A 1153433-nucleotide genomic window follows, 5' to 3' on the forward strand; every position below is an offset into this window, starting at 1 on the left:
TAACAATATCTCCGCAAGATCCTACAAATCCCCTGGGAGGACAGATGCACCAACATCAGCGTCCTCGTCCAGGCCATCATCCCCAGCATTGAAGCACTGACCACACTCAATCAGCTCCACTGGGCAGGCCACATAGTTCGCATGCCAGACACGAGACTCCCAAAGCAAGTGCTCTACTTGGAGCTCTTTCACGGCAAATGAGCCAAAGGTGGGCAGCGGAAACGTTACAAGGACACCCTCAAAGCCTCCTTGATAAAGCGCGACATCCCCACTGACAACTGGGAGTCCCTGGCCCAAGACCTCCCTAAGTGGAGGAAGTGCATCCGGGAGGGCACTGAGCACCTCGAGTCTCAACGCCGAGAGCATGCAGAAATCAAGCGCAGGCAACGGAAAGAGCATGCGGCAAACCAGTCCCACTCACCCCTTCCCTCAACGACCATCTGTCTCACCTGTGACAAAGTCTGTGGCTCTCGTATTGGACTGTTCAGCCACCAAAGAACTCACTTCAGGAGTGGAAGCAAGTCTTCCTTGATTCTGAGGGACTGCCTATGATGATGATGATGATGATGATGAGTATAAGAAACATAGAGAGTTGCCATGCAGGTACAGCACGCAATTAGGATGGCAAATAGCATGTTGGCCTTTATTGCTAGAGGGTTCGAGTACAAGGATGTCTTGCTACAATTGTGGGACCACGCCTGGAGTACTGTGCACAGTTTTGGTCTCCTTATCTAAGGAAGGATATACTTGCCTCAGAGGTGGTGCAACAAAGGTTCACTAGATTGATTCTTGGGATGAGAGGGATATCCTATGAGGAAAGATTAAGTAGATTGCACCTATACTCTCTGGAGTTTAGAAAAATAAAAGGTGACCTCACTGAAACATGTAAGATTCTGAGCGAGATTGACAGACAGGATCGATGCTGAGAGATTGTTCCCCTGGCTGGAGAGTCTAGAACTAGGGGGCACAGTCTCAGAATAAGGGGTAGGCCTTTTAAGACTGAGATGAGGAGGAATTTCTTCACTCAGAGGGTTGTGAATCTTTGGACTTCTCTGCCCCAGAGGGCTGTGCATGCTGAATCTATTTAAAAAAGGAGGCAGACAAAAAGTAGGAAACTATAGACCAGTTAGCCTAACATTTATGGTTGGGAAAATGTTGGAGTCCATTATTAAAGAAGCAGTAGCAGGACATTTGGAAAAGCATAATTCGGTCAGGCAGAGTCAGCATGGATTTACGAAGGGGAAGTTATGTTTGACAAATTTGCTGGAATTCTTTGAGGATGTAACGAATAGGGTGGATAAAGGGGAACCAGTGGATATGGTGTATTTGGACTTTCAGAAGGCATTTGACAAGGCGCCACATAAAAGGTTACTGCACAAGATAAAAGTTCACGGGGTTGGGGGCAATATATTAGCATGGATAGAGGATTGGCTAACTATCAGAAAACAGAGAGTCGGGATAAATGGTTCATTCTCAGGTTGGCAATCAGTAACTAGTGAGGTGCCGCAGGGATCAGTGCTGGGACCCCAACTATTTACAATCTATATTAACGACTTGGAAGAAGTGACTGAGTGTAACGTAGCCAAGTTTGCTGATGATACAAAGATGAGAGGAAAAGCAATGTATGAGGAGGAAACAAAAAATCTGCAAAAGGACATAGACAGGCTAAGTGAGTGGGCAAAAATTTGGCTGATGGAGTATAATGTTGGAAAGTGTGAGGTTCTGCACTTTGGTAGAAAAAAAATCAAAGAGCAAGTTATTATTTAAATGGAGAAAAATTGCAAAGTGCTGCAGTACAGCGGGACCTGGGGGTACTTGTGCATGAAACACAAAAGGATAGTATGCAGGTACAGCAAGTGATCAGGAAGGCCAATGGAATCTTGGCCTTTATTGCAAAGGAGATGGAGTATAAAAGCAGGGAAGTTTTGCTACAGTTATACAGGGTATTGGTGAGGCCACACCTGGAATACCGCGTACAGCTTTGGTTTCCATATTTACGAAAGGATATACTTGCTTTGGAGGCAGTTCGGAGAAGGTTCACTAGGTTGATTCCAGAGATGAGAGGGTTGACTTATGAGGAAAGGTTGAGTAGGTTGGGCCTCTACTCATTGGAATTCAGAAGAATGAGAGGTGAACTTATTGAAATGTATAAGATTATGAGGGGGCTTGACTAGGTGGATGCAGAGAGGATGTTTCCACTGATAGGGGAGACGAGAACTAGGGGGCATAATCTTAGAATAAGGGGCCGCCCATTTAAAACTGAGATGAGGAGAAATTTCTTCTCTCAGAATGTTGTAAATCTGTGGAATTTGCTGCCTCAGAGAGCAGTGGAAGCTGGGACATTGAATAAACTTAAGTCAGAGATAGACAGTTTCTTAATCAATAAGGCATTAAGGGTTATGGGGAGCGGGTTATGCTCGGATCAGCCATGATCTTATTAAATGGCGGAGCTGGCTCGAGGGGCCATCTGGCCTACTCCTGCTCCTATTTTTTATGTTCTTATGAATCGTTGACTATATTCAAGGCTGAGATGGATAGATTTTTGGACGCTAGAGGAATTAAGGGATATGGCGATAGGGCAGGAAAGTGGAGTTGAGGTCGAAAATCAGCCATGATCTTATTGAATGGCAGAGCATGCTCGAGGGGTACTATGGCCTACTCCTGCTCTTAATTCTTATGTTGTAATGTTCATATCAAGTTCTGTAAGAAGGATTCAAATAAACCTGTCTGATTGTTTCGTTTTGCCGAAACCCTTTTAATCTTTTTCCAGATTCTTAGGCCATGATTTCACTAACTGAGGTGAGTCCGGGGCAGCCGAGGTCTGGAGCAAGGTCCCGGCCCATTCCTAGCTGCACCCCAATCTCTCTGAGTGATTTTACATTGATGGGACTTGTTAAGCCCGTCCAGCAAGGTTCCCAGCCAATTAAGTGGAAGTGAGTCTGTTGACGTGATTTGATGATGCGTCATCAGCCGGTTTCCATAAAGGGACCGTTGTCACATTAATTTTAAAGTTGTGCTGTCAGTGTTCTACAGCATTGAGGTGTTGCAAACACTGACAATCACTGCACAGAGGTACACGGCTCTCCCATGACTCCCTCCATATGCTTATGGAGGGAGTCACAGCATGCAGGGAGGTTCTCTTCTCTTCCAATGGGTGCAAGAGACTTCCCCAGGAGACAAACACAGCCTGGTTGCGCATTGCACAGGAGGGTACAAGCAGGGATGTCATCAGGAGGACCAGCCTGCAGTGGTACAAACCTTTCAATGATCTCAGTAGATCACAAAACATTATTACAAAGCCACACTGAACCTCATCCTGCTGTGCCAGTCATCACATCCCCATTACTCTGCCTTCCCTACCCTACTCCTGCAGATTCTTACTCACACCAACTTACATAGAAACATAGAAACATAGAAAATAGGTGCAGGAGTAGGCCATTCGGCCCTTCGAGCCTGCACCGCCATTCAACAAGATCATGGCTGATCACCCACCTCTCCCCCACGCCCTCTCCACACCCCCCGATCCCCCCAATCGCAAGGACCACATCCAACTCCCTCCCGAACACATCCAATGAACTGGCATCAACAACTCTCCGCGCAGGGAACCCCACAGGCCAACAACTCCCCGAGTGAAGAAGTCTCTCCCAATCCCAGCCCCAAACAGCCCACCCCCCATCCCAAGAGCGTGCCCCCCCTGGCTCCGGACCCACCCAACACCGGGAACACTCCCGCTGCACCCAACCCGCCCCGTCCTGTCAGAATCCTTCCCAAATGACGAACACCCCCGGATGTCGAGCCCCCAGCCCCGGCCACCCCGGAGCCACGCCCCCGCAACGCCAACCACACCACATCCACCAACCGGCATCTGCGCAGTCAACCTGTCCACCCCACTCTGAACACTCCCTGCACCGAGGCACAGAGCCCCCAGGCCCGTCCCTCCAACACACTTCGCCCCCCCAGACCTCCGCTGCAATGTGGCCCCTCCTGTCCCCCGCCCTGGGTTTCTCCACCCCCCACCTCCACCACTCTCCCCTCCATCCCCCGCCCCCGTCTCCCCTCATTTTCCCTCTGCCTCCCCGCACAGGTTCCCATCTTGGGGGCGGTAACTTTCTGGGGCAGGGAATTTTAGCCCCCAGCATGGAAGTCCTGCTCCCGCCGCAGAATTGGCCTTACCACCCCTCAATGGAAGCGGAGTGTAATTTCCCACACTCCACTTCCTTTGGGGGCAGTTACCGGGGCACGACTGGATGCTCCTGTGACAGTTGGAACTGGTGCTCTCCACTCTCCCGTCCTGCAACAGTTGGAACTGGCGCTCTCCACTCTCCCGTCCTACAACAGTTTTAACTGGTGCTCTCCACTCTCTGTCCTGTGACACTGGAACTGGTGCTCTCCACTCTCTCTCGTGTGACAGTTGGAACTGGTGCTCTCCACTCTCCCATCCTGTGACAGTTGGAACTGGTGCTCTCCACTCTCTCTCGTGTGACAGTTGGAACTGGTGCTCTCCACTCTCTCTCGTGTGACAGTTGGAACTGGTGCTCTCCACTCTCCCATCCTGTGACAGTTGGAACTGGTGCTCTCCACTCTCTCTCGTGTGACAGTTGGAACTGGTGCTCTCCACTCTCCCGTCCTGCAACAGTTGGAACTGGTGCTCTCCACTCTCCCGTCCTGCGACAGTTGGAACTGGTGCTCTCCACTCTCCCGTCCTGTGACAGTTGGAACTGGTGCTCTCCACTCTCCCGTCCTGTGACAGTTGGAACTGGTGCTCGCCACTCTCCCGTCCTGTGACAGTTGGAACTGGTGCTCTCCACTCTCCCGTCCTGTGACAGTTGGAACTGGTGCTCTCCACTCTCCCGTCCTGCGACAGTTGGAACTGGTGCTCGCCACTCTCCCGTCCTGTGACAGTGGGAACTGGTGCTCTCCACTCTCTGTCCTGTGACAGTGGGAACTGGTGCTCTCCACTCTCTGTCCTGTGACAGTTGGAACTGGTGCTCTCCACTCTCCCGTCCTGTGACAGTTGGAACTGGTGCTCTCCACTCTCCCGTCCTGTGACAGTTGGAACTGGTGCTCTCCACTCTCTGTCCTGTGACAGTTGGAACTGGTGCTCTCCACTCTCTGTCCTGTGACAGTTGGAACTGGTGCTCTCCACTCTCTGTCCTGTGACAGTTGGAACTGGTGCTCTCCACTCTCTGTCCTGTGACAGTTGGAACTGGTGCTCTCCACTCTCCCGTCCTGCAACAGTTGGAACTGGTGCTCTCCACTCTCCCGTCCTGTGACAGTTGGAACTGGTGCTCTCCACTCTCCCGTCCTGCGACAGTTGGAACTGGTGCTCTCCACTCTCCCGTCCTGTGACAGTTGGAACTGGTGCTCTCCACTCTCCCGTCCTGCGACAGTTGGAACTGGTGCTCGCCACTCTCCCGTCCTGCGACAGTTGGAACTGGTGCTCGCCACTCTCCCGTCCTGTGACAGTGGGAACTGGTGCTCTCCACTCTCTGTCCTGTGACAGTGGGAACTGGTGCTCTCCACTCTCTGTCCTGTGACAGTTGGAACTGGTGCTCTCCACTCTCCCGTCCTGTGACAGTTGGAACTGGTGCTCTCCACTCTCCCGTCCTGTGACAGTTGGAACTGGTGCTCTCCACTCTCCACTCTCCTACTTACCTTGCACCTCCATCCATCCCTCGCTCTCTATCTACATTATCACATCCCCATCACACTCATCTTCATCCTACTGCAAGAATACCAACTAACAACACACAGGGGTAGACACTTGTGTGTTTTTACCAATGTTTTTGTAAAGTTTCTGTTGATGTGGTGTCAAACATAAATATCTTTATTTTCAACATTTTGCCTTGTTGGACAGATTTGTGTGCAGCTTTGGAAGTGGCTTAGTGGGTTGCAGTGAATGCTGAGACATAACGGTTAACCCTCTCCCCACAATAGTAATGAGCGTGAAAAGGAATGGCTTGGACATTGCAGGGATAGTTTATGGTGCTAGTGTGGCGTGGTGCCAACCTGACGCATCATGTGGCAACCAGGGTGTACAGTGTAAGCTGAAGTAAATCTGGCCATGGTGAGGCCACCCCAGGCCTCCCAGGCAGCAATGTGGTCAGGTGCTGATGCCCTCTATCCTGTGCAGCATCAGGTGATTGCGGAGAAGGTTGGTGTTGTTGTTGGTGCTGCTGGTGTGCCTGGTAATGCTGGTGTGGCCGGTGATGGTTAGTGTTGGGGATGATCATGCTGGGATTCTGAGGACGAAGGTGAGATTTTTGATGTAATAGAAGGCAGGTGAGGTTGAGATGACAGAAGCGATCTGTCAATGGTGAGAAAGGTTGTTCCAAGGAGGTGACACTGGAAAGAGAGTTTACTCCAAACACTTCCAACCTGCCGAAAACTCAAATGTGTCTTGCAAATCCTGAAGGCTACAGCTTCTAAGATTGGAAAGTTTTTGCACCACATTTGCAGCTGTTAACTATTCAGAAGAATGAACACTCATTGAACACGTGAGCTACTTACCTGACGTGATCCCTGAGCATTGTGAACCTTATCAAAAAGCTGGGAAAATTTTAAGTAGCGGGTAAAATGGTCTTTAATGGCTTTTAACTACCACTTAATGATGTAAATTGCCTCACCCTCCATTTGGTGCCAGGTCTGTTAAGCGCTGACAGACCTGACACATGGGAGACTAGCATGCAGGCGGGTTGACAGCGGGCTTCCGACCCGCTGTCAATCATTTATATTTTAACACCTGTCCCGCCTCCGATCCCGTCCTCTCTGCACCGGTAAAATTACGGCCTTAGTGTTGGACTGCACAATATCTTACCTATACTGCTGGCTTCTATAGATAACTTTATTTATAAATTATCCTGTATAGTACTTTAGCCTGTTATGAAAAGTGAATGGTGAGGCTGATATTATCCATTTTCTGAGGTCATAGGCAGTCCCTCGACATCGAGGAAAACTTGGTTCCACTCTAAAAGTGAGTTCTTAGGTGACTGAACAGTCCAATATGGGGATTACAGTCTCTGTCACAGGTGGGACAGACAGTCGTTGAAGGAAAGGGTGGGTGGGACTGGTTTGCCGCATGCTCCTTCCGCTGTCTGCGTTTGTTTTCTGCATGCTCTCGGCGACGAGACTCGAGGTGTTCAGAGCTCTCCTGGATGCACTTCCTCCACTTCGGGCGGTCTTTGGCCAGGGATTCCCAGGTGTCGGTGGGGATGTTGAATCTTTCAAGGAGGCTTTGAGGGTGTCCTTGAAACGTTTCCTCTGCCCACCTTGGGCTCGCTTGCCGTGTAGGAGTTCCGAGTAGAACGCTTGCTTTGGGAGTCTTGTGTCAGGCATGCGAACAATGTGGCCCACCCATTGGAGCTGGTCGAGTGTAGTCAGTGCTTCGATGCTGGGGATGTTGGCCTGATCGAGGACGCTAACTTTGATGCATCTGTCCTCCCAGGGGATTTGCAGGATCTTGTGGAGACATCGTTGGTGGTATTTCTCCAGCGATTTGAGGTATCTACTGTACATGGTCCACGTCTCTGAGCCATACAGCAGGGCGGCTATCACTACAGCCCTGTAGACCATGAGCTTGGTGGCAGATTTGAGGGCCTGATCTTCCAACACTCTTTTCCTCAGGTGGCCGAAGATTGCGCTGACGCACTGGAGGCGGTGTTGAACCTCGTCGGCGATGTCTGCCCTTGCTGATAATAGGCTCCTGAGGTATGGGAAGTGGTCCACGTTGTCCAGGGCCGCACCGTGGATCTTGATGATTGGGGGTCAGTGCTGTGTGGCTGGGTCAGGCTGGTGGAGGACCTTTGTCTTATGGATGTTTAGTGTAAGACCCATGCTTTCGTACGCCTCAGTGACTCTGTTGACTATGACTTGGAGTTCAGCCTCTGAATGTGCGCAGACGCAAGCGTCATCCGTGTACTATAGTTCAACAACAGAGGTTGGGACGGTCTTGGATCTGGCCTGGAAACGACGAAGGTTGTACAGGTTCCCACTGGTTCTGTACTTTAGTTCCACGCCAGCGGGGAACTGGCCGAGTGTGAGGTGGAGCATTGCAGTGAGGAAGATTGAGAAGAGGGTTGGCGCGAAGACGCAGCCCTGCTTGACCCCGGTCCAGACGTGCATTGTGTCTGTGGTGGATCCATTGGTCAGGATCATGGCTTGCATGTCGTCGTGGAGCAGGCGGAGGATGGTGACAAACGTTTGGGGGCATCCAAAACAGAGGAGGACACTCCATAGTCCCTCGTGGTTGACAGTGTTAAAGGCCTTTGTAAGGTCAAAGAAGGCCATGTACAAGGGTTGGTGCTGTTCCCTGCATTTTTCTTGCAGCTGTTGCCCCATAAAAATTATGTCCGTTGTGCCCCGTAGGGGACGGAATCCACACTGTGACTCCAGGAGGAGCTCCTCAGCCACAGGGAGAAGACAGTTGATTCTAGCACCGACTTTCCCAGTGGCTGATAACAGGGAGATTCCTCTGTAGTTGCCACAGTCAGACGTCCCCTTTTTAAAAGATGGTCACAATTACTGCATCTCTGAGATCTCCCAGCAGTGAAAAGTGAATGGTGAGGCTGATATTATCCATTTTCTGAAGTAACGTGACATGTAATGGAGTCCCATTACTGTCCAGGAAGTTTACAATGAGAAGGAGAATTGTTTGCTCTGCAGCACACTACTGATTATATAATAAATATGTAAGCTTACATTTCAGACATTAAAGAAATCATCTTTGCCTCTGGAAATTGCCTTATGTGATAAGAATTGAGGAAAACATATTAGTAGCAAGCTTGAATCAGAGCACACATTACCAGAAGTTATAAATCATTTTGTAGCTTCATTACAGAAAATAATTTTAAAGATGGGTTTTGAAAATTATGATTAATGTATAGATTAAATCTACATACAATAAACTGATAAAGAAGATGATCATTTATATTAAAAAAAACCTTTTCTGCCTTGGAATATTCAAACAATGGATAGCACAAAGTTAAATGTAATTCATATTATTCTAATAATACTTGCCAATATCATGTCAGAATCAGTCTTTGGGTGGAGCAGATTGTGATGTCTCAGTCAGAGAAAATTAAAGTTAGTTACCATTGGTACTAAAAAGTAATTTTCTTTACTGAAAGATCTTACCCCGTCTCTCATAAACATAGACAATAAGTACATTTCCTTTCCAACTGAGATCAGCTAACTCAGCATAGAAGTGGGATCAAACCTGAATGCCACACTAAGTGATGTCTTAACCTACTTAGCCACTGGGGAGACTTTTTAATTTATTTTTGAATGCTAATTTGTATGCGGCAGAAGTGTTGGAGCATGTGAGCAAAATTATGAATTCATTCTTGTCCTTTTGATTTGGGTACACAAATGATATCACAATCTTATAAAGCAAGTGCCGCTATCTTGAGTGATAGAAAAAATGCCTTTTACAATTCATGTTAGTATCGTAATTATATAAATATTGTCATTTTAAACTCAAGACTGGCATTTTTTTCCCTGAATAATCATCCTGCACTTATTGATTGCGCAGAAAACATTTACAAAAATTGTTAACTGGTTTAATTGGCTCTGGAATTGTTATGTTCAGAATAACTCAAGACTGTATACTGTAAGCTCAAACTGTTGTGACCTTGGTATCTTTAATGTAACTCCAGAGTGAGGAAGTAGCATGGTAGACTGCCTTTTATACCTGCTTGCTCGAGGTGTGCAGGTGACCCTTGGGTCTCCAACAGGTGTGCCCCCTGGTGGCAATTCTTACACACTAGTAAAGTTTACATACATAATATCACTGACCGCTCCACCCCCCAACCTCCCCAAAGTCTTAGATACAAGTTATTTACAAGTTGAGATGATCCGGGGCTCTACGTTCCTGGGTTGATCGCCTGAGTTGAAGTCCTGGCCTGGGTGAGTTGGTTGGATCATTGCTGCACTGCAGCGCGGCTGGTCTGTTCGGACTGTCGGGCATGGTGGGTTCATCGTTGTGATTGACAGCAAGGTTGATTGCTGGTTGGGTGTGTGTTGGTGGAACAATGATGGTAATGTCCTCTTCAAACTGTTCTTGGTTGTCAGTGAATTGCAGTTTGGTTTGATCCAAATGCTTTCTGCACGTTTGTCCATTCAGAAATTTGACAACAAATATTCTATTCTTCTTGGCTAAAACAGTGGCAGCAATCCATTTGGAACCATGAGCGTAATTAAGAACAAACACAGGGTCATTAACCTCAATGTCACACGATATAGCCGCGCGATCATGGTACATGTTATGCCAGTGACGCCGGGTTTCTACATGATCTTTGAGATTCGGGTAGACTAAGGAGAGCCTGGTTTTGAGTGCTCTCTTCATTAACAATTCTGCAGGGGGTACACCAGTAAGCGAGTGGGGTCGCGTCTGGTAGCTGAGCAGAACCCAAGATAACCGGATCTGCAGGGAACCGTCCGTCATGTGTTTCAAGCTCTGCTTGATAGTTTGGACTGCCCATTCCGCTTGACCATTGGATGCGGGCTTAAACGGGCAGACCTGACATGCTTGATGCCATTGAGGGTCATGAACTCGTTGAATTCCGAGCTGGTGAAACATGGTCCATTGTCACTAACAAGGGCATCGGGCAAACCATGGGTGGCGAACATGGCCCGGAGACTTTCAATGGTGGCAGTGACATATATGATGACATTATCTTACATTCAATCCATTTAGAGTAAGCGTCCACTGCTACAAGGAACATCTTTCCTAGAAAGGGGTCAGCGAAATCTACGTGGACCCTGGACCATGGACCACGATTTGGAGGGCCATGACCACAGACTCAGTGGGGCCCCCTTGGTGCATTGCTTAACTGTGAGCAAGTGTTACATTGGTGTACGCATGACTCCAATTCCGAGTCAATGCCACCAAATGTGCGACCTGGCGATAGCCTTCATCATGACTATGCCTGGGTGGGTACTGTGTAGGCTGCGTATAAACATTTCCCTGCCTTTTTGTGGCAAAACCACGCGATTCCCTCATAGGAGACAATCCAAATGGATGGACATTTCATCCTTGCGTTGGTAAAATGGCTTAATTTCGTCTTGTATTTCCCTGGGATCAGCCGACCAGCTCCCATTAAGGACGCAGCTTTTTACTAGTGATCGCACAGGGTGCTGGCTCATCCAGGTCCTGATCTGGCGAGCCGTGACGGGTGACCCCCCATTCTCAAAACCATCCATTACAAGAAGCAAGTCTGCGGGTTGGGCCATTTCCACCCTGGTGGTGGGCAATGGTAGCCGATTGAGGGCATCAGCACAGTTTTCAGTGCCTGGTCTGTGGCGGATTACATAGTCATATGCAGATAATGTTAGTGCCCATTTTTGGATGCGGGACAAAGCATTGGTGTTAATACCTTTGCTTTCTGAGAACAACGAAATGAGCGGTTTGTGGTCGGTTTCAAGCTCGAACCAGAGTCCAAATGGGTATCGGTGCATTTTCTTAACCCCATATATGCATGCTAATGTTTCTTTCTCAACCATACTGTTGGCTCTTTCAGCCTTAGATAAATTTCTGGACGCATATGCAATGGGTTGCAGTTTGCCTGACACATTTGCTTGCTGTAACACACAACCGACCCCCTACGAAGATGCATCACAAGCTAGTACTAAACGTTTACATGGGTCATACAATACAAGTAACTTGTGAGAACATAGCAGGTTTCTGGCCTTATTAAAGGCCATTTCTTGAGATTTACCCCAAACCCAGTTGTCACCCTTGCGTAGCAATAAATGCAAAGGTTCCAGCAAAGTGCTCAATCCCGGTAGAAAGTTACCAAAATAGTTGAGGAGTCCCAGGAACGAATGCAACTCTGTCACATTCTGTGGTCTGGGTGCATTCTTGATGGCCTCCATCTTGGAGTCCGTGGGTCTGATGCCGTCCGCCGCAATCTTTCTCCCCAGAAATTCGACCTCTGGCGCCAGGAAAACACACTTGGAGCAGTTCAGCCCGAGTGCTACTCTGTCCAGTCGCTTTAGAACCTCTTCCAGGTTGTGCAAGTGTTCGGTGGTGTTGCGACCAGTGATCAGGATGTTATCTTGAAACACCACGGTGCGTGGAACCGATTTCAGCAGCCTCTCCATGTTACTCTGGAAGATGGCCACAGCCGAGCGAATCCCAAAGGGGCATCTGTGGTATATGAACAGTCCTCTGTGCGTGTTGATGCACGTCAATTTTTTCGAAGGTTCAGCCAGCTCCTGTGTCATGTAAGCAGAGGTTAGATCCAGCTTGGTGAACGACTTCCCCTCTGATAATGTTGCGAATAGATCATCCGCTTTGGGTAGTGGGTACTGGTCCTGTAACAAGACTCGGTTGATCGTTACCTTGTAGTCCCCGCAGATTCTGACCGTCCCATCGCTTTTCAACACCGGAACAATTGGACTGGCCCACTCATTGAACTCGACTGGCGATATGATTCCCTCTCGTTGAAGTCTGCCCAGCTTGATCTTGACTTTCTCTCGCACCATGTATGGAACCACTCGGGCCTTGTGATGAACGGGCCGTGCATCAGGGACTAGATGGATCTGCACTTTGGTGCCTGTGAAGTTGCCGATGCCTGGCTCAAATAACGACGGGAATTTGTTTAGCACTTGGGCACACGAGGCGTCATCCACCAAAGACAGTGCTTTGATGTCGTCCCAGTTCCATCGGATCTTTCCTAGCCAGCTTCTGCCGAACAGCGTTGGTCCATCGCCTGGTACAATCCAAAGTGATAAATCATGCACAGTTCCATTGTACGATTGCTTCACTGCCGCACTGCCAATGACTGGTATGAGCTCTTTGGTTTAAGTGAGCAGCTTTGTGTGAATCGGGCTTAGTTTTGCCTTTGTGCCTTGTTGTCCCACAGTTTCTCAAAAGCCTTCTGGTTGATAATTGACTGACTCACCCCCGTGTCCAATTCCATGGAAACTGGAATGCCATTTAATTTAACTTTCAACATTATCGGAGGGCTTTTGGTGATGAAGGTGTGTACTCCATACACTTCCTCTTCAGCCTCAGGTTGAGATGCCTCTCTTACTCGTTCAGCGTGATCCGCGCCGGATCGGTCATCTTCTGCTAACTCTGCCATGTGGTGAGTCGCAGTACATTTGCACATTCGCTGGAGATGCCCCATTGTTCCACAGCCCTTGCACACATAGAACTTGAATCGACATTAATGGGCTCTGTGATTGCCCCTGCAGCACCAACATGGTGCTAATGGATTTGCATTCATGCCCCACATCCTAGGTCTGGCCTCTGCAAGTGTGTAGGCCCTGCCATGTACAGTTCTGCCTGCTGAAGGCGTTATTTTATGCACAGTACTTGCCGGGGAGCTTCGATGCTGCAAAGATATCTGTTTAGTGTTATCGTTCGTGGACATGAAAGCCTGGGCTATCGTGATGGCCTTGCTCAGATCTGGGGATTCGGCAGACAGTAGTTTGCGAAGAATGACCTCGTGGCCGATTCCAAGCACGAAAATATCCCGCAACATTTCCCCCAAAAATCCAGTAAATTCGCATGGTCCCACAAGGCATCTTAGGTTGGCGACATAGCTCGCCACGTTCTGGCCCTCGGAGTGATGGTGTGTGTAAAAGCGATACCTGGCCATTAAGATGCTCTCCTTCGGCTTGAAGTGTTCCCGAACCAGCGTGCACAACTCTGCATATGTCTTCTCCGTTGGTTTCATCAGTGCTAGCAGATTTTTGACATATATCGTGGAACACAAACGGTGAGGAGAATTGCCCTGTGCTTGACCGCGGTATCTTCCGTATTCAGCTCGTTGGCCATGAAGTACTGGTCAAGACGCTCAATGAAGGCTTCCCAATCATCACCCTCAACAAATCTCTCAAGAATACCAACGGCAGCCATGACTGCGTTAAAGTTCGTGATCTGTTACTCGTCGCCAATTGTTATGTTCAGAATAACTCCACAAGACTGTATACTGTAAGTTCAAACTGTTGTGACCTTGGTCTCTTTAATGTAACTCCAGAATGAGGAAGCAGCATGGTAGACTGCCTTTTATACCTGCTTGCCCGGGGTGTGCCGGTGAGACTTGGGTCTCCAACAGGTGCGCCCCCTGGTGGCAAGTCTTACACACTAGTAAAGTTTACATATATAACAGAAACTGCGGTGTCTGTGATGGCGTACTCTCAGAATATGCCATCGTAATCCCGTTTTAATTCCCTGCACGTTCTGGATTTTTGCATCCAGAACTTGCAGCCAGTCAACAGTCAACGTTGACAGGCCATCCACAGGGGCTCCAAAAAAGCAATTGCTGGTACAGAGTCGGGCTATTTGTCCAGTGACTGGTCAGCAATTACCACTTAAGTCTTACGGTTGATGCAAACAGGCATAGGGCCTGTTTGCATCAGCGAAAGGAGATATCTAAGCAATAAATTAAACATTTTTATATCCTAAATTATGCACATACAGTCTACTTAATGAGTTCGTGCAAATATTGGTCCAGATTACAGTCTTAATGATGTTTAAAATTAGCAAAATGATTACATTTTTATTGAGGTTGGTGCAATGAAGGAACTTATGAATAACATTGCAATTCTGTCTACTGTGTAATTATTAGACTTGGTGATTTCATTGCATATCATTACGGGATTCCTTTTGTAAGTGATTGCAATGGAATTCTCCTTTGTCATTGGAGGACTGGTCCCACGTGATCCCAGGTAGGCCTCCGAACCACCTGCATTCCTGGGATCTGTGGGCCATTACCCTGCCCTCTACCTCGAGGCCTGAGATCACAACTCTTCGCAGCCTGGGTGCCAGGAGGTACCTTCGGAATTGTTTTGAGGGTCGGAAGTGTACACCGGAGGTAGGCCTCTGACTGCAATTTCTGAGCGATTATTCTGATTGCTGTGCAAATATTTTCCAATAATTCGATTTTATTTTACAATTTGATTCTTAAAATTAGGCCTGTTGGTAATACTTTATAATTCTTTGTAGACTGCGGTAGCATTTATGTTACCGTCTAAAAAAAATATTTTGTTTTAAATGTTTATTCCTTAATTAATTTGAATTAATATTATGTGGTTCTGTAACTAAATTAAATGCTCCTTAATATGAACATCTTGTACATGGTGAACATTTCCTTTATTCAATTGCTCATGTTAAGTGTAAATTGTGGATTGTAGATGAAATAAACTGGTGGCAGAGCAAAGCATTCTGAGCATTCCCATTAACAAGGCAGCCATTAACCATCTTCAGTTGTGCTTAGCTTAACTGATATATCTCGGAGCTGCTGAGTTTATGAGGCAATAAATGGCTATCATGCACTAAATAAACGATGAGGCCACAGGAGCTATTTTGTCCAGTAAACATCGCAGTTCCAGTGCTCCTAGCTGTCATACTACAAAAGAGAGCACCGAATGAGAAAAACCTGTTTAGTCAATTGATCTTCTTTTTAGCAGGCCTTGTACAATTTGTACCACTGTGGATTACCACTAAAAGATTACTCCAGGGAAACTCAAACTCACAAAAAATTATATTTACGAGTCTTGTTCTAGCATTTGGACGTCCCCAATTTCAAGCAATAAGTTTAAATCAACTTGTATTGCTTATTTTATTTTTGTATATCCCACATTTTCTGCTGCAGTATTTTGTACATGAACATAGGAACTGTGTGATGGGCACATTCCCGAAAAGATGCAATAAGGTGAATAAAAACTAAAATAATCAATGTTGGTAAATTTCAATTATTGTTTGACTTGGAAATTACCAAGCTAAGACACATCGGGCTAAAAATTCGTTATAGCCCGGTTTGAGGCGGTGACACCGCCTGAGCACTAATTTTAATGCCGGGCGATGTTTACCGCCTCCAACCAGGATATTCACTATTAGCACCCCAAGAGGGGATGGGAACACTAAGGGAAGCATTGCACGCTACTCTGAGGGCGTTACAGGGCAGTAGCGCTGCAGGGATAATGATGTTCTGAAGCTAGGAAACCGACCTCCTAGCGCCTAACGGGGAGGTCAGCTGGACCACCTGAAAAATGAGAGAAGGCTGAAGGGAGCTTTGGAAACATCATCAGCAGTATGTCAGACCTTACAGAATCGCAGCACTGTTAAAAGATTATACACTGAACACCCACCTGCTCCTGCTTTATAATATCGCCCCAGGAGCTTCTATGGAACACTGTTGGTGACAGCGCCAAGTGATACGGCAGGCAAAAGGAGCGAAGTTCGAGATCACGGTACTAAGTGGGTGGCGCTTATCATCATCATCATAGGCAGTCCCTTGGAATCGAGGAAGACTTGCTTCCACTCCTGAAGTGAGTTCTTTGGTGGCTGAACAGTCCAATACGAGAACCACAGACTCTGTCACAGGTGGGACAGATAGTCGTTGAGGGAAGGGGTGGGTGGGACTGGTTTGCCGCAAGCTCTTTCTGCTGTCTGCGCTTGATTTCTGCATGCTCTCGGCGTTGAGACTCGAGGTGCTCAGCGCCCTCTCGGATGCACTTCCTCCACTTAGGGCGGTCTTGGGCCAGGGACTCCCAGGTGTCAGTGGGGATGTTGCACTTTATCAGGGAGGCTTTGAGGGTGTCCTTGTAGAGTTTACGCTGTCCACCTTTGGCTCATTTGCCGTGAAGGAGCTCCGAGTAAAGCACTTGCTTTGGGAGTCTCGTGTCTGGCATGCAAACTATGTGGCCTGCCCAGTGGAGCTGATTGAATGTGGTCAGTGCTTCAATACTGGGGATGTTAGCCTGAATGAGGACGCTAATGTTGGTGCGCCTGTCCTCCCAGGGGATTTGTAGGATCTTGCAGAGACATCATTGGTGATATATCTCCAGCAACTTGAGGTGTCTACTGTACATGGTCCATGTCTCTGAGCCATACAGGAGGGTGGGTATTACTACAGCCCTGTAGACCATGAGTTTGGTGGTAGTTTTGAGGGCCTGGTCTTCAAACACTCTTTTCCTCAGGCGACCGAAGGCTGCACTAGTGCACTGGAGCCAATGTTGGATCTCGTCGTCGACGCCTGCTCTTGTTAATAGGAGGCTCCCGAGATATGGGAAGTGGTCCACGGTGTCCAGGGCCGCGCCGTGGATCTTGATGACTGGGGGGCAGTGCTGTGTGGTGAGGACAGGCTGGTGGAGGACCTTTCTCTTACAGATGTTTAGCGTAAGGCCCATGCTTTTGTAGGCCTCAGTAGATCCGTCGACTAGAGTGCACAGCGCTAACTGATAGCGCCACCGCTAAACCACCAATGAAGTTTGCGGCAGGCACTAACAGTGCAGCGCTCGGGTGGTAAGAACTTAGCGGCCCGTTAGCACCCCTCTTGGGCGCTAACAGGTGGCACTAAACAAAGCCCATATTTTTTGTAAACTTTCCTGAGAGTACTCTTTTAATATCAAGAGAGAGATATATTTTCTTCCCTCAAAAATCTAATTGACATATTCTTATTGTTTTCAGACTTATTTTGTCATGTATTTGACAATATTTGCCTCACTGGTTCAGTATCCACATCGGTGAGGGAATGGTGGGAAATCAAAAAAAGAGATTGAAAATAGCTGTGTGCCATCATTTCCACAAATAGAGGAAAAATGTTTTTCAAAAAAGAATCAGAAAATAAAAGAAAAAAGGTAGAAAAAAAATAAAAGACAAAAATCTGAAATTTGAAGTTATGTCTTGAGAAATAACAAAAATTATAATAAGCTGTTAGTTGCAACACATGCTGTGAAAAGCAACAGGTGCACTCAACTACAATTTACAATAAAAAATGAAACCCTTGCTTTGGTAACACAAGCAGCCATGCATCACTAATGAGAAGCCAATCTTTGGAATTGGCAAATTAATTATCTCTAGACTGAACTTTAATGTTTTTTAACCTATTTAGTTTTTTCATCTTTTTACTTTTTATCACTATTTGTTTTAAATTTATTTTAATGAATCCTGAAAGCTGCCCTTTACAACCTGTTTAGAGTAACAAACCCCGGCAAGAAAACTTTGAGCTGTGTTGATGGAAGAATTATGAATAAATAATCATATCATTGGGCTGCATCATAATTGAGCCTAATACATTTTGTATGAACGGAACAGTTTTATTTTTGTCTTCTGATGTATAGAAACCCACTGCCATGTGACTGCTTCATCACAGTGAGGGTATCCACACTTAAAGGACTGCACTATTGTGCTTTAAAAATGGAATTTTGTCAGATGAGATTAGCTACATTTTATAATTGAGTCGTGATTGTCTGGTGATAAATTATTTTGCGTTTTGATCATTGTGTTGTGTATAAATAAAACAAATGATCTAGGGCCATATGTTATATCACTTTTATATTGTACAATAGGTCAGCCACTGGTCTGGATTCGTCCTCTTTACACTACATGTTTTATGTTGAAATTTGGTGATTGATGGTTGCTGTCATCACAACTAAGAAAGTAAGCAAGTTCCCCCTTTTAAAGGGGCACAACCAATAAACCGCAAATTAACCCAAATTTAAATGAAATGTAACAAATCAAATCAAATCAAAATTCTGGGGGTGATGAAGCACTCCAGTCCCTCCAGTGCCCACCGGTGGTCACGGAAGGCCGCAAGCGTACCGCTGGACACCGCGTGCTCCATCTCCAGGGACACCCGGACACAAACATAACCACAGAAGAGAGACAGGCAGTTGGGCCGAATGACCCCCTCGACCAACCGCTGCCTGGACCTGTTAATGGCCACATTGATCAGGCCGAGGAGCAGTCCAATAAAGAGGTCCTCCGATCTGACCGCTCCCCTCCCTGGTTACACTACAGAACACTGACACCAAGACCAGCACAGCTGAGTGCATGTAAATCTTCCACATGTACTTCCTCATATGTCACATTAGCAATTTTACAATACTGTCTGTGGCAAGTGACCCATAATGACCTGCAATGTAAAACCTCATTGCTGTCCTGTACAGATGGGAAACCAGCAGGAAAGTGGAAGGATTAGGAGCCAGATGAGCATTTTCTATGATTTCAAATAAAAAGAAGAAAAATAACTTGTATTTATTGAGCACCTTTTTATGTTCGCAACCAATGAGTTAGATTTGATGTGTGGCCAAAATTATGTAGGCAAATAGGGCAGCTAAATTGTGCACAGCAAAATTACATAAACAACAAATGAGATGAATGGTCAGTTAATCTCTGTTCATTTGTTTGCTCGGACGCCTGGAGAACATCCTTCACTTCTTCCAATAGTACCATGGGATTTTAATATTCACCTGAACAGCCAGGCAGGTTCTTGGTTTAACACTTCATCTGAAGGATGGCATATCCAACAATGCAGCATTGCCTCAGTACTTCACTGAAGTGTCAACCTAGATTAAGTGCTCAGTTTTGCAGAGGGATTTGAACCCACAACGTTCATAACTCAGAAGCAAGACTGCTGCCAACTGAACCAAGCTTACACATAACAAACTAATATGGAGAGGATCTTTGTACTGAACTGGGTAAACCTATGGAACATACCACCAATTAGCACAGATTCAGATAAAACATTAAAATAAAGCAGGGGTAGGTTCCTAGTTGAATATTGAGTTGAGGAATATGGAATTGTTGCTAGGCCGAGAAAAAATAAGAATGATCTAAGATGAGTTCGCATTGGAGGCACCGGGCAATTACAATTAGCCTCAGTGTCCCAGGCTGGGTTAGGTGGAAGGAAATGTCAGATTTCCAGCTCCTCATTACTATCTAGTGCACATGTGGATATTGGATGAGGGCAGGATTGGTCACAGCAGTGTTGGCCTACATATTTGAATAATCTGTGGACATTCACTATCTAGGCTCACACATTAAAAATGGCCATTTGGGTGAAGTGCCAGAGAATACTTTGCACCCATAAAGATGTATCATCAGGGAGTCAACACATTCAGGAGGGGAATAGAGAAAAGGGAAATACATTTTTTGGGGGGGGGGCGAAGAATTTTCAAATGGACTTCATTTATAATAACACTGAGCAGTTAAAATTGTGGAGAATATTTTTGCAAGTGCTTAATAACTGTAAGGATGTACTATTAAAAAGGACATTTGACAAAGAGGAAAAGCAGACAAGTTAAAAAAGGACAAAAACAATTAGAAGTTCTTTGCTCCAATATGCTTACTACTCACTTCTGCTATGTATAGATTTGGAATGTCGTCACCTCCTCATTTAATGCTAACAATAAACCATTGTGGACTTGGCTGGCCTTCACAAAGGTAAATTATGTCACATGGTTCTTATCTGAATGCTTGTTAATTTAAGCAGCATAGCCTAATTTGGTTCAATATTCATAATATTATCTATACAACAGAACACATTAATGCATAGTATTTATGTGGATGGTACTTAATTGTATGAAGCTTTGATAAACATTTATTCAAATTATAAAATGGATACATAGCAGCCATCTAATTACTGTTGTAATGAATACAGCAGCACCTCTATTACCCAGTAAGCACTGTTTCTGACTTGCTTAATAAGGAAACTATAAAACATATGGGCTGGATTTTTGGTTGGAGACTTCTTAGGGCGCTAATGGCGGCGGGGCGGTAAATTTAGCGCTCTATAAAAGTTTGCACCTCCATCCAGAAAATTCACCTGAAACTCAGCGACAATGTACGGGGGTGCTAAACTCGGCGTTACATACCTGTACTTGGCCGCCCCAACTGAAAAACCGTCGTCCAAAAAGAAAATCCATTCCTTGCGCATGCGCAGAGGCCCGCTATAGTTCCTGAAGCCAGCCGAAAGTTTAGGGCGCGGCAATATATGTTTGCGCATATGCAGATCCACCTGTGGACCTCGAACAGAGCAGGAGAAATGGTGCAGCAGGATGGACGCCAGAGAGCACACCGCTTTTCTGCCACGGCCGCTGAGGCACTAATACGGGCCATTGAGAGGAGGTGGGCTGCCTTGCATCTCGCTGGAGGAAGGAGGCCCCTGCCAAGATTCTTTTGGAGGGAGATTGCGCAGGAGGTGTCATCGACAGATACAGTGCCTCGAACTGCGACCCAATGTCGCAAGAAATGTAATGACCTCACGAGGGTTGTCAGGGTGAGTACCCTTTACATTTATGCACCCCTGCCATAGTTGCAACATCACTGCCTCACACAATGTAACATCTTTGGCGGAGCTGCCTCTTCTCTATGTGTGCCAGGCTATGGTGTGGTTTGCTAAAACCAGCTGAAAGCTGGAGGCTCAGTTCACCAGCCATGCCCTGTGCATTCAGGTGTTGCGGACACTCTTGTCCCCTTTTCATTTTCACCCCTCCTCGCACTACCCTTTCACTCTTGGTATGCGTGGCCAAATGTCACCTTGAGCCACAATCCTAGCTGGCTCTTCTCTCCTCCCAGTCTTCCCACTTGCTCAGTGCACAGCCATGCAGATTATAATGCACATCTTTACATTTCCAGACAGTAACAGCTACTCTACTAGGGAAGGCACATGTGCACACTCACTCACACTTTCTTCTTGCTCTTATTCTGGCGAAATTGACACACAATCGCCGGGAGCAGCAGAAGACTGGAGATGGAGAGCCTGATCTGTAGGACCTCACTGAGGTGGAGCAGCGAGTGTCGGCCATCATGGGCATCCCAGTTCAGGTGGTGGCGTCTGGCGAGGCAGAGCCTCCTGTGGGCGAATAGCGTTTGCGATTTATGTGAGTTCCTTGACACCTGATATCAATTGGCCTATCCCCTTTACAATGCCACCTTCCTCTTATCTCCCTGCCCCCTCCCCTGCTGCTAACCACACGTCTGTTGCTTTGTGCTTACAGATGACCAGCTAGAAGCACGGCATCCTGCCCCTGAGCCATCAACATCTGAGGACGGGGGAGATAACGAGGGAGGGGATGACAATGCGCTCCCTGAGCGTGAGACCCCATCAGTCCCACCGAGTGGGGACACAACATTGGGGGAGGAGGCTGATTTTGATGGGCTTGACAACACTGAGGCTCCTGGCCCCAGTGGCCTACAGCAACGCCCAGCGGGAGGGGAAGCTCCCCGGATGGTGAGTCGGCCCAGAAGTCCTACTGAGAAACGTCGACCTGGACTTGGTGGCTCTGTTTAGGGAGACCACACAAATGCACCGTGATCTCATGGGTGCATTGGATAGAGTCCCGCAGAGCATCGATGCACTTGCTGTGAGTGTGGTAGAGGCCACCTCAAGCATTGCCCGTGCCTCTCAGGAGTCCAACGAGCCCATCCTTGCTCGCTCACAGAGAGAGATGGGCTCAATGAACGATAGTGGAGCCTCAGAGATGATGGCGGTGCCATGGTTGATGTGGCAGCAGCAATCACATCACAGGCCCAAGCCACGCAAGAACTTTGTGATGTGGCTCTGTCCGTGATTGCTGGCATGAACTCACAGACTGCTGCGTTTCAGGCTCAGTGTGCTCTGAGTCAGTCTCAGTGCAATGCCATGCACACACTGACTGCTGCCATCCGCTCTGTGTTCCCCATAGTCAGACGGGGAATTGACGGTGCCGAAGCAGGCCAGCAAGTTGTGCTCACTCCGCCCCGTGTGAGTGGCAGTGGGCCCCTGGAAACAGAAGGTGCTGTCCTTCCTCAAGATGACAGCATTTCGGCTCCCACCACTGCCCCTCCGCCTTTGCATCCACCGCGGTCTACACCTGAGCCGTCACAGACTGCTGCCTCCGATGCTGAGGTGGTGGTGTCTGCAGCCGGTCCTTCCAGGGCCAGAGCTAGTCCAGGGTGTCCTGGTAGGCCATCTCAACTATCTTCCCCACACACAAAGCTGCTGCGTTTGCAATAAATCAATAGGCTTAGTACCGTGAACTCAATCAGGTGCGACCTGACTCTACTTTATTAGCTCTCAAAGTGAGGATTAAACATGGAGGCTTTCTTTATATACAAGGGCTGCACGTGTGTGTCTGTGGCCCAATGACCTCCGACGGTCACTCCCCCTGGTGGCAGGTAAACCCAGGCATACATATATTACATCATTCATCCCCAAGATCTTGGTATCAGTCCTATTTACAAATTGAGACGGTCCTGGGCTTTCCGCTCCCTATTTGATCATCTCAGTTCAATTCCAGATCTGGGTGAGCTTTCTGAGTCATTCATGACTTGAGGCTGGGTAGCCAATCTAATGGGAGTGGCAGTGTCCATGTCGGGGATTGAAGGTCCAGAGTCATTGAAAACAGCAGGGTCTTCTGATGGTTGAATATGAATTGGTTGGTCATTGATGGTGTCTTCTTCAAGCTGTTCCAGTTCATCTCTGTGCCGCAATTTCATTTGATCAATGTGCCTCCTGCATGTTTGCCCATTAATGAGCCTGACAATATGCACCCTCTTACCTTCCTTGGCCATAACAGTGCCAGTGACCCATTTGGGGCCTTGACCATAATTTAGCACATACACAGGATCATTAATAGAGATGTTGCATGACACGGCAGTGCGATCATGATACCACTGTTGATGTTGACGTCTGTTTTCGATGTGACCGTTAAGATCAGGGTGGACAAGCGAGAGTCTGGTCTTGAGACCTCTCTTCATCAACAATTCAGCAGGGGGGAACCTGATAAGCGTGTGGGGTCTCGTCCTGTAACTAAGCAGTATGCGTGACAAGCGAGTCTGCAAAGAACCGTGAGTTACGCGTTTCAGGCTCTGTTTGATGGTCTCTGTTGTGTATCCATAAAGCATGCACTCCCATGTTCCACCACCAGGGAGCACATCCCCTGAAGTCCCATGGGATCCCAGCATCCCTTGGGAGCACTGTATATAAGCCGGTCCCTAAGGCCTGTTACTCACTCTGGAGTGTCTTAATAAAGACTGAGGTCACTTTTACTTTAACCTCTCTGTGTGCAGTCTCATCTGTGTTCGGAACACAATAACTGGCGACGAGTACACGAATCCAACGCAAAGATGCAGCAAACTGTGGGCATCCTGGAGAAATTCTCGGAGGGTGAGGGCTGGGAAGCCTATGTCGAACGGCTACACCAGTACTTTGTAGCCAACGAGCTGGACGGAGAAGGAAGCGAAAAAGGAGAGCGATCCTCCTCACGGTCTGCGGGGCACCGACCCACAGCCTCATGAAGAATCTTCTGGCTCTGGTGAAACCCACAAATAAGTCGCATGAGGAGCTGTGTACACTGGTTCGGGAACATCTTAACCCGAGGGAGAGTGTGCTGATGGTGCGGTATCGGTTCTATATGTACCAGGATCTGAAGGTCAGGAAGTGGCGAGTTACGTCGCCGAGCTAAGGCGACTTGCAGGACAATGTGAGTTTCATGGCTACCTAGAGCAAATACTCAGAGACTTTTTTGTACTGGGCATTGGCCACGAGTCCATCCTATGAAAACTTTTGACTGTAGAGACACCGACCCTCAGTAAGGCCATTGCGATAGCACAGGCATTTATGTCCACCAGTGATAACACCAAACAAATCTCTCAGCACACAAGTGCCAGCAATGTTCATAAATTAACTGGAACTGTGTTTGCAAGCAGAAATGTACAGGGCAGAAACAATGAATCTGCAACTGCCAGCAGGCCTCAGGTGACCCAGATGACTCAGAGTCTGCAACAAAGGATGAATGCAAGGCAATTCACACCTTGTTGGCATTGTAGAGGCATCCATTCAGCCTATTCATCCCGCTTCAAAGGGTATGTTTGCAAGAGCTGTGGAACAATGGGGCACCTCCAATGAGCTTGCAGATGAACTGCAAGCTCTGCAAAATCTGCTAACCACCATGTGGCAGAGGAAGATGGGTCCATGGTGGATCAAAGCAATTTCAAGCCTCAGAGAGAGGAGGCAGATGCTGAAGTACACGGGGTGCACACATTTTCGACGAAATGTCCACCTATAATGCTAAACGTAAAATTGAATGGCTTACCCGTAGCCATGGAACTGGACACACTGGCGCTAGCCAATCATGAGTAAAAAGATGTTTGAGAGACTGTGGTGCAACAAGGCACTCAGACCAGCCCTGAGCCCCATCCACACGAAACTGAGAACGTACACCAAAGAGCTTATCACTGTCCTGGGCAGCGCCATGGTCAAGGTCACCTACGAGGGTACGGTGCACGAACTGCCACTTTGGATTGTCCCGGGCGATGGCCCCACACTGCTTGGAGGGAGCTGGCTGGCAAAATCCGCTGGAACTGGGATGACATCCGAGCGCTATCACATGTTGATGAGGCCTCATGTACCCAGGTTCTTAACAAATTTCCTTCCTTTTTTGAGCCAGGCATTGGAAATTTTTCCAAGGCGAAAGTGCGAATCCACTTGGTCCCAGAGGAAAGACCCATTCACCACAAGGCGCGAGCGGTACCTCACATGATGAGGGAGAGAATGGAAGTCGAGCTGGACAGGCTGCAACGCGAGGGCATCATCTTCCCAGTGGAATTCAGCGAGTGGGCCAGCCCGATTGTTCCACTCAAAAGTGATGGCACGGTCAGGATTTGCGGCGATTATAAAGTAACTATTAATCGTTTCTCACTACAGGACCAATACCCGCTACCTAAGGCAGACGACCTATTTGCGACGCTGGCAGGAGGCACGACGTTCACCAAGCTCGACCTGACTTCGGCCTACATGACGCAGGAGCTGGAGGAATCTTTGAAGGGCCTCACCTGCCTCAACACGCACAAGGGACTGTTCATCTACAACAGATGCCCGTTTGGAATTCGGTCGGCTGCAGCGATCTTCCAGAGAAACATGGAGAGCCTATTCAAGTCGATACCATACATGTTGGTTTTTCAGGACAACATATTGGTCACAGGTCGGAACACCGTCGAGCACCTACAAAACCTGGAGGAGGTTCTCCAGCGACTGGATCTCATAGGGCTGTGGCTGAAGAGGTCGAAATGCGTCTTCATGGCAACAGAAGTGGAGTTTTTGGGGAGAAAGATCGTGGCGGACGGCATTCGGCCCACAGACGCCAAGACAGAAGCTATCAGGAACGCGCCCAGGCCACAGAAGGTCACGGAGCTGCGGTCGTTCCTGGGACTCCTCAACTATTTTGGTAACTTCCTACCGGGGTTAAGCACCCTCTTAGAGCCCCTACATGTGTTATTGCGTAAAGGTGAGAACTGGGTATGGGGAAAAAAACAAGTAATTGCTTTTGAGAAAGCCAGAAACATTTTATGCTCCAACAAGCTGCTTGTATTATATAACCCGTGCAAAAGACTCGTGCTAGCATGTGATGCGTCGTCGTACGGAGTTGGGTGTGTATTACAACAAGCTAACATTGCGGGGAAGTTGCAACCTGTCGTCTATGCTTCCAGGAGCTTGTCTAAGGCCGAGAGGGCCTACAGCATGATTGAGAAAGAGGCATTAGCGTGTGCGTTCGAGGTAAAGAAAATGCATCAGTACCTGTTTGGCCTCAAATTTGAGCTGGAAACCGATCACAAGCCCCTCATGTCCCTGTTCGCTGAAAACAAGGGGATAAATACTAATGTCGCAGCCCGCATACAAAGGTGGGCACTCACACCTTTGTATAACTATATCATCGGTGTATAACTATATCATCCACTTCAGGCCAGGCACCGAGAACTGTGCAGATGCTCTCAGTCAGCTACCATTGCCCACCACAGGGATGGAAATGGTGCAGCCTGCAAACTTGTTGGTGGTGGCGCAGCCCGCAGACTTGTTGATGGTCATGGAAGCGTTTGAAAATGATAAATCACCTGTCACAGCCCGCCAGAGTAGGACTTGGACCAGCCAAGATCCTCTGCTGTCCCGAGTAAAAAACTGTGTACTGCATGGGAGCTGGGCCAGCTTTCCCATTGAAATGCAAGAGCTAATCAAGCCGTTCCAGCGGCGAAAGGATGAGCTGTCCATTCAGGCAGACTGCCTGTTGTCGGGTAACCACGTAGTGCTACCAAAAAAGGGCAGGGAGACGTTCATCTCGGATCTCCACAGCACACACCCGGGTATAGTAACGATGAAAGCGATAGCCAGATCCCATGTGTGGTGGCCCGGTATCGACTCTGACTTAGAGTCCTGTGTACGGCAATGCACCGTATGTGCTCAATTGAGCAACGCGCCCAGAGAGGCACCACTAAGTTTGTGGTCCTGGCCCTCCAGACCATGTCAACTGTGCGGGCCCGTTTCACGCCACAATGTTCCTGGTGGTGGTGGATGCTTTTTCAAAATGGATTGAATGTGAAATAATGTCGGGAAGCACCACCACCGCCACCATTGAAAGCCTGAGGGCCATGTTTGCCACCCACGGCCTGCCTAACATACTGGTCAGTGACAATGGGCCATGTTTCACCAGTGACGAATTTAAAGAATTCATGACCCCCAGTGGGATCAAACATGTCACCTCGGCCCCGTTTAAACCAGCCTCCAATGGGCAGGCAGAGCGGGCAGTACAAACAATCAAACAGAGCCTTAAACGAGTCACAGAAGGCTCACTCCAAACCCTCCTGTCCCGAGTACTGCTCAGCTACCGCACGAGACCCCACTCACTCACAGGGGTGTCCCCGGCTGAGCTACTCATGAAAAGGACACTTAAAACCAGACTCTCGCTGGTTCACTCCAACCTGCATGATCAAGTAGAGAGCAGGTGGCAGCAACAAGATGTAAACGATGGCCGCGCCACTGTGTCACGGGAAATTGATCTGAATGACCCTGTGTATGTGCTAAACTATGGACATGGTCCCAAGTGGATCGCGGGTACGGTTATAGCTAAAGAAGGGAGTAGGGTGTTTGTAGTCAAACTAGACAATGGACAAATTTGCAGAAAGCACCTGGACCAAACGAGGCTGCGGTTCACAGACTGCCCTGAACAACCCACAACAGACACCACCTTTTTCGAGCCCACAACACATACCCAAAGGATCAATGACACCATCCCGGACCAGGAAATTGAACCCATCATGCCCAACAGCCCAGCAAGGCCAGGCTCACCTAGCAGCCCTGCAGGGCCAACAACACGCCAGCCCAGCGAGGACACAGCCAACACACCAGAACAGACATTTGTACCGAGGCGGTCCACCAGGGAAAGAAAGTCTCTCGACCGCCTCACCTTGTAAATAGTTTTCACTTTGATTTTGGGTGGGGGGAAGTGATGTTGTGTATCTGTAAAGCATGCACTCCCATGTTCCGCCACCAGGAAGCTCATCCCCTGAAGTCCCAAGGGATCTCAGCATCCTTTGGGAGCACTGTATATAAGCCGGCCCCTAAGGCCTGTTACTCACTCTGGAGTGTCTTAATAAAGACTGAGGTCACTGTTACTTTAACCTCCCTGTGTGCAGTCTCATCTGTGTTAGGAACACAGCAGTTTGGATGATCCGCTCCGCTTGACCATTGGATGAGGGTTTGAATGATGCTGACCTTACGTGCTTGATACCATTGAGTCTCATAAACTCTTGAAACTCCAAACTTGTGAAGTACGATCCGTTGTCACTCACAATGATGTCGGGCAGACCATGAGTGGCGAACATGGCACGAAGGCTCTCAATGGTGGCTTTGGATGTGTTAGATGACATGATTACACATTCTATCCATTTGGAATACGCATCCACAACCACCAAAAACATTTTGCCCATGAAAGGACCCGTATAGTCGATGTGGATCCTCGACCATAGTTTGGATGGCCACGACCACAGGCTTAGCGGCGATTCCACTGGTGCATTGCTTAACTGCACGCAAGTGTTGCACTGATGCAAACATGACTCCAAATCAGAGTTAAGGTCAGGCTACCAAACGTGAGACCTGACAATGGCCTTCATCATCACAATACTGGGATGGGTACTGTGTAAATCCCATACAAATCTCTCCCTGCCTTTCTTGGGCATAACAACACGATTACCCCATAGCAAACAATCAGATTGAATGGATAGTTCGTCTTTGCGACGGTTGCAAGGTTTGGTCTCATCACACACTTCCCTGGGAATGGCCGACCAATTACCACTAAGGACACAACGTTTTACAATCGATAAGATCGGATCCTGGCTGGTCCAGGTCCTAAGTTGTTGAACAATGACAGGCGACCCTTCACTCTCAAAGGTATCCATGACCAACAGTAGAACTGCGGGCTGTGGCGTTTCCACCTCTGGCGTGGGCAACGGTAAATGGCTCAATGCATCGGCACAATTCTTGGTGCCAGGTCTATGGCGAATGACATAATCATAGGCAGATAATGTCAGTGCACACCTCTGGATGTGGGACGACGCGTTGGTATTGATACATCTATGCTCTGAAAACAAAGATATGAGTGGCTTCTGATCGGTTTCAAACTCAAAACGAAACCCAAACAGATAGTGGTGCATCTTTTTAACCCTATATACACAGGCTAAAACTTCTTTCTCTACCATGCCATAGGCTCTTTCCGCTTTAGATATGCTTCTCGACGTGTACACAACAGGTTGTAGTTTGTCTGACTCATTGGATTGTTGGAGCACCCAACCAACCTCATGTGATGAAGTGTCACAGGCCAATACTAAACGCTTGCACAGGTCATAATGTACCAGCAATTTGTTGGAACAAAGCAGATTTCTAGCCTCCTCAAAGGTCCTATCTTGAGATATACCCCAAACCCAGTTGTCGCCTTTTCTGAGCAGCATGTGCAGTGGCTCTACTAAAGTGCTCAATTTAGGTAAGAAATTACCGAAGTAGTTGAGAGGACCAAGGAACGAACACATTCTGAGGTCTGGGTGCACTTTTGATGGCCTCTGTTTTCGAGTCCATAGGCCTGACGCTGCCTGCAGCAATCTTCCTTCCTGGGAATTCGACTTCCAGTGCCACAAAGACGCAGTTTGAACGTTTCAGCCGAAGCCCCATTTTGTCCAGATGACGTAGAACCTCTTCCAGGTTGTGCGGGTGTTCGGCAGTGCCATGACCTGTGACCAAAATGTTGTCTTGGAACACCACGGTTCTACGGATGGACTTCAGTAAACTCTCCATGTTTCTCTGAAATATGGCTGCAGCCGAGCGAATTCCAAAAGGATACCTGTTGTCAATGAACAGCCCTTTATGCGTATTGATGCACGTAAGTTTCTTTGATGATTCAACAAACTCCTGTGTTATATAGGCCGACGTCAGATCCAATTTGGTGAACGACTTTCCCCCGGCTAGCATTGCAAACAGGTCATCAGCCTTCGGTAATTGGTACTGATCCTGTTTCGAAACTCGGTTGATCGTAACCTTGTAGTCTCCACAAATCCTGACAGTGCCATCACTCTTCAGCACAGCAACAATGTGACTAGCCCATTCATTAAATTCGACCGGTAAAATGACCCCTTGTTTTGGATCGATAATAATAGACCCAGGTTCGGGATCTGGATGAATGTTAAATAAGAGACAAGACAAATGAAGTAAAGAATAAAACACCGTTTACTGAGAGAAAAGAAACATAATAATACAGTTTACGAAGAAAAGAGAAGTATGATAAGATGCAACAACGCTCACGGCCATCAGCCCGTCGGGAACTCCACAAGCGACGGCTGGTCTGGAGCATTGGAGGTCCCGCCACCGCTCGCGAATCACGGTCCAAGGTGAAGTTCGAAGAGCTGCGGGACAGTGCCGCTCCTTTATACTATTAAACAAAACATGGGTGCATGTGGCTTATGGCCAATTCCTAATCTGTAAGGCCCCAGGTGCTCATCTACCATGCATGAGATCTTGAGGCGCCGACCGTCTCATAACAAGCTGGTGTGCGTCCCAAGGTCGCTTCCCTCTCTCTCTATAGCAACAACATTCTACGGGGAATGGGACAGAGACACACTGTAAATGATTAAATATCATAATTAACCCTATACGATTAACCCTATACAATACACCCCTTCACGTTGGAGCCTGTCCAGTTCGATTTTGACCTTCTCCCTCATCATGTACGGGACCGTCAGGGCTTTGTGATGGACGGGTCTTGCATCCGCGTCCAGGTGGATTTTCACCTTGGCTCCTGTGAAGTTGCCGATGCCCAGTTCAAACAGCGAGAGAAATTTGCTCAGCACTTGAGCACACGAAGCATCATCTACCGATGACAAAGCTTTAATATCGTTCCAGTTCCACTTTATTTTTTTGAGCCAACTCCTGCCGAACAGCATTGGACCATTGCCTGGAATGATCCACAGCGATAGATCATGAACCGCCCCATCGTACGACACCTTGACTGCTGCACTGCCAATCACTGGTATGAACTCTTTGGTGCAGGTACGCAATTTTGCATTTACTGGACTCAGCTTGGGTTTCACGGCCTTGGTGTCTCACAGCTTTTCGAAAGTCTTCTGGCTCATAATTGACTGACTCGCACACGTGTCTAATTCCATAGATACCGGCACGCCGTTCAATTTTACTTCAATCATTATCGGTTGGCTCTTTGTCAGGAACGAATGCACACTATACACTTCCTCCTCGGGTACCTCGGGTTGCATTTCTGGATCCACTCCGTATCGGTCATCATCATCCACGTGGTGTGTCGCAGCACGCTTGCTGAGCTGTGGACACATCCGCTGAAGGTGCCCCATTTTTGCACAGCCTCGACAAATGTACTGCCTAAAATGGCACTGATGAGGCCAATGATTGCCCCCACAATGCCAACAGGGTGAAATCGGATTCGTGCCCAATGGCGGACTTCGAGCAGCTACAGGTTTCGCAAACACAATTGGGTAGGCCCTGCGAGGTGCAGCTCTGCCAAGCGATGACACAACTTGGTGCACAGTATTTGCCGTGGAGTTCCGACTCTGCGAGGATATCTGCGTTATACTATCGACCGTGGTCAGGCGATCGTGATGGCCTTGCTCAGATCCAGCATCTCCGCAGCCAGCAGCTTCCACAGGATCACCTCGTGGTTTAGGCCTATTACAACGATGTCGTGCAGCATGTCTTCCAACGTGGTTCCAAACTTACATAGCCCAGTGAGACATCTCAGGTTGCCAATAAATTCCACCACGTCCTGGCCCTCAGAACGAACATGCTTGTAAAAGCGCTATCTCGAGATAATGATACCTTCTTTAGGTTTGAGATGGTCCCGATTCAGGGCACACAATTCCTCATAGGTCTTTTCCGTTGTAAGTGCAGGTGAGAGCAGATTCTTTATGAGGCCATAGATTTTTGGACCACAAACCGTGAGGAAAGCCGCCCTGTGCCTAACTGCGTCAGCGTCTTCATCCATCTTGTTGGCCACGAAGTACTGGTCGAGGCGATCTGTAAAATCCTCTCAGTCTTCTCCCTCCACAAATCGCTCCAGGAATCAAACGGGGCTCATTTTTTTGTGTGTGGAAGTTCGTATTGTGCCTCGTCGCCAAATGTTGCACATGCAATAACTCAATAGGCTTAGTATCGTAAACTCTATCAGGTGCGACCTGACTCTATTTTATTAGCTTTCAAAGTGAGGAACAAACATGGAGGCTTTCTTTATATACAAGAGCTGTGTGTGTCTGTGGACCAATGACCTCCGACAGACGCTCCCCCTGATGGCAGGTAAACCCAGGCATATATACATTACAAAAGCAGCCTATAAGCAGCCTTGCAGTCAGCACTGAGGCCACATTGAAGAGGAGCAGTAGGTGTGGAAGGAGTGTAAAGATGAAGGGGAGGGGAGTGGAAATGTCAGGCAAAGTCTGATTGACGACTTTGATCATTATGGGAACATGTGTTCCCAATGTAAATAATATCTGTAAATATGTTGTTACATTGTTGCACTTCATTACTTGCTGGGGGGGTAGTGGGGATGGGTTTGGTTCTGTTGGTTGAGGCAACGACGTTGGCGTCGTTAGTAAAATGTTACTTTGACCGTTTTACATTGGCGTCTTGCGTATCATTGTAGAGTTTGACGGCGATGTGCCATTATCGTTAGTATTAGTTGCATCTTTCACCTTCCTCCGATCAAGAGAACTGATCCATTATGATGTGGGGCTCTTGGTCCAGCAGCATCACGATGCTGTCTCCTCCGTGGTTGGTGCTCTTCCTGTGTGGATAGTATTCGGGGGCTTGCCAGGCTCCTGTTCCTCATCCTCGTCCTCCTGAGGTAGGACTGCAATCCCCACTGGCAATGCCTGGCCCTTCATGATAGCCAAGTTGTGTAGCATGGAGCACACTACAATGAATTCCGACACCTGTTGAGGGGGATATTGAAGGCTGCCTCCAGAGCAGTCTAAGCATCGGAAACATTGCTCGAGCACTCTTATTGTCATGTATCCTACATGGTTTCTGCTTGTACTATTACAAGGTATGCCACCAGAGGGCACCGCAGTGTGAGATTTGCAGGTTACTTGTATAGGTGTGTCTGGCCTGGTATAAAAGGCAGGCCACCATGTGTGATCCACACTCTGGAGTTATCAATAAAGGACTAAGGTCACTACAGTTCAAGTACAACACATTGCCTCGTGGAGTCATTATCAGATCATCTAAAGGCATAACAATTGGCGACGAGATTACAGGCTTTCATGCGAAAATGGCTACCCTTGGTACGTTGTTTGCTGATGGTGATGATTGGGGTGCCTTTGTGGAGAGGCTCGACCATTTCTTTGACCTGGCAGGCGACAATCCTGCCACATTGGCTGATAAGCACCGAGCTATCCTGCTAACCAGTTGTGGGCCCACTGTCTATGGCCTAGTCAGGGACTTGCTGGCACCAGCGAAGACAACGACCAAGACATACGAGGAGCTTGTAACGCTGACCCAAGAACAACTCAAGCCCAAAGAGAGCATCCTCACAGCCAGACCCGGTTTTACACCCACCGACGGCCCGAAGGCCAGGAAATCGCAAAATATACTGCAAACCTCAGGAGGCTGGCGGCACGATGTGATTTTGGCAACCACCTCACCAAAGCGCTGCGGGACATCTTTGTCATTGGAATCAGCCATGAGGGCCTTCTTCATAAGCTACTGTCTGCGGATACCACAGTCACACTGCAGAAGGCCATCTCCATGAGCCAGGCATTCATGACCTCGACCTGCGGCTCTATGCAAATGACTCAACCTCAAGACTCAAACCCGACAAGCATGTGCACAGAGTGACGCCTTTTAGAGGCTGGACTGTAGAATGTGAACCTTCTCAGGGAAGAGAGAACAGACCCCTGAGTCCCTTAACTCAGAGTCTGCCGAGGGGGGCTAATTGAGTCGCACCATGCTGGTGTTGTGGAGGGAATCACAGGGCTCACCAGTGCCACTTTAAAGACTATGTGTGTAAAGGCTGCAGCACAAAGGGCTACCTCCAGTGAATGTGTAAGAGAAACATGACTCACTGTGTTGATGAAGAGTCTGCAGATGGCCATGAATCCAGCGCGGATTATGAAACGATAGGCAGAGAGGCAGCTCAGCCCCGCGATGAGGTATATAGCATGTTTACCTGCATCACCAAGTGTTTCCCGTTGAGGATGGAGGTCGAGATAGATGGCGTTCCAGTCTTCATGGAAGTAGACATGGGGACGAGTCAGTCAGTAATGAATCAAGAAGCCTTTGAGAGGCTATGAGACTATCAAGCTGAACGACCCAAGTTGGTCCCGGTTCAGGCAAAGCTGCACACCTACACCAATGAACTTATCCCAGTCATTGATAATGCGAATGTGAAGGTACTCCATGATGGCGTGGTGCACAAGTTACCTCTGTGGATTGTTGCAGGTGATGGACCAACGTTACTTGGAAGAAGGTGGATGGAGAAGATCCATTGGAGTTGGGAGGATTTCACCCCTCCAGCGATCGATGTCCTCTGCGCTCAGAGGCAAAGCAAGCCCTCACCTGAGGGTGGACCCAGCCCCAGAGAGCAGACCAGCACAGCACCTGAGGCACAGACCGCTCAGCACGACTGCGTGGAGATAACCCAGCTGAGACGACCCGAACGCACCTTCCAGGCTCCAGTGGCAGGACTCTGGAGGAAGAAAATCGGATCCAAAGTCGACTTCCCAGCTTCGGTGGCAGAATCCGGGGAGAAGAGGATCACCGCAGTCAACATCGTGGATGGAGAAAAGATGGCACTCAAACCACGAGGTGATGCGCTGAAGTAAAAGATGGCGATGGGCAGACCACGAGGTGCAGCGCTGATGGAGCAACACGTGGCACCAAATGGAGAAGAGGATTGGGGCAAAGGAGACCTGCAACCCACCACACGTAAAGGGACAGTTCCACATTTTCAATCAATGTAAGAGCAACTGTGAGTTAGATGTAAAATTGTGTAATTGATGATCAGAGTTGTGTACATGCAATAAGCAAAGAAAAGGTGCGCGATCGCGATCGTAGCTATAGGTTATTTACAATGAGTAATGAAATGTTGTGCGATGTAGGATTTCAACTGCATTCAGTCAATGCAGCGGGCAGACACCCATTGGGAGCACACAGGTCCAGCGAGCTACCCAATGCAGTAGCCTGCGTCCCTGGGACCAGAGTTATGCACCATGGAGTGTGGCCACAAGCAGTCAATACATACGAGCTGCAGAGCAAGCGGCCTCAGGAGGGCAACGGCAACGGTATCGATATCCTGCCCCTGATCGGTTCCACCTCTCAGGCATCCGATGGCACCAACCGACACGAACCTGAAAGAGCAAACTGTGCTAAGGCACAGCCCCCAGACCCTATCGCCACCAAGGCCATACCTGGGAACGAAGGGTCACCCGAAACAGTTCTCCCAAATGGGACCAGGACCAGCCAGGATCCTGAACCAAACAACGCCCAGGCAGGCGAGTCAGCAGTTTCCTGTGCACTGCTAGACAACGGCTCCTCACGAAGCAGCAGTGACCCAGGATGCAAGGAAAGGATAGGGAGGTCACAAGCGTCTGTGAACCTGCCTGACGCTAGGATCAACAGCAAAAGCCCCGAGAACAGTCAACTTGAGACAACCAGGTTCCCACTGCCAGCACTGGGCACCGCGCCGCCACCAGACTACCTAGACACCATCCAGCAGTCCTGGAACTAGTTTGTCCTTATGCACCTGTGCTGACACCTGTACCGATTCCCAGTACGTATGAAGAATGTATCTCACCAGTCGAATGTACTTGCCTCACAACTGAACCATGTAATGATGTTAATGCAATTTTTTTTTTCTGGACTTGAATGTATATGAATATAATGCGCCTCCGGCAAAATCTATATGTGGTGAGGGAGAGAATGTAGTGGTCATGGACACACAAACAGAAACCACCAGCACTCTACTGCCAACAAAACACCAACCACTCACCTAAGATAGAAACGACCAGCCTCGAGTCAACCAGATAGAGCTAAGCCCAAAGCACAGTCAATGCAGAGGCGATTTGCATGAAAGGCTTGGGGGAGAGTGATGTCATGTATCCTACATGGTTACTGCTTCTACTATTAAAAGGTGTGCCACCAGAGGGCACCACAGTGGGAGACTTGCAGGTTACCTGTGCAGGTGTGCCTGGCCTAGTATAAAAGGCAGGCCACCAGGTGTGATCCTCACTCTGGAGTTATTAGTAAAGGACTAAGGTCATTATAGTTCAAGTACAACACACTGCCTCGTGGAGTCATTATCAGATCATCTAAAGACACAACACCTACTGTCTGTTCAATGATGTTGCGGGTGGACGCATTGTGGTGTATGTAGCACACAAATCACTGACTCCACACGGTCTGGTGTAAATCTAACTGCTGTGACCTTCGTCCTTTATTGTTCAGCTCCAGAGTGCCTCTCAGGTGTGGTGGTCAGCCTTATATAGTGCCTGTTTGAGGTACTTCCAGGTTTCCCACCACAGCGCCCTCTGTGGTGTGGCATTGTGCTTACATTACATTTAAGGTACCAGGACGATGCACACATCATTACATAACATCACCTTCCCCCCCCACCAGGACGCAGGACGACGATACACACATCAATGCATAACATCACACTTGTCCAACGGAAGGCAGGTAGGCATAGACAGTGCGTTAGTATGGTACATGTTATCTGGTACATTAAATAGTTATTGACTGGTAACGGATCCCTGATTTCCTTGTTAGCCCTTATCATTAATTGTACTTCATATCCATTATTTTACACAAATATAGTGGCCATTCAGCATTAAAAAATTAATTCTTGTTATAAATTCGCCATCTCACATTAACATAGCTCATTTTAGACTCGCTCTGCCTTACAGAAGTCCTTTGTGGGGATCACCTCATGGTAAGGCCCTTTTAAGACTCCTGGGTGCATTTCCGTTTTAAGGCGCCATCTTTGATGCAGGAGGATTCCACGAGGCTTCTCTTGGGCACCGCCATCTTTGATGTTCTGCTGCTCTGGACACGATGCCGCCGCCATCTTGCTCTCCGCCGCTCCGGATGCCCTCCGCCGTCGCAGCCTCCGCTCCCCTGCGCTACCACCTGACTTGCCGCCTCCCCCACGGCCTCCATAGCGGCCGCCGACCTCCAGCTGCTGCCGCTGCCCGACTCTCCCTCTGCATGGGCCCCTCTGATCCACTGGCCATCCTGGATCCCTCGCACCCCGCCGGCTCCCCCCCTCCCCCTCCCCCCTCACTAGACCCCTCCCTGCAGGGCTGCTTGCCTGTGGGGGCTGAGGCTGCAGGATCTCTGTGTGAGGTCCAGGGCTGGGGCTTGCCTGTGGGTGGATTGAGGCTGCAGCTCCACCTCGGTCGGTGCTGGTCTCTGGGAACCCGGGGCACGGCAGCACCCCGGGGAGCAGCAGCCTGCGGAGGAATGAAGTCTTCCCAGCTCCCACGGACCGTCCCCATCCACCTCCGGCCGAGGAGCGTCGGCCCATCGCCTGCAATGACCCACAAAGGTAAACTGTGCGTCTCATCCCCGTGGGATACCTGCACCATCGCTCTGCCGAGAACAGGTATCAGTTCCCTGGTGTAGGTACGCAGCTTCGCCGTGACCGGGACCAGCTTGGGTCGTGCAGCTGGGTTAATCCACAGTTTATCAAAAGTTCTCCAACTCATCAACGACGGACCCGAGCCCGTGTCCACTTCCATACTCACAGGGACTCCGTTGATTTTTACTTCACTTATCACTGGGGGCGAATTGTCGGTGCACGTATACAGTCCCAACACCTCATCTTCTTCTGCCTGCTCCTCGCTGAATAGTAGATCATCCCCCATCTCCTCAGCCACATGGTGAGTTCGATTTCTTTTACACATACGCTAAAGGTGGCCTTTCGTGTGGCAGGTATTGCACGTGTACTCCGCAAACCTGCACCGGTGAGCCCCATGGCTTCCTCCACAACACCAGCATGGTGCTGCTTGCTTGGCCCCCCTCAGCGGACTCTGAGTTCCAGGACCCTGAGGTCCGTGCTCTCTGCCCCGGGCAGAGCCACATTCTGCAGTTTTGTCCGTGGTGGGCGCTATCCTGTGGACAGTGCCTGCCGGGTTCGAGACTGTGTGGATTATTTGCTTGGTGCTGCAAGTCGAGATCATATATGCCTGGCTGATGGTGATGGCCTTTGTCAGAGTGACTGTGGGTTCCGTGGCTAACAGCTTGTGAAGGAGGCCCTCGTGGCCAATCCCCATAACGAAAACGTCCCGTAACATCTCGTCAAGGTGTGCACCAAAATCACACGGCGCCGTGAGTCTCCTGAGATCCGCAGCATATTTAGTGACATCCTGGCCCTCAGGTCTGCAGTGATGGTAAAATTTGTATCTGGCCGCGAGGATGCTCTCCTTCGGTTTCAACTGGTCATGAATGAGTTCAGTCAGCTCCTCGTATGACTTGTCCCTGGCGCTCCCGGGTGCCAGCAAATCCCTGACGAGACAGTAAACCTCATCTCCACAACTGGAGAGCAATATCGCCTTACGCTTATCTCTCATTGCGTCCGTGTCCTCCGTCAGGTCGTTTGCTGTGAAGTAGTACTCGAGCCTTTCCGTAAAGGCCTCCCAATCATTGCCCACGGTAAAATCCTTTAGCGAGCCCAGAGTAGCCATGGTTGCTGAGTTCATCCGCTTCCTTGTCGCCAATGTGGTGTATGTAGCACACAAATCACTGACTCCACACGGTCTGGTGTAAATCTAACTGCTGTGACCTTCGTCCTTTATTGTTCAGCTCCAGAGTACCTCTCAGGTGTGGTGGTCAGCCTTTTATATTACCTGTTGCAGGTACTTCCAGGTTTCCCACCACAGCGCCCTCTGTGGTGTGGCATTGTGCTTACATTACATTTAAGGTACCAGGACGATACACACATCATTACATAACACGCATGGCTCTCATTGTAGCAATGCTCCGCTTCTGTGGTGGGGTTGCGGAGGGGGGTCATCAGCCAGGTGGTTAGGCCGTATCCTTTGACCCCAAGCAGCCAGCTGCGCCCTTCCCGTGGTGGCCGAAACAATCATGATACAGTGCTCTCACGCAGCATGAAAGCATCTTGTGCGCTCCCTGGATAGCGGGCATTCACTGCTGCACATTTAGGGAGTGGTATCCCTTTTGGTTTCTGAATACATCTGCATTGTGGAATGATGCTCGCAAGACCACGTGTGTGCAGTCAATGGCTCCTTGCACCCTCGGGAAGCCCGCAATCCTGCCAAAGTCACATGTCCACTCATTCTGGTTGTCCCTGTTCATTGGGAACTTTATGAAGCCCTTTCTGCGGGCATAGAAAGTCTTTGTGACGTTGTGAATGCAGCGATGTGCAGCATATTGAGAGATACTGCATATGTCCCCTGCAGCAGCCTGGAAGGAGCCGGAGGCATAGAAGGCCTTCAGTGTGACCAGCAGTGCAGTCCTGGTGCCGATGCGAGGCTGCAGGTCTGCCTGTAGGTGATAGCATATCTCTGCCAGCACTTCCTTTAGGAAGTGCAGCCTTCTCACACACTGCTCCTCAGAGTGCTGGAGGAATGAGCGTTGCTGCCTGCAAACCCGTGGTGGGTAAGGCCTCCTGTCCAGATGTCTTCAGCCTCTCCTCATCTGTGGCCCGACATGGCCAACAGCCCTTCTACCTTGATGCCGTCTAACAAGAGTATGGAGTAGGCAACCTTGGTGAACTGGTAATGCCCCCATTAAATTATTTCACTGATGTTGTAAGGACCTGTAATGGCAGAGAAATTTGCCGCTTTAAAGTCTGAGGTTCATGCAGCGTGCTGTACATAAACGTTGCAGTCAATGTGACCTCTGATTTAGGATCCCCCTCCCACACTTTAAACATGCTGCAAATAGCGTCTACTCCACCGTGGGACTGCCTGGTTTTCCAGGCGTGATTTGGGGCAGATATTAAATGTGGCATTGCCACCTAATTTAGTGACCGGGGTGCTAGTGGGGTCGTTGCACAATTACTGACTTCATGATCTGAATGAAACTACAGAGCGAGGCGGGAGCGTTTTGGGCCGCTGCAAAACCAGCACTGAATTTCTCAGCGGGGAGCTGGAAGCTGGTAGCCCGGGTGGTAATTATTTTGACACCCTTTGCTGCCCCTCCGGAGCACGAACAGGCGCAATCCAACTGAAAATCCAGCCCTTAATATCTAATCTTTCTTTGTAGCACAGTGTTACCTAACCCAAATTACAATTCTTCACATGAGCCTAGACAAGGAAAAGGCCGATTTTATGTCCTGGAAATGGGCACTGGTGAGGCAAAATGGAGCAAGTGCCTGGGCGAAGGTAAGTCCAGCCCAATCTACGCCTATACAGGCCCAGTGTTTGGTTTTTCAGTGGGCTTTAAAGCAATGGCAGAACAAGCAGGAGCTTCACTAAAATATGGAGATTGGGGCAGGGATGTTCTGCATGCAATTTAGCCACATATGGGCCTGCAGGATGTTCAGTGTGAAGCCTGGCCCGGGGACAAGACATCTCGGGCAGCTATGGACCAGCAGCAATTCACTTAAAGACTGCAGTAATACAAAGCTTTTTAGTTAATTTCTCAACTCTTGGATCTTTGTGGTTCATTTTTGTCTGGTGTCATTTAGGTTCTTACGAGTCTTTATGGCAATTATTCAAAAGAATTTCCTATTATAGGCACCAATTAATTACTCAATGGGACTCCTCCTATCCGAGGAGAAAGGAGAAGAGGAAGACTTACGGAGTGATTCTTGCTGTGTGCCCATTTGTAAGAATTCATACATCCACATCTGCAGCAATTGGTAGACAATTAGTATAGGCGGAAACTCCTATTCCCAGATGAAGCTGCAATCCAAAAGTCTTCAATAGGCATATAAACAGTAAAAGGATAGTAATAGGAGAGGTAGGGCCGATTAGGGACCAAAATGGAGACATCCGCATGGAGGCAGAGGGCAGGGCTGAGATACTGAATGAGTACTTTGCATCTGTCTTTACCAAAGTCATAGTGAAAGAGGAGGTAGTTGAGATACTGGATGGGATAACAATTGATAAAGAGGAGGTACTAGAAAGGCTGACTGTACTTAAAGTAAATAATCACCAGGACCAGATGGTGGAAACTGCCAAGGTACTGGCCATAATTTTCCAATCCTCCTTAGATGTGAGAGTGGCGCCAGAGAATTGGAGAATTGCAAATGTTACACCTTTGTTCAAAAAAGGGTGCAAGAATACACCCAGAAACTATAGGCCAGTCAGTGGGGAAGCTTTTAGAAACGATAATCCAGGACAAAATTAAGTCACTTAGACAAGTGTGGATTAATTAAGGAAAGCCAGCACAGATTTGTTAAAAGCAAATCGTGTTCAACTAACTTGATTGACTTTTTTGATGAGATAACAGAGAGGGTTGATGAGAGTTATATGGTTGATGTGGTGTACATGGGTGTCCAAAAGGCATTTGATAAAGTGCCACATAACAGGTTTACCAACAAAGTTGAAGCCCATGGAATAAAAGGGACAGTGGCAGCATGGATATGAAATTGGCTAAATGACAGTAAACAGAGAGTAGTGGTGAACGGTTGTTTTTCGGACTGGAGGAAGGTATACATACAGTGGTATTCCCCAGGGGTCGGTACTAGGACCACTGCTTTTCTTGATATATATTAATGATTTGGACTTGGGTGTACAGGGCACAATTTCAAAATTTGCAGATGACACAAAACTTGGAAGTATAGTGAACAGTGAGGAGGATAGTGATAGACTTCAAGAGGACATAGACAGGCTGGTAGAATGGGCGGACACGTGGCAAATGAAATTTAACGCAGAAAAATGTGAAGTGATACATTTTGGTAGGAAGAATGAGGAGAGGCAATATAAACTAAAGGGTACAATCCTAAAGGGAGTGAATGATCAGAGAGACCTTGGGGTATATGTGGACAAATTATTGAAGTTGGCAGGGCAGGTTAAAAAAGCATACAGGGTCCTGGGCTTTATAAATAGAGGCATAGAGTACAAAAACAGGGAAGTTATGATGAACCTTTGTAAAACACTGGTTCGGCCTCAACAGGAGTATTGTGTCCAATTCTGGGCACCGTACTTTAGGAAGGATGTGACTGATATGTCCTTATTATACAGTATAAATGTACACGAGGCTCATACTTGAGAGAAGGTCACTCTGTGACCAGTTACCTTTATTACCAAGACCTCAAGTGATGAAGATGAGTGGAGCTTCCCCTTTTATACCTGAAAGTCCAGGTTAGGAGTGTCTCCCACAAGTTCACCCCCTTGTGGTCAATGTTCTCAAGGTGTACAACTTAGGTCAGCTTATACATGGGTTACAATGATAGTTGAATACATGACATCACCTCCCCCCGCCCCAAAGTCTTATTGGGATCACAGGTTAAGTCTCTCTGGTGGTTTACGCTCCCTTGTAGAGCACCTGAGTTGGGGCTCCGGTTGTTGGGCGCTGGCCTGAGTGTCTGCTGTTTGCGGTGCCTCAGGCCTGTCCGGACTGCCCACAGTGACTGGGCTCTCCTCCACTTGGTTCCGATGTTCGGTCACCTGTGGTGGAGTAAACTCTACGTCGTGTTCTTCCTCTGCTTCTTCTATGGGGTTGCTGAACCTCCTTTTAGTTTGATCCACGTGTTTGCGGCAGATTTGTCCATTGGTAAGTTTAACTACGAAAACCCTATTTCCCTCTTTGGCAATCACAGTGCCTGCAAGCCATTTGCAGCGTTATTAAGGACAAAAACAGGGTCATTGACATCAATACATCGCGCCCTCGCATTCCTGTCATGGTAATCACATTATGACTGACGCCTGCTCTCAACAATTTCTTTCGTAGTAGGTTGTATAAGGGATAACCCGGTTTTGAGCGTCCTTTTCATTAGCAGCTCTGTGGGTAGAACTCCTGTGAGCGAGTGTGGTCGGGATCTATTGGCTAACAGGAGGGGTGATAAGCGGCTTTGTAGGGAACCCCCTTGGATTCTGAGCATCCCCTGTTTGATTATCTGCACTGCTCGTTCCACCTGGCCGTTTGAGGCCGGCTTGAACGGTACCATTCTGACATGGTTGATTCCATTGCCTGCCATGAAGTCCTGGAATTCAGTACTTGTGAAGCACGGGCCATTGTCGTTGACCAAGATATCCGATAGACATTGCTCGCAGAGTTTCTACCGTGGCAAAGGATGTCTTGAATTTAAAATGGCACACTCAATCCATTTGGAGTAGGCGTCTACTACAATCTAAAAAAGTTTTCCCATGAAAGGACCTGCGCAATCCACATGGATGCGTGACCATGGCTTGGTGGGCCAGAACCAGGGGCTAAGGGGGGCTTCCCTGGGTGCGTTGCCCAGCTGAGCACACGTGTTGCACCTGCGACCACAAAGTTCCAGGTCTGCATCTATCCCTGGCCACCAAATGTGTGACCTGGCAATTGCCTTCATCATGACAATGCCCGGGTGCTCATTGTGAAGTTCTCTGATAAACACCTCTCTGCCCCTCTGGGGCATGACTACTCGGTTTCCCCACAGTAGGCAATCGGCCTGAATCGAGAGTTCATCCTTGCGCCTATGAAACGGTTTAAATTCCTCAGGGCATGCCCCGTACGTGGCTGCCAGTCCCCATTCAGGACACATTTCTTAACGAAAGACAGTAGCGGGTCTTTATTTGTCCAGACTTTAATCTGACGGGCTGTCACAGGTGAGTCTTCACTTTCGAAAGCTTCAACAGCCATGACCATCTCAGCATCATGCTCAGTTGGCCTCTCAGTGATGGCTAGTGGGAGCCTGCTGAGTGCATCGGCACAGTTTTCAGTGCCCGGTCTGTGCCGAATTGTGTAGTCAAAGGCGGCTAACATTAGTGCCCACCTCTGTATGCGGGCCAATGCATTCGCATTTATGGCCTTGTTGTCAGCCAAAAGGGACGTTAGGGGTTTGTGATCTGTCTCCAACTCAAATTTCCTGCCAAACAGGTACTGGTGCATTTTTTTTTACTGCATATACACATGCTAGCGCTTCCTTTTCTACCATCCCGTATCCCCTTTCTGCCCGGGACAGACCTCTGGAGGCATAAGCTATCGGCTGTAACTGACCATTGGCATTCACATGCTGCAACACACACCCGACACCATAGGACGATGTATCATACGTTAGAACAAGTTTCTTACATGGGTCATAAAACGTTAACAGATCGTTGGAACATAACAAGTTGCGTGCTCTATCAAAAGCCCTTTCCTGGCTGTCCCCCCAGACCCATTCGCGACCTTTGTGTAGGAGCACGTGTAGCGGCTCTAACGCCGTGCTCAATTTGGGAAGAAAGCTGCCAAAATAGTTCAGGAGCCCCAGGAACGAACGCAGCTCCGTCGTGTTATGGGGTCTGGGTACTCTCTGGATCGCTTCCGTTTTGGACGCAGTAGGTCTGATCCCGTCTGCTGCTACCCTCCTCCCCAGGAATTCTACCTCTGGAGCTAAGAAGACGCACTTCGCCTTTTTCAGTCGCAGCCCTACCCGGTCCAGTCTGCGTAGCACCTCCTCCAGGTTGTGGAGGTGTTCTTCAGTATCGCGACCCGTGATGAGGATGTCATCTTGAAAAACCAGCGTCCTTGGAATCGACTTGAGGAGGCTTTCCATGTTTCGTTGAAAGATCACGGCGGCCGAGCGAATCCCGAACAGACATCTGTTATACTCAAACAACCCCTTGTGTGTCGTGATGGTGGTCAGCTTCTTCGACTCACTCGCCAGCTCCTGGGTCATGCAAGCTGAGGTCAGGTCCAATTTTGAAAAATATTTGCACCGGATTGCGTCGCAAGGAGGTCCTCCGCTCTCGATAGCAGGTACTGGTCTTGGAGTGACACCCGATTAATGGTGGCCTTGTAATCACCACATATCCTGACCGACCCATCCGCCTTGAGCACCGGCACGATTGGGCTCGCCCAGTCACTGAATTCGACTGGCGAGATGATGCCTTCCCTCAGCAGGTGGTCCAATTCGCATTCTATCTTTTCCCACATCACGTACGGCACCACTCTGGCCTTGTGGTGTACTGGTCTGGCGTCCAGGTTTATGTGAATACTACCTTGGCCCGCATGAAAGTGCCGAAGCCGGGTTGAAATAATGAGTCAAATTTGTCCAGGACCTGTGAGCATGATACTCGCTCCACAGAAGAAATTGCATTGACATCGCCCCATTTCCAGTTCATGACAGCAAGCCAACTCCTCCCCAGTAGTGCGGGACCGTCCCCCGGGACAATCCAGAGTGGCAACCTGTTCTCCGAATCTTTGTGGGTCATGACTACCGTGGCGCTGCCCAGCACCGGAATGATCTCCTTTGTATATGTCCGTAGCTGTGCGTCAATCAGCAAAAATTTGGCCTCCTGGCCTTGGACACCCACAACCTTTCGAACTGTTTGATACTCATCAGGGACTGACTGGCCCCCGTGTCTAGCTCCATTAATACTGGGATGCCATTGAGGAGCACTTTCATCATTATCAGTGGCGTCCTGGTATATGAACTGTATCTGTGCTCCACATGAACTCGCTGAACTTCAGTTTCCAGCGATTTCGCCCAGTATTCATTTGGCCTCGTAGGGCTTACATCAGGCCCGTCCTCCTCGTACATCAAGCTGGCTGCAGGCTTCCTGCACATATGTGCCAAGTGACCACTGACGTTGCAGTTTCTGCAGGTATATTGCTGAAACCTACAAGCTCTGGCTGGGTGTTTGCCTCCACACCTCCAGCATGAGCTGGAGGCTCCGTTGTTGGAAACAAAAGGTCCATTTCCAGTCGATCGTTTCTGACTGTCTCTGTAACTGTCCTTAATCGCACCATTAGCAGCGATGGCATGAGTTGCTGTTCAGCTAGCCATTGTCTCTGTTGAATTCCCCCTTTGGGTTCGACTACATGCTGGGGCATGTCCGATTGCCCTTGTCTGCCGAGAGAACTGTGTGCTGCGTTAACAATGTTGACTCCCTGGTCGTTTGCCGCATTTGAGCCAAGATTTTTGTCATACATCATTCTGGTCTCTTCCTCCCCTGAGATAAATGTCTGGGCTACGGAGCCGCCGTTTCCAGGGTCAAGTCTTTGGTCTCAATCAGTTTCCTGAAAACCCCAGCGTGCCCGATGCCCTCAATAAAAAAGTCTCGCAGCATCTCCACTCTGCATGCATCTGTGAACTTACAAAGGCTCGCCAGTCGCTGGAGATCTGCCACGAAGTCAGGAACGCTTTGCCCTTCTCGCCGCTGATGCGTGTAAAACCGGTGACTCGCCATGTGCATGCTGCTCGCCGGTTTAAGGTATTCCCCAATCAACTTACTGAGCTCTTCGAACGTCTTGTCCGCCGGCTTCTCTGGCGCTCGAAGGTCCTTTATCAGGGAGTACGTCCTGGATCCACAAACTGTCAGGAGATGAGCCCTGCGTTTGTCGGCCGAATCCTGTCCCAACCATTCCTTAGTGACAAAACTTTGCTGTAGTCTCTCAATAAAGTCGTCCCAATCATCACCAACACGGTACCTCTCTTCTGTGCTGCTAGTGGCCATGCTCGCGTGGTTTAAATCCCAGTTTCTCGTCACCAATGATATGTCCTTACTATACAGTATAAATGCACACGAGGCCCATACTTGAGAGAAGGTCACTCTGTGACCAGTTATCTTTATTACCAAGACCTCAAGTGATGAAGGTGAGTGGAGCGTCCCCTCTTATACCTGAAAGTCCAGGTTAGGAGTGTCTCCCACAAGTTCACCCCCTTGTGGTCAATGTTCTCAAGGTGTACAACTTAGTCAGCTTATACATGGGTTACAATGATAGTTGAATACATGACAGTGACGGCCTCAGAGAGGAGGCAGAAAAGATTTACAAGAATGGTTCCAGAGATGAGAGACTTCAGTTACATGGATAGACTGGAAAATCTGGGGTTGTTCTCCTTAGAGCAGAGAAGGTTGAAAGGAAATTTGATAGAGGTGTTCAAAATCATGAGGGGTCTAGACAGGGTAGATAGAGAGAAACTGTTCCCATTGGTGGAAGGGTCGAGAACCAGAGGACACAGATTTAAGGTGATTGGCAGGAGAAGAACCAAAGGCAATATGAGGAAAATCTTTTTTCCACAGCGAGTGGTTAGGATCTGGAATGCACTGCCTGAAAGGGTGGTGAAGGTAGATTCAATCATGGCTTTCAAAAGGAAATTGGATAAGAAACTGAAGGAAAAAAAATTGCAGGGCTATGGGGAATGGATGGGGGAATGGGACTAAGTAACGTGCACTTGCAGAGAGCCAGCAAGGGGCTCGATGGCCCGAATGGCCTCCTTCTGTGCTGTAACCATTCTATGATTCTATGCTTCTAACAGCAGTGACCTGAAATGTTAACTCTGTTTCTCTCTCCACAGATGCTGCCTGACCTGCTGAATATCTCCAGCATTTTCTATTTTTATACCATACAGCATAGGGTTGGCATAGTCAGTGACTGTAACAGTCAGCTGTGGCCTGCAAATTGGCTCACTTCCTTGAAAAGTGCTGCTATGCTGAGCTATAGGGGAGGTACTATAGAGCTGCAGCATCTCCATTTCAGTAGTCATCATACAGGGGCAGGTGCTGTGCTTCTCCATCATTTGCCTGCAGATCTGGATTTCCTTCCCTTCATTTCAAACTGGCACTTCTTAGTCCTCCCACCACATCAGCCTCTGTAAAGATTGCTAATGGAGTAGAATGCCTTTTTAGCCTTTGCAAAGCTTTCAGAGCTTTTGAATCGCCCTCTTAATTGGTCCTATCCCATTAAATTTCACTTACAAGCAATTATCCTCTCCAAGCACGACTCTGCTCCCTCCATCCATCTGCATCTGCACATGGACCTGTAGATGATTCTAAAAATCAGCTTACCCTGGAAAATGGAGTGCTATAAACATTTTCCCATTCTGGCAGAATTTATACCAGTTCCTACTCATTTAACATTGACTGACACCTGTATATGAAAATCAGCCCCTGACTGTCAGCCGATTATTCAGTTCTGGAAAAGATGTACTGTATCTACCTCACTGCTTGTTATATTTACATAATCCCACTCTATGATGGCAATAAAAGAAATATGAACGTTACTCAGTGTCTTGCATTTTTGAAGGCAGATATATTTTTAACAGTGACAAACCTGAAACAGAAAATGGACAGCCATGAATGTGCAATTACACGTGTGGTCCAAGTCATACTAAAGTAATTGGATAATAAAATATCTATTTGACGCGTAATTGATTTTTCACTCTTCCTTATATGTTTACATTCCCTGTGGCTGTGAATAGTTCGATAATTAGATCACACATGAAATAATATTGCATCATTGCAAAAGCCCATTATACACATGCAGAGTATTCATTTTGAAGTTCCCAGGTCTTTTCTTGCAATGGTTCCTCTGCTTTTTCTTTCAAAATGATCTGCCCTGTTTAAATGCAAATAAAATGTTTTTATATGCAAGCTAATAGACTTGAGATATAATGGCGATATTGTATTTTAGTGTGGGTGCACAACAGCTGTGCATGTATCAGGTTATTCATCACAGTAGCAGCAATTTAGTGCTTGTTTTGCCTTATGGCAAACAATCCCTCGTGTGGTAGGACTCCTGATACATGCAGGTCTTGTAATTTATTATTGCTTAGATTACTTGACCACAGAGGAGAACACCGGAGTTGCTCTCTCCCTCCTCACTTTACCCTCATCTTCTTACACTGGTGTTCTCAGTCATTTACTGCTGTATCGGTATGGGTTTGACAATTGTCATTTGAATTATCTGATGCAGATTTTAGTTTTTTGTTAGTAACAAACTGATCTGTGCAAAATAGGGATCCAGTTATTTGCACTGTGTTTCTGGCTGATTGACTCCCCGTTATCACATGACCTGATTGCTGATTTGTCCCCTTGGAGGATAAGCCACACCCAGAATTTTCTCGGGGGTGTATAATTGGAACCGTCCAGCCCAAGTTCTGAGTGACTTTGCAAAGTGTAATTTGAGCCATTCTGAATTCAGAACTCCCCTGCAAGCAATCACAGAGAGGATAGAGGATAGAGTTCCCAGCAAAAGCCTCCCAAATATCTGACCCCAGCCCAAGTCCATGCCTCCTCCAGCCCAAGTTCATCCACCCACCTGACCCAAGTTCTGTACCTCCCTCCCCCAGCCCAAGTTCCTTACCTCCATTCCAGCCCAAGTACATGGCTCCCTCAGCCAAAGTTCCTGACATCCCCAGCCCAAGTTCACCCACCCCCCCCAGCCCAAGTTCCTGACCTTACACCACCCCGGCCATAGATGAGGAATTGTGTGTGGGTCACGGATTGTTAACAAGTTTATTGGGTATGAAGTGAATAGTGATAGTGTTGTGACTTCCGGATTTTATCCACTCAATGATGTCCCTTGTAACACACACTGAGCTTTCCGAGAAATCGGGTGTGGGTGTAAAGGGGTTTGGAAGAACGTGATATGTCTTCCCTGCGTTCCCTCTCTCCCCTCCAATACCTCTCCCACTTCCCCATCTCTCTCTCTCTCTCCCCTCCCCCCATCTCTCTCCCCTCCCCCCATCTCTCTCTCTCTCCCCCATCTCTCTCTCTCTCTCTCTCCCCCCCACCCGCCGCCTCTCTCTCTCACTACCTCCAATGTTTTCTCTCCCACAGAAGACCGCAATATTACAAATCCAGCAGCAGTGGCAGCAGACTCCATGCAGACTCTTCGGGGCCCCACTTCTGGTTCTGGTTCCGGGTCCGATAAGTGCATGCGTGAGAGGCGTCGGGGCGGAGTCCAGAGGATGCAGGCCCAGAAAAAACACAGTGCATATAGTCACAGTGACAAAATAGTGCACATTTTCCATGTTGGACAGGTGAATACTAAATCCCACAGAGTATATAAAAATATTCCAATGGAAATTTCAATATATAATCTATATTAGTCAAAGAATATCATGAATATTTTCACATTTTCCTAACACATACATATTGGAAGATTGGACTGGGATCTATAATAAATATCTAAGCTTGATAAGATGTCTAATTAGCTTGCTTTGAACATAACCTGGTTCAAATTACATCAATAGTTACCCAAGACAAATCAATCAGAAAAGATTGCAGTACAATACTGAATGGTGTAATTAATTATTACTTGAAGAATGATAAAAGACGAGGTCAGACACAAAGTTCCATTAATTAACATAATTAACACAGTTCTGACAAAGGGTCATCTACCTGCAATGTTAACTCTGTTTCTCTCCACAGATGCTGCCTGACCCGCTGAGATTTCCAGCATTTTCTGTTTTTATTCCAGATTTCAGCATCCGCAGTATTTTGCTTTTGTATTAATTAACACTAGTTTAGTTAACAACATATATGCAAACACAATTGCAATCATCACAAGTTAAGTAATGAGCATTACAGGAAAGTAATTGGATATTTACTATTAATAGAATATAAATGATCATAGGCATGACAGTACTTTGAATTTATCACAATGCATTTAATATATCATTAGCAACACCCATTTCCCCAGGTGCAAAGGATTGACTAAGGGTGCTGTGATGCATTACGCCAGGTCGCTACCCTTTTTGCATTGCTCTGGGATTTCTGTGGCTTCTCCAGGGGAAGGGCCTGTACCTGCATTTCATGTAGGGCCTGCTGCTTCTGTCTCGCACCAAGCAGGAGGGCAGGAAAGTATACCTTATACAACTTTGTCCTTTGTAATATTTTGGCTGCTGTGGTGGGAGGCAGTTCTGACTTCTTCTGAATCAAACAGGAAATTAGGGATGCATGCAATAAAGGTACAGCAGTTATCATGGGTGACTTTAATCTACATATAGATTGAGCTAACCAAACTGGTAGCAATACAGTGGAGGAGGATTTCCTGGAGTGTCTAAGGGATGGCTTTCTAGACCAATATGTCAAGGAACCAACTAGAGAACAGGCCATCCTAGACTGGGTCTTGTGTAATGAGAGGATTAATTGGCAATCTTGTTGTGCGAGGCCCCTTGGGGAAGAGTGACCATAATATGGTAGAATTCTTCATTAAGATGGAGAGTGACACAGTTAATTCAGAGACTAGGGTCCTGAATGTAAAGAAAGGTAACTTCGATGGTATGAGACGTGAATTGGCTAGGATAGACTGGCAAATTATACTAAAAGGGTTGACGGTGGATAGGCAATGGCAAACATTTAAAGATCACATGGGTGAACTTCAACAATTGTATATCCCTGTCTGGCGTAAAAATAAAACGGGGAAGGTGGCTCAACCGTGGCTAACAACGGAAATTAAATCCAAGGAAGAGACATATAAATTGGCCAGAAAAAGCAACAAACCTGAGGACTGGGAGAAAGTTAGAATTCAGCAGAGGAGGACAAAGGGTTTAATTAGGAGGGGGAAAATAGAATATGAGGAAGCTTGCAGGGAACATAAAAACTGACTGCAAAAGCTTTTATCGATATGTGAAGAGAAAACGATTAGTGAAGACAAATGTAGGTCCCTTGCAGTCAGAATCAGGTGAATTTATAATGGGGAGGAAAGAAATGGCAGACCAATTGAACAAATACTTTGGTTCTGTCTTCACTAAGGAAGACACAAATAACCTTCCCGAAATACTAGGGAACCGAGGGTCTAGCGAGAAAGAGGAACTGAAGGAAATCCTTATTAGTCAGGAAATTGTGTTAGGGAAATTGATGGGATTGAAGGCCGATAAATCCCCAGGGCCTGATAGTCTGCATCCCAGAGTACTTAAGGAAGTGGCCCTAGAAATAGTGGATGCATTGGTGGTCATTTTCCAACATTCTATCGACTCTGGATCAGTTCCTATGGATTGGAGGGTAGCTAATGTAACCCCACTTTTTAAAAAAGGAGAGCGAGAGAAAACAGGGAATTAGCCTGACATCAGTAGTGGGGAAAATGTTGGAATCAATTATTAAAGACGTAATAACAGCACATTTTGAAATCAGTGGCAGGATCGGCCGAAGTCAGCATGGATTTATGAAAGGGAAATCATGCTTGACAAATCTTCTAGAATTTTTTGAGGATGGTTGCACACAAGAGATTAGTGTGCAAAATTAAAGCACATGGTATTGGGGGTAATGTATTGACATGGATAGAGAACTGGTTGGCACACAGGAAGCAAAGCGTAGAAATAAATGGGTCCTTTTCAGAATGGCAGGCAGTGACTAGTGGGGTACCGCAAGGTTCAGTGCTGGGACCCCAGCTATTTATAATATACATTAATGATTTAGATAAAGGAATTGAATGTAATATCTCCAAGTTTGCAGATGACACTAAGCTGTGTGGCAGTGTGAGCTGTGAGGAGGATGCTAAGAGGCTGCAGGGTGACTTGGACAGGTTGGGTGAGTGGGCAAATGCATGACAGATGCAGTATAATATAGATAAATGTGAGATTATCCATTTTGGTGGCAAAAACAGGGAGGCAGAATATTATCTGAATGGTGACAGATTAGTAAAAGGGAGGTGCAACGAGACTTGGGTGTCATGGTACATCAGTCATTGAAAGTTGGCATGCAGGTACAGCAGGCGATGAAGAAGGTAAATGGCATGTTGGCTTCATACCGCGAAGATTTGAGTATAGGAGCAGGGAGGTCTTACTGCAGTTGTACAGGTCCTTGGTGAGGCCACACCTTGAATATTGTGTGCAGTTTTGGTCTTCTAATCTGAGGAAAGACATTCTTGCTGTTGAGAAAGTGCAGTGAAGGTTCACCAGACTGATTCCCGGGATGGCAGGACTGACATATGAAGAAAGACTGAATCGACTAGGCTTATATTCACTGGAATTTAGAAGAATGAGAGGGGATCTCACAGAAACATTTAAAATTCTGACGGGATTGGACGGGTTAGATGCAGGAAAAATGATCCCAATGTTGGGGAGGTCCAGAACCAGGGGTCACAGTCTAAGGATAAGGGGTAAGCCATTTAGGACTGAGATGAGGAGAAACTTCTTCACACAGAGAATTGTGAACCTGTGAAATTTTCTACCACAGAAAGTTGTTGAGGCCAGTTTGTTAGATATATTCAAAAGGGAGTTAGATGTGACCCTTACAGCTAAAGGGATCAAAGGGTATAGAGACAAAGCAGGAAAGGGGCACTGAGGTGAATGATCAGCCATGATCATATTGAATGGTGGTGCAGGCTCAAAGGGCCGAATGGCCTACTCCTGCACCTATTTTCTATGTTTCTATGCTTCTTTGAATGCTTGAACTTCACCTCTAGGGACAGCTGTGGTTGTTACTTTGCGGCCTCCCTCGGTCCGTATGGAGTGTGTATGGACCCAGGAAGGCATCGGAAAAGCCGGTTTTCAGCGCGCAATGCGCATGCGCTGAAAACCGGCTTTTCCAATCTGTTAAGTTTTTGGCTTGACAGATTGCCGCACTTCTTACCCAACGAATGTCCTTAAAACTCTTGCGCCTGGTAAAAGCAGGCGCATAGCCTACTTTTACCAGCGTAAGAGTTTAAAAACATATCGAAGACATATTAAAATAAAACTTTAAAATACATATTTATGTTAAAAACCCTGCCCCCCACTCAGGTAATTTTATTTTAAATCATAATTAACAAATGTTTTAAATCAGCAAATTTTTTTTTTCAAAAACATTTCTATCAACTTTAATTTCTATAATGTATTTATGTGAGGTGTTTTTTTTAATGTTTTATGTCGTGTTTAGGTGTTTGGGGGTGTTTCTCCTTCATAGTAATAGGAGTTTCGGACTTACGAAACTCCTATTACTATGAATGAGAAGATACTTTATCGTGATTGGATGTCCAGGCCCACGTGACTCCTGCGGACGTCCCAACATGGACGCACTCTGTTGCGCAAGAAGAGTCAGCCTCGAGTTCGGGATTTCTAGTAAGCATTCGACCAAAAGGTAAGTGCGCATTTTTTCTCCTATTTTTAGTCGAACGCCCGCAGGAAGAAGAAATCGGGATTTCAGGGCCATCGTCTTCTTTTTTGGTTATCTTCTTCTCATACTAGCTTAACTAATCTTTCTTGTATGTTATTTCTATGTACTACAGGTATATACTATTGTGGTATTTTCCCTCTGGTGCAGAGAATTAGGCTATTAAGCCAACAGCTGTAATATACTTTGTAGCTTTTACTTCTGTTCATTTAAATAGTTAACCTTTCTCAACCTTACAACTTCTACTCTTAAACTATCAGCTTAGAGACTTTCTGGAAACTGACCATGTGGGTAGGAAAAACATGATCTTGACTAATTTAGCTATCACAAATGAAATTCCATTTAAGAGGATGCCTTTAGTGATTAACCAAGATGATCAATTCAATTACATAAATCCTTTTCCAAGGTGTCATTCAAGAGCTTGCTTGGTTTAATTAGTTTGATAAGGAACAGGTTTCTAACTAAGTATTACAGTAAAATTCAATGACAGCTAGATTGTGGGTCGCATGCAATCTAATCCATCTCAAGCACAAGGACTGTGGAGAATCCAAAAATCCTTATTTCCAAAAGAGTAAAGGCCATCAATAATTGTGTAACGGATCTGTTGTGTATCTAGCAAGCAAATGTAAATTGAGAAGGACAAGAGCAGCAATGTCGTGGGAACACCATCACCTCCAAGTTCCTCTCCAACTCACACACTATCATAACTTGGCATATATTGGCGCTGCTTTATAACCACTGTGTCAATATCCTGAAATTCTCTACTTAACACTTTATGGGGACACCATCACCACAAGGACTCCTGAAGTTCAAGAAGGAATCCCAGGGCAACCTCAGGGCAACCAGGAATGGCAAACGATGCGGAATGGTCAATGTTGCCCACATCATGAGAACAAATAAAAGAAAACTATATTAGAAAAGGAGTTACATACAGTATTGAGTATAAGTTGTAGATGAAGAGGTTAAGGATCCCCAGTAACCTGAAATAAACTATATGTGACATATTGCTGTTTTACAGTATTTATATGACATTTGCAGCTTAGTAAGTGAAGCTGTGTGCATTGTGTTTGTAAGGATGCACAGAGCTTTGCTTACCTTAACGAACAGCAATGTGAAGCTGCGAGCTTGGACCCTTCTATAGCAGACACTAGTCTCAAAATTATCTATACTTTAAACACTATTAAAGGAATAGGCTGAAAAGCTACAAAAATGGGAACATTTATGGAGAAAAAGCTGTCTAAGTATTGGAAAAATTGAAATAATGCGCAGTGGAACTAACTAGAAGGGTGAATGGGCAGAGAGTGAAAATACATCTTATATTGATTAAAGCCTGTAAAAAGAGAAGCAATAACCACAGTGCATTTGGAATGAAATTAAGATTAAAATAAATCTTTAGTATTCCTTTTGCAAATGATTTGTGTTAAATTAAATTCAGGTTCATTACACGTTGCTGCAAGTCTCTCTCCATCATTATTCTGCTATCATACCATATGGTTGTACCCTTAGACAAGTGTCAGTAATAATATGAAATTATTATTATTAATACTACTCTGATAAGAGCAGGTAATTTTACCTGCTCAATTGTATGTTTAAGAAAGATCTTCAGATAGGATGAAGGTAAAATAAATGGATCCTAAAACACATGAGGCAGGCCATACCCTCCGACCAAAACGGGGCGCACTTACTGTTTTCTTTGTTGATTTACTGCCCCAATCTTTGGGGCAATGTCTGGAGCAATTTTGTCCTTTTAAAATTTTTTCTTCTGGCCGGGCGGTGAAATCAGGCTCTGGTGGTCCGGTGGGTCGGATTCATGAGCGCAGTGCGGACGTGCCACGTTGTGCTGACGCATCACAAAGTCCCTCCCCTTCCGTTAAAGGGCCAGGGACTCTGCAAGCTCTGCATAAACTTTAGTGGTGCCCATTGGGCCACCAGGGAGGGTTTCGGCCAGGCCAGCAGCCCGGAACCCAAGAGGTGCTGGGCTGCCTGTTGGCGACCTGGCCGAGCCCGTGGCCACCATTGTTGGGCCAACTTCGGAGTCGTCCGACAACTAAAATAAAATGGAGGCCGCAGCGGTCGCCCTCCCCGTTAAGGGCGGATGCGTTGCCCAGCCAGTAGCAGCTTCCCACCCGGAGAAAGTTGTCGGAGGCACCGACCAGCGACCGCTCCACTCCCGCGACGCAATTTTCCACATGGGGCAGAACGGGGGTCGTCGCTGGTCGGTAAGGGGTTGGCGCGCGGCCGACAGAGCGGGAACACGGGCAGGGCGGTAGCATACACCGCCACAAAAATGCACGAGGGCAATTTCTAAAATGTCGGCACCTCCCGCCTCGACTGCTTACCGACACGTTACTGCCTCTTTGAGGTGGTAATGGCTCTTAAAAAAGGGGGCAATTTTGGCCCCGTGTCTTTTACCTTCATCATTCATAGCTGCAATTGACTTAAATAGACAGATCTTGATGTTCTTAAAAGACACACAAACATTAGAAAGGAGCCTGTGATCAGGTAAGGAGTGGGGGCAAGCCTTGACACCAGGAAAAGGTGGCATTGTGATTATGGTACTGGACTAGTAATGCAGAGACCTGGATTAATGATCTGGAGGTGTGAGTTCAAATCCCACCATGGCACCTGGGACATTTAAATTCCGTTAATTAAATAAACTATCAGATTGTCGTTAAAAACCCACCTGGTTCATTAATGCCCTTTAGGAAAAGAAATCTGCCATCCTTACCTGGTCTGGCCTATATGTGAATCCAGTTCCACAGCAGTGTGGTTGACTCTTAACTACCCTCTGAAATGTACTAAACTGCTAAAGAAGTATCATCACATGGACTGCAGTGGTTCAAGAAGGCAGCTCTCCACCACCTTCTCAAGGGCAATTTGGGATGGGCAGTAAATGCCGGCCTTGCCAGCGATGCCCACATCCCATGAATGAATTTATAAAAAAGGACTACTCCATTCACAATCAAGAGATTTACAAGGGGATTGCTGGGCCAATTCACAGTTTAATCGACAAACTTCAATGCTGATGGGTTTTGCCCATTTACATTTAGTTGTCAGGCTCAAGCACTTGGTGATGATGAAACATTCCATCCTAGGAAGATAAAAGGACTTTGCTTCACAATAAGCATGATGTCTGTCAGCCATCCATACTGGTTGTACAGAAATGCGTAGTCTGAAATGCTGTGCTCGGTTCTATAAAGATGACTATATTTTACAGAAAGGAGGATAATTTAGTGGAATCTTCAGCCAAGTATGAATGTGGGACAGACACTAACTCGCTTAATGTTGTGGTCACAAAGTTTATCGGACTGGATCCTTTTCTGCTCATGAAGGCCATGGCAGCTTTGAAAGTGGATAAATCCCCAAGCCCGGATGAACTGTATCCCAGGCTGTTAAGAGAAGCAAAAGAGGAAATAGCAGAAGCACTGACCATCATTTTCCGATCCTCTCTGGCTACAGGTATGGTGCTGGAGGACTGGAGGACTGCTAACGTGGTACCTTTGTTTAAAAAGGGAGAAAGGGATAGACTGAGTAATTACAGGTCAGTCAGCCAAACCTCAGCAGTCGGAAAATTGTTGGAGAAATTTCTGAGGGACAAGATAAATATTAATTTGGAAAGACACCAATTAATCAAGGACAGTCAGCATGGATTTGTTAAGGGACGGTCGTGTCTGACTAACTTGATGGAATTTTTTGAGGAGGTAACAAGGAAGGTCGATGAGGGTAGTGCGTTTGATGTATTGCACATGGATTTTAGCAAGGCTTTTGATAAGGTCCCACATGGCAGACTGGTCACGGAAGTAAAAGCCCACAGGATCCAGGGCAAAGTGGCAAGTCGGATCCAAAATTGGCTCAGAGGCAGAAAGCAAAGGGTAATGGTTGATGGGTGTTTTTGTGATTGGAAGGCTGTTTCCAGTGGGGTTCCGCAGGGCTTAGTACTAGGTCCCTTGCTTTTTGTGGTATATATTAATGATTTAGACTTGAATGTAGGGGGTATGATTAAGAAGTTTGCAGATGCTACTAAAATTGGCTATGTGGTTAATCATGAAGAAGAAAGCTGCGGACTGCAGGATGATATCAATGAACTGGTCTGGTGGGCAGAATGGTGGCAAATGGAATTCAATCTGGATAAGTGTGAGGTAATGCATTTGGGGAGGAGTAACAAGGCAAGGGAGTACACATTAAATGGTAGGACACTGAACTGTAGAGGAACAAAGGGACCTTGGAATGCATGTCCACAGATCCTGAAGGTAGAAGACCAGTTAGATAAGCTGATTAAGAAGGCATACGGAACACTTGCCTTTATTAGCCGAGGCATATAATACAAGGGCAGGGAGGTTATGCTTGAACTGTATAAAACACAAGTTAGGCTACAGCTAGAGTACTGAGTGCAGTTCTGGTCACCACATTACAGGAAAGGTGTGATTGCACTAGAGAGGGTACAGGGGAGATTTATGAGGATGTTGCCTGGACTGGAGAATATTAGCTATGAGGAAAGATTGTATAGGCTGTGTTTGTTTTCTTTGGAACAGAAGAGGCTGAGAGGAGACCTTATTGAGGTGTATAAAATTCTGAGGGGCCTAGATAGAGTGGATAGGAAGGCCCTATTTCCCTTAGCAGAGGGGTCAATAACCAGGGGCCATAGATTTAAAGTAATTGGTAGAAGGTTTAGAGGGGATTTGAGGGAAAATTTCTTCACCCAGAGGTTTGTGTGGGTCTGGAACTCACTGTCTGAAAGGGTAGTAGAGGCAGAAACCCTCACCACATTTAAAAAGTATTTGGATGTGCACTTGAAATGCCGTAACCTACAGGGCTATGGACCAAGAGCTGGAACGAGGGATTAGAATGGATAGCTCTTTGTTGGCCGGCACAGATATGATTGGCAAAAATGGCCTCCTTCAGTGCTGTAACTTTTGATTCTATGATTCTATGATTGGTGGTAAGGGCCTGCCTGGATGGCTATATTTGTGCCATCTACAATGCCTTTCACTTTAAGGAAACCTGCCATGTGGAAGATGTGCATGCGTTGCCCTCTCATGTAGCTGGCAGCTTTCCATGGGTAAGTGATGAAAGACTCCATTCATCTTGCAAACTCTACCACCTGCAGTATGCATCAGTGCAATGCTGATTGACTGATTTGACAAGTATTCCCTGGGAATGATCCAGCTGTATCTGACCGGAGTCGTGAACTGGAGATCCCCAGCCTGGAGCGCTGGTGAGTCCCACTTGCAGCCCCTATAATGACTCAATGCCAGTTTCTTTCTGGTGTAGTTTTTCAGATCAACCTTCGTATAAAGGAGGACAGACACGTACAAAGCTGGAATTTTTGTTTGGGCCCTGCCAGTGACATCCCCAAGCAGTAATTCGGCGTCTCATCTTCCTTGCCCTCTCCAGCAGGTATCCAAGATGTGCCTGTACTAGCGTGGGTGTCTGCCAAAACTATTTAACATAGGTGACCCTGCTCTGACCCCAGATACTCCGATGGGGTCAGGTGCAGGATTCCTACTCTGCTACATTTAGAGCGGCACAGCAGGTCCAATGGCACTATTTGAAGAAGACCAGTGGAGTTCCCCCAGCAGACTGGCCAACATGACTCTTCAACCAACATAATTAAAACCAAATATCTGGTTATTTATCTCATTGTTGTTTGTGGGAGCTTGCTGTATGCAATTGGCTGCCTCATTTTTCATATTACAATACTGACAGCACTTCAAAAAGTACTTCATTGGCTGTGAAAGATTTTTGCCCATCCTGAAGATGTAAAAGTTCTTTATTTTTCTTTCTTTTGCTGTTCATGGGACCTTGTATGCAAATTGATTACCACATTTTCTTACATAACAGTGACTGCACTTCAAAAGTAATTCATTGGCTATGAAGTTTCAGGGCATCCTGACAATATGAAAGGTATGATATAAATAAAAGCGTTTTCTTTCTTTTTGATTATGCGAGAGTCAGGGAAGAAAGTCATACGTTTCAAATTGCTCCCTGCATATGCACAGCATTTTAAAGTAGGGGAACTTAGTGAAATTCCAAAAAAACTTGGAGATCCTGAGTTCCCTTAAAAAATTGGAAGTTTTCATAATGATATAGTATATGCTTCAAGTGAGAACCATCGGAAAATCTATCCTGTAACTTTTGTTCAGATGAGGCTGATCATGAGTTGTAAGGCTGCAATCTATAGCAGTCCCTAAAAATAGACTACAAATGTATCAGATGCTTCATCATGTTGTGATATATTTGTGTCTGGAATATAATTTTTATTTATTTAAATTTTGTTTAATTTTTGTTTTTGTTTATGTTAATTTTGTGGTTTCAGGCAAAGTAAGCTATGAGATACCAAAATGTAATACAACTGGTGGCTTATATTTATCATGCGTGCGTCAAAGTAATAATATGTCACGGATTTTCTCTTTGCACTAAGATCCCTGCTAATTTACTGCAGTAAATAAGCTGATTTATCCCTTTTTATCAGTCGCATGTCAACATTATCTGACAGTAAAGATATCAGTGTTTCATTACGATACCTTTTTGATGATGTTAAATTGCTGGTGCACTGATCTGTCAGTAACATAACAGAGCAAATGAGTTGATTAATGGAGAGGTTGTCAAACAAAATTATTCAGTTTGACAAAAAAAATTGGAGCAGCTGCAACAGGAAAAGCCATCATTTTTCTTTATTCTATATTTTTCTTTAAAAAGTATGGGCCTAGAAATTCGAGTAGGCCAGAAACCTGCCAGTAACAGCGCGGTCAAGGCTAACGGCTGCCCGCCAAGAGAGCGCAGTATTTTGGTGCTGCCTGCTAATTAACATTAGCAGTGTGGAGAATTGTGGTGTTCCAGCACTAAGCTCAGCAGGAGGTGGAAGGTTATAATAACATAAGAACATAAGAAATAGGAACAGTATTAGGCCATACGGCCTCTCGAGCCTGCTCCGGCATTCAATAAGATCATGGCTGATCTGATCATGGACTCAGCTCCACTTCCCTGCCCGCTCCTCATAACCCCTTATCTACTTATCGTTTAAGAAGCTGTCTATTTCTGTCTTAAATTTATTCAATGTCCCAGCTTCCACAGCTCTCTGAGGCAGCAAAATCCACAAATTTACAACCCTCTGAGAGAAGAAATTTCTCCTCATCTCTGTTTTAAATGGGCGGCCCCTTATTCTAAGATCATGCCCTCTAGTTCTAGTCTCCCCCATCAGTGGAAACATCCTCTCTGCATCCACCTTGTCAAGACCACTCATAATCTTATACGTTTCGATAAGATCACCTCTCATTCTTCTGAATTCCAATGAGTAGAGGCCCAACCTCTTCAACCTTTCCTCATAAGTCAACCCCCTCATCCCCGGAATCAACTTAGTGAACGTTCTCTGAACTGCCTCCAAAGCAAGTATATACTTTCATAAATATGGAAACCAAAACTGCACACAGTATTCCAGGTGTGGCCTCACCAATACCTTACATCGCTGTAGCAAGATTTCCCTGATTTTATACTACATTCCCTTTGCAATAAAGGCCAAGATACCATTGGCCTTCCTGATCACTTGTTGTACCTGCATACTATCTGTTATGTATGGAGAAAGCGTCAGACTGATCACTGTGAGCTCAAAGTAAAGTGTGACTGTAGTCTTTTATTGCAGGTCTCCAGAGTGCCTCTCCAACCTGTGAGGCCTCCTTAAATACCTGTGCTCCCAAGGGATTAAGAGATTCCTTGGGAATCCAGGGCATGAGCCCTCTGGTGGCTGTACAGAGTAAATACAAGTTCACATATATAACATTATCCTTTTGTGTTTCATGCACAAGTACCCCCAGGTCCCACTGTACTGCGGCACTTTGCAATCTTTTTCCATTTAAATAATAACTTGCTCTTTGATTTTTTCAGCCAAAGTGCATGAGCTCACACTTTCCAACATTATACTCCCTCTGCCAAAATTTTGCCCACTTACTTAGCCTGTCTATGTCCTTTTACAGATTTTTTGTGTCCTCCTCACACATTGCTTTTCCTCACATCTTTGTATCATCAGCAAACTTGGCTACGTTACACTCAGTCCCTTCTTCCAAGTCGTTAATATAAATTGTAAATAGTTGGGGTCCCAGCACTGATCCCTGCGGCACCCCACTTGTTACTTGTTGCCAACCAGAGAATGAACCATTTATCCCGACTCCCTGTTCTCTGTTAGTTAGCCAATCCTCTATCCATGCTAATATATTATCCCAACTCCATGAACTTTTATCTTGTGCAGTAACCTTTTATGTGGCACCTTGTCAAATGCCTTCTGGAAGTCCAAATACACCACATCCACTGGTTCCCCTTTATCCACCCTGTTTGTTACATCCTCAAAGAACTCCATTAAATTTGTCAAACATGATTTCCCCTTCATAAATCCATGCTGACTCTGTCTGACCGAATTTTGCTTTTCCAAATGTCCTGCTACTGCTTCTTTAATAATGTACTCCAACAGGTTGCGTCTGTGTCCCGCTTGCAGTGAAGAACGGGGAGGAAACGAGCGAACCTGCAGGCCACGTACGGAACAGTTGCCGTATTTGTTACAACAATATCACCTGCCACCCGCTCACCAATCAATGTTGCATTGTATTCAGCTTTATGGAGAAAACGCCCTGTTGTTTAAAGTGCATGAAAATAACGCAAGCAAAGCTCCGGAACCTATCTATGGAAGTCCTCTTTTAAATCAGCTCAGATTCCGGCTTGTAAAATATTCACAGATAGAAAAAGGGTTTGACAAATTGTTTATGCATTGTGAGGAGTCTGTCGACTGCGCCGGGAAGTCTGTAGTTTGATAGGACTTTGGGTTTTTTGGGATCGGAGAAGAAGGCAGAAGGGTGTGGGTGTACAGCAGGGCAAATTCATTATCGGAAACCTGTACCTCTCATTGCGTTGAAGAAGGCATGCAGCATTCAGTGTTACTGAAAGGGAACACAGTTAATTTTTTTTGTCATTGAGCCAAGATGGCCCATTTAATACTTTCAAGAACTCTCCCCATCACTTCACCCACACATCATTCTAATGGGATAGAGTCTTTATTTTAAATACTTTTTAAAATCTTCATGAAGCAGGAAGGAAAAGATTTGGGACAGGAACAATCAAATCCAGCACTTTGTAGTTTTTGAAAACATTATACTGTAGTCATATTTCTTTGATAAGTTGAGGTCACTTTAGTCACTGGCTTAGGAGGGTCTGACAACGGAGGGCTTTTTACTGTTCCATGGTGAGAACAGAGTACTCATATCCGATAACTTAAAAAATTTGAATTCACACTTCAGATTTCAGAGATTGATACACTGAACACCCACAAGTGATTCCTAATCCAAACCTCAAGCTCACTCCTATAGTCACTCAGATGTAATTACTCACAATATTCTGCATCTTCCCATTTGTTACACATTCAACATTACAATCTCAGGCAGGACAGTTTTAAATAAGCAAACCACCGAAAAAAATGAAACTTTACCGATAAATCTCAAGAGTTAGCTATCAAGACCTAGGGCTCAATTTTCATCACCATTCTGCGCCGTTCTTTTGGCATCCACTGATTTTTTTTGAGCAAACTAAAATCTGCAAGTTTCGCCGAAGTTTCTGCACCATCGTAAACTACTTATGGACGATTTTTTTTAAACGGCGCAGTGCACCGTTCTGGAAAACCTTATGTGAACTTAAGAAAATCGCCGCAGAGAAGACGCCATTGTTTTAGCGGAGATGAGTTAGGTTTTGGAGGGAGGGAAGAAGATATTAATTTCATACGCAGGTTTCTTTTTGCAGAGGGAAAAGAGAAACTAAATGTATTCAAGTTATAAATGGAAAATGTGACTTGAAGTTCCACCCCACCACCGAACCGCTGCGCACCGGGCTCGAGGCAGACATAGTCAGAGCACCAGCTGGCAGGATCGCTCCCTCGGCCGGACACAGGAACTTGGCGCTCAGCTTCAAAAGAAGCCTGGGATAGAAGCAGCATTGGCGTTGGAGGGGGGGGCCTTTCAGCCAGGGATAGGAGCGGCACCGCCTGATGTGAAGAGGCTTGGGGCAAAAACAGAATGGTGCTTGTGCAAGTTGCTGTTGTTATTTATACAATGAGCTGCCCAGAGGCAGTCAAGGACAATGGAAAGCAGTTCCTTCAAAATAAACATAGAGCTCAGTTGAAACAACTAACAGCAATTGTGTCTGTTTATTCTTGCTGTACTGGAACGGCCGAGGGCCTTTCGGCCTGGGATAGGAGTGGCGTCGTTGCTCTACAATTGCTTATGTCTTGTGTATGTTTCACTTTCCAGCCTCAGCCCTTCAGTGTGTCCCTTGTTACCCTGGCAACCTCAGTTTTTTGACGCAGACCTTAAGCTCCAGCCACAGAGCTTAAAGACAATTAGAGGTACGTCCTTTGAGGTATGTCCGATTTTCTAGTGGCCGACTGCGTCAAAAAAAACTTGCAAGTTCTGCCATAATAAATTTTGAATTTGGCATGACACAGATTGTCCTTAAGCTCTGTGAGTGGAGCTTAAAGTCTGCGTCAAAAAACTGAGGTTGCCAGGGTAACGAGGACCAAAAATCGGCAATGTGGAAAAATGGCCCCCTAGACTTGTGGTTAATATAAACACTGCTACATGGAGATAATAGTCCTGGCTGTCTTATGTTTGTCACCTGAAGCGTCCTCATGGCTGTTTACGCTGCCAAAGCGCTTTTAGCGGCTGTACGCATGGGTGTGCTTTGGAGAAAACGGCAAGAGGAGCAACGATATCCAAAATGGATGAACGGGCGTCAACTCGGCATTGCACGCTGATTGACATCACACTCCGACTAATTACAATACTTTTGGCGACCGCAGGCAACGGCAGCGCTGCCGACCTGTCGAAAATGGTGGCCGCCGCGGGACCCATCAGCTGCCGTCGAAAGTGAGGCAGCCGCCATTTTCTTCCCCAAAATGGGCCTTAACGGCCAGCACAAACTCTTCAAGTTTCTAGGCCCAAATATGAAATAGCTTACTACGTGGAGAAAATTAGTAGTAATTCCCCAAGTTTTGAATTCTATTAATGATAATAATGGCTTGAGCCTTTCCTTCGCAATTTATGAAATCCTCAGAACCCCTTGATTAAATTACAGCCCTTTAGCTCCCTTCTAAGTATCCATTAATCTGGATATGATCAATTACATTTGTCAAAATATTAGAGAGAGCTGGCTTCACGGTGTTCCTAAACAGGGCTTCAACTAGCCCCTTGAAATGAAAGAATATTTAATTTTCTTTGTTCAGGTTATGTAGAAATTCAGTTTGTTAAGTTTGTGCAATGGAAATATAGGTATGCCTATCTCGCACCTGATTGATGCGGTTTGGTCTGATCCATGATACTGAGTGGAGCTGTTCTGTTTACACTGTTGACTTTAGCAGGACAGCTTTGTAGCTGCATTTATATTTTTTCTTTGCACACGATGGGGATACTGTGATCAGTCACTAAGTGCACAAAGTCACCTAAGGTCTCATTTTAAGAGTGGAAGCAAGTCTTTCTCGATTCCAAGGGATTGCCTATGATGATGATTATATTCCTATTTATTTGTGTTTAATTTTTTTGCCCTGTAGAATGGAATTCGTGCAGCCACAAATGTGCAGAGTGGTTTACATTTGACTACCTCCAAATTGATCTTGGCTTTAAACTGACTCAAGACGTGGCTTCACTCGGCCAGTACCCAGAGTCAGAATTGATCATGTTTGCATTGGTAATTGAAGGGCAGATTTAGGCAGGCATCAGATATGCTACACCTCCCACTGCCGAGTCTGTGCATGAGTCAAACAGCAGGAGTCAAATTACGACACTCGGAAAATGCTTCTATCTATTTGAAACCATGATCTAAATTGAAAGGAAAGGAACAACTCTGATTGTTGATCGACGATGGACAATGTGTTTTTTCAGGATATTACAGTTGTATGTTTAATTTTCAGTACTCACATCATGCTGTGTTTCTCAGAACTCTTTAGTAATTGCAACTGTTCTGCCACACCTTTTGAATGTAGATAAAAGGAAGAAAATAGACAATTTCCATGTGTAAGGGTCAGTAAATTAGATGCAACTTTTGGGATATTAGACGAATTATAACTTTCTTGCAGGATATCAAGCTGGAAACATGTAAAAAGTAAGGTGGGAGGGCGATTGTGTGGAGCATAATTCTGGCATAGACTCGGGTTGAATGGCCTGCTTCTGTGTAGGGCTGAATGACCAGTTTCTGTGCTGTAAATTCTATGGGCTAGAATTTCCTATGGCTTACCGCCCGGTTTCTGGACGGTATTGGCCATTGTGGGCAGTAATCAGGTGAGCGAGAAATTCCTTACCCGAGTTACGCCAGCGGTTTCGAGGTACCACTGGGGAGCGGACCGTCGCCGTCCACCATCCTAAGATTGCCCTGGCGTGATATTTGGCCGAGCGGTGACCCGTAGGTAAGTATGAAAAAGATACCCACGAGGATCAGTGGAGCTGGGTAGTAGGTGAGTACCTCTGTAAGAAAAAGGTTAGTGATTGGTTTTTTACTAATTATTTTAAAAATCTATTGTGGTAATTCAGTTTAAAAGTGTCTTGGGAATGTTTTTTTGATTTTTTTAGGTGATGTTTTTTGAAAAATTATTTTTATTGTTTTTCTGGTGCTAGGCACAACCCGCAGCCTCGGGGTAAATTATTATTGATTTTGTTATTTTTCAGCAAGTTTGTTTAGGAACCGCCCAATCGACCCCAAATTGCACTTTTTCGCCCAGCATGGGGGTGCAAGGCCCATGTTTTTCACTTGGCAGATTTTTAAATTTTTGGTGGGGAAATTTTCATCAGCGGTTTTTTGGGTGGCAATCAGGCACTGGCAGGCTGATAGTAAATTCTAGTCCTATATATCTGCTATGTAAGGGACAACTTTTGAATTGACATGAGAAGCACTTCAGTTGAGAAGTATAGGTTTAATTAATGAGTGTGCAGTGAATTGAATACTAACACATCACATATACCAGATGTGTTTAAACAGGATGAAGTAAGCAGCGTGATAAGATTGTCCACAGTAATTTTTATTTCAATTCTGGCAAATATTTATCCCTCAACCAGTATCACGAAAACAGATTATCTGGTCATTATCTCATTGCTGTTTGTGGAAGCTTGCTGTGCACAAATTGGCTGCCGTGTTTCTCTACATTACAACAGTGACTACACTTCAAAAATACTGAATTGACTGTAAAACGCTTTGGGACGTCCTGAGGTCGCGAAAGGCGCTATATAAATGCAAGTGCTTTCTTTTTTCTTTTACATAATGTGTGTTCAGCATGTTTTACCATTCAATATACTTTAAAAAAAATCCAGTAAATGTTAGGATCGTTTACAATTATGTCATCATCCAGTATGCAGCATCACACAATATTACACTTTAGACCTTCTTAAAGACCTATCACTTCAATTAAAATGTGTTCATCAAACCATGAGATTGCAAAGTATTGTTGTATCACTTGTTTCTAAACACTCCCTCACTGTTTACCCCTTATTAAAAAAAGTTTTGCTGGATGCTTTTTCAGGAAGACAAATTGCCTTTGTGGACCAGCTTTTTTCTGTGCTGAACAGCTGCTGAGAAGTAAGGCACGGAGTTCCTTCTTGCAGGTTCCAGGACTTTCTGATTTCAGTCAGTCTGTGTGGAGCTTGGTAGGTGCCTGCCACTTTTCCCTGAGGAGGCTGTGGAAAACTAAGATAATCATCTGCAGTCCTGAACATGTCCTAGTGATCAGTGTAAGACTGTCATCAACAGAAGTTTGGAACCCGGTCACTTGACTGTTCTCCCAATTGAGCAACAAAGCATAATGTGGAGGCAGGAATGAGTCACATACAAAGGGTGGGGAAGAAGGACGTTATCTTCACCAGATCATCAGTGAATGTGGTGAAGGAAGGAAATGAGTGGAGGAAGTGGTTAGCGACTGCTGCAAAACCTGAAAATCCCCTTCAAGAATCAGAGGTCAACTGTTTATTTAGAGTCAAAGTTTCAAAGGACCCAAAGCACAACCATATTTATATTTAATCAGTTAACTTGAATAATGTTTACATAACTCTTCTATATCAAGCTCTGCAGGTAAGTTGTATATGCAAAGCATTCTGTCTTCAGGCAGAAGTGATGTAGGTCTTGATAAATATTTTTATTATCACTGTGCGTTCAGCAATTTCAAAACTTTGATTTATTTTCTCTGTTGCATTCCGTTTTCCTTTTACTGCATTTTAACACTTTTTCTTTTTGCTCCTCATTTCACAGGGTACTTTGCTGATTTAGGTTCTGTTCTTTGTTTCATTCTTCCTCCCTTCTCTTTCATGTTTAATTCTATCATATTTGCATATTTTTTATTGCTCGTATATATGGGAAATCAGAGACTGAGAGAGAAATTGGCTATTTGAGCGAAAGCAGGGCGATCCTGGGCTTCATAGATAAAGGCCGAGAGTACAAAAGCAAGGAAGTTATGATGAAATTTTATAAAACAGTGGTTCAGCCTCAACTGGAATATTGTGTCCAATTCTGGGCATCGCACTTTAGGAAGAATGTATAGGCCTTAGAGAGGGTGCAGAAAAGAGTTACAAGAATGGTTCCAGGGATGAGGGACTTTAGTTATGTGGCTAGACTGGAGAAGCTATGATTGTTCTCCTTGGAGCAGAGACGTTGTAAGAATGCTACGCAGGTAGCGCAGGAGTCCCCCCCGTGAGTCCATCACTTTCAAACCGATATTCACTTCTGAGTATCGGTAAGGACGATGGTACCTCTGGGGAGTGCAGCCAGAGCCAATGCCAAGGCACCACGGGTAGCTCAGCTGCACAGGGGGGAGGGACGAATAATAATAGAGCCCTAGTGATAGGGGATTCTATAGTTAGGGGAACAGACAGGCGTTTCTGCAGCCATAGACGTGACTCCAAATGATTTGATGCCTCCCTGGTGCCAGGGTCAAGGATGTCACAGAGCGGATGCAGTGCATTCTGGGGGAGGGAGGGTAAACAGCAAGAAGTCGTGGTCCAAATCGGGACCAACAACATGGGTAAAATGAGGGATGAGGTCCTACAGGAAGAATTCAGGGAGCTAGGAAGAAACTTAAAGGGTAGGATCGCATTTGGAAAGCAGTGACAGGATTGGTCCAAGTCAGCATGGATTTATGAAAGGGAAATCAAGCTTGACAAATCTTCTGGAATTTTTTGAGGATGTAACGAGTAGAGTGGAAAAGGGAGAACCAGTGGATGTGGTGTATTTGGATTTTCAAAAGGCTTTTGACAAGGTCCCACACAAGAGATTGGTGTTCAAAATCAAAGCACATGGTATTGGGGGTAATGTACTGATGTGGATAGAGAACTGGTTGGCAGACAGGAAGCAGAGAGTCGGGATAAACGGGTCCTTTTCAGAATGGCAGGCAGTGACTAGTGGGGTGCTGCAGGGCTCAGTGCTGGGACCCTGGCTATTTACAATATACATTAATGATTTAGATGCAGTACAATGTGAATAAATGTGAGGTTATCCACTTTGGTGGCAAAAACACGAAGGCAGAATATTATCTGAATGGCGGCAGATTAGGAAAAGGGGGGGTGCATTGAGACCTGGGTGTCATGGTACATTAGTCATTGAAAGTTGGCATGCAGGTACAGCAGGCGGTGAAGAAGGCAAATGGTATATTGGCCTTCATAGCTAGGGGATTTGAGTATAGGAGCAGGGAGGTCTTACTGCAGTTGTACAGGGCCTTGGTGAGGCCTCACCTGTGTTCAGGTTTTGTCTCCTAATCTGAGGAAGGACATTCTTGCTATTGTGGGAGTGCAGCGAAGGTTCACCAGACTGATTCCCGGGATGGCAGGACTGACATATGAGGAGAGACTGGATTGACTGGGCCTGTATTCACTGGAGTTTAGAAGGATGAGAGGGGATCTCATAGAAACATATACAATTCTGACGGGACTGGACAGGTTAGATGCAGGAAGAATGTTCCCGATGTTGGGGAAGTCCAGAACCAGAGGACACAGTCTAAGGATAAGGGGTAAGCCATTTAGGACTGAGATGAGGAGAAACTTCTTTATTCAGAGAGTTGTTAACCTGTGGAATTCCCTACCACAGAGAGTTGTTGATGCCAGTTCATTGGATATATTCAAGAGGGAGTTCGATATGGCCCTTACGGCTAAAGGGATCAAGGGGTATGGAGAGAAAGCAGGAAAGGGGTACTGAGGTGAATGATCAGCCATGATCTTATTGAATGGTGGTGCAGGCTCGAAGGGCTGACTGGCCTACTCCTGCACCTATTTTCTATGTTTCTATGTTTCCATGTTTCTATGTAAAGATAGTATTCTCCGGGTTACTACCGGTGCCACGTGCTAATGAGTATAAGACTAGAAGGATAGTGATGATGAACATGTGGCTGGAAAGTTGGTGTAGGAGGGAAGGCTTTAAATTCTTGAGACATTGAGACTGCTTCTGGGGGAGATGGGATCTGTACAAACCGGACGGGTTGCAACTCAACAGCACCGGGACCAATATCCTCGCAGGGAGTTTTGCTAGTGCTGTTGGGGAGAGTTTAAAATAGCTTGGCAGGGGGATGGAAACCTGTGAACAAATTCAAAAGGGAAGGAAGTAAAGCAGAAATTGGATTGCAAGAATCTAGAAAGTGAATCTGTAAGACAGAGGAAGCAGGGCTTAGCAAGTAGTAAGCAAGGAGGTCTTCATGTGCTGAATGGTATATACATTGATGCAAGGACTGCAGCAAATAAGGTGGATAAGCTAAGAGCACAGGTAGACACTTGGGAGTATGACATTATAGCCATTACAGAAACATGGCTGGAAGAGGAGCAGGCTTGGCAGATCAATATTCCTGGCTACAGGATTTTTAGACAAGATAGAGAGGGGGTTAAAAGGGCGGGGGGGGGGGGTGCGGCGATGGTCTCGGTACTGATTAAGGAAACTATTACAACGGTGAGGAGGGATGATATGTTAGAGGGATCATCAAATGAGGCCATATGGGTTGAATTGAAAAATAAAAAAGGGGCGATCACACTGCTGGGCATGTATTATAGACCCCCAAACAGTGGGAGGGAGATAGAGGAGCAAATATGTAGGCAAATTGCTGTGAAATCCAAAAACCATAGGATAGTAATAGTAGGGGATTTTAACTATCCAAATATTGATTGGGACAAATTTAGTGTGAAGGGTATAGAGGGTGCGGAATTCTTGAAATGCATTCAAGAGATCTTTTTTAGTCAGTATGTAGCAGAACGAGAGGGGGCGGTCTTGGATTTAGTTTTGGGGCATGAAGCTGGGCAGGTTGAAGGGGTATTAGTGGGAGAGCACTTGGGTGCCAGTGACCATAATTCAGTCAGATTCAAGTTGGTTATAGATAAGGACAAGGATAAGTCTGGAATAAAAGTTCCGAATTGGGGATAAGCTAATTTTACTAAGTTAAGGAGTGATTTGGCCATAGTGGACTGGAAATAGCTACTTGTGGGTAAATCAGTGTTGGAACAGTGGGAGGCATTTAAGGAGGAGATCCGGAAGGCTCAGGCCGAACATGTGTCCTTAAAGAAAAAGGTTGGGAAAAATAATTCTATAGCCCCCTGGATATCTAGGGACTTACAGGGAAGGATTAAGAAAAAAAAGGACGCTTATGTCATATACCAACGGTTAAATAATATTGAATCTTTAGAGGAATATAGAAAGTTAAGAGGCAAAATTAAAAAGGATGTTAGGAATGCTAAGAGAGAGTACGAGAAATTCTTGGCCAGTAAAATTAAGGAAAACCCAAAGATGTTATATAAATATATTAAGAGTAAGAGGGTAACTAAAGAAAGGATAGGGCCTATTAGGGACCATGTGGGTAATTCTTTGTGTGAAGGCGGAAGATGTTGGTAAGATTCTTAACGAATACTTTGCATCTGTTTTCACAAAGAAAAGGGGCAATGCAGATACTGCTATCGAGGAGGAGTGTGATATTCTGGATGAAATAAATATAGTGAGAGAGGAAATATTAAGGGGCTTAGCAGCTTTGAAAGTAGGCAAGCCCCCAGGCCCGGATGAAATGCATCCCAGGCTGTTGAGCAAAGTAAAAGAGGAAATAGCAGAGGCCTTGACCATCATTTTCCAGTCCTCTTTGGATTGGGGCATGGTGCCGGAGGATTGGAGGACTGCTAATGTAGTATTCTTGTTTAAGAAGGGAGAAAGGGATAGGCTGAGTAATTATAGGCCTGTCAGCTTAATCTCATTAGTGGGAAAATTATTGGAAAAAATTCTGAAAGACAGGATAAATCTACATTTGGAAAGGGGTATTTAATATTCAGGAAAGATAGACAGAAAGGAAAAGGAGGCGGGGTAGCGTTACTGTTTAAAAAGGAGATTAACGCAATAGTAAGGAAGGACATTAGCTTGGATGATGTGGAATTTATATCGGAAGAACTACGAAACACCAAAGGGCAGAAAACATTGGTGGGAGTTGTATACAAACCACCAAACAGTAGTAGTGAGGTTGGGGATGGCATCAAACAGGAAATTAGGGATGCGTGCAATAAAGGTACAGCAGTTATCATGGGTGACTTTAATCTACATATTGATTGGGCTAAACAAACTGGTAGCAATACTGTGGAGGCAGATTTCCTGGAATGTATAAGGGATGGTTTTCTAGACAAATATGTCGAGGAACCAACTAGAGAGCAGGCCATCCTAGACTGGGTCTTGTGTAATGAGAGAGAATTAATTAGCAATCTTGTCATGCGAGGCCCCTTGGGGAAGAGTGACAATAATATGGTAGAATTCTTCATTAAGATGGAGAGTGACACAGTTAATTCAGTGACTAGGGTCCTGAACTTAAAGAAAGGTAACTTTGATGGTATGAAACATGAATTGGCTAGGATAGACTGGCAAATGATACATAAAGGGTTGAAGGTAGATAGGCAATGGCAGATATTTAAAGATCACATGGATGAACTACAACAATTGTACATCCCTGTCTGGAGTAAAAATAAAACAGGGAAGGTGGTTCAACCGTGGCTAACAACGGAAATTAGGGATAGTGTTAAATCCAAGGAAGAGGCATATAAATTGGCCAGAAAAAGCAGCAAACCTGAGGACTGGGAGAAATTTAGAATTCAGCAGAGGAGGACAAAGGGTTTAATTAGAAGGGGGAAAGTAGAGTATGAGAGTAAGCTTGCAGGGAACATAAAAACTGACTGAAAAAGCTTCTATAGATATGTGAAGAGAAAAAGATTAGTGAAGACTAATGTAGGTCCCTTGCAGTCAGAATCAGGTGAATTCATAATAGGGAACAAGGAAATTGCAGACCAATTGAACAAATACTTTGGTTCTGTCTTCACTAAGGAAGACACAAATAACCTCCCGAAAATACTAGGGGACTGAGGGTCTAGCGAGAAGGAGGAACTGAGGGAACTGATGGAAATCCTTACTGGTCAGGAAATAGTGTTAGGAAAATTGATGGGATTGAAGGCCGATAAATCCCAGGGCCTGATAGTCTGCATCCTAGAGTACTTAAGGAAGTGGCCCTAGAAATAGTGGATGCATTGGTGATCAAAGTTCAGTGCTGGGACCCCAGCTATTTACAATATATATTAATGATTTAGATGAAGGAATTGAATGTAATATCTCCAAGTTTGCAGATGGCACTAAGCTGGGTGGCAATGTGAGCTGTGAGGAGGATGCTAAGAGGCTACAGGGTGACTTGGACAGGTTAGGTGAGTGGGCAAATGCATGGCAGATGCAGTATAATGTGGATAAATGTGAGGTTATCCATTTTGGTGGCAAAAACAGGAAGGCACATTATTATCTGAATGGTGACAGATTAGTAAAAGGGGAGGTGCAACGAGACCTGGGTGTCATGATACATCAGTCATTGTAAGTAGGCATGCAGGTACAGCAGGCAGTTAAGAAAGCAAATGGCATGTTGGCCTTCATAGCAAGAGGATTTGAGTATAGGAGCAGGGAGGTCTTGCTGCAGTTGTACAGGGCCTTGGTGAGACCACACCTTGAGTATTGTGTGCAGTTTTGGTCTCCTAATCTGAGGAAGGACATTCTTGATATTGTGGGAGTGCAGCGAAGGTTCACCAGACTGATTCCCGGGATGGTTCACCAGACTGATTCCTGAGATGAGGAGAAACTTTTTCACCCAGAGAATTGTGAACCTATGGAATTCTCTACCACAGAAAGTTGTTGAGTCCAGTTTGTTGGATATATTCAAAAAGGGGTTAGATGTGGCCCTTATGACTAAAGGGATCAGGGGGTATGGAGAGAAGACCGGAGTGGGGTACTGAAGTTACATGATCAGCCATGAACATATTGAAAGGTGGTGCAGGCTCGAAGGGCCGAATGGCCTGCTCCTGCAATTATTTTCTATGTTGCTATCTCTATGAAAAGCAAGGATTAATTAGGGACAGTCAGCACGGATTTGTTAAGGGAAGATCGTGTTTGACTAACCTGATTGAATTTTTTGAAGAGGTAACCAAGAGGGTCGATGAGGGTAGTGCGTACGATGTAGTCTATATGGACTTTAGCAAGGCTTTTGATAAGGTCTCACATGGTAGATTGGCCAGGAATGTTAAAGCCCATGGGATCCAGGGCAAAGTGGCAAGTTGGATCCAAAATTGGCTTAGAGGTAGGAAGCAAAGGGTAATGATTGATGGATACTTAATAGACCACTTAATAGTGTAGATGAACAAACGGATCTTGGAGTGCTTGTCCACAGATCCCTGAAAGTAGCAGGCCAAGTGGATAAGGTGGTTAAGAAGGCATACAGAATGCTTGCCTTTATTGGCCGAGGCATAGAATATAAGAGCAGGGAGGTTATGCTTAAATTGTATCATATTTTGGTTACGCCACAGCTGGAGTACTGTGTGCAGTTCTGGTCGCCGTGTTATAGGAAGGATGTGATTGCACGAGAGAGGGTACAGAGGAGATTTACGAGGATGCTGCCTGGAATGGAGAATCTTAGTTATGAGGACAGATTGGATAGAATGGGTTTGTTCTCATTGGAACAGAAGAGGTTGAGAGGCGACCTCATTGAGATGTACAAAATATTGAGGGGCCTGGACATAGTGGATAGTAAGGGCCTACTTCCATTGGTGGAAAGGTCTATTACAAGGGGGCATAGTTTTAAGGTGGTTGGTGGAAGATTTAGAGGGGATTTGGGGGGGGAGCTTTTTTACGCAGAGGGTTGTGGGGATCTGGAACTCGCTGCCTGGAAGAGTGGTGGATGCAGAAATCCTCACCACTTTTAAGAGATGGTTAGATGGACCCTTAAAGTGCCCTAACCTGCAGAGTTACAGACCTAGAGCTGGTAATTGGGATTAGACTGGATGACCTTTTGTTGGACGGCGCAGATATAATGGTAAGTACTGCAGGGAATTGAATACGGCCAGGGTGATCTCCTGGACTAGTTTCGATCGCCTGGATGAGTCTGAGAGAAATTTTCTCAGATTTTTTATCCCTAAATTGGCCTGGGTTTTTATCTGGTTTTTGCCTTTCCCAGGAGATCACATGGCTCCGGTTGGGGTGGAATGTAGAATGTTTCAGTACAAGAGGTGTTGCAGTTGTGTGAGGCGGACTGGTTGGGCTGGGTGCTCTTTTCCTTTCCGTCATTGTTCATAGGTTTATATGTAACCTTTTGGGCTACTGACCAGGGGCCTTGCGGCTCTTTGTTGGCCGGCGTGGACACGATGGGTCAAAATGACCTCCTTCTGTGCTGTCAATTTCTATGTTTCCATGTTTCTAAATCTGAAAGGAGATTTGATAGAGGTACTCAAAATAATGAGGGGTCTAGACAGAGCAGATAGAGAGAAACTGTTCCCAATTGCAGAAGGGTCGAGATCCAGAGCACACAGATTGGCAGATGAATCAAAAGCAATATGAGGAAAAACTTTTTTACGCAACGAATTGTTAGGATCTGGAATGCACTGCCTGAAAGGGTGGTGGAGACAAATTCAATTGTGGCTTTCAAAAGGGAATTGGATAAGTACCTGAAGGAAAACATTTGCAGGGCTACGGGGAAAGGGCGGGGGAGTGGGACTAGTTGAGGTGCTTTGCAGAGAGCCAGCATGGGCTCGATGGGCCAAATGGCCTCCTTCTGTGCTGTAACCATTCTATCATTCTATGAATTTATGATAATATAATTTAGCAGAAATAGCCAGAGACACCAATGATGTGAAATTGTGCAAAGCAATATTAGAATGTTCACGCTTTTGAATGTTAATATTGCACTGTGCAATTGCACTGTGCAGTTTCAGCCAGAACAGAAACTGGGGAAAGGAGTCAGTCATTGAGTTAATTAGGTTGCAGAGCGTGTAGCCTAGGGGAAGGGATCAGTCACGGAGAAGCTGTGATTTAAGAGACTAGCCAGGAGAAGTAATCAGTTAAGACTCTTTTACACTAATACTTGCTGAGTTCAGATCCTGTGAAACAGGTTCTGTGCTTCAGCTTTCCACATTTATGTTGCTAAATCAAACTCCCTTCTCCTGATGGCAGAATTGTAGATCTCATCTTTTGTGAGTATGAGATTCTGCCACTAAAATAAGGGAGCTGGATTTAGCAGTGCAATTACAGGGAGCAAGCTCATAGTCTCCCAATATCCAAACTAAACAAACTTCAGTGTAAACGTGCTTTCAGGGAGGTTAGTTGGAGCAAAGAAAGTAACCAGGCAAAGAGAAGCTGTAGCTAGGGAAGGGATTAGTGAAGCTGTAAATCAGGTGTTTCAGGAGAAGTTTACTTTTAGACTGCTATCTGGATCAGAGAAGGAATTGGTTTGAAGAGGATGTATTTAAGGGAAGCTAGATAAGTATATGTGGGAGAAAGGAATAGAAGATAATGCTGATAGAGTTAGATGAAATAGGGTGGGAGGAGGCTCATGTGGAACATAAACAATGGCACAGAACAGTTGGGCCTATCGGTCTGTTTCTATGCTGTAAATTTTATACAATTCTATGTTAGAGAGATCCAATTTACTGTGAAAAACTGTATACTGCTCATTCATGTATTTTATGTTAAATAAACCAAGTGTTGGTCTAAAGCTGTATCTGTCAGTCTTCAATCTGCCTTCTGTAAAAGGGGGAAAATCAGGTGTAATATTTCCCATAGCCAGTAAGGGTTTTCTGTTATGATCTCTAGATTGTGATATTGTTTAATTAAATATCAGCTAAAATAAGTTGTAGTCAAGATTATAGGGGACATGAGGTTTGTTTAAGGAATGATGCTGACACTGGATCGAAGAATATAGTTGGGGCAAAACTCTGAATACTGTGACAAGGAGGAATAAGCAGGGAGACACCAGTTATCATCAAGGACATTGCACAGTGGACACTGGATACCAACAAAATGGCCAGGGGAAGGAACATTGGGGCAACACAGGTGTCAGTGAAGAGGGGAATAGTGAAAAAGAACTGGGGAATAGTTTTTCTCTGTTTGCTGTTTGTAGTAAAACCATAAGCATGCGTATAAGGAACAGGCTTACAATTTGCTACAAACAGAGAACAGAGAAAGCTTCCTGTGATGGTAATAATAATTAGAAGTGGAGTGAGCAGCAGAGGAGGTGCGGAAGTCAGCAGGGATTATTAATACTGGATGAAAACTTCTCACATTTTTTATATTCCTTTAAGTCTAAGATACAGAAAAACATATAGCCATATGATCTTCCAATGGTTCAACAGGTAAATGTGTTTCCCAGTGTGGAACTGAGCCATACAGACCATGATCCATGGTCAACCACAGGCCATGGTGAATTGGCTTGTTATATATGTAAACCTGTAAATACCTTGTGTAATCACCAGAGGGCTCACCCCCTGGAGTCCCAAGGGATCCCACAATCCCTTGGGAGCACCTGTATTTTAAGGAGGCCTCACAGGTTGGAGAGGCACTCTGGAGACGTGTAATAAAAGACTAAGGTCACACTTTACTTTGAGCTCACAGTATCTGGTCAGACTCTTTATTCATACATAACAACTGGCGATGAGATACAGATGATGAACCCAACGATGCAGAGAACAGTGGGCATCCTGGAGAAATTTTCGGAGGGAGATGATTGGGAAACCTTTGTGGAACGACTCGACCAATACTTCATGGCCAACGAGCTGGAAGGAGAAGCGAACGCTACCAAACGAAGGGCGATTCTCCTCACCGTTTGCAGGGCATCAACATATGGCCTCATGAAAAATCTGCTTGTTCCAGCGAAACCCACAGAGAAATCATATGATGATTTGTGCACACTGGTCTGGGAGCATCTGAACCCGAAGGAAAGCGTTCTGATGACGAGGTATCGGTTCTACACGTACAGAAGGTCTGAAGGCCAGGAAGTGACAAGCTATGTCGCCGAGCTAAGACGCCTTGCAGGACATTGCGAATTTGAAGGACATTTGGAGCACATGCTCAGGGACTTCTTTGTACTTGGCATTGGCCATGAAATGATACTTCACAAACTTTTGATTGTAGAGATCCCAACCTTGAGTAAAGCCAAGCAAATCTCTCAGCACACGAGTGCTGCTACAAGTACTGTGAACAAAGTAATGTTGTTTTGGATTGCAACATACAGTGCAGGCCTCACATGCCTGCAGCTGCACGTCCGCAGATATCTCAGTGTAAACCATCAAGGGTGATGAATGCTAGGCCATTAACACCTTGTTGGCGCTGCGGGGGTGATCATCATTTCCATTCATGCCGCTTCAAAGGATACGTTTGCAAGGACTGTGGAACAATGGGACATTTCCAACGTATGTGCAGGCGAGCTGCAAACCCTGTTAATCTTTCAAACTACCATGTTGCAGAGGAGGACAGATCCACGGCGGATCACGACAAACCAGAGCCTCAGACCGAGGAGGCAGAGATATATGGGGTGCACACATTTACCATAAAGTGTCCCCCAATAATGCTGACGGTTGAATTAAATGGACTCCCGGTGTCAATGGAGCTGGACACGGCTGCGAGCCAGTCCATTATAAGTAAAATTACTTCCGATAAATTGTGGTGCAGCAAGGCCTCAAGGCCAGTCCTGACTCCCATTCGCACTAAACTGAGAACTTACACAAAGGAACAGATTCCCGTAATCGGCAGTGCTACTGTAAAGGTTTCCTACGATGGAGCGGTGCAGAAGCTACCACTCTGGGTGGTACCGGGAGATGGCCCCACGTTGCTCGGCAGGAGCTGGTTGGGAAAGATACGCTGGAACTGGGACAATGTCCGAGTGCTCTCGTCCGTTGACGACACTTCATCTGCCCAGGTCTTAAACAAGTTCCCCTCACTGTTTGAACCAGGCATCGGGAAGTTCCAAGGAGCTAAAGTGCAGATCCACCAAATTCCGGGGGCACGACCCATCCATTACAAGGTGAGAGCAGTACCGTACATGATGAGAGAGAGGGTGGAGATTAAACTGGACCGGCTGCAACGAGAGGGCATCATTTCACCGATCGTTTTCAACGAGTGGCCAGTCCGATTGTTCCAGTCCTCAAGGGAGTTGGCACCGTCAGAATCTGTGGTAATTACAAAGTAACTATCAATCGTTTCTCCCTGTAGGATCAATACCCACTACCAAAAGCAGACGACCTTTTTGCGATGCTGGCGGGAGGAAAGACATTCACGAAGCTGAACTTGACCTCGGCTTAATGACGCAGGAGCTGGAGGAATCATCGAAGGGCCTTAACTGCAACATCACGCACAAAGGTCTCTTCATTTACAACAGATTCCCGTTTGGGATTCGATCAGCCGCGCGATATTCCAGAGAAATATGGAAAGCTTACTGAAGTCGGTCCCGTGCACCGTGGTCTTCCAGGATGACATCTTGGTTACAGGTCGGGACACCGTCGAGCATCTACAGAACCTGGAGGAGGTTCTTAGTTGGCTCAACCACGTGGGGCTCAGGTTAAAACACTCGAAGTGCATTTTCCTGGCGCCTGAAGTGGAGTTCTGGGGGAGAAGAATCGCGGCAGACGGCATCAGGCCCACCGATTCGAAGACGGAGGCAATCGAGAATACACCGAGGCCATAGAACGTGACAGAGCTGCGGTCGTTTCTTGGCCTCCTGAACTACTTTGGTAACTTCTTACCAGGTCTCAGCACACTGTTAGAACCACTGCACGCCTTACTGCGTAAAGGAGACGAATGGGTATGGGGCAAAAGCCAAGAAAATGCCTTTGTAAAAGCTAGAAAACTGTTATGCTCAAACAAATTGCTTGTGTTGTATGATCCATGTAAACGTTTGGTACTAGCATGTGATGCGTCGTCATACGGTGTCGGGTGTGTATTGCAACAAGCTAATGAATCTGAGAAATTGCAACCAGTTGCTTATGCATCCAGAAGTCTGTCCAAGGCTGAGAGGGCCTACAGCATGATTGAAAAAGAAGCATTAGTGTGTATTTATGGGGTAAAGAAAATGCATTAATATGTGTTTGGGCACAAATTTGAATTGGAAACTGACCATAAGCCACTGATATCCCTCTTTTCTGAAAGTAAGGGGATAAATACGAATGCATCAGCCCGCATACAGAGATGGGCGCTTACGTTGTCCTCATACAACTATGCCATCATCCATAGGCCAGGCACAGAAAACTGTGCCGATACTCTCAGTAGGCTGCCATTGCCCACCGCGGGGATGGAAATGGCACAACCCGTCGATTTAGTCATGGTAATGGAATCATTCGAGAGTGAACAATCACCCGTCACTGCCCGGCAGATCAAAACCTGGACAAGCCAGTACCCCTTACTGTCCTTAGTAAAAAAATTATGTGCTTCACGGGAGCCAGTCCAGTGTCCCATTAGAAATGCTGGAAGAGATAAAGCCATACCAGCGGCGCAAAGGTGAAATGTCTACACAGGCAGACTGCCTTCTGTGGGGTAATCGGGTAGTTGTACCCAAAAAGGGCAGGGACACTTTCATCAGTGATCTCCACAGTACCCACCCAGACATTGTAATGATGAAAGCGATAGCCAGATCCCACGTGTGGTGGCCCGGTATCAATGCGGACTTAGAGTCCTGTGTGCACAAATGTAACACATGTTCACAGTTAAGCAATGCACGCAGGGAGGCGCCACTAGGTTTATGGTCTTGGCCCTCCAAACCATGGTCTAGGGTTCATGTCGACTATGCAGGCCCATTCTTGGGTAAAATGTTCCTAGTGGTTGTAGATGTGTACTCCAAATGGATTGAATGTGAGATAATGTCGGCAAGCATGTCCACTGCCACCACTGAAAGCCTGCGGACCATGTTTGCCACGCACGGCCTGCCTGATGTCCTTGTGAGCGACAACGGGCCGTGTTTCACCAGTGCCGAGTTCAAAGAGTTCATGACCCTCAATGGGATCAAACATGTTACATCTGCCCCATTCAAACCAGCATCCAATGGTCAGGCAGAGAGAACAGTGCAAACAATCAAGCAGAGCTTGAAGAGGGTAACTGAAGGCTCACTGCATACTCGCCTATCCCGAGTCCTGCTTAATTACCGCATGAGACCCCACTCGCTCATTGGGATCCCACCCGCTGAACTCATGAAAAGGGCACTTAAGACAAGGCTCTCATTAGTCCCCCCCGATGTACACGAACAGATAGAGAGCAGGCGGCTTCAACAAAGTACATATCATGATAGCACAAATGTGTCACGCAAAATTGAAATTAATGATCCTGTATTTGTGTTGAACTATGGACAAGGTCCCAAGTGGCTTCCCGGCACTGGTGTGGCCAAAGAGGGGAGTAGGGTGCTTCGGGTCAAACTTTCAAATGGACTCATCTACAGGAAACACTTGGACCAAACCAAACTCAGATTCACGGACTATCCAGAGCAACACACATTAGACTCTACCTTTTTTGACCCTCCAACACACACACCAGTGGCAACCGACTCAGCGGTTGACCACGAAGCAGAACCCATCACCCGCAGCAGCCCAGCAGGACTCACCACACCAGGCAGCCCAGAAAGGCCAGCTGCACAGCAACCCAGCAAGGTCCCAACAAGCGACTCACCAAAACCAGCATTTGCACTGAGATGATCAACCAGGGAACGAAAGGCCCCAGATCGACTCACCTCATAAATAGTTACACGATTGACTTTGGGAAGGCGTGTTGTTATATATGTAAACCTGTAAATACTTTGTGTAACCACCAGAGGGCTTATCACCTGGAGTCCAAAGGAATCCCACAATCCCTTGGGAGCACCTGTATTAAGGAGGCCTCACAGGCTGGAGAGGCCCTCTGGAGGCCTGTAATAAAAGACTAAGGTCACACTTTACTTTGAGCTCACAATATCTGGTCAGACTGTTTATTCATACATTACAGGCTGATCTTAGTTCCTGGACTCGAGGGGAAAATAATCACTCCCTGTTCCACCTCCTGATTATTATCTAGAGTCACCTCCAAAGAAGACGATCTGGGGTCCCTCTCTGCTACATATAAACTGGAGGAGCTGGACCCCAGATATTTCCAGGCCCTTGATTTGAACTCATTTCTCCCAGTTCTAGTGTTGTTGCTGGCTCGTTTTTGTATGTGCCTTTTTCTTTTTACAATTTTCATCCCTCCTGTTTCTCTTTCCTGAAAATGTTGGCTCTTTGCCAGGGTATATTTCAATGTGTACCAGTCAACCTTTAGTACATGGTCCAACTGGCCATTTTTATACATAGGTCTTGGCAGACTATTTCACCATTAGTGACATCACAGACAAGTCTGATTTGCCTTTTTCTAATGTGCATGTGCACTTCCAGCAGGGGTTACTGGACTTAATTTTCTGTCCCTAGCCCTAGAACTGAAGTCAATTGTAGTGTTCCTACCGAGTTCAAACAAGGGACCATTTCTGGTGTCTGTGGCTCAGTTACTTATTGCTTTAAGTGAGCCAGTGGCTCAGTTGGTAGCACTCTCACCTCTAGCCAATACTTATCCCTCAATCAACATAACAAAAACATATTATCTGGTCATTGTCCCATTACTGTCTGTGGGAGCTGGCTGAGCGCAAATTGGCTGCCACGATTCCTACATTACAACAGTGACTACACTTCAAACTTACTTAATTGGCTGTAAAATGCTTTGGGATGTCCGACGATCATGAAAGGCGCTATATAAATGCAAGTTTTGACTTTCTTTAACCAAATAAGCTATTGGAAAGCTGCTTTTACATTTATATCTAATGTTGCATCTTGATAGGATTTTACCAACTTATTTGAGGCAATGCTTTGTCTGCCGAGAGGTAGATCACGTATTCTACCACAGCCAATTTTTTGTTGAATCTGTAAGATGACATAGTTACAAATATTAAAGTCAAAGTGGAACGCTCTTAAAGTTCGACGGCTTTGAAAATCAATAGTTCAGTCAATCAGTTTTTCATACTAGTTATCTGTAATCCTGACCAATGTGGACGCACAGCAATCAGAAGGTACCGCGCAGGCTGATCACAAGCTGTCGCTATTGATACTGCGCTTAAAGGTACCGCCACAAAATAAACATTGCTCCTGACCTTCACCTGCTCTTCTTTACCTTTCTAATAGGGATTTCTTGCCTGAATCTGCCAGTTCAGTTAAAAATTCCCATTCAAAATAGTAATTTGTCTTTTTTCTTTCAGATGGTGACCAACCTGGTCTGTATTTCCAGCATGGTCTGCATTCCAGTGGTTTTTCTTTTCCTCCACAGAATTTTAAGGGCTAGAATTTCAACTGGGAATTCCGTACCTTCAGCCATCTAGTCCCTAAGCTCTGAAATTCCCTCCCCAAAACTCTTTGCCTCCCACCTCTCTCCTCCTTTAAGAAGTTGCTTAAAACCTACCTCTTTAACCAAGCATTTGATGACCTGTCGTAATGTTTCCTTCTTTGACTCGGTTTAATTTTTTGTCTGATAACGCTCCTGTGATGCGCCTTGGAGCATTTTACTATGTTAAAGGTGTTATATAAATGCAAGTTGTAGTTGTTTTGATTCGGCCCGTTTTAAGACATTCCCCCGGAGGGAAGCAAAGAAAAGTCTGCAGGGAGGCCTACTACTGAATTTCTGCCCCACAAAATTGTCTCAGGAAGAAATGGTAAAAAAACAAATTTAAAAGCTCTTTGTCTAAATGCATGTATCATTCGTAACAAAATCGTTGAGTTGATGGCACAAATAGATACAAATGGGTAAGATCTGATAGCCATTACAGTGACGTGGTTGCAGGGTGACCAGGACTGGGTACTAAATATTCAGGGGTATTTGGCAATTCGGAAGGACAGACAGAACGGAAAAGGAAGTGGGGTAGCACTGTTAATAAAAGATGAGATCAGTGCGTTAATGAGAAACGATATTGGCTCAGAGGATCAAGATGTTGAATTAGTTTGGGTGGAAATAAGGAATAATAAAGGGAAAAAGTCATTGGTGGGCATGATCAATAGGCCCCCTAACAGTAGCTACACTGTTGGAAGGAGTATAAATCAAAAAATAATGGAGGCTTGTAATAAAGGAACGGCAATAATCGTGGGCAATTTTAACCTTCATATTGATTGGAGAAAGTAAATTGGCCAGGGTAGCCTTGAGGAAGAGTTCATAGAGTATATCCGGGATAGTTTCCTTGAACAGTACATTGCGGAACCAACCAGGGAGCAGGCTATCTTAGATTTAGTACTGTGTAATGAGGCAGGATTAATAAATGATCTCGTACTAAAGGATCCTTTAGGAATGAGTGACCATAACATGGTTGAATTTCAAATTCAGTTGGAGGGTGAGAAAGTTGGTTCTCAAACCAAGGTCCTAAGCTTAAATAAAGGAAACTACAAAGGTTTGAGGGCAAAATTGGCTAATGTGAACTGGGAAAATAGACTAAAGTATGGGACGGTTGATGAGCAGTGGCAGACATTTAAGGAGATATTTCATAACTCGCAACAAAAATATACACCAATGAGAAGGAAAGACTGTAAAAGAAGGGATAACCATTCATGGCTAACTAAGGAAATAAGGGATGGTGTCAAATTGAGAATAAGGGCATACAATGTGGCCAAGACTAGTGGGAGGCCAGAGGATTGGGAAACTTTTAAAAGCCAGCAAAGAACAACTAAAAAAATGATAGAGAGGGAAGATAGATTATGAAAGTTAACGATCATGAAATATGAAAACAGATAGTAAGAGTTTCTACAGGTACATAAAAAGGAAAAGAGTGGCGAAAGTAAATGTTGGTCCCCTAGAGGATGAGACTGGGGAATTAATAATGGAGAACAGGGAAATGGCAGAGATGTTGAACAAATATTTTGTATTGGTCTTCACAATAGAAGACACAAAAAACATCCCAATAGTGGATAATCAAGGAGCTACAGGTTTGATGACATAATTTGATGATGCATCATCAGCCGGTTTCCTGGAAGGGACCATGGCCAACTTTATTTTTACAGTTGTGCGGTCAGTGTTCTGCAGTATTGAAGTGCTGCAAACACTGACAAGCACTGCACAGAGGTGCACGGCTGCACCCAGGCTCTCCCAGTCACAGCACGCAGGGAGGTTCTCTTCCCTTCCAATGGGCAGAAGAGACTCCCCAGGACACCAATCCAGCCTGGTTGCACATTGCACAGATGGCACAAGCACAGATGTCGTAAGGAGGACCAAGCTGCAGTGGCGCAAACCTTTTAATGATCTCAGCAAATCATGAAGCATTACTGCAAAACTACACTCAATCTCATCCTTCTGCACCACTCATCACATCCCCATCACTCTGCCTTCCCTACTCTACCCCTGCACATCCTTACTCACACCAACTTACCTTGCACCTCCATCCATCTCTCTATCTACATTATCACAAGGGTAGGCACTTGGGTATTTTACCCAATGTTCATGTAAACTTTCTATTATTGTGTTGTCAAACATTGAAATCTTTAATTTTAACATTTTGCCTTCTTGGACAGATTGGTGTGCTCCTTTGAAAGTGACTTAATGAGCTGTAGTGAATGGCGAGACATAACAGTATCCCCCGCAATGCTGATGAGTGTGAAAGGAATGGCTTGGGCATTATCGGGATGCTTTATGGTGTTGGAGTGGGGTGGGGCCAATCTGACGCATCATGCCAGGGTGTACAGCATCAAGTGAAGTAAATGTGGCCATGGTGAGGCCATCCATGGCCTCCCAGGCAGCAATGTGGTCATGTGCTGATGTCCTGAGTCCTCTGCAACATCAATTGATTGTGGAGAAAGTTGATGTTGTTGGTGGTGATGCTGCTGTGCCTTGTGATGTTGGTGTTGGGGCTGATCGTGGTGGGATTCTGAAGACCAAGATGAGATTTCTTTCAAGGGCACCGATGCTGCTGGAATAGATGGCAGCTGAAGTTGAGATGTTAGAAGCGATCTGTCAATGGTGAGAAAGATTGCTTCAAAGAGGTGACAGTGGATAGTTTACTCCAAACACTTCCAACCTTCCTAAAGTTGAAAAGTGTATTCCAAGTCCTGAAGGTTCCAGCTTCTAAAATTGAAAAGTGAACAGCTGTGAAATGGTAGCTTTTATACCATCTATTCAGAGAAATGGAGAGTCATGGAAAATCCGACCTACTTACCTGACATCACACCCGGGCCCCGTGAAACTCTTCAAAAAGCTGGAAAAATAGTAAGTTAGATGGTAAAATGCTTTTTAAATACCTTTCAACACCAGACTGTCTATTTGTACTAGTTTTTTGTGTGTCCTTCTGCACATGCACGCATTGGACTACCCCCTTTTGAGCATGGGCTGTCGATTCGGTCGCGCATGCGCAATGTGACGTACGAGGAAGTCGGAAGTCGGAAATGGGGCCAAACCACGAGCTGTGTGGAGCTGCCACTGGAGCTGCTTCTAGCTTTTGGATTATTTTGAACATTTTCGCAGTCTTCTGTGGGAGAGAAAACATCGGAGGTAGTGGGAGAGAGACTGGGGAGGGAGAGGCAGAGACTGGGGGGAGGGAGACAGAGATTGGGGGAAGAGACAGGGGAAGTGGGAGAGAGAATCGGAGGGGAGAGAGGGAACTCAGGGAAGACGGATCACGTTCTTCCAACTCCCTTTACACTCACATCCGATTTCTCGGAAAGCTCGGTGTGTATGTGACAAGGGACATTATTGGAGTGGATGAAATCTGGAAGTCACAACACTGTCACTATTGACTTTATACCCAATAAACCTGTTAACAATCCGTGACCCATACACAATGCCCCATCTATGGCGAGGCGGAAAGTGGGGTAAGTCCAAGAACCTGGACTGGGATGTTGCAGGAACTTGGGCTGGGGCGGGGGAGGGAGGGGGTCAGGAATTTGGGCTGTTGAGGGGGGGTCATGATCTTGGGATGGGGGGAGTCAGGAAATTGGGCTGGGGAGAGGGGCTGAAAGGCCTTTTTCTGTGCCGTATATCCTATGTAATGTAATCCTATGTAAAGTTGATCCTTTTAGTCCCTAATCAGCCCCACCCTTCCTTTGACTACTCTTTTGCTATTTATGTGTTTACAAAAGACTTTTGAATTCATTTTTATGTTACCTACTAATCTATTCTCATACCCTCTCTTTGCCACTCAAATTTCCTTTTTCAGTTCTCCCCTGTACCTTTTCTATTCAGCTTGGTTATCTACTGAATTCTGTACCCGACATTTATCATAAGCCTCCTTTTTTCTATTTCATTTTAATTTTTAGTCATCCAAGGAGTTCCAGCTTTGAATGCTCTTCCTTTCCCCCTGGTGGGAATGTGCCTAGCCTGTACCCGAACTATGGTCCTCTTTGAAGACCACCCATTGCTCATTTACTGTTTTACCTGACAATCTTTGATTGCAATCCACTTGGGCCATATCCTTTTTCAGTTCACTGAAATTAGCCCTCCTCCAGTTGAATATTTGCACATTTGATTTTTCCATTTCCGTAACTATTTGAAACCTGATGATATTATGATCACGGTTTCCCAAATACTCCCCCACTGAAACATGCTCCACTTGCCACTTGCCCCACTTCATTTTCCAGAACTAGTCCCAGCACTGTTTTCTTCCTCGTTGGGCTGGAAACATACTGATCAACAAAGTTCTTTTGTACATATTTCAGGCAGTCCTCCCCACCTTTGCCTGCTATACTGTTATTTTCCCAGTCTATATAGGGATCAATTTTCCCCAGTGATTTGCGCAGTTTTTTTTGGCGCGTGCTGCTTTTTTCAACAGAGGAGGACTAAGGGTTTAATTAAGAAGGGGAAAATAGAGTACGAGAGGAAGCTTGCAGGGAACATAAGAACTGACTGCAAAAGCTTCGATAAATATGTGAAGAGAAAAAGATTAGTAAAGACAAACATAGGTCCCTTGCAGTTGGATTCAGGTGAATTTATAATGGCGAACAAAGAAATGGCAGACCAATTGAACAAATAACCTTCCAAATGTACTCGGGGACAGTGGGTCTAGTTAGAATGAGGAACTGAAAGATATCCTTATTAGGCGGCAAATTGTGTTTGGGAAATTGATAGGATTAAAGGCCGATAAATCCCTGGGTCCTAATAGTCTGCATCCCAGAGTACTGAAGGAAGTGGCCCTAGAAATAGTGGGTGCATTGGTGATCATTTTCCAACAATCTATCGACTCTGGATCAGTTCCTATGGACTGGAGGGTAGCTAATGTAACGGCACTTTTCAAAAAAGGAGGGAGAGAGAAAGCGGGTAATTATAGACCGGTTAGCCTGACATCAGTAGTGGGGAAAATGTTGGAACCAATCATTGAGGATGAAATAGCAGCCCCTTTGGAAAGCAGTAACAAGATCGGACCGAGTCAGCATGGATTTATGAAAGGGAAATCATTCTTGACGAATCTTCTGGAATTTTTTGAGGATGTAACTCATAGAGTGGACAAGGGAGAACCAGTGGATGTGGTGTATTTGGACTTTCAAAAGGCTTTTGACAAGGTCCCGCACAAGAGATTGGTGTACAAAATCAAAGCGCATGGTATTGGGGGTAATGTACTGATATGGATAGAGAACTGGTTGGCAGACAGGAAGCAGAGAGATGGGATAAATGGGTCATTTTCAGAATGGCAGTCATTTATTAGTGGGGTGCCGTAGGGCTCAGTGCTGGGACCCCAGCTCTTTACAATATACATTAACGATTTGGATGAAGGAATAGAGTGTAATATCTCCAAGTTTGCGGATGACACTAAACTGGGTGGCGGTGTGAGCTGTGAGGAGGCTGCAAAGAGGCTGCAGGGTGACTTGGACAGATTAGGTGAGTGGGCAAATGCATGGCAGATGCAGTAAAATGTGGATAAATGTGAGGTTATCCATTTTGGGGACAAAAACATGAAGGCAGAATATTATCTGAATGGCGGCAGACTAGAAAAAGGGGAGGTGCAACAAGACCTGGGTGTCATGGTTCATCAGTCACTGAATGTGGGCACGCAGGTACAGCAGGCAGTAAAGAAGGCAAATGTATGTTGGCCTTCATAGCTCGGGGATTAGAATATCGGAGCAGGGAGGTCTTACTGCAGTTGTACAGAGCCTTAGTGAGGCCTCACCTGGAATATTGTGTTCAATTTTGGTCTCCTCGCCTGAGAAAGGACGTTCTTGCTATTGAGGGAGTGCAGCGAAGGTTCACCAGACTGATTCCAGGGATGGCTGGGCTGTCATATGAGGAGAGACTGGATTTAACTGGGCCTTTATTTACTGGCGTTTAGAAGGATGAGAGGGGATTTCATAGAAACATATAAGATTCTGACGGGACTGGACAGGTTAGATGCGGGAAGAATGTTCTCGATGTTGGGGAATGGCCTACTCCTGCACCTATTTTCTATGTTTCTATGTTTCTATGATGATGCTGTGGAGGAGACAATTGACTTGTCATCGCATGAGGAACCTCAGAGCACGTAGGATGATGGGCAGGAGGCCTTACCCATGTCGGGTATATCGAGACAGGTGTTCACCTGAGTGCTGCAGACTGTGTGAGAAGGCTGTGTTTCTGCAAAGAAGTTGTAACTGAGATTTGTGAGTTAGCAAAAGCAGATCTGCAACCTAGAAGCATCAGGAGGACTGCTTTGTCAGTTGAAGTCAGGGAAAATAGAGTATGAGAGGAAGCTTGCTGGGAACATAAAAACTAACTGCAAAAGCTTCTATAAATATGTGAAGAGAAAGAGATTAGGGAAGACAAACATAAATCCCTTGCTGTTTGAATCAGGTGAATTTATAATGGGGAACAGAGAAATGGCAGACCAATTTAACAAATACTTTGGTTCTGTCTTCAGGAAAGAAGACACTAATAACCTGCCAGGAATACTAGGGGACAGCGAATCGAGTGAGAAGGAGGAACTGAAGGAAGTTCTTATTAGTCAGGAAATTGTGTTAGGGAAATTGAAGGGATTGAAGGCCGATAAATCCCCAGGGCCTGAGAGTCTGCATCCCAGAGTAATTAAGGTAGTGGCCCTAAAAATAGTGGAGGCATTGGTGATCATTTTCCAACAGTCTATCGACTCTGAATCAGTTCCTATGGACTGGAGGGTAGCTAATGTAACACCACTTTTTAAAAAAGGAGGGGGAGAGAAAACGGGGAATTATAGACCGGTTAGCCTGACATCGGTAGTGGGGAAAATGTTGGAATCAATTATTAAAGATGAAATAGCAGTGCATTTGGAAAGCAGTGACAGGATTGGACCAAGTCAGCATGGATTTATGAAAGGGAAATCATGCTTGACAAATCTTCTAGAATTTTTTGATGATGTAACTAGTAGAGTGGACAAGGGAGAACCAGTGGACGTGGTGTATTTGGACTTTCAAAAAGCTTTTGACAAGGTCCCGCACAAGAGATTGTTGTGCAACATTAAAGCACATGGTATTGGGGGTAATGTATTGACGTGGATAGAGAACTGGTTGGCAGACAGGAAGCAGAGTGATGGGATAAACGGGTCCCTTTCAGAATGGCAGGCAGTGACAAGTGGGGTGCCGCAGGGCTCAGTGCTGGGACCCCAGCTATTTACAATATACATTAATGATTTAGATGAAGGAATTGAGTGTAATATCTCCAAGTTTGCAGATGACACTAAGCTGGGTGGCGGTGTGAGCTGTGAGGAGGATGTTAAGAGGCTGCAGGGTGACTTGGACAGATTAGGTGAATGGGCAAATGCATGGCAGATGCAGTATAATGTGGATAAATGTGAGGTTATCCACTTTGGGGGCAAAAACGTGAAGGCAGAATATTATCTGAATGGTGGCAGATTAGGAAAAGGGGAGGTGCAACGAGATCTGGGTGTCATGGTACATCAGTCAATGAAAGTTGGCATGCAGGTACAGCAGGAGGTGAAGAAGGCAAATGGCATGTTGGCCTTCATATTTAGGGGATTTGTGTGTAGGAGCAGGGAGGTTTTACTGCAGTTGTACAGAGCCTTGGTGAGGCCTCACCTGGAATATTGTGTTCAATTTTGGTCTCCTACTCTGAGGAAGGACGTTCTTGCTACTGAGGGAGTGCAGTGAAGGTTCACCAGACTGATTCCCGGGATGGCAGGACTGACATATGAAGAGAGACTGGATCGACTGGGCCTGTATTCACTGCAATTCAGAAGGATGAGAGGGGATCGCATAGAAACTTATAAAATTCTGATGGGCCTGGACAGGTTGGATGCAGGAAGAATGTTCCCAATGTTGGGGAAGTCCAGAACCAGGGGTCACAGTCTAAGGATAAGGGGTAAGCCATTTAGGACTGAGATGAAGAGAAACTTCTTCACTTAGAGAGTTGTGAACCTGAGGAATTCTCTACCGCAGAGAGTTGTTGATGCCAGTTCGTTAGATATATTCAAGAGGGAGTTAGATATGGCCCTTATGGCTAAAGGGATCAAGAGGTATAGAAAGAAAGCAGGAAAGGGGTACTGAGGTGAATGATAAATGAGATTATTGAATGGTGGTGCAGACTCGAAGGGCCGAATGGCCTTCTCCTGCTCCATTTTCTATGTTTCTATGTTTCTAACTGAAGGTTACAGCTGCACTATCATGCTTTGCATCTGGATCATTACAGGCCATAACTGGGGATGTGTGCACCATTTCTCAACATCCAATACATATCTGCATTCGGCAGATGACATGAAGTTCCCCATGACCGCCCAGGCATTGCATGAAAGGGTTGTGGGCTGGTGAGAGTGGCTGATGATGAGGAGGAAGATGCAGATGATGAGGATGAGGAGGAGGAGGAGGACGAGGACGAGGAACCCATGCAACAACTTTAACGATTGCTCGAGCCTTACACCAGCAGCTCATCCGTGAACGTTTTGCTGCCTGAAGGCTAAGCAGCAACTATTCCAAATGGACCATGTTTACTGTTTGGACCTGTTCTGTTATGTTGTGTTGTGTTAATGGAACAAATAATGGAAATGATTCTTCCTTACTTGAAAAAGCTGTGTTAATAATGGAACAAATAATGGAAGTGATTCAGTTATAATTTTAAAAATATTTTATTCGAAGTTTAACAAACACTTGCTTGTACTTAACTTTAATAAAAATATTCTTGTATCAAACGGTAAAGTTTTCAGTTAAGATCACTTACAAACTTTAAGATCACTTACAAACTTTAAGATTACTTACAAACTCTAAGATCACTTAAAAACTTTAAAATCATTTACAAACTTTTAAACATAAATTTACATAACTTACAAAAAACTTTTAATTTGAGAACAATTACAAAAGTAACAACAACAACAGCAAAAAAAGGCTGCACCCATCTCTCCTCCACCTTATTCTAGGACCGCCCGCTGCGCTTGGTCTTGTTGACTCTACTCCTGCCCGCAGGCTGTGGTGCAGCATTTCTCGGGTTGGTACCAAGCTTATTCTTTCGAACATCTCGGGTAATGCGCACTTCTTGATTGGGATGGGGGTGGACGCGAGGGGGCAGGCGTTAATGTGGAAGGCCCGACTTGGGCCTCTTCAGATGCTAGTCTGGGAATTGGAGTGGGAGTCGCAGTTGATTCTGTCAATGGGTGCGGGGTCTGGTGTGTGTTCACTTATTGCAGCAGCTAACTCTGACATTTCCTCCTTCATGTGCCCTAACAGTGTCTCAACCATCTCCAACATTCCCTCCCTCATGTTCACCGACAGTGTCTCAGCTACCTGTAACATTCCCTCCCTCATGTTGACCAACAGTGTGTCAACTACCTGCAACATTCCCTCCCTCATGTGCCCTGACAGTGTCTTAACTAACTGCAAAATTCTCTCACTCATGTGCCCCAACAGCGCACTTCTGACATTCCCTCCCTCATGTGCACCAACATTGTATCAGCTGCCTTAGACATTCCCTCCCTCATGTTCCCAGACAGTGTTCCCATTTCTCGTGAGAGTGCTTTTACTTCTCCTGACAGTCCCAATACCTCATCTCCCACCCCACTGATGGTGTCCAGGAGTGATCATGTAAGATCAATGTTCTCTGCACTCATTGCCATCATCTGAACCACACCTGTTAGATCCTGCACCTCAAGAGAGAGCTGTTGAGCTCTCCTTCCCCTCCTCACCCTGGGTGTGGCTCGCTACATCCCACTGGGGCCTGCAGCCTCGGATGTTGGAGTCCTGGGCGTGCCTTGCTGCATCCCACTGGAACCCGCAGCCTCGGACAATGGGGCCCTGGGTGTGCCTCACTGCACCCCACTGGAATTCCCAGCCACTGACTGTGCGAAACCATGGAATGTCCCAACAACACTCGTACCACTCAGAAAAGGGGCTGGAACCTCAATGGGCGGCACCTGCAGCTCCTCCAGAGTGAGTACAACAGTGGGGGCTTCATCAATCAACTCCCCCTCTCCCTCACCCCCATGTTCTTGGTCTAGAAGGTGGGATTGGAAGATGTTCTCCTCTTCAGGCTCATCTGCCTCTGAATCTTCTTCTGCATCATCAGGGTTGGCCTCAAGTTTTGCAAAATATAACAGAACAGACAAATGGTGAGCAGCAGAGGAAGGGGCAGGGTGGGTGGCATGAGTAGGCTCACACATCGCAGGCAGCAGGCTGATTTGAAGGACCACGATGAATGATAACACATTGCATCAACCGAAGCATAGCTGACGGAGCCATCTCTATGAACCGATGCATGGCTAGCCCGCACAGTGCTTAACATTTAGCAAAGCCAGACTGTGGAATTTGCAGGACTTACCCTCTCCAGCTTGTGCAGTGGTGGTTGCTTTTCTCTAGGCAGGACCCATCAAAGCAGCGACCCTGTCTCCCAAATATGTCAGTGAGTGCAGATTTGCCAGGCCTCCTCCTGTTCGGGTTCTTTCCCTTTTGTTGTGTGCCACCTTCCTCTGCAAAGATGAAAATATAACTTTTTAGAGAGGGTGTCTTTCTGCTGGGTGGGACATATACAGATGGTCACATTTACAATTGCAATTCCACTGAATAAATGAAAATATTACTTACACTAACTACTTGACCAATGTCCTGCCACAGACCTCAGGATGTTCACCATTGCACAGTAATCTTCTGCAAATTGGTTCCAGCATTTTTTCATTTCTTTTGGTGAAACTTTTATGTGATCTCTGCTGGTGTCCAGCTCATGCCATCTGGCCTCAATTACAGTAACTAGTGCCTCCACTTCATCCTGAAAGAAATTCTTGGTCCTTGAGCCGCATTGCATCTTGTATTGCAGCTCCGATTTTTCCAATGAGAATTAAAGTTCTCATACACAACTGGCTCTTTAAAAATGGCCGAACGCAGACCGGGAACTGTACTGGGCACGCGCGCCCATAGCAATCACATCAAAAACGTCCTTTTATTTCCCGCGCATGCGCAGAAGGGATGGCATAGTTTTTTCGGCGTACACATTAGGCTCCACCCCCCAAAGCTAAAGGACAGGCCGTGCGGTGCCAATTTCAAATAATAGAACCGGGAAACTTGCTACTTGTTTTTTGGAGTAGTCGGTGCCAAAAGAAAATGGATGTAGCTCTGGCACTACGCCAAAAAACAATGTTGGGAAAATTGAGCCCTATATTAGGAAAATTGAAGTCCCCCATTTTGACTGCTCTAAAGTTTTTGCACCTTTTTGCAATTTGCCTGCAAATTTGCTCCTCTATCTCCTTCCCACTCTTTGGTAATCTACAAATGTGCATGCAGCAGCATGCTAGCTCCTCTTGTCGTTCCATAATTCTGCCCAAATAGACTGTGCAGAAGTCCCACCCCCGAGCTATATTGGGCTTACCGCCCCCGAGAGGAACTGCAGCGCAAAATTTCCAGCACTACGCAGTGGGACCCGTGCAACAAACAAGCAGAGTGCCAGGCTGCAAGAATGCGGCACAGACCTCACGATCTACAAGCAAAAAGGCCACAACCGGTAAGTCAGCCATTTTTTTTGCTGCCGTACCTCCCCTTTAATTTTTGCCCCGCAGTAGCTTTCACGGGGTGTTACCAAATTTTCACTCCGGGGCGAAAACAGGTCGCCGTGCATGGTGATGACATTATCAATGCAGGTGCAGAGGAGTGGGGCGCTACCGGTTACCACTGCCACTAAACTCCCACGGAATTTTGTGGGAGTCAGTAGTGGTGCCGTGCCCGGGCAAAAAGTCACTTGCGGCTGTTAACGGGAGGTGCAAACGACCCAAATTTTCCCCCCGCTGTCTTTGAATCCTTTCTGGTGGTATAACAGTATCTTTGATCAACAGTGCCACCCCATCCTTTTTATCCTTCCCTATCTTTTGTGAATACATTGTAGCCAGGAGTATTAAGTGCCCATTTGAGCCAGGTCTCTTTTATTGTCACTATATCATAATCCCATTAAGCTACTTGTGCCTGCAGCTCACCAACCTTATTTACCATGCTCCGATGATTTACGCACATGCAGTCTAAACCAATGCTTCGCATTTCCCTGATCTGATCCCTCCTATTTCTGAACTCCTCTTTATTCTAATGCTGTTTGTCTCTCCCTGTACATCTTGTATCACCTCGTTAATGCTTCATCCTGGTGCCCCTCCTCCTGCCAACTCTCCCCACAATACTAGTTAACCTCCCTGTGAGGACATTTGACCCAGACCTGTTGACGTGCAACCCATGCACCTTGAACAGGTCCCTCCTGCCCCAGAAATATTTCTACTGCTCCAGGAAACTGAAGCCCTCCCTCTTACACCATTTGTCCAGCCATGTGTTAACCTGTCTTATCTCACTGCTCCTATACTCATTAGCACATGGCACTGGGATTAATGCAGAGATTATTACCTTAGAGATCCTATTCTTTAACATCCTCCCTAGCTCGTGAAACTCTGTTTGTAGGATCTCAATTCTTTTCCTACCTACATCATTGGTTCCAACATGGACCACAACTTCTGGCTGTTACCCTTTTCGCGCAAAATGTTCTGTGGCCATTCAGAGATGTCCTTTACCCAGGAACCAGGGAGACAACTCACCATGCGAGACTGTTGTCAGCAGTTGGAGAAACGTCTATCTGTACACCTGATTATCGAATCCCCCATGACCACTGTATTTCTACACTTTGCTGTGCAACCCCCCTGCCCCTCCCCTCGTGCAGTAATTTACCCCACGGTGCCATGGGTGTGCTCTAAACTGCACTCACCCGATATGTCATCACCCTCACTGGTATTCAGTGCTGAAAACTGGTTGGAGTGGTGTACTCCAGGAGCATTCCAGCACTGTCTAGCTCTTCCTATCCTGTCGAATGGCCACCCACTCACTATCCTCCTGGACTTGCTGTAGCTGAGGGCAGACCACCCCCTGGAACGTGCGCTCCAGGAAAATCTCACTCTCCCATATGCCTGACAGTGACTCCAGTTGCACCTCAAGCTTGAGTTCAAGCAACTGGAGGCACTTCCTTCACACGTGGTTATCCAGGACACATGAAGCGTCCTGGAGTTCCCACATAGTACAGGTGCAACATCCCAAATCCGGAACTCTGAAAACTGGAATTGTCCGAAAACTTGACATTTTCACAAAGCTGATGGAGTCGTCCGGAATCCGGAATTGTTTTCCGAAAACCGGACATTTTTGAGGCAAAACCTGAAATCCGGCACGGATTCGGTCAAGGATTACGGATTTCAGGCTATTAATTTTCTTGTCTGAAATCTGAAAAAAAAACAAAATCCTGAGGATTCCTGATTTTGGATGTTGTACCTGTACAGGAATTACAGGCAATGGGTCTCAGCTGTCTCATCATTTTACTTAAATGTCTATCTACTTATGTTAGATATATATACATCTATGTTTTTCATTTAGTATCTCCTTACCCCTATTTATTATTTAATTATGTATGTATGCCAGAATTATAATTTAATGCAATTCGTATCCCTTTAATGGTGGTATCCTCTACTTAGTTAATTTTAATGTTATCCCCTTAGATTTAAATAATTACTCTCATTATTTATCTATTTACTGTTGCCCCATGGTTTGCACCTCCTTCCCCTTCTACACTGAATTCCCACTCTCACCAATTTCTCATCGCCATTCAGTTTAGCAGATTCATCCAAATCTGTCTTCACCAAGCTCTGTACGCACAGCGACCAGGAGGGGATGAGGTTGTTGATTTTAGAGGGAGAAGGAGAAGGAGAAGGTTGGAGTAATTGGTAGGTGGGATGGGAATGTTTATGGGTGGGTTTATGTTTTTATCTGGTGATTATATGATAAAAGTTTATTTTTAATGATTTTAAGTGTGGTGGTGAAGATTTGTCAACTACCAAAACTGAAATTTTGTCCAATGATCTCATTGGTTCTTGCTAACTGTATAACTATTTTTTTTTATTATTCGTTCCGGGATGTGGGCCAGCATTTATTGCCCATTCCTAATTGCTCTTGAGAAGGTGGTGGTGAGCTACTTTGCTGAACTGCTGCAGTCCTTGTGAAGGTACTCCCACAGTGCTGTTAAGGAGTTCCAGGACTTTGACGTAGCAATGATGAAGGAACAGCGATATATTTCCAAGTCTGGATGGTGTGTAACTTGGGGGGGAACTTGCAAGTGATGGTATTCCCATGCGCCTGCTGCCCTTGTCCATCTAGTTGGTAGAGGGCGCGGGTTTGGGAGGTGCAGTGCCGAAGAAACAGTGGTGAGTTGCTGCAGTGTATCTTATAGATGGTGTACACTACAGCCATGGTGCGCTGCTGGTGGAGGGAGTGTATGTTGAAGATGGTGAATCGGGTGCCAATCAAGCGGGCTGCTTTGTCCTGGATGGCGTAGAGCTTCTTCAGTGTTGTTGGAACTGCAGTCATTCAGGCAAGTGGAGAGTATTCCATCACACTCTTGACTTGTGCCTTGTAGATGGTGGAAAGGCTTTGCGGAGTCAGGAGGTGAGACACTCGTCACAGAATACCCAGCCTCTGATCTGCTTTTGTAGCCATATTATTTATGTGGCTGGTCCAGTTAAGTTTCTGGTCAATGGCGACCCCTGGATATTGATGGTGGGGGATTTGGCAATGGTAATACCATTCAATGCCAAGGGGAGTTGGTTAGACTCTCAGTTGTTGGAGATAGTCATTGCCTGGCATTTGTGTGGCACAAATGTTACTTGCCACTTATCAGCCCAAGCCTGAATGTCTTTATGATTGAGGGAAGGTCATTGATGAAGCAGCCGAAGACGGTTGAGCTTAGGGCACTGCCCTGAGGAACTCCTGCAACAATGTCCTGGGGCTGGGATGATTGACCTCCAACAACCACAACCATCTTCCTTTTTGCTAGGTATGACTCCAGCCAGTGGAGAGTTTTCCCCCGGATTCCCATTGACTTCAATTTTACTCCATCATCATCATCATAGGCGGTCTCTCGAAACGAGGATGACTTGCTTCCACGCTAAAAAAAGGACGAGTTCACAGGTGTTTCAATGAAGGACCTGAACTACATCCTGAAGGGTGGTAGATGCCTGTGCGTTGATTTTTTTAACGTGGGGTGGCCATTGCACACCAGCCACCACACGGGCTTGACAGAGCGAGGTCTTGGTCCAGTGGCAAGGATTACCCAAGACAACTGGGGACCAGCTCTGCTGCACGGACCTAGTGCACACATATAGCAGTGTGGGCTGGGCCGTGCTGCCCCTGGGCCCCTGCGAGGGAACATCAATTTTACTAGGGCTCCTTGATGCCACACTCAGTCAAATGCTGCTTTGATGTCAAGTGCAGTCACTCTCACCTCACCTCTGGAATTCAGCTCTTTGTCCATGTTTGGGCCAAGGCTATAATGAGGTCTGGAGCTGAGTGATCCTGGCGGAACCCAAACTGAGTATCAGTGAGCAGGTTATTGGTGAGTAAGTGCCGTTTGATAGTACTGTCGATGACACCTTCCACCACTTTGCTGAAGATTGACAATAGACTGATGGGGCTGTAATTGGCTGGATTAGATTTGTCCTACTTTTTGTAGACAGGACATACCTGGACAGTTTACCACATTGGCGGGTAGATGCCAGTGTTGTAGCTGTACTGGAACATCTTGGCTAGAGGTGTGGATAGTTCTGGAGCACAAGTCTTCAGCATGACAACCGGTCTGTTGTCGGAGCCCATAGCCTTTGCTGTATTCAGTGCACATAGCCGCTTCTTGATATGACGTGGAGTGAATTGAATTGACTGAAGACTGGCTTCTGTGATGGTGGGGACCTTAGAAGGAGGCCGATATAGATCACCCACTCGGCACTTCTGGCTGAAGATGATTGTAAACGCATCAGCCTTGTCTTTTGCACATGCATGCTGGGCTCTGCCATCAGTGAGGATGGAGATATTCATGGAACCTCCTCCTCCCATTAGTTGTTTAATTGTCCACCACCATGCACGACTGTATGTGGCAGGACTGCAGAACTTTGATCTGATCCGTTGATTGTGGGATCACTCAGCTCTGTTTATAGTATTCTGCTTCTGCAGTTTAGCATGCATGCAGTCCTGTGTTGCAGCTTCCCCAGGTTGGTACCTAATTTTTAGATATGCCTGGTGCTGCTCCTGGCATGCTCTTCTGCACTTCTCATTGAACGAGGGTTGGTCCCCTAGCTTGATGGTAATGGTAGAGGTTACAGATTATGGTGGAATACAATTCTGCTGCTGCTGATGGCCCACAGCGTCTCATGGGCGCCCAATTTTGAGCTGCTAGATCTGTTTTGAATCTATCCCATTTAGCATGGTGGTAGTTCCACACAACATGATGGAGGGTGTCTTTAGTGTGAAGCCGGGATTTGTCTCCACAATGACTGTGCCGTGATCACTGCTACTAATGCTGTCATGGACAGATGCATCTGCAACAGGTAGATTAGTGAGGATGAGGTCAAGTAGGTTTTTCCCTTGTGTTGGTTCTCACCACTTACTATAGGCCTAGACTGGCAGCTATGTCCTTCAGGACTCAGCCAGCTCAGTCGGTAGTGGTGCTACCGAGCCACTCTTGGTGATGGACATTGAAGTCCCCCACTCAGAGTATATTCTGTGACCTTGTTATCCTCAGTGCTTCTTCCAAGTGGTGTTCAACATGGAGGAGTACTGATTCATCAGCTGAGGGAGGGCAGTAGGTGGTAATCAGCAGGAAGTTTCCTTGCCCATGTATGACCTGAAGCCATGAGATTTCATGGGGTTCAGAGTCAATGTTGAGGACTGCTAGGGCCACTCCCTCCCGACTGTATACCACTGCCGCCACCTCGGGTGGGTCTGTCCTGCCACTGGAACAGGACATATCCAGGGATGGTGATGGAGGAGTCTGGGACACTGGCTGAAAAGTATGATTCTGTGAGTATGACTATGTCAGGTTTGACTAGTCTGTGGGACAGCTCTCCCAATTTTGGCACAAGTCCTCAGATGTTAGTGAGGAGGACTTTGCAAAGTTGGCTGGACTGGGTGTGCCGTTATCATGTTTGAAACTGGTGCCGAGGTCGATGCCGGGTGGTCCATTCAGTTTTAATCTTATTATTCTTTCTCTTAGCGAAATCGAGGAAGACTTGCTTCCACTCTAAAAGTGAGTTCTCAGGTGACTGTACAGTCCAATAAGGGAATTGCAGTCTCTGTCACAGGTGGGCCAAACAGTGGTTGAAGGAAAGGGTGGGTGGGGAGCCTGGTTTGCCGCACGCTCCTTCCGCTGTCAGCGCTTGATTTCTGCATGCTCTTGGCAATGAGACTCAAGGTGCTCAGCGCCCTCCTGGATGCTCTTCCTCCACTTTGGCCGGTTTTGGGCCAGGGATTCCTAGGTGCCAGTGGGGATGTTGCATTTATTCAAGGAGGCTTTGAGGGTGAAGGTTTCAGAGGACAGTTAAGAGTCAACCACGTTTCTGTGTGTCTAGAGTTACATGTAGGCCAGACCAGGTAAGGACGGCAGATTTCCTTCCCTAAAGGACATTAGTGAACCAGATGTTTTTTTTTTACGACAATGCGGTAGTTTCATGGAGCTCAAGCTTCGCCCCCTCTGCAAAAACGGCACACCTCCGTGTGGTGCGGCGAGTTTCTGATCGAAAAAGCGCGCAGAAAAATTAACTCACGATTCTGGCCGATCCTCGGGTGTTGTTTACCCACAGCGTGGCACAACACAATGAGAGGGGGGAGGAGCTAGGGCCGTGCTGGCTAAACAGAGCTGGCAGGGGTGCGGGGCTAGGGTCCAGCGTCTGTTTCAGTGCTGGCAGCATTGCGCATGCGCGATGGAGCGGTCGCACATGTGCAATGGTGTATTAACATGCATCACTTCCCTCCCCCTCCCCTTAAAATGCCTCGTTTAGCACCTACCACCCCTAGTCCCCCCCCCCTTCCCCCGCCTGACGTGTTGAGCATTCTCCCTCCCTCCCCTCCTTAAGATGCCACGTTCTCCCGTGCCTACCCCAGGCCGAAGGGACTCCTGCACGGACAGCCGCTGCCGACTTTAATTCAAGGTAGGATTTTCTTCAGTTCTTTACTTGTTAATTTAATTATTTACTTCAGTTCTTTATTTTTTATTGAATGCTTATTACTTTTTGTGCTTTGTTTGGTGCTTGGTGGTGCTTTAAATGTAGTTACTTGCGTCGATTTCTTAACTCTAGTTAAGGTTTTTCTGTGCGGACAGAAGTGTCAACATACGCTGGCCTAAGTTAGTTTGGAGCAACTATTTGCTGGCCAAAATCGCTTAAATGGCCAAAACAGGCGTAAGTGGCTTTTAAAAAAAAACGAAACTAAAAAAAAACCTAACTAACTCACTTACACTGGCGCAAATTAATGGCCAGAATTGCAACTAAAACGATACTCCAGAAAAATCAAGTTGCTCCAAAAAAAATGGAGCAACTCCTGGGGAAGTTTGGGCCCATGGTCACCATAACTGACACTAGCTTTTTAAAATTCCAGATTTGTTTCATTAACTGAATTTAAATTCCACAGTTGCTGTGGTGGGATTTGAACTCATATCTCCGGATTATTAGTCCAGGCCCTCTGGATTACTAGTCCTGTACCATCCCGTAATTGAATGAATTAGCATATTAGAAGCTCACTACAATCATCGATTATTACAATCATACAATATTAAAATATTTTTAATTATATACATTGAAATGTTGCAGTATGCACAGGTGTATCTGCATGTATTTGCTCTATTTCTTTAAATAGGATATTTGAATAGTATCACTTGAGAATTAATGACATAATCTGTATTTAGGAATGACTTTCACAATTGAAACGTTGCAATAGTGAAGTAAAAGCTGATTCTTCTGAGGCTGGTGCTGAGGCTGCGTTAAAATCCAGGAGTCCTGATTCAGTTGTTTTTTTGCTTGTGTCTAAGTTTATATCATACTTACTTCACTGCATGATGCTTAATTATCAAAACCCTGAGGAGATAATTAAAATGATAATTAAAATGGTAAACCTACCATTCCATAAGTGTATGAATGTGCTGTTGATACAATGTTTTTCAATCTTCCTCAATTAAATTTCAATGACTATATCATAGCAAAGAGTACATGCAACAAAACCACGCTCCTGCTTGTCTCGTAAAATTAGGTGCATATTCCTCACTCTTTCAGAGCCGGAATTGAAATTTTGAAAATTCCAGAATCATGTATCTGGTCTAGCATGTGATCTCTACTCTGCAGAGCGTATAAACTTTTCCCTGTCTACATATGATCAATTAGAAGGTTCGCTGAAAAGGTACACAGAAGCACTATAGAGCACAGCTATTCAAAGAACCAAGGTTACTGAACTGTTTCTTTCTTCATCACGTAATGGTCTCAGTGGAACTTTGCTGTGGGCCAGTGACTACTAAGAACGGAATTTGTACAGCACACACTCCTTTATTTTTTGCTTCACATTTCTTGCCCCTCTCTCCTGAGGATGTGGACTCTTGCAGCCAATGGTGCCTCACGTAAGTAATCATTCTTCATGTGTGAGTCTAGCCAATCAGTATCGATAGGTATTTGATTCTGGAGAGCATCACAGTTGCAGCTAAGAGGCACCTGTACAGTTGCTGTCAGGCTTTGGAGGTTGTGCATAGTGCCAAAATAACATCAGAAAATAATTGTGTTCACGTGGCAATCTTGTTTTATATGCAGGCCTGCAGAGGTCCAATTCCCTTGATTTCGCAGCTGAGGGAAGAATGTGAGCTGGCCCTATGGCCAGCCGAGTCTTCTGCATAGACACTACCACAAGCTCTTCCTCACCTGCACTGTGACTCACTATCTCAATCCTCTGGGGTGGACATATCTGTGCTAGTGCTTTGAGATAAGTGGACTGAGTAATGCAGGGTCCTGTGAGGTGCTGGCTTCTTTTGCAGCCCTGCGAGCTGCGGCTGTGTTTTGGGCAACACACAGAAACAGAGTTGTGTTAGTATGCTGGTTGCCTGAAACCCCTTCAAATATTACTTACATGGTAATATACTGTTTATCATGATATTAGTTGAGAGGTTCCTCGGGGTGAAATCTCCCAATTAGCTGCATTAACTTCGACGGAAACCCCACATAAACTGTGTTAACAGGGTTTCTGTTGAAGTTGTGGTGGCCAATGAGGAGCATACATGAGGAAATTCCTGGTACAGTAGTTTGTGATTAGGATATGACAAGTATGAGAGTGAGTAAAAAGAAAAGACTTGGATTTATATAGCACCTTTCACGACCACCAGACGTCTCAAAGTGCATTACAGCCAATGAAGTACTTTTGGAGTGTAGTCACTGTTTCAATGTGGGAAACACGACAGCCAAATGCACACAGCAAGCTCCCACAAACAGCAATGTGATAATGACCAGATAATCTGTTTTTGTTAGGTTGATTGAAGGATAAATATTGGCCAGGACGCTGGGGATAACTCCCCCGCTCTTCTTAGAAATAGTGCCATGCGATCTTTTACGTCCACCTGAGAGAGCAGATGGGACCTCGGTTTAAAGTCTCATCTGAAAAACGGCACCTCCGACAGTACAGCACTGTCTCAGCACTGCACTGGTGTGTCAGACTAGATTTATGTACTAGGAGAGTATGGAGAGAAGAAATAACAGGAGAAGAATGGTACTAACCCTTCTGGCGAATCCCACTGGCTTCACCCATTCACCCTTCCCCTATAATCTCATAGTCAACAATTTTCAAGCTGCCTCCTCAAAAGGAGGCGGAGCGACAGTTGGGAGTTCGCTGATGAGGCCTACAAAAGACACAGAGGGAGTCCGGGGAGCAGTGTCGTCAGAGGCGGAGCGGCAGTCGGGAGTTTGCTGGTGAGGCCTACAAAACTCCGGGGAGTCGGAGGCCGACCGGTGCAGCTGCAGCAGGGAGGCAAAAAAGAAGTAGAAAGAAATCGAAAGGTTACGTCACAGCCAAGGGGGTAAGTGATTGGCTGGTGATTGGTGAGTAGTTTTTCTTTTTCTTTTCTTTATCAGTAAGTAACCTTTAGCATTGTTGTTGCCAATTTAAGTATATCTAAGGGTTAAGTCATGGCAGGAAAGTTCGGGCACGTGTTATGCTCTTCCTGTACTACGTGGGAAGTCAGGGACGCCTCCGGTGTCCCTGACGACTAATGTGCGGGAAGCGTATCCACCTCCAGCTCCATTGTCCCTGATGACTACATGTGCGGAAGTGTATCCACCTCCAGCTCTGACAGACCGCGTTGCGGAACTGGAGCTCTGGATGGATTTACTCTGGAGCATGCACGATGCTGAGAATGATGTGAATAGCACATTTAGTGAGTTGGTCTTACCACAGGTAAAGGGTCCACAGCCAGATAGGGAATGGAAGAGCAGTGCAAGGAAGGTATTGCAGAGATCCCCTGCGGTCATCCCCCTGCAAAACAGATACACAACTTTGAGTACTGTTGAGGGGGATGACTCATCAGGGGAGGGCAGCAGCAGCAAAGTTCATGGCACCGTGGCTGGCTCTTCTGCACAGGGCAGGAAAAAGAGTGGGAGAGCGCTAGTGATAGGGGATTCAATTGTAAGGGGAATAGATATGCGTTTCTGCGGCCGCAACCGAGACTCCAGGATGCTATGTTGCCTCCCTGGTGCAAGGGTCAAGGATGTCTCGGAGCGGGTGCAGGACATTCTGAAAAGGAAGGGTGAACAGCCAGTTGTCGTGGTGCATATAGGTACCAACGATATAGGTAAAAAACGGGATGAGGTCCTACGAGACGAATTTAGGGAGCTAGGAGTTAAATTAAAAAGTAGGACCTCAAAAGTAGTAATCTCGGGATTGCTACCAGTGCCACGTGCTAGTCAGAGTAGGAATCGCAGGATAGCTCAGATGAATACGTGGCTTGAGCAGTGGTGCAGAAGGGAGGGATTCAAATTCCTGGGACATTGGAACCGGTTCTGGGGGAGGTGGGACCAGTACAAACCGGATGGTCTGCACCTGGGCAGGACCGGAACCAATGTCCGAGGGGGAGTGTTTGCTAGTGCTGTGGGGAGGATTTAAACTAATGTGGCAGGGGGATGGGAACCGATGCAGGGAGACAGAGGGAAATAAAATGGAGTCAGAAGCAAAAGATAGAAAGGAGAATAGTAAAAGTGGAGGGCAGAGAAACCTAAGGCAAAAAGCAAAAAGGGCCACATTACAGCAAAATTCTAAAGGGGCAAAGTGTGTTAAAAAGACAAGCCTGAAGGCTCTGTGCCTCAATGCGAGGAGTATTCAGGATAAGGTGGATGAATTAACTGCGCAGATAGCAGTTAAAGGATATGATGTAATTGGCATCACGGAGACATGGCTCCAGGGTGACCAAGGCTGGGAACTCAACATCCAAGGATATTCAGCATTTAGGAAGGATAGACAGAAAGGGAAAGGAGGTGGGGTGGCGTTGCTGGTTAAAGAGAAAATTAATGCAATAGTAAGGAGGGACATTAGCCTGGATGATGTGGAATCGGTATGGATGGAGCTGCGGAATTCCAAAGGGCAGAAAACGCTAGTGGGAGTTGTGTACAGACCACCAAACAGTCGTAGTGAGGTTGGGGACAGCATCAAACAAGAAATAAGAGATGTGTGCAATAAAGGTACAGCAGTTATCATGGACGATTTTAATCTACATATTGATTGGGCGAACCAAACTGGTAGCAATGCGGTGGAGGATGATTTCTTGGAGTGTATTCGGGATGGTTTTCTAGACCAATATGTCGAGGAACCAACTAGAGAGCTGGCCATCCTAGACTGGGTGATGTGTAATGAGAAGGGACTAATTAGCAATCGAATTGTGCGAGGCCCCTTGGGGAAGAGTGACCATAATATGGTAGAATTCTTTATTAAGATGGAGAGTGACACAGTTAATTCGGAAACTAGGGTCCTGAACTTAAGGAAAAGTAATTTCGACGGTAAGAGGTGTGAATTGGCTAGAATAGACTGGCAAAGGATGCCTAAAGGGTTGACGGTGGATAAGCAATGGCAAACATTTAAAGATCACATGGATGAACTTCATCAATTGTACATCCCTGTCTAGAGTAAAAATAAAACGGGGAAGGTGGCTCAACCATGGCTAACAAGGGAAATTAAGGATAGTATTAAAGCCAAGGAAGAGGCATATAAATTGGCTAGAAAAAGCAACAAACCTGAGGACTGGGAGAAATTTAGAATTCAACAGAGGAAGACTAAGGGTTTAATTAAGAGGGGGGAAATAGAGTATGAAAGGAAGCTTGCAGGGAACATAAAAACTGACTGCAGAAGCTTCTATAAATATGTGAAGAGAAAAAGATTGGTGAAGACAAACGTAGGTCCCTTGCAGTTGGATTCAGGTGAATTTATAATGGGAAACAAAGAAATGGCAGACCAATTGAACAAATACTTCGGTTCTGTCTTCACGAAGGAAGACACAAATAACCTTCGAATGTACTAGGGGTCAGAAGGAGGAACTGAAGGATATCCTTGTCAGGCGGAAAATTTTGTTAGGGAAATTGATGGGATTGAAGGCCGATAAATCCCCGGGCCTGATAGGCTGCATCCCAGAGTACTTAAGGAAGTGGCCCTAGAAATAGTGGATGCAATGGTGATCATTTTCCAACAGTCTATTGACTCTGGATCAGTTCCTATGGACTGGAGGGTAGCTAATGTAACACCACTTTTTAAAAAAGGAGGGAGAGAGAAAATGGGTAATTATAGACCGGTTAGCCTGGTATCAGTAGTGGGGAAAATGTTGGAATCAATCATTAAGGATGAAATAGCAGCGCATTTGGAAAGCAGTGACAGGATTGGACCAAGTCAGCATGGATTTATGAAAGGGAAATCATGCTTGACGAATCTTCTGGAATTTTTTGAGGATGTAACTAGTAGAGTGGACAAGAGAGAACCAGTGGATGTGGTGTATTTGGACTTTCAAAAGGCTTTTGACAAGGTCCCGTACAAGAGATTGGTGTGCAAAATCAAAGCGCATGGTATTGGGGTTAATGTACTGACGTGGATAGAGAACTGGTTGGCAGACAGGAAGCAGAGAGTCGGGATAAGAGGGTCCTTTTCAGAATGGCAGGCAGTGACTAGTGGAGTGCCGCAGGGCTCAGTGCTGGGACCTGAGCTCTTTACAATATACATTAACGATTTAGATGAAGGAATTGAGTGTAATATCTCCAAGTTTGCAGATGACACTAAACTAGGTGGCTGTTTGAGCTGTGAGGGGGACGCTAAGAGGCTGCAGGGTGACTTGGACAGGTTAGGTGAGTGGGCAAATGCATGGCAGATGCAGTATAATGTGGATAAATGTGAGGTTATCCATTTTGGGGGCAAAAGTACAAAGGCAGAATATTATCTGGATGGCGGCAGATTAGGAAAAGTGGAGGTGCAACGAGACCTGGGTGTCATGGTTCATCAGTCACTGAAAGTGGGCATGCAGTTACAGCAGGCGAAGAAGGCAAATGGTATGTTGGCCTTCATAGCTAGGGGATTTGAGTACAGGAGCAGGGAGGTCTTACTGCAGATGTACAGGGCCTTAGTGAGGCCTCACCTGGAATATTGTGTTCAGTTTTGGTCTCCTAATCTAAGGAAGGATGCTCTTGCTATTGAGGGAGTGGAGCGAAGGTTCACCAGACTGATTCCAGGGATGGCTAGGCTGTCATATGAGGAGAGACTGGATCAACTGGGCCTTTATACTTTGAAGTTTAGAAGGATGAGAGGGGATCTCATAGAAACGTATAAGATTCTGACGGGACTGGACAGGTTAGATGCGGGAAGAATGTTTCTGATGTTGGGGAAGTCCAGAACCAGGGGACATAGTCTTAGGATAAGGGGTAGGCCATTTAGGACTGAGATGAGGAGAAACTTCTTCACTCACAGAGTTGTTAACCTGTGGAATTCCCTGCCGCAGAGAGTTGTTGATGACAGTTCATTGGATATATTCAAGAGGGAGTTAGATATGGCCCTTACGGCTAAGGGGGTCAAGGGGTATGGAGAGAAAGCAGGAAAGGGGTACTGAGGGAATGATCAGCCATGATCTTATTGAATGGTGGTGCAGGCTCGAAGGGTCGAATGGCCTACTCCTGCACCTATTTTCTATGTTTCTAAGTACTCAAGGGCTTAAAACTGAGGGATCATCTCACCACCTGTGTGCATCTGCTTCCTCCTTCTATGTGCTTCTCCTGCGTGCAGCAAAGTGATGTTGAGATGTCGAACCTCTCAGGAGCACATACAGTGATACCCATCATGCAGCTAGCTTTGGTTGTGAGTAATAGTTTCAGGGCACACTTTTAAAGATATAAGTACAGCAAGATTTCTAGTTGTAATTTGGAGATAGTGCACCCTGCTGTAGTTTGGCCATGCACGTTATGCATTGAAAGAGCTGTAGTTTATTTACATTTTTTCTTGGAATATGGGCGACCCACTAGCAAAGCAGCATTTATTACCCATTCCTAGTTTCCCTGAGGGCATTGAATCAATCATGTAGTGTAGGATTGGAGTCACATGTGGACCAGACCAGTTGGAGGTGATAGGTTTCCTTCGCTGAAGGACATCAGTGACCCATTAAATTTCATGATCATTTTTGTGGTGTAAGCCCACAAATTACTGGATTTATTGAATTCAGTTCCAAAATTTTTCATGGTGCAATTTGAACTCCCATCTGGTTTGCTGGTCTCGTACTATAAACACTCCACTACCATACCTCAATCGGAGAGCTTTGTGGTTAACTGCAGACAATGTGTAACAGATTGAGTGGAAATTCCTGGTGACATGATGCTTGGCTCATCTACTGGGTGCAGGAAAATTTTGGTTAGCCAGTCTTCTTGCACATCAGACTCCATGTTCATTGCCTACATAGGATGGATGCCATTTCCTCCCAGGCAATCTGCATTCCTTTCCTGTGGGAAAGCTGCTATTGAATGCTGAACAGGACATCCCTCTTTTATTATTCCTCTTGCAGCAGAAGCACTCGTTCTGAATCTGTAAACAGTGCCGTTTTCCTGGACAGAGCTTCACTTTGAAAGCCTCAGTATGTACCCCCTTTAATCGTGCACAATGTGAACTTACTTTTAAGTACATGGTGTCGTCCTTTAAATTGTTGCATCCAAATGCATGAGCTCCCAGTGGTAGGCTCAAAGCATACGTATGCATATGTAATGAGCTCCAACCTGGAACCTGGGGCTCAATGGGATATACTTATTTGGCCAGGTGAAAATTGTACACAAAATCATTCCAGTCACTTCTGTGACCATAGAGGAAGTTTCACCCCATGTTCCCTCCTAACATTTTGAAATGCATCATTTTATTTTTTTCTCTCCTTATGTTTTGTATGATCATGTTACATGATTAAAAAGGTTGACATTTAAGTGGCCAGTTTCTAAAGTAAAGGGCACGTGAAGAAAATGTAAGCTATAGTTCAGCCATAGTGCTGTTTTATTGAGTGCTTCAATAATACAAGTGTACATCAAACTGTTCCACAGTCAGGAGTTGCAGATACCTGAAAATTCACAAGCATTTAAAAGTAGATCTTCTGCAAAATACACAAATCTTGTGTGTTGTTCAACAGCCTTTTTGAGAAAAAAAACTCCAGGCTGGTAAAAAGGACAGTCATCATTGTAATGCACAGTGATTGTTAATGTAAGCTTATTACAAAGCTTTAACCTGGTAGCATGCACCTGACATGATTGACTTCAGTACAAAAAACTCGGTTCTAAGCACTACCTATATGAAGAAATTAGATATAATCTATTATGGTTCAAGGACCACATGAAAGGAGACACACTTATACAAAGCTATGTAACAATAAAGCTCTCTACTTGTACAAGTTGAACATTCTTTGCATTGTAGAGATTCAAACCTACTCATTGTAAAAACAACGTCTCAAATCGTTTCAAGTCATCAGGGAACAAAAGGACCTTTTTACACAGGGATTTCTTTTAAAAAAGGAAATAAAGCTAGGAATAGGGGATGGGCTGTCGTTGCACTTAGTGAATGTGCTTTCCCAGGGGTCAGGAGTTACTGCAGCAAATTCTTATGTGGCATATCTCTTGGTCCACTGTCTGGCTATTCTGTCATGTTCTGCTCTGTTGGTCAGATACTGAGTAGCTATGCTTCCAACCAAAGGATCAGCTGCAATAAAAAGAATATTGGTGAGTATTTACAGATTTGAAGACCAAATACCTAAACAGAATTATTATATCTCAAACAGTGCCTTAATTACCAACCTTCAAATAATGGTTTCTCAGTTGATAAATAATAACCTCTATTGTTATTTCGGTATCCAGCATACTAATATTTTTTGAATTGTTCATAGTGGTAACAGCTTTGTAAAGTTCTGGGTGTTTGAAGCTGCTTATTACTAAAATATGACTGAGATGAAGGGGCTGTCATATGAAGAAAGGTAGAGCAGGTTGGACCTATACTCATTGGAGTTGAGATCTTTGGTCACTTGAGGAAGAGAGTGTTTGAAGACCAGGATCTCAAACCCGGCACCAAGCTCATGGTCTACAGAGCAGTGGTGATACCCACCCTCCTATATCGCTCAGAGACATGGACTATGTACAGCAGGCACCTCAAAACACTGGAGAAGTATCACCAACGCTGCCTCCGCAAGATCCTGCAAATCCATTGGCAGGATAGGCGCACCAACGTCAGTGTCCTCACTCAGGCCAATATCCCCAGCAACGATGCACTGACCACGCTCGATCAGCTCCGCTGGACGGACCACATCGACCGCAGGCCCGACACGAGACTCCCAAAACAAGCTCTCTACTTGGAGCTCCGACGCGGCAAGCGAGCCCCAGGTGGGCAGAGGAAATGCTTCAAAGACACCCTCAAAGCCTCCTTGAAAAAATTTAATATCCCCACTGACACCTGGGAAATCCTGGCCCAAGACTGCCCAAAGTGGAGGAAAAGCATCCAAGAAGGCGCTGAACACCTCGAGTCTCTTTGCCAAGAGCAAGCTGAAGCCTAGCATCGACTGCTGAAAGATCGCGTGGCAACCCAGGCACCCCACCCACCTGTTCCCTCAACCACTGTTTGCCCAACCTGTGACAGAGACTGTTGGTCCCGCATTGGACTCTTCAGTCATCTGAGAGCTCATTTCTAGTGTGGAAGCAAGTCATCCTCGACGCCGAGGGACTGCCTATGATGATAGAGTTTAGAAGAATGAGAGGTGATCTTACTGAAACGTATAAGATTCTGAGGGGGCTTGACAGGGTAGATGCAGAGAGGATATTTCCCCTCTTGAGGGAATCTAGAACTAGGGGACTTGGTTTCAGAATAAGGGTAGCACATTTAAAACAGAAATGAGGAGGAATTTCTTCTCTCAGAGGGTCGTGAATCTTTGAAATTCTCTACTCCAGAGAGCTGTGGAGGCTGGGTCATTGAATATATTTAATGTGGAGATAGACAGATTTTTGAAAGATAAGAGAGTCAAGGGTTATGGGGAGAGGGCAGGGAAGTGGGATTGAGGCCAAGATCAGATCAGCCATGATCTTATTGAATGGCGGAGCAGGCTTGAGGGGCCAAATGGCCTACTCCTGCTCCTATTTCTTAGGTTCTTATATTAAATTCAGTTTGCACTTTAAAAGTTTCAAGTTTTTTGACCATGCACAAAATCAGAATACCTTAAAGTGTCAAACATCAGATGGCGATGAGTCAAAATGTTATACCTCTTCAGTAACTGAATAACAAGATCAAAAATAGTTATAGCTCAGCAGGCATATTTTAAAAGCTAACAAAGAACAACAAATAATAAGAAGTGGATTAGAGGTAAGAGGGTAAGAAAAAGGGATCCACATGGACTTACCCATTTGGTAAGTCTATGGTCTAGTTTGCAACTAAGTCATGTCAACCCAGAAGGTTCCAAGTTTGATCCATGGTCTATGCTGAGTAGCTTAACTCAGCTGGGTATGAAAATTGTCCCCGTTGCTCATGAGCGAGAAAGGAGAAAAATCGAACAGCATGCCCGGTCATGGCTGCTATTCAGTGACTCCTGCTGAAATGTGCAAGTGCAAAGCTTAGCTGTGATGTGCCGACATTCAAATAGTCTGTCAATACTCACTGAACAGAATGAGTTACTTGGATGAATTATCAAAAATCTCTGGAACCAAGAACCAGCACAAGCCGGTGCCTTCAGGAGAGGAGGTGCCAAAACCAGGGCCAATTAAAAAAAAGAAAGCCATATTGTAGAGAGTAGTAAGAGCAATCAAAAGATTTTTAACTTTAGCTATGTAAGTAATAACTTGTTAAAGATCAGGTAGGTTTGCTAAAGGATAAATCTGGTAGAAATGTTAGATCATCAGGAAAGTGGTATGTGTAATAAAGTAATCCTTCACATCAGTCTTCAAGACTGAACAAATTCTGAATCCAATCATTTTGGCTTAGGAATCTATAACCTAAAACACATAGGCTTAGGTCAGTAAGACACATACACTGAAAAAACTCAAAGAATTAAACGGCATATTTTCCTTTTTATGGTGAAAGGATTTATAACTCTGTCTGGTTAATAGATTTTAATGGCTGCCAAGCCAAATGGAGACTGAATTGATTTTCCTGCGAAGCATTTCCAACAAGTAAGTTAGTGGGCATGATAGAAAAATAACCAGTTTAAAGTACCTGCAATAAGGCGCTTTTCATAGTTCTTAATCAACTAAATTGCCACTGAAGAAGCAAAAATAATGATTCACTGAGCTGTGGAGGATACAATACTTGTGCATAAAGGTTCCTAGAAAGTGAAAAAATTCACCTCTATAATAAAAGACAGCACAGAAAATCTGGAGGGGACATGAGAAGGACCTTCAACACTACTGTTATGTATGAATAAAGAGTCTGACTGGATACTGTGAGCTCAAAGTAAAGTGTGACCGTAGTCTTTTAATGCAGGTCTCCAGAATGCCTCTTCAGCCTGTGAGGCCTCCTTAAGTACCTGTGCTCCCAAGGGATTGTGGGGTCCCTTGGGACTCCAGGGGATGAGCCCTCTGGTGGCTGTACAAGGTATATACAAGTTTACATACATAACAACACTACCCTCCCAAAGTCAACAGTGTAACTATTTACAAGGTGAGTCGATCTGGGGCCTTTCTTTCCCTGGTTGATTGTCTCGGTGCAAATGCTGGTTTTGGTGAGTCGTTTGTTGGGCACTCCCTGGGCTGCTGTGCAGCTGACCTTGCTGGGCTGCCTGGTGTGGTGAATCCTGCTGGGCTGCTGTGGGTGATGGGTTCTGCTTTGTGGCCAACCGCGGTGTCGGTTGCCACTGGTGTGTATGTTGCGAGGTCAAAGAAGGTAGGGTCCAAAGTGGGTTGCTCAGGATAGTCAGTGAATCTGAGTTTGATTTGGTCCAAGTGTTTCCGGTGAATGAGTCCATTGAAAGTTTGACCCGAAACACCCTGCTCCCCTCTTTGGCCACAATAGTGCCGGGAAGCCACTAGGGACCTTGTTCATAATTCAATACAAGTACAGGAGCATTGATATCAATTTCTCGTGACACATTTGCGCTATCATGATATGTACTTTGTTGAAGCCGCCTGCTCTCTACCTGTTCACGTAGATCAGGGTGAACTAACGAGAGCCTTGTCTTAAGTGCCCTTTTCATGAGCAGTTCAGCAGGTGGAATCCCAGTGAGCGAGTGGGGTCTCATGCGGGAGCAAAGCGGGATAGGCGAGTCTGCAGTGAGCCTTCAAGCCCTGCTTGAGAGATTGCACTGCTCTCTCTGCCTGACCATTGGATACTGGTTTAAACAGGGCAGACGTGACATGTTTGATCCCGTAATGGGTCATGATTTCTTTGAACTCGGCACTGGTAAAACATGGCCCATTGTCGCTCAAAGGACATCAGGTAGTCCATGCATGGCAAACATGGCCCGCAGGCTTTCAGTGGTGGCAGCGGACGTGCTTGCCGACATTATCTCACATTCAATCCATTTGGAGTATGCATCTACAACCACAAGGAACATTTTACCCAAAAACGGGCCTGCATAGTCGACATGGACCCTGGACCACGGTTTGGAGGGCCAAGACCATAAACTTAGTGGCGCCTCCCTGGGTGCATTGCTCAACTGCGAGCATGTGTTACATCTGGACCATAGAAACATAAAAACTAGGTGCAGGAGTAGGCCATTCGGCCCTTCGAGCCTGCACCACCATTCAATAAGACCATGGCTGATCATTCCCTCAGTACTCCTTTTCTGCTTTCTCTCCATACCCCTTGATCCCCTTAGCCGCAAGGGCCATATCTAACTCCCTCTTGAATATATCCAATAAACTGGCATCAACAACTCTCTGCGGCAGGGAATTCCACAGGTTAACAACTCTGTGAGTGAAGAAGTTTCTCCTCATCTCAGTCCTAAATACCCTACTCCTTATCCTTAGACAGTGTCCTTTGGTTCTGGACTTCCCCAACATCGGGAACATTCTAACCGCATCTATCCTGTCCCGTCCTGTCAGAATCTTATATGATTCTATGAAATCCCCTCTCATCCTTCTGAACTCCAAAGTATAAAGGCCCAGTTGATCCAGTCTCTCCCCATATGTCAATCCAGCCATCCCGGGAATCAGTCTGGTGAACCTTCGCTGCACTCCCTCAATAGCAAGAACGTCCTTCCTCAGATTAGGAGACCAAAACTGAACACAATATTCCTGATACGTCCTTACTACACAGTATAAATGCATACGAGGCCCATGCTTGAGAGAAAGTCAGTCTGTGACCTGTCCTTTATTCCTTAGCACTCAAGTGATGAACGTGGGTGGAGCTTCCCCTTTTATACCTGAAGGTCCAGGTTAGGAGTGTCGCCCACCTAGTGGTCATTGTTCTCTCAGTGTACAACTTAGGTCAGATTATACATGGGTTACAATGCTGGTTGAATACATGACATCACCTCCCCCCCAAAGTCTTATTGGGATCACAGATTGAGTCTCTCTGGTGGTTTACGCTCTCTTGTAGAGCGCCTGAGTTGGGGCTCTGGTTGTTGGGCGCTGGCCTGAGTGTCTTCTGTTTGTGGTGCCTCAGACCTATCCAGACTGCCCACAGTGATTGGGCTCTCCTCCCTTTGGTTCCGGTGTTCGGTCACCAGTGGTGGAGTGAACTCTACATCGTGTTCTTCCTCTGCTTCTTCTATGGGGTTGCTGAACCTCCTTTTTGTTTGATCCACGTGTTTGCGGCAGATTTGTCCATTGGTAAGTTTAACTGCCAGAATCCTATTTCCCTCTTTGGCAATCACAGTGCCTGCGAGCCATTTGGGCCCTGCAGCGTAGTTGAGGACAAAAACATGATCATTTACATCAATACATCGCGCCCTCGCATTCCTGTCATGGTAGTCATATTGTGGCTGGCGCCTGCTCTCGACAATTTCTTTCATGGTGGGGTGTATAAGGGATAGCCGGGTTTTGAGTGTCCTTTTCATTAGCAGCTCTGCGGGTGGAACCCCTGTGAGCGAGTGTGGTCGGGATCTATAGGCGTTTAAATCCCAGTTTCTCGTTGCCATTGATACGTCCTTACTATATAGTATAAATGCACACGAGGTCCATACTTGAGAGGTCAGTCTGTGACCTGTCCTTTATTCCTTAGCACTCAAGTGATGAAGGTGGGTGGAGCTTCCCCTTTTATACCTGAAGGTCCAGGTTAGGAGTGTCTCCCACCTAGTGGTCATTGTTCTCACAGTGTACAACTTAGGTCAGATTATACATGGGTTACAATGCTGGTTGAACACATGACAATTCCAGGTGAGGGCTCACCAAGGCCCTGTGCAACTGCAGTAAGACCTCCCTGCTCCTATACTCAAATCCCCTAGCTATGAAGGCCAACATACCATTTGCCTTCTTCACCGCCTGCTGTGCCTGTATGCCAACTTTCAATGACTGATGAACCATGACACCCAGGTCTCATTGCACCTCCCCTTTTCCTAATCTGCCGCCATTCAGATAATATTCTGTCTTCGTGTTTTTGCCCCCAAAGTGGATAACCTCACAGTTATCCACATTATACTGCATCTGCCATGCATTTGCCCACTCACCTAACCTGTCCAAGTCACCCTGCAGCCTCTTAGCGTCCCCCTCACAGCTCACACCGCCACCCTGTTTAGTGTCATCTGCAAACTTGGAGATATTACACTCAATTCCTTCATCTAAATCATTGATGTATATTGTAAAGAGCTGGGTTCCCAGCACTGAGCCCTGCGGCACTCCACTAGTCACCGCCTGCCATTCTGAAAAGGACCCGTTTATCCCGACTCTCTGCTTCCTGTCTGTCAACCAGTTCTCTATCCACGTCAGTATATTACCCCCAATACCATGTGCTTTGATTTTGCACATCAATCTCTTGTGTGGGACCTTGTCAAATCCTTTTGAAAGTCCAAATACACCACATCCACTGGTTCTCCCTTGTCCACTCTACTAGATACATCCTCAAAAAATTCCATAAGATTTGTCAAGCATGATTTCCAGCTCCCGTGAAGCACACAATTTTTTATTAGGGGCAGTAAGGGGTCCTGGCTCGTCCAGGTTCTAATCTGTCAGGCAGTGACGGGTGGTTGCTAACTCTCGAATGCTTCCATTACCATGACTAAATCTGCGGGCTGCGCCATTTCCTCCCCCGTGATGAGCAATGGCAGCCTACTGAGAGCATCGGCACAGTTTTCTGTGCCTGGCCTGTGGCGGATGGCATAGTTGTATGCGGACAATGTGAGCGCCCATTTCTGGATGCGGGCCGTGCATTTGTATTTATCCCTTTACTCTCGGAAAACAGGGATATTAGTGGCTTATGGTCCGTTTCCAATTCAAATTTTAGCCCAAACAGATATTGATGCATTTTCTTTACACCATAGACACACGCTAACACTTCTTTTTCAATCATGCTGTAGCCTCTCTCAGCCTTAGACAGACTTCTGGATGCATATGCAACCGGTTGCAATTTCCCAGATTCATTAGTTTGTTGCAATACACACCCGATGCCGTACGACGACGCATCACCTGCTAGTACCAAACACTTACATGGATCATACAACACAAGCAACTTGTTTGAGCATAACAATTTTCTAGCTTTTACAAAGGCATTTTCTTGGCTTTTGCCCCATACCCATTCGTCTCCTTTACACAGTAAGGCGTGCAGTGGTTCTAACAGTGTGCTGAGACCCAGTAAGAAGTTACCAAAGTAGTTCAGGAGTCCTGGAAACGACCGCAGCTCTGTCACGTTCTGTGGCCTCGGTGCGTTCTCGATTGCCTCCATTTTCGAATCGGTGGGCCTGATGCCGTCCGCCGTTATTCTCCTCCCCAGGAACTCTACTTCAGGTGTCAGAAAAATGCACTTCGAGTGTTTCAACCTGAGTCCCACGTGGTTGAGTCGACTGAGAACCTCCTCCAGGTTCTGCAGATGCTCGACTGTGTCCCGACCTGTAACCAAGATATCGTCCTGGAAGACCACCATGCATAGGACCGACTTCAGTAAGCTTTCCATGTTTCTCTGGAATATCGCCGCGGCTGATCGAATTCCAAACGGGCATCTGTTATAAATGAAGAGACCTCTGTGCACGTTGATGCAGGTGAGGCCCTTCGATGATTCCTCCAGCTCCTGCGTCATGTAGGCCGAGGTCAAATCCAGCTTCGAGAATGTGTTTCCTCCCGCCAGCGTAGCAAAAAGGTCATCAGCCTTTGGTAGTGGCTATTGATCCTGCAGGAAGAATGATTGATAGTTACTTTGTAATCACCACAGATTCTGACGGTGCTGTCTCCCTTGAGGACTGGAACGATCGGACTGGCCCACTCGTTGAATTCGATCGGCGAAATGATGCCCTCTCTTTGCAGCCGGTCTAGCTCGATCTCTACCCTTTCTCTCATCATGTATGGTACTGCTCTTGCCTTGTGATGGATGGGTCGCGCCCCCGGAATTAGGTGGATCTTTTGCTCCTTGGGACTTCCCGATGCCTGGTTCGAACAGTGAAGGGAACTTGTTTAAGACCTGGGCACACGAAGTGTCGTCAGCGGACGAGAGCGCTCGGACATCGTCCCAGTTCCAGCGTATCTTTCCCAGCCAGCTCCTGCCAAGCAGCGTGGGACCATCGCCCGGTACCACCCAGAGTGGTAGCTTGTGCATCACTCCATCGTAAGATACCTTTACAGTAGCACTGCCGATTACGGGAATCAGTTCCTTTGTGTAAGTTCTCAGTTTCGTGCGAATGGGAGTCAAGACTGGCCTTGAGGCCTTGCTGCACCACAATTTTTTGAAAGTCTTTTTGCTCATAATGCACTGGCTCGCGCCCGTGTCCAGCTCCATTGACACCGGGAGTCCATTTAATTCAACCTTCAGCATTAATGGGGGACACTTTGTGGTAAATGTGTGCACCCCATATACCTCTACCTCCTCGGTCTGAGGCTCTGGTTCATCGTGATCTGCCGTGGATCTGTTCTCCTCTGCAACATGGTGGTTTGCAGGATTAACAGGATTTGCAGCTCGCCTGCACATACGTTGGAGGTGTCCCATTGTTCCACAGCCTTTACAAACGTACTCTTTGAAGTGGCATGAATGGAAATGATGATCTCCCCCGCAGCACCAACAAGGTGTTAATGGCCTTGCATTCATCACCCTTGATGGTGGACTCTGAGACATTTGCGGACGTGCAGCTGCAGGCATGTATGTTGCGATTTGTAAACAACATCACTTTATTCACAGTACTTGTAGCAGCACTCGTGTGCTGAGAGATTTGCTTAGTATTGTCACTGGTGCCAATGAACGCCTGGGCTATCGCTATGGCCTTACTCAAGGTTGGGGTCTCTACAGTCAAAAGTTTGCGAAGTATCACTTCATGGCCAATGCCAAGTGCGAAAAAAATCTCTGAGCATGTGCTCCAAATGTCCTTCAAATTCGCAATGTCCTGCAAGGCGTCTTAACTCAATGACATAACTCGCCACTTCCTGGCCTTCAGACCTTTTGTAGGGATAGAACCGGTACCTCGCCATCAGAACGCTTTCCTTTGGGTTCAGATGCTCCCGGACCAGTGTGCACAAATCATCGTACGATTTCTCTGTGGGTTTCGTTGGAGCAAGTAGATTTTTCATGAGGCCATACCTTGGTGCCCCGCTGACGGTGAGGAGAATTGCCCTTCGTTTGGCAGCTTCTCCTTCCAGCTCGTTGGCCACGAAGTATTGGTCGAGTCGCTCCATGAAGGTTTCCCAATCATCTCCCTCTGATAATTTCTCCAGATGCCCACTGTTCTCTGCATCGTTAGGTTCGTCATCTGTATCTCATCGCCAGTTGTTATGTATGAATAAATAGTCTGACTGGATACTGTGAGCTCAAAGTAAAGTGTAACCTTAGTCTTTTATTGCAGGTCTCCAGAGTGCCTCTCCAGCCTGTGAGGCCTCCTTAAGTACCTGTGCTCCCAAGGGATTGTGGGATCTCTTGGGACTCCAGGGGATGAGCCCTCTGGTGGCTGTACAAGGTATATACAAGTTTACATACATAACAACTCGATCTGCAGTAAAATGCTCAAGGGCAAACTCAGTATCATATATCATACATACCATGCCCAACACAAGCTCCACAAATTTAACCTTACATACCAGCGGCTGTGGTCAGAAGGGCAATCCTTTATATATACTTTGGTTGTACTCCTGTATTCATTTATGGATGGTAATCTAGGATACCAAAAGGACCATGATCAGCCTTGCAGTTCCATAAGAACCAAATCAATGCTTGGGTTCACCCTCTGAAGAGGGAAGGCCTCCTGCAATAAGAGGGTTAGCACAGCTCTTACTCTTAACTAACAAGAAGATGGTAGAGTGCAGAATTCCCTACAACATACATAAGGGACTCCAGTTATGTGGAGAGACTAGATAAGTTGGGGTTGTACTCCTTAGAGCAGAGTAAGTTGAGGGGAGATTTAAATAGAGATGTTCACAATTATGAAGGGTTTTGATAGAGGTGGAACTGTTTTCACTGGAAGGAGAGTTGGTAACCAGAGGAAACAGATTTAAGATAATTGACAAAGGAATCTGAAGGGAGATGGGAGATTTTTTTTTTTCATCATCATAGGCAATCCCTCGGAATCGAGGAAGACTTGCTTTCACTCTAAAAATGAATCCTTAGGTAACTGAACAGTCCAATACGAGAACCACAGTCCCTGTCACAGGTGGGACAGATAGTCGTTAAGGGAAAGAGTGGGTGGGACTGGTTTGCCGCACGCTCTTTGCACTGCCTGCGCTTGATTTCTGCATGCTCTCGGTGATGAGGCTCGCCGTGCTCAGCGCCCTCCCAGATGCACTTCCTCCACCTAGGGCGGCCTTTGGCCAGGGACTCCCAGGGGTTGGTGGGGATGTTGCACTTTATCAGGGAAGCTTTGAGGGTGTCCTTGTAACGTTTCCTCTGCCCACCTTTGGCTCGTTTGCCCTAAAAGATTAGAGTGTTTGCTTAGGGAGCCTTGTGTCTGGCATGCGAACGATGTGGCCTGTCCAGCAGAGCTGATCAAGTGTGGTCAGTGCTTCAATGCTGGGGATGTTGGCCTGGTCGAGCACGCTAATGTTGGTGTGTCTGTCCTCCCAGGGGATTTGTAGGATCTTGGCGGAGACATCGTTGGTGGTATTTCTCCAGCGACTTGAGGTGTCTACTGTACATAGTCCATGTCTCTGAGCCATACAGGAGGGCGGGTATTACTACAGCCCTGTAGACCATGAGCTTGGTGGCAGATTTGAGGGCCTGGTCTTCAAACACTCTTTTCCTCAGGCGGCCGAAGGCTGCGCTGACGCACTGGAGGCGGTGTTGAATCTCGTCGTCAATGTCTGCTCTTGTTGATAAGAGGCTCCCGAGGTATGGGAAATGGTCCACATTGTCCAGGGCCGCGCCGTGGATCTTGATGACTGGGGGGAGTGCTGTGCGGCGAGCACAGGCTGGTGGAGGAATTTTGTTTTTCGGATGTTTAGCGATTTATGATGGTCTGGATTCATAGAATCATAGAAGTTTACAGCACGGAAGGAGGCCATTTTGGCCCATCATGTCCGCACGGGCTGACCAGGAGTTATCCAGCCTAATCCCACTTTCCAGCTCTTGGTCCGTAGCCCTGTAGGTTATGGCAGTTTAAGTGCACACCGAAGTATCTTTTAAATGTGGTGAGGGTTTCTGCCTCTACCACAATTTCAGGCAGTGAGTTCCAGACCCCCATCACCCTCTCGGTGAAGAAATTTCCTCTCATATCCCCTCTAAACCTCCCCCCTTTAAATCTATGCCCCCTGGTTGTTGACCCCTCTGCCAAGGGAAACGGGTCCTTCCTATCCACTTTATCCAGGCCCCTTAAAATTTTATACACCTCGATTAGGTCTCCACTTAGCCTCTTCTGTTCCAAAGAAAACAGACCCAGCATCTCCAATCTTGCCTCATAGCCAAAATTCTCCAGTCCAGGCAACATTCTTGTAAATCTCCTCTGCACCCTTTCCAGTGCAATCACATCTTTCCTGTAATGTGGTGACCAGAACTGCACACAGTATTCCAGCTGCGGCCTAACCAGTGTTTTATACAGTTCAAGCATAACTTCATTGCTCTTGTATTCCATGCCTCGACTAATAAAGGCAAGTATTCTATATACCTTCTGAACCACCTTAGCTACCTGGTTGTTCCCTTCAAGGATCTCTGGACCTGCACTCTAAGGTCCCTTTGTTCTTCTACACTTTTCAGTGTCATACCATTTAATGTGTATTCCCTTGCCTTGTTATTCCTCCCCAAAGGCATTACCTCACACTGAATTCCATTTGTCACTGTTCTGCCGAGCTGACCAGTACATTGATATCTTCCTGCAGTCCACAGCTTTCTTCTTCATTATCAACCACACAGCCTACTTTAGTATCATCTGCAAACTTCTTAATCGTATCCCCAACATTTAAATCCAAGTCATTGATATATACCACAAAAAGCAAGGGACCCGGCACTGAGCCCTGCAGAACCCCACTGGATACAGCCTTCCAGTCACAAAAGTACCCATCAACCATTACTCTTTGCTTCCTGCCGCCAAGCCAATTTTGGATCCAACTTGCCACTTTGCCCTGGATCCCATGGGCGATTACTTTTGTGGCCAATCTGCCATATGGGACCTTATCAAAAGCTTTGCTAAAATCCATATACACTACATCATATGCACTGTCCTCGTCGACCCTCCTCGTTACCTCCTCGAAAAATTCAATCAAGTTAGTCAGACACGACCTTCCCTTGATAAATCCAAGCTGACTGTCCTTGATTAATCCCTGTCTTTCCAAATGAAGATTTATCCTGTCCCTCAGGAATTTTTCCAATAATTTTCTCTCCACCGAGGTTAGGCTGGGAAATGGGTGGTAGAGGCAGATTCAATACTAACTTTCAAAATGGAATTGGATATTGTTATGTATGCAACACCTTGTAACCAACATTCTACCGCCACCAGAGGGCGCATCTGTTGGAGTCCTAAGGGATCCCAGCATCCCTTGGGAGCACTGCATATAAGCAGGCCTCCCATGCTGTGCAGGCACTCTGGAGTCAGAATAATGAGACTAAGGTCACACTTACTCAAGTCTACAGTACTCAGTCACATTGCTTTATTTGAGACATAACAACTGCCGATGAGTAATAGATAACAAATCATCACGCGAAAATGCAGAGAATTGTTGGTATCCTGGAGAAATTCTCAGAAGGTGATGATTGAGAAGCTTTCATGGAGCGACTCGACCAATACTTCGTGACCAATGAGCTGGAAGGGAATGAGAACGCTGCCAAACGAAGGGCGATCCTCCTCACCGTCTGCGTGGCAACAACCTATGGCCTCATGAAGAATCTTCTTGCTCCGGTGAAACCAACAACCAAATCGTATGAAGAACTGTGTACGTTGGTCCGGGAGCACCTAAATCCGAAGGAAAGTGTTCTGATGGCAAAGTATCGATTTTATACATGTCAACAGTCTGAAGGCCAGGAAGTGGCGAGCTAAGTCGCCGAACTAAGGCGCCTTGCAGGACATTGCGAATTTGGTGGATTCCTGGAGCAAATGCTAAGAGACTTTTTTGTGCTTCGCATTGGCCATGAGGTTATCCTTCGCAAACTATTGACTGTTGACACACCGAACCTGAGCAAAGCCATAACGATAGTCCAGGCATTTATGTCCACCAGCGATAACACCAAACAAATTTCGCAGCATAAAGATGCATCGGCAAGTACTGTACACAAAGTAACGTTGTTTTCAGGCTGGAATGCATATGGCAGAAGGGACATGCCGCAGCTGCACGACCTCAGATGACTCAGAGTCCGCCATTAAGTGTGAATGCAGGCAATTAACACCTTGTTGGTGCTGCGGAGGTGATCATTGAGCCCATCAATGCCACTTCAAACACTATACGTGCAAAGGCTGTGGAACAATGGGACACCTCCAGCGAATGTGCAGACGAGCTGCAAACCTTGCAAACCACCACGTTGCAGAGGATGACCGATTCATGGCGGATCAAACTGAACTAGAGACTCGAACTGAGGAGGCGGAAGTGTACGGGATAATCACCTTCACCACAAAATGTCTACCGATCATGTTAAAAGTTGAACTGAACAGAATTTCAGCATCCATGGAATTGGACACGGGTGCGAGTCAGTCTATCATGAGCAAAAAGGCCTTCAAGAGGCTGTGATGCAACAAGGCACAAAGGCCCAAGCTGAGCCCTATTCATACCAAGCTGAGAACTTACACTAAAAAGCTGATCCCTGTAATTGGCAGTGCAGCAGTAAAAGTCTCCTATGATGGAGCTGTGCACAAACTACCTCTATGGATTGTACCAGGAGATGGCCCCACACTGTTCGGCAGAGGTTGGCTCGGAAAAATCCGCAGGAACTGGGATGACATCCAATCACTTATGTTCGTCATGTGCCCAGGTTTTAAGCAAGTTTCCGTCGTTTGAGCAGGCATCAGAAATTTCTCTGGGGCGAAGGTGCAGATCCACTTGGTTCCCGGTACACGATCCATCCATCACAAGGCACGTGTGGTGCCATACATGATGCGAGAGAAAGTGGAGATCGAGCTGGACAGGCTGCAACGAGAGGGCATCATCGTGCCGGTTGAGTTCAACAAGTGGGCCAGTCCGATTGTTCCGGTTCCTAAGGACGATGGCACGGTCAGAATTTGTGGGGACTATAAAGTAACGATTAACCGTTTTTCGCTGCAGGACCAGTACCCGCTAGCCAAGGCAGACGACCTAGTTGTGACGCTGGCAGGAGGGCAGACGTTCACCAAGTTGGACCTGACCTCGGCCTACATGACGCAGGAGCTGGCAGAATCTTCGAAAGCCTCACCTGCATCAACACGCACAAAGGTCTGTTCATCCACAATAGATGCCCGTTTGGGATTCGATCGGCCGTGGCTATTTTTCAAAGTAACATGGAAAGTCTGCTAAAGTTGGTTCCATGCACCGTGGTTTTCCAGGACGACATATTGATCGCAGGTCGGTTCACCATCGAACATTTGCAGAACCTGGAAGAGGTTCTATGTCAGCTAGATCAGGTTGAAATGCTCGAAGTGTGTTTTCCTGTTGCCAGAGGTCGAGTTCTTAGAGAGAGGAATTGTGGCAGACGGCATCAGACCCACCGGCGCCAAGACGGAGGCCATCAAGAATGTGCCGAGACCACAGAACGTGACGGAACTGCGGTCATTCCTGGGACTCCTCAATTATTTTGGTAATTTCCTACCCGGGTTAAGCACCTTGCTAGAATCCTCTACATGTGTTGCTACACAAGGGAGATGACTGGGTATGAGGGAAATTACAAGAGACTGCTTTTGAGAAAGCCAGATATCTGTTATGTTCCAACAAACTGCTTGTTCTGTATGACCCATGTAAACATTTAGTGCTAGCTTGCGATGCGTCTTCATATGGGGTCGGGTGTGTGTTACAACAAGCAAACAAATCGGGAACATTGCAACCGGTCGCTTATGCATCCAGGAGTTTGTCCAAGGCCGAAAGGGCCTACAGCATGATTGAAAAAGAAGCTCTGGCATGCGTTTACGGGGTGAAAAAAATGCATCAGTATCTGTTTGGGCTTAAATTCGAGTTAGAAACTGACCATAAGCCGCTCATATTGCTATTCTCAGAGAGTATTAATACTAATGCCTCTGCTCGCATCGAAAGATGGGCGCTCACGCTGTCTGCATATAACTATGTAATTCACCAAAGGCCAGACACAGAGAACTGCGCTGATGCTTTCAGTCGGCTAACATTGCCCACCATTGGGGTGGAAATGGCACAGCCTGCAGACTTGCTCTTGGTGATGGATGCATTTGAAAACGAAAAGTCACCCGTTACGGTCCGCCAGATCAGGACCTGGGCCAGCCAGGATCCTTTACTGTCCCTTGCAAAAAACTGTGTCCTCCATGGGAGCTGGTCCAGCGTCCCAGTGGAGATGCATGAAGAGATCAAGCCGCTCCAGCGGCGCAAAGGCGAAATGTCTATACAGGTGGACTGTCTTTTGTGGGGTAATTGTGTGGTTTTGCCTAAGAAAGGCAAGGAAACGTTCATACGCGACCTACACAGTACCCACCCAGGCATAGTAATGATGAAAGCTACAGCTAGATCCCATGTGTGGTGGCCCGGCATCGACTCAGATTTGGAGTCTTGCTTGCGCCAATGCAACACTTGCTCTCAACTGAACAATGCACCCAGGGAGGCACCGCTAAGTTTGTGGTCATGGCCCTCCAAACCGTGGTCTAGGATCCACGTTGACTTCACTGGCCCATTTCTAGGTAAAATGTTTTTGGTTGTTGTGGATGCTTATTCAAAATGGATTGAGTGTGTAATAATGTCTGTAAGCACGTCCACTGCCACCATCGAAAACCTACGAGCAATGTTTGCCACGCAAGGCCTGCCTGATGTCCTTGTCAGCGACAATGAGCCGTGCTTCACCAGTGCTGAATTCAAGGAATTCATGACCTGCAATGGAATCAAGAACGTCACATCCGCCCCGTTCAAGCCCGCATTCAACGGTCAGGCAAAACGGGCAGTCCAAACCATCAAGCAACGCTTGAAACACGTATCGGAAGGCTCCCTGCAGACCCGCCTGTCCCGAGTCCTGCTCAGCTACCACACAAGACCCACTTGCTCACCGGGGTTCTCCATGCCGAACTGCTCATGAAAAGGGCACTCAAAACAAGGCTCTCTCTAGTCCACCCTGATATCTATGATCATGTCAAGACCAGGCGGCATCAACAAAGCATGTACCATGATCGTGCAAATTTGTCACGCGATATTGAAGTCAATGACCCTGTATTTGTGCTCAACAATGGACATGGTCCCAAATGGCTTGCTGGCACTGTCGTAGCCAAAGAAGGGAGTAGGGTGTTTGAGGTCAAACTTGCAAATGGACTAATTTGCAGAAAGCATTTGGACCAAACCAAACTGCGATTCACAGACAGCCACGAGCAAACTGAAGGGCACCCCACCAACTTCGACCCGCCGATACACACACAAGTAGCAACCGACATCATGGTTGACTACGAAGCTGAATTCATTATCCCCAGCAGACCAGGAAGGCCCAACCAATTCACCTGCACCTGTGTTTGTACCGAGACGATCGACTAGGGAGCGGAAAGCCCCAGATCGTCTCATCCTGTAAATAAGTGTACTATTGACCTTGGGAGGGAGTGATGTTATGTATGCAACATCTTGTAACCAGTATTCTCCCGCCACCAGAGGGCACATCTGTTGGAGTCCCAAGGGATCTGAGCATCCCTTGGGAACACTGCATATAAGCAGGCCTCCCATGTTGTGCAGGCACTCTGGAAAATAAAGAGACTGAGGTCACACTCAAGTCTACAGTACTCAGTCACATTGCTTTATTTGAGACATAACAGATATATACTTGAAAAGGAAACATTTGCAGAGCTATGGAGAAAGAGCAAGGACTGGGATTAGTTGGATAGCTCTTTCAAAGAGCCAGGCATGATGGGCCAAATGACCTCCTTCTGTACGGTAAGATTTTATGTAGCTGGAGCACATGTGGAACATATCTCAGGAGGAACTCATGATGTTTGGCCTCTACTTGAAACTGAAGAAATACTAAGAATTTGTAGCCCAATTATGGAGGCCCATTGAGACAAACTCAACCTTCCCAAGCACACTGACGGGTAACACAACAACTCGAACCAACATGACTACCAGTGCACAGCTCACCTCCAGTTACCAGACCCAACTGATGGCGAGACCGAGAACCTATTGGCCTGGATATTGCAGTAGGAATAACGGTGATGCTGCCAGCACTCACCGTTATTAAGGAGTAAATCAGACAGCAACTTCCGGCGTCCACACCTGCGTAATTAAATGCGGAAATCAGAAAGCTGCTGTCCAATTTGCCTTGCTCTTTCTTCTATAAGCTTCGCTATACCGGTACCTAGAGGAGAGTCTTGACATTCAAACTCATGAAGGGCTTGAAGTTGCAGTATTTACTGATTAGATATCCACTAAACAAGCCAGACAAAGTTCGGACTGGTGTATTCAGATGTAAGTAATCTTAATTACTACCAAAAAACCTCTTGGGCACTGAAAATTTACTTTTACAAATGTGGAGTCTCAATCCTTCAGATTTTAATTATTGTTGGAGATTTAAAAAAAATGTAAAAATGTTTTTATTTTACTTTTTCTTTCTGTCTTTTTTATCTCTCGTAATCCCATCTTTGTTTCCCTCTTTTTATTTCATTTTCTGCACATGATTTTACATTTAATTAAATATTCTAAGTTATATTTCCTGGTTTAGATTCTGCGCGCCTCAGTAAGCATTCTTCAATCTGATTGGTTAAAGAGACATGCTATTCTGTGCCCTGTTCACACAGGTCTTAGATCCCCTGTAGAGAGTGCCATGCTGAATCGGACCATAAGTTGCCATGCAAAAGCCCATGAAAAGTCTCTGGCAGCTATAAGCGTATTGAACAGTGAGTGCCATTCGTTCGCTGCTGACCGCAAAATCTGGGTCAATGTCTCAACCGCTAAACCTGCATTGTTCTCAATGTCGGCCCAGCCAGGCCAAGAAACTTGAATTTAATTAAAGATCACTCCCTGTAAGCATAGTATAATCAAAATGCACAATATAAATGATAATTAGATAAAAAATGTAAAGAGAAAAAGTGCTCCCTTGGAACCAAAGACGTTTACAGCATAGAAAGAGGCCATTTGGCCATTGGGTTTGCTTGCACATTGCAAAATCCGGAACTTGTGGCCTGTCAATGTATGCATTGAGAGGCCATCTGTGGGGGCTCCGAAAACGCAATCACTGGCGCATAGTTGTGCTATTTGCCGAGTGACTGGCCAGCAATTGCCGGTGTAAATCTTACGATTAACGCAAGCAGGTATAGGGCCTGCAGGTATAGGGCCTGCTTGCATCAGTGTAAGGGTATATATAAGGCTTAAATAAAACATTTAAAAATACAAAATTATGCACGTACACTATTAAATGAGTTTATGCAAATATTGACATGGCTTGCAGTCTTAATGATGTTTAACATGATCAAAAAATTAAATTTTATTTGAAGTTGGTGCAATGAAAGAACTTATTAATAAAATTGCAATTTTATAATTATTGGAATTCTGTACATTGTATAATTATTAGGGGATTGGTTTGCATATCATTAGGGGATTCCTTTTGTAAATGATTGCAATTGTCCTTTGTCATTGGTCTACATGATCCCAAGTACACTTCCGAACTGCCTTCATCCCTGGGATTCATGGGCTATTACGCTGCCCTCTGCCTCGAGGCCCGAGACAGTAATTTTGTAAATGTTTCATGGGTCGGAGACATAACTCCGGAGGTACGCCTCCGACTGCAATTTCTAGACTATTAATGTTAAGATTTTTTTTAAATGGAGAAATTCACAATTTACCCACAAGCCTTTGTGTGTAGTAAAAATTTCACATATTGAGCCAAAACTAGTGTGATGGTCTTTAAATATTCATTGATGACACTTATTTCTGGCATGACTTTTACTCACTTATTTCTCTTAATTCTTTCTTTGAAACATAATACAGTGTAGAACATTAAAGCAAATTAATGTGTCTGAAATTAAACTAAGTTATTATTGACATGCTTTATTAATGCTAAAATAACTTTTGACAGCTTCCTAAACCAAATCACTTGAGATAGAGATTTCTCTTACGATAGTATGTACATTGAGAACATGCATCTATTTTTAAACATCACAAAGTCCAATCTAAAATTGTAATTTTAGTAATCGAGTTGAGCATTTCCAGGCTAGCAAACCAACAAACCAATTTAATGGAGCTAACCAGGTGCAATGGAATGCAATTGAATTTTTCCAATTTGTTCTCCGGATATGGACAGCCCCGGTGAGACAGCATTCATCGTCCATTCTTAGTTGCCCTTCTTTTTGAACTGCTGCAGTCCTAGTAGTGATGATGCTCCCACAATGGTAGTAGGGACAATAAAGAAACGATGATGTTGGAGAAGTTGGTGGAGGCCTTTTTCTTGATATATATCCATATGGATTATGGGTGAATAAAAATACTTACGTTCATAAGGTAGAATTCAATTTATTTCTTAATGGTGACATAAATGAATATAAGGGCTTATTTTCCCAAATCATACTCCTGTTCACCAGGCACACATAAAGAAAATTTGGGTGCACGGTTGCCACAATTTGATTTTTATTATGGGTGAAGCTTCTCACTGGAGGTGATTTTGTAAAATTATAGCTATCCTCTATCCACTCAAGTCTGTCTCTAACTTCAATATATAGGTTTTCTTCAATTATCTGTCTGTGAACTGTCAAGGATAAAGTGGTAATTTGTAAATGTATAGTTTCCTAACCAATATGTAATAGATAGAAATAAGCAATATGTTTGTATGAAGTGTGAAATTGCAACAAATATCTGAATAAAAGAGCTCTATCACTCTAGTGTGTGTGAATAGTCTCATTTATATAGGTTTTGTATGAGGATTAAAACTAGCTCATAAACGCTATGTAAAATTTCTAAATTAATTTAGTTATGGATACTACATGTTGATATACACATGCTATACAGGTGCAACGTCCTGAATCCGGAACTCCGAAAACCAGAATTGCCCGAAAACCAGACATTTTGCGCATAGCTGATGGAGTCATCCGGAATCCGGAATTATTGTCCGAAAACCGGACATTTTTGAGGTGGTCAACAATGGGGTGGTTCAGTCTAGTAGGAGAATAAGGAGGCTACTTATCGGTTAAAAAGCTGGGGGGCCGTGGGCGGTGAGGAGTGGAGTGAATCGGCGAGCGGCGAGGCCCGTTATCTGGCAAAACCCAAAATCTGGCACTGATTCAGTTGATGATTCCGGATTTCAGACAAGAAAATCAATAGTCTAAAATCCGGAATCCTCGACCAAATCCGTGCCGGATTTCGGGTTTTGCCAGATTTCGGACCTCACCGCTCAAAACCCCACACGGATTTGGTCAAGAATTCCGGATATCAGACTATTGATTTTCTTGTCTGAAATCCGGAAAAACCCCAAAACCGGTACGGACTAGATCCCGAGGGTTCTAGATTTCCAATATTGTACCTGTACTACAAAATCATAGAGAACATCTTCACTTTCTGTCCATATAAATAATTGTTAGCCAAAAGGCAGTGGGGTGGACCTTGACTTTATGCGATAGTGTAAAACGAATGGTCTCTCCCAATTTGTATTTCCATTGACTTATGGGGAGGCCACGAGTTTCCTTGTGAAGCAAGGAGGAGCCTGACAGGAAACCTACGGTGGCATCCCTACTCAGGCTTTAGTTAAAATGTCATCAGGGTCCTATTGACATCAGCCCCGAATAACATTTATTCATGAGGCTCCTGCTTGAGTCTGGTGGGTGCCTCAGCTGCCAAAACCTGTTCTCCCCCAAATTTGCATATTAAAAGAGCCTTGGTTGCTTCAGCCGTCCAGTGGTAGGCTCCTTTAAAGCTGGCAGCAGCCAGAGCAGCGGCGTTAATGTAGCAGTAAGCCTACTGACCCCATTTTTAGGCTGCTACTGCCTGTTAATGCCAATTTGACAAAGTTAAAATCAGCCCCAGTATGCCTGTGATGCACTCCTTGTAACACCTCTTACCGCAGGGACTGCCCGATTTTAACTCCTCGTGGCTGTTGAGAACAAAATGTGTGATATACTGGTATGATTTGAACATAAGAACGTAAGAAATAGGAGCAGGAGTAGGCCATATGGCCCCTCGAGCCTGCTCTACCATTTAATATGATCATGACTGATCTGATCATGGACTCAGGTCCACTTCCCTGCCCGCTCCCCATAACCCCTTTTTTCTTTATCGGTTAAGAAATTGTCTATCTCTGACTTAAATTTATTCAATGTCCCAGCTTCCACAGCTCTCTGAGGCAGTGAATTCCACAGATTTACAAGCCTCTGAGAGAAGAAATTCCTCCTCATCTCAGTTTTAAATGGGCGGCCCCTTATTCTAAGATTATGCCCACGAGTTCTAGTTTCCCTATCAGTAGAAACATCCTCTCTGCATCCACCCTGTCAAGCCCCATCATAATCCTATACGTTTCGATAAGATCACCTCTCATTCTTCTGAGTTCCAATGAGTATAGGCCCAACCTACTCAACCTTTCCTCATAAGTCAACCCCCTCATCTCCGGAATTAACCTAGCGAACCTTCTCTGAACTGCCTCCAAAGCAAGTATATCCTTTCTTAAATATGGAAACCAAAACTGTACGCAGTATTCCAGGTGTGGCTTCACCAATACCCTGTATAACTGTAGCAAGACTTCCCAAATTTTATACTCTAGTGGCAGTAAACCTATTGACCCAATTTTTAGGCTGCAAATGTCTGGTTATTGCGATTTGACCAAGTTAAAATCAGCCCCAGCATGCCTGTGATGAACTCCATGTAACTGCAGGACAGTGTTTCAGGCCTATGCCCCAGGCAGGCGAGGCATGATTGAAATTCAAAAGTCAGAGTCCGATATCCTTTAGAACCCGATCATTTTAACACGTTTTAGCAAGTTTGTGCCTGGTGCTCGACTTGCCAGCAAGTGCAGGTGCCAAGAAGCAGCAGTCCCAGAAGAGGCCCGAAATGGCAATTCATTTTTTGTTAAAGAAAGGTTTCCTTCTGGGCCAGGAGAAGCAGAAGTGCTCCTCCAAGCTCCACAAGGAAATTTAGGGCCTCCTCTCCTCTTCATTAACTTCTTCCCCTGTCGCTTGCAACCCTCCACCCCCCCCCAACCCCTGTCGCCTGGCGGATCCCTGGCGATGGCCTTCTGCTGTGCGCATCTTGATTTTCTTGATTCTTGTGATCAGCGAAAATGTGTTTAGAAACATTTTTTCCAGGATATAATAAACTGTCAGTTTCTACACTGACTTATCCTCATGCTTGATTTGCAACAAAACAGTTGATGATTATAAATTGATGTATATTATAACCCCAAGTGCTGAAGATGTTCTGGGTTTGGTATGTATCTTGCATGAGAGTGGGTGAACAGCCAGGCAACGAAGGAGTTAGCAGTGTTGTGCACTCTAGCCAGATGTTCCACCACAGCATAACACAAGTTTCAACACCACTGGACAACCATGTTGTATTCTGACAGAGAGTTCAAAGAATGGATTCCACTGTTTGTTTACATATTGGACAAATGTTGTGTGGTCTGCTTTGAAAAATACTGACTTTTCCTGCATTCGAGCTTAAAAATGTTTCAGGACTAATTGTACCATTTATAACTTTAGCTGGTTGATATCCTAGGAGGATAAGTCTGCAGTTCACCTGTCCTGAGTCAAGACATTTCCTATGCATTTCCCATCCATACAGCTAAACATCTGTTGCCAGGGCCAGTTGAGGAGATGGCGTTTAGAGCAAGGTGCTCCAATAAATGCTTCTGGGACCAGCACAGCAAAAAGTTGATCTGCTGACTCATGGTAGAGCAAATTCAATTGCAGAAGCCTCACAAACAACCAAAAGTTTGAAATGACAAACATGACTGTCACTATCAGACCAAGAACAGGAAGTTATGTTCTATTGCAATTTTGACCTCACAAAGAGAGAGTCCAGTCTCTTAAGGACTGCATACCATTTGAGGAAGAAGACTTTCCCCCCAGGTTTGCTCAGAACAAGGCATGTACAGATACCATTTCCTTATTTGGTTCCAGATGAGACTTCTTGTAGTTAATGCTGAGGTTCAGCTCCTGAAATATTGCAAGTACTTGCTGGATAATGGTCCGAATGGATTCGCAACAAGAAGCCTTCACAAGACAACCATCTAAGTATGGACAGATGTGCAAGAACTGCAGATTGAGATGAACTGTGATGACAGATTGCAATTTATGAACACTCTGGAGGACTGAAGAAAAGTCAAAGGGGAGCAATCCATACAGGTAGCTCTGACACAGAAGGCTGAACCTAAGAAAATTGTGATGACAAGCTGAATGGTAATGTGGAAGAAAATACATCTGAGGTTTATTATAGCCAGCCTGGCTTGAAAGACGTGAGGCAGTTTCACCATTTTAAACTTTTCCTTCCAAAAGAATTTGTTCAGTGGTCTGAGATCTAACATGAGAGTGCATGTTTCCAATTACTTGGTAACTATAAAATACCTTAAATTCATTCCTTTCTCATTCTGAGGAACCTGTTTGTGTGACCAGGATAAACTATCTTAGTCACCCATTAACCTCAGGTCCCCTCAGATGATCAAACTGATGATCATTCTATGAATTTGCAGGGATTTGGTCCGATAATAGAGAGCAACATCCGTCATTAGTCACCTGGGCCTAAACATTATTGGCGATCTTCTCTCATTTGGTCTAGGCCCCTCTTCTTCTTAGGGGGTCCCTCGTATCGAGGATGACTTGCTTCCACATCAAAAGGGATGAGTTCACAGGTGTTTCAATGAGGGACCTGATATTCCAGGTCCCGAGCTACATATTGAAGGGTGAAAGATGCCTGTGCGTGGATTTTTTTAACCTGCGGTGGCTGTTGCACACTAGCCATCACACGGGCTTCACAGAACTAGGTCTTGGTCCAGTGGTAAGGATTAACCAAGACGACTGGAGACCAGCTCTGCTAGTGCACACACATATTGCAATGTGGGCTGGCCCATGCTGCCCCAGGACCCTTGCCTCTGCTAGTCCCTGAACTCACGCCTCTCCTGGGCCGCGATCACTCGCCGCTCCTGCTCACACTCCAATCAGCGACCTGGATCATGGGGGCATGTGTGGCGGCCCTGGGAGCAGTGTGGTGGCATACCACTTCAGGAAGCAGCGCGAGCTGGTGCAGGAGGGCGACGGCAGTGAAGTGGGCGACTGGATTGGACGTCACCATAATCTAATCTCATAGATTAACAATTGTCTACAGACTGCAGGACCACAAGCAGATGTACATATAAATAATAACATTTATATATAAATGAAATGCAATTGGCTGGCTACATATTGAGACATGAGAACAAAATGTATTATTATGACCTGGAACACGCTGCACAAAAGGGCGGTGGAAGCAGATCCAATAGCAACCTTCAAAGGGGAACTAGATAAATACCCGTACGAGAAAGAATTGCAGGGCCATGGGGAAAGAGCGGGGGAGAGGGACCAATCCGACAGCTCTTTCATCTGTGCTGTATCATGCTATAATTCTACGATTAGTGTACAGTGTTCAAAATAAACAGGTTAACATCACCTTTAAAATGACTGGCAAAGAAATGTGTTCCTGATGATTTGATACCACAAATAGTAATCTCTCTAAATGATTTCCTGACAGACTTGATACTATGATTTCAGGGCACTGAATTACTTTTTTGGTAACTGCTACCATATGGTTTACTTAAGACAGACTTCAGTGATCATCATTCTTATCCTGAGCAGTGCTTTTACCTGATGTTTGTGCTGGTGTTGACACTGACTATCAGCCAGTGCTGGACTGCTTCATGTGCTGTCTGCAGTTTTGGGCACCACATTATAGATACCATTAAAAAAAAGATGAAAAAAGTGCACTGTATTCACTAGAACAAGCGATAATGGTTATAGTTATGAAGAAAGATTTGAGAAGTTGAGCTTTTTTACGAGAACTAATTCGGTAAGGAGTAACCGAGTGACCCGAAGGTTAAGGACATTAAGGGATCTGATGAGGTAAGTAATGATAATTGTTTTCACTGGTTTGTAGAATGGTAATGAGCGTGCACAAATTTAAATGACCGAAAGAATTAAAAGAGGTTAGAAAATTCTTCACAGAGGGTGGTTAGCAAGTGAAATTCTCTCCTACAAAACATTGGTGAAGTTCTTTTAAAAGGGATTTAGATAATTACTCAATAAAGAGTGTCATGTATTCAACCAGCATTGTAACCCATGTATAATCTGACCTAAGTTGTACACTGTGAGAACAATGACCACTAGGTGGGAGACACTCCTAACCTGGACCTTCAGGTATAAAAGGGGAAGCTCCACCCACCTTCATCACTTGAGTGCTAAGGAATAAAGGACAGGTCACAGACTGACTTTCTCTCAAGCATGGGCCTCATGTGCATTTATACTGTATAGTAAGGACGTATCAATGGCGACGAGAAACTGGGATTTAAACCACGCGAGCATGGCCACTAGCAGAACAGACGAGAGGTACTGTGTTAAGGAATGGTTGGGACAGAGATTCAACATTGTTAAAGCAGCACACAGTTCTCCAGGGAGACAAGGGCAATCGGGCATGCCCCAACATGTAGTCGAACCCAGAGGGGGAGATCGACAGAGACAATGGCAAGCTGAACGGCGATTCACGCCATTGCAAGGGACAATGCGGCCAGTAATGGGGCCATCAACACCTGTTAATGGCGCATTTAAGGACAGTCACAGGGGCAGTCTGGGACGATCGACTGGCAAGGGCCTTTTTGTTTCCAACAACAGCTCATGTTGGAGGCATGGAGGCACACACTCAGCCGGAGTTTGCAGAGATGAGCAAAATACCTGCAGAAATTGCAGAAGTGAACGCTGGGGGAAATTGCTGGAAGCTGAAGTTCAGCGAGTTCATGTGGAGCACGTATACAGTTCATACACCAGGACGCCACCGATAATGATGAAAGTGCTCCTCAATGGTGTCCCAGTATCAATGGAGCTAGACACGGGGACCAGCCAGTCCCTGATGGGTATCAAACAGTTTGAAAAGTTGTGGGCGTCCAAGGCCAGGAGGCCAAAATTATCGCCGATTGACGCACAGCTACGAACTTACACAAAGCAGATCATTCCAGTGCGAGGCAGCGCCACGGTAGTCGTGACCCACAAAGATTCGGAGAACAGGTTGCCACTCTGGATTGTCCCAGGGGACGGTCCCTCACTACTGGGGAGGAGTTGGCTTGCTGTCATGAACTGGAAATGGGGCGATGTCAATGCAATTTCCTCTGAGAGCGAGTATCATGCTCACAGATCCTGGACAAATTTGACTCATTATTTCAACCCGGCGTCGGCACTTTCATGGGGGCCAAGGTAATGATTCATATAAACCCGGACGCCAGGCCAGTACACCACAAGGCCAGAGTGGTGCCGTACGTAATGCGGGAAAAGATAGAAGGCGAATTGGACCACCTGCTGAGGGAAGGCACCATCTCGCCAGTCGAATTCAGTAACTGGGCGAGCCCGATCGTGCCGCTGCTCAAGGCGGATGGGTCGGTCAGGATATGTGGTGATTACAAGGCCACCATCAATCGGGTGTCACTCCAAGACCAGTACCCGCTACCGAGAGCGGAGGACCTCTTTGCGACGCTATCCGGTGGCAAACTTTTTTCAAAATTGGACCTGACCTCAGCTTACATGACCCAGGAGCTGGCGAGTGAGTCGAAGAAGCTGACCACCATCACGGCACACAAGGGGTTGTTTGAGTACAACAGATGTCCGTTCGGGATTCGCTCGGCTGCTGCGAACTTCCAATGAAATATAGAAAGCCTCCTCAAGTCAATTCCAGGGATGGTGGTTTTTCAGGACGACATCCTCATCATGGGTTACGATACTGAAGAACACCTCCACAACCTGGAGGAGGTGCTACGCAGACTGGACTGGGTAGGGCTGCGACTGAAAAAGGCGAAATGCGTCTTCTTAGCTCCAGAGGTAGAATTCCTGGGGATGAGGGTAGCAGCAGATGGGATCAGCCCTACTGCGTCCAAGACGGAAGCGATCCAGAGAGCACCCAGACCCCGTAACACGACGGAGCTACGTTCGTTCCTGGGGCTCCTGAACTATTTTGGTAACTTTCTTCCCAAATTGAGCACACTGCTAGAGCTGCTACACGTGCTCCTATGCAAAGGGACAGCCAGGAAAGGGCTTTTAATAGAGCACGCAATTTGTTATGTTCCAACACTCTGTTAACACTATACGACCCATGTAAGAAACTTGTGTTAACGTGCGATGCGTCGTCCTATGGTGTCAGGTGTGTGTTGCAGCATGTCAATGTCAAGGGTCAGTTACAGCCGGTAGCTTATGCCTCTAGGAGTCTGTCCCAGGCAGAAAGGGGTTTCGGGATGGTAGAAAAGGAGGCGCTCGCACGTGTATGTGCTGTAAAGAAAATGCACCAGTACCTGTTTGGCAGGAAATTTGAGCTGGAGACAGATCACAAACCCCTAACGTCCCTTTTGGCCGACCACAAGGCCATAAATGCAAATGCATCGGCCCGCATACAGAGGTGGGCACTCACGTTAGCCGCCTATGACTATACAATTTGGCACAGACCGGGCACCGAAAACTGCGCCGATGTACTCAGCAGGCTCCCACTAGCCACCACTGAGGGGGCTACCGAGCATGCTGCTGAGGTGGTCATGGCTGTGGAAGCTTTCGGAAGCGAAGGCTCACCCGTGACAGCCCGTCAGATTAAAGTCTGGACAAATAGAGACCCGCTATTGTCTCTAGTCAAGAAATGTGTCCTGAATGGGGACTGTGCAGCCACGCACAGGGCATGCCCTGAGGAATTTAAACCATTTCACAGGCGCAGGGATAAACTCTCGATTCAGGCCGATTGCCTACTGTGGGAAAACTGCGTAGTCATGCACCAGAAGGGCAGAGAGGTGTTCATCAGAGAACTCCACAATGAGCACCCGGGCATTGTCATGATGAAGGCAATTGCCAGGTCACACGTTTGGTGGCCAGAGATAGACGCAGATCTGGAACTTTGTGTTCGCAGGTGCAATACGTGTACCCAGCTGGGCAATGCGCCCAGGGAAGCCCCGCTTAGCCCCTGCCATGGCCCGCCAAGCCTTGGTCACGCATCCATGTGGACTACGCAGGTCCTTTCATGGGAAAAATGTTTTTGGTTGTCGTAGACGCCTACTCCAAATGGATCGACTGTGTCATTTTAAATTCAAGCACAGCCTCTGCCACGGTAGAAAGTCTACGGGCAATGTTCGCCGCCCACGGTCTACCGGACGTCTTGGTCAGCGACAATGGCCCGTGCTTCACAAGCACTGAATTCCAGGACTTCATGGCAGGCAATGGAATTAACCATGTCAGAACGGCACTGTTCAAGCCGGCCTCAAACGGCCAGGCAGAACGAGCAGTGCAGATAATCAAACAGGGGATGCTCAGAATCCAAGGGCGTACCCTACAAAGCCGCTTATCACGCCTCCTGTTGGCCTATAGATCCCGACCACACTTGCTCACAGGGGTTCCACCCGCAGAGCTGCTAATGAAAAGGACGCTCAAAACCCAGCTCTCCCTTATACACCCCACCATGAAAGAAATTGTCGAGAGCAGGTGCCAGCCACAATATGACTACCATGACTGGAATGCGAGGGCGTGATGTATTGATGTAAATGATCCTGTTTTTGTCCTCAACTACGCTGCTGGGCCCAAATGGCTCGCAGGCACTGTGATTGCCAAAGAGGGAAATAGGATTCTGGTAGTTAAACTTACCAATGGACAAATGTGCCGCAAACACGTGGATCAAACAAAAAGGAGGTTCAGCAACCCCATAGAAGAAGCAGAGGAAGAACACGATGTAGAGTTCACTCCACCACAGGTGACTGAACACCGGAACCAAAGGGAGGAGAGCCCAATCATTGTGGGCAGTCTGGATAGGCCTGAGGCACCGCAAACAGCTGACACTCTGGCCAGCGCCCAACAACCGGAGCCCCAACTCAGGCACTCTACAAGAGAACGTAAACCACTAGAGAGACTCAACCTGTGATCCCAATAAGACTTTGGCGGGGAGGTGATGTCATGTATTCAACCAGCATTGTAACCCATGTATAATCCGACCTAAGTTGTACACTGTGAGAACAATGACCACTAGGTGGGAGACACTCCTAACCCTGGGCCTTCAGGTACAAAAGGGGAAGCTCCACCCACCTTCATCACTTGAGTGCTAAGGAATAAAGGACAGGTCACAGACTGACCTCTCAAGCATGGGCCTCGTGTGCATTTATACTGTATAGTAAGGACGTATCAAAGAGGATTATCAAAAGGTATGAATAGCAGGACTAGACTAGGTGGCTCGTGTAAAGAAAAACACTTGGGCATACTTAACTAGCCAAACAGCCTGCATCTGTGTTGTGGTCTATAAGAACATAAGAAATAGGAACAGGCGTAAGCCATCTGGCCCCTCGAGCCTGCTCCGCCATTCAATAAGATCATAGCTGATCTGATCTTGGCCTCAACTCCACTTCGCTGCCCTCTTCCTATCATTCTTGATTCCCTTATCTCTCAAAAATCTGTCTAGCTCCTCCTTAAATATATTCAATGACCCAATTAGTTAGCCAATCCTCTATCCATGCTAATATATTACCCCCGACCTTGTAAGCTCTTATCTTGTGCATTCATTATTCTATGATTCTCGGAAGCACATGGTCCAATGCCCTTGATGAGATTGGTTTCTTTTTTGCAGCAGGTTTGGCAGCTAAAGATAAGGTGAGGTCTGTGTGTTCGTTGATATCAAAGTGCTTCTATGCCTATATTTGACAAGGCATTTCTCCTGCAGTAAGGATGGCATATGTTGCAGATGGACATGTTTTGAAGAAAGGAAGTATAAACACTTGTGTCCATCAGCTACTGTGAAGGCTTGACTGCATTTCCAATAATGGTTATATCTTTTTCAACACCAGAGTTAGACATACTGCTATTTGGCATTGCATTGCCTAAAAATGAATATTGTGCATTGATTGGAGTTGTATGTTAGTCAGTGATGTGCATCAAATGATACTCCATATGTGGTTCTCTGTCTTAGAGAGCATCCTGTTCTCGGGTGTTGACCGACACAAGCTTTGGGACTGAACAAACCTGAAAGCTGCTGCTTTTGTCATCCAATAAACAATTATTGACTTTATTTGTCAAAAATGAACTCACTAAGGAATTACTAACTCTAAACTGCAACAAAGCGATTGTGGTACTTTTTTTTACTGAATACAATTGGGGGCCTGAAAGTAGGAGAATATTGGGGTGATTCCTTTCGACCCGTTTTCGGGCCTGAAATGGGTGTCACGCACAGGCCTTGCACCCCAACGGGGAAGTCTGAGGCTGGCCCGAAATAGGGCCTTGGGTCTCATCAACATTATTTGGGCGAGCACGGCTAGCTGTCCCTGAAATTGGCTCTCATTGCGCCTGTTTTATGCCTGTAAAATGGACACAATGAGGTCCAATTTCTACCCCATTGTTCCTTTCTGGGAACTATTAAGTGCCGGTCCAGTAGACAATTCGCAATTTTATACTTGATAGGTACCACAATGGCCAACACTACCTGATGTGATGATTTGATGTCACCAGAACAAGAGGACATTGCCTGTCTTAGTTTTCCCAGTATGTGAGTCAGGCATGTGTGAAGGATGCTTAATGAATAAGAACAATCACTGCCAGAATGAAAGCTCTGCTTTTGCATAGTAATTTATTTTACATAATGAAAGGTACTGGTTAGAGCAAGGATGAAGGGAGGTAGAGTTATTTGAATCCCAGCGCAATGCAAAACTTTCCCATTGCATTGCCTTTCATTTGACTAGAGATTACATAAGAACAAAAGAAATAGGAGCAGGAGTAGGCCATTTGGCCCCTCGAGCCTGTTCCGCCATTTAATAAGATCATGGCTGCTCTGATCTTGGGCTCAGCTCCACTTCCCTGCCCGCTCCCATAATCCTTCACTCCCTTATCACTCAAAAATCTGTCTATCTCCACCTTAAATATATTCAATGACCCTTTCCTTTTTAAAAAAGCATATGATCTCCAGGCAGCTGGACAAACCTCTTGAAAACATAAAAAAAAAGTTTGTTCTTACCTCATCGCAACAATATTAAGACAGCATTATATTTACACAAAGCATTTGCTCTATGAATATTAAATAAAGTAAAGACTTTTGCTTGAAGCTATCACAATATAAATATATATATATTTTTGAAAACATCTGCATTCTTCAGTTTTCCTATTATTCAACATATTAGATATTTGAATTCCACACAGAGCACATGGAGAAATTAATTGGGCCTGAAATCACTGAGTATTTGGTTCTTTGTTGATAGGAATTCAAGTAATAAATGTATTAAATGCTGTACCTGTAACAGCCACAAACAAGTAATTAGTAAAGTATTTAGCAGCATCTGTCACATATGATTAATAGATAAAGTGCTGATAATGGGTACTTTGCCATAGGACAAAATACTTGAAAGAGCAAAAAAAAAATTGAGGACCGTGGTTTATCATCTTGTCTAGTTCCCTAATAAGCATAAACCTTCTCAGACAACTGGTATTCTGTGCCTCAGAGGGTTAATTAGCTGTCACTCTAGTCCTGGTTCTATGTTCGAATTAGGTTATTTGAAACTGAGGCTGGCGACAGAATGAGTAACCAGATTGGAACTATTCTTTTCTATTTACATTTCAGATGTCAGGCCAATTTGAATTCCAAATTAATGATCAATTAGTACATTTTTACCTTCATGCACAAAACAAACCTGACTGAACATCTGTAGCTATAATCAGCTACAGAATTAAATTAAATTAAAATTGATGTTTTGGATCAGGCACCTGAGCTACATGGAGAAGTTATAGAAACTGGGAATGTTTATATTGTACTGGAGAAAAGAAAGCTCAGGGGAAACCTATTGAGCTATTCATGATTCTGATGGGTACAGATAAATTGAACACGACTAATCATAGCCTCCTCTTGTGCTAACATTTTTGTGCCTCTGTTAACTTCAAGCCTTAGCTTCAGGAGAAGGAACAGATTTGTTTCTGAAATCTCTTCAATGTGCATATACAACTTCATTGTACATCGAATATTTCTAGAAAATGAAAGTTTAGGATTTGATGTTTAAGGATTTTATATTTAGCACATTTAAGTTTTAGAATGCCTTTTTTTGTTCACATACCTCTTTAAATACTATGACATGATAACATATATGTACTTGACTGAGCCATCTTATTTTGTGAGACTAGCAAGCTTAATTCTGAGATGCCACAGAATTAAGCTTGCTTGTCTCGCAAAATAAATATTGGTATAGTGGTATAATGGGGAACATGGCAGACCAATTGAACAAATACTTTGGTTCTGTCTTCACGAAGGAAGACACATATAACCTTCTGGAAATACTAGGGGACCGAGGGTCTAGCGAGAAGGAGGAACTGAAGGAAATCCTTATTAGTCAGCAAATTGTGTGAGGGAAATTGATGGGATTGAAGGCCGATAAATCCCCAGGGCCTGATAGGCTGCATCCCAGAGTACTTAAGGAAGTGGCCCTAGAAATAGTAAATGCATTGGTGGTCATTTTCCAAATGTCTATCGACTCTGGATCAGTTCCTATAGACTGAAGGGTAGCTAATGTAACACCACTTTTAAAAAAAGGAGGGAGAAAGAAAATGGGTAATTATAGACCGGTTAGCCTGACATCAGTAGTGGGAAAAATGTTGGAATCAATTATTAAAGATGAAATAGCAGCGCATTTGGAAAGCAGTGACAGGATCAGTCCAAGTCAGCATGGATTTATGAAAGGGAAATCATGCTTAACAAATCTACTAGAATTTTTTGAGGATGTAACTAGTAGAGTGGACAAGGGAGAACCAGTGGATGTGGTGTATTTGGATTTTCAAAAGGCTTTTGACAAGGTCCCACACAAGAGATTAGTGTGCAAAATTAAAGCACATGGTATTGGGGGGAATGCATTGACGTGGATAGAGAACTGGTTGGCAGACAGAAAGCAGAGAGTAGGGATAAACGGGTCCTTTTCAGAATGGCAGGCAGTGACTAGTGGGGTGCCACAGGGCTCAGTGCTGGGACCCCAGCTATTTACAATATACATCAATGATTTAAATGAAGGAATTGAGTGTAATATCTCCAAGTTTGCAGACGACACTAAGCTGGGTGGCGGTGTGAGCTGTGAGGAGGATGCTAAGAGGCTGCAGAGTGACTTGGACAGATTAGGTGAGTGGGCAAATGCATGGCAGATGCAGTATAATGTGGATAAATGTGAGGTTATCCACTTTGCTGGCAAAAACATGAAGGCAGAATATTATCTGAATGGCGGCAGATTAGGAAAAGGGGAGGTGCAAAGAGACCTGGGTGTCATGGTTCATCAGTCATTGAAAGTTGGCATGCAGGTGCAGCAGGCGGTGAAGAAGGCAAATGGCATGTTGGCCTTCATAGCTAGGGAATTTGAGTATAGGAGCAGGGAGGTCTTAATGCAGTTGTACAGGGCCTTGGTGAGGCCTCACCTGGAATATTGTGTTCAGTTTTGGTGTTCTAATCTGAGGAAGGACGTTCTTGCTATTGAGGGAGTGCAGCGAAGGTTCACCAGACGGATCCCGGGATGGCAGGACTGACATATGAGGAGAGACTGGATCGACTGGGCCTGTATTCACTGGAGTTTAGAAGAATGAGAGGGAATCTCATAGAAACATATAAAATTCTGATGGGCCTGGACAGGTTAGATGCAGGAAGAATGTTCCCGATGTTGGGGGAGTCCAGAACCAGGGGTCACAGTCTAAGGATAAGGCGTAAGCCATTTAGGACCGAGATGAGAAGAAACTTCTTCACTCAGAGAGTTGTTAATCTGTGGAATTCTCTACCGCAGAGAGTTGTTGATGCCAGTTCGTTAGATATATTCAAGAGGGAGTTAGATATGGCCCTTATGGCTAAAGGGATCAAGGGGTATGGCGAGAAAGCAGGAAAGGGATACTGAGGTGAATGATCAGCCATGATCTTATTGAATGGTGGTGTAGGCTCGAAGAGCCGAATGGCCTACTCATGCACCTATTTTCTATGTTTCTATGCTGAACGTGCGCACGCAAAAAAATACACTGGAGAAGTACCACCAGCACTGCCTCCGCAAGATTTGCGTCTGCGCACACTTAGAGGTCGAACTCCAAACCAAGCGTATGAAAGCATGGGCCTTACACTAAGCACTCATAAGACAAATGTCCTCTACCAACCTGCCCCCGTCACACAGCACTGCCCCCGCACCCCACCCCCCCCACAATGATCAAAATCCACGACGAGACCTTGCACAACTTGGACCATTTTCCATACCTCGGGAGCCTACTGTCTACAAGGGCAGACATCGATGACGAAGTCCTACACCGCCTTCAATGTGCCAATGCAGCCTTTGGTCACCTGAGGAAGACAAGGACCTCAAACTTGGCACCAATCTCCTGGTCTCCTATATGCTTCAGAGACATGGACGATATACAGTAGACATCTCAAAGCACTGGAGAAGTACCACCAACGCTGCTTCAGCAAGATCCTGCAAATCCATTGGCAGGATAGGCGCACCAACGTCAGTGTTCTTGCTCAGGCCAACATCCACAGCATCGAAGCATTGGCCACGCTTGATCAGCTCCGATGGACGTGCCACATCGTCTGCATACTAGCCCAATACTAGACTCTCTACTCGGAGCTCCAACACGGCAAGCGAGCCCTGGGTGGGCAGAGGAAACATTTCAAGGACACCCTCAAAGCCTCCTTGGAAAAAGTGCAACATCCCCACCGACACCTGGGAGTCCCTGGCCCAAGACCGCTCAAAGTGGAGGAAGAGCATCCGGGAACACGCCGAACACCTCGAGTCTCTTCACTGGGAGCACACAGTAGTGAAGTGCAAACAGTGGAAGGAGCGCACGACAACCCAAAGCACCCCACCCACCCGTTCCTTCAACCACGGTCTGCCCCACCTGTGACAGAGACTGTAGGTACCGCATTGGACTCATCAGCCACCTGAGAACTCATATTAGTGTGGAAGCAAGTCATCCTCGACTCTGGGGAACTGCTGAAGAAGAAGAAGGAAGAAACAGAATGTACTGGACTTACACAGCCAGTCCATCGGCATCTGTGGAGAGGAAAGGTCAATTTGTTCAGCTGGAGACCCAACAAAGCACCATTTAAACCAAGTTGAGGGAACGGGGGGGTGGGTGGGAAGACCATATTAAGGTTGCATGTGCTGAATTCTAGTACAACAACAACTTATATTTATATAGCACCTTTAACATAGTAAAACATCCCAAAGCGCTTCACAGGAGCGTTACCAAACAAAACATGACACCCAGCCACATAAGGAGAAATATCACCAATGATGTCTCTGCAAGATCCTACAAATCCCCTGGGAGGACAGATGCACCAACATTAGCGTCCTCGACCACGCCAACATCCCCAGCATCGAAGCACTGACCACACTAGACCAGCTCTGCTGGGCAGGCCACATTGTCCGCATGCCTGACACAAGACTCCCAAAAGAAGCGCTCTATTTGGAACTCCTACACGGCAAGCTCCAGGTGGGCAGAGGAAACGATTCAAGGACACCCTCAAAGCCTCCTTGATAAAATGCAACATCCCCACTGACACCTGGGAGTCCCTGGCCAAAGACCACCCTAAGTGGTGGAAGAGCATCCAGGAGGGCGCTGAGCACCTCGAGTCTCGTCGCTGAGAGCGTGCAGAAATCAAGCACAGGCAGCGGAAGGAGCGTGCGGCAAACCAGACTCCCCACCCACCCTTTCCTTCAACCACTGTCTGTCCCACCTGTGAAAGAGACTGTAAATCCCGTATTGTACTGTTCAATCACCTGAGAATTCATTTTGAGTGGCAGCAAGTCTTCCTCGATTTCGAGGGACTGCCTATGATGATGATGATGATATTAGGGCAGGTGAAAGAGGTGGGTTTTTAGGAGCGTCTTAAAGGAGGAGAGAGCGGTAGAGAGGCAGAGAGGTTTAGGCAAGGAGTTCCAGAGCTTGGGGCTCAGGCGTAAGTCGCTCATTTGCCACCCGTCGACCTTCGAGGGACCTCTCCGATGAAAATCCCGCCGAAAGTACCGTCCGGTACCTCGGCGGCCATCGGCGGTCCTATGGGCGGCACTTGGGTGGGCGGGGGCCTTCATCAATTTCAGGCCCTACACTTTTATACTCATTGGAGTTTAGAAGAATGAGAGGTGATCTTATTGAACCACATAAGATTATGAGGGGGCTTGAGAGGGTAGATGCAGAGAGGATGTTTCCCCTCGTGGGGGGATCTAGAACTAGGGGGCATAGTTCCAGAATAAAGGGCCGCCCATTTAAAATGGAAATGAGGAGGAATTTCTTCTCTCAGAGGGTTGTAAATCTGTGGAATTCCCTGCCTCAGAGCTGTGGAGGCTGGGTCATTGAATATATTTAAGGTGTAGATAGACAGATATTTGAACGATAAGGGAGTCAAGGGTTATGGAGAGCAGGCAGGGAAGTGGAGCTGAGTCCATGATCAGATCAGCCATGATCTTATTGAATGGCGGAGCAGGCTCGAGGGGCCAAATGGCCTACTTCTGCTCCTATTTCTTATGTCTAAAAGATAAATTAAAGCTGCCTTTTAAACCTAAGAACTGCAAACAACAAAAATAATGGTCATGAAAAGAGAAAAAAAATAAATGAATACTTTGGGTAGAGACTCTTCTTTGTATTGCTATCTATTTTTTTTTTGTTCATATTTTCAGCATTGCAATTTTTTCTTTTAACCACAAAAATAAAGGTGAGGTGTAAAGAGATGAAGGATTGTAATTCCTCTTACCAGGGTTGCAGTCTGTTAGAAGGGAACAAATTGACAGAAGAACCTTCGAAATGGTCAGGGCTGGGCTCCAGTTATCTTTCAGGATATCAAGACAGATCACTCCTTGGCTGTTGATATTGCAATGATAGATCCTTGTTCGGAAAGTCACCTGTCAAATTAAGGCAAAATCAGATATTTCACAGGATTTGTAATGAGCATAACCCTTTTTTGCACTTGTAAGAGTCTGAAAATGCACATTTACTTGCTGCACCTCAACCTGATTTCAGTGAAACCATAACAAGGTAAATGAGATGGCACTGCTCCATCCAAAGGATCCAAAGACCAATAACATCTGGTTTCCAGGAGCACCTCCAAAGAGGTAGTGTTGCCTCAGAGAAAATATGAACTCAAAAAGGTGCCATTAAAGGTGAAGGCAGCCATATTTTCTGTCTGCTGGCAACCTGGATGGCTTGGCTTATCCACAAGGCCAGTTTTACTTCACTGTACATACCTTCTCTGGCTAATTGTTTTTTCTGGCTGCTGTGGAATGTGTCCTGTAATATAAACTGGATGGTTATCACAGTACTGGGACCCCGAGGCAGCATTACAGAACCACTTCTTGAAGTAGTTTCACAATACAAAAGACTCTACTGTCATGATTTTGCTATTATAGGCCCACCAAATACTATGGACTTTTTAATTTTAGAAAATGCCACTCGAGAGATGTGTGTTTGTTCTAAATATGGTCCTGCTAAATATAGCACAGTGACTTATTACATAGAAACATAGAAACTAGGTGCAGGAGTAGGCCATTCGGCCCTTCTAGTCTGCACCGCCATTCAATGAGTTCATGGCTGAACATTCAACTTCAGTACCCCATTCCTGCTTTCTCGCCATACCCCTTGATCCCCCTAGTAGTAAGGACCTCATCTAACTCCTTTTTGAATATATTTAGTGAATTGGCCTCAACAACTTTCTGTGGTAGAGAATTCCACATGTTCACCACTCTCTGGGCGAAGAAGTTCCTCCGCATCTCAGTCCTAAATGGCTTACCCCTTATCCTTAGACTGTGACCTCTGGTTCTGGACTTCCCCAACATTGGGAACATTCTTCCTGCATCTAACATGTCTAACCCCGTCAGAATTTTAAATGTTTCTATGAGGTCCCCTCTCATTCTTCTGAACTCCAGTGAATACAAGCCCAGTTGATCCAGTCTTTCTTGATAGGTCAGTCCCGCCATCCCGGGAATCAGTCTGGTGAACCTTCACTGCACTCCCTCAATAGCAAGAATGTCCTTCCTCAGGTTAGAAGACCAAAACTGTACACAATACTCCAGGTGTGGCCTCACCAATGCCCTGTACAACTCTAGCAACACCTCCCTGCCCCTGTACTCAAATCCCCTTGCTATGAAGGCCAACATGCCATTTGCTTTCTTAACCGCCTGCTGCACCTGCATGCCAACCTTCAATGACTGATGTACCATGACACCCAGGTCTCTTTGCACCTCCCCTTTTCCTAATCTGTCACCATTCAGATAATAGTCTGTCTCTCTGTTTTTACCACCAAAGTGGATAACCTCACATTTATCCACATTATACTTCATCTGCCATGCATTTGCCCACTCACCTAACCTATCCAAGTCGCTCTGCAGCCTCACAGCATCCTCCTCGCAGCTCACACTGCCACCCAACTTAGTGTCATCCGCAAATTTGGAGATACTACATTTAATCCCCTCATCTAAATCATTAATGTACAGTGTAAACAGCTGGGGCCCCAGCACAGAACCTTGCGGTACCCCACTAGTCACTGCCTGCCATTCTGAAAAGTACCCATTTACTCCTACTCTTTGCTTCCTGTCTGACAACCAGTTCTCAATCCATGTCAGTACACTACCCCCAATCCCATGTGCTCTAACTTTGCACATCAATCTCTTGTGTGGGACCTTGTCGAACGCCTTCTGAAAGTCCAAATATACCACATCAACTGGTTCTCCCTTGTCCACTCTACTGGAAACATCCTAAAAAAATTCCAGAAGATTTGTCAAGCATGATTTCCCTTTCACAAATCCATGCTGACTTGGACCTATCATGTCACCTCTTTCCAAATGCACTGCTATGACATCCTTAATAATTGATTCCATCATTTTACCCACTACCGATGTCAGGCTGACCGGTCTATAATTCCCTGTTTTCTCTCTCCCTCCTTTTTTAAAAAGTGGGGTTACATTGGCTACCCTCCACTCTATAGGAACTAATCCAGAGTCAATGGAATGTTGGAAAATGACTGTCAACGCATCCACTATTTCCAAGGCCACCTCCTTAAGTACTCTGGGATGCAGTCCATCAGGCCCTGGGGATTTATCGGCCTTCAATCCCATCAATTTCCCCAACACAATTTCCCGGCTAATAAGGATTTCCCTCAGTTCCTCCTCCTTACTAAACCCCCCGACCCCTTTTATAACCGGAAGGTTGTTTGTGTCCTCCTTCGTGAATACCGAACCAAAGTACTTGTTCAATTGGTCCACCATTTCTTTGTTCCCCGTTATGACTTCCCCTGATTCTGACTGCAGGGGACCTACGTTTGTCTTTACTAACCTTTTTCTCTTTACATATCTATAGAAACTTTTGCAATCCGTCTTAATGTTCCCGGCAAGCTTCTTCTCATACTCCATTTTCCCTGCCCTAATCAAACCCTTTGTCCTCCTCTGCTGAGTTCTAAATTTCTCCCAGTCCCCAGGTTCGCTGCTATTTCTGGCCAATTTGTATGCCATTTCCTTGGCTTTAATACTATCCCTGATTTCCCTTGATAGCCACGGTTGAGCCACCTTCCCTTTTTTATTTTTATGCCAGACAGGAATGTACAATTGTTGTAGTTCATCCATGCGGTCTCTAAATGTCTGCCATTGCCCATCCACAGTCAACCCCTTAAGTATCATTCGCCAATCCATCCCAGCCAATTCACGCCTCATACCTTCAAAGTTAGCCTTCTTTAAGTTCTGGACCATGGTCTCTGAATTAACTGTTTCATTCTCCATCCCAATGCAGAATTCCACCATATTATGGTCACTCTTCCCCAAGGGGCCTCGCACAACGAGATTGCTAATTAATCCTCTCTCATTACATAACACCCAGTCTAAGATGGCCTCCCCCCTAGTTGGTTCCTCGACATATTGGTCTAAAAAACCATCCCTTATACACTCCAGGAAATTCTCCTCCACCGTATTGCTTCCAGTTTGGTTAGCCCAATCTATGTGCATATTAAAGTCACCCATTATAACTGCTGCACCTTTATTGCACGCACCCCTAATTTCATGTTTGATGCCCTCCCCAACATCACTACTACTGTTTGGAGGTCTGTACACAACTCCCACTAACGTTTTTTGCCCTTTGGTGTTCTGCAGCTCTACCCATATAGATTCCACATCATCCAAGCTAATGTCCTTCCTAACTATTGCCTTAATCTCCTCCTTAACCAGCAATGCTACCCCACCTCCTTTTCCTTTTATTCTATCCTTCCTTAATGTTGAATACCCCTGGATGTTGAGTTCCCAGCCCTGATCATCCTGGAGCCACGTCTCCGTAATCCCAATCACATCATATTTGTTAACATCGATTTGCACATTTAATTCATCCACCTTATTGCGGATACTCCTTGCATTAAGACACAAAGCCTTTAGGCTTGTTTTTTTAACACCCTCTGTCCTTTTAGAATTTTGCTGTACAATGGCCCTTTTTGTTCTTTGCCTTGGGTTTCTCTGCCCTCCACTTTTCCTCATCTCCTTTCTGTCTTTTGCTTTTGCCTCCTTTTTGTTTCCCTCTATCTCCCTGCATTTGTTCCCATCCCCCTGCCATATTAGTTTAACTCCTCCCCAACAGCACTTGCAAACACTCCCCCGAGGACATTGGTTCCGATTCTGCCCCGGTGCAGACCGTCCGGATTGTACTGGTCCCACCTCCCCCAGAACCGGTTCCAATGCCCCAGGAATTTGAATCCCTCCCTGCTGCACCATTGCTCAAGCCACGTATTCATCTGAGCTATCCTGCGATTCCTACTCTGACTAGCACGTGGCACTGGTAGCAATCCCGAGATTACTGCTTTTGAGGTCCTACTTTTTAATTTAGCTCCTAGCTCCTTAAATTCATTTCGTAGGACCTCATCCCTTTTTTTACCTATGTCGTTGGTACCAACGTGCACCACAACAACTGGCTGTTCTCCCTCGCTTTTTAGAATGTCCTGCACCCGCTCCGAGACATCCTTGACCCTTGCACCAGGGAGGCAACATACCATCCTGGAGTCTCGGTTGCAGCCGCAGAAACGCCTATCTATTCCCCTTACAATTGAATCCCCTATCACTATCGCTCTCCCACTCTTTTTCCTGCCCTCCTGTGCAACAGAGCCAGCCACGGTGCCATGAACTTGGCTGCTGCTGCCCTCTCCTGATGAGTCATCCCCCTCAACAGCACTCAAAGCAGTGTATCTGTTTTGCAGTGGGATGACCACAGGGGACCCCTGCACTACCTTCCTTGCACTACTCTTCCTGCTGGTCTTCCATTCCCTCGCTGGCTGTGGACCCTTCTCCTGCGGTAAGACCAACTCGCTACACGTGATATTTACGTCATTCTCAGCATCGTGGATGCTCCAGAGTGAATCCACCCTCAGCTCCAACTCCGCAACGCGGACCGTCAGGAGCCGGAGGTGGACACACTTCCCGCACATGTAGTCGTCAAGGACACTGGTATTGTCCCCGTGTTCCCACATGGTACAGGAGGAGCATATCACGTGACCGAGCTGCCTTGCCATGACTTAACCCTCTTTCTTTTCCTACCACTCCTACGTAGTGCATCCCCTGCGGCTTCAGCAGAGGGAGAGGCAGGCTGCTCAGATCCTGCACTGACTGCTGAGATACTCTTGGCCAGCGACTCTTCAGGTTTTGGAGCCCATGGGGGCTCCGCCAAAGATTGCTCCACCTGCACCGATACAGTGGCAGACTTGGCCATCGGGTCATGAGGTAGCATGCCGGGTACTGACTAGGGCCGAGGGTGGCAACAGGTGAGAAGTGGCGGCGCTTTGAGTGGAGTCCTCACTTCCATGTCCCCTTTCACCATCATCCCTCTCATGGGCCAGCCGCACTTCACTGTTACCACACTGTCGGAGAGCTGCTTGGTGCAAATCAGTGAGGCGCTGCAAGGCCAAGACTAAGGAATCTGCTATCTTATTTAAGGCACCAGACATGTTGGCATCGAGAGTGTGCATGGCTGTGGTCAAGGCATACATGGACTCATTTGATTTCCGTGTTTGATGTACCACGGAGTTGGCCACTCTATCCATACAGGAAGACATTGTCGCAATACCCTGTGCCATCAACCCACTCATGCTTGTGGCGGATTCCTCCATTCTTTCTGCAATCAGGCCTGTCAGTATATCGCACATTCTCTGCTGCTCCTCAATGATTATCCTTTTCATTGATGGTCTCCGGGGTATAATATCTGAGTGAAAACCCAACTATCTGCCTATCTAGTCCCATTGAAGTACGAGTATCTGAGCTGGTGCAAGGTAAGCATGAATTTTGTGACTGCACCCTTCGAAGGAATTTCCTCTGAGGATTTGTCATCTGCGAAGTCCATGGACTCACTTCTCACTTCCTAATTTTTGTCCAAGCTTTTGGTCATCCCTCCTGATCTCTCCCTCCATGGCTTAGCTCTCATTCCATTCCATATTTCCATTTGTGCAGTACCTTGAGACATTTTTTATATAAATGCAATTTGTTGTTGTTTTCTTTTAATGGTACTGTACAACAATGATCTATGGTAAACTTATACCATATTGTTCACATATGAAGGGCTATTTAATTTCAGCTTTAATTTTAAAAGTTCACTACTGTATTCTACATATTATTGTTAAACAGAATTTACTATGTTGTTTGAATTTAGCAGAAAATTTTGTGCGTGATGAGATCATTTTTCACTGAAATTCTATTTGCAGAGAAGAGGAATAGACATATTATAAATGTACATGAAGGCTAGTTTCATAATTGGCTAACTCTCCTAAGAAATGTTTTTATGTCTCTTTCTTGCACTGTATGAAATAAAAGCAGTTGGCAGCTGCAGACATTTATAGGTAAAATAGTGTGTAGAGTGTTATAGTCTTAATGAGCCATTTCAAGTCTCAGGAGGATGTTGCATTTGAGGATTTGATGTTTAGATTTTGTATTCAGTATTAAACGCATTGCTATGTAATTTGCAGAGTTACTAAAGCTTATATTTTACTTATATTATATTATGGCCCAATATATTTGAGAGGTATAGTTTTAATTTACTTTTCTCCCCTTCTCATCATTTTCTTAACAATTTCTCTCCTTTCCTGTAGGCATTGATTCCTTGGTAGGGTACACTTCCATGGAGCACATCATCTTTCAGTATCTTGTGCAAATGGCCATTATTCACATGTGAGCCATGGAAATGAGTGTCAATATACTATTTGACTAGGGAATATTACAGCCAAGCCCAATTCTGTTCTTACTTGATGTCTCCACATTTGAACTACCAGCAGGGATTGCTAAATGGCCATCATGACCGGGAACCCTAATCAATTTTCCTCTCACAAACTAGCTGCGCTGAGGTCAATTGTGGTGTCTTTACTGCTACTCTGTTTGAGATGATCTAACTTAGCACAGATCAGGGATTGGTCCTGGGACTTTCTTGAACCATATAGCTCAGTTACTCAATGGTTAAACTTGCCCAGTCCTTGGGGGTGTCTGCAAAATAACATTTTAATGACTCTATTGTGACAACTTCCAAAATGTTCTACACCTTTTGGGCTATGAAGCTTTTAAAAAAAAAAACAATCGATGACTGACATGTTGCCAATTCAGTCTTTGGCATGTAAATATGCACAAATGCTGAGAGGGCTGTGTCTGAGCAAGTAAACTTTCTGGCTTGCTCCAAAGCCTGATTATACCTGGACAACTAAATTGATCTACAGAGCAGCAAACATTAAGGATGGCTGATTTGATTCTTTCTTTGGTACAAAGAGATATTAGAAAATACATTTAGAAATCATTTTGATCCATAGTTGCATGGATGTTTATGTAGTATATAAGCAGCTCATTAGGTTGATTTGACACAACAATAAATTTGTCTACTTTTGAAGCTTTAAATTTTCCACGCTCAGTCGCACAACATATTAAAAGTGCACATTGTTTAGGATTCCTGCATAACCATCCCACCCACCCACCCCCACTACTGTGGGGTAATTTACAGAATACAATTGAAAAATACAAAATGTTAAGCTGTAATTAAAATGCATATACTTATTTATTATAAAATGTTACAGCATAGAAGACCATGTGACCCATCGCACCAGTGCTAGCTATCTGAGAGTTATCTACTGAGTTTCATTTCCCTCTTTTGCCATACCCATATAAATATTTGCTTTTCAAATATTTATCTATTTTCCTTTTAAAATATAATGGCCTAGAAATTGGTAATGGCTACAAAAAAGGCAGTGTTAAGGCCCAACCATGTTAAGCTGCACCAGGTTAAAACAGTCTAGGTAGCACACAAAATTCAAGCTCAGTCCTCATTATCATGATTATAGTTTTGATCTCAGTGCTAAAACTGCTGCTCATTGGTTTACTGTTCAAAAGGTCAGTATTGGGCCAGTCAAATTCCTAGTCATGTTTGACACAGGATTTATTCAGTACTTAAAGGGGAGGTGCATTTATGCTACAGCACCACATTGTCAATCCAGTTCCAAGTTCACCTAGAACCAGGTGGCTGGAGCCTCAACACAGGGAGAGAGCCCACAGATTCTCAGACGTGGCTCTTGAGGCACTGGTGGCAGCTGTGGAGAGGAGGCGGGCTGTCCCCTTCTCATACATTGACAGTAAGCCCTCGCCACATACATCTTGAAAGCTCTGGCAGGAGATAGCTATGGTACCCAGTCAATCCAGTGCTGTAAGAAGTTTAATGACCTCACACGGCAGGTAAGGGTGAGTGAAGGCTTAAACAAATGCCATTTCTCATCAACTGCATCTCAAACATTCTTCAATGCACCACACCCCCATCACTCATTTACTAACAATCTCTACCTATCACAACTCAGACCTCACAATCATAGCTTTACTTCACCTTCACAACCTTATCACGGCTACAACACAAACACCAACATCTCAAACCTTGCACCCATGAACAGCTATTCAACTATGGGAGGTACACCACCCAAACACATTGCACCACACTCACACGTCCACACTGACACGTCCCTTTCTCTTGTAGACCAAGATTGTGCATAACAGGAGGGAGCAGCAGCAAGCTGGCATCAAGGACCTTAAGAGGAGCAAGTGCTAGATTGGGCAGCAGATCATGGAGGCCATGGCAACCACTGAGGTTGAAGCCCTTGGGGGCACCAATGGTCTGCTCATTCCTAATCGTTCTTCTCACATCAGTGCAATTGGAAGCCTGATTTAAATGAACAGTTGCTGCATGGATTTCCCAGGGCTCGAAAAACCATGCAGTGAAACAGAGATGGAAGCTATCAATCAGATCAAGAAAGTAAGTGCCTTTTATAGCACTCCTTGTGGGCCAGGAGGAGCAGGTGTGCTCCCCTTGGTCCCTCAAGGAAGCCTTTGACATCCCCTCTGCCAACTGTGGCCTCTTTTTCCCTCCATGCCATGATTGCAGACCACCTTCAAGCACCAATGTCCACTCTGTGCTGCGATTGTGACCAATCCCCAGCCCAATCTCTGGGCTTCCCCCTTCCTGCGAGGGCCTTTCTCTCTCTTTTCTAGCCCCCCCCCTCCCCCCCTCCACCAATTTTCCAACAACTGTATTTGCTGAGAATAGTAATTTTGCAACTTTATTCAGGCATTTATACAGGTTGAACCTCCCTTATCTGGCGCTCTCGGGACCTGGCCTGTGCCAGGCGTACTATGCTTAAACAAAGGGGACTACAGTGGGATGAGGGCAGAGTTGGCTAAAGTAGACTGGAAACAAGGACTAAACGATGGCACAATTGATGAACAGTGGAGGACTTTTAAGGAGCTCTTTCATAATGCGCAACAAAAATATATTCCAGTGAAAAAGAAGGGTGGCAAGAGAAGAGATAACCAAGGAAATAAAGGAAAGTATCAAATCAAAGACCAATGCGTATAAGGTGGCCAAGTTTAGTGGGAAACTAGAGGATTGGGAAGATTTTAAGCAACAGCAAAGAATGACTAAAAAAGCAATAAAGAAAGGGAAGATAGATTACGAAGGTAAACTTGCGCAAAACATAAAAACAGATAGTAAAAGCTTTTACAGATATATAAAACGGAAAAGAGTGACTAAAGTAAATGTTGGTCCCTTAGAAGATGAAAAGGGGGATTTAATAATGGGAAATGTGGAAATGGCTGAGACCTTAAACAATTATTTTGCTTCCGTCTTCACAGTGGAAGACACAAAAACCATGCCAAAAATTGCTGGTCATAGGAATGTGGGAAGGGAGGACCTTGAGATGATCACTATCACTAGGGAGGTAGTGCTGAACAGACTATTGGGATTGAAGGTAGACAAGTCCCCTGGTCCTGATGAAATGCATCCCAGGGTATTAAAAGAGATGGCGGAAGTTATAGCAGATGCATTTGTTATAATCTACCAAAATTCTCTGGACTCTGGGGAGGTACCAGCGGATTGGAGAGCAGCTAATGTAATGCCTCTGTTTAAAAAAGGGGGCAGGCAAAAGGCAGGTAACTATAGGCCGGTTAGTTTAACATCTGTAGTGGGGAAAATGCTTGAAACTATCATTAAGGAAGAAATAGAGGGACATCTGGATAGGAATAGTGCAATCAAGCAGACGCAGCATGGATTCATGAAAGGGAAATCATGTTTAACTAACTTACTGGAATTCTTTGAGGATATAACGAGCATGGTGGATAGAGGTGTACCGATGGATGTGGTGTATTTAGATTTCCAAAAGGCATTCGATAAGGTGCCACACAAAAAGTTACTGCAGAAGATAAAGGTTCGCGGAGTCAGAGGAAATGTATTAGCATGGATAGAGAATTGGCTGGCGAACAGAAAGCAGAGAGTCGGGATAAATGGGTCCTTTTCCGGTTGGAAATCAGTGGTTAGTGGTGTGCCACAGGGATCAGTGCTGGGACCACAACTGTTTACAATATACATAGATGACCTAGAGGAGGGGACAGAGTGTAGTGCAACAAAATTTGCAGATGACACTAAGATTAGTGGGAAAGCGGGTTGTGCAGAGGACTCAGAGAGGCTACAAGGAGATTTGGATAGGTTAAGCGAATGGGCTATGGTTTGGCAGATGGAATACAATGTCGGAAAGTGTGAGGTCATCCACCTTGGTAAAAAAAACAGTAAAAGGGAATATTATTTGAATGGGGAGAAATTACAACATGCTGTGGTGCAGAGGGACCTGGGGGTCCTTGTGCATGAATCCCAAAACGTTGGTTTGCAGGTGCAGCAGGTGATCAGGAAGGCAAATGGAATGTTGGCCTTCATTGCGAAAGGGATGGAGTACAAAAGCAGGGAGGTGTTGCTGCAACTGTATAAGGTATTGGTAAGGCCGCACCTGGAGTACTGCGTGCAGTTTTGGTCACCTTACTTAAGGAAGGATATACTAGCTTTGGAAGGGGTACAGAGACGATTCACTAGGCTGATTCGAGAAATGAGGGGGTTACCTTATGATGATAGATTGAGTAGACTGGGTCTTTACTCCTTGGAGTTCAGAAGGATGAGGGGTGATCTTATAGAAACATTTAAAATAATGAAAGGGATAGACAAGATAGAGGCAGAGAGGTTGTTTCCATTGGTGGAAGAGACTAGAACTAGGGGGCACAGCCTCAAAATACGGAGGAGCCAATTTACAACCGAGTTGAGAAAGAATTTCTTCTCCCAGAGGGTTGTGAATCTGTGGAATTCTCTGCCCAAGGAAGCAGTTGAGGCTGGCTCATTGAATGTTTTCAAGTCAAAGATAGATAGATTTTTAAGCAATAAGGGAATTAAGGGTTACGGGGAGAGGGCGGGTAAGTGGAGCTGAGTCCACGACCAGATCAGCCATGATCTTATTGAATGGCGGAGCAGGCTCGTGGGGCTAGATGGCCTACTCCTGTTCCTAATTCTTATGTTCTTATGAATGAGGGATTTTGCTGGATGAGGGGAGGTCATCGGCCCGGGGTGGAGGGAGGGAGGGAGGCAGTCCGCCCAGGGTGAGGGGAGGTCGGCGGCCTGAGCGGGTCCAGTGGGCCCAGAGAAGTGACGGCAGGCCCCAAGAAGTGTCGGTGGGTCGGCAGGCCCCGAAGTGTCAGCAGGATCAGCTAACGGTGCACAGAAAAGGGACTAAACCTGGAACCTCCCCGATCTACTACTTACTCCAGGTTGTGCACTTACCAACCGATACGGTGGGGAAAACCATGTTAGTTTTTATTTGCATTTGTGGTGATGTTTGAAGCAATTAACTTACGTTAGTTTGAGTGGTAATGCTCCTATCTAGGAGGAAGGATTTTGACTGGCCGTGTTCTGCGCATGCTCCACCCGGCAGCCGTGAATGGCGCCGGATGAGGGGTGGTGCCGGATAAGGTTATCCCGGATAAGAGAGGTTCAACTTGTATTGGATAAGATCTCAAAATGCCTTCAAGTGGTTCTCAAGCTGTGGAGGTATGCTGGATTGGTGGGGCTAAGGCTTGTCCAGCTGGGTCCATTGAGCAGCTGGACAAAGCACTGAATTTGCACTCTAAGTTTACCTTCAATAATGTTGATGCAATAGTGCTGCTGCTGTGAGTTTTCGTTGAATCATAGGCCTAGAAATTCGAGTGTTTAACACCACCCATTAGCTCCATAATTGGCGAAAAAATGGGGCCACTGCTCTTCCGTCAGCTGGGATGGCTGGCAGACTGCTGCTAGAAGCAATCGCTGGAGTGATTGAAATTAAGCAGATTGTGATGTCAGTGAGTGTGCAACAACATGCAGAGCAAGCATGGAGATGCAGGAAGGAGGCTCCAGCAATGGTATTTAAAGGGATCATCAACAATCACTTGCACCAGACATGTGTGTTCAGTTTGACTGGCTCTGTGTAACTCCACCAGCTTTATTAACTTCTTTCAAATTTCTAAGGAAACAGGGAGTGTTGTTGCAAGTGCAGAATCCCTTCATTTTTTGTTAAAGATTTCTGCTCGCAACATTTGCTCACAGTCATGGGGGCTATACTGGTAGTTGACCTCGCACTCCAGGATCTTCGGCGGAAGGAGCGGAGGCAGTGAATAAGATGGGAAGATGTGTGCAGAGAGAGGCCAGGAGGGCTCTCAATAGGAGGCCTTCCCCACCTAAGGTCTTCCGAAAGCACTTCTTCTTCCTCCACTTAAGCCAGGAGCAGTGTATTAGGAGGCTACGTTTCACAGAAGAGGTGGTCACAGAACTCTGCCGCCTCCTGCAAGCAGACCTGCAGCCTGAGAGCAGGGTGACCACGGCTCTCCCAGTGGCAGTCAAGGTCACCGTGGCACTCAACTTCTTCCCTAGTGGATCCTTCCAGTATACAGCAGGAGACATAGCTAACATCTCACAGTTTGCCATCCATCGCTGCATCCAGGGGGTCACTGAGGCTCTCTACACCAGGAAAAGGGACTATGCTGACTTCTCTCTGAGCAGAGAGAAGCAGCACGAGCGTGCATGTGGCTTTACCAGAATAGCAGGCATCCCTCATGGTGCAGGGCGCCATCGACTGCACCCACGTCGCTTTGCGGGCTCCGCTTTCCGATCCTGAGATCTTTTGTAACCGTAAAGGCTACCACTCACTTAATGTGCAGTTGTTCTGTGACCATGCCCAGCACATCCTGATGGTCAATGCTTGTTATCGTGATAGAAGCCACGATGCCTTCATCCTGCATCAGTCCGGTGTGCAAGCAATCTTCCAGCCACCACAGCAAACTCGAGGGTAGCTGCTCGGAGACAAGGGCTATCCGCTGTCCCCCTGGCTCATGACTACTCTCTGCAATCCCAAGACTTGTGCACAACGCTCATATAATGAGAGCCATGCTTCCACCAGGAACATCATCGAGAAGAGCATCGGGCTATTGAAGCAACGGTTCCGCTGCTGTGACCACTTGTGAAGAGCCCTTCTGTATTCGGCAGAGTGGGTGTCCCATTTTGTGGTCGTCTGCTGCATGCTTCGTAACTTGGCCATCATGAGGGCACGGACCTTGCTATCGGAGATTGCCGCATCACCTCAGAAGGACGACAGGGAGGAGGAGGAGGAGGAGGACGAGGAGAATTAAGAGGATGAGGAGCAAGAGGAAGATGAGGGAGGGAGGAGGCAAGCAGCCAATCAGCCTCCCGGATGGGCTGTCCGTTAATGGCTCATCAGACTCCGATTCTAATGAATGAAACCCCAGACCCCCATTGCTCACCACATCCCCATCATACCATCCCTGTGTCACGGAATATCACAGCGTCCTCTTCGGCACAAAGCTGAAATGAGAGCCACCATAAAAGAATCCAAACAAAATTAATAAGTTTATCAAAAATCAGTGAACACATATTTACCGAAAATATATTAACTACTCACTCTTGTGCAATGCCGTAGTGCCTATCGTTCGTGTACCTTTTCATATTCTAGTGCTCCTCTGAAGTGCTCCTGCAGTGGCTGCAGCATGGCTGGTAGAAAGCTGCTGACTTTCCATGGAGGAGACTTCAGATGGCCTTGCAGTATGACATTGAGCAGCTGTGGTCCTAGAAGGCCCGACTGTAGTCTGCGCCACCTCGGCATGGGCGGCAGCAGTCTGGGCTGACTGGCTGACAGCGCAAGGGCAATGACGAAGGCGAAATGGCAGAGGTGGGAACAGGAATCTTGAGATAGTACAGCAGGATCCTGCTCCACTGACCAACTGCCACTCCCTCGCGGCGGCGCCTCAGCATTCCTAGCAATCTGTTGGGGCACAGATTGATGGACTGCTGCGACATCCTGCAAGCCCCGGTCGACACACAACAACCCAGCGACGATAGCAGCAGTGAGAACTTTGGTGGCCTCAAGCTGAGACTGAATGACAGCGACCTGAGCTTGGGTGGTATCATGCTGAGACAGCATGAGAGCAGTCTGAGCTTCCGCTGCAGCACTAAGATGTTGGGTTGCTTCCGCCTGTGCTGTAATGAAAGCTGTGACATCTCCCATCATGCGTACCATCACATCTGGGTCGACAGTCTCTTCAGGAGTGTACCATAATTTCCAGGCTGGAAATCCTGGGCTCCAAGCTCTGCGCAGATCCTCATGCAATGTTGGAGGTGGACTCCTCCATGCTCCTTGGCATTGCCAAGATGCTCTCTGGCAGGCTTGCCATTGCACCCATCAATTCAGTATGCATGCCACGACCTTTCTTCTGAAGGCCGCCTCATCGAGGGCCTCATCTGAATCTATGCATCAGAACTCACGAGTGAACTCACCCTCCGCGGAGCTGACCCCCGAGCTACCCTTTCCCCTGGCCTTGCTACAGCCCACCTGTGCCCAGTGCCTCACACTGTGCAGATCCCGCTACTACACTAGCCTCTAAAGTACACACAGTGCCAGTTTCTGAGCTGGTGTCTGTGAGAGACAGGAGCCATGACACGGGTCTTCTTCCTCCTCTTCATCTCTCCCCGCACTCTCTTCCATGACTTTGGGGAAAGGCTGCTTGGGTGCTTGTTGATTATCTGAAAGCAGAAAGGCACAAGAGTCGGTTTATGGTGAGGGGTTTTTGGGGGGGCAGGGGGTGCATGAGTAGCTTGAAAGAGAGAAGAGATTGTGGGATGAGGGGGAAGTGGGATGTGAGAAGAAAGATTAGTAATGAACATACCGTTGTTGTCCCCAAGTGGTTTAACCTCACCGGTTGCTACAGATTCTACCACATGTTGCCCAATTAGCTGGAGAACTCGCTCCTCAAGCTGTGTTTCAGCCTGCCCCTGCCTGTCTGCTGCTGCTGCTCCCTCCGATTATGAGCCAGCTTGGCCTGCAAGAGAAAGAGAAGTGAGTGAGTGAGTGCGGTGCAATGTTTTTGGGTGAAGTGCCTGCCATAGTTGAATAGCTGTCAGTGTGTGCAAAGTGTGAGATGTGGATTGCAGCTGTGGTAAGGTTGTGAGGGTGAAGTGAAGCCATGAGTGAGAGGCAATTGAGTGGTGATAGGTAGAGATTGTTGGTAGGTGAGTGCTGGGTGGCTGTGGTGCAATGAGCAGTGTGTGAGGCTAGTGGTGCAGATGGTGGTTACGTGGCATTTCCTGAAGCCTTCACTCACCTTGACCACCAGTATGAGGTAATTAAATTTCTTCCTGCACTGGATGGCTGACCTTGCCACCACAGTACTTGCCGTTACATGGCCGGCTATCTCCTGCCACAAGGTACGGGAGGTGTACGGCAAGGGCTTCCTGCCACTTTGGGGATAGAGTACAGCCCATCTCCTCTCCACAACCACAACGAGTGCCTCCAGAACTTCATCGGGGAACCGCCTCCGCCTCCGCCGGCAGCTGCATTTTCAACTGCCCTGACAATGAGGTGCTGTAGCATCCATACATCTCCACTTTAAGTACTGAATAAAGCTTATGGCACATATGACTAGGAATTAGACTGGCCCCAATAATGGTCCACCTGTTGAGTGTTAAGCCAATGACCAGCAGTATTAATGCTGAAATCATGACTATAATTGTTATGTATGTAAACCTGTAAATACAATGTTTAACCATCAGAGGGCTCATCCCATGGAGTCCCAAGGGATCCCACAATCCCTTGGGAGCACAGGTACATAAGGAGGCCTCACAGGCTGGAGAGGCACTCTGGAGACCTGCAAGAATGGACTAAGGTCACACACTACTTTGAGCTTACAGTATCTGTTCAGACTCTTTATTCAATACATAACAACTGGCGACGAGATACAGACGTCGAACCCCACCGCAACAATGCAGAGAACTGTGGGCATCCAGGAGAAATTTTCGGAGTGAGATGATTGGGACACATTCGTGGAGCGACTCGGCCAATACTTCGTGGCCAACGAGCTGGAAGGAGAAGCGAACGCTGCCAAATGAAGGGCGATTCTCCTCACCAGTTGCGGGGCACCAACGTATGGCCTCATGAAAAATCTGCTTGCTCCAGCGAAACCCACAGAGAAGTCGTACGATGATTTGTGCACACTGGTCCGGGAGCACCTAAATCCAAAGGAAAGCGTTCTGATGGCGAGGTACTGGTTCTACACGTACAAGAAGTCTGAAGGCCAGGAAGTGATGAGCTATGTCGCCGAGCTAAGGCACCTTGCAGGACATTGCGCATTTGAAGAACACTTGGAGCACGTGCTCAGGGACTTCTTTGTACTTGGCTTTGGCCATGAAGTAATACTTTGCAAACTTTTGACTGTAGAGACACCAACCTTGAGTAAAGCCACAGCGATAGCCCAGGCATTCATCGCCACCAGTGACAATACCAAACAAATCTCTCAGCACACAAGTGCTGTTGCTAGTACTGTGAACAAAGTAATGTTGTTTTTGAATTATAATGTACAGGGCAGGACTCACATGCCTGCAGCTGCACATCTGCAGATGTCTCAGAGTCCACCATCAAGGGTGGTGAATGCAAGGCCATTAACACCTTGTTGGCACTGCGGAGGTGATCATCACTTCCATTCATGCCATTTCAAAGGATACGTTTGCAAGAGCTGTGAAACAATGGGACACCTCCAACGTATGTGCAGGCGAGCTGCAAACCCTGCTAATCCTGCAAACTACCATGTTGCAGAGGAGGACAGATCCATGGTGGATCATGACAAACCAGAGCCTCAGACTGAGGAGGCACACACATGGGATGCACACATTTACCACAAAGTGTCCGCCGATAATGCTGAAGGTTGAATTAAGTGGACTCCCAGTGTTAATGGAGCTGGACACGGGCATGAGCCAGTCCATTATGAGCAAAAAGACTTTCGATAAACTGTGGTGCAGCAAGGCCTCAAGGCCAGTCCTGACTCCAATTCGTACGAAACTGAGAACGTATACAAAGCAACTGATTCCCATAATCGGCAGTGCTACTATAAAGGTCTCCTACGATGGAGCAGTGCACAAATTCTCACTGGGAGTGGTACTGGGCGATGGCCCCACGCCGTTCGGCAGGAGCTGGCTGGGAAAGATATGCTGGAACTGGAACGACGTTCAAGCAATCTTGTCCGTCGATGACACTTCGTGCCCAGGTCTTAAACAAGTTCCCCTCGCTGTTCGAACCGGGCATCGGGAAGTTCCAAGGAGCAAAAGTGCAGATCCATTTGATTCCGGGGGCGCGACCTATCCATCACAAGGTGAGAGTGGTACCGTACATGATGAGAGAGAGGGTGGAGATCGAGCTGCACCGGCTGCAACGAGAGGGCATCATTTCGCCAATCGAATTCAACGAGTGGGCCAGCCCGATTGTTCCAGTCCTCAAGGAAGACGGCACCCGTCAGAATCTATGGCGATTACAAAGTAACTATCAATCGTTTCTCCCCACATGATCAATACCCGCTACCAAAGGCAGACGACCTCTTTGCAATGCCGGCAGAAGGAAAAACGTACACAAAGCTGGACTTGACCTCGGCCTACATGACGCAGGAGCTGGAGGAATCATCGAAGGGCCTCACCTGCATCAACACGCACAAAGATCTCTTCATTTTTACAACAGATGCCCATTTGGGATTCGATCCGCCGCAGCGATATTCCAGAGGAACATGGAAAGCTTGCTGAAATTAGTCCCGTGCACTGTGGTCTTCCAGGACGACATCTTGGTTACAGGTCGGGACACCGTCGAGCATCTGCAGAACCTGGAGGAGGTTCTTAGTCAGCTTAATCGTGTGGGGCTCAGGTTAAAACGCTCGAAGTGCATTTTCCTGGCGCCTGAAGTGGAGTTCCTGGGGAGAAGAACTGCGGCAGATAGCATCAGGCCCATCGATTCGAAGACGGAGGCAATCAAGAATGCACCGAGACCACAGAATTTGACGGAACTGCGGTCGTTTCTTGGACTACTTTGGTAATTTTTTACTGAGTTTAAGCAAACTGTTAGAACCACTGCACTCTCTGCTGCATAAAGGAGATGAATGGGTATGGGATAAAAGCCAAAAAAATGCCTTTGAGAAAGCTAGAAAACTGTAAGCGTTTGGTACTAGCATGTGATGCATCATCATATGATGTCGGGTGTGTATTGCAACAAGCTAATGAATCTGGGAAATTGCAACCGGTTGCTTATGCATCCAGAAGTCTGTCTAAGGCTGAGAGGGCCTACAGCATGATCGAAAAGGAAGCATTAGCGTGTGTTCATGAGGAAAAGAAAATGCATCAATATCTGTTTGGGCTCAAATTTGAATTGAAAACCGATCATAAGCCACTGATATCCATTTTTTCTGAAAGTAAGGGGATAAACACGAATGCATCGGTCCGCATCCAGAGATGGGCGCTCACATTGTCCGCATACAACTACACCATCCGCCACAGAGCAGGCACAGAAAACTTTCGAAAGTGAGCAGTCACCTGTTCCCGCCCGACAGATTAGAACCTGGACGAGCCAGGACCCTTTACTGTCCTTAGTAAAAAACTGTGTGCTCCACGGGAGTTGGTCTAGTTCCCATTAGAGATGCAGGAAGAAATAAAGCCGTACCAGAGGCGCAGAGATGAAATGTCCATACAGGCAGACTGCCCCCTATGGAGTAATCGGGTAGTGGTGCCTAAAAAGAGCAGGGACATTTCCATTTGTGACCTCCACAGTACCCACCCAGGCATTGTAATGATGAAAGCGATAGCCAGATCCCACGTCTGGTAGCCCGGTATCGATGCAGACTTAAGAGTCCTGCGTGCACAAATGTAACACATGTTCCCAGTTAAGCAATGCACCCAGGGAGGCGCCACTAAGTTTATGGTCCTGGCCCTCAAAACCGTGCTCCAGGGTTCATGTCGACTACACAGGCCCATTCTTGGGAAAAATGTTCCTTGTGGTTATAGATGCATATTACAAATGGATTGAATGTGAGATAATGTCGGCAAGCATGTCCGCTGCCACCATTGAAAGCCTGCGGGCCATGTTTGCCACGCACGGTCTGCCTGATGTCGTTGTAAGTGACAACGGGCCGTGCTTCACCAGTGCCGAGTTCAAAGAGTTCATGACCTGCAATGGGATCAAACATGTCACTTTGGCCCGTTCAAACCAGTGTCCAATGGTCAGGTAGAGCGAGCAGTGCAAACAATCAAGCAGAGCTTAAAGAGGTTAACTGAAGGATCACTGCAGACTCGCTTATCCCGAGTCCTGCTTAGTTACTGCACAAGACCCCACTCGCTCACTGGGGTTCCCCCTGCTGAACTGCTCATGAAAAGGGCACTAAAGACAGGACTCTCGGATCTACATGAACAGGTAGAGAGCAGGCAGCTTCAACAGAATACATATCATGATCATGCTAATGTGTCACGCGAAATTGAAATTAATGATCCTGTATTTGTGTTAAACTATGGACAAAGTCCCAAGTGGCTTCCCAGCACTGTTGTGGCCAAAGAGGGGAGTAGGGTGTTTCAGGTCAAACTTTCAAATGGACTCACCTGCAGAAAACACTTGGACCAAACCAAACTAAGATTCACAGACTATCCAGAACAACCCACAATAGACTCTACCTTTTTTGACCCCCCCCGCAACATACACACAAGTGGCAACCGACTCAGTGGTTGACCACGAAGCAGAACCCATCACCTGCAGCAGCCCAGCAGGACTCACCACATCCAGCAGCCCTGCAAGGCCAGCTGCGCAGCAGCCCAGCGAGGGCCCAACAAATGACTCACCAAAACCAGCCTTTGCACCGAGGCGATCAACCAGGGAAAGGAAAGCCCCAGATCAACTCACATTGTAAATAGTTACACTACTGACTTTTTTTTTGGGGGGGGAGAGTGTTGTTATATATGTAAACCTGTAAATACAATGCTTAACCACCAGAGGGCTCATCCCGTGGAGTCCCAAGGGATCCCACAATCCCTTGGGAGCACAGGTACATAGGGAGGCCTCACAGGCTGGAGAGGCACTCTGGAGACCTGCAATAAAGGACTAAGGTCACACACCACTTTGAGCTTACAGTATCTGGTCAGACTCTTTATTCAATACATAACAATAATCATGTTAATGAGGAGTGAGCACAAATTTTGCATGCTACCGAGACCATTTTCAGGTGGCGCAGCTTAACATCGTTTGGCCCGTTTTGTGACTATATCCAATTTCTAGGCCATAAAATTATACAGCACAAAAGAAGGCCATTCGGCCCATCGTGTCTGTGCTGGCTCTTTAACAAGAGTTATCCAATTAGCCCCACTCCCCTGCTCTTTCCTCATTTCCCTGCAATTTTTTCCTCTTGAAGTATTTATCCAATTACCTTTTGAAAGTTACTATTGTATCTGCTTCTACCATCCTTTCAGGCAGTGCATTCCAGATAATAACTCGCTGTGTAAAAGGATTTCTCATCATCTCACTTCTAACTCTTTTGCCTATTATCTTAAATCTGTGTCCTCTAGTTATCAACCCTTCAGCAAGTGGAAACAGTTTCTCCTTACTTACTCTATTAAAACTATTCATGATTTTGAACACCTCTATTAAAACTCCCCTTAACCTTTCTGCTCGAAGTCCTATCATCATTATAGGCAGTCCCTTGAAATCGAGGAAGACTTGCTTCCACTACTAAAGTGAGTTCTTTGGTGGCTGAACAGTCCAATATGAGAGCCACAGACCCTGTCACAGGTGGGACAGACATTCGTCGGGGGAAGGGGTGGGGGTGGGACTGAGTTGCCGCACGCTCCTTCCGCTGCCTGCGTCTGGCCTCTTCACATTCTCAGCATTGAGATTCGGAGAGCTCAATGCCCTCCCGGATGCACTTTCTCCACCTAGGGTGGTCTTCGGCCAGGGTCTCACAGGTGTCAGTGGTGATGTCGCAATTCACCAGGGAGGCCTTGAGGGTGTCCTTGTAACGTTTCCACTGCCCACCTTTGGCTCGTTTGCCATAAAGGAGCTCCGTGTAGAGCAATTGCTTAGGGAGTCTCGTGTTTGGCATGCGAGCTAAGTGGCCTGCCCAGCGAAGCTGTTCGAGTGTGGATAGTGCTTCAATGTTGGGGATGTTAGCCTGGGCGAGGACACTGATGTTGGTGCGTCTGTCCTTCCAGGGGATTTGCAGGATCTTGCGGAGACATCGTTGTTACCAGGGATGAGGTTTTTCAGTTATATGGAGAGACTAGAGAAGCTAGGACTATCGTCCCTGTGGCCGAGGAGTTCCTCCCGGAGTCGCAGTGCGGATTTCGTCCTGACTCCGGGAGGAGCTCCTGGGCCACAGGGATGATAAGTCCAAGCTTCTCTACATAGAAACATAGAAACATAGAAAATAGGTGCAGGAGTAGGCCATTCGGCCCTTCTAGCCTGCACCACCATTCAATGAGTTCATGGCTGAACATTCAACTTCAGTACCCCATTCCTGCTTTCTCGCCATAACCCTTGATCCCCCTAGTAGTAAGGACCTCATCTAACTCCTTTTTGAATATATTTAGTGAATTGGCCTCAACAACTTTCTGTGGTAGAGAATTCCACAGGTTCACCACTCTCTGGGTGAAGAAGTTCCTCCGCATCTCGGTCCTAAATGGCTTACCCCTTATCCTTAGACTGTGACCTCTGGTTCTGGACTTCCCCAACATTGGGAACATTCTTCCTGCATCTAACCTGTCTAACCCCGTCAGAATTTTAAATGTTTCGATGAGGTCCCCTCTCATTCTTCTGAACTCCAGTGAATACAAGCCCAGTTGATCCAGTCTTTCTTGATAGGTCAGTCCCGCCATCCCGGGAATCAGTCCGGTGAACCTTCGCTGCACTCCCTCAATAGCAAGAATGTCCTTCCTCAGGTTAGGAGACCAAAACTGTACACAATACTCCAGGTGTGGCCTCACCAATGCCCTGTACAACTGTAGCAACACCTCCCTGCCCCTGTACTCAAATCCTCTTGCTATGAAGGCCAACATGCCATTTGCTTTCTTAACCGCCTGCTGCACCTGCATGCCAACCTTCAATGACTGATGTACCACGACACCCAGGTCTCTTTGCACCTCCCCTTTTCCTAATCTGTCACCATTCAGATAATAGTCTGTCTCTCTGTTTTTACCACCAAAGTGGATAACCTCACATTTATCCACATTATACTTCATCTGCCATGCATTTGCCCACTCACCTAACCTATCCAAGTCGCTCTGCAGCCTCACAGCATCCTCCTCGCAGCTCACACTGCCACCCAACTTAGTGTCATCCGCAAATTTGGAGATACTACATTTAATCCCCTCATCTAAATCATTAATGTACAGTGTAAACAGCTGGGGCCCCAGCACAGAACCTTGCGGTACCCCACTAGTCACTGCCTGCCATTCTGAAAAGTACCCATTTACTCCTACTCTTTGCTTCCTGTCTGACAACCAGTTCTCAATCCATGTCAGCACACTACCCCCAATCCCATGTGCTCTAACTTTGCACATCAATCTCTTGTGTGGGACCTTGTCGAACGCCTTCTGAAAGTCCAAATATACCACATCAACTGGTTCTCCCTTGTCCACTCTACTGGAAACATCCTCAAAAAATTCCAGAAGATTTGTCAAGCATGATTTCCCTTTCACAAATCCATGCTGACTTGGACCTATCATGTCACCTCTTTCCAAATGCACTGCTATGACATCCTTAATAATTGATTCCATCATTTTACCCACTACCGATGTCAGGCTGACCGGTCTATAATTCCCTGTTTTCTCTCTCCCTCCTTTTTTAAAAAGTGGGGTTACATTGGCTACCCTCCACTCTATAGGAACTGATCCAGAGTCAATGGAATGTTGGAAAATGACTGTCAATGCATCCGCTATTTCCAAGGCCACCTCCTTAAGTACTCTGGGATGCAGTCCATCAGGCCCTGGGGATTTATCGGCCTTCAATCCCATCAATTTCCCCAACACAATTTCCCGGCTAATAAGGATTTCCCTCAGTTCCTCCTCCTTACTAGACCCCCCGACCCCTTTTATAACCGGAAGGTTGTTTGTGTCCTCCTTCGTGAATACCGGACCAAAGTACTTGTTCAATTGGTCCGCCATTTCTTTGTTCCCCGTTATGACTTCCCCTGATTCTGACTGCAGGGGACTTACGTTTGTCTTTACTAACCTTTTTCTCTTTACATATCTATAGAAACATTTGCAATCCGTCTTAATGTTCCCTGCAAGCTTCTTCTCATACTCCATTTTCCCTGCCCTAATCAAACCCTTTGTCCTCCTCTGCTGAGTTCTAAATTTCTCCCAGTCCCCAGGTTCACTGCTATTTTTGGCCAATTTGTATGCCACTTCCTTGGCTTTAATACTATCCCTGATTTCCCTTGATAGCCACGGTTGAGCCACCTTCACTTTTTTATTTTTATGCCAGACAGGAATGTACAATTGTTGTAGTTCATCCATGCGGTCTCTAAATGTCTGCCATTGCCCATCCACAGTCAACCCCTTAAGTATCATTCGCCAATCCATCCCAGCCAATTCACGCCTCATACCTTCAAAGTTAGCCTTCTTTAAGTTCTGGACCATGGTCTCTGAATTAACTGTTTCATTCTCCATCCTAATGCAGAATTCCACCATATTATGGTCACTCTTCCCCAAGGGGCCTCGCACAACGAGATTGCTAATTAATCCTCTCTCATTACATAACACCCAGTCTAAGATGGCCTCCCCCCTAGTTGGTTCCTCGACATATTGGTCTAAAAAACCATCCCTTATGCACTCCAGGAAATCCTCCTCCACCGCTATTGCTTCCAGTTTGGTTAGCCCAATCTATGTGCATATTAAAGTCACCCATTATAACTGCTGCACCTTTATTGCATGCACTCCTAATTTCCTGTTTGATGCCCTTCCGAACATCACTACTACTCTAGTCTCTCCATGTAACTGAAAACCCTCAACCCTAGTACCATTCTAGTAAATCTCTCTGCACTCTGCAAGACCTTGACATCCTTTATAAAGTGTGGTGCCCAGAATTGGGCAGATTACTCCAGCTGAGGCCTAACAAGTGTTTATAAAGATTTAGTATAACTTCCTTCCTTTTGTTTTCTATGTCCCTATTTATAAAGCTAAGAATTCCGTATGCTATTTTTAACAGCCTTATCAACTTATCCTGCCACCTTCAAAAACTGACATGCCAAGCTCCTCCCTCACTAGAACCACGCAAATGTTTGATTTTCTTTTTCTTCTTTTAAGTTCAGCTGCCACTTTCTGCTTCTTATGAAGTTTTGAAAACCTGCTCCCTGTGCTGTTTCAGTGGTTTGACCACATGCTGCTTCGGTCTCCTGCTCTCTATACTTGTTCAGTAGCTTGCTCTCTTCCACTTTTTGGGCTCATGGTCTCGCAGCCTCCTGCCTCTTCCTCCCCCCTAACAGTCTTGACGGGTGGCAGTGTGAATATTGCGGACTGTTGCCGTGACAAATGGGAGAGGGAGAAAACATAGGACAATTAATAGAATGATAGAAACAAAAGCGAAGGAGGAGTGGTAAAGAGGGACAAATATGTGAATGAGAAGCAGGGATAGAGAGGAACAAGTGAAGGACAACGAGGAGAGAACAAAATAGAAATAAAGAATGGTTAAGATAGAGAACAAGAAAAAAGTGAAGGGAGAGAAAGAAAGAGAGGAGCGAGAAACAGAAACATAGAAAATAGGTGCAGGAGTAGACCATTTGGCCCTTCGAGCCTGCACCACCATTCAATAAGATCATGGCTGATCATTCCCTCAGTACCCTTTTCCTGCTTTCTTTCCAAACCCTTTGATCCCTTTAGCCGTAAGGGCCATATCTAACTCCCTCTTGAATATCCAATGAACTGGCATCAACAACTCTCTGCGGTAGGGAATTCCACAGGTTAACAACCCTCTGAGTGAAGCAGTTTCTCCTCATCTCAGTCCTAAATGGCCTACCCCTTATCCTGTGTCCTCTGGTTCTGGACTTCCCCAGCATCGGGAACATTCTTCTCGTATCTAACCTGTCCAGTCCCGTCAGAATCTTTTAAGTTTCTATGAGATATCCTCTCATCCTTCTAAACTTCAGTGTATAAAGGCCTGGTTGATCCAGTCTCTCCTCATATGTCAGTCCCGCCATCCCGGGAATCAGTCTGGTGAACCTTCGCTGCACTCCCTTAATAGCAAGAACGTCCTACCTCAGATTAGGAGACCAAAACTGAACACAATATTCCAGATGAGGCCTCACCAAGGCCCTGTACAACTGCAGTAAGACCTCCCTGCTCTTATACTCAAATCCCCTAGCTATGAAGGCCAACATACTATTTGCCTTCTTCACCGCCTGCTGTACCTGCATGCCAACTTTCAATAACTGATGAACCATGACACCCAGGTCTCGTTGCACCTCCACCTTTCCTAATCTGCCGCCATTCAGATAATATTCTGCCTTCGTGTTTTGCCCCCAAAGTGTATAACCTCACATTTATCCACATTATACTGCATCTGCCATGCATTTGCCCACTCACCTAACCTGTCCAAGTCACCTTGCAGCCTTTTAGCATCCTCCTCACAGCTCACACCACCACCCAGTTTAGTGTCATCTGCAAACTTGGAGATATTACACTCAATTCCTTCATCTAAATCATTAATCTATATTGTAAATAGCTGGGGTCCCAGCACTGAGCCCTGCGGTACTCCACTAGTCACTGCCTGCCATTCTGAAAAGGAGCCGTTTATCCTGACTCTCTGCTTCCTGTCTGCCAACCAGTTCTCTATCCACATCAGTACATTACCCCCAATACCATGTGCTTTAATTTTGCACACCAATCTCTTGTGTGGGACCTTGTCAAAAGCCTTTTGAAAGTCCAAATACACCACATCCACTGGTTCTCCCTTGTCCACTCTACTAGTTACATCCTCAAAATATTCCAGAAGATTTGTCAAGCACGATTTCCCTTTCATAAATCCATTTAACTTGGACCGATCCTGTCACTGCGTCCTGTCCTGTCATTGAAGGAGTTGTGTATGAAAGAGAAACAGAAGGAAAGGGAAACAACTGAAGAGTAAGTGAGTGTCTTTTGCAAAATTTCCAGTACTAGTATTGTTATATATGTTAACTGGGTTTTACCTGCCACCGGAGGGCGTGACTGTCGGAGTTCTAATGGTCACTGGCAGACACGTGCAAGCTGTGTATATAATGTTGGCAGTCATGTTGAGAATAAATAAACTGGAGTAAAGTCATGTCTGAACTAGCTCACCGTACTTAACCTCGTGGAGTTATTCGATACTTAACAATTGGCGACGAGTTAAAAATATGAACTTTCACGCAACCATGTCTGTTGGAATTTTGGAGAGATTCGTGGAAGGGGAAGACTGGGAGGATTTCACTGATCGCCTTGACCAGAACTTCGTAGCCAACGGATTGGAAGGAACCGATAACGCAATTAAGCGCAGGGCGGTTCTCCTCACCGTTTGTGGGTCAAAAATTTATGGCCTTATCAAGAATCTGCTCTCACCAACTCGATCAATGGATAAGACTTATGATGAATTGTGTACGCTGGTTCGGAACCACTTTAAACCAAAGGAAAGCATCATCATGGCGAGGTATCGTTTCTATACGCACAATCGCTCCGAGGGCTAGGATGTGGCGGAATTTATCGCCGACCTGAGACGTCTCGCTGGGCCATGCAACTTCGGAGCTGCTTTGGAGGAAATGCTGTGGGACTTTTTCGTGCTTGGCATTGGCCACGAGGTCATCCTTCGAAAGCTGCTGGCTGCTGAATCTCTAGACCTGAGCAGGGCATTCACGATCACCCAGGCATGCATGTCCACGGATGAAAACTCAAAACAGATATCTTCCCAGCATCAAAACTCACCGGCAAGTAATATGCATAAAATAATATTGTCGGCAGGCAGAGCTGCACATGGCAGGGTCTACTCGTCCGCGTTCGTACGACCTGTAACTGCTCAAAGTCCGCCATCGGGGGTGAATCAAACCTCGCCTTGTTGGCGTTGCGGGGGCTATCATCGGGCCCATCAATGCCGATTCAAGCAATACGTGTGCAAAGGCTGTGCAACAATGGGGCACCTTCAGCGAATGTGTCCGCAACCGAGTAGGCGTGCTGCGACACACCACGTGGCTGAGGATGATCGATCCAGCGTGGTTCAAGCGGCACAGGCAACTCAACCCGAGGTACAGAACGAAGAAGTGTATGGGGTATATTCTTTTACCAAAAGTCCTCCGATAATGCTGGATGTTAAATTAAATGGGGTGCCAATATCCATGGAATTGGGTGCGAGTCAGTCAATAATGAGCCAGAGGGCTTTCGAAAAGCTGTGGGACACTAAGGCAAAAACACCCAAACTGAGCCCAATCAATGGAAGTTGCATATCTACATCAAACAGCTCATACCAGTCATTGGCAGCGCGGCAGTAAAGGTATCGTATGATGGAGCTGTGCATGATTTATCGTTGTGGATCGTTCCAGGCAATGGCCCAATGTTGTTCGGCAGGAGTTGGCTTGATAAAATTAAATGGAACTGGAATGATATTAAAGCCTTATCATCAGTGGATGACGCTTCGTGTGCTCAAGTGCTGAGCAAGTTTCCCTTGTTGTTTGAAGCAGGCATCGGCAACTTCACGGGAGCCAAGGTGCAGATCCACCTAGGCCCGGATGCAAGACCCGTCCATCACAAGGCTCGGGCAATTCCGTACGTGATGAGGGAGAAAGTCGAGATCGAACTAGACAGACTTCAACGGAAAGGACTCATATCACCAGTCGTGTTCAGCGAATGGGCTAGTCCAATTATCCCGGTGTTGAAAAGTGATGGCACGGTCAGGATCTGCGGCGACTACAAAGTAACGGTCAACCGAGTCTCGATACAGGATCATTACCTGTTACCCAAGGCTGTCGACCTGTTTGCAATGCTAGTGGGGGGAAGTCGTTCACCAAATTGGACCTGACCTCCGCTTACATGACACAGGAGCTGGTCGAATCGTCAAAACAACTGACGTACATCAACAGGCACAAAGGACTGTTTATATACCACAGATACCCTTTCGGAATTCGCTCGGTGGCAGCCATATTTCAGAGAAACATGGAGAGTTTGCTGAAGTCCGTCACAAGAACTGTCGTGTTCCAAGATGACATCCTGATCACCGGTCGTGACGCCACCAAACACCTGCACAACCTGGAAGAGGTTCTACGTCGTCTGGACAGAGTGGGACTCAGGCTAAAATGCTCCAAGTGCGTTTTCATGGCACCAGAAGTCGAATTCTTGGGGAGAAAGATTGCAGCAGACGGCATCAGGCCTATGGACTCGAAGACAGAGGCCATCAAGAATGCACCCAGACCCCTGAGCGTGACGGAGCTGCATTCGTTCCTGGGTCTTCTGAACTATTTTGATAACTTTCTACCTAGTTTGAGCACATTGCTAGAGCCCTTGCACGAGTTGCTGAGAAAGGGTTTGGGACAAATCTCAAGACAGAGCCTTTGAGAAGATCAGGAACCTGCTTTGCTCCAATAAATTACTGGTACACTATGCCCCATGTAAGCAGTTAGTGCTGGCCTGTGACGGCTCATCATAGGGGGGCAGTTGTGTGCTCCAGCAAGCCAATGTATCAGGCAAACTCCAACCAGTTGCACATGCGGCCAGAAGTCTGTCTAAGCATGAAAGAGCCTCTCGTATGATAGAGAAAGAGGCTTCAGCATGTGTATATGGGGTTAGGAAAATGCACCAATATCTGTTTGGGCATCGGTTTGAGCTTAAAACAGACCACAAGCCGCTCATTTCATTGTTTTCTGAGAGCAAACGTATAAACACCAATGCCTCGTCCCGCATCCAAAGATGGGCACTGACATTATCCGCTTATGATTATGTCATCCACCACAGATCAGGCACTGAAAACTGTGCTGATGTGCTTAGCTGGCTACCATTGCCCATAACCGGGGTGGAAATGTCGCATCCCACAGACTTGCTGCTGGTCATGGATGCCTTCGAGAGCGAGGTCACCCGTCGCGGCTTGCCAAATTAGAATCTGGACCAGCCAGGATCCTGTACTGTCAAGCGTAAAAAGGTGTGTCCTAAATGGAAATTGGTCTGCCATTCCCAGTGCAACACTTGCACTGAGTAACGCATCTGTGGAGGCTCCGCTGAGTCTGTGGTCATGGCCATTCAAACTGTGGTCAAGGATCCACATAGACTTTGCCGGCCCCTTTCTCGGCAAAATGTTTTTAGTGGTAGTGGACGCTTACTCCAAATGGACTGAATCATGTCATCCAGCACGTCCACAGCCACTATTGAAAGCCTCTTGGCCATGTTCGCCACCCATGCCCTGCCTAACGTCCTTGTCATCGACAATGGACTGTGTTTCACCAGTTCGGAGTTCCACGAGTTTATGACCCGTAATGGCATCAAGCATGTCAGGTCTGCCCCTTTCAAACCCGTGTCTAACGGTCAAGCGGAGTGGGCTGCCCAAACCATTAAGCAAAACCTAAAACGCATGATTCACGGCTCCCTACAGACCCGCTTGTCCCGCATTCTGCTCAGTTACCGGACGAGACCCCACTCGCTCACTGGGGTGCCTCCTGCCGAGCTGTTAATGAAGAGAGGCCTCAAAACCAGGCTCTCTCTTGTACACCCGGATTTCAATGATCACGTCGAAACTAGAAGGCAACGGCAGCAATGGTACTACGATCGCGCGGCCGTATCACGTGACATTGCTGTTCATGTCCCTGTGCTTGTCCTGAATTATGGTCATGGTCCAAAGTGGGTTGCTGCCAAGGTTTTGGCCAAGGAGGGGAACAGGGTGTTTGTAGTCAAACTGTTAAATGGCCAAACGTGCAAGAGACACGTCGACCAAACCAAACTGCGATTCACAGGCAACCCAGAACAAATTGAAGATGTCATCATCATCGACCAACCAACACACACCCAACCATCAGTTGATCCTTGTGTCATTCACGAAGACGAACCTACCATCCCCGACAGTCCTGTCAGACCGACTGCTCCGCAATGCAGCAATGGTCCTACTAACTCACCCAAGCTTGGGTTCGAACTGAGAAGATCAACCAGGGAGCGGAAGGCCCCAGACCGCCTCAACTTGTAAATACAACCCGTACCAAGGACTTTGGGGGGAATGATGTTATGTATGATAACTGGGTTTTACCTGCCACTGGAGGGCGCGACTGTCGGAGTCCTAACGGTCACTGGCAGACGGGTGCAAGCTGTGTATATAATGTTGGCAGACATGCTGAATCCTCACTTTGAGAATAAATAAACTGGAATAAGGTCATGCCTGAACTAGCTCACCATACTTAGCCTCGTGGAGTTATTTGATATTTAACAAGTGTCTTTGGTTAGGTAGAACCTGGTGGAAGGGTATGAGGATTTTTGGTGGGGTCCAGTCCAATAGGATTGGAATGGTGAGACCAGTTCAGAAATCTTTGAGAACCTATGCCATTATTTTGTTCAAAACACTCCATTACCATACAGTTTACATTGTTAAGATAAATGCTGTTTGTTTTTGCTTTACTTTGCTATCCAGGAGTACGCACCTTGGGTGGCTTGAAGGGGTAGTCGGGTGAAAATGTGATATCTAAGAAGAAGACACCACCCTCATACACGGAACCTGGAGGTCCCAGGATAGTTGACCTCCATTCATAAACGTTGTCTCCTTTGGGCCCAGCACTGCAACAGAAGAAACATTTCATAAATATAAATGGAACTAAAAATAAAAGTCAATATAATACTCTGTATGATACAGGAAGATAAACTTATAAATTTATAACAGCAGAAAGGGAGGGTTATAAAGGGTATGGAGAATTGAACTGAAGTAAAGTCTGATCAAGATAATAAGAACATAAGAAATAGGAACCGGAGTAGGCCATACGGTCCCTCGAGCCTGCTCCGCCATTTAATAAAATCATGGCTGATCTGATCATGGACTCAGCTCCACTTCCCCGCCCACTCCCCATAACCCCTTTTAAGAAACTGTCTATTTCTGTCTTAAATTTATTCAATGTCCCAGCTTCCACAGCTCTCTGAGGCAGTGAATTCCACAGATTAACAACCCTCTGAGAGAAGAAATTTCTCCTCATCTCTGTTTTAAATGGGCGGCCACTTATTCTAAGATCATGCCCTCTACTTCTAGTCTCCCCCATCAGTGGAAACATCCTCTCTGCATCCACCTTGTCAAATCCCCTCATAATCTTATATGTTTCGATAAGATCACCTGTCATTGTTCTGAATTCCAATGAGTAGAGGCCCAACCTATTCAACCTTTCCTCATAAGTCAACCCACTCATCCCCGGAATCAACCGAGTGAACCTTCTCTGAACTGCCTCCAAAGCAAGTATATCCTTTCGTAAATATGGAAACCAAAACTGCATGCAGTATTCCAGGTCCAGTGGCCTCACCAATACCTTATACCTTATATAGCTGTAGCAAGACTTCCCTGCTTTTATACTCCATCTCCTTTCAAATAAAGGCCAAGATACCATTAACCTTCCTGATCACTTGCTGTACCTGCATACTATCCTGTTGTGTTTCATGCACAAGTACTCCCAGATCCCGCTGCACTGCGGCACTTTGCAATCTTTCTCCATTTAAATAATAACTTGCTCTTTGATTTTTTCTGCCAAAGTGTATGACTTCACACTTTCCAACATTATACTCCATCTGCCAAATTTTTGCCCACTCACTTAGCCTGTCTATGTTCTTTTGCAGATTTTTTGTGTCCTCCTCACACATTGCTTTTCCTCCCATCTTTGTATCGTCAGCAAACTTGGCTACGTTACACTCAGTCCCTTCTTCCAAATCATTAATATAGATTGTAAATAGTTGGGGTCCCAGCACTGATCCCTGCGGCACCCCACTAGTTACTGGTTGCCAACTAGAGAATGAACCATTTATCCCGACTCTGCTTTTTGTTAGTTAGCCAATCCTCTATCCATTACCTCCAAACCCTGTGAACTTTTATCTTGTGCAGTGACCTTTTATGTGGCACCTTATCAAATGCCATTCTGGAAGTCCAAATACACCACATCCACTGGTTCCCCTTTATCCACCCTGTTCGTTACATCCTCAAAGAACTCCAGCAAATTTGTCAAACATGACTTCCCCTTCATAAATCCATGCTGACTCTGCCTGACCGAATTTTGCTTTTCCAAATGTCCTGCTACTGCTTCTTTAATAATGGACTCCAACATTTTCCCAACCACAGATGTTAGGCTAACTGGTCTATAGTTTCCTGCTTTTTGTCTGTCTCCTTTTTTAAATAGGGGCGTTACATTTACAGTTTTCCAATCTGCTGGGACCTCCCCAGAATCCAAGGAATTTTGGTAAATTACAACCAATGCATCCACAATGTTAGAGAGTCTCATTGTGCAAAACAATCTTATCAAGAGTTTGAACCCGAGTAACTCCCCACGCATGGTTATGTCTTAAGATACTTAATTGGGTTGTATGATAGCCAGAAAGTAAAACATGTCAATTAAATGCCACCAGATGGCTGTTACAGTATTTAAATTTGTTACGGAAAGTTCAGCCATAAAAGAATGGGGCATTGGAAGATTAAATACATGTTGAACTATATAACGAGACTGCCTTTTTGGGAAGAAATCAAGAGTATGTTGAAGCCTTGTCTCTCAACAAGTATCTGCCTCTATGCACAACTCGAGAGAACTGCTAATGAAAAAAAATAAAATGAAATTATGCCAAGTTGATTAACTGCACAGAAATTTGAATCAGTACACTGAAGTAAATTGTTGCCCTTAAAAACCGTAATTACATGCAAATCCTTCAACAGATCATTTAAACTGCTTTTACTTTACATTTATAAATACAAGTTGTTATTGTCAGTGTTGTGCTAGTGCCACCAGCTGCTGTCATACAGATCTCGTACAGCTGCTGAAAAGCACAAAGTAAACTGGGTAGATTTGCTGAGGATGGCGTTTTTTGCTGAGTCTTTCCTGCAGGAATTGGTTTAGTGCGCCACGAGATAAAACAGCTTGTATTGTTTGCTGTAAAGCCGCTGTCCAGATTGAGGTTTGTGAATCAGTTCCAGCCCTTTAGCACTGGTCTTCTGGCTAATGAAATGTTGACATCTCAGTTCCATCTATGATTCAATTTGCCCTCGGCCCCACAAGCAAACCGACTCACTGACTCACACTCCAATCTCCCCATACTCCCACGACACCATTCTCTGATCGCTCCCCCGCCCCCGGCCAGAGACAACCCATGATCCTATTACCTGCTCCCCGACCAATGTTCCCATCTCACCACAAACTGCACACCCATACCCACCCGACACACTTTCTGATCCCTCTGCTCCCCCGATCCACGCACCGAACTCCTCCCCTGACCCACGCTCCGATCCACCCCCCTCCCCCGACCCACGCTCCGATCCACCCCCCTCCCCCGACCCACGCTCCGATCCACACCCCCTCCCCCGCCCCACGGTCCGATCCACACCCCCTCCCCCGACCCACGCTACGATCCCCCCTCCCCGACCCACGCTCCGAACTCCTCCCCTGACCCACGCTCCGATCCACTCCCCCATCGACCCACGCTCCGTTCCCCCCTCCCCTGACCCACGCTCCAATGCACCCCCCCGTCCCACGTTCCTATCCCCCCTCCCCGACCCACGCTCCGATCCCCCTTCCTCAGACCCACGCTCCGATACCCCCTCCCCCGACCCACGCTCCAATACCCCCTCCCAAGACCCACGCTCCGATCCCCCCCTCCCCCGACCAATGCTCCGATCCCCCCTTCCAAGACCCACGCTCCGATCCCCCCCTCCCCCAACCCACGCTCCGATCCCCCTCCCCCGACCCACACTCCGATCCCTCCACACACGCTCCGATCCTCCCTCCCCCGACCCACGCTCCGATCCCCCCTCCCAAGACCCACGCTCCGATCCCCCCCTCCCCCAACCCACGCTCCGATCCCCCTCCCCCGACCCACACTCCGATCCCTCCACACACGCTCCGATCCCCCCCTCCCCCAACCCACGCTCCGATCCCCCCTCCCCCGACCCACGCTCCGAACTCCTCCCCTGACCCACGCTCTGATCCCCCCACCTCCGTCCCACGCTCCGATCCACCCCCCTCCCCCTCCCCATGCTCCGATCCCCCCTCCCCCGACCCACGCTCCGATCCACCCCCCACCGACCCACGCTCCGATCCCCCCTCCCCCGACCCATGCTCCGATCCCCCCCTCCCCCGACCCACGCTCTGATCCCCCACTCCCCCGACTCACGCTCCGATCCACCACTCCCCGACCCACGCTCCGATCCACCCCTCACCGACCCACGCTCCGATCCCCCCTCCCCTGACCCACGCTCCGATTCCACCCTCCCCCGGACCCACGCTCCGATCCCCCCTCCCCCGACCCACGCTCCGATTCCACCCTCCCCCGACCCACGCTCCGATCCCCCCTCCCCCGACCCACGCTCCGATTCCCCCCTCCCCCGACCCACGCCCCGATTCCCCCCTCCCCCGACCCACGCTCCGATCCCCCCTCCCCTGACCCACGCTCCGATTCCCCCCTCCCCCGGTCCCACGCTCCGATCCCCCCTCCCCCGACCCACGCTCCGATCCCCCCTCCCCCGACCCACGCTCCGATTCCCCCCTCCCCCGACCCACGCCCCGATCCCCCCCTCCCCCGATCCCCGTTCCGAACTCCTCCCCTGACCCACGCTCCGATCCCCCCTCCCCCGATGCTCGCTCCGAACTCCTCCCCTGACCCACGCTCCGATCATTCCCTCCCCAGATCCACGCTCCGAACTCCTCCCCTGACCCACGCTCTCATCCCCCCCACCTCCGTACCACGCTCTGATCCCCCCTCCCCCGACCCACGCTCCGATCCCCCCTTCCCCGACCCATGCTCCAATCTCCCCCTTCCCCGACTCACGCTCCGATCCCCCCTCACCGACCCATGCTCCAATCTCCCCCTTCCCCGACTCACGCTCCGATCCCCCCTCACCGACCCACGCTCCGATCCACCCCCCACCGACCCACGCTCCGATTCCCCCTCCCCTGACCCATGCTCCAATCCACCCCTCCGTCCCACGCTCCGATCCCCCCTCAGCCGACCCACGCTCCGATCCCCCCTCCCCCGACCCACGCTCCAATCCACCCCCCACCGACCCACGCTCCGATCCCCCCTCCCCTGAACCACGCTCCTATCCACCCCCCACCGACCCACGCTCTGATCCCCCACTCCCCCGACTCACGCTCCGATCCCCCCTCCCCCGACCCACGCTCCGATTCCCCCTCTCCCGACCCACGCTCCGAACTCCTCCTCTGACCCACGCTCTGATCCCCCCCACCTCCGTTCCACGCTCCGATCCCCCCTCCCCCGACCCACGCTCCGATCCCCCCTCCCCCGACCCACGCTCCGATCCCCCCCTCCCCGACCCACGCTGAACCCCCCCCTCCCCCGATCCACGCTCCGAACTCCTCCCCTGACCCACGCTCCGAACCCCCTTCCCCCGATCCACGCTCCGAACTCCTCCCCTGACCCACGCTCCGATCCCGCTCCCCCGATCCACGCTCCGAACTCCTCCCCTGACCCACGCTCTGATCCCCCTCCCCCGATCCACGCTCCAATCCACCCCCCACCGACCCACGCTCCGATCCCCCCATCCTTGAACCACGCTCCAATCCACCCCCCTGTCCCACACTCCGATCCCCCCTCCCCCGACCCATGCTCCGATCCCCCCTCCCCCGACCCACGCTCTGATCCCCCACTCCCCCGACTCACGCTCCGATCCCCCCTCCCCCGATCCACGCTCCGATCCACCCCTCCCCGACCCACGCTCCGATCCCCCCTCCCCTGACCCACGCTCCGATCCACCCCTCCCCGACCCACGCTCCGATCCCCGCTCCCCCGATCCACGCTCCGAACTCCTCCCCTGACCCACGCTCCGATCCCCCTCTCCCGATCCACGCTCCGAACTCCTCCCCTGACCCACGCTCTGATCCTCCTCACCTCCGCCCCACGCTCCGATCCATCCCCTCCCCCGACCCACGCTCCGATCCCCCCTCCCCGACCCACGCTCCAATCCCCCCTCCCCCGACCCACGCTCCAATCCACCCCTCTGTCCCACACTCCGATCCCCCCTCCCCCGACCCATGCTCCGATCCCCCCTCCCCCGACCCACGCTCCGATCCCCCGCTCCCCCGACCCATGCTCCAATCCCCCCCTCCCCCGACCCACGCTCTGATCCCCCACTCCCCCGACTCACGCTCCGATCCCCCCTCCACCGACCCACGCTCAGATCCACCCCCCCACCGACCCACGCTCCGATCCCCCCTCCCCCTACCCACGCTCCGATCCCCCCCTCCCCCGTCCCACGCTCCGATCCACCCCCCCACCGACCCACGCTCCGATCCCCCCTCCCCCGACCCACGCTCCGATCCCCCCCTCCCCCGACCCAAGCTCCGATCCCCCCTCCCAAGACCCACGCTCGATCCCCCGCTCCCCCGACCAACGCCCCGATCCCCCTCCCCCGACCCACACTCCGATCCCTCCACCCACGCTCCGATCCTCCCTCCCCCGACCCACGCTCCGATCCCCCCTCCCCCGACCCACGCTCTAATCCACCCCCCACCGACCCACGCTCCGATCCCCCCTCCCCTGAACCACCCTCCAATACACCCCCCTGTCCCACACTCCGATCACCCCTCCCCTGACCCACGCTCCGATCCCCCCTCCCCCGACCCACGCTCCGATCTCCTCCTCCCCCGACCCATGCTCCAATCCCCCCCTCCCCCGACCCATGCTCTGATCCCCCACTCCCCCGACTCACGCTCCGATCCCCCCTCCACCGATCCACGCTCCGATCCACCCCCCCACCGACCCACGCTCCGATCCCCCCTCCCCCGACCCACGCTCCGATCTCCTCCTCCCCCGACCCATGCTCCAATCCCCCCCTCCCCCGACCCATGCTCTGATCCCCCACTCCCCCGACTCACGCTCCGATCCCCCCTCCACCGATCCACGCTCCGATCCACCCCCCCACCGACCCACGCTCCGATCCCCCCTCCCCTGACCCACGCTCCAATCCACCCCCCCGTCCCACGATCCTATCCCCCCTCCCCGACCCACGCTCCGATCCCCCCTCCCCCGACCCACGTTCCGATTCCCCCTCCCCCGACCCATGCTCCGATCCCCCCCTCCCAAGACGCACGCTCCGATCCCCCCTCCCCCGACCCACGCTCCGATCCCCCGACCCCGACCCACACTCCGATCCCTCCACCCACGCTCCGATCCTCCCTCCCCTGACCCACGCTCCGATCCCCCCTCCCCCGACCCACGCTCCGAACTCCTCCCCTGACCCACGCTCTGATCCCCCCCACCTCCGTCCCACGCTCCGATCCACCCCCCTCCCCCGACCCACGCTCCGATCCCCCCTCCCCCGACCCACGCTCCGATCCCCCCTCCCCCGACCCACGCTCCGATCCCCCCTTCCCTGACCCATGCTCCAATCCCCCCCTCCCCCGACCCACGCTCTGATCCCCCACTCCCCCGACTCACGCTCCGATCCCCCCTACCCTGACCCACGCTCCGATCCCCCCCTCCCCCGACCCATGCTCCAATCCCCCCCTCCCCCGACCCACGCTCTGATCCCCCACTCCCCCGACTCACGCTCCGATCCCCCCTTCACCGACCCACGCTCCGATCCACCCCCCCACCGACCCACGCACCGATCCCCCCTCCCCTGACCCACGCTCCAATCCACCTCCCCGTCCCACGCTCCTATCCCCCCTCCCCGACCCACGCTCCGATCCCCCCTCCCCCGACCCACGCTCCGATCCCCCCCTCCCCCGACCCACGCTCCGATCCCCCCTCCCAAGACCCACCCTCGATCCCCCCTCCCCCGACCAACGCTCCGATCCCCCTCCCCCGACCCACACTCCGATCCCTCCACCCACGCTCCGATCCTCCCTCCCCCGACCCACTCTCCGATCCATCCCCTCCCCCGACCCACGCTCCGATCCCCCTCCCCCGACCCACGCTCCAATCCACCCCCCTGTCCCACACTCCGATCCCCCCTCCCCCGATCCAATACCCCCTCCCCCGACCCACGCTCCGATCCCCCCCTCCCCCGACCTATGCTCCAATCCCCCCCCTCCCCCGACCCACGCTCTGATCCCCCACTCCCCCGACTCACGCTCCGATTCCCCCTCCACTGACCCACGCTCCGATCCACCCCCCCACTGACCCACGCTCCGATCCCCCCTCCCCTGACCCACGCTCCGATCCCCCCCTCCCCCGTAAACACAAGTGAGTGCTTCCTTTTCGACCATGCCGTATCCATGCTCTGCCTGGGAGAGTGACCTGCAGGCATAAACCACCGGTTGGAGTCGGCCGTTGTCATTACCCTGCTGCAACACACACCCAACCCCGTAGGACGATGCATCGCACGTTAAAACCATTTTTTTACAGGGGTCATACAAAGTCAACAGTTTGTTAGAACACAGCAGGTTCCTCGCCTTATTGAAAGCCCGTTCTTGACAGTCCCCCCCAAAGCCATTCACAACCTCCGATCCCCCCTCCCCCGACCCACGCTCCGATCCCCCCCTCCCCCGACCCACGCTCCGATCCCCCCTCCCCTGACCCACGCTCCGATCCACCCCTCCCCCGACCCACGCTCCAATCCCCCTCCCCCGACCCACACTCCGATCCCTCCACCCACGCTCCGATCCTCCCTCCCCGACCCACACTCCGATCCCCCCTCCTCCGATTCCCCCCCTCCCCACGCTCCGATCCCCCCCTCCCCCGATCCATGCTCCGATCTCCCCCTCCCCGACCCACGCTCTGATCCCCCCTCTCCCGACCCACGCTCCGATCCCCCCTCCCCCGATCCACACTCTGATCCCCCCTCCCCACGCTCCGATCCCCCTTCCCCCGACCCACACTCCGATCCCCCCCCTCCCCCGACCCATGCTCCGATCTCCCCCCTCCCCCGATCAACACTCCGATCCCCCCCTCCCTGACCAACGCTCCGATCCCCCCTCCCCTGACCCATGCTCTGAACCCCCGACCCCGACCCACGCTCTGATCCCATCTCCCGACCCACACTCTGATCTACACCCACTCCGATCTCACGTCCCTTTGATCTCCCCTCCCCATAACTGTAGAAAATCATGCTCTTTTATACACCATAGTTTGCGTACATCAAAGGTACATGTCACAGGTAAGACCGAGTGACGTATCTGTTCCTTAATTCTTTAAAAACAGTCTATTCACGTAAATAGTCGTAGTTGCTTACTTCAAAGATACTTTTCTCAAACAAGTCTTCCTTACTGAACTGTTCTCGAATCCTTGAAGAGTAGGTTTATTAACTACCTTTCTACACTATAGTTAATGGATCTCTCTACCTATGTTTATTACACTAGCCACGAAAGTTATATCTTAATCACTCAAGGTTGATGTCATTACTGTCACATTTCATTGCACAAGTATTTCTCGTATATAATATTCAGACACTAAAAGCAGAAAATAAGCCATGCTTTCTTTTAACCATAGGATTCAAAGCTCAGAAACAGGCAATTCAGACCATCTAGTCTATGCCGGTGTTTATGCTCCACACGAGTCACCTCCCTATTGATTGATTTTTCAAATGTAAATGTGAAAGAGAGAACAAGAACAAGAGATGGCGATACAAAGATGGGAGGAAAAGCAATTTGTAAGGGGGACACACACAATCTGCAAAAGGGCACAGACAGGCTAAGTGAGAGCGCAAAAATTTGGCAAATGGAGTATAATTGTGAGGTCCTGCACTTTGGCAGAAAAAAATCAAAGAGCAAGTTATTTATTTAAATGGAGAAAGATTGCAAAGTGCTGCAGAACAGCGGGACCTGGGGGTACTTGTGCATGAAACACAAAAGGTTCGTGCCATATCTTTGGAGAACACACAACACACAACCTGTAAGATGGCTGCAGGTTCCAGAAACTTCTGACCTGCTGGTCAGGTGACCTGCTCTTAATTAGACAGCACTAGCTGCAGTAACACAGACGTCCACAGTGTGGAGCCAAAGACATTAAACTTAATGAAAAAGTTATTATAAAAAACAATCATCATACATAACTTGCATGGTTATACATAACAAAAGATATGGACTTATTTTGCCATATTTTCAAATCAAGCTCAACCACTTATTTTCTGTTTCGAAGAGGATACCGTCACTCTTGAACAGAACCTTCCAAACATGGCATTGAATTTAAACTCATTCGAGGCTGAGCCTGAGGGAAGTTTTCTTCCAAGGGATGCCCTTGATTTCCATTTGAACTCTCTCTAACTTCAGACTGTTTGTTTTCCTGACTCTGACTCAGACTTAAATTCTGACTTTCTCTTGGATTTGTTTCCAGTACACTGGATGTAGGATATGCTACTGGTGTATCAAAACTATCTGATGAGTCAGAAATAATGGAATCACTTCCACTCTCAACTATGTCTGTGGGTAAAATATGATCAATGTGAACAAACCTAATCTGTCCATTATCAAACATCTTGACCAAATATGTGTGAGGACCACATATCTTCACCATTCTTCCTGGTAACCACTTTACCTATTTATGGTGATGGTTCTTCACTCTCACCTTCTGATTTAATTTCACACTTCTCTCTTTTACTCTACCTCTATCATGATTCTCTTTCTGTCTTAATTGTGTTTCTTTTATAGACTGTGCCAAATTTGGTTTTAACAACGAGAATCTGGTTCCTGGCTGTCGATTGAGAAACAACTTTGCTGGTGTTAAACCAGTAGTTGTGTGAGGAGTATTACAATACGTAATTAGAAAATTAGCCAATTTGTGGTCCGATGACAACTGTCGTTTCTTTGGATTTGGATCTAACATGTGTTTGAAGAGGGCACGTTTTACAATTTGTACAGTGCGCTCTGCTGCATTCTTCGAAGCAGGGTGGTACGGTGGAACCTTGGTATATTTCACACCATTTTTGCTCGTGAACTGTGCAAATCGTGAACAAAATTGTGGTCCATTATCCAAAACTATTTCTTCTGGGAGGCCAAATGAAGAAAATAATCTTCGCAAATGTCTAATGTTTTACTTGTTGTTATTTTCCACATTGGAAACACCTCGAGCCACTTCGAATGGCAATCAATCACAATGAACAATTGTTGTCCTTCTAGCTCAGCAAAATCAGTATGTAGCCTTTGCCACACCCTGGGAAGCCATTTCCATGGCTGTAATGGTACTGATGGTGGTTGCTTGCTTACCGATTGACATGTTGTACACTGACTTACTATGTAATCTATATCCTTATCAAGACCTGGCCACCATAAGTAACTGCGTGCAAAACTCTTGGTCAAGCACATTCCCAGGTGCTGGTCATGGAGGTCTTCTAATAATTTGGACCTGAATTTATTTGGTATAACCACTCTTGCACCCCACATGATACAATCTTTATCGACTGATAATTCATTCCTACGAGTGAAGAATGGATGAATATCTTTGTCTGTTACCTGGTTTGGCCAGCCGTTTGCAATATAATCATACACCTTTGACATAACTGGGTCACATTTGGTTGCTCTACCAATCTCTTCAGCTGTGACCGGCAGTTCATCAATGTATGAAAAATAGAACACCTCTTCCCTATCGGGTGTAACTTGTGATGGGGAATGTAATCTAGACATAGCATCAGCATTACTGTGATCAGCTGATCGTCTGTATTCAATATTGTATGTATATGTTGACAAAATCAAAGCCCATCTCTGCATTCAGGCTGCAGCTAATGTTGGAACTGGGGATTTTGGATGGCAGATTGCTGTCAGGGGCTTATGGTCCGTAACGATGTTAAACTTATGACCATACAAGTATTTGTGGAACTTCTTGACCCCAAAAATTAATGCCAAAGCTTCCCTTTCGATTTGCGCATAATTACACTCACTGGCACTGAGAGTGCGTGAAGCAAAAGCTATTGGTCTCTCCTCCCCACTATGTAGTACATGTGAGATCACTGCCCCAACTCCATATGGAGAGGAATCACATGTTAGCTTGATCTCCTGAGATATGTCATAGTGAATTAACATGGTGCACTCTACCAAATTGCTTTTACACTCCTTGAATGCTGTATTGCATTCTTTTGACCACTTCCAATGGACCTGTTTTTTCAATAGTTCATTCAGTGGATGTAATACTGTAGCCAGATTTGGTAGGAACTTCCCAAATAGTTCAAAAGACCCAAAAATGATCGAAGTTCAGTGAAATTCTTGGGAGTGGGTGCATTTCTGATTGCATCCAGTTTTTCCTTGGTTGGATGTAAACCATCTTTGTCTACTCTGTACCCTAAGTACTCCACTGAGTTTTGAAATAACTCATACTTGCGAGCAGACACTTGTACTCTGTGCTTCTCTAGCCGTTTAGGGACTTCATTCGATATGTTATTATGAATTTGCCTATTTGGTGCTGAAATTAGTATGTCATCGAAATAACATACTACCCCTTCAATACCTTGCAAAATCTGATTCATTACCCCTTGGAATATGGCAGGGGTGGAAGACACTTCAAACGGTAGCCTATTAAATTGATATAGGCCTAGATGGGTATTTATAGTCAAGCATGACCTGGACTCCTCATCTAGTTCAAGCTGTAAGTAGGCATTCGTAAGATCCAACTTTTGGAAAATCTGACCCCCTGTTAGTGTTGTGAACAAATCTTATATATTTGGCAATGTATTGGGAACATTACCCTCTGGAACCAAGTTTACGATTATTTTATAATCACCACACAATCTTATCTTACCATCGGACTTAGGTACAACAACAATGGGTGTAGCCCACTCACATCGATCTATCTTAGAAATAATGTTCTCATTCTCTAGTCTTTTGAGTTCTTGCTCAACTTTCTCCTTGAGTGCATATGGTATGGAACGTGGCTTGCAATAAACCGATTTAGCGTCCTTCTGTACCCTGATACTTGCCTTGAAGCCTTGGATCGGACTGCCCGTTTCGCAGAACACCTTCGGATAATTCTTGATGACATCATCCTTTGAGCAAATCTCGTTGCAACACGAAAAATCTCACTCCAATCCAGCTTCAGTGATCCCAATCAATTTCTTCCCAGTAAGGCAGACTTGTCTCCTGCCACTACTATTAGAGGCAAGCTCTGAACTTGATCCTTGTATTTCACCGGTACGGTGATACAACATACCACAGGAATGTTTTCTCCTGAGTAGCCTCGCAGCTCTATCTTGGCTTTCTCCAATGGGAAATCCTGCAATTTGTTGAGGTATAGTGATTCCGGTACTACACTCAAGGATGCACCAGTGTCGATTTCCATGGATATCTTGAATCCTGCAGCATCTATGTGGATTATGATACTTTTCGAATCGCCGTCCGTTAACCTCGTGCTCCTGATGACGTTTAATTCCAACATCTCCTCGTCCTGTTGTTGTTCTTCCATGCTATGTAGGCTCTGAGATTTCTACTCATAGCTTTGAAAGCTGGTTTACCCTTCAGTCGGCATGCCTTTGCAAGATGCCCCGATTTGCTGCTGATGAAACACTCTGCCTTCACATATGGACAACTTTGAGCAATGTGTTGTCCCAGGCACCGATAGCAGGACGTCAATGCTCTGTTCCCATTTCCAGTTTCTGAGACTTTGGGGCCCCACCGCCTTTTACTTTGAACCTGCAGGTGATTTACCTCGGTTGTCTAATGACTGAAATTAGTATGAAATTCTTGGGAATATTGGTCGGCCATGCTCATCGACCTAGCTGTCTGACAGGCTAAATCAAAAGTCAAGTTAGGGGTCGTCAATAACTTTCTTCTGATTGCATCATTTTTTATCCCACAAACAAAGCGGTCTTGCAATGCTCGGTTCTAAAAGTCTCCGAAATTATAGTGAATAGATAGCTTTTTTAATGCTACAATGTACTCACTGATATTTTCTTCGGCCTTCTGATTTCGTATTCCGAAACGATAACTTTCAACAATTTCTCACGGAACGGGGCTGTAATGTTGTTCTATCTTAGTTAGAATCTGTTTCAGCATTGTATCCTTTGGCTTGTCAGGCACAAGCAAATTTATCAGTGTTTCATACAACTCAGGCCCGGCCTCAGTTAAGAATATAGCTCTTTTTTGTTCCAACACCGTCCGGTTATTGTCTTCATTGCCGGGGATTTTGATGATAGTATTTGCAGTGAAAAACATTTCTAGCCGATCCACATACGCACTGAAACTTTCATGGTTGCATTGAAATGCCCCCAAATGCCTTATAACTCCCATAGGGGCAGCCATTTTGGACTCTGGCAGTTTAACCAAGTGTGCTTGTAATTTACCTCAAAACAGAGAAGCTCTCAAAGTCTCTCTGTTGGCTGGCTGAATCCTTCACCAACAAAAATTTCAGCTGTGTATTTTCCGATTACATCCCATCCTCGTCACCAAATGTCATATCTTCAGAGAGCACACAACACACAACCTGTAAGATGACTGCAGGTTCTGGAAACTTCTGACCTGCTGGTCAGGTGACCTGCTCTTTATTAAACAGCACTAGCTGCAGTTACACAGGCGTCCACAGTTTCGAGCTACAGACATTACAGTTAGTATCCAGCAAGTGATCAGGAAGGCCAATGGAATCTTGACCTTTATCGCAAAGGGGATGGAGTCTAAAAGCAGGAAAATCTTGCTACAGTTATACAGCCTATTGATGAGGCCACACCTGGAATACCGCATGCAATTTTGGTTTCCATATTTATGAAAGGATATACGTGATTTGGAGGCAGTTCAGAGAAGGTTCACAGGGTTGATTCCAGAGATGAGGGGGTTGGCTTATGAGGTAAGGTTGAGTGGATTGGGCCTCTACTCATTAGAATTCAGAAGAATGAGAGGTGATCTTATCGAAATGTATAAGATTATGAGGGGGCTTGACAAGGTGGATGCAGAGAGGATGTTTCCACTGATAGGGGAGACTAGAACTAGAGGGCATGATCTTAGAATAAGGGGCCGCCCATTTAAAACTGAGATGAGGATAAATTTCTTCTCTCAGAGGGTTGTGGATCTGTGGAATTCGCTACCTCAGAGAGCTGTGGAAGCTGGGTCATTGAATAAATTTAAGACAGAGATAGACAGTTTCTTAAACGATAAGGGAATAAGGGGTTATGGAGAGCCGGCAGGGAAGTGGACCTGAATCCATGATCGGATCAGCCATCATCGTATTAAATGGCGGAGCAGGTTCGAGGGGCCACATGGCCTTCTCCTGCTCCTATTTCTTATGTTCTTATGAAAGAGAGGGGAGAGAAAGAGCAAGAAAGTGAGAAAGTAAGAGAGAGAGGAGAGAAAAAAAGAGAGAAAAAAAGGACTTGAATTTATATAGCACCTTTCATGATCTCAGGATATCCAAAGTGCTTAACTGACAATGAGCTACTTTTTAAAGTATAATCACTGTTGTAATGCAGGGAACGCGGTAGCCAATTTGCGTACAGCAAGCTTCCACAAACAACAATGAATTAAATTACCAGATCTTCTGTTTAATTAAGGTGCTGATCGAGGGATAAATATCGGTCAGGACACCAGGGAAAACTGCCCTGCTCTTCTTTGAATAGTGTCAAGGGATCTTTTGCATCCACTTGAGGGAGTAGATGGGGGTCAGTTTAACACCTCATCTGGAAAACGACATTTCCAACAGTGCAAAACTCTCTGGGGCCGAAATTGTCCCTTTCGCTAAGGCCTCTGGCCGCCTGAAAGCGGTGTCCATGGTTGGTGCAGAATGGCCGCCGAGTCGCTGCGGAGGGGCCGCCATTTTGAAAATTGCCCGTCCTCAGTTTTGGAGCTGTGTAGGGGATCACTCCGCCCATTTTCCCGCCGCGGCGTGCACGCGCCGACCCCTTACCGACTGGTGGGGACCCCTTCCTGAAATTGCCCCTCTGGAAATTTCCCCTTTCCTGGAATTGCTCCGTGGGAGTGGCGCTGCTGCCGTCGGTACACTCGCTGTGGCTTGGTGGCGTAACCGCCTTTAAGGGGTGGTGTCGCTACCGGCGACGCCACGTTATTTTTTTTTGTCGGCCGACTGTCAGGTCGGGCCAACAATTCGGCCTTTTGGCTAAGATCATGCATAACTAACCTGACCAGCCACCATGACCTCCGGGTGGTTTCTCCCTGGTCAGGAAGGTATATGCTTGCATTTTTGGAAACAGGAGGTGGGTGGGGTGGGTTGACCCATCCACCTCCACGGAGGTGTGTGGGGGACCTGACCCATCCACCTCCATGGCACGAACCTGGTATTGCAGTACTTCCAGGAACGGTGCAGTGGCTCTAGGCCTTTTGGCTAAGAGCATTGGCGCAGAGTGATCCTTGGCATGTGCAAGGTGACCTCTGGCGTTTGTGATTTGACAAAGAATTGGAACGATTGGCTACGAATTAAAAAAAAAAAAAAAACAATTATGGCCGCGTATTTTGCAGGGTCGTCAACAGGCAGCCTGGCACCCCCTCTTGGGTGCCAGGCCACTGGCCCGGCCGAAAACCTCCCTGGTGGGCCAGTGTTTGCCACTGAAGTGTTTGCAGTGGCCCTCCCCTTTAGCTGAAGGGGAGAGACATTGTGATGCACCAGCGCGATGGCGCTGATGCCTTGCAGCATCGGTCACTCCGCCACGCCCCCATTTCCGCACCGCTAGTGTCAGCCACTCTGCCCCGCCCCCACCCCGCTCCAAAAAACTCCCCTAAGTGCTGAATTTCAATGGTTTGGTCACCCCATGCATTGGGGCAGCCAGAACACATCGCAAACGGTAGGTGCGCCTCGTTTTTGAGCAATGGGCAATTTCGGCCCCTCTCAGTGCAGCACTGAAGTGCCAGCCCAGTTTAAAGGTGCTCAAGTCTAGCCTAGTTTCATGTCTGTTGATTTGCTGTTAATACAATAATGCTGCATTCATTTAACATTACAAAAAAATCATAAATTAACAAAATTAAATTCACACAATATAAGTACAGCCGAATTGTTACAAGTGAGCATCAGGAAGTAGGGTCGCAACCCACCCTAGTTTAGGTTGGCACTCTCTACCTCCCCCTACTTCCTGCTTTCGCATTTCCAAATCAGCAACGTTATTTGTTTCGACTACAACTCTTCATACTGTTCCAGGACCGTACTGTTCCAAGTCCTGCAGTTGCAATTGCAAAGTGAAAAACTGAATATGGTTACCGACACCAAACAGGAATTTCAGATTGAGTGTTCCTATTCGCAGTATGCATCTGTCTTCAACTACTTCAGCTTACTGTAACACCAAAAGGATTCAGAAAAGGGGCATTCAAGCAGCATAGGAGGAAAGTACCTTGTCCACTCTGATTTTAGAATGTGGACACACGAATCAATTCCAAAAGCACTAACATGGATAATTAGCAGCCATTTTAGGAGTTATATCAAGCTATTAATAATTCCAATCCATACATTTTATTAGAAACATAGGAACATAGAAACATAGAAAATAGGCGCAAGAGCAGGCCATTCGGCCCTTCGAGCCTGCACCGCCACTCAATATGATCATGGCTTAACATGCAACCTCAGTACCCCACTCCTGCCTTCTCTCCATACCCGCTGATCCCTTTAGCCGTAAGGGCCACATCTAACACCCTTTTGAATATGTCCAACAAACTGGACTGAACAACTTTCTGTGGCAGCAAATTCCACAGGTTCACAACTCTCTGGGTGAAAAAGTTTCTCCTCATCTCAGTCCTATATGGCTTACCCCTTATCTTTCGACTGTGACCCCTGGTTCTGGACTTTCCCAATATTGGGAACATTCTACCTGCATCTAACCTGTCCAGTCCCGTCAGAATTTTATACATTTCTATGAGAGCCCCTCTCATTCTTCTAAATTCCAGTGAGTATAAGCCGAGCTGATCCAGTCTTTCCTCATATGTCAGTCCTGCCATCCTGGGAGTCAGTCTGGTGAACCTTCGCAGCACTCCCTCAATAGCAAGCATGTCCTTCCTCAGATTAGGAGACCAAAACTGCACACAATAATCAAGGTATGGTCTCACCAAGGCCCTGTACAACTACAGTAAGACCGCCCTGCTCCTATACTCAAATCCCCTTGCTATGAAGACCAGCATGCCATTTGCTTTCTTTACTGCCTGCTGCACCTGCATGCCAATTTTCAATGACTGATGTACCATGACACCCAGGTCTCTTTGCACCTCCCCTTTTCCTAATCTGTCACCATGCAGATACATAAGAACATAAGAATTAGGAACAGGAGTAGGCCATCTAGCCCCTCGAGCCTGCTCCGCCATTCAACAAGATCATGGCTGATCCGGCCGTGGATAATAATCTGTCTTTCTGTTTTTGCCACCAAAGTGGATAACCTCACATTTATCCACATTCTACTGCGTCTGTCATGCATTTGCCCATTCACCTAACCTGTCCAAGTCTCCCTGCAGCCTCTTAGCATCCTCCTCACAGCTTGCACTGCCACCCAGTTTGGTGTCATCTGCAAACTTGGAGATATTACATTCAATTTCTTCACCTAAATCATTAATGTATATTGTAAATAGCTGGGGTCCCAGCACTGAACTCTGCGACATCAAATAGTCACTGACTGCCATTCTGAAAAGGACCCGTGTACTCCCACTCTTTGCTTCCTGTCTGCCAACCAGTTCTCTATCCACGTCAATACATTACCCCCAATACCATGTGCCTTAATTTTGCACACTAATCTCTTGTGTGGGACCTTGTCAAAAGCTTTTGAAAGTCCAATACACCACATCCACTGGTTCTCCCTTGTCCACTCTACTAGTTACATCCTCAAAAAACTCTAGAAGATTTGTCAAGCATGATTTCCCTTTCATAAATCCATGCTGACTTGGACCGATCCTGTCACTGCTTTCCAGATGCGCTGCTATTACATCTTTAATAATTGATTCCAGCATTTTCCCCACCACCGATGTCAGGCTAACCGGTCTATAATTCCCTCTCCTTCCTTTTTTAAAAAGTGGGGTTACATTAGCTACCCTCCAGTCCATAGGAACTGATCCAGAGTCCATGGAATGTTGGAAAATGACCACCAATGCATGTACTATTTCTAGGGCCACTTCGTTAAGTACTCTGGGATGCAGACTAACAGGCCCTGGGGATTTATCGGCCTTCAGTCCCTTCAATTTCCCTAACACCATTTCCTGACTAATAAGGATTTCCCTCAGTTCCCCTTCTCGCTAGACCCTGGTCCCCTAGTATTTTCGGGAGGTTATTCCTGTCTTCCTTAGTGAAGTCAGAACCAAAATATTTGTTCAATTTGTCTGCCATTTCTTTGTTCCCCATTATGAATTCACCTAATTCTGACTGCAAGGGACCTACATTAGTCTTCACTAATCTTTTTCTCTTCACATATCTATCGAAGCTTTTGCAGTCAGTTTTTATGTTCCCTGCAAACTTACTCTCATACTCTATTTTCCCCCTCCTAATTAAACCCTTTGTCCTCCTCTGCTGAATTCTAAATTTCTCCCAGTCCTCAGGTTTGCTGCTTTTTCTGGCCAATTTATATGCCTCTTCCTTGGATTTAACACTTTCCCTAATTTCCCTTGTTAGCCACGGTTGAGCCATCTTCCCTTTTTTATTCTTACGCCACATAGGTATGCACAATTGTTGTAGTTCATCCATGTGATCTTTAAATGTCTGCCATTGCCTATCTACCATCACCCCTTTAAGTATCATTCTCCAGTCTATCCTAGCCAATTCACGTCTCATACAGTCGAAGTTTCCTTTCTTTAAGTTCAGGACCCTAGTCTCTGAATTAATTGTGTCACTCTCCATCTTAATGAAGAATTGTACCATATTATGGTCACTCTTCCCCAAGGGGCTACGCACAACCAGATTGCTAACTAATCCTCTCTTGTTACACAAGACCCAATCCAGGATGGCCTGCTCTCTAGTTGGTTCCTCGACATATTGGTGTAGAAAACCATCCCTTATACACTCCAGGAAATCCTCCTCCACAGTATTGCTACCAGTTTGGTTAGCCCAATCAATATGTAGATTAAAGTAACCCATGATAACTGCTGTACCCTTACTGCACCCGTCCCTAATTTCCTGTATGATGCCATCCCCAACCTCCCTACTACTGTTTGGTGGTCTGCACATAACTCCCACTAATGTTTTCTGCCCTTTGGTGTTTCGCAGCTCTACCCATATAGATTCCATATCATCCACACTAATGTCCTTCCTTGCTATTGCATTAATCTCCTCTTTAACCAGTAATGCTACCCCACTCCTTTTCTTTCCTGTCTGTCCTTCCTGAATATTGAATACCCCTGGATGTTGAGTTTCCAGCCTTGGTTATTCTGGAGCCATGTCTCCATAATCCCAATTACATTATACCCATTAACAGCTATCTGCGCAGTCAATTCATCCACCTTATTACGAATGCTCCTTGCATTGAGACTCAGCCTTCAGGCTTGTGTTTTTAACACTCTTTGTCCTTTTTGAATGATGTTGTAATGTGGCCCTTGATTTCTCTGCCCTCCACTCTTGCTTTTCTCCTTCCTACCTTTTGCTTCGACTCCCTTTTTATTTCCCTTTGTCTCCCTGGATAGATTCCCATCCCCCTGCCATTTTAGTTTAAACCCTCCGCAACAGCACTCGCAAACACTCCGTCTAGGACATCGGTTCCTGTCCTGTCCAGGTGCAGACTGTCCGGATTGTACTGGTCCCACCTCCCCCAGAACCGGTTCCAATGTCCCAGGAATTTGAATCCCTCTCCCTTGCACCATTCCTCAAGCCATCTAAGCTATCCTGCAATTCCTACTCTGACTAGCACGTGACGCTGGTAGCAATCTTGAGATTACTACCTTTGAGGTCCTACTTTTTAATTTAACTCCTAGATCCCTAAATTCAGCTTGTAGGACCTCATCCCATTTTTTACCTATATTGTTGGTACCTATAAATAGCACAACAACTGGTTGTTCACCCTCCCACTCCAGAATGCGCTGCAGCCGCTCCGAGACATCCTTGACCCTTGCACCACGGAGGCAACATACCATCCTGGAGTCTCATTTGCAGCTGTAAAGTGCCTATCTATTCTCCTTACAATAGAATCCCCTATAGCTCTCCCACTCTTTTTCCTGCCCTCCTGTGCAGCAGAGCCACCCCTGGTGCCATGGACTTGGCTGCTGCTGCCTTCGCCTGATGAGTCATTTCCCCCAACAGTACCCAAGGTGGTGTATCTGTTTTGGAGGGAGATGACCACCAAGGACCCCTGCACTACCTTCCTTCCACTGCTCTGCCTGATGGTCACCCATTCCCTATCTGGCTATGTAACCTTTACCTGCGGTGTGACCAACTCACTAAACGTGCTATTCACGACATCCTCAGCATCACGGATGCTCCAGAGTGAGTCCATGTGCAGCTACAGTGCCGCAATATATAATGCATATATATTCAAATCAGTTTTCCAAAGCTGACATTTGGGACTGGATTTTATGAACCATGGCGGGTCCGTGGTGGGCGACGTTGGTGGCTGGTCCCGACCCCACTACCGGCTCCAGGCCGCTGTGTAGAATGAATTTACCTTGTTTAGGCTTGTTAGGCCCACCCAGAGCGTTTTCCGGCCAATTAGAGGAAGAGGGTCTGGTGCCGGTTTCCTTACAGAGACCATGGCCAACTTTAATTTGACATTTGCGCTGTCAGTGTTCTACAGCACTGAGGTGCTACAAACACTGACAAACACTGCACAGAGGTGCAGGCCTACACCAAGGCTCACCCATGACTCCTGCATATGGAGAGACTCTCAGCACATAGGGAGGCCCTCTTCCCTTCCTATGGATGGACTAGACCTCCCTTGGAGATCAACTCAGCTTGGTTGCACATTGCAAAGGAGGGCACAAGCAGGATTTGGTCAGGAGGACCTGGGTGTAGTATCGCAAACGTTTTAATGATCTCAGTAGATCATGAAACGTTACTGCAACGCCATATTCAACCTCATCCTGCTCTGCCTTTCATCACATCCCCATTACTCTGCCTTCCCAATCCTACTCCTGCACATCCTTACTTAAACCAACTTACCTTGTAACTCCACCCATTCCTCTCTATCTATATTATCACATTCTCATCTCACTAGCCACCCCTCACACTTGCCCTCATCCTAATGCAATCATACCAATTAACAACACACGAGGGTAGGCACTTGGGTGTTTTATGCAATGTTCATGTAATGTTTCTGTTAATATGGTGTCAAACATTGAAACCTATATTTTCAACACTTTCCGCTCTTGGAAATATTTGTGTGCACCTTTGGAAGTGGCTTAGTGAGTTGCAGTGAATGGTGAGACATAACGGTAATCTCCGCAATGGTGATGAGGGTGAAAAGAATGGCTTGGGCACTGTACGGATGCTTTATGGTGTTGGTGTGGGGTGGTGCCAACCTGGCGCATCATGTGGCAGCCAGGGTGTACAGCATCAAGTGAAGTAAATCTGGCCATGGTGAGGCCATCGCTGGCCTCTCGGGTAGCAATGTGGCCGGGTGCTGATGCCCTGTGTCCCATCAGTTGATTGCGGAGAAGTTTGGTGTTGTTGTTGGTGCTGTTGGTGTGCCTGGTGATGCAGGTGTTGGGATTCTGAGGACCAATGTGAGAGAGTTTCAAGGGCACTCATGCTGATGAATAGATGGCAGGTGAAGTAGAGCTGATAGAAGTGATCTGTCAATGGCGGGTAAGGTAATAAGGTCAGATTGGATGTAGAGTTAAGTAAAGAGTTGCAACATTCTGAATCTGTAGTGGAAATACGTTTAGAGAAACTAGTGGTTAAGGTGACATTTCTCAATCAGTTGGGAGCTTTGACTTGACATTTGAAGCTGTCAACTCATCAGCTGATTCAATGGCCTGTGACCTCCCGTCTCAGCTTCACAAACAAGTCTAGATAAAGAGAGAAACTGGTGGGCGACCTATAAATTTCAAAAAGCTGAGAAAAAACATTGTTAAGTGGCAGTGAACAAGCCACTAATTATATTAATTGTTTCTCCCATCGCTGCGTTTCGTGTCTGCTCAGCGCTGATAGACCTGACATTCGGTGAAGGCGCGTGGCGGTGGGTACATAGTGTGGTCCCGGCCCGCTGGGGGAAAAAAAACTTTCCCACCTGAGCTGCCGCCGATCTCACCCACTGTCCTCTGCAAAATACAGCCCCAAGAAACAACAGATCTCAGTGAATTTCCAACCAGAACATAAGCAAATTCAGGCCAGACAAAAATAAACTAGTAATTTAAACTAAAATCTAAAATGAATATAGAAATAGTACATATCAATTGTGTTCTTTTCATTAAAAATAGCCAAGATTGAGCTGCATTGCCTACAACAAACTGCAAATGATGAACATCTCCGCCAATGTATTTGAATATAAACCGTATTACTAAATACCAGGGATTTTTGAATAAGCACTGATTTTCACTTCAAAGGGATACAATCATCTACATGATATAATGACACCATACTGAATTTCCTTCCTCAGTTACTAGTGTACATAGCACTACCACCACACGCTGCACCGTCACCGTACGCAGCACCGCCACCGTGTGCTGCACAGTCACCGCACGCTGCACTATCACCGTGCACAGCACTACCATCATACACTGCACCATCACCATACGCAGCACTACCACTGTACGCTGCACTGTCACCGTACACAGCACTACCACTGTATGCTGCACTGTCACTGTACGCAGCACCGTCACTGTATGCTGCACTGTCACCGTGTACGCTGCAGCGTCACTATACGCTGCACCGTCACCATACGTTGCACTGTTACTGTACGCTGCACCGTCACCGTACGCTGCACCGTCATTGTGTACGCTGCAGCGTCACTGTACGCTGCACCGGTATTTAAAGTCATCTTGTTTTTCTTGGAAAGCCTGTTGCTGCAATGTACAAAGAAGTTTGATTATTAACCCTTAACTCTTCAGGAGTTTCATTATACACAAATTGATTGCAGTTTGCTTTCAACTCTCTTGTAATACTGTAAGAAAGATTTTCTGCTCTGCCATCGCCTGATTTCCGGTGGAAGTGAGGAGTAGACATCTGTATTGGCATCACATTCCTGGTACAGAGCAACTGACTTTACGAAGGAAGATGAGATTTTATTAACTTTCTTTTTCAGCCTTAAGGGACATCAGCCATCCCCTCTGAGATGGGAAACCAAGTGGCAGTGGAAATATCGCTGGGAGCCCACCAAAATATTTTAATAATCTGATCCTGGAAGTTCTGCTGGACTCAGCACTCATGAAGACAGATGGCTGCAACCCCTCACCCCCGCGCTGATCTGACGGAATTCAATTTCAAATATTTACAAATATGTACAAATAAATTTACTGTCATGAAAGCAATAAAATCTGCCTTTTTAGAAGTGATATATTTTATTTGAATCTCCCAGATCATAAATTTATAAATACAACAGATTCCCATTATGTTAGCTGTGAAAAATAAGTAGTTGTAACCATGGCAACAAATTTTGGCTTGTTACTTTCTATTTTCATTTCCTGAAAAATGCATATTTAATCATTTCAAAAGGTCCAAGTGTCCCTCTTTAGTTCAATAGCAGTATTTCTGATTTAATCAAGGTCAAATTTCATTATCAAAATATGCAATATACATATTATCAAATGTATTGTGGCCAACCATTAAATATTGTCCTTTGGATGTTAAAGTGGCTTTGAGTACTGGGCATGTTTGTGACCTGGTCTAACAGAACTCAACCTCTGCTCCCATTTGCTCAACACATGCCAACAGGTTGATAAATAGAAGAGGTAGCAGCTGACACAAGGATAATATTGCACAACACCCTCTCACAGGCTGACTGATCCGAGTAGTGCAAATCAACACAAGTAATGTTAGATATACTTGAGTGGGATTCACACTATTTAAGTGCAGGAGCTGAATGGATTTAAAAAAAATCAGATGTGTAATTCATAGTTTCTAGAATTGGGACTAGCAACATATGACTGATATGGACACTTTTCACGAAGAATTAACCATGTGGGTAAATCACAACCTCCTCTATTTTCATGGAACTATTGTGTAAGTACTACACAACTACAGCTGGATTCCTGAACTTTTCATCAATTATAACAGGGTAAGTGGTAATTGAGCAGTTTGAGATGTGTGAAATTAACATTATTACTGTAGCTGCTGTCAACACATTCTTGTTTCACAAAATCTCTTGCAGGAAATGAATGCTGAGATTCTATACTGAATGATAAAACCTACAAAAGAAAAGCTATTTACTCTTTCGCTGCAAAAATGGAAATTTTGGGGGGGAATTTTAACCCCCAGAAACGGGTGGGTTGGGGTCGGGTGAGAGGCTAAAATGTTAAAAAACTGAATCTGAACCCCAACCTGCCCACTTCCTATTTTAACGGAGGCGGGAAGCCAACCAGCTCCCAGAGGTGGGTCGCCTATTTAACTATTATAATGAGGCTGGAGTGCCTCAGATTTAACCAGCATTACAAAATTTTACTCTCGCTGGTCAGGTTTCTCAGGTCTCCAAAGTAAGGCCAGCTAAAGTAAGGTCTGCTGGATCCAGGAGGTAAGTGGCGTCCTGCCTCGCCCACCCACCGCAATCAGAGACCCCCTTGAGACCTCCAATCGCTCCGAGGTCTCCGATTCCACCCCCCAACAAGGTCGCCGATTCCCCCCCAGAGGCCCCCCGATACCCCCTCGAGCCCCCGATCACCTTTCCAGACTCCCCCCTCCCACCCCGATGCTCCTCCAGCCCGATGCTTCCGTCCCCCCACTACCCGATCCCTCCTTCCCTCCTCTCTGTGGCCTGGTGCTGCAGGCCTACCTGCCTCTCCATCTGGTTGGCTGCAGGTGGGAAACAGACCTTTGAAATGCAAATCAGGCCCTACCATTAAATTCAGCAAGGCCTGCAGGAAACCTGTTCGCCAAGGTTTCCCAACCTCTTTCTGGCCCACCACTCCCAACCCATCTTCATATTAAAATTCTGGCCTATGTCCCTGGTTTTCTTTTGGTGCAACAGTTTCTTACTATTCTCTTTTTCATATTTTGTATTATTGCTGCAAATTATTTTGTAACTGTACATTTTATATATACTTTGAATATAAATGCAAAGTAAATCAGTAAAAGTGATGATAAGAACATTAACCTTCTTGTACAGTGAGTTTTAAATATTTCAATGTGCTGCTGATTTATCAAGAAAATAATATTTTCCATTCTCGTTTGGAACAAATTAGTTGCGACACAGTTTTGCACCAATCACAGCTCTCATACAGTCAACATACTGGAAACGCTAATAGCATATAGACTGATTTGAATATTAATCAAAGTGTGACATTCCACAAAATCTGCAGGAAATTGTTTTAAGAAACAGAGCACAACCATGCCAAGTAACACAAGGTTTGTTTTTTCTTTATTCACTCCTGGGATGTGGGCATCACTGGCAAGGACAGCATTTACTGCCCATCCCTAATTGCCCTTGAAAAAAGATGGTGGTGAGCCGCCTTCTTGAACCGCTGCAGTCCTTGTGGTGAAGGTTCTCCTACTGTGCTGTTCGGGAGGGAGTTCCAGGATTTTGACCCAGATGAAGGAATGGTGATATATTTCCAAGTCAGGATGGTGTTTGATTTGGAGAGGGAATGTGGAGGTGATGGTGTTTCCATGCCCTTGTCCTTCTAGGTGATAGAGGTCACGGGTTGGGAGGTGCTGCCGAAGAAGCCTTGGTGAGTTGCTGCAGTACATCTTATATAAACATGAACAATGGGCACTATTGGAATTCTGGAGAGATTCACGGATGGCGAGGATTGGGCAGATTTTATCGACCGCCTGGATCAGTATTTTGTCGCCAACAAAATGGAGAAAGAAGCTGACGCAGTTCGGCGCAGGGTGGTTTTCCTCACCGTTTGTGGTCCAATAATTTATGGCCTCATGAAGAATCCTTTCTCGCTTTTACGTCCAATGAGCAAAGAATATGGGGATTTATGTGCTTTGGTGCATGACCATCTCAAGCCAAAAGAGGGGATCTTCATCTCACACTAACGCTTCTACATGCATATTCGTGCTGAGGGCCAGGGTGTGTCACGATTCGTCGGCGACCTGCGACGTCTTGCTGAGCCGTGTAACTTCGGGAACGTGTTGGAAGACATGCTGTGATATTTCTTCGTGATAGGCGTCAACCATAATGTGATTCTTCAGAAGTTATTGGCCGAAGAGAAGCTGGATTTGAGAAAGGCCATCTCGACTGCCCAGGCATACATGACGACTGATGATAATTTGAGGCAGATATCATCGAAGAGTCAGAGCTCCATGGCAATTACTGTAAACAAGATTGTGTCGTCGTTTGGCAGAGCTGCTTATGGCAGGGCCTACTCGACTGCTTATGTGAAACCTGTAGCTGCTCAAAGTCTGCCAACTGGTACGAATCCAATTTCACCCTGCTGGCGTTGTGGGGGCAATCATCGGCCTCATCAGTGTTGGTTTAAACAGTACTCCTGTAATGGCTGTTCGAAAATGGGGCATCTTCAGAGAATGTGCCCACAACTGAGCAAGCGTGCTGCCGCTCATCACATTGCTGATGATGACCAGTCCAGTGCTGGTCTGGGTACACAACCCGAGGAGGAAGTGTATGGTCTGTATTAGTTCTTGGGAAGGAGCCAGCCGATAATCGTTAATGTGAAGCTGAATGGCATGCCTGTATCAATGGAGCTGGACACGGGTGCGAGTCAGTTGATAATGAGCCAAAGGACATTCGACAAGCTATGGAACACTGAGGCTGTGAAGTCTAAGCTGAGTCCAGTCAATGCCAAGTTGCGTACTTACACTAATACCGGTGATTGGCAGTGCAGTAGTCAAGATGTCATATGATGGTGTGGATCATGATCTACCGTTATGGATTGTCCCACGTAATGGTCCAATGCTGTTTGGCAGGAATTGGCTCGAGAAAATCAAGTGGAATCGGTGGATGGCACTTTATGTGCTCAAGTGCTGAAGAAGTTTCCTTCTTTGTTTGAACCGGGCATTGGTACTTTTACTGGAGCCAAGGTGCAGATTCATCTGGATTCTGATGCAAGGTCTGTCTATCATAAAGCTTGGTCTGTTCCCGACATGATGAGGGAGAAGGTTGAAATTGAGCTTGACAGACTCCAACGTGAAGGGGTCATATCACCGGTCAAGTTTAACGAGTGGGCCAGTCCTATTGTTCCTGTGTTGAAGAGTGATGGCACTGTCAGGATTTGTGGAGACTACAAGGTTACGATTAACCAATTTTTGAAACAGGATTAGTACCTGTTACCGAAGGCTGATGACCTGTTTGCCATGCTAGCTAGTGGAAAGTCGTTCACTAAACTGGATCTGACGTCAGTCTATATGACACAGGAGCTTGTCGACATTTTGAAGAAACTCACCTGCATCAACACCCATAAAGGACTATTTGTCTATAACAGGTGTCCTTTTGGAATTCGTTTGGCTGCAGCCATATTTCAGAGGAATATGGAGAGTCTACTGAAGTCCGTTCGTAGAACTGTCATGTTTCAAGGTGACATTCTGGTCACAGGTCGTGACACTACTGAACACCTGAACAATCTTGAAGAAGTCCTACATTGTCTGGACAAAGTGGGACTCAGGCTGAAATGTTCGAAGTGTGTCTTCATGGCACCTGAAGTTGAATTCCTGGGGAGGAAGATTGCTGCTGATGGCATCAGGCCTACTGATTCAAAAACCAAGGCCATCAAAATGCACCCAGGCCTCAGAATGTGACGGAGCTGCGTTCATTCCTTGGGCTACTCAACTACTTTGGTAATTTCTAACCCAAATTGAGCACTTTACTAGAGCCACTGCATGTGCTACTCAAAAAAGGCGGCAACTGTGTCTGGGGTGTGTCTCAAGATAGAGCCTTTGAGAAAGCTAAGAATCTGCTTTGTTCAAACAAGTTGCTTGTTCATTATGATCCGTGTAAGCGTCTTGTATTGGCCTGTGATGCTTCATCATCTGGGATTGGCTGTGTACAACATGCAAATGAGTTGGGTAAGCTACAACCTGTTGCGTATGCTTCGAGAAGTTTGTCAAAGGCGGAAAGAGCTTACAGCATGGTAGAAAATGCTTTGGCCTGTGTGTATGGGGTCAAAAGGATGCATCAGTACCTGTTTGGTCTTCGTTTTGAACTCGAAACGGATCACAAGCCACTCATTTCATTGTTTCGGAAAACAAAGGTATTAATACCAATGCATTGTCCCGTATCCAGAGGTGAGCGTTGACATTGTCTGCCTATGATTATGTTATTCGTCATAGACCTGGCACTGAGAATTGTGCCGATGCACTGAGTCGTCTGCCGTTGCCCACACCTGAGGTGGAGACTCCTCAACCTGCAGATCTACTGTTAGTAATGGATGCTTTTGAGAGTGAAGGAACTCCTGTCACTGCTCAACAAGTTAGGATCTGGACCAGCCATGACCCGATTTTATCGGTTGTGAAACGTTGTGTCCTCAGTGGTGATTGGTCTGCAATACCTATGGAAATGTGTGATGAGACCAAACCTTACAACCGTCGCAAAGATGAACTGTCCGTTCAGTCAGATTGTTTACTGTGGGGTAATCGTGTTGTTATGCCGAAGAAAGGTAGAGAAAAATTTGTACGTGAACTACATAGCACTCATCCTGGTATTGTTATGATGAAAGCCATTGCTAGGGCTCATGTATGGTGGCCTGGAATTGACTCTGATCTGGAATCGTGTATGCATCAGTGCAACACTTGCATGCAGCTAAGAAAAGTACCAGCGGAATCTCCACTGAGTCTTTGGTCATGGCCATCTAAACCATGGTTGAGGATCCACATCGATTTTGTGGGCCCTTTCCTGGGAAAGATGTTTTTTGTTGTGGTGGATGCATATTCAAAGTGGATAGATTGTATTATTATGTCATCCAGTACATCTACACTACTATTGAGAGCCTTCGTGTCATGTTTGCTACTCATGGTTTGCCTGACATTGTTGTGAGCAACAACGGATCTTGCTTCATAAGTCTGGAGTTTCAAGAGTTCATGAAACTCAATGGTATTAAACATGTGAGGCCTGCCCCATTCAAACCTGCTTCTAATGATCAAGCAGAGAATGCTGTTCAAACGATCAAGCAGAGTATGAAACGTGTAACTCAGGGTTCACTGCAGACTCACTTGTCCTGTATACTGCTCAGTTACAGGACCAGACCTCATACGCTTACCGGGGTCTCCCCTGCTGAACTACTGATGAAGAGAAATCTTAAGATCAAGCTCTCTCTTGTTCATCCCGATTTGAATGATCGTGTTGAAAACAGACATCAAAGTCAGCAAGGGTATCATGATCGTGCTGCGGTGTCACGTGACATCTCTGTCAACGATCCGGTTTATGTATTGAACTATGGTCAAGGTCCAAAGTGGATCGCTGGTACTGTTACGGCCAAGGAGGGTAACAGAGTGTTTATTGTCATGCTCAAGAATGGGCAAACATGCAGGAAACATGTTGATCAGATAAAACTGCGGCACACAGATGAACTGGAACCGCTTGAGGAAGATGCAGTCAGTGACCAACCAACCAATGTTCATTCATCAGAGGACTTTGCTGTCATTATTGAAACTGGATCTCCAGTCCCTGATGTGGTCATTACCATGTCCATCAGATCGGTTACTCAGCCTTCAGTCACAATTGACTCAGAATGCTCGCCTAGAACTGAAGTTGAACTGAGACGATCAACTTGTGAGCAGAAAGTCCCAGACCGTCTTAATTTGTAAAAAGACTGATATTAAGATCTTGAAAGGGGATGTCGGTATGTATTTATGCTTGGGGTCATCAGACATCAGGGGGCACCACTGTTGGAGGTTATCGAGCTGTACGCGCGCATGCACGATCACTGGTATATAAGCGCAGGTAGCATGTCACACGGGTTATTTTGGGCGCAAATAAAGTTTGATCAGGTTTGCACCTGAGGAACTTTACAGTAACAAGTCTTTTGAGTCATTACACTTATTACAATGTGGGCAAGGATTGCTCCATTATCTGAGGAGTTGCGAATGGCACTGAACACTATGCAGTCATCAGGGAACATCCCCACTTCAGACTTTATGATGGAGGGAAGGTCATTGATGAAGCAGCTGAAGATGGTTGAGCCTAGGACACTGGCCGGAGGAACTCCTGCAGTGATGTCCTGGGGCTGTGATGATTGACTTCCAACCACCACAACCATCTTCCTTTGTGCTAGGTATGACTCCAGCCAGTGGCGAGTTTTCCCCCTGATACCCGTTGACTTCAATTTTACTAGGGCTCCTTGGTGCCACACTCGGTCAAATGCTGCCTTGATGTCAAGGATAGTCACTCTCACCTCCCCTCTGGAATTCATCTATTTTGTCCATGTTTGGAGCAAAGCTGTAATGAGGTCTGGAGCCAAGTGGTCCTGGAGGAACCCAGACTGGGCATCGGTGAACAGGTTATAGATAACTTGATAGCACTGTTGACAGCATCGTCCATCACTTTGCTGATGATTGAGAGTAGACTGATGGGGCGGTAATTGGCCAGATTGGATTTGTTCTGCTTTTTGTGGACAGGACATACCTGGGCAGTTTTCCACATTGTCGGGTAGAGGCCAGTGTTGTAGCTGTACTGGAACAACTTGGTTAGAGGTGCGGCTAGTTCTGGAGCACAAGTCTTCAGCACAACAGCCGGGATGTTGTCAGGGCCCATAGCCTTTGCTGTATTCAGTGTGCTCAGCCTTTTCTTGATATTTCGTGGAGTGAATCGAAGTGGCTGAAGACTGGCTTCTGTGATGGCGAGAACCTCAGGAGGAGGCCGATATGGATCATCCACTTGGCACTTCAGGCTGAAGATGGTTGCAAACGCTTCAGCCTTGTCTTTTGCACTCGCGCTGGGCTCCGCCATCATTGAGGATGGGATATTTATGGAGTCTCCTCCTCCCGTTAGTTGTTTAATGATCCACCACCATTCACGACTGGATCGGCAGGACTACAGAGCTTTAATCTGATCTGTTGGTTGTGGGATAGCTTAGCCTTGTCCATAGCATGCTGCTCCCACTTTTTAGCATGCATGTAGTCCTGTGTTGCAGCTTTCCCAGGTTGGCTCTTCATTTTTAGGCACGCCTGGTGTTGCTCCTGGCATGCTCTTCTACACTCTTCATTGAACGAGGGTTGGTCCTGTGGCTTGGTGGCTAGAGTGAGGGATATGCCAGGCCATGAGGTTACAGATTGTGGTGGAATACAAATCTGCTGCCGCTGATGGCCCACAGCATCTCATGGATGCCCCAGTTTTGAGCTGCTAGATCTGTTCGGAATCTATCCCATTTAGCACGGTGGTAGTGCCACACAACACGATGGATGGTGTCCTCAGTTTGAAGACGGGATTTCGTCTCCACAAGGACTATGCGGTGGTCACTGATACCAATACTGTCATGGACAGATGCATCTGCGACAGGTAGATTGGTGAGGATGAGGTAGATTTTTCCCTTGTGTTGGTTCTCTCACTGCAGGCCCTGCTGCAGGCCCAGTCTGGCACCTATGTCCTTCAGGACTCGGCCAGCTTGGTCAGTAGTGCTGCTACCAAGGTACAGATAAGTATCCTGACTGATGAAGCGTTATGTACACTTTTAAGAGTTGTTCAGGCCCCCCCCCCCAGTGAGTAAGTGAAAATAATATCACTTCCTAGATTAAAAGATCAGGACTGGTTGTCAGATATGGTTAAATTATGTCCACAGGCATGACAATTTTAACTATCCTGGCAGCCCAGAAACCATTAGGGAAAATGGGAATACACCAGTTATCTACCAATCAGATTTCACTGCTTCTGAGCACAGGACCACCTCAATCTGTTTGTCATGCCCTTTCAATAAACAGTATTTATCACAGAGTCAGTCATTAATCACAATACTCACTATACTGGGTGAGTTGCCATCTATTGGACACAAATCTGTTCTAAGATCAAAATGTATAAATTATGCCTTTTTAATGGATTCAGTGATAACAGTGCATGATGAAAGTTTTATTAAAGTGCAGGAAAGGAAATCATTAATCAAATGTCATCATCATAGGCGGTCCCTCGAACTAGGATGACTTGCTACCACACCAAAGAGGATGAGTTCACAGATGTTTCAATGAAGGACCCGATATTCCAGTCCTGAAGATGCCTGTACGTGGAATTTTTTAACGTGTGGCGACCATTGTACATTAGTCACCACACGGGCTTTATCCAGTGGCAAGGGTTAACCAGGATGACTGGAGATCTGATCTGCTGCACGGATCTAGTGCGCACATGTATCACAGTGTGGGCTGGCCCATGCTGCCCCTGGGCCCTCGGCTCTTCTGGGCCCCGTACCCCATTTGCCGCACCGCAGCCACGATCTCTCGCCGCTCCTTCACCACAAACATTCGCCGCACCTCCGCCACAATCTCTCACCGCTCCTCCGCCATGATCTCTCGCCGCTCTTCTGCCACAAAACATTCGCCACACCTCCGCCATGATCTCTCACCGTACCTCCGCATCAAACATTTGCCGCACCTCCGCCACGATCACTCGGTGAATCTCAGATTCCTCACCGCTCCACCGCCCTGATCATCCGCTGCATTTCTGCCTCGATATCTCGCCACATCTCCGCCTCAGTCATACGCTGCACCTCCACCATGCAACATTGTGGGCCACCCCAACCTGCGAGTGGACATCACCGCAGGTCAGGAGCATAAGAGCTGGAGCGCGGGCCCCTGCACCATTGTGGGCTGCCCCGACCTGCGAGAGGACACCACCGCAGGTCGGGAGCATAAGAACTGGAGCATGCCACTACAACGTCCAGCACGAGCTGCTCCAAGTGTGCGATGGCTTCGAGGTAGGCGACTGGGTGACATCATCAAAACCCAGGTCGCCGTTTGGAGTGTGGGCAGGAACATCGACAGAGCCCAAGTACAACAGAGGAGCGGGAAGGTTGGGGCGGATAAGCAGCATAATCAAGTGTGGGCTACGATTAATACTACACAAAACAAACCAGCGTTCTTAGAAGCACAATCAGAATTATGTTATGAAGTGAAGTTCAAGTGGGCAAATGCGTGGCAGATGAAGTATAATGTGGATAAATGTGAGGTTATCCACTTTGGTGGTAAAAACAGAGAGACAGACTATTATCTGAATGGTGACAGATTAGGAAAAGGGAAGGTGCAACGAGACCTGGGTGTCATGGTACATCAGTCATTGAAGGTTGGCATGCAGGTACAGCAGGCGGTTAAGAAAGCAAATGGCATGTTGGCCTTCATAGCGAGGGGATTTGAGTACAGGGGCAGGGAGGTGTTGCTACAGTTGTACAGGGCCTTGGTGAGGCCACACCTGGAGTATTGTGTACAGTTTTGGTCTCCTAACTTGAGGAAGGACATTCTTGCTATTGAGGGAGTGCAGCGAAGATTCACCAGACTGATTCCCGGGATGGTGGGACTGACCTATCAAGAAAGACTGGATCAACTGGGCTTGTATTCACTGGAGTTCAGAAGAGTGAGAGGGGACCTCATAGAAACGTTTAAAATTCTGACGGGTTTGGACAGGTTGGATGCAGGAAGAATGTTCCCAATGTTGGGGAAGTCCAGAACCAGGGGTCACAGTCTAAGGATAAGGGGTAAGCCATTTAGGACCGAGATAAGGAGAAACTTCTTCACCCAGAGAGTGGTGAACCTGTGGAATTCTCTACCACAGAAAGTAGTTGAGGCCAATTCACTAAATATATTCAAAAGGGAGTTAGATGAAGTCCTTACTACTCGGGGGATCAAGGGGTATGGCGTGAAAGCAGGAAGTGGGTACTGAAGTTTCATGTTCAGCCATGAACTCATTGAATGGCGGTGCAGGCTAGAAGGGCTGAATGGCCTGCTCCTGCACCTATTTTCTATGTTTCTATGTTTCTATGTTTAACTCAGGCAAATGTGATGGTATAGACAACAAAATTAATAATTTCTCTCATCTGGTCTGGTGTATTCTGGAGAACATAGTGGCAGGTTTTTTGTGCTGGCCAAAAAGGCTGCAACTGTGGAATTCAGAAGGACTTATTTAGGCTAAAATCAGGAAAAAATTAAATTATGGGATGATAGTGATCGTAGAGGAATCCAGACTGTCTTTTCCATATATAGCTGGGACAAATACAGCTGGGAAAAATCACCACTAAATTATTGGAGCCTCAAGGGAGAAACTGGTGTATCTCACAAAGCAGGGATATTGAGCCAAAGGAGGAGTTATTATTTATTTGAAATCTGGATTTCCCTTATTCATTCTTCCCCTTAACTTTTCTGATTTTTCCTTTCTTCTTTCATTGCCACCACACTCACATTCATTCTGTTCCTCCCTCATTCTTTCTGTCCCTATTTTTTTATTTCCTGTTTCTCATTCCCTGTTTCCCTCTCAATGTCTCCCTCATTCCTTTCCTTAATTGGCCCAATCTTTGTCTCCCTCATACTCTATATCTTGATTAATTCACTTGGCCTTTCTTATTTCTTCTCTCTATCTCTCTATCTAATTCCCTTTCTCCTGTCTCATTTGTTTTTTCTCCTTACTCTGCTTTTCTCATTCACTCTCTTTCATATACTCTCCAAACTCTCTTAATTCCTTCTTTCTCATTTCCTTTCATTGTCTCTTTCCCTTAATCTTTCTCTTATTTAATCTCTCCCTCTTTCTCAGTATCTCTCTCTAGCTATATACTATATATAGTCAAGGCCAACTTAGAAACCCCTGGTACTGCCCACGAGATTCTACTTGTACAACTGACAATGGCAACATTTCTAATGAAAACAGTGGAATTCAGCCTACCCAATATAGCTTTGAACATCTCTTTTCCTGCATCTTTATAGCATCTTCTGCTCCTACAACAGCAAGATCACGTGAACAGTTCCTATCAACAGTATGGCCATGAAATTTAGGGGTTTAACGCTGGCTGCCAAGGCTGGTTTTGATGAAAAAAATAGTGGCTGACTCGCTTCCGCCCACTTTTGGCGGGCATTATGGCAACTGCTATTTTGGGTAGGTCAGTAGTGCTGCCATTGCCTGTGCTCGCGCCATATATTTAGATGAGGCAGATCGTGTCGCCAACGAGTGCAACGGTGATTAGACACACGATCTGTCATTTTGGATGTCGACTCTTTTTTTAACGCACTCTCCTAATCACAACCAGCTGACCATGGGTTCAGCAGCAGGAAGGACCTCCCAGCAGCGCTATTTAATGGGAGCATCAACAGCTTGCAGCTTACTTACTTTTTCAGTTCGACTGGCACTGTGTAGGTTTGTTCAATTGTTTTGAAGCTTTCTAGAGTCATTTAAAGTTGCTGAGGTGACAGGAATGTTACGGCAAGTTGGGAATGCCTTGCCCCACATTTCAAGGGTTCTGCTCACACCACGTGTTCCCAGTCATGGAATATGACAGGGAGATGGAGTGGAGGCAGTGAAGAAGACAAGATGCTCGCAGAAGGAGGAGGAGGGACAGGAGGGCTCTAACCAGCAGGTCTTACCCACCTAGGGTCTTCTGAGAGCACTTCTCCTACGAGCACTTCTCCTACCTGTACTTAAGCCAGGAGTAGTGTATTCGGAGGCTCTGCTTCATCAAGGAGGTAGTCACAGAATTCTGCCACCTCTTGAAACCAGACCTACAGTCTCAGCGCAGGATGATGACGGCAGTGCCAGTGGCTCTCACGATCACCATGACCCTCAATTTTTGCGCCACAGATCCTTCCAGTCTGCAGCAGGCGACATAGCCCAGTTTGCCGACCATCGATGCAGCCCAGAGGTCATAGAGGCTCTCTACTCCAGGAGAAGGGACTTCATTGTCTTCTCTCTGAAGAGAGAGAAGCAGAATAAGTGTGCATTGATAGGATAGCGGGCTTCCCCATGGTGCAAGGTGCCATTGACTGCACACACATGACTTTTCAGGCACTGTATACCAATCCTGAGGTCTTCTATAACCGCTAAGGCAACCACTGACTTAATGTACAGTTGTTATGCGACCATGCCCAGTGCATCATGATGCCCGTTATCCTGGCAAGTCACGATGCCTTCATCCTGCGGTATGCCAGCACTCTACCAGCCACTACGTCAAACCCAAGGGTGGCTGTTTGGAGACAAGGGCTATCCGTTCTGCACCTGGTTGATGACTCCACTCTGCAACCCCACCACTCCTGCCCAGCACTTATATAATGAGAGCCATGTTGCTATGAGGGATGTAATTGAGCAGACCATCAGGGTGCTTAAGCAATGATTTCATTGCCTTGACCGCTCGGGATGAGCTCTCCAGTATATGCCGGAGCGAGTGTTCCATTTTGTGGCGGTCTGCTGCCTGCTCCACAACTTGGTCATCATGAACGTGCAGCCCTTGTCACCATGAGTTCTGGGACCACCTCAGGAGGAGAAGAAGGAAGAGAAAGAGGATTAGAAAGAGTAGGAGGAAGAGAAAGAGGAGGAGGAAGAGAAAGAGGAGGAGGAGGAAGGAAACGAGGAGGAAGGAAAAGAAGAGGACGGAAAAGAGAAGGAGGAAGAGAAAGAGGAGGAGGAAGGAAAAGAGGAGGAGGAAGGAAAAGACGAGGAGGAAGAGAAAGAGGAGGAGGAAGGGAGAAGACCAGCACCACATCCCCATTTCGGACGGACTATCGTGAGCATCTCATCAGACTCCGGTTTCATCTGGAATGAAACCCCAGATCCCTGTGGCTCACCACTTCCCCATCATACCATCTCTCTGTCAGCATCCTCCAAAGCTGAAATGAGAGACACATTCCAAACATAATTCATAAATTCATCAAATTCAAATCAAAAGAACAAAGACAACTAATCACCCTTGTGCATTCTCTTAGTATCTGTCTATCGTGTGATTTTTCCTACCCGTGCTTCAACACAGTGCTCCCCCAGTGGCTACAGAATGGCTGGTGGTAGGCTGCTGACTTTTAGGGCTGGATTTTGCGGGGGGTCAGTGGGCACGATTGGTGGCGGGTCAGGTGGTAAAGTGTTTTTTTCCCCAGTGGGTCGGGACCGCAATGTGAACACTCTGCCACGCGCCTTTACCAAATGTCGGATCTGTCAGCACTGAGCAGACCTGACACGCAGCGGCGGGGGAGGCAATTAAAATCATTAGTGGTTTGTTTACACCCACTTAACAATGTTTTTTCCTGACCTTTTTGGATTTGACAGGTCACCCACTGGTTTCCCACTGTGCCTAGACTCATCTGTGAAGCTGAGGTGGGAGGTCAGTGGCCATTGAATCAGCTGATGAGTTGACAGCTTCAAATGTCAAGTCAAAGCTCCCAGCTGATTGAGAAATGTTCCCTCAACCACTAACTTCTCTAAATTGCATTTCCACTACAGATTCAGAATGCTGCAAGTCTCCATCCAGTCTGACCTCATTATCTATCCCAACATTGACAGATCTCTTCTATCAGCTCTAGTTCACCTGCCATCTATTCCATCAGCGTGGGTGCCCTTATACTGTCTCACCTTGGTCCTCGGAATCCCACCACATGATAAGCCCCAACACCAGCAGCACCAGCCACACCAGCAGCACCAACAACACCAAACTTCTCCGATATCAACTGATGCTGAACAGGACAGAAGGCATCAGCACCTGACCACATTGCTGCCCGGGAGGCCAGGATGGCCTCACCATGGCCAGATTTACTTCACTTGGTGCTGCACATCCTGACTGCCACATGGTGCGCCAGGTTCGCACCGCCCCACACCAACACCATAAAGCATCCCTACATTGCTCAAGCCATTCCTTTCATACTCATCACCATTGTGGGGGTGTGTGGGGGGGAGGTGGGGGGTACCATTATGTCTCACCATTCACTGCAACTCACTAAGCCACTTCCAAAGGTGCACACAAATCTGTTCAAAACTGCAAAGTGTTAAAAATAAAGGTTTCAATGTTTGACATCACATTAACAGGAACTTTACATGAACATTGGATAAAACACCCAAATATGTTGTTAGTTGGTGTGATTGCATTTGGATGAAGGTGAGTGTGAGAGGTGGCTAGTGAGATGGGGCTGTGAAAATGTAGATAGAGAGGGATGGATGGAGGTGCAAGGTAAGTTGGTGTGAGTAAGGATGTGCAGGAATATGTTAGGGAAGGCAGAGTGATGGGGATGTGATGGGAGGCACAGCGGATGAGGTTGAGTGTGGCTTTGCAGTAACGTTTCATGATCACTGAGATCATTAAAAGGTTTGCGCCACTGCAGCCAGGTCCGCCTGATGACATCCCTACTTGTGCCTTCCTCTGCAATATGCAACCAGACTGTGTTGATCTCCTAGCAGGTCTAATCCGCCCATGGGAAGGGAAGAAGACCACCCCGTGTGCTGTGACTTCCTCCATAAGCATATGGAGGGAGTCACAGGAGAGCCTGGCTGCAGCCCTGCACCTCTGTGCAGTGATTGTCAGTGGGCAGCACCTCAATGCTGCAGAATACTGACAGCACAAATGTCAAAAGAAAATTGGCCATTGTCTCTTTAAGGAAACCGGCTAATGACGCGTCATCAAATGACATCATCAGACCCACAGGAAACTCACTGGGCGGGCTCAATCAGGGGAAATTCATTTCAGATGCCGGGATAGAGACAGGAGTGGGGTTGGGACCTGCCACCGGCCTCGCCCGCCACGGACCCGCCAAGGTTTGTTCAACCCAGCCCTCAGTGGGGGAGACTACAGATGGCCTTGCAGGACAACTTCAACCAGCTCTGGACCTAGAATGCCCGGCTGCATACTGCACCACCACAGTATGGGCTGGCTGTCTGACAGGCAGCAGCAAGGGCACTGCCAGAGTGGCAGTGTTGGGAGTTGGAATGCTGAGAGATGACAGCAGGTTCTTGCTCCACAGAGCCACTGATAGGCCTCTGGGGTAGTGCCTCAGCATATCTAGCAATGTGTTGGAGCACAGATAGCTGGACTGCTGCAACACCCTTCAAGCCCCTTTTGACACGTGTAAACCCAGCGACGATGGCAGCGGGCTGAGTTTGCGTGGCAGCAAGCTGAGACTGCAGGAGAGCAGTTTGCACTTCCACTGCAACGCTGAGACATTGGGTCGCTTACGCCTGTGCTGCAATGGAAGCTGCAAGATCACACATCACACCCAGCATCATCTTTGGGTCCACAAGGTTTCTCATGGAGTTGCCCATCATTTCCATCCCGGTCAACTATAGAACATCCCGTCGTCGTTGGTGCCCCAGGACCAAGAGCTCCAGTGTTGCATCTGAAAATGTTTTGTCTTTTCAGGTGTTGTGCTATGCCTTGCTTTGACCTGACAATATGGTACTTCTGCAACAAAGCACCCCCCCTTTAAGTAGTGGAGAGAGCATAGGTCAAACTTTAGCCAGTAGACTGCACACTATATTGCCGCCTCTGTCCCCACCCCTGTTGAGTGCTAAACTATTCAGCAGCACGTTTAGCACAGTGATCAATGCTGCAATCATGTAAGTGAGCAGGCAGCACGTATTTTGCATGCCGCCTGCATCGTTTAGAACAAGCACACGAAAATAATGCTAGATGGTGCCGCCGCCCGTTTTCGGGCCTTATCCATTTTCTAGGTCTATACTCTTACCAATAATATTAATCAAGTAATAGGATGCATATTGAGGAAATTTATGGGCTGAAATTGGCTATTGCCCCAGTTGGAGGCAGTAGCCTTTCCGAGGCCGAACATTCTTGTAGAAATCCCGCACCGAAAGCAAAATTGGTGTTTCCGCCCCTCACAGGAAGTGGAGCGTAATGTCGCGCACTCCAATTCCTCTTGGAGCAGGATCAGGGGTGCAACCCGGGCGTATCGCAGAGCATTACGCAGCCTCTCTGTGTAGCGCTGATGTGTTTCAAAGCCTCTCTCCTCCCCTTCCGTTAAAGGGGAGGGATGCTGTGAGCTCTGCAGGCCCGTTGATGGCCTCCACTGTGCAACCAAGTATGCGGAGTGCCGTGGACGTAGCCCAGCACCGAAACAGAGTGCCGGACTGCACGATCACGGCCCAGACCTCGCGAAAGCATCGGACATTGGCCCGACCGGTAAGTGGGTTTAAAAAAAAAGATGGCGGCGCAGGCACTGTGAACTTCGCTTTAACGGTCGCTCCGCGGTCTGCCCAATTTCCATTGTGGGGCGGAAAGGAGCCACGGCGGGGTGAAAAGGGATCGCCACGCACGCCAATTATGTCATCGCCGGATGTGCAGTGGCCCGGGGCACTACCAGCGGGGTGCAGCGCTACTGGATTTGCATCTCAGCAATTTCACAGGAACCCGTAGCACCCGAGGCGCACAATGGGGGAATTTTGCCCCCTTAATGTTTTTGGTATAGATTCTTATGATAACACTTGTGAACAATTTGTGAACTATTGGGCACCCTTCCTTCAAAAGGTGAACAATATTTGGATAAGGTTCAGAAAGAGTAACTGGATCATTCTTAGACTTTGAGCTCTCGGTTACAAAGAGACAATCATGGAGATGAACTTAATTTCATTGTAGAAAAAGATTATGGGGACGGATAATATACCAAGTTTAAAATACCAAGAGACTATAATTGTACAAAGGTTAATTAACTTGGATTGTGAATGTAAAACTAAAGCACGTCAATATAGAATTAATAGGCTTCAAGCGAAACTAGAGATTAGAAGATTTCTTCCCACAGATTAGTGGATTTTGAGCAGACTTCCAGCAAAAGCAGACTCTGCTGTGTTCATTAAACCTTGGATTATCAGCAGGTTCAGGGAAACTCTGAACAAACTGATTTTGTTTTGTTTTCAGCTCACACACTGGGATAATGGGGGTGGGGGAGCGGGGAGCCGGTGGAAACAAACATTAAAGTATCAAGAATTGCTTTACTATTGTAATATTATGCAAATACAAATACTGAAACATCAGTTTAAATTAACATTTTTTACCTAACCCTATAATTCAGTGGGGAATTGTGCTGATTGCTGTGGTACTAAACCAGAGAGGTTTGGTCCACAGTCTGTACTGAGTAAGCTGATCTTACCCAGGCAGCAGTGAGAGCACCACAATTGGTCTCAGTCTCACATGGCTTGCAGGTGGGGGAGGTAAGGGGGAAATCAGCTACAGTTCTGTTTGCCACCTCATTATCTTCCACAGTTGAATATTGTCCCAACATGCACTATTAGGAGCACAGATTATGAATGGTCACTTGGGCAAGGTAGTGGAGGGCTGCTGGTATCATTGGAATGTACCATAGCTAGATTCAGCCCCCTCATGAGAGAAGAAAAAAAGAGAAAGAAAGTAATTAATAAGTTAATTGCACGTATATAGCACCATTCACAACCTCAGGATGTCCCAAAGTGCTTCACAATCAATGAATTACTTTTTGAAGTGTCAACACTGTTGCAATGTAGGGAATTGTGGCAATCGATTTGGAAATCTATTTACAATCTAGCAACTATTTACAATCTATATTAATGACTTGGATGAAGGGACCGAGTGTAATGTAACCAAGTTTGCCGATGACACAAAGATGGGTTGGAAAGCATATTGCGAGGAGGACACAAACAAATCTGCAAAGGGCTAAGTGAGAGGGCAAAAATTTGGCAGATGGAGTATAATGTAGGAAAATGTGAGGTATCCACTGGCAGAAAAAATAGAACAGATTATAATTTAAATGGAGAAAAATTGCAATGTGCTGCAGTACAGAGGGACCTGGGGGTCCTTGTGCATGAAACATAAAAAGTTAGTATGCAGGTACAATAAGTAATCAGGAAGGCAAATGGAATGTTGGCCTTTATTGCAAGCGGGGTGGGTGGGGGGGTAGAGTATAAAAGCAGAGAAGTCCTGCTACAACTGTACAGGGTATTGGTGAGGCTACACCTAGAGTACTGCGTGCAGTTTTGGTCTCCGTATTTAAGAAAAGATATACTTGCATTGGAGGTCATTCAGAGAAGGTTCACTAGGTTGATACCGGAGATGAGGGAGTTGACTTATGAAGATAGGTTGAGTCGGTTGGGTCTATACTCATTGGAGTTCAGAAGAATGAGAGGTGATTTTATCGAAACTTACAAGATAATGAGAGGGCTGGACAAGATGGACGCAGAGAGTATATTTCCACTCATGGAGGAAACTAAAACTAGGGGGCATAGTCTCAGAATAAGGGGCCACCCATTTAAAACTGAAATGAGACGGAATCTCTTCTATCAGAGGGTTGTAAATCTATCAAATTCACTGCTCCGGTGAGCTGTGGAGGCTGGGTCTTTGAATATATTTAAGGCGAAGATAGACAGATTTTTGAGCGATAAAAGAATAAAGGGTTATGGGAAGTGGACAGGGAAATGGAACTGAGTCCATGATTAGATCAGCCATGATCTTATTAAATTGCAGAGCAGGCTCAAGGGGTCAAATGGCCTACTCCTGCTCCTATTTCTTGTGTTCTTGTGAAACAAGTCCCACACATAACAATGAGAGAAATGACCAATTAAACTATTTTAGCAGTGTTGGTTGAGTGATAAATGGCAAGTCATCAATTCCTCTGTAACCTCTGTCGTCTGACACAACCTGAAGAACTATACTTATCTGCAGCAATAATAAAAGGGTTAAACCATTAAAGAAATAACTGAAATAAATATTTGAAATTAGATTAAAAGCTGTAGGGACTAGCATAGACAGCAAACACTGCGTGGAAAATAATGGTTCCTTTACAGCTGTATGAAAGAAGTATCATTTGTGGAAAGCAACAGTACATGGTTGAAAGTGGAGATGGATAGAACTTTTGGAGGCCGAAATTGGCCTGTTCTGCGCCTCTTGTTATCACCTCCGGCGGGCGCTAATAGGACACAAAACTGTTTTTGCCCGGGGGTGGGAGGTCGGCACTAAATTGCATGTGAGTTAGTGGAGGCACGAACATGGTAGCATCACACCCTGCTGGTTAAAGAGGAGATTAACGCAATAATAAGGAAGGACATTAGCTTGGATGATGTGGAATCTGTATGGGTAGAGCTGCGGAACACCAAAGGGCAGAAAACGCTAGTGGGAGTTGTATGCAGACCATCAAAGTGTATTAATGAGGTTGGGGAGGGCATCAACCAGGAAATTAGGGATGCATGCAATAATGGTACAGCAGTTATCATGGGTGACTTTAATCTATATATAGATTGGGATAACCAAACTAGTAGCAATACGGTGGAGGAGAATTTCCTGGAGTGTATAAGGGATGGTTTTCTCGACCGATATGCCGAGGAACCAACTAGAAAGCTGGCCATCCTAGACTGGGTGTTGTGTAATGAGAGAGGATTAATTATCAATCTTGTTGTGCGAGGCCCTTGGGGAAGAGTGACCATAATATGGTAGAATTCTTCATTAAGATGGAGAGTGACACAATTAATTCAGAGACTAGGGTCCTGAATTTAAAGAAAGGTAACTTTGATGGTATGATCTGTAAATTGACGAGAATAGACTGGCGAATGAAACTTAAAGGGTTGACGGTGGATAGGCAATGGCAGACATTTAAAGATCACATGGATGAACTTCAACAATTGTACATCCCTGTCTGGAGTAAAAATAAAACGGGGAAGGTGGCTCAACCGTGGCTAACAAGGGAAATTAGGTATAGTGTTAAATCCAAGGAAGAGGCATATAAATTGGCCAGAAAAAGCAGCAAACCTGAGGACTGGGAAAAATTTAGAATTCAGCAGAGGAGGACAAAGGGTTTAATTAGGAGGAGGAAAATAGAGTATGTGAGTAAGCTTGCAGGAAACATAAAAACTGACTGCAAAAGCTTCGATAGATATGTGAAGAGAAAAAGATTAGTGAAGACAAATGTAGGTCCCTTGCAGTCAGAATCAGGTGAATTTATAATGGGGAAGAAAGAAATGGCAGACCAATTGAAGAAATACTTTGGTTCTGTCTTCCCTAAGGAAGACACAAATAACCTTCCGGAAATACTCGGGGACAGAGGGTCTAGCTAGAAGGAGGAACTGAAGGAAATCCTTATTAGTCATGAAATTGTGTTAGGAAAATTGATGGGATTGAAGGCCGATAACTCCCCAGGGCCTGATAGTCTGCATCCCGGAGTACGTAAGGAAGTGCCTCTAAAAATAGTGGATGCATTGGTGATCATTTCCCAACATTCTATAGACTCTGGATCAGTTCCTATGGATTGGAGGGTAGCTAATGTAACCCCACTTTTTAAAAAAGGAGCGAGAGAGAAAACAGAGCATTATAGACCGGTTAGCCTGACATCGGTAGTGGGGAAAATGTTGGAATCTATTATTAAAGATGTAATAGCAGCACGTTTGGAAAGCAGTGACAGGATCGGTCCAAGTCAGCATGGAGTTATGAAAGGAAATCATGCTTGGCAAATCTTCCAGATTTTTTGAGGATGTAACTAGTAGAGTGGACAAGGGAGAACCAGTGGATGTGGTGTAATTGGACTTTCAAAAGGCTTTTGACAAGGTCTCACACAAGAGATTAGTGTGCAAAATTAAAGCGCATGGTATTGGGAGTAATGTATTGACGTGGATAGAGAACTGGTTGGCAGACAGGAAGCAAAGAGTAGGAATAAACAGGTCCTTTTCAGAATGGCAGGCATTGACTAGTGGGGTACCGCAAGGTTCAGTGCTGGGAACCCAGCTATTTCTAATATACATTAATGATTTAGACGAAGAAATTGAATGTAATATCTCTAAGTTTACAGATGACACTAAGCTGGGTGGCAGTGTGAGCTGTGAGGAGGATGCTAAGAGGCTGCAGGGTGACTTGGACAGGTTAGGTGAGTGGGCAAATGCATGGCAGATGCAGTATAATGTAGATAAATGTGAAGTTATTCACTTTGGTGGCAAAAACATAAAGGCAGAATATTATCTGAAAGGTGACGGATTAGGAAAAGGAGAAGTGCAACGAGACCGGGGTGTCATGGTACATCAGTCATTGAAAGTTGGCATGCAGGTTCAGCAGGCAGTTAAGAAGGCAAATGGCATGTTGGCCTTCACAGCGAGAGGATTTGAGTATAGGAGCAGGGAGGTCTTACTGCAGTTGTACAGGGCATTGGTGCCCTGAATATTGAATATTGTGTACAGTTTTGGTCTCCTAATCTGAGGAAGGACATTCTTGCTATTGAGGGAGTGCAGCGAAGGTTCACCAGACTGATTCCCAGGATGGCAGGACTTTGTTGAAGCCATTTGCTTTCAACCTGTTCATGTAGATCAGGGTAAACTAATGAGAGCCTTGTCTTAAGTGCTCTTTTCGTGAACAGTTCAGCAGGTGGGATCCCAGTGAGTGAGTGGTGTCTCGTGCAGTAGCTAAGCAGGACTCGGGATAGGTGAGTCTGAAGTAGGCCTTCAGTTATGCTCTTCAAGCTTTGCTTGATGGTTTGCACTGCTCTCGCTGCCTGACCATTGGACGCTGGTTTAAATGGGGCAGATGTGACATGTTTGATCCCGTTACGGGTCATGAATTCTTTGAACTCAGCACTGGTAAAACATGGCCCGTTGTCGCTCACCAGGACATCGGGTAGGCCGTGTGTGGCAAACATGGGCCGCAGGCTTTGAGTAGTGGCAGCGGACGCGTTAGCTGACATTATCTCACATTCAATCCACTTGGATTACACATCTACAACCATAAGGAACATTTTACTCAAGAACGGGCCTGCATAGTCGACCTGTACCCTAGACCGTGGTTTGGAAGGCCAAAACCATAAACTTACCAGCGCCTCCCTGGGTACATTGCTTAACTGCGAGCATGTATTACATCTGTGAACGCAAGACTCTAAGTCCGCATCGATATCGGCCCACCACATGTGGGAGCTGGCTATCGCTTTCATCATTACGATGCCTGGGTGTGTACTGTGGAGGTCATTGATAAGGTGTCTCTGTCGTTTTTGGGAACCACTACACAATTGGCCACATAAGGCAGTCTGCCTGTATAGACATTTTATCTTTGCGCCACTGGAACAGCTTTATCTCTTCCTGCATTTCCACTGATACACTGGACCAGGTCCTGTGAAGCACACAGCTTTTGATCAGGGATAATAAAGGATCCTGGCTCGTCCAGGTTTTGATCTGCTGGACAGTGATGGGTGATTGCTCACTCTCAAATGCTTCCATATCCATGGCTAGATCTGCGGGCTGCGCCATTTCCACCCCCGTGGTGGGCAATGGCAGCCTACTGAGAGCATCGGCGCAGTTTTCTGTGCCTGGCCTGTGGCGGATGGCGTAGTTGTATGCGGACAACGTTAGCGCCCATCTCTGGATGCGGGCCGATGCATTAGTATTTATCCCTTTACTCTCGGTGAACAGGGATATAAGTGGCTTATGATCAGTTTCCAATTCGAATGTTAGACAAAACAGGTATTGATGCATATTCTTTACCCCATAGACACACGCTAACGTTTCTTTCTTAATCATGCTGTAGGCTCTCTCAGCCATAGACAGACTCCTGGATGCATAAGCAACCAGTTGCAGTTTCCCGAAATCATTAGCTTGTTGCAATACACACCCGATGCCATATGACGACGCATCACATGCTAGCACCAAACGCTTACATGGATCATACAACACAAGCAATTTTCTTGCTTTCACAAAAGCATTTTCTTGGCTTTTGCCGCAAACCCATTCATCCCCTTTTCGTAGTAAGACATGCAGTGGTTCTAACAGTGTGCTGAGACCCAGTAAGAAGTTACCAAAGTAGTTCAGGAGTCCCAGCAACGACCGCAGCTCCGTCACGTTCTGTGGCCTCGGTACGTTCTCGATTTGCATTGATTGGCCTGATACTGTCCGCCGCAATCCTCCTTCCCAAGAACTCCACTTCAGGCACCAGAAAAACGCATTTTGAGCCTTTTAACCCGAGACCCACACGGTTGAGTAGACTAAGAACCTCCTCCAGGTTCTCAGATGCTCGACTGTGCTCCGACCTGTGAACAAGATGTCATCCTGGAAGACCACGGTGTGCGGGACCGACTTCAGTAAGCTTTCCATGTTTCTCTGGGGTATCGCCGCCGCTGATCAAATTCCAAACGGGCATCTGTTATAAATAAAAAGACTTTTGTGCATCTTGATGCAGGTGAGGCCCTTCGATGATTCCTCCAGTTCCTGCATCATGTAGGCTGAAGTCAGATCCAGCTTCGTGTATGTCTTTCCTCCCGCCAGCGTTGCAAAGAGATCGTCGGCTTTTGGTAGTGGGTATTGGTCCTGCTGGGAGAAACGATTGATAGTTACTTTGTAATCGCCACAGATTCTGACGGTGCCGTCTCCCTTGAGGACAGGAACAATCGGGCTGGCGCACTCGTTGAACTCGATCTGTGAAATGATACCCTCTCTTTGCAGCCGGTCTAGTTCGATCTCTACCCTTTCTCTCATCATGTACGGTACTGCTCTCGCCTTGTGATGGATGGGTCGCACCCCCGGAATTAGGTGGATCTGCACTTTTGCTCCTTGGAATTTCCCGATGCCTGGTTCGAACAGCGAAGGAAATTTGTTTCAGACCTGGGCACACGAAGTGACGTCAGCGGGCGATAGCGCTCGGACTTCGTCCCAGTTCCAGCGTATCTTTCCCAGCCAGCTCCTGCTGAGCAGCTTGGGACCATCGCCCGGTACCACCCAGAGTGGTAGCTTGTGCACCGCTCCATCGTAGGAAACTTTTACAGTAGCACTGCCGATTACGGGAATCAGTTCTTTCATGTAAGTTCTTAGTTTCGTACGTATTGGAGTTAAGACTGGCCTTGAGGCCTTGTTGCACGACAATCTTTCATAAGTCTTTTTGCCCATGATGGACTGGCTCACACCATGTCCAGTTCCATTGACACCGCGAGTCCATTTAGTTCAACATTCAGCATTATCGGGGGACAATTCGTAGTGAATGTGTGCACCCCATGTACCTCTGCCTCCTCGGTCTGAGGCTCTGGTTCGTTGTGATCCTCCGTGGATCTGTCCTCCTCTGCACCATGGTGGTTTGCAGGTTTAACAGGATTAGCAGCTCGCCTGCATACACGCTGGAGGTGTCCCATTGTTCCACAGCCCTTGCTAACATACCCTTTGAATCGGCATGAATGGAAATGATGATCAACCCCGCAGCGCCAACAAGGTGTTAAGGGCCTTGCATTCATCACCCTTGATGGTGGACTCTGAGACATCTGCGGACATGCAGCTGCAGGCATGTGTGACTGGCCCTGTATGTTGCGATTCACAAACAACATCACTTTGTTCACAGTACTTGTTGCAGCACTTGTGTGCTGAGAGATTTGCTTAGTATTGTCACTGGTGGCAATGAACGCCTGGGCTATCACTATGGCCTTACTCAAGGTTGGGGTCTCTACCGTCAAAAGTTTGCGAAGTATGGTTTCGTGGCCAATGCCAAGTACGAAAATGTCTCTGAGCATGTGCTACAAATGTCCTTCAAATTCGCAATGTCCTGCAAGGCCTCTTAGATCGGCGACATAACTTGCCACTTCCTGGCCTTCAGACCTTTTGTATGTGTAGAACTGGTACCTCGCCATCAGAATGCTTTCCTTCGGGTTCAAATGCTCTTGGACCAGTGTACATAAATCATCGTACGATTTCTCCGTGGGTTTCGCTGGAGTGAACAGATTCTTCATGAGGTCATACGTTGGTGCCCCATAGACAGTGAGGAGGATCGCCTTTCGTTTGGCAGTGTTCCCTTCCCCATCTAGGTCATTGGCCACGAAGTATTGGTCGACAAAAGTATATGTTCCACAAAAGTTTCCCAATCATTTCCCTCTGAGAATTTCTCCAGCGTGCTCACTGTTCTCTGCATCTTTGGGTTCGCTATCTGTATCTCGTCACCAGTTGTTATGTATGGCGAAAGAGTCAGACTGAACATTGTGAGCTCAAAGTAAAGTGTGACCTCAGTCTTTTATTGCAGTCTTTTATCGTGGGATCCCTTGGGACTCCAGGGAATGAGTCCTCTGGTGGCTGTACAGAGTAAATACAAGTTTATAGATATAACAGGATCAGGCAAGCAAAATGGAACAGTTCCCTTTCCCCTTCGCTCCCCCGATTTCTGATTATTTCGGGTTTTGGCAGCGGGTGACATACTCAGGCGGAAGCCTCATGTGATGCCAATAGGACCTTGATGGTATTTTAACCCAGGCATGGAAAAAAATTGAAAGCATGGGAACTTCTTGATCCATTATCAAGTCATTAACTCCAAAAGAGAATTTTATGAACAGTGCTTGGAGAAAATATTGATTTCATCATTATACAGTATTTCAGAGGTGTGATGCAGGGAGTAATGTTGTCTTTTAAGTGTATCAAAAGCTGTAAAACTAATGAGCTACAACAAATGCATTCTGGTATATATGAAAATAGACTCCGTTCAGACTGTTGATAGTCAAAGCATTAATAAAGTCTGGATACCAGATGGTATTAATCTTATTAAGGCTGTTAAAAATTGAGAACTGTTGCATATTCTTGGGGGGCAAAATTGGGTTCCTTTGCGCCTCCTGTTGGCACCCTTGGGAGGCAATAACAGGGCGCAAATGGCTTTGCGACCGGGCGCGGCGTGATCAGCGTCTCCTGCCATATTCGGCGGAAGTTTTGCGGTGGCAGTATGGCGATGCGCCCCGATCTCCTTCAGCCAAAGATCGTGACGTAATCACCGTGCGCATCGCCCCGGTAGCACCGCAGACCTGAAATTGAGTACCGCCCCCTGCAGCAGCGCCGGGCGAAAATACCAACAGCTGCAAGAGGTGTGCATCGGGCAGCCAGCTGCTTCGGGGGCGATGCTTAAAGACGAGGTGGCCGAAGTAAGTAAAAAAAAAGTATCTTCTATCTTGCAGCTTTTTTCGCGGGTTCCTGTCCTCGATCGATTAGCCCGGCACTCTGCTTGAATGCCGGGCTGATCGCGTGGGATCATGGCTGCCGTCGTGGAGGAGGTAAGCCTGCAGCGATTGCCCTTCCCTTTAAGGGAATGAAGGAGCCTTTCAACGCGGCAGCGCTGCACAGCCCGTTGTGTAGCACTGCTCCACTCCACTCACCGCCCCATCTACTGCTTACTGTGCTCCAGGAAGGAAGTGGAGCGCTTGATTTCACCCACTAAGTCGAGTAACAGAATGGATATTTTAAGCCTGTTTGGCAGCTACATGTAATTCTGCCTGTATAACCTGCATTCCAAGTGCTGCAGCTTTTTAAAAGATTATTTTAACAAGCTTATATTATATCAAATGATTTTAAGTGCTACTTCCTGTAGAAAATATTTAACTAGCTGCTACTCGAGTAAATTCTATCTTTATTGGGAGACAGCCAATGGTAGACTTAAAATAGAATGCTATGCTATACAATTTCAACTTTTTGGGATAGTGCTAATCTCAAAGGTGCAACATAATTCACTGTAAAAACATAATATAACATTACTGTCTACGTATTTTATGACCTAATTCTAGCAGGACGAACACAGTACATTTTTATGACTGAGGTTACCTTCTGTAAAGTAATGGTATGGGCAATACTAATAGACATGTTTTCATATATTATTTGATAGTCAGTTTAACAGTATTTTTATCAGCGTTCATCCAACTGGTTTTGCTTTTTCAGACAAATTATAAACAAAGTGCTGTTTTCTCACAGGAGATAGACATATTTAAAAGCTACACAGTTTATAAAAAAGAAGCAGCATAAAGATCTTGGTTCAGTTGATAGCACTTCCCCTCTGGGTTAGATATTTGAGGGTTTGAGCCCCAAATCAGGACTTGAGCATTTAGGGCCCAAGTTTCCACATGATTTGCGCCTGATTTTTAGGAGCAACTGGTGGAGAACGGACTATCTTAGAAATCGCAATTCTCCACATTTTTTTTTCTGCAGTTCTAGTCAGGTAGAACAGTTCTACTTTGGAACAGAATTTTTTCTTCAAAAGGGGGCGTGTCCGGCCACTGACGCCTGATTTGAAAGTTTCCACAGTGAAAACGTACTCCAAACTAAGTTAGAATGGAGCAAGTGAAGATTTTTGCAGGACTGAAAAAACCTGTTCTACACATTAAAAAATCGGGCGCAGGTTACAAATTTGGCATCCAGAACAAGGAGGGGGGGGGGGAAGGGAACTCATTAAATTCTACAATAAATCCTTATTTATACTTCTACAAATATTATACAAATAAATCCAACCTGAATAAACATTTATAAGCAAAGAAAAGATTAAATAAACCATCTTCCTACCTGTGTGAAAGTGCTTCAGGCACAGAGAATTCTGCAGCCGTTCGTTCCCGCGGAGGGGGGGGGGAGAAGGAAACAGCCGTTCGTTCCCGCGGGGGGGAGGGGGGGGGGAATTAAACAGACGCTTCGTTCCCGCGGGGGGGGGGGCGGGGGGGGGGGAATTAAACAGACGCTTCGTTCCCGTGGGGGGGGGGGAATTAAACAGACACTTCGTTCCCGTGGGGGGGGGGGGGGAATTAAACAGACGCTTCGTTCCCGTGGGGGGGGGGGGGGGAATTAAACAGACGCTTCGTTCCCGTGGGGGGGGGGGGGGGAATTAAACAGACACTTCGTTCCCGTGGGGGGCGGGGGGGGGGGAATTAAACAGACGCTTCGTTCCCGTGGGGGGGGGGGGGGGGGGGGAATTAAACAGACGCTTCGTTCCCGTGGGGGGGGGGGGCGGGGGGGGGGGAATTAAACAGACGCTTCGTTCCCGTGGGGGGGGGGGGGGGGAATTAAACAGACGCTTCGTTCCCGTGGGGGGGGGGGGGGGAATTAAACAGACGCTTCGTTCCCGTGGGGGGGGGGGGCGGGGGGGGGGGAATTAAACAGACGCTTCGTTCCCGTGGGGGGGGGGGGCGGGGGGGGGGGAATTAAACAGACGCTTCGTTCCCGTGGGGGGGGGGGGGGGGAATTAAACAGACGCTTCGTTCCCGTGGGGGGGGGGGGGGGGAATTAAACAGACGCTTCGTTCCCGTGGGGGGGGGGGGGGGGAATTAAACAGACACTTCGTTCCCGTGGGGGGGGGGGGGGAATTAAACAGACACTTCGTTCCCGTGGGGGGGGGGGGAATTAAACAGACACTTCGTTCCCGTGGGGGGGGGGGGGGAATTAAACAGACACTTCGTTCCCGTGGGGGGGGGGGGGGAATTAAACAGACACTTCGTTCCCGTGGGGGGGGGGGGGGAAATTAAACAGACACTTCGTTCCCGTGGGGGGGGGGGGGGGAATTAAACAGACACTTCGTTCCCGTGGGGGGGGGAATTAAACAGACGCTTCGTTCCCGTGGGGGGGGGGGGGGGAATTAAACAGACACTTCGTTCCCGTGGGGGGGGGGGGGAATTAAACAGACACTTCGTTCCCGTGGGGGGGGGGGGGGGGGGAATTAAACAGACACTTCGTTCCCGTGGGGGGGGGGGGGGGGGGAATTAAACAGACGCTTCGTTCCCGTGGGGGGGGGGGGAATTAAACAGACACTTCGTTCCCGTGGGGGGGGGGGGGGGGAATTAAACAGACACTTCGTTCCCGTGGGGGGGGGGGGAATTAAACAGACACTTCGTTCCCGTGGGGGGGGGGGGGGGGGGAATTAAACAGACACTTCGTTCCCGTGGGGGGGGGGGGAATTAAACAGACACTTCGTTCCCGTGGGGGGGGGGGGGGGGAATTAAACAGACACTTCGTTCCCGTGGGGGGGGGGGGGGGGGAATTAAACAGACACTTCGTTCCCGTGGGGGGGGGGGGGGGGGAATTAAACAGACACTTCGTTCCCGTGGGGGAGGGGGGGGGGGGAATTAAACAGACACTTCGTTCCCGGGGGGGGGGGGGGGGGGAATTAAACAGACACTTCGTTCCCGTGGGGGGGGGGGGAATTAAACAGACACTTCGTTCCCGTGGGGGGGGGGGGGGAATTAAACAGACACTTCGTTCCCGTGGGGGGGGGGGGGAATTAAACAGACACTTCGTTCCCGTGGGGGGGGGGGGGGGGGAATTAAACAGACACTTCGTTCCCGTGGGGGGGGGGGGGGGAATTAAACAGACACTTCGTTCCCGTGGGGGGGGGGGGGAATTAAACAGACACTTCGTTCCCGTGGGGGGGGGGGGAATTAAACAGACACTTCGTTCCCGTGGGGGGGGGGGGGGAATTAAACAGACACTTCGTTCCCGTGGGGGGGGGGGGGGGGGGAATTAAACAGACACTTCGTTCCCGTGGGGGGGGGGGGAATTAAACAGACACTTCGTTCCCGTGGGGGGGGGGGGGGGGGAATTAAACAGACACTTCGTTCCCGTGGGGGGGGGGGGAATTAAACAGACACTTCGTTCCCGTGGGGGGGGGGGGGGGGAATTAAACAGACACTTCGTTCCCGTGGGGGGGGGGGGGAATTAAACAGACACTTCGTTCCCGTGGGGGGGGGGGGGGGAATTAAACAGACGCTTCGTTCCCGTGGGGGGGGGGGGGAATTAAACAGACGCTTTGTTCCCGCGGAGGGGAGGGGGGAAGGAGACAGTGAGAAGGCTGCAAGTGCTGATGTGCTGATGGCAATGTGCTTTTATTAAAAAATGTTCAAAAATTAAACAGCTACAAAGAACTACAAAAATGGGCGAGTGCCAATGTTTTTTTCACACTGCGCGTGCGCGAACGCTCCAACGCGCACGCGCAGCGTTGCCGGCAGGAAAAAAACTAATTTAAATAGTACCCGCCCCCTCCCACTTCCAAAATCGGCGCGAGTGTAGGCTCCGCCCCCCCTGGGCGCCACGCTAGGCAGATAAGGAGCTGCAGAACGCTCCAGAATCGCGATTTTTTTTTAGGCGCGAAAAATGGGCACCCAGCTCGGAGGGGCGCCCGTTTTTTATCGTGTGGAAACTTGGGCCCTTAGTCTTGGCTCTCAATCTTAAAAAGTGCCACATTGTCAGACATGTCACTCTTCAGTTAAACCAAGGTTACATCTTTTTTTTCCAAGATCCCGTGGGATTATTTGAAGAAGAGCAGGGAGGTCTCCCGGTGTCCTTACCAACTTCCCTCTAAAACTAACTGTCCATTCATTCCTTGACTGTTGTGTGATGTTGCTGGTACGGAATGGCTGTAGTCTTTGCCTACTTAACAAGTCACTGCACTCGATCAGTAACTAATTGTGTGAAAGTGCTTTCAAATATTTTGATTTGATAAATGCCAATACCTGTACTGATGTACAGAATTTTCTCAGGGCTTTCCCCACTCTAGTACCATAACGGAACTCCTGATGGAGTGAAGAGGGAGAAGCCGTGAGGAAATTCGCACCCCCGAGTCCATGACCACCACCATGTGTACCGACATGCATATGCTTCAGTTATGTGGAGAAACTAGATAAGCTGGGATTGTTCTCCTCAGAGCAAAGAAGGTTAAGGGGTGATAGTGGTGTTCAAAATCATGAAAGGTTTTGCTAGAGCACTTGGGGTAAAAACTGCTTCCACTGGCAGGAGGAACAGTAATTAGAGGACACAGATTTAAAGTAATTCGCAAAAGAACCGGGGGGAGCGGGAGAACGGGGGGGGAAGATGCGGAGAATTATTTTTACGCAGTGAGTTGTTATCTGGAATGCACCACCTGAGAGGGTGGAGGAAGCAGATTGAATAGTAACTTTCAAAAGGGAATTGGATGCACATTTGAAAAGGAAAATATTTCAGGGCTCTGGGGAAAGAACAGGGGAGTGGGACAAATTGGGCACCTCTTTCAAAGAGCCGGCACAGGCACGATGAGCCGAATGGCCTCCTTCTGTGCTGTAAAATTCTATGAAAGGTCCTAAATGTCATGAGTCATGCCCATTTGTGCACTTTTACTTTGCTGTTAATTGTGGCAGTCTGAGGTTCAGGAGATACCAGATTGGCGCGAATGTGGGGGCACCTGCATCACTATAATGGTCTCATCCTAAACCTTTGGCTGAAAAATACACCACTGTATAATTTTCTAGGCTCTTTTATGACCACGAGGGCAAAGATACAGTAGGATTCAGGAGAGTTAGGGAAAATTGTATTTCTTCTTGCAGTTTCTGAAGCTGACTGCTGAAACATAATGTTTAACCTGAAAAGGCACTAAAAGGTATTTTCTCTTCAGAAATGAATCATGTAATTATGTGTAAAACATAGTTATCATTATTTCTTGAAACAATCGAACCCAGATGCATGGAATTTCCTCAGGAGTTCTTCCACTCAGTCACTGTTTCTTCAGTGGAAGATCAACAGAAACCGCAGATATACTGAGTAAACAGGATTTCTGCTGATCTTCCGCTAAGGTTATGGCGACCGCTCAGGGAACCCCTGAGGAAAATCCTGGCGGGAATATTTCATAAGATCGACCTCCTAGTAGCCCCCCACATCTGTCCACCCATAAAGGATGAATCAAAGACTGCCGATTTTAACTGCCCCCGCCTGGCGGAAACCGGGCAGAGGGGGCAATTAAAATAAGGCGAGTCACTTACCACCTTTGATTCTGCTGCCTTCCCACTGTGTCCCAATATTAACCTGCTCTTTTGAGCAGATGAGCAGAACACCTGCAGGAAGGAAGCGGGGGGCGTACTTTAAACATGCAAATTGGATCCGCTGATGTCATCAGGACCCGATCTGCAATCTTAGTTCGAGGCCTGAGTGGGGGAGCAGTAACAGCTTTCCGGTCAAGCAAACCTGTTGGGAGCCAGATCGCGTGCGAGAAGAGGCCCCGAAGGTAAGTTTATAAGATTTATTTTAGATTTCCTTGGAGGCCAGGAGTGCTCCTCCAGGCCTCACAAGGAAGCCTTGGGCCTCCCTTGTGGTGAGCTACCCCCCTCCTGATCATGGTCTCAGCCTTCCGGCCCCCTCCTGATCATGGCCACCCCCTCCCTATCATACCTAAAGTCTCTCTAACCCCTCTCAATTGTGCCCAGAGCCTATCCCCTGCCCCCTATTAATTGCCGGGGCCCATTCACATGGGTCCCCAGCTGCTAAATGCTCACTCCTGCCTGCTGGCCGGGTAGTCAATCTCACTAGGTGTTGGGCGGGACTCCTCAAATATTTATTCAAATGAGACCCTACAATTAAGATCGGCAGTGCCTCCACATCCCCAATTTTGCTGGGTTTCTGCTGGGCGAGCTCCCTTGCAACCTTCCCTCCCCCCTGTAAAAATTGAGGCTGGGGTGTCTAATGGTGGAGAGTCTACTCATGAATTTACAACACAGAAGGAGGCCATTCAGCCCATTATGTCTGTGCCGGCCGACAAAGAGCTATCCAGCCTAATCCCACTTTCCAGCTCTTGGTCCGCAGCCCTGTAAGCCACGGCACCCCAAGGGCACACCCAAGTATCCTTCAAATGTGATGAGGGCCTCCACCACCCTCCCAGGCAGTGAGCTCCAGACCCACACCACCCTCTGGGTGAAAACATTTCTCTTCAAATCCCCTCTAAACTTCCTACAACTTACTCCAAATCCATGCCCCCTGCTTATTGACCCCGCTGCTAAGGGAAATAGATGCCCCCATTCATGCCCCTCACAATCCCATAAAAATGAGTGTCTACCTTGTTCCTGCTAGGAGGATCTGCTGTTGTATTCTCCACATCTGGGAGGAAAGGATTGTGAGGTACTGTTGGCACCAGTGTGCCTTTTTACAAGGAATGAGAACCTGCTCATCTGTTCCATGAGACTGAAAGAGCTGATTACATCACTTGAAATTCCAGTCTGGCATGTAATTGAGTACAACTTGAGTTTGTTTAAGGTCATCTTCACAGCTGTGGGCTGCTGGATGAACAGTTGTAATAATTCCTAATTCAAAATCAGATATTTTTACACAATGTCTGTAATACATTGTATAAATATTGATCAAGGAAAATTTTATCAAATGTCATCAGTACAACTTGGTGCCAAACCCTTCTCTTCTTCTTAGACAGTCTCTCGGAGTCGAGGATGACTTGCTGCCACACTAAAATGAGTTCTCAGGTGACTGATGAGTCCAATGCCGAACCTACAGTCACTGTCACAGGTGGGGTTGAAGGGACAGATGGGTGGGGTGCTTGGGTTGTCATGCACTCCTTCCTAATTTGCGCTTGGCTTCCGCTTGCTCCCGCCGAAGAGACTTGAGGTGTTTGGCACCTTCCCGGATGCTTCTCCTCCACTTAAAATGGTCTTGGGCCAGGGATTCCTACTAGGTGTCGGTGGGGGTGTTGCACTTTTCAAGGAGGCTTTAAGGGTGTCCTTGAAGCATTTCCTCTGCACACCTGGGGCTCGCTTGCCATGTCGGAGCTCTGAGTAGAGCGCTTTTTTTGGGAGTCTCGTATCGGGCAAGCGGACAATGTGGCCCGTCCATTGGAGCGGATTGAGTGTGGTTAATGCTTCGATGCTGGGGCTGTTGAACCTGAGCGAGAGCACTGCCGTTGGCGCGTCTATCCTGCCAATGGATTTGCAGGGTCATGCGGAGGCAGCGTTGGCGGTACTGCTCCAGTGTTTTGAAGTGCCTGCTGTACAGAGTCCATGGGGCTGAAATTCAGTGCAGCTGGTGGTGTTAAGGCCTGTTTTCCCCGAATAGCGCCGCAAAGTTTGCGGTGGCCATTGGATTCTAATTCAGCTTTTTGATCACAAAAAAGTGTTCCAGTCTTATTAGCACTGCAAAGCTGAAATTTGAAGTCTTAATTGGGGCGTTATTCCCACGGGAAATTCACCCTTAGGGTGATGTGGCAGCTGCCATTGCAGCACAGGCACGAGGTAACGAGCGTATAGGTGCTGCTTTGGAGAGGATGGCTGCGGCTCTGCAAGAGTTGATGGAGCGTCTAAGTGCTGTCATATCTGGTGGATGCCCCACCCCTCCCCCCCCGCCCCCGCCCCCGAAACCTCAGTGTTGCTTTCGTGGCTGGGTCCACCACGGGCCACAGGGGAACTTCTGGTGTGGCACCACAGCACTGACCTGAGCTCCCTCAGATTGGTGGTGGTAGTATTGTGCCGCCCCTGGTGAGTTACTCAGGCTCCTCGGGCCAGGATACAGATGATGCACTCCCTCCGGCTCGCAGCATTCCTGTCCCCAGACCTGTCACTCTGCCAGTGCCTCCACGCAAGGCCTCGCCCGAGCCAAGCCAGGCCAGATTGAACCGTCCCAAGAGGGTGTTGACCAATCTCCAGCCGGCACTTCCAGGCCCAAAGCTGCTCGAGAGCATCCTACAAGGACATCTGCTGCTTCCACACAGGGAAGACAGCAACCTTCCTGGACCCATGTGTCAGCCACAGGGGAGATATTGAGGCGAAGTTGCAGGTTAGGCATGCGTAAGAGGGGTTATAAGGAAATGCACAAGGGTGATAAATTATGTTTATATGTTATTTTTCCTCACTGTTTATTGTTCTGGGAGTTGTTTACAGATACATTATGTATTAAATCTTTATTTTTCGCACCTATATCTGGGCTGCTGTATAATGTGAGGTGAGCATCATCGTCATCATCATAGGCGGTCCCTCAGAGTCGAGGATGACTTGCTTCCACTCTAAAAGTGAGTTCTCAGGTGACTGAGGAGTCCAATGCAGGACCTACAATCTCTGTCACAGGTGGGGCAGATGTGGTTGAAGGAAAGGGTGGGTGGGGAGCCTGGGTTGACGCAGGCTTTTTCCGCTAACTACGCTTGGTTTCTGGTTGCTCTCGGCGATGAGACTCGAGGTGCTAAGCACCCTCCCGGATGCTCTTCCTCCGCTTTGGGTGGTCTTGGGCCCGGGATTCCCAGGTGCTGGTGGGGATGTTGCACTTTATCAAGGAGGCTTTGAGGGTGTCCTTGAAGCGTTTCCTCTGAACCACCTGGGACTCACTCGCCGTGCCGAAGTTCCGAGACAAGCGCTTGCTTTGGGAATCTCGTGTCGGGCATGCAGACGATGTGGCCTGTCCAGCGGAGTTGGTTGAGCGTGGTCAGTGCTTCGATGCTGGGGATGTCGGCCTGGGCGAGAACACTGACGTTCGTGCCTCTGTCCTCCCAGTGGATTTGCAAGATCTTGCGGAGGCAGTGTTGGTGGTACTTCTCCAGAGCTTTGAGGTGTCTGCTCTATATAGTCCACGTTTATGTGCCATATAGGAGGGAGGGTATCACTACTGCCCTGTAGACCATAAGCTTGGTACCAGATTTCAGGTCCTGGTCTTCAAACGCTCTCTTCCGCAAGTGACCGAAGGCTGCACTGGCACACTGAAGGCGGTGTTGGACCTCGTCTTCAATGCCTGCCCTTGCTGACAGTAGGCTCCCGAGGTATGGAAAATGGTCCACATTGTCCAAGGCCTCACAGTGGATTTTGATAACCAGGGGGCAGTGCTGTGTGGCAGGGTCAAGTTGGTAGAGGACCTTTGTCTTACGGATGTTTAGTTTAAAGCCTATGCTTTCATACGCCTCAGTGAAGGTGTTGACGATGGCTTGATGTTTGGCCTCCGAGTGTGCGCCTAAGACCGCCTATTTCCATCTCGGGGACACATTCAACTCCGTCCTTGCCTCAGCTCATCCCGTCGCTGAAACCTTCATCCATGTCTTCGTTACCTCTAGATTTGACTATTCCAATGCACTCTTAGCCGGCCTCCCACGTTCTACCCTCTGTAAACTTGAGGTCATCCAAAACTCTGCTGCCCATGTCCTAACTTGCATCAAGTCCCGTTCACCTATCACCCCGATGTGCTTGCTGACCTACATTGGCTCCCGGTTAAGCAACGCCTCGATTTTAAAATTCTCATCCTTATTTTCAAATCCCTCCATGGCCTCGCCTTTCTCTATCTTTGTCATCGCCTCCAGCCTCACAAGCCTCCAAATATATGCGCTCCTCTAAATCTGGCCTCTTCAGCATCTCCGATTTTAATCATTCCATCATTGGTGGCCGTGATTCAGCTGCCAAGGCCTTAAGCTCTTGAAGTCCCTCTCTAAACGCCTCCGCCTCTCTTTCCTCCTTTAAGACTCTCCTTAAAACCTACCTCTTTATCTTCCCTAATATGTCCTTATGTGGCTCAGTGTCAAACTTTGTTTCATAACCTCCTGTGAAATGCCTTGGGATATTTTACTACGTTAAAGGCGCTAAATAAATATAAGTTGTTGTTGCTTTTCTTCAGACGCTGCACTGTTGATTAACAATAATTAAATTGGATTGGTAAAGGAGACACACAGTTGCTTGCCTGTTCACAGTTTCCAGATACCTGTGTAAGGCACCACGCCGTTTAGATCTCCCACTTACAGCAACTTCCAGTGCAACAGATCGTCAAAATTAAATGGGCATGGGCGGGTGTTGTTCATTTGTCGGTGTAATGTATAATCACATGATTTCTCACATGGTTTGTCACTTGGTTTAGTATGAGCATGCTCAGTTCGCTCTGGACTAGTAACTCATTGTTTCTCTGTCCTTCATTTGTTCTACCTATGTATATTACATTTTGGCAATGAGGATAGGATCCCAAAGCCATTTTTAGGGATCATGGAAGGATACAGTGTTCAACCTTCGAGTAGAAAAGTCTAAAGTGAATTTGAGACACCTAAACTGAATTGTTGCGATGTTTTACCGTTAATGCTCAGGCAGAATTGTCTGCACTTCACCTTCGCTTGTATGTTTACTCAGCAACAATAGTGTGCTCACAGGTAGCGAGCTGAGTCACTGTTTGATGGGATTGGGACAATCATGGCCATGCCTATGAGATTCATCGGAAGCCTCGACATGTATGACCGAGCTCGCGAACCATTCAATTCTTACAATGAGTGGATGGAGATGTTTTGAGGGCCAATAGCATTACTGAAACCGAAGGTGCAGATGAGAATATTCAAGCTCACAATAAAGTAATTCGTGAATGGAAGAAAGCAATTTTTCAAATGGAAATCGGGCCAGATGTCTACAGAACATTAGGTTTCGCCCCAAGGAAAGTGAAGGATATGTCGTTTGAAGACATTGTCGAGAAACTTGAGGACCATTTCGACCCAAAGCCGTTTAGAAATAGCAGAGAGCTATAAGTTTGGTACTACCAAAAACAAAGTGAAACCATCAGTGAGTACATTGTAGCTCTTAAGAACTTGTCTTTGCATTGTAACTTCGGCACACTTTTGCAACGTGCGTTGCGAGATAAGTTTGTATGTGGACTGGTGAATGAACGGACACATTCCAAGTTGCTGAACACTCCGACCCTAACGTTTGACATAGCATGCAAAATTGCCCTATCTATGGAAATGGCATCTATGAATGCTTGGGAGCTTCGTTCAACTCAAGTGACCAGTGCAGCTGAGGTCTACAGTCACAAAGCTACCATCAAACCTAAAGCTGTGAGATCGAATCAAAAGCCTGTTGGTGAGAGGAGTTCAGTGAACTGTTATCGCTGCCATGGAAATCACTCACTGCAGTCCTGCCAATACAGAAAAGGGAAGTATTTTCACTGCCAGAAGCAAGGTCATATTTCAACAGCTTGCAGAGCTACATCTAAAGCAGGAAGCAAGAACCATTCTAGTGACAATGCAAAACAGCGACAACAAAAGGGAGGAATTCACAATATTGAAGTGAACACACCTGATGTTGAAGAACTAGGCATCTACAGTATCTATAACGCAAGCAGTCGTGAGAAAGCCTTCCATACAAAACTTTTGATCAAAGGTCAATATATTGATATGTGTATCGACACAGTGGCGGACTGCTTTATCATGAGTAAGGACACATATGAGAGTAAGAGTACCATGGAGTTAAAAACCTACTCCGGAGAAATCCTAGCGACATGTGGACAAATGGAATGCACAGTTCTCTCATGGGCAAAGATTGGTTCAGAAAGTTCAAAGAAGCAGCTTGACACATTGCTGAACAAGTACGAAAGCAGGTTCACAGACAGTTATGCGGGCATCACTGGCTATGATGTAATGTCTGTAAGCTTGCAATGTTTGTTGCGTCACACTGTGGATGTGGACGTATTGTGTACTGCAACTACAGAGTTAATAATTAAACAGAAGCAGGAATTCCGGAGACTTCCAAGAGAGCTGCCTGCCATGTTAGAAAGCTGTGTGTGCGTGTGCTCTGTGAATATATCACATTTGGCGCGAGATGGGATTTTCCAGATGATTTAAAGCTGAAATTTTGTTGGTGAAGGATTCAGCCAGCCAACAGAGAGACTTTGGAAGCTTCTCTATCTTTGGAAAAAGCTACAAAATCCGAGGTAAAATACAGCACACTGTGTGAGCAGCTAGAAATTAAAATGGCGGCACCCGTAACAGTAAGGGACACTTGGATGAATATAGACACGACCGGGAACGTTTTAAAGCGTATATGGATTGGCGAGAAATGTATTTCACTGCAAATAACATAATCGAAGTTCCAGGGAATGCAGATCAGAACCGGGCGGTGTTGGAATGGAAGAGAGAGATTTTTTATCGGAAGTTGGACTGGAATTGTTTGAAACTCTGGTAAATCTGCTTGTGCCTGACGAGCCAAAGGACACAACGTTTAAGAGTTTTTAACGAAGCTGGAGCAGCACTATAACCCCAAACTGTTAACAATTGCTGAAAGTTATCGTTTCGGTATACGAAATCAAAAGACTGATGAAAGTATCAGTGATTACATTGTAGCATTAAAAAAGCTATCTATTCACTGTAATTTCGGAAACTTTCAAAACTGAGCATTGCGGGATCGTTTTGTTTGTGGGGTGAAAAATGATGCGATCAGAAGAAAGTTATTGACGACAGATGACTTGACTTTTGAGCTTGCTTGTCAGACAGCGAGGTCGATGGGCATGGCCGATCAATATTCCCAAGAATTTCATAATAATTACGGTCATCAGTCAACCGAGGTGAATCACCTGCAGGTTCAAAGTAAAAGACGGGGGGGCCCAAAGTCTCGGAAACTGGAAATTCTAACAGAGCGTTGAAGTCATGCTATAGGTGCCTGGGACAACACATTGCTCATAGTTGTCCATATGTGAAGGAAGAGTGTTTCTTCTGCAGAAAGACTGGCCATCTTGCAAAGGCATGCCGACTGAAGGGTAAACCAGTTTTCAAAGCTATGAGTCCAGTTTTCAAAGCTAGGAGTAGAAATTCTCAGAGACTACATCGCATGGAAGAACAACAACAGGATGAGGAGATGTTCGAGTTACACGTCATCAGGAGCACGAGGTTAACGGACAGAGATTCGAAAAGTATCAAAATCCACAAAGATGTTGCGGGATTCAAGATACCAATGGAACTCGACACTGGTGCATCCGTGAGTGTAGTACCGGGGTCGCTATACGTCGACAAATTGTGTGATTTTCCATTGGAGAAAGCCAAGATAGAGCTGCGAGGCTACTCGGGAGAGAAAATTCCTGTGGTAGGTCGGATCACCGTAGCAGTGAAATACCAGGATCAATTTCAGAACTTGCCTCTAATAGTAGTGAAAGAAGACAAGCCTGTCTTACTAGGAAAAAATTGGTTGAGATCACTGAAGCTGGATTGGAGTGAGATTTTTCGCATTGAAACGAGATTTGCATCAACGGATGATGTTATCAAGAGTTATCCGAAGGTGTTCTGTGAAACGGGTAGTCTGATCCAAGGCTTCAAGGCAAGTGTCAGGGTACAGAAGGACGCTAGATCGGTTTACTACAAGCCACGTTCCATACCATATGCACTCAAGAAGAAAGTTGAGCAAGAACTCAAAAGACTGGAGACTGAAAACATTATTTCTAAGATAGATTGATGTAATTAGGCTACACCCATTGTTGTTGTACCTAAGTCTGATGGTAAGGTAAGATTGTGTGGTGGTTATAAGGTAACCGTAAACCAGGTTCTAGAGGGTAATGTACCGATACATTGCCGAATATAGAAGATTTGTTCACAACACTGACAGGTGGTCAGATTTTCTCAAAACTGGTTCTTACGAATGCCTACTTACAGCTTGAACTAGCTGAGGAGTCCAGTTCATGTTTGACTATAAATACTCATCTAGGCCTGAATCAATTTAATAGGCTACCATTTGGAATGTCTTCAGTCCCTCCCATATTCCAAGGGGTGATGAACCAGATTTTGCAAGGTATTGAAGGGGTAGAATGTTATTTAGATGACATACTAATTTCAGTACCAAATAGGCAAATTCATAATAACATATTAAATGAAGTCCTCAAATGGCTAGAGAAGCACAGAGTACAAGTGTCTGCTCATAAGTGTAAGTTATTTCAAAACTCAGTGGAGTACTTAGGGTACAGAGTAGACAAAGATGGTTTACATCCAACCATGGGCAAGCTGGATGCAATCAGAAATGCACCCACTCCCAGGAATGTCACTGAACTTCGTTCATTCTTGGGTCTTTTGAACTATTATGGGAAGTTCCTATCAAATTTGGCAACAATATTACATCCACTGAATGAACTATTGAAAAAACAGGTCCATTGGAAGTGGTCAAAAGGATGCGATACAGCATTCAAGGAGTGTAAAAGAAAATTGGTAGAGAGTGCCATGTTAGTTCACTATGACATATCTCAGGAGATTAAGCTAGCATGTGATGCCTCTCCATATGGAGTTGGGGCAGTGATCTCTCATGTATTAAGTAGTGGGAAGGAGAGACCAATTGCTTTTGCTTCATGCACTCTCAGTGCCAGTGAGAGTAATTATGCGCAAATCGAAAGGGAAGCTTTGGCATTAATTTTTGGGGTCAAGAAGTTTCACAAATACTTGTATGGTCATAAGTTTACCATTGTTACGGACCATAAGCCCCTGACAGCAATCCTCTATCCAAAGTCCCCAGTTCCAACATTAGCTGCAGCCCGAATGCAGAGATGGGCTTTGATTTTGTCAGCATGTACATATGATATTGAATACAGTCGATCAGCTGATCACAATAATGCTGATGCTATGTCCAGATTACCTTCCCCATCACAAGTTACACCCAATAGGGAAGAAGTGTTCTATTTTTCATACATTGATGAACTGCCAGTCACAGCTGAAGAGATTGGTAGAGCAACCAAACGTGACTCAGTGATGTCAAAGGTGTATGATTATGTTGCAAATAGATGGCCAAACCAGGAAACAGACAAAGATATTCATCCATTCTTCATTCGTAAGAATGAATTATCAGCAATAAAGATTGTATAATGTGGGGTGCATTACTGCCATCAGTGCCATTACAGACATGGAAATGGCCTCCCAGGGTGTGGCAAAGGCTACATATTGATTTTGCTGAGCTAGAAGGACTACAATTGTTCATTGTGATTGATAGCCATTCAAAGTGGCTCGAGGTGTTTCCAATGTGGAAAATAACAAGTAAAACATTAGACATTTTACGAAGATTATTTTCTTCATTTGGCCTCCCAGAAGAAATTGTTTCGGATAATGGACCACAATTTTGTTCCGAAGAATTTGCACAGTTTACGAGCAAAAATGGTGTGAAACATACCAAGGTTCCACCACACCACCCTGCTTTGAATGGTGCAGCAGAGTGCATTGTACAAATTGTAAAACGTGCCCTCATTAAAACAAATGTTAGATCCAAATCCAAAGAAACGACGCTTGGATCACAAATTAGCGAATTTTTTGATTATGTATCGTAATACTCCTCACACAACTACTGGTAGAACACAAGCAGAGTTGTTTCTAAAACGACAGCCACGAACCAGATTCTCATTGTTAAAACCAAATTTGGCACAGTCCATAGAAGAGACACAATTAAGACAGAAAGAGAATCATGATAGAGGTAGAGTAAAAGAGAGAAGTATGAAATTAAACCAGAAGGTGAGAGTGAAGAACCATCACCATAAATGGGTAAAGTGGTTACCAGGAGGAGTGGTGAAGATATGTGGTCCTCGCATATATTTGGTCAAGATGTCTGATAATGGACAGGTTAGGTTTATTCATATTGATCATATTTTACCTGCAGCCATGGAAGGAGTTGAAAGTGAGAATGATTCAATTATTTCTGACTCATCAGATAGTTTTAATATACCAGTAGCATATCCTACATCTAATGTATTGGAAACAAATCCAAGAGAAAATCAGAATATAAGTCTGAGTCCGAGTCAGGAAAACAAAGAGCCTGAAGTTAGAGTGAGTTCAAATGAAAATCAAGGAAATTCCATGGAGGAAAACCTTCCTCAGGATGAGTCTCGAAGGAGTTTAGATTCGACACCATGTTTGGAAGGTTGTGTTCGAGAGCGAAGGTAACCTCTTCGAAACAAAAAACAAGTGGTTAAGTTAAATTTGTAAATATGGAAAAAATAAGTCTATATCCTGTGTTATGTGTAAACATGCAAGTTATGTATGATGTTTGTTATAATAACTTCTTCATTAAAGAGGGAGAAGTATAATGTCTGTAAGCTTGTAATGTTTGTAGCTCCATACTGTGGACGTGGACGTATTGTGTACTGCAACTACAGAGTTAATAATTAAACAGAAGCAGGAATTCCGGAGACTTCTGAGAGAGCTGTCTGCTATGTTATAAAGTTGTGTCTGCTTGTGCTCTGTGAATATATCACAATCCGCATCAAATCCAACATGAAGAATGCCTATTGTAAGGCAAGGCCGGTCCCCTATGTGTTGAAACGTCAGGTGAAGGAAGAGCTAGTGAAGCTCAGAGAGAACGGGGTGCTCGTAAAAACTGACAAAAGTGAATGGACTACCCCGATTGTGGTCGTGCCCAAAGCAGACAAAACTATACGCTTGTGTAGTGACTACAAAATACTATTAACCAAGCAGTTGACAATGAGCAGTACCCGTTACCTACATCACAGGATTTACTTGCAGCACACTCTGGGTCAAAGGCTTTCTCCAAGCTTGATCTGTCGGACGCTTCCGCTCAGCTGAATGTTGACAAAGAGTCAACAGTATCTCACCATCAACACATACACAAGGGACTGTACTCATACACCAAGCTAGTGTATGGTGTAAAGTCCTCCCCCAAAATCTTCCAGGCTACAATGGATAAGGTTTTGCAAGAAGTTCCAAAATTGCTTATGCAATCAAGTAGAAAATCTAGAACTGTTAGATTTAGTGCTTCAAAGGTTGAATTCCCACAATGTCAAACTGAAAAGGAGCAAATATGCTTTTGAGCAACTCGAGGTTGTGCACCTTGATATGAAAGTTGATGCAAATGGCTTGCAATCAGTTAAGGAAAAAGTTGATGCTGTTATCAAAGCTCCAAAGCCACAGAACGTGTCTGTGTCAAGATCTTTCTTTGGAATGGTCCAGTACTACGTATGTTTCTTACCCGAGTTAGCCACCATGTTAGTTCATGAGCTCCTCAAGAAGGATGTCCAGTGGAAGTGGATGAAAGTGCAACAGGAAGCTTAAAATGCTTGTAAGAGAAGTCTCTGTAGTGATGCTCTATTTGTGCACTATAACACAGAGCGTGAGCTTAATTTAGTGTGTGATACTTCCAGTTACAGTGTGGGAGCTGTCATAAGCTATGTAATGGATGATGGTAAAGAGAAACCAATTGTGTTCGCATCACAGAACCTCACAAAGAGTGAAAGAAACTACGCGCAAATTGCAAAGGAAGCACTCGCCATAGTGTTTGGAATCAAGAAATTCCACCAGTTCCTGATCAGCAGAAAGTTTACTCTGATAACTGATCATAAACTGCTCATAGCAATATTGGGGACAAAATCTGCCATCCTTGCAATGGCCGCATCAAGAATGCAACGTTGGGCAGTGTTGTTGTCACAATATGACTACACAACAACTTGTATTTTTATAGCGCCTTTAACAGTAAAACTTCCCAAGGCGCCTCACAGGAGTATTATAAGACAAAAAACTTTACACTGAGCCACATAAGGAAAAATTAGGGCAGATGACAAAAAGCTTGTCAAAGAGACAGGTTTTAAGGAGCATCTTAAAGGAGGAAAGAGAGATAGAGAGGCGGAGAAGTTGTGGTAGGGAATTATGGCCTAGGCAACAGAAGGCACGGCCACCAACGATTGAGCGATTATAATCAGGACGATTGAATATCGTGCTTCAAAGCAAAATGCAATTGCAGATGCCTTGTCCAGGTTGCCACATGAGGACTCATGTGTTGGGAGTGCAGGTGTTATTTTCACGCTAGGCACAGTTGACAAAGATTTTTCCGTGAATGCAACTGAGATTGCAGATGAGTCTTCAAAGAACTCAGTACTGAAAACAGTGTATAAAATCACTTTGAATGGATGGACTGATCAGTGTATGGACAAAGAATTGAAACCATTCCATAACCGTTGTACTGAATTGTCTTGTGAGCAAGGTTGTATCAAGTGGGGAAACAGAGTGGTGGTACCTACTTCTTTGAGATACACGATTCTGGCCAAACTTCATACTGAAGATCCAAGGATCGTCAGGATGAAATCATTTGCAAGAAGCTTTATTTACTGGCCTGGATCTTGAATCACTTGAGTCAGCAAATGCAGCGTTTGCCAAAATTGCAGAAACGAACCACCCAAAATGCCACTACAACCCTGGTCATGGCCAAGTAGACCTTTTAGGAAAGTATATGTAGACATATGTGAGAAAGTAAATGATTATTTCCTGGTACTTGTAGATAGTCATTTAAAGTGGATTGAAGTGAAACACATGGGTTCAAATACTACAACTGAACATACCATAGATGAGTTGAGATTTATCTTTACATGTAACGGCTTACCTGAAGAGCTTGTTTTTGAAAATGGCCTTCTGTTCCGTTCTGTTCTATTACAAGAATTCATGAAACGGAACGGTATCAAAAACACTCTCGTTCCATCATATCAGCCAGCTTCAAAAACAGAGCAGCCAAAAGGTCAGTCAGAATAGTAAAAGAAGCTCTCAAAAAGCAAGTGTTGCAGGGTTGTTGGGGACTCGGCATGAGGCAACATTTGGCAAATTTCTTGCTGAAGTACAGAACTACTCAATACACTATAACTGGACATACCCCAACAGAACTCTTGATGAAGAGGAGATAGAGAACACAATTGAGTCTTGTTCAACCAAATTTGGCCTCAAGAGTTGAACAGAAATAGTTGAGTCAACACATACATGAGTTTGACTCAGTCCAGACTTCAGTAACTGAAGTGCCACATTCAAACAAGTGTGAGATGGAAATAGAATCATGTTTGAGTTCGGAACCAAAACAAAACAGCCCGAAAAATGGTTCAACACCAAATCCTTCTGTAAGAAGATCAGGAAAGCTCTGCAAACCTGTTGTTAAACTGGGTTTGTAGTTAATTTGAAAGAAAAAAAGTCAGGAATTTTTGCTATGTGGTATATGTAATGCTGGGAAAGGTGGGAACCATAGTTTTGTTGTCTTTGAGAGGAGAGTACATTTTTTTTTAAAGGGGGAAAGCAGTGTAATGTATAATCACATGGTTTGTCATCGGGTTTGTCACGCGGTTTAGTATGAGCATGCTCATTTTCTCTGGTCCAGTAAAGCCAGCACATGGACTAACAACTCATCGTGTCTCTGTCTTTCATTTGTTCTACCCACGTATATTACAGTCAATACAGCATTCTCGCCCATTATCATTTAGAAATTCAGTGTTTCTATCCTATTCCATGTTCGATTAGCATTGCTAGGCTCATTTGACTATGAACAAGTTGTTTCATGCGATAATGCTTGATTTTTTTTTAGATCTTATTGTGGGAGAAATTTAGAACTCAGCAGAGGAGGACAAAGGGTTTGATTAGGGCAGGGAAAATGGAGTACGAGAAGAAGCTTGCAGGGAACATTAAGACGGATTGCAAAAGTTTCTATAGATATGTAAAGAGAAAAAGGTTAGTAAAGACAAACGTAGGTCCCCTGCAGTCAGAATCAGGGGAAGTCATAACGGGGAACAAAGAAATGGCGGACCAATTGAACAAGTACTTTGATTCGGTATTCACTGAGGAGGACACAAACAACCTTCCGGATATAAAAGGGGTCGGAGGGTCTAGTAAGGAGGAGGAACTGAGGGAAATCCTTATTAGTCGGGAAATTGTGTTGGGGAAATTGATGGGATTGAAGGCCGATAAATCCCCAGGGCCTGATGGACTGCATCCCAGAGTACTTAAGGAGGTGGCCTTGGAAATAGTGGATGCATTGACAGTCATTTTCCAACATTCCATTGACTCTGGATCAGTTCCTATGGAGTGGAGGGTAGCCAATGTAACCCCACTTTTTAAAAAAGGAGGGAGAGAGAATACAGGGAATTATAGACCGGTCAGCCTGACATCGGTAGTGGGTAAAATGATGGAATCAATTATTAAGGATGTCATAGCAGTGCATTTGGAAAGAGGTAATATGATAGGTCCAAGTCAGCATGGATTTGTGAAAGGGAAATCATGCTTGACAAATCTTCTGGAATTTTTTGAGGATGTTTCCAGTGGAGTGGACAAGGGAGAACCAGTTGATGTGGTATATTTGGACTTTCAGAAGGCTTTCGACAAGGTCCCACACAAGAGATTAATGTGCAAAGTTAAAGCACATGGGATTGGGGGTAGTGTGCTGACATGGATTGAGAACTGGTTGTCAGACAGGAAGCAAAGAGTAGGAGTAAATGGGGACTTTTCAGAATGGCAGGCTGTGACTAGTGGGGTACCGCAAGGTTCTGTGCTGGGGCCCCAGCTGTTTACACTGTACATTAATGATTTAGACGAGGGGATTAAATGTAGTATCTCCAAATTTGCGGATGACACTAAGTTGGGTGGCAGTGTGAGCTGCGAGGAGGATGCTATGAGGCTGCAGAGCGACTTGGATAGGTTAGGTGAGTGGGCAAATGCATGGCAGATGAAGTATAATGTGGATAAACGTGAGGTTATCCACTTTGGTGGTAAAAACAGAGAGACAGACTATTATCTGAATGGTGACAGATTAGGAAAAGGGGAGGTGCAAAGAGACCTGGGTGTCATGGTACATCAGTCATTGAAGGTTGGCATGCAGGTACAGCAGGCGGTTAAGAAAGAAAATGGCATGTTGGCCTTCATAGCAAGGGGATTTGAGTACAGGGGCAGGGAGGTGTTGCTACAATTGTACAGGGCCTTGGTGAGGCCACACCTGGAGTATTGTGTACAGTTTTGGTCTCCTAATCTGAGGAAGGACATTCTTGCTATTGAGGGAGTGCAGCGAAGGTTCACCAGACTGATTCCCGGGATGGCGGGACTGACCTATCAAGAAAGACTGGATCAACTGGGCTTGTATTCACTGGAGTTCAGAAGAATGAGAGGGGACCTCATAGAAACGTTTAAAATTCTGACGGGGTTAGACAGGCTAGATGCAGGAAGAATGTTCCCAATGTTGGGGAAGTCCAGAACCAGGGGACACAGTCTAAGGATAAGGGGGAAGCCATTTAGGACCGAGATGAGGAGGAATTTCTTCACCCAGAGAGTGGTGAACCTGTGGAATTCTCTACCACAGAAAGTTGTTGAGGCCAATTCACTAAATATATTCAAAAAGGAGTTAGATGAAGTCCTTACTACTAGGGGAATCAAGTGGTATGGTGAGAAAGCAGGAATGGGGTACTGAAGTTGCATGTTCAGCCATGAACTCATTGAATGGCGGTGCAGGCTAGAAGGGCCGAATGGCCTACTCCTGCACCTATTTTCTATGTTTCTATGTTTCTATATGTTAATTGACTGTTTACAAATGAGTTCTTGATCTCAACAAGACAATTTTACTACAATAACAGTTTATACAGCATGGGCAGATGTTCAGAACGACGTTGCCTCCATGTCCTCTCACCTGATGCAGGGAATATCCTGCTCTAACTGATTGTACTGCGAACAGTTTTTAAAATTCTTTTTAAAAAATTCATTCGCGGGATGTGTGCATCACTGGCAAGGCCAGCATTTACTGTCCATCGTTAATTGCCATTGAGAAGGTGGTGGTGAGCCACCTTTTCAGAGGGCAGTTAAGAGTCAACCACATTGCTGTGGGTCTGGAGTCGCAGATAGGCCAGACCGGGTAAGGACAGCAGATTTCCTTCCCTAAAGGACATTAGTGAACCAGATGGGTTCTTATGACAATTTCATAGTCACCATTACTGATACTAGCTTTTTATAATTCCAGATTTATTTAATTAACTGAATTTAAATTCCCCAGCTGCCATATTGGGATTGGAACTCCTGTCTCTGGATCATTACTCCAGGCCTCTGTATTACTAGTCCAGTAACATAACCACTATGCTACCATACCCCTAACTAACCCCTTAATGACCATAAACAGTTTGAAAAGTAATATAAATGAGAACAGAATAATCTGGAATAGGCAGAGGAAAAATCTTGCTATACAGTGATCCCTTTTGTAAAGCATGTATGTTAATATTGGGCAAGAACAGAATCAGCTTGCTATGGTCAATAATCTGCCAACACTTACGGTCTAGCTCACACATAAAGAATAGAAGAGCGATTATAATGGAGGAAGTTGATTTACCCAATAGTATCCCATACACTTCCAGCAGAGAAAATTTTTTCAAAAATTATCTTCACATTTTTGTGAACAGAACCTATTTAGCTTGATTTAAGTTTGGCAGTCTTGGGCAGGGCAGGGCATGACATAAAACACTCCTTGTGCAACCAAAGCATCAGAATTGACAAAAGGAGTGACTATCGGCAACAAAGTTGACCAAGTGCTAAATTCACACTTCAAATCATGGGCTATGTGAATTGCAACTGACAATTTAATTGTCAATTTTGGACATCAAAATTCCATCATTATGAGAAAGACAGAACAGAAATTATGCAACATCATCCACAATTTAATTCCATTCACAATGGAAGAGAGCCAATTTCAGTGATTTGAGAAGGGATTTAGCACAGGTGGACTGAAAACAAAGATTGGTCAGGAAAACAGTAAATGAGCAATGGCAGGCTTTCAAGGCGGAGATGGTAAAGGTTAAAGACCAAGAGTTGGATTTTAGGTTGTCTATAGCCTCAGTTAGCGGCCTGAGGGGGTGTTAATGCGAGCGTTAGAGCTTAGCGACTGGGTGTGCAGTTTTTAGCGCCCGGCGTAAAATTCATTATCGGCTCACTGGAGGCCTGGATGCTGACGATCACTCCAATCATGACGTATTCCTGGTGCAATGCGCACGCTTGCGTCCCAGTCGGTAAATTTGGTGCGTGTGCCTCATTGAATGCCCGTCAATAACAACGTCTGGAAAAACAGTCGACACAGGCTGCTGAGTCATTAATGGGTGGCGACTTAAAGGGATGAGGAAGTGCTTCCTTCGGAGGTCACAGTCAGTGCAACGTTTACAGAGAGCATGGTGCGTGAGCATCCGAGTTTGCAACGGCAGACAGACATAACAGTACAGATTGAAAACAAGTGATTGAAAAAACTTTAATGGGTACATTACTATGCCGTGCCTTTAAGACTCAGCTTTTCCCCAGATCTGATTTGGAGATCCGCGCATGCGCAAAATGTCTAAAGCATGAACTTGTCATCACCAACACCTTGTTCCGCCAGAGGGACAAATACAAGGCATCGTGGCAACACCCTCGCTCCAAGCAGTGGCACCTGCTCGACTATGTCATCGTTGGAGCCAGGGATCTCAAGGATGTGCACATCACCCGCGCCATGACAAGACCCGACGACGGCTGGACGGACCACCGCCTAATCCGATCCATCATTGACATCAACATAGCCCCAAAGCGGAGGGGGCAGCAGAAGCAGTGCTGCAAAAAAGTCAATGCCGGAGCACTTAAGGACCCAGCTAAGAGAGCCCTATACAGCCAGCGCCTCACAGCTAACCTGGTGTGCCTTAACGACCTCGAGACGCAGAATGCCCACAGCGCTTGCTCTTCCTTCCAGGCCTCCATAACCAGTGCCTGCAAAGAGACGCTCGGTCAATCAACCAGGAAACACCAGGACTGGTTTGATGAGAATGATCAGGAGATCCAAGAGCTTATAGATCGCAAGCGCAGAGCATTTCTGAGCCTTAAATAACAACCCAACGCAGGAGCAGCAAAACAGCATTACAGATGGCTCGAGGCTGTGGTCCAACAAAAAACCCGGGACCTAAGGAACAGGTGGTGGATGGAGAAAGCACAGGAGATACAGCAGCTGGCCGACAACCATGATGTGCGAGGATTCTTCATCGCAGTCAAGGCCACCTACGGGCCAAACACCCAAGGCCCCACCCCACTGTTGGCCAAGAATGGGGAAACTCTCAGTCAGGGCCCATTGGAAGGAGCACTTCGAAGATCTCCTCTATCGAGACTCTGCCTTTGACTCGAATGTTCTGGAGGCCATCCCGCAGCATGCTACCCGCTATCACCTCATTGAGACCCCAACACTGCACGAGATAGAAAAAGCCATAACACAGCTTAAAAACAACAAGGCTACAGGTGCAGATGGAATCCCTGCTGAGGCATTGCAGTATGGTGGAGAGGCACTGCTGGTGCGAATACACAATCTCATCTCTCTCATCTGGAGAGAGGAGAGCATGTCGGGAGATCTCAGAGATGCAGTAATCGTGACCATCTTTAAAAAAGGGGACAAGTCCATCTGCCGCAACTACAGAGGAATCTCCCTGCTATCAGCCACTGGGAAAGTCGTCGCTAGAGTCCTCCTCAACCGTCTTCTTCCCATGGCCGAGGAGCTCCTCCCGGAGTCACAGTGCGGATTTTGTTCCCTACGGGGCACAACGGACATGATTTTTGCAGCGCGACAGCTGCAGGAAAAATGCAGGGAGCAGCGCCATCCCTCATCTAGTTATGTACTGAAAACACCAAAATTATAATACAGACATTTCCAGGGACAGATGGCAGTTCTAGGAGGCAGAGAATTGTAGAGAAAGTTAAAATTTTACTGTTTATTGTATTTGTGTGCACATTGGTCATTTCTTGCAATGCAACTCTAGAATTCTTAGTTTTGGTAATGTCATAATTGCTTACTATGTTCAGGGGATTGAACTTTTTTGTAATCTAATAATTTTACAATTTTTAAATCAATGGTATACCAATAATAATTCAAGAAGTTGCCTTGAAGGTTTTCCGAGTATGTTTGAGCTGGGTAATAGTGTCAAATATGTACTGAATACTCCATGATGTACAAGAGATCTAATAAACCAAAGTTTCAAAAAGTAGTTCAGTATTTTCCAGTGAAAGGTAGCTAATGTATTTGTCTGTATTTATCCGTATTTGCATTTCACATTGAAATGCAGATCTTAGTTTTAATCAGAAGAATATAAATATATAATATTATGCAGAGCATTGCAAATGCCGAAGTTTCGGTAGTGCTTTCAGTGTACCAATATATTGCACCTCAAACGGGTGTGACAACCATCTATGCTTGTAATTCTGCATATGAAAGATTCCAGGTTTTGGCATTCTGTCAATGAAAACTAGAGAGCAGAAGCCATGGGGCTGTATTTTCGTTTTTTGAGATTTCGGGGCGGTCCTGATACCATCTGGAAAAAGTTTGCGCCCTCGTCTGCAAAATTCGTCAAAAAATGAGGTTCCCAGATCGGGGGTGCAAAATCAGGCATTACACAAGGAAGTGTTTGCACCCGAGTCGAATATCACGGTGTTAAAAAAGTTTTGTTGATTTAAGGAACTTTATTGATGTTTAGTGCCCTGCAACACAACAGGGCTAAAATTCCGGCCTCACCGGGTCCGTACAAAGTGCGCAAGGACCTTGTGAGGCTTCGCAAAAGTTGGTTTTTGGGGCGCAATGCGCATGCACCGAAGAACGGCTTTTACGATCTGTCAAGATTTGTTTTGACAGATTGAACGCATCCCCGCAGGAAGGACATTCGCACAGCTGAGATTGGGCTATTTGCCCAATTCATGTCAAGCAAATGTCCTTCAAACTCTTATGCCTGGTGAAAGGAGGCACATAGCTTACTTTTACCAGCGTAAGAGTTTTAAAACATATAAAAATTAAATTTAAAAACACATTTTTATGTTAAAAACCCTGTCCATTAAGGTAAGTTTATTTTAAACCATATTAAAACACATTAAAAAAAATTCCCCCAAAACTATATTTTTTCTAAAACATTTAATTAACTTTCATTTCAATTAATTTGAAATATGTGAGGTGTTTTATTTATTTATTATGTTGTGTTTGGGTATTTTAGGGTTATTTCTCTGATAGTAATGGATCGCACAAACGGGGTTCCCATTATTAACCATGAGAATACTGCATTGTGATTTGTTGTCCAAGCCCACGTGACTCCAGCTTGGACTTACGTACCTCGAAGACAGGTCCCCATGTGATGCGCAGCAAATCTAAGCCTCCGACTGGGATCATACGTTTCTCCGGGATCAACAGATAGATTCGTAGATTTTTTTCGGGTTGGAGGCATTCGTACAAAGGAAGCCTCCGACCTCAATTTTAGGCCCAACGTTGTATATTTTACGGTTTTATTTTGGTGGGGGGAGTTTTTGGGACTTTGTTGCAGTAAAATTTATGATTTATGATTTGCTATTGGTGTCTTGTGCATCATTCCAACTTTCACCGTAAATGTGCCTTTATGGGGGCACATAGCATGTCCAGTATTGGCCCTCAGTTTCCTCCATTTAGGAGAGCCGGTCCATTACAAACTGGCGACGTGCAACTCTTGGTCCAGCAGCATCTCCACGCTGCCTCCCCCGTGGATTGTGTGGCTATCCAATGGGGGCCTCGCCAGGCTCCTCTTCATCGTTCTCCTCCTTCTGTGGTGGGCATCCAATCCCCAATGGCAATGCCTTGCCCCTTTATACGTTTATAATAAAGGATGAAATTGAGCACTGTGTACAATGCGCAAGTGTGACCTTAGCTCCTTTAATAAAACTCCAGAGTGCAGGTACCTGCTTATATAATGTGCTCCCAAGGGATGCTGGGATCCCTTGGGATTCCAACAGGTAGGCCCTCTGGTGGTCGTGTAATATAGGTTACAAGGGGTTAAATACATAACATCACTCCCCCATGAAGTCAATAGTACACTTATTTACAAGGTGAGACAATCTCGGGCTTTTCGCTCCCTTGTCGATCGTCTCGGTACAAATGCAGGCGTGGGTGAGTTGGTTAGTTCTTCACTGGGCTGCTGGGCAGCCGGCCTTGCCAGGCTGCTGGGAATGTTGAATTTGGCTTTGTGGTCAACCATGATGTCAGTTGCCACTTGTGTGTGTGTTGGAGGGTCAAAGTTGGTGGTGTCTTCTTTGGGTTGTTTGTAGCTGTTGGTGAACCGCAATTTGATTTGGTCCAAATGTTTTCTGCACGTTGGTCCATTGGCCAATTTGACCTGAAACACCCTACTCCCCTCTTTGGCTATGATTGTGCCAGCGAGCCATTTGGGACCATGTCCATAATTGAGTACAAACACAGGGTCATTGACCTCAATATCGTGTGACAAATTTGCGCGGTCATGGTACACACTTTGTTGATGCCGCCTGCCCTCCACGTGATCATGGAGATCAGGGTGGACAAGAGAGAGCCTTGTTTTGGGCACCCTTTTCATGAGCAGCTCGGCTGGGAGAACTCTGGTGAGTGAGTGGGGTCTGGTGCGGTAGCTGAGCAGCACACGGGATAGTCGGGTCTGCAGAGAGCCTTCCGACACGCATTTCAGGCTTTACCAGATGGTCTGAACTGCCCGTTCTGCCTGGCCATTGGATGCGGGCTTGAACGGGGCAGATGTGACATGCTTGATCCCATTGCGGGTCATGAATTCCTGAATTCAGCACTGGTGAAACACGGCCCATTGGCGCTGACTAGGACATCAGGCAGGCCGTGTGTGGCAAACATGGTTCATAGGCTTTCAATAGTGGCCGTGGACGTGCTTACAGACATTATTGCACATTCAATCCATTTTGAGTAAACATCCATGACAACCAAAAACATTTTGCCTAGAAATGGGCCCGCATAGTCCACATGGATCCTCGACCACGGTTTGGAGGGCCACGACCACAAACTTAGCAGTGCCTCTCTGGGTGCATTGCTCAGCTGAGTGCAAGTGTTGCACTGGTGCACGCATGATTCTAAATCTGAGTCGATGCCGGGCCACCACACATGGGATCTGGCTATGGCTTTCATCATTACAATGCCTGGGTGGGTGCTGTGCAGTTCACAAATGAACATATCTCTTCCTTTCTTGGACAAGACCACACGATTACCCCAGAACAGACAGTTCGCCTGCAGGGACATTTCGTCTTTGCACCTGTGGAACAGCTTAATTGCCTCCTGCATCTCCGTTGGAGGACACAGTTTTTTACCAAGGACAGTAAAGGATTCTGGCTGGTCCAGGTCCTGATCTGGCAGGCCGTAACGGGGGACTTTTCATTTTCGAATGTATCCAGTACCATGAGCAAGTCCGCTGGCTGTGCCATTTCCACCCCAGTGGTGGGCAATGGCAGCTGACTGAGAGCATCTGCGCAGTTCTCTGTGCCCAGTCTGTGGCGGATTGCATAGTTGTATGCCGACAGCTAAAGCGGTCATCTTTAGATGAGGGCAGAGGCATTGGTGTTAATCCCTTTGCTCTCAAAGAACTGCGATATGAGCGGCTTGTGGTCAGTTTCAAGCTGAAACTTGAGGCCAAACAAGTACTGGTGCATCTTTTTTACCCTGTAAATGCACACCAGAGCCTCTTTTTCAATCATGCTGTAGGCCCTTTCGGCCTTGGACAAACTCCTGGACGCATAAGCGACTGGTTGCTAAATCCCCGATTCGTTAGCCTGTTGTAACACACACCCGACCCAGTATGACGATGCATTGCAAGCTAGCACGAATGTTTTACAAGCATCATACAGGACAAGCAGTTTGTTTGAACACAACAGATTTCTGGCTTTCTTAAAGGCAGCCTCTTGTGAATTCCCCCTTACCCAGTCGTCTCCCTTGCGCAGTAGTGAATGTAGGGGTTCAAGCAGGGTGCTTAACCTAGGTAGGAAATTACCGAAATAGTTAAGGAGTCAGCTCCGTCACGTCTTGGCGCCGGTGGGTCTGATGCCGTCTGCTGCGATTCTTCTTCCCAAGAACTCGACCTCCTGTGCCAGGAAAACACACTTTGAGTGTTTCAACCTGAGCCCCACGCGATCCAACCGACTAAGAACCTCTTCCAGATACTTCAAGTGCTCAATGGTGTCCCGACCTGTAACCAGTATGTCGTCCTGGAAAACCATGGTGCGAGGACCTGACTTTAGCAGGCTCTCCATGTTCTGTTGGAAGATTACCGTAGCCGACCGAATCCCGAATGGGCATCTGTTATAGATGAACAGACCTTTGTGCGTGTTGATGCAAGTGATGTCTTTCAAAGACTCCTCCAACTCCTGCATCATGTAGGCCGAGGTCAGGTCCAGCTTGGTGAATGTCTTCCCTCCAGCCAGGGTCGCAAATAGGTCATCTGCCTTGGGTAGCGGGTACTGGTCCTGTAGCGAAAAATGGTTAATCATTACTTTATAATCCCCACAAATTCAGACCGTGCTGTCCTCTTTGAGTACCGGGACAATCGGACTAGACCACTCGTTGAATTCCACCGGCGCGATGATGCCTTCTCGCTGCAGCCTGTCCAGCTCAATTTCCACTTTCCATTGGAATATTGTGTTCAGTTTTGGTCTCCTAATCTGAGGAAGGACGTTCACCAGACTGATTCCAGGGATGGCAGGGCTGACATATGAGGAGAGACTGGATCGACTGGGCCTGTATTCACTGGAGTTTAGAAGGATGAGGAGGATCTCATAGAAACATATAACATTCTGACGGGACTGGGCAGGTTAGATGCAGGAAGAATATTCCCAATGTTGGGGAAGTCCAGAACCAGGGGACACAGTCTAAGGATAAGGGGTAAGCCATTTGGGACTGAGATGAGGAGAAACTTCTTCACTCAGAGTTGTTAACCTGTGGAATTCTCTACCGCAGAGAGTTGTTGATGCCAGCTCATTGGATGTATTCAAGAGGGAGCTAGATATGGCCCTTATGGCTAAAGAGATGAAGGGGTATGGAGAGAAAGCAGGAAAGGGATACTGAGGTGAATGATCAGCCATGATCTTATTGAATGATGGTGCAGGCTCGAAAGGCCAAATGGTCTACTCCTGCACCTATTTTCTATGTTTCTATGTTTCTCACACATCATATATATGATATCGCCCATGCCTTGTGGTGGATGGGTCGCGTACCGGGAACCAAATGGATTTGCACTTTCGCCCCCGAGAAGCTTCCAATGCCTGACTTGAACAACGGTGGAAACCTGCTCAGAACCTGGGCACATGAGGCATCGTCGACGGAAGAAAGCGCTCGGATGTCGTCCCAGTTTCAGCGGATTTTTCCCAGCCAGCTTCTGCCAAACAATGTGGGGCCATCCCCTGGCACAATCCACAGTGGGAGTTTGTGTACTGCTCCGTCATAGGAGACTTTAACTTCTGCACTGCCAATTACAGGGATTAGTTCCATGGTGTCAGTCCTTAGTTTGGTGTGAATGGGGCTGAGCTTGGGCCTGTGTGCCTTTTTGCCACACAGCCTGTCGAAGGCCTTTTTACTCATTATGGACTGACTCGCACCCGTGTCCAGTTCCATAGATACTGGAATTCCATTCAATTCAACTTTCAACATTATTGGTGGACATTTCGTGGTGAAGGTGTGTACCCCATACACTTCTGCCTCCTCGGTACAAGTCTCAAATTCAGCCTGATCCACAGTGGATCGATCTTCCTTTGCAACATGGTGGTTTGCAGCGTTTGCAGCTCGCCTGCACATTTGCTGGAGGTGTCCCATTGTTCTGCATAGTGCTTGAAGCGGCATTGATGGGCCCGATGATCACCTCCACAGCGCCAACAAGGTGTTAGCTGCCTCGCATTAACGATTAACGGCGGACTCTGGCCAGCAGCAGCTGGCGTGTACGTTCTGCCATGTATATTCCTGCTCGAAAATGACGTTACTTTGTGCACAGTACTGGCCGAAACTTCTTTATTCTGCAAAATCTGTTTGGTGTTGTCGCTGGTGGACATAAATGCTTGGGCTATCGTTATGGCTTTACTTAGATTCGGAGTTTCAACAGTCAACAGTTTGCGATGGATTACCTCATGGCCAATGCCCAGTACAAGAAAGTCTCTAAGAATTTGTTCTAGGAATTCCTCAAATTCACAATGTCCTGCAAGGCACCTTAGTTCGGCGACATAGCTCGCCACTTCCCGGCCCTCCGACCATTGACACATGTAGAACCGATATCTCGCCAGCAAAACGCTTTCCTTTGGATTTAGGTGCTCCCAGACCAGCGAACACAATTCTTCATAGGATTTAGCTGTTGGTTTTGCCGGAGCTAGGGGATTCTTCATGAGGCCATAGGTTGTCGCCCCACAGACAGTAAGGAGGATTGCCCTTGTTTGGCAGCATTCTCGTCACCTTCCAGCTTGTTGGCCCCAAAGAATTGGTCGAGTCTCTCCACCAAGGCCTTCTAATCGTCCCCTTCTGAGAACTTCTCAAGGATACCAAAAGTGCTTTGCATTTTCGCACAGTTGTTCATTACCTCGTTGCCAATTTATACGTTCATAATAAAGGATGAAACTGAGTACCGTGTACAATGAACAAGTGTGACCTTAGCTCCTTTAATAAGACTTCAGAGTGCAGGTACCTCGTTGGTGGCCTGCTTATATTCAGGACTCCAACAGGTAGGCCCTCTGGTGGTAGTGTAATACAGGTTACAAGGGGTTAAATACATAACACCCCTCATGATGGCCAAGTTGTGCAACATGCAGCACACCAAAATGAATTTGGATACCTGTTGAGGGGAGTATTGAAGGTTGCCTCCAGAGCTATAAACCCATGGGGGGGCTTAAGACCTCCTCCACAGACATCTCATCCATGGGCCGACATGGCCAAGAGCCCTTCTTCTAGCTTGACGCCGCCTGGCAATAGCATCGAGCATGATACGTTGGCGAACTAGTAATGCCGCCATTAAATTTTCTCACTCACCTTGTAAGGGCATTGTAATGGCAGATAAAAGTGCCATTTGCAAGTCAGAGCTTCACGCAGCGTGATGTGTGCAACCGTTGCAGTCAATGTGACCTGCGATGTAGGATCCTCATCTCTCCATTTAAAAACGCTGTCAATACCACCTGCTGCATCCTGGGTATGCCTGTTTTTTGAGAAGTTTCCTGGGGCGGGCGCTAAATGAGGCATTAGGGCCGAATTTTTAATCCGAGGCGCTAGCAGACGTTACACGTCATGATCTCAGTGAAACTAGAGGGCAGGGCGGTAAGTTTTTGCGTCGCTGCAAATCATGAACCAAAATTGGCAACCGGACAGTAAAAGCTGGATGCCCGGCATTACGCCTAGAAGCACCATTTACCGCTCCTCTGGGGCGCAAACAGAAGCACGAACGAGCCGAAAATCCAGCCCCAAGTGTTTTACCACAGAGAAAATGAGAAAATTGGCAGATGAGTCGCTCCAAGTTGCTCACCTAATCTCTGCTTGCCAATTACAAAATGGCATTGCAGACACTCTAGAGCATATCTGCCTACCTTTCTTCATACAGGAAATGCCACTGTAATTTGGGGACCTAAAGAGGGAGCACAGAAAACAAATAACTTGGTATTCCTGCATGTCAACCTTTTGGACCTTCATGATAAACGTAATACTAATTGTTCAGGCCATGTAGCACTAACCTAACTGTTATCCAAAATATTAACGTCAGATTCAAAGAATCATAGAAATTTACGGCACAGAAGGAGGCCATTCAGCCCATTGTGTCAGTGGCAGCCAAAAAAGAGCTATCCAGCCTAATCCCACGCTCTAGCTCTTCAGCTGTAGCCTTGTAGGTTACGGCACTTCAAGTGCATATCCAACTACTTTTTAAATGCAATGAGGCTTTCTGCCTCTACCACCCTTTCAGGCAGTGAGTTCCAGACCCCCACCACCCTCTGGGTGAGAAATGTTCTCCTGAACTCCCCTCTAATCCTTCTACCAATTCACTTTAAATCTATGCCCCCTGGTTATTGACCTCTCTGCTAAGGGAAATTGGTCCTTCCTAAACACTCTATCTAGGCCCCTCATAATTTTATACACCTCAATTAAGTCTCCCCCCAGCCTCCTCTGTTCCAAAGAAAACAACCAGAGCCTATCCAATCTTTCCTCATAGCTAAAGTTCTCCAGTCCTGGCAACATCCTCATAAATCTCCTCTGTAGCCTCTCTAGTACAATCACAGCTTTCTGGTAATAAAAACAGAAAATGCTGGAAATACTCAGCAGGTCAGGCAGCATCTGTGCAGAGAGAAACAGAATTAACGTTTAAGGCTGATAACCCTTTGTTAGAACTGGGCTGTAATCCTTCCTGTAAGGTGGTGACCAGAACTGTGCACAGTACTCTAGCTGTGGCCTAACTAGTGTTTTATACAGTTCAAGCATAACCCCCCTGCGTTTATATTCTATGCCTTGGCTAATAAAGGAAAGTATCCCTCATGCCTTCTTAACCACCTTATCCATCTATCCTACTACCTCAGGAATCTGTGGACATGCACTCCAAGGTCCCTCTATTCCTCTATACTTCTCAGTAACCTATCATTTATTGTGTATTCCCTTGCCTTGTTAGTCCTCTCCAATGCATTACCTTACTCTTCTCCGGATTGAATTTTATTTTGCACTTTTTTGCCCACCTGACCAATCCATTGATATCTTCCTGCAGTCTACAACTTTCTTCCTCACTATCAATCACACGGTCAATTTTTGTAGCATCTGCAAACCTCTTAATTATGCCCCCCTACATTGAAGTCTAAATCATTGATATATACCACAAAAAGCAAGGGTTCGAGTATTGAGCCCTGTGAAACAGACTTCCAGTCACAAAAACACCTGTTGACCATCACCCTTTGCTTCCTGCCACTGAGCCAATTTTGGATCCAACTTGCCACTTTCCTTTGTGTCCCTTTTCTGACCAGTCTGCCATGTGGGATCTTGTCAAAAGCCTTGCTAAAATCTATGTGGACTACATCAAATACGCTACCCTCATCAACCCTCCTTGTTACCTCCTCAAAAAATTTAATCAAGTTAGTCAGACACGGTCTTCCCATAACAAATCCATGCTGACTGTCCTTTGTTAATCCGTGCCTTTCTAAATGATGATTAATATTGTCTGAGAATTTTTTCCAATAAGCGCTAAGTTGCTCTCTCTCAGCCTTGAATTCCGATCTTAGTGCTCAAAGCCAGTAAATACTTATCCCCGTCTCCCTTTTAAACAATGGTACAACATTATCAGTCCTCCAGCATCACACCTGTAGCCAGAGAGGATTGGAAAATGATGGTCAGAGCCTCTGTTATTTCCTCCCTTGCTTCTCTTAACAGCCTGGGATACATTTCATCTGGGCCTGCCGATTTATCTACTTTCAAAGATGCAAAACCCCAAAATATTTCCTCTCTCACTATGTTTATCTCATCAAATACTTTACATTCCTCCTCAACTATAATAACTGCGCATCCCTCTCTTTTGTGAAGACCAACGCAAAATATTTATTAATAACCATACCCATGTCTTCCGCCTTCACACACAGGTTACCTTTTTGGTCTCTAATAGATCCTACTTTCTTTAGTTATCCTTCTGCTCTTTATGTGTTATAAAACATTTTTGGGATTTCCTTGATTTTAGTTGCCAATATTTTTTCATGCCCTCTCTTTGCTTTCCTAATTTCCTTATTAATGTCACCTCTGCACTTTGTATACTCCTCTAGGTTTTCTGCAGTATTTCGCCCTCGGTATCTGACATAAGCTTCCCTTTTTTGACTTATCCCACCCTGTATGCCCCTTAACCTCTTGGGGGCTCTAGATTTGGGAGTCCCACCCTTTTTCTTTGTGGGAACATATTTGAATCCTCACTATCTCCTCCTTGAATGCCTCCTACTGCTCTGTCATTGATTTACCTTTAAGTAGCTAAATCACATCTCAGCTTAATTAAACTGACCTTTTCCCAATTGAAAACATTTACTCCTGGTCGATCTTTGTCTTTTTCTATAACTTTGCTAAACCTAACTGAATTATGATCACTACCACCAAAATGTTCTCCCACTGATACCCCTTCCACCTGCCCAGATTTATTCCCTAAAACTAAATCCAGAACCACCCACTCACTTGTTGGGCTTGCTACATATTGACTAAAAAGGTTTTCCTGAATGCATTTTAAGAATTCGGCACCCTCTATACCTTTTACACTGATTCTATTCGTGTTAATATTAGGGTAGTTGAAATCTACTATTTCTGCCCTATTGTTTTTGTATGTCTCTGAAATGTTCCTACGTATTTGCTCTTCTAACTCCTTCTGACTGTTTTGGTGACTATAGTACATTCCCAGCAGTGTGATTGTTTTTTATTCTTCAGTTCAACCTATATGGCCTCATTTCCTTCGAACATATCATCCCTCCTCACAGCTGTAAATGTTTCTTTAACCAATATTGCAACCTCCTCCTTTTTAATTCCTCTATCTCATCTGAAAACCTTGTAACCAGGAATGTTGATCTGCCATACCTGCCCTTCTTTCAGCCATGTTTCAGTAATAGCTATGATATCATACTTCCATGTGCCTACCTGTGCCCTCAGCTCATCTACCTTATTCACTAGACACCTTGCATTGAAATATATACCATTAAGCACTGTCAAACTCCTTTGTTGTCCAATTTCTAGCATTTGTTTCCTCTGTCTTCCAAACTCATTTACTAATTTTTTTGCCTTCCATTTTCAGCTTTGCTTCTCTCCCTTCTGAATCTACACTCAGGTTCCCATCCTCCTGCCAAGCTTGCAAATGCCCCGCGAGGATATTGGTCCCAGCACTGTTGAGGTGCAACCCATCTGGCTTATACAGGTCCCACCTCCCCCAGAACTGGGCCCAATGCCTCAGGAACCTAAAGCACTTCTTCCTATACCATCTCCTCATTCCTATTCCATCATCTTCAGCCATGCATTCATCTGCTCTTCCTCGTATTTCTGTACTCGCTAGATTGCTCTCTCTCAGCCCTGAATTCTGATCCTGGTGCTCAAAGCCAGTTACAAATACCATGGTTAGACATACTGCCAGGTAAATCATCCAATTTATTTTTCAGTTTCGAAATCCAACATCACATGCCAGTTTCTTACTGACCAGGGCAGACTTCCTTCCTCCTTCCAAAGGACTTCTACAAAACTGTTAAAATAGTGGAAGCTCATGCTTTTATCATAAAGGATGGGATACGAATACATTAAACATTCATTTGCTAATATCATCAGCAGTAATTTTTAGGCTTACATGTCCCATTTGAACATGATACAATCTAGCCATACCATCCAGTTGACTACTTGTTATACTTTTTGTGGTTAGATGACATTGCATATCAATAATGGTATTCAATTTTGTTTATTTAACTACAAAATTTTCTTGACATTTCAGGACACAAACATATTTAGGTGGCACATGCTAAGTATTCTATTCATTCCAATTCTTCTTCTTCCCATTTGTCACAGTGCTTGAAGTATGTGGTGCACTCTTGAGGGGCTGGAGGTAATAGAAATGCACTGCCTGACGCATCACCACAGGCATTCTCTTCATTTTTAGATGCCACATCCAGCCTTGACTACCATATACCTCGACTACCATCCTTCATCGTTGCTGGGTTAAAATCCTGGAACTCCCTACCTAACAGGACTGTGGGCGTACCTGCACCAGAAGGACTGCAGCAGTTCAAGAAGGCAGATCACCACCACCTTCTCAAGGGAAATTAGAGATGGGCAATAAATGCTGGCCTTGCCAGCAATGCCCACATCCCAGAACATAAGAAATAAGAGCAGGAGTAGGCCATTTGGCCCCTTGAGCCTGCTCTGTCATTCAATAAGATCATGGCTGCTCAGATCCTGGCCTCAACTCCACTTCCCCACCCGCTCTCCATAACCCTGGACTCCCTTATCGTTCAAAAATCTGTCTATCTCCACCTTAAATATATTCAATGACCCAGCCTCCACAGTTCTTTGGGGTAGAGAATTCCAAAGATTCACGGCGCTCTGAGAGATGAGCTTCCTCCTCATTTCCGTTTTAAATGGGCGACCCCTTATTCTGAAACTATGCCCCCTAGTTCTAGATTTCCCCACAAGGGGAAACAGCCTCTCTGCATCTACCCTATCAAGCCCCCTCAGAATCTTATATGTTTCAGTAAGATCACCTCTCATTCTTCTAAACTCCACTGTGCATAGGCCCAACCTGCTCAACCTTTCTTCCTAAGACAACCCCTTCATCTCAGGAATCAATCTCGTGAACCTTCTCTGAACTGCCTCCAATGCAAGTATATCCCTCCTTAAATAAAGAGACTAAAACTGTACGCAGTACTCTAGGTGTGGTCTCACCAATGCCCTGTATAGTTGTAGCAGGACTTTCTCATTTTTATACTCCATCCCCCTTGCAATAAAGGCCAATATTCCATTTGCCTTCCTAATTACTTGCTGTACCTGCATACTAACTTTTTGTGTTTCATGTACAAGGACCCCCAGATCTCTCTGTACCGTAGCATTATGTAATCTCTCTCCATTTAAATAATAATTTGCTTTTTTATTTTTCCTACCAAAGTGGATAACCTCAAATTTTCTCACATTATGGGCTCAATTTTCCTCTTTGCCGATTTTTAGAGCCCAGGAGGATTAACGGCTGATTTATTTGTGCCCGCTTGTGCTGAAAAAAAAGGTTGGCACTTTCGGCAAAGTAAAATTTCATTTTGGCGCTGCGGTACCCGAAGTTAAATCTGGGGATGGAGCGTCAAGTCTGCACCAAAAGCTGAGGTTGCCAGGGTAATGAGAGACACACTGAGGGACATTGTCAGGGTAACGAGAGACACACAGAGGGCTGAAGCTCCACTTGCAAGTTGAAGTTCCACGGCTAGGGCTTGCAGCGGCAGGGGAGTAGGGGAGGGGGGGGATTGCTCGGAATTGTAGCAGGACCGGGAAGGGGTGTGGGGCAGGCATTTGGCTCGGGATTGTATGTTTGGGAGAGGGAGGGGTTAATCGTCCTGGAATTGCAGCGGCGGGGGCAATCGGCCCGGGATTGCAGCAGGATGGGGGGGCGGCCATTCGGCCCGGGATTGCAGGGGACCAGGAGCGGGGGGGGGGTTGGGGGGGAGGTCACCTTTCGGCCGGGGGTTGCAGCGGGGGCGGGGGGGGGGGTGAGGGCATTCGGCCCGGGGTTGCTGTGAGACCAGGAGTGGGGAGATCAGCACCAAAACAAGTAATCTTTAATGTAAAGAGGTGAAAAAGGAACATACTAAACATGATCATTATAAACGATCTTTATGAACAAGACTAAACTGCAAAGAAACAGCTCCAATACAGACCTGAGCAGCAATTTAACGTAGGGTTAACGTAACGTAGGGTTTTTCTGATTGGTACTTAAGGCCACTCTGCGCGCCCTTAAAAAAAAAATCGGTGTTGGGTAAAATCGCTTAAATGGCCAAAAATGGCGCAGAAATCAGTTTTCACCCAGACCTGCGGCAAAAAATCTGGTGTACAAAAAATCCGGCGTACAAACTTTGAGGAAAGATGCAAAATCAAAATTGCGCCAAAAAAATCAGCGGACGCCAAAAAAAGTGCTCATTGGTGGTGAAAACTTATACTCCATCTGCCAAATTTTTGCCCATTCACTTAGCCTATCTATATTACTTTTGCAGAATATTTGCTTCCTCCTCACAACTTGCTTTCCCACTCATCTTTGTATCATCAGCAAATTTGGCTACATTACACTGGGTTCCTTCATCCAAGTCATTAATATAGATTATAAATAGTTGAGGCCTCAGTACTGATCCCTGAACGAATAAAACAATACATAATAGTCCACTGTGAGTGGAGTACAACTACTGCAAAATGGTGCTGCATAATTTATTGGGAAGACTACATGCATAAAACTTTGTGCATTGACAAGTCTTGATATACTGGAGAAAGCTCAGGGAAAGGCAATAAGGATGATTCAGAATATAAGCCCACAATTTAAGAAAATGAACACAGAACTGAATTTGTTTTCATTACATAATGGATAATTGGGAGCAACAGCTTTCAAGTTTTAAAATAACAAAATATATCGGCAATGTAGATGTAAGCAGGTTATTTAACTTAGACTGTTGCAGTACTGGAGCAAATGTACAAAACTAGCAAGGTTAAAAATAGACTAGAGGCCATAACAACGTGTTTGTTCTCTACAGTAGTGCATATGTAAAAACATATCTTAGCAAAAGCACTAGGTATACAATCAATTAAATCCTTTAAAGATCTGGATAAATATGCTTCAGAATGAGATTGAAAGTAAAGTGGTCAAATACTATGCAGAACACAATAGCTCATGCATAAATAATAATAACTTTTATTTATATAGCGCCTTTAACGTAGTAAAACATCCCATACTAGGATTATGCTGAGTATTTATGGAGTGCAGCTGGTCACAGTTGTAAATGTAGGTTATAATGCTCCCTTGGCTGGCCTCCCACCTTGCACCCTCCATTAACTTAAGCTCATCCAATACTCTGCTGCCTGTATCCTAACATGCACCAAGTTCCATTTATCCATCAGCCCTGTGCTCGCTGACCTACATTGGCTCCCGGTCCGGCATCAACTCGATTTTAAAAAGTTCATTCTTGTTTTCAAATCCCTTCATATCTCTGTAACCTCGTCCAGCCCTACAACACACTGAGATTTCTGTGCTCCTCCAATTCTGGCGCATGCGGATCCCAATTTTTATTGATCATCATTGACAACTGTGTTTTCAGCGGTCCAGTCCCTAAGCTCTGGAAGTCTCTCCTTACAACCTCTCTACCTCTCTTTCATCATTACAACCTATCTCTTTGACCAAGCTTTTGGACACCTGTCCTAATATCTCCTTATACGGCTTAGTGTCAAATTTTGATTGATAATCGGTCCTCTGAAGCGCCATGGACATTTTACTATGTAAAAGACACTATATAAATGCAAATTGTTGTTGTTGTAGTGGTAAGGTTGAATTAATATTTCTGAATTTTACTTGACTGTCTTTGGGGGGGAGGTCAATAAAAAAATTCAGGGGGAGAGAAATTCGGTAACGCCCTGTCTGGGGCGTTAACTTTATAATTTTGAAAAGTTAGTGTCAAGTGCAAACGAATCTTAACTTTAATGTCCCAGGAAGGAAGGGTGGGGGGTAAATAATGAGCTGAAGACCTCAGTGGGTACTGCAGAGACGTTAACACCAGAGCACTACCCAATTTCAGGTGACTTGCATTCAGCAATCATCCTTCAATTCTTCATACTAGCTCATTCCAACTCTTAAATGGGAGATTATATCACGCTGCAGTTGCTTGTTTTCAGCAGTGCTGCATTTGAAGGCAATCTGAGAGCAACTGGAAGAACTTTTTGGTATGGCTGCTGCTAATCCAGCTGGAAGGGAGAGAGCTTGTCGTTTTAATGATGTGGCATTGGAGGCATGGGTGGGGGCAATCGAGAGAAGGAGGGATGCGCTCTTCCCGGCAACTGGAAGGAGGCTATTGCCCCAGGTCTTCAGGGCCATGTGGAGGGAAGTGGCAGAGGAGGTGTTGGCCAGCTCTGTAGTTCAACGAACCCTCACACGGTGCCGGAAGAAATTCATTGACCTCAGTGGGTGGTCAAGGTGAGTACAAGCTTCCACATCTCCTACATACCAGCCTCTGAACCTCTGTCTGTGCACACTGAGCAAACCACCACTCCCCCACTAAAACATGTGCAGCTACTCAAACTTACATCCTCATCTCATGCCTTGCCTACATTCGCAGCTATTTAATGATGACAGGCATATCTCACAGACACATAGCTGGATTCTTAGTCACACAAACTCATTTCTTTTGCAGGCCAAGATGGAGGGAGCAACAGAGGAGTGAACCTCAGCTCCAGCAGCTATCTGACCTGGAGGAGTGAGTGGTACAGCTCATTGGTCCGCAGGTGATGGGTGCCGTGGCAGTCAACGACGTCGATCCTGCTGGGGGCAACAATGGTATCTTTATGCCCTCCCCTTTCCTCATCCCATTTCCCCCTCACACCAGAAGGCTTTATCACTTTCCAGCTCCTGATACTATCTGCCTTCCTCGCTCCATTCCTGCCCCTTGCCATCACCTTTCCAGCTACCGATACAGTCTGTCTTCCCTGCTCCATTCCTGCCCCCCTGCCCTCACCTTAATGCGAGTCGTGTGCCATTTATGCTTTCAGATAATAAGCATGCAGATGACCAGTCTGTACCTGAAATTGAGCATGATGGTGATTTTGACTGCCACTGAGAGAGTCATCCCCACCCTGGTCTGAGGTCTGGTTGCAGGAGGTGGCAGAGCTCTGTGGCCACATCCTTTCTGAAGCACAGCCTTCACAACACATTGTTCCTCAGTGAAATTGATGTTGGAGAACTGCTGCCGGAATACCCTGGGAGGGTAAGGTCTCCTGTTGACAGCCCTGTTGGCCATCCTCCCTCTGGCCACATTTTGCTGTCTGTCTCTCTGCCTAAATTGCCTCTGACGTAGACGAGGTCCAGTGTGAGCACAGCACTCATGAAACAATATAAATGTTGGACTTTCAAATCTGCCCTCAATAAAAGTCACGAATCTTTAACAGGCAGAACACTCCTTCAATTGTAAATTGATGAAAACTGTCAAAACGCCTGTCTGCTTATGTGGAACTAAGCAGCAACTATTATTGACCGACTAAAACTTTATCCGATCCTGGTGCCTTTAAATAGCGTTCCTCCAGCCAATTCCCGACTGAAACACGACAACCAGGCGAGGATCAATTTATCTTCCTGTACTGTAATGGGGCACTGCGCACGCCGATGATGTCAGCATTGCCAGGCACAGCCGAGTGAGCGCTGCGTGTTAGTGACACCGCGAAACCCTGCCCAATTTAGCGGGAGGTGCTGTTCTCGCCGTGCCTCGTTAACACCCCTAACGGGAGGCGCAAAGTACCCCAATTTCGCCCCCAATGTTTTTTTTAGCACCTTGGAGTTTGCCTGTGGAGATGAATGGGTTCTGCAAAGTTTCTAATAGGGCAAGTTTTAGAGAGAGCATGCTCAATGGACCAAATGGCTATTTCTTATTTCATATTTCTTGATTTTATTTAACGAGTAACTAATCTAATATTTTTATGTTAACTTAAGTTTCCATGATGTTTCTTATTTTTTCTTGGGTATACTGAATAAAATATTACTTTTGTTGCTGGAAATCTAAAATACAAACCTAAAAGAGTGGAACGACACAGCAGGTTATTCAGGATCTGTCTTTTCTTTTCTGTTTACAAATGCTGACTGATCTGCTTTGTATTTCCAGCATTTTCTGTTATTATTTCTAAGGTATGTGTATTTTGCAATAAATTCTAATTTAAAAGTTTCACTGCAATCGTCTAGTATTTTGAGTGACATCAACCAACAAAATTGCTACATGGTCTATCTCTTTTCTATATGAACAAATAATGTTTGTCCTTCCACTGTCAGAATAATGTGATGTCCAAATGTTGTTTGTGTGCTTGTGTTCAGAATAAAACCTCAAAGAAGCAAGACTAATTTAGATCATATTCTAAGGAGCAGATTGTTTGGATTCCTTTATAGTATCTGCAATTTAAAACAAATGAGTATCTTCTTATTGCATTCCTCTAGTCAGATTGTTTCCAATAAAGATATAAGGTCCAACCATTCATTGTGTGGTATTTTATGGTTAATGCCTAGCATAACAAACAATAAATCATTACAGAAACAGGTAATTGATTTATTTCTGTTAGCTCACAAAAGTATTTTATTAGTTTTACAGTTCTTTTCAGTTAAAAAATAACCACAGTTACAGCTGTAACACATATTAGTAATTTTACAATGAGTTAATTAGTTTTGTAAGCGTAGGAGGCGATATTACCCCTCGCCCCGATTTGGGGCGGTAACCTTCCGGGGATGGGACTTTTACCACCCGGCCCGGAAGTCCCGGCCCTGATGCAGAATTGGGCCCTACGATCCTCAAAGGAAGCGGAGAGCTGTCCGCTTCACTTCCTTTGAGGGACGCTCCTGGGACGGGAGCGCGCCGCTGAGTCCAGCGCTACGCAGAGCAGGCCAGCGCTATGCTATATTAAAGGGGAGGGCCGCTGCGCACTCTAGATGGCCATTTGGTGGGCACCACTGGGCTACCAGGAATGCGTTCGAATGGGCCAGCAGTCCAGCACCAAAATAAAGAGTGCCGACAAATAAAGATATCAACCTGGGGTGCTAAAGGCCTCCCCTTTAAAGGGCGCCCCGGCAGTGGATGTCCCCGGCAGCGAAGCTAGCATTGACAAACTTCCTCGCCAGCCTCGTGACCCATGGGACAATTTCTCCCATGGGGCGGAAAGGGGTCAGCGCGGGTTGGTGAGGGGTCAACGCATATGGCGATGATGTCATCGTCGGTTGTGCGCTGACTCGGGGCGCTACCCGTGGGGCATGGTGCCAAGCCTCCGGGCAATTTCCCGACAGGCAAAAACGCCATTGTGCACCGTTAGCACCCACCGGAGGCTCTGACGGGGCTATAAAAAGGGGCAATTTCGCCCCCATAGTCTTTGTCCACAAAGCAAAATATGTATAAAATTAGATTGTTTCTGTGAAAATTATGTTCATCATTGTGAAGCAAACTGCTGTATTATATTGCTATATTATTAGTGGTGAAAGTCAAATGTTATAATTGTAATAAACTAAATGGAGGAAAATGGATGTTCAGTGATGTTGTAAAGCACTTGAATAATTTCTGAGCATCATCTGAGCTCTTAAATTAATTACAGCCTGAAATTCACATACACCTGTTGTCATTTATACTAAATATAATAAAGGATTTTTAAAAAACTGTTCTGGGAGTAAAGTTACACAGCATCTGACAGCGTCTCACCCAAATAGCCATTGTTCATGTGTGAGCCTAGGTATAAATGTCTGAAAGCTATTGTACCAGACCTGCTTCATGGGGCACTGGCCCAATACTGGGAAAGAGGGAGCAGTTCCATTGGGACAGGCTCCACTTAAACCGTGCTGATACCAGTGTCCTGGCGAATTGAGTAACTCGGGCAGTAGACAGGGCTTTAAACTAATGAAGGGGGGGGTGGTGGGTGGGGAGTGTTATGTGTGCAACACCTTGTGACCAACATTCTACCGCCACCAGAGGGTGCATCTGTTGGAGTCCCAAGGGATCCCAGCATCCCTTGGGAGCACTGTATATAAGCAGGGCTCCCATGCTGTGCCGGCACTCTGGAGTCAGAATAAAAAGACTAAGGTCACACTTACTCAAGTCTACAGTACTCAGTCACGTTGCTTTATTTGAGACATAACAACTGGCGACGAATAATAGATAACGAACCATCACGTAAAAATACAGAGAACTGTTGGTATCCTGGAGAAATTCTCAGAAGGTGATGATTGGGAAGCTTTCGTGGAGTGACTCGACCAATACTTGGTGGCCAATGAGCTGCAAGGGAATGAGAAAGCTGCCAAACGAAGGCCGATCCTCCTCACCGTCTGCGGGGCAACAACCTATGGCCTCATGAAGAATCTTCTTGCTCCGGCGAAACCAACAATCAAATCGTATGAAGAACTGTGTACGTTGGTCCGGGAGCGCCTAAATCCGAAGGAGAGTGTTCTGATGGCAAGGTATCGATTTTATACATGTCAACGGTCTGAAGGCCAGGAAGTGGCGAGTTATGTTGCCGAATTAAGGCGCCTTGCAGGACATTGCGAATTCGGTGGATTCCTGGAGCAAATGCTGGGAGACTTTTCTGTGCTTGGCATTGGCCATGAGGTTTATCCTTCGCAAACTATTGACTGTTGAAACATTGAACCTGAGCAAAGCCATAACGAAAGCCCAGGCATTTATGTCCACCAGCAATAACACTAAACAAATTTTGCAGCATAAAGATGCATTGGCAAGTACTGTACATAAAGTAACATTGTTTTCAGGCACGAATACATATGGCAGAATGTACACGCCTGCAGCTGTACGACATCAGATGACTCCGCCATAAAGTGTGAATGCGAGGCAATTAACACCTTGTTGGCACTGTGGAGGTGATCATCGAGCCTATCAATGCCATTTCAAACACTATGCGTGCAAAGGCTGTGGAACAATGGGACACCTCCAGCGAATGTACAGATGAGCTGCAAACCCTGCAAACCACCACGTTGCAGAGGAAGACCGATCCATGGCGGATCAAACTGAACTAGAGACTCGAACCGAGGAGGCAGAAGTATACGGGGTGCATACCTTCACCACGAAATGTCCACCGATCATGTTAAAAGTTGAACTGAATGGAATTCTAGTATCCATGGAATTGGACACGGGTGTGAGTCAGTCTATCAAAAGACTGTGGTGCAACAAGACACAAAGGCCCAAGCTGAGCCCCATTCATACCAAGCTGAGAACTTAAGACTAAAGAGCTGATCCCTGTAATTGGCAGTGCAGCAGTAAAAGTCTCTTATGATGGAGCGGTGCACGAACTACCACTATGGATTGTACCAAGAGATGGCCCCACATTGTTCGGCAGAAGCTGGCTGGGAAAAATCCGCTGAACTGGAACGACGCCTCATGTGCCCAGGTTTTGAGTAAGTTCCCGTCGTTGTTTGAGCCAAGCATCGTAAATTTCTCTCGGGCGAAGGTGTAGATCCACTTGGTTCCCGGTACACGACCCATCCACCACAAGGCACGTCCGGTGCCATACATGATGCAAGACAAAGTGGAGAGCGAGCTGGACAGGCTGCAACGAGAGGGCATCATCGTGCCGGTTGAGTTCAATGAGTGGGCCAGTCCGATTGTTCCGATTCTCAAGGGTGATGGCACGGTCAGAATTTGTGGGGACTATAAAGTAACGATTAACCATTTTTCGCTGCAGGACCAGTACCCGCTACCCAAGGCAGATGACCTATTTGCGATGCTGGCAGGAGGGAAGGTGTTCACCAAGTTGGACCTGACCTTGGCCTACATGACGCAGGAGCTGACGGAATCTTCGAAAGGCCTCACCTGCATCAACACGCACAAAGATCTGTTCATCTATAATAGATGTCTGTTTGGGATTCAATTGGCCGCGGCTATTTTTCAAAGGAACATGGAAAGTCTGCTAAAGTTGGATCCGGGCACCATGGTTTTCCAGGACAACATATTGATCACAGGTCAGGACACCATCGAACACTTGCAGAACCAAGAAGAGATTACAAATCGGCCAAATCGTGTGGGACTCAGGTTGAAATGCTCAAAGTGTGTTTTCCTGGCGCCAGAGGTAGAGTTCTTAGGGAGAAGAATCGTGGCAGATGGCATCAGACCCACCGATGCCAAGACGGAGGCCATCAAGAATGCGCGGTGACCACAGAACGTGACGGAACTGCGGTCGTTCCTGGGACTCCTCAATTATTTTGGTAATTTCCTACCCGGGTTAAGCACCTTGCTAGAACCTCTACATGTGTTGCTATGCAAGGCAGATGACTGGGTATGGGGGAAATTAGAAAAGACTGCTTTTGAGAAAGCCAGAAATCTGTTATGTTCCAACAAACTGCTTGTTCTGTATAACCCATGTAAACATTTAGTGCTAGCTTGCAATGCGTCTTCGTATGGGGTTGGGCGTGTGTTACAACAAGCAAACGAATCGGGAACATTGCAACCGGTCGCTTATGCATCCAGGAGTTTGTCCAAGGCCGAAAGGGCCGACAGCATGATTGAAAAAGAAGCTCTGGCATGCATTTACAGGGTGAAAAAAATGCACCAGTATCTGACAGGGCTTAAGTTTCAGTTAGAAACTGACCATAAGCCGCTCATATCGCTATTCTCAGAGAGCAAAGGTATTAATACCAATGCCTCTGATCGCATCCAAAAATGGGCGCTCATGCTGTCTGCATACAACTATGTAATTCGCCACAGACCAGGCACAGAGAACTGCGCTGCTGCTCTCAGTCGGCTACCATTGCCCACCACCAGGGTGGTATTGGCACAGCCTGCAGACTTGCTCTTGGTGATGGATACATTTGAAAATGAAAGGTCACCCGTTACGGCCCACCAGATCAGGACCCGGACCAGCCAGGATCCTTTCCTGTCCCTTGTAAAAAACTGTGTCCTCCATGGGAGCTGGTCCAGCGTCCCAGTGGAGATACATGAAGAGATCAAGCCGTTCCAGCGGTGCAAAGACGAAATGTCCATACAGGCGGACTGTCTTTTGTGGGTTAATTGCGTGGTTTTGCCTAAGAAAGGCAGGGAAACGTTCATACGCGACCTACACAGTCCCCACCCAGGCATAGTAATGATGAAAGCTATAGCCAGATTCCATGTGTGGTGGCCCGGCATCGACTCAGATTTGGAACCTTGCTTGCGCCGATGCAACACTTGCTCTCAACTGAGCAATGCACCCAGGGAGGCACCGCTAAGTTTGTAGTCATGGCCCTCCAAACCGTGGTCTAGGATCCACGTTGACTTCGCTAGCCCGTTTCGAGGCAAAATGTTTTTGGTTGTTGTGGATGCTTATTCAAAATGGATTGAGTGTGTAATAATGTCTGTAAGCACGTCCACTGCCACCATCGAAACCCTACGAGCGATGCTTGCCACGCACAGCCTGCGTGATGTCCTTGTCAGCGACAATGGGCCGTGCTTCACCAGCGTTGAATTCAAGGAATTCATGACCCGCAATGGAATCAAGCACGTCACATCTGTCCCGTTCAAACCCGCATATAATGGCCAGGCAGAATGGGCAGTCCAAACCATCAAGCAAAGCTTGAAATGAGTGTCGGAAGGCTCCCTGCAGACCCGCCTGTCCCGAGTCCTGCTCAGCTACTGCACAAGACCCCACTCGCTCACCTGCTAAACTGCTCATGAAAAGGGGGCTCAAAACAAGGCTCCCTCTCGTCCACCCTGATCTCCATGATCATGTCGAGGGCAGGCGGCATCAGCAAAGCATGTTCATGATCGCGCAAATTTGTCACGCGATATTGAAGTCAATGACCCTGTATTTTTACTCAACTATGGACATGGTCCCAAATGGCTTGCTGGCACTGTCGTAGCCAAAGAAGGGAGTAGGGTGTATAAGGTCAAACTAGCAAATCGGCTAACTTGCAGAAAGCATTTGGACCAAACCAAACTGCGATTCACAGACAGCCACAAGCAACCTGACCAGGACACCACCAACTTCGACCCTCCGATACACACACAAGTGGCAACCGACATCACGGTTGATCACGAAGCTGAAGTCATCATCCCCAGCAGCCCAACAAGGCCAGCTGCGCAGCAGCTCAGCGCAGGCCCAACCAACTCCCCTGTACCTGTGTTTGTGCCAAGACGATCGACTAGGGAGCGGAAAGCCCCAGATTGTCTCACTCTGTAAATAAGTGTACTATGACTTCCGGGGTGAGTGATGTTATGTATGCAACACCTTGTAACCAGCATTCTACCGCCACCAGAGGGCGCATCTGTTGGAGTCCCAAGGGATCCCAGCATCCCTTGGGAGCACTGTATATAAGCAGGCCTCCTTTTGGGTAAAAATAAGCAGAGTGGGTCAGGAATAGACAAAGAGAGTAACAAAGGGAATCAGTGATTAAGGTTACATAAGGGAAATATAGAAAAAAGTCAAAGCTAAAGGCACTATTTCTTAGTGCGTTCGCAACAAAATAGATCAATTAATAGCGCAGATAGATATTAATAGGTTTGATCTAATAGCCATAATAGAAACTTATAAGATAATGAGGGGGCTCGACAAGGTGGATAGAGAGGATATTTCCACATAGGGGAAACTAAACTAGGGTACATAGTCTTAGAATAAGGGGCCGCCTATTTAAAACTGAGATGAGGAGAAATTTCTTCTCTCAAAGGGTTGTAAATCTATGGAATTCTCTGCCACAGAGAGCTGTAGAGGCTGGGTCATTTAATATATTTAAGGCGGAGATAGACATATTTTTGAGTGATAAGGCAGTAAAGGGTTATGGGGAGCGGGCAGGGAAGTGGAACTGAATCCATGATCAAATCCGCCATTATCTTATTGTATGGTGGAGCAGGCTCGAGAGGCCAAATGGCCTACTCCTGCTCCTATTTCTTATGTTCTTATTACGGAGGCGTGTTTGCAAAGTGACCAATGTTGGGAACTAAGTATTCCAGGATATTTAATTTTTAGAAGAGATAGGCAAATTGGAAAAGGAGGAGGGGTAGCCCTGATAATAAAGGATGGGATAAAGACAGTAGAGAGAAAGGATCTTAGCTCCGAAAATCAAGAAGTAGAATCAGTTTGGGTGGAGCTAAGAAACAGCAAGGGGCAGAAAACACTGGTGGGAGTTGTTTATAGGCCCCCCAAACAGTAGTTGTAATGTAGGGCATAGTATAAATCAGGAAATTAGAGGCACATGTAAAAGGTGTAATATGGTAATCATGGGGGACTTTAATTTACATATAGACTGGGCAAAGAATTAATACATAATTTACAACAAATATACATTCCTTTAAGGCACAAAAACCTCACAGGAAGGCCACGATTTCGCCAACAGTGGCGAAACCGTTGCAGCCAGCATTGGTGCCGTGTGGGGAACGCTCTCCTGGTTCCATCCCGCCCTCTCAACACAATCATCCGCTGATGGGGCTTGTTAAGCCTGCCCCGCGTGGTTCCCGGCCAATTAACAGGAAGTGGGTCTGATGACGTGTCACAGCTGGTTTCCTTAAAGGGACCATGGACAGCTTTTTTTAGGCAGTTGTTCTGTCAGTGTTCGACCATTGAGGTGCTGCAAACACTGACAAGCACTGCACAAAAGTGCACGGCTGCACCCAGGCTCTCAGGCTCTCCCAAATCTCCCTCCAGGTGCTTATGGAGGGAGTCACAGCATGCAGGGAATATCTTTTCCCTTCCAATGGATGGAAGAGACCTCTCCAGGATACCAATGCAGCATGGTTGCACATTGCACAGGAGGGCACCAGCAGGGATGTCATCAGAAGGACCTGGCTGCAGTGCCGCAAACCTTTCAATGATCATAGTAGATGACGAAACGTTACTGCAAAGCCACACTCAACCTCATCCTGCTGTGCCACTCATCACATCCCCACCACCAGCTGACCTTGCACCTCCATCCACCCCTCTCTATCTACATTATCACTTCTCCATCTCACTAGCCACTCATCACACATACCCTCATTCTTCTCTAATCATACCAACTAACACAAGGCTCTTGGGGTTCTGCTAATGTGTTGCCAAACATTGAAATCTTTATTTTGAACACTTTTTGTTCTTGGACAGATTTGTGTGCACCTTTGGAAGTGGCTTAGTGAGTTGTAGTGATTTTCAGACATAAGGGTATCCTGCACAATGGAGATGAGTGTGAAAGGAATAGCTTGGGCACTGCAGGGATGCTTTATGGTGCTGGCGTGGGATGTTGCCAACTTGGCGCATCATGTGGCAACCGGAGTGCACAGCGTCAAGTTAATAAATGTCGCCATGGTGAGGTCACCCCTGGCCTCCCGGACAGCATTGTGGTCGGGTGCTGATGCCTTGTGTTCTGTGCAGCATCAGGTGACTGCGGGGAAGGTTGGTGTTGTTGTTGGTGATGCTGGTATGTTTAGTGATGTTGGTGTTGGGGCTGATCGTGGCGGGATTCTGAGGACCGAGGTGAGATTTTTTTCAAGGACACCGATGCTGCTGGAGTAGATAGCAGGTGAGGTTGAGATGACAGAAGCGATCTGTCAATGGTGAGAAAGATTAATCTAAGGAGGTGACAGTGGATAGAGAGTGGACACTGCAAACACTTCCAAACTGCATACAGCTCAAAAATTCATTCCAAATCCTGAAGGCTTCAGCTTCTGACATTTGAAACTGAACAGCTTTTATACCACTTCTGCAGCTGTCAACTAGTCAAGTGAGTCACTGAGAACCCGACACACTTGCCTGGCGTGAAACCCGAGGGATGGCAAACTTGTTGAAAACTTGGTAAAATGGTAAATCCCTGGGTAAAATCCTTTAAAATACCTTTAAGTTACCTCTTAAGCATCTTAATTGACTGGCCTGCTGATTGGTGTCGGCTCTGCGATCCGCACGCAGACCCAACAGTTAAGAAACGGACACAGAGGCGCGATCAGAACGGACTTTCGCCCCGCTGTCAATCAGGGCTGGGAAGATGCTGGCCAAAAAGTGGCTAACAAGAAAAGTTACAGATAATATTAGATCATAGGAAGAGGCTCATAATGTTGCCAAAAAGAGCAGTAAGCCTGAGGATTAGGAGGATTTTAGAATTCAACAAGAGAGGACCACAAAATTGATAAAGAAAGGGAAAATAGAATGAGAGTAAACTAGCAACAGATAAAAACAGACTGAAAAACTTCTATAGGTATGTAAAAAGAAAAAGATTAGTGAAAGTAAATGTGGGTCCCTTACAGGCTGAGCCAGGAGATATTATAATGGGGAATAAAGAAATGGCAGAGAAATTAAACACATACTTTGTGTCTGTCTTCAGGGAAGAAGACACAAAAAACTCTTGGAAATAATAGACAACTAAGGGTCTATTGAGAATGAGGAACTGAAAAAAATGAGTACAGGTATTAATAAAAAAAAATAATACTGTAGAAATTAATAGATCTGAAAGCTGATAAATCCCCTGGACTTCATCCCCTACATCATAGGGTTTTGAAGCGGGTGGCTCTAGAGATAGTAGACGTATTGATTGATTGGTTCTAGATTGGTTTCTGCAGATTGGAAGGTAGCTTTGAGGATGTAACGAACAGGGTGGATAAAGGGGAACCAGTGGATGTGGTGTATTTGGATTTCCAGAAGGCATTTGGCAAGGTGCAACATAAAAGGTTACTGCACAAGATAAAAGTTCACGGGGTTGGGGGTAATGGATAGAGGATTGGCTAACTAACAGAAAACAGAGAGTAGGGATAAATGGCTCATTCTCGGGTTGGTAATCAGTAACTAGTGGGGTGCTGTAGGGATCAGTGCTAGGACCCCAACTATTTACAATCTATATTAACGACTTCGAGGAAGAGACCAAGTGTAACGTAGCCAAGTTTGCTGCCGATACAAAGATGGGAGGAAAAGCAATGTGTAAGGAGAACACAAAAAATCTGCAAAAGGACATAGACAGGCTAAGTGAGTGGACAAAAATTTGACAGATGGAGTATAATGTTGGAAAGTGTGAGGTCATGCACTTTGGCAGAAAAAAATCAAAGAGCAAGTTATTATTTAAATGGAGAAAGATTGCAAGGTGCTGCAGTACAGCGGGACCTGGGGGTACTTGTGCATGAAACACAGAAGGTTAGTATGCAGGTAAAGCAAGTGATCAGGAAGGCCAATGGAATCTTGGCCTTTATAAGAACATAAGAAATAGGAACAGGAGTAGGCCATATGGCCCCTCGAGCCTGTTCCACCATTCAATAAGATCATGGCTGATCTGATCATGGACTTAGCTCCACTTCCCCGCCCGCTCCCGATAACCCCTTATCCCTTTATCGTTTAAGAAACTATCCATTTCTGTCTTAAATGTATTTAATGTCCCAGCTTCCACAGATTTACAGCCCTCTTGAGAGAAGAAATTTCTCCTCATCTCTGTTTTAAATGGGTGACCCCTTATTCTAAGATCATGCCCTCTAGTTCTAGTCTCCCCATCAGTGGAAACATCCTCTCTGCATCCACCTTGTCAAGTCCCCTCATAATCTTGTACGTTTCGATAAGATCACCTCTCCTTCTTCTGAACTCCAATAAGCAGAGGCCCGATCTACTCAACCTTTCCTCATAAGTCAACCCCCTCATCCCCAGAATCAACCTAGTGAACCTTCTCTGAACTGCCTCCAAAGCAAGTATATCCTTTCGTAAATATGGAAAGCAAAACTGCATGCAGTATTCCAGGTGTGGCCTCACCAATACCTTATATAGCTGTAGCAAGACTTCCCTGCTTTTATACTCTATCCCCTTTGCAATAAAGGCCAAGATACTATTGACCTTCCTGATCACTTGCTGTACCTGCATACTATCCTTTTGCGTTTCATGCACAAGTACCCCCAGGTCCTGCTGTACTGCGGCACTTTGCAATCTTTCTCCATTTAAATAATAACTTGCTCTCTGATTTTTTTCTGCCAAAGCGCATGACCTCACACTTTCCAACATTATATTCCATCTGCCAAATTTTTTCCCACTCACTTAGCCTGTCTACGTCCTTTTGCAGATTTTTTTTGTCCTCCTCACACGTTGCTTTTTCTCCCATCTTTGTATCGTCACAAATTTGGCTATATTACACTCAGTCCCTTCTTCCAAGTCGTTAAAATAGATTGTAAATAGTTGGGGTCCCAGTACTAATCCCTGCGGCACCCTACTAGTTACTGGTTGCCAACCAGAGAATGAACCATTTAAAGGGGCAAAGTGTGTTAAAAAAAAACAAGCCTGAAGGCTCTGTGCCTCAATGCGAGGAGTATTCGGAATAAGGTGGATGAATTAACTGCGCAGATAGCAGTTAACGGATACAATGTGATTGGCATCACGGAGACATGGCTCCAGGGGGACCAAGGTTGGGAACTCAACATCCAAGGTTATTCAGCATTTAGGAAGGATAGACAGAAAGGAAAAGGAGGCGGGGGGCGTTGCTGGTTAAAGAGGAAATCAATGCAATTGTAAGGAAGGACATTAGCCTGGATGATGTGGAATCGGTATGGGTGGAGCTACGGAATTCCAAAGGGTAGAAAACGCTAGTGGGTGTTGTGTATAGACCATCAAATAGTAGTAGTGAGGTTGGGGACAGCATCAAACAAGAAATAAGGGATGTGTGCAATAAAGGTACAGCAGTAATCATGGGCGACTTTAATCTACACATTGACTGGGCTAACCTAACTGGTAGCAATGCGGTGGAGGAGGATTTCCTGGAGTGTATTAGGGATGGTTTTCTGGACCAATATGTCGAGGAACCAACCAGGGAGCTGGCCATCCTAGACTGGGTGATGTGCAATGAGAAGGGACTAATTAGCAATTTTGTTGTGAGAGGCTCCTTGGGGAATAGTGACTATAATATGGTAGAATTCCTTATTAAGATGGAGAGTGACAAAGTTAATTCGAAAACTAGGGTCCTGAACTTAAGGAAAGGTAACTTCGACGGTATGAGGCATGAATTGGCTAGAATAGACTGGCAAACGATACTCAAAGGGTTGACAGTGGATAAGCAATGGCAAACATTTAAAGATCAGATGGGTGAACTTCAACAAATGTACATCCCAGTCTGGAGTAAAAATAAAACTGGGAAGGTGGCTCAACCATGGCTAACAAAGGAAATTAAGGATAGTATTAAAGAAAAGGAAGAGGCATATAAATTGGCTAGAAAAAGCAGAAAATCTGAGGACTGGGAGAAATTTAGATTTCAATAGAGGAGCACTAAGGGTTTAATTAAGAGAGGAAAATAGAGTACGAGAGGAAGCTTGCAGGGAATATAAAAACTGACTGCAAAAGCTTCCATAAATATGTGAAGAGAAAAAGATTATTAAAGACAAACGTAGATCCCTTGCAGTCGGATTCAGGTGAAATTATAATGGGGAACAAAGAAATGGCAGACCAATTGAACCAATACTTAGTTTCTGTCTTCACGAAGGAAGATACAAATAACCTTCCGAAGGTTGTAGGGGACAGTGGGTCAAGTGAGAAGGAGGAACTGAAGGATATCCTTATTAGGCGGGAAATTTTGTTAGGGAAATTGATGGGATTGAAGGCCGATAAATCCCCGGGGCCTGATGGTCTGCATCCCAGAGTGCTCAAGGAAGTGGCCCTAAAAATAGTGGATGCATTGGTGATCATTTTCCAACAGTCTATCAACTCTGGATCAGTTCCCATGGACTGGAAGGTAGCTAATGTAACACCGCTTTTTAAAAGAGGGAGAGAGAAAACAGCTAATTATAGACTGGTTAGCTTGACGTCAGTAGTGGGAAAAATGTTGGAATCTATCGTGAAGGATGAAATAGCAGCGCATTTGGAAAGTGGTGACAGGATCGGACCAAGTCAGCATGGATTTATAAAAGGGAAATCATGCTTGATGAATCTTCTGGAATTTTTTGAGGATGTAACTAGTAGAGTGGACAAGGGAGAACCAGTGGATGTGGTGTATTTGGACTTTCAGGAGGCTTTTGACAAGGTCCCGCACAAGAGATTGTTGTGCAAAATCAAAGCACATGGTATTGGGGGTAATATATTGATGTGGATAGGGAATTGGTTGGCAGAAAGAAAGCAGAGAATCGGGATTTTCAGAATGGCAGGCAATGACTAGTGGAGTGCCGCAGGGCTTAGTGCTGGGACCCCAGCTCTTTACAATATACATTAACGATTTGGATGAAAGAATAGAGTGTAATATCTCCAAGTTTTCAAATGACACTAAACTGGGTGGCGGTGTGAGCTGTGAGGAGGACGCTAAGAGGCTGCAGGGTGACTTGGACAGGTTAGGGGAATAGGCAAAGGCATGGCAGATGCAGTATAACGTGGATAAATGTGAGGTTATCCATTTGGGGGCAAAAACACGAAGGCAGAATATTATCTGAATGGTGGCAGACTAGGAAAAGAGGAGATGCAACGAGACCTGGGTGTCATGGTTCATCAGTCACTGAACGTGGGCACGCAGGTACAGCAGGCGGTAAAGAAGGCAAATGGTATGTTGGCCTTCATAGCTAGGGAATTTGAATATAGAAGCAGGGAGGTCTTACTGCAGTTGTACAGGGTCTTAGTGAGGCCTCACCTGGAATATTGTGTAGAGTTTTGGTCTCCGAGTCTGAGGAAGGACGTTCTTGCTATTGAGGGAGTGCAGCGAAGGTTCACCAGACTGATTCCAGGGATGGCTGGGCTGTCATATGAGGAGAGACTGGATCAACTGGGCCTTTATACACTGAAGTTTAGAAGGATGAGAGGGGATCTCATAGAAACGTATAAGATTCTGACAGGACTGGACATTTTAGATGCGGGAAGAATGTTCCCGATGTTGGGGAATTCCAGAACCAGGGGACATAGTCTTAGGATAAGGGGTAGGCCATTTAGGACTGAGATGAGGAGAAATGTCTTTACTCAGAGAGTTGTTAACCTGTGGAATTCCCTGCCACAGAGAGTTGTTGATGCCAGTTCACTGGGTATATTCAAGAGGGAGTTAGATATGGTTCTTATAGTTAAGGGGATCAAGGGGTATGGAGAGAAAGCAGGAAAGGGGTACTGAAAGAATGATCAGCCATGATCTTATTGAATGGCAGTGCAGGCTCGAAAGGCCGAATGGCCTACTCCTGCACCTATTTTTCTCTGTTTCTATTTTTCCGACTCTCTGTTTTCTGCTAGTTAGCCAATCCTCCATCCATGCTAATATATTACCTGCAACCCCGTGAACTTTTATCTTGTGCAGTAACCTTTTATGTGGCACCTTGTCAAATGGCTTCTGGAAGTCCAAATACATCACATCTAGTGGTTCCCCGTTATCTACCCTGTCCGTTACATCCTCGAAGAACTCCAGCAAATCTGCCAAAAATGACTTCCCTTTCATAAATCTCTGCTGACTCTGCTTGACTGAATTTTGCTTTTCCAAATGTCCTGCTACTGCTTCTTTAATAATGGACTCCAACATTTTCCCAATCACAGATGTTAGGCTAACTTATCTATAGTTTCCTGCTTTTTGTCTGCCTCCTTTTTTAAATAGGGGCATTACATTTGCAGTTTTCCAATCTGCTAGGACCTCCCCAGAATCCAGGGAATTTTGGTAAATTACAACCAATGCATGCACAATTACTTCTCTTAAGACCCTAGCATGCAAGCTATCAGGTGCAGGGGATGCAAAGGGGATGGAGTATAATGGGATGCAGTATAAAAGTAGGGAAGTCTTGCTGCAGTTGTGCAGGGTATTGCTGAGGCCACACCTGGAATACTGCGTGCAGTTTTGGTTTCCATATTTACGAAAGGATATACAAGGTTGATTCCAGAGACGAGGGAGTTGACTTATGAGGAAAGGTTGAGTAGGTTGGGCCTCTACTCATTGGAATTCAGAAGAATGAGAAGTGATCTTATCGAAACGTATAAGATTATGAGGGGGCATGACAAGGTGGATGCAGAGAGGATGTTACCACTGATGGGGAGACTAAAACTAGAGGGCATAATCTTAGAATAAGGGCCGCCCATTTAAAACTGAGATGAGGAACTTCTTCTCTCAGAGGGTTGTGGATCTGTGGAATTCGCTGCCTCAGAGAGCTGTGGAAGCTGGGACAGTGAATAAATTTAAGACAGAAATAAACCGTTTCTTAAATGATAAGGGAATAAGGGGTTATCTAAAGCGGGCAGAAAAGTGGACCTGAGTCCATGATCGGATCAGCCATGATCATATTAAATCGCGGAGCAGGCTCAAGGGGCCAAATGGCCTACTCCTGCTCCTATATGTTCTTATGTTAAATGTAACCCCGCTATTTAAGAAAGGAGAGAGAGAGAAAATGGGGAACTACAGACCAGTTAGCCAGTTAGCGGAGCTTGGTCTCCAGTCAGAGAAACATAGAAACATAGAAAATAGGTGCAGGAGTAGGCCATTCGGCCCTTCGAGCCTGCACCACCATTCAATAAGATCATGACTGATCGTTCACCTCAGTACCCCTTTCCTGCTTTCTCTCCATACCCCTTGAGCCGTAAGGGCCATATCTAACTCCCTCTTGAATATATCCAATGAACTGGCATCAACAACTCTCTGCGGCAGGGAATTCCACAGGTTAACAACTCTCTGAGTGAAGAAGTTTCTCCTCATCTCAGTCCTAAATGGTCTACCCCTTATCCTAAGACTGCGTCCCCTGGTTCTGGACTTCCCCATCATCGGGAACATTCTTCCTGCATCTAACCTGTCCAGTCCCGTCAGAATCTTATATGTTTCTATGAGATCCCCTCGCATCCTTCTAAACTTCAGTGTATAAAGGCCCAGTTGATCCAGTCTCTCATATGTCAGTCCCGCCATCCCGGGAATCAGTCTGGTGAACCTTCGCTGCGCTCCCTCAATAGCAAGAACATCCTTCCTCAGATTAGGAGACCAAAACTGAACACAATATTCCAGGTGAGGCCTCACCAAGGCCCTGTACAACTGCAGTAAGACCTCTCTGCTCCTATACTCAAATCCCCTACCTATGAAGGCCAACATACCATTTGCCTTCTTCACCACCTGCTGTACCTGCATGCCAACTTTCAAGACTGATGAACCATGACACCCAGGTCTCGTTGCACCTCCCTTTTTCCTAATCTGCCACCACTCAGATAATATTCTGCCTTTGTATTTTTGCCCCCAAAGTGGATAACCTCACATTTATCCACATTATACTGCATCTGCCATGCATTTGCCCACTCACCTAACCTGTCCAAGTCATCCTGCAACCTTTTAGCGTCCTCCTCACAGCTCACACCACCAGCCAATTTAGTGTCATCTGCAAACTTGGAGATATTACGCTCAATTCCTTCATGTAAATCATTAATGTATATTGTAAAGAGCTGGGGTCCCAGCACTGAGCCCTGCGGCACTCCACTAGTCACTGCCTGCCATTCTGAAAAGGACCCGTTTATCCCGACTCTCTGCTTTCTGTCTGCCAACCAATTCTCTATCCATGTCAGTACATTACCCCCAATACTATGTGCTTTGATTTTGCACAACAATCTCTTGTGTGGGATCTTGTCAAAAGCCTTTTGAAAGTCAAAATACACCACATCCACTGGTTCTCCCTTGTCCACTCTACTAGTTACATCCTCAAAAAATACCAGAAAATTTGTCAAGCAAGATTTTCTTTCATAAATCCATGCTGACTTGGACCGATCCTGTCACTGCTTTTCAAATGCGCTGCTATTTCATCTTTAATAATTGATTCCAACATTTTCCCCACTACTGATGTCAGGCTAACCGGTCTATAATTACCCGTTTTCTCTCTCCCTTCTTTTTTAAACAGTGGTGTTACATTAGCTACCCTCCAGGCCATAGGAACTGATCCAGAGTCGATAGACATTTGGAAAGTGACCACCAATGCATCCACTATTTCTAGGGCCACTTCCTTAAGAACCCTGGGATGCAGACTATCAGGCCCCGGGGATTTATCGGCCTTCAATCCCATCAATTTCCCTAACACAATTTCCCGCTTTATAAGGATATCCTTCAGTTCCTCCTTCTCACTAGAACCCTTGGTCACCTAGTATTTCCGGAACATTATTTGTGTCTTCCTTCGTGAAAACAAAACCAAATTATTTGTTTAACTGGTCCGCCATTTCTTTGTTCCCCATTATAAATTCACCTGAATCTGACTGCAAAGGACCTACGTTTGTTTTCACTAATCTTTTTCTCTTCACCCATCTATAGAAGCTTTTGCAGTCAGTTTTTATGTTTCCAGCAAGCTTCCTCTCATACTTTATTTTCCCCCTCCTAATTAAACCCTTTGTCCTTCTCTGCTGTATTACAACATTTTCCCAGGTCCTCAGGTTTGCTGCTTTTTCTGGCCAATTTATATGCCTCTTCCTTGGATTCAACACTATCCTTAATTTCCCTTGTTAGCCACGATTGAGCCACCTTCCCTGTTTTATTTTTACTCCAGACAGGGATGTACAATTGTTGAAGTTCATCCATGTGATCTTTAAATGTTTGCCATTGCCTATCCACCGTCAACCCTTTAAGTATCACTCGCCCGTCTATTCTAGCCAATTCACATCTCATACCATCAAAGTTACCTTTCCCCAAGTTCAGGACACTAGTCTCTGAATTAACTGTGTCAATCTCCATCTTGATAAAGAATTCTACCATATTATGGTCACTCTTCGCCAAGGGGCTTCGCACAACAAGGTTGTTAATTAGTCCTTTCTCATTACACATCACCCAGTCTAGGATGGCCAGCCCTCTAGTTGGTTCCTCGACATATTGGTCTAGAAAACCAACCCTAATACACTCCAGGAAATCCTCCTCCACCGCATTGCTACCAGTTTGGTTCGCCCCGTCAATATGTAGATTAAAGTCGCCCATGATAACTGCTGTACCTTTATTGCACGCATCCCTAATTTCTTGTTTGATGCTGTCCCCATCCTCATTACTACTGTTTGGTGGTCTGTACACAACTCCCGTTTTCTGCCCTTTGGTATTCTGTAGCTCCACCCATACAGATTCCACATCATCCAAGCTAATGTCCTTCCTTACTATTGCATTAATTTCCTCTTTAACTAGCAACGCCACCCCACCTCCTTTTCCTTTCTGTCTATCTTTCCTAAATGTTGAATATCCCTGGCTGTTGAGTTCCCAGCCTTGGTTACCCTTGGTAAGTATGAAGACCTGCAAAAAAAGGTTACTGCACTTCTTTTCTTTATTTTTATTGCAGCGATTCAGGTGGATGGGGTCCCCTGAAGAATTTAGTGTGCTTTTTTTTATTTAGTGAAAATTTTTTATATAAACAGATCCCCCCTCCTTGGGCCTGACTCAATCTTTGGCGGTACTTTGCCGAGGATCGAATTTGCCGCCGAGAATGGAAGCTACCCCTGGCTGCCGCCCAGATTCAGGTGTAGGTCATAATTTTGCCGCCAGGTGGTCTTTCCAGGATTTTTTCATGAAACTTTAGCCCAAAGTACCGTCAGGATCTCAGCAATCCTTTGGGCGGCATTGGGCGGAACTTAGCTTCCACCAAGTTCGGGGCCAACGAAACTTCTTTACCGCCGTAAGTTTCAGCTCGGGCACACAAAGGGTGTGCAATGTCTGAGTTAACGCCAACGCTCCTCCAACTTACATTTTTGCCGAAACTTGCAGTCGAGGGCGCAAACTATTTTTAGCCGCTATTTTTAATGCCCCGCTGCGATTAGCTCCCCAAAATCACAAAAGCCCAAAATCCAGCCCTTTATGTTTTTGGGGCGATAATGGCGGCGGTGCAGGTAAGTTAGCGGCCGTGAATAGTTTGCGCTCTAGTAGTTACGTTTGGGCTTCTGGGCCCTGCATCAGTGGGTGCAGCGCTAAGGGAAGCATTGTACACCTCTCTTGGCAAGGATGGGAAACTCCCGAGCTAAAGAGCTGGGCCAGGAGCGCTCTGAGAGACGTCTGGTGGCGGGAAACCTAAAAAACACTCATAAGCATTCCCAAAACATCGCTTTCACAACACAAATCGCTAAAAAAAATTAAAAGAAAAAGCAATCACATTTACCTTCGGGGTCCATTACTCACCTCTTCACCGATGGGATCATTGGACCACCCTGATTTCCCATTGTGGGGCGCACTTCCGGGTGGACGGGTCGGGCAGGAGCACAAACTCGCGCCGGTGTCTCAACCAGGGACAGTGCTGCTCAGCGCCACCATAAAACCGGATCCGAAGATCGCTGCGGGACACTGGAGGCTGACCACCCACCCAGAAGACCTCACCGCCGCCATTGCTGATGCTCCAGGGTGAAAACCCGAGCACAGAAGACCGGAAAATCAAGCCCTATGTTTCAGTTGTACAGAGCCTTAGTTGGACCCCATTTGGAGTACTGAGTTCAGTTTTGGGTATTGAAACTCAGGAAGGATATACTGACGTTGAAAGGGGTACAGCACAGATTCACCAGAATTATACCAGGGTTTAAAGAGTTATGTTATGAGGTTGCATAAACTCGGTTTGTATTACCTTGTTTAAAAAGTTGAGGGATGATCTAATTCAGGTGTTTGAAATTATAAAGCGATTCGATAGGGTGGATATAGACAAACTATTTTCTCTGGTGGGGAAATCCAGAACAAGGGGGCATGATCTTAAAATTAGAGCTAGGCCATTTAAGATTGAAATCAGGAAGCATTTTTTCACATAAAGGGCAGTGGAAATCTGGGACACTTTCCCCATCAAATTTCTGGGTCAATTGAAATTTTCCAGATGGAGGGCAATACATTCTTGTTAGCTGCGGGTATCAAGGGATATGGAGAAAAGGCAGGTAAATGAAGTTAAGGTATAGATCAGCCATGATCTAATAGAATGGCGGAATGGGCTTCAGGGGCTGAATGGTCTACTCCTGCTCTCTCTCTTTTGCTTTCAAATTAGCAGAGAATAGTTAGTTGCATTTTGTTCAATTCTCCGCTCAGTTCCTCTTTAAAACCATGGATATCTACATAGCGGCATACTTGCCTGTATACAACCCTAACCTGTGTTTATGCAGACTAGTCACTCCAGCACAACACAAATTACCATTGCTGGTAAATACAATAGCCTATGGAATGTTACCAAAATGAGGCCTGATCTAAATACTTGGTCAGTTTTTTTTATGTTAAGTTTATATGAAGAAAATCTCTTGAGTTCATAATAAGAATAACTTACTGAACTTAAAATTTCACTTACAAAATTAATGCGCACGGCTGTTTTATCCTACCAATGAATCGCTGCTCTATCACATAGACAATAACCAACTGACAAGAAAACGAAAGAGCGACTGCAAATGACCAGTGCCCTACAAGGCTCACCATCATATTTGAAAGGGCCTTGATGCTTTCTTACCCAGCCAAGTCTCGAGGAGTATCATTAAATTATCCTGATCCCCTCAAAAAGAGCACTATTGCCAATGTGTGCACAACATACTTTAGTGTTCCAATGTATACTTCTAAGTACCACATGACAACCTATACTGTGTCTTTATAAAATATATATATGTACATTTTCACATTATGGTTGCATTAAAAAAAAGCATTAGGTTAATGCTTTTATATTAAAAGGACTGCTTGTATACTAATAAATTTAGAGAGCTAATAATAGAATCATTATTTCATATAATAAAAATGCTGAGGATTTTATGGTAATTTAGATTAACTGTTAAAATCATGGAACATGTTAGATTATATATAAATCATGATTTGCCACAGCCATTTAAATTTGTGAACTACGGTTATGTACAGGTTATGGAGAAGTTTGTAGTGTAGTTGTAGAATCATGCTGTAAAATTCTGTGACTGTGTAACAATACTGAATTCTATGGGGGCACAATTGCACCATGTAGCGCCTGATTTTTTGGATGCTACACGACCACATAAGCTTTCGAAAATGTGGTCCGACGGGAAGTATGTAGGATGCCATCCTTGTAAAGGGATTTACTCGCACACGCCTAATGACTGCTGGCAACATGTTGAGCAGTGAGATGATGATACAAATCAGTGTGCAATTCTGATTTGATGCCATGCTGTCATTTTCGAACTCCATACTCCAGCCAATGCCCTGTTTTAACCTCGCACAGCTAGAACATGACACTAAATGAAATGAAGGACCCCCCCACTAGCACTATTAAAAGGATCATGAACTACTTAGAGGTTAGTTACTGGATAATTTTTTTGGTTGCTGCCGCAATTGTACGTGTTTTTGTAGCTTTCCTATATTATATAGTTACATAGGGCCCAAGTTTCCACATGATTCGCGCCTGATTTTTAGGAGCAACTGGTGGAGAACGGACTATTTTAGAAATCGCAATTCTCCACATTTTTTTTTCTGCAGTTCTAGTTTAGAACAGAATTTTTTCTTCAAAAGGGTGCGTGTCCGGCCACTGACGCCTGATTTGAAAGTTTCCACAGTGAAAATGTACTCCAAACTAAAGTTGAATGGAGCCAGTGAAGATTTTTGTAGAACTGAAAAAACCTGTTCTACACATTAAAAAATCAGGCGCAGGTTACAAATTAGACGTCCAGAACGAGGTGGGGGGGAGGGGATGGGAAGGGAACTCATTAAATTCGACAATAAATCCTTATTTATACTTCTACAAATATGATACAAATAAATCTAACCTGAATAAACATTTATAAGCCACGATAAGATTAAATAAACCATCTTCCTACCTGTGTGAAAGTGCTTCAGCCAGGGAGAATTCTGCAGCCGTTCGTGCCGCTGAGCGGGAGGGGGAGAGAGGGGAGGGGGAGAGAGAGAGGGAGGGAGAGAGAGGGAGGGAGGGAGAGAGAGAGAGAGGGAGAGAGGGAGGGGGAGGGAGGGAGAGAGAGAGAGAGAGAGGGAGGGAGGGAGGGGGAGAGAGAGAGGGGGGGCGTCGGGTCGGGGAACAGGAGCGCGGGTCGGGTCAGTCGGGGGGGGGGGGAGCGGGTGTCGAGTCTCGGGTCGGTGCGGGGTGGGGGAGAGCGGGTGTCGGGTCTCGGGGCGGGGGGGGGAGCGGGTCTCGGGTCGGGTCGGGGGGGGCGGCGGGAGTGGGTGTCGGGTCGGGTCTGGTCGGCTGGTGGGGGGCGGGGAGCTAGTGTCGGGTCTGGTCAGGCGGGGAGCAGGAGCTGGCCGTGGGAGGAGCCCCAGTGAGGCCATTGGGCCAGGGCTAGGGGCTGCGTGCTTCGGGCCCCTCCCACACAGTTCGGCACCTGGAGCTACTGCACTTGCGTGTCGACTGTAGCGCGCATGTGCAGAGGTCCCGGCACTGTTTTCAGCGCCGGGACCTGGCTCCGCCCCCCCACAGCTCGTGCTGACTGCGCCAAGGGCCAGAGGACCTGTAAGTAGGTGCAGACTACCGAGGATTTTTTTAGGCGCCGTTTTAGGCGCGAAAAACGGGCGCCCAGCTCGGAGGGGCGCCCGTTTTTTTTCTTGTGGAAACTTGGGCCCATAGTATTTAAAGCACAGACCGAGGCCATTCGGCCCAACAGGTCCATGCCAGTGTTTATGCTCCACATGAATCTTCTCCCACCCTTCTTCATCTAACCCCATCAACATATCCTTCTATTCCTTTCTCCCTCATGTGTTTATCTAGCTTCCTCTTAAATGCTAGTTGCGTCAACTACTCCTTGTAATAGTCAGTTCCATATTCTAACCATTCTAACTGTTTCTCCTGAATTTCCTATTACATTTATTAGTGACTATCTTATGTTTATGGCGCCTAGTTCTGGTCTACCCCGCAAGTGGAAACATCTTCTCTACATCTACCTTATCAAACCCTTTCATAATTTTAAAGGCCTCTATCAGATCACCCCTCAGTCTCCTCTTTTCTAGAGAAAAGAGCCCCAGCCTGTTCAATCTTTCCTGATAGTTCTGGTATCATTCTAGAAAATATTTTTTGCACCTTCGCCAGTGCATCTATATCCTTTTTATAATATGGAGACCAGAACTGTTCATAGTACTCCAAGTGTGATCTAACTAAGGTTAGAATCATAGGGCGAGAAATCCCAGTTGCGGCGCTAACTTTTGAAAAGGATAAAAAGTAGCGCCAGACGCTAATGGTTCTCTCATGCCAGGAAATTCAGCTTTAGCTCTTGAAGAGGGAAATGGAGCATTAAATCAAGTGCTCACCACTTCTCTTAGGGTGCCAAAGTCCGAGAGTGGGGTGGTAGTGGCAGAAGCTGAACAATTTGGAGCACATTGCTAATGGCATTAGAGACCGCTTTCCTCACTTAAACAGAAGGGCTAATGATGTTCTGCATTGCAAGGCGACCTGCGCGACTTCCATTCCAGTCCCAAACACTCTCACAAAGTGAGGGCTTGGACATCTTGCAGCAATGAAACATCAAAAACTTTGACTAGGCACCAGCGCGGTGCAAATAATAAAGGTCGGTCTACCTGAAAACCATTCCCTTTAATTAGTGCTCCCCAAACGGCCAGCCTCTTCCTGCCGTTGTTCATACTCGGCGACACAGCAGGTGCGGGAGGCAATTTCACATCCGGGGTGGTAACAGAGTGCTGTGCACTTTATGATGCCATGATCTGCGAGGCGCTAGACCCCAGGTGGTAAGAGTTAACGCCATCACTAAACCGGCACTGAAGTTCGCGACCGTTGCGACATTCGCCGCGCCTGGTTGCTAACCTCCCCCAGGCGCTAACGGGAGGCGCTAAGCAGCCGCATTTCTCCCCCATAGAATCAAAGTTCTATACAAATTTAACACAACTTCCTTACTTTTCAATTCTATCCCTCTAGAAATGAACCTCAGCGCTTTGTTTGCTTTTTTATGGTCTTATTAACTAGTACCTGGCCTCATTATTATTCCTACCAAAATATACCACCTTACATTTATCTATATTGAAGCTCATTTGCCAATTACATGCCCATTCTGTAAGTTTATTAATGTCTTCCTGTATTTTGTTATAGTCCTCCTGTGCATTAACGGCTCCACCAATTTGGTGCCATCTGCAAATTTTGAAATTGTCCAAATTGTTAAGATAAATAGTGAACAACAGTGGTCCTAGCAGTGCATCTTGTAGATGGTATACACTGCAGACATGGTGCACCAGTGGTGGATGGAGTGAATGTATAAGGTGTTGGATGGGGTGCCAGCTTCTTGAGTGTTGTTGAATCTGCACTCATCCAGGTACGTGGAGAGTATTCCATCACACTCCTGACTTGTGTATTTTAGATGGTGGAAAGGTTTTGGGAAGTCAGGTGAGACATTCGCCACTAAATACCTAACCTCTGACCCGCTCTTATTAACTGGTAGTAATACATCTAAGATATTGTTCTAAATTTTTTCGAAAATAAATCAGAACAAAATTATTCATTTTTTAACCGCATTAAATAGTCAGAGGATTCAAATGGAATTTGCTCAAATTTAGCTGCCAAATAAATATACAATAAACAACCCTACAGAATGCTTGTAATTGGATCGAATGGCTTGACCTATTGAACAATTCCAAGCACTGCCAATGATTCATGAAACAGAGAATATCCAAGAACAATGGTGGCAAACAATCCACGTATATCAAGGTTTACCCGAACTATGATTTGGGGTGCATTTGCGGCCCCTACAGGCGCGTACGAGGTGCGCACGCTCCCGTAAGGGTACCACAAGTTCCGGTTTTAGGTGTGCACTGAGATGGTGCCAAAACACGGAACTTGCGATCTGTCAAGAATCCTCGTGACAGATCGTACGAATCTAAGAGAAATGGGCATTCACTGGCAGAGAGTGGGGCTATTTGCCCAACTTCTGCCCAGTGAATGCCTGTAAAATTCTTACGCCTGATAAAAGCAGGTGTAAGGCCTGCTTTTATCAGCATAAGATTTTTAAAGGTCAGAAAAATAAATGTTTTTCAATAATTTAAACATGTAAAAACCTGTGAAATAAGGTATGTTTATTTTTAGACCCTTTAAAATATGTAAATTTATTTTTCAAAAAATAATATTTTATTTTAAATAATTAATTAAATTCCATTTTGATTAATTTTTAAAAACGTGATTTTTTTTTCATTTACTTTAAGTGTTTGTGTATTTTGGGGGATATTCCCATTCATAGTTATGGTGGTTCCATATATACGGAACTCATCACAAGTATGAATGGGGATACCCCTACTTTGATTGGTTGGGCCGGTCCATGTGATCCCAGAGGCACTTGCGAAACGCCTACGTCCCTGGGATATGTGGGCCTCTACGCAGGCCTACAAGTAGAGGAACAGGACTGCAAGTCTCAGAATCTCTTGGACCACCAGGTAAGTTCGTAGATTTTTTTCAAGTTGGAGGCATCCGCCTTGTCTTGAGGTGTGTATATTAGCCAGTCTGGGATGTGTATTAACTGCAGCTGCCGAAACAGCGAGCAGTAATCAATCTTAGTCCTGTTGTGCTATGTCCAGCAAGAATTCAATAAATAACAATATCCATTTATATAGTGCATTTAACATAGTAAAACAGCTCAAGGTGCTTCACAGAATTATCAAACATAATCTGAAACTGAGATACATAATGAGCTATTAGGGCAGAGAAAGAGGTAGGTTTTAAGGAGCGTCTTAAAGGAGGAGAGGTAGAGAGGCGGAAAGGTTAAGGGGAGGAATTCCAGAGCTTAAGGCCTCGGCAACGACAACAACATGTAACTTATATAGCGCCTTTAATGTATTAAAACGTCCCAAGGCGCTTCACAGTATTATAAGACAGAAATTTGACACCGAGCCACATAAGGAGAAATTAGGACAGATGACCAAAAGCTTGGTCAAAGAGGTATGATTTAAGGAGCGTCTTAAAGGAGGAAAGAGAGGTAGCGAGGCGGAGAGATTTACGGAGGGAATACCAGAGCTTAAGGCCGAGGCAACTGAAGGCACGGACACCAACGGTTGAGCGATTATAATCAGAGATGCTTAAGAGGGCAGAATTGGAGGAGCGCAGTGATCTCGGAGGGTACAGCGATAGGGAGGGGCGAGGCCATGGAGGGATTTGAAAACAAGGGTGAGAATTTTTAAATTGAGGCATTGCTTGACCGGGAGCCAATATAGGTCAGCGTGCACAGGGATAATGGGTAAACGAGACTTGGTGCAAGTTAGGATGCAAGCAGCAAAGTTTTGGATGAGCTCAAATTTAATGAGGGTAGAAGATGGAAGGCCGGCTAGGAGAGCACTGGAATAGTCAAGTTTAGAGGTAAAAAAGGCATGGATTCATCACAGACAAAATGGGCCCAATTTTAATGACAGGAATTGGGTGGGCAGAAGGTTAAAATGGTGGCTGGGTGGATCCTGCTGCATTCCTGGAGCAAAAGCTGGCAGCAAGCAGCATCGGGCAAAAAGAGGCTTAGGTGTGTATTCATTAGTTAAATTTTGGCTCAACGAGGAAACTTTGCATTTTCAATGCCCCAGGCTGTGATCAGGACCCCTCTCCTTCCTGTCTGTTTCAATGGACACCCAGTCACATCTGGCGTCCAGCTTCGGGTAGGAGACTATTCATCTTTTAAATGAGGAGGAGTTAAAATGACCCGGGCCTCATGCTGACCTCTCCGTGGAGGTTTCCTATCCTTCCCGCTGCCCGCCTGTCCCAATCGGCCCCAGAGTTAAAATTGAGGCTAATGCTTCATGTGTCACTTTTTCTGCAAGTCTCTCTTATGTATATGTCCAATATCTCTGCATGACTCACATACACCTGTGCATTGACTGATGTACTCAATATCTATCTGTTGCTTTTTTGCCGTGGGCATAACTGTCGGGCCGACCTGGCAGTCAGCCGACAAAAAAAAATAACATGGCTGACGTGGCAGTGTGCCCTCCCCTTTAAGGGCAGCCGGACCACCATGCCACAGAGATTGGTGATGGGGCCGCTCCCCTGAGGGGTAATTTCGCGAGGGGGTCCCCGCCAGTCGGTAAGGGGTTGGCGCGTGCATGCCGCGACGAGAAAACGGGCGGAGCAGTCCTGGACACTGCTCCAAAAGTAAAGGAGGACAAATTACAAAATGGCGGTCCCTCAGCGGAGAGTTGGCAGCCATTCCGCGCCATTCTGTGGCCGCTGCTTTCAGGCGGCCAGAGGCCTTATCGGATGGGGCAATTTCGGCCCCCATATCTCTTAGGTTCAAGAGATTGTTCGTACCGCTAAACATCTAGTTACATGATAATGTAACCTAGGGAACTGTAGCAATGAAACCCCTTATAATATGAAGTGGTTATCATGATCTTTGCATGTGCTCTCATGTGCGCTTCTCAATTCTTCGGTAAAGTGAAATGATTAACATTTTGATGAGATGAGGCCAGATACGAATCATCATACTGCTTTAATTTATAGTCAATAGCAAACTATTATGCCTCACTAATCCTTTCAGTAAGCTGAAGAAAATCATTTTTATTGGATTTTTTTCCCTCTCTGTAACTTGATCAGCTACCTAAGCTTACGCTGACTTGAGTCTTAAAAGAGACTTGCCTACTGCTCTGCCTCACTCAGCAGCCTTTGTTGACAGTGATCCTGCCCATGTGTTTCACTCTTCTTTGTTCCATGTGTCCACAGGAAATTGGGGAGAGGCTTGATCTTTGACCCATTCCATGTCCAATGGCTAGTCACTAAAGCTGCCAATTAAACTGGCTATCCCGAGGTATTTGTTCAATTTATGCCTTGTAAGCCTGTTTAAAATCTCCATCTTGTTGATGTCAAAGTCCTTAAGTCAGCTTTGGATTACTTTTGTCTCCGCAAAGCAGGTTGCTATAGTCTTTGGTGAATAATTCAAGAAAGTATTCATTTAGTATACTAACTATTCTCTGCTTGTCCACAGTTTTAGCCAATTAGCATCCTTTAAGGATCTTCTCCTTGCTTAATTGTCCTCTTGCTGTTAAACTACTGAAAGGATATCTTGGTGTTGTGTTTAAACAGGTATGCTCATTTCCAGTTTCCCCCTTGACCCTCTGATCACACTTTTGACAAGTGCTTGATGTTTCCTGCAAGCTAGCCATTTGACCTCCTTCCTCTTCTCCATGCAAGTGTTGTGAAGCTCACTTTGATTTATTTCACTTCTGATGGACCTGTTGAACCATTTAGGTTATGCTTGCATTTGCTATGTATTCGTCCTGCATTTTTCTCAGCATGCCTTTGAAGGCATTCATCTACACTGCACTTCAAAAATGTAATTCATTGTATAAACTGCTGAGATATTTTGTTATATAAACACAAGTATTTAATCATTATATTGTGAAGGGAGTTCAATAGATCCAACCAGACAATATTTATATTTTCTAGTTTACTCAGTAGGTGTAATTAAGCAGAATAGGGGTGCAGTAGCATAGTGGTTATGTTACTGGACTGGTAATCCAGAGGCCTGGAGTAACGATCCCACCACGGCACCTGGGGAATTTGAATTCAGTTAATTAAATAAATCTGGAATAAAAAGTTGGTTTTAGTAATGGTGACCATGAAACTACTGGATTGTTGTAAAAACCTTCAGGGAAGAAAATCTGCCGCCCTTACCCAATCTGGCCTATATGTGACTCCAGACCCACAGCAATGTGGTTGACTCTTAACTGCCCTCTGAAATGTCCAAGGAAGCCACTCAATTGTAACAAACCGCTACAAAGACTGCAGCAGTTCAAGGTGGCAGCTCACCAACACCTCCTTAAGGACAATGAGGGATGGGCTTTGCCAGCGACACCCACGTCCTGTGAACAAATAATAATTTAAAAAAGATAGTTGGGTTAACATAGTCCTTTACTTTTTCATGGCTCTAAATCGATTTTCAATCTTATATTCTGTTTTGGGTACAGTTTTCAGAAATCTGCTTGTCAAAAAGCTAGACTTTGGTGCTGAGCTGTGTTTGACTACAAATACAGAGGGAAAAACTTGGGTTGTTGCGCCTCCCGTTAGCGCTACCCGGGGTGCAAATGACTTTTCGCCCGGGAGTGGCACTGCTACTGACCTCCACGAAATTCCGTGGGAGTTTAGCGGCGGCAGTAACTGGTAGTGTCTGTTCCTACCATTAGCGCCTTGGGCCGCTGCATCAGCAATGACACCATCATCACTGTGTGCAGCGACCCATTTTCACCCCTGAATGAAAATTTGGTAGCACCCTATGAAGTTGCCCGCGACTGCTTCACGGGTCACGTACCGGACTGTAGGCCACTCGTGGGCCGAAAATTAAAGGGGAGGTGCGGCAGTAAAAAAGGCCTTCTTGTTTGTAGATCGCGGGGTCCATGCCACGATCTTCCAGCCTGCCATTCTGCTTGTGTGCCAGGCTGCTGCCACGGCAACCCCTCCTTGGTGGTCCAGCGATGGCCCCGTTTCCCGCCCGCAGAGTGAGCAGCTTGGCCCTCCCCTTTAATGGAAGGGGAGGGCCCTGTCTACCGGCCAGCATCTCACGTGCCACCGCGTAGCGTGGGAAACTTTGCGTGCCTTTGCGCCCTGGTCCTGCCCCCGATAGGAAGTGGAGCGTGATATTTTGCCCAATATAGCTTGTGGGGCGGGAATTACGCACCTGCCACAGGAATTCCTGCCTCGTGGCTGGAACCGCCCAGGGCGATACCGAATTTCGCCCCGACAGTTTTTGGCTCCAAATAGCATCAAAAATGATTGGAAATTAGGACTTTCGCTTGATATTACTCGGAGGAATCTTATTATTTTATAATAGAAAAGAAATCTAACTATTATTATAAAATAATAAGATTCCTCATACATGTATCACTTGAGCTTGTGTGTTCTAATCATTAGTTCCATCTTTTATAATATTGACTTTCAGGTAATTGAGTATCATTCACTTGTTAAATACTTAAGAACACCAGAAGATTACTTAAGCACATATTGTGTAATTGACTGCTGTTCAGTATTTGGAAAGATACAGTGGAATTGATCACTATAAGAAATCAATGGGATGAAAATGGGACAGGTTCTACAACAGGTGAGGAATCCGTTCTGCCAGATTACCGCCTCGATGGTGAAGGCAAGAATTACCCCCATTTTCTCTTTGTTTTGTACATTAGATAAAATAAACACAATGGGACCAAATTTCATGGCCTCTGTCAGATGGGATTAGGATGGGAGTGCTCCAAAAGTCTTGGGCTGAACTTACTGGTCCGTTGCCCCTCTTGATCCATCCATCACCATTTTGTTTGGGGCCTTCACAAGGACATCCAACCATTTCAAATTGGGGTCCTGTGATGTGCATAGGACAATTTTAAGGTACCAATGGGCGGAGCATGTGCCTTTCCGTGTTCCCTCCTCAAGTCATTGGGAGCCTGATTTAAATGTAACTGTTGCCACGTGGGTTTCCCTAGACTTGGGAAACCATGCAGTGAAATGGAGGTGGGAGCTGCTGGCTCCAGAGGGCAAATGCCTTTTATGGCACTGCTTGTGGGCTGGGAGGAGCAGGAGTGCTCACCTTGGCCCCTCAAGGAAGCCTCAGCCTGCCCTTTGCCGATCGCGGCCTCTCTCTAGTCCCTGACACAATCGCCTTCTTCTATGGCAGCTTATTGAAGAGAGAAATGTGTTCTGAATTTAGGCAAGTTAAAAGGATTTCTTCGGTTTCTCATTCCAAACTCATGTGCAACTTATTTTTCATTGGCCATTTCAATTACAAATTGCTTGCAGCTTTTATAGTAATTCCACATTTGGAATAATTTTGATCTTGGGCTTGTTGCTTTATTTGCAGATACACTTCTCTCACGGTTACATTCCTTGGGTCTTCCACAGGATGATGTTCCACCTTACTTGAGTGATCCTTCTGAAAACTTACCAGCTAAAGTTATCTGGATGGAGTCAACAGTTAGCTTTGGAAATAACATAGCAAGACCCAGTACTTAGGCCATCAGCAAAAAGAAAAAATGAACTGAGAATCATAGAATGTTACAGCATAGAAACAAGTTACGTGGCCAAACAAGTGTGCAACAATAACAACTTGTATTTATATAGCGCCTTTAATGTAATGAACATCTCAAGGCAGCTGAACAGTATTATGAGACAAACAATTTGACACCGAGCCACATAAGGAGAAATTAGGGCAGAAGGAAGTAGGTTTTAAGCTGCGTCTTAAAGGAGGAAAGAGAGGTAGAGAGGCGGGGAGCTTTAGGCAGGGAATTCCAGAGTTTAGGGCCTAGGCAACAGAAGACACAGCCACCAATGGTTGAGTGATTATAATTAGGGATAAAAAAGAAACAAAGAAAGACTTACATTTATATAGCGCTTTCCACGACCACCGGATGACTTAAAGGGCTTTACAGTCAATCAAGTACTTTTGGAGTGTAGTCACTGTTGTAATGTGGGAAATGCGGCAGCCAATTTGCAACTCCCACAAACAGCAATGTAATAATGACCAGATAAACTGTTTTTGTTATGTTGATTAAGGGATAAATATTGGCCAGGATACCGGGGATAGCTCCCCTGCTCTTCTTAGAAATAGTGCCATGCAATCTTTTATGTCCACCTGAGAGGGCAGTTTAACGTCTCATCTGAAAGATGGCACCTCCAACAGTGCAGCACTCTCTCAACACTGTACTGGAGTGTCAGCCTAGATTTATGTGCTCAGGTCCCTGGAGTGAACCCACAACCTTCTGACTCAGAGGTGAGTGTGCTACCCACTGAGCCACAGCTGACACTCAAGGTTACTCAAGAGAATGCTCAAGAGGGCAGAATTAGAGGAGAGGGTTGTGGAGCTGAAGGAGATTACAGAGATAGGGAGGGGCAAGGTCATGAAGGGATTTGAAAACAAGAATGAGAATTTTGAAATCGAGGTGTTGTTTAACCGAAGCCAATGTAGGTCAGCGAGCACAGGGGTGATGGGTGAGCGGGACTTGGTGTGAGTTAGGACATGGGCAAAAAGTTTTGGGTCACCTCCAGTTTATGTAGGGTAGAATGTGGGAAACCAGCCAGGTGTGCGTTGAAATAGTCAAGTCTAGAGGTAACAAAGGTATAGATGAGGGCTTCAGCAGCAGATGAGCTGAGGCAAGGGCGGAGACGGGTGGCGTTACAGAGGTTGAAATAGTTATGCTGTGGTATGTGGTCGAAACCTCATTTCAGGGTCAAATATGACACCTAGGCTACGAACAGTGTGGTTCAGCCTCAGACAGAAGTTGGGGAAAGGGAGTTTGTGGCAGGGACCGAAAACATAGAATCATAGAAATTTACAGTATGAAAGGAGGCCATTTCGGCCCATCGTGTCCGCGCTGGCCAACAAAGAGCTATCCAGCCAAATCCCACCTTCCAGCTCTTGGACCGTAGCCCTGTAGGTTATGGTACTTCAAGTGCACATCCAAGTATCCTTACCACCCTCTGGGTGAAGACATTTCCCCTCAAATACCCTCTGAATCTCCTACCAATTATTTTAAATCTATGCCCCATGGTTGTTGACCCCTCTGATAAAGGAAATAGATCCCTCCTATCCACTCTATCTAGGCCCTTCATTATTTTATACACCTTACCAATATTTAATTGGAGAAAATTTCTGCTCATCCAGAACTGGATGTCGGACAAGCAGTCTGACAGTTTAGAGACCATGCAGGGGTCGAGGGAAGTGGTGGTGAGGTAGAGCTGGGTGTCATCAGCTTACATGTGGAAACTGACTTTGTGTTTTCGGATGATGTTGCCAAGGGGCAATATATAGATGAGAAATAAGAGGGGGCCAAGGATAAATCCTTGGAGGACACCAGAGATAACAATGCGGGGGTGAGAAGAGAAGCCGTTGCTGGTGATTCTCTGGCTACGATTAGATAGATAAGAATGGAACCAGGCGAGTGCAGTCCCACCCAGCTGGACGTCGACGGAAAGGCATTAGAGAAGGATAGAGTGGTCAACCGTGTCAAAGGCTGCAGAAAAGTCAAGAAGGACGAGGAGGGATAATTTGCCTTTGTCACGGTCACAAAGGATGTTATGTATGACTTTGATGAGAGCCGTTTCGGTACTATGGGAGGCGCGGATTGGAGGAATTCTAACATGAAGTTGCGGGAAAGATGGGCACGGATTTGGGAGAAGACAACACGTTCAAGGACTTTGGAGAGGAAAGGAAGGTTGGAAATGGGGCCATAGTTTGCAAGGGCGGAGGGTTCGAGTGTTAATTTTTTGAGGAGAGGGGTGATGACGGATGATTTGAGGGAGAGGGGGACAGTGCTGAGAAGAGAGAACCGTTAACAATGTCAGCTAACATGGGAACCAGAAAAGGAAGTTGGGTGGTCAGCAGTTTGGTGGGAATAGGGTCAAGTAAGCAGGAATGGGTCTCATGGACAGGATGAGCTCGGAGAGGTCATGAGGGGATTTCGGAGAAAAACTGGAGAAAGATGAGAGGTCAGGGCTAGGGCACGGGGGATCCTTAGAGGAAGTTTGGCCTGGTGGGCTAGGGGAAGGAAAGAAAGCAGCAGAGGTGGCTGAATCTTAGAGACAAAGATGTCCATGAGCTCCTCAGAATTATTGTCGGAGGTAAGGATGGAGATTGGGGAGAGGGGTTTAAAAAGACGGTTAGCAGTGGAAAATAGAAGCTGGGGTTTATCTTTACATTCTGGAATGATTCTGGAATAGTGAGCAAGGACCCGACAATGCTTTATGTGGTCCAGCCAGATCTGACGGTGAATGGCTAAACCAGTTGTCTGCCATATCCGGTCAAGTCTGCATCCCTTGGACTTAAGGGTGCGAAGTTCAGGGCTGTCCCGGGGGAACGGCCAGGGTGAGAGAGAGTAATTCTTTTAACAGGGACTAGGGCATCAAAGGTGGTGGTGAGGGTGTGATTGAGCAGATCGGTTGGTGCAGAAATGTCATGGTAAATGGAGGGCCAAAGGCTGAACAGTTGGAAGTTCATAAGTGCAGTTGTAAGAGTCGGAAGAGAGTTTTTTTCCAGGGACGGACACAGAAGGAGGTAGGATTAGTGGAGGGTGAAAGGGGGATGTGGATGGAGAGCAATATGAGGAAGTGGTCAGAGATGGCCTGATCTGCGATTGACACAATGCGAGTAGTGAGGCCACGAGAGATGGGAAAGTCGAGGGGGTCGTCGTGAATATGGGTTGGGGAGTTTACCTGGAGGGAGAGATTAAGGGAGGATAGGAGGCGAGTGAACTCAGAGGAGAGAGAGCTTGATGAATTGAGATGGAGGTTGAAATTACAGAGGATGAGAAGTCATTCGGTACAGAAGCTAAGGGAGGAAAGTAGTGCAGAAAATTTGGTAATAAAATTTTTATGGTACTTGGGTGGGCGGTAGAGAACAAGAATTTTAAATGAGAGGTGAGAGGGGTGGAATAAGGTGAGATGCTCAAAGGTGGAGTAGGCAGATAGACCAAAGTGTGATTTGCTGATGAGGACCACACCTCAAGTGGTGGAAGGTATAGCCAGGCAGGGAGGCTTCACTTAAGGTGTCATTGCCTCTCAACCAAGTTTCTGTCAGGGCCATGATGTCGGTGCCATCATCCATGAGAAGCTCATGGATGGCAAAGGCCTTGTTCCCAAGCGAACAAACTTCTTGCAGGGAGATGCGGAGAGGGTCGGTGATGGCTGCACCACTGCCAGTGTCCACAGGGCCAATGCTGGCGGGGCGGGGAGGTTGGGGGGTGAGTTGGACGGGGAGCAGATTGTCAAGATTAGCCCTCAGTGGGTGTACTGGGCAGGAAGATCGCCGAGAGAGTGGGATGGGACAGTTGGGGTTGCTGCTCGTAAGGAGGCAGTGACGAGTGCCTCGATGGGCCCTTTGTAGGTTGCCAAGAGAGGCAGCTTGTAAGAAGGCTAGATTTCAGTACCAAGAAAACTGGGTTTCAGTATCCTGTCAAATATATTTAGATAGTTATTATTCCTATCCTTCAGAGTCAAATTTGCAGAAAAAATGAAAAATATCAATGCAAGGACATAGCATACTCATTCCAATACAGAAAGACTTAACTAAAGTTGAAAATGTGGAAATGAGATAGATACCTTGGAGACAAGAAAAACATCTTCTGAAATGTCCACACATCTCAAGGACCCAATCACTCCCAAAACACCAATCAACCTAGAACTACAGTATTCCTCTGGGACAATCCCTCCCTCCACACACACACAATGCATATACGTACTTGAATATAAACTAGATCAAGTATTATTTAGTTATTCTTAACTTACACGAAAGTGTTTCATCTCTGCATTAAAAAACACAGTAGGTAATATAACATTTAAACAACTGGTGGACTTGACCAGACATAATACACTTATGTCTCACTTCCACAGCTACCTGGACTACACTTCCTCCCACCCCGTATCCTGTAAGGACTCCATTCCATTCTCCCAGTTTCTCCGTCTCCATCGCATCTGCTCTGACGACGCCACCTTTCACACTAGTGCTTCTGATATGTCTTCCTTTTTCCTCAGCAGAGGATTTCCCTCTGCCATGGTTAACATGGCCCTCGACCGTGTCTGTTCTATTTCCCGCACTTCTGCTCTCACCCCTTCCCCTCCCTCTGAGAACCATGACAGGGTTCCCCTTGTCCTCACCTTTCACCTCACCAGCCTCCATGTTCAACGGATCATCCTCCGCCATTTCCACCACCTCCAGTGTGATCCCACCACCAATCACATCTGCCCCTCACCTCTCAGCATTCTGAAGGGACCGCTCCCTCTGCGACACTGTGATCCATTCCGCAGTCACCCCCAGCACCCCCTCCCCTTCCCACGGCTCCTTTCCGTGCAAGCGCAGGAGATGCAACACCTGCCCTTTTACCTCCTCCCTTCCCACTATCCAGGGCCCCAAATACTCCTTCCAGGTGAAACAGCGATTTATTTGTACTTCTTTCAATTTAGTATACTGTATTCGCTGCTCGCGATGTAGTCTCCTCTACATTGGCAAGACCAAGCGTAGATTGGGTGACCGCTTTGGGGAACACCTCCATTCAGTCCGCAAGTGTATCTCTGAGCTTCCGGTCGCCTGTCACAATGGGGCCAAGTTTCGGCCTGAGTTGCTCCTGTTTTTTTGGAGCAACTGGAGTATCTTAGAAATTGCAATTCTCGGCATTTAGTTTGCTCCAGTTCTAGTCAGTTAGAACAGTTTCAGTTTGGAACAGATTTTTTTTTTTAAAAGGGGCGTATCCGGCCACTTACGCCCGTTTTGAAAGTTTAGGCAGTGAAAACATACTCCAAAATAACTTAGAATGGAGTAAGTGTAGATTTTTGTATGCTCAGAAAAACCTTGTCTACACTTAGAAAATCAGGCGTAGGTTACAAATCAGGCGTAGGGAATAGGGTGGGGGGGGTTTAAAGGGAAGTTTACAAACATTAAACACTTCAGTTTTACAAATAAAGAGCCATCATCAATAATAAATGATAAAAACATCAATAAATCAACCAATAAATCAATCAAAAAAAATTAATAAAAAATTTTTAAAAATTAAAAAATCAATAAATAAAACATTTTCTACTTACCGACTGCAGCACCGGGAGTCCTCCAACAGCGTGCTGGGACGGGCCCCCCCCAGTGTGTCTCTGTCAGTGTCTCTATCTCTCTGTCTGTCTGTGTGTGTGTCTCTCACTCTCTGTCTGTCAGTGTCTGTGTTTCTGACAGCGGGGGGAGGGGGAGGAGGGAGAGAGGGGGAGGAGGGAGGTAGAGGGAGGAGAGGGGTGGGGGAGGAGGAGGAGAATGGGGGAGAAGAAGGAGGAGAGGGGGAGGGGGAAGGAGAGAGGGAAGGAGGGAGGGAAGGAGAGAGGGGAGGAGAGGGGAGGGGGGAGGGAGGAGGGGAGGGAGGGAGGGAGGGAGGGGGAGAGGGGAAGGGAAAGGGGAGGGGAGGGGAGGGAAGGAGAGGGGAGGGGGCGAGGGAAGGAGGGGGAGGGAGGGAGGGAAGGAGAGGAGAGAAGAGGGAGGGAGGGAAGGAGAGGAGAGGGGGAGAGAGAGAGAGAGAGAGAGAGAGAGAGAGAGAGAGAGAGAGAGAACGGGCCGGACCCAAGACTTCGGGCTAGATTTACAGGTAGGTGGCGTTGGGTGTCGGGTCCCGGGGGGGGGTTGCGGAGATCGGGGGGGTCGCGGAGATCGGGGGCGGAGGTCGGGGGATCGCAGGGGGGGGGAATCGCGGAGGTCGGGGGAGTCGTGGAGGTCGGGGGGGGAGTCGCGGAGGTCGGGGAGGGGAGCCGCGGAGGGGATTCGCCGAGGACCAGGGGGGGAGTCGCGGAGGTCGGGGGGGGCGGGGAGTCGCGGGGGGAGTCGCGGAGGTCGGGGGGGGGCGGGGAGTCGCGGGGGGGGAATCGCGGAGGTCGAGTCGCTGGGGGGGGGGAGCGGTGGTCGGGTCGCCGGGGCGGGGGGCGTGGAGGTCGAGTCGCCGGGGGGGAGCGGAGGTCGGGTCGCCGGGGGGGGCGGAGGTCGGGTCGCCGGCGGAGCGGAGATCGGGTCGCCGGTGGGGAGCGGAGGTCGGGTCACCGGGGCGTGGAGGTCAGGTCAGGGGGGCGGGGGGGGGAGGTCGGGTCGGGTCAGGTCCGGGGGAGCGGGGGTCGGGTCCGGTCCGGGAGTGGGGGGAAGAGAGCAGGAGTCAAGTAGGGTATGGTCCAGTCGGGAGGGAGTTGGGCGTGAGAGGTGAGCCTTATCCACGCAGCCCCAGTGAGGCCATTCGGCCAGAGCTAGGGGCTGCGTGCTTCGGGCCCCTCCCACAGTTTTGGGCACCTGGAGCTACTGCATATGCGCGCCCACTGTAGCGCGCATGTGCAGAGGTCCCGGCACTGTTTTCAGCGCAGGGACCTGGCTCCGCCCCCCACAGCTCGTGCTGCGTCGTGCCCAGCTCCAGAGGACCTGCAGGGAGCCGGAGAATCGGTAAGTTTTTTTTAGGCGCACTTTGTGGCGCGAAAAACAGGCGTCCAGGTCCGGGCTGCGCCGTTCTAGGCACAGCCCGAAACTTGGGCCCTTTAATTCTTCACTCCATTCCCACTTTGACCTCTCTGGCCTTGGTCTCTTACACTGTTCCAACAAAGCTCAACGCCAGCTCGAGGAACAGCACCTCATCTTTCGTTTCGGCATTTTACAGCCTTCTGGACTCAACATCGAGTTCAACAATTTCAGAGCGTAACTGCTGCCAATCTTTGGCTCCCTGCCCCCTCCCCCCCACCCACCTCCCCTCAGAACCTGTTTCTTTCTTTCTTTCTTTTTTTCTCCTTGTCTCTAATGGCAGCTGGTCATTATCCCACCATTCACACCCTATCTTGACTAATGTTTTTCTAACTCCTGGTATTACCATTTGAATTTGGGCCATCATCCCTTTTGTCTCTCTAATCTCTCCTGCCTTCTAACCTATCACAGACCTTCTCTTTTGTTCTTTCTTCCCCTCTCCCTTTCAATGCTTGTTCAGAATCTGTTCTTTCCGAACACACTCCAGTTCTGACGAAGGGTCATCGATTCTAAACGTTGGGGTAGAAATTCCGACATCCCGGACCCGTACCAAGTTACTACGGACCCGGGAAGGCATTGGAAAAGCTGGTTTTTAGCGTGCAATGCGCATGCGCTGAAAACCGGATTTTCTGATCTGTCAAGCGTAGACATATCGGGAGCGAGGATGACATATCGGGAGCGAGGACATTTCTTGGGCAAGATTGCGGGATTTACACATATCTTGCCCAGCAAATGTCCTCAAAAATCTTGTGCCTGAAAAAGCAGGCCGTAGCCTACTTTTACAGGCGCAAGTGTTTTAACACATACAAAAACACTATAAAATTAAATTATAAACACATAGTTTATTGTTAAAAACCCTCCCCACTACGGTAAGTTTATTTTTAACCATAATTAAAAAAACTTTTTTAAAATTCGGGAAAATATTTTATTTTTATAGGACATAATAACTTTAATTTCAATTAATTTTAAATATGTGTGGTCTGTTTTTTATTTTTTATTATTTTGTGTGTTTGGTTTTGTTCCCAATAGCATTGAGAACTCGTAGATACCCGCGTCTCAGTGCTATTAATGGGAACCTGTGAAATACTTACCTGATTGGCTGAGCAGTCACACGTGACTGTATCTTCTGCGTGGGACGGGAGCGCGCTTCGCAATGCGGGAAGAGAAGGCATCCCCACTGGAATCCTGGGCGCCTCCTAGACCACCAAGTTCTTTCGTAAAAAATCTCCAGCGATGAGGCAATTGCCCGCGGGAAGTCCCCCAGAGGAATTTCTGGGTTGTTAACTCTAGTTCTTCTCCACAGATGCTGCCTAACCTGCTGAGATTTCCAGCATTTTTTGGTTTTATTCCAGATTCCAGCATCCGCAGTATTTTGCTTTTGTATAATACACTTGTAATATCATCACTGATGTTTTGCAAAAAAGCTCCACTCATTGTTTAAGTGGTTAAATGTGGTATCACACTTAGACCCATGTGGTTCACTTTCGTGTATTACATCTTCTTTAGTTGAGCAGACAATGTTAGATATGCTTTTGAGATACAAAAATGTTAGTATGTATAAATGGATAAAGTATTATAGAGTAATACCTTGAAAAAATGTGTACAGTAAAAACCTCATAACTTCATGTCATCAACATAATTCACATAGCATCACAAATGTACTTTTCATATTGATAATTTATTGAGCTTCTGCAAAAGTATGTGGAAGATTTTAGAACAATTAAGCATTTTCAGTTTTAGATTTTCTTATCATCATTATAAGCAATCCCTCGGGGTTGAGGATGACTTGCTTCCACACTAAAAATGAGTACTCAGGTGACTGTGAACTCATTTTAAATGTTGGAAGATGCCTGTGTGTGAATTATTTTAACATGGGGTGGCCGTTGCACACCAGCCACCACACTGGCTTGATGGAGCAAGGTCTTGGTCCAGTGATAAGGGGATCCAAGATGACTGGAGACCAGGCTCTGCTGCATGTGCCTATACATACAACAAACTCAAACAAATTCCTACTGTCCTCATTCCTTCCTCCTTCCACAGGACCTCTCTCTAAATGGAATTCATAGTTCACAATGTGAGCCTTCCCTTCATCTTGTCCACGCTGTTCCACCTCTGGGCTCCGACCTTTCCGTTCCTCCGTGCCTCGTCCGTCTTCTCCTCTCCGTTCCCGACCTCCGGACCTCGCCGGAACCAACCTTGCCGGTCCCGACCTCCGCTCCTCGTCGGTCCCTCCCTCCGCTCTTCCCCAATTCTGACCTCCGCTCTTCGCCGCTTCCGACCTCCGTTCCTCGTCGCTTTCGACCTCCGCTCCTCATCGCTTCCGACCTCCGCTCCTCGTCGCTTCCAACCTTCGCTCCTCGCCGTTTATGACCTCCGCATTGTTGATTCTGCTGCTGTGGTGGCTAGTTTTTTTAAGATTTTCTACCTGGCTGCTATGTGGTTTGTCATGGTGCATTCTGGGTGCTGTAGTTGCATAGTAGCAGAGTGAAGACTACAACTGTCGATGCATCTCCCTCCCTCTCTCACACACACACACGCACACACAATTTGTCAACATTAGCTGGAAATCTCCAGCCCCCAAATGAAATTCCAGCTCTGATACTGAAGTAGAATTTAAGGGCCCAAGTTTCCACATGATTTGCGCCTGATTTTTAGGAGCAACTGGTGGAGAACGGACGATCTTAGAAATCGCAATTCTTCACATTTTCTTTTCTGCAGTTCTAGTCAGTTAGAACAGTTTCACTTTGGAACAGAATTTTTTCTTCAAAAGGGGGCGTGTCCGGCCACTGACGCCTGATTTCAAAGTTTCCACAGTGAAAACGTACTCCAAACTAACTTAGAATGGACCAAGTGAAGATTTTTGTAGAACTGAAAAAACCTTGTCTACACATTAAAAAATCAGGCGCAGGTTACAAATTAGTCATCCAGAACGAGGTGGGGGGGGGGAAGGGGGGGAAGGGAAGTCATTAAATTCTACAATAAATCCTTATTTATACTTATACAAATATTATACAAATAAATTCAACCTGAATAAACATTTATAAGCAAAGAAAAGATTAAATAAACCATCTTCCTACCTGTGTGAAAGTGCTTCAGTTAGCTCAGCGGTGTGGCGTCGTTCCCGCGAACGGGAGGGAGGGAGGAGGCAGCCGTTCCCGACGGCGGGCGGGGGGGGGGAAGGAGACAGTGAGAAGGCTGCAGGAAGCCTCAGAAGTTGAGCAGCCATTCCCGACGGCAGGAGCGGGGAGAGGCCGTCGGGAAACGGCTGCTTCAACTTCTGAGGCTTCCTGCAGCCTTCGCACTGCTGCAAGAAGCCTCAGTGCTGATCATAGAAGGGCAATGTGCTTTTATTAAAAAATGTTCAAAAATTAAACAGCTACAAAGAACTACAAAAATGGCCGAGTGCCAATGTTTCCTTCACACTGCGCGTGCGCGAATGCTCCAACATGCACGCGCAGCGTTGCCGGCACGAAAAAAACTAATTTAAATGGTACCCACCCCCTCCCACTTACAAAATCGGCGCGAGTGGTAGGCTCCGCCCCCCTGGGCGCCGCGCCAAGCAGACATGGAGCTGCAGGGCGCTCCAGAATTGCGCGTTTTTTTTCAGGCGCTGTTTTTGGCACGAAAACGGGCGCCCGTTTTGTAGCGTGTGGAAACTTGGGGCCAAGGTCCCTAACCTTGGAGAGAGAAAGGCAGGCCTGTATAGGTAATATTGTTTCAGGCATTTACAAAATAAAATGGCCAATGATTTGTTTTCAGAATTGTGTATTTTTTAACGTATATATCAATTTCCACTATATATAATGACCTTAGTCAAAAAGTAAAATATCACCTGATATTTAGCGAGTGAACATTTTTTTTTAAATCGTTTTACATATGCAACAAAGAGTGACACTTTGAAATATAATGTCTGATATGTGATATGTCTGGGGAGTGAAAGACAGACACTAGATGAAACACTTGTAACAATGAAGCATTTTTGTCCATAGCTAATTTCTTATTGGATTTGGATGGACTTGCCAGATTGTTCACATAGGGTTACAATTAGGTATAGTTTGCTGATTCCCCAAACTGTACAGAATACACATGACACTCTGACAGAACAAAGGCTATTTCACATGCAATAATATCCATCTGTAGGTTGTTGCCAAAGGAAAAAGATGGTTTAATATGTTAATATCTGCAGAGCCCCACCAGTGTTCTGTCCAGCAGTATCCAGAACGAGTCGCGCCTCTAACCAAGCTGTTCCAGTACAGCTACAACACTGGCATCTACCCGACAAAGTAGAAAATTACCGAGTTATGTCATGTCCGCAAAAAAAATAAATCCAATCTGGCTAATTACAGCCCCATTAGACCATTGTCAATCATCAGCAAAGTAATGGAAGTTGTCGTCGACAGTGTTGTCAAGTTGCACTTACTCACCAATAATCTGCTCACCAATGCTCAGTTTGGGTTCCCCAGAAGCATTCGGCTACAGTCCTCATTACACCTTGGTCCAAACATGGGTAAAAGAGCTGAATTCCAGAGGTGAGGTGAGAGTAACTGCCCTTGATGTAAAGGCAACATTTGACTGAATATGGCACCAAGGGGCCCTCGTAAAATTGAAGTCAATGTGAATCAGGGGAAAACTCTCCACTGGCTGGAGTCATACCTAGCACAAAGGAAGATGGTTATGGTTGTAGGAGGCCAATCATCTCAGCCTCAGGACATCACAGCAGGAGTTCCTCAGGGCAGGGCAGGGCAGGGCAGGAGTTCCTAGGCAAAACCATCTTCAGCTGCTTCATCAATGACCTTGCCCCCATCATAAGGTCAGAAGTGAGGATGTTCGCTGATAATTGCACAGTGTTCAGTTCTATTCGCAATTCCTCAGATAATGAAGCAGTCCATGCCCACATGCAGCAAGACAACATTCAGGCTTGGGCTGGTAAGAAGCAAGTAACATTCGCGCCACACAGGTCCCAGGCAATGGCCATCTCCAACAAGAGAATGTCTAACTATCTCCCCTTGACATTCAATGACATTACCATCATCAAATCCCCTACCATCAACATTCTGGGGTTCAACATTGACCAGAAACTTAACTGCACCAGCCACATAAATTCTGTGGCTACAAGAGGACAGAGGCTGGGTATTCTGTGGCAAGTGACTCACCTTCTGACTCCCCAAAGCCTTTCCACCAAGGTCAAGTCAGGAACACCACCACGTCCACATGAGGTTATCCACTTTGGTGGTAAAAACAGAGAGACAGACTATTATCTGAATGGTGACAGATTAGGAAAAGGGGAGGTGCAACGAGACCTGGGTGTCATGGTACATCAGTCATTGAAGGTTGGCATGCAGGTACAGCAGGCGGTTAAGAAAGCAAATGGCATGTTGGCCTTCATAGCGCCGGGATTTGAGTACAGGGGCAGGGAGGTGTTACTACAGTTGTACAGGGCCTTGGTGAGGCCACACCTGGAGTATTGTGCACAGTTTTGGTCTCCTAACTTGAGGAAGGACATTCTTGCTATTGAGGGAGTGCACCGAAGGTTCACCAGACTGATTCCCAGGATGGCGGGACTGACATATCAAGAAAGATTGGATCAACTGGGTTTGTATTCACTGGAGTTCAGAAGAATGAGAGGGGATCTCATAGAAACGTTTAAAATTCTGACGCGTTTAGACAGGTTAGATGCAGGAAGAATGTTCCCAATGTTGGAGAAGTCCAGAACCAGGGGTCACAGTCTAAGGATAAGGGGTAAGCCATTTAGGACCGAGATGAGGAGAAACTTCTTCACCCAGAGAGTGGTGAACCTGTATTCTCTACCACAGAAAGTTGTTGAGGCCAATTCACTAAATATATTCAAAAAGGAGTTAGATGTAGTCCTTACTACTAGGGGGATCAAGGGGTATGGCGAGAAAGCAGGAATGGGGTACTGAAGTTGCATGTTCAGCCATGAACTCATTGAATGGCGGTGCAGACTCGAAGGGCCAAATGGCCTACTCCTGCACCTATTTTCTATGTTTCTATGTTTCCACTTGCCTGGATGAGTGCAGCTCCAACAACACTCAAGCAGCTCGACACCATCTGGGACAAAGTAGCCCGCTTGATTGGTACCCCACGATAACATTCAATCCCTCCACCACCAGCGCAACGTAGTTATAGTGTGTACCATCTGCAAGATGCACTCGCCAAGGCTTCTTTGACAGCACCTCCCAGACCTGCGACCTCTACCACCTTGAAGGACAAGTGCAGTAGGTGCATGGGAACATCATCACCTCAAAGTTCCCCCCCAAGTCACACACTATCCTGACTTGGAAATATATCACCATTCTTTCATCATCGCTGGGTCAAAATCCTGGACCTAACAGCATTGTGGGAGTTCCTTCACCACATGGCCTGCAGCGATTCAAAATGCGGCTCACCACCACCTTCTCAAGGGCAATTAGGGATGGGCAATAAATGCTGGCCTTGCCAGTGATGCCCACATCTGGTGAATGAAGAAAGATAAATCCCTGACAGTTGCCTGGATAAGTGTTAATCTCTTGCAATCAAAATGTTTGAAACTGATCAATGGGTCAACCTATTTAATTCAATTGCAAGCACCCTGAGGGGCTTGTAGTTCATGTTTATTTGGTAGCTGTATTTGTGTGGATAAATGCCATTATGAATCCTGGTGTGGTTAAAAGAAATAGTTTTTAAGAGAAATATCTTGTGTTCTTGGATAAAGAAATTTGGATTATATCCTAGGTAGTACTGCATAAAGGCTGTAGTCAGTCAGCAAAATTAAGTCGCCAGTCAGCAATTCTGCAGCAGTGTACACGCAAAACGTAGAGGTGCAGGGAAAGCATATTTGTTGATTTTTGACATTTCAAGGTTAGTAAACTTTGTAATTGCTATAAATATACTGAATACTGTTAACCTACTTCTTTAACATTCAAGACATTTGTCTTGTAGTTTATAGCCTAAGCAGTCCTCTGATGTATGTTTGCTTAAGAGAATTGTTATATCTGCAGACTATAGATATACTCTCTGTGTAGTCACTGTATAGTTGCATAAGATGGAGATTTGTTTACCTGATGTACTATCCAGAAGGTTTACACTGTATATATACATGCTGGCACCACTAGAGGGTGCAACTAGTGGAGACCGTGGTTTCCTGCCCTGGTGGCAGGGGCTGTATAAAAGGGGAGCCACCATGCTGCTGCCTCACTCTGGAGTTACGAGTAAAGGACCAAGGTCACTATAGTTTGAGTACAACACATTGCCTCATGGAGTCATTCATAAGTACACTACAGACATAACAATTGGCGATGAGAATACGGACTTTCACGCGGTTATGGCTACCTTTGGCACACTAAAAGACTTCGCAGAGGGTGATGATTGGGATGCCTTCACGGAAAGGCTCGAGCTATATTTCGTGGCAAATGACCTGGCAGGGGAGACGGACGCATCGGCGGAGAAGCGCAAGGCTATACTGCTGACTAGTTGTGGGCCCGAGGTCTACTGCCTCGTCAGGGACTTGCTGGCACCTACGAAGGCCAAGGATAAGACATACGATGAGCTGACTGAACTAATTCGCGACCAACTAAAACCCAAAGAGAGCATCCTCACGGCCAGACACAGATTCTACACAGAACTGAGGGCCAGGAGATTGCAAAATATGCTGCCGACCTCAGGAGACTTGCGGCACCGTGTGATTTCGGCACGCACCTCAACGAAGCATTGCGAGACATCTTCGTTGTGGGAATTGGCCACGAGGGCCTCCTTCACAAGCTATTATCTGCCGACACCACAGTCAACCTGCAGAAGGCCATCAGCACCAGTCAGGCGTTCATGAACTCGATCTGCAGCACCAAGCAAATTATTCATCCTGTGGATTCAAACCCGGCAAGTACTGTACACAGAATGGTGCCTTTCACAGGCAAGACTGTAGAACATGGCTCTACCCAGGGCAGAGAGCACAGACCTCAGGGTTCCAGAACTCAGAGTCCGCCGAGGGTTGCTAATTGAGTAGCATCATTCTGGCAGAGGAAACCATAGGGCTACCAGTGTCGGTTTGCTGAGTACGTATGCAAAGCCTGTAACACGAAAGACCACCTCCAGCGTATGTGTAAAAGAAATACGACTTACCGTCTAGCAGAGGAGTCGGTAGGTGACTTTAAATCCAGCGGGGATTATGATGATTTGGCCAGAGAGGCAGCTCAGCCTCAAGAAGAAGTGTATGGTGTGTATACCTGCACTACCGATTATCCTCAGTGAAGATGGAAGTCGAGATAAACGGCGTACCAGTCTTCATGGAAGTGGACACGGGAGCGAGCCAGTCAGTGATGAGCCAGGATGCCTTTGAGAGGCTATGGAATGAAAAACGACCCGAGCTGGTTCCAGTACAGGAAAAGTTGCGCACCTACACCAAGGAACTGATCCCAGTCCTTGGTAGTGCGGAAGTAATTGTAATCCATTATGACGTGGTGCACAAGTTACCTCTGTGGATTGTTGCAGGTGATGGTCCAAGGCTACTCGGAAGAAGGTGGATGGGGAAGATCCAATGGAAATGGGAAGACCTCTTCACTCCAGCAATCGATATCCCTCGTGCTCAGAAGCAGAGCAAAACCTCACCTTCTCTTGGGCCAGGCACCAGAGAACAGACCAGCACAGCACCTGAGGCACAGACCATCCATCACGACTGCATGGCAATGATCCGACTGGAACAACCTAAAAGTACCTTCCCGGCTCCAGTGGCAGGACTCCTGGGGAAGAAGATTGAATTGACAGGCACTCTTCCAGCTTTTGTGGCAGAATCGCGGGAGAGAAAGATCAAGGCAGTCGACCTCGAGGACAGAGGCAAGATGGCGTCCCTGCTGCAGCGAGGTGCAGCGTGGCTGAAAAAAAGATGGCCGCAGCCAGACCACAAGGTGCAACGCTGAGGGACCAACACGTGGTGTCGAACAAAGGATTTGATTGGGGTAAAGCCAGCAGGGTTCTCTTAAAGGAGACCTGCAACCAACTGAACTTAAAGAGACATTGTATGCATGGCAATCAATGTAACGAACCGATTAAGATTGTGAACAAAATGTTGTTGCAAATTGTTGGTACTATTACTAATGTAAAGAAAAAAATGTTGTTGCGAGATGTCGGGAATAGAGTGTCCCCAAAAGTAGCAAACGAGCGAATTCGGGAGGGTAAAGGCGCTGATCCTGATGCCCTGTCCCAGGTGTCCCCACAAGTTATAGGCCAGCGACCTTAGGAGGGTGAAGGCACTGATCCTGATACCCTGCCTCAGGTCTATCCAATGCTGCAGGCACCCGATGGCACTATTCGCCACGAACCTGGGAACGAAAACAGCGCCAATACGCGCAGTCGGCCGCTGTTGACCACCACCCGGGTGGAGACGGTGCAGCCCCCAGACCCAGTCGCTACCTCGGCCATGTCCGGGAGCAAAAGGTCAGAACCAACGAGTTCCCCAAACAGGACCTGGAACAGCCAGGTTCCCAACACCGTAGAGAGCAGTCAAAAGACTCTGCAGCCCTCAAAGGAGGATAGGGAGGCTACACACATTTGTGGCTCTGCCCACCACTAGGCAACGGCAAAGGCCCTGAGTCCTGGCAAGGTGAGCGAACCAAGCCCACCTCGCTAGCAGGGGGCGCAGCGCCGCCATCAGACGACTAGGACCCCGTCCAGTTGCTCTGGAATCCGTGTCCTCGCATACCTGTACAGCTACCTCAGTACTGACCATGACTGAACGATGAATGCAATCTACCCAATCCTGGCACACGACCCTAAAACATAATGAATGTAAGTCACTACACCAAGGTGTCACGATACAAACTGTAAAAAATATTTTTTTTTTCTTCCTTTCTTTGTACTTGTACTGTGTCTGATCCTGTATGTTAATGTAATGGGCCAACTGCATGATCTCGCTGTGGTGGCGGCGGGGGCGGGGGAGGTGGGGGGAAATGGATGTATGTAGCCATGGATACACACATGGATCACATCCAGAACCCACTGGAACCTCCACTGCATCATTGAACCATCCAAACTGGTAACCACTACCCAACGTTGTGGCAAAAGGACTTGAGAGTTAACAGGGAGAGAGCCAAGCCAAAGCACAGCCAAGGTGCAAGGGCTATTGGCACTTAAGTCTGGGGAGAGCTAAGCCAGAGCACATAGTGCAAAGGTAATTGCCACAAAGGACTTGGGGGAGAGTGATGTTATATATGTAGACTATAGATATACTCTCTGTGTAGTCACTGTATAGTTGCATTAGATGGAGACTTGTTCACCTGATGTACTATCAATAAGGTTTACACTGTGTATATACATGTTGGCACCACTAGAGAGTGCAACTGGTGGAGACCAGGGTTTCCTGTCCTGGTGGCAGGGGCTCTATATAAAAGGGGAGCCACCATGCGGCTGCCTCACTCTGGAGTTACGAGTAAAGGACCAAGGTCACTACAGTTTGCGTACAAACACATTGCCTGGTGGAGTCATTCATAAGTACACTACAGACATAACAAGAATGACCAGAGATGCTGAATCCAAGGAAATAAAAACCAAATAGTGAACAAAGGTATTAATTAAAGTCATAGGAGAGCTGAACAGCCTTTTCTATTGAGATTGATATTTGATTATGTTAAGCTGTGCAATACTGCTGGTACCAAAATCAAAGCAGTGACCACCCAGGATTGTTTCATTATTAATGTATGTTGCACATGTAACAATACTATATTTAGCTTCTATAGTTAGGATGATGTAATTCTCCTTGAAGAAGAAAATTCTACTCAAATACAGACTATCACAGTAACTTCAAATAGAGAAAAGCTGGCTTTGTTTTTGACATACTTCTATTAATGACAGATCACAGGAGGACACTGTAACATTTACTGTCTGAAGCTCCTGCTTCTAAAGGATAGTGGTAATTTGCACAGGTGCTACTGTGTGTATTTTATAGAATTTAGAAAATCGAAGGCAAAACATTAATGCCATTGTTATGTTTTTGAGTTTAAAAAAAAACTTGAGACACTTTTGGGTTTAGCATCTCAGACCATTCTCGTAGGTGAGCCCTTGCTCCCTACATCTTGGGAAATACTTTCACTACAGAGTATAGAAATAGGAAGGTAGAGCAGATGAATGCTTCGCTGGAGAGATAGTGTAGAAGGGAGGGCGGTGCCTGTTTTCCCGCTGTGGTGTGCACGTGCCGATTCCTTACCGACCGGTGGGGACCCTCTCGCAAAATTGCCCCTCGGGAAATGGCCCATTTCCCGGTATTGCCCCACCGCTTGTCGGTGCCCCCGACAGTTTTTTGTGTCAGTGCACTCTCTGTAGCATGGCGGCTTGGCTGCCCTAAAAGGGGAGGGCGCACTGTCGCGGTCTCCATGTTATTTTTTTTTGTCGGCCGACTGTCAGGTCAGCCTGATGATTATGCCCCCAGGTTCGGCTGGGCCGCCAACATGCAGCCTGGAACCCCCTTTTGGGTGCCAGGCCACAGGCCCAGCCAAAACCCTCTCCAGTAACCCAGTGGACCCAACCTGAAAGTATGCAGAGCTCACAGTGGCTCTCCCCTTTAACTGAAGGGGAGAGACGTTGTGACGCGCGTCATGCTGATGTCATCACTGACGCACTGACTTCATCAGCACAGCGGTGATGACTGGTCGGGCGGCGGACCCACTGCAAGAGCACTTCCTTCCCTCAGCCGCCACGACTTCTGCCCTAAGCCAAAAAAAACTTCAAAGTGCCGAATATGTACGGCATCTCCATTTTTAAAATGGAGGATGCGCCCCGTTTCGGGTGGAGGCCAATTTCTACCCCAACGTGTTCAGGAAAGATAGGGAAAGATAGATAGGAGGTGGTGTGGCAGTATTGGTTAAGGAGAATGTTACAGTGCTGGAAAGAGAGGATGTCCTGGAGGGGTCAAGGATAGAATCTATATGGCTGGAGTTAAGAAATAATAAAGGTTACACTACTAGATGTATTCTATCGGCCACCAACTAGTGGGAAAAATATAGAGCAGCAAATTTGCAGAGAAATTACAGAGATGCAAGAACTATAAGTAGTGATAATGGGGGACTTCAACTATCCTAGTATAGACTGGGATAGTAAAAGTGTAAAGGGCAGAGAAGGGGAACAATTTTTGAAGTGTGCTCAGGAGAACTTTTTTGATCAGTATGTTTCCGGCCCAACAAGGAAGGAGGCATTGCTGGATCAGCTTCTGAGGAATGAGGTAGGTCAAGTGGAGCTAGTGTCAGTAGGTGAACATTTAGGGAACAAGGTTTTGATTCGTTATAGAAAAGTATAGGGAGCAATCTAGAGTAAAATTACTTAATTGGAGGAAGGCAAGTTTCAGTGGGATGAGAACAGATCTGGCCCAGGTAAATTGGAATCTAAGATTGGCAGGAAAAACTGTCATGGAACAATGGGTTGCCTTTAAAGAGGAAATAGTTTGGGTACAGTCGAGGTACATTCCCACTAGGGGGAAAGATAGGGTAACTAAAGTCAGAGCTCCCTGGATGACGAAAGAAATAGAGAGTAAGCAGAAAAAGAACAGATATGACAGATGTCAGGTCGAGAATATATCTGAGATCAGGCTAATTATAGAAAGTTCAGAGAGGTGAAAAAGAAAATAAGAGGAAAGAGAGGGTATGAAAATAGAATGGCAGCAAACATAAAAGGTAATTCAAAAGTCTTCTATAGGCATATAAATAGTGGTAAGAAGAGGGGTGGGGCCGATTAGGGACAAAAAAGACCTACGCATGTAAGCAGAGGGTATGGCTGAGGTGCTAAATGAGCACGTTGCATCCGTCTTCACCAAGGAAGAAGATGCTGGCATATAGTGAAGGAGGAGGTAGAGGAGATACGGCATGGGATAAAAATTGATAAAGAGGTACTAGAAAGGCTGGCTGTACTTAAAGTAGATAAGTCACCAGGATCAGATGGGATGCATCCTAGGACGCTGAGGGAAAGAAGGAAGAGATCGCTGAGGTAATGGCCATAATCTTCCAATCCTCCTTAGAAACAGGGGTGGTGGCAGAGGCCTGGAGAACTGCAAATGTTACACCTTTGTTCAAAAAAGGGTATAAAGATAAACACAGCCACTACAGCCCAGTCAGTTTACCCTCAGTAGTGGGAAGCTTTTAGAAACAATAATCAGGGACAAAATTACCAGTCACTTGGACAAGTATGGATTAATTAAGGAAAACCAGCACAGATTTGTTAAAGGCAAATCCTGTTTAACCAATTTGATCGAGTTTTTTCATGAGGTAACAGAGAGAGTTGATGAGGGCAATTCGGTTGATGTGATGCATATGGATTTCCGAAAGGCGTTCGATGAAGTGCCACATTATACACTTGCCAGCAAAGTTGAAGCCCATGGAATAAAAAGGACAATGACAGGATGGATACAAAATTGGCTAAGTGGCAGGAAGCAGAGAGTAGTGGTGAATGGTCATTTTTTAGAGTGGAGGAAGGTATATAGTGTTCCCCAGAGGTCGATTCTAGGACCACTGCTTTTCTTGATATATGTTAATGACTTGGATGTGGGTGTGCAGGACACAATTTCAAAATCTGAAGATGTCAAAAAAATTGTAAGTATAGGCCCCAAGTTTCCACATGATTTGCTCCTGATTTTTAGGAGCAACTGGTGTAGAACAGAGTATCTTAGAAATCGTAATTCTCGTCATTTAGTTTGCTCCAGTTCTAGTCAGTTAGAACAGTTTCACTTTGGAACAGAATTTTTTTTTCAAAAGGGGGCGTGTCGGCCACTTACGCCTGATTTCAAAGTTTCGTCAGTGAAAACTTACTCCAAACCTACTTAGAATGGAGTAAGTGAAGATTTTTGTACGCTCGAAAAAACCTTGTCTACACTTTAGAAAATCAGGCGAAGGTTACAAATCAGGCGTAGGGAATGGTGGGGGGGTTGGGGGGGTGTTTAAAGGGAAGTTTACAAACATTAAACACTTCAGTTTTACAAATAAAGAGCCATCATCAATAATAAATGATAAATACATCAATAAATCAACCAATAAATCAATCAAAAAAAATTAATAAGAAATAATTTTTTTTTAATCAATAAATAAAACATTTTCTACTTATCGACTGCAGCACCGGGAGCCCTCCAACAGCGTGCTGGGATGCCCCCCTTCAGTGTGTCTCTGTCAGTGTCTCTATCTCTCTGTCTGTCTGTGTGTCTCTCATTCTCTGTCTGTCAGTGTCTGTGTTTCTGACAGCAAGGGGAGGGGGAGGAGGGGGGGGGTAGAGGGAGAGATGGGGGGAGCAGAGGGAGGGAAGGGGGAGGGGGGGAGAAGGGGGAGGAATGGGGGAGAAGGGGATAAAGGGGATAAAGGGGAGAAAGGAGATGGAGGGAAGGAGATGGGGGGGAGAAGGAGATTGGGGGGGGGAAGGAGATTGGGGGGGAAGGAGATTTGGGGGAGGAAGGAGATGGGGGTGAAGGAGATTGGGGGGGAAAGGAGATTGGGGGGGGAAGGAAATTGGGGGGGGGAAGGAGATTGGGGGGGGTGGGGAGGAAGGAGAAGGGGGAGGGAGGCTGAACGGGCCGGACCCGAGACTTCAGGCAGGGCCCGTCCCCAGCACCAGATTTACAGGTAGGTGGCGTTGGGTCGGGTCGGGGGGGTGGTGGGAGGGAGGTCGGTTCGTTTTGGGTCGGGGGGAGGGAGGGAGGGAGAGGGAGGTCAGGTCGGGTCGGGAGGAAGCAGGAGTTGGCCGTGGGAGGAGCCTTATTCACGCAGCCCAGTGAGGCCATTCGGCCAGGGCTAGGGGCTGCGTGCTTCGGGCCCCTCCCACACAGTTTCAGGAGCCTGCAGCTACTGCACTTGCGTGCCCACTGTAGCGCGCATGTGCAGAGGTCCCGGCACTGTTTTCGGCGCAGGGACCTGGCTCCACCCCCTACAGCTCCTGCTGTGCTGCGCCGAGGGCCAGAGGACCTGCAGGGAGGTGGAGAATCTGGAGGTTTTTTTTAGGCGCACTTTGTGGCGCAAAAAACGGGCGTCCAGGTCGGGATTGTGCCGTTCTAGGCGCGGCTCGAAACTTGGGCCCATAGTGACCAGTGAGGAGGATAGTGATAGACTTCAAGAAGACATAGACAGGTTGGTGGAATGGGCAGACATGTGGCAGATGAAATTTCACACGGAAAAGTGCGAAGTCATACATTTTGGTAGAAAGAATGTGGAGGGGAAATATAAATTAAAATGTACAATCCTAAAAGGGGTGCATGAACAGAAAGACCTAGGGGTATATGTGCACAAATCGCTGAAGGTGGCAGGGCAAGTTGAGAAAACAGTTAAAAAAGCTTATGGGATCCTGGGCTTCATGAATAGAGGTATAAAGTACAAAAGTGTGGAAATTATGATGAACCTGTAAAAACACTGGTTCGGCGTCAACTGGAGTATTGTGTCCAATTCTGGGCATCGCACTTTAGGAAGGATGTGAAGGCCTTCGAGAGGGTGCAGAAAAGATTTACGAGAAGGATTTCAGGGATGAGGGACTTCAGTTACATGGCTAGACTGGAGAAGCAGAGAAGAGTGAGAGGAGATTGGATGGAGGTGTTCAAAATCATGAGGGGTCTGGACAGAGTAGATCGAGAGAAACTGTTCTGATTAGCAGAAGGGTCGAGAACCAGAGGACACAGGTTTAAGGTGATTGGCAAAAGAACCAAAGGCGACATAAGGAAAAACTTTTTTAGGCAGCAAGTGGTTAGGATCTGGAATGCACTGCCTGAAAGGGTGGTAGAGGCAGTCTCAATCGTGGCTTTCAAAAGGGAGTTGCATGAGTACTTGAAGGAAAAACATTTGCAGGGCTGCGGGGAAAGGGCAGGGGAGTGGGACTTGATAAGGTGCTCTTGCAGAGCGCTGGCACAGGATCGACGGGCCGAATGGCCTTCTTCCGCACTGTAACCATCTTATGATACTTGCCCAGATGTAATGCCTAGTAATCAAACAAGAGAACCCAATTCACTCTATTGTGACTACTGGTTTTGTAATGTGACCTCATGTTATGCTCCTTGATATTGGAAGGCAGCAGAATAAATATTTGATTAGACTGTGACTTAGGCTTTACCTATTAAACAAACTTATTAAACAGTAAAAGGATAAGTGAACAGCAGCAGTGACACAATGTACATTTTACAGCAGTACAGTTCACAACTGCTGTGCTAAATTATGATGTATATAATATTCTTCTTTTATTTTCTCTGGCTTGACTATATCTCTCTGAAAATTTCAGATGAACTTTCCAATTTTAACTAACCGCACTGAGAAATAATTTCTAAACCTTCCTCAAGGTCTCAGTGGATAAATGCACTTTGTGGTCTTCTATTGAGTCATTTCACATTAGGGAAGTTTGAATTTTGAACCCTTGGCTGTGCTGTCAGCCAATTTTAACTGGACATTTTAATTGCTCTCCATGTCCCTGGGCTGGAGAAGGAAATAATCAAGAAGGTAGCTTTTCCTAAATGCTGTCTATTGAGACCTATTGGAAGATTTCTATGTGTATGAACATCAGATGAGGCTAAGGTCCAATTTCATTGTGAATCCCCAGAGTGAAATAGCCCGCAGACTATTTAAGGTCACACATAAAGTGCAGCCACTTGGGTGAGATACACGGTTGCTAGTGCCCAGTCACAATTAGACCCCATCAACCCCTGAGAGAAGAGAAAATGCAGGAGGAAGGGTATTGTTTTAAAAAACATAACTCTGATGTTCCATTCCTATGCACCTGAGGAACACTCAGTTTCCAGGCACGACAGACATGAAAAAGGGGTGTAGACCTGCTATACTGGGTCTCTACCCTTTTGGGGAGTGGTAAAGAGATGGAGCACCTGTGTGCAGCAGGCACAAGAAAAACAAACTTCACAAAGCAACAAGATGTAGGACTGTATGTGCTAGCAATTTGAGTATTAGCGATTTCGCCCGTTTTTGGGCGATAATCCTGGAGTTATTTTTTTTTTAGTGCCGGGTTAGCGTTATCGCTGGATGTCGCGAAATTCGCCAATAGGTGACCAGCGATAGCGATAGCGCTAAATCCAGCCTTGCACGATGGAATTTGTGCGCTGGAGCCAAAATTTGCGATTAAAAAAACAGAACTTCTGCGCATACAGAAAAAAAAATTTCCGATTTTTTATTTTCTCCGTTTTTTTTCTTCTTCCCGCGATTCTGGTCAGCTGTCAGGGTGCGCCCGCACATGCACAGTACATCCAGGGCTGAATCAGATATTTTTCACAGGTCGAGCAGCCACGATGGAAGGGAACTTCAGCTGGCAGAGAGCCCAAATGTTTAGCTATGAAGCAAACAAGGCCCTGATTGCAGCTGTGCAAACCAGATGGGGGGAATTTAATAGGAGGGGTGCTGATAAACTCCCCCCAGCTGTGCGAAGGCGTCTGTGGAACAGCGTGGTGATGCTACCAAGAGGGACCATAAACAATGTAGGAAAAAGTTCAATGACCATTGCAGGGTCGTGGGAATAAGTAATATTTTTATCCATGCACTCCTTCATTACTTAAATTGTAAATCTGACACATGTTGGTATAGGTAAGCTTAGTGTTGCAGCTTACTTGCCATGAAGGATTGTTACACATTAGTAAGACTGCATTTTAACATCTTCAAAGATGTTTCTTCACTTTGTTGTCTTCCTCATGAACCACGTGCAACTACCACAGCCATTAAACAGAGGACTGTACTAAATGCACACAGTATGGTATAAGTGCTTTGATGGCTATCTATGTGTGCCACAAGAGCAGAAGAGCCTTCCACTGGTAACCATTCCAATTGTTATCCTTGCAGGGAAAGCTGTCACATAACCACTGGGAGTAGCAGCGCACAGGCGGTGGTCCTCCCCAGACCTGGAGGAGCGCATGGCAGCTCTGATCGGTGCCTCAGGGAGGTCAACTACCCATGGGGGTGCTGATCCCCTGTTCGGAACTGAGGGTAAGTCCTACAAAATCCCCGGCTGCATTGGAGCAATGTGATGCCATGTCTGTGGGTTGGCGTTGGGGCAATGTCATGCAGTTTCTGGGAGCTAGGGTTGGGGCAACATGATGCTGTATCTGTGGGCTAGGGTTCGGGCAATGTGATGCAGTGTCTGTGGGCTACATATAATCGAGTCGCGCTGGTCCTTCAAGTGAGCCTGTGTTATGTGACCTTCCTCATGTCACCCTGTCCCCTCCCCTGCTGCTAACCACTTGTCCGTTGTTTTCTATTTCCAGATGAGGAGGCGCCCAATCCGCCAATGGAAGCCTCCACCTCAGCCCATCATGTGGGTGTGGAGGAGGGGGACGACGAAGACACCGAGGACGAGGAACCACCATGGGAGAAGGAAACTCAGGAAGCTATTCCGGGGGTGGGGGCAATGGAATTGACACCTCTTTTATCTGCGCCAGTAGCTGAGCAGGAAGACACATTCTCGGGCTTTGGCCAATCCGAGGCCCTGGGTCTAAGTGGCGTGCAGCCATGTACTCCCAGGGTTGAATCCTGTATGCTGTCTCTCCGGAGGGTGAGTCGGCAAAGCCGGTCTGCCTGAAAGACAGGCAGACGCACACCTGGACATGGTGGGACTGTCCAGGGAGAGCATCCAGCTCAGCCGACAGCTCCTGGAAGTCATGGTTGCTTTTCCAGCAAGCATTATCATCATAGGCAATCCCTCAAAATCGAGGAAGACTTGCTTGCAGTCTAAAAGTGAGTTCTCAGGTGGCAGTACAGTCCAATGTGGGAATTACAGTCTCTGTAACAGCTGGGGCAGACAGTGGTTGAAGGAAAGGGTGGGTGGGGAGCCTGGTTTGCTGCATGCTCCTTCCGCTGTCTGCGCTTGGTTTCTGCATGCTCTTGGCGACGAGACTCGAGGTGCTCAGTGCTTTCCCGGATGCTCTTCCTCCACTTTGGGCGGTCTTGGGCTAGAAATTCCCAGGTGCAGGTGACATTGCGGCACTATCGGCGGACACGAGGGAGGACATGTCTCAGATTGTCGCGGCTGTCAATGACCACGCCCAATTGATGGTCTCGATCTTTGGTACTGCAGTCCCCAGTGTCATTGCACCCAGACTCGCATCACTTGTGAGTAGCGAGGCCGAGCAAGAGGTTTGCCACTCAGAAGCCGGGCTTTCCATACTCCAAGCTTCTCCAGGGGATCCACACATGCCATTGTCTATCCCCCTTTTAGAGCAGGACTCTGGCCACGTTGCTGCATGACGTGTTGGTACCACCTTGGGTACGGTCATGACGTGAGGGAGGGGGAAGGAGGGGCTGCAGGTAAAAGACGTTTGGTATAGGGGTTTTTCTTATATTTTTTTTTGTTGTTTTGTTGCTGTTTTGTTGTTGTTGCTATTTTATAAAAGTTTTCAAAATTTCCCAATTCTGTTAGTTATTAAAAGTTCACAATAATGTTTAATAAATTTGATTCCAGATTCCAAATTACATTTACAATGTTTAATAATTCTTATTCAAGTTACTGTATGTTAAATAAATTATTCTGTTCACCTTAACCATTCCTGTGTAGTGTCTCATTTGCAGAATAAGAGGGGGAATAGGCAACATGGTGGGATAGAGTGGGCAGGCAACGGTCAAACATGCTGTTCACTGTTCAAGCAAAGCGTTGAATTATGTGCTGCTGATGTAAGGCTTTTGCAGTGGTGAAGGCTCCATTGGGCCTTCACAATGTGGTGGTGAGGTTGGTGGGATGGGTTAATCGCCAGGCTCCTCGTGGTCCTCCTCGTGGTACTCCTCCTCCTCCTCATGCCCCCCTCCCCTCTTTCCTGAGGTGGTCCTGCAGTCCCAGTAGAAAATCCTGTCCCCTCATGAAGGCTAAGTTGTGTAGCATGCAGCACACCACAATGAACTGCTGAGGGGAGTATTGCAGATAGTCTCCAGAGTGGTCCAGGCATCGGAAAAGCTGCTTGAGCACTCCAATTGTCTTTTCGACGATGTTGTGTGTGGCTATATGGCTGTCATTATAACGATGCTCAGCTTGTCTCTGAAGGTTCCGGAGTGGGGTCATGAGTCAGATGGTGAGGCCGTACCCTTTGTCCCCCAGTATGCAGCTCTGGCCTTGTGGCTGATGCTCGAACAGGTATGATACAGTGCTCTCACGCAAGATGAAAACATCATGAAGGCTCCCTGGAAATTGGGCATTTACTGTCATGATGCGCTGAGAATGGTCGCAGATGATCTGTACGTTCAGTGAGTGGAATCCCTTTCGGTTTTGATAAACCTCTGGATCCTCCAAAGGTGCTCGCAGGGCGATGTGCGTACAGTCAATGGCAGCCTGAACCTTGGGGAAGCCAACAATTCGTTCAAAACCTACAGCCCTCTCATTCTGTGCATACTTGGTCATTGGGAACTTTATAAAGCCCATCCTGCATGTGTACAGTGCAGTAGTCACCTGGCAAATGCAGCGATGTGTAGCGTGCTGCAAGATGGAGCACATGTCCCCTGCTGATGCCTGAAAGGAGCCGGAGGCATAGAAGGCAAGTGTTGCAGTCACCTTCACCCTGACGGGCAGTGCAGTCCTGTTGGTGCTGATAGGCTGTAGGTCTGCCTTTATGAACTGGCATAATTCTGTGATCACCTCTATTCAGAAGCGCAGCCTACGAACGCACTGTGCAGGTATGAGCGCTGTTCCCTGTTAACTCGTGGGGGTAAGGCCTCCTCCCCATACGCCTGCGAGCTCTTCGATTACGCTCAAAATGCTCTTCAATAAGCCTTCTTCCAGCTCGATGCTGCATAGAAAAAGCAGCCAGAAATAATGGCAGAGATATTAAAGCCCCATTCTTTTAAACGTCCTTACAATCAAACTATGAACCAACATAAAACTCATTGTAAAGCGCAGCCTTCCCTCCAAATGTATTTATGCAATGAACATCTGCTCCGTTTTTCAAGATGGCACCGTTAGCATTGAATGCTCGCTGGATCTGACCTGGTAAGACTTAATTTTTTGGGGTTTGTTTTTGGGCCAGCCATAAAAATGGCGATATCGGCAAATTTCCCCCCCCCCCCAAATGATAGCGCAGTATTGCACGCCGATTGACGTCATAAAAACGGCTAAAATGGGCTGCCGATCATTTTTAGTGCCAGCACAAAGTTGCTGCTGAATTTTCTGCCCGGGTGCTAAACTTTGTGCGACTTGTTTAGCGCCCAAAAAAAACCTACTTTTTCAGCTTCGCCATGGCGTTAAACGGGCATAAACCTGCCGAATTTCTAGCCCTAAGAGTTTTTAAAATAGCCCCACACCCATATATCCTTGCCAAAAGACCACTGAAAATCCTTTGCAAACAAGCAGCCAAGATAACTGAAAATAAGTGCAACCACAAGAATCCTTTAGGAAAAAAAGTAAGTTCCACACATTACTGTGTGAAATTGCAATCCATTAAAAATAAGACCCTTGACTGCAACTATGAAGACCTTATTCAGACAGTAATTTGATGAGCAAGTTAACTGTAATATAGGAACAAAGGAATTAGATCCGAAAGTAACGCAATCTACAACTGTGCCCTCTGATAATTGGATGACAGCTTGATTTTTAGTTTTATTTTACATGGCAGTGAGGAACAATTTTTTTTTGTTGGACAATTATTGACCTTAAAAGTAGGATTTGATATTATCAGCATGGATTCCAATCAATTCAAAATGAGGCCTTCAATACATATCATATACCAAGAAATTCTATTCATGGCAGTTTTCTATTAAGGACATGTTCAGTGAGGATTAAAACGAGAAGTAAAGGAGGTTGACTACTATCAGCAATGGCTCAGATACCTCTCAAACAACATCTTGGTCTAGTCTAGATGTCAATCTGTGCCACTATCTATTAAAGTGCTTGCTGGTGTTTCTGCAGCCGATGACAGCATAGTGATTTATGGGGGGAAATAATAGGTCAGGGGGTGGAAAAATACTGTAAAAAATGTAACTCCAGTCGTTTACTGGTAAAAGAGGAAGAGATCTACAAATAATTCTTTCACAAAGCTTACATGGGGAAACTACTTTATATTGAAAGTGCTCTCCATATATTTTCATTTTCCTTTAAAATTATTGTAATGAATAGAAATACCTCTGTTTGTGAGGTATTAAGTGTATGCCAAGATTCACTGGAGTGATTATACTGATTCCACTGTACTTCAATACAGCATTCAGAAGTAGTTCATAACATATTAGAGCAATAACTAAACAGGTACCATGATAAAAACTGCATTTCTTTCCTGCAGAGCTAAGGAATAGGTGTATTCCGTCATGTAAGGATATGTTCTAAAACTCTAAAAACATTATTTTTAATCATTCTGCTTTCAAAGATGGTTACCAAACAAAGTCATTGACTATCATTGCGAAATGCAAATATTTTAGTTACAAAATCTCAGAACCAAAGGCTTAAAATTTCAGCCTTTAGGATGACAAAACCCCACATGCATACACATCCAGCTGTACAAGTCTTTTGAAATTCAAAGCAAAATGTAACCACTTACACAAACTTTTAATGGTATTTACCTTCAAATAAGCAACAATTTTTATTTTTGTCTTCAATATTAGTATAATTTTTATTGTTGGATATCACACTTTAATAATGCTGCATGAAATGTACAACCTGATCCTTTGTGGTTGTTGAAGAACACATTAGGGGGTGAAATCACTTTTAACTGGAGAGAATGCATTAAATGAAAGCCAGTTTTTTTCCTGTTTTTTTTAAGCAATTTCAGGAACACACAGGCGTACTGTATGTTTTCAGAAATATCAGCTGTGTTATATTGAATGTACAACTTACTCGGCACGAACATGCAATAATGGTGCCGAGCACCCTGATAACTAGCCAAACTGTATAAAAAGGATAAATTAGGAAAATTCAGCTGTAGAATGCGTAATGTTGAGCAATAATGCATGGAGAATACAAAATGAAAAAGCCTGGATTACCAGATGGCCTAAAAATTATTGTGCATGGATTGAGTGTCCAGAGAACTTTTCTCTTCAATGCAACCAACTAATATGCAAAATTGTACACACAGTATGTGTAAGGTACAATAGCAAAGGTGGTGAATAATGACCTAGAATTGGATCAAAGTAATTCATGTCACTGTTACTACTTTTGAAAAATAATAATTGCATCCACCAGTGAGTTACATGCAGATTTCCTGTGCCTGCTCATTTGCATTCCTTTGGTGAAGTCATTGACATAATACCTGTTATGTATGGAGAAAGAGCCAGACTGAACACTGTGAGCTCAAAGTAAAGCGTGACCGTAGTCTTTTATTGCAGGTCTCCAGAGTGCTTCTCCAACCTGTGAAGCATCCTTAAATACCTGTGCTCCCAAGGGATTATGGGATCCCTTGGGACACCGGGAAATGAGCCCTCTGGTGGTTGTACAGAGTAAACATAGAAACATAGAAACATAGAAAATAGGTGCAGGAGTAGGCCATTCGGCCCTTCTAGCCTGCACCGCCATTCAATGAGTTCATGGCTGAACATTCAACTTCAGTACCCCATTCCTGCTTTCTCGCCATACCCCTTGATCCCCCTAGCAGTAAGGACATCATCTAACTCCTTTTTGAATATATTTAGTGAATTGGCCTCAACAACTTTCTGTGGTAGAGAATTCCACAGGTTCACCACTCTCTGGGTGAAGAAGTTCCTCCGCATCTCGGTCCTAAATGGCTTACCCATTATCCTTAGACTGTGACCCCTGGTTCTGGACTTCCCCAACATTGGGAACATTCTTCCTGCATCTAACCTGTCTAACCCCGTCAGAATTTTATATGTTTCTATGAGGTCCCCTCTCATTCTTCTGAACTCCAGTGAATACAAGCCCAGTTGATCCAGTCTTTCTTGATAGGTCAGTCCCGCCATCCCGGGAATCAGTCTGGTGAACCTTCGCTGCACTCCCTCAATAGCAAGAATGTCCTTCCTCAGGTTAGGAGACCAAAACTGTACACAATACTCCAGGTGTGGCCTCACCAATGCCCTGTACAACTGTAGCAACACCTCCCTGCCCCTGTACTCAAATCCCCTTGCTATGAAGGCCAACATGCCATTTGCTTTCTTAACCGCCTGCTGCACCTGCATGCCAACCTTCAATGACTGATGTACCATGACACCCAGGTCTCTTTGCACCTCCCCTTTTCCTAATCTGTCACCATTCAGATAATAGTCTGTCTCTCTGTTTTTACCACCAAAGTGGATAACCTCACATTTATCCACATTATACTTCATCTGCCATGCATTTGCCCACTCACCTAACCTATCCAAGTCGCTCTGCAGCCTCACAGAATCCTCCTCGCAGCTCACACTGCCACCCAACTTAGTGTCATCCGCAAATTTGGAGATACTACATTTAATCCCCTCGTCTAAATCATTAATGTACAGTGTAAACAGCTGGGGCCCCAGCACAGAACCTTGCGGTACCCCACTAGTCACTGCCTGCCATTCTGAAAAGTACCCATTTACTCCTACTCTTTGCTTCCTGTCTGACAACCAGTTCTCAATCCATGTCAGTACACTACCCCCAATCCCATGTGCTCTAACTTTGCACATCAATCTCTTGTGTGGGACCTTGTCGAACGCCTTCTGAAAGTCCAAATATACCACATCAACTGCAAGTCCACATATATAACAATACCCATGTAAAATGGGTGTAAGCAGCTGATTTACATGGAAATTCTCGTGCAACCTTTAAGGCAGTTCAACCTGCACCTTTCATAAACAGACTGGGAACACTTTCACTTCCCGCTCTAATAATATCACTGCATGTTTATTCAATATTTTTATTATATTTTTACAGAATAATGACTACTCAAGTACCATCTGTGCAACAGGACAGGGACCCATCCAGAAGAAGAACACAAAGCTTTACAGATGCAGAAGTCCTTGAGAAGATTGAAGGGAGTAGGCCTGGTAGGAGGTGACACTGGCACTGAGTGCCAACTTCCTCACCCTAGGACTGTAGACCATTGCCGCAAAAATTCAAATGACTTCACCAAGTCTGACAAGATAACACACTGCCCATGTTCCCTTCTTCTTTGCTCATTCTGGGCACCAGCACATTATTTGCCCTCTAAAAACACCACTTGTACAACTAACCCTTCACAGTGTACTCTGGTTAAGGGCAGCTCTAAATCAGTATCCTGCACTATGACTACACAGCTCATGTAACACCAATTATTTGCATGCACAACCTGATCTTCCTTAAATAGTCCCTGACTCCTTAGCTCAATCCTGTGCTGTTCCTCCGCAATGCTAATGCCATACAGTAGTATACCCATAGGAATAGCCATAGATGCTCCTGAGTTGCCTTGACTGTAAATCTGTGTGTGTGGGTGAGGGGGTAGTGGGGAGAAGGGAGTTGGGAGGGGGAGGAGTTGGAGTTTGGTTTAGAAATCTTCTGGTGAGCTGGTGAACAGGTTCAAAGAGCCTGTCCAAGTTGCAGAAATCAGTGTTTAAACTCCCCCAACTGTTCAAGATGATCCTGGCAGCAGCTGTGTCTTATAAATCTCAGTCTAACTTACCCAGAATGCAACAGCAGCATAAACCCAGAAAACATGCAGCTGCAATGCCACTGGCAGTCACTCTGACTTATACAAATGAGGCCAGTGAGGACTTGGTGGGTGGATCTTTATATCTAATATTTGGATATTAAGGGAATCAAGCGATATGGGGATAGTGCAGGAAAGTGGAGTTGAGGTAGAAGATCAGCCACGATCTTATTGAATGGCAGAGCAGGCTCAAGGGGCCAAATGGCCTACTCCTGCTCCTAATTCTTGTCGTGCAACGGCTGAATTGACGCACGACTGTGATTTTGTATGTCACCGCACTCCATACCACCCTCTCCTAACCATGCACGTAGGAACGTGTGTGCAGCAGTTCGACAGAGATGCTGTCAGCACTTCTTAAAGGGACACACACATCTTTAAGGTAAGTTTTGATTTCAGCTTTTGGACTTTTTAAAAATATTTTATTTGAGTAGTGGCTTGGTGCAATACATTTAAAAAGTTGTTAAAGTTTGCAGGGAGTGCATGGAGCGCTTGCAAGGCTTTAAAGGAGGCCTCTGAGAACACCTCTTGCCCATAGTCCGAGAGGCTTAAGTTCCAGTCCCCCTTGGCTGCAACATCACATTGAGATGAAGCAGAGGCAACAAAGGGGATAAGCTGCTCACAGAAGGAAGAGGAAGAAGCAGAAGAGGAGGGAGCGGAAGGAGGCAACCCAGTCAGCCCCTTTCTGGCCAGGATATCTGGATTGAATCATCTGCCTGCGGTACCAGTGAACACAACTCCAATCCCCCTTTCAACATTAGGCCCACACCTTACCTTCCCTCTGTTACTGACCATCACAGCGTCCTCTTGGCTGCAATGCAGAAATAAAAGCCACCACAAAGCAAACTTTCCAATCCAACTTTATCGTATGCATCCAATATTACATTAAAAAATTAACTAATCATACTTGTATATTCCCTTAGTGTCTGCTTGTGTGAGCATTTGCCTATCCTAGTGATGTTACACAGTGCAACCCCAGTGGCTGCAGCATGGCTGGTGGAAGGCTGCAGGACGACCTCAAGGAGCTGGTGGCTAGGAGTGTGAATTCGAGTGACGGTATTTCTTCTTCACTCTTCTCCCCCTCTTCTTGGCTGAGCAGGCAGGATTTCTTGGGTGTCTGAACTGAGGGACGCACAAGGGTAGGGTTGTGGTGAGGGGAGGGCAGGAAAGAACATAACATAAAAATTAGGAACAGGAGTAGGCCATCTAGCCCCTCGAGCCTGCTCCGCCACTCAACAAGATCATGGCTGATCTGGCTGTGGACTCAGCTCCACTTACCCGCCCGCTCCCCATAACCCTTAATTCCCTTATTGGTTAAAAATCTACCTATCTGTGATTTGAATACATTCAATGAGCTCGCCTCAACTGCTTCCTTGGGCAGAGAATTCCAGAGATTCACAACCCTCTGGGAGAAGAAATTCCTTCTCAACTCGGTTTTAAATTGGCTCCCCCGTATTTTGAGGCTGTACCTCCTAGTTCTAGTCTCCCCGACCAGTGGAAACAACCTCTCTGCCTCTATCTTGTCTATCCCTTTCATTATTTTAAATGTTTCTATAAGATCACCCCTCATCCTTCTGAACTCCAACGAGTAAAGACCCAGTCTACTCAATCTATCATCATAAGGTAACCCCCTCATGTCCGGAATCAGCCTAATGAATCGTCTCTGTACCCCCTCCAAAGCTAGTATATCCTTCCTTAAGTAAGGTGACCAAAACTGAACGCAGTACTCCAGGTGTGGCCTCACCAATACCCTGTACAGTTGCAGCAGGACCTCCCTGCTTTTGTACTCCATCCCTCTCGCAATGAAGGCCAACATTCCACTCGCCTTCCTGATTACCTGCTGCACCTGCAAACTAACTTTTTGGGATTCATGCACAAGGACCCCCAGGTCCCTCTGCACCGCAGCATATTGTAATTTCTCCCCATTCAAATAATATTCCCTTTTACTGTTTTTTTTTTCCCAAGGTGGATGACCTCACATTTTCCGACATTGTATTCCATCTGCCAAACCTTAGCCCATTCACTAACCTATCTAAATCTCTTTGCAGCCTCTCTGTGTCCTCTACACAACCCGCTTTCCCACTAATCTTTGTGTCATCTGCAAATTTTGTTACACTACACTCTGTCCCCTCTTCCAGGTCATCTATGTATATTGTAAACAGTTGTGGTCCCAGCACCGATCCCTGTGCCACACCACTAACCACCGATTTCCAACCCGAAAAGGACCCATTTATCCCGACTCTCAGCTTTCTGTTAGCCAGCCAGTTCTCTATCCATGCTAATACATTTCCTCTGACTCCGCGTACCTATATCTTCTGCAGTAACCTTTTGTGTGGCACCTTATCGAATGCCTTTTGGAAATCTAAATACACCACATCCATCGGTACACCTCTATCCACCATGCTGATTATATCCTGAAAGAATTCCAGTAAATTAGTTAAACATGATTTCCCCTTCATGAATCCATGTTGCGTCTGCTTGATTGCACTATTCCTATCTAGATGTCCCGCTATCATTTACCCCACAACAGATGTTAAACTAACTGGCCTGTAGTTACCTGCCTTTTGTCTGCCCCCTTTTTTAAGCAAGAGGTACATGCGTACACCATGTATAGCTTGTACGTCAGAAAATATTGTGGGATGAGGGGGAAGTGGTATATGAGGAGAATAATGCGTGAGGGTACCAGCATCTAGTTCTCAATTGGGGAAAAGCTAAGTTTACCAAGCTGAGATGTGATTTAGACAAAGTGGACTGGAAACAGGTACTTGAAGGTAAATCAGTGTCAGAGCAATGGGAGGCACTTAAAGAGGAGATAGTGAGGGTTCTCAGAAAGTATGTGCCTGTAAAAGAAAAAGGGTGGGACTAACAAACCTAGAGCCCACTGGATGTCAAGGGGCAATACAGGGTAGGATAAAGAAAAAAAGGAAAGCTTATGACAGATGCCGAGGGCTCAATACTGCAGAAGCCCTGCAGGAGCATAGAAAGTGCAGGAGTGAAATTAAAAAGGAAATTAGGAAAGCAAAGAGAGGGCATGAAAAAATATTCAGAAGTAAAATCAAGGAAAACCCAAATATGTTTTATAAATACATTAAGAGGAAGAGAATAACTAAAGAAAGAGTAGGGCCGATTAGCGACCATAAAGGTAACCTGTGTATGGAGGCGGAAGACGAATGCTTCTTAAAGAATACTTTGAGTCTGTTTTAGAAATATAGAAAATAGATGCAGGACTAGGCCATTCGGTCCTTCGAGCCTGCACCACCATTCAATAAGATCATGGCTGATGATTCACTCAGTACTCCTTTCCTGCTTTCTGAATGGCGGTGCAGGCTAGAAGGGCCGAATGGCCTACTCCTGCACCTATTTTCTATGTTTCTATGTCCTAAGACCGTGTCCCCTGGTTCTTGACTTTCCCATCATCGGGAACATTCTTCTCGCATCTAACCTGTCCAGTCCCGTCAGAATCTTACAAGTTACAAGTTTCTATGAGATCCCCTCGCATCCTTCTAAACTCCAGTGTATAAAGGCCCAGTTGATCCAGTCTCTCCTCATGTGTCAGTCCGCCATCCCGGGAATCAGTCTGGTGAACCTTCGCTGCACTCCCTCAATAGCAAGAACGTCCTTCCTCAGATTAGGAGACACAATATTCCAGGTGAGGCCACACCAAGCCCTGTACAACTGCAGTAAGACCTCCCTGCTCCTATATTCAAATCCCCTAGTTATGAAGGCCAACATACTATATGGCTTCTTCACCTCCTACCGTGCCTGCATGCCAACTTTCAATGACTGATGAACCATGACACCCAGGTCTCGTTGCACCTCCCCCTTTCCAAATCTGCCACCATTCAGATAATATTCTGCCTGTGTTTTTGCCCCCAAAGTGGATAATCTCACATTTATCCACATTATACTGCATCTGCCATGCATTTGCCCACTCACCTAACCTGTCCAAATCACCCTGCAGCCTTTTAGCATCCTCACAGCTCACACCACCACCCAGTTTAGTGTCATCTGCAAACCTGGAAATATTACACTCAATTCCTTCATTTAAATCACTCATGTATATTGTAAAGAGCTGGGGTCCGAGCACTGAGCCCTGCGGCACTCCACTAGTCACTGCCTGCCATTCTTAAAAGGACCCGTTTATCCCGGCTCTCTGCTTCCTGTCTGCCAATCAGTTCTCTATTTACGTTAGTACATTACCCCCAAGACCATGTGCTTTCATTTTACACACCAATCGCTTGTGTGGGACCTTGTCAAAAGCTTTTGAAAGTCCAAATATACCACATCCACTGGTTCTCCCTTGTCTACTCTACTAGTTACATCCTCAAAAAATTCCAGAAGATTTGTCAAGCATGATTTCCCTTTCATAAATCCATGCTGACTTGAACCGATCCTGTCACTGCTTTCCAAATGCGCTGCTATTTCATCTTTAATAATTGATTCCAACATTTTCCCCACGACTGATGTCAGGCTAACCAGTCTATAATTACCCGTTTTCTCTCTCCTTCCTTTTTTAAACAGTGCTGTACATTAGCTACCCTCCAGTCCATAGGAACTGGTCCAGAGTTGATAGACTGTTGGATAATGATCACCAATGCATCCACTATTTCTATGGCCACTTCCTTAAGTACTCTGGGATGCAGACTATCAGGCCCCGGGAATTTATCGGCCTTCAATCCCATCAATTTCCCGAACACAATTTCCCGCTTTATAAGGATATCCTTCAGTTCCTCCTTCTCACTAGAACCTCGGTCCCCTAGTATTTCCGGAAGGTTATTTGTGTCTTCCTTCGTGAAAACAGAACCAAAGTATTTGTTTTACTGGTCCGCCATTTCTTTGTTCCCCATTATAAATTCACCTGAATCTGACTGCAAGGGATCTACGTTTATTTTCACTAATCTTTTTCTCTTCACATATCTGTAGAAGCTTTTGCAGTCAGTTTTTATGTTCCCAGCAAGCTTCCCCTCATACTTTATTTTCCCCCTCCTAATTAAACCCTTTGTCCTCCTCTGCTGTATCACAAAATTCTCCCAGTCCTCAGGTATGCTGCTTTTTCTGGCCAATTTATATGCCTCTTCCTTGGATTTAACATTTTCCTTAATTTCCCTTGTTAGCCATGGTTGAGCACCTTCCCCGTTTTATTTTTACTTCAGACAGAGATGTACAATTGTTGAAGTTCATCCATGTGATCTTTAAACATTTGCCATTGCCTATTCACCATCAACCCTTCAAGTGTCACTTGCCAGTCTATTCTAGCCAATTCATGTCTCATACCATCGAAGTTATCTTTCCCCAAGTTCAGGACCCGAGTCTCTGAATTAACTGCGTCACTGTCCATTTTAATAAAGAATTCAACCATATTATGGTCACTCTTCCCCAAGGGGCCTCGCACAACAAGATTGTTAATTAGTCCTTTCTCATTGCACATCACCCATTCGAGGATAGCCAACCCTCTAGTTGGTTCCTCGACATATTGGTCTGGAAAACCATCCCAAATACACTCCAGGAAATCCTCCTCCACCACAGTTTGGTTAGCCCAGTCAATATGTAGATTAAAGTCACCCATGATAACTGCTGTACCTTTATTGCACGCATCCCTAATTTCTTGTTTGATGCTGTCCCCATCCTCATTACTACTGTTTGATGGTCTGTACACAACTCCCACGAGCGTTTTCTAGCCTTTGGTATTCCGTAGCTCCACCCATACTGATTCCACATCATCCAAGCTAATGTCCTTCCTTACTATTGCAATAATTTCCTCTTTAACTAGCAACGCCACCCCACCTCCTTTTCCTTTCTGTCTATCCTTCCTAAATGTTGAATACCCCTGGATGTTGCGTTCCCTGCCTTGGTCACCCTGGAGCCATGTCTCCGTAATGCCAATTACATCATATCAGTTAGCTGCTATCTGCGCAGTTAATTCGTGCACCTTATTCTGAATACTCCTCGCATTGAGGCACAGAGCCTTCAGGCTTGTCTTTCTAACACCCTTTACCCCTTTAGAATTTTGCTGTAATGTGGCCCCTTTTGCTTTTTGCCTTAGGTTTCTCTGCCCTCCACTTTTACTTTTCTTCTTTCTATCTTTTTTGCTTCTGCCCCCATTCTACTTCCCCCTGTCTCCCTGAATAGGTTCCCATCCCCCTGCCATATTAGTTTAACCCCTCCCCAACAGCAGTAGCAAACACTCCCCCTAGGACATTGGTTCCGGTCCTGCCCAGGTGCAGACCGTCCGGTTTTTACTGGTCCCACCTCCCCCAGAACCGCTTCCAATGTCCCAGGAATTTGAATCCCTCCCTTCTGCACCACTTCTCAAGCCACGTATTCATCTGAGCTATCCTGCGATTCCTACTCTGACTAGCATGTGGGACTGGTAGCCATCCTGAGGCTACTACTTTTGAGGTCCTACTTTTTAATTTAGCTCCTAGCTCCCTAAATTCGTCTTGTAGGACCTCATCCCATTTTTTACCTATATCATTGGTACTTATATGCACCACGACAACTGGCTGTTTACCCTCCCCCTTCAAAATGTCCTGCACCCGCTCTGAGACATCCTTGACTCTTGCACCAGGGAGGCAACATACCATCCTGGAGTCTCGGTTGCGGTCGCAGAAATGTCTATCTATTCCTCTTACAATAGAATCCCCTATCACTATAGCTCTCCCACTCTTTTGCCTACCCTCCTGTGCAGCAGAGCCACCCACGGTGCCATGGACTTGGCTGCTGCTGCCTTCCCCTGATGAGTCATCACCCTCAACAGTATCCAAAGCGGTGTATCCGTTTTGCAGGGGGATGACCGCAGTGGACCCCTGCACTACCTTCCTTCCACTGCTCTTCCTGTTGATCACCCATCCCCTATCTGGCTGTGTAACCTTTACCTGCGGTAAGACCAACTCACTTCACGTCATTCTCAGCATCTTGGATGCTCCAGAGTGAATCCACCTTCAGCTCCAGTGCCGCAATGCGGTCTGTCAGGAGCTGCAGCCGGATACACTTCACACACATGTCGTCGTCAGGGACACTGGAAGGTCCCTGACTTCCCACATAGTGCAGGAGGAGCCTAACACGTGGCCGAGCTCTCCTGCCATGACTTAACCCCTAGATTAACTTAATTTGGCAACAATAATGCTAATGATTACTTACTGATAAAGAAAAGAAATAGAAAAACTACTTATCAATCACCAGCCAATCACTTAACCCCTTGGCTGTGACATCACCTTTCGATTTCTTTCTACTTCTTTTTTGCCTTCTCCCCCTGCTGCACCGGCTCGCCTCTCCGACGTCATGCTCCGCCTCCTCAACGAACTCCCGCTGCTCCCTCCGACTACTGGGCCTCTTGTAGGCCTCTCCGACGTCCCGCTCCGCCTCCTCGACAAACGCCCGCTGCTCCCTCCGACTGCTGGGCCTCTTGTAAGCCTCTCCAACGTCCCACTCCACCTCCTCGATGAACTCCCGCTGCTCCCACTGACTGCTGGGTCTCTTGTAGGCCTCTCCGACGTCCCGTTTCGCCTCCTCGATGAACTCCACAAAAGAGAGGGAAGATGCAATCATTGCAATCAGGGAGGAGGAATGTGAAATATTAGATGAAATAAACATAGTGAGAGAGAAAGTATTAAAGGGTTTAGCGGGCCCCGATGAAATGTATCCCAGGCTGTTAAGAAAAGAAAAAGAGGAAATAGCAGAGGCTCTGACCAACATTTTCCAATCCTCTCTGGCTACAACTACAGTGCTGGAGGACTGAAGGACTGCTAACGTTGTACTGTTGTTTAAAAAGGGAGAAAGGGATAGACCGAGTAATTACAGGCCAGTCAGCCTAAACTCGATGGTGAAAAAATTCTGAAGGATGAATCTTCATTTAGAAAGACACGGATTAATCAAGGACAGTCAGCATGGATTTGTTAAGGGAAGGTCGTGTCTGACTAACTTGAGGAGGCAACAACGAGGGTAGCGCGTTTGATGCAGTCTATATGGATCTTAGCAAGGCTTTTGATAAGGTACCACATGGCAGACTGTTCACAAAAGAAAAAGCCCATGGGATCTAAAGACAAAGTGGCAAGTTGGATCCAAAGTTGGCTCAGAGGCAGGAAGCAAAGGGTAATGGTCGATGGGTGTTTTTGTGACTGGAAGGCTGTTTCCAGTAGGGTTCCACAGGGTTCAGTACTAGGTCCCTTGCTTTTTGTGGTATATATCTATGATTTGGACTTGAATGCAGGGGCTATGATTAAGAAGTTTGTAGATGATACAAAAATTGGGCGTGTGGTTGATAATGAAGAAGGAAGCTGTAGACGGCAGGAAGATATCAATGGTCAGGTGAGCAGAACAGTGGCAAATGGAATACAATCCGGATAAATGTGAGGTAATGCATTTGGGGACAGCTAACAAGGCAAGGGAATACACAATAAATGGTGGGACACTGAGAAGTGTGGAGGAACAGAGGGACCTTGGAGTGCATATCCACAGATCCCTGAAGATAGCAGGCCAGATAGATAAGGTGGTTAAGAAGGCTTGCATACGGGATAGTTGCCATTATTAGCCAAGGCATAGAATATAAGAGCAGGGAGGTTATGCTTGAACTGTATAAAACACTAGTTAGGCCACAGCTAGAGTACTGCATACAGTTCTGGTCACCACATTACAGGAAATATGTGATTGCACTAGAGAGGATACAGAGGAGATTTACGAGGATGTTGCCTGGACTGGAGAATTTTAGCTATGAGGAAAGATTGGATAGGCTAGGGTTGTTTTCTTTGGAACGGAGGAGGCTGAAGGGAGACTTAATTGAGGTGTATAAAATTATGAGGGGCCGAGATGGAATGGATAGGAAGGACCTATTTTCTTTAGCGGAGAGGTAAATAACCAGTGGGCATAGCTTTAAAGTAATTGGTAGAAGGATTAGAGGAGAGTTGAGGAGAACATTTTTCACCCAGAGGGTGGTGGGAGTCTAGAACTCACTGCCTGAAAGGGTGGTAGAGGCAGAAACCCTCATTGCATTTAAAAAGTATTTAGATATGCACTTGAAGTGCCGTAAACTGCAAGGCTACGGACCAAGAGCTGGAAAGTGTGATTAGGCTGGATAGCTCTTTTGTAACCGGTGCAGAAATGATGCACCGAATGGCCTCCTTCTGTGCTGTAAATTTCTATAATTCTATGACCGCCTCGGCGATCTGGTCCCACATCTTTCTTACTGGAGGGTCTCCTGGCCCCCTGTGGGTAGAGGACCTCTCTTCCAGTGTAGGCCCCCTGTACAAAGCTGGAGTGCTGCGTCCAAGACCCTGGGTGCCCTTTCTATGGCCTGTTGAGCCATTTGTGTTAGTGCAGAAGCTATTTTAGCATTTATTATGTGCAGAAGACAGTTTAACTTTAAGGGCTGCAGACTGCCAATTTGGAACAATTTTTTTTTGCAGAAGGCAGCTGAGATTTAAGGGATAGAGACTGCCTATTTTTGGATGATTTAAAAAACATTTTTAGAAAGCAGCTCATCTTTAAGGGCATGAAACTGCTTTCAGAACTGTCAGCCTTGCTTTAAGAAAATGCAGCGTCGCTACAGCAACACGACCTTGGACCTCCTGCTGAGAATACAGCCTGTCAGCAGTTCGCTAGTCGCTGGGCTGTGCGCTAAAATCATTTAAATTAGCAGGCAGCACCAAATTAATATGCTGCCTGCGGTTTCGTAAAGGGCGCAAGGAAAGTTCGCCCTGCAGTGCCCCCGACTGTTTTCAGCCCATATCAAATTTCCTGGTTATTGGTGTAGAGAACTTGTTCATCATTCTTCCTCCTCCTAACTCAGAATTTATCTTAAGGTTGATTTTCTGATCGGAATGCAGCGATAATGCACCCTTAAATACATGAACACATCTCGGGTCAGAAGCTCCTGGAGCAGACTTCATGAGATTTTATGAGGTCTGTTCATATAAATTATTGACCGTGGACGGGACCATGGCCAGAATTTTCCAGGTTGGTAGTGGGCGCGATCGGTGGCGGGTCGGGTGGGAAACTTGTTATTTTTGACTCCACGTTCCATCTCACTCACACGCGCCTTTCCCCCAGGCACGTCTGTCATCGCTGAGCCGACCCGACCGGCAGCGGTGGGGGACCCAATTGAGATGATTATGAGGTAGTTTACAGCCTTTTTTGACTTACTTTTTAATTTCCCTGCATGGCCACAGGATTCCTGCAGCTCGAGAACCAAGTTTGTCAACCTGAGGTGGGAGTTCCGTGGCCATTGGCCCAGTTGACTACTTGACAGCATCAAATGTACAGTAAAAGCACCCACCTGACAGATGATCACTTTCCTCAGGCAGAAGCTGTCCTTTTCTAGCACATATTCTGCAGACTGCAAGTGTTTCCAGCAAAGTCTCCATCCAGTGACACCTCATTGAAAGAATTCACTCATCATTGATAGAATGCTTCTGTTATCTGTACTTCACCTACCATCTATTAAATCAACATAGGTGCCGTTTATACTCTCTCACTTTGGTCCTCAGAATCAGACCACGATGATCCCAAACACCAGCAGCACCAGGCACACCAGCTGTGCCAACATCACCAACCTTCTCCGCAATCACCTGATGCTGCCCTGGACACAGGGCATCAGCACCCAAGCACATTGCTGCCCGGGAGGCCAGGGATGGTTTTATCATGGCCAGATTTAGTTAATTTTACACTGTACATCCACATGGTTGTCACACGATGCACCAGGTTGGCACTACCCAACACCAACACCATAAAGCATCCCTACAATGACCAAGCCATTCCTTTCATATTCATCACCATTGCAGGGGGGCAGGGAGAGAGGGAGGTATTATTGTATCTCACCATTCACTGCAACTCACTAAGCCACTTCCAAGACCGGAAAGTGTTGAAAATAAAGATTGCTTATGTTTGATAACACATTAACAGAAATTGAACAGAAACATTGCATAAAACACCCATGTGGCTATCCTTGTGTGTTGTTAGTTGGTATGATTGTACTAGGAAGAGGGTGAGTGTGAGGGTTGGCTAATGAGATGGGGATGTGATAATGTACTTAGAGAGGAATGGGTGGACATGCAAGGCATGTTGGTGTAAGGATGTACACGAGTAGGTTCGGCTAGGCAGATAATTGGGGATGTGATGAGAGGCACAGCAAGATGCTGTTGAGTGTAGCTTTGTACTAACGTTTACTGATCTAATGAGATCATTAAAATATTTGCGGCACTGCACACAGGTTCTCCTGAACACATCCCTGCTTGTGACCTCCTCTGCAATCTGCAACCAGGCTGTGTTGGCCTCCTGGGTAGGTCTCTCCTGGCCATCAGAAGGGAAGAGGACCTCCCTGAATGCTCTGAGTCAACGGAGATCCTGGGTGCAGCCCTCGGTGCAGTCATTGTCAGTGTTTGCAGCACTTCAAAGGTTTAGTGCATTGACAGCACTATCTATGTTAGATAAAACATCAAATGTAATGTGGCCATGGTCCCTTTAAGGATTCCGGCTGAAAGCACATAATGACTGATGTCACCAGACCCCTCCATCTAATTGAGCCGGGTAACATGCTGGGCAGGCTTAATAGGCCCCATTAAGGTACATTCATTTTCAATAGTAGAATGGAGCCAGTAGCGGGGTCGTGGACCGAATATGGACACGACCTACACCGGACCTACCCAGGTAGGCAAAATTCCGGCCCATGTGCGGTGATCATGCAGACTGCGAGGGAAGGATGTCTGGTTCAACAGCAAAATTAAAGAGCAGCCACTGAGCCTTAACATGACACTGTTATAGATTTTTGCGATTTAAAACTTTGTAGTGGCAGTTCGATTCGATTCCACTAGAATGCAAGATATAGTTGAGGATAATGCAAAAGCCTGAGGAGGACGTTGTCCATAAACATGAAGCAGAGATGTTTGTTCTTGGGTAATTTCAAAGTTTCAGACATATGCAAATTAATGGGACCATTGATATAAACCTTATATGTGATCCCACGGTATGTATCTAAAAGCCACCAAAGGAAAAAGTGTATAAATCCTGGCCTTTGCTGCAGTAGTTCATTCCAGTGTCAACTTGGTTTAGTTGGTAGCATTCTCACCACTACATCAGAAAGTTGTGAGTTTAAGTCCTTCCTCAGAACTTGAGCACATTATCGAGGCTAACATTCCAGTGCAGTACTGAGGGACTGCTACATCGCTGGAAATGAATCCCGATGTCCATGGCGGGTCACAACCCCACTACTGGCTCCATTCCATTGTTAAAAATGAACTTACCTTAATGGGGCCTATTAAGCCCGCCCAGCGTGTTACCCGGCCCAATGAGATGGAGCAGGTCTGGTGGCGTTTTCAGCTGGGATCCTTAAAGGGATGCACCCAGGTTCTCCGATGACTCCCTCCATATGCTTATGGAAATGCCATCCTTTGGATGATTTGTTAAACAGAGATTCTGTCTATCTATTCAGCTGGATATTAAAGATCCCATGGGATCATTTGAAGAAGAGAAGGCAGTTTTGTTGGTGTCCTTACCCACATTCCTGTCTCTACCAACACTACAAGCAGATTCAACCCAATGCTGTGCCAAATTGGCTGCTGTGTTTGTGACATAACAAAAGTCACTGTGCTTCAAAGTGTTCACTGTGCAGGAAGTGTATTCAGATGTTTCCAAGAGACAAGTTGAGACACTATATAAATGCAAATCTTGCGTCTTTCTTTTCTTAACTGCTCCTGCGGTGGTGGTTGTGGTGGGATTGAAATTGGTGTTTGGACCGCAAGGCTAGGGAGGGGGAAAGGTGGAAAGCAGTCAAGGCTTCTGCTCCTGACTGATATCCAATGACCCTCCTAACTTGAATTTGTATAGCACTTTTCACTACCTCTGGATATCCCAATCCACTTAACAATTACTTATATTTTGAAAGGTAATAATTCCCTGTTGCCATTCAAAAGACGATACATCAGACAGTGCAGCACCCTCTCCGTACAACAATGAAATGTCAGCCTAGATTATTTGCTCAAGTTTCTGGATTCAGGCTTCATCTCATAATCTTCTGGCTCAGAGGTGAGAGTGCTACCATTTAGCCAAGACAGGAATACCTATGCTAAGCTTCAGAGTTTGCCCCATAGTGGACTACAATACTCCTTTGAGAGAAAGCTACTTTTTAATAAATTGAAAATTCCACACAACTAACATTATGACATTGGGCTCAATTTTCCCCAAGCCCGTTTTCTGGCGTATTGCCAGAGTTACGCCTGTTTTTCTAGGCTAGAAATGTGCCAGAAATATTTTCCCAAAGTTTCCCCGATGTATAATTGGAATTTAGCGTTGCACAGCGTGTCCAGTCGCCCCGGGGGGTGGAGCCTGCTGTCTGCGCCAAAAAATGAAGCCGCGCCTTCTGCGCATGTGCGGAAGAAAAAGTTACGTTTTTGACGTTGTTCCAATGGATACGCATGCTCAGTACAGCTCGGATTTGGCAATCGGCCATTTTTAAAGAGTTAGTTGTGTATGTGAGAAGGAGTGCTGTGTGAGAGCATTGGAAAAATCGCAGCTGGAGCAATACAAGATGCAACGCGGTGCAAGGACCAAGAATTTCTTATAGAAAGAAGTGGAGGCAGTAATTACTGTGATTGAGACCAGATGGCAGCAGCTGGATGCCAGCAGAGGTCACATAAAAGTTCCACCTAAAGAAATGAAGAAACACTGGAACCAAGTTGCAGAAGATTACTGTGCACTGGTGACCACCATCAATGTAGCCCAACTGGAGAAGACGAGGGAAGTAGTCAGGCTTAAGGAGGCAGACATGGATCTACATGTAGATGGGTCTTGGCACTATATCAACGGGACACCACGGACAGGATGGGCAGTGGCAGATAGCAGCGGACAGGTTAGAAGGGAAGGACGGCTTATCAGCTCATGTGGCTGAATTGGTGGCTCTCACCGAGGCTCTGACACTGGCTAAGGGAACAAGAGTAAACATCTGTACAGACAGTCGATATGATTTTGGAGTAGTACATGATTATAAGATAGCCTGGAGTAGACGTGGATACATGACCTCAGGAGGAGGGCAAATTGTTAAAAAATTAGTGGAAGCCTCCTTCCTACCCCAAGAGTGTGCGATAATCAACATTAACAAGGAAATGCATGGGCAGACGAGGCAGTCAAGCAGATGGAGGAGACAGGTACATTGGCCGGGGAAGCCCAGGTTGGAGCATGTACAATCTGGCCTGAGGAAGTAAACATGCTTAAGGTACAGAGAGAAGCCACTTCATAGGAAAAGGAGGGGTGGAAACAGAGAGGGGCCCAACAAGGGACTGACAGGATATGGAGGAAAGACGGGAATATGATGGACCTCCGGGTATCCAGGGACCTCCAATGTATTCAGGGGAGCCTACTAAATTTATACCACAAGTATGTCCATACAGGTAGAACCAACATGATAAGCTCGATGTCCAGATGCTGGTGGTGGAAGGGAATGGGTAGAGATATAGAGAACCACTGTAGAAGGTGCGTGACATGCGTAAAATACCACCCAGAGGGAAAGTAAAGGTCAGAATGGGACATCAATCCCGGAAGGAAAGACACTGGGAAAACTTACAGATAGATTTTACTGGACCGTTACCCAGCAACAAGGAGAAGACATACTGCCTAGTTATAATAGACCAGTTAACGAAGTGGGTAGAAGCTTGCGCCACTAGAAATCAAGGTACACATTTCACAGGGAAGATAATGAAACAGGCCTGCGGTTTACTAGGGATCAAGCAAAAATGAATAGAACCCTAAAAGCGGACCTAGCCAAGGCAATGAGACTGCCAGAAATCTTGGTTACAGGAAGCGAGGACGTAAGCCCTTATAAAGACAGGATACGGAGGTTTGTGATAGAACTCTGTAAGCAGTTACATGATTTAAAGGCACAGGCTAGAGACCAGAAAGTAATCAAGGACTTAGAGAACGAAACTAAAGAACAGAAGGTCCAAATACCCCAAAGGGATCAGTCAAGTGATGGTGAGGATGGTAAGGGACATGTGCGCCTGCGTAGTTATAAGGGGTATCGGCAAGTGGAAACATTGGACCCAGTTAAAAAAGCATAGTCATTAACTAACCGGTGACGACAGGGAAATATTGTTTTTTTGTGGGACGGCAAGGCCTGTATTACAGGGATACACTTCGGGGTACATCAGCGAATAATACAAACCTGACCCTTGAAACCTGCGAGCACTTGAAGGCCCTGAATCAAAAACCATGAAGTTTAATGTGGAAAGAGGGTCAGGTAAAAAGTAGGACCGGGAAAAAGAGGGATAATAGAAATGGTAGGCGCGGGATACGCGGCAGGAATTGTGAAGGTAAACATTATAGACCTGCACACAATAGATGATCGAGTTGACACCCTAACACGAACCTTATAGGGATTGTTGGAAAGAATTAGGATATAATAGGTTTTGTATTATCTATACCACAGTATGATGTGACAAAGGGAGATCCTCTATACCAAACAAGCAATGTAGGAGAAACTCCCGATCGGTACCATGACAATCCAGAAATGTAACTGAAGAGAACAACAGTACTAAGAGTCTCAGCATAGATGATTGTGATACAAATAACCAAGTTGTTTTATCGCGAGATCCACTACGAATGAACAAAGATGACTGGATATGACCCAGTGGACGGGCGCACCTTGAGTATCACCCACCACCACAGGACTACGAAATTATCGCTGTTCCATGAGTAAATGGAGATTGATGTGTGAGCACCACGTCAACTGAAATGAAGAAAGGAACACCTCATGCACCATTATGGATACTGACTTCTGCTTTACTCCGCTTGACGAGACAGATATAAATGGGTTTATTATAACCCTTGAACTAAAGGAGGAAACCATCGATGGGACAATGATGGACATTACCTGAGGAGGTTATGCGAAGGCCATCGGACCACAAGGAAAACCAATACTTGAACTGAATGAGGAACAAACTCGACTGAATTGGACACAATGAAAGAGAATTCGACAACATAGAGAAGACCCCAAGTGGAGGAAAGATAGAAGAAACAGAGGATACCCCAGACGTGGCAGAATTCGACAACATAGAGAAGACCCCAAGTGGAGGAAAGATAGAAGAAACAGAGGATACCCCAGGTGGGGCATAATTCGAACACCGAGAAAATGTTGGCTAGAAAGGACTTATACACGAACTATGCTGGACTCAATGTACTGGTTGTAGTGCAAGGGAACTCATCTTGCTAGTATTATCCTGTAAAAAGTGTGACTTATGTAAGAGGCAGGCCCTAACCCGTACTATAGTTAAAACATTGAATAAAGGGAAATTAGGTAGTCTGGCAGAAAGGACTTATTTAGTATACCTTGATGGGAAAGCCAACAGGTAGGTCCTGCAGCTCGGGAGGTAGCGCTACCCAAGTGAAAGGACAATCCTGGAAGCTCACCCATGAGGAAGTAATTGGGAAATGGCCTACCTTGGGCATATACCCAAGGACCATTAGGGGGGATTGTAAGGGAGATGGAGTAAGAAGCATAAGGGAATTAGGAGGATCTGAGGAATCGGGAGTTCCTCTGTCTTACAGTATGGATTGTAATATTGACCAGTTATGTATAACCCGCTTATGTTTGTAAAGCACGCTTATACACTCACTTACATTGGGCTAGTAAGAAATGAATAGCGAAGCCTGATGGGTAATGAATCATTCATGGTGTGAACTTTAGTATAAATTTACATAAGCAAATTCATCAAGGGCAACAGTCTGGAACACAGGCTATAAACAATGAGTTCAGGATTCTCGGGAAGAGATAAGGAAGCCAGTATTTTTGGAACAAGAGTTACTTCACACATCACAGGAACTGTGGCAAAGTTCACTGAACAGCATGATTGACATGTGATGAGAGATGGACAGGTGGGAACGAACCACTCAGAGCTAGCTGATAAGAGCCAACAAATCAATGGAACTTCGCTGATAGCAGTAGACCTATCGATGATTTTGTAGGAGGGTAGCACCTCTCGAAAACCCGTATAATTGTAATTGAAACCTCTTGTACTTTGAAGGTTCCACGTTTGAACTTTCTCTTGAATTTGCTTGAAATAAACTAGTTGTACCAAAGGTTTCATTTGATGGATTCTGTGGTCGTTATACGGGTGGGGGTGGGGATTCCTTATATCAAGAATCCACCTTTAAGGAGAGAAGTCTTCTTTCTACCCCAACAGAGACCAATGTAAAAAGTGGCAGGACCTTGATCAAGTAGTTAGTATAAGTAATATTTTCATTTATTTAATGGAACTGCAATTGTAAATGTGACCAGCTGTATATGTCCCACCCACCCTCTCTAAAAAGTTTCATTTTCATCTTTGCAGAGGCAGGTGGCACATAATAAAAGGGAAAGAACTCGAACAGGAGGCGGCCTGGCAAATCTGCACCCACTGACACCCTTGGAAGATAGAGTCACTTCTTTGATGGGTCCTGCCTGGAGAAAAGCAATCAGTACTGCACAAGCTGGGCCCACACTCGAGGGAAAGGGTAAGTCCTACAAATTCATCATGGTCCTTCAAATCAGCCTGCTGCCTGGTTTGCGATGTGTGAGCTGACTCATGCCACCCACCCTGCCCCCTCCTCTGTTGCTAACCATTTGACTGTTCTGTTATCTTTTGAAGAACTTGAGGCCAACCCTGACAATGCAGAAGAAGATTCAGATGAGGCCGAGCCTGAGGAGGAGAACATCTTCCAGTCCAACCCTCCAGACCAAGAAGATGGGGGTGAAGGTGAGGGTGAGGGGATGGAGCTGGATGAAGCTCCCACTGTTGTACTGACTTTGGAGGAGGTGCCGCTCATGGAGGTGACAGCCCCTTCCATGACTAGTGGTTTGAGTGTTGGTGGAACATTCCACACCTTTTGAGAATGCGGGTCCCAGTGGTGGGGTGCAGCGAAGCATACCCAGGGCCCCACCTTCCAAGGTTGCGGGTTGTCCCAGTGGTGTGGTGCAGCGAGGCACATCCAGGGCCCCACTTTCCGAGGTTACCGGTCCCAGTGGTGTGGTGCAGTGAGGCACACCCAAAGCCCCACCGTCCCAGGCTGCGGGTCCCAGTGTTGGGGTGCCAGCCACACCTGTGGGGAGGAGGGGAAGGAGAGCTCGACTGCGCTCTCCTGAGGTGCAGGATCTAACAGATGCGGTTCAGATGATGTCATTGAGTGTGGTGAGCACTGACCTTATCCGATCACTCCTGGCCGCCATCGGTGGAGTGAGTGATGAGGTAGCGGGACTGTCGGGAGAAGTAACAGCAATGACACGAGAAATGGGAACGATATTAACTGTCACTCCCACTCCAATCCCCACACCAGCCTCTGAAGAGCCCAAAGCTGGGCCCTCTAACTTGCTGCCTGACGCCGACGTCTCCCCACACTCAAGAGGTGTGCAGTACCCGAGATATTAGAAAGAATTAGCTTGGTACCATGCCCAGAAACACTACGCCAGCGTCCGCGGGCAAGGGTGTGGAGTGTTCAAGACCAAGTGCAGCGGGCGATCTTAGAATATGGGGGATGAGAGATGGGTGCAGCCTTTCTTTGCTGCTGCTGCTGTTGTTGTTGTTGTTGTTGTTATTATGGTTAGTGTTGCAGCTGTTCTCAAATTAAAAGTTTTTGTAAGTTATATAAATTTACAAGTTTATAAGTGATCTTACAGTTTTTAAGTGATCGTAAAGAGTGATCTTAAAGTAAAGTTTGATAACTTTAATAAAATTATTCTTGTAAGTATATTGTAAACTTTTGAATAAAATATATTTTACATTAAAACTGAATCCTGTTCCATTAGCACAAAATAACATTACGGAACAGCTCCAAACAGTAAACATGTCCATGTGGAATAGTTGTCGCTGAGCCCTCAGGCATCAGTAAAGTGTTCACAGATGAGCTGCTGGCGCAAGGCTCGAGCAATTGTTAAAGGCCCGCCCTTCTTCGCCATCGTGCTCCGGCCTCAGGCACTTGCATGGCTTCCTCATCCTCTTCACCTGCATCTTCCACATCATTATCATCAGCCACTCTCACCTCAGGTGGGTCTTCCACTACCAGGTGCTGCTACCTCATGATGGCTAAGTTATGGAGCATGCAGCACACAACAGTGAACTGACCGACAATCTCAGGGGAGTACAGCAAGTAGCCTTCGGAATGGTCCAGGCATCGGAAGCGCTGTTTCAATATGCCAATGGTCCTCTCAATGATGCTGTGCGTTGCAATCTGCGACATGTTGTATTGACGGTCAGCTTCCGTCCAGGTTACGCGTAGGGGCTTCATGAGCCAGGTGGCGAGGCCGTACCCTTTGTCTCCCAGTAGCTAGCTCTGCCCTTCTGGCTGCTGCTGCTGAAACATGGCAGATATAATGCTGTCACGTAGGATGAACGCATCATGGGTGCTGCCACGGAATCTTGCATCGACTGACATGATATGATACATGTCGTCACACACGAGCTGCACATTAATGGAGTGGTTCTGTTCCTGTAGATCTCGGAATCCTCCAAAGGTGCTCGCAAGGCGATGTGGGTACAATCAATGCAGCCCTGTACCTTTGGGAAGCCAGCAATTCTGGAGAAGCCCACAGCCCTGTCATGGGCTTGGGCGGTCATGGGGAACTTTATAAAGTCATTCCTACGTGCGTACAGTTCAGCCGTGACCTGGCGAATGGAGACATGTGTTGCATGTTGAGAGATGGAACATACATCGCCATTTTTAGCTTGAAACGATCCGGAGGCATCGAATGAAAATGCACTGTAACCTTCACTTCAACTGACAAAGCAGTCCTCCTGATGCTTCTAGGTTGCAGGTCTGCTTTGACCAACTCACAGATCTCACTTACAACTTCTTTGCGGAAACGCAGTCTTCTCACACAGTCTGCATCACTCAGGTGGAGGTACGAATGCCTGTCTCGATATACCCGAGGTGGGTAAGGCCTCCTGCCCAGCACCCTATCAACTCTGATGTTCCTGATGTGAAGTCAAATCAATTGTCTCCTATGTAGCACCATGATGCAGAAGGCTCGCACGACACAATAACATAAGAAATAGGAGCAGAAGGCCATACAGCCCCTCGAGCCTGCTCTGCCATGTAATATGATCATGGCTGAACTGATCATGGACTCGGGTCCACTTCCCTGCCCGCTCTCCATAACCCCTTATTCCCTTATTGTTTAAGAAACTTTCTATTTCTGTCTTAAACCTATTCAATGTCCCAGCTTCCACAGCTCTCTGAGGCAGCGAATTCCACAGATCCACAACCCTCAGAGAAGAAATTTCTCATCTCAGTTTTAAATGGGCGACCCCTTATTCTAAGATTATGCCCTCTAGTTCTAGTGTTCTAGTCTCCTCTATCAGTGGAAAGATCCTCTCTGCATCCACCTTGTCAAGGTATGGCATTGTCAGTATTGGCCCCATACTTAAATTTAACCTTTGAAAGAAGCTCAAAACAGCAGGAAAGCAGGCAGCACAAGTTCGCAGTTGTCTCTCTCCAGGTCTGTATGGATGGAGCACATCCAAAGAGCTTGTGACTTCTCCTCTCTTCCCCCCCTTTACTAATTGGAGTCTTGTGACTTCTCTCTCTCTCCCTCTCCCTCCCCAGGCGCCAAGCCTTCCGATTGGCACCTCGCTCTCTCTCTCCCTCTCTCTCCTCTCCTCCCCCCCCGTTACTAATTGGAGTCTTGTGACTTCTCTCGCTCCCTCCCCCTCCTCCAAGCCTTCCGATCAGCACCTCACTCTCTCCTCCACCACAACCCCCCTTTACTAATTGGAGTCGTGTGAATTCTCTCTCTCCCTCCCCCTCCCCGGGCTCCAAGCCTTCCGATCGGCACCTCGCTCTCTCTTTCCCCTCCCTCCCCGCGGCTTGTTTTATAGCTGAGCCCCGAGCCCCTGGGTCTGGGCGCAGGGCCGATTCTGCCGGCCAAACCTATAACCCACCAGCCCTACTTCAAGACGTTGAGTGTTGGCGTCTGAGTGAGTAAAAAAATGTCAGAACTTCTGAAATCCAACAAATTTACACTTCTATGTTGATAGGTTAAAAAAAAGTTGAACTTATTGATTTTCATAGTGTTCTTGACTTCCTCCAAAATCTTTGATTTAAAAACAATGGCGTCTTTCAGCGCAGATTTGTGAATGGGCACTGGTTTTCTAAACTCACCAGAAGGTTTTTCGGGAGTGACCAGATACGCCGACCTAATAGAAGAAAATGTTGGCCAAACTGCGAACAATTGAAAAAACCGGCGCAGACATGATGTATAAAAAAAAACTGACCTAGAAAAATCGTAAGTCAGTCAGTTACGCCGGTGCAGATCGCAGGGGGAAACTTGGAAAAAAATAAATACGCCAAAAAAAATGGCGCAAACCAAAAAAACGGGTGCAAATGAATGGGAAAAATTGAGCCCATTATGTTAATCTAAAAATAAATATGAACAATGGCTATTCCTCAATAGAATATACTGTTTTACAATGCCATTTTTAATTGGCTTTTATAATTCATTCTATATCTTGCCAACTTTTTACACGTGTGTGTATGTGGAGATAAGATCAGAACAGGATCAGAATCGGTCTCGAAGCCCACGTGCTTAAATAACTTGTTAACACTTGCTTACTAGGATCACAAATATGAAGAACAGCCACTTGGGCAACTGCTTATACTTCAGTTTCTGTGCAGACTTCCCATTACTGATTTGAAAGAGGATTCTTTCTGCATTTTAAACAATGTTAGCAGTAGCTTCTTAGGAAGCGTTTTGTACATTTATACCATTGATCTTAAATTATGAACCGGTTAGGTTGTTGAAAAGGCACTTTTTCTTTTTTCTTATTGTGCTAATTTTTCTTTCATAATCTTTTTCAAAGGAATAATGACTAAATTTCACTCTTTGGGAAACTGTTCCTGCCCAATTCAAATAATACATGACTGAAGTGGTGGCTTCATTCATTATAGCTGCCGTTGCTCTTCCACCTGAGCCTATCCACAAAGCAGGAACATTTGCAGGATATGCTGGATGCTATGCCTAGAGTCTTGCAGTTAAATTGCCCTGAACAGGAGAGTTTTATCTTTGGTTATTTCTGTTCAGTAATAATTTGATTACAGTATGTTTATTTATTTGATGGGATTACTTTTCAGTTACCTTACAATCCTTCTCACAAGTATTGTTTTTGTAATCAACTTTGGTATCTGGAACTGCCTACCTGGAGAATAAAAAGTAATTACTTATCACGATGCTGATATACAAAAAACAATGCGCGACATATTGGCAGACTCCATCATCCCAGTCTAATTGGTCAAAAACAAATTATTCAATGATACGGATGTTAAAATGCTGTTCGGTATATTACAAGAAAGATAATTGTGGATGTGAAATGTGTCTTTTGCAATTTTAAGGATTTAAATTCCAACAAGGACAAATACTGAGCACCAAAAAGAATGGTTTACCACAGTATGGGCTGGACTTTTGGGTCTTCTGCGCTCTGTTTTTTTGCCCAGAGCCGTGGCAATGGCGGCGGTTTGTTCAGATGGTTAGCCTCCAATGCCCTGCAGTGATCCTCGGATCCGATTTTGCAGTAGTGCGGAGCAGCACCGCCCAGAGGAGCTGCGTCCGGTCCAGCCTAATCCCACTTTCTAGCTCTCGGTCCGTAGCCCTGTAGGTTATGGCACCTCAAGTGCACATCCAAGTATTTTTAAATGCTATGAGGGTTTCTGCCTCTACCACCCTTTCAGGCATTGAGTTCCAGCAATGCCCCTGGTTGCGACATCGACGCGAGTTTGGACTCTTGACGGACCCGTATGCCCCAAAGTGCGGCCTGCACCGAAGGGCTGGGAAATCAGGTGGTCCAACGAGACTGACTGCGAAGAGGTAAGTAATGGATTCCTAAGGTAAGTGTGATTGTTTATTCTTTTAATTTTTTTTGTGATTTGTCTTGTGGTGACATGGGCTATGTTTTGGGAATGTTTTGTGGTGGGTTTTTTCGGGTTTGTTTCCCCCCTTCCTCCAAGCGTCTCGGAGTGCTTCCGGCCCGACTCTTCAGCTCGGGAGTTTCCCATCATAGTACCCCTTAGTGCTGCGCCCCCTGACCCAGGGCCCAGCTGCCCAAACTTACTTACTGAGGCACAAACTATTCCTGGGAGCTAACTTTCCCGCCCATTATCATCCCAAAAACATCAAAGCCGAAAATCCAGCCCTAAGTCTTGTGACTCGAAGCATATTTATATTGGGTAAGGGGGTCAATGCCTGCTATGTGACTGAACTTGTGAGAGTCACTTAATAATTTGAATAAATATTCCCAATGGACATGCATATAGATAGACTAAATCTAACTATACGTTGACTTTCCTTCGGGTCACAAGACTTACTCTGGTCAGCCATTCTCTTTAGTGCTCAGTATTTGTCCTTGTTGGAATTTACCGATTACTTTAAATCCTTAAAATTGAAAAAGACACATTTCACATCAACAATTATCATTCTTGTAATACACCAAACAGCATTTTAACATTTGTATCATTGATCATTGAATAATTCTTGACATCCTTCAAAAACACAGCCAGCTCTGCCAATCAGTTTCCTGAGGCAATGGAAAATGCAGTACCCTGCATTAACAAAATCCTATTTCATCAAGATCTTTAATATACTGTATGCTAAAACATGCAAAGTATATTTGATTTTTAATAGTTTTGAAATGTAAAGTAGTAAAGGTACAAAGGCGGCCCTGTGGGTTTTACTAGATTTCTTCTCAAAATGATGGTAGAATATGCTCTATTTATACTACAGATAAATTGAGATACAAGTATGTCACACTGTTTAGAACTTCAAAGGTCTGTTGAAAGTATATGGTATTAAAGCAAAATACAAAAATGTAATAAAATTCCTGTGGATTATATCTTGCACCTTGATGGTGCTTATCTATTTTTGTGAGATTACCTTTCCAAAAGTACACAGATCTCCACAAATTTCAGAACGGGTAATGCCATATAATTGCTTATGCCAATCCCTTAGTTCCTTTAGATAAATACAGGAGGGATATTCCAGGTGCTGGTAATATTTATCACCAGGCAGGAAATTGGATTTTATATGTTAATCTGGATTTAGCCAGGAATCAACCACCCTAAATTTATTTAAATTTTTTCTGCATAGTGCTTAAACTTCCTAATTTAGTATTACAAATGTCTAGCTTGGCTAACCCCTCAGCAATATTAAACAGGAAATATTGTTCTGCTGTTAAAACTATTTGTAATGGGAAAAATATCTGTACAAATACATTATATGGTAAATCGAGAAATTCCCAAACGAAGGGAACACAAGTTAGAAATAAGGCTACAACACTAATGCTAATTCTCCAATTGGTGCTCCCTTTGAGGAAGGTTACATGCTGTGAGTATGGGAGCACTAATATACTCTTCCACTAAACATCCCATTTCAGAATTATTATTCTTGCTCTGTTTTACATATTATACAGCTTCTGAATCTGCTCTGAGTAGCTTTAAATTCTTTCTAAAATCATAAAATAATTCTCAACATAAGACACACATCTAGTTATAACAATGCATATTATGGGCTCAATTTTCTCGAAAGCATTTTTTTGGCGTACTTGAAGAGTTATGCCCGATTTTTTGGGGCCTAAGTATGGCAAAAAAAAATATTCTAAGTTTCCCTGTTGGATTTTTTCATTTTGGCGTGGCGTAGCCCGATCTTTAGTTTTGGGGGTGGAGCCTTGATATGCGCCAAAAAGATCGGGCTGCCATGGTAACCAATGCGAGCTGAGGCTACAAAGTGAAGCATACAGCCAGCTCCCAACACATTAAAAGATTTGAAAAACACATTGCAGCAACTTACCTCCAACCCTGCCCGAAGGGCTTGCCGGTCCGGTCCCATTCTCGGTCCTTGGACACACACACACTCTCTCTCTCTCTCTGTGAACCGGGGACTGAGAATGGGACCGGACAGCCTTCGGGCGGGGTTGGAGGCAAGTTGCTGCTTTGTGTTTTTCAATTCTTTTAGTGTGTTCGGGCATCTGCTGCGCCGATTTCCTTACCTGTGCCGATTTCCTTAACTCTCCAGAAGGTTACTCTGCACAGGCCACATACACTGGCCTAAGCACAACTGGAGTAACTCTCAGCTGGCCAAAGTTCCCTAAATGGCCATAATTGGCATAGGTGGCTGGTTACGCGCCCTTTGGCTGAAAAAAAAATGACATTAAAAAATCGTAACTAACTGAGTTACGTTGGTGCAAATGGATTTGAAAAACTACAGTTTCCCCGCTTATGCCAAAAAGAGCAGCCTGTTACAAAAAGACGGCGCAAATCACTGGGGAAAATTGAGCCCTACAAGAGCACCTTTGTAAATGTGTTTTTGGAAATCTAGTTATGTAATTTCTTTTATATAATGCAAACCACACGCTATATAAGTATGTAAGTAAGACACACATAAAAAGAAAGCCACATGGGACAGATGATTCCAGAAATTCTTTAATAGCAATGTCTCAGGTTGCACTACCATGTTGCAAATCCAATTTTTATATGAAATGTAAAGAAAAAACATTAGGGTCAAAACTCAGAATGCAGGACAATGAAATTATACCTTTTATTTTGTTGATATAGAAAACTTTAATGATAACTGACAAACTTCTGAATATTAAGTCAATTAAAAGCTAAATGAGTTGTATTTACCATATAGCTTTTAACCTTGAAGACAAAATTGGCAACACGGACTACTACTTGTGCAGCACTTTTTTAAAGTGTTAAAGTATCAGAATAAAAATCAATGCAATATCAATGTAAAAATATAACTTGTAATATTAACTTTCAGGTAGATAAATAAGAACATTATGAAAGTGAAATTGTAACCATGCTATTTATATTTTGTTTATTTACAGATTTTAGGTATTACGATCTGGGGAACATTGGCAAGAATCTTCAGTGAAGGTACTGTACTCTTCACAGGGCTACCTCCAGGACGGCATACCATACTAGTCATAGTGCCAATGAATCATACCTTTATTTATGCACCTCTTAAGATGATGACTCTTTGGCAGTCTGAATGCCAACATTATGTTGCAGTGTGGTGGAGGCTTGATGAGTGTCACATCAAACAGTGAGATGACATGGTGCAACAAATGGGCCTCATAACACTGCAGAACATTTTGCAATGTCCTGCATTCCACAGTGTTCACAAACACATTTAGTCTCAAACACATGAAGCTAAGTTCTCACACCTGCATGTTCCTGAGATTGTGGTGGAGATGATGGGGCACCTTGCTGATGTGTCTCTCTTATCTGTATTGTTACCTGCGGTGAATACCTCCATTTGAAAGATTGCCTTCTGTTGCCAAATTAAACAAATTCTCCATATAGGCTTGATTTCATCTATTCAGTATCCATGCCTTCCTTAGCAACATCAGAATCTTTGAGTTGTACATATACCTCCTTCTTCTTATAGGTCATGATGACCTACTGGCTTTATGACCCCGGTGTAGAAAAATCTGTAGAGATATAAAAACAGGTTCTGCTTAATTCATTTAAGAAATTTCATAAACTGACTGCAAGAATTATGAACATTAAAGAGAATTCTTGAAGATAATCTATGTAAAAGCAACTGATAATGGACCAAAACATTTACATGCACTTTGAAATACTTGTGTAAAATTGAAATGCACATTATAAATTTGAAATAATAGCTGAGACTGTAGTCTCGGACATACTTGAACATTAGTTTGATAAAACAAGGCAACACTCACCAGAATCAATGAAGTAAGAGATGTTAGGTCAGTGTTCTACAAGATGGAATACCTGGACCACTCTGTTTTGTCCATGTTTTCTCCTTTGGTATATCAGTGTGTGGGATTATGTTTTTTTTTGGCTAGTGATATTGTAAATCAGTGATGTGCTTTTATTTTTGACAATTAAAGCAATTTTGGAAATTCTATCAACTGATTTTTTGTATTAATGTTCCAACTATATTGATGGTTCTCTTAGTAAGTACTTTATTTTTTATGCCTAAAAGTACAAGGCCCTATCTTAAGACTATCAGCACTTTGGGCAGGTTTATGGCAGTAATTATATGTAGCTATCAGTTAGATAATCACTCAGTTTTAGAAAACAAGGTTTTACCTACTGCCAGAGATAAGTTGAATCACCCTATTGAGCTTCTGTTGAAATTTGTTAGTTTACTGCTTTAATGAATGGAAGTGAACCACTTAAGCTATGTAAATAGAGTGACATAACTTCAAAGGTGATTAAGAGCAGGAAAAGGCAGATCACATCAAAGGCAGAAGACTAGGTTTCTCGGAGATAGAAATGTTTGTATGAATTATAATCAAAAGGCACATCACTGAAGGACGCATATCGGAAGAAAAACAAATTTAACTACCTATAAAAGAGAGTTGCTAAGCTTTATTCAAACCCATCCTGACTCAAAAGTATTGCAGGAAAAAGGACTGATGACCTCAACAATGTTGGAATAAGGGAAAACATAACAATATAAAATGTACATCAACTGCATAGAAATAGTTCCATCTCCAGGAAAGGAGGATAATATCTCCCGATAATGTTTGCTGTCTGTTTTAGTCATTAGTAAACAACATCACTGCATTATGTCTTTCGAGTCTGTAAAGTAGGAGGGTACGGAGGAGTACAAAAGTATCAAGGTTGTAGGCTGCGATTTTACGTGGGTCCATGGTGGGCGACGTCGGTGGCGGGTCCCAACCCCGCTGCTGTCTCCATCCCGGCCTGTGAAATGAATTTCCCTAGATTGGGCTTGTTAAGCCCGCTCAGCGCGTTTCCTGGCCAATTAGAGGAAGCGGGTCTGGTGACGTAATTTGATGACGCGTCATCAACTGCAAACACTGACAAGCGGTGCAGGGCTGCACCCAGGCTCTCACATGACTCCCTCCATATGCTTATAGAGGGAGTCACAGCATGCAAGGAGGTCCTCTTCCCTTCCCATGGATGAAAGAGACCACCCCAGGAGATCAACACAGCCTAGTTGCACATTGCAGAGGTGGTCAGGAGGATCTAGGTGCAGTGCTGCAAACGTTTCAATGATCATCCTGCTGTGCCTCTCATCACATCCCCATCACTCTGCTTTCCCTACGCTACTCCTGCACACCCTTACTCACACCAACTTACCTTGCACCTCCACCCATCCCTCGTTATCTACATTATCACATCCCCATCTCACTAGCCATTCCTCACACTTATCCTCATCCTAGTACAATAATACCAACTAACAGCACACAAGGGTAGGCACTTGGGTGCTTTATACAATGTTCATGAAAAGTTTCTGTGAATGTGGTATCAAACATTGAAACCTTCATTTTCAACACTTTGCATTCGTGGATAGATTTGTGTGCACCTTTCGAAGTGGCTTAGTGAGTTGCAGTGAACGGTGAGAAATAATGGTACCCCCCGCAATGCTGATGAGTGTGAAAGGAATGGCTTGGGCATTGTAGGGATGCTTTATGGTGTTGGTGTGGGGCGGTGCCAACCTGGCGGATCGTGTGGCAGCCAGGGTGTAAAGCGTCAAGTGAAGTAAATCTGGACATTGTAAAGCCATTCCTGGCCTCCCGGGCAGCAATGTGGTTGGGTGCTGCTGCCCTCTGTCCTGTTGTTGGTGCTGCTGGTGTGCCTCGTGCTGCTGCTATTGGAGCTGATCGTGGTGGGATTCTGAGGACCAAGGTGAGAGAGTATAAAAGGCACATATGCTGATGGAATAGATGGCAGGTGAAGTAGAGATGAAAGAATCGATCAGTCAATAGTGAGAGAGGTAATGGGGTCAGACTGGATGGAGAATTGCGTAAAGACTGGCAAGTTTGCAGTGAGGAAACGTTTGTGGCTGAGGGAAGATAGCTCTGTAAGGTGGGAGCTTTTACTGATTCAATGGCCACTGAACTCCCGCCTCAGCTTCACAGATGTGGTCCACGACCAGCACTGACCCCGCGAGCAAGCTGTCAAATGCAGAAGGTGAGTTGAAATTCATTGTTAAGTGGCTCGTATTTACCTGAAGTGGGTTCCACGCAGTGAACCCGCTGCTGCGTGTCAGGTCTGCTCAGTGCTGACAGACCTGACATTGAGGAAAGCTGCGTGGCAGCGGGGTCCCAACCCGCTGGGGGAAAAAAAACACTTTCCCACCGAACTGCCACTGATCGCACACGCTGACTCCCTGCAAAATCCAGCCCGCAGTCTTGATATGCAAGCTTTCAAAGCATTAGTGGGAATCATTACAAGTGTATTTACCGATATAATTTTCTATTAAGTTATCTCTTTTGGGTTGGTGTAGTGGTAAAAAATTGATTGTCTCCCAAACTTACAAAAAAAAGTCCAAATTCTCAATTTATTTTTAGTGTCAAAAATCAGGCCCAGAGACCATAAGAACATAAGAAATAGGAATAGAAGTAGGCCATACGGCCCCTCGAGCCTGCTCCGCCATTCAATAAGATCATGACTCATCTGATCATGGACTCAGCTCCACTTCTCCGCCCACTCCCCGTAACCCCTTATCATTTAAGAAACTGTCTATTTCTGTCTTAAATTTATTCAATGTCCCAGCTTCTACAGCTCTCCGAGGTAGCAACTTCCAGAGATTTACAACGCTCAGAATATAAATTTCTCCTCATCTTGGTTTTAAATGGGCAGCCCCTTATTCTAAGATCATGCCCTCTAATTCTAGTCTCCCCCATCAGTGGAAACATTCTCTCTGCATTCACCTTGTCAAGCCCCCTCATAATCTTATACGTTTCGATAAGATCACCTTTCATTCTTCTGAATTCCAATGAGTAGAGGCCCAACCTACTCAACCTTTCCTCATAAGTTAACCCCCTCATCCTCGGAATCAACCTAGTGAACCTTCTCTGAACTGCCTCCAAAGCAAGTATAGCCTTTCGTAAGTATGGAAACCAAAACTACACGCAGTATACCAAGTGTGGCCTCACCAATACCTTATATAGCTGTAGCAAGACTTCCCTGTTTTTATACTCCATCCCTTTTGCAATAAAGGCCAAGATACCATTGGCCTTCCTGATCACTTGCTGTACCTGCATACTATCCTTTTGTGTTTCGTGCACAAGTACCTCCAGGTCCCGCTGTACTGCGGCACTTTGCAATCTTTCTCCACTTAAAATATAACTTGCTCTTTGATTTTTCTGCCAAAGTGCATGACCTCACACTTTCTGACATTATACTTCATCTGCCAAATTTTTGCCCACTCACTTAGCCTGTCTATGTCCTTTTGCAGATTTTTTGTGTCCTCCTCACACATTGCTTTTTCTCCCATCTTTGTATCGTCGGCAAACTTGACTACGTTACACTCAGTCCCTTCTTCCAAGTCGTTAATATATATTGTAAATAGTTGGGGTCCCAGCACTGATCCCTGCGGCACCCCACTAGTTACTGGTTGCCAACCAGAGAATGAACTATTTATCCCGACTCTCTGTTTTCTGTTAGTTAGCCAATCCTCTATCCATGCTAATATATTACCCCCAACCCCGTGAACTTTTATCTTGTGCAGTAACCTTTTATGTGACACCTTGTCAAATGCCTTCTGGAAGTCCAAATACACCACATCCACTGGTTCCCCTTTATCCACCCTGTTCATGACATCTTCAAAGAACTCCAGCATATTTGTCAAACACAATTTCCCCTTCATAAATCCATGCTGACTCTGCCTGACTGAATTTTGCTTTATCAAATGTCCTGTTGGTGCTTCTTTAATAATGGACTCCAAGATTTTCCCAACCACAAATGTTAGGCTAACTGGTCTATAGTTTCCTGCTTTTTGTCTGCCTCCTTTTTTAAATAGGGGCATTACATTTGCAGTTTTCCAATCTGCTGGGACCTCCCCAGAATCCAGGGAATTTTGGTAAATTACAACCAATGCATCCACAATCCCTGCCACTACTTCTCTTAAGACCCTAGGATGCAAGCCACCAGGTCCAGAGGATTTATCTGCCTTTATCCCATTATCTTACTGAGTACCACCTCCTTCTATCATTGGCTTGGATCATGTTCGTGAAATTAACATATCTATTTTATGTTGTACATACCATGCATAATGCACAACAGATACAGCATGCAATGTGTTTTCTAACATCACAAATAGGTGTGCACATTTCTGGACCCGATTTTTAGTGCTGAAAAAAAAAACTGGAGAAATGTATTAAAACAAATATTGATCATCTTGGCCCAAGTTGTTTTAACTTCCACTTTCTTCAAAACATTTTCTTCAAATTGCCTCACAATTCAACGTGGCTTTCAGCAAAGAAAGTTAGATGACAATGGATACATGACCTTGATCATGGTAATTTTCTGAATATTTATCCGCAATAGTGGTTATTCCATATCCTCCCCAGGTAATTGTACACACCCACTTTCACTTTCCTATTTAAAAACTAAGATGCAATACTTATTGAACAGCTCCCTATCCCTTCACCCTAAAGTCCAGCAGGAAAGCTTTAGCTGTTTCCTTTTATGTTGACTACCAATCTTCTTTCATGTGTTAATTATATTTTTTTATATATGTATTTAAAATAACATTTACCTGGTTATTTGACTAAACAATTTATTATCATTGCATCCTTGTCCATATCTTGTTTTTGCTTTCATGTCACTCCCATCAGAGTGACAATGACATCCTATGTGACTACGACCACGGTAACACAGAAACATAGAAAATATGTGCAGGAGTAGGCCAGTCGGTCCTTCGAGCCTGCACCATCATTCAATATGATCATGGCTGATCATGCAACTTCAGTGCCCCATTCCTGCATTCTCTCCATACCCCTTGATCCCTTTAGCCATAAGGGCCACATCTAACTCCCTTTTGAATATATCTAACAAACTGGTCTCAACAACTTTCTGTGGTAGAGAATTCCACAGGTTCACAATTCTCTGAATGAAGTAGTTCCTCTTCCTCTCGATCCTAAATGGCTTACCCCTTATCCTTAGACTGTGACCCCTGGTTTTGGACTTCCCCAACATTGGGAACATTCTTCCTGCATCTAACCTGTCCAATCCAGTCAGAATTTTATATGTTTCCATGAGATCCCCTTCATTCTTCTAAATTCCAGTGAATATAAGCCTAGTCGATCCAGTCTTTCTTTATATGTCAGTCCTGCCATCCCGGGAATCAGTGTGGTGAACTTTCGCTGCACTCCCTCAATAGTAAGAATGTCCTTCCTCAGATTCGGAGACCAAAACTACACAATATTCAAGGTGTGGCCTCACCAAGGCCCTGTACAACTGCAGTAAAACCTCCCTGCTCCTATACTCAAATCCTCTCGCTATGAAGACCAACCTGCCATTTGCCTTCTTCACCGCATGCTGTACCTGCATGCCAACTTTCAAAGACTAATGTACCATGACACCCCAGTTTTGCTGCACCTCCCCTTTTCCTAATCTGTCACCATTCAGATAATATTCTGCCCTCCAGTTTTTGCCACCAAAGTGAATAACTTCATATTTATCTACATTATACTGCATCTGCCATGCATTTGCCCATTCACCTAACCTGTCCAAGTCAACCTGCAGCCTCTTAGCATCCTCCTCACAGCCACCCAGCTTAGTGTCATCTGCAAACTTGGAGATATTACATTCAATTTCTTCACCTAAATCATTAATGTATATTGTAAATTGCTGGGGTCCCAGCACTGTACCCTGCGGTACCCCATTAGTCACTGCCTGCCATTCTAAAAAGGACCCGTTTATTCCTACTCTTTGCTTCCTGTCTGGCAACCAGTTCTCTATCCACGTCAATACATTGCCCCCAATACCATGTGCTTTAATTTTGCACGCTAATCTCTTGTATGGGACCTTGTCAAAAGTCTTTTGAAAGTCTAAATATACCACATCCACTGGTTCTCCCTTGTCGCTCTACTAGTTACATCCTCAAAAAAATTCCAGAAGATTTGTCAAGCATGATTTTCCTTTCATAAATCCATGCTGACTTGAACCGATCCTGTCACTGCTTTCCAAATGCGCTGCTATTACATCTTTAATAATTGATTCCAACATTTTCCCCACTACCGATGTCAGGCTAACCAGTCTATAATTCCCTGTTTTTTCGCTCCCTCCATTTAAAAAAAGTGGGGTTACATTAGCTACCCTCCAATCCATAAGAACTGATCCAGAGTCGATAGAATGTTGGAAAATGACCACCAATGCATCCACTATTTCTAGGGCCACTTCTTTAAGTACTCTGGGATGCAGACTATCAGGCCCTGGGGATTTATCGGCCTTCAATCCCATCAATTTAACTAACACAATTTCCTGACTAATAAGGATTTCCTTCTCATCCTTCTCAACTTGTCTGCAATCCTTTGACATGTCGAGCCGGGTGGGACTGCCCTCACCTGGTTCCATTCCTATCTATCCAGTTGTAGCCAGAGATACACCTGCAATGGCTTCTCTTCCCACTCTTGCAGTCCTCCAAAGATCTATCCTTGGTCTCCTCCTATTTCTCATTCACATGCTTCCCCTCAGCGATATCATCTGAAAACACGTCAGTTTCCACATGTATGCTGACGCCACCCAGCTGAAACTCACCACCAACTCTCTCGACCCCTCCAATTTGTTGCGCTGCTTGTCTGACAGTTTAATATTGGGAAGACCGAGGCCATTATCTTTGGTCCCAACTCAAACTCCATTTCCTAGCTACCGACTCCATCGCTCTCCCTGGCCAATATCAGAGGCTGAATCAGACCATTTGCAACCTTGGCGACCTATTTGACACTGAGTTGAGCTTCAGACCTCATATCCTCTCCATTGCCATGACCACCTACTTCCACTTCGGTAACATTGCCCATCTACACCCGTCTCAGCTCATCTGCTGCTGAAACTCTCATTCATACATGTGGTACCTCTAGACTTGACTATTCCAATGCTCTCCTGGCCAGCTTCCCACCCTCTGTAAACTTTGAGATCATCCAAAACTTTGCTGCCCGTATGCTAACTCGCACCCATCATAGAAACATAGAAAATAGGTGCAGGAGTAGGCCATCCGGCCCTTTGAGCCAGCACCACCATTCAATAAGATCATGGCTGATCATTCCTTCAGCACCCCATTATTGTTTTCTCTCCATACCCCTTGATCCCTTTAGCCGCAAGGGCCATATCTAACTCCCTCTTGAATATATCCAATGAACTGGCAGCAACAACTCTCTGCGGGAGGGAATTCCACAGGTTAACAAGTGAAGAAGTTCCTCCTCATCTCAGTCCTAAATGGCTTACCCCTTATCCTTAGACTGTGTCCCCTGATTCTGGACTTCCTCAACATCGGGAACATTCTTCCTGCATCTAACTTGTCCAGTCCCGTCAGAATTTTATATGTTTCTATGAGATCCCCTCTCATCCTTCTAAACTCCAGTGAATACAGGCCCAGTCGATTCAGTCTCTCCTCATATGTCAGTCCAGCCATCCCGGGAATCAGTCTGGTGAACCTTCGCTGCACTCCCTCAATAGCAAGAACGTCCTTCCTCAGATTAGGAGACCAAAACTGAATACAATATTCTAGGTGGGGCCTCACCAAGGCCCTGTACAACTGCAGTAAGACTTCCCTGCTCCTATATTCAAATCACCTTGCTATGAAAGCCAACATACCATTTGCCTTCTTCACCACCTGCTGTACCTGCATGCCAACCTTCAATGACTGATGAACCATGACACCCAGGTCTCGCTGCACCTCCCCTTTTCCTAATCTGCCACTACGCAGATAATATTCTGCCTTTGTGTTTTTGCCCCCAAAGTGGATAACCTCACATTTATCCACATTATACTGCATCTGCGATGTATTTGCCCACTCGCCTAACCTGTCCAACTCACCCTGCAGCCTATTAGCGTCCTCCTCACAGCTCACACCGCCACCCAATTTAGTATCATCTGCAAACTTGGAGATATTACACTCAATTCCGTCATCTAAATCATTAATATATATTGAAAAGAGCTGGGGTCACAGCACTGAGCCCTGCGGCACTCCACTAGTCACTGCCTGCCATTCTGAAAAGGACCTGTTAATCCCGACTCTCTGCTTCCTGTCTGGCAACCAGTTCTCTATCCACGTCAGTACATTACCCCCAATACCATGTGCTTTGATTTTGCACACCAATCTCTTGTGTGGGACCTTGTTAAAAGCCCTTTGAAAGTCTAAATACACTACATCCACTGGTTCTGCTTTGTCCACTCTACTCGTTACATCCTCAAAAAATTCCATAAGATTTCTCAAGCATGATTTCCCCTCATAAATCCATGCTGACTTGGACCAATCCTATCACTGCTTTCCAAATGTGCTGCTATTTCATACTTAATGATTGATTCCAACATTTTCCCCACTTTTCATGTCAGGCTAACTGGTCTATAATTACCCGTTTTCTCTCTCCCTCCTTTTTTAAAAAGTGGTGTTACATTAGCAACCTTCCAGTCCAGAGGAACTGATCCAGAGTCAATAGACTGTTGGAAAATTATCACCAATGCATCCACTATTTCTAGGGCCACTTCCTTAAGTACTCTGGGATGTAGACTATCAGGCCCTGGGGATTTATTGGCCTTCAATCCCGTAAATTTCCCTAACACAATTTCCCACCTAATAAGGATATCCTTCAGTTCCTCCTTCTCACTAGACCTTCGGACCCCTAGTACATCCGGACGGTTATTTGTGTCTTCCTTTGTGAAGTCAGAACCAAAGTACTTGTTCAATTGGTCTGCCATTTCTTTGTTCCCCATTATAAATTCATCCGAATCCGACTGCAAGGGACCTACGTTTGTCTTCACTAATCTTTTTCTCTTCACATATCTATAGAAGCTTTTGCAGTCATTTTTTATGTTTCCGGCAAGCTTCCTCTCGTACTCTATTTCCCCCCTCTCAATTAAACACTTTGTCCTCCTCTGCTGTATTCTAAATTTCTCCCAGTCCTCCTGCTTGCTACTTTTTCTGGCTAATTTGTATGCCTCTTCCTTGGATTTAACACTATCCTTAATTTCCCTTGTTAGCCACGGTTGAGCCACTTTCCCCGTTTTATTTTTACTCCAGACAGGGATGTACAATTGTTGACGTTCGTCCATATGATCTTTAAAGGTTTGCCATTGCCTATCCACCCTCAACCCTTTAAGTATCATTTGCCAGTCTAATCTAGCCAATTCGCGCATCATACCATCAAAGTTACCTTTCCTTAAGTTCAGGACCCTAGTTTCTGAATTAACTTTGTCACTCTCCATCTTAATAAAGAATTCTACCATATTATGGTCACTCTTCCCCAAAGGGCCTCGCACAACAAGATTGCTAGTTAGTCCCTTCTCATTACACATCACCCAGTCTAGGATGGCCAGCTCCCTGGTTGGTTCCTCGACATACTGGTCTAAAAAAACATCCCTCATACACTCCAAGAAATCCTCCTCCACCACATTGCTATCAATTAGGTTAGCCCAATCAATATGTAGATTAAAGTCACCCATGATTACTGCTGTACCTTTATTGCACAAATCCCTATTTCTTGTTTGATGCTGTCCCCAACCTCACTACTACTATTTGGTGGCCTGTACACAACTCCCACTAGCGTTTTCTGCCCTTTGGTATTCCATAGCTCCACCCATACAGATTGCACATCATCCAAGCTAATGTCCTTCCTTACAATTGCATTAATTTCCTCTTTAACCAGCAATGCCACCCTGCCTCCTTTTCCTTCCTGTCTATCCTTCCTCAATGCTGAATACCTTTGGATGTTGAGTTCCCAGCCTTGGTCATCCTGATGCCAATCACATAGTATCCGTTAACTGCTATCTGCGCAGTTAATTCGTCCACCTTATTGCGAATACTCCTCGTATTGAGGCACAGAGCCTTCAGGCTTGTCTTTTTAACACACTTTGACCCTTTAGAATTCTGCTGTAAAGTGGCCCTTTTTGTTTTTTGCCTTGGGTTTCTCTGGCCTCCACTTTTACTATTCTCCTTTCTATCTTTTGCTTCTGTCTCCATTTTATTCCCCTCTGTCTCCCTGCATAGGTTCCCATCCCCCTGCCATATTAGTTTAACTCCTCCCAAACAGCACTAGCAAACACTCCCCCGAGGACATTAGTTTCAGTTCTGCCCAGGTGCAGACTGTCCGGTGTGCACTGGTCCCACCTCCCCCAGAACCGGTTCCAATGTCCCAGGAATTTGAATCCCTCCCTTCTGCACCACTGCTCAAGCCACATATTCATCGGAGCTATCCTCTGATTCCTGCTCTGACTAGCACGTGGCACTGGTAGCAATCCTGGGATTACTACTTTTGAGGTCCTACTTTTTAATTTAATCCCTGTGCTCGCTGATCAACATTGGTGCCTGGCCTGGCAACGCCTCAATTTTAAAATTCTCATCCTTATATTCAATTCCCTCCATGGTCTCGCCTCTCACAATCTCTGTAACCTCCTATATTCCTCTGAGATTTCTACGCTCCTCCAATAATGGCATCTTGCGCATTCCAGATTTTAATTGCTCCACCATTGGCAGCTGTGGCTTCAGCTGCCTTGGCTCGAAGCTCTTGAATTCCTTCCCTAAACCTCTCCATCTCTCTTCTCTTTTAAGACGCTCCTTAAAACCTGCTTCTTGACCGGTCCTAATATCTCCTTATGTGGCTCGGTGCAGTAGCAAGCTTTGCTTTTGTATTCATGGAACAAAGCAGAAATACAGTGTAATGCAATCAGATTCAGTGCATACATCACACAAGCTGCAATGTTATTAAAAATCATTGGCAATCATAAGTAATTAAAAATAAATAAAAATCCATTTCCTTTTGCCCATTTGTTAAGCACATTGAGACATGTCTACGTTAAAGATACTGGGGTCGAAACTGATGGTCCTACTGTCGGTTCCTCATTTTTTCAGCACTCTCCCCTCCGTGGGAAATTGGTGAAGCCCTCACGCCGGCAGTTTGGAAGGACCGCTGGGGAGCGTCTGCCGGCGTGCAAAGATGAAAAAAGTCCTCCTGCCCGCTCCCGCCCGAGATTGATCCAAGCAGTCCTCTGCCCCTGCAGGAGAAAAGACTGCCTCGTGGGAGCAGGTCTTATCTGGATGGTAGGTATGAAGCCCTGCAAGAAAAGTTACGTAAGATTTTTTTTTAAAAACTTCTTTTGCAGCGATTTTGTGTTAAAAGGGTCCACTGACGGTTTTGAGATTTTTTTAAATTTTTTGAACATTTGTTTTTGCGTGTTCCCCCCTCCCTCGGCCTGACTCCAGCCTCGGCGTAACTTTTTCCAGGATTCCATTGCCGTCCAGAATCCCCTCTACCGCCCAGAATCGGCATGTAACGCCCATTTTTGCCGCTGGGTGCTTTTTTCCTCTGTTTTTGACCGAAGTTCCGTCCAAAGTACCATCAGGATCTTAGCTGTCTTTTCGACCGTAAATGGGTGGAACTTGCCTTTGATTTTCGACCCCACTATATAAATCCAAGTTGCTTTAAGTTCAACACCATCAGTAAAGGCTTCAATCCTCGTTTTCTGTAAAACAATTATTTCCAATACAAAAGGCAAGAGAATGGTAAATGCTCTGACTTAGTACTGCTGGAAGGAGTACAACCTTCTAAGGATAAGGGGTAAGCCATTTAGGACCGAGATGAGGAGAAACTTCTTCACCCAGAGAGTGGTGAACCTGTGGAATTCTCTACCACAAAAAGTTGTTGAGGCCAATTCACTAAATATATTCAAAAAGGAGTTAGATGTAGTCCTTACTACTAGGGGGATCAAGGGGTATGGGGAGAAAGCAGGAATGGGGTACTCAAGTTGCATGTTCAGCCATGAACTCATTGAATGGCGGTGCAGGCTCGAAAGGCCAAATGGCCTACTCCTGCACCTATTTTCTATGTTTTCTAACCTTGCTGAACTATGATGTACAGCACTTATAGTTTTGAAATATCTGAAATGGTAAAATTACTTGCATTACTGGTTTGACCACTATTACTTGGCTAAACTGGTATTAGAAATCAATGAGCAATTATTATTTACTGCAAAGAAAATCATGTTGGAAAATACAATGCAATGTCAAAATCAATAAAACCTCAAAATTGTTATTTTCTGTTTAGCAGTAAATATTTTTCAAAATTGCGTACAGTCCTAAAGTTGAGCCCACTGTATGTTATTTTCTAAATAGTTTTGCAACCACTTGTAAAGCCAGCATGCAGATTTTGTTCCTTCCATATGTCTGCAATGCATGCTATTTCCTCCTGTTTGCTGCTTGAGCGAAGTGAACAAAAAAGTAATTTGAATTGATAAAATGGCTCGTCCTTCTGGGAGCTGATGTCTTATTTCGCACCAAAATAAATGTAGTGTCATCAAGGTGGATGATTTGGTAGAGAAAGTAAAAATCAGTCATCCTTCCACCCACCCACAGTCTAGAAAATATTCCTTCTAATCCTCCATCAGGACAATGCTTCAGGCTAGAAATTCATTATAGCCAAAAAAATGGGCAATGTTTAGGACTAAAAATGGTTAAGTAACGCCAGCTGAAAATCGTCTAGGCTACACATAAAATTCACTCCTCATAAAAATTATTGCAGTCATGATTCTCATCTAAAAATCCAAGCTCATTAGTGTTACACTGAAAAAATAGACCAATATCGGGGGCAGTCTAAACGCAAATAATGATTGACACAGGCTTTTTTCATGGGGAGGTTCACTGATCCTGCAGCACCTCATTCTCAGCATTGTTGGGTGTGCAGTTGCCTCAACAATCATATGAAAAAGAACAAGGAGAAGGAACACTCATTTACAAATCCTGATGGAAGATCGCCATCCCAGGGAGAGAGCCAGGAGGTTTTCTGATGAAGCTTTGGAGGCATTCATTTTAGCGGTGGTGAGGAGGGTGGTCATGTACCCGCCAACTGGCAGGAAGCTCTCGACACAAGTCTGCTGGAATATGTGGAGGGAGGTGGCACACCTCGTCACGGGCAACACTGTGGTCCCCAGTTCCCACACCCAGTGCAGGAAGAAGTTTAATGCGCTCACATAAGTGTTATGTATGTAAACCTGTAATTATCACGTCTAACCACCAGGGGGCTTATCCCCTGGAGTCCCAAGGGATTCCACAATCCCTTGGGAGCACCTGAATATAAGGAGGCCCCACAGGCTGGAGATGCACCCTGAGATCTGGAATAAAGGATGACAGTCACACTTACTTTGAGCTTGCAGTATCTAGTCTGACTCCTTATCCAAGACATAATAAGATAAGAAATAGGAACAGGAGTAGGCCATACGGCCCCTCGAGCCTATTCTGCCATTCAATAAGATCATGGCTGATCTGATCATGGACTCGGATCCACTTCCCCGCCCGCTCCCCATAACCCTTATCCCCTTATCATTTAAGAAACTGTCTATTTCTGTATTAAATTTATTCAATGTCCCAGCTTCCACAGCTCTCCGAGGCAGCAAATTGCACAGATTTACAACCCTGAGAGAAGAAATTCCTCCTCATCTCGCTTTTAAATGGGCGGCCCCTTATTCTTAGATCATGCCCTCTAGTTCTAGTCTCCCCCATCAGTGGAAACATCCTCTCTGCATCCATCTTGTCAAGCCCCCTCATAATCTTATATGTTTCGATAAGATGACCTCTCATTCTTCTGAACTCCAATGAGTAGAGGCCCAACCTACTCAACCTTTCCTTATAAGTCAACCCCCTCATCCCCGGAATCAACATAGTGAAGCCTTCTCTGAACTGCCTCCAAAGCAAGTATATCCTTTCGTAAATATGGAAACCAAAACTGCACGCAGTATTCCAGGTGTGGCCTCACCAATACCTTATATAGCTGTAGCAAGACTTCCCTGCTTTTATACTCCATCCCCTTTGCAATAAAGGCCAAGATACCATTGGCCTTCCTGATCACTTGCTGTACCTGCAAACTATCCTTTTGTGTTTCATGCACAAGTACCCCCAGGTCTGCTGTACTGCGGCACTTTGCAATCTTTCTCCATTTAAATAATAACTTGCTCTTTGATTTTTTTCTGCCAAACTGCATGACCTCACACTTTCCAACATTATACTTCATCTGCCAAATTTTTGGCCACATACTTGGCCTGTCTATGTCCTTTTGCAGATTTTGTGTGTCCTCCTCATACTTTGCTTTTCCTCCCATCTTTGTATCGTCAGAAAATTTGGCTACGTTACACTCAGTTCCTTCTTCCAAGTCGTTAATATATATTGTAAATAGTTGGGGTCCCAGCACTGATCCCTGCGGCACCCCACTAGTGACTAGTTGTCAACCAGAGAATGAACCATTTATCCCGACTCTCTGTTTTCTGTTAGTTAGCCAATCCTCTATCCATGCTAATATATTACCCCCAACCCCGTGAGCTTTTATCTTGTGCAGTAACCTTTTATGTGGCACCTTGTCAAATGCCTTTTGGAAGTCCAAAGGCACCACATCCACTGGTTCCCCTTTATCCACCCTGTTCGTTACATCCTCAAAGAATTGCAGCAAATTTGTCAAACATGATTTCCCTTCATAAATCCATGCTGACTCTGCCTGACTGAATTTTGCTAATCCAAATGTCCTGCTACTGCTTCTTTAATAATGGATTCCAACATTTTTCCAACCACAGATGTTAGGCTAGCTGGTCTATAGTTTCCTTCTTTTTGTCTGCCCCTTTTTTAAATAGGGGCGTTACATTTGCAGTTTTCCAATCTACTGGGACTTCCCCAGAATCCAGGGAATTTTGGTAAATTACAACCAATGCATCCACAATCCCTGCCGCTACTTCTCTTAAGACCCTAGGATGCAAGCCATCAGGTCCAGGGGATTTATCTGCCTTTCGTCCCATTATCTTACTGAGTACCACCTCCTTCGTGATTGTGATTGTGTTAAGTTCCTCCCCACCAGAGCCCCTTGACGCTCCACTGTCGGAATATTGTTCGTGTCCTCGACCGTAAAGATCAATACAAAATATTTGTTCAGAGTTTCTGCCATCTCCATGTTCCCCATTACTAGTTACCCGGTCTCATCCTTGTAAGGGATCAACATTTACTTTAGCCACTCTTGTCCTTTTTATATACCTATAGAAAATCTTGCTATCTGTTTTTATATTTTGTGCTAGTTTACTTTCATAGTCTATCTTCCCTTTCTTAATCATTTTTTTTTACTCGTTCTTTGCTGGCTTTTATAAAAGCTTCCCAGTCTTCTGTCCTCCCAGTAGTTTTGGCCACTTTGGGTGGTCAGGGTGAGTGAAGGCTTCAACAAATGCTACATACCACCATTTGTACCATAAGCTTCACACACTGCTCAATGCACCACACCCCCAGCCCTCACCTACTACCAATCTCTACCTAGCAACACACTCACCCACATCTCACACCTTGCACACAATGACATCTATTATACTATGGCAGGCATAAGGGTCATTAGTTATTAGAATTCATGTAATATGTGTGATATATTTATAGATAAATTTATTAAGTTTGTTTGGAATATTTTGTGGTCTCTCTTATTTCACCTTTGTGCCCAGGAAGATGCTGTTATATGCCAAGAGACAGGGACTGTATGATGAGGATATCGTGAGCTCTGGGAATCTGGGGCTTCATTCATGCGAATCGGAGTCTGATGAGCCGGTCACGAACAGCCTGTCCGGAAGGCCAATTATCTCACTGCCTCCTCCCTCCTGTTCCTCCTCCTCCTCTGCCTCATCATCTTCCTCCTCGTCCACCTCTGCAAACCATACACATTTCTCCCCTTATTTCTTCTTAATTAACACTTACTTCCTCCTGTCACACTATTTCCGTTACAGTTATATCATGATTAAACATACCTATTCATTTCACTTACCATTGATTGAGGCATCCAAGGTAGGGGGCACTATTGCAAGCTTACCTCTGGAGACCTTCTAGTGGTGAGTTCAAGGGTGTATCTTCAGAGAGCCACCCACTTTCAACATCCTAAAATAATGCCTATGGCTTGATGCTGTCTGCCCTTGGCCTTACTGCTGCCTTCTCCATTAAAAGAACAGTTATACAGTGCCTTTAACGTAGAAAAGCATCCCTAGCTACTTCACAGAGCATAATTAGACAAGAGTTGACATTGAGTCAAAGGAGATATTAGGACAGGTAACTAAAAGCTTAGTCAAAGAGGTAGGTTTTAAGAAGTGTCTTAAAGGAGCAGAGAGAGTTGCAGAGGTGGAGAGCTTGAGGGAGAGAACTCTAGCGCATAGGGACTAGAAGCACGGCCGCTAATAGAGGGGTAAAAGGAGTGCGCGATGCACAAGAGTCCAGAGTTGAAGGAACATAGAGTTTTCGGAGGGTTGTAAGGCTGGAGGAAGTCACAAAGATAGGGAGGGGTGAGGCCATGAAGGGATTTGAACAGGAGGATGAGAATTTTAAATTGATGATGTTGGAGAACTGGGAGCCAATTAGGTCAGTGAACACAGGGATGATGGGTGAATTGAATCAGAGAATTGTGAACCTGTGGAATTCTCTACCACAGAAGGTTGTTGAGGCCAGTTCGTTAGATATATTCAAAAGGGAGTTAGATGTGGCCCTTACGACTAAAGGGATCAAGGGATATGGAGAGAAAGCAGGAATGGGGTACTGAAGTTGCATGATCAGCCATGATCATATTGAATGGTGGTGCAGGCTCGAAGGACCAAATGGCATATTCCTGCACTTACTTTCTATGTTTCTATGAGTGGGACATGGTGCATCAGAGTTTATGTAAGATGGCGGATGGGAGGCTAAGTAGGAGAGCATTGGAATATTCGAGTCTGGAGATGGCAAAGACATAATGATGACTCATGGCATTGAGATCCTATTCCACAATTTGCATTTTAAAAACGTATGCCAAAATCTTTTTGCTTCATTTGTTGACCATGTAAAGTGACTGCACTTTATGAACTAAATATAAATATGAATATGCTCTATTCATAGATGTGTAGCGAGGGTTTTAAACTTGGGGAGGGGCATGCCCACATACAAAGAATGCTGCAACATACAATACCAAAATGTGTTTAAATTAGATAGAGATCTGCCTCTGAATTTTTCCACATGGTGAATCTCCCACCCCCGTCATTTCCCTCGATATAGCCCTATCTGCAATTCTTTTTGTCTGAGGTATACACATTTGAGTGTGCTTGTCAACTGCTCTAGCATTCCATCAGACACTACCCTAAACACAAACTAGTAATTCTTGTAAGTAAGCATCTTCAGTAATTAAGCTATACAGTTATAAATTAAGAATTTTGCACAGAATATGAACTGCTACAATTTCTTTGGCAATAAAGTGACTGTAAAAAGTGCACATCTGTAAACATGTAATATGACCCTGCAAAAAGGAATACAATAGTGATGGTGGAATACTGAAGTGTCAGCCGTGGCTGAGGGTAGCACTCTTTCTTCTGAGTCAGGTTATGGGTTTAAGTCAGACTCCATAGACATGAGCACAAAAAATTGTCTGACACTCCAATGTAGTGTTGAGGGAGAGGTGCCATCTTTCGGATGAGACATTAAAACTCTCAGGTAGACATAAAAGATCCTATGGCACTATTTCGAAGAAGAGCAGGGGAGTTATCCCCAGTGCCTTGGCCAATATTTATCCCTCAATCAACATAACAAAAACAGATTATCAGGTTATCACACTGCTGTTTGTGGAAGCTTGCTGTGTGCAATTGGTTGCCGCGTTTTCTACATTACAACAGTCACTACACTCCAAAAGTACTTCATTAGCTGTAAAGTGCATGGGACGTCCTGAGATTGTGAAAGGCGCGAAATACCCTGTACATTATCCTAACGGTTCTGAACTGGAGTTCAGAAATCACGTTTAATTTTTTTCTTGAAAATAATAACTAAATAATTGTAATCTCATTCTTTTCTTGGTACAGATGTATAATGCTGCTGTTGCATTATTTAGATTTAAGGGTTTATTTGAAAAATGTTACCATACATGCAGATTTATCATATTGTGTTGCGATAGGGGGGGCTGAAATTCAGGTATGCCAGAAAATTCGCACACCCATGACTTTTTAACCTGGTTTTACTGCTGGGATCCATGAGGCGGTCTTCCAATTGATTTTTAGGACTTTGACATTTTTTCAAAGTCCGACTAGTGGGGGTGGGCGATCGACAGAAAGGCAGGCTGAGGGGCTGAATTTGGGTCGGGACAGTTGATCACAAAGCGGCGGTCACGGGATTCCGCCGCATGGTCGCCGCAAACTGGTTGTAACGGGTCTTTCCGAGACCCTGAATTTTGGCCCCAGGGTCTCAACACCATGAACCATCAACTATGTCTTTGGTACCTCCAGACTAGACACTGCAATGTTCTACTCCCATTATCCCTGCAACAGGCCATTGCATTGGCAGGTCATGTAGAATAGATAATCATGATATCCCAAAAGCAATGACGTGAACACCCATACAAAAAATATATTGCAATATTTAAAGGTTTCTTTTAATTTTCTTTCGAAAAAGTGAAAAATTACAGAGACTACCAGTGAAATATGTCTTGGGTGGGATTCGTTATTGGGTGCCAATTCGTTATTGCCCAAGACCAATTTCACCCTCTACATATATGCATCTTTCTTGGCATGGAAAAAGAAAAAAGTGAAAAGTGCAGTACCAGCCCCAATATTAAACATTTCAGTTGTAAACTGGACAATAACTCGATGCACTTTTAAAAAGATAGATTAATTAGTCTTAAGCGTGACTAAATTGTACAGAATCACTAGATTTATGTAGTCATTAATTCTTGATGAATTGCTATTTTCTATGAACTGCAGGCCATGAAAAATGAACCAGATAAAATGATTTTAATTACGGAATACTAGGATAACTGCACCAGGGTGAAAGTGTTTTCAATAGCTTCTCCAGTCTCTGATCTATACCAGCTGCCAGACAGACAGGGAATTTTCATTCAATATAACCCTCAGATTACCAATGCTTCTGAACTATTGTCCCAGTTTCACTTTTATTTTCAACTGTATCTACCTGCTTGATACATTCTCCTTGTTCTGACGACAGTAAAGAACATTACTAAAGTGTACTGGGTCCACTAAAGCCATCAACTATAGTACTGTAAATGTTTGCTACATAATTTTCAATTAACACTTTTAGAAAGAATGCACCCTTATACAGGTTTGCAATTTTTCTTTCTCTATTATAGATGGCTAAAGAGCGAGCTTCTTTCGATTTCTATAAATTATAACTCACAAGCTGGAATGTACTGAATTTGGCAAATGAATATATGTATACTTTAAATGGTGCAGAGGCATTTAACTGATCAACAATGGGATTCCAAGTAGTGTAAGTAAATTTGTGCACAAATCATAGAATCACAGAAATTTACAGCACGGAAGGAGGCCATTTCAGCCCATCGTTTCAGCCAGCCGACCAAGAGCTATCCAGCCTAATCCCACAACAGAAAGGACTGCAAAACATGATTCACGAGGCTCTTTCAGTTTTTCTTGAGCGTGTCATCGCATAATCTACTGGACACAGAGTAACACAATGTGGGATATGTTGTACACAGCAGATACGCAAGTCCTCAAAAAGACACTGGGAGGAGGGGGGGTGGGGAGGGGGGGGGGGGGGGGTCGGGTGCAGAAATTCCCCAGTGCCCCGATTTGGGGTGATAACCAACTCGAGGTGGGACTTCTTGTCCTCGGCGCGGAAGTCCCGCCTCGGCCACGAAATTGCGGTTACCGCCCCTCACAACTTCCTGTTAGGGCGGGTGCCAGTGTGATGCTCGGGCGCGTCAGTCAGTGCTATGCAGCTGCTCCGCATAGCGCTGACGCGTTTTAATAAACCTCCCCCATGGTTAAAAGGGAGGGCCACTGCGCACTCTGCCGGGCCTCTGATGGCCTCCACTGGGCCACCAGGGCAGCATGCTGCCGAAGCCGCAGCCCGACACCCAAATGGAGTGCCGGGATGTACGATGGCGGCCCAGACCATGCCAAAGAAGCACAGAAGGGGCCGACTGGTGAGTCGGTCGGAAATAAAAGGCGGCGCGCGGCACTCCCGACCTGCCCTTTAACTTCCGCCCCGCGAGCGGATGTTGGCCTGGTTCCCGACCCGTGAGGCTGGTGCTGCCAACATTGCGGCAGCCTTGTGGGGCGATGGTCAATTTCTGCTGTGGGGCGGAAAAGGGTCGGTACACGCCCCTAAGGGGTCGGTGCGCAACCCCGGGAGAAAACAGGAGGAGCTAACGGGAGTCGCAGAACAGGACAATTTCGGCCCTTGGATCTCAAGAAAATCACAAAGATATTTATACTACAACTTTGGAAAATGTAAGGGAGAAAAGGATTCGCCTATATAGCTTTTCAATGAAAATCATTATGCAGAAGTGAACAGGTCAGATGTTCCCATGACACACAAAAGGAATTCATCAAAGCATATATTAAAGTTTATTATCACTGGATACTCATCGTCATCAGAGGCAGTCCCTTGGAATTGAGGAAGACTTGCTTCCACTCTTAAAATGAGTTCTCAGGTGGCTGAACAGTCCAATACGAGAACCACGGTTTCTGTCACAAGTGGGACAGATAGTCGTTGAGAGAAGGGGTGGGTGGGACTGGTTTGGCGCACGCTCTTTCCGCTGCCTGCGCCTGATTTCTGCATGCTCTCAGCGATGAAACTCGAGGTGCTCAGCGCCCTCCCGGATGCACTTCCTACACTTAAGGCGGTCTTTGGCCAGGGACTCCCAGGTGTCAGTGGGTATGTTGCACATTATCAGGGAGGCTTTGAGGGTGTCCTTGTAACGTTTCTGCTGCCCACCTTGGCTCATTTGCCGTGAAGGAGTTCCAAGTAGAGCGTTTGCTTTGGGAGTCTCGTGTTTGGCATGGGAACGATGTGGCCTGCCCAGTGGAGCTGATCAAGTGTGGTCAGTGCTTCAATGCTGGGGATGTTGGCCTGGTCGAGGACGCTAATGTTGGTGAATCTGTCTTCCGAGGGGATTTGTAGGATCTTGCGGAGACACCGTTGGTGGTATTTCTCCAGCGACTTTATGTGTCTCCTGTATATGGTCCATGTCTCTGAGCCATACAGGAGGGCGGGTATTACTACAGACTTGTAGACCATGAGCTCGGTGGCAGTTTTGAGGGCCTAGTCTTCGAACACTCTTTTCCTCAGGTGGCCGAAGGCTGCACTGGCGCACTGGAGGCGGTGTTGAACCTTATCAATGCCTGCTCATGTTGAGGTATGGGAAGTGGTCCACGTTGCCAGGGCTGCGCCATGGATCTTGATGACTGGGGAGCAGTGCTGCACGGCAAGGACAGGCTGGTGGAGGACCTTTGTCTTACGGATGTTTAGAGTAAGGCCTATGTTTTCATACACTTCAGTAAATATGTTGACCATGTCCTGGAGTTCAGCCTCTGTATGTGCACAGGCGCAGGCGTTATCCGCGAACTATAGCTCGATGACAGAGGTTGGGGTGGTCTTGGACCTGGCCTGGAGACGGCGAAGGTTGAACAGGTTCCCACTGGTTGTGTAGTTTAGTTCCACTCCAGCGGGGAGCTTGTTGACTGCGAGGTGGAGCATGGCAGCGAGGAAGATTGTGAAGAGGGTTGGGGCGATGACGCAGCCCTGTTTGACCCCGGTCCGGACGTAGATTGGGTCTGTGATGGATCCATTGGTAAGGATCATGGCCTGCATGTCGTAGTGGAGCAGGCGGAGGATGGTGATGAACTTTTGGGGGCATCCGAAATGGAGGATGACGCTCCATAGACCTTCGTAGCTGACAATGTCAAAGGCCTTTGTAAGGTCGGAGAAGACCATGTACAAGGGCTGGCGCTGTTCCCTGCATTTTTCCTGCAACTGTCACGCTGCAAAAATCATGTCCGTTGTACCACGTAGGGGACAAAATCCGCACTGCGACTCCTGGAGGACCTCCTCGGCCACAGGGAGAACACGGCGAGGAGGACTCTAGCAATGACTTTCCCAGTGGCTGATAGCAGGGTGATTCCTCTGTAGTTGCCGCAATCAGACTTGTCCCCTATTTTAAAGATGGTCACGATCAATGTAACTTTGAGATCTCACAGCATGCTCTCCTCCCTCCAGAGGAGAGAGATGAGGTCATGTATTCGCGCCAACAGTGCCTCTCCACCATACTTCAGTGCCTCAGCAGGGATTCCATCCGCACCCATAGCCTTGTTGTTTTTAAGCTGTCTTATGGCTTTTTCTACCTCAGCCATGAACTCATTGAATGGCGGTGCAGGCTAGAAGGGCTGAATGGCCTGCTCCTGCACCTATTTTCTATGTTTCTATGTTTCTATGTCCTGTGTTGGGGTCTTACTGAGGTGGCGATGGGTAGCATGCTGTGGGATGGATCGAGAACACCCGAGTCAAAGGCAGAGTGTCAATTGAGGAGATCTTCGAAGTGCTCCTTCCAGTGGGCCCTGACTGCCTCGGTGTCCTTGATGAGTGTTTCCCCGTTCTTGGCCAGCAGTGGGGTGGGGCCTTGGGTGTTTCGCCCATAGGTGGCCTTGACTGCCATGAAGAATCCTCGCAAATCATGGCTGTCAGCCAGTTGCTGTATCTCCTGTGCTTTCTCCATCCACCCACCTGTTAGTTAGGTCCCAGGTTTTTTGTTGGACCTCAGCCTTGAGCCGTCTGTAATGCTGCTTTGCTGCTCCAGAGTTGGGTTGTTGTTTAACGCTAAGAAATGCCCTGCGCTTGCGATCTATTAGCTCTTGGATCTCCTGACCATTTTCATCAAACCAGTCTTGGCGTTTCCTAGTTGAGTGACCGAGCGTCTCTTTGCAGGCATTGGTTATGGAGCCCTGGAGGGCAGACCAAGTGCTGTGGGCATTCTGCGTCTCAGGGTCGTCAAGGTACGCCAGGTTAGCTGTGAGGTGCTGACTGAATAGGGCTTTCTTAGCTGGGTCTTTAAGTGCCCCGGCATTGACTTTGTTGCGGCACTTCTTCTGCTGCCCCCTCCGCTTTGGGGCTATGTTGATGTCAATGATGGATCGGATTAGGCAGTGGTTCATCCAATAGTCATCAGCTCCTGTCATGGCGCGGGTGATGCGCACATCCTTGTGATCCGTGTCGGACGATGACATAGTCGAGCAGGTGCCACTGTTTGAGTGAGGTTGTTGCCACGATGCCTTGTATTTGTCCCTCTGGCGGAACAAGGTGTTGGTGATGACAAGTTCATGTTCTAGATATTTTGTCAGGAGTAGGATACCGCCGGATTTAGTTTTCCCTACCCCCTCTCTGCCAATCACGCCTCCCCAGAGGTCTGTGTCCTTGCCGACTCTGGCGTTGAAGTCACCGAGGGAGGGTCAGGTTGTCATCCCTGGGGACGCAATATAGAGATTTTGAGGTTGGAGTAAAATCCCTCTTGGCCTCATCTGTTGCATTGAGTGTTGGGGCATATGCACTGATGATTGTGGCGCACTGGTTCCGGGATAGGTCGAGTTGAAGACTCATGAGGCGTTTGTTAGCCTCACGGGGGGAGTCTTTGATACAGTCGACCAGCTAGTTTTTGATGGCGAAGCTGACTCCGTAGGGGCGGCGTTCTTCCTCTGGTTTCCTTTTCCAGAAGAAGGTCTAACCTCCACCTTGTTCCTTGAGCTGGCCTTCCCCTACCGACCAGGTTTCGCTTAGGGCTGCGATGTCGATATCAAAGCGTTTAATTTCCCGGGCAACTATGGCGGTGCGGTGTTCCAGTCTGTCACTGTTGGAGTTGTCCATGAGGGTCCTGATGCTCCAGGTCCAGAACTTCATGTTAGAGGAGTGGAAGATGTCTATGCGTGATTTCTTTTAACGTGGGGTGGTCGTTGCACACCGGCTACCACACAGGCTTAGCTGAGCAAGGTCTTGATCCAGTGGCAAGGGGGTCCAAGACGACTGGAGACCAGGCTCTGCTGTATGGGCCGAGTTGCCTATGGCGAGATGTTGGCTGCAGGCTCGGCGCTGAGTAGCGTCCTATTTGGTCGGTGGTCTGAGGCTTGGTTGGGGGCAGGCATTGGGAGGGTCACTGGCCCACTGGGATTCAGAGTGGGAGGGCAGGGTGGGGGGGGGGGGTCATAGCCATGGTACTCACCACATGATGCTGGAGTAGAAGAGGAGGCCAGATCACCAGTGGGGAAGGAGAGCTCCAGTCGTCGCTGAAGGAGGGGTGGGGGGGGGATGCGGGTGGGGAGGCCAGCCAATGTCGTAGGAGAGGAGGATCTGGTCGCCGTTGAGGAGGAGGTCGCCTGTTGCAGCAGGAGGTCCAGCCGTTGTTGAGGAGGCCCAGACTCCGTCATGGAGGAGAGGCCCATCTGCCACCGCTGGAGGTGTTCCGATCACCGCTGGGGGGCAGGGGGGCAGGGACGGGGGAGTGGAGGCTCGATAGCCAGGTCCAGGTCGCTGCCGCAGGAGGCCCAGTCGCCGTCGCCAATGGGTGGTGTGGTGGGAAGCCTGAGGTAGGCCCAAATTTGTTGGATTCGCAGGGCTGTGTTTAAAGTAAGGATTTAAGTGTTTAAGGACCCCTATTCGGGTCTATTAGGGCCAGGGGAAGTTTAGACAGTGGGAGGGGTGAGCTGGAAGGTGGAAAGCTGCTGATGGTAAAAGCTGGAAGTTGTTTAGCAGGGGAGCTCCCACCCCGGCGGCTATCTTCGAGATGCTGGATACTATACAAGTATTTAGAAACACACATCTGATCAAAGGAATATGACTTTTACATTTTTGGACCAAAGCAAAATCTCACAAAAATAAATCAGTGAAGTGAAAATTCTGTTGCATCTGCACAGAATTTACTTACATGCAATTTTCAGCTCTCCACTACAATGCTCCCTTTACACATCCAAATCTGCACTTGCTACGAATAATTATACAAATGAGTTGACCTACAAAAATTGAGTTCAATTAGTATATTATCATTTTGGCAGGATATGCACCAGTTCTTAACCATTTAAAACTGACTTATACCAGTACATAACAATCTGGCTCAAGACACATTGGCCATAGAATTTCCCAATCACCAATAATGTGATTATTTTTGGATTACAGCAGTAATGAAGTCATAGCAGTTAATCCTGCAATGAGAATATCTTAATGCATATGAAAAGTTGGGCCATAATTTTGCTCAGCGGACAGGATGGGTGGCAAATCAGCTGTTAAATTAAAAATGACTGACAACGGGTCAGGAACCCGCTGTCAAAACATGCACCGTGTACTTTACCGATGTCGGGTCTGCCAGCACCTAGCAGATCTGACCGTCAGCGGCAGAGGAGGAAATTAAAATCATTAGTGGCTTGTTTACAGCCACTTATCAATGGTTTTTCCCCCAACTTTTTGGATTTGACAGGTCACCCACCGGTTACCTGCTGTGCCTAAACCTTATCTGTGAAGGTGAGGCAGGAGCTTCAAATATCAAGCCAAAGCTCCCAGCTGATTGAGACATATTCCCTTAACCACTAGCTTATCTGCATTTCCACTACAGATTCAGGATGCTGCAAGACTTTACACAAGTTTCCATCCAGTCTGACCTCATTACCTCTCCCACTATTAACAGATCGCTTCGGTCAACTCTACTTCACCTGCCATCTATTCCATCAGCATGGGTGCCCTTGAAACTCTCTCATCTTGGTCCTCAGAATCCCACCTCGATCAGCCCCAACACCAGCATCATTAGCCACACCACGCACTCCAGCAGCACCAACAATACTAACCTTTTCTGCAATCACTGGATGCTTCACAGGAGAGGACATCAGCACCCAACCACATTGCTACCTAGGAGCCCAGGGATGGCCAGATTTACTTGACCCTGGCTGTCACATGATGCGCCCGGAAGGACCACCCCATACCAACACCATAAAGCATCCCTGCAATGCCCAAGCCATTCCTTTCACACTCATCACGGGTGTACCGTTATGTCTCACCATTCACTGCAACTCACTTAGCCACTTCCAAAAGTGCACATAAATCTGTCCAAGAATGTAGTGAGTTGAAAATAAAGGTTTCAATGTTTGACACCACATTCACAGAAACTTTACAAATATTGCATAAAACACCCAAGTACCTGCCCTTGTGTGTTATTAGTTGGTATGATTGCACTAGGGTGAGTGTGAGGGGTGGCTAGTGAGATAGGGATGTGATAATGTAGATAGCGAAGGATGCATGGAGGTGCAAGGTAAGTTGGTGTGAAGAAGGATGTGCAGGAGTCGGGTAGGGAAGGCAGAGTGATGGGGATGTGATGAGAGGCACAGCAGAATGAGGTTGTGTGTGGCTTTGTACTAAAGTTTCGTGATCTGCTGAGATCATTGCATGGTTTGGGCCACTGCACCCCGGTCCTCCTGACCACATCCCTGCTTGTGCCCTCCTCTGCAATGTGCAACCAGGCTGTGTTGATCTCCTGAGGAGGTCTCTTCCGCCCATAAGCATATAGTGGGAGTCATCCGAGAGCCTGATAGCAGCCCTGAACCTCTCTGCAGTCATTGTCAGTGTTTGCAGCACCTCAATGCTGTAGAACACTGACAGCACAAATGTCAAAAGAAAGTTGGACATGGTCCCTTTAAGAAAACCGGCTTATGACGCCTCATCAAATTTCATCACCGGATCCACTCCCTCTAATTGGCCGGGAAAAGCGCTGGGCGGGCTTAACAAGCCCAGTCAAAGGAAATTCATTTCAGAGGCTGGGATGGACACAGCAGTGGGGTCGGTACCTGCCACTGACGTCGTCTGTCACTGACCCGCCGAGGTTCATAAAATCGTGACTTGAGTCTGCAGAGACAGCAATTGTTATTACAAAAAATGGAAACGGAAGTTACTGTTTTTAAATATTGAGTAATGTGATACTTCAACCTCTAAACATTATTGAGAAATATTGATGAAGGGACAATGTCGATAAAGCAAGACAATACCGATTTTTGCTCATAGGTAAAAATACCAAGCCCACAATGAGCATGCAGTTCACTTGCCTTTTAATTTTTCCAGGACAAATCTGATATGCTCTCCAGCATCCTCTTCTAATGGTTAGCCTGGTCCACCATTATCTGCACCCTGCTGCTCTTTCTTCCACCTTTATATGCCCTCTCTGCCACTGCCTTCATTGCTGCTCCTGCTAGACCTATTGTACTCCCTATTGAGGCCAACGTGTCTATCAGTAGAATTATTCTGAACTTCACAATTTGAAGTTCTATCAGCCTCGTCAAATTTCCTTGGGCCACAGTCTCTATCCTGATTGGTATATTTAGAGTAGCATTTTTGAACCAATAAGGAACCAGCTTTTAATCCTCAAGGCCACAGAAATGTAAACAGCTAAAGCAAAGGACACAAATGGAAGAAACTGGCTGCGGGCCAGATTGGGCTCACGGCTACCTTTTGCAAACTGCTAGAACAGGAGTCAGTGTGATGAATCTTGAGGGCTAATTCTATGATCTCACACACTTAATGAGAAAGCCGTGTTGAAAGGGATTGCACGCTGGAGACAGGTTAACAATATTGTATCACAGAATTAGCCCTTTAATTGCAATGCAGTGAGGATGCAGGAAGGTGGTAGAGAGTGAGTAATATGACATATTTGAAAATTAGGAGGGTGAAGAAAAGAAAGTTCACAGAAGCATTAACATAATAGTATTGATAAAATAGAGACACAAGAAAGATTGCGTGCGTGAGAAAGAAATCAGGAGGTCAACGAAGTATTGCAAGCCAGATTGCATTGTTTTTCAATTGTTGTATTCTTTCTTGGAGTATGAGAGGGACTTGGAACAGCTTCGGCAGATATGACAGTACAAATTTCAGGTCTTAAATGGAATTGGGTTTTATAGAGTTAAAGAATTGTTGAAAGGAAAATTAGTGTTTGGGACAAAAGAGGAAGCTGACAACTGGGAGTTCCATTTGACATCATCCGGTGTGTAGCGCCCCGTTACTGCCCGAATGCTATTGTCGCTCCCACCTTCTGCAGCATCGCCGGGTGTCAACAACGGCAGCTACAGGAGGGGTTGTCACCTTGGCTGGCTGTTTGGGGACACTAATTAAAGGCAGTGGTGGTCAGGCAGGACAAAATTTATTTATCTCCCCATTCTGGTGCCTCCTGATTTCCTTTGCCCCCCGCGACTGAGTGCTTGGGACTGCTTTGCACATAGAGCAGGTGCCTGGGCCTAACACAGACAGCATGAAAACTCATTCACCCCAGCATTGGCCTTTCCCTTTAAGCAAGGGAAGAAGCCTGTACAGACGGCAGTGCAGGACTGAACAACTGCTCTGCCGATACCGCCTTTCACTCCCTTTAGCGTTCCAAGGGAAGTGGTAGCGCGTGATTTAGTGTTCCACTTCCCTCTTGGAGCGCTAATGCGGAAGTTCCCGTCAGCTGCAAATCTTTTTCGCCCAGTGATACTTTTGCGCTCCCTGAAAAGTTAGCACACCAAACAGGATACAATAACTTGCTGCATAAAAAAAATTCTTCTCATTTCCCCTCTGGTTCTTTTGCCAATGACTTAAATCTGGTTATCAATCCATCTGCCAGTGGAAACAATTTCTCCTTATTTACTCTATTAAAACACCTCATAATTTTGAGCACTTCTATCAAATTTCCCCTTAATCTTCTTTTAAAGGAGAACAATCGCAGCTTCTCTAGTCTCTCCATATAACTAAAGTCCCTCATTTCTGGTAGCATTCTAGTAAATCTCCTCTGCACCCTTTCCAAAGCCTTCCTAAAATGTGGTGCCCAGAATTAAACACAATATTCCAAGTGAGGTCCAGCAGTGATTTATAAAAGTTTAGAAAAACGTCCTTGCTTTTGTACTCTATGCTTCTATTTATAAAACCAAAGATCCTGTATGCATTTTTAACAGCTTTATCAACTTGTCCTGCTACCACCAGAGATTTGTGAATGTGAACCCCCAGATCTTCCTGTTCCTTGTAACCCCTTTAAAATTGTACCGTTTAATTTATATTGCCTCTCCATGTTCTTCTTTCCAAAATGTATCACTTCACACGTCTCTGCATTAAATTTCATCTGCCACGTGTCTGCCCATTTCACCCGTCTATTTACGTCCTCCTGAAGTTTGCTACTATCCTCCTCGCTGTTTACTACATTGTGTCACAAAGCAATAAAGAAAGGGAAGATAGATTACGAAGGTAAACTTGCGCAAAACATAAAAACAGATAGTAAAAGCTTTTACAGATATATAAAACGGAAAAGAGTGACTAAAGTAAATGTTGGTCCCTTAGAAGATGAAAAGGGAGATTTAATAATGGGAAATGTGGAAATGGCTGAGACCTTAAGCAATTATTTTGCTTCCGTCTTTACAGTGGAAGACACAAAAACCATGCCAAAATTTTCAGGCCACAGGAATGTGGGAAAGGAGGACCTTGAGACAATCACTATCACTAGGGGGGTAGTGCTGGACAGGCTAATGGGACTGAAGGTAGACAAGTCCCCTGGTCCTGATGAAATGCATCCCAGGGTATTAACAGAGATGGCGGAAGTTATAGCAGGTGCATTCGTTATAATCTACCAAAATTCTCTGGACTCTGGGGAGGTACCAGCGGATTGGAAAGCAGCTAATGTAACGCCTCTGTTTAAAAAAGGGGGCAGGCAAAAGGCAGGTAACTATAGGCCGGTTAGTTTAACATCTGTAGTGGGGTAAATGCTTGAAACTATCATTAAGGAAGAAATAGCAGGACATCTAGATAGGAATAGTGCAATCAAGCAGACGCAGCATGGATTCATGAAAGGGAAATCATGTTTAACTAACTTACTGGAATTCTTTGAGGATATAACGAGTATGGTGGATAGAGGTGTACCGATAGATGTGGTGTATTTAGATTTCCAAAAGGCATTCGATAAGGTGCCACACAAAAGGTTACTGCAGAAGATAAAGGTACGAGGAGTCAGAGGAAATGTATTAGCATGGATAGAGAATTGGCTGGCGAACAGAAAGCAGAGAGTTGGGATAAATAGGTCCTTTTCCGGTTGGAAATCAGTGGTTAGTGGTGTGCCACAGGGATCAGTGCTGGGACCACAACTGTTTACAATATACATAGATGACCTAGAAGAGGGGACAGAGTGTAGTGCAACAAAATTTGCAGATGACACTAAGATTAGTGGGAAAGCGGGTTGTGTAGAGGACTCAGAGAGACTGCAAGGAGATTTGGATAGGTTAAGCGAATGGGCTAAGGTTTGGCAGATGGAATACAATGTCGGAAAGTGTGAGGTCATCCACCTTGGGAAAAAAAACAGTAAAAGGGAATATTATTTGAATGGGGAGAAATTACAACATGCTGTGGTGCAGAGGGACCTGGGGGTCCTTGTGCATGAAACTTTGAATCCCAAAAGGTTAGTTTGCAGGTGCAGCAGGTAATCAGGAAGGCCAATGGAATGTTGGCCTTCATTGCGAGAGAGATGGAGTACAAAAGCAGCGAGATCTTGCTGCAACTGTATAAGGTATTGGTAAGGCCGCACCTGGAGTACTGCATGCAGTTTTGGTCACCTTACTTAAGGAAGGATATACTAGCTTTGGAAGGGGTACAGAGACGATTCACTAGGCTGATTCGAGAAATGAGGGGGTTACCTTATGATGATAGATTGAGTAGACTGGGTCTTTACTCCTTGGAGTTCAGAAGGATGAGGGGTGATCTTATAGAAACATTTAAAATCATGAAAGGGATAGACAAGATAGAGGCAGAGAGGTTGTTTCCATTGGTCGGGGAGACTAGAACTAGGGGGCACAGCCTCAAAATACGGAGGAGCCAATTTAAAACCGAGTTGAGAAAGAATTTCTTCTCCCAGAGGGTTGTGAATCTGTGGAATTCTCTGCCCAAGGAAGCAGTTGAGGCTGGCTCATTGAATGTTTTCAAGTCAAAGATAGATAGATTTTTAACCAATAATGGAATTAAGGGTTACGGGGAGAGGGCGGGTAAGTGGAGCTGAGTCCACGACCAGATCAGCCATGATCTTATTGAATGGCAGCGCAGGCTCGAGGGGCTAGATGGCCTACTCCTGTTCCTAATTCTTATGTTCTTATGTCATCTGCAAACTTTGAAGTTACACCTCCTATACCCAAGTCCATGTCATTAATATATATCAAAACAAATTTGAAATAAAAAAGGAAGGATATCCTGAAAAAACAATGTGAAGGACTACAGTATAGCAGGTGATGGTAAATTAGATTGGAAGATTACACATTTCTCATCTCTATATTTTTATGTTGGTATTTTTAAATTCTTGTGCAATGCAATTAAATAACTTCTAGGTCTGTGCACATTTGAATTTACAATAAACAACAACAGGCTGTTTTGCTTATTGGGAGAAGCCAACTGACATATTGGGAGAAGATTTGTAGTCAGAATCTTCCTGCGTACAAACGCCTCTGACCTGAAAAAAAATCTACAAAAGTACCTGGTGGTCCCGGAGCAACCTACGATTCTGGTCAGAGGCCTAGATTCGCTGCGCAGCGCATGGGAAGATGTTTTTCAGGTATGTACAAAGCTGGAGTCATGTGGGCCTGGACCACCAATCAATGTGCAGTATTCTCATTGATAAAAATGGGAACTCCGTTTGTGTGAGCTCCCATTACTATCAATGAGAATAACCCCTAAAACACCGAAATACAGCACAATAAATAAATAAATAAAATAAATAAAATAAATCACATCACATATTTAAAATTAATTGAAATTAAATGTAATTAAATGTTTTAGAAAAAATATATTTTTTGGCTTATTTTTTAATGTGTTTTAATAGTGTTAAAAATAAACTTACTTTAATAGACAGGGTTTTTAATATAAAAATGAATGTTTAAATTTATTTTTGTATGTTTTAACCAGGCGTAAAAGTTTGAAGGACATTCGCTGGGCATGAGTTGGGCAATCTCTCCCGTGTGAATGTCCTTCTCCCGGGGATGCAGAGGATCTATCCAGCGAAATCTTGACAGATCGGAAAAAACAGTTTTCGGCATGTACGCATCGCGCCCTGAAAGCTGGCTTTTGAAAGACCTCGCCAGGTCCGTGCGCACTTCGTACGGACCGGGTGAGGCCGGAATTTTCGACCTAATACTTATTCAAATTGGAATAAGTTATAAAGCAAACTCACTGATTACACCAACCACTTAGATCACGGGTAGGCAATTATTTGGGCTGGAGGGTCACTTAACAAGTTTCCTTGAGCTCGAGGGTTGCACACCAATGTTCTCCCTAAGGTAGTGGTCGTGCACCAATTGTGAGGTCCTGCACAGGCTGCTCACTAGTTCCTGGAAGAGATACTGCACATGCACGACCGCGCAGAAAATTTAAAGGGACCGCATAAGAAATAAAATGAGGGAACACTGTATAAACATAAATTCAGATAGTAGTCAGATACTATCTTAAATACACAAAATGTAGTGTAAAATAGTAAAATCTTCCATTATTAAATGAACATGGCTCGAGTCTGCTCCGACGTGAGAGGTGTTCCTTAATGGCCTAGAAATCCCGGCCTCCCCGGGTCCATGCTGAGTGTGTACAGACCCAGGGAGGCATCGCAAAAGCCGTTTTCCAGCACACAATGCGCATGTGCTGAAACCCGGCTTTCCAATTTGTTAAGCTCTGGCTTGACAGATCGTATGTATCTCCACAGCCAGGACATTCGCATGGGCAAGATTGCGCTATTTACCCATATCTTGCCCAGCGGATGTCCTGAAAACTCCTGCGCCTGATAAAAGCAGGCACATAGCCTACCTTTACTGGCGTAAGAGTTTTAAAATATACAAAAACATAGTCAAATTAAATTTAATTGACACAATTTAATGTTAAAAACTCTGCACACTACGTAAGTTTATTTTAAACCATAATTAAAAACTTTTTTTTTAAATCGGAAAAATATATTTTTTATAGCTTTAATAACTTTAATTTAAATTAATCTTAAATATCTGGTGTATTTTTTCTATTTTTTAAATTTTTGTTTGGGGGGTTGTTTCTCAATCATAATAATGGGAACTCCTACTTACGGAGTTCCCATTATGAATGAGAAAATACTGTACCTGGAATGTGACTCCAGATCCAGTTTACAGACGTCCCGACGTGCACGCGCTCCGATGAGCAGCGAGTGGGGGCCTCAGGACCGGGAGCGCTGGTGGGCACAGCAGGATAAGGTAGGTGCGCATCTTTTCTGTTGAGCGCCTGTGGGAAGCCCTCGACCTGGATTTCTAGGCCATTATCTTCAGTAAAGCTTTTACTTGAAGCTCTCCTCTGGCACCTTCTCTTCCTTTAAGCACCTCATCTTGTTTCAGCCCGCCAGCTTATCCTCCAAAATCCTAATTTTCTATCCCCCACCCAAGCTCCACCCTAAGTTTCTCACCGAGATATTCTCATCAATTTTCTACCTCAGCTTTTCCAACAAGCAATCTCACCCTCAGTGCTTTCACTGCCTTCCTGTCCTTTCTTAACCCCTTCTTCCATATAAACTCTTGTACTCATTCACATCCACCCTTTTGACCTTGCCATCTCGTATGGCCTCTCTATTCCCACCATCTCAATCACAGACAAGGCTACCTCTGACCACTTCCTTGTATCCCTTACCACTGAAATCCAAATTCCAACCCCACTTCCTTCTGCGCCTTCCCCTGGAAATAAATTCTCCCCCAAGTCACTTACGAAGGCACTTTCAAACTCCTAACTATCGAACCTTTGGTGCTGTTTTACGACAATATTCACACTCTCACCTCCGATGCCCTTGTCCCCAATAAAACTCTTGCTGTCCCACCCTGGTCATTCCACCTGGTACATCTCCCATCTTTGCTCGCTTAAGTTCAAGGGGCGCAGACTTGGACACGGAGAACTGGTTTAGCCATTCATTGCAAGATCTGGCTGGGCCACATCATGCATGACCGAGCCCTGCTCTGCTTTCACAAAATTACACATTATTCCTGGAGGAACGCAAAGATAACTCCTGGCTTCTTTTCTCCACTATCAAATGTCTGCTTCAACCCCTCTCCCCCTCACCTCCAACTAGTGGGAGGAGCTCATAGACTTCCCCGTAACTAAGATTGGGACCATCCAGTCAGTCGCCTCTGTCGAATTCCTTCCTTCACCACCAAGCCAAGCTTCCCCTCAGGTTCCCCTCCCAAGCCCTGAATTTGCATCTTTCTCCAGTTTCTCTCCTATCTCTTCTCATGCCCTCTCCAAGCTTTTCTCCTCTCTCTCTCTCTCGACCCTATCCCCACCCATTATCCCCATCCAACTCCTCTTCTTGGACCCCATGCTAGCTGGTATTATAAATGGTTCCCTCTCCTCAGGTACTGTCTCCAATCAGGGTTCCAGCCCTCCCACAGCCCTAATGAAAGTCACAAATTATATCTTTGTTACTGTGACCATGGTGCACTATCCCTCCTCAGTCTTCGCGACCTCCCTGTAGCCTCTTACACGGTCGACCATGCCATGCTCCTCCAATATCTCTCCTCTATTATCCAGTTGTGGGACTGCCCTTGCCTAATTCCATGCTTACCTATCTAGTCAGTGGTAAAGAATCTCCTGCAAGTGGCTTCTCTTCCCGCTCCACACCGTTATCTCAGGTGTTCCCCAAAGATCTATCTGTTATGTATGTAATAACTCGATAGACTGAATACTGTAAACTAACACAGGTACAAACCTGGCTCTGCTTTATTAGGGCCCAAAGTGATTACATTACATGATGGTTTGCCTTTTATACCTGGGCCGCACACATATGCGTACAGTCCAATGACCTCCGACAACGGTGCCACCTGGTGGCTAGTAACCCCAAGCATACATACATGACAATATCCTTGCGCACCCCCCCGCCACCCCCATTTCTCATCTACACACTGCCCCTCGGCAACATTATCCAAAGAGATGACACCAGGTTCCACATATACACTGACAACTCCTAGCTCCATCCCTCCACTGCCTCTGTCTTGTCAGCTTGTTTGTCCTGGATGAATCATAATCTCCTCCAATTAAACATCAACAGATTGAAGTCATTATTTTCAGCTCCCACCACAGATGAAGATTTCATAATTTGTTTGATGGGGGAGGAGTTATTGGGTCTTATTGGTTGTCACGTTTTGAGATCTTTTGATTCAATTTTCCACAGAAAGGATTCAGAAATACAAAGCTGATGTGCATCATTTTGGTTCTGCATGTTAATCAAAGAAGTGTCCAAGCCTAGAGATTTCAGTAATTTCAACACTTGGTTCTAATTTTTCCTCATTTCTTTTTGCTACTCCAAATGTACTAACTTATGCTCGGGTATGGCTCCAAAGATTCTGACACCTTTTGGCACCTCAGCCATAGAACCATTCTTTAGAGAAACATAGAAATTTACAGCGCAGAAGGAGGCCATTTCGGCCCATCGTGTCCACGCCAGCCGACAAAGAGCTGCATGGCCCTCGGTCAGCAGCCCTGAAGGTTACATATAAAACAATGAACAATGGCGGACAGCTAAAGAGCATCCAGCCCAATCAGTCCGCTCCACACAACTGCAACACCCCATACACTGAAACATTCTACACTTCACCCCAACTGGAGCCATGTGATCTCCTGGGAGAGGCAAAAAAACAGAAAAAAACCCAGGCCAATTTGAGGAAAAGAAAATCTGGGAAAATTCCTCTCCAACCCATCCAGGTGATTGAAACTAGTCCAGATCATCATCCTGGCCATATTAGATTCCCTGCAGTACTTACCATCATATCTGCGCCGGCCAACAAGAGGTTATCCAGTCTAATCCCAATTACCAACTCTAGGTCTGTAAACCTGCAGGTTACAGCACTTTAAGTGTCCATACAACAATCTTTTAAATATGGTGAGGGTTTCTGCATCCACCACTCTTCCAGGCAGTGAGTTCCAGATCCCCACAACCCTCTGCGTAAAGAAGGCCCCTCTCAAATCCCCTCCGAACCTTCCATCAACCACCTTAAAACTATGCCCCCTCATAATAGACACCTCCACCAATGGAAATAGGCCCTTGCTATCCACTATATCCAGGCCCCTCAATATTTTGTACACCTCAATGAGGTCTCCTCTCAACTTCCTCTGTTCCAATGAAAACTTACTCAGCCTATCCAATCTGTTCTCATAACTAAGATTCTCTATTCCAGGCAGCATCCTCATAAATCTCCTCGGCACCCTCTCTAGAGCAATCACATCCTTCCTACAATACGGCGACCAGAACTGCACGCAGTACTCCAGCTGTGGCCTAATCAAAGTATTATACAATTTAAGCATATCCTCCCTGCTCTTATATTCTACGCCTTGGCCAATGTGTGAATCGAAGTGCGTATTAGCAAGCTATTTTATCATGGAGGCTTCACGCTGAGCTGAATACTATCCTTATTTGGCATTCACATGCCTTTTCAGCTGTGGACTCTCTGGATAGTGATTGAGGGAGATCATGGGGGCACTTGTAAATTATATGATTTTAATGCCCAAAAAAAATCACAAAATTTTTTTTTAAAAAGAGGCCAGTTAAAAGTGTCTGGAGTGTCCTCCAGATCGGGGGGCACTCGATTTAATGGTTAATTTGTCTCTCCCAAAAAGAGTTGTGGAGCTGTAAAAACAAAAAAAAGGGGCTTTGGAAATGTTTGGAGTGTCCCCCAGATCAGGGGGCACGTGATTTAATGATTATGTTTGCCCAAAAAAAAAGAGTTGAGGGAGATCATTGTCTGTTTTTTCCCCCTCTCCTGGGGCCAAGCATAGTATACCTATCTGTTCATCATGTTAACATTTTTTTCCTGTCTATTTTAAATAAAGGGGATTATTGAACAGTCAGTACTGATAATACCACTGGTATATCTGACTGAGAGGATTTATTAACTGCCCTTGCATTGTTCTTTTAATTTGGATTTTAATCCTGGAATTTATATTATTAAATCAGTTTTTTGTAGTATAGTTAAAAATGGGCTTACAAGTCTGCCGCCAGGCTGTGAAAGAGGATTTAAGAACATAAACACAGGAAGCCAGCTCTAAGAATCTGAATCAAAATAATATAGAAGCAACTACTGAGCCAGACTGTGTGTTGGAGCTGAATTATCACTAGCAGTTAGTCATTAGTCCTGAGTGTTTCAATTGCCTAGTCATTTATATTGTTTATATAAACTCTGCTCCTGCATAGCCAAGCACAGTAACTACTTTCAAACAATTTTCCCCACTGATGTAAGCAACACTCATCGGTAAAAGGAAAAATAACACAGTAACAGGAATATAAACTTCGTAAAAAATAAAATTAATGTTTCAAGTCTAATGGTGCAATACACAATATTAATCAATTCTTTGTATGCTTCTTTAACAAAGTAAGAACATGTTAATTGATACCAAAACTGACTCTACGTACTGCATTGTATTAACTTAAGAAAAACTGCTGATTCCAGTCAGATCAAACAATGGCATATTCCAATAGTGCAATCTGACCCAGATTACTGCGCAGTGGTGACCACCATGAGATCTGGAGGCCAGTGTAAAAAGAAATGGCAGGACCTTGGTCAAGTAGTTAGTGTAAGTAATATTTTCATTTATTCAATGCAATGGTAAATGTGGCCAGCTATATATGTCCCACCAGCAGAAAGACACCCTCTCTAAAAAGTTGCATTTTCATCTTTGCAGAGGAAGGTGGCACATAATACAAGGGAAAGAACTCAAACAGGAGGAGGCCCGGCAAATCCGAACCCAATGACACCCTTGGAAGAGAGGGTCGTTGCTTTGATGGGTCCTGCGTGGAAAAAAGCAATCAATACTGCACAAGCTGGGCCCAGACTCGAGGGAGAGGGCAAGTCCTGCAAATTCATCGTGGCCCTTCAAATCAACCTGCTGCCTGGCCTGCAATGTGTGAGCCTTATCGTGCCACCCATCCTGTCCCCTCCTCTGCTGCTAACCAATTGACTATTCTGTTATATTTTGCAGAACTTGAGGCCAACCCTGACGATGTAGAAGAAATTCAGATGCAGACGAGCCTGAAGAGGAGAACATCTTCCACTCCATCCATGTGGGTGAGGGGGAGGGGATGGAGCTGGATGAAGCTCCCACTGTTGTACTGACTTTGGAGGAGGTGCCACTCATGGAGGTGACAGCCCCTTCCGTGACTAGTGGTTTGAGTGTTGGTGGGACAGTCCATGGTTTCACGTCTTCCAAGGTTGCGGGTCCCAGTGGTGCAGTGCAGCGAGGCACACCCATGGCCCCACCTTCCAAGGTTGCAGGTCCCAGTGGTGCAGTGCAGCGAGGCACACCCTGGGCCCCACCTTCCGAGGTTGTGACTCCCAGTGGTGTGGTGCAGCGAGGCACACCCATGGCCCCACCGTCCCAGGCTGTCGGTCCCAGTGTTGGGGTGCCAGCCACATCCGTGGGGAGGAGGGGAAGGATAGCTCGACCGCGCTCTCCTGAGATGCAGGATGTAACAGATGTGTTTCAGATTACCTCATTGAGTGCGGAGAGCACTGACCTTACCCGATCACTCCTGGACGCCATCAGTGGGGTGAGTGATGAGGTAGCGGACTGTCGGGTGAAGTAACAGCAATGACACGAGAAATGGGAACAATATCCGGGACCATCAGTGAGGGAACAGTGGCCATGAGGGAGGGAATAGCAGAGGTAGTGCAAACCACGTCACTGACCATAAGGGAGGGAATATTGCAGGACGCATGAGAGATGACATGTTGGAGTTAGCTGCTGCAACACGCCCAGACCCCGCATCCATTGACAGAATCAACTCTCACTCCCGCCCCAATCCCTACACCAGCGTCCGAAGAGCCCAAAGCCAGGCCCTCCAACTTGCCGCCTGACGCTGATGCTCCCCACCCTCAAGAGGTGCACAGTGCCCGAGGTGTTAGAAAGAATAAGCTTGCTATCAAGCCCAGAAACACTGCACCACCACCTGTGGGCAGGGCTGGTGGAGTGTCCATGACCAAGTGCAGCGGGCGGTCTTACAATAAGGGGGAGGAGAGATGGGTGCAGCCTTTCTTTGCAGCTGTTGTTGTTGCTGTTATTATGATTGTTACTATTGTAACTGTTCTCAAATTAAAAGTTTTTTGTAAGTTATGTAAATTTACAAGTTTATAAGTGATCTTAGTGATATTAAAATAAAGTTTGGTACAAGAATAATTTTATTAAAGTTAAGTTAAGTACGTTGTAAACTTTTGAATAAAATATATTTTACATTAAAACTGAATCCTGTTCCATTAATACAACACAACATTACGGAACAGTTCCAAACAGTAAACATGTCCATGTGACATAGTTGTCACTGAGTCCTCAGACATCAGTAAAGCATTCACGGATGAGCTGCTGACGCAAGGCTCGAGCTATCGTTAAAGGGGCACGATGGCTCGCCCTCCTCCGCCGTCGTGCTCCGGCCTCAGGCACTTGCATGGCTTCCTCATCCTCGTCATCCTCCTCCTTCTCCTGCTCATCACCTGCATCTTCCACATCATTATCATCAGCCACTCTCACCGCAGGTGGGTCTTCCACTACCAGGTGCTGCTGCCTCATGATGGCTAAGGCATGCAGCACACAACAGTGAACTGACCGACAATCTCAGGGGAGTACAGCAAGTAGCCTCCGGAATGGTACAAACGCCTGACACGATATACCCGAGGTGGGTAAGGCCTCCTGCCCAGCACTCTATGGGCTCTGATGTTCCTGATGCAATGAAGTTGAATCAATTGTCTCCTACGTAGCACCATGATGCAGAAGGCTCGCACAAGGTGTGGCATTGTCAGTATTGCCCCCATACTTAAATTTAACCTTTGAAAGAAGCTCACAATGGCAGGAAAGCAGGCAGCACAGGTTCGTAGTTGTATTTCTCCAGGACTGTATGGATGGACCACACCCAAAGGTCTTGTGACTTCTCCTCTCCCACCCCCCCCCCGCCCCCCCCACCACTCCCCTTGAGTCTTGTGACTTCTCTCTCTCCCTCCCCGAGCTCCAAGCCTTCCGATCGGCACCGCGGGCTCTCTCTCTCTCCTCCCCCTTCTCCCCCTCGCCGGCTTGTTTTGTAGCCGAACACCGAGCCTCTGTGTCCGGGTGCGAGGGCGATTCTGCCGGCCAAATCTATGACCCTCCAGCCCTGCTTCAAGACATTCGCTGGTGGCAGTTGAGTGAGTAAAAAAATGAGAAAACTTCTGAAATCCAACAGATTTACACATCTACGTTGACAGGTAAAAAAAAGTTGAACTTTATTATTGATTTTGACAGTGTTCTTGACTCCCTCCAAAATCTTCGATTTAAAAACAATGGCGTCTTTCAGCACAGATTTGTGAATGTGCGCTGGTTTTCTTAACTCACCAGAAGGTTTTTCGGGAGCAGCCAGATACGCCGACCTAAGAGAAAAAAATGTTGGCCAAACTGCGAACAATTGAAAAAACCGGCGCAGACATGAGGAACTATGACGTTTAAAAAAAACTGACTAGAAAAATCGTAACTAAGTCAGTCACACCGGCGCAGCTCGCAGGGGAAAACTAAATACGCCAGAAAAAACTGCACGCACCAAAAAAACAGCGCAAATGACCAGGGAAAATTGAGCCCTATGTTTTGAAAACAACACTATTTTTTAAAGCTACTGATGAGTTTATAAACTTAGCAGCCTGACAAACCTTTGTAATTTCTTAGCAAACCATTGAAATATTAGAAATGAAGAGCCACAATCTCGAAATGTTGGCAATCTGAAACAAAAACTGGAAATGCTGGACGCAAATAGAAAATCAATCAGCATCTGTAGAGATGTTTTGCCCAGTGTCCTTCAGAACTGAAAAAGTTAAGATGAACAAGCATTTAATGTAATTGTGAAAAACAGGGATGGGGTTGGAAGGAAAACACAAGCAAGTAACAGATGTTGCAATCACAAAAGGGGAAGTCAACAAAGGTAGAGGACTTTAAGATGATATAAAGGATATGCTCAGACAGCCAATAGGCAGATGTTAAAGACAGAACAGAAAACAGCTAATACAGTGGGAAAGATGAGAAATGTTGGAAAATTGGGGGTGGGGGGGGGTGGTGAAATGAAGAGAGAGAAACTTGCATGGAGGAGATTGATCTGCTTTTTGTTTGCAATATTTTTCATTTAAAAGTATTTGAAATACCTTTGGCCAGAATTTTTCGGCGGGGGGGCAGTAGGCGGGATCAGTGGTGGATCGGGTGGGAAAGTGTTTACTTTTTTTTTACAGTGGTCAGCCCACCGCAACGCGCCTTTCCCAAAGTTGGGTCTGTCAGTGCTGGGCAGACCTGACAGGCAGCGGCGGGCAACACAATTAAATTCATTACCGATTATTAACAGGATATTTTAACTTGCCTTTTCACTTTAACTTCATGGCTATGGGAACCACGCTGTTCGTGGACCACGGATGCCAACCTGAGACGGGAGTTCAGTGGCCATTGCTCCAGCTGATTACTTGACAGCTTCAAATGTAGAGTAAAACCTCCCACCTGACAGAATGTCACTTTCTTCAGCCACAAGCTGTTTCTCAGTCCATTTCCAGCACAGAGTTTGCAGGCTTTCCACTTTCCACTCTTACCTCATTGGAAGAACTCTCTCACCATTTATAGAATGTTTCTGTTATCTTTACTTCAGCTGCCATCTATTCCATCAATATAGATGCCCTTGAAACTCTCACACCTTGATCCTCAGAATCCCACCATGATCAACCCCAACACCAGCAGTAGCAACAACACCAACCTTCTCCACAATCACCTGATGCTGCACATTGCTGCCCGGGAGCCAAAGGATGGCCTCACCATGGCCAGATTTACTTTACTTGATACTAAACACCCTGGCTGACACATGATGTGCCAGGTTGGCACCACCCCACACCAACACCATAAAGCATCTGTACAATGGCCAAGCCATTCCTTTCACACTCACCACCATTGCAGGGGTGTAGGCGGGTGGGGGAGGGGTGGTGGGGTATTATTATGTCTCAGCATTCACTGAAACTCACTAAGCCACTTCCAAAGGTGCACACAAATCTGTCCAAAAGCGCAAAGTGTTGAAAATAAAGGTTTCAGTGTTTGACAACACATTAACAGAAAGTTTACATGAACATTGGTTAAAACACCCAAGTGCCTACCCTTGTGTGTTGTTAGTTGGTATGATTGCACTAGGATGAGGGTGAGGTGTGGCTAGTGAAATGGGGATGTGATTATGCAGATAGAGAGAGAGGGATGGGCCGAGGTGCAAGATAAGTTGGTGTGAGTAAAGGTGTGCAAGGGTAGGGTAGGGAAGGCAGATTGATGGGGAATGTGATGAGTGGAACAGCATGATGAGGTTGAGTGTGGCTTTGTACTAACTTTTCATGATCTACTGAGATCATTGAAAGGTTTGCGACACTGCACCCAGGTCCTCCTGACAACACCCCTGCTTGTGCCCTCCTGTGCAATGTGCAACCGGGCTGTGTTGGTCTCCTGGGGAGGTCTCTTCCGCCCATCGGAAGGGAAGAGGACTTCCCTGCGTGCACTGACTCCCTCCATAAGCATATGGAGGGAGTCATGGAAGAATCTGGGTGCAGCCCTGCACCTCTGTGCAGTGATTGTCAGTGTTTGCAGTACTTCAATGCTGTAGAACATTGACAGCACATATGTTAAAATAAAGTTAGCCATGTTCTCTTTAAGGGAACAGGCTGATGACATGTCATGAAATATGTCATCAGACTCGCTTCTGATCGGACCGGCAAATGTGCTGGGCGGGTTTAACAAGCCTCATCAACGTAAAATCATTTTCCAGAGCGGGATTGAGCCGACAGCGGGCCACCGTAGTCACCCACCCCGGACCCGCCCAGATAAGGAAAATCCAGCCCTTTGATTTTCTCCTCAAGAAAATGTAATACCCACAAATCAGGATAACGTTGTAACATTGTCACTAAACCACAAGTATTTATGCATGCAGCAGAATATTTTGCGGATTGACTATAGCGACTCATTCTTGTGTCATAGAATCATAGAAATTTATGGCACAGAAGGAGGCCATTCGGTCCATTGTGTCTATGCCGGATGAAAAATAGCTAATGAGCCTAATCCCACTTTCCAGCTCTTGATCCATAGCCCTGTAGGTTATGGCACTTCAAGTGCGTATCCAAGTACTTTTTAAATGCCTCCACCACCCTTTTAGGGCAGTGAGTTCCAGACCACCACCACCACCACCACCCTTTGGGTGAAAAAGTTCTCCTCAATTCCTCTCTAATCCTTCTACCAATTACTTTAAATCAATGCCCCCTGGCTATTAACCTCTCTGCGAAGGGAAACAGGTCCTTCCTCTCCACTCTACCTAGTCAGCCTGCTATCCCTCTTATATGATGATTAACGTTTGTAACTGTTTTCTTCAGAGAGCATATTAGAGGTATTACAGATTAGTTAACTATTTCTCTGAGAGCAAGGCAAGGGATCATGAATGGATGTATTGTATCATGCAGTAGAAGGCACCCCTGATGGCACGTTCTGCAGGCAACATAATGTCAAGGCTCCTCTCTCTTCTGGGATTATTCATCATGAGCAGGGAATTGGTTTCCAGCACCATCTCCCTCTTTATCTTCTGTGCTTTGAAAACCCAATATCTTTGTAATGGCCAAACTGTGGAGGATGCAGCAAGCCACTATTGTTAGTAAGAACATAAGAACATAAGAATAGGAACAGGAGTAGGCCATATGGCCCCTCGAGCCTGCTCCGCCATTTAATACGATCATGGCTGATCCGATCATGGACTCAGGTCCACTTCCCTGCCCACTCCCCATAACCCCTTATTGGTTAAGAAACTGTCTATTTCTGTCTTAAATTTATTCAATGTCCCAGCTTCCACAGTGCTCTGAGACAGCGAATTCCACAGATTCACAACCCTCTGAGAGAAGAAATTTCTCCTCATCTCAGTTTTAAATGGGCGGCCCCTTATTCTAAGATTATGCCCTCCGGTTCTAGTCTTCCCTGTCAGGGAAAACATTCTCTCTGCATCCACTTTGTCAAGCCCGCTCATAATTTTATATGTTTCGATAAGATCACCTCTCATCCTTCTGAATTCCAATGAGTAGAGGCCTAACCTACTCAACCTTTCCTCATAAGTCAACCACCTCATCTCTGGAATCAACCTTGTGAACCTTCTTTGCACTGTCTCCAAAGCAAGTATATCCTTTCGTAAATATGGAAACCAAAACTGCATGCAGTATTCCAGGTGTGGCCTCATCAATACCCTGTACAACTGTAGCAAGACTTCCCTGCTTTTATACTCCATCTCCTTTGCAATAAAGGCCAAGATTCCATTGGCCTTCCTGATCACTTGCTGTACCTGCATACTATCCTCTAGTGTTTCATGCACAAGTACTCCCAGGTCCCATTGTACGGCAGCACTTTGCAAACTCTCTCCATTTAAATAATAACTTGCTCTTCGATTTTTTCTGTCAAAGTGCATAACCTCACACTTTCCAACATTATACTTCATCTGCCAAATTTCTGCCCACTCACTTAGCCTGTCTCTATCCTTTTGCAGGTTTTTTGTGTCCTCACACATTGCTTTTCCTCTCATCTTTGTATCGTCAGCAAACTTGGCTACATTACACTCAGTCCCTTCTTCCAAGTCGTTAATATAGATTGTAAGTAGTTGGGCTCCCAGCACTGATCCCTGCGGTACCCCACTAGTTACTGATTGCCAACCCGAGAATGAACCATTTATCCCGACTCTCTGTTTTCTGTTAGTTAGCCAATCCTCTATCCATGCTAATATATTACCCCAAACCCCGTGAGCTTTTATCTTGTGCAGTAACTTTTTATGTGGCCCCTTGTCAAATGCCTTCTGGAAGTCCAAATACACCACATCCACTGGTTCCCCTTTATCCACCCGATTGTTCTAGGATTAAGTAGCCACATGGGTGGCATTAATGACATTCTGCACTTGAGAAAATCCAGCCACTTGGAAGAAGTTAATGGCTTTCCAACTCTACTTTGCTGGGTCCATGTGAAATTGCACAAACTCAGAAACTTGCCACAATAGGGCATCGATGACATGTCTCATCATCATAGGCAGTCCCTCGAAATCGAGGAAGACTTGCTTCCACCCTAAAAGTGAGTCCTCAGGTGCCTGTACAGTCCAATATGGGAATTACAGTCTCTGTCACAGGTGGGACAGAAAGTCGTTGAGGGAAGGGGTGGGTGGGTCTGGTTTGCTGAACGCTCTTTCCGCTGCCTGTGCTTGTTTTCTACATGCTCTTAGCGATGAGACTCGAGGTGCTCAGTGCACTCCCGAATGCTCTTCCTCCACTTAGAGCGGACTTTGGCCAGGGATTCTCAGGTGCCGGTGGGGATGTTGCACTTTGTCAAGGAGGCTTTCAGGGTGTCCTTGAAACGTGTCCTCTGCCCACCTGGGGCTCGCTTGCTGTATAGGAGTTCCGATTAGAGCGCTTGCTGTGGGAGTCTTGTGTCGGGTATATAGACAATGTGGCCCGCCCAACGGAGTTCGTCAAGTGTGGGTGGTCAGTGCTTCAATGCTGGGGATGTTTGCCTGGTCAAGAACACTGACGTTGGTGCGTCTATCCTCCCAAGGGATCTGCAGGATCTTGCGGAGACATCGTTGGTGGTAGTTCTCCAGCGATTTGAGGTGTCTACTGTACATAGTCCATGTCTCTGAGCCATACAGGAGGGCAGGTATCACTACAGCTCTGCAGACCATAAGCTTGGTGCCAGATTTGAGGGCCTGATCTTCGAACACTCCCTTCCTCAGGCAACCGAACGCTGCGCTGGCGCACTGGAGGCTGTGTTGGACGTCGGCGTCAACGTCTGCCCTTCCTGATAGTCGGATCCCGAGGTATGGAAAGTGGTCCACGTAGTCCAAGACCTTGCAGTGCTGTGTGACGGGGTCAGGTTGGTGGAGGACCTTTGTCTTACGGATGTTTAGTGTAAGACCCATGTTTTCGTACGCCTCAGTGAAGATGTTGACGATGGCTTGGAGTTCAGCCTCTGAATGTGCGCAGATGCAAGCGTCGTCCGCGTACTGTAGTTCGACAACAGAGGACGGGAAGGTCTTGGATCTAGCCTGGAGGCGACGAAGGTTGAACAGGCGGGTTCTATAGTTTAGTTCCACTTCAGCGGGGAACTTGTTGAGCGTGAGATGGAGCATTGCAGCGAGGAAGATTGAGAAGAGGGTTGGCGCAATGATGGAGCTCTACTTGACCCGGTCCGGATGTGGATTGGGTCTGTGGTGGATCGGTTGGTCAGGATTACGGCTTGCATGTCGTCATGGAGTAGGCGGAGGATGGCGACAAACTTTTTGGGGCAGCCGAAACGGAGGAGGACGCTCCACAGTCCCTCGCGGTTGGAAGAAGTTAATGGCTTTCTATCTCTACTTTGCTGGGTCCAATTGCACAACTCAGAAGTGTGCCACAATAGGGCATCGATGACATGTTTAATGCAGCAATGAACTGCTGATTGTCTGATGTGACTAATATCACCAGAAGCTGCCTGGAAGCATCCAGATGTGTAATAGTGCTGTTGTCACCTTCACAGTTGCAGATACATCAATGCACCTAAATCAAAGAGGTTGAAAGATAGGTTCCAATCGTTGGCATATTTCAGTGTTGGTTTCAGGACAAAAAACATAACCTTCTCAGACACTGCTCATGGATAAAATCCAGATCGACCTTGTGACATGAATATGTGATGGTCGTGTGGTGCTCCCAACATGCTCTATTCTTCTGGTTTCCATCCCTTCCTCCTCCATATCATCCTCTTCCTGAAAGCAAAGGAGCAGAGGTAGCAGCATCGCGAGAGGAGGTCGGCGGCAGAGCGGGACTACAAAGGGCGGCGGCTGAGTCCGAGCAGCGGCAGAGAGGGAGCAGCATCGCGAGAGGAGGTTGGTGGCAGAGCGGGACTACAAAGGGCGGCGGCTGAGAGCGAGCAGCGGCAGAGAGGGAGTAGCTAGCTGCAGCTGCAGCAGAGGCAGGAAGTAAACAAAGAAGTAAAAAGTAATGGAAGTGTGATGTCACAGCCAAGAGGGTAAGTGATTGGTGAGTAGTGTTTCTATTTTCTTTATCTTTTTTCTTTTGCTTAACAGTAGGAAACCTTTGTCATTGTTGTCAAATTAAGTAAATTAAGTAATTTAACGGTTAAGTCATGCCAGTTGAGCACAACTTCCAGTGTCCCTGACTACTATGTGTATATGAAGTGTATCCAGCTGCAGCTCCTGAAAAACTGCATTGCGGAACTGGGGCTGCGGGTGGATTCACTCTGGAGCATACACGATGCTGAGGATGTCGTGTATAGCACGTTTAGAGAATTGGTCACACCGCAGGCAAAGGGTACAAAAGCAGATGGAGAATGGGTGACCATCAGGCAGAGCAGTAGTAGGAAGGTAGTGCAGGAGTCCCGTGCGGTCATCTTCCTCCAAACAGATATACCGCTTTGGATACTGTTGGGGGAGATGGCTCATCAGGGGAAGGCAGTAGCAGCCAAGTTCAAGGCACCATGGGTGGCTCTGCTGCGCAGGAGAGCAGGAAAAAGAGTGGGATAGCTATAGTGGTAGGGGACTCTATTGTAAGGGGAATAGATAGGCATTTCTGCAGCCGCAAACGAGACTCCAGGATGGTATGTTGCCTCCCTGGTGCAAGGGTCAAGGATGTCTTGGAGTTGCTGCAGGGCATTCTGGAGGGGGAGGGCGAACAGCATATAGGTGCATATAGGTACCAACAATATCGATAAAAAGCGGGATGAGGTCCTACAATCTGAATTTAGGGAGCTAGGAGTTAAATTAAAAAGTAGGACCTCAAAAGGTAGTAATCTCAGGATTGCTACCAGTGCCACATGCTAGTCAGAGTAGAAATAACAGGATAGCTAAGATGAATATGTGGCTTGAGGAATGGTGCAAGAGGGAGGGATTCAAATTCCTGGGACATGAGAACCGGTTCTGGGGGAGGTGGGACCTGTAAAACCGGACGGTCTGCACCTGTGCAGGACTGGAACCGATGTCCTGGGGGAGTATTTGCTCGTGCTGTTGGGGAGGATTTAAACTAATAGTACAGGGGGATGGGAACCTATACAGGGAGACAGAGGGAAGTAAAATGAGGTCAGAAGCAAACGGTAGAAAGGAGAAAAGTAAAAGTGGAGGGCAGAAAAATCACAGACAAAGAATCAAAAAAGGCCACATTACAGCATAATTCAAAAAGGACAATGAGTGTTAAAAAAACAAGCCTGAAGGCTCTGTGTCTCAATGCGAGGAGCATTCGTAATAAGGTGGATGAATTAACTGTGCAGTTAGCAATAAATGGATATGATGTAATTGGGATTACGGAGACATGGCTCCAGGGTGACCAAGGCTGGGAACTCAACATCCAAGGGTATTCAATATTCAGGAAAGCTAGACAGAAAGGAAAAGGAGGTGAGGTACAGTTGCTGGTTAAAGAGGAGATTAACGCAATATTAAGGAAGGACATTAACGTGGATGAGGTGGAATTTGTATGGGTAGAGCTGCGGAACATCAAAGGGCAGAAAATGCTAGTGGGAGTTGTGTACAGACCACCAAACAGTCATAGTGAGGTTGGGGATGACATCAAACAGGAAATTAGGGATGCATGCAATAAAGGTACAGCAGTTATCATGGGTGACTTTAATCTACATATAGATTCGGCTAACCAAACGGGTAGCACTACAGTGGAGGAGGATTTCCTGGAGTGTATAAGGGATGGTTTTCTAGACCAATATGTCGAGGAACCAACTAGAGAGCTGGCCATCCTAGACTGGGTGTTGTGTAATGAGAGAGGATTAATTAGCAATCTTGTACGAGGCCCCTTGGGGAAGAGTGACCATACTTTGGTAGAATTCTTCATTAAGGTGGAGAGTGACACAGTTAATACAGAGACAAGAGTCCTGAACTTAAAGAAAGGTAACTTCGATGGTATGAGACATGAATTGGCTAGGATAGACTGGTGAATGATACTTAAAGGGTTGACGGTGGATAGGCAATGGCAGACATTTAAAGATCACATGGATGAACTTCAACAATTGTACATCCCTGTCTGGCGTAAAAATAAAACGGGGAAGGTGGCTCAACCGTGGCTTACAAGGGAAATTAGGGATAGTGTTAAATTCAAGGAAGAGGCATACAAATTGGCCAAAAAAAAGCAGCAAATCTGAGGACTGGGAGTGTAGAGTATGTAGGCACCTTTAGTAATGACTCCACGAGGCAAGGTATGATATTTAAACTGTGTAGACCTGTAGTCCTTTATTTGTAGCTCCTGAGTGAGGACAACAAGCTGTGAGTTCCTTTTTATACTGGGTTACCTGCAGTGTGCAGGTAACCCTTAGGTCTCCAGCAGCAGCACCCTCTCGTGTACAGGTTAGGTGTGTACAGTGTAAGGGTACATTCAGTGTTGCATAACAGTGTTACAAACATCACGCAGTAAACAGGTATGCATACACAACAGGGAGAAATTTAGAATTCAGCACAGGAGGACAAAGGGTTTAATTAGGAGGGGGAAAATAGAATATGAGAGTAAGCTTGCAGGGAACATAACAACTGACTGCAAAAGCTTCTACAGATACGTGAAGAGAAAACAAATGTCGGTCCCTTACATTCAGAATCAGGTGAAGTCATAATGGGGAACAAAGAAATGGCAGACCAATTGAACAAATACTTTGGTACTGTCTTCACAAAAGACACAAATAACCTTCTGGAAATACTAGGGGAACGAAGGTCTAGCGAAAAGGGGGAACTAAAGAAAATCCTTGTTATATATGTAAACTTGTATTTACACTGTATAGCGACCAGAGGGCTCATCCCCTGGAGTCCCAAGGGATCCCATAATCCCTTGGGAGCACATGTATTTAAGGAGGCCTCACAGGTAGGAGAGACACTCTGGAGACCTGCAATAAAAGACTAAGGTCACACTTTACTTTGAGCTTACAGTGTTCAGTCTGACTCTTTTTCCATACATAACAACTGGTGACGGGATACAGATAGCGAACCCAAAAATGCAGAGAACAGTGGGCATCCTGGAGAAATTCTCGGCAGGAGATGACTGGGAAACTTCTGTGGAGCGACTCGACCAATACTTTGTGGCCAATGAGCTAGATGGGGAAGAGAACACTGCCAAACAAAGGGCGATCCTCCTCACAGTCTGTGGGGCACCAATGTATGGCCCCATGAAGAATCTGCTCACTCCAGCGAAACCCACAGAGAAATCGTACGATGATTTGTGCACCCTGGTCCGAGAGCATTTGAACCCAAAGGAAAGCGTTCTGATGGCGAGGTACTGGTTCTACACTTAAAAAAGGTCTGAAGGCCAGGAAGTGGTAAGTTATGTCGCCGAGCTAAGACGCCTTGCAGGACATTGCAAATTTGTAGAACATTTAGAGCACATGCTCATGCTTGGCACTGGCCACGAAACCATACTTCACAAATTTTTAACTTTAGAGACCCCAACCTGGAGTAGGGCCATAATGATAGCCCAGGCGTTCATTGCCACCAGTGACAATACTAAGCAAATCTCTCAGCACACAAGTGCTGCTACAAGTACTGTGAACAAAGTAATGTTGTTTTCGAATCGCAACGTACAGGGCAGGTCACACTTGCCTGCAGCTGCACGTCCGCAGATGTCTCAGAGTCCACCATCAAGGGTGATGAATGCAAGGCCATTAACACCTTGTTAGCGCTGCGGGGGTGATCATCATTTCCATTCATGCCAAATCAAAGGGTATGTTTGCAAGGGCTGTGGAACAATGGGACACCTCCTACGTATTTGCAGGCGAGCTGCTAATCCTGTTAAACCTGCAAACCAGCACGTTGCAGAGGAGGACAGGTCTACAGAGGATGACGACGAACCAGAGCCTCAGACCGAGGAGGCAGAGGTACATGGGGTGCACACATTCACCATGAATTGTCCCCCGATAATGCTGAATATTGAACGAAATGGACTCCCGGTGTTAATGCAACTGGACACGGGCGCGAGCCAGTCCATCATGGGCAAAAAGACTTTCGAAAGACTGTGGTGCAACGAGGTCAGTCTTAACTCCAATTCGTACGAAACTAAGAACTTACACAAAAGAACTGATTCCCATAATTGGCAGTGCTACCATAAAGGTCTCTTACGATGGAGCGGTGCACAAGCTACCACTCTGGGTGGTACCGGCCGATGGTCCCACACTGCTCGGCAGGAGCTGGCTGGGAAAGATATGCTGGAACTGGGACGACGTCCGAGCGCTATCGCCCGTTGACGACACCTCATGTGCCCAGGTCTTAAACAAGTTCCCTTCACTGTTCAAACCAGGCATTGGGAAATTCCAAGGAGCAAAAGTGAAGATCCACCTAATTCCGGGGGCGTGACCCATCCATCACAAGGTGAGAGCAGTACCATACATGATGAGAGAAAGGTTAGAGATCGAGCTAGACCGGCTGCAACGAGGGGGCATCATTTCACCGATCGAGTTCAACGAGTGGGCCTGCCCGATCATTCCTATCCTCAATGGAGATGGCACCATCAGAATATGTGGCAACTACAAAGTAACTATCAATCATTTCTCCCTGCAGGACCAATACCCACCACCAAAGGCCGACGACCTCTTTGCAACGCTGGCGGGAGGAAAGACATTCACGAAACTGGATCTGACTTCAGTCTACATGACGCAGGAACTGGAGGAGTCATCGAAGGGCCTCACCTGCATCAACAGGTTTTTTATTTAGAACAGATGCCCGTTTGGAATCCGATCAGCGGTGGCAATATTCCAGAAAAAAATGGAATGTTTACAGAGATCGGTCCCGCACACCGTGGTCTTCCAGGACGACATCTTGTTCACAGGTCGGAACACAGCCGAGCATCTGCAGAACCTGGAGGAGGTTCTTAGTCGACTCAACCGCATGGGGCTCAGGTTAAAATGCTCGAAGTGCGTTTTCCTGGCACCTGAAGTGGAGTTCTTGGGAAGGAGGATTGCGGTGGACGACATCACACCCAACAACGCGAAGATGGAGGCAATTGAGAACGTCCCGAGGCCACAGAACGTGATGGAGCTGCGGTCATTTCTGGGAATCCTGAACTACTTTGGTAACTTCTTACCGGGTCTTAGCACACTGTTAGAACCACTGCATGTCTTACTACGGAAAGGGGAAGAATGGGTTTTGGGCAAAAGCCAAGAAAATGCCTTTGTAAAAGCGAGAAAATTGTTATGCTCAAACAAATTGCTTACTTTGTATGATCCATGTAAGCGTTTGGTACTAGCATGTCATGCGTCGTCATATGGCGTCGAGTGTGCATTGCAACAAGGTAATGATTTTGGGAAACTACAACCGGTTGCTAATGTATCCAGGAGTCTGTCTAAGGCTGAGAGAGCCTACAGCATGATTGAGAAAGAAGTGTTAGCGTGTGTCTAAAGAAAATGCATCATTACTTTTTTAGGCTAAAATTCGAATTGGAAACTGACCATAAGCCACTCATATCTCTGTTTTCCGAAAGTAAAGGGACAAATACCAATGCATCGGCCCGCATCCAGAGATGGGCACTCATGTTGTCCGCATACAACTTCGCCATCCGCCACAGGCCAGGCACAGAAAACTGCGCCGATGCTCTCAGTAGACTACCATTGCCCACCACGGGGGTGGAAATGCCACAGCCCGCAGATTTAGCCATGGTTATGGAAGCATTTGAGAGTGAGCAATTACCCGTCACTGCCTGGCAGATCAAAACCTGGACGAGCCAGGACCCCTTATTATCTCTAGTCAAAAGCTGTGCGCTTCACGGGAGCTGGTCCAGTTTCCCAGTTGAAATGCAGGAAGAGATAAAGCCGTTCCAGTGGCGCAAAGATGAAATGTCTATACAGGCAGACTGCCTTCTGTGGGGCAATCGTATAGTGGTTTCCAAGAAGGGCAGAAACACCTTCATCAATAACCTCCACAGTACCCACCCATGCATCGTAATGATGAAAGTGATAGCCAGATTCCACGTGTGGTGGCCCGGTATCGATGCGGACTTAGAGTCCTGTGTTCACAGATGTAACACATGCTCGCAGTTAATCAATGTACCCAGGGAGGCACCGCTAAATTTATGGTCTTGGCCCTCCAAACCGTGGTCCAGGGTACATGTCGACTATGCAGGCCCGTTCTTGGGTAAAATGTTCCTTGTGGTTGTAGATGCGTACTCCAAGTGGATTGAATGTGAGATAATGTCGGCTAGCACGTCCGCTGCCACTACTGAAAGCCTGCGGGCCATGTTTGCCACACACGGCCTACCCGATGTCCTGGTGAGCGACAACAGGCCATGTTTTACCAGTGCTGAGTTCAAAGAATTCATGACCTGTAACGGGATCAAACATCTCTCTTCTGCCCCGTTTCAACCAGTGTTCAATGGTCAGGCAGAGAGAGCAGTGCAAACCATCAAGCAAGGCTTGAAGAGGGTAACTGAAGGCTTGCTGCAGACTCGCCTATCCTAAGTCCTGCTTATCTACCACACGAGACCCCACTCGCTCACTGGGATCCGACCTGCTGAACTGCTCATGAAAAGAGCACTTAAGACAAGGCTCTCGTTAGTTCACCCTGATCTACATGAACAGGTAGAGAGCAGGCAGCTTCAACAAAGGACATACCATGATAGCGCAAATGTGTCACGCGAGATTGAAATCAATGATCCTGTATTTGTATTGAATTATGGACAAGGTCCCAAGTGGCTTCCCGGCACTGTCGTGGCCAAAGAGGGGAGCAGGGTGTTTCGAGTCAAACTTTCAAATGGACTCATTCACCGGAAACACTTGGACCAAATCAAACTCAGATTCACAGACTATCCTGAGCAATCCACCTTGGACCCTACCGGTTTTGATCCCTCAACATACACACCAGTGGCAACTGGCACCACAGTTGACCACGAAGCAGAACCCATCATCCACAGCAGCCCAGCAGGATCCAACACACCAGGCAGCCCAGCAAGACCAGCTGCACAGCAGCCCAGCGAGGGCCCAACAAATGATTCAACAATACCAGCTTTCACATCGAGACGATCAACCAGGGCAAGAAGGGCCCCAGATCGACTCACATTGTAAATAGTTACACTATTGACTTTGGGGGCGGCGCGGGGAGTGTTGTTATGTATGTAAACTTGTACTTACTCTGTACAGCCACCAGAGGGCTCATCCCCTGGAGTCCCAAGAGATCCCATAATCCCTTGGGAGCACAGGTATTTAAGGAGGCCTCACAGGTTGGAGAGGCACTCTGGAGACCTGCAATAAAAGACCAAGGTCACACTTTACTTTGACCTCACAGTGTTCAGTCTGACTCTTTCTCCATACATAATACTTATTAGTCAGCAAATTGTGTTCGGGAAATTGATGGGGTTGAAGGCTGATAAATCCCCAGGGCCTGATAGTCTGCGTCCCAGAGTACTTAAGGAAGTGACCCTAAAAATAGTGGATGCATTGGTGGTCATTTTCCAATATTCTATAGACTCTGGATCAGTTCCTATGGACTGGAGGGTAGCTAATGTAATGCCACTTTTTAAAACAGGGAATTATAGACCGGTCAGCCTGACATCGGTGGTGGGGAAAATGTTGGAATCAATTATTAAAGATGTAATAGCAGCGCATTTGGAAAGCTGTGACAGGATCGGTCCAAGTCAGCATGGATTTATGAAAGGGAAATCATGCTTGACAAATCTTCTAGAATTTTTTGAGGATGTAACTTGTAGAGTGGATAAGGGGGAGCCAGTAGATGTTGTGTATTTAGACTTTCAAAAGGCTTTTGACAAGGTCCCACATAAGAGATTAGTGTGCAAAATTAAAGCACATGGTATTGGCGGTAATGTACTGACGTGGATAGAGAACTGGTTGGCAGACAGGAAGCAGAGAATCGGAATAAACGGGTCCTTTTCAGAATGGCAGACAATGACTAGTGGGGTACCACAGAGTTCAGTGCTGGGACCCCAGCTATTTACAATATACATTAGTGATTTAGATGAAGGAATTGAATGTAATATCTCCAAGTTTGCAGATGACACTAAGCTGGGTGGCAGTGTGAGCTGTGAGGAGGATGCTAAGAGGCTGCAGGGTGACTTGGATAGGTTAGGTGAGTGGGCAAATACATGGCAGATGCGGTATAATGTGAATAAATGTGAGCTTATCCACTTTGGTGGTAAAAACAGGAGAGCTGATTATTATCTGAGTGGTGACAGATTGGTAAAGGCGGAGGTGCAACGTGATCTGGGTGTCATGGTACATCAGTCATTGAAGGTTGGCATACAGGTGCAGCAGGCGATGAAGAAGACAAATGGCATGTTGGCCTTCATAGCAAGAGGATTCGAGTATAGGAGCAGGGAGATCTTACTGCAGTTGTACAGGACCTTGGTAAAGCCACACCTTGAATATTGTGTACAGTTTTGGTTTCCTAATCTGAGGAAGGACATTCTTGCTATTAAGGGAGTGCAGCGAAGGTTCAGCAGACTGATTTCCGGGGTGACAGGACTGACATATGAAGAAAGACTGGATCGACTAGAGGGCCACATCTAACTCCCTTTTGAATATATCTAATGAACTGGCCCCAACAACTTTCTGTGGTAGAGAATTTCACATGCCCATAACTCTTTGAGTGAAGAAGTATCTCCTTATCTCGGTCCTAAATGGCTTACCCCTTATCCTTAGATTGTGACCCCTGGTTCTGGACTTCCCCAACATCGGGAACATTCTTCTTGTATCTAACCTGTCCAATCCCGTCAGAATTTTCTATGTTTCTATGAGATCCCCTCTCATTCTTCGAAATTCCATTGAATACAATGATTTAGACGAGGGAATTGAATGTAATATCTCCAAGTTTGCAGATGACACTAAGCTGGATGGCAGTGTGAGCTGTGAGGAGGATGCTAAGAGGCTGCAGGGTGACTTGGATAGGTTAGGTGAGTGTGTCTCAAGGGATCAAGGGGTATGGAGAGAAAGCAGGAATGGGGTACTGAAGTTGCATGATCAGCCATGATCATATTGAATGGTGGTGCAGGCTCGAAGGGCCGAATGGCCTACTCCTGCACCTATTTTCTGTGTTTCTATGTAAGTCTCAATGGGAAATCCATTATTCCAGAATGAAGAGGCTCTTTTAAATTCTCAGCAAGTTTCACAAAATACCTTTAAATGCTGAGAAAAATTAATGGAAATCACTCCCCACCAAAATAGAATTCTGGAATAACATTCCTGATCTTTTACCTTCCTGATGTCTTCCTGCTTGTGGGCCACCATACATGCTCAGCATCACCACCACAGTGGCAGTGAGTTCAGGGGCAGTAAGTGAATGAAAACCTTGGGGCATTTCATATACCCCTTCTTCATTTAAATGCAATGGGTCATGCTTATGGTGGATGGATCAGGGCAACAGCCGCGTCATGGGAGGGAAATTGCAGTGTCTATTTTTAGGGGTGGAGTTTCACGGGAGGGCCATTTTGCCCCATTTTACTTGCCAGATTGCCTCTACATTGTTTGAAATATGTAGTTTTCTTAAGCAAAATCCTGGTCAATATGTTTACAAATATGTATCCAAGCTTATGATATCCAAAATATAGCAGGCACTACCTAATTGCTTTTTATAAAATTGTGAAAAATTTTACATGATTACTGCACATTTAAGTCCATTAATTAATTTTACCTCATTATGTTGTGAACATAATTTTAAAAATAAGATGCAATAATTCCGCAATTATTTTTCCTCAGTAAATAGTTTGTCAAAATATTGACCAACATTTCTATTTCATCAGTCATGAACATCCATAATTTTCTTCATTGATTGAATGTCAATTTTATTCTTCCTCGTTGGTTCCAGAAACCACTCGGGGAAGTACCTTTGGAATCTGAGTCAGGAATACCTTAACAACACTGCTTCAGATTGCGAACAGGAGTTCTGGGACCTCAGAACATGGACTTGGTGAAAATCAGAATTCCAGGCCCAGATTAGACATGAGCAATGTCACAGATGGTCCATTTGTTCAAAAAAATGATTCAATTTTTGAAGCAGGGAGGTTTGAATTTTGACAAAAAGAACTGAAGCAGAACTGTAAACATAAAATATTTAAAAAAGATACATTTCACGGTAGAACTTTTTATTTTAAAATACTCTCCCATTCTATATATAATGAACAAAATACACAATTAAAATCTCTGAGTTTTTAATTAAAACCAATTTTCCTCAATGCAGGGAGGCATGTGAGGTCTGGCCTCCCTCCCTGGCGGGTTGTTCTGTCAACAGTGAGGAACGTTACTCTATCTGAGTGGTTGCATTAATTCTTTTTCAGGAGGACTAAATAATTATGAAGTTTAGTTTAACCTAAGTAAATTTGCTTATCAAGTGTTATCAGGTTGTGCAGGTAAGGACTTCCTGATACTCAATCGATTACATGTCAAAGATTGATATGGATGCAGGGTGCAATATAGGTTTTTACTGGCACAAAACTAGCCTTTAGAGTTCTTTTTAAAACAATAAAAATCCTTTTCCACTTCAAAAACGAATGGTGGAAGAGGAAGCAAAAAAAGAAAATAGTTAAATATAAAGTGATTAGAATAGAGGCAAAATTAATAGAAAACAGTAAAGTTAGTCAGAATAAGAAAGAACAGAGAATAAGAGACAATAGGATACTCACAGAAGTGTTTCACTTTGTTATTTTTATGTAAAATATTTTAGATGTTTAATTAGTAGTTTAAGATAATAATATAGTAATAAAGCTATTCTTAATGTTTTGGCTGCTCTATTGTAATATTAGCACTAATTTGTAGCATAACATGTGAGCTGATAACAAACAAAACTAGTCATCCCAGAGAGAAAAGAATTTCCCTAAAGCTGGCAGCAGTCAAATTATTACATTTTCTTCGGTATTAAGGTTTCCCTCGAAAATGATTATGCTTCATTGCCTCCTCCCCCACTTCGGCCTTCCTCCCCATATTCTCTGTCTAAGAGTAAGTGAAGCTGGCTTGTTTTCAGGCCTTTCTGTAACCAGCCTATACATTTTTTTTTAAAAACGGCTGTATTGTGGAAGTGAACGAAGAGATAAGACGCTAGAAATGTAAGAGGTGAAAAGACCATTATAGTCCACATGGCTAGTTCAAATGTTAGAATTATTTCATACATTACTCTATCTTTCATACACATTAATCCTTTTTCTGTTAAACATTTATTCAATCCTTCCAATTGCCACCCCATCAGTCTACTCTCAAAGTGATGGAAGGTGTCATTGACAGTGCTAACAAGCACCATTTACTCACCAATGAACTGCTCACCGATGCCTAGTTTGGGTTCCGCCAGGACCACGTGTCTCCAGACCTCATTACAGCCTTGGTCCAAACATGGACAAATTAGCTAAATTCCAGAGGTGAGATGAGAGTGACTGCCCTCGACATCAAGGCAGCATTTGACCGAGTGTGATATCAAGGAGGCCCAGTAAAATTGAAGTCAATGGGAATCAGGGGGAAAAATCTCCACTAGCTGGTGTCATACCTAGTATAAAGGAAGATAGTTGTGGTTGTTGGAGGTCAATCATCACAGCCCCAGGACATCACTGCAGGAGTTCCTCAGGGCAGTGTCCTCGGCAAATCATCATCAGCTGCTTCATCAATGACCTTGCCGCCATCATAAGATCAGAAGTGGGAATGTTCGCTGATGACTGCACAGCGTTCAGTTCCATTCACAACTGCTCAGCTAATGAAGCAGTCCATATCCGCATGCAGCGAGACCTGGATGACATTCAGGCTTGGGCTGATAAGTGACAAGTAACATTCGTGCCACACAAGAGCCAGGCAATGACTATCTCCAACAAGCGAGAATTTAACCAACGCCTCTTGACATTCAACGGCATGACCATCGCTGAATCGCCCACCATCAACATCCTGGAGGTCACTATTGACCAGAAACTTAACTGGACCAGCTACATAAATACTGTGGCAACAAAAGCAGGTCAGAGGCTGGGTATTCTGCGGTGAGTGTGTCACCTCCGGACTCCCCAAAGCCTTTCATAACTCTCAAGAAAAATATACTCCAGTGGGGAGGAAAGGGTGTAAAAGAAAAGATAGTCATCCGTGGCTAACTAAAGAAATAAAGGATGGTATCCAATTTAAAAACAAGGGCATAGAAAGTGGCCAAAACTAGTGGGAGGGCAGAAGACTGAGAAACTTTTAAAAGCCAGCAAAGAATGACTAAAAAAATGATTAAGAAAGGGAAGATAGACATTGGGGCCAAGTTTTGGCCTGAGTTGCTCCTATTTTTTTGGAGCAACTGGTTTAGAATGGAGTATCTTAGAAATTTGAATTCTCGGCATTTAGTTTGCTCCAGTTCTAGTCAGTTAGAACAGTTTCACTTTGGAACAGAATTTTTTTTCAAAAGGGGGCGTGTCCGCTCACTTACGCCTGTTTTCAAAGTTTAGGCAGTGAAAACTTACTCCAAACTAACTTAGAATGGAGTAAGTGAAGATTTTTGTACGTTCGAAAAAACCTTGCCTACACTTTAGAAAATCAGGCGTAGGTTACAAATTAGGTGTAGGGAATGGGGTGGGGGGGGCGTTTTAAAGGGAAGTTTACAAACATTAAACACTTCAGTTTTACAAATAAAGAGCCATCATCAATAATAAATGATAAATACATCAATAAATCAACCAATAAATCAATCCAAAAAAATTAATAAAAAATTTAAAAAATTTAAAAAATCAATAAATAAAACATTTTCTACTTACCGACTGCAGCACTGGGAGTCCTCCAACAGCGTGCTGGGACGGCCCCCCCAGTGTATCTCTGTCAGTGTCTCTATCTCTCTGTCTGTCTGTGTGTGTGTCTCTCACTCTCTGTCTGTCAGTGTTTCTGACAGCGAGGGGAGGGGGAGAAGGGGGGTGGGAGGGGGAGGGGGAGAAGAGGGGGTGAGGGGGAGAAGGGGGGTGGGGGGGAGGAGGGGGATGGGGGAGGAGGAGGGTGTGGGGGAGGAGGAGGAGGAGGGGGGTGGGGAAGGAGGGGGGAGGAGGAGGGTGGGGAGGTGGGAGGAGGAGAGGAGGGGTGAGGAGAAGGGGGAGAAGGGGGGAGAGAGGGAGAAGGGGGGAGAGGGGGAGAAGGGAGGGAAGGAGACAGGAGACAGGGAAGGAGAGAGGAGGGAGGGAAGGAGAGAGGAGGGAGGGAAGGAAGGATAGGAGGGAGGGAAGGAGAGAGGAGGGAGGGAAGGAGAGAGGAGGGAGGGAGGGAAGGAGAGAGGAGGGAGGGAGGGAGGGAAGGAGAGAGGAGGGAGGGAGGAAGGGAAGGAGAGAGGAGGGAGGGAGGGAGGGAAGGAGAGAGGAGGGAGGGAAGGAAGGAGGGAGGGAAGGAAGGAGAGAGGAGGGAGGGAAGGAAAGAGGAGGGAGGGAAGGAGAGAGGAGGGAGGGAAGGAGAGAGGAGGGAGGGAGGGGAGGGAAGGAGAGGGGAGTGAAGGAGAAGGGGGGGAGGGAGGGGGAAGGGAGGGAAGGAGAAGGGGGGGGAGGGAGGGGAAGGGAGGGAAGAAGAAGCGGGGGGGGAGGGAGGGGGAAGGGAGAGAAGGAGGCTGAACGGCCGGGCCCAAGTGGGAGGAGGAGAGGAGGGGCGAGGAGAAGGGGGGGAGGAGAAGGGGGGGAGGAGAAGGGTGGAGAGGGGGGGAGAGAGGGAGAAGGGGGGGGAGAGGGGGAGAAGGGAGAGTGGATGGAGGGAGGGAAGGAGAGAGGAGGGAGGGAGGGAAGGGGACAGGAGGGAGGGAGGGAAGGAGACAGGAGGGAGGGAGGGAAGGAGACAGGAGGGAGGGAAGGAGAGAGGAGGGAGGGAAGGAGAGAGAAGGGAGGGAGGGAGGGAAGGAGAGAGGAGGAGGGAGGGAAGGAGAGAGGAGGGAGGGAAGGAGAGAGGAGGGAGGGAGGGGAGGGAAGGAGAAGGGGGGGAGGGAGGGGGAAGGGAGGGAAGGAGAAGGGGGGGAGGAAGGGGGGGGAGGGAGGGGGAAGGGAGGAAAGGAGAAGCGGGGGGGGAGGGAGGGGAAGGGAGAGAAGGAGGCTGAACGGCCGGGCCCAAGACTTTGGGCTGGATTTACAGGTAGGTGGCGTTGGGTCTCGGGGGGGGGGGGGGTCGCGGAGGTCGGGGGGGGGGGGAGGGAAGAGTCGCGAAGGTCCGGGGTGGAAGAGTCGCTGAGGTCGGAGGGGGTGGGAGAGTCGCGGAGGTCGGGGCGGGGGAGGGGGGAAGAGTCGCGGAGGTCGGGGGGAAGCGTCGCGGAGGTCGGGGGGGGAAGAGAGTCGCGGAGGTCGGGTCGCCGGGGGGAGCGGAGGTCGGGTCACCGGGGGTCGGTGGAGGGGGGGGGGGGGGGCGGGGTGGTGCAGGGGTCGGGTCAGGTCCGGTCGGGTGGAAGGAGCCTTATCCACGCAGCCCCAGTGAGGCCATTCGGTCAGGGCTAAGGGCTGCGTGCTTCGGGCCCCTCCCACAGTTTGGGGCGCCTGGAGCTACTGCTGTAGCGCACATGTGCAGAGGTCCCGGCACTGTTTTCAGCGCAGGGACCTGACTCCGCCCCCCACAGCTCGTGCTGCGCCGCGCCCAGCTCCAGAGGACCTGCAGGGAGCCTGACAATAGATACGTTTTTTTTAGGTGCACTTTGTGGCGCGAAAAATGGGCGTCGAGGTCCGGTCTGCGCCGTTTTAGGCGCGGCCCGAAACTTGGGCCCTATGAAAGTCAACTAGCTCGAAATATAAAAAGTGATAGCAAGAGTTTCTTGACGTATATAAAAAGGAAAAAAGAGTGGCTAAAGTAAATGTTGGTCCCTCAGAAGATGGGACCTGGGAATTAATGATGGGGAACATGGAGATGGCAGAAACTTTGAACAAATATTTTGTATCAGTCTTTACGGTAGAGGACATTAAAAATATCCCAACAGTGAATAGTCAAGGGGCTATGGGGAGGCGCGGGCGCGGGGGGGAACTTAACACAATCACAATCACCATGGAGGTGGTACTCAGTAAGATAATGGGACTAAAGGCGGATAAATCCTCTGGATCTGATGGCTTGCATCCTAGGGTCTTAAGAGAAGTAGCGGCAGGGATAGTGGATGCATTGGTTGTAATTTACCAAAATTCCCTAGATCTGAGGAGGACCTAGCAGATTGGAAAACTACAAATGTAACGCGCCTATTTAAAAAAGGAGGCAGACAAAAAGCAGGAAACGATAGACCAGTTAGCCTAACATCTGTGGTTGGGAAAATGTTGGAGTTCATTATTAAAGAAGCAGTAGCAGGATATTTGGAAAAGCATAATTCAGTCAGGCAGAGTCAGCATGAATTTATGAAGGGGAAGTTATGTTTGACAAATTTGCTGGAATTCTTTGAGGATGTAACAAACAGGGTGGATAAAGGGGAACCAGTGGATGTGGTGTATTTGGACTTCCAGAAGGCATTTGACAAGGTGCCACATAAAAGGTTACTGCACAAGATAAAAGTTCACGGGGTCAGGGGTAATATATTAGCATGTTTGAGGATTGGCTAACTAACAGAAAACAGAGAGTCGGGATAAATGGTTCATTCTCGGGTTGGCAATCAGCAACTAGTGAGGTGCCGCAGGGATCAGTGCTGAGACCCCAACTATTTACAATCTATATTAACGACTTGGAAGAAGGGACCGAGTGTAACATAGCCAAGTTTGCTGATGATACAATGATGGGAGGAAAAGTAATGTGTGAGGAGGACACAAAAAACTTGCAAAAGGACAGAGACAGGCTAAGTGAGTGGGCAAAAATTTGGCTGATGGAATATAATGTTGGAAAGTGTGAGGTTATGCACTTTGGCAGAAAAAAAATCAAAGAGCAAATTATTATTTAAATGGAGAAACATTGAAAAGTGCTGCAGTACAACTGGATCCGGGAGTCCTGGTGCAAGAAACACAAAAGGTTAGTATGCAGGTACAGCAAGTGATTAGGAAGGTCAATGGAATCTTGGTCTTTATTGCAAAGGGGATGGAGTATAAAAGCAGGGAAACTGCGGGCAGTTTTGGTTTCCATATTTACGAAAGGATATACTTGCTTAGGAGGCAGTTCAGAGAAGGTTCACTAGGTTGATTCCGGAGATGAGGGGGTTGACTTATGAAGAAAGGTTGAGGAGGTTGGGCCTCTACTCATTGGAATTCAGAAGAATGAGAGGTGATCTTATCGAAATGTATAAGATTTTGAGGGGCTTGACAAGGTGGATGCAGAGAGGATGTTTTCACTGATAGGGGAGACTAGAACTAGGGGGCATAATCTTAGAATAAAGGGCCGCCCATTTAAAACTGAGATGGGGAGGAATTTCTTCTCTCAGCGGGTTGTAAATCTGTGGAATTCACTGCCTCAGAGAGCTGTGGAAGCTGGGTCATTGAATAAATTTAAGACAGAGATGGACAGTTTGTTAACCGATAAGAGAATAAGGGGTTATGGAGAGTGGGCAGGGAAGTGGACTTGAGTCCATGATCAGATCAGCCATGATCGTATTAAATGGTGGAGCAGGCTCGAGAGGCCATATGGCCTACTCCTGCTCCTATTTCTTATGTTCTTATGTTCTCCAAAGCCTTTCCACCATCTACAAGGCAGAAGTCATAAGAACATAAGAATTAGGAACAGGAGTAGGCCATCGAGCCCCTCGAGCCTGCTCCGCCATTCAACAAGATGGGAGAAGAAATTCCTTCTCAACTCGGTTTTAAATTGGCTCCCCCGTATTTTCAGGTTGTGCCCCCTAGTTCTAGTCTCCCCGACCAGTGGAAACAACCTCTCTGCCTCTATCTTGTCTATCCCTTTCATTATTTTAAATGTTTCTATAAGATCCCCCCTCATCCTTCTGAACTCCAACGAGTAAAGACCAGTCTACTCAATCTATCATCATAAGGTAATCCCCTCATCTCCGGAATCAGCCTAATGAATCATCTCTGTACCCTCTCCAAAGCTAGTATATCCTTCCTTAAGTAAGGTGACCAAAACTGCACGCAGTACTCCAGGTGCGGCCTCACCAATACCCTATACAGTTGCAGAAGGATCTCCCTGCTTTTGTACTCCATCCCTCTGGTAATGAAGGCTAACATTCCATTCGCCTTCCTGATTACCTGCTGCACCTGCAAACTAACTTTTTGGGATTCATGCACAAGGACCCCCAGGTCCCTCTGCACCGCAGCATGTTACAATTTCTCCCCATTCAAATAATATTCCCTTTTACTGTTTTTTTTCCCCAAGGTGGATGACCTCACACTTTCCGACATTGTATTCCATCTGCCAAACCTTAGCCCATTCGCTTAACCTATCTAAATCTCTTTGCAGCCTTTCTGTGTCCTCTACACAACCCGCTTTCCCATTAATCTTTGTGCCATCTGCAAATATTGTTACACTACATTCTGTCCCCTCTTCCAGGTCATCTATGTATATTGTAAACAGTTGTAGTCCCAGCACCGATCCCTGTGGCACACCACTAACCACCGATTTCCAACCCGAAAAGGACCCATTTATCCCGACTCTCTGCTTTTTGTTCGCCAGTCAATTCTCTATCCATGCTAATACATTTCCTCTGACTCCGCGTACCTTTATCTTCTGCAGTAACCTTTTGTGTGGCACCTTATCGAATGCCTTTTGAAAATCTAAAAACACCACATCCATCGGTACACCTCTATCCACCATGCTCGTTATATCCTCAAAGTCAGGAGTGTGCTGGAATATTCCCCACTTGCCTGGATGAGTGCAACTCCTACAACACTCAACAAGCTCGACACCGCCCAGGATAAAGCAGCCCGCTTGACTGACACCCCATCCAGCACCTTAAACATTCACTCCCTCCACCACCAGCATATTGTAGCTGCAGTGTGCACCATCTACAAGATGCACTCAGCAACTCGCCAAGGCTTCTTCGGCAGCACTTCCCAAACCCGCGAACTCTACATGGGAACACCATCACCTGCAAGTTCCCCTCCAAGATACACACCATTCAGACTTAGAAGTATATCACCATTCCTTCATCGTTGCTGGGTCAAAATCCTGGAAGTCCTTCCATAACAGCACTGTAGGAGTACCTTCACCACACGAATTGTTAACAGTTCAAGAAGGCAGCTCACCAACACCTTCTCAAGGGCAATTAGGGATGGGCAATAAATACTGGCCTTACCAGTGACGCCCATATCCCATGATAGAATTTTTTAAAAAAATCAGTTCCCTCTCGAATTTGTCAACACTATCCGTCACCAGACGTTCTGTCTATTCTCTATCTCAACATTGTCTGTGTAAGATAATTAAATCTGAGCAGTCAGTTCACCATCCCTCATCTGAGTTTGAATCCATGCGCTCTTGAAGCAGAATTTGTGATTATGTCTAACATTACTTTTCTTGTCAGGTGGGTATCTGAGACACATCAGTCCCTTTAAAAATCTCCAATTCAAACTACTGAGAAATTTATATCCACTTGTAGAATTTCTGTTTGCCCAATATGAAATGTAAATTTTCTCCCTGTATTCTTACTTAGCTACGACCAAATAACTTACTTGTAGGCTGTCACAGCCAAGGCTCAGGGCTCCCAAGTGTGTGCAGGGTTACTGCTGGAGTTTAAATAGTTCAATTGGACAGTTTAGCAAGGTGATCTGGAGCCAATTAGGAAGAATTCCAGTTCCTGTTGACAGGTCTACTCTCCAGATTCCATTAGTAAGCCAGGCTGGATGATTAATCATCAGCAATCTTCCAGCCACCACTTCAAACCCAAGGGTAGCTGCTCGGCGACAAGGACTATCCGCTCTACACCCCTCCACGAGCCCACCACTCATGGCCAGCACTTATATGATGAGAGCCATGCTGCCAGGAGAAATGTCATCCAGCAGACCACTGGGGTGCTGAAGCAATGGTTCCGCTGCCTTGACCACTCAGGAGGAGCCCTCCAGTGCTCGCTGGTGCGGGTGTCCCAATTCGTCATCCTCTGCTGCATTCTCCACAACTTGGCCATCATAAGGGTGAAACCCTTGCCACCATGGGTTCCTGAGCGCCTCAGGAGGAGGAGGAGGGGGAGGCATAGGAGGAAAAGGAAGGGAGGAGGCAGCCTGCACATCCACATTCCACAGGCTGTCCGTAAGCACATCATCAGATTCCAGTTCCCCTGAAAGAAACCCCAGATCCCCGTTGCTCAATACTTCCTCACCTTGCAATCCCTCTCTGACAAGGAACATCACAGTGTCTTCTTGACCACAATACTGAAATGAAAACCGCCACAAAACAAACATTCCAAACCACACATAAATCATTCAATCCAATACCACATAACAAAATCAACAAATCACCTTTGTGCATTCCCTTAGTGCATATCTTCAGTGTGGCTTTGCCTGTCCTAGTGCTCTTACGAAGTGTTACCCCAGTGGCTACAGTATAGCTGCTGGTAGCAGCTGACGTTCAGTGGGGGAGACTACAGATAGCCTTGTAAAATGACCTCGAGCAGCTCTGGGCCTAGAAGGCCCGACTGTAGACTACACCACCTCAGCATGGGCGGCAGCAGTCTGGGCTGGCTGGCTTTCAGGCAACAGCAAGGGCACTAACGGAGTGGCAGTGGTGGGAGTACAAATGCTGTCATCCTGAGAGAGGACAGCAGGCTTGTGCTCCCTGGAGTCATTGGCATTCCCCCGTGCTGGCGCCTCAGTAATTCTAGTAATATTTTGGAGGACAGAATGGTGGACTACTGTGACAGCCTGCAAGCTCTTTTCCATACTCATAAACACAGCCATGATGGCAGCAGTGAGAGTTTGCGTGGCAGCAAGCTGAGCCTACATGAGAGCTCTTTGCGCTTGCATGACAGAAGTCTGAGCTTCCACTGCAGCACTCAGACATTGGGTCGCTTCCACTTGTGCTGCAATTAAAGCTGAGACATTGTCCATCAGACCCTGCATCATTTTTGGGTCCACAAGTGGGCTAATGGAGTTGCCCATCAATTCCATACTGGAAATTATGGGCACCAAGCTCTGTGCAAAGCCCTGTGTAAATTTGATGCCGGACTCCTCCATACTCCTTGACAATGACAACAGGCTCTCTGACAGGCCTGCCAATGCACCAAGCATTTCTGTGTGCATGCTTATCACCCTTCCTCTGTAGGCTGCCCCATCAAAGTCCTCATCGGAGTCCTCTGCATCAGAACTCGTGTACGACCTCGATCTCCGGCGAGCTGACACCTATGCTACCCTTTCTCCTGCCCTGGCTGCAGCCCACTCACATCCGGTGACTCACCACGTGCAGATCCTGCCTCCATACTACCCTCTAAAGTACGTGCAGTGCCAGTTTCTGAGCTGGTGCCTCCAAATGTGAGATCGACTGACAGTATATCTTCTTCTCCAACACTCTCCTCTTGTTCTCCCTGCATTGGCTGGGCAGGTCGGAGATATTAGGTATCTGAAAGGCGAAAGGCACAAGGTAGGGTTGTGTGATGGGAAAGCAAGATGTGAATGCTTGCAGTATCAGCAGCTTGTAAGTGAGAAGAGATTGTGGGATGAGGGGGAAGTGGGATGTGAGAAGGAGGATTAGGTATAAGCATACCATCATCTTCAATGGTTTCAGCCTCTCAGATCGGCATGGCCTCAGTGATGGCCTCTCCTCCAGCTGAGTCAGGATATGCACACTTGCCCATTCCCCACTGGTTAGCTGCTGCTGCCTGCGGTTATGAGCCACCTTGTACTGCAAGAAAAAGAGAAGTGTTTCAGTGAGTGTGGCTGATGTGCCTGTCATTGTTGAATAGCTGGCAGTGTGTGCAAGGTGTGGGCTTGAGGCTTGCAGCAGTGATAAGTGTGTGAGGGTAAGATGAAGCTATGAATCTGAGGTTTGAGTGGTGATTGATAGAGATTATGGTAAGTGAGTTAAGGGGGTGTGAGGTTAGTGGTGCAGTTGGTGAGAGACGGCTGTTGAAGGTGCATTCACTGACCTTGACCACTCATGTGAGGTCACTGAACCTCTTTCGGTCCTGGATCCAGATCCTCAGGGCAAGACTGGTGGCAGTGGCCGCTTTGGCTATCTGCACCCACTGCCTTCTAACTGTGTGTCTGGAGGATCTCCTTGTCCCCTGCAGGTAGAGGACCTGTCTCCTCCTTTCTACCCCCTGCACTAAGGCCTCTAGTGCTGTATGTGAGAATTTTGGTGCCCTTTCTCTGCCCTGTTGAGCCATTACTCAGTCACAGTTGCCTTTACAGGCACATCCAGCAGCTGCTGAATGCAGAATGCATCTCATCTTTAAGTGAAGACTACCTTTAAAAGTGGAGCACAGCATTAAACAGAGCTAGCCTCGCACAAATGTTTTCCCTTGCTGAGCGCTCAACCAATCAGCAGCGCACTCAGTGCTGTGCTGCATGCATCAATCATGGTAATTAACAGGCAGCACAAAGGTCATGTGCTCCCTGTATTACTTTCAACAGGCGCAAGCTGATCGTGCATTATGATCCCCACGCCTAATTTTGGGCCTAATGGAATTTTTAGTCCTTGATCTCCAGGAGGACTGTGTGGTGGTCACTCTTTAATGGTAGATGCATTTGCGACAGATTGATTGGTGAAGACGAGGTCAAGTAGGTTATTCTCTAGTGTTGGTTGTCTCATCACGTGCCACAAGCACAGGACGGAAGCTATGCCAGTTGAGAGTCAACCATGTTGGCAAGGGACTGGAGTCAGACATAAGCCTGACCCGGTTAGATTTCATTCGAAAAAAGGCATTTGTAAACTAGTTGAGTTTTTATGACAATTTAACAGTTTCATGGTCACATGTACTCATACTAGCTTTTATTTTTCTGATTATTTTTTGTATAAACTAAATTAAAATTCTCAAACTGCCATGGTGGGATCTGAACTCACGGTCTATGGATTATTAGTCCAGGCCTCTGGATTAATAGTCCAGTAACATAACTACTATGCTACTGTACCTGTTATATTATTATTCTTAATTAAATAACAAAATACACAGCAATTTGGCAAGCAGAGAAAGAGTTGGTTGGAGAATTGGAGTTTCTCTGCACTCATCTGAAGTGGTGGGAGCTATAAAACAAAGGCGCTAGAAAATGACCACCAGTGGGAGAGCATAAGTAGGTGACAAGGTTACACTTCCATCCCCTACTAGGAAAACCTGAGAGCGCTCCGCTTCTTCCTCGAGCAGAGGCCCAACCAGTCCCCATTCATCACCACCCTCCTCCGCCTGGCTGAACTTGTTCTCACATTGAACAACTTCTACTTTAACTCTACTCACTTCCTCCAAATTAAAGGTGTTGCTGTGGGAACCCACATGGGCCCTAGCTATGCCTGCCTTTTCGTGGGATATGTGGAACATTCTTTGGTCCAGTCCTACTCGGGTCCCCTCCCTCACCTCTTTTTCTGGTACATTGATGACTGTATCGGTGCCGTTTTGCAGCTCTCGCCCTGAACTTGAAAATTTCATTCACTTTGCATCCAATTTCCACCCTTCCCTCATCTTCACATGGTCCATCTCCAACTCTTCCCTCCCCTTCCTCAACTTCTCCATCTCTGGGGATAGGCTTTTCACTATAAGCCCACTGACTCCCACAGCTACCTGGACTACACTTCCTAACACCCCGCATCCTGTAAGGACTCCATTCCTTTTTCCCAGTTTCTCCGTCTCCGTCACATCTGCGCTCTGACGACGCCACCTTTCACACTAGTGCCTTTGACATGTCTTCCTTTTTCCTCAACAGAGGATTCGCCTCCGCCATGGTTAAATGGCCCTTGACCGTGTCTGCTCTATTTCCCGCATCTCTGCTCTCACTCCTTCCCTCCCTCTCAGAATCATGACAGGGTTCCCTTTGCCCTCACCTTTCACCCCCCGAGTCTCCATGTTCAACGGATTATCCTCCGCCATTTTCGCCACCTCTAGCGTAATCCCACCACCAATCACATCTTCCCCTCTCAGCATTCCGAAGGGACTGCTCCCTCCGCGACACCCTGGTCCATTCTACAGTCATCCTCAGCACCCCCTCCCCTTCCCACGGCACCTTTCTATACAAGCGCAGGAGATGCAACACCTGCCCTTTTACCTCCTCCCTTCCCACTATCCAGGGCCCCAAATACTCCTTCTAGGTGAAACAGCGATTTACTTGTTCTTCTTTCAATTTAGTATGCTGTATTCGCTGCTCGCGATGTGGTCTCCTCTACATGGGGAGACCAAACGTAGATTGGGTGACCGCTTTGCGGAGCACCTCCATTCAGTCCACAAATGTGTCCCTGAGCTTCCGGTCGTCTGTCACTTTAATTTTCCACTCCATTCCCACTCTGATCTCTCTGTCCTTGGTCTCCTACACTGTTCCAACGAAGCTCAACGTAAGCTCGAGGAACAGCACCTCATCTTTCGTTTAGGCACTTTACAGTCTTCTGGACTCAACATCGAGTTCAAAAATTTCAGAGCCTAACCACTGCCAATCTTTGGCTCCCTTTCCGCACCCCCCACCCCCCCACCCCCACCATTAGACCATCAGAGCGTGTATCTTTCTTTTTTTCTCCTTGTCTCTAATGGCAGTTGGTCATTATCCCACCATTCACACCCTATCATGACTAATGATTTTCTAACTCCTGGCATTACCATTTGAATTTGGGCCATCATCCCTTTTGTCTCTCTAATCTCTCCTGTCTTCTAACCTATCATAGACCTTCCCTTTTGTTCTTTCTTCCCCTCCCCCTTCAATGCTCGTTAAAAATCTGTTCTTTCCAAACACTCTCCAGTTCTGACAAAGGATCATCGACCCGAAACGTTAACTCTGCTTCCTCTCCACAGATGCTGCCTGATCTGCTGAGATTTCCAGTATTTTCTGTTTTTATTCCAGATTCCAGCATCTGCAGTATTTTTCTTTTATATAATGTACATAAACAATTTCCATTATAAATATAGACATAGGAATATTTTATGGAAAAAATGCAATTTTATTATATTATAGATAAATATACTTTTTGTACTGAGTTTGTACTTACTCATTCATGTTCAATAAATTGGTCTGCTGGGTTTTAGCCTGAGCCACAGTTCAATAGGATTCTTTCACGAAAATGAGCACATTATGTAGTAGCATGCAATATATTCCAGTAAGCTGCAATGTTGTGACCAAGATTCTCTGCTCACCTGAGTTATGTTACATTTACCTCGATATTGGGAGGGTAAAGGCAAACTGTGGTACATTGTGGATCCATTAATAAGAAGACCAGTGACAGGGAACACAAGGAGAATATCTAGTATAAAAGACCAAAGATGTAAATTGGGCACAGACATCTTTTGCCCATTAATGACAATTAATGTGCCAAGTCACTGTTCAGCAGCAATTAACCAAGAGAACAAAAAACTTAACTATTTTCATAGATGGAATTGGAAAATTGTGCAGAACGTGCTGACCTCCATGCCTCAATTTGAGATATGTGCTCCCATTGTTTAGAGTTATGCCCAATGATTTTTTTTGTTCTTTGCTAGGTTAAAGTTAGTTTTCTCAAGGGAAAACCAGTCTCTTTATTCATTGTGTTTTATTGATAAATCTTTTACCTACCTACCTAACAAGCAATACTTAAACATTTTTAGTAATATTATCAAAATGAATTTTTGTACAAAAATTGAACGTTCAAACTCGATTTAGTTACTTTGACCCTTCTATCTGTCAAACCAATGCTCAATTGTATTTAGTGGTCCAATTAAACATTGGGAAGACCGAAAAACATTGATTTCGGTCCTTGCCATAAACTCTGTTCCCGAGAAACTGACTCCATCCCTCTCCCCAACATCTTTCTGAGGCTGAACCAAACTGTTCATCACCTTTTTTGTCTTAATACTCCTTAGAAGCGCCTTGGGACTTTTTACTATGTTAGCCATTCACCGCCAGATCTAGCTGAACCACATAAAGTATTATCGGGTCCTGCTCTCATCTGCCAAAATTGCAAACTATTCCAGAATCATTCTAGAATGTAAAGATAAACCCCGGCTTCTATTCTCCACTGCTAACCATCTTTTTAAACCTCTCTCCCCAGTCTCCATCCTCACCTTCGACAATAAATGTGAGGAGCTCATGGACTTCTTTGTCTCCAAGATTGAGACCATCCGTTCGGCCGCCTCTGTCTCTTCCCTTCCTTCCCCTAGGCCACTGGGGCAAACTTCTTCTAAGGATCTCCCCTGCCTTAAGCCTGACCTCACATCTTTCTCCAGTTTCTCCCTGATCTCCCCTCATGGCCTCTCCGAGCTCATCTTGTCCATGAGACACACTTCCTGCTTCCTTGACCCTATTCCCACCAAACTGATGACCAGCCAACTTCCTTTTCTGGTTCCCATGTTAGCTGTTTTTGTTAACGGTTCTCTCTCCTCAGGTACTGTCCCCCTCTCCCTCAAATCTACCATCATAACTCCTCTCGTCAAAAAAACAACCATCCTTGCAAACTACCACCCCATCTCCAACCTCCCTTTCTTTTCCAAAGTCCTGAACTTTTCCAAAGTCCAAATGTGTAGTCGTCTTCCAAACCATGCCCATCTTTCCTGCAACTCCATGTTTGAATACCTCCAATCTGGTTTCTGCGCTTGCGGCAGTACCAAAACAGCTCTCATCAAATTCACAAATGACATCCTTTGTGACTGTGACAAAGGCAAACTATCCCTCCTTGTCGTTCTTGACTTGTCTGTACCCTTTGACATGGTTGACTACATGATCCTTCTCCAATGCCTATCCACCGTCGTCTAGCTGGGTGGGACTGCACTCACCTCGTTCTATTCTTATCTATCTAATCATAGCCAGAGAATCACCTGCAATGGCTTCCGTTCCCGCTCCCGCATCATTACCTCTGGTGTCCCCCAAGGATCTATCCTTGGCCCCTCCTATTTCTCATCTACATGTTGCCCCTTGGCGACATCATCCGAAAACACAGTATCAGTTTCCACATGTACACTGATGACAACCAGCTCTATCTCACTGCCACTTCTCTCAATCCCTCCACGGTCTCTAAATTGTCAGACTGCCTGTCCAACATCCAGTTCTGGGTGAGCAGAAATTTTCTCCAATTGAATATTGGGAAGACCGAAGCCATTGTTTTCGGTTCCTGCCTCGAACTCCGTTCCAGAGTCACTGACTCCATCCCTCTCCCAAACTTCTGTTTAAGGCTGAACCCCACTGTTCGCAACCTTCCGACTTTTTTGACCCTGAAATGAGCTTTCAACCACATATCTGCAGCATAACTAAGATCGCCTATTTCCACCTCCGTAACATCGCTGGTCTCCGCCTTTGCCTCAGCTCTCATCAATGCCTTTGTTGAGGGGCGAGTTGGCTAAGGTAGATTGCGAAACTAATTAAAAGGTATGACAGTAGACAAGCAATGGCAAGCATTTAAAGAATTAATACATCATTTACAATAAACTTACACTCTTTTATGGCATCAAAAACCCCATCGGAAAAGTGGTCCCACCGTGTCTAGCAAGAGAAGTTAAATATAGCATTAGGTTATGGAAGAAAGAGGCTTATACTGTTGCCAAAAATAGCAGTAAGCCTGAATATTGGGAGGATTTTAGAATTCAGCAAAAGAGGACCAAAAAATTGATAAAGAAAGGGAAAACAGAATATGAGAGTAAATTTACGAGAGACATAAAAACGGACGGTAAAAGCTTCCATAGGTATGTAAAAAGGAAAAGATTAGAAAAAGTAAATGAGGGACCCCTACAGGCTGACGTGGGAGAAATTATAATGGGGGATAAGGAAATGGCAGAGAAATTAAACAAATACTTTGGGCTAGAACCTCCACTTTGGTGGCATTATTTCCGGCATGGGCGTTAAAAAAGGGTTTTCAGATCGCCGGCTTCTCACCCATTCTCAAAACACCTAGTTTACATTTTTGAAAATGGGCGTTACCGCAAGCGATATCAAATGGGCAGTAGCATTACATTTTTTTGACCTTCTGCCGTAACGCGTGGCCGTCCTTAGCAACGGCATGGCAACGCTCGATTCCCGAGATTCTGGAGGTCAAGGGTCATCATGACATGCTCAGAACAGGAGACAGAGAGAGGGAGCTTAGATGGACTGAAGGCGTGGCAGGATGTGGTGTGGCTGCTTTGGGAGGAAAGAGGGAGACTGTAAAGCTTCACAGCAAGTAGGCAAACAAAAATTAGCTGTTACCAGCCACATATTTGACTGAATTTGTCCTATAATGGAGAGAGAGGAGGAAGCATCACAGCATGCTCTGGAGACTGATGCTGGAGAGAGCAGTGAGGTGGGAGAGGAGCACATTGGAGGCCGCAAAAGAGCCAGGAGGTTCTCAGATGAGGCAAATGCCTTCCTCCTGCAGGAGGCCGAGTTACGATGGGGTGATTTGACACAGGGAGGGCGTGGGAAGCCCACCCCAAAAGCCTACCAGAGGATATGGACAGAGATAGCAGAGGTGGTCTCGTCGGCGACCAACGAGGTGCGCGTGAGGGCAACCAATGCCGCAAACGATGGAACGACCTTGTGGGATCAGCAAGAGTAAGTATTATATTGATTTACATGTACTTATATATTTGTATAAGTCATAAATGACTATCAGCAGATGTGAGGTCTTGCACTTTTACCGGAAATGTTTTACTTAAAACCTGTGGTCACGGTGTACGTCTTTAGGTAAAGAATGATAATGATCATAATAATCATGATTACATCTGTCGTATCAGTCTCTGTGACAGTATCTAGCAATGATCTCATGCCATGTCGTCCTGTCACCTTTACAGAAGAAGCTATCGATGATGAGGTCCGTGCAGAAGCGAACGGGTGGGGGGGCCACCAGTCCCCAGCGACATCACAGAGATGGAGGAGCGAGAGCTCGCACTCATGGGGAAGCACCCCCGGACAGCAATGGACGCATCTGCAGACCCTGAAGTGATGCCACATGAGTAAAGCTTACACCATTGCGTCATGTAAAGTCTACAGATGCCACACCAACTCATATCCGAACAATCATATATGATAGATGATTTCTAAAAGTGTCATAGAAATAATGCTGGCCTAATGCACAATGTGTTGCTGGTGATGAAATGTGATGTCTGCGATGATTTTGAGAATGGTGGTGCTTTTGTCGTGCATATGCTGTGTGTAGCGCTGGACTCACCTTGTCACCCCGTTCTCCTCTAATAACCTCATTTGTGTTTTGCAGCTCAGCCAGCAATGCACCCCCAGGCAAGACCACAGAGGCCAGAAGGTGGGCGCGGGGCAGGAGTCTCGCCCGTCAATCCGCTGGGTCTGTTCTCCATGGATGAGAGCGCGGATTTCGAAGAACCTGCATCGCCACATTCCAGAAGCCATTCCACCCCAAGTCCATCTAGTGGTCCTCCGGTCATTCCCGCCTCCACTCTGGAGGTACCGGCCTCAAGCACCTCTCCACAGGGCACTCCATTTGTCCCCAGGACGCGCCGACCCCGTGGAGGCCGCGTGGACACGGCAGGTCTGTTCCACGAGCGCCACATGACAGCGGAGAGATGGTACAGTTGCCGAGGAGGACTGTAGACATTGGTGACAAGCTCATCAAAGCATTGGGGGGCATATCCTGACAGCTGGCCACCATGACCGAGTACATTCCGCTCATGGCAGAGTCCCTGGATGCGATAGCCAGGAACACAGCTGCCACAGGCCTCCCAATGGTCCCCGAGTGCGGCACTCCACCCCTAGGTTCTGCATCACTACTGCAAACGACAGGACCAAGATCCTGCTTCTGCATCAGAGAATGTTGCCCCCTCGGCACCCCCTGCTCCTGTACCCGTGCAACCACTGCATCTGCTTTCATCCCCCCCCCCAATGAGGCAGTGCCTGAGGGCTCCTCGGCCAGGCGCCGTGGAGCGAGGAGGGGAAGGGGTAGAGGTGGGGAGAAAGAGAGGGGAGAAGGAAAGTGAGGTGCATGTGCGCAGGTGATGGCTGTGTTATAGCTCCATCTGGCTGTATGCAATTTGTTGCAATGTATGGATACTAGGGACCACGCTCCTGCTTTGCCTTTGTTTTCTGTGTTGCTGGACATGTTGAACATGTGATTTATGTCAATGGTGGAAAAAGTGTGGTGTGGGCGTGTGTTGGGTGTTATTGGCTGTGATACATGATTTTAGATCAATGTTGGTATTAAACTTTTGTTACTGAACATAACCTTGTTGCGCATTGTCTCAGATAGCTGGACCGTTACACACTGGTGATTCCTCACCATGAAAGGGTTAAAAATAACTTAATGTCAATCAACGTAAATTTTAACTGGCATGAAGGTGATGGGCACCAATGATGTCTGAGCTGCACGCACACAGCAGTGTGTCAGCGTGGTCACTCACATCAGCGCTCTTTCAGGCAAAACTTTCAGATATCAGCTCCTCACGTAAGAGTGGGATTTAACAAATGCCAGCCACACCACTGTTGCTGTTAGTTCCACTTTTTGTGGGCATTTTTTTGAGCAAGCAATATTCTGAGCAATATGTGTGCGAGGTGGTGAAATTGACGATGGGTGATCTCCATGGCCACTAGTTTGGGTAAATATGCTCTTTACGACAAAAAACAGTTGTCGGGCGTTCATATTGAATCTCGGCGTTAATTCCGTGCGCAAAGTAACGCTGGGTGATATTATGGCCGTTGATTTCACCCATTCTGCTGATTCCACCCCAAAAAAGTGGGCAGGCGGTAATATTTTTTCCCGGCTTTAAGCACATGGAGAAAATAATGCTCGCCGATAAGTCTCCGAAAAGAAGCCCGTCAGTTTCCATTTTGTGCCAAAATGGGCGCTATATGGGCATTATACGTCATTTCAGCGATAAAATGGGCGTTAAGCATGCAAAAAGAGTGGAGGTTCTAGCCCATGGTGTCTGTCTTCACGGAAGACGCAAAAAACCTCCCGGAAATAGTGGAGAACCAAGGGACTAGCAAGAATGAGGAACTGAAAGAAATTAGTATTCGTAAAAAAATAATACTGTAGAAATTAATGGGATGGAAAGTCGATAAATCCCCTGGACCTGATGGCCTACATCCTAGGGTTTTGAAAGAGATGGCGATAGAGATAGTGGATGTATTGGTTGTCATCTTCCAAAATTCCATAGATTCTAGATTGGTTCCTGCAGATTGGAAGGAAGCAAATGTAACCCCACTATTTAAGAAAGGAGGGAGAGAGAAAATGGGAACTACAGACCAGTTAGCCTGACATCAGTAGTAGGAAAATGCTAGAATCTATTATTAAGGACGTGATAACAGGGCACTTAGAAAATAATAAGAAGATTGGGCAGAGTCAACACAGATTTATGAAAGGGAAATCATGTTTGACAAATCTGTTAAGACTTTTTTGAGGTTGCAACTAGTAGAACTTTTTCACTGAGGGTGGTGAATGTTTGGAATTCTCTACCCAGAAGGCTATGGAGACTCAGTCTTTGAGTATATTCAAGACAGAGATCGATAGATTTTTGAATCAAGGGATATGGGTACAGTGCAGGAAAGTGGAGTTGAGATAGAAGATCAGCGATTATCTTATTGAATGTTGGATCAGGCTCGAGGGGCCGAATGGCGTACCCCTGCTCCTAATTCTTATGTTCTTGTTACTTCTAGACTTGACTATTCTAATGCATTCCTGGCTCGCCTCCCACATTCTACCCTACGTAAACTTGAGGTGATCGAAAACTCGGTGGCCCGTGTCCTAACTCGTACCAAGTCCTGCTCACCCATTACCCGTGCTCGCTGACCCACATTAGTTCCCGGTTAAGCAACTCCTCAACTTCCAAATTCTCATCCTTGTTTTCAAATCCCTCCATGATCTTTCCCCTCTCTACCTGTGTAATCTCCTTCAGCCCTACAACCATCTCCCCCCCCCACCCCCTCCGCCGCCCCCACCCGCCCCCCGAGATGTCTGCGCTCCTCTAATTCTGCCCTCTTGAGCATCCCTGATTAAAATTGCTCAAACATTGGTGACCTTGCCTTCTATTGCCTAGGCCCTAAGCTCTGGAATTCCCTGCTTAAACCGCTCTTTAACTCTCTTTCCTCCTTCATGACGCTACTTAAAATCTACTTCTTTGCCCAAGCTTTTGGTCACATGTCCTAATTTCTCCTTATGTGGCTCAGTGTCAAATTTTTTATCTCATATTACTCCTGTGAAGCGCCTTGGGACGATTCACTATGTTAAAGATGTTATATAAATATAAGTTGTTGTGTTGCAGTATAACGATAAATCAAGGCATCTGATGGTGAGAGATAGGACTGATATTTAATAAACTGCTCCAAGAGGGAGCTGACATTTTGGAATAAAGCTCGAGACGTGCTACAAAAAGTCTCATTTGTTAAAACAGACTTTCAGATGGAAATGAAAGTTTAAAGCTCCAAGGTCATTTGAAACTAGAAGGAAATATTGCAGAATCATAGAGTAAATGGAAACAGACTTTTTGAGTTGCAGGTAACAGCAGATCTTTTTTTTATTCCTCCATGTGTGCATCCCGGCAAGACCAGCATTTATTGACCATCCCTAATTGCCCTCGAGAAGACGGTGGTGACCCGCTGCAGTCTGTGTTGTGAAGGTGACCAAGCGACGATGAAGGAACGCCGATATATTTCCAAGTCAGGATGGTGTGTGACTTGGAGGGGAACTTGGAGGGGATGGTGTTCCCATGCGCCTGCTGCCCTTGTCCTTCTAGGTGGTAGGGGTTGTGGGTTTGGGAGTTGCTGCCGAAGAAGTTGTGGCGAGTTGCTGCAGTGCATCTTATAGATGGTACACACTGCAGCCACGGTATGTGGTGGAGGGAGTGAATGTTTGTGCAATCAAGCGGGCTGCTTTGTGCTGAGTGTTGTTGGAGCTGCGCTCATCCAGCAAAGTAGAGAGTATTTCATCACATTCCTGATTTCTGCCTTAAAGATGGTGAAAAGGCTTTGGGGAGTCAGGACACGAGACACTCGATGCAGAATATCCAGCCTCTGACCTGTTCTTGTTGCCACCGTATTTATGTGCTTGGTCCAGTTAAGTTTCTGGTCAATGGTGACCCCCAGGATGTTGACGGGGGATTCGGCGATGATAATGCCGTTAAATGTCAAGTGGCGGTGGTTAGACTGTCACTTGTTGGAGATCATAATCATCATAGGTAGTCCCTCGAAATCGAGGAAGACTTGTTTCCACTCTAAAAGTGAGTTCTCAGGTGACTGAACAGTCCAATACGGAAATTACAGTCTCTGTCACAGGTGGGACAGACAGTCGTTGAAGGAAAGGGTGGGTGGGACTGGTTTCCGCACGCTCCTTCCGCTGCCTGTGCTTGTTTTCTGCATGCTCTCGGCGATGAGACTCGAGGTGCTCAGCGTCCTCCTGGATACACTTCCTCCACTTAGGTCGGTCTTTGGTCAGGGACTTCCAGGTGTCGGTGGGGATGTTGCATTTTATCAAGGAGGCTTTGAAGATCCTTGAAACGTTTCCTCTTCCCACCTGGGGCTCGCTTGCCATGTAGGAGTTCCAAGTAGAGCGCTTGCTTTGGGAGTTTTGTGTCAGGCATGTGAACAATGTGGCCCACCCAAAGGAGATGGTCGAGTGTGGTCAGTGCTTTGATGCTGGGGATGTTAGCCTGATCGAGGACGCTAACGTTGGTGCGTCTGTCCGCCCAGGGGATTTGCAGGATCTTGCGGAGACATCGTTGGTGGTATTTCTCCAGCGATTTGAGGTGTCTACTATATATGGTCTACATCTCTGAGCCATACAGGGGGGCGTGTATCACTACAGCCCTGGAGACCATGAGCTTGGTGCCAGATTTGAGGTTCTGGTCTTCGAACACTCTCTTCCTCAGGTGGCCGAACGCTGCGCTGGCACACTGGAGGCGGTGTTGAACCTTGTTGTCGATGTCTGCCCTTGTTGATAATAGGCTCCTGAGGTATGGAATGTGGTCCACGTTGTCCAGGGCTGCACTGTGGATCTTGATGACTGGGGGCAGTGCTGTGTGGCGGGGTCAGGTTGGTGGAGGACCTTTGTCTTACGGATGATTAGTGTAAGGCCCATGCTTTCGTACACCTCAGTGAAGATGTTGACTATGACTTGGAGTTCAGTCTCTGAATGTGCGCAGACGCAAGCATCATCCGTGTACTGTAGTTCAATGGCAGAGGTTGGGACGGTCTTGGATCTAGCCTGGAGTCGACAAAGTTTGAACAGGTTCCCACTGGTTCTGTAGTTTAGTTCCACTGCAGTGGGGAGCTTATTGAGTGTGAGGTGGAGCATTGCAGTGAGGAAGATCGAGAAGAGGGTTGGCGCGATGACGCAGCCCTGCTTGATCGCAGTCCGGACTTGGAATGGGTCTGTGATGGATCCGTTGATCAGGATCACGGCTTGCATGTCATCGTGGAGCAGGCAGAGGATGGTGGCAAACTTTTGGGGCCAGCCGAAACGGAGGAGTACGCTCCATAGTCCCTCGCGTTTGACAGTGTCAAAGGCCTTTGTAAGATCAAAGGCGGCCATGTACAAGGGTTGGTGCTGTTCCCTGCATTTTTCTTGAAGCTGTCGCGCCATAAAGATCATGTCCATCATACACCGTAGTGGACAAAGTCCTCACTGTGACTCAGGGAGGAGCTCCTCAGCCACAGGGAGAAGACGGTTCAGGAGAATTCTAGCGACGACTTTCCCAGTGGCTGTCGTTGCCGTAGTCGGACTTGTCCCCTTTTTTAAAGATGGTCATGATTACTGCACCTCTGAGATTTCCTGGCATGCTCGCCTCCTTCCAGATGAGAGAGATGAGGTCATGCATTCATGCCAATAGTGCCTCTTCCCCATACTTTAGTGCCTTAGCGGGGATTCCATCCACTCCCGTTGCCTTGTTGTTCTTGAGCTGGCGGATGGCCTTTTCTACCTTGTGGATGGCTGGGGTTTTGCTGAGATGGTGGCGGGTAGCATGCTGTGGGATGGAGTCGAGGACACTCGAGTCAAAGGCAGAGTCTCGGTTAAGGAGATCTTCGAAGTGCTCCTTCCAGCGGGTCCTGACTGCCTCGGTGTCCTTGATGCGTGTCTCCCCATTCTTGGCCAGCAGTGGGGTGGGGCTTTGGGTGTTTGGGCCGTAGGTGGCCTTGATTGTGGTGAAGAATCCTCGCACATCATGGCCATTGGTCAGCTGCTGAATCTCCTGTGCCTTGTCCACCCACCATCTATTCTTTAGAGTTTTTTTGTTGGACTTTGTCTGTAATGCTGCTTTGCTGCTCCCAAGTTGGGTTGTTGTTTTAGGTTCAGAAATGCCCTGCACTTGCGATTTATTAGCTCTTGGATCTCCTGGTCATTCTCATCAAACCAATCCTGGTGTTTCCTGGTTGAGTGACTCAGCATCTCTTCGCAGGCATTGGTTATGATGGCCTGGAGGGCAGACCAAGTGCTGTGGCATTCTGCATCTCAGGGTCACCAAGGGCCGTCAGGTTAGTAGTGAGGTGCTGGCTGTATAGGGCTCTCTTAGCTAGGTCTTTGACTGCCCCAGCATTGACTTTTCTACAGCACTGCTTCTGCTGCCTTTGCTGCTTTGGGGCTATATTGATGTTGATGATGGAACGGATTAGTTGGTGGACCATCCAGCAGTCGTCAGCTCCGGTCATGGCATAGGTGACGCGCACATCCTTGCGATCCCTGGCTCGAACGATGACATAGTTGAGCAGGTGCCAGTGCTTGGAGCAAGGGTGTTGCCACAATGCCTTGTACTTGTCCCTCTGGCGGAATAAGGTGTTAGTGATGACAAGGTCGTGTTCTGGGCATTTTGTCAGGAGCAGGGTACCGCTGGAGTTGGCTTTCCCTAACCTCTCTCTGCTGATCACGTCTCCCCAGAGGTCTGTGTCCTTGCCGACCCTGGTGTTGAAGTCACCGAGGAGGATCAGTTTGTCATCCGTAGAGATGCAGGACAGGGATTTTGCAAGGCTGGAGTAAAAACCCTCTTTGGTCTCATCTGTTGCATCGAGTGTTGGGGCGTACGTGCTGATGACTGTGGCGCACTGGTTCTGGGAGAGGGTGAGTCGGAGAGTCATGAGAGGTTCGCTAATCCCGCAGGGGGAGTCTCTGAGGCAGTCGACCAGCTCGTTCTTGATAGCGAAACCGACTACGTGGAGGTGGCGTTCTTCCTCTGGTTTGCCTTTCCACAAGATGGTGTAACTTCCACCTTGTTCCTTGAGCTGGCCTTCCCCTGCCCACCGGGTCTCGCTTAGGGTGGCGATGTCGACATCGAAGCGTCTAAGTTCCCGGGCAACTATTGGCGGTGTGGCATTCCGACCTGTCGCTGTTGGTGTTGTCCATGAGGGTCCTGATGTTCCAGGTCCCGAACTTCACATTGAAGGTTGGACGATGCATGTGCATGAGTTCTTTTAACGTGGGTGGCTGTTGCACACCGGCTACCACACGGGCTTAGCTGAGCAAGGTCTTGGTCCAGTGGCAAGGGGGTCCGAGACGACTGGAGACCAGGCACTGCTGTATGAGCCTAACTGCCTTCAGCGAGACGGCCGTAAGCTCGGCGTTGAGCAGCACCTTATGGTGAGATGGTAAGAGATCCAAGGCCTGGCTGGGGGCAGGCATCTGGAAGGTCAGAGGTCCATTTTGTGGAAGCAGAAGAGGTCAGAGTGACCACAGCCATTGCTGCTGGAAGACAGGCGAGGACGTCGTTGGAAGAAGGGAGGCAAGATCGTCTTTGAAGAAAAGAGGCCAGGACGTCGTTGGAAGAAGGGAGGCCAGGACGTTGCCGGAGGAAGGGAAGCCAGGATGTCGCCGGAGGAAGGGAAGCCAGGTCGTCGTTGAAAGAAAGGAGGCCAGGATGTCGCCAGAGGAATGGAGGCCAGGACATCACCGATGAGTGAAGGGAGGCCCGGATGCTGCCGATGGGTGAAGGGAGGACCGGACGTCACCAATGGAGGGAAGGCTCGCGTGTGAGGTAGGCCCAAACCTGCTTTTGAAGTTGATTGAAGGCTCACCACCACTGCGTCGTCCGCTGTGAGTTGGTCGGGAGCTCCCCGTACGCCGATGGTGTCTGCGAGCAGTAGCTGAGTTGGCCACAATTGGTGGGGGAGCGTAGTCTTGGCAGCAGGAAAATCCGGTAGGTTGAAGATCGGTTTGAGTGGAGATCCTGCGCTCACTGATGGAGGTGAAGAGCATGCATAGTTGGGGGATGGGCAGTGGACTCAGGCAGCTGCCATTGCAGCATGGATTTGTGCTTTAGGGGTAAGAAATGCACCCCTATTAGGGCCAGGGGAAGCTTAAACAGTGGAAGGGGGGAGATTGGGGGAGAAAAGGTGTAGGATGGCAAGGGATAAAACTGTTCAGCAGAGGAGCTCCCGAGGGAGCTGCCACCCCCAGTGGCCATTTTATCCAATATTCATTGCCTTGCACTTGTGTGGCGCAAATGTTACTTGCCACTTATCAGCCCAAGCCTGAATGTCATCCAGGTCTTGCTGCATGTGGGCATGGACTGCTTTATTATCTGAGTTGCAAATGGCACTGAACACTGTGCAGTCATCAGCGAACATCCCCACTTCTGACCTTATGATGGAGGGAAGGTCATTGATGAAGCAGCTGAAGATGGTTGGGCCTAGGACACTGCCCTGAGGAACTCTTGCAGCGATATACTAGGGCTGTGATGATTGACCTCCAACCACCACAACCATCTTCTTTTGTGCTAGGTATGACTCAGTCAGTGGAGAGTTTTCCCCCTGATTCCCATTTGTGGTGTATGTAGCACACAAATCACTGACTCCACACGGTCTGGTGTTAATCTAACTGCTGTGACCTTCGTCCTTTATTGTTCAGCTCCAGAGTGACTCTCAGGTGTGGTGGTCAGCCTTTTATAGTGCCTGTTGCAGGTACTTCCAGGTTTCCCACCATAGTGCCCTCTGTGATGTACCATTGTGCTTATATTACATTTAAGGTACCAGGACGATACACACATCAATACATAACATCACACTTTCCCCCCACCAGGACGCAGGACGACGATACACACATCAATACATAACATCACACTTGTCCAACGGAAGGCAGGTAGGCATAGACAGTGCGTTAGTATGATACATGTTATCTGCTACATTAACTAGTTATTGACTGGTAACAGATCCCTGATTTCCTTGTTCGCTCTTATCATTAATTGTACTTCATATCCATTATTTTACACAAGTACAGTGGCCATTCAACATTAAAATATTAATTCTTATTACAAATTCGCCATCTCACATTAACATAGCTTATTTTAGACTCGCTCTGCCTTACAGAAGTCCTTTGTGGGGACCACCTCATGGTAAGGCCCTTTTAAGACTCCTGGGTGCCAGCAAATCCCTGACGAGACAGTAAACCTCATCTCCACAACTGGAGAGCAATATCACCTTACGCTTATCTCTCATTGTGTCCGTGTCCTCCGTCAGGTCTGCAGTGATGGTAAAATTTGTATCTGGCCGTGAGGATGCGCTCCTTCGGTTTCAACTGGTCACGAATGAGTTCAGTCAGCTCCTCGTATGACTTGTCCCTGGCGCTCCTGGGTGCCAGCAAATCCCATCCTCGTCGCCAATGTGGTGTATGTAGCACACAAATCACTGACTCCACATGGTCTGGTGTTAATTTAACTGCTGTGACCTTCGTCCTTTATTGTTCAGCTCCAGAGTGCCTCTCAGGTGTGGTGGTCAGCCTTTTATAGTGCCTGTTGCAGGTACTTCCAGGTTTCTCACCACAGCGCCCTCTGTGGTGTACCATTGTGCTTATATTACATTTAAGGTACCAGGATGATACACACATCAATACATAACATCACTGACTTCAGTTTTACAAGGGCTCCTTGATGCCACACTCGGTCAAATGTTGCCTTGAGTTCAAGGGCAGTCACTCTCACCTCACCCCTGGAATTCTGCTCTTTTGTCCATGTTTGGACCAAGACTATAATGAGGTCTGGAGCAGAGTGTGCTTTGGAGAACCCAAACTGGGCATCAGTGAGAAGGTTATTGGTGAGCAAGTGACGCTTGATAGCACTGTCGACAACACCTTCCATCCCTTTGCTGATGATTGATCGTAGACTGATGGGGCGGTAATTGGCCGGATTGGATTTGTCCTGCTTTTTGTGGACAGGACATACCTGGGCAGTTTTCCACATTGTTGGATAGATGCAAATGTTGTAGCTGGAACAATACTGGAACAGCTTGGCTAGAGGCGCAGCTCATTCTGGAACACAAGTCTTCAGCACGACAGCCGGGATGTTATCGGGGCCCTTTATGGATTTTATGTAGTGGCTTCTAAAATACGTCTCTAGCCTTAGAGATACAGCTTAGGTCAGAAAGCATTCACTACAAATGCACAGTTTGTGTCTTGACCCTCTATAATTGATGCAGCATGGTCCCAATTTAACCCAGCCTGCCCAACGCGAACATGGCAGGCAGGTCGTTAAAATAGCGGTGGGGGTGGGGGGGGGCGGGGGGAGGGAGAAGAGAAAGGGTTCCTGTTGCATTCCTGCCATTCCAGGCATGAAAAGGCTACCCACACCCCCGATCACCGCTATCCACCGTTCCTGATCCGACAACCTCTACCCCCCCTTCCCAGTCATTGCTATCCTCCATCCTGATCACCGCGACTCTCCCTCCCAACCAGCGTTACTTTCCCTTCTGATTGCTGCCCTCTTCTGGTTGACTATGTCATTAGGAGTCTATAGCTCGCCACCTCGATGATAATGAGACTCGAGGTCCAATATTCCATGCGCCTCTGGCCTATGCATTCGGGCGAAAGGATTGTGCCTCTGTGCAACCAGTTTTGTGCACGGTCGCATTTTTAGGTCCATTTTAATGTCTTTTGGATGAGACCTAAAACCTCTCGGGTGGATGTAAAAGATCCCATGGCACTACTTCGAAGAAGAGCAGGAGAGTTATTCCCGTTGTCCTGGCTAATATTTATCCCTCAATCAACATAACAAGAACAGATTATCTGGTCATTATGACATTTGTTTGTGGGAGCTTGCTTGGGCACAAATTGGCTGTTGCGTTTCCTACATTACAATAGTGATTATACTCCAAAAGTACTTCATTGGCTGCAAAGGACTTTGAGACATCCGGTGGTCGTGAAAGGCGCTATATAAAGCCAAGTATTTCTTTTCTTTTCCCACCATTGTATTTTTCAGATATACCACTAGATTTTATACAGTCAAAAGAGGCATTTATACCCACTCTTGCAGTCTGAAATGAATTATGAATTATTGTCAGAAAAGTTGGAAATAATTTATGTCGCCAAGAATTGTTTCCTTTGTAAAAGCAGTAGTCTGTAACACTGAAGCACCAGCAAGGGAGGAGGGTGGCTGGTAATGATGATTTGAAAAATTCATGAATATACCGCAATCAAAAGGTTGTTAATCTAGAGACATGAGCAATGTGGAAAATTATTAGAACCAGAAAAGTTGGACAAAAGGTTGCCCCATTTAAATTATTCAGCAGTTTCTAACCAATATCCAGTACTGTGATTGCAAATTCTTTGTATTTGAGCCAAAACAAAAATAGTGACAATTGATTTTAAGTGATTGCAGTTCCAGAACACTCAAAAAACCTTAGCTGTAGCTTGTAAAAAAGACACCGAGTTATGTGGTAAAGATCATGGTATAATTCACTTAGTTGATGTTTGTTTCCATCTGTCTTTTTGTGCAATTGGCAATATCAATCATATGGTTAGTAGGGGCCAATCAGATTCAAGAAACATGAGAAAAACAAAGCTGTCATCTTTGACCCTCACTTTCAATCCAACTGTCAAGACAGCTTTCTGTTTGTCTTGTCCCAGTTCGACAATACAGCCTGCAACCCTGCTGCCCAGTCACAGCCTGACTGTTGCCCCCACACCCAAATACTTGTCATGCTAGTACCCAATCTAACCAAGTGTTTAATTCACTGCCACTTCTCTTCCAGGAATGCACACATTGACGAACATAAGAACATAAGAAATAGGAGCATAGGTAGGTATTACGACCCTCGAGCCAGTTCCGTCATTCAGTAAGATCATGACTGATCTGATCATGGACTCAGCGCCACTTCCCTGCCCGCTCCTCATAACCCTTTATCCCCTTATCGTTTAAGAAACTGTCTATTTCTCGTCTTAAATTTATTCAATGTCCCAGCTTCCACAGCTCTCTGAGGCAGCGAATCCCACAGATTTACAACCCTTTGAGAGAAGAAATTTCTCCTCATCTCAGTTTTAAATGGGCGACCCCTTATTCTAAGATCATGCCCTCTAGTTCTAGTCTCCCCCATCAGTGGAAACATCCTCTCTGCATCAAGCCCCATCATAATGTACGTTTCGATAAGATCACCTCTCATTCTTCTGAATTCCAAAGAGTAGAGGCCCAACCTACTCAACCCTTCCTCATAAGTCAACCCCCTCATCTCCGGAATCAACCTAGTGAACCTTCTCTAAATTGCCTCCAAAGTATATCCTTTCGTAAATATGGAAACCAAAACTGCACACAGTATTCCAGGTGTGGCCTCACCAATACCCTGTATAGCTGTAGCAAGACTTCCCTGCTTTTATACTCTATCCCCGTTGCAATAAAGGCCAAGATTCCATTGGCTTTCCTGATCACTTGCTGTATCTGCATACTATCCTTTTGTGTTTCATACAAATTACTGCAGCACTTTGCAATCTTTCTCTATTTAAATAATAACTTGCTCTTTGATTTTTTTCTGCCGAAGTGCATGACCTCACACTTTCCAACCAAGTTCTGGTCTTCTTTACGACGGGATTTCCATTTGTCTCTTTCATCTTGTTCTTCCTCATTGCTTATTATTTCCCTTCTCGAGTTTGATTAAGTAGCTAGCAAAACTCTCTTTCACAGCCACATCTCTTTCATAGAAACATAGAATCAAAGAAAATAGGTGCAGGAAGAGGCCATTCGGCCCTTCGAGCCTGCACCACCATTCAATATGATCATGGCTGATCATGCAACTTCAGTATCCCATTCCTGCTTTCTCTCCATACCCCTTGATCCCTTTCGCCGTAAGGGTCGCATGTAACTCCCTTTTGAATATATCTAACGAACTGGCTTCAACAACTTTCTGTGGCAGAGAATTCCACAGGTTCACAATTCTCTGAATGAAGAAGTTTGTCCTCATCTCGGTCCTAAATGGCTTACCCCTTATCCTTAGACTGCGACCCCTGGTTCTGGACTTCCACAACATCGGGAACGTTCTTCCTGCATCTAACCTGTCCAATCCTGTCAGAATTTTATATGTTTCTATGAGATCCCCTCTCATTCTTCTAAATTCCAGTGAATATAAGCCTAGTCGATCCAGTCTTTCTTCATATGTCAGTCCTGCCATCCCGGGAATCAGTCTGGTGAACCTTCGCTGCACTCCCTCAATAGCAAGAATGTCCTTCCTCAGAATAGGAGACCAAAACTGTACACAATATTCAAAGTGTGGCCTCTCCAAGGCCCTGTACAACTGCAGTACAACCTCCCTGCTCCTATACTCAAATCCTCTCGCTATGAAGACCAACCTGCCATTTGCCTTCTTCACCGCCTGCTGTACCTGCATGCCAACTTTCAATGATTGATGTACCATGACACCCAGGTCTCGTTGCACCTCCCCTTTTCCTAATCTGTCACCATTCACAGATAATATTCTGCCTTCCTGTTTTTGCCACCAACGTGGATAACCTCACATTTATCTACATTATACTGCATCTGCCATGCATTTGCCCACTCACCTAGCCTATCCAAGTCACCCTGCAGCCTCTTAGCATCCTCCTCACAGCTCACACTGCCACCCAGCTTAATGTCATCTGCAAACTTGGAGATATTACATTCAATTCCTTCATCTAAATCATTAATGTATATTGTAAATTGCTGGGGTCCCAGCACTGAACCTTGCGGTACCCCACTAGTGACTGCCTGCCATTCTGAAAAGGACCCGTTTATTCCTACTCTTTGCTTCCTGTCTGCCAACGAGTTCTCTATCCACGTCAACACATTACCCCCAATACCATGTGCTTTAATTTTGCACACTAATCCCTTGTGTAGGACTTTGTCAAAAGCCTTTTGAAAGTCCAAATACATCACATCCACTGCTTCTCCCTTGTCCACTCTACTTGTTACATCCCCAAAAAATTCTAGAAGATTTGCCAAGCATGATTTTCCTTTCATAAATCCATGCTGACTTGGACCGATCCTGTCACTGCTTTCCAAACTTGCTGCTATTAAATCTTTAATAATTGATTCCAACATTTTCCCCACTACCAATGTCAGGCTAACCGGTCTATAATTCCCTGTTTTCTCTCTCCCTCCTTTTTTAAAAAGTTTTACATTAGCTACCCTCCAAGCCATAGGAACTGATCCAGAGTCTATAGAATGTTGGAAAATGACCATCAATGCATTCACTATTTCGAGGGCCACTTCGTTAAGTACTCTGGGATACAGACTATCAGACCTTGGGGATTTATCGGCCTTCAATCCGATCAATTTCCCTAACACCATTTCCTGACTAATAAGGATTTCCTTCAGTTCCTCCTTCTCGCTAGACCCTCGGTCCCCTATTATTTTCGGAAGGTTATTCATGTCTTCCTTAGTGAAGCCAGAACCGAAGTATTTGTTCAATTGGTCTGCCATTTCCTTGTTCCCCATCATGAATTCACCTGATTCTGACTGCAAGGGACCAACATTAGTCTTCACTAATCTTTTTCTATTCACATATCTATAGAAGCTTTTGCAGTCAGTTTTTATGTTCCCTGCAAGCTTACTCTCATACTCTATTTCCCCCCTCCTAATTAAACCCTGAGTCCTCCTCTGCTGGATTCTAAATTTCTCCCAGTCCTCAGGTTTGCTGCTTTTTCTGGCCAATTTATATGCCTCTTTGTTGGATTTAATACTATCCCTAATTTCCCTTGTTAGCCACGGTTGAGCTTTTTATTTTTATGCCTGACAGGGGTGTACAATTGTTGTAGTTCATCCATGTGATCTTTAAATGTCTGCCATTGGCTATCCACCGTCAGCCCTTTAAGTATCATTCGCCAGTCTATCCTAGACAATTCACGTCTCATACCATCGAAGTTACCTTTCTTTAAGTTCAGGACCCTAGTTTCTGAATTAACTGTGTCACTCTCCATCTTAATGAAGAATTCATAGAAACATAGAAATTAGTTGCAGGAGCAGTCCATTCGGCCCTTCGAGCCTGCACCGCCATTCAATAAGATCATAGCTGATCATTCAACCTCAGTACCCCTTTCCTGCTTTCTCTCCATACCCCTTGATCCCATTGGTCGTAAGACCAATTCTACCATGTTATGGTCACTTTTCCCCAAGGGGCCTCGCATGACCAGATTGCTAATTAATCATCTCTCATTACACAAGACCCAGTCTAGGATGGCCTGCTCTCTAGTTGGTTCCTCAACATATTGGTCTAGAAAATAATCCCTTATACACTCCAGGAAATCCTCCTCCACAGTACTGCTACCAGTTTGGTTAGCCCAATCTATATGTAGATTAAAGACACTCATGATAACTGCTGTACCCTTATTGCACATGTCCCTATTTCCTGTTTGATGCCATCCCCAGCCTCCCTACTACTGTTTGGTGGTCTGCACACAACTCCCACTAACATTTTCTGTCCTTTGGTGTTTCGCAGCTCTACCCATATAGATTACACATCATCCAAGCTAATGTCCTTCCTTACTATTGCATTAATCTCCTCTTTAACCAGTAACGCTACCCCACCTCTTTTTCCTTCCTGTCTATCCTTCCTGAATATTGAATACCCTTGGATGTTGAGTTCCCAGCCTTGGTCACCCTGGAGCCATGGCTCCATAATCCCAATTACATCATATCCATTAACAGCTATCTGCGCAGTTAATTCATCCACCTTATTATGAATGCTCCGCGCATTGAGACTCAGAGCCTTCAGGCTTGTTTTTTTAACAGTCTTTGTCCTTTTAGAATTATGTTGTAATATAGCCCTTTTTGATTTTTGCCCTTGATTTCTCTGCCCTCCACTCTTTTTTTTCTCCTTCCTATCTTTTGCTTCTGCCCGCTTTTTACTTCCCTCTCCCTTCCTGCATAGATTCCCATCCCCCTGCCATATTAGTTTAAACCCTCCCCAACAGCTCGAGCAAACACTCTGCCTAGGACATCGGTTCCGGTCCTGCCCAGGTGCAGACCGTCCGGTTTGTACTGGTCCCACCTCCCCCAGAGCCGGTTTCAATGTCCCAGGAATTTGAATCTCTCCCCCTGCACCATTCCTCAAGCCACGTTTCATCTGACCTATCCTGCTATTCCTACTCTGACTAGCACATGGCACTGGTAGCAATCCTGAGATTACTACCTTTGATGTCCTACTTTTTAATTTATCTCCCCGCTCCCTAAATTCAGCTTGTCGGACCTCATCCCGTTTTGTACCTATATACACCACAACAGCTAGCTGTTCACCCTCCCCCTCCAGAATGCCGTACAGTAGCTCCGAGACATCCTTGTACCAGGGAGGCAACATACTATCCTGGAGACTTGTTTGCGGCCGCAGAAATGTCTATCTATTCTCCTTACAATAGAATCCCCTATCACTATTGCTCTCCCGCTCTTTTCCCTGCCCTCCTGTGCAGTAAAGCCACCTATAGTGCCATGAACTTGGCTGCTGCTGCCTTCTCCTGATGAGGCATCTCCCCCAACAGTACCCAAAATGGTCTATCTGTTTTGGAGGGAGATGACCGTAGGGGACGCCTGCACTAGCTTCCTTCCACTGCTCTTCCTGCTGCTCACCCATTTCTTATCTGCCTGTGTAAGCTTTACCTGCGGTGTGACCAACTCACTAAACGCGCTATTCACGACATCCTCAGCATCGCAGATGCTCCAGAGTGAATCCATGCGCGGCTCCAGTGCCACAATGTGGTCTGTCAGGAGCTGCAGCTGGATACTCTTCTTGCACACATTGTAGTCAGGGACACTGGAAACGTCCTTGATTTCCCACATAGCACAGGAGGAGCATGACATGGGTCTGGGTTTTCCTGCCATGACTTAACCCTTCGATTAACTTAATTTGGCAACCCTGCCAAAGGTTTCTTACTGATAAGAAAAGAAAAAGAAAAAGATTAAATACCAATTCACCAGCCAATCACTTAACCACTTGGCTGTGATGTCACACTTCAATTTCTTTTTGTTCGGTAACTGTCTCCAGTTCCGACTTATTCCACATGTATTCTAAGTGAAATTGCACTCTTCATCTTTTGGATCCACCCAGGATTACAGATATCTCAAAAATATTCAGCGTTCCTCGAATCGCTGTTCTCGACACATCCTGAGATCCACACTCAATGCCATGTGTCTGGCTGAATTTGTTCTCACATTGAACAACTTCTCCTTTGGCTCCACTCACTTTATCCAAATAAAAGGTGTTGCTATGGAAACCCATTTGGGTCCTAGCTATGCCTGCTTTTTTGTTGGTTAAGAACATAAGATATAGGGGCAGGAGTAGGCCCTATGGCCTGATCCGCCATTCAATAAGATCATCGCTGATCATCGACCTCAGCTCCACTTTCCCGCCTGATCTCCAAATCCCTTGATTCTCCTAGACTCCAAAAATCTATTCATCTCAGCCTTGAATATATTCAGAGACTCAGCATCCACAGCCCTCTGGGGCAGAGAATTCCAAAGATTCACAATCCTCTCAGTGAAGCAATTCCTCCTCATCTCTGTTTTAAATGGCCTTTCCCTTATCCTGAGACTGTGACACCTAGTTCTAGACACTCCAGCCAGGGGAAACAACCTCTATCCTGTCAATCCCCTTCAGAATCGTGTATGTTTCAATGAGACCACCTCTCATTCTTCTAAACTCCAGAGAGTATCGGCCCATTCTACACAATCTCTCATCAAAAGGAAACCCTCTCATCCCAGGAATCAATCTAGTTAGCCTCCATTGTACCGCCTCCAAGGCAAGTATATCCTTCCTTAGATAAGGAGACCAAAACTGCGCACAGTACTCCAGGTGTGGTCTCACCAGGGCCCTGTACAATTGTAGCAAGACTTCTTTACTCTTATACTCCAACCCCCTTGAAATAAAGGACAACATGCCATTTCCTTACTAATTGCTTGCTGTACCTCCTTGCTAGCTTTTTGTGTTTCTTGCATAAGGTCACCCAAATCTCTCTGAACACCAACATTTAAAAGTTTCTCACTATTTAAAAAATATTCTGTTTTTCTATTCTTTCCACCAAAGTGAATAACCTCATATTTCCCTACATTTCTGCCACCTTACTGCCCACTCACTTGGTCTATCTATATCCCTTTGCAGATGCTTTGTGTTCTCCTCAAAGCTTACTGTCCCACCTAGCTTTGTATCGTCAGAAAACTTAGATATATTGCACTCGGTCCCTTCAGCTAGGTCAGTAATATTGATTGTTAGTAGCTGAGGCTCCAGTACTGATCCTTGTGGCACCCCACTAGTTATAGCTAAACCAACCTGAAAAAGACATGATTATCCCTACTATCTGTTTTCTGTCCGTTAACCAATCCTCTAGCCATGCTAATACATTACCTCCATGAGCCTTTATCTTGTGTAAAAACCTTTTATGTGGCACCTTATCGAATGCCTTTAGGAAATCCAAATATACTATATCCACTGGTTCCCCTTTTTTGATGAGAATTATCAGGAGATCCAAGAGCTAATAGATCACAAGTGCAGGGCATTTCTGAACCTTAAACAACAACCCAATGTGGGAGTAGCAAAGCAGCATTACAGACGGCTCAAGGCTGAGGTCCAACAAAAAACCTGGGACCTAAAGAACAGGTGGTGGATGAAGAAAGCACAGGAGATATAGCAGCTGGCCGACAACCATGATGTGCGAGGATTCTTCATCGCAGTCAAGGCCACCTATGGGCGAAACACCCAAGGCCCCACCGCACTGCTGGCCAAGAACGGAGAAACGCTCATCAAGGACACCGAGGCAGTCAGGGCACGCTGGAAGGAGCACTTCGAAGATCTCCTCAATTGAGACTCTGCCTTTGACTCGAGTGTTCTCGACTCCATCCCGCAGCATGCTCGCCGTCATGCTCCACCTCACAGTCAACAAGCTCCCCGCTGGAGAGGAACTAAACTTCAGAACCAGTGGGAACCTGTTCAACCTGCGTCATCTCCAGGCCAGATCCAAGTCCACCCCAACCTCTGTCGTCGAGCGACAGTACACAGACGATGCCTGCGTCTGCGCACATACAGAGGCTGAACTCCAGGACATAGTCGATGTATTTACTGAGGGGTACGAAAGTATGGGCCTTACGCTAAACATCCGTAAGACAAAGGTCCTCCACCAGCCTGTCCTCAACACACAGCACTGCCCCCCAGTCATCAAGATCCACAGCGTGGCTCTGGACTCCATGGACCACTTCCCATATCTCGGGAGCCACCTATCTACAAAAGCAGGCATCAACGACGAGATCCAACACCCCTTCCAGTGTGCCAGTGCAGCCTTTGGCCGCCTGAGGAAAAGAGTGTTTGAAGACCAGACCCTCAAAACTGCCACCAAACTCATGGTCTACAGGGCTGTAGTAATACCTGCCCTCCTGTATGGCTCAGAGACATGGACCATGTACAGCAGACATCTCAAGTTGCTGGAGAAATATCACCAACGATGTCTCCGCAAGATCCTACAAATCCCCTGGGAGGACAGGCGCACCAACATCAGCGTCCTCATCCAGGCTAACATCCCCAGCATTGAAGCACTGACTACACTTGATCAGCTCCGCTGGGCAGGTCATATAGTTTGCAATCCAGACACGAGACTCCCAAAGCAAGTGCTCTACTTGGAGCTCCTTCACGGCAAACGAGCCGAAGGTGGGCAGCGGAAACGCTACAAGGACACCCTGAAAGTCCCTGATAAAGTGTGACATCCCCACTCACACCTGGGAGTCCCTGGCCCATGACCGCCCTAAGTGGAGGAAGTGCATCCGAGAGGGCGCTGAGCATGCAGAAATCAAGCGCAGGCAGGGGAAAGAGCGTGTGGCAAACCAGTCCCATCCATCCCTTCCCTCAGCGACTATCTGTCCTACCTGTGACAGAGTCTGTGGCTCTCGTATTGGACTGTTCAGCCACCAAAGAACTCACTTCAGGAGCAGAAGCAAGTCTTCCTTAATTCCGAGGGACTGCCTATGATGATGATGATTTATCTACCCTGCTAGTTTCATCCTCAAAAAATGCTAATAAAGATGTCAAACATGATTTCCCTTTCATAAAACCATGTTGACTCTACCTAATCATGTTATGATTGACTAAATGCCCTGATACCACTTCCTTAACAATGGATTCCAGCATTTTCCCAGTGTCAAGCTTACTGACCTATAGTTCCCTGTTTTCTCTCTCCCTCTTTTCTTGAATAATGGTGTTACATTTGCTACCTTCCAATCCACTGGTACAGTCCTAGAATCTAGGGAATTTTGAAAGATCAAAATCAATGCATTCACTATCTCTGCAGATCATCATCATAGGCAGTCCCTCGGTATCGGCCGTCAGGTCCAGGGGATTTGTCGGCTTTTAGTCCCAGTAGTTACTCTAGTACTTTTTCTCTACTTATATTAATTACATCAAGTTCCTCACCCTCATTCGACCCTTGGTTCACCACCATTTTAGGTATGCTTTTTGCATCATCAACTGTGAAGACAGACACAAAATATTTTTTTCATGTTTCTGTCATGTGGAACATTCTTTGTTCCAGTCCTACTTAGGTCCCTACACTCACCTCTTTTTCCGGTACATTTTATCGGTGCCGTTTCCTGCTCTCGCCCTGAACTGGAAAATGTCATTCACTTTGCTTCTAATTTCCCTCACCTTCACATGGTGCATCTCCATTCTCTTCCCTTTCTCGACTTCTCCATCTCCATTTTTGAGATAGGCCATCGACCAACATCCACTATAAGCCCACTGACTCCCACAGTTTACCTAGATTACACTTCCATCCACCCCACTACCTGCAAGGACTCAATTCCATTCTCCCAGTTTATCTGTCTCTGTCGCATCTGTTCTGATGATGCCACCTTCCATACTAGTACTTCCGACATGTCTTCCTTTTTCATCAATCGAGGATTCCCCTCTACCATGGTTGAAGGGGCCCTCAATTGTGTCTGTTCCATTTCACGCACTTCTGCTCTCACCCCTTCCCCTTCCTCCCACAACCAAGATAGAGTTCCCCTTGTCCTCACCTTTCACCCTACCAGCCTCCACATTCAAAGGATCATCCTCCACCATTTCCCCCACCTTTAGCATGATCCCACCACCAAACACATCTTTCCCTCCCCTCCCCTTTCAACGTTCCAAAGGGGCTGCTGCTTCCCCGACACCCTGGTCCACTCCTCGGTCAGCCCCAACACTCCCTCTGCTTCACACAGCACCTTCCCGTGCAAGCGCAGGAAATGCAACACCTACCCTTTTACCTCCTCCTTTCCCACCATCCAGTGAAACAGCAATTTACTTATACTTCTTGCAGTTTAGTATACTGTATTCACTGCTGACGATGCGGTTTCCTATACATTGGGGAGATCAAACACAGATTGGGTGATTGCTTTGCGGAACACCTTCATTCACAGTGACCCCGAGCTTCCGGTTGTCTGTCCCTTTAATTCTACGCTCCACTCCCACTCTGCCCTCAGTGTCTTGCACTGTTCGAACGAAGCTCAACGTAAGCTCGAAGAACAGCACCTCATCTTTCAATTATACAGTTTACAGCCTTCTAGACTCAACATCGAGTTCAACAATTTCAGATCATAACCTCTGCCCCCATTTGTTCAGACAGCAGCTGTTGATGATTCTGTTATTCCCATTTACATCTCTTCCAGACCCATCTTTTGTTTCTTTACTTGTCCCATTACCATCTCCATTTGTTTTGTACAATCATACCTTTCGTCATTTAATCTCTCCTGCCTTCCACCCTATCACAGATCTTCCCTTTTGTTCTTTCCTCCCCTACCTGCTTTCCCTGCTTCTGCACTTGCTTAAAAAAGGTTGTATCTCAAACATTTTCCAGTTGTGACAAAAGGTCATCGATCTGAAACGTTAATTCTGTTTCTCGCTCCACAGATGCTGAGTGACCTGTTGAGTGTTTCCAGCAATTTCTGTTTTTATCCCAACCTAACCGTGGCACGCATCCTGTGCCCCACCCTCGTACCAACAAAGAAACTACACAATTATTCAAAAATACGGAAAAAAACAGCAAACGCAAGTGAATTATATGTCATAAGTACATGAAAAATTATACAATTCTGGGGGGTGGGGGGGGGAAATCACAAACTTATCTATATTCTTACTTATGCCATCTTAAAATGCCTCAAATAACTTTTCCCTTTCTCCGGGCCTCGAGTTTGCTTTTGCTCCATTCCTGGAGATAGAACGACACATTTTCTTACCCTTCCCTTTTCCTAGGTCCAGTAGTGTCAAGATTTTTTGCATTAGGCCATATACATAGCCCAAGATACTCCAAGCGGGAGTTCGGTAGGCGAGCAGCCTATAAAGGCCCGAGTGTCATCGGAGGCGGCCACAGGAGCGTGAGTTCGGGAGGCGAGCGGCCTATAAAGGCCCGAGTGTCGTCGGAGGCGGCCACAGGAGCGGGAGTTCGGGAGACGAGCGGCCTATAAAGGCCCGAGTGTCGTCGGAGGCGGGCCAGTGCAGCTGCAGCAGGGGCAGAAGGTGATGTCACAGCCAAGAGGGTAAGTGATTGGCTGGTGATTGGGAAAAAAGAAAAACTACTCACCATTCAGTAGGTAAGCGTTATCATTGTTGTTGCCAAATTAAGTTAATCTAGGGTTAAGTCATGGCAGGAGAGCTCGGACATGTGTCATGCTCCTCCTGCGCTATGTGGGAAGTCAGGGACGCTTCCACTGTCCCTGACGACTACATGTGCGGGAAGTGTATCCTGCTGCAGATCCTGACAGACTGCATTGTGGCACTGGAGCTGCGGGTGGATTCACTCTGGAGCATGCACGATGCTGAGGATGCCGTGAATAGCACGTTTAGTGAGTTGATCATACCACAGGTAAAGGTTACACAGACATATAGGGAATGAATGATCAACAGGAAGAGCAGTGGAAGGAAGGTAGTGCAGAGGTCCCCTGCAGTCATCCCCCTCCAAAACAGATACACCGCTTTGGGTACTGTTGTGGGGGGATGTCTCATCAGGGCAGGGCAGCAGCAGCCAAGTCCATGATACCGTGGGTGGCTCTGCTGCACAGGAGGGCAGGAAAAAGAGTGGGAGAGCTATAATGGTAGGGGATTCTATTGTAAGGGGAAGAGATAGACATTTCTGCGGCCGCAATCGAGACTCCAGGATGGTATGTTGCCTCCCTCGTGCAAAGGTGAAGGATGTCTCGGAGCAGTTGCAGGATATTTTGAAGGGGGAGGGTGAACAGCCAGTTGTCGTGGTGCATATAGGTACCAACGATATAGGTAAAAAAACGGGATGAGGTCCGACAAGCTGAATTTAGGGAGCTAGGAGTTACCGCTGGTCTGGTGAGAAGGAGGAACTGAAGGATATCCTTATTAGGTGAGAAATTGATGGGATTGAAGGCCGATAAACCCCCGGGGCCTGATAGTCTGCATCCCAGAGTACTTACGGAATTGACACTAGAAATAGTGGATGCATTGGTGATCATTTTCCAACAGTCTATCGACTCTGGATCAGTTCCTATGGAATGTAACACCACTTTTTAAAAAAGGAGGGAGAGAGAAAACAGGTAATTATAGACCGGTTAGCCTGACATCAGTAGTGGGGAAAATGCTGGAATCAATTATTAAAGATGAAATAACAGCGCATTTGGAAAGCAGTGACAGGATCGGTCCAAGTCAGCTTGGATTTATGGAAGGGAAATCATGCTTGACAAATCATCTGGAATTTTTTGAGGATGTAACTCGTAGGGTGGACAAGGGAGAACCAGTGGATGTGGTGTATTTGGACTTTCAAAAGGCTTTTGACAAGGTTCCACATAAGAGATTGGTGTGCAAAATTAAAGCACATGGTATTGGGGGTAATGTACTGACATGGATAGAGAACTGATTGGCAGACAGGAAGCAGAGAGTCGGGATAGATGGGCCCTTTTCAGAATGGCAGGTAGTGACGAGTGGGATGTCGCAGGGCTCAGTGCTGGGACCCCAGCTATTTGCAATATACATTAATAATTTGGATGAAGGAATTGAATGTAATATCTCCAAGTTTGCAGATGACACTAAACTGGGTGGCGGTGTGAGCTGTGAGGAGGACGCTAAGAGGCTGCAGGGTGACTTGGACAGGTTATGTGAATGAGCAAATTGCATGGCAGATGCAGTATAATGTGGATAAATGTGAGGTTATCCACGTTGGGGGAAAAAACACAAAGGCAGAATATTACCTGAATGGCGGCAGATTAGGAAAAGAGGAGGTGCAACGAGACCTGGGTGTCATGGTACATCAGTCATTGAAAGTTGGCATGGAGGTACAGCAGGCGGTAAAGAAGGCAAATGGTATGTTGGCCTTCATAGCTAGGGGATTTGAGTATAGGAGCAGGAAGGTCTTACTGCAGTTGTACAGGGCCTTGGCGAGGCCTCACCTGGAATATTGTGTTCAGTTTTGGTCTCCTAATCTGAGGAAGGACGTTCTTGCTATTGAGGGAGTGCAGCGAAGGTTCACCAGACTGATTCCCGGGATGGCTGGACTGACATATGAGGAGAGACTGGATCGACTGGGCCTTTATTCACTGGAGTTTAGAGGGGATCTCATAGAAACATAGAAAATTCTGACGGGACTGGACAGATTAGATGCAGGAAAAATGTTCCCGATGTTGGGGAATTCCAGAACCAGGGGACACAGTCTAAGGATAAGGGGTAAGCCATTTAGGACTGAAATGAGGAAAAACTTCTTCACTCAGAGAGTTGTTAACCTGTGGAATTCCCTACCGCAGAGAGTTGTTGATGCCAGTTCATTGGATATATTCAAGAGGGAGTTAGATGTGGCCCTTACGGCTAAAGGGATCAAGGGATATGGAGGGTATGGAGAGAAAGCAGGAAAAGGGTACTGAGGTGAATGATCAGCCATGATCTTATTGAATGGTGGTGCCGGCTCGAAGGGCCGAATGGCTTTCTCCTCCACCTATTTTCTATGTTTCTATGTTCTAACTTTGTATGAAATGAATGAAGTATGGTGAAGTTACGGTGACGGAGCAGAAGCAGCTCGGAGGAAATTCTGGGCCAATGAATCTAGTATAAATGCTGAGGAATGGAATAGGGATATAGGGCTGTTTTGAAATGGAGCAATAAAATCAACCTCCATCACAGAACTACGTAATTTGGACGAGAGATGCAACATGGTGCTCAGAGTAATGCTGAGTTATCTTTGTTTAACAGCTCTAAAACTGAGCTTGAGCTATTCTAAACAGTGCCATAAGACATTAGAACCTCGAAATTACTGTTCGTTAGATCAGCAGATGAACATTTAAAGCATTTGTATGACATTCTGCCATTTGCCATTTTAATGTAACTGTTAACCAGTTTATTTTAGTTAAATGTATAAACTGTGCACAAGCACTATTTATCTCCTAAGAAATATTCCCTCTAAGCTAACGGAAAAGGTCCCGCACAGGACGCTCACCGGCTTCTGCACTCTAAACACCGAGCATATGCAGAAATTTAAAAGGACCGCACACTAAAAGAAAACAGGCTGCGCAGAATAAGGTGCAGCTTTCAGGGAGCATTGCTCCAAGTCTACCCAATTTGTCCTATTTGCTACCATGTGACATTAAGACATAGACCCATGCCTGAGTAATGGAGGAAGGAGCGAAGAATCAATTAAAAAGATCGCAGTAATTGTTGTGTATGGAGAAAGAGTCAGACTGAACACTGTGAGCTCAAAGTAAAGTGTGACCGTAGTCTTTTATTGCAGGTCTCCAAAGTGCCTCTCCAACCTGTGAAGCCTCCTTAAATACCTGTGCTCCCAAGGGATTATGGGATCCCTTGGGACTCCAGGGGAAGAACTCTCTGGTGGCTGTTAAGAGTAAATACAAGTCCACATATATAACAGTAATGTCCTGGGCAAATACCGAGAAAATCAGTTTAATAAAAGATAGGAAAATAATTCCTCTGCAGACTGAAAATCTATAAAAGTAAAAATAACAATGAACAGATATAGGCGAGAATTTTTTTTTTGGGGGGGGGGGCGGGGATACGGAACTATATCATTTCCGGATATTTCCATAGTGTTTTAAAACCGAAATTTGAAATAATTTGAATTTACTTTTTTAATAGAATACTATAAAAAGTACCACAGGCCAAAGGGAAAAACTGCTGTCGAAAATTAGAAAAAAAATTAGAAGAGAATTATTTTGCCGAAGAAATGTCTCTGGACCAATTGGAAGCCTGAGAGGGAAAGAGTGTAATGTCAACTCTAAACTTCAATGTAAAAATAATAATGATGACTTCGTCCATACATATATTAATACTTTAGACTAGATTAAATGTTCAATTAATCATTTCATTCAGCACTTCTTGGCACCTGCTATATCAGTATTATACAAACTTCATAAAAACAAATAGATATGGTATTGGTGTACTGATAAGGCTCTTACAGAAGCACAAACTATAGTACATTTCAGTCAAGCACACGTCAATAAAACATTGTAAATGCTTAATACTCTTACCTATGAGCAAAAAAAGCACCTTGGTGAATTAAATTAAGATCGCAAACAATCTACATTTCTTATGTCGCTTTTAATCCTATAGAATAAAAAAGAAAATTCTAGGGTAAGCCACAGAATATTGCAACCAGATGTTGTAAGCACATCACCATGTACATTGTGATCTCTAAATATAGCGGAGCAACTTTATACACCAGAACAGTATAAAAAATATAAAATGTAAAATAAATGAGCAATTTATACACATTTTAAAGAACTTTTAAACTCAGCTCTTTGCCTACTATAGTGAAAATCTCCAAGAGTTTAAATCATCATCGTAGGGCTCTATTTTCAGTTTGATGGGTATAAAGGCAATTTTGGCATTGACTGAACATAACAGTATTTAATTAATGACAAGAGTGCAACTTTCCAATCTATTACCATCTAATTGCAAAACAAAAACAATAATCAGTTTTGTACAAAAGTGAGGTATAAATGAGACTGTTGATCCCATATCTCATGGTAAAGTTACGTCAACAATAACAAGTTGCACTTATATTCGACCTTTAATGTAATAAAGTGTCCCAAAGCATTTTAAAGAGGAAATTAAGTAATTGTATGCCAAGCAATGGTGGCAGGAAGATTAGGGCCGAGAAACTGGCCTCCCGTTATCGCCTCCGGGGATCGTGACATCATTGCTATGCGCATCGCTCGAAACTTCGGTTCCGTCCCCTACAGCATGGCCGGGCGAAAACACCGACAGCTGCAGGAGGCGTTCATCGGAGGGTCAGGTGCTTCGGGGATGATGCTTAAAGGCGAGGTGGCCGAGATAAGTGAAAAAAATGCTGGTAATCTCTATTTAATTTTTTTTTTGCTAATTTTCCCCCGTGTAGCATTCGGCTCAGTTCCCATGGACTTTAATGACAAATATTAGACATAAGGACAAATCTCTGCTGAAAGTTTAAAAAAAAACATATTTAAGCACTGAAACCAAGCAAAGATGGGGGTGGCCCAAGTGAACTGTGATGGACAGAAGATTCCAAACAGGTCCAACCGATCAAGGGGGATTGCTGTATAAATAGACTTCTTTGGGAAACAATGTGCCGAGAAGTCGACTCCCAACTGGTGAATAGCAGGAGATGGCTGGCCCATTGTCTGTATGGAAATGAGCCAGTTAACTAGATCGATTTGGAGATCAAAACCCATCACTTGCTATTAAAGACATTGGGCCCAAGTTTCCACACGCGCCTAGAACGGCGCAGTCCCGACCTGGACGCCCATTTTTCACGCCACAAAGTGCGCCTAAAAAAATCCTCGGTATTCTCCACCTCCCTGCAGGTCCTCTGGCCCTCGGCGCAGCCAGCACGAGCTGTGGGGGGGCGGAGCCAGGTCCCTGCGCTGAAAACAGTGCCGGGACCTCTGCACATGCGCGCTACAGTGGGCACGCAAGTGCAGTAGCTCCAGGCGCCGAACTGTGTGGGAGGGGCCCGAAGCACGCAGCCCCCTAGCCCTGGCTGAATGGCCTCACTGGGGCTGCGTGAATAAGGCTCCTCCCACGGCCAGCTCCTGCTTCCCCCCCGACCAGACCCGACACCCGCTCCCCCCTCCCCGCCTCCGGACCAAATCCGACACCCGCTCCCCCCCGCCCCCCCGACCAGACCCGACACCCGCTCCCCCCCCCCCGACCCGACCTGCGCTCCTGTTCCCGCTCCCCGCCTGGACCCGACCCGACCCGCACTCCTGTTCCCGCTCCGTCCCCCCCCCCGACTCGACCCGCGCTCCTGTTCCCGCTCCCCGCACCCCCTGACCCGACCCGCGCTCCTGTTCCCGCTCCCCGCCCCCCCGACTGGACCCGACCCGACCCGCGCTCCTGTTCCCGCTCCATCCCCCCCCCCGACTGGACCCGACCCGACCCGCGCTCCTGTTCCCGCTCCATCCCCCCCCCCCGACTGGACCCGACCCGACCCGCGCTCCTGTTCCCGCTCCGTTCCCCCCACGACTCGACCCGCGCTCCTGTTCCCGCTCCCCGCCCCCCTGACCCGACCCGCGCTCCTGTTCCCGCTCCCCGCCCCCCCGACTGGACCCGACCCGACCCGCGCTCCTGTTCCCGCTCCGTCCCCCCCGCCCCCCTGACTGGACCCGACCCGACCCGCACTCCTGTTCCCGCTCCCCGCCTGGACCCGACCCGACCCGCGCTCCTGTTCCCGCTCCCCGCCCCCCCCGACTGGACCCAACCCGACCCGCGCTCCCGCCCCCCACCCGACCCCCCCCCCACTGGACCCGACCCGACTCCCGCTCCCGGACTGGATCCGACCTGACCTCCCCCCCCCCTCTCTCCCTCTCCCCCCCTCCCTCTCTCTCTCTCTCTCTCTCCCCCCCTCTCTCTCTCTCCCTCCCTCTCTCTCTCTCTCTCTCTCTCTCTCCCCCTCCCTCTCTCTCTCTCTCCCTCCCTTCCCCCCCCCGACCCGAACCGAACCAAACCTCCCCGACCCGACCCAACCCAACGCCACCTACCTGTAAATCTGGTGCTGGGGACGGGCTCTGCCCGAAGTCTCGGGCCGGCCCGTTCAGCCTTCGGTCCCGAAAGGCCTGTCTGAAGCACTTTCACACAGGTAGGAAGATGGTTTATTTAATCTTTTCTTTGCTTATAAATGTTTATTCAGGTTGGATTTATTTGTATAATATTTGTATAAGTTTAAATAAGGATTTATTGTAGAATTTAATGACTTCCCTCCCCCCCCACCTCGTTCTGGACGCCTAATTTGTAACCTGCGCCTGATTTATTAATGTGTAGAACAGGTTTTTTCAGTTCTACAAAAATCTTCACTTGCTCCATTCTACTTTAGTTTGGACTACGTTTTCACTGTGGAAACTTTCAAATCAGGCGTCAGTGGCCGGACACGCCCCCTTTTGAAGAAAAAATTCTGTTCCAAAGTAGAACTGTTCTACCTGACTAGAACTGCAGAAAAAAAAATGTGGAGAATTGCGATTTCTAAGATAGTTCGTTCTCCACCAGTTGCTCCTAAAAATCAGGCGCAAATCATGTGGAAACTTGGGCCCATAGTATCTACATGGGCAAGTCCCGACAGGCGGGAAACCACACAAAGGGGAGCCACTCAATCCAAGAAGGAAGCGAAACCCATCATCGACCATTTACAGGACATTCTCTAGAAAGGCAGGCCACTCAGCAGATCCCAAGGCAAGGGATCGATCAGCCCAGCTGCAAAAAGAGACTAGGGTTTTTTGGGGGATAAAAGGAAGCCGTTTTGAGAGTTCTCTCTCTTGCTACTTCACTCGCCTCATTGCCCTCACCAAGAAACGAGCACTCCGCCACAGGACGGAACATCGCGAAGAGCTGAGTCTTGCTCTTCCACCCCAATACAGACTGCAACTCAAACTGGGACTTGAATACTGCATCGACGGTACAGAACCAGGAGCCCACATCGTGTGGGAAGAAGCTGCAATTGGGGTGAGCATTGTCCACACCTACATATCCTTAAGACCACTTAGCTGTGTGAAGGGGCGTTGTATGTCCTAGCCAAATCATAAGGGTTTAGTCTGAGAAGATTTTTTTCTTGTGTACTGTATATTATATGTTAGGCCGTGGTAACTTGACACGGCAGGGGCTTGTTGGACAATTCAGGGTTGTACTTTTGTACTGTATTACACCACTGTGCACTGTTTTACTAGTGGTGCAGTTGAACTTTATTAAACACTATGCAGTTGAGTCCGAAAAACGTTGTCCGTGTCAGATCTGTCCATAATAATCCCTATCGTCCAGAACTTGTAGTAGGAGGTGTGTTTCGGTATGCCCGAGCAAACCACCTACACCCGCGATCGATCAGCCCAGCACTCTGCTGCAGTGCATCTGGCTGATCCGGCCAGATTGTGGCTGCTGATGGGAAGCAGGTATGTTTTTCTTTTGCAGAGCCTGCAGCGATGGCCCTTCCCTTTAAGCGGGGGAAGGAGCCTTCCAATGTGGCCTGGCACTAATTTTCTAACTTTTAAAAGTTAACGCCCCAAACGGGGCGCTCCCGAATTTCTCCCCCTAGGAGTACTGATTGAGTATATGATCCAAGAGATAGGTTTTCAGGAGGGTTCTGAAGGAGAAGAAAGGCAGAGAGGTTTAAGTAGAATTTTCTTTAAACAGTAAGGGGGCTGAAATGGATAGCTCCCGAAAATGCGCGTGGAGATCGCAATGCGCGATTACCGCGCCTATTCAATGTAATGCAGGCGGCACACCAACTTTGTGCTGCCTGCTCATTATCATAATTGTTGCAAGCAGCCAGCGCTAACTGCGCTGTTCGTTGGCTGCAAGCCTCAGCAGGGGGCCCAATAGCGATACTTAAAGCTAGCCTTCACTTCTAAAAAGAAAGGTGCATTGTGGCTGCTAGAGGTGCTGACATCATTTGGAATCGTGCTGTGTAACAAAGGACAATGGCTGACCATGGAAGACAGTGTGCATCAAGATTTTGTGATGCTGCACTGGAGGTCTTGGTGGAGGAGATGAAAATGAGGAGAGATGCCCTGCATCCGCAGGTAACTAGGAGGCCGTCCAGTCACACGATGAGAAGGCAGTGGGAACAGTTAGCCACAGAGGTCAGTGCCAGGAATAAAAACAGAAAATGCCGGAAATACTCAGCAGCTCAGGCAGTAACTATGGGGAGAGAAATAGAGTTAACATTTCAGGTTGATGACCTTTCTTCAGAAAATGCCTGGGGTTTAGTCCTATGGATTTGGTTGCACTGCCGCAAGAAGTTTAATGACCTCACATGAGTGGTCAAGGTCAGTGAATGCATCTTCAAATGCCACATCATACCAACTGCACCTCAGACACTGCTCAATTCAACACACCCCCTCACTTACCTACCAACAATATGTATCAATCAGGATTCAAATGCTTCATCACATCCTCACACACTTAGCACTGTTGCAAGCCTCACATCCACATCTCACAGCTTACACACACTGCTATTCAATCACAACAGCCACTTCAACCAAACATACTGCGTGAAACTCACTGATACACGTCCCTCCTCGGAGGTGGTGCATAACCGGAGGGCAGCAGGTACTAACCGGAGGGGGAGAGGCACACCTGCATGTTCTAACCCCCATGGAGGAGAAGGTGCTGGCCATTATCGGAAGGCCCAGTGCTGAGGCTGTAGCCAGCAGCGGGGCTGAATCCACTGAATATGCCGGTATCCTCATAGCTAATCCTCTTTATCAAATCTCACTTCCCCCTCATCCCATAATCTCTTCTGAGTTACAAGCTGCAGATGGTGTAAGCATCCACTTTTAACTTTACCCTGCACCCTCACCACAACCTTACACTTGTCCTTTTTTCCTTTCAGAGAGCCAAGAACTGCATTCTGGCCAGTCAGTGGAGGAGAACCAAGAAGACTGTGATGATGAAGACACACCTTCACTTTATTTCACATTCACAGCCACCAGCTCAGATACTGACACTGTGTGTATCTTAGAGGATATCACAGAGGTGGGATCTGCACATGTTCAGACACTGGGCAGAAGTGCACTGCAGCCGGGACAGATGACAAGGATAGCATCGATGCTGGATCTGCTTGATTGTCTTTGGAAAGAGAGAATGAAAAGAAGTTAACTCTCTTTGAATAGAGAGCCTCATGACTTCGCTTATGCAACAGTGAATGACAGAGGGGAGCAGAGCAGAGGCATCGGCTATAAAGAGGAGCTAGCACCCAAAACCAGCAGCAGCAGCAGAGCGGAGGATATAAGGAGGAGCTAGCACCCAAGACCAGCAGCAGCAGCAGAGGCGGCTATAAAGAGGAGCTAGCGCCCAAGACCAGCAGCGGCAGCAGAGCGGAGGATATAAGGAGGAGCTAGCACCCAAGACCAGCAGCGGCAGCAGAGCGGAGGATATAAGGAGGAGCTAGCACCCAAGACCAGCAGCGGCAGCAGAGCGGAGGATATAAGGAGGAGCTAGCACCCAAGACCAGCAGCGGGAGCAGAGTGGAGGTGGCGACTATAAGGAGGAGCTAGCTGGGAGCAGACCGAACAGACCAGTGGGGGGGGGAAATCAAAAGTGTGATGTCACAGGAAAGCAGGTAAGTGATTGGTTGGTGAGTATTTCTCTTTTTTTCTCTAAAACTAGGTTATTGGTTTAAATTATGAGCACTGATTATAGATTAGAAACTGTAAATAAATAATTGAGTGATATTTCAAAACTTAAAAAACAAATTAGTTAAATAAAATAAAAGGCCGCGGACCTAGCGCGCAAAAGATGGGTGCTACGGCGCCCAATTTCGACCCCCAAGTATGTTTAAAATAAAACAGGAAATCCAGGTTCACGAAGTAAGAAATGGACTTAATGGTACAGGAAACATTTACTTGAATGAAAGCTCTTTGAATCCACCAAATAACAGAGGTGGAACACTTGGCAGTTGAATGCAATATCCAGAATTAAAAGCAGTTGGCACAATGTTTGGGAACATTTCAGTGATGTTGAGAAGACCGACAACGTAAACACTGTTCAACTGCAAAGCAAGAAAAGCAATTGGAGAAGGAGTCAACAGCAGTTGACTAGTTATCCAGTCTGAAAATTGGGAAGGGTTTGGCAAGAATTTAAATTACTTCCCAAAATTCAGACTCTAAAAATTACCATTTGTATGAGCTCTTAATACATTTGTATTATATTTCTCCATCAATTATTTAAATGGAGACTTTTAACCATGGGCTAGAACCTCCATTTTTTTTGCATGCTTAACGCCCACTTAATGCCCATTTTCCGCTGAAATGACGTATAATGCCCATATATCGCCCATTTTGGCACAAAATGGAAACTGGCGGGCATTTTTCGGAAACTTATCGCCGAGCGTTACTTTCCCAATGTGCTTAACGCCGGAAAAAAATATTACCGCCCGCCCACTTTTTTGGGGCGGAATCAGCAGAATGGGCGAAATCAACACCCATAATATCGCCCAGCATTACTTTCCACCCTGATTTAACGCCGAGATTCACTATTAATGCCTGCCCACTTTTTTTTGTCGTAAAGAACATATTTACCGAAACTAGCAATCATAAGATCGTCCTGCGTTAATTTCACCACCTCGCACACATATTGCTCGCCCAAAAAAACACCCACAAAAAGTGGAACTGTTCTGAACGAACGCCAGCGGTGTGGCTGGCATTTGTAAGATCCCACTCTTACGTGAGGAGCTGATATCTGAACGATTTGGCCTGAAAGAGCATTGATGCGAGTGACAATGCTGACACACTGCTGCGTGTGTGCAGCTCAGACATCAATGGTGCCCATCACCATTATTGGTTGGCAACCAGTAACTAGTGGGGTGCCGCAGGGATCAGTGCTGGGACCCCAACTATTTACAATCTATATTAACGACTTGGAAGAAGGGACTGAGTGTAACGTAGCCAAGTTTGCTGATGATACAAAGATGGGAGGAAAAGCAACGAGTGAGGAGGACACAAAAAATCTGCAAAAGGACATAGACAGGCTAAGTGAGTGGGCAAAAATTTGGCAGATGGAGTATAATGTTGGAAAGTGTGAGGTCATGCACTTTGGCAGAAAAAAAATCAAAGAGCAAGTTATTATTTAAATGGAGAAAGATTACAAAGTGCCGCAGTACAGCAGGACCTGGGGTACTTGTGCATGAAACACAAAAGGATAGTATGCAGGTACAGCAAGTGATCAGGAAGGCCAATGGTATCTTGGTCTTTATTGCAAAGGGGATGGAGTATAAAAGCAGGGAAGTCTTGCTACAGCTATACAAGGTTTTGGTGAGGCCACACCTGGAATACTGCTTGCAGTTTTTGTTTCCAAATTTACGAAAGGATATACTTGCTTTGGAGGCAGATCAGAGAAGATTCACTAGGTTGATTCCGGGGATGAAGGGGTTGACTTATGAGGAAAGGTTGAGTAGGTTGGGTCTCTACTCATTGGAGTTCAGAAGAATGAGAGGTGATCTTATCGAAACGTATAAGATTATGAGGGGGCTTGACAAGGTGGATGCAGAGAGGATGTTTCCAATGGGGGAGACTAGAACTCGAGGGCATGATCTTAGAATAAGGGGCCACCCATTCTTCTCTCTGAGGGTTGTAAATCTGTGGAATTTGTTGCCTCAGAGAGCTGTGGAAGGTGGGACATTGAATGGATTTAAGACAGAAATAGACAGTTTCTTAAACGATAAGGAGATAAGGGTTTATGGGGCGTGGGTGGGGAAATGAAGCTGAGTCCATGATCAGATCAGCCATGATCTTATTGTATGGCAGAGCAGGTTCGACGGGCCGTATGACCTACTCATGTTCCTATTTCTTATGTTCTCATCACCTTGGTGCCAGCTAAAGTTTACATTGATTGATGTTAAGTTGTATTTAACCCTTTCAAGTTAAGGAATCACCAGTGTGCAACAGTTCAGCTATCTGAGACAACGCGCAACAAGGTTATGTTCAATAACAAAAATTTAATACCAACATTGGTCTGAAATCATAAGTATCAGAGCCAATAACACCCAACCCCTGCCCACACCCCACTTTTTCCACCACTGACTTCAATCACATGTTCAACATGTCCAGCAACACAGAATACAAAGGCAAAGCAGGAACATTGCAACAAATTGCATATACCCAGATGGAGATAGAACACAGCCATTACCTGCGGACATGCACCTCACTTTCCTTCCCCCCTCTCCTCCTTCTCCCCACCTCTACCCTTTCCCCTCCTCGCTCCACGGCGCCTGGTGAGGAGCTCCTCAAGCGGTGCCTCATTGCGGGGGATGAAGGTAGATGCGATCGTTGCATGGGTACGGGAGCGGGGGGTGCCGAAGGGGCAACATTCTCTGATGCAGAAGCATGATCTTGGTCCTTGCTCTCATCTGTTGTTCGCAGTGGAACCTAGGGATGGAGTGCCGCGCTCGGGGACCATTGGGAGGCCTGTGGCAGCAGTGATCCTGGCTATCGCATCCAGGGCCTCCGCCATGCGCGGAATTACTCGGTCATGGCGGCCAGCTGTCTGGATATGCTTCGATGAGCTGGTCACCAATGTCTAAAGTCCTCCTGGACAACGGTACCATCTCTCTACTGTCATGTGGCACTTGTGGAACAGACCTGCCATGTAGATGAGGCCTCCGCGGGGTCGGCGGCGTCCTGGGGACAGATGGGGTGCCCTGTGGCGAGGTGCTTGAGGCCGGTACCTCCAGAGTGATTCGGCAGACAGCAGTTTGCAAAGAATGGCCTCGTGGCCAATTCCAAGCATGAAAATGTCCCTCAACATTTCCCCCAGGATCCTGCAAATTCACGCTGTCCTGCAAGGCGTCTTTGGTCGGCGACAAAACTCGGCGCGTTCTGGCCCTCGGAGCAATGGTGCGTGTAAAAGCGATACCTGCCCATCAGGATGCTTTCCTTTGGCTTGAGGTGTTCCCTAACCAGCGTACACAGCTCTATGTAAGACTTGTCCGCTGGTTTGACAGGTGCCAGCAAATTTTTGAGGAGGCCATATATCGAAGACTGACATACGGTGAAGAGAATCGGCCTGCGCTTGGTCGCCGTCTCAGCCTTGTCCAATTCGTTGGCCAAAAAGTACTGGTCGAATTGCTCAAGGAAGGCTTCCCAATCATCTCCCTCAACAAATCTCTCAAGAATACCAACGGTAGCCATTATCGTGTGAAAGTTCGTGATCCGTTACTCGTCACCAAATGTTCAGAATAAATCCACAGGACTGTATTGCAAGCTCAAACTGTTGTGACCTTAGTCTCTTTATTCAGACTCCAGAGTGGGGAAGCAGCATGGTGAATCACCTTTTATACCTGCTTCCCCAGGATGCACAGGTGCCCCTACATTTTGGTAAGGTTTACATACATACATAACAGTTTTCAAATTGCATTGTGAAGAATGCTGAAATGAACCAGAATTAAATACAGTTGGACCTCTCCGGCCCAGCACCCTTGGGATCTGACCGGTGCCGGACCAGAGAATTTTCCGAACCACGGGAGGTCAACTGGTGACAACACTGTTGACAACGACCCGGATGCGTTCTGTGTTTGCGCTGCGCAGAAGCCTACTGTGCAGCATTTAGTCGTCCAGAATCACTCCATTTAAAAAAAACCTCAGGCCCAGTTTCGGCGCCTCAGTCAACCGCCTGCCCTTCCCTTCCCTTGCCTGGCCAGCTTACCTCAATGAACACCAACACCAACAACTCGAAAAACCACATACATACACACAAAAAAACCTAGATCAGAGATAAAGTGGAGGATAAAGTCAAGGAGAGATGCCGACCCTTACTCACGATCCTACTCCCGGTGCCAGTCCATGTGTAAGCCGCGAGCAGAGCCTGACTGGTGGAAGCGGCAGCCTCCTCGCACCGAGACACACATACACAACAACCCCCCACCCCGCCCCCCGCCCTGAGACTGGTGCGGGGGGGCGGGGAGGGGAGTGAGGGGAAAATGTCAGCTCAGCTCGGCGCTGCAGCCTTCAGAGCATGCACGCCCGCTCCAATCAGGAAAGGAGAGACAGCCTTGGTAGTGAGGAGCGCGTGTCAAACCACAGCAGCAGCCAGTGTCATCCAAAATGCATCCATCGCCCATACGTTTAACATGTGGAGCCACAATTTTTTTTTTCAATGGATGCCACCCACAACAGGACTGATGCCGGACCAAGGATGTTTCCGGACTAAAGAGTCTCGGACTGGAGAGGTACAACCTGTAGTTCGTTATTGTGCATCACTTTTGTGTTTATGTTGAAGATTCATATGTTGCATGTGTTGGTGCTTTGGGGGGGGATGCATGATTCAGCAGAACCAATCATTGAATCATAGAATCATAGAATCAGCACAGACTCGATGGGCTATGGCCTCCTTCTGTGCTGTACTATTCAATGATTCTATGATCATGATGATGATGATCATCATAGAATCATTGAATAGTACAGCACAGAAGGAGGCCATTTGGCCCATCGAGTCTGTGCTGGCTCTTTCGAAGAGCGATCCAATTATATATGAAAGAGAAATAGAGGGGCTTCTGTATTACATTTGGTAATCAATATCCCAGATGAAGTATTGTGTCCAATTCTGGGCATCACATTCTAGAAATGACGTGAAGGTTTTGTAGAGGGTAGAGAAGAGATTTACTAGACTGGAAAAGCTAGGGTTGTTCTCCTTGGAGCTGCAACGGCTGAGGAGATTTGATAGAGGTGTTTAAAATCATGAAGGGGTTAGATGGAATAAATAAAGAGAAACTGTTTCCAATGGCTGAAGGGTTGATAACCAGATGGCACAGATTTAAGGTGATTAGCAACATGAGGAAATACTTTTTTTTTTATACAAGTGGTTAGGATTTGGAATGCACTGCCCAATGGGGGATGGAAACAGATTCAACAGGATCCTTCAAAAGGAAATTGGGTAAATACTCGATGGAGAAAAATTGAAGGGATATGGGGAAAGAGCAGGGTAGTTTTATTACTTGCTGATGCACAGCTCTAGCAGCATTGCGGCTAATTGCTCTTGCAGTTTGTCCTCTGCTTTTCCACTGCTTCTCCTGAGGTGGTCTCTTAGCAGGACAGACGTTAAGAGGTATATTTCAATTATTTCTGCTGATAGCGCAGTATAAAGGCCTAGAAATCCGGTGGGGGGGTGATAACAAGGCGCTAACCGGGTTCCGACCGGGTGCGGTGATAACATCGACTTCCGCCATTTTCGGCGGCAGGTTTGCGGCAGCAGTATGGCATTGCATCACAATCTCCTTCGCCCAGAGATCGTGACGTCATCGCCGTGCGCATCGTTCCGGACCCGAACTTGCATTCTGTCCCCTGCAGCCGCGCCTTTAAGGGAGGGAAGGAGCCTTACAAAGCAGCAGCGCTGCACGGCCCAGTGTGCAGCGCTGCTCCACTTACCGTCCCGCCTGCTGCTGATTGTGCTCCAAGAAAAAGTGTAGCATCTGATTTAGCGCTCCACTTCTTGGAGCGTTATCCCCGAATTTTTTTTAAAGTAAAAAAAGATTAGCGCCCCGAATTTCTCCCAATTTTTTTCTGACATCCTTAATGCCACAACACAAATTCCACTTTGGTGTTAGTGAGAGTCCTGCAAAGTAGTGAACACGTCATATTCAAGGGGCTAATTCAACTGTTTAAGTCACTGTGATTAAGGTTCCTTTATTTTTTGGCCATTTTGTTTTTATCTCATATTTTCGTGCTTTACACTCAATAAAAAGATAGCAATTGTAATAGAACTATAGCTTTTGCAACACAATTAGGGAACAGAGCAGCAATATAATTGCAGCAGAACAATAGGTCCTGCATGTGCTAGGATGGATATCTTAACAAGCACAATATGATGTTGTTTCTGGATTAAAAGAACAGAAGGTAGCCAAGAATTCATACACCATGCCTATCAGACATCTAGAGCTACCTGGGACTCTGACAGCCTGTCTAACAGAAAACACAGATTCAGTATGGAGGCAGTCACTGGACTATGTAATCTCCTGTCGCCAGACGTTATGCACAGTCAAACCATCTTCTTTAACATTTCTTTGGCAATGAAAAAGACAATCACACATATGTTTTAAACATTTAAATCCTCCCAGGCACCTAAAGTGAGTGATGCAGTATGCCATCTATCACGGCACCAGCGAGGTCACTATGCCTGCTTTTGACAATCCCTAATCCAATTTAGCAAGGATCATCAGCAACAACAGAAGGCATCTACTCAATTTAACAACCTTAATGGCTTTCTGAGAATGCAAGGCACACTTGCTTGAATTCAAGCCTTGGTTTTCTGATTGGGGATATGCCTGATGGAGAACGAGACAGTGTGCAAATTGTACCTGACCAGCACATAGAGCACTGACACTGTGTTAATTTCAGGGTTCATGGCTAATGTTTTTTTAAATGTCCAATTGTGAGCATACTAGGTAACTAAAAAAAAAAATTGCATGCTGCTGTTGATTTCAAATTTCTGCAGCAGCTCTACAGAACTCCCTCCCTAACCACCCACCCCCATCATCTCTAGACTTCTCCCTCTCATCTTATAAACATTCTCAAAACCTCGAGCCCCCTGGATGTCAAGGGACATACAGGATAAGATAAAGAAAACAAGGAAGCTTATGACAGATACCGAGAACTCAATACTGCAAAAACTCGAGAGGAATATAAAATTGCAGGGGTGCAATTAATAAAAGAAAAATCAGGAAAGCAAAGAGAGAGCATGAAAGAATGTTGGCAAGTAAAGTCAGGAAAAACTCAAAGATGTTTATAAATATATTAAAAGCAAGAAGATAACTAGAGAAAGAGTGCATAAAGGAAATCGGTGTGTGGAGGCAGAAGACATGCGTATGATTCTTAATGAATACTTTACATCTGTTTTCACAAAAGAGAGGGGCAATACAGACTTTGCAATGAGGAGGAGTGTGAAGTTGGAGTCACGTGGGGATGGACAACCAATCACGGTACAGTATTCTTATTGATAATAATGGGAACTCTGTATCTCCGAGTTCATATTACTATCAATGAGAATAACCCCCAAAACACCCAAACACAGCATAATAAATTAAAAAAACACCTCACATATTTAAAATTAATTGAAATTAAAGTTAATTAAATATTTTAGAAAAAATATATACTTTTGGATTTTTTTTAACATGTTTTATTTAGGGATTAAAATAAACTTATCTTAATGGACAGGGTTTTTACTCTAAAAATGTGTTTAACCTTAATTTTTGTGTGTTTTAAAACTCTTACGCTGATAAAAGTAGGCTATGCGCCTGCGTTTAGCAGGCGTAAAAGTTTCAAGGACATTTGCTGGGCAAGAGATGAGCAAATAGCCCAATCTCGCTCGCGCGAATGCCTTTGCTGCGGGGATGTGGAAGATCTGTCAAAAGATATCTTGACAGATCGGAAAACCCGGTTTTCGGCGCATGCCCATTGCGCGCAGAAGACTGGCTTTGGTGAGGCCTCGCCGGGTCCGTATGTATTCCGCATGGACCCGGTGAGACTGGGATTTCACACCTATTATAATATTGGAAAAGTGAAGCTTTTGCATGTTTTTCTCAGACTACTTTAGGCCAACCTAAAATAGAAGCGGAAAGATAACATGCTGCAGGGATCCTGAAAAGGGACTATTCAGCCGTCCACAGTCTGCCAACTGGAAAATAAACCTACAGGATAAGTTTTATGAATTCATGGAGCACACCCCTCACCTATCTTTCAAACTCTCCTATGAAGTGCTTTGGGATATTTTACTAAGTTAAAGGTGCTATATAAATGCAGGTCGTTGTTGTTTACAAATAGAAAGAACTTGCATTTACATGGCACCTTTCATGACCTCAAGACGTCCCAAAGTGCATGACTGCCAACGCAGTACTTCTCTTTTGTGTTTTTCTCAGATTTATAATGCCAGATAAGTATTAGAAGAGAAAAGCAGTGGTTGAATTTGATTAAAGCCCCATACTGATTTAATGTTATTACTAGTAAATAGATGATATGGTCAGACTCAATGTGAACTTTAGGACAAAAGCCAGACATACCATACCAACAGTACAAAAATCTCAAACAGTAAAAACTGCTGGTAATTATTCACAACTATCCTTTCACGAAGGAATCAGTTAATTCGAATAGGTCCAACGTTTATCCTCTGTTAATCTTTAGTGTCTAGATAAAAATAACTGTTCAACAGCAGAGTATAAAAAGTGCCTGCTCATGGAGTAAGGATGATTTTAGAAATGGTAGCAACAGTCCTATATACTGGCTATTTAATATTTTTAAACATAGGGTTGCCAATTGTTCGGTTCTGGAGTCAACAGTCCATTTTCTTTGAGCAGGATATCTAAAAATTTCAAAAATATAAAACCAAACAACAAAAGTCTATCAGATTGAAATTCCACTGAGTAGTAGTTTTAGCACACGGATTAATAAAGTACAGGTTGAACCTCTCTTATCCAGGACTTCCTTATACGGCACCACCCCTCGTCAGACAACATTCTCGGCTGCCAGGTGTCACATGCGCAGAACGGGCCGGTCAAAATCCTTCCTTCCCTGCTGACTCTCGCAATTGTGATTATCTATTTTTCTAAATGATTATCTATTTTTCTGTTGTTTATCATTTTGTTACAGATCTATGTTTCTGTTGCAGATCCCCCCCCACTGAGGCCTTCCTCGCTGCTGCACTTCCAGCCCCCAGCCAGCCAGCCCTGAAACACCGCCGGACACCCGCGACCGGTCACAGTACATGAAAAAAAATTTTGTACAGGGTACTCACTAATATAATCTTTCTCCTCAGCTACCTCCTCCTCGACACCCTGTTGGAACTCCTGCAGCCACAGTCCTCGGGCCGGCCGTTTCTCTGCTCAGTGCTCCCTCCTGGGCGATCAGGCCAGCGGGCTTGCGTTATCGAGCTGGCCATTCCTCTGCTCAGCGCTCCCTCCTGGGGGATCGGGCCAGCGGGCTGCGTTATCGAGCTGGCCATTCCTCTGCTCAGTGTTCCCTCCTGGGGGGTCGGACCAGCAGGCTGCGTTATCGAGCCGGCCATTCCTCTGTTCAGCGCTCCTTCCTGGGGGATCGGGCCAGCGGGCTGCGTTATCGAGCTGGCCATTCCTCTGTTCAGCGCTCCTTCCTGGGGGATCGGGCCAGCAGGCTGCGTGCTCGGACCGTGTCGACCTCCCGCTGGTGCCGTCGAAATTTCGGGCCCCCTGGCCCACTGACACTTCGGGACCCGCCAACAGTTCAGGGCCCACTCGGACCGTCAACCTCCTCCCCCACCCCTCCAACCTCGGGCCGCCTTCCCCCCCCACCATCCCGACCTCAGGCCACCTCCCTTCACCCCCGGGCTGCTGAATACCCCATATCCGGCAAAATCCCTTATTCGGCACAGGCCAGGTCCCGAGTGTGCCGGATATGGGCGGTTCAACCTGTAGTGTAAAATTCCTACATGGACTATTTGAAACAGTTTTATTTAAAATGTGTTAATAACTTTATGAGTGTTAACCAGTTTTAAAAACAGAATAGTTATTTTTGACTTCTGTGCCTTATGATGTGGAGCCATTAACCATTAAGGCTTGCAATAAATTTCTACTAGCTGTAATATCAGAAGGGTAGTCTTTCTGTGCCCCTCTCCAACCCCAACACTAGACAGTAGCATCAAAGTCTACTGTTTCTGTCCAGGCCCAGTATTACCAAAATTTCCTGTCCAATAGCAACAGAAAGTCCATACCTAGCTATAAAGCCGTTGACCACTAATGCATAGCAAGAGGTCTCAGTTCTGCAGACGTCCATGCATTGGAAGACAACACTACTGCGATCTGCAATAGATACTGCAGTTACGAGCAGTTACAGAATCTGTTAGAAATGCTGTTGTTGATAAAGCAGCACACCATTTTACACACCATGTTCTTTTTGTAATAGTAAAAGTTGCAATCTTAAGTACAAATCTTGGAATCCCAATTATAGAAATGGGATTTAACTTAATCATCATAAACCTGAGGCCCTAGTCATAGGGCTATATTCAGGACTATTTTTGAGCTGTCAGCTTCTTGGGGTTATGTTAGCTTTATTGAAGCTGTACATTAGCTTTTCTGAGTTTCCTCGGGCTCAATTTTTCCCAAGCCCGTTTTCTGGCATATTGCCAGAGTTACGCCAGTTTTTCTAGGCCAGAAATGCACCAGAAATATTTTGCTAAGCTTTCCCTGATGTATAATTCGAATTTGGCATCGCGCAGCTTGTCCAGTCGCCTTGGGGGGTGGAGCCTGCTGTCTGCGCCAAAAAACAATACCGCACCTTCTGCGTATGCGCGGGAAAAAAAGTTATGTTTTTGACGTTGTTCCAATGGACGCTCATGCTCAGGACAGCTCGGATTTGGTAATTGGCCATTTTTAAAGAGTCAGTTGTGTGTGTTACAAGTGCTGCGTGAGAAAATTAGAAAAATCGCAGTTGCAGCTATACAAGATGCAACGCAGTGCAAGGACCAAGAATTTGTTACAGGAAGAAGTGGAGAAACTAGTTACTGTGATTGAGAACAGATGGCAGGAGCTGGACATCAGCAGAGGTCACATAAAAGTTCCACCAAAAGAAATGAAGAAACGCTGGAACCAAGTTGCAGAAGATTACTGCGCAGTGGTGAGCACCACGAAATCTGGAAGCCAGTGTAAAAAGAAATGGCAGGACCTAGGTCAAGTAGCTAGCGTAAGTAATATTTTCATTTTTCAATGGAATTGCAATTGTAAATGTGACCATCTGTATATGTCACACCCAGCAGAAAGGCACCCTCTCTAAAAAGTTGCGTTTTCATCTTTGCAGAGGAAAGTGGCACACAACAAAAGGGAAAGAACCCGAACAGGAGTCAGACCGGCAAATCTGCACCCAACTGACACCCTTGGAAGAGAGGGTCACTGCTTTGATGGGTCCTGCCTAGAAAAAAGCAATCAGTACTGCATAAGCTGGGCCCACACTCGAGGGAGAGGGCAAGTCCTGCAACTTCATCGTGGCCCTTCAAATCAGCCTGCGATGTGTGAGCCTACTCATGCCACCCATCCTGCCCCCTCCTCTGCTGCTAACCATTTGACTATTCTGTTATATTTTACAGAACTTGAGGCCAACCCTGACGATGCACAAGAAGATTCAGACGCGGACGAGCCTGAAGAGGAGAATATCTTCCACTCCATCCATGGGGGTGAGGGGGAGGGGACGGTACTGGATGAAGCTGCCACCGTTGTACTGACTTTGGAGGAGGTGCCACTCATGGAGGTGACAGCCCCTTCCATGACTAGTGGTTTGAGTGTTGGGACATTCCATCGTTTCACACCTTCTAAGGTTGTGGGTCCCAGTAGTGGGGTGCAGCGAGGCACATCCAGGGCCCCACCGTCCCAGACTGCGCGTTCCAGTGGTGTGGTACGAGTCACACCCATGGGGAGGAGGGGAGGGTGAGCTCGACCTCGCTCTCCTGAGATGCAAGGTCTAACAGAAGTGATTCAGATGATGTCATTGAGTGCGGAGAGCACTGACCTTCCGCGATCATTCCTGGACACCATCAGTGGGATGAGTGATGAGGTAGCGGGACTGTCGGGAGAAGTAACAGCAATGACACGAGAAACGGGAGCGATATCCGGGACCATCAGTGAGGGAATAGTGACCATGAGGGAGGGAATGTCAGAGGTAGTGCAAACCATGTCACTGACCATGAGGAAGGGAATGTTGCAGACACTGTCAGGGTGCATGAGGGACGTCATGTCAGAGGTAGCTGCTGCAATAAGGGAACACGCCCAGACCCCGCACCCATTGACAGAATCAACTGCCACTCCCACTTCAATCCCCACACCAGCCTCTGAAGAGCCCAAAGCCGAGCACTCCAACTCGCCGTCTGGGCCCTCCAACTCGCTGCCTGAAGCAGACGCGACCCCCCCCACCCTCAAGAGATGCGCAGTACCCGAGATGTTCGAAAGAATAAGTTTGGTACCAAGCCCAGAAACACTGTGCCACCGCCTGAGGGCAGGGGTGATGGAGTGTCCAAGACCAAGCGCAGCGGGCGGTCTTAGAATAAGGGGGAGGGGGGATGGGTGCAGCCTTTCTTTGCTGCTGCTGTTGTTGTTGTTGTTGTTGTTGTTGTTGTAACTGTTGTAACTGTTCTCAAATTAAAAGTTTTTTGTAAGTTATGTAAATTTACATGTTTTTAAGTGATCTTAAAGAGTGATCTTAAAATTAAGTTTGATACAAGAATAATTTTATTAAAGTTAAGTACATTGTAAACTTTTGAATAAAATATATTTTACATTAAAACTGAACCGTGTTCCATTAACACAACACAACATTACGGATCAGGACCTAACCAGCGGTGAACAGACGCACCTGCAAGTGATTACCCCCAGGGAGGAGACAGTGCTTGCTATCATTGGAATGGCCATTGCTGAGGCCTATGCCAATGGCGGGGCTGACAGCATAGAAGGTGACTGTATTCTCATACCTAATCCTCCTTTTCACATCCCATTTCCCCTTATCCCATACTCTCTTCTGATTTACAACCTGCAGATGGTGTAAGCATATACATCTTGATTTCTCCCCTCCTCTCACCACAGCCTTACCCCTGTGCCTTTCTCTTTTAAGAACTGCAAACTGACTAGCTAGTGATGGAAGAGCAACAGGTGGAAGATGCTGATGATGAAGAAGCACCATCACTCGCTTTCACACTTGCAGTCAACAGCTCAGATACTGACACTGCACGTAATTTAAATAGTGTCGAGGCAGGATCGACAGGCGGTGAGACACTGAGCACGAGTGGCCTGCAGCCAGGGCAGGGGGCAAGGATAGTGCAGCGGTCTGTTTGCTGGAAGGCGAGGTCGCACACGAGTTCTGCTGCAGAGGACTCAGATGAGCACTTCGATGGGCAGGCAACAGAAGAAAGCTGATGGATGCGCACATTCAAATGCTTGGTGCTTTGGGAAGCCTGCCAGAAAGGCTGCGTGGAATATCAAGGAGCATGGAAGAGTCCGGCACCAACTAGGCACAGGGCTTTGCGCTGTGCCTGGAGCCCATCTTTTCCAACATGAAAGTGGTGGCCAACTCCATTAGCACAATTGTGGACCCAACCCAATGCAGCCTTTGATGGCCGATATCTCGGCTTCCATTGCAGTACAAGCAGAAGCCAACATCTGAGTGCTGCAGTGGAAGCTCAGATTACTGCCATCATGGCTTTGGATTCCAGTGTTTTTGGGTATCATAGCTGCCCAGCAATCTGTCCTCCAACAGATTACTAGGATTGCTGAGACTACGTCCTGGGGGTGTGGCATTGGCTTCATGGAACATGAATCTGCTGTCCTCTCTCAGGATGACGACATTCGTCCTCCCACCAGATCCACTCCACCAGTGCCCTTGCTGCTGCCTGTCAGCCAGCCAACCCAGACTGCTGCTTCCCATGCAGAGATGGTGCAGTCTGCAGCAGGGCCTTCTAGGCTCAGAGCTGCTTGAGGTCGTCCTCTGAGGCGATCTGCAGACTCCCCCGCTGAAAGTCAGCAACCTTCTACCAGCCATGCTGCAGTCACTGGAGTAGGCACTAGGACAGGCAAAGGGACATGGAAAACAGGCACTAAGGAAATCTGAATTGGAATGTTTATTTTGCATTGGCTTTTATGTTTGCATGGCCATGCCGAATCTGTGATGGTCAGTGGCAGAGAGAAGGTAAGATTTAGAATTGTTGGTGAATGGGGAATTGGGGTTTGCGCTTATTGGTAAAGCACTCGGATGAGATCTTCACGGGCAGAAAGGGGCTGACTAGGTTGCCTGTTCCTCCTCCTCCTTAGCTGCTCACCGTATAGCTGATGTAAAGGACTGTGCCCTCATGATGGTGAGGTTGTGCAGCATGCAGCAGACCACTACAAATCCCGACACCTACTCTGTCAAGTACTACAGGACTCCTCCACAGCAGTCCAGGCAGCAGAAGCATTGTTTCAGCACGCCAATGGTCTGCTCGATCACATTTTGTGTGGTAGTATGGCTTTCATTGTATGCATGCTGCCCAAGTGTGCATGGGTTGCGCACCGGAGCCATGAGCAATGTCGCCAGCAGATAGTCCTTGTCACCCAGTAGCCATCCTTTGATTTGCCATGGTGGCTCAAATGCAGATGGCACAGCGGACTGCTGCAGAATGAAGGCATCATGACTGCTGCCAGGATACCGGGCATTGACCTGCAGGATATGCTGCCTATGGTCACACACTAGCTGGATGCTCAGGGAGTGGAATACTGTTCAGTTGAGGTACACCACGGAGTTGACATGGAATGCCCACAAAGTGACGTGCGTGCAGTCAATGGCACCTTGAACCATGGGGAAGCCTGCAATCCTAGCGAAGCCGTGTGCTCTCTCCGTCTGCTGGTCTCAGTGACTTCCCTTACGTGATAGTGGGTGGCAAACAGGGAGATGTTGCAAACAACTCCAGCTCCAGCCTGGAAGGAACCAGAGGCATGAAAATTCATGGCCAAGGTCAGCTTCACAGCCACTGGCAATGTGGTCCTCACCCTGCTCTGAGGTTGCAGTTGTGGCTGCAGTAGGTGGCAGATTTCAGTGAGGATGTCCTTACTGAAGCGTAGACATCTCACACATTCTTCCTTGCTGAGGTTCAGGTCGGAGAATTGCTCCCTTAACACCCTGAACAGCTATAGGTTCTTGCTGAGAGGCCTTCTCCCACTCCTCCTCCCTCTTCCAGCAGCTTGTCCTGCCCTGCGTTGCCTCTGCTCATTCTCCCAGTCATGCTGCATTCAAAGGGGAATTCCTACTAGTGCAACCATGTCTGGGAGCAAATGGTTTGTGCAGAAGCCTTGAAGTCAGGACAAAGTCCTCCAGCATTGGCCACAACACTCCCTGACTTTAGCAACTTTAAAGAACTCTTGAAAGCACCAAACACTTGAATAATTGTAGAAACAGCCAGTAGAAATCAATCAGCAACTAGCTTGAAAGTTGGTAATGATCCCTTTAAATAGCACTGGCGGTAGGTCCTTCCTGCTACTGAATGCGTGTTCAGCTGTGCAAGCTTAAGAAAGGGCGTTAGCTGGAGTGTTGAACTCCAAAATGGCACTGCTGGTGTCAAATCAGCACTGCACGTTGATTGACATCATGTTCTGTCGACTCTACATACTTCCAAGCGGACACACACTGCGCATGTGAAAAACGCCCTCACCAATATGGCATCCGACGCAACTTGCACCACACTACAAGGGCCCTCGTAGCGCTGAAAAAACAGGCTCTAAGGAGCCGAATTTTGAACCCCATGATTGTTAAAGACATTGTTCAACATATATGGTAGGCAAAGACTTATTTTAAAAACAGAAAAACTACAATCTGAAGTAGGTGCAAAATTCACAAGAAACCCCCACTGTGTTTGGGCTCATTCGAAAGGAAATTTAATTTGGGACTATCTACCGAAAAGTTTGGAACTCTAAAGTGCTTATAGAAGAAACTACGAATTTTAATAGAATATTGGATTTTAAAAGGCAGACTCAAGGTTGTGGGCGGACCTCAGGAACTAGCAGGAGACAGTCCAATTACGTGAAGCTACCTGGGTGTGAGGACTAAGTTAACCTGTCTGGAGGGATGAGTATTTGAAAATCCTTCCCCCACAAGAGACATTAACATTACAAAATCACCCAGAAGTAGCTACCCATCAACATGGGTCTGGACAACCATTTCAGCATATACATCACAAAGAGGCCCAATCCAGCCTGTATGCGAAAGACTAAGCTAAAAGAACATTGCAATTACCAAACTAATATTTCCATCAGGAAACAGTTTTCGAACATCAACTCACCCAAAACATATAAACTTTTAACGAGCCCATCAAAATATTACAAAGAAGAACCAAGCCCGCCAAAATTATACAAAGGATTTTGAACAGATTTGGCGCCAAGATTAGAACACTGAAATTGTATAACTGGCCCCCTGTTTCAACAGAGGGTAGGCCATACTACACCGGGTTGCTAGGTAGGTACAAAGCTGCTACTATCTCAGATGACACTTTGACTGACAGACTAGTACCACACTACGCTGTGTCATCAAGACAAGAAGAGAAACCAACACGACAGTTGTAAACTAACTTCTGCAGCCTCGAAGTCCTAAAGTCCTGAAGGAAGGAAGAACATCACCATCGCGGCAGCGACCGACCACAGTCAACGTGGTATCAACAGAAAACCAACTGCAATCTACCGTTAACTGTCAAAAGGATTGGTAAGCATAGTCCCTGCATGTCCTGGAGTTCAACCTAGCTAGAATTAGGTTTTGGGAGGTGGGAGGTATAATTTTACTGTAACCCCCTTTGAATATGTAGTGTATGGTTTTTATTAGAGTGATTTTAAGTTTGACCTTGTACCTTTCCTTGTATTGTCCTTTATTAGAGTGATTGCAAGTTTGGCCTTGTATTTTCTTACGAGAGTAATACACCTGTATTACTTTGACTGTAATAAAAATCAAGTCCTTTTGCATCAAACCAGTGTCCTTTGCACTTTTGTCACCGCCCCCCCGCAAATAAATCCAGAGTACAGAACCCAAGGGAATGGGAGCGATTCGAACCGCTCAAGTTGGTCAGAAGGGAACCTGACCCCCTCATAGAGACCACCCCCTTACAAAATGGTGACCGCGAAGGCAGAACACTGGTACAAGGGGTGTGATGTGGAGAGTGCTGGTCTGGGACACAGAACCAAAATGGAAGAGAGGATTTCCTCCTATGTGTATAAGAAAGTGAATGTCACTAAAGAATGGGTGCTTAGTCTATTGCGCACTGAGCGTCCAGCTGATGCTGCAGCCCAGTGGACAGCAAGTGAATATCACAAGGAAGCAGTAGAGAAGCCAATCTGGTTGGTCTGTCTACAGCGACAGGTCCAGCTGCTAGACAGAATGAATGAAACATTGCAGGCAGAGTTATGGGAATGCGCAGAGAACTACCAGGAAAGGGTTATGTCAGAAGAAAGATTATCGGGAGAACTCCGTAAACTAAAACAGGAAAGGACCCAAATAATGGAAAGGTTTAAAAACAGTCAGGACTATTTTCAATGTCAGGTTACTGAGGCCAAAAGTAATGAAAAGTCATTGCAGGAGGAAAGCACTCGCCTTGCCCTACAAGTAAAGAGCTCCAGGAAAGATTAAAAGATGTGCAAGCAGCGTATAAAGTAGCTAGCATTAATGGGTTTGAATCGGGAGACCACGGTCCCTGCCAGCAACAAATTAAAAGTTTAAGCCTTGCTCTCTCCAAGGCAAAAGGCATGGTATGCCTAATAAGCCCGGGTACACCCCAGGTAAACCTGGAAGAGAAGGAGGAAACTACCCAGCCACTACTTGTGGCACCGGTGACTACACTGGTTCAGCAGCAGGAGGGACAAATCAGTTGCGGGGCGGACAGGGATAGTGAACCACCACCACCTGTGGCACCGAGTTTCAGCTTGGCTAGGCCGCAGGGAGGAGAGGGCGGCGAGCCAGAACAGGGAGAGCCAGAACCAGGGCCAATGTGCCCGGTCCGGCAACAGAAGTTTGGCCCGCCCACCCTTAATGGGGGTCCAGGGCCCCTGGAAAATCAGTTTGTGGTCCCCCACACTCCCCACCAGCTTAGGGCTATGATAAACCACCTGGGAAAGCTAACTCCAAAGGGAGACACCTCGGTTCACTTTGTGGAAGTGGAACAGGCAGGGGATATTAATGGGTGCGATGATGCAGAAATGGCAAAGATGCTTCTCCTATCCCTAGACAGCAAATTGTACCAGTCCCTCTCTACTGAGAACAAAAGAGGACAGAAAACACTTGCTGCCGTCCAGAAAGACTAGAAGCTATGGGCTACAATGACGGGAGTCCCTTCTCGAGAGTAGAGAAAACAGTGCAGCTCACATGAGAAACCCCACAGGCTTTCGCAGACCGACTGTGACCGGTGTACAAAAGCACCTGTAGTGGGAACATAGACAGGGATAACTTAAACCCGGACGAGTTAGCTCACTGGCTCTGAAGCCTAGTAGCTAATAGTTTACCCCGAATAAGAACTAAGGCTGAGGCCTGGTTCGACCCAAGAGATCCCCAAGCCACAGAGCAGGGAGTGCTTAGGCAACTGACCCTAGCTTACAGAAATGGCAGAGGGACAGAAGAGCACCCACAAAAGGGAAGGGTTCATGAAATCCGACCTAGCCAAGATAAGAGGGAATGGCGCCACGAGGGGGGGTAACCCCTCCGATACAAAATGTACCTGCTTCGGGTGTAGAAAGAGTGGGCACTGAAGAAAGGATTGCAGAAATCCTTGGAAGAATATCCCAGGAAAGAATTCTCCAGCCCCTGCCAAAAAGGCCGAGACCAAGAAGCCAGTCCCTTCCCACTCGTTTGAGACCTTTTTCACTGCGCTCCGAGCCATGTTAGATGGCCCTGCGAAGGTAGCCACCGCCACCGGTACCGAAATCCCATCTGCCCCCTCCCAACCAAAACCGTGACTACGACAGGCACAGCCTGTCCACCTGTGTTCCCTCGAGTATGATGCATGGGGGAGACCGACAGTACAGATGGAAGTGGAAAAGGTGAAAGGGACTTACCTGCTGTACACCGATGCCTCAAGCACCCTTGTCTATGCAGCTAACCCCGCCACCTCACCTCTGTCTAACGGGGTCCCCTACAGCTTGGTGGGTTTCACAGGCACTGAAGAGACTGGCTCATTCTCCGTTCCGCTCTCCATTCATTTCGGTACACTCCACACAAAGTGAACTTGTGTCCTGATGAAGTGGGAGCAGGAAGGGAGAGGGATCCTGGGGGCTGACTTCATCCTAGGCCAAGGGACCCTGTTGGATTTAAGAAAGCACTGCCTTTGGGAGTCAGTCTGTACGGGACAGGAGAGTGAGATGATGGTTATCCCGGGAAAACAGGGTAAAGGGACGGTGTGCACCATGAAACCAAAGGAGGGTTACGATCTTGAATCACTGGTCAGTAACAACCCTGTAGAATACGAAGAATATGTGAGGAAAAACCTTGCAGCTTTTGCCACTCACAAACATGACTGAGAATAAATGGGGTTGAGGTTAGCATAAATGGGGACCCCATGACCCGACCACAGAAACAGTGATCACCGTGCTCAGTACCCCGTTTTCGCCCCAGAATAAAAATGGGGGAGGGCCCCCTGAAGCTGCGCCCGGCGATACCAGCGGTAGTTTTGGGGGCTGTGAACAGGGCTGCAGGCCACTCGTGGGGCGCTAGTTAAACGGGAGTTGGGGGCCATGTTAAAAAAAATGTTGCCGTTTTTCTTCGGCACCCCATTGGCACAGGGATAGAAATATAGAAACATAGAAAATAGGTGCAGGAGTAGGCCATTCGGCCCTTCGAGCCTGCACCACCATTCAATAAGATCATGGCTGATCATTCACCTCAGTACCCCTTTCCTGCTTTCTCTCCATACCCCAAGATCCCCTTAGCCATAAGGGCCATATCTAACTCCCACTTGAATATATCCAATGAACTGCCATCAACAACTCCCTGCGGCAGGGAATTCCACAGGCTAACAACTCTCTGAGTGAATAAGTTTCTCCTCATCTCAGTCCTAAATGGCCTATCCATTATCCTAAGACTGTGTTCCCTGGTTCTGGGCTTCCCCAACATTGGGAACATTCTACCCACATCTAATCTGTCCCGTCCCGTCAGAATCTTACATGTTTCTATGAGATCCCCTCTCATCCTTCTAAACTCCAGTGTATAAAGGCCCAGTTGATCCAGTCTCTCCTTATATGTGAGTCCAGCCATCCCGGGAATCAGTCTGGTGAACCTTTGCTGCCCTCCCTCAATAGCAAGAACGTCCTTCCTCAGATTAGGAGACCAAAACTGAACACAATATTCCAGGTGAGGCCTCACCAAGGCCCTGTACAACTGCAGTAAGACCTCGCTGCTCCTATACTCAAAATCCCCGAGCTATGAAGGCCAACATACCATTTGCCTTCTTCACCGCCTGCTGTACCTGTATGCCAACTTTCAATGACTGATGAACCATGCCACCCAAGTCTCGTTGCACCTCCCCTTTTCCTAATCTGCCGCCATTCAGATAATATTCTGTCTTCGCCCCCAAAGTGGATAACCTCACATTTATCCACATTATACTGCATCTGCCATGCATTTGCCCACTCACCTAACCTGTCCAAGTCACCCTGCAGCCTCTTAGCATCCCCCTCACAGTTCACACCGCCACCCAGTTTAATGTCATCTGCAAACTTGGAGATATTACACTCAATTCCTTCATCTAAATCATTGATGTATATTGTAAAGAGCTGGGGTCCCAGCACTGAGCCCTGCGGCACTCCACTAGTTACTGCCTGCCATTCTGAAAATGTTTATCCCGACTCTCTGCTTCCTGTCTGCCAACCAGTTCTCTATCCACATCAATATATTACCCCCAATACCATGTGCTTTGATTTTGCACATCAATCTCTTGTGTGGAATCTTGATAAAAGCCTTTTGAAAGTCCAAATACACCACATCCACTGGTTCTCCCTTGTCCACTCTACTAGTTACATCCTCAAAAAATTCCAGATTCGTCAAGCATGATTTCCCCTTCATAAATCCATGCTGACTTGGACCGATCCTGTGCGCTGTTATTTCATCCTTAATAATTCATTCCAACATTTTCCCCACGACTGATGTCAGGCTAACCGGTCTATAATTACCCGTTTTCTCTCCCTCCCTTTTTAAAAAGTGGTGTTACATTAACTACCCTCCAGTCCATAGGAACTGATCCAGAGTCGATAGACTGTTGGAAAATGATCACCCATGCATCCACTATTTCTATGGCCACTTCCTTAAGTACTCTGGGATGCAGACTATCAGGCCCCGGGGATTTATCGGCCTTCAATCCCATCAATTTCCCTAACACAATTTCCAGCCTAATAAGGATATCCTTCAGTTCCTGCTTCTCACTAGACCCTCGGTCCCCTAGTACTTCCGGAAGGTTATTTGTGTCCTTTGTGAAGACAGAACCAAAGTATTTGTTCAATTGGTCTGCCATTTCTTTGTTCCACATTATAAATTCACCTGAATCTGACTGCAAGGTACCTACGTTTGTCTTCACTAATCTTTTTCTCTTCACATATCTACAGAAGCTTTTGTAGTCAGTTTTTATGTTTTGCTCGTACTCTATTCCCCCCCCTCTTAATTAAACCCTTTGTCTTCCTCTGCTGAATTCTAAATTTCTCCCAGTCCTCAGGTTTGCTGCTTTTTCTGGCCTATTTATACGCCTCTTCCTTAGATTTAACATAGAAAATAGGTGCAGGAGTAGGCCATTCGGCCCTTCGAGCCTGCACCATCATTCAATAAGATCATGGCTGACCATTCACCTCAGTACCCCTTTCCTGCTTTCTCTCCATACCCCAAGATCCCCTTAGCCATAAGGGCCATATCTAACTCGCTCTTGAATATATCCAACGAAGTGGCAACAACAGCTCTCTGCGGTAGGGAATTCCACAGGTTAATAACTCTCTGAGTGAAGTCCGTGCCGTGATCGTTCAGCCTGGCATTCTGCTTGATTGCCGGGCTGTTCGCATGGCATTCCCACTCCCCGGCAGTCCATGGAGGCCCGATTCTTACCTGCAGAGGTTGCAGCTTGGGTCCTTCCCTTTCCTACGTGGCAGAATGCATAGTACTGTGTCCTGCTCCTGACCCGTCCACCGCATGACCACCCCAGAATGGAAGTGGAGCGCGTTCTTTTGCACTCCACTTCTTATCAGGGCGGTAACCTGAATTTTTTGAGTGGGGCGGGACTTCCGGATCTGCCGCCAAATGTCCCGCCTCTCGGATGTTACCACCCCTAAATGGGGCACAACGGAATTTCTACCCGAAAATTCCTAACTATGTAAATCACATTCCACACGCAATAAAAAACAGAAAATATTCAACTCTGTGTGGTGAACAGGTACTGCTGCCAGCGAGAAAAAAATGTAGTCAGGGCACCAGGTCAGAACAAGGCCATTTATAAACAATAAGAATGAGAAACATGGATCTCCTGAGGCTGCAGCAAACTCAGGGGACTATATTTAATGGATGAACAAAAGAAGATTAATAATTGTTTCTCTTTGTTCACATGCAAACATAGAAAGAAATTCTTTCTTCAATAGATATTACAGTAGAAACATGAAAGGTTGACACACACCCATCATCATAGGCAGTCCCTCGGAAATGAGGAAGACTTGCTTCCACTCTCAAAGTGAATTCTTGATGGCTGAACAGTCCGATACGAGAGCCACAGACCCTGTCACAGGTGGGACAGACATTCGTCGAGGGAAGGGGTCAGTGGGGCTGGTTTGCCGTGCGCTCCTTCTGCTTGGCCTCTTCATGTTCTTTGCGTTGAGACTCGAAGAGCTCAACGCCCTCCCGAATGCCCTTTCTCCATCTCGGGCGGTCTTCGGCCAGGGTCTCCCAGCTGTCAGTGGTGATGTCGCACTTTACCAGGGAGGCTTTGAGGGTGTCCTTATAACGTTTCCGCTGTCCTCCTTTGGCTCGTTTACCACGAAGGAGCTCCGCGTAAAGCATTTGCTTCGGGAGTCTCGTATCGGGCATGCAAACTATGTAGCCTGCCCAGCAAAGCTGATCGAGTGTGGTCAGTGCTTCAATAATGGGGATGTTAGTCTGGTCAAGGATACTGATGTTGGTGCGCCTGTCCTCCCAGGATATTTGCAGGATCTTGCGGAGACATTGTTGGTGATGTATCTCCAGTGACTTGAGGTGCCTTCTATACATCGTCCATGCCTCGGATCCATACAGGAAGGCGGGTATTACTACAGCTCTGTAGACCATGAGCTTGGTGGTAGATTTGAGGGTCTGGTCTTCAAACACTCTTTTCCTCAGACGGCCGAAGGCTATACTGGCACACTGGAGACGATGTTGAATCTCCGCATCAATGTCTGCCTTTGTTGATAAGAAGCTCCCAAGATATGGGAAATGGTCCACATTGTCGAGGGCCGTGCCGTGAATCTTGATGATTGGAGGGCAGTGCTGTGTGGTGGGAACAAGCTGGTGGAGGACCTTTGTCTTACAGATGTTTAGTCGTAAGACCCATGCTTTCATATGCCTCAGTGAATACATTGACTATATCCTGGAGTTCAGCCTCTGAATGTGCGCAGACTCAGGCATCGTCCGCATACTGTAACTCAATGACAGAGGTTTGGGTGATCTTGGACCTAACCTGGAGGCGGCGTAGGTTAAACAGCTTCCCACTGGTTCTGTAGTTTAGTTCCACTCCAGCGGGGAGCTTGTTGATTGTGAGGTGGAGCATGGCAGCGAGGAAGATTGAGAAGACGGTTGGAGCGATGACGCAGCCTTGTTTGACCCCGGTCTGGACGTGAATTGGGTCTGTAATGGATCCATTGGTAAGGATCACGGCCTGCTTGTCATCATGAAGCAGGTGAAGGATGTTGACAAACATTTGGGGGCATCCGAAATGGAGGACGCTCCATAAACCCTCACGGTTGACAGTGTCAAAGATCGAAAAAGGCCATGTATAAGGGCTGGCGCTGCTCCCTGCATTTTTCCTACAGCTATCGCGCTGCAAAGATCATGTCTGTTGTGCCCCATAGGGGACGAATCAGCATTGTGATTCCGGGAGGAGCTCGTCGGCCACAGGGAAAAGTTGATTGAGGAAAACTCTACCGACAACTTTCCCAGTGGCTGATAGCAGGGAGATTCCCCTGCAGTTGCCGCAGTCGGATTTGTCCCCTTTTTAAAAAATGGTCACGATCACTGCATCTCTGAGATCCCCCGGCATGCTCTCCTCCCACTAGATGAGAGAGATGAGATCATGTATCCGCGCCAACAGCGCCTCTCCGCCATACTTTAGCGCCTCAGCAGGGATTCCATCCACACCCGTAGTCTTGTTATTCTTCAGCTATTTTATGGCTTTGCCAACCTCGTGCAGCGTTGGAGTTTCACTGAGGTGGTGGCGGGTCACCTGCTGCGGGATGGAGTCGAGAACACTTGAGTCAAAGGCAGAGTCTTGATTGAGGAGATCTTCAAAGTGCTCCTTCCAGCGGGCCCTGACCGCCTCGGTGTCCTTGATGAGTGTTTCCCCGTTCTTGGCCAGGAGTGGGGTGGGGCCTTGGGAGTTTGGACCGTAAGTGGCCTTGACTGCAGTGAAGAATCCTCGCACCTCGTGGCTGTCATAGAAACATAGAAAACATAGAAAATAGGTGCAGGAGTAGGCCATTCGGCCCTTCTAGCCTGCACCGCCATTCAATGAGTTCATGGCTGAACATTCAACTTCTGCCGGGCAAGCCCGGATTGGTTTTGTCGGCCAGTTGTTGTATCTCCTGTGCTTTTTCCATCCACCACCTGTTCTTTAGGTCCCGGGTTTTTTGTTGGACCTGAGCCTTGAGCCATCTGTAATGTTGTTTCGCAGCTCCCGAATTAGGTTGTTGCTTGAGGCTCAGAAATGCTTTGCGCTTGCGATCTATTAGTTCTTCGATCCCCTGATCATTTTCATCAAACCAGTCTTGATGTTTTCTGGTTGAGTGACCAAGTGTCTCTTCACAGGCACTGGTTATAGAGGCCTCGAGGGCAAACCAAGTGCTGTGGGCATTCAGCATCTCAGGCTCATTAAGGCACGCCAGATTGGCTGTGAGGCATTGGCTGTATAGGGCTCTCTTAGCTGGGTCTCTAAGTGCCCCGGCATTAACTTTATTTGTGGAACTGCTTCTGCTGTCCCCTCTGCTTTGGGGCAATGTTAATGTTGATGATGGATCAGATTAGGCGGTGGTCCATCCAGCAGTCATCAGCTCCTGTCATGGCGCGGGTGATGTGCACATCCTTGCGATCCCTGGCTCGGACGATGACATCGTCAAGCAGGTGCCAGTGTTTGGAGCGAGGGTGTTGCCACGATGCCTTGTATTTGTCCCTCTGGCAGAACAGGGTGTAGGTACCACTGGAGTTGGCTTTCCCTACCCCCTCTCTGCCAATCACGCCTCCCCAGAGGGCTGTGCCTTTGCCGACCCTGGCATTAAAATCACCCAGGAGGATCAATTTGCCACCTGCGGGGACCCGGGACAAGGATGTCTCGAGGTTGGAATAAAAACCCTCTTTAGCCTCATCCATTGCATCGAGTGTAGGGGCGTACGCACTGATGACTGTGGCGCATTGGTTCTGAGATAGGGTAATACGCAGAGTCATGAGGTGTTCGTTAACCCCACAGGGGCAGTCTTTGAGGCGGTTCACCAGCTCACTCTTGACGGCAAAGCTGACTCCATGAAGGCGGCGTTCTGCCTCTGGTTTCCCTTTCCAGAAGAGGGTATAACCTTCACCATGTTCCTTCAACTGGCCTTCCCCTGCCCGCTGGGTCTCGCTTAGGGCGGCGATGTCAATGTCAAAATGTCTGAGTTCCCGGGCAACTATCGCGGTGCGGCATTCCGGCCTGTTGCTGTCCATGAGGGTCCTGACGTTCCAGGTCCCAAACTTCATATTAGCGAAGTGGAAGATGTCTGTGCATGAGTTCTTTTAACGTGGGGTGGCCACAGCACACCGGCAACCACACGGGCTTAGCTGAACAAGGTCTTGGTCCAGTGGCAAGGGAGGTCCAAGACAACTGGAGACCAGGCACTGCTCAATAAGCCTAATTGCCTACGGCGAAGTGTTGGCCGCAAGCTCGGCACCGAGTAGCGCCATTGATGGTGGATGGCCCAAGGCTTGGTTGGGGAGCAGGCATTAGGAAGGTGACTTCCAAAGTTATTTTAAAAGTTAAAAGTTGAAAAAGATTCCCAATTTGTTTAAAAAGTTTCTAAGAGTTGTTAAAAAAGTCTTTTTTTTCTAACTGACACAAACCACATTGCATTGTGTGCCATTTATAAAGGAAAGGTATTCACGTAGTTTCAGTACCTATGGGATGCATGGAGCATACTGTGGACTGAATAACTTAATATCAGCTCTTCCATTAGCAACACAGCACATCTTGTACTTAAAGTTTCACTTTCTTTGTTATGGTTACCAAGCAACCTACCAATATACAGTACTTGACAGAAATATGCACACATTGTGTCGTACAGAAATCTCTAAAAACTTGTGGAGAGGTACAAAAAATAATTTAAAAGTTAATGGAATATTAGCCTTCATCTCAATGGGGCTGGAATACAAAAAGGTGGAAGTAATGCTGCAGTTGTATAGAGCTGTGATTAGACCGCATCTGGAGTACTGCGTTCAGCTCTGGGCATGGCACCTCAGGAAGGACGTATTGGCCTTGGAAGGGGCACAGCGCAGATTCCTCCAAATTATACTGGGGGAAAAAGGGTTAAATTATGAGGGCAGGTTGCATAGACTAGGCTTGTATTCCCTTGAATACAGAAGAGTAAAGGGTGATCTAATTGAGGTGTTTATGATAGGGTAGATAGATAAACTGGCCTAGAAATGTGTGAATGCCACAAAAGTTGCCGGTGCCACGGCCGCCGAAAATGGTGGCAGGATCGAAAAATTGGTATTGGGGACTAATCAACATTAGCCCAGCACTAAATTTACCATGTAACATCGTCCTGGTGGCGTTCATCCTGGCCCCAATGTAGCATGGCCGAAGCATCAATTAGTTAAAACAGCCTGCCCAGAAAGCAACGCTGTCATTTCAGACAGCATTGCCAGTCTCTTAAAGGGGCAATGCCTTCTGAAATGAAAAAATTTAAAATCATGTAAAAATAGACAGTTTTTAACCCTTACAGCTCAACTGCCTTCTGAAAAAAAATTATTAGAGAATTCCCAAATGGGAGTCTTCAGCTTTAAAGCTGAATTCCATCTCGATCTGAGATGTAAACTCTGTTTCTGATGCTTCCTGACCAGCTGAGTATTTCTTACATTTTCAATCTTCTCAGAAGCCTTCCTTTACAATCCAAGGCCTTGCAAGCGTCCAGCAGCATGCCCTGCACACTTAAAAAAAAACTTTAAACATCCAGTAGCTGCCCCCTAGGGAAGTGGAGTGTGGGAAATTACACTCCGCTTCCATTGAGGGGTGGTAAGACCAATTCTGTGGCGGGAGCAGGACTTCCAGGCTGGGCGCTAAAATTCCCGGCCCCAGAAGGTTACCACCCCCAAGATGGGAGCCTGTGCAGGGAGGCAGAGGGAAGTGGAGTGGAGGGGAGACGGGTGCGGGATATGGAGGGGAGAGTGGTGAAGGTGAGGGGCGGAGAAACCCAGGGCGGGGGACGGGAGGGGCCACATTGCAGTGGAGGTCTGGGGGGGGGGGGGGCCGAAGTGTGTTGGAGGGGCGGGCCTGGAGGTTCTGTGCCTCGGTGCGGGGAGTGTTCGGAGTGGGTGGACGGGTTGACTGCGCAGATGGCGATTGGTGGATGTGGTGTGGTTGGCGTCGCAGGGGCGTGGCTCCGGGGTGGCCGGGGCTGGGGGCTCGACATCCAGGGGTATTCGGCATTTGGGAAGGATTCTGACGGGACGGGGCGGGTTGGGTAGTGTGCGGGGGGAGTGTTCCCGGTGTTGGGTGGGTCTGGAGCATGTGGGGGGGGCTGTTTGGGGAGAGACTTCTTCACTCGGGGAGTTGTTGGCCTGTGGGGTTCCCTGCCGCGGAGAGTTATTGATGTCAGTTCATTGGATGTGTTCGGGAGGGAGTTGGATGTGGTCCTTGCAGCTGGGGGGGGTCGGGGGGCTGCTGGGTTGGGTGATCAGCCATGATCTTGTTGAATGGTGGTGCAGGCTCGAAGGGCCGAATGGCCTACTCCTGCACCTATTTTCTATGTTTCTATGTTTTTCACCAAGCCATTACTTAAATAAAATGTTTTAAATCCAGTCCAAAAGCTTAAATATGCGTGTTCCTTTAAGAGGTGCTGACAGCAACTCTGTTAGTCTGCTGAATGCTGTTTTCAGAGCGAGCTTAGGACCCAGCGAACTCAGGTCGAAGTTCGCTGAGGTGATGGTAAGCTGGCATCACCCTCTCTTCATTTACATGTCCAGGGCCAGCGCTGCAGCAGCGCTAAGACCCTCACCAAAATAGTGGCCGCCGAGTCCCGCGCCAGAGAAGGGCGCTGGAGTGACGGCCACCATTTTTCACAAGGACAGCTGCTCAAACGGGTAGCAGTAAAACACCCAATTTCTAGGTCACTATTTCCTCTGGTGGGAGTATCCAGAACAAGGGGGCTTAACCTTAAAATTAAGAGCTGGGCTGTTCAGGAGTGATGTCGGGAAGTACTTTTTCACACAAAGGGTAGTTAAAAATCTGGAACTCTTCCCCAAAAAGCGTTGAAGCTAGGTCAACTGAAGATTTCAAAATTGAGATTGCTAGATTTTTGTTAGGCAAGGGTATTAAGGGATATGGAACCAAGGTGGGTAAATGGAGTTAAGTGGTCGAACAGGCTCGAGAGACTGAATGGCCTACTCCTGTTCCTACATCAGTGCTTACCAAGGGTAAAGTACAAGAACCAGAAACAAATCCAGCCATTAGGAAAAGTGGCTGAAATATTTTTATTTATTGATAATCTAAATTGTTCTTTTAACTCTATTTACCATCCCATCTTACAGCGATCTGAGATCATTTGGAAAATATTTAAGTTGTATTAATTCTGGATGGCCGAGAAAGAAAACATGACCTCTCCTACTCCTTCCCCACCCTTCGTCCTTACGCTGGACAAAAGCAATAAGGCCAAAGTCATTGTGCCTATTCAGGACTCAGAGTTCCCAAATTTGTTGGGCTGGGTTAGTTGCATGACTCGGTTACATCCTCCCACCCAGCGCAGACTCCCCAGAAGGGCTTACAGCTAGAAAATGGGCGGGAACACAATCTGAGAGTCTTGCATTTGCAGAATAGCAGCCAAGCCTGAAGATCCACAAAGAAGCTGCAAAAAAAGGTAGCATCTCATGCTTTGTACTGGCCCCATAGACCTTGTGTCTGAGGGAGTCCCAGGCACAAGGCCTAATGCTATCTTCTGTAGGTGTTCCTCAAGATGAACACACTTTGTCATCACAAGGCGAGAAAGCTGAGGTGAGAGGGTCCAGAATGCTGCGTGCCACCTCATTTCTACAGCTGCCCTGGTCTTGTGCCTGCTATAGTTCCAGGTCTGTCTCTCTCGGGAAGCTCTGGAAATCACAGGGCAATATAAAGGGAGTGGAGACTTGATGCAATAGGTCTTCTCCCCTTTTCTTCTCTGTAACATCTGGAAACTGAGCATTACTCAAATATCATGAACAGGCCCCATATTTAAATACATAGCCCAATTGAGGATTTATTTTGCTTGCAATAATACAAGTAAATAAGCACCTCACAAACGAATGCTGGAAGAGGTTTAGATTATATATAAGAATTAGTGAATGGCCTAAAGGTTTGCTCATGATCAGTCAGAGGATTCACTGTTTTATAACAACATCCAATGTGTTATATAAAAACAAGGAGCCACAATTCTCGATGGGGCGTAAAGGGACTGCCTTGAGGAAAGCTATCGACTACTAAGGTGGAATTGTTTTTATAATGTGGCCTATCCATTCAAGACAAAAAAAATCAATTGACCAGAGTAGAAATCTAGCAACTGATTTTTCTGACTTTTGCGCCCAGTCCTCATGCGCAAAGGTCACAAAACCGGGAATTAGATTTATTGGATAGATTTTGGCCGAGCCAGTTTTTCGGCGCACTTACTCGAGTTGCGCCACATAAGTAGGTCCGGAGATGCTCCAGAAAAAAATGTTGCAACTTTGTCTGGTCTCTTCACTGCAGTCATGCAGCGTGGCCAGCCGACCCGAAGGGTGGAGCCTGTGTTCTTCGCTGGAAAATGTGCCGGGACGTCTGCACATGTGCAGTGCAGATTAGTGATGTCTGCGCATGCGCAGTAGCGCTGCGCGTTGGCAGTTGGTCATTACAGATCAGGAACTGTTCTGAAAACAATAACCAGCTCCTCCCATAAGGAAGGTTACTGGGGCACAGCACTGAACAGAGACAGATAAAGACTTTTAATAAGGAGAGGTCGGATGAAATGAGTTTTGTCTTTACCCAGCAATTCTTCCACTGCCAAATGACATTAAGGTAAAACACAAGCTTTTTATATTCCATTTAACTTTGCCAATCCTCATCTGGCAGTGCTTTTTTCTGACACTGGATGCCCAAAATGTAGAAGTTTTGTTCCCTTTCCCTGCATCAAGCAGTAAATAAGGTGGATTTTAATAACATTTTGAAGGCTTGATACTGCCCCGATGCCAGCCAGTTCAATCGCTCCCGCCCCTAGCCCAGGCCAAGTGGCCTCCCGGTGAGCTCTGAGTTCTCCTGCCTGCCTGCGAGTTCTGTGAGTTCTCCTGCGTGCATTCTGTGAATCCCGGGCCGAGAGCTGAAGGTAGGACTTCAATTTTTTATTTCTTCTTATTTTAATTGTGTGAAGGAAGGATGGTTTTGAAAGTCTGTTGCCTAAGGCTTGGTTGGTTCAGGTTCTCTCTGCTTCCCGCCCCTATCCCAGGCCGAATGGCCTCCAATGTACTTACCTGCGCCGATTTCTTTAACTCTCCTCAAGGGTTTTCTCAAGTGGCCTCATACGCTGGCCTAAGTAGAAATGGAGTAAGTATTAGCTGGCCAAAGTTGTCTAAATGACCAAAACTGGCATAGGTGGCTGGTAATGCCCCCTTTTGAGGAAAAAAAACTAATCTAAAAAAAACAACTAAGTGAGTTACGCTGGTGCAAATTGATTGGGAAACTGGGGATTTTTAACAGGCCAGAAAAAGCAGCCTACTCAAAAAAGATGGAGCAACTCCTGGCCAAAACTGAGCCCAATATGTTGTCCTGGGATTTCCAGGATATCCAGGGGAACAAAGGTGCATCTCCGCCTACAATCGGAGCATATCTGACGTGCCATGTAAACTAGGCTAGAGGAGACAATCCCAGACCTCTCATCACAATTGCTTCTACTCCTGCAGTTGGATGTCAATTTTTCCGGAGCACCCAAAGAAGCAAAGTTGGGTCTTGTCCCAGTGACCTCCTCAGCACGAGGGTATGGGAAGACCATCTGAAAGGCTGGAAAACATACTGCTATTATTTTTTTAAATATAGTTTTCTCGATCAGTATGTTGAGGAACCAACTAGGGAACAGGCTATTTTAGATCTAGTATTGTGCAATGTGAAAGGGTTAATTAAAACCTTGCAGTAAAGGAGCCTTTAGGGAAGAGTGACCTTAATATGATCGAATTTTATATTGAGTTTGAAAATGGTTTAGGTAAATCCGGAACTAGGGTCTTAAATCTAAACAAAACAAACTAAGTCGGTATAAAGGGCGAATTTGCTAAGGTAGATTGGGAAACTACATTAAAAGGTATGATGGTAGACAAGCAATGGATAGCATTTAAAGAATTAATACATAATTTACAACAAATATACATTATTTTAAGGCACAAAACCCCCACAGGAAAAGTAGTCCAACCGTGGCTAACAAGAGAAGTTAAAAATAGTATTAGATCAAAAGAAGAGGCGTATAATGTTGCCAAAAAAAGTAGTAAGCCTGAGGATTGGGAGGATTTTAGAATTCAGCAAAGGAGGACGAAGAAATGACATAAGAACATAAGGAATAGGATCAGGAGTAGGCCATACGGCCCCTCGAGACTGCTCCGCCACTTAATACGATCATAGCTGATCCGATCATGGACTCAGGTCCACCTCCCGGCCTACTCCCCATAATCCCTTAATCCCTTATCCCAAAGCAAGCGCTCGACTCAGAACTCCTTCAGCGCAAACGAGCCAAAGGTGGGCAGCAGAAATGTTACACCGACACCCTCAAACCCTCCCTGATAAAGTGCGACATCCCCACTGACACCTGGGAGTCCCTGGCCAAAGACCGCCCTAAGTGAAGGAAGTGCATCCAGGAGGGCGCTCCTCGAGTCTCGTCGCCGAGAGCATGCAGAAATCAAGCGCAGGAAGCGGAAAGAGCGTGCGGCAAACCAGGCCCACCCATCCCTTCCCTCAACAACTATTTGTCCCACCTGTGACAGAGACTGTGGTTCTCATATTGGACTGTACAGCCACCTAAGAACTCATGTTAAGAGTGGAAACAAATCTTCCTCGATTCCAAGGGACTGCCTATGATGATGATAAATCCCTTATCGGTTAAGAAACTGTCTATCTCTGTCTTAAATTTATTCAATGTTCTGGCTTCCATGCAGCGAATTCCACAGATTTATAACACAGAGAAGAAATTCCTCCTCATCTCAGTTTTAAATGGGCGGCCCCTTATTCTAAGATTATGTCCCCTAGTTCTAGTCTCCCCTATCAGTGGAAACATCCTCTCTGCATCCACCTTGTCAAGCCCCCTCATAATCTTATATGTTTCGATAAGATCACCTCTTTTTCTTCTGAATTCCAATGAGTAGAGGCCCAACCCCCTCAACCTTTCCTCATAAGTCAACCCCCTCATCTTCAGAATCAACCTAGTGAACCTTTTCTTAACTGCCTCCAAAGCAAGTATATCCTTCCATAAATATGGAAACCAAAACTGTATTAATAAAGAAAGGGAAAATATAATGAGAGTAAACTAGCGAGAGACATAAAAACAGACTGTAAAAGCGTCTATAGGTATGTAAAAAGGAAAGGATTAGTGAAAGTAAATGTGGGACCCTTACAGGCGGAGACAGGAGAAATTATAATGGGGAATAAGGAAAAGGCAGTGACATTAAACAAATACTTTAGGGTCGAAATTGCCCCTTTAAGAGCTTCAAAGAGGCGGCCATGGCGCGGAAAGAAATCACCGCCTAGTCGATGCGGAGTCACCGACATTTCACAAATTGTCCTCGTGGATTTTCCCAGTGGAAAATGTCTCCACGCCGCCCGTGTTGCCGCCCCGTCGACCCCTTACGGACTGGCGGCGACCTTTTTTCCACCCGCAGGGGAAATTGCCTCATGGGAGCGGAGCAGCCGCCGTTCGCTACCCCCGACAGCTTTCCCCTGCGGGAAGCTGTGTGTGCCTGGGTGGCTCGTCCACCCTTAAATGGGGAGGGCTCACTGCCGCGACCGCCATTTTATTTTACTTGTCAACCGACTCAGAGGTCAGTCCAACAATGGCGGCCACGGGTTCAGCCAGGCCGCCAACAGGTAGCCCAGCACCCCCTCTTGGGTACCTGGCTGCTGGCTCGGCCGAAACCCTCCTTGGTGGCCCAGTGGGCCCAACTAAATTCACTGCAGAGTTCGCAACAGCTCTCCCCTTTAACTGAAGGGGAGGGACAGTGTGACACATCAGTGTGATGTGGCAGGTCTGTGTCGGGCTGACGTCATCAGTGCGGTGCTGATGACAGCTCCTGACGTCTGCTCCGCACCAACACCATTTCCGCCCCTCAACCGCCCAACTTCACCGCCCAGACACTGGGGGTTGAATTAAAGGGGTAAAACTGCGCGCAACACCGCCCGGTGGATTGGGGAGGTGAATCAACTACAAAAACAGTGAGTGAGCCCCCTTTCTGTCAGGGACAATTTCGGCCATTTTGTGTTTATCTTCAGGGAAGACGCAAAAAACTTACCACAAATAGTAGAGAATCAAGAGTCTAGCGAGAATTGTACTGGAGAAATTAATAAGACTGAAAGCCGATAAATCCCCTGGACCTGATGACCTACATCCTAGGGTTTTGAAAGAGGTGGCTATAGAGATAGTGGATGTATTGGTTGTCATCTTCTAAAATTCCATAGATTCTAGAACGGTTCCCGCAGATTGGAAGGTAGCAAATGTGAACCCACTATTTAAGAAAGGAGGGAGAGAGAAAACGGGAAACTACAGACCAGTTAGCCTGATATCAGTAGTAGGGAAAATGCTAGAATCTATTATTAAGGACGTGGTAACAGGGCACTTAGAAAATAATAATAGAACTGGGCAGAGTCAACACAGATTTATGAAAGGGAAATCATGTTTGACAAATCTGTTAAGAGTTTTTTGTAATTGTAACTAGTAGAATAGATAAGGAGGAACCAGTGGATGTGGTGTATTTAGATTTTCAGAAGGCATTTGATAAGGTCCCACACAAGAGGTTATTAAACAAAATTAGGGCTCATGGGATTGGGGGTAATATACTAGCAATGATTGAGGATTGATTAACAGACAGAAAACAGAGATAGGAATAAACAGGTCATTTTTGGGTTGCTAGTGGGGTACCACAAGGATCAGTGCTTGAACCTCAGCTATTTACAATCTATATCAATGTAATATATCCAAGTTTTCTGATGATACAAAGCTAGGTGGGAATGTAAGTTGTGAGGTGGATGCAAAGATGCTTCAATGGGATATAGACAGGCTAAGTGAGTGGGCAAGAACATGGCAAATGGAATATAATGTGGAGAAATGTGATGTTATCCACTTTGGGAGGAAGAACAGAAATGCAGAGTATTTTTTAAATGGTGAGTGATTAGGAAATGTTGGTGTTCTGAGGGACCTGGGTGACCTTGTACACAAATCACTGAAAATGATCATGCAGGTACAGTAAGAAAATGGTATGTTGGCCTTTATTTCAAGAGGATTTGAGTATAAGAGTAAAGCCGACTTACTTCAATTATATAAGGACTCCCTGGTGAGACCACACCTGGAGTATTGTGAACAGTTTTGGTCTCCTTATCTAAGGAAGGATATACTTGCCATAGAGGGAGTGCAACAAAGGTTCACCAGACTGATTCCGGGGATGGGGGGGATTGTCTTATGAGGAGAGATTGAGTAGACTTGGCCTATATTTTCTAGAGTTTAGAAGAATGAGAGGTGATCTCATTGAAACATACAAAATTCTTGACAGGGTAGATGTAGGGGGAATTCTTCCCCTGGCTGGGGAGTCGAGAACCGGGGGGGTCACAGTCTCAGAATAAGGGGTCAGCCGTTAAGGGCCGAGATGAGGAGGCATTTCTTCATTCAAAGGGTCGTGAATCTTTGAAATTCTCTACCCCAAAGGGTTGTGGAAGCTCAGTCTTTGAGTATATTCAAGACAGAGATTTTTGGATATTAAGAGAATCAAGGGATATGCAGGCAAGTGGAGTTGAGGGAGAATATCTAATTGAATAGCGGAGCAGGCATATGGGACCAAATGGTCTACTCCTGCTCCTATTTCTTATGTTGTTATGATTCTTCCGGCAAGCAAACATTGATTTTCAGCCCCAGTTGGAGAATAGCATCCAGCAGTAAGGCCAGCAATCAAGCCTGCGGTTATACTCCATTTGCTCCAGTTTCCTAGCACTATGCATTGGTCGTGCGCAAGCCTACTCTGCATGGTGGTGGAGGGGTAGTGAGTGCACATCTTCAAGTTATTAAGAGTCTAACTGCTGTTAGACGGGGAAGTTGATTGTATGGAAAACCTGAGAAGCAGCAATCATGGCCCAGTTTCCATAACTGAACACTGAAAGGAATTTTTAATTGGCCTCCTGCAACTCTTGTTTGAACAACAAGGTTAGTAAAGGAATAGCTTGCTTTTTTGAATTTGTTTTATAATGGTGCTACTTAATCATTAGTAGGTTCTTCACCTGTTAAATTGCAATATTGTTGTTTTGCGAATATGATATTTAAGCCAGTGAGATGCACGTTTAACATTTTGATATGATACAAGTACCACAGTGACATTAAACACAATACTATTATTAAATACATAAATACACACTCTATTTAATAATAAACCAATAGGATTATGAATTGTCAATTTCATGTATTTAGAGGACAAGTAGCACAGTGCAACTGAAACAGATACAAGACAGTGTATTTTAAGTATAACTATTTATAGGTAATGAGGTATGATGTTTGCATAACTGCAAAGTATGATGTGGACCACTGAATCATTGTTGTCCCTCCAGAGTATTACAGAACTGTTTACTTAAAGTTCCATATCAAATACAAAACAAAGCTATTGCATAAAATTGTAGTGAAATCACTAAATTGTGTATTAAGCTGTTTAGTTGTAGCAATTCTGTCAACAAAGCCAGCCACTAAAGTTGCTTCAATGCCAGAATTTGGCACTGAAAATTAGGTCCTGGAACACACTTGCCCTAGTGGTATCGTTGCACATGTTATGTGTGTACATCAATGTCCGTGATGACGCCAAAAGCGTGACATCCACTCCTCTTTGGATCCTCTCGGAGCAGAACAAATTCTTGTTCAATCAACATAACAAAAAAACAGATTATCTGGTCATTATCACATTGCTGTTTGTGGGAGCTTACTTGTGCGCAAATTAGCTGCCATGTTTCCCACATTACAACAGTGACTAGAGTCCAAAGAAAACGTACTATATTGGCTGTAAAGCGCTTTGAGACGTCCGGTGGTCGTGAAAAGCGCTATATAAAATCCAAGTCTTTCTTTCTTTTAAGGCAAGAAATTGTTTTTACTGATCCACCAGTTTGGAAAAATCTGGGAATTTTCCATGGACATTGGTTAAAATAATTGTAAAAAGATCTCTATTTAGTCTCTCAGTAACCAGAAAGTTTGTCAACAATATCTGATCTAGTTGTAAACAAGTCACCAAAAAAAAGTACAGGATGTGAAATTGGTGTTCAGTTATAGCGCAAGATGGGTGATGGCGAATTGGAAAATGAATGGAAAAAAATTGGTCGGGATATAAAATGGGCTGCCTATTTGCTATCGCCCATTTTGTGCTACCACTGAATTTCACCCCCAAATTGTGGAAACTAGTTTCTGAATTAGATCAACAAGTTTCATTTTCTGCAGACATCTGTTAATAGGATTTCTAGCTTCATGCATACACAAGACACCAAGAAACAAACTATTTCTCAATAAGTTTTGCAGACATAAATGCATGACAATTGATAATTTACAAATGCATGACAATTTGATCATTTCTTTTATATGAAATTGATAAAGAAATCCACTTCATATAAATAGCTTCAGTCCCAAACCTGCGACCTCCACCACCTAGAAGGATAAGGGCAGCAGATGCATGGGAACACCATCACCTCCAAGTCACTCATCAGCCCTACTTGACCAATATCACCGTTCCCTCATGGTCGCAGGGGCAAATTCCTGGAATGCTCTACCTAATAGTACTGTGGGAGTACATTCACCACATAGACTGCAGCATTTCAAGAATAAGGCTCACCACCATCCTCTCAAGTGCAACTAGGGATGAACTTGCTGGAATCCATTATTAAGGAAGCAATAGCAGGACATTTGGAAAAGCATAATACAGTCAAGCGGAGTCAGCATGGTTTTATGAAAGGGAAATCAATTTTGACAAATTTGCTGGACTTCTTTGAAGATGTAATGGGCAGGGTGGATAAGGGGGAACCAATGGATGTGGTGTATTTGGATTTCCAGAAGGCATTCGATAAGTTGCCACATAAAAGGTTACTGCACAAGATAAGAGCTCACGGGGTTGGGGGTAATATATTAGTTTGCCAATTTGCTATCCATACTAACAGAAAACAGAGAGTGGGGATAAATGGTTCATTTTCTGGATGGCAAACGGTGACTAGTGGGGTGCCATGGGGATCGGTGCTGGGGTCTCAACTATTTACAATCTATATTAATGATTTGGATGAAGGGACCGAGTGTCATGTAGCCAAGTTTGCTGAAGATACAAAGATGGGTAGGAAAGCAAGTTGTGAGGAGGACACAAAAAATCTGCAAAGGAATATAGACAGGCTAAGTGAGTGGGCAACCATTTGGCAGATGGAGTATAATGTGGGAAAGTGTGAGGTTATCCATTTTGGCAGCAAAATAAAAAAGCTAATTATTATTTCAATGGAGAGAAACTAAAAAATGCTGCAGTACAGAGGGACCTGGGGTCCTTGTGCATGAAACACAAAAAGTTAGTATGCAGATACAGCAAGTGATCAGGAAGGCAAATGGAATGTTGGCTTTTATTGCAAGGGAGATGGAGCATAAAAGCAGGGAATTCATGCTACAACTGTACAGAGTATTAGTGAGGCCACACCTAGAGTACTGCGTAGTTTTGGTCTCCTTATTTAAGGAAGGATATGCTTGCATTGAAGGCTGTGCAGAGAAGGTTCACTAGGTTGATTCTGGAGATGAAGGGGTTAACTTATTTAGAAAGGATGTTAGAGCACAGATTGCTGGCCTGCTGAGACACCCTGTAAGCCCCTTTTGGCAACAGTCTGAGCTTGGGTGGCAGGAAGCTGAGACTGCATGACAGTGGTCTGAGCTTGGGTGGCATCAAGCTGAGACTTCATAAGAGCGGTCTGCGCTTCCACTTCAGTACTATGACGTCGGGTTGCTTCTGCCTGTGCTGCAATGGCACACGCAACATCGCCCATCGCACATAGCATCATGTCTGGGTCGACAAAGTCTTTTCGAGAGTTTTTCATCATTGGTTTCCTGGGCTCCAAGCTCTGCGCAGAGCCCCGTGCAATGTTGGAGGTGAACTCCTCCATGCTCCTTGGCACTGCCAAGAGACTCTCTGACAGGCTTGCCATTGCACCTAGCAAATCGGTGTGCATTATCCTTCTTCTGAAGGCCGCCCCATCGAGGTCCTCATCGGAGTCCTGTGCAGCAGAAAACGCGCACGAATTCATCCTTCGGGGAGTTGGCCCCTGAGCTACCTTTTCCCCCTGGCCTTGCAGCAGCGCACTTGTGCCCAGTGCCTCAACCTGTGCAGATCCCGCTTCTATACTAGCCTCTAAAATATGCGTAGTGCCATTTTCTGAGCTGGTGTCTGCAAGTGACAGATACATTAGCTCAGTGTCTTCTTTTTCATCTTCCCCCTCGCTTTCGTGTATCGCCTCGGGGGCAGGCTGCTCGAGTGCTTGATAATTATCTGAAAGCAGAAAGGCACAAGAGTCGGGTTATGTTGAGGGAGTGGGAGGGAAGCAAGATAGGTATGCGTACAGCATTAGCAGCTCGAAAGTGAGAAGAGATTGTGGGAGGAGAGGTAGTGGGATGTGAGAAGAAGGATTAGGAATGAGCATACCATTGTTTTCCCCATGGGCTTCAACCTCGCTGGTTGCCACGGCCTCCATTATCTGCTGTCCAATGATCTCCAGCACTCTCTTCTCCAGCTGGCTGAGGTCCTGGATGGCAGCTTGGCCCCCGCCTGTCTGCCGCTGCTCTCTTTGATTATGCGTGACCTTGGCCTGGAAGAGAAAGGAAAGTGTGTGAGTCAGTGTACTGCAATGTATATGGGTGATGTGCTTGCCATGGTTGAATAGCTGTCAGTGTGTGCAACATGTGAGATGTGGGTGTGAGTGTTGCAGCAGTAATAAAGTTCTGAGGGTGAAGAGAAGCTATGTTTGTGAGGTGTGACTGATGACCTTGGGTTACGGTTAGAGTTCAGGTTAGGTGAGTGCTGGGGGTGTGGTGCATTGAGCAGTGTGTGAGGCTTGTTGTGCAGATGGTGGGATAAAGCCTTTACTTACTTTGACCTGCTGTATGCGTCACAGAGGCAACTATCTCCTGCCAGAGCCTTTGAGAGGTGTGTAGCAAGGGGACAGCCCGCCTCCTCTCCATGGCCGTGACTAGTGCCTCAAGAGCCGCATCGGAAAATCTGTAGGCTCTCTTCCTGTAACTGGATTAAAAATAAGATGTTGTAGCATCAATGCACCTCCCCTCTATGTACTGAATAAAGCCTGTGCCACATATGACTGGCAATTAGACAGGATCCGATATTGGCCCACCATGGCACTGTAAGCCACTGATCAGCGGTTTTAGAACTGAGATCAGGACTACAATCATGTTATGAGGACTGAGCACGAATATTGTGTGCTACCTAGACCATTTTGACCTGGCGTAGCTTAAATTCATTGGGCTTTAACACTGTACTTTTCATGGCCATATTCGATTTCTAGACCTTCATGTAGAAAGACAACAGTACTTGACCAGATAAGTTTTATCAATTTTAAATTTAATATAGATTAAAAACAAAATCTGTACAGGTTTTGTAAAATTCAAACTGAAAATTAACTTCCAGCATGGCAAAACATTTGGATTATACTTTTATTTGCTGTAATTTACTTTATTCTTCAAGTTAAACATTTGTGTTCCTTTAAAGGTTTATCATCCATGTTTCACGCTTTTAACTTCCTCACCCTCATCTTCTGCCCTGAAGCACTTTGACAAAACAGCCTGCTGACTAGCAGGTGTGAACTTCTTCAGTGATCCACTCTGGCACCACTCTGGACCAGGGATGGAGATTGCTGAATGGCATCTTTTTGAGCTACTTTATCAATGTCCAGACCAGATGCCCATATTGCAGCCAGATCAAAATTATGCTCCCCATTCCCACAGTGTGACAGATTTTATAGTCCCTTTTTTATTATCTGAAGAGGCTGCGCCTTAACTGTCGGTTACACTTCATATCCACATTCTTTGGGGACAAAATTGCCCTGCGTCCGGTTTAGAGGCGGTAACCTTCCGAGGCCAGGATATATATCGCCCGGCCTAGAGGTTCCACCCCAGCACGGAATTTGGCCCTTTCGCCCCTTTAACGGAAGCTGGGCTCTATCGGAGACGCTCCCGGGATGGTAGAGACCAACGCCGCGCTCCGGAGTCCAGCTCCCCGCTGGCAGCGTCAGCACTACACGGATGCTCCGCATAGTACTAACACAGCAGAACACCCCTCCCCTTCAATTAAAGGGGAGAGCTGCTCTGCTGCACGCTCTGCAGTCCCTTTGGTGGCTGCCACTGGGCCACCAGGGACGCCCTCGGCTGGGCCAACAACCTGGCACCCATAATGGAGTGCCAGGATGCAGGATGGCGGCCGGTCGAGGCGAGGGCCGCGATTGTTGGTCCGACAGAAGAGTCAGCCAACAGAAATATATGGCGGCTCACGGTGCAAATGGCCTCCTCTTCAGCGGACGTATGCCAGCTTCGTGACCCGCGAAGCTTACGTTGACATCGGCCTGTGTCATCCTTCCCGTCCGCCGCACAATTCCCCGTGAAGTGCAAAGGGGTCCCAGCAGGGCGCCTAGTAATAAGTGACCTCCCTATTCTTCCTACCAAAATGTACTACCTCACATTTATCTGTGTTGAACTTAATTTGCTAATTATTTGCCCATTCTGAAAGTTTATTAATGTCCTTCTGTAATTTGTTGCAATCCTCCTCAGCATTGACTATCCGCCCCCCCCCGTCAATTTGGTATCATCCGCAAATTTAGAAATTGTGTTTTTGATTCCAAAGTCTAAGGGCTAGAGTTTCCTCATTTTTTGCATGCTTAACGCCCACTTTATGTCTATTTTACTGCTGAAATGACGTATAACACCCATATATCGCCCATTTAGCCACAAAATGGAATCTGACGGACATTTTTCGGAAACTTATCGTCGAGCGTTATTTTCCCAATGTGCGTAACGCTGGGAAAAAATAATACCGCCTGCCCACTTTTTTTCTGTCGTAAAGATCACATTTGCCAAAACTAGCGACCATGGGATCACCCAGCATCACTTTCACCACCTCGCACACATATTGCCCACGATATCACTCGCCCCAAAAACCACCTAGAAAAAGTGGAACTAACCGGAACTAATCACAGCGTTATGGACGCCATGTTCTACATCACATATCACATCCTTTAAAAGGCTGCCTCGGGGGAGTTCGGATGTACTCTGGAGGTCATTGGAGTTGATGTGAACATCTGTGCAAACATCTTTACCATACTGTGACGGATTGGAATTGAATAGGTGTCTTCGTTGGGACATTCATTGTTTGTGACCAATCGGTGGAAAACAAACAGCTATTGTAATGGGACCTGTCCTTTCTCACCCTCTCCTGATGACAAATTGCGTGCTGCAGACTCAAGATGGCCGAAGGTACGCTCCACAGCATTATGTGCCCAATGTAAGACGTGCCAGACTGATGAGGAGGACCAGACGTTACACCCCCCGCAAGTACAGGGAGAAGCAGTCTTACCTTGACTTGCCCGACACCACCTGCCTTCGGAGACTGCGCTTCCACAAAGAGGTTATTACTGAGGTATGCCAGCTCATAAGGGGAGATCTGCAGCCTGCCAGCACCTATCAGTACTGCACTGTCCATCGAGGTCAAAGTCACCGCTGCACTGTTGTTCGACGTGTCGGGTTCTTTTCAGGCCTCAGCTGGTGACATTTGCAGTCTGTCTCAGCATGCCACACATTGCTGCATTAGACAGGTCACTGAAGCCCTGTACGCACGCAGGAGGGACTTGATCAGCTTCCTTATGACCAGGGAGGCACAGACTGAGCGGGCTCGAGGATTCAAGGATTCTCCAGAATTGCAAACTTCTCCAAGGTGCAGGGAGTAACAGACTGTACGCACATCGCGATGCGGGCACTTTTTGAAGCTGCAGAGGTTTTCAGGAACCGCAAGGGATTCCACTTCCTGAATGTCCAACTCGTTGTCAACCACCAGCAAATTATAATGGCAGTGAATCCTAAATTTCCGGGCAGCATCCACGATGCTCACATCCTGCGTGAGATCACTGTATCTGACTTGTTTAACAATCAGCCACAAGGTCAATGCTGGATGCTTGGTGACAAAGGATATGGCCTCGCCACCTGGCTGATGACCCCCCCCCTGCGTTACACCCACACTGAAGCCGAGAGGCGATACAACGAGAGCCACAGAGCCACTCGCAATATCGCGGAGAAAACAACTGGAGTGCTTAAGCAGTGCTTTAGATGCCTGGACCACTCAGGAGGCAAGCTCCAATATCACCCTGAGCAGGTAGCTCAATTCGTGGTGGTGTGCTCCATGCTGCACAACTTGGCTATCAGGAGGGGACAAGAATTGCCTGATGAGTCTGACATGCCACCTCACCAGAGACAGGAAGAGGAGGACGAGGAGGCAGATGGTGATATCGGCCCAGACAATCAGGCTGACGCTGAAGCCATGCCCCCGACCCCCTGTAGATCGCACGAAAAGGCCCGTGGTGGCATGATAGCTGCAAGAGCCTTACGTTAGGAGCTCATCAATGAGCGCTTTGCCCAAAAGAACGTTGGTGATATTTACAAAGCTGACACACTGTTAGGTGTGCAAGTCATACATCAATGGTGGGCATCACCTTGGTGACAGTTAAAGTTTAAGTTGATTGAAGTTAAGTGTAATTATACTCTTTGATGTTAAGGAATCACCAGCATGTAACGGTGCAGCTATCTAAGCCAATGCGCAACAAGGTTTTGATAAATAAAAAATATTTAAACCGAACAGTTGTCTGAAATCTTTCTGTAAAAACCAACCCTTCCCCCTGCCCCCCCGCTTTTCCTCCCCATCTCTACCCTTTCCCCTCCTGACTCCAAGCCGCCTGGCCAAGGAGCTCCTCAGGCGATGCTTCATTGGGGGGGAGGGGGGGAGGGGGGGGATGACGGCCGACCCGCTGCTTGGACGGATACGAGGTGGGAAGGTGCACCAAGCCAGAAACAAGATGTTGTTCTTGGCTCTCATGTGTGGTTGGCAATGGGGGTGCGGCACCTTGGGGTGCAGTGCCACGCTCCGGGACCACTGGGAGCCCTCTGCCAGCAGTGTTCCTGGCTACCAACTCTAGGGCCTCCAGCATCCCTTCCATGTTACATCTTATTTGTTGGACAAAAACACGGTGGCAACTATGTTCTTGGTGCTTAGTAGGCTTTTTGTTGCTGGTGAATCTCCCTCGTGCTTCCCACAACAGCCAAACAAGCACACACCACAGCCACACACGCCTTCAGTCCCTCTCAGCTCCCTCTCTCTCGGTCTCTTCTGCGCATGTCATGATGATCTTTGACCTCCTGAATCGCGGGAATCAAGCGTTGCCATGCCGTTGCTAAGGACGGCGACACTTTACGGCGGAAGGTCAGCGAGATTTAACGCTACCGCCCATTTCATATCGCTCGCGGTAACGCCCAATTTCAAAAATGGAGACTAGGTGCTTTGAGAATGGGCGAGAAGCCGACGATCTGAAAACCCATTTTTACTGCTCACGCTGGAAATAACGCCCATTTTTGGGCGATAAGCCCAAAATTGTAAAATCTAGCCCCAAGTCTTAATATAAATTGTGAACAGCAGTGGTCCCAGCAGTGATCCTTGTGGAACACCACTACCCACCTTCTGCCACTGTGAATAGCTACCCTTTACTCCCACTCTCTGCTTTCTGTCTTGAAGCCAGCTAGCAATCTGACCTTATTCGTCAGTCTATTATGGGGTACCTTATCGAAGGCCTTTTGAAAATCTAGATAAATTACATCTACTGCATCATCATTGTCTCCTCTCTCTGTTATCTCTTCAAAAAATTTTATAAGGTTGGTCAAGCAAAATTTTCCCTTTTGAAATCCATGGTGACTATTCATTATTATACTTTTCATTTCTAAATGTTCTTCTATTCTTTCCTTTAGTAGGGATTCCATTATTTTTCCTACCCGCGATATTAAGCTGACTGGTCTATAATTCCCTGGACATGTTCTATCCCCCTTCTGAAATATAGTTATTACGTTAGCTATCCGCCAGTCCTCTGGCACTACACCTTTTTCTAATGAATTATTAAATATGTGTAGTAATGCCTCTGCTATCTCTTCCCTCGATTCTTTTAAAATACATGAATGCAATCCACCAGGACATGGGGTTTTATCCTCTTTGAGTTTGATTAGTTTATTTAATATATCCCCTTTTCTACTTTAAATGCACTTATCTCATTACTCATCTCATCATCCAATGTCATGTCCATCTGTTCTATCTCCCTGGTAAATACTGGAGTGAAATAATGATTTAATATTTTTGCCATCTCCCTATCACTACCTGTGATATTGTCCTGTCTGTCCCTAAATAACCCAATTCCCATCCCAACCTTCCTTCCCTTTTTATTGATGAGACTGTAAAATATTTTACTATTTTATTTTATGTTCCTTGTTAATTTAATTTCATAGTTTCTCTTTGCCTTCCTAATTGTTTATTTGACTTCTCTGAATCCCTTCGTATTCTCCCTTATCATTTACTCCCCTTCTGTCTATGTACTTAATGTATGCCTCTTTCCTTATGCTCAATGGTTTTATTCATCCACGAAGACGCATTAGAGTCGAGTTTGTTCTTTCCTTTTAGCGGAATATATTTTTCCTGCACTCTGTTGAACACCGTTTTAAATGTTTCCCATTGTTGTTCTACATTATTCTTTGCCAATATTGTTGCCCATTTTATCTTCCCAAGTTCTATTCTCAGCCCCTCAAAATCAGCTTTTCTAAAATCTATTATCCTGGTTTTTATCATACTTATGTCCTTCTCTATTATCATCTTAAAGCGTATTATATTATAGACATTATTGCCGAGATGTTTCCCTACTTTTAGTTCTCTTATCTGCTCTGGTTCATTCCCCATTACTAGATCCAACAGTGAATCCTTGTTGGGCTTTTTACATATTGGGTTAGAAAGGAATCCTGTATAAATTGTAGGAACTCTTTCCCTTATCCCCTTTACCTACCTCTCTGTTCAATTAATATAGGGGTAGTTGAAAACCCTCATGATTATTATTCTATGTGGCCAAAATTGCCCTCTGCGCAAAATTGGTTAGGGCACTTTGAATTAAATGGAACTTTACCGCCCGGCAGGAGTCAGAAGGAAGGGCAAGAAAATTGGGCTTTTTAACTCTGATACTGCCTCCCAGCACTTTGGGGCGCTATTTGAGGTGATGTAGGGGCAGGTTTACGAGGGAGCAGAGCGGTGATGACATCAGCACAATGCGGATGTGCCGCGTCGCGTTGACATGTCGCAACGTCCCTCCCCTCCACTTAAAGGGGAGGGCCCTGCGAGGCCGACATGGCGCCCACTGGGCAACCAGGGAGGGATTCAGACAGGCCAGTGGCCTGGTACCCAAGCGGGGTTGCCGGGCTGCCTTTTGGCAGTCCGGCCGAACCAGCGGCCGCCATTGACGGGCCAACTCAGGAGTCGGCCAACAATTGAAACAAAATGACGGCCTCAGCAGTGCACCCTCCCCTTTAAGGGCAGCTGCACCACCCAGCCTTGCGAAGCTGTCAGGGGCACCGACTGGCAGTGGCTTCCGCAAGGTGGTAAGGGGGTCACCGCCGGGCGGTAAGGGGTCGGGGTGGAAACACGGGGCGCAGTGGAAACCTGTTCCCACCGACCCCAGCTCGGGCGCAAATGCGGATGCGCTCGCCCCGAGCGGAATGGCTTTACCACCCCATTAGAGGTGGTAATGGGCCTTAAAGATGGGGGCAATTTCCCTCCCCCCCATGTTTTTTTTTCATTCCCTCAATTTATCTGCATATTTCTTCCTCCATCTCCCTTCCACTATTAGGTGGTCTGTAGACTACTCCTATTAGTGTGATTGATCCTTTGTTATCTTTTATCTCAATCAATATGGATTCTATTTATGTCTTGCTGATAGCTGCGTCCCTTCTTTTTACAGCCATTATGTTATCCCTAATAAGTACAGCTACTCCACTTCCCCTTTTTTCCTCTCTATCTTTTCTAAATATGTTATAACCTGCAATGTTTAATTCCCAGTCCTTATTTTTCTGTAGCCATGTCCCTGTAATCCCTACTATGTCTGGTTCCTCCTAATGCAGGATTGCCTCCAGCTCCCCTGTTTTATTACGGATACTGTGTGCATTGCTGTACAGACGGTTAACTCATTTTTAATAGGATTTCCACTCACTATGTTTAACCATCTTTTTAGACTCCTGTTCTATGACTCTATTTGCTCCCTTGCCATCAATGTCCTCCCTTATTTATTCTTTCCTATGCTCTCTTTTTCCATTTTATTTATATTTAGTCTGCTAACATTTCTTGGCGATCCCTCTCCCCTTCATGCAAGTTTAAAGCCTTTGCCACCTCCCTATTTACCCTTTCCGCTAGGACATGGGTCCCATCCCAGTTCAGGTGGAGCCCATCCCACAGCCCCTTCCAATCCCAGAATTAGTGTTAGTGTTCCATGAAAAGGAACCCCTCTTTTACAATTGGATACAGGAGAAGTGTTCTCGGAATATCCTCGAAGGGCAAGGCCTCCTGTTGAGAACCCTGATGGCACTCCTCCTCCTGCTGGCCACATGTTCCAGTCTGTCTCACTGCCTCCACTCCCTCTGCCGTAGATCCTGAAGGGTGAGATTGACTGCTAGTACAGCCCCCATTAATGTAACCAAGTTAGCAGTTTGATTTTTTTAAAGAATAAATGTTGCTACTTTTTGGTTCCCACAACACCCCTGATACAAAATAACCTTGAAATTACTGAATAAAACTGTTGGACTATGTGAAACTGACAAGAAAGCACTAAAACTCCACTAACCTGATAGCTGCGATTCATTACTGATGATCCTTTCAAATAACATCCCTGGAGCCGGCTTCCTGGTGCTTCAAACTAGCTCTCCCTGTCGCTGTTTACTCCAGGTGCTAAGGTAGGTGACGACAATAAATTTAGCAGATTGGGACATCACAATCCACTGGCGTTGAGGCTCCCGACGATAACTGTTACGGGTGGCGCTGCGGGATTTGGCGTGCTGCTCTGGATTCGCCTCGCCCCAGCGATAATTCTCTAGCGCCCCCATTAGCACCATCTGCTGCCGCTAACAGGAGGCACTAAGGTACCGAATTTTTCTGCCCGTATTTCTAATATTTCCGGTATTAACATTAAAGCGTTTAAAGGGCCAAATTGCTTGCCTGACCCAAGAGCAGATTCCATCATTTACCTGCAGTTAATTAATGCCCTTTTATAAAGTTTTCAGAATAAAAATTCCTTATAATTGTATATTTTTTTTTAAACAATTTTTAAATTTACAGCTGCCCAATTTGGTAAGAAAGCAATTTTATCATTCACACATGAACCAGGAACTTTATTGCATTAATGTTAGCAAAGCAATTTAAATTTTGAACTGTTCAGGTAGACAGAACAGTGGCAAATGGAATTCAACCCGGAGAAGTGTGAGGTGATGCATTTGGGGAGGGCTAACAAGGCAAGGGAATACACAATAAATGATAGGACACTGAGAAGTGTAGGGGAACAGAGGGACCTTGAAGTGCATGTCCACAGATCCCGGACGGTAGCAGGCCAGATAGATAAGGTGGTTAAGAAGGCATACGCAATACTTGCCTTTATTAGCCGAGGCACAGAATACAAAAGCAGGGAGGTTATGCTTGAACTGTATGAAACACTAGTTAGGCCACAGCTAGAATATGTTTGCCGTTCTGGTCAACATATTACAGGAAAGATGTGATTGCACTAGAGAGGGTACAAAGGAGATTTACGAGGATATTTCCTGGACTGGAGAAGTTTAGCTATGAGGAAAGATTGGCTGGGTTTATTTTCTTTGGAACAGAGGAGGCTGAGGAGAGACTTGATTGAGATGTATAAAATTATGAGGGGCCTAGACAGAGTGATCAACAACCAGGAAGCATAGATTTAAAGTAATTGATAGGAGGTTTGGAGGGGATTTGAGGGGAAATGTTTTCACCCAGTGGGTGGTGGGTGTCTAGAACTCACTGCCTGAAAGGGTGGTAGAGGCAGAGACCCTCACCATATTTAAAAAGTACTTGGATATGCACTTGAAGTGCCATACCTACAAGGCTCCAGACCAAGAGCTGGAAAGTGGGATTAGGCTGCATAGCTCTTTGTTGGCCGGCACGGACACGATGGGCATTTATTGCTGAAGTAGACACTTAATGAAAGGAAAAGTGAAACAAGTACATACTGTAATTTGGATCTGAGATGGAACCATATTGCACAGTCAAGCCTTAATGTTTGAATATTGTTTGCAAAATCATATCTTTGCTTTGGGGTTTAACATTGAGGTCTTGCTAGAATTTTAAATGGTGCAACAAAGTTAACAAGATAATTCATTGATATTCCTGGCATGTTGCAGAAATTCAGCCTGCTCTATGCCATATGCTTTGGTGATTGAAAATGCTGTGCATGATATGAAATTTGAGGTGCATACTATTGATTTTTTTTGTTTTATCAAATTAAAAGGCATGGGGGCTGAAATTGCCCCTTTCTATAAGAGCCGTGGCCATCTGAAAGCAACGGCCACGGGTCGATAAGCACTCACTGTTCGGTTGGCGCGGAGGGGCCACCATTTTGTAAATTGTCCTCGCGGATTTTCCCAGCGGAGAAAGTCTTTGCTCCGCCCGTGTTGCCGCCCCGTTGGCTCTTTACCAACTGGCGGCGACCCCGTTTCTGCCCGCATGGAAAATTGCCTCGCGAGAAATTGCCCCATGGAAGCGAATCAGCCACTGAGAGTCAGTGCCAATGACAGCTTTACCCCAACAGGAATCTCCTTGTGGCTGGGCGCACTGCCACAGCCACTATTTTATTTTAATTGTCGGCTGACTACCAGGTCGGCCCGACAATGGCGGCCATGGGTTTGGCCGGGCCGCCAACAACCCCCTCTTGGGTGCCAGGTTGCTAGCCCAGCCAAAACCTTCCCTGGTGGCCCAGTGTTTGCCACTAAAGTAGCTGCAGAGTTCGCAGTGCCCTCCCCTTTAACTGAAGGTTAAGGACGTTGTGACGCATTGCGGGACGTGGCACTTCCACGCTGACATCATCAGCGACATGGTGACATCATCAGCACGGCGCTGATGACTCGGAGAGACTACCGCATGAGACCCGCCTGCACTTCCACCCCAATGATGACACCACTTCCGCCCCACTCCAAAAAAATAAACAAATACCTGAATTGCTCCGAATTGTCCACCCCATGCAAATCCCACGGAACCCTTACAAATTGAGAGGTGCGCCCCATTTTGGGCGGAGGGCACTTTCAGCCCCATGGTTGCAAGAAGTGCAAGTGTTTCATTTTTCCTTTCATTAAGTGACTACTTCATTCAAAATGCACTTGAAATGATGTTGCTGACTAGCCAGTTAAATTGGTAACCATGAATTAAGGGCTGAACTTCTGTGCATGCTTCTAATGTTTTGTGCTCTAACTGGCTCAATAAAAGTATGAGAAACAGAAGGGTCAATTTTAACCCAGCTCGTCTGGTTAGAACAGTGCAGGCAAGAGGTTAAGAATGAGGTGTGACGTTCGTGCTTCGTTCTTGCCCCCCACCATTTTAACTTGCCTGAATTCGCCCACTCCAGAGGAGCAGGGACCTAATTTCAATGGCAAAGTCCCAATGATGTCAACAGGATGTGCACGTCATTTTAACGGTGCTTCTAAGTAAGGCCCTGAACAATCTTAAACCTGCCAGCAAAAGCTGGCATCAGCAAGGACCTTGGCCACAGGAGGCTCAAGTAAGTGAGGTATTTTTTAATTTCTAAAGGTTTCTTGTGGGCCAGGAAGAACACTCCTGCTCCTCCTGGCACCACAAGGATAACTTGGGGCCGCAATTGCCCCTCTCAAGGCCTGTTATCACCGCAAATCGGTGGCCATGCTGCTGAGTGGAGTGGCTGCCGACGTTTCGTGGAATGACCGCTGATAGCCCAATTGCCCTTCCGAGGTGCTCCGATCCCCCGCCCCCCCCTCCACTGCTCCGCTGCTACCGATCTGTGTTAACTGCGTCATCACCTTGCACACTGCCGATCTACCCCCATGGTGGTGACATTCCCCTCTGAAAATCTTCAGCCTGCCAGGCGATGCCAAAATCTGTTTTTCCCGAGTGGTCCAGTGAGGCTGCGGCCTTCTGCAATGGCGGTGCAACTTCCCTTAAAGGGGAGGATGCACTGCCGCTGCTGCCATGTTTTTTTTTTAAAGAGGGCTGACTGCCATGTCGGCCCGGCAATTATGCCCCGGGTTCAGTCGGGCCGCCAACAGGCAGCTTGGCACACCCTCTTGGGTGCCAGGCCGCTGGCCCAACCGAAACCCTCCCTGGAGGCCCAGTGGGCCGAAGTTTTAAAATCACGAAGGCTCTCCCCTTTAAGTGAAGGGGAGAGCTATGGTGACGTGGCGCTGTGATGATGTCATCGCAATGGTCACTCCGCATTCCCTCCAACTTCCACCCCTCAGGTGTTGCCACAGCCGCGTATCTGCCCCTCTTGTGTCGTCACCGCCCCCATTAAGACAACTTCCAGTTCCAAGTAAAAAAAAGAGTGGAATTTCGCTCAAGAGGCGACCTCAACCACAGCTGCAGTAAAAACCATTGAAATGGGGTGCGTGCGCCAAAATCCTTACTTACTTGCCGAGAACCAGTTCCGTGGATCCGCAGCGCTGGCCTGACCCTCCCCAAATTTGGACATTCTCCTGTTACCCTGTGACATAATTCCCACCAGCTTCGGGTGGGAGTCAGTGTCGGGCATGTAAATGAGGTCTGGGATTTTAAATCTTCCAGGTTTCACGCTCTGGGGAGCTTGATAGTTCCCCACCCATTTGAACCCCCTCGCCCTTGATTCCCACGTTAAGTTAAAATCAAGGCTATAATGTTTCCTGCATTAGCTCATGTGAGTAATAGCAATTGTTCTGCTTTTTAAACTTAAAAACTGTAACCTGTGCTAAAATATCTATTTGTGGAAGCGCTCCTTGTTCTCATTTGCATATAGCTACCAGCTACATATCCAGCAACTCAATAAATGGATCACTAATTTTTCAAAATCATGGCAATGAAATCATATAACCAGTCTCAGGAAGTCATGTGTTACGAATGTAAAATTTTAAACCTTCCCACACAAAAAAAGGTAATCAGGTCTAATGTCTGGGGGAATCTAGAACAAAGGGACATAATAAAATCAGAGGCAGGCCATTCAGAAGAGAAGTTAGGAAGCACTATATTACACAAAGGGTGGTAGAAGTGTGGAACTCTTCCACTAAAGCACAGGTAATAATTTTAAATCTGAGAGCAATACATTTTTGCTAGCCAAGGGTATTAAGGGATATGGAGTTAAGGTGAGTAAATGGAGTTAGGATACAGATCAGCCATGATCTCATTGAATGACAATAGAGGCTCGAGAGACTGAGTCTTTTACTCCTGTTCTTATGTTCCTGTCATGTTGTGGATGTCTTGTAAGCTTGAGCACATAAGCTTGTGGACTTCCTTTTTAGATTTTCCAACTTGAGAAACATTTTTAAGTGAGTGAAGACGCAGCCAAGTGCTGAAGGCATGAGGGGTATCTAATTGGATCTTTAGGCTGCTAGAAAGTGTGTAATGCTGCAAACCCTTGCCATCAAACTCTAGTAAGGAGAAAACTGTATGTACACCGAGAAGTGTAGATGGTTCTTCAAAAGTGAGGTTGTAACTGTTAAAATGATGACGAGTTGGAACATCTGTAAATAATGAAAAGTGACAAGCATACAAGTATCCTTGAACTTGCTCTGATCGGCAACTCTTGTTCTCAGTTCAGAAAAAATAATTTGGACAGATCACAGACTGATTTGCAGGTATCCTACAATTTGAATGAATTTTATTTTCTTTCCATACAATGCAGGCACTCTTACTACAAAACATGAACGTCAACACATGTCAATTTTGTCAGTTCTGTTAGTAACCCACTGATTTTTAAAAATTCTATTCATTGACAATCCCATTTTAATATTGATCTTAAATTCTGTGGTACTTCTGTTCACTGCCTTCTTGTGCAAACATCACATATCACATAAACATAACCAATGGGCAACATTAATGCTAATGCAGGCGCCAGGCAGTTACTTATTGATATTTTTGCTATATGAAGCAATTTTCAATCAGGGCAGCTTGTGTTTTTCTACTTGCTAATCTATACATTTGTTGCAATTTCCCCACTGACCCACATGCAGGTTTTGTCCGTTTCAGGTTACCCCTGTTCTTTCTGCTGCTCTGTGTCAGTAACACGGCTATCATACACCTTTTATTTTTGAAGTAAAAACAGAGTATTTTTGGGGGCAAACTCTGTTAATCACTGCTTAACAAGCAAAGACAAATATTAATGCTAGATCTGTGTGTAGCAGCTGTTTACAAACTAAAGCAATTTTAAGAGAAGAAAAAAAGGTGAATGGAGCAATTCAAGTAATTCTGCCATAATTGCTTTCCAAGGGATTTTGTTTCTATCTGAAATTACCTTTTCCAAGTGTTTATAAGTAACTCCAATTTATAACAAACATATTTTCTGCATTAAGTATTCTGTTGATAAATGTCACAACCTTGTGTCATTTTGTTATATATATCAATACGATGCAGAAAGGGACCTGTGACACACATTATATAAGGATTAATTTAGTCAAATACCTCTAAATGGATTAATGTAATTAAAAAGAAACATGCTATAACTTACTTGCTAGCTAAAGATGAGAGTAGCTGTTACAAAATAATGGAATATTGTAGCAGGTTTTACATAGAAATATACATAGCACTTGTATACGCTGTAGACTAAAAATTATGTAATTTGAAGTGCTACATGGGGCATACTTAATTATTTTCTTAAGCTCAGTGTGTTAAATTTACAATTATGACCTTCTGCTGAGAGTCTATTGGGAAAAGCAGTTCCTTTGTATAAATGTTACAGTGTCCAGGAATCATAAACTGACAAAAATTTTTGATTTCTCAAGGCGCTTTTAATTTTGACACTTCTTTAGTTAAGGTCACAGGAGAGTGATGTCTTTGAGCTTCTTCCTTGTATTTACATTGCAACAACTGCGTCCTTTATTCTGACAGCAGAATTTTAGTAGGTCTACAATGTCTTGGGTCAAGAGAGCTAGCCTTCTTTGCAGCCTTCCTGCATTTTGTCGTCCCAAAGATTGCCTATTGAACTCCACAGTCTGCCTGTCATTGCCTAGAGCTTTATTCTGGGACAATTGGGAGAGGGTAGACAGTTCCCCAAAGGTTAGAGGTGTCATGTCACAATATGTCTACCATGAGAAGAATGCGAGAGCGCAACGTATTGATGTAAATGACCCTGTTTCTGCCCTCAACTACGCTGCAGGGCCCAAATGGCTCGCAGGCACTGTGGTTGCCAAAAGAGGGAAATAGGATTCTGGTAGTTAAACTTACCAATGGACAAATCTGCCGCAAACATGTGGATCAAACAAAAAGGAGGTTCAGCAATCCCATAGAAGAAGCAGAGGAAGAACACGATATAGAGTTCACTCCTCCACAGGTGACCGAACACAGGAACCAAAGGGAGGAGAGCCCAGTCACTGTGGGCAGTCCGGACAGGCCTGAGGCACCGCAAACAGCAGACATTCAGGCCAGCGCCCAACAACCGGAGCCCCAACTCAGGCGCTATACAAGAGAGCGTAAACCACCAGAGAGACTCAACCTGTGATCCCAATAAGACTTTGGAGGGGGAGGTGATGTCATGTATTCAACCAGCATTGTAACCCATGTATAATCTGACCTAAGTTGTACACTGTGAGAACAATGACCACTAGGTGGTGAACTTGTGGGAGACACTCCTAACCTGGACCTTCAGATATAAAAGGGCAAGCTCCACCCACTTCCATCACTTGAGTGCTATGGAATAAAGGACAGGTCACAGACTGACCTTCTCTCAAGCATGGGCCTCGTGTGCATTTATACTGTGTAGTAAGGGCGTATCAAGAGGCACCTCGTATTGACCGGGCTAACCTTTGTCAGGTCCTCCCACAAAACTGAGGGTATCCTTGCTGGTTAAGTCCGGAGAGGAAAGGACCTTATAAAAGGCACAAGCTTTGTTATTAATTTCCTTCAGAGCCATAACAAGAAATGTGTTGTTGGCCAGAAACCCAAGGAGTTGCTTATGGACACCCTGCCTTTTCTCCAGTGAGTGGAAGGGAGACCTATGATCTGACTAATGTGCCTCGGGACCCAGTGAGTCACAGGTCCTCCAGTGCATACTTCTTTCTGTATGTACACAGCAGGGCCGAATATCCAAGATTGAGGACCAGACAATACTCTAGTTTGAGCACCTCTTTCTCCAAATGCTTGATCTCAGAGTCCCTCCTCTTGGTCAACCCCACTGTGTACTCCTAGAAGAAAATATGGACATGAGCTTGTCCAAGTCGCACTACAGCCTCAAGGTCGGGGTGGTCTTGGACCTGGCCTGGAGGCGGCGAACGTTAAACAGCTTCCCACTGGTTCTATAGTTTAGTTCCACTCCAACGGGGAGCTTGTTGACTATGAGGTGGAGCATGGCAGCGAAGAAGATTGAGAAGAGGGTTGGAGTAATGACGCAGCCCTGTTTGATCGCGGTCCGGACGTGGATTGGGTCTGTAATGGATCTGTTGGTAAGAATCACGACCTGCATGTCGTCGTGAAGCAGATGAAGGATGTTGACAAACTTTTGGGGGCATCCAAAACGGAGGAGGATGCTCCATAGACCCTCCTGATTGACAGTGTCAAAGGCCTTTGTACTGTCGAAGGCGCTGTTCCCTGCATTTTCCCTGCAGCTGTTGCACTGCAAAGATCATGTCCGTTGTGCCCCGTAAGGATGAAACCCGCACTGTGACTCCGGGAGGAACTCCTCGGCCACAGGGAGAAGACGGTTGAGAAGGATTCGAGCGACAACTTTCCCAGTGGCTGATAGCAGGGAGATTCTTCTGTAGTTGCCGCAGTCGGACTTGTTCCCTTTTTTAAAGATGGTCATGATCAATGCATCTCTGAGATCTCCCGGCATGTTCTCCTCTCTCCAGATGAGAGAGATGAGGTCATTTAATCATGCCAACAGTGCCTCTCCACCATACTTTAGCGCCTCAGCAGGGATTCCATCTGCTCCTGTAGCCTTGTTGTTCTTGAGCTGTCTTATGGCTTTTCCTACCTCGTGCAACGTTGAAGTCTCACTGAGGTGGTGGCGGGTCGCATGCTGCGGGATGGAGTTGAGAACACTCGAGTCAAAGGCAGAGTCTCGATTGAGGAGTTCTTCTTCCAGCGGGCCCTGACAGCCTCAGTGTCTTTGATGAGTGTTTCCCCATTCTTGGCCAGCAGTGGGATGGGGCCTTGGGAGTTTGGACCGCAGGTGGCCTTGACTCCGATAAAGAATCCTCGCACATCATGGCTGTCGGCTAGTTGTTGTATCTCCTGTGCTTTCTCCATCCACCACCTGTTCTTTAGGTCCCGGGTTTTTTGTTGGACCTCAGCCTTGAGCCGCCTGTAATGTTGCTTTGCTGCTCCCGAGTTGGGTTGTTGCTTAAGGCTCAGAAATGCTCTGCGCTTGCGATCTATTGGTTCTTGGATCTCCTGATCATTCTCATCAAACCAATCCTGGTGTTTTCTGGTTGAGTGACCAAGTGTCTCTTCGCAGGCACTGGTTATGTTGGCCTGGAGGGCAGACCAAGCACTGTGGGTATTCTGCATCTCAGGGTCAAGGTACGCCAGGTTAGCTGTGAGGCGCTGGCTGTATAGGACTCTCTTAGCTGGGTCTTTAAATGAACCCGGCATTTACTTTTTTGCAGCGCTGCTTCTGCTGTCCCCTCCACTTTGGGGCTGTGTTGATGTCGGTGATGGATCAGATTAGACAGTGGTCCGTTCAGCAGTCGTCAGCTCCTGTCATGGCGCGGGTGATGTCGTCAAGCTACAGTACGCAGACGATGCCTGTGTCTGCGCACATTCAGAGGCTGAACTCCAGGATATAGTCGACGTATTTACTGAGGCCTAACGCTAAACATCCGTAAGACAAAGGTCCTCCACCAGCCTGTCCTCGCCGAACAGCACTGCCCCCCAGTCATCAAGATCCACGGCGTGGCCCTGGACAACGTGGACCATTTCCCATACCTCGGGAGCCTCTTATCAACAAAAGCAGATATTGATGAAGAGGTTCAACACCGCCTTCAGTGCACCAGTGCAGCCTTCGGCTGCCTGAGGAAAAGAGTATTCGAAGACCAGGCCCTCAAATTCTACCACCAAGCTCATGGTCTACAGGGCTGTAATAATACCCGCCCTCCTGTATGGCTCAGAGGCATGGACCATGTACTGTAAACACCTCAAGTCGCTGGAGAAATACCATCAACGAGGCCTCCACAAGATCCTATAAATCCCCTAGAAGGACAGACATTCGCATCCTCGATCACGTCAACATCCCCAGCACTGAAGCACTGATCACACTTGATCAGCTCCGCTGGGCAGGCCACATTGTCCGCATGCCAGACACGAGACTCCCAAAGCAAGCGCTCGACTCGGAGCTCCTCCATGGCAAACGAGCCAAAGATGGGCAGAGGAAACATTACAAGGACAACTTCAAAGCCTCCCTGATAAAGTGCAGCATCCCCACTGCCACCTGGGCGTCCCTGGCCAAAGACCACCTTGAGTGGAGGAAGTGCATCCGGGAGGGCTCCGAGCGCCTCGAGTCTCATCACCGAGTGCAATGCAGAAAACAAGCGCAAGCAGCGGAAAGAATGCGCGGCAAACCTGTCCCACCCTCCCTTACCCTCAATGACTGTCTGTCCCACCTGTGGCAGGAACTGTGGCTCTCGTATTGGATTGTTCAGCCACCAAAGAACTCATTCTAAGAGTGGAAGCAAGTCTTCCTCGATTCCGAGGGACTGCCTATGATGATGATGATAGCCTCAAGGAGAGGAAGTCCTCCTTCTTCCTTTACCAGCCAGTCCACAATTGACAAAACGACACCTAAAAGTACCTGTCCAAGGATGTGTTTCTGTACATGGAGGCTAACCAAGCAAGAAACAGAGCAAGCTCCACCCACACCAGGTGGTGATCCAAATGCCTGAGAAATATAGAAGCGGTCGAGCCTGGACAGATTAGTTTGAATGTCTCCAGTCCTCACATAGATATAGAAAGTACAATGTATACCCACTTTCCCTTGGGACTAAAGTTTCAAAATCTGTTTGTTGTTCCTGCTCCTGTAGAAAGTTGAGAAAAAGTCATCCAAACACCAGGAGCTTGCACGTTACCAGCAACGCCACTAGTGCTCAATGGAGTGAAGTCATTTTGTGACCTCCACTCCCTCAGTAGTAGCCTGCCAGTAGTGCAGTGGAGGAAGTGCAGCTTCCAACTCTCTCTCCTTGCCCTGGCAGAAAGCCAAAAGCCAGGGTAAATGGAAAGGGATCCCACTGCTGTCACCCAACCCAGCAAAAGGAGCAAAACTGTTAATATCCATGAACAGATGAATAAATCTTAGCTGACTGGGCTGCCATCATGCAGCCCGGAACCTTGTTTTGGGTGCTGGGCAGCTGGCCTGGTCAATCACCTCCCTGGTGGCCCAGTGGCGATCAGCAAAGGGCCTGCAGCATGCGCAGCGGCCCTCCCCTTTAATTGAAGGGAAGGGGCATTGGAGCATGTCAGTGCTCCGCGGATCATCCACGTAGCGCTGGACTCACCGCCGCACTGCCACCCCGGGAGCGCTCCTCAATGGAAGTGGCACAGGAAGTCCTGGCCCCAGAAGGTTACCGCCCCCAATCGGGGCGAAGGACAATTTCGGGACCCTTACATCTGCACACTGAAAGTCACAATGAAAAGGAGTTTGTTTTATTTCATAGAAATTCAACACCACTGCCTGTTTAACCACAGATTAGTAAATTTACTCAGCATTCCTAATCTTGTTCACAACACATCTATCTGCCTTCTCTCCAGGTTTGATCTTTCAATTCTGCTCCAATCCACTGCGCCCAATCCGTTCAGTAATGATATTATATCGCAGATATTTGTTCCATGTCCGTCGTTTTTACTCATTTTTACAAAGTCAAGGGGCTAGACTTTCCACTATGATCATTATCGGCCAAAAATGGACGATATTTCCAGCTATAGTGCTTTTTTTATTTTTTCAGGATCGCTGGAATATCGCCCATTTTAAAAACCGCTAGTTTCGTCTTTTTCATTTGGGCGATAGCCTTAGCGATGTGAAATGGGACTTAGCGATGTATTCAGTCATGCAAGGCTGGCGTCCATAGCAATGGCCGCTCTGCGCGTGCGCGTTTTTTTTTCAGCAAAGAACTTTTCCTGCGATTCAGGAGTTCAGGGGTCATCTGCGTATGCTCAGAAGACTGAAAGAGAGGGAGAGAGAGAAGGAGAGAGAAGGAAGCTGAAAATAAGTCTGTGGAGGGTAAAAAATGTCAAACCAATCGATCGATAGTAGTATGCAGCAGGAGCTCTCAGGGAGAAGGAGGGTGAAAGCCTTCTCTGATGAGGCCAATGAGGCCCTGGTTAATGAGGTAGAAAATCGGTGGTGCCAATTAACCCGGGGTGGGCGTGGGAAACCTCCCCCCTGCACATATCAAAAGATATCACCGCCGTAGTCTCATCGGTGGCCCACGATAGGCGTGAGGCAGACCAGTGCCACAAGCGGTGGAACAGTCTGGTTGCATCGGCAAGAGTAACTATTCAATTATTAGATTTTAAATTGTAATGATGCACTGACTCATTAATTAGAATGTAAATCTGCCGGATTGTAATTAAAGTGGGTAATCTTGGGTAGCTTCCCTGCTAAGATTTGGACTGGGGTCGGAACCTGCGCCCTTTAAGTGTAATTTTGCTGAGATGCCTTACATTTAATCAACAGTATTAATTATTATTTAAAGGAATGACTGGAAACAGACAAACTGCAAACATTCGGCATTTCTACCACGTTAGTTTAGAATGAGAATTCTTGTGTGCTGTGAGCAAGTCTTTAACTTGGGCACCGTCTCCTTTTTGGTTACATTGGTGGATGGGGCCCGACTGAGCACTGAGGGGTCCGGTCAGCTTTACCCAGACTGTGTGAGTCTCTCTGGCTGCTGTCACTCACACAGTTACCCAGTCTGGACTGGGGGAGAGCTGCCCTGGCTCACTGTCTGCCCTGGGACACTTTGGGACATTAACTCTGAGCACAGCCCATGGACACGGTGCCCCCTCCCAATACAGTCCTGTCATTGCCGAGCTCACCAGCGGTCCTGATTTTCCCCCCGCCCCACCAGGGGACCTCCATCGATTCAAATAAACTGCTTACCCCCCCTCAGGCGCCGAATGGCACAGCCCGTGAATGGGGCCTTTCCTGGAGATTGTACGCGAGATGTTTGGTGTCAAGCATTAGTTCATAAACACAATCTTATTAAATATTTTCTCTGAACATAGATGTTATAACCATGCATCCATTGTGGATACAAATCGTATTAGCATATAACGTTAACGGTAACGACGAATAGCATTTGGGGAGACTAATTGTGGATTACAATATCTGTTGTGTTTCCGTAATAGTACCTAGTCAATTAGCTCTTGTCATGTTTGCAGAGGAAGATATCTAAGAATCATGCCGAGCAGAAGCGGACCAGAGGAGGGCCTGCTGAGCTGCACCCTCTGACCGACCTGGAAGAACATGCCGCAGCATTAATGGGCACCCATAATCGTTCTGCGACCGTGGTGGTGCAGATTCCATTGTTCCGCCACGTGAGTAATGTGTATAGCAGTGGTAAACCAGTGGTTAATTTAAAGTAATTTAATGGCATTTCATAATATATGAATGATGTAATGTTATGCATGCAGTTTCTGTACTCTTTTGTACTCTCATGTTAATCATATGTAATGTCTCTCGTTCACATTTATTGCAGTAGTGTTGCTCCTCGTACATATGCCAGCGCAGCGCAAACATTCTCATGTCTCCCCTTCTCTTCTAATAAGCTCAATTATGTTTTACAGCTCCCTAGAAGCAAAGGGAGGCCCCTGCACCAACACCAGTACTGCTGCAAGTCATCATCACCACGGGTGACGAACACCAAAGTGAGGAGGGGGACGAAACAGAGCCTGATTTTTCATCTGTGGTACATGCGGCCATGTCATCCTCAATGGATGAAGTAGCGGGGCCAAGCGGCTTGCAGCAGGCCACTCCAAGGCGTCCCGTGCCCACGCCGACCCCGCGGAGGTTGAGTCGGCGAGGTAGGCATGCGCTGCAACGGGCAGATGTCAATGAGGACATGGCGTCGACATAGGTCGAGAGCTCCTCCAGGCACTTGGTGGGTTGACCAGCAACATTGCCACACTGTCTGCGAGAATAACAGAATAACGGAGAGCATGGAGCAGATAGTTGCGGCAATGGGGCCAATGACCGACTCGGTCGATGCCTTGCGGCATGCGATAGTTTCAGGATACGGCACTGCACCCCAAGGTGCCGTACCACCAACCACCACGACAGATGTGAGACAGGAGGAAAAACTTCCTTCTGACTCGGAAGACATTTCTTCGCAAACGTTTCTCCTCCATCCACTGAGGTCATTCTGCCAACGTCATCCCCGCCCCCCCCCCCCCACCCCCACCCACACAGCAGTAGCCCTTGAGTTGCTCTGCTGCAAGACATCTTGGTCTCATTACTCAGGGAGTATGTAGGAAATGGAGGTTTACGACACGGGGGGGGGGGGGTGGGGGAGGGGTCAATGTACAGGAGGGCAGGAGGGAAGCGTGGCCGCAGTGGCGGGGGGGTCGTATATTATTGATGTTATTTTTAAAAATTGTTGAATGTTGACTGTTGGGGATGATGAGAGGGTGTTGTTATATTGTTCTGTTAAAAATGTTGTTCACTATTGGGGGTTGGAGGAGGGGGGTGTTATATGTTTCTTAAAAAAAAAATTCAAATTATCCCTGTTAAATTATTTTAAAAAATTTATTTACGTTTACGATTGTTATGAAGTGTCTTCTAATAATGTAAGATAAAACATCAATACAATGGTTGGAAACCGTGGCCATGGCCAGACCAGGCCAGGCAAGGATGAAACGTAATGCAACTGTAACTGTCACCAACATAACTTCACGCAAAGCGTTCATTTATGAGCTGCTGACGCAAGAGTTTTGCAGCTGCATAACTACCACGGGGCTGTTGTGTGGGGGGGTGTGGGGGCATGGGTTCATCGTCAGGTTGATTGTCCTCCCCGAGGTCCTCGTCCTCCTCCTTCGCCTCCCCTGTCTCCTGAGGTGGACCGGCGGTCCCATCTGGCAATTGTTGTCCTCTCCTAATAGCTAGGTTATGCACCATGCAGCACACCACAATGAACTCAGCGACCTGCTCAGGGTGGTATTGTAGGTTGCCTCCTGAGTGGTCTAGTTTACTTCAGAACTCCAATTGTCTTTTCGACGATATTGCGTGCAGCTATATGGCTTTCCTTTTGGCGCTTCTCGGCTTCTGTCTGCGGCTTACGCAGGGGGGTCATGAGCCAACTGGCTAGGCCATATCCTTTATCCCCCAGCATCCAACCATGACCTTATGACTGACTCTTAAACAGGTCAGAGGCAGTGCTCAGTGCAAGGTATGCCCATCATGGATGCTCCCTGGAAAATTTGCATTTACTGCCATGATTATTTGCTTGTGGTCGTCAACAAACTGCACATTCAGGGATTGGAATCTCTTTCGTTTCCAAAACACCTCTGCATCCTGTAAAGGTGCTCGCAGGATGATGTGCATACAGTCTATTGCTCCCTGCACCTTGGGGATGTTTGCTGTTCTTAAGAAGCTCAAAGCCCTCTCAGTCTGTGCCTTCCTGGTCATGGGGAAGTTATAAAGTGCATCCTGTGTGCGTAAAGAGCTTCAGTCACCTGTCGAATACAGCAATTTGTGGCGTGCTGAGATACTGCAAATGTCGCCAGCTGAGGCCTGAAAGGAGCCTGATGCATAGAAGCAAAGTGCTGCAGTAACCTTAACCTCAACGGGCAGTGCGGTCCTGATGGTGCTGGTAGGCTGCAGATCTCCATTAATTAGCTGGCATATCTCACTGATGACCTTCTTTCAGAATCGCAGCCTTCTAACACATGTGTTATCGGACAAGTCCAGGTATAATCGCTTATCCCTGTAAATGCGTTGGGTGTAACGTCTCCTCCTCATGAGCAGTCTGCCACTTCTTTGATTGGGCACATAATGCTCTTCAATAAACCTTCTCCCATCTCTATTCTACAGCATGTGATTAGTCATCAATACTGGTTGAGTAATTACAGGCCCCATTACTATAAATCACTATAAATGCCCTTAATTTGTCCTCAACAAATACAAATATGATTAGATGATTGGCAAGAGTCAAAATCGCCCTGAAAATCACTCACAAATTGCTTCTCCTGACAAACACTTCAAGCAGCCTTTTATTAAAGATCCTCCGAGTTACAAAATAGTGTCCGTAGTGCCGAGTTAAGGTCAGATGATTGCAGCTTTTCTTCAGCATCTTTTTGGGCCAGCGATCATTTGGGCGAAATGCCGAAAGTAGCGCTCGGCGATCATCTGGGCGATAATCGAGCACTAGTTTCCATTATAACCAATATTCTTGGCCTTGCATGAGGATGACATCATTTTTTTTTTAATAAATAGGCCGGGCGATGCTGCTCATTCCTGTATGTCGAAGGTTGCGCCGGCGATAAATGGGCTAAAAGCGGGTGCTAGTTTTCATTTTTCATCAAAAATGGGCGATAGCCTGACTCTCAGCGCTAAATCGGCACTAAATGAACAATGATGTGCCGAAAGTCTAGCCCAATGACTATTCCAGATTAAACACTGAAGCAGATTCATAGAATGCACTGTTATGACTGTGTATGTTCACTTGATTAAATGAACTAATTAATATCTCACCTATCATGACATATTACTGGTGTAAATGAACTAGATGTTATAAAAACAGCTTTACTGGATTATTTAACAACCAACAGAATTATACAAAACAATTAAAATTCTACTTATGCTATCATGTTGGACAATGAAGATTTTATTGTAGTCACTTTCTTTTTTTTTCATTTTAGTAATTGCAAAGTGCCCACTATTTTAATGACTTATGTTGTCACCCGAGACAGTCACTGACTTTTTAAATATGTAAAACACAGAGATTCTGATTTCCTGCAAACGCAGATGCCAGATATCGCAATTTTAAGCAGGCTCATGGTTTTACCGTTATCTTCACACCCTGTCTAAATAGAAGCCATCGTCCTTATGTGGTGTAGTATTTGCAATCAAACCACTAACAAATACATTTACAATTGGGATTACTAAATCTTCCATGCATTGCCTTGGGACTATCACTCGCAAATGATAGTAGCCTTCTCCCATTGGAATTAGCCTCCTATCCCATTAAGTTGCATTAATTCACACTCTCATCATTTCACATCATTAAAATTAGAACAGTTTTTTAACTGGTACATCAATTTACTTCGGTTTTCTTTTTCTTTTTTGGTATAACATTAAATCAACTTGCTTCCTTAACTACAAGTCCATAAATCATGCCGCTGCCAGGTCTCCAATGCCATTATTTTTCAGTGTAAGTGGCATCGACATTAAAAACGACTTAAATGCAAATTGTGATTGTCACTGATTAGAAGGTACAGTATTATAATTACCCTCTAACTGTTTTTGGCGAGCGGTAATGGGTGAGCCGTGCAAAAATCCCTGCAATTTATGGCCTGGTGTGAGTAATTACATAAGTCACTCACGCCATAATTTCCTGGAATTTCTGCAGCAAAACAATGGAGACGCCATAGTTGCGCCATAATCAGCAGATTCAGGCTCTATAACTCATTAATGATTGTGCCACAATACTTAACCTTCTGTATTTATGTTATAGAACACATGTCCACTCAGCTCTCATCAAGAATATAGCAAAATGTATGTTAACTTATACTTTCAGTAGATAGCAATGTTACTGTATTCACAATAGTATTTATCTGTAAGCATCATTGCCACAATGAAACTTAGCCATTTAATGGAAATGCTTTGAAAAACACTAAAACTTCCATAAAGGATGTAGCAATAATTTTATCAGACATACATCAACATTAATTTAATAAAATAAAAATTGGTAACTGATTCCTCAGCACATAGCAGTGATCACAAAAGATGTTTAAAGTTGTCTCTGTGGGCCCCAATATAGCAGCTGCGTTCCATGCTACACACACCTGTGGGGCATGAAGCTGACTTCTTGCCATAATACGAGGTCAGCTACTTTAAATAAATATTTTAGAATCCTGGAGCACATTGTGGGGAGAAGTGTGTTATTGGACGCCAGCACTTTATATAGGTTTGTTGGTTGGCCTTAGAAAGTAACAGCATAAAAATTTCAAAAAGCTTGGGAAGGTCCAGAGGCAGATAGAGTGCAGCTTTAAAAAGCTGTCAGTAACTGGAACTGTTGAAAAGCATGCAAAAATATTAAGAAGTGAACAGAACACCCAAACACTACAGAAATAGCTGCAAACAAAGTAAATCCTGGCAGCAAGCCACTCCTATAAAGCCAAGGACCCAACTTCTTGGAAGGGGCTTTTCTCCACAGCACCCATTTTATATGGGCATTGAACGTCAAAACAGAAATTAAGGGGGAAAAATTTGGTAGCACTCATGAGGAGTGAGGCTTTGCGCCAGGGGTTACTGCCCCTGAAAGGAAGTGGAGCGCAAAATGACACACTCCACTTCCTTTCTGGGACGGTAGTGGGATGGACACGTCGAGAGTGGGGCACAGCGCTACACACTGGGCCGTGTAGCGCTACTGCATAGGAGGGGCTCTTCCCTTAATTAAAGAGAAACATAGAAACATAGAAAATAGGTGCAGGAGTAGGCCATTCAGCCCTTCGAGCCTGCACCACCATTCAATAAGATCATGGCTGATCATTCACCTCAGTACCCCTTTCCTGCTTTCTCTCCATACCCCTTGATCCTTTTAGCCGTAAGGGCTATATCTAACTCCCTCTTGAATATATCCAATGAACTGGCATCAACAACTCTCTACGGTAGGGAATTCCACAGGTTAACAACTCTCTGAGTGAAGAAGTTTCTCCTCATCTCAGTCCTAAATGGCTTATCCCTTATCCTTAGACTGTGTCCCCTGGTTTGGACTTCCCCAACATCAAGAACATTCTTCCTGCATCTAACATGTCCAGTCCCGTCAGAATTTTATATGTTTCTATGAGATCCCCTCGCATCCTTCTAAACTCCAGTGAATACAGGCCCAGTCAATCCAGTCTCTCCTCATATGTCAGTCCTGCCATCTCTGGAATCAGTCTGGTGAACCTTCGCTGCACTCCCTTAATAGCAAGAATGTCCTTCCTCAGATTAGGAGACCAAAATTAAACACAATATTCCAGGTGAGGCCTCACCAAGGCACTGTACAACTGCAGTAAGACCTCCCTGCTCCTATACTCAAATCCCCTAGCTATGAAGACCAACATACCATTTGTATTCTTCACTGCCTGCTGTACCTGCATGCCAACTTTCAATGACTGATGTACCATAACACCCAGGTCTTGTTGCACCTCCCCTTTTCCTAATCTGACGCCATTTAGATAATATTCTGCCTTCATGTTTTTGCCACCAAAGTGGATAACCTCACATTTATCCACATTATACTGCATCTGCCATGCATTTGCCCACTTACCTAACCTATCCAAGTCACCCTGCAGCCTCTTAGCATCCTCCTCGCAGCTCACACCGCCACCCAGCTTAGTGTCATCTGCAAACTTGAGAGATATTACATTCTATTCATTCAACTAAATCATTAATATTTATTGTAAATAGCACTGAGCCCTGCCACACCCCATTAGTCACTGCCTGCCTTTCTGAAAAGGGCCCGTTTATCCCGACTCTCTGCATCCTGTCTGCCAACCAGTTCTCTATCCACGTCAGTACATTACCCCCAAGCTGCCAGTAATGAAAGGGTCCTACCTGGACCATCGGGGAGTGTGGGTGCCGTGCAAACAACCCGGCACTCAGGCACATCGATCAAAGGATTTTGATACAATCAGGCAGAGAAGCCCATGGACTAATTAGCCGGAGGGGAAAACCAGTTCCTCATGGAGACTACAAGTCTGCAAAAACCCAGGACCACAAAGGATCCAATAAGATGTGCATTTTTGGATAGCGAAGCATAAAAGATAAGGAGTTATCTTTTGCCCTGCCGATTCCGTGCACAAATTAATCGTGAAAGCAACAGATAACGAGGTGCAAATTGTGGCCATCCAAACCCATCATTACAGCCATCGAACTCATCCAACAGCCCAGCATGAGACTTGTATAATCAAATGAATATATATTAAGGAGTTAACAAAAGCAAGACAGCAGGCAAGCAGAGAAAGCACGGAGCTAACAACAGGCAAGCTCAAAGAGGAGCCAGAACCCACCATTTTCCCTAGCTCCACGGTCCTACAGTCAACAGCAGCAGCAACTAGGTGGATGGGTGATTGTATGTCTTCAATCAATCTCTGTAATTTTTAGTTGGTTTGTGTGTAATAAAATAACAGTTGGGTTCAAACCTAAACTTTGTGTTACGTGGAGTCCTTCCTATAATTCCCGAGATCTATGAATCAAAGTAGAGTGGAAAACGAATACACTACAGAACCGTCCCCAAGGGTCCCCGGCTTAGTCTCCTACTGCTTTTCTCTTCCGACTGCCAGCCAGGCTAACAATTTGGCCAGCTGCTGGGTGGGAAATGGAACAAAAATTGCTAATGAGATCCTGCTGTAAAGTTTAGCCAGTCTTGCCAGCTTCTTCGGCTATTTTTGGTCTCTCCAAACCCTCCGTAAATATCGGGACCATTGTGTGGATGCTATGGAATGCAGTAAAGATCTAAAAAGTATCTAGCTTTTGGAAAGCAAGAATAAAAAGGGTTGGTTCTTCGATCCTGCTCATCAATGGAAGCCGCTTTTGAAGGGAACACAGGTTGGAGATAGAGCTACAACACTATAGTTTCAGTTCTGTGACCTAGACTTCCTTCAAATATGTGGCTTCCTATGAAATATTCATGCAATTTAAATTGGATAAAGCAGCATAAATGAGTATCAAATGTAAGCAAGGTTACAGCATAGATCTAAACTGCAGGACATTGCAGCATAGATCTAAATTGTAGGAGACCTGAGCACAGAGCTTGGAGACAAGGCTGGGTGAACACAATTGGAGTGGTTCGCAACAGAGTGTAAGAATTTGGTGATAGCAGGAATTCGATGGCAAGAAGGAAGGTGGTTGAGACGTCTAACTGAAAAGGAACGGAGCCACAGAACTCAAGGACTCCAAGTTAATAGGCCCAAAAATGGACATGTGGGAAAGCAAGAGAAGTGGCCGGAGATAAAGGTAGGCCCGAGAGCCTGGAGCCAAGAGGGAGTGGAATTGAATGTTTTAGACAAAAGTTAATTTTTTTGAAAAATGTTTTTATGGCCTAGAAATCCCGGTCGACAGAAAAAGGGAAAAAACCTAACTGTTCCTGCTGCGCCCACGAGAGATCCCGGTCCTGAGGCCACCACTCACTGCACGTCGGAACGCGTGCACATCTGGACGTCCGTAAGCTGGAGCTGGAGTCACATGGCTCTGGGCAGCCAATCCAGGTACAGTATTTTCTCATTCATAATAACGGGAACTCCATAAGTCAGAGTTCACATTATTATGATTGAGAAACAGCCCCTAAATACCCAAAACAAAAATTAAAAAATAGAAAAAATACACCACATATTTAAGATTAATTTAAATTAAAGTTATAAAAAATATATATTTTCCCGATTTTTAAAAAAAGTTCTTTTAATTAGGATTTAAAATAAACTTACCATAGTGGTAATAAAATGTGTTATTTTAAATGTTATTTTACTATGTTTTTATATGTTTTAAAACTCTTACGCCTATAAAAGTAGGCTATGTGCCTGATTTTATCAGTGGCAAGATTTTTCAGGACATTCGCTGGGCAAGAGATGGGTAAATACCGCCAGAGCTTGACAGATCGGAAAAGCCGGTTTTCAGCGCATGCGCATTGTGCGCTGAAAACCAGCTTTTGAGATGCCTCCCCGGGTCCGCACACACTACGGACCCAGGGAGGCCGGGGTTTCAAGGCCATTATGTTTTAACAGGTGTAAAAATAAACTTACCTTAATGGACAGGGTTTTTAATATAAAAATTTGTAAAAACATTTTATTTTTCTATCTTTTAAAACTCATGCTAGTAAAAGCAGGCCTCAGGCATAAGAACTTGAAAGACATTTGCTGGGCAGGAGTTGGGCAAATAACCTAACTCTCCACCCGCAGAGGCCCTTCTCCCGGGGATGAATGCGATCTGTCAAAATAAATAGTGACATATCGCAAGTTCCGGGTTTAGGTGCATGCGCAGTGCATTAGACAGACTTCGAGACACGTATGCAACCGGTTGGAGGTTGCCCAATACATTGGCTTGCTGTAACACACAGCCAACCCCATACGTCACAAGCTAGCACTTTATGTTAAGCTCACAATAAAGTAATGCAACTGAGTACTGTAGACAATCAGTAAGTGCGACCTTAGCTCCTTTATTCAAATTTCAGATTGTTGGTACAGCATGGGAGGCCTGCTTATATACAGTGCTCCCAAGGGATGCTGGGATCCCTTGGGACTCCAACAGTTAAGCCCTCTGGTGGCGGTATGATACAGGTTGCCTAGGATTGCACACATAACATCACTCCCTCCCAAAGTCAATGGTACACATATTTACAGGGTGAGACGATCTGGGGCTTTTCGCTCCCTTGTCGATCGTCTCGGTACAAATGCAGGTATAGGTGAGTTGGTTGGTTCTTCGCTGGGCTGCTGGGCACCTGGCCTTGCCGGGCTGCTGGGGATGGTGTGTTCAGCTTCGTGGTCAACTGTGATGTCGGTTGCCACATGTGTGCATGTTGGAGGGTCGAAGTTGGTGGTGTCCTCTTCGGGTTGCTCGTGGCTGTTTGTGAATCGCAGTTTGGTTTGGTCCAAATGCTTTCTGCCAGTTAGTCCATTGGCAAGTTTGACCAGAAACACCCTACTCCCTTCTTTGGCTATGATGGTGCCAGCAAGCCATTTGGGCCATGTCCATAGCCGAGTGCAAATACAGGGTCATTGACATCAATATCGCATGACAAATTTGCGCGATCATGGTACATGCTTTGTTGATGCCGCCTGCCCTCGACGTGATCATGGAGATCAGGGTGGGCAAGAGAGAGCCTTGTTTTGAGCGCCCTTTTCATGAGCAGCTCGGCTGGGGGAACCCCGGTGAGCGAGTGAGATCTGGTGCAGTAGCTGAGCAGGACTCGGGACAAGTGGGTCTGCAGCGAGCCTTCCAACACACTTCGAGCTTTGCTTGATGGTTTGGACTGCCCGTTCTGCATGGTCATTGGATGCGGGCTTGAACGGGGCAGATGTGATGTGCTTGATCCTATTGCGGATCATGAATTCCTTGAATTCAGCACTGGTGAAGCACGGCCCATTGTCGTTGACAAGGACATCAGGCAGGCCGTGCGTGGCGAACATGGCTCGTCGGCTTTCGATGGTGGCAGTGGACATACTTTCAGACATTATTACACATTCAATCCATTTTGTCTGGAAGCGGGCCCACAAAGTCAACTTGGATCCTAGACCACGGTTTGGAGGGCCATGGCCACCAAACTTAGCGGCGCCTCTCTGGGTGCATTGCTCAGTTGAGAGCAAGTGTTGCATTGGCGCAGACATGACTCCAAATCTGAGTCAATGCCGGGCCACCACACATGGGATCTGACTATAGCTTTCATCATTACTATCCCTGGGTGGGTACTGTGTAGGACGCGTATGAACGTTTCCCTGCCTTTCTTAGGCAAAACCACGAGATTGCCCCACAAAAGACAGTCCGCCTGTATGGACATTCCGTTTTTGCACCGCTGGAATGGCTTGGTCTCTTCATGTATCTCCATTGGGACGCTGGACCAACTCCCATGTAGGATACAGTTTTTTACAAGGGACAGTAAAGGGTCCTGGCTGGTCCAGGTCCTGATCTGGCGGGCCATAACGGGTGACTTTTCATTTTCGAATGCATCCATCACCAAGAGCAAGTCTGCAGGCTGTGCCATTTCCACCTCGGTGGTGGGCAATGGTAGCCAACTGAGAGCATCAGCGCAGTTCTCTGTCCCTGGTCTGTGGCAGATTACATAGTTTTATGCAGACAGCGTGAGCGCCCATCTTTCGATGCGGGCAGAGGCAGTGGTATTAATACCTTTGCTCTCTGAGAATAGCGATATGAGCAGCTTATGGTCAGTTTCTAACTCAAACTTGAGACCAAACAGATACTGGTGCATTTTTTTCACTCTATAAACGCATGCCAGAGCTTCTTTTTTCATCATGCTGTAAGCCCTTTCGGCCTTGGACAAACTCCTGGACGCATAGGCGGCCGGTTGCAATGTTCCCGACTCGTTAGCTTGTTGTAACACACACCCGACCCCGTATGATGACGCAGCGCAAGCTAGCACTAAACGTTTACATGGGTTATACAGAACAAGTAGTTTGTTAGAACATAACAGATTTCTGGCTTTCTCAAAAGCAACCTCTTGTGATTTCCCCCATACCCAGTCATCTCCCTTGCGTAACAGCATATGTAGGAGTTCTAGTAAGGTGCTTAACCCTGGTAGGAAATTACCGAAATAGGTGAGGAGTCCCAGGAACGACCGCAGCTCCGTCATGTTCTGTGGTCTCAGCGCGTTCTTGATGGCCTCTGTCTTGGCGTCGGTGGGTCTGATGCCATCTGCCGCGATACTTCTCCCTAAGAACTCGACCTCTGGTGCCAGGAAAACACACTTCGAGCATTTCAACCCGAGTCCCAAGCGATCCAGCCGACTTAGAACCTCTTCCAGGTTCTTCAAGTGTTCGATGGGGCCCCGACCTGTGACTAGTATGTCATCCTGGAAAACCACGGTGCGCGGAATCGACTTTAGCAGGCTCTCCATGTTCCTTTGGAAAATTGCCACAGCCGATCGAATCCCAAACGGGCATCTATTGTAGATGAACAGATTTTTGTACGTGTTGATGCAGGTGAGGCCTTTCGAAGATTCCGCTAGCTTCTGCGCCATGTAGGCCGAGGTCAGGTCTAACTTGGTGAACGTCTTTCCTCCAGCCAGGGTCGCAAATAGGTCGTCTTCCTTGGGTAGCGGGTACTGGTCCTTTAGCGAAAAACAGTTATCGTACTTTATAGTCCCCACAAATGTTGACCGTGCTGTCACCTTTGAGAACCGGAACAATCGGACTGGCCCACTCGTTGAACTCCACCAGCGCGATGATGCCTTCTCGCTACAGCCTGTCCAGCTCAATTTCCACTTTCTCTTGCATCATATATGGCACCGCCCGTGCCTTGTGGTGGATGGGAACCAAGTGGATCTGCACCTTCGCCCCCGAGAAATTTCCGATGTCTGGCTCAAACAAAGACGGAAACTTGCTCAGAACCTGGGCACATGAGGCGTCATCGACGGACAAGAGCGCTCGGATGTCATCCCTGTTCCAGCGGATTTTTCCCAGCCAGCTTCTGCCAAAGAGAGTGGGGCCATCTCCTGGTACAATCCATAATGGGAGTTTGTGCACTGCTCTATCATAGGAGACTTTTACTGCTGCGCTGCCAGTAACAGGGATCAGCTCTTTAGTGTAAGTTCTTAGCTTGGTATGAATGGGGCTAAGCTTGGGCCTGTGTGCCTTGTTGCACCACAGCCTGTCGAAGGCCTTTTGCTCATGATAAACTGACTCGCACCCGTGTCCAGTTCCATGGATACTGAATTCCGTCCAGTTCGACTTTTACCATGATCGGTGGACATTTCGTGGTGAAGGTGTGTACCCCGTACACTTCTGCCTCCTCGGTTCGAGTCTCTAGTTCAGCCTGATCCACCATGGATCAATCTTCCTCTGCAATGTGGTAGCTTGCAGGGTTTGCTGCTCATCTGCACATTCGCTGGAGGTGTCCCATTGTTCCACAGCCTTTGCACACATAGTGTTTGATGCGGCATTGATAGGTTCGATGATCACCTCCGCAGTGCTAACAAGGTGTTAACTGCCTCGCATTAACGATTGATGGCAGACTCTGGGTCATCTGAGGTCGTGCAGCTGCTGGCATGTACGTTCTGCCTTACGCATTCCTGCCTGAAAACGATGTTACTTTGTGTACAGTACTTGCCGAAACCTCTTTATGCTGCAAAATTTGTTTGGTGTCATCGCTGGTGGACACAAATACCTGGTCTATCGTTATGGCTTTGCTCAGGTTCGGTGTTTCAACAGTCAATAGTTTGCGAAAGATAACCTCATGGCCAATGCCAAGCACAAAAAAGTCTCCTAGCATTTGTTCAATGAATTCATCAAATTCGCAATGTGCTGCAAGGTGCTTTAGTTCGGCGACGTAGCTCGCCACTTCCTGGCCTTCAGACCATTGCCACATGTAGAATCGATACCTTGCCATCAGAATGCTTTCCTTCGGCTTTAGTAGCTCCTGGACCAGCGTACACAGTTCTTCATACGATTTGGTTGCTGGTTTCACCGGAGCAAGAAGATTCTTCCTGAGGCCATAGGATGTTGCCCCACAGATGGTGAAGCAGATCGCCCTTAGTTTGGCAGCGTTCTCGTCCCCTTCCAACTCGTTGTCCACAAAGTATTGGTCGAGTCACTCCACGAAGGCCTCCCAATCGCCCCTTCTGAGAACTTCTCCAGGATACCAACAGTTCTCTGTATTTTTGCGAGGTTGTTCGTTATCTCGTCACCAGTTGTTAAGCTCATAATAATTCAACTGAGTATTGTAGACAATGAGTAAATGTGACCTTAGCTCCTTTATTCAAATTCCAGAGTGTTGGTACAGCATGGAAGGCCTGCTTATATACAGTGCTCCCAAGGGATGCTGGGATCCCTTGGGACTCCAACAGTTAAGCCCTCTGGCAGCGGTATGATACAGGTTGCCTAGGGTTGCATACATAACAGTTTACATGGGTTATAGTGTACAAGTAACTTATTTGAACATAGCAGGTTCCTGGCCTTCTCAAAGGCTGTGTCTTGAGATTTGCCCCAAACCCAGTCGCCACCCTTATGTAGCAACATGTGCAAAGGCTCTAACAACGTGCTCAACCCAGGTAGAAAGTTACCGAAATAGTTGAGGAGTCCCAGCAACGAACGCAGCTCCGTCACATTCTGTGATCTGGGTGCATTCTTGATGGCCTCTGTCTTTGAGTCCGTCGGCCTGATACCATCTGCTGCAATCTTTCTTCCCAAAAATTCGACTTCTGGCGCCAGGAAAACACACTTGGAGCGTTTCAGTCTGAGTCCCACTCTGTCTAGGTGACTTAGAACCTCTTCCAGGTTGTGTAGATGTTCGATGGTGTCACGACTAGTGATCAGGATGTCGTCTTGAAACACAACGGTGCGCGGAACAGATTTCAGCAAACTCTCCATGTTTCTCTGGAAAATGGCTGCAGCCGAGTAAATCCCAAAAGGGCACTTGTGATATATAAACAGCCCTTTGTGTGTGTTGATGCATATCAGTCTTTTCGAAGGTTCAGCCAGCTCCTGTGTCATGTAGGCGGAGGTTAGGTCCAACTTAGTGAATGACTTCCCCCTCCGCTAACGTTGCCAACAGGTCATCCGCTTTGGGCAGCGGGTACTGGTCCTGCCGTGAGACTCGGTTAATCGTTACCTTGTAGGCTCCGCAGATTCTGACCTGCCATCGCTTTTCAACACCAGAACAATTGGACTGGCCCACTTATTGAACTCGACTGGCGATATGATTCCTTCGCGTTGGAATCTGTCCAGTTCGATCTCGACTTTCTCCCTCATCATGTATGGAACCACCCGAGCCTTGTGATGGACGGGCCGCGCATCGGGGCCTAGATGGATCTGTACCTTGGCGCCTGTGAAGTTGCCGATGCCTGGTTCGAATAGCGAGGGAAACTTGCTCAGCACTTGAGCACTCCATCTAATCTTTTCTAGCCAGCTTCTGCCGAACAGCATTGGGCCATTGCTTGGAACAATCCACAATGATAGGTCATGCATAGCTCCATCATACGATACCTTCACTGCCGCACGTCCAATGACCGGTATGAGCTCTTTGATGTAGGTACGCAGCTTTGCATTAATCGGGCTCAGTTTGGGCCTTTGTGCTTTATTGCCCCACAGTTTCTCGAAAGCCTGCTGACTCATTATTGACTGACTCAGACCCATGTCCAACTCCATGGATACTGGAACTCCATTTAATTTGACTTTCAGCATTATATAGGAGGGTTCTTGGTGGTGAAGGTATGTACCCCATACATTCTTCCTTGGGTTGAATTGCCTGTGCTGCGTGATCTGCGCCGTGGTATGTCGCAGCATGTTTGCACATTCACTGGAGGTGCCCCTCGTTGTGCAGCCTTTGCACACATAGTGCTTAAATCGACATTGATGGGCCCGATGACTACCCCCGCAGCGCCAACACGGTGCTAATGGATTCACATTCACCCCCAATGGCAGAATCTGAGTCATCACAGGTCTTGCAGCCGCAGACATATAGGCCCTGCCATACGCAGTTTGGCCTGCTAGCGACGTCATTTTATGCACAGTACATGCCAGTGAGCTTCGATGTTGAGAAGATATCTGTTTGGTGTTATCATCCGTGGCCATGCATGCCTGGGCGATCACTATGGCCCTGCTCAGGTCTCGGGTTTCGGCAGCCAGCAGCTTTCGAAGAATTAACTCGTGGTCGATGCCCAGCACAAAAAAGTCCCGCAGCATTTGCCCCAACGCAGCTCCAAAATTGCAAGGTTCCACGAGATATCTCAGGTCAGCGACATAATCCGCCACGTGCTGGCCCCCGGAGTGATAGTCCATGTAAAAACGATATCTGGCCATGAGGATACTCTCGTTCAACTCAAGGTGGTCCTTAACCAGCGTGCACAACTCTGTATATTCCTTCTCCGATGGTTTTGTCAGTGCGAGCAGATTCTTGATGAGGCCGTATATTTTAGGCCCACAGACGGCGAAGAGAACCGCCCTGTGCTTGACCGCATTAATGTCTCCTTCCAGCTCGTTGGTCACGAAGTACTGGTCGAGACACTCGATGAAGACTTCCCAATCATCACCCTCTACGAATCTCTCTAATATTCCAATGGCAGCCATGCTTGCGTTAAGGTTCGTATTCTGTTATTCGTTGCCAATTGTTGTGCATAGAAGAACTCCACGAAGCTGAGTACTGTGTGCTAAACTTAGTGTGACCTTAGTCTTCTTTATTACGACTCCAGGGTGCCTAAACAACATGGCAGCAAACCTTTTATACTGGCCCTGCATGTTTGTGCAGGTGACCATTAGGACTCCAACAGTCGCACCCTCTGGTGGCAAGTATTACATAGTTGCATACTAAAGCCAGAGCTCCCTGGATGATGAAAGATTAGAGAGTAAGATGAAGCAGAAAAAGGGGGTGTATGCTAGATGCCAGGTTGAGAATACAAGTGAGAACCAGGCTGAATATAGAAAGTTCAGAGGGGTAAAGAAAGAATATGAGAATAGATTGGCAGCTAACATAACAAGGAATTAAAAAGTCTTCTATGGACATATAAATAGAAAACGGGTGCTAAGAGGAGGGATGGGGCCGATTAGAGAACAAAATTGTGGACCTATGCATGGAGACAGAGGGCATGGCTGCGATACTAAATTAGTAATTTGCATCTGTCTTTACCAAGGAAGAAGATGCTGCCAAAGTCAGTGAAAGAGAAGGTAGTTGAGATATTGGATGAGATAAAAATTGATAAAGAGGAGGTACTAGAAAGGCTGGCTGTACTTCAAGCAGATAAGTCAACAGGATCGGATGAGATGCATCCTAGGATGCTGAGGGGAGTAAGAGTGCAAATTGAGGAGGTACTGGCCATAGTCTTCCGATCCTCCTTGGATACCGGGAGGGTGCCAGTGGACTGGAAAACTGAAAATGTTACACCCTTGTTCAAAAAAGGTGCAAAGATAAACCCAGCAACTACCAGCCAGTCAGTTCAACATCAGTAGTGGGGAAGCTTTTAGAAATGATAATCCGGGACAAAATTAACAGTCATTTGGACAAGTGTGGATTAATTAAGGAAAGCCAGCCTGAATTTGTTCGAAGCAAATCATGTTCGAAGCAATAACTTGATTGAGTTTCTTGATGAGGTAACAGAGAGCGTTGATGAGGGCAATGCAGTTAATGTGGTGTACATGAACTTCCAAAAGGCATTTGATAAAGTGCCACATAATAGGCTTGCCAGCAAAGTTGAAGCCCATGGAATAAAAGGGACAGTGGCAGCATGGATACAAAATTGGCTAAGTGACAGGAAACAAGAGAGTAGTAGTGAATGGTTGTTTATCAGACTGGAGGAAGGTACACAGTGGGATTCACCAGGGATCGGTACTAGGACTACTGCTTTTCTTGATATATATTAATGACTTAGACTTGGGTGTACAGGGCACAATTTAAAAATTTGCAGATGTCACTAAACTTGGAAGTATAGTGAACAATGAGAAGATTGAGAAGAGATTTGATAGAGGTCTTCAAAATCATGAGGGGTCTAGACAGAGTAGATAGAGAGAAACTGTTCACATTAGCAGAAGGGTCAAAAACCAGAGGACACTGATTTAAGGTGAATGGCAGAAGAACCAAATGCAACATGAGGAAAAACTTTTTTATGAAGTGACTGGTTATGATCTGGAATGTACTGCCTGAAAGGATGGTGGAGCAGATTCAATCATGACTTTCAAAAAGGAATTGGATAAGTACCTGAAGGGAAAAAAATTGCAGGGATATGGAGAGAGTGGGACTCGCTGAAATGCTCTTGCAGAGAGCAGGCATAGGCTCGATGGGCCAAATGTCCTACTGTGCTGTAACTTTTCTATGATTCAATGATATCATAGTAACTTAGAAGCAGACATAGCAGTGATAGAAAAGTGTATTGACAATGTCACATATGTTACATATGTAAATTTGTATTTATTCTGTACAGCCATCAGAGGGCTCATCCCCTGGAGTCCCAAGGAATCCCATAATCCCTTGGGAGCACAGGTATTTACGAAGGTTTCACAGGTTGGAGAGGCATTCTAGTGACCTGCAATAAAAGACTAAGGTCACACTTTACTTTGAGCTCAGTGTTCAGTCTGACTCTTTCTCCATACACTACAACTGGCGACAAGATAGAGATAGCGAACCCAAAGATGCAGAGAACAGTGTGCATCCTGGAGAAATTCTCGGAGGGAGATGATTGGGAAATTTTTGTGGAGCGATTCGACCAATATTTTGTGGCCAATGAGCTAGATGGGGAAGAGAGCGCTGCCAAACGAAGGGCGATCCTCTTCACCGTCTGTGGGGAACCAACGTATGACCTCATGAAGAATCTGCTCACTCCAGTGAAACCCACGGAGAAATCGTACGACGTTTTGTGCACACTGGTCCGAGAGCATTTGAACCCGAAGGAAAGCGTTCTGATGGCGAGGTACCGGTTCTACACCTACAAAAGGTCTGAAGGTCAGGAAGTGGCGAGTTATGTCGCCGAGCTAAGACGCCTTGCAGGACATTACGAATTTGAAGGACATTTGGAACACATGCTCAGAGACTTTTTCGTACTTGGCATTGGCCACGAAACCATACTTCGCAAACTTTTGACTGTAGAGCCCCCAACCTTGAGCAAGGCCATAGCGATAGCCCAGGCGTTCATTGCCACCAATAACAATATGAAGCAAATCTCTCAGCACACAAGTGCTGCTACAAGTACTGTGAACAAAGTGATGTTGTTTTCGAATCGCAACGTACAGAGCAGGTCACAAATGCCTGCAGCTATATGTCAGCAGATGTCTCAGAGTCCACCATCGAGGGTGATGAATGCAGGGCCATTAACATCTGGTTGGTGCTGCAGGGGTGATCATTGCTTCCATTCATGCCGATTCAAAGAGTATGTTTGCAAGGGATGTGGAACAATGGGACACGTCCGAGTGTGCAGGCGAGCTGCTAAGCTTGTTAAACCTGCAAACCACCATGTTGCAGAGGAGGACAGATCCACAGAGGATAACGACAAACCAAAACCTCAGATCGAGGAGGCAGAGGTACATGGGGTGGACACATTCACCACGAATTGTCCCCCGATAATGCTGAATGTTGAACTAAATGGACTCCCGGTGTCAATGGAAATGGACACAGGCACGAGCCAGTCCATCATGGGCAAAATGACTTTCGAATGGTTGTGGTGCAACAAGGCCTCAAGGCCAGTCTTAACTCCAGTTCGCACGAAACTAAGATCTTACATGAAAGAACTGATTCCCGTAATCGGCAGTGTTACCGTAAAGGTCTCCTACAATGGAGCGCTGCGCAAGCTACCACTCTGGGTGGTACCGAGTGCTATCGCCCGCTGACGACACTTCGTGTGCCCATGTCTTAAACAAATTTCCTTCGCTGTTCGAACCAGGCATCGGGAAATTCCAAGGAGCAAAAGTGCAGATCCACCTAATTTCGGGGTCGCGACCCATCCATCACAAGGCAAGACCAGTACCGTACACAATGAGAGAAAGGGTAGAGATGGAGCTAGACCGACTGCAAAGAGAGGGTAACTTTTTCCCGATCGAGTTCAATGAGTGGGCCAGTCCTATCGTCCCAGTCCTCAAGGGAGACGGCACCGTCAGAATCTGTGGCGATCACAAAGTAACTATCAATCATTTCTCCCTGCAAGACCAATACCCACTACCAAAGTCCGACGACCTCTTTGCAACGCTGGTGGGAGAAAAGACATTCACGAAGCTGGATTTGACTTCAGCCTACATGACGCAGGAACTAGAGGAATCATCGAAGGCCCTCACCTGCATCAACACGCACAAAGATCTTTTTGTTTATAACAGATGCCCGTTTGGAATCTGATCGGCGGCGGCGATATTCCAGAGAAACATGGAAAGCTTACTGAAGTCGGTCCCGCACACCGTGGTCTTCCAGGACAACATCTTGGTCACAGGTCGGAACACAGTCGAGCATCTGCAGAACCTGGAGATTCTTAGTCGACTCAACCGCGTGGGGCTCAGGTTAAAACGTTCGAAGTGCGTTTTCCTGGCACCTGAAGTGGAGTTCCTGGGAAGGAGGATTAAGGCGGATGGCATCAGGCCCACCAACGCGAAGACGGAGGCAATAGAGAACACACCGAAGCCACAGAACGTGACGGAGCTGCGGTCGTTTCTGGGACTCCTGAACTACTTTGGTAACTTCTTATCGGGTCTCAGCACACTGTTAGAACCACTGCATGTCTTACTATGAAAAGGGGACGAATGGGCTTGGGGCAAAAGCCAAGAAAATGCCTTTGTAAAAGCGAGAAAATTGTTATGCTCAAACAAATTGCTTGTGTTGTATGATCCATGTAAGCGTTTGGTACTAGCATGTGATGCGTTGTCATATGGCATCGGGTGTGTATTGCAACAAGCTAATGATTTCGGGAAACTGCAACCGGTTGCTTTTGCATCCAGGAGTTGTCTAAGGCTGAGAGAGCCTACAGCATGATTGAGAAAGAAGCGTTAGTGTGTGTCTATGGGGTAAAGAAAATGCATCAATATCTGTTTGGGCTAAAATTTGAATTGGAAACTGACCATAAGCCACTTATATCCCAGTTCTCCGAGAGTAAAGGGATAAATACCAACACATCAGCCCGCATCCAAGATGGGTGCTCACGTTGTCCAAATATAACTACCATCCACCACAGGCCAGGCACAGAAAACTGCGCCGATGCTCTCAGTAGGCTGCCATTGCCCACCACAGGGTGGAAATGGCGCAGCCCACAGATCTAGCCATGGTTATGGAAGCATTTGAGAGTGAGCAATCACCCGTCACTATCTGGCAGATCAAAACCTGGACAAGCCAGGACCCCTTATTATCTCTAGTCAAAAGCTGTGTGCTTCACGGGAGCTGATCCAGTGTCCAGTTGAAATGCAGGAAGAGATAAAGCCGTTCCAGCGACGCAAAGGTGAAATGTCTATACAGGCTGACTGCCTTCTGTGGGGCAATCGAGTAGTGGTCCCCAAGAAGGGCAGAGACACCTTCATCAATGGCCTCCACAGTACTCACCCGGGCATCGTAATGATGAAAGTGATAGCCAGATCCCACGTGTGGTGACTCGGTATCGATGTGGACTTAAGAGTCCTGCGATCACAGATGTAATACATGCTTGCAGTTAAGCAATGTACCCAGGGAGGCGCCGCTAAGTTTATGGCCCTCCAAACCGTGGTCTAGGGTACATGTCGACTATGCAGGCCCGTTCTTGGGTAAAATGTTCCTTGTGGTTGTAGACGCGTACTCCAAGTAGATTGAATGTGAGATAATGTCGGCTAGCACGTCCGCTGCCACTACTGAAAGCCTGCGGGTCATGTTTGCCACACACAGCCTACCCGATGTCCTGGTGAGTGACAACGGGCCATGTTTTACCAGTGCTGAGTTCAACGAATTCATGACCCATGACGGAATCAAACATGTCACATCTGCCCCATTTAAACCTGCGTCCAATGGTCAGGCAGAGAGAGCAGTGCATACCATCAAGCAAGGCTTGAAGAGGGTAACTGAAGGCTCACTGCAGACTCGCCGATCCCAAGTTCTGCTTAGCTACTTCACAAGACCCCACTCACTCACTGGGATCCCATCTGCTGAACTGCTCATGAAAAGTGCACTTAAGACAAGGCTCTCGTTAGTTCACCCTGATCTACATGAACAGGTAGAGAACAGGCAGCTTCAACAAAGTGCATGCACTGATAGCACAAATGTGTCACGCAGGATTGAAATCAATGATCCTGTATTTGTATTAATTTATGGACAAGGTCCCAAGTGGCTTCCCGGCATTGTCATGGCCAAAGAGGGGAGCAGGATGTTTCGGGTCAAACTTTCAAATGGACTCATTCACCGGAAACACTTGGACCAATTCAAACTCAGATTCACGGACTATGCTGAGCAACCCACCTTGGACCCTATCTTTTTTGACCCTCCAACATATACACCAGTGGCAACCGGCACCACGGTTGACCACGAAGCAGAACCCATCATCCACAGCAGCCCAGCAAGGGCCCAACAAATGATTCAACAACACCAGCTTTCACACTGAGATGATCAACCAGGGCAAGAAGAGCCCCAGATTGACTCACATTGTAAATAGTTACACTATTGACTTTGGGGGTGGGGGGGGAAGTGTTGTTATGTATGTAAACTTGTATTTACTCTGTACAGCCACCAGAGGGCTCATCCCCTGGAGTCCCAAGGGATCCCAAAATCCCTTGGGAGCACAAGTATTTACGGAAGCTTCTCAGGTTGGAGAGGCGCTCTGGAGACCTGCAATAAAAGACTGAGGTCACACTTTACTTTGAGCTCAGTGTTCAGTCTGACTCTTTCTCCATACATAACAACATACAAGACTGATTACAAGTTGTATCTAAGATGCTCAGCCACTTTTAGGCATGACTGCTTTTGAGAAACTCAATCTAGTGAAATGGGGAATCACAGTAAAGGATCATATTGACACCAAAACAACACTTATACGGAAAACAACGGGCCAGAATTTACTGTCTAAATAACAATGAGGCTAACGGCGCTCGCCGTTATTCATGCGCAAATCGCACATCAAGTTCAGGCGAGGGCAAATGCGTGGATAAACACAAAAATCCTGAAATTGCTGTCCGAGATGTTCCGCTCCGCTGCTATTCTTTGTGACATCTCCAACCCTTGTACATGGCCTTCTTTGACCTTACAAAGGCCTTCGACACTGTTAACCGCGAGGGACTATGGAGCATCCTCCTCCATTTCGACTGCCCCCAAAAGTTTGTCGCCATCCTCTGCCTGCTCCACGACGACATGCAAACCATGATCCTGACCAATGGATCCACCACAGACCCAATCCACGTCTGGACCAGGGTCAAGCAGGGCTGCGTCATCGCGGCAACCCTCTTCTCGATCTTCCTCGCTGCAATACTCCACCTCATAGTCAACAAGCTCCCCGCTGGCGTGGAACTAAACTACAGAACCAGTGGGAACCTATTCAGCCTTCGTCATCTCCAAGCCAGATCCGAGACCGTCCCATCCTCTGTCGTCGAGCTACACTACGCGGACGACGCTTATGTCTGAGCACATTCAGAGACTGAGCTCCAAGTCACAGTTAACATCTGCACTGAGGCATACGAAAGCATGGACCTTACACCAAACATCCGTAAGACAAAGGTCCTCCACCAACCTGACCCCGCCACACAGCACTGCCCCCCAGTCATCAAGATCCACGGCGCAGCCCTGGAAAATGTGGACCGCTTGGGTGCCTCTTATCAACAAGGACAGACATCAGCGACGAGGTTCAACACCGCCTCCAGTGCATGCTTCGGCCACCTGAGGAAGAGTTTTCAAAGATCAGACCCTCAAATCTGCCACCAAACTCATGGGGTCTACAGGGCTGTAGTGATACCCGCCCTTCTGTATGACTCAGAGACGTGGACCATATACAGTAGACACCTCAAATCGCTGGAGAAATACCATCAACGATGTCTCTGCAAGATCCTGCAAATCCCCTGGGAGGACAGAAGCACCAACGTTAAGAGTCCTCGTTCAGGCCAACATCCCCAACATCGAAGCACTGACCACACTCAACCAGCTCTGTTGGGCGGGCCACATTGTTCGCATGCCTGACACTAGACTCCCAAAGCAAGCGCTCTACTCGGAACTCCTACACGGCAAGCGAGCCCCAGGTGGGCAGAGGAAACATTTCAAGGACACCCTCAAAGCCTGCTTGATAAAATGAAACATCCCCACCGAGTCCCTGGCCAAAGACCACCCTAAGTGGAGGAAGAGCATCCGGGAGGACACTGAGCACCTCGAGTCTCGTCGCCGAGAGCATGCAGAAATCAAGCGCAGGCAAGGAAGGAGTGTGTGGCAAACCAGACTCCCCACCCACCCTTTCCTTTAACAACTGTCAGCCCCACCTGTGACAGAGACTGTAATTCCCGTATTGAACTGTTCAGTCACCTAAGAACTCACTTTTAGAGTGGAAGCAAGTCTTCCTCGATTTCGAGGGACTGCCTATGATGATGATTGCTGTCTGACTCACCATTCAAATGCATTGAACACAGTTCTTGTATTTGCATGGTAGATAGGAACTAAACCCGTCACAGAAAGAGAGCTTGTCCATTTCAGTTTAAGTACACTTTTTAACAGCGTGATAAATAGTGGCGGCCCCGACCTGCGTGAAAACACGAGCAGCAGGTCGGGGCCATAAAAGGAGCGGAGGTGCGGAGACCCGGGAGCAGCGTGGTGGCCACTTCAGGGAGCAGCACGAGCTGGTGCAGGAGGGTGACGGCAGCGAAGAGTGACGTCATCAAGGTCCAGGTCGGTGATTGGAGCGTGGGCAGATACAGCAGGAATTGCAAGAGACTGTGGAGGGGTGTGATCGGGGCGCTTGGTCCATGCAGAAGAGCTAGTCTCCAGCCATCTTGGATAGCCCTTGCCACTGAACCAAGACCTAGCTTTGTCAAGCCTGTGTGGTGGTGTGCAACAGCCACCTCACGTTAAAAAACTCCACGCACAAGCATCTTCCACCCTTCAGGATGTGGTTCAGGACCTGTAAACTCATCCTTTTTTGGCGTGGAAGCAAGTCATCCTCGTTTCGAAGGACTGTCTATGATGATGATGATGATGATGATGATGATGAAGTCTTAATTACGACCAAACAACCTGCATTTTCAACTGGCATTGAAAATTAACTATTACAAATGTAGAGTCTCATTCTTTCAGCTTTTAATTGTTGGTGGAGATTTTTTTTTAAGTTAATTCTTCTTTTTACTTTGTCTTCCTGTCTCTTTTTTCTTTCTCTCTTAATCCAAGCTTTCTTTCCCTCTCTTAATCTTGCTTTCTGTACCTAATTTGACACTGAATTAATGATTCGAACTTATACTTCCTGGTTCATACTGTGCTGTTCATTTCACAATACTTCAATCTGATTGGTGAAGCAGATACACAGTTGTTTGTCCGGTTCACACAGATAGAATCATAGAAATTTACAGCACGGAAGGAGGCCATTTCGACCCATCGTGTCCGTGCCGGCCAACAAGAGGCTATCCAGCCTAATTCCACTTTCAAGCTCTAGGTCCATAGCCCTGCAGGTTACGGCACTTCAAGTGCACATCCAAGTACTTTTTAAATGTGGTGAGGGTTTCTGCCTCTACCACCCTTTTAGGCAGTGAGTTCCAGACCCCACAACCGTCTGGGTGAAGAAATTTCCTCTGAAATCCCCTGTAAAACTTCTACCAATTACTTTAATTTATGCCCCCTGGTTGTTGACTCCTCTACTAAGGAAAATAGGCCTATTCTATCCACTATACCTAGGCCCCTCATAATTTTATATGCCTCAATGAAGTCTCCCCTCAGCCTCCTCTGTTCCAGGGAAAACAAACCCAGCCTATCCAATCTGTCCTCATAGCGAAGATTCTCCACTCCCAGCAACATCCTCGTAAATCTGCTCTGTACCCTCTCCAGTGCAATCATGTCCTTCCTGTAATGCGGTGACCAGAACTGCACGCAGTACTCTAGCTGTGGCCTAACTAATGTTTTATACAGTTCAAGCGTAACCACCCCCTGCTCTTGTATTCTATGCCTCAACTAATAAAGGCAAGCATTCCATATGCCTTCTTAACCATCTTATTTACCTGGCCTGCTATCTTCAGGGATCTGTGGACATGAACTCCAAGGTCCCTTTGTTCCTCTACACTTCTCAGTGTCCTACCATTTAATGTGTATTCCCTTTCCTTGTTAGCCCTCCCTAAATGCATTACCTCACACTTCACCAGATCAAATTCCATTTGCCACTATTCTGCCCACCTGACCAGTTGATTGATATCTTCCTGCAGTCTATAGCTTTCTTCTTCATTATCAACCACACAACCGATTTTAGTATCATCTGCAAACTTCTTAATCATACCCCCTATATTCAAGTCGAGATCATTGATATATACCACAAAATCTAAGGGACCTAGTACTAAGCCCTGTGAAACCCCACTGGAATCAGCCTTCCAGTCACGCAAACAACCATCAACCATTACCCTCTGCTTCCTGCCAACTTTGGATCCAACTTGCCACTTTGCCCTGGATCCCATGGGCTTTTACTTTCATGACCAGTCTGCCATGTGGGACCTTATCAAAAGCCTTGCTGAAATCCATATACACTACATCAAATGCACTACCTTCATTGACCCTCCTTGTTACCTCCTCAAAAATTCTATCAAGTTAGTCAGGCACGAACTGTGCTGACTGTCCTTGATTGGTCAGTGTCTTTCTAAATGAAGATTTATCCTGTCCTTCAGAATTTTTTCCAATAATTTTCAAACCACCTGGCTGGCCTGTAATTACTCGGTCTACCCCTTTCTCCCTTCTTAAACAAAGGTACCACATTAGCAGTCCTCCAGTCCGCTGGCACCACACCTGATCCCAGATGCCCTGTAGAGGGCGTTGTGTTGTTTCAAACTCCCACTTACACCAACTTCCAGTGCAAAGTCTCATGGAAATTAAATGGGCAAGGATAAATCTAACGGATGGCATGTGCCAGCTACAGTAAATTCTGGCCTAGCGTTTTATTTCAAGGACTGGATTGTTTGCTGGGGCAACCCCAGATCAGGATTTGATAAACAATTTACCCAGTACTATAACTTACATAGAGAAAATAAAATGTTAAATGGAACTTGATGGAATAGAGTACTTAAGAGGTTGTAAAGAATATAGATGAACTAATGGAGTAAGAATTTTTTTTAAGTATTTGTTGACAAAACATGTGGCAAATTGCAAATTTGCTTGAATCGCAGACTTAAATAAAGCAATTAAAGGTAAACATTTCAAGCTTCAGCTTTATGATGAAATTATAGTACAGTTTGCCAATGCAAAATAATTTTCCAAGTTAGATGCATTCTCAAGTTTCCAGCACTGGAAATTAAATGAACCATGTACTAAGTTATGCACATTCAATACTCCTTTTGAGGTGTACAGATTTTTATGTCTTCCTTTCTGCATTGGTTCTGCTCCAAAGTATATCACAAGATCACTCTTATGATATAATAATACACTGATGGTGTTGGTACATCAATAGATGATATAGTAGTGTGGGGTTTATCCAAAGAGGAACATGACACAGATTTTGGAGAGTATCTGAAGTTACTAGAAGAGCCAACCCATTAATAAAGACATGTGTATCTGGAGTCACAGAGCTGACATTTGTTGGTGACATCATTAATAATGACGGCATTACATCTGAAAGATATGTCACATCCATGTTACAAAAAAGACATTCAAGGATTCCTAAATGTGGTAAATTCTAGGCAAATTCATACCAGACTTTTTGGTAATAATTTCATCCCTTAAAGGGTTATTCGAAAAGACTACTCAATAAAGCTGAAATCATGAACAAGATGGCAAAATTTGAAGTTCTATGGTCCTGAAAGACTAATAAAAATTTCAGTTGATAGATTACAGACAGGGTTAGGGATTATGCTGACAAAGATATAGCAATCAGTGACAGCTTGTTGCATATGCAGCATTTTCATTGACTGATGCAAGAGACATACATCAAAAGGGAACTGTTAAGCATTACATTTGCTTGTGAAAGGCTTGATTAATTTCTGTATGGCTATACTGCGAGTGTCGAAGTGGACCACACCTGTTAATTACTCGGCTTGTGAAATGTTTGAATGATTGCCTTTCGGGAATACAAGAATGATGATTAAGCTACAGAGATATGGAGCTAAATTTTAATGAGGAAGGTGGGTTGGGAGCGTGGGTGGGCTCTGGGAATGCGGTTGGGAAACCCTGAAGAACGTGGGAGGGGGTTGGAAAAACTGGGTGAGGATTTGGGGCCGGGACCTGCACAGGGGTGGGGGGGGGGGGGGGGGGCGTCGGTGAGGATCAAGGCCGGAGACGCAGGGGAGGGGATTAGGGAACGATCGCCGGCCAGACGAGCAGGGGGGAGGGCTGGAGGAGCAGGAGATCGGTCTTGGCGGAGTCAGTGTGGGGGGGGCAGTTTGTCGGCAACGATCGGAGGTATGTGGGATGAGGAAATTGGAGGCCTGGGGTGTGGAGGGGGGAAATCGGAGGCCTGGGTTGGAGTCGGCGGGGGGGGGGGAAATCAGGGGAGTGGGGGAGGTCTCCAATCGCAGAGGATGGATGAGGCAGGAACGCTGGATCCAGGAGGTAAGTGTAAAGGCACTTACCTCCTGGATCAGCAGTCCTTGCCTTGCATTAGCTGGCGAGTTTCATGAGTTCTGTAAAATCCGACCAGCTAAAGTCAAATTGAAAATGGAGGTTAAGCAACAACAACAACAAATTGTATTTATATAGCATCCTTAACGTAGTAAAATGTCCCAAGCGCTTCACAGGAGTATTATAAGACAAAAAAAATGTTAATATCGAGCCACATAAGGAGAAATTGGAGCCGGTGACCAAAAGCATGATCAAAGAGTTATGTTTTTTTTAAGGAGTGTCTTAAAGGAGGAAAGAGAGATAGAGGTTTTGCAGGGAATTCCAGAACTTAGGACTCAGGCAACAGAAGGCACGGCCACCAATGGTTGAGTGATTATAATCAGGGATGCTCAAAAGGGCAGAATCAGAAGAGCACAGATATCTCGGGGGGTTGTGGGCTGGTGGAGATTACAGAGATAAGGAGGCAATGCCATGGAGGGATTTGAAAACAATTATGAGAGTTTTGAAATCGAGACATTGTTTGACCAGGAGCCAATTTGGGTCAGCGAGCACAGGGGTGATGGGTGAATGGGACTTGGTACAAGTTAGGACACGAGCAGCCGAGTGATGATCTCAAGTTTACATTGGGTAGAATGTCGGAGGCCAGCCAAGAGTGCGTTGGAATAGTCAAGTCTAGAGATAACAAAGGCATGGATGAGGGTGTCAGCAGCGGATGAGCTTAGGCAAGGGCAGAGACAAATGATGTTAAAGAGGTGGAAATTGGCGGTCTTAGTTATGCTGCGGATATGTGGTCGGAAGGTCATTTCAGGGTCAAATATGACACCAAGATTGCGAACAGTGTGGCTCAGCCTCAGACAGATGTTAGCGAGAGGGATGGAGTCAGTGGCTGCTAGGGAATGGAGTTTGTGGCGGGGACCGAAAACAATGGCTTCGGTCTTGCCAATATTTAATTGGAGAAAATTTCTGCTCACCAGAACTGGATGTCGGACAAGCAGTCTGACAATTTAGAGACTGTGGAGGGGGCAAGAGAAGTGTTGGTGAGGGAGAGCTGGATGTCATCAGCGTACATGTGGAAACTGACGCTGTGTTTTCGGATGATGCCAAGTGGCAACATGTTGTTGAGAAATAGGAGAGGGCCAAGGATAGATCCTTGGAGGACAGCAGAGGTAACGATGCGGGAGCAGGAAGAGAAGCCATTGCAAGTGATTATGTAGCTACGATTAGATAGATAAGAATGGAGGCCCACCCAGATGGACGACGGTGGAGAAGGATAGCGTGGTCAACCATGTCAAAGGCTGCAGACAAGTGAAGAAGGATGAGGAGGGATAGTTTACTTTTGTCACAGTCACAAAGGATGTAATTTGTGACTGTAATGAGAGCCATTTTGGTACCGTGGCAGGGACGGAAACCTGATTGGAGGAATTCAAACATGGAGTTGCGGGAAAGATGGGCAAGGATTTGGAGGCACAGCACATTCATGGACTTTGGAGAGGAAAAGGAAGTTGGAGATGGGGCAGTAGTTTGCAAGGACCGAGAGGTCAAGGGTTGTTGTTTTGAGGAGAAGGGTGAGCGCGGCAGATTCAAGGGAGAGAGGGACAGTACCTGAGGAGAGAGAACTGTTAACAATGTCAGCTAACATGAGCGCCAGAAAAGAAAGCTGGATAGTCAGCAGTTTGGTGGGAATGGGGTCGAGGGAGCAGGAAGTGGGTCTCATGGACAAGATGAGTGTGGAGAGGTCATGAGGAGAAATCGAAGAGAAACTGGAGAAATATGTGAGTTCAGGACTAGGGCAGGGTTTGGTCCGGTTGGCTAGGGGAAGGAAGGGACATGAGAGATGCAGGAGAACAGATGGTCTGAATCTTACAGACAAGGAAGTCCATGAGCTCCTCACACTTGTCGAAGGTGAGGGTGGAGGAGACTGGAGAGGGGTTTAAGAGGGTTAGCAGTTGAGAATAGAACGGGGTTTATCTTTGCATTCAGAAATGATTCTGAAATAGTGAGCAATTTTGGCAGGAGCAGGACCCGATGATGTTTTATGTGATCCAGCCAGATCTGGCAGTGAATGGCTAAACCAGTTGTCTTCCATAACTATTCAAGTCTGAATCCCTTTGACTTAAAGGAGCGAAGATGAGGGCCATACCAAGGGGACGGCCAGGGTGAGATAGAGTAATGATGAGAGTAAGAATGAGAGAGAGAATAAAGCAGAGGCTTACAGCCTCATTACAATATTTATATAGACAATCCACCTCCTGAGAGCGGGTTGGCTGCCCGACCCCGTCCTGCCTCCATTAATACCGAAAGTGGGCGGGCTGGAGGTGGGTTCTTATTCAGATTTTTAACACTTTAACTTACCACATGACCCCAACCCATTCGTTCTTTTTAAGGTTAAAACTCCCCCCATGATTTAAGATTACCATGTACAATGCTTATGCAAAAGCTAATGAAAATGCTGATGAGAATAGTCAAACTTATATTGGCATGGTTATGATGGCTATGTCACTACCTCACTAGAATATGCAGTTAATCAAAACTGATAGAGAAAATTAGATCTTTGAGATGAAAAATAACCTCTCTCCAGATCATCATAAATAAAGCAAGAGTGCTCTCTAGAAATTCAAGAGTATTGGAACTGACGTGCAAATAGTAAGTGGAATAGTATACAAAGCGACTAAGATTGTAACTCCAATAAGCTTACATAAAGAAATACGTACTACAAAAGAATCACGAGAGTCTTATGGGCATCGGGCAATTTAAGAAATGAACATAAGGTCATGTATTGACCCAGAATAAATCAGGGCATTGCTTATTATCAAATTAAAAACCAATGCGTATAAGGTGGCCAAGGTTAGTGGGAAATTAGAAGATTCAGAAAATTTTAAACGACAGCAAAAATGACTAAGAAAGCAATAAAGAAAAGAAAGATAGATTACGAAAGTAAACTTGCGCAAAACATAAAAACAGATAGTAAAAGCTTTTACCGATATATAAAACAGAAGAGAGTGACTAAAGTAAATGTTGGTCCCTTAGAAGATGAGAAGGGGGATTTAATAATGGGAAATGTGGAAATGGCTGAGATCTTAAACAATTATTTTGCTTCGGTCTTCACAGTGGAAGACACAAAAACCATGCCAAAAATTGCTGGTCACGGGAATGTGGGAAGGGAGGACCTTGAGACAATCACTATCACTAGGGAGGTAGTGCTGGACAGGCTAATGGGACTCAAGGTAGACAAGTCCCCTGGTCCTGATGAAATGCATCCCAGGGTATTAAAAGAGATGGTGGAAGTTATAGCAGATGCATTCGTTATAATCTACCAAAATTCTCTGGACTCTGGGGAGGTACCAGCGGATTGGAAAGCAGTTAATGTAACGCCTCTGTTTAAAAAAGGGGGCAGACAAAAGGCAGGTAACTATAGGCCGGTTAGTTTAACATCTGTTGTGGGGAAAGTGCTTAAAGCTATCATTAAGGAAGAAATAGCGGGACATCTAGATAGGAATAGTGCAACCAAGCAGACGCAACATGGATTCATGAAGGGGAAATCATGTTTAACTAATTTACTGGAATTCTTTGAGGATATAACGAGCATGGTGGATAGAGGTGTACCGATGGATGTGGTGTATTTAGATTTCCAAAAGGCATTCAATAAGGTGCCACACAAAAGGTTACTGCAGAAGATAAAGGTACGCGGAGTCAGAGGAAATGTATTAGCATGGATGGAGAATTGGCTGGCTAACAGAAAGCAGAGAGTTGGGATAAATGGGTCCTTTTCGGGTTGGAAATCGGTGGTTAGTGGTGTGCCACAGGGATCAGTGCTGGGACCACAACTGTTTACAATATACATAGATGACCTGGAAGAGAGGACAGAGTGTAGTGGAACAAAATTTGCAGATGACACAAAGATTAGTGGGAAAGCAGGTTGTGTAGCGGACACAGAGAGGCTGCAAAGAGATTTAGATAGATTAAGCAAATGGGCTTAGGGAATATTATAAACAGTTAAAGGGAATATTATTTGAATGGGGAGAAACTACAACATGCTGCGGTGCAGAGGGACCTGGGGGTCCTTGTACATGAATCCCCAAAAGTTAGTTTGCAGGTGCAGCAGGTAATCAGGAAGGCGAATGGAATGTTGGCCTTCATTGCGAGAGGGATGGAGTACAAAAGCAGGGAGGTCCTGCTGCAACTGTACAGAGTATTGGTGAGGCCGCACCTGGAGTACTGCGTGCAGTTTTGGTCACCTTACTTAAGGAAGGATATACTGGCTTGGGAGGGGGTACAGAGACGATTCACTCGGCTGATTCCGGAGATGAGGGGGTTACCTTATGAAGATAGGTTGAGTAGACTGGGTCTTTACTCGTTGGAGTTCAGAAGGATGAGGAGTGATCTTATAGAAACATTTAAAATAATGAAAGGGATAGACAAGATAGAGGCAGAGAGATTGTTTCCACTGGTCGGGGAGACTAGAACTAGGGGGCACAGCCTCAAAATACGGGGGAGCCAATTTAAAACCGAGTTGAGAAGGAATTTCTTCTCCCAGAGGGTTGTGAATCTGTGGAATTCTCTGCCCAAGGAAGCAGTTGAGGCTAGCTCATTGAATGTATTCAAATCAGATAGATAGATTTTTAACCAATAAGGGAATTAAGGGTTATGGGGAGCGGGCGGGTAAGTGGAGCTGAGTCTACGGCCAGATCAGCCATGATCTTTTGAATGGCGGAGCAGGCTCAAGGGGCTAGATGGCCTACTCCTGTTCCTAATTCTTATGTTCTTATGTGGTAACAACTTGCTCACCTTGCTTAAAATATAGACCAAACCAATAAGCAGAATGACTGAAACCTCACATAGTACCACATTAACCATACTAGAAAGTCGGTAGGAATTTATTTATATGGGGCCCAAGTTTCCACACGATAAAAAACGGGCGCCCCTCCGAGCCTAAAGATAAATCGCGATTCTGGAGCGTTCTGCAGTTCCTTGTCTGCCTGGCGCGGTGCCCAGAGGGGCGGAGCCTACACTCGCGCCGATTTTGTAAGTGGGAGGGGGCGGGTACTATTTAAATTAGTTTTTTTTCCTGCCGGCAACGCTGCGCGTGCGCGTTGGAGCGTACGCGCGCGCGTTGGAGCGTTCGCGCACGCACAGTGTGAAAAAAACATTGGCACTCGGCCATTTTAGAAAGTACTGCAGAAAACGTGAAGATTTGTTCTTGGACCCCTGCAAAGGCTTGTATTTTAATTTTATTGATATTTCTGTGTGTGAGGGAGTGCTTTTAGCAGCACTGCTGAAGAAATCACCTGCTGAAATCAGTGAGTTCAGCTTTTCACTGCTAAACTTGCAGTACCTGTGCCCGCAAATTAAGGACTGTGTTTGGAGAAAAAAAAAGCGGCAATTCAACTTTGCAATGGATCAACGTCTACCAAGAAAAAAGAATTTCTCACATGAGGAAGTTGAGATATTAGTGAATATAATTGAGCAGAGATGGCAGGAGCTGGATACCAGCAACAGAGGTCGCATAAAAGTGCCACCAAAAGAAATGAAGAAACGGTGGAACCAAGTTGCAGAAGATTACTGTGCAGTGGTGCATACCATGAGATCTGGAAGTTAGTGTAAAAAGAAATGGCACGACCTTGGTCAAATAGTTAGTGTAAGTAGTATTTCCCATTTTTAATTTAATCGTAATTGTAACCTGGCTATCTGTATGTCCCACCTTGCAGACTGACACACTCTGTAAAAAGTTATATTTCACTCTTTGCAGAAGAAATTGGCCCACAACAAAAGGGAAGCAACTCGAACAGGAGGAGGCGTGCCCAATCTGCATCCACTGACACCTTTGGAACAGAGGGTAGCTGCTATGATGAGTCGGACATGGAGTAAAGCAATCGGTACAGCACAAGCTGGGCCCGCACGCGAGGAAGAGGGCAAGTCCTGAAAATGCATCGTGGCCCTTTAAATCAACCTGCTGCCTGGCCTGCTATGTGTGAGAGTACTCATGCTACCCACCCGGCCCCCTCCCTTGCTGTTAAGAATTTGACTGTTCTGATGTATTTTGCAGAACATGATGATGACGATGATGATGACAATGCTGCTGCTGCCAACCCTGAGGATCCTGAGGGTACAGAACAAGAACCAGTACAACCAGCTGCAGATGATCCAGACTGGATGATGGCAGCGATGACTGAAATGTCTGCAGGGGAGAGCTTCCAATTTAATGTTTATGAGCCCCCATCATGGGGCATCAGAGTTTCAACCCCTAGCATAGGTCTTGGTCCCACCATCCATGGTTTCGCTTCCGATGTTGCGGGTCCCAGTGGTGCTGCTGGTATAATGCAGCATTCTACAGTCACTGCACTACCGTCTCAGCCTACGCCTCCCTCTCGCATAGGTTCTGGTTCCACCTACTATTGTTTCGATTCCGACGCTTCGGGTCCCAGTGTTGCTGCTGATATCATCGAGCAGTTTACACCCACTCGTCCAACATCCCAGCCCATGGCTCGCACTCGAGTGCTGCCGTCTGCAACACAGAGCATCCCACCATTCCAGCCCAAGCCTCTCCCTCCAGTTCAGCTGTCTGGAACACAGAGCGTCCCACAGTCGCAGCCTGCGCCTCCCTGTGCAGTGGTGCCGCTTGCAACACCGAGCATCCCACCGTCCGTGCCCGCACCTCCCAGTGTAGTGGTGCCACGAGGCAGATGCAGGCAGAGAAGGAGATTGGAGACACGCTCCCCTGAGATGCAGCGTGCAACAGATGCGGCTCAGGTTGCGGCATTGGCTATGGAGACCAATGAGCTTACCCGATCAATCATCGGTGGCGTCAATGCAGTAGGTGAAGAGTTGACGGGCCTGATGGGAGAAATAGCAGTAATGACACGGGAACTTAGAGAGGGAATGTCCGAGGGAGTGCAATCGACGGCACAGGCCGTCAGGGAGGGCATGCAAATTACGGCACAGGCCATCAGGGAGGGCATGCAAGTGTCGGCACAGGCCGTCAGGGAGGGCCTGGTTGAGGTAGCTGCTGCAATAAGGGCACACAGCCCAGCCAATCAAATGACACCCCCATGAGGAAGTGAACATTCACTGAGATATGGATGAGACATGGTTGCAGCCTTTCTTTGCTGCTTTTGTTCTTGTTCTTGATGTAGCTGTAGTAGCGTTTTTCAAATTGAAATTGTTTTGTAAGTTTTGTTACGTTACAACTTATAAGGGATCTTATGGTTTTTAAGTGATCTTATAGTGTAAATGCTCTAACTTTTTTTTGTATCTTATTTAATTTTGCACCTAAAAAGTGATCCTGAAGTTTAAAAGTGTTCTTCAGAGTGTAAGATTTTTCAAATTGAAATTGTTTTGTAAGTTTTGTAACTTTACAACTTATAAGTGATCTCAGGGTTTTCAAGTGATCTTATAGTGTAAATGCTCGCACATTCTGTAAATTATTTAATTTTGCATCTAAAAAGTGATCTTGAAGTTTAAGTGATCTTAGAGTGTAAAATTTTTCACATAGAAAGTGTTTTGTAACTTTTGTAACTTTACAAGTTTATAAGTGATCTTAAAGTTTTTAAGTGATCTTCAAGAGTCATATTAAAAAGTATAGTTTGATACAACAAATATTTTATTAGAGTGATGTTAACTTTTCAATAAAATATTTTTTCATTAAAACTGTTTCATGTTCCATTAACACAACTCAGTGACAACTTCTCTGCGAAAACGCAGCCTTTTCACACAATCAGCCTCGCTCATGTCCAGGTACGAGCGCCTGGTTCGATATTGTCGACGTGGGTAAGGTCTCCTGCCCATCAACCTACGGGCTACGACGTTCCTGTTGCGGTGAGCTCTAATCAATTCTCTCCTATGCAGTGAATTGATGGCGAACCATTGCATAATATGTGGTGTTGACAATGCAGCACCCATTCTGCAAATGTAAATATAAAACTGTCGATGTGGCTGCCTCTCCCTATCCAAATGGCCTCAGTCCCCCTCACAGCTCGAAGCCTGCTGCTGTATCTTTGGCTGCCTGCCTGCCCCTCCCTCCCCTCCTTCCCGTTCGCGGGAACATCGCTGAGCTGACTAAGGCTTCCACCTCAAGTGGAAGGCTGCTTGCTGCCTCGTTACTGCCTGCCCCTCCCCTCCCTCCTTCCCTCCCGTTCGCGGGAACATCGCTGAACTGACTAAGGCTTCCACCTCAAGTGGAAGGCTGCTTGCTGCCTCGTTACTGCCTGCCCCTCCCCTCCCTCCCTCCCGTTCGCGGGAACATTGCTGAGCTGACTAAGGCTTCCACCTCAAGTGGAAGGCTGCTTGCTGCCTCGTTACTGCCTGCCTGCCTGCCCCTCCCTCCCGTTCGCGGGAACATCGCTGAGCTGACTGAAGCACTTTCACACAGGTAGGAAGATGGCTTATTTAATCTTTTCTTTGCTTATAAATGTTTATTCAGGTTGGATTTAGTTGTATAATATTTGTACAAGTATAAATAAGGATTTATTGTCGAATTTAATGACTTCCCTTCCCCCGCCCCTCCCCCCCACCTCGTTCTGGACGCCTAATTTTGTAACCTGCGCCTGATTTTTTAATGTGTAGAACAGGTTTTTTCAGTTCTACAAAAATCTTCACTTGCTCCATTCTAAGTTAGTTTGGAGTACGTTTTCACTGTGGAAACTTTGAAATCAGGCGTCAGTGGCCGGACACGCCCCCTTTTGAAGAAAAAATTCTGTTCCAAAGTAGAACTGTTCTACCTGACTAGAACTGCAGGAAAAAAAATGTGGAGAATTGTGATTTCTAAGATAGTCCGTTCTCCACCAGTTGCTCCTAAAAATCAGGCGCAAATCATGTGGAAACTTGGGTCCATGGTGTGGGAATTTGTGATTAAGAAGATGTAATCACGAGATTAAAGACTTATAAGGGTGATTTTTTTTCTTTTAATAACCAGAGCAATGAAAATTAATTTATTCTTTAAAGACAGGCTAACAGCCTACAGTTTCTAACTATAACTGTATTGATCATTATTAGTTTCAAGAAAAATAAGTTCATTACATGGTCACTAAGAATGGACACAAATGAAAAATAATATCAGAACTATTTGGTTGTAAATACATGAAAATGATTTTTGGCAGAAAGAAGCAAGATGCATTGATACAGTATGAGCATTTACAGATGTTCCCTTATTTCATTAAGTGTCAATGCTTCATAGTTTGATTACATAATTTAGGGTCTATTTACACCGATATTACAATTGTAGTGTAAATGCAGCCTTAAAGGCATTTCCTTGAAAGATCTGAATTATCACTTATGATCACGACTTTAATGAGAGGTTTTTTTAAAGCAACGGCAGAACTGCAACAGTTTTAAAACTTGATAGTTATTTCTTTTCATTCAATTTTAGTTTACAAAGAACCATAAAAACAAGTGCATGAAACACAAAAGGATAGTATGCAGGTACAGCAAGTGATCAGGAAGGCTAATGGTATCTTAGCCTTTATTGCAAAGAGGATGGAGTATAAAAGCAGGGAAGTCTTGCTGCAGCTATATAAGGTATTGGTGAGGCCACACCTGGAATACTGCGTGCAGTTTTGGTTTCCATACTTATGAAAGAATATACTTGATTTGGAGGCAGTTCAGAGAAGGTTCACTAGGTTGATTCCGGGGATGAGGGGGTTGACTTATGAGAAAAGGTTGAGTAGGTTGGGCCTCTACTCATTGGAAATCAGAAGAATGAGAGGTGATCTTATCGAAACATATAGATTATGAGTGGGCTTGACAAGGTGGATGCAGAGAGGATGTTTCCACTGATGGGGGAGACTAGAATTAGAGGGCATGATCTTAGAATAAGGGGCCGCCCATTTAAAACGGAGATGAGGAGAAATTTCTTCTCACAGAGGGTTGTAAATCTGTGGAATTTGCTGCCTCAGAGAGCTGTGGTAGCTGGGACATTGAATGGATTTGACAGAAATAGACAGTTTCTTAAACGATAAGTTTTAATCCGCCACCACAGTGATACCATGACTATCTCTATATTGTCCAACTGCCTATTCAACATCAAATTGTACATAAACCAGAACTTCTCCAGCTTAACATTAACAAGACCAAATCCAGCCTGTTCACCTACCACCAGGAACGCTACACTCTAGCTCCACTAATTCATATATTATTATAATCAAAGTGGTTAAGATTAATAATTTTCAAGGTCCAAAGCTTAAAAACTGACTGTACACCAACAAAACTGCTTTCTTGCTTAATAATTCATATGTAATGACAGCTATTTCCTGGTAATTAACTGTAGGTTATCACTTAATAGATTTACATTGATCATGTCAAAATTATCAACGTGCAAAAACTCCCTGAAATGCACAGGCTGTCAATATCTGCTATGACATCTGTCACTAGCAGGAAAAAACAGAATAAAAGTACAGTATAAATAATTCAGATTATAAAAATTGAACATGTGGAAGTAATTTCAAAGTTGTAATAATCACAACCTCAGCTAGTTGTAAACCATTTAACTGTCATTCTTTGAAATGATCTTGTATTGAATTACGAGAAGAAATTTATCAAGAAATATATTCTACACTTTTCATTTTTTTGATAAATTGTGAATCCAAACCATGAATACAAAATGTAAAAAAAAATAAACTACTGTAATTACAGTTTCGATATTCCATGCTCAATAGCTCCACAAGTTGCTTAGATTAAGATATGATCTATTCAGCAAACACACAATATTTCTTGTCGAAATGTTCTGCTATTGGCAGTAGAAATTACATACAAAACAAAACCAAGCAGTTATTTTAACTTTTCATAGCTCAATTTTCATACTACAAACATATCCATCCAGAAGTCTAATTTCTGGCCAGGGCAGAATGGTGATAGCAAAAAGTCAACAATCCACTTGTTCAAAATTTAGAAGGGGTGCAATATGTCGAGGAACCAACTAGGGGGGAGACCATCTTAGACTGGGTGTTATGTAATGAGAAAGGATTAATTAGCAATCTCGTTGTGCGAGGCCCCTTGGGGAAGAGTGACCATAATATGGTGGAATTCTGCATTAGGATGGAGAATGAAACAGTTAATTCAGAGACCATGGTCCAGAACTTAAAGAAGGCTAACTTTGAAGGTATGAGGCGTGAATTGGCTGAGATGGATTGGCGAATGATACTTAAGGGGTTGACTGTGGATGGGCAATGGCAGACATTTAGACACCGCATGGATGAACTACAACAATTGTACATTCCTGTCTGGCATAGAAATAAAAAAGGGAAGGTGGCTCAACCGTGGCTATCAAGGGAAATCAGGGATAGTATTAAAGCCAAGGAAGTGGCATACAAATTGGCCAGAAATAGCAGCGAACCTGGGGACTGGGAGAAATTTAGAACTCAGCAGAGGAGGACAAAGGGTTTGATTAGGGCAGGGAAAATGGAGTATGAGAAGAAGCTTGCAGGGAACATTAAGACGGATTGCAAAAGTTTCTATAGATATGTAAAGAGAAAAAGGTTAGTAAAGACAAACGTAGGTCCCCTGCAGTCAGAATCAGGGGAAGTCATAACGGGGAACAAAGAAATGGCGGACCAATTGAACAAGTACTTTGGTTCGGTATTCACGAAGGAGGACACGAACAACCTTCCGGTTATAAAAGGGGTCGTGGGGTCTAGTAAGGAGGAGGAACTGAGGGAAATCCTTATTAGCCGGGAAATTGTGTTGGGGAAATTGATGGGATTGAAGGCCGATAAATCCCCAGGGCCTGATGGACTGCATCCCAGAGTACTTAAGGAGGTGGCCTTGGAAATAGTGGATGCGTTGACAGTCATTTTCCAACATTCCATTGACTCTGGATCAGTTCCTATGGAGTGGAGGGTAGCCAATGTAACCCCACTTTTTAAAAAAGGAGGGAGAGAGAAAACAGGGAATTATAGACCGGTCAGCCTGACATCGGTAGTGGGTAAAATGATGGAATCAATTATTAAGGATGTCATAGCAGTGCATTTGGAAAGAGGTGACATGATAGGTCCAAGTCAGCATGGATTTGTGAAAGGGAAATCATGCTTGACAAATCTTCTGGAATTTTTTGAGGATGTTTCCAGTAGAGTGGATAAGGGAGAACCAGTTGATGTGGTATATTTGGACTTTCAGAAGGCGTTCGACAAGGTCCCACACAAGAGATTGATGTGCAAAGTTAGAGCACATGGGATTGGGGGTAGTGTACTGACATGGATTGAGAACTGGTTGTCAGACAGGAAGCAAAGAGTAGGAGTAAATGGGTACTTTTCAGAATGGCAGGCAGTGACTAGTGGAGTACCGCAAGGTTCTGTGCTGGGGCCCCAGCTGTTTACACTGTACATTAATGATTTAGATGAGGGGATTAAATGTAGTATCTCCAAATTTGCGGATGACACTAAGTTGGGTGGCAGTGTGAGCTGCGAGGAGGATGCTGTGAGGCTGCAGAGCGACTTGGATAGGTTAGGTGAGTGGGCAAATGCATGGCAGATGAAGTATAATGTGGATAAATGTGAGGTTATCCACTTTGGTGGTAAAAACAGAGAGACAGACTATTATCTGAATGGTGACAGATTAGGAAAAGGGGAGGTGCAAAGAGACCTGGGTGTCATGGTACATCAGTCATTGAAGGTTGGCATGCAGGTGCAGCAGGCGGTTAAGAAAGCAAATGGCATGTTGGCCTTCATAGCGAGGGGATTTGAGTACAGGGGCAGGGAGGTGTTGCTACAGTTGTACAGGGCATTGGTGAGGCCACACCTGGAGTATTGTGTACAGTTTTGGTCTCCTAACCTGAGGAAGGACATTCTTGCTATTGAGGGAGTGCAGCGAAGGTTCACCAGACTGATTCCCGGGATGGCGGGACTGACCTATCAAGAAAGACTGGATCAACTGGGCTTGTATTCACTGGAGTTCAGAAGAATGAGAGGGGACCTCATAGAAACATATAAAATTCTGACGGGGTTAGACAGGTTAGATGCAGGAAGAATGTTCCCAATGTTGGGGAAGTCCAGAACCAGGGGTCACAGTCTAAGGATAAGGGGTAAGCCATTTAGGACCGAGATGCGGAGGAACTTCTTCACCCAGAGAGTGGTGAACCTGTGGAATTCTCTACCACAGAAAGTTGTTGAGGCCAATTCACTAAATATATTCAAAAAGGAGTTAGATGAGGTCCTTACTGCTAGGGGGATCAAGGGGTATGGCGAGAAAGCAGGAATGGGGTACTGAAGTTGAATGTTCAGCCATGAACTCATTGAATGGCGGTGCAGGCTAGAAGGGCCGAATGGCCTACTCCTGCACCTATTTTCTATGTTTCTATGTTAAATGTTTACCTAACACCATATACTTGCTGTTGTCTAATGTTGTAGACTTCAGAAAGCACCTAGCTGTCTTTCAAAATAGTTCGCAAATATTCACTTTACAAATATTCAGATAATGTTGTTAAACTTCTGGGTGGAAGCATTAACATACAGGTTGAGCTTCCGAAATCCGGAGTTCCGAAATTTGGAATGTTTCGGAATTCAGACACCGGGCCGATCCGTGGCGTGGTCATCCGGAATACGGAAAATGTTCTGGAATCAGGACATTTTTTTAAACCGATTACCGCTGCGAGTTGGGCCGAGGGAGGGGGAAAATCACCCCAAAAAAATTCCAAAAAACAAGAAATAAAAATTCACAAGACCCTTACCTACTAAATCGCTGAAAAAGAATAAAAAAATTAAAACTTTAACCTACCTTTTTTGCAGGTATTCAACGCAGGTTTTTCCTGGCTGCCGACTCCTGACCCGGAACTGATGACCACCTCCCCCGCCCCCCCCGCACCCCACCTCACACCCCCACCCCGGCAAGGCTCCACCGCCGACTCCCCTGCTCCTCTGTCGACTTCCCCCACTCCGCTCCGCCGCCTTTAAAAATTGATTCATTTGGAGCTTCTAAACAGTTTTCAACAACCAAAAACCATCTCAATTTTGTCTGCACAATACGACCTCACGCATTACAGTAATATCAGCTCACGCATTACAGCAACAATGACAGGGGCCTAGAAATTGCAAGCAGACAACAAATTAGCTTCCTCACTTGCAGTGGGCTAATTACTGCAAGTACCTTTACTGGAGTTCAGCCATTGTCCCCCACCGCCCCCGTGAACGGATTAGGTCCCGAGGTTTCTGGATTTCGGACACTCTGCCTGTAATACTATTAAGTGTGTGGAACCTACCTGAATGCACTTCCAAGGTATGAGGATCGATCAATAAGTGACAAAAGTCTTAAATGCTTGCTAATCATTTTATCAACAAGTCAAAAATACATTCAGCTTTAATACAGGAATTAGGCTACTTTTGAAATATCAATTAAAAATGTACAGAAGCAGCAGTTCTTGGTTATGTAAAGAAACAATGGCCCTGAAATTCCGGCCTCGCAAAAGCCACTTTTTGGCGCGCAATGCTCATGCGCTGAAAAACAGCTTTTCCGATCTGTCAAGATATCTCTTGACAGATCCTCTGCATCCCCGGGAGAAAGGCATCCGCACGGGCGAGATTGGGCTATTTTCCCATCTCTTGCCCAGCGAATGTCCTCCAAACTTTTACGCCTGGTTAAAGCAGGCGCATAGCCTACTTTTACCAGCATAAGAGTTTTAAAACATAAAATAAAACTGAAATACACATTTTTATAGTAAAAACCCTGTACACTAAGGTAAATTTATTTTAAACCCTATTAAAACACATTACAAAAAAGACCCCAAAAAGACCTCAAAGAGCAAGTTATTATTTAAATGAAGAAAGATTGCAAAGTACCACAGTACAGCAGGACTTGGGGTTACTTGTGCATGAAACGCAAAAGGATAGTATGCAGGTACAGCAAGTGATCAGGAAGGCTAATGGTATCTTGGCCTTCATTGCAAAGGGGATGGAGTATAAAAGCAGGGAAGTCTTGTTGCAGCTGTACAGGGTATTGGTGAGGCCAAACCTGGAATGCTGCGTGCAGTTTTGGTTTCCATATTTACGAAAGGATATACTTGCTTTGGAGGCAGTTCAGAGAAGGTTCACTAGATTGATTCCGGGGATGAGGGAGTTGACTTATGAGGAAAGGTTAAGTAGGTTGGGCCTCTACTCATTGGAATTCAGAAGAATGAGAGATGATCTTATCAAAACGTATAAGATTATGAGGGGGCTTGACAAGGTGGATGCAGAGAGGATGTTTCCACTGATGGGAGAGACTAGAATGAGAGGGAACGATCTTAGATTAAGGGGCCGCCTATTTAAAACAGAGATGAGGAGAAATTTCTTCTCTCAGAGGGTTGTAAATCTGTGGAATTTGCTGCCTCAGAGAGCTGTGGAAGCTGGGACATTGAATAAATTTAAGACACAAATAGACAGTTTCTTAAAAGATAAGGGGATAAGGGGTTATGGAGAGCGGGCGGGAAAGTGCAGCTGAGTCCATGATCAGATCAGCCATGAGATTAGCAGGCTCGAGGGGCCGTATGGCCTACTCCTGTTTCTATTTCTTATGTCTTGTCTATATTTTTTTCTAAAACAATTTAATTAACTTTAATTTCAATTAATTTTAAGTATGTGTGGTGTTTTTTTTATTTATTATGTTTTGTTGGGTGTTTTAGGGGGTTATTCTCATTGATAGTAATGGGAACTCGTAAAATCGGAATTTCCATTATTATCAATGAGAATACTGCATCGTGATTGGTTGTCCAGGCCCACATGACTCCAGCTTCTCCGTCCGTATCGAGAAGACGTGGACACGCTGTGGAAAGAAGGCCTCTGACCGTAATCCAAGGCGCCTCCGGGACCAGTGGGTACATTCGTAGAGAAATTTCAGGTTGGAGGCGTTCGTCCGAAGGAAACCTCCGACCGGAATTTCAGGGACAATGAAAGATATGTAGCATGTCATATGCTATTACAAAAACTTAATGTTGGAAAATTAATCAAAATTTTAAAATGCAATTAAAATGTAACCACATAAAAAGGCAAGCAAATAGCTAGACAGGCACTGAAACTGGCCAACAGCATAAACATATTCTAAATAAGACTAACATTAAATACAATTAGCACATGAATACTCACAGCCAAATAGAACATTTCTTGAAACAACAGTAAATTAATGCTTTTTTGAACTTCAATAGCAAATGAAAGCCTTATTCTGAACCAACACCTTTTATGCTAATGAACAAAATTCAGTTTGTTTCATTATTCACAACTGCTGTTTTGACCAGCATCAAACACTTAATGAAAATATGTGCAAATTATACAACTCTATACAGCTATCAAAGAACAGCTTCAATCTTCCCTATCTTTAACAGCTCATCGAATACCCATAGTCTTGCATGTTGAGGGCAAAGAAGGAAAATGTCCCAGTGGAAACAATCCAGGAAAAGCACGTATTTTCTATCATAACCTGACCAATATTTTTCACATAACAACAAACAATGCCTCCAACTGTTCTTACCTGCAGTTTGGAGGAGGATCCAGTGTGATCTCTGCGAGTTCTTTCTGAATCCTACAGGGAGGCATATAAGAAAATCTGTTCAATAGGAATACACATTTTAGCAGACCAATGATCATAGATTTTCAAGTAGTTGTTCTATCATTTTTGCATAAAGCACATAACACTTTATTTAGTGAAAGGAATCTGAACGGCACTTGTGTTATATGCAAATATTTTACAAGAATAAAACATATAGGCCCAGAAATCCCGGTCGGCTGCTTCCCACGAGTGATCAGGTAAAAAACTTTCAAAAAATCCGCACTTACCTTATCCTGCTGCACCCACGTGAGTTCCCGGTCCTGAGGTCTCCACTGACTGTGCATCGCAGTACGTGAACATCAGGACGTGCGCAGGGCTGGAGCTGCAATTACATGGCTCTGGGCAGCCAATCAAGGTAAAGTATGTTCTCATTCACATTTGTGTCAGCTCGCGCTGGAAGCTGCAGTGGCATGCTCCAGCTCTTTTTATAGCCCCGACCTGCAGAGATGTTCTCTCGCAGGTCGGGGTGGCCCACGATGGTCGCACAAGAATTCCGACCAACAGCATACAACAGCCACGATTGCTACTGTTAGCTTTGTGTAGAGACTTGAGCACAAAAATCTAAACTGACACTCCAGTGCAGTGCTGAGGGAGCGCTGCACTGTCGGATGAGACATTAAACCGATGCCCCGTCTGCCCTCTCAGGTGGATGTAAAAGATCCCACGGCACTATTTCGAAGAGCAGGGGAGTTATTCCGGGTCTCCGTGACAATATTCATCCCTCAATCAACATCACTAAAACGGATTATCTGGTCATTATCACATTGCTGTGTGTGGGAGCTCGGAGGAGCAGTGAAGGATCGTGGCGGAAGTGCGACGAATGTTTGTGGTGGAGGAGTGGCGAGAAATCATGGTGGAGGTGCGGCGAATGAGGGTACGGGGCCCAGAAGAGCCAAGGGCGCAGAGGCAGCACAGGTCAGCCTACACTGCGATATGTGTGTGCACTAGGTCCATGCAGCAGAGCAGGTCTCCAGTCATCCTGGTTAAACCTTGCCACTGGATAAAGGCCGATCTCTGTCATGCTCGTATGGTGGCTGATGTGCAACATCACCACACGTTAAAAAGATCCATGCACAGGCATCTTCCACCCTCTCAATTGGAGTTCAGGACTGGAACATCGGGTCCTTCATTGAAACATCTGTGAACTCATCCTCAATCAAGGGACCGCCTATAATGATGATGATGATGATGTTCTCATTCATAATAATTGGAACTCCGTAAGTTGGAGTTCCCATTATTATGAATGAGAAACAGGCCCCAAAACAAACAAAACCAATAATAAAAAAATAGAAAAAATACACCACATATTTTTATTAATTTAAATTAGTTATTTATATATTATAAAAAAATATATTTTTCTGATTTTTTAAGTTTTTTAAATTATGGTTTAAAATAAACTTACCATAGTGGGAAGGGTTTTTAACAATAAAATGTGTTTTTATAATTTTATTTTAAAATGTTTTTGTGTATTTTAAAACTCTTACGCCTGTAAAAGTAGGCAGGCGCAAGAGTTTTGAGGACATTTGCTGGGCAAGATATGGGTAAATCCCACAATTTTGCCCTTGCAAATGTCCTCGCTCCCGAGGCACGGAAGATCAAGTTCCAGCTTGACAGATCGGAAAAGCCTGTTTTCAGCACATGCGCATTGTGCGCTGAAAACCAGCTTTTGCGATGCCTTCCCGGGTCCATACTCAGTACAGACCCGGGAGGCCTGAATTTCTGCCCCATAATGTACATATGTTCCTTTGATATTTGCCCCAACCAGTAGGATTATATCAAGCTTCTGTCTGCAGTATAATATGAAGAAGACCTGCGGCATAGAGCCTTACAATACCTTGCTTATTGTAAAATTGGAGAGTTCAAGATGTTTTACTGCAAATTTTAGTTCAAATTTAATTTCAGTTAAAAGAGGAGCTATTCACCTGTTTTTAAGGTGGAGGTCCATAGATACTCTCAAGGAGAATGAAAACAGTGAAAAACAGCATATCATTTCGATATATTCAAATTCAGCATGCAGAATTGGCAAAGAAAGCAGGTCAGAATCCTCACATGCCCAAGGCTCGATGTGATCCAAAATGAAAATAACCAGAGTTAGAAAAGAAATTAGAGTGATCAGAGCAGAAGGAAGAGTAGGCAACACTAAAAGTTACCTAAAGGCCTGTCAGGAATCTGTTAGAAATCTAATTGTTTGAATGCCTGGATTTCTTTCATTTCAACAACAGTGACAGATTGAGGACAGTCACCATAGCTGAAGTGAGTGGGTGACTTCTTCTTGGAAATCTGTATCCTTAATAATCTGTGTTGGGGATTTATCATAAAGGCTGGAACTATAGAGAACCACCAGATATACCTGAATATAACTCTGAATCCTGTAAAAATGATTCTTCAAAGGAAACATTGATGGTGTTAATTGAAGGTGAATATGCCGAGGAATGTTCTGCTAAGGACTGAATTTAGTTGTTGCAGTTGGGTGAAATTTGTCACAGATAAGTGACTTTTCCTTAACGTTCCAAGACACTGGGCTGTCATTGCTGGAGCACTACTTCCCCTTTCCCAATTATCTCCTCTCTTCGTCCCTTCTTTCCCAAATGTGGTGACTCATACTGCATTATGGCTACATAGCTACAAACAGTCCTGCTATACTTTCAACTTCTTCTTGTAACCATTCTTCATGCATGAGCCTAGATAGCAAATGATGGCAGGATATTCAATCATAGAGGTTGTAAAGCCACTCCTAATCCTGAGCCAATATCCACAAATTTACCTTTTCTAGCAGAGATATCTGGATAAGGAAAGTAGACTCTGGTACTGTTTTCCATTCCTAGCCCAAAGATAGTGAGGGCAATTGTAGAATTGTAGGTCTGGGATTACCCTGGGACTATTCTGATCTGTATGGCTCCATATTACACAACATGGTTCATTAACCCACTGAGCTATTGAGACAATCAAAATACTTTTTATTTTATTATTGGTAACATCACAACTGATGAAAGCAATAATTAAGGTAAACTACAGGGGCAGTATAACTTCTGTTTGAAAAAACTTGTAAAATATTTATTTACAGTATTATTGTGCTGTTGTGTTCCAAAACGTTGGTGAGTGTAGGATATGCTAGTCAATTTGTGAAATATTACAGGAGGCAATATAATAGTCAGCACTGTATTGTGCTACTGCTTTATTTGTACTTGAAAAGTGGAATAAATGCAATAGCAAATGTATCACCTTCTAATCTAATCAGTAAGAAAAACAGCACCTAGAAATATGCTTCCACCTCTGAAAAATGATCCACTAACATAAATACTTGGAGAACAGCTTTTTTTAAAAATTGGAAAGTGCACTTACCACAATTCTGATTTATTACATATTATATATTTAGGTTTTAATGAGACATTTTCAATAAAATACATTTAAATTGTAATTTGAAAAGAAGGGCAACACAGCCTTTAACAATGTGAAATTAATGTTTCTCTTTATTTCATCCACTTCAAAACTTATTTGCATTTCATCTGACTTAAGTTACTATTTTTTATTGTTTTCTGTAGCTCTTACCATTTTTTATGTATTGCTACATTAAAGCAAGATGGTTACGGTTAGTTTTAAATTGATTTTATATGTATCAGTACTATTGAAATGAACTTAGGAAGAAGCTATTCAGCCTTGGCTCAATGGTAACACTTTCGCCTCTGAGTCAGCACATAATCTTGGTTGACACGTCAGTGTAATGCTAAGAGAGTGTTGTCTTTCAGGTGGACATAAAATATGTCATGGCACTATATGAAAAGAAGGAGTTCACTCAACATCACTAAAATAGATTAGTCATTCATCTGATTGCTGTTTGTGGGACCTTGCTGTGCGCAAATTGGCCGCCGCATTTCCCACATTACAACAGTGACTACACTTCAAAAGTACTTAATTGGCTGCAAAGCGCTTTGAGACATCCGATGGTCATGAAAAGTGCTGTATAAATGCTATAAAAGTGCTATATAAATGCGTCTTTCTTTCAAATCTATGCAAACTAGCTGCTGCATTTGTTTATGTTATAACAATGACTACACTTCAAAAGTATATCTGGCCATGAAGCACTCCGAGATATCATGAGGATGTAAAAGGTGCTATATATACGCATGTTCTTTATGAAAAAAAGTTACAAAAATGCAACATTATTTAGACTACAATGGGCAGGATTTTACCGTGGATAGTAACTGGTGAGTATATTAACTATCAGCATTAGAACAATTTTTGACTTGGTAATAGTTATATAATGGAGTTACCATCAGATACACAGTTTTCCTCTACTCATCACTTCCAGTTGGGAATAATCAGTCTCAAAAGAGGGATAGGGCTGCACAACTACAGATCCCTTACGCAATTTTTCCTCTTTGTGGTACTGCAAGTATCATAGATGGCAAGAAAAAAATAAGCAGGAAGCCTTCATCCATATGTTGTGCAGAAGGGACAAAAGATAAATATCCACCTATTTGGATCTTCCATTCACTGCACTCTGGCAGTGGTTGAGAAAAATTGCCACTGCAATGCATTAAATGTAACAAACAAGGAATGAAATATTTATATTTATTTAACACCGCCAGGAAGATTTTTTTAATAAAAAAGAATTGCATTTATATAGCAGCTTATCATTTTCACTTAGAAAAGTCTCATAACACCATACAATAAACTACTTTGAGGTAAGTAAGTGAAGCAGTGGTTTTGCACAATGCAAGATCCCATAAATAGCAATGAGATGAATAACTAGTTAATCTGTTTTTGATATGTTGTTTGAGGAAAGAACACAGGCCAGGCCATGTGCATAACTCCTTACTTTTCCTCAAATAGTACTGTGAAATCTTTAACTTCTATCTCAGCCATTGGAATAGGCAGATAGAGCCCTCAGTTTAATATCTTATCTAAAGAATTGCATCTTTAATATTGCAGTATTCCTGTAGTTTCACACTGGAGTGTCAGTCTAGAGATATGCTCGGTGGATGCCGAAATGCAGCTTGAACCCACAACCTTCTAACTCGGTGTGGGTGAAATTAGACTGTCAGATGCATGAAACGGGCTCATAGCGAATCAGCAACTCTTTTAACACTACACCTGATTTTAAACCCTTACAGAGTACAATAATTCTCTAGCTGCATGAGTTCCATACCAATACTGAAGCTAGTGCACAGTGATGAGAGACCCATATTGATACTGCTTAACAATAGAACTGCAAATTTACATTCATTGCCAACTTGTAGCTCAATAGTTCTGTGAGGTCAAATTTAAACAGTGTAAAGCAAAGTCTTTGAGTTCTGACAAAAGGTTAACTCTGTTTCTCTCTCCACAGATGCTGTCTGACCTGCTGAGTATTTTCAGCACTTTCTGTTTTTATTTCAGATTTCCAGCATCCACAGTATTTTGCCTGTGTAAAGCAAAGTCTTGTCTTGTCTTGTCTTGTCTCTGCTGAGTCGGCATATGCAGTCAGCTATGTTCCGTCAACTTTGTAAGGGGTGAGGTCATTGGGAGAGTGCAACAATGAAATTACTAATTCAAATTCTTCAATTTATGTTCAAGTCTAGTGAGCTTGCAGTTACTATTTCATTATCTAACTAGTTCCAGTCAATAACTGTACGTGGGAAAAAGCTGAACCTATGTATGTCTTTTTTGACCAGATGTCTTGTTAGTTTCTGACTAAAGTAGTATGCTGGCCCTATTAACAAGACAGGGTTCACATTCACGGCTCTCGATGTATCAAGCAGAGGCAAATAATTTAGGGGAAAGGTTTGAACTTGTACTCTGAACATATTTGAGAACAACAACTTGCACTGTTTCATCCAAAAATTGGCTGTGATGTGAAATAGGGGATTGCATCAAAGTTAGCATAAACACATGATTTAACTTATTCCAGATCTTCTGCCAATTAAAACTGTTAGTACATGTGTCAGGCAGATAATTTAACATCTAATGCAATGTGAATTGGATTGAGGCAACACTAAGTGGAAATCATATTCATTTTGGATTGTCTTGATAAAACTAATTATCTCAACTGTGATTTAAACTAATGTTAGTGAAAAAAATGGGATATTATTTGGTCGTCTTCTTCTTAGGTGGTCCCTCGTATCGAGGATGACTTGCCTCCACACCAAAAAGGGATGAGTTCACAGGTGTTTCAATGAAGGACCTGACATTCCAGGTCCCGAACTACATATTGAAGGATGGAAGATGCCTGTGCATGGATTTTTTAACGTGTGGTGGCTCCAGCAGTGTCAAATTATGGAATATAACAACTTGCAATTGTGTAGTGACTTCAACATACAGCTCTCTTAAAAAGGATTTACTTTAAGAAAGTCATTAGAAAGAAGAAAGAACTTGCATTAACGTAGCAGTTGTCACATTATCAGGTCGTCCCAAAGCACTTCAAAGGCAATCAAATGCTTTTGAAGTAGTCACTGTTGTAGTGCAGCAGCCAATTTTCACCATCAAAGTCCCACATACAACAATAAGATAAGTGACCAGATAATTGCATTTCTGGTAGTGTTGGTTGAGGAATAAATGTTCATCCAGGACATTAGCTAATGTTCATGAGACCTATGAAATTATTAGGCCCAATTTTCAGATGGCAAAATTATTTAAAATTGTTTACATTCTTCACAACAATATAATAAAAGCTGTGAATTTGGATTATGAATATTTCTTTCACTATATAAACTCTAGTCTAGGAAGATAATAATCCACACTTGCGCCATTCAAAAGAATAGAACAAACACAATTGCCCATTGAAATCAAGGGGAGGAGAGCTGCTTCACTTGTATATTTGCCATGACACATTCTGCCTCTGATTTTGCTGACAGAAACACATCATTGGTATTTTGACAAGAATAACCTTCCTCATAGAACAAAAAAATGATCAGTTTCGAGTAAGGCAGTACCTTTTAGCACTAGTTGAAAGTTTAGCAGCAGTTTTACTGGAAATCTTGGCATCCTTCTTCTTGGGCTGTGGCTGTTCCCTCTCTTGTTCTTGCTGAGTACTTTCACGCTGATCCCCGTCTGAGCTGCCACTACTGGTACTGGGGCTGTCATCAGCCCTCTGCGATTCAGTGGACATCTTACTCGTTCTGAAATTTAAAAAAAAATTAAATTAGCAATCTGATACTCTACATAGAACGAAGTTAAAGATCGTTCCTGCTTCAACTCCTTAAAAAGGCATCACCCAGTATCTCACATGTATGTTTTGTCATTTCGTAAATGCTAAAGCAAATAGACCATATTTGCAATACCGATTCGAAATTGACAGCAGGGTGTATCTAGTTCGATCTATAAGCATTCGCCAAATGTAAACATCGTTGGAGTCAACAACATCGTGCCTCTCAGTGCCTCACTTTCCATAATATTGGCAATGCAACAAAATTAAGTTTTGGACGATGGGCACCGTACAGATGTTTGACCGAATATAAATGCCAAGATTAAGTTACACAAACAGTGCCAGCGAAGTGCTAAGGGGAGGAGAGGGAAGCGAGTCATATATTTGACAGCCACGTCAGACGCGCTTGATCTGCAGAAATAACAAACGAAAGAAGCTTTTCAACACCAAGCTGCTTCTCATATTTTTTCTGGGGGGGAAGGGGAATTAGTTTCCGTTTGAAGCGAGTCAGAGACGAAAAACTGTATATCAGTCAGTGTGCAGTGACTGATGCGTTAAAGGCCTTTATCGTTCCCACTCTCACACACAGAAATATCACACAAAGACAGACACCGTCCCTTCTCGCCTTTAACTTTCAGGCCGGATTTGGAAGCTGTCGAGTCGCTTTGAGAGGACATGGCGGGTGCTATAGGGGAGGAAGAAGAGAAGGAGGTGGAACCTTTTTTTTCTTAAAAGAAAATGAAAATACCTGAATACTGGCCGGACAAAACGCTGCCTGTCTTCGGGTTATGCTGAAAAAGAGGGGGGGAGTGAGAGAAGAGTTGAGCACAGATGAGATGGGAGCGCAGCGGGTTGGGTGGTGAGGGGAGGTTGGGAAAATCGCGGCACAAATGCAATGAAGCTGCCACTGTCTATTCGCCACCGCCGCTTTCACTCGCTCGCTCGATCTCCTGAGTGCAGCGGCGCGCGCTTTGAAACTGAATCAGCGCTTTAGCAACACGTGGCCGCGCGCATCTCGCGAGCGCGCACTCCCCCAGCAGTGACACTGACAACCGCACTCGGCGGCGGGAGAACACGCGGAGCACATGCCGCGGAACACGGGAGCGCGCACGCGCTGAGTCCAACCGCCGCATTCTCTCTCGAACGATGTCACGCGCACCGGCAGTTGCACTTGGAATCAGCGCTGCTGCAGTCGGTGCTTTCCAGACAGGCGTACGGGCTGGTTATCTCTCAACACTTGTTTGCTCCAAAACATCGTCGAACCCCTCTAAGGGTTATGTGATTCCGGTCCTCTTTTAAGACAAGCGTCACCGCGGTGAACATTTGCAGCCGCTCTGTCCTTCGCATGCGGTCACCCTCATCGCCCCCCCCCCCCCCCCGCCGCTATCTGTGCCGTTCGATCCGAGGAAGTTTCAGTTTTGTTCTGCAAGTGACTCCCAGAGAAGCAGCAGATCGGTCCCCACAGCAAAGTCATTTATGCGTCTGACTTTAAAAGCATGACACTATTTAGTTATCCTGTGGTGGCGAGCTAACTGCTTATTTTCGACATGGTGTGTCCGTGTGGAGGAGAGTAACTGAAATGGTTGTATGACCGACCAAGGAAACACGATAAGTGTTTAAGTCAAATTTCACAGATTGTCACGATCACACCTCTGAACTCGAAACTTACTCCAGATACAGTAATTGGGCTGACAGATCGCAGTCATTGGGAAAACACGAAGGGAGGAACTTACTCGGTAAAGTACTGGGACTAAAGGTCGACTAGTCCCCTGGACCTGATTGCTTGCAGCCTATTGTCTGAAAAGAAGTGGCTGTAGAGATACTAGATGCATTGGTTGTAATCTACCAAAATTCCCTGGATTCTGGGGAGGTCCCAGCGGATTTGAAAACTGCAGATGTAACGCCCCTATTTTAAAAAAGCAGACAGAAAGCAGGACAGGGAAGACAGGGCTATGGGGAGCGGGCAAGAAAGCGAGGCTGAGTCCATGATCAGATTAGCCATAATCTTATTGAATGGCAGAGCCATGGCTTGAGGCGCCAAATGGCCTACTCCTGCTCCTATTTCTTATGTTCTTATGAAACTATAGACCAGTTAGCCTAACAGCTGTCATTGGGGAAAATGCTAGAGTCCATTATTAAGGAAGCAGTTGCAGGACATTTGGAAAAGCATAGTTCAATCAAGCATGGTTTTATGAAAGGGAAATCATGTTTGACAAGTTTGCTGGAGTGCTTTGAGGATGTAACAAGCAGAGTGGATAAGGGGGAACCAGTGGATGTGGTGTATTTGGATTTCCAGAAGGCATTTGACAAGGTGCCACATAAAAGGTTACTGCACAAGATAAAAAATAGAATGTTGGCCTTTATTGTAAAGGGGATGGAGTATAAAAGCAGAGAAGTCCTGCTGCAACTGCACAGGGTATTGGTGAGGCCACACCTGGAATACTGCGTACAGTTTTGGCCTCTTTATTTAAGGAGGGATATACTTGCATTGGAGGCAGTTCAGAGAAGGTTCAGTAGGTTGATTCCTGAGATGAAGGGGTTGACTTATGAGGAAAGGTTGAGTAGGTTGGGCCTATACTCATTTGAGTTCAGAAGAATGAGAGGTGATCTTATTGAAACATATAAGATATAGGGCCCAAGTTTCCACATGATTTGCGCTTGATTTTTAGGAGCGACTGGTGGAGAACGGACTATCTTAGAAATCGCAATTCTCCACATTTTTTTTTCTGCAATTCTAGTCAGGCAGAACAGTTCTACTTTGGAACAGAATTTTTTCTTCAAAAGGGGGCGTGTCCGGCCACTGACGCCTGATTTCAAAGTTTCCACAGTGAAAACGTACTCCAAACGAACTTAGAATGGAGCAAGTGAAGATTTTTGTAGAACTGAAAAAACCTGTTCTACACATTAAAAAATCAGGCGCAGGTTACAAATTAGGCGTCCAGAACGAGGTGGGGGGGAGGGAAGTCATTAAATTCTACAATAAATCCTTATTTATACTTATACAAATATTATACAAATAAATCCAACCTGAATAAACAATTATAAGCAAAGAAAAGATTAAATAAACCATCTTCCTACCTGTGTGAAAGTGCTTCAGCCAGCCTCACAAATTCGTTCGTTCGTTCCCAACGGCAGGGCGGGTGGGAGGGAGGGAGTGCGGGACCGACCGCCCGAACGCAGCGGGGTGGGGGGAGGAAGACGTTCCAGACGGCGGGAGGGAGGGAGTGCGGGCCCGACCAACCGACCGCCCGAACGCAGCGGGGGAGGGGAGGAAGACGTTCCAGACAGCGGGAGGGAGGGAGTGCGGGCCCGCCCGCCCGCCCGAACGCAGTGGGGGGGGGGAGGGAGTGCAGGCCCGCCCGCCCGAACGCAGCGGGGGGGAGGAGAAAGACGTTCCAGACGGCGGGAGGGAGGGAGTGCGGGCCTGATCGACTGAACGCAGCGGGGGGGGGGTGAGAGGAAGCCGTTCCAGACGGCGGGCGGGAAGGAGACAGTGAGAAGGCTGCAGGAAACCTCAGTGCTGATGTGCTGATGGCAATGTGCTTTTATTAAAAAATGTTCAAAAATTAAACAGCTACAAAGAACTACAAAAATGGCCGAGTGCCAATGTTTCCTTCACACTGCGCGTGCGCGAACACTCCAACGCGCACGCGCAGGGATGCCGGCAGGAAAAAAACTAATTTAAATAGTAGCCGCCCCCTCCCACTTACAAAATCGGCGCGAGTGTAGGCTCCGCCCCCCTGGCCGCGCGCCAAACAGACAAGGAGCTGCAGGGCTCTCCAGAATCGCGAGTTTTTTTTCCGGCGCCGTTTTAGGCGCGAAAAACGGGCGCCCAGCTCGGAGGGGCACCCGTTTTTTATCGGGTGGAAACTTGGGCCCAATGAGGGGGCTCGACAGGGTAGATGCTGAGAGGATGTTTACACTCATGGGGGAATCTAGAAGTAGGGGGCATAGTTTCAGAATAAAGGGTCGCCCATTTAAAACTGAGATGAGGAGGAATTTCTTCTCACAGGGTTGTAAATCTGTGGAATTCTCTGCCTCAGAGAGCTGAGGAGGCTGGATCATTGAATAGATTTAAGGCGAAGATGCACAGATTTTTGAGCGATAAGGGAGTAAAGGGTTATGGTGAGCAGGCAGGGAAGTGGAGCTGAGCCCATGATCCGATCAGCAATGATCTTATTGAATGGCGGAGCAGGCTAGAAGGGCCAAATGGCCTACTCCTGCTCCTATTTCTTATATTCTTATTAGGATACAATTAAGGCTGTAGCAGGAAACCTGGGTGTTTCGGTTGGGGTGGAGTGTAGAATGTTGCGGTGCAGGGGTTGTCGCAGTTGTGTGGGGCGGACTGGTTGGGCCGGATGCTCTTTACCTTACGCCATTGTTCATTGGTTTATATGTAACCTTCTGGGCTGCTGACCTTTGAACTGTAACTTATATAGCTAAACACAAGTTTCACTGTTAACAATTCTTTGTTGTTGACAAGGAGATGTTAAGAGTCAAATTTGTATACAGGTAGTCACCCTATAGCTTATCATGACTTCTCATCTCGAGCTCAGTTGTGTTCAAACTATTGGCAACCCAGGAATCGGAGGCAACTCAGTTGTATTGCCACATAAATGTCATACTTGCTGGTTTGTCCTGTTTGTTGGGCCTGGGGATTTCAAAAGGGTTTAGGGTTATTACCTCAGTGGTGGATAAATTCTACATCATAACACCAAGATCTGTAAGTATCTACAGCTTGAGACATGCAAATTAATGGTAACATTGATTTAAGCTATATATGTGGCCAAGGAGGCTCCATGACATGAACCTAAGTAGGCTATGAAAACAAAAAGCTTGGGTACTCCTGGTCTATTGGCTCAGTTCTTTTAAATCACACATTCATCACAGTTTTAAGATTTTACTGTTTGATAGTCATGAAGATTTAAGGAGGAAAGAAAGTCTGAGGAGAGTATTTTTCATTCAGTGTATTCCCACATTAAAATATAGCCTGGAAATGACTGTTGTGTGAGAACTAATGTCTATGATATCAATGGCTCTCTGAGCAGTAATTTTAAGAGTACCATTAAGCATGCATTTCTTGCCCATTTTTTACATGTTGCCAACTTGAAGGAAGTTTGTTCTGCATGCTACGGTTCTGCGGCTATTTGCAATGGTTATATAATATATATAACAGAAAATGCTGGAAATTTCATCAGTCAGGCTGCCTGACCCACTGAGATTTCCAGCATTTTCTGTTTTTATTTCAGATTCCAGCATCTGCAGTATTTTGCTTTTGTTTTGCAATGGTTATATGATTGTTAATGCCTGCAACAACAGATGCTTTAGTGGAAAATATACCATTTTCCAATGCTAACGCAATGCAATACTTTGCTAGCCTTCCTATTCAGCTGGCAATGCTGCACTTGTTTCTTTGACTGTCGATTGAAAAATTAGTTTATACAAAATTGGGATTGGATTTAGAGCTCCATTAGCAGTGTAGTTTACAGAGGAGGACCAGTAAGAGAAGGAAAGCTACCTGTGATGTCAGGTGACATGAAAGACACACTATCGGGTTCTTCCTGTGTGTAACTTGCCTGCCCTCGCCTGGTTTCATTCTTGTCTAGCCAGTTGTAGCCAGAGAATTACCTGCAAGGTTTCTCTTCCTGCTCCTGTGTCATTAATTCTAAAGGCCTCCAAGAATCTAATTTTGGCGCCCTCCGATTTCTCATCTACGTGCCCCTTGGCACCATCCAAAAACACGTCGGGTTCCACGTGTACGCTGATGACACCCAGCTCTACCTCACCACTCTCTCGATCCCTCCACTACCTCTGTTGTCAGATGCCTATCTGACATCCAGTACTGGAGGAGCAGAAATGTCCTCCAATTAAACCTTGGGTAGATCGAAGCCATTGTCTTCATCCCCTGCCACAAACTCTGTTCCCTAGCCACCAATTCTGGCCACTATCTCAGGCTGAACCAGATTGTTCATAACCTCAGTGTCCTATTTGACCCTCCGCTGAGCTCCCAACCCCATATCTTCTCCGTCACTAAGACTGCCTACTTCTACCTCTGTAATATCACCCACCTCTGCCTCAGCCCATCTCCTGCTGAAACCCTTATCCATGCTTTTGTTACCTCTAGACTTGAATATTCCAATGCTCTCCTGGCTGGCCTCCCATCTTCCACCCTCTATAAACTCATCCAAAACTCTGTGTTGCCATATCCTAACTCGCACCAAGTTCCATTTAGCCATCACCCCTTTACTTGCTGATCTACATTGGCTCCTGGTCCACCAACACTTCAAATAAAAAATTTTCATCCTTTTGTTCAACTCCCTCCATGGCCTAGCCCGTCCCTATCTCTGTAACCTACAACTCACTGAATTCTGGCCTCTTTTGCATTTTCGACTTCCTTTGACTCACCATTGACGGCCTTTAGCTGTCGAGCTCCTAAGCCCGACGATTCCCTCCCTAAACCACTCCAGCTCTCCCTCCTCCTTTCAGACATTCCTTAAAACCTACCTCTTTGACCAAGCTTTTGGTAACCTTTCCTAATGTCTCCTTCTTTGGCTCTGTGTCAATTTATTTGTCTGATTACACTCCTATGAAGCATCTTGCAATATTTTACTGCATTAACAGTGCTATATAAATACAAATTGTTGTTGTAACACAGTTGGTGTAATGTATCTGGCAATGATGGAAGAGATGTGCATCAGGAGGATGCGGAATAGCAGAGTGCTACCTGTTCCTTTGTACAGCATTGGCCTTCAATTTCTATGCATTTGGCTCCTACCAGGCTAGCACTCCAGACATCTGCAGTATAATCCAGTTTGCTGTCCAAAGATTTACCAAGAAGATGACAGATGCATTATTCAACATGGGTGACAATTTTATCATTTTTGCCTTTGACCAACAGGAGCAAGGTAAGTGGCCAACATCATTGAATGGGTCTGCGGGGCGATTCCAGAGTACAGGGGGTCATCAGTTGGACTTCTGTGCATAATACTGTGCCCTGTATGAACCAAATGAGATTTATTTTTGCCAATGTCCAGCTGGTATATGACCACCAGAGCAAAAGTACAATGTATCATACCTCCTTCTTCAGATACTCTCAAGGCCTTCGTTTTAAGGCAATCATCCACAAATTTATGAGAAAGGACAGGAAAAGGTCAGTTGGTTCATCAAGTCTACCTTGTCCACCATCTAATCCACATCCCTGCACCCCCAAAACAGCTATGCAATCTAATGGGAAAATGTAAAAACAGGAGAAAAAACTATTAGCCAATTTAGGTAAAATAAACTCTGGGGAAAGTCCTCGCCAACAGCCACAAGCAGTCAATCAAACTTCAGGAAATCATAGTGACTAATACCACTATCCTGTCAATCAATATACCTTCTGTAATTGGAGATATCGTCCAAATCTGTGCCATTCTTATTTGAAGAGGAAGAGTGGAGGCTTGGCTCTTAGGTGACCAAGGCTATAGCCATAGCTTATGACATCTTGCACCAACCAAATTCAGGTACAATGAAGTTTATCCTCCAATAAGAGTGATTATCAAAAACACCTTGAGTTTAAAGGATGTCAGATGTCTCAACCAATTAGGGGGCACCTTATAATCAAACTCTTGCCACCTTCAAGATTTCATTAATAATTGCTATCTATTGCATAGCTTCACCATCTGATGTTGCTTTGTTGTGCTGGCCAAAGAACAGCAAAGAAAAGCCATGGCAGATCAAAGGGATGAAAGTGACTGACAAATTAGCTGCCAACAATTCAGGAAGACTGAAGTGCCAGACAATAAGTCAAGTTGCCTTCCAATGACTGCCAGAATTGGCAAAGTAATTAAAACCACTTTCGCTTACTATGTCCTAAACAATTGTTCAAAGAACTACTTTTGCTGGATTCTATGTTAGACAAAAAGCAGGAAACGATAGTCCAGTTTTCCTAACATCTGTCGTTGGGAAAATGCTGGAGTCCATTATTAAGGAAGCAGTAGCGGGACATTTGGAAATGCATAATTCAATCATGCAGAGTCAGCATGGTTTTATGAAAGGGAAATCATGTTTGACAAATTTGCTGGAGTTCTTTGAGGATGTAACGAGCAGGATGGATAAGGGGGAACCAGTGGATGTGGTGTATTTGGATTTCCAGAAGGCATTCGATAAGGTGCCACATAAAAGGTTACTGCGCAAGATAAATGTTCACAGTATTGGTTAGGGGTAATATATTAGCATGGATAGAGGATTGGCTAACTAACAGAAAACAGAGAGTTGGGATAAATGGATAATTTTCCGGTTAGCAAACAGGAACTAGTGGGGTGCCACAAGGATCGGTGCTGGGTCCTCAACTATTTACAATCGATCTTAATGACTTCAATGAAGGGACCGAGTTTAACGTAGCCAAGTTTGCTGATGATGCAAAGATGGGTGGGAAAGCAAATTGTGAGGAGGACACAAAAAATCTGCAAAGGAATATAGACAGGCTAAGTGAGTGGGCAAAAAATTGGCAGATGGACTATAATGTGGGAAAATGTGAGGTTATCCACTTTGGCGGAAAAAATAGAAAAGCAAATTAGAATTTAAATGGAGAAAAATTGGCAAGTGCTGGAGTACAGAGGGACCTGGGAGTCCTTGTGCATGAAACACAAAAAGTTAGTATGCAGGTACAGCAAGTAATCAGGAAGGCAAATGGATTGTTGGCCTTTGTTGCAAGGGGGATAGAGTATAAAAGCAGAGAAGTCCTGCTACAACTATACAGGGTATTGGTAAGACCAAACCTCGAGTACTGCATATAATTTTGGTCTCCATATTTAAGGAAGGATATACTTGCATTGGAGGCTGTTCAGAGAAGGTTCATTCGGTTAACCCCAGAGTTGAGAGGGTTGACTTATGAAGATAGGTTGAGTAGGTTGGGCCTATACACATTGGAGTTCAGAAGAATGAGCGGTGATCTTATTGAAACATATGAGATAATGAGGGGGCTTGACCAGGTGGATGCAGAGAGGATATTTCCACTCATTGGGGAAACTAAAACTAGGGGACATAGTCTTGGAATAAGGGGCTGCCCAGTTAAAACTGAGATGAGGAATTTCTTCTCTGAGGGTTGTAAATCTATGGAATTCTCTGCCCCAGAGAGCTGTGGAGGCTGGGTCATTGAATATATTTAAGGCAGAGATAGACAAATTTTTGAGCGATAAGGGAATAAAGGGTTATGTGGAGTGGGCAGGGAAGTGGAGCTAAATGCATGATCAGATCAGCCATGATCTTATTGAATGGCAGAGCAGGCTAGAGTGGCCAAATGACCCACTCCTGCTCCTATTTCTCATGTTCTTATGTACAAATAAATACTCTTCACAATAGTTGAATCAAGTGCAATGCCTTTACTTAATCCATTGTGTTATATGTGAGTGTTAATGTGATCTGCATCAGTGCTTCTTTCTGTGCTTATAGTTTATTTTTGATGTATGACACCTAATCTACTCCTCCTAAGTGTAGAAAGAGGAATTTCATTAGCTGGCTAGAGGATTTCACTGACTGCCTATTGGCCCCAGACTCCACACATAGTGTATTGTGATGGCCCTTCATCTGACTCAGCCACATCCATTGCTGTTGTGGCTGGCTAGTTCTCTTCACTTGCTGTCACTTGTGCATGACAAAATGTGGCTGTTACAATTCTGCGGACATATTTTCCAATTTGGTTCAGATACAAAATCATGCTGATATTACAGTTCCTCTGTGTACTATTTTTAGGCAAATGTCAAGCCATAAACACATTAACACCTGTCTAAAACTAGGGCACAAAGGATTGTGGTATGAACGTATTAAATGTTTGTACCTGAACAACAATCAGAAAATTTACCCCTTTATTTGTGCTGGCCACAAAAGTCATTTTCTGCAGGAAAGTCTGTGCTTCCAATGAGCCGACATTTGAGCTTATGCACAATAAATTTGAGATAGCATTGCTGCAGGACAAATAATTAACCTATCTACTATTGAGGATGTCCCAGAAATACTATAGTCTGCCTACCAAGTGCTCCAGATTTTGCAAGACTTAATTGGCAGCATGGATATAATTTGTAGATGTAATTTATCTAGATTTTCAAAAGGCCTTCGATAAGGTACCCCAAAATAGACCGATGAACAAGGTCAGAGAATGCGGAGTCAGGCAACAAGTAGCACATTGTTTTGCTATCTGGCTTCAAGACAGAAAGCAAATATAAGGGGTAAAAGGTAGATATTAATAAACATTAATAAACTTTCAGAATGGGCATATAATTGGCAAATGTAGTTCAACACAGATAAATGTGAGGTATTACATTTTGGTAGGAAGAATAGGGAGGTCACTTATTACTTGGAGGGTGAGAGTCTAGGTGGGTTAGACGAACAAAGGCATCTTGGAGTACAAATACACAAATCACTAAAAGTTGCGATACAGGTTAGCAAGGCCATAAAAAAAGCAAACCAAGCACTAGGGTTTATTTCTAGAGATATAGAATGGAAAAGTAGGGAAGTTATGCTAAACCTTAGTCAGACCACACTTAAGAGTACTGCGTACAGTTCTGGTCGCCATATTATAAAAAAGATATAGAGGGTGCAGGGAAGATTTACAAAGATGATACCAGAAATGTAAGGGTATACATAACGGGAAAAGATGAACTGGCTAGATCTCTTCTCTTGAAAAAAGAAGGCTGAGGGATGGCCTAATAGAGGTCTTTAAAATTATGAAAGATTTTGATAGAGTGGATGCAGAGAGAATATTTCCACTTGTGGAGCAGAGCATAACTAGAGGCCATCAATATAAGATAGTCATCAAGAAATCCAATAGAGGATTCAGAAGAAACTTCTTTATCCAAAGAGTGGTGAGAATGTCGGACTCGCTACCACAGGGAGTAGTTGAAGCGAATAGTATAGATGCATTTAAGGGGAGGTGACACAAGCATATAAAGGAGAAGGGACTAGAGGGTTCTGCAGATAGATTTAGATGAGGAAAGACCTGAGGAGGCTTGAGTGGATCATAAACTGGTATGGACTGGTTGGGCTGAATGGCCAGTTTCTGTGCCGTATATCCTATGTAATCTTAGGGAGTATCGCTTGGGGTGAGCACAGGTCATTAAATCAGGCACACAGGCTGGCGCTGGTCACTATGTTGGTGACCAATGTAAGCCTCATTAAGCCTACCAAAATTATTCAAATGGGTTCCACTGCAGATTCAGCTGTTTGCTTGCTGTTTCCTTGCTGATAGTGTCCCTTGCACATACCTGAACTTCACTATGTAGTCGTAAGCCGCCAGCATGAGTGCCCACCGCTGAATGCGCGCCGAGGCGTTGGCGTTGATTGCCTTGCACTCGGATAGTAGGGATGTGAGGGGTTTGTGGTCGGTTTCTAACGCAAACTTGGCCCCAAAAAGGTATTGGTGCATCTTTTTGACACCGTACACGCACACGAGCGCCTCCTTCTAAACCATACTGTACCCGCGCTCCGCCCGCGAAAGTGACCTGGAGGCATAAGCAACGGACTGCAATTTACCCGCATCATTGATGTGCTGTAAAACGCACCCGACCCCGTACTCTAACTCATCACACGTAAGGACCAACTTTTTACCTGGGTCAAAAAAGGCTAAAACACTCTTGGAACACTGAAGGTTGCGTGCCTTAATGAAGGCGCGTTCTTGGGCGTCCCCCCAAAACCAATCACACCCCTTTCTGAGTAGCATGTGGAGAGGCTCCAGCAGCGTGCTCAAGTTCTGCATAAAGTTCCCAAACTAATTGAGTAGCCCAAGAAAGGCGCGCAGTTCCGAGACATTCCGGGGCCTGGGTGCCAGGTGAATCGCTTCGGTTTTGGATTCGGTTGGGCGGATTCCATCAGCGGCAATCCTTCTGCCCAAAAATTCAACCTCAGGCACGAGAAACAGACAATTGGATTTCTTAACTCTTAGGCCGACCCGATCCAATCGACTTAGTACTTCCTCAAGATTGCGGAGCTGAGAGTCGGTGTCCCTGCCCGTGATGAGTATGTCATCTTGAAACACAACCGTCCCCGGGATGGACTTGAGCAGACTTTCCATGTTGCACTGGAATATAGCAGCTGCTGACCTGATGCCGAATGGGCATCGATTGTACACAAAAAGGCCTCAATGTCTGTTGATGGTGGTGAGCAGCTTAGACTCTTCGGTCAGTTCTTGCGTCATATACGCAGATGTGAGGTCAAGTTTCGAGAAAAGTTTTCCTCCAGCCAACGTGGCAAATAGGTCCTCCACTCTGGGCAGCGGGTATTGGTCCTGTAGGGAGACTCTGTTTATGGTAGACTTGTAATCCCCACAGATTCGCACGGATCATCGGGCTTCATGACGGGGACAATGGGGCTTGCCCAGTCACTGAATTCCACGGGAGAAATTATGCCTTCCCGCAGAAGCCGGTCCAGTTCGTTTTCAATCTTTTCCCTCATCACATAAGGCACAGCTCTAGCCTTGTGATGGACCGGTCTGGCATTCTGTGTGATGTAGATTCTAACTTTAGCCCCTTTGAAGGTGCCCACACCTGGCTAAAAGAGATGTTCAAAATGGCTTAGAACTGTTGAGCAGGAGGTCCATTCCTCTGAAAACATGGCGTGAACATCATCCCATTTCCAATTAAGTTCTGCTAGCCAGCTTCTCCCCAACAGGACTGGGAGATCCCCGGGGACAATCCACAGGGAAAGTCGGTGCACCATCCCTTTGTGTATGACTGAGAGCATGGCGCTGCCAAGGACTGGGACGATTTCATTAGTATAGGTCCTTAATTTGGTGTCGATCTTTGTGAGTTTTGGTCTGTTGCTTTTGTGCGGCCACAGCTGTTCAAATTGTTGAACGCTTATGAGGGATTGACTGGCCCCCGTGTCCAGTTCCATGTTGACGGGTATCTTGTTGAGTAGAACCCTCATCATAATTGGAGGCGTCTTGGTGTAAGAACAGTGGACATTGATCGTGTTAACCCGCTGTACCTTGGCGTCCCGTGCACTGTTCCAACCGTCTTCTGGTCCGCTTTCCGACCTTTCCGATTCGTATACCAGCCGAGCTGCTGTTTTTCTGCACATGCGAGCCAGGTGCCCTGTGTAGTTGCAGTTTCTGCAAATGGCATGCAGAAATCGACACACCCTGGTTGAGTGCCTTCCCCCACATCTCCAACACAGACCGTTTCCATTGTTTCCGAAGGATGAGCTGCGTCTGGCTGATCTCCCTTGAGCTTCTCTCAATCTGTTGTTGATTGCTCGCATTGTGGGTTGATGAGGTATGATCGGCCGTTCATGTGGCCCTTGATTTTGATGGCTTCTGGAGCCCCTGTCTGCTGTTGAAGGCCTGCTCTCCTGTCTTTGTCTGTGTGTGGGGGTAGCGGTTTGTTTCACAATGTGAACTCCTTGTTCTGATGCCTCGTTGGTTGTCGTACCCGAAGTATAGATCAGCCTCGTTTCTTCTTCACCTGCCAAGAATGTCTGTGCGACCAGTGCTGCTGCCTCTAGAGTCAAGTTCTTAGTCTCTATAAGCTTTCGGAATATGCCTGCGTGGCCTATTCCTTCAATAAAAAAGTTTCTCATTACTTCACTCCTTAGTTCATCGGGGAACTCACATGAACTAGCCAGCCTCCGAAGTTCCGCCACGAAGTTGGGTATGCTTTGGCCCACACAGCGCCTGTAGTTGTAGAACCTATGTTTGGCCATGTGTAGGCTGCTCGCTGGCTTCGGGTGGTCTCTCACCAGTGTGCTCAACTCCTCAAACGACTTGCTTGCTGGTTTCTCGGGTGCCAGCAGGTCTTTCATTAAAGCGTATGTTTTCGAGCCACAGCTGGTCAAGAGATGGGCTCTTCTCTTGTCTGCCTTATCGTCGCCCAACCAGTCTTTGGTCACAAAGCTTTGCTGGAGCCTTTCTATAAAGTCATCCCAATTGTCTCCAGCATTGTATTTCTCATCTGAGCTGTTGGTAGCCATTCTGTGGATTCTGTGATCCCATAACTCGTCGCCACTGTTAAGTCCTGACTCTAATCTACTGACTTACACGAGACACATGCTGAAGTCAAGGTCACTCAGGACCTGCACCTTTAATTCCAGCTCTCCAGTGCTGCACTTGCCTGAGACCTCCCTTTATATACCACAGTGGGACAGGTATGGAGTGTCTCCTGCAAGTGCACCCCTGGTGGTAAGGTATGCTTATTGTTACAGGTCATATCCAGTTACAGTCATGTATAGCATGGTAAGATACAGTTATGTACAGTAATGTGAGATACATGACACTGACCTCCCCTCATCTGGCAAAATTCCTTATCCAGCACAGGGCAGGTGTGGGTTAAGGGAGGTTCAACCTGTAGTAACTTTCAAAAGGGAATTGGATAAATACTTGAAGAGAAAGACATTACAGGGCTATGGGGAAAGAGCAGGGGAGTGGGACGAACTAGATAGTTCTTCTAAAGAGCCAGCACAAGTCTGATAGGCCAAATGGCCTCCTTCTGTGCTGTATCATTCTATGATTCTATGATAATACTTACGTGAAGTCCCTTTTAAGAATTCTTGCTGGGTGCGCAGGTTGCCATGTACACTTCCTAACTATAACATGCTAAGTATTCAAGCAAAGCAAACCTGCCGCAGCCACAACTGCAACCCCAGAGCAGGGCAATGACCATACTGCCATTGACTGTGAAGGTGACTGGGGCCATGAACCTTTTATGCATGGAGCAGGACATATTTGCAACATTTCTCAGTGTGCCATCCCCTGTTGCGTAAGGGATGTCACTGAGGCTATTTATTCCAAGAAAGCAGACTACATTTCATTCCCTCTTTTCAGAGAGCATCGGGCGGAGTGAGCACACAGCTTTTGGAGGATTGCAGGCATCCCAATGGTGCAAGATACCATTGACTGTATGCATGTCACGTGGCAAGTGCCACGTATTAACTCTGAGCTGTACCGCAACCAAAAGGGATTCCACTCCCACAACATCCAGCTGGTGTGCAACCATAGGCAACAAATTATGACGGTCAATGCTTGGTATCCTTACAACAATCATGATGCCTTCATTCTGCAGCAGTCTGCTGTGCCATCTGCATTTGAGCCACGACGGCAAACCAGAGGGTGGCTACTGGGCGACAAGGGCTATCCGCTGTCAACATGGCTCATGATTCCGGTGCGCAACCCATGCACATATGGGGAACATGCATATAATGAAAGCGATGCTTTCACGCCAAATGTGTTAGAGCAGACCATTGACATGCTGATACAATGCTGCCGCTTCCTGTACCACTCTAGAGGAGCCCTGCAGTACTCTGCTGTGTGGGTGTCAAGATTCATGGTGGTCTGCTACATGCTGCACAACCTCGCCATCATGTGAGTACAGTCCTTGCCATCAGCTATATAATGAGCAGCCGAGGAGACAACTTAAACATAGAAACATAGAAAATAGGTGCAGGAGTAGGCCATTTGGCACCTTGAGCCTGCACCACCATTCAAGAAGATCATGGCTGATCTTTCCTGCTTTCTCTCCGTACCCCTTGATCCTTTTAGCCATAAGGGCTATATTTAACTCCCTCTTGAATATATCCAATGAACTGGCATCAACAACTCTCTGCATTAGAGAATTCCACAGGTTAACAACTCTCTGAGTGAAGAAGTTTCTACTCCTCTCAGTCCTAAATGGTTTACCCCTTATCCTTCGACCGTGTCCCCTGGTTCTGGACTTCCCCAACATCGGGAACATTCTCCCTGCATCTAACCTGTCCAGTCCCATCAGAATTTTATATGTTTCTATGAGATCCCCTCTCATCCTTCTAAACTCCAGTGAATACAGGCCCAGTCGATCCAGTCTCTCCTCATATGTCAGTCCTGCCATCCCAGGAATCAGTCTGGTGAACCTTCGTTGCACTCCCTCAATAGCAAGAATGTCCTTCCTCAGATTAGGAGACCAAAACTGAACACAATATTCCAGGTGAGGTCTCACCAAGGCCTTGTACAACTGCAGTAAGACCTCCCTGCTCCTATACTCAAATTCCCTTGCTATGAAGGCCAACATACCATTTGCCTCCTTCACCGCCTGCTGTACTTGCATGTCAACTTTCAATGACTGACGTACCATGACACCCAGGTCTCGTTACACCTCCCCTTTTCCTAATCTGCTGCCATTCAGATAATATTCTGCCTTTGTGTTTTTACCACCAAAGTGGATAACCTCACATTTATCCACATTATACTGCATCTGCCATGCATTTGCCCACTCACCTAACCTGTCCAAGTCACCCTGCAGCCTCTTAGCATCCTCCTCACAACTCACACCGCCACCCAGCTTAGTCTCATCTGCAAACTTGGAGATATTACACTAAATTCCTTCATCTAAATAATTGATGTATATTGTAAATAGCTGGGGTCACAGGAATGAGCCCTGCGGCACCCCACTAATCACTGCCTGCCATTCTGAAAAGGACCCAATTATCCCAACTCTCTGCTTCCTGTCTGCCAACCAGTTCTCTATCCACGTCAGTACATTACCCCCAATATCATGTGCTTTAATTTTGTACACCAATCTCTTGTGTGGGACCTTGTCAAAAGCCTTTTGAAAGTCCAAATACACCACAACTACTGGTTCTCCCTTGTCCACTCTAGTTACATCCTCAAAAAATTCTAGAAGATTTTTGCCTCTTTCTGGTTGGATTGTCTGTGAACAACTCATCCAACTGCAGTACCAGTAAGCGCAACCCCAATTCCCCACTTGGCCACAATGCAAAAATAAAATCCAATGCAAAGTAAGCATTCCAAACCAAATTTATAAATCGATGCATGCCATATTGTATACAAACGTAAACTAATCAACCTTGTGCATTCCCTTAGTGCCTGTCTTCCATGTGTCTTTGCCTGTCCTACTGCTCCTACACAGTGCTACCCCAGTGGCTGCATCATGGCTGGTAGAAGGCTGCTGATTTTAAGTAGGGGAGATTGCAGATGGCCTTAGAGGACAACGTCGAGCAGCTCTGTGCTTAGAAGGTCCGGCTTTGGATTGCAGCATCTCGGCATGAGTAGCAGCAATCTCGGCTGGCTGGCTTACAGGCAACAGCAAGGGCACTGGCGGAGTGGTAGTGGTGGGAGGTCAAATGCTGTCATCCTGAGAGAGCACAAATTCATGTTCGACGAAGCCACTGGCACTCCCCCAGGGCAGCATCTCAGCAATCCTATTACCCCTGTAACCTGTTGGAGGACAGATTGCTGGACTGCTATGAAACCCTGCAAGCTCCTTTCAACACTGGTAACCGTAGCCATAATGGCAACAGTCTGAGCTTGCATGGCAGCAAGCTGACCTTCCATGACACAAAGCTGAGCTTCCACTGCAGCAGCCAGAGGTTGCGTGGCTACTGCTTGTGCTGCAAAAGAAGCTTGAGACATTGGCCATCAGACGTTGCATCATGGTTGAGCCCATAAATGTGCTAATAGAGTCGGCCATCACTTCCATGCTTGAAAGGATGGCCTCCAAGCTCTGCGCAAAGCCCTGTGCAAAGTTGGTGCCAGACTCCTCCATGCTCCTTGACATCACACGCAGGCTTTCTGACAGTCCTGCCAATACACCAAGTATTCTGTAGCCCGCCCCATCGAAGTGCTCATCTGAGTTCTCTGCAGCAGAACTTGTGAGCGACTTCACCCGCCGGCAAGCTGGCACCTGCGCAATCCTTGCCCCCATACTAGCTGCAGGCCACTTGTGCCCGGTGTCTTACCACATGCAGATCCACCTTTATGATATCCTTTAAATTATGCGCAGTGTAAGTGTTATGTCTTGGATAAGGAGTCAGACTAGATACTGAAAGCTCAAAGTAAGTGTGACCGTAGTCCTTTATTACAGATCTGAGTGCCTCTCCAGCCTGTGAGGCCTCCTCATATTCAGGTGCTCCCAAGGGATTGATGAGGGTTTCAGCAGCAGATAAGCTGAGGCAAGAGCGGAGACGGGTGATGTTACGAAGGTGTAAATGGGTGGTCGTAGAGATGGAGCGGATTTGAGTTAGGAAGCTCAACTCATGATCAAATATAACATCAAGGTTGCAAACGGACTGGGTCAGCCTCAGACAGTTGCTCGGGAGAGGGATGGAATTGGTGGCAAGGGAACAGTGTTTGTGGCGTGAACCGAAGACAATTGCTTTGGTCTTCCCGATATATAATTTCTGAGGAAATTTCTGCGTATCCAGTGCTGGATGTCGGACAAGCAGTCTGACAGTATAAAGACAGGTGGAGGGTTCAAGAGAGGTGGAGGAGAAGTAGTTCTGGGTTTCGTCAGTGTACATGTGAAAATTTATGTTGTATCATTGGATAATGTCACTGAGAGCCAGCATGTAGACTAGAAATAGGAGGGGGCCAAGGATAGATCCTTGGGGGTCACTAGAGGTGACAGTGCGGGAGTGGGAAGGGATGCCATTGCAGGTGATTCTATGGTTATGGCTGGAAAGATAGGAATGGAACCAGGTGAGTGCAGTCCAGTCCAATTCGACGATGGTGGAGAGGCGTTGGAGCAGAATATTGTGGTCAATCATGTCAAAGGTTGCAGACAGGTCAAGAAAGACGAGGAGGGATAGTTTACCTTTGTCACAGTCAATTAGGATATCATTTGTGACCTTGGTATATGCCATTTCGGCACTGTGATAGGGGATACTTGATTGGAGGGATTCAAACAAGGAATTCCGGGAAAAATGGGCACGGATTTGGGAGGCGACAACATGTTCAAGGACTTTGAAGAGGAAAGGAATATTAGAGATGGGGCGATAGTTTGCAAGGACAGAGGGGTCAAGGGCTGTTTTTTTGAGGAGAGGGGTGATGAAGGCAGATTTGAAGGAGAGGGAGGACAGTATCTGAGGAGAGAGAACCATTAACAACGTCAGCTAGCATCGGAGTCAGGAAGGGAAGTTGAGTGGTCAGCAGTTTAGTAGGAATAGGGTCGAGAGAACAAGAGGTTGGTCTCATTGACAAGATAAGCTTTGAGAGAGCATGAAGGAAGATGAGAGAAAAACTGGAGAAATATGCAAATTCAGGGTGAGGGCAGGGGGGAAACTGAGAAGAAGTTAATCCCGCTGGGCTAGGGGAAGGGAGGGAATTAGCAGAGGCAGTTGAAAAGATATTCTTGATCTTTTTAACAAAAATCCATGAGCTCCTCACATTTATTGTTGGTGGTGAGGGAGGAAGCAGAGCAGGTGGTTTGAGAAGATGGTTTGTGGTGGAGAAGAGAAGCTGAATGTTACCTTTCCCTTCCTGGATGATCTTAGAATAGTGGGCAGTTTAACGGAGTGGAGGATAGGGTATGCCAGGGGGATTGACTAGGGTAATGGTTTTAGTGGGGACAAGGGAATCAAAGGTGGTGGAAAGGGTGTGATTTAGCAAATCAGTAGCACCAGAAATGTCATGAAGCATTGTAAGCCAAAGGCTAGATAGTTGGGAATTTGAAACTGCAATGGTAAGGAACGTGAGGGAGAGGTTTTGCCAGTTGTTGGAAGGGGGAGGGGGTATATGGGTAGAGAGCAATATAAGGAAATGACCAGAGATTGCCTCATCAGTGATAGTTATGGAGGGGGTAGCGATGCCATGTGAGATGACAAGATCAAGGGGATTGCCATGTATATGGGTAAGAGAGTTTATATGGAGGGAGAGATTAAGGAAGGAAAGGAGGACAGTGAACTCAGAGGAGAGAGAGAACAGGAAGGAATAAGATGGAGGCTGAAATCACCAAGGATGAGAAGTCATTCAGTGCAGAGGCAGAGGAAAGCAGAGTAGCTATCTCAGGGAGATGTCCCAGTGAGTGGGCGATACAGAACAAGGATTTTAAGAGAGACATGAGGGGTGGAACAGGGTGAGAGGCTCAAAGGAGAAGTTGCCAGAGGAGTAGGGAGACTGACCAAGGTGTGATTTAGAAATGAGGGCTACACCACCACTGCGTTTTTGGCAGGTCAAATGGTGGAAGGTATAGCCAGGTGGGAAAGTTTCATTAAGAGGAAAGGTGACATGACCCCTCAACCATGTCACCGTCAAGGTCATGATGTCAACGTGATCATCCACAATAAGCTCATGGATGGCAAGGCCCTTATTTACAAGTGAAAGTACATTTTGAAGGGAAACGCAGAGGGGACGATGATACCCAATTTACTGGCAGAGTCCAAGGGGCAGAGCAGCGAGGGACCGACAGGAGTTTGGCAAGATTAGTCCACAGCAGGCGTGTAGAGTGGGAAGGGCGGGGAGAGAATAGGATGGGGCAATTCGGGTTGCGTCTTGTTTGGAGGTATTAGGAGAATAGGAAAGGAGAATAGGAAAGACGAATACTGAAAAATTGTGGTTTGTTTGGGTAGAATACCGAAGGGTGGGGAAAAGAAAAGAGGCATAATTTCGAGAGTGGTAAATAAAAAGAAAAAAAGGAGAGAAAAGAGGAAATAGAAATGTTGGGCTTAGGTCCGGAGCAGCAGCTAAAATGCGCATGTGAATGGACCCTGGGAAACAAAGTTCCACGAATGTGGTTACATGGTAATGCATGGAGTAGAGAGGAGACAATACGTTAGAAAAACTAGATTTAAAGTCCGAAATCTGATTGAATTAATATTGGGTGAATTTCCCACAAATTGATGTGCAGATCCCAATATTTGATGGGCAGAGCATTGAGATGTGAAATTACAGTAGTTTAAAAGTTTCTTGTGGCAATATTAGAACCACTTGGAGCCCAACTTTTACACATGGAGATAAGTCAATCTCTGGTGCCTGTGGATGGATCTCCCAGGAATCACTGGTTGATGAATCTAAATGTCGCAGTAGTGAAACTTCGGGGATGAAATTCCGTTGCGCCCAATTTGGGAACAGTAACATCCGGGAGGCGGGACATTTTGCACCAGGCGCGAAAGCCCCGCCCCGCTGGAAACATTCGGGTTACTGCTCCCAAAAGGAAGTGGAGTGCAAAAGAATGCGCTCCACTTCCTTTTTGGGGCGGTAGTGGGGCAAAAGGATCGGGAGCAGGACACAGCGCTACGCACTGGGCCACGTAGGGAAGGGCCCAAGCTGCAAACTCTGCAGTGAAGAAATGAGCCTCCCTGGACCATTGAGGAGCGAGGGTGCCGTGCCGACAGCCTGGCACTCAAGCACGGACCCCATGGTCGAAGCACCAACGGGGCACAGAAGAAAGTTGCCAGATTTTTTTTTAAATGGCCGCCACCTCCCCTTTAAGTATCGCCCCGCGAGCGGCCTGCCACCGAGTTCACGTCCCCTGAAGCTGTCGCTAGCATCGCCTGCCGCAGCTTCAGGGGATGACACCAAAGTTAGGGTCTGGCGTTAACGGGGTGCTGCGCATGTGATGACGTTGTCATCGCTGATGCAGCCATGGGGGGGCGCTACAGGTTACCGCCGCCTCTGACCTCCTGTGGAATTTAGCGGGAGTTGTTAGCGGTGCCGCGCCGGGCCAAAAGCCATTTGCATCCCATTAACTCCCCCGGAGGCACTAACGGGAGGTGCAAACGGCCCCAATTTCTGGGCCTTCATTTTTCAACTGTTAAACTGAGAATCAGGATTGATTATATTGAAACAAAAATTGGTAGATTTTTTTTTTTAAATGGATTAATAGAGAAATAGTGGCAGGGATTGTGGATGCATTGGTTGTGATTTACCAAAATTCCCTGGATTCTGGGGAGGTCCCAGCAGATTGGAAAACTGCAAATATAACGCCCCTATTTAAAAAAGAAGGCAGATAAAAAGCAGGAAACTATAGACCAGTTAGCCTAACATATGTGGTTGGGAAAATGTTGGAGTCCATTATTAAAGAAGCAGTAGCAGGACATTTGGAAAAGCAGAATTCGGTCAAACAGAGTCAGCATGGATTTATGAAGGGGAAGTCATGTTTGACAAATTTGATGGAGTTCTTTGAGGATATAACAAACAGGGTGGATAAAGGGATTACCAGTGGATGTGGTGTATTTGCACTTCCAGAAGGCATTTGACAAGGTGCCACATAAAGGTTATTGCACAAGATAAAAGTTCACGGGGTTGGGAGTAATATATTAGCATGGATAGAGAATTGGCTAACTAACAGAAAACAGAGAGTCAGGATAAATGGTTCATTCTCTGGTTGGCAACCAGTAACTAGTGGGGTGCCGCAGGGATCAGTGCTGGGAACCCAACTATTTACAATCTATATTAATGACTAGGAAGAAGGGACTGAGTGTAACGTAGCCAAGTTTGCTGACGATACAAAGATGGGAGGAAAAGCAATGTGTGAGAAGGACACAAAAAATCTGCAAAAAGACATAGACAGGCTAAGTGAGTGGGCAAAAATTTGACAGATGGAGTATAATGTTGGAAAGTGTGAGGTCATGCACTTTGGCAGAAAAATTCAAAGAGCAAGTTATTATTTAAATGGAGAAAGATTGCAAAGTGCCACAGTACAGCGGGACCTGGGGATACTTGTGCATGAAACACAAAAGGATAGTATGCAGGTACAGCAAGTGATCAGGAACACCAATGGTATCTTGGCCTTTATTGCAAAGGCATTGGAGTATAAAAGCAGGGAAGTCTTGCTACAGCTTGACAAGGTATTGGTGATAACACACCTGGAATACTGCTTTCAGTTTTGGTTTCCATATTTAAGAAAGGATATACTTGCTTTGGAGGCAGTTCAGAGATGGTTCACTAGGTTGATTCCGGGGATGAGGGGGTTGACTTATGAGGAAAGGTTGAGTAGGTTGGGTCTCTACTCATTGGAGTTCAGAAGAATGAGAGGTGATCTTATCAAAATGTATAAGATTATGAGGGGACTTGACAAAGTGGATGCAGAAAGGATATTTCCATTGATGGGGGAGACTAGAACTCGAGGGCATGATCTTAGAATAAGGGGCCGCCCATTTAAAACTGAGATGAGGAGGAATTTCTTCTCTCAGATTGTTGTAAATCTGTGGAATTTGCTGCCTCGAAGAGCTGTGGATCCAACTGCCGGTTCTTGGTTTGAATAGAGACCTTACTCTCCTGAGAGTCCTCGAATATTGAATTCCTTTAATCCCAGCTAGATTTATGAAAATAAATTGATTCAATATAAATTGATTAACATGCCAAGTCCGATTACATCCGTAAATGAAATGTAACATTCTCACCTATGACACAGAAGGTCATGGATTCTCACACAGTCATATGACATAAGGCAATCATTCATATGATGTCAACAGCCAGTGAAATTTCATCATGTGCAGAATGGTAATGTTGCTAATTCTTATTATAACACTTCCAATTCATCTCTTTACTCTCCCACAGGTCCATCATGTGACCCCCCCCCCGCCCCCCCACCCCCCACCACCACTGTCCAGCCGCAGGATGAAGACGACTCCTCCGATGAAGCTCCAGCCTCCGAGGGTGCAGCATCAGCAGACCCAAGCACAGCCAGCACCAGCGCAGATACGCACACCTCGGTGGGTCCTGTGCGAGATAGAGTAGTGTTGTCATCTGAGGTCTCTCACATAACAAGAGAGCAAGAGCGAATGATGTTGACAGGGACAGCAGTAAAGACTCCTCGCTGGAGGGTGCAGGACACTCCAAGCTCTGCTGAGCTGCATGCAGACGCTGAGCCTCGAGGGTCATCGAGAAAGAGGGTGATCCTGGAAGAGCAGCAACAATTACATGAGGATCTGGCAGCTTTTGCAGCCGCGATGTCTGCAAATGTTCGGAGAATGGAGGAGTCCATCTCCAACATGAACACCACCATGTCGCAGGCGACGGTGACGATGTGGTGTTCCATGGAAAGGATGGCCACCTGCATGGAGCAACAAATGTGCCAGTCACACGAAAATATTCGCTAGCTGTGGACAACAGATGTTTCCTGATGGCCGAGTCTGCCCCAGCACAGTCGCAGGAGGAGCAGTTTTGGCGTGGCCCTCACAGGCTCCGCCAAAAAGGTCTAAACAGTCGCAGTAGTGAAGTGAGTAGCCTGCGTCTACCTCTGCTGAGGCCACAAGGGTTGCACCTTGTAGAAGCACACGGAAAAGACAAAAGAAACAATCCTAGATGCACATGGGTGTATGAACACATTTTAGTGATAAGTTTCAGTTATATTTATAACACAGATAAATGTATTTCTTTGCACCGCTTTCTGGTCTTGTCCGTTTTTACCTACAACCTAGGAAGTAGCCTTGTCACTTGGAGTGAATGATGAGACATTTCTTAACCTCGAGCAATGGGGGTTTGGGTGATAATAATGGCTTGGTCATTGTGGAGATGCTTTATGATATTGTCAGGGTGGGAGTGGGATCTTTGAACAGCATATGGGTGCATTGGTGCAAGTTAAGTCAATCTGGCCATTATTAGGCCACCCTGAGCAGCAATGTGCACTGCTGCTAGTGCCAGCTGCATCTCAGGTTCCTCCTCCTCCTCATCTTTCACCTGTTCTCCTCCTCCGTGATGCCTTGCTCCTCCTGCAGCTCCAGTCCTCGCTGCTGCACTACAGTGATTCTGGAGATCCTGGCTGGTGCGTACTGGAGGGATTCTCCAGATCTGACAAGGCATCTGAAGCGCATCTTCAGCATGCTTATTGCTTGCTCTATGACACATCTGGCAGAAAACTGGCTCTCATTATATCGCCCCTGGGCCTCATTACTTGGCCTCCTCAAGGGCGTCATCAGTGACATCTTCAGTGGGAAGCCCTTGTCTCCAGGCAGCCAGCCAGTAAGTCTGTTTGGAGGTGCAAAGAGCTGAGGGAGGATGGACTGACGCAGCACAAGAGTCATGACAGCTGCCAGGGAATCTGGTGCACACATGCGTGATCTTTTTATGGTTGCAGCCAAGCTGCACATTGAAGGAGTGGAAGCCCTTGCAGTTCACAAACACTCCTGGGTGATGTGGGGTGTCTTGATGGCCACGTGTGCTGTCAATGACACCCTTCGCCTGTGGAAAGCCTACCAGAGCCGCAAGGCCGAGCGCCTGCTCAATAACACTGGCTTCATCAGTGGCAAATTTGACACAATTGTCTGGCTTGGCAAACATGGCATTAGTCACCTGGGTGATACATCTGTGGGCGGCCGACTGCAAGACCCTGAAAATGCTTGCTGCAGATCCCGAGGTGCATGAATCCTGTGCTCCAGAAGTTAAAGCCAAAAACTTCCGTTAAAACCCTCTTGAGGGTTTTTCAACAAGCATTTAAGTACTTAAATAGGGTCTCCCGCTTCTTCCAAGCAGGTGTGTGCTGCGTCTCCAAACGCGCCCAAGTTAAATGCTAAAGTCAGCGGGATGATAGAGGGTTCCCGATGCGCTGTCAATTTCCGTGAATTTAACTACCGACTCACCCCCAAACCCACACATTTGGCACCAGAAAAATTCTGGCCCAAATCTCTCCCCTCAGGAGCATGTAGAATCCAATGATACTCTTTTCAGAAGGGGACTTCTCCCAGTGTTCTGGTCAACATTTATTCCTCAAACATTACTACTAAAGCAGGTTATCTGGCAATTTATTTATGCTGCTTGTGGCACCTTACTGTGTGCAAATTGGTTACTGCATTTGCCTACAAAACAACAGCAACTACAATTCAATTGTAATTCATTGTTAAGCACTTTGGGATGTCCTGAGGACATGAACGGTGCTATATAATACAAATTCTTCCTTACTATGTTCCCATTAATTTGTAAATATCTCACATTGCTAATATTAACAGATTTTGGAGTTCTGGTTTTGGATCTACCAATGAGACAAAATTAAAACCAACCCTTTCCAGACTCCAGAACCACAAAATCCAAACAGGACGAATCAGCAAATAAAAAATGTAAGAATAAATAGGGCAGAGTTACCTTGGCTTCAAAGGCTGGAATACCAGAGACAGGCAGGGGGAGACAGGTGGCATTTCATGTTGCCTTAGGGCGAGAGGTTGGATACCCTTGACCTAGTGTTACTAAGCATCTTCAAATATTAAGGGTTGGATTTTGCGGGGGTCAGCGGGAGTGATGGGTGGCAGGTTGGGTGGAAAAGTGTTTTTTTTCATAAGAACATAAGAAATACGAGCAAGAGTAGGCCACCTGGCCCCTCGAGCCTGCTCTGCTATTTAATAAGATCATGGCTTTTCTGACCATCTTTAAAATAGGGGAGAAGTCCGACTGCGACAACTACAGAGGAATCTCCCTGCTATCAGCCACTGGGGAAGTCATCGCTAGAGTCCTCCTCAACTGTCTTCTCCCCGTGGCCGAGGAGCTCCTCCCGGAGTCGCAGTGCGGATTTCGTCCCCTCCGGGGTACAACAGATATGATTTTTGCAGCGCGACAGCTGCAGGAAAAATGCAGGGAACAGCGCCAGCCCTTATGCATGGCCTTCTTCGACCTTACAAAGGCCTTTGACACCGTCAACCGCGAGGGTCTATGGAGCATCCACCTCCGTTTTGGATGCCCCCAAAAGTATGTCACCATCCTCCGCCTGCTCTACGACGACATGCAGGCCGTGATCCTTACCAACGGATCCATCACAGACCCAATCCACGTCCGGACCAGGGTCAAACAGGGCTGCGTCATCGCCCCAACCCTCTTCTAAATCTTCCTCGCTGCCATGCTCCACCTCACAGTTGACAAACTCCCCGCTGGAGTGGAACTAAACTACAGAACCAGTGGGAAGCTGTTCAACCTTCGCCGTCTCCAGGCCAGGTCCAAGACCACCCCAACCTCTGTCATCAAGCTACAGTACGCGGATGACGCCTGCGTCTATACACACACACAGGCTGAACTCTAGGACATAGTCGACTTATTTACTGAGGCGTATGAAAGCATAGGCCTTACGCTAAACATCAGTAAGACAAAGGTCCTGCACCAGACTGTCCTCGCCACACAGCACTGCCCCCCAGACATCAAGATCCATGGCACAGTCCTGGACAACATGGACCACTTCCCTTATCTCGGGAGCCTCCTATCAACAAGAGCAGGCATTGACGAGATCCAACACTGCGCCTCCAGTGTGCCAGTGCAGCCTTCGGCCGCCTGAGGAAAAGAGTGTTTGAAGACCATGCCCTCAAAACTGTCACCAAGCTCATGGTCTACAAGGCCGCAGTAATACCCGCCCTCCTGTATGGCTCAGAGAATTAGACCATGTACAGTAGACACCTCAAGTCGCTGGAGAAATACCACCAATGATGTCTCCACAAGATCCTACAAATTCCCTGGGAGGACAGACGCACCAACATTAGTGTCCTCGTCCAGGCCAACATTCCTAGCATTGAAGCACTGACCACACTTGATCAGCTCCGCTGGGCAGGCCACATAGTTCAAATGCCAGACACGACACTCCCAAAGCAAGTGCTCTACTCGGAACTCGTCAACGGCAAACGAGCCAAAGGTGGGCAGCGGAAATGTTACAAGGACACCCTCAAAGCCTCCCTGATAAAGTGTGACTTCCTCACTGACACCTGGAAGTCCCTGGCTAAAGACCGCCCTAAGTGGAGGAAGTTCATCCGGGAGGACGCTGAGCTCCTTGAATCTCGTCGCCGAGAGCATGCAGAAATCAAGCGCAGGCAATGGAAGGAGCGTGTGGCAAACCAGACTCTCCGCCCACCCTTTCCTTCAACCACTGTCTGTTCCACCTGTGACAGAGACTGTGGTTCTCGTATTGGACTGTACAGCCACCTAAGAACTCATGCTAAGAGTGGAAACAAGTCTTCCTCGATTCCGAGGGACTGCCTATGATGATGATGATGCTTATCTGATCATGGACTCAGCTGCACTTCCCTGCCCGCTCCCCATAACCCTTTGTCGCCTTATCGCTCAAAAATCTGTCTATCTCTTTACTTTCAAAATCTATCTTCCCTCTCTTTATCATTTTTTGTAGTCGTTCTTTGCTGGCTTTTAAAAGTTTCCCAATCCTCTGGTCTCCTACTAGTCTTGGCCACATTGTATGACCTTGTTTTCAATTTGATACCATCCCTTATTTCCTTAGTTAGCCATGGATAGTTATCCCTTCTCTTACAGTCTTTCCTTCTCCTTGGAATATATTTTTGCGAGTTATGAAATATCTCCTTAAATGTCTGCCTCTGCTCACCATCCGTCCCATACTTTAGTCTATTTTCCCAGCCCACTTTAGCGAACTCTGCTTTCATACCTTTGTAGTCTACTTTTACTTAAGCTTAGGACACTGGTTTGAGATCCAACTTTCTCATCCTCCAACTGAATTTGAAATTCAACCATGTTATGGTCACTCATTCCTGGAGGATCCTTTACTGTGAGATCATTTATTAATCCTGTCTCATTGCACAGTACCAGATCCTGCTCACTGATTGCTTCCGCAACATACTATTCAAGGAAACTATCCCCAGATACACTCTATGAACTCTTCCTCAAGGCTACACTGGCCAATTTGCTTTGTCCAATCAATATGAAGGTTAAAATCGCCCATGATTATTGCCGTTCCTTTTTTACAAGCCTCCATTATTTCTTGATTTATACACCATCCAACAGTGTGGCTATTGTTAGGGGGCCTATAGACTACGTTGTTGTTGTCATTGTTTAGCACAGAGTCAGCTGTGGATTTATGAAAGGGAAATCATGCTTGACAAATCTTCTAGAATTTTTTAAGGATGTAATTAGTAGAGTGGACAAGGGAGAACCAGTGGATGTGGGGTATTTGGACTTTCAAAAGGCTTTTGACAAGGTTCCAGACAAGAGATTAGTGTGCAAAATTAAAGCACATGGTATTGGGGGTAATGTATTGACGTGGATATGAACTGGTTGGCAGACAGGAAGCAGAGAGTCGGGATAAACGGGTCCTTTTCAGAATGGCAGGCAGTGACTAGTGGGGTGCTGCAGGTTTCAGTGCTGGGACCCCAGTTATTTACAATATACATCAATGATTTAGATGAAGGAATTGAGTGTAATATCTCCAAATTTGCAGATGACACTAAGCTGGGTGGCGGTGTGAGCTGTGAGGAGGGTGCTAAGAGGCTGCAGGGTGACTTGGACAGGTTAGGTGAGTGGGCAAATGCATGGCAGATGCAGTGTATTGTGGATAAATGTGAGGTTATCCACTTTGGTGGCAAAAACAGAAAGGCAGAATATTATCTGAATGGCGACAGATTAGGAAAAGGGGAGGTACAACGAGACCTGGGTGTCATGGTACATCAGTCATTGAAAGTAGGCATGCAGAAAGTTGTTGATGCCAGTTTGTTAGATATATTAAAGAGCGAGTTAGATATGGCCCTTACGGCTAAAGGGATCAAGGGGTATGGATTGAAAGCAGGAAAAGGGGTACTGAGGTGAATGATCAGCCATGATCTTATTGAATGGTGGTGTAGGCTCGAAGGGCTGAATGGCCTACTCCTGCACCTATTTTCTATGTTTCTATGTTTCTATGTTTCTATTGGCTTTCTATTAATATCAATCTATCTAATATAATAAAAATCTTACAGCTGCCTGCACTTTCTGTCAACTTGTCACATTATAAATTATTATGGCCACATTTCCAATGTGACTGTCTATTTCAACTGGTCACATGTAATTACACTGAGTGCCGGTGTAGATATTGTACCACCACTGGTGGGAGGATGTCATTACAGCCCAGTTAAAGTTGCAGGTCCGTGCAGCAGAGCTGGTCTTCAGTCATCTCGGTTAATCCTTGCCACTGGGCCAAGACCTAGCTCTGTCAACCCTGTGTGGTGGCTGGTGTGCAACGGCCACCATATGTTAAAAAAATTCACACACAGGCATCGTCCAACTTTCAACATGTAGTTTGGGACCTGGAATATTAGGTCCTTCATTGAAACACCTATGAACTCATTCCTTTTTGGCGTGGATGCAAGTCATCCTCGATATGAGGGACTACCTATGATGATGATGATGATGATGAAACTATGCCCACCAGCTACTTTTTCCCCTTATTATTCCTTATCTCCACCCAAACTGATTCAACATCTTAATCTTCTGAGCCAATATTGTTTCTCACTAATGTACTGATCTCATCCTTTATTAACAATGCTACCCCACCTCCTTTTCCTGTCTGTCTGTTCTACCGAATTGTCAAATACCCTTGAATAGTTAGTTCCCAGTCCAGGTCACCTTGCAACCATATCTCTGTAATGGCTATCAGATCATACCCATTTGTATCTATTTGTGCCGACAACTCATCTATCTTGTTACGAATGCTACGTGTATTCAGATGAGCTTTTAAATTTGTTTTTTTTACCATTTTTTTTACTGCTTTGACCTCACTTTCTGATTCACCTTTATGTTTATACATTCTGTCCCTTCCTGGCACGCTCTGGTTTTCATTTCCCCCAGTGATACCTGTTATGCATGTAAACATTACCAATGTCTAAGACTTGCCACCAGGGAGCGCACCTGTGGGAGACCCAAGGGTCACCTGCACACCCTGGGCAAGCAGGTATAAAAGACAGTCTACCATGCTGCCTTCTCACTCTGGAGGTACAATAAAGAGACCAAGGTCACAACAGTTTGAGCTTAAGATGTACAGTCTTGTGGAGTTATTCTAAACGTAACACTACCCTGCTCTATTGCCTTCTCCTTATTCTTTGACTTTTTAAATTTTCGCTCACCTGGATCCTCCCCCCCCCAATAATTAGTTTAAAGCCCGCTCTACAGCCTAGTTACTCAATTCAGCAGGACCTTAGTGCCAGCACGGTCTAAGTGGAGCCTGTCCAAACTGAACAGCTCCCTCTTACCCTAGTACTGGTGCCAGTATCCCACGGACCAAAACTCATTTCTCCCACACCAGTCTTTGAGCCATGTGTTTAGCTCTCTGATCTTATTTTTCCTATGCAAATTTGCTCGTGGCTCAGGTAGTAATCCAGAGATTATTAAGTTTGTGGTTCTGCTTTTTAATTTGGCCCCTAGCTGCTCATACTCCCTCAGAAGAACCTCTTTCTTTGTCCTATCTGTGTCGTTGGTACCCATGTGGACCACGACAATTGGATATTCCCCTTCCCATTTCAAGTTCCTCTCCAGCCCAGCGGAGATGTCCTTAACCCTGGCACCGGGCAGGCAACACAGCCTTCGGGGCTCAAGCCCTCGGCTGCAGAGAACCTTATCTATCCCCTAATGATACTGTCCCCTACCACTACAATGTTTCTTTTCACTCCTCGCACTTGAATTGCCCCCTGTACCACGGTGCTGTGGTCAGTTTGCTCATCCTCTCTGCAGTCTCTGCTCTCATCCACACAGGGAGTAAGAGCCTTGAACCTGTTGGACAAGAGCAAGGGCTAAGGCTCCTCCATCACTACCTCCTGAGTCCCCATACCTGCCTCGCTCGTAGTCACACCCTCCTGTCCCTGACCATGACCCTGACACGGACCAAATTTGAATGAATTGATCTAAGGGGTGTGACTGCCTCCTGGAACACAGCGTCCAGGTAACTCTCCCCCTCCCTAATGTGTCACAGTGTTTGCAGCTCAGATCCCAGCTCATCAACACGGAGCCGAAGTTCCTCGAGCTGCAGACACTTGCTGCAGATGTGGTCGTTGTGGACCTCAGTGGGGTCAACCAGCTCCCACAAGCAGCAGCAGAATCATATCACCTGTCCTGCCATCTCTAATGCATTTAGTTAATTAAGTTTTCAAGTTTTGTTTTAATCCCAACTCTTAATTCAAAGCAATGCCCCAGAAGAGAGAAAAACTCTCCAACCAATCACTTCCCTTCTTTCCTGTGATGTCACCCTTTGATTTTGGTTCTTTCTACTTTTTGTCTTCAGGTCAGTTGGTGCTGCTTGGGCTGCTCCTCTCGCGCTGCTTGGAGGTGTGCTGTTCGGGTCGGGTCTCGCGCTGTTTTATGGCTGCGCTGAGCTGCTCCTCTCGCGCTGCTTGGTGGGCTGGGGCTCCGCAGTAAATCCACCACCACGTGCATTTACCAAATTTCGGGTCTGTCAGCGCTGAGCAGACCTGACACGCAACAATGGGGGAGGCAATTAAAATCATTAGTGACTTGTTTATAGCCACATCAAAGTTTTTTTTCTCAGCATTTTGGATTTGACAGGTCGCTCACCAGTTTTCTGTTGTGTTCAGACCTTAACTGTGAAGCTGAGGTGGGAGGTCAGTGGCCATTGAATCAGATGATGAGTTGACTGCTTCAAATGACAAGTCAAAGCTCCCAGCTGATTGAGAAATGTTCCCCTAACCACTAGCTTCTCTAAACTGCATTCAGGATGCTGCAAGTCTTTACACAAGTCTTTATCCAGTCTGACCTGATTATCTCTCCCACCATTGACAGATTGCTTCTGACATCTCTACTTCACCTACCATCTATTCCATCAGCATGGGTGCGCTCAAAGCTCTCTCACCATAGTCCTCAGAATCCCACCAGGATCAGCCCCAAAACCAGCATCACCAGGCACACCAGCAGCACCAACAACAACACCAACCTTCTCCGCAACCAACTGATGCTGTACAGTTCACAGGGCATCAGCACCCAACCACATTGCTGTCCGCAAGGCCAGGGATGGCCTCACCATGGCCAGATTTATTTCACTTCATGATGTACACCCTGGCTGCCACATGATGTGCCAGGTTGGCACCACCCTACATCAACACCATAAAGCATCCCCACAATGTCCAAGTCATTCCTTTCACACTCATGACCATTGCAGAGGGTACCGTTATGTCTCACCATTCACTATAACTCACAAAGCCACTTCCAAAGGTGCACACAAATCTGTCCAAGAATTAAGGTTTCAATGTTTGACACCATATTAACAGAAACTTTACATGAACATAGCATAAAACACGCAAGTGTTGTTAGTTTGTATGATTGCACTAGGATGAGGGTGAGTATGAGGGGTGGCTAGTGAGATGGAGATGTGATAATATAGATAGAGAGGGATGGGTGAAGGTGCTAAATTCTTACAGGGCTTGACAAGGTAGTTGCAGGGAGGATGTTTCCTCTGGCTGGGAAGTCCAGAACCAGTCTCAGAATAAAGGGTCAGCCATTTCAAACTGAGATGAGGAGAAACTTCTTCACTCAGAGGGTGGTGAATCTTTGGAATTTTCTACCCCAGAGGGCTGTGAAGGCGCAGTCTTTGAGTTCATTCAAGACAGAGATCGATAGATTTTTGAATATTAAGGGAATCATGGGATATGGGGACAGTGTAGGAAAGTGGAGTTGAGGTAGAAGATCAGGCAGAGCACAATCGAGGGGCTGATTGGCCTGCTCCTGCTCCTAATTCATATGTTCTTATGTAAGTGTAAGTATGTGCAGGAGTAGGGTAGGGAAGGCAGAGTGATGGGGATGTGATGAGTGGCACAGCAGGATGAGGTTGAGTGTGGCTTTGTACTAATGTTTTGTGATCCACTGAGATAATTGAAACATTTGCACCACTGTACCCAGGTACTCCTGACCATATTCCTGCTTGTGCCCTCCGTGTAATGTGCAACCAGGCTGTGAGATCTCCCGGGAGGTCTCTTCCGTCCATGGGAAGGGAAGAGGACCTCTCTGCATGCCCTGACTCCCTCCATAAGCATATGGAGGGAGTCATGGAAGAGCCTGGGTGCAGCCCTGCACCTTAGTACAAAGTTTGTCAGTGTTTGCACACCTCAATGCTGTAGAACATTGACAGCACAAATGTCAAAATAAATTTGGCCATGGCCCCTTTAAGGAAACTGGCTGATGACATGTCATGAATTGACATCACCAGAGCTGCTTCCTCTAATTGGTTGGGAAACACGTTGGGCCGGCTTAACAAGCCCAATCTGGGGAAATTCATTTCAGAGGCAGGGATGGAGATAGCAGCGGGGTCATGACCAGCCACCAATGTCGCCTGCTATAGACCTGCCGAGGTTCATAAAGTCGTCGCCTAAATTATTAAACTGTCAACAGAGAAGACTTTTTTTATATATGTGTACTTTGGCTCAATGCTTCTCATTTCGCGCAGTGCTGTTGGCAGAATTCTAGAGGTCTAACATCTATTTACTGATGTATTTACAGCACCTGCAGATCCTGGATACCTACTTCACCCTTTTTGCCCCCAACTTCCAAATCTGCTACACCATGGTGGGGTTAGCTGGAGGTATCAGTCCATTACAGTACCAAGATTACTCCTTCTTTGAGTTCATTGGTTGGCCCACTGTGAAGGAATGAAAGCGTATGTTTCAGCATGCTTACTGAAATCATTAAAATCATGTCAAGCAGCTTTCTTCATAATCTTCAAAACCCTAGTACCATTCAATTAACCCCTCAATAGTGCATCAACAGCAACTTCTTGGTTTAGATATTTGTAAAAAAAACATTGAATTCATTTTTTTTTAAAGAGGTTAAGGGGGAGAAATTCAGGAGTGCCCCATTTGTGGCGTTAACATTTGAAACCTGGAAAAATTAATGCCAGGCACTAATGATTCTCAGCTTTCTTTAAATTCGGTGTTAGAACTCCAGGAAACAAGTGGAGCGCTAAATCAAGTGCTCCACTTCCTTCCTGAAGCGCTAAAGGATGCAGGTGGATGTATGTGCAGCACTGCCAGGATCCGAGCCTTCTTCCCTCCTGTAAGGTATGCACCTGTAAGTATGCTCACAGGTTTGCAGAGCTGTTGACCCCCTTTTAGCTAGGGGGCACTTGTATAATTTGCCTCTCGGTGCCCCCGGAAAAAAAAAATGAAAAAAACAAGGGGTCACTTGTTTGAAAAGTTTTGGTGTGTCCCCCCCCTCTTTAATCAGGGGCCACTTGATTATTAGTTAACAACTAAAAGAGTTGTAGAGCTGTTGACCGCTGCTCAGGAATCCGTACCTCCATGACCGCGGTTTTAGCTGGCAGGCGGACAAGAAGGCTGTGGCTGGCGAGGTGACCAAGGTCAGGTACCTGCTCGATGGCGGAGGAGTGGGCTGGATGGCACCAGATGTGCTGGCACGGCGCCTAAACTGGGCCGACGTCCAGCGTGCGGCCAATGCCATCGAGTCGCTAAAAACAGCACTGGGCCCTGACTCTGTTCGGTGTGATGAGGAGGCTCAAGCATGTGGGGAGATCCCGTCCAAACTGACCCCCGTCCGGACGGAATTCCTCATCGGCGCCAAGCCCCTGAACCTCCCTCAGGAGCCGGCGCCTCACAACTTGAGCCACCTTGGGGAAATCCCCTCTGTGCCTTTCAGTTCTGCGCGGAGGGGTTTCCTGTATGGGCTACTCCTACACACTCTCCACCTTGCCATCCTTGTCTGCCATCTGGACACACCATGGCCCACCATATTGCCATCCGGAGGAGGCGGGGGTCCCCAAGAGAGTGCACTCTACATGGGAGTCCTCCCACTATTTATTGGGGACTTGGCCTGGAGGGTGGTGCATGGAGCAGTCCCGTGCAATGAATTTTTAAGTCGGTTCACGGGCTCCTACGCCATCTGCAATTTCTGCAGTCTGGAGGAGTCCGTGTTTCATGTTTTTATGGAATGTGCGATTGCAGTCCCTCTTCCGTTATTTGAAGGGGCTACTCCTCAAATTCTGGTTGCACTTCAGTCCTACACTCCTGATCTTTGGGCACCCTGTGCGGAGGGGAGCGGGTAGGTCCGAGGGCCTCCTCGTAGGACTGCTCCTGGGCACAGCCAAGGGGGCCATCAGCCGGTCCAGGCAGCGGGCGGTTGAGAGGATTGTTCAGCCCGATTGCTTGCCTCTCTTCCGCGTTTACATCCGAGCCAGGGTGTCCCTGGAGATGGAGCATGCGTGTCCACCGGTACGCTCACGGCCCTCCGTGAGAGGTGGGCGCCAGAGGGACTGGAGTGCATCATCACCCCCGGCAACCAAATTTAAATTTGATTAATATTGTTTAAAGTTTAATTTGTTTAATTGCCAGTTTTAGTGCCTCCCCCCTTTTAGCCAGGGGGCACTTGTATAATTTGTGATTTTAATGTCCAGGAAAAAAAAAATGGGGGCACTTGTTTAAAAATGTTTGATGTGTCCCCCCCTTTAATTAGGGGGCACTTGATTTATTTATTGTTTTTCTACAAATATAGTTGAAGAGCTGTTGGGCGCCAGAGGGACTGGAGTGCATCATTGCCCCCGGGAACCAAATTTTAATTTGTTTAGTATTGTTTAAAGATTAATATATTTAATTGCCAGTTTTAGTGCACCACCCCACCCCACCCCCCTTTTAGCCAGGGGACACTTGTAAAATTTGTGTTTATTTAGTGCCCTCAAAAAAACCCACCATAAAAACAACAAAAACAAGGTGCCACTTGTTTAAAAATGTTTGGTGTATGTCCCCCTTTAATCAGGGGGCACATGATTAATTGATTACAACAAAAAGAGTTGTAGAGCTGTTGACCGCTACTCAGGAATCCGTACCTCCACGACCACGGTTTTAGGTGGCAGGCGGAGGAGAGGGCTGTGGCTGGCGAGGTGACCAGGGTCAGGGACCTGCTCGATGGTGGAGGAGTGGGCTAAATGGCGTCAGATGTGCTGGCGCAGTGCCTAAACTGAGCCGACGTTCGGCGCGTGGCCAATGCCATCAAAGCGCTAAAAACAGCGCTGGGCCCTGACTCCATTAGGTGTGTCGAGGAGGCTCAAGCACGTGGGGTGATCCCGTCCGAACTGACCCCCATCCGGACGGAATTCCTCATCGGCGCCAAGCCCCGGAAACTCCCTCGGGATTGGACGCCTCACAACTTGAGGCTCCTCAGGGAAATCCCATCCGTGCCTTTCAGTTCTGCGTGGAGGGGTTTCCTGTATGGGCTGCTACTGCACACTCTCCGCCTTGCCATCCTCATCTGCCGTCCGAACACGCCATGGCGTACCATCTTGCCATCCGGAGGAAGCGGGGATCCCCATTGGAGTGCACTCTACACGGGAGTCCTCCCACTATGTATTGGGGACTTGGCCTGGAGGGTGGTGCAATTAATTTTTAAGTCGGTTCACGGGCTCCCAGGCCGCCTGCAATTTCTGCAGTCTGGAGGAGTCCGTGTTCCATGTTTTTACAGAATGTGCGAGGTTGCAGCCCCTATTCCATTATTTGAAGATGCTGCTCCTCAAATTCTGGTTTTACTTCAGTCCCACACTCCTGATCTTTGGGCACTCTGTGCGGAGGGTAGCGCGTAGGTCCGAGGGCCTCCTTGTAGGACTGCTCCTGGGCACGGCCAAGGGGCCATCAGCCGGCCCAGGCAGCGGGAGGTCGAGAGAGTCATTCAGCCCAACCGCCTGCCTCTCTTCTCTGCGGTTACATCTGAGCCAGGCTGTCCCTGGAGATGGAGCACGCGGTGTTCACAGCCTTCCGCGAGAGGTGGGCGCCGGAGGGACTGGAGTGCATCATCACCCCCGGCAACCAAATTTTAATTTGATTTTGTATGTTTAAAGTTTAATTTGTTTATTGTGCCGAGTATTAATGCCCCCCCCCCTACCACCACCCCGACTTTTAGCCAGGGGGCATTTATAAAATTTGTGTTTTTTAGTGCTCTAAAAAAAGGGCATTTGAAAAGTGTTTGGAGTGTTCCCCCCTCACCCCCCCGCCCCCCTCACCCGCTTTGATCAGAGGGCTCTTGATTTAATTGTTTAATTTGTTTCCTGCAAAATAGTTGTAGAGCTGTTGACTGCTGCTCAGGAATCCATACCTCCACGACTGGTTTTAGGTGGCAGGCGGACGAGAGTGCTGTGGCTGGCGAGATGACCAGGGTCAGGGACCTGCTCGATGGCGGAGGAGCAGCCTGGATTGCTCCAGACGTGCTGGCATGGCACCTAAACTGGGCCGACGTCCGGCGTGCGGCCAATGCCATCGAGTCGCTAAAAACAGCACTGGCCCCTGACTCCGTTATGTGTGTCGAGGAGGCTCATGTACGTGGGGAGATCCTGTCCGAACTGACCCCAGTCCGGACAGAATTCCTCATCGGTGATGAGTCCCGAAACCTCCCTCGGGAGCCGGCGCCTCACAACTTGAGCCTCCTCGGGGAAATCCCCTCCGTGCCTTTCAGTTCTGCGTGGCTGCTCCTGCACACTCTCCACCTTGCCATCTTCGTCTGCTGTCTGGACACGCCTTGGCGCACCATCTTGCCGTCCGGAGGAGGCGGGGGTCCCCAATGGAGTGCACGCTATGCGGGAGTCCTCCCACTATTTATTGGGGACTTGACCTGGAGGGTGATGCATGGAGCAGTCCCAATAAATTTTTAAGTCAGTTCATGGGCTCCCAGGCCGCCTGCAATTTCTGCGGTCTGGAGGAGTCCGTGTTCCATGTTCTTATGGAATGTGCGAGGTTGCATCCCCTATTCCATTATTTAAAGGGTGCTCCTCAAATTCTGGTTGCACTTCAGTCCCACACACCTGATCTTTGGGAGCCCTGTGCGGAGGGGAGTGGGCAGGTCCGAAGGCCTCCTCATAGGACTGCTTCTGGGCACGGCCAAGGGGGCCATCAGCAGGGGGTCGAGGGGGTCGTTCGGCGCAACTGCCTGCCTCTCTTCCGCGTTTACATTCGAGCCAGGGTATCCCTGGAGATAGAGCATGCGTGTCCAACGGTACGCTCACGGCCCTCCGCGAGAGGTGGGCGCCGGAGAGACTGGAGTGCATCATCACCCCCGGCAACCAAATTTTAATTTGTTTAGGATTGTTTAAAGTTTAATTTATTTAATTGCTGGTTTTAGTGCACCCCCGCCCCCCCCCCACCTTTTAGCCAGGGGGCACTTGTAAAATTAAGTGTTTTTTTAGTGCTCTCAAAAAAAAAAACAAGGGGACTCTTGTTTAAAAATGTTCGGTGTGTGTCCCCCTTTAATCAGGGGGCACATGATTAATTGATGACAACAAAAAGAGTTGAAGAGCTGTTGACCACTGCTCAGGAATCCGTACCTCCACGACCACGGTTTTAGGTGGCAGGCGGACGAGAGGGCTGTGGCTGGCGAGGTGACCAGGGTCAGGGACCTGCTCGATGGTGGAAGAGTGGGCTGGATGGCGCCAGATGTGCTGGCACAGCGCCTAAACTGAGCAGACGTCCAGTGCAAGGCCAACATAAGAACATAACATAAGAACATAAGAATTAGGAACAAGAGTAGGCCATCTAGCCCCTCGAGCCTGCTCCGCCATTCAACAAGATCATGGCTGATCTGGCCGTGGACTCAACTCCACTTACCCGCCCACTCCCCATAACCCTTAATTCCCTTATTGGTTAAAAATCTATCTGTCTGTGACTTGAATACACTCAATGAACTAGCCTCAACTGCTTCCTTGGGCAGAGAATTCCACAGATTCACAACCCTCTGGGAGAAGAAATTCCTTCTCAACTCGGTTTTAAATTGGCTCCCCCGTATTTTGAGGCTGTGCCCCCTAGTTCTAGTCTCCCCGACCAGTGGAAACAACCTCTCTGCCTCTATCTTGTCTATCCCTTTCATTATTTTAAATGTTTCTATTTGATCGCCCCTCATCCTTCTGAACTCCAACGAGTAAAGACCCAGTCTACTCAATCTATCATCATAAGGTAACCCCCTCATCTCTGGAATCAGCCTAGTGAATCGTCTCTGTACCCACTCCAAAGCTAGTATATCCTTCCTTAAGTAAGGTGACCAAAACTGCATGCAGTACTCCAGGTGCGGCCTCACCAATACCCTAAATAGTTGCAGCAGGACCTCCCTGCTTTTGTACTCCATCCCTCTCGCAATGAAGGCCAACATTCCATTCACCTTCCTGATTAACTGCTGCACCTGCAAACTAACTTTTAAAGAGTTTCATGCACAAGGACCAATTGTGGAGCAGTGGAGGCGTGTCCTGCTCAGTAGGAGCTGAGCTGCAGAGAGAGGAGCAGCTATCAACTTTTGCTCCTTCCTGGAGAGCCCTGAGACCAGCCCAGGAAGAGAAGGAAGGAAGGGGCTTCACCACCAACTTTCACCCAGAGGGAGAGGAGGAGAACAACAAACTTTTAAACAACATTTTACCATTCTGCAAAGAGTTGGAGAGAGGGGGAAAGACCAACAAACATCCAGTGTGGAAGGAGGGAGACTCTACCATTCAACAGGTGGGTGTATTGGTGCTGTCCCAAAAAGACTTTGTTGAATCGGTGGGGGGAGGAAAGAAGACCACCGAGGGCCGGAACATCGCGGGGGGTGTGTGTGTGTGGAAGTGTGTGTGGGGGCCTTGCTACAACTAGGCCCCACACACAACTGAACCCCCCCCCTCCCCAATTGCCTAGCCTGGGATAGCTGGAGCTACCAGGCTGAAGATTTTCCTTAATCACCCTATTAAACATCATTAGGAGTGTGTGCCTGGTGGCTCGAGCTGCCCCAGGTGAAGACATCTTCTCCCCTCACCTGAAGACCAACCCAAAGACTGTGTTTTTGTTTTGCCATCTGGGGATTGCACCCACCCACAGCTGCGAGGGGAGACCTGCCCTCGCAGTTCCCCCCCCCCTTCCCACCCACCTCTCTCTTTCTCTGTTACTCTGTTTCTCCCCTCTCTCTCTGAGGCCCCTTCCTCCTAATTTAAAAAAAAAACAATTGAGACAACTGAGCAGAGGGAGCAAGGCCCCTCCCCAATTGCCAACTAGGGGAGAGGTGCCTCGTTAAGGGCTCCTCTGCTCAGTCTTTCGACAAGAGGCCAATTAAGACCATTAAGGCCTGTGACTTTGGGGTGGGTGTAGCCCTTAAAGGGACCCCGTGATGGCGACCCCATCCACGCCGGTGGCGGGGCCAGCGAGGACATATGCGCAGGCGGTGTCCACATCCACGGCACCTCCTGCGCCACCCGCTGCCCTGCCACCATTCAGATTAATCACAAAAAAAACACGTGGTCAAGAGCTACACTCACCCCACAATGACCATCGAGGAGTGCGTGCGGGCAATGGTTGGGGTAGTCGGCCCCTCGGCCATTGTCGCAGCCTCCAAGATGTCTGGGAAGGCTGTGTTCTTCCTGGGGTCGGAGCGGGCGGTGTCCCTGGCCCTTGAAAAGGGGCTCACGGTGGGCGGGACGTTCCTGCCGGTGGACCCTCTCGAGGCCACCGCGCAGAGGGTCATCGTGTCAAACGTCCCGCCCTTTGTTTCCGCTGAGCTCCTCCTCCCTCACCTACACCAACTGGGGGAGGTAAAGTCGGGGATCAACCCCATACCGCTCGGCCTCAGGGAGAACAGCCTGCGCCACATGTTCTCCTTCCGCCGCCAGCTCTTTGTCCGGCTGGCGCGGGAGGACATGACGGAAGGGCACTTTAATGTGGTGCACGAGGGGACTGCCTACCGCGTCTTCTGGACGTCGGACGGCGTGCGGTGCCATGCCTGTAGGGAGGTGGGGCACGTTCGTAAGAACTGCCCCGCCTCCAAGGCCGCCAAACCACCGAAGGCGGCCAAGGCTGGCGCCGCCGCCACCCCTCCCCCTAGATGCGTCCGCGTGCCGGGAGCCGTAGGTGCGCGAGCATCGCCGGGGGCTGATGCTTTCACGGCCTCTGGCGGGGGGGAGGGATTGCGTCCGACCGGAAAGAAGGCGCGGAAGAAGGCAAAACATCCAGAGGCGGATCCCCTCAGTGCGGCAGACAATTTGTTTACCGCGCTCGGCCCAACCCAGTCACCGGCGAGCGCGGGGTGCCCCGAGCCCGTGCCCGAGCCCTTGAACAACACCACAGAGGGGCCCGGGCGCGGGCAAGAAAAGGAAAAGGGGGGGGCGGAGCGGGAGGCCTCGGCAGACATGGAGGCCTCCCTGCCTCCGCGCGCCCCCAGGAACAAAAGGAGGCGCGGCTCCGATGAGGCGGAGGGGGAACAACATCCCTCCGCGGAGGAGTCGCTGCCCGCCGCGTGTCCCGCGTCCCCAACCAGCGCCCCCAAGCTGCGCTGTAGGCGAGAGGAGTCTGTCCCCGGGGAGGGTGAGACAGTCGAGGCTGCCCAGCCTCTGCCTCCCGGGGATGGCGTGGAAGATCTGCCTGTCGTGGGGGGCGTGGGGATCGCGGAGGAATGCATTGCCGCCGGGCCGGGCGTCCCGGGGACTGAGGTGGGCGGGGCCGAAAAGACCGAACCTGAGCCCGCCCAGCCAATACCCAACTTCCCCCAGGAGTCGCTCGACCCGGCAGAAAATGAAACAAATGTTTATTATGACACTGTAGATGCTGGGCCGGGGGGTGGCAGCGGGGAGGGGGAGGAACACCCACCCTCGCCCCTTACTTTGGAGCTGGTGCACTTGGGGAGCCTGGGGATTTCCTATGGCCGGGTCTCTCCTTGTTCCCCGGTTCCTGGGGCGGAGGGGGAACCCCTTCCGCTGTCATTTCCCGACCCAGCACCATTTTTAAAAGAGCCCAGTGGGGACTCCTCTGCCGACGATCCTGGGGGTGGGATTGGGGCAGAGCCAGGGCCGGTTGGAGCGGCCGGTTCATTTGCCGTACCTTGTGCGGTCGATGGGCCGGCTGCTGGCGGCCACCTCCCGGAGGAGGACGGGGACTCGGTGGGGGACGCGGGTGAAGACCTAGAGACCACCGCCAGCGAGGCGGTGGATCTGCTCGCGGCCGCCGCCGAGACCATCCTCATTCCTGCAAAGGAACTCCGGGACTTTTTGGCCCAGAGCCGGGGTCACTGCAACCAAGCCCGACTGGCCCTGGAAAAATGGTCCGAGCCAGAGCTGATCAAGGGGTCCGTCCGCGCCGCCGTTAAAACCTTGGCCGCGGGCGGGCCCTTGACAAAGGCGCAACACCTTGAGCTGCGCGAGCTCGAGGGACTCCTCGCTGGGCTGCGGAGGGAGCGGAGTTCAACAAAAGACTCCGCTCCCTCCCCCACAATAGGTTAAGGTAGAGGTTGCACTATGCTTTTGCCATGAAGATAACCATAGCCAGCCTCAACATCAACGGCGGCAGAGGGGCACGCCGTAGATTTGACAATTTTTCGCTCCTGCGGGAGGGGAAATATGCGGTGTGCTTCCTGCAAGAAACCCACACCGTTCCGGGAGACGAAGCCACGTGGCTCCTGGAATGGCAAGGAGAGGTCCGCATGAGCCACCTCACCGCCATTTCTAGTGGGGTGGCCATCTTGCTGGGCCCATATTTTCAGCCGGAGATCTTGGGGGTCGAGGAGCCCGTGCCAGGCCGCTTGCTGCACGTAACGGTTCGCCTGGGGGACGTGCCGCTCCATCTCGTGAACGTGTACGCCCCTCAGCCCGGCCCGCAGCAAACGCGCTTCTTTGAAGAGGTGTCCGCTCTTCTTGGCTCCGTCGACGTCGGCGACTGCATTGTCCTCGGGGGGGATTTTAACTGCACCCTCGAGGCGAGGGACCGCTCCGGTGCCCTGCAGTGCATTACGGCGATGGAGAAGTTGAGGGACCTGGTCGGGTCCTTCGACTTGGTGGACGTCTGGCGAAATCTCCACCCCGACTCCAGCGCCTTTACTTGGGTGAGGCCTGGAGTAGGATGGTCCAGAGTCGACCGCCTTTACGTGTCTCGGGCGTACGTTTCCTGCGTCCCGGCGGCCTCCATGCGGCCGGTGCCGTGTTCGGACCACCACCTGGTGTGGGCGGAGCTCGCTTCGCTCCGCGCGAGGACGGGGTCCGCGTACTGGCACTTTAACAACCGGCTGCTGGAGGACGTGCGGTTCCAGGACTCGTTCCGTCGATTCTGGGTCGACTGGAGAAGGAAGCAGGGGGGCTTCCCCTCCTTGAGGCTATGGTGGGACGTGGGCAAGGCTCACGTCCGCGTCTTCTGTCAAGAGTACGCGAGGGGGTCGACCAAGAGGCGGGCGGCCAGGGTCGGGCGCCTAGAAAAAGAGGTGCTCGACCTGCAATCCCGTCTCGGTCATGTCGTCCAGGACCCGGCCCTGCGGACAGTGTACGAAGCGAAGAAGGCCGCGCTGAAGGACCTGCAGCTCGTTGGATCCCGAGGCGCGTTCGTGAGGTCGCGGATCCGGTTCCTGCAGGATCTGGACCGCGGCTCCCCCTTCTTCTACTCGCTGGAAAAAAGGCAGAGTGTCCGTAAGCAGCTCTTGACGCTGCTGGCCGACGACGGCTCTCTCGTCTCGGATCCGGAGGGCATCAACAACAGGGCCCGTGAATATTACGGGGCTCTGTTCTCTCCGGATCCGTCCAGCGAGGAAGCGCGTAGAGTTTTGTGGGAGGACCTGCCGAAGGTCAGCCCGGAGGGCACCGAAAATCTGGAAGCTCCGCTAAGCCTGGCGGAGCTGACCGGTGCCCTCGACCGGCTCTCGAGGGGAAAATCCCCGGGGCTGGACGGGCTGACCGTGGAGTTCCACAGGGCGTTCTGGGACGTCCTGGGGGGCGACTACGCGCGGGTCCTGGGGGAAAGTCTGGCGACTGGGGAGATGCCCCTCTCTTGGCGCAGGGCAGTCATCGTCCTGCTGCCTAAGAAGGGCGATCTCCGCCTCCTTAAGAACTGGCGCCCGGTCTCCCTCCTCAGCACGGACTACAAAATCTTCGCCAGGGCGATGTCTGCTCGCCTTGGTGCCGTGCTGGACCACATGATCCACCCCGACCAGTCCTACACGGTCCCGGGCCGGACAATCCACGATAACATCCATCTGGTCCGGGACCTCATCCATTGTTCCCAGGAGGCTGGTCTGTCGGTCGCCTTCCTATCCCTCGACCAAGAGAAGGCGTTCGACAGGGTGGATCATGACTATCTGCTCGGAACTCTGCGCGCTTTCGGGTTCGGGACGCATTTCGTCGCCCGGATCCGACTTTTGTACGCCGCCGCGGAGTGTCTGATTAAGGTTAACGGGTCCTTGACGGCGCCCCTTCGCTTTAGGAGAGGGGTGCGCCAGGGATGCCCCATGTCTGGCCAGTTATACGCCGTTTGCGTGGAGCCTTTCCTGCGCCTCTTGCGGACGAGGTTGACGGGACTGGCTCTGCAAGGGCCGGGCGTGGAGGTCGTCCTCTCGGCTTACGCCGATGACGTGCTCCTCGCGGTAGAGGATCCCGCTGACCTGTGGAGGATGCGTGAGTGCCAGGAGATTTACTCGGCCGCGTCCTCCGCCAGGATCAACTTGGAGAAATGTTCCGGACTCCTGGTGGGTCAGTGGCGGGTGGACTCCCTGCCGGAGGAGCTCAGGCCTTTTGCCTGGAGCACGACCCATCTCCTCTATCTGGGAGTCTACCTTAGCCCTGACGAGGGAGCCTGGCCGGCGAACTGGCAGGAGCTGGAGGCCAAGGTCGCCGCTCGCCTAGGGCGCTGGACAGGACTGCTCCGAGTGCTGTCTTACAGGGGTCGAGCGCTAGTCATAGACCAGCTGGTGGCCGCAATGTTGTGGTACCGGCTGGTCACTTTGACCCCTCCCCCTGCGTTTGTCGCCAAGATACAGAAGAAGCTGGTGGACTTCTTCTGGAACAACAGGAAGCACTGGGTCTCTGCTGCGGTCTTGAGTCTTCCGCTTGAGGTGGGCGATCAGTCGTTGGTGTGCGTCAGCGCCCAGCTCGCGACTTTCCGTCTTCAGACCCTGCAGAGATACCTTTACGTCGAACCCCCTCCTAGGTGGTGTGCTCTGGCGAGGTATTTCTTCCGCCAGCAGCGCGACCTCAATTATGACACGCAGCTCCTGTTTGTGAACTTGGGGGGTGCCAGGACCGCCCTCCGGGAGCTGCCTGTCTTTTACAGGGAACTCATCAGGGTCTGGAACAAAGTCTCCACCAAGCGCAGCTCTCCGCCGGCTGGAGTGGCGGCCGTCCTGCAGGAGCCGCTGCTCGGGAATCCGTACCTCCACGACCGAGGTTTTATGTGGCGGTCGGAAGAGAGGGCTGTGGCTGGTGAGGTGACCAGGGTCAGGGACCTGCTCGATGGCGGAGGAGCGGGCTGGATGGTGCCAGACACGCTGGCGCGGCGCCTAAACTCTGCCAACGTCCGCCACGCGGCCGATGCCATCGAGTCGCTAAAAACAGCTCTGGGCCCTGACTCCGTTAGGTGCATCGAGGAGGCTCAAGCACGTGGGGAGATCCCGTCCGAACTGACCCCCGTCCGGACGGAATTCCTCATCGGCGCCAAACCCCGGAACCTCCCTCGGGGGCCGGCGCCTCACAACTTGAGCCACCTCGGGGAAATCCCCTCCGTGCCTTTCAGTTCCGCGCGGAGGGGTTTCCTGTACGGGCTGCTCCTGCACACTCTCAACTTTGCCATCCTCGCCGGCCGTCCGGACACGCCATGGCGTACCATCTTGCCGTCCGGAGGAGGCGGGGGTCCCCGATGGAGGGCACTCTACGCGGGGGTCCTCCCATTATTCATCGGGGACTTGGCCTGGAGGGTGGTGCACGGAGCAGTGCCGTGCAATAAATTTTTAAGCCGGTTCACGGACTCCCAGGCCGCCTGCAATTTCTGCGGTCTGGAGGAGTCCGTGTTCCATGTTTTTATTGAGTGCACGAGGTTGCAGCCCCTGTTCCATTATTTGAAGTGGCTGCTCCTGAAATTCTGGCTGCACTTCAGTCTCCTGATCTTTGGGCACCCTGTGCGGAGGGGAGCGGGTAGGTCCGAAGGCCTCCTCGTAGGACTGCTCCTGGGCACGGCCAAGGGTGCCATCAGCCGGCCCAGGCAGCGGGCGGTCGAGGGGGTCGTTCAACCTGACTGCCTGCCTCTCTTCCGCTCTTACATCCGGTCCAGGGTGTCCTTGGAGATGGAGCACGCGGTGTCCACCGGTACGCTCGCGGCCTTCCGCGAGAGGTGGGCACCGGAGGGACTGGAGTGCATCATCACGCCCGGGAACCAAATTTTAATTTGATTTTACGTTTTAAAGTTTAATTTGTTTTAATTGCCGGTGCTTTTAGTGTCCCCCTCTCCTTTAAAGGGGGCACTGGAAAAAGGAAAAAATTTGATTTTAGTGCCCAAAAAACCCCCCCCAAAAAACACAAAAAAAAAAAGAAAAGAAAAAAAGGGCCTTGTAAATGTCTGGTGTGTCATCCAGGTCGGGTGGCACGGATACATGTTTTATGTTTTGCAGGTCGACTCTAAAAGAGTTTCATGCACAAGGACCCCCAGGTCCCTCTGCACCGCAGCATGTTGTAATTTCTCCCCATTCAAATAATATTCCCTTTTACTGTTTTTTTTCCCAAGGTGGATGACCTCATACTTTCCGACATTGTATTCCATCTGCCAAATCTTAGGCCATTCGCTTAACCTATCTAAATCTCTTTGCAGCCTCTCTGTGTCCTCTACACAACCCGCTTTCCCACTAATCTTTGTGGCATCTGCAAATTTTGTTACACTACACTCTGTCCCCTCTTCCAGGTCATCTATGTATATTGTAAACAGTTGTGGTCCCAGCACCGATCCCTGTGGCACACCACCAATCACCGATTTCCAACTTTAAAAGGACCCATTTATCCCGACTCTCTGCTTTCTGTTAGCCAGCCAATTCTCTATCCATGCTATTGCATTTCCTCTGACTCCGCGTACCTTTATTTTCTGCAGTAACCTTTTGTGTGGCACCTTATCGAATGCCTTTTGAAATTCTAAATACACCACATCCATCGGTACACCTCTATCCACCATGCTCGTTATATCCTCAAAGAATTCCAGTAAATTAGTTAAACATGATTTCCCCTTCATGAATCCATGCTGCAGCTGCTTGATTGCACTATTCCTATCTGGATGTCCCGCTATTTCTTCCTTAATGATAGTTTCAAGCATTTTCCCCACTACAGATGTTAAACGAATCAGCCTATAGTTACCTGCCTTTTGTCTGCCCCCTTTTTTAAACAGAGATGTTACATTAGCTGCTTTCCAATCCACTGGTACCTCCCCAGAGTCCAGAGAATTTTCACCAGGCCAGGCCAATGCCATCGAGTCGCTAAAAACAGCACTGGGCCCTGACTCCATTAGGTGTGTCGAGGAGGCTCAAGCACGTGGGGAGATCCCGTCCGAACTGACCCCCTTCCGGACGGAATTCCTCATCGGCGCCAAGCCCCGGAATCTCCCTCGGGAGCCGGCGCCTCACAACTTGAGCCGCCTCGGGGAAATCCCCTCCGTGCCTTTCAGTTCTGCGCGGAGGGGTTTCCTGTACGGGCTGCTCCTGCACACTCTGCACCTTGCCATCCACGTCTGCCATCCGGAAACGCCATGGCACACCATCTTGCTGTCCGGAGGAGGCGGTGGTCCCCAATGGACTGCACACTACGCAGGAGTTCTCCCACTATTTATTGGGGACTTGGCCTGGAGGGTGGTGCACGGAGCAGTCCCGTGCAATAAACTTTTAATTCGGTTCACGGGCTCCCAGGCTGCCTGCAATTTCTGCAGTCTGGAGGAGTCCATGTTCCACATTTTTTTAGAATGTGTGAGGTTGCAGCCCCTATTCCATTATTTGAAGGGGCTGCTCCTCAAAATCTGGTTGCACTTCAGTCCCACACTCCGGATCATTGGGCACCCTGTGCGGAGGGGAGCGGGCAGGTCCAAGGGCCTCCTCGTGGGACTGCTCCTGGGCATGGCCAAGAGGGCCATCAGCCGGTCCAGGTAGCAGGCGGTTGAGGGAGTCATTCGGCATGACTGCCTGCCTCTCTTCTGTGGTTACATCTGAGCCAGGGTGTCCCTGGAGATGGAGCACGCGTGTCCACCGGTACGCTCGCGGGCTTCCACGAGAGGTGGGCACCAGAGGAACTGGATTGCATCATCACCCCCGGCAACCAAATTTTAATTTGATTATTATTGCTTAAAGTTTAATTTGTTTAATTACCAGTTTAGTGCCCCTCCCCTTTTAGCCAGGGGGCACTTGTAAAATCTGTGTTTTTTCGTGCCCTCAAAAAAACCAAAAAACCAAAAAAAAACAAGGGGGCACTTGTTTGAAATTGTTTGGCGTGTCCTCCCCTTTAATCAGCGGGCACTTGATCGATTTACTGTTTTCTACAAAAAGTGTTGTAGAGCTGTTGAAATCTGGGAGGCATCCGGGCCTCCATGCAGGGGATGCCCGTCTTTTACCAGGAACTCATCAGGGTTTGGAACAAAGTTACCACCAAGTGTACTTCTCCCCCATCTGGAGTGGCAGCTGTCCTTCGGGAGCCACTGCTCAGGAGTCCATACCTCCACGACCGCGGTTTTACATAGCAGGCGTAGAGGGCTGTGTTTGGCAAGGTGACTAGGGTCAGGGATCTACTGGATGGTGGATGAACGGGCTGGATGGTGCCGGAAGAATTGGCACAGTGCCTATCCTGGGTCAATGTCTGGGTCACGGCTAATGCCATCAAGTTGCTAAAAATGGCACTGGGCCCTGACTCCACTAGGTGCAGCGAGGAGGCTCAAGCACATGGGGTGATCCTGTCCGAACTGACCCCCGTCCAGATGGAATTTCTCATCGGGCCAAGCCCCAAAACCTTCGGGTGCTGGCGCCTCACAACTTGAGCCTCCTCCGGGAAATCCCCTCCGTGCTTTTCAGTTTTGCGCAGAGGGGGTTCCTATATGGGCTGCTCTTGCACACTTTCCACTTTGCCATCCTCGTCTGCTGTCCTGACATACCATGGCACACCATCTTGCCATCCAGAGGAGGCGGGGGTCCCCAATAGAGTGCTCTCTACTCGTGAGTCCTCCCTTTATTTATTGTGGACTTGGCCTGGAGGGTGTTGCATGGGGCAGTCCTGTGCAATAGAAACATAGGAATTTACAGCGCAGAAGGAGACCATTTCAGCCCATCGTGTCCGCGCTGGCCGAGAAAGAGCCGCACGGCCCTTGGTCAGCAGCCCTCAAGGTTACATATAAACCTATGAATAATGACGGAGAGGCAAAGAGCACCCAGCCCAACCAGTCCGCCGCACCCAACTGCAACACCCCTTATATGAAACATTCTGCACTCCACCCCAACCGGAGCCATATGATCTCCTGGGAGAGGCAAAAACCAGATAAAAACCCAGGCTAATTTAGGGAGAAAAAATCTGAGAAAATTCCTCTCCGACCCATCCAGGCGATCAAAATTAGTCCAAGAAATCACCCTGGTCATATTCTATTCCCTGCAGTACTTACCATTATATCTGCTCCATCCAACAAAAGGTCATCCAGTCTAATCCCAATTACCAGCTCTAGGTCCGTAACCCTGCAGGTTACTGCACTTTAGTGCCCATCCAACCATCTCTTAAAAGTGGTGAGGGTTTCTGCATCCACCACTCTTCCAGGCAGTGAGTTCCAGATCCCCACAATCCTCTGTGTAAAGAAGCCCCCCCCCCCTCAAATCCCCACTAAACCTTCCACCAACCACCTTAAAACTATGCCCCCTTGTAATAGACCCCTCCACCAGTGGAAATAGACCCTTACTATCCACGATGTCCAGGCCCCTCACTATTTTGTACACCTCGATGAGGTCTCCTCTCAACCTCCTCTGTTCCAATGAGAACAAACCCAGCCTATCCAATCTGTCCTCATAACTAAGATTCTCCATTCCAGGCAGCATCCTAGTAAATCTCCTCTGCACCCTCTCTGTTGCAATCACGTCCTTCCTATAATACGCCAACCAGAACTGCACGCAGTACTCCAGCTGTGGCTTAACCAAAGTATTATACAATTTAAACATAACCTCCCTGCTCTTATATTTTATGCCTCGGCCAATAAAGGCAAGCATTCCATATGCCTTCTTAACCATCTTATCCACCTGACCTGCTACTTTCAGGGATCTGTGCACTAGCACTCCAAGGTCCCTTTGTTCATCTACACTATTAAGTGGCCTACTGCTTAATGTGTATATCCTTTTCTTATTAGTTCTCCCAAAGTGCATCACCTCATACTTCTCTAAATTAAATTCCATTTGACACTGCTCTGCTCACCTGACCAGTAGATTGATATCCTCCTGAGCCCATGACTTTTCTCTTCATTATCAACCACACAGCCAATTTTAGTGTCATCTGCAAACTTCTTAATCATACTCCCTATATTCAAATCTAAATCGTTGATATATACCACAAAAAGCAAGGGACCCAGTACTGAGCCCTGTGGAACCCCACTGGAAACATCCTTCCAGTCACAAAAACATCCATCAATCATTATCCTTTGCTTCCTACCACCAAGCCAATTTTAGATCCAACTTGCCACTTTGCCCTGTATCCCATGGGTTTTAACCTTCATGACCAGTCTACCATGAGGGACCTTATCATAAGCCTTTCTAAAGTCCATATATACTACATCGTACGCACTACCCTCATCGACCCTCTTGGTTACCTCCTCAAAAAATTCAATCAGGTTAGTCAAACACAATCTTCCCTTAACAAATCCGTGCTGACTGCCTCTAATTAATCCTTGCCTTTTCAAATGCAGATTTATACTGTCTTTCAGGATTTTTTCCAATAAGTTTCCCACCACTGAGGTTAGGCTGACAGGCCTGTAATTACTCGGCCTATCCCTTTCTCCCTTCTTAATCAAGGGTACTACATTAGCAGTCCTCCAATCCTCCGGCACCATGCCCAGATCCAAAGAGGACTGGAAAATGATGGTCAAGGCCTCTGCTATTTCCTCCTTTACTTCGCTCAACAGCCTGGGATGCATTTCATCCGGGCCTGGGGACTTATTTACTTTCAAAGCTGCTAAACCACTTAATACTTCCTCTCTCACTATATTTATTTCATCCAGAATATCACACTCCTCCTCGATAGCAGTATCTGCATTACCTCTTTCCTTTGTGAAAACAGATGCAAAGTATTTGTTAAGAACCCTACCAACATCTTCCGCCTCCACACAAAGATTACCCTCATGGTCTCTCATAGGCCCTACCCTTTCTTTAGTTACCCTTTTACACTTAATATATTTATAGAACATCTTAGGGGTTTCCTTAATTTTACTGGCCAAGAATTTCTTGTGCTCTCTCTTAGCATTCCTAATATACTTTTTAATTTTGCCTCTTAACTTTCTATATTCCTCTAAAGATTCTATAGTATTTAGCCTGTAAGTCCCTAGACATCCAGGGGGCTCTAGAATTATTTTTCCCAGCCTTTTTCTTTAAGGGCACATGTTTGGCCTGAGCCTACCGGATCTCCTCCTTGAATGCCTCCCACTGTTCCAACACTGATTTACCCACAAGTAGCTGTTTCCAGTCCACTATGGCCAAATCACTCCTTAACTTAGCAAAATTAACTTTTCCCCAATTCAGAACTTTTGTTTCAGGCCTATTCTTGTCCTTATCCATAACCAACTTGAATCTGACTGAATAATGTTCACTGGCACCCAAGTGCTCTCCCACTAATATCCCTTCAACCTGCCCAGCTTCATTCCCCAAAACTAAATCCAAGACCGCCCCCTCTCGTACTGACTAAAAAATTTCTCTTGAATGCATTCCAAGAATTCCGCACCTTCTATACCCTTCACACTAAATTTGTCCCAATCAATATTTGAATAGTTAAAATCCCCTACTATTACTACCCTATGGTTTTTGAACTTCACAGCAATTTGCCTACATATTTGCTCCTCTATCTCCTTCCCACTATTTGGGAGTCTATAATACACACCCAGCAGTGTGATCGGCCCTTATTTATTTTTCAATTCGACCCATATGGCATAATTTGATGATCCCTCTAACATATTATCCCTCCTCACTGCTGTAATAGATTCTTTAATCAGCATGGCACCGCCCCTCTCCCCCTCGCCCCGCCTTTTTAACCCCCTCTTTCAGCATGTTTCTGTAATGGCTATAATGTCATACTCCCAAGTATCTACCTGTGCTCTTAGCTCATCCACCTTATTCACTATACTCTGTGCATTAAAGTATATACCATTCAGCACAGGAAGACCTCCTTGCTTACTACATACTAAGCCCTGTTTCCTCTATCTTACAGATTCGCTTTCTAGATTCTTGCTATCCAATTTCTGCTTTACTTCCTTCCCTTTTGAATTTGTTCTCAGGTTCCCATCCCCCTGCCAAGCTAGATTAAACTCTCCCCAAAAGCACGAGCAAAACTCCCCACAAGGATATTGATCCTGGCGCTGTTGAGGTGCAACCCGTCTGGTTTGTTCAGGTCCCATCACCCCCAGAAGCGGTCCCAATGCCTCAAGAATTTAAAGCCCTCCCTCCTACACCAACATTCCAGCCACATGTTCATCCTCTATATCCTTGTATTCTTATACTCATTAGCACGTGGTTTTTAATTCGGTTCACGGACTCCCAGGCCGCCTGTCATTTCTGCGGTCTAGAGGAATCTGTGTTCCATGTATACATTGAATACATGTACTCAGGTTCCAGCCCCTCTTCAATTATTTGAAGGGGCTGCTTCTTAAATTTTGGCTGCACTTCAGTCCCACTCTCCTGATCTTTCGGCATCCTGTGCCGGGGGGAGTGGGCAGGTCGGAAGGCTTCCTCGTAGGATTGCTCCTGGACCTGGCCAAGGTGGCCATTAACCGGTTCAGGCAGTGGATGGTCGAGGGGGTCGTTCAGCCCGACTGCCTGCCTCTCTTCAGTGGTTACGTTCACGCCAGGGTGTCCCTGGAGATGGAGCACGCAGTGTCCACCGGTACACGTGCGGTATTCCGCGAGAGGTGGCACCGGAGGGAATGGAGTGCATCATCACCCCCGGCAACCAAATTCTAATTTGATTTGTTTAATGTTCCAAGTTTCATTTGTTAATTTGTCGGTTCTAGTGACCCTTTAATAAGAAGGCACTTGAGTTTATGTTTTACAAAAATAGTTGTAGAGCTGTTGAATTGTGAGTGGCTTAGCCAGTCACATGATGTTCACAAGACTCAATAAAACCCCAGTCAGTTGGGTTTAGGGGATCCACAATGAGGCATGCGATTGTGAGCCTAGTGGATGAACTGGTAATGTGTAGTGTGATTGTTAAACCTTTGTTAATCAACCAATTATTTCTTAATAGCAAAGAACCCATGAAGCAAATATTACAAAATGGTGACAAAGATCGGATTTTCTCCATGAAGAAATTTTTGTAGAATTTCTTTTTTGAGAAGGCAAATGCAAGTGGAGCACAGCAAGTAGATATACTGGCAGCATGATTCCCGAATGAAAGTCTTGTAGTACCATTGTTTTTTGAGTGCTGAAGAGTATTGAACTGACTATAAGAGCTTGTGGAAAGCCATTTCGAGTCATTGAAAAGCAATTCAAGATTATTGAGAGTGATAACGGCTATTAAGCTAAGAAGGCAATATAGATGTGAAAATGAGTTATGGGAGCTTTTGACAAGAATAAGGAATTGTTTAGATCCTGCAGTGAAAGATTGCAAATGTTTTTTTTAAAGCTAATGACATCAATGAAGTTTCAGCAAGTATGGCAGATTCGCAATTAAGCAATCATAAGAACATGAGAAAAAGGAGCAGGAGTATGCCATACAGCCCCTCGAGCCTGCTCCGCCATTTAATACGATCATGGCTGATCCGATCATAGACTCAGGTCCACTTCCTTGCCCGCTCCCCATAACCCCTTATTCCCTTATCAATTAAGAAACCGTCTATCTCAGTCTTAAATTTATTCAATGACCCAGCTCTCTGAGGCTGCAAATTCCACAGATTTACAACCCTCAGAGAAGAAATTCCTCCTCATCTCAGTTTTAAATGGGCGGCCCCTTATTCTAAAATTATGCCCCAAGTTCTAGTCTCCTCTATCAGTGTAAACATCCTCTCTGCATCCACCTTGTCAAGCCCCCTCATAATCTTATATGTTTCAATAAGATCACTTCTCATTCTTCCAATGAATTCCAATGAGTAGAGGCCCAACCTACTCAACCTTTCCTCATAAGTCAACGCCCTCATCTCCAGAATCAACTGAGTGAACCATCTCTGAACTGCCTCCAAAGCAAGTATATCGTTTCTTAAATATGGAAAGCAAAACTGCACGCAGTATTCCAGGTGTGGCCTCACCAATACTCTGTCTATCTGTAGCAAGACTTCCCTGCTTTTATACTCCATCCCCTTTGCAATAAAGGCCAAGATTCCATTGGCCTTCCTGATCACTTGCTGTACTTGCATACTAACCTTTTGTGTTTCATGCACCAGGACCCCCAGGTCCTGCTGTACTGCAGCACTTTGCAATTTTTCTTCAATTAAATAATAACTTGCTCCTCTATTTTTTTCTGCCAAAGTGCATAACCTCACACTTTCTAACATTATACTCCATCTGCCAAATTTTTGCCCGCTCACTTAGCCTGTCTATATCCTTTTGCAGGTTTTTTGTGCCCTCACACATTGCTTTTCCTCCCATCTTTGTATCGTCAGCAAACTTGGCTACGTTACACTCAGTCCCTTCTTCCAATTCATTAATATAGATTGTAAATAGTTGGGGTCCCAGCACTGATCATGCAGTTCAGAAGAAGATGAAAGGTATTCTGTCAGTCATGATTGATGCAGAGAATTATGGTAACTTTGAATTTGTTAAACTCGAGAAAAGTTAAAGATGCTTTATTCTCAGACGTACTATAGATATTGGAGATTCATTTTGATCCACAGCTTTTCAAAACAGCAGAGTTATAAGTTCGCAATGAGAAACCAAAGACCTGATGAAACCATCAATGAATACATTGTTGCCATAAGAAAATTATCTCTACACTGCAATTTTGGAAGATTCCTAGATAGGGCTCTTCGAGATAAGTTTGTATGTGGACTAACAGATAAATGCATCCAATCAAACTGTTAGGTATGGATGATCTCTCTTTTGAGAAAGCTTGCAATCTAGCCACCTCTATGGAGATGGCAGAGAAAAATATTAAGATATTTCATCCAGTACCGGCAGTAGTAGCAGTTCACAGTCACCAGGCTATAGAAACACAGAAGAGGCTGAACCCTAGTTGGAGGGAGAGTTATGAAACCAAGAAGAATAGATGTCATAGGTTAATGGCAACCATACTACACAACAGTGTCAATTCAAGTGGGCACGATGCTACCGGTGGCAAGTAAGGGTGATCAGGTCAGAGTTCACAGTCTGTCGAAAAGGGCAAGTCCACGCAAATGGGACATTGGTACAATTATTCATGTATGTGGCACCAAGCAGTACTTGGTCAAAATTGGTGTATACATCAGGAAGGTTCATGTGAATCAAATGTTTCCAGCAAGTGATGCACGTTCGATCCCATGAGTAGATGATTATGAGCCTGACTTGGACGATGATCAGAGTGAGTTGGCAGGTCCACATACTTCAAGGGACACAATGTTCACAATGTCCATATCATCACCAATTCGGATGCCGCCGACTGAAGGCGGTTCTGCGGGTATGCGACAATCTCGCAGAGACAGTATCTTCCGAGGGCGGAGGTGGAGTTGGGGTTCAGTTGGGAAGATCAATGAAGAAACGCAAACCAATTAGACAGGATATTGATAACTGAGAATATCAAGATCTTGGGAAAAAAGCTAACACTAGGACTGATGTAAGGGTTCCAAGGAAACTCAAGAGAACACAGGAAGATAGAGGTCAGGAATCTGGGCTACACGCCCTGAAAACAGAAATTCCCCAAGATGGTCTCCGGTGTCAAATAAGAATATAGAAAATGGGCATAGCCAGCCAACTGTTTAAAAAAAAAATGGAGGTCAGAGCAGGAGGAAGCTAAAAGCTTACAATAAGGTACTCTAGCTCAGCAGTTGAATTTGTAAAATTGTAATCATAAGTAATCTTTGAAATATTGTATAAATACCTTGCTTCTAAAAAAGGGGAATACACCTGTGACTATGCTCACAGGTTTGTAGAGCTGTTGCGGCACTTGTTTACTATGTCTTCACAAAATAGTTGTAGGGCTGTTGCCAAGGTGGCCATCAGCCGATCCAGGCAGCGGGCAGTCGAGGGGGTCGTTCAGCCTGACTGCCTGCCTCTCTTCCGTGCTTACATCCGGGCCAGGGTGTCCCTAGAGATGGAGCTCGCGGTGTCCACCGGTACGCTCGTGGCCTTCAGCGAGAGGTGGACGCCGGAGGGACTGGGGTTCATCATCAACCCCGGCAACCAAATTTTAATTTGATTCTACACGTTTTAAAGTTTAATTTGCTTTATTGCCGGGTTTTAGTGTCCCCCTCCCCTTTTATAGGGGGCACTTCTTTATATTTGTGTTTTAGTGCCCAAAAAACCCCACAAAACCCCCCCCCAAAAAAACACAAAAAGAAACACAAAAAAACAAAAAAGGGCATTGGAAAGTGTTTGGAGTGTCCCCCAGATCAGGGTGCACTTGATTTAATTGTTTAATTTTGTTTCCAACCAAAAGAGTTGGAGAGCTGTTGCGGCACTTGTTTACTATGTCTACACAAAATAGTTGTAGGGCTGTTGCCAAGGTGGCCATCAACCGGTCCAGGCAGCAGGCAGTTGAGGGGGTCGTTCAGCCTGACTGCCTGCCTCTCTTCCGTGCTTACATCCAGGCCAGGATGTCCCTAGAGATGGAGCACGCGGTGTCCACCGGTACGCTCGTGGCCTTCTGCGAGAGGTGGGCACTGGAGGGACTGGAGTGCATCATCACCCCCGGCAACCAAATTTTAATTTGATGTTTTTTGTCGAAAGTTTCATTTGTTTATTGTGCCGGTTTTGAGCTCCCCCCGCCCCTCCCCGCTTTTAGCCAGGCGGCACTTGTATAATTGATGTTTTAGTGCCCTCAAAATAAAACAAGGGGGCACTTGAAAAGTTTTTGGAGTGCCCCTCCCCCTTTAATCAGGGGGGCACTTGATTACTGATCATAACTGAAACTAGTTGTAGAGCTGTTGTGGCACTTGTTTACTGTGTTTACACAAAATAGTTGTAGAGCTGTTGTGGCACTTATTTACTACGTCTACACAAAATAGTTGTAGAGCTGTTGCCAAGGTGGCCATCAACCGATCCAGGCAGCAGGCAGTCGAGGAGGTCATTCAGCCCAAATGCCTGCCTCTCTACCGCGGTTACATCCGAGCCTGGGTGTCCCTGGAGATGGAGCACAGAGCAGGCCAGGGAGTGGAAGGAGTAGCGTGGCGGCCTGGCCCAGCAGTTTGTGTGGCCCCCGGCCTGGGAGCACCATTGGAGCAGGCCGAGGAGCGGAAGGAGCAGCGTGGCTGCATACCACTCCAAGAAGCAGCACGTGCGGGAGCAGGAGAGCAGGGGCAGCGAAGAGGGACGTCAGCAAGATCAAGGTCGCTGATTGGAGCATGGGCAGGTACTGCAGGAATGGTAAGGTCGGGCGGAGGGGTGGTGAGAGATCGTGGAGCAACGCGATCGAGGCCCAGGAGAGGCGTGAGTTCGGGGCCCAGAAGAGGCGAGGGCCCAGGGGCAGCATGGGACCAGCCCACACTGCGATATGTGTGCACACTAGGTTCGTGCAGCAGAGCTGGTCTCCAGTCGTCATGGATAATCCTTACTACTGGACCAAGACCTAGCTCTGTCAAGCCTGTGTGGTGGCTGGTGTGCAACGGCCACCACACGTTAAAAAAATCCACGCACAGGCATCATCCAACCTTCAAAGTTTAGTTTGGGAGCTGTAATATTATGTCCTTTAAAACACTGGTGAACATTTTGGCGTGGAAGCAAGTCATCCTCGACTCAAGGGGACTGCCTATGATGATGATGATGATGATGATGTCCACCGGTACGCTCGCGGCCTTCCGCGAGAGGTGGGCACCGAAGGGACTGGAGTGCATCATCATTCCCGGCAACCAAATTTTAATTTGATTCAAGTTTACTTTCTAAAGTTTAATTTGTTTAAGTTTATCGGTTTTAGTGCCCCCCTTTAATCAGGGGTCACTTGATTATTGTCCGACTTACAATAGAAACATAGAAACATAGTAAATAGGTGTAGGAGCAGGCCATTCGGCCCTTTGAGCCTGCACCACCATTCAATATGATCATGGTTGATCATGCAACTTTAGTACCCCACTCCTGCTTTCTCTCCATACCCCCTGATCCCTTTAGCTGTAAGGGCCACATCGAACTCCCTTTTGAATATATCCACTGAACTGGACTCAACAACTTTCTGTGGGAGAGAATTCCATAGGTTCACAATTCTCTGGGTGAAAAAGTTTCTCCTCATCTCAGTCCTAGATAGCTTATCCCTTATCTTTAGACTGTGACCCCTGGTTCTGAACTTCCCCAACATCGGGAACATTCTTCCTGCATCTAACCTGTCCAATCCTGTCAGAATTTTATATGCTTCTATGAGATCCCCTCTCATTCTTCTAAATTCCAGTGAATATAAGCCTAGTCGATCCAGTCTTTCTTCATATGTCAGTCCTGCCATCCCGGGAATCAGTCTGGTGAACCTTCGCTGCACTCCCTCAATAGCAAGAATGTCCTTCCTCAGATTAGGAGACCAAAACTGCACACAATACTCAAGGTGTGGTCTCACCAAGGCCCTGTACAACTGCAGTAAGATCTCCCTGCTCCTATACTGAAATCCTCTTGCTATGAAAGCCAATATGCCATTTGCTTTCTTTACTGCCTGCTGTACCTGCATGCCAACTTTCAATGACTGATGTACCATGACACCCAGGTCTCGTTGCACCTCCCCTTTTCCTAATCTGTCACCATTCAGATAATAATCTGCCTTCCTGTTTTTGCCACCAAAATGGATAACCTCACATTTATCCACATTATACTGCATCTGCCATGCATTTGCCCACTCACCTAACTTGTCCAAGTCACCCTGCAGCCTCTTAGCATCCTCCTCACAGCTCACACTGCCCACCCAGCTTAGTGTCATCTGCAAACTTGGAGATATTACATTCAATTCCTTTGTCTAAATCATTAATATATATTGTAAATAGCTGGGGCCCCAGCACTGAACCTTGCGGTACCCCACGAGTCACTGCCTGCCATTCTGAAAAGGACTCGTTTATTCCCACTCTTTGCTTTCTGTCTGCCAACCAGTTCTCTATCTATGTCAATACATTACCCCCAATACCATGTGCCTTAATTTTGCACACTAACCTTGTGTGTGGGACCTTGTCAAAAGTCTTTTGAAAGTCATCCTCAAAAAATTCTAGAAGATTTGTCAAGCATGATTTCCCTTTCATAAATCCATGCTGACTTGGACCGATCCTGTCACTGCTTTCCAAATGCGCTGCTATTTCATCTTTAATAATTGATTCCAACATTTTCCCCACAACTGATGTCAGGCTAATTCCCCGTTTTCTCTCTCCCTCCTTTCTTAAAAAGTGGTGTTACATTGGCTATCCTCCAGTCCATAGGAACTGAACCAGAGTCGATAGTCTGATGGAAAATGATCATCAATGCATCCACTATTTCTAGCGCCACTTCCTTAATATTCTGGGATGCAGACTATCAGGCCCTGGGGATTTATCGGCCTTCAATCCCATCAATTTTCCGAACACCATTTCCTGACTAATAAGGATTTCCCTCAGTTCTCTCAGTTCCTCCTTCTCGTTAGACCCTCTGTCCCCTAGTATTTTCGGGAGGTTATTCGTGTCTTCCTTAGTGAAGACTGAACCAAGTATTTGTTCAATTGGTTTGCCATTTCCTTGCACTCTGCGTGCTTTCGTGCTTGGGACGCATTTCGTCGCCGGATCCGACTTTTGTACACCGCCGCCGAGTATCTGATTAAGGTTAACAGGTCTTTGACGGCGCCCCTTCGCTTTGGGAGAGGGGTGTGCCTGGGATGCCCCATGTCTGGCCAGTTACATGCCATATGCGTGGAGCTTTTCCTGCGCCTCTTGCAGAAGAGGTTGACGGGACTGGCTCTGCAAGGGCCGGGCGTGGAGGTCGTCCTCTCGTCTTACGCTGATGACGTGTTGCTCATGGTCGAGGATCCCGTTGACCTGCAGAGGATGCATAAGTGCCAGGAAATTTAATCGGCTGCATCCTCCGCCAGGATCAGCTGGGAGAAATGTTCCGGACTCCTGGTGGGTCAGTGGCGGTTGGACTCGCTGCCGGAGGAGTTCAGGCCTTTTGCCTGGAGCACGACCCATCTCCTCCATCTGGAAGTCTACCTTAGCCCTGATGAGGAAGCCTGGCCAGCGAACTGGCAGGAAATGGAAGCCAAACCCGTTGCTCGCCTCGGGCGCTGGACGGGACTGCTCCGAGGGCTGTCCTACAGGGGTCGAGCGCTCGTCATAAACCAGGTGGTGGCAGCTATGTTGTGGTACCAGTTGGTCACTTTGACCCCTCCCTCTATGTTTGTCGCCAAGGTACAGAAGAAGCAGGTGAACTTCTTCTGGAACAACAGGAAGCACTGGGTCTCTGCTGTGGTTCTGAGTCTCCCGCTTAGGGAGGGCGGTCAAGCTTTGGTGTGCGTCAGCACCCAGCATGCGACTTTCAGTCTTCAGACTCCGCAGAGATACCTGTATGTCGAGCCCCTTCCTAGATGGTGTGCACTGGCGATGCATTTCTTCCACCAGCAGTACTGCCTCAATTACGACACGCAGCTCCTGTTTGTGAGCCTGCGGGGCATCAGGACCGCCATGCAGGGGCTGCCTGTCTTTTACCAGGAACTCATCAGGGTCTGGAACAGAGTCGCCACCAAGCCCAGTTCTCCCTCGTCTGGAGTGGCGGCTGTCCTTCGAGAGCCGCTGCTCAGGAATCCGTACCTCCACAACCGCGGTTTTAGGTGGCAGGCCGACGAGAGGGCTGTGTCTGGCAAGGTGACCATGGTCAGGGACCTGCTCAATAGTGGAGGAGCAGGCTGGATGACACCAGACGAGCTGGCATGCCGCCTATCCTGGGCCGACGTCCGACGCGCGGCCAATGCCATCGAGTCGCTAAAAACAGCATTGGGCCCTGACTCCGTTCGGTGTGTTGAGGAGGCTCAAGCACGTGGGGAGATCCTGTCCGAACTGATTCTCATCGGCGCCAAGCCTTGAAACCTCCCTTGGGAGCCGGCGCCTCACAACTTGAGTCTCCTCCGGGAAATCCCCTCCATGCCTTTCAGTTATGTCGGAGGAGATTCCTGTATGAGCTTCTCTTGCACACTCTCCACCTTGCCATCCTCGTCTGCCATCCGGAGACGCCATGGCACATCATCTTACCATCTGGAGGAGGCGGGGGTCCCCAATGGAGTGCTTTCTACACGGGAGTCTATTTATTGTAGACTTGCCCTGGAGGGTGTTGCACAGAGCAACACCCGTGCATTAAGTTTTTAAGTCGGTTCACGGGTTCCCAAGCCACCTGTAATTTCTGCGGTCTAGAGGAGTCCGTGTTCCAGGTGTATGTTGAGTGTATGAGGTTGCAGCCCCTCTTCCAATATTTGAAGGGGCTGCTCCTCAAATTCTGGTTGCACTTCAGTCCCACATTCCTGATCTTTGGGAACCCTGTGCGGAGGGGATCGGTAGGTCGGAAGGCCTCCTTGTCAGATGCTCCTGGGCATGGCCAAGGTGGCCATTAACTGGTTCAGGCAGCGGGAAAACTGTATCAAGTTACCACACTTAAATATATCAAGAATATTTTTTAAAGCAACATTTTTTTTAAGTTATGTTTTAAAATGCTGCTCGATTGCGTTGGTTCATGACAGATTATGCATTCGGCGATATTAAAATGAGTTTGAATGGAAACTTTAGAAATAAAAACACACAAACTCGATTAAAGAAAAAAAAAATTCTCAATTTTGGGCGCATTTTGCATCCAGACTGTCAAATGCACCCAAAACGGAAAGTCTACCCCCTTGTTTTGAATTGCCTCCTTGCCTTTAGACCAATTCACAATCTTTCAGCAACTGGTAAAGGACAGTAGAACAATTTGTGTTCGTAGTCTAATAGGGCAATTATATTTTATCATCCGTTCATGAGATCTCTACAATTGAACCAGTTTCAATAGTGGTTTTTATTGTGTTCCTAACACAGATGAGGCTGCACACAGGAAGGTTAAAGTAACAGTGACCTCAGTCTTTAATAAGACACTCCAGAGTGAGGAACAGGCCTTAAGGGCCGACTTATATACAGTGCTCCCAAGGGATGCTGGGATCCCTTGGGGGACTTCAGGGGATGAGCTCCCTGGTGGCAAAATATGGGAGTGCATGCTTTACAGATACACAACATCACTCACCGCCCAAAGTCAAAGTGAAAACTATTTACAAGGTGAGGTGGTCGGGAGCCTTTCTTTCCCTGGTGGACCACCTCGGTACAAATGTCTGTTCTGGTGTGTTGGCTGTGCCCTCGCTGGGCTGGCGTGTTGTTGCCCCTGCAGGGCTGCAAGGTGATCCTGGGCTGTTGGATGTGATGGGTTCAATTTCCTGGTCCGGCGTGGTGTCGTTGATCCTTTGAGTGTGTGTTGTGGGCTCGAAAAAGGTGGTGTCTGCTGTGGGTTGTTCAGAGCAGTCTGTGAACCGCAGCCTCGTTTGGTCCAGGTGCTTTCTGCAAATTTGTCCATTGTCTAATTTGACGACAAACACCCTATTCCCTTCTTTTGCTATCACCATGCCCGCCATCCATTTGGGATCATGTCCATAGTTTAGCACATACACAGGGTCATTCAGATCAATTTCCCGTGACACAGTGGCGCGACCATCGTTTACATTTTGTTGCTGCCGCCTGCTCTCTACCTGATCATGCAGGTTGGGGTGAATCAGCGAAAGTCTGGTTTTAAGTGCCCTTTTCATGAGTAGCTCAGCCGGGGGCACCCCTGTGTGTGAGTGGGGTCTTGTGCGGTAGCTGAGCAGTACTCGGGACAGGCGGGTTTGGAGTGAGCCTTTTGTGACTCGTTTAAGGCTCTGTTTGATGGTTTGTACTGCCCGCTCTGCCTGCCCATTGGCGGCTGGTTTAAACGGGGCCGAGGTGACATGTTTGATCCCATTGCGGGTCATGAATTCTTTGAATTCAGCACTGGTGAAATATGGCCCGTTGTCACTGACCAGTATGTCAGGCAAACATGGCCCTCAGACTTTCAATGGTGGTGGTGGCTGTGCTTCCCGACATTATTTCACATTCAATCCATTTTGAAAAAGCATCCACCACCACCAGGAACATTTACCGAGAAACGGGACGCATAGTCAACATGAATCCTTGACCATGGTCTGGAGGACCAGGACCACAAACTTAGCGGTGCCTCTCTGGGCGCATTGATCAACTGAGCACATACGCTGCATTGCCGTACACAGGACTCTATGTCAGAGTCGATACCGGGCCACCACACGTGGGATCTGGCTATCGCTTTCATCATCACTATACCCGGGTGTGCTGTGGAGATCCGAGATGAATGTCTCCCTGCCCTTTTTTGGTAGCACTACGCGGTTACCCCACAACAGGCAGTCTGCCTGAATGGACAGCTCGTCCTTTCGCCGCTGGAACGGCTTGATTGGCTCCTGCATTTCAACGGGGATGCTGGCCCAGCTCCCATGCAGTACACAGTTTTTTACTAGGGACAGCAGAGGATCTTGGCTGGTCCAAGTCCGAATCTGGTGGGCCGTGACAGGTGATTTATCATTTTCAAACGCTTCCATGATCATCAACAAGTCTGCGGGCTGCGCCACCATCAACAAGTTTGCAGGCTGCGCCATTTGCACCCCCGTGGTGGGCAACAGTAGCCGACTGAGAGCATCCGCCCAGTGCTCGGTTCCTGGCCTGTGGCGGATGGTATAGTTATACGCTGATAGCGCGAGTGCCCACCTCTATATGCGGGCTGAGGCATTAGTATTTATCCCCTTGTTTTCAGCGAACAGGGATGTGAGGGGCTTGTGATCGGTTTCCAGCTCAGATTTGAGGCCAAACATGTTCTTGATGCATTTTCTTGACCCCGAACACACACGCTAATGCCTTTTTCTCAATCGTGCTGTAGGCCCTCTCGGCCTTAGACAAGCTCCTAGAGGCATAGGCGACAGGTTGCAACTTCCCCAAAACGTTAGCTTGTTGTAACACACACGCGACTCCGTACGACGACGCGTCATATGCTAGCACAAGTCTTTTACACGGGTTATACAATACAAGCAACTTGTTGGAGCATAAAATGTTTTTGGCTTTCTCAAAAGCAATTACTTGTTTTTTTCCCCATACCCAGTTCTCACCTTTGTGCAATAACACATGTAGGGGCTCAAAAAGGGTATTTAACCCCGGTAGGAAGTCACCAAAACAGTTGAGGAGTCCCAGGAACGACAGCAGCTCCGTGACATTGTGTGGCCCGGACACATTCCTGATAGCCTCTGTCTTGGCGTCTGTGGGCCGAATGCCATCCGCCGCGATCTTTCTCCCCAAAACTCCACTTCTGTCACCATGAAGACTCATTTCGACCTCTTCAGCTGCAGTCCTACGCGATCCAGTCGCTGGAGGACCTCCTCCAGGTTTTATAGGTGCTCGGCGGTGTCCCGACCCTTGACCAATATGTCGTCCTGAAAGACCACCGTGTGTGGTACCGACTTGAGTAGGCTCTCCATGTTTCTCTGGGCGATTGCTGCAGCCGACCGAATTCCAAGCGGTTCTGTTGTAGATGAACAGTCTCTTGTGCGTGTTGATGCAGGTGAGGCCCTTTGAAGACTCCTCCAGCTCCTGCGTCATGTAGGCCGAAGTCAAGTCGAGCTTGGTGAACATTTTGCCTCCTGCCAGTGTCGCAAATAGGTTGTCTGCCTTAGGTAGCGGGTATTGGTCCTGTAGCGAGAAACGATTAACAGTTACTTTAGAATCGCCGCAAATCCTGACCGTGCCATCACTTTTGAGTACGGGAACAATCGGGCTGGCCCACTCGCTGAATTCCACTGGGGAGATGATGCCCTCGCGTTGCAGCTTGTCCAGCTCGATTTCCACTCTCTCCCTCATCATGTGAAGTACCGCTCGCGCCTTGTGGTGAATGGGTCATGCCTCTGGGACCAAGTGGATCCGTACCTTCGCCCTGGAAAAGTTTCCAATACCTAGCTCAAAAAGGGAAGGAAATTTGTTAAGAAACTGGGTACATGAGGCCTCATCGACATGTGATAGCGCTCGGATGTCATCCCAGTTCCAGTGGATTTTGCCCAGCCAGCTCCTTCCAAGCAGTGTGGGGCCACCGCCCGGGACAATGCAGAGTGGCAGTTCATGCACCGTGCTCTCGTAGGTGACCTTGACCATGGCGCTGCCCAGGACAGTGATAAGCTCTTTGGTGTACGTTCTCAGTTTCGTGTGGATGGGGCTCAGGGCTGGTCTGAATACCTTGTTGCACCACAGTCTCTCAAACATCTTTTTACTCATGATGGATTGGCTAGCGCCAGTGTCCAGTTCCATGGCTACGGGTAAACCATTCAATTTTACGTTTAGCATTATAGGTGGACATTTTGTCGAAAATGTGTGCACCCCGTGTACTTCAGCATCTGCCTCCTCTCTCTGAGGCTTGAAATTGCTTTGACCCACCATGGACCGATTTTCCTCTGCCATGTAGTGGTTAGCAGGTTTTGCAGAGCTTGCAGCTCATTTGCAAACTCATTGGAGGTGCCCCATTGTTCCACAGCTCTTGCAAACATACCCTTTGAAGTGGCATGAATAGGCTGAATGGAAGCCTCCACAACGCGAACAAGGTTTGCCTTGCATTCATCCTTTTTTGGGGTCTCTGAGTCATCTGGGTCACCTGAGGCCTGCTGGCAGTTGCAGACTCGTGGGTTCTTCCCTGTACATTTCTGCTCACAAACACAGTTCCAGTTAATTTATGAACATTGCTAGCACTTATGTGCTGAGAGATTTGTTTGGTGTTATCACTGGCGGACATAGATGCCTGTGCTATCACAATGGCCTTCCTGAGGGTCGGTGTCTCTACAGTCAAAAGTTTTTGTCGGATGGTGTCATGGCCAATGCCCAATACAAAAAAGTCTCTCGGCATTTGCTCCAGGTAGCCATCAAACTCATATTGTCCTGCAAGTCACCTTAGCTCAGCGACGTAGCTCGCCACTTCCTGACCTTCAGATCGCTGGCACGTGTAGAACCGATACCTCGCCATCAGCACGCTCTCCCTCGGGTTAACTTGCTCCCGAACCGGTGAACACAGCTCCTCATACGACTTATCTGTGGGTTTCACCGGAGCCAGAAGATTCTTCATGAGGCTGTAGGTCGGTGCCCCACAGACTGTGAGGAGGACCGCTCTCCTTTTTGCTTCCTTCTCCATCCAGCTCATTGGCTACAAAGTGCTGGTCTAGCCGTTCGACATAGGCTTTCTAGTCCTCACCCTCCGAGAACTTCTCCAGGATGCCCACAGTTTGCTGCATCTTTGCGTTGGATTTGTATTCTCGTCACCAGTTATTGTGTTCCTAACACAAATGAGGCTGCACACAGGGAGGTTAAAGTAACAGTGACCTCAGTCTTTAATAAGACACTCCAGAGTGAGGAACAGGCCTTCGGGGCCGGCTTATATACAGTGCTCCCAAGGGATGCTGAGATCCTTTGGGACTTCAGGGGATGAGCTCCCTGGTGGCGGAACATGGGAGGGCATGCTTTACAGATACACAAGCGTTTTCTACTTGTCTTTGTCTTACCAGCTAATGGAGATAGACTCTAAGTTGGTGGCCCCCAGACCAAAATGTTCTCCAATAGCTCTGACAAGATCAAACAGTCAAAATGGTAACCAATCTTGTTCCTTCTGTCAACATGTGAAACTGTTTACCCATTGTATCTGAACTACTGTGTGACATTATACCAGAAACTCAGCACATCAGGAATTGCAAGCTCAAGTTTGCATCCTGTCATTTGAGGATACAGTCTGTTGGTAACCAAACTGCTGTATGCCCAGGATATATCTCAGACCAAGTAATTTAAAATGTAACAATACTAGGATATCCAGTCAGGGAGCTGAGTCAAATGGAACAACATTTAGTTGTTGGTTGTTATGCTGCGAAGTTTATTCTGGGGTAGAGTCGATACCAAATTGACTCTTGGAAAACTTTGTGTAAACTGAGCATATCATTCAGTTGTCTGCGTATGCAAGATAGACATGTATAGCTGATAACACACATTTGTGACTTATTCAGTAAATATTCAACACATTCAAACTTCACAGCTGTGATTTCTGTAAAGATAGATTCCAAAACGAATCAACAAATGTATTTACATTTGGATAAAATTCATTTACACAATCCTTAGCAGTGTGTTTTACAAAGATGTGCGGTCCACTGCTCAGGAAATCTTGTTCTGCTACCTTTCTTGGCTGCGATTATTAGGGTTTCCACACAAACTGCAGAAGCAATTCCATGGGCTAGATTTTCCATTATCGTGCAGATCGCCCCAAAATTGGCATTATTTCCAGTGTTGGCATTTATTATGGGTTTTGAGATCGGCCATTTTCAAACCCCCTAGTTTCCACTTTATAAAATGGCCGTTAGCGGGAGCGATGTGAAATGGGTGTCAGCGTTTTTTTTTTCTTCTGTCGTAAAATGTCGGCGTCCATAGCAACGGTGTTTTCCTGCATTTTATGAGGTAAGGGGTCATCAATACATGCGCAGAAGAGGAAAGAGTAGAGAGGAAGAGAAAGCTTGTGTGGGTTTGTTGTGTAGGTGTTTGTGGTTTGTTCAGTTGTTATAGGAGTTTGGAACAATTTTTATGAGGAGTACTCATTTAAAAAAAAACACTATTTAGTTTTGTGAGACAGAAATATCTGTCACAAAAAAAAATGGAAGGCATGGAGGAGGCGAGAGAGCACGATGTGGAGGTGGAGAAGGCTGGTCAGGGCAGTGAGGTTGGAGAGGAATTGGAGATGGGAAGATGAAAAAGAGTGAGGAGACTCTTGGACGTGGCAAATGCTGCCCTCCTGCAGGAGGTGGAGTCACGTTGGGGTCAATTGACCTGGGGTAGGCATGGGAAGCCCACCCCGAAGGTTTATTAGAAGATTTGGGCCGAAATCGCTGAGGTGGTCTCGTCGGTGACGCACGAGGTGCGTGAGGGCAACCCGTGGCGCATGCGCTGGAACGACCTTGTCAGCTCCGGCAGAGAAGGATTACATTTAGTTACATCTACTTATATATTTATATAATTGAAATTGTAAGTGTAATGAATAAATAAATTCAAATCTGATGTATTGCAGTTAGACCGGTAATGTTTTGCTCGAATCCTACGTTTACGGTGTACGTGTTTAGGTTAATAATGATGATAATTATTATTTTAATATCTGTTGGTTATGTGTTGTATCAGTATCTGTGACAATGATCTTCCATAATGATCTTCCGCAATGATCTTATGTCATGTTGTGCTGTTGTTACCTTTTGCAGAAGAAGCTTTTGAAGAATAGGGCCGAGCAGCGGTGCACGGATGGCGGCCCACCAGTGATGTGTGAGCTGACCAACATTGAGGAGCGGGTGCTGGCACTAGTGGGGATCCGCAACCGCTCGTCCACCTGTACAGCAGCAGAACCTGATGTGCCACGTGAGTAAAGTATACACGATTTTGTGATGTAAAGTCAATAGATACCGCACCCACTCATATCTGTACAATATATGATAGATGATTGATGAAAGTGTTATCTAATTAATGATAGGCTCATAAAATCATAGTAATTCAAAATTTGATTATGTTCATTAAATGTGATGTCTGTGATTATTTTGATAGCGGTAGTGCTGTTCTCGTGCATATGCTGTGTGTAGCATTTGAATCACCCTGTGACCCTAGCACCCCCTTCTCCTGTAATTACTTCATTTATGTTTTGTAGCTCAGCCAAGAGCGCAGTCTCTGTCAACAGCACTGAGGCGAGGTGATGATCCTGCGGCGGCGTCTGTGGTGGATCATGCTTCTGGTGTTGAGGAGCCCCAAATCTCGCCCATGGAGCTGCAGGATGTGCTCTCCACTGACGACAGTGAGGAGTTGGAAGAGCCTGCACCAACAAGCTACATATCAAGCACACCTATTACATTTAGTGCTCCTCCGGCCATGTCCTCCTCCACCGTGGAGGTAGCAGGCCCAAGCACTTTGCCGCAGGGCACCCCAAGTATCTCCATGCTGGCGCCGACCCCACGGAGGTTGGTTCGACGCAGCAGGACTGCTCCATGATTGGCAGATCTCAGCGGGGACATGGTACATTTGTCCAGGAGGAGTGTTGACATAGGTCAGCAGATCCTCCAGACAATGGGGGGCATATCCCAACAGATGGCTGCCATATCCACAAACATGACCGAGTACATACCCCGGATGGCGGTGGCCCTGGAGGTGATAGCCAGGAACACTGGTGCCAGAGGGCTACCAGTGTTCCCGGAATGCAACACTGAACCCCAAGGTTCCGCACCCCCATTGCCAACGACACATGAGAGCCAGAAAGAAGCTATTGCTTCTGGCTCAGAGGATGTTTCCTCCTCTGGAATGTCCTCCCAGCATCCGGCCAACCAGCGGATCTGCCGTCATTCCCCCCCCCCTCCACCCCAATGAAGCAGCGCCTGAGGAGCACTGTGGCAAGGCGGCTTGGAGTCTGGAGGGGAAGGGGTAGAGGTGAGGAGAAGATGTGGGGAGGAAAAGGAAAATGAGGTGAATGGCTGCAGGAGTTGGAGTTGTGACAGTATTGTTCTTGTTTTTGTTGCTAGTTAATAAATGTTGGGATGTTTGGGGGAAGGGGATCTACCTTGTTGTATTTGCATTTGTGTTATTAGTATTATTGGAAATGTTAAAAATGTAATAAATGTTATAAATTTGTGGTGGGTGGGTGTTTTTTTAGAGTTATAATTAGGAATTAATACAAATGTTATTAAATGTTTTTTATTTAACATAACATTGTTGCGCATTTTCTCAGATAGCTGTAATGTTAAACACTGGTGATTTCTAAACATGAAAGGGGATAATTAAACGTAACTTGAATCAACTTTAACTTTAACTGTCACCAAGGTAATGCACACCATTCATGTATGAGCTGCAGACACAGTAGTCTTGCAGCTTTGTAAATACCACCAACGTTATTTCAAGCAAAGCGCGCATTTATGAGCTGCTGACGTAAGAGTCTTGCAGCTATGTTGCCACCACCCTTTCCTGCAGTCTACAGGGGGTGGGGGCATGGTTTCATCATCAGCCTGATTGTCTGTCCCCAGGTCATTGTCCACCTCCTCGTCCTCCACTTCCTCTCTCTCTCCTGAGGTGGACCGGCAGTCCCTTCTGGCAATTCTTGCCACCTCCTGGTAGCCAAGTTGTGCAGCATGCAGCACACCACCACGAATTGAGCGACCTGCTCAGGGTGGTATTGTAACTTACCTCCTGAGTGGTCCAGGCATCTAAAGTGCTGCTTAAGCACGGCAATGGTCTTTTCAATGATATTGTATGTGGCTATGTGGCTTTCATTGTATCGCTTCTCGGCTTCTGTCTGGGTGTTATGCGATGTGGGGTTGGGGGGGCGGGGGGCGGTCATCAGCCAGGTGGCGAGGCCATATCCTTTGTCACTAAGCATTCAGCATTGACTGGTAAACATGTTAGATACAGCACTCTCACGCAGGATGTGGGCATCATGGATGCTGCCTGGAAATTTAGCATTTACTGCCATTATAATTTGCTTGTGGTCGACAACGAGTTGCACATTCAGGGAGTGGAATCCCTTTCGGTTCCGAAAACTCTCTGCATCCTGAAAAGGTGCCCGCATACCGATGTGCGTACAATTTATTGCTCCCTGCACCTTGGGGAAATTTGCTATTCTGGAGAATCCTAGAACCCTCTCAGTCTGTGCCTTCCTGTTCATAGGGAAGCTGATAAAGTCCATCCTGCGTGCGTAAAGGGCTTCAGTCACCTGCCGAATGTTGCAATGTGTGGCATGCTGAGATATAGTGCAAATGTCGCCAGCTGAGGCCTAAAAGGAACCCGATGCATAGAAGGAAAGTGCTGCAGTTATCTTGACTTCAACGGCCAGTGCGGTCCTGATGGTGCTGGTAGGCTGCAGATCTCCTCTAATATGTTGGCATTTATCGGATAAGTTCAGGTAAGACCGCTTCTCCCTGTAAGTACGTCGGGCATAAGTTCTCGTCCTTCTCCTTCTCAGTCTGCCACCTCTTTGGGCACAAAATGCTCTTCAATATACCTTCTGCCATCTCTAGTCTGCAGCATGTGCGCAGTCATCAAGACAGGCTGAGAAATTACAGGCCCCATTACAATAACTATCAGTATTATACCTATTGTTCACAAACAATAAATTTACCGACTAAAACAAAAAATAAATTCAATTCGTCCACAGTATAAGATGTTTGTTCAGATTTTAAAATAACTCCAGATTACATCAAAACTCCCCAGAAGTTGAAGCAGCCTTTAAATGAAAAGTCCTCGGATTTACAAAATGGCGTCCATACCGCTGGCTTAAGGTCAGGTGAGGGCAGCTATTTTTAAGCGTTTGTTTCGGCGTGCGATATTTTCGGCAATATGTGGGCAAGATGCTGAAAGTAATGCTCGACGACATTATGGCCGTTAGTTTCCATTTTTCTGACATTTACGGCAAAAAAAATGGGCAGGCGGTATTATTAATTTTCGGCGGTAAATATATGCCGAAAGTAACGCTGGCTGATAAGTGAGCGATAAATGGGCGTAAGTTTCCATTTTTATGCTAAATGGGCAATATCTGGGCAATGGGCAATAAAGGATGAAACTGAGTACTGCGAACAATGAGTTAGTGTGACCTTAGCTCCTTTAATATAAGACTCCAGAGTGCAGGTACCTCGTGAGTGGCCTGCTTATATACAGTGCTCCCAAGGGATGCTGGGATCCCTTGGGACTTCAACAGGTAGGCCCTCTGGTGGTGGTGTGATATAGGTTTCAAAGGGTTAAATACACAACATCACTCCCTCGTAAAGGTGAGACGATCTGGGGCTTTTCGCTCCCTTGTCGATTGTCTCGGTACAAATGCGGGTGTGGGTGAGTTGGTTAGTTCTTCACTGGGCTGTTGGGCAGCCAGCCTTGCCGGGCTGCTGGGGATGGTGAGTTCGGCTTCGTGGTCAACCATGATGTCGGTTGCCACTTGTATGTGTGTTAAAGGGTCAAAGTTGGTGGTGTCTTCTTCGGGTTGTTCGTAGCTGTTGGTGAACCGCAATTTGATTTGGGCCAAATGTTTTCTGCACGTTATTCCATTGCCAATTTGACCTGAAACACCTTACTCCCCTCTTTGGCTTTGACCGTGCCAGCGAGCCATTTGGGACCATGTCCATAATTGAGTACAAACACAGGGTCATTGACCTCAATATAGCGTGACAAATTTGCGCGGTCATGGTACATGCTTTGTTGATGCCGCCTGCCCTCCCCGTCATAATGGAGATCAGAGTGGACAAGAGAGAGCCTTGTTTTGAGCACCCTTTTAATGAGCAGCTCGGCAGGGGGAACCCCGGTGAGTGAGTGGGGTCTGGTGCGGTAGCTGAGCAGCACTCGGGGCAGTCGGGTCTGCAGGGAACCTTCCGACACGCCTTTCAAGCTTTGCTTGATGGTCCGAACTGCCCGTTCTGCCTGGCCGTTGAATGCGGGCTTGAACGGGGCAGATGTGACGTCCTTGATCCCATTGCGGGTCATGAATTCCTTGAATTCAGCACTGGTGAAACACGGCCCATTGTTACTGACTAGGACATCAGGCAGGCTGTGTGTGGCAAACATGGCTCGTAGGCTTTCGATGGTGGCCGTGGACGTGCTTACAGACATTATTGTGCATTCAATCCATTTTGAATAAGCATCCATGACAACCAAGAACATTTTGCTGAGAAAAGGGCCCGCATAGTCCACGTGGATCCTCGACCACGGTTTGGAGGGCCACGACCAGTGCCTCCCTGGATACATTGCTTAGCTGAGAGCAAGTGTGGCACTGGCACACGTATGACTCTAAATCTGAGTCGATGCTGGGCCACCACACATGGGATCTGGCTATGGCTTTCTTCATTACAATGCCTGGATGGGTGCTGTGTAGCTCACAAATGAATGTTTCTCGGCCTTTTTTTGGGCAATACCACGCAATTACCCTGTTATGTATGCATGCTTGTATTGTTATGATGTTCTGTAACGCTGAATGTACCTTCACCCTGTACACACCTTACCTGTACACCAGAGGGAGTTGCTGCTGGAGACCTAATGGTTACCAGGTAACCCAGTATAAAAGGGAGCTCACCTCTTGGTGTCCTCACTCTAGGAGCTGCAAATAAAGGACTACAGTCTTCACAGTTTAAGTACCATACCTCTGCCTCGTGGAGTCAATAACAAGGTGCCGACATATATAATAACTGGTGACGAGGTCACGAACTACACACACAAAATGTTGAATCTCAGCAACTTTCAACAATTCACTGATGGGGAAGATTGGGAGTCGAGGAAAGTTTGGAACATTTCTTCATAGCCAACGACCTGGATGGGGATACACCTGCTACACTACTGAACAAGCGCAGGGCCATCCTGCTTAGCAGTTATGGGCCCACTATCCATTGTCTCGTCAGGGACTTGCTAGCCCCAGAGAAAACAACAACCAAGACTAACACCAAAAGAAAGCATCCTCACAGCCAAGCACCGGTTCTATACTCACCGGCGACCCGAAGACCAAGAAATTGCTAAATATGCTGCACATTTAAGAAGATTGACGACCACCTTAAGGGACATATTTGTTATCGGAATTGGCCACGAGGGCCTCCTCCACAAATTGGTCTCTGCAGACATCACAGTCACCCTGCAGAAGGCAATTAAAGTGAGCCAGGCCTTCATAATTTTGGTCGGCGACTCCAGGCGAACATTGACCCTCACCCAGGACTCTAAACTGACGAATGCAGTGCACCGAATGGCTACTTCTAAAGGCAGAAATGCTGCCCCAAGTCCCACAATCCTGAGTCCGCCACATGGTGCAAACTGGCTGGCCCCATGCTGGCGCTGTGGAGGAAACCACAGGGCCCACCAGTGCCGCTACAAAGACTATACCTGCAAAGGCTGCAAAGAGAAAGGGCACCTTCAGAGAATGTGCAGAAAAAGCTTTACTCACCGCATCGCTGAAGAGTTGGCTGATCACCAGGGCTCCGATATAGATGAAGACGAAGTTGCTGAAGCACTGGAAGAAGAGTACGGAATTTATACCTGCTCCACCGAAAGTTCCCTGTGGAAGATGGAAGTAGACATCGACGGAGTTCCAGTTTCAATGGAGATCGACACAGGGGCGAGCCAGTCTTTGATGAGCCAGATGACCTTTGAAAAACTTTGGATCAATCCCGCCAACCGACCAAAACTGTCTCCTGTCCAATCGAAGCTGCTCACCTACACCAAAGGTAAAATCCAAGTTGTTGACAGTGTGGACATCCAGGTCTCCCAGGGCGGCGTGATGAACAAACTCCTTCTGTGGATCAATGCCAGCGATGGTCCAACACAGCTGGGAAGAAGTTGGATGAAGCAGGTCCAAGTTGGTCAAAGTGACGACGGTCTCTGGGCTCCAGCAATCGACACAGAAACATAGAAATATAGAAAATAGGTGCAGGAGTAGGCCATTTGGCCCTTCGAGCCTGCACCACCATTCAATAAGATCATGGCTGATCATTCACCTCAGTACCCCTTTCCTGCTTTCTCTCCATACCCCTTGATCCCCTTAGCCGTAAGGGCCATATCTAACTCCCTCTTGAATATATCCAATGAACTGGCATCAACAACTCTTTGCGGTAGGGAATTCCACAGGTTAACAATTCACTGAGTGAAAAAGTTTCTCCTCATCTCAGTCCTAAATGACTTCCCCCTTATCCTTAGACTGTGTCCCCTGGTTCTGGACTTCGCCAACATCCGGAACATTCTTCCTGTATCTAACCTGTCCAGTCCCGTCAGAATTTTATATGTTTCTATGAGGTCCCCTCTCATCCTTCTAAACTCCAGTGAATACAGGCCCAGTTGATCCAGTCTCTCCTCATATGTCAGTCCTGCCATCCCAGGAATCAGTCTGGTGAACCTTCGCTGCACTCCCTCAATAGCGAGAACATCCTTCCAAAGATTAGGAGACCAAAACTGAACACAATATTCCAGGTGAGGCCTCACCAAGGCCCAGTACAACTGCAGTAAGACCTCCCTGCTCTTATACTCAAATCCCCTAGCTATAAAGACCAACATACCATTTGCCTTCTTCATCGCCTGCTGTATCTGCATGCCAACTTTCAATGACTGATGTACCATGACACCCAGGTCTCATTGCACCTCCCCTTTTCCTAATCTGCCTCCATTCAGATAATATTCTGCCTTTGTGTTTTTGCCCCCAAAGTGGATAACCTCACATTTATCCACATTATACTGCATCTGCCATGCATTTGCCCACTCACCTAACCTGTCCAAATCACCCTGCAGCCTCTTAGCATCCTTCTCACAGATCACACCGCTACCAAGCTTAGTGCCATCTGAAAACTTGGAGATATTACATTCAATTCCTTCATCGAAATCATTATGTATATTGTAAATAGCTGGGGTCACAGGAATGAGCCCTGCGGTACCCCACTAGTCACTGCCTGCCATTCTGAAAAGGACCCGTTTATCCCGGCTCTCTGCTTCCTGTCTGCCAACCAGTTCTCTATCCACGTCAGTACATTACCCCCAGTATCATGTGCTTTAATTTTGCACACCAATCTCTTGTGTGGGACCTTGTCAAAAGCCTTTTGAAAGTCCAAATACACCAAATCCACTGGTTCTCCCTTGTCCACTCTACTAATTACATCCTCAAAAAATTCCAGAAGATTTGTCGAGCATGATTTCCCTTTCATAAATCCATGCTGATTTGGACCGATCCTGTCACTGCTTTCCAAATACACTGCTATTTCATCTTTAACAATTGATTCCAACATTTTCCCCACTATTGATGTCAGGCTAACCGATATATAATTACCCGTTTTCTCTCTCCCTTCCTTTTTAAAAAGTGGTGGTACATTCGCTACTCTCCGTCCATAGGAACTGATCCAGAGTCGATAGACCATTGGAAAATGATCACCAATGCATCCACTATTTCTAGGACCACTTCCTTAAGTATTCTGGGATGCAGACTATCAGGCCCCGTGGATTTATCGACCTTCAATCCCATCAATTTCCCTAACACAATTTCCCGACTAATAACGATTTCCTTCAGTTCCTCCTTCTCATTAGACCCTCGGTCGCCTCGTATTTCCGGAAGGTTATTTGTGTCTTCCTTCGTGAAGACAGAACCAAAGTATTTGTTCAACTGGTCTGCCATTTCTTTGTTCCCCATTATAAATTCACCTGAATCTGACTGCAAGGGACCTACGTGTGTCTTCACTAATCTTTTTCTCTTCACATATCTATAGAAGCTTTTGCAGTCAGTTTTTATGTTTCCAGCAAGCTTCCTCTCATACTCTATTTTCCCATTCCTGATTAAACCTTTTGTCCTCCTCTGCTGAATTCTAAATTTCTCCCAGTCCTCAGGTTTGCTGCTTTTTCTGGCCAATTTATATGCCTCTTCCTTGGATTTAACACTATCCTTAATTTCCCTTGTTAGCCACGGTTGAGCCACCTTCCCCGTTTTATTTTTACTCCAGACAGGGATGTACAATTGTTGAAGTTCATCCATGTGATCTTTAAATGTTTGCCATTGCCTATCCACCGCCAACCCTTTAAGTATCATTTGCCAGTCTATTCTAGCCAATTCACGTCTCATACCATCGAAGTTACCGTTCCTTAAGTTCAGGACCCCAGTTTCTGAATTAATTGTGTCACTCTCCATCTTAATAAAGAATTCTATCACATTATGGTCACTCTTCCCCAAGGGGCCTTGCAAAACAAGATTGTTAATTAGTCCTTTCTCATTACACATCACCCAGTCTAGGATGGCCAGCTCTCGAGTTGGTTCCTCAACATATTGGTCTAGAAAACCATCCCTAATACACTCCAGGAAATCCTCCTCCACCATATTGCTACCAGTTTGATTAGCCCAATCTATATGTAGATTAAAGTCGCCCATGATAACTGCTGTACCTTTATTGCATGCATCCCTAATTTCTTGTTTGATGCTATCCCCAACCTCACGACTACTGTTTGGTGGTCTGTACGCAACTCCCACTCGTGTTTTCTGCCCTTTGCTATTCCGCAGCTCCACCCATACAGATTCCACATCATCCAAGCTAATGTCTTTCCTTACTAATGCATTAATTTCCTCTTTAACCAGCAACGCTACCCCACCTCCTTTTCCTTTTTGTCTATTCTTCCTGAATGTTGAATACCACTGGATGTTGAGTTCCCAGCCTTGGTCACCCTGGAGCCATGTCTCCGTGATACCAATTATATCATATTAATTGCTGCCTGTGCAGTTAATTCATCCACCTTATTCCGAATACTCCTCGCATTGAGGCACAGAGCCCTCAGGCTTGTCTTTTTAACACTCTTTGCCCCTTTAGAATTTTGCTGTAATGTGGCCCTTTTTGCTTTTTGCCCTTGATTTCTCTGTCCTCCACTTTTACTTTTCTTCTTTCTATCTTTTGCTTCTGCCCCCATTCTACTTCTCTCTGTCTCCCTGTATAGGTTCCCATCCCCATGCCATATTAGTTTAACCCCTCCCCAACAGCACTAGTAAACACTCCCCCTAGGACATTGATTCCGGTCCTGCCCAGGTGCAGACCGTCCTGTTTGTACTGGTCCCATCCCCCACCCCCCCAGAACCAGTTCCAATGACCCAGGAATTTGAATCCCTCCGTTCTGCACCACTCCTCAAGCCACGTATTCATTTGAGCTATCCTGCGATTCCTACTCTGACTAGCACGTGGCACTGGTAGCAATCCTGAGATTACTACCTTTGAGGTCCTACTTTTTAATTTAACTCCTAGCTCCCTAAATTCACCTTGTAGAACCTCATCCCGTTTTTTACCTATATCATTGGTACCTATATGCATCACGACAACTGGCTGTTCACCCTCCCCCTCCAAAATGTTCTGCAACTGCTCCGAGACATCCTTGATCCTTGCACCGGGGAGGCAACATACCATCCTGGAGTCTTGATTGCAGCCTCAGAAATGTCTGTCTATTCCCCTTAAAATAGAATCCGCTACCACTATAGCTCTCCCACTCTTTTTCCTGCCCTCCTGTGCAGCAGAGCCACCCACAGTGCCATGGACTTGGTTGCTGCTGCTCTCCCCTGATGAGTCATCCCCCCCAACAGTACCCAAAACGGTGAATCTCTAGGCAGTCCCGAAGATGGATCCATCGCTGCACCTAGAGATACAACCGTCCAGCTCGACTGCACGGCGATGACTTCCCAACACCGTGGCGAGATCTCTAGAACCAAAAGTCCAAACTTCACCCTCCGGGCTGTGGCAGGACACCAAGAGACGAATATCATCAAGAAAAGTGGATTCCCGATGCCCATAGCCGAAACTGAGGAGGAAAAGATCACCACAGCCTACCTGGAGGAGAGCAAGAAGATGGCGCCTGCACCACGAGGTGAAGAACCTAAAATCAAAATGGCCGCGACCAGACCACGAGGGGCAGCGTTGGAGGAGTGACACGTGGCACCGAGCGGCGAATCGAATTGGAAGGCTCTCTTACCGGAGACCGGTAAACCAAAGAATTTAAAGGGACAGTTTCAATCGAAAGCTGACAAGGACTTTAAAATTAAAAATGCAGTTAGCGAATGGAGGTATGATAAAGTAATGAGGATTTGTGATGCCGGAGAAACTGATGAGAAAAATGAAATGAATGCTTGTGTAAGTAAGGTTCAGAACAAGCTTGTAATGCCTACGGATTATGATAGAAAGTTCAAAATGACAAATGTAACCATGTATGGAGAGACCGTGATACAAGAAAGTGATGTAAATGTTGTAATTAACAATGTAAAGGTAGTTAATAATGTAGACTCGACTATGTATGATTGGAGCCAATGTGTCATGTATACAGGTAGTATACTGTTAAAGGACACTGGGTTCTACAGGGGCAATGTAAATGCCAGAGGATTCCCCCTGTGGGAGACCCCCAGGTCCAGCGGGCTACCTGACCATGTTGCCTGGACCTTTGGAACAAATGTGATGCCCCAGGAAGGGCTCTCACACACCCAGTGGGAGCAGACCCACTGCAGGGACAGCGGTCAATGGGCAGCACAGCCACTACGACTGGCAACCTGCCCCAGACTGGCCCTACACCCCCTGGCCACCAGGGCCAACACCAGGAGCGAGAGGCCAGTACCCTCCAGCTTCCTGGAGAACCCCCTGGGATGACCAGACTCTCACCCAAATGAAGGACAAGGAGCCCGCACAGTCCTGTGGCCCTGCCCACCACTACACACTTACCCACACTACAGAGTATGTACCCTACCCACTGCTGCACTGGCTACCCCACTGCGGAATCCCACAACAGTGACACCCACATGGTCTGTGTGTGAGGGGCGGCGGGGGGGGAAATGTATGAGGCCAGCCTCAAGTACAGGGATCGCACCTGGCACCCACACAACCCTCAGAACAACCTCCCACAGCCCATTACTGATCACCTCCCCAGGTCATGGCAATAAGGACTTGAAAAATGCTTAGGGGGGAGTGTTGTTATTTATGCATGCTTGTATTGTTATGATGTTCTGTAACACTGAATGTACCTTCACCCTGTACACACCTTACCTGTACACCAGAGGGTGCTGCTGCTGGAGACCTAAGGGTTACCTGCACACTGCCTTACCATACCCCTGCCTTGTGAAGTCATTAACAAGGTGCCTACATATATAATATACCCCACAACAGACAGTCCGCCTGCAAGGACATTTCGTCTTTGCGCCTGTGGAACGGCTTAATCACCTCCTGCATCTCCACTGGGACGCTGGACCAACTCCCATGGAGGACACAGTTTTTTACCAAGTACAGTAAAGGATCCTGGCTGGTCCAGGTCCTGATCTGGTGAGCCGTAACGGGTGACTTTTCGTTTTCGAATGCATCCATTACCATGAGCAAGTCCGCAGGCTGTGCCATTTCCATCCCGGTGGTGGGCAATGGTAGCTGATTGCGAGCATCAGCGCAGTTCTCTGTGCCCGGTCTGTGGTGGATTACATAATTGTATGCCGACAGCATGAGCACCCATCTTTGGATACGGACAGAGGCATTGATGTCAATCCCTTTGCTCTCAGAGAACAACGATATGAGCGGCTTGTGGTCAGTTTCAAGCTCAAACTTGAGGCCAAACAAGTACTGTTGCATTTTTTTTAACCCCGTAAATGCACGCCAGAGCCTCTTTTTCAATCATGCTGTAGGCCCTTTCGGCCTTGGACAAACTCCTGGACGCATCAGCGTCTGGTTGCAAATTCCCCGATTTGTTAGCCTGTTGTAACACACACCCGACCCCGTATGACGACGCATCGTAAGCTAGCACTAATTGTTTACAAGGGTTATACAGGACAAGCAGTTTGTTTGAACACAACAGATTTCTGGCTTTCTCAAAGGCAGCCTCTTGTGAATTCCCCCATACTCAGTCGTCTCCCTTGCGCAGTAGCACATGTAGGGGTTCTAGCAGGGTGCTTAACCCAGGTAGGAAATTACCGAAATAGTTAAGGAGTCCCAGGAATGACCGCAGCTCTGTCACGTTCTGTGGTCTCGGCGTGTTCTTGATGGCCTCCATTTTGGAGTTGGTGGGTCTGATGCCGTCTGCTGTGATTCTTTTTCCCAAGAACACGACCTCCGGTGCTAGGAAAACACACTTCGAGCGTTTCAACCTGAGTCCCACGCGATCCAATCGACTAAAAACCTCTTCCAGATGCTTCAAGTGCTCAGTCGTGTCCCGACCTGTAACCAAAATGTTGTCCTGGAAAACCACGGTGCGAGGAATCGACTTTAGCAGGCTCTCCATATTCCGTTGGAAGATTGCCGCGGTCGACCGAATCCCGAACGGGCATTTGTTATAGATGTACGTGTTGATGCAGGTGAGGCCTTTCAAAGACTCCTCCAGCTCCTGCATCATGTAGGCCGAGGTCAGGTCCAGCTGAGTGAACGTCTTCCCTCCAGCCAGGGTCGCAAATAGGTCGTCTGCCTTGGGTAGCGGTTCCTGGTCCTGTAGCGAAAAACGGTTAACTGTTACTTTATAGTCCCCACAAATTCTGACCGTACCATCCTCTTTAAGTACCGGAACAATCAGACTGGCCCACTCATTGAATTCCACTGGCGCAATGATGCCTTCTCGCTGCAGCCTCTCTAGCTCAATTTCCACTTTCTCACGCATCATATATGGTACCGCCCGTGCCTTGTGGTGGATGGGTCGCATACTGGGAACCAAATCGATCTGCACTTTCGCCCCAGAGAAGCTTCCAATGCCTGGCTCGAACAACGATGAAAATTTGCTCAGAACCTAGGCACATGAGGCGTCGTCGACGGACGAAAGCGCTCGGATGTCATCCCAATTCCAGCAGATTTTTCCCAGCCAGTTTCTACCAAACAATGTGGAGCCATCCCCTGGCACGATCCACAGCGGGAGTTCGTGCACTGCTCCATCATAGGAGACTTTGACTTCTGCACTGCCAATTACAGGGATCAGTTTCTTGGTGTAAGTTTTTAGTTTGGTGTGAATGGGGCTGAGCTTGGGCCTGTGTGCTCTGTTGCACCACAGCCTGTCGAAGGCCTTTTTGTTCATTATGGACTGACTCGCACCTGTGTCCAGTTCCATGGATACTGGAATTCCGTTCAGTTCAACTTTCAACATTATTGATGGTGGATATTTTGTGGTGAACATGTGTAGTACCCTGTACACTTCTGCCTCCTCGGTACGAGTCTCCAATTCAGCCTGATCCACAGTGGATCACTCTTCCTCTGCAACAGTCAACAGTTTGCTAAGGATTACCTCATGGCCAATGCCCAGTACAAAAAAGTCTGTCAGCATTTGTTCTAGGAATCCCTCAAATTCGCAATGTCCTGCGAGGTGCCTTATTTCAGCGACATAGCTCGCCACTTCCTGGCCCTCCGACCGTTGACACGTGTAGAACCGATACCTCGCCATCAAAACGCTTTCTTTCGGATTTAGGTGCTCCCGGACCAGCATACACAATTCTTCATAGGATTTAGTTGTTGGTTTTACCGGAGGTAGAAGATTCTTCATGAGGCCATAGGTTGTTGCCCCACAGACAGTAAGGAGGATCGTCCTTTGTTTGGCAGCGTTTTCGTTCCCCTTCCAGCTCTTGGCCACGAAGTATTGGTTGAGTTTCTCCAATCATTCCCTTCTGAGAACTTCTCCAGGATATCAACTGTTCTTTGCATTTTTGTGCGGATGTTCGTTACCTTTATGCCAATTGATACGCTCATTATAAAGGATGAAACTGAGTACTGTGAACAATGAGTAAGTGTGACCTTAGCTCCTTTAATAAGACTCCAGAGTGCAGGTACCTCATGGGAGGCCTGCTTATATACCGTGCTCCCAAGGGATGCTGGTATCCCTTGGGATCCAACAGGTAGGCCCTCTGGTGGTGGTGTGATACAGGTTGCAAAGGGTTAAATAGATAACAATTATTATCTTAGACACTGATGTTTCCACTCTCAAAGTATATAACAATTATTAGCCAAGTATTCAGAGAAGTGGCAATGTATAATAATTCTGGGACAAAGGTGGTTAAGTCACTTAATACAACAATGTACTTTAATTACTGATATTTTGAGAGAAAGGAAGTGGCGGTTTGGTTTGTATGATGCACATGTTCACATATCCTAAACAGGTTACCGCTTTAGTTTATTGCTTAATTTATTACTGTAAGCAGGGAGTTGTTAATATATTCCAGATACTTTATTGTAGTTATAAAGTAAGTTTTAACCTCAATGTATTTACCACTGTTCATATGAACACTTTGGCCTAAGACCCGAAAATGGGCCCGGGCAGCGCAAGGCACTATGTATGTGCCTGCGCCCTTTCAAAGTGGTGCAGGCAGCATGCAAAATTAGTGCTGCCTGCTCATTATAATGACTACAGTGCTGATCTCAGCACTAAAGGTGCTGCTGATTGACTTAGGGTTTAGGGCTGAACAGGGGGGCCAATACTAGGTACAATAAAGTTTGGTCTAGGCTCTCAGCAAAACTTAAAGGGGAGGTGCTTTGTTGCAGAAGCACTAAATTATCATTGTGGAGAGAGCCATGGCCCAACAGCAAAGGGAAAGGGCAAGGAGATTTTCAGATGTGGCATTGGAGGACTTGTTCTTGGGGGTTCAAAAACGCTGTCTGGTCCTCTACTCACAACGGGGCAAGAGGCCTTCAAGGCAGAACATCAGAAGGCTGTGGGAGGAGATTGCTGACGCTGTCACTGCAACGAGTTTTGTCCCCAGGACCTGGATCCAGTGCCGCAAAAAGATTAATGACCTCACAAGATTGGTCAAGGTGAATGAAGGCATCATCAAATGCCATATCCCATCATCTGCACAACAAACCACAATGCTCAATGCACCACATTCCCATCACTCACCAATCTCTAGCGATCACCACTCATACCTCCCAATCATAGCTTCACTTCACCCTCACACTGCTGCAAGACTCTCACCCACATCTCACATCTTGCACTCACTACCAGCTATTCAATCATGGCAGGCACATCACCCAACCACACTAAATGACACACTTCCTTTTCTCTTGCAGACAAACCACCAAGAGCAGCAGCAAACGGGTGGAGAGAAGCCCATCTGCAGAACCTGATGGAGCTGGAGGAAGCAGTTTTGGACATCATTGGAGGAGCAGTCACAGAACCTGTGTTGAACGGGGAAGTTGAAAGCATTGCTGATGTTGATGGTATGCTCATACCTAATCATCCTTCTCACATCCCACTTCCCCTTCACCCCACAATCTCTTCTCACTTACAAGCTGCTGATGTTGTATGCATATCTTGCTTTCCCCTGCCTACCCTCACCACAACTCGACTTTTGTGCCTTTCTCCTTTTAGGTACCCAAGAACTCCAACCTGGCCAGCCAGCCGCTGAAGTGATGGAGGGCAGTGAAGGAGGAGAAGATGACAAACCACTGCTGTATTCCACACTTGCAGGCACCAGCTCAGAAAATGGCACCGCATGAACTTTAGAGGGTAGTATAAAGGCAGGATCTGCACGTGGTGAGTCACCAGGCACAAGTAGACTGCAGCCAGGCCACGGGGAAAGGGTAGCTCGGGTGCCAGATTCCTGCAGGGCACGTTCGCGCATGGGTTTTGCTGCACAGGACTTAAATGATGACCTCGATGGACAGCCTTAAGAAGAAGGGTGATGGGTACACACAAAGAAATGCTAAGCGCAGTGCAAGCCTGCCAAAAAGCCCCTCGTCAGTGTCGAGGCACATGGAGGAGTCTGGCTCCAACATTGCATGGAGCTTGGAGCCATGATTTCCAGGATTGAAGTGATGGGCAACTCCATCAGAGGTCTTATGGAACAAACTATGATGGGTATTGTCGCAGGTTCCATTGCAGCACAGGCGGAAACGACCCATCATGGATGGATTTACGAGTGTGGGTTGCAGAGTCCCACAGCACACCAGAAATCTGTCCCCCAAAAGATGGCTAGGAATGTTGAGGCTCTGCCCTGGGGGCGTGGCAGTGGCTCCGTGGAGCAAGAACCTTCTGTCCCCTTTCGGGATGACAACATTCATAATCCCAATCCTGCCACTCCGGCAGTGCTTTTGCCAGCCAGTGTCATTCAGCCAGCCCAGACTACTGCTGCCTGTCATCTAGCCGCCCAGACTGCTGCTATCCATGCCAAGGTGGTGCAGTCTACAGACGGGCCTTCTAGGTCCAAAGCTGCTCAATGGCGTCCTGCAAGGCCATCTGCAGTTTCCCTCACAGAAAGTCAGCAGCCTTCTACCAACCATGCTGCAGACACTGGGGGAGCACTTTGTAGTCCGGATTACTCCCGGTGCCACGAGCGAGTGAGTACAGAAATAGGAGGATAGCGCAGATGAATACGTGGCTGGAGCAATGGTGCAGGCGGGAGGGCTTTAGTTTCCTGAGGCATCGAGACAGCTTCTGGGGGAGGTGGGACCTGTACAAGCCGGACGGGTTGCACCTCAACAGACCAATATCCTCGGGGGGGGGGCGGGGTGTTGCTAGTGCTTTTGGGGAGGGTTTAAACTAGCTTGGCAGGGGGATAGGAACCTGAAAATAGATTCAGTAGGGAGAGGAATAAAGCTGTAATTAGAAGGCAAAAATATAGAAAGTGAATTTGAAGGAGAGAGGAAACAAGCAGGAAAAAAGGGAAACAAAAATTTAAGGGCACTTTGTCTAAATGCACGTAGCATTCATAACAAAATAGATGAGTTGACAGCACAAATAGATACAAATGGGTATAATCTGATAGCCATTACAGAGACATGGTTGCAAGGTGACCAGGAATGGGAATTAAATATTATGGGGTATTTGACAATCCGGAAGGACAGACAGAAAGGAAAAGGAGGTGGGGTAGCTCTATTGATAAAGGATGGAATCACTGCAATAGTGAGAAACAATATTGGCTCAAATGATCAGGATGTTGAAACAGTTTGGGTGGAGATAAGGAATAATAAAGGGAAAAAGTCACTGGTGGGCGTAGTCTATAGGCCCCCTAACAGTAGTAACTCTGTTGGTCGGAGTATAAACCAGGAAATAGTGGGGGCTTGTAAAAAGGGAACAGCAATAATCATGGGTGATTTTAATCTCCATATTGATTGGACAAATCAAATTGGTCAGGGTAGCCTTGAGGAAGAGTTCATAGAGTGCATAAGGGACGGGTTCCTTGAGCAGTATGTAATGGAACCAACAGGGGGCAGGCTATCTTGGATCTGGTCCTGTGAAATGAGACAGGATTAATAAACAATCTCCTATTAAAGGATCCCCTTGGAATGAGTGATCATAGCATGGTTGAATTTCAAATTCAGATGGAGGGTGAGAAAGTTGGATCTCAAACCAGCGTACTAAGCTTAAATAAAGGAGACTGCGAAGGTATGAGGGCAGAGTTGGCTTAAGTGGACTGGGAAAATAGATTAAAGTGTAGGACGGTTGAACAGTGATGAACAGTGGCGTACATTTAAGGAGATATTTCACAACTCTCAAGAAAAATATGGTGCATTTATCGACTGTCATTTCTAGAATTCCTTGTCATTTTTGTCTGTTGGTGCTCACACTAAAAGATTAAAGATTGTCTCATAATCACTGCAAGTTTATGAACTGATAATCAATCCAGTCCATATACTTTGAACAGATTTAATTGTGGCTTCACCTTTACAGCTCGCTTTGCTATGTAATAAAGAAGTGCAGTTTAATCCAAATGCATAGGTGAAATAAGAAACTTCAGTCATATAGTACTCAAGTACAGACAATGAGAATGAGAGGAGCAAATGCGCAAATAGGTAACAATTAGACGGGCCATCTTGCTACAAGTATGATTACTTTAAGAGAATATTTTGGTCTAAGCCTTGAATTTCTGTATTATCACTTAAAATTTGTGCATCATCTAAATTGAAACTAATCTTTAATAACCAAAGATATTCAAATAACAATCTATCCTTAAGACTTTCAACACTATGTTATGATCAGGATAAGTGCCATCAATCATTATATCCAACATGGGCTGGATTTTGCCGGCACTCACAGGGCAGGTTCAGGTCTGCTGTCAAAATCTAAAAGATTGACAGCGGGGCGGTATCCCACTCTGAACCCACCTCCTTGTAAGTTTCCCAAGTGCCGGGTCTGCCTGCGCTTTACAGACCTGGCACTAAGTGACAGGTGAGCCAATTGAATTAGTTAAGATGGTGTTTAAAGTAGTTGAACAGCATTTTACCACCAACTAACCATTTTTCTAACTTTTTCACAAGGTTCCCGTCGCTTGGGATCAGGTCAGGTAAGTGACAGTTGCAAAAGTGGTATAAAAGCTACCATTTCACAGCTGGTCACTTTCCAATGTTAGAAGCTGAAGCCTTCAAGATTTGGAGTACACTTTTCAGGTTTAGGAAGGTTGGAAGTTTTTTTTTATTCGTTCATGGGATGTAGGCGTCGCTGGCAAAGCCAGCATTTATTGCCCATCTCTAATTGCCCTTGAGAAGATGGTGGTGAGCCGCCGCCTTAAACCACTGCAGTCCATGTGGTGAAGGTACTCCCATAATATTGTTAGGGAGGGAGTTCCAGGATTTTGACCCAGCAACAATGAAGGAACGGCGATATACTTCCAAGTCAGGATGGTGTGTGACTTGGAGGGGAAAGTGGAGATCGTGGTGTTCCCATGCGCCTGCTGCCCTTGTCCTTCTAGGTGGTAACGGTCCTGGGTTTGGGAGGTGCTGCCAAAGAAGCCTTGGCGAGTTACTGAAGTACATCTTGTAGATAGCACATACTGCAGCCATGGTACGCCGATGATAGAGGGAGTGAATGTTTTAGGTGGTGGATGGGGTGCCAATCAGGTGGGCTGCTTTGTCCTGGATGGTGTCAAGCTTCTTGAGTTTTGTTGGAGCGACACTCATCCCACCACACCAGCCGCAACATCAACATCATCAGGCACACCAACATCATGAGCAACATCACCGAGGGCTGAAATTGACTCCCTCTAAGAGGCGGTAATGGGCAGTAAGGCCTTTCTGAGCAGGTGGATGGGCTGACCCATCAGAAATCGCCCCCGAGTCGGGGGCGGCGAAATGGATTTCCGCTTTGCTTGTGTTCCAGTCCCAGCGGGCATGTACCAACCCTTTACCGTCCGGTAGCGACCACTTTCCACCCCCCAAGGGAAATTGCCCCACAGGAGCGGAGCCGCAGCCGCTCGGTGCCCCCGACAGCTTTTTGTGGCGGGAAGCTGCCAGTGGCTGGGTGGCGCATCCTCCCTTAAAGGGGAGGGTGTACTGCAGCGGTAGCCATTTTATTTTAATTGTTGGCCAACTCTGAAGTCAGACCGACAATGGTGGCTATGGGATCGGCTAGGTCGCCAACAGGCAGGCCGGCACCCCTGTTGGTGGCCCAGTGGGTGCCACTAAAGTGGCTGCAGAGTTTGCAGCGGCCCTCCCCTTTAAGTGAAGGGGAGGGATGTTGTGGCACGTCAGCGTGACGTGGCACAAACGCATCGTGCTGACTTGCTCAGCCCGGCACTCATGACACCGCCCGCCTTCCGCCTCGCTCCCGATGCACTTCTGCTCCACTGCCGCCACCAAAAGCTCAAGAGGCCAAAATCGCTCTATTCTCTGCCCTAAGGATTCAGGTGGAGAATAATCATTTAATTTGAATTATCGGGCATGGGTCAATTTTGCCCCCAAAATTTCTCTGCAATCACCTGATACTGCACTGGACACAGGGCATGAGCACATGGCCACATTGCTGCCTGGGAGGCCAAGGATGGCCTCACCATGGCCACATTTACTTCACTTGATACTGTACACCCTGCCTCACATATGATGTGCCAGGTTGGCACCACCCCCACTCCAACACCATAAAGCAACCCTACAATGCCCAAGCCATTCCTTTCACACTCAGCACCATTGCGGGGGGTACCCTTATGTCTCACCATTCACTACAACTCACTAAGCCACTTCCAAAGGTGCACACAAATCTGTCCAAGAAGGCAAAATGTTGAACATTTTTGACACCACATTAACAGAAAGTTTACATGAACATTGGTTAAAAGACCCAAGTGCCTACCCTTGTGTGTTGTTAGTTAGTATGATTGGACAAGGATGAGGGTGAGTATGAGGGGTGGCTAATCAGATTTGGAAGTGATAATGTAGATAGAGAGAGTGGAATGGGTGGAGGTGCAATGTAAGTTGGTGTGAGTAAGGGTGTGCAGGGATAGGGTAGGGAAGGCAGAGTGATGGGGATGTGATGAGTGGCACAGTAGGATGAGGTTGAGTGTGGCATTGCTATAATTGTTCGTGATTTACTGAGATCATTGAAAGGTTTGCGCCATTGCAGCCAGGTCCACCTGACGACATCCCTGCTTGTGCTCTCCTGTGCAATGTGCAACCAGGCTGTGTTGGTGTCCTGGGGAGGTCTCTTTCGCCCATTGGAAGGGAAGAAAACCTCCCTGTGTGCTTGTGACTCCCTCCATCAGCATATGAGGAAGTCATGGGAGAGCCTGGGTGCAGCCTGTGCATCTTTGTGCAGTGCTTGTCAGTGTTTGCAGCACCTCAATGCTGCAGAACTGTCAAAATGAATGTGAACATGGTCCCTTTAAGGAAACCAGCTGATGACGCATCATCAAACGATGTCATCAGACCCGCTTTCTGTTAATTAACCGGGAACCTCGCAGAGCGGGCTTAACAAACCCACTCAAGGGAAAATCGTGAGGAAAGCTGACGTGGAGCTAGGAGCGGGGTTCGAATTCTTCCCTTACGTCGCCTGCCTCTCTCCTGCCTCGGTAGGGGAAATCACAGCCCATCGATCTATTCTTGTCATATTTGCTTTCCTCGCGTCCTTTCTGCCATATTTCTGCCTGTTTGGGTACCTTTTTATCATCATCTGTTACTTTTCAACTATATTTTGCTGTATTTCTGATCCAGCACATGTGCTGTTAGTTCCAATTGATTGTTTTTTTTAATGTTTTTTTAAACTCCTCTCTTATTTATTTCCTGCTCTTTAGGTTTCCAGCATGTCATGCACTATTCTGCAGCCAAAAAGGCTGGAAAATAATTATTACCAGGCTAATTCCACATCCATCTGTTGAACCTATTGCATGAAAGATGCATCATCTAATTTTCTCTACGACTGCAGTGGGAAGATTCTGACCATTGCTTATTGCATGCTCTTAATGGTATGGGATTGGGAATTCACTGTGTGAAGCATGAACCAGAGCTCAAATTTGTGGCACAAAATGTTGCACCAGCCATTGCATCACCTATCCTAGCCAATTCATATTGGAGCCAAGGCATTGAGCTACAGCATGTTTTCTGAAGGTATTTTCTCCTCTTAAGTTTCCCTGTGTCAAGGAGATGGACAAATAAGCTGCTTACATTCCTCTGCCAATACCTTTGGAAATGGCCACAAGGTATTGCACAAGATTTGCTTCAGTAATTCTTTGATCTCTTCTTTTTTGCTTGCTGGCTCCCTAGCACTGCACATAGTGCTGTGCGGTAAGGACAGGCTGTTGGAGGATCTTTGTCTTGCTGATGTTTAGCGTAAGGCCCATGCTATCGTATGCCTCAGTAAATACGTTGACTATGTCCTGGAGTTCAGCCTCTGTATGTGCACAGATGCAGGTGTCATCCGCATACTGTAGCTTTGACGACAGAGGTTGGTGTGGTCTTGGACCTGGCCTGGAGACAGCAAAGGTTAAACAGCTTCCCACTGGTTCTGTAGTTTAGTTCCACTCCAGAGAGGAGCTTGTCGACTGTGAGGTGGAGCATGGCAGCGAGGAAGATTGAGAAGAGGGTTGGGCCGATGACGCAGCCCTGTTTGATCCTGGTCCGGACCCTAGTCATCAAGATTCATGGCGCGGCCCTGGACAATGTGGACCACTTCCCATATCTCGGGAGCCTCCTATCAACAAGAGCAGGCATTGACGACGAGATCCAACACCACCTTCAGTGCACCAGTGCAGCCTTTGGCAGCCTGAGGAAAAGAGTGTTTGAAAACCAGGCCCTCAAAACTGTCGCCAAGCTCATGGTCTACAGGGCTGTAGTAATACCCGCCCTCTTGTATAGCTCAGAAACATGGACCATGTATAGTAGACACCTCAAGTTGCTGGAGAAATACCACCAATGATGTCTCCGCAAGATCCTACAAATCCCCTGGGAGGACACGCACCAACGTTAGCATCCTCGACCAGTCCAACATCCCCACTGACCGCATTTGATCAGCTCCGCTGGGCAGAACACATAGTTCTCATGCCAGACACGAGACTCCCAAAGCAAGTGCTCTACTCGGAACTCCTTCACGATAAACAAGCCAAAGGTGGGCAGAGGAAACGTTACAAGGACACCTTTAAAGCCTCCCTGATAAAGTGCAACATCCCCACTGACACCTGGGAGATCCTGGCCAAAGACCTCCCCAAGTGGTGGAAGCGCATCCAGGAGGGCGCTGAGCAACTCAAGTCTCGTCGCCAAGAGCATGCAGAAATCAAGCACAGGCAGAGGAAAGAGCATGCGGCAAACCACCTTCCCTCAATGACTATCTGCCCCGCCTGTGACAGAGACTGTGGTTGTCGTATTGGACCGTACAGCCATTTAAGAACTCATGTTAAGAGTGGAAGCAAGTCTTCCTCGATTCCGAGGGACTGCCGATGATGATGATGATAATGACTGCACACACTATGTTAAAGATAGAAGCACAAATTCACATCCTATGCATCATCTTATCACAATCACTTTTTTCTAAGGATATAATAAATAACATAGACCCCATAAATCCTTGGGACATATTCCTTGAAGTTAACTCAGGATTGCAACTCCAGCACTGAACCCACTGGACGTTGCAGGTCTGCAGGAGTGCACCTAATTTGCATGTGGCACGTGGACACAAGCTCCTCTACGGATGCATTAAGAAAATCATAACATACAAATTTAGGAGCTGGAGTAGGCCATACAGCCCTTCGAACTTGCTCCACCATTCAATAACATCATTATTGTGTTCCTAACACAGATGAGGCTGCACACAGGGAGGTTAAAGTAACAGTGACCTCAGTCTTTAATAAGACACTCCAGAGTGAGGAACAGACCTTCGGGGCCGGCTTAGAAACAGTGCTCCCAAGGGATGCTGGGATCCCTTGGGACTTCAGGGGATGAGCTCCCTGGTGGCGGAACATGGGAGTGCATGCTTTACAGATACACAACATCACTCCCCCGCAAAGTCAAAGTGAAAACTATTTACAAGGTGAGGCGGTCGGGAGCCTTTCTTTCCCTGGTGGACTGCCTCGGTACAAATGTCTGCTTTGGTGTGTTGGCTGTGCCCTCGCTGGGCTGGCGTGTTGTTGGCCCTGCAGGGCTGCTAGGTGAGCCTGGCCTTGCTGGGCTGTTGGGCGTAATGGGTTTGATTTCCTGATCCGGCGTGGTGTCATTGATCCTTTGGGTGTGTGTTGTGGGCTTGAAAAAGGTGCTGTCTGCTGTGGGTTGTTCAGGGCAGTCGATGAATCGCAGCCTCGTATGGTTCAGGTGCTTTCTGCAAATTTGTCCATTGTCTCGTTTGACTACAAACACCCTATTCCCTTCTTTAGCTATCACCGTGCCCGCAATCCACTTGGGACCATGTCCATAGTTTAGCACATACACAGGGTCATTCAGATCAATTTCCCGTGACATAGTGGCGTGACCATGGTTTCCATTTTGTTGCTGCCGCCTGCTCTCTACCTGATCATGCAGGTTGGGGTGAACCAGCGAGAGTCTGGTTTTAAGCGTCCTTTTCATGAGTAGCTCAGCCGGGGGCACCCTTGTGAGCAAGTGGGGTCTCGTGCGGTAGCTGAGCAGTACTCGGGACAGGCGGGTTTGGAGTGAGCCTTCTGTGACTCGTTTAAGGCTTTGTTTGATGGTTTGTACTGCTCGCTCTGCCTGCCCATTGGAGGCTGGTTTAAACGGGGCCGAGGTAACATGTTTGATCCCATTGTGGGTCATGAATTCTTCAAATTCGGCACTGGTGAAACATGGCCCGTTGTTCACTGACCAGTATGTCAGGCAGGCCGTGGGTGGCAAGCATGGCCCTCAGGTTTTCAATGGTGGCTGTGCTTCCCGACATTATTTCACATTCAATCCATTTTGAAAAAGCATCCACCACCACCAGGAACATTTTACAGAGAAACGGGCCTGCATAGTCGACATGAATCCTCGACCATGGTCTGGAGGGCCAGGACCACAAACTTAGTGCTGCCTCTCGGGCGCGTTGCTCAACTGAGCACATACGCTGTATTGCCGTACACAGGACTCTAAGTCAAAGTCGATACCGGGCCATCACACGTGGGATCTGGCTATCGCATTCATCATTACTATACCCGGGTGTGTGCTGTGGAGATCCGAGATGAACGTCTCCCTGTCCTTTTTTGTAGCAATACGCGGTTACCCCACAACAGGCAGTCTGCCTGAATGGACAGCTCGACCTTTCACTGCTGGAATGTCTTGATTGGCTCTTGCATTTAAACGGGGATGCTGGCCCAGCTCCCATGCTGTACACAGTTTCTTACCAGGGACAGCAGAGGATCTTGGCTGGTCCAAGTCCTAATCTGGCGGGCCGTGACAGGTGATTTATCATTTTCAAACGCTTCCATGACCATCAACAAGTCTGCGGGCTGCGCCACCATCAACAAATTTGCAGGCTGCTCCATTTCCACTCCCATGGTGGGCAATGGTAGCCGACTGAGAGCATCCGCACAGTTCTTGGTGCCTGGCCTGTGGCAGATGGTATAGTTATACACTGATAGCGTGAGTGCTCACCTTTGTATGCGGGCTGAGGCATTAGTATTTATCCCTTGTTTTCAGCGAACAGGGATGTGAGGGGCTTGTGATCGGTTTCCAGCTCAAATTTGAGGCCAAACCGGTACTGATGCATTTTCTTTACCCCGAATACACACGCTAATGCCTCTTTCTCAATCATGCTGTAGGCTCTCTCGGCCTTAGACAAGCTCCTGGAAGCATAGGCGACAGGTTGCAACTTCCCCGCAACATTAGCTTGTTCTAATACACACCCGACTCCGTACTACGACGTGTCACATGTTAGCACAAGTCTTTTACACGGGTTATACAATACAAGCAGCTTGTTGGATCATAAAATGTTTCTGGATTTCTCAAAAGCAAGTACTTGATTTTTTTCCCCATACCCAGTTCTCACCTTTGCGCAATAACACATGTAGGGGCTCTAAAAGGGTGCTTAACCCTGGTAGGAAGTCAGCAAAATAGTTGAGGAGACCCAGGATCGACTGCAGCTCCGTGACATTCTGTGGCCTGGGCGCGTTCCTGATAGCCTCTGTCTTGGCATCTGTGGGCCGAATGCCGTTCGCCGCGATCTTTCTCCCCAAAAACTCCACTTCTGTTGCCATGAAGAACCATTTCGACCTCTTCAACCGCAGCCCTACGCGATCCAGTCGCTGGAGGACCTCCTCCAGGTTTTGTAGGTGCTCAGCGGCATCTTGACCCGTGACCAATATTCGTCCTGAAAGACCACCGTGTGTGGTACCGACTTGAGTAGGCTCTCCATGTTTCTCTGGAAGATCGCTGCAGCCGACCGAATTCCAAACGGGCATCTGTTGTCGATGAACAGTCGCTTGTGCGTGTTGATGCAGGTGAGGCCCTTCGAAGACTCCTCCAGCTCCTGCGTCATGTAGGCCGAAGTCAGGTCGAGCTTGGTGAACGTCTTGCCTCCTGCCAGCGTCGCAAATAGGTCGTCTGCCTTAGGTAGCGGGTATTGGTCCTGTAGCGAGAAACGATTAATAGTTACTTTATAATCGCCGCAAATCTTGACCGTGCCATCACTTTTGAGTACTGGAACAATCAGGGCTGGCCCATTCGCTGAATTCCACTGGGGAGATGATGCCCTCTCGTTGCAGCTTGTCCAGCTCGATTTCCACTCTCTCCCTCATCATGTGAGGTACCGCTCGCGCCTTGTGGTGAATGGGTCATGCCTCTGGGACCAAGTGGATCCGCACCTTTGCCCCGGAAAGGTTTCCAATGCCTGGCTCAAAAAGGGAAGGAAATTTGTTGAGAACCTGGGTACATGAGGCCTCATCGACATGTAATGGCGCTCGGATGTCATCCCAGTTCCAGCGGATTTTACCCAGACAGCTCCTTCCAAGCAGTGTGGGGCCACCGCCTGGGACAATCCAGAGTGGCAGTTCGTGCACCGTGCCCTCGTAGGTGACCTTGGCCATGGCGCTGCCCAGGACAGTGATAAGCTCTTTGGTGTACGTTCTCAATTTCGTGTGGATGGGGCTCAGGGCTGTCTGAATGCCTTGTTGCCCCACAGTCTCTGAAACATCTTTTTACTCATGATGGATTGGCTCGCGCCAATGTCCACTTCCATGGCTACGGGTAAGCCATTCAATTTTACATTTAGCATTATAGGTGGACATTTCATCGAAAATGTGTGCACCCCGTGTACTTCAGCATCTGCCTCCTCTCTCTGAGGCTCGAAATTGCTTTGATCCACATGGACCGATCTTCCTCTGCCACGTGGTGGTTAGCAGGTTTTGCAGAGCTTGCAGCTCGTTTGCAAGCTCGTTGGAGGTGTCCCATTGTTCCACAGCTCTTGCAAACAGACCCTTTGAAGCGGCATGAATAGGCTGAATGGAAGCCTCCACAACGCCAACAATGTGTGAATTGCCTTGAATTCATCCTTTGTTGGGGACTCTGAGACACCTGGGTCACCTGAGGCCTGCTGGCAGTTGCAGACTCGTGGGTTCTGCCCTGTACATTTCTGCTCGCAAACACAGTTCCAGTTAATTTATGAACATTGCTAGCACTTATGTGTTGAGAGATTTGTTTGGTGTTATCACTGGTGGACATAAACGCCTGTGCTATCGCAGTGGCCTTACTGAGAGTCGGTGTCTCTACAGTCAAAAGTTTTCAACGGATGGTCTCGTGGCCAATGCCCAGTACAAAAAAATCTCTAAGCATTTGCTCCAGGTAGCCATCAAACTCACATTGTCCTGCAAGTCGCCTTAGCTCGGCGATGTAGCTTGCCACTTCCTGACCTTCAGATCGCTGGCACGTGTAGAACCGATACCTCGCCATCAGCACGTTCTCCCTCGGGTTAAGATGCTCAGTGTACACAGCTCCTCATAAGAACCAGTGTACACAGCTCCTCATACAACTTTTCTGTGGGTTTCACCGGAGCCAGAAGATTCTTCATGAGGCTGTAGGTCGGTGCCCCACAGACTGTGAGGAGGACTGCTCTCCTTTTTGCAGCGCTTCCTTCTCCGTCCAGCTCGTTGGCTACAAAGTACTGGTCTAGCCATTTGACATCGGCTTCCCAGTCCTCACCCTCCGAGAACTTCTCCAGGATGCCCACAGTTTGCTGCATCTTTGCGTTGTATTCGTATTCTCGTCGCCAGTTATTGTGTTCCTAACACAGATGAGGCTGCACACAGGGAGGTTAAAGTAACAGTGACCTCAGTCTTTAATAAGACACTCCAGAGTGGGGAACAGGCCTTCGGGGCCGGCTTAGACACAGTGCTCCCAAGGGATGCTGGGATCCCTTGGGACTTCAGGGGATGAGCTCCCTGGTGGCGGAACATGGGAGTGCATACTTTACAGATACACAACAATCATGACTGATCTTCAACCTCAACTCTACTTTCCTGCCCATTCCCCATTCGTCTAAAAACCTATTTATCTCAGCCTTGTATATACTCAACGACTCAGCATCCACAGCCATTTGGGGTAGAGATTTCCAAAAATTCACAAACCTCCAAGTGAAGAAATTCCTCCTCATCTCAGCATTAAATCGCCGACCCCTTATCCTGAGACTATGCCCCCTAGTTCTAGACTCTCCAGCCAGGAGAAACAATCTCTCAGCATCTCCCCTGTCAACCCCCTCAGAATCTTATATATTTCAATGAGATCACTTATCATTTTTCTAAACTCCAGAGCGTATAAGCCCATTCTACTCAATCTCTCCTCATAGGGCAACCCTCTCTTCCCAGGCATCAATCTAGTGAAACGTTGTTGCACCACCTCTAAGACATGCACGTCCTTTCTCAGATAAGGAGACCAAACCTGTGCGCAGTACTCCAGGTGTGGTCTCACTAAAGCCCTGTACAATTGTAGTAAGAGTTCCTGGGCCCGAAATTCAGTCATGCAAGAAAGCTGGTGCGCCTCCCGACTTTTTGGTGCCATCAGTGGCGAAATTTTTTCAGCGGTGCTTCGATCGAGTTTCAGGCCAAAAAGTTAAAGAATGGGTTTCTGCGCAAACGAGCGCTTCCAAAGTGCACTTTGCAGCGGTGTGGGTGTGCTAATTGAAGCGGAATCCCCACGGAGAAATTCAGCATGTTGGTAATGTGTATCTAACAAGCCAGCTGCTCCGTAGCCGCCTTAAAGGTCAGGGTTTGTAGCTAGGCCCTGAGAGGGGAAGGAGTTTACTTTGAGGATGGCTGGTGCTCGAGGAGCAAGGAGCGCAAGCCACTTCACAGATGCAGAGCTGGAGACTCTTATGCAGGGTGTAGAGGGCAGGAGGAGACTGCTGCATCCAGATGTGGGGAGACCAACTCGGCAGGTTGTGACTAATGCATGGAGGGATATAGCAGAGGAGGACTCAGGCACCTCCATTCATCAGAGGACTTCCATGCAGTGCAGGAAATGATTCCACAACATAATCTGTCTTATGAAAGTAAGTATCTCTTCCAGCAACTTGCCTCTGTGAGCCCCTCCTTCAACATTCTCTTATTTCCCATACTCACTGTTTAATCACTCAAGCAGCATTTCATTGTTCACGCCTCGAGACATATATGTGTGTTTACTTGCAATGGAGGCTCCCTTTCATCTCACACTTATAGCTGCATGTCAGGGACAAACACTTTTGCACTCATTTCTGATGCGACATTAGAGTGGTACTCACTAACCATTCTTTCTTTTGCAGGCCAAACTGACTAACAATAGAGCTGAGCAAAGGAGGACCTGTGGTGGCAAGGCAGACACGCAGGTCCTCACACCTCTGGAGGAGAGGGCTGAGGTGCTGGTCGGCAGACATGGTGCGATCCCTGTGGGCCAGGGTAGTGCTGATGCCGATGTGGGTAAGTGAAGGTTCTTCTTTAATGCACTCTCTCCTTGAATGCGCCAGCGCCTACTGTTCCTTTCCTTCATGGAAGTATGCTAGTTGCATCCTCCATGCCTTCATCCCCCACCTTCCCCTCATGACAGCCCTTCTCCCATCTGTGCTTGCAGATGAAATGCTCCCTGTTGGCTCCAATACTGGCAACGCCAATGTGGGCAACTTGGGTAAGTGAGGCCGTCCTTGAATGTGCTCTCTACTTGAATGCGCCAGCACCTACTGTTCCTTTCCTTCTGGATATCTGCTGTTTGTAGGCTCCATGCATCAATCCCCCACCTCCCCCTCATGGCAGCCCTTCTCCCATTTATGCTTGCAGATGACAGACCGAGCAGTAGCATAGTCGCCAGTGATGAGAAACGTCGCACAGCATCTGGAGGCCTGCATCACATCCTTCTTGACATAAACCCTGAAATTTCAGGTCTCAGCAGTGAGGATGTTGAGGGTTCAAGCCCTGCTGCGTGTAGTGTATTAGGCACCTTTAGTAATGACTCTACAGGGTAGGGTATGATACTTAAACTGTATCGACCTGTAGTCCTTTATTTGCAGCTCCTCGAGTGACGACACCAAGCTGTGAGCTCCTTTATATACTGGGTTACCTGCAGTGTGCAAGTAACCCTTAGGTCTCCAGCAGCAGCAACCTCTGGTGTACAGGCAAGGTGTGTACAGTGTAAGGGTACATTCAGTGTTACATAACAGTGTTACAGACATCACACAGTAAACAGGCATGCATATACAACACTGTGAGCATCCACAACACACTCTTGTTTGGGGATGCCACTGAGGAGGAGGATCAAGAGGAAGACACTGATGGCACCAACGCATCACTGCTTCCACCCACACGCGCCAGCTCAGGTATTGTGAGTGCATGGTGTGATATAGCTGAGGTGGTACTGGCGTCTGCACTGGGTATTGCACCGGGGCCTAGCGGGGCTAGACAACCTCATGTGCCATCTCTCCGGGGGACTACCGACAAGGACTACGATGATGCCATCGATGTAGCGGCATGCGAACGAAGGGTGGAGGCCATGCATTCCCAGACGTTGGAGGCACTGACCAGGATGCCAGAGAGGCTGTCGGAAGTGGTCAGGAGTGTGGAGGAGTCCACCTCCCGCATAGTCGACAGCTCTGCGCACACCATGGAGCCCATCATTTCCAGTGTGCAGGCGATGGTAGACTCCCAGAGTGACCATGTGGATCCAGCTGCGATGCTGCAACCTGCAGGTGATGTGGCTGCTGCCATTTCAGCACAGATGCGAGGGAACGAGTGCATAAATGCTGGATTGGAGAGAATGGCCGCGGCCCTGGAAACTCAGAATGCTCTCGTGCACTCTGGGCAACAGGTCATGAGCATCTTACTGCTGCCATGAAACATCAAACTGCTGCCATGTCTGCTGGCTGCTCTCATTCAGTCTCAGCTTGATGCCACCCGACACCTCAGTGTTACGTTCGCGGCTGGGTCCACCATGGGCTACGGGGGACCTTCTGGTGTTGTGCCACACCACCGAACTGACCTCCCTCAGCTTGGTGGTAGTGTGCTGCCCCCGGCGAGTTACACGGACCAGGATCCTGATGATATGCTCCCTCAGGATCACATTACTGGCTCCAGTCCACCAGTGCCTCCATGCATGGCCTCACCCAAGCCAAGCCAGTCTGCACCCAGCCCTTCCAGGCCCAAAGGTGTTCGAGGGCATCTGACAAGGACATCTGGAGCTCCCACACAACAATCACAGCAGCCTTCCCAGACCCATGATGCAGCCACAGGGGAGACACTTAGGTGTAGTGTTAGTAAGAGGTGTTATAAGGACATGCACAGGGGTAAAAAATAATTATTTGTGTTAATTTATGGTAGTCTTTTTGTTTCTGTTGCGTTTTTGCACTGACTTACATCATTTGATCAATCTTTATTTTTGGCACAGATATCTGGCCAGGTGTTTCATTTGGGAGTGGACAATTCTGTGTGAAGGCTCTCTTTGGGATGGCCATGGAAAGTGCGAGCTGAAGGGTCATGTGTTGATGAGATTATCTGAATCGAGCAGCTATCAGACGTAGCTGCACCTCCCTTGCAGGGCTGCGATGAGAATGACGCCTCCTCGCTGGGTGGCGACGGGGATCCTCCTCCTCCTGCACCTCCTCCTCATTATCATCAGGTGGTACTGCTGGGTCGACCTCCAGCGGCTGTCCCCTCATGAGGGCCAGATTGTGCAGCATGCAGCAGACCACCACGAATATGGAGACCCATTCAGGAGAGTACGGGAAGGCGCTACCAGACAATGGAACCTCTGCTTGAGGATCTCACTGCAGTGCTCGATGATGCACCCGATGCCAGAATGAGCATCGTGGTACGCATGCTCTGCTGCTGTCCTGGGGTTCCACAGTGGAGTGAGCAGCCAGGTGGACAGGGGATATCCCTTGTCACCAAGCAGCCAACCACAGTCCTGATTTGGGCCAGTGATGAGGGCGGCCACACTGGTCTGACGCAGAATGAACGAATCATGGCTGCTGCCTGGGTATCTCGCATCAACTGCCAGGATCTGACGCTGGTGGTCACACACAAGCTGCACATTGATGGAGTGGAACCTCTTGCGGTTGACAAAGATCTCGGGATGATGTTGCGGCGCCCTCAGCCCAACGTGTGTGCAGTCGATCGCACCCTGCACCCTCGGGAACCCTGCAATGCGGGCAAATCAGGCCTGCCACTCCACCTGCTTGTCCCTCATTGGGAATGAGATATAGTCCACTCTTCTCCTGCACCGTGCATCGGTAACCTGCCGGATGGAGCGATGTGCAGAGAATTGAAAAATGTTGGCAATGTCTGCAGTCGCAGACTGGAAAGACCCCATAGCATAGAAGTTCAAAGCTATGGTGACCTTGGTCTCAACGGTCAGGGTAAGCCTTGTGTGAGGCTCCAGATCTTGGCACAATATATCGCAGAGCTCCCTCAGTACCTCTGCCTTCGCAGGCATTGCTCATCACTGAGCTCGAGAAAGGAGAACTGACGTCTGTAGACCCTTTGGGGGTAGGGCCTCCTTCCCCCAGCTCTGTGTTGGCTACCTCCCATGGCAGCTGGATGATGGCCATTTTCCTGGTCCTCCTCATGGTCACATGCCTCTGCAGGCTGTTGCTGGCAAGGCTCCTGGCCCAGTATGTGGTGGAGATGGGGTGGGTCAGCGTATCTGACCCTCCTCCTGATGCCATCTCCCTCCTGGACACCCTCTCTGCGCATATCTGCAGGCCCTTCTGGATGTTGGGCATGCATGGCTGCTGCCTCCCTTGCCTGCTACCTCTCTGCACGGTGCTGACAGCGCCGCCTCCTTCTGTGCGCCGTCCTGCGTCTTACAAGTTGTACAAGGTGTTCCCCTGCCAACATTGATCCCATTGTATTTGAAGGCTTCACCCTGACAAGCAGGCCTCTGGAGTACAGAAAGAGGCCTACAGATCTCCACTAATGAATCAGAGCTCAAATTCCTGAAAACTCTCCCAAAACTTATAAAGAACACTCAGCAGGTTCAACAAAAACAAAAAACCAACACCAAAAGTTAGCAGCAAAAATACCCGCGATCGCAGGAATCTTCCGTTGTCCTCCTCCAGCAGTGTTGAGTATCACGGCACAGTGTACCGACACAAAAAACTGGTGGGGGCACTGTTTTAAAAAAACCCCTCCCTTTTTAAACCTCAATATAGGTGGCGTGGCTGCGTAGCAGCGGTGCGCACCCTGATGACGTCAGCGCGGCTGCAAGCTCCTTACCGCGGCTTCAGTCAGCTGATTTCAGTGGAAGTGCTCACCGCTGAAACCACCCCCCGCCCCACCACGCTGAATATGCGTCAGACGGACAAATGGACCAGAACATGTCGACCAATCGATTTTGCTGATTGGCTGCCGAATACCCACGGTAACTGTCCCTCCCGGGACCCTGAATTTTGGCCCTCCTTACTCTTGTACTCCAACCTCCTTGCAATAAAGACCAACATACCATCTGCCTTCCTAATTGCTTGCTGTATCTGCATGCTAACTTTATATGTTTCCTGTACAAGTACAATTACATTTCTCTGAACACCAACAGTTTAATAGATTTTCACCATTTAAAAAAATATGTTGTTTTTCTATTCTTCCTACTAAAGTGAATAACCTCACATTTCCCCACATTATACTCCATCTGTCACTTTATAGCCCACTCACTTAACCTGTCTATATTCCTTTGCAGGTTCTTTGTGTCCTCTTCACAGCTTACTTTCCCACCTAGCTTTGTATCATCAGCAAACTTAGATACATTGCACTCAGTACGTTCATTTAAGTCATTAATATAGATTGTAAATAGCTGAGGCGCAAGGTACCCCACTAGTTACAGCCTACCAACCGGAAAATGACATGTTTATCCCTACTCTGTTTTCTGTGCATTAGCCAAGTCTCTATCCATGCTAATATATTACCCCCAACTTCATGAGCCCTTATCTTGCGTAGCAACCTTTTATTTGGCACCTTAAGGAGCTAGTAGCTAAATTAAAAAGTAGGACCTCAAAAGTAGTAATCTCGGGATTGCTACCAGCGCCACGTGATAGTCAGAGTAGGAATCGCAGGATAGCGCAGGTGAATACGTGGCTTGAGCAGTGGTGCAGCAGGGAGGGATTCAAATTCCTGGGGCATTGGAACCAATTCTGAGGGAGGTGGGACCAGTACAAACCGAACGGTCTGCACCTGGGCAGGACCGGAACCAATGTCCTAGGGGGAGTGTTTGCTAGTGCTGTTGGGGAGGATTTAAACTAATATGGCAGGGGGATGGGAACCAATGCAGGGAGACAGAGGGAAACAAAAAGGAGGCAAAAGCAAAAGACAGAAAGGAGATGAGGAAAAGTGGAGGGCAGAGAAATCCAAGGCAAAGAACAAAAAGGGCCACTGTACAGCAAAATTCTAAAAGGACAAAGGGTGTTAAAAAAACAAGCCTGAAGGCTTTGTGTCTTAATGCAAGGAGTATCCGCAATAAGGTGGATGAATTAACTGTGCAAATAGATGTTAACAAATATGATGTGATTGGGATTACGGAGACGTGGCTCCAGGATGATCAGGGCTGGGAACTCAACATCCAGGGGTATTCAACATTCAGGAAGGATAGAATAAAAGGAAAAGGAGGTGGGGTAGCATTGCTGGTTAAAGAGGAGATTAATGCAATAGTTAGGAAAGACATTAGCTTGGATGATGTGGAATCTATATGGGTAGAGCTGCAGAACACCAAAGGGCAAAAAACGTTAGTAGGAGTTGTGTACAGACCTCCAAACAGTAGTAGGGATGTTGGGGAGGGCATCAAACAGGAAATTAGAGGTGCATGCAATAAAGGTGTAGCAGTTATAATGGGTGACTTTAATATGCACATAGATTGGGCTAGCCAAACTGGAAGCAATACGGTGGAGGAGGATTTCCTGGAGTGCATAAGGGATGGTTTTCTAGACCAATATGTCGAGGAACCAACTAGGGGGGAGGCCATCTTAGACTGGGTGTTGTGTAATGAGAGAGGATTAATTAGCAATCTCATTGTGCGAGGCCCCTTGGGGAAGAGTGACCATAATATGGTGGAATTCTGCATTAGGATGGAGAATGAAACAGTTAATTCAGAAACCATGGACCAGAACTTAAAGAAGGGTAACTTTGAAGGTATGAGGCGTGAATTGGCTAGGATAGACTGAAGGGGTTGACTGTGGATGGGCAATGGCAGACATTTAGAGACCGCATGGATGAATTACAACAATTGTATATTCCTGGCGTAAAAATAAAAAAGGGAAGGTGGCTCAACCGTGGCTATCTAGGGAAATCAGGGATAGTATTAAAGCCAAGGAAGTGGCATACAAATTGGCCAGAAATAGCAGCGAACCCGGGGACTGGGAGAAATTTAGAACTCAGCAGAGGAGGACAAAGGGTTTGATTAGGGCAGGGAAAATGGAGTACGAGAAGAAGCTTGCAGGGAACATTAAGGCGGATTGCACAAGTTTCTATCGGTATGTAAAGACAAAAAGGTTAGTAAAGACAAACGTAAGTCCCCTGCAGTCAGAATCAGGGGAAGTCATAACGGGGAACAAAGAAATGGCAGACCAATTGAACAAGTACTTTGGTTCGGTATTCACTAAGGAGGACACAAACAACCTTCCGGATATAAAAGGGGTCAGAGGGTCTAGTAAGGAGGGGGAACTGAGGGAAATCTTTATTAGTCGGGAAATTGTGTTGGGGAAATTGATGCAATTGAAGGCCGATAAATCCCCAGGGCCTGATGGACTGCATCCCAGAGTACTTAAGGAGGTGGCCTTGGAAATAGCGGATGCATTGACAGTCATTTTCCAACATTCCATTGACTCTGGATCAGTTCCTATCGAGTGGAGGGTAGCCAATGTAACCCCACTTTTTAAAAAAGGAGGGAGAGAGAAAACAGGGAATTATAGACCGGTCAGCCTGACCTCAGTAGTGGGTAAAATGATGGAATCAATTATTAAGGATGTCATAGCAGCGCATTTGGAAAATGGTGACATGATAGGTCCAAGTCAGCATGGATTTGTGAAAGGGAAATCATGCTTGACAAATCTTCTGGAATTTTTTGAGGATGTTTCCAGTAAAGTGGACAAAGAAGAACCAGTTGATGTGGTATATTTGGACTTTCAGAAGGCTTTCGACAAGGTCCCACACAAGAGATTAATGTGCAAAGTTAAAGCACATGGGATTGGGGGTAGTGTGCTGACGTGGATTGAGAACTGGTTGTCAGACAGGAAGCAAAGAGTAGGAGTAAATGGGTACTTTTCAGAATGGCAGGCAGTGACTAGTGGGGTGCCGCAAGGTTCTGTGCTGGGGCCCCAGCTGTTTACATTGTACATTCATGATTTAGACGAGGGGATTAAATGCAGTATCTCCAAATTTGCAGATGACACTAAGTTGGGTGGCAGTGTGAGCTGCGAGGAGGATGCTATTAGGCTGCAGAGTGACTTGGATAGGTTAGGTGAGTGGGCAAATGCATGGCAGATGAAGTATAATGTGGATAAATGTGAGGTTATCCACTTTGGTGGTAAAAACAGAGAGACAGACTATTATCTGAATGGTGACAGATTAGGAAAAGGGAAGGTGCAACGAGACCTGGGTGTCATGGTACATCAGTCATTGAAGGTTGGCATGCAGGTACAGCAGGTGGTTAAGAAAGCAAATGGCATGTTGGCCTTCATAGCGAGGGGATTTGAGTACAGGGGCAGGGAGGTGTTGCTACAGTTGTACAGGGCATTGGTGAGGCCACACCTGGAGTATTGTGTACAGTTTTGGTCTCCTAACTTGAGGAAGGACATTTTGCTATTGAGGGAGTGCAGCGAAGATTCACCAGACTGATTCCCGGGATGGTGGGACTGACCTATCAAGAAAGACTGGATCAACTGGGCTTGTATTCACTGGAGTTCAGAAGAATGAGAGGGGACCTCATGGAAACGTTTAAAATTCTGACGGGTTTAGACAGGTTAGATGCAGGAAGAATGTTCCCAATGTTGGGGAAGTCCAGAACCAGGGGTCACAGTCTGAGGATAAGGGGTAAGCCAATTAGGACCGAGATGAGGAGAAACTTCTTCACCCAGAGAGTGGTGAACCTGTGGAATTCTCCACCACAGAAAGTAGTTGAGGCCAATTCACTAAATATATTCAAAAGGGAGTTAGATGAAGTCCTTACTACTCGGGGGATCAAGGGTTATGGCGAGAAAGCAGGAAGTGGGTACTGAATTTTCATGTTCAGCCATGAACTCATTGAATGGCGGTGCAGGCTAGAAGGGCTGAATGGCCTGCTCCTGCACCTATTTTCTATGTTTCTATGTTATCGGATGCCAAATATACTACATCCACTTGTTCCCCTTTATCAACCCTGCAAGTTACATGCTCAAAAACTCTAATAAATTTGTGAAACACAATATCCCTTTCATAAAACCATGTTGACTCTGCCTAATCATATGATTTTCTAAGTGCCCTGTTACTACTTCATTAATAATGCATTCCAGCATTTTCCCGATGACTGATGTCAGGCTAACTGGTCCGTCGGTCCCTGTTTTCTCTCTCCTTCCTTTATTCAATAGCAGGCGAGAGGCGGAGCGGGGAGATCAAGGCGGCCTACTTAAGGCCCAGCATCAAGGAGGCTCGGGAATCGGCGAGAGGCGGAGCGGGGAGATCAAGGCAGCCTACTTAAGGCCCGGAATCGAGGAGGCTCGGGAGTCAGCGAGAGATGAAGTGGGGAGGTTGAGGCGGCTTACTTAAGGCCCAGAATCAAGGTGGCTCGGGAGTCGGCGAGAGGCGGAGTGGGGAGATCAAGGCGGCCTACTTAAGGCCCAGCATCGAGGAGGCTCAGGAGTCAGCGAGAGGCGGAGCGGGGAGATCAAGATGACCTACTTAAGGCCCAGCATCGAGGAAGCCGACTGGTGCAGCTGCAGCAGGAAGGCAAAAAAGAAGTAGAAAGAAATCGAAAGGTGACGTCACAGCCAAGGGGGTAAGTGATTGGCTGGTGATTGGTAAGTAGCTTTTCTTTTTTCTTTTCTTTGTCAATAGTAACCTTCAGCATTGTTGCCAAATTAAGTTAATCTAAGGGTTAAGTCATGGCAGAAGAGCTCGGACACGTGTTATGCTCCTCCCGTACAATGTGGGAAGTGAGGGACACTTCCGGTGTCCCTGACGACTACGTGTGCGGGGAGTGTATCAGCCTCCAGCTCCTGACTGACCGCATTGTGGAACTGGAGCTGCGGGTGGATTCACTCTGGAGCATGCGCGATGCTGCGAATGATGTGAATAGCACATTTAGTGAGTTGGTCTTACCGCAGGTAAAGGGTCCACAGCCAGATCGGGAATGTAAGACCAACAGGAAGAGCAGTGCAAGGAAGGTAGTGCAGGGATCCCTTCCGGTCATCCCCCTGCAAAACAGATATACCGCTTTGAGTACTGTTGAGGGGGATGACTCATCAGGGGAGAGCAGCAGCAGCCAAGTTCATGGCACTATGGCTGGCTCTGCTGCACAGGAGGGCAGGAAAAAGAGTGGGAGAGCGATAGTGAAAGGGGATTCAATTATAAGGGGAATAGATAGGCGTTTCTGTGGCCGCAACCGAGACTCCAGGATGGTATGTTGCCTCCCCGGTGCAAGGGTCAAGGATGTCTCGGAGCAGGTGCAGGACGTTCTGAAATGGGAGGGTGAACAGCCAGTTGTCGTGGTGCATATTGGTACCAACGATATAGGTAAAAAACGGGATGAGGTCTTACGAGACGAATTTAGGGAGCTAGGAGTTAAATTAAAGAGTAGGACTTCAAAAGTAGTAATCTCAGGAACGCTACCAGTGCCACGTGCTAGTCAGAGTAGGAATCGCAGGATAGCTCAGATGAATTCGTGGCTTGAGCAGTGGTGCAGAAGGGAGGGATTCAAATTCCTGGGGCATTGGAACCGGTTCTGGGGGAGGTGGGACAAGTACAAACCGAATGGTCTGCACCTGGGTAGGACCGGAACAATGTCCTGGGGGGGAGTGTTTACCAGTGCTGTTGGGGAGGAGTTAAGCTAATATGGCAGGGGGATGGGAACCTACGCAGGGAGACAGAGGGAAATAAAATGGAATCAGAAGCAAAAGATAGAAAGGAGAATAGTAAAAGTGGAGGGCAGAGAAACCCAAGGCAAAAAACAGAAAGGGCCACATTACAGCAAAATTCTAAAAGGGCAAAGTGTGTTAAAAAGACAAGCCTGAAGGCTCTGTGCCTCAATGCGAGGAGTATTCGGAATAAGGTGGACAAATTAACTGCGCAGATAGCAGTTAAGGGGTATGATGTAATTGGCATCACGGAGACATGGCTCCAGGGTGACCAAGGCTGGGAACTCAACATCCAAGGGTATTCAGCATTTAGGAAGGATAGACAGAAAGGAAAAGGAGGTGGGGTGGCGTTGCTGGTTAAAGAGGAAATCAATGCAATTGTAAGGAAGGACATTAGCCTGGATGATGTGGAATCGGTATGGGTGGAGCTGCGGAATTCCAAAGGGCAGAAAACGCTAGTGGGAGTTGTGTTCAGACCACCAAACAGTAGTAGTAAGGTTGGGGACAGCATCAAACAAGAAATAAGGGATGTGTGCAATAAAGGTACAGCAGTTATCATGGACGACTTTAATCTATATATTGATTGGGTTAACCAAACTGGTAGTAATGCGGTGGAGGAGGATTTCCTAGAGTGTATTAGGGATGGTTTTCTGGACCAATATGTCGAGGAACCAACTAGAGAGCTGGCCATCCTAGACTGGGTGATGTGTAATGAGAAGGGACTAATTAGCAATCTTGTTTTGCGAGGCCCCTTGAGGAAGAGTGACTATAATATGGTAGAATTCTTTATTAAGATGGAGAGTGACACAGTTAATTCAGAAACTATGGTCCTGAACTTAAGGAAAGGTAACTTCGATGGTATGAGCCATGAATTGGCTAGAATAGACTGGCAAAGGATACTTAAAGGGTTGACGGTGGATAAGCAATGGCAAACATTTAAAGATCACATGGATGAACTTCAGCAATTGTACATCCATGTCTGGAGTAAAAATAAAACTGGGAAGGTGACTCAACCATGGCTAACAAGGGAAATTAAGGATAGTGTTAAAGCCAAGGAGGAGGCATATAATTTGGCTAGAAAAAGCAACAAACCTGAGGACTGGGAGAAATTTAGAATTCAACAGAAGAAGACTAAGGGTTTAATTAAGAGAGGGAAAATGGAGTACGAGAGGAAGCTTGCAGGGAACATAAAAACTGACTGCAAAAGCTTCTATAAATATGTGAAGAGAAAAAGATTAGTGAAGACAAATATAGATCCCTTGCAGTCGGATTAAGGTGAATTTATAATGGGGAACAAAGAAATAGCAGATCAATTGAACAAGTACTTTGGTTCTGTCTTCATGAAGGAAGACACAAATAACCTTCTGATTGTACCAGGGGACAGTAAGTCTCGTGAGAAGGAGGAACTGAAGGATATCCTTATTAGGCATGAAATTGTGTTAGGGAAATTGATGGGATTGAAGGCCGATAAATCCCTGGGGCCAGAGAACTTAAGGAAGTGGCCCTAGAAATAGTGGATGCATTGGTGATCATTTTCCAACAATCTATCGACTCTGGATCAGTTCCTATGGACTGGAGGGTAGCTAATGTAACACCACTTTTTAAAAAAGGAGGAAGAGAGAAAATGGGTAATTATAGACCAGTTAGCCTGACATCAGTAGTGGGGAAAATGTTGGAATCAATCATTAAGGATAAAATAGCAGCGCATTTGGAAAGCAGTGACAGGATCGGACCAAGTCAGCATGGATTTATGAAAGTGAAATCATGCTTGACGAATCTTCTAGAATTTTTTGAGGATGTAACTAGCAGAGTGGACAAGGGAGAACCAGTGGATGTGGTGTATTTGGACTTTCAAAAGGCTTTTGACAAGGTCCCGCATAAGAGATTGGTGTGTAAAATCAAAGCGCATGGTATTGGAGTTAATGTACTGACATGGATAGAGAACTGGTTGGCAGACAGGAAGCAGAGAGTCGGGATAAATGGGTCCTTTTCAGAATGGCAGGCAGTGACTAGTGGAGTGCTGCAGGGCTCAGTGCTGGGACCCCAGCTCTTTACAATATACATTAACGATTTAGATGAAGGAATTGAGTGTAATATCTCCAAGTTTGTGGATGACACTAAACTGGGTGGTGGTGTGAACTGTGAGGAGGACGCTAAGAGGCTGCAGGGTGACTTGGACAGGTTAGGTGAGTGGGGAAACGCATGGCAGATGCAGTATAATGTGGATAAATGTGAAGTTATCCATTTTGGGGGCAAAAACACGAAGGCAGAATATTATCTGGATGGCGGCAGATTAGGAAAAGGGGAGCTGCAACGAGTCCTGGGTGTCATGGTTCATTAGTCACTGAAAGTGGACATGCAGGTACAGCAGGTGGTGAAGAAGGCAAATGGTATGTTGACCTTCATAGCTAGGGGATTTGAGTATAGGAGCAGGGAGGTCTTACTGCAGTTGTACAGGGCCTTAGTGAGGCCCCACCTGGAATATTGTGTACAGTTCTGGTCTCCTAATCTGAGGAAGGACATTCTTGCTATTGAGGGAGTGCAGCGAAGGTTCACCAGACTGATTCCAGGGATGGCAGGACTGTCATATGAGGAGAGACTGGATCAACTGAGCCTTTATTCACTGGAGTTTAGAAGGATGAGAGGGGATCTCATAGAAATGTATACGTTTCTGATGGGACTGGACAGGTTAGATGCGGGAAGAATGTTCCCGATGTTGGGGAAGTCCAGAACCGAGGACATAGTCTTAGGATAAGGGGTAGGCCATTTAGGACTGAGATGAGGAGAAACTTCTTCACTCAGAGAGTTGTTAACCTATGGAATTCCTTGCCGCAGAGAGTTGTTAATGCCAGTTCATTGGATATATTCAAGAGGGAGTTAGATATGGCCCTTATGGCTAAGAGGATCAAGGGGTATGGAGAGAAAGCAGGAAAGGGATACTGAGGGAATGATCAGCCATGATCTTATTGAATGGCGGTGCAGGCTCAAAAGGCCGAATGGCCTACTCCTGCACCTATTTTCTCTGTTTCTATGTTTCTATTTGCTACCTTCCAATCTGCTGGGTCTGTTCTAGAATCTAGGGAAATTTGGAAGAGCACAACCAAGGCATCCATTATCTCTGCAGGCACCTTATTTAGAACTCTAGGATGTAGGCCTTCAGATCCAGGGAATTTTTCAGCTTTTAGTGCCAGTAGTTTCTCAAGTAATTTTTCTCTACTGATATTAATTACTTTAAGTTCTCCACTGTTATTCATCCTTGGTTCCCCACTATTTGTGGTATGCTTTGTGTGTCTTCTACTGTGAAGTCTGCTACAAAATATTTGTTTAAAGTCTCTGCCATTTCTTAATCTCTGGCACCCGCTGACCCCATGCAGCTAGAAAATCTAGCGTCATGCCTGCTCTTGAAGGGGGTTGCTCAAGGCTACTTCCCATTCCCCAACAATGCCTGCTTTTGGTCAACTTTGTGAGGAGCTAATCTTTTTTTTAAACTGCCTTTTTTCCCCCTAATTTTGACTCCCAGTGCGAACCACCTTTTCCATCTGGAGGCTGGTACACTGCACTTCACTCAGTGTATCAATGTCCAGAGATAAATTGATCCCGATTGAACTGGGCAACCAGGAACTCCCAATGTAGAGAGTTCCCACCCTATGGCATTTGACTCGTAAGGAGCAGAGGGAGGTTCTGTCCCTTTCAAGGCACGTTGGAAAAATCCCATAAATGGTGGAGATCCAGCACAACTTACAAACCACTTACAACACAGTATAGCGTGTGCTTATGAAAAACATATTTGTCAAGATCCAGCCTAAAAAGTATGCAAAAGTGCATGCAAATGTATATACGTCAGCGATTGTGCATCTTAGCATCGAAATAGATTTTACTTGCACGTATTCAGTCCACTTGCCTATTTGCCATAAAATACTTATTTTCCACCAGTGTCAAACATACAGTAAATTTTCTATTCAATCTCTCTTGTTTTGGGATCATTGCACAGAACTGCCATAGCAACAAAATTAATCTGTGGATATATTGTGCTATAATACATGAAAGCTTTTTGTGTGCTATAAAAGATAGTTGTTTGCTCGCTATCATTTCAATTTATTCCTAAATCAGTGAAGACACAGCAGAAATGAGAAAAGAGGCCTCCTGTGTCTCATTTTGATGCATAGGCGTAAAGCATATCATTACTTGTCACGTGCTCATTTATGTCACACTTATATTTGCCAAATACTTTGGCAGCTGTGCACATGCCACATTTGCAAGTATTTTTAAGGAAATAATTTAATAACACACAACTTTGTGTCTCTACTAAAACAGATACATAAGCATCTGAAACACATAGGGCTCGACTTTCGCCTTCATTTTTGGCAGTTTTCTCGGCGGTACAGCTGTTTTTTGATGAAAAACTGCCCTGCTGAAACATTCAATTAGGACTGTTAAGATGGTTCGATGCTTCAACTGTTCTGTTTAGTGTCAGTGTTGTAGTTCCATTTGGCACACTTCAACTTTCCTCACCTTGTTTCCCTAGTTACTTGGATGCATTAGTTATTCTCTGTTAATCATGGTTTTGGTCTTCCAGCTGGCCAAAAATCAAGATTTTTTAAAATAGAAAAACAGCTTATTTATACATTAGTTTCTTTGTTTGTATATGTCGATCACGTGGTGCATATTTTATAGACCTAGTCTGAATATTTTTTGAACCTGGAATGAAGTAGCATGGTCTTAGTTATTGAAGAAGTGAATGTATAGAGCACCATAGCCATTAGAATGCTGGTATTGGTTTCTGGAAGGACTCAGAAGGCCACAGTTCAAGATGACCCCATTGAAAAGTGGCATAGAAATGTTGCTTGCTCAAACTAAAAATGCTAGAAAAACCATTAACAAAGTTTCCTTTAAGTGTCCAGCTGTGAAGTTGAGTTGAGAGGCAAGTTGAGAGTGTGAAAGACCTGAAGATTGGGAGGTCAAAATTTGATTGCTAATGCATGCTGATAACGCGGGCCACATTGTTTGCATGCCTGCCACAAGACTCCCAAAGCAAGCGCTCTACCCGGAACTCCTACATGGCAAGCGAGCTAAGGTGGGCAGAGGAAACGTTTCAAGAGCACCCTCAAAGCCTCCTTGATAAAATGCAACATCCCCACTGACACCTGGGAGTCTCTGGACAAAGACCGCCCCAAGTGAAGGAAGTGCATCCGGGAGGGCGCTGAGCACCTCGAGTCCCATCACCGAGAGCATGCAGAAACCAAGCATAGGCAGCGGAAGGAGCGTGCGGCAAACCAGTCCCACCCATCCTTTCCTTCAACGACTGTCTGTCCCACCTGTGACAGAGACTGTAATTCCCATATTGGACTGTTCAGTCACCTAAGAACTCATTTTTAGAGAGGAAGCAAGTTGTCCTCGATTTCGAGGGACTGCCTATGATGATGATGAGGTGTTAACTGGGAGTTAGGCATCTGGGAGTGGCGCTCGGTGCTGTTCACACCTGACGCGAAATTCACTTGAAATTGTTTAGGGGCATAAACACTGTACCGCCGGCTAACGCCATGGAAATCATGATGTCCATATGCGTGCAACGCCTCCTTGGCGCCTCTCTCACCACATTCACTTTTGCCGCCTTATGTAACGGCTGGCGTCCATGATGCCTGAAAAAGTTGGACTGCACTAGGCGGAGAAAATAATCCGGTGAGTTATTTAAACAGAGTTGCAGCCAGGGCTCAGAGATCTCGGTCAGTGCTGCGTTTGATGCTCGCACAGACAGTAGGCTGTTGCACTGCTGTGGACTCATCAGATTGATTATTAATATCGCAAACACATTGCTGGGTTCGATCTCGGAGAAAAGTGAATGTTGGATTTTGCTGTCACCTCTGCAAAGTGATGGGGGCAGTGATTGCACACCACGTCGTCCTGCGGCGACGACTGGAAAGGTGCCGGTTGCAGAGACAGCTTAGGGCAAATGTGGATCCTCCCCAGAGGAGACACCTCAGACGGCGGGGCAGGAAGCTGTACAGATGCAGGCTTTACTGTGCGCATTACTCTTATCTTGAGATGTCCGAGGAGCATCAAGAAGAAGGCTGAAGTTCCTCAAGGAGTTGGTCATGGAGCTTTTCAACCTTCTGCAGACATACCTGGCAGATGACATCAGCACCAGGACCTCGCTGTCAGTGGTAGTGAAAGTGACAGCAGCACTTAACTTCTATGCTACCGCCTCCTTCCAATCTCCGGTAGGCGATATATGCAACATCTCGCAGTTTGCAGTATATTGCTGCATTCACCGGATTACCAACGCTCTCTGCAGCAAACGATTACACTAGATCAACTTCAGCATGTCCAGGGAAGACGTGGATGAGCGCACCCGTGGCTTTGCCATGATAGCGGCCTTCCCCAGGGTTCAGGAGCCATCGATTGCACTCATCTGGCATTGCGGGCCCCGCCTCACCAGGCCAGCCTCTTCACTTGGCCATCTGCTGAACACATCATGCCCAACCCTCGAAGCCTCCGTGCATACAAATGGCAACACAATATTGTGACAAATGGAACAATTTTTTATTGACAAAGCAACATAGTGTGCTGTAAAGAAGACTAAAGGACGTCATCATCCACAGCAAGCAACAGTTGAAACCTGTCCCCTTGAAAAATTATACCTTATACCCACATGCACGTGCAACTATTCACGTTACTTCATCATGGAACAAGGACAACATCTCTGAGCAGCGTCACACAATTGTTTATTGGCTCATCCAACTCCAACTATTTACATTACTTCACATTAGAGCAAGGTGACTATTTCTCGCACACACATCATTACTGGCTCTTTCTCAGTGCTTTCCCACCCCTTCCCTTCTCCCCCTCCCAGGCCTACTGCTCCTCCTTAATGGGGTGTCAGTGCCTGCAGCAAGGCTGGTAGAAGGTCGCTGTGTTGGCGCCTCTGCCACATCTGATGGCTGAGCAGCATGTTCTGCATTACCTCGGTCCCTGGAAAGGCCGGCTGCAGACTGCATCACCTCAGCATGGGCGGCAGCACTCTGTGGTGGATGGGTTGCAGAGAGCAGCAGGGGCAAGGGCGGAATGGTGTCATCCTGAGAGCAGACATCACGTTCCAACAGGCCCTACATAGTGCTACACCTCTGGGGCAGAGCCTCAGCATCTGGAGCTATCTGGCTGAGCACAGATTGCTGCCCTGCTTCGCCAACGTTAATTCCCCGTGCAACTGATGGGGCCCCAGACACGATGGCAGCGACCAGTGCCTGCGTGGATTCAAGTTGGCTCTGCATCAGGGCAGACTGAGACTGCAGAACACCACGGTGCTGATTGATGCCACCACGCACTGACAACATGACAGTCTGCAGGCCTACTATAGCATCAGCCATAGCCCATGCCACTATGTCTGGGATTCCATGCTCATTTGAAGCATTTAACATCCGTTGGTATCTACGCACACTCAAAGCAAGTGCATCGACACTCTCGGGCACCCTTGATAATACACTCATCAGATGCACACTCGCCCTCCATGGAGCTGGCCTCCTGATCTCCCCTCACCCGTGGCGTTGCTGCAGGCCTCTGGGTCCCGGAGCATCACCCACCTGCATTTCCCAACCACACCTTCCAACAAAAAGCTGCTGGCCTCGCTCTGTGAGGATGCTGGATCGTCGGTCATGTCCAGAGAGGAGTCCTCCACCTCCTCGTCCTCTCCACCATCACCCGCAGTAGAAGGCTGATGTGCAGGCCCCTGGCCATCTGAGTCATCATAGAGGCCTTCTATCAGTGTGTCCCAAGTGCCTTAAATAGCTTAATACATGTAATTGCATGAGTGGCTTCACAGTTCGATGTAACTTCCATCCACAGTGTGGTGTTGCTGTGGCAATGCTTGAATTCGGGGACCAGGACCTTATTGTAATGGGGAGGCTACTGTCTTCAAGAAGTATATGAAGACTGAGGAGTCAACAACTTGAGGGGTGGGTCTGCAGAACTGAGTAGCAAGGTTAACAGTGAATGTAGGCCCTTGCAGTCGGTGAGGCTTCAAATGGGAACCTTCCATCTGGCCTCACCCACGTAGAGCATGGATTCCCAAGCACTGCATTGAGAGAGTGCATAGTGAGATCAGAGCTTTGCATGTTGACTGTTCAAATGTAAGATACTCACCCTCACCAGTCGCATCATGTACTTCCACTTTTGTACACATTCCGTGGCTGTCATGGCCACCATGTCAATCGCAGACATTTGTTGTGAGATTTCCCTCCATAGGCCTCTGTTGGCAGCTGACGCCTCTCCAGGGCATCAAGGAGTGCATCCAGGGTGGCGTCCAAGAACCGATGGGCATGCTGAGGAGCTGCTGCTGCTGGATCTGCCATGCTCACCGTCTGAATGAGTGCGTCAGAAGCGAATATAGCCACAAGGCGTTGAGTTGGCCAATCAACATTTCAATTAAATCCAGGTGGTGCCACTATGTCTGTGGCGCGGCTCCAAATGATGTCTAAGCCCTGGATGTTGAGCCTACGCTTTACGACCCATTTAGCGCAGCCAGGTAAGTGTGCAACGCCATGATTTAATGCTCCTATCAATTCTTCAGGTGTCAACATTGAATTTCACGTTTGGAGAGCGCGCCTGGAGCGACACGTTAAAAATTTCTCTCATGCGGTGGCACCACATCAAAAATGGTGGTACTAAATTTCGACCCCTGGGAGTTTACCTTCAGCAGGAGTGATTGAGACACAAATAGTATTTTACTGCATTTTGAATTTAAATTTTCTTTAAATAATTTTATTTTAGTTGTTTAACACTAGGAACTGTATAAAAAAATTACTTGATACCTTAACTGAGAGCTGGTTTGAGGCAATAATAGGTGATTAAATGGTTGCAAAAGAGGAGTGTTTAGCTCTTCCCTGATTAACTGTTTTTCCCTGTGACAATTGGGCTATTGGGCAAGTTAAGACAATTTTGAGCCAAGTATCAAGAGCTCAACCTCATGCAGTAATAACCCATTAGAGAGTGTGAAACATCAGAAGAGCGTGGGAGTTCAACATTGAAGTCCCAGTGGACAATTTCCCCCCCCTTAAAATGAATAAGTGAGTAAGAGGAGTTTGATTCATGCAAGAATTTGCTGCTCGTGGGAAATCATGCAAACGCTATCTACATTTTTTGTTAGACACAGTGAGATGACAGTACATGAAAATTTTGTGATGTATGTGGAGTGCGATATGTGGGCTATCATGGATCTTCAGTATATCTAGGGAAAGCAGTTTCTGGAGCTGACAATCTCTAGCTTTAAGCAGCAATTTCCCACATCCTGGAGCATCAGAGATGATGAGGGAGTTTGAAACAAACAAAAACATTTAGGTCAAAAGGCAGTTCTACAGAGTTCAGGACACCAGGATAGTGAAGAAAAAGAGAAGTGGGTGACTATCCGCAGTGGTAGCAGAGAGAGATAGGATTCATAGGAACTGTTCTATGATACTGGAACTGTTCAATCGTGTTGGACATTGACAGCAACTCAGAGAAGGGTGGTCCTGTGCAACACTGCAGCATTGTTGGAGCAAGAGATTATCTAAGGGAGTGAGAGGAGGGTAGATTACAAGAACAGAAGGGTAGTAATGGGAATTCTCATAGTCATAGGTATATATGGCATTTTGGAATCATAAATAGGAGTTCAGTGTAAGAATAGAAAAGGATAATGAAGTATCAAAAATAAGGCTGCTGGACTGTAAAAAGGCAAAATTCAGCGAGATAAAAAGGCCCTAATTAGTGAGCAGAAAAGTTAGTAAACATGTTGACAGATCAGCTTCAGGATATCTTCAAATATGAAATGGATAGAGTACAAAAAATGGGATGCCTCAAAAAGTAGAATAACACAGGATCTGGACACAATTTTTCAGTGCTCCCCAAGCATGAAAATTATGCTGTGGCACTATTATAACTTCTTTGTTCAAGGAGGGAGAACAGGATTAAGTTATTGATCACTTATTCTAAAGTAAGTTGTGGCCAAATTCTTCAAGATGGATTTCTTCCACGATCCTGTCAACTCATTATCCCAACTGTGATTTCCCTCTCCATACTACCTCCTCACCAACAACCACCCCCACACCCGCCCCACCACCCCCCCCGCCCCCACCCAGGCTGGGACCACCACTGTCTGCTCCTTCTCTGCCCTTTACAAGCAAATAATGGTAGGGATTTTTGTTCTTTCCAGCTATATGACTGTTGTTTCCCGAAATTAGGCAGGCTTGTGGCAGAAACAGTGGGAAAATGTGTCAATGACACCTACCACTCACTGCCCCGACCACTATTTCCCTCCCACCATCTCCGCTGGGACTGCTGCCTACTCCTTCCCCATTCGCCACATGCAAATGTTGTTGGAGAGGGTTTGAGGCATGTGTTCCCGAGTCACTTTGCCTTCCTTCTGTCTGTGTTACCTTCATTTCCCGGGACCATCAGGAGGAAGGTGGTGGTGAACCTATGGAATCAGTGGCAACAGCCCTGAGGTGTCTCCATGCAGAGAGAGGGACTTGTAATGGCCTCCTCTCTTTCCATTCCATGCCCAACACCTATCTGTTGAAGGCCCCAGTTTATGCCAAGGCCATAGGTGGGACCTATCCTGAACTTTTTGCGGTGTTTCTGCGCCTTTAAGATCCTTCAACTATAGCAGTGGCATCCCTGCTTTGCATTGCTTGGTTCTCCCTTGATGGCGAGAATCCTACCAGGAGTCCACTGTGCATATGTGATAAGCCCTGATGCAGGAATGTAGGTCAGGACTAGAGTGAATAAGAAGCATTGGGCAGAAATCTCACCCTGCCGGAACTCTGCTCCGAGGAGGAGAATTCCCCTTATGGAACATTCAATATAGATTTATCGAGATTATGCCAGGGATGGGAAACTATAGCTATGAGAAGAATGAGATACTAGGATCATTTTCACTGGAGCAGAGAAAGTTAAGAGGATATTTAATAGAACATTTTAAAATGATGAAGGGTTTTGATAGATTGAATAGGGAAAGACTCTTTCCTCTGTTTGGGGAGTCAGTGACATGGTATCATCAATTTAAAATGCTCACTAAGAGAGTATGAAGAGAGGATAGGAGCAGTCTCCGCACAGGTGGTTTTGAAGCATGGATACCTTGCCACAAGGGATGGTTGAGGCAGCGACTATTTTAATTAATTAAATATATTCAAGAGGGAGTTAGATATGGCCCTTACGGCTAAAGGGATCAAGGGGTATGGAGAGAAAGCAGGAAAGGAGTACTGAGGTGAATGATCAGCCATGATCTTATTGAATGGTGGTGCAGGCTCGAAAGGTCAATGGCCTACTCCTGCACTTATTTTCTATGTTTCTATATCTAACGAACTAGCCCCATGCCACATGCCTACAACTCTCTGAGTGAAGAAGTTTCTCCTCCTCTCGGTCCGAAATGGCTTACCCCTTTTCCTTAGACTGTGACCCCTGGTTCTGGACTTCCCCAACATCGGGAACATTCTTCCTGCATCTAATCTGTCCAATCCCTTCAGAATTTTATATGGTTCTATGAGTTCCCCTCTCATTCTTCTAAATTCCATTGAATACAAGCCTAGTCGATCCAGTCTTTCTTCATATGTCAATCCTGTCATCCCGGGAATCAGTCTGGTGAACCTTCGCTGCACTCCCTCAATAGCAAGAATGTCCTTCCTCAGATTAGGAGACCAAAACTGTACACAGTATTCAAGGTGTGGTCTTACCAAGGCCCTGTACAACTGTAGTAAGAGCTCCCTGCTCCTGTGCTCGAATCCTCTCGCTATGAAGGGCAATATGCCATTTGCTTTCTTTACTGCCTGCTGCACCTGTATGCCAACCTTCAATGACTGATGTACCATGACACCCAGGTCTCATTGTACCTCCCCTTTCACCAATCTGTCACCATTCAGATAATAATCAGCCCTCCTGTTTTTACCAACAAAGTGGATAACCTTACATTTATCCACATTATACCGCATCTGCCATGTATTTGCTCACTCACCTAACCTGTCCAAATCACCCTGGTAGGTAGGTTTTAAGGCGCTTCTTAAAGAAGAAAGAGAGGTAGAGGCGGAGAGGTTTAGGGAAGGAGTTCCAGAGCTTAGGGCATGGCCACCGATGGTTTAGCAGTTATAATCAGGGATACTCAAGAGGGCAGAATTTGACGAATGCAGATATCTCATAGGGTTGTGAGGCTAAAAGAGATTACAGAGATAGGGAGGGGCGAGGCCACGGAGGGATTTGTAAACAAGAATGAAAATTTTGAAATCGAGGCGTTGCTTAACTGGAAGTCAATGTAGGTCAGCGAGCACAGGGGTGATGGGTGATCGTGACTTGGTGCGAGTTAGGACATGGGCTGCCGTGTTTCGGATGACCTCAAGTTTATGTAGTATAGAATGTGGGAGCCCAACCAGGAGTGCATTGGAGTAGTCAAGTCTAGAGGTAACAAAGGCATGGATGAGGGTTTCAGCAGCAGAAGGGCTGAGGCAAGGGCGGAGGCAGGCAATGTTACGGAGGTAGAAGTAGGCGGTTTTAGTTATGCCGTGGATATGGCCGGAAGCTCATTTCAGGATCAAATGAGATGCCTAGGTTGCGAACAGTCTGGTTTACCCTCAGATAGATGCTAGGGAGAGGGATGGAGTCAGTGGCTAGGGAACATAGTTTGTGGCAGGGACCAAAGACAATGGTTTTGTTCTTCCCAATATTTAATTGGAGAAAATTTCTACTCATCCAGTACTGGATGTCGGATAAGCAGTCTAACAATTTAGAGACCATGGAGGGGTTGAGAGAAGTGGTGGCGAGGTAGAGCTGGGTGTCATCAGCGTACACATGGAAACTGACTCCAAGTTTTCGGATGATATCACCAAGAGGCAGCATATAGATGAGAAATTGGAGGGGGCCATGGATAGATCCCTGGGGGACACCAGAGGTAATGATGGAGAAGGACATAAGTATAATGAAAACCAGCTTAATAGATTGGAGGAAAGCCAATTTTGAGGGTCTGAGAATAGAACTTGGGAAGATAAAATGGGCAACATTATTGGCAAACAACGCTATAAAACAACAATAGGAAACATTTAAAACGGTGTTCAACAGAGTGCAGGAAAAATATATTCCGCTAAAATGATACCAAATTTGGGGGGGATAGTCAATACTGAATAAAGAAGGCTGAGGGGTGACCTAACAGAGGTCTTTAATTATGAAAGGTTTTGATAGAGTGGATATAGAGGGAATGTTTCCACTTGTGGGGAAGAGCATAACTAGAGGCCATCAATATAAGATAGTCACCAAGAAATCCAATACGGAATTCAGAAGAATCTTCTTTACTCAAATAGTCGTAAGAATGTGGAACTTGCTACCACAGGGAGTGGTTGAAGCGAATAGTAGAGATGCATTTAAAGGGCGGCTAGACAAGCATATGAGGGAGAAGGAAATAGAGGGTTACACTGATAGATCTAGATGAGGAAAGACGGGAGGAGGCTCGAGTGGAACATAAATGCCGGAATGGACTGGTTGGGCTGAATGGCCTGTTTCTGTGCCGTAAATCTTATGTAATCCTATTTACTAAGGTCCTGCAAAAAGGTTACATTGTTTTAAGAGGTGCTGACCTTACTAATTCTTGTGTTTGATTTGTCTCTCAGCATATTTTGCATGTATATTGAGTTCAGTCAGAAAATTTCTCTCCTTTTGTCTTCAAAAATGGGTGGTAAAATTAATATGTATTATTATTATTACAAGGCTAGTTAATGCAGCCAGTTACAATGTTTTATTTCATTTAATGCTCTGTATGAGTGGAACAGCACTTAAAGAGCAAAGATCTGACTAAAATAGAAGTCGGCAAGGTGAGATCATTAGTGTTATTTCTGCATGTTTATTGAATAAAAGTAATTCTCCACATTTTTTATAATTATCTGGTGATTGGAGTAATATCAAGCAGTAGTAGGGACCTAATATGGGAAAAAGAGAGAAACTGGGTAGATTTTTAATGTACCGCTTGGGCGTTAAACTAGCATTGCGGATTGGTCGCCAATCATAGAAACTATCTGATATTCATGTCTCTTGATTTCTGAACGGCTTGTTTACAGTCAGGCTGCAAGATGAAAATCTACTCTTGTGCTACAAAACATCATTTGATTCAAATTCACATTGCAGTAGAAAACTTCAACACACTAGCAACATCTTATTAAAAATATATATTGATTTTTAAATAGCAAACCCATTCAGGCTTTGAAACTTTATTGCATGGATTTCAATGTCTCAAACTATAGATGTTTGATAGCATTCATGATTCTTTTAAAAGCTAAGCTTCAACAATATTTGTCCTGCCACATCCAGTTGTCAATGGTAATGGACCATTGAACAACTAACAGGAGGAGGATGCTCCATGAACATTCCCATCTTCAATGATGGCGGAGGAACCAGCTTCAGCCAGATGTGCCAAGTGGATGATCCACATCGGCCTCCTCCTGACGTACCCAGCACCACAGAAGCCAGTCTTCAGCCAATTCAATTCACTCCATGTGATATCAAGAAATGGCTGAGCACCCTGGATACAGCAAAGGCTATGGGCCACAACAACATACCGGCTGTTGTGCTGCCGACTTCTGCTCTAGAACTAGCTGCGCCTCTAGCCAAGTTGTTCCAGTACAGTTACAACACTGGCATCTACCCGACAATGTGGAAAACTGCCCAGGTATATCCTGTCCACAGAAAGCAGGACAAATCCAATACTGCCAATGTAATGTATATACATAAGGTCTGCCCACCAACAGGGGGCACTACCGTCAGAGGTCCTAAGATCATAGGTACACTTGTGCTGGGCCCGGTATATAACCTGAACTTCACCTTTGTATCTTCACTTCTGGAAGCCATTAAAGACTGACCAGGTTACACCTAGTCACTGGCTCACAATACGGAGTTCATTGTTTCATTTTTTACACTACAATTGGCGATGAGGTAAATACGAACCCACGCAAAAGTATGGCGCGCACAGCACGATCAAGTACTGTTGGAATTCTCGAGTGATTCAATGAGGTAGAGGATTGGGAAGATTTCACGGATCGTCTTGACCAGGATTTCGTGGCAAACGACCTAAACAAAGGCAAGGAATTAGAGAAGCACAGGGCAGTTCTTCTCACCATCTGTGGCCCCACGATCTATGCACTCATCAAGAATCTGCTCTCTCCCACTCTTCCTACAGAAAAGGATTACAAAGAACTGTGTGTTCTTGTTCGGGAACATCTTAAATCTATGGAAGGAATCCTTATATCCAGATATCGCTTCTATATGCACATTCGTCCAGAAGGCCAGGACGTAGCGGCATTTGTTGCTGACCTGAGATGTCTTGCAAGGCCTTGCAAATTTGGGTCTGCGTTGGAAGACATGCTGCGTGACTTTTTCGTAATCGGGGTCAACCACAAGGCGATCTTAAGTAAGCTACTGGCTACGGAGACGCCGGACCTCAGCAAGGTCATCACCATCGCCCAGGCTTGCATGTCCACGCAGAAAAGTACAAAGCAGATATCGCGACAAAACAGGAACTCCACAGCAATTACTGTGTACAAAATTGTATCGACGGCCGGCAGAGCTGCACATGGCAGGGCCTACTCGACTGCGTCTGCAAGACTGGGTGCCACTCAAAGTTTGCCACCGAGGGCCTACTCGGCTGTGTATGCGAGAACGGGAGCCGCTCAAAGCCTGCCATCGGGCGGGAGTTTCAAGAGTTCATGAAACACAATGGCATAAAACACATGAGGTCAGCCCCGTTCAAACCCGCATCCAATGATCAAGCGGAGCGGGCAGTTCAAACCATCAAGCAGAGCCTGAAACGCATAACTCACGGTTCCTTGCAGACATGCCTGTCACACATATTGCTCAGTTACAGGACAAGGCCACACATGCTCACCGGGGTCCTGCCTGCACAACTATTGATGAAGAGAGGCCTCACAACCAGGCTATCTCTAGTCCATCCTGATCTTAACGATCATGTCAAAACCCGACGTCAACACCAGCAGGGTATCATGACCACCTCGCAGTGCCACGCAACATATCTGTTAATGACCCAGTGTATGTACTTAACCATGGTCAAAGGCCCAAGTGACTCCCGGGCAATGTTACAGATAAGGAGGGTAACCTGGTGTATATTCAGTTGTACAGGGCCTTGGTGAGGCCCCACCTGGAATATCGTGTTCAGTTTTGGTCTCCTAATCTGAGGAAGGGCATTCTTGCTATTGAGGGAGTGCAGCAAAGGTTCACCAGACTGATTCCTGGGATGGTAGGACTGACATATGAGGAGAGATTGGATCAACTGGGCCTTTATACACTGGAGTTTAGAAGGATGAGAGGGGATCGCATAGAAACATATAAAATTCTGACGGGACTGGACAGGTTAGATGCAGGAAGAATGTTCCCGATGTTGGAGAAGTCCAGAACCAGGGGACATAGTCTTAGGATAAGGGGTAAGCCATTTAGGACTGAGATGAGGAGAAACTTCTTCACTGAGAGAGTTGTTAACCTATGGAATTCCCTACCGCAGAGAGTTGTTGATGCCAGTTCATTGGATATATTCAAGAGGGAGTTAGATATGGCCCTTGCGGCTAAAGGGATCAAGGGGTATGGAGAGAAAGCAGGAATGGGATACTGAAGAATGATCAGCCATGATCTTATTGAATGGTGGTGCAGGCTCGAAGGGCCAGATAGCCTACTCCTGCACCTATTTTCTATGTTTCTATATGGTTAAGCTCAAGAATGGGCTGATGTGCAGGAAACACATTGATCAAATCAAGCTAAGACACATTGATGAACCGGAACAGTTGAAAGAAGACACCACGAGCTTAGACGACCAACTAACTCACGTCCAGCCATCAGAACCCACTGTGGTCAACGCCCAGCCCCAAGTCGTGAGAGACTCAGAAAGCACTGTACTGAGGATTGTACTGAGACAGTCAACCAGGGAACGAAGGGCTCCGGACCATCTGAACTTGTAATATGGACGTGCCAAGAACTGGGGGGGGGGTGGGGTGGAAATAAGGTCTGCCCACCAACAGCGTGCACTACCATCGGAGGTCCTAGGGTCATAGGTACACTCGTGCTGGGCCCGGTATATAACCTGAATTTCACCTTTGAATCTTCACTTCTGGAAGCCATTAAGGACTGACCAGGTTACACCTAGTCACTGGCTCACAGTACGGAGTTCATTTTATCATTTCATACACTACAGCCAATTACCACCCATCAAACCACTCTCAATCATCAGCAAAGTGATGGAAGGTGGTGTTGACAGTGCTATCAAGTGGCACTCATTCACCAATAACCTGCTTATTGATGCTCAGTTTAGGTTCCGCCAGGACCACTCTGCTCATTGCAGCTTTGGTCCAAACATGGACAAAAGAGCTGAATTCCAAAAGGTGAAGTGAGAGTGACTACCCTTGACATGAAGGCAGCATGTGACAGAGTGTGGCATCAAGGAGCCCCACTAAAATTGAAGTCAATGGGAATCAGGGAGAACATTCTCCACTGGCTGGAGTCATACCTAACACAAAGGAACATAGTTGCGATTGTTGGAGGTCAATCATCTCAGCTCCAGCACATCACTGCAGGAGTTCCTCAGGGCAATTTACTAGGCCCAACCATCTTCAGCTGCTTCATCAATGACCTTCCCTGCATCATAAGGTCAGAAGTGAGGATGTTTGCGATGATTGCACAGTGTTTCGTTCCATTCGTAACTCCTCAGATAATGAAGCAGTCCATGCCCGAATGCAATAAGACCTGGATGACATTCACGCTTGGGCTGATAGGTGGCAAGTAACATCCGCTGAAGTGTGTACCATCTACAAAATGCATTGCAGCAACTTGCCAAGGCTTCTTCGACAGCACCTCCCAAACCCACAGCCTCTACCAGCTGGAAGGACAAGGGCAGCAGGCGCATGGGCACACCATCACCTGCAAGTTCCCCTCCAAGTTACAAACCATCCTGACTTAGAAATATATCACTGTTCGTTCATCGTCGCTGGGTCAAAATCTTCGAACTCCCTCCCTCACAGCACTGTGGGAGTACCTTCACCACACAGACTGCAGCGGTTCAAGAAGGCGGCCCACTACCACTTTCTCAAGGGGAATTAGGGATGGGCAATAAATGCTGGACTTGCCACTGACTTCCACATCCTAGGAATGAATAAAAAATGAGTATTCAGATGGAATAATATTTAAAAACATATACACTCTTTGTCAAGCTGAAATTCAGTGGGATTAATGTCAGTAAGCTTTAGTGTCAGTCGTGGCCCAGTTAGTAGCACTCTCACCTCTGAGTCAGAAGGTTGTGTGTTCCAAAGTCTAACTCCAGAGACATGAGCACAAAAATCTAGGCTGACACTCCAGTACAGTACTGGGGAGTGCTGCACTGTTAAAGGTGTCATCTTTCAGATGAGGTGTTAAACCAAGATGTTAAATCTGTTCTCTAAAGTGGATATAAAAGAGCCCATGATACTATTTCAATGAAGAGCAGGGGAGTTATCGCCGGTATCCTGCCAATATTTATCCCTCAATCACCATCACTAAAACAATTTATGTAGTCATTATCACATTGCTGTTTGTGAGAACTTGCAGAGCAAATTGGCTACCACATTTCCTACATTACAATAGTGACTACACTTCTTAAAGTACTTCAAAAAGTATAGTGCTTTGGCACATCGTGAGATTTTAAAAGGTGCTATATAAATGCAGGTCTTTCTTTCTATAATATTTGTGTCCAGGGATTCGTGATAGGGTAATTATGTTGCTGCTATGCCTAGCACATATATGAAATGAAGTTAACTTGACCACCTGTGAAAATTGCATTTTAACCCTCCACGACGAGGAAATTATTGGTCCTATTTTTTGGCAAAGGCACGCCCGGCAAAGTTGGAGGATATCAGCATTTAAACTCTACAGCAAACTATTTTGCTGGCTTTGGTTATTTCATGCCAGTCAGCAAAACACAACAAAGATTTTAAGGCAAAACAAATGTGCCCTTTACTGTGCAATCCTCTTAATTGCAGGTGTTAATCATACAAACAACATCCAATTTAAAGGCAATATTTGGAAAATTGAGTACTGAAGGGACAGGAGTATCACCCTTGTACATAATTTTTAGGTTGAGAAATGTTGATTAATAAAAGCAGAATATGTGTTTCAGTGGTGATGTACCAGTCAGGATAGTAAAGTTTATGTGCTTGGATACAAGTGATACATCGCAGTACCTGATTTTGTGCTCACTTTTTAAAACGTGAAAATTGTCTCCTGTATGCGCTAGCAAAACAGAAAGTGGCCTGAAGCAAGAAAGTAAATTAACTTGATCCTAAATACTCACAGTATATATGCATTAGTGCTATTTGGTTCTTTAACTCCATATACAGACTTGCAAATTCTCAGACATTTTCATTCGGCGCAACACAATTGCAGCACCCAAATCAAGCCAAAGGAAATCAAAGCCAGGAAGCACAGACATGTGGGCGTGGGTGCCACCAAGCCACCCAGAAATGTAACTTATGCCACCTGGAGGGAGGTGGCATTGGAGTGCCAACTTCCTCACCCCAAGGGCTGCGGAATTGTGGCTCAAATTCCTTACCAGGGCTGGCAAGGTAGCACACTAGGCATTCTCTCCTTTTCTTCCTTGACCATCCTGGGCACCAGCACACACATCATCCTCTTACAGTGACACTTCCACAACAAACCTTTCATAGAAACATAGAAACATAGAAAATAGGTGCAGGAGTAGGCCATTCGGCCCTTCTAGCCTGCACCGCCATTCAATGAGTTCATGGCTGAACATGCAACTTCAGTACCCCATTCCTGCTTTCTCACCATACCCCTTGATCCCCCTAGTAGTAAGGACTTCATCTAACTCCTTTTTGAATATATTTAGTGAATTGGCCTCAACAACTTTCTGTGGTAGAGAATTCCACAGGTTCACCACTCTCTGGGTGAAGAAATTCCTCCTCATCTCGGTCCTAAATGGCTTACCCCTTATCCTTAGACTGTGGCCCCTGGTTCTGGACTTCCCCAACATTGGGAACATTCTTCCTGCATCTAACCTGTCTAACCCCGTCAGAATTTTAAACGTTTCTATGAGGTCCCCTCTCATTCTTCTGAACTCCAGTGAATACAAGCCCACTTGATCCAGTCTTTCTTGATAGGTCAGTCCTGCCATCCCGGGAATCAGTCTGGTGAACCTTCGCTGCACTCCCTCAATAGCAAGAATGTCCTTCCTCAGGTTAGGAGACCAAAACTGTACACAATACTTCATACTGTACTTTAGATGAGAGCTGCTCTAATTCGGCACCTTACACTTTGGCTACCCAGCTCCCATCAGGACAAATTGGCACACAATATGCACCAAAGGCAGTCCACTGGAGGAGGCATCCCCACTGTTAAACCCCTCACCCCTTTCGAAGGCAAAGCCATGCAGCTCGTTGACATATATTGAGTTCTTACCATGGTATCGTGTTGGCACCAGGTTAATAACAGAGCACCCACACTGTCGCCCTGGCAACCCTCTAAAACATCACATAATAAGAACCTTCCACCCCCCCTTCTCTGTCTCCTTAATTCCAAGGGAGTGATGCTCACCCATTCTTGCCTTCTCGCCTCCTTTCCTACAGATTCAACACAGCAACAGTTGGCACAGGAGGAGGCAAATGATGATGATGAGATACTGAGATGTTTTTCTCCTTTGTGGCATATAAAATGATAAGGAAGAGAAGGATTCATCAATTGCAGCTGCTTCATAAGAACATAAGAAATTGGTGCAGTAGTCGACCATTTGGACCTTCGAATCTGCTCTGCCATTTAATAGGAACCTGGCTGATCTTCTACATCAACTCCACATTCTTGCCGTATCTGTCTTGATTATACTCAACAACTAAGCAACCACAACCCTCTGGGGTAGAGAATTCCAAAGATTCACAATCTTTTGAGTGAAGAAATTTCTCCTCATCTCTGTCCTAAATGGCCAACCCCTTATTCTGAGACTGTGGCCCTTAGTTCTGGACGCCGCAGACTTAAAGCCGACATAAACCCTGGTCCCGATGGCCTACATTCTAGGGTTTTAAAAGAGGTGGCTACAGAGATAGTGGATGCATGGGTTTTGCTCTTCCAAAAGTCCCCAAATGCTAGAATGGTCCCAGTGGACTAAAAGAAGCAAACCTAACCCCACTGTTCAAGAAAGGAGGGAGAGAGAAAACAGGGACTGACAGGCCAGTTAGCCTGACATCAGTCATCGGGAAATTGCTAGAATGTATTATTAAGGAAGTGGGAACAGGGCACTAAGAAAATCATAATATAGTTAGGCAGAGTCAAGATGGTTTTATGAAAGGGAAATTGTGTTTGACAAATTTATTAAGAGTATTTTGAGGCTGTAACTAGCGGGGTAGATAAGGGGGAACCAGTGGATGTAGTGTATTTTTTGTTTTTCAGAAAGCATTCGATAAGATGCAACACAAGGTTATTATGTAAAATTAGGGCTCATGGGATTGGGGGTAATATATTAGCATGGATAGAGGATTGGTTAAAGGACAGAAAACAGAGAGTAGAAATAAACAGGTCATTTTCCGGTTGCCAGGTTGTAACTAGTGGGGTGCCGTAAGGATCAGTGCTGGGGCCTCAGCTATTTACAATCTATATTAATGACTTAGATGAAGGGACTGAGTGCAATATATCCAAGTTTGCTGACAATACAAAGCTAGGTGGGAAAGTAAGCTGTGAGAAGGATCCAAGAGCCTGAAAAGACAAGAGTGGGCAATAAATTGACGGATGGAGTATAGTGTGGAGAAATATGAGGTTATTCACTTTGGTAGGAAGAATAGAAAAACAGAATATTTTTTAAATGGTGAGAAACTATTAAATGTTGGTGTTCAGAGAGAATTAGGTGTTCTCATACAAAAAGCTAGATATAGCAAGAAATTAGAAATGCAAATATTATGTTAACCTTTATTGCAAGGGAATACAAGAGTAAGGAAGTCTTACTACAATTGTACAGAGCTTTGGTGAATCTACGCCTGGAGTATTGTGCACAGTTTTGGTCTCCTTATCTGAAAAAGAATATAAATGCTCGAGAGGCAGTGCAACGCAGGTTCACTAGATTGATCGCTGGGATGAGAAAGTGGGGAGATTGAATAGATTGTGCCATACTCTCTGGTGTTTAGAAGAATAAGAGGTGATCTCATTGAAACATATAAGATTCTGAGGGGGATTGACAGGCTAGATGCTGAGAGTTGTTTCCCTTGGCTGGAGAATCTAGAACTAGGCATTGTCTCAGGGTAAGGGATCGACCATTTACAACTGAGATGAGGAGGACATTTTTCACTTAGAGGGTTGTGAATCTTTGGAATTCTCTACCACCAAAGGGCTGTTAATGCTGAGTCATTGCATATATTCAAGACTGAGATATATAGGGGTAGAAATTGTGTATGCCCTGTTTAGCGCAAAAGTATTGCCGGGCGAAAAAGATTTGAAGCTGATGGGAACTACCGGTTTAGCGCTCCAAGAGGGAAATGGAGTGTTAAATCAAGCGCTATCGCTTCCCTTAGAGCACTCATAGGCAGTCCCTCGAAATCGAGGAAGACTTGCTTCCACTCTAAAAGTGAGTTGTCAGGTGACTGAACAGTCCAATATGGAAATGACAGTCTCTGTCACAGGTGGGACAGACAGTCGTTGAAGGAAAGGGTGGATGGGGAGTCTCATTTGCCGCATGCTTCTTCCACTGCCTGCGCTTGCTTTCTGCATGCTCTCGGCGACGAGACTCGAGGTGCTCAGCGCCCTCCCAGATGCTCTTCCTCCACTTAGGGCAGTCATTGGCCACGGACTCCCTGGTATCGGTTGAGATGTTGCATTTTATCAAGGAGGCTTTGAGGGTGTCCTTGAAACATTTCCTCTGCCCACCTGGGGCTCACTTGTCGTGTAGGAGTTCCTAGTAGAACGCTTGCTTTGGGAGTCTTGTGTCAGGCATGCGAACAATGTGGCCCGCCCAACGGAGCTGATCGAGTGTGGTCAGTGCTTTGATGCTGGGGATGTTGGCCTGATCGAGGACACTAATGTTGGTGTGTCTGTCCTCCCAGGGGATTCGCAGGATCTTGCGGAGACATCATTGGCGGTATTTCTCCAGAGATTTGAGGTGTCTATTGTATATGGTTCACATCTCTGAGCCATACAGGAGGGCGAGTATCACTACAGTCCTGTAGACCATGAGCTTGGTGCCAGATTTGAGGTTCAGGTCTTCGAATACTCTCTTCCTCAGGTGGCCGAACGCCGCGCTGGCACACTGGAGGTGGTTTGCAGTCCGAAAATCTATGGACTCATAAAGAATCTTCTCTCGCCTGCAAGTCCAACGGACAAGGACTATGAGGAATTGTGTGCTCTGCTACGTGACCATCTCAAACCAGAAGAAGGCATCATCATCTCACGATATTCATTCTACAAGCACGTTCGTTCTGAAGGCCAGGATCTGTTGGAATTCGTTGCTGACTTAAGACATCTAGCTGGACTGTATAAATTTGAAAACGGGTTGGTAGACATGTTTCTTTATAATTGACATCAACCACGAGGTGATTCTGCGTAAGCTACTGGCGGTGGAGACGCTGGATTTGAGCAAGGCCATCACGATTGCCTAGGCATGACGATGGGCAAAAACTTAAAGCAAATAGCATCGAAAAATTGGAACTCGGCAAGTACGGTGAAAAAGATTGTATCGTCGTTTGGCAGAGCTGTATATGGCAGGGCTTACTCGACTGCGTATGCGAAACCTGTGGCTGCCCAAAGTCTGCCAACAGGAATAAATCCGATTTCACCGTGTTGGCATTATTGGGGCAATCATCGACCTCATCAGTCTCGGTTTAAACAGTACATTTGTAAAGGCTGTTCGAGACTGGGGCATCTCCAGCGCATGTGTCCGCAACTGAGCAAGCGTGCTGCGACACACCACATGGAAGATGATGACCAGTATAGCACGGATCCGGATATGCAACCCGAGATACCAGAGGAGGAAGTGGATGGACTGTATTCATTCCTAACAAAGAGCCAACCAATAATGATTAATGTGAAACTTAATGGTGTGCCGGTACCGATGAAATTGTTCACGGGTGCGAGTCAATCAATAATGAGCCAGAGGACATTCAACAAGCTGTGGGATACTAAGGCTGTGAGACCTAAGATGAGTCCAGTCAATGCCAAGTTGCGTACGTACACTAAAGAACTCATAATGGTGATTGGCAGTGCAGTAATCAAGGTGTCGTATGATGGTGCGGTGCATGATTTACCGTTATGGATTGTTCCAGGCAATGGTCCAATGCTGTTCGGCAGGAATTGGCTAGAAAAAATCAAATGGAATTGGAACGATATCAAAGCGTTGTCATCGAAGGATGATACTCCATGTGTTCAAATGCTGAGCAAGTTCCCCTTGCTGTTTGAATCAAGCATCGGCAATTTCACGAGAGCCAAGGTGCAGATCCACGTGGACTCAGATGCAAGACCCGTCCATCAGAAAGCTCAGGCAGTTCCATACATGATGAGGGAGAAGATCAAAATCGAACTGGACAGACTCAAACTGAAGGGGTCATATCAATGGTCGAATTTAACAAATGGGCCAACCCCATTGTTCCTGTGTTGAAGAATGATGGCACTGTCAGGATTTATGGAGACTACAAGGTTATGATCAACCGAGTTTTGAAACAGGATCAATAACCATTACCGAAGGCTGATGACCTGTTTACAACGCTAGCCGGGGGGAAGTCGTTCACTAAACTGGATCTGACGTCGACCTACATGACACAGGAGCTGGTCAAGACATCGAAGAAACTTACGTGCATCAACACAGGTGTTCTTTCGGAATTCGCTCTGCTGCAGCCATATTTCAGAGGAACATGGAGAGTCTACTGAAGTCCGTCCCTCGAACCGTTGTGTTCCAAGATGACATCCTGGTCACAGATCGTGACACCGCCGAACATCTGAACAATCTGGAAGAGGTTCTACATCGTCTGGACAAAGTGGGACTCAGACTGAAACGTTCGACTTGCGTCTTCATGGCACCGGAAGTCGAATTCCTGGGGAGGAAAATTGCTGCTGATGGCATCAGGCCTACGGACTTGAAAACGAAGGCCATCAAAAATGCACCCAAGCCTCAGAGTGTGACGGAGCTGCATTCGTTCCTTGGTCTACTCAACTAGGTAATTTCCTACCTAGATTGAGCACTGCATTAGAGCCATTGCATATGCTGCGAAGAAAAGGCAACAACTGGGTTTGGGGTGCGTCTCAAGATGGAGCTTTTGAGAAAACTACTAATCTGCTTTGCTCTAACAAGCTGCTGGTACATTATGATCCATGTAAGCGTCTAGTGTTGGCCTGTGATGCTTCGTCATATGGAGTTGGTTGCGTGCTCCAACAAGCTAATGAGTCGGGTAAGCTACAACCTGTTGCGTATGCCTCTCAAAGTTTGTCAAAGGTGGAAAGAGTTTACAGCATGGTATAAAACGAAGCATTAGCCTGTGTGTATGGGGTTAAAAAGATGCATCAGTACCTGTTTGGTCTTCGGATTGAAGTGGAAACAGATCACAAGCCAAAGGTATAAATACCAATGCATCGTCCCGCATCCAGAGGTGGGCACTGACATTATCTGCCTATTATTATGTCATTCGCCATAGACTTGGCACCGAGAATTGTGCCGATGCACTGAGCCATCTGCGGTTGCCCAAATCAGAGGTGGAGATGCCACAACCTGCAGATCTACTGTTAGCTATGGATGCTTTTGAAAGTGAAGGAACCCGTGTCACGGCTCAACAAGTTAAGACCTGGACCAACCAGGACCCGATGTTATCGGTTGTGAAACGTTGTGTCCTTAGTGGTGATTGGCCTGCCATACCCAAGCAAATGGATGATGAGACCAAACATTACAACCGTCGCAAAGACGAACTATCCATTCAGTCAGATTGTTTACTGTGGGGTAATCGTGTTGTTATGCCTAAGAAAGGCAGAGAGAAATTTGTACATGATCTACATAGTGCTCATCCGCGTATTGACATGATAAAAGCCATTGCCAGGTCTCATGTATGGTGGCCTGGAATTGACTCTGATCTGGAATCATGTGTGCATCAGTGCAACACTTGCATGCAGCTAAGCAAAGCACCAGCAGAATGACCGCTGAGTCTGTGGTCGTGGCCATCTAAACCATGGTCCAGGATCCATATCGACTTTGCAGGTTCCTTCCTGGGAAATATGTTTTTAGTTGTGGTGGATGCATATTCCAAGTGGATGGAGTGTATAATCATATCATCCAGTACATCCACAGCTACCATTGAGACCCTTCGTATCATGTTTGCCATTCATGGTCTGCCCGACATCGTTGTAAGCGACAACGGACCTTGCTTCACTAGTCTGGAGTTTCAAGAGTTCATGAAACTCAATCGTATCAAGCATGTGAGGTCAGCACCATTCAAACCCACATCTAATGGTCAAGCAGAGCGTGCTGTCCAAACCATCAAGCAGAACATGAAACGTGTAACTCAAGGTTCATTGCAGACTCGCTTGTCATGCATATTGTTTAGTTACAGGACAAGACCCCACACGCTTACTGGAGTCCCTCTTGCTGAACTATTGATGAAGAGAGGTCTCAAGGCCAAGCTCTCTCTTGTCCACCCTGACTTGAACGATCATGTTGAATACAGACGTCAAAGTCAGCAGTGGTATCATGATCGTGCTGTTGTGTCACATGACATTTCTGTTAACAATCCTGTGTATGTACTAAATTATGGTCAAGGTCCCAAGTGGATCGCCGGTACTGTTACAGCCAAGGAGGGTAACAGAATGTTCATCGTCAAGCTCAAGAATGGGCAAACATGCAGGAAACATGTTGATTCGATAAAGCTGCGGCACACGGATGAACCGGAACAGTCTGAGGAAGACACAATCAATGACCAACCAACCAACCCTCAGTCTTCAGAGGACTCTGCTGTCATCAATGAATCTGTACTTTCAATCTCTGACATGGTTTTTGCCACTGCCATCAGATCGGCTACCCAGCCCCCAGTCATAACAGACTCAGAACGCTCACCCAAGGCTGGAGTTAAACTGAGACGATCAACTCTGGAGCGGAAAGCCCCAGACCGTCTCAATTTTTAAAAAGACTGTTACTAATATCTTAAAGGGGGATATTGTCATGTATGTAGGCTTGGGATACTAGCCACCAGGTGGCGCCACTGTTGGGGGTCATTGGGCTGTGCGCACGTGTGTGCGGCCCAGGTATAAAAGGCAAGCTATCATGTAATGCAACCACTTTGGGCCCTAATAAAGTAGAGCCAGGTTTGTACCTGTGTTAGTTTACAGTATTCAGACTATCGAATTATTACATACATAACACTCTGCCTGCTCCACGATGACATAAAAGCCGTGATCCTGACCAACGGATGCACTACAGACCCAATCCACGTCTGGACTAGGGTAAAGCAGGGCTGTGTCATCGTGCCAACCATCTTCTTGATCTTGTTAAAGCACTAAAGGAAATGAGAGGGGCGGTAGCAGCAGAGCGCTGCACAATATTCCGTGCAGCGCTGCCATCTTTGGAGTCTCCTTTCCTTAAAGGGAAGGGGCAATGTGGGGTGACTGAGGTTTCCTGCTGGCAGTGTTGGACCACGGCACCTGCGCTATGTGCATCACAGCCCTAAGCAGTCCAAGTAAGTGCAGGGCTGAGGAATCGCTGGGTCAAAAGAAGTGAGGAGGCACCAGACAGAAGAGAAATACATTTTGCCCTACCTGACCATCACTGCCTTTAATTAGCACTCGCCTTGCAGCCAGCCAAGGTGACAATGCCTGTTGCAGCTGCCGTTGATGATGCCCGGCACTGCTACAGGGGGCAGAAGCGAATATTACAACCGGGGCGATAATGGGGCGTTGCGCAGTAGATGACATCACGATTTCCAGGGCGCAAAAAATCAAGACGGTAAGTGTTAGCGGCAGCGCAAAACCGCCAGGGAAGTTCATAGGTGTAAGTGATTTTGCCGCATCCAGTCAATAACCCCTTGGCGCCCGTTATCGCCTCCCCCCACAACCCCCACCCCGGAGGCGCAAATGGGAAGCGCAAACCAGGCCAATTTCTAGCCTATAGATTTTTGGACTCTAGGGAAATCAAGGGATATAGGGATCAGACGGGAAAGTGGAGTTGAGGTTGATGGTCAGCCATAATCTTATTGAATAGCGGAGGAGCCTCGAAGGGCCGTATGGTTTACTCCTGCTCTGAATTCTTATGTTCTCACTCAATTTACATATAGTAATGTCCCACAAATTAGTTAATCTGTGTTGCTGGTGCTAGTTGAGGTAAGAATGTTGTCTAGGAGACCGGAAGAGGTCCCTGCTTTTGTTTGTATAATGTCTTGGGTCCTTTTGCCTTCACTTGAGCAAGTGGTTTCAATTTAATATTCCATCTGAATGATAGCATCTCAAACAATGAAGTACTTTCTCAGTACTGCACCATATTGTCAGCCTCGATTATATGTTCAAGTCCTGGAGTGGGGCTTGAGCCCAAACCTTCTGATTCAGAGGTGAGAGTACCACCAGCTGAACCAGACTGACATTGCAACACTAAGGGCTAGAAATTCGATAGCGTCCCGGTTGGGGCATTTAATTTTGAAAAGTTGAAATAGTACCAAGCGCTAATCATTTTCTCCTCCAGCGATATTCAATTTTAGTACTCCGAGAAAGAAAGACTTGCATTTATATAGTGCCTTTCATGACCACCGGATATCTCAAAAGCATTTTACAGCCAATGAAGTGGTGCGCTAAATTAAGTGTTAACCACTTCTCTTAGGGTGCTAAAGTTCGAGAAGGAGGCGGTAGTGGCGGAGCGCTAAACAATTGTGAGCAGATTGGTAACAGCATGAGAGGCTGCTTCCCTCACTTGAAGGGTCGATGATGCTGCACAAGCTAGTTGTCGTCAGTTCTGTTTTGCAACGCGACCTGCGTGACTGCATTATAGCCCCAAACACTCTCACAAAGTGGAGGGCTTGGACATCTTGCACCAATGAAACGTGAAAAACTTTGCGCAGGCACCAGACTGATATAAATAATAAATGTTGTGCTAGCTGAAAACTATTCCCTTTAATTACCGCTCCACAAGCGGCCAGCCGAGAGCACAATGCCTCCTCTTGTTGACGTTGTCGGCGCGAGGCGATACAGGAGGGGGCGAGAGTCAATTTTACATCCGTGGCGATAACGGAATGCTACGCACTTAATGATGTCAATCTGCAAGGCGCTAGAGGCCCAGGCGCTATGAGTTAGTGCCAGCGATAAACCAGCTCTGAAGTTCGTGAGCGTCGCTGCATTTGTCGCTAACCCCCTAGTGCCCCATTAGTGCCCCCCAGGCACTAACGGGAGAATCTAACCTACCGAATTTCTAACCCTACAAGGGTCTGAGCTCCAATTAACAGTGATTGCACTTTCCAACCATTATTAACTTAAACATTTGGAGAATTACTGATACAGACTCCTGGGCATGGAAGTCACATTCCTATAACATTCAGAAGTAAGGGGCTTAACCCCATGTTCATTGTGAATGATGTCAATGGCATGTTTAAACCCTGTGGCTAAAGTTGATTTTGATGTTGGCAATGGTTTATATAACTGTCATGGTGTAATGACATTATTATCATACAAAATCCACTTTGGTGATGGTTTGGTGATGAAGTGGGATCTATTTTGATATTCATAATTAGCTATGAAACTTATAAATGGAAACACGTCATTTATTCGCAGAAACATTTCCGCAGTTATTTTCAGCTATTTGTTCTTTACAAGATTAAGGAACGTTATGGTGACATAAAAGTTGCTAGTGCTTATGGTTATCCTCTATTCTTCTGATGTAGTTGCTCCTTTTTATTATCAATTCAAAAAATCGACACGGAGCACTAGAGTGAAACATCATATTCTCCATGTTAGGAAAAGTTCAAATGTAGAATTAAACACCTTTCACTGAACTGAAAGGTTGCTGAAGTATGAATTAAGCAATGGAAAATCACTGACTTGCCAGTTGGCACCCCAATACAAATTATCCAAGTCTGGCTACACCCTGTTGTTATGTCACCTGATATGTAAAACAAAATATATAATTTTTCTCTGGATCCATTTCCAAGAAAAATATGGCATCACAAAGAACATTGCCACTTGGACCTGATTATGCAACTGGGTGTGCTGGTAGCATTGGTGCTGATTAGAGGATGTATTATCAAGTGAGAAGGCCTTAGGCATGTTTCTTAGCCAAAGTGCACAGAATGCCATTTTGCAGCCAAGTTACAATTTATGAGTAAATGGTGATTGCATTTTCATGCAATCGCATATAAAACCTTAAAAAAAGACTTAAATACGTTGAAAGTATCTGTTGACACAATTTCACATGCTCAGCACTGGGAATGTATGGAAGTCATTCAACATCCATTTAACATGGGCGCTGCTTTGAAAACCCCTTCAGCTATTTTGGACATAGTATTTTTAAAGTGGAGTGTCTTTATTAACTGTTAGTGTTATGTATGTAAACATTACCAATGTGTAAGACTTGCCACCAGGGGGGGCGCAACTGTGGGAGACCCAAGGGTCACCTGCACACCCTGGCAAGCAGGTATAAAAGGCAGTCTATCATGCTGCCTCCTCATTCCGGAATTACAATAAAGAGACCAAGGACACAACAGTTTGAGCTTAAGATCTATACAGTCTTGTGGAGCTATTCTAAATGTAACAATTGGCAACAAGTAACAGATCACGAGCTTTCACGCAGTTATGGCTGCTGTTGGTATTCTCGAGGGTGATGATTGGGAAGCATTCATTGAGCGTCTTGACCAGTACTTCGTGGCCAACGAGCTGGAAAAGGAAGAAACCGCGGTCAAGTGCAGGGCGATTCTCCTCACCATTTGCAGGTCCACGATATATGGCCTCATCAAAAATCTGCTAGCATCGACGAGACCAATGGAGAAGACATATGAAGAGCTGTGCACGCTGGTTCGAGAACTCCTCAAGCCGAAGGAGAGCATCTTGATTTCCAGGTATCGCTTTTATACGCACCACCGCTCCGAGGGCCAGGATGTGGCGAGCTATGTCGCCGACCTAAGACGCCTTGCAGGACCATGCATATTTGCTGGATTTTTGGGGGAAGTGTTGCGGGACTTTTTCGGGCTTGGAATCGGCCACGAGGTCATTCTTTGCAAACTACTGTCTGCCGAATCCCTAGATCTGAGCAAGGCCATCACGATAGCCCAGGCTTTTATGTCCACGAACGATAACACAAAATAGATATCATTGCAGCATCGGAACTCACCGGCAAGTACTGTGCATAAAATAATGCCTTCAGCAGGCAGAACTGTACATGGCAGGGCCCACATGCCCACAGAGGCCAGACCTAGCATGACTCAGAGTCCGCTGTGGGGCGTGAATGCGAATCCATTAGCACCATGTTGGCGCTGTGGGGGTAATCATCGAGCCCATCAATGTCGATTCAAGCACAAGGTGTGCAAGGTCTGTGGAACAATGGGGTACCTCCAGCGAATGTGCAGACATGCTGCAACCCAACACGTGGCAGAGTCGGCAGAAGATGACCGATCCGGCGTGGATCATGCTGAACGAGTAAGAGAGGCAACTCAACCCGAGACTGAAGAGGAAGTGTATGGGGTACACACCTTCACCACCAAAAGCCCTCCGATAATGTTAAAAGTCAAATTAAACGGCATTCCAGTTTCCATGGAATTGGACACGGGGGCGAGTCAGTCAATTATGAGCCAGACGGCTTTTGAGAAACTGTGGGACAACAAGGCACAAAGGCCAAAACTAAGCGCGATCCACACCAAACTGCGCACTGACACCAAAGAGCTCATACCAGTCATTGGCAGTGCGGCAGTGAAGGTATCATACGATGGAGCTGTGCATGATTTACCACTATGGATTGTACCAGGTGATGGCCCAACGCTGTTTGGCAGAAGCTGGCTAGGAAAGATCTGATGGAACTGGGACGACATCAAAGGCACTGTCTTCGGAGGATGATGCCTCGTGTGCGAAACAAATTCCCATTGTTATTCAAGCCAGGCATCGGCAACTTCACGGGCGCCAAAGTGCAGATCCATCTAGTCCCTGATGCATGACCCATTCATCACAAGGCCCGAGCGGTTCCATACATGATGCGAGAGAAAGTCAAGATCAAGCTGGACAGACTTCAACGAGGGGGGATCATATCGCCAGTCGAGTTCAACGAGTGGGCCAGTCCAATTGTTCCGGTGTTGAATAGCGATGGGATGGTCAGAATCTGCAGAGACTATAAGGTAATGATCAACCTAGTCTCATTACAGGATCAGTACCCACTACCCAAAGCGGATGACCTGTTTGCAATGCTAGCAGGGGGGAAGTAGTTCACCAAGCTGGATCTAACCTCTGCTTACATGACACAGGAGCTGGCTGAACCTTCAAAAAAATTGACGTGCATCAACATGTACAGAGGACTGTTCATATACCACAGGTGCCCCTTTGGGATACGTTCAGCGGCGGCCATCTTCCAGAGGAACATGGAGAGTCTGCTGAAATCGGTTCTGCGCACCGTGGTGTTCCAAGACAACATCTTGATCACTGGCCACAATACCACCAAACACTTGCACAACCTGGAAGAGGTTCTCAAGCGACTGGACAGAGTGGGACTCAGGTTGAAACGCTCCAAGTGTGTTTTCCTGGCGGCAGAGCCCCGGATCGTCTCAACTTGTTAATAACTTGTACATAAGACTTTGGGGGGGGGGGGGGGAGAAATTATGTTATGTATGTGAACATTACCAATGTGTAAGACTTGCCACCAGGGAGTGCACCTGTGGGAGACCCAAGGGTCACCTGCACACCCCGGGAAAGCAGGTATAAAAGGCAGTCTACCATGCTGCCTCCTCACTCTGGAGTTATAATAAAGAGACCAAGGTCACAACAGTTTCAGCTTAAGATATACAGTCTTGTGGAGTTATTCTAAACGTAACAGTTAGAACTTTCTTTTACTGAATACCCACTCATTCAGTTTAAAAAATAAATATTTTTGTTAAAATTATTGCTGTTTTTGATTGTGGCTTAATTTTGCGTTGTGGTGGTTTCTGCGCTCGGCTTTTTGCAGCAGCTGGGAGTGAGGCCAAGGAATGGTGGTGTGGGGGCGGGGGGCGGGTCACTGCTGCAGTGGGAATTTTAAAGTGTGAATGGAGAAATATTGTAAAGTGCTGCAGTACAGCAGGACCTGGGGGTACTTGTGCATGAAACACAAAAGGATAGTATGCAGGTACAGCAAGTGATCAGGAAGGCCAATGGAATCTTGGCCTTTATTGCAATGGGGATGGAGTATAAAAGCAGGGAAGTCAGGTGCAGTTTTAGTTTCCATATTTACGAAAGAATACACTTGCTTTGGAGGCAGTTCAGAGAAGGTTCACTCGGTTGATTCCGGGGATGAGGGGGTTGACTTATGAGGAAAGGTTGAGTAGGTTGGGCCTCTACTCATTGGAATTTAGAAGAATGAGAGGTGATCTTATCGAAACGTATAAGATTATGAGGGGGCTTGACAAGGTGGATGCAGAGAGGATGTTTCCACTGATGGGAGAGACTAGAACTAGGGGGCATGATCTTAGAATAAGGGGCCTGCATTTAAAACAGAGATGAAGAGAAATTTCTTCTCTCAGAGGGTTGTAAATCTGTGGAATTCGCTGCCTCAGAGAGCTGTGGAAGCTCGGGCATTGCATTAATTTAAGACAGAAATAGACAGTTTCTTAAACGATAAGGGGATAAGGGGTTATGGGGAGTAGGCAGGGAAGTGGAGCTGAGTCCATGATCAGATCAGCCATGATCTTATTGAATGGCGGAGCAGGCTTGAGGGGCCGTATGGCCTACTCCTGTTCCTATTTCTTCTGTTCTTAATATGTGCCGGGCAGCGATCAGCATCATCCAGGAGTTCTATGCCCCAATTCGGGTGACTCCCGATAATTCGGGAGGGTAGGCAACTCTAGGTCTCTGAGTTCTGATGCGTGCTATCTTTGCATCATTGGTAATGTACCCAAAATTCGGCCATCAACAAATTTTTACTCCATTATCTTGTTATATGATTGATGTTTGCAGGACCTCACTGTACTTAAATTGGCTTCCTCATTTCCTTACATTACAATGCTGACTGTACTTCAAAAGTACTTCATTGGCTTTGAAGCATTTTGGGATCATAGAATCATAGAATCATAGACATTTACAGCATGGAAGGAGGCCATTTCGGCCCATCATGTCCACGCCAGCCGAACAAGAGCTATCTAGTCTAATCCCACTTTCCAGCTCTTGATCCGTAGCCCTGTAGGTTACGGCACTTTAAGTGCACATCAAAGTATTTTTAAAATATGGTGAGGCTTTCTGCCTCTACCACCCTTTCAGGCAGTGAGTTCCAGACCCGCACCTCTGGGTAAAGACATTTCCCCTCATATCTCCTCTATACCTCACTCCAATTACTTTAAACCTATATCTCCTGGTTGTTGATCCCTCTGCCAAGGGAAACAGGTCCGACCTATCCGCTCTATCCAGCCCCCTCATAATTTTATACACCTCAATCAGGTCTCCCCATAGCTTCCTCTGTTCCAAAGAAAACAGACTCAGCATCTCCAATCTTTCCTCATCGCCAAAATTCTCCAGTCCAGGCAACATTCTTGTAAATCTCCTCTGCACCTTTCCAGTGCAATCACATCTTTCCTGTAATGTGGTGACCAGAACTGCACACAATACTCCAGCTGCAGGCTAACCAGTGTTTTATTCAGTTCAAGCAAAATGTCCTTGCTCTTGTATTCCAGGCCTCGACTAATAAAGGCGTCGAGGAGGTGCGTGGAGAGGCCTATAAAAGGCTGCGAGGTCGGGCGGTGCATTGCTGAGTCGGGAGCAGCGTCGAGGAGGTGCGTGGAGAGGCCTATAAAAGGCTGCGAGGTCGGGTGGTGCGTCACTGAGTCGGGAGCAGCGTCGAGGAGGTGCGTGGAGAGGCCTATAAAAGGCCGCGAGGTCGGGCGGTGCGTCGCTGAGTCGGGAGCAATGTCGAGGAGGTGTGTGGAGAGGCGTGCTTGTGCAGCTACAGGGAGAAGGCAAAAAAGAAGCAGAAAGAAATAGAAAGGTGACGACACATCCAAGGGGATAAGTGATTGGTTGGTGATTGGTGAGTAGTTTTTCTTTTTCTTTTTTCTCTTCTATAACAGTGAGTAAACTTTAGCATTGTTGTTGCCAATTTAAGTGTATCTAAGGGTTAAGTCATGGCAGGAGAGCTCGGTCACGTGATATGCTCCTCCTGTACCATGTGGGAACTCAGGGACACTTCCGGTGTCCCTGACGACTACGTGTGCGGGAAGTGTATCCGCCTCCAGCTGCTGACGGACCGCGTTGCGGAATTGGAGCTGAGGGTGGATTCACTCTGGAGCATCCACGATGCTGAGAATGACGTGAGTAGCATGTGTAGTGAGTTGGTCTTACCGCAGGTGAAGGGTCCACAGCCAGCTAGGGAATGGAAGACCAGCAGGAAGAGCAGTGCAAGGAAGGTAGTGCAGGCGTCCCCTACGGTCATCCCCCTGCAAAACAGATACACCTTTTTGAGTACTGCTGAGGGGGATGACTCATCAGGGGAGGGCAGCAGCAGCCAAGTTCATGGCACCGTGGCTGGCTCTGCTGCACAGGAGGGCAGGAAAAAGAGTGGGAGAGCAATAGTGATAGGGGATTCGATTGTAAGGGGAATAGATAGGCGTTTCTGCGGCCGCAACCGAGACTCCAGGATGGTATGTTGCCTCCCTGGTGCAAGGATCAAGGATGTCTCGGAGTGGGTGCAGGACATTCTGAAAAGGGAGGGTGAACAGCCAGTCGTCATGGTGCACATTGGTACCAACGATATAGGTAAAAAAATGGGATGAGGTCCTACGAGATGAATTTAAGGAGCTAGGAGCTAAATTAAAACGTAGGACCTCAAAAGTAGTAATGTCGGGATTTCTACCAGTGCCACATGCTAGTCAGAATAGGAATTGCAGGATAGCTCAGATGAATACGTGGCTTGAGCAGTGGTGCAGAAGGGAGGGATTCAAATTTCTGGGGCATTGGAACTGGTTCTGGGGGAGGTGGGACCAGTACAAACCGGACAGTCTGCACCTAGGCAGGACCGGAACCAATGTCCTAGGGGGAGTGTTTGCTAGTGCTGTTGGGGAGGAGTTAAACTAATATGGCAGGGGGATGGGAACCAATGCAGGGAGACAGAGGGAAACAAAAAGGAGACAGAAGCACAAGACAGAAAGGAGATGAGTAAAAGTGGAGGGCAGAGAAACCCAAGGCAAAAAACAAAAAGGGTCACTGAATATATAGGGGCTGCAGGAGGGGTCAAAACTAAAAATCATGGTTTCAAAACTAGTATTAAAACACTCTACCTAAACGCACGCTGCATTACAAATAAAGTAAATGAGTTGACGGCACAAATCATTACAAATGGGTATGATTTGGTGACCATTACAGAAACGTGGTTGCAGGGTGGCCAAGACTGGGAATTGAACATATAGGGATATCTGACGATTCGGAAAGATAGACAAGAAGGGAAAGAAGGTGGGATAGCTCTGTTACTAAAGGATGATATCAGGGCAGTTGTGAGAGACGATATTGGCTCTAATGAACAAAATGTTGAATCATTGTGGGTGGAGATTAGAGATAGTGAGGGGGAAAAGTCACTGGTGGGCATAGTTTATAGGCCCCCAAATAATAACTTCACGGTGGGGCAGGTAATAATCAAGGGAATAATGGAGGCATGTGAAAAAGGAACGGCAGTAATCATGGGGGATTTTAACCGACATATCGATTGGTCAAATCAAATCGCACGAGGTAGCCTGGAGGAGGAATTTATAGAATGCATACGGGATTGTTTCTTAGAACAATATGTAACAGAACCTACAAGGGAGCAAGCTATCTTAGATCTGGTCCTGTGTAATGAGACAGGAATAATAACTATCTCCTAGTAAAAGATCCTCTCGGAATGAGTGATCACAGTATGGTTGAATTTGTAACACAGATTGAGGGTGAGGAAGTAGTGTCTCAAGCGAGCGTACTATGCTTAAACAAAAGGGAACTACAGTGGGATGAGGGCAGAGTTGGCTAAAGTAGACTGGAAACACAGACTAAACGGTGGCACAATTGAGGAACAGTGGAGGACTTTTAAGGAGCTCTTTCATATTGCTCAACAAAAATATATTCCAGTGAAAAAGAAGGGCGGTAAGAGAAGGGATAACCAGCCGTGGATAACCAAGGAAATAAAGGAGAGTATCAAATTAAAAACCAATGCGTAAAAGGTGGCCAAGGTTAGTGGGAAACCAAAGATTGGGAAAATTTTAAACAACAGCAAAGAATGACTAAGAAAGCAATAAAGAAAGGAAAGATAGATTACGAAGGTAAACTTGCGCAAAACATAAAAATAGATAAATAAAAGCTTTTGCAGATATATAAAACGGAAAAGATTGACTAAAGTAAATGTTGGTCCCTTAGAAGATGAGAAGGGGGATTTAATAATGGGAAATGTGGAAATGGCTGAGACCTTAAATAATTATTTTGCTTCGGTCTTCACAGTGGAAGACACAAAAACCATGCCAAAAATTGCTGGTCACAGGAATGTGGGAAGGGAGGACCTTGAGACAATCACTATCACTAGTGTGGGTAGTGCTGGACAGGCTAATGGGACTGAAGATAGACAAGTCCCCTGGTCCTGATGAAATGCATCCCAGGGTATTAAAAGAGATGGCGGTAGTTATAGCAGATGCATTTGTTATAAACTATCAAAATTCTCTGGACTCTGGGGAGGTACCAGCGGATTGGAAAGCAGCTAATGTAACGCCTCTGTTTAAACAAGGGGGCAGACAAAAGGCAGGTAACTATAGACCGGTTAGTTTAACATCTGTTGTGGGGAAAATGCTTGAAACTATCATTGAGGAAGAAATAGCGGGACATCTCGATGGGAATAGTGCAATCAAGCAGACGCAACATGGATTCATGAAGGGGAAATCATGTTTAACTAATTTACTGGAATTCTTTGAGGATATAACGAGCATGGTGGATAGAGGTGTACCGATGGATGTGGTGTATTTAGATTTCCAAAAGGCATTCGATAAGGTGCCACACAAAAGGTTACGGCAGAAGATAAAGGTACGCGGAGTCAGAGGAAATGTATTTGCATGGATAGAGAATTGGCTGGCTAACAGAAAGCAGAGAGTTGTGATAAATGGGTCATTTTCGGGTTGGAAATCGGTGGTTAGTGGTGTGCCACAGGGATCGGTGCTGGGACCACAACTGTTTACAATATACATAGATGATCTGGAAGAGGGAACAGAGTGTAGTGTAACAAAATTTGCAGATGACACAAAGATTAGTGGGAAAGCGGGTTGTGTAGAGGACACAGAGAGGCTGCAAAGAGATTTAGATAGGTTAAGCGAATAGCCTAAGGTTTGGCAGATGGAATACAATGTCGGAAAGTGTGAGGTCATCCACCTTGGGAAAAAAAACAGTAAAAGGGAATATTATTTGAATGGGGAGAAATTACAACATGCTGTGGTGCAGAAGGACCTGGGGGTCCTTGTGCATGAAACTCTTTTAGAGTCTACCTATAAAACATAAGACATTAAACCATGCCACCCGACCTGGGTGACACACCAGACATTTACAAGGCCCCTTTTTTTTTTTTCTCCTTTTTTTTTTGTGTTTTTCTTTTTTTTGTTTTTTTTTTGGGCGCTAAAATCAAATTTTTTTCCAGTGCCCCCTATAAAATGGAGGGGGACACTAAAAGCACCAGCAATTAAAACAAATTAAACTTTAAAACATAAAATCAAATTAAAATTTGGTTGCCGGGCGTGATGATGCACTCCAGTTCCTTCGGTGCCCACCTCTCGCGGAATGCCGCGAGCGTACCGGTGGACACCGCGTGCTCCATCTCCAAGGACACCCTGGACCGGATATAAGAGCGGAAGAGAGGCAGGCAGTCAGGTTGAACGACCCCCTCGACCGCTCGCTGCCTGGACCGGCTGATGGCACCCTTGGCCGTGCCCAGGAGCAGTCCTACGAGGAGGCCTTCGGACCTACCCGCTCCCCTCCGCACAGGGTGCCCAAAGATCAGGAGAGTGGGACTGAAGTGCAGCCAGAATTTCAGGAGCAGCCCCTTCAAATAATAAAACAGGGGCTGCAACCTCGTGCATTCCATAAAAACATGGAACACGGATTCTTCCAGACCGCAGAAATTGCAGGCGGCCTGGGAGTCCGTGAACCGGCTTAAAAATTTGTTGCACGGCACTGCTCCGTGCACCACCCTCCAGGCCAAGTACCTGATGAATAGTGGGAGGACCCCTGCGTAGAGTGCCCTCCATCGGGGACACCAGCCTCCTCCGGATGGCAAGATGGTACGCCATGGCGTGTCCGGACAGCCGGCGAGGATGGCAAAGTTGAGAGTGTGCAGGAGCAGCCCGTACAGGAAACCCCTCCGCGCGGAACTGAAAGGCACGGAGGGGATTTCCCCGAGGTGGCTCAAGTTGTGAGGCGCCGGCCCCCGAGGGAGGGTCCGGGGTTTGGCGCCGATGAGGAATTCCATCCGGACGGGTGTCAGTTCGGACGGGATCTCCCCACGTGCTTGAGCCTCCTCGATGCACCTAACGGAGTCAGGGCCCAGAGCTGTTTTTAGCGACTCGATGGCATCGGCCGCGTGGCGGATGTTGGCAGAATTTAGGCGCCGCGCCAGCATGTCTGGCGCCATCCAGCCCGCTCCTCCGCCATCGAGCAGGTCCCTGACCCTGGTCACCTCACCAGCCACAGCCCTCTCTTCCGACCGCCACATAAAACCTCGGTCGTGGAGGTACGGATTCCCGAGCAGCAGCTCCTGCAGGATGGCCGCCACTCCAGCCGGCGGAGAGCTGCGCTTGGTGGAGACTTTGTTCCAGACCCTGATGAGTTCCTTGTAAAAGACAGGCAGCTCCCGGAGGGCGGTCCTGACACCCCCCAAGTTCACAAACAGGAGCTGCGTGTCATAATTGAGGTCGCGCTGCTGGCGGAAGAAATACGTCGCCAGAGCGCACCACCAAGGAGGGGGCTCGACGTAAAGGTATCTCTGCAGGGTCTGAAGACGGAAAGTCGCGAGCTGGGCGCTGACGCACACCAACGACTGACCGCCCTCCTCAAGCGGGAGACTCAAGACCGCAGCAGAGACCCAGTGCTTCCTGTTGTTCCAGAAGAAGTCCACCAGCTTCTTCTGTTCCTTGTGCATGAATCCCAAAAAAAGTTAGTTTGCAGGTGCAGCAGTTAATCAGGAAGGCGAATGGAATGTTGGCCTTCATTGCGAGAGGGATGGAGTACAAAAGCAGGGAGGTCCTGCTGCAACTATTTAGGGTATTGGTGAGGCCGCACCTGGAGTACTTCGTGCAGTTTTGGTCACCTTACTTAAGGAAGGATATACTAGCTTTGGAGGGGGTACGGAGACGATTCACTCGGCTGATTCCGGAGATGAGGGGGTTACCTTATGATGATAGATTGAGTAGACTGGGTCTTTACTCGTTGGAGTTCAGAAGGATGAGGGGTGATCTTATGGAAACATTTAAAATCATGAAAGGGATAGACAAGATAGAGGCAGCGAGATTGTTTCCACTGGTCGGGGAGACTAGAACTTGGGGGCACAGCCTCAAAATACGGGGGAGCCAATTTAAAACCGAGTTGAGAAAGAATTTCTTCTCCCAGAGGGTTGTGAATCTGTGGAATTCTCTGCCCAGGGAAGCAGTTGAGGCTAGCTCATTGAATGTATTCAAGTCACAGATAGATAGATTTTTAACCAATAAGGGAATTAAGGGTTATGGGGAGCGGCCGGGCAAGTGGAGCTGAGTCCACGGCCAGATCAGCCATGATCTTGTTGAATGGCGGAGCAGGCTCGAGGGACTAGATGGCCTACTCCTGTTCCTAATTCTTATGTTCTTATGTTCTTATGTTATTCCATATGCCTTCTTAACCAGCTTATCTACCTGGCCTGCTACCTTCAGGGATCTGTGGACCTGCACTCTAAGTCTCTTTATTCCCTTACACTTTTCAGTGTCGTACCATTTAATGTGTATTTCCTTGCCTTGTTAGACCTCCTCAAATGTATTACCTCACACTTATCTGGATTGAATTCCATTTGCCACTGTTCTGCCCACCTGACCAGTACATTACTATCTTCCTGCAGTCTGCAGCTTTTGTCCATGGATGTCCTGGGTTTGTATATAAAGGTGCTATAGAAATGCAAGTTTGTTTAAAATAATGCACATTAGATGCAAATATGACAGTAGTTTCATCTACTACAGCTTTCTTGGACTTGCTGCTTTTGATATATGCTGCTGCATTGGAGAGAAATGCCAATTGAATCAGTGCAATTTTTCGCTGCCTTTTTACAACAACATTCCTTAAGTGTCTTGGAATAGTTGCTGGGAATAATAACATTACAATGGAAGCTGTATTAATTAAAAAAAAAAGAAAAGTCCCTAGTGGGAGACATAATCCTAAGTACTTAGATAATTGGAGAGAATTTTGCAACTATTAGGTTTCCCCCCTCGTGCATCGGCTGCCAGTAGTGCACTGCATTGCTCCTCAGTGGATTCTCCAAATTCATATTTTCTCCATTAAAAGTCGAAAGTTTAAAGTATAATTTAGTCCTGTGTTTTCATTGCATAGATTTATTTTGGATAATAAACCTAAAACATACATGAACCATTTTTATGTTCTGATTGTTTTATGCCCCCTTCCTTTTCTAAGTGTTACAAAATATTTTCAGATTTCGTAATACATAAGCCACAAGTTAAGGTTTCACTTTACCACCAATATTAGAGGCGATGCACACTTTAATAATGTAAGCGGTTTTGATTAGAGCCCAATTGCTAGACGGACGGTTCGAATCGCCCCCGCATTATAAAAGTTCTAGACCCGGGAATTATTATTCAGAGTGTAAAGGAAATGAGTCACGGGCAGGAGTGCTTTGGTGAAAAATCATACTTATATTTATTTGGTCTAACATACACTGGCTAAAACATGCATGACGAAACTAAATCACTTTCTCTGTGGAGAATAAAATCCAGGTTACAAACAACATACATACAGTACAGAAATGAGACCGAGTAACATGCAGTAATTCCCTGGCGGATTCTAACTCTACCCTGACCAACGAATTACCCTCCCCAGAATAGCCCTTCATAGAAACATAGAAACATAGAAAATAGGTGCAGGAGCAGGCCATTCAGCCCTTCTAGCCTGCACCGCCATTCAATGAGTTCATGGCTGAACATGAAACTTTAGTACCCCATTCCTGCTTTCTCGCCATACCCCTTGATCCCCCGAGTAGTAAGGACTTCATCTAACTCCCTTTTGAATATATTTAGTGAATTGGCCTCAACTACTTTCTGTGGTAGAGAATTCCACAGGTTCACCACTCTCTGGGTGAAGAAGTTTCTCCTCATCTCGGCCCTAAATGGCTTACCCCTTATCCTTAGACTGTGACCGCTGGTTCTGGACTTCCCCAACATTGGGAACATTCTTCCTGCATCCAACCTGTCCAAACCCGTCAGAATCTTAAACGTTTCCATGAGGTCCCCTCTCACTCTTCTGAACTCCAGTGAATACAAGCCCAGTTGATCCAATCTTTCTTGATAGGTCAGTCCCACCATCCCGGGAATCAGTCTGGTGAATCTTCGCTGCACTCCCTCAATAGCAAGAATGTCCTTCCTCAAGTTAGGAGACCAAAACTGTACACAATACTCCAGGTGTGGCCTCACCAATGCCCTGTACAACTGTAGCAACACCTCCCTGCCCCTGTACTCAAATCCCCTCGCTATGAAGGCCAACATGCCATTTGCTTTCTTAACCGCCTGCTGTACCTGCATGTCAACCTTCAATGACTGATGTACCATGACACCCAGGTCTCGTTGCACCTTCCCTTTTCCTAATCTGTCACCATTCAGATAATAGTCTGTCTCTCTGTTTTTACCACCAAAGTGGATAACCTCACATTTATCCACATTATACTTCATCTGCCATGCATTTGCCCACTCGCCTAACCTATCCAAGTCACTCTGCAGCCTCATAGCATCCTCCTCGCAGCTCACACTGCCACCCAACTTAGTGTCATCCGCAAATTTGGAGGTACTACATTTAATCCCTTCGTCTAAATCATTAATGTACAATGTAAACAGCTGGGGCCCCAGCAAAGAACCTTGCGGTACCCCACTAGTCACTGCCTGCCATTCTGAAAAGTACCCATTTACTCCTACTCTTTGCTTCCTGTCTGACAACCAGTTCTCAATCCACGTCAGCACACTACCCCCAATCCCATGTGCTTTAACTTTGCACATTAATCTCTTGTGTGGGACCTTGTCGAAAGCCTTCTGAAAGTCCAAATATACCACATCAACTGGTTCTCCTTTGTCCACTTTACTGGAAACATCCTCAAAAAATTCCAGAAGATTTGTCAAGCATGATTTCCCTTTCACAAATCCATGCTGACTTGGACCTATCATGTCACCATTTTCCAAATGCGCTGCTATGACATCCTTAATAATTGATTCCATAATTTTACCCACTACTAAGGTCAGGCTGACCAGTCTATAATTCTCTGCTTTCTCTCTCCCTCCTTTTTTAAAAAGTGGGGTTACATTGGCTACCCTCCACTCGATAGGAACTGATCCAGAGTCAATGGAATGTTGGAAAATGACTGTCAATGCATCTGCTATTTCCAAGGCCACCTCCTTAAGTACTCTGGGATGCAGTCCATCAGGCCCTGGGGATTTATCGGCCTTCAATCCCATCAATTTCCCCAACACAATTTCCCGACTAATAAAGATTTCCCTCAGTTCCTCCTCCTTACTAGACCCTCTGACCCCTTTTATATCCAGAAGGTTGTTTGTGTCCTCCTTAGTGAATACTGAACCAAAGTACTTGTTCAATTGGTCTGCCATTTCTTTGTTCCCCGTTATGACTTCCCCTGATTCTGACTGCAGGGGACCTACGTTTGTCTTTACTAACCTTTTTCTCTTTATATATCTGTAGAAACTTTTGCAATCCGCCTTAATGTTCCCTGCAAGCTTCTTCTCGTACTCCATTTTCCCTGCCCTAATCAAACCCTTTGTCCTCCTCTGCTGAGTTCTAAATTTCTCCCAGTCCCCAGGTTCGCTGCTATTTCTGGCCAATTTGTATGCCACTTCCTTGGCTTTAATACTATCCCTGATTTCCCTAGATAGCCACGGTTGAGCCACCTTCCCTTTTTTATTTTTACGCCAGACAGAAATGTACAATTGTTGTAATTCATCCATGCGGTCTCTAAATGTCTGCCATTGCCCATCCACAGTCAACCCCCTAAGTATCATTCGCCAATCTATCCTAGCCAATTCACGCCTCATACCTTCAAAGTTACCCTTCTTTAAGTTCTTCACTTCTGAGAAAACCCTGAGCCCTTACCCGCTCGCCTGGGATATCTGATTACTGGCTTGGGACACTCACGACCATGCTCACCACCACACGCAGTCGGCTTCCTTTCTCAGCTCAGCTGTGGGAAGTTACTGCCTGGTCTTCAGTCTTGGTGGCTTCTTCTGCGGTATTGTGGCCTCTTCCTCTGGTACATCGATCTTGGTGGAGCGAGAGGGAGAGGGAGAGAGAGAGAGGGCTCTCTCTAGATGCAAGCTGCAAGCTCCAAGCTTCACTCCAAGCTCCAAGCTAAAAAATGAAGTGGAAAAAGACCCTGTCTTTATGGGAGTCTTGCTACCCCTGTCTTTCCCGCCAATCTTTAAAATCTCTTTGTTTCTAAGCACGGGTACTTAGTCAGTGATGGGCCATTCAACCCATATGGATTGGGCTGATGGTCCTTAATCTGGGCATCTCTCTCAGTCTTTGTGTTGGGAAACACCCGGCTCCTCCTTGGCTGGTCAGGCTAGAGTGTTCATTGTTCTGCTTTTCCTTCTGAGGTGGAGGTGAGAAGTGCTTTTGCATATTAGAGTGGCTTTGTCAATGGCAGCCCCCACCCCCCACCCCCTACCCCCTTCCTGGCCGACAGCTCTTTTGTCAATGGAAGACTGACAGTTCTTTTGTCACAGCTAACTGCCATGTGGTCTCTGGATTTTTAACAAAATAGTTTTTTTTTCACATATCTGCGCAGGGTGACCCCAGAACATCCACAAAATATTCTCAACTGAGCCCATTCTTTAAACAAAAACTTTGCGATCTCTTCATAATTGAACACTAGAAAGAGGAAAATTAATTTATCTTTATCTGTGTCATAACGGCTCAATATTTTCCAGAAGCTGTTCTGTTTTTCAGCTGTATTGCAAAAAGAATTATGTTTAGGAGATTTGCATCATTTGTATGCCATTCCTAAAGATGAATTTTTCATTTTGCCTTGAGTATTTCATCCTGTTTTGGTAATTGAAAGGAAGAACTTCAATTTATATAGCGCCTTTCATGACCGCAGGATGTCCCAAAGCACTTTATCACCAATGAGATATTTCATTTCCAGCTATAGAGTCATTCTTCTATTGATAAGTGCAGCACTATATCAGTTCAGTGCTGGCAACTCTGCTAATAAAATTCTTTAGTAATTGAGATAAATACAGCGATTAATAATTGTTAATTTAAAAAGATGCAATAATGTGCCAAAATTAAACTCATTTTAAATAAAACTATTCTTGGATTTTAATTAACATAAGTTACTCACAAAAAAATAATAACATTCCTTAAGTTTACTTCTTTGTGGGTATGTGTACACCCTTTGTGAACTTAATTCAAATTGGAGCATTCACATTCACGTGAATCAAGAGGTGGACTAAACTGACAGCTAAAAAGTATACTTTGAAAACAAATTGGCTGGGACAACATCTACCAAGCATGTTATGTCATGCAAATGACTTTCCTTTCAGGTATTATTAGCCGTGTTGGCTTTGCGTTCTACATTCACAAGTCATTAGTATAAGTTTTAGCTGAAAACCTCTGCAAAGAATCATTACCCATTTAACGGAATCTTCCCTCAAGGACTGTATTATAAAGAGAACAGTGTTTCACAGTTGCTGACATCTGGCATTTCTAGTTATGAAACTGCCATGAGTTGAAAAATAAGATTGTAAGAAAAATAACATAATTGTGAATTTATGGGGTCAATTTTAACTCCCCCTGCCTGGCAAAAACCAGGTGGGAGGGCAGTTAAAATGGGGTGGGGGGGACGGGGGCGGCAGGGGGGTGGGGGGCGGGGAACTTACGACCTCCTTTCCCACCACGATCTGTCCAAATAATTTTAAAGCGAGTATTTAAACATGCAGGTCGAGCTTCGATTACATCATCAAGGTCCGATTTGCTATTTTAAACTGAAGCCTGAGCGGGGGGTTGGGAGAACAGTGTTGTGCTGGCTTGCCCACCAGACCAAATCTGGAGGAAACAGCAGCCAGGGCAAGACGAGGTCCAGGAAAGTTTATCACAGCGCTAAACACGCTGCTGATTGACTTAGTGCTCAACAGGTGGGCCAATATCAGGTGCAGTCTAAGTGCAAGTAATCTTTGACCGAGGTTTTCTCCACTGCTTAAAGGGGAGGTACTTTGATGCAGCAGCGCCTCATTGTCATTGTATTTAGAGCCCCACTTGCATTCAAACTGAACTTGGAAGAGATGGCTAAGCATCTGCAGAGAGAAAGAGCCCGACAGTTCTTAGATGCTGCTCTGGAGGCACCGGTGGTGGCCGTGCAGAGGAGGTGGACTGTCTTTTTCCCACAGACTGGCTGAAAACAATTTGCCCATACATCTTCTAGGCTCTGGTAGGAGATTTCTGGATACATGACAGGAAACAGTGTAGTCCCCAGAGGACACAATGCCTCAAGAACTTTAATGGCCTCACGTGCCAGGTTAAGGTGAGTGAAAGCTTCAGCAAATGTCATGTCCCATCATTGCACCACAAGCCTCACACACTGCTCAATGCACCACACCCCCAGCACTCACCTACCAACAATCTCTACCTATCACCACTCATGCCTCAAAGTCATTGGTTCAATTCATCCTCACAAACTTACGCCACAGACTGCTGCAGCACTCACATGTATCTCGCACCTTGCACACATGGCAGCAATTCAACTATGGCACTTCACCCAAACACATTGCACCACAATCACTGACACACCTCCCGGGAGCAGTGGCAGATCGGGGTGGTGGCGGGGGTTGCGGCAAGCGGCAATACATGCCACGAGCCAACTGGAGGAGAACGTGCTCGACATCATTGGAGGGGAAGTCACCGAGGCCGTAGCAACGAGTGAAGCTGAAGCCCCCTCGGGGACATTAATGGTATGCTCATTCCTAATCATTCTTTTCGCATCCTGCTTCCCCCTCATCCCACAATTTCTTCTCATTTACAAGCTGCTGATGTTGTATTCATGGATATCTTTTTTTCTTGCCTTGCCTCACCATAACTAGAGTCTTGTGCCTTACTGCTTTCAGATGACCAAGATCTGCCAGCCACAGAGCTTCTCCTCGAAGTCATGGAGGAGAGTGAAGGAGAAGAAGGCACGCCATCACTGCATCTGACACTCGCAGACACCAGCTCAGAAACTGGCACAGTGCAGAATTTAGAGGTTAGTGTTGATGTGGGATCTGCATGTGGTGATGCACTGGGCATGAGTGGGCTGCAGCAAGGCCAGGGGGAAAGCATAGCTCGGGGGCCAGCTCCCCGGAAGGTGAGTTTGCGCGAGAGTTCTGCTGCACATGATTCACATGAGGACTTTGATGGGGTGGCCTTCAGAAGAAGGGTGATAGGCATGCACACCAAATTGCTAGATGCAATGTCAAGGAGCATGGAGGAGTCCACCTCCAATATTGCATAGGGCTCTGCACAGAGCTAGGAGCCCAGGATTTCCAGGCTGGAAATGATTGAAGACTCTAGAAGAGATCGTGTTGGCCAGACATGACGTTGTGTGTGATGGGTGAGGTTGCGGCTGTTATTGCAGCATAGGCAGAAGTGACTGAAAGTCTGAGTGCTGCAGCGGAAATGCAGACTGCTCACACGAAGTCTCAGCTTGATGCCAGCCAAGCTCAGACTGCTGCTATCAGCTTGGGGTTTAACAACGTTGACCGGGGCTTGCAGGGTGTTGCAGCAGCCCAACAATCAGTGCTCCAACAGATTGCTAGGAATGCTGTGGCACCACCCTGGGTCAGTGGGTCAGTGGAGCAGGAACTGTGAGATGTTAGCTATGTCTCCTGCTGCAAACTGGAAGGATCCACTGGCAAAGAAATTGGGGGCCACGATGACCTTGACTGCCACTGGGAGCGTTGTGGTTACCCTAATCTCAGGCTGCAAGTCTGGTTGTAGAAGGTGGCAGAGTTCTGTAACCACCTCCTTGGTGAAGCATAGCCTCCGAATACATTGCTGTTTGCTTACGTGGATTTAAGAGAAGTGCTCTCTGAAGATCCCAGGTGGGTAAGGTTGAGAGTCCTCCTGGCCCCCCCACCTCCTCCCTCTGCGCACATCCTCTCATCTTTTTTGCTGCCTCTACTCCCTCTTCCGAAGATGAGGGGGACTGCCAGTAGAGCCCCCATGACTGTGAGCAAGTGGTGTGAGCAGAAACCTTTAAATAAAAGTGAAGGCGTTCTCCACTTGTAACAACACTCCCTGTTTCCTTAGACCCTTGAAAGAAGTTAATAAAGCTGGTGGAGTTGCAAAAAGTTGCATAGAATCAGTCAAACTGAACAAACATGTCAGGTGTAAGTTGTTGCTGATGATCCCTTTAAATGCCGTTGCTGGAGCCTCCTTCCTGCTTCTCAATGCTTGCTCAGCTCCTCACACCTAAAGCATGCCGGTAAGTTGAATGGCGAACTCCAAACTCGCAGATTGGACATCAAGTGAGCGTTTCACACTCACTGACATCACGAGCTTCGTTATCTACATGATTTTAGCGATTGCTGATATCAGCAGCACTGTTGGCCATCTGACACGGGATCAGCTGGCAGCTGGCGGAAGAGCGGCGGGCGTCATTTTTTCCCCCGAATCTGGCGGTAATGGGTTGCGATAAACCCCCCAGTTTCTAGGCCTTACAGTTGAGGCTTACACATGAAGAATTGGCTGAGAAACTTACTTGGCCACCACCACCCATGAAACGGTATCCTATCATGAATCATCACCCTCATGAGAGGAGGAAGAGAAAGTTAAAAAAACGTAGATGTTTCACAAATGTAATCCTCGTGGCTGCTGCTAACATAGAAACATTTGGAAAGAGAGGTCACAGACCTCTCGTAACGAAATACAGTCTACACCAACTAGGGTTAGTGCATTGACTTGGTTAACTTTGCATTTGAACTCCTGTGTGCAAGGGACAGAACTCTAGGCAACTGTGTTGTCTTTGAGAGAGCTCCATAGGTGGGGGAGGTGGTGTGTGAAACTTCCCCAAGTAAGTTCACTACTGAGCATTGTCAATACACTGTCAAAAAGGTTGGAGAGTTCAGATCCATTGTGGACAGTTACAATATGTGCAGGAATGTGATTGAAATAAAACTGTACATGCACATCTATCAAATGCCAACATCGTCACAGGCTAGAATTTTTCACTTGGTCTGTGATATTCTCTTTGTTATCCATGCTTTTCTTTTATGAAGTAAGATGGGCCAATTGCTCTTCCTGATTCATAATTATCTTCTCGCCCTGTTTAAATTTTTTGAAGTTGTTACTACAGCTGTTGATATCTATAATAATAAAAATATTTATTAATTTCATCATAACTATTCTTAAAAGTTTGAATTTTAATTTTGTTAATATACAAAAATGTCCTAGGGCTGGTTGCCTCTGAATAATGCAAATGACATGATGTTGACAGGGAAAGTAAAGGACAGTTTTGAAAAGCTTGTATTTTTAATTAAAGGGCACAACTATGAGGGCAAAATTTGGTAGCGCCCCGTTTGGGGACGGTAGCCGAGGCATGGCGGGACTTCCTGCACCCGGTGTGGAAGGCCTGCCCCAGCCGTGAAATTGGGGCTACTGCCCCCAAGAGGAAATGGATCACAATGTCAGGCATTTCTCGGGGGTAGATTCGGGCCGGTAAGCGTGCAAGTTGTCCAGTGCTACGCGGCCTCTCCGTGTAGTGCTGGCAAGCGCACATAACCCTCCCCTTTAATGGAAGGGACGGGCACGCAGCGAGCTCAGTGAGTGGAATGCGGCCCGGTTCCTGACCCACGAGGCTGCTGCTGACATCGCCCATGGAGGCCTCACAGGGCACTACCCAATTTCCGCTGCGGGGTGAAAACAGTTTGCTGCGCATGGCGATGACATCATCATTGCCAGCGCAGCGGCCTGGGGTGGCCTGGAGCAGGGCACTACCGGATTGCACCTCTGCTAACTCTCATGCAATTTTGCTTCCGCTGCATTAACGCCCTGGGTGGCGCTAATGGGAAATGCAAATGATGCAAATTTCTCCCCTATGTTTTTATATTGAGAAGCAACTACAGATAACATAATGCCAGAGGAAGAAAACCATCGACATTTGGTGGAGCATTAATATCTTTCAAATATTTTCAAATATTAGCTTAGCTCAGTGATAGCATTATTGCCTCTAAGTTAGAAGTTTGTGTGTTCATGCTCCATTCCAGGACTTATGCACATAAACTGGACTGACATTTTAGTGCAATACAGAGAGAGTGCTGCATCAACGAAGGTGCCGTCTCTCGGATCGAGGTACCGTCCACCTGCTTAGGTAGGCATAAAAAATCCTGTGGCATCATTCAAAGAAGAGTGGCAGAGTTCTCCCAGTGTTATGGCTAACATGTATCCCACAACCAGCACCACCAAAAGCAGATTGTCTGGTCACTTATTTCATAAGTTGTTTGTGGGACCTCTCTGTGCAAACTGGCTGCATTTTCCGACTGAACAACAGTGACTACATTCAAAAAATAATTAATTGGCTAAATACTTTGGAATGTTCTGAGGTTATGAAAGGCGCGACATAAATGCAAGTTTTTTATTTACTTTCTTCGACAACACTGGGGAATATTTTCACACAGGGTCCGTCCCACTGACATGATTCAGGTGGGGAAGGGGGGGACTGGGAATTTGGCAGCACAAAATCCCATTTCATGCTCACTGGAAACTTGCCATGCTTTTTCCACTCAAGCTTAAAGCCTCTGCAGATTGCTCCTACACATTTTCTTGAGATCTTAAATATGCCCTAAACATATGTGAATTTGAGCACGTGCAGTTTCCAGTCATTTATGATAGGATCCCACTATGTGCTTAGCCCACCTATCTACAATCTGCATAAAGAAAAACTCTATGTATAAATGAGACCATAAATGGGCAGAGACATTTTAAATATTTTTCCTTTTTTTAATTGCTTTTTACTTTTTTTTGTAAATGGTTTTTGTTGTGTATCTGTAAAGCATGCACTCCCATGTTCTTCCACCAGGGAGCTCATCCCCTGAGGTCCCAAGGGATCCCAGCATCTCTTAGGAGCACTGTATATAAGCTGGCCCCTAAGGCCTGTTCCTCATTCTGGAGTGTCTTATTAAAGACTGAGGTCACTGTTACTTTAACCTCCCTGTGTGCAGCCTCATCTGTGTTCGGAAAACAATAACTGGCGACGAGAATAAGAATCCTACGCAAAGATGCAGCAAAGATGGGCATCCTGGAGAAGTTCTCGAAGGGTGAGGACTGGGAAGCCGATGTCAAACAGCTAGACCAGTACTTTGTAGCCAACGAGCTGGATGGAGAAGGAAGCGCTGCAAAAAGGAGAGCGGTCCTCCTCACAATCTCCGGGGCACCGACATCCAGCCTCATGAAGAATTTTCTGGCTCCAGTGAAACCCACAGATAAGTCGTATGAGGAGCTGTGTACACTGGTTCAGGAGCATCTTAACCCGAGGGAGAGCGTGCTGATGGCGAGGTATCGGTTCTACAAGCGATCTGAAAGTCAGGAAGTGGCGAGCTATGTCGCCGAGCTAAGGCGACTTGCAGGACAATGTGAATTTGATGGCTACCTGGAGCAAATGCTCAGAGACTTTTTTATACTGGGCATGGCCATGAGACCATTCCATGAAAACTTTTGACTGTAGAAACACCGACCCTCAGTAAGGCCATTGTGATAGCACAGGTGTTTATGTCCACCAGTGATAACATCAAACAAATCTCTCAACACACAAGTGCTAGCAATGTTCATAAATTAACTGGAACTGTGTTTGCGAGCAGAAATGTACAGAGCAGAACCCACGAGTCTGCAACTGCCAGCAGGCCTCTGGTGACCCAGATGACTCAGAGTCCCCAACAAAGGATGAATGCAAGGCAATTCACACCTTGATGGCGTTGTGGAGGCTTCCATTTAGCCTATTCATGCCGCTTCAAAGGGTATGTTTGCAAGAGCTGTGGAACAATGGGGCACCTCCAACGAGCTTGCAAATGAGCTGCAAGCTCTGCAAAACATGCTAACCACCATGTGGCAGAGGAAGATCGGTCCATGGTGGATCAAAGCAATTTCGAGCCTCAGAGAGAGGAGGCAGATGCTGAAGTACACGGGGTGCACACATTTTCGATGAAATGTCCACCTATAATGCTAAACGTAAAATTGAATGGTTTACCCATAGCCATGGAACTGGACACTGGCGCTAGCCAATCCGTCATGAGCAAAGAGATGTTTGAGAGACTGTGGTGCAACAAGGCATTCAGACCAGCCCTGAGCCCCATTCACACGAAACTGAGAACGTACACCAAAGAACTTATCATTATCCTGGGCAGAGCCATGGTCAAGGTCACCTATGAGGGCACGGTGCACGAACTGCCACTCTGGATTGTCCCGGGCGATGGCCCCACACTGCTTGGAAGGAGCTGGCTGGGCAAAATCCGCTGGAACTGGGATGACATCTGAGCGCTATCATATGTCGATGAGGCCTCATGTACCCAGGTTCTAAACAAATTTCCTTCCCTTTTTGAGCCAGGCATTGGAAACTTTTCTGGGGCGAAGGTGCAGATCCAATTGGTCCCAGAGGCACGACCCATTCACCACAAGGCGCGAGCGGTGCCTCACATGATGAGGGAGAGAGTGGAAATCGAGCTGGACAGGCTGCAACGCAAGGGCATCATCTTCCCAGTGGAACTCAGCAAGTGGGCCATCCCGATTGTTCCAGTACTCAAAAGTGATGGCACGGTCAGGATTTGCGGCAATTATAAAGTAACTATTAATCGTTTCTCGCGACAGGACCAATACACGCTACCTAAGGCAGACGATCTATTTGCGACGCTGGCAGGAAGCAAGATGTTCACCAAGCTCGACCTGACTTCGGTCTACATGACGCAAGAGCTGGAGGAGTCTTCGAAAGGCTTCACCTGCATCAACACGCACAAGGGACTGTTCATCTACAACAGATGCCCGTTTGGAATTCGGTCGGCTGCAGCGACCTTCCAGAGAAACATGGAGAGCCTACTCAAGTCGGTACCACACACGGTGGTCTTTCAGGACGACATATTGGTCACGGGTTGGGACACCGCCGAGCAGCTACAAAACCTGGAAGAGGTCCTCCAGCAACTGGATCGCGTAGGGCTACGGCTGAAGAGGTCGAAATGTGTCTTCATGGCAACAGAAGTGGAGTTTTTGGGGAAAAAAATCGCGGCGGACGGCATTCGGCCCACAGACGCCAAGACAGAGGCTATTGGGAACACACTCAGGCCACAGAACGTCGCGGAGCTGCGGTCATTCCTGGGACTCCTCAACTATTTTGGTAACTTCCTACCGGGGTTAAGCACCCTCTTAAAGCCCCTCCATGTGTTATTGCGCAAAGGTGAGAACTGGGTATGGGGAAAAAAACAAGTAATTGCTTTTGAGAAAGCCAGAAACATTCTATGCTCCAACAAGCTGCTTGTATTGTATAACCCGTGTAAAAGACTTGTGCTAGCAGGTGATGCGTCGTCATACAGAGTCGGGTGTGTATTACAACAAGCTAATGTTGCGGGGAAGTTGCAACCTGTCGCCTATGCTTCCAGGAGCTTGTCTAAAGCCGAGAGGGCCAACAGCATGATTGAGAAAGAGGCATTAGGGTGTGTGTTCGGGGTAAAGAAAATTCATCAGTACATGTTTGGCCTCAAATTTGATCACAAGCCCCTCACATCCCTGTTCGCTGAAAACAAGGGGATAAATACTAATGCCTCAGCCCGCATACAAAGGTGGGCACTCACGCTATCAGCGTATAACTATACCATCCGCCACAGGCCAGGCACTGAGAACTGTGCGGATGCTCTCAGTCAGCTACCATTGTCCACCACGGGGGTGGAAATGGCGCAGCCTGCAAACTTGTTGATGGTGGCGCAGCCCGCAGACTTGTTGATGGTCATGGAAGCGTTTGAAAATGATAAATCACCTGTCACAGCCCGCCAGATTAGGACTTGGACCAGCCAAGATCATCTGCTGTCCCAAATAAAAAACTGTGTACTGCATGGGAGCTGGGCCAGCATCCCCGTTGAAATGCAAGAGCCAATCAAGCCGTTCCAGCGGCAAAAGGACGAGCTGTCCATTCAGGCAGACTGCCTGTTGTGGGGTAACTGCATAGTGCTACCAAAAAAGGGCAGGGAGACGTTCATCTCGGATCTCCACAGCACACACCCGGGTATAGTAATGATGAAAGCGATAGCCAGATCCCACGTGTGGTGGCCCGGTATCGACTCTGACTTTGAGTCATGTGTATGGCAATGCAGCGAACGTGCTCAGTTGAGCAACGCGCCCAGAGAGGCACCACTAAGTTTATGGTCCTGGCCCTCCAGACCATGGTCGAGGATCCATGTCGACTATGCGGGCCCGTTTCTCGGTAAAATGTTCCTGGTGGTGCTGGATGCTTTTTCAAAATGGATTGAATGTGAAATAATGTCGGGAAGCACCGCCACCACCACCATTGAAAGCCTGAGGGTCATGTTTGCCACCCACGGCCTGCCTGACATACTGGTCAGTTATAACGGACCATGTTTCACCAGGGCCGAATTTAAAGAATTCATGACCCGCAATGGGATCAAACATGTCACCTCTGCCCCGTTTAAACCGGCCTCCAATGGGCAAGCAGAGCGGGCAGTACAAACCATCAAACAGAGCCTTAAACGAGTCACAGAAGGCTCACTCCAAACCCGCCTGTCCCGAGTACTGCTCAGCTACCGCACAAGACCACACTCGCTCACAGGGGTGACACCGGCTGAGCTACTCATGAAAAGGACACTTAAAACCAGACTTTCGTGGTTCATCCCAACCTGCATGATCAGGTAGAGAGCAGGCGGCAGCAACAAAATGTAAACGATGGTCGCGCCACTGTGTCATGGGAAATTGATCTGAATGACCCTGTGTGTGTGCTAAACTATGGACATGGTCCCGAGTGGATCGCGGGCACGGTGATAGCTAAAGAAGGGAGTAGGGTGTTTGTAGTCAAACTAGACAATGGACAAATTTGCAGGAAGCACCTGGACCAAACGAAGCTCCGGTTCACAGACTGCCCTGAACAACCCACAACAGACACCACCTTTTTCGAGCCCACAACACACACCCAAAGGATCAACGACACCACGCCAGACCAGGAAATCAAATCCATCATGCCCAAAAGCCCAGCAAGGCCAGGCTCACCTCGCAGCCCTGCAGGGCCAACAACACGCCAGCCCAGCGAGGGCACAGCCAACACACCAGAGCAGACATTTGTACCGAGGTGGTCCACCAGGGAATGAAAGGCTCCCGACCGCCTCACCTTGTAAATAGTTTTCACTTTGACTTTGGTGGGGAAGTGATGTTGTGTATTTGTAAAGCATGCACTCCCATGTTCTGCCACCAGGGAGCTCATCCCCTGAAGTCCCAAGGGATCCCAGCATCCCTTGGGAGCACTGTATATAAGAACATAAGAACATAAGAATTAGGAACAGGAGTAGGCCATCTAGCCCCTCGAGCCTGCTTCGCCATTCAATAAGATCATGGCTGATCTGGCCGTGGACAAAGCTCCACTTACCCGCCCGCTCCCCGTAACCCTTAATTCCCTTATTGGTTAAAAATCTATCTATCTGTGACTTGAATACATTCAATGAGCTAGCCTCAACTGTTTCCTTGGGCAGAGAATTCCACAGATTCACAACCCTCTGGGAGAAGAAATTCCTTCTCAACTCGGTTTTAAATTGGCTCCCCCGAATTTTGAGGCTGTGCCCCCTAGTTCTAGTCTCCCCGACCAGTGGAAACAGCCTCTCCGCCTCTATCTTGTCTATCCCTTTCATTATTTTAAATGTTTCTATAAGATCACCCCTCATCCTTCTGAACTCCAACGAGTAAAGACCCAGTCTACTCAATCTATCATCATAAGGTAACCCCCTCATCTCCGGAATCAGCCTAGTGAATCGTCTCTGTACCCCGTCCAAAGCCAGTATATCCTTCCTTAAGTAAGGTGACCAAAACTGCACGCAGTACTCCAGGTGCGGCCTCACCAATACCCTATACAGTTGCAGCAGGACCTCCCTGCTTTTGTACTCCATCCCTCTCGCAATGAAGGCCAACATTCCATTTGCCTTCCTGATTACCTGCTGCATCTGCAAACTAACTTTTTGGGATTCATGCACAAGGACCTCCAGGTCCTTCTGCACCTCAGCATGTTGTAATTTCTCCCCATTCAAATAATATTCCCTTTTATTGTTTTTTTTCCCAAGGTGGATGACCTCACACTTTCCGACATTGTATTCCATCTGCCAAACCTTAGCCCATTCGCTTAACCTATCCAAATCTCTTTGCAGCATCTCTGTGTCCTCTACACAACCCGCTTTTCCACTAATCTTTGTGTCATCTGCAAATTTTGTTGCACTACACTCTGTCCCCTCTTCCAGGTCATCTATGTATATTGTAAACAGTTGTGGTCCCAGCACCGATCCCTGTGCCACACCACTAACCACCGATTTCCACCCCGAAAAGGACCCATTTATCCCGACTCTCTGCTTTCTGTTAGCCAGCCAATTCTCTATCCATGCTAATACATTTCCTCTGACTCCGCGTACCTCTATCTTCTGCAGTAACCTTTTGTGTGGCACCTTATCGAATGCCTTTTGGAAATCTAAATACACCACATCCATCGGTACACCTCTATCCACCATGCTCGTTATATCCTCAAAGAATTCCAGTAAATTAGTTAAACATGATTCCCCCTTCATGAATCCATGCTGCGTTTGCTTGATTGCACTATTGCTATCGAGATGTCCCGCTATTTCTTCCTTAATGATAGTTTCAAGCATTTTCCCCACTACAGATGTTAAACTAACCGGCCTATAGTTACCTGCCTTTTGTCTGCCCCCTTTTTTAAACAGAGGCGTTACATTAGCTGCTTTCCAATCCGCTGGTACCTCCCCAGAGTCCAGAGAATTTTGGTAGATTATAACGAATGCATCTGCTATAACTTCTGCCATCGCTTTTAATACCCTGGGATGCATTTCATCAGGACCAGGGGACTTGTCTACCTTGAGTCCCATTAGCCTGTCCAGCACTACCCCCCCTAGTGATAGTGATTGTCTCAAGGTCCTCCCTTCCCACATTCCTGTGACCAGCAATTTTTGGCATGGTTTTTGTGTCTTCCACTGTGAAGACCGAAGCAAAATAATTGTTTAAGGTCTCAGCCATTTCCACATTTCCCATTATTAAATCCCCCTTCTCATCTTCTAAGGGACCAACATTTACTTTAGTCACTCTTTTCTGTTTTATATATCTGTAAAAACTTATACTATCTGTTTTTATGTTTTGCGCAAGTTTACCTTCGTAATCTATCTTTCCTTTCTTTATTGCATTTTTAGTCATTCTTTGCTGTTGTTTAAAATTTTCCCAATCTTCTAGTTTCCCACTAACCTTGGCCACCTTATACGCATTGGTCTTTGATTTGATACTCTCCTTTATTTCCTTGGTTATCCACGGCTGGTTATCCCTTCTCTTACCACCCTTCTTTTTCACTGGAATATATTTTTGTTGTGCACTATGAAAGAGCTCCTTAAAAGTCCTCCACTGTTCCTCAACTGTGCCACCGTTTAGTCTGTGTTTCCAGTCTACTTTAGCCAACTCTGCCCTCATCCCACTGTAGTCCCCTTTGTTTAAGCATCGTACACTCGTTTCTGGCACAACTTCCTCACCCTCAATCTGTATTACAAATTCAACTATACTGTGATCACTCATTCTGAGAGGATCTTTACTCGGCCCCTGAGGCCTGTTCCTCACTCTGGAGTGTCTTATTAAAGACTGAGGTCACTGTTACTTTAACCTCACTGTGTGCAGACTCATCTGTGTTAGGAACACAATAGTTTTTATTTTATTTTCCTGTTTTTTTTTCAGTTTTGCATCCAAACATGCTCAGAATGTTTTTTTTTCCCTCTTTTAAATGTATGCTCATTAAGATGAGAAATGTTATTGCTTGGGTATGAAACTCTTCCCATTTTGGGCACTCACTGTCAGTATCAAGCTCTACCAGGCTAGGTATAGCACAGTCAGAGGCTGAGTAAGCCAGGTACACAGCAGTGCCATCAGTTGCAAGGACAGCCTCGCCGTTGGTGATGTATCTGGCCTTGTGAGAGCTTGGAATGGAAAGTCATGGCCACCTTGTCTGTGTTTTTCTGACCCATGCTGGCAGTAGGCCAGCTGCTTCACCATGGTGAGAATTGAAAAAATCTACACTCGAGTTTGCAACAAAATTGATGGCCACAATGCAAATGATTTGCATTGATTTTTAGCAGCTTTAAACTGGTACAAACGTTTGCGCAGTTTGGCACAAAATGGCTTACTGCTGTTGCCATTTTCACTGATTCTATTAAATGGTCTGAAATTGGGCATAAACTGGTGCAATATGCCAAAATTGCATTATATGATTTGAAAGAAAGAAATTAACTTTCTTCATTAATGCCCAGCAGTTTACTAGTATTCTCATACTTGAATATTGCCACTTTTGTTTCTAATTTCCAGAACAGGAAGAAGGGTGATGAGCTATTCATATGCCTGCTGGGTCAATTTATGAGTGATTGCTCATTTACATATTTTAAAAATATTAATGAGGACCATGTTTGCACCAATGGTGTCGCCAGTACAAATGCCGTGAATAAATAAACGTGCACATCAGCATACAACATCATGGCTTCTCAAACTGGAGTCTGCTGACCCCGGAGGGTCCTTCGAGACTTTCCAGGGAGTCCGCAAAATAATATGAAGAGTGCCCATTAATGCCGCGGTGCTGGTCAAGCCCGCACTATTGGCCGTTATTTTGATTTCCTTTGGCTGCTTGAGTGGCGCAGCTGAGAACTTGCGCACTGGGCAGTTCGATGTCAAGCCCAAGAGCCTGATGCACTCGCACAGTGAGACGCTTGTACGCGATCGCCAGGTGGGCACTGGGCTGAGGCAACGCTGGAAACAGACACATAACTGGATTAGCGAAGCCTCGGATTCACTGAGAATCCCAAGAAAGTTAATGACAGGCCCCAAAGAACCAGGAAAGGATTTGCAGAGCTGGGGTTGGGGGAGGGTAGGAAGTGTTGTGTATAGAAGAACTCCACGAGGCTGAGTGCTGTGAGATAAACTTAGTGTGACCTTAGTCTTCTTTATTACAATTCCAGTGTGCCTAAACAACATGGCAGCCAACCTTTTATACTGGCCCTGCACGTGTGTGCAGGTGACCATTAGGACTTCAACAGTCACGCCTTCTGATGGCAAGTATTACATGGTTACATACATAATATCACTGCCCCCCCCCCCCCACCAAAGTTTTTGGTACAAATTATTTACAAGTTGAGGCGATCCGGAGCCCTTCGCTCCCTGGTTGATCGTCTAACATTGGCGTGTGTGAGTTGGCTGGTCCATTGCTGCACTGCACCGCAGCTGGGCTGACCGGACTGTCAGGAATGGTGGGTTCATCCTCGTGATTGACAGCAAGGTCGATTGCTGGTTGGGTGTGTGTTGGTGGATCGTCGGTGGTGTTGTCCTCTTCAAGTCGTTCATTGTTGTCAGTAAATCACAATTTGGTCTGATCTAAATGCTTTCTGCACATTTGGCCATTTAACAGTTTGATTATAAACACCCTATTCCCTTCCTTGGCCAAAACAGTGCCAGCAACCCACTTGGGACCATGACCGTAATTCAGGGTCGTTAACATCAATGTCATATGAAACAGCCGCGCGATCGTGGTACATGTTCTGCCGGTGTCGCCGGGTTTCCATGTGATCATTAAGATCCGGGTGGACTAAGGAGAGCCTGGTTTTGAGGGCTTTCTTCAGTAACAATTCTGCTGGGGAGCCCCGGTGAGCGAGTGGGGTCGCGTCTGGTAACTGAGCAGAATGCAAGACAAGCGGGTCTGCAGGGAGCAGGCCATCACGCGTTTCATGCTCTGCTTGATTGTTTAGACTGCCCGCTCCGCTTGACCGTTAGACCTGATATGCTTGATGCCACTGCGGGTCATAAATTCGTTGAATTCCGAGCTGACAAGGACGCTGGGCAAGCCATGGGTGGCGAACATGGGCCTGAGGCTTTCAATGGTGGTTGTGGACATGCTGGATGACATGATTACACATTCAATCCATTTGGAGTAAGCGGAAAAACTACTAAAAACATCTTCCTAGAAAAGGCCGGCAAAATCTACGTGGATCCTGGACCACGGTTTGGAGGGCCATGACTACAGACTCTGTGGAGCCTCCCTTGATGCATTGCTCAGTTGCGAGCAAGTGATGCACTGATGCACGCATGACTCCAAGTCCGAGTCAATGCCGGGCCACCAAACATGCGACCTGGCAATTGCGTTCATCATGACAATGCCTGGGTGGGTACTGTGTAGGTTGCATATAAATGTTTCCCTGCCTTTTTTTGGCAAAACCACGCGATTACCCCATAAGAGACAATCCGACTGGATGGACATTTCATCTTTGCATCGGTGAAATGGCTTAATTTCATCTTGCATTTACCCGGGAACGGCCAACCAGTTCCCATTTCAGATACAACTCTTTACTAATGATAGCACAGGATCCTGGCTGGTCCAGGTCCTGATCTGGCGAGCTGTGATGGGTGACCCCTCACTCTCAAAAGCATCCATGACCAGTAGCAAGTCTGCAGACTGCACCATTTCAACCCCAGTGGTTGGTAATGGTAGCCGGCTGAGAGCATCGGCACAGTTTTTAGTGCCTGGTCTGTGGCGGATAACATAGTCATAAGCAGATAATGTTAGTGCCCATCTTTGGATGCGGGACGAAGCATTGGTGTTTATACCTTTGCTCTCTGAAAACAGCAAAATGAGCGGCTTGTGGTCAAGCTCAAACCGAAATCCAAATAGGTATTGGTGCATTTTCTTAACCCCATATACACATGCAACGCCTCTTCCGCGACCATACTATCGGCTCTCTCAGCCGTAGATAGACTTCTAGATGCATATGCAACCGGTTGGAGGTTGCTCGATACATTGGCTTGCTGTGACACACAGCCGACCCCACATGATGAGGCGTCACAAGCTAGCACTAAACGTTTACATGGGTCATAGTGTACAAGTAACTTATTGAACATAGCAGGTTCCTGGCCTTCTCAAAAGCTGTATCTTGAGATTTGCCCCAAACCCAGTCGTTACCCTTTCGTAGCAACATGTGCAAAGACTCTAACAACGTGCTCAACCCGGATAGAAAATTATCGAAATAGTTGAGGAGTCCCTGGAACGAGCGCAGCTCCATCAAATTCTATGGTCTGGGTGCATTCTTGATGGCCTCTGTCTTTGAGTCCGTGGGCCTGATGCCATCTGCTGTAATCTTTCTCCCCAAAAATTTGACTTCTGGCGCCAGGAAAACACACTTGGAGCGTTTCAGCCTGAGTCCCACTCTGTCTAGGCGACTTAGAACCTCTTCCAGGTTGTGTAGATGTCCGATGGTGTCACGACCAGTGATCAGGATGTTGTCTTGAAATACAACGGTGCACGGAACAGATTTCAGCAAACTCTCCATGTTTCTCTGGAAAATGGCTGCAGCTGAGCGAATCACGAAAGGGCACCTGTGGTATATAAACAGTCCTTTGTGTGTGTTGATGCACGTAAATCTTTTCGAAGATTCAGCCAGCTCCTGTGTCATGTAGGCAGAGGTTAGGTCCAACTTGGTGAACGACTTCCCCCCGCTAACGTTGCGAACAGATCATCCGCCTTGGGCAGCGGGTACTGGTCCTGTAGTGAGACTCGGTTAATCGTTACCTTGTAGTCTCCGCAGATTCTGATCGTGCCATCGCTTTTCAACACCGGAACAATTGGACTGGCCCACTCGTTGAACTTGACTGGTGATGTGATTCCTTCGCATTGGTGTCTGTCCAGTTCGATCTCGACTTTCTCCCTCATCATGTACGGAACCACCCGAGCCATGTGATGGATGGGCCGTGCATCTGTACCTTGGCACCTGTGAAGTTGCCGATGCCTGGTTCAAATAGCGAGGGAAACTTGCTCAGCACTTGAGCACACGAGGCATCATCCACTGAAGATAGTGCTTTGATCTCATTCCAATTCCATCTAATCTTTTCTAGCCAGCTTCGGCCGAACAGCGTTGGGCCATTGCCTGGAACAATCCACAATGATAGGTCATGCACAGCTCCATCATACGATACCTTCACTGCTGCACTTCCAATGACTGGTATGAGCTCTTTGGTGTAGGTATGCAGCTTTGCATTAATTGGGCTCAGTTTGGGCCTTTGTGCTTTATTGCCCCACAGTTTCTCGAAAGCCTTCTAACTCATTATTGACTGACTCTCACCCGTGTCCAACTCCATGCGTACTGGAACTCCATTTACTTTGACTTTCAGGATTATAGGAGGGCTCTTGGTGGTGAAGGTGTGTACCCCATACACTTCTTCCTCGGGTTGAGTTGCCTGTGCTGCATGATCCGTACTGGATCGATCATCCTCTGCCACTGGAGGTGCCCTATCATTGTGCAGCCTTTGCACACGTAGTGCTTAAATCGACATTGATCGGCCCGGTGATTACCCCCACAGCGCCAACACGGTGCTAATTGATTCACATTCACCCCCGATGGCGTCATCACAGGTCTTGCAGCCGTAAACATATAGGCCCTGCCATATGCAGTTCGGCCTGCTAGCGACGTCATTTTATGCACAGTACTTGCCGGTGAGCTTCGATGTTGAGAAGATATCTGTTTGGTGTTATCATCCATGGCCATGCATGCCTGGGCGATCGTGATGGCCCTGCTCAGGTCTAGGTTTTCATCAGCCAGCAGCTTTCGAAGAATAACCTCGTGGCTGATGCCCAGCATGAAAAAGTCCCGCAGCATTTGCCCCAATGCAGCTCCAAAATCGCACGGTCCCACGAGGTATTTCAGGTCGGCGACATAATCCGCCACGTCCTGGCCCCCGGAGCGAAGGTGCGTGTAAAAACAATATCTGACCATGATACTCTCCTTCATCTTGAGGTGGTCCTGAACCAGCATGCACAACTCTGTATATTCCTTCTCCGTTGGTTTTGTCGGTGTGAGCAGATTCTTGATGAGGCCGTATATTTTAGGCCCACAGAAAGTGAGGAGAACCACCCCGCGCTTGGCCGCGTTAGTGTCTCCTTCCAGCTCGTTGGCCACGAAGTACTGATCGAGATGCTCGATGAAGGGTTCCTAATCATCACCCTCTATGAATCTCTCCAATGGCAGCCATGGTTGCGTGAAGGTTCGTATTCTGTTACTCGTCGCCAATTGTTGTGTTTGGAAGAACTCCACGAGGCTGAGTACTGTCAGCTAAACTTAGTGTGACCTTAGTCTTCTTTATTACAACTCCAGAGTGCCTAAACAACATGGCAGCCAACCTTTTATACTGGCCTTGCACGTGTGTGCAGGTGACCATTAGGACTCCAACAGTCGGGCCCTCTGGTGGCAAGTATTACATGGTTACATACATAACCGGAAGGAGCTGCCACATCGGCCTTGTCCAAGGGCCTGCAATGATGATCAAGCTGTGCTTTGTTCACTGAGTACGGCAGCTGGTCCTGTGACTGGACCCGGTCACAGTTATTGTCGATGTTACGATGGCAGAAATTCTACCCACCAGGCAACATGTCAGCAATATTTCAGCATAGACAGACCGGTAAACAGCAGAGGGGCAGGAAAAAAACTCTGAAACACTCAGCAGCTGTGCAGTGAGTAGGCAGGTTACACTTGAAATGGTGCCAGTGGTCCCACCAGGAGCCACCGAGCCCAATCCCACTCCAGGAAGAGTGCTGAAGTGTCGGTGAAGTGTTCAACAGGCATGTTGCTGAACCTGTGGGGTTACCCTTCAGCTGAAGAAAAGATAAAAGTTTTCACATCATCAATGACATTCATGTTCACGATATCAGATAGCCCTGACAAAATTCCATGCAAGTCCATTTAACAGGACACTGATGAACTTCACTTTCAGGAATGTAAATGTGCAAAGAATTTATAGAATTATAATTTAGAAGGGGCGTCCGTGATTACTAAAACTATTTGAAAAGGCGTCCTTCAACCAAATAAGTTTGAGAACCACTGGCTTACTACAGTGGTAATAAAAGTAAATCTCTACAATGTCAGAAAATTTCCAAAATAATCTTTAGAAATTTAAATGTAGACTTGAGGCAATAGGAATTAAGCCAGAGGAAAGAATATAGTAGATTTTGGCAGATGTTAAGCAAGATGGGTCTGGGTCCATTTGGCATGCTGTTGGGTGATTCCTGCAAAAATCAGAACAAGCATCCTACTGCATAAGAGCATAAGCTATAGGAGCAGGAGTAGGCCATTTAGCATTTCGAACCTGCTCCACCATTCAATAAGATCATGGCTGATCTGATCATGGACTCAGCTCCACTTCCCTGCCCACTCCCCATAATCCTTTACTCCCTTCTCACTCAAAATCTGTCTATCTCTGCCTTAAATATATTCAATGACCCAGCCTCCACAGCTCTCTGGGGCAGAGAATTCCATAGATTTACAATCCTATGAGAGAAGAAATACCTCATCATCTCAGTTTTAAATGGGCGACCCCTTATTCTGAGACTGCGTCCCGATTTTCAGTTTCCCCTATGAGTGGAAATATCTTCTCTGCATCCACCTTGTCGAGCCCCCTCATTATATGTTTCGATAAGATCACCTCTCATTCTTCTGAACTCCAATGTGTATAGGCCCAACCTACGCAACCTATCTTCATAAGTCAACCCCCTCTTCTCCGGAATCAACCTAGTGACCCTTCTCTGAACAGCCTCGAATGCAAGTATATCCTTCCTTAAATATGGAGACCAAAACTGTACGCAGTACTCCAGGTGTGGCCTTACCAATACCCTGTACAGTTGTAGCAGGACTTCTCTGCTTTTATACTCTATCCCCCTTGCAATAAAGGCCAACATTCCATTGGCCTTCCTGTTTGTACTTGATGTACCTGCATACAAATTCTTTGTGTTTCATACACAAGGACCTCCAGGTCCCTCTCCACTGCAGCACTTTGCAATTTTTCTCCATTTAAATTATAATTTGCTTTTCTATTATTTCTGCCAAAGTGGATAACCTCACATTTTCCCACATTATAATCCATCTGCCTAATTTTTGCCCACTCATTTAGCCTGTCTATATCCCTTTGCAAATTTTTTGTGTCCTCCTCACAATTTGCTTTCCCACCCATCTTTGTATCATCAGCAAACATGGCTACATTACACTCAGTCCCTTCATCCAAGTCATTAATATAGATTGTAAATAGTTGAGGCCCCAGCACCGATCGCTGTGGCACCCCACTAGTCACGGGTTTGCCAACTGGAAAATGGCCCATTTATCCCGACTCTCTGTTTTCTGTTAGTTAGCCAATCCTCTATCCATGCTAATATATTACCCTAACACTGTGAGCCCTTATCTTGTGCAGTAACCTTTTATGTGGCACCTTATCGAATGCCTTCTGGAAATCCAAATACACCACATCCACTGGTTCGCCATTATCCACTCTGCCCGATATATCCTCAAGGAACTCTAGCAAATTTGTCAAATATGATTTCCCTTTCATAAAATCATGCTGACTCTGCTTGATTGAATTATGCTTTTCCAAATGTCCCGCTACTGCTTCCTTAATAATGGACTCTAGTATTTTCCCAATGACAGATGTTAGGCTAACTGGTCTATAGTTTCCTGCTTTTTGTCTGCCTCCTTTTTTAAATAGGAACGTTACATTTGCGGTTTTCCAATCCACTGGGACTGCCCCAGAATCCAGGGAATTTTGGTAGATTACAACCAATGCATCCACTATCCCTGCAGCCACTTCTTTTAAGACCCTAGAATGTAAGCCATTAGGTCCAAGGAACTTGTCTGCCTGTAGTCACATTATTTTACCAAGTACTACTTCATTAGTGATAGTGATTGTATTAAGTTCCTCCCTCCCTATAGCCCCCTGCTTATCCACTATTGGGATGTTTTTAGTGTCTTCTACCGTGAAGACACTAAAAACATCCCAATAGTGGATAATCAAGGGGCGAAAGGGAGGGAGGAACTTAATACAAAATATTTGTTCAACGTTTTTGCCATTTCCCTGTTCTCCATTATTAATTCCCCAGTCTCATCATCTAGGGGACCAACATTTACTTTAGCCTCTCTTTTCCTTTTTATGTACCTGTAGAAACTCTTACTATCTGTTTTTATATTTCGTGTTAGTTTACTTTCATAATCTATCTTCCCTCTCTTTTTATCATTTTTTTAGTCGTTCTTTGCTGGCTTTTAAAAATTTCCCAATCCTCTGGCCTCCCACTAGTTTTGGCCACATTGTATGCCCTTGTTTTCAATTTGATACCATCCCTTATTTCCTTAGTTAGCCATGAATGGTTATCCCTTCTCTTACAGTTTTTCCTTCTCATTGGTATATATTTTTGTTGCGAGTTATGAAATATCGCCTTAAATATCTGCCACTGCTTATCAACCGTCCCATACTTTAATCTATTTTCCTAGTCCACTTTAGCCAACTCTGTCCTCATACCTTTATTTATGCTTAGGACTCTAGTTTGAGAACCAACTTTCTCACCCTCCAACTGAATTTGAAATTCAACCATGTTATGGCCACTCATTCCTCGAGGATCCTTTATTACAGATCATTTATTAATCCTGCCTCATTACACAGTACTAGATCTAAGATAGCCTGCTCCCTGGTTGGTTCTGCGATGTACTGTTCAAGGAAACTATCCCGGATAAGCTCTAAGAACTCTTCCTCAAGGCTATCCTGGCCAATTTGCTTTGTCCAATTAATATGAAGGTTAACATTGCCATGATTATTGCCATTCCTTTATTACAGGCCTCCATTATTTCTTGATTTATACTCCATCCAACAGTGTAGCTACTGTTAGGGGGCCTATAGACTATGCCCACTTCGACTTTTTCCCTTTATTATTCCTTATCTCCACCCAAACCGATTCAACATCTTGATCCTCTGATCAATAGTGTTTCTCACTAACGCACTGATCTCATCCTTTATTAACACCCCCACCCTCTTTTCCTTTCTGCCTGTCCTTCCGAATTGTCAAATACCCCTGAATATTTAGTTTCCAGTCCTGGTCACCTTGCAACCACGTCTCTGTCATGGCTATCAGATCATACCCATTTGTACCTATTTGTGCCGTCAACTCATCTATTTTGTTACAAATGCTACTGCAAACCCTGGTATACCCTGGTAAATCCCGCCAGAAATAATCTTGTTTTAGCTTTGGTGTCTGCCGTACTTTATTTGTAACTGGTAGAGGATTCACTTACCCTTGACCCCTAGAATGTATTCACTGTAACAGAAACCAGCAGCTCTGTACTTGCAAAATGGACTGAATGACACAGTGTGTTCCAAAACAAATTATAACTTTTACCATCAGAATAGATTTACCTTCTTTTACTTACCTTTGGTTGTCTCAAAAGCTTAACTCTACCACCTATGACTTCTTCTTTGGCGGTCCCTTGAATCGAGGATGGCTTGCTTCCACACCAAAAAGGGATGAGTTCAATGAGTTCACAGATGTTTCAATGAAGGACCTAATATTCAAGGTCCCGAACTGCATGTTGAAGTGTGGACGATGCCTGTGCATGGATTGTTTTTAACGTGTGGTGGCCGTTGCACACCAGCCACCATTCGGGCTTGACAGATCTTGGTCTTGGTCCAGTGGCAAGGATTAACCAAGACTACTGGAGACCAGCTCTGCTGCATGGACCTCGTGCGCACACATATCGCAGTGTGGGCTGGTCCGTGCTGCCCCTGGGCCCACGCCTCTTCTAGGGTCTTTTTTAACCCTCCCACAGCTCACCAATTTTCTCCTCTCTCCCGAGACACAGTCTCCTTTGCTGGGCTGAGGTTTCTTAGATACCAGCTGTTGTGCTGCATCTCACCCAAGAGGCTAATCTTCATATATAAGCCTTGACGGCGAGTGTTGACTATTCAACTGTGAGGGGGGTGGGGTGGTGGGGGGTGTGTCAGGTCCAATCCTGTCTTCACCTCTCTACTCATATGCAAGCTTGCAGGGAGGCCCATTAGCTAGCAATCAGAAGCAGCAGCCCGACTTGATTTTTCCTTCCCCAACCTCCCTTCGCAGCACCCCCCCTCCCCTCCCCCCGCCAGTCCCTCTACCAACACCCTGGCTGCAATCAGGAAACTCAGCACTAGATTATGGGAAAATGTGAGGTTATCCACCTTGGTAGGAAAAATTAAAAAAGCCAATTATTATTTAAATGGGGGAGATTACAAAATGCTGCGGTACAGATGGATCTGGGGGTTCTCGTACATGATACACAAAATGTTCGCATGGAGGTACAGCAAGTAATTAGGAACGCAAACGGAATATTGGCCTTTATAGCAAGGGGATAGAGTATAAAAGCAAAGAAGTCCTGCTGCAGAGTGGGGTTAAATCGACAAAGATGTGAAATCTGACACCAGTCCCGCCGTGAAAATGCCTACTTCCAGTTTAACCCTGGCTCTGGAGAGACAGGTCCATGATTATTAATGAGGCTACGTTCCTCAGATTTTAGCAGCCATTTGCATTTAGTCCTGGTCAGCCAGGTTTCCCAGGGTTTGGGCAACCCAGTAGCTAAAGGGAGGTGGGTGCTGTCGGATCATAGAATCATAGAAATTTACAGCATGGAAGGAGGCCATTTTGGCCCATTATGTCCGCTCCGGCCAGCAAAGAGATATCCAGCCGAATCTCACTTTCCAACTCTTGGTCCATAGCCCTGTATGTTACGGCACTTCAAGTGCACATCCAAGAAACTTTTAAATGTAGTGAGGGATTCTGTCTCTATCACCCTTCCAGACCCCCCTGGGTGAAGAAATTTCCCTCAAATCTCCATTAAACCTTCTACCAATTACTTTAAATCCACGCCCCCTGGTTGTTGACCCCTCTGCTAAGGGAAATAGGTCCGTCCTATTCACTCTATCTAGGCTCCCTCATAATTTTATACACCTCAATAAGGTTTCCCTTCAGCCTCCTCTGTTCCAAAGGAAAAAAACCCAGCCTATCCAATCTTTCCTCATAGCTAAAATTTTCCAGTCCAGGCAACATTCTCGTAAATCTCCTCTGTACCCTCTCTAGTACAATCACATCTTTCCTGTAATGTGGTGACCAGAACTGCACGAAGTACTCTAGCTGTGCCCTAACTAGTGTTTTATACAGTTCAAGCATAACCTCCCTGCTCTTGTATTCTATACCTCAGCTAATAAAGGCAAGTATTCCAAATGCCGTTTTAACCACCTTAGCTACATGCATTCCAAGGTCCCTTTGTTCCTCTACACTTTTCAGTGTCCTACTGTTTAATGTGTTTTCCCTTGCCTTGTTAGCCCTGCCCAAATGCAATACCTTACACTTCTCCAGATTGAATTCCATTTGCTACTGTTCTGCCCACCTGACCAGTCTATTGATATCTTCCTGCAGTCTACAGCTTTCTTCTTCATTATCAACCACACAGCCAATTTTAGTATCATCTGCAAACTTCTTAATCATACATTCAACTCTAAATCACTGATATATACCACAAAAAGCAAGGGACTGAGTACTGAGCCATGCAGAACCCCATTGGAAACAGCCTTCCAGTCACAAAAACACCCATCAACCATCAAACATCTTTTCCTTGATTTTACTTGCCAACATTTTTCATGCTATCTCTTTGCTTTCCTAATTTCCTTTTTAATTGGACCCCTGCATTTTCTATACTTCTCTGGAGTTTCTGCAATATTGAGCCCTCGGTATCTGACAAAAGCCTACCTTTTTTTCTTTATCCTATCCTGTATGTCCCTTGATATCCAGGAGGCTCTAGATTTGTTAGTCCCACTCTTTTACTTTAAGGGAACAGACTTGCTCTGAATCCTTTGGATCTTCTCCTTGAATGCCTCTGTTTCCTGCCTCTGAGCCAATTTTGGAGCCAACTTGCCACTTTGCCTTGGATCCCATGGGCTTTTATTTTTGTGACCAGTCTGCCATGTGGGACCTCATCAAAAGCCTTGCTAAAATCCATATACACTACATCAAACACACTACCCTCATCGACCCTTCTTGATACCTCCTCAAAAAATTCATGATTAATGTGTCTTTCTAAATGAAGATTTATCCTGTCCCTCAGATGTTTTTCCAATAATTTTCCCACCACCGAGGTTAGGCTGATTGGCCTGTAATTATTCAGTCTATCCCTTTTTCCCTTTTTAAACAAACGTACCAGATCAGCAGTTCTCCAGTCCTCCGGCACCACACCTGTTGCCAGAGAGAATTGGAAAATGATGGTTCAAGCCTCTGGTATTTGCTCATTTGCTTCTCTTAACAGCTTGGGATACATTTCCTCCAGGCCTGCGGACTTATCCACTTCAAAGCTGCTAAACCCTTAATATTTCCTCTCTCACTATGTTTATTTGATCTAATATTTTACACTCCTCCTCCCTGATTGCAATGTCTGCAAAAACCCTCTCTTTTGTGAAGACAGATGCAAAGTATTCATTAAGTACCACGATGGCTCAACCGTGGCTAACAAGGGAAATTAGGGATAGTGTTAAACCCAAGGAAGAGGCATATAAATTGGCCAGAAAAAGCAGCAAACCTGAGGACTGGGAGAAATTTAGAATTCAGCAGAGGAGGACAAAGGGTTTAATTAGGAGGGGGAAAATAGAGTATGAGAGGAAACTTGCTGGGAACATAAAAACTGACTGCAAAAGCTTCGATAGATATGTGAAGAGAAAAAGATTAGTGAAGACAGACTTGCAGTCAGAATCAGGTGAATTTATAATGGGGAACAAAGAAATGGCAGACGAATTAAATAAATACTTTGGTTCTGTCTTCACGAAGGAAGACACAAATGACCTTTCAGAAATACTAGGGGACCGAGGGTCTAGTGAGAAGGGGGACCTGAAGGAAATCCTTATTAGTCAGGAAATTGTGTTCGGGAAATTGATGGGATTGAAGTCTGATAAATCCCCAGGGCCTGATAGTCTGCATCCCAGAGTACTTAAAGAAGTGGCCCTAGAAATAGTGGATGCATTGGTGATCATTTTCCAACAATCTATCGACTCTGGATCAGTTTCAATGGACTGGAGGGTAGATAATGTAACACCACTTTTTAATAAAGGAGGGAGAGAGAAAACAGGGAATTATAGACCAGTTAGCCTGACATCATAAGTGGGGAAAATGTTGGAATCAATTATTAAAGATGAAATAGCAGCGCATTTGGAAACATAGAAACATAGAAAATAGGTGCAGGAGCAGGCCATTCAGCCCTTCTAGCCTGCATTGCCATTCAATGAGTTCATGGCTGAACATGAAACTTTAGTACCCTTCCTGCTTTCTCGCCATACCCCTTGATCCCCCGAGTAGTAAGGACTTCATCTAACTCTCTTTTGAATATATTTAGTGAATTGGCCTCAACTACTTTCTGTGGTAGAGAATTCCACAGCTTCACCACCCTCTGGGTGAAGAAGTTTCTCCTCATCTCGGTCCTAAATGGCTTACCCCTTATCCTTAGACTGTGACCCCTGGTTCTGGACTTCCCCAACATTGGGAACATTCTTCCTGCATCCAACCTGTCCAAACCTGTCAGAATTTTAAACGTTTCTATGAGGTCCCCTCTCACTCTTCTGAACTCCAGTGAATACAAGCCCAGTTGATCCAGTCTTTCTTGATAGGTCAGTCCCACCATCCCGGGAATCAGTCTGGTGAATCTTCGCTGCACTCCCTCAATAGCAAGAATGTCCTTCCTCAAGTTAGGAGACCAAAACTGTACACAATATTCCAGGTGTGGCCTCACCAAGGCCCTGTACCACTGTAGCAACACCTCCCTGCCCCTGTACTCAAATCCCCTCGCTATGAAGGCCAACATGCCATTTACTTTCTTAACCGCCTGCTGTACCTGCATGCCAAACTTCAATGACTGATGTACCATGACACCCAGGTCTCGTTGCACCTTCCCTTTTCCTAATCTGTCACCATTCAGATAATAGTCTGTCTCTCTGTTTTTACTACCAAAGTGGATAACTTCACATTTATCCACATTATACTTCATCTGCCATGCATTTGCCCACTCACCTAACCTATCCAAGTCACTCTGCAGCCTCATAGCATCCTCCTCGCAGCTCACACTGCCACCCAATTTAGTGTCATCCGCAAATTTGGAGATACTACATTTAATCCCCTCGTCAAAATCATTAATGTACAATGTAAACAGCTGGGGCCCCAGCACAGAACCTTGCGGTACCCCACTAGTCACTGCCTGCCATTCTGAAAAGTACCCATTTACTCCTACTCTTTGCTTCCTGTCTAACAACCAGTTCTTAATCCACGTCAGCACACTACCCCCAATCCCATGTGCTTTAACTTTGCACATTAATCTCTTGTGTGGGACCTTGTCGAAAGCCTTCTGAAAGTCCAAATATACCACATCAACTGGTTCTCCTTTGTCCACTTTACTGGAAACATCCTCAAAAAATTCCAGAAGATTTGTCAAGCATGATTTCCCTTTCACAAATCCATGCTGACTTGGACCTATCATGTCACCATTTTCCAAATGCGCTGCTATGACATCCTTAATAATTGATTCCATCATTTTACCCACTACTGAGGTCAGGCTGACCGGTCTATAATTCCCTGCTTTCTCTCTCCCTCCTTTTTTTAAAAGTGGGGTTACATTGGCTACCCTTCACTCGATAGGAACTGATCCAGAGTCAATGGAATGTTGGAAAATGACTGTCAATGCATCCGCTATTTCCAAGGCCACCTCCTTAAGTACTCTGGGATGCAGTCAATCAGGCCCTGGGGATTTATCGGCCTTCAATCCCATCAATTTCCCCAACACAATTTCCCGACTAATAAAGATTTCCCTCAGTTCCTCCTCCTTACTAGACCCTCTGACTCCTTTTATATCCGGAAGGTTGTTTGTGTCCTCCTTAGTGAATACTGAACCAAAGTACTTGTTCAATTGGTCTGCCATTTCTTTGTTCCCCGTTATGACTTCCCCTGATTCTGACTGCAGGGGACCTACGTTTGTCTTTACTAACCTTTTTCTCTTTACATACCTATAGAAACTTTTGCAATCCGCCTTAATGTTCCCTGCAAGCTTCTTCTCGTACTCCATTTTCCCTGCCCTAATCAACCCCTTTGTCCTCCTCTGCTGAGTTCTAAATTCCTCCCAGTCCCCAGGTTCGCTGCTATTTCTGGCCAATTTGTATGCCACTTCCTTGGCTTTAATACTATCCCTGATTTCCCTAGATAGCCACGGTTGAGCCACCTTCCCTTTTTTATTTTTACGCCAGACAGGAATGTACAATTGTTGTAATTCATCCATGCGGTCTCTAAATGTCTGCCATTGCCCATCCACAGTCAACCCCTTAAGTATCATTCGCCAATCTATCCTAGCCAATTCACGCCTCATACCTTCAAAGTTACCCTTCTTTAAGTTCTGGACCATGGTCTCTGAATTAACTGTTTCATTCTCCATCCTAATGCATAATTCCACCATATTATGGTCACTCTTCCCCAAGGGGCCTCGCACAATGAGATTGCTAATTATTCCTCTCTCATTACACAACACCCAGTCTAAGATGGCCTCCCCCCTAATTGGTTCCTCGACATATTGGTCTAGAAAACCATCCCTTATGCATTCCAGGAAATCCTCCTCCACCGTATTGCTTCCAGTTTGGCTAACCCAATCTATGTGCATATTAAAGTCACCCATTATAACTGCTGCACCTTTATTGCATGCACCCCTAATTTCCTGTTTGATGCCCTCCCCAACATCACTACTACTGTTTGGAGGTCTGTACACAACCCCCACTGATGTTTTTTGCCCTTTGGTGTTCTGCAGCTCTACCCATATAGATTCCACATCATCCAAGCTAATGTCTTTGCTAACTATTGCATTAATCTCCTCTTTAACCAGCAATGCTACCCCACCTCCTTTTCCTTTTATTCTATCCTTCCTGAATGTTGAATACCCCTGGATGTTGAGTTCCCAGCCCTGATCAGGATCGGTCCAAGTCAGTATGGATTTATGAAAGGGAAATCATGCTTGACAAATCTTCGAGAATTTTTTGAGGATGTAACTAGTAGAGTGGACAAGGGAGAACCAGTGGATGTGGTGCATTTGTACTTTCAAAAGGTTTTTGACAAGGTCCCACACAAGAGATTGGTGTGCAAAATCAAAGCGCATGGTACTGGGGGTAATGTATTGACATAGATAGAGAACTGGTTGGCAGACAGTAAGCAGAAAGTTGGCATAAATGGGTCCTTTTCAGAATGGCAGGCAGTGACTAGTGGGGTGCCACAGGGCTCAGTGCTGGGACCCCAGCTATTTACAATATACATCAATGATTTAAATGAAGGAATTGAGTGTAATATCTCCAAGTTTGCAGATAACACTAAACTGGGTGGCGGTGTGAGCTGTGAGGAGGATGCTAAGAGGCTGCAGGGTGACTTGGACAAGTTAGGTGAGTGGGCAAATGCATGGCAGATGCAGTGTATTGTGGATAAATGTGAGGTTATCCACTTTGGTGGCAAAAACATGAAGGCAGAATATTATCTGAATGGCGGCAGATTAGGAAAAGGGGAGGTGCAACGAGACCTGGGTGTCATGGTACATCAGTCATTGAAAGTTGGCATGCAGGCACAGCAGACGGTGAAGAAGGCAAATTGTATGTTGGCCTTCATAGCTAGGGGATTTAAGTATAGGAGCAGGGAGGTCTTACTGCAGTTGTACAGGGCCTTGTTGGTGAGACCTCACCTGGAATATTGTGTTCAGTTTTGGTCTCTTAATCTGAGGAAGGATGTTCTTGCTATTGAGGGAGTGCAGCGAAGGTTCACCAGACTGATTCCCGGGATGGTAGGACTGACATATGAGGTGAGACTGGATCGGCTGGGCCTATATTCACTGGAGTTTAGAAGGATGAGAGGGGATCTCATAGAAACATATAAAATTCTGACGGGACTGGACATGTTAGATGCAGGGAGAATGGTCCTGATGTTGGGGAAGTTCAGAACCAGGGGTCACAGTCTAAGGATAAGGGGGAAGCCATTTAGACCGATATGAGGATAAACTTCTTCACTCAGAGAGTTGTTAACCTGTGGAATTCCATACGGCAGAGTTGTTGATGCCAGTTCATTGGATATATTCAAGAGGGAGTTAGATATGGCCCTTACGGCTAAGGGGATCAAGAGGTATGGAGAGAAAACAGGAAAGGGGTACTGAGGTAAATGATCAGCCATGATCTTATTGAATGGTGGTGCAGGCTCGAAGGGCCAAATGGTCTACTCCTGCACCTATTTTCTCTGTTTCTATGTTTCATACCTACATCTTTCGCCTCCACATACCCTTATGGTCTCTAATAGGCCCTGCTCTTTCTTTCGTTATCATCTTGCTCTTCATGTATTTATGTATGTATTTACTTGCCAACATTTTTCATGCTATCTCTTTGCTTTCCTAATTTCCTTTTTAATTGGACCCTTGCATTTTCTATATTTCTCTGGAGTTTCTGCACTATTTAGCCCTCAGTATCTGACAAAAGCCTCCCTTTTTTTCTTTGTCCTATCCTGTATGTCCCTTGACATCCAGGAGGCTCTAGCTTTGTTAGTCCCACTCTTTTACTTTAAGGGAACATACTTGCTCTGAACCCTTTGGATCTTCTCCTTGAATGCCTCCCACTGCTCTGACACTGATTTACCTTCAATAGCTGTTTCCAGTTCACTATAGTTAAATAACCTTGCAGCTTAGCAAAATTGGCTTTTCCACAATTGAGAACTTTTATTTCTGGTCTACCTTTGTGTTTTCCATAACTACCCTAAGTCTAACTGAATTATTATCACTAGCACAAAAATGCACTCCCACTGAAACCCCAGCTTCATTCCCTAAAATTAAATCGAGAACTGCCCTCTCCCTTGGGCTTGCTACATACTGGCTAAAAAAGTTCTCCTGAATGCATTTTAGGAATTATGCACCCTCTATACCTTTCACGCTAATTTTATCCCAGTTAGTACCTGGGTAGTTGAAATCCCCTGCTATTTCTGCCCTATAGTTTTTGCACTTCTCAGGTAAGTGATTTTTATAGCACTGCCTATGGCCAGGAGGAACAGGAGTGCTTCCCACCAGCCTCTGAAGCAAACCTTCTGCGACAATCGACCGACTACTCTGTTGTGTATGCAATAACTCAATAGACCGAATACCGTAAACTCCGAACAGGTTCAACTTGGCTCTACTTTATTAGAGCCCAAAGTGATTACGTTACAAGATGGCTGGGCCGCACACACGTGCGCACAGCCCAATGACCTCCAACAATGGCGCCACTTGGTGGCTAGTAAACCCAAGCATATATACATGACAATAACCCCCTTTATGATATTAGTAATGGTCTTTTTACAAACTGAGACGGTCTGGGGCTTTCCGCTCCCAAGTTGAACATATCAATTCAACTCCAGCCTTGGGCGAGCGTTCTGAGTCTGTTATGACTGGGGACTGGGTAGCCGATCTGATGAGAGTGGCAATGACCACGTCAGGCATTGAAAGTCCAGATTCATTGATAACAGCGGAGTCCTCTGATGACTGAGTGTAGGTTGGTTGGTCACTGATTGTGTATTCCTCAGACTGTTCCGGTTCATCAGTGTGCCACAGCTTTATCTGATCGACATGTTTCCTGCATGTCTGCCCATTCTTGAGCTTAACGATAAAAACTCTGTTACCCTCCTTGGCTGTAACAGTACCGGCGATCCATTTGGGACCTTGACCAGAATTCAGTACATACACAGGATCATTGATAGAAATGTTGCGTGACACAGTAGCGCAATCATGATACCCTTGCTGACTTTGACGTCTGTATTCGACATGATTATTCAAGTCAGGATGGACAAGAGAGCCTGGTCTTGAGACCTCTCTTCATCAATAGTTCAGTAGGGAGACCCCATTGAGTTTCATGAACTCTTGAAACTCCATACTGGTGAAGCAAGATCTGTTGTCGCTTGCAACGATGTCAGGCAGACCCTGCATAGCAAACATGACACAAAGGCTCTCAATGGATGTGGATGTGCTGGATGACATGATTGTAGACTCTATCCACTTGGAATAAGCATCTACCACAACTAAGAACATCTTTCCCAGGAAGGGACCTGCAAAGTCGATGTGGATCCTGGACCATGGTTTAGATGGCCACGACCACAGACTCAGCAGCGGTTCTGCTGGTGCTTTACTAAGCTGCATGCACTGATGCACACATGATTCCAGATCAGAGTCAATTCCAGGTCACCAAACATGAGACCTGGCAATGGCTTTCATCCTGACAATACCCGGATGCGTGCTCTGCAGATCATGCACAAATTTCTCTCTGCCTTTCTTGGGCAAAGCAACACGATTACCCCACAGTATACAATCTGATTGAATGGATAGTTTGTCTTTGTGACGGATGTAAGGTTTGGTCTCCTCACACATTTGCTTGGGTATGGCAGACCAATCACCACTAAGGATACAACATTTCACAACCGATAATATCGGGTCCTGGCTGATCCAGGTCTTAACTTGTTGGGCCGTGACATGGGTTCCTTCACTTTCAAAAGCATCTATGACTAACAGTAGATCTGACGGTTGTAGCGTGTCCACCTCCGGTGTGGGCAATGGCAAACAGCTAAATGCATAGGCACAATTCTCAGTGCCAGGTCTATGGCGAATGACATAATCAGTCGCAGATAATGTCAGCACCCGCCACTGGATGCGGGATGACGCATTGGTATTTGTACCTTTGTTTTCCGAAAACAATGAAATGAGTGGCTTGTGATCTGTTTCAAAGCAAAGACTAAACAGGTACTGATGCATCTTTTTAACCCCATACACACAAGCTAGTGCTTCTTTCTCTACCATACTGGAGGCTCTTTCCGCCTTTGACAAACTTTTTGAAGCATATGCAACAGGTTGTAATTTGCCTGACTCATTAGCTTGTTGGAGCACGCAACCAACTCTATGGGCCCAAGTTTCCACATGATTTGCGCCTGATTTTTAGGAGCAACTGGTGGAGAACGGACTATCTTAGAAATCGCAATTCTCCACATTTTTTTTTCTGCAGTTCTAGTCAGGTAGAACAGTTCTACTTTGGAACAGAATTTTTTCTTCAAAAGGGGGCGTGTCCGGCCACTGACGCCTGATTTAAAAGTTTCCACAGTGAAAACGTACTCCAAACTAAAGTAGAATGGAGCAAGTGAAGATTTTTGTAGAACTGAAAAAACCTGTTCTACACATTAAAAAATCAGGCGCAGGTTACAAATTAGGCGTAGAACGAGGTGGGGGGGGGGAAGGGAAGTCATTCAATTCTATAATAAATCCTTATTTATACTTATACAAATATTATATAAATAAATCCAACCTGAATAAACATTTATAAGCAAAGAAAAGATTAAATAAACCATCTTCCTACCTGTGTGAAAGTGCTTCAGCCAGGGAGAATTCTGCAGCCGTTCGTGCCGCTGAGCGGGAGGTGGAGGGGGGGGAGAGAAAACCGTTCATGCCGCTGAGCGGGAGGGGGGGGGAGGAGAAAGCCGTTCGTGCCGCTGAGCGGGAGGGGGGGTGTGGAGAAAGCCGTTCGTGCCGCTGAGCGGGAGGGGGGGGGAGGAGAAAGCGGTTTGTTGCCGCGGAGGGGAGGGAGGGGAAGGAGACAGCGGTTTGTTGCCGTGGAGAGAGGGGAGGGAGGGGAAGGAGACAGCGGCTTGTTGCCGTGGAGAGAGGGGAGGGAGGGGAAGGAGACAGCGGCTTGTTGCCGCGCAGGGGAGGGGAGGGAGGGGAAGGAGACAGCGGCTTGTTGCCGTGGAGAGAGGGGAGGGAGGGGAAGGAGACAGCGGCTTGTTGCCGTGGAGAGAGGGGAGGGAGGGGAAGGAGACAGCGGCTTGTTGCCGTGGAGAAAGGGGAGGGAGGGGAAGGAAACAGCAGCTTGTTGCCGTGGAGAGAGGGGAGGGAGGGGAAGGAGACAGCGGCTTGTTGCCGTGGAGAGAGGGGAGGGAGGGGAAGGAAACAGCGGCTTGTTGCCGTGGAGAGAGGGGAGGGAGGAGAAGGAGACAGCGGCTTGTTGCCGCGCAGGGGAGGGGAGGGAGGGAAAGGAGACAGTGAGAAGGCTGCATGTGCTGATGGCAATGTGATTTTATTAAAAAATGTTCAAAAATTAAACAGCTACAAAGAACTACAAAAATGGCCGAGTGCCAATGTTTTTTTTCACACTGAGCATGTGCGAACGCTCCAATGCGCACGCGCAGCGTTGCCGGCAGGAAAAAAACTAATTTAAATAGTACCCGCCCCCTCCCACTTACAAAATCGGCGCGAGTGTAGGCTCCACCCCCCTGGGCGCCGCGCCAAACAGACAAGGAGCTGCAAAGCGCTCGAGAATAGCGCGTTTTTTTTCTGGCGCCGTTTTAGGCGTGAAAAACGGGCGCCCAGCTCGGAGGGGCGCCCGTTTTTTATCCTGTGGAAACTTGGGCCCTATATGACGAAGCATCACAGGCCAATACTAGACGCATACATGGATCATAATGTACCAGCAGCTTGTTAGAGCAAAGCAGATTAGTAGCTTTCTCAAAAGCTCTATCTTGAGACGCACCCCAAACCCAGTTGTTGCCTTTTCTTAGCAGCATGTGCATTGGCTCAATCTAGGTAAGAAATTACCGAAGTAGTTGAGTAGACCAAGGAACGAATGCAGCTCCGTCACATTCTGAGGCTTGGGTGCATTTTTGATGGACTTGATTTTCGAGTCCATAGGCCTGATACCGTCAGCAGCAATTTTCCTCCCCAGGAATTCGACTTCCGGTGCCATGAAGATGCACTTCGAACACTTCAGTCTGAGTCCCACTTTGTCTAGACGATGTAGAACCTCTTCCAGGTTGTTCAGATGTTTGGCGGAGTCACAATCTGTGACCAGGATATCATCTTGGAACATGACGATTCTGGGGACGGACTTCAGTAGACTCCCCATGTTCCTCTGAAATATGGCTGCAGCCGAGCGAATTCCAAAAGGGCACCTGTTGTAGATAAACAGTCCTTTATGAGTGTTGATGCACGTAAATTTCTTCGACATGTCAACCAGCTCCTGTGTCATGTAGGCCGACATCAGATCCAGTTTTGTGAACGACTTCCCCCCGGTTAGCATTGAAACAGTTCATCCAATTTCGGTAACGGGTATTGACCCTGTTTCGAAACTCAGTTGATCGTAACCTTGTAGTCTTCTCAAATCCTGACAGTGCTATCACTTTTCAACACGGGAACAATGGGGTTGGCCCATTCGTTAAATTCAACCGGTGATATGATTCCTTCACGCTGGACTCTGTCCAGTTCGATTTCGACCTTCTCCCTCATCATATACGGAACTGCCCGAGCTTTATGATGGATGGGTCTTGCATCCGAGTATACGTGGATCTGCAGCTTGGCTCCCGTGAAATTGCCGATGCCTGGTTCAAACAGCGAGGGGAACTTGTTCAGCACTTGAGCACATGGAGTATCCTCCTCTGACGACAACACTTTGATCTCATTCCAGTTCCATTTGATTTATTCTAACCAGTTCCTGCCGAACAGTGTTGGACCATTGCCTGGAACAATCCATAATGGTAAATCATGAACCGCACCATCATACAACACCTTGACTACTGCACTGCCAATCACCGTTATGAGTTCTTTAGTGTACGTACGCAACTTGGCATTGACTGGACTCAGCTTAGGCCTCACAGCCTTAGTATCCCACAGCCTGATGAATGTCCTCTGGCTCACTATTGATTGACTCGCATCCGTATCCAATTCCTTCGATACCGGCACACTATTAAGTTTTACATTCATCTTTTCGGTTGGCTCTTTGTTAGGAACGAGTACAGTCCATACACTTCCTCTTCTGGTATCTCGGATTGCATATCCGGATCCGCGCTAGACTGCTCATCGTCCTCCACATGGTGTGTCGCAGCACGCTTGCTCAGTTGCGGCCACATGCGCTGGAGATGCCTCACTCTCAAACAGCATTTACAAATATACTGTTTAAACCGACACTGATGTTGCCGATGATTTCCTGCCACTACGCCAACACGGTGATATCGGATTCATTCCCATTGACGGACTTTGAGCAGTCATAGGTTTCGCGTACGCAGTCGAGTAGGCCCTGCCATATGCAGCTCTGCCAAATGACGCTACTATCTTGTTTACAGTACTTGCTGAGTTTAGATTTTTCAATTATATCTGCTTTAAGCTTTTGTCCGTCGTCATGCATGATTGGGCAATCGTAATGGCCTTGCTCAAATCCAGCGTCTCCACCGCCAGTAGCTTACGCAGAATCACCTCATGGTTGATGCCGATTACAATGCAGTTTTGAACTTACACGGTCCAGCTAGACGTCTTAGGTCAGCAACGAATTCCGATACATCCTGGCCCTCAGAATGAACGTGGATATAGAATCAATATCTTGAGATGATGATGCCTTCATCTGGTTTGAGATGGTCACGTACCAGAGCACACAATGTTTCATAGTCCTTGTCCATTGGACTTTAGGGTGAGAGGAGATTCTTTATGAGTTCATAGATTTTCGGACCGCAAACCGTGAGGAGGACCGCCCGGCGCCGAACTGCGTCTGCCTCTTTCTCCATTTTATTGGCCATGAAGTACTGGTTCAAGCGGGTTACAAAGTCTGCCCAATCTTCTCCCTCCAATCTTCTTGCTCCAGAATTACAATTGTGCTCATTTTTGCATGCGAAGGTTGTTGTTACCTCGTCGCCAAATGTTGTGTATGCAATAACTCAATAGACTAAATACTCCGAACAGGTACAAACCTGGCTCTACTTTATTAGGGCCCAAAATGGCTGGCCTTTTATACCTGGGCTGCACACACGTGCGCACAGCTCAATGATCTCTGATAGTGGCGCCACCTAGTGGATAGTAAACCCAAGCATACATACATGGCATACTCCCTCCCCTCTAAACGCACGATCCCAATCCTCTCTCCCTCCTGATTGCCGCAGGGGGGCTCTTCTGTTTCATGAACTTTGCCACCCTCCCTCAATCTACTCTGCTGTGCTTTGAGCTCCCTGACCATGCCCCCTCCGCATTTTTCAGATTGCCGGAGACCATCTCCAGCAATCCCTGGCCGCGACATTTTTGCTCTGAATTTCTTGCTCGGCAGCCGGCCAGCCTCTCAAGCGAGCCAACTGGTGGGTGGGAAACAGATTTTTAAAATTGATAATGAGGTCCTGCCATTAAATTTGTCAGGACCTCTGTGTTCCCGACATTTCCAGGTATCCTCCCCTCAAACACATGCCCACACTCACTCCCTGCCGTCCCGGAAATATCGGGCCATTCTTGTCTCAACAGCCAACTGATTGAACGTAGAAACATAGAAACATAGAAATTTACAGCACAGAAGGAAGCCATTTGGCTCATCATGTTCACGCTGGCCGAAAAAGAGCCACTTGACCCTCGATCAGCAGCCCTGAAGGTTACATATAAACCTATGAACAATAAACAATTGCGGACAGGTAAAGAGCATCTGGGCCAACCAGTCCACCTCACACATCTGCAATATTCCATGTATCGCAACATTTTATACTCCACCCCAACCGGAGCCATGGGATCTCCTGCGAGAGGCAAAAAAACAGATTAAAACCCAGTCCAATTGGGGAAAAAATCTGTGAAAATTCCTCTCTGACCCATCCAGGTGATTGAAACTAGTCCAGGAGATCACTCTGGCCATGTTAGATTCCAAGATGTACTTACCATCGTGTCTGCGCCAGCCAACAAGAGGTTATCCAGTCTAATCCCACTTACCAGCTCTAGGTCTATAACCCTGCAGGCTACGGCACTTCAAGTGCACATTCAAGCACCCTTTAAATGTAGTGAGGGTTTCTGCCTCCACCACCCTTCCAGGCAGTGAGTTCCAGATCCCCACAACCCTCTGTATGAAGAAGCTTCCCCTCAAATTCCCTCTAAAACTTCCACCAATCACCTTAAACCTATGCCCCCTCGTAATTGACTCCTCCACGAAGGGAAATAGGCCCTTGCTTTCCACTATATCCAGGCTCCTCAAAATTTTATACACCTCAATGATGGATTCCCTCAGCCTCCTCTGTTCCAAGGAGAACAAACCCAATCTATCCAATCTGTCCTCATAGCTAAGATTCTCCATTCCAGGCAGCATCCTCGTAAATCTCCTCTGCACCCTCTCCAGTGCAATCACGTCCTTCCTATATTATGGTGACCAGAACTGCACGCAGTATTCCAGCTGTGACCTAACCAGTATATTATACAATTTAAGCATAACCTCCCTGCTCTTGTATTCTATGCCTCGGCCAATAAAGGCAAGCATTCCGTATGCCTTCTTAACCACTTTATCCACCTGGCCTGCTACTTTCAAGGATCTGTGGACAAGCACGCCAAGGTCCCTTTGTTCATCTACACTATTAAATGGCCTACCGCTTAATATGTATACCTTTCCTTATTCGCCCTCCCAAAGTGCATTACCTCACACTTCTCCGAATTAAATTCCATTTGCCACTGTTCTGCCCACCTGACCAGTAGATTGATATCCTCCTGCAGTCCATGACTTTCCTCTTCATTATTAACCACACAGCCAATTTTAGTGTCATCTGCAAACTTTTTAATCATACTCCCTATATTCAAATCTAGATCATTGATGTATACCACAAAAAGCAAGGGACCTAGTATTGAGCCCTGCGGAAGCCCACTGGAAACATCCTTCCAGTCACAAAAACATCCATCAACCATTACCCTTTGCTTCCTACCTCTAAGCCAATTTTGGATCCAACTTGCCAATTTGCCCGAGATCCCATGGGCTTTTACATAAAAACAAAAGAACATAAGAAATATGCTCCTGTTCAGTGGAAACATCCTCTCTGCATCTACCCTGTCAAGTCCCCTCATAATCTTATACATTTCCTTATCACCTCTCATTCTTCTGAATTCCAATGAGTAGAGACCCAACCTACTCAACCTTTCTTCATAAGTCAACCCCCTCATTCCCAGAATCAACCTAGTGAACCTTCTCTGAATTGCCTCCAAAGCAAGTATATCCTTTCATAAATATGGAAACCAAAATTGCACACAGTATTCCAGGTGTGGCCTCACCAATACCTTATATAGCTGTAGTAAGACTTCCCTGCTTTTATACTCCATCCCCTTTGCAATAAAGGCCAAGATATCATTGGCCTTCCTGATCACTTGCTGAACCTGCATATTATCCTTTTGCGTTTCATGCACAAGTACCCCCAGGTCCCACTGTACTGCAGCTCTTTGCAATCTTTCTCCATTTAAATAATAACTTGCTCTTTGATTTTTTTCTGCCAACGTGCATGACCTCGCACTTTCCAACATTATATTCCATCTGCCAAATTTGTGCCCACTCACTTAGCCTGCCTATGTCCTTTTGCAGATTTTTTGTATCCTCCTCACGCGTTGCTTTTCCTCCCATCTTTGTATCGTCAGCAAACTTGGCTACGTTACACTCAGTCCCTTCTTCTAACTCGTTACTAAATAGTTGGGGTCCCAGCACTGATCCCTGTGGCACCTCACTCGATACTGGTTGCCAACCAGAGAATGAACCATTTATCCTGGCTCTCTGTTTTCTGTTAGTTAGCCAATCCTCTATCCATGCTAATAAATTATCCCCAACCCCGTGAACTTTTATCTTGTGCAGTAACCTTTTATGTGGCACCTTGTCAAATGCCTTCTGGAAGTCCAAATACACCACATCCAGTGGTTCCCCTTTATCCACCCTGTTCGTTACATCTTCAAAGAACTCCAGCAAATTTGTCAAACATGACTTCCCTTTCATAAATCCATGCTGACTTTGCCTGACCGAATTTTGCTTTTCCAAATGTCCTGCTACTGCTTCTTCATTAATAATGGACTCCAACATTTTCCCAACCACAGATGTTAGGCTAACTGGTCTATAATTTCCTGCTTTTTGTCTGCCTCCTTTTTTAAATAGGGGCGTTACATTTGCAGTTTTCCAATCAGCTGGGACCTCCCCAGAATCTAGGGAATTTTGGTAAATTACAACCAATGCATCCACAATCCCTGCCGCTACTTCTCTTAAGACCCTAGGATGCAAGCCATCAGGTCCAGGGGATTTATCTGCCTTTAGTTCCATTATCTTACTGAGTATGTGATTTTGCAGAAATTTTGTGTCCTCCTCACTCATTGCTTTTCCTCCCATTTTTGCACTGATCCCTGCGGCACCCCACTAGTTACTGGTTGCCAACCAGAGAATGATGATTAAATATATTCAATGACCCACCTTCTGCAGCTCTCTAAGGCAGTGAATTCCACAAATTTACAACCTTCTGAGAGAAGAAATTCCTCCTCATCTCAGTTTTGAATGGGCAGCCCCTTATTGTAAGATTATGCACCCTAGTTCTAGTCTCCCTCATAAGTGGAAACATCCTCTCTGCATCCACCCTGTCAATCCCCCTCATAATCTTATACGTCTTGATAAGATCACCTCTCATTCTCTGAATTCCAATGAGAAGAGGCCCAACCTACTCAACCTTTCCTCATAAGTCAACCCCCTCATCTCCGGAATCAACCTAGTGAACCTTCTCTGAACTTCCTTCAAAGCACGTATATCCTTTCTTAAATATGGCAACCAAAACTGTACGCAATATTCCAGGTGTGGCTTTACCAATACCCCGTATATCTGTAGCAAGACGTCCCTGCTTTTATACTCCATCCCCTTTGCAATAAAGGACAAGTTTCCATTGGCCTTCCTGATCACTTGCTGTACCTGCATACTAACCTTTTGTGTTTCATGCACCAGGGCCCCCAGGTCCCGCTGTACTTCAGCACTTTGCAATTTTTCTCCATTTAAATAATAACTTGCTCCTCGAGCTTTTCTGCCAAAGTGCATAACCTCACACTTTCCAACATTATACTCCATCTGTCAAATTTTTGCCCACTCACCTAGCCTGTTTATGTCCTTTTGCAGGTTTTTTGTGTCCTCCTCACACATTGCTTTTCCTCCCATCTTTGTATCGTCAGCAAACTTGACTACGTCCTTCGTGACCAGTCTACAATGTGGGACCTTATCAAAAGCTTTGCTAAAGTCCATATACACTACATCATACGCACTGCCTTCATTGACCCTCCTGCTTACCTCCTCGAAAATTTCAATCAGGTTAGTCAAACATGATCTTCCCTTAACAAATATGTGCTGACTGTTGCTGATTAATCCATACATTTCTAAATATAGATTTATCCTGTCCATCAGGATTTTTTCCAATAGTTTTCCCACCACTGATTTTAGGCTGACAGGCCTGTAATTACTCGGCTTATTCCTTTCTCCCTTCTTAAACAAGGGTACCACTTTAGCAGTCCTCCAGTCCTCTGGCACCATGCCTGAAAAAGAGGACTTGAAAATGAAGGTCAAAGCCTCTGCTATTTCCTCTCTTGCTTTGTTCAATAGCTTGAGATGTATTTTATCTGTGCCTGGGGACATCCACTTTCAAAGCTGTCCAAACCCCCAATACCGCCTCTCTCACGATGTCTATTTAATCCAGAATTTCACACTCCTCCTCGATAGCAGTATCTACATTGACCCTTTCCTTTGTGAAAACTGACGCAAAGTATTCATTAAGAAGCATACCCACATCTGCCGCCTCCACACACAGAATATTGTACATATTCTTCATATTGTTCATATGCAATGCAATGTAAGGTTGACTTATGAAGATAGGTTGAGTCTATACTCATTGGAGTTCAGAAGAATGAGCTGTTGTAATTCAATGCAAGTTCTAATTGAACATTTAATTATGTCAATTTGAAATGTTTATTACGAAGTCAATTAGCTTATGCCATGCAATGTTATCTTATCATTTACAGAAGAAGATTTCACTAAATAGAGCTGAGCAAAGGAGGACAGGAGGCGGCTCGGCTCAAATGCAGCTGCTAAGTGAATACGAGGAGCGTGCGGTCGCCCTAGTGGGGCCTGACAGCCGTTCGGTCACAACCCGTGGTGTGGCTGAACACACCCTCGAGTTTCGTGAGTAATGGGAACTGTGCAATGTATCAAACATTATCAAATACATCCTTGAAATATCTTAGTTACTCTTGTAATTTCCTACAATGATAATGCTTTATGATATATACCTTTGAGCTATTCATGATTCATGAATTAGATCATGTCAGCCCTGGTGAACCATTGTGCTTAAAGGGTATTGAAAATTAGTCATATGTATTGGGTTATTGAAAAAGTGGTATGTATTGATATGTATGTTTAATAATAATGAGGACCGTTAATATCCTAATAAGTTGTCTTTAAATGTTTAGAAACGCCATTTGTCTTTTTAAGGTCAAGTGTCGTTGGAATCAGTAACATCAACTAACTCGCAGGAGGAAGAGGGGGAACACCCTCAAACTGTGGAGGAAGAGCAGAAGGAGGAGGCGTTGGAGGAGGAGGAGGAGGAGGAGGAGGAAGATGATCGTGTTTTTGTGGGGGGGGAACAACTTGCGGCCATCTCAATTGAGATGGAAGAGGCACCGGGACCAAGTGATGTACAGGTGGTGACGCCAAGATGTGAAATTTTGCAAACGCCAACCCCACGGAGGTCGGGTCAGCGGGGTGGGCAATCGCCTGTCATGGAGGGCCAGATGGAGAGCTTGATATCCCTGTGCAGGGAGATGGTTGCAATCGGTCGCGACCTTATCCAGGGTTTCACGGGTTTCTCCACAAACTGGAACCAGTTCTCCGCAAGCTGGAGCAAGTTCTCCGAGAACTAGAGCAAGTTTCCAACAACCTGGAGTGAGTTCAGCACAAATTTCTCCAACCGGTCTTCCGTGCAAACACAGACAGCACGGGAGACGTTGGAGGCAACTCATCAGCAAACCGCCGCAACCAATGCCCTTCGGCATGCATTGTTGGCTGCACACGGCGCTGCACCCCAAGGTGTCGTGTCAGCTCGCAGTGAGATACCAAGCACGCAAGCGAATACAGAGGATACCATTCCTCCGAATTCGGAAGTCGAGCCTCAGGCTTCAACTTCCTCTCCTTCACCTCCACTGTCATGTATGTAACCTTCATGTAACAACACTGCAGTACTGTATATACTTGAGAAATGTGTACATTGACCACAGGGGGTGAACTTGTGGGAGACACTCCTTACCTGGTCATCCAGGTATATAAAGGGAGGTCCCACGCAGGGTCATCACTTCTTGGTCCTGGAATAAAGGTGCAGGTCACAGAGTGACCTTGTCCATAGAATGTGCCTCGTGTGGATTTGTGGTATTGTGTAAGGACTTTACAGTGGAAACGAGAAACGGGAATCAACGACCCACGAGAATGGCCACCGGCAGCACAGATGAACGGTACTGTGTTAGAAACATAGAAACATAGAAAAATAGGTGCAGGAGTAGGCCATTCGGCCCTTTGAGCCTGCACCACCATTCAATAAGATCATGGCTGATCATTTCTTCAGTACCCCTTTCCTGCTTTCTCTCCATACCCCTTGATCCCCTTAACCGAAAGAGCCATATCTAACTCCCTCTTGAATATATCCAATGAACTGGCATCAACAACTCTCTGTGGCAGGGAATTCCATAGGTTAACAACTCTCTGAGTGAAGAAGTTTCTCCTCATCTCAGTCCTAAATGGTCTAACCCTTATCCTAAGACTGTGTCTCCTGGTTCTGGACTTCCCCAACATCGGGAACATTCTCCCCGCATCTAACCTGTCCTGTCCCATCAGAATCTTATATGTTTCTATAAGATGTTGGTGAGGACTGGGACGATTTCAATGAGGGGCTTCAGCAGAGCTTTGTCACGAAGGACTGGCTGGGAGATGCAGCAGCCGACAAGTGAAGGGCTCATCTACTGACCAGCTGCGGATCTAAGACTTGCGCGCTCATGAAAGACCTGCTAGCACCTGAGAAGCCGGCGGACAAAACCTTTGAAGAGCTCAGCAAGCTAATCAGTGCGCACCTCAAACCGGCGAGCAGCATACAGATGGCCCGACACAGATTTTATACACACCGATGTCAGGAAGGACAGAGCATACCGGACTTCGTTGCGGACCTCCGGCGCTTGGCCAGCTTCTGTAAGTTCACAGACGCCTGCAGGGGGGAGATGCTAAGGGATTTCTTTATTGAGGGCATCGGTCATGCCGGGATTTTCAGAAAGTTAATCGAGACCAAGGACTTGACCTTGAAAGCGGCGGCATTGCTGGCTCAGACTTTTATGGCGGGGGAGGAGGAAACCAAGATAATATATGCACGCAACTCTGACTCCAACGTGGCGATGGATCAGGGGGTCAATATCATAAACGCAACTCAGAGCCCAACAGGCAGGCAAGGGCAGTTCGACACACCCCAGGCAGCAATAGACCCCAGAACAGGTTTTCAACACAGACAATGGCAGGCTGAACGGACATTTACGCCATCGCAGTGGACAATGCGTTCTGGGATGGGGCCATTGATACCCACTAACAGGGTGCTCAAGAGCAGTCAAAGGGACAATCAGCGAGGAATGCCTGGTAACAGCTCTTTTGTTCACAACAATGGGAATCTCAGTTCATGCTGGAGGTGTGGGGGCAGACATGCTCCTAGGACTTGCAGGTTTCAACAGTTCGCCTGCAGAAATTGTAACCTCACACTGGCTGCGTATGACTACACCATCTGGCACCGGCCGGGCACTGAAAATTGCGCTAACGCGCTCAGCAGGGTTCCACTGGCCACCACTGAGGGGGCAGCAGAGCAAAGCGCTGAGATAGTCATGGCCGTTGATGCCTTTGACAGTGCAGGCTCCCCCATCACAGCCCGCCAGATCAAAATCTGGACAAATAGAGATCCCCTCCTATCTTTGATAAAGAAATGTGTCCTGACTGGGGATTGGGCGCCCGCACATGGAGCATGCCCTGAGGAGGTCAGACCGTTTCACAGGCAGATGGATGAGCTCTCCATCCAAGCCGACTGCCTACTATGGGGCAGCCGGGTAGTCATGCCCCAGATGGGCAGGGAAGCTTTCATCAGGGAACTCCACAGCGAGCATCCAAGCATCGTGCTGATGAAAGCCATTGCCCGGTCACACGTTTGGTGGCCGGGAATTGATTCAGACCTGGAACACTCTGTTCGCAGGTGCACGACGTGTGCTCAGCTGGGAAATGCCCCCAGGGAGGCCCTGCTCAGCCCATGGCCCTGGCCCACCAGGCCATGGTCACGCATTCACGTAGACTACGCGGGCTCCTTCATGGGAAAAATGTTTCTCATCGTGGTTGATGCGTACTCGAAATGGGTCGAGTGTATCATTTTGAAAACTGTGGAGAGTTTACGTGCGGTCTTTGCGACCCACGGTTTGCTGGACATCCTTGTTAGCGATAATGGCCCATGCTTCACTAGCTACGAATTCCGGGAGTTTATATCGGGTAATGGCATCAACCATGTCAGGACAACACCGTTCAAGCCGGCTTCCAATGGCCAGGCGGAACATGCGGTCCAAATCATAAAACAAGGCATGCTCAGGATTCAAGGTCCCTCCCTTCAATGTCGCCTATCGCGCCTCCTGCTGGCCTATAGGTCCCGACCACACTCGCTCACGGGGGTCCCGCCCGCGGAACTCCTTTTGAAACTTACACTCAAAACTCGGCTGTCCCTCATTCATCCTGTCTTTTCCAACATTGTTGAAGGCAAGCGCCAGTCCCAAAATGAGTACCATGACCGTAATTCAAGGGGGAGATGTATAGAAATTGGTGACACCGTATTTGTTCTCAATCACGCTTTGGGGCCCAAATGGCTTGAAGGTATTGTAATAGACAAAGAGGGGAATAGGGTCACCGTGGTTAAACTTAACAATGGGCAGATATGCCGCAAGCATCTGGACCAAGTAAAAAAATGGTTCACCATGGACTCTGAGGAACCTGAGGAAGATCATGAGATGGTATTCACACCACCGCCAGTGAACGAGCAACAAGAACATTCAGCAGCATGCACAGTCCCTGCGGTCAGCCCGGCCGGGCCGGAATCACCACAGGGGACAGACACGCAGGCCAAGGCTCAACAGCCAGAGCCCCAACTGCGGCGCTCCACGAGGGAGTGCAGACCACCCGAAAGACTTAACCTGTGATCCCAATAAGACGTTGGGGGGAGGTGATGTCATGTATGTAACCTTCATGTAACAACACTGCAATACTGTATATACTTGAGAAATGCACACATTGACCACAGTGGGTGAACATGTTGGAGACACTCCTCACCTAGTCATCCAGGTATATAAAGGGAGGTCCCACGCAGGGTCATTACTTCTTGGTCCTGTGAATAAAGGTGCAGGTCACAGAGTGACCTTGTCCATAGAATGTGCCTCGTGTGGATTTGTGATATTGTGTAAGGACTTTACATCCACCACGACAGGAAGTCTTGTCGTCCCACACTGCACAACGTCTTGGTGTCAGTCAACGTAGACCAAAACATGCGGGTGGGGTAAGAACACGGGGTGGGAAAGGTACCTGGAGTGAAACGTGGCCGCAGGTAGGGTGGGGGATTTGTTTAGCATTGTTTACTTGTTTAATTTTTGCATTGTTATTGTTAATTGTTATCGTTATCATTGTGTTATTGTTAATTGTTTTCATTATTGTTATCGTTGTGTTCAATTCATTGGGATTTGAAGGGAAGGGTGGGTTGGCGGGTGGCGGGGTGAGGGGGTTGGGTGGAGGGAGGGTGTTAGTTTTTTAAAAATAGTTTTCTTTTTTGTTAATAAAAATAAACCTTTAATTCAACAAATTTTTTGTGCCTTCTCTCTTAGTTACATTAGTTAACAAATTTACAGTTGTTTATCCTTATTTGTTTAATCTTTTACTGTAGCAGTACTTTCCTTAAACTTTACTTAAAGTAACCATTAATGTTGATGATAGGTCAGTACAGGCAAGACAACAATGAGAACCCCACGCAAATGAAACTTTTGATTAACCATAACTGTAAATGAACATTTGAAAATCCACAATGATAGTTCATGCAAAGCATACATTAATTAGCTGCTGACGCAATAGCTTAGTGGCTGTGTAACCGCCCCTGGCTACTGGTCTTCAGGAGGGGGATGGTGGTCCCGGTGATAGATCGCCAGGCTGATTGCGCTCCCCTATGTCCTCATCTGCGTCCTCTTTCACCTTTTCCTCCTCTTCATCCTCACCGGCTGGTTCTTCTGTCTCCCCTCCTTCGAGAAGTGGACCTGCAGCCCGATCTGACATTACTTGTCCTCTTCTTATAGCTAGGTTATGCAGCATGCAACACACCTCAATAAACTCTGCGACCTGGTCAGGTTGGTACTGTAGGCTGCCTCCAGAATGATCCAGGCATCTGAAGTGCTGCTTTAGGACTCCAATTGTCTTTTCAACGATGTTGCGAGTTGCTATGTGACTTTCATTATAACGTTTCTATGCTTCAGTGACAGGATTACGCAGAAGGGTCATCAGCCAACTGGCAAGGCCATACCCTTTAACCCCCAGCATCCAACCGTGACATTCTGGCTGATTGACAAACAGATCAAGGATAGCACTTTTATGAATGGGAAATCCTGCTTGACAAATCTTATAGAAATTTTTGAGGATGTAACTAGTATAGTGGACAAGGGAGAACCAGTGGATGTGATGTATTTGGACTTTCAAAAGGCTTTTGACAAGGTCCCACACAAGAGATTGGTATGCAAAATTAAAGCACATGGTATTGGGGGTAATGTACTGACGTGGATAGAGAATTGGTTGGAAGACAGGAAGCAGAGATCCGGGATAAACAGGTCCTTTTCAGAATGGCAGGCAGTGACTAGTGGGGTGCCGCAGGGCTCAGTGCTGGGACCCCAGCTATTTACAATATACATTAATGATTTGCAAGAGGGAATTGAGTGTAATATCTCCAAGTTTGCAGATGACACTAAGCTGGGTGGCGGTGTGAGTTGTGAGGAGGATGCTAAAAGGCTGCAGGGTGACTTGGACAGGTCAGGTGAGTGGGCAAATGCATGGCAGATGCAGTATAATGTGGATAAATGTGAGGTTATCCACTTTGGTGGCAAAAACACGAAAGCAGAATATTATCTGAATGGCGGCAGATTGGGAAAAGGGGAGGTGCAACGAGACCTGGGTGTCATGATACATCAGTCACTGAAAGTGAGCATGCAGGGACAGCAGGCGGTGAAGAAGGCAAATGGCATGTTGGCCTTCATAGCGAGGGGATTTGAGTATAGGAGCAGGGAGGTCTTACTGCAGTTGTACAGGACCTTAGTGAGGCCTCACCTGGAATATTGTGTTCAGTTTTGGTCTCCTAATCTGAGGAAGGACGTTTTCCAACATTCCATTGACTCTGGATCAGTTCCTATGGAGTGGAGGGTAGCCAATGTAACCCCACTTTTTAAAAAAGGAGGGAGAGAGAAAACAGGGAATTACAGACCGGTCAGCCTGACATCGGTAGTGGGTAAAATGATGGAATCAATTATTAAGGATGTCATCGCAGTGCATTTGGAAAGAGGTAATATGATAGGTCCAAGTCAGCATGGATTTGTGAAAGGGAAATCATGCTTGACAAATCTTCTGGAATTTTTTGAGGATGTTTCCAGTAGAGTGGACAAGGGAGAACCAGTCGATGTGGTATATTTGGACTTCCAGAAGGCTTTCGACAAGGTCCCACACAAGAGATTAATGTGCAAAGTTAAAGCACATGGGATTGGGGGTAGTGTGCTGACATGGATTGAGAACTGGTTGTCAGACAGGAAGCAAAGAGTAGGAGTAAATGGGGACTTTTCAGAATGGCAGGCAGTGACTAGTGGGGTACCGCAAGGTTCTGTGCTGGGGCCCCAGCTGTTTACACTGTACATTAATGATTTAGACGAGGGGATTAAATGTAGTATCTCCAAATTTGCGGATGACACTAAGTTGGGTGGCAGTGTGAGCTGCAAGGAGGATTCTATGAGGCTGCAGAGTGACTTGGATAGGTTAGGTGAGTGGGCAAATGCATGGCAGATGAAGTATAATGTGGATAAATGTGAGGTTATCCACTTTGGTGGTAAAAACAGAGAGACAGACTATTATCTGAATGGTGACAGATTAGGAAAAGGAGAGGTGCAACGAGACCTGGGTGTCATGGTACATCAGTCATTGAAGGTTGGCATGCAGGTACAGCAGGCGGTTAAGAAAGCAAATGGCATGTTGGCCTTCATAGCGAGGGGATTTGAGTACAAGGGCAGGGAGGTGTTGCTACAATTGTACAGGGCCTTGGTGAGGCCACACCTGGAGTATTGTGTACAGTTTTGGTCTCCTAACCTGAGGAAGGACATTCTTGCTATTGAGGGAGTGCAGCGAAGGTTCACCAGACTGATTCCCGGGATGGCGGGACTGACCTATCAAGAAAGACTGGATCAACTGGGCTTGTATTCACTGGAGTTCAGAAGAATGAGAGGGGACCTCATAGAAACGTTGAAAATTCTGACGGGGTTAGACAGGTTAGATGCAGGAAGAATGTTCCCAATGTTGGGGAAGTCCAGAACCAGGGGACACAGTCTAAGGATAAGGGGGAAGCCATTTAGGACTGAGATGAGGAGGAACTTCTTCACCCAGAGAGTGGTGAACCTGTGGAATTCTCTACCACAGAAAGTTGTTGAGGCCAATTCACTAAATATATTCAAAAAGGAGTTAGATGAAGTCCTTACTACTAGGGGAATCAAGGGGTATGGTGAGAAAGCAGGAATGGGGTACTGAAGTTGCATGTTCAGCCATGAACTCATTGAATGGCGGTGCAGGCTAGAAGGGCCGAATGGCCTACTCCTGCACCTATTTTCTATGTTTCTATGTTTCTATGTTCTTTCTATTGAGGGAGTGCAGCGAAGGTTCGCCAGATTGATTCCCGGGGTAGCAGGACTGACATATGAGGAGAGACTGGATCGACTGGGCCTGTATTCACTGGAGTTTAGAAGGATGAGAGGTGATCTCATGGAAACATATAAAATTCTGACGGGACTGGACAGGTTAGATGCAGGAAGAATGTTCCCGATGTTGGCGAAGTCCAGAACCAGGGGACATAGTCTAAGGATAAGGGGTAAGCCATTTAGGACTGAGATGAGGAGAAACTTCTTCACTCAGAGAGTTGTTAACCTGTGGAATTCCATACGGCAGAGAGTTGTTGATGCCAGTTCATTGGATATATTCAAGAGGGATTTAGATATGGCCCTTATGGCTAAAGGGATCAAGGGGTATGGAGAGAAAGCAGGAAAGGGGTACTGAGGTGAATGATCAGCCATGATCTTATTGAATGGTGGTGCAGGCTCGAAGGGCAGAATGGCCTACTCCTGCACCTATTTTCTATGTTTCTATATGTTTCTATGTAGGATGTGCACATCATGGATGCTGCCAGGAAATGTAGCATTTATTGTCAGAATTGTTTGATTGTGGTCGACAACAAGCTGCACATTTAGTGAGTGGAACCCCTTTTTGTTATGAAACACCTCCACATTCTTTAAGGGTGATTTCAGGGCAATGTGCGTGCAGTCTATTGCTCCCTGTACCTTGGGGAACTGAGATATTCTGTAGGAACCCAAAGCCATCTTGGTCTGTGCCTCCCTGGTCATTGGGAAGCTTATGAAGTCCATCCTGTGAGCGTAAAGGGCTTCAGTCACCTGTCGAATGCGGCAGTGTGTAGCATGCTGAGAGATATGGCAGATGTCACCAGCTGAAGCCTGAAAAGAACCCGATGCGTAGAAGGCTAGGGCAACAGTAACCTTCACCTCAACGGACAGTGCGGTTCTGATGGTGCTGGAAGGCTGCAGGTCACCCTTGACGAGTTGGCATATCTCATCGATGACCTCCTACCGGAATCGCAGCCTCCTGAGACAAACATTTTCAGACAAGTTCAGGTAAGATTGCTTTTCCAAGTATCTTCGTTGGCTGTACGGTCTCCTCCTCTGTCATTGTCTCCATCTACGCATTACTCTGCCACCTCTTTGATTGATCCTTTCAGTAACCAGTGTTTGAGCAGTTGCAATTAATGGCAGGGAAAGCATAGACCCCCATATCACTATCAATAATTACTTTCACTAATTTAATATAATCTCTCTACTCTATACTCTCTAATCATGTGCTCTGCACGCTCTGTACTCTCTACGCTGTATACCAGTCAATTCAATAGGCCCCAACAATATCAGTAAATAATTTCACTATGTGAAAGCTATTTCCAAAATAATGTCAATATATAAAACCTATTTCCAAAATAACTTGATAACACCTACTTTATATACTCTTTATATACCCTGTTCTAATATTATGAGTAGAATTAAATTTAAATTAACTCTCTAAATAACTCACAACTATGCCTTCACCCTTCCTCCGATCTTCAAAATGGCATCCGTAGTGCCCATTTCCTTCTCTTAAGCCCAGTAAAAGCAACTATTTCTCAGCACTCTTTTGGGCCTTGAATCGGCCCAGCGAAGTGCATGCTAGATGCCGAAACTTGGGCTGGGCCTTGTGTGGGCGATCATTTGGGCGATCATTTGGGCGATTAGAGTGGAAACTTAGGCACCTGTTTTTCCGGCGATGTTTTGGGCCTAGTTTCCACTTTTTAGTCAAAATGGGTGATAGAGGTCGGTTTTGGGCGATAGATGGGTGATATGAAGTGGAAAGTCTAGCCCCAAGTGTCCTGGTGTACTCCAATCCGACTTTCGCTGATGGTGACACAGTATGTCCTGTTTCCCTTGTATGCAACCTGTGGCGGGACATGGTCGTGAGCCGTCACTTCCATGATACAGCTTATAGGCTGCCCGTCCTCATACTTGAACCCACATACCGGCCGGTCGAAAGGATTCAGATGATAGGGGCACAATATCACATGTGTACCTCCTCTCTGACATCCCCCCAGACTAGCACTGGTTAATGAGTCTCGGAATTTTACCACAAACTGAGGGATTCTATGATGCTTCACATGCACCATGTTCCAAATTACCCCAATATTTTCCACCTGGTATACCGGTACGGGTCGTTGTGACTGATCCATCACTGGTATTCTAAGCACTATACCCATTATAGATTGTTTACTCTGACCACAGTTGAGCGGGACTGGGTATGCTTTGGAGGCTGACCGTAACTGACACGAATTCATGAGGTTGTGGTAGACACTCAAAGCTTTTAGATGCTTGTTACTGACCCACGATGGTACGGGGCCTTGTTTTAAATTACTGCATCCTTCATTTAACAACCAAGCTCCATACATGACACACACGTCATTCTGAGCAGCTTGATCTGATGCGTTTCTACCCTCCTTTATTAAAGCATTGATGATCTGAGCGTGTGATTCCACCTCAGCTACCATCTCCTTCAAATGAACTGTTATTGCCTGGTCCTCCTGTAGTTTGTTACCCTCTATGTCACTACCCTCCTCCAGTATTTTCTTTAGCTGGTCCCTTAAGGTGTTCACTTGGACTTGCAACTGCGCGTTGTCCACACTATTTACCAGTGATGTCCCAGTATTAAACGCTGTAGCTACATCACTCATTAATCCCCTTTGTCATCTCGGTTTGTATACTTCCCCCAGACTCTTGTCCCCATAATTTTTTCTGGGATAGAATTGTTTAAACATTTCTTTTAATGACCGTTTGTGTAACTTTTCCGTTTCTGGTGGGCACCACCGGGGTAATTGTAACTCTGTTTAATTTAGAATAACTGACACTACTTCATAATATACAGTATGATACAACATTTTCCCTGTTGGGATTAACGCCAGCCCGTTCTTAGGCCTGGGTGTTCGGACAGGACATGGACTTTCTTGGTATGGAATCTCCAGCATTTTAGGGAGAGGTTTTAATCTGCTCACAATCAGCTCGGTTGCATTGACTGTCTTTGGAGGGTTCAAGGTTACACAGGAATCAAAACCCTGCGTCCAATTTCTACCCGACTCGGAATCCTGCCATTGTCATTTAAAAACAATCGCCACACCTCCCATGCACTTGTGGCTAGATCCAACCACACAGACATAAATCTCTTGTTCCTCCTTCCACCACTTCTCCCAAAACAATTTCGCCCCTTCTTTTGTTCCTGTGGTCCGCCTGTTTGAGCTATTACCCAATTTCTCCCATTCTGTGGATGCATTAACTTTACCCCTATCTGTTTTCCATAACCACCACCATTCTCCCATGGGGGGTAATCCCTTTACATTCCAGACAAATTTGTTTACCCTCTCTCATCTGTACCTTCCTGGTCGTGATGTTTAGTCTTGGGCAGTTAACTGACACTTGCCCAAGTTTACCCTCGGTTTGTCTGGAGTACTTGGTCGAATTTGATCCTAACCACCCAGGCCAACTCCCAGTGTGAGCATAGGCGTTTGTGCCCTTTTTTCTCCGTATAGCTCCCCCCTGAGTTATGGTGGGACCGGTTCCTCCCATACACCCGTATGTAAGGAATGTCTCGGTGTCTCCCCAATCTCCCCATCCTTTAATAATCAGGGCCATCCACAGGCATATCTGCAGCATCCATCTCATCTCGTATCCCTGGCTCAATTCACTCCTATGAAGACAACATGAAAGAAATACTTTTGCTCTGTGGGGTCTTCCCCTCACAGGTCCTTCTTCAGTTATACACATATGTACATGTTCCCTTTTTAAGATCACTGCTTCCCTCTCCCTTTATCCCGATGTTGGGCTTTCGGAAACTCGGGGGTGGAGATGGAGGAGGCGTCCAGGGCACCCTAGGTCGCAGTACCCGACCACTCTGCCTTAATGCTCCGTCCCTTACGTCTCCATCATCATCATCCCACAGCATTGTGGAAGGCTTACATTGATCAAACTAATCACAGTTCCTTGGGCCTTGGCGCACTTTTTACTTTTCTCTCCGGGGTTGTACAGCTTACACTGGTTTATATGAAACCACTTAATACGTTTCAGCAGCTGGATCGCGTGGACCATAGGGCTTGCCTTGTCTACAATGCTATATGGTCCTTTGTACAACAGTTCAAATCTCCCTATTCTGGCATAATTCCCGACCATTACTTGATCCCCTACGCTCCATTCCTGTGTAACCCTGGATTCCAGCAGCTGCTTATTCTGCTGGTGCTGTCTGTCCATATTGTTAGCTGCTTCCCAATGCAACCCCTTCAGAGGATCATATAGCTCTCTGGCAAACCTGTCCTGTGTGACCTCTTTAACCTGCGCTTTGGTCAGGACTGGTGCAATTATGTGGGTCTGGGGTCCTCATCAGTTTCCCTGTCATCAGCGCATCTGGGGAGTGTCCCGTACTCTTAGAGAGACTGGCTCAGTGGCTTATCAGTATTCAGGGTAGGATCTCATCCCATTTCTTCGGGTTATTTCCTATCTCCTTCCTAAGCCTCTCTTTTAAGGTCCGGTTTGCCCTTTCTACTGTGCCTGACGATTGGGGATTATACGCCACATGTCATTTCCCCTGTATTCCTAACAGCTTTAGGGTGGCCTGCATTACCACTCCAGTGAAATGACTCCCTTGATCTGATTCCACTATCAGGGGCAGTCCCCATTGAGAAAATATTTCTCGCACCAGAATCTTTGCTGTGACTACTCTGGTGGCCGCCCTACAAGGAAAAGCTTCTACCCATTTCGTAAAGAGATCTATTAACACCAAGCAATATTTATTGCCTCTGCCTGAGATGGGCAGTGGCCCTATGAAATCTATCTGTCTAGACTGCCATGGCCCCTCTACCCTCCTTGTGTGTCCCAACGGAGCCTTTCTCCGGTGGGGGTCTGGATTTTTTGCAGCACATACCAGACAATTCTGGCAACAATCCCTTATATCACTTCTAAGCCCGGGCCACCATCCTCAGCTTCTTCTTCATTCCATGTCGGTTCTGGCCCTTGATGTCCAGTTCCTGGACCCCATGCACTAGTTGCAAGAATTCTTCCCTGCACTGCCCAGGCACGATCCAACTGTCCCCCTTAAACAGCATTCCCTGCTTTACTACTATGTCTGCAGCTCCCAAAGGTCCCGCTACAGACTTCCCATCTATCTTGTCCTTAATCGCTGCTCTAAGGTCTGCATCTCGTAGCTGAGCCTGTTTTAAATCAGGTGGAAATGGTACTTCTTTGGGCCCCTCTCTGCCTGTTACAGCTATGATCTGTCCACAATGATATGGGTCCCAAGGTGTCCATTCTCCTGCCCCTGTTTTGACCTGTATGTCTACTTTCTCATTCCCTTTCCAGTTGGGCTCTGTCTTAGAGTGTGCTTTGACCTTTTGGATGTCGTAATCCTTCTAGTCCCTACCTGTGACGTCCAAAATGACTTTTAACAAAGGGGCCATCACCAATGACTTTCCGTCTGAGGACTTAAACCCTCGCCTAGCCCATATTGCTAAATACTCTGTACAGGAGTTGCAAGTGAATATGGAGTCCGAACATATCGTACAGGGAGTTGGGAATTCACTAGGGTTTGTGACCACATACGCTGCAGCTGTCAGCTCAACCTGCTGCGCATGTGGTCACAAACCCTAGTTAATGTGTTGGGGAGCTTTATGGCTTTTTCTCTCCCTGCCTTAGGATCGTAAATCCCGCAGCCTGTTTTTCTCTCTCTTTTTATCACTGAACTAGACTCATCTACATAGATGTCCCTGCCTGTCGGATGTTCCCCTGCTCGGAATCCCACATCAACATACCATACTCCTTCCACTGAACACGTGTGAGCTGCCCCCGGGTAACCCAGCTTTGGAGCTAGCTTTGGTTCTCCTAGCCTCTCGAGCTTCGGGTCTAACTGAGTAAGCAACAATGTCCAGCGGGTAATCCTGTTACTGCTCACTGTCCCATCTTTCATTCTACCGTCCAGTAACATTTGTGGCGGGGTGTAACAGGTCAGTAGTCACTGTAGCTAACCCTGTGAGCGACCAAAAATGTTGTACTGCCCAAAAAGTTGCTAACAGATGTCGCTCGCAGTTTGAAAAACTCTTCTTCTTCGTTGAGAACCCGGGAGGCGAAGTCCACCGGTCTCAGCTTGCCGTGTCGCTCCTGGAGTAACACTGCACTCAAACTGTCCCCAGTTGCTGCTACCTCCAGACTAGAGTCCTGGTCCCCATTTACTGCTCCCAATGTTGGTGCTGTCTGTAACACCTCCTTTAACCGGATGAAAGTTTCCTGACAACTCTCACTCCATTCCCACTCTACTCCTTTCCTAAGAAGCCTCAATAAAGGAGCTGCCATGGCTGCATATCCCTCGATAAATTCCCTGCAGTAACCCCTTACTCCAGACATGTCCTTAGGAACAGGTAGTTCCTGGACAGCCTTTCTCTTTGCTCCATCTATGGCTCTCTCTTCTCCTCTAATGTTTCGGGCTCAATTTTCCCCAACCCCGTTTTTCAACTCACTCACCCAAGATGCGCAGACTTTGTGCGCTGAACACATCTGCTGCGTGTCCCGTGGCTTGGCGCAGTCTGGCCAGTCGATTGGGGGGCGGAGCTAGGGCACTGCACAAGAAACTCTGCCGGCAGCCTTCCGCATGCGCATTGGTGTCGGGTCCGATGTGCGCGCATGCTCAGTAGCGCCGAAACTTGGCACTCGCCCATTTTTAAAAGTAATCGCAGCTGGTTTTGTTTTCGTGTCAGAAGGAGAGCTGTGAACCGAATACAAGCTCTGCTTCTTCCCCACCCGCCCCACCCCGTTGATATCGAGGCCAGCATCTCTCGCAATCTCTCTTCCCCCCCCCACACCGATGCCATGTTCGGTCTCTCTGCTTCGCCCCACCCCCCCCACCCCCATTGATTTAAAAGGCAGTATCTCTCACTCTCTCTTCCCCTGCCACCGATGCCGTGTTCGGTCACTCTGCTTCGCCCCCCACCCCCATTGGTATCGAAGCCAGCATCTCTCGCTCTCTCTCTCCCCGCCACCGATGCGGCTTTCGGTCGCTCTGCTTTTGCACTCCCCCATTCATTTGCAGCCGCCCCTAGCCCTGGCCGACTGAACTCCCGGGGCGTGTCTTGCCACCCCATCCCAGGCCGAATGGCCTCACGCACAGGCCAGCCCGCTGCCTTCCCGGGCTGACTTTAAAGATTAAGGTAGGATTGACTTGATTTCTATTAGTATTTTAATTATTTGAGCTTTCCCTTGCAATGTTTGATGCTTAGTTGTTTAGTTTCGGGTCCTCTCCGGTTCCCTTCCCGCCCCTATCCCAGGCCGAATGTCCGCCGATGTACTAATGTACGCCGATTTCTTAAGGTTTTTCAGAGCTGGCTACATACGCTGACCTAAGTCGATTTGGAATAAGTTTTAGCTGGCCAAAGTGGCATAAATGGCTAAAACTGGCGTAAGTGGCTGGGAACGCCCCCTTTTGAAAAAAAACTCAACTAAAAAAAATCGTACCTAACTTAATTACTCTGAAGCAAGTTGATTGGGGAAAGTGGCGTTTTTTAACTTAAAAATTGGAGCAAGTTATAATGTTTGTACTGTACCTATGAATGACTCCATGAGGCAATGTGTTGTACTCAAACTGTAGTGACCTTGGTCCATTATTCCGAACACCAGAGTGAGGCAGCCGCATGGTGGCTCCCCTTTTATACAGCCCCTGCCACCAGGGCAGGACAGGAAACGCCGGTCTCCACCAGTTGCACCCTCTAGTGGTGCCAGCATGTATATACACAGTATAAACCTTATTGATAGTACATCAGGTAAACAAGTCTCCATCTTCTGCAACTATACAGTGACTACACAGAGTATATCTATAGTCTGCATATATAACATCACTCTCCCCCAAGTCCTTTGTGCCAATTGCCTTTGCACTATGTGCTCTGTCTTAGCTCTTCCCAGACTTAAGTGCCAATAGCCCTTGCACCTTGGCTGTGCTTTGGCTTGGCTCTCTCCCTGTTAACCCCCAAGTCCTTTTGCCACGACATTGGGTAGTGGTTACCAGTTTGGATGGTTCGATGATGCAGTGGAGGTTCCAGAGGGTTCTGGGTATGTGTAATGTCTGTAAGCTTGTAATGTTTGTAGCTCCACACTGTGGATGTGGACGTATTGTGTACTGCAAGTGTAGGGTTAATAATAAACTGAACCAGGCAGATTTCCGGAGGCTTCCAAGAGAGCTGCCTGCCATATTAGGAGCTGTGTGTGCTGTGCTCTGTGAATATATAACATTTGGCGGTGAGATGGGATTTTTTCAGATGATTTAAAGCTTAAATTTTGTTGGGGAAGGATTCAGCCAGCTAACAGGGAGACTTTGGAAGTTTTTGTCTTTGGAAAAAAAGCTACAACATCTGAGTTAAAATACAGCACACGGTGTGACCAGCTAGAGATTAAAATGGCAGGTGTAATCGGACATTTGGGGGAATATAGACACGACCGGGAACGTTTTAAAGCATATGTGGATCAGCTAGAAATGTATAACATAATCGAAGTTCCAGACAATGCAGTCCAGAACCGGGCTGTGTTGGAATGTAAGAAAGCGATCTTCTTATCGGAGGCGGGTCCGGCATTGTACGAAACCCTTGTAAATCTGCTTGTGCCTGACGAGCCAAAGGACACAAGGCTTAAAGAGATTTTAATGAAGCTGGAGCAGCACTATAACCCCAAACCATTAGAAATTGCGGAAAGCTATCGTTTTGGGATTCGGAATCAACAGGCTGAGGCAAGTATCAGTGATTACATCGTAGCATTAAAAAAGCTATCGATGCACTGTAATTTTGGAAACTTTCAAAACCGAGCATTACGGGATTGTTTTGTTTGTGGGTGAAAAATGATGCAATCAAAAGGAAGTTATTGAAGATGGATGACTTGACTTTTGAGATTGCTTATCAGACAGTGAGGTCGATGGGCATGGCTGAACAATATTCCCAAGAATTAAATAATTATTACGGTCATCAGTCAACCGAGGTAAATCACCTGCAGGTTCAAAGTAAAAGACAGTGGGAGCCCCAAGACGCAGCAACTGGAAATTCTAACAGAGCGTAGAAGTCGTGCTATAGGTGCCTGGCACAACACATTGCTCAAAGTTATCCATACGTGAAGGCAGAGTGTTTCTTCTGCAGAAAGACTGGGCATCTTGCAAAGGCATGCTGACTGAAGGGTAAACCAGCTTTTAAAGCTATGAGTCCAGCGTTCAAAGCTATGAGTAGAAATCCCAAGAGACTACTTAGCATAGAAGAACAACAACAGGACGAGGAGATGTTAGAGTTACACGTCATCAGGAGCACGAGGTTAACGGACAGCACTTTGGAAAGCATCAAAATCCACATAGATGTTGCGGGATTCAAGATACCAATGGAAATTGACACTGGTGCATCTGTGAGTGTAGTACCGGAGTCACTATATCGCGACAAATTGCGTGATTTTCAACTGGAGAAATCCAAGATAGAGCTGTGAGGCTACTCGGAAGAGAAAATTCCTGTGGTAGGTCATATCACTGTACCGGTGAAATATAAAGATCAATTTCAGAACTTGCCTCTAATAGTAGTGAAAGGAGACAAGTCTGCCTTACGAGGAAGAAATTGGTTGAGCTCACTGAAGCTGGATTGGAGTAAGATTTTCTGTGTGAAAGCGGGATTTTCATCAACAGATGAGGTTATCAAGAAGTATCCAAAGGTGTTCTGCGAAACGGGCAGTCCGATCCAAGGTTTCAAGGTGAATGTCAGGGTACAGAAGGACGCTAGATCGGTTTACTACAAGCCACATTCCGTACCATATGCACTCAAGGAGAAAGTTGAGCAAGAACTCAAAAGACTAGAGACTGAGAACATTATTTGTATGATAGATCGATGTAATTGGGCTACACCCATTGTTGTTGTACCTAAGTCTGATGGTAAGGTAAGATTGTGTGGTGATTATAAAGTAACCGTAAACCAGGTTCTGGAGGGTAATGGCCCCAATACATTGCCGAATATAGAAGATTTGTTCACAACACTGACAGGTGGTCAGATCTTCTCAAAACTGGATCTTACGAATGCCTATTTACAGCATGAACTAGATGAGGAGTCCAAGTCATGTTTAAATATAAATACTCATCTAGGCCTATATCAATTTAATAGGCTACCGTTTGGAGTGTCTTCTGCCCCTGCCATATTCCAAGGAGTGATGAACCAGATTTTGCAAGGTATTGAAGGGGTAGTATGTTATTTGGATGACATACTAATTTCAGCACCAAATAGGCAAATTCATAATAACATATTGAATGAAGTCCTCAAACGGCTAGAGAAGCACAGAGCACGTAAGTGTGAGTTATTTAAAAACTCAGTGGAGTACTTAGGGTACAGAGTAGACAAAGATGGTTTACATCCAACCATGGAAAAATTGGATGAAATTAGAAATGCACCCACTCCCAGGAATGTCTCTGAACTTCGTTCATTCTTAGGTCTTTTGAACTATTATGGGAAGTTCCTACCAAATTTGACTACAGTATTACATCCACTGAATGAACTTTTGAAAAAACAGGTCCATTGGAAGTGGTCAAAAGAATGCGATACAGCATTCAAGGAGTGTAAAAGTAAATTGGTAGAGAGCACCATGTTAGTTCACGATGACATATCTAAGGATATTAAGCTGGCATGTGATGCCTCTCCGTATGGAGTTGGGGCAGTAATCTCTCATGTATTAAGTAGTGGGGAGGAGAGACCAATTGCTTTTGCTTCACGCATTCTCAGTGCCAATGAGAGTAATTATGCGCAAATTGAAAGGGATGCTTTGGCATTAATTTTTGGGGTCAAGAAGTTTCACAAATACTTGTATGGTCGTAAGTTTACCATCGTTATGGAACATAAGCCCCTAACAGCAATCCTCCATCCAAAGTCCCCAGTTCCAACATTAGCTGCAGCCCGAATGCAGAGATGGGCTTTGATTTTGTCAGTATATACATGTGATATTGAATACAGACAATCAGCTGATCACAGTAATGCTGATGCAATGTCTAGATTGCCTTCCCCATCACAAGTTACACCCGATAGAGAAGAAGTGTTTTATTTTTCATACATTGATGAACTGCCAGTCATAGCTGAAGAGATTGGTAGAGCAACCAAACGTGACCCAGTGATGTCAAAGGTGTATGAGTATATTGCAAATGGATAGCCAAACCAGGTAACAAACAAAGATACACACCCATTCTTCATTCATAGGGATGAATTATCAGTTGATAAAGATTGTATCATGTGGGGTGCAAGAGTGGTTATACCAAATAAATTCAGGTCCAAATTATTAGGAGACCTCCATGACCAGCACCTGGGAATGTGCTTGACCAAGAGTTTTGCATGCAGTTATTTATGGTGGCCAGGTCTTGATAAAGATATAGAGTACATCGTGAGTCAGTGTACGACATGTCAATCGGTAAGCAAGCAAGCACCACAAGTACCATTACAGCCATGGAAATGGCCTCCCAGGGTATGGCAAAGGCTACATATTGATTTTGCTGAGTTAGAAGGACAACAATTGTTCATTGTGATTGATAGCCATTCGAAGTGGGTTGAGGTGTTTCCAATGTGGAAAATAACAACAAGTAAAACATTGGACATTTTACGAAAATTATTTTCTTCATTTGGCCTCCCTGAAGAAATTGTTTCGGCTAATGGACCACAATTTCATTCAGAAGAATTTGCACAATTCACGAGCAGAAATGGTGTGAAACATACCAAGGTTCCACCATACCATCCTGCTTCGAATGGTGCAGCAGAGCGCACTGTACATATTGTAAAATGTGCCCTCATAAAACAAATGTTAGATCCAAATCCAAGGAAACGACAGTTGTCATTGGATCACAAATTGGCTAATTTTTTGATTACATATCGAAATACTCCTCATACAACTACTGGTAGAACACCAGCAGAGTTGTTTCTCAAACGACAGCCACGAACCAGATTCTCGTTGTTAAAACCAAATTTGGCACAGTCCGTAGAAGAGACACAATTAAGACAGAAAGAGAATCATGATCGAGGTAGAGTAAAAGAGAGAAGTGTGAAATTAAACCAGAAGGTGAGAGTGAAGAACCTTCAACATAAATGGTTTAAGTGGTTACCAGGAAGAGTGGTGAAGATATGTGGTTCTCGCACATATTTGGTAAAGATATTTGATAATGGACAGGTTAGGTTTGTTCATATTGATCATATTTTACCTACAGACATGGAAGGAGTTGAAGGTGGGAATGATTCAATTATTTCTGACTCATCAGATAGTTTTGATACACCAGTAGCAAATCCTAAATCCAATGTACTGGAAACAAATCCAGGAGAGAATCAGAATGAAAGTCTGAGTCCGAGTCAGGAAAACAATGAGCCTGAAGTTAGAGTGAGTTCAAATGAAATCAAGGAAATTCCGTGGAGGAAAACGTTCCTCAGGATGAGCCTCGAATGAGTGTGAAATCAACACCATGTTTGGAAGGTTCTGTTCGAGAGCGAAGGTATCCTCTTCCAAACAGAAAACAAGTGGTAAAATTAAATTTGTAAATATGGGAAAAAAAAGTTTATTTCCTGTGTTATGTATAAACATGAAAGTTATTTATGATGTTTGTTATAATAACTTCTTCATTAAGGAGGGAGAAGTATAATGTCTGTAAGCTTGTAATGTTTGTAGCTCCACACTCTGGATGAGGATGTATTGTGTACTGCAAGTGCAGGGTTAATAATAAACAGAACCAGATAGATTTCCGGAGGCTTCCGAGAGAGCTGCCTGCCATGTTAGGAGCTGTGTGTGCTGTGCTCTGTGAATATATCACAGTATGATCCATGTGTGTGTCCATGGCTACATAAATCCATTCCCCCCCCACAGCGAGATCATGCAGCTGGCCTGTTACATAAACATACTGGATCAGACACAGTGCAAGTACAAAGAAAGGAAGAAATAAAACATTTTTTTTACAGTTTGTATTGTGACACCTTGATTCAATGACTTACATTTGTTACGTTTTACGGTCGTGTGCCAGGATTGGGTAGATTGCATAATTAGTTCAGTCATGGTCAGAATTGATGTAGCAGTACAGTTATGCGAGGACGCTAATTCCAGAGCAACCGGACGGGGTCCTAGTCGTCTGATGGCGGTGCTGCACCCCCTGCTAGCGGGGTGGGCTTGGTTCGCTCACCTAGCCAGGACTCAGGGCCTTTGCCGTTGCCTAGTGGTGGGCAGAGCCACAGATGTGTGTGGTCTCCCTGTCCTTCTTTGAGGGCTGCAGGATCTTCTGCCTGTTCTCTAATGGTGTTGGGAACCTCGCTATTCCAGATCCCGTTTGGGGAACTCGTTGGTTCTGACCTTTCGCTCCCGGACATGGCCAAGGTAGCGACTGGGTCTGGGGGCTGCGCCATCTCCACCCGGGTGGTGGGCAACGACAGCCATTTTCATTTCCAGGTCCGTGGCAAACCGTGCCATCGGGTGCCTGCAGAGTGGGATAGACCTAGGGCAGGGTATCAGGACCAGTGCCTTCACCGTCCTGAGGTCGATGGCCTATTACTTGTGGGGCCACCTGGGGCAGGGCATCTTTACCTTCCCGAATTTGTTCGCTTGCTACTTTTGGGGACACTCTATTCCCGACATCTCGCAACATTTTGTTCTTTACATTCTTAATCGGTTTGTTACATTGATTGCCATGCATACAATGTCTCTTTAAGTTCAGTTGGTTGCAGGTCTCCTTTAAGAGAACCCTGCCATGCCAATCTACTCCTTGCCGCAGCAGGGACGCCATTTTGCCTCTGCCCTCGAGGTAGACTGCCCTGATCTTTCTCTCCCGCGATTCTGCCACAAAAGCTGGAAGTGTGCCTGTGAATTCGATCTTCCACCCCAGGAGTCCTGCCATTGGAGCCGGGAAGGTACGTTTCGGTCGTTCCGGTCGGATCATTGCCACACAGTCATGATGGACGGTCTGTGCCTCAGGTGCTGCGCTGGTCTGTTCTCTGGTGCCTGGCCCACGCAAAGGTGAGGTTTTGCTCTGCCTCTGAGCACAGGAGGCATCGATTGCTGGAGTGAAGAGGTTTTTCCATTTCCAGTGGATCTTCCCCATCCACCTTCTTCCGAGTAGCATTGGACCATTACCTGCAACAATCCACAGAGGTAACTTGTGCACCACGCCATTATGGATTACACTTACATCTGCAGAACCAAGGACTGGGATCAGCTCCTTGGTGTAGGTGCACAACTTTTCCTGTACTGGAACCAGCTCGGGTCATTTTTTGTTCCATAGCCTCTCAAAGGCATCCTGGCTCATCACTGACTGGTTCACTCCTGTGTCCACTTCCATGAAGACTGGAACGCCGTTTATCTTGACTTCCATCTTCACTGGAGGACAATATGTGGTGCAGTTATACACTCCATACACTTCTTCTTAGGGCTGAGCTGCCTCTCTGGCCAAATCATCATACTCCCCGCTGGATTCAAAGTCATCTACCGACTCCTCTGCTGGACGGTGAGTCATATTTCTTTTACACATACGCTGGAGGTGCCCCTTTGTGTTACAGGCTTTGCATACGTACTCAGCAAACCGACACTGGTGAGCCCGAAGATTTCCTCTGCAACGCCAGCATGGTGCTACTTGATTCGCACCAAACGGCGGACTCTGAGTTCTGGAACCCTGAGGTCTGTGCTCTCTGCCCTGGGCAGAGCCACGTTCTACAGTCTTGCCTGTGAAAGGCACCATTCTGTGTACAGTACTTGCCGGGTTTGAGTCCACAGGATGAATAATTTGCTTGGTACTGCAGGTTGAGGTCATGAACGCCTGACTGATGCTGATGGCTTTCTGCAGGTTGACTGTGGTATCGGCAGATAATAGCTTGTGAAGGAGGCCCTCGTGGCCAATTCCTATAATGATGTCTCTCAATGCTTCGTTGAGGTGCGTGCCAAAATCACACGTTGCTGCAAGTCTCCTGAGGTCGGCTGCATATTTTTCAATCTCCTGGCCCTCAGGTCTGCAGTGAGTGTAGAATCTGTGCCTGGCCGTGAGGATGCTCTCTTTTGGTTTAAGTTGGTCGCGAATTAGTTCAATCAGCTCATCGTATGTCTTATCCTTGGCCCTCGTGGGTGCCAGCAAGTCCCTGATGAGGTGGTAGACCTCGGGCCCACAACTGCTCAGCAGTATAGCCTTGCGCTTCTCTGCCAATGTGTCCGTCTCCCCTGCCAGGTCGTTTGCTACGAAATATAGCTCGAACCTTTCCGTGAAGGCATCCCAATCATCACCCTCTGCGAAATCTTTTAGTGTGCCAAAGGTAGCCATAATATCGCGTGAAAGTCTTTATTCTCGTCACCAGTTATTATGTTTGTACTGTACCTATGAATGACTCCACGAGGCAATGTGCAGTACTCAAACTGTAGTGACTTTGGTCCTTTATTCCTAACTCCAGAGTGAGGCAGCCGCATGGTGGCTCCCCTCCACCAGGGCAGGACAGGAAACGCCGGTCTCCACCAGTTACACCCTCTAGTGGTGCCAGCATGTATATACACAAGTGTAAACCTTATTGATAGTTACATAAGGTAAACAAATCTCCATCTTATGCAACTCTACAGTGACTACACAGAGAATATATCTATAGTCTGCATATATAACACAAGTCATGGCCAATTTTGAGCCCCGAGAAACTGCACCTCCTCTTGGCCTACCTGAGCTTTCTTGGGATTTACTTTGAACCTTGCTTTTTTCAACAAGTGCAGTAACTCACTCAATAATGGCCCATGGTCCTCCGCAGGTCGTCCACTTATTGGACCAACCGATCTGGCTGACTAAAACCTTTTAGTGCCTTGGCTATACTCTGGTGAAAGATCAAGGGACTATTGTGACACCTTGCGGAAGTCATGTCCATGTGTACTGCTGCCCCTTAAAGGTAAAGGCAAATTTATACTGGTCCTCCCATCTCAGGGGAATGGACCAAAACCTGTTTGAAATGTCCAGCATGGTTAAAGTTGTAGTGGCTGCCGGGATACCTCCTATCAAATCTGCTACCACCGCTACCATGGGTGCACAGACTGGAATATTTTTATTCAGGACTCGGTAATCTACCGTGGCCTTCCCTGAGGTATCGGGCTTCTTTACTGGCCATAGGAGTGAGTTTACGTGTGTGGATATAGTCCTCAACACACCTTGATCCATCAGGGAATTTATAACAGTTTCCAAATCTCTTTCTGCTTCCCGGGGAAAATTATACTGTTTCTGGGGCCTTGTCATCAGATCCCCGTCTATCTTCACCTCTACCCCAGTTACTCTCCCGCAATCATGCTTTGCGTTGCAAATGCATTTATATTCTCCCGTACATACCCTTGATACCTGGCCGGAATGTTATCGATTAATTTTTCTAAGTCATAACTATCTTTCGGCTTCATCGTGCAGGTGGTGCCTTTGCCTGTACTGTCCCTGCGAATCACTATGATCTCCCCCATCTTATCTGCATCAACTGCCCCCCATAGACAATTGTTTTTCATAACCACTATGGCGTGGTCTGCCAACATGTAGTCGGCCCCGAGAACTCCCGAACCGGGCTGTTCCCACTTCATTAAAATGCATTTCCACTTTGTTGTGTTTGGTCCTAACTCTATGGTTAAGGGTTTTGACACTGCCCCAGCCTGCTCATTAACCGTAAAACCCAAAAGAGTGTAAATGGGACTCTGCTCGACCACAGGGAAATGGTCGAAATTGGTGAGTGGACAACCATGCTAAAGGCTCCTGTATCTACTAAATACCTTCTCCTATTTCCACCTTCACAACCACACATGACCTTCCCCACTCATCATATATGAGCGGACAATGGTATTTTGGCTGGGCACAACATCAAAGCAGGGGTGCCGACGCATTGGGTCCCTTTTCTCCCACTGCTGCATCCAGCTTTCCTCCACCTGTGCCCATAACCTGCTGTAATGTACTGGGTCGTCGACTACCTTCTTCTGGCCTTTCCCTGCCTCAGCACCCTTGTATCCTGGCTTCCCTCCTTTAGAGAGCCTACAATCCGTGCTCCAGTGTCCCAACTTCCCACTGTTAAAACACTCTCCTTTAGCTCAACCCGCATTACCTCCCTCTTGTCTCCATTCTTTCTTTGGCCTAACCTCTCCTTTTAGCTCATGCACCTTCCCTTTTAGTCTCTCCTCCTCCCCTTGCCTGGACTTAAAAGCTAGAGTTAATCTTCTCAGCACCCCTGCCTCTGTATTCTGGAGATTGTCTGGGTCAAACCATGGTTCGACCTTTCCTCTGAGTCGTGGCAAACTATTAGCTATTATGGTTCTCAACCAATGGTTACTGGGTTCCCCTATCTGCCCGTACCAGATTTCCTCCAGTGGCCCTTAAATAAGTCGGCCACATTCTGTCAGAATGAACTAACCTGACTGTACCCTAGCGCTGCCATGATTTCCTCCTTTAAGCCATGTGGGATTCCACCACCTAACTTGGTGGCTGTCGACAAGCTCTGATAAAGCTTCCGCTCCAGCGAGAGCAGTGTTAACTTCACTTTCTCCTCCTCGTTGCAGTTATTTATACCCGCTATCTGCTCTATATTAGCAAAATGAACGGAGACATCTCCTCCTTGCTTTAATTTTACTATACCCGTCAGCATCTCTTGCAGCTGAAGCGGCATGTATGGGATCACATAGTCACTCTGTTGTGCCGGACCACCTCTGTTGGGGGTGGGCTGAATTTCTGCTGTCTCAAGGGACACATCGGTTTCGGGGGTCCCGGTGCCTTGGGAGCCGGCCGATGCTCACTATACTCGGGCATATCGTCTGAGTCTTTTCCCTCTGGATCCCAACCTTCCTCACCTGTCCGGGTGCCATGAGACAAACCATCCCTTTGGCCCTGTCTAACTCCTCCATTAGCTGGCGGATCTTTTCCTTACAAGGTCCGTGATTTGCCCTCTCGTAACCTGTTTCAGTGCTACCTGACAGGCTATCTTGATTTTCCTGAGCTGCTCTTCTGCCTCTCTGGCTTTTTCTAAGTGCCTTTCACTTTGTTCATTGTAGGTTTGTTGCTGCTTTTTGCACTCGGTCACCTGACACTGCAAATATTCTAAGTGATTCCGCGCTGTTTCTTCATTCATACCCTGGTCCTGCCTATCTTTCTCAAAACTGCCTATTCTCCTCCTCCAGCTTTCCTACCCTTTCAGTGATAGGATTGGTCCAAGTCAGCATGGATTTATGAAAGGGAAATCATGCTTGACAAATCTTCTGGAATTTTTTGAGGCTGTAACTAGTAGAGTGGACAAGGGAGAACCAGTGGACGTGGGGTATTTGGACTTGCAAAAGGCTTTTGACAAGGTCCCACACAAGAGATTGGTGTGCAAAATCAAAGCACATGGTATTGGGGGTAATGTACTGACGTGGATAGAGAACTGGCTGGCAGACAGAAAGCAGAGAGTCGGGATAAACGGGTCCTGTTCAGAATGGCAGGCAGTGACTAGTGGAGTGCCGCAGAGCTCGGTGCTGGGACCCCAGCTCTTTACAATGTATATTAATGATTTAGATGATGGAACTGAGTGTAATATCTCCAAGTTTGCAGATGACACTAAACTGGGTGGCAGTGTGAGCTGTGAGGAGGATGCTAAGAGGCTGCAGGGTGACTTGGACAGGTTAGGCGAATGGGCAAATACATGGCAGATGCAGTATAATGTGGATAAATGTGAGGTTATCCACTTTGGGGGCAAAAACATGAAGGCAGAATATTATCTGAATGGCGGCAGATTAGGAAAAGGGGAGGTGCAGTGAGACCTGAGTGTCATGGTACATCAGTCATTGAAAGTTGGCATGCAGGTACAGCAGGCAGTGAAGAAGGCAAATGGTATGTTGGCCTTTATAGCAAGGGGATTTGAGTATAGGAGCAGGGAGGTCTTACTACAGTTGTACAGGGCCTTGGTGAGGCCCCACCTGGAATATTGTGTTCAGTTTTGGTCTCCTAATCTGAGGAAGGACGTTCTTGCTATTGAGGGAGTGCAGCGAAGATTCACCAGACTGATTCCAGGGATGGCTGGACTGACATATGAGGAGAGACTGGATCAACTGGGCCTTTATACATTGGAGTTTAGAAGGATGAGAGGGGATCTCATAGAAACATATAAGATTCTGACGGAACTGGACAGGTTAGATGAGGGAAGAATGTTCCCGATGTTGGGGAAGTCCAGAACCAGGGTACACAGTCTTAGGATAAAGGGGCAGGCCATTTAGGACTGAGATGAGGAGAAACTTCTTCACTCAGAGAGTTGTTAACCTGTGGAATTCACTGCCGCAGAGAGTTTTTGATGCCAGTTCATTGGATATATTCAAGAGGGAGTTAGATATGGCCCTTACGGGTAAAGAGATCAAGGGGTATGGAGAGAAAGCAGAAAAGGGGTACTGAAGGAATGATCAGCCATGATCTTATTGAATAGTGGTGCAGGCTTGAAGGGTCGAATGGCCTACTCCTGCACCTATTTTCTATGTTTCTATGTTTCTTTGTTAACAGTTGTGTCTGCTTTTGCAGACACATAAGCCAAATCGCCTTCTCTTTTAATTCTTTGTGGTTACTACTGACTGTTCACTCTGCCGCTTTTTCCTGCAAATCCTCAGAGTGCAGCATTTCACGTGCCCATGGCTCTGAAATGTCCAGTTTGTTGCATACATATGCAGTTACCTTAACCTCCATGGACTTCCTATGACTGGTCTTAGCCACGGGCTCTACCGCGTTTTGCTGCATTGAGTCTATTTCCAGTGCCTCTGGCTGAGAAATTTCCTCTGACTACCTTGATCTCCCCTGAGACCACCTTGCAGTGACCTGCGGTTACTATTACTCAGGGTTCTCTCTGTGGCTACCCTAGTCGACCCGAGACTACTTCTGCCTGTCCAAGACTGTTTCTCTCCTGGTCTCCTTGTCGTCCTTGAGATCACCCTTGGCCTCTCTGAGACCCTTTCGCAGACTACCTCGACTCCTTCTGGCTTTTCTCTGTGATTACCCCAGTCAACCGAGATTACTCCAGCCTGTCCAAAACTGTTTCTTTCCTCAGGCTGCCATGGCCATCTGTGAGATTCACTCCTGGCCTCCCTGAGACCTCTTCACAGACTACCCGCGACTACTTCTCTCGGTGGCTGCTGTAGTCCGCCGGAGCTCTTTGGCTACCCTAGTCACCCTTGAGAGTACTTTGATCTCCCTGAGAACCCTTCGCAGACTACCTGTGACTTTCTCGGTGGCTACCCTAGTCAACCCGGGATTACTCCAGCCTACCCAAGACTGTTTCCTTCCTCTGCTGGTTGCCCTAGCCACCCTTGAGAGTACTTTGGTCTCCCTGAGACCCCTTCGCAGACTACCTGCGGCTTTCTCGGTGGCTACCCTAGACAATTTGGGGTTACTCCAGCTGACCCAAGACTGTTTCCTTCTTCTGCTGGCTGCCCTAGCCACCCTTGAGATACCTATGGTCTTCCTGAGACCCCTTCGCAGACTACCTGCGACTCTTTTTCACCGTGGCTACTTTAGTCGACCTGAGACTACTCCTGCATGTCAGAGACTGTTTCTCTTCTGGGTGCCCTAGCCGCCCTTGAGAAATACCTTTGGTCTTCCTGAGACCACTGCTTAGACTACCTGTGGCCTTCTTTTCTTGGTGGCTACCCTAGTCAGCCTGAGACTATTCCTGCCTGTCAGAAACTGTTTCTCTCCTGGCTGCCCTAGTTTCCCTTGAGAAATGCTTCGACTACCTTTGCCGACCTGAGATTTAACCAAGCCTCCCTAGGGGTTCTTGCCCTGGTTTTGTGTCCGTGATCCTATTCCAAACGCCGAGGTCCTGCCGCCGGTCGCCAATTTCTGTAGGATGTTTGTTTTTACACTCTACCTTGATTCATTTGACCTCGGGAATTATAGGAAAAAGGACAACACGTGGCACAAAATTTAGCTTAATCCAGTGTCAGTTTTATTCAGCAAAAACTAACTAAAACTACAGAACTAGATTCCTGAGAGAATTGACTGAAGACATACAATCACCCGTCCAGTTTATCGCTGTAATCATGGATCGTAAGTTCGTGGTCGTTGGTTCCTTGACCGGATGTTTCCTCTTCTGGCCATTCTTCTCAATTCTGTTCCTTCCGTCTTCGTTCCTTACTTTGCTTCGGTGCTACTCTTCGCTTTGCTTCGCTTCTGAGCTGCTTCTAGCTCGCATATTTATATTCGCGTTATGAATAATCCCCCGCTGTTGCGGTTTTCGATGTTTTTGAATCAATACGTTGTTTGCGGTGATCTTCTTTGATTGACTGCAATAATGGACCTGAATGTTCCCAATTTCACATGGCGTCTACCAGGCAAAAGATGACTCCTCATCCTAAATACCTCGTTCTCCAAAAATGTACACCTGGTGGGATCCCTTTGTTGTTCTGGTCTTCTTACAGACTTGGTGTCTCCAGCGAGATTTGTTTTTCCCCCCTCTGGCCAATCAGTTCAGGGCCTCTTCAGTTAGTTTATGAAAATGTAACAACCCTATTGTTGCTATGCATAATACCAGTCTGGTATGTGACCGCAGAGATTGTCCTTAATTGGTGGTGAGTCACCACCTGTCCCCAGGCTGCCCTTTTGCTACCTTTGTCCAGTTAATTCCAAAAGCTTGTATCAAATCAATTTGATCAACTTTTAGTTTGTGGCCTCTTTCTGTGCTTTCTGGAAAATTTGTAACCTTACACCTGCCCCTCCCTCTGCAAGCAGCTTGTCATCTTTGCAGTTTCTGCTATATCTCCTGTCATGCTGCAGCGCACTGGGGGACTGTAACTAGAGCCCCCATGACTGGGAGAACATGATGTATTCAAAGACCTTCCAGTAGCAGCTAACACCTTCTTAACATCCAGCAGCACTCCCTATACACTTCACCAACTTTTCACACCTCTTCCAGCAACCCAGTACTCCTACAAACTCTACAAGAGCCAGTACATAACAATAAGCAAATAACCTGCAAGTTGGATATATCCATTTAAATAGCACTGGTGGGGGGGTCACTCGTGCAGCTGAACGCAAGTTCATCAGTGCTTGTTTAGGAGAGGGTGTTAAACAGAGTAAGCTCTCCATACACCACTCCCTCTCACCCTCATGCTTATGCAATTTCATGCCTCTCCCTGATAGTCACCCTCAGCAAATGCACTGCATCCATCGGGTGAAAACATGACATTACAATCATTCATAGGTCTTTATTTCCCTCATTGCAAGAGTAGAGAGCACAGAACACGAGGGAGGGGGACAGAACCGGAGGTGGGACTCCATACTTTTCGCAGCTAACGAGTGCAGAGGAGGAGGCACTGGAGATCAGTGGAGTTTCGGTGTCCCTGGCTATCGGAGATGGAGGGTGACCTCCCAGCTACCTGGTGACACAATTAAATATCATCAAATCACATGCCATACAGCAGCCATGTTGGCTTTATCTCAACAGTGAGTGAAATATGATCATCTTCATAATGATAACTGTCATGTATGTAACCTCTATGTAACACCACTGAAATACTGTATATACTTAAGCAATGCACACATTGACCACAGGGGGTGAACTTGTGGGAGACACTCCTTACCTGGTCATCCAGGTATATAAAGGGAGGTCCCATGCAGGGTCAGGACTTCTTGGTCCTGTGAATAAAGGTTCAGGTCATGTCCTTGTCCATAGAATGTGCCTTGTGTGGGTTTTGTGCCATTGAGTAAGGACATTGGCGACGAGAAATGGGAATCAACGACCCACTAGAATGGCCACCGGTAGCACAGAGGAACAGTACTGTGTTGGTGAGGACTGGGACGATTTCATGAAGAGGCTCCAGCAAAGCTTTGTCATGAAAGAATGGCTGGGAGATGCAGCGGCTGACAAGCGAAGGGCCCATCTGCTGACCAGCTGCGGACCTAAGACTTACGCATTCATGAAGGACCTACTAGCACCCAAAAAGCCGGCAGACAAAACCTTTGAAGAGCTCAGCAAACAAATCGGTGAGCACCTCAAACCGGCGAGCAGCATACACATGGCCCGACACAGATTCCATACCCACCGACGTCGTGAAGGACAGAGCATACCAGACTTCGTAGCGGACCTCCGTCGTTTGGCCAGCCTCTGTAAGTTCACAGACGCCTGCAGGGGGGAGATGTTAAGGGACTTCTTTATTGAGGGCATCGGTCACGCGGGGATTTTCCGAAAGTTAATTGAGACCAAGGACTTAACTTTGGAAGCGGCGGCGTTGATGGCTCAGACTTTCATGGCGGGGGAGGAGGAAACCAAAATAATATATGCGCGCAATTCTGCCTCCAAAGCGGCGGGGGATCAGGGAGTCAATATCATAAATGCGACTCAGAGCCCCGCAGGCAGGCAAGGGCAGTTTGACACACCCCAGGCAGCAATAGACCCAGAGTAGGTTTTCAACAGGGACAATGGCAGGCTGAAAGGACATTTATGCCATCACAGTGGGCAATGCAGTCCGGGATGGGGCCATTGACACCCACTAACAGGGTACTCAAGGGCAGTCAAAGGGACAATCAGCGAGGAATGCTGGGTCATAGCTCCTTTATTCACAACTACGAGAATCTAAGCTCATGCTGGAGATGTAGGGGCAAACACTCTGCCAGGACTTGCAGGTTTCAACAATTTGTCTGCAGAAATTGCAACCTCTGTGGCCATTTAGCTCGAATGTGCAGGAAGCTTGTAACCAGGCTAATTTACGAGGTGGATGGACCAGAAGAGGGGTCTCTGAGGCAGGATGATTCTTGGGGCAAATCAATGGACGCTGAAGTTCAGCGGGTTCATTTGGCAAACATTCACAGCTCATATACTAAAACGCCACCAATGATGATGAAGGTTTTATTAAATGGCATCCCTGTATGCATGGAGCTGGACACGGGGGCCAGCCAGTCACTCATGAGCGTTCAACAATTCAAAAGGCTATGGCCACTCAAAGCCAGTAGACCCAAACTAGAACACATTGAGATACAACTACGGACGTATACCAAAGAAATCATTCCAGTACTAGGCAGTGCAGTGTTGGCAGTCACACACAATGAATCAATGAACTGGCTGCCGCTCTGGATTGTCCCGGGCATTGGTCCCGCACTGTTGGGAAGGAGCTGGTTAGCTGAGATGAACTGGAAATGGGGGAATGTGCATGCAATGTCATCTGTGGAGCGAAGTTCGTGCTCACAAGTCCTACAACAATTTGAGTCACTATTCCAACCTGGCGTCGGGACATTCAAAGGTACAAAAGTAGCGATCCACATCACTCCGGACGCCAGACCAGTGCACCACAAAGCCAGAGCAGTGCCGTATGTGATGCAGGAGAAAATTGAGAGCGAATTGGACTGTTTGCTGAGAGAGGGCATCATCTCGCCCATTGAATTCAGCGACTGGGCGAGCCCCATCAATCTCGTCCTAAAAGCGGATGGTTCTGTCAGGATCTGTGGCGACTACAAGGCCACTATCAATCGGGTGTCCCTACAAGACTAATTCTCGCTCCCGAGAGTGGAGGATCTTTTCGCCACGCTGGCAGGCGGCAAACTGCATACCAAGTTGGATCTCACTTCAGCCTACATGACCCAAGAACTGGCCGACGAATCTAAACGACTGACCACCATCACTACGCACAAGGGAATGTTCGTTTACAACAGGTGCCCGTTTGGTATTCGATCAGTGGCCGTGATTTTTCAAAGAAACATGGAAAGCCTGCTCAAATCCATTCCTGGAACAATCGTATTTCAGGATGACATCCTCATCATGGGTCGTGACACCGAGGAACATCTCCACAACCTGGAGGAGGTGCTACACCGACTGGACCGGGTAGGCCTGCGACTCAAGAAGTCTAAATGTGTGTTTTTGGCTCCTGAGGTTGAGTTCCTGGGCAGGAGGTTTGCTGCAGATGAGATTCGGTCAACCGAACCCAAAACAGAGGCGATTCGATGAGCGCAAAGGCCCGGCAACTCATCAGAGTTGCGTTCATTTCTGGGACTCTTGAACTATTTCGGGAACTTTCTGCCGAACTTAAGCACGTTGTTGGAGCCGCTTCACATGCACCTGTGTAAGGGTTGTGATTGGTTTTGGGGGGACTGTCAAGAACGGGCTTTCAATCAGGCGCAGAACCTACTTTGTTCAAATAAGTTATTGACCCTGTAAGAAATTGGTTCTGATATAGAAACATAGAAACATAGAAAATAGGTGCAGGAGCAGGCTATTCAGCCCTTCTAGCCTGCACCGCCATTCAATGAGTTCATGGCTGAACCTGAAACTTCAGTACCCCCTTCCTCCTTTCTCGCCATACCCCTTGATTCCCCTAGTAGTAAGGACTTCATCTAACTCCCTTTTGAATATATTTAGTGAATTGGCCCCAACCACTTTCTGTGGCAGAGAATTCCACAGGTTCACCACTCTCTGGGTGAAGAAGTCTCTCCTCATCTCGGTCCTAAATGACTTACCCCTTATCCTTAGACTGTGACCCCTGGTTCTGGACTTCCCCAACATTGGGAACATTCTTCCTGCATCTAACCTGTCTAAACCCGTCAGAATTTTAAACGTTTCTATGAGGTCCCCTCTCATTCTTCTGAACTCCAGTGAATACAAGCCCAGTTGATCCAGTCTTTCTTGATAGGTCAGTCCCACCATCCCGGGACTCAGTCTGGTGAATCTTCGCTGCACTCCCTCAATAGCAAGAATGTCCTTCCTCAAGTTAGGAGACCAAAATTGTACACAATACTCCAGCTGTGGCCTCACCAAGGCCCTGTACAACTGTAGCAACACCTCCCTGCCCCTGTACTCAAATCCCCTCGCTATGAAGGCCAACATGCCATTTGCTTTCTTAACCGCCTGCTGTACCTGCATGCCAACCTTTAATGACTGATGTACCATGACACCCAGGTCTCGTTGCACCTTCCCTTTTCCTAATCTGTCACCATTCAGCTAATAGTCTGTCTCTCTGTTTTTACCACCAAAGTGGATAACCTCACATTTATCCACATTATACTTCATCTGCCATGCATTTGCCCACTCACCTAACCTATCCAAGTCACTCTGCAGCCTCATAGCATCCTCCTCGCAGCTCACACTGCCACCCAACTTAGTGTCATCCGCAAATTTGGAGATACTACATTTAATCCCCTTGTCTAAATCATTAATGTAGAACGTAAACAGCTGGGGCCCCAGCACAGAACCTGCGGTACCCCACTAATCACTGCCTGCTATTCTGAAAAGTACCCATTTACTTCTACTCTTTGCTTCATGTCTGACAACCAGTTCTCAATCCACATCAGCACACTACCCCCAATCCCATGTGCTTTAACTTTGCACATTAATCTCTTGTGTGGGACCTTGTCGAAAGCCTTCTGAAAGTCCAAATATACCACATCAACTGGTTCTCCTTTGTCCACTTTACTGGAAACATCCTCAAAAAATTCCAGAAGATTTGTCAAGCATGATTTCCCTTTCACAAATCCATGCTGACTTGGACCTATCATGTCACCATTTTCCAAATGCGCTGCTATGACATCCTTAATAATTGATTCCATCATTTTACCCACTACTGAGGTCAGGCTGACCGATCTATAATGCCCTGTTTTCTCTCTCCCTCCTTTTTTAAAAAGTGGGGTTACATTGGCTACCCTCCACTCGATAGGAACTGATCCAGAGTCAATGGAATGTTGGAAATTGACTGTCAATGCTTCCGCTATTTCCAAGGCCACCTCCTTAAGTACTCTGGGATACAGTCCATCAGGCCCTGGGGATTTATCGGCCTTCAATCCCATCAATTTCCCCAACACAATTTCCCGACTAATAAAGATTTCCCTCAGTTCCTCCTCCTTACTAGACCCTCTGACCCCTTTTATATCCAGAAGGTTGTTTGTGTCCTCCTTAGTGAATACTGAACCAAAGTACTTGTTCAATTGGTCTGCCATTTCTTTGTTCCCCGTTATGACTTCCCCTGATTCTGACAGCAGGGGACCTACGTTTGTCTTTACTAACATTTTTCTCTTTACATACCTATAGAAACTTTTGCAATCCGCCTTAATGTTCCCTGCAAGCTTCTTCTCGTACTCCATTTTCCCTGCCCTAATCAAACCCTTTGTCCTCCTCTGCTGAGTTCTAAATTTCTCCCAGTCCCCAGGTTCGCTGCTATTTCTGGCCAATTTGTATGCCACTTCCTTGGCTTTAATACTATCCCTGATTTCCCTAGATAGCCACGGTTGAGCCACCTTCCCTTTTTTATTTTTACGCCAGACAGGAATGTACAATTGTTGTAATTCATCCATGCGGTCTCTAAATGTCTGCCATTGCCCATCCACAGTCAACCCCTTAAGTATCATTCGCCAATCTATCCTAGCCAATTCACGCCTCATACCTTCAAAGTTACCCTTCTTTAAGTTCTGGACCATGGTCTCTGAATTAACTGTTTCATTCTCCATTCTAATGCAGAATTCCACCATATTATGGTCACTCTTCCCCAAGGGGCCTCGCACAATGAGATTGCTAATTAGTCCTCTCTCATTACACAACACCCAGTCTAAGATGGCCTCCCCCCTAGTTGGTTCCTCGACATATTGGTCTAGAAAACCATCCCTTATGCACTCCAGGAAATCCTCCTCCACCGTATTGCTTCCAGTTTGGCTAGCCCAATCTATGTGCATATTAAAGTCACCCATTATAACTGCTGCACCTTTATTGCATGCACCCCTAATTTCCTGTTTGATGCCCTCCCCAACATCACTACTACTGTTTGGAAGTCTGTACACAACTCCCACTAACGTTTTATGCCCTTTGGTGTTCTGCAGCTCTACCCATATAGATTCCACATCATCCAAGCTAATGTCTTTCCTAACTATTGCATTCATCTCCTCTTTAACCAGCAATGCTACCCCACCTCCTTTTCCTTTTAATCTATCCTTCCTGAATGTTGAATACCCCTGGATGTTGAGTTCCCAGCCCTGATCATCCTGGAGCCACGTCTCCGTAATCGCAATCACATCATATTTGTTAACATCTATTTGCACAGTTAATTCATCCACCTTATTGCGGATATTCCTTGCATTAAGACACAAAGCCTTCAGGCTTGTTTTTTTAACACCCTTTGTCCTTTTAGAATTCTGCCGCACAGTGGCCCATCCTTTTCCCCGCCCCGGGCCTCTCCGCCCCCCACCGCCCCCCCATCTCCCCTCTGTCTCCTGCCTCTGCCTCCCTTTTGTCTCCCTCTGTCTCCCTGCATTGGTTCCCATCCCCCTGCCATATTAGTTTAACTCCTCCCCAACAGCACTAGCAAACACTCCCCCGAGGACATTGGTTCCGGTCCTGCCCAGGTGCAGACCGTCCGGTTTGTACTGGTCCCACCTCCCCCAGAACCAGTTCCAATGCCCCAGGAATTTGAATCCCTCCCTGCTGCACCACTGCTCAAGCCACGTATTCATCTGCGCTATCCTGCGATTCCTACTCTGACTAGCATGTGATGCATCGTCCTATGGGGTTGGGTGCGTGTTGCAGCAGAGTGATGCTGAGGGCCAACTGCAACCTGTGGCTTAGGCTTCCAGGTTGCTCTCTCAAGCAGAACAGGGATATGGGATGGTTGAGAAGGAGGCACTCGCATGTGTCTATGGTGTAAAAAAAATGCATCAGTACCTTTTTGGCAGGAAGTTCGAATTAGAAATGGACAACAAGCCGTTAACATCCCTGTTGTCAGACAGCAAGGCTGTCAATGCCAATGCGTCAGCCCGCATACAGCGATGGGCTCTCACGCTGGCTGCTTATGATTACTCCATCCGGCACCGGCCTGGCACCGAAGATTGCGCTGACGCGATCAGCAGACTTCCACTGGCCACCACCGAGGGGGCAGCGGAACAAAGCGCTGAGATGGTCATGGCCGTTGATGCCTTTGACAGCACAAGCTCCCCCATCACAGCCTGCCAGATCAAAATCTGGACAAACAGAGATCCCCTCCTATCTCTGATTAAGAAATGTGTCCTGACTGGGGATTGGATGCCCGCACACGGAGCATGCCCTGAGGAGGTCAGACCATTTCACAGGCAAATGGATGAGCTCTCCATCCAAGCTGACTGCCTACTATGGGGCAGCCGGGTAGTCATGCCCCAGAGGGGCTGGGAGGCATTCATCAGGGAACTCCACAGCAAGCATCCAGGCATCGTGCTGATGAAGGCCATTGCCCGGTCACATGTTTGGTGGCCGAGAATTGATTCAGACCTGGAACACTGTGTTCGTAGGTGCACAACGTGTGTCCAGCTGGGTAATGCCCCCAGGGAAGCCCCGCTCAAACCGTGGCCCTGGCCCACCAGGCCATGGTCATGTATTCATGTAGACGACGCGGGCCCGTTCATGGGAAAAATGTTTCTCATTGTGGTAGATGCGTACTCGAAATGGATCGAGTGCATCATTTTGAATTCGTGCACCACATCCACCACTGTGGAGAGTCTACGTGCGGTTTTTGCAACCCACGGCTTGCCGGACACCTTGTTAGCGATAATGGACCATGTTTTGCGAGCTACGAATTCCGGGAGTTCATGTTGGGTAATAGCATCAACCATGTCAGGACGGCACCGTTCAAGCCGGCCTCTGATGGCCAGGCGGAACGTGCGGTCCAAATTATTAAACAAGGCATGCTCAGGATTCAAGGACCCTCCCTTCAATGCTGCCTATCGCGCCTCCTGCTGGCCTATAGATCCCGACCGCACTCGCTCACGGGGGTCCCGCCCGCTGAGCTACTTATGAAACAAACACTCAAAACTCGGTTGTCCCTCATTCACCCAGTCCTGACCGACATAGTTGAGGGCAAGCGCCAGTCCCAAAACAAGTACCATGACCGAAATTCAAGGGGGAGATGTATAGAAATAAATGACCCCATATTTGTCCTCAATCACACCGTGGGGCCCAAATGTCTTGAGGGTACTCTAATGGACAAAGAGGGGAACAGGGTCATCGTGGTTAAACTCAACAATGGGCAGATATGCCTTAAGCATCTGGGCCAAGTCAAAAAAGGTTCAGCATGGACACTGAGGAACCCGAGGAAGATCATGAGATGGTGCTCACACCACCGCCAGTGAATGAGCAACAAGAACATTCAGCAGCATGCACGGTCCCGGCGGTCAGCCCGGACAGGCTGGAATCACCAAGGTGACAGACACTCACGCCAAGGCTCAACAACCAGAGCCCCAACTGCGGCGCTCCACGAGGGAGCGTAGACCACTTGAAAAACTTAATCTATGATCCCAATAAGACTTTGGGGGGGAGGTGATGTCATGTATGTAACCTCTATGTAACACCACTGCAATACTGTATATACTTAAGCAATGCACACCTTGACCACAAGGGGTGAATTTGTGGGAGACACTCCTTACCTGGTCATCCAGGTATATAAAGGGATGTCCCACGCAGGGTCAGGACTTCTTGGTCCTGTGAATAAAGGTTCAGGTCATAGAGTGACCTTGTCCATAGAATGTGCCTCATATGTGTTTTGTGCCATTGAGTAAGGACATTACAATAACTTGCAACATTCTTACCTTGCCAGTACTAATTCAAATATTTTATTTCCAATAGGCCTTCATGTGTGCAGCAACAGTTGCTGGAGGTCGCGGATGGCGATTCCTCAGGAGGAGCTGATTTCTTCTGAGGGTACACAGTCACAGGAATCATGCTTACCATGAACCAGCTCAGATACTTGCGCTATGGTTAGACAGATACTTGGGTTTTCATCTGGTGACTCACACTTCACAAGTGAGCAAGGGCAGATGGTGGAGGCAGTGACAGCATTGGAGAGTTGTGTCAGAGGGCACAGTCCTCTCCAAGCTCCACTCAACTGGACACAGATGCTGTACCCGGGAGCCGTTGATGAAAAGGGGAATCATTGAGCAGCAGCAGAGACTGTGCGATGCACTGACAAGCCTTCCAAGCACACTGACCATGTTTTCAAAGACTGGGGAAGTCTGCCTCAAGCATGAACATAAGAACATAACATAAGAAATAAGAGCAGGAGTAAGCCATTTAGCCCCTCGAGCCTGCTCCAACATTCAGTAAGATCATAGCTGATCTGACCTTGGGTTCAGCTCGACTTCCCTGCCCGCTCCCCAAAACCCTTCACTCCCTTATCGCTCACAAATCTGTCGATCTCCACCTTAAATATATTCAATGACCCAGCCTCTGAGGCAGATTATTCCACAGATTTACAACCCTCTGACAAAAGAAATTCCTCCTCATCTCAGTTTTAAATGGGTGACCCCTTATTCTGAAACTATGTCCCCTAGTTCTAGATTGCCCCATGAGGGGAAACATCTTCTCTGAATCTACCTTGTCGAGCCCCCTCAGTATCTTATAGGTTTCAATAAGATCACCTCTCATTCTTTTAAACTCCTATGAGTATAAACCCAACCTACTCAACCTTTCCTCATAAGTCAACTCCTTCATCTCAGGAATCAACCTCGTGAACCTTCTCTGAACTGCCTCCAATGCAAGTATATCCCTCCTTAAATACGGAGACCAAAACTGCATGCAATACTCGAGGTGTGGCCTCACCAATTCCCTGTATAGTTGTAGCAGGACTTCATGCTTTTATACTCTATCCCCCTTGTAATAAAGGCCAATATTCCATTTACCTCCCTAATTACTTGCTGTACCTATTTACTAACTTTTTGTGTTTCATGTACGAGGACACCCAAATCGCTCTGTACCGCAGCATTCTGTAGTCTCTCTCCATTTAAGTAATATTTTACTTTTCTATTCTTCCTACCAAAGTGGATAACCCCACATTGTCCCACATTATACTCCATCTGCCAAATTTTTGCCCACTCACTTAACCTATCTATATCCCTTTGCAGACTCTTTAGGGTGGAGATTCGGTCGTGCCTCTGTTGCGGCATTAATCCAAGCGGAGCAGTACATTTTGCGCCGGCAAATGGATTATGTCTGCCACCGCAAAGTTCATCGACTGCGCTCGGTGTTTGGAGCAGAGCACTAAGGGAAGCATTGCACACCTCTTTTAGGGTGCTAGGCTGGCTGAGCTAGTGAAAATCCCAAGCAAAACAGTCGGCCTCAGAGCTCCTTAAGAGAGGCCTTGGGGGAGAAACAAAAACCTGAAAAAAAAACACCAAAAACATTCCCAATACATAACTCACACCACTACAACATAGATCACAAAAAAAAGCCCCAAAAAAGCAATCACACTTACCTGAGGTCGACATTACTTACCTCACTGTGGCTGCTGCAACTTGAAACACCAACTTCCACAGGTGTTGCCACCAGGGTGGTCTACAGAGAGCTATGGATTGGGCGGCAGCCAATAATCGAGCCAGTGTCACAACCAAGGGCATTGCATACTGGCTCGCCTCTTCTGGGCAGTAATGCACTGTGCTCCCTCGGAACTGGCACCAAAAGTCCCAACGGGCCAGTGAAAGCTGGCCACCCACCTGGAAGTGCTAACTGCCGCCATCGCCGCCCCTTCAGGGCAAAAACCCGATAATCCAGCCCTATGTGTTCTCACAACTTGCTTCACCACCTCGCTGTGTTTCATCAGCAAATTTGGCTACAGCACCCTCGGTCCCTTCATCCAAGTCATTAATATAGATTGTATTTAGTTGAGGCCCCAGCACTGATCCCTGTGGCATCCCACTGGTTACAATTTGCCAACCTGAAAATGACCCATTTATCCTGACTCTCTGTTTTCTGTTAGTAAGCCAATCCTCTATCCATGGTAATATATTACCCCCTACCCCGTGAGCTCTTTTCTTGTGCAGTATAACCTTTTATATGGCACCTTATCGAATGCCTTTTGGAAATCCAAATACACTGCATCTACTGGTTCCCCTTTAGCCACCCTGATCATTACATCCTCACAGAACTCGAATAAATTTGTCAAACACGATTTCCCTTTCATAAAACCCTGTTAACTCTGCTTGATTGTATTATGATTTTCTAAATATCCTGTTACTGTTCCCTTAATAATGGATTCCAGTATTTCCCAATGACAGATGTTAGGCTAACTGGCCTATAGTTTCCTGCTTTCTGACTCCCTCCTTTCTTGAATAGGGGTGTTTCTTCAATGTTTTTGAATGTTTACATTTGCTACTCTCTTCCTTTTTAAAGACTGGTAGAAGCTCTTACTGTCTGTTTTCATATTTCTTACATAGAAACATCGAAACAAAGAAAATAGGTGTAGGAGTAGGTCATTCGGCCCTTTGAGCCTGCTCCATCATTCAATAAAATCATGGCTGATCATTCCCTCAGTACCCCTTTCCTGCTTCCTCTCCATACCCCTTGATCCCGTTAGCCGTAAGGGCCATATCTAACTCCCTCTTGAATATATCCAATGAATTGGCGTCAACAACTCTCTGCGGTAGGGAATTCCACAGGTTAACAACTCTCTGAGTGAAGAAGTTTCTCCTCAACTCAGTCCTAAATGGCCTGCCCCTTATCCTAAGACTGTGTCCCCTGGTTCTGGACTTCGCCAACATTGGGAACATTCTACCCGCATCTAACCTGTCCCGTCCTGTCAGAATCTTATATGTTTCTATGAGATCCCCTCTCATCCTTCTAAACTCCAGTGTATAAAGGCCCAGTTGATCCAGTCTCTCCTCATATGTCAGTCCAGCCATCCCAGGAATCAGTCTGGTGAACCTTCGCTGTACTCCCTCAATAGCAAGAACATCCTTCCTCAGATTAGGAGACCAAAACTAACACAATATTCCAGGTGAGGCCTCACCAAGGCCCTGTACAACTGCAGTAAGACCTCGCTGCTCCTATACTCAAATCCCCTAGCTATGAAGGCCAACATACCATTTGCCTTCTTCACCGCCTGCTGTACCTGTATGCCAACTTTCAATGACTGATGGACCATGACACCCAGGTCTCGTTGCACCTCCCCTTTTCCTAATCTGCCGCCATTCAGATAATATTCTGTCTTCGCGTTTTTGCCCCCAAAATGGATAACCTCACATTTATCCACATTATACTGAATCTGCCATGCACTTGCCCACTCACCTAACCTGTCCAAGTCACCCTGCAGCCTCTTAGCGTCCCCTTCACAGCTCACACCACCACCCAGTTTAGTGTCATCTGCAAACTTGGAAATATTACACTCAATTCCTTCATCTAAATCATTGATGTATATTGTAGAGAGCTGGGGTCCCAGCACTGAGCCCTGCGGCACTCCATTAGTCATTGCCTGCCACTCTTGCTAGTTTACTCTCATAATCTATGTTCGCCCTTTTTATTATTTCTTACCTGGTTTGTAAAAACTTCCCAATCTTCTGGCCTACCAGTAATCTTCACAACATTGTGGGGTGGAAATTCTGTCACGCCTATTTTGTGGCGTTAATCCAGGCGGAACGGCAATTTTACCACCTTGAAAATGTTTGAGCCCCCTGCCGAGAATATTATTGGAATCTGACAAAGAGCTGAAGGGGGTGCTAAATCAGCCATTACACACCTGATCTGGGAGGCGTTAACAAAAATGCTGGCGCTAAATTTTGCCGAACCATTGAGCATGCTCCGAACTCCGATTCAGATCCCAGGAAAGGCCGAGTCTTAGCGGCATGGCAAGGTAAGTATGTGCATGCACAGCTCCACCTCCTCAGTGACCTGAGAGTGGAAAAATGGAGGAGCAGGTAGGAAGGCAGAGAGTGCACAGCTTCTCGGCCACAGCCCTTAAGGCCTTGCTGAAGGCTGTTGAGAGGCACAACAATGCACTACATCCTGGAGGGGGACGAAGGGCATCGCCAAGGGCATCGCCAAGGGTGTTCAGGAGGCTGTAGAGAAACGTGGCCCAGCATGTCTCTGCACATGACATGGTGGTCAGGACTGTGACACAATGTCGCAAAAAATTCAGCAACTTCACTAGGGTTGTCAGGGTGAATACCCTTTACATTAACCTTGCAATGCGTTCATGTGACCCTCACTGTCTTACACAATGTAAAGGCTTTTCACTGCCGACTCCTTCTCTATGCTCCTCATTGCTGGAGACACCCTAAAAGCTCTGTATTGCCACCAGACACGCCCCGCCCATCCAAGCGTCTCTCACCTTCTAGCTCCTGACTCAGTCTGAGGACACCCACCAAAACCTTTAACTCTCCGTATGCAGTCACATCCCTTCAGCCTCATAATTATTCACAGCTCTTTGTCCCCAAATCCGACCTTTGACACATCCACTGTGCGCAACCACGCAGGCTGAGATGCAGAGATGCACACCTCGTGACATTAGTAGCGAGTGATTTACTGAAGACACACATGGTACACGAGTAGCTACAGACCCACTGACAACTTCTTGTTTTGCTCATTGCAGGCCAAACTCATTCACAACAGGTGAAAGCAGGAGCGACGGGAGAAGGGGAGCCAGACCTCCAGGACATCACTGCAGTCGATGAGCGAGTGTCCGCCCTCATGGGCACACTAGTCGGGGTGGTGGTGGCCAGCGAGGCAGATCCCCCGCTTGACAGTGATGGTTTGTGAATGAGATGTTCGTTTTCTGTGAGACCCCGATCCTTGAGCCCACATGTTTTACAACATATAGCTCCAAATTAACGATGCCCCCTCCTTCTTGCCTTCCTGTCCCTCCCCAACTACTACCCACACTTGTCATCGCCGCAACCCTCTTCTCAATCTTCCTCGCTGCCATGCTCCACCTCACAGTCAACAAGCTGGAGTGGAACTAAACTACAGAACCAGTGGGAACTGTTCAAGCTTCGTCGTCTCCAGGCAAGGTGCAAGACCACCCCTACCCCTGCTGTCTAACTACAGTACGCGGACGACGCCTGTGTCTGCGCACATACAGAGGCTGAACTCCAAAGTCATAGTCAACGTATCCACTGAAGCAGACGAAAGCATGGTCCTTACGCTAAACATCTGTAAGACAAAGGTCCTCCACCAACCTGTCCCCGCCGCACAGCACTGCCCCCCAGTCATCAAGATCACCAGCGTGGCCCTGGTCAACGTGGACCATTTCCCATACCTCAGGATCCTCTTTACTAACAAGAGCAGACATTGACGACGAGATTCAACACCGCCTCCAGTGCGCTAGTGCAGCCTTCGGCCGCCTGAGGAAAAGAATGTTCGAAGACCAGGCCCTCAAATCTACCACTAAGCTCATGGTCTACAGGGCTGTAGTAATACCCGCCCTCCTGTATGGCTCAGAGACATGGACCATGTACAGTAGACACCTCAAGTCGCTGGAGAAATACCACCAACGATGTCTCCGCAAGATCCTGCAAATCCCCTGGGAGGATAGACACACCAACGTTAGCGTGCTCGACCAGGCCAACATCCCCAGCATTGAAGCACTGACCACATTTGATCAGCTCACTGGGCAGGCCACATTGTTCACGAGACTCCCAAAGCAAGCGCTCTTCTCGGAACTCCTTCACAGCAAACGAGCCAAAGGTGGGCAGAGGAAACGTTACAAGGACACCCTCAAAGCCTCTCTGATAAAGTGCAACATCCCCACCAACACCTGGGAGTCCCTGGCCAAAGACTGCCCTAAGTGGAAGAAGTGCATTCGGGAGGGTGCTGAACACCTCGAGTCTCATCGCCGAGAGGATGCAGAAATCAAGTGTAGGCAGCGGAAAGAGCATGCGGCAAACCAGTCCCCCCACCCTTTCCCTCAACGACTATCTGTCCCACCTGTGACAGGGACCGTGGTTCTCGTATTGGACTGTTCAGAGTGGAAGCAAGTCTTCCTCGATTCTGAGGGACTGCCTATGATAATGATGCTTTGTGCTTACAGATGATGAGCTGGCGTCAGCACACGAAGGGGCAGATGAGGAGGACGTGGAGGCGAGTGTGGCTGCAGAGCAGGACCTGTCCTCAGTGCCAGCGAGTGGGGAGACCCGCTCAGTGGAGGACACCACCACGTTCCTGGGGTTTGCTGATCCTGACGGTCCTGGCCCCAGTGGTCTGCCGTAATGTGCAGAGCGAAGGGAAGCTTGGGGCCAGCTCTCCGGAGAGGGTATGTCAGTCCAGGAGTCCTGCTCAGAATCAGGTAGATGAACCTGGATTGAGAGGCTATGTCCAGAGAGTCCAAGCAGATACACCGTGAGCTTATGAGTGTATTGGGGAGGGTGCCACCAAGCGTGGCTGCAGTTGCTGTGAGTGTGGCGGAGGCCGCCTCAAGCATTGCCCATGCCTCTCAGCAATCCACTGAGCCCATCCTTGCCCAGCTAAACTGGAAAGTGGGCTCAATGAGCGACAGTGTGGTCCCAGAGGTGATGGCGCCTGCCAAGGTTGACGTGGCAGCAGTCATGGCATCACAGGCTGAAGCCCCTCAAGGTCTTCGTGATGTCATCCAGACACTGGTTGCTGGCATGCACTCTCAGACTGCAGCGTTTCAGGCACAGGCTGCGCTTATGCAGTCTCAGAGTGATGCCATGCAAGCAGTATCTGCTGCTATCCTCTCTGTCATCCCCACAGTCAGACGGGATGCACATATTGCTCCTGAGGCTCTGGTTCCACCCCGGAAGAGTGGCAGTGTGCCGCTGGAAATGGAAGGTGCTGACCTTCCTTATGATGATGGCATTCCAGCTCCCACCACTGCCAGTCCGCTTGTGCATCCACCATGGCCTGCACCCCAGCTATCTGACTCTGCTGCCGCCCATCCTAAGACGGTGCAGTCAGCAGTCGGGCCTTCCATGCCCATAGCAGGTCCAGGGTGTTATCGTAGGCCGTCTATCCTGACTCTCTCAGAAACAGAGCAGCCTCAAGCGGTCTTGCTGCAGGCACTGAGGCCACATTGAGGAGGAGCAGTAGGCATGGGAGGGGGGTGAGGCAGAGGGGTGGAAAATGCCAGCACAAGATGCAGCAAGGAACTATGTCCCCATGGGCCCTTTGTACATATGTTCTGCAGTATAATAGTCTTTTGTGTTCTTTGAAGGGGCAGGTGCTCTATTTTGTTTTATTTGAGGGTCTGGCACCTCTGTACATTTGTTCTGCAGTACAATGATCTTTTGTGTTCTTTGAAGGGGCGGGTGCTACATTTTGTTATATTTGTGGGTGTGAGGTTTTTGGGGTTGGTTGGCGGATGTTAAAAAATACAATTTTACTTTGAATGTCTCCTTCAGCCTCTGGTGTATGACTGTGGACTTGTGACGGAGATGTGGCATTATCATGACATGATGCGCGGTCATTATTAGATGCATCCCTCAGCTCTCTTCATTTAAGCAAACCGATGCCTTATGAGCCGCTGCCGAATAGCCCTCACGCCACCAACATTGGCATGCTGCCTCCCCTGTGGCTGCTGCTGGACCTCGTTGTCTTGCTGGACATTTGGGGCATTGCCAGGCTCCTGGTCCTCTTCCTCCTCCTCCTCCCCCTCCTCCTCCTGAGGTGGGCCTGCGATCCCCACTGGCAAGGCTTGGGCCCTCATGATGCCCAAATTGTGCAGCATGCAGTACACCATAATGAATAGTGAGACCTGGTGAAGGGAATAAAAGACTGCCTCCAGAGCGGTCCAGGCATCGGAATTGCTGCTTAAGCAGCCCTATTGTCTGCTCTATGATGTTGCGGGTGGCAGCATAGCTCTCATTATAGCATTCCTCTGGCTCTGTGATGGGGTTACAGAGGGGGGGGTTATTAGCCAGGTGGCCTGGCCGTATCCCTTGTCCCCAAGCAGCCAGCCTCGGCCTTTCATGGTGGCTGAAACAGTTGTGGCACAGTGCTCTCTCGGAGGATATACGCATCATGTGCGCTTCCAGAATAGCGAACATTGACTGCAAGGATGCGCTGCATGCCATCATCATCATTGGCAGTCCCTTGAAATCGACTTCCTTCCACTCTAAAAGTGAGTCCTTCGGTGACTGAACAGTCCAATACAGGAATTACAGTCCCTGTCACAGGTTGAAGGAAAGGGTGGGTGGGAAGCTGGTTTGCCGCACGCTCCTTCCGCTGTTTGCAGTTGCTTTCTGCATGGTCTCGACGACGAGACTCGAGGTGCTCAGCGCCCTCCCGGATGCTCTTCCTCCACTTAGGGCGGTCTTTGGCCAGGTTGTTGTACAGCAGCTACACATTTAGGGAGTGGTATCCCTTTCTGTTTATGAAGAGCTCTGCATTGTGAAATGGTGCTCGTAAGGCCACGTGCATGCAGTCAATTGCTCCTTGCACCCTTGGGAAGCCCGCTATCCTGGCAAACCCACATGCGCGCTCATCCTGTTTTTCCCTGGTCGTCGGGAAGCTAATTAAGTCCATTCTGCGTGTGTAGAGAGCCTGTGTGACGTTGCAGATGCAGAGATGTTCTGCGAATTGTGAGACGCAGCACATGTCCCCTGACGCAACCTGGAAGGAGCCGGAGGCATTGAAGGTAATTGCCACTGTGATCGTCACTGCGATGGGCAGCGCAGTCCTGGTGCCGATGTGAGGCTGCAGGTCTTCCTGCAGGAGATGGAATATCTCTGTAACTACCTTCTTTCGGAAGTGCAGCCTTCTGACACACAAAGCAGCTTAAATTAGAGGCTGACAGTCTTCTTAAAATATTTAAATTGCCAGCCTGCCTCCGGGATGTGGGTTGGCTGCCCACCCCTTGTCCTGCCTCTGTTAAACCTGGAAATGAGTGTGTTTGAGGTGGGCTGGGGTTGTGTTTGAGATTTTTTTTAATTTTAACAATGACCTGACCCCAACATATCCATTTTGGGGGCGGGGGGGGGTTAATATTTACTAGGTCTAGTAGCTTATTCACAAATGGTTTGCTCTAAACTGATCAATATTTTAATTACCTGCAAAACAAAGGAAAATTCAGTTCTATCGTTACATAAATGTTATTAGAATCCATATTTTGGGTTATAGCAATATAAACTTGATGACAGACAACTTATACAATGTGATTTATACACAACACAGAAAACAGTAAAATGAGCTGATACAATTGCACATGCACTGGAAACCGCCAAGATAAATGTACGTGATATAATTATCTAAGTAGGTTTATATTGTCAACCACAATAAATTGACACAGCAACAGCACGAAAATTAGAAAGAAAAACTGATTGAAAAAATGTACGCTCATCATTCATATATTTTCATTCTGCTTCATGATCACACAGGAAACATTTGAGATAATGCATGTCATTGCATGTCATGACGTGCAAAGACATTTATACAAAGTAATTTTTGCTCCTGGTTACAGCATGGAGAAATTCATCATTTATAAAAAATAAATAAATATAATTGTCGTATTAAAACTGTACACATTCAACAAACAGCAAATGCAATAAATAGAATTTAAAATACTAATATCCAAAGTATAAAAAATTAAAAGAAATTATGGGCTAGATTTTCCACTTTTTTTGCATGCTTAATGCCCACTTAACGTCCATTTTAACGCTGAAATTACATATTATGCCCAGATATCGGCCATTTAGCCACAAAATGGAAACTGACGCGCATTTTTCGGACATTTATCGGCAAGCATTATTTTCCCCATGTACTAACGCCGGGAAAAAATAATACCGCCCGCTCACTTTTTTGGGGTGGAATCATCTGAATTGGCGAAATCAATGCCCATAATATCGCCCAGTGCTAGTTTCCATACGTAATTAACATCAAGATTCAATAATACCGACCGCCCACTTTATTTTGTCGTAAAGATCATATTTGCCGAAACTAGCGCCCAGGAGATTGCCCGGCGTCACTTTCACCACCTCGCACACACCTCGCCCACAATATCGCTCACCCAAAAAAACGCCCGGAAAAAGTGGAACTAACCAGAACTACTCACAGCATTGTGGACGCCATGTTCTAATTCACATGTCACATCATTTAAAAGGCTGCTCTGCTTCAACCTCAGGGGAGTTCGGATGTACTCTGGAGATCTTTGGAACATCTGAACAAACATCTTTATCATATTGTGAATGACTGGAATTTAATAGGTGTCTTTGTCGAGATATTCATTCTTTGTGACCAATCGGTGGAAAACCGATAGCTAATGCAATGGGGCCTGTCCTTTCTCACCATCTCTTGATGACCAATTACATGCTGCAGACTCGAGATGGCCGAAGGTATGCTCCACAGCATTATGTGCCCAATGTAAGAAATGTCAGACTGATGAGGAGGACCAGACGTTACACCACCTGCAAGTACAGGGAGAAGCAGTTTTATCTCAACTTGCCCGACACCACCTGCCTTCAGAGACTGCGCTTCCATAAAAAGGTTATCACTGAGGTATACCGGCTCATAAGGGGAGATCTGCAGCTTGCCAGCACCATCAAGTACTGCACTCTCTGTCGAGATCAAAGTCACCGTGGCACTGTCGTTCTACGCGTCGGATTCTTTTCAGGCCTCAGCTGGCGGCATTTGCAGTCTGTCTTAGCATGCCACACATTGCTGCATTAGACCCATCACTGAAGCTCTGTACGTATACAGGATGGACTTTATCAGCTTCCCTATGACCAGGGACGCTCAGACTGAGAGGGCTTTAGGATTCTACCGAATTGCTAACTTCCCCAAGGTGCAGGGAGTAATAGACAGTATGCACATCGCGATGCGGGCACCTTTTCAGGATGCAGAGGTTTTCAGGAACTGCAAGGGATTCCACTCCCTGAATGTGCAACTCGTTGCCGACTACCAGCAAATTATTATGGCAGTGAATGCTAAATTTCCGGGCAGCATCCATGATGCTCACATCCTGCGTGAGAGCACTGTGTCTGACTTGTTTAACAATCAGCCACAAAGTCAATACTGACTGCTTGGACAAAGGATATGGCCTCGCCACCTGGCTGATGAACCCCCCTGTGTGACACCCACACCAAAGCCGAGAAGCAATACAACGAGAGCCACAGAGCCAAGCGCAATATTGTGGAGAAAACCATTGGAGTACTTTAGCAACGCTTTAGATGCCTGGACCACTCAGGAGACGAGCTCCAATACCACCCTGAGCAGGTAGCTCAATTCATGGTGGTGTGCTCCATGCTGCACAACTTGGCTATCAGGAGGGGATAAGAATTGCCTGAAGAGTCTGACAGTCCACCGCACCAGAGAGAGGAAGAGGAGGACGAGGAGGTGGACACTGACATCGGCCCAGACAACCAGGCTGATGCTGAAGCCCTCCTGTAGACCGCATGAAAGGGCCCGTGGTGGCATGATAGCTGCAAGAGCCTTACGTCAGGAGCTCATCAATAAGCGCTTTGCCTGAAAGAACGTTGATGGTATTTACAAAGCTGACACACTGCTGGATGTGCAGGTCATACATCAATGGTGGGCATCACCTTGGTGACAGTTAAAGTTTAAGTTGATTGAAGTTAAGTGTAATTATACCCTTTGATGTTAAGGAATCACCAGCGTGTAACGGTGCAGCTATCTGAGCCAATGCGCAACAAGGTTTTGTTAAATAAAAAACATTTAAACTGAACATTTGTCTGAAATCATCAGGATTTCTGTAAAAACCAACCCTCCCCCTCTGCCTCTCCTCCCCACCTCTACCCCGTCCCCTTTCCCTCCTGACTCCAAGCCGCCTGGCCGAGGAGCTTCTCAGGTGATGCTTCATTGGCGGGGGGGGATGACAGCTGAACTGCTGCTTGGACGGATACAGGAGAGGACGGTCCCAAGGTGGAAACGTGCTCCGAGCCAGAAGCAAGATGTTGCTCCTGGCTCTCATGTGTCATTGGCAATGGGCGTGCGGCACCTTGGGAGCCCTCTGCCACCAGTGTTCCTGGCTACCAGCTCCAGGGCCTCCTCCATCTCTTCCATGTTATCTATTATTTGTTGGACAAAAACCCGGTGCCAACTATATTCTTGGTGCTTAGTAGGCTTTTTGTTGCTGGTGAATCTCCCTTGTGCCTCCCACAACAGCCAAACAAGCACACACCACAGCCACACTCGCTTTCAGTCCCTCTCAGCTCCCTCTTTCTCTGTCTCCTCTTCTCCGCATGTCATGATGACCCTTGACCTCCTGAATCGCGGGAATCGAGCATTGCCATGCCGTTGCTAATGATGGCCACACTTTACGGCAGAAGGTCAGAGAGATTTAACGCTAACGCCCATTCCATATCGCTCGTGATAATGCCCAATTTAAAAAATGGAGACTCGGGGCTTTGAGAATGGGCGACATGCCGGCGATCTGAAAACCCATTTTTACCGCCCACGCCGGAAATACCGCCCATTTTTGGGCGATCTGCACAAAAGTGTAAAATCTAGCCTAAGAAGTGCTAATTATTTTAGACAAGATACCAAGTGAGTTCAAGAAAGCTTACCTATTACATCCTTGGCTGAGACAAGTACATTTCACTAAAAAAAGGATTAAAAAAGAACAGCTCCAGATTGGACTATTGCAGCTGATTCTGTGAAAATCAAGGGAATAGCAGAATTCTTGAACCCAGAGGAAATAAAACTAAACCCAATAACATCACCAATTGCCAATGCAAACCATTTTTCAGTAAAAATACTCATTAAGAATTTTAAAAAAAATTCTCAAAGCTGATCTTCAGTTGGTGACCGCTGCTTAAGCCGAAGCGGTTGCTTAAGAATCTTGAGTTGGATAGGCATCGGTCCTGCCTCGTTCATCAGAATAAAATTTCTGTGAGGGGACCTAAACCAGGCATCAGGCCTCTCATTTGCACATTTAAAGGCATAATACCTGTTTTAGGCAGTTACCAGGGACACCTGAAAAAAAGCCCATCCCAATTTTGGATCGGACATTTTTCAGGCATCCTTGGGTCATCGCAGATCATTGGCCCTCTAACATTGGGCACTGATGCGGCTTATTTATGCCTGTAAAAGGTTCAATTTCTGCCCTTTGAGTTCATATCATCAGTTATAGTTAAGTGGCAAATCCTATGCAATTTTGGAAGCAGAAAAGGGGAGCTGTTTGCAGCATAGGAGGGCTCTTCGGTCCATTTGTCCTTCTGCTCAAAGTGCATGAATGTTTAATGAGAAAAGAAACAACACAACACATCAAGTCTTTCCTTATAAACATATTCTTCATTTTCTCTGAATAGAAAAGTAACATCACTGCTGCAGTCTATCTAAAATGCTATTGGCACCCCAGAGTCAGTGAGGAGCTATAAAATGTTTAAATTTACATCAATATTTTCATTGGTGTTGCATTAATATAGTCCCCAACAGTTTCCAATATTCATTAGTCGAAAAAGTTACTAACCAGATTCCGATAAATTGAACCTAAATGTAATCAAATGTTAGAATATAAATTTAAAATCAGCAACAGACCTGCAGATGACTATGTGAACTGCTAATTTCACTTTGCAGTTTGATGCCGACAAATCCTTTCTAGTGTGTGCAGCTGCATAATGCATCCCAACCCATCCTGTATTCTTTGTTATTTATTTTAAAACATGATCTGGTTAATTAAACAGCTCTTTTACGCATCTGTTTATCAGTTGTCTTAATTGCATGATACTGTCTTAAAGGGTATGTTGACATTCTGTCTCATTACAACATTTTTTTAGTGTCTCCCATTAACAACAGTTTACACCTGTCAAAGTTTCCAGAAAAAATGTCAATCATTGATGTTTTTCATGAATAATGCGGCATAGGGTGTACACACAGTTTATGATTAACAGCACTATTTCTCTTTAATTTGAAAAAAAAATTAGTGCATTGAAAACATCACTGCATTTTGTCAAGGACTATGTTTTTGTCTTTTCATGCCAAATTAACTGGTCATCCAAATCCACACACAACCATATAAAATTCTGTTCATATGTTCCTCGCTGCAAAAAGTTGTGGTTTAGCTTCACTCTGTTGCTTTTCCTTTTTGTAAATATTATTCCCCTTTCTTTACTGTATGAAGCTGCAAGATATGTTTTGGCCATGGTTGAATGAGCATCGGTATCTGTGGGTATGGTCTTTGTATAAGTAACCTTTGTACACAGTTGTGAGTCTTATTACAAGCTTAATTGAAAACAGGCAATAGGAAAATGCAGCATTATGCTCTGATGGCCATTGTTCATTAAATATGAGCACAATCTCACTGACTGGTCACCACGTGCATGTCCCACTGGGTTCCACCTGCTATTCGAATTTGTTCGCACAACTTTTGCACTTTTGAGTTCTTACAAATTCCTGTGTTGTATTTTTAACATTGAGAAATGAAGAAAGGCAGGAATTGTTCCCACACATTACTACTATAATCTGGAAAGAAGCAAAAATCCAACCTTTTTTTGTCAAGGATTCTCAAATCCAGTCCATTACATTCATATCAGGCCCTTCACAAAAGACATTTGGACTTTATCAACTGCTAACATTAGACTACTTGGACAAATGTTCCAGATCTTCGGTAACATTTCTTCTCTTTTCCAGGGAGTGAATGGAAGTTGGATGACTAAATTTTAGATAGATTTTCATCAGTCTAAGTCACCCACTCTTTCTGGAACAAGCCTTTGTAGTGGTAGCTTTCCTGCCTCTGCGTCAAAAGGTGCAGGGTCAAACCCTGCTTCAGACAGTCCCAACAAGTGGAGACTGGCACTCTGGCTCTGAATTCTAGGTTGATATCCAGTGGGATATTCAAATTCAGTGGCTTTGGGTGGTCTCCTCTTCATTGTATGGGTTGTGGGAGCCCAGGAAACTCTCCCGCTGTATAGGATTAACCACCCTATCAGCTCGTATAAGATGGTTACAGCCATGGAAGAAGCATTCACATTGTAGTCTACCAGATTGATAATCAGCCTGTGAATATTTCCACTACTTCACGTTATTCTCCAAGGGAGGAATGTGAAAATACAAAAACAACAACCCACTCCTCATTTGTATTTCCGCACAATGTTGAAAGCCACTAATTTTGACAATTCAGCCAAGAGCAGGCCAGAGAATTAAGGTGTTTATCCTGCTTCTGCCTTTAACACATTTTCATTTGTTTACTCTGCATAGAGTGGAAAAACTTATTTTTAGTAATTTAGGTTGCTTAGTTCCATTAGTTAAGTTGGCAATCAATTGTAAATTGTCATAGCAGAATTCTGATTGCATGGTTCATTTTTCCATGAGCAAAAAATATTTATTGTTGCTCTGATGAATGAGTGAGCAGAGGAAAACAGGCAGATTTATTTTCTCAAAACCACTTCAGAATCTGCAAAAAATGCCCTTCTGCTTACAGCTTGGAAGAGACCCCTCATCCCATGTGTTTGACGATTGCTTGTTATAAATGTGATTTTAAGTGGAACTGTATCGTATTCTCACATGTACTACCTTTTGACAGGCTCCACCAAGTGTCCCAGGATTCAGTCGATGATCCATTTATGCTTTGTCAATCATAGTTATGTTGTCAATCCTACCTTTGTAGAACAACTTTGCAGAGTTTGTTTCTGCAATGATTGTGCATTGTGTGTTTTATTGAATTGTTCCTTTTGCTACCCAGAGTGTGATTGAAGGTTACAGAGGGAAATTATTTCAAGTTGAATGAAAAGAGCAAGTGGAGATTTGGAACTGAAATCAAGGGAATTTCAAATCTGGCGGGTTTTAGTATGGGTTACCCCATATCCAGGGGAAGTGTGAGGTCATTCACTTCCAAGACAGAAAAATTTGAATATTTTCTTAATGATGAGAGATTAGGAACTGTGCAGAAGCAAAGAGATTTGGATGTCCAGGTACACAAATCACTAAAAATGAGTGCACAAATGCAAAAAATAATCAAAAGGCTAATGGAATTTGGGCTTTATCTCAAGGGGCTGGAATTTAAAGTGAAGGATATGTTTCAGTTGCATAGAGCCTTGATCAGACCCCATCTGGAGTACTGCATTCAGTTTTGGGCACTGCACCACAGGAAGGATATATTGGCTTTGGAAGTGGTACTGTGCAGATTCACCAGAATTATACCAGGACTTAAATTGTTAAATTATGTGGAGAGGTTGCATAAAATTGGTTTGCATTTCCTTGAGGTTAGAGATTGGGATGATCTAATTGAGGTGTTCAAAATGATAAAAGGATTCAATAGAGTAAATACAGGAAAACAATTTACTCTGCTGTGGGAATCCAGAACAAGGAGGCACAATCCATATTGGAGCTAAGCTATTCAAGAGTGAAATCAAGAAGCACTTTTTTACACAAAGGATCGTAGAAATTTGGAACTCACTACCCAAAAGGCTGTGGATTTTGGGTCAATTGAAATTTTCAAGACTTGAGATCAATAGACTTTTGTTATGTAAGAGTATCAAGGGATATGGAACAAAGATGGGTGAAGTGCAGTCACTGTTGTAATATAGGAAAGCATGACAGCTAATTTGCACACAGTAAGGTCCCACAAATTGCAATAAGATAAATTACACAACAATCTGAATTTGGTGGTGTTGCTTGAGGGATAAATGTTGGCCAAGAAACCCCCCTGTTTTTCTTCAAATACTGTCACTGGATCTTTTGCATCCACCTGAGAAGGTAGATAGCACCTAGATTTAAATTTCATCCAAAAGGCAACACCTCTGACTGTTATGTATGCAAACCTCACCAATGTGTAAAACTTGCCACCAGGAGGCACACCTGTGGGAGACCTAAAGGTCACCTGTGCACCCTGGGCAAGTAGGTATAAAACGCAATCCACCATGCTGCTTCCTCACTTTGGAGTTACATTAAAGAGATCAAGATCACAATGGATTGAGCTTACAACACAGTCTTGTGGAGTTATCCTGAAAATACTGACAGTGCAGCACTCCCTTGGTACTGCACTGAAGTGTCTGTCCAGGTTATGTGCTTACATCTCTGGAGTGGAGGTTAATGCCATGCACCAAGGCTAACATTAAAGACAAGCTCATAACAACTATAAATGTACAGTGAAACACAATGTATGACAAAAAAACATTTTCCCTCCAATCCCCTCTAAATCTCCTACAGGTACTTTAAATCTATGTTCTTTGCTATAAAACTAATACTTTGACATTTTTAAATGGAGGCGGGGAACAGAAAGTCCTCAGTGTGCAGATACACGGCTCAGTAAAGGGTGACAGTGAAAATGGATAAGGCTATGAAAAAGGATCCAGTTTCCTTAACTTTGCGATCTCTGCGCTCCTCCAATTCTGGCCTCTTGCGCATCCCCCAATTTCCATTGGTCCACCATTGGCGGCCATGCCTTCGGCTGCCGAGGTTCTAAGCTCTAAAATTCCCTCCCTAAACCTCTCTGCCTCTCTCTCCTTCCTTAAGGTGCTACTTAAAACATAAGAACATAAGAATGAGGAGCAGGAGTAGGCCATTCAGCCCCTTGAGCCTGCTCTGCCATTCAATGAGATCATAGGTGATCTTCTACCTCAACTCCACCTCCCTGCCCGGTCTTGCCACGGTCCCGGCCTGCAAGAGCATCAGCAGGCCATGGCCATTAGAGGGAGCAGTGTGCGGCAGCGTTCAACTGCAGGGACCAGAGCGTGCTGCTGCAGGAGGGCGACGGCTGATTGCAGTATGGGCAGGTGCAGCAGGAGCGGCGGGGTTAGGACGAAGGAGCGGCAAGAGTTCGTAGAGGGATGTGATCGGGGCCCAGAAGAGGTGAGAGTTTGGGGCCCAGAAGAGGCGAGGGCCCAGGGGCAGCACGGGCCAGCCCACACTGCGATATGCGTGCGCACTAGGTCCGTGCAGTAGAGCTGGTCTCCAGTCGTCTTGGTTAATCCTTGCCACTGGATCAAGACCTAGCTCTGTCAAGCCCGTGTGGTGGCTGGGGTGCAATGGCCACCGCACATTAAAAAAATCCACGCACAGGCATCTTCCACCCTTCAAGATGTAGTTCGGGACCTGGAATATTAGGTCCTTCATTGAAACACCTGTGAACTCATCCGTTTTCAGCGTGGAAGCAAATCATCCTCGTTTCGAGGGACCACCTATGATGATGATAATGACAAAGTATGAATGAAAGCACTAAGAATTAATTCTGTATGATTTAGTCCTGCAGCATAGTGTGTAGGAATAAATGATGACATGGAATCTTCTGGTAACCCACATACATTGAATTCCAGCCCATCGTCTTTCTTCATTGATAAAAGATATGCGTGCACTTCAAGAAACTCCAGCCTAGAGAAAAAGTATAATTGAAAGTATAATTACAACATTAGCTACCCCAGGGTCACAACCGAGCTGAAACAATCAAATGGTTACTCTTAAGGTCTCTACCCTTTCAAAGAATTTGGGTAAATTACCAGTCCACCTGATCAAATAACCATATTTTTACATATCAGCTCAATGTATGTCGAAACATTGTCAAGGAATGTTTTATTTTAGTGGGGCTTTGTCATTAGAATGCAGATTACAGGGCGTGATGATAGAAGGGTTTAGAATTATGAAAGGTGAGACATGGTAGTAGAAGCAGACTGTTTCCAGTAGTTGAAGGGTCAAGAACAAGGGGCCACAGATACAAGATTAAATGTAAGAGATTTAGAAGAGAGGGCAGGAGTAACTTCTGAACTGAAAGTTGTGAGGCTGTGGAATTCATTTGAAATGGTTGAGCAGAAGCTTTGTCAACATTCAAGGTTTGATTGAATAGGCGGATGATGGAAAAGGTGAGGAAGAGATATGAGGTGCATAAATGTGATTTGGACAATTGACTCATATGAAGGGTAACCGCTAACATGGATTGGTTTCTTTATTAGTCAGTAACTTTTAACATTGTTGTTGCCAATTTAAGTGTATCTAAGGGTTAAGTCATGGCAGGACGGCTCGGTCACGTGATATGCTCCTCCTGTACCATGTGGGAACACGGGGACAACACCAGTGTCCCTGACGACTACATGTGCGGGAAGTGTGTCCACCTCCGGCTCCTGACGGTCCGCGTTGCGGAGTTGGAGCTGAGGGTGGATTCACTCTGGAGCATCCACGATGCTGAGAATGACGTGAGTATCACGTGTAGCGAGTTGGTCTTACCGCAGGAGAAGGGTCCACAGCCAGCGAGGGAATGGAAGACCAGCAGGAAGAGTAGTGCAAGGAAGGTAGTGCAGGGGTCCCCTGTGGTCATCCCACTGCAAAACAGATACACTGCTTTGAGTGCTGTTGAGGGGGATGACTCATCAGGAGAGGGCAGCAGCAGCCAAGTTCATGGCACCGTGGCTGGCTCTGTTGCACAGGAGGGCAGGAAAAAGAGTGGGTGAGCGATAGTGATAGGGGATTCAATTGTAAGGGGAATAGATAGGCGTTTCTGCGGCCGCAACCGAGACTCCAGGATGGTATGTTGCCTCCCTGGTGCAAGGGTCAAGGATGTCTCGGAGCGGGTGCAGGACATTCTAAAAAGGGAGGGAGAACAGCCAGTTGTCGTGGTGCACGTTGGTACCAACGACATAGGTAAAAAAAGGGATGAGGTCCTATGAAATGAATTTAAGGAGCTAGGAGCTAAATTAAAAAGTAGGACCTCAAAAGTAGTAATCTCGGTATTGCTACCAGTGCCACGTGCTAGTCAGAGTAGGAATCGCAGGATAGCTCAGATGAATACGTGGCTTGAGCAATGGTGCAGCAGGGAGGGATTCAAATTCCTGGGGCATTGGAACCGGTTCTGGGGGAGGTGGGACCAGTACAATCCAGACGGTCTGCACCTGGGCAGAATCAGAACCAATGTCCTCGGGGGAGTGTTTGCTAGTGCTGTTGGGGAGGAGTTAAACTAATATGGCAGGGGGATGGGAACCAATGCAGGGAGATAGAGGGAAACAAAAAGGAGGCAAAAGCAAAAGACAGAAAGGAGATGAGGAAAAGTGGAGGGCAGAGAAACCCACGGCAAAGAACAAAAAGGGCCATTGTACAGCAAAATTCTAAAAGGACAGAATTCTAAAAAAACAAGCCTAAAGGCTTTGTGTCTTAATGCAAGGAGTATCCGCAATAAGGTGGATGAATTAACTGTGCAAATAGATGTTAACAAATATGATGTGATTGCGATTACGGAGACGTGGCTCCAGGATGATCAGGGCTGGGAACTCAACATCCAGGGGTATTCAACATTCAGGAAGGATAGAATAAAAGGAAAAGGAGGTGGGGTAGCATTGCTGGTTAAGGAGGAGATTAAGGCAATAGTTAGGAAGGACATTAGCTTGGATGATGTGGAATCTATATGGGTAGAGCTGCAGAACACCAAAGGGCAAAAAACGTTAGTGGGAGTTGTGTACAGACCTCCAAACAGTAGTAGTGATGTTGGGGAGGGCATCAAACATGAAATTAGGGGTGCGTGCAATAAAGGTGCAGCAGTTATAATGGGTGACTTTAATATGCACATAGATTGGGCTAACCAAACTGGAAGCAATACGGCGGAGGAGGATTTCCTGGAGTGCATAAGGGATGGTTTTTTAGACCAATATGTCGAGGAACCAACTAGGGGGAGGCCATCTTAGACTGGGTGTTATGTAATGAGAGAGGATTAATTAGCAATCTCGTTGTGCGAGGCCCCTTGGGGAAGAGTGACCATAATATGGTGGAATTCTGCATTGGGATGGAGAATGAAACAGTTAATTCAGAGACCATGGTCCAGAACTTAAAGAAGGTTAACTTTGAAGGTATGAGACGTGAATTGGCTGGGATGGATTGGCGAATGATATTTAAGGGGTTGACTGTGGATGGGCAATGGCAGACATTTAGAGACCGCATGGATGAACTACAACAATTGTACATTCCTGTCTGGCATAAAAATAAAAAAGGGAAGGTGGCTCAACCGTGGCTATCAAGGGAAATCAGGGATAGTATTAAAGCCAAGGAAGTGGCATACAAATTGGCCAGAAATAGCAGCGAACCTGGGGACTGGGAGAAATTTAGAACTCAGCAGAGGAGGACAAAGGGGTTGATTAGGGCAGGGAAAATGGAGTATGAGAAGAAGCTTGCAGGGAACATTAAGACGGATTGCAAAAGTTTCTTTAGATATGTAAAGAGAAAAAAGTTAGTAAAGACAAACGTAGGTCCCCTGCAGTCAGAATTAGGGGAAGTCATAACGGGGAACAAAGAAATGGCGGACCAATTGAACAAGTACTTTGGTTCGGTATTCACGAAGGAGGACACGAACAACCTTCCGGTTATAAAAGGGGTCGGGGGGTCTAGTAAGGAGGAGGAACTGAGGGAAATCCTTATTAGCCGGGAAATTGTGTTGGGGAAATTGATGGGATTGAAGGCCGATAAATCCCCAGGGCCTGATGGACTGCATCCCAGAGTACTTAAGGAGGTGGCCTTGGAAATAGTGGATGCGTTGACAGTCATTTTCCAACATTCCATTGACTCTGGATCAGTTCCTATAGAGTGGAGGGTAGCCAATGTAACCCCACTTTTTGAAAAGGAGGGAGAGAGAAAACAGGGAATTATAGACCGGTCAGCCTGACATCGGTAGTGGGTAAAATGATGGAATCAATTATTAAGGATGTCATAGCAGTGCATTTGGAAAGAGGTGACATGATAGGTCCAAGTCAGCATGGATTTGTGAAAGGGAAATCATGCTTGACAAATCTTCTGGAATTTTTTGAGGATGTTTCCAGTAGAGTGGACAAGGGAGAACCAGTTGATATGGTATATTTGGACTTTCAGAAGGCGTTCGACAAGGTCCCACACAAGAGATTGATGTGCAAAGTTAGAGCACATGGGATTGGGGGTAGTGTACTGACATGGATTGAGAACTGGTTGTCAGAAAGGAAGCAAAAAGTAGAAGTAAATGGGTACTTTTCAGAATGGCAGGCATTGACTAGTGGGGTACCGCAAGGTTCTGTGCTGGGGCCCCAGCTGTTTACACTGTACATTAATGATTTAGATGAGGGGATTAAATGTAGTATCTCCAAATTTGCGGATGACACTAAGTTGGGTGGCAGTGTGAGCTGCGAGGAGGATGCTGTGAGGCTGCAGAGCGACTTGGATAGGTTTGGTGAGTGGGCAAATGCATGGCAGATGAAGTATAATGTGGATAAATGTGAGGTTATCCACTTTGGTGGTAAAAACAGAGAGATAGACTATTATCTGAATGGTGACAGATTAGGAAAAGTGGAGGTGCAAAGAGACCTGGGTGTCATGGTACATCAGTCATTGAAGGTTGGCATGCAGGTGCAGCAGGCGGTTAAGAAAGCAAATGGCATGTTGGCCTTCATAGCAAGGGGATTTGAGTACAGGGGCAGGGAGGTGTTGCTACAGTTGTACAGGGCATTGGTGAGGCCACACCTGGAGTATTGTGTACAGTTTTGGTCTCCTAACCTGAGGAAGGACATTCTTGCTATTGACGGAGTGCAGCGAAGGTTCACCAGACTGATTCCCGGGATGGCGGGACTGACCTATCAAGAAAGACTGGATCAACTGGGCTTGTATTCACTGGAGTTCAGAAGAATGAGAGGGGACCTCATTGAAACATTTTAAATTCTGACGGGGTTAGACAGGATAGATGCAGGAAGAATTTTCCCAATGTTGGGGAAGTCCAGAACCAGAGGTCACAGTCTAAGGATAAGGGGTAAGCCATTTAGGACCGAGATGCGGAGGAACTTCTTCACCCAGAGAGTGGTGAACCTGTGGAATTCTCTACCACAGAAAGTTGTTGAGGCCAATTCACTAAATATATTCAAAAAGGAGTTAGATGAGGTCCTTACTACTAGGGGGATCAAGGGTTATGGCGAGAAAGCAGGAATGGGGTACTGAAGTTGAATGTTCAGCCATGAACTCATTGAATGGCGGTGCAGGCTAGAAGGGCCGAATGGCCTACTGCTGCACCTATTTTCTATGTTTCTATGTTTCTATGTTTCTATGTTGTGCCGAATGGCCTGTTTCCGTGTTTTAACTTCCATGTATTTCTATGTAGCAGCCTCTTGCCTTGAAAATAGAAAAAGGAAATAAAACCTCAACACTTTGTAAATCATTTTGTTGTGAACACAATAATCTATTTGCCTTTGCCAATGTTACGTAAGCAGCGTGATACTGAAATAGCCTGATAGTGTGTTTGAGTTTTTATGTCTGCTTGACAATCTTTTTTTGACATCACAGGATCAATTTTAATGGCCAGTTAAAAGCGAGCATGTTACTGACCCGCTCAGACCTTGACCCTTTCTCACCACACCTGCAGACAGCTAAGACAGATAATGCAGTAATATATTTTTCAGTTTTTAGAGTTGCCAAACCTGTAAGTCTTTTAATAAGTATTATCAAGTATTATATTGCTTTTATGTGGTAAGTGGAATAAGTAGTTTATTAAGTTTTATGCAAACACCAGTTCTGTACTAAGTGAGCAGAAGAACAATGGGCAGACTCACAGCTAACATATGTCTTCACTTGTGCTTACAGTTCATAGATTATTAATTTATACTGTATTTACCTTTACTGCTTCTTGTGTTGCAGGTCTTATTTTGCATGACTTTTCTGTCATGTCTCAACAACAACAGTAACAATAACAGTTTATGTCGTGAATTTAAAGTAGAAAAACATGCCAAGAGATGCAAGGAGAAAATAGATGCCAAGCCCAAGAAGAACATATTAGGAGGGGTGACCCAAAACCAAAGAGATGGGTTTTAAAAAAAGTTTTAAATGAGGAGAAGTGGGAGAGGTGGAGGGGTTCAGGAGTGGGACCGAAGTGGTTGAAGGCATAGGTCTGGGGTGGGATGGGAGGGGAGGGCAGGGGCACGCATGCAGAAGAGGCTTGAATCAGTGGAACAAAGCTTTTAGGGCAATTCTAGCATTGGAGAAGGTAATAGAAGTAGGGAGGCATGAGACCATGTAGGATTTGAATACAAGAATAAGAATTTTACATTTACGGCGTTGGAGCACTGGGAACAAAGTGAAATCAGAGGTAATAAGCAAGCAGGACTTGGTGCGACATAGGATAGGGGCAAAACAGTTTTGGATGAGCTGAAGCCTATGGAGAGTGGAGGACAGGACACCAGCCAGGAGACTATTGGAATAGTCAAGTTTGATTAGGGTAGGGATTAGAGTTTCAATGGTAGAGGTTTGAGGTGGGGATGGATGTGGGCAATGTTACTGAGGTGGAAGTAGATAGTCTTTGTGATGGAGAAGAAATTAAGTCAGAAGCTCAGCTCAAGGGGTCCAAGTTTGCCCCCACGCTTAGAACGGTGCACCTCCGTGAGCTGCGCGACCTTTTAGAATAAAAACTGCGCCTAAATGTTACCTTGCTATTCTCGCCACAGCTGGAACGATGAAGGTCCTTGGCGTAGCGCAGCACAAGGTGCGGGGGGTGGAGCCAGGACCCGGCGCTGAAAACAGTGCCGGGACCTCTGCACATGCGCACTAAAGTGTGCGCGCATGTGCAGTAGCTCCTCGCAGCCTGAATCTGTGCAGGATGTGTGGGAGGGGCCCGAAGCACGCTGTCTCTAGCCCTGGCCGAATGGGCTCCCCGCCGCGACCTGCGGGAACAGTGCCTGCCTTATCTGAAGGAGTTCTTTGCTGCCTGCAAGAACAGACAGAACGGACTGCAGGTCAACAAGTCTCTCCTGAATGCCGTGCGGCAGCGGAGTGAGTTCACGGTCATGGCAAAGTGAATCGGCAAAAATTTGAGTAACACAACCTCCAAACTGGAAAAGCTGACCATATTGGCGAAGAGGAAATTGCTGTTCGACGACAAAGCGATTGAAATCGAGGAGTTGATGTACATCATCAAACAGGATATAAACAGCCTGAACAAGAGATTGCACAACTGCAAGATTTCGTCAGGGCCAAGGGCAGTCTGAATGGCCGACACTTGCAGACGCATTCCAACACCATCATGGTCTCACTGCAGTCCAGACTGGCCTCCATCAACGATTAACAGGGCTTTATCTGAAGGGTAACTGAATGCAATCCTAGAAGTTCTGCAATTCTGATTTTCCACAAACTTAATTGTGTCTCTGTTTCTTGCAGAAAAGAAAAAAAACTTTCATCTCATCAGACCAGGCTGCAATTCTCTTCCCATTAACCTACTAAAGCCACAACGACAACTAGAGACTGGAAAGGGTGCTCCAGGGTTGGGGGATCTCTCAGACATTCTTTTCTTCCTCTCTGTAGAGAAAAGAGGTTGACCACTCCTGTGGGTCTTGGCTTTCATTGGGAACTCACTGCCTGAGCCAATCACAGAATCAAATCCACATCCCACCACTCTTGCGGTGCAGTAGTTTGCATTTCCAACCGTTGCAACTTGCTGAGCCCCAGGAGGTTTCTTCAGCTGGAAGTACTATAAAGAACATAAAGTCTGGAATGAGAAAGGGCCATTTGAATCATCAAGCCTGCACCATCCCGAATCCATGCCTTATTATTGTATCATGGAACAAGGAGGGAAGTCAGTGAGCATTTATTTACACAAAGAGTAATGACGTTGTGGAAGAAGTTGCTCGAGAGAGAGAGAGGGCAATACAGAGTAATAATATAAATGAGTTTAAGGTAAGTTTCTGGAGAGAAAATGATTGAAAGGCATGGGGAAAAGCTGGGTTTCTGGGGTTGAGATTATTTAAAAAGGGATGGGCTTGCTCCTAAACATGTGTCTGTTCTACCCCATCCCATGGAGTTGTGTGTTTTTGTATTAATTTCTGCAAAAGCAATTACAATGAGCTTTCTCACAGTGGCTCAGCCATTTGGGGGTTTACAATGACAAAGCTAAAAATGTATTGTTGTGCAGACAGCTTCAAATAATTTGATAAACTGCACAAAAATCACTTGAGGGTGTAAAGATCCTGTGTTACTGGATGTTTTAAAGTACTTTATGCAGCTTTTATCTCCACCTACCTGTTGCCGTGTAGATTTGTGTTAGTTTACCTAGGATTCTGTAAAAGCAATCAATATGGTAAAGGAGGGGCAGTTCTGAAGCATGTCTGATTTAGCAATGCATGAAGCAGTAAGCTTGTAATCCAATACGTACGTTTGGAGGAACTGGCTGAGATAGTCGGTTGTGATTAGGCATGTAAACAGTTAATTAGCAAATTTACTATGTCAAAAAATAGTTATGGTGTGGAATGGTGTAATCATTTTCAAAACATTATAGTGATTGATTTATTGGTTGATTTATTGATTTATTTATCATTTATTATTGATGATGGCTCTTTATTTGTAAAAGTGAAGTGTTTAATGCTAAACTTCCCTTCCCCCCCATCTCTCATTCCCTGCGCCTAATTTCTCAAGTGTAGGCAAGGTTTTTCTGAGCGTGCAAAAATCTACACCTTCTCCCCCTTTTGAAAAAAAAATTGTTCTAAAATGAAACTATTCTAACTCACTAGAACTGGAGCAAACTAAATGCCGAGAATTGCAATTTCTAAGATGCTCCATTCTAAACTCGTTGCTCCAAAAAAAAGGCACAACTCAGGCCGAAACTTGAGCACAAGGTATTGGAGGCTTAGGTGCCCCCAAAAACGGATGCGGCACCATTAACTTTCAATTTAATTAAAATAGGCCCGTGGCTATAGGTTCTTATGCACATTGTACATGTCACACTAAAGTCCAACATGTTTGGGTAAATCTCATGAAATTACACTCAGTGCAGAGATTCGCCTGGCAGGATTGTATATTGGGCATGGAGGTTAGCAGGCCCCACAGGAAATTCCATCCATTAATTCTACTAGGAGCACGCACTCATAAAGTATGCTTTGCTATTTCATAGGAGTACTCTAGTTAGTGAAATATTTGTAATACAGGAGCTGTGTTATGCTTTCTGAAATAATGGCAACATCTTGATTATTGGGTAGAATGTAGCTTGAGAAAATTGAATAGGCTAATATCACCGCTACGGTTTATTAACAGACAATTGTTTTATGAGGTGAGCCATAGCTGGGAGAGAGAGTCAAAATTCCCTCCTTTTGGAAGTCTGATGGGACTGGACTGGGCCACTGACCAGCGGTTGAAGGGTGCCCACTTAGGGAATCAAGTTCCTTCCGGCAAAAAAACTGTGCATTTATGGCAGAAATAGTCTGAGTAAATACATTCATTTCTGCAACTGAATGGCATTCATGTTTTAATAGCCTTTCAAAATGAGTTGTGGGCAAATCTGTGAAAAAAAATGTGGTTTAGCAAAGTCAAACATTCTTAGATGCCATTGTAACTTGTGTAATCTTTAATTTACGCAATGCAAGACGACTGAAAAATGATCACAGTACTGGGATGTCTCCTCTGTTTCCTGATTGGCTAAGAGTCAGAAAGGGCGAAAATGCCCCTTTCAAAAAGGCCTGTTCGTGCCGCCAGGAGGCAAACCCCTTTTTTTCCGGGGGCAGGAGGTGGAAGCGCCTCCCCAGAATTGCCCCTATCATTGTGGGGGCGATAATGGCTTTGCGCTGCGCCTCCTGATTAGCACCTTGGGCCGGTGCGCACACGGCACCCACCCCTTACTGACCTGTGCCAACCCCTTTGCACCCCATGAGGGAAATTGCCCTGCAGGACGCGAGGCTGGTACGGGGTGATGCCAACAACAGATTCGCGAGGTGCAAAGCTGCTGTACAGGGGACGCCGGGGTGCTCCTTAAAGGAAAGGGCCTTAGCGCCGCGGCCAGGATGTTTTTTTGCTGGACGACTTCTCCGTCGGGCCGACAATGGTGGCCATTGGTTTGTCTGGGCTGCCATCATGCAGTCCGGCACCCTGTGCTGGCCCAGTGGTGGTCACCAAAGCCAATTCAGAGTTCGCAGCAGCCCTCCCCTTTAAAAGGGGAGGGGCGTTGTGGCACATTAGCGCAACGCAGAGCGGCTGTGTAGCGCTGACGCCATTAGCACCTTGCTACCATCCCGAGTGCGTCTCGGAAACGAGACGGATCGCCTCAGACAGCACTCCACTTTCTGGGCGCTATGGCCCAATTTAGCGAGATTAGCAGTCCTTCCGACCCAGGCGCAAAATGTCAATTTCGGCCCCCGAAAGTGAAAGGGGCACCGCTCCACGTGATCCCAGGTTCGCATATGCAGAATGGTGCACCCCTGAGCTCTGTGGGGCACTACGTTGCACACAATCCTCAGTGTTTGAGAGCACGGTCTCGAAGTGGGGTTCGCATAAGGTAAGTGTGGATTTCCTTCGAATGTTGACTATGTACTCCTTCACAACGCCGCCGACCGCAAATTCAGGGCCATTGTGTACTTGTGTGCCACATTGATCTCTGTTTTTCAATAGATGTTTGTTAGGTGGATTAATTGGTGTTTTTCTTTCTATTTTACAGCATCCGACACATCATTTCTCCCTTCCCAAAAGGGAGCGGTTGAATCTTGCGACTTATTAATACTCCTGTAAGAGATCCGCCTCCTTTGGCAGGATAATGATCATAGGGAGAACAACATCCTGCAGGAGTTGAATGAGCTGCAGGCCAAACAGCTGTGTCAGCATGAGAAACAACTTGTGCAGCAGTGCTAAAATAACAGAACCAAAACCTACATGCTGAAATGGAAAGACTGCAGACGTTAGCTATTCCTTAGACTGCTATCCAGCAGCAGATTCCATTAAGACAAGATAATGGGCCACCTATGATCCCATTTTATTTCTCCTCTGTATCTGGAATAGAAAGTAAAGCATCCTCTGATGAAAGATTATTCAGCACGCCATCTGCTTTTAACATCAACAAAATAATGGGCTGGAGTTTCCTCATTCGGCATAACCAGCACGTTACACTGAAATCTCGACAATCATCCCACCGTCATGTCAAGCTGAAATTTCCTGAGAATCTCATTAGCATATGACAGAACATAAAACTGGCTAAATCAAGTTGAAATTAGTATAAACAATCGGGGCTTGAGGAAAGTCCTAAACCCACACCACATTCCTTCTTTTTATGCATGAATTTTGAAGCCATCATATCATCATTTATGCACAATAGGCACTGTATGTTTAAGAAAATGTAATTGTTAAAGTTTTTCAATCTTTATGCAAATCATTCCGATGCCATAATGACACATTCAAAGATACAGAAAATACATTACAGGACTCAGTGATAAGATTTTTTTTTATAAATCACATTTAAAAAACAGTGTATAACACCATGAATATGATGCAGCTAAAATTTTAGGCGTACAATTACCGCCTGTTCAGAACCAGTATAAAAATAATGAAATTCGTGTGAGCGTCACTTTTGCATGGGGTAGGGAGGGAGGAGGAGCTATGTTAATGAGCAGCAGAGGGTTTTGGCAGAAGTTTCACAAAATTGATGTAAAAGATCAAGGAATTTCGGATGTAGCGTAAAAACGGACATAAATCACTTACACTCAAATATCCTCAATCATTACGCCATACTCACATTGTTGGTTTCATTCAAGTTTTCAGGAAAATCTCTGGCCAATATTTTTATCATAGCCAACTTTTGGCTTATCGAATGCAAAAGGCCTATTTTCTGACAGATTGCCATTAAGGGGGAGAATTTCTCAATGTTTTTGGTGGATTAGCAGTGTAGTATTAGCGCAGTACCTTTGTTTTGTAAGGAAATTCAGGTGGAAGTCACTTCCACCATTTGTGTATCGTTAAAATACTTCCCCAAAGTTTCCTTGCAGTTTTTGAGCCTCCCCGCCCGTCAAGTCTCATTAGCATTCCTGCACCCGTCAGCCAGTGACACTGTAGACATGAGTTTCCTGGTTTTACCTCGTTATTGGGGTAAGTTAGACTGATTATATAAGACGTCCAGCAGCTGCCTTTATTACCTGTTTAAGGCAGAAGATAGAAGTTATGAGCTTTTAAGAGTCTCGAAAGTTGGGTTAGTGATTTCAGCAGTTTGAAAAAAACATTTCACCTGTTTTTTCAAAAAAATTGTTGCTGTTGAGACCTGTACTTATACTGTTAGAGCACTTGAATATGTTCAGCCACTTGACACCATCCCATCCCACCAGGGTTGCAATCCTAGCAACTCAAGAGCAGGTGTGACATTTTCCTTGGCTGTATCATTGTATGCCATTATTATGCAGGAAGAAGTGTAATAGCATAGGTCAGAGGGAAGGACAATCAGGCACCATTGCAGAAGAATGCAGCGCAGGTCCTACGAGAACATCACCGAGTAGCTTTACATCAGAAGAGTTTGATTCTCAAAAGCTGCAATGGTGACCTGCTGCATGAAGATCTCAGGCCATTCTCATCTGCCCTCACTGATCTCTCAGTTGCTCTAAAGGTGACCAACACCCGCAACTTTAACGGCTCAGCCTATTTTTGGGCAGCCTTGGACAATATGTGCAATATAAAACAAGGAACAGAATGGTTTTTCATACAACAAGTCACTGATACCCTGTACAACAGAGCAACAGACTTCATAAACTTTGGCTTCACAGTCAGGCAGCAGAGAGAAAGGGCCATACAATTCTCTGAGGCTGTGGGCTACCCCAAGACCCAGGGTACCATCAATGCCACCCACATTGCATTGAAGGAGACCACAATGCACCCTCTCACCTATGAGGCCAGGAAGGGATTCCACTCTGAATGTGCAGGTAGTTTATGACATCACAGAGGACCGTTCATGTCTATGCCCAGTATGCAGAAAGTTGCCATGATACCTTCATCCGCTGGCATTCAACCCTCCCTGACCTCTTCAAAGAAGAAAACCATATCAATGGCTAGTTACTGGGTGACAAGGCATATCCCCTGCTGCCATGACTGATGGTCCCAATCCGACTCCCCTGAACAGAAGCAGAGGAGCAATACAATGAGGCACATGCAGCTACCAGGCTGGTGATCAAGTGGACCTGGTGGTATTGAAATCATGCTTTTGCTGCCTGGGCAAGTTGGGTTAGATAGGGGTATCAGAATTGTAATTGTCTTGGGTGCCCTTTGCAACTTTGTCATTCAGGAATGGTTGCAGTTTGACCTGACATGACTTTGCCAATTTTCGTCACCTGAATGAATAAGTCAGCACCAAATGAGTACACCTTTTCCTGTATATCTATAATCTCTGTGAATAACAAAGCACAGCATAAGCGTACAGTCTATTTTAATATAATAATTGCAAAGTGCAAACAATCACTATACTCTTTCCCAACACAATACTTCCCCTGGGTGCCTACATGTGCCTTTCTATTACCTATTATTATGCTTCTCTTTTGACAGGGCCAGCAAATGTCGGACAGCCTCCGTCTAGGCCATCATTTGTCTTTCGGCCTATGTGACAAGTTGGAGCCGGTGAGTCAGCAAAAGTGCTAATTTGCTACAGTATAGGTTAAATACTTCAAATTTGGTCCATGGTCAGGGCCAGAGGTTGTGACTATGAGTGAGGCAGGTATAGGGATCCAGAAAGTAGCATTAGAGGAGCCTCAGCCCTTGCACTTGTCCAACAGATATGAGGTTCTTGCTCCCTGTGTGAACGAGAGCAGGGACTACTGTGAGGATGAGTAAACAGACCACAGCACCGTGGTACAGGGGGCCATTCAAAGTTGGGGGAGTAAAAAGAAATGTAGTCGTGGTGGGGACAGTATAGTTGGGGGGATAGATTGATACTGTTCTCTGCAGGCGAGCGCATGAGTCCCGAAGGCTAGGGTTAAGGACATCTCATCTGGGCTGGAGAGGAACTTGGAGTGGAAGGAGAAAGATCCAGCAACAGCCGGCAAAGTAATAAAAAATGACTGCCTCCCAATCTGTACTGACCGTGGCTTGTGGGTGGGATCAGGAACTGCTGGCAGCAATGCAGGTCGGGCAAAGATGGCATCGGAATCTTAAATTTCACACTCATTGCAGAGCCAGAGCATCATGACATGCTGCATAAGGCTTCAGTTGACCTCATTGCCCAATCTGAAACATACTGTAGCAAATTAACACTTTTGCTGACTCACCATATCCAACTTGTTGCAAAGGCGCAAAGACACATGGTGGCCCAGACGAAGACTGTCTGACATTTGCTGGCCCTGTCAAAAGAGAGAATAGAGGTTTTCATTCAACATTTGCACATTATTAAATCTAACAACTGGACGTGCTGAATATTGTCATCAAACAGACACAAGTACAAAAGGGGCTGAGTAAATAGATTGTCTTATGAAGTTTATCCAATCCTTTTACTCTTCAGCATCTTTGTTGACTCCCAGTCACTGATCGCGGTGTTGGAATAACAGGCAGCATCGGAATTAGTTTAGTGAATTGATGAGAACAAGTTACGTTTACTACCGGCAGTGGCAGCGGGCTCCTCAGTTCGCGGGAACAGCCGTTAGGCACTGGGGTGGGGCCAAAAGGAAGCGCCACGCACTCTGCCGCCGCCCACTGGTCACCTCTCGAGCGTGCAACGTCCCCTTGCCGCTGCAGCGACATTCGGTAAGTACCTTTTACTGGGTGATTTTAGCAGCTTTATGGGGTGTTCTTTGTTCTCGGGCTTCTTAATCCCAAGGACTTTTGCTCAGCCCACTGCTGCGAAGTGCTAGCCTGTACTATGTGCTCAAGTCTCTGGAGTGCAAGTTGATTCCCCACCGTTTACCACAGATGCACAAGCACTACCTCTGTGCCAAGATCTCGGTTCACTCACCTGACAAAAGGATTATTCAAGGAACATCACAACAACGTCAATTGGCAAATGGCCAGCCTGAAACGCACTATCTATGGGCTGATTGTCGAGTGGGAACTATGAAGGAGCAGCTGCTACTTAAAGGTAGCTACAGCAGATAAAAGGCAGGATATTTTGACCAGGGACGCCAGATCCTCAGCTGCAGCAGCAGTGATGTTCATTCACCAAATGTTCCTGGTCCCCTCCGATGGACAATGGTGCCGAGATCGCTTAGTCAGCAGGCATCAAAAAAGGTGCAGCATAACCCCCAGGACCTGATTACAGTACAGAGAAAATGTAAAGATCTAACCAGAACTACCAAGGTAAGATTCCCCTTCTCTCACTCCTTGTAGAGACTTGCATGAACCTACTATTGACCAGAAGCTGGCACCAAAATGGAGGGCGAACATGAGAAGAGGAGGAGGACCTGCCCAAACTCACAGGAGGGCCAGCTCAGATTCCAATACTGCTCATCAGGACTGTGATTTAGACTTCAGCTTTCAGTCTTTAAAAAAAAAGCTGTTTTTACGTACCAGCAATTGCTGAAATCATTGGATTGCCTGTCAAGGAGCTACCATAACATGTTGAAGAGTGTGGTGGAGGCCACTACCAACTAGTGTGGAATTCTAACACATAGAATGGACACTCTACAGTCAACAGTGGTGTGTTTGGTCACACCACGGGACGTATAAGAGCTGGAGCGGTGGGCCTGGGACATCGTGGTCCCCCGACCTGTGAGAGAACAGCTCCGCAGGTCAGGAAGTATAAGAGCTGGAGCAGCATACCACTTTAACCTCCAGCGCAAGCTGCTCCAAGTGTGCGATGATTTTGAGATGGACGACTGAGTGTCGTCATCAAAACCCTGGTCGCCGTTTTGGAGCGTAGGCAGGAACATCGGCAGGACCCTGGTACAGAGGAGTGAGAAGGTTTGTGGCGAGATGCGGTGAATGTTTATGGTGGAGGAGTGGTGAGAGATCATGGCGGAGGTGCGACAGATGAGGGTACGGGGTCCAGAAGAGCTGAGAGCCCAGGGGCAGCACGGGCCAGCCCACATTGCGATATGTGTGCGCGCTAGGTCCATGCAGCAGAGCAGGTCTCCAGTCGTCTTGATTAATCCTTGCCACTGGACCAAGACCTAGCTCTGTCAAGCCTGTGTGGTGGCTAGTGTGCAACGGTCACCACATGTTAAAAAAATTACGCACAGGCATCTTCCACCCCCTCAATTGGAGTTCAGGACTGGAACATCGAGTCCTTCATCAAAACATCTGTGAACTCGTGGAAGCAAGTCATCCTCGGTCGAGGGACCGCCTATGATGGATGATAATGCTTCTTTAAATGCCATTGAGTGGTAGGATCAAGGAATATGGGTGGATCCTCATGCTGATCAGAAAGCTCATGGAACTGAGGTAGCTCTCATCGCATGGCAGCTGGTTTTGGGTATGGAGCTGCCGCTGGCTGCATTTCTGGTATGTGCTCATGGGCAGCCCAGTCTCATCAGAGATTTGGGGTTCTGCAAGGCAGTTCTTGTGTGTTAGGAGATCAATGTAACCATAGTGCAGGATAGGGAATTAGAACTGCTTTTAACCAGAGTACAGTGTGAATGTGTTGCTTTAAGAGGATGAAAAGTGTGCTGGTGGCCTGTTTCACCATTCAATTAGATCATGGGTGCTGTATCGTAATTCCATCTACCTGCCTTGGAGTCGTAACCCTTAATACCCTTGCCAAACAAATATCTAACAATCTCAGTTTTTAAATTTTAAATTGACATAGCCTCAAGACCATTTTAGTGGAGTGAGTTCCAGACTTTCCACCTCACATCGCTGGGCTAGTGCCCATAGAAACATAGGGCCCAAGTTTCCACACGATAAGAAACGGGCGCCCCTCCGAGCTGGGCACCCGTTTTTCGCGCCTAAAACGGCGCCGGAAAAAAAACGCGCGATTCTGGAGCGCTTTGCAGCTCCTTGTCTGTTGGGCGCGGCGCCCAGGGGGGCGGAGCCTACACTCACACCGATTTTGTAAGTGGGAGGGGGTGTGTAATATTTAAATTAGTTTTTTTCCTGCTGGCAACGCTGCGCGTGCGCATTGGAGCGTTCGCGCACGCGCAGTGTGAAGGAAACATTGGCACTCGGCCATTTTTGTAGTTCTTTGTAGCTGTTTAATTTTTGAACATTTTTTAATAAAAGCACATTGCCATCAGCTCATCAGCACTGAGGCTTTTTGCAGCCTCCTCACTGTCTCCTTCCCCCCCCCCGCGGGAAGAACGGGCGCCTCCTCCCCCGCCGCGAGAAGAACGGGCGCCTCCTCCCCCACCCACGGGAAAGAACGGGCGCCTCCTCCCCCACCCGCAGGAAAGAACGGGCGCCTCAGGCTGACTGCAGCATTCTCCGTGCCTGAAGCATTTTCACACAGGTAGGAAGATGGTTTATTTAATCTTTTCTTTGCTTATAAATGTTTATTCAGGTTGGATTTATTTGTATAATATTTGTAGAAGTATAACTAAGGATTTATTGTAGAATTTAATGACTTCCCTTCCCCCCCCTCCCCCCCCCACCTCGTTCTGGACGCCTAATTTGTAACCTGCGCCTGATTTTTTAATGTGTAGACAAGGTTTTTTCAGTTCTACAAAAATTTTCACTTGCTCCATTCTAAGTTAGTTTGGAGTACGTTTTCACTGTGGAAACTTTGAAATCAGGCGTCAGTGGCCGGACACGCCCCCTTTTGAAGAAAAAATTCTGTTCCAAAGTAGAACTGTTCTACCTGACGAGAACTGCAGAAAAAAAAATGTGGAGAATTGCGATTTCTAAGATAGTCCGTTCTCCACCAGTTGCTCCTAAAAATCAGGCGCAAATCATTTGGAAATTTGGGCCCACAGAAACATAGAAAATAGGTGCAGGAGTAGGCCATTCGGCCCTTCGAGCCTGCACCGCCATTCAATAAGATCATGGCTGATCATTCCTTCAGTACCCCTTTCCTGCTTTCTCTCTATACCCCTTGATCCCCTTAACCGTAAGGGCCATATCTAACTCCCTCTTGAATATATCCAATGAACTGGCATCAACAACTCTCTGCGGCAGGGAATTCCACAGGTCAAACAACTCTCTGAGTGAAGAAGTTTCTCCTCATCTCAGTCCTAAATGGCCTACCCTTTATCCTAAGACTATGTTCCCTGGTTCTGGACTTCCCCAACATCGAGAACATTCTTCCCACATCTAACCTGTCCAGTCCCATCAGGATCTTATATGTTTCTATGAGATCCCCTCTCATCCTTCTAAACGCCAGTGAATAAAGGCCCAGTTGATCCAGTCTCTCCTCATATGACAGCCCAGCCATCCCAGGAATCAGTCTGGTGAACCTTCGCTGCACTCCCTCAATAACAAGAACATCCTTCATCAGACTAGGAGACCAAAACTGAACACAATATTCCAGGTGAGGCCTCACCAAAGCCCTGTACAACTGTAGCAAGACCTCCCTGCTCCTATACTCAAATCGTCTAGCTATGAAGGCCAACATACCATTTGCCTTCTTTACCGCCTGCTGTACCTGCATGCCCACTTTCGGTGACTGATGAACCATGACACCCAGGTCTCGTTGCACCTCCCCTTTTTCTAGTCTGCCGCCATTCAGATAATATTCTGCCTTTGTGTTTTTGCCCCCAAAGTGGATAACCTCACATTTATCCATATTATACTGCATCTGCCATATATTTGTCCACTCACCTAACCTGTTCAAGTCACCCTGCAGCCTCTTAGCATCCTCCTCACAGCTCACACCGCCACCCAGTTTAGTGTCATCTGCAAACTTGGAGATATTACACTCTATTCCTTCATCCAAATCGTTAATGTATAGTGTAAAGAGCTGGGGTTCCAGCACCGAGCCCCGCGGCACCCCACTAGTAACTGCCTGCCATTCTGAAAAGGACCCGTTTATCCCGACTCTCTGCTTCCTGTCTGCCAACCAGTTCTCTATTCATGTCAGTACATTACCCCCAATACCATACGCTTTGATTTTGTACACCAATCTCTTGTGCGGGAACTTGTCAAAAGCCTTTTGAAAGTCCAAATACACCACATCCACTGGTTCTCCCTTGTCCACTCTACTAGTTACATCCTCAAAAAATTCTAGAAGATTCATCAAGCATGATTTCCCTTTCAGAAATCCATGCTGACTTGGACTGATCCTGTCACTGCTTTCCAACTGGACTGCTATTTCATCCTTAATGATTGGTTCCAACATTTTCCCCACTACTGATGTCAGGCTAACCGGTCTATAATTACCCGCTTTCTCTCTCCCTCCTTTTTTAAGAAGTGGCGTTACATTAGCTACCCTCTAGTCCATAGGAACTGATCCAGAGTTGATAGATTGTTGGAAAATGATCACCAATGCATCCACTATTTCTAGGGCCACTTCCTTAAAGACTATCAGGACCCAGGGATTTATCGGCCTTTAATCCCATCAATTTCCCGAACACAATTTCCCGCCTAATAAGGATATCTTTCAGTTCCTCATTCTCACTAGACCCACTGTCCTCTAGTACATTCGGATGGTTATTTGTATCTTCCTTTGTGAAGACAGAACCGAAGTATTGGTTCAATTGGTCTGCCATTTCTTTGTTCCCCATTATAAATTCACCTGAATCTGACTGCAAGGGACCTACGTTTGTCTTTACTAATCTTTTTCTCTTCACATATTTATAGAAGCTTTTGCAGTCAGTTTTTATGTTCCCTGCAAGCTTCCTCCTGTACTCTATTTTCCCCTTCTTAATTAAACCCATTGTCCTCCTCTGTTGAATTCTAAATTTCTCCCAGTCCTCAGGTTTGTTGCTTTTTCTCGCCAATTTATATGCCTCTTCCTTGGTTTTAACACTATCCTTAATTTCCCTTGTTAGCCACGGTTGAGCCACCTTCCCAGTTTTATTTTTACTCCAGACAGGGACGTACAATTGCTGAAGTTCATCCATGTGATCTTTAAATGTTTGCTATTGCTTATCCACTGTCAACCCTTTAAGTATCCTCTGCCAGTCTATTCCAGCCAATTCACACCTCATACCATCGAAGTTACCTTTCCTTAAGTTCAGGACCCTAATTTTCAAATTAACTTTGTCACTCTCCATCTTAATAAGGAATTCTACCATATTATGGTCACTTTTCCCGAAAGGGCCTCGTACAACAAGATTGCTAATTAGTCCTTTCTCATTACACATCACCCAGTCTAGGATGGCCAGCTCCCTGGTTGGTTCCTCGACATATTGGTCTAGAAAACCATCCCCAATACACTCCAGGAAATACCCCTCCACCGCATTGCTACCAGTTAGGTTAGCCCAATCAATATGTAGATTAAAGTCGCCCATGATTACTGCTGTACCTTTATTGCACACATCCCTTATTTCTTGTTTGATGCTGTTTCCAACCTCACTACTACTATTTGGTGGTCTATACACAACTCCCACTAGCGTTTTCTGCACTTTGGAATTCCGCAGCTCCACCCATACCGATTCCACATCATCCAGGCTAATGTCCTTTCTTACAATTGCATTGATTTCCTCTTTAACCAGCAACGCCACCCCACCTCCTTTTCCTTTCTGTCTGTCCTTCCTAAATGCTGAATATCCTTGGATGTTGAGTTCCCAGCCTTGGTCACCCTGGAGCTATGTCTCCGTGATGCCAATCACATCGTATCCGTTAACTGCTATCTGCGCAGTTAATTCATCCACCTGATTCTAAATACTCCTCGCATTGAAGCACGGAGCCTTCAGGCTTGTCTTTTTAACACACTTTGCCCCTTTTGGATCTTGCTGTAATGTGGCCCTGATTGCTTTTTGCCTTGGGTTTCTCTGCCCTCCACTTTTACTATTCTCCTTTCTATCTTTTGCTTCTGCCCCCACTTCTATTTCCCTCTGTCTCCCTGCATAGGTTCCCATCCCCCTGCCATACTAGTTTAACTCCTCCCCAACAGCACTAGCAAACACTCTCCCTAGGACATTGGTTCCGATCCTGCCCAGGTGCAGACCGTCCGGTTTGTTCTAGTCCCACCTTCCCCAGAACTGGTTCCAATGTCACAGGAATTTGAATCCCTCCCTTCTGCACCATTTCTCAAGCCACGTATTCATCTGAGCTATCCTGCGATTCCTACTCTGACTAGCATGTGGCACTGGTAGCAATCCTGAGATTACTACTTTTGAGGTCCTACTTTTTAATTTAACTCCTAGCTCCCTAAATTCATCTCGTAAGACCTCAACCCATTTTTTTTACCTATATCGTTGGTACCTATATGCACCACGACAACTTCCTGTTCACCCACCCCCTCCAAAATGTCCTGCAGCCGCTCCGAGACATCCTTGACCCTTGCACCAAGGAGGCAACATACCATCCTGGAGTCTCGATTGTGGCCGCAGAAAGGCCTATCTATTCCCCTTACAATTGAATCCCCTATCACTATCGCTCTTCCACTCTTTTTCCTGTCCTCCTGTGCAGCAGAGCCAGCCACGGTGCCATGAACTTGGCTGCTGCTGCTCTCCCCTGATGAGTCATCCCCCTCAACAGTACCCAAAATGGTGTATCTGTTTTGCAGGGGAATAACCACAGGGGACCCCTGCACTACCTTCCCTGCACTGCTCTTCCTGTTGGTCTTCCATTCCCTATCTGGCTGTGGACCCTTTACCTGTGGAAAGACCAACTCATTAAAGGCGCTATTCATGTCATTCTCAGCATCGTGCATGCTCCAGAGTGAATCCACCCTCAGCTCCAGCTCCGCAATGCGGTCCGTCAGGAGCTGGAGATGGACACACTTCCCGCACACATAGTCATCAGGGACACCGGAAGTGTTCCTGACTTCCCACATAGTACAGGAGGAGCATAACACGTGTCCGAGCTCTCCTGCCATGACTTAACCCTTAGATACACTTAAATTGGCAACAACAATGCTAAAAGTTAATTACTGATATATATAAGGACGGGAGAGTGGAGAGCACCAGTTCCAACTGTCACAGGAGAGAGAGTGGAGAGCACCAGTTCCAACTGTTGCAGGACGGGAGAGTGGCGAGCACCAGTTCCAACTGTCACAGGACGGGAGAGTGGAGAGCACCACTTCCAACTGTTGCAGGACGGGAGAGTGGAGAGCACCAGTTCCAACTGTCACAGGATGGGAGAGTGGAGAGCACCAATTCCAACTGTCATAGGACAGGAGAGTGCAGAGCACCAGTTCAAACTGTCGCAGGACGGGAGAGTGGAGAGCACCAGTTCCAACTGTCACACGAGAGAGAGTGGAGAGCACCAGTTTCAACTGTCACATGAGAGAGAGTGGAGAGCACCAGTTCAAACTGTTGCAGGACGGGAGAGTGGAGAGCACCAGTTCCAACTGTCACAGGACGGGAGAGTGGAGAGCACCAGTTCCAACTGTCACAGGACGGGAGAGTGGAGAGCACCAGTTCCAACTGTCACAGGACGGGAGAGTGGAGAGCAAGTTCCAACTGTCACAGGACGGGAGAATGGAGAGCACCAGTTCAAACTGTCACAGGACGGGAGAGTGGAGAGCACCAGTTCCAACTGTCACAGGACGGGAGAGTGGAGAGCACCAGTTCCAACTGTCACAGGACGGGAGAGTGGAGAGCACCAGTTCCAACTGTCACAAGACAGGAGAGGGAGAGCACCAGTTCCAACTGTCACACGAGAGAGAGTGGAGAGCACCAGTTCAAACTGTCACAGGACAGAGAGTGGAGAGCACCAGTTCCAACTGTCACACGAGAGAGAGTGGAGAGCACCAGTTCCAACTGTCACAGGACGGGAGAGTGGAGAGCACCAGTTCAAACTGTCGCAGGATGGGAGAGTGGAGAGCACCAGTTCCAACTGTCACACGAGAGAGAGTGGAGAGCACCAGTTCCAACTGTCACAGGACAGAGAGTGGAGAGAACCAGTTCCAACTGTCACAGGACGGGAGAGTGGAGAGCACCAGTTCCAACTGTCACAGGACAGGAGAGTGGAGAGCACCAGTTCCAACTGTCACAGGACGGGAGAGTGGAGAGCACCAGTTCCAACTGTCACAGGACGGGAGAGTGGAGAGCACCAGTTCCAACTGTCACAGGACGGGAGAATGGAGAGCACCAGTTCAAACTGTCACAGGACGGGAGAGTGGAGAGCGCCAGTTCAAACTGTCACAGGACAGGAGAGTGGAGAGCACCAGTTCAAACTGTCACAGGACGGGAGAGTGGAGAGCACCAGTTCAAACTGTCACAGGACGGGAGAGTGGAGAGCACTAGTTCCAACTGTCACAGGACGGGAGAGTGGAGAGCACCAGTTCCAACTTTCACAGGAGAGAGAGTGGAGAGCACCAGTTCCAACTCACAAGACAGGAGAGTGGAGAGCACCAGTTCCAACTGTCACACGAGAGAGAGTGGAGAGCACCAGTTCAAACTGTCACAGGACGCGAGAGTGGAGAGCACCAGTTCAAACTGTCATAGGACGGGAGAGTGGAGAGCACCAGTTCCAACTGTCACAGGACGGGAGAGTGGAGAGCACCAGTTCCAACTGTCACAGGAGAGAGAGTGGAGAGCACCAGTTCCAACTCACAAGACAGGAGAGTGGAGAGCACCAGTTCCAACTGTCACACGAGAGAGAGTGGAGAGCACCAGTTCCAACTGTCGCAGGAGAGAGAGTGGAGGGCACCAGTTTCAACCATATATCACCCAAAAAGGCCTGCTATTGGCCATTTTGCTTCAACAGTGCAAAGTTGGACCGGAACAGCGGCAGAAAATTGATCGCCCAACTTTCGGCTCACAAACTGGGAGGGCTTTGGGTTTCTCAAGAATAGCAACCTTCCCCAGGGTGCAGGAAGCAATAAACTGCACGCACATTGCCCTGAAAGCACCTTTACAGAACCCGGATGTGTTTCATAACCGAAAGGGATTCCATTCCCTGAATGTGCAGCTCGTTGTCGACCACAACCAAATTATCATGGCAGTTAATGCTAATTTTCCAGGCAGCATCCATGATGCGCACATCCTGCGTGAGAGCGCTGTCTCTGACCTGTTTGACAGTCAGCCACAAGGTCATGGTTGGATGCTGGGGATAAAGGATATGGCCTTGCCAGCTGGCTCATGACTCCCCTGCGTAATCCCCAGACGGAAGCCGAGAAGCACTACAACGAAAGCCATATAGTTACACGCAATATCGTCGAAAAGACAATTGAAGTGCTGAAGCAGCACTTCAGATGCCTGGAACACTCTGGAGGTAGCCGACAATACCACGCTGACCAGGTCGCTGAGTTTATTGTGGTGTGCTGCATGTTGCATAATCTAGCTATAAGGAGAGGACAACAATTGCCAGATGGGGCTGCCAGTTCACCTCAGGAAGGAGTGGAGGCAGATGAGACAGAGGAGGAGGAGGAGGAAGAGGCTGGTGAGGACAATTAGCCTGGTGATGAACCCATGGTCCCAACGCACCCCCCCCCCCCCGCCACTGCAAGACTGCAAAGACCCCTTGGTAATTACGCGGCTGCAAAGCAGTTGCGCCAGCAGCTCATAAATGAACACTTTGCATGAACTTACATTGGGAACAGTCACAGTTACAGTTACAGTTACAGTTATGGAAAGACAACAGTTGCGTTTGCGTTGAGTTATGTTTCATCCCTGCCTGGTCTGGCCTGGCCATTGTTATACAACAATTGCATTCATGTTTTACCTTAACTTACGTTATTAGAAGACACCGCACAACAATTGTAAAGTGAAATAATTTTTAAAAATTATATTAACAAAATATTGTAACTATTTTAAAATAATACCCAAACACCCACCCACCCTCCCCTCCCCCCACCCACACCCCAACCCACACCCCAACAATGAAACAACAATAAAAACAACAGCAATAACCAATCTGAACAATATCAACCAAATTGCAGCCCCCTCCCTACCTGTGGCAACGTTTCCCTCCAGATTCCTGACCCCCCCCGCATCTTAACCCCAGCCACCCATTTTGCTACCTGGGTACCGAGACAACGCCAGTGTGTAGCGGGCAACGTCGAGTCTTCCTGCCGTGGTGGGCGTGGTGGTGGCGCGATCGCCTGTTGGGGGAATTTTGGAGGGGAAGACGAAGCTGGGGAACCGCCTTCCGAGTCAGATGGAGGTGCTTCCTCCTGACTTGCTTGTGTGCTGGTGCTTGTGGTCTGTTGCATCACAGCACCTTGGGGTGCAGCGCTGTGTTCCGCCAGCAACGCATGCCGCAAGGCATTGCTGGCTGCGGTCTGTGCATGCATCTCCAGGAGCGTTTGTGGTGACACTTCCTCTTGGCGAGCAGACACCCGGGAGAAGTCCTCCGTGAAGGCCACAAATGCCTGGAGATGGTCGCAACTAATCGCGACAGCCTCCTCGCACAGTCGTGTCAAGCGCTCTATGCGATCGGCCAGGGTAGGTGTGTGCTCACCTCACTGACCCTGCCTCCGTGGGGTCTGCGAGAGCACCAATGACTGCCTTGGTGTCGCCAGCTGCACACCGCTTGGTCCCGCTAACTCTTCATTCGAAACCAAACTCATGGCCGCCACAGGTCCCCCAGTTGAGGCAGTTTGATGCTCGAATTCCTCCTCCGTCTCCTTAGTCTCATGCTCCTGCTCTTCGTCCTCTTCTTCACCCTCACCACCCATGGTGATGAGCATTTCCAACGTTGGCGCTGTTCCTGGTAGCTCCATTGGCGCATCTGTTGCTGGGCGACCTGCAAAACACAATTAGAACATAAGGGTACACATTAATCTTGCGCTGCGCTGGCATACGTATGAGGAGAAGCACTACTGCAATAAATGTGACCGAGAGACATTACAGATGAAAGCATCATTTGGTAGTATATATGGTGGTACATCTATGTGAAATTCAGTGCCCCAGAGAGCTGTGGATGCTGGATAAGTCAGATATACAGAATGATAAGGGACTGTATGGGGAGCAAACAGAGAAGGGGAGAACGGACAGATAGCCTGCTGCTGCTCTTATGTACTTATGTTCTTATGTTGTCAACCTGAGAGTAGCACAGAGGCAGCATGCATAACATGACATCATTCATATATTATAATTAAATTGCATTACATTACTTAAACATTACTTTAACACTGCTTAAAACACTCATGTGATGCTTGCGAGGGCTCTGCAATAACACGGGTGGTGGCCGAGCGACTGTGGATCCCCACAAGTGCTGCTACTTTCTCCTCAATGGCAGACAACTCCTGAAGCTGAGCAGGGCTGCCTCCGCTGCACCTCAGCTCCCTCCTGTTGTTAGATTACTTCATCTGCAAACGTGACAAGAGCATGAAATGAGCTAAGATAATAAGATGGATAGTCAACAGTTTCCAACGTTATACGCTAAAAGGATTTTTAACCACAATTGATGCACGGTTATAACAAAGGTTATAACAGAGCTAATGCTTGACACTTCATCTTTCTCGACTACAATCTCCATAGAACTCGGCAGTGACAATGACAGGATCTAATGTACAAAAGTGTCCCAGGGCAGACAGCGAGCAAGGGCAGCTCTTCCCCCAGTCCATGATGGGTCACTGTGTAAGTGACAGCTGCCAGAGAGATTTTAAAAGGGCACAGGTTCATAGCTCTGACCGAATCTTAGCAGGTAGCAGGGAATATATGTAATATATGTCAGAGTAATGTAAGAATAACAAGCTTAAATTCAATCCAGGAGATTAATTATAAATACAGTTTGCATCTTTACAATAAAAAAATCCTACTTACTCTTGCCGAAGCAACTAGGCTGTTCCAGTGCTTCCGGCACTGGTCGGCGCCCCTTGCCTCATGCGACGTCGAGGAGACGACATCGCCGAGCTCGCTCCATATCTTCCTCTATGCCTGGGGTGGGGGTTTCCCTTTAGCACCTTTAGCACACCAGGTTCATTGGGCCCACCGAGAGTGCACCTCCGCTACGAGGGCCTTGGCCTCATCAGAAAAAGGCTCGGCCTGCTTCCTCCCCCCCTCCACATCACATATGCTTTGATTGGAGTCTGACATGGTTAAACTGATTTATCTCTATTATTTTCCGTAAAACTGTTTTTTATCTCTATTATCTCTATTATTATCTCTATTTTTGGTGTGACACTGTTTTTCTCTATATTATTTTCTGTAAAGCTGCTTTTTTTGGATTATTTAACCTCAACCTGTTAGTTCTCTCTCTCCTCTGCCTTCCTCTCCTTCCTCTCTCTCTCTCTCTCTTTCTCTCTCCCCCTCCCTTTGCCTTCTGCGCATGTGTGGATGACCCCTGACCTCCCAAAACACGGGAAAACCTGTCCACCAAAAAAAAAACGCATGCGCAGAAGGCCTTTGCTAGGGAAGCTTTGCCTTCCACATCGGTGGGCCATCGCTGGGCCCATTTCACATCGCTGGGTTATCGCTGGGCCCGTTTCACATCGCTGGGCCATCGCTGGGCCCATTTCACATCGCTGGGCTATCGCTGGGCCCGTTTCACATCGCTGGGCCATCGCTGGGCCCATTTCACATCGCTGGGCTATCGCTAGGCCCGTTTCACATCGCTGGGCCATCGCTGGGCCCGTTTCACATCGCTGGGCCATCGCTGGGCCCGTTTCACATCGCTGGGCCCGTTTCACATCGCTGGGCCATCGCTGGGCCCGTTTCACATCGCTGGGCTATCGCTGGGCCCGCTTCACATCGCTGGGCCATCGCTGGGCCCGTTTCATATCGCTGGGCTATCGCTGGGCCCGCTTCACATCGCTGGGCTATCGCTGGGCCCGTTTCATATCGCTGGGCTATCGCTGGGCCCGCTTCACATCGCTGGGCCATCGCTGGGCCCATTTCACATCGCTGAGCCATCGCTGGGCCCATTTCACATCGCTGGGCTATCGCTGAGCTGAAAGTTGCGATCCAAAAAATGAGCGATGTTCCAGCGATCATAAAGGCTGACACATCGCTAAGGCTGGAACATCTCCCATTTTTGGGGCAATAGCCATCAAAGTGGAAAGTCTAGCCCTTTGTGTGAAGAAATGCTTCCTGACATCACCCCTGAATGGCCTAGCTTTAATTTTAAGGTTAAGCCCCCTTGTCTGGACACCCCACCAGGGGACAGCCATGGCAGGCTCAGTGTTACGCATGCCCAGAAGTCTGTGCCACTTGTCTTTAATCTCCTCAAATACAGCATGGAGGACTACGTCAATAAATGTCTGCTTTCTTCTCCTGGATGGAGCCCTACACAGATGCCCTCTGGGCACAGATAGCATGATGTCTAGTATAATCCAAGTATAATCAAAATCTTGGTAAGACATGCAGTGAACTTATTTTAGCAAAACTGAGAACAGGAGTTAAGGATCATTTTTCGAAGTGGGAAATGGTGTCGCAGAGAGTTCAGTTCTGGGTCCACAACTGTGTATATCAATTTGGACATGAGCCTAGAGGGGATGGTGTCAAAATTTCAGATGATATCAAGAAGGTGGTATAGTCAATTCTTGACCAAAGGAAGCTGTAAAGGGATATTGATTAAAATGGAGAAATGTGTTAAAAGTGGCAGATGGAATTCAATGTCAGTAAGTGTGAGGTGATTCATTTTGTTAAAAGAATAACAGCAATAATTCTATTCTGAATGGAAGAGCAGAGGGATTTGGAAGTATAGGTTCACGGGACATTAAAGGAAGCTCCTCAGGTTGATAAGGCTGTAAAAATACTAATGGGATTGTAGATTTTATCACATGGTATAGGCCTAGAAATTAGTGTTTGCCATAAAAGTTGCTGGTGTCAGCAGCAACTGGAGTTAATGGGGCCAAAATTCAGCTCCCCAAAAAGGCCGCTTACCGCCAGAAAGCGGTGGCCAAGTGGCGGAGTTGAGTGGCCACCGACTTCCAGGTCCAATGGCCGCTGCCAGCGAAATTCAGCTCGGGCATTTTTCTGGTGATCCCCACTTCCACCCTATCACTGCCGACCGGTCCTAAGGGCGTGACCAAAGCATGCACCGTCGATCTCTCGCACCTCTAGCCAAATTCAGCTATAAAAATCCTCAATCCGCCGAGCGATGTCCCCAACAGCTTTTTCTGTCTGTGTGTGGGACTTGGCTGCGCGGCGGCCATTAAAGACGAGGGTCCACTGTCACAGCCGCTATTTTATTTTTTTTGACGGCCGACTTCCAGGTGCCCTCAGGTTCAGTCGGGCCGCCAACAGGCAGCCTGGCATCCCCTCTTAGGTGCCAGACCGCTGGCCCGGCCGAAACCCTCCCTGGTGGCCCAGTGGACCGAACCTAAAGAATCACTGCTTCCCTCCCCTTTCAGTGAAGGGATGAGATGTAGTGACGCACACACGTAATGATGTCATCACCGCTCCGGTGCTGACTGACAGCAGCGGAAACTCCACCACGCCTTCACTTCCGCCCCTCTAGAGTACTTACCGCCCCACTTCCGCCCCATTATTACCGACTTCCGGTCCGCTTCAAAAAAAGTGACAGAGCTGAATTTCGCGAAAGAGGTCACCTTATCCGACGAGGTGGAGAAATCACTTCAAAAGCGGAAGGTGCGACCCGTTTCGGGTGGGGGTGAATTTCGGCCCCAATGGCTGCTGAAAATAGTCACGATGCTAACAGGACTAAATTCGTCTGGGGGCCTGAAAGTTGGTGTCACGGCGCTTACCTTCTGTGCAGTGCTGTTCTGGTGGCATTTCTGGAGGCATCAGACTGTAGTTCCTGTCCAGGTGCGGCGTTTGAGCCTCTGGAAGCAAGGGTGTGGAGCTTGCAAAGAATAATGGGCAATAAAAAGGGCTGTGAATTAAAGGGGACATGCACTCAGAACTAATGCAAATTAAAATGCAGTGAAACAATGCAGTTTTCAGTCCTGTCTGCCTTTCAAAAAAAAATGAACATTAAAAAGAAATCCCAAATGTAAATATTCAGCTCTTAAAGCTGAATTCCTTCCTAACCTCAAAAAATGCAAAAACTGCTTCGCCACTAACACAAATGGCTCAGCAAGCCAAGGAAAGGGCACCCAGTGTCTCGCCCGCAGCACTCCAACTTTGTGCAGGGGGTCAACACTTCAAGATAAATCCTCTACCTACAGAGGCAGGAGGCCCTCCAGGAAGAAGGATGTGGGACTACATCACCAAGGTTGCACTGCCAGCAATGTTTCCCCCACAACCTGGCTCCAGTGACCAAAGAAGCTGCATAACCTCAGACCACTGGTCAAGTCAGCGAATGCATCTTCAAATGCCATCTCCGATCAACTGCACCACTAGCCTCACACACTGTTCAATGCATGACCCCACCCTAAATTACTCACCTACCAACAATCTGCACCAATTACAAGACATATCTCCCATTCCTAGCCTCACATCAGCTTTATGGAGGAGACAATGTAGGCCATTCTTGGCAGGAGCGTGGCTGAGCCCTTGGTCAGCGGCGGGGCTGAAAGGATAAAAGATGCTGGTATACTCATATGTTATCCTCTTTCTGGCACCTTTTGCTTTCCCGCCCTCCTATCACCACAACATCACCCTTGTGCCTTCCTCATTTTACAAACCCAAGAAATGCAGCCTGCCGAGCCAATGGGTGACCAAGAAGAGGGAGAGGAGAGTGCAGAAAAATAAGAAAATTGGTTTGACTCTCCCAGCCACCAGCTCCTCAAGGTCAACCAGCAACGCCATTTGCAGCCTTCCACCAGCCATGTGGCAGTCACTGGGGCAGCACTGCATGACAGAGATGCCAGGATGTCACCGATGGATGAAGGGAGGCCCGACGACGCCGATGGATGAAGAGAAGCCTGGACGTCGCCGATGGATGAAGGCCTGGAGGGAAGGCTTGCACATGAGGTAGGCCCAAACCTGTTTTTGAAGCTGGTCGAAGACTCACCACTACTGAGATCGCCGGGGGTCACTTGGAGCAGTAGAGTCGTCTGTGGGGAGCGAGAAGTGAGGGTCCAACTGGAGGGACTTGGCAGTGAGGAGGTCTGCCTGGAAGGTAGGCCACAGTTGGGGGGTGGGGGATGGGCAGCAGGCCCTTGCAGAATGGTTTAAGGGGTAGATAGAGTACTTTGAGGGTCAGAATTAGGACCAGAAGGGATTTAGACAGTGAGAAGGGGAGGGAAGTTCGAAGGAGACAGAGGTGAAGATGGCATCAGATGGTCAGATGAAGGATTGTTCGGGGCAAGCTCCCAAGGGAGCTGTTATCCCATCCACTGGGAAAGTTGTCGCTAGAATCCTCCTCGACCGTCTTTTGCCTGTGGCTGAGGAGCTCCTCCCAGAGTCACAGTACGGATTTTCACCACTACGGGGTACAACGGACATGATCTTTACAGCGCGACAACTGCAAGAAAAATGCAGGGAACAGCACTAACCTTTGTACATGGCCTTCTTTGACCTTACAAAGGCCTCCGACACTGTCAAACGCGAGGGATTATGGAGTGTCCTCCTGTTTCGGCTGCCCCCAAAGGTTTGTTGCCATCCTCCGCCTGCTTCACGATGACATGCAAGTCATGATCCTTGTTATGTATTTAACCCTTTGCAACCTGTATCACACCACACCAGAGGGCCTACCTGTTGGAGTCCCAAGGATCCCAGTATCCCTTGGGAGCACTGTATATAAGCAGGCCACCCACGAGGTACCTGCACTCTGGAGTCTTATTAAAGGAGCTAAGGTCACACTTACTCATTGTTCACAGTACTCAGTTTCATCCTTTATTGTGAGCTTATCAATTGGCGACGAGGTAATGAACAACCACGCGAAAATGCAAAGAGCAGTTGGTATCCTGCAGAAGTTCTCAGAAGGGGATGATTGGGAGGCCTTCATGGAGAGACTCAACCAATACTTCATGGCCAACGAGCTGGAAGGGGAAGAGAACGCTGCCAAACGAAGGGAGATCCTCCTTACAACCTATGGAGCAACAACCTATGGCCTCATGAAGAAACTTCTAGCTCCGGTAAAACCAACAACTAAATCCTATGAAAAATTGTATACGCTGGTCCGGGAGAACATAAATCCTAAGGAAAGCTTTTTGATGGTGAGGTATCAGTTCTACACGTGTCAACGGTCGGAGGGCCAGGAAGTGGTGAGCTATGTCGCCGAACTAAGGCGCCTCGCAGGACTTTACAAATTTGAGGAATTCCGAGAACAAATGCTGAGAGACTTTTTTGCATTGGCCATGAGGTAATCCTTCACAAACTGTTGGCTGTTGAAACTCCGAATCTAAGCAAAGCCATAACGATAGCCCAGGCATTTATGTCCACCAGCGACCACACCAAACAAATTTCGCAGAGTAAAGAGGTTTCGGCACAAAGTAACGTAATTTTCGAGCAGGAATATACATGGCAGAACGTACACGCCGGCTGCTGCTGCAAGACCTCCGATGACCCAGAGTCCACCATCAATCGTTAATGCGAGGCAGTTAACACCTTGTTGGCGTTGTGGAGGTGATCATCGGGCCCATCAATGCCGCTTCAAGCACTATGCGTGCAATGGCTGCAGAACAATGGGACACCTCTAGCGAATGTGCAGATGAGCTGCAAACCCTGAAAACCCTGCAAACCACCACGTTGCAGAGGAAGATCAATCCACTGTGGATCAGACTGAATTGGAGACTCGTATCGAGGAGACAGAAGTGTACGGGGTACACACATTCACCACGAAATGTCCACCAATAATGTTGAAAGTTGAACTGAACAGAATTCCAGTATCCATGGAACTGGACACGGGTGCGAGTCAGTCCATAATGAGCAAAAAGGCCTTCGACAGGCTGTGGTACAACAAGGCACACAGGCCCAAGCTCAGCCCCATTCACACCAAACTAAGAACTTACACCAAGGAACTGATCCCCGTAATTGGCAGTGCAGAAGTCAAAGCCTCCTATGATGGAGCAGTGCACAAACTCCCGCTGTGGATCGTGCCAGGGGATAGCCCCACATGGTTTGGCAGAAGCTGGCTGGGAAAAATCCACTGGAACTGGGACGACATTCGAGCGCTTTCCTCCATCAACGACGCCTCATGTACGCAGGTTCTGAGCAGATTTCCATCGTTGTTCGAGCCAGACATTGGAAGTTTCTCGGGGGCGAAAGTGTAGATCCATTTGGTTTCCGGTATGCGACCCATCCACCACAAGGCACGGGCGGTACCATATGTGATGCGTAAGAAAATGGAAATTGAGCTAGACAGGCTGCAGCGAGAAGGCATCCTCGCGCCGGTGGAATTCAATGAGTGGGCCAGTCTGATTGTTCTGGTACTCAAAGGTGACGGCACAGTCAGAATTTGTGGAGACTATAAAGTAACGATTAATCGCTTTTCACTACAGGACCAGTACCCGCCACCCAAGGCAAACGACATATTTGCGACCCTGGCTGGAGGGAAGACGTTCACCAAGTTGGACCTGACCTCGGTCTACATGACGCAGGAGCTGGAGGAGTCTTCGAAAGGCCTCACCTGCATCAACACGGGGGGCATCCCGAGCGTGTTGATGAGCGTTCGGGATTCGGTTGGCTGCGGCAATCTTCCAACAGAACATGGAGAGCCTGCTAAAGTCAGTTCCTCGCACCGTGGTTTTCCAGGATGACATACTGGTTACAGGTCAGGACAGCATTGAGTACTTGAAGAATCTGGAAGTTGGATCGCGTGGGACTCCGGTTGAAACGCTCGAAGTGTGTTTTCCTGGTGCCGGAGGTCGAGTTCTTGGGAAGAAGAATCGCAGCAGACGGCGTCAGACCCACCGACGCCAAGATGGAGACCATCAAGAACGCACCGAGACCACAGAATGTGATGGAGCTGCGGTCGTTCCTGGGACTCCTTAACTATTTCGGTAATTTCCTACCTGGGTGAGAACCCCTAAATGTGCTACTGTGTAAGGGAGATGACTGGGTATGGGGGAATTCACAAGAGGCTGCCTTTGAGAAAGCCAGAAATCTGTTGTGTTCAAACAAACTGCTTGTCTTGTATAACCCTTGTATACGATTAGTGCTGGCTTGCGATGTGTCGTCATATGGGGTCGGGTGTGTGTTACAACAGGCTAACGAATCGGGGATTTTGCAACCGGTCGCTTATGCATCCAGGAGTTTGTCCAAGGCCGAAAGGGCCTGCAGCATGATTGAAAAAGAGGCTCTGTCATGCATGTACGGGGTAAAAAAAATGCAACAGTACTTGTTTGGCTTCTAGTTTGAGCTTGAAACTGACCACAAGCTGCTCATATCGCTGTTCTCTGAGAGCAAAGGGATTAATACCAATGGCTCTGCCTGCATCCAAAGATGGGCGCTCATGCTGTCGGCATACAACTATGTAATCTGCCACAGACCGGGCACAGAGAACTGCGCTGATGCTCTCAGTCAGCTGCCATTGCCCACCACCGGGGTTGAAATGTCATAGCCTGTGGACTTGCTCATGGTAATGGATGCATTCGAAAATGAAAAGTCACTTGTCACGGCCCGCCAGATCAGGACCTGGTCCAGCCAGGATCCTTTACTGTCCTTGGTAAAAAAAAACTGTGTCCTCCATGGGAGCTGGTCCAGCATCCCAGCGGAGATGCAGGAAGCGATTAAGCCGTTCCACAGACGCAAAGACGAAATATCCTTGCAGGCGGACTGTCTGTTGTGGGGTAATCGCATGGTCTTGCCCAAGAAAGGCAGAGAAACGTTCATTTGTGAGCTACACAGCACCCACCCAGGCATTGTAATGATGAAAGCCATAGCCAGATCGCATGTGTGGTGGCCCGGCATCGACTCAGATTTAGAGTCATGCGTGCGCCAGTGCAACACTTGCTCTCAGCTGAGCAATGCACCTAGAGAGGCACTGCTATGTTTGTGATCGTGGCCTTCCAAACCATGGTCGAGGATCCACGTGGACTATGTGGGCCCATTTCTAGGCAAAATGTTCTTAGTTGTCGTGGATGCTTATTCAAAATGGATTGAATGTGCGATAATGTCTGAAAGCACGTCCATGGCCACCATCGAAAGCCTACGAGCCATGTTTGCCACACACGGCCTGCCTGATGTCCTAGTCAGTGACAATGGGCCATGTTTCATCAGTTCTGAATTCAAGGAATTCATAACCCGCAACGGGATCAAGCACATCACATCTGCCCGTTGAAGCCCGCATCCAACGGCCAGGCAGCTCGGGCAGTTCAGACCATCAAGCAAAGCTCGAAACGTGTATCGGAAGGCTCCCTGCAAACCCGACTATCCCGAGTGCTGCTCAGCTACCGCACCAGACCCCACTCAGTCACCGGGGTTCCCCCAGCCGAGCTGTTCATGAAAAGGGTGCTCAAAACAAGGCTCTCTCTTGTCTATCCTGATCTCCATGATCACATGGAGCGTCAACAAAGTGTGCATCATGACTGTGCAAATTTGTCACGCGATATTGTGGTCAATGACGCTGTGTTTGTACTCAATTATGGACATGGTCCCAAATGGCTCGCTGGCACGGTCATAGCCAAAGAGGGGAGTAGGGTGTTTCAGGTCAAATTGGCCAATGGACTAACGTGCAGAAAACATTTGGACCAAATCAAATTGCAGTTCACCAACAGCTACCAGCAACCCAAAGAAGACACCACCAACTTTGACCCTCCAACACACACACAATTGGCAACCGACATCATGGTTGACCATGAAGCAGAACTCACCATCCCCAGCAGCCCAGTGAAGAACTGACCAACTCACCCACACCCGCATTTGTACCGGGACGATCGACAAGGGAGCAAAAAGCCCCAGATCGTCTCACCCTGTAAATAAGTGTACTATTAACTTTACGAGGGAGTGATGTTATGTATTTAACCCCTTGCAACCTGCATCACACCACCATCAAAGGGCCAACCTGTAGGAGTCCGAAGAGATCCCAGCATCCTTTGGAAGACTGTATATCAGTAGGCCACCCACGAGGTACCTGCACTTTGGAGTCTTATTAAAGGAGCTAAGGTCACACTTACTCATTGTTCACAGTACTCAGTTTCATCCTTTATTGTGAGCTTATCAATCCTGACCAATGGATCCATCACAGACCCAATCCACGTCCGGGCCAGGATCAAGCAGGGCCGCGTCATCGCGTCAACCCTCTTCTTGATTTTCTTCGCTGCAATGCTCCACCTCACACTCAACAAGCTCCCCACTGAAGTGGAACTAAACTACAGAACCAATGGGAACCTGTTCAAACCTTCGTCGTCTCCAGGCCAGATCGAAGACCGTCCCAACCTCTGTCGTCAAACTACAGTATGCACACGACGCTTGTGCCTGAGCACATTCAGAGACTGAACTCCAAGTCATAGTCAACATCTTCACTGAGGCGTACAAAAGTATAGGCCTTACACTAAACATCTGTAAGACAAAGGTCCTCCACCAACCTGTCCCCGCCGCACAGCACTGCCCCACCAGTCATCAAGATCCACAGCGTGGCCCTGGTCAATGTGGACCATTTCCCATACCTCAGGATCCTCTTTATCAACAAGAGCAGACATTGACGACGAGATTCAACACCGCCTCCAGTGCGCTAGTGCAGCCTTCGGCCACCTGAGGAAGAGAGTGTTTGAAGATCAGGCCTTCAAATTTGCCACCAAGCTCATGGTCTACAGGGCTGTAGTAATAAGTGTCCTCCTGTATGGCTCAGAGACGTGGACGATAAACAGTAGACACCTCAAATCACTGGAGAAATACCACCAATGATGTCTCCGCAAGATCCTGTAAATCCCCTGGTAGGACAGACGCACCAATGTTAGCGTCCTCGATCAGGCCAACATCCCCAGCATCGAAGCACTGACCACACTCGACCAGCTCCGTTGGGCGGGCCACATTGTTCGCATGCCTGATACAAGACTTCCAAAGCAAGCATTCTACTCGGAACTCCAAGTGTGCTTCAGGAGGGCAGAGGAAACGTTTCAAAGTGTAAAGTGTTTGTTTTATACTCTACCTTGATTCGTAGATCTCGGGAATGACAGGAAAGGACTACACATGACGCAAAGTTTAGGCTTAACCCAACTGTTAGTTTTATTATGCAAAAAACAACTACAAATTACAGAAGAAGACTTCTGAGAGAATTGACCGAAGACATACAATCACCCGTCCAGTTAATTGCTGTTATTGTCGATTGTAGATTCGTGATCATTGGTTCCATGACTGGTTGTTCCTCTTCAATGTTCCCTCTTCTGGTTGTTCTCTTCTATTCCGTTTCTTCCATGTTCATCTGTCCCCATCTATTCATTCTGAGCTGCTTCCAGCTTGTGCATATATATCTATTTTATGAATAAAACACCCGTTGAGCTGAGGTTTCCGTTAATACGTTTGGATCGGTTTCGTTGTTGGTGGCGATTTGTTTGACTGGCTACAGTGATGGGTCTGGATATCCACAATTTACACATGGAGTCGACAGGGCTAAAGATAACTCTTTATCTTTAGTGGCCCGTTCTCCAAAAAATGTACACCTTGTGGGATCCTTTTTTTGTCCTGGTTTCTTACAGACTTGTAGACTCTACAGGGAACTGTTTTCCCCTCTCCAGCCAATCAGTCCAGGCGTTCCTGATTTAGATTGTATCAAATCCCTTTGTTTTGATGCATAATCAGGTCCTGCTCTTGACTGCAGAGATTGTTTTAATCAGTGATCAGTCACCACTTACCCTAGGCTGGTGCCTTTTTCTCCCTCGCCCAGTCAGTCCCAAAAGCTTGTTTTAAACAATTTTTATTTTGTGGCCTCTTCCTGTGCCTTTTGTGAAAGTGTGTAAACCATATACTTCCCCCTTTACTGTCTCTTGTTATAAACTCAGAGACATTACACCCGGTGACTTATTCTTTTCCATGAGCCTTTTTGGGTGTATTGCAGCCTTCAGTCAAATCTCCAGATAATATTCCTTTTTACAACAAAACAGTACCTTTTCCAACAAACCAATGCTTTTTACAACAAAACAATGTTCAGCCTTGATCCATCTGACTCAAGTTTATATGTACAAACACTTTGGCCTTGGTTCATTTTAATAACCCTTCAAGATTCCCTTCCTTCATCTTTTGTTTTAATTTACAGGTTAAGACAAATAGATACAACACTATTAACAACTGTAAAATTACTAACGGGTGTTATACGATTCGAATCTGGGGGGGATCTCAATATTGAGTCCCAAGTCCCATTGTGGAGGGGCAATCATTTCCTCGATTTCCTCCCTTACTTTTTCGTTCTTTTGGTGTAACGTGTAATAATATTTGTGGGATAGCTCGATGTCCATTAATAGCTCGGTCAAATGTTCAGGTAACGGCGGGATACCGTATCCAAAATGCGATATGTATTCCTGGGAGTTTGATAAAGTACCATTGACTGTGATATTTATGTGTTTGTGGTCTGATAGGGATGATCTTTTCTTGTGCTATTAGTGTCTCTACCTGGGGTTTGAAACAAAAGGTAGAATCTGTTACTGGACATGGTGTACACTGTACCAACTTTTGCTGGTGATGACACAGTTTGTCCCGTTTCCCATGTACGCAACCTGTGGTGGGACATGGTCGTGAACTGTCACTTCCATGATACAGCTTATAGGCTCCCCGTCTTGTATTTGAACCCACATACCGGCCGGTTGAAAGGATTCAGATGATAGGAGCACAATACCACATGTGTACCTCCTCTCTGACATCCCTCCAGACTAGCACTGATTATTGAGTCTCCCAATTTCACCACATACTGAGGGGTTCTATGATGCTTCACATGTACCCCATTCCAAATTACCCCAATGTTTTCCACCCGGTATATCGGTATGGGTCATTGCGACTGATCCAGCACCGGTATTCTAAACACTATCCCCATTTTAGATTGATTACTCTGACCACAATTGACCAGGACTGGGTACGCTTCGGCGGCTGGCACGAATTCAGGAGGTTGTTGTAGACACTCAAAGTTTTTAGGTGCTTGTTACTGACCCACGATGGTATGTAGCCTTGTTTTAAATCCTCTAAATTACTGCGTCTTCATTTAACAACCAAGCTCCGTACATGACACACACGTCATTCTGAGCAGCTCGATCTGACGCGTTTCTACACTCCTTGATTAAAGCATTGATGGTCTGAGCGTGTGCCTCCAACTTAGCTACCATCTCTTTCAAATGGATTGTCATTGCCTGGTCCTCCTGTAGTTTGTTACCCTCTATGGGCCCAAGTTTCCATAGGATAAAAAACGGGCGCCCCTCCATGCTGGGCACCCGTTTTTCGCGTCTAAAACGGCGCCAGAAAAAAATGCACTATTCTCGAGCGCTTTGCAGCTCCTTGTCTGTTTGGCGCGGCGCCCAAGGGGGCGGAGCCTACACTCACGCCGATTTTGTAAGTGCGAGGGGGCGTGTACTATTTAACTTAGTTATTTTCCTGCCGGCAACGCTGCACGTGCGCGTTGGAGCGTTCGCGCATGCTCAGTGTGAAAAAAAACATTGGCACTCAGCCATTTTTGTAGTTCTTTGTAGCTGTTTAATTTTTGAACATTTTTTAATAAAATCACATTGCCATCAGCACATCAGCACTGAGGCTTCCCTTCTCACTGTCTCCTTCCCCTCCCTCCCCTCCGCGGCAACAAATGGCTGTCTCCTTCCCCTCCCTCCCCTCCCTCCACGGCAACAAGCCGCTGTCTCCTTCCCCTCCCTCCCCTCCCTCCACGGCAACAAGCCGCTGTCTCCTTCCCCTCCCTCCCCTCCCCTCCACGGCAACAAGCCGCTGTCTCCTTCCCCTCCCTCCCCTCCCCTCCACGGCAACAAGCCGCTGTCTCCTTCCCCTCCCTCCCCTCCCCTCCACGGCAACAAGCCGCTGTCTCCTTCCCCTCCCTCCCCTCTCTCCACGGCAACAAGCCGCTGTCTCCTTCCCCTCCCTCCCCTCCCTCCACGGCAACAGGCCGCTGTCTCCTTCCCCTCCCTCCACAGCAACAAGCCGCTGTCTCCTTCCCCTCCCTCCCCTCTCTCCACGGCAACAAGCCGCTGTCTCCTTCCCCTCCCTCCCCTCCCTCCACGGCAACAGGCCGCTGTCTCCTTCCCCTCCCTCCACAGCAACAAGCCGCTGTCTCCTTCCCCTCCCTTCCCTTCCTCCACGGCAACAAGCCGCTGTCTCCTTCCCCTCCCTCCCCTCCACAACAACAAACCGCTTTCTCCTCCCCCCCCCTCCCGCTCAGCGGCACGAACGGTTTTCTCTCCCCCCCCCCCCCCTCCCGCTCAGCGGCACGAACGGCTGCAGAATTCTCCCTGGCTGAAGCACTTTCACACAGGTAGGAAGATGGTTTATTTAATTTTTTCTTTGCTTATAAATGTTTATTCAGGTTGGATTTATTTGTATAATATTTGTATAAGTATAAATAAGGATTTATTATAGAATTTAATGACTTCCCTTCCCCCCCACCTCGTTCTGGACGCCTAATTTGTAACCTGCGCCTGATTTTTTAATGTGTAGAACAGGTTTTTTCAGTTCTACAAAAATCTTCACTTGCTCCATTCTACTTTAGTTTGGAGTACGTTTTCACTGTGGAAACTTTCAAATCAGGCGTCAGTGGCCGGACACGCCCCCTTTTGAAGAAAAAATTCTGTTCCAAAGTAGAACTGTTCTACCTGACTAGAACTGCAGAAAAAAAAATGTGGAGAATTGCGATTTCTAAGATAGTCCGTTCTCCACCAGTTGCTCCTAAAAATCAGGCGCAAATCATGTGGAAACTTGGGCCCTATGTCACTACCCTCCTCCAGTATTTTCTTTAATTGGTCCGCTAAGGTATTCACTTGGACTTGCAACTGCGCGTTGTCTGCACTATTTACCAGTGGTGTCCCAGTATTAAATGCTGTAGCTACATCATTCATTAGTCCCCTTTTTCATCTTGGTTTGTATGCTTCCCCCTGACTTTCATCCCCATAATTCTTCTGATAGAATTGTTTAAACATAGGCATTTATGCCGTTGTTGCTCTGTACGGCTCCCCCTTGAGTTACAGTGGGGCCGGTTCCTCCCATACACCCGTATGTAAGGAATGTCTTGGTGTCTCTCCGATCTCCTCATCCTTTAATAATCAGGGCCACCCACAGGCTTATGCACAACGTCCACTTCATCTCGTGTCTCTGGCTCGATTCACTCCTATAAAGACAAAATGAAAGAAATAGTTTTGCTCTGTTGGGGGCTCCTCCTCACAGGTCCTTCTTCATTTATACACACACATACATTTTCTTTTAAGATCACTGCTTCCCTCTTCTTTTATCCCCATGCTTGGGCTTTTGGAGACTCGGGGGTGGTGATCGAGGAGGCAACCAGGGCACCCTAGGTCGCGGCACCCGACCACTTAATGCTCCGTCCCTTACGTCTCCATCATCATCATCCTACAGCATTAGTGGAAGGCTTACATTGATCAAACTAATCACAGTTTCTTGGGCCTTGGCGCGCTTTTTACTTTTCTCTCCGGGGTTGTACAGCTTACACTGGTTTATGTGAAACCACTTTATTCGTTTTGGCAGCTGGATCGCGTGGACCATAGGGTTTGCCTTGTCCACTATGCTATATGGTCCTTTGTACAACGGTTCAAATGCCCCTATTCTGACATAATTTCTGACCATTACCTGATTCCTGTGTAACCCTGGATTCCAGCAGCAGTTTATTCTGCTGGTGTTGTCTGTCCATATTGTTAGCTGCTTCCCAATGCAACCCCTTCAGAGTATCATATAGATCTCGAACAAAACTGTCCCATGTGACCTCTTTAACCTGCGTTTCGGTCAGGACTGGTGCTAGTATATGGGTTGGGGTCCTCATAAGTCTCCCTGTCATCAACGCATGTGGGGAGTGTCCCGTACTTTTAGAGAGACTGGCTCGGTGACTCATTAATATTAGGGATAGGATCTCATCCCATTTCTTCGGGGTATTTCCTATCTCCTTCCTAAGCCTCTTTTTTAAGGTCTGGTTTGTCCTTTCTACTGGACCTGACAATTGGGGGTTATACGCCACATGCCATTTCCCCTGTATTCCTAACAGCTTTAGGGTGGCCTACGTTACTACTCCAGTGAAATGACTCCCTTGAACTGATTCCACTATCAGGGGCAGTCCCAATTGAGAAAATATTTCTCGCACCAGAATCTTTGCTGTGACTACTGCGGTGGCCACCGAAAAGCTTCTACAAATTTCGTGAAAAGCTTTACTAACACCAAGCAATATTTATTGCCTCTGCCTGAGATGGGAAAGTGGCCCAATGAAATCTATCTGTTTAGACTGACATGGCCCCTCTAACCTCCTCGTGTGTCCCAATGGAGCCTTCCTCCGGTGGGTGTCTGGATTGTTTGCAGCACATACTAGACAATTCTGACAATAATCCTCTACATCACTTCTAAGCCCGGGCCACTATCCCACGGCCTCTACTATATTCCAATTCATTTCTGGCCCTGGATATCCAGCCCCTGGATCCCCATGAGCTAGCTGCAAGAATTCTTCGCTGCACTGCCCAGGCATGATCCAACTGTCTCCTTTAAATAGCATTCCCTGCCTTACTGCTATGTCTGCAGCCCCCAAAGGTCCCGCTACAAAGTTCCTGTCTATCTTGTCTCTAATCGCTGCTCTAAGGTCTGCATCTTGTAGTTGACCCTGTTTTAAATCAGGTGGCAATGGTCCTTCTTTGGGCCCCTCTCTGCCTGTTACAGCCATGATCTGTCCTTTACAGTGATATGGGTCCCAAGGTGTCCCTTCACCTGCCCCTGTTTTGGCCAGTGTGTCAGCTTTCTCATTCCCTTTCCACTTGGGCTCTGTCTTAGATTGTGCTTTGACCTCTTGGATGTCGTAATCCTTCTGGTCCCTACCCATGACGTCCAGAATGACTTTTAACAAAGGAGCCGTCACCAACGGCTTTCCGTCTGAGGACTTAAACCCTCACCTAGCCCATATTGCTAAATACTCTGTAGGAGTTACAAGTGAGCATGAAGTCCGAACATATCGTACAGGGAGTTGGGAATTCACGAGGGTGTATGACCACATATGCTTCAGCTGCCATTTCGGCCTGCTGTGCACTTAAAGTGTTGGGGAGTTTTATGGCTTTTTCTATCCTTGCCTCAGGATCGTAAATCCCACAGTCTGCTTCTCTCCCTCTGCCTGTCACTGAACTAGACCCACCTACATCAATGTCTCTGCCTGTCATATGTTCTCCTGCTCGGAATCCCACATCTACATCCCACATTCCTTCCACTGAACACACGTGAGCTGCCCCTGGATAAACCTGGTTCGGGGCTAGCTTTGGTTCTCCTAGCTTTTCTACCTTCAGGTTTAACTGAGTAAGCAACAATGTCCAGCGGGCAATCCTGTTACTGCTCACTGTCCATTCTTTCATTCTACCATTCAGTAACATAGAAACATAGAAACATAGAAAATAGGTACAGGAAAATAGGAGTAGGCCATTTGGCTCTTCGAGCCTGCACCACCATTCAACATGATCATGGCTGATCATGCAACTTCAGTAAACCCATTCCTGCTTTCTCTCCATACCCCTTGATCCCTTTAGCGGTAAGGGCCACATCTAACTCCCTTTTGAATATATCTAACAAACTGGCCTCAAACTTTCTGTGGTAGAGAATTCCACAGGTTCACAATTCTCTGAATGAAGAAGTTTCTCCTCATCTCGGTCCTAAATGGCTTACCCCTTATCCTTAGACTGTGACCCCTGGTTCTGTACTTTCCCAACATCGGGAACATTCTTCCTGCATCTAACCTGTCCAATCCCGTCAGAATTTTATATGTTTCTATGCGATCCCCTCTCATTCTTCTAAATTCCAGTGAATATAAGCCTAGTCGATCCAGTCTTTCTTCATATGTCAGTCCTGCCATCCCGGGAATCAGTCTGGTGAACCTTCGCTGCACTCCCTCAATAGCAAGAATGTCCTTCCTCAGATTAGGAGATGAAAACTGCACACAATACTCAAGGTGTGGTCTCACCAAGGCCCTGTACAACTGCAGTAAGACCTCCCTGCTCCTATACTCAAATCCACTCGCTCTGAAGGCCAGCATGCCATTTGCCTTCTTCACCGCCTGCTGTACCTGCATGCCTACCTTCAATGACTGAGATACCATGACACGCAGATCTCGTTGCACTTCCCCTTTTACTAATCTGTCACCATTCAGATAATAATGTGCCTTCCTGTTTTTGCCACCAAAGTGGATAGCCTCACGCTTATCCAAATTATACTTGCCCATTCACCTAGCCTGTCCAAGTCCCCCTGCAGCCTTCTAGTATCCTCCTCGCAGCTTGCACTGCCACCCAGCTTAGTGTCAACTTGGAGATATTATATTCAATTCCTTCGTCTAAATCATTAATGTATATTGTAAATAGCTGGGGTCCCAGCACTGAACCCTGCTGCACCCCACTAGTCACTGCCTGCCATTCTGAAAAGGACCCGTTTATTCCCACTGTTTGCTTCCTGTCTGCCAACCAGTTCTCTATCCACATCAATACCATGTGCCTTAATTTTGCACACTAATCTCTTGTGTGGGACCTTGTCAAAAGCCTTTTGAAAGTCCAAATACACCACATCCACTGGTTCTCCCTTATCCACACTACTCGTTACATCCTCAAAAAACTCTAGAAGGTTTGTCAAGCATGATTTCCCTTTCATAAATCCATGCTGACTTGGACCGATCCTGTCACTGCTTTCCAAATGCGCTGCTATTACTTCTTTAATAATTGATTCCAGCATTTTCCCCACCACCAATGTCAGGCTAACCAGTCTATAATTCCCTGTTTTCTCTCTCCCTCCTTTTTTAAAACGTGGTGTTACATTAGCTACCCTCCAATCCATAGGAACTGAACCAGAGTCCATGGAATGTTGGAAAATGACCACCAATGCATCCACTATTTCTAGGGCCACTTCTTACTGGGATGCAGACTATCAGGCCCTGGGGATTTATCGGCCTTTAGTCCCTTCAATTTCCCTAACACCATTTCCTGACTAATAAGGATTTCCCTCAGATCCCCCTTCTCGCTAGACCTTCGGTTCCCTAGTATTTTCGGGAGGTTATTCGTGTCTTCTTTAGTGAAAACACAACCAAAGTATTTGTTCAATTGGTCTGCCACTTCCTTGTAGCCCATTATGAATTCCCCTGATTCTGACTGCAAGGGACCTATATTAGTCTTTACTAATCTTTTTCTCTTCACATATCTGTAGAAGCTTTTGCAGTCAGTTTTTATGTTCCCTGCAAGCTTACTCTCATACTCTATTTTACCCCTCCTAATTAATCCCTTAGTCCTCCTCTGCTGAATTCTAAATTTCTCCCAGTCCTCAGGTTTGCTGTTTTTTCTCGCCAATTTATATGCCTCTTCCTTGGATTTAACACTTTCCCTAATTTCCCTTGTTAGCCACGGTTGAGCGACCTTCCCTTTTTTATTCTTACGCCAGACAGGGATGTACAATTGTTGTAGTTCATCCACGTGATATTTAAATGTCTGCCATTGCCTATCCACTGTCAAGCCTTTAAGTATCATTCTCCAGTCTATCCGAGCCAATTCACGTCGAATACCGTCGAAGTTTCCTTTTTTTAAGTTCAGGACCCTAGTCTCTGAATTAACTGTGTCACTCTCCATCTTAATGAAGAATTCTACCATATTATGGTCACTTTTCCCCCAAAGGGCCCCGCACGACCAGATTGCTAACTAATCCTCTCTTGTTACACAAGACCCAATCCAGGATGGCCTGCTCTCTAGTTGGTTCCTCGACATATTGGTCTAAAAAGCCATCCCTTATACACTCCAGGAAATCCTCCTCCACAGTATTGCTACCAGTTTGATTAGCACAATTAATATGCAGATTAAAGTCACCCATGATAACTGCTGTATCCTTATTGCACGCATCCCTAATTTCCTGTTTGATGCTGTCTCCCACCTCCCTACTACTGTTTGGTGGTCTGTATACAACTCTCACTAACATTTTCTGCCCTTTGCTGTTTCACAGCTCTACACATATAGATTCCACATCATCCACGCTAATGTCCTTCCTTACTATTGCGTTAATCTCCTCTTTAACCAGTAACGCTACCCCACCTCCTTTTCCTTCCTGTCTGTCCTTCCTGAACCTTGAATACCTCTGGATGTTGAGTTCCCAGCCTTGGTTACCTTGGAGCCATGTCTCCGTAATCCCAATTACATCATATCCGTTAACAGCTATCTGCGCAGCCAATTCATCCACCTTATTACGAATGCTCCTCGCATTGAGACTCAGAGCCTTCAGGCTTGTTTTTTTAACACTCTTTGTCCTTTTAGAATTATGTTGTAATGTGGCCCTTTTTGATTTTTGCCCTTGATTTCTCTGCCCTCCACTCTTGCTTTTCTTCTTCCTACCGTTTGCTTTTGTCCGCTTTTTACTTCCCTCTGCCTCCCTGCATAAATTCCCATCCCCTTGCCTTTTTAGTTTAAACTCTCCCCAACAGCACTAGCAAACACTCTGCCTTGGACATCGGTTCCGGTCCTGCCCAGGTGCAGACCGTCTGGTTTGTACTGGTCCCACCTCCCCCAGAATCAGTGTAGAGTTTACCAATATTTCGCAAAGATTCCTTGTACCTTTCCCCTGCAGAGGAGAAGAATCCCTTTCTGGACTTTTAAAATAGAAGGAAAAACTTCGGGACACAAATGAGTTTAAAGGGGCAGACGAGGCCTGCAGGGGATAAAAGGGGATGCATTCATGGAGACCCCCCCCCCCACCCCCAGTGTTTGGACTCATAGGAAAGGGAATTTAATTTGGAACTCGATGAACATTTTGGTATCCAAGGAAAATCTCTGAGGAAGATACCTAAGAGCTTTACAAGTTTAAGATCTCTAAAGGAGCATTTTGGAACAGACTGCCAGAACAGAGGGTGGGACTTCACTCAGGAATTGGGTATTTGGAGCTAATTCAATCTGTCTGGGAGAATGAGTCGATCGATAACTAACAAGAACTGTGAGACATAAAAATTCGCTCCCTAGTGACAATAAACGCATCAAGAGCTATCAGGCTAATCACCGGAGATCATTAGTGGTATGCATGTGCAAACAGACCTATCGAAATCACGGGCCCAGCCCAACGGCCCAAGAGTTTAAACACTGCCAACAATGCCAACCGGTGATTTTCCATATTAACACATCATAATCAAATTACTGCTGAACGAGCCCGACAAATTCTGACAAAGAAGAGAGCTCAAAACTAATGAGCAGCTCCCTTGAAACAAAGAGCTGGGCCAGATTTGGTGGGAGATAAGGAAGCCTTTTTGGGCTATATCTATTCCCAGTTTTACAAGGAAAAGCACAAGCAGCTGGAGTGAAGAAATGGAGTAGTGGAGAAAACTACAAGAAATCATCAAGGACCGACCGAGCACGAGGTCCACGAAATGGAAGGTTGTCAGCAACGAAATTGACAACCCGGGCCACCACAACCAGTGAAACGACCAACCAAAATCAACTCAGCAAAAACCAAAGAATCAACATTTATTTCCACTCTACAATCTACTTCTGAACGACCAACGGGTGAGAAATTACCAAAAAGGACGAACTAAAACTATTCCTAACCAAAGAAAGTGGGTACTTACCCCTTACATCCAAAACGCAACTTACCACATCAATGGATTCACCCCAACTGAAGACTATGCAGTCCGAAGTCCTCTCCTCCATCCGGGGTACGGCTCACCTAGAAGGCCAGGTGCAGCGAACCCCAAAACCGCGATTCACCGGCAACTGTCAAAAGGGATTGGTGAGCATAGCCCCTGAACCCCCAGAGCTATAACTTAGTTGGTAAGGGGAATTTGGAGGGGGTGGCTGGGATAACTTGTGTAAATGTATCTGCATTCTCTTCTTTACCCCATTTAGAGTTTAAGCTGTATTCTTTTCCCCACAGGCTGTATGTTGACAATGTATTCAATGTGTTGTACCCCTCAGTGTGTATTGGTATTACTATTCTGTGTGTGTTATTAAAGGTGTGTCTTTTACTTCCTTTTAAACACAATAAAGCCATATCTGCTTCCTACCTTGAAACCGATTGTCTGTCCAAGTCTGTCACAGTCCCTTCATAATTCCAGAGTCTAGAACCAAGGGTGCGGGAACGATTCGAAACCGCTCATATAAGGTCAGAAGGGAAAGCTGACCCCCCCTCGAAGACCACCCCTTATACCAATTCCAATGTCCTCGGAATTTGAATCCCTCCCCCTTGCACCATTCCTCAAGCCACACATTCATCTGAGCTATCCTACAATTCCTACTCTAACTAGCACGTGGCACTGGTAGCAATCCTGAGATTACTACCTTTGAGGTCCTGCTTTTTAATTGTAGGACCTCATCCCATTTTTTATCTATATCGTGGTTCCTATATGCACCACAACAACTGGCTGTTCACCCTCCCCCTCCAGAATGCCCTGCAGCCGCTTTGAGACATCCTTGACCCTTGCACCAGAGAGGCAACATGCCATCCTGGAGTCTCATTTGCGGCTACAGAAATGCCTATCTATTCCCCTTACAATAGAATCCCCTATCACTATAGCTCTCCCACTCTTTTTCCTGCCCTCCTGTGCAGCAGAGCCACCCCGGTGCCATGGACTTGGCTGCTGCTGCCTTTCCCGATCAGCCATCTCTCCCAACAGTACCCAAGGTGGTGTATCTGTTTTGGAGGGGTGTGTCAGGGTGTAACAGGTCAGTAGTCACTATAGCTAACCCTATGAGTGACTGAAAATGTTTTACTGCCCAAAAAGTTGCGAACAGATGTCGCTCGCAATTCGAAAAGCTACCTCTGTGAGGACTCGGGAGGCGTAGGCCACCAGTCTCAGCTTGCCATGTTGCTCCTAGAATAACACTGCACTCAAACTGTCCCCAGTCGTTGCTACCTCCAGACTAAAGTCCTGGTCCTCATTTACTGCTCCCAACGCTGATGCTGTCTGTAACACCTCCGTTAACCAGATGAAAGTTTCCTGACAACTCTCACTTCATTCCCACTCTACTCCTTTCCTAAGAAGCCTCAACAAAGGAGATGCCATGGCTGCATATCCTTTGATAAACTCCCTGCAGTAACCCGTTATTCCCAGGAAAGATCTTACTCCAGACGCGTCCTTAGGAACGGGTAGTTCCTGGACTGCCTTTCTCTTAGCTCCATCTATGGCTCTCTCCTGCTCTAATGGTCAAACCTAGAAACTGCACCTCCTCTTGCCCTACTTGAGCTTTCTTTGGATTCACCTTAAAACTTGCTTCTTTCAACAAATGCAGCAATTCACTCAATAATGGCCCGTGGTCCTCTGCACTTTCGGAGAATAACAATAGGTCGTCCACATATTGGACCAACTGATTTGGCTGACTAAAACCTTTTAGTGCCTCTGATATACTCTGATGAAAGATCAAGGGACTGTTGTGAAACCCTTGTGGATGACATGTCCATGTATACTGCTGACCCTTAAAGGTAAAGGCAAATTTATACTGGTCCTCCCGTCTCAGGGGAATGGACCAAAACCCGTTTGAAATATCCAGCATGGTAAATGTTGTTGCGGCCGCATGGATACTCCCTATCAAATCTGCTACTATTCCTACCTTGGGTGCACAGGCTGGAATATTTTTATTCAGGACTCGGTAATCTACCATGGCCCTCCATGAGTTATCGGGCTTCTTTACTGGCCGTAGAGGTGAGTTTACGTGTGTGGCTATGGTTCTCAACACACCTTGATCTACCAGGGAATTTCTAGCAGTTTCCAAATCCCTTTCTGATTCCTGGGGAATTATATTGTTTCTGGGGCAATGTCATCGGAGCCCGTCTATCTTCACCTCTACCCCAGTTACTCTCCCGCAATCATGCTTCTGCGTTGGAAATGGATCCATATTCTCCCATACATGCCCTTGATACCTGGCTGGATTGTTATCGACTAATCTTTCTAGTCATAACTCCCTTTCGGCTTCATCGTGCAGGTGCTGCCTTTGTCTGTACTGTCCCTGGGAATCACTATGATCTCACCCATCCTATCTGCATCAACTGCTCCCCATAGACAATTGTTCTTCATAACCGCTATGGCGTGGTCTGCCGACATGTAGTCGGCCCCGAGAACTCCCAAACTGGGCTGTTCCCACTTCATTAAAATGCATTCCCACTTTGTTGTGTTAGGTCCTAACTCAATGGTTAAGGGTTTTGACACTGCTCCAGCCTGCTCATTACACGTAAAACCCGCCAGTGTAAATGGGACTCCGCTTGACCACGAGGAAGTGGTCGGATTTGGTGAGTGGACAACCATGCTAGAGGTTCCTGTATCTACTAGGTACCTCCCCCTAACTGCTTCCACCTTCACATCCACACATGGCCTGTCCCACTCATTGTAGATGAGCAGACACACGTATTCTGGCTGGGCACAACGTTAAAGTGGAGGCGCTGATGCATTGAGTCCCTTTTCTCATACTGCAGCATCCAGCTTTCCTCCATCCGTGCCCATAACCTGCTGTAATGTGGCCACTAAAACATGTACTGAGTTGTCGGCTACCTTCCTTTGGCCTTTTTCTGCCTCAGCACCTTCGTACCCTGGCTTCCCTCCTCTCGAGAGTCTATAATCCTTACTCCAGTGTCCCAACTTCCCACAGTTAAAACACCCTCTGGATTGACCCTCATTATCTCCCTCTTGTCTCCATTCTCTCTTTGGCCTAACCTCTCCTTTTACTTTATGCACCTTCTCGTTTAGTTTCTATTCTTCCCCTTGTCTGGACTTAAATGCTAGCGTTAACCTTCTCAATATCCCTGTCTCAGTATTCCAGAGATCATCTGTGTTATGTATGAATAAAGAGTCTGACCAGATACTGTGAACTCAAAGTAAAGTGTGACCTTAGTCTTTTATTGCAGGTCTCTAGAGTGCCTCTCCAACCTGTGAGGCCTCCTTTAGTACAGGTGCTCCCAAGGGATTGTGGAATCCCTTGGGACTCCAGGGGATGAGCCCTCTGGTGGCTACACAAGGTATTTACAGGTTTACATATATAACAACACTCCCTCCCCCCCGGCCCCCAAAGTCAATAATTGACAAGGGTAGTCAATCTGGGGCCATTCACTGGTTGATCGTCTCGGTGCAAATGCTGGTTTTGGTGAATCGTTTGTTGGGCCCTCGCTGGGCTGCTGTGCAGCTGGCCTTGCTGGGCTGCCTGGTGCGGTGAATCCTCCTGGGCTGCTGCGGGTGATGGGTTCTGCTTTGTGGCCAACCGCTGTGTCGGTTGCCACTGGTTTGTATGTTTGGCGGGGGTCAAAGAAGGTAGGGTCCAATGTGGGTTGCTCAGGATAGTCCGTGAATCTGAGTTTGGTTTGGTCCAAGTGTTTCCGGTAGATGAGTTCATTTGAAAGTTTGCATGCGTGGGTTCTGGCTATCGCTTTCATCATTACAATGCCTAGGTAAGTACTGTGGAGATAACTGATGAAAGTGTCCCTGCCCCTCTTGGGGACCACTACCCGATTACCCCACAGAAGGCAGTCTGCCTGTATAGACATTTCATCTTTGCGCCGCTGGTACAGCTTTATCTCTTCCTGCATTTCCAATGGGACACTGGACCAGCTCCCATGAAGCACACAATTTGTTACTAAGCACAGTAAGGGGTCCTGGCTCGTCCAGGTTCAAATCTGTTGGGCTGTGATGGGTGATTGCTCACTCTCGAATGCTTCCATGACCATGACTAAATCTGCAGGTTGTGCTATTTCCACCCCCGTGGTGGGCAATGGCAGTCTACTGAGAGCATCGGCACAGTTTTCTGTGCCTGGCCTGTGGCGGATGGCGTGGTTGTTTGTGGACGAGAGCGCCCATATCTGGATGTGGGCCAATGCATTCATATTTATCCCCTTACTTTCAGAAAAGAGGGATATCAGTGGCGTGTGATCAGATTCCAATTCAAATTTGAGCCCAGATATTGAGGCATTTTCTTTACCCCATAAACACACGCTAGTGCTTCTTTTTCAATCATGCTGCAGGCTCTCTCAGCCTTAGACAGACTTCTGGATGCATAAGCAACCGGTTGCAATTTCCTAGATTCATTTGTTTGTTGCAATACACACCCGACCCCATATGACGACGCATCACATGCTCGTACCAAACGCTTACATGGATCACACAACACACGCAATTTGTTTGAGCATAACAATTTTTTAGCTTTTCCAAAGGCATTTTCTTGGCTTTTGCCCCATACCCATTCGTCTCCTTTACGCAGTAAGGCGTGCAGTGGTTCTAACAGTGTGCCGAGACCCGATAAGAAGTTACCAAAGTAGTCCAGGAGTCCTAGAAATGACCGCAGCTCCGTCATGTTCTGTGGCCTCGGTGCGTTCTCGATTGCCTCCATCTTTGAATCGGTGGGCCTGATGCCATCTGCCACGATTCTTCTCCCCAGGAACTCCACTTCAGGCGCCAGGAAAACGCATTTTAAACCTGAGCCCCACGTGGTTGAGTCATCTAAGAACCTCCTCCAGGTTCTGCAGATGCTTGACTGTGTCCTGACCTATAACCAAGTAGTCGTCCTGGAAGACCACCATGCGTGGGACCAACTTCAGTAAGCGTTTCACGTTTCTCTGGAATATCACAATGGCTGATCGAATCCCAAATGGGCATCTGTTGTAAATGAAGAGACCTTTGTGTGTGTTGATGCAGGTGAGGCCTTTCGATGATTCCTCCAGCTCCTGCGTCATGTAGGCTAAGGTCAAGTCCAGCTTCGTGAACGTTTTTCCTCCCGCCAGCGTCGCAAATAGGTCGTCTGCCTTTGGTAGTGGGTATTGATCTTGCAGGGAGAAACGATTGATAGTTACTTTGTAATCATCACAGATTCTGACGGTGCTGTCTCCCTTGAGGACTGGAATGATCGGACTGGCCCAGTCATCGAATTCAATCGGCGAAATGATGCCCTCTTGTTGCATCCAGTCCAGCTCGATTTCCACCCTCTCTCTCATCATGTACGGTACTGCTCTCACCTTGTGATGGATGGGGTGCGCCCCTGGAATTAGGTGGATCTGCACTTTTTCTACTTGGAACTTCCCGATGCCTGGTTCAAACAGCGAGGGGAACTTGTTTAAGACCTGTGCACACGAAGTGTCGTCGACGGACGAAAGCGCTCGGACATCGTCCCAGTTCCAGCGTATCTTTCCCAGCCAGCTCCTGCCGAACAGCATGGGATGATCGCCTGGTACCACCCAGAGTGGTAACTTTTGCACCGCTCCATCATAGGAGACCTTTACAGTAGCACTGCCGATTACGGGAATCAGTTCCTTTATGTAAGTTCTCAGTTTAGTGCGAATGTGAGTCAGGACTGGCCTTGAGGCCTTGCTGTACCACAATTTATCAAAAGTATTTTTGCTCATAATGGACTGGCTTGCACCCGTGTCCAGCTCCATTGACACCGGGAGTCCATTTAATTCAACATTCAGCATTATCGGGGGACACTTTGTGGTAAATGTGTGCACCCTATATACCTCTGCCTCCTCGGTCTGAGGCTCTGGTTCATTGTGATTCGCCATGGATCTGTCCTCCTCTGCAACATGGTGGCTTGCAGGATTAGCAGGGTTTGCAGCTCACCTGCACATATGTTGCAGGTGTCCCATTATTCCACAGCCCTTGCAAACGTATCCTTTGAAGTGGCATGAATGAAATGATGATCACCCCCGCAGTGCCAACAAGGTATTAATGGCCTAGCATTTATCACCCTTGATGGTGGACTCTGAGACATTTGTGGACGTGCAGCTGCAGGCATGTGAGGCCTGCCCTGTACGCTGTGATTTGAAAATGACATCACTTTGTTCACAGTACTTGTAGCAGCACTCGTGTGCTGAGAGATTTGCTTGGTATTGTCACTGGTGGCAATGAATGTCTGGGCTATCGCTATGGCTTTACTCAAGATTGGGGTCTCTACAGTCAAAAGTTTGCGAAGTATCACTTCATGGCCAATGCCAAGTACAAAGAAGTCCCTGAGCACGTGCTCCAAATGTCCTTCAAATTCACAATGTCCTGCAAGGCGTCTTAGCTCGGCGACGTAGCTCGCCACTTCCTGATCTTTAGACCTTTTGTAGGTGTAGAACCAGTACCTCGCCATCAGAACGCTTTCCTTCGGGCTCAGATGCTCCTGGACCAGTGTGGACAAATCATTGTATGATTTCTCTGTGGGTTTTGCTGGAGCAAGCAGATTTTTCATGAGGCCATATGTTGGTGCCCCGCAGACGGTGAGGAGAATCACCTTTCGTTTGGCAGCGTTCGCTTCTCCTTCCAGCTCGTTGGCCACGAAGTATTGGTCGAGTCGCTCCATGAAGGTTTCCGAATCATCTCCCTCCAAAAATTTCTCCATGGTTCTCTGCATCATTGGGTTTATCATCTGTATCTCGTCACCAGTTATGTAATGTATGAATAAAGAGTCTGACCAGATACTATGAGCTCAAAGTAAAGTGTGACCTTAGTCTTTTATTGCAGGTCTCCAGAGTTCTTCTCCAGCCTGTGAAGCCTCCTGAAGTACAGGTACTCCCAAGGGATTGTGGGATGCCTTGGAACTCCAGGGGATGAGCCCTCTGGTGGCTACACAAGGTATTTACAGGTTTACATATATAACAGTCTGGGTCAAACCATGCTTTGACTCTTGCTCTGAGCCATGGCAAACTCTTAGTCATTGTGGTTCTCAGCCAATGGTTTCCTGGTTCCCCTATTAAGTCTGCCCATATCAGATTTCCTCCAGTGGCCCTTAAAAAGGCCACAGTCTGTCTGCAAACGTACCGGGTGATTCGTTTACTTGCTGCCTAGTCTGTTCTACTTGCCAGAATGGACTACCTTGACTGTACCCTAACACTGCCAAGATTTCCTCCTTTAAGCCCTGTGGGGTTCCTCCACCTAGCTTGCTGGCTGTCGACAAACTCTGATACAGCTTCCCTTCCAGGGAGAGCAATGTTAGCTTCACGATCTCCTCCTTGCTGCAGTTATTGATAGCCCCTATCTGCTCTAAGTTGGAAAAATGAACGAAGGCATCCCCTCCTTGCTTTAATTTTTCCATACTCGTCAGCCTCTCCTGCAGCTGAAGCAGCATGTATGGGATCACAGTCATTCTGTAATAGTGCCAGACCACCATTTGGTGGGGGTGAGCCAAATTTCTGCTATCTCAAGGGACACCGGTTTCAGGGGTCCCGGTACCTTGGCCAATGCTCGCTATACTCAGGCCCATCATCTGACTCTTTCCCCTCTGGATCCCAAACTTCCTCGCCTACTGCTGGTGCCATGAGACAAACCATCCCTTTGGCCCTGTCTAACTCTGCCGTTAACTGGCGGATCTTTTCTTTACAAGGTCCGTGATCTGCCCTCTTGTAACCCTGTTTCTGCGCTACCTGATATGCTATCTTTTTCTTTCTTAGCTGTTCTTCTGTCTCTTTGGCTCTCTCTAAGTGTCTTTCACTTTGTTCGATGTACGTCTGCTGCTGCCTTTTGCACTCGGTCACCTGACACTGCAAATAATCTAGGTGATTACGCGCCATTTCTTCCTTAATACCTTGGTCCTGCTTTTCTCTCTCGAAACTGCTTATCTCACCTTTTGATTTCTTCTTCTCCTCCTCTAGCCACCTTTTCTCTCAACAATTGTTTCTGCTTCTGCAGGCACATGAGCCAAATCACCTTCTCCTTTGACACTTTGTGGTTACTACTTACTGTCCACTCTGGTGCTTTTTTCCTGCGGATCTCCAGAGTGTATCATTTCTCGTGCCCATGGCTCTGAAATGTCCAGTTTGTTGCATATATATGCAGCTGCCTTAGCCTCCATGGACTTCCTATGATTGCTCTTAGCCGCGGGCTCTACTACGTTTTTCTGCGGTGAGTCCATTTCAAGTGCCTCTGGCTGAGAAATTTTCCCTGACTACCTTGGTCTCCCCTGAGACCACCTCGCAGTGACCTGCAGTTACTGTTACTCAGGGTTCTCTCTGTGGCTACCCTAGTCGACCCGAGATTACTCCAGCCTATCCGAGACTGTTTCTCTCGTCTGGCTGCCCTAGCCATCCTTGAGATTACCTCTGGTCTTCCTGAGACCTCTTCGCAGACTACCCGCGATTACTTCTGGCCCTTCTCTGTGACTACGCCAGTCAACCAAGATTACTCCAGCTATTTCCGAGACTGTTTCTCTCTTCTGGCTTCCCTAGCTGCCCTTGAGATTACTTCTGGCCTCCCTGAGACCCCTTTGCAGACTACCCGCGATTACTTCTTTCGATGGCTACCCTAGTCAGCCAGAGCTCTTTGACTACTCTGGTCGCCCTTGAGAGTACTTTGGTCTCCCCGAGACCCCTTCGCAGACTACCTGTGATTCATTTCATGGTGACTACCCTAGTCAACCCAGGATTACTGCAGCCTACCCAAGACTATTTCCCTCCTTCTCTGGTTGCCCTAGCCGCCCTTGGAGATTCCTTTCTTTTTACGACTATCTTAGCTGACCCAAGACTTAACCAAGCCTCCCTAGGGTTTCTTGCCCTTCATTTGTGTCCGTGATCCTATTCTAAACTCCGAGGTCCTTCTACAGTCGCCATTTTCTGTAGGGTGTTCTTTTTACACTCTACCCTGATTTGTAGACCTCAGAAATTACAGGAAAGGACTATATGTGATGCAAAGTTTAGGCTTAACCCAACTGTTAATTTTATTATGCAAAACCCAACTAAAAATGAGAAAAAGACTTCTGAGAGAATTGACTGAAGACATACAATCACCCGTCCAGTTAGTTGCTGTTGTCGTCTATTGTAGGTTCGTGGTCGTTGGTTCCGTGACTGGTTGTTCCTCTTCGACGTTCCCTCTTCTGGTCATTCTCTTCTCTTCCATTTCTTCCATGTTCGTCCGTCCCCATCCATTCATTCTGAGCTGCTTCCAGCTTGTGCATATATATCCATTTTATGAATAAATGTCCTGCTGAACTGAAGTTTCCGTTACTGTGTCTGGATCTGTTTCATTGTTGGTGGTGATCTGTTTGACTGGCTGTGGTGATGGGTCTGGATATCCACAATTTACACATAGAGTCAACAGGGCCAAAGATAATTCCTTATCTTTAGTGCCCCATTCTCTAAAAATGCACACCTTGTGGGATCCTCTGTTGTCCTGGTTTCTTGCAGACTTGTAGACTCTACAGGGAACTGTTTTCCCCTCTCCAGCCAATCAGTCTAGGGATTCCTGATTTAGATTGTATCAATCCCTTTGTTTTGATGCATAATCAGGTCCTGCTCTTGACTGCAGAGATTGTTTTTAATTGGTGATTAGTCACCACCTGCCCCAGGCTGGTGCCTTTTTCTTCCTCACCCAGTCAGTCCCAAAAGCTTATTTTAAACCATTTTTGATTTGTGGCCTCTTCCTGTGCCTTTTGTGAAAGTGTGTAAACTTTACAAAGGACACCCTCAAAGCCTCCTTGATAAAATGCAACAACCCCACCAATATCTAGGAGTCCCTGGCCAAAGACCATCCTAAGTGGAGGAATAACATCCAGGAGGGCACTGAGCATCTCGAGTCTTGTCACCGAGAGCATGCAGAAACCCACCCTTTCCTTCAACGACTGTCTGTCCACCTGTGGCAGAGACTGTAATTCCCATATTGGACTGTACAGTCACCTAAGAACTCACTTTTGGCGTGGAAGCCGGTCTTTCCGATTTCGGAGGACTGCTTATTATGATGATGATTGCATGACATCAGTTGGGTAGGCAAAGGCACACACAAGACAGCCGTTAAACGAATGCATACGGATGCTGAGTTGATTTCTTGATGCCATTTTGGATGGATAGATGTATAAAATTAGATTGGAAAGTTTGCTTTGTGGTGGCTTTTATTTCAGCATTGTGGCCAAGAGGATGCTGTGATGGTCAGTAATAGAGAGAAGGTAAGGTATGAGACTAATGTTGAAAGGCGAATTTGGGTTGTGGTCACTGGTACCGCAGGTAGATGATTCCATCCCAGATATCCTGGCCACAAAGGAGCTGTCTGGGATGTATTCTTCCATCGGCATCCTTCTCTTCAGCTTACTCTTCTTTGGATTCCTCCTCTTCTGTGTCTTTCCTCTGTGAGTAGATGGTGGAAATCTGAAATGATCTGCTGAGTATTTGCAACATTTTTTGTCTTCTCAGAGGCCTTCATTTACCATTAGAGGCTTTGCAAGTTTCCAGCAGCACTCTCTACACACTCTTCAGCTTCCTTCTCTTCTGTGTCTTCCCTCTGTGAGCAGGTGATGTAAATCTGAAATGACCTACTGAGTATTTGCTGCATTTTTAGTCTTCTCAGAGGCCTTCATTTACCATCAGAGGCTTTGCAAGTGCCCAGCAGTGCTCCCTACACAATTAAAAAAACTTTTAACATCTATTGCAGCAAGCCACTACTTCAATAAATTAAAAAAATCAGTCCAAAACCTTAAATATAAACCTATCGGAAAGGTTTGCCTGGTGTGCTTAGAAGCCAATGCTGAATTCAGTGCTAGATTTGCAATTCGCATTAGTAGTGTTAAGGCGGCATTGCACACCAATTGACATCATCACACTGTCATTTGTTTCAGCATTTTGATGCCAATTACTTGCCAACATTTTAGCACCATTTAACGGCTGAGAGCACGAATTTCTAGCCGAAAGAATATTAAAGCCAAGAGGTAATGATGAGTCGATATAAAAGCTTAATAAGACCTCAGTGTTTGCAATATTGAGCTCCACACCATAAGAAGGATATCGAGGCTTTAGAGAGAATACAACACAGATTCACTAGGGTGATGTCTGGTTTGAGGAAATACAAATATGATGAAAGACTTGAAAAATTAAGTCTTTTCTTGTTAGATTTTGGGATGATATGAAATGTTTAAAGTAATGAAAGGATGGGACAGTGTATATAGAGGCAGACTGTTTCTCGTAGTTGTGGGGTTAGGACCAAGGAGTCTTCGACACAAGATTAAATGTAGATGATTTACAACAAGAAGTAAGAGAAAATTATTCATAGAGAGTTGTGAGGCTGTGTAATTCATTTCCAGGGTTCGCAGTTCAAGCAGAAACTATGTCAACCTTCAAGATTAGATTGGATAGATGGATGAAATAATATGGAAACACGGTGATGCAAATAAATTATTGGAATGTGTCCTCTTGATTCCCTTTTGGCTGACATGCACTGATTTTCACTGAAACACTGTTCACTTAGTATACGATCTATTCCAGGCAACTCACCCAGCCAAGTGTTACACTCGGATGACTTGAGGTCAGTCATATTTTTGCATACCTACAGACAAATTATATAATAATGCATCTACACCATAAACAACTTGACGTTAGATGGGAGGACTTCATTATAAACCAATACTAGCGCTGCAAGTGATTCAATGTTCATCTTGAAAAAGCTTCTGTGCTGAGAAGCTGGAAAGCATGAAGGAACATATTCTGTTGTTTTCACTTTTGTCAATTTATGTCAATGGTCTTGATATTAATCCCCCCCATGAAAGGCGGGAGAGGAGAATGTGACCCCAGCCCACCATGTATGTTCCCGACCCGCACGTGTCTGTTGCCATTTTTACACCGGCAGGTTTTGAGATGTCACGCTCATTGACACATTTAAATTGGGCTTCCACAGTGCAATTAGGAGCCCGATTTAAGTTTTACAGTTGCTGTGAAGGTTTCCCAGAGGTCGGGATACCCGGCAGTGAAAGGGAGGCGTGAGCTGCCGGCTTCAGAAGGTAAGTGCATTTCACAGCATGCCATGTGGGCCAGGAGGGCAGGAGAAACCTATCACACATAGAGTTGTGAGGCTGTGGAATTCTCCTGCCCCAGTCCCGATTGCCGACTTCCCCCTCCCTCCAGCTGCGATGGTCTCTCTCCCCCCAAGCCCCAAGCTCCGATCAATGACCTCTCTATTCTGTGATCATGGCCGACAATCCTCCCCCGACCTTCCGCCCCCCCTCCAAATGTCGACTGGTGAGAAAAGGAAGAAAAAATGTCCTTGGCTTTGCTGCATTCTTTAGCTATTTTAGACATTTCCACACCCTTCCCGTTTCCCCACAAATATTGGGACCAATAATTTTGGATTAGGAAATGTGGATCACAGAGGATTTAGTAAGGTAAGAGCCGAAATTGCCCTCCGCCCCAAAAGAGGTGCACTTACCGATTTAAATGTTTTTTTCTCCACCCCCCAGTCCATGGGGCGGAGATTAGAGGGACATTGAGGTCTTTATTTTTTTATTGGTGTTAGTGTGGTGTTCCGGGCGGCTGCAGAGTGGATGTGCCGTTGAGTCGGCTCAGCCGCCGCTCCAACTCATCAGCGCCACGCTGACTCGTCACAACGTCCCTCCTTTTCAATTAAAAGGGAGGGCCGCTGCGAACTCTGAAGCCACACTAGTGGCGCCCACTGGGTCCAAAGCGGAGGGGGCAGCAGAAAGAGTGCTGCAAAAAAGTCAATGCCGCGGCACTTAAGGACCCAGCTAAGAGAGTCCTATGCCTGCTATTCGTTGATGACCCCGAGACGCAGAATGCCCACAGCGCTTGGTCCACCCTCCAGGTCTCCATAACCAGTGCCTGCAAAAAGACGTTCAGTCACTCAACCAGAAAACACCAGGACTGGTTTGATGAGAATGATCAGGAGATCCAAGAGCTAATAGATCGCAAGCGCAGGGTATTTCTTAGCCTTAAACAACAACCCAACGTGGGAGCAGCAAAGCAAACAGATGGCTCAAGGCGGAGGTCCAACAAAAAACTCGCCACCACCTCAGTAAGACCCCAACACTGCACAAGGTAGAAAAAGCCATAAGACAGCTTAAAAACAACAAGGCTACGGGTGTGGATGGAATCCCTGCTGAGGCACTGAAGTATGGCGGAGAGGCACTGTTGGCGTGAATACATGACCTCATCTCTCTCATCTGGAGGGAGGAGAGCATGCCTGGAGATCTCAGAGATGCAGTGATCGTGACCATCTTTAAAAAAGGGACAAGTCTGGCTGCGGCAACTACAGAGGAATCTCCCTGCTATCAGCCACTGGGAAAGTAATCACTAGCGTCCTCCTCAACTGTCTTCTCCCTGTGGCCGAGGAGCTCCTCCCAGAGTCGCAGTGTCGATTTCGTCCCTTCTGGCGCACAACGGACAAGATTTTTGCAGCGCAACAGCTGCAGGAAAAATGCAGGGAACAGCGTCAGCCCTTATATATGGCCTTCTTCGACCTTATAAAGTCCTTTGACACTGTCAACCACGAGGATCCATGGAGTGTCCTCCTCCATTTCGGATGCCCCCAAAAGTATGTCACCATCCTCCGCCTGCTCCACGACGACATGCAGGCCGTGATCCTTACTAACGGATCCATCACAGACCCAATCCACGTCCGGACCGCAGTCCAGCAGGGCTGCGTCATTGCCCCAGCCCTCTTCTCAATCTTCCTCGCTGCCATGCTCCATCTCACAGTTGACAAGCTCCCCTCTGGAGTGGAACTAAATTACAGAACCAGTGGGAACCTGTTCAACCTTCGCCGTCTCCAGGCCAGGTCCAAGACCACCCCAACTTCTGTCGTCAAGCTACAGTGCGCGGACGGTGCCTGCGCTTGCGCACATACAGAGGCTGCACTCCAGGACATTGTCGATGTATTTACTGAGGCGTATGAAAGCATGGGTCTTATGCTAAACATCAGTAAGACAAAGGTCCTCCATCAGCCTGTCCTCGCCGCACAGCACTGCCCCCAAGTCATCAAGATTCATGGCGCGGCCCTGGACAATGTGGACCACTTCCCTTATCTCAGAAGCCTCCTAACAAGAGCAGCCATTGACGACGAGATCCAACACTGCCTCCAGTGCGCCTTCGGCCGCCTGAGGAAAAGAGTGCTTGAAGACCAGGCCCTCAAAACTGCCACCAAGCTCATGGTCTACAGGGCTGTAGTAATACCCGCCCTCCTGTATGGCTCAGAAACATGGACCATGTACAGTAGACACCTCAAGTCGCTGGAGAAATACCACCAACGATGTCTCTGCAAGATCCTACAAATCCCCTGGGAGGACAGGCGCACCAACGTTAGCGTGCTCGACCAGGCCAACATCCCCAGCATTGAAGCGCTGACCACACTTGATCAGCTCCGCTGGGCAGGCCACATAGTTCGTAAGGCAGACACGAGACTCGCAAACCCAAGCGCTCTACTCAGAACTCCTTCACAGCAAATGAGCCAAAGGTGGGCAGCGGAAATGTTACAAGGACACCCTCAAAGCCTCCCTGATAAAATGCAACATCCCCACTGACACCTGGGAGTCCCTGGACAAAGACGGCCCGAAGTGGAGGAAGTGTATCCGGGAAGGAGCTGAGCACCTCAATCTCGTCGCCGAGAGCATGCAGAAATCAAGCGCAGGCAGTGGAAAGAGTGTGCGGCAAACCAGTTCCACCCACCCCTTCCTTCAACGACTATCTGCCCACCTGTGACAGAGACTGTGGTTCTCGATTTGGACTGTTCAGCCACCTAAGAACACGTGTTAAGAGTGGAAGCAGGTCTTCCTCATTTCCGAGGGACAGCCTATGATGATGACCCACTGGGTTACCAGGGAGGGTTTCGGCCGGGCCAATGGCCCGGTATCCAAGAGGGGGTGCTGGCCTGCCTGTTGGCGGCCCGGACGAACCCGTGGCCACCATTGTCGGGCTGACCTCGGAGTTGGCAACAATTAAAATAAAATGGCGTCCGCAGCAGAGCGCCCTCCCCATTAAGGGCTGATGCGTTGCTTTGCACACAAAGCTTTCCGCTGGGGAAAGCTGTCGGGTGCACCAAGCAGTGGCCGATCCGATCCCGCGGGGCAATTTCCCACGTGGGGCGGAAAGGGGGTAACCGTCGGTTGGTAAGGGGTGGGCACATGCCCGATGGGGCAGCTATATGGACGGTGCGGTGACTATCACTGTGGGTAAAAACATGGAGGGCAATTTATAAAATGTCGGTGACTCCGCACCGACTTGAGGCAGCCATGGATGTTATAGACAGGGGCAATTTTGGCCCCGGAGAGTTTTAACTTACTACCCGGCCATGAAACTGCCGTTGCAGATCGACCATCCTTTAAAGAAACCATTCAATTTTTATTCCCACAATTGAGCCTAGGAGAATCACTAGATTAGGAGAAAGGCAGGCACATTTAGAGGAAATATGATTTAAGCTTCTGTTCATTAAGGTATATGTTATAATAAAAGATAATGTGCACTTATGTTGTGTTTTGTTATTCAATATTGCGGATATTCAATCAGGTGATTACTATTTGCATGGTCACGTGGGCCAAAGCGGACTAATGTATTGTTCTAGGATTTGTATTGAATTTGTATTGCTCTGCCCGAAAACAAGGGCATCTTGTTTATAGTACTTGTCGTGGAACTCCGACTCATTGATGATATCTGCCTTAAATTATCATCCATCGTCATGCATGCCTGGGCAGTCACGGTGGCCTTTTTCAAATCCAGCGTCTCTGCAGCCAACAGCTTCCTGAGTACTATGCTCATAATAAAGGATGAAATTGAGTATTGTGTACAATGAGCAAGTGTGACCTTAGATCCTTTAATAAGACTCCAGAGTGCAGGTACCTCGTGGGTGGCCTGCTTATATAATTGTACTCCCAAGGGATGCTGGGATTCCTTCGGACTCCAACAGGTAGGCCCTCTGGTGGTAGTGTAATACAGGTTACAAGGAGTTAAATACATAACACTGAGGATCGCATCATGGCTGATGCCTATCAAGACGACTTCATGCAGCATGTCTTCCAGCAAGTTCCCGAACTTACGCGGCTCAGCAAGACGTCGCAGTTCGGCGACAAATCCCGACACGACCTGGCCCTCAGCATGAACATGCATGTAGAAATGGTAGTGTGATATGATAATCCCCTCTTGTGGCTTCAGATGGTTACCCACCAACGTACACAATTCCTCGTACCCTTTTTCCGCCGTATGTACAGGCGAGAGAAGATTCTTCATGAGGCCGTAAATTTTCGGACCATAAACGGTGAGGAGAACTGCCCTGCGCTTAATTGCGTAGGCCTCTGGCTCCATGCCGTTGGCCACAAAATACTGATCCAGGCGATCGACAAAATCCACCCAATTCTCACCCTCCACGAATCTCTCCAGGATTCCAACCATGCCCATTGTGCATGCGAAGGTTCTTAAATTACCTCGTTGCCAATTGTAATGACTCAAGAGTCTGATTACTGTAAACTCACTCAGGTACAACCTGATCCATCTTTATTCCAGCCCGAGAGTGCCTGCGTGACAAAGACACCCAGCTTATATACAGGTGACCAAGCACACATGCCTCAGCCCAATGACCTTTGACCGCGGCGCCCTCTGGTGTCTGCTGACCTCCATGCATTAATACATAACATATACCCTCAAATTTCTGGTATCATCCTTGTAAATCTACCGCACCCTATATATCCTTTTTATAATATGGCGATCAGAAATGTACGCTGTACTCTGTGGTTTAACCAAGGTTTAGCATAACTTCCCTACTTTTCCATTCTATACTTTAGGAACAAACCCTAGTGCTTGGTTTGCTTTTTTTATGGCCTTGCTAACCGATGGCACCACTTTTAGTGATCTGTGTATTTGTACTCCAAGATCTCTTTGTTCCTCTACCCCACCTAAACTCGCACCCTCCAAGTACTAAATGACTTCCCTATTCTTCATGCCAAGATGTAATACCTCACATTTATCTGTGTTGTACTTCATTTGCGAATTATATGTCCATTCTGCAAGTTTATTAATGTCGTCCTGTAATTTGTTGCTGTCCTCTTCAGTATTGACTATCCCCCCCCCCAATTTGGTGTCATCCGTAAATTTAGAAATTGTGTTTTTGATTCCAAGGTCTAAATCATTAATATAAATTGTGAACAACAATGGTCCCAGCACTGATCCTTGTGGAACACCACTACTCACCTTCTGCCACAGTGAATATCTACACCTACTCTTTGCTTTCTGTCTTGAAGCCAGCTAGCTATCCATTCTGCAACTTGTCCCCTGATTCCACATTCTCTGACCTTGTTCATCAGTCTATTATGGGGTACCTTATCGAAGGCTTTTTGAAAATCTAGATAAACTACATCTACTACATTAACATTGTCTACTCTCTCTGTTACCTCTTCAAAAAATTCCATGAGGTTGGTCAAGCAAGACTTTCCCTTTTGAAATTCATGCTGACTATATTTTTGGTTTCTAGATGTTCTATTTTCTCCTTTAGTAGGGATTCCATTATTTTTCCTACCACTGATGTTAAGCTGACTGGTCTATAATTCCCTGCAGTATAATGTGGATAAATGTGAGGTTATCCACTTTGGTGGCAAAAACACAAAGGAAGAATATTATCTGAATGGTGGCAGATTAGGAAAAAGGGAGGTGCAATGAGACCTGGGTGTCATGGTTCATCAGTCATTGAAAGTTGGCATGCAGGTGCAGCAGGCGGTGAAGAAGGCAAATGGCATGTTGGCCTTCATAGCTAGGGGATTTGAGTATAGGAGGAGGGAGGTCTTACTGCAAATGTACAGGGCCTTGGTGAGGCCTCACCTGGAATATTGTGTTCAGTTTTGGTCTCCTAATCTGAGAAAGGACGTTCTTGCTATAGAGGGAGTGCAGCAAAGGTTCACCAGACTGATTCCAGGGATGGCTGGACTGACATATGAGGAGAGACTGGATCAACTGGGCCTTTATACATTGGAGTTTAGAAGGATGAGAGGGGATCTCATAGAAATGTATAAGATTCTGACGGGACGGGACGGGACAGGTTAGATGCGGGAAGAATTTTCCCGATGTTGGGGAAGTCCAGAACCTGAAGTCTTAGGATAAGGGGTAGGCCATTTAGGACTGAGATGAGGAGAAACTTCCTCATGTAAAGAGTTGTTAACCTGTGGAATTCCCTGCCACAGAGAGTTGTTGATGCCAGTTCATTGGATATATTCAAGAGGGAGTTAGATATAACCCTTATGGCTAAAGGGATCAAGGGGTATGGAGAGAAAGCAGGAAAGGGGTACTGAGGTGAATGATCAGCCATGATCTTATTGAATGGTGGTGCAGGCTCGAAGGGCCGAGTGGCCTTCTCCTGCTCCTATTGTCTATGTCTCTATGGTTCTATGTTTCTATGGACATGTTCTATCCTCCTTCTTAAATATAGGTATTACGTTAGCTACCTGCCAATCCTCTGGCACTACACCATTTTTTAAACAAATTATTAAATGTGTAGTAATACCTCTGCTATCTCTCCCCTAGATTCTTTTAAAATGCGTGGATGTAATCCTTCCGGACCAGGGATTTTATCCTCTTTGAGTTTGATTAGTTTATTTAATAAAGCCCCTCTTTTTATTTTAAATGTACTTATCTCATTGCTAATCTCATCATTCAATGCCATGTCCACCTATTCTATCTCCCTGGTAAATACTGAAGCAAAATAATTATTTAATATTTCTGCCATCTCTCGATCGTTACGTGTGGTATTGTCCTGTTTATCCCTTAATGGTCCTATTCCCATCCCAGCCTTCCTTTTTTTAAAAAAATTGATGTGCCTGTAAATGATTTTACTATTTTGTTCTATGTTCCTTTCTAATTTAATTTCATAGTTCCTCTTTGTCTTCCTAATTGTTTTTTTGACTTCTCTCCTAATCTTTTCATATTCTCCCTTATCATGCACTCCCCTTCTGTCTATGGACTTAATGTATGCCATTTCCTTACACTCAATTGTTCCCTTATGGTTTTATTAATCCATGGAGTCTCATTCGTGTTTAGTTTGTTTTTTCCTTTTAATGGAATATATTTTTCCTGCACTCGGTTAAACATGGTTTTAAATGTTTCCCGTTGCTGTTCTACATCGTTTTTTTGCTAAAATTGTTGCCCATTTTACTTTCCCAAGTTCTATTCTCGGCCCCTCAGCTATTCACCAATCTATTACGCTGGTTTTCATCATACTTATGTCCTTTTCAATTATCATCTTAAAGCATATTATAGAATGGTAACTATTGCCTAGAAGTTCCTCTACTTTAATTCTCCTGTCTGCTCTGGTTCATTCCCCATTACTAGATCAAATAGGCCACATTGATGTGAGTGAATTTGCTCCTGAGGCTCCGCTGGCGAAATGTGGTTTGCGTCGTGTTTCGCAATTAGTGCACCGCTGCGGTGCATGCACGCCGATGACATCATCACCATGCGTGCCGACTCCTTTGCGCAATTTGGGGGAAATGATCCCGCGGGACATGAGGTCGGCGAGGGGCGATGTCACCGACAGCTTCTCAGTGCAAGAAGGTTTGGTGGCCGTGGCGCTCCGGCCGCCCTTAAAGGGGAGGTGGTAGCGCAGCGGCCGCCATTTTTCTTTCCAGTCGGCCCAAAAATGGTGACCACTGGTATGACCGGACCTCCAACTTGCTACCTGGCAGGCCACTGGCCCGGCTGACAACGTCCCTGGTGGCCCAGTGGGTGCTACTTAAGAGGCTCCAGAGTTCCAGCGGCTCGCCCCTTTAAAATGGGAGGGACGTTGTGAGGCATCAGCGTGACATCATGAGCATCATGCTGTTGTACTGAGCACAGCACTGAGCATAGCACCCAATGCAAGTGCCACGAGAGTGATCCGTTTGTGAAAAAAAGTTGTTATTGCACTAAGAGCCCAAATCCGCACGGGTACCGTCACTTCCCACGCCGGTGATAAAACAAAAAGCTCATCCGAATTATGCTCAGCAAACCCAGCAAATTCGGTTCTTACGTTTTTTTACTCATTTCCCTAATTTGTCTGCATATTTCTTCCACCACCTCCCGTCCACTATTAGGTGGTTTGTAGACTACACCTATTAGTATGATTGATCCTTCGTTATCTTATATCTCTATCCATATGGATTTTATTTTTGTCTTGCTGATAGCTGCGTCCCTTTTTTCTACAGCCATTATGTTATCCCTAATAAGTACAGCTACTCCACCTTCCCTTTTTCCCCTCAGTATCTTTTCTAAATAGGTTATACCCTGCAATGTTTAATTCCCAGTCCTGATTTTTCTGTAGCCATGTCTCAGTAATCCCTACCATGTCTGGTTACTCGCAACACGTGATTGCTTCCCCTGTTTTATTGCAGACACTGTGTGCAGTGCGGTCATCACAGGCAGTCCCTCGGATTTGAGGATGACTTGCTTCCACTCTAAATGTGAGTTCTCAGGTGACTGAGGAGCCTAATGCGGGACCTACAGTCTCTGTCACATGTGGGGCAGATAGTGGTTGAAACGTTTCCTCTATCCACCTGGGGCTCGCTTGCCATGTTGAAGCTCCGCGTAGAGCGCTTGCTTTAGGAGTCTCGTGTCAGGAAGACGGAAGATGCGGCCCGCCCAGCAGAGCTGATCGAGCATGGTCAATGCTTTGATGCTGGGGCCGTTGGCCTGAACGAGAACACTGACGTTGATGCGTCTATCCTGCCAATGGATTTGCAGGATCTTATGGAGGCAGCGCTGGGTGGTACTTCTCTAGTGTTTTACGGTGTCTGCTGTATATAGTCCACGTCTCTGAGCCATATAGGAGGGCAGGTATCACTACTGCCCTGTAGACCATGAGCTTAGTGCCGGATTTGAGGTCCTGGTCTTCAAACACTCTCTTCCTCAGGCGACCGAAGGCTGCGCTAACGCCCTGAAGGAAATGTTGGACCTCGTTGTCAATGTCTGCTCTTGCTGACAGTAGGCGCCTGAGGTATGGAAAATGGTCCACGCTGTCCAAGGCCTGTGCATTGCTGTACAGACAGTTTAACTCATTTTGAAAAGGATTTCCTCTCACTTTAAGTTTAACCATCTTTCCAGATTCCTGTTCTATAACTATTTATTCCCGTCACCATCAATGTCCTCCCTTACTTTATTCTTTTCTATGCTCTCTTTACCTATTTTGTTTATATTTAGGCTGGTTACATTTCTTGTGGATCCTTCTCCCCCTGTCGATCCTTCTCCCCATTGTAGATCCCTCCTGTTATATATGAAAACTTGTATATACCTTGTACAGCCACCAGAGGGCTTATCCCCTGGAGTCCCAAGGGATCCCACAATCCTTTGGGACCACAGGTACTTAAGAAGGCCTCACCAGGCTGGAGAGGCACTCTGGAGACCTGCAATAAAAGACTAAGGTCACACTTTACTTTGAGCTCACAGTATCCAGTCAGACTCTTTATTCATAGGTAACACCCCTCCCCATTGACGGAAAGATAGACAAAAGAGAAGACTTCAGTGAGAAGTTATGCTCTGATGCACCTTATTGCAGGCACTGAGGAGTGACAGTTACCCTGATGCTCTTCTCCATTTACCTCTGGCTCCAAAACAGCTTGGGGCAGCTCCCCAGAAATGTGCATGTCTAGACCTGTTTGGATGGCAAAGTTGCGTAGGGCAAAACCAGCTTCAACAATACAAAGCAGGTGTGTGGAAGTATACTGCAGAGCCTTTCCTGATGTGTCAAGGAAGCAAAATGCCCCCTTTAAGACTTTGATGCTCCTAAGACTCTATTGCTTCTCTGCTACTGTTCTGGCAACTCTTAATGTGAACAGGCTGAACAGGAAGGAGAGGGCGTCGGACAGGACAGCAACAGCCAGAGAAAAGAGGGTGCAGCTGAATATCCAGCACTGCCTGTTCTCACCCACACCCCCACAAAGTCTTTCACAATCAAAGACTTTGGCTAAGTTAGAAACATAGAAAATAGGTGCAGGAGTAGGCTATTCGGCCCTTCGAGCCTGCACCACCATTCAATAAGATCATGGTTGATCATTCAACACAGTACCCCTTTCCTGCTTTCTCTCCATACCCTTTGATCCCTTTAGCCGTAAGGGCCATATCTAACTCCCTCTTGAATATATCCAATGAACTGGCATCAACAGCTCTCTGTGGTCGGGAATTCCACAGGTTAACAATCCTCTGAGTGAAGAAGTTTCTCCTCATCTCAGTCTTAAATGGCTTATCCCTTATCCTTAGACTGTGTCCCCTGGTTCTGGATTTCCCCAACATTGGGAATATTCTTTCTGCATCTAACCTGTCCAGTCCCATCAGAATGTTATATGCTTCTATGAGATCCCCTCTCATCCTTCTTAACTTGGGCATCAGTCTGGTGAACTTTCGCTGCACTCCCTCAATAGCAAGAACATCCTTCCTCAGATTAGGAGACCAAAACTGAACACAATATTCCAGGTGAGGCCTCACCAAGGCCCTGTACAACTGCAGTAAGATCTCCCTGCTCCTATACTCGAATCCCCTAGCTATGAAGGCCAACATACCATTTGCCTTCTTCACCGCCTGCTGTACCTGCATGCCAACTTTCAATGACTGGTGTACCATGACACCCAGGTCTCATTGCACCTCCCCTTTTCCTAATCTGCCGCCATTCAGATAATATTCTGCCTTTGTGTTTTTGCCACCAAAGTGGATAACCTCACATTTATCCACATTATACTGCATCTGCCATGCATTTGCCCACTCAACTAACCTGTCCAAGTCACGGCACAGCCTCTTAGCATCCTCCTCACGGTTCCTTCGTAAGATATAATTAAACCTTTCCTCTGCCAACCCAAACCCTCAAAAAGAGAAAGCATACACAAAAATGAATGTAAAATTTTCCAGGCAAAACCCTGGTTACTTTGCATATCACTATGGCTCCAAACTTGGTGGAAGCTAAGTTCCACCCAAGTGCTGCCCAAAGGGCTGTTAAGATACCTGAGGGTGGGAGTTTCGTGGAAAAGTCCTGGAATGACTGCACTGTGGCAAAAAGTGCCCTGCTGCAGTGGATTCCCGCCTAGACCGAACTGGCAGCTCGGCGGGCGGGAGGACACATACGCGAGTTGCGTGCCAGATGGTCCCCAGCAGTTTTCCCTCCCCGCCGGCAGGAGGCCTCCACCAAACTCACTCGGAGGGGAGAGCACCCAGAAAACTCTGCGGCAGTCGGCGGCAGCGGGTGCAAGCTGGTGGTGAGTCCACAAAGTTTGGTCCCATAATTCTCCAAAATTTCCAATCACTCTGTGCTGGGCCCATGTCTGAAGCTCCTTTATATAAATATGTGGAAAAGGCCTTAAAGGTACCAGGCTGAATGCCAACCTCTGGAGAGACAGTGACATCTGTGCCCCTTCCATGCAGTCCATGGGTGTTGGGTACAAGCTCTGATGATACTGGTCAGTGCCATCACAGATCTAATAACTGCGACTCTGGAAGTTACCAATGTCCTGGTGTCTTGATGCTGCAGCAATTTCCTGGGCTGTCAGAGTCAACAGGGTATTATGCAGGCTGTGAAAATCTTCCTGCAACCTGTTGCAAATGCAAATAGTGGATCCTTCCTCTTTGTCCATCATCTCAACAACAACTTCAACAACTTGCATTTATGTAACACGTTTAACGTAGTAAAATGTCCCAAAACCTTTCAACCATACCCATGGATACTTTCTTCATTTCCTTCGCATGAGATTGATGTTTTCTACCTGCTGCTTTTATGAAGACTGGGCCCTGATATCTATGTCCTAGGCTACTTAGTAAATGGTGGTTGTTGTGCAGCTTCCTTGCACGTTTCGCTTCATTGCTTTAAACGTCAAATTACACACACACTTAATTGTAGTAAATGGCAGGATCAGGGCTAGAACCTCCACTTTTTTTGCCTGCTTAACACCCATTTTACCGCTGAAGTTATGTATAATGCCCATATATCGCCCATTCTCGCACAAAATGGAAACTGATGGGCTTTTTTTTTAGGAGACTTCTCGCTGAGCATTATTTTCCCAATGGGCTTAATGCGGAGAAAAAATATCACCGCCCAGCTACTTTTTTGGGGCAGAATCAACAGAATGGGTGAATTCAACGCCCATAATATCGTCCAGCATTACTTTCCCAACGGAATTAACACCGAGATTCAATGTTAGTGCCCGCGACTGTTTTTTGTCGTAAAGAACATATTTACCCAAACTAGCGGCCATGGAAATCGTCCATCTTCAATTTCACCTCCTCGCACACATATCGGCCACAATATCGCTTGCTCAAAAAACCGCCCACAAAAAGTGGAACTAACCAGAATGAACGCCAGCGGTGTGGCTGGCATTTGTTAAATCCCACTCTTACGTAAGGAGCTGATATCTGAACGATTTGACTGAAAGAGCGCTGATGTGAGTGACAATGCTGACACACTGCTGTGTGTGTGCAGCTCAGACAGCAATGGTGCCCATCATTTGGTGCCAGTTAAAGTTTACGTTGATTGATGTTAAGTTGTATTTAACCCTTTCATGGTAAGGAATCACCAGTGTGTAATGGTTCAGCTATGAGAGACAAAAGCGCAACAAGGTTATGTTCAATAACAAAAGTTTAATACCAACATTGGTCTGAAATCATAAGTATCACAGCCAATAACACCCAACCCAGCCCACATCCCACTTTTTCCAGCATTGACATCAATCATATGTTCAACATGTCCAGCAACACAGAATACAAAGGCAAAGCAGGAGTGTGGTCCCCAGCCCCCATACATTGCAACAAATTGCATATACCCAGATGGAAATATAACACAGCCATCACCTGCGCACATGCACCTTACTTTCCTTCCCCTCTCTCCTTCTTCTCCCCACCTCTACCCCTTCCCGCTCCACCTTGCCTAACCGAGGAGCTCCTCAGGTGGTGCCTCATTGGGGGGGGGATGAAGGCAGATGCAGTGGTTGCACGGGTACAGGAGCAGGGGGTGCCAAGGGGGCAACATTCTCTGATGCAGAAGCAGGATCTTGGTCCTTGTTCGCATCTGTCATTCGCAGTGGTGGTGCAGAACCTAGGGGTGGAGTGCCGTGCTCTGGGACCACTGGGAGGGCTGTGGCAGCAGTGTTCATGGCTATCGTATCCAGGGACTCCGCCATGCGCGGGATGTACTCGGTCATGGTGGCCAGGTGTCGGGATATGTCGCCCAAAGCTTCGATGAGCAGGTCACCAATGTCTATAGACAACTGGACAGCTGTACCATCTCTCCGCTGTCATGTGGTGCTCGTGGAACAGACCTGCCACGTCCATGAGACCTCCACGGGTTGGCGCCGTTCTGTGGAGAAGTGCTTGGGGCAGGCACCTCCTGAGTGGAGGTGGGAATGACCGGAGGACCAATAGATGGCCTTGGCGTGGAATGGGTTCTGGAATGTGGTGATGCAGGTTCTTCGAAGTCTGCACTCTCATCCGTCGAGAACAGACCCAGCGGATTGACGGGCGACAATCGGAGCTCCTCAGCACCAGATCAGCAGTAAGATCATCCACCGACTCCTACCCTGCGCCCCCACCTTCTGGCTTCTGTGGCCTTGCCTGGTGCAGCGCTGCTGGCTGAGCTACAAGATACAATTGAGGTTGTTAGAGGAGAAGGGGGTGCTAGGGTGATAAGGAGAGTCCAGCGCTACACAGCATATGCACGACATAAGCACCACCGCTCTCAAAATCATCACATCACATTTCATCACCGTCAACACATTGTGCATTGCAATGATTTTCATTAGGCCAGCATTATTTCTATGACACTTTAGAAATCATCTATCATATATGATAGATTGGATATGAGTTGGTGTGGCAGCTATTGACTTTACATCACACAATGGTGTAAGCTTTACTCACGTGGCATCACTTCAGGGTCTGCAGATGTATCCATGGCTGTCCGGGGGTGCTTCCCCACTAGTGCTAGCACTCGCTCCTCCGTCTCTGATGTCGCTGGGGACTGGTGGCCCCCCACCCGTTCACCTCTGCATGGACCTCATTGTCAATGGCTTCTTCTGTAAAAGGTGACAGGACGACATGGCATGAGATCATTGCGTGATATCATTGCTATGTACTGTCAGAGAGACTGATACAACACATAACCAACAGATGTAATCATGATTATTATGATTATTATCATTCTTTACCTAAAGACGTACACCGTGACCGCAGGCTTTGAGAAAAACATTCCCGGTAAAAGTGCAAGACCTCACATCTGCTGATAGTCACTCATGACTGTTACAAATCAAATTATATGAATACATAAGTACATGTAAATCAATGTAATACTTACTCTTGCTGATCTCACAAGGTCGTTCCATTGTTTGCAGCATTGGTTGCCCTCACGCACTTCGTTGGTCACCGATGAGACCACCTCTGCTATCTCGGCCCATATCCTCTGGTAAGCCTTTGGGTTTGGCTTCCCACGCCCTCCCGGTGTCAAATCACCCTAGCGTGCCTCGACCTCCTGCAGGAGGGAGGCATTTGCCTCGTCTGAGAACCGCCTGGCTCTTTTGCGGCCTCCAATGTGCTCCTCTCCCACCTCACTGCTCTCTCCAGCCTCAGTTTCCACAGCATGCTGTGATGCCTCCTCCTCTTCCTCCATTATAGGGCAAACTCAATCAAATATGTGGTTGGTAACATTTGCCTACTTGCTGTGAAGATCTAAAGTCTCCCTCCTCCCTCCCAAAGCAGCCACACCACACCCAGCCATGCCTTCAATCCCTTTGAGCTCCCTCTCTCTCTCTCTCTCTCGGTCTCCTCTTCTGCACGTCATGGTGACCCTTGACCTCCAGAATCGCGGGAACCGAGCGATGCCATGCCATTGCTAAGGACGACCACACTTTACGGCAGAAGGTCAAAAACATTTAACGCTCATGGTAACACTCATTTTTTAAAATGTAAACTAGGTGTTTTGAAAATGGGCGAGAAGCCGGCGATCTGGAAACCCTTTTTTACCGCCCACACTGGAAATAATGGCCATTTTTGGGCAATAAGCTTAAAAGTGGAGGTTCTGGCCCCAGGTCTTTTATTTAGACATTCATACTATACAAACCAAGTATGAAAGTTACTGACACACTTCACAAAGGCAGCTCTCTGCTTGTTCTGATTTCCGTAGCTGCTTGTGACACACACACCTTCTGAGCTTCCAGTGTCGAATGCCTGTGTCTCAAAAAACAGTTCCATCTATTATACCTAAAAAGCCTTTGAACTCTTGTTTCCTTGCATAGTACTTGCAGATAATTAACATACAGACGATGTCACGATTTACTGTACACAAACCAGGTGATCAGCAGAGGAGTTTCTTTGATTCCATGTATAGATAGAGTGAGTAGCGGGTACAACGGACATGATATTTACGGTGCGACAATTGCAAGAGAAATGCAGAGACCAGCACCAACCCTTGTACATGGCCTTCTTCGACCTTACAAAGACCTTTGACACTGTCAACCGTGAGGGACTATGGAGTGTCCTCCTCCGCTTTGGCAGCCCTCAAAAGTTTGTCACCATCCTCCGCCTGCTCCACGAAGACATGCAAGCCGTGATCCTGACCAATGGATCCATTACAGACCCAATTCACGTCCGGACCGGGCCAAGCAGGGCTGTGTCATCGCACCAACCCTCTTCTCAATCTTCCTCACTGCAAAGCTCCACCTCACATGCAACAAGCTCCCCGCTGGAGTGGAACTAAACTACAGAACCAATGGGAACCTGTTCAACCTTTGTCATCTCCAGGCCAGATCCAAGACCGTCCCAACCTCTGTCGTTAAGCTACAGTACGCAGACGATGCTTGTGTCTGCGCACATTCAGAGACTGAACTCCAAGTCATAGTCAACATCTTCACTGAGACGTACGAAAGCATGGGCCTTACACTAAACATCCGAAAGACAAAGGTCCTCCACCAACCTGACCCCGCCACACAACACTGCCCCCCAGTCATCAAGAACCACGGTGCGGCCCTGGACAATGTGGACCACTTTCCAGACCTCGGGAGCCTACTATCAGCAAGGGCAGACATTGACGAAGAGGTTCAACAGCACCTCCAGTGCGCCAGTGCAGCCTTCGGCTGCCTGAGGAAGAGAGTGTTCAAAGATTAGGCCCTCAAATCTGGCACCATCGTCTACAGGGCTGTAGTGATACCCGCCCTCCTGTATGGCTCAGAGACAGTAGACACCTCAAATCGCTGAAGAAATACCACCAACGATATTGCCGCAAGATCCTGCAAATACCCTGGGAGGACTGACGCACCAATGATAGCGTCTTCGATCAAGCCAACATCCCCAGCATCGAAGCACTGACCACACTCAACCAGCTCCATTGGGCGGGCCACATTGTTCGCATGCCTGACACAAGACTCCCAAAGCAAGCGCTCCGACATGGCAAAGGAGTCCCAGGTGGACAGAGGAAACGTTTCAAGGACATCCGCAAAGCCTCCTTAATAAAATGAAATATCCCCACCGACACCTAGGAGTCCCTGGCCAAAGACCGCCCTAATTGGAGGAAGAGCATCCAGGAGGGTGCTGAACACCTCGAGTCTCGTCGCCAAGAGCATGCAGAAAGCAAGTGCAGGCAGCGGAAGGAGCGTGCGGCAAACCAGATTCCCCACCCGCCCGTTCCTTCAATTATGTCTGTCCCACCTGTGACAGAGGCTGTAATTCCCATATTAGACTGTACAGTCACCTGAGAACTCACTTTTAGAGTGGAAGCAAGTCTTCCTCAATTTCGAGGGACTGCCTATGATGATGATGATGCATAGATAGTATCGATGATATAGATAAATAGTTAACATACAGATAAATGACCAGCTACTCATTATCCTGAAGTCATCTCACTGCCATAAATTGACTCCCACCATGAAGTACTGTAAACACACTGGTGATCAGATAGATGGATTTGAATGGCTACATGGCTCCATGGCTCCATATCATCTAGCAGCCTGTTTTAATCCAAACTTCAATCTTCAACTGTTAATCCTTTTGATTTCTCCAGACTGCGCCAAAGCAAAGCGCTTCAGAAATGCGGGCTTTCGCTCCCACAGTGCTCATTTCGCCAACCTCTGTGAAGGAACAGTATTCTCCCTCTCTTCCAGTCCCAGACCCCGATCTTCAGCAATCAGTGATCAGTGATCAGTGCTTCACCAGTGATAGCCTTTCTAACTCACCAGCTTCTTCCACCAATGTGGATGTGACTGTATTGGTTCTGTCCCATCTGAGAATGCTTCTGTTCTGGGTCGGCAAAGTATCACCTTAAATACCTTACATATCACCAAGGAAATTCCACTAGTGAGATGTGACCAATAGTGACCAATATAGACGATGAATTCAATCACAAGATAATTTTCCAAAGCATCATTTAATTGAACAAACATGTGTCAGAAACTATAATTGCTCTATTTCAATTAGTTTGGCAAAGAACAGACCTTCAATGAGGTGCCTCCCACCCTATTGGATGGCCATATTTGAATCATGCTTTCCTGATACTAGGGTCTGCAGGGGATACTAAGGGCATCTAATTGAGGATGGAGAATATAGTGACCAGTCTGTTCATCTGCCTTTTTGTCAGATTCCTTTCAAGGGTGGAACTAGAATTTTATTGAAAACATCTTCTGTTTTGGCATTTGTGAATCATTAGTCTGTGCTCAGGATTAATTCTTCCCCACATTAACCTTAGTGTGTCCAGAATGACCAGTTTCCCTGCACCAGCAAGAAAATAGAAGACAGGACATTGTGTAAAAGTTCAAAGGAAAAACATTGAGGCCTAGAGCATCTCCAATATTCATGTTAGCAAGGCCAACATTCAACTCCATATTTGATTGATTAACGGAAAATTGAAAAGGGTGAAATGGATGCTGATTGAAAAATGTAAATGTTTTTCTCATACAAAGATTAGTACAGTTTATACAAAATGTTTTGATTCATGCAAAATGCATAAATAGCTCTATATTATTATCTGCTAATAGTTTTAATAATTTAGTGAAATTTCAGGTCCTATTTACACTGATGCAATACAACAATCAACAATCAGAACTTGGAATGTAAGTTCAACGATTATAGGGGGAGAAATTGGGCTCTGTAGACCCCCACCCAATTTTTAGGCGCTGCGAAAATGGCGTCCGAGATGCATGCGCACACTTCCAATGCAAAGTGCACCAGACACTATCTTGGTGAAGGAGTTTGCACACATGCACCTAACTAACGCAGGCAACGTGCAGAGCAGGCAGATTATGACGTTAATCTATGTGTAATGCTGATTTGATGCCAGCGCTGCCATTTTCAGCAGGCGACAGCCTACAACTCTTTTAGAGGAGACAAAGTAAAACATTTAAATCAAGTACCCCCCAATCTGGGGGGCCACTCCAAGCATTTTCCAATGCCCTTTTTTTTTTGTATTTTTGTAGTTTTTTTTTGGCATTAAAATCGTATATTTTACAAGTGCCCCCTATAAAAGGGGAGGGGGACACTAAACCCGGCAATTAAAACAAATTAAACTTTAAAACATATAAATTCAAATTAAAATTTGGTTGCCGGGGGTAACGATGCACTCCAGCCCCTCCGGCGCCCACTTCTTGCGGAAGGCCACGAGCGTACCGGTGGACACCATGTGCTCCATCTCCAGGGACACCCTGGCCCGGATGTACGCGCGGAAGAGAGGCAGGCAGTCAGGCTGAACGACCCCCGTGATTGCCCGCTGCCTGGACCGGCTGATGGCACCCTTGGCCGTGCCCAGGAGCAGTCCTACGAGGAGGCCCTCGGACCTACCTGCTCCCCTCCACACAGGGTGCCCAAAGATCAGGAGTGTGGGACTGAAGTGCAACCAGAAATTGAAGAGCAGCCCCTTTAAATAATGAAGCAGGGGCTGCAACCTCGCACACTCCATAAAAACATGGAACACGGACTCTTCCAGACCGCAGAAGTTGCAGGCGGCCTGGAAGCCCGTGAACCGGCTTAAAAATTTGTTGCACATGACTGCTCCGTGCACCACCCTCCAGGCCAAGTCTCCGATGAATAGTGGGAGGACTCCCGTGTAGAGTGCCCTCCATCGGGGATCCCCGCCTCCTCCAGACGGCAAGATGTTGCGCCGTGGCGTGTCCGGATGGCAGACGAGGATGGCAAGGTTGAGAGTGAAAGCATTGCAATTTGAAGCACCGCAAATACAATGTTCCCTGACCGGGAACCGAACCATGGGCCGCGGCGGTGAGAGCACCGAATCCTAACCACGAGACCACCAGGAAAACTGCTTTAAAGTCTACTGCACCTGGTGTTCCCAGGCGGTCTCCCATCCAAGTACTAACCAGGCCTGACTCTGCTTAGTTTCACAGATCAGATGAGATCAGGCGTTTTCAGACTAGAGTGGCCATCGGCGCGACAGCCGACACCTGTTTTAACCTCGCACAGCTGAACACAATGTTAAACAGCAAGAAGGAACCCCCATCAATGCTAATTAAAGACATCATGAACTACTTACAGGTTAGTTGCTGGATTAATCCTTCAGGCTGCTGGTGCAATTGCATGCAGTTTTGGAGTTTTCCAATAGATGTCTAGGGCTGGATTTTCGTCACCGTCCATTTCGCGATGTTTGCGCCTCAGTCAGAAAAATTCATCAGCTGGACGCTGTGTGGAGAGGAGCACTAACAGAGACATTACACACATCTTTTAGGGTGCAAGGCCGGCTGAGCAACTGAAAAACCGTTGCTGAACAGCTGGCCTCGGAGTGCCCTAAGAGAGGCTTTTGTGGCAAAAAAAAATCGCAACTAAAAGCACAAACATTCCCAATACCTTAAACACCCCCACAATAAGCTACATCACAAAAATAAAACAATCAAACTTATGTCATTCACCAATTCTATCACTCACCGCCGCTGGGACAGCTCTGACCGCCTGGTTTTCCCGGCGGTCCCACCACGGCACGCTATGAGGCACTATAGGGTTAGCACACAACAAATTTCAATGCGCAGTCAAAGCTGGTGGCGTTGCACGCTGGCTCGACACACCCAGGCGATGCTGCTCTGTGCCCATGCAAAACCGGCAAGATATTTGCCGGTAGAGCGCTGGAAGCCTGCCCGCCCGGAAAGCATTTCCTCTGCCATTACCATCCCTCGGAGCATGAACAGACATGGCAACATAACGAAAATCCAGCCTGTTTGAATAGTTTACAATGGTCTGGCGGGTGCTAAAGTAGTTTTTTGTTGATTTAAAAGTTTGTGCTGAAACAAATTGCTTCCAGACATATGTGGCCTGTTAGGCCTTCCTCTTGGAATTGAGCACGACTGGGAAAATGAAGAAAGGCCATGCGGAGGAAGACAAGCTGCTAGAAGAGGGAGGAGGAGGAGGGGCAGGGGGAGAAGGGCTCTCAGCAGGAGGCCATATCTATCATGTATTCAACTATCATTGTAACCCATGTATAAGCTGACCTAAGTTGTATACCTTGAGAACACTGACCGCAGGGGGCGAACTTGTGGGAGTATGGGCCTCGTGTGCATTTATACTGTATAGTAAGGACATATTATTGGCGACGAGAAACTGGGATTTAAACCACGCGAGCATGGCCACGAGCAGCACAGAAGAGAGGTACTGTGTTGGTGATGATTGGGACGACTTTATTGAGAGACTACAGCAAAATTTTGTCACCAAGGAATGGTTGGGACAGGATTCGGCCGACAAACGCAGGGCTCATCTCCTGACGGTTTGTGGATCCAGAATGTACTCACTGATGAAGGGCCTTCTAGCGCCAGAGAAGCCGGCGGACAAGACGTTCAAAGAGCTCAATAAGTTGATCGGGTAACACCTTAAACCGGCGAGCAGCATGCAGATGGCGAGACACCGGTTTTACATGTACTGGCGGCGAGAAGGGCAAAGCGTTCCAGACTTTGTGGCAGACCTCCGGCGACTGGCGAGCCTATGTAAGTTCCCAGATGCATGCAGAGCGGAGATGCTGCGAGACTTTTTTATTGAGGGCATCAGACACGCTGGGGTTTTCAGGAAACTGATTGAGACCAAAGACTTGACCTTGGAAGCGACGGCTATGATAGCCCAGACAATTATCTCAGGGGAGGAAGAGACCAGAATGATTTATGGCAAAAATCTTGGCTCAAATGCGGCAAACGACTAGGGAGTCAACATTGTTAATGCGGCACACAGTTCTCTAGGCAGACAAGGGCAATCGGACATGCCCCAGCATGCAGTCGAACCCAAAGGGGGAATTCAACAGAGACAATGATGAGCTGAACGGCGATTCATGCCATTGGAATTGGCAATGCGGCCAGTAATGGGGCCATCAACACCTGTTAATGGTGCACTTAAGGACAGTTACAGAGACAGTCAGAGACGATCGACTGGTAATGGACTTTTTGTTTCCAACAACGGGGCCTCCAGCTCATGCTGGAGGTGTGGAGGCAAACACCCAGCCAGAGCTTGCAGGTATCAGCAATATACCTGCAGAAACTGCAACGTCAGCGGTCACTTGGCACGTATGTGCAGGAAGCCTGCAGCCAGGTTGATGTACGAGGAGGATGGGCTCGATGTAAGCCCTACGAGGCCAAATGAATACTGGGGGAAATTGCTGGAAGCTGAAGTTCAGCGAGTTCATGTGGAGCACATATACAGTTCATATACCAGGACGCCACCGATAATGATGAAAGTGCTCCTCAATGGCATCCCAGTATTAATGGAGCTGGACATGGGGGCCAGCCAGTCTCTGATGAGTATCAAACAGTTCGAAAGGTTGTGGATGTCCAAGGCCAGGAGGCCAAAATTATTGCCGATTGACACACTGCTACGGACAGATACAAAGGAGATCATTCTGGTGCTCGGCAGCGCCACGGTAGTCGTGACCCACAAAGATTCAGAGAACAGGTTGCCACTCTGGATTGTCCCGGGGGATGGTCCCGCACTACTGGGGAGGAGTTGGCTTGCTGTCATGAACTGGAAATGGGGCGATGTCAATGCAATTTCTTCTGTGGAGCAAGCATCATGCTCACAGGTCCTGGACAAATTTGACTCATTATTTCAACCCGGCATCGGCAAGGTAGTGATTCACATAAACCCAGACGCCAGGCCTGTACACCACAAGGCCAGAGTGGTGCCATACGTGATGCGGGAAAAGATAGAATGCGAATTAGGCTGCCTGCTGAGGGAAGGCATCATCTCGCCAGTCGAATTCGGTGACTGGGCGAGCCCGATAGTGCCAGTGCTCAAGGCGGATGGGTTGGTCAGGATATGTGGTGATTACAAGGCCACCATCAATCGGGTGTCACTCCAAGACCAGTACCCGCTACTGAGAGTGGAGAACATCTTTGCGACGCTATCCGGTGGCAAACATTTTTCAAAATTGGACCTGACCTCAACTTACATGACCCAGGAGCTTGCGAGTGAGTCGAAGAAGCTGACTACCATCACGACACACAAGGGGTTGTTTGATTATAACAGATATCCGTTCGGGATTCATTCGGCCGCCGCGATCTTTCAGCGAAATATGTAAAGCCTCCTCAAGTCGATTCCAAGGACGGTGGTTTTTCAAGACGACATCCTCATCACGGGTCACGATACTGAAGAACACCTCCACAACCTGGAGGAGGTGCTACGCAGCCTGGACCGGGTAGGGCTGCGACTGAAAAAGGTGAAGTGCGTCTTCTTAGCTCCAGAGGTAGAATTCCTAGTGAGGAGGGTAGCAGCAGACGGGATCAGACTTACTGCGTCCAAAACAGAAGTGATCCAGAGAGCACCCGTTCCTGGGGCTCCTGAACTATTTTGGCAACTTTCTTCCCAAATTGAGGGTGCTGTTAGAGCCGCTACACGTGCTCCTACACAAAGGTCGTGATTGGGTCTGGGGAGACAGCCAGGAAAGGGCTTTTGATAGAGCACGCAATTTGTTCTGCTCCAACAAACTGTTAACGTTATATGACCCGTGTAAGAAACTTGTTTTAACGTGTGATGCGTCGTCCTATGGGATCGGGTGTGTGTTGCAGCATGTGAATGCCAATGGTCAGTTACAGCCGGTAGTTTATGCCTCCAGAAGTCTGTCCCAGGCAGAAAGGGGCTAGGGCATGGTAGAAAAGGAAGCACTAGCATGTGTATATGCAGTAAAAAAAATGCACCAGTACCTGTTTGGCAGGAAATTTGAGCTGGAGACAGATCACAAACCACTAACGTCCCTTTTGGCCGATAACAAGGCCATAAATGCGAATGCATTGGCCTGCATACAGAGGTGGGCACTTACATTAGCCGCCTGTGACTACACAATTCGGCACAGACTGGGCACTGAAAACTGTGCCGATGCACTCAGCAGGCTACCACTAGCCACCACTGCTGAGCATGATGCTGAGATGGTCATGGCTGTTGAAGCTTTCGAAAGCGAAGGCTCACCTGTGACAGCCCGTCAGATTAAAGTCTGCACAAATAAAGACCCGCTACTGTCTTTAGTTAAGATATGTGTCCTGAATGGGGACTGGGCAGCCACATACGGGGCATGCCCTGAGGAATTTAAACCATTTCATAGGCTCAAGGATGAACTCTCGATTCAGGCCGATTGCTTACTGTGGGGAAACTGAGTAGTCATGCCCCAGAAGGGCAGAGAGGTGTTTATCAGAGAACTTCACAATGAGCACCCGGGCATAGTCGTGATGAAGGCAATTGCCAGGTCACACGTTTAGTGGCCAGGGATAGATGCAGACCTGGAACTTTGTGTTCACAGGTGCAACACGTGTGCTCAGCTGGGCAACGCACCCAGGGAAGATCCCTTAGCCCCTGGTCCTGGCCCGCCAAGCCATGGTCACGCATCCATGTGGACTACGCAGGTCCTTTCATGGGAAAATTGTTTTTGGTTGTAGTAGACGCTTACTCCAAATGGATTGAGTGTGCCATTTTAAATTCAAGCACATCCTCTGCCACGGTAGAAAGTCTACGGGCAATGTTCGTCACCCATGGTCTACCGGATGTCTTGGTCAGCGACAATGGCCCGTGCTTCACAAGCACTGAATTCCAGGACTTCATGGCAGGCAATGGAATCAACCATGTCAGAACGGCACCGTTCAAGCCGGCCTGGAACGAGCAGTGCAGATAAACAAACAGGGGATGCTCAGAATCCAAGGGGGTTCCCTACAAAGCCGCTTATCACACCTCCTGTTGGCCAATAGATCCCAACCACACTCGCTCACAGGGGTTCCATCCGCAGAGCTGTTAATGAAAAGGATGCTGAAAACCAGGTTATCCCTTATACACCCTACTACAAAAGAAATTGTTGAGAGCAGGCGTCAGTCACAATGTGACTACCATGACAGGAATGCGAGGGCGCGATGTATTGATGTCAATGACCCTATCTTTGTCCTTAATTACGCTGCAGGGCCCAAATGGCTTGCAGGCACAGTGATTGCCAAAGAGGGGAATAGGGTTTTGGTAGTTAAACTTACCAATGGACAAATCTGCCGCAAACACGTGGATCAAACTAAAAGGAGGTTCAGCAACCCCATAGAAGAAGCAGAGGAAGAACACGACATAGAGTTTATTCCACCACAGGTGACCGAATACCGGAACCAAGCCCAGTCACTGTGGGCAGTCCAGACAGGCCTGAGGCACCGCAAACTGCAGACACTCAGGCCAGCGCCCAACAACCGGAGCCCCAACTCAGTCGCTCTACAAGGGAGCGTAAACCACCAGAGAGACTTAACCTGTGATCCCAATAAGACTTTTGGGGGGAGGTGATGTCATGTATTCAACTGTCATTGTAACCCATGTATAAGCTGACCTAAGTTGTATACCTTGAGAACACTGACCACAGGGGGCGAACTTGTGGGAGACACTCCTAACCTGACTTTCCGGTATAAAAGGGGAAGCTCCACCCACTGTCTGCCTCTTGAGGTCTTGGTAATAAAGGTAACTAGTCACAGAGTGATCTTTTCTCAAGTATGGGCCTCATGTGCATTTATACTATATAGTAGGGACATATTAATATCCACTGAGGGTCTTTAAGGAACAAATCTCATTTCAACTTCAGCGATGACCAATGTTTGAGCTAGTTTTGCTTCACTAACGTGGTTTGACTGAAACCCGCTAACTGCTGCAGCCACAACTGGAACCTCAAGCAGGACAAGGACCATATTGCCTGTGGCTGTCAAGGTTGACTGCGGCTCTTAACATCTATGCATTTGGCTCATTCCAGGCTGCTGCTAGAAATATAAGCAACATCTTGCAGTTTGCAGTGCACTGCTGCATAAGGAAGGCTCTCTATACAAAGAGAGATAGCTTCATCTCATTCCCTCTTGCCAGAAACAATCAGCAGAACGAGCACAAGAGTTTGCACGGAATGCAGGCTGCTCCATTATGCAGGGTGCCATTGAATGCACATACATTTTCTTGCATACGCCTCATATCAACTCTGCAATTCATGAACTGAAAGGGATTCCACTCCATCAATGTGCAGCTGGTGTGAGACCACAGGTTGCTGTGTGGCTCTGGAAGCCCCTTTGAATAGTGATATCCAGACCCATCATGCAGGTGAATGCCCGTTATCCTGGTAGTAGTCCCGATTCTTTCACACTGCTGCAGACCTCTTTGCCAGTTGTATTTGACCCACTACGTCGAGTCAAAGGCTGGCTGCTGGTTAACAAGGGTTATTCACTCATGACATGGCTTATGACTCCAGTCCAGAACACGTGCATACGTACGCAGCACACCGACAATGAAAGCCATGTTTACAGAAGGAACATTATAGAACACACAATCGGCATCCTGAAGCAACACCTCTGCTGCCTAGATCATTCTCAAGGAGCCCTGCAGTACTCAGCTGAGTAGGTGTCACAATTTGTGGTAGTATGCTGCATGCTGCACAACCCGGCCATTATGAGGGAATAGCCCTTGCCGCTACTTATCGGGCAAGAAGCTGAGGAGCAGGAGCACGAGGAAGAGGTTGAGGATGAGGAGGACAAAAATGAAGTGCAGCAGGAAGTGGAAGAAGAGGAAGGGAAGCTACAACATAGCAAGTATTTTTCTGCCCGGGTTCGAAGTGCTGAAATAATTAATCAATAATAACTACCAGTGACTTCAACAACATCTCCACATTCACCAACAGACCCACACTCCTTACCAGATAAGACAACAGATTGATAAACTGCTGTGTGGCCCTGGAAGCCCCTTTGAATAGTGATATCCAGACCCATGAAGACAGCAGTCTGAGCTTCCACGACAGCAGTCAGACCTTTGATGGAAGCTGTTTGTTGTGTATCTGCAAAGCATGCACTCCCATGTTCTGCCACCAGGGAGCTCATCCCCTGAAGTCCCAAGGGATCCCAGCATCCCTTGGGAGCACTGTATATAAGCCGGAGCCTAAGGCCTGTTCCTCACTCTGGAATGTCTTATTAAAGACTGAGGTCTCTGTTACTTTAACCTCCCTGTGTGCAGCCTCATCTGTATTAGGAACACAATAACTGGTGATGAGAATACGAATCCAATGCAAAGATGCAGCAAACTGTGGGCATCCTGGAGAAGTTCTCGGAGGGTGAGGACTGGGAAGCCTATGTCGAACGGCTAGACCAGCACTTTGTAGCCAACGAGCTGGACGGAGAAGGAAGCGCTGCAAAAAGGAGAGCGGTCCTCCTCACAGTCTGCGGGGCACCGAACGACAGCCTCATGAAGAATCTTCTGGCTCCAGTGAAACCCACAGGTAAGTCGTATGAGGAACTGTGTACACTGGTTCGGGAGCATCTTAACCCGAGGGAGAGTGTGCTGATGGCGCGGTATCGGTTCTATACGTACCAGCGATCTGAAGGCCAGGAAATGGTGAGCTATGTCGCCGAGCTAAGGCGACTTGCAGGACAATGTGAGTTTGATGGCTACCTGGAGCAAATGCTCAGAGACTTTTTTGTACTGGGCATTGGCCACGAGACCATCCTACGAAAACTTTTGACTGTAGAGACACCAACCCTCAGTAAGGCCATTGTGATAGCACATACCAGTGATAACACCAATCATATCTCTCAACATACAAGTGCTAGCAATGTTCATAAATTAACTGGAACTGTGTTTGCGAGCAGAAGTGTACAGGGCAGAACCCACAAGTCGGCAACTGCCAGCAGGCCTCAGGTGAACCAGATGTCTCAGAGTCCCCAATAAAGGATGAATGCAAGGCAATTCACACCTTGTTGGCATGTGGAGGCTTCCATTCAGCCTATTCATGCCGCTTCAAAGGGTATGTTTGCAAGAGCTGTGGAACAATGGGGCACCTCCAATGAGCTTGCAAATGAGCTGCAAGCTCTGCAAAATCTGCTAACCACCACATGGTAGAAGAAGATCGGTCCATGGTGGATCAAAGCAATTTCGAGCCTCAGAGAGAGGAGGCAGATGCTGAAGTACACGGGATGCACACATTTTCGATGAAATGTCCACCTATAATGCTAAACATAAAATTGAATGGCTTACCCGTAGCCATGGAACTGGACACTGGCACTAGCCAATCCATCATGAGTAAAAAGATGTTTGAGAGACTGTGGTGCAACAAGGCTTTCAGACCAGCCCTAAGCCCCATCCACACGAAACTGAGAACGTACACCAAAGAGCTTATCACTGTCCTGGGCAGTGCCATGGTCAAGGTCACCTACGAGGGCACGGTGCACGAACTGCCACTCTGGATTGTCCCGGGCGATGGCCCCACACTGCGTGGAAGGAGCTGGCTGGGCAAAATCCGCTGGAACTGGGATGACATCCGAGCGCTATCACATGTCGATGAGGCCTCATGTACCCAGGTTTTCAACAAATTTCCTTCCCTTTTTGAACCAGGCATTGGAAACTTTTCTGGGGCGAAGGTGCGGATCCACTTGGTCCCAGAGGCATGACCCATTCACCACAAGGCGCGAGCGGTACCTCACATGATGAGGGAGAGAGTGGAAATCGAGCTGGACAGGCTGCAATGCGAGGGCATCATCTCCCCAGTGGAATTCAGCGAGTGGGCCAGCCCCGATTGTTCCAGTACTCAAAAGTGATGGCACGGTCAGGATTTGCGACGATTATAAAGTAACTATTAATCGTTTCTCGCGACAGGACCAATACCTGCTACCTAAGGCAGACGCTGGCAGGAGGCAAGACGTTCACCAAGCTCGACCTGACTTTGGCCGACATGACGCAGGAGCTGGAGGAGTCTTCAAAAGGCCTCATCTGCATCAACATGCACAAGGGACTGTTCATCTACAACAGATGCCCGTTTGGAATTCGGTTGTCTGCAACGATCTTCCAGAGCAACATGGAGAGCCTACTCAAGTCGGTACCACACACGGCGGTATTTCAGGACGACATATTGGTCATGGGTTGGGACACCGGCAAGCACCTACAAAGCCTGGAGGAGGTCCTCCAGCGACTGGATCACGATGGGCTGCGGCTGAAGAGGTCGAAATGCGTCTTCATGGCAACAGAAGTGGAGTTTTTGGGGAGAAAGATCGCGGCAGACGGCATTCGGCCCACAGACGCCAAGGCAGAGGCTATCAGGAATGTGCCCAAGCCACAGAACATCATGGAGCTGCTGTCGTTCCTGGGACTCCTCAACTATTTTGGTAACTTCCTACCAGGGTTAAGCATCCTTTTAGAGCCCCTTCATGTGTTATTAAGCAAAGGTGAGAACTGGTTATGGGGAAAAAAACCAAGTAATTGCTTTTGAGAAAGCCAGAAACACTTTATGATCCAACAAGCTGCTTGTATTGTATAATCCATGTAAAAGATTTGTGCTAGTATGTGACGCGTCGTCGTACGGAGTCGGGTGTGTATTGCAGCAAGCTAACGTTGCGGGGAAGCTGCAACCTGTCGCCTATGCTTCCAGGAGCTTGTTTAAGGCTGAAAGGGCCGACAGCATGATTGAGAAAGAAGCATTAGCTTGTGTGTTCGGGGTAAAGAAAATGCATCAGTACCTGTTTGGCCTCAAATTTGAGTTGGAAACCGATCACAAGCCCCTCACATCCCTGTTCGCTGAAAACAAGGGGATAAATACTAATGCCTCAGCCCGCATACAAAGGTGTGCACTAGCGCTATCAGCGTGTAACTATACCATCCGCCACAGGCCAGGCAGCGAGAACTGTGCAGATGCTCTCAGTCGGCTACCATTGCCCACCACGGGGGTGGAAATGGAGCAGCCTGCAAACATGTTGATGGTGGCGCAGCCCGCAGAATTGTTGATGGTCATGGAAGCGTTTGAAAATGATAAATCACCTGTCACGGTCCGCCAGATTAGGAATTGAACCAGCCAAGATCCTCTGTTGTCCATAGTAAAAAACGGTGTACTGCATGGTAGCTGGGCCAACATTCCCGTTGAAATGCAAGAGCCAATCAAGCCATTCCAGCGGCGAAAGGACGAGCTGTCCATTCAGGCAGACTGCCTGTTGTGGGGTAACCACGTAATGCTACCAAAGAAGGGCAGGGAGACGTTCATCTCGGATCTCCACAGCACACACTCGGGAAAAGTAATGATGAAAGCGATAGCCAGATCCCACGTGTGGTGGCCCGGTATCGACTCTGACTTAGAGTCCTTTGTACGGCAATGCAGCGTATGTGCTCAGTTGAGCAACGCGCCCAGAAAGACACCACTAAGTTTGTGGTCCTGGCCCTCCAGACCATGCTCGAGGATCCATGTCGACTATGCTGGCTCGTTTCTCGGTAAAATGTTCCTGGTGGATACTTTTAAAAAATGGATTGAATGTGAAATAATGTCGGGAAGCACCGCCACCGCCACCATTGAAAGCCTGAGGGCCATGTTTGCCACCCACGGCCTGTCTAACATACTGGTCAGTGACAACGAGCCATGTTTCACCAGTGCTGAATTTAAAGAATTCATGACCGACAATGGGATCAAACATGTCACCTCGGCCACGTTTAAACCAGCCTCCAATAGGCAGGCACAGCGGGCAGTACAAACCATCAAACAGAGCCTTAAACGAGTCACAGAAGGCTCACTCCAAACCCGCCTGTCCCAAGTACTGCTCAGCTACCGCACGAGATCCCACTCGCTCACAGGGGTGCCCCCGGCTGAGCTACTCATGAAAAGGACACTTAAAACCAGACTCTCGTTGGTTCACCCCAACCTGCATGATCAGGTAGAGAGTAGGCGGCAGCAACAAAATGTAAATGATGGTCACGCCACTGTGTCATGGGAAATTGATCTGAATGACCCTGTGTATGTGCTAAACTATGGACATGGTCCCAAGTGGATCGCGGGCACGGTGATAGCTAAAGAAGGGAATAGGGTGTTTGTAGTCAAACTAGACAATGGACAAATTTGCAGAAAGTACCTGGACCAAATGAGGCTACGGTTCACAGACTGCCCTGAACAACCCACGGCAGACACCACCTTTTTCGAGCCCACAACACACACACCCAAAGAATCAACGACACCACCCCAGACCAGGAAATCGAACCCATCACGCCCAACAGCGCAGCAAGGTCAGGCTCACCTAGCACCCCTGCAGAGCCAACAACACGCCAGCCCAACGAGGGCACAGCCAACACACCTGAACAGACATTTGTACCGAGGAGGTCCACCAGGGAAAGAAAGGCTCCCGACCGTCTCACCTTGTAAATAGTTTTCACTTTGACTTTGGGCGGGGGAGTGATGTTGTGTATCTGTAAAGCATGCACTCCCATGTTCCGCCACCAGGGAGCTCATCCCCTGAAGTCCCAAGCGATCCCAGCATTTTTTGGGAGCATTGTATATAAGCCGGCCCCTAAGGCCTGTTCCTCATTCTGGAGTGTCTTATTAAAGACTGAGGTCACTGCTACTTTAATCTCCCTGTGTGCAGCCTCATCTGTGTTAGGAACACAATATTTGTGTTGCAATTGAAGTTGTGATATCGGCCAGCAGATGCTGTGTCATGGTTGGTTCCATAGGTGTGCTGATGGTGGTAGCCACCTGTTCTATGTTCAAAAGGATGAGCTCCAAGATCTGTGCAAAGCCCTGTGTCACGTTGGCGCTGGACTCTTCCATGCTCCTTGATATTGAGCATAGGCTCTCTGGCAGGCTTTCCAGTGCACCAAGCATTTTATTGTGTACACCCATCAGACTTCTTCTGCAGCCTGGCCCATTAAAGTCCTCATCTGACTCCTCTGCAGCAGAACTAATGTGCAACCTTGCACTCTGGCAAGCTAGCACCCTTGCTATCCTTTGCTCCCACCCTGCCTCCTGCTCACCATGTGCAAATCCCTCCTCTATCCTAATCTCTAAAATTTATGTAGTGTCAGTGTCTGAGGTAGTGGCTGAGACACACCGAGTGAAGGTGTCTCATCATCTTAACTTTCTTGTTCCTCTTCTTCTACTGACTGGGCAGGTTCCAGTTCTTGCGTATCTCAAATGAAAAAGTCCAAGGGTTGTGTTGTGTTGAGGGTAGTGGAGATGGTAAGAAGTGTGTGCTTACACCTTCTGCCGCTTCTCAGTCAGATATTGGAACCGGCTCTGGGAGAGGTGATACCAGTACAAACCAGACGGTCTGCACCTGGGCAGGACCGGAACCAATGTCCTAGGGGGAGAGTTTGCTCGTGCTGTTCGGGAGGAATTAAACTTATATGGCAGAGGGATGGGAACCTATGCAGGGAGACAGAGGGAAGTAGATTGGGGGCAGAAGCAAAAGATAGAAAGAAGAAAAGTAAAAGTGGAGGGCAGAGAAACCCAAGGCAAAAATCAAAAAGGCCCACATTACAGCAAAATTCCAAAAGGGCAAAGTTTCTTAAAAAGACAAGCCTGAGGGCTCTGTGCCTCAATGCGAGGAGTATTCGGAATAAGGTGGACGAATTAACTGCACAAGCAGCAATTAGTGAATATAATATAATTGGCATCACGAAGACATGGCTCCGGGGTGGCCAAGGCTGGGAACTCAACATCCAGGGGTATTCAACATTCAGGAAGGATAGACAGAAAGGAAAAGGAGGTGGGGTAGTTTTGCTGGTTAAAGAGGAAATTAACGCATTAGCTTGGATGATGTGGAATCTGTATAGTTGGAGCTGTGGAATACCAAAGGGCAGAAAACACTAGTAAGAGTTGTGTACAGACCACAAACAGTGGTAGTGAGGTTGGGGACTGCACAAACAAGAAATTAGGGACGTGTGCAATAAAGGTACAGCAGTTATCATGGGTGACTTTAATCTACATATAGATTGGGCTAACCAAACTGGTAGCAATGCGGTGGAGGAGGATTTCCTGGAGTGTATTAGGGATGGTTTTCTAGACCAATATGTCGAGGAACCAATTCGAGGGCTGGCCATCCTGGACTGGGTGATGTTTAATGAGAAAGGACTAATTAGCAATCTTGTTGTGCGAGGCCTCTTGGGGAAGAGTGACCATAATATGGTAGAATTCTTTATTAAGATGGAGAGTGACACAATTAATTCAGAGACTAGGGTCCTGAACTTAAGGAAAGGTAACTTCAATGGTATGAGGGATGAATTGGCTAGAATAGACTGGCAAATGATATTTAAGGGGTTGATGGTGAATAGGCAATGGCAAACATTTAAAGATCACATGGATGAACTTCAACAATTGTACATCCCTGTCTGGCGTAAAAATAAAACGGGGAAGGTGGCTCAACCATGGCTAACAAGGGAAATTAAGGATAGTGTTAAATCCAAGGAAGAGGCATATAAATTGGCCAGAAAAAGCAGCAAACCTGGGGACTGGGAGAAATTTAGAATTCAGCAGAGGAGGACAAAGGTTTTAATTAGGAGGGGGGGAATAGAGTATGAGAGGAAGATTGCCGGGAACATAAAGACTGACTGCAAAAGCTTCTGTAAATATGTGAAGAGAAAAAGATTAGTGAAGACAAACGTAGGTCCCTTGTAGTCAAATTCAGTTGAATTTATAATGGGGAACAAAGAAATGACCAGTTGAACAAATACTTTGGTTCTGTCTTCACGAAGGAAGACACAAATAACCTCCCAGAAGTACTAGGGAACCAAAGGTCTAGTGAGAAGGAGGAACTGAAGGATATCCTTATTAGGTGGGAAATTGTGTTCGAAAAATTGATGGGTTTGAAGGCCGATAATTCCCCGGGGCCTGATAGTCTGCATCCCAGAGTACTTAAGGAAGTGGCCATAGAAATAGTGGATGCATTGGTGATCATTTTCCAACAGTCTATCGAATCTGGATCAGTTCCTATGGACTGGAGGGTAGCTAATGTAACACCACTTTTTTAAAAAGGAGGGAGAGAGAAAAGGGGTAATTATAGACCGGTTAGCATGACATCAGTAGTGGGGAAAATGTTGGAATCAATTAATAAAGATGAAATAGCAGCACATTTGGAAAGCAATGACAGGATCGGTCCAAGTCAGCATGGATTTATGAAAGGGAAATCATGCTTGACAAATCTGGAATGTTTTGAAGATGTAGAGTGGACAAGGGAGAACCAATGGATGTAGTGTATTCGGACTTTCAAAAAGCTTTTGACAAGGTCCCACACAAGAGATTGTTGTGCAAAATCAAAGCACATGGTATTGGGGGTCATGTACTGACATGGATAGAGAACTGGTTGGCAGACAGGAAGCAGAGAGTCGGGATAAACGGGTCCTTTTCAAAATGGCAGGCAGTGACTAGTGGGGTGCTGCAGGGCTCAGTGCTGGGACCCCAGCTTTTTACAATATACATTAATGATTTAGATGAAGGAATTGAGTGTAATATCTCCAAGTTTGCAGATGACACTAAACTGGGTGGCGGTGTGAGCTGTGAGGAGGATGCCAAGAGGCTGCAGGGTGAATTCGACAGGTTAGGTGAGTGGGCAAATACATGGCAGATGCAGTATAATGTGGATAAATGTGAGGTTATCCACTTTGGGGGCAAAAACATGAAGGCAGAATATTATCTGAATGGCGGCTGATTAGGAAAAGGGGAGGTGCAATGAGACCTGTGTGTCATGGTTCCTCAGTCATTGAAAGTTGGCATGTAGGTATAGCAGGCGGTGAAGAAGGCAAATGGTATGCTGACCTTCATAGCTAGAGGATTTGAGTATATGAGCAGGGAGGTCTTACTACAGTTGTACAGGGCTTTGGTGAGGCCTCACCTGGAATACTGTGTTCAGTTTTGGCCTCCTAATCTGAGGAAGGACATTCTTCCTATTGAGGGAGTGCAGCAAAGATTCACCAGACTGATTCCTGGGATAGCTGGACTGACATATGAGGAGAGGCTGGATCAACTGGGCCTTTATGCACTGGAGTTTAGAAGGATGAGAGGGATCTCATAGAAACATATAAGATTCTGACTGGACTGGATAGGTTAGATGTGGAAAGAATGTTCCCGATCTTGGGGAATTCCAAAACCAGGGGTAGGCCATTTAGGACTGAGATGAGGAGAAACTTCTTCACTCAGAGAGTTTTTAACCTGTGGAATTCCCTACCGCAGAGAGTTCTTGCCAGTTTTTTGGATATATTCAAGAGGGAGTTGGAGATGGTCCTTACGGCTAAAGGGATCAAGGGGTATGGAGCGAAAGCAGCAAAGGGGTATTGAGGGAATGATCAGCAATGATCTTACTGGATGGTGGTGCAGGCTCGAAGGGCCGAATGACCTACTACTGCACCTAATTTCTATGTTTCTGTGGTTCTATACTCTTATCATCGATCACCTCAGCACCACCAGTGGCTACAGACTCAGTGATGCTCCTTCCCATGATGGCCAGCACTGTCTCCTCCATGAGTGTTAAAACATGCAGGCGCGCTTGTCCTCTTCCAGTTATTTGCTTCCGCTTGCTGTTATGCGCCATCGTCTCCTGCAAGAAAGAGGGATGTGCATCAAAGAATTTTGTGCAATATGTTTGGGTGATGTGTCTGTAATGGTTGATTGGCTGCCTGTGTGCGAGCTGTGAATTGTGGCTATGTCGCTTTCAATAGTAAAAATGTGTGCGGGTGATGTAAAGCATATGAATTATAGGGTTGAGTACTGATTGATAGAGATTGTAAGTAGGTAGGTGATGTGGGAGTAATGAATTGAGCAGTGGATGAGGCTAGTGGTGCAGTTGGTAGGACGTGCCATTTGAAGATGAACTCACTTACCTTGATAATTCGTGTAAAATCATTAACTTCTTTCTGCACTGCAGCCATGTTCTTGGAGCAACACTCCTGCCATTGAACTCCTCTGCTACGTCTTCCCACTGCCTCCTGAGCATCTGTCTGGAGGGTCTCCTGCCCCCCAGTGGATACAGAACGTGTCGCCTGCTTTCCACCTTTTTCACCAAGACCTCCAGTGTAGTGTCTGAAAACCATGGTGCATGCTCTCTTGCATGTTCAGCCATTTATCAAAGCATCAGAGCACAGCTTCGGTTTTCAAATGATTCCCACCACTTCTTGCAGACACAATGCACCTCCCCTTGAAGAGGTGCAGGCTACCTTTAAGTAACGCTTGTCACTATTGATGTTGGGCCCCTGGCTGATGAGTGTCGTCAATGAACAGCATGGGAAGGGGTGGCTGCAAGCAGCAATCATGTAAAGCAGCAGGCAGCATGAATTACCACACCACCTGCAACACAATCAACGGGGTGGGTTACTCGTGTATTGCAATCCCTACGCCCATTTTTAGGGATTAGCCAATTTCTCCCACATACTATTTTAATAACACAGATTGCAACAAATGTGTCGCACTGTTCCATTCATAAAAAACATAAGAAATAGGAGCAGGAGTAGGCCATTTGGCCCCTCGAGACTGCTCCCCAATTTAATAAGATCATAAAGAGTTATGGGGAGTGGGCAGGAAAGTGGAACTGAGTCCATAATCAGGAAAGATAGACAGAAAGAAAAAGGAGGTTGCAGGTTAAAGAAGAAATTAACGCAATAGTAAAGAAGGACATTAGCTTGGATGATGTGGAATCTGTATGGGGAGAGCTGCGGAATACCAAAGGGCAGAAAACGCTAGTGGGAGTTGTGTACAGACCACCAAACAGTAGTAGTGAGGTTGGGGACAGCATCAAACAAGAAATTAGGGATGTGTGCAATAAAGGTACAGCAGTTATCATGGGCGATTTTAATCTACATATAGATTGGGCTCACCAAACTAGTAGCAGTACGGTGGAGGAGGATTTCCTGGAGTGTATTAGGGATGGTTTTCGAGACCAATATGTTGAGAAACAAACTAGAGGGCTGGCCATCCTAGACTGGGTGATGTGTAACGAGAAGGAACTAATTAGCAATTTTGTTGTGCGAGGCCCCTTGGGGAAGAGTGACCATAATATGGTAGAATTCTTTATTAAGATGGAGAGTGACACAGTTAATTCAGAGACGAGGGTCCTGAACTTAGGAAAGGTAACTTCGATGGTATGAGACCTGAATTGGCTAGATAGACTGGCCAATGATACTTAAAGGGTTGACGGTGGATAGGCAATGGCAAACATTTAAAGATCACAAGGATGAACTTCAACAATTGTACATCCCTGTCTGGAGTAAAAATAAAACAGCGAAGGTGGCTCAATCGCGGCTAACAAGGGGAATTAGGGATAGTGTTAAATCCAAGGAAGAGGTATATATATTTGCCATAAAAGCAGCAAACCTGAGGACTAGGTGAAATTTAGAATTCAGCAGATGATGACATAGGGTTTCATTAGGAGGGGGAAAATAGAGTATGAGAGGAAGCTTGCTGGGAACATAAAAACTGACTGCAAAAGCTTCTATTGATATGGGAAGAGGAAAAGATTAGTAAAGACAAACATAGGTCTCCTGCAGTCAGAATCAGGTGAATTTATAATGGGGAACAAAAAAATGGCAGACCAATTCAACAAATACTTTGGTTCTGTCTTCACTAAGGAAGACACAAATAACGTTCCGGAAATGCTAGGGGACCGAGGGTCTAGCGAGAAGGAGGAACTGAAGGAAATCCTTATTAGCCAGGAAATTATGTTAGGGAAATTGATGGGATTGAAGGCCAATAAATCCCCAGGGCCCTTTAGTCTGCATCCCAGATTACTTAAGGAAGTGGCCCGAGAGATAGTGGATGCATTGGTGATCATTTTCCAAAAGTCTATCGACTCTGGATCAATTCCTATGGACTGGAGGGTAGCTAATGTAACACCACTTTTTAAAAAAGGAGGGAGAGAGAAACTGGGGAATTATAGACCGGTTAGCCTGACATCAGTAGTGGGGAAAATGTTGGAATCAATTATTAAAGATGAAATAGCAGCACATTTGGAAAGCAGTGACAGGATCGGTCCAAGTCAGCATGGATTTATGAAAGGGAAATCTTGCTTGACAAATCTTCTAGAATTTTTTGAGGATGTGACTAGTAGAGTGGACAAGGGAGAACCAGTAGATGTGGTGTATTAGGACTTTCAAAAGGCTTTTGACAAGGTCCCACACAAGAGATTGGTGTGCAAAATTAAAGCACATGTTATTGGGGGTAATGTATTGACGTGGATAGAGAATTGGTTGGCAGACAGGAAGCAGAGAGTCGGGATAAACGGGTCCTTTTCAGAATGGCAGGCAGTGAGTAGTGTGGTGCCACAGGGCTCAGTGCTGGGGCTCCAGCTATTTACAATATACATCAATGATTTAGGTGAAGGAATTGAACATAATATCTCCAAGTTTGAAGATGACACTAAACTGGGTGGTGGTGCGAGCTGTGAGGAGGATGCTAAGAGGCTGCAGGGTGACTTGGACAGATTAGGTGACTTGGAGTGGACAAATGCATGGCAGATGCAGTATAATGTAGATAAATGTGAGGTTATCCACTTGGTGGCAAAAACATGAAGGTGAATATTATCTGAATGGCGGCAGATTAGGAAAAGGGAAGGTGCAACGAGACCTGGGTGTCATGGTACATCAGTCATTGAAGGTTGGCATGCAGGTGCAGCATGAAGTGAAGAAGACAAATGGCATGTTGGCCTTCATAGTGAGAGGATTTGAGTATAGGAGCATGGAGGTCTTACTGCAGTTGTACAGGGCCTTGGTGAGGCCTCACCTGGAATATTGTGTTCAGGTTTGGTCTCCTAACCTGAGGAAGGACATTCTTGCTATTGAGGAAGTGCAGCGAAGGTTCACCAGACTGATTCCAGGGATGGCAGGACTGACATATGAGGAGAGACTGGATCAATTGGGCCTGTATTCACTGGAGTTTAGAAGAATGAGAGGAGATCTCATAGAAACATATAAAATACTGACGGGACTGGACAGGTTAGGTGCAGGAAGAATGTTCCCGATGTTGGGGAAGTCCAGAACCAGGGGACACAGTCTAAGGATAACGGGGAAGCCATTTAGGACCGAGATGAGGAGAAACTTCTTCATTCAGAGAGTTGTTAATCTGTGGAATTCTCTACCGAGAGAGTTGTTGACGTCAGTTCATTGGATACATTCAAGAGGGAGTTAGATATGGCCCTTATGGCTAAAGGGATCAAGGGGTATGGAGAGAAAGCAGGAAAGCAGTATTGAGGTGAACGATCAGCCATGATCTTATTGAATGGTGGTGCAGGCTCGTAGGGCTGAATGGCCTACTCCTGCACCTATTTTCTATGTTTCTGTGTTACACCTGAACTATGCTGGGACCAGAGTTCTAGTGAACTGACTAACTAGGGAGGCAGATAGGGCTTTAAATTAAATAAGTGGGGTGGGGGGTTGGTGGGGCGGGGGAAGGATGGTCGCAGTAGATAGCAATTTGGAATGCGAAAGAGAAAAGAAAAGGATGCAATGCAGGAAAGTGATCGTGGTAAGGATAACCAGATTATGTCAGGAAGGGACAGAGCATACCAACAAAAGATTGCACGAGCAAATAGGGTCCAGGTAAGAAAAAACAGCAATAAGACAAATAGGGCTGTTGTACAAAATAATGTTAAGATGTCTAATAATGTTAAAAAGACAAATTTAAAAGCATTGTATCTGAATGCACGAAGCATTTGTAATAAGGTTGACGAATTAACAGCGCAAATAAATGTAAACGGATACGATATAGTTGCAATTACAGAGACATGGTTGCAAGGTGACCAGGGTTGGGAACTGAATATCCAAGGATATTCGATGTTTAGGAAGGACAGGCAAAAAGGAAGACGGGGTGGTGTGGCATTGTTAGTAAATAATGAAATCAGAGCAATAGTAAGAAAGGATATTGGCTCAGAAAAGCAAAACATAGAATCAGTCTGGGTGGAGCTAAGGAGCACCAAGGGGCAGAAAACATTGGTGGGAGTTGTCTATAGGCTGACAAACAGTCGTGGTAGTGTAGGGGATGGCATCAAACAGGAAATTAGAGATGCATGCAGCAAGGGTACTACAGTAATCATAGGTGACTTTAATCTACATATAGACTAGCCAAACCAAATTAGTAATAATACTGTGGCAGATGAATTCCTGGAGTGTGTACTCGGGAACAGGCTATCCTAGATTGGGTATTGTGTAATGAGAAGGGGTTAATTAACAGTCTTGTAGTGTGGGGTCCTTTAGGGAAGAGTGACCATAACATGATTGAATTTCTTATTAGGATGGAAAGTGAAGTAGTCCAATCCAAAACTAGGGTCCTAAATCTAAACAAAGGAAACTACGAAGGTGTGAGGAATGAATTGGCTATGTTAGATTGCGAAGATTCATTAAAAGGTATGACGGTGGGTAGGCAATGGCTAATATTTAAGGAACGAATGCATGAATTGCAACAGTTATACACTCCTTTCTGGCGTAAAAATACAAAAGGAAAGTGGCACTTCATGGCAAACAAAAGAAATTGAGGATAGCATCAGATCCAAAGAGGGGTTATTCAAAGTTGCCAGAAAAAGTAGCAAGCCTAAGGATTGGGAGCAGTTTAGAATTCAGCAAAAAAGGATAAAGAGATTGATTAAGAGGGGAAAAATAGAGTATGAGAGTAAACTTGCAAGGAACATTAAAACCGACTGCAAAAGTTTCTACAAGTATGTAAAAAGAAAAGGATTAGTGAAGGCAAATGTAGGTTCTTTACAGACAGAAATGGGAAAATTTGTAATGGGAAACAAGGAAATGTCTGAACAATTAAATAAATACTTCGGTTCTGTCTTCACGGAAGAGGAAGCAAATAACGTCCCAGAAATGCTAGGGAACCAAGGGTCTAGTGAGCAAGAGGAATTAACGGAAATGATAATTACTAAAAAAATAGTGCTGGAGAAACTAATGGGACTGAAGGCAGATAAATCCCCAGGGCCAGATGATTTGCATCCCAGAGTACTAAAAGAGGTAGCCATGGAGATAGTAGATGCGTTGGTTGTCATCTTCCAAAATTCTATAGAGAATGGAACAGTTCCTGCAGATTGGCGGGTGGCAAATGTAACCCCACTATTTAAAAAAGGAGGGAGAGAGAAAACAGGGAACTACAGACCAGTTAGCCTGACATCAGTAGCAGGGAAAATGCTAGAGTCTATTATAAAGGATGTGATAATGGCACACTTAGATAATATCAATGGGATTAAACAAAGTCAGCATGGATTTATGAAAGGAAAATCATGTTTGACAAACCTACTGGAGTATTTTGAGGATGTAACTGATAGAATAGATAAGGGAGAACCAGTGGATGTAGTGTATTTGGATTTTCAGAAGGCCTTTGATAAAGTCCCACATAAGAGGTTAGTGTGCAAAATTAAAGCACATAGGATTGGGGGTAATGACCTGAATTGAAAATTGGTTACCTGACAGGAAACAGAAAGTCGGAATAAACGGGTCTTTTTTGGGGAGGCGGGCAGTGACTAGTGGGGTACCACAGGGATCAGTGCTTGGGCCCCAGCTATTCACAATATATATAAATGATTTGGATGAGGGAACCAAATGTAATATTTCCAAGTTTGCTGACGACACAAAACTAGGTGGGATTGTGAGTTGTGAGGAGAATGCAAAGACACTGGAAGGCGATTTAGATAGGTCGAGTGAGTGGCCAAACACATGGCAGATGCAGTATAACGTGGATAAATGTGAAGTTATCCACTTTGGTAGGAAAAACATAAGGACAAAGTATTATTTAAATGGTGATGGCTTGGGAAGTGTCGATGTACAGAGGGACCTGGGTGTCCTTGTACACCAGTCATTGAAAGCAAACATGCAGGTGCAGCAAGCAGTTAGGAAGGCAAATGGTATGTTGGCCTTCATTGCAAGAGGATTTGAGTACAGGAGCAAGGATGTCTTACTACAGTTATACAGGGCCTTGGTGAGACCACACCTGAAGTATTGTGTGCAGTTTTGGTCTCCTTAACTTGCTTAGAGGAAGTGCAGCGAAGGTTCACCAGACTGATTCCTGGGATGGCAGGACTGTCGAATGTGGAGAGATTGGGTCGACTAGGCCTGTATTCACTCGAGTTTAGAAGAATGAAAGGGGATCTCATTGAAACGTATAAAATTTTGACTGGGTTGTATAGACTGGATGCGGGGAGCATGTTTCCCCTGGCTGGGAAGTCTAGAACAAGGGGTCACAATCTCAGGATACAGGGTAGGAAATTTAGGACCGAGATGAGGATGGGGGATCTCCAGAATCAACCTCGTGAACCTTCTCTGAACTGCCTCCAATGCAAGTATATCCTTTCTTAAATGCAGAGACCAAATGCAGAGTACTCAAGGTGTGGCTTCACCAATACCCTATGCGTTTGTAGCAGGACTTCTCTGCTTTTATACTCCATCCCCCTTGCAATAAAGACCAACATTCCATTTGCCTGCCTGATTACTTGCTGCACCTGCATGTTAACTTTTTGTGTTGCATGCACAAGTACCCCCAGGTCCCTCTGTACTGCAGCACTTTGCAATTTTACTATATTTAAGAAATAATTTTCTGCCAAAATGGATAACCTCACATTTTCCTACATTATACTCCATCTGCCAAATTTTTGCCAACACACTTAGCCTGTCTATATCCCTTTGAAGATTTTTTGTGTCTGCCTCACAATTTGCTTTCCCACCCATCTTAGTATCATCAGCAAACTTGGCTACATTACACTCGGTCCCTTCATCCAAGTCATTAATGTAGATTGTAAATTGTTGAGGCCCCAGCACCGATCCCTGCGGCAGCCCACTAGTTACTGTTTGCCAACCAGAAAATGACCCATTTATCCCGACTCTCTGTTTTCTGTTAGTTAACCAATCCTCTATCCATGTGAATAAATTACCCCCAACCCCGTGAGCCCTTATCTTGTGCAGTAACCTTTTATGTCGCACCTTATCGAATGCCTTCTGGAAATCCAAATACACCACATCCAATGGTTCCCCTTTATCCACCCTGCTCGTTATATCCTCAAAGCGTTCCAGCAAATTTGTCAAACATAATTTCTCTTTCATAAACCATGCTGTCTCTGCTTGATTGAACTATACTTTTCCAAATGTCCTGCTACTGCTTCCTTAATAACGGACTCCAGCATTTTCCCAACTACAAATGTTAGGCTAACTGCTCTTATAGTTTCCTACTTTCTGTCTGCCTCCTTTTTTAAACAAAGGCGATACAATCGCTGTTTTCCAATCCGCTGGGACCTCCCCAGAATCCAAAGAATTTTAGTAAATTACAACCAATACATCCACTTCTGCAGCCAATTCTTTTCAGAACCAAAGATGCAAGCCATCAGGTCCAGGGACAGACCAATTGAACAAGTACTTTGGTTCGGTATTCACTAAGGAGGACACAAACAACCTTCTGGATATAAAAGGGGTCAGAGGGTCTAGTAAGGAGGAGGAACTGAGGGAAATCCTTATTAGTCGGGAAATTGTGTTGGGGAAATTGATGGGATTGAAGGCCGATAAATCCCCAGGGCCTGATGGACTGCATCCCAGAGTATTTAAGGAGGTGGCCTTGGAAATAACAGATGCATTGACAGTCATTTTCCAACAGTCCATAGACTCTGGATCAGTTCCTATGGAGTGGAGGGTAGCCAATGTAACCCCACTTTTTAGCAGTATTGCATATAATTAATTAATTATAACCATAGGGTGTAATACTAATGAACAAAATATGGAGCACATAGCAAGAATATTCTAGGTGGGCAACAAACTTGGGGAACTATATAAACAAATAACGGTTATTGAAAAAGATTGAGTTGTTGTCAGGGCCGAGGGCAGCACTTTATTAATGTTCTTTTTCACATAATCAGTGGAACATCTGGACTGCACAAACACCATCCATGTAATAACAGCGACAACAAATTGCATTTATATAACACTTTTAATGTAGGAAAATGTTCCAAGTCTCATTGCCTAAGAACTTGGGGTGAGTAGAAATGATGCACAACCACTATAACAAGGCCCATTCCTCCTTCAATACCCGAGAGTGCTTCTCTGCTTTCAGAACAGCTGTCAGCTGTAAACTAAAATCCAAAAGGCTCAACATTCTTCCCTTTAACCTCTCCTGGATCATCTAATTCCAACAAATTGTGGGCCATCATTCTCCTCTGCTTCAGGAAACAGAACATCTTGAACAGCAGTTCATTGAGCTGAAGAGGAATTTGACATAGTTTGCATCCTAATGGCAGACATAGGGAGCAAGATGGATAGTCCAACCTGCCACACTTGTTGGTACTGTGATAATTGAATTTCGCCTTAGTTTCTAATTTCCATTGGCTGCATAAAGAAAGCATGCTAAGTTTCTCCTGATATTCTAACCTTGCAGTTCAAGAGGTTCATCAAGTCATGCTCAAGCTGTTCCTTTTACATGCCTTTGACTGGGCTTATCGCCAGAAATTAAATCATATCAACAGATATAAACCCCAAGTCAGATTCCACGACCTTGGAGAAACCACAAGATTGTATTTTCACCAACTGTGGGGTTGGGGAGGGGAGGCTTGGCCAAGAAGAAAGAATTTTAGAAACTATGATGGGAAGAACTAAACTCAGCTTATAACTGCTGGATTCAGGGTAAATTTATGCATAATAAACTATGCTTTATTTTTAAGAAAGTGTCATATTATTTGCCAATTTATGCAAAATAAGTTCATAAAATCATAGAAGTTACAGCACGGAAGGAGGCCATTTCAGCCCATTGTGTCCATGCTGGCTAACAAGAGGCTATCCAGCCTAATCCCACTTTCCAGTTCTAGGTCTGTAGCCTTGCAGGTTACAGCACTTCAGGTACACATCCAAATACTTTTGAAATGTGGTTAGGGTTTCTGCCTCCACCACCCTCTGCGTGAAGAAATTTCCCCTCAAATTCCCTGTAAACCTTCTACCAATTACTTTAAATTTACGCCTCCTGGTCGTTGACCTCTCTGCTAAGGGAAATAGGCCAATTCTATCCAGTATATCTAGGCCCCACATAATTTTAGGCATCGCAATGAGGTCTCCCCTCAGTGTTCCAATGAAAACAAATCCAGCCTATCTAATCTGTCCTCGTAAATCTCCTCTGTACCCTCTCCAGTGCAATCACCTCCTTCCTGTAATGCGGTGACCAGAACTGCACACAGTACTCCATAGAAGCAGAGAAACATTGGCCCCAAGTTTCGTCCCACAGCGAAAACGGCGCACCTCCGAGCTGGGCGCCTGTTTTTCGCGCCGAAAACTGCGCCTAAAAAAAAGTCCGATATTCTCGAGCTCCTTGGAGCTCGATGTCTGCTTGGCGCGGCGCGCTCTTCACAGCAGGGGGCGGAGCCTAACACTCGCGCCAATTTTCTAAGTAGCAGGGGGCGGGTACAATTTAAAGTAGCCTTCGTGGTGCTGGCAACCCTGCGCGTGCGCGTTGGAGCGTGCGCGCACGCACAGTCTCACACAAACATTGGCACTTGGCCATTTTTAAAAATACTGCAGAAAAAGTGAAGATTTGTTTCTTGGACCCCTGCAAAGGCTTGTAATTTAATTTTTTTTGATATTTCTGTGTGTGAGCGAGTGCTTTTAGCAGCACTGCTGAATAAATCACCTGCTAAAATCAGTGAGTTCAGCTTTTCACTGCTAAACTTGCAGAACCGGTGCTGCATTGGTGCATGCAAATTAAGGACTGTGTGTTTGGAGAAATAAGAGTGCCAATTCAACTTTGCAATAATACGTGGTGTTGACAATGCAGCACCCATTCTGCAAATTTAAATATAAAACTGTCGATGTGGCTGCCTCTCCCTGTCCAAATGGCCTCAGTCCCCCTCACAGCTCGAAGGCTGCTGCTGTATCTTCGGCTGCCGGCCAGCCACTGACGCCGCTGATATCCTATGGCCAAATAGCCTCACGTCCGTCCGCTGCTGATTCTTTGGCTGCCGGCCAGCCACTGACGCCGCCCCTAAAGTGTGGCCGAATGGCCTCAAGAACCTTAATGAGCTGCGTGTGTCCTGCGTTGATTCTTCGGCTGCCGGCCAGCCACTGACGCCGCTGCTATCTCATGGCCGAATGGCCTCACATCAGTCCGCTGATTCTTCGGCTGCCGGCCAGCCATTGATGCCGCTGATATCTCATGGCCAAATGGCCTCGGGTCCGTCCGGTGCTGCTTCTTCGTGGCTGGAATGAAGGCCTGCCTCAAGCACTGCAGCTCAGCTCGAAGCTTGCTGCCGCTGCCGTCGAGACACTGACGTCACACCCCTGCCTGTCTCCAACATGAAAGGCCTGCCTGAAGCACTTTCACACAGGTAGGAACATGGTTTATTTAATCTTTTCTTTGCTTATAAATTTTTATTCAGGTTGGATTTATTTGTATAATATTTGTATAAGTATAACTAAGGATTGATTGTAGAATTTAATGACTTCCCTTCCCCCCCCCTCCCCCCCCCCACCTCGTTCCCTATGCCTAATTTGTAACCTACACCTGATTTTTTAAAGTGTAGACAAGGTTTTTTCAAGCGTACAAAAATCTTCACTTACTCCATTCTAAGTTAGTTTGGAGTAAGTTTTCACTCACGAAACTTTGAAATCAGGCGTAAGTGGCCGGACACGCCCCCTTTTGAAAAGAAAATTCTGTTCCAAAGTGAAACTGTTCTAACTGACTAGAACTGGAGCAAACCAAATGTCGAGAATTGCGATTTCTAAGCTACTCCGTTCTACACCAGTTGCTCCTAAAAATCAGGAGCAAATCATGTGGAAACTTGGGGCCATAGAAAATAAGTGCAGGAGTAGGCCATTCGGCCCTTCGAGCCTGCACCACCATTCAATAAGATCATGGCTGATCATCACCTCAGTACCCCTTTCCTGCTTTCTCTCTATACCCCTTGATCCCTTCAGCTATAAGGGCCATATCTAACTCCCTCTTGAATATATCCAATGAGCTGGCATCAACAACTCTCTCGGGAGAGAATTCCATAGGTTAACAACTCTCTGAGTGAAGAAGTTTCTCCTCATCCCAGTTCTAAATGGCTTACCCCTTATCCTTAGACTGTGTCCCCTGGTTCTGGATTTCCCTAACATCGGGAACATTCTTCCTGCAGCTAACCTGTCCAGTCCCGTCAGTATTTTATGTTGTATTTTATGTTTCTATGAGATCCCCTCTCATCCTTCTAAACTCCAGTGAATACAGGCCCAGTTGATCCATTCTCTCCTCATATGTCAGTCCTGCCATCCCTGGAATCAGTCTGGTGAACCTTCGCTGCACTCCCTCAAGAGCAAGAACATCCTTCCTCAGATTAGGAGACCAAAACTGAACACAATATTCCAGGTGAGCACTCACCAAGGCCCTGTGCAACTGTAGCAAGACTTCTCTGCTCCTATGCTCAAATCCCCTAGCTATGAAGGCCAACATGCCATTTGCCTTCTTCACCGCCTGTTGTACCTGCATGCCAACTTTCAATGACTGATGCACCATGACACCCAGGTCTCGTTGTACCTCCCCTTTTCCTAATCTTCCACCAATCAAATAATATTCTGCCCTCGTGTTTTGCCCCCAAAGTGGATAACCTCACATTTATTCACATTATACTGCATCTGCCATGCATTTGCCCATTCACCTAACCTGTCCAAGTCACCTGCAGTCTCTTAGCATCCTCCTCGCAGCTCACACCGCCACCTAGCTTAGTGTCATCTGCAAACTTGGAGATATTACACTCAATTCCTTCATCTAAATCATTGATGTATATTGTAAATAGCTGGGGTCCCAGCACTGAGCCCTGCGGCACCCACTAGTCACTGCCTGCCATTCTGAAAAGGACCCGTTTATCCCGACTCTCTGCTTCCTGTCTGCCAACCAGTTCTCTGTACACGTCAATACATTACCCCCAATACCATGTGCTTTAATTTTGCACACCAATCTCTTGTGTGGGACCTAACCTAACCAGCTGTGGCCTAACCAGTGTTTTATACAGTTCAAGCATAACCCTCCTGCTCTTGTATTCTATGCCTCGGCTAATAAAGATAAACATTCCGTATACCTTCTTAACACCTTACCTACCTGGCCTACTACTTTCAGGGATCTGTGGACATGCACTCCAAGGTCCCTTTGTTCCTCTACACCTCTCAGTATTCTACCATTTAATGTTTATTCCCTTTCCCCAAATGCATTACCTCAAACTTCTCTGGATTAAATTCCATTTTTCCACTGTTCTGTCCATCTGACCAGTTGATTGATATCTTCCTGCAGTCCGTAGCTTTCTTCTTCATTATCAACCACACAGTCGATTTTAGTCTCATCTGCAAACTTCTTAATCATACTCCCGATATTCAAGTCTAGACCATTGATGTATATCATAAAAAGCAAGGGACCCAGTACTGAGCCCTGCGGAACCGCACTGGAAACATCCTTCCAGTCACAAAAACACCCATCAACTATTACCCTTTGCTTCCTGTCTCTGAGCCAATTTTGGATCCTACTTGCCACTTTGCACTGGATCTCATGGGCTTTTACTTTTGTGACCAGTCTGCCATGTGGGACCTTATCAAAAGCTTTGCTAAAATCCATATACGCTACATCATATGCTTTGCCTTCATCGACCCTCCTGGTTGCCTCCTCAAAAAATTCAATCAAGTTAGTCAGACACAACCTTCTTTTAACAAATCCTGACTGTCTCTGATTAATCCGTGTCTTTCTCAGTGAAGATTTATCCTGTCCTTCAGGATTTTTTCCAAACATTTTACCACAACTCAGGTTAGGCTGACTGGCCTGTAATTACTTGGTCTATCCCTTTCTCCCTTCTTAAACAAAGGTACCAGATTAGCAGTTCTCCAGTCCTCTGGCACCACACCTGAAGCCAGAGAGGATTGGAAAATGATTGTCAAAGCCTCTGCTCGTTCCTCTTTTGCATCAATTAACAACCTGGGATACCCTTTCTTTAGTTATCCTCTTGCTCTTAATATATTTTTAAAATGTCTTTGGATTATCCATGATTTTACTTGGCAAGAATTTTTCATGCTCTCTCTTTGCTTTCCTAATATCCTTTTTGTTATGTATGTAACTATGTAATACTTGCCAGCAGAGGGCGCGACTGTTGGAGTCCTAATGGTCACCTGCACACACATGCAGGGCCAGTAATAAAAGGTTGGTTGCCATGTTGTTTAGGCACTCTGGAGTTGTAATAAAGAAGACTAAGGTCACACTAAGTTTAGCTCACAGTACTCAGCCTCGTGGAGTTCTTCTATACACAACACTTTTTAATTTCACCCCTGGACTTTCTATACTCCTCTCGAGATTCTGCAGTATTTAGCCCTCGGTATCTGTCATAAGCCTCCCTTTTTTTCTTTATCCTATCCTGTATGTCCCTCGACATCCAGGGGACTCTAGATTTGTTTGTCCCACCCTTTTTCTTTAAGAGCACATATTTGGCCTGAACCCTACAGATCCTCCTTGGCAGTGTGAGCTGCGAGGAGGATGCTATGAGACTGCAGAGTGACTTGGATAGGTTAGGTGAGTGGGCAAATGCATGGCAGATGAAGTATAATGTGGATAAATGTGAGGTTATCCACTTTGGTGGTAAAAACAGAGAGACAGACTATTATCTGAATGGTGACAGATTAGGAAAAGGGGAGGTGCAACGAGACCTGGGTGTCATGGTACATCAGTCATTGAAGGTTGGCATGCAGGTACAGCAGGCGGTTAAGAAAGCAAATGGCATATTGGCCTTCATAGCGAGGGGATTTGAGTAGATGGGCAGGTGGGTGTTACTACAGTTGTACAGGGCTTTGGTGAGGCCACACCTAGAGTATTGTGTACAGTTTTGGTCTCCTAACTTGAGGAAGGACATTCTTGCTATTGAGGGAGTGCAGCAAAGGTTCACCAGACTGATTCCCGGGATGGCGAGACTGACATATCAAGAAAGACTGAATCAACTGGGCTTGTATTCACTGGAGTTCAGAAGAATACGAGGGGATCTCATAGAAACATATAAAATTCTGATGGGTTTAGACAGGTTAGATGCAGGAAGAATGTTCCCAATGTTGGGGAAGTCCAGAACCAGGGGTCACAGTCTAAGGATAAGGGGTAAGCCATTTAGGACCGAGATGAGGAGAAACTTCTTCACCCAGAGAGTGGTGAACCTGTGGAATTCTCTACCACAAAAAGTTGTTGAGGCCAATTCACTAAATATATTCAAAAAGGAGTTAGATGTCGTCCTTACCACTAGGAGGAATCAAGGGGTATAGCGAGAAAGCAGGAATGGGGTACTGAAGTTGCATGTTCAGCCATGAAATCATTGAATGGCGGTGCAGGCTTAAAGGGCCGAATGGCCTAATCCTGCACCTATTTTCTATGTTTCTATGAATGCCTCACACTACTCTGACACTGATTTACCTTCAAGTAGCTGTTTCCAGTCCACTCTGGCCAAATCAGCTCTCAGCTTAGCAAAGTTGGCTTTGAAGTAGCTTGACTAGATCAACATGACAATTCATTATGAGCCATTTTAACATTTGGCGTCTAGCGGGCAGTTGGCTGGTGGAGTACACCCGCTGTCTACCGTTGTTGCTGTCATGAAGCCTGAGCAATTTTGAGGACCGGGTCTAATTTGCATGGAGCTGGTGAACTGCGCATGGGAAACCATCGGTCCAATGGAACTTGCTGGTTGGGAAGGGCAGGAAATTCGTAGGCTCCTACAAAGTGCTGGATGAGAGTTCCGATCCTCCTGGCCTCTCAAAAATAAAAGCTGATAATGGTTTTGAGCAAATATCTGACAGTCCGTTTAAGAATTGATGGTTAGGATGCTCAACACCAGTACAAATGGACGGAGTATGTGCGGTGCTTGGTCCACCCATTTATTCCTCAAAATTGCAATTGGGGTCCTATGTACATTGTAGGATCCTGATTTGATTAAAAGTGTCCTCCCCTTGAAACAGGCAGGTGCTCTGGCTGTCCAGCTAAAGGTCCCTACAAAGACGACGGCTGCAGCGCCAGTCTAAATAAGTCAGTGATTCAAAGACATTTACAGGCTGCTGTTTCCCTTTTAATGCTGGGTGGCAGCAGTTAAAATCTGCTCTATTATCGTAGTGATGCATTACAATAAGAGAGTTAAATATGATTTTGTTGCTGTTGAAATTATGTTAACTCCCTAACATGTCAAATGAGAAAATCTTTTGTTTTTAAACATGCTTGATTGTAAATGTAATCATATTTTGTAGTCTGAAAAATTGCAAAATGTAGCAAACACTCAGCAGGGTAAAAATATACTGTCCAGCAATTAGTCTGCAAACAGCCCCTTTCCATGGAAACCAGAGTTATGAAACAAATGTCCTGCAAAGGAGTACAGTTATCTTATGTCACTCCTCTGTGATTGTAACTGTGAAAAGGATTAAAGGGCTGGATTTTCCGGTCCTGTCCACATCTGTTTCTGCCCCGGAGGGGCGTCAATGGCAGCGGTGAGGGGTTTTCAGGACCGGCGGGGCGCGGAGCATTACCGCCCGACCCGTAACACTCCCTGCTGTGATCACCTGTGAAAACAGGCGGTCCAAACTATACCGGCTGCACTGAGGTAAGTAATGTCCACCTCAGGTAAGTGTGATTGTTTTTCCATTTTTTTTACTATTTATGTTGTGGTGGCGTGGGATAGTTTTTTGGGAATGTTTTTGGTGGTTTTTTTCAGGTTTTGTTTTTCTCTCCAGGCCTCTCTGAGAGCGCTCCCAGGCCAGCTATTTAGCTCGGGATTTTTGCAAGCTCAGCCGGCCTAGAAGAGAGATGTACATTATCATCATAGGCAGTTCCTCAGAATCGAGTAAGACTTGCTTCCACTCTAAAAATGAGTCCTTCGGTGGCTGAACATTCCAATACGAGAACCACAGTCCCTGCCTGCACAATGCCTCCCTTCGTGCTCCACTCCAACTCAGGGCCCAGCTGCCTAATTTTGCTGACTAAGGCTCAAACTGTTCCCAGTCACAAACTTTACCGCCCCGCCGCCATTACCGCTTCGAAATGAGCAGAACCGAAAATCCAGCCCAAAGTATTGTTTACAGCATTTTTAAAGGGAAGCTCGATAATTGTGTGTATTTGAAATAATCTGCTATTGATCTCATCAGTGTAAATGGGCTCTAGGCCTTTTGGCTAAGAGCATTAGCGCAGGGTGATTCTTGATGTGTGCAAGGTGACCTCTGGCGTTTGTGATCTGACAAAGAATTGGAAAGATTGGCTACGAAAAATTTAAATGGGGCAGGTAGTGGATCAGGAACATTTTCCATCGTAATGCCTTTATTTAAAACTTACATAACGGATGCTGAGTAAAACAGGCAATGTCTTTTGCTCAGGTCAATAGACTAAGATGGTAGTGCCTTCAAGTTGTCACATTTTTGGATTGAGCTTTTCCTGGTATAAAGCTTGTCTCCCAACCATTTTACTCTGTTTTCTAATTTTTTTTAATATTTGTACTTCAGGTTTCATCTTTTTCCACCTAGCTTGTAAATTTTTGAATTACCCCATTATGGGTAATTATTGGTCATTATGGAAATCCCTTTGTGGATACCTCTTTATGTGGCTGCCATATAGAAATATCAGGAGGATAAGCAGAGGGAAACCAAGCAGGTACGCTGCACAGGAGGCATCTCTGAATCATCCAGGGAGCCCACCCACTAGAAGATAAGGACCCTGTTCATGATTCCTACCTGCATCTCGCCCCAGAGTAAAGCATCAGGAACTCTGCTTCCCAAGGGAACTGATTTTGAGTTGTGTCACATGCCTGGAGATTGCCTCCAGCACACCTGTCTCACTGAATTCACAGAGAATGTCTTTGCTGTGGGCTCATTCAGGTTGGCTTGGGGGTCATTTGTAACACAGGGCAGGTCACACATACCTGCAGCTGCACATCTGCAGATGTCTCAGAGTCCACCATCAAGGCTGATGAATGCAAGGCCATGAACATCCTGTTGGTGCTGCGGGGGTGATCATCATTTCCATTCATGTCAATTCAAAGGATATGTTTGCAAGGGCTGTGGAATAATGGGACACCTCTAACGTATGTGCAGGCGAGCTGCTAATCCTGTTAAACCTGAAAACCACCATGTTGCAGAGGAGGACAGATCCACGGAGGATCACGACAAACCAGAGCCTCAAACCGAGGAGGCAGAGGTACATGGGGTGCACACATTCACCACGAATTGTCTCCCAATAATGCTGAATGTTGAACTAAATGGACTCCCAGTGTCAATGGAACTGGACACGGGCGCGAGCCAGTCCATCATGGGCAAAAAGACTTTCAAAATACTGTGGTGCAACAAGGCTTCAAGGCCAGTCTTTACTCCAATTTGTATGTAACTAAGAACTTACACGAAAGAACTGATTCCCGTAATTGGCAGTGCTCCCGTAAAGGTTTCCTACAATGGAGCGGTGCACAAGCTACCAATCTGGGTGGTACCGGGCGATGGTCTCACGCTGCTCAGCAGGAGCTGGCTTGAAAAGATACGCTGGAACTGGGGCGACGTCCAAGCGCTATAGCCCGCTGACGACACTTCATGTGCCCAGGTCTTAAACAAGTTCCCTTCGCTGTTCAAACCAGGTATTGGGAAATTCCAAGGAGCAAAAGTGAAGATCCACCTAATTCTGTGGGCGCGATCCATCCATCACAAGGCGTGAGTAGTACTGTACATGATGAGAGAAAGGGTAGAGATCGAGTTAGACCGGCTGCAATGAGAGGGCATCATTTCACCGATCGAGTTCAACGAGTGGGCCAGCCCGATCATTCCTGTCCTCAAGGGAGACGGCACCGTCAGAATCTGTGGCGATTACAAAGTAACCATCAATTGTTTCTCTCTGCAGGACCAATACCCACTACCAAAGGCCGATAACCTCTTTGCAACGCTGGCGGGAGGAAAGACGATCACGAAGCTGGATCTGACTTCACCCTACATGATGCAGGAACTGGAGGAATCATCGAAGGGCCTCACCTGCATTAACAGGAACAAAGATCTTTGTATTTATAACAGATGCCCATTTGGAATTCAATCAGCGGCGGCGATATTCCACAGAAACATGGAAAGCTTACTGAAGTCGGTCCCGCACACCTTGGTCTTCCAGGACGACATCTTGGTCACAGGTCAGAACACAGCCGAGCATTTGCAGAACCTGGAGGAGGTTCTTAGTCGACTCAACTGCATGGGGCTCAGGTTAAAACGCTCGAAGTGTGTTTTACTGGCACCTGAAGTGGAGTTCTTGGGAAGGAGGATTGCGGAGGACGGCATCAGGCCCACCAACGCGAAGACGGAGGCAATTGAGAACGCACCGAGGCCACAGAACGTGACAGAGCTGCGGTCATTTCTGGGACTCCTGAACTACTTTGGTAACTTCTTATCGGATCTCAGCACACTGTTAGAACCACTGCATGTCTTACTATGGAAAGAGGACGAATGGGTTTGGGGCAAAAGTCAAGAAAATGCCTTTGTAAAAGCGAGAAAATTGTAATGCTCAAACAAATTGCTTATGTTGTATGATCCATGTAAGCGTTTGGTACTAGCATGTGATGCATCGTCATATGGCGTCGGGTGTGTATTGCAACAAGCTAATGATTTCGGGAAACTGCAACCAGTTGCTTATGCATCCTGGAGTCTGTCTAAGGCTGAGAGAGTGTACAGCATGATTGAGAAAGAAGCGTTAGCGTGTGTCTATGGGGTGAAGCAAATGCATCAATACCTGTTTGGGCTAAAATTCAAATTGGAAACTGACCATAAGCTACTCATATCTCTGTTTTCCATGAGTAAAGGGATAAATACCAACGCATCAGCCCGCATCCAGAGATGGGCGCTCACGTTGTCCGCATACAACTATGCCATCCGCCAAAGGCCAGGCACCAAAAACTATGCCGATGCTCTCAGTAGACTGCCATTACCCACCACGGGGGTGGAAATGGTGCAGCCCACAGATTTAGCTATGGTTATGGAAGCATTTGAGAGTGAGCAATCACCCGTCACTGCCCGGCAGATCAAAACCTGGACGAGCCAGGACCCCTTATTATCCCAAGTCAAAAGCTGTGTGCTTCACGGGAACTGATCCAGTGCCCCAGTGGAAATGCAGGAAGAGATAAAGCCGTTCCAGCGGCGCAAAGATGAAATGTCTATACAGGCAGACTGCCTTCTGTGGGGCAATCGAGTAGTGGTTCCCAAGAAGGGCAGAGACACCTTCATCAATGACCTCCACAGTACCCACCCAAGCATCGTAATGGTGAAAGTGATAGCTAGATCCCACTTGTGGTGGCCTGGTATCGATGCGGACTTAGAGTCCTGCGTTCACAAATGTAATACATGCTCGCAGTTAAGCAATGTACCCACGGAGGTGCTGCAAAGTTTATGGTCTTGGCCCACCAAACCGTGGTCTAGGGTACATGTCGACTATGCAGGCCCATTCTTGGGTAAAATGTTCCTTGTGGTTGTTGATGCGTACTTCAAGTGGGTTGAATGTGAGATAATGTTGGCTAGCACGTCCGCTGCCACGACTGAAAGCCTGCGGGCCATGTTTGCCACTCACGGCCTACCTAATGTCCTGGTGAGCGACAACGGGCCATGTTTTACTAGTGCTGAGTTCAAAGAATTCATGACATGTAACGAGATCAAACATGTCACATCTGCCCTGTTTAAACCAGTGTCCAATGGTCAGGCAGAGAGAGCAGTGCAAACCATCAAGCAAGGCTTGAAGAGGGTAACTGAAGGCTCACTGCAGTCTCGCTTATCCCAAGTCCTGCTTAGCTACCGCATGAGACCCCACTCGCTCAATGGGATCCGACCTGCTGAACTGCTCATGAAAAGAGCACTTAAGACAAGGCTCTCGTTAGTTCACCCTGATCTACATGAACAGGTAGAGAGCAGGCAGCTTCAACAAAGTACATATCATGATAGCGCAAATGTGTCACGCGAGATTGAAATCAATGATCCTGTATTTGTATTAAATTATGGACAAGGTCCCAAGTGGCTTTCCAACACTGTCGTGGCCAAAAAGGGGAGCAGGGTGTTTCAGGTCAAACTTTCAAATGGACTCATTCACCGGAAACACTTGGACCAAATCAAACTCAGATTCACGGACTATCCTGAGTAACCCACCTTGGACCTTATTTTTTTTGATCACCCAACATACACACCAGTGGCAACCGGCACCACGGTTGACCACGAAGCAGAACCCATCATCCACAGCAGCGCAGCAGGACCCAACACACCAGGCAGCCCAGCAAGGCCAGCTGCACAGCAGCCCAGCGAGGGCCCAACAAATGATTCAACACTACCAGCTTTCACACCGAGATGATCAACTAGGGCAAGAAGGGCCCCAGATCGACTCACATTGTAAATAGTTACACTATTGACTTTGGGGGGGAGGGGGAGTGTTGTTATATATGCGGACTTGTACTTACTCTGTACAGCCACCAGAGGGCTCATCCCCTGGAGTCCTAAGGGATCCCATAATCCATTGGGAGCACAGGTACTTAAGGAGGCCTCACAGGTTGGAGAGGCACTCTGGAGACCTGCAATAAAAGACTAAGGTCATACTTTACTTTGAGCTCACAGTGTTCAGTCTGACTCTTTCTCCATACCTAACAATATAGTCATTTGCTGTTTGTGGGATCTTTCTGTACACAATTTGGCTTTTACAGTTACCTACAAAATAACAGTGATTACTGTGTTTCATAGCTGTTCTTTCTTTACAGTTGCTGGTGAAGAGGAATTGATTGATTCTGCAATTCCTAAAGGAACTACAGTATTTTTTTTGACAACAACATCAAAACATTTTCACATCAATGCAAGCTTGTACTGTTCTTTGACCTTGAGACTGAATCTTTCCAGAATATTACTTCCTAAATCAGCCATTCAATGAGTTATTGTCTATCAATCACCATTTATGGACAGTAATCCCATAGGAGGGAATCTGTTTTGGATCAGATAATGTCACAAAGTGCACTACTGTAAAACACAGGCTGGTGCTTCAACAATCTGTTCACAGCTGAACAGTCTCATGTTGCTTGATGACATTTAAGAGTGCCTTGTGGCAGTGCAGAATTATCTCTGTGAATGGAGTAATAGTTCCTTCTACATCTTTGATACAAATACTGTCAATGTAATTTTCGAACAATAATTCTTGCTATCATGGTTACCATTTAGCTTTACCTACTGACTGAACTGTGTATTCCATTAAGGCTTAGATGCACACTTGAAAGTTTAAGTAGTGATCTCGTTATATATTTAAAGCTATTAGATATATAACAGAATAAATACAGAATATTGCAGTTAAGACTGCAAGGCTACTGCTAAATGAAGATCTGTCACCATAGTCTTACATGATGCTGGAGTCTCCCATCGAATTGATGAATGTGTTTCAGTTTTTAACGGTGTGCTGATGGGAGGAGTGCCCAATCCTGGGGGCACATATATAACCGCACATATTGCATTGAACGTCAGGTAAGTTGGATAGATAAGTTGCCTTGTGTGCCAGGCATTTGGAAGTCAGATTTTGCAACCTCACAGCCTCAAATTCCTCATTTGATGCTGTTAGTGATTACAAATGGTGATGACATGTGATCTTGATCTGTTACTGACCAATGTGTAATTGTCGAACAATGTTCACAAATCTACCAGGCTATCCAAAATCTAGAAGAATATCCCACAGTGTGTCATGATTCATAGAATCAAATGCCTTTGTCAAATCAACAAAAACCACATTGAGATTCTTGACTTCCTCTGCACACTTCCTGGATTTGGCGGGCTGAGAAAATCATGTCAGATGTTCCATGACCTACCTGAAAGCCGCATTAACTTTTTTGGAGAATATTTTCTGCTAGTTGTTCATTTAGCCAGCAGAGCATGCTGAGGATGAGAATTTTACTTGCTACTGATTAGAAGCGAAATTCCACCGTGACTATCGCAGCAAGAGCAATCAATTTTATGCTTGTAGAAGAGCACAATGCTGGCGCCTTTGAAATCACATTCCCAGATTTGATTGTAGAGGGCAAGGAGTCTCTTCCTAAGCTTGTGGCCCCATGCTTGTGGATCTCTGCAGGGATACCGTCCGAACCAACTACTTTTCCATTCGACATCTGCTTGATCGTAAATTGGACTTCAGCAATGCCAAGTGGGATGGCAGGCTGGTCTTGCAAAAGTCATTGCAGTATGTCATTTAGTGTGTCAGAAGACATGACATAGGGACAGTTGAAGACTTGGTTAACATGATTGGCCCACTGTTCTATGGTTTCTGCTTGGTCAGTAAGCAACTTAGTGCGAACTTCACTCAGGATGGGGACAGTGCCACTTGTTTCCAGTCCATAAATAGCCTATAGCTCATCAAAGAAGTGTTTCATGTCCTTTTATTTACTGGCTCATTGCAATGCCTCAATCCTCATTTTCCACCATATTTCCTTCATAGAGCAAAGCTTAGTTTGATCTTGCTGCTTTAATTGCTGGCATGCAGTAACTAAGAAGCCTACATTATTTTATTCAGAAGACCAGTATGTCCTGATTTCCTCATCATTGTCATCGAATCAATCTTGTTTTGTACATTTAACAAAATAAGGTGCTGCAGACAGCCTTCTTGAAGAAAGTTTTACATAATAACAAGCACAAAGTACATTATTTGACTCTAATAAGTAAAGTAAAATATTACATTTCTGAGAATATTGTACCAGTGCAATGCAATGGAGAAATGTTCACTTCCCTGTCCATAATGTGATCAGCGAATTCTCCAAGCTTTTTTGGTAAGTGTCCAGGCATCTGGATGAACTTCAGTATTCAGCTCACTTTTACCTACTGTTGGAGAGCAAATGTGATATGTATGACAGACTAAATTAAAATAAATATGTTACTTTCATCTGAAGGGAATACAAATCTAGATATATTTTGTTTTGAACAACTGTTATCAATGACTCTCACCTGAAAATGTAATTACATTCAGATGTATCTCTTCTTGGTTCCAATAAAATGCCAGCAATGAAAGGGAATCTAAAAATATGTTAAACACACAAACTTAGTGGATTTGGTAGAAAAATGGTAATGGAGAAAATAATAAGATTTTGGATGGACAAATCGACAGAATCTGATGGTTTCACCCCAAGGTATCAAAAGAAGAAACATATGAGGAAATTGTAGGTGCATTTGTCATAATTTTCTGAAGCTCTCTAGATTCAGGACTTGTGCCTTTGGATTGGAAAATTGCAAATGTCACTTCATTATTTAAGAAGGAAGAGAGAGAGAAACAAGATAACGACAGACCTGTCAGTTTAACATCAATTATGGGATATTACTGGAATCTATCATCAAAGATAGGATGACTGAACAATTGAACAGGTTTCAATTGATTAAAGAGTCAGCGTGGATTTGTGAAGGGTAGGTCATGTTTGACTAATCTAGTTAAATTTTTTGAAGAGGTCAATGGAATGGTGGATGGGGGAGTGTCTCTGGATGTTGTCTAAATGGACTTCCAGAAAGCATTTAATAAAATTCTGCATAAGAGATTAATAGCAAAAATGAGAGTGCAAGGAATTGGAGGTAACCTTGTGATTTGGGCTGGTAACTTGTTGGGATGTAAGAGATAGAGCGGACAGGTTTGGCCAAATTCTTCAGATGCTGAAGAGGTAAAGGGGTGGCCCAGATGGGGACTTAAGCTGCAATACCGATTTAGCCCGTATTTAGCGCAAGATGCCAACTTGGTAAAGGAGATGAAGCCAGGGCTAATAAAGGCCGCCCGGAGTATCATTAAGACGTTGATTGACAGTTAAATTGCCTGGTAGTGCTCATTAAAGAGGCTGCACACCATTTTGGTGGATAAAGCTTCATTTAATGACATTGCCAAACGGTGACCAGCTGAACAGGAGTAAATAATTAATTCTTGAAAATTTTGCGCACTACTTAAAGGTATATCACCTTTTACTGTTCACTTGCTGCTAGAGGTTTGAAGAGAACTTTTGAAACACATTGGGAGACTTTCTGGGATACTTTGTCCAGACTTCATCAACACTTGAATAATATTTATTCTGAAAATTCTCTGAGGGCTTCATCTAAAAAGACTGAGTGCTGTGCTACTCTACCTTATTGGGCACCTTATATGAGTCACCAGGAGAAAGGGAGTGTTTGGTCATGGGCATCTTGCTAGGGGTCCCCCTTAGTCTGCAGGAGGAATGGGAGGAGGAGATGAGGCCAGGCAGAGCAGCAACAGTTGCTGCAGGAGAAAGGGATAGGAGGGCGAGTAGGGCAAGATGGACTCATTTCCCCTCTGTGGGCACTTCTCCTTTGGACCTCCTCCATGTCCGAGAACCTGTATACCATCACACTCTGTCCCTGAGCTATCCTGAAATAAGCCACTGTGTGTCAGGCAGCGTACCCCTCACCTTCAGCGGAAGTGGTTGCGAGGAGCTCACATAAACTGCTCCATGAGATTTGAACCTAATCAGCGCTTCAGTGCTAAACCTGCAGGTGTCTGCTTAGCACCTTCAGGCAAGTTCAATTTATGTTAATCAGCAATTAGGACCAATTTTTGAACCTAAAATCAGATTTTCAAACAGGCGTGTCTTATTAGCACAGGACGCATTTAGCGCCTGTTTTCATCCTTTTACCAAAAAGTAGGGATAACGGTGATGACATTCGATTAGGCCCGAAAACAGGCGCAGAGAGTGTGAAGTGCAATCACCCTGTTCCCGTTCAAAGTGGTGCAGGCAGCACACAAAATTCATGCTGCCTGCACATACATGATTAGAGCGCTGAGCTCAGCACTAAACGCGCTGCTGGTGGACTTAGCTCAAGAGGGGGGCCAATATCGGTTCCAGTCTACTGGTCAATAAAACTTTGCCTAGGCTTTCTGCACTACTTAAAGTAAAAGAAGTACCTCATTGTCACTCTGCAGGCAGCCATAGCTCAAACATGAAGAGAGAGGGCAAGGAGGTTCTCTGATGCAGCACTGGAGGCCTTGGTTCTGGGTGTGCACAAAAGAAGACAGGTGCTCTACTTACAGGGGGGCTGGAGGCCTTCCAGGCTGCACACGAGAAGACAGTGGGAAGAGATAGCAGAAGAAAAAAGAAAAAAGAAAGACTTGCATTTATATAGCACCTTTCACAACCACCGGATGTCCCAAAGTGCTTTACAGCCACTGAAATACTTTGGAAGTGTAGTCACTGTTGTAATGTGGGAAAAGCGGCAGCCAACTTGTGCACAGCAAACTCCCACAAACAACAATGTGATAATGACCAAATAACCTTTTTTTGTTGTTGTAAAGTCCTTACTCTACAGTATGAAACCACACGAGGCACATTCTGGGGACAAGGTCACTCTGTGACCTTAACTCTTTATTCACAGGACTCCAAAGACGATGACCCTGCGTGGGACCTCCCTTTATATACCTGTGTGATCAGGTAAGGAGTGTCTCCCACAAGTTCACCCCTTGTGGTCAAGGTGTGCACCTAAGTTGAGTGTATACAGTAATACAGTAGTGTTACATTGTGGTTACATACATAACATCACCTTCCCCCCCAAAGTCTTATTGTGATCATAGATTTAGTCTTTCAGGTGGTCTACGCTCCCTCGTGGAGCACTGCAGTTGGGGCTCTGGTTGTTGGACACTGACGTGAGTGCCTGTCACTTGTGGTGATTCCGGCCTGTCCGGGCTGACCGCAGGGACTGTGCATTCTTCTGATTGCTCTTGTTGCTCGTTCACTGGCGGTGTTGTGAGCTCCATCTCATGGTCTTCTTCAGGTTCTTCCGTGTCGATGCTGAACCTTTTCTTTTACTTGGTCCAGATGTTTACGGCATATCTGACCATTGTTGAGTTTTACCACGATGACCCTATTCCCCTCTTTGTCAATTACAGTGCCCTCAAGCCATTTGGGCCCCATGGCGTGATTGAGGATAAATACAGGATCATTTATTTCTATACATCTCCCCCTCGAATTACAGTCACGGTACTCGTTTTGTGATTTGCGCTTGCCCTCAACTATGTCGGTCAGGACTGGGTGAATGAGGGACAACCGAATTTTGAGTGTCCGTTTCATTAGTAGCTCTGCGGGCGGGATCCCCGTGAGAGAGTGCGGTCGGGATCTATAGGCCAGCAGGAGACGCGATAGGTGGCATTGTAGGGCGGGTCCTTGAATCCTGAGCATACCTTGCTTAATGATTTGGACCGCATGTTCCGCCTGGCCATTGGAGGCCGGCTAGAACGGCGCAGTCCTGACGTGGTTGATGCCTTTGCCTGACACAAACTCTCGGAATTTGTAGCTTGTGAAACATGGCTATTATCACTAACCAGGATGTCCGGCAAGCCATGGGTTGCAAAGATCGCACGTAAGCTTTCCACGGAGGTGGATGACGTGCATGAATTCAGAATGATGCACTCAATCCATTTCAAGTACGCATCTACCACAATAAGGAACATCTTACCCATGAACGGGCCCGCGTAGTCAACATGAATGCATGACCATGGCCTGGTGGGCCAGGGCCACGGGCTGAGCGGGGCCTCCCTGGGGGCATTACCCAGCTGGGCACACGTCGAGCACCTGTGAACACAGTGTTCCAGTTGTGAATCAATTCCAGGCCACCAAACGTGTGACCGGGCAATGGCCTTCATCAGCACCATGCCTGGGTGCTTGCTGTGGAGTTCCCTGATGAATGCCTCCCTGCCTTTCTGGGGCATAACTACCCGGCTGCCCCATAGTAGGCAGTCAGCTTGGATGGAGAGCTCATCCATCCGTGGAACGGTCTGACCTGCTCAGGGCGCCCAATCCCCGTCAGGACACATTTCTTAATCAGGGATAGGAGGGGATCTCTGTTTGTCCAGATTTTGATCTGCCGGGCTGTGATGGGGGAGCCTGCGCTGTCAAAGGCATCGACAGCCATGACCATCTCGCCGCTTTGCTCCGCTGCCCCCTCAGAGGTGGCCAGTGGAAGCCTGCTGAGCGCGTCAGTGCAATTTTCAGTGCCGGGCCGGTGCTGGATGGAGTAGTCATAAGCAGCCAGCGTGAGAGCCCATCGCTGTATGCGAGCTGATGTGTTGGCATTGATAGCCTTGCTGTCTGACAACAGGGATGTTAATGACTTGTGGTCCGTCTCTAATTCAAACTTCCTACCAAAGAGGTACTGATGCATTTTTTTTACACCATAGACACATGCAAGCGCTTCCTTCTCGACCATCCCATATCCCCATTCTGCTTGAGAGCGCAACCTGGAGGCATAAGCCACAGGTTGTAGTTGACCCTCAGCATTGCCCTGCTGCAACACGCACCCAATCCCAAAGGACGATGCATCACATGTCAGAACCAATTTTTTACAGGGGTGTACAGGGTCAACAACTTGTTTGAACAAAGTAGGTTTCGCGCCTGATCAAAAGCCCGTTCCTGACAGTCCCCCCAAAACCAATCGCAACCCTTACACAGGAGCATGTTTAGCGGCTCCAACAACGTGCTCAAGTTTGGCAGAAAGTTCCTGAAATAGTTCAACAGTCCCGGGAATGAACGCAACTCAGATGTATTGCAGGGCCTGGGTGCTCATCGAATCACCTCTGTTTTGGATTCGGTGGGCCGAATCCCATCTGCAGCAACCCTCTTGCCCAGAAACTCAACCTCAAGAGCTAAGAACACACATTTAGACTTCTTGAGTCGCAGGCCTACCCGGTCCAGTCGGCGTAGCACCTCCTCCAGGTTGTGGAGGTGTTTCTCCGTGATGAGGATGTCGTCCTGGAATACGATCGTTCCAGGAATGGATTTAAGCAGGCTTTCAATGTTTCGTTGAAAAATCGCGGCCGCTGATCGAATGCCAAACGGGCACCAGTTATAAAAGAACAGTCCCTTGTGCGTGGTGATAGTGGTCAGTAGTTTAGATTTGTCGGCCTGGGTCATATAGGCTGAATTGAGGTCCAACTTGGTGAACAGCTTGCCGCCTGCCAGCGTGGCGAAGAGGTCCTCTGCTCTCGGGAGCGGGTATTGATCTTGTAGGAACACCCGATTGATGGTGGCCTTGTAGTAGCCACAGATCCTGACAGAGCCATCCACTTTTAGGACGTGAACGATGGGGCTCTCCCAGTCGCTGAATTCAACAGGCGAGATGATGCCCTCTCTCAACAGCCGGTCCAATTCGCTCTCGATCTTTTCCCGCATCACATACGGCACCGCTCTGGCTATGTGGTGCACTGGCCTGGCGTCCAGGGTGATGTGTCTCACTACTTTAGTGCCTTTGAAAGTCCCAACGCCAGGTTGGAATAGGGAATCGAATTTTTGTAGGACTTGTGAGCACGAACTTCATTCCACAGATGACATTGCGTGAACATCCCCCCATTTCCAGTTCATCTCGGCTAACCAGCTCCTCCCCAACAGTGCGGGACCATTGCCCGGGACAATCCAGAGTAGCAGCCAATTCGCTAACCCATTGTGTTTGACAGCCAACATTGCACTGCCTAGCACAGGAATGATTTCTTTAGTGTAAGTCCGTAATTGTGTCTCAATAAGTGCTAATTTGGGTCTACTGGCTTTAAGTGGCCATAGCTTCTCAAATTGCTGAACGCCCATGAGTGACTGGCTTTCCCCAGTGTCCAGCTCCATGCGTACAGGGATACCGTTGAATAAAACCCTCATCATCATTGGAGGCGTTCTGGTGTATGAACTGTGAATATTCGCCACATGGACCCGCTGAACCTCGGCGTCCATCGATTTGCCCCAAAAGTCATCCTGCCTCAAAGAACCCTCTTCTGGTCCATCCGTCTCATATATTAGTCTGGTTGCAGACTTCCTGCACATTCAAGCTAAGTGGCCACTGAGATTGTAGGTCCTGCAGACAAACTGTTGAAATCTGCAAGATCTAGCTGAGTGTTTTCCCCCACACCTCCAGCATGAGTTAAAGTTTCCATTGTTGGGGACAAAGGGACTATGGCCAGGCATTCCGCGCTAACTGTCCCTTTGACTGCTCTTAAGTAGCCTATTAGTGGGTGTCAATGGCCCCATCCCGGGCTGCATTGTCCACTGTGACAGCGTGAATGTCCGTTCAGCCTGCCATTGTCTCTGTTGAAGTCCTACTCTGGAGTCTATTGCTGCCTGGGAAGTGTCGGACTGCCCCTGCCTGCCTGCGGGCCTCTGAGTCGTATTGATGATGTTGACTCCCTGATCCATCGCCGTGTTAGAAGCAGAATTGCGCACGTACATTATTTTCGTCTCTTCCTCCCCTGCCATGAAAGTTTGAGCCATCAACACCGCCGCTTCCAAGGTCAAATCCTTGATCTCAATTAATTTGTGGAAAATTCCCGCATGACCAATGCCCTCGATAAAGAAGTCCCTTCGCATCTCCCCCCTGCAGGCATCTGTGAACTTACAGAGGCTGGCCAAACGGCGGAGGTCTGCTACGAAGTCCGGTATGCTCTGTCCTTCACGACATCGGTGGATGTAGAATTTGTGTCGGGCCATATGTATGCTACTGGCCGGTTTGAGGTGCTCCCCAATCAATTTGCTAAGTTCTTCAAAGGTTTTGTCCGCTGGCTTTTCAGGTGCTAGTAAGTCCTTCATGAGCACATAATTCTTTGGTCCGCAGCTGGTCAAAAGATGAGCCCTTCGCTTGTCGGCCGCTGCATCCCCCAGCCATTCTTTCGTAACGAAGCTTCGCTGAAGCCTCTCGACAAAATCGTCCCAGTCTTCCCCAACACAGTACCGTTCCTCTGTGCTACCGGTGGCCATTCTCGTGGGTCGTGAATTCCCATTTCTCGTCGCCACTGTAAAGTCCTTACTCTACAGTATGGAACCACACGAGGCACATTCTGGGGACAAGGTCATTCTGTGACCTTAACTCTTTATTCACAGGACTCCAAAGATGATGACCCTGCGTGGGACCTCCCTTTTTATACCTGTGTGATCAGGTAAGGAGTGTCTCCCACAAGTTCACCCCTTGTGGTCAAGGTGTGCAACTGAGTTGAGTGTATACAGTAATACAGTAGTGTTACATTGTGGTTACATACATGACAATTGTGTTGACTGAGCGATAAATATTGGCCAGGACACCGGGGATAACTCCCCTGCTCTTCTTCAAAATAATAACATGGAATCTTGAAAGAAGAAAGAAAGACTTGCATTTATATAGTGCCTTTCACGACCACAGAATGTCTCAAAGCACTTTACAGCCAATTAAGTACTTTTGGAGTGCAGTCACTGTTGTAATGTGGGAAACGCGGCAGCCAATTTTTGCAGAGCAAGCTCCCACAAACAGCAATGTGATAATGACCAGATTATCTGTTTCTGTTGTGTTGATTGAGGGATAAATATTGGCCAGGACACTGGGGATAACTCCCCTGCTTTTCTTCAAAATAGTGCCATGGGATCTTTTAAGTCCACTTGAGGGATCAGACGAGGCCTTGGTTTACTGTTTCATCTCCAACAGTGCAGCACTCCCTCAGCACTGCACTGGAGTGTCAGCTGTCAGTGCCATGTGTGTTGCCCCTAGGACCTGGTTCCACAGGAAGCTTAATGACCTCTCATGAGTGGTCAAGGTGAGTGAATGCATCTTCAAATGCCATATCCCACCAACTGCACCACTAGCTTCACACATGGCGCAATGCACCATACTCACATCACTCACCTATTCTACCTCCGGAGGTGGCCGTGGAACCCATGGTGGCAAGGCCTGTGCCCTCATGAAGGTCAAGTTGTGCAGGATGCATCACACCACCACTAAATGGGACACCGCTCCGGCATGCACTGCAGGGTTCCTCCCGAGTAGTCAATGCAGCTGAACCATTGCTTTAGCACCCCGATGGTCTGCTCGATGAGGTTCCTCATGGCAGCATAGCTCTCATTATATCAGTGCTGGTCATGTGTGGTGGGTCTGTGGATGGGAGTCATCAACCAGGTGTAGAGCGAATAGCCATTGTCGCCAAGCAGCCACCCTCGGGTTTGATGTGGTGACTGGAAAATTGCTGGCACACTAGACTGGTGTAGGATGAAGGCATCAAGACTGCTGCAAGGCTAGCGGGCAATGACCATCATGATACACTGGGCATGGTTGCACACCAACTGCACATTAAGTGAGAGCTAGCCTTTTCGGTTGCCGTACATCTCAGGATTGATATGCAACAGCCGCAAAGCCACGTTTGTGCAGCCGATAGTGCCCTGTATCATGGGGAAGCTCGATTTTCCTGGCAAAGCAACATGTGTGCTCCTCCTACTTCTCTCTGTTAAGAGAGAAGACAATGAAGTCACTTCTACTAGAGTATAGAGGCTCTGTGACCTCCCGGATGCAGCGATGGATGGCGAACTAGATGGAATGATCCAGACTGGAATGATCCGCTGCTGAAAAAATTGAGGGACACGGTGACCTTGTGGGCCACTGTCAGAGCCATCATCACCCTGCTCTGAGGATGCAGGTCTGGTTCCAGGAGGCGGTAGAGGTCTGTGATCACCTCCTTGGTAAAGCAAAGCCTTTGAATACACTGTTCCTAGCTTAAGTGCCAGTAGGAAAAGTGTTCCCGGAAGACCCTAGGTTGGTAAGACCTCCTGCTGAGAGCCCTTCAGCCCTCCTCCTCCTCCTCCCTGTGTGAGCAGCTTGTCCTCTTCTTTGCTGCTCTGCTCCATTTCCTGTCATTCTCCAACATGAGGGGTACTACAAGTAAAACCCCCATGACTGGGAGCATGTGGTGTGAGCAGAACTGTTTAAATCAGAAGCAAGGCATTCTCCACTTGCAGCACCACTTCCTATCACTTTCTCAACCTGAAATAACTGTAGAAAACTCCAAACTGTTGCATAAACTTACACAGAGCCAGTAGGAATCAAAAACAAGTCACTGCAAGTTGTTGCTGATCCCTTTAAATAGCATTGGCGGGCAGCTGTTCGTGTTTTGGAGAGGGCATTGAATAGAGTGGCAAGTTGTGCATCAAATCAGCGTTGCACACTGATTGACATCATGACCTTCCTCATTACCATTTTTCTAGCGAGCGCAGGCAATGGCTGTGCTGCCGACTTACCCAAAATGGCGGCCGCCACAGAACATGATGGAATGGGCAGAAGCAAGATGATCGGCATTATTTTTGCTAAAACTGGCCTCTGAGTCAGAAGGTTGTAGGTTCAAGTCCCACTCCAGGGACTTGAGCACATAAGTACAGGCTGACACCCCAGTGCGCGAAGCATTCGCAACAAAATAGATTAATTAAAAGCGCAGATAGAAATTATTAGGTTTGATCTAAGAACCATTATTTTGATGTGGTTGCAAAGGACAATTAACCTTTAGAAGAGAGAGGCAAAATGGAAAAGGAAGAGGGGTGACCGTGATAATAAAGGATGTGATAAAGACAGTAGAGAGAAAGGATCTTAGCTAAGAAAATCAAGAAGTAGAATCAATTTGGGTGGAGCTAAGAAACAGCAAGGGGTTGAAAACACTGGTGGGAGTTGTTTGTAGGCTGCCAAACAGTAGTGGTAATGTAGGGCAAAGTATAAATCAGGAAATTTGAGGTGCAAGTAACAAGGGTAATACAGTAATCATGGGGGAATTTAATCTACATATCGACTGGGAAAACCAAATATGCAGCAATAGTGTATAGGACGAATTCATGAAATGTATACAAGATGGTTTTCTAGATCAGTATGTTGAGGAACCAATTAGGCAATAGACTATTTTAGATCTAGCATAGTGCAATGAGAAAGAGTTAATTAATAATCTTGTATTAAAGGGGCCTTTAGGGAAGAGCGACCATAATATAATAGATTTTATATTGGACTGGATTTTCAGCGCATTTTGCGCCTCACTTGCTGGGCATCCAGGATTTACTGCCCGGGCATAAAATTCGGCTATTGGTTTGTGCCAATGCAAAAACTTACCACCCCGCCCTCCGTTTTTAGCGTGATGATGATGTCATCGTCATGCAATGCTGTGCTAGCGCCCCAGATGGAACATTCGGCCTTAACACCTCATTTAACGCCCGCCCCAGGCAACGCCTGAAAAAAACCAGGCGGTCCCAGGGTGCAGCAGGCGGTATTGGCAGCATTTTTAAATGGAGCGATGAGGATCCTACATCACAGGTCATATTGACAACAACGGCTGTGCACATGATGCTGTGTGAAGCTCCAACTTGCAAACTTCACTTTTGTCTGCCATTACAGTGCCCTTACAACTTCAGTGAGTTAATTTAAGTGAGGCATTACTAGTTCGCCAGCATAACATGCTCCATGCTATTGTCAGGCGGTGTCAAGCTAGAGGAAGGACTCTTGGCCATGTTGGCCCACGGATGATGAGAGGCCGAAGACGTCCGGAGAGGATGGCTTACTCCCCACAGGTTTACAGGCACCAATGCTCAGACCTCCAGCTCTCTGAGGAGTAATGTGTGAGAAGGCAATGCTTCTGAAAGGAAGTGCTGAGAGAGATAGGCTATCTCCTACAGGCAGACCGATGCTTGGACCATTCTGAAGGCAGCCTTCAATACTCCCCTCAACAGGTATCCGAATTCTTTGTGGTGTGCTGCATGTTATACAACTTGGCCATCATGAGGAGCCAGGCATTGCCAGTGGGGATTACAGGCCCACCTTAGGAGGAGGAGGACGATGAAGAGGAGCCTGGCGAGGCCCCCATTGGATAGCCACACCATCCACGGAGCAGGCAGCATGGTAATTCTGCCAGACCAAGAGTCGCATGTCACCAGCTCGTAATGGACCAACTCTCCTAAATGGAGGAAACTGAGGGATAGAACTAATACTGGACACATTATGTGCCCCCATAAAGGCACATCTCCAGTGAACATTGGAATGATGCACAAGACACCAATGGCAAATGATGAGTCATAAATCTTACTGCAACAAAGTCACAAAAACCCCCCACCAAAATAAAACCATACAACATACAATGTTATGTTGCAGGGCATTAAACAACAATGAAACTTCTTTACCGCCGCAAAAAGTCCGTTGTGTAACGCCTGACTTAACGCCAACGCTCCTCCAAATTACATTTTCGTCAAAACTTGCAATCAGAGGTGCAACTATTTTCAGGCGCTAACTTCAAAGCCCCGCCGTGATTAATGCCCCGAAATCCAAAAAGCCCCAAATCCAGCCCAGTTTGAAAGTGAGTTAGTTAACTCTGAAACTAGTGTCTTAAATCTAAACAAAGCAAACTACGTGGGTATGAGGGGTGAGTTGGCTAATGTAGATTGAGAAACTACATTAAAAGATATGACAGTAGACAATCAATGGCTGACATTTAAAGAATTAATACATAATTTACAACAAACATACATTCCTTTAAGGCACAAAAAACCAGAGGTGAAATGTTCCAACCATGGCTAAGTGAAATTAAAGACAGTATTAGATCAAAGGAAGAGGCTTATAATGTTGCCAAAAAGTACAGTAAGCCTGAGGATTAGGAGGATTTTATAATTCAGCAAAGGATATCCAGGAAATTGATAAAGAAAAGGAAAATAGAATATGAGAGTAAGCTAAAGAGAGACATAGGGCTAGATTTTCCACTTATTTTTGCATGCTTAACACCCACTTAACGTCCATTTTACTGCTGAAATGAAGTATAACGCCCAGATATCGCCCATTTAGCCACAAAATGGAAACTGACGAGCATTTTTCGGAAACTTATCGCTGAGTGTTACTTTCCCCATGTGCGTAATGGCGGGAAAAAATATTACCGCCCGCCCACTTTTTTTGGGCAAAATCATCAGAATGGGCGAAATTAATGCCCATAATATCGGCCAGCATTACTTTCCGCATGGAATTAACGGCAAGATTCAATAATACCACCCGCCCACTTTTTTTTGTCGTAAAGATCATATTTGCCGAAACTAGTGGCCATGAGATTGCCCGGTGTCACTTTCACCCGCACACATATAGCCCACAATATCGCTCGCCCAAAAAAACGCCCGGAAAAAGTGGAACTAACCGGAACTAATCACAGCATTATGGACACCATGTTCGACATCAGATGTCGCATCCTTTAAAAGGCAGGTGTGCTTCAACCTCGGGGGAGTTTGGATGTGCTCTGGAGGTCTTTGGAGATGATGTGAACATCTGTACTAACATCTTTATCATACTGTGAACGATTGGAATTGAATAGGTATCTTCGTCGGGACATTCATTGATTGTGACCAAGCATTGGAAAACAAAGAGCTATTGGAGTGGGGCCTGTCCTTTCTCACCCTCTCTTGATGAAGAGTTACATGCTGCAGACTCGAGATCACCGAAGGTACGCCCCATAGCATTATGTGCCCAATGTAAGACGTGCCAGACTGATGAGGGGACAAGACGTTACAACCCCGCAAATACAGGGAGAAGCAGTCTTACCTCGGCTTGCCCGACACTACCTGCCTTCGGAGACTGCGCTTCCACAAAGAGGTTATCACTGAGGTATGCCAGCTCATAAGGGGAGATCCGCAGCCTGCCAGCACCGTCAGTACTGCACTGTCGGTCGAGGTCAAAGTCACCGCGGCACTGTCGTTCTACGCGTCGGATTCTTTTCAGGCCTCAGCTGGCAACATTGGCGGTCTGTGTCAGCATGCCACACATTGCTGTATTAGACAGGTCACTGAAGCCCTGTACGCACGCAGGAGGGACTTGATCAGCTTCCCTATGACCAGGGAGGCACAGAGTGAGAGGGCTCTAGGATTCTCCAGAATTGCAAACTTCCCCAAAGTGCAGGGAGCAATAGACTGTACGCACATCGTGATGTGGGCACCTTTTCAGGATACAGAGGTTTTCAGGAACCACAAGGGATTCCACTCCCTGAATGTCCAACTCATTGTCGACCACCAGCAAATTATAATGGCAGTGAATGCTAAATTTCCGGGCAGCATCCATGATGCTCACATCCTGCGTGAGAGCACTGTATCTGACTTGTTTAACAATCAGCCACAAGGTCAATGCTGGATGCTTGGTGACAAAGGATATGGCCTCGCCACCTGGCTGATGACCTCCCTGCATGATACCCATACCGAAGCCAAGAGGCGATATAATGAGAGCCACAGAGCCACTCGCAATATCGTGGAGAAAACCATTGGAGTGCTTAAGCAGCGCTTTAGATGCCTGGACCACTCAGGAGGCAAGCTCCAATACCACCCTGAACAGGTAGCTCAATTCGTGGTGGTGTGCTCCATGCTGCACAACTTGGCTATCAGGAGAGGACAAGAATTGCCTGTTAAGTCTGACAGTCCACCTCACCAGAGAGAGGAAGAGGAGGACGAGGGAATGGACGCTGACATTGGCCCAGACAAACAGGCTGACACTGACGTTATGCCCCCGCCCCCCCCCTATAGACCACATGAAAGGGCCCGTGGTGGCATGATAGCTGCAAGAGCCTTACGTCAGGAGCTCATCAATAAGCGCTTTGCCTGAAAGAACGTTGGTGTTATTTACAAGCCTGACACACTGCTGGGTGTGCAGGTCATACATCAATGGTGGGCATCACCTTGGTGACAGTTAAAGTTTAAGTTGATTGAAGTTAAGTGTAATTATACCCTTTGATGTTAAGGAATCACCAGCGTGTAATGGTGCAGCTATCTGAGCCAATGCGCAACAAGGTTTTGTTAAAGAAAAAACATTTAAACCGAACATTTGTCTGAAATCATAAGTATTTCTGTAAAAACCAACCCTCCTGACTCCAAGCTGCCTGGCCAAGGAGCTTCGCAGGCGATGCTTCATTGGAGGGGGGGATGACGGCCGAACCGCTGCTTGGACGGATATGGAAGAGGACGGTCCTGAGGTGGGAACCTGTTCCGAGCCAGATGCAAGATGTTGCTCCTGGTTCTCACGTATGGTTGGCAATGGGGGTGTGGCACCTTGGGTTGCAGTGCCATGCTCCGGGGTCACCAGTGTTTCTGGCTACCAACTCCAGGGCCTCCACCATCCCTTCCATGTTATATATTATTTGTTGGACAAGAACTCGGTGCCAACTATGTTCTTGGTGCTTATATTAAGCTTTTTGCTGCTGGTGACTCTCCCTCGTGCCTCCCACAACAGCCAAACAAGCACACACCACAGCGACACATGCTTTCAGTCCCTCTCAACTCCCTCTCTCTCTGTCTCCTCTTCTGCACATGTAATGATGACCCTTGACCTCCTGAATCGCGGGAATCGAGCGTTGCCATGCCGTTGCTAAGGATGGCGACACTTTTCGGCAGAAGGTCAGCGAGATTTAACGTTACTGCTCATTTTATATCGCTCGTGGTAACGCCCAATTTCAAAAATGGAGAATGGGCAAGAAGCTGGCGATCTTGGAACCCATTTTTATCGCCCACGCCGGAAATAACACCTATCTAGCCCTTAAAAACAGATGGTAAGAGCTTCCATAGGTATGTAAAAAGGGAACGATTACCAAAAGTAAATATGGATCCCTTACAGGCTGAGACAGGAGAAATTATAATGGGAACAAGGAAATGGCAGAGAAATGTAAAAAATATTTTGTGTCTGTTTTCACAGAAGAAGACACAAAAAACCTCCCCGAAATAGTGGAGCACCAAACTGGGATTTTTGGGCGGTAGCTCAGTGGTAGTGGCAATATTGTGATAAATTTCGGCCCCGTTGTGTCTGTCTTCATGGAAGATGACACGAAAAAACTCCCAGAAATAATGGAGTTTCAGGGGTCTAGCGAGGAACTGAAATAAATTAGTCTTAGTAAAAAAATAGTACTGGAGAAATTAATGGGACTGAAAATTGATAAATCTCCTGGACCTGATTGCCAACATCCTCGGGTTTTGAAAGAGGTGGCTATAGAGATAGTGGATACATTGGTTGTCATCTCCCAAAATTCCATAGATTGTAAAGCGGTTCCCACAGATTGGAAGGCAGCTAATGTAACCCTGCTATTTAAGAAAGAAGGGAGAGAGAAAACAGGGAACTACAGACCGGTTAGCCTGATATCAGTTGTAAGGAAAATGCTAGAATTTATTATTAAGGACGTGGTAACAGGACACTTAGAAACTAATAATAGGATTGGGCAGAGTCAACATGGATTTATGAAATGGAAATCATGTTTGACAAATTTATTAGAGATTTTTGTAATTGTAACTAGTAGAATAGATAAAGGGGAACCAGTGGATGTGGTGTATTTGGATTTTCAGAAGGCATTCGATAAGGTGCCACACAAGAAGCTATTAAACACAGTTAGGGCTCATGGGATTGTGGGTGATATACTAGCATAGTTTGAGGATTGGTTAATGGACAGAAAACAGAGAGTAGGAATAAATAGGTTATTTTCAGGTTGGCAGGCTGTAACTAGTGGGGTACCACAAGGATCGGTGCTTGGGCCCCAGCTATTCACAATCTATATCAATGATTTAGATGAGGGGACTATATGTAATATAATCCAAGTTTGCTGATGATACAAAGAAGGATGGACCATCCCTGGCTAAATAAGGAAGTAAAGGATGGTATCAAATTGAAAACAAAATCATACAATGTTTTGAAGAACAGTGGAAGGCCAGAGGATTGGGAAATTTTTAGAAGCCAGCAAAGAACGACTAAAAAAAATGATAAAGATAGAGAAGATAGCATATGAGAGTAAACTAGCAAGAAATATAAAAACAGACAGTAAGAGCTTCTACAGGTACATAAAAAGGAAACGAGTAGCTAAAGTAAATGTTGGTCCCTGTGGAATTAATAATGGGAAACGGGTAAATGGTGGAGACTTTGAACAAATATTTTATATTGGGCTTCACGATAGAAGACACTAAAAACATCCCAATAATTGATAATCAAGGAGCTATTGGCAGGGGGTTGGGAGGGGGGAGGGAACTTAAAACAATCACAATCACTAGAAATAAAATACTAGGCAAACTAATGGGACTAAAGTTGGACAAGTCCCCTGGATCTAATGGCCTGCATCTTAGGGTCATAAAAGAAGTGACTGCAGAGATAGAGGATGCATTGGTTGTAATCTATCGAAAATTCCCTGGATTCTGGAGAGGTTACAGCGGACTGGAAAACTGCAAATATAACACCCCTATTTAAGAAAGGAGGGAGACAGAAAGCTGGAAACTATAGACCAGTTAGCCTAACATCTGTCATTGGGGAAATGCTGGAGTCCATCATTAAGGAAGTAGTAGCAGGACATTTAGAAAATTATAATGCAGTCAAGCAGAGTCAGCATGGTTTTATGAAAGGGAAATCATGTTTGACAAATTTGTTGGAGTTCTTTCTGGATTTAACGAGCAGGGTGGATAAAGGGGAACCAGTAGATGTTGTGTATTTGGAGTTCCAGAAAGCATTCGATGAGGTGGCACATAAAAGGTTACAGCACAAGATAAGAGCTCATGGGATTGGGGGTAATATATTAGCGTGGATAGAGGATTGGCTAACCGAAAGAAAACAGAGAGTCTGGATAAATGAGTCATTTTCAGTTTGGCAAACTGTAACTAGTGGGGTGCCACAGAGATCAGTGCTGGGGTCTCAATTTTTTACAATTTATATTAATGACTTGAATGAAGGGACCGAGTGTAATGTAACCAAGTTTGCTGATGATACAAAGATAGGTGGGAAAGCAAATTGTGAGGAGGATGCAAGGAATCTACAAAGGGATATAGATAGGCTCAGTGAGTGGGCAAAAATTTGGCAGATGGAGTATAATGTGAGAAAATGCGAGATTATCCACTTTGTTAGGAAAAATAACAATGCAAATTATTAGTTAAATGGGGAGCGATTACAAAATGCTGCAGTACAGAGGGATCTGGGGGTTCTTGTGCATGAAACACAAAAAGTTAGCATGCAGGTGCAGCAAGCAATCAGGAAGGCAAATGGAATGTTGGCCTTTTTTGCAAGGGGGTTAGAGTATAAAAGTTGGGAAGTCCTACTCCAACTGTACAGGGTGTTGGTCAGACCACACCTGGAGTACTACGTACAATTTTGGTCTCCTTTTTTAAGGAAGGATATACTTGCATTGGAGGCAGTTCAGAGAAGGTTTACGAGGTTGAGTGCTGAGATGAAGGTGTTATCATATGAAGAATGTTTGAGCAGGTCGGGCTTATACTCATTGGAGTTTAGAAGAATGAGAGGTGATCTAATTGAAACATATAAGATTCTGAGGGGGCTTGACAGGGTAGATGATGTTTCCCCTCATGGGGGAATCTAGAAGTAGGGGTCATAGTTTTAAAATAAGGGGTTGCCCATTTAAGACAGAAGTGAGGAGGAATTTCTTCTCTCAGAGTGTCGTAAATCTTTGGAATTTTCTACCCCAGGGAGCTGTGGTGGCTGGGTCTTTGAAAATATTTAAGGTGGAGATAGACAGATTTTTGAATGATAAGGGAGTCAGTGGTTATGGGGAGCAGGCTGGGAAGTGGAGTTGAAGCTAAAATGAGATCAGCCATGAACGTATTGAGTGGCAGAGCAGGCTTGAGGAGCCAAATGGCTTACTCCTGCTCCCATTTCTTATGTTCTTATGGGAATGCAAGTTGTGAGGTGGATGCAAAGAGGCTTCAAAGGGATATAGATAGGCTAAGTGAATGGACAAGAACAAGGCAAATGGAATATAATGTGGAGAAATGTGAAATTGTCCACTTTGGTCAGAAAAATAAAAAAGCAGAGTATTTTTTAAATGGTGGTAGGAAGTTCAGAATAACTCCACGAGACTGTGTTGTAAGCTCAAACCGTTGTGACCTTGGTCTCTTTAATATAACTCCAAAGTGAGACAGCAGCGTGGTGGACTGCCTTTTATACCTGCTTGCTCCAGGGTACACAAGTGACCCATAGGTCTCCCACAAGTGTGCCCCCTAGTGGCAAGTCTTATACACATGTGAGATTCACATACATAACATCACTTCCCCCCAAAGTCTTGAGTACAAGTTATTTACAGGTTGAGGCGATCTGGCGGTCTGCATTCCCTGGTCGATCGTCTGAGTTGAAATCCTGGCATGGGTGAATTGTTCGGATCATCGCTGCACGGCAGCTCGGCTGGTCTGATCGGACTGTTGGGCAAGGTGGTTTCATTCTCGTGGTTGATAGCAAGGAAAATTGCTGGTTGGGTGTGTGTTGGTGGATCATAGATGGTAGGGTCTTCTTCAAACTGCTCTTGATTGTCCGTGAATCGCAGTTTGGTCTGATCCAGATGCTTTCTGCATGTTTGCCCATTCAACAATTTCACAACAAATACTCTATTCCCCTCCTTGGCTAAGACAGTGCCAGCAATCCACTTGGGACCGCGACCGTAATTTAGAACAAACACCGGATCATTGACTTCAATGTCACGTGAGCTCACCGCGCGATCATGGTACACGTTATGCCTGTGTCGCCGGGTTTCTACGTGATCATTGAGATCGGGTGGACGAAGGAGAGCCTGGTTTTAAGTACTCTCTTCATTAACAAATCTGCGGGGGGAACCCCGGTGAGCGAGTGGGGGCGCATCTGGTAGCTGAGTAGGACCAAATATAACTGGGTCTGCAAGGAGCCGTCCGTTATGCGTCTCAAGCTTTGCTTGATTGTTTGGACTGCCCGTTCCGCTATGGCCGTTGGATGCGGGCTTAAATGGGGCAGATCTGGGGCTTAATGCCATTGCGGGTCATGAACTCGTTGAATTCCGAACTGGCAAAACATGGTCCATTGTCACTGACAAGGACATCGGACAAACCATGGGTGGCGAACATGGCCCTAAGGCTTTCAATGGTGGCAGTGGACGTACATGATGACATTATTAAACATGCAATCCATTTTGAGTAAGCATCCACTGCTACTAGAAACACCTTCTCCAGAAAGGGGCCAGCGAAATCTTCGTGGACCCTGGACCACGGTTTGGAGGGCCATGACCACAGGCTCAGGGGGACCTCCCCGGGTGCATTGCTCAGCTGTGAGCAAGTGTCGCATTGATGTACATATGACTCTAATTTGGAGTCAATGCCGGGCCACCAGACATGCGACCTGGCGATAGCCTTCATCATGACTATGCCTGGGTGGGTACTGTGTAGGTCGCGTATAACGTTTCCCTGCCCTTTTTGGGCAAAATCACATGATTCCCCTATAGGAGACAATCTGACTGGACTGACAGTTCATCCTTGCATCGGTGAAAAGGTTTAATTTCATCTTGCATTTCACCGGGAACCTCTGACCAGTTCCCATTGAGGATTCAGCTTTTTAATAGTGATAGCAGGGGGTCTTGGCTGGTCCAGGTCCTGATCTGGCGAGCCGTGATGGGTGACCCCTCGCTCTCAAAAGCATCCATTACCAGAAGCAAGTCTGCGGGTTGCGCCATTTCCACCCCGGTGGTGGGCAATGGTAGCCGACTGAGGGTGTCAGCACAGTTCTCAGTGCCTGGTCTGTGGCGGATTACATAGTCGTATGCAGACAATGTTAGTGCCCATTTTTGGATGCGGGACGAAGCATTGGTGTTGATACCTTTGCTTTCTGGGAGCAGTGAAGTAAGCGGTTTGTGGTCGGTTTTGAGTTAGAACCGGAGACCAAATAAATATTGGTGCATTTCCTTAACCCTGTATACACAAGCCAACGCTTCTTTCTCAACCATACTGTAGGCTTTTTCAGCCTTGGATAAACTTCTGGACGCATATGCAACCGGTTGCAGTTTGCCTGACACATTTGCTTGCTGTAACACACAACCGACCCTGTACGACGACGCATCACATGCTAGTATTAAGCGTTTACTTGGGTCATACAATACAAGTAACTTGTTAGAGCATAGCAGTTTCTGGCCTTACTAAAGGCTGTCTCTTGAGATTTACCCCTAACCCAGTCATCAACCTTGCGTAGCAACAAATGCAAGGATTCCAGCAAAGTGCTCAACTCCGGTAGAAAGTTACCAAAGTAGTTGAGGAGTCCCAGGAACGAACGCAGCTCCATCACATTCTATGGTCTGAGTGCGTTCTTGATAGCCTCCGTCTTGGAGTCTGTGGGTCTGATGCCATCCGCCACAATCTTTCTCCCCAGAAATTCGACCTCTGGTGCCAGGAAAACACACTTGGAGTGTTTCAACCTGAGTCCCACTCTGTCCAGTCACTTTAGAACCTCTTCCAGGTTGTGCAAGTGTTCAGTGGTGTTGCAACCAGAGATCAAGATGTCGTCTTGGAACACCACTGTGCATGGAACCGATTTCAGCAGACTCTCCATGTTCCTCTGGAAGATGGCTGCCACCGAGCGAATCCCAAAGGGGCATCTGTGGTAAATGAACTGTCCTTTGTGTGTGTTGATGCACGTCAACTTCTTTGACGGTTCAGCCAGCTCCTGTGTCATGTAAGCGAAGGTTAAGTCAAGCTTGGTGAACGACTTTCCCTCTGCTAGTGTTGCGAATAAGTCCTCCACTTTGGGTAGCGAGTACTGGTCCTGTAACGAGACTCGGTTGATCGTCACCTTGTAGACCCCACAGATTCTGACCATCCCATCGCTCTTTAGTCCTGGCACGATTGGACTGGCCCACTCGTTGAACTCGACTGGCGATATGATTCCCTCTCGTTGAAGTCTGTCCAACTCAATTTCGACTTTCGCATCATATATGGGACTGCTCTGGCCTTGTGATGAACGGGCCATGCCCCAGGAACAAAATGGATCTGCACTTTGGCGCCTGTGAAATTGTCGATGCCTGGCTCAAATAACGCCAGGAATTTGTTTAGCACCTGGGTGCAGGGGGTATCATCCACCGAGGACAGTGCTTTGATGTCGTCACAGTTCCACCGGATCTCGCCTAGCCAGTTTCTGCCGAACAGCGTTGGGCCATCCCCTGATACAATCCATAGTGGTAAATCATGCACCATTCCGTCATACGATACTTTCACTGCTGCACTGCTGATAACAGGTACGAGTTCTTTGGTGTAAGTGCACAGCGTAGTGTGAATCGAACTCAGTTTTGGCCTCTGTGCCTTGTTACTCCACAATTTCTCAAAAGCCTTCTGGCTCATAATCGATTGACTCGCCCCTGTGTCCAATTCCATGGAGACTGGAATGCCGTTAAGTTTGACTTTTAACATTATCGGAGGGCTTTTGGTGGTGAAGGTGTGTATCCCATACATTTGCTCTTCATCCTCCGGTTGAGTTGCCTCTCCTGCTCGTTCAGCATGATCCGCGCTGGATCAGTTGCTCTCTGCTGACTCTGCCACGAGGTGAGTCCGAGGTCACTTGCACATTCACTGGTGGTCACTTGCACATTGTCCCACAGCCCTTGCACACATAGTGCTTGAATCGACATGGATGGGCTCTGTGACTGCCCCTGCAGTGCCAGCATGGTGTTAATGGATTCACATTAGCACTCCCCAGTGGCCTCTGAGTCACCCTAGGCCTGGCCTCTGCGGTCATGTGGGTCCTACTATGTACAGTTCTGCCTGTTGGAGGCATTATTTTATGCATAGTACTTGCCGGTGAGCTTCGATTCTGTGAAGATATCTGTTTCGTGTTGTCGCTCGTGGATATGAAGGCCTGGGCTATCGTGATGGCCTTGCTCAGATCTAAGGATTTGGCAGACAGTAGTTTAAGGAGGATGGCCTCGTGGCCAATTCTGAGCACGAAAAAGTCCCGCAACATTTCCCCCAAAGATCCTGCAAATTCGCATGGTCCCACAAGGCATCTTAGGTTGGTGACAAAACTCGGCACGTTCTGGCCTTCGGAGCGATGGTGCGTGTAAAAGCGATACCTGGCCATTAAGATGTTATCCTTCGCCTGGAGGTATTCTCGAGCCAGCGCACACAGCTCTGTGTAAGTCTTGTCCGTTGGTTTGTCTGGAACCAGTAGATCTTTGAGGAGTTCATGATCTATAACTCGATGCCAGTTGTTAAGTTCAGAATAACTCCACGAGACTGTGTTGTAAACTCAAACCATTGTGACCTTGGTATCTTTAATATAACTCCAAAGTGAGGCAGCAGTGTGGTGGACTGCCTTTTATACCTGCTTGCTCCAGGATACACAGGTGACCTGTAGGTCTCCCACAGGTGTGCCCCCTAGTGGCAAGTCTTACACACAGGTGAGGTTCACATACATAACAGGTGGGAGATTGAGAAATGTTCAGAGGGACCTGGGTGTCCTTATACACGAATCACTGAACGTTAACAAGCATGCACAGCAAGCAATTAAGAAAGCAAATGGTAGGTTTGCCTTTATCACAAGAGGATTTGAGTATGAGTAAATACATCTTATTGGAATTATATCATCATAGGCAGTCCCTCGGAATGAAGGAAGACTTACTCCCACTCCTGAAGTGAGTTCTTTGGTGGCTGAACAGTTCAATACGAGAGCCACAGACTCTGGCCCGGGTGAGACAGATGGTCGTTGAGGGAAGGGGTGGGTGGGACTGGTTTGCCGCACGCTCTTTCCGTTGCCTGCGCTTGATTTCTGCATGCTCTCGGCGTTGAGACTCGAGGTGCTCAGCGCCCTCTCGGATGCACTTCCTCCACTTAGGGCGGTCTTAGGCCAGGGACTCCCAGGTGTCAGTGGGGATGTTGCACTTTATCAGGGAGGCTTTGAGGGTGTCCTTGTAGCATTTCTGCTGCCCACCTTTGGCTCGCTTTCCGTGTTGGAGCTCCGACTAGAGCACTTGCTTTGGGAGTCTCATGTCTGGCATGCGGACTATGTAGCCTGCCCAGCGGAGCTGATCGAGTGTGGCCAGTGCTTCAATACTGGGGATGTTAACCTGAATGAGGACGCTGATGTTGGTGCACCTGTCCTCCCAGGGGATTTGTAGGATTTTGCGGAGACATCGCTGGTGATATTTCTCCAGCAACTTGAGGTGTCTACTGTACATAAGAACATAAGAATTAGGAGTAGGCCATCTAGCCCCTCGAGCTTGCTCCGCCATTCAAAAAGATCATGGCTGATCTGGCCATGGACTCAGCTCCAGCTCATGGTCCATGTCTCTGAGTCATACAGGAGGGCAGTGCTTGGTGGCAGTTTTGAGGGCCTGGTCTTCAAACACTCTTTTCCTCAGATGACCCGCTCGTCTCCCACAGGTGTGCCTCCCAGTGGCAAGTCTTACACACAGGTGAGGTTCACATACATAACAGGTGGGAGATTGAGAAATGTTCAGATGGACCTGGGTGTCCTTCTACACGAATCACTGAAAGTTAACAAGCATGTACAGCAAGCAATTAAGAAAGCAAATGGTAGGCTTGCCTTTATTACAAGAGGATTTGAGTATAAGAGTAAATACATTTTATTGGAATTATATAGGGCTCTGGTGAGACCGCACCTGGAGTATTGTGTCATCATCATCATTGGTAGTCCCTCAAAACAAGGATGACTTGCTTCCACGCCGAAAAGGAATGAGTTCACAGGTGTTTCAATGAAGGACCTAATATTCCAGATCCTGAACTACATCTTGAAGGGTGGAAGATGCCTGTGGGTGGATTTTTTTAACGTGTGGTGGCCGTTGCACACCAGCCACCACGTGGGCTTGACAGAGCTAGACAGAGCTAAGTCTTGGTCCAGTGGCAAGGATTAACCAAGACGACTGGATGTATTGTGTACAGGTTTGGTCTCCTAAGGAAAGATATACTTGCCAGAGAGGGAGTGCAATGAAGGTTACCAGAGTGATTCCTGAGATGGGCGGAATTGTCCTATGAGGAGAGGTTAGGTAGACTAGGCCGATATTCTCTAGAGTTTAGAAGATTGAGAGGTGATCTCATTCAAACATACAAAATTGATACAGGGCTTAGGGTAAATGCAGGGAGGATGTTGCCTCTGGCTGGGGTGTTTAGAACCAAGGGTCACAGTCTCAGAATAAGGGATCGGCCATTTAGGATTGAGAGGTGCAGAAGCTTCTTCACTCAGAGGGTGGTGATAAAGTTCGTCGTCATCATCATCATCGTCATCATCATCATTTTTCTTCTTCTCCTCCTCTTCCACATTCGCCTCTGCCACCTCCTTCTTCCTCTTCTTCCTCTTCTCCTGCTCCTCCTCCTCCTATCTCTCCTTCTTCCTCTTCTCCTTCTTCTTCTTCTCCTTCTTCTCTTCCTGCTCCTCCTTCTCCTTCCTCTTTTTCCCCTCCTCCTCCTCCTTATTCTTCTTCTCCTTCTCCTCCTCATCCTCATCCTCCTCCCTCTCGGCCAACCACTGACTGGGCAGGCTGCATTTCTTGAGTGTGTGAAATGAGGAAAACACAAGGGTGGAGTTGTGTTAAGGGGAGGGTGGGTAAGAAAAAGGTGTATATGAGAAAGAGGATAATAGTTGAGGATACCAGTATCTTGTATCCTTTTTGTTCCGCTGCTGGCTAAGGTCTCAGCCATGCCACAGCCAAGAATGGCCAACACTGTCTTCTCCAAAGGGGTGAGGCGAATCTAAGAATGGGAGGTGTGCCTCATGTTTGATACAGATTGTTGGTAGGTGAGTGATTGTGGAGGTGGGGGGATCTGGTCATGCATTGAGCAATGTGTGAGTTGGTAGGGACAGCTTTTGAAGATGCATTCACTGACCTTGACCACTGTTCTGAGGTCATGAAGCTTTTTTGGGCACTGGAAGTCGTGGGGGTGATACTGCTGGCAGGGACTACCTCGGTGATGTGATACCACATCATTCTTTCTGGAGGGCCTCCTGGCTCCTGTGGGTAGAGTACCTCGTTTGCAGTGTGTGTGAGACCCTGGATGCCCCTTCCCTGGCTTGCTGAGTCATTTATGTTCGTGCCGAAGCACTTTTACCTTTTTTTTGTGCAGAAGGCAGTTTAGCTTTAAGAACAGAAGACTGCCATTTCGGAATTATTTTTAATGTTTTTTTCAGACGCAGTTGAGTTGTAACAGCTAAAGACTGCTTATTTTTAAATGATTTTCATTTGTTTCATTTTAGAAGGCAACTCCCCTTTAAAGGCTGGACACAGCTTTCTAAAATGGCAGGCTAGCTTTAAGTGAACACTATCTCGCTCCTGGGATGCTACGGCCACGTTACATTGGGCCTCCTGCTGAGAGTACTGCCTGAAAGCAATGTATGAGGAGGACACAAAAAAATCTGCAAAAGGACATAGACAGGCTCAATGAGTGGGCAAAAATTTGGCAGATGGAGCATAATGTTGGAAAGTGTGAGGTCATGCACTTTGGCAGAAAATATCAAAGGGCAAGTTATTATATAAATGGAGAAAGATTGCAAAGTGCTGCAGTACAGCGAGACCTGCGGCTACTTGTGCATGAAACACAAAAGGATAGTATGTAGGTACAGCAAGTGATCAGGAAGGCCAATGGAAGCTTGGCCTTTATTGCAAAAGGGATGGAGTATAAAAGCAGGGAAGTCTTGCTACAGTTATACAGGGTATTGGTGAGGCCACACCTGGAATACTGCGTGCAGTTTTGGTTTCCATATTTACAAAAGGATATACTTGCTTTAGAGGCAGTTCAGAGAAGGTTAACTAGATTGATTCCGGAGATGAGGGGGCTGACTTATGAGGAAAGGTTGAGTCGGTTGGGCCTCTACTTATTGGAATTCAGAAGAATGAGAGGTGATCTTATCGAAACGTATAAGATTATGAAGGGGCTTGACAAGTTGGATGCTGAGAGGATGTTTTCACTGATAGGGGAGACTAGAACTAGAGGGCATAATCTTAGAATAAGGGGCTGCCCATTTAAAACTGAGATGAGGAGAAATTTCTTCTCTGAGGGTTGTAACTCTGTGGAATTCGCTGCCTCAGAGAGCTGTGGAAGCTGGGACATTGAATAAATTTAAGACAGAAATAGACAGTTTCTTAAACGATAAGGAGATAAGGGGTTATGGGGAGCGGGCAGAAAAGTGGAGCTGAGTCCATGATCAGATCAGCCATGATCTTATTGAATGGCGGAGGAGGCTCGAGGGGCCGTATGGCCTACTCCTGTTCCTATTTCTTATCTTATTATGTTCTTATGAAACAGCGTGCAGTTTTGTAAATAATGTAAATCAGCTGGCAGCACTAAAATATCAGTACTCTTTGAGCGGGTGGTCATTAACTTTGGCCCGCGGTGGCATGGCACTAGCAAGTTTCTGGCCTACTCCAATTTTTGGCCAATATTTTAAAAGCCAGTAAACCTTGGGGATCTATATAAACAAATAATGGTCATTGACAAAGATTGACATGTTGTCAGGGCCGAAGGCAGCAATTTATTAATTTCCTTTTTCACAGAATCAGTGGAACATCTGGGCTGCACAAACACCATCTATGTAATAAGAACAACGTTTTCAGGGGTTATCCAATCTCTTCGCAATATTAGCCTTGGAAGTGGTACCACGCAGATTCACCAGTATGATACCAAGGCTTAAAGGGTTGAATTACTAAGACAGGTTGCATAATCATGGCTAATATTTCCTTGAGTTTAGAAGGATTAGATTGATCTAATCAAGGCATTTAAAATGATTAAGGGATTCAATAGGGTAGATACAGAGGGCTCAAGTTTCGGCCTCAGTTGCTCCTATTTTTTTGCAGCAACTAGTTTAGAATGGAGCATCTTAGAAATTGCAATTCTCGGCATTTAGTTTGCTCCAGTTCTAGCGAGTTAGAATAGTTTCATTTTAGAACAGATTTTTTTTTCAAAACGGGGCGAGTTCAGCCACTTACGCCTGTTTTGCAAGTTTAGGCAGTGAAAACTTACTCCAAATTAATTTAGAATGGAGTAAGTGTAGATTTTGGTACGCTCATGAAAACCTTGCCTACACTTTATAAATTAGGCATAGGGAACGAAAGATAGGGGGGGTGGAGGGAAGTTTACAAGCATTAAACACTTCACTTTTACAAATAAAGAGCCATCATCAATAATAAATGATAAATAAATCAATAAATCAATCCAAAAAAAATAATAAATAAAAAAAATTAAAAAAAATCAAACAAAAAATGTTAAAAAATAAAAAATAATAAAAATTCAATCAATAAATAAAAAATTAAGTTTCTACTCACCTACTGCAGCACCGGGAGCCCTCCAACAGTGGGCTGAGACGGCCCACCCCAGGAGATGCCGGACGGGACCATCACTTTGAGCGAGGCCCGCCAGCGACCACCACATTGGGCTAGGCCCACCGGAGATCATCACTTCGGGTGGGGCCCGCCGCCTACCATCACATTGGGCGGGCCCCGCCACCTACCATCACTTTGGGCGGGGCCCACCCCCAGCAGACGACGGACCGCCACCCAGGACTTCGGGCGAGGCCCACCGGCAATGCCGAGGACTTTGGGCGGGGCCCGCCCCCAGCAGACGATGGACCGCCACCCAGGACTTCGGGCGGGGCCCGCCAGCGAAGCCGAGGACTTCGGGCGGGGCCCACCCCCAGCAAGATGCCGGGCGGGCGGGCCCCACCGCCGATGACGTAAGGGCTGTCAGGCCACTCGACCTGGGATAGGGGCGACATCCCTTTGGCCAGGGATAGGGTTGTCGCCGGAGATAGGACGTGCTGGGAGGGCCAGGAGCTACTGCGCACACGCGCAGCCTCCACTGCGCATGCGCGCAGCTGCCGGCATTGTTTTTGGTGCAGGGCTATAGCTCCGCCCCCAGCAGCTCCTGCTGCGCTGCGCTGAGCTGGAAACGGGTCTATAGATATCGGAGAATCACGAGGTAAGTATTTCACGCTTTTTCAGTTCGACAAATTAGGCTGGCCTCCAAGATGTGCGCTGTTCTAGTGGGGGTCCGAAACTTGAGCCCAGGGAAACTGTTTATTCTGGTGGGGGAATCCTGAACAAGAGGGCACAATCTTAAATTTGAGCTAGGCCTTTTAGGAGTGAAATCAAGAAGCACTTTTTAACAGAAAGGTGGTTGAAATCTGGAGCTTTCTCCCCCATAGAACACATAGGGAACACAACACGATCTCCCTGCCATCTTAATCCTCTGCTGTCTTGGCAGGGGTTAAAATTGACCTCTAAATACTGGAAATACACAGCAGCTGAGACAACATCTGAAAGAAGGAAATATAAATGTTTTGGGTGAAATTTTTAATCTGTGCCGGGATTGAACTGTTTTTCATAGAAACATAGAAACATAGAAAATAGGTGCAGGAGTAGGCCATTCGGCCCTTCGAGCCTGCACCGCCATTCAATGAGTTCATGGCTGAACATGCAACTTCAGTACCCCATTCCTGCTTTCTCACCATACCCCTTGATCCCCCTAGTAGTAAGGACTACATCTAACTCCTTTTTGAATATATTTAGTGAATTGGCCTCAACAACTTTCTGTGGTAGAGAATTCCACAGGTTCACCACTCTCTGGGTGAAGAAGTTTCTCCTCATCTCGTTCCTAAATGGCTTACCCCTTATCCTTAGACTGTGACCCCTGGTTCTGGACTTCCCCAACATTGGGGACATTCTTCCTGCATCTAACCTGTCTAAACCCATCAGAATTTTAAACGTTTCTATGAGGTCCCCTCTCATTCTTCTGAACTCCAGTGAATACAAGCCCAGTTGATCCAGTCTTTCTTGATAGGTCAGTCCCGCCATCCCGGGAATCAGTCTGGTGAACCTTCGCTGCATTCCCTCAATAGCAAGAATGTCCTTCCTCAGGTTAGGAGACCAAAACTGTACACAATACTCCAGGTGTTGCCTCACCAAGGCCCTGTACAACTGTAGCAACACCTCCCTGCCCCTATACTCAAATCCCCTCGCTATGAAGGCCAACATGCCATTTGCTTTCTTAACCGCCTGCTGTACCTGCATGCCAACCTTCAATGACTGATGTACCATGACACCTAGGTCTCGTTGCACTTCCCCTTTTCCTAATCTGTCATCATTCAGATAATAGTCTGTCTCTCTGTTTTTACCACCAAAGTGGATAACCTCACATTTATCCACATTATACTTCATCTGCCATGCATTTGCCCACTCACCTAACCTATCCAAGTCGCTCTGCAGCCTCATAGCATCCTCCTCGCAGCTCACACTGCCACCCAATTTAGTGTCTTCCGCAAATTTGGAGATACTACATTTAATCCCCTCGTCTAAATCATTAATGTACAGTGTAAACAGCTGGGGCCCCAGCACAGAACCTTGTGGTACCCCACTAGTCACTGCCTGCCATTCTGAAAAGTCCCCATTTACTCCTATTCTTTGCTTCCTGTCTGACAACCAGTTCTCAATCCACGTCAGCACACTACCCCCAATCCCATGTGCTTTAACTTTGCACATTAATCTCTTATGTGGGACCTTGTCGAAAGCCTTCTGAAAGTCCAAATATACCACATTAACTGGTTCTCCCTTGTCCACTCTACTGGAAACATCCTCAAAAAATTCCAGAAGATTTGTCAAGCATGATTTCCCTTTCACAAATCCATGCTGACTTGGACCTATCATTTCACCTCTTTCCAAATGTGCTGCTATGACATCCTTAATAATTGATTCCATCATTTTACCCACTACTGATGTCAGGCTGACCGATCTATAATTCCTTGTTTTCTCTCTCCCTCCTTTTTTAAATGTTATGATTAATGTTTGTGCCCAGTCACAGAAGCTGAAAACAGCATTATTATAAGTAACTATAAATAGGCCAAACTCAGCCATCTCCTTCTTCTTCTTCGGTGGTCTCTCGAATCAAGGATGACTTGCTTCCACACCAAAAAGGGATGTTCACAGGTGTTTCAATGAAGGACCTAATATTCCAGTTCCCGAACTACATATTGTAGGGTGGACGATGCCTGTGCGTGGATTTTTTTAACGTGTGGTGGCCGTTGCACATCAGCCACCACACGGGCTTGATGGAGCTCGGTCTTAGTCTAGTGGCAAGAATTAACCAAGACGATTGGAGACCAGCTCTGCTGCACGGACTTAGTGCACATACATATCGCAGTGTGGGCTGGCCCTTGCTGCCCCTGGGCCCTCACATCTTCTGGGCCCTGAACTCACACCTCTCCTGGGCCCCGATCACCTCGATCTGCAATCTCTCGCCGCTCCTGAGCTCCGACCTCGCCGCTCCTGCTGTACCTGCCCATGCTCCAATCACCGACCTAGGTTATGGTGGCATACAATCCAGTCACCCTCTTCACAGCCATCGCCCTCCCGAACCAGCTCGCGATGCACCTTGCAGTGGTATGCTCCTTTTATGGCCCCTATTATGTCTATAATGTACTTATGAATGACTCCACGAGGCAATGTGTTGTACTCAAACTGTAGTGACCTTGGTCCTTTATTCATAACTCCAGAGTGAGGCAGCCACATGGTGGCTCCCCTTTTCTACAGCCCCTGCCACTCGGGAAGGAAACCCCAGGCTACACCAGTTGCACCCTCTAGTGGTGCCAGCATGTATATATGCAGTGTAAACCTTATTGACAGTACACCAGATAAACAAGTCTCCATCTTATGCAACTATACAGTGACTACACAGAGAGTATATCTATAGTCTGCAGATATAACATCCCCGACCTGCCGCTGATGGTTCCTCGCAGGTCGGGGCCTCGCTGTGGCTCAGCCATATGGTAATCACATCAACAAGACAAACAATAATGCTGAAACTTGATCAAGTTCATTCTCTTGGTAGTCTGTCGAATCCAACAAAGACATTGATGTGCTAATCATCAATGGCATGTGTCTTCAAGTGGCTGTATAGGCCAATTCTGGATACACATAGTCTCTTGCATGTCGGACAAGGGAAGTTCGATGTGCCTGATGCTGATAGTACTGCCACCTGAAGTCGTTTATCTCTAGTGTCCCACAGGCATTGACATCGGCTTTTTTCGAAGGCCTGGCAGGCAGTCTTCGTGAGGGTTCGCCACTGGATTTTATTGGCTGCTGTATTCTCGAGGTCCTTTGGTCGGATGCCACAATACGGGAGATTAGCCTTGATGCAATCTTTGTAGTGCTTGCGGGGGCATCCCTGGTGTCTTCAACCTTCACAGAGTTTGCCGTGAAGAAGCTGACGAGGGATCCTTGACTCATCCATGCGGATGACATGTCCAGCTCACCAGAACTGGGCTCACATGATTATCACCTCGATGCTAGTTGATTGTGCTCTCTCCAGAACCTTAAAGTTTGACACCCGGTCTTGCCAGCATATGTGGAGTATAGATCTGAGACTGCGCATATGGAAAGCTCCCAACTTTTTGATGTGACGCTAGTAGGTGTCCAGGTCTCACATCCATAAAGGAGAGATGAGAGAACGACTGCTCTATACACCAACAGTTTAGTTGACAGTCGGATGTGGTGGTGACTCAACACCTTAGTGCGCAAGCGACCAAGTGCCTGGCTGGCTTTACAGATCCTTGCATCAATCTCCTTGTCCAAGGACCCATCACTTGATATAGTGCTGCAAATTCATTACATGGTGTTCAAATGTTAAGGTCACAAATTCTGGCAACTGTTGGAATTGTTTTGAGGTATTTTGTCAGATTAAGTGCTCTTCAAGTTTGGCTCCATTAACTAACAATAGTTCTGTGAAAATACAGCATAGTTTGTTATTCTCATGTACTACAAAATAAAAAAATGTCTATTAATACATCAGCTATGCATTGATTTGGAATGGGCTAGTTTTGTTTAACTACAAATACATTGTTTACATAGGATTATATTGTTCAACTACAAATATACTGTTCAACTACAAATAAGAAGTTGCACAACTATACAAAATGTCTATTTACCACAAGTAGCTTATTAAGATTCCAGCTTAGAGCTTGGGGGCAATTTTAACTCCTAGGGCAAATGGGGGGATTAAAAATTTAAAAAAACTCGGCAATCCAATCCCAGCTCGCCTCCAACCCGCCCACTTAATGGAAGGGTGGGGGGGGAGTGTTAAGGGCAACCAAACAGCTCTCAGTGGGACAATAAAATATTTTAAACGAGGCGGCATACATTTAATTTAACTTAACTTTTAGATTTAACGCCTGCAGGCCATGTTTCCCAGGTCCCATCGCAAGGGCGACGTGAACGGTCGGATTCATCAGGTAAGTGCATTTACAGGACTGCTTGTGTGCCAGGTAGAGCAGCAGTGCTGCCCTCGGTATAGCACGATTACCTCCACACGATCGGGCCCCAATGTCAGCCTTCCCCCACAATATCCCTAGTGCCGTTGGGGAGGGTTTAAACTAATATGGCAGGGGATGGGAATCTATGCAGGGAGAGAGAGGGAAGTAAAATGGGGGCAGAAGCAAAAGGTAGAAGGAGATAATTAAAAGTGGAGGGCAGAGAAATCAAAGACAAAAATCAAAAAGGGCCACATTACAACATAATTCTAAAAGGACAAAGAATGTTAAAAAAACAAGCCTGAAGGCTCTGTGTCTCAATGCGAGGAGCATTCGTAATAAGGTGGATGAATTAAATGCGCAGACAGCTGTTAACGGATATGATGTAATTAGGATTACGGAGACATGGCTCCAGGGTGACCAAGGCTGGGAACTCAACATCCAGGGGTATTCAATATTCAGGAAGGAGAGACAGAAAGGAAAAGGAGGTGGGGTAGCGTTGCTGGTTAAAGAGGAGATTAACGCAATAGTAAGGAAGGACATTAGCTTGGATGATGTGGAATCTGTATGGGTAGAGCTGCGGAACACCAAAGGGCAGAAAAAGCTAGTGGGCATTATGTAAAGACCAGCAAACAGTAGTAGTGAGGTTGGGGATGGCATCAAACAGAAAATTAGGGATGCATGCAATAAAGGTACAGCAGTTATCATGGGTGACTTGTAAGGTTGCAAAATTTGTGGGAACCCCCCCCACCACCCCCCAGTGTTTGGACTCATTGGAAAAAAAATTTACTTTGGAACTATCAACCAGAAGATTTGAGATCCTAAAGTGCACATGGAAGAAACTACGAGTTTAAATCGAATTTGGATTTTACAAGGCAGGTTGAGTCCGTGTGGGAAGGGCTGAAAACAAAAGGATAACTATCCTTCAAAAGAAACCAGTTTTGAGTATTGAACCTGTCTGGGGTATTGAAGCTAAAACAAATTGTCTGGGTAATTGTGTAAACTCGAAAACCCCTCCCCCCAGGAGACATTAACATAGCAACAATCAACCCAGAGATAGCCAGCCATCACCCTGAGCAAGAAACCAATCCAGCGCATATACATAAAGACAGTGGCACATGCAGCCCACAGGGAAAACCCAGGCCTAGGCAGATATTGCAAATACCAAAGCTAATTTTCCCCCATCAAGAAACAAATGTAAAAGATCGACACATCCGAGACAGGCTAACATTAATGAGCCAGCCAAAATATGACAAAGAGATATCAAGCCTGCCAAAAATTAATTAAAGCATCAGGGCTGATTTGGCACAAAGATTAGAACAGCTCCAAAAGTATAACTGGGGCCCTGTTTTTAACAAAGTTGATGCATAGCATCATAGAGCATCAAGAAGGGAGGAGAGAGAGAGACACCACAACAGTTTTAACAAGCCTCTCCAGCCTCGACAACACTACCGGGGCCACACTGCCCTGCTATCGAGAAGGAAGGAACAACATCGCCACAGCAGAGAATGCAGCCCCAGAACCTCGGACATCACCATCGCAGCAGCATCCGACCACAGCCAACATGGTACCATCGAAAACACCACGATCGACCAACTCCGAAACAAAACTCCTCAAAGAAGAAACTGAAGATTCGAAGGTTTACACTCTACAATCTAGTCCTGACCACCAACAGGTGAAGCATTGACTAAATAGACTTTTGAAACCTATTTCTAACGAAAGAACGTGGGTACTCATCCCATAAGTCCAATACGCACCCTACCGCATCAGCGGACACCACCCAACTGAAGACTATGCAGTGAGAAGTCTTCTACGACATTCGGGGTACGGCAAGCAGAACCTACAGAGTCCAGCGAAACCCGAAATCGCGAACCACCGCCAACTGACAATATAGGATTGGTGAGCATAGTCCCTGTTTGCCCTGGAGTTTAACCTAGTCAGAGTTAGGCATTGGGAGGTGGGAGGTGTATTATTTTTGTAACCCCTTTGAATGTGTGATATAGTGTTCTTTATTTGAATGATTACAAGTTTGACATTGAATTTCCTTGTCCTTAATAAAATCGAAGTTCTTTGCAACAAACCAGTTGTCTCTTGCACTTTGTCACATCCCCCAAATAAATCCACAGTCTAGAACCCAGGGAGTGGGAGTGATTCAAACTGCTCAGAAGCTCAAAGGTGAACCTGACCCCACACAATACCTGCTACATACTTTAATCTACATATAGATTGGGCTAACCAAACTGGTAGCAATACGGTGGAGGAGGATTTCCTGGAGTGTCTAAGGGATGGTTTTCTAGACCAATATGTCGAGGAACCAACGAGAGAGCAGGCCATCCTAGGCTGGGTGTTGTGTAATGAGAGAGGATTAATTAGCAATCTTGTTGTGCGAGGCCTCTTGGGGAAGAGTGACCATAATATGGTAGAATTCTTCATTAAGATGGAGAGTGACACAGTTAATTCAGAGACTAGGGTCCTGAACTTAAAGAAAGGTAACTTCGATGGTATGAGACGTGAATTGGCTAGAATAGACTAGCGAATTATACTTAAAGGGTTGACGGTGGATAGGCAATGGCAGACATTTAAAGATCACATAGATGAACTTCAACAATTGTGCATTCCTGTCTGGCATAAAAATAAAACGAGGAAGGTGGCTCAACCGTGGCGAACAAGGGAAATTAGGTATATTGTTAAATCCAAGGAAGAGGCATATAAATTGGCCAGAAAAAGCAGCAAACCTGAGGACTGGGAAAAATTTAGAATTCAGCAGAGGAGGACAAAGGGTTTAATTCGGAGGGGGAAAATAGAGTTTTCGAGTAAACTTGCAGGGAACATAAAAACTGACGGCAAAAGCTTCTATAGATATGTGAAGAGAAAAAGATTAGTGAAGTCCCTTGCAGTCAGAATCAGATGAATTTATATTGGGGAACAAAGAAATGACAGACCAATTGAACAAATACTTTGGTTCTGTCTTCACTAAGGAAGATACAAACAACCTTCCAAAAATACTAGGGGACCGAGGGTCTAGCGAGAAGGAGGAACTGAAGGAAATCCTTATTAGTCAGGAAATTGTGTTAGGGAAATTGATGGGATTGAAGGCTGATAAATCCCCAGGGCCTGATCGTCTGCATCCCAGAGTACTTAAGGAAGTGGCCCTAGAAATAGTGGCTGCATTGGTGGTCATTTTCCAACATTCTATAGACTCTGGATCAGTTCCTATGGATTGGAGGGTAGCTAATGTAACCACACTTTTTAAAAAAGGAGGGAGAGAGAAAATAGGGAATTATAGACTGGTTAGCCTGACATCGGTAGTGGGGAAAATGTTGGAATCAATTATTAAAGATGTAATAGCAGCGCATTTGGAAAGCAGTGACAGGATTGGTCCAAGTCAACATGGATTTATGAAAGGGAAATCATGCTTGACAAATCTTCTAAAAATTTTTGAGGATGTAACTAGTAGAGTGGACGAGGGAGAACCAGTGAATGTGGTGTATTGTACTTTCAACAGGCTTTTGACAAGGTCCCACACAAGAGAGTAGTGTGCAAAATTAAAGCACATGGTATTGGGGGTAATGTATTGACATGGATAGAGAACTGGTTGGCAGACAGGAAGCAAAGAGTAGGAGTAAACGAGTCCTTTTCAGAATGGCAGGCAGTGACTAGGGGGTACCGCAAGGTTTAGTGCTGGGTCCCCAACTATTTACAATATACATTAATGATTTAGACGAAGGAATTAAATGTAATATCGTCAAGTTTGCAGATGACACTAAGCTGGGTGGCGGTGTGAGCTGTAAGGAAGATGCTAAGAGGCTGCAGGGTGACTTGGACAGGTTAGCTGAGTGGGCAAATGCATGGCAGATGCAGTATAATGTAGATAAATGTTAGGTTATCCACATTGGTGGCAAAAACAGGAAGGCAGAATATTCGCTGAATGGTGACAGATTAGGAAAAGGGAGGCACAACAAGGGAAGGGTGTCATGGTACATCAGTCATTGAACGTTGGCATGCAGGTACAGCAGGCGGTGAAGAAAGCAAATGGCATGTTGGTCTTCATAGCGAGAGGAATTGAGTATAGGAGCAGGGAGGTCTTACTGCAGTTGTACAGGGCCTTGGTGAGGCCTCACCTGGAATATTGTGTTCAGTTTTGGTCTAATCTGAGGAAGGACATTCTTGCTATTGAGGGAGTGCAGCGAAGGTTCACCACACTGATTCCCGGGATGGCAGGACTGACATGAAGAAAGACTGGATCGACTAGGCTTATATTCACAGGAATTTAGAAGAATGAGAGCGTATCTCATAGAAAAATATAAAATTCTGACGGGATTGGACAGGTTAGATGCAGGAAGAATGTTCCCGATGTTGGGGAAGTCCAGAACCAGGGATCACTGTCTAAGGATAGGGGGTAGGCCATTTAGGACCGAGATGAGGAGAAACTTCTTCACTCAGAGAATTGTGAACCTGTGGAATTCTCTACCATGGAAAGCTGTTGAGGCCAGTTCGTTAGATATATTCAAAAGTGAGTTAGATGTCGCCCTTACAACTAAAGGGATCAAGGGATATGGAAAGAAAGCAGAAATGGGGTACTGAAGTTGCATGATCAGCCATGATCTTATTGAATGGTGGTGCAGGCTTGAAGGGCTGAATGGCCTACTCCTGCACCTATTTTCTATGTTTCTATGTCCCAATCCCCCCACAATGTTGCTCTCCCCACACAATGACACACTCCTCCCACAATGACCCTCTCCCCCGGCAATGTCTGTCTCCCCCCGCAAAATCCAACTCCTCTCGGGATATCCCACTCCCCCTGCAATGTCCCACTCCCCCAGCCATGTCCCACTCCTCCTGTAATGTCTGACTCCCCCCGGGATGTCCCATTCCCCCCACCATTTCCCACTTCCCCTGGGATGTCCAACTCCCCCACAATATTCAACTCCTGACAAAATCTGGAGCGATGTAAAATGGGCTGCCAATTTGCTATCACCTGTTTTATCTTATCACAAAAAGTCAACATCTACCCCTCCATGACATATACTTCTGGTGCATGCCATGTTGGATGTTATCTTAGTAAGGGTGTTAACGTCGGCGCTGGGAGCATGCACCATAAGTATCTAGAATAGGCAAATTGTGATGTCAGTCAGTGTGCAACACTGATTTGACGACAGCGCTACAATTTTCATCCTCAATGCAGGAAGTAATGCCCTGTGTTAATCTCACACCACTGAACATGTGTTCAGTAACATCAATGACCCCCTGCCAATGATATTTAAATGGATCATCAACCACTCTCAGGTTAGTTGCTGATTAATTTCTACTGGCTCTATGTATGTTCAGAGAAGGTTCACTCGGTTGATTCCGGAGATGAGGAGGTTGACTTATGAAGATAGGTTGAGTAGGTAGGACCTATACTCATTGGAGTTCAGAAGAATGAGAGGTGATCTTATCGAAACATCTAAGAAAATGAGGGGACTCGACAAGGTGGATGCAGGGAGGATATTTCCACTCATAGGGGAAACTAAAACCAGGGGACATTGTCTCAGAATAAGGGGCTACCCATTTAAAACTGAGATGAAGAGGAATTTCTTCTCTCAGAGGGTTGGTAACTCTATGGAATTCTCTGCCCCAGAAAGCTGTGGAGGCTGGGTCTTTGAATATCATCATAGGCAGTCCCTCGAATCGAGGATGACTTGCTTCCACGTCAAAAAGTTCACAGGTGTTTCAATGAAGGACCTAAAATTCCAGGTACCGAACTAAATCTCGAAGGGTGGAAGATGCCTGTGCGTGGATTTTTTTAACGTGTGATGGCCGTTGCACACCAGCCACCACATGGACTTGACAGAGCTAGGTCTTGGTCCAGTGGCAAGGGTTAACCAAGACGACGGGAGACCAGCTCTGCTGCACGGACCTAGTGCGCACACATATCGCAGTGTGGGCTGGCCCGTGCTGCCCCTGGGCCCTCGGCTCTTCTGAGCCCCAATTACACAAATTCTCACACACACACACTCACACCCACAGATACTCTCTCACACAGACACACACACTCGCACACACAGACACACACACACATACACACACACATTCACACACACACACACACTCACACATACATACACTCCCCCCCACACACACACACACGCACAAACTCATACACACACACACACACACTTACGCACACACACACTCCCCCCGCACACACACACACACTCCCCATGCACACACACACACTCACACACACAAACACATACACACTCTCACACACACACACACATTCACACACACATTATATTTAAGGAAGTGATAGACAGATTTTTGAGCGATAAGGGCGTAAAGTGTTATGGGGAGCGGGCAGGGAAGTGCAGCTGAGTCCATGATCAGATCAGCCATGATCTTATTAAATGGTGCAGCAGGCTCGAGGGGCCTAATGGCCTACTCCTGCTCCTATTTCTTATGTTCTTATGTTCTTATGGAAGTGTTTGGAGCTTTTAAGAGTTGTTTATAGTTGGTGCAGTGACAGGGAGTGATGCTGCAAGTGGAGAAGGCCTTGGTTCTGACTTCAAGGGTTCTGGTCAGACCACTTGTGCCCAGTCATGGATGCTCTAGTTCTCATCCACCTTGGTCTGCAGCATGACAGGGAGATGGAGTACAAGCTGCTCGCAGAGGTAGGAGAAGGAGGGAGAGAAGGGCTCTCAGCAGGAGGCCTTACCCACCAATGGTCTTCTGAAAGCAATTCCCTTACCTCAGCCTGAGCCAGGAGCAGCGTATGAGGTGTCTATGCTTTACGAAAGAGGTGCTCACAGAAATCTGCCACCACTTGCAACCAGACCTGCAGTCTCACACCAGGACAAGGACAGCGCTGCCAGTGGCTGTGAAGGTGACTGTGACTGAATTTCTTAGCGTTGGGATCCTTCCAGGCTGGATCAGGCCACATCTGTAACTTCTCCTAGTTCGTCGTCCACTGCTGCATAAGAGAGGTGACAGATGCTTTTTATGCCAGGAGAGGTTATTGTTTTCCCTATAACCAGATAGAAGCAGGTGGAGCATGCCTGTGACTTTGCCAGGATAGCGGGCTTCTCCATGGTAAAGGACACCATCGACTGCATACATGTGGCTTTGCGGGCGCAGCTTCTAAATGCTGAAATGTACCACAACTGCAAAAGCACAAGGGTAAGGTTGTAGTGAGGGAGGGGGGAAAGCACGAGATACATGGTTACACTATGTGCAGCTTGTAAATCTGAAGAGATTGTAGAATGAGGGGGAAATGGGCTGTGAGAAGAAGGATTATGCATTGATTAAAGGGAATTGATTAAGAGGGGAAAAATAGAGTATGAGAGTAAACTTGCAAGGAACATTAAAATCGACTGCAAAAGTTTCTACAAGTACGGAAAAAGAAAAAGATTAGTGAAGACAAATGTAGATCCTTTCAGTCAGAAATGGGAGAATTTATAATGGGAAACAAGGAAATTGCAGAACAATTAAATAAGTACTTTGGTTCTGTCTTCATGGAAGAGGACACAAATAACGTCCCAGAAATGCTAGGGAACCAAGGGTCTAGTGAGCAAGAGGAATTAAAGGAAGTGAGTATTAGTAAGAAAATAGTGCTGGAGAAACTAATGGGACTGAAAGCCGATAAATCCCCAGGGCCTGATAATCTGCATCCCAGAGTACTAAAAGAGGTAGCCATGGAAATAGTGGATTATGGAACAGTTCCTGCCGATTGGAGAGTGGGAAATGTAAACCCACTATTTAAAAATGGAGGGAGAGAGAAAAGAGGGAACTACAGACCGGTTAGCCTAACATCAGTAGTAGGGAAAATGCTAGAGTCTATTATAAAGGATGTGATAACGGCACACTTAGATAATATCAATGGGATTAGACAAAGTCAACATGGATTTATGAAAGGAAAATTGTGTTTGATAAACCTCATGGAATTCTTTGAGGATGTAACTGATAGAATAGATAAGGGAGAACCAGTGAATGTAGTGTATTTGGATTTTGAGAAGGCTTTTGATAAAGTCCCACATAAGAGATTAGTGTGCAAAATTAAAGCACATAGGATTGGGGGTAATATACTTCCATGGATTGAAAATTGGTTAACTGACAGGAAACAGAGGGTAGGAATAAACGGGTCTTTTTCGGGGTGGCGGGCAGTGACTAGTGGGGTACCACAGGGATCAGTGCTTGGGCCCCAGCTATTCACAATATATATAAATAATTTGGATGAGGGAACCAAATGTAATATTTCCAAGTTTGCTGACAACACAAAACTAAGTGGAATTGTGAGAAGTGAAGAGAATGCAAAGACGCTGCAAGGCGATTTAGATAGGTTGATTGAGTGGGCAAACACATGGCAGATACAGTATAATGTGAAGTTATCCACTTTGGTTGGAAAAACATAAAGACAAGGTATTATTTAAATGGTGATGGCTTGGGAAATGTTGATGTACAAAAGGACCTGGGTGTCCTTGTACACGAGTCATTGAAAGCAAACATACAGGTGCAGCAAGCAGTTAGGAAGGCAAATGGTATGTTGGATTTGCAAGAGGATTTGAGTACAGGAGCAAGGATGTCTTACTACAGTTATACAGGGCCTTGGTGAGCCCACACCTGGAGTACTGCATGCAGTTTTGGTCTCCTTACCTAAGAAAGGATATACTTGCCATAGAGGGAGTGCAGCGAAGGTTCACCAGACTGATTCCTGGGATGGCAGGACTGTCTTATGAGGAGAGATTGGGTCGACTAGAGTTTAGAAGAATGAGAGGGGATCTCATTGAAATGTATAAAAAATCTGACAGGGTTGGATAGACTGGATGCGGGGAGGATGTTTCCCCTGGCTGGGAAGTCTAGAACAAGGAGTCTCAGGATACGGGGTAAGAAATTTAGGACTGAGATGAGGAGAAATTTCTTCACTCAGACGGTGGTGAACCTGTGGAATTCTCTACCACAGAAGGCTATGGAGGCTAAGTCACTGAATATATTTAAGAAGGAGATAGATAGATTTCTTGACACAAAAGACATCAAGGGGTATGGTGAGAAAGCGGGAATATGGTGTTGAGATAGAGGATCAGTCATGATCATATTGAATGGCGGTGCAGGCTCGGAGGGCCTACTCCTGCTCCTATTTTATATGTTTCTATGTTTCTATGTATGAGGATCTCGGCATCTTGTAGTCTTTCAGCCCGGTCCTGGCCATGGACTCAGCCATGCCCCTCCCATAAATAGCCAGCACAGTCTCCTCCACGGGGTGGGAGAGGGGTGAGGGGGGATGAGGTTATGCAGATGTGCTTGTCCCCCGCTAGTTATGGACAAGAGAAAGGGAAGTGTGTCAGTGAGGGCGGTGCTATGTGTTTGGGCGATGTGCCTGTCATGGTTGAGTAGCTTGCAATGTGTGCAAGCTGTGAGATGTGGGTGTGAGGCTTGCAGCAGTGGTAAGTGTGTCAGGGTGAGGTGAAGCTATGAATGTGAGGTATGAGTCGTGTTTGGTCGAGAATGTTGGTAGGTGAATGATGGGGGTGTGGTACATTGAGCAGTGTGTGAGGCTAGTGGTGCTGATGGTGGGATATGGCATTTGAAGATGAATTCATTAACCTTGACAACTCGTGTGCAGTCATTAAATCTCTTCCTGCAATGCATCCACGTCCTCAGGGCTACACTGCTGGCATTCATCACAGTGGCTATATGCTCCCACTGCACATTACGGTGCTGCCTGGTGATTCTCCTGCCTCCTGAAAACAGCACCTCTCTCTCCTCCTATCTACCTCTTGCACCATGCCTCCAGTGTTGCATCTGACAATCTAGGTGCATGCGTTCTCCCCTGTTGTGCCATCAGTAATTGTTGTTGATGTCTTCCCCAGTCAATTCAATGAGCTACTGCAGGCAGAATGCATCTCCACTTTACGTGGTGCAGACTGTCTTTAAGTAGTGCAAGCTAGCATTAAGTGGCGCTAGCCTCACAGGAACATTAGCCCCCCTTGAGCGTTCAGCCACTCAGCAGCATGGTCAGTGCTGGGCTGAATGCCACGCTCATGGAAATGAGCTGGCAGCATGAAGTTTGCGTGCTGCCTGCATTCCTCTGAACGGCCAAGGGTCGATTGCGCATTGCGATCTCCGCACCCATTTTCACGGGCAAACCAATTTCTAAGCCATTAAATAACCACACTTGTTAGGGCATTAAACTAATGATTTTAAGAACATATTCACCAATCTTATTGATGCCTTCTCATTTACTTGGAGCTGTGGGCCAGCATTCGGGGTAATAATCAGTTCCACAGAATCGACGAAGGTTCCAGTTCTATTTGACAGTTGCTGATCTTGAGCAGGAGGGCACTGAATGGAGACAGTTGTTTCTCTTAGCAGAGTCACAGGGAAATTGGAGGGTCGCTGCAAGTGGATTTTCTGGTGCCTCATGCTTCCAACAAAACTGCTGCTCTCCTGGATGGACCAGATTCAGAGAAAGTAGCTGAAACAGGTGATAAGATTACAGGGAATGAAAAAGGGCCAAGCACCCAAAAACACTCCCATAAAAATAAAATAAAATAAAAATAAATGGTTTCCCACATTTCAGGCATCACAGCTAAGGGGTACAATGGACATGATCTTTTCGGCGTGACAACTACAAGAGAAATGCAGGGAACAGCAGGGAACAGCACCAACCCTTGAACATGGCATTCTTTGACCTCACAAAGGACTTTGACACTGTCAACCATGAGGGACTCCTCCATTTCGGCTGCCCCCAAAAGTTTGTCACCATCCTCCGTCTGCTCCACGACGACATGCAAGCCATGATCCTGACCAATAGATCTACCACAGACCCAATCCACGTCTGATCCGGGGTCGAATAGGGCTGCATCATCACGCCAATGCTCTTCTCGATCTTCCTCACTGCAATGCTCCATCTCACTCTCAACAAGTTCCCCGCTGGAGTGGAATTAAACTATAGAACCAATGAGAACCTGTTCAACCTTCGTCGCCTCCAGGCTAGATCCAAGGCTGTCCCTTCCTCGGTCATCGAACCAGAGTACGCTTCTGTGCACATTCAGAGGCTAAACTCCAAGCCGTCGTCAAAATCTTCACCGAGGTATATGAAAGCATGGGCCTTACACTGAACATCTGTAAGACAAAGGTCCTCCACCAACCTGACCCCGCCACACAGCACTGCCCCCCCGGTCATCAAAATCTACGGCGTGGCCTTGGACAACATGGACCATTTTCCATACCTCGGGAGCCTACTATCAGCAAGGGCAGACATCGACGACAAGGTCCAACATCACCTCCAGTGTGCCAGTGCAGCCTTTGGCCACCTGAGCAAGAGAGTGTTCGATGACTAGGACCTCAAATCTGGCACCAAGCTTATGGTCTGCAGGGCAATAGTGATAGCCGCCCTCCTATATAGCTCAGATACGTAGACCTTATACAGTAGACACCTCAAAGCACTGGAAAAATACCACCAGCGCTGCCTCCGCAAGATCCTGCAAATCCACTGGGAGGATAGACGCACCAACGTCAGTGTTCTGATCAGGTCAACAACCCCTGCATCAAAGCACTGACCACACTCGTGTTAGTGAAAATAAATTCACATAGACTCTGGTAAGGTAAGAGAGACAACTTTATTGCTAACAGAGCTCTGGGAGAAGAGTTGAGGTCCCGCAACCTGCGAATCACCTTCTCCCCGAGTGCCTTGTGCCGCGGGGTTTTAAGCAGTTTACAGGGGGCGGAATACAATCATTTAAATTCATTTACATACAACCAATCAATCCATATGGCAACGCAATTCATTTACATACAACTTTTTAGTCCTAGTGAAACCTGATAGCATGGCGCGAGTTTGGGGGCCCTTCCTCTGTATTTTCTTTTGTGGTTAGTTATTCTATTGCAAACTTTCTATGAAACAGTGGCCTGCACCTGGCCAGGAGTCACTTGTTGCTGCAGAGTTCATATCAGGGACAGCAGATAGGCTTCTTGGTACAAAGTTCATTTAGCGGAAAGGCAGATAGTTGGCTTACCTCATCACCTTTGCTATATCCGAAAATCCACTCCAACACTCGACCAGCTCTGTTGAGCAGGCCACATCACCCACATGCCCGACATGAGACTCACAAAGTAAGCGCTCCACTTGGAACTCCTACACGGCACCCGAGCCCCAGGTGGGCAGAGGAAATGTTCCAAGGACATCCTCAAAGCCTCCTTGATAAAATGCAATAGCCCACCGGCACCTGGAAATCCCTGGCCCAAGACCGCCCTAAGTGGAGGAAGAGCATCCGGGAGGGTGCTGAGCACCTCGAATCTCGCCGCTGAGAGCATGCAGAAACCAAGCGCAGACGGTGAAATGAGCGTGCGGCAAAGCAGACTCCCCACCCACCATTTGCTTCAACGACTGTCTGTCCCACCTGTGACAGAGACTGTAATTCCCGTATTGGACTGTACAGTCACCTGAGAACACACTTTTAGAGTGGAAGTCAGTCTTCCTCGATTTCGAGGTACTGTCTGTGATGATGATTGGATCTGCATTGGAATTTTGGTCTGACTAAAGATGGCTCAGTCAAACGGATTAGGGTGACATTCCCCTGCTCGAATATTCCCGTAATATTTGGTTTGCCACAAAGTTAATTTAACTTTCTTGCTCCTGACATGTTCTCAGTAGTTTCTTTTTAGGTGAAGCTGTGGGTGCCTTGGTGTTACAATATTGTAAACCCGTAGGATGTGGATTCAGGAGGCGATATTAGGAGGAGCACACAAAAGCTTGATCAACTAGGTGAGTTTTGCGAACGGTTTTAAAGGAAGAGAGAGAATGCAAGGCGAAAGGGTTTAGGAATGGAGCCTAAGTGGATGAAGGCATGATTACCAATGGCGGAGCGATTAAAGAGGGGATGCACAAAAGTTTGGCAGGGCTTGTAGGGCATGAGGAGATTATAGGGAGGGGAAAAGTCACAGAAAGATTTAAACATAAAGATGCTCATTTTAAATTTGATGTGTTAGGAGACTAGGTCTAGTGTAGCTCATCACGCTGCCAAACTGGAAGCCCTGGGACTCAGGCCTCACTTCAGTAGGTTTGGCGAGCTTCTGGCAACTGTCGTGCCTCAACAGGCAAATTGTTCAATTCAGCTTTTAGAATTTTGGACAGCTTGCCTTATTTGCAGTGGTTCTAAGGTAAGTCTCGAAGTGGGGGATTTAGCGATGGTAATGCCATTGAATATCAAGGGGCAGTGGTTAGATTCTCACTTGTTGGAGATAGTCATTGTCTGAATGTCATCTAAGTCTTGCTGCATTTTGGCATGGACTGCTTCATTATCTGAAGAGTTGCGAATGGCACTGAACACTATGCAGCCATCAATGAACAACCCCACTTGATCTTATGGAGGGAAGGCCATTGATGAAGCAGCTGAAGATGGTTGGGCCTAGGACACTGCCCTGAGGAACTCCTGCAGTGATGTCCTGGGGCTGTGATGATTGACTTCCAACCACCACAGCCATCTTCCTTTGTGCTTGGTATGACTCCAGCCAGTGGAGAGTTTTCCCACTGAATCCCATTGACTTCAGTTTTACTAGGGCTCCTTAATGCCACACTCGGTCAAATGCTGCCTTCATGTCAAGGGCAGTCACCTCTGGAATTCAGCTCTTTTGTCCATGTTTGGATCAAGGCTGTAATGAGGTCTGGAACCAAGTGGTCCTGGCGGATCCCAAACTAAGTATTGGTGAGCAGATTATTGGTGAGTAAGTGCTACTTGATAGCACTGTCAACGACACCTTCCGTCACTTTGCTGATGATTGAGAGTAGACTGATGGGGCGGTAATTGACCGGATCGGATTTGTTGCGATATTTGTGGACAGAACATACCTGGGTATTTTTCCACATTGTCTGGTTGATGCCAGTGTTGTAGCTGTACCGGAACAACTTAGCTAGAGGTGCGGCTAGTTCGAGAGCACAAGTCTTCAGCACGACAGCCAGGATGTTGTTGGGGCCCATAGCCTTGATTGTATCCAGAGCACTGAGCTGTTGCTTGATATCATGTAGAGAGAATTGCATTGGCTGAAGACTGGCTTCTGTGATGATGGGGACCTCAGGAGGAGGCCGATATCGATCATCCACTCGGCACTTCTGGCTGAAGATGGTTTCAAACACTTCAGCCTTGGTTTTTGCACTCACGCGCTGGGCTCCACCATCATTGAGAATGGGGATATTCATGGAGCCTACTTCTCCCAATAGTTGTTTAATGGTCCACCACCATTCATGACTGGATGTGGCTGTAATGCAGTGTTTTGATCTGATCCATTGGTTGTGGGATTGCTTAGCCTTGTCTATTTCATGCTGCTCCTGCATTTTAGTATGCATGTGGTCCTGTGTTGCAGCTTCCCCAGGTTTTTTAGATACACCTGCTGCTGCTCCTGGCATGCCCTTCTACACTCCTTATTAAACCAGGGTTGGTCCCCTGGCTTGATGGTAATGGGAGAGTGAGGGATATGCCAGGCCATGAGGTTACAGATTGTGGTGGAATGCAATTCTGCTGCTGCTGATGGCCCACAGCACCTCATGAATGTCCAGTTTTGAGCTGCTAGATCTGTTCTGAATCTATCTCATTCAGCACGGTGGTAGTGCCACACAAAACGATGGAGGGTGTCCTCAGTGTGAAGATGGAACTTCGTCTCCACATTGACTGTGCGGTGGTCACTGCTACCAATACTGTCATGGACAGATGCATCGGCAACAGGTAGATTGGTGAGGACGAGGTTATGTAGGTTTTTCCATCATGTTGGTTCTCTCACCACCTGTCGCAGGCCCAGATTGGCAGCTATGTCCTTCAGGACTTGGCCAACTCGGTCAGTAATGGTGCTACCAAGCTAATCTTGGTGATAGTCATTGAAGTCCCCCACTCAGAGTACATTCTGTGTCCTTGTTACTCTCAGTGCTTCTTCCATGTGGTGTTCAACATAGAGGAGTACTGATTCATAAGCTGAGGCAGGGTGGTAGGTGGTAATCAGCAGGAGGTTTTCTTGCCCATGTTTGCCCTGAAGCCATGAGACTTCATGGGGTTCGGAGTCAATGTTGAGGACTCCCAGGGCCACTCCCTCCCGACTGTATACTGCTGTGCTGCCACCCTTTGTGGGTCAGTCCTGCCGGTGGGACAGGACATACTCAGGGATGATGATGGAGGTGTTTGGGACATTGGCTGAAGGTATGATTCCATGAGTATGACTTTGTGAGGCTATTGCTTGACTCCAGCAGGGAGCTTGTTGATTGTGAGGTGGAGCATGGCGATGAGGAAGATTAAGAAGAGGGTTGGAGCGATGACGCAACCCTGTTTGACCCTGGTCCGGACGTGAATTGGGTCTGTAATGGATCCGTTGGTAAGGATCACGGCCTGCATGTCATCGTAAAGCAGGCGAAGGATGTTGACAAACATTTAGGGGCATCTGAAACAGAGGAGGGTGCTCCATAGACCCTCCCCTCATGGTTGACAGTGTCAAAGGCCTTTGTAAGATGGAAAAAGGCCATGTATAAGGGATGGCGCTGCTCCCTGTATTTTTCCTGCAGCTGTCGCGCTGCAAAGATAATGTCCGCTGTGCCCCGTAGGAGACTAAATCCGCACTGTGACTCCGGGAGGAGTTCCTCGGCCACAGGGAGAAGACGGTTGAGGAGAACTCGATTGGCAACTTTCCCAGTGGCTGATAGCAGGGAGATTCCTCTGTAGTTGCTGCAGTTGGACTTGTCCCCTTTTTAAAAAATGGTCACAATCACTGCATCTCTGAGATCTCTTGGCGTGCTCTCCTCTCTCCAGATGAGAGAGATGAGGTCATGTATCTGCGCCAACAGCGCCTCTCCGCCATATTTTAACACCTCAGCAGGGATTCCATCTGCACCCGTAGCTCCCTGCTGGAGTGGAACTAAGTTACAGAATCAGTGGGAAACTGTTTAACCTACGCCGCCTTCAGGCCAGGTCCAAGATCACCTCAACCTCTGTCGTTGAGCTGCAGTAAGTGGACGACGCCTGCATCTGCGCACATTCTGAGGCTGAACTCCAGGATATAGTCAATGTATTCACTGAGGCATATGAAAGCATGGGTCTTAAGTTTAACATCCGTAAGACAAAGGTCCTCCCACACAGCACTGCCCTCCAATCATCAAGATTCACGGCGCGGCCCTCGACAACGTGGACCATTTCCCATATCTCGGGAGCCTCTTATCAACAAAAGCAGACATTGATGTGAGATTCAACATCGCCTCCAGTGCACCAGTGCAGCCTTCGGCCGCCTGAGGAAAAGAGTGTTTGAAGACCAGGCCCTCAAATCTACCACCAAGCTCATGGTCTACAGGGCTGTAGTAATACCCGCCCTCCTGTATGGATCTGAGGCATGGACGATGTATAGAAGGCACCTCAAGTCGCTGAAGATATATCACCAACGATGTCTCCGCAAGATCCTGCAAATTCCCTGGCAGGACCAACATCAGTGTCCTCATCCAGGTTAACATCCCCAGTATTGAAGCACTGACCACAGTCGGCAGGCCACATATTTCGCATGCCAGATATGAGATTTCCTAAGCAAATGCTTTATGCGGAGCTCCTTCATGGTAAACGAGCCAAAGGTGGGCAGCAGAAACATTACAAAGGACACCCTCAAAGCCTCCCTGGTAAAGTGCGACATCACCACTGACACCTGGAAGACCCTGGCCCAAGACCGCCCGAGGTGGAGAAAGTGCATCCAGAAGGGCAATGAGCTCTTCCTCAACGCAAAGAGCATGAAGAAGTCAAGCACTGGCAGCGGAAGGAGCACGTGGAAAACCAGCCCACTCACCCCTTCCCTCAACGAATGTCTGTCCCACCTGTAACAGGGTCTGTGGCTTTCATATTGGACTGTTCAGCCACCAAAGAACTTACTTTGGGAGTGGAAGCAGGTCTTCCTTGATTCCGAGGGACTGCCTATGATGATTTTGATTGCTTGACTAGTCTGTGGGGCAGTTCTTCCAATTTTGGCACAAGTCCCCAGATGTTGGTGAGGAGAACTTTGTTGGGTCAACTGGGATAGGTGTGTCATTGTCTTGTCCGTAGCTGGTGCCGAGGTCGATGCCGGGTGGTCCGTCCTGTTTATTCTCAATTTTGTTTTAGCGGTTAAAAAATTTCCCTTTTGTTAGTGGCTGCAGTGGCCACTGGAGAATCTTGAGCAGAGCCGACCTGGCCCCCACTCCACCCATCTGAAAGCAATATTTGCCAAGGTTTTAGGCCTCTCATTTAAATTTAATAAGGTCTAATGGCTGTTTTAGGTTAGGGTGAGCATATTTTCTAAACCAAATCCGGGGACACACAGGGTCGGAGCACAGCAGTCAGCATGAAAAATGTAGGGTGTGCAGTGTAGCAAGTCTAAATTTTTGGCAGCCTATATTTTAACAATTGCATACACTACAAATGCAAAACAAATGTGCATATAATTACCACAGATGTGACGTCATAGTATTGAAGCCCATTCAGACACTCTTTAGAAATAATAAAATAACACTCTTCAGGAATGTCAGTTTTTCGTACCCACTGCCTATATGGCTTATTCAGAAAAGCTTTCTTCATATCTCTGCCCATATCATTTATTTTTCACAGATTTATTAATGATTGCTGTGCTACCTCCGTGTTTAATGAAAACTGGCATGACAACTTTATTGCTTCTGCTCGTGGAATTAACCTTTAGTCTCTAATCACTGGTCTCTGATGGTTTGCCCATGATCCTATCTTTAGTTTGCATATTGATGACCACAAAGTACAACCAAGGAGCATCCACCAGTTAGTTCCAAGCTTTCTGAACACTGACTGACACCCATCTCTACCTCTCCACCATTTCTCTCAACCAACAAATCTAAAATTAACTGACTCTGCTAATTTATTTTAAAAAGGACTTGTTTTCATTTGAAAGTATAGGACCGAACATTTTTGGTTGGTTAAAAAACACTTATGACACAGTTTGCATCAAACAACAACAACTTACATTTATACAGCGCCTTTAACGTAATAAATCACCCCAGAGTGTGATCAAAAAAAAACAAAATTTGACACCGAGTCATATAAGGAGATGTTAGGGCAGATGAACACAATCTTGATCAAAGAGGTAGGTTTTAAGGAGCATCTTAAAGGAGGAAAAAGAAGTGGAGAGACGAAGAGATTTAGGAAGATTTAAGAAGAGATCGAGGGGGATTATAGGGCTGGAGGAAATTACAAGGCCATGAAGGGATTTGTAAACAAGGATGAGAATTTTAAAATCGAGGCATTGCTTATCTGAGATCTAATGTAGATCAACAAACGCAGGGGAGATGGATGAACGGAACTTGGTGCGAGTTAGGACACAGGTGGCAGAGTTTTCAATGACCTCAAGTTTATGGAAAGTAGAACTAGGGAGGCCAGCCAGGAGTGAATTGGAATAGTCAAATCTAGAGGTGATAAAGGCATGGATGAGTGTGTCAGCAGCAGATAGAAACATAGAAACATAGAAACATAGAAAATAGATGGAGTAGGCCATTCGGCCCTTCGAGCCTGCACCACGATTCAATAAGATCATGGCTGATCATTCAACAAAGTACCCCTTTCCTGCTTTCTCTCCATACCCTTTGATCCCTTTAGCCTTAAGGGCCATATCTAATTACCGCTTGAATATATCCAACGAACCGGCATCAACAACTCTCTGCGGTAGAGAATTCCACAGGTTAACAACTCTCTGAGTGAAGAAGTTTCTCCTCATCTCAGTCCTAAATGGCTTACCCCTTATCCTTAGACTGTGTTCCCTGGTTCTGGACTTCCCCAATATCGGGAACATTCTTCCTGCATCTAACCTGACCAGTCCCGTCAGAATTTTATATGTTTCGATGAGATCCCCTCTCATCCTTCTAAGCTCCAGTGAATACAGGCACAGTCGATCCAGTCTCTTCTCATATGTCAGTCCTGCCATCCCGGGAATCAGTCTAGTGAATCTTTGCTGCACTCCCTCAATAGCAAGAACATCCTTCCTCAGATTAGGAGACCAAAACTGAATACAATATTCCAAGTGAGGCCTCACCAAGGCCCTGTACAACTGCAGTAAGACCTCCCTGTTCCTATACTCAAATCCCCTAGCTATGAAGGCCAACATGCCATTTGCCTTCTTCACCACCTGCTGTACCTGCATGCCAACTTTCAATGACTGATGTACCATGACACCCAGGTCTCGTTGCAACTCCTCTTTTCCTAATCTGCCGCCATTCAGATAAAATTCTGCCTTCGTGTTTTTGCCACCCAAGTGGATAACCTCACATTTATTCACATTATACTGCATCTGCCATGTATTTGCACACTCACCTAACCTGTCCAAGTCACTCTGCAGCCTCTTAGCATCCTCCTCACAGCTCACACCACCACCCAGCTTAGTGTCATCTGCAATCTTGGAGATATTACACTCGATTCCTTCATGTAAATCATTGATGTATATTGTAAATAGCTGGGGTCCCAACTTTGAGCCCTGTGGCACCCCACTAGTCACTGCCTGCCATTCTGAAAAGGACCTGTTTATCCCAACTCTCTGCTTCCTGTCTGCCAACCAGTTCTCTATCCACGTCAATACATTACCCCCAATACCATGTGCTTTAATTTTGCACACCAATCTCTTGTGTGGGACCTTGTCAAAAGCCTTTTGAAAGTCCAAATACACCACATCCACTGGTTCTCCCCTGTCCACTCTACTAGTTACATTCTCAAAAAATTCCATCAGATTTGTCAAGCATGATTTCCCTTTCATAAATCCATGCTGACTTGGACTGACCCAGATAAGCTGAGGTAAGGATGGAGACGTGTGATATTACAAAGGTAGAAATGGGAAGCCTTAGTGATAGAATGGATATGAGGTAGGAAGCTCAATTCGTGATCAAGTATCACACGAAAGTTGTGAACTCACTTGGTCAGCATTAGACAGTTGCCAGGGAGAGAGATCGAATCAGTGGAAAGGAAATGGAGTGTGTGGTTTGAACTAAAGGCAATGGCTAAAATTTTCACCTTTGCACAGGGCTGAGTGCATGCAGGCGGCGTAGCGGGTCAGGAACGTGACGATCTGTGCAACATGCTGCTCAGACGACTTTCACTTAATGGCCCAATTGAAAGAACCGTGCCCATTTCCTGGCCCTGTTAAATGGTGCGGGTCTGATAACATCATCGACAACTCGTTTTCAGTGCACATATTTAAAGCAGACTTGCTCTGAACTCACTTGAATGTTGCCAGAGGAGAGTGGAAGGTGTCAAAGAAAGGCCACAGTACTGCTATAACTTTGGAAGTATGGATAGCTAAAGGCAGAGGGCTGCGCCACGGTTCTCTGATCTTTGTTGCGTACTCTTATGCAGGCTGTCAGAGCATGCAGGACTCTTCCCTGCTGATAGGCAAAGGAGCCCACCACAAGAAACTGGTGGATATAGTTGAGGAGTCAGCAGCAGGAATGTGGTGCGGACGACCCGGATACAGTACAGGAAGCACTTCAGTGCACTCATGAGGTCAGGAAAGGTGCCACACTCACCCTCATCCTGAAGTGCCTGTCACCACATCCCCATCACTCTGCCTTCCCAAGTCAACTCCTGCACATTATTCCTCACAACAACATACCTTGCACGTCCACCCATCCTCCTCTCTCTATTTACATACTCACATCCCTATCTGGCTAACCACCCCTCACCCTCACCCTAATGCAATCATAGCAAGTAACACCACAAAAGGAAGCCAGTTGGCATTGCCATCTCACTCCCTCATAGTCACCCTCTACAGATGTAACCCATCCATTCCTTATACTCATTCCATCATTCTCACTCAAACTTCTCTTATTTTCCTCCTTGCAGGAGAGGAGAGCACATCACAACAGAGAGAGGGAGAGAACCGGAGGTGGCCCTCCAGTAATTTCACATCTTACAGCAGCAGAGGAGGCGGCTCTGGAAATTTCAGGAGCTCGAGAGACACTGGCAGTGGGAGAAGGAGAGAAAGGCACATCCTAGCAACTTGGTGACAGAATCCCATCTCATAAAGCCACATCACATACAGCAGTCATCCTATCACTTTCAGGTCTTGTCCATTTTTGACTCCAACCTTGGAAGTGGCTTTGTCACTTTGAGTGAGTCAGTGGATAGCCCTCAGTGGCTAGCCCTTGTCTCCAAGCAGCCAGCCGGTAAGTCTGTTTGGAGGTGCAAAGTGCTGAAGAAGGGTGGATTGACACTGCATGAGTCATGACAGCTGCCAGGGAATCTGGCGCACACATGTATGATGATTCTTTTATGGTTACAGATGAGCTGCACATTGAGGGAGTGTCAGCCTTTGCAGTTCTTGCAATTGGCTGCCCACAGATGCATCACCTAGGTGACTGATGTCCTATTGGGGAGGGGTGGGGGAAGGAGCAAGTTAAGTAAATCTGGCCATGATGAAGCCATCCAGGGACTCCTGGACAGCAATGTGCGCTACAACTGGTACCATCTGCATCTTAGGTTCCACCTCCTCCTCATCCACCTGCTCGTCCTCCTCCTCCTCCTCCAAAGAGGCTGTGAACTTTGCGCCTTGCTCCTCTTACAGCCCCAGACCTCCCTGCTGCGCTATGTTGTGCAGGGCGCAGCAGACGACGATTATTCTGGAGACCCTGGTTGGTGCATACTGAAGGGCTCCTCCAGATCTGACAAGGCATCTGAAGAGCATCTTCAGCATGCCTGTTGCTTTTTTATGACACATCTGCTGGAGATGTGGCTTTCATTATAATGCTCCTCGGCCTCAGGAGTATCATGAGCCATATCTTCAGTAGATAGCCCTTGTTTCCAAGCAGCCAACCAGTAAGTCTGTTTGGAGGTGTGAAGTGCTCAGGTGGGGTGGACTGGTGCAGTACGAAAGAGTCCTGACAGCTGTCAGGGAATCTGGTGCACACATGCATAATCATAATCATCTTTTTATGGTTGCAGAAGAGCTGCACATTGATGGAGTGGAAGCCTTTTCATTCACCAACACTCCTGGGTGATGTGGGGGTGCCTTTATGGCCACATGTGTGCTGTGGGAAGTCAGCCAGATTGACAAAGTCGAGCGCCCGCCCACTGGCTTTATCAGTGGCAAAGCTGATATAATTGGCTGACTTGTCAAACATGGCATTGGTCACCTGGGTGATGCATGTGAGGAATCTCCCTGTAGCCACTGGGAAAGTTGGCGCTAGAGTTTTCCTCAATCGACTTCTCCCTGTGGCCGAGGAGCTCCTCCCGGAATCACAATGCGGATTTCATCCCCTACGGGGCACAACAGACATGATCTTTGCAGCGCGACAGCTGTAGGAAAAATGCAGGGAGCCATGCCAGCCCTTATACATGGCCTTTTTTGATCTTACAAAGGCCTTTGACACTGTCAACCATGAGGGTCTATGGCGCGTTCACCTCCGTTTCAGATACCCCCAAAAGTTTGTCAACATCCTTCGCCTGTTTCACGATGACATGCAGGCCATGATCCTTACCAACAGATCCATTACAGACCCAATTCACGTCCGGACCGGGGTCAAACATGTCTGCGTCATTGCTCCAACCCTCTTCTCAATCTTCCTCGCTGCCATGCTCCACCTCTCAATCAACAAGCTCCCCGCTGGAGTGGAACTAAACTACAGAACCAGTGGGAAGCTGTTTAACCTACACCGCCTCCAGGCTAACCTCTGTCATTGAGCTGCAGTATGCAGACACTGCCTGCGTCTGCGCACATTCTGAGGCTGAACTCCGGATATAGTCAATGTATTCACTGAGGCATATGAAAGCATGGGCCTTACACTTAACATTCGCAAGACAAAGGTCCTCCACCAGCCTGTCACCGTCGCACAGCACTGCCCTCCAATCATCAAGATTCACGGCGCGGCCCTCGACAATGTGGACCATTTCCCATATCTCGGGAGCCTCTTATCAACAAAGGCAGACATTGATGCGGAGATTCAACATCACCTCCAGTGTGCCAGTGCAGCCTTTGGCCGTCTGAGGAAAAGAGTGCTTGAAGACCAGGCCCTCAAACCTACCACCAAGCTCATGGTCTGCAGGACTGTAGTAATACCCGCCCTCCTGTATGGATCCGAGGCATGGATGATGTATAGAAAGCACCTCAAGTCGCTGGAGATATATCAGCAAATATCCAACAAAGTATTTGAAATGGCATTTGTCTAATGTGCACTGCCACCTTGATAATACATGAGCGAGCTAGCTTACATAATTCCTGCAAGATCGTGCAAATCCCCTGGGAGGACAGGCACACCAACATCAGTGTCCTCGACCAGGCTAACATCCTCAGTAATGAAGCACTGACCACACTCAATCAGCTTCGCTGGGCAGACCACATCGTTTGCATGCCAGATACGAGACTCCTGAAACAAATGCTTTATGTGGAGCTCCTTCGTGGTAAACGAGCCAAAGGAGGACAGCAGAAACGTTATAAGGGCACCCTCAAAGCCTCCCTGATAAAGTGCGACATCACCACTAACACCTGCGAGACCCTGGCCGAAGACTGCCCGAGATGGAGAAAGTGCATTCGGGAGGGCGTTGAGCTCTTCGAGTCTCAACGCAAAGAACATGAAGAGGCCAAGCGCAGGCAGCGGAAGGAGCGCGCGGCAAACCAGCCCCACCGACCCCTTCCCTCGACGAATGTCTGTCCCACCTGTAACAGGGTCTGTGGCTCTCGTATCGGACTGTTCAGCCATCAAAGAACTCACTTTGGGAGTGGAAGCAAGTCAACCTCTATTTCGAGGGACTGCCTATGATGAATCAGGAGTGGGAATCCTGATTTACTTGTCTCCTATTTACTCCAGGGGCACCAGCAAACCCAACAATAAAACCCCACTATTACTAAGCTTGTTGAAAGCTGACTCAGCACAAACTCTAGCTTGTATGGCTTAGTTACACAGAGAGATGCTTTTATAATAACACATGTATAAGCAATGTGGAGTATAATAAGATCTATTTAAACCTTCTATTTTACCTTCTGTCATCTATTGGATACAATCATATTATGATTAGCAACAGCAACTTCCTTCCATTGATCCGGTTGATATTAGTGAGTGCTTATGGGTCTATAAAAAAACAGAATAAAACAGAGAAACTAACTCCTATTTTAATGGAATGGAAATTATAAAGTCCTTCAAAGTTGTAAGGGGCCAAGTAGCTTGTGATATTGCAGCCCCATCATACAGAAAAAGAATCATTTTGAATATATTGGTCGAAGTAAGTAAGTGCCTATTTCATTAATTGATTTGCTTCAATCTTATGAATAAGTTACATTTTGCAAGGTATTTAATAACCACATATACCATGAATACACGATAGAAGTATTTAATCCAGTATTTAAAAACCTGAATTAACTCTCAATAGAGTTAAACATGTAAGCTAACTCGCTCATGTATTATCAAGGTGGCAGTGAACATTAGACTAATGCCATGTCAAAATACTTTGCAGGATATTTATTAAAGTAGCCACTGTAATCTGTTGGTATAGTTCTCCATAACATCACTGACAAGAGGTAATCCCTCACTGGAAAGGTCAATTAAATGTTCAGTGCACTGTAATAGTTATGTTTTAAAGAGTGTAAGTTGGATAGTGCATTTACCTCTGTTTCTGCATTGTGGTAACAACATTTTTTAAATAATGGAGGTAAAACTAACCATTTCACAACTCTAATTAATTTTTCAAATGCTTCTCTGGACAAAGTTGTCCTCAGCTGTAGAACAGACTTGTGGATGGGAGTGAGTACATAGAAAGTATACTTCAAATCTGAACTGCATTTCATCACTAATCTGGTTGGGTAAAAATTCATTATGGCCCATTTTCGGGCGTATAATTAATGGCTCGCTTCCAGTGTGCACCCGAATTGGGAGGCTTAAGTCTTGTCCAAAATTGGGCCTTGAGCCTCATTTCAATAATTGGGGCTAGCTGCCAGCACTTGTCACATCGCGAGAGGCAGTTTGTCGCTGTGTACCGATCCAATTTGGACCATTTGCCTCCCCAGCAGCAGGCCTAAATTAAGTCCTGGATGAGGTAAGGAAGAAGAACGGGAGGGCGATCACTGGCCAGCAGGAATGCTATGCAACCACGAGCAGCATTCCTGCTCCACCTGGCTCCACAGGGATGACTTTCGAGATTTTATTTTAAACAAAGCGGACCGGCCGCTGGTGAGTCTTATGTGAAGCATGTCCGGCTCCAGTTCCGCTTATTGCTATCCAATTTCCCAGAAGTGGCCTAAAATGTAAGTTAAGCTCCTCATTTCACTATGTAAGGGGCCTAATGCCTATTTTAGGTGGCCACCAGGGATGGCTGAAAAATTGCTGATCCAACGACAGTCCTTGAAATTGGCCCTCATTGTGCCTGTAATTGCATGAACAGTAGAGTTACAGAAACATAAAACATAGAAACATAGAAAATAGGTGCAGGAGTAGGCCATTCGGCCCTTCGAGCCTGCACCACCATTTAATATGATTGTGGCTGATCATGCAACTTCAGTACCCCACACCTGCCTTCTCTCCATATCTATTGATCCCTTTAGCCATAAGGGCCACATCTAACTCCCTTTTGAATATATCTAATGAACTGGCCTCAACAACTTTCTGTGGTAGAGCATTCCACAGGTTCACAATTCTCTGAGTGAAGAAGTTTCGCCTCATCTTGGTCCTAAATGGCTTACCCCTTATCCTTAGACTGTGACCCCTGGTTCTGGACTTCTCCAACATCGGGAATATTCTTCCTGCATCTATCCTGTCCAATCCCGTCAGAATTTTATATGTTTCGATGAGACCCCCTCTCATTCTTCTAAATTCCAGTGAATATAAGCCTAGTCGATCCAGTCTTTCTTCGTATGTCAGTCCTGCCATCCCAGGAATCAGTCTGGTGAACCTTGGCTGCACTCCCTCAATAGCAAGAATGTCCTTCCTCAGATTAGGGGACCAAAACTGTACACAATATTCAAGTGTGGCCTCACCAAGGCTCTGTACAACTGCAGTTGTAATGTGAGTAAGCTTGTAATGTTTGTAGCTCCACACTGTGGATGTGGACATATTGTATACTGCAACTGAAGAGTTAATAATAAACAGAACCAGGCAGATTCCAGAGGCTTCCGAATGAGTGCCTGCCATGTAGGAAGCTGCGTGTGCTGTGCTTTGTGAAGATATCACATTTGGCGATGAGGTGGGATTTTTTGGATGATTTAAAGCTTACATTTTGTTGGGGAAGGATTCAGCCAGCCGACAGAGAGACTTTGGAAGTTTCTGTCTTTGGAAAAAAGCTACAAAATCTGAGGTAAAATACAGCACATGTTGTGAATAGCTAGAGATTAAAATGGCAGGTGTAATTCGATATTTGGGAGAATATAGAAACGACCGGGAACATTTTAAAGCGTATGTGAATCGGCTAGAAATGTATTTCACTGCAAATAACATAATCAAAGTTCCAGACAATGCAGTCCAGAACCGGGCTGTGTTGGAACGTAAGAAAGCGTTCTTCTTATCGGAGGCGGGTTCGGCATTGTACGAAACCCTTGTAAATCTGCTTGTGCCTGACGAGCCAAAGGACACAAGGCTTAAAGAGATTTTAATGAAGCTGGAGCAGCACTATAACCCCAAACCGTTAGAAATTGCTGAAAGCTATCGTTTTGGGATTCGGAATCAAAAGGCTGATGAAAGTATCAGTGATTACATCATAGCATTAAAAAAAGCTATTGATGCACTGTAATTTTGGAAACTTTCAAAACCGAGCATTACGGGATTGTTTTGTTTGTGGGGTGAAAAATGATGCGATCAGAAGGAAGTTATTGACGACGGATGACTTGACTTTTGAGATTGTTTGTCAGACAGCGAGGTCGATGGGCATGGCCGAATAATATTCCCGAGAATTAAATAATAATTACGGTCATCAGTCAACTGAGGTAAATCACCTGCAGGTTCAAAGTAAAAGACGGTGGGGGCCCAAAATCTCAGACTGGAAATTCTAACAGAGCATTGAAGTCGTGCTATAGGTGCCTGGGACAACACATTGCTCAAAGTTGTCCATACGTGAAGGCAGAGTGTTTCTTCTGCAGGAAGACTGGGCATCTTGCAAAGGCATGCCGACTGAAGGGTAAACCAACTTCTAAAGCTATGAGTCCAGTGTTCAAAGCTATGAGTAGAAATCCAAAGAGATGACATAGCATGGAAGAACAACAACAGGACAAGGAAATGTTAGAGTTACACATCATTAGGAGCATGAGGTTAACGGACAGCGATTCGGAAAGCATCAAAATCCACATAGATGTTGCGGGATTCAAGATACCAATGGAAATTGACGTGGGTGCATCATGAGTGTAGTACCGGAGTCGCTGTACCTTGACAAATTGCATGATTTCCAGCTGGAGAAATCCAAGATAGCGCTGCGAGGCTACTCGGGAGAGAAAATTCCTGTGGTAGGTCGTATCACCGTACCATTGAAATATAAAGATCAATTTCAGAACTTGCCTCTAATAGGAGTGAAAGGAGACAAGCCTGCCTTACTAGGAAGAAATTGGTTGAGCTCACTGAAGCTGGATTGGAGTAAGATTTTCTGTGTGGAAGCGAGATTTTCATCAACGGATGAGGTTATCAAGAAATATCCGAAGGTGTTCTGCGAAATGGGCAGTCCAATCCAAGGCTTCAAGGCGAGTGTCAGGGTACAGAAGGACACTAGATCGGTTGACTACAAGCCACGTTCCGTACCATATGCACTCAAGGAGAAATTTGAGCAAGAATTCAAAAGACTAGAGACTGAGAACATTATTTGTAAGATAGATTGATGTAATTGGGCTACACCCATTGTTGTTATACCTAAGTCTGATGGTAAGGTAAGATTGTGTGGTGATTATAAAGTAACCGTAAACCAGGTTCTACAGGATAATGTCCCCAATAAATTGCCGAATATAGAAGATTTGTTCACAACACTGACAGGTGGTCAGATCTTCTCAAAACTGGATCTTACGAATACCTACTTACAGCTTGAACTAGATGAGGAGTCCAAGTCATGTTTGACTATAAATACTCATCTAGGCCGATATCAATTTAATAGGCTGCCGTTTGGAGTGTCTTCCGCCCCTGCCATATTCCAAGGGGTGATGAACCAGATTTTGCAAGGTATTGAAGGGGTCGTATGCTATTTGGATGACATACTAAATTCAGCACCAAATAGGCAAATTCATAATAACATATTAAATGAAGTCCTCAAATGGCTAGAGAAGCACAGAGTATGAGTGTCTGCTCGTAAGTGTGAGTTATTTAAAAACTCAGTGGAGTACTTAGGGTACAGAGTAGACAAAGATGGTTTACATCCAACCATGGAAAAATTGGATGCAATTAGAAATGCACCCACTCCCAGGAATGTCACTGAACTTTGTTCATTCTTGGATCTTTTGAACTATTATGGGATGTTCCTACCAAATTTGGCTACAGTATTACATCCATTGAATGAACTTTTGAAAAAACAGGCCCATTGGAAGTGGTCAAAAGAATGCGATACAGCATTCAAGGAGTGCAAAAGCAAATTGGTAGAGAGCTCCATGTTAGTTCACGATGACATATCGAAGGAGATTAAGCTAGCATGTGATGCCGCTCCATATGGAGTTGGGGCAGTGATATCTCATGTATCACGTAGTGGGGTGGAGAGACCAATTGCTTTTGCTTCATGCACTCTCAGTGCCAGTGAGAGTAATCATGCGCAAATTGAAAGGGAAGCTTTGGCAATCATTTTTGGGGTCAAGAAGTTTCACAAATACTTGTATGGTCGTAAATTTACCATCGTTATGGAACATAAGCGCCTAACAGCAATCCTCCATCCAAAGTCCCAAGTGCCAACATTAGCTGCAGCCCGAATGCAGAGATGGGCTTTGATTTTGTCAGCATATACATGTGATATTGAATACAGATGATCAGCTGATCACAGTAATGCTGATGCAATGTCTCGATTGCCTTCCCTATCACAAGTTACACCCGATAGGGAAGAAGTGTTTTATTTTTCATACATTGATGAACTTCCAGTCACAGCTGAAGAGATTGATAGAGCAACCAAATGTGACCCAGTGATGTCAAAGGTGTATAAGTATATTGCAAATGGATGGCCAAACCAGGTAACAGACAAAGATACACATCCATTCTTCATTCGTAGGAATGATTTATCAGTCGATAAAGATTGTATTATGAGGGGTGCAAGAGTGATTATACCAAATATATTCAGGTCCAAATTATTAGGAGACCTCCATGACCAGCACCTTGGAATGTGCATGACCAAGAGTTTTGCACGCCAGGTCTTGATAATGATATAGAGTACATCGTAAGTCTGTGTACGACATGTCAATCGGTAAGCAAGCAACCACCACCAGTACCACTACAGTCATGGAAATGGCCTCCCAGGGTTTGGCAAAGGTTACATATTGATTTTGCTGAGTTAGAAGGACAACAATTGTTCATTGTGATTGATAGCCATTCGAAGTGGGTTGAGGTGTTTCCAATGTGGAAAATAACAACAAGTAAAACATTGGACATTTACGAAAAATATTTTCTTCATTTGGCCTCCCTGAAGAAATTGTTTCAGATAATGGACCACAATTTCATTCAGAAGAATTTGCACAATTCACGAGCAAAAATGGTGTGAAACATACCAAGGTTCCAAGATACCATCCTGCTTAGAATGGTGCAGCAGAGCGCACTGTACAAATTGTAAAACGTGCCCTCATAAAACAAATGTTAGATCCAAATCCAAGGAAACGACAGTTGTCATTGGATCACAAATTGGCTAATTTTTTGATTACATATCGAAATACTCCTCATACAACTACTGGTAGAACATAGCAGAGTTGTTTCTCAAACAACAGTCTCGAACCAGATTCTCGTTGTTAAAACCAAATTTGCCACAATCCGTCAAAGAGACACAATTAAGACAGAAAGAGAATCATGATAGAGGTCGAGTAAAAGAGAGAAGTGTGAAATTAAACCAGAAGATGAAAGTGAAGAACCATCACCATAAATGGTTAAAATGGTTATCAGGAAGAGTGGTGAAGATATGTGATCCTCGCACATATTTGGTCAAGATGTTTGATAATGGACAGGTTAGGTTTGGTCATATTGATCATATTTTACCTACAGACATAGAAGGAGTTGAAGGTGGGAATGATTCAATTATTTCTGATTCATCAGATAGTTTTGATACACCAGTGGAAAATCCTAAATCCAATGTACTGGAAACAAATCCAGGAGAGAATCAGAATGAAAGTCTAAGTCCGAGTCAGGAAAATAAAGCGCATGAAGTTAGAGTGAGTTCAAATAAAAATCAAGGAAATTCTGTGGAGGAAAACGTTCCTCAGGATGAGCCTCGAATGAGTTTAGATTCAACACCATGTTTGGAAGTTTCTGTTCGAGAGCGAAGGTATCCTCTTCAAAACAGAAAACAAGTGGTAAAGTTAAATTTGTAAATATGGCAAAAAAAAAGTTTATATCCTATGTTATGTATAAAAGTGAAAGTTATTTATGATGTTTGTTGTAATAACTTCTTCATTAAGGAGGGAGAAGTGTAATGTCTGTAAGCTTGTAATGTTTGTAGCTCCACACTGTGGATGTGGACGTATTGTGTACTGCAACTGCAGAGTTAATAATAAACAGAACCAGGCAGGTTCCGGAGGCTTCTGAGAGAGCTGTCTGCCATGTAGGAAGCTGTGTGTGCTGTGCTATGTGAAGATATCACAGCAGTAAGACCTCCCTGCTCCTATACTCAAATCCTCTCACTATGAAGGCCAACATGCCATTTGCCATCTTCACCGCCTGCTGTATCTGCATGCCAACTTTCAATGACAGATGTACCATGACAACCAGGTTTCATTGCACCTCCCCTTTTCCTAATCTGTCTCCATTCAGATAATTTTCTGCCTTCCTGTTTATGCCCCCAAAGTTGATAACCTCAAATTTATCTACATTATACTGCATCTGCCTTGCATTTGCCCACTCACCTAACCTGTCCAAGTCACCCTGCAGTCTCTTAGCATCCTTCTCACAGCTCACACTGCCACCCAGCTTAGTGTCATCTGCAAACTTGGAGATATTACGTTCAATTCCTTCATCTAAATCATTAATGTATATTGTAAATAGCTGGGCTCCCAGCACTGAACCTTGCAGTATCCCACGAGTCAATGCCTGCCATTCTGAAAAGGATCCATTTATTCCGACTCTTTGTTTCCTGTCTGCCAACCAGTTCTCTGTCCACGTCAATACATTACCCCCAATACCATGTGCTTTAATTTTGCACACGAATCCCTTGTGTGAGACCTTGTCAAAAGCTTTTTGAAAGTCCAAATACACCACATCCGCTGGTTCTCCCTTGTCCACTCTACAAGTTACATACTCAAAAAATTTTAGAAGATTTGTCAAGCATGATTTCCCTTTCATAAATCCATGCTGACTTGGACCGATCCTGTCAATTACATCTTTAATAATTAACATTTTCCCCACTACCGATGTCAGGCTAACCGGTTTATAATTCCCTGTTTTCTCCCTCCGTCCTTTTTTAAAAAGTGGGGTTACATTAGCTATCCTCCAATTCATAGGAACTGATCCAGAATCTATAGAATATTGGAAAATGACCACCAATGCATCCACTATTTCTTGGGTCACTTCCTTAAGTACTCTGGGTTGCAGACTATCAGGCCCTGTTGATTTATTGGCCTTCAATCCCATCAATTTCCCTAACACAATTTCCTGACTAATAAGGATTTCATTCAGTTCCTCCTTCTCGCTAGACCCTCGGTCCCCTAGTATTTACGGAAGGTTATTTGTATCTTCCTTAGTGAAGACAGAACCAAAGTATTTGTTCAGTTGATCTGCCATTTCTTTGTTCCCCATTATGAATTCACCTGATTCTGACATAGAAACATAGAAACATAGAAAATAGGTGCAGGAGCAGACCATTCGAGTCTGCACCACCATTCAATAAGATCATGGCTGATCATTCCCTCAGTACCCCTTTCCTGCTTTCTCTCCATACCCCTTGATCCTTTTAGCCGTAAGGGCCATATCTAACTCCCTCTTGAATATATCCAATGAACTGGCATCAACGGCTCACTGCGGTAGGGAATTCCACAGGTTAACAACTCTCTGAGTGAAGAAGTTTCTCCTCATCTCAGTTCTAAATGGCTTACCCCTTACCCTAAGACTGTGTCCCTTGCTTCTGGACTTCCCCATCGTCGGGAACATTCTTCCCACATCTAACCTGTCCAGGCCCGTCAGAATCTTACAAGTTTCTACGAGATCCCCTCTCATCCTTACTAAACTCCAGCGTATTAAGGCCCAGTTGATCCAGTCTCTCCTCATATGTCAGTCCCACCATCCCGGGAATCAGTCTGCTGAACCTTCACTGCACTCCCTCAATAGCAAGAATGTCTTTCCTTAGATTAGGAGACCAAAACTGAACACAATATTCCAGGTGAGGCCTCACCAAGGTCCTGTACAACTGCAGTAAGACCTCCCTGCTCCTATACTCAAATCCCCTAGTTATGAAGGCCAACATACCAGTTGCCTTCTTCACCATCTGCTGTACCTGCATGCCAACTTTCAATGACTGATGAACCATGACACCCAGGTCTCATTGCACCTCCCCCTTTCCTAAGCTGCCACCATTCAGATAATACTCTGCCTTTGTGTTTTTGCCCCCAAAGTGGATAACCTCACATTTATCCACATTATACTGCATCTGCCATGCATTTGCCCACTCAACAAATCTGTCCAAGTCACCCTGCAGCCTTTTAGCGTCTTCCTCACAGCTCACACCGCCAGCCAGTTTAATGTCATCTGCAAACTTGGAGTTATTACACTCAATTCCTTCATCTAAATCATTAATGTATATTGTAAAGAGCAGGGGTCCCAGCACTGAGCCCTGCAGCACTCCACTATTCCCTGCCTGCCATTCTGAAAAGGACCCGTTTATCCCGACTCTCTGCTTCCTGTCTGCCAACCAGTTCTCTATCCGCACCAGTACATTACCCTCAATACTATGTGCTTTGATTTTGCACACCAATCTCTTATGTGGGACCTTGTCAAAAGCCTTTTGAAAGTTCAAATACACCACATCCACTGGTTCCCTCTTGTCCACTCCACTAGTTACATCCTCAAAAAATTTCAGAAAATTTGTCAAGCATAATTTCCCTTTTATACATCCATGCTTACTTGGACCGATCCTGTCACTGCTTTCCAAATGCGCTGCTATTTCATCTTTAATAATTGATTCCAACATTTTCCCCACTACTGACATCAGGTTAACTGGTCTATGTTTACCCATTTTCTCTCTCCTTCCTTTTTTAAACAGTGGTGTTACATTAGTTACCCTCCAGTCCAGAGGAACTGATGCAGAGTCGATAGACTGCTGGAAAATGACCAATGCATCCACTATTTCTATGGCCACTTCCTTAAGTACTCTTGGATGCAGACTATCAGGCCCCAGGGATTTATTGGCCTTCAATCCCATCAATTTCCCGAACACAATTTCCCGCTTTATAAGGATATCCTACAGTTCCTCCTTCTCACTAGACACTCGGTCCCCTAGTATTTCTGGAAGGTTATTTGTGTCTTCCTTCGTGAAAACAGAACCAAAGTATTTGTTTAACTGGTCTGCCAATTCTTTGTTCCCCATTATAAATTCACCTGAATCTGACTGCAAGGGACCTGTGTTTGTTTTCACTAATCTTTTTCTCATCATATAGCTATAGAAGCTTTTGCAGTTAGTTTTTATGTTACCAGCAAGCTTCCCCTCATATTCTATTTTCCCCCTCCTAATTAAACCCTTTGTCCTCCTCTGCTGTATTGCAAAATTCTCCCAATCGTCAGGTTTGCTGCTTTTTCTGGCCAATTTATATGCCTCTTCCTTGGATTTAACACTATCCTTAATTTCCCTTGTAAGCCACGGTTGAGCCACCTTCCCCATTTTATTTTTACTCCAGACAGGGATGTACAATTGTTGAAGTTCATCCATGTGATCTTTAAATGTTTGCCATTGCCTATCCACCGTCAACCCTTTAAGTATCATTCGCCATTCTATTCTAGCCAATTCACGTCTCATATCATCGAAGTCACCTTTCCCCAAGTTCAGGACCCTAGTCTCTGAATTAACTGTGTCACTCTCCATCTTAATAAAGAATTCTACCACATTATGGTCACTCTTCCCCAAGGGGCTTCGCACAACAAGATTGTTAATTAGTCCTTTCTCTTTATAAATCACCCAGTCTAGGATGGCCAGCCCTCTAGTTGTTCCTCGACATATTGGTCCAGAAAACCATCCCTAATACACTCCAGGAAATCCTCCTCCACCGCATTGCTACCAGTTTAGTTAGCTTAGCCAATATGTAGATTAAAGTCGCCCATGATAATTGCTGTACCTTTATTGCACACATCCCTAATTTCTTGTTTGGTGCTGTCCCCATGCTTATTACTACTATTTGGTGGTCTGTACACAACTCCCACTAGTGTTTTCTGCCCTTTGGTATTCCATAGCTCCACCCATACAAATTCCACATCATCCAAGCTAATGACCTTCCTTACTCTTGCACTAATTTCCTCATTAACCAGCAACGCCACCCCACCTCCTTTTCCTTTTTGTCTATCCTTCCTAAATGTTGAATACCCCTGGATGTTGAGTTCCCATCCTTGGTCATCCTGGAGCCATGTCTCCGTGATCCGAATTACATCATATCCATTAACTGCTATCTGCACAGTTAACTCATCCACCTTATTCCAAACACTCCTTGCATTGAGGCAGACAGCCTTCAGGCTTTTCTTTTTAATACCCTTTGCCCCTTTAGGATTTTGCTGTCACGTGGCCCTTTTTGCTTTTTGCCTTGGGTTTTTCTGCCCTCCACTTTTACCTTTCTTCTTTCTATCTTTTGCTTCTGCCCCCATTCTACTTCCCTCTGTCTCCCTGCATAGGTTCCCATCCCCCTGCCATATTAGTTTAACCCCTCCCCAATATCACCAGCAAACACTCCCCCTCGGACATTGGTTGCGGTCCTGCCCAAGTGCAGACCGTCCAGTTTGTACTGGTCCCACTTCCCCCAGAACCGGTTCCAATGTCCCAGGAATTTGAATTACTCCCTTCTGCATCACTCCTCAAGCCATGTATTCATCTGAGCTATCCTGCAATTCCTACTCTGACTAGCACGTGGCACTGGTAGCAATCCTGAGATTACTACTTTTGAGGTCCTACTTTTTAATTTAGCTCCTAGCTCCCGAATTTCATCTTGTAGGACCTCATCCTGTTTTTTACCTATATCGTTGGTACCTATATGCACCACGACAACTGGCTGTTTATCCTCCCCCTTCAAAATGTCCTGCACCCGCTCCGAAACATCCTTGACCCTTGCACCAGGGAGGCAACATACCATCCTGGAGTCTCGTTTGTGGCCGCAGAAACGTCTATCTATTCCTCTTACAATAGAATCTCCAACCACTATAGCTCTCCCACTCTTTTTCCTGCTCTCCTGTGCAGCAGGGCCACCCACGGTGCCATGGACCTGGCTGCTGCTGCCCTCCCCTGATGAGTCATCCCCCTCAACAGTACCCAAAGCGGTGTATCTGTTTTGCAAGGGATGACCGCAGGGGCCCCCTGCACTACCTTCCTTCCACTGCTGTTCCTGTTGGTCACCCATCCCCTATCTGGCTGTGTAATCTTTACCTTCGGTAAGACCAACTCACTAAATGTGCTATTCACATCATTCTCAGCATCTTGGATGCTCCAGAGTGAATCCATCTGCAGCTCAAGTGCCGCAATGCGGTCTGTCAGGAGCTGCAGCCGGATACACTTCCCACACATGTAGTCATCAGGGACACTGGAAGCATCCCTAACTTCCCACATAGTACAGGAGGAGCATAACACGTGTCCGAGCTCTCTTGCCATGACCTAACCCCTAGATTAACTTAATTTGGCAACAATAATGCTGAAGGTTGCTTACTGATAAAGAAAAGAAAAAGAAAAAAAACTACTCACCAATCACCAGCCAATCACTTACCCCCTTGGCTGTGATGTCACCTTTCGATTTCTTTCTACTTCTTTTTTGCCTTCTCTCCCTGCTGCAACTGCACCAGCTGGCCTTCACTCCGACATCCCCGAACCTCTTGCTGTGACATCACACTTCGTTTTCTTTTCCTCCCAGGTCGGGGAGTCAGCACTGGAGGGGAAAACAAAACACAGCAACACCTCCCGCTCCCACTTGCCCGAACTCTCCCACTTACCAAACTCTTACCTTTGCACTCTGACCTGCCGCTGCACTCCAAGCAAGACTGCACCAAGCCCTCTCTTTTTATACTGTTCCTAGCTGACTCACCACTGGCCTGTTTAGGGAACCAGTTTTTACTAGCTGTCCAATTAACTAAGCTAGCTTGCTTGTTTGTCTCTGCTTAAACCTACAAGAATCCTATCTGTTTAATATTGCAGTTTTACTTTAATCTTATTTTACCTTTAGAAGCTACTAGAAGGGATCTACATTTATCTTCACTAATCTTTTTCTCTTCACATATCTGATTGCACTGCTGGCTGTGATAATCTGGTTTACTTATTCTGCATGTATGTATTTGTGTGTGGGGCGGTTGTGAAGGGTGGGCAGAGGGAGGAAGTTCCAGTGGAAGTCAATGGAAAGTAAAATCGGTTGTGGTGTACAATGGGTAATTAATCTGATTCTGTCAAATTCCCATCAGGTGGGTTAGGTTAAAATTGCCTCCTTTGTGAGAATGGAAATCCTCACTGATTATCACATGATAAATGTGACAATAACCTTATTTTTTAAAAATCGATCAGTTACCTATTAAAGTATTGAAGACAATTCATATTGTATTAATTCGCCAAATCCTCTGGGGGAAATTTTCATCCATTTAGCGCTCCCCGTTAGCTCCAGTAGATGGCGCTAATATTGCGTTGCGACCAGTACTGACAGGGCGAGAAGAATCCAGCGCCACACACCAAATTGTGACCCCCATTGCACGGCCGGTAACAGCTATCACCAGGACTTCAAAGCCAGTGAGTCTGTAACACTCACTAAATGCCTAATTTCCCAAATTGCTTTTAGCCACTTACCTCACAGCCTGGAGTAATCACTGACAGGGAGAGCTGCCGTGCAGAACCATGAAGCCGGCTACAGCGATGTTATTTAAAGGGATCATCAGTAATTATTCGCACCTGTCAGAGTATTGCAGTTTCAGTGGCTTTTTGTTCGTTTCAGCTACTGCAACTGTTTAATTGAGTAATTTCAAGGTTCTTTTGTATCAGGAGTCTTGTGACAAGTACAAAGTAGTTACATTTATTCTTCAAAGATTCAAACTGCAACATGTGGTAAGATTAATGGGGGCTGTACTGGCATGCTACAGGATCTATGGCGAAGGAAACAAAAAAGTTTCTGGTGATTAAAAAATGCCTGGAAGGAAAGGATTGGTTTGATAGAGTTATAAAGATTCTACTTGTGGAAGTGAGCCTGAAAACCCGTTTTGCCAGTGAGCACTGGAAGGCTCCAAGATTAGCAACCCAGGGTGAACGGGTGGAGGTTGCCAGGAATGTCAATGTCTCTTCCTCCAGTGAGCACCTGAGAGGCACTCTGAGACTTATCTTTCCAGGTCAAATGTTTGCCATAAAATGAAAATAGTGTGTCAGCTGCCTGAGAAGCCAAGCACTGACATACATAATGCGGTGCTGCTGTTGGTAAATTGGTGGAATGCGATCATATTCATGTTGCTCGTGGCATTGTGCGAGGCCATGTGAGTGCAGTCTGTAACCTCCTGCACCTTTGCCATTCTGAAAAGTTCTGCAGCCCGCTCATGCTACTATTGGTTGTCCATGGAGAAGGATATCAACTTGTGGCTTGTATAAGTGATGTGTCTGACAGACCTACACATAGCTGATTGACTTGCACCTGCAATTTCCTTGGAGCTACTCCATCTCCAGCAACATAACTCTGCTGGAAGTGTGGCAGGAAGCTAATTTTACACTGCAGTCCTAGCAAAGGTATGGCAGTGGAGTAGGAGCAGCTCCAAGAAAATCCAGGGCCTTATATTCACAGGGGGTTATTTTGCTAAAAGGGTGAAAACAGGCGCTAAATGGGTGCTGTGCTAATCAGATACGCCTATTGAAAGTCTAGTTTTAGTACACAATTTTGTCCTAATTGCTGATTACCAGAATTTGAACTTGCCTGGAGGCGCTAAAACAGACACCTGCAGGTTTAGCACTCAAGCGCTGATTAGACTCAATTTTCGTGGAGCAGTTTATGTGGACTCCACTCATCCACTTCCACTGAAGGTGTGAAGTGCTTTGGCTGACACACAACGGCACATTTCAGGCTGGCTCAGTGACCAAGGAAGAGGGCGCACAGGTTCTCGGACACAGCACTGGAGGTCTTGGTGGAAGAGGTTCAGAGGAGGAGGGTTGTGCTGTGTCCGCAGAGGAGAAGGAGTTCACCTTCCTGTCCATCCTGTCCCTCTCTCCTGCAGCAGCTGGTACTGTTCTGCTTAGCCTCATGTCCTCCTTCCATTCCTCCTGCAGACCAAGGGGAGCCCATAGCCCCTGACCAAGCACTCCCTTTCTCCTGGTGACTCCAATGAAGTGTAGTAGCACAACACCTACTCTTTTTAGGTGAAGTCCAGAATAAATGTTGCTTGAGTCTTGATAAAGTGTCCCAGAAAGTCTCCCAATGTGTTTTAAAAGTCCTCTCAAACCAGCAGCAACAAGTGAATGTTAAAGATGATATACCTTTAAGAAGCATTCAAATTCCTCTGTAACAACTAATTTAATCCCAATCAGTTGGTCGCTGCTACGAGAGGGTGTTAGATCATGTGCTAGCCACTTAAGTGCTGTGCAGTCTCCTTAATGAGCGTTCGCAGGCAATTTAAGTTGGAATCAGCTGCTTAACGATCCTCTGGGTGGGCTAACTGGCGTTTCAGCTAAAGATCCCACCTTGGACACGTCTTTAGCGCATTAAGTATCTGGGGAAAATCGCCCCCACAATGTGACAGCTTGAAACAACCCAGATACATTATGCACTAATTAATCTGCACCCACGCACAAGCTAATAGCTTTTTCTTGTAGTCTTCAAAAGTCTGGCAGGGAGGAAAATGGGAGGGGTCCAGCAATACTGAGCTCTGGTCAGTTTCACAACTGCTTAAACCCATTTTAAGCCTGGAAGTCAGAGTAACCAATCAGACAATCTATCCTAACATTGGAGACAGGAAGTGACTGGGGTGAAAGTGGCCTAAATTCAACATTGTAGTTCCCATATTACGGGCATAAAACTGGCGCAATGATGAGAAATTTAGCAGTGGGATGACTGCCGTCCAAATTATTTGTGCACACGGGCCATTGCTAAATGGGCGGCTAAACAAAGGCCTTTGTTTAGCTGCCCATAGCTCAGACCTTATTTCAATATTGAAATGATACTCCTGTGCCCATACGCAGACCGGTTTATAAAATTTGTTTAAAGTTGCTGCAAACTCCAACTACTTTTTCAGGCTTTATAATGCCCGAGAAAGAAACTTGCTGGTAAGTTTGTTAGCACCTTATTGTGGATCCAGGAAGAGCAGGAGCTCTCCTCATGCCTCCACATTAAGATTGCGCCTGCTATCGGCTCACGCTTGCTCCCCTACTGATGGATCTCCTCTCCTCCTCCCTTCCTCCACTTCCCTCCTTCCCTCCCCCACCCCTTTCTTCCCTCCTCCACCCCTTTCTCCCCTCCTCCACTCATCCTCCTCCCTTTCTCCACTCCCTCCCTCTCCTCAGCCCTCCCCTCCCTTCCTCCCCTTCCCTCTTTCTCCCCTCCCCCTCCTCACCCTCTTCCACTCCTCCTCCTTCCCCCCTCCTCCCAGATTCACCTGTGGGCTGAAATTAGTCAGGCCCAACTAGCAAAGAGTGCTGGTGTGCCTGATTGGCACCCACAGCATGCTGCAATTAAGATGATGAGGCCAAATTTAGGATATTCTTGGGTCTCTGAATTCTGATGCGCCTTGCGTGAATACATTTAGGTCCCATGGACTTCATACCCTTAAAAATAATTAAAATAAATAGAATGATAGGATTTATTTTTTTAAATGTCACATTCAAATTACTTTGGACTATGAAAATAGTATTGTGATTCCTGAAGGTCAACTACATCCATTTGGAAAATTTGATGATGACACTGCAGCTTGGAGCTACAACTATATCCAGGGAAAGCCTCTTTGTAATTTTAAAACTGCGTGTTAGATATTAATGGAGAAAAATCAACCAAGTGTCTGTCAATTTTCCCAGATAACCTTATTTATCTGTTCAGTTATATAAAATGAAACGCACGCATCACATCCATAGAATTGTAGAATAACAAACCCTCAAATAGCTAATGATAGTAAAAATTGACAAAAACTAAACTAATTTGTGTGTTCTTGTCAAATTTTACTGATATTATAGGGTTTATCATGATATACAATTATTTGCATGGAAGGAATAAACGTGAGAGTGGTTCTCAATGGAAAAATATATTACTGGAAATTGAATGGCTTTCAGTAGCAAGAAGAAATTGAAGTTTTTTGACCAAATTTGCAGTCTGCAAAGTTTTGTCCCTTCATGATGTCAATGGATAGTCAAAGGTCGAGAACAATGGGTGGTTTGTGCCCGTTCGTGCCATGCAATGGCAGAAAAACCGCATCCTGCGTTCTTCCGCCGGCTTGTGGCAGTATCGCGATGGTTGCCACTTTTGGCAGGTCATCAGCGCTGCCGTTAACTGCTATTGGTGAGAGTATTTTAATGAGGTGGAGCGTGATGTCAATTGGCGTGCTACGTCGAGTTACCGTCAGCTCATCCATTTTGGAGTTCTCCCAATGTTCTAGGCCTTTGACTATCCATTGGCAATGCCACCCATGCTAAATCATGCCAGCATTTGCTGTCGCGAACAGGCCTTTCAGCAGCATTAATGGCCATGAGGAGTCTGGCAGGACTTAGGAGGATGGACACCAGAACTTCAAATGCCTCCTTTGCCAAGGTTCTCCTTTTAAACTTCCATTTTTTGCCCATCAGTGGCAGGGGCATGGGGGAATGGGGGGCATATGGTGATGGGGTGTGGGGGGGGGGGGGGGGGGATGGTGGTGTTGCATTTTCTGGCAGCTTTCCGGAAGGCCTACAGTGTTTGTGGGTCAGTAAATCAATGGGTGAACTCCATTACAACAATTGAAAATGATCTGTGATAAAATCTGTTATCTGTATCATGTCATAAACAAACCAAAAAATCGGTAAACATTGGATGGCAGCTAATATTCAGGTCACTCCTTTCTTCCCTGTTCTCTTACACTGCAAGCGGGAGACAGAAGCGACTTTTGGCCTCCTTCTGGGATTAGCACTGCAAAGAGCGCGTTGGACTAGAAAATTATAATTAGCGGCAAGTATCAAAATGCCGGTACAGCTTGTGCTCTCTCTTGGCCAGTCTACGTTATCCTTGGCGGGTGATGTTACCGGCAGGTTTTCAGCGTCCCCCAATTTCTAGGCCAAAGACTTTCATTTATAGTGCATTTTATCATATTTTTAAAAACATCTCAAAGTTCTTTGCAAAAAATGAATTATAGTAGTAGCACTCTCATCCCTGACTAAAGACCCACTCCAGAGACTTGAGCACGTAATCTCGGCTGACACTTCAGTGCAGTACTGAGGGACAGTTGGAGGTGCTATTGTTCAAATGAGACATCTGCTTGCACTATTTGAAGAAGACCAGGACAGTTCTCCTGGTGTCCTGGCTAACATTTATCCCTGAATCAACACCACTAAAACAAATTAACTGGTCATTTATCTCATTGCTATTTTTAAGTCCTTTCTGTGTATAACTTGTTTGTCGCTGTTCCCGGCATTACACTTCAAAAAGTAGTTAATTGAAGATCGATTTGTTTGACCACCAAACAATCCAATTAAGGTTCTGGGAAGATAACGTGGCTGTTGTATATGCATGCCTGTTTACTGTGTGATGTCTGTAACACTGTTATGCAACACCAAATGTACCTTACACTGTACATACCTTACCTGAACACCAGAGGGTGCTGCTGTTGGAAACCTAAGGGTTACCTGCACACTGCAAATAAAGGACTACAGGTCTACACAGTTTCAGTATCATACACTGCCTCGTGGAGTCATTTGCTAAAGGTATCTACATACACTATAACTGGCGACAAGGATACGAGGTCACGAACTACACGCTCAACATGTCTAACCTCAGCATCTTACAGCAATTTACAGAGGGGGAAGGTTGGGATGCTTTTGTGGAAAGATTGGAACATTTCTTGATAGCTAACAACCTGGATGGGGACACACCGGCTACACGACCGAACAAGCGCAGGGCCATCCTGCTTAGCAGTTGTGGGACCACCATCCATTGTCTCATCAGGGACTTGCTAGCCCCAGCGACGACAACCACCAAAAGCTATGAAGAACTTGTAACACTCATACAAGAACAACTAAAACCGAAAGAAAGCATCCTCACAGCCAGACACCGGTTCTACACTTACTGGTGACCTGAGGGCCAAGAAATTGCTAAGTATGCTGCACACTTAGGAAGACTAGCTGCTCCATGTGACTTTGGAGACCACCTAAATGAAGCCCTAAGGGACATATTCATCATTGGAATCGGCCACGAGAGCCAACTGCACAAATTGCTCTCTGCTGACATCACGGTCACGTCCAGGTCTCCCAGGGCGGCGTGTTGAACAAACTCCCCCCGTGGATTGGATGAACCCGGTCCACATCAGGCGAAGTGGCGATGGCCTCTAGTCTCCGTCAATCGACCTCAAACATGGATCCATCGCAGCATCCGGTGGTTCCACTGTCCAGTTCGACAGAGCGGCAATGACTCCACAGCATCCCGGTGAAATCTCCACAACCGAGGATCCAAACTCCACTTTCCGGACCGGGGCAGCATTCCAAGAGGTGAACATTGACAAAAGAAATGGATTCCCTATGTCCATGGCTGAACCTGTGGAAGAAAAGATCACCACAGCCTACCTGAGAGAGAGCCAGAAGATGGTGGCCGAACCACAAGGACAAGGACCTGTAATCAAAATGGCCACGGCCATACCACGAGGGGCAGTATTGGAGGAGTGACACGTGGCACCGAGCGGACAATCGGATTGGGAGGCTCCCTTAAAAGAGACTGGTAACCAAAGAAAGTTAAAGGGACAGTTTGAACTATTTGAGTACAAAGACTTTAAAGCAGTCAGTCGAGGAGGCGGGAGCTCGGAGCAGCGCGAGTCCGGGGTCGGCGAGAGGCCTATAAAGGCCAGCGGGAGTCGAGCAGTTCGAGCAGTCAGTCGAGGAGGCGGGAGCTCGGAGCAGCGCGAGTCCGGGGTCGGCGAGAGGCCTATAAAGGCCAGCGGGAGTCGGGCAGTTCGAGCAGTCAGTCGAGGAGGCGGGAGCTCGGAGCAGCGTGAGTCCGGGGTCGGGGAGAGGCCTATAAAGGCCAGCGGGAGTCGAGCAGTCAGTCGAGCAGGCGGGAGCTCGGAGCAGCGCCAGTCCGGGGTCGGCGAGAGGCCTATAAAGGCCAGCGGGAGTCGAGCAGTCAGTCGAGGAGGCGGGAGCTCGGAGCAGCGCGAGTCCGGGGTCGGCGAGAGGCCTATAAAGGCCAGCGGGAGTCGAGCAGTTCGAGCAGTCAGTCGAGGAGGCGGGAGCTCGGAGCAGCGCGAGTCCGGGGTCGGCGAGAGGCGTGCCGGTGCAGCTACAGGGAGAAGGCAAAGATACAAAGGTGACGTCACAGCCTAGGGGGTAAGTGATTGGCTGGTGATTGGTGAGTAGTTTTTCTTTTTCTTCTTATATTGGTCAGTAACTTTTAACATTGTTATTACCAGTTTAAGTGTATCTAAGGGTTAAGACATGGCAGGAGAGCTCGGTCGGGTGTTATGCTCCTCCTGTACCATGTGGGAACTCAGGGACACTTCTGGTGTCCCTGACGACTACGTGTGCGGGAAGTGTATCCACCTCCGGCTCCTGACGGTCCGCGTTACGGAATTGGAGCTGAAGGTGGATTTACACTGGAGCATCCACGATGCTGAGAATGACGTGAGTATCACGTGTAGTGAGTTGGTCTTACCGCAGGTGAAGGGTCCACAGCCAGATAGGGAATGGAAGACCAGCAGGAAGAGTAGTGCAAGGAAGGTAGTGCAGGGGTCCCCTGTGGTCATCCCCCTGCAAAACAGATACACCGCTTTGGGTACTGTTGAGGGGAATGACTCATCAGGGGAGGGCAGCAGCAGCCAAGTTCATGGCACCGTGGCTGGCTCTGCTGCACAGGAGGGCAAGAAAAAGAGTGGGCGAGCGATAGTGATAGGGGATTCAATTGTGAGGGGAATAGATAGGCATTTCTGCGGCCGCGACCGAGACTCCAGGATGGTATGTTGCCTCCCTGGTGCAAGGGTCAAGGATGTCTCGGAGCGGGTGCAGGACATTCTGAAATGGGAGGGAGAACAGCCAGTTGTCGTGGTGCACATTGGTACCAACGACATAGGTAAAAAAAGGGATGAGGTCCTACGAAACGAATTTAAGGAGCTAGGAGCTAAATTAAAAAGTAGGACCTCAAAAGTAGTAATCTCGGGATTGCTACCAGTGCCACGTGATAGTCAGAGTAGGAATCGCAGGATAGCTCAGATGAATACGTGGCTTGAGCAGTGGTGCAGCAGGGAGGGATTCAAATTCCTGGGGCATTGGGACCGGTTCTGGGGGAGGTGGGACCAGTACAAACCGGACGGTCTGCACCTGGGCAGGACCGGAACCAATGTCCTAGGGGGAGTGTTTGCTAGTGCTGTTGGGGAGGATTTAAACTAATATGGCAGGGGGATGGGAACCAATGCAGGGAGACAGAGGGAAACAAAAAGGAGACAAAAGCAAAAGACAGAAAGGAGATGAGGAAAAGTGGAGGGCAGAGAAACCCAAGGCAAAGAACAAAAAGGGCCACTGTACAGCAAAATTCTAAAAGGACAAAGGGTGTTAATAAAACAAGCCTGAAGGCTTTGTGTCTTAATGCAAGGAGTATCCGCAATAAGGTGGATGAATTAATTGTGCAAATAGATGTTAACAAATATGATGTGATTGGGATTACGGAGACGTGGCTCCAGGATGATCAGGGCTGGGAACTCAACATTCAGGGGTATTCAACATTCAGGAAGGATAGAATAAAAGGAAAAGGAGGTGGGGTAGCATTGCTGGTTAAAGAGGAGATTAATGCAATAGTTAGGAAAGACATTAGCTTGGATGATGTGGAATCTATATGGGTAGAGCTGCAGAACACCAAAGGGCAAAAAACGTTAGTAGGAGTTGTGTACAGACCTCCAAACAGTAATAGGGATGTTGGGGAGGGCATCAAACAGGAAATTAGGAGTGCATGCAATAAAGGTGTAGCAGTTATAATGGGTGACTTTAATATGCACATAGATTGGGCTAGCCAAACTGGAAGCAATACGGTGGAGGAGGATTTCCTGGAGTGCATAAGGGATGGTTTTCTAGACCAATATGTTGAGGAACCAACTAGGGGGGAGGCCATCTTAGACTGGGTGTTGTGTAATGAGAGAGGATTAATTAGCAATCTCATTGTGCGAGGCCCCTTGGGGAAGAGTGACCATAATATGGTGGAATTCTGCATTAGGATGGAGAATGAAACAGTAATTTCAGAGACCATGGTCCAGAACTTAAAGAAGGGTAACTTTGAAGGTATGAGGCGTGAATTGGCTAGGATAGATTGGCGAATGATACTTAGGGGGTTGACTGTGGATGGGCAATGGCAGACATTTAGAGACCGCATGGATGAATTACAACAATTGTACATTCCTGTCTGGCGTAAAAATAAAAAAGGGAAGGTGGCTCAACCGTGGCTATCTAGGGAAATCAGGGATAGTATTAAAGCCAAGGAAGTGGCATACAAATTGGCCAGAAATAGCAGCGAACCTGGGGACTGGGAGAAATTTAGAACTCAGCAGAGGAGGACAAAGGGTTTGATTAGGGCAGGGAAAATGGAGTCCGAGAAGAAGCTTGCAGGGAACATTAAGGCGGATTGCAAAAGTTTCTATAGGTATGTAAAGAGAAAAAGGTTGGTGAAGACAAACGTAGGTCCCCTGCAGTCAGAATCAGGGGAAGTCATAACGGGGAACAAAGAAATGGCAGACCAATTGAACAAGTACTTTGGTTCAGTATTCACTAAGGAGGATACAAACAACCTTCTGGATATAAAAGGGGTCAGAGGGTCTAGTAAGGAGGGGGAACTGAGGGAAATCTTTATTAGTCGGGAAATTGTGTTGGGGAAATTGATGGGATTGAAGGCCGATAAATCCCCAGGGCCTGATGGACTGCATCCTAGAGTACTTAAGGAGGTGGCCTTGGAAATAGCGGATGCATTGACAGTCATTTTCCAACATTCCATTGACTCTGGATCAGTTCCTATGGAGTGGAGGGTAGCCAATGTAACCCCACTTTTTAAAAAAGGAGGGAGAGAGAAAACAGGGAATTATAGACCGGTCAGCTTGACCTCAGTAGTGGGTAAAATGATGGAATCAATTATTAAGGATGTCATAGCAGTGCATCTGGAAAATGGTGACATGATAGGTCCAAGTCAGCATGGATTTGTGAAAGGGAAATCATGCTTGACAAATCTTCTGGAATTTTTTGAGGATGTTTCCAGTAAAGTGGACAAAGGAGAACCAGTTGATGTGGTATATTTGGACTTTCAGAAGGCTTTCGACAAGGTCCCACACAAGAGATTAATGTGCAAAGTTAAAGCACATGGGATTGGGGGTAGTGTGCTGACGTGGATTGAGAACTGGTTGTCAGACAGGAAGCAAAGAGTAGGAGTAAACGGGTACTTTTCAGAATGGCAGGCAGTGACTAGTGGAGTGCCGCAAGGTTCTGTGCTGGGGCCCCAGCTGTTTACATTGTACATTAATGATTTAGACGAGGGGATTAAATGCAGTATCTCCAAATTTGCGGATGATACTCAGTTGGGTGGCAGTGTGAGCTGCGAGGAGGATGCTATTAGGCTGCAGAGTGACTTGGATAGGTTAGGTGAGTGGGCAAATGCATGGCAGATGAAGTATAATGTGGATAAATGTGAGGTTATCCACTTTGGTGGTAAAAACAGAGAGACAGACTATTATCTGAATGGTGACAGATTAGGAAAAGGGAAGGTGCAACGAGACCTGGGTGTCATGGTACATCAGTCATTGAAGGTTAGCATGCAGGTACAGCAGGCGGTTAAGAAAGCAAATGGCATGCTGGCCTTCATAGCGAGGGGTTTTTAATACAGGGGCAGGGAGGTGTTGCTACAGTTGTACAGGGCCTTGGTGAGGCCACACCTGGAGAATTGTGTGCAGTTTTGGTCTCCTAACTTGAGGAAGGACATTCTTGCTATTGAGGGAGTGCAGCGAAGGTTCACCAGACTGATTCCCGGGATGGCGGGACTGACCTATCAAGAAAGATTGGATCAACTGGGCTTGTATTCACTGGAGTTCAGAAGAATGAGAGGGGACCTCATAGAAACGTTTAAAATTCTGACGGGTTTAGACAGGTTAGATGCAGAAAGAATGTTCCCAATGTTGGGGAAGTCCAGAACCAGGGGTCACAGTCTGAGGATAAGGGGTAAGCCATTTAGGACCGAGATGAGGAGAAACTTCTTCACCCAGAGAGTGGTGAACCTGTGGAATTCTCTACCACAGAAAGTAGTTGAGGCCAATTCACTAAATATATTCAAAAGGGAGTTAGATGAAGTCCTTACTACTCGGGGGATCAAGGGTTATGGCGAGAAAGCAGGAATGGGGTACTGAAGTTTCATGTTCAGCCATGAACTCATTGAATGGCGGTGCAGGCTAGAAGGGCTGAATGGCCTGCTCCTGCACCTATTTTTTCTATGTTTCTATGTTTCTATGTTTCTAAAGCTAAAGATGCAATAAAAGGGTGCAAGTATGAAAATATATGCAATGTAACCATGAATTGTGATGCTAATTTTTAACTAATGTGACTAATGAGAAGAATGCAGGTTTCAGTAAGGTTAAGAACACGTTTATTATGCTTAACAATAATGATAGAGAGTTTGAAATGCCTAATGTAACCATGTCTGTTGAGACCAGGACACCCAAAAGTGATGCAAATGCTAGAATGTACAATGCAGGCTCGACTATGTGTGATCAGAGCCAAGGTGTCATGTATACTGGTAGGACACTGCCAAAAGACATTGGGTCCTACAGGGACCATGCTGATGCCAATTGAATCCCCCTGTGGGAGACCCCCTGGTCCAGCAGGCTACCTGACCATGTAACCGGGACCTTTGGAACAAATGTGATGCCCCTTGCAGGACACACACACACCCGGTGGGAGCAGACCCACTACAGGGACAGTGGTCAATGGGCAGCCCAGCCACCACCAATGGCAACCTGCACCAGACCAGCCCTACAACCTCTGGCCACCAGGGCCAACACCAGGAGCATGAGGCCAAGACCCTCCAGTTTCCCTGGCAAACTCTGGGATGACCTGACTCTCATCCCAATTGGTGGACAAGGAGCCCACCCAGTCCTGTGGCCCTGCCCACCATCCCACAACTACACACGTCACAGACTATACACCACACCCACTGCTGCTGTGGCTAACCCCTGAGGGATCCCACAACAGTGACATCCACTTGGTCTGTGTGTGTCAGGACTGGGTGGGTGGAAACGTACGAGGCCAGCCTCAAGCACAGGGGTCACACCTGGCAATCACACAACCCTCACCACAACCTCCCATAGCCCACCAATGATCACCTCCCCAGGTCATAACAATAAGGATATAAAAAATGCCGAGTGGGGAGTGTTGTTGTATATGCCTGCCTGTTTACTGTGTTATGTCTGTAACACTGTTATGCAACATTGAATGTACCCTTACACTGTACACACCTTACCTGTACACCAGAGGGTGCTGCTGTTGGAGACCTAAGGGTTACCTGCACATTGTGGAGTCATTTGCTAAAGGTATCTACATACACTACTGTGGAAAGATAGGAACATAGGGTTGAATTTTTACTTTGAAGAGTGTGGAGGTTTGCGAGTGGGTCGGCAGTTATAATCGCTGAAATTGACAGAACATTGGAAAGCTGGCTTCAATACGTCCGCGACCTCCTCTAAGGAGTTGTCTGGCCTGGATGCGGGGGGGGGGGGGGGACACTTGAAGGCCTGTGGGAGAGTAAAGACATGAATTAGAACTGTTATGATGAGAATGTTTTAAGTTACTATTATACACACGATCATATTTCACTGGCTCCTGACATCAAGTCAACATGAGTGACTGTTATATGCCCATGTCTGTGTGATATTTAATTCTGTCACCAGGTAGCTGGGAGTCCTCTCTCTCTCCATCTCTGACCGCCTGCAGCTCCGCAACTCAGCTCAGCTCCAGCACCCCCTCCTCTGATGAAGTGAGCAGTGTCATGAGTGGAGGGCTACCAGCCATTTGCTGGCTCTCTCGGATGTTCTGTGCTCTCTTCTCCTGCAAGGAGAGAAACAAGAGACCTTTGAGTGAGAGTCATGGAATGAGTGGAAGGGATGGATGGGCAATATCTGTTGAGGGTGACTATGAGGGAGAGGCGTAGCATTGCATTATGATGAAGGTGAGTGTCAGGTTTGGTGGTCAGATGGAGATGTGAGTAAATGCATAGACAGTAAGGGATGGGAACCAATTCTACTTCAACAATCTGTCTCCCACCTCCACAAGCCTTCAAGTGACATTTGTGCATTGCTCCTTTAAATAGCTCAGCTGAAGTCAAGTCCTAAATGACATCATTGGACCCACTCCAGTTAATTTGTCAGGAAACTCAGAAGTCTGATTCAATTGCAGTGGCTTCGTTAAAAAGCTACTGCAAAGCGCACCTCTCCGACATTCAGGTACCCGACGCGATCCACGACCCCCACATCCACTGCCATTGAGACGCAAAGGTAAAAATCCAGCCCAAAGAAACAGGAGTAGGCCATTCAGCCCCTCGAGCCTGCCATTCAATTAGATTCTGCCTTATTTGTATGTCAATCCCATTTACCCACTGTTGCTCCATGTCCCTTGATACTCTTACTTTACATAAATCTATTGATTTCAATCTCAATCAGTTACACATTGGTGGGTGTTTCACACTGCAAACCTGCCAACAGGAGGAGAATTCATGCCCAGGGATCATTCCTAGTCAGAAATGGGTAATTTACCATTATTAGCCACTTACGCTGTTTCCCTTGGGGTTCAGCAGCCATAGCTATGGCGAGAGAACCCCTGTAAAAATTCCTGCTGAATATTTTTAAACAACTTTCTTTTTGCTTCCTGGAGTGAGTTTAGTGAATGTTATTATTCTTCAAGTTAAAATTGACCGTAAAAATTGAAGGATAGTTTTTTCCTCATGCAGTTTTTATTTTTAATGTTGTATTCAAAACCAGTAAAACTGAACAAAAAAATCCCCATCTATGGCCACTATGTAGCAGTCACAATTTGTATAACATCAGCATCAGCAAAAGGTTGTAATCTTTCCAAAGTAGTGCATGGCTGCTCTCATTAACTGTACTTTGAAACATGTTTTTTTCAATACAGATGAAATAATGAGAATTTGTGCTGTGAACCAAATACTGGAAGAATGTTCTGATTATCAAATGCCTGTTCTATGTGTAGAGTTAAGAATTTTTTTCACTGAACTAAGGAGATTTATAAACAGAGTTGAAATACTTTAATTCTACACACTGAGTGTACTGTACCCCAAATTGTTTGGAGTATAAAGTTTCCTTTTGATTTGCTTTCCCACCTTTAACTAATCAGTTGTTCTATTTTCCAGCTAATGCATCATTTTCGACAGCCTAAATAGCTATTATTGGAAATTAGCCTATTTTCTTAATCATTAGAATCATGCAGCACAGAAAGAGGTCATTCAGCTCAATGTGCTTGAGTCGGCCCAGTGAAAGAGCTATCCAATTAGTCCCACTCCCGTGCTCTTTCCCCACCAAGTCCTGCAAACTATTGTTTTGCTTTCTTCTTATTTTATGAAGCATCTTGTTAGACCATCAGTTTAGTCAGATGTGTCATTTTAATTGCAGAGTGTATTCTTTTTTGACACACCTCCTGTTCTTTGAAGATCTCAGAAATTACAGAACTTCCTTGTACATGTAGAATATGTTGGATAAGTACCTAGTGTACAGTTAGCCTGTTAGGTTTAAGTGCTGATTATTATCTCCATTCACATTTATCCATGTCCCTTAGTCTCTGTTCATTCCCTCCCTTCCTCTCCTCCGACGTCCTCTGTCTCCCTCCCCTATATTTCGTCCCTCTCTCTCAACATGCTCTTTGTGATTTAAATTGGCTGATGAATGGTCGGGAGCTCACCTCAGGAGTGGTAGCTGAAAATGTCATTTCAATAAAAGGTGAGTGGACTACTCTCTCATTGTCTTAGGGGCAACAATGGGGAGAACAGGAACATTTTGGCAACTTTCACTGCAACCAGTCCATCAAATGGCATTTACTAATTCTGCATCAGTAATGACTGATTTTTAATGTCGTCATCATCATCATCATCATCATCATCATCATCATAGGCAGTCCCTCGGGGTTGAGGATGGCTTGCTTCCACACTAAAAATTAGTACTCAAATGACTAGAACTCATTTTAAACGGTGGAAGATGCCTGTGCGTGAATTATTTTAATGTGGGGTGGCCGTTTCACAGAAGTAACCACAGGAGGTCTTTTTAGTGTGATGATAACGCCAACTGCGACAATTTTCATGGAATATTTTAGGCACTAAAGAGATAAAGAAGTGGCCATTTTGGTGTCTTAAGCTGAAATGCCAGTTTAGCCCACATTTAATGCAAGATGCCATCTTGGTAAAGGAGTTGAAGCCAGCACAAGGAATGGCCACCTGGCGGTATGTTAAACAGCTGATTGCCACTTAAAATGCCTGCTAGCGCTCATAAAGAGGCTGCACAGCATTTTGGTGGTGAGCATGTCAACTAACGCCCTCTCCTAACAGCGACCAGCTGTTAGGGAGTAAATGTGGCATTGATGTTGATTTCAAGTGCTATGTAGAGGGATATTCACCATTTCATGGTCTTTGCTGCTGGAGCTGTGAAGAGGACCTCTGAAAAGTATTGGGAGACTTTCTGGGACACTTTCTCAAGACTTCACCAACACTCGAGCAACATTTATTCCGAAATTCTCTGAGGACTTCACCTAAAAAGAGTAAGTGCTGTGCTACTCCATCGTATGCAGGTGCTTGCTTATGGGCATCTTGCTAGGGGTCCCCCTTAGTCTGGATGAGGGATGGGAGGAGGTCATGAGGCCAGGCAGAGCAGCACCAGCTGCTGCAGGAGAGGGAAACATGTGGGTGTGATAGCATCCTTCCCCTTGTGCGTTTAGGACATCCCTCCCCCTCTGGACCTCCTCCATGAGCCCTCCAGTGCCACATCCGAGAACCTATGTGCTCTCTCCCTCGGTCCCTGAGCCATCCTGAAAAGTGCTGCTGTGTGCCAGCCAGAGCACTCCACACCTTCGGCGGAAGTGGGTGCGAGGAGCCCACATATATTGATCCAAGGAAATTTGTGTCTAATCAGCACTTGAGTGCTGAACCTGCAGGTTTCTGGTTAGTGCCTGCAGGCACTCTCAAATCATGATATTCATCAATTAGCCCAAAAATTGCGCGCTAAATCTGGACTTCCAAACAGGCAATTAATGCAAGGAGCGAATAGGACAACAGTTGTAAAAATTACTTTATAAAATAGAAGAACACATTGACTACAAATTAAATATGTAATATTTTGGGGGTGGGGTTGAAGCACCGGTATAAATTTGCAGTTTTGATGTATTAGAGATCTGCATTATCAAACAATTTGCATATTTGTGATTTAAATTGACTGATGAATGGTCGGGAGCTCACCTCAGGGGTGGTAGCTGAAAATGTAATTTGAATAAAAGGTGGGTGGACTATTCTCTCATTGTCTTAGGGGCAGCAATGGGGAGATCTGGAACATTTTGGCAACTTTCACTGCAACCAGTCCATTAAATGGCATTTATTAACTCTGCATCAGGAACGACTGATTTTTAATGTGATGATAAAGCCAATGGGGAGTCCGAGAGTCGGGGGTTCAGGAGCCGAGAGTTTGGGAGTCCGAGAGCTCGGGAGTTCAGGAGTCCGAAAAAGAGAGTTCATGAATACAAGGAGCAGAAGGCCTGGAAGTCGGCGAGGAACAGGAGGCCCGGAGGTCAGCGATGAGTTCACTTCTGACGAGGAGCTCACAGCCCTCATCCGGGCAGGTAAGTGATTGGCTGGTTGATTAATAAGTATCCCTCTTTCTTTTTTCTAACAGATAAGTCTAAATAGAGGGATGGCAGGGCAGCTCAGTCCTATGGAGTGCATGTCCTGCAGCATGTGGGAAGTCCTGAACGCTTCGCACAGCCTAGACAACCATGTGTGCAGGAGGTGTCTCCAGTTTCAACTACTCGAGCTCCGCGTTTCAGAGCTTGAGCTGCTGCTGGAGTCAATACGGTGCATCCGCGAGGCTACAAGCATGTGGATAGCACGTTATAGGAGACGGTCACTGTAGTGTATGTAGGCACCTTTAGTAATGACTCCACAAGGCAGGGTATGATAATTAAACTGTGTAGACCTGTAATCCGTTATTTGCAGCTCCTCGAGTGCTGACAACAAGCTGTGAGCTCCTTTTTATACTAGGTTACCTACAGTGTGCAGGTAACCCTTAGGTCTCCAGCAGCAGCACCCTCTGGTGTACAGGTAAGGTGTGTACACTGTAAGGGTACATTCAGTGCTGCATAACAGTGTTACAGACATCACACAGTAAACAGGCATGCATATGCAACAACACTCCCCCCTAAGCATTTTTCATACCCTTATTGTCATGACCAGGGGAGATGATCATTGGTGGGCTATGGGAGGTTGTGCTGAGGGTTGTGTGATTGCCAGGTGTGACCCCTGTGTTTGAGGCTGGCCTCATACGTTTCCCCTCCCTCACACACAGACCAAGTGGGTGTCACTGTTGTGGGATCCCTCAAGGGGGGTAGCCACGGCAGCAGTGTGCGGTGTGTATACACTGTGATGTGGGTAGTTGTGGGGTGGTGGGCAGGGCCACAGGACTGGGTGGGATCCTTGTCCACCAATTGGGATGAGGGTCAGGTCATCCCAGGGTTTGCCAGGGAAGCTGGAGGGTATTGGCCTCATGTTCCTGGTGTTGGCCCTGGTGGCCAGAGGTTGTAGGGCTGGTCTGGTGCAGGTTGCCATTGGTGGTGGCTGGGCTGCCCATTGATCACTGTCCCTGTCGGGGTGTGTTCCCACTGGGTGTGTGTGTGTGTCCTGCAAGGGGCATCACATTCGTTCCAAAGGTCCAGTCTACATGGTCAGGTAGCCTGCTGAACCTGGGGGTCTCCCACAGGTGGATTCCATTGGCATCAGCATGGTCCCTGTAGGACCCAATGTCCTTTGGCAGTGTCCTACCAGTATACATGACACCTTGGCTCTGATCACACATAGAATGTACAATGCAGGCTCGACTATCATTTGCATCACTTTTGGGTGTCCTGGTTTCAACAGACATGGATACATTAGGCATTTCACATTCTCTATCATTGTTGTTAAGCATAATAAACTTGTTTTTAACCTTACTGACACCTGTCACATCAGTCACATTAGTTAAACCAGCATCACAATTCATGGTTACATTGCATACATTTTCATACTTGCACCCTTTAATTGCATCTTTAGCTTTAAAGTCCTTATACTCAAATAATTGAAACTTCCCCTTTGTTTCTTTGTAACCAAATTTCTTTGAGCCTGCACCACCATTCAATGAGTTCATGGCTGATCATTCCCTCAGTACCCCTTTCCTGCTTTCTCTCCACACCCCTTGATCCCTTTAGCTGTAAGGGCCATATCTAACTCTCTCTTGAATATATCCAATGAACTGGCATCAACAAATCTCTGCGGTAGGGAATTGCACAGTTAGCAACTCTTTGAGTGAAGAAGTTTCTTCTCATCTCAGTCCTAAATGGCCTACCCCTTATCCTAAGACACTGTCCCCTGGTTCTGGACTTCCCCAACATCGGGAACATTCTTCCTGCATCTAACCTGTCCAGTCCCGTCAAAGTTTTATATGTTTCTATGAGATCCCCTCTCATCCTTCTAAACTCCAGTGAATAAAGGCCCAGTCGATCCAGTCTCTCCTCATATGTCAGTCCTGCCATCCCGGGAATCAGTCTGGTGAACCTTTGCTGCACTCCCTCAATAGCAAGAACGTCCTTCCTCAGATTAGGAGACCAAAACTGAACACAATATTCCAGGTGAGGCCACACCAAGGCACTGTACAGCTGCAGTAAGACCTCCCTGCTCCTATACTCAAATCCCCTAGCTGTGAAGGCCTCCAGTCTCCTTTAAGGGAGCCTTCAAATACGATTGGCTGCTCGGTGTCACATGATGCTCCTCCAATGCTGCCCCTTGTGGTATTTTGATTTTAGGTTCTGCTCCTCTTGGTGCTGCAGCCGTCTTCTGGCTCTCCTGCAGGTAGGCTGTGGTGCACTTTTCTTCCACAGGTTCGACCCTGGACATCGAGAATCCATTTCTTTTGTCGATGTTCCTCTTTTGGAGTGCTACCTCGGCCCCGAAAGTGAAGTTTTGATCCTCGGTCCTGGAGATTTTGCCAGGGTGCTGTGGAGTTGTCGCCTCGTAGCCGAGCTGGACAGTGGAACCTCCGGATGCAGCGATGGATCCATGTTCGAGGTCGATTGTCGGAGCCCGGAGGCCTGGGAGCAGCTTCACTTGGACAGGATGCCGTTGTGGCCGATTGGCGGGATTCATCCAAAGTTCTTCAAAGGTCACTTGGCTCATCGCAGACTGGCTCGCCACTGTGTCGCTCTCCATAGAAACTGGGACTCCGTCGACTTCTACTTTCATTGCCCACAGAGAGCTTTTGATGGAGCAGGTATGAATTCCATACTCTTCTCCCAGGGTTTGAGCAACTTCATCTTCATCTGTGTCGGAGCCCTGGTGATCAGCCAACTCATCAGAGCAGTGAGTACAGCTTTTTCTGCACATCCTTTGATGGTGCCCTTTCTCTTTACATGCATAGTCTTTGTAGCGGCCCTGTGGTTTCCTCCACAGCGCCAGCACGGGGCCTTCCGGTTTGCCCCATGTGGCGGACTCAGGGTTGCGGGACTCAGGGCAGCGTTTCTGCCCTTAGAAGCATCCATGCAGTGCACTGCTCTCATCGATTTAGAGTCCCTTGGTGCTTCATTTAGGTGGTCGCCAAAGTCACACGGTGCAGCCAGTCTCCTTAAGTGTTCCAATCTTTCTACAAAAGTGTCCCAATCTTCCCCATCGGTAAATTGCTGAAAGATGCTGAGATTCGACATGCTGAACATGTGGTTCGTGACCTCGTATTCTCGTTGCCAGTTGTAGTGTATTTAGGCACCTTTAGTAATGACTCCACGAGGCAGGGTATGATACTTAAACTGTGTAGACCTGTAGTCCTTTATTTGCAGCTCCTCGAGTGCTGACAACAAGCTGTGAGCTCCTTTTTATACTGGGTTACCTGCAGTGTGCAGGTAACCCTTAGGTCTCCAGCAGCAGCACCCTCTGGTGTACAGGTAAGGTGTGTACACTGTAAGGGTACATTCAGTGTTGCACAACAGTGTTACAGACATCGCATAGCAAACAGGCATGCATATACAACAGTCACCCTGCAGCTTAAAAGCATGCAGGTAGAGGGGAAGTGGGTAAATACCAGGCGGAGGAAGATCACTAGGCAGGTAGTGCAGGAGTCCCCCCTGAGTCCATCTCGCTTTCTAACTGATATTCTCTTTTGAGCACCAGTGAGGGCGCTGGTACTTCTGGAGAATGCAGCCAGAGCCAAGTCCAAGGCAGCACAGGTGGCTCAGCTGCACATGGGGGAGGTAGAAAGAATAAAAGAGCTGCAGTGGTAGAGGATTCAATAGTTAGGGAAATAGAGAGGCATTTCTGCGGCCGTAGACGTGACTTCAGGATGGTATGGTGCCTCCCCAGTGCCAGGGTCAAGGATGTCACAGAGCTGACGCAAGGCATTCTGGGGGGAGAGGGTGAACAGCTAGAGGTCGTGGTCCATATTGGGACCAATGATATAGGTAGAAAGAGGGTTGAGGTCCTGCAGACAGAATTTAGGGAGCTAGGAGAAAAATTAAAGGGTAAGACCTCCGAGGTAGTCATATCCGGCTTACTACGGGTGCCACGTGCTAATGAGTACAAAAATAGAAGGATAGAGAGGATGAACGCGTGGCTGGAGAGGTGTAGGAGGGAGGGTTTTAAATTCCTGAGGAATTGGGACTGCTTCTGGGGGAGATGGGACCTGTACAAACCGAACAGGTTGCACCTCAACAGCACCGGGACCAATATCCTCATGGGGAGTTTTGCTAGTGTTGTTTTGGGGAGAGTTTAAACTAGCTTGGCAGGGGGATGGGAACTGGAGAACAAATTCAATGGAGAAGGAAGTAAAGCAGAAACTAGAAAGAAATAATGTAGAAAGTGAATCTGTAAGACAGAGGAAATGAGGGTTAGTAGTAATCAAGGAGGTCTTCATTTGCTAAATGGTATATACTTCAATGCAAGGAGTATAGCGAATAAAGTGGATGAGCTAAGAGCACAGGTAGACACTTGGGAGTATGACATTATAGCCATTACAGAGACATGGCTGAAAGAGGGGCAGGTTTGGCAGCTCAATATTCATGGTTACAGGACTTTTAGACAGGACAGCGGGGGGGAGGGGGGGGCTGGTAAAAAGCGGGGAGGTCGCGGTATTGATTAAAGAAACTATTACAGCTGTGAGGAGGGATGATATGTTAGAGGGATTATTTAGAGGGATCATCAAATTAGGCCATATGGGTCGAACTGAAAAATAAAAAAAGGCGATCACACTGCTGTGCGTGTATTATAGGCCCCCAAACAGTGGGAGGGAGATAGAAGAGCAAATATGTAGGCAAATTGCTGTGAAGTCCAAAAACCATAGGGCAGTAATAGTAGGGGATTTCAACTATCCTAATATTGATTGGGTCAAATATAGTGTAAAGGGTATAGAGGGTGCGGAATTCTTAAAATGCATTCAAGAGAACATTTTTAGTCAGTATGTAACAAGCCCAGCACGAGAGGGGGCGGTTCTGGATTTAGTTTTGGGGAATGAAGCTGGGCAAGTGGAAAGGGTATCAGTGGGAGAGCACTTGGATGCCAGTGACTATAATTAAGTCAGATTCAAGGTAGTTATGGATAAGAACAAGGATAGACCAGGAATAAAAGTCCCAAATTGGAGAAAAGCTAACTTCGCTAAGATGAGGTGAGTTGGCCACAGTGGGCTGGAAACAGCTACTTGAAGGTAACTCAGTGTCAGAACAGTGGGAGGCATTCAAGGAGGAGATCCAGAGGGCTCAGGCCAAACACGTGACCTCAAAGAAAAAGGGAGGGAATAACAATTCTACAGCCCCCTGGATGTCGAGGGACTTACAGAGGAGGATAAAGAAAAAAAGAGAAGCTTATGTCATATACCGATGGCTAAATACGGTAGAATCTCTGGAGGAATATAGAAAGTTCAGGGGTAAAATTAAAAAGGATATTAGGAATGCTAAAAGAGAGCATGAAAAATTTTTGGCAAGTAAAATCAAGGAAAACCCAAAAATGTTTTATAAATATATTAAGAGCAAGAGGATAACTAAATAAAGGATAGGGCCTATTAGAGACCATGAGGATGATCTGTGTGTAGAGACGAAAGATGTTGGTATGGTTCTTAATGAATACTTTGCGTCTGTTTTCACAAAGGAAAGGGGCAATACAGATACTGCTTTCATAGAAACACAGAAACATAGAAAATAGGTGCAGGAGCAGGCCATTCAGCCCTTCTAGCCTGCACCGCCATTCAATGAGTTCATGGCTGAACATGAAACTTCAGTACCCCCTTCCTGCTTTCTCGCCATACCACTTGATCCCCCGAGTAGTAAGGACTTCATCTAACTCCCTTTTGAATATATTTAGTGAATTGGCCCCAACCACTTTCTGTGGCAGAGAATTCCACAGGTTCACCACTCTCTGGGTGAAGAAGTCTCTCCTCATCTTGGTCCTAAATGGCTTACCCCTTATCCTTAGACTGTGACCCCTAGTTCTGGACTTCCCCAACATTGGAACATTCTTCCTGCATCTAACCTGTCTAAACCCGTCAGAATTTTAAACATTTCTATGAGGTCCCCTCTCATTCTTCTGAACTCCAGTGAATACAAGCCCAGTTGATCCAGTCTTTCTTGATAGGTCAGTCCCACCATCCCGGGAATCAGTCTGGTGAATCTTCGCTGCACTCCCTCAATAGCAAGAATGTGCTTCCTCATTGTAAACAATACTCCAGGTGTGGCCTCACCAAGGCCCTGTACAACTGTAGCAACACCTCCCTGCCCCTGTTCTCAAATCCCCTCGCTATGAAGGCCAACATGCCATTTGCTTTCTTAACCGCCTGCTGTACCTGCATGCCATCCTTCAATGACTGATGTACCATGACACCCAGGTCTCGTTGCACCTTCCCTTTTCCTAATCTGTCACCATTCAGATAATAGTCTGTCTCTCTGTTTTTACCACCAAAGTGGATAACCTCACATTTATCCACATTATACTTCATCTGCCATGCATTTGCCCACTCACCTAACCTATCCAAGTCACTCTGCAGCCCCATAGCATCCTCCTCGCAGCTCACACTGCCACCCAACTTAGTGTCATCCGCAAATTTGGAGATACTACATTTAATCCCCTCGTCTAAATCATTAATGTACAATGTAAACAGCTGGGGCCCCAGCACAGAACCTTGCGGTACCCCACTAGTCACTGCCTGCCATTCTGAAAAGTACCCATTTACTCCTACTCTTTGCTTCCTGTCTGACAACCAGTTCTCAATCCACGTCAGCACACTACCCCCAATCCCATGTGCTTTAACTTTGCACATTAATCTCTTGTGTGGGACCTTGTCGAAAGCCTTCTGAAAGTCCAAATATACCACATCAACTGGTTCTCCTTTGTCCACTTTACTGGAAACATCCTCAAAAAATTCCAGAAGATTTGTCAAGCATAATTTCCCCTTCACAAATCCATGCTGACTTGGACCTATCATGTCACCATTTTCCAAATGCGCTGCTATGACATCCTTAATAATTCATTCCATCATTTTACCCACTACCGAGGTCAGGCTGACCGGTCTATAATTCCCTGTTTTCTCTCTCCCTCCTTTTTTAAAAAGTGGGGTTACATTGGCTACCCTCCACTCGATGGGAACTGATCCAGAGTCAATGGAATGTTGGAAAATGACTGTCAATGCATCCGCTATTTCCAAGGCCACCTCCTTAAGTACTCTGGGATGCAGTCCATCAGGCCCTGGGGATTTATTGGCCTTCAATCCCATCAATTTCCCCAACACAATTTCCCGACTAATAAAGATTTCCCTCAGTTCCTCCTCCCTACTAGACCCTCTGACCCCTTTTATATCCGGAAGGTTGTTTGTGTCCTCCTTAGTGAATACTGAACCAAAGTACTTGTTCAATTGGTCTGCCATTTCTTTGTTCCCCGTTATGACTTCCCCTGATTCTGACTGCAGGGGACCTACGTTTGTCTTTACTAACCTTTTTCTCTTTACATACCTATAGAAACTTTTACAATCCGCCTTAATGTTCCCTGCAAGCTTCTTCTCGTACTCCATTTTCCCTGCTCTAATCAAACCCTTTGTCCTCCTCTGCTGAGTTCTAAATTTCTCCCAGTCCCCAGGTTCGCTGCTATTTCTGGCCAATTTGTATGCCACTTCCTTGGCTTTAATACTATCTCTGATTTCTCTCGATAGCCACGGTTGAGCCACCTTCCCTTTTTTATTTTTATGCCAGACAGGAATGTACAATTGTTGTAATTCATCCATGCGGTCTCTAAATGTCTGCCATTGCCCATCCACAGTCAACCCCTTAAGTATCATTCGCCAATCTATCCTAGCCAATTCACGCCTCATACCTTCAAATTTACCCTTCTTTAAGTTCTGGACCATGGTCTCTGAATTAACTGTATCATTCTCCATCCTAATGCAGAATTCCACCATATTATGGTCACTCTTCCCCAAGGGGCCTCGCACAATGAGATTGCTAATTAGTCCTCTCTCATTACACAACACCCAGTCTAAGATGGCCTCCCCCATAGTTGGTTCCTCGACATATTGGTCTATAAAACCATCCCTTATGCACTCCAGGAAATCCTCCTCCACCGTATTGCTTCCAGTTTGGCTAGCCCAATCTATGTGCATATTAAAGTCACCCATTATAACTGCTGCACCTTTATTGCATGCACCCCTAATTTCCTGTTTGATGCCCTCCCCAACATCACTACTACTGTTTGGAGGTCTGTACACAACTCCCACTAACGTTTTTTGCCCTTTGGTGTTCTGCAGCTCTACCCATATAGATTCCACATCATCCAAGCTAATGTCTTTCCTAACTATTGCATTAATCTCCTCTTTAACCAGCAATGCTACCCCACCTCCTTTTCCTTTTATTCTATCCTTCCTGAATGTTGAATACCCCTGGATGTTGATCTCCCAGCCCTGATCATCCTGGAGCCACGTCTCCGTAATTCCAATCACATCATATTTGTTAACATCTATTTGCACAGTTAATTCATCCACCTTATTGCGGATACTCCTTGCATTAAGACAGGAGGAGTGTGAAATTGTGGATGAAATAAACATAGTGAGAGAGGAGGTATTAAAGGGTTTAGCAGCTTTGAAAGTCCCCAGGCCCAGATGAAAAGAATCTCAGGCTGTTGAGCGCACCAAAAGTGAAAATAGTAGAGGTTTTGACCATCATCCAGTCCTCTTTGGATTCAGGCGTGGTGCCTGAGGACTGCTAATGTGGTACCCTTGTTCAAGAAGGAAGAAAGGGATAGGCCGAGTAATTATAGGCATGTCAGCGTAACCTCAATGGTGGGAAAATTATTGGAAAAATTCTTGAAGGACAGGATAAATCTACATTTTAGAAAGGCATGGATTAATCAGGGACAGTCAGCATGGATTTGTTAAGTGAAGATCGTGTTTGACTAACCTAATTTTTCGAGGAGGTAACCAGGAGGGTCGATGAGGGTAGTGCGTATGATGTAGTGGATATGGACTTTAGGAAAGCTTTTAATAAGGTCCCACATGGCAGACTGGTCGTGAAGGTAAAAGCCCAAGGGATCCAGGGCAAAGTGGCAAGTTGGATCCAAAATTGGCTTCGAGGTAGGAAGCAAAGGGTAATGGCTGATGGATGTTTTCGTGACTGGAAGGATGTTTCCAGTGGGATTCCGCAGGTCTCACTACTGGATCACTTACTTTTTGTGGTATACATCAATGATCTAGATTTGAATATAGGGAGTATGATTAAGACATTTGCAGATTACACTAGAATTGGCTGTGTGGTTGATAATGAAGAGGAAAGTCATGGACTGCAGGAGGATATCAATCTACTGGTCAGGTGGGCAGAACAGTGGCAAATGGAATTTAATTCAGAGAAGTGTGAGGTGATGCACTTTGGGAGGGCTAATAAGGAAAGGGTATACACATTAAGCGGTAGGTCACTTAATAGTGTAGATGAACAAAGGGACCTTGGAGTGCTTGTCCACAGATCCCTGAAAGTAGCAGGCCAGGTGGATAAGGTGTTAAGAAGGCATACGGAATGATTACCTTTGTGGCTGAGGCACAGAATACAAGAGCAGGGATGTTATGCTTAAATTATATAATACACTGGTTAGGCCACAGCTGAATACTGCATGCAGTTCTGGTCGTCGTATTATAGGAAGGACGTGATTGCACTGGAGAGGGTGCAGAGGAGATTTATGAGGATGCTGTCTGGAATGAAGAATCTTAGCTATGAGGACAGGTTGGATAGGCTGGGTTTGTTGTCTTTGAAGCAGAGGAGACTGAGAGGAGACCTCATTGAGATGTTTAAAATTTTGAGAGGCCTGGATATAGTGGATATCAGGGGCCTATTTCCCTTGGTGGAAGAGCCAATTATGAGGGGCATAGGTTTAAAGTAGAAGTGGGGGATTTGAGCGGAGGCTCCTTGACGGGTTGTGGGGGTCTGGAACTCACTGCCTGGAATGGTGATAGAGGCAGAAACCCTCACCAATTAAAAGGTGCTTGGATGAGCACTTGAAGTGCTGTAACCTGCAGGGTTATGAACCCAGAGCTCGTAAGTGGGATTAGACTGGATAACATCTTGTTGGCTGGCACAGATACGATGGTAAGTACTTCAGGGAATCTAATAAGGCCAGAGTGATCTCCTGGACTAGTTTCAATTGGCCGGATGGGTCGGAGAGGAATTTTTCCAGATTTCTTTCCCCAATTGGCCTGGGTTTTTATCTTTTTTTGCCTCTCCCAGGATATCGCATGGCTCCGGGTGGGGTGGAGTGTAAAATGTTGCGATACATGGAGTATCGCAGTTATGGGGGGGGGGGGGTGGACTGGTTGTGCCAGATGCTCTTTAGTTGTCCGCCATTGTTCATAGGTTTAGATGTAACCTTCAGGGCTGCTGACCGAGGACCGTGTGGCTCTTTTTTGGTCGATGCGGACATGATGGGCCGAAATGGCCTCCTTCTGCGCTGTATATTTCTATGTTTCTATGTTTCTATTTAGAAAATGCTGATTATCACTGGCTAACCCCCAGAAATGCCCATTTTCATAATGGTCGGAGGTTCTTATCCCATATAAAATAATAAAAAAAGAAAGACTTGCGATAATATAGCGCCTTTCACAACCACCGGACGTCCCAAAGCACATTACAGTCAATGAATTACTTTTTGAAATGTAGTCATTGTTGTAATGTAGGCAGCCAATTTACGTACAGCAAGCTCCCACAAACAGCAATGAGATAATGGTCAGATAATCTATTTTACCGATGCTGATTAAGGGATAAATATTTGCGAGGACCCCGGGGATAACTCCCCTGCTCCTCTTTGAAATAGTGCCATGGGATCTTTTACATCCACTGAGAGAAAAGACGGGGTCTCGGTTTAAAGTCTCATCCAAAAGATGACACCTCCGACAGTGCAGCACTCCCTGTCGGTGCTGTGAGTCTTTTTGTGAGGAGCATTGTCAGGTTTGATGACATCATCAGTGGTTTGCTATTTAAAGTACTGATTGCCATGTCAGCTTTTATAATTCTGGAACCTGTACTGAACTGAAAAGGTTCAGACTGTGTAAGGGATCTTTTGTAAAGCATCCTCTGCCATTACATTTTACAGGGTACATAACAGTAACTGGATTGGAAATGTGAATTAAGCCCTCTGCTAAACAACAAATCCTTTGTTGTGAGAACGGATTGCTTCATCTCAACATATGTTTCTGCTTTTTCAGTGCTAGCTTAGTTAAAAGAAACAATAATAGAATACTAAGTTAAAGGAGCTTTCATCCCCAGTTTTAATATTAGTTTCTTCAGTGATTGGAATGTCATAATATTTACTTGTAATATTTGTGATACTTAAAACTTCTTCTGCATAACATGCAGATGTACTTAACTATTTGCTGGATGTGCTACCTTTTCACCGAGTTTTCTATGCTCTCTTGAAAGCAGTGATTGATACTGGAGTGAAACCACCCATATCTTGTATACTGGCAATTCTTAATGTGAGAGCTCAGGCAGCACATTATTCAACAATGTGGAAGCAGAGATCTCACAGCAGAGCCTGATGTTCATAAGTGTATAGCTGCCAGCTGGAGCCACTTGGCAGTGATCACAAATAGAAATCCTAGCTGATCGTTCCTCTCCCCATGCTGGGAATGCTAAGTTGTAGCCAAAGTTAAGATCGAATTAGCACAAATGAGGGATTGAATCTGAAACATTGGTTTGCCTGATTCAATCCAATTGTGTACGAGAGATGACTTTTATGGGGAAACATGGAGGCCGTGCAACAGGTAAATGTGGGCCTGATTTAAGTGCGACACTTGTGTTCATAAGGTTCCATACTAAATTTCATGAGGTCGGCTGAGGAAGTGCGTAGCTTGCCAATACAAATTGGCTACATGACATCTGAACAGCTTGGCCTGCCTTGGAGAAAGATTTAAAAAGAAAGACTTGGATTTATATAGCGTCTTTCACGACCACCGGACGCCTCAAAGTGCTTTACAGCCAATGAAGTACTTTTGGAGTGTAGTCACTGTTGTAATGTAGAAATGCAACAGCCAATCTGTGCACAAACAAGCTGCCACAAACAACAATGTGATAATGACCAGATAATCTGTTTTTTTTGATTGAGGGATAAATATTGGTCAGGACACTGGGGATAACTCCCCTACTCTTCTTTGAAATCGTGCCTTGGGATCTTTTACGTCCATTTGAGAGAGCAGACGGGGCCTCGATTTAACATCTCATCTGAAAAACGGCACCTCTGAAAGTACAGCGTTCCCTCAGCACTGCATTGGAGTGTCAGCCTAGATTTTTTTGTGTTCAAATCCCTGGAGTGGGACTTGAACCCACAACCTACTGACTGAGGCAAGAGTGTTACCCACTTTAAAAATATATATTATTTATTCAATCATAATGAAACATTTACAACATAGTGATCATTCTATATTATTATACAGTTCCATTCCGCCACTCTGCACAGCCATTCCTCCAACACATATTAACATCAAAACCTGAAGTTTAATTTGTCTCCCATAACATATATTAATCTATTGTACTTTAAAAATTGATCATAATCAAACCGTATGAACTCTTTCTTGGATATCCTGATCCCAAAAGGTTTCTTGCAGACACTACAGGCCAGTGCCTTTAAAACACTGCACCCACTGCTGCAATTTCTTCTCGCCCCTCTTTCAGTTCACATTAAATCGAGACCAATGTAATCATGGCTCCTAATAATGGAAGTGTGCCTGATAATCCCCCCATCATTTAATCTCCAGCCCTTCCCTCCTCTCATGCTCCTTCCCAACTTGTTGCTTTCTCCTGCAGCCTCCGGCTCTTTTCCACCTCCTGTTTGAACTTTCCCTGCAGTTTCAGCCTCTTCCTTACATTAGGTTTAGGCCGAGGAGCTGCCCAGTCTCCCTCATTCTGCCCCTCACTAACCTTTCCCTTTCCACATGATGCCATCCACTCTCCACTTCCATGTCTCCATCCCCCTTTGCCTCCTCAACTCTCGAGCTCTTCTGTAATCTCCCGTCCCTACTCTCCATCAGATACATAATCTCCCTTTGAGAGTCTTCCTGCTAACATGGTTTCTCCAACAGTGCCACTCTCTTCGGCCTCATTGCCATCTGACCCTTGCTCTCCATTTCTTCTCTCTCTGGGACCATGGCGCATCTCCACCCATCATGCTCCCTTTTGGCATCTTTATCTCCCCGCTCCCATTCTGCTGCCCCTTTAAAGCTCCTGCCTCTTGCACCTTCTCCTTGTCTTGCCCCCTCCTGTTTCCCGAGATGTATGACTCACCGTCTTTCTTTGGAGTACTTACACTTGCCCCACACCCTATTCCCCCCCATGGCCACCTGATTCTTTAGGGAGACCCGTGCTATCCTCCGCTGTCTTTGTTCATTTCCACCGTACTTGGTGTGTTTTCCACCATCTACATCCTGTTTTCAGCTCTACAATTTTCTGCCTCTTCTTGCACTCTTTTCTCATTCCATTCGGCGGCTGTGTCCTCCGCCTGCTCCACTCTTCTGGTCACTCCACTCACACCTCCTGCTCCTTCTCCCATCTCCTCGTCCCTCAAGGGGCTTCCTTCTGCCTCACACTCACAGTGGGTGGGGCCTTTGTGACAGACCCCACAGCTCTGTCTTGCAGTTCCGAGCGATGTGTCCAGACTCATCGCAGTTATAACAGTACAGGTCTGGACAGCTACTTACAAAATAGTCGTGTCCAAGACAGTAATTGCAAACCTTTACTTGGTTATTATGCAGTACCCGTAAGTACTGCACTCCTTCCATTGTCTTGAATTTCATACTGTAGGGTAATGGCTTCACCCCATCTGGGAACCACACCTTTACATAACGTGTTCCATTGGCTACCCGAGATCCTGGATAGTATCTCCTCTTTATTACTGAGCAATGTTTAAAGTTTAATGTCCCACAACTCCAACTTTATCAACACATCATCCTCAATGTAAATTGGCAGGTTTAAGAATGAGACCACCACCTCTTCAGAATACAACAGAGATACATCTAAGTACTTCTCACCAACCTTCAAAAAGTCATTCTACCTCCTCTCGGCAACTGACCGTCAATCAAATCCAACATTCGGCTTTGGTCAGCAAGCAAGGCAACTTCCCTCACCACATTCCTCATGCACTGCCTGGATGATATCCCAAGTTCGCATCTCCTTATCCTGGCAGTGAACCACCCCCAAGTTTTCTTTTCCAAACCTCCTGGGGTCCCGGCCCAAATCTTTGGGCCTTTTATTCTCCCTTCTCAAAACATTTTCTCCCCTGATTAAACTTAGCCTGTGTGCATTGTCCTCTGAGGGGCCCAGCACTCCAGACCCCTCAGTAGCCATCTGGCTGATGTTTATGGGCCAAAAAGGTCCTAGAATTTGAAAAAAAATAACCAAAAACCCACCACCAACTTTTTACAAACTCACTCCATCTCCTGCAGTACCAGTAGCACCAGCTCACTCCTAGCCCCTCCCACCTAGAAAGTGCTACCCACTGAGCCACAGCTGACATTGCAAGGTGGTTGCAATGTGTTCAAGTGCAGTTTTCTTTCATCACTACCATTTTCTACATCTGCATTAAAGATACGGCATTCCTTTTTAGTCCACTATGTTGGATCATTGTTACTAAATCTTTTAGTTTCCTAAAGAACTTCTTCTAGCAGTCTCGGCATTGAAAATTTCAGCTGACATCGTTGGGAGGTTGAGAATTCCTTTGGCTCTTCCAATTGTGTTGCATGAATTATATATATTTTTTAATTCATTCCTGGGATGTGGGCATCGCTAACAAGGCCAGCATTTATTGCCCATCCCTAATTGCCCTTGAGAAGGTGGTGGTGAGCCGTCTTCTTGAACCGTTGCAGTCCGTGAGGTGAAGGTACTCCCACAGTGCTGTTAGAGAGGAAGTTCCAGATTTTGACCAAGCGATGATGCAGGAACAGCGATATATTTTCAAGTCAGGATGGTGTGTAACTTGGAGGGGAACATGCAGGTGATGGTCTTTCCATGCACCTGCTGCCTTTGTCGTTTGATGTGGTAGAGGTCGCGGGTTTGGGAGCTGTTGCCGAAGAACTCTTGGTGAGTTGGTGCAGTGCATCTTGTGGATGTTACATACTGCAGCCAGGGTACCCCGATAGTGGAGAGAGTGAATGTTTAAAGTGGTGGATGGGGTGCCAATCAAGTGGGCTGCTTGGCCCTGGATGGTGTCAAGCTTCTTGAGTGTTGTTGGAGCTGCACTCAACCAGGCAAGTGGAGAGTATTCATCACACTCCTGACTTGTGCCTCGCAGATGGTCCTGGGTCACACCTCCGATCCTGGGTCACATGGTCCTGGGTCACACAGTCCTGAGTCACATGGTCCTGGGTCACATGGTACTGGGTCTGTGCTGCACGGTCCTGAAACACCCATTGAAAAACAAGTGAGAAACATAACTTACAATGTTGTTGAAATGTATTTGCTTCAAGGGTTCTTTGCTTAAGAATTCATAGCAACACATTGCTATTAAGAACTAGTTGGTTTATTAACAAAGTTTTTAACAATCACACTACACGTTAGGCTCACAACTGCATACCTCATTGTGGATCACCTAGATCCAAATGACTGGGGTTTTATTGAGTCTTGTAAACATCACTTACAATGCAACAGCTCTACAACTATTTTAAGTTGAACCTATTAAAATGGGCAATAAAACCAACAAATTAAAAATAAAACTTTTTAACAATAAACGGTGAATGGGGATCTTTCAACTATTTTGAGTTTAAATCAAGTACCCCCTTTTTTAAAAGGCACTAGAGCCCATAAATCCAAATTAACGGGAACTTTATCAAATTAAATAAAAATCATGTTGTCGGGGGTGATGATGCACTCCAGTCCCTCCATATCCCACCTGTTGTGGAAGGCTGCGAGCGTACCAGTGGATACCGCATGCTCCATCTCTAGGGACACACTGGCTCGGATGTAACCGCGGAAGAGAGACAGGCAGTCAGGCTGAACGACCCCCTTGATCACCCACTGCCTGGACCGGTTAATGGCCATTTTGGCCAAGCCCAGGAGCAGTCCTACGAGGAGGCTATCTGACCTGCCTGTTCCCCTCCACACAGGGAACCCAAAGATCAGGAGTGTGGGACTGAAGTGCAACCGAAATTTGAGATGCAGCCCCTTCAAATATTGAAAAAGGGGCTGCAACCTCACACATTCAACATAAATATGGAACATGGACTCTTCCAGACCAGAGAAATTGCAGGCGACCTGGGAGTCCATGAACCGACTTAAAAACCGATTGCACAGGACTGCCCCGTGCAACACCCTCCAGGCCAAGTCCCCAATAAATAAAGGGAGGACTCACACATAGAGAGCACTCCATTGGCGACCCACGCCTCCTATGGATGGCAAGATGGTGCGCCATGGTGTGTCCAGATGGCAGATGAGGATGGCAAAGTGGAGAGTGTGCAACAGTAGCCTGTACAGGAATACCCTCCGCGCTGAACTGAAAGGCACGGAGAGGATTTCCCCGAGGAGACTCAAGTTGTGAGGCACCGGCTCCCGAGGAAGGTTTCGGAGCTTGGCGCCGATGAGGAATTCCGTCCGGACAGGGGTCAGTTCGGACGGGATCGCCCCACGTTCTTGAGCATCCTCGATGCACCTAGTGGAGTCAGGGCCCAGTACCATTTTTAGCGAATCGATGGCATTGGACGAGCGCCGTACGTCGGCCCAACATAGGCGCCGTGCCAGCTCCACAGGCGCCATTCAGCCCACTCCTCCACCATTCAGTAGGTCCCTGACCCTGGTCACCTTACCAAACACTGCCCTCTCATCTGCCTGCAACCTAAGACCGCGGTCGTGCAGGTACGGATTCCTGAGTTGTGGCTCCCGCAGGACAGCCGCCACTCCAAACGGGGGAGAGCTGCGCTTGGTGGTGACTCTGTTCCAGACCCTGATGAGTTCCTGGTAAAAGACAGGCAGCCCCTGCATGGCGGTCCGGACGCCTCCCAGATTCACAAACAGGAGCTGCGTGTCATAATTGAGGCAGTACTGCTGGCGGAAGAAATACGTCGCCAGCGCGCACCATCTAGAAGGATGCTTGACGTACAGGTATCTCTGCAGGGTCTTGTTGTGTATCTGTAAAGCATGCACTCCCATGTTCCGCCACCAGGGAGCTCATGCCCTGAAGTCCCAAGGTATCCCAGCATCCCTTGGGAGCACTGTATATAAGCCGGCTCCTAAGGCCTGTTCCTCACTCTGGAGTGTCTTATTAAAGATTGAGGTCACTGTTACTTTAACCTCCCTGTGTGCAGCTTCATCTGTATTAGGAACACAATAACTGGCAACGAGAATACGAATCCAATGCAAAGATGCAGCAAACTGTGAGCATCCTGGAGAAGTTCTCGGAGGGCGAGGACTGGGAAGCCTATGTCGAACGGCTAGACCAGTACCTTGTAGCCAACAAGCTGGATGGAGAAGGAAGCGCTGCAAAAAGGAGAGTGGTCCTCCTCACAGTCTGCGGGGCAATGACCTACAGCCTCATGAAGAATCTTTTGGCTCTGGTGAAACCCACAGATAAGTCACATGAGGAGCTGTGTACACTGGTTCAGGAACATCTTAACCCGAGGGAGAGCGTGCTGATGGCGAGGTATCGGTTCTAACGTGCCAGCGATCTGAAGGTCAGGAAGTGGCGAGCTACGTCGCCGAGCTAAGGCGACTTGCAGGACAATGTGACTTTGATGGCTACCTGGAGCAAATGCTCAGAGACGTTTTTGTACTGGGCATTGGCCACGAGACCATCCTACGAAAACTTTTGACTGCAGAGATACCGACCCTCAGTAAGGCCATTGCAATAGCACAGGCGTTTATGTCCACCAGTGATAACACCAAACAAATCTCTCAGCATACAAGTGCTAGCAATGTTCAGAAATTAACTGGAACTGTGTTTGCGAGCAGAAATGTATAGGGCAGAACCCATAAGTCTGCAACTGCCAGCAGGCCTCAGGTGACCGATATGACTCAGAGTCCCCAACAAAGGATGAATGCAAGGCAATTCACACCTTGTTGGCGTGTGGAGGCTTCCATTCAGCCTATCCATGCCACTTCAAAGGCTATGTTTGCAAGAGCTGTGGAACAATGGGGCACCTCCAACTAGCTTGCAAACGAGCTGCAAGCTTTGCAAAACCTGCTAACTACCACGTGGCAGAGGAAGATCGGTCCATGGTGGATCAAAGCAATTTCGAGCCTCAGAGAGAGGAGGCAGATGCTGAAGTACACGGGGTGCACACATTTTTGACGAAATGTCCACCTATAATGCTAAATGTAAAATTGAATGGCTTACCCGTAGCCATGGAACTGGACACTGGCACTAGCCAATCCATCATGAGTAAAAAGATGTTTGAGAGACTGTGGTGCAACAAGGCTTTCAGACCAGCCCTGAGCCCCATCCACACGAAACTGAGAACGTACACCAAAGAGCTTATCACTGTCCTGGGCAGCACCATGGCCAAGGTCTCCTACGAGGGCATGGTGCATGAACTGCCACTCTGGATTGTCCCGGGCGATGGCCCCACACTGCTTGGAAGGAGCTGGCTGGGCAAAATTCGCTGGAACTGGGATGACATCTGAGTGCTATCACATGTCGATGAGGCCTCGTGTACCCAGGTTCTTGACAAACTTCCTTCCCTTTTTGAGCCAGGCCTTGGAAATTTTTCTGGGGTGAAGTTGCGGATCCACTTGGTCCCAGAGGCACGACCCATTCACCACAAGGCGCGAGCGGTACCTCATGATGAGGGAGAGAGTGGAAATCGAGCTGGACAGGCTGCAACGCGAGGGCATCATCTCCCCAGTGGAATTCAGTGAGTGGGCCAGCTCGATTGTTCCAGTATTCAAAAGTGATGGCACGGTCAGGATTTGCGGCGATTATAAAGTAACTATTAATCGTTTCTCGCGACAGGACCACTATCTGCTAACTAAGGCAGATGACCTATTTGCGATGCTGGCAGGAGGCAAGACGTTCACCAAGCTTGACCTGACTTCGGCCTACATGATGCAGGAGCTGGAGGAGTCTTCGAAGGGCCTCACCTGCATCAACACGCACAAGGGACTGTTCATCTACAACAGATGCCCGTTTGGAATTCGGTCGGCTGCAGCGATCTTCCAGAGAAACATGGAGAGCCTACTCAAGTCAGTACCACACATGGTGGTCTTTCAGGACGACATATTGGTCACGGGTCGGAACACGGCCGAGCACCTACAAAACCTGGAAGAGGTCCTCCAGCGACTGGATCGCATAGGGCTGCGGCTGAAGAGTTCGAAGAGTTCGAAATGCGTCTTCAAGGTAACAGAAGTGGAGTTTTTGGCGAGAAAGATCGCGGCAGACGGCATTCGGCCCACAGACGCCAAGACGGAGGCTATCAGGAATGCACCCAGGCCACAGAACGTCACGGAGTTGCGGTCGTTCCTGGGACTCCTCAACTATTTTGATAATTTCCTACCGGGTTAAGCACCCTTTTAGAGCCCCTCCATGTATTATTGCGCAAAGGTGAGAACTGGGTATGGGAAAAAAAACAAGTAATTGCTTTTGAGAAAGCCAGAAACATTTTATGCTCCAAGAAGCTGCTTGTATTGTATAAACCGTGTAAAAGACTTCTGCTAGCATGTGATGCATCGTCGTACGGAGTCGGGTGTGTATTACGACAAGCTAACATTGCGGGGAAGTTGCAACCTGTCGTCTATGCTTCCAGAAACTTGTCTAAGGCCGAGAGGGCCTACAGCATGATTGAGAAAGAGGCATTAGCATGTGTGTTCAGGGTAAAGAAAATGCATCAGTACATGTTTGGCCTCAATTTGAGCTGGAGACCGATCACACGCCCCTCACATCCCTGTTCACTGAAAACAAGGGGATAAATACTAATGCCTCAGCCCACATACAAAGGTGGGCACTCGCGCTATCAGCATACAACTATACCACCCACCACAGGCCAGGCACCGAGAACTGTGCAGATGCTGTCAGTCGGCTACCATTGCCCATCACGGGGGTGGTAATGGCGCAGCCTGCAAACTTGTTGATGGTGGCGCAGCCCGCAGACTTGTTGATGGTCATGGAAGCATTTGAAAATGATAAATCACCTGTCACGGCCCACCAGATTAGGACTTGGACCAGCCAAGTTCCTCTGCTGTCCCGAGTAAAAAACTGTGTACTGCATGGGAGCTGGGCCAACATCCCCATTGAAATGCAAGAGCGAATCAAGCTGTTCTAGCAGTGAAAGGACAAGCTGTCCATTCAGGCAGACTGCCTGTTGTGGGGTAACCGCGTAGTGCTACCAAAAAGGGGCAGGAAGACGTTCATCTCGGATCTCCTCAGCACACACCCGGATATAGTAATGATGAAAGCGATAGCCAGATCCCACGTGTGGTGGCCCGGTATCGATTCTGACTTAGAGTCCTGTGTTCGGCAATGCAGCGTATGTGCTCAGTTGAGCAACACGTCCAGAGAGGCACCACTAAGTTTGTGGTCCTGACCCTCCAGACCATGATCGAGGATCCATGTCGACTATGCGGGCCTGTTTCTCGGTAAAATGTTCCTGGTGGTGGTGGATGCTTTTTCAAAATGGATTGAATGTGAAATAATGTCGGGAAGCACCGCTACCACCACCATTGAAAGCCTGAGGGCCATGTTTGCCACCCACGGCCTGCCTGACATACTGGTCAGTGACAACGGACCATGTTTCACCAGTGCCGAATTTAAAGAATTCATGACCCGCAATGGGATCAAACGTGTCACCTCGGCCCCATTTAAACCAGCCTCCAATGGGCAGGCAGAGCGAGCAGTACAAACCATCAAACAGAGCCTTAAACGAGTCACAGAAGGCTCACTCCAAACCCACCTGTCTCGAGTACTGCTCAGCTACCACACGAGATCCCACTTGCTCACAGGGGTGCCCGCGGCTGAGCTACTCATGAAAAGGACACTTAAAACCAGACTCTCGCTGGTTCACCCCAATCTGCATGATCAGGGAGAGAGCAGGCGGCGGCAACAAAATGTAAACAATGGTCACGCCACTGTGTCCCGGGAAATTGATCTGAATGACCCTGTGTATGTGCTAAACTATGGACATGGTCCCAAGTGGATCGCGGGCACGGTGATAGCTAAAGAAGGGAATAGGGTGTTTGTAGTCAAACTAGACAATGGATAAAATTTGCAGAAAGCACCTGGACCAAACGAGGCTACGGTTCACAGACTGCCCTGAACAACCCACAGCAGACACCACCTTTTTCGAGCCCACAACACACACCCAAAGGATCAACGACACCACACCGGACCAGGAAATTGAACCCATTATGCCCAACAGCCCAGCAAGGCCAGGCTCACCTAGCAGCCCTGCAGGGCCAAGAACACGCCAGCCCAGCGAGGGCACAGCCAACACACCAGAACAGACATTTGTACTGAGGCGGTCCACCAGGGAAAGAAAGACTCCCGACCGCCTCACCTTGTAAATATTTTTCATTTTGACTTTGGGCGGGGGAGTGATGTTGTGTATCTGTAAAGCATGCACTCCTATGTTCCGCCACCATGGAGCTCATCCCCTGAAGTCCCAAGGGATGCCAGCATCCCTTGGGAGTACTGTATATAAGCCGGCCCCGAAGGCCTGTTCCTCACTCTGGAGTGTCTTATTAAAGACTGAGGTCACTGTTACTTTAACCTCCCTGTGTGCAGCCTCATCTGCGTTAGGAATACAATAGGTCGAAAGACGGAGAGTCGCAGCATGGGTACTAACGCACACCAACGCCTGACCGCCCTCCCTAAGCGGGAGACTCAGAACTGCAGCAGGGACGCAGTGCTTCCTGTTGTTCCAGAAGAAGTCCACCAGCTTCTTCTGTATCTTGGTGACAAACGCAGGGGGAGGGGTCAAAGTGACTAGCCGGTACCACAGCATAGTGGCCACCAGCTGGTTTATGACTTGCGCGCGGAGCGGTCTTGTCCAGCGCCCTAGGCGAGAGGCGACTTTGGCCTCCAGCTATTGCCAGTTTGCCGGCCTGGCTTCCTCGTCAGGGCTAAGGTCGACTCCCAGATCGAGGAGATGGGTCTTGCTTCAGGCAAAAGGCCTGAACTCCTCCAGCAGGGAATCCACCCACCACTGACCCACCAGGACACCGGAACATTTCTCCCAGTTGATCCAGTCGGAGGATGCGGCCGAATAAATCTTCTGTCACTCATGCATTCTCCGCAGGTCAAGGGGATCCTCGACCTTGAGGAGCACGTCATCAGCATAAGCCGAGAGGATGACCTCCATGCCCAGCCCTTGCAGAACCAGGCCCATTAACCTCTTCCGCAAGAGGCACAGGAAAGGCTCCACGCATATGGCATCTAACTGGCCGGACATGAGGCATCCCTGGCGCACCCCTCTCCCAAAGTGAAGGGGTGCTGTCAAAGACCCGTCAACCTTAATCAGACACTCCGCAGTGGCATACAAAAGTTGGATCCGGGCGACAAAATACGTCCCGAACCCAAAAGCACGCGGAGTGCAACAGCTCTACATCTATTTTGTAGAAACAATAATCAAGTGCACCCTGTTTAAAGAGAGGGTCACACTCCAAAAACTTTCAATCAAATGCCACCTTGTTTTTTTTTGTGGGCACCAAAGACACAAATGAAACAATTGCCTCCTGATTAAAGGAGGGGCACTAAAACCGACACAATAAACAAATTAACTTTTGGCAGTAAGCTTAATTCAAATAAAAATTTGGTTGCCGGAGGTGATGATGCACTCCAGTCCCTCTGGTGCCCACCTCTTGCGGAAGGCCGCGAGCGTACCGGTGAACACCGCTTGCTCCATCTCCAGGATCACCTTGGCTCGGATGTAACCGTGGAAGAGAGGCAGGCAGTTGGGCTGAATGACCCCCTTGACCGCCCGTTGCCTGGTTGATGGCCGCCTTGACCATGCCCAGGAGCAGTCCTATGAGGAGGCCTTCCGACCTGCCCGCTCTCCTCCGCACAGCGTGCCCAAAGATCTGGCATATTGGACTGAAGTGCAACCAGAATTTGAGGAGCAGTCCCTTCAAATATTGGAAGAGTGACTGCAACCTCGCACATTCGACATAAGTATGGAACATGGACTCTACTAGTGCACAGAAATTGCAGGCGGCCTCGGAGCCCGTGAACCGACTTAAAAACTTATTGCATGGAACTGCTCCGTGCAATACCCTCCAGGCCAAGTCCCCAATAAATAAAGGGAGGACTCCCGCATAGAGAGCACTCCATTGGGGACCCCCACCTCCTCCGGACGGCAAGATGGTGTGCCATGGCGTGTCTGGACGGCAGATGAGAATGGCAATGTGTAGAGTGTGCAACAGCAGCCTGTACAGGAATCCCCTCTGTGCAGAACTGAAAGGCACAGAAGGAATTTCCCGAAGGAGGCTCAAGTTGTGAGGCGCCGGCTCCCGAGGGAGGTTTCGGGGCTTGGTGCCGATGAGTAATTCCGTACGGATGGGGGTCACTTCTGATGGGATCGCCCCACGTGCCTGAGCTTCCTCAACACACCTAACGGAGTCAGGGCCCTGTGCTGTTTTTAGCGACTTGATGGCATTGGCCGCGCACTGGACGTCGGCCCAGGATAGGCACCGTGCCAGCTCGACTGGCACCATCCAGTCCGCTCCTCCGCCATCGAGCAAGTCCCTGACCCTGGTCACCTTGCCAGACACAGCCCTCTCATCGACCTGCCACCTAAAATCACGGCCGTGGAGGTTCGGATTCCTGAGCAGCAGCTCCTGAAGGACAGCCGCTACTCCAGATGGGGGAGAACTGCGCTTTGTGGCAACTTTGTTCCAGACCCTGATGAGTTTCTGTTAAAAAACAGGCAGCCCCTGCATGGCGGTCCTGACGCCCCACAGGCTCACAAACAGGAGCTGCGTGTCATAATTGAGGCAGTACGGCTGGCAGAAGAAATATGTCGCCAGCGCACACCATCTAGGAGGGTGCTCGACGTACAGATATCTCTGCAAGGTCTGAAGACAGAAAGTCGCATGCTGGGTGTTACGTATGTAAACATTATAACTGTGCAAGATTTGCCACCAGAGGGCGCACCTGTTGGAGGCCCAATGGTTACCTGCACAGCTCATGCAAGCGAGTGTAAAAGATTGTCTGCCATGCTGCTTTGGCACTCTGGAGTTTGATTAGAGAGACTGCGGTCACATCAGTTTAAGCTTACAGTACTCAGTCTTGTGGAGTTATTCTAAACATAACAATTGGCGATAAGTAACATATCACAAACTTTCATGTGGTTATGGCTGACATTGGTATTCTTGAGTGATTTGTAGAAGGTGATGATTGGGAAGCCTTCATTGAACGTCTCGACCAATACTTCATGGCCAACAAGTTGGATGCGGATGATAAAGCGATCAAGTGCAGGGCGATTCTCCTCACTGTTTGTGGGTCGACAACAGACGGCCTCGTCAAGCATCTGCAAGCACCGACAAAACCAACGGACAAGACATATGAAGAGTTATGTATGCTGGTTCGGGAACACCTCAAGCCGAAGGAGAGCATCTTAATGGCCAGGTATCGCTTCTATACGCAACATCGCTCTGAGGGCCAGGACGTGGCGAGTTATGTCACCGACCTAAGACGTCTTGTGGGACCTTGCGATTTTGCTGGATATTTGGGGGAAATGCTGCGGAAATTTTTTGTGCTTGGAATCGGCCATGAGGTCATTCTTCACAAGCTGCTGTCTGCCGAATCCTCAGACCTGAACAAGGCCATCACGATAGCCCAGGCTTTCATGTCCACGAACAATAATACTAAACTGATACCTTCTCAGCATCGAAGCTCACCGGCAAGTACTGTGCAAAAAATAACGCCGTTAGCAGTAGAACTGTACATGGCAGGGCCTACACGTCTGCAGCTGCAAGACCTAGGATGACTCAGATCTGCCGTGGGATGTAAATGCGAATCCATTAACACCATGTTGGCGCTGCGGGGGTAATCATAGAGCCCATCAATGTCGATTCAAGCACTACGTGTGCAAAGGCTGCGAAACAATGGGGCACCTCCAGCGAATGTGCAAACGTGCTGTGACTCACCATGTGGCAGAGTTGGCAGAAGATAGTCGATCCGAAGCGGATCACGCAGATCCGCGAAGAGAGACAACTCAACTCGAGGTCGAGGAAGAAGTGTATAGGGTACACACCTTCACCACCAAGAGCCCTCTTATAATGCTGAAAATCAAATTAAATGGCATTCCAGTTTCCATGGAGTTGGACATGGGGGCGAGTCAGTCAATTATGAGCCAGAAGTATTTTGAGAAACTGTGGGGCAACAAGGTACAAAGGCCCAAACTGAGCCCGCGCAGATCCATCTAGTCCCTGATGCACGCCCTGTTTATCACAAGGCTTGAGCGGTTCCACATATGATGAGGGAGAAAGTCGAGATCGAACTGGACAGACTTCAATGAGAGAGAATCATATCGTCAGTTGAGTTCAACGAGTGGGCCAGCCCAATTGTTCCGGTGGTGAAAAGCGATGGCACAGTCAGAATCTGCGGAGACTACAAGGTAACGATCAACCGAGTCTCGTTACAAGACCAGTATCCACTACCCAAGGCGGATGACCTGTTCGCAACATTAGCTGGGGGGAAGTCGTTCACCAAATTGGATCTAACCTCCGCTTACATGACACAGGAGCTGGCTGAATCTTCGAAAAGATTGACGTGCATCAACACGCACAAAGGATTGTTTATATACCACAGGTGCCTTTTCGGGATTCGCTCGGCTGCTGCCATTTTCCAGAGGAACATGGAGATTTTGCTAAAATCGGTTCCGTGCACCATTGTGTTTTAAGACAACATCCTGATCACTGGTCGTGACACCACCGAATACCTGCACAACCTGGAAGAGGTTCTAAATCGACGAGACAGAGTGAGACACAGGCTGAAATGCTCCAAGTGTGTTTTCCTGCTGCCAGAGATCGAATTTTTGGAGAGAAAGATTGCGGCAGACGGCATCAGACCCACGGACTCAAAGACGGAGGCCATCAAGAACGCACCCAGACCACAGAATGTGACGGAGCTGCGTTCGTTCCTAGGGCTCCTCAGCTATTTTGGTAACTTTCTAACCGGGTTGAGTACTTTGCTGGAACCATTGCACATGTTGCTACGTAAGGGTGATGGCTGGGTTTGGGGTAAATCTCAAGAGACAGCCTTTGAGAAGGCCAGCAATCTGCTATGTTCTAACAAGTTACTTGTATTGTATGACCCGTGTAAACGTTTCGTGCTAGCTTGTGATGCATCTTTGTACGGGGTCGGGTGTGTGTTACAGCAAACCAATGTATCAGGCAAACGGCAACAAGTTGCATATGCATCTAGAAGTCTATCCAAGGCTGAAAGAGCCTACAGTGTGATCGAGAAAGAGGCATTAGCATGCGTATACGCGGTTAAGAAAATGCACCAATACCTATTTGGACTCCAGTTCGAGCTTGAAACTGACCACAAACCGCTCATTTCGCTGTTTTCAGAAAGCAAAGGTATAAATACCAATGCTTCATCCCGCATCCAAAGATGGGCACTAACATTGTCAGGCACAGATAACTGTGCTGATGTCCTCAGTCAGCTACCATTACCCACCATCGGGGTGGAAATGGCGCAACCCCCGAAGACTTGCTTCTGGTCATGGATGTTTTTGAGAGCGAGGGGTCACCCGTCACGGCTCGCCAGATCAGGACCTGGACTAGCCTGGACCCTGTGCTATCACTAGTAATAAGTTGCGTCCTCAATGGGAGCTGGTCGGCTGTTCACGGGGAAGTGCAAGATGAAATTAAGCCATTTCACCAACGTAAAGATGAAATGTCCATGTTTGGTGGCCCGGCATTGATTCGGATTTGGAGTCATGCACCAAGGGAGGCTCCACTGAGTCTGTGGTCATGGCCCTCCAAACCATGGTCCAGGATCCACGTAGATTTCGCTGGCCCCCTTCCAGGAAAGATGTTCTTAGTAGTAGTGGACGCTTACTCTAAATGGATTGAATGTGTAATCAAGTCATCCTGCACATCCACTGCCACCATTCAAAGCCTCCGGGCCATGTTCGCCACCCATGGCTTGCCCGATGTCCTTGTCAGTGACAATGGACCGTGTTTCACCAGCTTGGAATTCAACAAGTTTACGACCCGCAATGGCATTAAGCATGTCAGGTCTGCCCCGTTTAAGCCTGCATTCAGCGGTCAAGCAGAATGGGCAGTCCAAACTATCAAGCAGAGCTTGAAATGCGTGACTGATGGCTCCCTGCAGATCCGTTTATCTCGATTCTGCTCAGCTACCTGACGTGACCCCACTCGCTTACCAGGGTTCCCCCAGCGGAATTGTTAATGAAGAGGGCACTCAAAACCATGCTCTCCTTACTCCACCCGGATCTTAATGATCATGTGGAAATCCGGCGTCACCAGCAAAACATGTACCATGATCGTGCGGCTGTATCGCGTGACATTGATGTAAATGACCCTGTGTTTGTCCTTAATTACGGTCATGGTCCCAAATGGATTGCTGGCACTGTCTTGGCTAAGGAGGGGAATAGAGTGTTTATTGTTAAACTATGTAGTGGACAAACATGCAGAAAGCATTTGGATCAGACCAAACTGCGATTTACTGGCAACCAGGAACAAGTTGAAGAGGACGTCACCATCATCGATCCACCAACTCACCTCCAACCAGCAATCGACTTCGCCGTCAATCAAGAGGATGAACCCACCATGCCCAACAGTCTGGTCAGACCAGCCGCGCTGCAATGCAGCAATGGCCCAACCAACTCGCCCATGCCAGGGTTCGAAGTCAGGCATTCAACCAGGGAGCGAAGGGTCCCGGACCACCTCAACTTATAAATAACTTGTATCAAAGACTTGGGGCGGTGGGGAGTGATGTTATGTATGTAAACATTATAACTATGTAAGACTTGCCACCAGAGGGCGCACCTTTTGGAGGCCCAAGGATCACGTGCACACCTCCTGCAAGCGAGTATAAAAGTTTGTCTGCCATGCTGCTTTGGCAGTCGAGTTTTATTAAAGAGACTAAGGTCACATCAGTTTAAGCTTACATTACTCAGTCTTGCTCTAAACATAACGCTGGGTGCTGATGCACACCAATGCCTGACTGCCCTTGCTAAGTAGGGAACTCAGAACCCCAGCAGAGTCCCAGTGCTTCCTGTTGTTCCAAAAGAAGTCCACCAGCTTCTTCTGTATCTTGGTGACAAACGCAGGGGGAGGGGTCAAAGTGACCAGCCGGTACCACAGCATAGCGGCCACCAGCTGGTTTATGACTAGCGCTCGACCCCTGTAGGACAGCAGTCCTGTCCAGTGCCCGAGGCGAGCGGCGACCTTGGCCTACAGCTCTCGCCAGTTTGCCGGGCAGGCTTCCTCGTCAGGGCTAAGGTCGATTGAGGAACTGGGTCGTGCTCCAGGCAAAAGGCCTGAGCTCCTCCGGCAGGGAGTCCACCCGCCACTGACCCATCAGGAGTCTGGAACATTTCTCCCAGTTGGTCCTGGCGGAGGATGCGGCCGAGTAAACCTCCTGGCACTCACGCATCCTCTGCAGGTCAACGGGATCCTCTACCGTGAGGAGCACGTCATCGGCGTAAGCCGAGAGGACGACCTCCACGCCCAGCCCTTGCAGAGCCAGTCCCGTCAACCTCATCCACAGGAGGCGCAGGAAAGGCTCCACGCAGATGGCATATAACTGGCCGGACATGGGGCATCCCTGGCGCACCCCTCTCCTAAAGCGAAGGGGCGCCATCAAAGACCCGTTAACCTTAATCAGACACTCGGCGGCAGCGTACAAAAGTCGGATCTGGGCGATGAAATGTGTCCCGAACCCGAAGGCCCACAGAGTTCCGAACAGATAGTCGTGATCCACCCTGTCGAACCCTTCTCTTGGTCGAGAGATAGGAAGGCGACCGACAGACCAGCCTCCTGGGAATGATGGATGAGGTCCCAGACCAGATAGATGTTATCGTGGATTGTCCGGCCCGGGACCGTGCAGGACTGGTCGGCATGGATCATGTGGTCCAGCACGGCGCCAAGGCGAGCAGACATCACCCTGGCGAAGGTTTTGTAGTCCGTGCTGAGGAAGGAGACCGGGCGCCAGTTCTTAAGTAGGCGGAGATCGCCCTTCTTCGGCAGCGGGACGATGACTGCCCTGCGCCAAGAGAGGGGCATCTCCCCGGTCGCCAGACTTTCCCCCAGGACCCGCGCGTAGTCGCCCCCCAGGACGTCCCAGGATGCCCTGTGGAACTCCACGGTCAGCCCGTCCAGCCCCGGGGCTTTTCCCCTTGAGAGCCGGTAGAGGGCGCCAGTCAGCTCCGCCAGGCTTAGCGGAGCTTCCAGCTTTTCGGTGCCCTCCGGGCCGACCCTCGGCAGGTCCTCCCACAAAACTCTACGCGCTTCCTCGCTGGACGGCTCCGGAGAGAACAGAGCCCCGTAATAGTCTCGGGCCCTGTTGCTGACGCCCTCCGGATCCGAGACGCAAGAGCCGTCATCGGCCAGCAGCGTCAAGAGCTGCTTACGGACACCGTGTCTTCTTTCCAGCGAGCAAAAGAAGGGGGAGCCGCGGTCCAGGTCCGGGAGGAACCGGATCCGTGACCTCTCAAATGCGCCTCGGGACCCGACGAACTGCAAGTCCTTCAGCGCGGCCTTCTTCGCTTCGTACACCATCCGCAGGGCCGGGTCCTCGACGACTTGACCGAGACGGGACTCCAGGTCGAGCACCTCCTTTTCGCGGCGCCGCACCCTGGCCTCCCACCTCTTGGTCGACCCCCTTGCATACTCTTGACAAAAGAGATGAACGTGAGCCTTGCCCATCTCACACCATAACCTCAAGGAGGAGAAGCCCCCCTGCTTCCTTCTCCAGTCGGCCCAGAAGCGACGGAACGAATCCCGGAACCGCTCGTCCTCCAGCAGCTGGTTGTTAAAGTGCCAGTACGCAGAACCCGCTCTCGCGCGGAGTGAAGCGAGCTCCGCCCACATCAGATGGTGGTCCGAGCAAGGCGCCGGCCGCATGGAAGCCACTGGAACGCAGGAAACATACGCCCGAGATGCGTAAAGGCGGTCGATTCTGGACTATCCTATTTCAGGCCTCATCCAAGTAAAGACGCTGGAGTTGGGATGGAGATTTCACCAGATGTCCACCAAGTCAAAGGACTCGACCAGGTCCCTCAACTTCTCTATCGCTGTCATGCTCTGTGGGGCACTGGAGTGGTCCCTTGCCTCAAGCGTGCAGTTAAAATCCCCCCCGACGACAATGCAGTCGCCAACGTCGACGGAGCCAAGAAGAGCGGACACCTCTTCAAAGAAGCGCACTTGCTGCAGGCCGGGCTGGGTGGCGTACACGTTCACGAGATGGAGCGGCACGTCTCCCAGGCGAACCGTGACGTGGAGCAAGCGGCCTGGCACAGGCTCCTCGACCCCCAAGATCTCCGGCTGAAAATGTGGGGCCAGCAAGATGGCCCCCCCCACAAGAAGTGGCAGAGAGGTGGCTCATACGGACCTCTCCTTGCCATTCCAGGAGCCACGTGGCCTCATCTCCCAGAACAGTGTGGGTTTCTTGCAGGAAGCACACCGCATATTTTCCCTCCCGTAGGAGCGAAAAATTGTTCAATCTATGGCGTGCCTCCCTGCTGCCGTTGATGTTGAGGCTGGCTATTGTCATGTATTCAACCAGCATTGTAACCCAAGTATAATCTGACCTAAGTTGTACACTGTGAGAACAATGACCACTAGGTGGTGAACTTGTGGGAGACACTCCTAACCTGGACCTTCAGATATAAAAGGGGAAGCTCCACCCACTTCCATCACTTGAGTGCTAAGGAATAAAGGACAGGTCACAGACTGACCTTCTCTCAAGCATGGGCCTCGTGTGTATTTATACTGTATAGTAAGGACGTATCAATGGCGATGAGAAACTGGGATTTTAACCACGCGAGCATGGCCACTAGCAGAACAGACGAGAGGTACTGTGTTAAGGAATGGTTGGGACAGAGATTCAACATTGTTAAAGCAGCACACAGTTCTCCAGGCAGACAAGGGCAATCGGGCATGCCCCAACATGTAGTCGAACCCAGAGGGGGAGTTCGACAGAGAAAATGGCAAGCTGAACGGCAATTCACGCCATTGCAAGGGACAATGCGGCCAGTAATGGGGCCATCTTTTTTACCTGTTAATGGCGCACTCAAGGACAATCACAGGGGCAGTCAGGGACGATCGACTGGCAAGGGACATTTTGTTTCCAACAGCAGCTCATGTTGGAGGCGTGGAGGCACACACTCAGCCGGAGTTTGCAGAGATGAGCAAAATACCTGCAGAAATTGCAGAAATGAACGCTGGGGGAAATCGCCGGAAGCTGAAGTTCAGCGAGTTCATGTGGAGCACGTATATAGTTCATACACCAGGACGCCACCGATAATGATGAAAGTGTTCCTCAATGGCATCTCAGTATAAATGGAGCTAGACACAGGGGCCAGCCAGTCCCTGATGGGTATCAAACAGTGCGAAAAGTTGTGGACGTCCAAGGCGAGGAGGCCAAAATTATCGCCGATTGATGCACAGCTACGGACAGACACAAAGGAGATCATTTCGGTGCTAGGCAGCGACACGGTAGTTGTGACCCACAAAGATTCGGAGAACAGGTTGCCACTCTGGATTGTCCCGGAGGACAGTCCTGCACTACTGCGGAGGAGTTGGCTTGCTGTCATGAACTGGAAATGGGGCGATGTCAATGCAATTTCCTCTGTGGAGCGAGTATCATGGTCACAGATCCTGGACAAATTTGATTCATTATTTCAACCCGGCATCAGCACTTTCATGGGGGTCAAGGTAGTGATTCACATAAACCTGGACACCAGGCCAGTACACCACAAGGCCAGAGCAGTGCTGTACGTGATGCGGGAAAAGATAGAATGCGAATTGGACCACCTGCTGAGGGAAGGCATCATCTCCCCAGTCGAATTCAGTGACTGGGCGAGCCCGATTGTGCTGGTGCTCAAGGCGGATGGGTCGGTCAGGATATGTGGTGATTACAAGGCCACCATCAATCGGGTGTCACTCCAAGACCAGTACCCACTACCGAGAGCGGAGGACCTCTTTGAAAAATTGGACCTGACCTCAGCTTACATAACCCAGGAACTGGCGAGTGAGTCGAAGAAGCTGACCACCATCACGTCACACAAGGGGTTGTTTGAGTATAACAGATGTCCGTTTGGGATTCGCTCGGCCGCCGCGATCTTCCAATGAAATATGGAAAGCCTCCTCAAGTCGATTCCAGGGACGGCGGTTTTTCAGGACGACATCCTCATCATGGGTTACAATACTGAAGAACACCTAGAGGAGGTGCTACGCAGACTGGACCGGGTAGGGCTGCGACTGAAAAAGGCGAAGTGCGTCTTCCTAGTTTCAGAGGTAGAATTCCTGGGGATGAGGGTAGCAGCAGACGGGATCAGCCCTACTGCGTCCAAGACAGAAGCGATCCAGAGAGCACCCAGACCCCGTAACACGACGGAGCTGCGTTCGTTCCTGGGGCTCCTGAAATATTTTGGTAACTTTCTTCCCAAATTTAGCACGGTGCTCGAGCCGCAACACGTGCTCCTACGCAAAGGTCGTGAATGGGTCTGGGGGGACAGCCAGGAAAGGGCTTTTAATAGAGCACGCAATTTGTTATGTTCCAACAATCTGTTAACATTATACGACCCATGTAAGAAACTTGTGTTAACGTGCGATGCGTCGTCCTATGGTGTCGGGTGTGTGTTGCAGCATGTCAATGCCAAGGGTCAGTTACAGCCGGTAGCTTATGCCTCCAGAAGTCTGTCCCAGGCAGAAAGGGGCTACGGGATGGAAGAAAAGGAGGCGCTTACATGTGTATATACGATAAAGAAAATGCACCAGTACCTGTTTGGCAGGAAATTTGAGCTGGAGATGGGTCAAAAACCCCTAACGTCCCTTTGGCTGACAACAAGGCCATAAATGCAAACGCATCGGCCCGCATACAGAGGTGGGCACTCACGTTAGCCGTCTATGACTACACAATTCGCACAGCCCGGGCACCGAAAACTGCACTGATGCATTCAGCAGGCTCCCACTAGCCACCACTGAGAGAGCTATCGAGCATGCTGCTGAGATGGTCATGGCTGTTGAAGCTTTCGGAAGCGAAGGCTCACAGCCCGTCAGATTAAAATCTGAACAAATAGAGACCCGCTATTGTCTCTAGTCAAGAAATGTGTCCTGAATGGGGACTGGGCAACCACGTACAGGGCATGCCCTGAGGAATTTAAACCATTTCACAGGCGCAGGGATAAACTCTCGATTCAGGCTGATTGCCTACGGTGGGAAAACCGCGTAGTCATGCCCTAGAAGGGCAGAGAGGTGTTCATCAGAGAACTCCACAGTGAGCACCCGGGCATTGTCATGATGAAGGCAATTGCCAGGTCACACGTTTGGTGGCCAGGGACAGGCGCAGATCTGGAACTTGGTGTTCGCAGGTGCAACACATGTGCCCAGCTGGGCAATGCGCCCAGGGAAGCTCCCCTTAGCCCTGGCCATGGCCCGCCAAGCCTTGGTCACGCATCCATGTGGACTACGCAGGTCCTTTCATGGGAAAAATGTTTTTGGTAGACGCCTACTCCAATAGGATCGAGTGTGACATTTTAAATTCAAGCACATCCTCTGCCACAGTCGAAAGTCTACGGGCAATGTTCGCCACCCACGGTCGACCGGACATCTTGGTCAGCGACAATGGCCTGTGCTTCACAAGCACTGAATTCCAGGACTTCATGGCAGGCAATGGAATTAACCATGTGAGAACGGCACCGTTCAAGCCGGCCTCAAACGGCCAGGCAGAACGAGCAGTGCAGATAATCAAATAGGGGATGCTCAGAATCCAAGGGGGTTCCCTACAAAGCCGCATATCACGCCTCCTGTTGGCCTATAGATCCTGACCACACTCGCTCACAGGGGTTCCACCCGCAGAGCTGCTAATGAAAAGGACGCTCAAAACCCGGTTATCTCTTATACATCCCACTATGAAAGAAATTGTCGAGAGCAGGCGGCAGCCACAATATGACAACCATGACACGAATGCGAGGGTGCGATGTATTAATGTAAATGATCCTGTTTTTGTCCTCAACTACGCTGCAGGGCCCAAATGGCTCGCAGGCACTGTGATTGCCAAAGAGGGAAATAGGATTCTGGTAGTTAAACTTGCCAATGGACAAATCTGCCGCAAACATGTGGATCAAACAAAAAGGAGGTTCAGCAACCCCATAGAAGAAGCAGAGGAAGAACACGATATAGAGTTCACTCCTCCACAGGTGACCGAACACCGGAACCAAAGGGAGGAGAGCCCAGTCACTGTGGGCAGTCTGGATAGGCCTGAGGCACCGCAAACAGCAGACACTCAGGCCAGCGCCCAACAACTGGAGCCCCAACTCAGGCGCTCTACAAGAGAGTGTAAACCACCAGAGAGACTCAACCTGTGATCCCAATAAGACTTTGCGGGGGGAGGTGATGTCATGTATTCAACCAGCATTGTAACCCATGTATAATCTGACCTAAGTTGTACACTGTGAGAACACTGACCACTAGGTGGTGAACTTGTGGGAGACACTCCTAACTCTGACCTTCAGATATAAAAGGGGAAGCTCCACCCACTTCCATCACTTGAGTGCTAAGGAATAAAGGACAGGTCACAGACTGACCTTCTCTCAAGCATGGGCCTCATGTGCATTTATACTGTATAGTAAGGATGTATCACCTATGGTTATCTTCATGGCAAAAGCATAATTTAAACTACTGTGGGGGGAGCGGGGGTGGGGGAGCGGAGTCGCTTGAGGACCTCCACTCCCTCAGCAACCCAGCAAGGAATGTTCTGAGCCGGCGCAGCTCAAGGCTTTCCAGTTTTGATAAGGGCCCGCCTGCGCCAATGGTTTTAACGGCGGCACGGACGAACCTGATGAGCAGCGCCAGCTCGGACCATTTGCCCAGGGCCAGATGGGCTCGATTGCGGCCAGAAAGTCCCGGAGTTCCTTTGTAGGAAAGGGGGGGGACTCAGCGGCGGGCACGAGGAGATCCACCACCTCACTGGTGATGGACTCCAGATCTTCTCCCGCGCACTCCACCGAGTCCCCGTCCCCCTCCGGGAGGTCGTCACCGGCAGCCGGTCCGTCGACCACACGGGGAACGTCAAACGGCCTGGGCGCACCATCCGGCCCGACCTCTGTCCCGATCCCACCCCCAGGATCGTCGGCAGAGGAGTCCTCCCTGGGCTCCCCCTGGGATGCCGGGTCAGGAAGCGGCAGCGGATGGGGGTCCTCCTCCGCCCCAGGCATCGGGGAACACGGAGAAACCAGGGCGAAAAACAACTCCAGTTCCACCAAGTCCCCCGGCTCCAGCGTGGGGGACAAAGATTGGGGTTCCTCACCCTCCCCGCCACCACGCACCGGCCCAGCGGATGGGGATTCCTGAAATACATTATGTTTAAGTTTTCCTTTTTCTTTTCCTGCCAGGTCGAGCAGATCCCGGAGGATGTCAATATTTGGCTGGGCTGGCTCGGACTTGGCCTTTTCGGCATCGCCTGCCTCAGTCCCCGGGACGCTTGACCCAGCGGCCCCCCGCAACAGGCAGGTCTTTTCCCCCATCCCCGGGAGGCAAAGGCTGGGCAGCCTCGGCTGAATCACCCTTCCCAGGGACAGACTCCCCCCTCCTTCGGCGTGGTTTGGGAGCGCTGGTGGGGGACGCGTGACACGGGGCGGGCACCAACTCCTCCACGGAGGTATGTTGTTCATCTTCCACTTCCTTGGAGTGGTGCCTCCTTTTTTGTCTGGGGGGTTGCGGAGGCAGGGAGACCTCTTGCCCGCGCCCGAGCCCGACCGCGGGTGGTAAACTCTCCGCGGTAGCAGTCAAGGGCTCGAGCATGGGCTTGGGATACCCCGCGCTCGCCGGTGACAGGGATTGGCTGAGCACGGTGATGGGGCTGTCTGGCCCACTGAGGGGACTCGCCTGAAGGTGTTTCGTTTTGTACTGGACACACTTCTTCCCTCCTGCTGGAGGCCGCGAAGACAAAGGCCTCCGGTGATGCCCGCGCACCTACGGCTCCTGACACGCGGACGATGAAGGGGAGGAAAGGTGGCGGCACCAGCCTTGGCCGCTTTTGCTGTTTTTGCGGCCTTGGAGGTGGGGCAGTTCTTGCGAATGTGCCCCACTTCCCTACAGGCGTGGCACCTCACGCCGTCTGACGTTGTTTTGGATCAATAATAATAGACCCAGGTTCGGGATCTGGATGAATGGTAAGTAAGAGACAAGACAAATGAAGTAAAGAATAAAACACTGTTTACTGAGAGAAAAGAAACATTAATAATACAGTTTACAAAGAAAAGAGAAGTATGATAAGATGCAACAACGCTCACGGCCTTCCGCCCGTCGGGGTCTCCACAAGCGACGGCTGGTCTGGAGCATTGGGGGTCCCGGCACCGCTCGCGAATCACGGTCCAAGGTGAAGTTCAAGGAGCTACGGGACAGTGCTGTACCTTTCTACTATCAAATAAACATACTATTGAACAAAACATAGGTGCATGTGGCTTATGGCCAACTCCTAATCTGTAAGGCCCCAGGTGCTTGTCCACAAAGCATGAGAGCTCAAGCCGCGGACCATCTCATAACAAGCTGGTGTGCATCTCAAGGTCGCTTTCCACTCTCTCTCTCGAAATAGCAACAGAATTCTACGGGGCATGGGAGCAGAGACACCCTATGAATGACTAAATATCATAATTAACCCTATGTGATTAACCCCATACAATACAATCCACCCTTGATATTTCGACATTCTAAGTAATATAATCAAGTTGAAAGCGTAATGCATCAGTTACACGTTGAGTATGCGCAAGCAACGCCCGCAATCTACACCTAAGAATACATACAAGCAGTAATATCAGTAATAACACGATGAGTAAAACAACGATCAGTGTTAGCTTTTAGAAATTGAGCTAAACGTGTTAGGTCTGCAGTGGAAGGAAGGTTAGTAATTGTCTTGCGTAAATCATGTTAGCTAACTGCCACCCTATACGGCCATCCCATGCTGTGTTTGAGGATGGAAGTAGCACAGTCACAGACAACGAGACACAGAGACTTGCCAGCACGAGTTGGTAAGTCGCCATTTTGGGCAGAATTACTGTGGGAAGAAGCATAGGTATGTTAGTTCAGCCCCGTCTAGTCAATTTACCCTTGTCAACACAGAGAGGAATACCTTGACCAGTCAGGAGCACCCAATAAGTGTTTCCTTCTCCTTTCGCTAAGATTTCCCCTGCTTGTAAGGGTATCTGGGGGTACTGCACCCACACTTTTCCTCCTTCACAAACTGTGACCTGAGTCTGATTTTCTTTTTCAATAGTAGGGACACTAACTTTGCCTAACATGTGGCTTATGGGGGTTCCCCTCCGCAATGGTCGGTGATTCAGATTGCGCACTGCTTGTGGTAAGACCTTTAACCACCCTTGCAATGTGTTAGTGGGAGTTAATATTTTAATCTGTTGCTTAAGTAGTCCATTCATGCGTTCTATTAACCCTGCAGCTTGTGGATAGTAAGGTATGTGGAACATCCAATAGATCCCATTGTCTACCACCCACTGTTGCACTGTTTGACCTGTGAAGTGCGACCCATTATCAGACTGTACTTCTGCTGGCTCACCGTAGTATGTGATTAGATTCTCCAGTCTTTTAATCGTACTTTGTTGATTCGCTTTCGTCACTGGATAAGCTATCAAAAGTCCAGAATAGGTATCAACAGCAGTGAGCAAATATTGGAACCGTTGTTGCAATGGTAAAGGTCCCATATAATCAACTTGCCATATTTGTGCTGGTTGAGTCCCTCTCTTAATATGGGCACCAGGTTGTCGTTTTAGGGGAAAATGCTTCACCTTTTGACAAATTCCACAGGTGTTTATGATCTGTTTAACACCGTCTGTAGTCAAATGTAACCCCCTATTTCGTGCCCATTGTATCGTACCCTGAATACTCAAATGTCCAGATTTGTGGTGGGCCCACTTGTCAATGCCATATTCTTCCTCTTCCGCCTCTTTGACAGCCCGTACCCGGGCTATATTATCAACGGTGTAATTATGTTCAGAGGTCTTTTGAAGTGTTTTTCATGTGAGCGTCCACATGATGTACAGTTATTCTCATCTTCTGGGCTTTGGACCATATTTGTTCCCATAGGTGCTTTCCCCATAAGTCTTTCCCAGTTATTTGCCAGTTATGTTCATGCCAGTTTCGCATCCAGCCCGCCATGCCATTGGCTACTGCCCATGAGTCAGTATATATGTGTACTTGTTGCTGTTCCGCTTCTAATGCAAGAACTACAGCTGCTAGTTCTGCTAGCTGGCTGGAGCCTCCCACACCTTCACCATGCACAATTCTCTGGGTTTTTGGATTGAAGGCAGTGGCTTTCCATCGCTGAAGGCCGTTTCGCCATACCGCTGAGCCATCTGTGAACCAGGCATGGCTACGTTCTTCAGGTGTTAACTGTTCAAAACACACGCCCAAGAAGATCGGTGACTCCTGGGTTAAACTGACAGACGACTGCGTAAGTTCACTCTCAGCTGTTTGTGGGTATTCAGCCACATGCTCATGTAGTCGGGTGATTCCTTCTTTTCCTTTACTCGCTCTGTCTGCGATATACCATTTCCAGCGCACTATGGAGCTTTGCTGCGCTTGCATGACCTTGTGTGCCTCATTTTCTGAGAGAACCCAGGATAATATGGGTAGGTCTGGTCTTAAGCTGACTTTGTCGTCCTCTGTATGTCCTTTGGTTTCTGTCAGGGCCCAATAACATGTTAATAATTGTTTCTCAAATGGAGTGTAACAAGTAGCAGCATCTGTCAATTTTCTAGACCAGAACCCTAACGGTATACGGGTGCGATGTTGAACCTGCCACAAACTGCATACTGCAGTATCATTGGTAACGGATACCTGTAGCTCAAAAGGCTGTCCAGGCACTCACAGGGCTAGGGGTAAAGCTTGAGCTACGGCTTCTTTGGCTGCATCAAAAGCCACCTATTGTTCCTTTCCCCACTCGAAGTGGGCCTTTTTTCGTGTTACGGCATACAGCGGTTTTAATAACATTGTGAGGTGAGGTATGTGTCTCCTCCAGTAACCTAATAGTCCCACGAACCGCTGTGTCTCAGTTTTATTCGTGGGGGTGGCCATTTCTTGAATTTTATTCTTTACAGGCTCGGTTATGATGCGCTCACCCCGAGACCATTGGATCCCCAGAAACTGGACAGTCTTGCTAGGGCCCTGCACCTTCTTCAGATTTATCTCCTAGCCCCTGTCTCGCATGTGTTGGACTACAGTAGCTAGAGCTTTTGACACCACTGTCTCTATGGGACCCCTTATTAGGACATCATCAATGTAGTGTGCCAGTGAGACGTTAGGAGCCAACGTGCACATGTCCAGGTCCCGGGCCACCAATCCGTGGCATAGGGTAGGGCTATGTAAGTAACCCTGAGGTAGGCGTTTAAATGTGTATTGCCTCCCTTCCCAAGTGAATGCAAACTGGTACTGGGATTCTTCCGCTATTGGAATGGAGAAAAAGGCATTGGCCAGGTTGATTACCGCATACCACTCCGCACCTTCTTCAGACAGCCGCTCTGTTATAGTTACTACATCTGGGACAGCGGTTGCCAGGGGAGGGGCAAATTTGTTCAGTTGTCAGTAGTCCACAGTCATCCTCCAACTTTTGTCGGGTTTCTGCACAGGCCAAACAGGGCTACTGTAGGGGGACACCGCACGTCTAATGATACCCGCCTCCAAGAGCCCTTGTATGGTTTTCCCTATTTCTTTGTGTCCCCCAGGTATTCGGTACTGTTTTATAGTCACTATACGCGATGGCCGTGGTATTACCACTGGTTCCCACTTTGCTTCCCTGCAATCACAGTGATCGCCCGTATCCCAAATGAGAATCGGCCAAACGAGGTGTTGTGTGTGGTTCCCTTTAAAAGGTCCATCCCAATAATATGTTCCTTTACTGCCGATATTAAGACTGTTACCCAGCGCGGAGGCCCATTTCCCAACGCCATCCTGATAGTTGTTCGGACAACAGGCGTTTCTGCCCCTCCGAACCCATTAATCATCATACGGGTCCCTGTGTGTTTCCTAGGATTTCCATGGATAATAGTAACTTCTGCCCCTGTGTCTAGTAAAGCAACATCTCTTTGTATGTTCTCCCCCCGCCAATGTATCGTAATCGGAATGTGTGGCCTCAGGTCCCTGGGAGCTTGGGTTGATGAGGTTCTAACGGGGGGTACTCCCGGATCCCGGCCACATCCCTAGTCGAGGGGATTACTAGCCTTCCACAGCTCTTCTACGTTGGGGTATAGGCTAGCGGGAGGTAGTTTCTCCGCATCCGTAGGCTTATCGCTATCCGACTTAGTCTCCCTTACCTCCCTCCTTTCAATCTTCTCTGTTCCCGGGATGCAGTGTTACTTCCACATAGAATAAATCGCTCCTGTTGGGATTCCATCAATTTTTCCCTTGAGGACTCCTGCCTTCAGTAAAGCCGCGAATATGTCCCTCCACGTAATTCTTTTTTTTGTCTTTCCTGACCCTGTACCTTTCCCAGAGGTCAAACCTTGTCGCTGGTCCCGATCCCCCTCTACATTAGCCGTTCTCGACTCTCGCACACTATCTTCTGCATCCTCTAACTGTCCTAACAATAGGCAAGCGTGCCCCACCCGCTGCCCTTGGGCTGGTCCCAATAATGTGAGTAGCTCACCCCTCATCATAGGAGGGTGACTCTTCATCAGCCTGCTCTGCATTCCTGCCATAAAGAGCTCCTGATCTGGCCCCCCAGATTGTTGGTGATATATTCCTCCCTATGTTGCCATGTTGCGCAACTGTATCACACCCTCCGACATACTATTCCAAGGTTTTACCTCCCCTTCCCAATCAACGGCAGAGGGATATTTTTGCCGGACCCCTATATTAACCATGTCCCATAGTGAACTTGTGCCCTGGACATTCCGTAGCACTGCTGTGATATGGTGGTCCGTAGTCATAGTCCCCATTTTTGTTAACTCTTCGGGGCTAAGTATTATGCCTGATGCTCCCTGGTCCCAAATCCGGGTTAGCCATTCTGACAATGATTCCCCGGGTTTTTGACGAAATCGAGACCCTATTTCTTGTAACTCACTAGTGGTGAAGTCACGCACCCCTCTAGTGGTTACCGGCTGTTCCCCATCTTGCTGTTTCATCTTATTTGTCATAAGGGGTCTAGCTTCTGTGCCCGGAGCGTAGGGGGGAGGGTTTTTAATTTTCTCCCGTTCCCCCCCCTCTCCATTTGTCCACTCATATTCTGAGTCAGAGGAGTACCAGATGTTTCTGTCCCAACGATGCGTATAAGGTGGCCAAGGTTAGTGGGAAACTAGAGGATTGGGAAAATTTTAAGCAACAGCAAAGAATGACTAAAAAAGCAATAAAGAAAGGGAAGATAGATTACAAAGGTAAACTTGCGCAAAACATAAAAACAGATAGTAAAAGCTTTTACAGATATATAAAACGGAAAAGAGTGACTAAAGTAAATGTTGGTCCCTTAGAAGATGAAAGGGGGATTTAATAATGGGAAATGTGGAAATGGCTGAGACCTTAAACAATTATTTTGCTTCAGTCTTCACAGTGGAAGACACAAAAACCATGCCAAAAATTGCTGGTCATAGGAATGTGGGAAGGGAGGACCTTGAGATGATCACTATCACTAGGGAGGTAGTGCTGGACAGACTATTGGGATTGAAGGTAGACAAGTCCCCTGGTCCTGATGAAATGCATCCCAGGGTATTAAAAGAGATGGCGGAAGTTATAGCAGATGCATTTGTTATAATCTACCAAAATTCTCTGGACTCTGGGGATTGGACCAGCGGATTGGAGAGCAGCTAATGTAACGCCTCTGTTTAAAAAAAGGGGGTAGGCAAAAGGCAGGTAACTATAGGCCGGTTAGTTTAACATCTGTAGTGGGAAAAATGCTTGAAACTATCATTAAGGAAGAAATAGCGGGACATCTGGATAGGAATAGTGCAACCAAGCAGACGCAGCATGGATTCATGAAAGGGAAATCATGTTTAACTAACTTACTGGAATTCTTTGAGGATATAACGAGCATGGTGGATAGAGGTGTATCGATGGATGTGGTGTATTTAGATTTCCAAAAGGCATTCGATAAGGTGCCACACAAAAGGTTACTGCAGAAGATAAAGGTACGCGGAGTCAGAGGAAATGTATTAGCATGGATAGAGAATTGGCTGGCGAACAGAAAGCAGAGAGTCGGGATAAATGGGTCCTTTTCCAGTTGGAAATCAGTGGTTACTGGTGTGCCACAGGGATCAGTACTGGGACCACAACTGTTTACAATATACATAGATGACCTAGAAGAGGGGACAGAGTGTAGTGCAACAAAATTTGCAGATGACACTAAGATTAGTGGGAAAGCGGGTTGTGTAGAGGACTCAGAGAGGCTGCAAGGAGATTTGGATAGGTTAAGCGAATGGGCTAAGGTTTGGCAGATGGAATACAATGTCGGAAAGTGTGAGGTCATCCACCTTGAGAAAAAAACATTAAAAGGGAATATTATTTGAATGGGGAGAAATTACAACATGCTGTGGTGCAGAGGGACCTGGGGGTCCTTGTGCATGAAACTCGTTTTGGTCCTTGTGCATGAAACTCTTTTGAGTTAACCTGCAAAACATAAAACATGTATCCGTGCCACCCGACCTGGATGACACACACAAGACATTTACAAGGCCCTTTTTTGTTTTTTTGGGGGGTTTTTTGTGTTTTTTTTTTTTTGGGCACTAAAAACAAATTTTTCCTTTTTCCAGTGCCCCCTATAAAAGGAGAGGGGGACACTAAAAGCACCGGCAATTAAAACAAATTAAACTTTAAAACGTAAAATCAAATTAAAATTTGGTTGCCGGGCGTGATGATGCACTCCAGTCCCTCCGGTGCCCACCTCTCGCGGAAGGCCGCGAGCGTACCGGTGGACACCACGTGCTCCATCTCCAAGGACACCCTGGACCGGATGTAAGAGCGGAAGAGAGGCAGGCAGTCAGGTTGAACGACCCCCTCGACCGCCCGCTGCCTGGACCGGCTGATGGCACCCTTGGCCGTGCCCAGGAGCAGTCCTACGAGGAGGCCCTCGGACCTACCCGCTCCCCTCCGCACAGGGTGCCCAAAGATCAGGAGAATGGGACTGAAGTGCAGCCAGAATTTCAGGACCAGCCCCTTCAAATAATGGAACAGGGGCTGCAACCTTGTGCACTCAATAAAAACATGGAACACGGACTCCTCCAGACCGCAGAAATTGCAGGCGGCCTGGGAGTCCGTGAACCGGCTTAAAAATTTGTTGCACGGCACTGCTCCGTGCACCACCCTCCAGGCCAAGTCCCCGATGAATAGTGGGAGGACCCCTGCGTAGAGTGCCCTCCATCGGGGACCCCCGCCTCCTCCGGACGGCAAGATGGTACGCCATGGCGTGTCCGGACGGCCGGCGAGGATGGCAAAGTTGAGGGTGTGCAGGAGCAGCCCGTACAGGAAACCCCTCCGCGCGGAACTGAAAGGCACGGAGGGGATTTCCCCGAGGCGGCTCAAGTTGTGAGGCGCCGGCCCCCGAGGGAGGTTCCGGGGTTTGGCGCCGATGAGGAATTCCGTCCGGACGGGGGTCAGTTCGGACGGGATCTCCTCACGTGCTTGAGCCTCCTCGATGCACCTAACGGAGTCAGGGCCCAGAGCTGTTTTTAGCGACTCGATGGCATCGGCCGCGTGGCGGACGTTGGCAGAGTTTAGGCGCCGCGCCAGCGTGTCTGGCGCCATCCAGCCCGCTCCTCTGCCATCGAGCAGGTCCCTGACCCTGGTCACCTCACCAGCCACAGCCCTCTCTTCCGACCGCCACATGAAACCTCGCCGTGGAGGTACGGATTCCCGAGCAGCGGCTCCTGCAGGACGGCCGCCACTCCAGCCGGCGGAGAGCTGCGCTTGGTGGAGACTTTGTTCCAGACCTCCTTGTGCATGAATCCCAAAAAGGTTAGTTTGCAGGTGCAGCAGGCAATCAGGAAGGCAAATGGAATGTTGGCCTTCATTGCGAAAGGGATGGAGTACAAAAGCAGGGAGGTGTTGCTGCAACTGTATAAGGTATTGGTAAGGCCGCACCTGGAGTACTGCGTGCAGTTTTGGTCACCTTACTTAAGGAAGGATATACTAGCTTTGGAAGGGGTACAGAGACGATTCACTAGGCTGATTCGAGAAATGAGGGGGTTACCTTATGATGATAGATTGAGTAGACTGGGTCTTTACTCGTTGGAGTTCAGAAGGATGAGGGGTGATCTGATAGAAACATTTAAAATCATGAAAGGGATGGACAAGATAGAGGCAGAGAGGTTGTTTCCATTGGTGGGGGAGACTAGAACTAGGGGGCACAGCCTCAAAATACGGAGGAGCCAATTTAAAACCGAGTTGAGAAAGAATTTCTTCTCCCAGAGGGTTGTGAATCTGTGGAATTCTCTGCCCAAGGAAGCAGTTGAGGCTGGCTCATTGAATGTTTTCAAGTCAAAGATGGTTAGATTTTTAAGCAATAAGGGAATTAAGGGTTACGGGGAGAGGGCGGGTAAGTGGAGCTGAGTCCACGACCAGATCAGCCATGATCTTATTGAATGGTGGAGCAGGCTTGAGGGGCTAGATGGCCTACTCCTGTTCCTAATTCTTATGTTCTTATGTTCTAACAAGCCGGATCCCAAGTGGGTCCAGCTACCAATGCACGTACCTTTGACCGATCTATCTGTAATTTCCGCCATCTGGCTTTCCTCTTATTTTGTACTGTCGCCAGACAGTATATTCAAGTTTCTGATTGTTCATTGACCTTGTCCGCCCTACTTGTGCAGTGTGGACCGCTTCAGTCAGAGTCGAGTTTTGACTTTCCAAAACCTCAACAGCTGTTTTTAACTGTAGGTTTTCTGCCTCACTTTCCTTCAGTTGTTTACACATCGCCCTTAAGGCTGTCAACAAAATCCATCCCATTTGTGGGGGACTATTTTTCTCCTGTGGGAAGCCCGCTTCCTCCAGGAGCGACAGTACCGCGTGGGGTACGGTTCTATCCTTCTTCTGTTCCGATAACTGCGTATCCCCATGTTGCGGGGGTCCAAGCCGGGCTAGCACATTGGCAAGAGAGCCAAAACCCTCATCCCTCATGCTCCACCCTAGCATTCTATACTTCTCTCCCGCAGCAGGAGACTGCTTCTTGTCTTTTCTCTTAAACATTTTACCAGATCCTGTTCATGATGCCAGAATGTTTTGGATCAATAATAATAGACCCAGGTTCAGGATCTGGATGAATGTTAAAGAAGAGACAAGACAAATGAAGTAAAGAATAAAACACCGTTTACTGAGAGAAAAGAAACATTAATAATACAGTTTACGAAGAAAAGAGAAGTATGATAAGATGCAACAACGCTCACGGCCTTCCGCCCGTCGGGAACTCCACAAGCGACGGCTGGTCTGGAGCATTGAGGTTCCCGGCACCGCTCGCGAATCACGGTCCGAGGTGAAGTTCAAAGAGCTACGGGACAGTGCTGTATCTTTATACTATCAAATAAACATAGTATTGAACAAAACATGGTGCCTTATGGCCAACTCCTAATCTGTAAGGCCCCAGGTGCTTGTCCACAAAGCATGAGAGCTCAAGCCACGGACCATCTCATAACAAGCTGGTGTGCGTCTCAGGGTCTCTTCCCACTCTCTCACGAAATAGCAACAACATTCTATGGGGCATGGGAGCAGAGACACCCTATGAATGACTAAATATCATAATTAACCCTATGTGATTAACTCCATACAATACAGACGTCCAGAAGTCGCGTAAGGCAGTCCCCTCGTGGACCACACTAAATGTTCCCTGCATTAACTCCTTCCACGCCAGCTGAACGAAGAGCTGGCGATGGAAGGAGAACACATGACGGACGCTGCCCTCCCTGAGGCTAAGCGGTGTGGGGTTTATCCCCGAATCACCCCCAGTTGACGTAGGTGGAGGAGGAGGAGCTCACCGGGAACAAAGGGTGGGTCGTTCGAGATGATGACCCTTTGCGCGGTGGCCTCGAGAGGATCCACCGGCGGGAAGGTCCTGCCCACCGTGAGCCCCTTTTCAAGGGCCAGGGACACCGCCTGCTCCAACCCCAGGAAGAACACAGCCTTGCCGGACATCTTGGAGGCGGCGACAATAGCCGAAGGGCCGACGACCCTTCGCACTCACGCACTCCTCAATGGTCATGTTGGGGTGAGTGTAGCTCTTGACTCCACGTTTTTTTGTTACTAGTTTAAATGGTGGCAGGGCAGCAGGAATCGCCGTGGTCATGGACGCCACATGCGTATAGGTTTTTGCTGGCCCGGCCACGGGCAACGATGGACTCGCCATTGCAGGGTAGCTTTAAGGGCTACACTCACCCCAAAGTCACAGTCCTAAAGGTCTTAATTGTTATTGAGCAGAGGGAGCTCTGAATGAGGCACACCTCTCCCCTGCTTAACGATTGGAGAGGGGCCTTTTTCCCTCTTCTCAGTTGTCGTTTCATATATTTTTTTTAAAAAAGAGGAAAAGAGGCATCTCAGAGAGAGAGGGGGGCGAGAGAGAGAGAGAGAGAGAGAGAGAGAGTGAGAGGGGTGGGGGGATGGGAAAGAGGGAAGCTGTGAGAGCAGATCTCCCCTCACGGCTTTGGGGTAGGTTCTTGCAGGGGTGCACTCCCCAGATGGTAATCAGACAAAGTCTTAATAGATGGTTTTCTGGTGGGGGGAAAAGATGTCTTCACCCAGGATATCTGGAACCACCCAGGCACTGTACTCCTAAAGATGTTAATAATTGATAACCGAGTCTTCACCCAGGTAGCTCCAGCTAACCCGGGCCAGGCAATGGGGGAGGGGTGCTTTAGTGGTGTGTGGGGCCTAGTTGGTTGCAAGAACCCCAAACACACTTCCACACACACACACCCCCTGCGATGTTCCGGCCTTCGAGTTTATCTTCGTCCATCCCCCACCGATAAAACAAAGTCTTTTTGGGGAGTGCACCAATACACTCACCTGTAGAATGTTTGAATGACTCTCCCTCCTTCCACAATGGATGATACTATTTTCCATTGATGTCATTTGTTCTTTTCCCCTCTCTCCAACTCTCTGGCAGCAGTGTTGTAGAAGCTGCACTCCTCCTCCCCCCTGAAGTGTTGAAGCAGTAGGCCCCTTCCTCCTCTTCCTGGGTCCACAAGTTTGCAGGCCAGTAGGCAGGAGCAAATACAGCACTTCCTCTCTCCATAGCTCACAGTTCCAAGCTATGCCTCCAACAGCTCTACAACTCTTTTTGTTGCAAAACAAAATAAACATTAAATCAAGTGCCCCCTGATTAAGGGGCGGGGGTGGGGCAGAACACTCCAAACACTTTTCATGTGCCCTTTTTTTTTTAGTTTTTTTTTGGGGGGATTTTTGGGGCACTAAAAGCACAAATTATACAAGTGCCCCCTGGCTAAAAGTGGGGGGGGGGGGGGGGCGGGAGCGGCACTAAAACCGGCAATTAAACAAATTAAACTTTAAAGAATAATAATCAAATTAAAATTTGGTTGCCGGGAGTGATGATGCATTCCAGTCCCTCCGGCGCCCACCTCTCATGGAAGGCCGCGAGCGTACCGGTGGACACCGTGTGCTCCATCTCCAGGGACACCCTGACGGTCGATTCTGGACCATCCTCTTCCAGGCCTCCCAAGTAAAGGCATGGAGTCGGGTTGGAGATTTCACCAGACGTCCACCAAGTCAAAGGACCCGACTAGGACCCTCAACTTCTCCATCGTCGTCATGCTCTGCGGGGGATCGGGCGGTCCCTCCCTCGAAGGTGCAGTTAAAATCCCCTCCGAGGACAATGCAGTTGCCAACGTCAATAGAGCCAAGAAGAATGGACACTTCTTCGAAGAAGTGCGCTTGCTGCGGGCCGGGCTGAGGGGCGTACACGTTCACGAGATGGAGCGGCACGTCTCCCAGGCGAACCATGACGTGGAGCAAGCGGCCTGGCACAGGCTCCTCAACACCCAAGATCTCCGGCTGAAAATGTGGGGCCAGCAAGATAGCCATCCCACAAGAAGTGCCAGTAAGGTGGCTCATGCGGACCTCTCTTTGCGATTCCAGGAGACACGTGGCCTCGTCTCCCGGAACGGTGTGGGTTTCTTGCAGGAAGCACACCACATATTTCCCCTCCCATAGTCGTGAAAAATTATTAAATCTACGGCGTGCCTCTCTGCCGCCGTTGATGTTGAGGCTGGCTATGGTTATCTTCATGGCAAAAGCATAGTGCAACCTCTAACTTAAACTATTGTGGGAGGGGAGTGGAGTCGTTTGATGACCTCCACTCCTTAAGCAACCCAACGAGGAACGTTACGAGCTGGCACAGCTCAATGCTTTGCGGTTTTGATAAGGGCCCGCCAGCGCCCATGGTTTTGATGGCGGCGCAGACGGACCTGATGAGCAACGCCGGCTTGGACTATTTGTCTCGGGGGAGATGGGCTCGATTGCGGTGACCCTGGCAATGTGCCAAAAAGTCCCGGAGTTCCTTCACAGGAATGAGAGGGGACTCAGCGGCGGGCACGAGGAGATCCAGCACCTCGCTGGTGATGGACTCCAGATCTTCTCCCGCGCCCTCCACCGAGTCTCCGTCCCCCTCCGGGAGGTCGCCGCCGGCAGCCGGCCCGTCGAACGCACGGCGTACGGCAAACGGCCCGGCCGCACCATCTGACCCTAGCTCTGCCCTGATCCCACCCCCAGGATCATTGGCAGAGGAGTTCCCCTGGGCTCTTTTTCTTGGGAAAGAGGGCCAGGAAGCGGCAGAGGACGGTAATCTCTCCGCGGTAACGGTCAAGGGCTCGAGCACGGGATACCCCGCGCTCGCCGGTGAAAGGGATTGGCTGAGCGCGGTGATGGGGCTGTCTGGCCCACTGAGGGGATCCGCCTCAAGGTGTTTTGTTTTGGACCGCGCCTTCTTTCCGACCGGACGCACTCCCTCCCCCCACCGCCGGCGGCCGCGAAGACAAAGGCCTCCGACGATGCCCGCGCACCTAAGGCTCCCGGCACGCGGACAGTACTAGGGGGAGGATTGGCGGCGGCACCAGACTTGGCCACTTTGGGTGTTTTTGCGGCCTTGGAGGCGGGGCAGCAATTGGGAACATGCTCCACCTCCCTACAGGTGTGGCACCGCACGCCGTCCGACGTCCAGAAGACGCCGTAGGCAGTCCCCTCGTGGACCACATTAAAGGATCCCTCCATTGTCTCCTCCCGCGCCAGCCGTACAAAAAGCTGGCAGCGGAAGGAGAACACATGACAGAGGCTGGCCTCCCTGAGGCCGAGCGGTATGGGGTTGATCTCTGACCTTACCTCCCCCAGTTGATGTAGGTGGGGGAGGAGGAGCTCAGCGGGAACAAAGGGCGGGACGTTGGAAATGATGACCCTCTGCACGGTGGCCTTGAGAGGGTCCACCGGCAGGAACGTCCCGCCCACCGTGAGCCCCTTTTCAAGGGACAGGGACACCGCCCGCTCTGACCCCAGGAAGAACACAGCCTTCCCGGACATCTTGGAGGCTGCGATAATGGCCGATGGGCTGACTACCCTAGCCATTGCCCTCACGCACTCCTCAATGGTCATGTTTCAGTGAGTGTAGCTCTTGACCCCGTATTTTCTTGTTATTAATTTGAAAGATGGCAGGGCAGCAGAAGGCACCGTGATCGTGGATGCCACGTGCGTGTAGGTTTTTGCTGGCCCTGCCACCAACGTAGATAAGGTCGCCATTATGGGGTCCCTTTAAGGGCTACAACTATTTTGTTGCAAACAAAACAATATTAATCAAGTGCCCCCGATTAAAAAAGGCGGGGGGACACTAAAACCCCGGCACAATAAACAAATTAAACTTTAAACATATAAAATCAAATTAAAATTTGGTTGCCGGGGGTGATGATGCACTCCAGTCCCTCCGGTGCCCACCTCTCGCAGAAGTCCACAAGCGTACTGGTGGACACCGTGTGCTCCATCTCCAGGGACACCCTGGCTCGGATGTAACCACGGAAGAGAGGCAGGCAGTCGGGCTGAAAGACCCCCTCGACCGCCCGCTGCCTGGACCGACTGATGGCACCCTTGGCCGTGCCCAGGAGCAGTCCTACGAGAAGACCCTCGGACCTACCCGCTCCCCTCCGCACAGGATGCCCAATGATCAGGAGTGTGGGACTGTAAATGCAACCAAATTTGAGGAGCAGCCCCTTTAAATAATGGAACAGGGGCTGCAACCTCGCACATTCCATAAAAATATGGAACACGGACTCCTGGGCAGCATAGGAGTCCGTGAACCGACTTAAAGCTTATTGCACGGGACTGCTCCGTGCACCACCTTCCAGGCCAAGTCCCCCAATAAATAGTGGGAGGACACCCGCATAGAGTGCACTCCATCGGGGACCCCCGCCTCCTCTGGACGGCAAGATGGTGCGCCATGTCCTGTCCGGACGGCAGACGAGGATGGTAAGGTGAAGAGTGTGCAGGAGCAGCCCATACAGGAAACCCCTCCACGCAGAACTGAAAGGCACGGAGGGGATTTCTCCGAGGCGGCTCAAGTTGTGAGGCGCCGGCTCCCGAGGGAGGTTTCGGGGCTTGGCGCAGATGATGAATTCTGTCCGGACGAGGGTCAGTTCGGACAGGATCTCCCCATGTGCTTGAGCCTCCTCGACACACCTAACAGAGTCAGGGCCCAGCGCTATTTTTAGCGACTCGATGGCATTGGCCGTATGTCGGACGTCATGTCAGTTTAGGCACCGTGCCAGCACGTTTGGCGCCATCCAGCCCACTCCTCCGCCATCGAACAAGTCCCTGACCCTGGTCACCTCGCCAGACACAGCCCTCTCGTCCGCCTGCCACCCAAAACCTCGGTCGTGGAGGTACGGATTCCTGAGCAGCGGCTACTGCAGGACAGCTGCCACTCCAGACGGTGGAGAGCTGCACTTGGAGGTGACTCAATTCCAGACCCTGATGAGTTCCTGGTAAAAGACAGGCAGCTCCCGCATTGCAGTCCTGATGCCCCCCAGGCTCACAAACAGGAGCTGCGTGCCATAATTGAGGCTGTACTGCTACCGGAAGAAATACCTCACCCACGCACGCCACCTATGTAAGGTTGCAAAAATTCGTGGGAAACCCCCCCAATGTTTGGACTCTTTGCAAAGAAAATTTAATTTGGAACTATCAGCCAGAAGGTTTGAGATCCTGAAGTGCACATGGAAGAAACTACGAGTTTGAATCGAATTTGGGATTTTACAAGGCAGATTAGGTCCGTATGGGAAAGGCTGAAAAGTAAAGGATAACTATCCTTCAAAAGAAACCAGTTTTGAGTATTGAAACTGTCTGGGGTATTGAAGCTAAAACAAATTGTCTGGGGAATTGTGTAAACTCAAAAACACCTCTCCCCAGGAGACATTAACATAGCAACAATCAACCCAGAGATAGCCAGCCATCACCCTGAGCAAGAAACCAATCCAGCGCATATACATTATGACAGTGGCACATCCAGTCCGCATGGGAAAACCCAGGCTGAGGCAGACATTGCAAATACCAAAGCTAATTTATCCCCATCAAGAAACAAATTTAAAAGATCGACACATCCGAGACAGGTTAACATTAATGAGCCCGCCAAAATATGACAAAGAGATATCAAGCCCGCCAAAAATTAAACAAATAATCAGGGCTGATTTGGTGCGAAGATTAGAACAGCTCCAAAATATAACTGAGGTCCTGTTTTAACTAAGTTTATGCATAGCATTATAGAGCATCAAGAAGGGAGGAGAGAGAGACCACCGCAGCAGTTTTAATAAGCCTCTCCAGCCTCGGCGATACTACCGGGGTCACACTGCCCTGCTATCGAGAAGGAAGAAAAAACAACACCACGGCAGAGAAAGCAGCCCCAGAACTCCGGACATCACCATCGCTGCAGCAACCGACCACAGCCAACGTGGTACCATCGAAAACACCGCGATCGACCAACTCCGAAACAAAACTCCTCAAAGCAGAAATCAAAAATTCGAATGTTTCCACTCTTCAATCTAGTCCTGACTACCAACAGGTGAAGCATTAACTAAAGAGACTTTTGAAACCTATTTCGAATGAAAGAAAATGGGTACTCACCCCATAAGTCCAATACGCGCCCTACCGCATCAGCGGACACCACCTAACTGAATACTATGCAGTCAGAGGTCCTCTACGACGTTCGGGGTACGGCAAACAGAACCGACAGAGTCCAGCGAACCCCGAAATCACGAACCACCGCCAACTGACAATATAGGAGCATAATCTCTGTTTGCCCTGGAGTTTAACCTAGTCAGAGTTCGGGATTGGGAGGTGGAGGTGTATTATTTCTTTAATCCCTTTGAATGTGTGATATAGTGTTCTTTATTTGAATGAATACAAGTTTGACATTGTATTTTCTTGTCCTTAATAAAATCGAAGTTCTTTGCACCAAACCAGTTGTCTCTTTCACTTTGTCACATCCCCCAAATAAAACCCAGGGAGTGGGAGCGATTCGAACCGCTCAGAAGGTCAGAGGTGAACCTGACCCCACACACCAACCCCTACACCTAGGAGAGGGCTCGACGTAGAAGTATCTCTGCAGGGTCTAAAGACGGAATGTCACATGCTGGGTGCTGACGCACACCAACGCCTGACCGCCCTCCCTAAGCGGGAGATTCAAAACCGCAGCAGAGACCCAGTGCTTCCTGTTGTTCCAGAAGAAGTCCACCAGCATCTTTTGTATCTTGGCGACAAATGCAGGGGGAGGGGTCAAAGTGACCAGCCGGTACCACAGCACAGCGGCCACCAGCTGGTCTATGACTAGCGCTCGACCCCTGTAGGACAGCACTCGGAGCAGTCCTGTCCAGCGCCCTAGGCGAGCGGCGACCTTGGCCTACAGCTCTTGCCAGTTCGCCAGCCAGGCTTCCTCGTCAGGGTTAAGGCAGACTCCCAGTTAGAGGAGATGGGTCGTGCTCCAGGCAAAAGGCCTGAGCTCCTGTGGCAGGGAGTCCACCCACCACTGACCCACCAGGAGTCCAGAACATTTCTCCCCGTTGATCCTGGCGGAGGATGCAGCTGAGTAAATCTCCTAACACTCACACATCCTCCGCAGGTCAACGAGATCCTCGACCATGAGGAGCACGTTATCAGCGTAAGACGAGAGGACGGCCTCCACACCCGGCACTTGCAGATCCAGTCCTGTTAACCTCTTCTGCAAGAGGCGCAGGAAAGGCTCCACGCAGATGGCACATAACTGGCCGGACATGGGGCATCCCTGGCGCACCCCTCTCCCAAAGCAAATGGGCGCTGTCAAAGACCCGTTAACCTTAATCAGACATTCCGCGGCGGCGTACAATAGTCGGATCCGGGCAACGACATGCGTCGAACAGCTCTAAACACCTGTGAGCTTCCTCACAGGTGCATACATTATAGTTATCATCATGGTAACTTTTCCAAAATTGATAACAGCAGAATGAATCACATGTTGTGCTTCAGTGTATGCTTTCATAGAATCATAGAAATTAACAGCACGGAAGGAAGCCAATTCGGCCAGTCGTGTCCACGCCGGCCGACCAAGAGCTATCCAGCCTAATCCCATTTTCCAGCTCTTGGTTCGTAGTCCTGTAGGTAATGCCACTTTAAGTGCACATCCAAGTATTTTTTTAATGGGGTGAAGGTTTCTGCCTCTACCAATCTTTCAGGCAGTACGTTCCAGACCCCCACCACCACCCCCTCATAGCTCCTCTAAACCTCCTCCCAATTACTTTAAATCTATGCCCCCTGTTTGTTGACCCCTCTACCAAGGGAAACAGGTCTTTCCTATCCACTCTATCCAATCCCCTCAAAATACTTTACACCACAATGGTCTTCCCTCAGCCTCCTCTGTTCCAAAGCAAACAGACCCAGCATCTCCAATCTTTCCTCATAGCCAAACTTCTCCAGTCCAGGCAACATTCTTGTAAATCTCCTTTGCACCCTCTCCAGTGTAATCACATTTTTCCTGTAATGTGGTGACCAGAACTGCACACAGTACTCCAGCTGTGGCCTAACCAGTGTTTTATACAGTTCAAGCGTAACCTTCTTGCTCTTGTATTCCATGCCTTGACTAATAAAGGCAAGCATTTCATATGGCTTCTTAACCACCTTATCTACCTAACCTGCTACCTTCAGGGATCTGTAGACCTGACTCCAAGGTCCCTTTGTTCCTCTACACTTTTCAGTGCTGTACCATTTAATGTGTATTCCCTTGACTTGTTAGACCTGTCCAAATGCATTACCCCGCTCTTATCCGGATTGAATTCCATTTGAAGCTGTTCTGCCCACCTGACCAGTACATTGATATCTTCCTGCAGTCCGCAGCTTTCTCCTTCATTATTAATCACACAGCCGATTTTATTGTCATCTGCAAATTTCTTAACCACACCCCCAACATTCAAGTCCAAGTCATTGATTAATACAACAAAAAGCAAGGGCCGAGCACTGAGCCCTGTGGAACCCCACTGGATACAGCTTTCCAGTCACAAAACCCCCATCAACCATTACCCTTTGCTTCCTGCCTCTGAGCCAATTTTGGATCCAAGTGTCCACTTTGCCCTGGATCCCATGGGTTTTTACTTTTGTGACCAGTCTGCAATGTGGGACCTTATCAAAAGCTTTGCTAATATCCATATACACTACATCATATGCACTGCTCTCCTCGAAAAATTCAATAAAGTTAGTTAGACACAACCTTCCCTTAAAAAATCCATGCTGACTATCCATGTATTTCCAAATGAAGATTTATCAGAATTTTTTCCAATAATTTTCCCACCACTGAGGTTAGGCTGACTGGCCTGTACTTACTCAGTCTATCCCTTTCTCCCTTTTTAAACAAAGGTACAAGATTAGCAGTTCTCCAGTCCTCTGGCACCACATTTGTAGCCAGAGAGGACTAGAAAATAATGGTCAGGGCCTCTGCTATTTCCTCTTTTGCTTCACTTAACAATCTGGGATACATCTCATCCAGGCCTGGGGATTTATCAACTTTCAAAGCTGCTAAACCCCTTAATACTTCCTCTCTCACTATGTTTATCTCATCTAATATTTCACACTCCACCTCCCGCATTGCAAAGTCTGCATCACCCCTCTCTTTTGTGAAAAAAGATGCAAAGTATCATTAAGAATCATACCCATGTCTTCTGCCTCCACACACAGATTTCCTTTATAATCTCTAATAGGTCCCACTCTTTTTCTAGTTCTCCTTTTGCTCTTAATGTATTAATAAAACATCTTTGGGTTTTCCCTGATTTAACTCGCCAACATTCTTTCATGCTCTCTCTTTGCTTTGCTGATATCTTTTTTAATTACACCCCTGCACTTCTTATTCGCCTTTCGCGTTTCAGCAGTATTGAGTTCTCAGTATCTGTCATAAGTTTCCCTTTTTTTCTTTACCTTAACCTGGATTTCCCTTGACATCCAGGGGGCTCTAGATTTGTTAGCCTCACCTGTTTTTTAAGGGAACACCCTCAGGATCTCCTCCTTGAATGCCTCCCACTGCTCTGACACTGATTTACCATCAAGTAGCTGTTTCCAGTCCACTTTGGCCAAATCTCATCAGCTCAGCAAAATTGGCTTTACCTCAATTGAAAACTTTTATTCCTGGTCCATCTTTGTCCTTTTCCATAACGACCCTAAACCTTACTGAATTAGTACTAGCACCAAAATGCTGTCCAACTGATACCCCTTCCACCTGCCCCTCTTCATTCACCAAAACCAAGTCCAGAACCGCCCCTTCCCTTGTTAGGCTTGTTACATACTGGCTAAAGAAGTTCTCCGGAAAGCATTTTAGGAATTCCCCACCCTCTGTACCATTCACACTGCATTTTTCCCAGTGAATATTAGGGGAGATGAAATCCCCCACTATTACAGCTCTATTGTTTTTGTACTTCGCAGCGATTTGCCCACATATTTGTTCTTCTATCTCTCTCTGACTGTTTACATAATAACATAAGAACATAAGAAATAGGAACAGGAGTAGGCCATACGGCCCCTCGAGCCTGCTCCGCCATTCAATAAGATCATGGCTGATCTGCTCATGGGCTCAGCTCCACTTCCCCCCCCCCGCTCCCCATAACCCCTTATCCCCTTATCGCTCCATGACTGTCTTAAATTTATTCAATGTCCCAGCTTCCACAGCTCTCCGAGGCAGCAAATTCCACAGATTTACAACCCTCTGAGAGAAGAAATTCCTCCTCATCTGTGTTTTAAATGGGTGGCCCCTTATTCTAAGATCATGCCCTCTAGTTCTAGTCTCCTCCATCAGTGAAAACATCCTCTCTGCATCCACCTTGTCAAGACCCCTCATAATCTTATACGTTTCGATAAGATCACATCTTATTCTTCTGAACTCCAATGAATAGAGGCCCAACCTACTCAACCTTTCCTCATAAGTCAACCCCCTCATCCTCAGAATCAACCTAGTGAACCTTCTCTGAACTGCCTCCAAAGCAAGTATATCCTTTCGTAAATATGGAAACCAAAACAGCACGCAGTATTCCAAGTGTGGCTTCACCAATACCTTGTATGGCTGTAGCAAGACTTCCCTGCTTTTATACTCCATCCCCTTTGCAATAAAAGCCAAGATACCATTGGCCTTCCTGATCACTTGCTGTACCTGCATACTATCCTTTTGTGTTTCATGCACAAGTACCCCCAGGTCCCGTTGTACTGCAGCACTTTGCAATCTTTCTCCATTTAAATAATAACTTGCTCTTTGATTTTTCTGCCAAAGTGCATGACCTCACACTTTACAACATTATACTCCATCTGCGAAATTTTTACCCACTCACTTAGCCTGTCTATGTCCTTTTGCAGATTTTTTGTGTCCTCCTCACACATTGTTTTTCCTCTCATATTTGTATCATCAGCAAACTTGGCTGTGTTACACTCAGTCCCTTCTTCCAAGTCATTAATGTAGATTGTAAATAGTTGGAGTCCCAGCATTGATCCCTGCGGCACCCCAGTAGTTACTGGTTGACAACCAGAGAATGAACCATTTATCCCGACTCTCTGTTTTCTGTTAGTTAGCCAATCCTCTATAAATGCTAATATATTATCCCCAACCCCGTGAACTTTTATCTTGTGCAGTAACCTTTTATGTGGCACCTTGTTAAGTGCCTTCTGGAAGTCCAAATACACCACATCCACTGGTTCCCCTAAATCCACACTGTTCGTTACATCCTCAAAGAACTCCAGCAAATTTGTCAAACATGACTTCCCCTTCATAAATCCATGCTGACTCTGCTTGTTTGGGGGTCTATAGTACACTTCCAATTGTGTGATCGCCCCCTTTTTGTTCTTCAATTCAACCCATATGGCCTCGTTTGTTGACCCCTCTAACATATCATCCCTTCTCACAGCTGTAATTGTTTCTTTGATCAATACTGCAACCCCCCACTTTTTTATCCCCCCTCTCTATCCCATCTGAAAACCCTCTAACCAGGAATTTTGAGCTACCATACCTGCCCTTTTTTCAGCCATTTCTCAGTAATAGCAATAATATTGTACTCTCAAGTGGCTACCTGTGCTCACAGCTCATGTGTCTTATTCCCTATATGCCTTGCATTGAAGTATTTACTATTTAGTGGTGCAAAACTCCATTGTTGTCTATTTTCCAGCCCTTGTTTCCTCTGTCTTCCAAATTCACTTTCTACTTTTCTGCTGCCCAATTCCAGCTTTGCTTTTCTCCCCACTGAATCTATTCTGCGGTTTCCATCCCCCTGTCAAGATAGTTTAACCGCTCCCCAACAGCACTAGTAAACCCTCTTGTGAGAATACTGGTCCCGGCTCTGTTGAGGTGCAGCCTGCACCATTTCTCCAGCCACGCATTCAATTTCTCTATCCTCCCATTTCTGTATTCACAAGTACGTGTCATTGGCAGTAACCCCAAGATTGCTACCATTGAGGTCCTGCTTTTTAATCTCTCTCCTAGCTTCCTAAACTCTGCCTGCAGGATCTTATCCCTCTTTCCAACTATGTCATTGGTACTGATATGGATCTTGATCTCCAGCTGTTCAGCCTCTCCCCCCGCAGAATGTCTTGCAGCTGCTCGGTGAGATTCTTGATTCTGGCACCAGGGAGACAACATACCATTCTGGAGTCATGTCTGTGGCCGCAGAAATGTCTGTCTGCTCCCCTGACTATCAAATCCCCGACCACTATTGCTCTTCCACTTTTCTTCCTCCCCCTGTGCAGCTGAGCCACCTGTGGTGCCGTGGACTTGGCTCTTGCTGCATTCCCCAGAGGCACCATCGCCCTCACCAGTACTTAGAACAGAATACTGGTTGGTGCGTGAGGTGGACTTAGTGGACTCCTGCACTACCTGTCTAGTCCTCCACTTCTGTCTGGCGGTCACCCACTTCCTCTCTGCCTGCACACTCTTTAGCTGCGGGGTGACCACCTCTAGAAATGTGCTATCATAAGAACATAAGAAATAGGAGTAGGAGTAGGCCACCTGGCCCCTCGAGCCTGCTCCGCCATTTAATATCATGGCTGATCTGATCATGGACTCAGCTCCACTTCCCTGCCCGTTCCCCATAACCCTTTATCTGGAAGGACAGACGCACCATCGTTAGCGTCCTCGATCAAGCCAACATCCCCAGCATCGAAGCACAGACCACACTCGACCAGCTTCGTTGGGCGGGCCAAATTGTTTGCCTGCCTGACACAAGGCTCCCAAAGCAAGTGCTCCACTCGGAACTGCTACATGGCAAGCGAGCTCCAGGTGGGCAGAGGAAATATTTCAAGGACACCCTCAAATCTTCCTTGATAAATGCAACATCCCCACCAACACCTGGGAGTCCCTGGCCAAAGGCCGCCCAAAGTGGAGGAAGAGCATCCGGGAGGCTGCTGAGCACCTCGAGTCTCGTCGCCGAGAGCATGCAGAAAACAAGCGCAGGCAGCGGAAGGAGCGTGCGGCAAACCAGTCCCACCCACCCTTTCCTTCAGCGACTGACTGCCCCACCTGTTACAGAGACTGTAATTCCCGTATTGGACTGTTCAGTCAACTAAGAACTCACTTTTAGAGTGGAAGCAAGTCTTCCTCGATTTCAAAGGCTGCCTATGATGATATTGCTCAAAAATCTGTTTATCTCCGCTTTAAATATATTCAATGACCCAGCCTCCACAGCTCTCTAGGGCAGAGAATGCCATAGATTTACAACCCTCTGAGAGAAGAAATTCCTGCTCATCTCAGTTTTAAATGGGCGGCCCCTTATTCTGAGACTATGTCCAATAGTTTTAGTTGCCCCTATGAGTGGAAATATCCTTTCTGCAACCACCTTGAAGAGTCCCCTCATTATCTTATATGTTTTGATAAGATCACCTCTCATTTTTCTGAACTCCAATATAGGCCCAACCTGCTCAACCTATCCTCATAAGTCAACTCCCTCATCTCCAGAATCAACCTAGTGAACCTTCTCTGAACAGCCTTCAATGCTAGTATATCCTTCCTTAAATACGGATACCAAAAATGTACGCAGTACTATTGGTGTGGCCTCACAAATACTCTGCACAGTTTTAGCAGGACTTCTCTGTTTTTATACTCCATCCCCCTTGCAATAAAGACCAACATTCCATTTGCCTTCTTGATTACTTGCTGTACCTGCATACTAACTTTTCTATTTCATGCACAAGGACCCCCAGGTCCCTCTGTATTGCAGCACTTGGCAATTTTTCTCCATATAAGTTATAATTTGCTTTTCTATTTTTTCTGCCAAAGTGGATAACCTCACATTTTCCCACATTATAGTCCATCTGCCAAATTTTTTGCCCACTCACTTAGGCTGTATATATCCCTTTGAAGATTTTTTGTGTCCTCCTCACAATTTGCTTTCCCACCCATCTTTGTATCATCAGCAAACCTGGCTACATTACACTCAGTCCCTTCATCCAAGTCATTAATATAGATTGTAAATAGTTGAGGACCCAGCACCAATCCCTGCGGCACCTCACTAATCACTGTTTGCCAACCTGAAAATGACCCATTTATCCCGACTCTCTGTTTTCTGTTAGTTAGCCAATCCTCTATCCATGCTAATATATTACCCCCAATCCTGTGAACTTATCTTGTGCAGTAACCTTATTGAATACCTTCTGGAAATCCAAATACATCACATCCACTGGTTCCCCCTTATCCACCCTGCTCGTTACATCCTCAAAGAACTCCAGAAAATTTGTCAAACATGATTTCCCTTTCATAAAACCATGCTGACTCTGCTTAATTGAATGATGCTTTTCCAAATGTCTCGCTGCTGCTTCCTTAATAATGGACTCCAGCATTTTCCCAATGACAGATGTTAGGCTAACTGGTCTATAGTTTCCTGCTTTTTGTCTGTCTCCTTTTATAATCCACATAGCTCTCAGCCTCACGGATGACTCCAGCCGCTGCTCACACTCCGAAACTTGGAGCTCGAGTTGCTGTAACTGGTGACACTTCCTGCAGATGTGGTCATCCAGGCTATGAGGTGTTCAGAATTTCCCACATGGCACAGGTGTGCACTCCACGGGACTGAGCTGCCCTGCCATGCCTCTAGTTAATTGAATATGAACTAAACTATGAAATAAACTAGAAAATAAGAAAAACACTCACCGGCTACACACCAATCAGCTCCTTCCCTTGTGCCAACGTCACTTTTGGTTTCTGACGCCACTCCTTTATTGAGTTGCTCCCAGCTCTCTGCCTACTCGCTGCTACTGCTGCTCTGGTCAACTAACACTTCCCTACTTTCCTGTGAAGTCACACTTTGACACTTTGGTGGCTGCAAATGAGTGAATGAGAGAGAACATGAATGAAAAAATGATTAGGGTGAGAAGAAAGAGCATGAGAGGATGGGAGTAACCCTGAATGCATTGTCGGCCTCTGATTTGCAAGATCATCAGCATGGTCCCCTCAGGCAAGAGCTGCAATTTGCAGGGCTGGGCTCATGCTTGAGATTGTTTCTGCCTATTTTGTGTAGCCTTCTCTTGCAAACAAACAAGGTGAGAAATTGAAATGGTCAGGACAAACTGCGATTATGAAGTGACATCATGCACCCCACAGTGGGTGTGATTAGGTATGCATACATCTTGTAGCTATATTGAGATGGAAGGATTATTTTCAAGTAATCTCCTTAAAAAAGTGTAAATTGCTGGTGTAAAATGTGTTGCTGTGGAATATCCATGCATGGTCAATGTTCAAAATATCATGGGGAGGAAACACTTTTTGACGCCCATACATTAGACAGTTAATTCAAATAAAAATTATTGATGGTTATTCCTTCCTTGGCTAGTCTAATGCAGCCTGTTTCTCTGGGTGCTGATTCCCAGTCTGAAATGCATTGCCACCACCTGCCAAGCACTCTCTGTTGCTCTCCTGCATAGATGGTGGCCTGGGCACCAAAGAGGTTCACTCTGCTCTGCTGCATGTGCTTGCAAGACTTCCTCTGATACATCAGAAAACTTGCTGCAAAAATTGACTGGCAGTAATAAATTCAAACAAAAGATTGCAGCTTCCTTTTAAGGTGCTACAGCAGGACTTTAGATCCTGCAACTGCAGCCCCAGCTATCTCACCCCACAAACCATGGGTGCCACGCTGAAAGCTTGCTGCCATTATGAGAATGTGTCTGACTCCAGTCGCTGGGGTCAGGCTCGAAACCTGCTGTGCTCGACTCTTGGCCAGTCTGCACTTCAACAGGGAATTCACCCAAACAACTTATTAAGAAGTATCGCACTGACACTTCCTTCTCTTGCAGGAAATGCTGAGTAAACGGAACTTTCATTCTTACCAACAATATCACCCTCCACAACAAAACACAACAATGATAATTTGTTTAATAAATAAACAATTTGCTCCCCAATGGCTCAGTTGGATCTACTTTCGTCTCCAGTGCTCTCAATGTAATACATTTAATGAATGGGTAATTGGAGGAGGCAGGCACCCAGATTCTCGATAATGTACCCCTGGTGCATAAAGCACTGCTCTCTGAGTACTGAAGACTAAACAATTACTACAATGACTTTATCTAGTAAAGTGGTAAGTCATACAGGGCAGGAAGGTTTCATTAGGGATGTCTGATCTGTGCTGATTCCAGCCATGCAGCAGGAAGGACATCATTGCTGGCTTCAGCTCTCTTAGGCTAAAGAGGGGAATTCAGCACTTCCTCTGTAATGGTTCGGATTTTCCCATCAAAATAATGGTGAGGCTAATGGCACTCGCTGTTATAATACACAAATGGTACAGCAACTTCAGGCAAATGCACGGTTAAATTCAAATATCCAAAAGTTGCTCCGCCATTAGCTTCACGAAAACGGTGTCTCGGAGTCTCGCTGTCGAGCTCATTATTGAATTGCATTGAATGACATGAAATTGCTGTATTTGCATGGTAGATACAAACTAACTAAAGTTAAATCCTGTCCATTCCAGTTTAAGTACCCTTTTAATGATGTGGTAAGTGTTAATAACGGCTAAACAATCTTTCTGGTACTGAAAATGAACTATTATAAGTGTGGAGTCTCATTCCTTCAGGTTTTAATTGAAGTTGGAGATTTTCAAAATGTAAAATTTAACATTTAATTTTTTTTAACTTTTCCTTTCTGTCTTTTTTTCTCTCTCTGTTAATCCAATCTTTCTTTCCCTGCCTTTATTTCTCTTTCTGTACCTGATTTGACATCAAATTCACCCAATCCAATTTACATTTCATTCTCATTCCTTGCACTGTTAATTTCACAATCCTTCGATCTGATTGGTTAAGGAGGTACGCAGTTGGTTGGCATTCACTCAGGTTCCAGATGCTCGGTTTCCCTCGCTGCAAAATTATCAGCTCACACTTTCGGAAACATGATACGCAAAAAAATGTAAAAACCTAAAGGTGCCAGGCCAAGTCTAACTATTGGCAGACGTCCTGTTACAGCAAATTGTGGCCCCTTGCCGTAACAATATGCCCAGCCCCATGCCGAAAATAGAACTTTTATTAGACCAGATAGAGCTTTACAGCTTTCCTGTACTGGCTGTAACTGAGATTACAGGATTAGTGTACTGAAATTCATGACGGGCTGTGGTTAAATATTGGGATTGCTCAGACTGATTTTACATAAAACAGTAGAGAGATGGAGGACTATTAGTTACGTTATCTGTGTTGGATACAAAGTTGGGTCCCAGAGGCTAAAGAATAGTTTCCTAACCCACCACACTAATTCATCTATATTTATGTTTGAATTTAAGAATTTTCTTACAAGGAGCTGAGCTGTAAGATTTATTATCATGGTGACGAGCGTTACATTTGTGGTTGTGGAGCAGGATCTGGTTAATCAGGGGAGGGTGATTGAAAACAGATTGTGGTTGAGAAAATGAATGGTTGGTGAATAGCATCTGCAAGGAAACATCAAAAATAACAACAACAGCTGGAATCTTGACACAAAGCAACAGCTTGTAGAAAAGGTGGAGAGGATTAGCGACAGGGGCGCTAACATAGAAACATAGAAACATAGGGGTCAAGTTTCGGCCTGAGTTGCTTCTATTTTTTTGGAGCAACTAGTTTAGAATGGAGTATCTTAGAAATTGCAATTCTCGGCATTTAGATCGCTCCAGTTCTAGTGAGTTAGAACAGTTTCATTTTTGAACAGATTTTTTTTTCAAAAGGGGGCATGTCCAGCCACATACGCCTGTTTTGCAAGTTTAGGCAGTAAAAACTTACTCCAAACTAACTTAGAATGGAGTAAGTGTAGATTTTTGTACGCTCAGAAAAACCTTGTCTACACTTAGAAAATCAGGTGTAAGGAAGAGAGATGGGGGGGAGGGGTGGGGTGGAGAAGTTTACAAACATGAAACACCACTTTTACAAATAAAGAGCCATCATCAATAATAAATGATAAATAAATCAATAAATCAACCAATAAATCAATCAAAAAAATAAAAAAATTAAAAATTAAAAAAATAATTAAGAAATCAATAAATAAAAAAATAAGTTTCTACTCACCAACTGCAGCACTGGGAGCCCTCCAACAGCATGCTGGGACGGGGCCCCCCAGTGTCTCTCTCTCTGTCTGTCAGTGTCTCTGTGTTTCTGACAGCGAGCGGTGGGGGGAGGAGGGAGGGGGGGAGTGACCGAAGAGGGAGGGAAAGAGGGAGGGAGAGGGAGGGAGAGAGGGAGGGAGAGGGAGGGAGAGAGGGGGGGAGAGGGAGGGAGAGGGGGGGGAGAGAGGGGGGAGAGAGAGGGAGAGAGGGAGGGAGAGAGGGGGGAGAGGGAGGGAGAGAGAGAGGGGGGAGAGGGAGGGAGAGGGGGGAGAGGGAGGGAGAGGGGGGAGAGGGAGGGAGGGAGAGAAGGAGGGAGAGGGAGGGATGGAGGGAGAGAGGGAGGGAGAGAGGGGGGAGAGGGAGGGAAGGGGGGAGAGGGAGGGAAGGGGAGAGGGAGAGAGAGATAGGGGAGAGAGGGGGGAGAGGGAGAGAGAGAGGAGGAGAGAGGGAGAGAGAGAGGGGGGAGAGGGAGAGAGAGGGGGAGAGAGGAAGAGGGGGAGAGAGGGAGAGAGAGAGGGGGGAGAGGGAGGGAGAGGGAGGGAGAGAGGTGGAGAGAGGGGAGTGAGGGAGGGAGAGAGAGGGGAGGGAGGGGGAGGGAAGGAGAGGGGGGAGGGAGAGAGGGGGAAAAGAGGGAGAGAGGGGGGAGGGGGAGGAAGAGAGGGAGAGAAAGGGAAGGAGGAAGGGAGGGAGAGAAAGGGAGGGAGAGGAAAGGAGAGGGAGGGAGGGAGAGAGAGGGGCGAGGGAAGGAGAGAGGGGGGAGAGGGAGGGAGGGGGAGAAGGAGGGGGAGAGGGAGAGAGGGGGAGAGGGGGGGAGAGGGAGGGGGAGAGAGGGGGAGAGGGAGGGAGGGAGGAGGGAGGGAGGGGGAGAGGGAGGGAGGGGGGAGAGGGAGGGAGGGGAGAGAGAGAGGGAGGGAGGGGAGGAGGAGGAGGGAGGGAGGGGGAGAGGAGAGGGAGGGAGGAGGGGAGGAGGGAGGGGGGGAGGGAGAGGGGAGGGAGGGGGGAGGGGAGGAGAGAGGGAGGAGAGGGAGGGGAGGGAGAGGGAGAGGGGGGGGGAGGTAGAGGGAGGAGAGGGGAGAGCTGACTGGGCCCCGACCGTCGAGAAGAAGCCGTAGACTTTGGGCAGGGCCCGCCCCCAGCAAGATGCCGGGCGGGCGGTCCCCACCGAAGACGTGGAGAGGGAGCGGACCGGACCTGAAGGGGGGCGGGGAAGCTGGACCAGAGCGGGAGCTGGGCGGGGAGCGGCAGCTGAACGGGGGTGGGGGGGGGGTAGGTGCGGGAGAGAACGGGAGCGGGAGCGGGAGCTGGGGTGGGAGGGGGGCCAGGTGCGGGAGAGAGCCAGACTGGGAGCAAAAGCTGCGGGCGGGGGCGTGCGGGAGAGAGCCAGAGAGAGCGGGAGCTGAACGGGGGCCGGGGAACCGGAGCACGAGCTCGAGGAGGGAGGTCCAGTCCAATCTTCGCTGCCCCAGTGAGCCCATTCGGCCAGGGCTAGAGGCAGCGTGCTTCAGGTCCCTCCCATACAGCCTCGGGGGCCTGGAGTTACTGCACATGCGGGCGCACTGTAGCGCACATGTGCAGAGGTCCCGGCACTGTTTTTAGCGCCGGGATCTGGCTCCTCCCCCCCACAGCTCGTGCTGCGTTGCACCGAGGGCCTGGATCGACCTGAGGGAGGGGAGAATATCGAGGTAAGTTTTCGGCGTGGTTTTGAGCGCGGAAATCAGGCGTGGCTCGCGGGGCTGCGCCGTTCTAGGCGCGGCCCGAAACTTGACCCCATAGAAAATAGGTGCAGGAGTAGGCCATTCGGCCCTTCGAGCCTGCACCACCATTCAATAAGGTCATAGCTGATAATTCACCTCAGTACCCCTTTCCTGCTTTCTCTCCATACCCCTTGACCCTTTAGCCGTAAAGGCCATATCTAACTCCCTCTTGAATATATCCAACTCTCTGCAGTAGAGAATTCCATAGGTTAACAACTCTCTGAGTGAAGAAGTTTCTCCTCATCTCAGTCCTAAATGGCTTACCCCTTATCCTTAGACTGTGTCCCTTGGTTCTGGACTTCCCCAACATCGGGAACATTCTTCCTGCATCTAACCTGTCCAGTCCCGTCAGAATTCTATGAGATCCCCTCTCATCCTTCTAAACTCCAGTGAATACAGGCCCAGTCGATCCAGTCTCTTCTCATATATCATTCCGGGAATCAGTCTGGTGAACCTTCGCTGCACTCCCTCAATAGCAAGAACGTCCTTCCTCAGATTAGGAACTGAACACAATATTCCAGGTGAGGCCTCAACAAGACCCTGTACAACTGCAATAAGACCTCCCTGCTCCTATACTCAAATCCCCTAGCTATGAAGGCCAACATACCATTTGCCTTCTTCACCGCCTGCTGTACCTGCATGCCAGCTTTCAATGACTGATGTACCATGACACCCTGGTCTCGTTGCACCTCCCTTTTTCCTAATCTGCCGCCATTCAGATAATATTCTGCCTTCGTATTTTTGCCACCAAAATGGGTAACCTCACATTTATCCACATTATACTGCATCTGCCATGCATTTGCCCATTCACCTAACCTGTCCAAGTCATCCTGCAGTCTCTTAGTGTCCTCCTCACAGCTCACACCACCACCCAATTTAGTGTCATCTGCAAACTTGGAGATATTACACTCAATTCCGTCATCTGAATCATTAATGTATATTGTAAATAGCTGGGGTCCCAGCACTGAGCCCTGCGGCACCCCACTAGTCACTGCCTGCCATTTTGAAAAGGACCTGTTTATCCCGACTCTCTGCTTCCTGTCTGCCAACCAGTTATCTATCCACGTCAGTACATTACCCCCAATACCATGTGCTTTAATTTTGCACATCAATCTCTTGTGTGGGACCTTGTCAAAAGCCTTTTGAAAGTCCAAATACACCACATCCACTTTTTCTCCCTTGTCCACTCTGCTAGTTACATCCTCAAAAAATTCCAGAAGATTTGTCAAGCATGATTTCCCTTTCATAAATCCATGCTGACTTGGACCGATCCTGTCACCACTTTCCAAATGCGCTGCTATTTCATCTTTAACAATTGATTTCAACATTTTCCCCACTACTAATGTCAGGCTAACCGGTCTATAATTCCCTGTTTTCTCTCTCGCTCCTTTTTTAAAAAGTGGTGTTACATTAGCTACCCTCCAGTCCATAGGAACTGATCCAGACTCGATAGACTCTGAGCGAGTTGTTCAGTGCTATGCAGGTGTTCCGTGTAGCACTGATGCGCTTCAACACCCCTCCCCTTTGCTTAAAGGAGAGGGCCACTGCACACTCTGCAAGGCCTCTGATAGTCACCGCTGGACCACCAGGGCAGTGTGGTGCCAGGGATGCAGCCCGGCACCCAAAATGGAGTGTGCTGCATGATGGTGGCCCCGACCATGCTAGAGGGGACAACCTGAAGTCGACCCAAGAGTCAACAGAACGGTAAAGATAGCGGCGTAGGTCGATAGTGACCTTCCCATTAACTTGTGCCCTGCGAGCGGATGTTGGCCAGCATCATGAAGCTGGTGTTGACTCCCGTTCACAGCAGCCTTGCGGGGGTCACTGTGCATGGTTTTGATGTCATCGCTGGTTGTGCAGCGGCCCAGGGTGCTACCTGGGCGAAAATATCTTGCACCCCATTAATGCCTCCGTGAGTCACTAACGGGCATCTCAAAAATTGGCAATTTCGATCCCTTAGGGTCTTACAGATAATGCTGCAGATTCGTAGATGCCAACTATCTCCATTTCATTTGGACAGCCAGACGTTCCGAGGAAGTATCCAATTATTTGCATCTGTGGTTGAAAATAAGGACCATTCCCAACTCCACCCCTCCTGGCTCTGTCCTGATCCCATTGCTGTTCCAGGGGATGGCATTTTGCTGCACAGTGTGGGTGGGAATCTTGACCTCACAACCACGGCGTGCAACAGACCTCCACCCCCCAGCAGCATAGCACCAGTAAGGATGCGTTAGCAAAGAATAATTCCTCCATGAGGACAATTGGCATCCAACACAGACACGATGGGTCGAATGGCCTCCTTCTGTGGCCATAAATTTTTATGATTCTATTAACTGGGGAAGGGGGAGAGAGAAGAGTGGCAGTGCGAACTGGGTGCGGGAGGGCGGACGAGAGTGGCAGTGTGACCTGTGGGGGATGAAGAGTTTCCTTACTTCTCTGTGAAGGTCCTTGGGATATTTTTTCTGCCTTACAAGGGTTATAATAGGTGAAACCCTATTCTGGCAAAAAATAATAACATAATTTCCTGGTGGTGAAAAGCCTCCATTACTTGGTTGGGTGGGGAAAGAAATTGCGAGGGACCCAATTACGCTGGTCATTGCTCCTTTTTTTGTTCTACTAAAAGTTAGGCAGACACTGCTTGCACCCACCAGCCTCTCCATGCGATGCCACTGGAAGAGGTGGGATTGGTGAGGTAACGACAGTTCCACCTTTGAAGGCCCCAATACCTGCATGATTTGGTGTGCCAAGATCAGATGCTGACAGAAGTAGGGCCCACAAGTGTATGAAATGCTACAGAATGATCCATTTCCATGGGAAAGTGGAAAAATAAAGGGCTCAATTTTGGCCACTTGAGATTTCTGGCGTACTTACCAGAGGTGCGCCAGTTTTCCACGCGTGGAAGTGCGCCAAAAATCTTCAGGCCAATTTTGGCTGTTGTCCCGGGTCTTCTAGCTGCTGGCGTGGCGTGGCGACCGGGTCTGTGGGCGGAGCCAGCGTCCTGCGCTGGAAACAGTGCCTGGACGCTGGACATGCGCAGTAGGATTGGGATTGCCGTGATCGCGAATGCGAAGTAGAATCGGGTCAGTGGATGAGTGAGAGAGCTGCAGTTTCAACTGACCGCGCATGCGCAGTAGAATCGGGCTGCCATTAGGGGAGAAGTTAGGAAAATCAATAAGCACAACAACAATCGCTGCCCACACCGCACCCCCCGCCCCCCAGACAGAATCAAAAAGCAACATTGCAGCTTATTGTTTATCAGATCCAGCGGTTCTTCTGTTTTGCATTAGAGAATTGAGTCGTCCCCCCTTCAGCCTCTCAATATTTTGCCGCGTTTCTGCCCAGCCTAGCCTCTCCCCCCTCCCTTCCCTTCAGCCTCTCGATGTGTCTTTGCCGGCCGGCCCTTTCCCAGGCCGAATGGCCTCCCGTACAGGCCGGTCCGCTGCCTTCCCTGGCCAAGTTCAATTCAAGGTAGGAATTACGACTATTATTTATTCGTTATTCCATTCTTTACCTGAATTCTTTATTTTTATTGAGTTATTTCAACTTTTATTTGCAATGTTTGGTGCTTGGTGCTTGGATGCAGGTCCTTACTTACTTACCAGCGCCGATTTCTTAACTGCCCGCAAGGTTTTTCAGAGATGGCCACATACGCTGACCTAAGTGGATTTGGAGTAAGTTTTAGCTGGCCAAAGTGGCATAAATGGCCAAAACTGTCGTAAGTTGCTGGGAACGCCCCTTTTGAAAAAATAACCTGAACTAAAAAAAATTGTGCCTAACTGAGTTACTCTGGAGCAAGTTGATTGGGGAAAATGGCATTTCTAAACTTACGCCAGAAAAACCAACTTACTCCAAAAAAATTGGAGCAAGTCATGGCCAAAATTGGACCCTAAAAATTTACTTGGTAAGTAAGATTTCAAAAGCATTTTAAGCCTTTTTAGCTGACATGGCGGCCTCATTTACACTGCAACAAGGTGCAGCAGAAATACTTGTTTCCCCTCCTCCCGTAGACTTCCTTGTCCCAGTAATACAAAAATTGTTGTGGGTGTCCATCCACATTGTGTATATTACTCTGACCCCAGGATTTTGGATGGGCTCTGTGACACATCCACGGGACAGGCAGAAGTTCTGTTTCACCTGTTCCACCATCAGGAGGAGGCTATCTGTGGAATTATCAGGTTCCAGTCCAGAGACCATTCACTTTAGTAGGTTTTACTCTGATAGATTTTGAAGGACTATTGAGTTCTTGGGTCATGGGGTATTGAAGCTTCTAGTGTGAGGGTAGGGTTATAAAGATTACCTGGGTGTCTCAAGTTGTGAGAATGTACATCGCCAGATGATCGCAGAATAGAATGTCAAACCTCCAGATGGGAATCCAAATCTTGATAAACATATTAGCTTTCTGGCACAGTTTAAAGGACATATGCTTATAGAAAATGATTACCTTGCATTTTTTCAAACAATGCTGAAAGAAGTATATGAATCAGAGTACCACAGTCTCCATGGAGATGCATGGAAGTAATAGAAGTGTTGGTTATAGCTTCTAGCAGAACTATTAACCTCAGAGAAAGACATTCTCAAACATGTTCAATTCATGTTTGATTATGAGTGATGTATTTTTGAACCAAAGTGAGAGAGTCTCAGTTCAAGGGAATCAGTTTTAACTGATCTGTTCTCGGTATATATGAATGAATTGAAATCCTATGGCCAACTCACAATGCCTCTTCATATCTAAATTTCAAAATGTAAATGGCTAATTAAGTCTAATTAGATGAAGCTATGATCAAATAATTAAGCTTTAAAAGATTAAAAACATGGTAGTGAAAATAATCCTTATTAAGCTCTGCTGTATGGCTCTTGCAGCCACCAAGGGTGCTTGTGCTGCTGCCTTCTCCGGTTCCTGGACTCATTAACCTTGTCTTCCATCTGTTCTTCTGAAGGTTTTTGCTGCAGCTAATTCGTGTGGAAGCCCCTTTCAGTTTTTGATTTCATGGAGAATACCACAGACCATGATAATCCAGGAAACTTGGTCTAGGTTATACTGTAGGATGCCCCCTCACCTATCAAAATGCCAGAAGCACTGCTTCAGTATGTCTGCAATGTGCTCAATAATAGATCTGGTGGAAGCTTGAGCCTCATTGGATCAGTACTGCACTGGTGTGCGGGGTTGCTGCAGTGGAGTTAGAAGCCAAGGCGGCAGAGGATATCCCTGGTCTTTTAGGCCCCAATCCTTAACTAGCTGGGTATCAGCAAATAATAGTGGCAGGTGGACTGTTGTAAAATGGCTGCAGCCTGGGAGTCGGGCATTCAACTGCAGCATCCGATGTAAATAGTCACATACAGCTGAACATTTATAGTAGTAGCCCTTGTAATTCATTTATGGGCCATATAAGAAAGAAAAAAGAACATACAGTTATGAAGTGCCATTCAGTCCTCAGGACATCTCAAAGCACTTCAAAGTCATAGAATTGCTTTTGAAGTGCAGTATATTCTTCAAAAAAGGTATGCTGTGGGATCTTAAACATCCAGCTGAATGGACAAACAGGGTCTCAGTTTTTAACATCTTATCTGAAAGCAAGCCAGCAGTCCCTCAGTACTGCAGGAAGTGATAGTCTGTGTTTATGTGCTGAAGTCCGAGAGGGAGCTTGAACCCATATCCTTGTGACAGAGACTAAACTGCTGACACTTAGGGCTACATGGATTCCATCAATGAAAACCTGAACCATATGGAGACCTGCCATTCAATGTAGAGCCAGGGTTCAATCTTATTGCTCCCAGGTATCTATGGGGAAAGTGATGCAGCTGCTTACAAGCCATCAGTCACTTACTTCATGCAGCAGTACATTGCAGGCAGCCAATTGTTGTGAGGTGCCCCCTCGCTCACTGGAAAGAGCCCAATTCAAAAAGATGAAGGCAGGTATTACTAGCACTTCCCTGGAGTGTCGCTACTGTTGGGGAGAATGAACATTGAAAGGGATCAAACATTACGAGGGGGATCGGACACAGTGAGGGGGAATCGGATACAGTGAGGGGGAATCGGATACAGTGAGGGGGAATCGGACACAGTGAGGGGGAATCGGACACAGTGAGGGGGAATTGGACACAGTGAGGGGGGATTTGGACACAGTGAGGGGGAATCGGACACTGTGAGGGGGAATCGGACACTGTGAGGGGGATTGGACACAGTGAGGGGGGGATTGGACACAGTGAGGGGGAATCGGACACAGTGAGGGGTAATTGGACACAGTGAGGGGGAAATTGGACACAGTGAGGGGGAAATTGGACACAGTGAGGGGGAAATTGGACACAGTGAGGGGGGATTTGGACACAGTGAGGGTGAATCGGACGCAGTGAGGGGGAATCGGACACAGTGAGCGGGGAATTGGACACAGTGAGGGGGATTGGACACAGTGAGGGGGAATCGGACAAAATGAGGGGGGATTGGACACAGTGAGGGGGATTATGTCATCTTCAGTCGCCTTTCCAAATTAAATCAAAGTACTTTGGAAACTTCAAATTAACTACCAGGCAACATAGCAACTGTAAATCCAAGGCTGAATGTTATCTGTTTTTGAACAAACTTCCTCTGCCTTTACAGTTGCACAAGTAAGACTGCTTTAGTCAAAATACATCCACATCAGCGTCTTTAACATAAATTGTAAATCACAAAGTTTTCCCATTTCTAAGTGCACAATCGTAAACTGAAATAAACATACTTGACAAATATAGTCACACTTTCAGGCAACTTAGAAATATTGATCCCTGTAATGCGTTATGAACTCAGAAACTGCAAAATTTTTACCCGATATTCCCAGGTCGGGAGCCCAAGGAATATTCAGTTTAAATCAGTTCAAAACCAAAAACGTGACTCAAAGTATCTCAAGAATAATATGCAGAGAAAACAATTAATTTAAAACAGCATATGCTTATAGAAAAGCCATTGATTAAACTGCTTATAATACTGCATAATCATCAAAGACAAGACTACAGTGGGTTAACTGCTTTTAGCTCTTGAACATTCATAGGTCCACAAACTTCCACACATTCACGAACACTTTCACACTTTTAAACCCTCCTCCAGCTCCTGTAATTTCCTTTTGACCCTGTGTATCTGGGTCTGTTGTATCTCCAGCACTATGCTGATTCCCCTGTTGTTGTTTCAGAATTTTGCCTAAAGCACTGTTTGTCTCCTCTACCTTTTGTTTAAACTTTTATTTAAACCCTCCGGCTCTACTTGCTTGGCTTTACATGTTCAGTTTCTTGCATCTTCGGGTTAAAAATAATCTACTGATATGGCTACGATCATGCTTCCTTTTGTTTCTTTTAGTCCTAATTGGATTTTCACATTTTTGATGCAATTGCTCTCTAGGTTTTTGGCCGAATTAAATTTCCTAGCTCTAGCTGTGATTGTTCTCTGTTTCTCATTGTTTTATAGTTTTATAATTTGCTGTTTTTGCCAGAATACAACCACAACTTTCCAATTTTCCCTTTATATCCCAGTACATCTGGATTATAGAGCATGTCCCTACTGGTGCATTTGTCATGGCTATGCTAACAATCCTCAGAGGCAGCTACCTACTCCTTATCTCCAAATTAGGCTTGAGCTTATCCCTTCTCCCTCTTCCCATCGGAAATCAGTCAATTTATTAACACTTGTTAGGGTTGAAATTGCCCCCCGCCCAAAACGGGGTGCGCACCCCGTTATTATGGTTTTTACAGCCATGGTAGTTGAGGTCGCCTCTTGAGCGAAATTCCGCTCTTTGCTTTTTTTTCACACGGATCCGGAAGTCACTCTTAATGGGGGCGGATATGTGGCGGTGACAACACCAGAGGGGCGGAAGTTGGGAGTGTACGGAGTGGCCGCTGCGATCATTGCGTGCGTCACCACGGCTCTCCCCTTCACTTAAAGGGATGAGCCTGCGCAATCTTTAAACTTCAGTCCACTGGGCCACCAGGGAGGGTTTCAGCCGAGCCAGCGGCCTGGCACCCTATTGGCAGCCCGGCCGAACCTGCGGGCATAATTGTCGGCCCAACATGGCAGTCGGCCAACAAAAAAAACATGGCGGCAGCAGCAGTAGGTTCTCTCCTTTAATAGGAGCCACGTCGCCATTACAGAAGGCCTCAGCCTCACTACACCACCACTGTTTTGGCACCGCCGGGCGGGCCAAAGATTTTCACGCCAGAATTTCACTGTTGGGAGGTAGATCGGCGGTGCACATTGTGATGACGCACTTAGCACGGATCGGCAGCAGTGGAGTGGTGGTGAGGGGGGAGCATGCCACCACCAGGATAACACAGAAGTGGAATTTTGATAATGGTGGCCATTACACGAAAGGTCGGCGGCCATTGCACTCCGCAGAGGCCTTAAGGAAAGGGGCAATTTCGGCCCCGTCATCTCCAAAACTTTAACTCAAGCCTGCCCAGGAGCGCCAATTTTAACAGATTTCCCAGTGGTTACCATCACAACAAGTGTTTGTTAGTCCGGCAACAATAACTCCGCTTATGATTCATACACGAGTGAGTTTTATATTAACAAGCTTGATTTATTACACTGACTAATTTGGTCTTCCATTTATATTAAATGTCCTGAAAATAATACAACCTGGTTCCCAGGTGCCGACTATCTCGAGAGCGCGCTCTAACCCAAGAGAACAACACAAGTCCTGGAGTGACCAACTCCAGCTCTCCAGGCCCTTCTTATGGCTGCGTGGCTCTGGATCTCGAGAATGCTCTGCCTTAAATAGGAAACAGGTTCTATTGTTTACAGTTTTCCACCTCAAATGACAAGGGCACATGGGAACACCACCACCTGCAAGTTCCCTTCCAAGTTACACACCGTCCTGACTTGGAAATATATCGCCGTTCCTTCACCGTCGCTGGGTCAAAATCCTAGAACTCCCTCCCTAACAGCACTGTGGGAGTACCTTCACCACATGGATTGCAGCAGTTCAACAAGGCAGCTCACCACCACCTTCTCAGGGGCAATTACGAATGGGCAATAAATGTTGGTCTTACAAGCGACGCCCACATCCCAGGAATGAATAAAAAAAAATGAGACAACATTTACCTGCTCAGGTGGATGTAAAAGATCCCATGGCACTATTTTGAAAGAAGAACAGGGGAATTCTCCTTCGGTGTCCTGGCCAACATTGATCCCTCAGTCAACATCACAAAAACAGATTATCTGCTAATTATCACATTGCTGTTTGTGAGACTTTGCTGTGCACAAATTGGCTGTCATGTTTCCTACATTACAACAGTGACTACACTTCAAAAAGTGCTACATGCTGTAAAGCGCTTTGGGACATCTTGAAGTCATGAAAGGTGCAATATAAATGCAATATACAGTCCAGATTCTCAAGCTATACAAATTTTAACCATCAGAGGGCACTTTAAACCCATACTGGAGACCTGACTGACCCTTATCACCTCTCATGCTTTGTGCCTTACCCTTGTGAATTGCAGAATATCTATCGCTGTAAATCTGAAAATCTAATACAAATTTATCTGCAACTGTTTAAAATAAAAGGACCTGCCAGAAAAGCTAATCGGTACATAAATATCAATTGTCATTCTTATGTTCTGAAAATATTCAACCACTGCACAATGCTTAATAATTTACGCTGTGTATTATGCCTGCTCTGCTTTTCACAATGTAATGGGGCTTGTTGATGTGCAGTGAAGCCGATTGCAGTCGCACAAGTTGTGTTAGCCCATATCCTGATCTCTTCCTCAATCCCAAGTCAGTTTCATTTACATAAAACTAACCAACCGATAATCTCTAACCTCAGGAGTGCTTTGGTGGTGGATGATCAGTAACTATAAAAAATATAATGAGAGTAAAATATATGGGGAAATTCTACCAGGGAAGTGCATTTGAATTTCAATCTGCAGTATAATAGCATAATGTTCCTCAACATAACTAATAATGTAGTAATGCATAATGTAAGATTAGGATCACAGGTCACGCACAAATACCCAAAGGGTCTTAAGATTTGTAAAGTATTTTATTGAAGAGTTACAGTTTTAAAGCATAATCAGATACTGCAGACGGTTAAGATCAGTATAATAGACAAACAACCCATGACAGTTGAGAGCGATCTGCATGGAGCGAAACGACCGGACGGATGCACAGACGGATGGACAAATGCATGCACAGTGAGGCAGAGCGGTAGTCTCGGATTGGTGGATCCCTGCAGCCTGCGGCAGTGGTCCCTTCTGCCAGGTCGTCCTTCCTTGGAGGTGTTAGGTTAGTAACCAGCATTGATCCACCTCAGAGGTTAAGACTTGACCAAGATGTTAGGCTATTTAGCCAGCATTAATCCACCTCGAAGAAGCCTCTGCCCCGAGCTGCCTGTTTTTCCCTCTTGGTTACCCACTTTTATACTTTATTTCGATGGGCTAGTGGATACCTGGTGTCAATCATCTTTTACTCAACCTATAGTCCAATTACAGGGCAAGTGTACTTATGAGGTCATTTTCTTCCTTATTCTGACTGAATGTCTTGTTGCCCTTTCAAGAGGCAGTTTGTTTATTTTAAAGGCTCCTTGCTAAATCGCTTATCTCCATAGCTAGGCCTTGAAGGCCTATGTTTCTGTCTTGTCTTGCTGTGACCTTAGCTCCTTGTGTCTGCTGAGCTGGCACAAGTCATCATCATCTTCGTCATAGGCAGTCCCTCGGAATCGAGGAAGACTTGCTTCGACTCTTAGAATGAGTTCTTAGGGTTAGGGTTTAGGGTTAGGGTTTAGGGTTTAGGGTTAGGGTTAGGGTTAGGGTTAGGGTTAGGGTTAGAGCCACATTTCTGCCACAGGTGGGACAGACAGTCGTTGAGGGTAAGGGAGGGTGGGACAGGTTTGCCGCACATTCTTTCCGCTGCCTGCGCTTGTTTTCTGCATGCACTCGGCGATAAGACTCGAGGTGCTCAGCGCCCTCACAGATGCACTTCCTCCACTTAGGGCGACCTTTGGCCAGGGACTCCCAGATGTCGGTGGGGATGTTGCACTTTATAAGGGAGGCTTTGAGGGTGTCCTTGTAACGTTTCCTCTGCCCATCTGTGACTCGTTTGGCATGAAGGAGTTCCGAGTAAAGCGCTTGCTTTGGGTGTCTCGTGTCTGGCATGTGGATAGTGTGGCCTGTCCAGCGGAGCTGATCAAGTGTGGTCAGTGCTTCAATGCTGGCGATGTTGTCCTGCTTGAGGATTTGTAGGATCTTGCGGAGGCATCATTGGTGGTATTTCTCCAGCGACTTGAGGGTCTACTGTACATAGTCCATGTCACTGAGCCATACAGGAGGACGGGTATTACTACAGCCCTGTAGACCATGAGCTTGGTGGTAGATTTGAGGGCCTGGTCTTCGAACATTCTTTTCCTCAGGCGGCCGAAGGCTGCGCTGGTGCACTGGAGGCGGTGTTGAATCTCCTCATCAATGTCTGCTTTTGTTGATAAAAGGCTCCCGAGGTATGGGAAATGGTCCAAGTTGTCCAGGGCCGTGCCGTGGATCTTGATGACTGGGGGGCAGTGCTGTTCAGCGAGGACAGGCTGGTGGAGGACCTTTGTCTTATGGATGTTTAGCGTTAGGCCTCAGTAAATACGTCGATTATGTCCTGGAGTTCAGCCTCTGAATGTGCGCAGGCGCAGACATCGTCCGCATACTGTCGCTCGACGACAGAGGTTGGGGTGGTCTTGGATCTGGCCTGGAGATGGCGAAGGTTGAACAGCTTCCCACTGGTTCTGTAGTTTGGTTCCACTCCCTTAGTATTTAATAGTACTTACTAAAAAAAGTATTTATTTTATAAAATCACTATTTCTTTTATAATTCGCAATTTCTTTGGGTTTAAAGATTTCTTACAATTCCCTACTTTGAGAAGGAAATATCCTTGTTGACATCTCAAAATCGGCTTTTGACTAATCTAGCTAGTTCTAAGTTATTGCTTTCTCATTTTGGCATTAGTTAATAGGGAGACTCAGAAATGAAGATTTCCCCTTTCTTACAGTCCATTTCTTTCAGGGGGAGGAGCAACCTCCGATCATTTATTCAAGTTCAATTCACTGTTCTGGTGTTCCAATTCTGCCCTGCCTGGGGTATCCTCTGTTTCTTCTATTTTTCCAGATCTTTCCCCACCTGGGGTCTCCTCTATGTTGCTTTGGATCTTCTCTTTCGGTGTGCTCAATTAAAAAATTTTTTTTAGTGCTGGTTAGTCATAGACATGAGTACACAATTGGCATACTCATCAAAGCAAGTCTTGCAACACAATGGGTACATATATTAAATACACTATTACAAGTTTTATGATTATGCAAATCTTCATTATTTTTTATTCATCCTCAGGGTGTGGATATTTATTGCCTATCCGTAGTTTCTCTTGAGAAGGTGGTGGTGGGCCTTCTTCTTAAACTTCTCCAGTCCATCTTTTTAGCGGCTTAGTACAACTAAGTGGTTTACTGGGCCACTCAAATGGGTAGCGAAGATTCAAACACATTGATGTGGGACCAAAATCACATATAGACCAGACTGGGTAAAGACAGCAGATTGCCTTCCCCAACAAAATAGTGCTTTTAACATAGTAAAATGTCCAAAGGTGCTTCACAGCAGTAGTATAAGAGAAAACATTTGACACCGAACCACATAAGGAAAAATTAGGGCAAAAGTTTGATCAAGGAGGTAGGTTTTAAGGAGCATCTTGAAGGAGAAAAGAGAGCTGGAGAGGCGGAGAACTTTAGAGAGGGAATTTCAGAGCTTAGGGCCGAGGCAAGAGAAGGTACTGCCACCAATGGTTGTGCGATTATAATTAGGGATGCTCAAAAGGGCAGAATTAGAGGAGCACAAATATCCCAGGGAGTTGTGGGCTGGAGGAGATGACAGAGATAGGGCGGGGCAAAGCCATGGAAGGATTTGAAAATAAGGATGAGAATTTTGAAATCGAGTCGTTGCTTAACCAGAAGCCAATGTAAGTCAGCGAGCACATGGGTGTACGGGACTTGGTGTGAGTTAGGACACGGACAGCCAAGTTTTGGGGGAATAAAAATAAATGTGGTAGTGGTAGGGAACGGTATAGTTAGGGGGGTAGATACTGTTCTCTGCAGTTGAGAGCGTGAGTCCAGAAGGCTGTGTTGCCTACCCGGTGCCAAGGATAAGGACATCTCCTCTGGGCTGGAGAGGAACTTGGAGTGGGAGGGGAAAGATCCAGTTGTCATGGTCCACATGGGTACCAACGACATAGATAGGAGAAAGAAAAAAGTTTTGTTGAGGGAGCAGCTAGGGGCAACTGGGATAAGAGGGAGCTGTTCCATCGAGACATGGGACCAGTGTCCTGGCGAATCAAATAACTAGAACTGTAGATAGGGCTTTATACCAAATAGTGTGGGGAAGGGATCAAGTGAGTGCAAATTTAAAAAGTAAAAGAGAAAGGAGAAGGCAATAGTGCAAGGTTGGGAGAGGGGTAATGATAACCAGAGTGTGACAGGAAGGGACAGAGCGTATACATATTAGCGTGCATCAGAAAATGGGGTCAGAGTAGGGAAAAATGGCAAAAAAGACAAAATTAAAAGCTCTTTATCTGAATGCACGCAGCATTTGTAACATGATAGATGAGTTGATGGCACAAATAGAAATAAGTGAGTATGATCTGGCAACCAGTACAGAGACGTGGATGCAAGGTGAACAAGGCTGGGAACTGAATATTCAGGGGTATTTGCCATTTCAGAAGGATAGGCAGAAAGGAAAAAGAGGTGGGGTAGCTCTGTTAATAAAGGATGAGATCAGTGCAGTAGTGAGAAATGATATTGGTTCAGAAGATCGATGCAGAATCAGTTTGGGTGGAGATAAGAAATAATAAGGGAAAGAAGTCACTGGTGGGAGTAGTCTATAGACCCACTAACAGTAGCTACACTGTAGGACAGAGCATAAATCAAGAAATAATGGAGGCTTATAAGAAAGGTACAGTAATAATCATGGGTGATTTTAATCTTCATATTGATTGGACAAATCAAATTGGCAAAGGTAGCCTTGAGGAAGAGTTCATAGAGTGTATGCAGGATGGTTTCTTAGAATAATACGTTGTGGAACCAATCAGTGAACAGACTATGTTAGATCTTGTAATGTGTAATGAGACTGGATTAATAAACAATCTCATTGTTATATATGTGTAAACCTGTATATACCTTGTGTAGCCACCAGAGGGCTCATCCCCTGGAGTCCCAAGGGATCCCACAATCCCTTGGGAGTACTGGTACATAAGGAGGCCTCACAGGCTGGAGAGACACTCTGGAGACCTGCAATAAAAGACGAAGGTCACACTTTACTTTGAGCTCACAGTATCTAGTCAGACTCTTTATTCATACATAACACTCATAGTACAGGATCCTCTTGGGATGAGTGATCATAGCATGGTAGAATTTCAAATTCAGTTTGAGGGTGAGAAAGCTCGGTCTCAAACTAGTGTCCTGAACTTAAATAAAAGCAATTATAAAGGTATTAAGGCAGAGTTGGCTAAAGTGGACAGGGAAAATAGATTAAAGGGTAAGACAGTAGATAAGCAGTGACAAACATTTCAGGAGATATTTCTTAACTCTCAGTAAAGATATATTCCAGTGAGAAAGAAAGACTCTAATAGAAGGAAAATCATCCCTGCCTAATTAAGGAACTAAAGGATGGTATCAAATTGAAAACAATGGGATAAAATTTTGCGAAGAATAGTGGAAGGCCAGAGGATTGGGACATTTTTAGAAACCAGCAAAGGACAACTAAAAAAATAATAAAGAAAGAGAAGATTGTTTATGAGAGTAAACTAGCAAGAAATATAAAAACAGACAGTAAGAGCTTCTACAGGCATATAAAAAGGAAGCTAAAGTAAATGTTGGTCCCTTAGAGGATAAGACTGGGGAATTAATAATGGGAAATGGGCAAATATTTTGTATCGTTCTTCACAGTAGAAACACCAAAAGCATCCTAATAATTGTTAATCAAGGGGCTATTGGGAGGGGGGATCTTATAACAATCGCTATCACAAGAGAAAAGTACTAGGCAAACTAATGGGACTAAAGGTGGACAAGTCTCCTCGACCTGATGGCCTGCATGCTAGGGACTTAAAAGAAGTGGCTGGAGAGATAGTGGATGCATTGGTTGTAATCTAGCAGAATTCCCTGGATTCTGGAGAGGTCCCACCGGATTGGAAAACCGCAAATGTAACACGCCTATTTAAGAAAGGAGGAAGACAGAAAGCATGAAACTATGGACCAGTTGGCTAACATCTCTCGTTGGGAAAATGCTGGAGTCCATTATTAAGGAAGTAGTAGCACGACATTTAGAAAATCATAATACAGTCAAGCAGAGTTAGCATGGTTTTATGAAAGGGAAATCATGTTTGACAAATTTGCTGGAGTTCTTTGAGGATGTAACAAGCAGGGTGGATAAAGGGGAACCAGTAGATGTCATGTATTTGGATTTCCAGAAGGCATTCGATAAGGTGCCACATAAAAGATTACTGCACAAGATAAGAGCTCACTGGGGTTGGGATAATATATTAGCATGAGGATTGGCTAACTAACAGAAAACAGAGTTGGGATAAATGAGTAATTTTCAGATTGGCAAACTGTAACTAGTGGGGTGCCACAGGGATCAGTGCTGGGACCTCAACTATTTGCAATCTATATTAATAAATTGGATGAAGGGACCGAGTGTAAAGTAGCCAAATTTGCTGATGATACAAAGAAAGGTGGGAAAGCAAGTTATGAGGAGGCCGCAAAGATTCTGCAAAGGGATATAGACAGGCTAAACGAGCGGACAAAAATTTGGCAGATGGAGTATAATGTGGGAAAATGTGAGGTAATCCACTTTGGTAGGAAAAATAAAAAAGTAAATTATTATTTAAATGGGGAGTGATTACAAAATGCTGCAGTACAGAGGGATCTGAGGGTCCTTGTACATGAAACACAAAACAGTTAGCATGCAGGTTCAGCAAGTAATTAGGAAGGCAAATGCAATGTTAGCCTTTATTGCGAGGGGGATGGAGTATAAAAGTAGAGAAGTCCTGCTACAATTGTACAAGGCATTGGTGAGACCACATCTGGAGTACTACATACAGTTTTGGTCTCCTTATTTAAAGAGGGATACACTTGCATTGGAGGCAGTTCAGAGAAGGTTCAAGAGGCTGATTCCTGAGATGAAGGGGTTGTCTTATGAAGAAAGGTTAGGCATATACTCATTGGAGTCTAGAAGAATAAGAGGTGATCTTATTGAAACATCTAAGATTCCGAGGTGGCTTGGCAAGGGTAGATGCAGAGAGGATGTTTCCCCTCGTGGAGGCATAGTTTCAGAATAAGGTTCCCCATTTAAAACGGAAATTAGGAGGAATTTTTTCTCTGAGGGTCATGAATCTTTGGAATTCTGTACCCCAGAGAGCTGTGGAGGCTGGATCAATGAATATATTTAAGGTGGAGAGAGACAGATTTTTGAACGATAAGGGAGTCAAGGGTTATGGATAGTGGGCAGGGAAGTTGAGTTGAGGCCAGGATCAGATCAGCCATGGTCTTATTGAATGGCAGAGCAGGCTCAAAGGGCCAAATGGCCTACTTCTGCTCCTACTTCTTAGGTTATGTTCTTATGACCTCAAGTTTAAATAGGGTAGAACGTGGGATGCCAGCCAGTAGTGTGTGGGAATAGTCAAAAAGTTACTGCACAAAGGCATGGATGAGGGTCTCAGCAGCAGATGAGCTGAGGCAAAGGTGGAGACGGGTGATGTTGTGGAGGTGGAAATAAGCTGTCTTAGTTATGCCATGGATATGTGGTCGTAAGCTCATTTCAGGGTCAAATATGACGCAAAGATTGTGAACAGTATGGTTCAGCCTCAGACAGATGTTAGGGGCTAGGGAACTGAGTTTGTGGCAGGGACCGAAATCAATGGCTTGGGTCTTTTGTCTTGTGGATGAGACGTGTACGTAAAATATCCCATAGCACTATTTCGAAGAAGAGCAGGGAATCAACACAACAAAAACAGATTATCAGGTCATTATCACATTGCTGTTTGTGGGAGCTTGCTGTGCGCAAGTTAGTTGCCGCATTTCCCACATCACAACAGTGACTGCACTCCAAAGTATTTTATTGGCTGTAAAGCGCTTTGAAATGTCCGGTGGTCATGAAAGACGCTTAGATAAATGCAAGTCTTTCTTTCTTTTTTCTTTCTTTCTTTCCAATAGTTAATTGGAGAAAATTTCTGCTTAGCCAGAACTGGATCTCAGACATGCAGTCTGACAATTTGGGTTCAGTGGAGAGGTAGAGAGAGGCAGTGGTGAGGTAGAAGTGGGTGTCATCAGCATACATATGGAAACTGACACTTTGTTTTCGTATGATGTCGCCTTGGGGCAGCATGTCGATGAGAAATAATAGGGGACCAAGAATAGATCCTTGGGGGACAACAGAGGTAACGATGTGGGAGCAAGAGGAGAAGCCATCGCAGGAAAGGATATGAGTGAGCCAGCAGGGATTTTTGACAATCCAACAGCTTCATGGTAACTTTTACTGGTGTCAGCTTTTTATTTCCAGCTTTTGATTCAAATTCATAAATCATCTCCAATATTAAATGCAGTGGGTATATATAGGCTAGTGAATTGAACTAGAAAATCAATTAGATACCGAGATCAGTTTCTGGTAGCAGTGAGCAGTGATTCCTTTACTGTGGCTCAGTTGGAAGCACTCTCACCTTTGAGTCAGATGGCTGTGGGCTCAAGTCCCACTCCAGAGACTTGAACAAAAATTCTAGGCTGACACTTCAGTGCAGTACCAAGGGAGTGCTGCACTGTCGAAGGTGGCATCTTTCTGATGAGATGTTAAACCAAAGCCCCATCTGCTCTCTCAGGTGGACACAAACAATTACATGACACTGTTTTGAAGAAGAACAGGGGAGTTATCCTTGGTGTCCTAGCCAATAATTATCCCTCAATCAACATCACTAATTTACGAGTCATTATCACATTGCTATGTGGGAGCTTGCTAAGTGCAAATTGGCTGCGCATTTCCTACCTTATAACAGTGCCTTCACTTCAAATGTACTTCATTGGCTAGAAAGCGATTTGAGATATCCTGAGGTTGTGAAAGGCGCAATATAAATGCAAGTCTTTATTTTCTTTTTGGTATTGATTCTTTGAGTGCACCCACTGTTGCCGTTATTTCTGATAATTTTCTGAAATTAATCTGAAGCTCACTGTCCGCACATACCTCACACTGTACGTGCATTGAGCCTGGATGATTTTGTCACTGGTCGCATAAAGCTAATCTGCAGAAAGACATGCAAAACCCAAGCTATATTAAGCCTTGTAAAACTCGAAGTTTTCTCAAAATTCAAAGATTCCCCCTCTGTGAGAAGAAACCCTAAGGAAGGATCATTTTGGACTCGCTTAAGATGAACTTTGGGATTTTAAAAGATGCATGGGTGTGCAAGGGAAAAGGGCTGCAAAACTAGGGGACTACTAACCTCTGAAAAAGTCAGTCTTTGGGTATTGTAGCTGTCTGGGATATTTAGAGCTAAACAAATTGTCTGGGGAACTGTGTAAACTCAAAAACTCTGCTCCCTAGGAGACATTAACATTTCAACAATTGACCCAGAGATAACCAGCTATAGCCCTCAGCATGAAACCCATCCAGCACATGCATAATGTTAATCACGTTTCCGGCCTGCATGGAAAACCCAGGCCTAAGCAGACAACGTAAACACCAAAAATAACTTTTACAATCACAACTCGAATCCAACAAATCAACACATCCTAAACAAGTTATCATTAACCAGCCCGCCAAAATTTAACAAAGAATTATCAAGCCCACCAAAACTAAGACAAAGAATCGGGTTTGATTTGGCACGCAGATTAGAAAGGCTCTCAAAGTATAATTGAGGCTCTGTTTTACAGGCTAAGCAGCCTTCTAAGGAACTAAGAACCTCCACTGCACTATCGGGCTCTTGAGCGACCACCATCAGCGTCTTCTGCCTCAACGGCACTCCTGGATTACACTGCTCTGTTACCGAAGAAGAAGGAAGAACATCATCAAAAAGGCAGTGAAAAGCAGTTCACAGTGACTTCAGACATCACCAACTCATCGCGGCAACAACTGACCACAGCCAACGTGGTAACAGCGAACCACCACGATCGACGAATCCTAAGAAAGAAACTACTCGAGAAGAAACCGAAGATTCGAAAGTTTTCCACTCTACAATCTATTCCTGGCTTACAACGGGTGAAACATTACCTAAAGTAACCCAAAACCCTACTCCTACAAGAAGAATGTGGGTACTCACCCCATAAATCCAAACCGCGCCTTACCGCATCAGCGACTCAACCCAACTGAAGACTACGCAGCAAGAAGCCTTCCACGACGTTCGGGGTACGGCAAGCAGAATCTACAGAGTCCAGCGAACCCTGAAACCGCAAACCACCGCTAACTGTCAATAAGAGGATTGGTGAGCATTATTCCTGTTGCCCTAGAGTTTAACCTAGTCAGATTTAGGCATTGGGAGGTGGGAGGTGTATTATTTTCTGTAACCCCTTTTGTATGTGTCATAAAGTGTTCCTTATTCTAGAAATTTTAAGTTTTGACATTGTACTTTTCTTTCATGAATAAAATCAAAGTTTCCTGCACAAAACCAGTTGTCTGCTGTACTTTGTCACATCCCCAAATAAATCCAAAGTCTAGAACCCAGGGAGTGGGAACGATTTGAACCGCTCAGAAGGTCAGAAGTGAACCTGACCCACACACCACCCCCTACAGCCTGAAAGGCTCTAGCCTCAGAAATGGAGCAGCAGAGGAAGACAGAAGCATGTTCTTGGGACATTACAGGTCAGTTAGCTTGGCATCTATAGCCAGAGAAATAATGGAATCTGTTATAAAGGAGACATCTCTGAAACAGAGCAAGTGTTAGGGCAATAAATCAAAGCAATACTAACTCATGAAAGACCGGTCATCCCTGACATATTTATTGGAATGCCGAGGGATGAAGAGAGTATGTTTGATATATCTCTTGACTTTCACAAAACAGATAATAAGATCTCTCATGAGAGATGCCTGACTAAAGTTAAAGCCTGTATCAGGAAGGAAATTGGAAATAAGATTTTTTTAAATGGCTAGATAAGAGGAGGCATTATTGGCCAACTGGACAGAGGTGAATAGAAGGCCCTCAAGGAGTCACATTTCTAGTGACCCTGAGGAACTTTTGTAAGTAAAATTTAAAGATATTAGCAAAACTTAATAAGCAGACAGAGCAGTGGCCAGGAGAAGCTAATACAGAGAAACATATGGTGAGAGCATTGCTAAGTTGACTCAAAGTAATACTTTCAGTTTTGGTTACTGTACTCATGACAACACACAAGAGTATTGGAATAGACATAAACAAAAGTAACTGGGAATGTTTCCAGGCCCAACATTAATGAACTAAGAGGACGGGTTCACGGAGTTGAATTAGTTATTCAAAAAGATAAGAGAAGTGGACATAGTTTAATTATTTGAAGTCATGGCTGAATTTGATTTAATGGATATGGAGATGTGTTCTGTGCTGATCCAAGAAAAAAACCTACAGAAATAATTAGAAAAAGCAGTACTTTGGGGCAACAAAGTTCCTGGATAAAATATATATTGCTTTGGCTCACTGCTCAATAGAAGGAAAAACATAAAACAACATTTACTGTGTCAAGCTCATTGTTGCAACATATTTCTGGCATGGCAGCTGCAAAAGGATGGCAATATTTGTACAATTTGCAATTTTTTGGCAAAGGGAAAGTAATTATTTTAGGGATGTATCCAGAGAAATGCCGGGAACTGCTATTTATACTATTTATCCAAAGTATCTACTAATCTTCGACCAAGGGTTCGGCCGGAGGTCAGGAACCCCACTTCCACCATGGAAATTGTACCTCTGATATTCAATCTTCCGTGGCATTATGCATGGGGACGCAAGACTATGTGTAGTCTTCAGGTAAAATGGAGTTAGAGGTCAGAGATAATTTGAGCAGGACACACAGCTGTCGTTCAGTCAATATTTTAAGGTCATGTAATCTGCCCTTATTTTCAAAAAATACGTTTGATTTGATATTTTTTATAGCTAAATAGTAAAACATGTTGCAGCATGGGAAGCAGAAATGTAGAATTGGCTGGAGCATATAAGTCTCTGCAGTACAGAGTGGGAAATGCAAAACTGAGACATTACAGCTTTACACAGGCAGCTTCCATTATAAATGTGGCCATAGGATTTATAATGGAAAAGTTGATAGGAAGAGCACATAGACAAGAGACTTTTAAGAAAACCATTTACCTATATATAGATGCATGGATTGATATTTGTATAAACTCACATTTTAATCTATGTTTCTTCAGTGCGTTCTGAGAGTGATGCTGCTTGACAGTTTCTGATTCTCCCCACCTTGGGGAAGGCGCCCAACTTTAGCTCAGTACTTTTCTTTGGCTACTCTGACGAGAAAAGGAAGTTATCATGTAGAGAACCACAGATGGAACACAGATATTTTATCAATCCATAGAACAGAATGTTGGTCTATCATCAGCGGACAACCTATATTGAGAAAACAGAGGTTGTCGAGGAAAATGTGTACTAAACAGGATCTATGCTTTCAAGACAGATGGGGAAGGTTTCCTCTGGTTGCTATGTGTTAACAACATGATAAACACAGTGACAAATGTCTTTGATTGCTGTTTTTGTGCTTCGCAAACCTGTACTTTTAGAATATTTCATGATGTCTTTAGAAAAGGTGGATATATGATATTTTCCGATATGTTCATAATGTCATTAACACAAAGTGACCAGAGGAAATCTTTCTTCAATGCTGTTTATCATGGTGCAAAAATTAATTGTCATTTTGTATTCCCAAATATTTTTGTTTTCTTTATGGTTCAAATAAACCTCAGAAAATCTTAAATTCCTGTTTCTGTTCATTAGTTTCCAGGGCATTGTTTTCCTGCCTCATTTTATTTTAGACGTTATTGAAAAACTTTCTATTGGGAAACTTTCCATTGAGCTACTGCCTCCTTCTGGAGAGTAGGTGCCACTTCCTCAAAATGTATGATCAAAACAGAATCTGCTGGAGGACCAGCTCAGGGGTGTGGTGGAAAGTTTACTTGGATTTGTTGAGTAACCCCACCAATGTTCCCCCTATTTTTTTGGGTGCGTGGCCCATTTGCATTTATGCCAATGCGCGAAATTTAACATTAGAAAAGCTGGTCCCGGGCTACATGGGACTGGCAGAGAGTTTAGCAGGAGCGTTGACACCCACTATTTTGGAGGCTAAGATCCTGGCTTAAAAATACAAGATGGCAAATCACATAAGGTCAAAGTAATACGGATGATCCTCTTCTGATGAAGATTGTAAAGCTCTGTGGCAGTTACTGTATTGAAGAGTTTTTTTTTAATATATAAAAAAAGACTTGCACCTATATAGCGCCTTTCACAACCATCGGTCATCTCAACGCACTTTACAGCCAATGAAGTACTTTTGGAGTGTAGTGACTGTTGTAATGTGGGAAATGTGGCAGCCAATTTACACACAGCATGCTCCCACAAACAACAAAGTGATAATGACCAGATAATCTGTTTTTGTTATGTTGATTGAGGGATAAATATTGGCCAGGACACCGGGGATAACTCCCCTGCTCTTCTTCAAAATAGTGCCATGTGATATTTTACATCCACCTGAGAGAGCAGGTTTAACATCTCATCCAACAGTGTAGCATTTCCTCATCATTGCACTGGGACATGAACCCACAACTTTCTGACTCAGAAGCACATGTGCTACCCACTGAGCCACAGCACTATTATAGCATCTATGTTATTTTGAGACCAACGCCTAGAATTTTATTGTCAGCAATATTAGTAGACGGCCGCTTACTACATTTGGATGAACTTAATGGGGGGAAAATTGCGGTCGGAGGCTTCCTTCGTACGAATGCATCTGACCCAAAAGAAATCTACGAAACTACCTGTTGCTCCCGGAGAAAAGTAGGATTCAGGTCTGAGGCCTTCATTCGCTGCATAGCATACGGGGATCTGTCTTTCAGGTACGGACGTCTATGTTGGAATCACATGGGCCTGGGTCACCAATCACTAGGTAGTATTCTCATTAATAATAATGGGAACTCTGTTTGTACAAGTTCCCATTACTCTCAATGAGAATAACCCCCTTAACCAAAACACAGCACAATAAATAAATAAAAACACTTCATATATTTAGAATGAATTGAAATTAAATCTAATTAAATGTTTTAGAAAAAAATATATTTTTTGGAATTAAAAAAAATATGTTTTAATAGGGTTAAAAATAAACTTAGCTTAATGGGAAGGGTTTTTAACATATAAATGAATGATTAAATTTATTTTTTCTGTATTTTAAAAGTGTGATGCTGGTAAAAGTTAGCTATGCGCCTGCTTTTACGAGGAATAAAAGTTTGAAGGACATTCGTTGGGCATGAGTTGGGCAAATACCCAATCTCTCCTGCGCGAATGTCCTTCTCCTGGGGATGTATTCGATTTGTCAAAAGAAATTTTAACAGATCGGAAAAGCCGGTTCTCGGTGCATGCACATCGCACCCTGAGAATCGGCTTTTGCGAGGCATCGCCGGGTCCCTGCGCACTTCGTACAGACCCGGTGAGGCCACAATTTTTGACCTATTATGTTCACTATTTTAACTGTAGTGTTTCCCCATTTAAAATAAATGTGTTAATATCTGCATTAAAATGGGAGAGGGATGAGTATGATACAAATGCATTAAACATCCATCAATATAATCAGAAATTATTTATAGGCTTATCAAATGGAAATTTATATCATTATAGATTACCACAACATGACTTGCCATTAAAAGTTTTCGATCCAGCAAAATGAGGAATATTCTCTCATATGAAATAGTATAAATGCAATACCAGAAAATAGTAATGCAGATGTAAAAGGTTTATTCCAAAATTCAATCAAAGTTTTCAATGCGCGTCAGCCTAGATTTTGTATTCAAATCCCTGAAGTAGGGTTTGAAACAATCACTTTCTGAATCAGAGGCGAGAATGATACTAGCTGAGCCACAGTTAATAGCATGTTGTGAAATCAAAAATAGAAAGTGTACGGTATAGCCACTTCGAACATTGGTATGACACCACTGGACCTGCCTGCTCATCTTTAAAATAAAAGATACAACCAATCAACTTGTTCATTTTCAGTATCAACTAAAGTGACTAATTATTCTATCTATTTGTGCAGGATTTCATTGTAAAAAACCATTGAATCTCATGTCTATCACAGTCTCTTGCATTCTTGGAATAAGCTGAAATCCGCTGTCACATCTGCTTGCTTGATGGCCATTTCATTTTTCTCTGATATTGGGAATATCAGACCAGTCATGTGTACAGTACCACAATCCTGCAGTTGTAACTTCACTGTATTTATGAGGCTATGTTCTATAGCAAATATTAATGCTGAAGCATTTTACGTTGAATCAATCCTGGAGCTATTTTTACCTATAACTTCTGTTGAAGTATTGACAATGATGGTAAATTTTCTGGCACCACATCTGCTCCAGTGATAACATTATTTCAAAAGCAAACAGCTGCATGACCAACACTTTTGAAGATGTGAACAATATCTGGCGTGATATTTAACCCCAGATTTAAACCCCAAAGGATACCGAGTGCAATGGAAACTTCCCATTTTTTGTACCAAATCCTACTATTCTCATAACTGGAAATCCTTTGACTTGCACAGTTCAGTGGAGACATACAGGAAAAAACATTGGCCCTGAAATTGTGGTCGGAGGCTTCCTGCGGGCGGATGCCTCCGACCACAAAAATATTCATGAATGTACCTAGTAGTTCTGAAGGAACAAACACTTGCACTACGAGGCCTCCATTCGCAGTCCAGCACAGAGGCTCACGTATCTCAGGAGCATATGTGCAGCCTGGGATCACATGGGCTGGACAAATCAATGAAAATGGCATATCCCCATTCACAGTAATGGTGAGTTCCCTTTGTACAGAGATCACCATTTCTATGAATTGTGATACCCCCAAAAACACATAAACATTTTAAATGAATAAGAAAAACACTTTACATTTTTAAAATTAATTGAAATTGCATTCAATTAAATGTTTTAGACAAAAATGTATTTTTTTGAATTTTTTAAAATATGTTTTAATAGGGCTAAAAATAAACTTACTTTAATGGACAGGATTTATAATATAAAAATGAATGATAACATTTTATTTTTCTATCTTTTCTAACTCTTACGCTGGTAAAAGGAGGCCTTACGCCTGCTTTTACCAGGTGTAAGAGTTTTAAGGACATTCTCTGGGCAGGAGTTAAGCAAATAGCCCAAACCTCCACCCACGAAGGCCCTTCTCCCGGGGATTTTGACAGTTAACCCGTGCCGGATTTTGGCACATGCGCTTTGCACGACTAAACCCGGAACTTGCAGGACCTTTTCGAGTGCGTGCGCACATCGTACGCACCCAGAGAGGCCACAATTTCAAGGCCATTGTAATGTTCCCTTGGTACCCTGCAAAATGTCCAGGAAAAAACAGTTGTGAATTTTTCAAAACATTTCTGAGGCTTTGTGTGTGTGCATGTGTATATGTGCATGTGTATGCATGTGTGCACGTGTGTGTGTGTGTGTGTGTGTGTGTGTATGTGTGTGGGTGTTCGGGTTGAGGGGAATGATGGTGATGAGGTGGTGTGGCGTGGGTAGAGAACATACTTGAAGCCCTGTCAGAAGGTTACCAGAGTTACTGCGGGAGACTGGCAATGTCCTGCCGAACTTTAGCTTAATGGGCCAAAAATTGCAGTTGTCGGCGTAGCACCGCAGTGCACCATCGATCTACGAAAAGAATACGTACTTATCTCGTGTGGGGCCCAGAACGGAGATTTGCTCTTCGGCGCTGCAAAGTTGTGCGCAGCATGTTACAGTGAAGGCCGGGAGCGCAGCGCACAACCTGTGCAGGGAAGACACGCTCACAAAGGCTGTCAGATTAAGGCACGCCCACAGAAACTTATTTCAGTCCCTCCCATTGAAATTAGGTTTTAAAAACATTTTAGACCTTTTAATTAAACTGGTACTTGGACTTATTTCATATATCAGCATTTTGTTTTTTTTTTCACCCAAACTCGCAATTTATTAGTCCCAATGTATACAACTTCCTGTTTTGATACTCAGTAAAGACGAACAATGTTTGATATCTCCTGCAGGTAATATTGCTGAACTCCAGAAAGGGATTCCCAGCCATATATTAATAATTAATTTTCTGGATTAAAATATAATAGCCTAGGAATCCCAGTTGGCTGCTCCCCGCAGGCGATCGACTGAAAAAGTTAAAAAAGATGCACTCTTACCTGTTTCTGCTGCGCCCACGAGAGATCCCAGTCTGAGGCTTTTACTCACTGTGCATTGGAGCGCCTGCACGTCAGGACGTCCGTAAACACAAGAACACAAGAACGCAAGAAATAGGAGCAGGAGTAGGCCATTTCACCTCTCAAACCTACTCTGCCATTTAGTAAGATCATGGCTGATCTGATCATGAACTCAGTTCCACTTCCCTGCCAGCTCCCCATAACCCTTTATTCGCTTATCACTCAAAAATCTATCTATCTCCGCCTTAAATATAGTCAATGACCCAGCCTCCACAGCTCTCTGGGGCAGAAAATTCCACAGATTTACAACCCTCTGAGAGAAGAAATTCCTCCTCACCTCAGTTTTAAATGGGCGACCCCTTATTCTGAGACTATGCCCCCTAGTTTTAGTTTCCCCTCCGCAACAAATGCCCTTCATCATGCGCTGCTGGCTGGACACGGCACTGCACCCCAAGGTGTCATGTTACGTCCTGGTGACACTCTGACCATGGAGGATACAGTTCCTCTTGACTTGGAAGACGAGCCACTTCACTCGTCTTCCACTCCAACACCAGCACCACGGCAGGAAGTCTTAGCGTTTCCCCCTGCAGGCCAGCAACGTCTCGGTCTGTAGAGACCAAAACGGGCGGGAAGGCCCAGGATGCGGCGGTGGGGGGGGGAGGATCTTGAGGTGGACGTGGCCGCAGGTAGGGAGCGGGGGGGGGGGGTTATTGTTTAAAATGTTTTTTCATGTTTAAAATGTTCATATTCATATATGATTGTGGGGGGGTGGGGGGTTGTTGTATAAAAATCCTTTTGTCAAAATTTAAAGTTTTATGAATCTAACATATTGTTGTGCATTGCCTTAGAATAACAATAATACAACTTTAGCTCAGTTAAGCTTTAATGCAAATGTTGTACAACAATGGACAGGCAAGGCCAGTGCAGGCGAGACTAAAACGTAACTCAACGCAAATGCAACTTTTGTTTAACCATAACTGTAAATGTAAATTTCACTGTCCCCAATGCAAGTTCATGCAAAACGTTCATTTATGAGCTGCTGACGCAACAGCTTTGCAGCCGCGTAACTCCCACGGGGTAATGGTCTTCTGGGTCTTCTGCGGGGAGGGGGCCGTAGGAATGGTTACATCGCCAGGCTGATTGTCCTCCCCGAGGTCCTCACCAGCCTCCTCCTCCTCCTCCTCCTCCTCCTCTTGCTCCTCACCGGCTGGCTCTTCCACCTCCTCTCCTTCTGGAGGTGGACCTGCAGCCCCATCTGGCATTAGTTGTCCTCTCCTTATAGCTAGGTTATGCAGCATGCAATACACCACAATAAACTCAGCAACCTGGTCAGAGTGCCACCAGAATGGCCCAGGCATATGAAGCACTGCTTTAGGACTCCAATTGTCTTTTTGACGATGTTGCGTGTCGCTATGTGGCTTTCATTGTAACGTTTCTCTGCTTCAGTGACGGGATTACGCAGTGGGGTCATCATCCAGCTGGCAAGGCTATATCCCTTATCCCCCCCCAGCATCCAACCGTGACCTTCTGGCTGATTGAGAAACAGGTCAGAGATAGCACTCTCACGTAGGATGTGGGCATCATGGGTGCTGCCAGAAAATGTAGCATTCACTGTCATGATTATTTCATTGTGGTCGACCAAGCTGCACATTTAGAGAGTGGAATCCCTTTCTGTTACGAAACACCTCCACGTTCTTTAAGGGGGCTTTCAGGGCAATGTGCGTGCAGTCTATTGCTCCCTGCACCTTGGGGAAGTCTGCTATTCTCGAGAAACCCAAAGCCCTCCCAGTCTGTGCCTCCCTGATCATAGGGAAGCTTATAAAGTCCATCCTGCGAGCGTAAAGGGCTTTAGTCACCTGCCGAATGCAGCAGTGTGTGGTGTGCTGCGAGATATGACAGATGTCGCCAGCTGAAGCCTGAAAAAATTCCGATGTGTAGAAAGCTAGGGCTGCAGTAACCTTCACCTCAATGGACAGTGCGGTTCTGATGGTGCTGGAAGGCTGCAGATTCCCCTTGATGAGCTGGCAAATCTCATCGATGACCTCCTTCCGGAAGCGCAGCCTCCTATGACATGCGTTTTCAGACAAGTTGAGGTAAGATTGCGTTTCTTTGTACCTTTGTTGGCTGTACGCTCGCCTCCTCTGTCTCCTCTGTATCTGTCTACGCATTACTCTGCCACCTCTTCGATTGATCCTTTCAGAAACCAGCTTGTGAGCAGTTACGAGCAATGGCGCAGAAAGCATAGGCCCCATCATTATCAATAATTATTTTCACTTGCTATAAATGCACTTTTCACTAAAGTATGTCAATCTATTAAACTACTCTCTCTATACAAGCCCCAGTCTAACTGTATACCAATCTCAGTCTAAAACTCTCTCTATTCCAGCCCCAGTCTAACACTAGGCCCCATCACTTTCAATAATTATTTTCAATTGGTAGAAATGCACTTTTCACTAAAAAAATGCCTAATCCACTCGGCTACTATTAGTAAAATTAAATATAATTAATAATCTGAGTAGATCTATCTAAACAGGACCCTTAAATAGCTCACAACTATCTAAGCACGATTTTTTTAGCTGCCTCCACCCTTCCTCCGATCTTCAAAATGGCATTCATAGTGCCCATTTCCTTCAGTAAAGCCCGGGAAAAGCAACTATTACCCGGCCATGTTCTCGGCGAGTGATGTGCCAGATGTGTGGGAAATCAGCTCGGCGATCAGTTTGGCGAAGTGAGCTGAAACTTGGGGATTCTTTTTCCGGCGATCTTTCTGGCCTAGTTTCCACTTTTTGCTCAAAATGGGCGATAGAGGTCCGTTTTGGTTGATATATGGGCCATAGATGAAGTGGAAAGTCTAGCCCTGTAGAAAAAAATGGGAACTCCATTTGTAAGAGCTCCCATCACTATCAATGAGAATAACCCCCTAAAACACCAAAACACAGCACAATAAATAAAAGAAATCCCACTTATTTAAAATTAATTGAAATTAAATGTAATTAAATGTTTTAGAAAAAAAATATTTTTTGGAAATTTTTTTTAATGGGAGGAAAATTATGGTTGGAGGCTTCCTTTGGACGAATTCCTCTGACCCAATTTTTTTAACGAAAATATCTGGTGGTCATGGAGGAATATAGGATTCCAGTCAGAAGCCTTTATTTGCTGCAGAGCCTATGGGAAGATGACTTCCCCTTATGTACGGAAATGCTGGAGTCACGTGGGCCTGGACCACCAATCACAAGGTAGTATTCTCATTGATAAAAATGGGAAATCCGTTTTTATGTGTTCGCATTACTATCAATGAGAAAACCTTCCTAAAACAAGAAACACAGCATAATAAATTAAAAAAACACCTCATATATTTAAAATTAATTGAAAATATTAAAAATATATATATTTTGGAAAAAAATGTATGCGTTTTAATAGGGTTAAAAATAACTTACCTTTATGGACATGGTTTTTAATATAAAAATGAATGATTAAGTTTAATTTTTCTATGTTTTAAAAGTGTTACGCTGGTAAAAGTAGACTATACGCCTGCTTTTACCAGGCGTAAAAGTCTGAAGGACATTCGCTGGGCATGAGTTGGACAGATCATAAAAGCCGGTTCTCGGCGCATGCGCATCGCACCCCGAGAATCGGCTTTTGCCAGGCCTCTCCGGGCCCCTGCGCACTTCGTATGGACCCGGTAAGTCCACAATTTTCTGTCCATTAAGTTTAAATAAGGTTAAAAATAAACTTACCTTAATGGACAGGTTTTTTAACATAAAAATGAGTGATTAAATTTATTTTTTCTATGTTTTAAAAGTGTTAAGCTGGCAAAAGTAAGCTATGCGCCTGCTTTTACCAGGCGTAAAAGTTTGAATGACATTCGCTGGGCATGAGTTGGGAAAATAGCCCAATCTCTGCCCCACAGACGTCCTTCCTGCGGGGATGCGTAGGGTATGTCTGAAGAAATTTTCACAGATCGGAAAAGCCGGTTTACGGCGCATGTGCATCGCACCCCAAGAATCGGCTTTTGCGAGGACTCACCGGGTCCATGCGCACTCCGTACGCAGCCAGCGAGGCCACAATTTTCAGCCCATTATATACCCATAGATCTTTTAAGATGTGAAGCAGGGTCCTGCACCTGCTTTCACTCACCGTAGAAAAATGTCCGTAAATGCTGGGCAGTTGGGCAAATAGTCCAACTCTGCACCAGCAATTGGGATTTCCAAGACGGTGCGGATCACCTGTCAAGGCATACCTTGACAGGTCAGAAGTTTTGGATTTAGCGCATGTGGAAATCCCAAACTTGTGGAATATTTCAAAGGCAGTGTGACGGCATACTCTCAGAGCTGTCATACCCACCGCAAAATCTGGGCCAATGTGTCTCCGTATGTCTTCCAGTGGTTTGATCACCAGATGCCTAAGGGTAGGTTTTTCTGACCCTCGCCCTGGGCAAGCATTCAGTTCCCTGGCACAAAGGTCAGGAAAAAGGAATGGAGACCCATTTCACCTGATATCCTGGGATTTCCTGGGCTTCCTTGGTGAGAGGTGGTGAGCTGGCATTATGTGTGCAGTAGGTAGAGGCCCATTGTAGCTTTATTAATGGGATGAGATGGGTGTTCATGCCCTCTAGCCTTATTTAATTGGGATTTTCCTGGCAAGGTGCACCAGCACGGGGTACTCATTGAAACATGGTGACATGGCTGCCCCAGACCACCACCAACTAGAGGGCCTATGGGGGTCCCAAGGGCAGGTCAAATATAGGAAAATAGGTTCTATTTTTAAAATTCCTACCCGAAATACATTTAGAAACAATTGGAACAATCTCCACTAGCACCCTGAAGAACCCAATCATGAAGTCCCGTGTGTACTGCTCCCATCCAGCACTGGGGAAATCTGTCCTCATAGCACTTGTGTTCGATCTCACTTATAGTCTAATTTGAGCAACTTGATTTACCAATCTAACAGTCATTCTAAATTGTCAGGAAATATTTAAAGGTTTACTTTCATTGTTTACTTGGACCTCCTAAGTATAAACAGCAATTCATGAATCAGTGTTCATTGAGTGACACTGCTCACCTTGCTCATAATCATGTGCAGTTTGATTTATCCTTCTATCATTATTAAAATATTATTTAAAAAAATTGTATCTGTATGTCTGCTTTCTGGTATCTGATTGTTTCCCATTGACTGACAATGTATTCCCGGAACCAATACCCTCCTAACTCTTGCCCCAGCTCTACACCCAATCTCGCACTTCCAGCGCAATTCTGCAGCCACTGCTCCACCACTGCTGGATGGCTTTCTTGCTTATGGCCAGACTCTGAAGCCAATCTTTAGCCCTTCATGGCTCACTCTTAGAGCCATTCCAACCTCTTCCCACACTCTGGCTGACTCTGGAGCTGGTTTCCCTGCGCTCTGCCTAACTCTACATCCAGCATTGCCACAGAGTAAATCCATTTGCCTCCCGGAGGTGCTACCTGCAGGTGCACAGGAGGCCAATTTCAGCTTCTGTCTTTCTTGTTCCTTTGCCTGATGTAGTGCTCCTACAAAGTGGTCCCAGTTGTTGCAGCATGGCTGGTGGAAGGCTGCTGACTTTCAGTGGAGGAGACTACAGACAGGCTTCGAGGACGCCCTCGAGCAGCTCTGGGCCTTGAAGGCCCAGCTGTAGACTGCACCACCTTGGCACGGGTGGCAGCAGTTTGGACTGGTTGGCTGTAGGCAATAGCAATGGCAATGGCAGAGTGGCAAGTAATGGAAATACGAATGCTGTCATCCTGAGAAAGGGCAGCAGGTTTGTGCTCCATGGAGCCACTGCCTCACCCCCATGGTGGCTCCTCAGCATTCCTAGCCAACTGTTGGAGGACAGATTGCTATACTGCTTTGAGACCCTGCAAGCCTCTTTCCAAACTCGTAAACCCAGCCATGATTGCAGCAGTCTGATCTTGAGTGGCAGCAAGCTGAGTCTGGCTGACAGAAGTCTGAGCTTCCACTGCAGCATTCAGACATTGGGTCACTTCCACTTGCGCTGCAATGGAAGTTGCAACATTGCCCAACACACCAGTATGATGGATGGGTCCACATCCTGGAAATCATGGGCTCCAAACACCGCACAAAGCCCCGTGCAATGTTGGACTCCTCCATGCTCCTTGACAGTGACAAGAGGCTCTCTGGCAAGCCTGCATTGCAATGAGCATTTCTGTATGCATGTCCATCACCCTTCCTCTGAATGCCACTCCATCAAAATCCTCATCTGAGTCCTGTGCAACAAAACTCATGGGCTACTTCACCCTCTGTGGAGCTGGCATCTGCGCTACACTATACCCCTGGCCTGTCTGCAGTCCACTCATGTCCGGTGACTCACTATGTGCAGATCCCTCTAAAGTTCACACAGTGCCATTTTTGAAGTAGGTGCCTGGGAGTGTCAGATTGAGTGACTGCATTTCTTCTTTTCTATCATTCTCTTCTTCTACTTCATCCTGCACTGGCTGGGCTGTTGGAGTTCTTGGGTATCCGAAAGGAGAAAGGGACAAGGGTTGGGTAGTGGTGAGGGGAAGGTGGAAAGCAAAATGTGCATGTTACACCATCAGCAGCTTGTAAGTGAGAAGTGATTGTGGGATGAGCAGTAAGTGGGACATGAGAAGAAAGATTAGGTATCAGCTTACCATCATCATAAATGCTTTCAGCCTCACTGATCGCCACAGCCTCAGGGATGACCCTTCCAATTATATCCAGCACTATCTCCTCCAGCTGGGTCAGGTTCTACAGCAGTGCTTGCCCCCTGCCTGTTTGTTCCCGCTCGTGCTGGTTGTGAACCACCTCAGTAAGTGTCGTGCAATGTATTTGGGTGCTGTGCATGTCATGGTTGAATAGCTGGCATTGTGTGCAAAATGTGAGATGTGGGTGTGAGGCTTGTGGCAGTGGTAAGTGTGTGAGGATGAGGTGAAGCTATGGGGGCTAAATTGGATAAGGTCCGAAAACAGATGCGGGGATCGTGTGTAAGGTTCGAAAATCCACCCTCAAAGCCTCCTTGAAAAAGTGCAACATCCCCACTGACACCTGGGAATCCCTGGCCCTGAAGGTTCAAAAATCCAAGGCCGCATTTTATTGGAACACCCTAAGGACAAGAAAACCAAATGGGATCGTTCTATACATTTTAAATGAACATTTTTGGCCAAGTAAAATCCTCAGACCAGGCAGGCTGGGAAACGTGTGGGCAGATACAGACATTGTGGAGTCTGGCTCACAAGCGAGACAGAGGCACTGGCCAATGGGGGAAAAGTGCATTCTGGCAGGCCAATCAGGGTCGAGTCGGGCCTGAAGCGGGGAAATCCTCAACCAATGGGGTCTACCCGGCCCAGTTTGAAAATATGACACACCCCTAATCAAATTATGAATGTGGACCATTATCTACCGAATCAATATGGACAGTGGACAATAGCCCTGAGATCACTGCGGTGATTGCCGCCCAGGACTGTTACAATGGACCAGCAGACGTTGAGGCACCAATGTGCATGGAAACAATACCCCTGTCCTCACATCTACCTGTACCTGTGACATCTTCTGATTACATTGTGGAGTCTGGCTCATGAGCGAGACAGAGGCACTGGCCAAGGGGGGAAAAGTGCATTCTGGCAGGTCAATCAGGGGTCGAGTCGGGCCTGAAGTGGGGAAATCCTCAACCAATGAGGACTACCCAGCCCAGTTTGAAAATATGACTTACCCCTAATCAAATTACGAACATCTTCTGATTAAACATTCAAAGCTATCTCCCCTCCCAAAAACTTACACAATTGGGTACAAATATAGGACCTAGAGAACCACTGGGAGAACAGGGAGGAAGCCGCTGGAGCAGTGAGGAAGGAGAGAAGTAGCTGGAGCAGTAGGAGAAGGAGTCGAGAAGCAGTAGCAGTCACAGACAGACAGAAACCAAGAGAGAATGGAGACGGACTGTTACCGGCTGGGAGACATACCATCGAATGGGCCCTGGACTCGACTTGTGTGCAGAATATACAACCCAACTACCGAGAGGCCCAACATCATCTCAAAAAGCCAAGCCGCACACCGAACAACGCTCCGAGGCCAACCAGCTGAAGAAGCGGAGACTGAAGTAACTGGGAGAGGCAACATTCACTCCAGCTACCCCGTACACCAACCATCCTAAGGCTAAAAGGAATAACTGTCAAAAAGGGATCGTAAGTATTATCCTGGGGTTTTCTTTTCCCAACTGTCAGCCTTGGTCAGTCAGGTAAAAAGGGGAGTGGGTGTGGTGTTAGAATTGTCTTGTAAAGGTAAAATTGTGTAAGGTTTTCGTTGTGTCCGTTTCTTCCCATAGATTTTCATAGTTTATAAGTGTGTGTCTGATATGTGTTTTGATGAAGATTGACCTTGGTGGAAACTTACCGTGGTTAATAAATTGGACTTACCCATTTTTTTTTGTTCCAAGGACCATTGTCTCTGAGTGTTTTGTTTTCCCTTGTGGAAGCTTATAATCCACCAAAATTCTGAGCTTAGAACCAGATAGGGGTGCTAGGGCGCTTCGCAACTGCCAATTTAGTGGTCAGCGAGCCATAAGCTGCTGGACCATCCCCTAGAAGGGACAGAGAGGCCCAATACACCAACAGCCACCAAAGGCCCCCGTAATTGGGCAGAGCAAAAAACCCCTACACGTGATGCATGATCTGCCCATTGAAAGTAGTGCAGCCAGCACGCAAAATTTGTGCTGCCTGCTCATTTGCATGATTGCAGCGCTGCTGTTTGGCTTAGTGCTCAACAGGGGTCCAATTTCGTCAGGAGTCTGCTCTGTATTTAAAGATTGCCTGCAGAGTGAAAGGCTGTCTGGACTTCTCAATGGGACGTGGTTTGTAAGAGAAGAACCTCATTCTGACCGGAGCTGGAACTTAGCAATACTTCAACAGAGCAGAGAAAGGGCATCTCGGTTCTCCAATGCAGCACTGGAGACCTTGGTGCAAGGAGACAAACAGCATGAGGAGATTGCTGAAGCCATCAGTGCCACCAGTCTTTTCCCCAGGACATGGATCCAGAGCTGGAAGATGTTTAATGACCTCACACGAGTGGTCACGGTTAGTGAATGCATCTCCAAATGCCATTTCCCAGCAACTGCACCACTAGCCTCACACACTGCTCAATTCACCACACCCCCATCACTCACCTACCAACAATCTCGAGCAATCACAACTTACACCTCACATTCATAGGGCTATCGCCCGGTCACAGCATCACCATCAGCCGTCTGGCCACAACTCTTTTAGAGTAAACAAATCAACATTAGATCGAGTGCCCCCCGATCTGGGGGACACTCCAAACACTTATAACAGCCCTCTTTTTTTTATTTTTTTTTATTTTTGTAGGTTTTTTTTGTGTTTTTTTAGGGCATTAAAATTCAATATTTTATAAGTGTTTTCTATAAAAGTGGAGGGGGCCCTAAAACCCCGGCAATTAAAACAAATTAAACTTTAAAACATGAAATCAAATTAAAATTTGGTTGCCGGGGGTGATGATGCACTCCAGTCCCTCTGGCGCCCACCTCTCGCAGAAGGCCGCGAGCATACCGGTGGACACCGCGTGCTCCATCTCTAGGGACACCCTGGACCGGTTGTAGGCGCAGAAGAGAGGCAGGCAGTCAGGCTGAACGATCCCCTCGACCGCCCGCTGGACCGACTGATGGCACCCTTGGCCGTGCCCAGGAGCAGTCCTACGAGGAGGCCCTCGGACCCACCCGCTCCCCTCTGCACAGGGTGCCCAAAGATCAGGAGTGTGGGACTGAAGTGCAACCAGAAATTGAGGAGCAGCCCCTTTAAATATTGGAACAGGGGCTGCAACCTCGCACATTCAGTAAAAACATGGAACACGGACTCCTCCAGACCGCAGAAATTGCAAGCGGCCTGGGAGCCCGTGAACCGGCTTAAAAATTTATTGCACGGGACTGCTCTGTGCACCACCCTCCAGGCCAAGTCCCCGATAAATAATGGGAGGACTCCCGCGTAGAGTGCCCTCCATCGGGGACTCCCGTCTTCTCCGGATGGCAAGATGGTACGCCATGGCGTGTCCGGATGGCAGACGAGGATGGCAAAGTTGAGGGTGTGCAGGAGCAGCCCGTACAGGAAACCCCTCCGCGCAGAACTGAAAGACACGGAGGGGATTTCCACGAGGCGGCTCAAGTTGTGAGGCGCCGGCTCCCGAGGGAGGTTCCGGGGTTTGGCGCCGATGAGGAATTCCGTCCGGACGGGGGTCAGTTCAGACGGGATCTCCCCACGTGCTTGAGCCTCCTCGATACACCTAACGGAGTCAGAGCCCAGAGCTGTTTTTAGCGACTCGATGGCATCAGCCCGTCTGGCCACAACCTCCACGTCGAGATCCTCACCTGAGTCCTGTTGAGCAGCACTCAAGCGTGAACTCACGCTCCAGGGAGCTGACCCCTGAGCTTCCCTTCGCCATGGTATTACGGCATGCTGCTGGCTCCCGGAGCATCACCCACATGGGAACCTATGAACATGACCTCCTCCACCGAGGTGATGTCCCCACTGTCAGAGGCAGCTGGCTGGTCTGATACAGGCACAGATACTGTGTCCTCCCCTTCCTCCTCCTCTCCTGTATTGCTGGCACTCAAGGGCTGAGGGACAGGCTCCTCGGCTGCTGGATGATTATCTGAAAGCAAAAAGGCACAAAAGTGTGGTTAAGCGCAGGTGAGGGGGCAGGAAGGCAGCAAGGTGTTGAGGTAGCATAGTAACATGTAAAGTGGGAAAGGCTTGTGTTGTGAGGGGGAAGTTATCTGATAGAAAAGGGAGAGGTGATTAGCATACCGTTATTGTCCCCAGGTGGGTTGGCTTCTCCCATGGCAACCACTCCCACCAGTTGTGCTCCTCAAGGTCGGTCAAGGCCTGGAGGTCCGCCTCTCCTTCTCCCATGCATAGCTGCTCCCTCCTGTTGTGTGCAAGCTTGGCCTGCAAGAAGAAATAGAACGTATGAGTGTTTGTCAGATGTGTCTTCCATAGCTGAATAGGAGTTACTGTATGGAAGGCGTCCGATGTGCATTTAACTTTCAATAGGTGGGCACAGTTGGTGTGTGAGTGCTGGGATTTGTGGGCTTATACAGTCTGTGAGACAGTGAGGTTAAGTTGGTGGCACGTTGAGCTTTATGAGGAAGGTACTCACCCTGACGACCCGTGTGAGGTTGTTGAATTTTTTGCGGCATTGCGTTGCAGTTCTGGCCACTGTGCTTCCGGCCGACACGTGGTGTGCCACCTCCCTCCATAGGTGTCAAAAAACGTTCAGCAGTGGCCACATGCCAATCTGTGAAAAAAGCCTGGCCCGTCGTCTCTCCACCACCTCGACCAGAGCCTTCAGGGCGGCCTCAAAAAACGATGAGCACGCTGACGAGCTCTCTAATCTGCCATCTTGCTTCTTGCAATACCAGTGCACAGGCTGCAATGATGTGAGAATGTGGCTGTACAGCATCATTGACCTTCCCCTTAAAGAACCAGCCACTGCCAGTATGTCTGATGAGCAGCGCCAGAACATGATTATCACTCTGACTTTAGCTTGTGCATTGCTTGATTTTGCGCTCCCTTTCCCTCTTGGGGCACTAAAAGTGAAGTTTGCGTTCGCCGTCGCTAATTATCGGCAGGTGCTAAAATTACCGCCCAGGTAATTCTATCTTCTATCAGGCCAAAATGGTTGATTTCGAATTTTTAGCCCGTAATATCCCAGAATCATCCTCGATACTCTTTGTATTCTCTGTCAGTCTATTTGAAGAAAAGTTGGACAAAACTGAACACAGTACTCTGCACATGGCCTGGAGAAACTCCAGATGGTAGATTTTATGAACTTGCATTCTTGGCACTAGGAATTTATATCAGGAATTCAGGCATGGAGGTCAGCAGGCCCCATGAAATTCATAAAATCTACATCCTGGGTTTAACACCGCTCAGTAATGACATGGCTGCGTTTGTACTGTACCACTGTTCCATTCCAGTTAGTTTATTTCATTCTGTTACAAAAGTTGCTTATGCAGTAAGAATATATTACAGAAAAGATTTATGTTCCAAAACAAAAATTAAGGAAGACTGTTGACTTGTTCCACTTTGGTGCACTATTCACCAGAGTCAGCTTAGGTCAGATAGCATTCTACCTCTGAGTTAGAGCGATGGAGATTTAAGCTTCACATGCAGGAATTGAACACATAATCTAGGATGACAAGTGCATTACTGAGCAAGTGCTCCACTACTGGAGGTGCCGTATTTTGGATGAGACATTAAAGTGATGTTCTGTTCAGTTGGACTTAAAAGATCCCATGGTATTATTTGATGAAGAGCAGGGAAGTTGTCCTGGCCAGTCGTCACCCCTTAACCAAAAACACCAAAGACAGATTAACTGGTTATTTATCTTTTATTTTATTTCTGTTTGTGGAACCTTGCTGTGCTAAAATTTCCTGCTACATTTGTGAACATTACAACAGTGCTTCTGAAAGTATATAATTGGTTGTGAAGTTCTTTCCTGTCCTGAAGATGTGAAATGTACTATATCATTGCAAGTTTAGCACTATTTATTAACATGGATTTATTTTTCACAGTTTAAGTTCGCTGTACTAACCTAAATATTTCAATGCAGCTGAATCTCTCATAGCTTGCATTTAAAACCACTCTTTGAAGATGGGGCGCAAAAAACGATTTTATTTCCCCATTATTGCAATTAGATTAGCATAAAACACTAAGGGTAAATTTTCTGAATTCACACTTCCGGACCAGCCTTTCACATGTTATAAGGATTTCAAGAATTTGGACACAGGGTTATTAATTTGAATGGACATAAATTCCTTCAGGGCTGCTTTACCTCTGCCCTCAAATTCCCAATATACATTCCCAATGTGCAAAGCTCTGTGCTGGGAGTCCAAATTCATAAAATCTATCCTTCAGGGTAAATGTTCATTCTTAAGGCCCTTGGTGTCGGGCTTTGTGTTGAGGGTATGATGAAAAACAAAAACAAATGAGCTCAAAAGATAATAGAAGTTGCACTCTTATTCCACTAGATGGAAGTGGTGTATCGATAAAGCCCAAAATAAAACTGGAAAAAAATGTAGCTGATCCCAACTCATTGCAACTTAAGTTCCCTCTGTCCTATCTGTCACCTCACTCCACCTTTCCTCACTCTCCCAAGTCTCTGTCACACACCCACTCTCTCCAACTATCTCACACACACAAACTCTGTATGTGTCCCAAGATTGCAGATATTAAAGGGGTTGGGAATTCTACTACATTTTCTTGAAGAAAGTGTAGAAATTGATACATTTCCCTGAACTTTATGTGTTTTTTTAAAATGCCAGATTTAGCACTGTCTTGGTGGAGACAAATCCTAAAGTTATATTACAATCTCTCAAGTGACACCAAATATAGGAAATGTTGCATTAGGTGGCAGGACCCTGAAGGGGCTTTGAACCTGACATTGGGCAGTCGGAACTGGGTTTTGGAAATCAATGGAATTGGTAATAAAATACCAATATCGTCATCTACTGCTTAACGTGAAATGGAAAAAAAAAGAAAAACAACTGCTATACAAGATGTCTGAAATGAAAACAGAAAATGCCCAAAGTAAAATTTCCAGTCAGGCCAATTCCTTCAAATCGATGGATAGAAAATCACGGTGTGAGGTTGGAGTGGGGAGTCGAAATGCAAGGTTGAAATTCTGATATGTGCTCCCAGTGGGCGAGACTCCGTGCCAGGAGAGCGATCTTATAAAATCATCTCTCCCATATTGATGGATGAAACACCTCCCACATCTTTCAAGGAAACCTTATAATGTAGTAATGAAAACAGAACATTCTGGAAACACTCAGCAGGTCAGGAAGCATCTGAGGAAAGGGAAACAGAGTTAATGTTTCAAGTCAGTGACTGTTCAGATTTCCAGCATTTGCAGTATTTTGCTTTTGTCTTAATGTTGTAGATCATTTATCAGATTCAAATTGCACCTGATTTTCATTTGCCTAGTGACACCAGAACAAACCATGTAAAATGAAGGGTAGGGAAGCCTCAACCATATCAGCATCATTTTTGAACTTCCAATGAGCATACGTTGCATCGCCATCGAAATCCACTAGTGCAGCCCAATCGAAGCCGGCTCTGAGTAGTTACAAGGCCAACTTCTGGGAATTTCCATTTCCCCTATGGCCCCTCCCTCCCTCCCATATGTGTGATAAGTGCATTGCATCACCAGATTTATGTAGCAGAACTCTTTCTGGGATGCTAAGGGAAGCAGGGTGAACTCTACCATAAGCAATTATTTACATAGATCTTACAGCACAGAAACATGCCTTTTGGCCCAACTGGTCTATGCCAGTGTTTATGCTCCACATGAGCCTTCTCCCGTCTCTACCTCAGTTAACCGTAACAGCATAACCTTCCATTCCTATCTCACTCATATATTTACCTAGCTTCCCTTTAAATGTATCTATGCTATTCGCCTCAACTACTCCTTGTGTTAGCGAGTTCCACATTCTCACGACTCTCTGGATAAAGACGTTTCTCCTGAATTCCTTATTGGACCTATTAGTGACTATCTTATATATGATCCCGAGTTTAGATCCCTCCACAAGAGGAAAAATGTTCTCAAACCTAGCAAACCCCTTCAGAATTTTAAAGGTCGTCCCTTAGCCTTCTCATTTCTAGAGAAAATCTTTCTTGATAGTTGTAATCTTTCAGTTCTGGTGCAATCCTTGTAAATCATTTTTACACCTTCTCCACTCTATTTAGAGGTAGGTAGGGAGTAGCTGCTCTCCCAATATTAATTGCATTCCCAACCTCCATGAACTTGCAAATACCAACTGATCACTCAGATTTATTGTCATCTGCTCGATGCATCTACAGTGACAGTTAGGCTTCATGTAGGCACTAAGAAGAATGACTTTCTCCAGGGAATGTCAGCAGAGCTTATGAACTTGGCGACACATGTATGCATGTGATAGACTGCATGTTTGCAAGGGCCTGGATTGGTCACTGAGGGATGGCACTGGGGTGGCTGCTCGAATAACATCCAATACAGTATGGTTTTCAGCAAGGAACTTGTTGACTCAACCAACAGGAATCTGTCTGTCAACATAGGAGGTGCTATGGTAACCGTGAACCTGCATAACAACAAGGTTGTTGTTGTTGCTAATTATATCGACAAAGAATTTCACAGTTTAATGTGTTTGTACATTCTTACACTGCTCGAAACTTCCTGAGAAAAGGGAAAAAAAGTGCAAATGCTGTAAATTTGAAACAAATGCTGGAAATACACAGCAGTCAGCATCTGTGAAGAGAAAACACATATTGCAGTCAGAGGCTTCCTTCGGACGAACGCCACCAGCCCAAAAAAAAATCTACGAAAATACCTGGTGGTTCCGGGGGAACATAGGATTCGGGTGGGAGGCCTTCATTTGCTGCGCTGCGCACGGGAACATGCCTTCCAGATACATACGCATCTGCTGGAATCACATGGGTCTGGACCACCAATCACTATCTAGTATTCTCATTTATAATAATGTGAACTCCATTTGTACAGGCTCCCATTACTATCAATGAGAATACTCCCCTAAAACAAGAAACACAGCACAATAAATTAAAAAACACATCATATATTTAAAATTAATTGAAATTGAATGTAATTAAATGTATTAGAAACATTAACATTTTTTAGAATTTTTTTTAATGCGTTTTAATAGGGTTAAAAATAAACTTACCTTAATGGACAGGGTTTTTAATATAAAATTGAGTGATTATATTTAATTTTTCTATGTTCTAAAACTCTTATTCTGGTAAAAGTAAGCTCTATGCCTGCTTTTACCAGGCGTAAGAATTTGAAGGACATTTGCTGGGCAAGAGTTGGGCAAATAGCCCAATCTCTGCCCCGCCTGTAAAGTCCTGACCCTGCAGTACAGACTTACACGAGGCACATGCTGAAGTCAAGGTCACTCAGGACCTGCACCTTTATTTCACAGCTCTCGAGTGACACACTTGCCTGAGACCTGCCTTTATATACCTGTGTGGAACAGATATGCAGTGTCTCCTGCAAGTGCACCCCTGGTGGTAAGGTATGCTTGTGGTTACAGGTCATATCTAGTTACAGTCATGTATAGCATGGTAAGATACAGTTATATACAGTAGTGTGAAATACATTACCTCACCCTCCCCCAAGGTCTTATTGTCTTTATAGATTCAGTCTCTCAGGTGGTCTACGCTCTCACGTGGAGCGTCTTAGTTGTGGTTCAGTTGTTTGCCTTGGTGCCTGTTTTTCTTTCGGTGTGATTGCTGGTATCTCGCCTGGGCTGTCTGTTTCGTTCAGTATGGTTATTGGTATCTCGCCTGGGCTGTCTGTTGAGACTGCCCTTTCCTCAGGTTGTTCCCTCTGTCTGTCTACCAGGTGTGGTGTGAGTTCCACATTGTAGTCTGCCTCTGGTTCTGCAGTGTTGTTGGTGAATCTACTTTTTAACTTGGTCTACATGCCTCCGGCAAGTTTGGCCATTGTCCATTTGTACAACCAGTAGCCTGTTTCCTTTTTTGTTTGTTACTGTCCCTGCAAGCCATTTGGGACCCCTGCCATAGTTGAGCACAAACACTTTGTCCCCTATCTCATTCCACCTCCCCCTCGAATTTCGGTCATGGTACTCAGTTAGCTTCCGAAGCTTTGCCTCAACAATTTCATGCATGTCTGGGAGGATTAACGAGAGCCTGGCGTTTAAGGTTCGTTTTATCAATAGTTGCGCGGGGAAACTCCAGTCAACAAATGCGGACGAGATCCGTATGCCAGCAGCAGTCGTGACAGGTGGCTCTGCAGCATGTGACCTTGGATTTTAAGCATGCCTTGTTTAATGATTTGCACTGCTCGCTCCGCGTTCTTGGGCGTCCCCCCAAAACTAATCGCACCCCTTTCTGAGTAGCACGTGGAGAGGCTCCAGCAGCGTGCTCAAGTTCTGCATAAAGTTCCCAAAGTAATTGAGTAGCCCAAGAAAGGCGCGTAGTTCCGAGACATTCCGGGGCCTGGGTGCCAGACAAATTGCTTTGGTTTTGGATTTTGTTGGGCGGATTCCATCAGCGGCAATCCTTCTGCCCAAAAATTCAACCTCGGGCGCGAGAAACAGACACTTGGATTTCTTAACTCTTCGGCCGACCCGATTCAATCGACTTAGTACTTCCTCCAAATTGCAGAGATTGGAGTCGATGTCCCTACCCGTGATGAGTATGTCGTCTTAAAACAAAACCATCCCCGGGATGGACTTGAGCAGACACTCCATGTTGCGCTGGAATATAGCAGCTGCCAACCTGATGCTGAATGGGCATCGATTGTACATGAAAATACCTCGATGTGTGTTGATGGTGGTGAGTAGCTTAGACTCTTCGGTCAGTTCTTGTGTCATATACGCATATGTGAGATCTAGTTTCGAGAAAAGTTTTCCTCCAGCCAATGTGGCAAATAGGTCCTCCGCTCTGGGCAACGGGTAGGGAGACTCTGTTTATGGTAGACTTGTAATTCCCACAGATTCGTACGGATCCATCAGGCTTCATGACGGGGACGATAGGACTTGCCCAGTCGCTAAATTCCATGGGTGAGATAATGCCTTTCCACAGAAGCCGGTCCAGTTCGTGTTCAATCTTTTCCCTCATCACATAAGGCATAGCTCTAGCCTTGTGATGGACTGGTCGAGCATCCTGTGTGATGTAGATTTTAACTTTAGCCCCTTTGAAGGTGCCCATACCTGGCTGAAAGAGATGTTCAAATCGACTTAGAACTGTTGAGCAGGAGGTCCGTTCCTCTGATGACATGGCGTGAACATCATCCCATTTCCAATTTAGTTTTGCCAGCTAGCTTCTCCCCAACAGTGCTGGGAGATCTCTGGGGACAATCCACAGGGGAAGTCGGTTCACCATCCCTTTGTGTGTGTCTGAGAGCGTGGCGCTGCCAAGGACTGGGATGATTTCTTTGGTATAGGTCCTTAGTTTGGTGTCAACCCTTGTGAGTTTTGGTCTGTTGCTTTTGTGCGGCCACAGCTGTTCAAATTGTTGGACGCTCATGAGAGATTGATTCGCTACCGTATCCAGTTCCATGTTGACGGGTGTCCCGTTGAGTAGGTCCCTCATCATTATTGGAGGCATCTTGTTGTAAGAACAGTGGACATTGATCGTGTTAACCCGCTGTACCTCGGTATCCCAGGCACTGTCCCCACCGTCTTCTGGTCCGCTTTCCAACCCTTCCGATTCGTTTATCAGCCAAGCTGCTGTTTTTCTGCACATGCGGGCCAGATGCCCTGTGTAGTTGCAGTTTCTGAAAACGGCATGCTGAAATCGACACCCCCTTGATCATCTTCCCCCACATCTCCAGCACAGACTGCTTCCATTGTTTCCGAAGGATGAGCTGCGTCTGGCTGATCTCTCTTGAGCTTCTCTCAGTTTGTAGTTGATTGCTCACATTGTGGGTTGATGAGGTGTGAACGGCCATTCATTTGGCCCTTAATGGCTTCTGGCGCCACTGCCTGCTGTTGAAGGCCTGCTCTCCTGCCTTTGTCTGTGTGTGGGGGTAGCGGCTTATTTCACGCTGTGAACCCCTTGTTCCGATATTTCATTAGTTGTCGTACCCGCAGTATAGATCAACCTCGTTTCTTCTTCTCCTGCCAAGAATGTCTGTATGACCAGTGCTGTTGCCTCTAGTGTCAAGTTCTTGGTCTCTGTGAGCTTTCGGAATATGCCTGCATGGCCTATTCCTTCAATAAAAAAGTCTCTCAGTACTTCTCTCCTTAGTTCATCGGAGAACTCACATAAACTAGCCAGCCTCCAAAGTTCCGCCACAAAGTCGGGTATGCTCTGGCCCACACAGCATCTGTAGTTATAGAACCTGTGTCTGGCCATGTGTAGGTTGCTCGCTGGCTTCAGCTGGTCTTTCACCAATGTGCTCAACTCTTCAAACGACTTGCTTGCTGGTTTATCGGGTGCCAGCAGGTCCTTCATTAAGGCGTATGTTTTCGAGCCACAGCTGGTCAAGAGATGGGCTCTTCTCTTGTCTGCCTTATCGTTGCCCAACCAGTCCTTGGTTACAAAGCTTTGCTGGAGCCTTTCTATAAAGTCCTCCCAATTATCTCCAGCATTGTATTTCTCATCTGAGCCGTTGGTCGCCATTCTGTGGATTCTGTGATCCCGTAACTCGTCGCCACTGTAAAGTCCTGACCCTGCAGTACAGACTTACATGAGGCACATGCTGAAGTCAAGGTCACTCAGGACCTGCACCTTTATTTCACAGCTCTCGAGTGACACACTTGCCTGAGACCTGCCTTTATGTACCTGTGTGGAACAGGTATGCAGTGTCTCCTGCAAGTGCACCCCTGGTGGTAAGGTGTGCTTTTGGTTGCAGGTCATATCTAGTTACAGTCATGTATAGCATGGTAAGATACAGTTATGTACAGTAGTGTGAGATACATGACACCGCCGATGTCCTTCCTGCAGGGATGCGTAAGATCTGTCTAAGATCTGAAGGTTGGCATGCAGGTACAGCAGGCGGTTAAGAAAGTAAATGGCATGTTGGCCTTCATAGCGAGGGGATTTGAGTACAGGGGCAGGGAGGTGTTGCTACAGTTGTACAGGGCCTTGGTGAAGCCACACCTGGAGTATTGTGTACAGTTTTGGTCTCCTAACTTGAGGAAGGACATTCTTGCTATTGAGGGAGTGCAGCGCAGGTTCACCAGACTGATTCCCAGGATGACGAGACTGACATATCAAGAAAGACTGGATCAACTGGGCTTGTATTCACTGGAGTTCAGAAGAATGAGAGGGGATCTCATAGAAACGTTTAAAATTCTGACGGGTTTAGACAGGTTAGATGCAGGAAGAATGTTCCCAATGTTGGGGAAGTCCAGAACCAGGGGTCACAGTCTAAGGATAAGGGGTAAGCCATTTAGGACCGAGATGAGGAGAAACTTCTTCACCCAGAGAGTGGTGAACCTGTGGAATTCTCTACCACAGAAAGTTGTTGAGGCCAATTCACTAAATATATTCAAAAAGGAGTTAGATGTAGTCCTTACTATTAGGGGGATCAAGGGGTATGGCGAGAAAGCAGGAATGGGGTACTGAAGTTGCATGTTCAGCCATGAACTCATTGAATGGCGGTGCAGGCTAGAAGGGCCGAATGGCCTACTCCTGCACCTATTTTCTATGTTTCTATGTCTATGTTTCTATGTAAAGAAATTTTGACAGATCGGAAAAAATGGTTCTTGGAGCATTCCCAAGAACCGTCTTTTGCGAGGCCTCGCCGGGTGCGTGCACACTTCTCACAAGGCCACAATATTCGACCCATTAACATTTCACCTGTAGCACATTGTTGAACTGAAAAGTAAATAAGAAGACTCGTGTGATTTATTTTGGTTGGAAGAATGAGGAGAGGTATTATAAAATAAATGATACAATTTTAAAGGGGTGCAGGAACAGAGAAACCTGGGGGCTTCATGTACACATATCTTTGAAGGTGGCAGGACAAGTTAAGAAAAGGCTGTTAGAATGACATACAGGAATACTTGGCTATGTAAATAGAGCTAAAGAAGTTATGCTAAACCTTTATAAAACACTGGTTAGGCCCCAGCTGGAGTATGGTGGCCAATTCTGGGCACCACACATTCGGAAGGATGACAAGAACTTAAAGACGATGCAGAGGAGTTTTACTAGAATGGCATCAGAAGTGAAAGACTTCAGTTACGTGGAGAAACCAGAGAAGCTGGGGTTGTTCTCCTTGGAGCAAAGAAGGTTAAGGGGAAAGTTGATAGAGGTGTTCAGGATCATGATGGGTTTTGACAGAGTAAATAAGGAGAAACTGTTTCCAGTGACAGAAAGATCGGTAACCAGAGGACACAGATTTAAAGTAATTGACAAAAGAACCAGAGGAAACAGGAGGATCTTTTTTTTCGATACAGCAAGTTGGTATGATCGGGAGTGCTCTGAAAGGGTGGTGGAAACAGAGTCAATAATAACTTTGAAAAAGGGAATTGGATAAATACTTGAAGGAGTAAAATTGCAGGTCTATGGGGGAAAAGCAGGGGAGTGGGACTAATTGGATAGCTCTTTCAAAGGGCCAGCACAGGCACAATGGGCCAAATGGGTTCCTTCTGTTCTGTAAGATACTATCATATGGTATAGCGAGAGTTAATAAAATGTTTGAGTCTGCATGCAGTTTCAGAATCATTCTATGATTCGAAGCATTTTAGTAGAATATTGAATTAAGGCTCCTGTGCTCATTTCAGATGCAAACTCCTAAATTTGTTTATCCTAGTTAGAGTTTGCGATGCGTAAATTCCAACTGCCATTTCCAGGCCTCAAACAGCCTAAGTAGCGATCTTTAAAGGGATTGCTGGAGGCTGCTCAAAAAAGGCCCCCAAATGTTGTTTTTTATGGAGCCGGAAGGAGCAGGAGGGCTTGCCCTGGCTCCACAAAACAAAAGTGAACTACTGCCGGCCTGCCCTCTCTCCCCTCCTCCCCGGACTTACCTCTCGACCTCGGCATGGCGCAAAATTGGTAAGGTCCCGACAGGTGAGCTGCATTGGGGTGCCTGACTCATGCCCGCAACTCAACTGATTTATTCTGATGAGGCCTAAGAACATATTTACTTCAGTTCTCAAGTCTCTCCATTCTGGCATGAAGCTGAAATCGCACCCAGTTTGGGGCTCTGCCTTTTCACCATCTTAGCCCCTTGCACATTTTTCATTGTTTTAACATCTTTTAATTACCCCACTGAAATTATTTTTATATCATTTAACAGTTCTCTGTTTTTGCCCAATTATTCCTCTCTGTAGTTGAAGCATTGGTTTGTTTTATTCACTTACTCCTTCATTTTCTTCAACCTTACTAAAATGATTAAAAAATAAACAATTTTCAGTTCTGAGGAAGGACGACACTTGAAATGACTTTTTTCTGTAGAGGTGCCAATGAATCTGGTGTGTAATTCCAGCATTTCTGTTTTTGAAACTTTCACATCTTTGTGTCTTTTGAAAAATTAGCCTCTTTTATCTGGCATATTTTGGACCTTCAATCAGTGCCACGGTTGAAAGCTCTAAGATCATTTTCTACAACGACAAAAGGAGTCATTATAAATGTCTCCATCTATAGCTCAAAATGCTATTTCTGCAGACTCCTTCATCTAATGAATCACTTTGTGAGATCTCCTCGGCATAAATATCTCTAATTGCAAGAATTTTATTTGCGTAGGGACACATTTCACAACTTATTAAAAATCTAATGCAAAACCCCAATCTGACCATTATATATGCAGATTGAGCTCCAAAGACATCATTGGGGCCTAATCTGCTACTTTTAACCCACACCCTGTGCAAGAGAGCAGTGATAGTTTCCCCATCAGCCAAACCTGCCGGGAGCTGGTTTGACAGTCAAAAAAGCTACAGTAAGGCAAGTTTTAATAACAGAAAATTAAGTTTCCTTCTGAACCAAGAGGAGCAGGAGTGCTCCTCTGGGCCCCATAAGGAAGCCTTGGGACTCCCAGGCGGGGATCAATACCTGAATATGCAAATGAGGCTCAGGGGTTAAAATCTCTCCAAGCCGCGATGGTGAGTTTTTCACTTGCCCTGACCCCTGCATGCACTAATCCTGCCTGAGTTAAATTCGAGGCCACAGTCTTTTATACGTTTGATTTTCAAAGTATAACCTCGTTTCCATTTCAACCGATCTGTGTAGTTCATCTTGTTGCAAGGATTCCGTTATCTGATATAACTACAATGGCAATTTGCATTTATATAGCACCTTTAACGTAGTAAAACATCCAAAGGCACTTCACAGAAGAATTTTGAGACAAAAATTTGACACTGAATCACAGAAGGAGAAATTAGGGCAGGTGACCAAAAGCTTTGTCAAAGAGGTAGGTTTTAAGGAGCATCTTAAAGGAGGAAAGAGAGATAGAGAGGTTTAGGCAGGGAATTTCAGAGCTTATAGCCTAGGCAACAGAAGGCATGGCCACCAATGGTTGAGCGATTATATCAGGGATGCTCAAGAGGGCAGAATTAGAGGAGCGAATATATCACATGAGGTTGTGGGGATGAAAGAGATTACAGCGATAGGGAGGGGCGAGGCCATGGAGGGATTTGAAAACAAGGTTGTGAATTTTGAAATGGAGGTGTTGCTTAACCGGGAGCCAATGTAGGTCAGCGAGCACAGGGGTGATGAGTGAGCGGGACTCAACCTCAAAAATTATCAAAGATAACAATACCTTCGATGGGCAGAAGCCAATAACACAAGTAAACACAAGTACAATGAGTATATTTTTGATGAACATTAGTACATTTTTAATTTTAATTCGTTGCAAATTTCTTTCACTTTGTCAAGTCGTAAATAATAGGTAACTCCCAGGTACTCTTCACTTTGGCCACAAATAATAGCACATGACTGTGCAGGAATAGGGTAACGTCACTCTAGGCACTTCTTTTCATGGCCAACAAAACATAAGCCTGGGTGTACCTAGCTCCAGCCACTCATGGAACTATATGCTAACTGTTTTTTCCTCAAAGTTTTTTTTGTCTTGTCTTGCTATTACTATTTCTGTTTTCCTAAATTAAGCAGAATTGTTGCAAACATCAATTTTAACGACACCTCCGGACATTTTAGGCCCTTTCTCCAGCAGGGGGAGTATGTTCTGAGCTGGTAGTTCAGGACTCAACTTTTGGGGGGAATTTTTGCGCAATCTCTTCCCTCCCTCCCTCCCTCCTCTCTGCCGCGCTTTGAACCCACCCACGATCCCCGATCTTCTCAATTGCTGGGGACCTACCCAGCAGTCCCCATCTGCTGCCTTGTACCGCGGGCTTTCCCGCCCAGCAGCCAGCCACCCTCTCAATTTGGCCGCAGAAAGTGGGCTAATTAAATTTTGATGAGGTCCTGCCAAATGTAATGGTAGGACCTCTGCCTTCCCGGTATTCCTGGGTTTCCTGATGCTGACAGTCTTCACTCCTCCCGTTAAATATTGGGCCTTTGCTTCTATTACCTCTCCCATCTCCATCCTTGTGTTATTCTGCATGATGTTTATTGATTATGCTCAACAGTAAAGTAGCTAAATAGCCACTTAAACTGTAACAAGGGAATTTTTCCTTAATTTTCATGAACAACTTTTAGAATGCAAGCAAGGCAATCTTGCTCCCTTGTTCACTCTCTAATTTTTTGTTACAAATAACACACAGAGGAAAGTAGCTCCATGATTTTAATGTGCTGCAGCACTAAAATAATGCTTGCTATTGATGAAAATACAAGAACCAGGTATTGATTTTAAAAGAAAACTGCAGCAGGAGCATGTGATTTCTGAAGCAAAACAAGGTGAGAGTCCTTTGGAATATTTTAATTTTAAAAGGTCTATGCCTATAGGGCAGTGTAGCCAAGTTCTTCAAAGTTTTGGAATAAAAATATCTTGTAATAAATCTGAGCACACAACCTGAAACAAGTGTAGGTCAAGTAGTTGATTCCTGCAGCAGCTGGAGTTCGCAGAATGCCCTTTGTTGGCTCTGTTAAAGAGCAGACAGGTAGATTGAGTGGATTCATTACTGACCTGCCACTAGTTTAAGGATGCGCTTATTTGTACTGCCAAAATGGCCAACATGCTTCACCCTTTGTTTCTGATTGGTCCCCTTGGATAAGCCACACACTGAAGTTTCACTGGAATGTGTCACTGGAACCGCCTATCCCAAAGTCTCATTGACTTTGCAAATTGTAACTCAGTCCACTTTGACTTCCTGAAGCGACAGAGGCCAGAGCTCCCCAGAAGCAAGGGCCAGCCAAAGGCCCATACCCCAGTCCAAGTGCATGCCTCCCCCAGCCGAAGTGCCTTACCCTAGCCATATACATCCCTCCTCCAGCCAAAGTGCCTTACCCCAGTCCAAGTACATCCCTCCCCCAGCCAAAGTGCTTTATCCCAGTGCAAGTGCATCCGTGCTCCCCCACCACCATAGCTGGGGCAGGCATTGTGTACAGATTGTAAACAGGTTTATTGGGTATGGAGTGAATAGTGACAATGTTGTGATTTCTGGATATCATCCACTCCAACGATGTCCCTTGTAAGGGGTTGGAAGAACGTGATCCATCTTCCCCGAGTTCTCTCTCTCCTCTCTGATCCCCCCTGCCGTGTCTCTCTCTCTCCCCCAGTCTCTCTCCCCTACCCCCTCTTTCCCCCACCCCCAGCCTCTCTCTCCCCCACCCCCCAGCCTCTCTCCCACACCCCCACAGCCTCTCTCACTCCCCCCAGCCTCTTTCTCCCACCAGCCTCTCTCTTTCTTCCCCCCCGCCTCTCTCTCTCTTTCCCCCTGCCTCTCTCTCTTTCCCCCCCCCCGTCCCCCCCGCCTCTCTCGCTATCGGGCCCAGGACCACCGCTATCGGATCCCCGGTGGCCGCTCTCGGGCCCATGCCTGAGGTAGCGAGTCCTGCGAGGGAATCGGCAGAATCTTGGAGCCTCACGTCCTACTTCTCGGCACCACATGGAGGGAATGATTCGGGCCAGGAGGGAGGCTGGGGGCGGGGAGTTTGACAGGGGGCGGGGCTTGTTGCCTGTCAGTCAAAAATGTGCAGTACAAATAGTTGCTTTGCTAGTTTAATGCAATGTTCCACTTCACCCTGCTGTAATTTAGTTCAACATTTGTCTTTCATTATTAATTGGGTTGAATCATTTATGCAAATTATGGTTGTACTCTTTGCAATACCTGATGAAATTTGAATCTTTAAAAAAATTAATTAAATCTCTATCAAATATAAGATCAAAGTAGATTGTTTGACTCAATTGAAATGAATGTTCATCTTTTGAAAAACTCTTTTTAAAATAATATTAGGTAACGTATTAACACTTGAAGCTGGAGGCAACTCTAACAAACAGAAATCACTCATGAATTTGATTCAGTGCTTGTGAGGAGCACAAATGTAATTGGAGAATTGAACATGTTATAAAACCTCAGATTCAGCAAGTGATGTTTAATTCCGCATTGAAATCCCTGCACAGAACAGATGGACTTCCAAGTGACAAAAGAGTTGCGCAGGCTGAGGTAACGCGTAAAGCTTCACTGGTTGTATATTTCATTGAGACAGTTTGGATTGTTTTAAGCTGCTCGAAGTATTGATGTACAAGTGTGTAGATAATGGAATAATGTGTATCCAGTGAAGTTGCAATTTGTAAGCCTAGTCTCCAAATGACTTCCCATGCTGGTAATGTACCTGAAATTCAGCACTGGCTGACCAAAGAGGAAAAATGTTCAATTCTCTAGCATGGATATGCCTCAGCTGGATGCACACACACACACACAAAGTTAATTAAAAAAAAATCTTCCTTGTGTTATCTGAAGATGTTCACATTTTCACAGCAGAGGTCAATTCATAAAATGTAATGGATTTCTGCTCTTCTCCTGTGAGTTCTGATTCTGTAATCATGTGGAACCTTGGGGCCAAGAGAGAAGTCAGTGCAGAATTACATGAATCACAATCTTCCTGCATTTGACCTCTGACAAAAAAAAATGAAGAATATGCAGCTGGTAAGATTTTATTTTCTGACAGGCAGGCTTTCATAGATCTGGTTGATTCGTCAGAAATCTTTTTGCAACAACTCTGGCTGACTGCAGTTTTAAGGCCAAGCATTAACAGATTGGTTTACACATACTATTTTCTCAGTCAGATACTGTCAGTCCTGTTACATTAATATGTTGACCTCATGCTTGGATTGAAAATGTAAATCAAGGGAATATCTTGTTTATTTATATTACACAAAATAGCTAACCATTGCACTTTCTAATGAAATCATCAGATGATGATCCATGCTCAAATCCAGAGAAACCCATATTCTGACACCTTTTTTAACTGGAACCAGAAACACATTCATAAAAATTTTCAATGGACCTTGTTCTGAACTCACCACATTGAAGGGAAAATATAATCCAGACTGAAATGATCTAAAAAGTTGCAGCTGTACATGAAGCAGGTGGCAAGGAGCAAGAATAACATGTTAGCAGCCATATGATCCTTTAGATTTGTAGAGGCTCAGTGGTTTTCCAATAAATTTCAGATTGGGAAATCAATCACCCCTATTTAATTATTTGCACTATCGGTTTGCTAAGTTACCCTCATTACAATTGGGGTCTTTATGACACAGTAGCTTTTCTCCCTTTTTGTATTTTACCCTTGTGTATTTTAATGTATTTTGTTTCAAGGACAAGCACTGCACAGGTTGTGTCTTGCTGAGCTTTCACATTCTTGAATGTGACTGCTTTTAGTAACCACAGAGTATATTAAACATAGAAAAGTGCACTCAGATTTTGGAGTCTAATTACAAAATCTGATTCTTTCCTACAGATAAATATAGGATTTGAGATAGTTGAAGTAAAAGGTCATGGCTATCTGAATACATGACTATACTGAATATATATATGTGACAATATCGGGAAAGGAGAGGGAGTAGCAATATTGGTAATTTGCTCAATTTTCCCCAGTACTTGCGCCGTTTTCTTTGGAGTAGGCTGCTTTTTCTGGCCTAACTTAAAAATCCCAAATTTCCCCAATCAATTTGCACCAGTGTAATTCAGTTAGTTACGTTTTTTTTAGGTAAGTTTTTTTTTCTCAAAAGGGAGCCTTACCAGCCACCTACGCCAATTCTGGCCATTTAGGCAACTTTGGCCAGCTAATAGTTATGCCATTTCTACTTAGGCCAGCGTATGTGGCCTCTCGAGAAAACCGTTGCGGAGAGTTAAAGAAATTGGCGCAGGTAAGGAAATCGGCGCAGGTAAGTGCAGCAGATGCCCGGACAGCAGCAGCAGGAAAGGTGAGAGAGAGGTGGGAGAGGAAGGGAGAGGTGGGGGGAGAGAGAGGAGATGGAGGGAAGCCTTTTGGGTGTAGTTAGGTGCGAGGACCGGGAGGGAGGAGACCATAAAGCCTGGGCTAGGGGCGGGGGAGCGGACCTGGAGGCCATTCGGCCAGGGCTAGGGGCGGGGGAGCAGACCAGAAGACCACTCGGCCAGGGCTAGGGGCGGGAGATCGCACCGGCAAGCCCTTTGGCCAGATACAGAGAGAGAGAGAGAGATCGGAGAATCGAATCGGTGGGGACCGAGAATGGGACTGGACCGGCAAGCCCTTCCGGCAGAGTTGGAGGTAAGTTGCTATTATGTATTTTTCAATTCTTTTAATGTGTTGGGAGCTGGCTATCTGCTTCACTTTGCAGCCTCAGCTAGCATTGTGTCCCTGGTTATCATGGCAGCCCGGTCTTTTTGATGCAGATCAAGGCTCCACCCCCAAAACTAAAGGTTGGGTTATGCCACGCCAAAGTGAAGAAATCCAATGGGGAAACTTTAGAATATTTTTTTTGGCATACTTGGGTCCCAAAAAATTGGGTGTAACTCTTCAAGTACTTCAAAAAAATGCTTTGGGGAAAATTGAGCCCAAAATCGCCACAGTAGAAAGAGGGGATTTCAGTAAGGGGTGATCGGGCAGTGAAAATAGTATGGATATAGCAAAGGATGCCAGACTCTGGTCAGTGACCTCCTGACAGCAGTGATGTAGTAGGGAGTATGTATAAATACAAAGATCAGGGAAGCATGTAGCAAAAACAAAGTGATTATAATTAGATTTACATTTTCACATAGACTGGGAGAAACATAACAGCTGAAGTAGTAAAGGCAATAGATTTCTGGAATGTATTCAGGACAGTTTTCCACAACATGGGGCCGTAATTTGCACGTACAAGGTGCGTATCCGCCCGTAAGGGCCACGCAAGTTCCGGGTTACACGCGCATTTTCTTGACAGATTCACGCATACAACCCAGTGAATTCCCTTGAAATTCTT

At 46.6% G+C, this 1153433-nt stretch overlaps 1 protein-coding gene and 1 pseudogene across 3 annotated transcripts; both read right to left on the minus strand.

Annotated features, from left to right (window-relative positions):
* Window positions 1-109977: 109977 nt before the first annotated feature.
* On the minus strand, window positions 109978-580183 carry LOC139264435 (ubiquitin-conjugating enzyme E2 E2). 3 transcript variants are annotated; one of them, XM_070880895.1, is made up of 7 exons: window positions 579716-580019; window positions 578756-578941; window positions 571767-571817; window positions 177982-178114; window positions 147453-147600; window positions 145734-145752; window positions 110607-110682 (listed from the first exon to the last, which is right to left on the minus strand). In XM_070880895.1, the coding sequence occupies exons 2-7, from the start codon at window positions 578929-578931 to the stop codon at window positions 110679-110681; spliced, it is 531 nt and encodes a 176-aa protein (XP_070736996.1). In that variant the 5' UTR covers window positions 578932-578941; window positions 579716-580019; the 3' UTR covers window positions 110607-110678. The 3 variants fall into 3 exon arrangements, with proteins under 3 accessions (XP_070736995.1, XP_070736994.1, XP_070736996.1); XM_070880894.1 differs by lacking the exons at window positions 145734-145752; window positions 579716-580019 and adding an exon at window positions 580127-580183 and having other exon boundaries at window positions 109978-110682; XM_070880893.1 differs by lacking the exon at window positions 145734-145752 and having other exon boundaries at window positions 109978-110682.
* A 328476-nt stretch (window positions 580184-908659) lies between these two features.
* On the minus strand, window positions 908660-908778 carry LOC139264860 (5S ribosomal RNA; annotated as a pseudogene).
* Window positions 908779-1153433: the final 244655 nt, after the last annotated feature.

The sequence above is a fragment of the Pristiophorus japonicus genome, chromosome 5 (assembly GCF_044704955.1).
Source record: "Pristiophorus japonicus isolate sPriJap1 chromosome 5, sPriJap1.hap1, whole genome shotgun sequence".
NCBI classification, from domain to species: domain Eukaryota; kingdom Metazoa; phylum Chordata; class Chondrichthyes; family Pristiophoridae; genus Pristiophorus; species Pristiophorus japonicus.

Coding starts and splice junctions, on each gene's coding strand:
- LOC139264435 (XM_070880894.1), bottom strand. CDS start 578,931: ATGTCCACTGAATCGCAGAGGGCTGATGACAGCCCCAGTACCAGTAGT. Junction 147,601..177,981: donor ACCCCTTCAAGCCACCCAAG/GTGCGTACTCCT, acceptor TTAATTTGACAG/GTGACTTTCCGAACAAGGAT. Junction 110,683..147,452: donor TCTAACAGACTGCAACCCTG/GTAAGAGGAATT, acceptor TTTTTATTGCAG/CTGATCCTTTGGTTGGAAGC.